This window comes from Tympanuchus pallidicinctus, unplaced genomic scaffold (genome assembly GCF_026119805.1).
Source record: "Tympanuchus pallidicinctus isolate F22 unplaced genomic scaffold, pur_lepc_1.0 scaffold8, whole genome shotgun sequence".
NCBI lineage: Eukaryota > Metazoa > Chordata > Aves > Galliformes > Phasianidae > Tympanuchus > Tympanuchus pallidicinctus.
In genome coordinates, this window is record NW_026294802.1 from 2,823,650 (window position 1) to 3,734,878 (window position 911,229).

General features: G+C 42.9%; 11 protein-coding genes and 1 long non-coding RNA gene across 38 annotated transcripts; 5 read left to right on the forward strand and 7 right to left on the reverse strand.

Annotated features, from left to right (window-relative positions):
• Window positions 1-8,291: 8,291 nt before the first annotated feature.
• On the reverse strand, window positions 8,292-106,175 carry LOC128073229 (chromatin remodeling regulator CECR2). Of its 4 annotated transcripts, XM_052667855.1 has the most exons (19): window positions 106,044-106,175; window positions 59,529-59,623; window positions 38,918-39,101; window positions 38,049-38,188; window positions 37,455-37,559; window positions 36,761-36,810; window positions 34,201-34,370; window positions 33,401-33,478; window positions 28,472-28,628; window positions 24,536-24,665; window positions 24,211-24,248; window positions 24,033-24,124; window positions 23,655-23,781; window positions 21,822-22,255; window positions 20,498-20,626; window positions 19,458-20,268; window positions 15,636-17,025; window positions 15,033-15,138; window positions 8,292-14,740 (listed from the first exon to the last, which is right to left on the reverse strand). In XM_052667855.1, the coding sequence occupies exons 4-19, from the start codon at window positions 38,102-38,104 to the stop codon at window positions 14,735-14,737; spliced, it is 3,879 nt and encodes a 1,292-aa protein (XP_052523815.1). In that variant the 5' UTR covers window positions 38,105-38,188; window positions 38,918-39,101; window positions 59,529-59,623; window positions 106,044-106,175; the 3' UTR covers window positions 8,292-14,734. The 4 variants fall into 4 exon arrangements, with proteins under 4 accessions (XP_052523815.1, XP_052523814.1, XP_052523816.1 ...); XM_052667854.1 differs by lacking the exon at window positions 8,292-14,740 and having other exon boundaries at window positions 14,747-15,138; XM_052667856.1 differs by lacking the exons at window positions 8,292-14,740; window positions 33,401-33,478; window positions 59,529-59,623; window positions 106,044-106,175 and having other exon boundaries at window positions 14,747-15,138; window positions 38,918-39,034.
• Window positions 106,176-117,144: 10,969 nt separating this feature from the next.
• Window positions 117,145-135,922, forward strand: ADA2 (adenosine deaminase 2). Of its 2 annotated transcripts, none has more exons than XM_052668870.1 (10): window positions 117,145-117,303; window positions 118,196-118,518; window positions 120,699-120,924; window positions 127,092-127,302; window positions 128,427-128,554; window positions 129,440-129,530; window positions 129,872-129,980; window positions 130,726-130,883; window positions 131,939-132,141; window positions 132,987-135,922. In XM_052668870.1, the coding sequence occupies exons 1-10, from the start codon at window positions 117,299-117,301 to the stop codon at window positions 133,093-133,095; spliced, it is 1,563 nt and encodes a 520-aa protein (XP_052524830.1). In that variant the 5' UTR covers window positions 117,145-117,298; the 3' UTR covers window positions 133,096-135,922. The 2 variants fall into 2 exon arrangements, with proteins under 2 accessions (XP_052524830.1, XP_052524831.1); XM_052668871.1 differs by having other exon boundaries at window positions 117,145-117,282.
• Window positions 135,923-138,633: 2,711 nt separating this feature from the next.
• Window positions 138,634-148,040, forward strand: HDHD5 (haloacid dehalogenase like hydrolase domain containing 5). The gene is made up of 9 exons (XM_052667886.1): window positions 138,634-138,763; window positions 139,612-139,928; window positions 140,056-140,256; window positions 140,377-140,489; window positions 141,852-141,945; window positions 142,378-142,411; window positions 142,822-142,996; window positions 143,302-143,490; window positions 144,059-148,040. Exons 1-9 carry the CDS (start codon window positions 138,634-138,636, stop codon window positions 144,402-144,404), a joined length of 1,599 nt encoding a protein of 532 aa, XP_052523846.1. The 3' UTR covers window positions 144,405-148,040.
• A 4,959-nt stretch (window positions 148,041-152,999) lies between these two features.
• On the forward strand, window positions 153,000-157,254 carry TMEM121B (transmembrane protein 121B). The gene is made up of 2 exons (XM_052667893.1): window positions 153,000-153,176; window positions 153,447-157,254. The coding sequence occupies exons 1-2, from the start codon at window positions 153,000-153,002 to the stop codon at window positions 154,527-154,529; spliced, it is 1,260 nt and encodes a 419-aa protein (XP_052523853.1). The 3' UTR covers window positions 154,530-157,254.
• Window positions 157,255-158,617: 1,363 nt separating this feature from the next.
• Window positions 158,618-181,065, reverse strand: IL17RA (interleukin 17 receptor A). 3 transcript variants are annotated; one of them, XM_052668295.1, is made up of 13 exons: window positions 180,866-181,065; window positions 174,677-174,701; window positions 173,140-173,286; window positions 171,657-171,781; window positions 170,602-170,728; window positions 168,375-168,422; window positions 168,134-168,291; window positions 166,783-166,860; window positions 166,281-166,356; window positions 166,180-166,194; window positions 165,268-165,369; window positions 164,216-164,257; window positions 158,618-163,605 (listed from the first exon to the last, which is right to left on the reverse strand). In XM_052668295.1, exons 1-13 carry the CDS (start codon window positions 180,992-180,994, stop codon window positions 162,110-162,112), a joined length of 2,568 nt encoding a protein of 855 aa, XP_052524255.1. In that variant the 5' UTR covers window positions 180,995-181,065; the 3' UTR covers window positions 158,618-162,109. The 3 variants fall into 3 exon arrangements, with proteins under 3 accessions (XP_052524255.1, XP_052524254.1, XP_052524256.1); XM_052668294.1 differs by having other exon boundaries at window positions 158,618-163,608; window positions 180,866-181,064; XM_052668296.1 differs by lacking the exon at window positions 180,866-181,065 and adding an exon at window positions 175,487-175,771 and having other exon boundaries at window positions 158,618-163,608.
• Window positions 181,066-182,420: 1,355 nt separating this feature from the next.
• On the reverse strand, window positions 182,421-659,067 carry CACNA1C (calcium voltage-gated channel subunit alpha1 C). Of its 18 annotated transcripts, XM_052667556.1 has the most exons (50): window positions 658,284-659,063; window positions 589,710-590,032; window positions 585,838-585,942; window positions 385,869-386,008; window positions 377,164-377,303; window positions 358,765-358,926; window positions 356,340-356,536; window positions 334,280-334,383; window positions 327,251-327,423; window positions 305,835-305,909; window positions 303,772-303,862; window positions 295,394-295,420; window positions 293,144-293,304; window positions 291,629-291,854; window positions 283,726-283,933; window positions 282,816-282,936; window positions 280,750-280,864; window positions 279,578-279,698; window positions 279,397-279,466; window positions 272,877-273,009; window positions 271,155-271,284; window positions 267,532-267,591; window positions 263,625-263,731; window positions 262,056-262,143; window positions 261,494-261,601; window positions 260,765-260,817; window positions 260,511-260,657; window positions 259,407-259,608; window positions 258,858-259,016; window positions 255,815-255,925; window positions 237,716-237,799; window positions 217,976-218,008; window positions 214,837-214,965; window positions 211,852-211,917; window positions 208,380-208,471; window positions 207,531-207,696; window positions 206,528-206,655; window positions 204,790-204,886; window positions 203,791-203,893; window positions 201,749-201,850; window positions 200,121-200,248; window positions 199,289-199,438; window positions 197,943-198,295; window positions 197,039-197,065; window positions 195,587-195,715; window positions 194,844-194,953; window positions 192,699-192,802; window positions 189,686-190,009; window positions 189,314-189,446; window positions 182,421-189,084 (listed from the first exon to the last, which is right to left on the reverse strand). In XM_052667556.1, exons 1-50 carry the CDS (start codon window positions 658,411-658,413, stop codon window positions 189,053-189,055), a joined length of 6,477 nt encoding a protein of 2,158 aa, XP_052523516.1. In that variant the 5' UTR covers window positions 658,414-659,063; the 3' UTR covers window positions 182,421-189,052. The 18 variants fall into 18 exon arrangements, with proteins under 18 accessions (XP_052523516.1, XP_052523518.1, XP_052523502.1 ...); XM_052667558.1 differs by lacking the exons at window positions 197,039-197,065; window positions 305,835-305,909; window positions 334,280-334,383 and adding exons at window positions 238,421-238,504; window positions 267,336-267,395; window positions 333,802-333,905 and having other exon boundaries at window positions 182,421-189,446; window positions 199,289-199,423; window positions 658,284-659,067; XM_052667542.1 differs by lacking the exon at window positions 334,280-334,383 and adding an exon at window positions 333,802-333,905 and having other exon boundaries at window positions 182,421-189,446; window positions 658,284-659,064.
• DCP1B (decapping mRNA 1B) lies at window positions 647,598-689,682 on the forward strand. Its single transcript, XM_052667575.1, has 9 exons — window positions 647,598-647,773; window positions 648,753-648,793; window positions 650,796-650,923; window positions 669,105-669,171; window positions 671,394-671,529; window positions 678,129-678,257; window positions 679,014-679,850; window positions 686,263-686,511; window positions 688,727-689,682. The coding sequence occupies exons 1-9, from the start codon at window positions 647,621-647,623 to the stop codon at window positions 688,805-688,807; spliced, it is 1,821 nt and encodes a 606-aa protein (XP_052523535.1). The 5' UTR covers window positions 647,598-647,620; the 3' UTR covers window positions 688,808-689,682.
• A 4,774-nt stretch (window positions 689,683-694,456) lies between these two features.
• Window positions 694,457-703,316, reverse strand: LOC128073137 (uncharacterized). Its single transcript, XR_008202631.1, has 2 exons — window positions 703,031-703,316; window positions 694,457-696,146 (listed from the first exon to the last, which is right to left on the reverse strand). It is a non-coding gene; the product is annotated as an uncharacterized LOC128073137 (long non-coding RNA).
• Window positions 703,317-712,550: 9,234 nt separating this feature from the next.
• CACNA2D4 (calcium voltage-gated channel auxiliary subunit alpha2delta 4) lies at window positions 712,551-826,908 on the forward strand. The gene is made up of 38 exons (XM_052667894.1): window positions 712,551-712,639; window positions 717,717-717,798; window positions 724,045-724,161; window positions 725,657-725,716; window positions 727,297-727,459; window positions 729,667-729,798; window positions 730,688-730,748; window positions 731,298-731,448; window positions 732,558-732,632; window positions 733,426-733,515; window positions 740,076-740,189; window positions 741,034-741,112; window positions 743,110-743,243; window positions 745,739-745,816; window positions 747,114-747,194; window positions 749,344-749,418; window positions 750,757-750,843; window positions 754,370-754,441; window positions 758,292-758,353; window positions 759,001-759,068; window positions 759,207-759,252; window positions 760,730-760,827; window positions 762,715-762,808; window positions 764,022-764,117; window positions 765,739-765,866; window positions 768,623-768,703; window positions 807,718-807,779; window positions 810,066-810,110; window positions 811,029-811,091; window positions 813,203-813,273; window positions 814,127-814,202; window positions 815,925-815,977; window positions 816,960-817,015; window positions 818,364-818,384; window positions 822,371-822,488; window positions 824,794-824,906; window positions 825,306-825,388; window positions 826,196-826,908. Exons 1-38 carry the CDS (start codon window positions 712,551-712,553, stop codon window positions 826,280-826,282), a joined length of 3,261 nt encoding a protein of 1,086 aa, XP_052523854.1. The 3' UTR covers window positions 826,283-826,908.
• On the reverse strand, window positions 781,386-804,755 carry LRTM2 (leucine rich repeats and transmembrane domains 2). Of its 2 annotated transcripts, XM_052667585.1 has the most exons (6): window positions 804,146-804,755; window positions 794,207-794,337; window positions 792,721-792,879; window positions 787,725-788,315; window positions 785,158-785,649; window positions 781,386-782,206 (listed from the first exon to the last, which is right to left on the reverse strand). In XM_052667585.1, the coding sequence occupies exons 3-5, from the start codon at window positions 792,785-792,787 to the stop codon at window positions 785,195-785,197; spliced, it is 1,113 nt and encodes a 370-aa protein (XP_052523545.1). In that variant the 5' UTR covers window positions 792,788-792,879; window positions 794,207-794,337; window positions 804,146-804,755; the 3' UTR covers window positions 781,386-782,206; window positions 785,158-785,194. The 2 variants fall into 2 exon arrangements, with proteins under 2 accessions (XP_052523545.1, XP_052523544.1); XM_052667584.1 differs by having other exon boundaries at window positions 781,386-785,649.
• A 2,936-nt stretch (window positions 826,909-829,844) lies between the features above and the next one.
• On the reverse strand, window positions 829,845-872,430 carry ADIPOR2 (adiponectin receptor 2). Of its 3 annotated transcripts, none has more exons than XM_052667581.1 (8): window positions 872,317-872,430; window positions 852,724-852,959; window positions 839,437-839,556; window positions 837,466-837,637; window positions 836,650-836,836; window positions 835,449-835,636; window positions 834,040-834,233; window positions 829,845-832,627 (listed from the first exon to the last, which is right to left on the reverse strand). In XM_052667581.1, exons 2-8 carry the CDS (start codon window positions 852,889-852,891, stop codon window positions 832,496-832,498), a joined length of 1,161 nt encoding a protein of 386 aa, XP_052523541.1. In that variant the 5' UTR covers window positions 852,892-852,959; window positions 872,317-872,430; the 3' UTR covers window positions 829,845-832,495. The 3 variants fall into 3 exon arrangements, with proteins under 3 accessions (XP_052523541.1, XP_052523542.1, XP_052523543.1); XM_052667582.1 differs by having other exon boundaries at window positions 872,261-872,387; XM_052667583.1 differs by lacking the exon at window positions 872,317-872,430 and adding an exon at window positions 842,805-842,925 and having other exon boundaries at window positions 852,724-852,835.
• A 7,132-nt stretch (window positions 872,431-879,562) lies between these two features.
• On the reverse strand, window positions 879,563-896,237 carry WNT5B (Wnt family member 5B). Its single transcript, XM_052667586.1, has 4 exons — window positions 896,063-896,237; window positions 895,292-895,539; window positions 888,595-888,887; window positions 879,563-881,033 (listed from the first exon to the last, which is right to left on the reverse strand). The coding sequence occupies exons 1-4, from the start codon at window positions 896,140-896,142 to the stop codon at window positions 880,575-880,577; spliced, it is 1,080 nt and encodes a 359-aa protein (XP_052523546.1). The 5' UTR covers window positions 896,143-896,237; the 3' UTR covers window positions 879,563-880,574.
• Between the last annotated feature and the right edge of the window lie 14,992 nt (window positions 896,238-911,229).

Here is a 911,229-nt window from a genome sequence, read left to right on the forward strand (position 1 = left end):
CAGGAATAGAAGGGATCCTGTGTTTTGCCATGAAGAATAATTGCCAGGGTTGCAGCAACATTGCATTGTGCAGTACTTTTAACCTGAGGCCCTTTCCTCTCAAGCTGAAGTGCATGCTTTTATGTAGAGTACTTTTTAAAATTCTTATTTACGTATTAGTAGTCCCTTTGTGTTTAGGCATCAGTTCTTATTTCCATATACGTGGCTACAGTATTTATTCTTGCAGTGCTTTGCCTTTTGTTACGTGGTTCTATGACTAGGCAACAAGACTGAAGTTACACAGTTTCTAGATACTTGGATAATCATTTCAGCTTTTGTCTTCGCATCTGTCAGTGATTCATCTCCCTGACTAAGCCCTGAGCTGTGGTTTTGTGACATACCTGTAGTGAAGGAAAAGCCTGTGTGCTTGCATGCTTCACTTTGTTGCTTCCTGCTTCAAATAGTATTGTTCAGAACAGGTCTGATTTTTATCATTTCTCTTTCTGATGGGTTCATTCAGCTCATCGACTGGGTATCTACCAGTGCTTGAAAAGTACAATTGAACTTATTTGGGTCTTCATTTTCTCTATTGCTAAAGCTAGGAAGAGAAACTCTATGTCAAAATGGAGTACAGTGGATAGAAATAAAATCTTGAAGGGCTAGATGAGAAGTTATTGCTCTTGACATCACTACTTGATGCAGAAACTTTAAGCAGATCTACTGGTGACTTCTGGAGAAATGAATGGTCTACATTTGTCCATCATGCCTTGGAAAGGAAGCGTTTACATTGTCCTAGTGCTGCTGCTTCCATGGAATGCAAATACAGGCAGTAGTGTAAGAAATGTAGCTGAAGTCACAGACAGAATAAGGTAAAGATCAGCACACAGAAGAGACAGGCAGGTCTGTTTGTTGTATGTCACCCTGTGTTGATGGGCAGTATTGTGATATTCAGGTAGGTTTTATTCAAGGGGGAAAAGTGCATGAGGAATTACCAAGACTTTATCTGATACTTGTAAGCGTGCTTTACTGTGACAGAAAGGGATTCTTCATACAGTATTTGATGGTTTTACTGCTTTCATGAAGAAGTGAGACCTTCACAAATCCCAATCTTGCCTATTTTTTGAAAAGCAGAATGAAAACTTATTGTCTGACTGTGGAGCTCAGAGTGGAAGATATTGAACTTACTGCTTACGGTGTACTCTGCTCTGTTCACTTTGCATCTCCCCTTGTATCTTCCTGCGCAGGAAAGAGCAGGAAGTAACCTCTGTCATACTAGCATGCCACAGTTAAGCAGCATCAGGAATGATTTTAGCTTGGGGAAAGGACGTTTGTTAGTTAATCACATGGCAGCAGTGGCTCAAAGCCAGCCCTTAAGAAATGGTCTGAGCACTTTATGTACGTGGCATATGAAGTCTGAACCTAGGGTTCTGTACCCCCCTCTCATGCTAACTGAAGCACTTATTCCTTTATTAACAGAATTGCAGGCACTCTGAGCTTAAGCCATGTCAGCTATGACAAGAACTTCATCAGCAATTCCCTCCAAGAGTGTTAGAAGCACTGGCTGCTTTAATCATGAGACAAACACATAACGGAACTCTATTAGAAAAAGTGATGTCTGCATTACTTGCAGCATCGTTAGCCTGCATCTCATGCAATAGTGGCAGTTATCAAATTTTAGCATCTTAGCAGAGAAAGGGGAATATCCATTCCTGGCTTATCTGGTATAGGTTGCAACCCCGTTGTCTTCATCAAAGCCTCTCAAGTGTTTGGATGCAAGTTTTTAGAAGTAAAAAGTGAAATAAGAAGCCATGTTTCAGGTGGATTTTGCAGTTCCTGCTGAAGTGTTGCTGCAGCACTACTTTATTATTTGAACTGCACTGCTGATTGAAACAAATGAGGATGCACAGTTGTGTTTTGTGTTGTTTTTTTGTTTCTCTTAGTGATTTACCTGATGACCTGGGTCAAATCAATGAGAGTATTGATCTTTATCCATCTTCTTGTAAGTGTGCAAAGTATTCCTGTTGGGTGTGGTAAATAAGCCCTATGTCAGTTCATGTGCCAGCATGTTGAGAAACTAGACAAATAGGGAACAATGGACATGTTAAATCAGAGTCAGGTAAAGGAATATAGTGATGACAGAAGCAAGGACTGTGAATGAACAGACAGTGCAGAGCTGATTGTGTCCAGTGCTGGAAAAAGGGAAGCAGAGCTAATGATGCACTTACTCTGCTTAGTTGGCAGTGGAAAATTTAAGAACAAGTTTGGCATTAAGTGATGGGTAAAAGAATATTACAGAACTGTAGGGGTTGAAAGGGACCTCTGGAGATCATCTAGTCCAACTCCTTACTAAAGAAAATTCCCTGTGGTGTGTTACACAGTAAGCATTCAGGCAGATTTTGAACATCTCCAGAGAAGGAGACTCTGTAGCCTCTTTGGACAGCCTGTCCCAGTGCTCTGTCACACTCAGAAGTTTTCCTCATGTTTGTATGGAACTTTCTATGTTTTATTTTGTGTCCATTGTCCTGCTGCTAGGAACTGCTACAAAGAGCCTGGCCCCATCCTCTTGACTCTTGCCCATTAAGTATTTATGTGCATCAATAAGGTCCCTCCCCACCTAAGTCTCTTCCGAGCTGAATAGTCCCAGCTCTCTCAGCTTTGGCTTATAAGGAGATGGATCATCTCTGTGATTCTTCACTGGCGTCTCTGTAGAAGATCCCTCTCTTTGAAATGGGGAGCCCACAGCTGGACATAGTATTCCAGATGTGGCCTCACCAGAGCAGAGTACAGGGGAGGATCACCTCCCTCAAGCTGATGGCCACTCTCTTTTTAAATGCACCTCAGGATACCATTGGCCTTCTGGGCCACAAGGGCATGCTGCTGGCTCATGGCCAGCTTGTTGCCTGCCCACCAGGACGCCCAGGTCCTTCTCTGCAGGGAAGGTCCTCTTCAGCAGCTCAGCTCCTATCGTCTACTGATTCATGTGGATGTTCCTCCTTAGGTGTAGAACCCTATGCTCACCCACATTGAACATCAAGTTCCTCTCTCATCAGGCTCTCCTCTCCAGCCTGTCCAGGTCTTGCTGAATGGCAGCACAGCCTTCTGGTGTGTCAGCCACTCCTTCCAGCTTTATACCATGAGCGGTCTTGCTGAGTGCACGTTCTGTCCCTTTCATCCAGGTCATTGATGAAGATGCTGAATAACACTGGAGAGTAAGCTACAGAGTGCTGGGGAATAACTTACTGTACCTCTGAGTCAAAAGCCTTTTTTTGGTACTTAGTTTTCACACTGAGAGCTATTAACATTAATCAGAGAGAGTGAGAATGTGTGACTGATCCTTGGAGGAGTGCGCAAGCATCAACGTGAGAAGAAGACTAGAAGACAGCCAGAAACTGAGAACTGAGGTTTTCATATCTTCATAAGTCAGCAACAGTTGTCAGAGCTGTAACTTCTGAAGGGAAGCTTTCAGCTGGCTGTCAGGGGAGTGCTGCCCATCAGAAAAGGGGCATGCTGGTAGGCTGTGTAGGGATGGGGTCAGGAAGGCCAGGGCCCAACTGGAACTGGCAAAGGGTGCAGAGTGAAGTAAGGGCTTCTATATATATACATACACATCATTCTCCTGCACTTTCCTGTTCTGGTTGTATTTCCACCTAGTCAGCAATATAGACAAGCTGGTAAGAATGGAGAAGGAGAAGGCTGAGCTACTCAACAACGTTTCTGCCTCAGTCTTCACTGGCGACTGCTCTACACCCAGCCCTCAAGTGGGCAGTTTAGAAGGTGGGAACTGGGGGAGCAGTGTCCTTCCTGCTGTAAGTGAAAATCAGTTTTGCAACTACCTGAGGGAACTGAACATCCATACACTTAAGTGTCCTGAAGAGATGCATCCCTTAGTCTTGAAGAAACTGGCTGATGTAAGTCACCAAGCCACATTCAATGCTATTTCAAAAGCCATGGGGGCCAGGTGCTAGTGACTGGAAATTATCACACCCATTTTTAAGAAGGGTAGAAAGGACAGCCCAAGAAACTGCTGACCTGTCAGCCTCACCTCTGTGCTGAGGAAGATCATGGAGCAGATCGTTCTATAAGCTATACTAAGGCATATGGAAGAGAGAAAGGTGATTGGGACAACCAGTGTAACTTCACCAAGAGCACGTCCTGCCTGATCGACTAGTGGTCTGTGATGGTGTAACTGCATCAATGGATAAAGGATGAGCTTTTGATGTCATGGGTCTGAACTTCAGCAAGGCCTTTGAGGTGATCTTGCCTCTCTACTCTGTGCTGTGCTCATCTGGAGTACTGTGTCCAGGTGCGGATTCCTCAGCGCACACACACAGATGTGGACCTGTTGGAGCACAGCCAGAAGAGGGTCACAGAAATGATCCTAGGAACACCTCCCCTCTGAGGACAGGTTGAGAGCTGGTGCTGTTTAGCCTGGAGAAGGCTCCAGGGAGACCTGAGAGCAGCCTTTCAGTGTCTAAAGGGAGGCTGTAAGAAGGAAGGGGACAGACTCTTTAGCAGGTCTACTGTGATAGGACAAGGGGAAATGGTTTTAAACTAAAAGGGGAGATTTAGGTTAGATAGGAGGAAGAAGTTTTCTACAGTAGGGGTGATGAGGCATTGGAGCAGGTTGCCCAGAGAGGTGGTGGATGCCCCATTCATGGAGACACTCGAGGTCAGGCTGGATGGGGCTCTGAGCAACCTGATGTACCTGTGGGTGTCCCTGTTCACTGCAGGGGGGTCGTTGCAGGGCTTTTAAAGATCCCTTCCAACTCAAAACAATTCTAAAAGATTTGTTGCATCCCAAACCAGATTTGGGGTGCGCAAACAACAACCCTGTGTCTCAGCAGGGTCGTTTCTCTCCCCACTCCCCTCCCCTTAGCAGACAGCTGCTGGTGAAGAGCAGCAGCTTCCCAGCATCTCTGCAGCTCCATGGTGCTCACCATGGCTGCGGGCATCAGACACTGAGGCAGTGCCTTGGCATGTTGCTGGACATGGTCTGGAGGAGCAAAATTTTCCTCCCAGCAAAGGTCATTCTTAACTGGATGGACACAGCAACCCTGCAATGGGGCTCAGCCTCAGTTGGAACCTTGGAGAAACACCACTCCCAAAACGCATGCTCTCACTCACCAGGCTGTATGTGCTGCTCAGCATTCCCTGGCAAAAGGCACTGAAAAAATCTAGCATAAATCTCAAAGTGGTCCCAATGTTTTGCATCACAAATCTCCTGCCTTCAGCACTGATGATCAGCTCTGAGCCATGGTGCGCAGATACCTCTGTGAATGTTTCTTGACTGAGTGCAACCCCTCATCTGACATCCTTGCACTTCTGCTCTTCTCATCCCAGAGCAGCTGCAACACAGAGAAAAGTGCAACCCTACTGAAAACAACTCAAAGCATGGTTATTGCTGGGGCTCTGCTGGTGCTGTCTTGCAGCAGGATGTCCCACGGCCCCATGTGCATGAGGAGGGACGGCACAAAGCATTTGCTTTCATCCAGCCTGAACCATTTGTCTTGCAGCTCCATTAAGTGACCTCTTGCTAAGTCATCTGGAGCTGTAAAGTAAATTGGCGCAACCATCTGGCTTGGTCCTGTTCCTTATTTAATATATTGCTAACATATCTGCCTGCATCTGATCAGTTTTATTGCTCTTTGCTAATCGCTCCTTTTTCATCTCACGTTTCCCCTTTCCCATTAAGGTCCAGCTACACACGGGCTGTGTGTGCTCGAGGGCAGAGCTGGCAGCAGGTTGGAGCCCCCAAGCCGTGCCTCCACCCCCAGTACCAGGGTGGGGAAATGAGCAGTGGGAAAGGCAGTGGGGTCCCGGTACAGCTTAGGGCATGGAGCTGTGGCTGCGTGGGGTGGGAGTGCATAGAGATGCGTGGCTGCAGTACTGCAGCCCCAGGGCCCGGTGCTGGCAGCCAGGGCAAAGGGCGCTTCCCCCCCACTGCTGCATGCCAGAGGGGAACAGGGCTTGGAAAGCAAACAAAGGGAGCGAGGGAAATATCTTGGATAGGAGATAGAGAGCATAAGTTATAAGTCTTCAGGGAGGCGCAGGCGTGTGTGCGTGAATGAGGATGCGGCGAGCTGCAACTTTGATCTCCCAGGACATCTGGCATGTGGGCATCCGCTGTACAGCTGCCTGCAGGGCAGGCTCAGGGACATGTGTGACTGTGGGAGGGGTGGAAACCCATAGTGGGAGCGGAGCCATTTCCCATGCTCTGTGCTCCCCCTCCTTCAAAGCAGGCAGGCGGCATTAACCCCGCAGAATACAGTGGGGGCAAAGTAGCACCTGCCCCCACTCCCACTGCTCCCACGGCCCTGAGGAGCCACTAGCATGCATGTGTGAGGCAGGCCAAGGCGCGTGCTGGGAGCTGAGGGCACGGTGCTCGGCCTGAAAGTCAGCATGCAGCTCCTTCCTAGTGCCTGTGCAGGCACTGGGGTGCAGGAAGCCTGTGGCTGGAGTTACACACGGGCAGCGTGATGTCCTGAAAGTCTCCATACTGAACACAGAATGGATTGCTTCCCAGGGGAATCTGTGTTTGGAGACCAGGAAGCATGCTGGGACGAGTCTCCCTGGGGAAGTGGAGATCAGAGGGCAGGCAGCCAAGGGGTGCAGGGCTGCCCAGTGTGCACAGACCATGTCCTCAGGGAACATCACTCTGTATGCAGGGATGTCTTCAAAGGGGAGACCCCAGCACTGCTGGGATGGATTTCCCCTTGGGAAGCCAAGTGTGGAGGCAGGCATCCTCGGGGTAGGGATATGGTTTGCTGCTTGCTTTCCTAATTAAACACAAAGCCTGGCCTGGAAACCTCCCGCAGCAGTCAGGACCGTAGCAGTAGCAAAGCTGTTTCGCCCAGGCCTTTCCCTGTGGGGCCATGCAGGATGTGGCCCTGCCCCAGCCCCCAGTCCCAGCAGGGTGATGGATGGACTCTCCTCTGCCATGGCCAAAACAAAGGTCACGGCTTAAGGAAATTGCAAACAACCTGTGCCCACTGGCCCCGGAAGGAGTGGTGCAGTCGTGACAGGGGGTGAACTTTTGTGATCCCACCATGCTGGCAGTCGCACAGGGAAAGGAATTTACAAAAAAAGGAGCAGGCTCCCAGCTGGGAACATCCAGCTTCCTTGGGGCTGGAAGTTTCACCCATGGGGAAACACCATTTCCATTTCTTCCTTCCTCCTTGGGCACCCCAAGGGCATGCTGCCTGTTAGCTCTAGCAAAGCTACCCCATACTTTCAATGCAAATCCCATGCCAGAGCTCTCTGCGGGAGCAGCCATTTGTTTCCATGCGCTGAGCTGATGCCCATGGCACTCAATCGATTTGAGACCTCCAGCCACCCCTGATCCACACCCGCATGGACCAGCTGCTGATTGCCATGATAGGGCTGGACAAAAGGGAGGCACGCATCCTAGTTTGTGGGGAAAAGGAAGTTAGAAAGGAAGACAGGAGTTTAAAGCATCAGAAAAAGCTCTTTCTGAGGACCAGGTTTCCAGACCCACAGTGGGAAGGGGAGATATGAGACTGGTGCCAGCAGATATTAAGATGGAAGGTGAGGAAGGAGGGGTACGTGGGGGGCCTGCTGCTGCCCATGGGGCTACTGACAGCATCCTGCCAAGGCTGGGTCATGGCAGCTCCTGCAGCACAGATGGGCTTTGTCCTGGCTGCAGCTGCAGGGCTCTGAGTGATGCCCCCCCCCCCGGACTGGTTCCAATTAGCATCAGCGCCCAAGGATGAGGAGCAGTGCCCCTCCAGCCCCTGACCCATGCTTCCTGGGACTGCAGCGGCTGCATTCCTCCCAGCCTAAATTGGACAGCTTGCTCTCATCACTCTGGATGTGAGAAGAGATGTGACAGAAAACTAAGTCAGCCCTGAGGCTCCCAAGCCACCCGGGGAGCAGGGACACACTGGGAGTCACCATCAACTCTTGGCCAGTTCATTTTCCTATATTTGCTGGCAGCCTGACGCTGCTTAGGGCACAAAGAGGGACAGAAGAGCTACAGCAGCAGGAGGAGGTCTTCCTTTGGCCTGTGAGCACGGGGTCCTTTGTGTGAACCTCTTTGTGGGAGTGCAGATGGGCCCGGGGAAGCTGTCGGGCAGGAGATGTGAGCAGCAGCATCTGTTAGCAGCCTGCTGGGGACAGAGGGAGCTCTCAGCAGTGCCAAGCCAGGCAGGCATGCAGCGATTCCCTGTGTTGGAAAGAAATGGATTACAGGCAGTGTGGCCCTGTGCAGCCCTGGCCTTGCCTGTGTGCTCCCCACCCAGCCCACCCGCTGTCCCTGCAAAGGGAGACGAGAAAACACACCGCAGGCAGGGAGATTGCTATTTTAAGAACGTACTTTATACAAAATAACCAATTCATATGGAAATAAAATCTACAGACCTCCAAGGATCAAGCTTTTAAAAAAGTTCTTTAAAAAAATTACCCAACACACAGTATTAAACTAACTATTGAGGTAACTGTCGCTCTGGGGAACAAAGGTAATCAGCAGACCAAGACAAAATATACACAATATAAAAATAAATAGCATTCCCCTTTCCAGTATTGACCAGGAAAGTTCACACGACCTTGCAGCAGCAGGAGAGAGAGGAGGATCCCTGACACTGTGCTCTATGGGATGGGGAGAGAGGCGGGCACGAGGGCCAGCGCAGGCTGGCAGCTGCGGCTCAAATTTGTCCTTGCACTGAGAAATTGGGGCTGCTGGCTTCAGCCCTCCCTTTGCTCAGCAGCTGGGCAGCTCGGCTGCTACCCGAGCCAAGGATGAGTGGGACCAGCCCTGAGCAGGAGAGCCCTGTCCAGGGCCCTGCATGCTCAGATCCCCCCACCTGAGAATGCGAGCAGGGTTTCCACTCAGGCTGGGAGGTTGCTGCCCAGCACCGACTCGCCCTCCTGCTGCCCATGATAGTCGCCATGGGTTGACAGGGCCTGGTTTAGCCCCCACAGCTGCTGGGCCCCTCCCCACCCAGCACCAAAACACACAGCAACTCATCAACAGTCTCACCCAGAAAGAGAACGGCCCCGTGTCCTCCTTGTGCTCCCAACAGACAGATTACATTCTTTACAAACTTACAATAATACAAAAGAAAAAAATCCAACCCAAATGACAAAGCAAACCAACCCCACCCAACATCACCCCACTTCAGAAAACGGATGCAGTAGCATTGGCTCTCCCACTCCCAGTGCCAAGCCAGACAGCTCTGGATGCTCCCCTGACCCGGAGGCACAAAGTCAGGGCATGCCAACAACAGGCACCCCCTCCTGCCAGTCCTGAATCCAGGCTCGGCTCCAGTTGTTCTTTTCCTGACCTAAACCAACCCATCGGTCACTGGGAAAGCAGCCATGTGGCAGCAGGGCTGCAGGAAGCACCTCGCTTCCCAGCCACGTCCTGGAGCCCTGAAGTGTGGTTTGTAGCCATCCCCTCCCTGCCATGACACAGGAAGGTTGGAGCTGCACTGCTGCACACTGTTATCACTCAGGGAAATTAGGCAGCAGTGCTCACTGAGGTTGCCAAGGAATAGAGCTAACAGTTTTCTGGGCTGTACACAGCATTTTTTTTGTTAACCAAAGTTACCACAGAGGTAGACACAGCAGGTCCCACTCTGCAGTGGTGCCTGGCAGAGGGATGGCACCCAGTGCCACACAGTGAGCCCAGTGGATAGGAGGGCACTGCTGGACGCCAAGGACACCTTGATGTCACAGGGAGGGTGATGTGCACTCCCTGCCTGCTTTCTGCCTGCGTGTGCAGAGGAGACAGCTGGTGAGCTGAACCTTCTGCCCCTCCACGGACAGCGAGCTGCTGTCTCTGCATCTGACAGCAGTGGTGAAGCACAGACTGAAGGAGCTTGAAAACTAGGTAGCAAGGAGAAGGGAAGCACTGGTGCATGACACAAAGCAAAAGCCCACGCCCTGGTTCCTGCAGCTGCTTGGCTGCCTTGGGACAGGAGGATGCTGCTGCACAACTTCAACTTGCCCTGTGTGGATTGGAAGGCCCAAAGAGTCCCTTGGCAGCCCCTGGCCCAACGTTGCCCACACTGAGGAAACTGCCCACGGTCAGTTCCACTTCTAATCAGGTGCCAATTTCCCAATTACTGCTCTTCTGCCAGCGAGCCACGTTTTTCCCAAACAAACAAAAGCAATGGATAGAGAGACCTTGTGGAGCTGGTGACAATCCCAATGATTCTTTAGCCCTAATTATTCTCTCATCTCCCTTTCCACTGCTGGATGCAGTCATGGCTCTCTCCTGCATGCACCCTCCTCTGACATCCACATTTTAGAAAGAGGAAGAGCTGTGCCGTATCTCCACTGCTGCAGAACAAGGAGGAAAAGCCCAAGTGGGTACTAGGCTATCAGCATTAAAACTACAAAGAGCCCATGGTCTCTCAGACACTGCATATAAGTGCAGAATGCACAGAAAGCTGACAGCCTTCAGTGGAGCAGACAAATGCGGGTCGTTCTCTCATTATACTTTCATCTTAAATGGAGAAGTGTTGCTGTAAAGAAAGAGAAGCTGCCTCAGTCAGCAGAACGAGAGACAGCCCCCGTGATGAGCTTTCAGATAAGACATCAAGAAGCTGATAGCTCTCCAAGACCCCAAGAAACCACACGTACAAAAATACACACAGGAGATTTGCTTCAGAATTCTGCATGGGAAAGGCATTCAGCAGATGAGAAAGAACTAGAAGCCATTCCAAGAAAAGTGTCTTCGTGTACTTTAAAGTCACAGATCAAACCAGCCAGGCCTTGAAACTTCAAATTTGCTTTCCTCTTTTGTCCTTTTCATTGCAGCCTGGTACTGTGGCTTGCCACCACACGCTTTGGTCACACCATGGCATTTTAAAGACTGCAAACTTCTGCTCTGGACACGGCTCAGATCCCTGCCAACCCTCAGCTACTGATCTTCCCAAAATACTTGGTTCAATTGCCAGGGCCCCATGGTGCTGAAGATGCCAAAAGTTCCCAGAGTCAAAGATGATACAACTGCATTTAGAATGGGACTGAGCATCACGTGCCACTTGTACCACAAGAGCATTAGGAGATTTTGGCATGCTCAGCGCTGTGTTTGTTCTATTATGCAATCTTGTTCGACACCTACAAGGGCTGCTATGAAAGTAATGCCTCCTATTTTATTCTGCTGGCCCACGATGCCAGAATTGAATGTTGGTGATATGGCAGTTGAACCCTCTCACCAATATTCTGTTACACTTTGTTGCCATGTGACAGATGGCAGCAGAAAGGCAGTCTGACAGAATGGCATCTGACATGGAAGTGTGTTTAAAGCAGAAGCACAGAACTGAATTCCTCCATGCGGGAAAAGAGAGGAAATAAACAGGAGGCATAACTTTGAGAGTGACCTACATCTATAATTACAAAACACGTATTTCATATGAAAAAAAATAATACCCACAGGAAACTTTGCAAAGTCACTTGCCCAATATGCCTTCTGAAAAAGGTTCACTTGGCAATATACTGTACTACAGCACTGCAGAGGATGAGAAAGAGGAGGTTCTCATCAGATTCCAGAATTTTCCTGTACTCTGCTGAAAAGTCTTTCGAGTGACGTGAATACAATAATCAAAGGCTATTTTAAAAAATGCAGCTACTTTTGTTCAGCACTGTACACCAACTCAAGGAAAACAACCTCAGCTTGTACCTAAAGAGCTGCTGGTTTACTCTATTCTAAATCCCTCGTTAAATCTGTCCCTTTAACAGTATCTACAAACCAGCCCACACAGCATAGGTGGGAGACCAGAAACAATGAAAATTTCATTCTCTGCTTCTCTCTGTGCACTTTTGCTGTTGTCCCACCCCACTAACTGCTCCCGGTCTCTGGGAGGTGCAAATTTTCAGTTATTTGTTCAGATTGTACCCAGCGAGATAAAACTCTGATTTTGGGGGGAAAAAGGGGTGGTGTGCTTAGATATCATCACAAAACAACAACAACAACAACAAAAATAGAATCCAATCCAAACACAACCCACAAACATTACTGAGCAAAGTATTTCAAAGTCTGGAAACTCAGAACTAAGGTTCCACAAGCAACACTTGGCCCTGTCCCTAAGATATCCCTGTAGTCCAGCCATTGTTCCCTCTGTGCTACATCAGCTCTTTTCTAATACAAACCACGTGTCCCCCCAGTAGCAACTAACTTCTGTTAGTCACTTTCATCACAACTACCAACTACCAATCAAAAGCCATTTACTCAGAAACCCTCTCAACCCTGCCAGGTAAGGGACAGCACGCCTCATACTCCATATAGGATCCTAGGGCTATCTATCACTGCCTAACTCTCCATTACCTTCTCTGCAGGCAGACCACAAGCAATTCTTGCCTTATTCCTCCTGTTTTGACCTAGGGTTGGCACCCATCCAGATACTGTGACCCCCCCGTGTTCTCAGTGCCAGTTCCAGATGAAGATCAAGAGTGCTCTGGCTTTTTTTATACCATCTAAAACCTCCTATTCCATAAAGTTCTCCATAAGCTCAAAGGCACTTCAAGTATCTGGGTAACCATCCTTGATGCAGAAGACATAGGCTGAAGTACAACAAGGGTTGTTTGCAGAAGACGCATTCATGTTCCCAGCATTTCAAATACTTTGCTCTAAGTTAGACTTTACAGAGCCTCCATTTTTAATGAAAATTAACTACGAAAACTAAAGACAGCCTTAAAAAGAGAAGCAATTGCTTCTTCATTTGTCCTAAGCTCGCTGAACTGAACAGTGGTTACACTTACACTCATTCTCACACCAAAGTCTTCCTCTGGGGAGGAGCCAGAAGAGGGAGCAGCTGCAGGCCACGGGCTGGCTGAAGCACTCAGTAAGGAGCAGTCTCATAAACACACCTGTGGGACTAGCAGGAAGAAGTTCTAACTCCTGTTAGGCTCGGTGTGGCCATGCATGCTGATGCAAAGCAGCTACTATGGGTGACGGCACCATCTGAAATGGCAACACAGGCAGATAAATTCTCCAGAAACCTGAAGCCAGGAACCCTTCCCTGGCTGCTACTGCAGACTCTGGGGCATGCTGTTCTGTCCTCACACGCTCACCTCTGCTACCACAATTTGGCAGGCACAATGGCACATCCTAATTACACTACTGTCCCTTCAATGCCAACTGCAGCCCATACTGAGGCTGTGATCCAGATCTTTCTGCCCAGACTTGCAGTGTAGCAACTCTACCTGGCTTTACTCCAGCTCTGCCAAAAACATTCACCTATGTTAGTTTTAACATAGTTTATGTGGATACATACCTGCTGATGAGATTTCTAAGCAACTTGTCAAAACTACACTTCAGCGTCTGGCCAAAGACTTGGGGCACAGGGGTTCCTCTGTGCAGTGCCACTGCTGGTGAAGAGTCCCTACAGACTGTGTATTGACTTGAGGGAAGTTGCCACCAGCCTGTGGAACATGCTACTATAGCACCAAAGATGGAGAAGAACAGACTCCATTCAAGCACACAGCTCTCTTGTCTCTTACTGAGCCATTCCATCAACTCCAGATTTCAAATCAGTGCTTGCTGAATCACCTGCTACTTGCTGCAAGCAAACCCAATTCCTCAGGCCAACAAACAGCTCACACTGTAGCAAACTGCTCCATCAAACCAACCTCATGCTCTTCCACAGGCAACTGAGATGTCAGGGATCTCAGCTTACTTTCTGCTTTACTGCTGCCCGTAGGTAAATATAGCAAAGGACAGAGAAACTAAGGAGGGATGCAGTTCCCTTCCTTGTCAGCAGGGAATACAGCCCTGTACAACACTTGTTCCATGGGGTAGGTGCTGCTCCACAGTCTGCAGGCACTGGTTTCACCAAAATAAGTCCAAGGTGACCAACTGGGCCCTTTCTTGTTTCCTTGAGTACAAACTACTCCTACGAGAAAGGCAGGGAGAAGGGTACTACGCTAGCAGAAGGGACAATTCTGTGAGCGTCCTGTGCTGGTTTCAATTCCTGGTCCTGGTTTCCTTGTTCCCCCATGATGACAGGAGCTGGAAGTGCACTCAGGCCCTGGATCTGGAGGGGCAGAGGCAGGGGTGAGAGTGAAGGAGGAAGAGGAGAAGAGAAAAAGGAGGACACGTTATGCTCCTGAGCAATTCCTGATATTCAGCCTAACAACTATCGGGCGGCGTCACAGCTGCAAAGGACAGCAAATCATTCATCGCATGTTCCCTGACCTCTCCCCGCTCCCCCAGACCCTCACCCTATCCTGAAAGACTTCAGTGTGATATGATTGTAAACAGATTCCTCCAGTGCTAAGCCCACTACAAGCTGGGCCCACCCCCTCCCCCATTATGTACAATACATTCACCAACAACAGAAATTTATTTAAAAAGGCAACAGGTTAAATTCTGTAAACTGGATCCAGCTCCAAAACACACACGTTAATACTACAAGTAAAATTCCATCATCGTCCTCTTCCACCCTGAAAAATATACCTGAGTTTAGCAGTCAATGAAAGTTCCAGCCCCCACCCCCACCCTCCCCACCCCAAAATCCCTCAAACCCTGAACGAGACGCAGTCTCCAGTCACAGAAAGCCACTAGTTTGGCCATGCTCGCCCCGTGCTGGCAAGCCGGCTGCTCGGCCGGTTGGCTGGGGCCCAGCACAGCTCCGGAATTCCAGCGCTAACGCCGTCGGGATGCTGCGATCCGTGGACCCGGGAAGCTACATGCTGCTTGGATGAGGGGAGGGTGGGAGGAAGGCCTGCCCCTCCTCCCCTTTGTCCAAATTACGTGTGGCTTTCATCTTCGTGAGGTCCTTCCTTCCTCAGACTAGCTCTGGAAGAAGAAAAAGAGGAGTTGGAGACCTTCAACTAGCAGCTGTAGAAAGGAGCAACCTCACAATTTCATGCTATTACTCCAAAGCTGGCACTACCCGTGCTAACAGATAGTCAACTAGTCAGCACAGTCAACTATGACAAAATAGACATCTCCAGCTCCTCTGCCTATCAGTAAGCTCACTTCCCAGCTTCCTCCAACGCTTCCCACTGCTAGAAAATACTTCACTCCTTTAACTGGCAGAGCAAGAAAAGGCTCTCATCTGAGCTCTGCTCTCCTTGGTGGCCCTTACTTGATCCAGAGGCAACGCTGATGATTTTTGTGGCGTCAGATCTTCTCGAGACATGGTTGCTGTAGGCATCTTCGGGAAAGGAACTTGAGCCTGATGCATTTGCATTCTGTAGTCAGGTTTAATGGAGAGAGTTTTAGCACATTAACATCAAGGATAAACCCCATCTACCTGGATGAATGCAAACATGCACCACTCACACAGAAGCACTGAAACAGACTTCAAAACAAGGCTAACTTCCACTTCAGTTAGCTACTCCCTCCACTATGAATAGATGCAACAAAATTCTTGCAAAGAAAATGGTCAGAGACCTTTTGATTAAGAGATGCACAACACCAGACGACACATTAACAAAATACCATCAGATAAAACAAAGCCCTGGTGTGGGAATGGAACGGACAAGCTAACAGGTCTCCATGATAGCTAATATTACTTGTTTTAAAAAGCTGCAGTAAGACTCTGCAGCTCCCAGAAAGGTTTAACCATCTGTTAGCCCTCCATAGTACCTGAGACTTCAGTCTGGGCCTTTCAAGGATACCGAACACACGCTGCTACCCAGGCATCGCTCCCTCCCATCTCACCTTCTCACAGAAAACATGCTCTTACCCCGATGGTCTATACAAGTCCTGGGGTGGCCCCCCCATGCCACCTCCACTGCCTCTCTGCTCCATCAGCAAGGCCTGAAAGTGACCTATGTTCTCCTCCCGGCAGCGGTACAGGGGTCCCTCCTGAGAGAGGCCATTAGCTTGGCCAGGGGCTGGATGATGAGACAGGTGGGCATTCATGGGTGATCCGTACGTCCTGGGCTGGAAATGACCGGCGGGATGCCGGGATGTGTAGGGAGAGCCAGTCTGCAGCATCATCCCGTGGGGAGGGAAAGCTGATGGCCCAAATCCCATTCCCGAACCCAGGTGAGGTGGGGGAGCTCCATAGAGAAACTCTCCTGCTGCCACCGAGCTTTGCCTCTTCGTGGCTGCGTTGTGGTTGTCCAAATCTAGGAATTCTTTGGGACTCTCCGGCCGCTCCTGGGATTCCTCAGACTTCTCATCTTCAGGCCCCAGATCCTGCCCGTCGCTTGGAGAAACCTCTTTGGCACTCGCTACGTCCATGCGGTTGGGAGAAGCCAGGGCAGCACTCAGTGCCTCGCAGCCCTGCAAGCTGCTCACATTCCCCCGGTCAGAGAAAGGGGGTCTGGCCAGGGGTGGGTGGCCGCTGGGGCTGGCCTGGGGGTGAAGAGGCCTCTGCCAGTCCGAGTAGCCCTGCGGACAGGCGTAGTAGGGTGGCCGCTGGTAGTGGTGGTATGAAGGTTGAGGCTGGGGCTGGTAGGGGTAGGGCATGCCCTGGTGGGGCCGATAGCGAGGGAAGACCCCGGGATGGGCACTGCTTGGCTGGAAGCCCCGTGCAGGAAAATGCTGCGGGTGGGACACTGGGGGAGGCTTCCCACCCATCACTGGGCTGAACCCTTGCAGCCCCGGGTTGATGTGATAACGAGCAGCTGAATTCGGGTATTCCAGACCCGGCATGTAGAGAGGGTGGAACTGGTTGGGGGCAGCTCCCACGGTGCCAGCATCCATGGTGGGAAGGCTGGTGCCCTGCCCCATGCAAGGCACGGCAGCTTCGGGCAGAGCCTTCCCTCCACCGCAGAGGGGCTTCTCCATCAGGCTGGCAGCCAACCCCTTGCTCTCTGCCGGCCCTTCGCCCGCTGCCCCGTTTTCAGACACGGGTCCTCCTCGCTCAGGGGTGGATGCCAGGTCCCTCATGCACCCCTGGGCAGCTGGGCCGGCAAAGCTGCTCTCGGCCGGCCACGTGCCCTTGCTCTGGTTGGCCTTCAGATCACTCTTCAGGCCGGAGCCATCTCCCTCCCCATCTGGGGGCAGGTTGCGCCGGGCACACTCCATGGGCAGGGGGGGCTTGGGATGAGGTAGGAGTTTGGCGTAGGCCCTGTCGGGAATGCCGATGCACTGAGCCTTCTCCTCCACGCCGGCCAGTGGCTCCACTGGAAAGAGAGGGTGTAAATGTCAGGTGCTGGTCTTGTTTTGGAAGGCAGCCCTCCTGAACCCACACCCATGCCCACCCAAAGTGGATTTGCCAAAAAATAATTCCTCTCAGCTGAGTCAGATATGCCAAAACAACCTCCCAGGGCCCACTTTTGGCAGAGAGAACAGCAGCCTCATTCATGATGGGTTTCTCTTCTCTATGGCTGCTGACACAAAACCACAGCAAAAACCTGAGGGGTGGCTCTGACACATCCTCAACATTTGGTTGGAGAAAGTACCCCAAGGTGCTGAACTGTGCAAAAGGAAGGGGAGTGACTTTCTAAAGCCACAAAGATGGTTCCATTAGAGATTTTAAAGTGCTTCAAAGCCTAAAATACCTCATCCCCTACTCAACTCTATTCACACCATGGCCAGAGCACAGCACGAGGATAAATGTGAACTCTGTGGGGCTGCAGCTTTCCTCTCACAGCCAATGGAAAGCTCTTCTTTCACAGATCCTCAGAAATCCCAAAGGGCATTTTTGCAAAGCTGGGCAATCTTTTAAGAGCTTGTTCTTTCAAAAGAGCTCTTTTCAATACTACTCATGAGGTTGCACACCTCTCAGGGAAAGATGGCATATGTGAACTGAGTCCTTATGATTTCCATTAAGATACAACCCTACTGTAGAGAGCAAATCACCATCAGAGTAACATGGCACACATGGCTTTGGTCTGACAGATGGGCATGCAGAGGCTGCCTCATAGAAAGGCTGCACTAGAAAATACTGCATGTTCGCCACGAGAGTGAGCTCAAAGCTGGGGCTTTTTTGATTTCAGGTTGTATTGCCCTTTCTGGGCCACAAACCCTGCTTGCCTGCAGTTGGGCAAGAGCACTGCCACATACCAAGGCACTGTGAAGCCAATCACAGCCACGTTTTAACCAACTATGATTTGGAGATCACAAGAAGGCTGAGGTTGTAATGGACCTTAAAGATCATAGATCATCCAACCCCCTGCCATGGGCTGGCTGCTCCCCACCAGTGCAGGCTGCCCAAGACCCCATCTAACCTGGCCTTGAACAGCTCCAAGGATGGGGCATCCACAGCTTCTCTGGGCAGCTGTGCCAGGGACTCACCACCCTGACTAAAGAATTATTTCCTAATATTTAACCTAAGTATCCTATCTTTTAATTTAAAGCCATTCCCCCTTGTCCTATTCACTATCAGACTGCATAAAAAACTCGAAGATGCGGCCACTCTGCTCTGAAATCACCCAGTGTTCTCTCCCAGTCTCTGTTCTATATCCAGCACAGCTAAATGATAATGAGTTTTAAGCAATGCCACACAAGGAAAGAGTTTCCTCTTACTTTAAGGCACACAAGGCATTGATAAAAATACAAGGTTTTTGATCTCTAGTTTACCAGCTAGAATTAATGAAATATTTGTTTTTGATCTCTAGGGTTTTTTGATCTCTACTTTAGGTTTAAGGTTTTTTTGATCTCTAGATTACCAGCTAGAGTGAATGAAATTCCACTAGAAAGAAACTCGTGGTGGCACATATGACACATTGCCATCCCATCTCAACTGACATGGCTGCTCAGCGCCTTGCTGGCACTCCTCCTCTGTGAAGATATTGAGACATTAAGCTCATGAGGCAGATGTGCATTTCAGAGAAGTCACACTGACAGACACTCAAAGAAGTGTATTTAAACCATTTACGCACACTACATTTACTCTCCTAACTCTTTGCAGACTCAATTTTTATATTAAATCCAAGTGAGCTGTAAGAAGCATCACACACTGTGCTTTGCATTTGCACCCAAAGGCAAACTGATAACTTGCAGGTATAACTGGCAAGGAGGGGATCTCTGGCAGGCTACAGGAAGATGAAAAATCTTAGGAAAACTTCAGTGATGGCTGGAGCAGGAAATGTATAAAATATATAAAAGAAAAAGTATGTATACAAATGATGTGCCCCACAGCTATTTGATCAGTAATTTAATTCTTTTCTTGAACAAAACTCGCTTTTGCTGCTGAGCCTCTGCCAGTGTTTAAAATGGACTCTGGTGAGTCTGAAAAAAAAAAAACACCAAAAAACTTCCCTCCTCTTTAGTGGTGCAAATCTGAATAAAACCACATCTACAGATACAGGCTTTGTGCGTCAGCAACACAACTAAGGTTGGTACACCAAGACTTCAGAGCAGTAGAGCTACTCTTTGTGAATGCCCATCCACTGGAAACAGCTCCTTGCTCCCCATAGGCACAAAAAACATAGAATCATTTGAGTTGGAAGAGACCTCTAAAGGTCATCTAGTCCCACTTCCCTGCAACAAACAGAGACATCTACAGCTAGAAGGACCCATGAGGCTGCATCCTCTACATCCAGAGTCCCTGGCAGTAGCAAAGTCAGACAAAAAGCTTCTATGTGGCCTCTGGTCAGCCATGGGGAGTTACCTTGGTTGCTCTCCGGCTCCATGGTCTGATCCTGTGAGCTCCCATTCCCAACGACAGGCTTTGGGGGTGGCATGCCAGTGGAGGCAGCGTGAGCCAGCTGGGGAAAGGGCCCGGGAAGGTGCGGCGGGGGCGGCTGGCGAGGGTGGTAAGGCACGCCTGGCGGGCACACACGGGATGACAGCTGCTGCATGGCGATCATCTCTGGGCTGTCCATCATGGAGTCCCCACCCTGGCACCCTCTTTGAACCTGAGGCGGTCCCCCAAAAAGAGCGGCTGGTGGCTGCGGCATTCTCTGGCTGGCGGTTTTCCCAGGTGGTCTGATATACCCTGAGGGAGGCACCCCGTGAGGTAGAAAGTTTGATTGCTCAGTCCACTGGCTGGGAGGCAGAGGTGCCCGTATGGCCCGGGGCTCCATCATATGGCCGATGGCACGGGGCTGGAGCGAGGGCGCTGGCCCCAGGGGTGCCTTCTCCTCTGGCCCCACCGCACTCTGGCCGCTGGCTCCATGGCTGCCATTCCACAAGGCAGGGTGCCCACGGTTCAGGTACTTGTAGGGTCGGTACATGTGTCCTGGTGGCATCTCGGAACCTTCTGGCGGCCTCACTGGAGGCCCGTTGTGCCTGGGAGGAAGGAATCCCTGCTGGAACTGCGCTGCTGAGTAGACGGCGTCAGGAGGGGGTCCACTCATGCACCCAAGCTGCAAGGCGCTGGGACGGGGTCCAAGACCAGCAATGTGGGTCGGCCCTGCACACACCTGCTTCTCGGGAGTGGCCAGCCTGTGCCCTCGGTGCTCGCTCAGTCCCACGGCAGGCTGGGGAAGGAAAGAGAGTGGCTGAGTATCAGTTGGAGGAAGGTGGGTAAGCACCATCACCGGTGCGTTCTGAAGAGAGGCACCAAGGAGAGCAGAGGGGATCTGCAAAGCGCCTTTGCTTTATTACTACCAAAACAGACAGCAGCGTTTGTAGAAACTATGGTGGTTTTTCTTTGTTGTTGTTGGCTTTTTTTGTTTGTTTTTCCTCCATTTGTTTGTTTGTTTTTACCTGCATGGCAAAGTGCTGGTGCTGTTGAACCGGGTCTCCAGGATGGGGCTCTGGCACTCGCGGTGAGCCATAAAGTTTCGTTGGATCTGATCCACGCAGGGGTCCAAACGTTCCTGGTACGGCTGGTCTCTGGGGGACGAGGAGGCGTGCGGGAGGGAGAAATAAAACCATTTGTGAAATGCAAAAAGGCAGCAGAACAGCTTCAAGCATGGACAAGTCAAGATCTAAAGAACCATACAGAAAGCAGATGGACTTTTTGTAGATACCATGAAAAACCCATAGGCTCTCTCATGAGATGACACAGTTCCCCAGTCTCTCTCTTTTGTGTCCCTAGGCTCAAGCTGTGGTACACTCACACACCTCCCAGCTATTTAGGAGCAAACAAGAAGACTGGAGGGGACAGGGTTCCTCTCCTTGGAGCAAACCACAGGAGCACATAAGTAGAATGGCAGGGAATGTGCTGGATTTCTTTCACAAGAATAGCTGGCTCCAGCTCTCCTACTGGCTTTCACTGTCTGCATCACAAGAACGGCCCTAAAACATTATTTAATTTCTAGCTAAAAAGAGAGGGGTATCTTGGTATCAGAGGAGCAGCTGTCACACTGCACCACAAGACATCACTGTTTAAAAAAGGAAAAGACAGTGAAGGATGGGTAAGGAGCAGCCCATAGAACAGGCAGAACAGGTGGTCCTCAGAGAAGAAACATCAGGCTAAAGGGAGGTCACTGCTACAGCCCAGGGTGGCCTTGTGTGTGGTTTTGTTTACAGCCTTTATGAATACTCAAAGCACGAAATGCAGAAGTACGCAGATGGCACAAAGTTACCAGGCATCTGTAAACAATTGAGACAAAAGAAGGCTGGCTTGCTCAGCATCATAAACTGGAGGTTAAAAGAGAAAACGTGACTACTTTACATGCACATGGAGTACCTCTCCAAAGAGAAAATAGGAGTGGGGGAGCTGAGGCTGACCAAGCATATGTGGGTACTTGCTGACATAGAATGTTACAAGACCATCCTAACTACTGTGGCAGCAATGTGGAAAAGCCTTCAGTTACAGAAGTAGCTACTCTTCTAGCCTCAACATACTGTCTTAACAGTAACTATTTTCTGTCCAGTTTCCTCAATCAACTACATGAAGACCTGGTAAGACTGAACTGTTTCAGGTTAAATTTAAGGGCTAAAATGTTTCAGTTTGAGAAATCACAGCTCCGACCCTCAAATCTCTGTGAAAAGATCCTTGCTGTATTCCACAGAATTTTGTTCTCTTTTCCCTTCCTGCCTCCACAGGCTTGATCGATAAAAACCATCCGAAACCACCCCTTACCATCTGGCCAGGATGTGGCACAGGGCTGGGCATGCCACCGTACTGCAGCGAGCGGGGGAAACCTCTCCCATTGGAAGGGCCCACTTCTCGAGGAGGCTGCATGGCATTTCCACTTGGATCCTCTGCAGAGGATGAGGAGAAGGAGGAAGACGAGGAGGAAGAGGAAGAAGCAGGAGCCCTAGAAGTAGCTCGATACGGTGGAGGTTTCCCTCCGTTTTCCAGGCGTTGCTGCCTCTTGCCTGGTCCCTCTGAGTCTCGTGACCGAGTCCAAACATTGCCACCACTGGAGCGGCCAGTCCGCCGGCTCCTCTTCTCCCGCCTCCCGTCTTCTCTGATCCAGAACTCCTCATCCGTGTCTCCATCTTCCCCAGGGAAGTGCTTCATCATTGCTCGGTGGAAACATCTCTCCAAATTGTAAGCCATCTTGGTATATTCTGCCACGAAAAAAATCCAGCAATGTCAGGGACAGAGACTTTTAGAGAAGAACTGTTCAGCAATGCTGGACTTTTCTTATTTTCCAGCCAAATTACCTCCACAAAGTCTTTCGGAGAAACACTTCCGTTTCTATCTAGCTGACTTTGGTTTATATTCTTAAACTTGATAAGCAGTGCAGCATCAGATTTGTTCAGTAACCCCACCAGAGGACAGGCACACAGGCATGACAAAGTACCGCTAGCGGCACGGCTTGCACAGTCAGCATTAACCTAATGTCCCAGAATAGTGCCAAGAATTACATTATGATGGACACCACCTCTGCTTGCAGAGATGTGTGACCTGCACAGTTAGCCAGCAGTGCTGAGAGAAGAAATGTTAACTTCCAAAGATATCCGATTATCTTTAGAGGCTTTTCTTGGACTGGTTCAAATCTCTGCTATATGCTACAAGACAGAGAAAAATCAGCAAAGACACTTTCTCCACTTTCAGCTTTTAAAGCATTTGCTGACCACGACAAAAAAGCTATTACAAATATCAGTGTCATAATCGTGTCACTTCCATGGTACAGTTCTGCTCAGGGGGGGCACCTACATTTCATTGGAATGGATAAGAATAAAAAAAGACGTGTGAGAGGTGTCAGTGACACCTTTGTAGCAAATAAGTTTCCAGTTGTTTCTGTTGAAGTAGCCTAGAAGTTCCTTGGGAAACAAAGCTCTCCCAGCAGCAGCACAGGAATGCTTTTACTTGGGGCCCACAGTGACAAGCTAAAGAGCTCGAACTAGTTCCAATTTGAAGACAGTCTGCAGTGATGACCCACCATATGGGAACTGATTTCTTACCTAAGCAACATGCAGAATTTTAATTGGCATGGCAATTAAACCCAGAGTTTCCCATTTGTGAACTCATGTTATTCATTCAATAGCCAAGGAAGCTAAACAAAAAAGATGTATTTTCTATCCCAAAGTCTCATTTCTCAGATTTCTGCATTACTCTGCAAACATTGAGGACTGACCAGACTCCTCTGCTCTTTAAAGTACATGTTAGATAGTAAGAGACAAAGAAGCACAGAAACATACGCAGGCACACAAAGGAACAACCTTGCAAAAAAAACAAAAACACAAAACAACAAAACAAAACAGATTTTGTATGTTCCATCTTCATTATCTACCAACATATGAGTTCCATTGTGCCAGCCCACCAATTAGCATGACAATTGTGCTGAAAACCTGTCTAATCCCTGGGCTTTATTACTCAGGAGCTCCTACTCTTTCTTCCAGACTCTCAAAAATACCCTGGAAGAAAATAGACATAAATCCAGTTGTGGTGAGTAGGGAAAGATCAATACTTGTTTGGACTCAGCACTGCAAATAGATGAACTTAACATCTTACTGCTCTTACCACTGCCTTCACCATTGTACTTAAGACAGTTCCTGAACATGGTCTTCATATCGCCCACAAATTCTTCCTTGGTGCAGTACTGACCTCCATTCAACTTCTTCTCCATGCTAGAGATGTCCATGGGGGCCTGAAATGCAACAAAGCTTCCCTTGAGTTACAGTGAGTGCAGTGGGACTTGCAATGTTGCATAAATTACAAGCTTCTTCACAGAAAGGCATGAAGAGCAGAGACTCTCATCATGCATTTCCTAGACCCAAAGGAACCCCTGCAATTTGACTTTGAGGATTACACAGCCCACAGAACTTCAAAGCACAAATAAATAATTGCACCTCAGTCAACAAAGAGCATCAGCCAGGCAAGCTGTATTGTCTTCCCTACCTTAATGATCTGGTAGTAGTTGGGAGCATATGATTCATCAACAGGTTCCAAGAAAGGCCAAGAATCCTTGTGAGCCTTTACCACATCTAGAACTGGTAGTCACAAAAGACAGGCAATTGTTAGACACACATGCCCAGGGGAGTCATTCAAAGAAGAAAAGTGGGACAGGATGACTAACCTTTATACATGGCTGTGAACTCATCATCCAGTTCAAAGCTGTAATTGAAAAAAAAAAACAAACAACAGTGAATACAGACTTAGGACACACAAGGCATTTCCTTTTACCTCATCTTCCCTTCCACACCACACGCAGTGCCATGATGTTAACAGGCTTCATCACAAACACTCCTCTAGCATGGAACAAATCCAGATGTTTCTCAGCTTATTCCTTGCAGCTCTCCAACCTCATTTCTCCCTCCTCATTTCTGTGAATGATCACACTCCTCCCCTCCCTACAAATGCCCCACTGCACAGGTGTACTACAGGCACAGCTGCATACTCACAGATCCTTGGCCCTTCGTTCTTCCCTGGTAGGGGAACTGGGATCCAAGTGGGAAAGCTCAGGTGGGAGCTCCTTCCCCTGTGCCAGCAGCCAGGCCCGCTCTTCACGAAGCTTCCTCCTCCTGGCTCGTTCTGCAGCAGGAAGGGAAAATGAGCAAAGAAGCCATTCAGCACTACTTGCCAACAGTGTCTTGCAGGGAAAAGTCAGGCAGCTCCTGTGGCTTTCAAGAGCTCCACTGAAATGTTCTTTCAGCAAAGAAGCTGAGGAACTGATAGAATACCATGCAACACAAACACATCTCTTCAGTTTTTGTTGACAATGCCATCAAAAATTTTGGCATGATACTGTGATGCAGATGCTCTCTTAGCCAACCTCCAGAAAAGTTCCTGAAGACGGCGTGGTACAAAGAGAGAAGTTCAAAGCACAGACTGAGGCACAGATCAGTTCAATGGAAAGAGTTGGCTTGTTAAGTTACCATCCTACAGCTGTTCACTGCTACTCCCATGCTGTCAAGAAGGAGCAATTATTCCTCAGCCACATGAACTCAAGGCAGCTGGTTTTGCACTGAGGATGATAAAGAGCAGTGCTGAAGGATGAATGAAGTTCTCCCATCTGGGTAGCAATGAGTAGCTGGGGTCAATAATATTTTCCATCACCAGAGCTAGCTTTGGGAAGATTGTTCAGGTGGGCCTTCACTGCCTGGGCAAGTAAACCACCATGCTGGAAAGCCATTGAGACAGGTTAGGTTTAAGAGGTGAAAGACAGGAAGAGGCAATACTAGTAATATAATCTGTGGTTTGCAACCAGACAGCTGGCTAACAGACTGCTTCATAATATATAGTTTATGGACTCTTATGAGCCTCATTTCCTTTTTGTTAAAGCAAATCTGAATTCATTTGACTTGCTAAACACCTGCAATTGTATCAACCTTCTGCTTAAGCAGAACTTTCTGCAAAAATACTCAAAGAGAGATGATACAGAAAAAAACACTCCAGAAAACAGGCCACAGCTGGGGCACCTGCTCTGGTGGAAGGGTATAAATATTCTCTCTTACTCCACCATAAGAAAGCTTGAGATGGAGAGCAGGCAGACAAGAAAACTAGAAGTGGGCATCTCCAGAATAGCTCTATCTGTATTTCCTTACAGTCCTTACTCTGACATTAGAGTGACCGCTTCCATAGACATTCTGGTGCTAAATATAAAGGTTTACATGTTCTTCCTGTAGATACTGAGGAAAACGTCCTTCTCCCTGAAAAGAAGTTGACAGTCATAGCTGTGTCCCATCAAAAAAACGCAATGGATTTCTCTATTGGGAAGAAACCAGAGATGTCACAGTAACACACTGACATGACCACCATTAGCATCACTGCAAGTCACGGCTTCACTTGAGGAACAAGTCCTTCATCTTAATGCATATTCTGACAAGATAACAGGTGTTCAGAAATAGCTACAAGGGAGATACTTACAGAGAAATCCATGACCAGATATATCAAAGACTAGTTAAAAAAGAAGTCCATATTTCCCATAACCAGACTGTGGGTTGCTCTGAAGATGAAAGGACAGGACTTGCATCTACAATGTCCTACAGAATCTATCAGCATCTTTTATACTATGTAATGAGAAGAAGTCCAACATCAAACTACAGTTAGCAGAGATTAGCAGAGTCAAGCACAGTTCAATACCACATGCTTCTTTGGTAAAACTGACATCACTTAGATGGCATTACTATGGATGCCAAAGTGAACAAGCTGAGAAATATGTATGGCAATGACCTGGGCAGCAAAAGGAGAATTTCCTGGCAACAGCAACCAAGAGGTAAGGTCACGTAGATTTTAGAAATCCATCAGTACCCATCAGGGACCCAATACAATAAACTTGACAGGAATTGCTATGTGCTACCCTGCTACAGCTCAGGCCCCTGCAGTACAGGAAGATTACACAGCATGTTAAAGGTACAGCTCACCGTAATTGTTTTAATGGGTCGAGATCTACTCATCAAGTATCAAAAGCTAAGTAATGCCCTAAAAAGTACCTCAGACAGCTAGCAAGTCATGTACGTGAGAGGTAACGTTTGAGCAGCATCTGTGAAGAGAACTGGAAAACTCTAACATTCTGTTCTGGTAGAAATCTAGAAAACTGCTTTAACTCAAAGTCAGGAAAGTCCAGATGGGCCCAGCAGGAGGGTCACTAAATGGGGTGTGTGTTGGAGTGAGGGGAAGTGAAATCCCAGACTAGAAAGAGGAAAGCCATCTGAAAACAGGCACAGAGTCCAAAAACGAGAGCCAGGTGAAGTGCTGATGAAGTCTCAAAGAGCACAGACATTCCATTCTGTGTTTCATATCACCCCTCTACAGAAGATCTTGCAAAATCGCTTGGGATTTAACAAAAGAAGGCAAAACACAATAAAATCCTTGTTACTCTCAGTCAGGGGATGTCCAGTTTTAAAAAGTCTGAGCCAAGCAAAACAAATGACTTCATTTTCAAATGACTTTCTGTTCATCATAAGAACTACCACAGTGCTATGCTAATGGAGGGGGTGCTTGACAATAAGGAAAGATGGTTAAGAAGCCAAAGTTTTTCCTGGAAAGCTGCCGTTTCTAGGGATGAAAAACACTGACATGATTTAACTGAACAAATGATTTAAATAATCTTTCCAAACAACTTTTGCATCACTTTAGAAGTGGACTTCTCTTGACTCAGCCTAAACTGACTGGGGAAAAAGTTTGAACTGAACTGAAAGAAACTGTTCAAATGAAAATAAAAGTATGCCAGTCAAAGAAAGCACTAATTAATACAAAATGGCTTAAAACAATTTACTGACCAGCCCCATGCCAGTTTTTTGACTGGCTCTGGTACATTCACATCAGATGACACAGTGCTTGTGTTTACCCAAAAACTGACACAGCTTATAAGAAAACAAGCCCAGCTCTGAATATCACATTTGTCTTTGCAGATCTTCAGGATCTTCAAGATTAATTTTGTCTATACAGGTAAAGAATTAAAGCACAAAGAATATGCAATATGCCAAGGTGAAACAGATGTCTGTGGCAGATCAGGAAGCTGGATGACTCTGAATTTAGAGCCCCAGATTAGCCAGGACTGGCAACCAGAAATATATGAAGGCCAAGTAAGTAATTGGATTCTCAAAGGGCTAGAAAGTAAGCAGGTAAAAGAAGCTATTCTTAGATAACATCTGGTCTGCTATCAAACATCTGGTAGCAAACTGTTTCATCTTGGAAAGTTTATGGGGTTTGCATGAACTTTTTTTTTCCCTTCCCCTTCTGATTCTTTATCAATTTAAAGACTCACAGTACTGATACTGTTATGCAGCATGAGAACAGTTTCATGAAGACGTTGTGTTTCCCTAGAGCTTCAACAGCCCAGCCAGTCACTGTGGCACAGCAGAAAAAAACTGAAGTTATCACTTGCCAGTGCTCAGTTTAGCCTGGTCCTCTCACCTTAAGTTTTCTAGCTAATGAGGGCAGTAGGAACATGAAACTACTATTCTTGCTACTCCCATGTCATCCCTTTCCATTTTGTCCTGAAAGGAGTCCTTTCGTCATGCAGCAGACCAAAGGGACAAATGGCTGTTCAGCAAGAGTAAAGTCAGCTAATCCGGCACACAGAGAAATACATGAGGACCACAGCAGGAAGATGGAAGGAGGAAGCAGAGGAACAATATGAATGGTGGGAGAAAATGAGTATAACTCAAAGGTAGAAGACAAAACTGAAGGGCACATAAGATAACAGTCATCAACACAGAGATGGAGGATGAGGCAAAAAGAAACTACTGTCAGACCAATTTGTCTGAGCCAAGTCCAAGAAAAGACATCTCCATTAGCATGCCTGGCAGGGGAGGAACGCAAATGGTAGATCTTAATTCAAGGCTTTGGTCTCAGCTTCGAAATCTCCCAGCTCTGCTTCACACTGCACGTACCTTCCACTGCTTTGACCTTCTCCTCCATCTCTCTCTTTCTCTCCTCCTTTAGCAGCTGCTCCTGCTCCCTTTTCTGCACCGCTATAAGGATTTGGCGCTCCTCTTCTTCCTCTCTGCGCCTCTGCTTCTCCACTGAACTGAGCACATTTGGGTTTACCTGTGACAGAACAGTGCACAACAAAAATGTAATGCATTGGCTTATTCAGGTCTGAGCAGAGGCAGGTTTACTTTGAGCAAGTACTAGGCACAGTGAATGCTGGAACGACAACAAAAAGATTTGCACATGTGAATTCTCAGATGAAAAGCAACACGCAAAGGAAAGTTACTTGTCAAGCAATGAAACCCTACTGACCCAAGGAGAAAGGAAGGAGAAGTAATTGGTTAGACAAACTGCTGCTCCATCAGAGATGTATCTTTCGGATTTCCCTTCTGGGCAAAGAATCCTGGCTGTTGATATCTCTATTTAACACCTTCTACTCTTTCCATTAACCGAGTCTCGAGCTGCAAGAACAAGCAGTAAAAACTACTCTGCTGAACCTGGCTCTATCATAAAACACACAGTACTTGGGACAGAAAAAGAGACCAGTATGGCCTTACATCAAGGTACTCCTTGTGTTTCAAACTGTATTTCTGTATGCTAATCTGCCCCAAACTAGCTCTTGCTCATTTATTTGGGCAGTTTTTTTTCTACTGAGTCCCCTGGCCAGCATTCTCATTCAAGTACGCCTGGTTCTTTATTGCACTACTTCCTTACCTCCTCATGCCCAGCAGGCTGTAAGGCTGTGTTTGATCCCACTTAAGACTGCACACTTCCCAGACCAGGAATTGCCTGCTCCTATTTCTCCAATAAAGTGCAAAGTATGTATACCACAGTGTGGAATAACCTTTATTGCTTTAATTTAATTAAACGACAAATGAATCAGTCAACCACTCTTTGACTTATGCAAGATCAAGGTAAGTGTGCCTGATAAGCATGGAATGCCTACTAGAAAAGAACAACGTGCATAGTTTTGTTCACCTTCATTTTCAGTGACTAACCAGCAACTATCACTTAGGCAGAAGGCATTTCCTGAGGATTAGCAATCAGCTGGAGTTCCCTGGCTGGTGCTCAGACCATCAACCTCCCCAAGCCTATTATAATCCCCAGAAAAAAATCTGGCACCATGGTTACTATTTTGTTCTTGTTTCATTATCTAGAAGAGAAACCCCCAAGTGTCTTGGTAAATGCCCAGAAAAGTTATCTGTTTTACCACACATTCATTCCCTCTCTGCCTCTCCTTCTCCTGTAGGCTGCTACCCTATAGTATCCCCATGTAGATCTCCACAATGAGCATTCACATGTTATTTCCATGTCCCCAGTAGAAATACATCAAGATAATTATGCTTCTACCACAAGCAGCTACAGAAAGAAGCCTCCAGTATGAGATTCTTCACAATATCAGGACCTTAGCCTGCATTTAGGGGCAGACTGGACAGCACAAACACCTAGTCTGTGCTGACCTTTTTAGGCAAAACTCACAGCAGGATCTCATCACCGGGGAACTCTGCCTATGTTCTTCTCCTTTTTAGATTCTGCCAGCTATTAGCAATTAACGCTTGCACTAATTTCCTAGGGAAACTGTTCTGTGAACCCCAGCTTGTTTAGGTTAGCCACGTTCTCCTCACTTTCAGTCCAAAGTGAATTTTTCATCCTCTCATTCCATCCAATTATGCCTAATTACGCTCCTCAGTGTTGGCATAAATGTTCCTCTTCTTCAGCCACATTCCAGTGTTTATGGGCTTCCTCAGACACTTGCACAAAACTTCTGTGTTTCTGTACCTAGCTTAAATGTTTCTGCATAAAGCAATCCTTCCAGCTCCCTAATCATTCCTGTTGTATTTCTCAGATGCTTTCACCTCCCCATCAATAAGTAAACACCAGGATGCCCAGTACTGGCACTGGTACATCAACTACAAGAGATTAAGAACTTACAGAATTAGGTCTTGCATTTTCACTTTCTATTCTTTTCACCTCTTTCTCAACCATTCTACTATCCTACCCTCTACTCATACACTGCACATATCTTTTCAGCTCATCCTGACAGTCTTGAAAGAGTTTTCTTCTAAATTTCTTGTCCAATCCTTAAATTATAATAGAAACAAAAAACAAAACAACAAAAAAAAACCCTTTGTGTTCTGCAGCCATTAGGAAGAGAAAGAGGAGAGCAGAAACCAGCCACCAGAAGTCAGCACAGTAAAGATTTAATTGAGGATGTGACCATCAGCCTTTAGGTTCTCTAGCCTGTAGACCTAAGCCAGCCTGGCATGCCACACTGATTTGAGCAGGTGGTGCACAGATAAGGCCTCCTCCTCCACTAGATGCATACAGCATCCATCATTCAATACCTACAGAAACATGAACACAACATCCAAGTAGCAGTGGTGAAACCAGGACCTCTCTGAGCCTGCTGGGTGCATTGAGCACTCTAAGCTGTAAAGGCACAACACAGAATCCACACCACATTCCAGATCAACCCACCACAAATGTGGCATTCACACAGCAGGGGGACAATGTCAGGCAAAGCAGACGATGCCATCCTAACAGATCTCATAAGAGAAGAGATGACAAACTCAGTCTAGAAGGTATCTAAGGCTGCAGCAGATGCCCACAGTCACAGCACGTGCTCCCCTGTAGATCTTGCAGTAGTAGAGCAGCAGTGGCAATGCTGGGATGGGCTCTTTGAGACACTGCAGATGCAGAAATAGCTTCATTTCCAGAGGGACCTACTGCCTGCTGCCCCATTTACACCCATTGGAGCTGACTGGGCTCATATCTCAGAGTTAAAAAAAAAAATATATATATATGAGAAAACAAAGCCAAATAAAATTAGACAGGAGGTCCCAAACTCATACTAGGTGTGACAGACCTACTGGCAAGACAATCACAAGAAACTAACACAAGTTAAGCCTTCTTCTTGAAAGAAAAGGTGGAAAAGGGCATTTCTCTTGGCTTAATACTCAAGTGAAAACAACAACCCACACATCTGTGACCATGGCATCACCACCTCCTTCCCTCCGCCAGAGAGCACTCCAGGACACAACATTGCTGCCTCCCCCAGACCCCAAAAGGGCAAGTTTTCTATCTTTTCCTTTGCTTTCAGACAGTGGGTATCAGACTTCAGGAGGAACCAGAGGCACAGATGCCCCCAGCACTTTGCCCTTCAAACCCTCTCTGCTCCGATTTCTGCTGCACTGCCCTAATGAGGGTGCTGCTCAGGCAACTCTTTAATGAGGAGCTAATCTGAACCACCTGTTGAGAAACCCCCGCAGGATTAGGAGCCTATGGAGCAGTTGTATCTTGGACAAACGCGGCATCCACTTCGTGGAGCTGGGAGGAGGGGGTTACCCCCACAAGGGACCTGAGCTTTTCTCCTCAAAGTTTGCCTGCTGCCCACCCCTTGCTCAGCCAGCAAACCATCAGACATGCTGGCACCTTCCCTCCCTCCCTGCAGCACACACAACTGCCACATCCCTCGCTGTCTGGAGATTCACCACCCTGGTGCTGCCTGGCTCGCTGCTCCCCAGCACGGCAGGAGCTGGGAGGGCCCCCGCTCACTGGAAAACGTTTCACTGGCCCACAGGCAGCAATTAACAACCCTCTGCAGCCGCAGACCTGGAGCACCTGCGGTACTGATTAGCATCATTCAGGCTCCATGTGTTTCCCACTCCCCTTCTCCACTGGGATTTCTGCTGCCTGTGAACAAACACGTGGCCCTGCGTTTCCTGGATGGGGGGCTTTGCAGAGAGCAATGCTGGCCCCAAACTGACCATCACCAGGGTCTTATTTTCCCCTCTGCAGGTTTTTATCTGCAGCATGATGAGAGGCTCTTCCTTCCTTTATGTATTCTAAGTAATCATATTTATTGTGGGGAGCTGTACTTTCTCCTTTGTTTTGCAGGAAACACTGACATACGTGGAATATTCCCTGCCATTCAATTTCCCAGCATTTGATAGCTTTCTGGGACAAAACACCAGATAACTGTGCTTTCATTACATCTGCAGTGAGGGATTATGCCACAGCCTGATAGAACCAAGCCACTTTTTTCCTCCAAAGCTAATCCTGTGTTGCTTGACCGATTTCTCTGGGCAGCAGTTGCCAGTTCAAAGACCCCCCATCTCCGCCGTACCGTGCTCCTGGCTGTGCCAACGTGACTGTTGGGAGCTGAATGGTGAACTGAATTGGAAAACTGATCTACGTTAAAAATAACCCCAACCAAAGAAAAAAGGTTATATTTAACTCCAGTCGTTTTCCTGGGTCTGGTTCACTGCACAGACACACAAGCAGCAGTGCCGTGCCATCAACGGGGCGGAGGAGATGAGGGTGAGGAGGCACGGATAGAGCTGCTTGAGCTGGTCTGACAAGCGCTTCTTTAAACAGCCTAAATTGTGATTTTTGTTTCCATCTGATTCCCCCTAATTCAGCTCTGTGCTGCATCAAGTCCTTGTCTCTCTCCGCACTATCTACACCCTCATGTGTTTGCAGCCTCACGTTTTTCCCTTGGCTGAATTTCTGTCATTTCCCTTTGTAAGCCAGTTCTTCCAGCCCTCTCATCCTTCTTCAACTTTTCTTTGAACTGCCTCGAATGTGCCAGCACTTTCATTGAAGTGGAATTCCCCAGGCTGAGCGCAGATTTCCATATGCAGCTGCACCAGCGTCTGCAGCAAGGCCGGTTACCTCTGCGATCCAGAGGGCAGCACCTCCCTGCTCACCATAGAAACCCTGAGTGTCAGCCTGCGTTTGACCGGCATTACCACCCATCTTTCTTTCAGCACGAGCACTTTTCAAACGGCTCCTTCCCACTGAATAGCGATGCTGTGGTTTATTTTTTCCCCCAGGAGGCATCTGCTCTCGCCTCCCTCCGTTGTCCTCCCCCTCACACCCCCCCTCACCTCCTGCTTGATTGGTTTGATGGGCTGATGGTCAGACATCCACCTGGGAGAAAACTCTGTCCGCTGTAGACGCTTCTCCTGAAACAGGGTTGAGAATTGAGGGAAAGAAAAAGAGAGTGGAGGAAATTAGGGCACATCAGTGACAGTGGCAGGAGAAACTCTGGGGGAGAGAAGTGACCATGAAATCCCTGTTAGCTTTACAAAGGTAGCAAACACGCTGAACTCAGTCCAAGAGTACCATGCTGACTGCAGAGCCCGTTTTACAAAGCCTTCCAGCTGAAGGATCCCACTTCTATTCTGACCCATCTGAAAACATTCCTTTAACGGACAGTACCCATCAGAGTCTGAAGGCTCTGACATACTATTTCAAGCAGACTTAAAGAGGACGGCCAAAGCAGCAACTGCCCCTGCAGTAGAGCCAGCAGAGAAACTGCAGTAAAAGTGAAATCAGAGGCAGTTTGCATAGAAAAGCCAGGCAGTAAATCGCAGCAGTTCAAAGCAGACAGATTCCCTGCTAGCAAGAAAGGGACACAGAACACAGCTGAAGACAGTAACCCCTTCAGCCATCCTACCAATGCTGATGTGCAATCATGAATCAGATCTCTAGCCCTGCCACTTCATCAGGGGGAGTCTTTCTCCCTGTAGATAAGCTAGACAGCCCCTATATCCGGGGCGCTTGCAGTCTGGAGGTGGGAGCAGGATGGGATGTTGTCTGCACAGTCAGCTCTCCTTCTGTCAGCAAACGTCCGTGCTCTTGGAAGTGGCCAGACAGAGGTAAACAGGATGTTATGCCTCCTCACCTTCTGTGCAATCATGTTGCAGATCTCCGGCAGGAAGTCTTCACTCAAGAGTTTGTAGAGCTGCCGCTCTCTAAGGGAAGTCCTCTCTCTGAAGCTCTCGGTGACCTGCCTCCATTCCTCTTCCGTCTGGCACAGCAGCCACCATGTCCCACGGCCTGGCCCTTGGGACCCTTCAACAGCATGCAAGAACGTTATCTCCACAGCAGTTATGACTAAGAACTTTTACCCCTTCTCTTCTCCTACTCTCAGGGCTTGGGAAGAGCAAAAGACACTGTTCAGGGTCACTGCTAAGGGAAACATGCTCTAGCAGGGTAAGCACCATCAATGAGCACAAAAAGTCACTGCTGTAGACCCAAAACTCTTGCCCCACTGGAAGTACTGTTACCTCCCCTAGTGACACTGCAAGTGATGCCAAGACAGGGGAATGACACAGGTGAAGAAGTACTGGTAGCGTGGCACTCTCCAGTTTCAGTTCTGACATACCAGAGGAAAGGATTTAATTTGTTTCTGGTAACGGAGGCTGTCAGCCAGAGCAGGACATAGAGTAATGCAAATGCTTGATTTAGTCTGGCAGCAGAATAAAAACACTGGAAATGAATGTTATTTGAAATAAGCCAACATTTTTTTTAATTTTTTTTTTTAGTGCTGCAAACCTTTGCTGCGGTGAATGAAACCTCCCATTCTACCCAAATGAAACGTTTTGTTTGCAGGCACTTGAAAGAACTGAAGAGGAAGTGAAGGACGGGGTTCATCGGGCTGCCAGATGAGGGGGAAGTTGCAGAAGTTCACATCCCATCCCTGCTTGATCCAGCGTCAGATCTGAAGCAGATCTCCCACCGCTCTGAAGCATGTCCCAACTACCAAAACATTCGGGACCGTTCTGCTTTGTGTGAAACATTTGAATATTAATGGTGAAGGAAAGGCTCTCACACAGTGGTTGGAACACCCACCTGGAAAGAGGCAATGCTGTTCCTGCTGCACAAATGTTTACTCAGAGCAGAGAAGCCTCATGGGTTGCAACTTGCATGTTTGTGCCCAAGGATGCTCTCTAGGCAGAGTTGGTGGACTGCTTTTGGGGAGGGGGAGGATTGGCTCAAATCCTTTTGGGCTGAGGAGCTTTCAAGAAAACCCAGGCTAATGACTGGCTACTGGAAAAAAAGCAACAGTTGCCGCCCCACCATAAGATGTCATGCAGCTTCTCACTGCATTTTCAAACAGATTAACAATGAAAAAATAAAAATATGCAAAAACCAGAGCCTCTTACTCTCTGAACCTGACCTTGGTCCCTATGTGGTTTTGAACTGTCAGCAGCTCCCATATGCAAGCTATCAATCAGGTTCCCCTAGGAAGGCTGGGGAGCTGTAGCCTCCCCCTGATCCCCTGCCCTTGGTCACACACCTCAACTCCATGGCAGCTCCAGGTCACAGGCCAGCACACAGCTGAACTCACCATCAGCTGCAGCTCACGTTCATGTAACTGGGATGGCAAAGGAGCAACTTCACACTTACTTTCCATCACTCTGGCTTTGTGATGCTGTCTCTTTGAGCCAAAGGAGGCAGAGGAGGACTGAAGACTGTGATACCTCAAGCTATTGCAGCCAACCCTACTGGGGCTTACTTGCGTGCTGCCCCCAAGTCTGCCCCCTCTATTTCCCTTCCCTTGCCAGCTGCCTGTGGCCGATTGGCTTCAAAAGCAGCCAGGACCAATGCACTGCTTTGTGCCACCAGAAGATTACTCCGCAGCTAAAGTGGCACAATTTGCCAGAAAACAACGATCTGATAAAACCCACAGTGTCTCATGCATGTAGCTTCAGCTCTGTCTCTTGACTCCAGAGCAGCAGCCAGGAAATCTGAGCACAAAAGCAGAAGGGAATGAGGCACGGTAAGACAATGCCACAGTTGCCTTTTATTGTGGTGGAATAGGCAGGCTGAGCCTGTGAGTTATGTGGAAGCCTAGGGATTCTCATGTATGACAAATGAGCCCAGGTCCCCTCAGACTCAGTTGCACATGATGTTGCCAACTCTCTTTTTCTGCTTGCCTCATTAACCCTTAGGTAGGTATCTCCCAGTCAGCACTTAAGAGCACTGAGCTCAGTCACCAACAGCCCCCAGGAGGGAAAGGTGAGGAGAATCAGGGAGGTCCTCCCCTGTCTTGGCATCACCGACCTCGCTCTCTTCCCAGTCCGTGCATGTGGCACGAAAGAAAAAAATGTGCTTGCTACAAACAGGGGCTTGCATTCAGCTCACCCCTGGAGAGGCAAAGGGCCGTTCACAGCCCGTTTCCATCAACTTGAGTGAGAAGGTAGGCCCCTAAGGCCTCATGTAACCCAATAAGTTACATCTCTTCATCCCAAGCTAATCCACAATAAGATAGGAAGCAGTCAGGTGCTCAGGCTCCCAGCTGCAAGGCAGCCTGTAACGCTAACCCTCCTTCCAGACTTAGTCAGACCACTGACAGACAGACTCTCCCTTTCCCAAGAAAGGCATCTCCACAGGCTTTGATAATTTAAAAGCTGTGTTAGCTGATCATATCAACTGTGACCCCACAAAAATCTCTTTACCATTTCTTATCTGAGTCTCACGGATTAGCAAGTTCTCTTCTGCCTTCTCCCTACCAAAAAGAAAGAGAAGGAGTTATACAATAAATGCATTACTTCACATCACTGAAACACTGCTTCTGAAGAGAAGAATGAGGTTGCAGCAATGATTCAATGCAGAGCAAAACCACGGAAAAAAACCTACTCTTTTTAAATACATATGTTTATGGACACACACATACATATCTACACATATATACATTTACGACAGCTTTGAAAAATTTGAAGAAGTGAGGGATGCAGGGCAGTATTTCAATACTCAAGGGAAGTACCCCAAAATATGTACGGACTCAAGTGGCTAAGATTTTGGCTTCAAGCGCTGCGCAGTGAGTCAATGTACGCCTTATCAAGAGCATATCCCCTAACACTGCACAGAGGAACTGCATTAGAAGTGAGGCAGCTGGAAGAGCGATACCCAGTGTTTCACCAAGCTTGGCTTCCAGCTCAGTCAGAATTTTCTTTGGAAAGTGATCAAAGCATCCACCAAGCCTGAGCTTGCTTCACTTCAGAGATGCACTGAAATTATGGTTGCATGACATATACATACTTACCAGAGGAACCCCAGAAGCACATTATATTATTAATTGCAAGAAGTATCAGAGAGACTTTCCTCTGGGAACACATGCATCCCACATCTCTTGCAGGAACCTTTCCATACCTCAGCAAATTTTCCTCCAGTAGTTTTTTCCGCTTTGGGGGTCGCCCTCGTCTCTTGCCTGTTTTCCCAGGAACGTTTGGAGTATTTGTCTGTCCCCCACATCCCCTGCAGAATGGCAAAAACACCATGAAATATTTGCTGAGCACGGGAACTGTGGCTGGCGGGGACAGAGAAAGGCAGGGATATTGGAACAGCTGTGAAGAACCAAAGCAAAGGAGGGATTAAATCAGAGCAGCCACAGGACGGAGAGGAAAAGAAGATGAGGGTTTCCCCCTTGCTGAGAGCTTGCTCTGGGAGCCGCCGGCACAGCGCGGGGCAGCCAGCAAGGAATGTGGTGGGGCGGGCGGCATCGCTCAGCAGCAGGCTCTGCTGGTGCCACAAAGGCTGCAGGCTGGCTCCGGCACATTGTGCCACACAGGACAGCTCGCAGTCTGCTTGGCAACTTCGTGCTTGCCCCGTGCTGCTGCAGCCCTGCATTCCCAGCCACCCCCTCCCGTGACAACAGCAGTCAGGCGGATCCCCCTCCGGCCAGGCTGGCTGCGCTGTCCCCCTCCCACCACGCCCTGGGCATAGGGGCATTTGAGTATCCGTTACCTGTCTGGAGCCAGCTCTCCGTTGGTTTTCGCCTGCACTGGGTCCTCCTTGTACATCCGTGTGCCATAGAAATACCAGTACAGAGCCCCGCTGCTGTCTTCACCCAGCGGCTCCACACGGAGGCTGTCAGCGTCCAAGCCCTGCACCCACGGGGAGCCCCCCGCCAGACGGTGACAAGTTGAAAAGCAGCCACACTGTCACACAAAACATGATGACACCCCTCCGCAAACACCTCCCTCCTTCCCACCATGCCACAACAGCAGTACAGCTGCTCCTCCGGGTCGATCTGGGAAAATGTTACTCCTGGGGGGAAGGCGACGTTCGCTCTCCGTCCAGGGAGGGATTGAGATTGGCATCTCTAATTTGAATGGCCTCTCTCGTTTTAACATTTCATCTCTGGTGCTCCTGACAGCGAAGGTCTAATTAGTGCTGGCGACAGCCATGCACAGCCTTGAGAAGCTCCCTCCCCCTCTTCACCACCCTTCCCCCATCCCCCAATGCACTTCAGTCCTATCCTTTCATCTCACACCATCCCTCAGCAACACAGCCCCAGCTTGCCCAGCCCCGCCACTGCAGTTGGAGCATCTCCAAATTCAGTCATCTCAGAAAGAGTAGCTAATGAAGCCAACTTGCTTGGTGACTTTTATGTTACAAGCACATCCCCATAGAGCAAGAGCCTCAGGAGTAGTCCTACGTCATTGACTTGGATCCTCTGCAGGGTGAGAGCTGGGGAACAAGATGTGGAACTGCTGACACATAGCACTGCCACCAAGAGTCTGGCCTCAAAATATCCTTCCCAAAAAGATTCCCTAATCTGGCCCACAGCCAGGCCATTTCCTCTGTCCCCACATTCCCACTGCCCAGCGTACCTTGAGGAGGTCAAAGACATCATCTGCATCGAGCCGGTAGTCACAGAGGCGGTGCAGGATCTCGACTCGGGTGCGCAGTGGTAGCTCCTGAAAGGTGGACTCTCGCAAGGGGTTGGGTTTCCCTTCCTCCAGCTCCCAGCGGTAGTTGATGATGTCCTCCAGGTAGCTGTGAAATGTCTGGGATCTAACCAAGGAAACAAACGCCCACACATAATGTAGTTTGCCACGCCAGAAACACCTGGAACAATCAAACAGCTCTTCACCTTGCCACTCGCTCCTCATATCTGCCATCGCTAAGCCAAGCTCCTCTCTCTGCCCCTTCTATAGTTTTCTATGCACTGGTTCAGTGGCTTGAAACTTTAGTAGCTGACCATCTCCACCACCACTATTTCCTCTCCACTTTGCCACCGTACACCTCCTATATTCCTGTTGTGGGCCCTCTTCTCTTCTCCCTTGCACTCCGAGGTGCCTCCTTTTCCCACCCATCCAACTCTTCCAGTTGCTCTGGAGTACACCCACAGGGCCCAGCCAACACACAGGACCTGTCGTGCAGCAAAGCATACTTGCTCCCAACAGGGGTAAAGTGTGCTTTCGGAGTGAGGGTTCAGACCATTGCATTCTCTTCCCTAGTCTGCCAGATGATCAAATCGAACATTTGAGTTCTTCTTAAACACTACCCCTAGAATGATCTTCCTCATTTGCTAGCTGGGCCACATTAAATCCCCCTTTCTTTGCCAGCAGCTCACCACATAATCCAAGGAAATGCATTTCTTACCCTCATCTGTTGAGGATAAATGTTCCTATCTGACACAGACTGCTGGTGGAACTTAAAGCTAAAAGAGCTCCTGGCTATATTTTAAGGAGAGCTTATTCTGACTGCTGAAAATTTAAGGAGAGGGTATGAAAAAAATGGCTGGTGAGGCCATGTGCCCCTACATACAACATTTTCTCGAGATCTATCTATATCAATTTGACATCCGAGACTTTCCAGTCTTTCTTAGTCTGCAAGCACTGAGTCCTGAGCATAGAGAAGGGGATCTCCCCCTCCCGCACCCCGGCCATTCCTGCACACACGGGAAGTCCATATGCCGGCAAGAACACCACTGGGTACACACTCCCACCAGCTCTCAAAAAGGCAGCTCAACTTGATAGGTTTTTGGCACAAACTCATTGCTCTATATGATTAATGGAACTGTGCCAGCATTACAGAATTGCATTTGCCCGAGAAATTTCTAACTACCACAAAAGCCATTATTTTTAAGCACGAGACAGAGGAGCAGGATCCAAGTGAAAGACTGTTAGAAGTCAATAAGAAGCTACCTATTAGACAGGGCGACTTAACGCACTTGGTAAAGACTGGACTTCTTTACAACAACCATGATGGGACAATGACTGCAAGAACAAGGAAACAGATGCCACATGATTCCACCTGGCAGTGTTTCCCTTCCTCCTCAGATGGAGAGAAATTGATGTTTTGCTCCTCACCAGCCTGCAGATTGCTCCCCACCAGCCTGCCTCTTTCTGACGTCAAATGGAAGCTGACCTCTCAGAGCCAACTCCTTTCACCGGATGAATTTTATCAGTCTCCTGGTTGTATTTAACAACAGATGCTTGAATACACCCAGATCTAATGCCTTCTGCAGCCTAGAGGCTGTTTCCTCTGCATGACACAAGCAGATCACTGGTCTTTCCAATCTGAGTGTAATTGTTTTGCCTCACTAACATCAGCAGTCAAACATATGCAACTTGAGAAGTTCCCTACACGTATGATGTTTAGTTAACACAATGAAGAACTGCTCTGTGAAGTGATTTCTGTCTCGAGTACTAATTACAGTATATAAAATACTGAAAGTATGCTTTTTCTCTGAAATTCTCAAGCACCATGCATTTACCCTAAGTAGCTGTGCATTCCCACAATGTCTTCCTCATTATACTCCAACCCAACTTTCAGCAATGACTTCAAGTTGGCAAGAAGCGTGGTATTAGATTCAACTTTATAGCCTTTTTTGTGTTTGAGGGTGCTCTTTGATCACACAAAGTTTAAATACTTGATATTTACAAAAGCCATCAGATACATATGTATGTATTTAAAAAATACATGCATTTTAAATACATCTATGTATTAAAAAACAAAACAAACAAACAAAAAAACAAAGAAGAAGAAAAAGATTCAACTCAAGCTCTCAGAATAGAAGCAGTGACTAGAATATCCTCTTCTGAATGCAGACCAACACCTATATTCAGACGTTAAGTCCATCGTGGAAGCATTTAAGCTTTCCAAAAGCATCTGAGTTCAAGGCATAAGATTATTTCATTACCTTTGATATAGATGATCTGTCTATTTACAGTAAAACTGACCAAAATACCTCCACATTTTTCCCAGGATCCTAGTTGTGACATAGGATGCCTGGAAGAAGCAGCAAAGGGAACAGAATTTTGACCTGTTAGCCTTCTGGCTGATTTTTTCTTCCACCAAAAAAGAGGGACAGATACTCTTACTACTCACATGAGCTCATTGATTTTGCTTTACCATTTTAGTTACTCTCAAAGAAAACTGATCCAGGAAGCCCTGCAATTCCAAAAGATCATCTGAAATCTTTGTCTATGTAACTCTCATTCTCTCTGGGGACTGGCTCTGTTGACTTATCCAATTTGGTTTGAGTTTGACTTTCACATAAGTGGCTAACACTAGAAATTTCCGCCATCCACTCAGTGTCCAATACATTACAAGCTCTGTTCTCAAGAGTACTCTGAGTTCCTACCCCCATCAATTTTCAAAGACGGCTACTGTGCATTTGTCGCTTTGAATAAGGATAGAAATGAGAACCAGAGATGGGAACCAGATGTCTCAGGGCATTCCCAATCACTCTCAATCTTACCCAATTTATATTTTCCCTCTTCAAGAGGTCTGGCTTCTTTTCTCCAGACAAACATGGGGTGCTCGTCTTCAACCTATCTGCCACACCTATGGTCCCCACTTGGCTGGTCTCCATTAAATCTCCCTTTGAAAAAAGGTTCTGAAACAGATCCCTTGGATTGAACGAGAAAATCTACAGAGAGCATAGCCAACTGTGAGACCTCACACCTTGGAGTTCTTCCCCATTAAGACATAAATGCTTCAGACTAATCATTTAGCAGTAGCTATAAAATCAGAACCCAAGAATCAGAGAGACAAGGTCCTGGAGAGGAACGGCCTGGATGCAGTTGTCAAATACCTTTCTTTACAGCTCTAAATAAGACAGAGACACATCTGCATGCTTGGCAGTCCTAGGGCGTCTCTGCTGCAGTTGAGAATCTCCAAAAACCTTTCTTGTAGGCAAGAAGAAGGCAGGGAGATCACTGAGTTGAGATAGAGATACCTCTTCTTCCAAGCTTCTCAGCATCACCGAGACTTGTAACAGCACTCAACCAACAGAAGCAACGTTAAGTGACAAACGTCCTTTCTTTTCTCTAAAAATAACATGTGGGAGTGAATCGATGCGCAGACACATTCTGTTTCAGGACAAGTATCCAAAGGAAAATCAGCTCTTCACTGAAAGTAAGCTGGGGCTCCTAGAAACTGTTTAAGAGAGAGCCCATGGCACACAGTGATTGTCACCATTTCTCACCCTTCTCCCTTCCACTGCCACGCAGCAAAAGCTTCTCCCATACAGTTCATTAGCAAAAGAAAACTGTTGTAGAAATCACCTACAAAAGGTCAGAAGAGTTAATTACCTTAGAGCACTCTGAGACTGTGAAACTTCTTCCTTCCCACAGTAAGTCTTCTTCCCCATCCCACCTTCACTAGCTGCAGCACCTTTAACATTTCAGAAAACCAAGGCAGTTTCCCTCACTTGTTATAATATCTCTGCTCTGAAGCTGCCACTCAACATGCAAAGCAATTTGGATAGCTGTAGTGGGGAAGTGGTGGTATAATACATGACTATCTACACGATATGTCCCAAGTGGATGCAGCTGATTTCTCTCATGAGCCCAATGTAATTTTTCATCCCTGACTGTGCTCTGAACCCCCCTGGGCTGCTGTCAGAGGTCCCTACCTTTTTTTGCAATGATTAGCAAAGAGGTCAAGCTGAATTGTACCTGTGGTTGAAAATTTTAATCATACCTCATGGACCTCTGTGCACATAAAAAGAAATCTGGGGCACAGGGAAGGACGTGACCTAGCACATCAGTGTCAAAGGGGAGAAATAACTGCAGACAATCCACAAGAGTACTAGCGAGGCTTTGGCTCAAGTTGCCTGTGATCTTTAGCAGCAGCTGCAAAAAAATCAGGGCATAAAGACGGCACGAGCAAGTCTAAGGAGGGGCTCCCCCCAACATGGGTATCAGCGTCCAGAACAGTCGGAGAAATTATACACCCCCAGAGAGCCCAGCGCTGCAGCTCAGCCATCTGCCTGGAGGTTTCTCCAGGAAATGGGAGCTGAGCACTCCATCCTCCACCCGGCCATCCCAATCCTGCAGTCTGCCACTGCTGGGGCTCATCCCGCTCCCCAAGGCACCCTTCCCATTGCCTGGGGTTTTGATGCGTTGGGCAACGCTTTGCTGTCAGAAAGACAGTGAGGACAGTTGTGGAGCAAGCCCCTTCCCAGTGCATACATGCTTCCTGCAGAGCTGCCTTTGGACACTGCCAAAGGACAGAGTAAACATTTCACAGGGCTGACGTGATGCAGAGAAAAATTAATTTGGAGCTCCTGGTGAGCTCAGCTGGGAGAAGATAGCTGCCCCCACGGACCCCAGCCCCAAGGGAACCCTGTAGGGCAAACTCAATGTGAAATCTCTTTTGAGTGAATCCAATAAGAGTAGGGCTAGAAATACACACCTACACTTATTTGTTTGGTTTGTTGTTTTTGTTTTAAATCCTCATCTCAAAAGGAAGCAGAGCCACTTGTGCTTTTTAGTTTTAAAGTCTCCAGAGTACATCAAATCTTGGCTGGGAAACTGTAAACAAAATCAAGCCAAAAAAAAAAAAAAAAAAAGAAAGCAAAAACAAACACTGATTCAGTAAGAGAGTCCTTGTGTCAATCTGCACTTCCCGCAGGCAGGGTGCCATGGCCCAAGTATGGAATTACTGTCACAGCATACTTCCCTATGCGGTCAACTGCTGCCAACTTTGTTACAAGCTCCCCCTCACCACTCCAATTAAAACAACAACAACAACAACAAAACTTTAAAAAAAGCACACACAAAAACCCCAAGCCTGTGAGAGTAAATATTGGATTAAAAGAAACATTAGGATAAGGAGTTGGAAACACTGGAGACAAAAATCTCTCACCGATGCTCAGATACTGCTGGCACACATAGATAAGCCTTGTGAAAGTTCAGATGCTGAATAATTGCCAGGACCACTAGCTAGGATATCTATCGCGTTGACAGGGTTCTAAGTCTCCTTCCATTTAATTTGCAAAATGCAATGGGAGAGTAAATACTGGAACACACTTAAGCTACAAGGGCTGGTAAAATGGTAAGCCTGACCTACATCTTATCCCAGAGAGTGCATTCTGCACCCAAAATTAAAACCAAGGACCCTGACCAAACCAGAGGATGACAGACAGCATGAACAATTATAGACCTCCTCCAACACTGAGGACATCTTCAAAGTAGTCTGTGAGAAGGAAAAGGAAAGCAAGACTGGGAGAGCTCAATTTTTTCCCCCCAAAGAATATTTAAGCAGGAACAGAATTACTCTTGTATTTCCTTTTGCAGAGTTAGCCAGTAAGAAAAATAACAGAAGTGATATCTCTATCTGGTAAAAGCTTTAAAAGCTGAAAAAGACTTGGATTGTCTCAGCCACCCACCATAACTGTTGCATTTACAAGAGGAAAATAGACTTTTTGGGCATCTAATTCATAGTGAACAGGATTATTTTAATTTTTTTTTGCCTCTGTGATCTCTCAGTTAAAAGAAACAAGAAAAATCAAGGTCTCATCAGAACAGATGTTTTATCATGGAATTAATTTTATGGACTGAAGATATTTCACCTTATGGGCTGGCACCTTTTAAGTTCTGAATTGGCAAGAAGGCACCAGCTTGGTGTTGAGAGTCACTCAGGTGCTAATGAGAGCATTAATTGACAGATGGCATTCAAGATATTTCCCCCCGCACAGAAGACAGCTTCTTTGCTGTAGCAGAGATCAGGAAAGCTTAATTCTTAACAGGCACACAATGCTTCGGCACAAAGGCAAGCCCAGTAGAAGGTAATGGGAAGGATTCAGGGTTTGCTGGGATGACCTCAGTCAAACATCATTAACAGGGTCAGGAGAAGCAAAGCCTATTTCAGAAGAAAAAATAATGTAAGGGCCCCCATGATCAATCTATCCCGGCTTGTCAGAAAGAGAAAGCTTAGGCTGACCTCAGAAGCAATATGAGTTAGTACTACCAGCCTGACCTTGAGCTCTCATGTAACAATGGAGACTTTTTTTTTTACTGTATTAATGAGCTTTCTTATCTGTGGCGGGGGAGGAAGGCTTATGGACCAGCTTGCACTTTACCTTCAAACCACTTACCTTACTCAGAAACTCAGTCAGGCACGATGCAGGGGGAAAAAAAAAGACACTACCTCATCCATTGGGGATGAAAGAAAGGGTCAGATTGGAATATTGCCTATTTCTTTCCAAGCCCTCTGTGCGCGTCTCACTCAGAAGGTGTGCAAGCCAACACGAAGCGTGTATTCTTCAGACCGTGGGCCAACTTGTGATCAGCCTGGCAGAAGCTCAAGGGCAACAAGCACCTTGAAAGGCCTCCCCTCTGAGCACTTCACTGCAGCAGAGCAAAATGACCGAGGAGCAGGAGATCCGTGAATCATGACCTCAAGCTTTAACGCCCATGTTTTGTTTCCAATCCAGCCAGCAGCTTCCTGCGTTGCTGGTGGGGACTGACCTTGAATTCCAGCCAGGACCAGTCATGAGGGAAGAAGTAACTCCTAGCCTCACCGAATTGGTGACAGCAAGCTCTTTGCAGAGCCCTGGGAGAGAGGAAACAAACTCCTAGCCTTGCCCTGCTTTTCCTTGTTATCGTACCATGAGAAAACCAGCTGACCTACATGGGGCTACAAAGGAAAGGAGGACATTTTACATTAATGGACCCTGAATAAGACCATAAAACAGGAAAAATAAAAAAATTGGACAGACCTCCAGAGTGAAGTTCATACTCCCACAGTTAGAAAGAGAGCAAAGATTGCTGGCATGGGAGTCCAACACTATGCACATACAGGCTTGCCTGCTTTGCTTCACTTTCAGCTAGAACAAGTTTTCTGAATGCAGGCACTGCCCAAACCCCAAGCAATTCTATGGTGTACTTGTGTGGCCATTCAGGAGTGTTGGTAGTGAAGAAGAGGAAAAAGAAAATAGAAGAATCAAAGTGCTCTGATCTCTATCTTCACCTTTGCATGAGTGACATGGCAAGACATTCTTTCTACTTTACAGCCATGGTTTTATTTGAAACCAAAAGAACAAAAAATAGCCAGTTAGTAAAAAGTGTTCTGGTCAAACTGCTGGACTGAGCAGCCTGAAACACAAGTCATGGGAGATTTCCACATCCCTAAAAGATACAGCTAAGACTCTCAGAGAAGTTGAGGACAGCAGAGTAAAGTCAGCACCCCAGAAATTCCTGTTCCCTACCACTCACTTGCCCATCCTACAACTTTCTCCAGAGCTCAAATGTGGCACTGAGACCACCAGAACAAACAGGCTGAAGAAATGCTTAGTGGAGACAACAGGATTCTGGCATAGTTTAGGGCCTTTCCTCCAACATAGTAACACAAAGTTAGGACAGGAGGTTCTCCAGCAGAAGGGCTACTTGATCTTACAAAAGAAATCTAATTGGCAGTGTCGGATACAACAGAATCTACCATCCTCCCAGCTGAATTCCTAAACTGCTTGTGTTCAAGACTGGATATCAGGAAAAGGTTCTGCACCAGAGGGCGGTGGGCATGGAACAGGCTCCCCAAGGCAGTGGCCAGAGACCCAAGCTGCTGGAGTCCAAGGAGCGTCTGGACAGAGCTCATCAGACATATGGTCTGATTTTTGGTGGTGCCATGCGGAGCTACAAGTCAGATTTGATTATCGTTATGGGTCCCTTCCAACTTGGAATATTCTGTGATTCTAGGAGAAGACTTAGCTCAGAGAAACCAAGGCTGTCAGTAGCTAAGAGCATTCCAGTCCTGCTCTGCATCTTCTTCCATCTTACCTTGAGCAATCTTCCATGGAATAAACATTGGAGAAGCTGGAAGGTGAGCTGGCAGACATGCTGTATCCCACAGAGAAGCAGAATAGGAACAGCTATGGAGCGAGGCAATGTCTCCAGGGAGGCTGAGAGAATGGAGAGCTGATGTGGGCTGTCTAGTCTAATAAGGGATCGCACCACAGGAGCATGTGCTGGCTTGACAGAAGCAAGTGCAGCCACTTAACCTGGACATGACAGCAGAAGTGGGAGTGTTGCTTTGCTACCCCAAAAAAAGGGAGCACAAAGGAAGAAGGAGAAGCCACAAGGTCACCACAGCTGCTTACCCTTCCAGGAAGGTTCCAGGTCTGCATGCGCAGACTTCTCACCCTAGCAATGACAGAAAAACTGGAAACCAGGCAAGTTTTCACCTTGGGCTCTTTAGTGCTACAGTCACCAATGCATGGATTAGATGGAGATGCCCTTTCACCCGCTGAGAGCCAATGTGTGCTGCCTTCTGTCTCATATAGGCTCATTTCCCTCATGTGAGAACCATGAGGCAGTAGGTCTGCTCCCTCAAAGAGGAAGCCAAATGTAAGAAATGAACTCACCTCACGAGCCAATATGGCAATAGGGCATACTTTAGCTTTCTTCAGCTGCCCATAGTCCATGCTTTTCCCGTGATTCTGTCTTTTTTATCTAGCAGTCGCCCTTTGCTCAACATAACAGCTGAGAGTGACTTGTTTGTTGTTTTGCTGAGAGAAGACAGAAAAGAAGAAGAGATACTGGAACTGATAGAGCGCTGTCCCGTATCAGCCAGGTCTGAAAAGGCTCTTTCCTTTGGCTGGCAAATGCTGGGGACAGTCAGGAGTGCTGAGATAAGTGTCTATTTGATCTTCTCTCCCCCATTCACCCTGGGTTTCTCACTGTTTTATGTTCACAAACCGCCAAGGCAGCTAATCAGTGCTCTGTGACCCCTGTTAATTGGGCTGTGAGAGAGAAAGGCAGGACTGGCAGGAGAAATCACACATACCTGTTACTTTGAACTGTCTTGCCATTTTCCATCTCCCTGCTTGCAGCAGCTCCAAGCACCCTTCTGTGAGCCAGGGCTTCTCTATTGTCATCACCAGCCCCAGAAACAGCAGGAGAGGCCACAAGTGTTATGTATAGTTGTCCTACCTCTAGCACCTCAAGGTACATGGAGACAACAAAGAGGAATGCTGCATCTTCAACCTAACTCCTTCCACGTGAGAAGGCAAAAGTGATTTTTGATGAAGGAAATACAATCCAAAGGCAGTGATGACCTTTCTTCCTATATGCCAACCAGTTCCTGTCTTTATCTGCCTCCTTGTTGCTCTATCTCCACTACAAAAACAAGAAAATAAGCAGATGCCCAGCATTCAGTTCTCTGTCTCAATAGAACAGCAGCCTAATTGGCCAAGTAAGCTGGAGAAAGCAAGCAGTTGGTGTGAAGATGTAAAGTGCTGAAGGACAGAAGGGTTGGGTTTGTCACGTCTGGTGGGTTACTTGAAGGATGAGGAATACATGTATGGCTAATTACATACACACTGGCTGCATTTGAGCTTTAGGCAGGAACAGGGGTTGTCTGCGTGTTTTTGTTTGATTAGAGAAGGGAACAAATAAGAATATGAACAGCAACAAAACCAGAGCAGCCAGAAACATCCCAAATAGCTGAAAGTGTACGGTGGCAAAGGAAGAAAAGTCCTGGGTGTGATAGGGATGAGGACAAGGATGCATATGCTGCCCAGACAAAGTAACAGAATATTAATGACAAGATAAAACTTACTTAAAACATAACTCTTCTTCACTGCCAGCTCAACTCTCTGCTCAGCTGAGTTTCCATGAAGGGAAATTTATGCTCTCAGTACAAACAAAATTTTGGTCAAGAGGTACAGTCAACAGGAACTCTCTCCCCCATTACCGATGCTGCAATTCAACTGAAAACTTATAATTGCAAATCAATGGTTTTGCATAACTGGGATAAAAGGGAGAAAGAAAACTAATTTTGCTGGAAGATCCTGAAACCTCACTGTGGTGAGCACATAGTTGTTGCTAAGTAAATATGTGAAGACATATGTGAATCAAAGTAGAAATGTTTACAAGGAGGTAATTTGGGACAATTTTAAAAATCTTTTTTCCCACCCCCCCTTAATTGTAGTACTGCATAAATATTATTGATTTGTGCTATCTTCCACAAGTATTCCTGAGTTTGATTCAGGTTGACCATGTTCAAACCAAAGGTGTGTTGAAACTCACCTGCTCAGCTTTGCCATATTAACCCCACAGATACTGTGTACTCCACAGCTTATCCAGTTTCACCAAAAGGTGCAGTAATGAATCAGTTGCCTTCAAATGTGAGGTACAAGCCAGAAGATGAGCAAGGAGAGGTTTAAACTCCAAGTGGAAATTATTCTCAAACTATTCTCAACAACAACCACTACGCATTTGCCTACCACCACATTGAAACATGCTCCAGCATGGGCCCAGGAAAGTAGATAATATTGAAGCTTTTTTTTTTTTGTCTTCATGCCTAAAAATACAAATCTCATTTCCTTGAGATACAGTTGAAATTCTAAACTAGGCATCTGGAAAGGTCTACGAATCTTCAGAAAACTCCTGGAAGGATGGTCTGTCAGATATCCTGCTTGAGTGGGAAGACGACTTGAGCGTCTGCCAAGCAATGAATGGTTTCTGCTTCTTTATCAGGGGCTGCACTAAGAGCAAATATCATTCCTGGAAATGAGTGCTGGACGTTATAAAATAACTGTTTCCAAAAAAGTCTGTAAATTGATGGAGGCAGAATACTGAATAACGTGGGATGATCACTTTGGTGCCCAGTTCTTCAGTCACAGGGGAGACAAGACGCACACCCCCAACAGTGTCAGATGCTCTTTACCATCCTTGAAGAATCGATCTGTTTAGCCAAGGGAGCCCAAGAAAGAGGCAGTGCCAGTTACTGAAGTTTTACCCAGAAAGGAAGGTAGAGTTGGTAACAGTGTGGTACCATCCTGCACTATGTTCAAGGTGGAAGAGTACCAGAAAATGACATTTCACCCAAGCCCCTGCAGAAGGTTAATGATAGATAGAACAGAAAAATTTTCTGCATCATGCCTGAAGGAAGCTTGGTGTCCAGGTGGCATGTAATTCTGAGGGAATTCTCAAGGGAAAAGTCTAATTGTATGCCATTCCTCATCGTGTGATGACATTGATCTTGGCTGAGAAAGGGCCAGGGAAAATGGTTTTCATTAAGCAATGAACTCCCTGGAAGGCTAGCAAATAGGGCTGGAGAGCTGAGGAGAGTCAGAACTCAATGCTTCCTTACCCAAAGAGATCCATCACTGCAGCTAGACTGGGAACATAATTTTTCCCTGACAGCATGCTAAGTAAAGTGGAAGGAATCTCCTGAGACTCCAAAGTGCACTTTTCTGCCAGGCTCAAAATCAGAAAAACACACCACAGAATGTCAAGAGGAAGAAGAGATGTCCAGAGGCTCAGTATCAACACCAGGATGTGTGCTGAAGGTACTGGTGCACATGCTGGTACCCACGATTAGGAAGGTAAGCAATGCAGTGTCATGATGACCAGCACTGAGATCAGAACACAGGTGCACTAGGCAGAGAATACACTAATCTGTAGGACACAGCTGGTCTCCTGGTGAAACATTAGATCACCAAGAGAAGATTAAGCAGCACTGATGCCAAACTGGAGACTTTACAAGCACAGCAGCAGGCAGTAGGCTTGATGACACTGACAGACTTAATGGATCAGTAAATTATGTCACTCTTTGGATGCAACTGAAAAGCAAGGAACCAAGGTTCTCCTCAGAGCATACGCTCACAAGGCAATAAATCTGAGACACACCAATTCCCAGGGTTAGTTTTAGAGCTTAAGGAGCAGTTTCGAGGCCTCAAAACAAAACTATCCTGGACACTTCTGATCACAGCTCAACAAAGGGAGATGCCTTCCTTTCACAGATAGGAGGCTGGATTTATTAAAAGGAGTCAGATAAAGCTGGAAGCAAAGTGATGATCCTGAAAGGCCCTGATGAGCAGGTGAAAGAGAAACTCCTCCAATCACAGCACAGACGGTTGCCTCCCATCACTGACGGTTGCCTCCCAGCACCCTTCAGGAATCTGGAATGCTGCATTCTTCTCCACTCAGCTCTTTCCACCTCAGGCTTATCAGGCATTGAGGATGGGAATCATTCCTAGGCATAATGATGCCACAGCACAGACAGCTTTCGAAGCCTGGGGGCTTCTGCATTGCTACTCTGTCAAGTACCTTGGGCTTTGAATAACAAATGCCTGTCCCTTGAGGGACCAAAAAGAAGAAAAAAGAACTGGCGTTAGAAGTATTTATTAGCTAACCAAAGAACTATCCACAAGTTATTAGATAAAATAAGAAGGGAGAGAGAAGGATCTGGGTGCTCAAGAGGGAAATGAGTACCCTTGGGAAAGCTAGCTCTGTCCATCTGTGTCAGTGGCAATGCTGGGGAGGCTGGAAAGCCAGCCAGCTACGGCTTTGAAGGGCTTGGCTAAGAGAGGCTTTGATTTACATAGGCTGGGTGCATAGCCAGTGCCTACTTATCTGACCTGGAAGAGACATGCGGCCCTTCAAGGAGGAATCTCTGCTGCCACACAGACACAATTATGTACGAGAATTGCTGTGCTCTGACCACACTGCCTCCAGGTGCACAGCTTGACTCTTAGTATTGAGTTATTTCCTCTCCTTTTTGTGGCTTACTCTACGTGACCTTGGCAACCAACCACACACTGCGCATGCTCAACAACAAGCTGCTCCAAAAGTGATGAAATGAATGTTAAGGCACAGTACCTTCTGTCTCAGTAGGGATGAACACAGCTTTCTGGATGGTCAAGGACAATGGAACATACCTAGAGCCTGACTTTCACCTGCCGACCTGATACAACAGCAAACACTTTGGTCCATTTGTTGTGGCACTTCATTTCTCCCACCGATTACCTTAAAAGCACCACCCAGGCTTCAGTCTGTGCTTTCTGATTTTCGTCTCTATACCTTCTTCTTTCTACTCCTGTTATTTGATGGTGACACTCATTCCAAAGAGAAGCAGATCAACTCCTGAGAGCTGGAGCTGATCAGCTTAAGAAAGACACAAATACATCTCTTATATTCTGAAAGAGCAAATAAGAATGATGCTCATTGTGCTTCACATTCAGAATGGAAGAGGATCATTACTTACTATTCATTCCTGGATCCTTGAAGAACAAGAGGAGCCAGCTTAATGCTGCACTGTTCATTCTTAGTGCTCACCAACAGAAACCATGCTTCCAAATTATAGCCATAAGGAAGCTCAACAGTGTTGCTGCACTGTACACTATTCTGATTGTTTAGGGGTTGTAGGGAGGACCTTAGGGTATTATAGTGATGATGAGCACTGAGGAGAAGGAGCTGGACTTATTTTACTGATGATTATGGGGAAATAGGACACATTTGTGTATTATGGCACAAATGCATTTGAAACAAATCCTTATTTGCCTTGCTGCTCACAGAAAGATGCAGTTAATGTGAGAGAAGAGAGTCCTTTCTGAGGCAAAAAATAGCTGGCATAGGGGTGGTCTTCGAGCAAACAAGCTTAGTGAATTCTTGTCCTAGAACCAGCCCTGCAGTATTTTGGGGGACAAGAAGTAAGAACAAGTTTTTACAGATAAGCAAGTAGATCTTCAAAAAGACTTTTTGTGTATTTGTTTCAGAACAGGCTTTTCCTCTTTTCTCCAAAAGTTTAAACTACCTGTGCTGCTTGAGTAAAAAGGAAATGGAGTAAGGATAGAAGATAAAACAAGGTAAAACTAAAAGCAAAAATGATTTTGAACAGAAACTGATTGTAGTAGATTCTTAGCTGGCCAGTACCTACCTCAGATGTTCATCAAGCTCACTGGGGTTAAAAGGCTCCAGAAAACGACTTCTCCAATACTTGTCCTGAGGCCAAAGACTGGTTTCAGAGCCTCACTGAGGTGCTAGGAGGTGACCTAACAGCACAGATGTGCTAGAGCAAAAATCCTGTACCAGTGGTTTGGAACATCACTATTTTGAAATGCAAGACAAAGGTTTTAGATAGAGAGGACTTCCACATCTTGTCCCTTTTTCTCCATCGTTCTTTCTTTATCTGCTTCCTTCTGTCTGAACATCAGACTTTTTCCATATGCTTTCTCAATTTATTTCCTTGTCATCACTATCTTCCTCCTCTCGGGAGTGTTTAGTTTGCAATATCAAAAACTTAAACACACAGCTGTCCATTTCATATTTGAAACAACGACAGCAGCATTATGGCATCATTGCAGTTTCCAGGGCCCTTCACTGACTGTTCTTTATCCAGCCTTTTAAGTCTAGCCACCTATTCCTTCCTGTCAATACTTTGCATAACTCCCTCTCCCCAGCTATCCAATCTATTCGTCTCTCATCCATCTGCCCTGGCAATGATGCAGTTTTCACACACACTGTCTTTCCCACCACATCTGTGGAATAGCACTTCCAGAGTACACAACCAACTTTTCTTCAAATTCTTCTTTAGAGATTCATTTTATCCATCTGAGAATCAAAGACGCTTACTTAGCTTTATTTATACTCAAACTCTCTTTAATTTTATTCTACTGTACTACTCATTAATCACTGAATGACCATGTTATTTTACTGCTGTAATCTCATCCTTCCTTTCCCAACACCTGCCAACTGCCTCATTTCCACTTTTTACCCTTTAAAAGCCTCATCTTGCGTGGCTTGGCTATTATTACAATAAATAGTAATATTAGATGCAAGATGAGCAATGCAGCCACTTCATCTCCCTCGCCCCCTGCTTTGATGATCTCCTGCTTTGATGATACTGGGCCAATTTGAGAGGCCATCCACCAATCTCCACGACATACGCAACGCAGCACTTGTTAAAAGTCAGGCCCTAAATAATGCTGATCTTGTTGATATTCACTTGGCACTCATGAATATGATTCTGACTTAGTGAGGTGGTTTGTGACTGGGCCATTGAAACAGTTGTTGTAATCGAGGTCACTGGCACAAGTGCAAGCATTGGCTGTAAACTCTTTCCAAAAGGTATTGTTCCCCAGGTCTGCTGTGACAGAGCTGAGACTGTCTGCCCCAGATATCCCCAGATATTACGGCACCAACTGAGGCATTGGATCCATTCAGACTGTCACGGTACGGCAGCTTAGCTATTTCTGCAGCCTGGTTCATCACAGTATCCATGAGCTTGAAAACCTGGCACTGGTTTACCAGCTATCCCAGACAATTTGCTACTTTATTCCCTACACCAAACCAATATACAGCAGTTTCTGTAAGGAAGCAGCTCTGTAGAGTCATCTGCAAAGGAGCAATTTCAAGATGTGAAGCATTTTACTGAAGGCATTTCTACCAAAGCACCCTTTAAAGACAAAGTCCACGGAGAATAAAGAACAAGGGTGAACAGAAAATGACAAAGCAAAAACAAGAAGTGAAATAGTCAGAGCTACTAAACACAAAAGCAGGCATTCTGCCCAGATGGGTAAGACGATTTCAGATTATCCCTTATCTTTTTCTGGTGATCACTCGAATACCTGATTACAGAACAAGCATTAGAAAATCAGTAAGAGTAGAGGCAGTATTCTGGATTGTCAGTTCTACAGAGAGGGAATATAGTTCTTCAGTCATCACAGTGGGAGTCTCAATGCCTCAAATGAGGATAGGAGAGAAGTAATTCAGAAAAATGAGGGCAGAGAGGGAGTTAGGGAAAGTCCTCATTAGAGCAAAGACTCCAAGGTTAGTTTACAGATCCAGAAAGAACGGAAGATGGGCACAAAAAACATCCACCTGGGAAGAAAAAAATTCCAGTGCTTTAGGAGGGCAAATAAAAAAAAAAATAATAATTGAGGTTCTTGAGTAAGCAAAGGCTTTCTGTGGTGCCGTGAGTCAATTATCTAATTTTCAGTAACCATGATGGACCAGACTTCCAAGATTAAAGAAGCAAAGTCTCATGGGGCACAGCAAGAGCTGCGAGATTGTTTTGCTCCTCTCCTCACTTTCTTGCACCTTTGTCCACGTTGAAAAAATAAAAAGGGACACATGTTATAAGAAAAGTAATTAAAATGTTCTTTCAAGAGACAGTAGCATGTAAAACATTTCCCAGTGAGAAGCACGATGAAGTCATTGAAATTTTTTATGCCATCGCATTGAAAAGTAGCTAAAATGCAACAACGGAGCTGTTGTTTCACCTAAAGAAATGTCGAACAGTGGGAGTTTTTTTCTGGATTATTTTAGTTGAGTGTGCACATCCATGTCACACCATCACTTCTGACTTTAAAACAGCTGCAGAAGGCTCCTGCTGTGGCCTTTGCTGTTAGCTGAAGCTCTGATCTTCCTGTCTTGATACAAGTCATCAAGTCACATTTCCTGCTGGAAGTAAAGTGGCAGTCCCTAGGGCCTATGCAGCTGCCCAATTTGTATCAGAGAGATTCTGAACCAAACATGACTGCTTTTAAAAACAGCTCTAAAAATTTGCTGTACAAACCCCAAATTCTATATAGAGTTGTCTACCTTGCCACTTCCTGCTTTCCAGGCAGGTGCATTTTGAAACAATTAAAAGAAATATAGAGACTTCGAGGTCTGTGCAAAAATGCTAAAGGTTGGAAAAACATATGGGTAAACTCACTGACATCAAACCAAATTGTGCCTATAACATAAGACTGGGAAGAGAGATCATAGAAAAAGGCTTCAAGAGTATCAGTTATTCTATGGTTAGTACTTAGATGGTATGGATGCTACGGGAACACTATTAAGAGCATTTACAAAACAACAAAAGCTGCAGGTTATGACACAAAAATATTTTGGATCAGAAGGGAGAGAGAAGAGAAAGAGAGAAATTGTTCTGGGCAAGTGCTTTGCCTGCCTGTTGCCAAACAAGGACAGCTATTGGGTCATTGCTAAAGATGCTGGAAAACAGAAATGCAGGCTACCATCTTCTAAGTCCTGTACTTCTACAATGCTTAATGTGTTAAGAATCAGGTCAACAAAGAGTGTTCCCAACTGTTGTGATTATGATAAATAACAATTTGGAGACTAACATACGGCATCCCACTGAATAACCACAGTAGTGAAATTATATCCTTAAAGGAAGTTGTAAGTTACAAGACAGTCAAGACTCCTTAACCATCAAACCTAGTGAAAAACAGTTTCTCTCGTATGCAAGTCTGTCATAAAGAATATCAAAACCAAAGGAAAGCTGCAAAACACAGTGCTCTACTTAAAAACCAAGAATCACAGAATCCTACAGAATTATTTATCTGGTTCTCCACCCCCCCTGAATAATAAGCAAATCAACTTAAGACTATGTTAAATTGTGTGTTAGAAGGGCTCTCAGCGAGGTTCCACTTCCAAAATTAATTGAGAGCACGTTATAATTAGCAAAGGTATGTGACAGTTTTATACCCCTTTATGATACATGATTAAAGCCAGGCAACCCAGCTCACCCTTAAGTTCTGCATGCCGTCAAAACAGATGTGACAAGGACTGCAATCTACTGCCAGACAGACTGTGAGAAAGCATAGACAGATAACATTTTGGCCATCAAAGAGGTAAGACTACAAATCTAATTAAACCTCAAAAACCCTCTGAGAAGCAGGTAAACGACATTTTATATGAAGTTTTATTAAGCATCTTGTGCATGAGCCTCAGTATTCCAGCCCCAAACCGAGGATGAAAGCAAGCTCCTACCTTCCCCTCATGGGTGCAAAAGGAAGCAATGTTTACAGGCTAAAGATTAACAGCTCAGAGCTTCAGCAGAAGGATGCAGAACACAAATGACTGTAGAAATTGCTATTGTAATGCCACTGTGATGGTCTATGAGACTGCTGATTTTTCCCACGCAACACACACACCTCCTACCTGTCTGCAACAAAAAAATACAGAGTGTTGGTTTATCATAAAAAGACAGATCTAAGCTCATCTTCCACACAAGTTCTGCCTCTTACACTTGCACATTTTTGTCCACTGAGCACTCAAAAGGTCAATTAGAGGCTCAATTCTTTACCGTTAACTAGGGACAAACTGAGTAGATTAGGAAAGCTGAGTACTGGCCAAGGCTCTTGAGCTCAGAGTAGAAGGAACAAAGGTGATGGAAATAAATCTTAAGGAACAATGAGAACTTTAGGATTTAAAAACACAAGGTTATTTTGAATAAATACTCCACGGCTGGTTGCATAAGCATAAACAAGCAGCAGGTCAACTTTGTTTAAGTACATCCAGGCCACCATTTTTCATTTATCTACAGTTTTTTGGCTAAAAATCAGTTTAAGATTAGACTAACTAGACTAGGATTAAGCCTAAGGTTTAGACTGAATCTTAATCCTTCTTTATTCATAGCATCCTTTTGCATATGGCACCTTTCCTTCTGTTTCCAGCCTGCTTCCTTATTGCTTCTCCTGCAGTGCTTCAGAACCCTCCTTCCCAGAGGTTCAGTAATTCCAGTTTTCCTGATACTCTCCTTCCACTATTCCCAATGCTTTGCTCCTGCTGTGCTTCAGTCCCCAGGTCCCCTGGGAAAAATACTTTTCTTGTTATTCCCCTGTCCATTCATTAGCCCCATTCTACAGGAGGTGCTGTTGAAAGGCTGAGCTGGCTTCCCTTCAGGAATCTCATGTTCTCCTTAGCACAATCTTTTGGAGAAGGTGTAAGCTCTCTATTTCCCACATCACCTCTTATATGCAGATAGAGAGAGCAACAGTTGTGAAGGTACTAGGCTGTACAAAAACATGCTTGGCTTACCACTTCTTTTTTCTGCAGTGGCATTACCTCGTTTTATCTTTTGCAGCTCAGACTTAAGCAAGCCTGTATTTACATGCACACAAACTGATACCTATACACAATATTGAATCCGTACACACTGCTGAGCTGCCAGGTGAGTCATGTTACTGTATGTGAGTGAATGTGCACGTGCACATGTGCAAAGCCCCTAAAAGACAAACAGCGTGCCAACAACTCACTCATGAATCATGCCTGATTTTTCTTAATTAAAATAACAGAGAAAGGGGAGTCAGTTAAAGAGTGCAACTGTTAAGTGAACACTCTTAGGTCTTGAGAGTTTAGGAGAACCTCAGAATGCTGATTTCATCAAATTTAGCAAAGACAAATCTTCCTCTGTTTCACACAGGTGAACAGATTGAAGGCATGCAAAACACTTGAACTACACACTGGAACTACACTTCCAGTGTTTCCAGCACGAACAAATAAAGTTGGTATTATAAGTTTATAAGCAGGATTGCACATTGCTCTGTGACTACTTTGATGAAGGAGGTGTATGTTATTGTAGCCACTTTACAATCAAGCTTCTCACCACATCAATTTCTTTCAGAGACACTAAACACAGCACAGTTGCCTTCTTCAGGTCCCAAAATCCACATGGGCCCATTGGCAACACAGCAGTGGAAGAAAACATACTTTTGGGGCATATGCACACATACACACACACATAAACATTATCAGTTGATTAAAAATAGTGTACAAGCACCTGTGGTTATGCCTATGTATTTGCCTAAGTACCTCTTCTAAGCAACAGCAGCTGTTGCCAAGTTGTCTTTTTCTCCTCAGTTATGCTTTCTTATTAACATGATTCATGGTAGAAGAACAAATAAAGAGCACTGTTATCACTGGGAGCACATTCCATTGTGGGAGCAGTGATCATCCAAAGAATGGATGAAATGGATGAAATGAGACAGCAGTCTCTTTTCAGAAGGCTACTTTACGTGGATACTAATGAAGTGTACTCTTGATGTTTCAACATCCAGAGACATGTGAAAGCACTTTCCAGCATTCTGCAACTGAACTGCTTCCAATGCTCCTCTTATTTCCAAGAAAATTACAGTTTTCTCTGTAAAGCAGTGGGGTCTTCCATGCAAGTGAAATGGCTTGTGGAACAGCAAGTTTTATTCTAAGCAATGCATAGAAAATATTGAAAACATGGAATCACAGAATCATTAAGGTTGGAAAAGACCGCTAAAATCATCTAGTCCAACCATCAACCAATCACCACCATACCCACTAAACCACATCCCTCAAATGTGTGATGATCTAAACGTTTACTGTGGTATTACTAAACTGCCCAAATAAGAGTTTGGAACACAAAAGCAGGCGTTCTCTGTATGTGTTAGCACCACAGCAGAACATTAAACAGATTTGCATGGGATCTGAATATTTTTTTCTCCCAAAGAAGTTTGCTTAACAATGGGCCCATCAAATCAATAACCTGCAACTCAGCCCTTGAAGAACTGGAATTCCCTTCCACTTAGTGAAGAATCTAGCCTGATCGCTAACGACTGCTGGTCACTGCTATGTCATCACTCCAAAGCTGTGAAACATCCCTGTGACTGTTAATTAGCTCCCATGCAAAGCACTTAAGCCACGGAGCGAGGTTACTCACGTGATGTCTCTGCGCTGATAGCAACCTTGAAGAAGGCAGGCGATCAGGTCGCTGATAAACTCCACATCATCCCTGTGAAGAGCAGCTTCCAGTTCCTAATGAGTTAAAAAAAAAAAAAAAAAAGAGAAAAAAAATCCAGCCATCAAACTAATTCCTCAAAATATACTGTTAGCTTATCAGGACCAAGAAGAGCCAAGCAGCCTAAAGTACATGTACAGGAGGAAGGCATACACTGGGTAAGCCAAACGTCCCTATCATTAAGAACACTGCTACTACCACTTCTTCACTTCAAGAGTTTACATGAGGACCTTGAAAGGGTTTTACTGAACGACACTCTTCAGCTTTCCTCTGGAAACAGAAAAATATGGTTCAGTCAGGTTAAGATGCTATGGTCTAATAAGAAATCCATGATTTCTCCTGTGTTCTACCAATGGGCATGAATCAGCAGTTTCATTCTTCTTTATTTTCTACTCACTACGACTAGTGAGTTCATTTCAGTATGGCCCAAATGGCCACTCATAAAGAGGAATTTTAGACAGGAAGGCAGAAAAGGCTGAAAGCTAGCAAGAAAAAAATGCCTCAAAGAAAATAATCAAAATGCCTGTTTTTAATTTATTTCTCTTCACTTTTTTCAAGAAGGTAGAAAGAAGGAATGGAGGGATGTCCAACCTCATGACCCCACCCTCAACCCCTGACAGAGCAGTGGAGAGTATTACAGCCTATTTCAGCACAGTAGAGGTTGCATAAAGGTGTGCTGCATAAACTCACTGATAAAAAAGATAAAATTCTGAAATGTAGATATTTGGTATTTTCACAGAATCATAGAATCATTAAGGTTGGAAATACCTTTAGGAACATCTAGTCCACCCAATCACCTGGTCTCTTATTGTGTGCAGAACGTGTCCTTTTCACCAAGAGATTTCAAGCTTTACTTTCAAAATGTCACTGAGTTAGCTACAGTTGTGTTCATTTTCCAGAAAATTACTCACAGTATGAAAAATCCAATTACTACTAGAGTGATCATCAGCAGTTAACTTAGCAACAAGATTCGATATTGAAAAATAACGGAGCCATAAGAAGCTATTCTTTTTGAGTTTCAGAGTAAATAATGGATTGAATACAAACTCCTACTTGAATGCTACTCAACAGACACAAACAGCTAAGCTAATGGCCATAGAATAAAGGTTAATGACCAGAGAATAAAGGATAAACACTTTGGCACTTACCCAATAAAGAAGAAAAATGCTTTTTTATTAGACCTCAGTAATGACAGTAATAAAATTATTGATAATAGATTGCAGATTAAATGCTGTTTATAGATTTTTTTTTTAGTGGAAATGTATTAATAGCATATTTTCATTATGAACACTACTCTTATTTACCTTTGGCAGAGTACCCAGAGTGCTTCATAAGCAGAAGCCTGACACCTGCCCTGTGAAGAATGTATTAAACACATCTATTACAGGAAATCTTGAGGCAGAGAAAGAACAAGAGGCAGCCTAAGCCTAACACAGCATCCCTGCTGTGAGATAGAAAATGTCCCAGGAATCTCAGTTCTGGCCTCAAGATGACTATTCTGCCTAATGAGAAGTTGATGCAAAAAGTACAGTTACTGCTTGCCATCACTCAGATGGAGTGATGTTATTGCTATATAAACAGCAATCATGCTATGTAAATAATAATCTCCAAGTGAATTCTCTTGGTAATCAGCTAGTATTTTGGAGGCATTGACTTATTTTGTTTGTGAAGGACTTTGGCAGTCATCTGCCCTCTAACAAAACACACTTGAGAGGAGAAGAATAACTTAAAAAAAAAAAAAAAAAAAAAGAAAAGAAAGAAAGGAAAAAAAAAGGTATGCAATGTGCTAAGACACCTCCAGAAATGTTCAGGTAGGTTATCACAGGGACCTTGTAAAAAATGAAATGTGAGGAGTCAGAGGAAAGGGTAAAACAGTAAGCCTCCAATTGAGGATATCCCTCCCCCTTTCCCTCACCCATAGTACACTTGTGCACTAAAGCCGTCAGTCACCAGCCTGCCTTTGCTGGGATGTGACAGCCTTTTGTAGGAAGGGATATTTAAATTGCTTCCCGTGAGCCCTTTCAGCCTGCTGTTTGACTAGCACTCATTAAACAGCGGCCACAATCCCCTCAGATAGTCTGTATTGCAAGCGATTGTTCTCCAGGCCCAGCAGTGACCTTTACATTTTGGGAGCCTGCAGGTCGCTCGGGGAGATAAGGGACATTCCTGAGATGCAGGGTGAGGATGGGCACACAGGGTGGAGAAGCCTCCCCTGCTTCCCCTTGGTCACTTCTGCAGTAGTTATTTGTCCGGGGTGGCCATTCATCCAGGAAAAAGATAAGGACATGCTGTCCTGTAAAGCCTTGGAGAAAGATACTGATACTGTCTATCAAGCTCTGGTCTACTTCTCTTGGGTTGCTGCTTTTGATAGGGTAGGAGTAGTGAGATGTACTTTCCCAGTGAAAGATCAGAGAATCATAGAAGCACAGAATGGCTTGGGCTGGAAGGGACTTTAAAGCCCATCCAGTTCCAAACTCCTGCCATGGGCAGGACTGCAACCCAGCAGCTCAGGCTGCCCAGGGCCCCATCCCCATCCAGCCTGCCCTGAACACTCCAGGGACGGGGCATCCACAGCTTCTCTGGGCAGCTGTGCCAGGGCCTCACCACCTCCTGAATAAGGAATTTGTTCCTAACACCTAACCTAAACCTCTCCACTTTTGGTCCTATCATTATTAGGCCACGTAAAATGTTCTCTTTCATGTTTGTAAGCTCCGTCATGTACTCTAAGGCCACAGCAAGGTCTCCCTGGAGCTTTCTGAGCCCCATTCAGTTCAGCACCATTTTGTACGTAGGTGCAATGCTTTCTGCCCCAGAGCATCTGAGTGCAGGACTTTCCCCACATGCACAAGGTGCTGTGGGAACTCCAGGGAGCGTGACATGTAGATCTCAACATTTCTGGATCACAGAATTGGGATCCTCTTGGGTTTGCACCTACTGCTTCAGCCCAGGTTGTGGAGGAGGAGGATTTAATCTTGTTTTCCCAGCCATCCCCTCCACCAGCAGCCCACAAAGTCCATAGAATGGTGAATGAAGCAGGGTAAGGGACTCCCAGGAGAAAGAGGCCACCGAGCCTCAGTCCTCATGGCAGGGCCTGCCCCTGGGCGCCCATCCCTGTGCTCCAGACGGGCTCTGGGCTTCCTCCCTGCCACCATCCCTCCCCCCTGCGCCTGCAACCCTTTTGTTTTTCCCTTTTCTCTTTGAGCACTGAGCTGTGAGCGCAGAAATCTGAACCTTGCCAAAATGCTTTGGGGACAGAACAGAAAGGAAACAGAAGAGGCAGCAAATCAGCAGAGGAAGGGGGGGACACATCTCCTCCTCCTCGGGTAGCTGGAGAGAGCAAGAGACAGGAGAAAAGCAGGATTCTCCCCCTCTCCAGCTGGCGTCACACCTCATTAGGGAAAAGCCTGTTTAACGTCTTTCCCTCCCCCAGCCCTGACTAAATCCCCTCTGAGTCATGCAGTGGCTGTTGGGAAAAAGCGGCCGCAGGAGCAAGGGTGACCACCTTGCCTGCAAGGAGCGCTGGCCCACAGCGGGGTGAGCCGGGCTGGGCGAGAGGCCATGAACCCATTCCTCTGCTCTCTGGGAAAGGAGCGGGCAGGGGTGGGCTGTGGCTCCTGACATGCTGGGAGGTGGCCTCACTAGGCCCCTGGCCGTTTCAGAAGACGGCTCCAGTTTTAGAAGATGGGCTCCAAAACTGCAGGGAGGCCCAGCATGTGTAGCAGCATGGAAATCTGCATGCAGATTTCAGCTCTGCACTGGAGCTGAATCTGTGGCTGAATTTGATGGGACATAACCAGTTCAAGCTTGGCTAAGCCTTGTCCAAGTTAGTCACCAGTTTAAAAACCCAATCCCTTCAGATCTATTTCTAGACTGCTGCTGTTATCAGCTTTCTACTGCATTGCTCCCAAGTGACTCAACAGGCTTTTGCTGAGGGGTTTAGGAGATCACCGAAAGCCACCCGTGGGCCGTGCTGAGCCAGCCCTAACTCATGCACAGAAACTGCAACACTACTGCTAAATGGAGCCAGGACTTTTTCTTCACCTCACTGGTACTTGCCAAGAAGTGCAGCAAACGCATCCTCCTTCCAGTGCAAAGCACATCCAGTCCATCCAACCAAAGCAACAAGAGGTCAGCACAACAAAAACCAAGATGCAGCCCCAGACCAAAGGGAACAAGCCTGTTGGGTCTGTCAACATGCTTGGCCCCTGAGATGTACTCAGCTCCCTTCAGATATCATCTTCCTCAGCAACCAGAGCACTTTCTTCAGCCCATCGTCATGCTCTCCCCACATATGATTGCTGCCATTGTATGGAAGTAAAGGTTCAAAACATGAACTCTACTGAGGTTGCCAGTTTGAAGTGGCAAACAGTATTGCACTCTGCCCCTTTAGCACACACAGAGGTGGGTTTAGATGGTTGCAGTAAAGCCATAGAAAGCAGCTACAGTTCCTGGTCCTGATGGAGTCTCCCAGCCACATTATCTTAATTTCAGTGGCTGACTGGAGGCACCAACCGTTATCCAAATATTTGAGAGGAGATTACACTCCCAGCTTCACACACCGCATATCTCACAACTCCCCTGCCCTAACAGACAGCTTGGCAACAATAGAGCTGATATTTATTTCTGCAGTGCTAGGACCACCACTGCTACAGCCTCGTGTTCTCTTCCCAGCTGCCCCAGTCCTGGAGGCAATGGTGTAGGCTGCATGCCTGTGTAGTGCTCCAGGACTTTATGGTTCCCTAGGTGAACAGGGCTCCTGCCTTTTCCAGTCTGTATTTGCATCATGGGAAGAACTGGCAGCTCTCCTCAAAGAAACATCATCATCTTCACCTTGGCTTTTGGGGACCATAAGCTGAGCTGCGATTCTATGGTAGCTTCAGGAGCACAAGGTGAAGGAGTTCAGTGACACTCACTGCTGCAGCAACCTCTGCACAGCACCTGAGATGTCATGGTGAAAAGCACACACCTTTTGGAGGAGAAAATATGCACACTTAGAAAGGGACTGTCATCTCAGGAAAGGGAAAAAGCTGGAGCAGCAAAGGGCTTCCCTTTTCTTCTTTCTTCAGATTAGTCCTTAATGTCTGTCGGTACCTTCTGATACCTCTAGTCCTTCCCTCAGCTTTCTGTAAGAAGTGTTTGAAGGCTATTTCAAGCCTGTTGTAAATAGGGACATAATGTTATGCCAGAACCAAGCAGAGGTGTGAGATGACAGCTTTATACTAGGGAGATGGTTATAATCAGAAACCCATGGAGAATTTATCGTATTGCCTCCATGTTACAACCCTTTGCAAAGACCAAAATTCCATGGTGCTAACAGTGCAGGTAGCAAAAGTCTTCCTCTCTCCTAGCAGCCCCTTTTGGATATGGATGGGACCACACAAACACTGAATTCCTTTCACTCTGGCCCATGTAGGTTTCAAAATAAAAATGCTCTGTGCTGATGAATGTCATGGTACAACTTTCTATGCTTGGTTTATAAACAAACCCTGCTTTTTTGTCATTCTATAGCCTCTCTACCTGAATGCTTAAAAGTCAGGACAAGCACCAGGCTGCTGGTGAACCGAGACCACTGTGCTGTCGCCTGCCCTGCAGCCAGAACAGTGGTGTCTTCCTGTACTCCCATCCATATTAACCTGCTGCCTCTGATCTCCCCTTGGGGACAGGGACCCTCCCCTGTTTACACAGCACGCTGCAGCTTGCTCTGCAACTGGGATTTTTCACTGCTGTGCAATACAAACAAATGTGAGCAGCTCACACTGGGTGGCTAAACTGCATTGAAAAGAGATTTCAGAATGATCAGCCCTTCTCCCTCATGACCCATGGCAGCCTACTGGTGATAATAACACTTTCCTCTCCTTCTAGATCATCTTGCCTGCAGGGTAACCAATTTGGGACAAGAACTACATTTGTTACAAATTTTATGCGTTGTCAGCATTTAGATGTAAAACTGCTGCTCACTCAGTTTCTTCTCCGACAAAGTACCCTTTCAGATGGACAGGGCACATCTGAAGTTCTGATGTAACAAGTGATTCATTTCTGCTTAATAGTTAGACGTTAGTATTTTATGCCTCCAGAGTAGCTTTCATGCCAGAGCATCAAAGCATTGTTAAAACATTTAATGAAGCTTTACAGCACCTGTGAAGGAAGGGGAGGAACACACCCACATACGGAGCAATTTTACAGATGGAGAAAATATCACAAAGCCCAGCATCCTTACCAAGGGCATACTTCACTCTGTGGCGAAGCTAAGAGAGAACCATAAGGCTTGACACTTGATGCCACTGCCATCACCTTTCTTTCTGAGCAGTTTTATTAGCAGACAAAGCATTTGGAGATTGAGCTATTTCCCTCCAAAGGATCATTTCTCCCTTTCAAAATAATCCCCTTTTCCTTCAGAGCAGATAATCTACATCATTTACGATAAGCCAGTTATGCTGGCTGAGGGGCAGGCATCACACTGGGCACTGAGCTGACTTTACATGGTAGAGAGACAGAAATTTCAGCCTCAGCTGAACTGGTCACCAGCCTATGGATTGCTGACCTCTTGCAAACCTCATGGAAGACTTCCAAGAAGCCCATGAAAGGCAGTTAGGGAAAGCAGGCTCAACACTGGTGTGCTTACATTTCCAATCAGGGGTCCATGCCTTCTATGGGAACAGCACTGGGATCATGCCCTCCAAAAAAAACCTAACCAAAACAATAAAACCCACCAAAACAAATGAACACTGCAATAAAATTGATGACCACTATTGCCCGAGCCACAAGTTCAACTCCTCTAGCTGAAAATAACCTCCAAAGACAACAGTATGAGAGGAAACAAAGTCCACTTGAATTGCATCCTGTTTTCCTCTCCATAGGAAAGATACCATTTTTTACTGCCTAGGAAGAGTCTCTCCTGGAAGCTGCACAGGTATGATTCGGATTGCTAACTTACTAGTAGACTTTACTATTTTAGGCTTACAAGTCCCCCTGAGGGTGTTTTAGACACCTTCACCCCTTCTTTCTTTACAAAAACTGGGTTTGATGTTCCCATTTATTAAGTACTACCAGAGGCTGAAGCCAAACAATTTTAGCAACTTTGATACTGTGCCTTGGCTGAGAACAATCACGTGGGCAGGCACAGCATCAGCACGGCTACCTGCTCTTGATGTTGTTTCTGGAAACAACATCACTGGGCTCATGAGACACCTCCCCGGATGATTCTGCTGTACGATAAATAAGGAACAGCTGATCCTGCGATGTCACCGCCTCCGAGGGTAAGAGGCTTCCTGGGCACCTAGTGGGAGTTCTGCTAAGCTTTTAAGCCCATTGGCAACGTAGTGAACAGTCTGTAGCTCCAAAGCCAAGAGGCTCGAAGTAATAATCCGATTTCAAAGCTCCTCCTCCACTCCAGCCAAAGGCAGCAAGGGAGGATGAGATCAGACTGTAGATGCTCCTCATTTTAGGTCTGGCCATTGCGCTCATCTGCTCAGCATGAGCACCGGGAAGAGAAAGGATGAATGCCAAAATCTGGAATGGATTGCTTGGCGAAAGTTTCTGCAGAGATCTCAAGACTTACTGAGAAAATAACTTTTTAAAGGGAATTTTCAACACTCTTGATACCTCCACAACGACATACCTACTGCCAGCCTTCACTTTTTTAGCCCACACATCATCCACAGCTCCTTGGGAATTTCCTTTCTGCCACGACACACTGCTGATGCAGCATGGCATCCAAGCTATGCAGCTGTTTCCCACTCGAGCCATCAAAGCTTTCCTGTACCAGGGAACAGCGGTGCTCTGGCTTTTCACATGGCTCCCCTCACCCACCAGGGTGCTACGAGCTGCCCCCAGATAAGCACCTTGTGAAAAACCTCTCTTCTCGTGTGCTGAAACAAACAAAAAGCGCAGATTGTCCTCTGAGAATTCAGGTGATTCCCTGACATCCCTTTTGCCCCCCCTAATGAAAACAACAGCCTGGCTTTTGAATGAGGAAAAGGTCTCTGCTCAACCTTGCCTGAAAAAGCAGGATGAAACGGTGAAATGCATTAAGATAAAAAAGGCCGTAAAGCCTTGCTTTTCTCTTTCATCTGATCTCCCCAGCCAGCCATTCTTCTGACTCCCCTTCAGCTGCTGAGTGCAGTCCACAGAGTACCCAGTGCAAACAAACCCTGGCTTGTGGCTCAGCGGGGAGATTGGCCTTAAAGTGCTATCAGCACGAAAAATTCTTCCTCCTCGTTTTGGGTCAAACAAAAGAACAGCTGGAGAGAGCCTGGTAGCTGTGCACAGGTACTTCATGGATTTCTACAACTGCACATAGCAGAAAGATGAATTTTGTGGTGGTGGTACACTGAAATCCAAGTTCCAGCCTTTTGCTGTTAATTTAGCAAAGAAAAACTTTCAGAGACACAATTTGCTACTGATATCCATTCAAATGATGCGGCCAGTTAGCCCTGCAGATACACAAACTGCCTGTTTGCAAGAGGCTCAGGCCTAAGAATATGTTTTAAAAATGCACATGTATTCTATTGCTTATCAGCTTGTGGAAATATAACTAATAGTCCTCTTTGCACTGATACCTGTCTTAGCAGTATTTTGCATACTCAAAAGCATCCTCTTGCTTGCCTGAGGGAGTCTGTGAGTTTGTTCCAAGCTTGCACAGTCCAGATGAGCTTTAATACAAAAATTAATGGCTTTAAGCAAGTTTTAAGTTACTGTAAGAAACAGATGCTACTGTCTGAATGTGAGCTGCATACCCTAGGAGACAGACTTGTCACCAGAAGAGGTGTCCCAAATCTGTTGAATATTGCAACATGCTCCTTACACAACTCCTCCATCTTTTTAATGTGTGTTACTGCAGAATTTACATGACGAGTTACCTCTTTCAATCCTCCAACTGTACCTCCAGCCTTGTCCAACATCTGTATTCCATCAGGTATTTGGAAAAGCACCCCTGTGCTTTTAGAGCTGACTGAGCTCCATGCATCCCTCCCCCAGCAACTGCTCCCCAACCCACATCCAGCACGCGCTCCCAGCCACCCGCTCAGCTCCAACAGAAATCCTGCAGCATTCCTGCTCAATGCACAGACCTGCCTTGCTCCACTGAGCCCTCATCTTCCAGAGGATGCTGGTGGAAAACCCAATGGGGACCCAGAAGCGTTGCCTAGTGACCAAGGTGGCTGCTGGGAGCAGCTGAGACAAGAGGCAAGGACCCACAGGAATTCACATCCCACTCTCTGCAGCCAGAGGAATGGTAGAAGGGAGAAAGGTCTGTGAACAACAAACAACGTGAAAAGCTGAGCATCACAGGGTTTTTAAGTGGTTGAGCAAAGTTGAAAGCCTTGAGAGCTGCTCCTTGTGACACACTCTGAGTAACTGAACACTAATACAGACGGGAGCAACACTCCTTGGCCAGAAGTGGCAATGAACTACCAGGTCTGGAAGGAGCCCAGCTCACGTTTGTGTTTGCTAAGGGAAACGAAACAGAGCCCTTCATGCCTTCAGGAGACGGACGCTCAGTGTTTTACTCCACATCTGGCACCAGTGCTCTATAAAAGAGGTGATGGAGTGTTTGTAGCTCTCTGTCTTTCCAATGTGCAGAATGGTGAATTGTCTTCAGCATACATGCCATACAGGAATTCTCCAGCTTAACTTAATGCTGCCTTTACAGCCAATAAACTCCCAGGCTGCTACAAACAGCTGGCAACTGTTATGCAATAATAGTCATTAGGCAGAAACAGCAAATTATTGCTCATAGTAATAATTATGTTCATAAATGTTAATGCTAACTACACTCTTAAACAGATATTATAAGCAGTGTCAAAATTTGAGAGAAGGCCAGTAAACTATTGTCCAGATGCACAAGAACCTTAGGTCTAATACTGTAACACTCATTCTACAGACTATTTCACAGAACCTTTCTTTTCTCCTGAATTCTTTATGCTTTGGATGGATGAAATGGGGGATCTGCCCAAAGCGGGGAAAAATGCTGGTGACAGATAATTACATAACCAGCTTGTACAAGTGTTATGAGTGGAGCGCGGGAGCAGGAAAGCCATGGCCTTCATTTTCACTTCATGAATGCAGCAATGAGAGCAACACTTCTGTTTGTCTGTCTCTCCTTCCCCCAAGCCAACCAGTTAGATAATCATTGCCCAGCCCCGTAAAGCACTTGCAAACTTTGAGTAAAGCAACGCTGAGATTGATGCACTGCTACTTCTCTAGTGCTCAGACACTGCATTCAGTGGAGATAACAGAATAAAACTGGAACATTTTTCCTCTCTGCAGCATGTCCAGATAAGGTAGCTCCAGCACTTGGGGATAAACTCTGAAGTTCAACGTTTTAGTTTGAAAGGACACTTCCAGCCACTGGCTACTGGAATTCAGATCTTTGGATGTCAATCCAGTGATAAAATGCATGAATAAGAGCTTTGCCAGAAAGTATCTCTTTCTCTCTTTTAAGGAATGAATGGAAACATCAGCCATTCTGTGTATTAATTAACCATAGCAAAAAATCACACGTGGACCTTGTTCTCGGCTCTCTGCAACTGGATGTCTCTGGAAAACTTTCCTCAGGAGAACAGTTTTTTCCTCCTTTCCCAGAAACGACAGACAGGCAAATCCAAGCAGGAGAAAAATTAAACTGGTGGCAACAGACCTTGAAGGTCTGACAGTGACCTGCAGCACTAAGGTCTTCGAAACTGCTTTCATTTGCCAGAACATAAATTAGATTCTTCAGTAGGTATGGCACCAGGGTTAATGGGAGCTTTATAAAGCCTTCTTTGAACATACAGATTATCCTTTTCAAAAAAGACTAATCTTGTGGTTTAAAGTACAGTAGTGGGAGCCAGGAAACCTATTCCCAGTTTTGTCAGGCCGGGTGACTTCAGGCAACCCACCTGACAATTTTCTGCTGTTTTTCAATACGCACAAAATAGAGACGAATACCTAAGGCTTAATATTTGTAAGACAACAAGAATCAGCTTGGCTGTTCACAGACCTCTCAAAGCAGGAGAGCAGGCATGATCTTTTCTACGCTGGCTTGTTCCGAACAGCAAATCCCACAGACAACAGCATCGGGCAGCTCATACATTCAAGAACCCCAATCACAACATTACAAATTATTTTATTTCATCAATTAATTGAATGTCTCCTTCTGTTCAATGTTTCTATCCAAAAGAGGCATTCAAAAGGACCAAAACTGAGCACATTCTTCATGCTCTTCGTGCGTTGCTTTCAATATATTAGTATTGTTTAAGCTTTCAAATAAAACAAGGGTTTCTAAGTCATACGTTAACCGGCTCTACATAAGCACTGTGCCTTTGTGGCACTACCTTGTTTGTTTGAAATCGCACTGTATGCTGCATGGAGCTGGGATTAATTAAAATATGACAGAACGCCTAGTGAACACCTGAGCATAAAGTAATCCCATCATGTCCAAACCTCCTTAAAAGAGGGAGCACGGAGCCTTAGCTGGGCTACGCAAGACAGCATCTCAAAGGCGTGCATCTTTCAGAACAGACAACAGCTGTGTTCTGCATCAACATTTTGATCAATGAGTTCCTAAGCTGCTTCTGGCCAAAAGACCTACCTGCCCATGGCCATAGGTGACTGCGACCTGGTCACCCTTGGAGAACTGAATCCTGCTGTATTGAAAGGTGAATCCAATCACACTGTTGGAATTCACATCTCTTGTGAATCAGCCTCACTAATAAGACTTCAGCAATACGAGTGCCAACAGCTGCTCCCAACTAGTTCCTTCCTAGCATACAGAAACTTCAGGAAGCCATTTTAACACAATAACCTCCATGCCACTTCTACTCAATCCAAAAAGAAGAAAAATATAACAACAACAACATCACATCCTATGCTGCAAACTACAAAACTTGCTCACTGCAAGTGAGTTACTCACACAGAAGAAAGTTATCAAACCACAGCAACGCAACATCCCTTTGTTTTCCCCTGAAATGAGTTCTGGAAATAAAAATCCATCCATGTGTTTATGGCAGGCAGCCTTAATCAATGCAGAAGCATATCCACAGCTGGCAGTCAAGGATCAGCATTCAGAACTATTTCCTATTCCCATACTGACTTCTAGCTGGGGTGCAAAGTTAGGAATTTGCCAGCCCTCTCTCCCCACGATCCGAGGAACTGAAATCCCGAAAAAGTCACACTAACTTTGGTATAAATTAAGATATCATAGTTATCTTTCAAATGAAAAGCAATTTACTTCCCCCCCCACCCCCAAAAGCAGTTGCAGAAGAGCAACAGCATTCTGATCCATTGCTATTCATTCTTTCCAACACGCATGCAACCTCCTGGCCCCTGTGTGCTTATTGGCTATATAGAAGGTAAAGCAGTGAGGAACACTGAAGGATTAATTCTCACAATAGCAGCAAGCAGGAGTCCCAATTCCTGGGGAGGGACTGGGAGGGGGAGAAGGATGAGCGTAGTGACTATCACCAGCCTTAGGACTTCCTTGCTATGATTTCATATAATGCCTACAGCTATCATAAAAAGGAGATAACCAAAGAAAGTGTGCCCCAATGTCTCAAATGTAATTTAAATTTTGTTAAACCTGCAAAGATCATAGGAGTGGATTATATGTGAAATAAGTGCTAGATATGGCACAGTCTGGAAGGGAACAGCTAAGGCACAAGCAGTCTGTAAACTGTTTTGCTAGGAGTCATGCAGTAGCTGAACAGATTTATGATTTTGATGTTTCTGTGTTAGTTAAAATTGGTTTTTGTGTTAGTTAAAATTGATTAGCACAAAATCTTAGAGAATCAGAGAGAAAGATGAAGCTTTTGTCCATTCCCTCCGCCCCGTTCATACTTCCTTTGCCTGGCAGCAGGGGTTTCCAATTGTTTCTGTCCCTTTTTTAACATTAGAATGGCTTTCCACCCCGTTTACTAGAGAAGCAGATCACATTGCCAATATCATCATAAACACTAGATTCAATAGCTAATAATGTAAATTCAACATCGCTTATTCAAGTACAGCCTATGCAAGGATCTTACTGAGATGTGGTTATATGGAAATTTTTTAAGTGTTTCTTTGCCAGCCATAAAGATCATCTGGGACACAGAAAAGCTGATGAAGAAGGGTCAGTTTGGTTAACTTTATCATCAGTCTCCAAACAAGCCCAGCAACATGCACACCAGAAGACTCTGTATGTCTTTACGGTATTCAAGCTCACATCAGCCACGTGGACTTCTCACAGCAGAGCTGAGTGAATTGCCCTGGATCACACAGGAAGCCAAATGCAGAACAGTATAACTGTGTCTAACAACTCACTGACCAGGCTTCTGCAGACTGCTGCATGAACGCGCTTGTAGCTCAGTGTCATTCAGCTTCATGCTCAGCCAACATCTGTTCCAATGGATTGACATGGTACACATTAGAGGAAGACATTCGAGCTATAAAGTCCACATGGGAGCAGCTAAGCACAAGACCCAGTTTTTTGAATATGCACAGTCCATAGCAACTCTCTGTTGTTGAAACAGCAAGGGATGCCACACTGTTAGGGAACAGAGGGCATCAAGGTAATTTCATGACTTGTAACGGGGATATGGCAACTTCATGCTGCATTTCCTTTGTTGCATTTAAAGCACATAGCAATCCAGGACTTGTGAAGGAGGGCACGTGATGGCAGATTCCTCCATGAGACTCCTCTTGTGCCACTCCTCCAGGACAACCCTGGACTAACTTCTGTGCTGACAAATGTATGCAGCAAGCCCGATGCACTTGGTGCATCTCCAGCCCTGCGTGTGCGTTCACCATTTGTTGAGGCTACATACAGTCAGATGTGTCTGGAAAGCAAACACGTACATCTGCACATCAGTGGTGATGTGGGTCCAACACAGACAAGAAACATCAGGCTTATTAGGCATAAGCTACACAGATTATCCCAGTGATTTCTCTCCAAAAACTCCCAGACAGGAACACAGGAGGCCCCAGCCTCCCCTGGACTGCTGCTTAAAACCTGTAAAATTGCTTTCCTTGGGATGCTACCCACCAGTGTGATCAGATTAAGCTTTATTAATGCATGATACTTTGACAGTACAAACTGGAGCTAAACATGAAATTATCTGCACTGGTGTAAAATTATACCTTAATGCACACAGAAACCAGATTAAAAAACAGATGGTGAAGAGAAAAGGAGAAGAAAGAAGAGTGGATTGGATATACATATGTGGATTTTCATTCTGCGAGCTTGGCTGAATCTTAGAGGTACTTTTTATTTCCAGCATAATACAAAGTTTCCTGACAGTGCTGGTACACTAGATAAGGGTAAAAAAGAGCAGATGCTTTTGAAGAGCTTCATAGCGTGAATCTTTGGCAGGAATTTAGAGATCCAGGTGGGTAGGAGCACTGGAGGAAGGAAACTCTTTCAGACACAGTGGAAGCATAAAAAGAGAGAAACCAGAGGAAAAAGGAAATTCTGGTGAAGGAAGAGCAACTCAGAGTCCAGACCACAGGCAAAAGTGCATGAGAAGGCTCAGCAGAGATACAGCTTGGGCAACAGCGTGCGTACCTCTGAAAGAAGAGGTAGTATAGTAGCTGTTGAAAACAATCAAATAATAGAGAGCATGCCTAGGAAAGGCAAGTAAAACATCATTGTACCTCTGTATAAAGGAAGTGTATCATACACCTTGAATAACACGTGCATTCCTTCTCCCCACATCTGGGGGGAAAAAAAATAAAAGAACTGGAAAACCTAGAGCAGGGCAATAACAGTGATGAAAACATAAAAGCTTCTGCAGGAAAAACATTATGTGAAACAATGAAAGACTTTAAAACCAGAAATGGCATAGCAAATGAATGCCTGTAGGCCCTTCAGAAAAGTTATGGACAGACATCAGACAAAATTATCAGGTGAAAAAAGAAGATAGACGCATCTTTGCGTACGCAATGAATCATCCGTGCATTTCTTTGCCATGGAACATTGCAGATAATAAAATTGTACACATGTTCACAGAAGAAACAAGAAAATTATCAGGGGAAAAAAAATAATCTATCATGGACTGTTAAATACAAAAGGCAGTTACTGAGCTGCAAACATGAGCCAGAGGCTGAGAGCACAGTCTAGGGAAGCATCATTGCTCGACTGCCCTATTCTGACACTCTTCCCTGGGTATCCGCCGTACAATAGGAGACAGGATGCTGGGCTAGACGGACCTTTGATCTAACCCTGCACATCCATTCTTGTGTACAAGGCAGAAAAGCGTCTGTATTCCATACAGAATCAGGCTGGGTATGGCAAAGTTCAAACAGGAAAAAATGTGACTTAAATGACAATTGCAGAAAACATTGGTTGCCTGGAGTTGAACGTCATAGAGGAGGAAAAACATGGAGGTCCTAAAGACTCCTGCTGCAGCATTAAAACTGAGGATAGGGATGAAATTTTTCACAGTGCGCATATGTATGAACACAGAGAACTTCATTCCAGATGTAGGAGGGAATGGATGTCTGATTTTATGTGACTTGGGATGTAAGAAAGGAGAGGGAAAAGAGAGGATAGAAGAATGGTATTGCAGGAGATTCCCAACATGTAGGAACTCCACTCTTCTCCAACGCCTTGAGCTACAAGTAGAGATGAGAGAAAGATGAAAAATGCAGTTTGACATGCTTGTTCAATGTCAGGAGACAAGTTTCAGATGAGGCAGTGAGACGATCATGTATTTAAGGTGCTGGACAGGCTCGGGGAGATTAGACTTCATTTCCCCCTGTGCCACAGACCTTCTTCACAATGTTGGGCATTTCACTCCTTAATGCATAGGAAAGCTGTAAGGCTTCTTTAAACATCTGAGATGCACCATATTGTCTGAAGGATAATAGCTGGGATAGCAAACACCAAGCACAGTCATTCCCAGGACCACATCTCACCAGCTACTGGGAGAACGTGCAGCACAGGGTGCAGCCACAGCACAGAGTGGAGGGGAGGGGAAACAATGCCATCTCAGGACCCAGGGAAATTAAAGCTGATAAGGTGCAAGGGGAAGAGATACTGAGGACAGTCAAAACATAAGGCAGCATTCAAGGAGCTGAAAAGTTTGTAATGCCTCTGAAAAATGCTGCAATTGGTAGGAAAGAGCCAGCACGACGCCACAAGAGTGGGGGATGAATAGGATAACTGGGTACAAGGTGACTGTAATAGCAGAGTCTACGCTCAAGATGCACTGGGGTATTTGGCAACAAAGAAACAATACTTTGCTTTAACAGTTTCAAGGCTTTCTAATGATTTTCCCTCCCTTAAAACTAGAACGGAAACTTTATGTGAGTTGAAGCATATCACTAGAGGAGAGACAAACAGGCTCAGATTTGTGATCCAAGAACCAGCGAAAAAGCTACAAAAAACAGCAATACAGGCTGCTATTATCTGCTGAAGTACTGCACTCAAACACCTGAGATAGAGTAATATCTTTAAAACTAGACCTATCTGCAGCTAAATTTGAAATGCTTCTCACTGGTAAGAACCAAAGCTTTCCCTGACTATTCCCAACCATTCAAAATTATGTTTAAAAACACCCAAAATATTTGCCAAGAGGCGTTAAAAGACTCACAGACTGAGCAGGCAGAAAACAGAAAAGCGGAATCCAGAAGATACCTTCCCTGTAGGATCAGCTAAGCCTTGACAAACGTGGATCCCATCTGTGAGTGGCATGGAATACACACTTCATTTCTGCCTATTCCCTGCCGTAGATGAAGTTTCACATGGAACCTGATGGCAGCACTGCCAGGCTGGTGTGACCTTCCTCTGCCTGTCTCCCCATGACTTGATGCTGCTGACACACAGGCTTGGCCAGTTTTTCACTTCTAAAACCAAGCAGCTGGTTGTGTTTTCTCCTCTGTGCTCCTTTACAGCCTTTCTATAGTCATTTCACAGCCACCTGCGGCAACCCAACTCAACACACAGGAGAACACTAAGCTGCAAAGTGAAAGCTTACTTGTCCTCTACCAATTTCTGAATAATATCCTTCTAAGATGATTCTGTGTTGACTTCCTACAGCCCTGAAGCCAAGCAGGTCTGTTGACTAACTGCAGTAAATCAGTCTTAGGTGCAAAGCACTGTAAGGAACACCTGGCTCATTAATAATTTAATACTTATGAGGCCCCATCTGGAGCACTGCATTCATTTCTGCTGCCCCTAACATATGGACACAGACCTGTTGGAGTAGGTCCAGAGGAGGCCATGAGGATGCTCAGAGGGCTGAAGCACCTCCCCTATGAAGACAGGCTGAGAAAGCTGGGCCTGGAGAAGAGGTCCAGCTCCAGGGAGATATTACAGCAACCTTCCAGTGCCTGAAGGGGGCATACAGGAAAGATGGGGAGGGTCTCTTTATCAGGGCATGCAGTGATAGGACAAGGGGCAATAGTTCAAAGCTAAAAGTGGGGAGGTTCAGATCAGATGCCCAGAGAAGCTGTGGTGCCCCATCCCTGGAGACATTCAAGGCCAGGCTGGATGGAGTCCTGGGCAGCCTGAGCTGCTGAGTGGCAGCCCTGCCCATGGCAGGGGGTTGCAGTTGGGTGGGCTTTTAAGTCCCTTCTAACCCAAGGCATTCTGTGATTATATGAATACTAAGCCCTAAACCACTCCACCAAACAAATTTCAAGAGATTTAGTGAAATTTTCATTCAATGGCACTTCCATACAGGTAACAAACCGAAAATTCATTCCACAAACAGGAAGAAATGCTTATAATTTTGTCACAAACAAATGAACCCAAGTAAATGCACATTAAAGCCCTATATTGCTTTAAAACATTAAAATCATATTTAAATGATGTATTTTTTGTTTAAATTAAAAAAAGAAAAATACACAATTTTAACAAACCTGCTTAAGCTTCCCAAAAATTTGAAGAAGAGAGGGGGTTACCAAGTTGCTCAGAGTACTTTTATGAAGAATATCCAGAGTGAGAACCTTCAGAGAAAGATGGCACTCGCTCAGCCCACCAGTTCAGTATGAGGGAAACTTGCTGCTGAGAGCCTCACTGTGCTGCCTGCAGCCAGCAGCTCCAAAGCACGAGCTGTAAAAGCACAGAGCAGGCTGCCCCTGTTGCCTGGAGTCACATAAAATTAATTTAAATTGGAAACAAACTGGCCCAGGTAGGACTTGCCTGACTTTCAAATAATGTAAGAGTGAAGCCACACATTACATATTTTGCTGGCAGCTTGATCGTTAAAATTAAATAGGAGGTGGCAAAGCTGCAGGGCAGGCAATGCTATATATTCATGAGTGAAAAGCAACAGTGGGCTTGGGTATTATGGTCACTTATAAACCCTATTTTAGTACCTGGTAAAATGGCTCAACAGGGTAGTTATGACAGTTATATTAATGCAGTACAGGAGGCACAGATTAGCATGGTACTTACATAAGAAAAATGGGCACCTCCATATTTTCTATAAGGAGAACTGAGACTCGTAGGTATAATTAATTTGAATTTTCAAAAAGCCTTTGGTGATATTAATCACCACAGCCTATTAAGGAAACTAGTCATGGGGTGAGAGGTAAACATCTGTCAATAGATTAAAGCTAATTTAGGAAAAACGAACAGCATGAATAAATGGCCAGTTTTCAAGAGGGTTAATGGGGGAAGTCCCAGGGGCGGATACTATGATCAACATTTAATATATTAAATGATCTGGAAAGGGGCACACGCAACGTGAAATAGGAAAAAAATTGTTGACAATACTGCTCCGTGTTGGTTAAAAGTGGAGAAGGATCTCCCCAAGTTAGAACAAACAAATTTCAGTACATCCAAGTACAACGTTACGTAAATTGGCAAGAGGAGCTAATTGTAGACGTGGATGGGTTCTACATTAATTGCAACCATTCGGACAAAGATCTAAGTGCCCTCGTGGACAGCACAGCAAAAACATCTGCTTAGTATCCAGCCATTGTCAAGACCACAAACCAGATGTGTAGCTCTGTATTAGAGAGAAATAAGGAATAATACGGAAAACGCAATTTCAGTCTCCAGCATTACATTCAACCCATTTGTCTTTGTATAAATATGAAATATAAGAATTCCAGAAGGAACTGACAAAAATTAGAGCTCCAGAAAGACGCCGGTCTGATTTATTTACAAAACACAAACATGACAAAACACAGGCATGTTGAGCTCCAGTTAATGTAAATTTGGATGGCCTACAATCCCATTTTAAAAGTTTGTTGAATAAGAATTTTAATGATTTTCAAATTTCTGGGCTACGTTCAAGGCTGATAAGTAAGAGGTGAAGCGATCCAAGCACATGATACATAAAGCAGGAAAAGAAAGCCATCTGGATGCACTTATTCTCTCTTCCCATCCTCCTTTTCTCCCAATAAGACGGGGCAAGCAGTTGTCCAACTAAATAAGAGACAATAGATTTAGAAGTGATGAAAGAAAATGCTGCGTCACCCATACAGACAGAACTAACCCATACAGTTATTCTCTGCAAGGTATTTATTGAAGCAATAATCTCAATAAGATTAAAAACCACAAAACATCAACAATGTCAGCAATCGGAGTAAAGAGAATTCTGCCATTTTCCCACTTGCCTTTGCAGGATTTTATCTTTCTTCCAACATATCTAATATTAGGCATTGCTCAGGACAGGAAACGAGAACAAGCTGGGCCAGTGGCCCCATCCAGAACCTGCTTAGAAGGTTCAGTGCCAGGAGGCAGACAAACCCTGGACATGAAAGTACCTCAAAATGAAAGAGGAAGGAAATGGAGAAGACGTGGTTTTAACTTCATTGTGTGAGTTGCATTCAAGGAAAAGATGGTTTAAGTCACCACAAGACTAGCTGAAAAAACGCTGAGAAACAGACACAAAGTACTGTAAAACCTTCAGCCTGCTTTTGAAAGTGGTAGGAGGTGATAGCAACTCTGTTGTTGCTGTCACCAATGTTTCCATCCAAATCAAACAGGAGGCTTTTTTTTTTTTGCCTATGTCATGCCTACACCTGCACATTCATTCAGCTCAGAATGAGTAGTAGAAGAGTTGCAGTTGAACTACATCACATACAGACACAACTTGTAGTGGACACTGTCGCAATGCTAAAGGGGTGAAGGGCTGATAGGGCAGGAGGGAGGGCTGCATGTCTGCCCTGCAGGTCACGTAATGTGGCCCACATCAATGCAGTGGGCAAAGAGCAAGATGGGTGTAAGATTAACCCCCTGACAGCCATTCAGCTACGAAAGACACAGTATTTGAGGAGATGCTGATCTTTTTCCAGTATTGGTGAGGGAAAATATCTCCATCAAAACCTGATCAGAGAGCAGCCAGCTAAACCTACATCCTTCATACCCTGGGGCAATGACTCATATAGCCAGATCACAGTGCATTTGCTGTCCACTTCCTTCTCACATCTTCCAGTAAATCCAAAATCCCTTGTTTAGTACTTAGTCCAATTCTGCCAAAATAATGCGCATCTGAAGTGTGCCCACTCTTCTACTCTGTCAAACAATCCCAGTGGCTGCTGATTTGTACCTGCCACTGATCCGTAATATCAACCATCCCCTGCTTCCAAATTCACTCTATTATTCACAAAATTCAGAGAGACAGAAGGCACACAAGATTCAGGACTGTTCACATCTCTCTCCCTTATGCATTTGTTCAGTAGAAATGTCTCACAAGTTTCCTGTATCTACTTCGGAGCACCTCCTCATGTTCAGAACCAATTCTCTCCTCCTTCAGCTCAGCCTATTATTCCTATCACCCAGTTTCCTTGGCTCCCTTGGTGCATCCTTTAGATACAGGTGAGCATTGAATATACTGAGGCTTTTCAATCCCCTCTACAATAGGATCATTCTTCCATTGTTATTACCGTTAATACTCTATGACTTCCACTGAGCTTTTAAATCTCCTTCTTAATAAGGTATTCAGAAACAGGCACATCACAGGTGTGGTCACAGAAAAGGGCAGGGGTTTCTGCCAGTATTAATTCATTTTATGGTACAACATTCCTTTATTACGCAGCCAGTAGCTTTCCTTTGTACTAACACACATTTAAGAAGAAAACATCACGTAACATCACGCTGTTACAACCTTCCTGGAACTGCTTGTCTGCTTTACTGCCCTAAAAAATTCAAAATAAAGTGTCAGGCCTACAAAAAAAGAAAAAAGAAAAAAAAAAGAAACATTATCTATTAGATTCACAAGATTTCTATTTATTTATTTAAACTATAATAAGCACTGGATTCATCTGAGTAACCTAACCTAACTGTAGATGTCCCTGTTCATTGGGTCCCTTCCAGCTCAAACGATTCTATGATTTATGTTTTCAAACATCATCATCAGGAATTGAAACATCAAGTAAAATAGTAAGTGCTGAAAGGTTTTGGCCAAAAGTAGCAAGATGTGTCACATTTGTTCTGACACACTGAGTGTCCTCACCAGCCAGCTCTGGTTTTGGTTATTTATACCCAAATATGAGAACACAGACTTTTCAACTTTAATTTCTTTATCTAACTTTTAATCTCTCTGAGCTCTTGCACTTTTAAGCAGCACACGTGCAGTATTTTAAGCACCCATGAATTTAATTAATACACTGCCTGTTTCCTTCTCTGAATCGTTAGTGAAATTAAGATAAATTAATTCTCATTCTGTGGAACCCTGAGCTATATTCTCTCACAGTGCAGCCTGGTTTACAATTACAGGTTTGCTCAGGTTAGGAAGGGAGGATTTGAGGTTTTTTGGTTATTACTATTTCAGTTCTCTATATAAATTAGGCAACATTATTGAGAAAATCAAATGCTTTCTAGCAACAACAAAGTAGCATGCATCATCTATCTTGAAGGACAGCACTAAATACAATGTTGTATTATCACTGTTTCACTTACACTTCTGAACCAAAGGAAACTAGAGGAAGCACAAAACTAAAGGAAAGGCTAAAACTCAAGCTATTTTCCATGTGAATAATTATTTTATCACAGAATCACAGAAAGGCCTGAGTTGAAAAGGACCACAACGATCACCTAGTTTCAACCCCCCTGCTATGTGCAAGGTCACCAACCAGCAGACCAGGCTGCCCAGAGCCACATCCAGCCTGGCCTTGAATGCCTCCAGGGATGGGGCATCCACAGCCTCCTTGGGCAACCTGTTCCAGTGTGTCACCACCCTCTGAGTGAAAAACTTCCTCCTAATGTCCAACCTAAATCTCTCTTGTCTCTGTTTAAACCTTATGCATCTACATACTGTTAATCAGCATAAAGTCTCATTTTAAGTCCATCACAAAAGATGCTGCCTGTGGTTTGAAGGTCCCAGAGGAAGCAGTTGGTAGATGAGGGCAAGTTTCAGGAAGATGGGACTTGTGCAGACACACATTTTGTAGGAGCACGTGAAGTGTCTGCAGTCATGTAGCACATGATGTGGCAGCAGGACAGTGGCTGAGCAGCGGCCTGCTTTTCCTTCCTTCCCCATGCTGCCTCTGCTTTCTGCCTCCCTCCCTCCCTTCCAAGAGCAGCTCTGTCCTCTGCCATCAGAAGACCTTGTCTTCATTCTGCATTTTACTTGCTGAGACACTCCAGAGGGACACAGAAATCCCTGAACGCTGTATTTTCATAGTAAAAATGTAACTGCCACACTGTGTCAGACCAAAGGTCCATGCAGCCCAACATCCTGTCTTAAGACAGTGACCAGCAGCAAATACTTCAGAGGGTGTGTAATGGCACAAGAATACCATAAGACTTCCCCCTACCAGCTTCCAGCAAGCTGTGGCTTAAGACTTCCTGCGCCAGAGATTGTATCTTTGTGTTTAATTGCCCTTGATGAACTTCTCTTCCATGAATTTGTTTAATTGCTTTTTGAACCCATCTAGACTTCTGGCATCCACAACATCCTGTGGCAATGAATTCCAGTTTAATTATGTCTTGCGTGAAGAAATACTTCCTTTTTGTGTAGGAAATTACTTCCTTAAAAAAAAAAAAAAAAAAAAAAAGAAAAAGAAAAAAAAGAAAAAAAAAAGAAACAAAACGAAAACCACCTACCACTAAGTAAGACTACAACTTGTGCTAAAATATCTCAGGGGCTTGAAAAGAAACTGTTGCATTCAGTTATCTCCTCTGTCCCTCTGTGGAAGGTTACTGCCTGAACATCAGAGAAGGCTGCTGGTGAAAAAGGTGGCAGAGTCCTAGATGAATTTGCAGTAAATGAAAAACAAATGGGGTGTCTGCATTCCTTGCTGATGTATGCACTTGCAAAAATCTAAGGTTAAAAGACAGGATTTGTTCCCTGCTGGACGGCAAGGGAAGGTCTACATTCCAACAAGTTCCTGGTGCTGCACTTTTACACTTGGGTGCTGTAACTCTGCGCAAATAATCATAAATGAAATAGTCCAAACAAGGCAAAAGAACTATTATTTGTTGTTGTGTTCCCCCACTATTCACTACCACTGTTTCAGGCCCACAAGGAAAAAACTGAAGTACAGAGAAAGAAAGAGACATCATAATATGAAACCTCCTCCTATTTCCCCCTCCATTCCCAACAACCCATACAACACAGTCTTTCTAGACAATGCTTTTTTCCCCTCCTAATAAAAGGCATGTTTGGCAAACAGTACCCTCTTTCCAGAAGTTAAATCTAAGTTATCAGGGCTGCAAATCACCTCTGTAATACACCACAGCAATGACTGTCTTTGCAGGACTGAGAAGGCACAGTGACCAGCAGTTCCACCTCTCTGCTAGGTAGTGCATTAAAAAGGATGACTAATTCCCTATCACCTATCCTCCTAATCTGCAGCAGTGCTTGCACTAGGAACCAGTCTCTCTACACTATAAATAGGTCCTTACTTAACTCAGCGGAACATCATTTCACTTAGCCTCAAATGAGCACAAGTGCCTACCCTGCAAGGTTACACAGGAATAGCTGGACTCTTGCACAGAGGCACTTCCCACAGCTCTTCTGCCATATCCGGAGCTATTCCAAAATAATCTTCCTATGAACTGTGGCAAAATGTGTTCATTTTCTCTAGATACAAGGTGAGTTTGAGGAAGTGCAAAAGGGCTTTGAGTACACTAGTTTTAGTTTCTACCTTTACTGCCAAGCTGGAGAGTTAGCAGCCTAAATCACATAGAGTCATAGAATCCTGAGAGTTGGAAGGGATCTTTAAAGGCCATCTGGTCCAACTCCCCTGCAATGATCAGGAAATACGCACAGCTAGATCAGGTTGCCAGGGCCTGATCCAGCCTTGCCTTGATAGTCTACAAGGACAGGGCTTCAACTGTGTCTTCGAGCAACCTGTTCCAGCACTTCACCACTCTCACTGTAAAAGACTTTTTCCTTATATCTAATGTAAATCCACCCTCTCTGAGCTTGAAACCATTTCTCCTCGTTCTATCTCAGCAGACCCTGCAAAAGAGTATGTCCCTTCTATCTTGTAGCTCCTCTTTAGACATTGAAAGGGGGCACTCAGGTCAGCTCAGAACCTCCTGCTCTCCATGCTGAACAGCCTCAGCTCTCTCAGCCCGTCCCTACAGGAGAGGTGTTCCATCTCTTGGATCACTTTTGTGGCCCTCCTCTGGATGCGCTCCAACAGGTCTGTGTCTCTCTTACACTGAGGACACCATATCTCAATGCAGTATGAAATGAATGCCATGCTGTCACTATAAGTGAGCCTCTTTACAGACAACGCCCCCCCCAATATGCAGGCTCCACATCTTAATCACTTTTGTTAATGTGCATTGCCAATGCGGCGCAAAAGCAACACACGGGGCCAGCTTCTGCTTGGATAAGTGACAATAACTTGATACCCAGAAAAAGAACAAAACTTAGCTCAGCCCCTTCCCCTCCATCAGCTGGACGTAGAAGTTTGCCCCAAACTCATTTTATTTATAAATGTTGCTGGGTTCTCTATTCCTGGCAACAGGTGCTGCTCATGATCGGCGGCCTGGGACAGGCGGGAGCAGAGCTACGGGTCACCTTGCGAGCGGTAGCAGCAGCTGCCTCCTGGATCAAACACTTGTTAACCAGTGGCTCGGGATCACTCTAAATTAAGTCCTCTGCTCCAGTCCCACAGGGGGAGGGAGGAAACACCACAGCCACTGCTGCCATATCCCTTCTAGAGGCCAGCAGAACAGAACGAGAATGACACAGCCCCATTGCCTCCTCTTGGTGGATGCCCTCAGCTTACGCAAGTCCATGCTCGGCTCCAGCTACTATGATTCCTACATTTTGCCACAAAATGACGACACAGAAAACCAAGACCTTAGAGGGCTGCCATCACTTATTTTGGCGGTGGTGGCACTTGGCTTCTTCCATGGAAACCATCGACACCATGCCTGAGGTCCACAGTGTGAGCAAGGAGGCCGAGCGGAGGGCTGGCGCACACGTACCCTGGAGGAGCAGCCGGGGAGGGAGGGGAATGCGAAGTGTTGGGCCCCAGCTGCGAACTCCTCCTGGTTTTGTTTTAGGGTAATTAATGTTCCCCTGAATAGTTCCCTTCTAGCTTTCAATGCTATCAACCAGGCTGGGAGGCTGTGCTTCCTGCCACCCTCATTACAGAGGCGGTGGGGGCTGAGCCCTCATGCAGCCCTGAGCCCTGCTGGGGACTGGTGCCCCTGCATACTTAGGGATCCCACCGCCCCTCTTTCTTCTCCCCTCTCCCAGCCCGAGCTCCCCATGAGCCTGAATTGGACGCATTCCCCCTGCGCTCCCAGACGTCTCCATCCCTGCGTCCCTTGACAGAGCAATCATTTATCAAGTTGTTTCACGCGTTGTCGGGGAGGGGGGCCCCGGGGGACGGGGGTTTGTTTCGTCCCTTTGTTGAAGCTCCACAGGACCGTCCAGCTTAGTCTCCAGCCAACTGCTGAGAGTTGCCAGAGTCCAGGAGCAAATGTTAAAGGGGCTGCCTTTCATCTGTGTGCTGATCCTGCTGCCTTTTCATTTTATTCTTCCAGCTTCTGGGATGTTACTTGCTTGCACGCCCCCACGCCTGCCCCACTATCATTCTGCATGCATGTTTTCCAGGGAGCAGGAATTGATTTTCTGTGTGCTTGCCTCTTCTCCCCCTCCCAGCCCCATCATCTCTCAAGCCATCACCCAGCTAGGACTCTGGGAGTTGGATTTACCACTGCCCCTTTTATCATTCCTGCACCTAAGATATCACGAGCCAAATTTGGTTAAAGGCAAGTCCCACTCATGCACTTAGTCTCTTCCTTGCATGTGCTTTCGTCTGTTGCATGCTTGTATCCCTCCCCCCTCTCTGTGTGCATGAGAAACAAGCAACTTTCTAGAGTGTAAAATCATCACATACAGTATTTAAAAAAAAAAGAAAAGGAAAAAAGGAAGAGGCTCTTGGCAAAAGAACTAAGTAATGATGCTAAAGAAAAAAAAAAAAAAAAGATGCTTTGAGCGCTCTCGTGCTGTAAAGGCTCTTGTGTTTTACACATGTAGGACTGGAAGGCAGATGATCTGGCTCATACTGTGAGCTGCCCAAGGTCACACAGGAAGCCTGTGGCAGCTCACATAACCCACAGCACTACATCTCACCTGCCCAGAGCCCTGCCCCACTCATTGACTGGCTGCAAGCACCTGCAGCATTCCTGGCAAGAAGGAAATGTGAAAATACAAAGGTGTGTCACACCGGGGACATCTACCTGTACCCCAAGACAGAGATCATTGCCTGCCTCAGGACAGCTGTATAAGAAGAAAGTTGGCCAGGAAGCTGCAAATTCTAACAAACCATTTCCACTCTTACACCAAGATGTATTTGAGGTACTTGCAAACTGTATTGCTCCTTTATTTTTGCACAATTATAGTCGTTTGCTACAACCGGTTTTCTAGCAAACTGCCAAGATTTTCCTCTCTGCTCAAGTACAAGTGTTTCCTGGCTATAACCTTAACTTAAAGGCTGGACAAAACTTCAAGGCCAAAAAAAAAAAAAAAAAAAATCTTGCTCCACCAGCAGCTAAGTAGCCATTGTAAATTCCACACATTTCACAGAAGAGAGGGCAGGAGCTGCCCAAGATGTGATGTATTCCTCTCACCACCTTGCCTCCATAACTCTTCCCTGCGGAGGAGAGCCGGATTCATTTGCTTCCCAAGTCAATCAACGGAGTTCATGAGTCAGATGAGGGAATGCTGAAAAGCAAGAGGGTACGCTCCTGCCGCCAGGAACTGATTACACTGCCCCTTAATTGTTCCCAGATTCTATTATTCCAAGGCGACAGAGCAGCTCCAGCACTAGCCAGCTTGTCGAGCACATCCACAACACACAGCCCATCCCATCAGACACGTGGAAATTTGCATTTTTCCAAACCACAGACCTGTTGAGACTACTAAGGTTATTGAGAAGAAACAGTAAGCTTTGAGGGATGTCTATCAGCAAAACCATCTGTCTTCTGAATGGGAGCTGCATATCCTGTAATTCTGAGTCTTTTGGTAATCACAGTCAGAGAGCAGAACAATTCAAATCTATAATCAGTACGATATTCTCCCTATCACTGATCTGGACAATTCCCTCTATTCTCGTCCTCTACCAATTCCAGTAACCTAAATTATTATTTTTTTCCATTTCTTTCTTTCAAACAAAAACACCAAAGCTGCATTTTACTATTAACTCATTGTTACGTGGGAGTATTTTTTGTTTTTGACATTTCCATTCAGTCTCACTTATTATTACCTCTTTTACATCATCTCCACAGACTGTTGATTCTCCATAGCAGTTCAGGTGACAACGTGCAAAGCAAAAGCTACATTTAAAGACTGTAAAAACAACCTGAGGTCTGTCCCATTATTCATACCCTTTATAATAGCTATTAAATGAGTAATCACATACCTCTCCATTATACTTCATTCAGTACACGGGAGAGTGTGACTAGGAAGGAGAGACAGCTGTTCAATATTGATTTTTATCCTTCTCATTCTTTATGTATCCCTATGTCCAATTTGCTCTATAGCTTCCAAGCCTGACCACCAAATAAGCTATTAATCGCTTCATAGACCTTTTCCTGCGGTGGCTCTCCTCACAGTATCTCAATCAAACGAGCATGAACTCTTTTCTCAACCCATTTACAAGTTAATGATTTTTAATCTGATCTGACAGATGAGAAATCGAAAAGAAAAAGAAAAACAACAACAACAACAATTGATGCTTGCAAAATTCACCGTTCAATTTAAGTAGCCAGTCACTGCATCTCAGTGTGAGATTGGTCTCCCCTCCTTCAACCTCAAAAATAGTTCCACAAATACCCTGCATGGCAGTTCTGTGGCAGCATTTAGAACTGCACAGACTTCTAACTGTTGTTCTTCCAGCTTGGATAGGTAGCAACACACACCAGTGACAGCAAGGGATAGAAAGGCACCTCGCCCAAAGCTGCACAGAGGACCCGCACTACGGGCAGGCTCTGGCTATCATTACCAACTTCAGTAGCAAGCTCTCAGTGCTTTCTAAAGCTATAGCTTAACAACATAGTTAAGATGTTTCAGAGGGTTACTCCTCTGAACCAGCAATGCCAGCAAGCACTACCTAGCATAAACCCACAACAGAGATGAACAAAGAGACTGAACATCAGTATGCTTCTGTCAGCAAAGCCTGAACTTACTCCTTTACATCTCTTATTCCTTTGAAGGCTGCATTGCAAGGCTGAACACCAAAAACTTTCCAATTAGAGAAAAAAAAAAACCAAACAAACAGGAATTTTGCTTCTGGAGCCTGGATCATCTTTCTTTCTTTCCTCCCTATACAAATACTGGTGGACAAAAAGAGGCTGTAATTTCTTGGGCAAGGAGCAAGAGTAAAACAGGGGAGAGACAAGGACCTCAAAGCTGCTTTGCCACTGGAGACAGAATGATGGCACTACGCCTGCACTTAACCGAAAGACGGACCTTTCTTCTCCTGTAGCAGCCCCAGCCTCTCATTTCCTGCCCACCTTCAAACTTCTTCAGTAAATGAGGTGAGACCCATATAACAGCTTCATTCAGTGCTCAGCCTTGATTTATACTCTCAGCACCATCTGTCCTACAAAGAGAGCTCTGCCATTCTCCCATGGAAAAAGCATGTGACCCTGTAATTAGAAACGATCATCATCTGCAGGTACAAGACGATGGAGTAAAGGTTGCACAGACAACTGTAAATCTATAGTTTCCTGTCAAGTAATTGAATTTGTAATCGTTTAGCATCAGTTTCAACACAGAAAACAATAACGCACAATAAACCCCTTGCTATCATGTCACCGCAGTGTTTTGAAACAGACACCTTCTCTACTGCTGCTACCACTTGAGCTCAAGTACAAATTACATTAGCAGGCAAGCAGAGAATATTGTTCTTTGAAGCACTCACTACAGGACACAAATGCTGAAAAGCATGCAGGAACAGCCCCGTTTTATGGGCAATCCACCCAAAGGCAAGTAGTTAAGACATTTTTTTCTCCCCAGAGCTGACACTTGGTTACATTATAGATAGTGTTTGAATTTTCATGGTTTCTGTATTGCTCGCACCTGCACTGTTGGAAGTTCGGGATTCTGCTTCTAGCTGATGACATTTCCTATACTTACAATAACAGTGAAGGAGAAGTATTAGGGACATTAATTAGGCATGCTGATATTTCCATTTTTAAAACGGTCACAAAGTGAGGCTTACATTTTGGTGTCTTGCCTAAGCTGGTGCACTCTGTTCTTCTCCATCATCCCCACAGAAAGAAACACCTTCAGAGTGATTCACTCCAGTCTAAAATAGACTCTTCTCATCTCTCAAAGATCAATTTCTTTCCACTGACAGTGACAAAACCCTGCATAATCAGTGTGACATGATAGTCCACTTTCAACACTAAGTTATTCTTGCCCCTTTTCTCATCCCTACAACTTATTCCAAATTCTACACCATGCAGTGGCTGGCACCACAACTGTTTACTGTGCCACTCTGTAAGCCAGCTCACAAAACTAAATCCAGTGTGTATATATATATATATTTAATACACCACCAGCCATATCAGCTCCTTGATCTTCCCAAGAGTTCCCAAACATTTGTGCACACCTGAAAAGTGCCAATAGGGATGCTGGGACTAAAAGTAACAGCCAGAATTCTTGGGTTATCTGTTCTCAATTCAAAAAAAAAAATAAAAATCTTCCTGTATGGTCCAAGATGTTTCTAGCAAGGCAATTGCTGCTATCTCATGTGCTCCTTACCCACAAGGCCTGTTTTGAGTACTCGTATGACAACCCCAAAGTGACGTACCAGTGCACAGGCAACAACCATCTCTCAGAGACAAGCTGTTCCCCATGGAATGAGAAAAAAAAACTGGCATTTCACAATTGCCCCTTATTACCAATCCCAGCCTGCGGGGAGTTTCAACAAACACCAGCCAAGCATGTATCACCACCTCAGAACCAAACACCATCCAGTTTCCCAGCTCTCCTCCATTCCAACCTGAACTTTAGCACTGCTTTGTTGCTTCTAGATTATGCTAAAGTTCTTTCAAGACAATTTTTGTAACAATTCTACTCTCTTCTTTGGCAAGCGGGAGAAAAGAACATAGGAAAGCACGACTCTACTCCAGACCACAGGTAACCTGATCCACTGTTGGCAACAGTCTTGATCCAAATAGAAGGAGTTTCTGGAAGTCTTTAGTCTGACCTTCTATGTATTTCTCCTGTTCCACAATGGGGTTTCCTTATCAGTCTTTCCTGAAGAGAGGAAAAGTCCTCAACAGCCATCTAGTAACATTGCTCTCCGCAGATCATTTACACCATCAGGATCTCAGTCTCTATTTAGCATCACCTCTCTTTGTTCAGCTGCTGTCTTTCACTCTGTTCTCCATGCATGACATAGCTCAAAACCATCTGCACACCACAAAGGGTCAAGGTTGAGCAAAAAGCAAAGCCATTACACCCACTGTAGGACACTAGTGTAGCAATATTCCACTCCATGACCAAAGGAGCATGATGAACAAGCACTTGGAGCTGGATGCATTTGTCTGTATGAATGGTAAGAGGTAACATCCTCAGTAACATCCAACAACACCTTGGACTTCTTTATGGTGGAAAGAAGCATGAATATACCCAGGCTAAAATATAGAGAGAAGCTGTACCACAAGGTACTCTCCATCCTGCTTGTTCTCGCATCCACAAAGTGGGGAAAAAAAATATCTGGGAAACAGGGGTTGACCCAGCTTTGTCTGGCAGAAAGACCAACAGGGGACAGGATTTCTCCTCTTCAGCTGCAGAAGAGCAAGCTGCTCTTCTGGAGACACAGGTCAGACCTGTACCCCTTCCTGCAGGGTAAACAGAGGCTCTCACTTGCCCTCCCTCTGGGCAGGAGTCCCAGAGGACAGATAAGAGATTTTATTTGGCAGCTGGGTATTTCTCCTACCAGAGGATCTGCCCTAGATAATGTCAAGCATCTGTCCAATAGCCAGGAAACGTCACAGAAGAAAACATCACTCTCATTTGCTCCTCTGCTTCTAAGGAAGCCAGAAGCGGCTCCACGCAGTTCAGCATCCCCTATGCATTCTGTGCTCTACATTTAGTCCTTCCAATCCACCACGCAGGGTACATGCACGTAGGGTCATCTTCCTGGCTCAACTGCATACAGCACTGCTGGTTTTAGTTTAATTTTTTGGGGTGGTTGTGGGGAGATAATCACTCAAAAGAGAAATGAGAAACGCACAAAGCCCCTGCCATTTGTTTGGCTCAGGCACAACTTCAAGCACTACAGCGATTGTCTAGAACTCAAACAAGTGGTTGATAGCGCCAATTAACACCTTCCAGCAGAACAATACCTCCAGCTCATCTTTCCCCATTCTCTCAGCAGCACCCTGGATGACTTCTCTCCCAGACAGCAAACAGCAACGTGGAGAGAAGCAGGGATGAAGGTGTCCCAGCGTGAGCAGAGAGGCAGCACGTAGCATTAACTTATCAAAATCCTATATCGGAATAAAAACTTAGGCGTTGACCACACACAACCAAGAAAGTGAAACCAGTTTGGAGACATTCAGACTTTAAACTTTTTTTTAAAAAAAAAAAAAAAAAAAAATATGCAGTCCCCTTCAAACAGAGGGAAAAACGCCATACGACCCATTTAATCAATTCACTTGCCTTTCAGTTACCTCCTTAAGCTTCTTGACTAAACTCGCATTTGCGAGCTCAACCACACACAACTGTCATGCGTTACAGGGCTCCATAGTACTGTTCCTGTAGCACCCCACATTTGGTGTAGAGATTGGGTACCACACCAAGCAGAAGTTACTTGCAGTTAAAAAAATGGGATATTCCAAAGATGAAATTCTGCTTTCTGTGACTACAGCAGGAATGGGAGTACATCACTTGAAGCCACTGGACTCGCTCCACGTTCAAACGGCCTGACTGAGTGCAGCATTATGCCTTTCAGAGAGGAGAAGGGCAAACATCACTGCTTCGTTCACAGCCCAGCTTTGTTACAGTAATAGGACTGTGGAAGGGGGATTGCAAGGACTAAAGCAAGGGCAAGTCTGCGGAGAGGTAAGGAGAGGCAAAGTTTTCTATAAAATCAGCAGCTGTAGGAGGAAAAACCAACAGCTTCTGGATTTGCAGCCTTTTCCTTTTTTCTTTTTCTTTTTCTTTTTTTTTTTTTTTGCTTTTTTCCTCAGAACTTGTGCTACTCAATCTCCTTGCTTGAAAATAAGGCCAACGAGAGGTCAGGGTGACATTGCCCATCCACCTTAAGACTTGGCAGCACAGCAGCTGGAGGATGGCTGCAATTTGGGCCCATTCCCAGCACAGACGAGGCCTCGGGCTCTGCTCCTCCAGCCCCAAGGAAGCACCTCTGTAGGACAAGCCAGTAATCCCAAACCATCTCGGCTCCACCGCCTCGCACAGCACCCCAAGGGCCTTCGCCTCAGAGGTACGCCATTGAAATGCTAATCTGACTTTGTAAACCCATAAACAAAAACAAAGAGGAGGCCAGAAGAGGTAAAAAGCCTCCCTGAGCTTCATCCCCAGGCCCAATCTCTGGCATTCAGGCCCTGCCCTGTGGAGCAGGATTTCACCCACATGAGTGCATCTCCGGCTCTGGTATCGACATTGCTGGCAGGCACCATCTTTATGGCCAGATGCATTTAAATGGCCACTTCCACCACACGCCAGGATCTTCTTTGTTTCAGAAAACAGTTTTTATTGTGACAGACCAGCCAAGCCTTACTCACTGCTCTTGTACAACAATGCAACATCATAGATTAATAATACACCCAAACCAATAGTTGCTGCAGCTGGGCTCAAATGTCGCCTAACTTGTGCTTTCTCCACCCCTCCCCCAGATCCCACTTTTCCTGCCCATGCTCTCCAGAGCTGGGCCCCACAGCTCCGGGTCTGCAACTGGGTGCTGTGTGGTGCAGAAAGGACAGGAGAGGCCAGGCTAGGCTGAGGGCACGCAGCCCTGATGGCTGTCCTTGCCAGGAGAGCACTGGGGACCTGTGCAAAGGGCACATGCCATCTCCAGGCTCACCAGCACTACTCTGTGAGCATCCTGATCTTAATCAGGCCCTGTCAGCGAGCCCAAATCTATAGACAGCCAACACGGGGGATCATTTCTCACAGGCGAACATTCACTATGGGACAGGGCATCACAACCACCTCATTACCCCATGCGCTGCCCTTTTGTTTTGCATCATCCCTGTTTTCCTCTGTCTCCTGATCCATTCTCACTGGCATCTCAGGCTGCTCATCATGTGGAAGCCAGATTTTAAGGACAAAGCAGTGGCTTAGATATTTATCCCTCCACTAAAGACTCCGAAGGCACCACTGCTACCATCAATCTTTAGGGGAGGGGAAGGGAACACATCCTGCAACAGGGACCAGGGGAAAGTAAAAAGCCAGTCCCAAATGGGAGAGCAGCAATTTGTTACTGGGGTAGCTGAAGCCAGCCGTGGTTAACTTGGGCCAGAAGGTCCAAGGGCTTTTTTTCTGCCAAGTTTAGTCTTGGATGACAGTGAAATGTGCTTAATTTGACAGTTTCATTTTAACATGTATGGGCAAAGTCTAGAAGGCGACAGCAGCAAGAGAACAGCATTGCATTACTACAAGGTGACTACATCAACCTAGCACTCAGGGCTAAAAGCTGAAAGAAAAAGTAGATGCCCACTGTTCACCCTAGCAATGAAATAATCACAGTGTCTTCGATGGTATAACAATATTCTCACAAGTATAGGCAAGAGTTATAACTTTAGCCTTTCGCTATAAATTTCAAACTGTGCCACACCTCTGGCATCACAGAAGCTGAAAGACCAGGCACAGCACCAGGGCTGGAAAACACTGCAAAATATTCTCTTTACTCTTTTCACACTCATTTTATAATCTTTAACAAAACCACAGCATTAATAAGACCGGGCCCTCCTCAAACTCCAAGAGCTATACTTGTGTCCCTGTAAGCATGTGCAAAATGCAATTTCGCATGCAGCCGTTGAAGAGGCAGAGAGAAATGGTTGGCCACAGTGGAATCCTGAAAATCCAGGGAAGTAACCTGGCAGCAAGGGAGGGGGAAGTCTGATTTGGAAGAACAGGAGAACATCTGCTGATCTCCAACTGACCCTTTCTTCTAAAGAACTGTGAAGTGCATCGTTCTTCTCTAACACTTGGCTCTCCCTTGTATGAGACAAAGCAGTGCTGGCTTACAGAGCACACCAGGGCATCAACTTCCATTAGCTCAAGTGTGTTCTTCAGGCTATTCGGAGATAAGATTTTTTGGTAGAGCACTGCCATCCATCCATATTGATCACCTGCCAGGCAGACAAAGCCCCACCTCAACTGGAGAGTGAAACTGCCTATACTCCTCCTTGCAAGGCTCCTGACCAGAAAGGGCCACCCTGGCAGCCCAGGCCTAGCTGCATTACAACCACTGCCCCCTCATGCTTGCAGTCCCCACATTGAAGAAGCTGCCCTCTCCATTTCACACAAGTGCACCCCAGGCACACAGGGCAGTGAAGGGTTAATTTAATTAGTTCTGTGTGTGCTCAAAGAATTACAGGCAACTTCATTTAATTATTAAGTAGCCAATCAGGTAATCTCTGTATCTGATTAGCACGCTAATGAAATAATGTCTTCCAGTTCAAAGCTGTCATTCCAATCAGGAGACAGCCCTTCAGTTAGAAGGAAAAGCTGGCCATGTTTCCATGGGCTCCAGGCTCTGGGATTTTGGGGAGGGTATGGCAGTAGGAAAACCTTTCAAGCCCTCCCTCTCCCCATTTCACAGAACATAGCACAGCTCTCCCTTCCAGGCAGGCAAGCACATTGGCTCCAGAAAGGCTCCCAATGCTCCAGGCAAGTGTCCAGCATCACCACCATGTGCCCCTTGCTTGTGCTCCCAGATGGCCAAGAATATCCCACTCAGTCAGGAACCCGGAGAGCGCAAGGCCCTTTGCCTATCACCTAGGCACTGCCAACTGAGAGAGCTGCTAAATATGTGGGGCATGACTCTGCTATGGTCCACATGGGAAAAGAATCACACAGCAAAGCCATTAGAGAACTAAGAGGAAGCCAGAAAGCCTCCTCCCTCCCCCATGCTGCTCTCTGCTTCTGTGTCATATGCAGTTATTTCCAGCCTGGGGAAAAGTGCAAGGCGGCAGCTGTCACACGAGGCAAGGACTTGCCCCTTTTAAACAGGGATTTCAGGACTAAATGACCCATTACAATTAACACAGCTGCAAGAACTGGGACACTTCCACACAGCCCAAGAGGGGGTTTGGCAGTGGGGGAGGACAGGAGGAGAAGCAGAGGGTTAGGACCGTCCTTCCTAGCCCTGGCATGGAGTCCTTGTTCTTTAAGCATTAGCTCAGCTGTCCTCCCTCAGCCACAGCAGCTCAGCCTCTCCCCCAGGCCAGAAGCTCAGCTATAGTGAGCTGCATGGCACAGGACAATTCTGAAGCAGCCCTGCACACTTGCTCCTGCTCGAAGCCCTGTACTTTGCCACAGCAGCACCACTGCTTTACACACAGCTGTGCACTTGCTAACTTTTTAATTAGGCAGCCCAGGTTAATCCCTAGCTGCGGTATTGTGTGGTTCTGCATGACAACGTCCCCCCAAGTATCTCCTGAAAGGACCCAAGAGATGATGCTGCCAGAGTTCCAGTCTGTGCTGTTGAAACTGTACTTCTGCATGTCCTCTGCTGCCAGTATAAATGCTAACTCAGCTCCTGCTGCTGCAGATGCCAGCATGCCTTTGCTCTGCAGGGCAGGTACACGATTCTGAAAGCAAGATCACCTTCCTGGTGACACTTCTCCTGGCGCATTACCCAGGAACAGAAACACAGCCTCCAGGATGCTCACACCAAACAGACATAGTTTTGTTAAGCCACCGCACTTAAAATGAATGCATTCACAGAGAGAATCCCAAGAGGAACAGAAAAATTGCAGGCAGCCTCCAGACAGTCAGCTAGACAGCTGGCTTTCTATGAGAACGTTGAAGTGTTGACACTTTTCGTTGACCCTTTTTTCCCGAGCATATCCCATGAACAAGAAATAGGACTGCCAAATGGGAAGATGCATCTCTCTCCTCTCTGCTGACTGCAGCCATTCCAAGCGAAGGAAACTGGTTAGATCAAGAAATTCAGGCTTGGACAGCACAATGAAGCATCCACTAATAATCAATCCCTTCACAACAGCCTTCCTGCCAACTGGCTGCAGACTAGGCAGTGATTATAAATTGTAGTTACTCCTCCAAGGAAAAACAACACAACATCATATGGCCGTCCACGCTCATCCTTTAATTCTGAAACCAATCCTGCTTGCAATTACAAAAAGACAAGTTTTCCTAAATATGCATCCCGAAAAAAAATATATATCCCAGCCCTGAAATCCAAAGCTGGGTTCTTTCCAGCTTGTGCATCGCTAGCTACAAGAAATTAAAGAAAAAGTGGTAAGTTATAAAATGCGTGTCATTGAAGTTAGCTGAAGATTCTAAAGATGCCGAGGGTGGAATTTGTTGCTGACGAAGATGGCATTGTTACCCTGTACTCTTGCATCCTGCAACCTCACGCAAAGCACACAACAGGCCCTGCAAGGCGGTCCCACTCCACCACTCATTAACCAGCACGCAGATGCAATTCGAGCCCGACTTCAGCACAAGCAACTGCACCTGGGGACCAGCACTCACTGGCAGCCCGTGCCGGGGCACATTCCAGCCCAGCTCCCCCGGCACTGCAAGCCGGGCAGGCACAGCATGACCTGATCCCCACCTCTGATAGCACCGAGCCCTGTCCCAGCCCTGTACAACCCGGCCGCGTGTCAGAGGAATGGGATGCAGATCCCCATCTGCACGCACGGAGGGACTCCCTCACAACGCTATGGCTATTTGCGGAGCAGCCACAATCCAAAACTTGCCCAAATGAGAAAGTCCGGGCGTTTGGCAGGTCAGGCACTTACTACAGCGAGTAGTTTGTTCCACCGAGGGACTCGTAACACCCTCCCAAATTACACATTGCCCTTTACAGGACACCGCAGCAGCTGGAATCGGCTCCCTTCTCACATTCCTTAATAAGCACTTCCATTGCCGAGTGGGGTGGATGTAGGGCATCAGCTGCAGTTAATCATAACTGAGTGCTGCGTTCCCTTTCTCCATGCTCCAGACACTATCTGCAGGCTAAGAATATCCAGCACCAGTCCGCCGGGGCAGGGGGAGCCGAGCGGTCCGAGCCGCCTGGCACTGTGGGGCTCCCTGTTACAGGAGACTTTCACTCTGCCTCCCCCAAGCAACAGCCTTCAGTGGGGCCCCCTGATAGCTGGTCGAGATCCTACAGATCATGGAAAGATAATCCATTGCAGGACTAATGCACTACTGCAGCTGTCCATGGAGAAAATCCCCTTTCAACCAAAAAAACCCTCAAGCCCTTTGATCCTCTCCAACACACAATTATCTTAAGGGCAAAATAGTCTTCTGTGCCTCGGCACCTTGTATCGGGCTGAAAGAAAAGAAATTGAGACTGCTATTCCATGTTTATTCTACACGGCTGCCTGTCCGACAATCAGGCCTCTCCAGCACAGCAATAAGTCCCAATGGATAGATGCCGACGTGTGCTGGGTCACAGTGCCCAGGAGAAATTTAGGAGGAAAAAAAGCCCCAAAGATTTGGGGTTTGTTTTGTTTAAAAGAAAAACTGAGGTTCTAAGAAAGAGCTACCAGACAAACTTTTCAGTATCTTGTCAGCAGCACTGAGATTAAATCAATTAATTTCAGCTTTCAACTGCATGGTCAGATCTGAATTTTTAAAGAGCAATTTAAAGGATGACCATCAACTTTTAGGTTAAGCTTTTTCTAACCAGAATGTTAACTAACAAAAAGAAAAGAAAATACGAAAAATACATCATGCTTTGACTTAGTACTAGAAAATGCCCCCAAAACCTTGCAGAGAGGTCTGCTAGGCTCCAACACAAGTGATCCAATTGCTACACAACCTCTTGCTACCTGTGCAGTTCTGCTCCACCTGCTGCCCCAAATGCAAGGTGATAAGCATTGCTTTCAGCAGAAGAGTCAGCTATAAAAAGCCCTTTCCCTCCACTGCATGTTTCCATTCCTGTGCCGCTGTTTCACCCTCTGTGAAGCTATGGGGAACTGGTCCCAGTTCAACAAAGCTCTAAGAAAAACTACTCTTTTTTTTTAAGCCAGATGAGTCATTTTACTACCATTAGCAAAGAGCAGGGGAGGATTCCTTGAAAATTCACACTCTCAGGTTCCACTACATACATCAACAAAACGGTGAAAACGGCCATCCACTGAAGAACACAAAAATAGGAAAACGATGTAAAGTCACATCCCTACTCCCCTGAAATCCTTTTAATGTTAAAGGTACTCAACACTACACTTCTATATAAAGATTTTTAGAGAGTTTGTCTCAATCCCTAAGTATTCCTTCTTGGGTGCATTTCTCCATCTATCACCTATTGATACCTTTTGCATTCTTGTCTGACTCAACCAAAAGAGATGGGATAGCAGAAGTCTTGGGCACACGGTTTCCATATGGGGCACTCACCATTGCTCACCTCCTGTCAGCCCAAACACATTCATGTGCTCATATACAGGGTCTGGCTGGGAGGTGAGCTGCCTGGGATGAACTATGGGCTTGGCAGGAGGACAGATAGGAGCTCTAGAGAAGTTGGTTGTGAGGACTTACAAGACTATCGCCCTCCATGTTCAAACTGGAAACCCGTGTGAAATCAGTACACGCTTTACTTCTAAATGCTGTGTGGTTTGCATTTGAAAACACACTTCATTTTCACAGTGTCCTTATGTTAGTTATGCAGATGACATGAAGCTATGCTCAGCAAAGGATAGGCATAAGTGAGGTCCTAAAATATCACGTGGTGACATGGAAGGGTCTTGCTTGTTGGCTTTTTTCTTCCCAACTTGGTTTTTAATGTTTTAACCTTCAGAACACACCAGAAGAGGGAGCCTTGCCCTCCTCTCCCATGCTCATCATTTGTTTTATATTAGTAACAATGACAAGCTTTATTAAGAGTCAAGTTCTTAAATTGAACTCTCACCCTTTGCCTCCTAAAACAAACAGAAAATCCAAGCAAGAAAAAAGAAAAAGCAACCACCAAACCCTTTTTGCTTTCTGTTGTGGCTATATAAATATTTATTTTTTTTTGCTGCCACAACTCCCAGTGCATAAAGCTCACCACAAATAAAAAGCCAGCTCTGCCTTCCAGCCCTTCAGCTGTGCAAAGAATCAGAATCATGGAATCGTAGAATATCCCAAGTTAGAAGGGACCCATAAGGATCACTGAGTTCAACTCCTGGCTCCACACAGGACCACCCAAAAATCAGACCATATGACTGAGAGTAGTGTCCAGACACTTCTTGAACTCCATCGGCCTGGGGCCAGTCCATTGCTCTGGGCAGCCCGTTCCATGCCCACCGCCCTGTGCTGCAGACCCTCACCCCCAGCTGCCCTCCCCTGACAGCTCCATGCCGTTCCCTCGGCCCTGTTGCTGTCACACACAGCAGAGCTCAGCGCTGCCCTCCGCTCCCTGTGAGGAGCTGCAGCCGCCATCAGGCCTCCCCTCAGCTCCTCTGCTCTGTGCTGAGCAAACCAAGGGACCTCAGCTGCTCCTCACACACCTTGCCCTCCAGACCCTTCCTCATCTTTGTAGCCCGAAGTTCCACCTCCTTTAGAGCAGGCCTAACAGGAAGGAATGAGAGGACAAACAGTTTTGCTAAAGAGGAGGAAGAAGATCTTTGAAAGCCCCAGCACCCCAACTACACCAGGACAGCAGCTTCAAGAGCTGCAGTGGAGCCACCCAGAAGCTCACAACCATGAGGTCCCACACCCAGCTTTGTCCCAGAGCACCTGAAACAACTCTGAGCCAAGGCAAGAGCTTGAAGGACAGGAGACCTCCCTGCTGGCAACACGACCTGCGGCACCAGAGCTCCAAGACCCACCTGCCACAGCACTACGCATGCCATCCTACCCTGTCAGTAAGGCACTCAGCTACATCCGTGCTCTTAAGAGCTGAACCAATTTCAGCACACCCAGCGTTAAGAGCTTGTGGTGTTCAAATTGCCCTTAAAGCAGCATCAAACCGGTGGCCTGTCCCAGAACAGAGGTGGTCTAAGAAACATTCCCCTCGTATTTCACATCTTTCGGTGCTCGCTGCCCTGGATTATACTAGCAGCGCTGTTTTTTCAGTGGGAAGCCGGTATTTCAGCTAGGCATTTATAAAACATAAAGAGTTCATAAAGGAGCTGCAGTGTGAGGCTGCTCGGCCACCTCTGAGCAGTGCTTCCAAAGCAAAGGCCTGGACCACGCTTGGCCTGCAGCGCAAAGCTGTTACCCCATCCCCAGGAAAGGCCAACTTAAAAGCACGCACACACACAAAGGCAGGAAAATACAGCGAAAACGTGTCTTCTGGAAGCAAGCAAAATGGACTAAATTCACTTTTACCCATCAGCTGTTTTCTGCTCCTTACACAAAAGGCCACAACCCCCCCCTAATTGCAGGAGCACTCCACCACAGAGAGCCCGCTCCCCAGCCCTCCTTCCAAGGAACTGGGAGAACTGGGACACAATAGGAAGGAGACTTGCTAAAGGGAATAGATCTGTTAAATTAACACATTTTCTGTCAACCAAATCAGCTGCCCCCAGTGCCATTGTTGGTGAAACAATGGAGACCCCAGGAATGGGCACCCATTAAAAGGAACAAGCCTGCTGAAAGGATACACTCTAAGGCACAGTGTTGTGTGTTTAACAGGATTCTCTACTGTAAGGAAGGAGGAATCACTGGACTGCATTGTTCTCGCCATCACAGCAGATGCTGTTTCTGCTGGTAACGAGAGGAAAAAACAATTTTCATAAACATCTACAATAAGATTTAAACTACAAACTTTTAAATTGGGAACTTTTACTCCCCTTGCTGTTGCCATTTCTCCCCAGCCCTTTTCTTGGGGAGATTTTGTCTGAAAGAAGTCTATGAAAGCATCCATTGCCATTACAAAAGTTAATTCTTCCCCCTTCATGCAGGCACTTAACAGATGCCAGGGGCAGAATGGCACAGCTCCCCGGTATTATTCGCAGGGAGAGAAAGACCACAGTTAAGGTCTGCACAGAAAGCTGCGACACTTTTAAGGTGTTACTTTTAGCTGGCTTAGCTGTAGCAGATTCCAAGCAGAACAAACTCAATGACTAATTTAGATGCACCGTACAGGAGTTTGCACCAGCTTCATTAAACTGGTACAGGTTTGCAGCAGTCAAGGCTCTGTAAACAAAGCAAACCGCTAAGTCATATTTAAGCTGCTATACAGAACATATTTTTTTTCCTAGTGGGGAAAGATTTACACCAGATTATCTTAAATTGGTTTTTAAACAAATTCAGCTTAAAGCGTTTAACTTGCGAGCTCACAAACACTGCAGCTAACAGATAGGATTTCCACTCAGCTGTGCTGCTGGGAGAGGCAGTTGTCTCCAACTACCGCAGAAAATACCAAGCCCCGTGTATGGTATCCAAATCTCTGAAGTTTTTATTTGCTTCCTCTTTCTCTTCAGCCTTCGACTGCTGCAGTCGTTCGCCGACTTCCCTGTCACCTAAGTCAGAGCCATTCAAAATGTTGCTGTCAAAATAACCTTCCTTGCCCATTGTTCAGCCAGCCTTTTTTTCTGCGCTCAGTCACTTCTTGTTTCTTTTCAGGGGCTTAAGATAACGTTGTAATGCATGTACCAGCCCCGTGAACTACCTATTCCGCTGATTTTATTTTTTATCCAATTATAGTACAGTTTCATCAGACAAAACGTAAACACTTGTTAAAGAGTTTAAGATCTGCGGTTGTGAAAAATGTGCCTTGCATCTGAAACCTAAACCGATATAATGCCTTCCAATTTACAGACCACTTGAAACAACGGCTCTGAGAAGTATCTCTCTGCCTCCCTGTCCATTAATCTCAATGAACTCTAGAGCCCAATACTGACATTCAGAGTGCTAATGATTCTATTATTAACAGAATAAGGAAGGCAGCAAAAGCCAAGACCGGCAAAGTAAGGGCTGCTGCTGGAAGGGATGAGGGGAGAGCAGTGAGATGCTTGCAGAATCAATAAAACCCAACACACACAGATGGGACAGGTAGGAAGAACAACAGAGCTCACCCAGCATTTCATTCATTTTTTTCACTTGACATTCAAATTTCCAAGATGTGTACCACTTTTGGGCAGATGGCAAAAGGCACATCCCCATGCCTGAAGTACTCTACTGATAAGGCCATTAAACCAGCTCCAACTTACCTTGCATGAGTAGAGCTGATCTAGATGATTTCACTTACATTTCAGTCAGCTTGTTACACCTACTTGTTGCATTTATCTCAATCCGAAGTTCTCCTATCCAAAGCTATCTGGCTACCATAGGACACAACCCACAGGTGCTGTGGCTGCTGCTGTACTACCAAGAACAATGCAGTGCTGGACCAGGACTGCGGTGGAGGGGTGAGGACTTAGCACAGAGTTTTGGTAGCTGTGCACAAGGGTTGATCCCCCATAAGGCCATGAAGTTTGGTGCCATGAATCACAAGGGATGTTCACAGAGATCAGAGAGAATGGGGCTCCACTGAGAAGTTTTGAGTCCCACCCAACACGATGGGACAGCGGAAGTTAAGGTTTATTTGGCCATTCTAGAAAAGAAGGGCACATTTACTAAAGTGCTAAAACTCCAACACGCCTACAGTTTAACAGGTTAAACAACGTTGGCTTTTCAAGCTCTACTTGGTTTGTGGAGGCAGAACAGATCTTCATTCTGCAGTCTTTCCTCCACAGCCACCGCACAAATCCCCTTTCTCCACACTCTTCCTACTCCCCCTGGGACCCATGGGAGCAGCAGCCACTGATGTGTGGCAGCCACATCATATTCCTGACAGAAAGACCTGGAGCCCAAAGCACCGAGAAAGGAAGAGGAAAAACGTCTCAGAGCCATACCAAAGACAGCAGCAGAGGCAATTTGCCCAAAGGCGCTTTTAAAAACCACAGGAAAAGATTTATGTTTTCCCTATGTAATGTGGCTTTTCCCCCTTTCCAAATAAATGCAGTTAACAACAGTGTTTTGACTATTTCCAAGCACACTCTCAGAAGTCACCTCCCCTTGACCTACCCAGGCTGAAGCTCCCAGGAGTGTATGCCAAGGAGCTGGGTGGCCATGCCATGCTGGCGCCCCTCCAGCTCTTCTGTAAGTTGTGCTGAAATGCTGTTAAATATTCTCCCCTTATTTTTCTACCCCAACATCCCTGCAGCTGCCAGGAGGACATTTCTGTCGCAATGGGAAGGGCATGTGGCCAGGAGACACTTTGTCACGGGAGGTGTCCCACGGTCCTGAAGAGGAAAACAAATCGCTTCCTATCATCACATGCACCGATCCGACTGCAGAATGCATCCCTTCCGCCCACCAGGTCAAGATATACCATCAAAAATACAAAAAATAATATCTTATAAGTGGCTTATTTGGACAGGCCTCCTCCCCCCAGAGTGTTGCTACAGTAAGCAAGGACAAACCCAGCACACGCTGGTTTCTAAAGCCACTCAGAAAGCAGCCGTGACCACTGCAGCGTAGCCAAGAGCCCACTTTGGAAGCGGCGTGGAAGTTCGGCACGGCAGATGGCTGACAAGGCAGCCATGTAAAGGAGGGGGGGAAGGAATTTACTAACACAACGCGGTGACAGCCGCGCTCCCGGCCATGCGGGCAGGCCCACGGGTGGACCCGGCTGCGTCCCGGCACACCGAGGTTGCCCCACTGAACTTTTGACCCGGTGCCGGCTGCCCCCTCCCCAGCCCGGTTTGAAAAGCGCCGGGGCCTCGGGCTCGCCAGGCGCCTGCATCTGCCGAAGTGAGCCAGCATGGGGGCTGCCCCTGCCCCGAACAATGCCCGGCGCCCGGCCTGATGGATGCGTCTTCAAGGGAGATTGGGCTGCCCTGGTCCAAGGAAAAAGGAAAAACATCTGCCAGCCAAGTCTACGACTGCAAAGGGCAGCCCGCATTTGGAGACTTCACTTTCTTTGGGGCAGCAAGCGCTGGGCAAAAGGGTTGTGTTTAGAGAGATAAGAGTATGAAAGAGCTCCGTGCTGTCTCGCTTTAACCAAGCCCCCAAACTTCTTACTAAAGAACCTGCTAGGTGCTGGAAGATGCCCCAGATGGCCTCTGTCTCGCAGTGCAACCTAGGCAGGCCGACCAGCAGAGCCATCAGCACAAAAGAAAAGATAACGACACCTTCTTACTTAGTGAAGCATATTGGAAAATGAGGCTCTGCAGTGATTGATGCAACAGAATCTTAAGGTAAAACCAGAGCAATTGGAGGGAGTGGGGGGAGGGGGGTACTTGATGTAAGAACACTGGGGAGTGCCAAAACTATTGCCTCTGCAATCATGCTGTAAGAGTTCAGCACCAAATGCCACCTGAGGTCTTAGACAAGGTAGAGCCATCAGAGCCAGGTGTGAGAGCAGGAGAGCTCTGCTCTTCTGGGACAAGGAGATCCCACCACGGGGAACTGGCATCTGAGGGATGCAGGAACACGGCCGCACAAGCCTCACTGTGTATCTCTCAGTTCGGGCACTGCCACCCTGCAGCTCAAGTCCCCCTCCCCCCGCCAAGGGACGGTAGCTTTTGGGGAAGGGACACCACAAACCACGCTTGTGTATCCACAGGCACACCAAACTGAACAGAGAGTGCACTGCTGGTGCACAACATCGCTCCACATCTTCCCAACACTGCCCAATGGCTGGGAAAAATACCACCTCCATTTGGTTGGGACACCTCCAAATCACAGAGCCCATCGCAGACACCAGAACGTGCAGCAGGCTCGAACCCAAAGGGGAAGGCAACCCAAAAGCCACGTGCAGCATCGCTCGCGGAGAGCACAACAGAACCGCATGAACAGCCCCTTTGAAAGCCATTCGTTTCATACGGCAAGGAGACTCCGCGTGCCACTCCTGAGATCCTCAGAGCCATGGATGGGGCTGGATGGGAGGGAACACAACGGAGATAGTCAGCCATGCAGGGCTGCGGGGAACAGGAAGGAGCTGCCCGTATGTTGCAGACAGCCCCTGACAGCTGCACTCACACAAGCTGATGGGAGCGGTGGTCTCCAACCCCATCCCTTAGGGCACACGTTCCCGGTGACGCTTATACAAGGGAGACAGCACCCGGCGCTCCTCGGGACGACGTGATGCGTCTCAGCGACGGGAGCACGGAGGTGGGACCCCCCAAAACGTGCGCCGGGAGCCCGAGGGGTCCCGCATCGCCTCGGCCCCACGGCCACCGCACGTTCGGGTTCCTCTGAGCCCCGCGCCTCCCCGCGATGGGTTTGCATCAATAGGAGGGGGAGGGGAGTTCCCGTCGGCTAGAAGTTGCATCATTGAGAGCCCTTCTCCCTTTTCCAGCTCTAGCACCACGGAAGGGATTCCCCCTCTTCAGAGATCCGCGCCCCGCCCGAGGAGTTTCGGCTCTTCGGGGCTTCGCGCATCCCGTGGAACTTCGGAGCATCTCAGGAATTCGCGTTCGAGCGCAGCCGCTGCCCCGCAGCCCCGCGTGACGGCGCGGTGCCGGCACGGAGCCGCTCCCGGCGGCACAAAAGGGTCCTGCCGGGGCATCTCCCACCGGGACGCGCTCCGTCCGCAACATTTGTAGCCGAAGCAGGAAACGCGCACAGAGCCCCGGCTAGCCGCGCGGAAATAAGAATTGGGATAACGCTTATTAAACAGCAACAACAAAAACCCACGAGAAAGTTGCGGAGGACAGCGTGCCCCGGGCGGAGGTGCGGGCACAATGCCGCCATGGACGCGGGCGGGGTCCGCCCAGGTGGGATCCCAGCGCCCCAACAAAGGGCCCAGTCCGGGCACCCCGGGGGTCGAGGCCCGCCCCTCGCCGCCTCCATTTTGGTCACGGGGACCCCACGGCGGCCCCGCGCCGCCGCCGCCACCACCTTTGTGTGCCGCGGCGGACCCCGAACAATGCGGCACCGTCGGGGGGAGCGGGGCGGACGAAAGTTTGCGGGGCGAGTTAGGAGCGCTCCGCCCGGCGCCGCCGCCGCCGGGGCCGCGGGGTCTCACCTCGATCTCGAAGTCGGGCAGGCGGAAGGCGGTGCGGAAGAGCGAGCAGAAGTGCGCGATGGCCGGGACTTCCCACCAGGAGCGAAGCTCGTCCAGCGCCGCCGCCGCCGCCGCGTCCGTGCCGCCGGTACCGGCCGCGCCGCCGCCGCCGCCGCAGCCGCCGTCCTCCTCCGGGCACATCTCCCGCGGCCGCCGGCTGCCCGCCCGCCCGCTCAGCGCTGCCTCACCCCGCGGGCGGCTGCGTGCCGCCGCCGCTCGGCGCTGCGCCGCGCTCCGCCCGCCCCCCGGCGCCACGCCGCCCCCCGGCCGCCCCCCGGCGGCCCCGCGCTGCCCCCTCGCTGCCGCCCGCGCGCGGGGCGGCTCGGAGCGGCGGGGCGCTAGGGCCGGCGGGGGCGCTGCTGCTGCCCCTGCCGCGGGCGGCCGCCGCTGCGCGGGCCCATCCTCCTCCGCCTCCCCGCGCCGCGGCCCGCGCCCTGCAGGGCAACAGCCGCGCCGCCGGGAACAGATGGGCCCGGGGGGGGCCGCGAGGGAGGGGCGGGGCCCGGCGCGGGGAGGGGCGGGGCGAGTGGAGGTAGAGCCAATGGGAAGGGCGGAGCGGGAGGGGGGCGTGGCGCGACGTGCCCGGAGGGGCGGGGCGCGGGGAGTGGACAAAAGGCGAGAGGGCGGGGGGGGCGGGGCTTCCCGCCGACGGGGCGGGGGGGCCGCGCACGAGGAGGGGGTGGAGCCGCTCCTCATCACAACAACAGGGCCCCCACGCCCGCCGGGCCACGCCTCCCGGGGCGGAGTCGGGCGGGGCCGGGTGCCGCTGGGCGGAGCGGAGCGGCTCAGTCGCAGGAAGAGAGCCGCGGGATGGGGCGCAGCGCCCTTCGGGCAGCGTGGAAGCGATGGGTCGGCGAGTGCCCGCTTCCCTGCCAGAGAGCGCGGCGTTCTGCCCCACTTCTACGTGCGGGGTGCTCGTGCTGCAATCTTTCTCTCTCCCCGACGTTCCTGCCCACAGTTCCCGCAGCGCCCAGCCGTTCTTGTCTGAGTGGTGCGTCTCTGCTGCCCGTGGGTACAGCAGTCTTACAGTAATCCCACTCCGTCCCATTAAAGATGTCCCCAACCTCACTGAAGTTTCCTCGCTGCTCGTTTGGTCCAAAGCTCTACAGCCCTCGTTTCCCCTGCATTTTTTTTATGAATTAATTTGGCTCCCTCTATCGTCCCTACCATTGCCGTTAGGCTGTGTTCTCCCTGATAACATTATTTCCCTGCAGGGATGCTACCTCAGATCCCCAAAGATGGCTTCAAAGGTGCACTGCTACAATTCCAGCCTTGCTTCCAGCACACATCCTGTGGGCCCACAACTACTCAACCCACCTTCAACAGAACGCAAAGACCTGGGAGCACACTGCCAAAAATACCAAATGCAAAGTGCCAGAACCGAGAAAGCAGGGGCTGGTTCCAGTTGATACAGTGGTAGCATCAAGAAGGATCTCTTGTAAAAATGCAGATTCCTGGCATTCCCCTATCATGGCCTTCAGCTGAAGCTCCCTGACTGACTGCCTGTAGCCTGGGCACAGGAAGACCCACAGCGTTTCCCCACAAGGCTACATACTGCAAAAACAAGGGCATGAGGTTCCCTAGGAAGCAGTGGGGAAGTGGCATGAGGCAGCTGCATGAGGATAGTGCACGGAACACTGCAGCTGTCACACACATCACTGTAGACTTAGGCAGAAAATTAGCAGCATCCTGCCACTTTCAGCTTACATCGTCTCTTAGGTGGTTGAAAAGCATCTGCCTGCTGGGAATTTAGCCAGTCCTGACATGGCAAACCATCCTCTTCGTAGGCTTCTCTCCTGCGTGCTTTGCAAACTGCATATCAAACCCAAAGATCTGAGCCTTAGGTCTCAACAGATTTTCTGCTCTTAATCTATGAGAGCTGAAAACCACAGGTTGTAAGTTGGTTTGTCCCCCAGAGAGCAACCTCATCTGTGGCAGTGGATTCAAATCTCACAATCACAGATCCTGATGAACCTTCCCCAAAGAGCAGCACAAAGCAACTGCTGTTGGGTGCTGGAAATACACCGCCTGAGCTGGTTGAAGCATTCTCCAATACCAAGACCAAGAACAGGACAAGACATCATCTAGAAATAAGACAGAGCCTCATGGAAGACAGAGCTGCCATCCAAGGATTGGTAGTGCCAAGCTGTGGTTCTGGCTCTTTCAATGAATTGCTCTGTGCCTTGGAGTAAATCAATTCAGATAGATTTTCCCCATCTATAAAATGAGAGTTGTTGTATTTAGATACCCCAGGGAAGTTGTGAGGCTTAATTAGTTAATGCTAGTGCCTTGTCAGCTCTCATTACCATGGTATCTTGGTGTTTATTGCTTTGAAATTGTAAAATGCTACTTACATGCTAAACATTGTTATTCTAGGTAAGATGGAGTGACTGAATCCTGTTCCTCTGTAAAAACTAAAAGCTGATGTTCCCAGTAATGGCATTGCTATGAAGCCTTTCCCACTTGGAAACAAGTTTCCTTAGCATATAACAAAATTGATTTATTTCCAGCTTCCTAGCATAAGTGCTCTCAAACCAGTTTGAGCTGAGCTTTTACTGGTCTGCTCAATTCAGCACATGCAATTAAACTCATCCAGCACAAACACAGCTGGAACTGGAGCATCTGTGCCTCACGAGGAGGTGCCTGAGGCTGCAAGGCAGTGTGGCTGTTCCCTCACACATGCTGTGGCGGACAAGGTGCACTGAGCACCAGCAATACCCACACTGGTGCAAGGTTTTAACTTCAATAGCCATGGAAACCAATATTCTGCAGCTGAAGGATTGACAGTTCTGGATGGTTTCCTTTTGCCACTTCTGACCGTGTGGGGCTCAGCCCCAGGGCTCCCCATGCCAGGGACTCCCTGCGTGCTGCTTCAGCACAGCTTTGGTTTGTGCATTCAGGCAAAGCCCCACAGGGAGCTGCAGTGTGGAAGTCAGAAACGTTATGCACTGTGATCAGAGAGGGGGAAAAGGCTTGGTGGGGGGAGGAGGGAGGGGAGGCAAGATACAGAACAGTCAAGCTATTAATCTTCTAACGTAGATGTACGGGTGGCTGAATTATGGGGCAGGACCTTCTTCCTCCTCAAAGAACAGGCCTTTAAAGATGCTGCTGGTCCACTACAAGAATAAGCGGTAAAGCATAATAGTGCCTGTATTTGCTCATATTTCCAGAGCAGGATTTGAGTCACAGAGAATCCAAAGGGGTTGAGGAACTCAGATGCGAGTTGGGCAGGCAACCAGCCCAGTGCCAACGCAGGGCTGTCCCTGTGGGTGCCGTGAAGCATGCTACCCTGCAGCACCGGGCCCATAGCCCAGCCAGTGAGGCAGGATGGCAGCCAGCACCTGAAGAGCAGCGCTGAAGGTGCTGCACTGCTGGGCACACAACAATCCTATGCCCTGCTCTCAGCCTGAAGCCCCTGGGCTATAGACCGAGGCCTAAAATGGCTCCTGGCCTTGTGCGTTGTGCTTCCAAGGCCTCAGAAAGGGGCCCCCAGGAGGCCACCATTTCCTGGGGAGCCTCTTTGGTTAGAGAGGCAGAGTTCCACTTCTCGGCTTTGCTTTCCCTCCCCTCTCTTTCTGATGTAAATAGAGCTTCTAAATACCCACCAGAACTCTACACCCTCACCTTTCCACAACAGGCACTCTTTTCAACCATTTTTTCCTTCCCCGTGAGAGACAGGCATGGTTGCTCTGAAGTAGTGTTACAGGAGTCAGGTTAAAAGCAAAACCAAGCAAAAATTCATTTAGCAAAGCATACGGATACCATTGCAACAGAGATATTAAATGAAAACCAAACTGACACTCAGAATTCCCCTGCAGCTTTCCCAGCCCTGAATTTGAAGGCCATACTGAGGAAGACTAATAAGCAGAAAGAAAAGCAAGGATGGCTTGAAATACAACAGAACCAGCCAAGTTAATTCCTTTGATCAAGCGGAGGAAAAAAATATGGGAAGAAAACAGCTAGTGTAAGTACTGACCCTTTTTTCATGCTGTCAGCTTGTATCACAGAATCGTAACTTATCCTGAGTTGGAAGGGACCTATAAGGATCATCAGGTCCAACTCCTGACTCCACAACAGCACCACCTGTGTCCAAACTGTTGTACAAATGATCTCACTTCCCCAAGAAAGACATCTGTGAAATGAAGATATTGACATTGGTTATAGACACACGCAGCTTTGTTCACAACTCTGTGTGAATGCTCTTAACTGCCACAGGTAGGTTCAGAAGCCACATGCTGTGACAAAGCGTGAGGTGTTCTCACTGTGTGTGTGCCATGGATCCAGACTCACAATCATGCTTTGGCATTAGGCAGAGCTCACTGTGTGCTTTGAGAGCTGGCATAGCAGGAGCAGACAAGAGAGGTGGGCAGATTCAGGAGGAATTTTAAGCCCTTCCTACTGCAGCTGCCATACCCTGCACTGCTGCTTTTTAAAACCAGAAGCGGGCACAGCGTTCTTAGTGCTCGCTGCCATTTAGTGCTCTTCACACCACCCCCAGGCTGCAAACCACAGCAGTTGCTCCCATTCCTCTCCCACCCTTCTCTAGATAGATGCCTTCTGTAGTTTAGCACCAATTTCCTAAAATCAATAATGACCTTTACAGGATGAAGAACCACATGTCTGTTTCTACCCTCCCACTTACCCTGCCTGCCTATTTTGAGTCACTCATGTACAAATACCTTCACTCAAAAGCTACAGGCTGGAGGAGGCAGTGATTGGCTCATCCTACACATGCAGGCTCATCTGGAAGCACCTGGTCTGAAAAAAGGTAGTAACACAGAGGGAAAGAAATGCTTATGTGGTTGCCCACGAACCTAACATTACCAAAAACATACCTCAGATATTTCTATTCAACTGCCTCTGTTTTGCTCTCTGAAGTTACGGCTACAAAATCCAACCAGCAGGCACCAGGCCAAAGGCTGAGACCATAGCTGTTCCCACTGAGCAGAGCCTCCTTCTGCTCACATGTAGAAATACTCTGGGATGCTGAAATCACAGCACTGTGCTTTGCGCTGCTGTCATGCATCTCTCCCCTGCTCAGAGCTCCCACTAAGCCTACAGCCAAGAGAGGGAACTAAGCATACAAATACCATCCAGTCACACAATTCCAGCATGGCTGTACCTCCCAACTATTTATTCTGGAGCCATGTGGGGGTTAATGCTCTGCTTTCCCTGTTGAAGAGTGACCCAGGTGGGGCTAATGAGCGCTTGCCTTGCTTAGCTAATTAGAAGCTCTGGGAGCAGCAGATTGTACTTCTAGGTGTGGGGCACTTGCAGAGGGAATATACTGTGTATTTTGTTTCCTTTTTTTTTTTTTTTTTAATCCTTCCCTCCCTCCCATTTTTCCCTCTTTGAATAAAACCTCTGGCAGAAGTAGCACAGCACAGATGGGAAAGAGAAGTGAGATGGGCTCTGCAGCACCCTTCTCTCCCTCCCTCTCCTAATCCACATTGTTCTGGGGTTTTGGGAGAAGGCAGGAATGAAAGATGAGGGAGGCTGGGCCGTTTGTTTCCCTTCAGCATTAGATTTTTGGTATTTAATCCAAATGAGTGCAATCCTTTGGAACCCAGCCCAAGTCTCCCTGCTCTCCAGCTCCTATTTATACGACACCCATCACTCCACAGTGCACTGAAGAACAGCCCCTGCTGCTGGCTGCCTACTCTGCAGCTTCCGTCCAGCAACACTCAGAGCATAGACTGCACACAAAGCACTTGGGTGCAAGTAGACCAGGAGGGGCTTCACCTACCCACCCCTTACACACTGGATTATAACCCAGCTGCTACTGAATGGTGCTTGTTTTGCTTCTCGCTTCCACGATCTGCATTTCCCTTGTCTCTCTTGCTGGTATTTAGTTCCCTTTGCATTGTTTTCCCTGGGCTTCTCCTTTGTCTCTTGCCCAGGGAAGCAGCACATCATTACGGCAGGTCTTCCTTCAGTGCTCTCCTCACCGAGGTCATTACAGCATGGCTGCTGTTTGTCTGGGTGCGAGCCCTAGGAAGAAGCAGCTAATCAATTCAGCAAATCACCCGGGTGGTAACCCCACTGTCAGCTTGTTTTCTTCCCTTCCACTTAGACATCAAACTGGCTGAAGAGGGCTCTAGGGACCATACCGTGCACAGAGAACTGTTCCTCTGCAGGCACATCTGTGCCTTTCATCGGCAGGGCTTAGGGAATACTCTCATCAGAATGGGAAGAGTTCTTCAGAGCCAACAGGCTCTCATCCTCCACCCTCACCCTCCACAGAGCCTCTATCCCATGGGAAAGTGAGCACAGAAAAGTGTCCCTCGTGTTGCCATCCTTGGGCAGAAGCTATCATGTAGCACGCAGAGCTGGGCTGGCAATTGGCAATGTGCAAATGTTCTCCTGCCAAATGAGCTCACTAAGGCAGCCCTTTGCATTCACCCACTCTTCTTCTTCTTCTGTGACTGTGGGGAGCACACCAGTCCAGCACACACTGGGAGCAGCAAGGCTGCACAGCTGGGTTTGGCAATTAGAGGTGTGGATGCTCGGTGCTGCCTGAGCTGGGCTGTGTGGTGACACGGCTCCTTCAGAGATCAGTCACATCTGAGAAATGTTCCTGTCACCAGCTCTCCCTTTGAAGGGTGGGGGTGGGGGCCTGCGTCCTCCCCATGGCTTTGGCCCACAGTCTGAGAAATGTCGAGGTTAGGAAAAGCTGAGTTTCATTTGCTTTTCACAGATTGGGTAATGAATTTTTCATCTTAAAGTATTGCTCTTGCCTGAAAAGCAAGTTTGTAGCTCTGGCATCAGGGGGTTCCACATTAGTCTCTGTTGCTTTGGACTACATTTCCTCAATTTTCATGTTTTCTAACCCTGTAAAATAAATGGGAAGCCTGAGGCTTTAGTGGGGTTTTCCTTTTCATCCACCTCTATCTGTGTGCAGATTTTGTTAGCCAACACTTCATACTGACCTCCTACACCAGTTTTACTTTTGCAAAGAAGACCAGGCAAAACTGAGGTGCAGGAAGGGAAAAAGCATCAAGAATATCTGTCACTAGACAGAGTACTTCTAATTTTGATTACAAATAGGAAGCAGAACAATGCAATAAAAAACAAAGGCATCTTTCTCCCTAGCCTTAGCTGCATCCATCTTTTTTTTTCCTCTCCTCTGTGGCTGCATTTTGATAAAACTCCATGGAAGAACAAGCAGCTCAAGGAGGCCTCCAGCTCCCCTCTTCCCTTCCATCCCCCATGTTGGGTTACCCCAGTGTCAGCTCTGGGTGCTGCTCATGCAGAGCTCACAAAGAACCAGCGCGGCCAGCAGCATCAATCTGCTTTATGCCTTGCTGCTTTTAACGTGGCAGGGAAATACAACGTGGTGTTTTAATTTGTCTAAATGGCTTTAGACAAGGTTAACACAACTCATCAATAAATGCCACTTTTTATTTAAGTTTTATTTACAATGTCATTTCACCAGGCTGGACAGGTCCCACCTCCTCAGTGTAGGCAGTGGAGTTGCTTCAGCTGTGCTTCCTGGAACTTCATGAGGTAATGTCCATTGAGGACCTGAGGGCTTGCACGCAGCTAAAGAGCCTCACTGTTTTCCTGGATTCCTGTGCTGGCAATTGGAGCTCAGATCTCTGAACCTCTCCCTCCTAGGTCCCTGCCTTGATATACCTTGTCCCTAGAGAAGCCACTGGTGGCTGCTTGTTCCTCTTCTATCATGAAAGGAGCAAGGACAAGCTGAATGTTGTTTAATCCTTCCTGCCTTTCCCCAGAGGTGGGTTTTGCACACCTGAGAGATGTATAGATAGGATCTGGTCATGGTCCAACTCACAACAGAGAGAATGAACAGAAACTGTCAGAATCACTGGAGTATGATAAGAGTTCAGCTTGGTTTATAGTGTAATCAGGAACACCATTTTAGTAGAGGGAGGTTTAGCTAAGGCTAAAACACAGTTCTCTCCTGTATACTGTGAGGTTTTCTGTCCTCAGCATTGCTTTAAAACTTTGCTAAAATACCATTATGTTTATGCTGTTGTCAACTTCTCTGCTCACTCTCTTTTTCTACGGGAATATTCCATTCTACTGAGATCTTCAGAGCAGCAGAGAGACTCACTGCTACAGAAGGCACAGAGGTGAGAAGCCACTCCTTGCTGTGATGCTACAACCCCCCCCCTCCACTGCACTCTGCTTTCAGGAGGAACCAGGGAAACAGTTCCCAGCATCAGTGGCACCCAGTCTTTATCTCTGCCTTGCACAAAGGGGCAGGGCAAGTAGGGCTCTAAGCTGCCAAAAGCCCACAGACAAGGAAAAAAGAAATGACAGCCAGCTCTAAATGGCATCTGCTCTCAGACCAAAAATCAAGAGGATAAAACAATCAGAAGCAAGGCTTGTTGAAAACACAGCTCCCAGTTCTCACTTTTTGAAGCTGAGTTTTGCTCCCGGAAACAGAGCTGAAGAGCAGTGTGCCATGCATACTCTGGTTACAGCATTGACTTATCCCAGCCAGGCTGCTACTGAGCACAGTGAGGTGAGGAGGTGGCTGTGGCCTGGGGACACTCACAGCTGCAGTGACCAGGGACAAACAGCTCCTCTGTACCAAGGCATGCAGGATGCCTGGGGCACAAGGAGGGAGGAGGAGTCCAGGCAGAGATGAGGTTTGTTGAGGGTGGTTGATTAGAGGGGGAGGCAGAGAGGAGAGCAGGCCCTAGTTTGGAAGCGAGGTGTAGGGAGTAGGAAGCAGGGAGCAATGGGATGTTTGGGTGGACTACAGCTTTTAGGAAGAAGAATTTTGCCTTGCATATTGCTTGGGGCTAGCCGCCTCAAAACCAAGCTGATCCATGGGAGGCAGTGAGCCTGCTGATTGACAGACTTGAGAGCCTTATTCATGCTAAATCATCAGATAGCTGCAGATGTAGCTGAGAAGGAAGGACAGATGGACAAAGGCAGGCTGGGAAGCTGAGAGTGAGTTTTTGAATGTGGAGAGGCATCTTGTGGCTGAGTCGAGCATGGCTGTAGGCTGGGGAGCAGTGTTGCCAGCAGGACCTGGGGCAGCCTGGCTCGGCTTCACTCTGATGACGCTCTCACCTCTTTCAACTCTTTGGAAGGGTAGATAACAGCAGGATGAGGAGAAATGTTTTTAAGTTGAGGGAGGGAAGATTTAGGTTGGATGTCAGGAGGGAGCTCTTTACTATAAGAGTGGTGAGGTGCTGGAACAGGCTGCCCAAAGAGGCCGTGGATGCCCCGTCCCTGGAGGTGTTCAAGGCCAGGTTGGATGGGGCCCTGGGCAGCTTGGTTTAGTATTAAATGGGGAGGTTGGTGGCCCTGCATGTGGCAGAGGGGTTGGAGATTCATGATCCTTGAGGTCTCTTCCAACCCTGGCCATTCTGTGATTCTGTGATTCTCCAGCTGATTTCCTTGCTTGGCTACTAAATAGCCCATATTTTTGCCTGGCTAGGCTCAAAGGGGGAAAAAAAGGCAAAAACTCTCACAAAAACCAACCTGTGCCCAGCCAGACCAAAGCTGAAGTCATTTAGCAGGCCAGTGGGGAAGCTTTAGTGTTCCCAAACATCTTGGCATGGTCTATTCTTAATACTAATTTAGAACACCTAGCACTCTACATAGCTGGAATCTGTGTGCTGGGAGCAGGAGCTGTCCTGTGGCCTGTTCCAGCTTTCCTGGGATCTGGTGAAGGAGAGAGCATCAGTCATATCAAAGAGGTGTGAAAAGTTGAAAATAAAAAGTTTGGTGTATGGAACTGAAACTGAGCCATGGGGAACTTGCCACAAGAACTGTGCAGTGGCCCCTGGCTATTTAAAGCCCCACTTGTACCCACTGTGCAGCTGGGCACGGGGGGGCTGCCTGTCTGCAGCTTGTGCTGCTGCACCATTGGACTGTGGTCCTGCTGCAGGGCATCCCACTGTCCACTGCACCCCATCGGAAGGCAGTTGCCTCTGTGTTTCACCACTGCAGCTTCCTCTGCAATGTGTCTCCAGTGCCTGCTTTCCCACAGAAAGACAGCTTTCCAACCTAGCCTGGTTTGGTTTTATGGTCCCAAACTCAAGCTTTACTGCTTTGAGATAATTCAAGCAATTCCCTTCCTTCCTTCATATTGTTCCCTTAAGGTATTTATAGGCAGAACACTCATCCCCACAGAGTTGTCCCTCTCCACTCCTTCTATCTACCACCTTGGGCTTCCTAAACCATCTGATGGTTGCCACAGAGCACCGCATGGTCCTGCAGCTCCTCTGGCCACCCATGGAGAGCAACCTCCATAAACACCCCATCCTGTGCAGGGCTGCCCCAAGCTCACTGAGGCTGACTGCATGGGTGGAAGTGGGCAAAGCTTTTTTAACTGATGTTGGTGACAGCACCAGGGTGAGTGGGTAGGAAGAAGCAACGCTGGGGTGGCCACTGGGGGGGCTGCCCATCCCACAGCTCCATCTGCTTGCAACGATGCCAGCTGGTGAAATCGCACACGTTATTGGCCAGATCTGACTTTCTGTGCCTTGGAAGCGGTCTCTGTGATTGTTGCGGGTTGTTTTCAATAGCTCTCAACTTACAAGGTCTTTTATTATTAAAAAAAATTAAAGTAGTTAAAATTTGGATTAAATTAAACCGAGCGGGCTTTGTTCTCCCCTGGAAGCTGTTTATGTAACATCTGTTTTGAATAACTTTAAAGCTCAGTGCATCCCGACCAAAATAAAATAGTGAAACCCCAATGCTTGCTGTGATGTTTCAGAAACATCAGCACGTGCACCCCTCTGCTCGCCGGCATCCCAAACACAGCCCTGGCGTTGGGCTGGGGCCAGCCTGTTCTGTGCAGCTGGCAGGGAGCAAGCAAAAGCATTCAGAGGCACCTTTACAAATGCCTGTATTTTTTTCTTCCTTTTTTTTTTTTTTTTTTTTTTCTCTCTGATTAAAAAAAAAAAAGAAAAGCACTGTTAATTGCAGTGCTGGCATTAACGCGCGGTGCTCTGTCTGCCTCCCGCCTGCGCCCCGCTTTCCGCTGACCTCCTCCTCCTCCTCCTCCTCCTCTTTATATATTCATGAAGCACAGGGACACAGCGGGTGGGGCGCGGATAAATAAAAGCTGAGTGAGCTGAGACTGCACACAGGAAGAGGAACTGTGCATGCGGCGACTCTCCAGGACGCAGCCCGCTGCTCGTCTGGGCCCCGCCGGCTCGCCAGAGAGACGATAACCCCACTGCAGGGTGCGAGGAGCGGAGAGCTGCCCTGCGTGAGTCGACCCAGGGATGAGGTGGTGACTCTGGGGATGGCTCCTGCTCTGGTTCAGAGCCAGGCCCACGGCGCGGCTGCTCGTGGGGCTGAGGAACCCCAGTGGGAGCAGGGCTGGAGGAGACACAGGGCCCCGTGTGTGTGTGCAGGGAGGTAATGGGGGACGCACACAGATCTGCTCCGAAATACTCAGCCTTCCCCCAGCCTGCTTTGGTGTGGAGGGATGGGTGCAGAGGGTCACCGGCGCCTGGCGCTGACGGATTATGTTGCAGCTGAGCTTTTTTGGGAAGGGCAGAGTTCTCCGAGTTCACATGTGCCTGTTGCCTGTGATCTCTTGCTGCTTCCGTGGGCTCCCTCCCATTCTCTTTCCTTGAAGATTGCAAGGAAGGGCTGTGCCTCTGCGGCTACGGTGGGGTTTTCACCCGTAAATTAGCCCCTCCAATAAGGGTGCAGCGAGGCTTTCCCCCAGCTGCACGGAGCTAGCATCCAGTCAGCCCTGTGATTTGGTGCACCCTGTGTGATCACAGAAGTCCCTCGGGCATGCAGTCCCCAGCACCCCTTGTTCTGAGGGGTTCTGCACAGTTTACCAGCCAGCATCCCAACCTTACCTACACCCAGCTCCAGGTCTGGGCCTTCCCAACATCACAGGTCTGTGTGATGTGCTGCCTGATCCCAGAGTAGCCTCTCCTCTCCACTCTGAACACCGTCTTGCCACAAGCAAGCAGCATTGCTGGAAAACGTGAATGCAGCTCCTGTACATAGGGGACATCACTATCAGATGCTCCCCCAGCACTAAGCATCCAATTAACTCACTTCTCCTGCAGGATGGACCAGCAGTTTCATGTCTCAGTGGGTTGCTGCTAAGATGTTGCCTCTGCCTTGTGCTAACACATTGACTTCTCCTTGTGCACCAGGTGCAGCTCCAAGATGAAGCCTCCATCTGGGCAAGGCATAAGGCTGGCGTGCCTTCTCAGCTTGGCTTCGCTCTGCCTTCCCACCCCGCTCTGGGAGGACCGAGACTCCCTCATGCAGGAGGAGAAAGCCAGACTGACAGGTGGCAATTTGGTGCTGAGCACCCAGGAGCAGCAGCTCAGCACGAAGCTCATCGGCCTCAAGAAGAAAGAGGTCGCAGCAGCCTTGAACACGGGGCAGTTCCCTCCTAGCATGCACTTCTTTCGGGCAAAAAGCCTCATTGAACAGAGTGCAGTGTTCAGCATCCTGAAGCGCATGCCAAAAGGTAGGCTTGGGCTTAACAATTGCTCATCGTACTCATCCTTTTCTTGCCTTTTGCTCTCTGTGCCAGAGCTGGGAAAGAGCGTGGGATGTAGCAGAGCTTTAATCACAGATGGGCTTCCCAGTGCTGGGAATAGTGCTGGCAGGCTGGTGCGAGGAGCCCTGCCTCTCAGCTGGGGGCAGGGAGAGGAAGAGGTGGCTAGATTGTATGAATGCTCATTTCCAGCAATTGTAGCATTCACCAATAACTTGCAAAATGGATATTTCAGCCTTTCAAAGGCAAGGAAAGGGCAGAGGAAGCTAAGATGAAGACATCACAGACATCCATGTTCAACATGGTCCTTTATCCACACAGACACAATAGACTTGCTACCAATCAAACATGCTTAGTACTCTGGGTTACACTGAAAAGGGGGAGAAGATATTGCAGCCAAGTGGAAACATAAACCACTGATGCTGGGCAGCAGCAAGTCCAATGTGTCCACTTCTCTGAGCTGCAGACAGTTCAGTGGAGAGATCACAGTAATTGCTGGAGAAAGACCTTGACTCCTAGCTGGCTGCTTTCTCCCTTTGCAGCTCTCGTTCAGTAAGGAAGCATCGAACAAGGTACCTTCTTTAACTAAAGATAAGAGACAGTTGCAATGAAAGTTGCCCCTACCTCTACAGCTGTGAGAATATTCACCATTTCAGAAAGCCCCTTTTTAGATTTAGCATTCCGTGGCCTTGCCTATCTGGCTGCTTGAAAACAGGTTGGTGAATCACTTGGAAGGACTTGGCAGTCAGATTTGCTTTTCTTTTGTCAGGCGGTGACACTGGTGCATGGATAAGAGCTGTCTGCTCACCACCCAGTGTCTCCCTCCCACTGTCCTGTGTCAGATGAGGCTGCTTGGCTTGCAGCATCCTGAGCAGTTGCTGCAAGAGATTGGGATGCCAGAGTTGCCTTCTCTTCATTGCTGAATTGAGAAGCAAGGAATAAAAAAGTGTTCCTCTTTTTGCCTCAAGTGGAGTCAATCTTTGAGACAAAGGGAGAATCAAAACAAAAATCTAACACCTTTCAACCTATGATATAGTAAAATATGTTCTCAGTCTTTGCAGGAGCTGTGGGTTTTAGGCTCAAAGTCACATCCTTGTAATGAGTGCCTTGCCTGAGTGGACCTCAGCGTTGATCAGAACCCCTAGGAATTACTGTTGTTTCAAGCACTATTGCCATTTCTTTTGTTCTTAACACAGGAAAAAGTGCAGCACTGTAAGAGGCAGGAGGATCTAGACAGCTGTGGCACACGTTCTGTTGCTCTGGTGAGAGCAGTAGCTGCAGATGCTCAGCATCTTAGCTTTCAGACCCTTTACAGTGAGGGATTATAGAGGCTATCTATATATTATAATCAGTTTACTACAGCTTAGAGTCTTGACATTTCAGTTTGTCCAATGTCACATGCATATTGGCCTTTGTTCCTGCTACTCATGTTCGCCTTTTACTCCTTAGGGCATCAAAGCTATTTAGACGATAACATCTCCCCTAGACTAATAGAGCATGTGTCTGTAAGACTTCAGCTTTAAATTCTTCCCCTTTACAAAGAGGAAGTTTATTTCAAGCATAAGAAGTCTCTGCAAAAAGAGATGTCACCAAAATAAATGGATGAGCTGTGGAAGGTGAGCATGCAGAAGCCTTCTGTGCCAGGAAGACTGGCAGTTGCCAACATGCTGCACAGTAGCAGAGCATGCCAAAAGCCCATGGTACTGGCCAGCAGCAGGTGCACAACACAAGCAAGCAGTTATTTGATAAGGGAAATGCATCTGATGGCAGTTCCCCATGGTGTCACTGTCTATGATTTTGATGCATACCAGAGTTCCATAGAGATGAAGGAAGAGATGCAGACTAGATGCAAGGATTGAGGCTGGGAGTCAAAAAGCTGAGATACAGAGGTTTTCTCCAGGCCTGTCTCTTGTTTAGCATGCTTTGTGAACTGCTGACTACTGCAAGAACTCCTCTTTCAGTCAGCAGAGCCCAAGCCATCTCTCAGAGAAGACAGCCTGAAAGAACACTTTCTGTCACAGTGGGGAAGCTCAGCTTCCTTTTGCTCCCCCTGCATATCTAATGGGCAAACTCAAGCTCTCATGATGTTAAGCCTCCTTTCCTCTGCTCCCAGAACATCATCTCATTCGGCTTGCTTTCCCTCTCCCCAGGTGCTGTCCTCCACCTGCACGACTATGCCATGCTGAGCGTGGACTGGCTGGTGTACAATGCTACCTATCTCCCTGACTGCTACATCTGCTTCACCCACACGGGCACTGTTCGGTTTCACTTTTCCAAGCCTCACCCTCCTCATCCAGTGCCAGCCCAGTGTTCCCAGTGGGTTTTGCTGGAGACTTACCGAAAACAGCTGCGCAACGTGACTGAGTTCGACAACAGGTGAGCAAGCAGGAGGTGTGGGTGCTTCATGGTGCCATTGCATGGCCAGCAGGATTGTTCTGGACCAGTTTCCCCATTTAGTTGTTGCCCTGAAATCAGGGGACTATATTTCAAGTTCTGTGTGCATAACAAGCAAACGGCAAAGAACTTGAGGCATTAAGTAATGCAACAAGAAAGACATTGAAGCCCTGGAGTGTGTCCAAAGAAGGGCAATGAATCTGGTGAAGGGTCTAAAGCACAAGTTTTACAAGGAACAGCTGAAGGAAGAGGGATTGTTCAGTTTGGAGGAGGCTCAGAGGAAACCTTATGGCTCTCTACACCTCCCTAAAAGGAGGTTGTAGTGAGGTAGGTGCTGACCTCTTCTCACAGTTAACAGCAAGGGGATGAGAGGTAATGGCTTCAAGTTGCTTTAGTGGAGGTTCGGGTTGGATATTAGGAAAAACTGATTCTCAGAAAGAGGAGTGAAGCACAGGAACAGGCTGTCCAAGGAGGTGGTGGGTTCACCATCCCTGGAGGTGTTCAAGAAATACATGGATTTGGTGTTGAGGGATGTGGTTAGTGAGCATGGTGATGATGGGTCAACACTTGGACTTGATGATCTTAGAGATCTTTTCCAACCTTAACGATTCTATGATTCTAAGTACACTAAAATTAGAGGCTACTAACTTTGAAGCTCTCTGTTGCACCTCTACTTCGGTCTGTCGTACAGACAGATTGAAGTCAGTAGTTTAAGTTGCTTCATGTAACCTGCCCCAACCTCCACCAGCACCTGCTGGATGTGCTTCCAGCAGGGAACAGGGTTCCATGGGGAAGGACCTCACCTCACTCATTAAGGTAACCATGAGGAGAGCAGACAACTGAGAAAATCAGTCTCAAGATCCTCAAGAGGGATCTCAGGCACAGAGGCAAGCCACCTGCCCCCACAAAAGGGGTTAGGTCTCAGCCAGGGCACTGGTTGAACCAATGAGCCCTACACATGGGTTCTGTGCCTGGCAGCACACCATCTGCTAGCAGAACTCTCTCCTCCAGGTCAGGTCTCCCATAGCCATCTGGGAGCTCACAGCCCAGCCCGCTCCTCCAGGCATCACTCACCATTTTGCAAGAGCTCCCTCCCTGCTGTCAGCCTTTTATCAGGACCAGGTGTGAGCAGAGTGCCCAGCAGTCACCTCACATTTAATGACTTACAGGTGGGTGTGAATGGCTTGGCTCACCCTCCAGGCATGGTATCAGGAAGACCAAGCCTGATTTTCCCATGGGTCCGTTCATCTTGTGACAAAGCCCTGCTGAAAGGCCAAGGGGAGCGTGTGGTTCTACATTGTGTCTGGAGGCTGGATAGCATGCACTAAATAATGCATGAAGGCAGACACTGACTGATGAGGACAGAAAGAAACACTAAGTTGTGAGGTGGTCAAGGAGCACTACCATCTGCTGGGCTCCATGGGTTCTGTGGAAAAACAGTGTGTGGTTCAGTGTAATTGAAGACAGTATTGTGGAGCTGGCACACAAGGGGAAGATAGATGAAGGTGACATAGGTGACCGTAATTATGGCGCTTCCTGAGTGAAACTTCATGGTTTTGAACGTATGTGCACATGTGCTTCTAAAACAAGACCTCCTAGGTCCATACCCCTCTGTATGGAAGCCGTAGGACTCCATGCTGCAGCATGGGAAGGAGGTCGGGCTGGAGGCTGGGGAGCTGTCAGGTCAGCTCCTGTCCTACATAGGTCTTGACACTTCCAGAATGGAAGGAGAAGGTAGTGCTGGGCTTAGGACTCCCAACTTTCCACATCCTAAGGCTCTACTGTCCTGACTCACGGTGGACAAAATAAGATTGAGTGAGAAGTCACTTATTCACATCTTCCAAAGAGAAAACCTGTTACTCATTCCTCCAATTTCTTCTGGGAGTAATGAGGAAAGACCTTGGGACCAGCACTCTTCAGCCCCACCAGGAGACTCATAAATAATGTGCAAGAGATTAGATGTCAAAACAGCTCCACTTTTTTAAGCACAAGCAATTGCTCTGGGTATCTCAGACCCTTGTGTAGATCAACCCATAAGTTGTATTTGGGATTTAGCTGGATTTATGTAGCTTGATGTCTCCTCCTGGCAGAGGCTTTTGACTGTGGCATTCTCTACTGCAAAAGTCTCACAAAGGGCAGAAGGGGAAACCAAGGCAAAGACCAGTGAAGTGATTTTCCTTAGTAAATATGCGCTGCAGCCAAATACAAACATGGATCTCCTACATCCTGGGTGCTCAGACTTATACTGGTCTTTATTTCTTGCAAAATTGCAACGGAGTTACTGCACATAATGCGCAAGCACGGGAACAACAGCCATACTGAGGCACATTCCCTCTTATTTTGATCTTATCCCTGGGTACTAGTTTGAGGGTTAGGAATGCATTTGGCTGCCTGAAAATAGGTCTCTAGCCAGGAATTGGCCCCAGACTGTTCTGCTTCTCAGTTCCTGGAAATCCTCCCAGCCTCTCGAACATGTGCATCCCAGGCTACCTCTCTTCCTGCACTTCTCTTTGCCCTTGAGCACTGATAAGCTGAGGGAAAGCAGATGTTGGAGGGAGGAACGGATGGATAGTTGGGTGCTTTCAAGGAGCCATGAAGTGAGCATGGCAGTTGGGAAAGGGTTCTCCTACAGGATAGCGTGGATCAGCAAATGTGAAGGAACAGGGAAAATGTTTCCCAAAAGCCTGCACTGCACCTCTCTTACCTTCCCACATTCCTGGCCAGGAAGGCAAGAGGGTGGGAGGAAGCCACATAACATTTCTGCTATTTGTTTTTTTTGTGCACATTTACAGATATATATCCACATATACATGTACATTTATATGTGTATTGGAAGTAAGTCTTTCTGTTTGCTTGCCTCAAAAGAAGGCTTTGTCATTCACATCCAAATCGCAAGTCTTACGGGCCAAGACCGGAGAATATCCTGTTACTGGGGTTAGCTTCCAAAATGATGCTGCTGGGAGAGTCAAGACACCGCAGGTTAGGAGACAGAGAAAGGCAGGAAATTTTGCTTTGAGATTTAAAAGAATCCTCACTTATTTACTTGTCAATCAATTAGGATATATGAGAATGGCATTTTTCCCCTCAAAAAGCAACACAATCACCACAATCTCTAAAGTGAGGGCTGACAATGGGCATGCCCCCAGATATTTAAGGGAAGCGGCGCTGATATGCCAGATATTTGTGAGCCTCCCCCTGCCCGAGGGTGGGGGCCATGCCCCCAGGCACAGCTCCCTGTCACAAGGATGAAGTCATCTGCGAGCAAGCTGACACGCGGCTCGAGCTGCGCGAGAATCCCCTGGGCGCCAGCAGACCTCCATCACCTCCCCTCTGTGCCCTCCACTGCCTTATCTCAAGGAAAATAGGGCAGTAGACACACACAAAAAGTGTACACAAAACCCCACCAGAGAAACAAAGCACTCCACTCTCTGTACAAGTCTCCCCTTGGGGAGGAAAGAGGGGAAGAGAGAGAGACAGAAAGCGAATGAGCCACATGTGACAGATGTTAGCCACTCTATTTAATGCACCACTGGAAGACATTCAGATACTATGGCGAGGAGCGAGATATAATTACCCATGGAGGAGAGAAACAGAAGCAGGAAAAAGATGCTCTTTAAAAACAAGACATCACACCATTCACTTCTGCACTATATAGTTCAAAAATGCAAAACAGTTAAAAAAATAGCAAGAAAAGAGAGAAGCAAAAACATGGTCGAAAATGAATAATCCTGAGCTGATTGTTTTTGTTGTGCCCCTTTGGGCATACGCATTGCAATAGCATCGTTCACTGCCTATATGACATGACATGGAAGGCTATTTGTAGTCTGCACCTGATCACTGGCTGGGGTCCATTCTGGAAAACAAGCAAAAGTGTCTTTATGAAGCTTTGCTTCATCTGCATGATCTCCTCATGGCGAAAAATTATCAGCCCAAACCCTTAGGAGATTATCGGGTTATCAAGGCTGCACCATAAATCTTCAACAGTTATAGGGATCAATAATCGGTCTCAAAGGAAAGGGGATTATAAAAAAAAGTTACTTGATTGATGTGCTTTTAGGAGCAGGGCGGTGTGAGGATTTATAGCCCAAGGCTGGGTAAACAACCTTGAGTCCATACAACTTGAGTTTAAAACAGGGCATGAGGTGGTGGGGAGCTGCCTTTGGCCAGGGCTGGGGTGATGACAGCAGGGTGCACTGCCACATCTGTTTTCCCAGAGGCTTGCCAAGGTGCCTGGCTGCATCTCTTCAAGCACACTCCCTCACTGGTAGCCAACGATAGGTGAGTGCCTTACAGATGCCCCAGCTCTGGGGTGATGCTCCAGCGTCCTTCCCTGAGCTGCACTGCCATAGCATCACAGAGGGACCCCTGTGCCTCCCTGGGTGTGGCAGAGCTTCTCTGCCAAGTCACATTGCTTGCTGGACTTATCTGGGGATGATGTCAGGCTTGTGTGATAGTGCAGTAGAGATGCCACTCTAATGCATAGGAGGGCAAAGCTGAATGTTCTCTGAATTTTTTGACTGGCTGGCATTTCAAAGCTTTTCCTCAGTGTGATCCAAATATCTTTTCTTATGTACAATTATGTTTCTGAAATAGTTCCCAGCAAAGAAATTAGCTGAGTGAAGAAGAAATGGAACTGCAGCTGCAGGAATAGGGCCCTGAGGGAGGGGAGAGGCAGCCAGCAGGCAGCTGCTGAGAAGTCGGCTTCATTGTAAGGTTGGGATGGAGGGATGAAAAAGGATGTCCCATGTCTTAGTTTATGGGTCTGGTCCAGATCATGTTTGTGGGAGGGAGACTTCAAACACCAAACGTTATTAAAAAACATTAACTGCTGTCAAGGGATGCCAGGTTTGTTTCAGTGGAGAGGAGGAAAAGATTTCTGGTTCTCAAACATTTCCTCTCTGCCCATAAAATCTGGCACATTTTGATAAGAAGAAGGTACTGGGGAAAGTTGCAGGTTAGAAGTCACAATAATGGTGGTGTTGGCATCTCCAGGAAACTGCCCAGTGAACTGATAGAAAGGTGTCAAAATACTTGACATGCATTTAAGATGCCTGGGAGAATATATGGTCTGTGGGAGTAACATATTAGCCTACTTTGAGATTAAGAATAGTCCTGGGTGACAGAGTGTAATTCTTAGGATATAAAAAACATTATGCTTGCTTTTCTAAGTCTCATTACTCCAAGATAATAAAATCATAGAATTGTTGAATTGTAGAACCATCGAGTTATTTGAGTTGGAAGGGACCCCTAAAGGCCATCTGGTCCAACCCCCCTGCAGTGAACAGGGACACCCACAGGTAGATCAGGTTGCTCAGAGCCCCGTCCAGCCTGATCTTGGGTGTCTCCAGGGATGGGGCACCCACCACCTCTCTGGGCAGCCTGTTCCAGTGCTTCACTGTCCTTACTGTAAAAAACCTTTTCCTTGTATACAATCTAAATCTCTCCTCCTTTAGTTTGAAACTATTTCCCTTTGTCCTGTCAGAACAGACTCTCCTAGAGTCTGTCCCTTTCTTTCTTCCAGCCCCCTTTAGATACTGAAAGGCTGCTCTTACATCTCCCTGGAGCCTCCTCCATGCTGAACAGCCCCAGTTTTCAGCCTGTCCTCATAGAGGAGGTATTCCATCCCTGGGATCATTTCTGTGTCCCTCCAGATGCGCTCCAACAGATCCACATCTCTCCTGTACTGAGGACTCCACATCTGGATGCAGTACTTTGGACAAGGTCTCAGCAATGCAGAGCAGAGGGGCAGGATCACCTCCCTGACCTGCTGGCCTTGCTTCTTTCTGGATATTCCCTCAAAATGATGGGTACTTTGAACGTCAAGTGTTACCCAGCTTAACACGTAGTGCATGAATTTTTATCTGTCACAAGGTAGAGATAGCATCTGTATCAGCCATCAGAAGAGTTAAAACAGCTGGAAAAAAAACAAAAAAGATCCGACTGCCTCTTAGGTGTATCAGTTGCTAGGCCTATATGCCTTGCGGTATTCTCAGTCTTCAGGTTAGGAATTGGGCCTCTGCTGCAGCAGGAGCTGCTTTGCTTCTTCCCTTGGTCCTCCTCTATGAACACATCCCTCTTTTTGCAGGCTGAAAGCCAGCTGACTTCCCCCCTCTCCTGATTCTTCCTCTTCCCTTTCCCCTTTTCTGCAGCTTGCTGAGAAACTTGACCCTGGTGACGGATGCCCCGGAGCTGGCCTACCCTTCCCAGGCTTTCATTTGGAAAAGGTTTGAAGAAGTCTTTCTCATCGCTTCTGGACTTATCTGCTATGCACCTGTGTTCAAGGCCTATTTCTACCAGGGGCTGCTGGAGCTTTATGAGGATAACATACAGTATGTTGAGATAAGAGCTATCCTGCCTGCGGTATGTATTTTTTGGCTTCTCTAATATTCCTTTAAGTTTTTATTTCTTCAAAACTTTTCTCAAGCCCTAGCTTGAATTTAGTTCTTGGATGTTTGCATACCTGGCCTTGTCAGGACGCTGGAGGAGCTTTATCATATTCAAAGGTCTTTGCAGGAGATTTGCATGCTTGAGGGCTTGGAGACGAGAGACACTTTGTTCTTAATGGTTAAGGAAGATACCGATTGTGGCAACAGTACAAACTGCCTTGTACCATCTGACTGGAGCTGTGTCTGATCTTGCTGGTTTGGAAGATGCTTAGTCTGTGCCAGAATCACCTGTTCTGGAATACCTTCCCACCTGCAGCAGAAACTTATTCTGGAACAGCTGCATTGTTTTAAATTTATGGCTTATTTCAGAATGACTTATCCGAGCAGGATACTGCACCAACTGCAAAATGTAGCTTTACTCCGCAGACAACCTAAAATTCTGGGTAGGAGATGCTCCTTGCATTGCTGCTAGTGCTGAAGTCTGCTGGTGACATGTCAGACTTCCTCCTGAGCGCCATCCAGCAGTCCCATGTTGTCTGACACCTTCCCAGCACCCTGAGCCCACCGTGGCTGCAGCAGATCCCCCAGCTCAGTGGCTGTTTCCATTTCCCAGACACATATTCCATCCAGCTCTTTAAGCACAGTGCGAGGGGGAGAGCAAGGCAGCTGTATGCCTGGGGGCCCTCATCCATGCTGGGGCAATGGCACCCACGCTGCAGGAGCTCGCCTTGCAACAAAACCTGCCAGGAGCGATCACTGAAGTAAAGTAAACGAAAGCTGGGATTTAGTGTGAAACAGCTAACGCTGCAGAAAAGCCCCCCAGCAGTATTTGCAAGTTCAGCTGTGCAAAGTCTCAGCTTTCCGTGAGTAGTGGCAGTGGAAATGTCGCTATGATATCTGCAGCCACCCGGGTGTTGGCAAGGAGATGGCAGGAGGTGACGGGGCACTGGGCTCAGTGGTGGGCAACGCAAAGCAGCAGCACGGAGGGCTGAGTGTGGGGAAGCTTGGTTCTTGTATCTCATACTGGGGAGAAAGGCTGTCCCTTTTTTCTTGTAATAAAACCTCCCCTCTGATTCCTGCTTGCCACGTGGCCCACAGGTGTATGAGCTCGACGGCACTCGGCACAACAAGTCCTGGTCGGTGGCAGCGTACCAGGAGGTGAGCAGGCGGTTTGTGCAGGAGCATCCCGATTTCCTCGGAGCAAAAGTTATCTTCACGGCACACAGGTAGAAAATGAGAGCTATCCAAGCAGGGCTTTTCCAGGGGTGGGCTGGAAATGCTGCCGTCACTGAGCAATGCCACATCTGTGGGTCTCCCATGGGGATGAGAGGATTGAGCTAGGGGAAGGCTTTCACATAGTCGTGCCATCCCTGTGGAGCTGAGCAGGGACAGCAGTGCCCGAGTATGGGCACAGGGCACAGCAGAGGTCCTCAGAGGACCCTGTGAGTGCTGTTCCCTGGCAGCCTACATACGCTATGTTTGTGCTGCTGCTCACAGGCAGGCACGAGGCTGTTCTCCAAGTCAGCCAGATGCCACAAAGTCACGTGAGGTGATCCTGAGCAAACACAACATATCACTTAGTGGCATTTACTCACTCTGTCTCAGCACGATGCAGTTTCCAGTTCAGAGCAGCTTGTCTCTGGCCAGTGTGGATATGAACAGAGCCCTTCTGGAAAACATGCTTTGATGTGTAAGTCCTGCAGGGCTGGGGGAAAGCTAGATTTAAAACTACTGAAATAAAGCTGCTGTCCCAACTCCCAGTAGAATGGTAGAAAGGCAACAACAACAACAACAAAATCCTTTTTTTCTCCATGCTGAAGTGTTCCTTTCTTGGTGTAAGAGAAAAGCCAGAGAGTGTTAGCCAGGCATGCCTCACCTCAAGTGACAGAATTGTCTAGCCAGGCATTTCCTGGTTGTTCAGAGGTTTCCTTTCAGAATATCAATTTTCTACTGCTGTTACTCAGGAGATCTGAAGCTGGCTGTCAGATTCAGAAGCAACTTTGCATTTTGGAAATAACCCTGAGGGTCCCAGTTCACAGTTGAGACAACTCCAAAGAAGGCAGGCCTGCGGATGTGAGCCTGCTCATTGCCTTCTCTCTTGTGCTTTTTAGGATGCTGAATATTTCCCAGATTAAAGAAGCCATCATCACCGCTATGGAACTCAGAGCCCACTTCCCAGATACTCTGGCAGGCTTCGACTTGGTAACTGAATTTCTTCTGTGGCTTTGAGTTAATCCCTAGAGGTGCAATGTAACTATGTGTAAGTATGGCATGTGCTATCCAGAACCAGATCCTCTGCCACTGTATTGAAATCAGTGTAAACAAGTAAAAAATCCTCTAGCTAAGGATATTGATGGCAGTAATTGACCAAAAAGACCAAAAAACAAAAAAACCAAACCCTGAAAGAATCAGCCCCATAGCTCCCACTCAGAGCACAGCATAGCACTTTTGGTGCAGTTGGCACCACACGGTGCTTTCCTGCTGTAGGACCCACCATCTTCCAGAGCATGTTCAAAAACACTGCTTTTTTTTCTGCTCCCCAGGTTGGCAATGAGGATGAAGGTCATTCTTTATGGGAGTTTAAGGATGTCCTGACCATCCCATATTCCCGGGGGGTCAACCTGCCTTACTTCTTCCATGCTGGAGAGACAGGTAAGCATGAGGACTCAAGGTCTGTTACTGCTTACAGAGGTAGGAGGTGAAGTCTCACAAAGGAGAGAAGTAGCAAGCCTAGCTGTATCAAGATGGTGGGGGTATGTGCTGTGTTTTCCCTGTGCTTCCCACACCAGATTGTGGCTGTAGCATTCCTACATGGGGCCTCCAATACCTGTGTAGGCATCATGTTGGTCAGCATCTCTGTCCTGTGTGTAATGTGTAATCACTCTGCAAGAGCTACTACTGCTGCTGGTCCCAATACATTGTTCAGTCAATATGGGTAGTATTTATCCAAACTATGCATGACAGTTATGTCTGACTACTGCATTGCACTTTTAAATGTTGACATCTACAGCGAAAATATCTAAATCTCAACTAGTTACCCTGGGTTCCCTTCACATCCACAATGTTAAGGTGCACTGCATCTCATCCTAATACAGTCACTCCCTAGAAATCAGTACCTATCTCCCTCGACTGTGAGCAGAGACCAACACGATTAGCTTAGGTGCAAGAGAAATACTGTGGACATTTACTGCCAGGTGAGATGAGTGGCTCTCTTGATGCTGAGCAGTGCCATGTGCAGATTTGAATTCCCATTTCACTGAAAATGTGAAGCTGGAACGCAGAGCATGAGCAATCCCCTCATCTTGCAACCAAGGCATGCATTAAGAAAACCATCTAGCAGTTTGAGAAGATGCATTTCCTTGTAGCACTGCAGTGATTCTTGCCTATCTCTGTTCAGACTGGCAGGGCACCTCTGTAGACAACAATGTACTGGATGCTCTGATACTGAATACCAGCCGGATTGGCCATGGACTTGCCCTCACCAAGCACCCAATAGCCAAAAATTTGTCTCTGAAGAGGGATATTCCTGTAGAAGTCTGTCCCATCTCCAACCAGGTATGTTGGTAAAAGCTTAGGTCTGAGGGCTGGGTCATTGGAATGGTATCTGCCAGAGCAGTGAGGTGCAACTGGGAACTGGAGGCAGACAGATATTTTGTTGTACACAGGTTGGCTCAGTTTCCTTTGCACTGCATTACACTATAGTCTGCTGTATAGATGCATGCTGCATAAGTATACAGCTTGCGACACCAGGTAGCTCAAAATCATTTAAATTCATATCCAGGGAAACCTGGAAAGGCAGTGCTTCTGGTGGAGATGAGGCTCAGAGCCAGGGAAGTGCCTAAAGAGACACAATGGAAAATTCATTAAAGCTAGGAGGGCTGGAAGGTGAGAAGCCAAGACAGCAACTGGAAGTCCTTTTGGTTTGGTAGAATTCATAGCCAGGTGAACTCTTTTTCTACACATTACTATTTTTCACTCAGAGGGTGGTGATGCACTGGAACAAGTTGTCCAAGGAGGTTGTGGATGCCCCATCCCTGGAGACATTCAAGGCCAGGCTGGATGTGGCTCTGGGCAGCCTGGTCTGGTGGTTGGCGACTCCGCCCTTGGCAGAGGGGTTGAAACTAGGTGATCATTATGGTCCTTTTCAACTCAGGCCATTCTCTGATTCTATGATTAGCATGATGCACATTGTCCCCTGAGCACAGCAGGATGGATGCTCAGAACAGAGAGATGCTTTGGTGGGCCTTGAGGGAGAGGACCCTGACACCAACTCCAGGTGCCCCAGGGTAAGTGTCAGGGAAAAAGTGTAACCAAAAGACTGCTCCTGAAATGCTCACATTTAAGTTATATTAAATAAACAGATGTTATTCACACTGCTAGCCTTGACTTGAGGCGATTAATTTAAGAAACCAATCTCCTCATGCGGTCAGCAGAGAAAAGTAGGCTCCTCCAGCAGCAATTCAGAGCACAATGCCTAATATGCTTTGAATAGCCCTCAGGCTTCTCCCCAGTGTCTGCCTGCTTACCTAAGCAGCTACATCAGGTACCCGGTGTGATGGGTGCAAACATGGCTACACCATAACCTGACGTGGTGCTGTCTTCCCACCAAGGTGCTGCTGTTGGTGTCTGACTTGCGGAGCCATCCCGCAGCCAGCCTAATGGCTGAAGGACACCCTGTTGTGGTCAGCCCTGATGATCCCTCTATCTTTGGGGCAAAGGGTGTCTCCTATGACTTCTACGAGCTGTTCATGGCCATTGGAGGGATGAATGCTGACTTGAGGACCTTAAAACAACTTGCGCTCAACTCCATAAAGTAAGTTTCTCATCTCTCTCATCTAGGCATAGCAATGCTGAGGAACATCATTTTGCTCTCAGAAAAGCCATCTCATTTGGGTTTTGGTTACAATCTCCTCTGCCACATGAACTAAGCTTCTGTTTATCCAAAGCCTCCTTTGCATGTCTCCTTCAGGAGGAGAACACAGGGACCCCCTGTCTGTGCCCTTAAGTGCTTTCTCTGTTCCAGTGTCTCAAGTTTTTCTTTCTTTTTCCATCCTTTGCGAAGTTTCCTCCAATGTCTGGTTCTGGGTAGGGGAGAGGCATTATGTCCTTGGACCATTTGCCTATTTCTGTTTGAATCTGACTTGTCCTGACATTTGCCACTGGGGAAACACAGGAAAACAATTAACCAGCTTGCAGTTTGGCTGCATTTAACCACTTTTTCTGTTCACCCAGACAGCTATGAATGTCCCAAAATAGTTTGACTATGGTGCACAGGGCCTTTCTCCGCATTCCTAGAATTTTGTCTGCTTGCCAAATCCCACGCCAGTCCCAAATCCCTGCATGGCCAGGAAGACAACAAACATTCCTACTGATTTGGATCAACTCCAAGGGGCAGCAGCAGAGCTATCTGTCCTGTATGAGGCACTGGAGGCTGCTCAGTGAGCCCTCAGCTAACGGAGGTTGAGCTGAGGTGTGTTCTCACCGAGCAGCACTCAGTAGCTGCTGAAATGGCTGGGACACAGTGTTTCACTGAGCAGTATGGGTATGTCCCCAAAGGGTTAATCTGTTGCTGCTTCCTGCCTTTTCATTGCGGTCACTGATCTTGGAATAGCTGCCTCCTTGACTCCTGTCTGATACAGGCTTCTCAACTCCTTGCAGATACAGTGCCATGCTACTGGATGAGAAAGCCAAGGCCAGAGAAGTCTGGCAGAAAAAATGGGACCAATTTGTGGCTGATCTCACTGATAGCTCGCTGATGGAGCTTTAGAAGGGAGGAGATCTGTCTCGGAAGGCATTTGGCAAGCCAGAGAAAGCCAACCTTGTTGCTGGGAGGCAGCCTGCTTCTTCCATGTGACTTGAGCAGATGAAGGAATCTCTACGTCTCAGTCAGCCATGGGCAATGTGGTTAAGCTGAGCTTAATGCTAGGAATGAGCTGTGCTATCCTGGAGAAGTCAAGGGCCAGAGGTGAAATGAAGCAGCGAGCCTCTGAAACAGTACCAGCACAGCATGCCACTCAAAATAGTCCAAATAATTGTAAGTTGCCAATGACCAAATCCTGACATCCTTATTTAGAAAAAGCTTGCCTTCCAATTAGACTTAGTGGATCATTGCCAACATGAGGATCCCTGAATTTTGCCTTACTGTTGCAAAATGCAGACCTTGTCCAGAAACAGCTAAGACAAACATCCAGCCACTTGGGCTACTGACCTTCGGAGAGCAAGGACTGAAAATGACTTGTTATGTTTAACCCTGGGCCCGCTGCCAAAATAGCACTGCTGGGTTGAAGTACCAGTCGTAGGTTTGATGCCTGCTATTTCAGGACCTACCATGGCTGGAAACAAGCGGATGGAACCATACAAATGTTCCCAGACTGTGTAAGCTTGGTTGCACAGAGATCAGAAGGACAAAAAGAGGTGCCTCATTTGCCCATGGTTGTTTTCCTTTCTCTTCCCTGCAGAATCCTTTCCTGTTTTCTGGTCACAGGAAAGCTAAACACTTTTCACCTGAGAAAACCCACCCTGGCTTCCCAGATCCTTTTGACTAAACACTCATCCTGCCCTTCAAGGTATTAACATAGGCTCGGAATTTATAGGAAGTGCCTTTTGATATCAAGAGGTTCCACTACTGGCCTTCATTGCCTTATTCAGCCCATTCACCTTGGTGATATTCACCTTGATGAGAACCAATCTCATACTGTGCATATCCAATAGGTTCACTTGGACTTTTGCAGTTGCCAGTATTTTCACTAAAAGTTATTACAACAGCTACACAGCAAATTGTGCCTAGGCAAGCGGACTCCCTTAGTTAACAAGCTCAAAAATATCATGGAAAGAACTAGTTTCATGGAGATTAAAAAAATCTTCATCAGGATGCTAAATAAATCCAGCAAAATCCGCGAGTACACGGAACAAGGAACAAGCCAGGATCAACCAGCATCTCTCTGGCATTAGTACAATTGCCCCTGTTTACAGCAGCCAAGGGAAATCTTACAAATGTTCCTTCTGAAAGGTGCCTCCTCCTCAGAGCCCAAGATTGAGTGGAACTGCTGTTTCTTGATCTGACCAGCTTGGGCAAACTGGCTCCCTTTAAGCTAATAATCCTGCTAATTGTCTCAAGCTGCCTGGTCGTTGTTTATTTCCACTAACCTTGGTTAAAACACCTTATCAGGAGACAAATATACTCACTACAGAAGCAGATCAAGCTGTGCAGCCCACATATCCCTTGCGTGCTCAACATTAAGTGGCCCACATGCTTCTGTCTAGTAATCCAAGGCAAAACCAACAAAAAGTCACTGCAAATGGAAGGCAGCTGGATTGCAGAAGCCAGCGAGGCAAGCCACTGAAAGCAGAAGTAGAAGCCAGTCAGACACCACATGCAGCGGGTGGGCTCTGTGCTGGGTTCTGCTGGGCCTTTCCAACCAGCTGCCTTCAGCTCCAGATCTGCCCGCATGACCCACACCTTCCTCTTGTCCCCCACAGCCAATCTTTGCTGTTCAGCCTTCCGTGGGCCTCACTGCACATCTATCCATGGGATGAGCTTTATACTGGAAGAGGAGTTACTGTAGAAGCACCTTTCCTCCTTTTCCTCTTCCATGGGTATAACATGCAGAGCTCAGTCTGAAGTTCCCAATGCAGGCATTCCTTTCAGACCCATAACAACTACTGCCTGGGAAAATGTCTAATGTCTAATCCTGCTGAAGAAAGCTGTTGCAAACAGGTAGGATGTCTGCTCACCAGTGACCTAAAGCCAAGTTCCTCTGAGTCCCCTCAAAATTCAACCTTTGCTGTATGGGAAGGGAGGAAGTATTTATTCTCTATGAGTTTCTTCCTCCAGGGCAAGCCTCACTGCTGACCAAATGAAGCTAATAGCAGATACCAGGAGCCACCAGTGAGTGACACTGTTTGGGATTACAGCATAGAAATCACTGGGGAGTTCAAATTGTGCAGGTCTGAGGTGGTCTTCAGACAAAGCCCTCAGAAAGGTGAACCTCGACTGTACAGGCCTACGTTCTGACTTGTGATCTCCTGCTGCTGAAGGTGTCCATCTGAGGGTTGGTCAGATGGCAGACACTTTCCTATCCTAATCAGATATGTTTAAATGTGAACCTGAACTGAACCTCTGACTCCAGAGTATAGCCTTCCCTGTACCTCCTTCTGAACAGGGCATTGCCTATGTGGGACCTTCCCAAGAGTCCCCTTGGAAGATGAGCTATAAGTGTTTTCAGAGCTGCAGGGTTAGACAGGAGGAGGGCTGCCCTGATTTACAGCTGGCAACCAACTTTTTTTTAGAGCATGCCTTATTTCAGAGAAGGATCCTAACAGAAAAATCTAGACTGCATCCCCACCTCTCCAGCTCCAGGTGTGCAAAAAGGAGGGATTAAGGCTGAACCGCTGCAGTTGAGAAAGTGGAATCTATTCCACTTAAGACAGCTTCAAGGCTTAGGGTAAACTTGGCTATGGGGCTTGGCTGGGACTTGGCTTTTAACATTCACAACAACATTTTAAGTGTTTTGCTGCCAGTTTGTTTCTGTACAATCAGTACTTAGATCCCTGATCACATTTAATGTACATCATATGTAATGTTCTCATGCACATTTCCTTCTGAGCACAGTATTCATTTAGATCTTTAAACCCATTCCCAGTACTTCTCTCTTTAACAAATGAACCAACAAAAACAGAGCTGAGGATACCAGTATTTTATGCAAAGTTTTCTTCTGGAATGTGCAGCACAGGGGGGATGTTCCACGTCACTCAGAAGAGTACAATTGTGAGACTGAAATGCCCTCTCAGCATGGTGCAAAGGGCAGTCTGACCCACAGGGCTAGTATGTTGGAGCTGAGCCTGGGTTGCCCTCCCAGTCCCTCTTCCCCACTGCACACAGTAGCTGCATCCAGCTCTGGGTCATGGTTTCCAAGGAATATCACCTGATGGACATGATCTTCCTGTCTCACCTCTCCTCCCATTACAGCTTGTACCATCTCTGCAGTGGCCACAGCACAGCAAGTAAAAGGAACTACTGCAGGTCATTTCACCCACTTCTAGCATGATTTTAACAGAGGAAAACAAGAAGGGTAAACACTCTGTGACCAGCCCATTTCTTTCAAAGTTGACAAGTGCTTTCTGGAGCATCAGCTAACTGTGTGGTACAGCCATGGCCTCTTTTCCCCAGTGCCAATAAAGGTGAGCATGGGAAGAAAGGGCCAGCTAGAGAACCTGAGACATGGGTGGCGCTGGAGTGAACAGGGCTGGAGGCAGCAGTGAGAGTGGTAGGAGGCTGTGCTGCACAAAGCTAGAGCTGATGGGGAAGAAGGAGCCCCCTTTCATGTTCATATGGGTTCAGGAGCAAGGAAGGAGAGCAGAAAGTCCTGAGATTTTTCTGTACTGGCTACCTCAAGCTGTCACAGGCACATATCAAACCTTATGCCTGCTCTCTCCCTCACCAGTTGCTCCCTGTGGCCTCTTCAGGCTTGATTTGTGTAAAGGGGAAGTGGACAGAACTTTGTTAGCCGCACACCATCACAAATCCATGGCTGTTCTGTGGCACAGCAGCTCACATCACCTTTGGAGCACTCCAATAAATGAGGTGTTTACCTTCGGGTCACTCACTAGTAGGAAACTGCTGATCCAGCACTATAAGTTGCTGTCAAAAATTAAGCCAGCAAAAACAGAGAAGTGGAAAACAGTTGGTTGAAAATAGAGGTAGGCCCAAGTAAGCCAGTGGGGCTATATGCAAGCCTCCATTGCCGCAGTGGGACCAAACAGAAGCCAGGTGCTGTGCAAACCCTTCTATCTGGCCATAAAGCACAGGGCTGCTCAGCCTGAGGTAGGTTTTTCTGCTGCAAATGGCTGAATTAGTCTCTTTATAAGCAGCAGAAGGACATTTCCTTGGCCAGAAACGTGCAGCTTTAATTGGCTAAGTGTTTAATTCCTTTCTTTAAAGGTTTGCAGCAGTTGCAAAGATGGCAAGTGGATCGAGTATTTTCTGCCTGCTGAGGGACAGGCAGGTGAAGGGTCTGGCTCTCAATTCTCCTGGCCTGTCATTTTTATCAGGCCGTGTCCTCCCCCTAGGTCATTACGGGATAAGAAAGGCATTTTACTGTATTTTCTCAACCTCTCGGTTGTCCATCATTCCACAGGCAGTCTGCAGCAGGGAGGGAGAGGAGATAAAGCCGGGGGAAGGGCTGTCTCGACCCACTGGGGCCTCTGCAGGAAGAAAAGCGAGGGAAGGTGGGCTGCTTCCAAGGAGGGTGTTAGAAGGTCAGTAAGGGGGTGATGACAGGGCTGAGAGCCCGGAGAAAACAGAGCTGCAGGGTTTACACAGAAACCAAAGGAGGAGGCTGTGGGCAACCAACTGCTGTGCTTGCCTTGAAAGCGAGGGGGGCGGGGAAACATCTAAGAGAGGAAAAAGAGTCTCCGTGGGCTGGCGTGAGAGGGGCAGAGACGGCCTCTGGGGGTGTTAGAGATACAGCTGGCAACAGATGCGCCCCTAGAAGGAATCCTCAGGGCCATGTATAACATGCAGAGCCAGAGCTCCGGATAGCAGCGCTGACAAAAGCCTCAGCTCCAAGGGAAAGTCACGGGCCAGCATTCGGCTTAGGGATGAGCGGACTGAGGCCTGCTGCAGCCGGCAGGGCAGGCTCTCGGCAGCCAAAGCGGGTACTGCAGGGTGTGGAGCTTGGCAGCCGTACCGCTCCAGTCCTGGCCTTGTATGCCAGGCCCAGCTTGTGCCTGACCGCTGGCAAACTCCTTCGTGGGGCTTTAAAAATAAACACTTCAGCCTGCTGGGCTGTCCTTGTAAAAATAAATACAGCGTTGCTGCCAGCCCTGGGAGCTGGGGCACACATGCTCTTTGGGGGCCTCTACAGCTCGGCTGGGAACGTGGCTGGTTCCCCACAGCCTGGCCATGAGGTGCCCACCCCACGTGGCTGTGCTGATCCCAGCCCCCGTGCTGCATGTCGGGGGGCTGGCAGCCCTACTCCCACCGTGTGATCCGCAGGAAAATAAAGAGCACGCAACCCAAACTGCAGTAGTGGGGACAATTGCTCACTCCCAGAGGGTGAAAGAGAGCAGCTCTCCATTGCAGCCGACCTCCAGGGCTCGCTCCTGTTCCCTCCTTCTTGCCCCGGCGTGGAGCAGCGGGGACCCCTGGCGGCTGTGCGCGGCCCTGCACGGGTCGTTCGAGGGACTGGGTGCGGGATCGTGCGCGGGGAGCGGTGGTCAATGGCTCGATGTCCGAATGGAGATCAGTGACGAGTGGTGTCCCTCAGGGCTCAGTACTGAGACCAGTGCTTTAAAACTTTCGTGAATGACATCGACAGTGGTACCGAGTGCACCCTCATCTTGTTCATGGATGACACCAAACTGCGTGGTGCAGTCAACATGCTTCAGGGATGGGATGCCATCCAGAGGAACTCAGGCTCGAGCAGTGAGCCTAGGTAAACCTCATCAGGTTCAATAAATCCAAGTGCAAGGTCTGCATCTGGGTTGAGGCAAACCCCACTATCGGTACAGGCTGGGGGATGCAAGGATGGAGCACAGCCCTGCCAAAAAGAATCTGGGAGTGGACACCTCATGGTCAGCAATGTGCCTGGGCAGCTGGGGCTGGAGAAGAGGTTCTGAAGAGACCTGGTAGCATACTTTCAGTATCTAAAGGGGGACTGGAAAAAAGAAGGGAACAGACTCAATCAATAAGGCCTGCTGTGATATGACAAGGGGGAATGGTTTCAAAATAAAGGAGAACAGATTTAAAGTATTAGAGATTTAGAGATACAGGAGCTTTTTACAGTAAGGGTTGAGAGGCACCAGAAGAGGTTGCCCAGAGAGGTGGTGGATGCCCCATCCATGCAGACACCCAAGGTCAGGCTGGATGGGGCTCTGAGCAACCTGATCTAGCTGTGGGCGTCCCTGTTCACTGCAGGGGGGTTGGACCAGGTGGCCTTTAAGGGTCCCTTTCCAACAGATGATTGTGTGATTCTAAATTCTATGAGGAGAAATCAGAATGCTTCAGGCAGGCTGTGGAAATGATGTAAAAGAAGCAGCAGGCAATTCAGTTAAGGCAAAGGTACTCCAGGGAGGTGTAACCATCCATACAGGTGTACAACCCTGTGCTGCCAGCACCTTTTCAGCTCTGCAGAAAAGGCTCTGGGTGTGAGTCAAAATGAATGAATACTGACACGCACGGCAATGAAAACAAACACAATCCCACTCTGTGTAATTGATGCTTAAAGTCGTACACACTAAAACTGCCTTACGGCAAGAGTCAGGAGATCTTAACCCTCTCCAGAAAGCAAAGCGGCACCGTTTCATGTCCACGACCACGAAGGGTACCTTCGGCTCCTCTCCGCAGACCCCAGTGCCGAGATCCCTCCTCCCAGCAGCACGGAGGGCACCGCTGCCCCTCGGCCCGCCCCGCCCGCCATCCCCGCGCCCGCTGGGAGCTGTAGTCCGGGAACTACGCGCCCCGGCGTGCCCCGCCGCGAGCCGAGCCGGGTGGAGCGGCGCGGTATGGCGCTGCGCGGCTGCCTGCGGGCCGGGCGAGGGGCTCTGCGCGCCGCGAGGCCGCCGGGGCCGCCCGCCCGCCGGGGCTGCGCCGGGGGCCGGGTGAGCGGCGGGGGCCCGGGCAGGCGGCGCGTCCTAAGGAAGGGCGCCGGGAGCCGCGGTGCGGGGTGGGGGACGGGGCGAGCAAATGGCGGCGCGCCGGTGACCGTGCCCTCCGCTCGCCTTGCAGCCGCCGGCTTTCGGCTTCCTCTTCGACATCGACGGGGTGCTGGTGCGGGGCAGCCAGGTGGTGCCCGCCGCCCGAGAGGCTTTCCGGAGGCTGTCGGACGCGGACGGGCGGCTGAGGGTGCCCGTCGTTTTCCTGACCAACGCCGGCAACTGCCTGCGGGCGGCCAAGGCCCGAGAGCTGTCCCAGGCGCTGGGGCTGCAGGTGAGCTCGGGTCCTGCGGGACGGGGTCGGCCCTGTGGGGAGACGAAGTCCGGGCGGGGCCCTGGGCGGCGGCACGGAGACGGTTCGTACTGCCGCCGACAGCCTCTGCTCTCCCCGCAGGTGTCTCCGGAGCAGGTGATCCTGTCCCACAGCCCGCTGCGGCTCTTCAGCCAGTTCCACCCCAAGTGCGTGCTGGTGGATGGGCAGGGGCCGGTGGAGGAGAATGCCCGCAAGTATCCTTTGCTGCGCTCAACCAATGGCACTCCGCTCATCCTTGTTAAATGCTCGGCCAGCTGTTAGAAGTGCAAGGAAACGACGACCCTGCTGTCGTCCTAAGGGCAGGCTCACATCTAGGTGCTTGCTGTTGACCTCAGTCACCTCCCATCTTACCTAGGGCAGTGTTTCGCTTCTCACGCAGATTCCCTCTCTCCTGAGCTCCTCCTGCTGGCAGCACAGACCAGAGACGTCGGGCTTCTTTCACTTTTGAGATAAAATTTTGCTTTTTGCAATGCTTTCAGGGCAAAATGTATCACTCTGAGCACTCCCACAGCTATAAGGTTTTCTCCAGCAATCTCAGGGCACTTGAAGCAGCTGAAATATCATTAGAACAAGAGCATCGTAATACAGAGACAATCCCAAGTGCACATTGATTTGCTGAGGGCATGGCAGGTCTGACATAGCCTGCATCTGTAAGGAGCTTAAGATCTAGCTGCAGCATGTGCTCACCTCTTCAGCCCATCAGCTTCATCACTAAGTGCCGTGGGCTTCTCCTCCTCATTTGCACTGCCTCATTCCCGGGGTGTTTGAAGCTATGTCACCTCCAGTGGCAGGAAGGAGAACCTTGTCCAAACTTGCTGCTGCTCACTTAGCTTCTCTGAAGGGGTGGAGTTCGATCGTGGTTCTTTCTCTGAGGCCTTGAACAGCTTCTGGAGTTAGCTTAATGGGTCCAGTGAAGGACAGGACTGAAAAAGAGCACAGACAGAACAACAGACTCTGCCCTTCTGCAAGTGTGTGTGCATGTGGTCACACCTTGTGCTTAACCTTTGGCTGCACTTGATGTGAAACATCTGCTTGTGCATGTTTCCTCAAGGCAAACAAAGGTGAGCTAATGGCTAGGCATTTTGCAGGTGAATGCAATTCAAACTTCCCTTGCTTGTTTTAACAGCATGCTCCATTTTCTTTTCAGTAGCTAAGCTCACCAGAGCTTTACTGGGTGTGCTCCTAGCCAAGAAGCCTGACCCAGGCTGCCCTGGTACAAACACCTTGGCCTTTAAGGGCTCCCAAAGTGTATCTGTCCTGAACTCACCTCTGTTCTATGCCTACTTCCAAAGGTTCTTGATCACAAAGGAAATCACCCCAGCCTGTTTTTGGTTTTTTTGTTTTTTGTTTTTGGTAAACTTCAGAGCCACCTTTAGGTTGAAGCTTAACTTACAGTTTGACTGAAAGTCAAAATGTTATGCATTGCCATGTATATGTAACAGCTCTGCTGCTAGGACCTGTATTTCCTAATCCTGTAGATGCCCTTACTAGTAACTTCAGAAAACAAAACCAATCAAGAAAGAGTCTTCGTGCCTTTCCTTGATGAATTGAAACAGCCTGGGGTTCAAGCATGTGGTCACCATAGAGGCTCTTCGGAAGGCATATCCCCTGTTAGACATGGTGGATCAGAGCCGGAGGCCAAAGGAGTTGGTAATTCCTGACACGTGGGTTGAAGGGGTGGCAAGGTGTTGCTTACAGCAAACAGCATGGGCTGGAGCAGCACCTGGCTACTAGTGGCTGTCTTTAGCGTGAGCCCAGGGTTGACGTTGAGCAGTTGGCATCTCTGTGCTCTTCCACTGTTGGCTCCTGCCTGGAAGGGCAACAGCTTTTCTCCCTGCTTTGCCGTCCTGGTGTTGCACTGATTGTCCTTGCAGTGGCCACAGTAAATGGATTGGTTGGATCTCTGGGGCCTAGGGCTGAGAAAACAAGATCTGTGAAATGGGATGGGAAAGGAGGGGAAATCTTTCTCAGGATTCAAGGTGGCCTTGTCCCAGTTCTACATGGGATTACATTTCTAGTTTTCTTTTGGAGATGACATTAGACTTTGCTTTGCTAACCTAAGTTTTTTTTTTAATCTGGCAGCCTCCTCCAACCACTGGCTTTCCCACTATAGAAGGTAAGCAGCAGCCTTTGTTTATGTAAGAACAGCAAGCAGAAATAGCAGTAATGCAAGCCAGCTTGGATGGCAACTAATGATGTGCTGTCAGCTCATCAGCATCCCCGTGCAGCTTATGCAGAGAGTACAGCCAGGAGGCAGCTATGCTGTCTCCACATAACACAAAGCACGAGCTGGTAAAAGCGAAGTCAGCTTTTCTGCACACTGTGCTTCAGCATCTGAAACAGGGGTGAATTTGGTACAGCATTACTCAGACTGGAGCTCTGATACCAGCTGTGTTGTGTAAGTAGTTGTATTAGCCAGGCCATTCCAATATGCAATAAGGGGTGCTTTTGGTCACGGGTGGCTTTTGGTGTTGGGTCATATATGAGAGTACCGTAAGTTTCCAAGCATCACTTCAAATCTTCCAGGGGTGGTTTTGTTTGGTGAGCCAGTGAGGTGGGAGACAAGCCTGCAACTTATTGTTGATGTGCTCGTGAGCAATGGGAATCCTGGGGCAGACCCAGGAGGTATACCATACCCCCATCTGCCTGTCCTCGCCTGCAACATGGATCTCCTATGGATGGCTGAAGCCAAGATGCCGAGGTAAAAAGCACTTGTATTAATTTTAGTATAATTCATACAGCACTCCCGCAGATGATCTTTCCTGACACAATACATTTTTTAGTGTTAGAGTCTTAACTGTGACATAATTAGCAGCAGAAACACGAAAACTGCATGAGAAACCAAGGCTACATTTTAAGAAGGCAGGGCCAGATAGTGAACTGCCTGCGTAGGAGTCTGTGGGTAGATACACCATGTCAAAGCAGGCAGTACCAGGAGCCCCTTACTGAGTAGCTTTTGCCACACAAGCAAGGCTGGGGATACTGATGTCCTCCTTTCTGGAGCAGGTTTGGCCATGGTACTTTCCTTCTCTGCTTGGAGAGCATCTACAAGAAGGTGACAGGTCGGGAGCTGAAGTATGAGGCGTTGATTGGCAAACCCAGCACAGTCACCTACCACTATGCTGAATACCTGATAAAAGAGCAGGCCGAGAAACATGGCTGGAAGGCTCCCATCCGACGCCTGTATGCAATTGGGTATGAGACTGTATATTTTCTTTTTCTGCTTGCTTAGGAACATGCACAATGTTGTAAGTGTAGGCTTTGGAATTCTTTTTTTTTTTTCATTGTTGTTTTGGTGGTTTTTTGTTTTTAAATGGAAATCTCTAAATTGAATACCAAAATCCCCATGGCATCTTTGCAGCCTCAGATCCTACAGTAATTTAAAGGTCACCGTCAGCCTAGCAAAGCTGTTACTGTAGGATGTACATATAGCATGGCTGGCTTAAAGAAAGAGATGTAGCCCACTTAAGCCAAACATTTTGGAATTGTAGGGAATAAATGTTGGTAATGGCTGAAATTGCTGTGGGTGCTTTGGACATGTCTCTTTCCCTTTCAAAATAGATACTTGTGAAGCACGTGGCCATCACTGCATGCTGGATGCACCAGTAAGTGGAGTCACTTGCCTAATCTGAGGGGATTTGATGATAGCAGACATCTTGTACTGTTTCCTCCCTTGGTGCTCCCTGAATCCCAGATTGCCAGAAGTAGAAATTGATGTTTGGGTTGGTTTTTCATTTCTGTTTCATACTGTGACCTTATCCAGGGACAATCCTATGTCTGATGTCTATGGGGCAAACCTCTACAACAACTACCTCAAGTCAGCTCAACAGCACCAAGTCGAGGCTGGGGTGAAGAGGATCCCACAGGCAGCCAATCCCCAAACTGAGGACCGCCTCGCAGTGGAGAGCTGCGAGTCAATTCTGGTCTGCACTGGGGTCTACCGCCACAATGCAGATGTTTCCAGGAAGCTAGAAGAGTGCAACACAGAGACTGTGTTCCACGGCCATCGGGACTTCTGCTTTGACCCCAGCCTCGTGGAGGCATCTTACGTAGTGCAGGATGTGAATGAAGCTGTGCAACTTGCTTTTGAGAAGGAGAACTGGAATTAGTGTTACAGACAGATGTGCCTAAAGAACTGCTGTCAGGGCAGAGGGGAAGAACGGAGAGAGACCTGGGTTGATCTAATCTAGCCAACACTCAGGAGATCTCCCCATTTCAGCACTAAAAGCCCCTTACTTTTACTAATAATCTTCCACAGTCCTGCCAGCAGGCTTTTAATTGTGAACTTAAGTTTCTGTGATCACAATTTGAGCCACAATAGAAACAGAACGTAAGGGAAAGGGCTTATCCCTGCAATCTCAGTTTTGTTCAGCCACCAGAGTCCTTTCTTTCCTACCCTTTGTGTACAATATCAGGCATGCAATCTTTGAGGATGAAGCTCTTCCCTGTGCAAGGAGCTACCATCAGCCAGCGTACCATTCATACACTGTACTATTGGTCCAGTATGCAAAAAGTGCACACCAGGAACTGTGTTGTGATGGCCCTCTGCCAAGGGAAGGCTTTAAGTCTTACCATTCTCCCTATAAAGAATAAGTGCCTATGGACTTCAACAAATTCTGCTTGCTTGGGGATTTGCCACTCCATTGCTGTCAGCCTGTAACAAAGTCCCATTTTGCAGTTCTCCAGCAGCAATGAAGGGCCAGGGCCCCTCAAAGGAAGCAGCAGTAGCCAGAACAACTTGCTGCAGAGCCTCGTGGGAAGTCGTTATTCCCTCCCCCCTCTTTAACATTCTGTGAACACTTCTGCCTTTTTGCATCCTGCCTAGGGAGCCATCAGCCTGTTCTCAGTAGCAGGAGAAATCCCTGCATTTCCAGAGGTGTCTTTGGCCAGAACTCAGTGTTATAGCAGGAAGGTGTCGTGGCACTCACCCTGACCACAGCTGATGCAAGGGTCACTGCCCTGCTCCAGCTGACACAGCTATCAAACAAGGGGCACTGAGAGCAAGGGCCAGCCAACACTAGTAACAGCCCAGCCTTTTTCTTGCTTTGCCTGCAGTGACTGAGAGGCAAGATTGTCAAGTCTTAGCCCCAGATTCCAGGTCTTCATCTCTAACAGTGGAAGTGGATCTGTCCTTCACTTTCTTTTTCCCACTTTCCACATTTGGTTTGCAACTCAGGAATACCTCATACAGTCTGATCCCCATTCCCTTCTCTTCCTGTAGCTTGCAAATAGAACCTCCTTAACATGAACTAGCATATGGGACTTTTCTGTCTGGGAACATTTCTATATCCCTATTGACACGCACGTTCTACTGCCCATTTTCCTAGCTTGGGAATCAAGTCCTGCGTCTTCTTAGACAATCCAAAGAAGTTAAGCAATCACTGTTTGGGGAACTCCATATGAAAGATTGAATTAGCAAGGGGTGCTGTAATTCCAGAGGAGCACTGTGATTTCAGAAGTGTAAGTCAGTTTGCATTTGCAATGGAAATCATTTGGAACCAGCACAACAGAGTTGGTGTTCCTAGTTATACTCAGCCCTCCACCAAAGAGAGATCAGAAATAGGTCTGCTCTACCCCCACTTCACTCCTTCCTGCTTTATCAGGCTGCTTCATATGAGCAAGATATTCTGTGTTGTTCTTAATTAAAATCTCAGCATCCACGTGCACTTACATTCTGCTTCAGCAGCTTGATGTACCTTCCTAGGAAGGTCAAACTGCAGAGCAGGCTCTTTTCTTGTTTTGTTGGGTTCTGTGACTGAATGGGTTTGGGTATGCAGTCAAAGACCCTAGCAAAGATGGCTTTTTTCTCCAGGCTCTGTTTTCTGAATAGGAGCAAGAAAAATACTTCCCTGAGTGAATTTACCTGTTGTGAAAATAGTAATAGGAAGGAGCCTTTTCCTTTCTTAGTACTGGCTAGGATTCTTTTCCTTTGTCTTATCAGGACAAGAATAATTTGGCTGCTTCTAAGAGCAGCTGTAGAGCATGGAACACTTATCTTTGATTTGAATCCTTTGCCTTTCACTGGAAGGATAAAAACAAAAAGCAGAAGTCCATTTCATCTACTTGCACAAAACAAGGGCTCACCTACAGTTCCCAGAAGGATAAATACAGGAAAGGACTTGGCATAAAACATGAGGAAGGTTTTTTTTTTAAGCTTTCAGAGCATCTCCAGAGTTACAAGCATGCTATGGACCCAGTGTGCAAGGCCTGATAGTAGAGGCCCAAGTCCCATTCATTAACTAACTCCAGTGTCCCTCAGCCATACTTTCCACAGGTACAGGAAGAGGAACGCTCCCTTTCATTGCAGTATTGGTATAGAGCTCAGGGAGCTGGTTGCTGGTAATTACTCCTGGCCACATCCTCTAGTTGGTAGGTAGGTACTTCTCCACAGAAATGCTAACGTCTGACTGTGTGCATGTGCTGTAGCCTTTGGTAGAGCTCTTTCCCGTTATTTGTTAAGACCAGGTGCTGCTGAACCAGTGGTCCCTGAGGGGTGTAGCATTACTGAAATAGCCATCTCAGATGGAACCTGGTATGCTGGCTGTGCTTCTGATGCCAGCTGTAGGAAGAACATGCACAGGAATTTTGAGAAATCACAGGCAGTTTTAAATTTCATACCAACATGCGTGGCATGTCTCAGCCAGAAGCAAAATAGGTATCAAGAGGACAGAAATGAGGCCTTGTCCAGCAAAGGAACAGGTTTGCATTTGCTCAGAGAGTGAGCAGGTGTCTCCACCTTTAGAATAGCAGTGATGGAGAACTGACTGATGGGAATCAGCTTTGGATTCCAAATTAGCTTTCAGCTCCAGATTTTTTTTTGAACTGTGTTAGTGTTAAAACAGTGCTCTGGGAGTCTTTAAAGTGCGTAGGAGGAACTTCAGCAATAAGGAATTCAAGAAATGCTTCACTTGAGAGTTGAAACTGAGCAGAGGGGAGAAGTCTAGAAAAATCTCGTAGCAGGCTCCTTGCTTATCAGCAGCTCATCCATGGACATCTGTTATTGCTAGAATTCACTGAAATCCTTCCTCCTCGGAATCGCAGTTTCCTGGAACAAGCTTTGAGAGTAGCTGGAATATATTCTTTCCTGTATCTCATGTATTGCATTTCAGATGCCACACTTCTCTAATTTGGGGTAAGCATACTTCTGTGCAAATTACTGGACCAAGTCAGGACAGGAGACTTCCCTTGTTCTTCTGATCCCTTAACATTCATACGGTGCGCTACCTTATGCAACAAACAGTGAAGACCTGATCTTAACAGCTCCATCTTCCACATATGGGGAGGTTTTAGGCAAGTCTAAAGGAAGTACATGGTGAGTTCAGGCAACTGAGAGCAGCAGGGGGGAACTGAAGGAGGGTCTGACCTAATTTTGGGTCTGAAGCAGAGAGCTTTTATATCATGCAATAACATGATGATCAGAAAGGACAGTTCTGTTATTGCACAGGACAAATGCAACCACTAGCCCAGCATTCAGGGAATCGTATAACACTACTGTACCCTTTCTTCCAGTGTTAATCCTGATGTGTCTTTCTACCCTTTCCCACACCATAAATGGGTAATGTTTCAAATCATGTCATGTACACTGCATTGGGGTGATTATATATGGTACAGGGAAATCACAAGATGTGTTTGTTTTAGCATTCAAATCAAGTTTAACCAAGATCCAGAGCTGCTCCTTTGAATTAGCACATTTAAAAGTAATAAAAGAGGTTTTCTTTGAAATAAATTTTAGCATGCTATATGTACGTTTTGTGAGTATTGTCCTGGCCTCTTTCATACCTTCACCCTAGAAGATTATCAGGGCTAAATGCTGTCTTTTGTTGTGCTCATCAAATCAATCTCAGATTGTCTTGAGGGAACTACCCTGCAAGATACCTCTCCAGCAGTTCTTCTAATTGGACCAAACTGTAATTCCCTGTAAGCTCTGTGTTTGCCATATTCAGATGAGACTGTGAACAGTAACTTTGACTACTCCCATTCCATAAAGTGGGAAGGGGGGAAAGGGGAGGGAAAATCATCAAATTATGTCCTGACTGATACTTTGCAATCAATTTTAGGATGCCACATGTATAAAGTGCTTTCAGAGCAGGCATTTAGTTATGATCTGACCTAACCAACCATTTGTAATGACTATTTCTACTGGGTGGGGAAACAACAAACTAGATATCACCAACTTAATCTGCTGTTGCAGAAGAAGCCTGAGGTGGTATGAAAGCCATCTTTACCATTAGAAGCTTTCTTGACACTACATTAAACCCTTTGTGATCATCTAAGAAACTCATCCTGTTGGACAAGGACAAGACAGCTGTGCTCTTCTACCTTTTGAAGAAAGCAAGTGGTGTTAAAGAGATCGATACAGAAGGAGAGCTAAAGCTTCTGCAGTTTGCACACATGGAAAACAAAAGATCCTACTAGGTGAAAGCTATCTGCTTTAATGGTTTAGAAGCTGCCATTGTGCAATAGTTCACTCGCATTGTTTCTATACAATATTCCACCCAAAATCCTGTGTCTACAAAGTTCACAGGAAGCACGTTAGACCACAGGATGTGCACGACTCACAGACCAACCAACTTCTTGATACTAAAAGGAACTAATTGTTCTAAGCAGTTTTGAACGTACAGGAGAAGGATTCCCATTCTCATCAGAGAAAGGAATTGAGTTGTACCCTACATCCTAGAGAAATTACCTATGGCCTAGATTTCAAATAAATAAAAATAGGACCAACCCCCCTAGTTTATCCAGTATTCAGGTAGTTGGAGCACTTGCCAAAGATAGGGCAGACCAAGGTTTAATTAGACAGAGATCAGATCCCGAATAACCTAAATGAATGCTTGTAATCACTGTACTGTCGTTAAAACAAAGGGGTGGCCCAGAGCAAAGGTGTCCTTGAAGGAGACAGCTTGAGCTGGAAGCCCTTAACCGACATAAGGAGCATGGTTAGACATTGGCCTCATGAAACACTGAAGGAGCACAGCTCAGATTGGAGTTTTCTCCCAGGTAGATGCTGTGGGGAACACTTGGCACAGCAAGGCTGCAGACACGAGGTATGCCATCAGCTGCTCATAGACCTTGGCATACCCACACCCTCCATCTACTGAATAACTAGCTTCCATTGTAAAAAAAAATAATGGCCCACATGGACAACTTATGCAGCCATACAAACAACTTAAAGACTTTTTTGGATCCAGCCTGCAACGTTTTAAAATCCCATACCAGTAAGACAGGTAACATAACCTCTCAGACACAAACTGCTCCATCAATATAAAGTCCTTTCTTGTTCACTGCAGTAAACTAGGCAGTTCAATCACTAAGATCTTTCACTTGTTCCTCAAGGTCAGTTTCAATACACATTGTATGCTAGAAAAGACTAATTAAGCACAAAATACTAAGAGCAACCTTCACTTCCAAGCCCTTAACCATGATAAGGCTGAAAAAAAAAATAAAATAGTGTTTACATTTTATACTGGTAACAGATGCTCTTCAAACTGAAACGTAATTAAAAATAATAAATGGCTACATCTTTATACCTTTTGAAGAATATCTGTATTCCCACATCATAATACTGGAGCAGCAGTTTTGCCACAAAGACTCAGCATTTGGGGCTGACAAGCCATTAAATATTGGTGCCGGCCAGGTGAACCTGCTCTATGCTTACCTGCAACTGCAATCCTGAACATCCACATGGATTAAATAACTGCAGTACAAAGCCTGCATTCGAGAATCCCAGAACCTTCCTTTCCCACACAAAAGGCATTTTAAGCATGGTTACAGCAGATTATGCTCAAACTCACTGAAATCAGCTTTGCCTCTTTCCCTCCCACTGCTGCCAGTTTCTGACAGCTTACTGCAGGGTACGATTAGGGTTTTAGCTTCTGGTCTTTCTCACAGGCATATATTTGTCCCTTTCCCCCCCAGCACCTTCCTCCTCCCAAGTATTTGAGTCATTATTTTGTTTACTCTTGTATTCTGCCCTCAAGAAATTCTCATCTTTCCCCCAGCAGGGTTATTTCTGAGGGCACACTATTTCTATAAACTAGAAACAGGAGCATTTCTTATATTCTCTACAACTATTTCACAGAACCATGCTGTCTGCTGCTTGTCTTCAAATATACACACACACACACTTATACCTATGTATTTACAGAAATGTATAAAGAAGCCAGAAACACAGCTTTAGAGATGCTGAAAAGGGGAAGCTATTTATAGTGTGGGTTTTTAATGTTTTAACAGTAATGGTTAAGTACTAACGCTTGCAAGGGCTGCACAATTACATTAAAGAACTAGATCACACAAGAAGCATCAGCTTGTCATATCTCATCCCAGAGTGTGCTACAAAAGGCTCTTCAATGCTTTCTCAAGTAGAAGACATTTTCCCCTTCACTCCCATTTTAAGATACAGATACCATTTCTTCTCCCTTCCACACAAAAAAGCTCTTTTCTTATTCTCACCCATTTATTTAGTGTCATTTCCCACACTGGAGTCCATGTGCCCAGTTTCACCCACCCCTACTCATCACAGGTCTCCCCACCTGCCTACCCTGGATGCAGACTTTCCAGTTGAGCAGGGATCCCTTGGTCTCCAGAGAAACATAAGGCTCCTCCAGCCCTGTTCACACAGCTCCAGGCCCAGCAGACTCACACCCCCCTGGGAGGATGAGGCACAAACCCCTTCACTCGTACTAACCCAGGTGAGCCCACTTAGCACCCAGCTGCCTCCATCACCCAGCCAGTTTCCCCATATGAGCAGCCTAGCTGTGTGGGCATGTAAGGAGACCACTCATCCTTCCCAAAGCCCAGGGACCCCACTCCACAGCAGACACCATTCTGTCAAGAAACGTGGCTTGTCAGTTGTGCTCTCAGGACGCGATGCTTTCATCTCCAGGCAAATCTGCATATTTTGAAGGGCTGAGAGCAGCACCATGGGAGTGTATCTGGCAGAGGAAGGAGAAGCATCTCTCTGCTTTCTGCTGTCTTCTTGCGTCTCAAAAGACTTCAGACTGCTCAGCTCTGAGCAGCACCATGCTGTTCTGTCACTCAGAAGCGAGCAGGTTTCCTGTGCCGGCTGTGGTGGGACTGCACCCAGCACTGCAGATGGAAAAGCGTGTCCTGTGTCAATATGAAGGTGGCACTGCCACCAAGGCACTGAAGTGTGATGGGGATGGCCCATGGGGAAGGGCAGCCCTGGGCTGTTGTGCTCAGTCAAGGGCTGTGGCCTGGCCTACGTGCAGCACAGGTGCTGTGCCTGTTCTATGCTGGGATGATTCCTCTTGTCCTTAACACTTTGAACATTTGTGTTCCATATGATCTGCGGTCACTGGCCTTCTTAAAAGGGAGGGGTTTTGTTGGCTAGCAGAAATGCTAGTAAAAATTAGAAAGAAAGGGCTCTTCAGCAGCATGAGAGTGCATGCATGCGTGGTCTCACCCTATGCACCACGACAAGGTGAGTTAGAGGAATGCAGTGCACACAAGAAGTGTAGATGCAAGGATGGATCTTGGCAAGGGCACACGAGCACGGGAAACAGTGTGAGAGAAGCAGGAAACATGGGTCCCCATCCCAGCTGCAAGAGTCCAAACAGCGTGGGGGACCTTGGGGAAGGCCTGTGGGCTGTACCACCTCCACACACTGCTTCCTAGGCCTGCAATGCTTCCAGATACCTTAGGGCTTGGAGTTCTGTCCCTCATGTTGTTCCTCAGTACTGAGCCCTATGTGTTGAGGAGCATATACCCATAGGAGTCAAGCTGTTTGGGATCATTCTCAGAAAGTGCAAGGGAGCAAAGGGCTGGGAACACAGAGCACTACTTGGGAATGCAGTGTGCCATGTGTGGTGGTGCCACAGCAGCTCATTCTGAGTGCTCTCAGTTGGAACCTGAGGGCTATTCACATCAACATGAATAGAATAACAGAATCGTTGGGGTTGGAAAAGACCTCTAAGATCATCCAGTCCAACTGCTGGCCCATCCCCACCATGCCCACTGAGCATGTACCTCTGTGCCACATCCACATGGTTCAATCTTCAGCATCTCCAGGGACATTAACTCCACCACCTCCCTGGGCAACCTTTTCCAATGCGGTATCACTATTTCCGAGAAGAAATTTTTCCAGATGTCCAACATGAAGCAACTGTGCCAGCAAGGCAGGCTGGGCAGAGCTAGCATAGCTGAGATCAGGAAATCTGCGTGGTATAAGCCACTTACTTGGCTGTGCATTTAACCTACAACAAAGTGAAAGCAAATAGCTCCAGGATGAGCGCTCCAGGTCAGCGCTCGGCTTCAGGCTGCGCCCAGACTGTGGCCTTTCACTCGGTCAGCCCGAGGGCCCGGGGGAGACCAGCGCCATCGAAGCCCCTCTGCTTTTCTGAGTCCAGTGCCGGGGCTGTGCCATACGGGTGGGCGGGCGACTACCCTCCCGAGGCTCCGTTCCCGAGCTACGGGAACAGCTGGGGGGGTTCCTCCCCCGACCCCTCCTGCCCCCCCGGCGCACAGCCGCTCTCAGCTCGCCCACCCCCAGCCCACCCACCGCCGCTGCGCTGCAGATCGGCGCCGCCCCCGGCCCCTCGCCGCGCCCCGCCGCCTCTCGGGCTCTTCCTCGGTGCTGCTGTCGGTCCGGTGCGGCGGCGCGGGGAGCAGGGGCGGGCCGGGGGCGGGTCAGGGGCCGCGGCGCGGCCGTCGGGCCCGGCGCGCCGGCTCGGGGGCCGGGGAGGACCATGCACCGCGCTGCCTCCAACCAGCGCTCGGTCTCCTCCTCCTCGGGTTCCTTCCAGCCGCCGCCGCCGCCGCCGCCGCCGCCGCCACCGCCGCACGCCGCCGACCGGCAGCCACTCTTCCCAGGGAGCTCCAGCAGCGGAGGTAGCAGGCGGGGCTCGGGGTCGAGCTCGGGCTCGGCGCGGGCCCGCCGCCCCCGCAGCCCCCGCAGCAGCCCGGAGGAGGAAGAGGAGGAGGAGGAGGAAGAGGACAGCATCAGCATCAGCAAGCCGCTGGTGCCGCCGCCCGCCGCCCCGCCGCCCGCCGCCGCCTCGCCGCTCCCCAGCAGCAGCAGCAGCAGCGGCGGCGGCGGCGGCGGCGGCGGAAGCCCGGGCCGCGGGATGACGGCTGCGGAGCTGTACGGGGCGGCGGCGGCGGGCGGCGGAACGGCGGGCGGCGGGGCGGCGGCCGGGGGGCTGCTGCTGGGGCCCGGCGGGGCGGCGGGCGGGCGGCGCTGGGGCTTCCAGGCGCTGTCCCTGGTGCTGCTGCTGGGGCAGGGCGCGCTGCTGGACCTCTACCTGATCGCCGTCACCGACCTGTACTGGTGCAGCTGGATCGCCACCGACCTGGTGTTGGCGGCCGGCTGGGGCATCTTCTTCTGCCGCAACAGCCGGGCGAGGCGCCGCGAGCGGCCCCCGCCGCCCCCCGGGCCGCCGCCGCCGCACCCGTTGCTGCTGCACGGCCCCCCCGGCGGACGCGGGGCCGGGGGACGCGGGGCCGGCGGCCCCCCCCGCGGCGGCGACTTCGCCTACGCGCACCTGGCCTGGCTCATCTACTCCATCGCCTTCACGCCCAAGGCGGCGCTCATCCTGGGCACCTCTATCCTGGAGCTGATCGAGCTGCGCCTGCCGCTGGGCACCACCGGCTTCCGCATCACCCTGGCGCTCTCCGCCCCGCTGCTCTACTGCCTGCTGCGGGCCATCGGCGCCGAGGGCTCCGGGCAGCTGCTCCTGCCCCCGCAGCCTCCGCCGCAGCACCGCGCCGCAGCCGCCTTCCTCGCCACCTGCCTCGATCTCCTCGACAGCTTCTCCCTGCTGGAGCTGGTGCTGCAGCCCAGCCGCCCCGCGCCGCTGCCCGCCCCGCTGCGCTACCTCCTCATCGCCGTCTACTTCCTCTGTTTGGCCTCGCCGGTGCTGTGGCTCTACGAGCTCAGCGCCGCTCGCCCGCCCGGAGCCGCACGCCTCGCCCTCCACCTGCTGCTGCCCGCCGGGCTGCTGGACGCGCCGCTGCTCGCGCTCCGCTGCCTACTGCTCCTGCACTACCAGCAGCCGCTCTCCCTCTTCATGCTGAAGAACCTCTTCTTCCTGGCCTGCCGTGGCCTGGAGGCTCTGGAGACCTGCTGCCTCCTGCACCCCACTGCCACCCTGCCGCCCTCCAAGTATGGCTCTGCTGCCGGGCCCCCCACCACCGCCCCGCTGGGCCACGGGCTGTCCGACGTCGATGTGGGCCCCCATGGTTACGTCAATGCTCTGGCTGTCACTGCTCAAGGCTGAGCCTGCTGAGCCCCGCCAGTCTCTCTGTGTTTCTGCTCAGGTTCCCTCTGCTGTGGCCAAGCGTGGGAAGGACATGGACACCCTGCCGGACTCCTGCTGCCCTCCCTGTCCTATAGACAATTCCGTCAGCGGAAGCTAGATGTGAAGCCTGCTACCTGCAGGAGTCCATGGCCGATCTTTCACCCCTGGAAAACACATCTGCCCCTCACCATGGATCCTCTTCTGTGCTTTTGCCCCTCCACACTGCCTGGAGGATCCCCACCCTTTCTCCTCCAACTCCCCGCCAAGACATTGTGTTGCATTGTGACCATAAAGGTTTGGTTTTCTTTTCTTCCCCTAACCAACAAGGACCAGACGCTCCCCAGTCCTTCAGGAACAACTGTTGACCAGCGATGAGATGCAAGAGGGGCCCGAGCAGCAGAGATGTGCCTTCTTGGTGCGTGCAGAACAAGAACAAACATGCTTGGGTTCCACCGGTCCCGCAAAGCCACCCCCACAACCCAGCAGAGCTGGGGAGACTGGGGAGGAGCAGCTGGGGAACACCTAGAAGCACGCCAGCCATCTGCTCATTTCAAGCCTTGAAGCCACTTCCTCTGAGCTGTAAATGTCTACCTCTGTGCTTCAACCTTTGGCATCTTACGTTGACTTCACGCACTAAAGAAACAAGTGAATCCAAAATGGACACAGTCGGGGGGATTGCTCCCACCGAGACACTGACTTCTGGTGAGAACAGGGTTTAGGCAGCCTCCTGCTGGCTTCAGACAGCAGCGCCCGCTTGTCGGGGCGCTCATTTCTCTGTGAATATGCATGTTTGTGGGATCAGTGTTGGTTTTCCTTTATGCAGCGTAGGGACTCCCTTTGTGTAGGGCGGGAGGGCTGGAAAGGTCCCTCCTGACCTTTTCCCACATCTGTTTGAGGGAGCAGCAGGGCAGCTCCCAAATGGCGGTGCGGGGCTGGGCGCTGCCTGTGGCCTGTGCTGGCTGAGCACAGAGCAGGACGCTCCAGCACCCTGCCCTGCAGATGTGCGTGGTTAAGGGTGGTGGGGGAGCGGTTGGTTGTACTTATTGTCTCATAGAAACACTTATCTTTGGTTTTAAGCTCCATGCATGCGTGGGGTGGGTTGCGGCCTGCTCTTCAGCCTGGCTCCAGCCGCTCCCCAAACTGGCTGCACCGAAGCAGGAGCACAGAGGCCATGTTTGGAAGAAGACCTTAGGCTCCCACAGGCCTCTTTTTCGCTCCCTGGCCAAGGCTGCTGTCATTGGCTTCCTGTCCAGAGCCATTTTTCAAGCTGTCCTGACGGCAACCGGCAAAAGAGCCCACCGCCTCCTCCGCAGAGCCAGCAGCAGGACGCAGGCACGGCCCAGTCCTGCCCACACCCACCTCTTCCAGGGCTCCAGCCCTTCATGCAGCAGACATGTTTACAGCAGTGCCAACTTCCAGCTCCCCCTGGCAGAACCACGTGCCCTCAGGAGGCCGACAAACCTCCAGGGCTCAGGAACGACGGGGTGACAGCGTTGCTCTGCTACGAGCTGAGAGCGTAGACCTGCTGCTCTCCCCCTGCCAAACAGAGCCGGCACAGACTCGGCTTAACTTTCCCACCAGTGCTTTATTTTTAACCTGAGACCTCAGGTGGGCACTTGTGTGAATTCTGGCCAGCGGCCTTCTCTTCAGTAATTCCTTCTTGTCTGGACAATCTTGGTGCTGTGAGTGACCGTGATTGTAAAACTAAGTACTGTGAACTTTTCCTATGTGATGTGAGCTGTGTCTAGGGGATGCTACTGTCCAGGGCAAAGGGGTGCAGTCGCAGGTCTGTTGGGGTTATGCAGAGGCTGGTTTCCTTGCACCTGCCTTTTCCAGCATTATACGGATAGTTAAAGCTCAGAAAGAGCTGCAGTACTGTTTAGGGAGAGCGAGAAGACATTGCATCTAGGAGTACTCCATGCTTCAGTCAAATGAGCATAATACGTGCCAAAAATATGGTGAAGGAAGAAAAAGCTATTCATCCCCAGCTCTGTTTTGCTGTTCTTATGGCGTGGTTCACGATAGCACCACAGTGAGTAGAGCATCCCTAATACACGCAGGCATAAGCATAGCTGAGACACTGGAAGAATCACAGCAGAATTACTACTAATGCTTCTTACTTATTCAGTACCCCCTCACAGCTGCTCTTTCAATATTGAGTGCCTTTTTCCATCTAAGACATTAGTGAGAAAATGGCGTATTGGAAACTTAAGTAGCCATGGCATATTCAAACCTCTGACTACATTGAAATTACACTTCAAATTTGTCCCCTTTTGCAGTAACTACCTGGGGCAGATGACACCACAAAATGATGATGCTGTCGCATCAAATTCCTCTGTAGAAAAAGTGGTTCTTTGTAGCCCCGTTACTTATAGGGTGTTAGAAAATGTGCTGTTTGGGATGTGTAAAGCTTCTGTAGCAGCTGATTGTACAGAAGCCCCCATGCAACTATCTACTGGAGGGCAGTGCTACCTTCCAATTACTTACAGAGAAGCAATTAAAGCTCTGCAGTCTCTCATTCATAAGCCTGCCCCACCTTTTAAACTCCCTTCTCTTTGTTAATTGAGCTCTCACGTCCATTTAGACCCTTCTGCTGCACAACAAATCTATCTGCAGAAGAAAGGGACAGTAATGCTGTCCAAGAGCAAACAATACCTCACCCAACACACCTTGCACGCCTACTATCTTGTGCCCAACATTAATTACTGGTCCAGGTCAATAACACTTTGCAATATCAAGTTGTGCCATATGAAAATATACACCCCTTGGGGTCCTGTTACAAGGCTTGTAGCAGAGCTCAGCTATTTAGCATTCTGTTGCTCTCCTCACAAAAAAAGAGACTATTCCCAGGATGGGAAAAAGAAGTGAGAGATGAGGCCTGCGGCCAGTGGACACTTGGCATCCCCCTGGCATTAATCAGAAGCTGTATTTTTTAAAAAGCAAGATTGTTAAAATAAAATTAGAAACTTGTGACTGATTCTGTCCTCTTTTGAGTCTTGCTGAGCTCTTCAGTTTTGCGTTCAGGGACCAACAGATGCATTATTGTTACTTGCTCTCCTCATGTTTGGTTGCTAAAAGTGTCTGGATTTTTCCCCTCAAACAAACTTCCTGTAAGTGAAAGTGAATTCTAAAAGCTGCAACACCAAGGGGACTACTTGAGAAGGGAATAATGAAGACATAAAAAAAAATCCAGATGACACTTCTGAGCTTCCTACTTAGATGATTCACAGAAGTGTATACCACTTGAAAAGAGCTCATGGGGAAAAAAAAACATATCATTTAAATGCTAATTACTGTAAGATAAAAGAAATTTTAAAAGCTGGGATCAGCAAGATGGCAATTATTCATACAATCTGAGAAATGAGTTCCCACTGGAGAAACTCTGAGCTCACAGCTACTACTTGCTTAGCTCCCAGTGGATTAGGTCCTGTGCAGAAAGGACTCCAAGGTAGTGCCAATTTTCATACAATAAGAAAGCTTGGAAAAGACCTCTAAGATCATCCAGTCCAAATGTCAGCCTATCACCACCATGTCCACCATACTATGTCCCTCAGTGCCACATCCACATGGTTCTTGACCATTTCCAGGCACATCACCATCCTCGGTATCCTCTTCCAATGCCTCACCACTCCTGAGAAGAAATATTTCCTAATATCCAACCTGAGCCTCCCCTGATGCAACTTGAGGCCATTACCTCTCATCCTATACCTGGGAGAAGAGGCTAACCCCCACCTTGCCACAACCACCTTTCACGGAGCTGTAGAGCGATAGTATCTCAAGTTTGGTTGCATGCAGTACCCAGTGTTCTGAGCATTTTGCTGCAGAGACAGCCAGTGTTCTTGACAGCTCTGTCTCACTGTCCAGGCCCCATGCAGAAATGACATGCATTCAACTTCTATAATGCCCATTTGGAAGGTATATGCTCTTCCCACACATGCGAAGGTCCCCAGCTGTCCCTTGCAGGCATGTTTTGGTGCTTGCCAGCTGATCCGGTTCTGGTTCTGTCTCAATTTTGCCAGAAGAACTCCTTATCTAACAATTAAGGCAGAATTGAGGACATACAAGTATTTAAGTAAATATATCCAAAAGCATTCCTGTTTTTAATTTAAGGAAAAAAAACAAGTCATAAACAAAAGTATAAAATATACATAATAAAACATTGGTTGCAAGTCAAATGAGCAGATTATCTTTTGAGATATCAGACTTTTAAAAAGCCAAAATAACATGATCTCAAAATCTCTTGACAAGTAAACTTAGAAGGGCAGGAAGATGACAAACTTGTCTGAACACAAAGCAGAAAGGCTTGGAGGTGCTTGTGTCTCATGAACTGTAACCAGCTGGCTAGACTGCAGAAAGTGTGACAATACCTACAGTAAATGCTGGCTCCAACTAGTTCACTGCTCAGTCAGTGCTACATGGGCCAATAGAGGATCGCTTGCATGGAATAAGTCTTCCTAGTGCATCAAGCTCAATCTTGGAATTGACAGCATCACTGCTCTGGCAGGATCAACCCCATAACCTATTATGAGGGTGTTTTCACAATGGTTAGCCTGCAATACCTGTGCTTGTGTCTATACTCGCACAAAGAACATCTCACACTCATTTTTGTTCTGGATAATGTCAGGGAATACATCAGCAATTTGGATGTTCATCAATTGCGGCCATCCCATCCCCCAATGGTGAGGGACACTCACAACCTGTGAGTGCTGAGGGAGCTGGTAGAAGTGACTGTGAGGCCCCTCTTGATAATCCTTGAATTATTATGGCAACTGGGAGAAGAGCCTAAAGAATGGAGGATAGCAAATGTCCTGTCTTCAAGAATGACAAAAAGGAAGACTCAGGCATCTATAGACTGGTCAGCCTCACCTTGATCTCTTGGGAGTTGATGGAACTCATCCTGAAACCATTCCCAGGCACATGAAGGGCAAGAAAACCAGGAGTAGTCTGCATGGATTCACCAAGGAAAAGTCATGCTTGACCTATGATGAGTTCCTATGATGAAATGATCAACCTGGGATGAGAGGGGAGCAGTGATATCACCTTCCTGCACTTCATTAAGACCTCAGTAATTATCTTCAGTAATACTGTGCCTTGTAAGATCCTCATAGGCAAGCTGAGGAAGTACAAGACGGTTTAACACGCTTCAAAAGCAGGTAAAGAACTAGCTGAATGGCTAGGACTACAGGGTGGCAATCAGTGGTTTAGTCTAACTAAGCAGTAACTAGGAGTACTCCAGGGGATAATACTGGCTCCAATCTTGTTTAACATCTTCATCAAGGATCTGGCTCGAAAAGCAAATGGTATCCTGGGCTCCATCAGAAGAGGGGTGGCCAGCAGGGACAGGGAGGTGATTGTCCCCATTTACTCTGCTCTCGTGAGGCCCCATCTGGAGAACTGTGTCCAGGTCTGGAACCCCCACTACAAGAAAGACAGGGAGCTGTTGGAGAGTGTGCAGAGGAGAGTCACAAACATGATCAGGGGACTGGAGCATCTCCCATACAAAAACAGGCTGAGGGAGCTGGGCTCGTTCAGCCTGGAGAAAAGAAGGCTGCAGGGTGACCTCATTGCAGCCTTTCAGTACCTGAAGGGAGCCTACAAACAGGAGGGGAATCAACTCTTTGAAAGGGTTGATAACAGCAGGATAAAGAGAAATGTGTTTAAGTTGAGGGAGGGAAGATTTAGGTCGGATGTCAGGGGGAAATTCTTTACAGAGGGAGTGGTGAGGTGCTGGAACAGGCTGCCCAGAGAGGCTGTGGATGCTCCGTCCCTGGAGGTGTTCAAGGCCAGGTTGGATGGGGCCCTGGGCAGCCTGGTCTGGTATCAAATGGGGAGGTTGGTGGCCGTGCCTGTGGCAGGGGGGTTGGAGATTCATGATCCTTGAGGTCCCTTCCAACCCTGGCCATTCTGTGATTCTGGATGCTGGGGCAAAGCATACCCTTAGCAAGCTCACAGATATGCAAAGCTGGGAGAAGGGGCTGATACACCAGAAGGCTTTGTTGCCATTCTGAGAGCTCAACAGCCCAGAGAAACAGGCTGACAGGAAGCTCATCAGGTTCAACATGAAGTGCAAATCCCTGCACCTTAAGAGTAACAACTGCAAGCATCAGGACAGGCTAGGTGCCCTTTGAGGAAAAGGACATGGAAATCCTAGAGGACCCTGAGATGAGCATGAGCCAGCAACGTGTCCTTGCTGCAAAGAAGGCTGAAGGTATCCTGAGCTGCATTAGGCAAAACACTGCCAGCAGATAAAGCTTTTCCTCTACTCAGCACTGGTGGAGGCATGCCTGGAATACTGTGTTCACTGCTGAGCTCCTCAGTGCAGAAGAGACATGGACATACTGGACAGAGTCCAATGAAGGGCCACAAAGATGGCTAAGGGGCTACATCATCTCTCTTACAATGAAAGGCTGAGTTGGGTCTGTTCAGCCTACAGAAGGGTTGGGGCCATCTTACCTATGTAGAATGAAGAATCATTAAGGTCGGAAAAGACCTCAAAGGTCATCTAGTCCAACCATCATCACCACCTACCACCAACACTGCCCACTAAACCACATTCCTTAGTACCACATCTACACGTTTCTTGAACACCTCCAGAGTTGGTGACCCCACTACTTTCCTGAGCAGCCTGTTCCAATCCTTCACCACTCCTTCAGAGAAGAAATTTTTCCCTAATATCCTTAATCTGATTCTCCCTGACACATCTTGAGGCCGTTCTTTCTTGCCCTATTCTAGGCATTACGTGCATAAATAAAGGGAGGGTACAAAAAAGGACAGAGACAAGCTCCTTTCATTGGTGCCCAGTGACAGGTCATGAGGCAATAGGCACAAATAGAAACAGGAGTTTCCTTCTGAACACCAGGAAGCACTTCTTTACTGTGCAGCTAGTAACGTACAGGGTTGCCCAGAGAGGTTTTGGAGTCTCACTGCTTGGGGATAATCAAAAGCAACCTGAACATGGGCCTGGGCAATCTGCTGTAGGTTGCCTTATTTGGGTGTTAGACCTCCACAGCTTATCTGGTCCAACCTAACCCATTATGTGACTATGTAAAGACAGTCCTAACCTAGCTGAAGTTTAAGGCACACATCTTTAAACACATTATTAAAAAATATATATATATGTATATGTATTAAAAAAACCCATCAAACTGGCATTGAAAAGTTTGCCATTCTAATTCTATAATCTGATTCTTGGCCTTGTTTTCTGTCCAGTGCAATAAAATTATTACAGTTGGAGGGAGTTCTGAAGGCACTAGTGGATGAGCTAAGGTTATTTTTCTGCAGTGAGGGCTCAATATGATACATGTCTCCCAGGAGCAGAACTACTGCCTGTTCAGTCACAGTGATGGCTAGTATTGTTGCTTCTCTCTACACAGAGATTAGAAGCAGAGATGTTCATCAACTGCTGGGCAACACTGCTTCTCTGCAGCAGACAGGAAGATCCCACCAATTAGTCACATGTAATACAAGGAGAAGGATGGCATTGGAAATGCAGTTTCAGTGCTGGATGCGATACTACCTTCCATCTGTGTATTTCAGATGGAGCAGGTCCCAGATAGAGCCTAACAGTCCTCTGGAGATGGGCTCATCTTCATCAGCTCTGCTGGATATCCTGACTCAGAGCTCCATTGAATGTCCTGGAAAAAAAGCTGCTGCTGGAGGCTCTTTAGACTGTTCAAGACCTCTGGAGAGAGTTCATGACAAACCACCTGATTCTCCTGATCCTCTTCTTCCTCTTCCACGGGGTCATCAGGAGGCAAAGGAGAACACCTAGAGATGTAACCCTGGTCTGACTGCACTGACTGTCTTTGGTCTTTGCACTGGTCTTCGAAGATCAACTGGTGCTGCTTTTCAGCCTCTTCTTGGCAGAAACACGGATCTGAAGGAATGACACTCTGCTGATAAAGAGAGTACATAAGCCCATTCAGATGGTGCCTCAGTTCACCTGAGAGGTTTGCAGGACTCTGGTCATCTGTTGCTGAAACATCACAGTCATCATGGAGGATGATGTCATTCCTCATTGGAAAACTTGTTTCCAGAAGATGAACTCCTTCCATGCAGTCCTCATTACTCAGCACATGATGGCCAAAAATATTTTTGTCTTCCATGGAAGAGACTGGCTCTACTCTCTGAACTGGAGCAGCCTCATCCAAAGGATCAATCAGAGTCTGAGAAGCTGGATCTCCACAGAGATTAAGCTGAGGCTGTAGTATGCAACCTCTGTTCTCACCTTCACGAATGTGGAGATTAACGACATAACAGCAGTTAGGGTCAGGTTCTCGTAAGTGCAGCTGCTGTTTCACAATTCCACCTGGTTCACTTAGCAACGAATCCACCTGGCTCTCTCTGTTTAGGGACTGCAACTCTTCATCATTATCCAGGTTGATGCTTTCAGCCTCAAACCAGTCCGGGTGCTCTGTCTGCCAGTTTCTGAACTTCTGAACTGCCTCTTTCAACTTCCTACCACTAGGGGTATCAATGTAGTTTTCAGCTGTGATTTCCTGGATTCGATGGATGCGCCCAGGCTCAAACTTCTCCAAGTCCTGAATCCGAAAATAAATATCCTCAAACTTGTCCATCAGTTGGTACCTGGACGTGACATTGAACAGATCAGGAATATCTTTCTCGCTACTTATCCCATCAAAATAGCAGACTATATACATTCCAAAACAGGCTGGCTTCTTGAAATCTGGCAGGATCAAATTTAAGGCTGGGGTGAACAGGTCTCCAGTTGGCTTTTGCTGATCTTGCTTGAGACACACAGGTGCGCTCCCAAGCATGGCTTGCCATTTGGCCTGGGTGCCTCGTGAGCATAAGATTATGATCTTTGAGGATAGTTCTTCCATTTCCTTCTTCTGTCGAGTGAGCCAGGGTAATGGCCCAAACTCTGAGATCTGATGATCTTCTAGCAGATCTAAGGCTACAGCAGTGCCACAGACAGTCATCAGAAACTCAGCAAACTTCAACACCACATCCACGTAGAGCAAGTGATCGGCGGAATACACGATCCAAACCTTTCGAGGCTTTAAGGGTGGTAGAGGAAGGCTGGTAGGTGGTACTGCTGAAAGACAGAAATATTAATCCCAACCACATCCCTGACATTGTAACGATGCCAACCAGTAGCAATCAACATAGGAGAACATTAAAAAAAGGTTACACTAAATAGCAGTTCTGAAGCTAATTTGGCAACATACAGAGACAACACACTATTGTAAAAATTCTATAGTAAAGTCCTGACAGTGGAACTGTGATTTATATTGACCTTTGGGTAGTTCTGAAATTTCATCACACAAAAGTAAAACACATGGGCTTCAAGAGGCTTGCACCTGCAGCTATGCTCCCTGCTGGGGAGTTCAGTGCACCTCAGAACAATCTCCTGCTGCTACTGCTTAGATGATCAAGGATTCTTTTGCCAGCACAGCCTCAGCTGGGTCACTCACTTTACAAAACAGTTATCTCCCATCTGCCAAAGATGGCATTCCAACTTGCATATTCTCTGTCCGATGCTACTTGTTATTACAAAGTGTCTTTTGACTAACCAGGAAGATCCCAAGGCCACATTTTGGTTTTGAAAAGCACCTACAGAGGAGCAGAGTCCAGGAGAGCCCCTTTCTGAACAGTTGTGAGACTTCCAAAATACATTACATGTATTTGGCAGCACAACTTACCAGTTTGCAAATCATAGTGGCTGCACTTTCCTCGCCGGTGTCCTGGATGAAAGAGAAAGTCACTGTCAGTACTGAAAGTAAGAAATAAAATCAACCCCTTCCAAAGGCCACATTCAAAAATCTTTAACTGCATGGGGTAGAAGGCAACAGGGACCAGAAGGATGACCCAGGGAAGAAAAAGTCTAATACAAAATATACTAAATGAATGAAGACTTGTATCCACCAATTTTGCTACTTCTCTACATTTCTCTGTGGAGAGAAGAGATGCACACAAAACCAATTTTCTTCATCTTCCCCTGATCTGAGGAGTACAGACCCCCCAAACATTCTTCTACCTCTCTTTAATGCTGTAGAGATGGCATTTTCTTAAGAGGCTTACCTAAAATTTTACCCAGCTAGCTAAAATGTCCCTAAATACATGTTACAGATCAATTTTATATTAAGAAATATTCCAAAATATTTCCCATCACTCATGCTCCTGCGATAACTGCTCCATGGTAATAGCATAATACACCAGGAATTAGCTCTTAATCACTCACTTCTCCAGTCTGTGCAACAAATATTTTTTGTGTCGTGTTTTTCAGTGAATGTGGAAGAAGAAAAGCATTACTTAAACTCAAAAAAGTAAGAAAGAGAATTTTGCAGAGACTCTAGGTGGAACAGAAGACTATGGTCTGGACAAATGGGAAGCTTCTGTCCTGTAAAACTCCTGCATAAAATAGGAGCAAAAATAAATGGAAAGGATATCTGTAGCAATCTGTGGGAATCGAAGGGCTGAACTATGAAGTTTCTTTTTCCCCTCACGAGCTCTGAAGATCTGTATGAAAATGGAGTACCAGACAGCATAATCCATTGAAGACTTTATTTAGATAGGTGGATAGCATTAAGATCTTACAAATCCCATGATGTAGATCAGAAGAAAGTATTTACGTTGACATTATTTCAGTGGCAGTACATCAAAGTGGGAAGAAAAAAACCAGAGGAATAATTACAGACATAGGAAAAGTAGTTTTAGCACCAAGTCTTTTGTTTCTACTTGGTATGAGTCTTACCTGCTCGTTTTTTGGTCATACAAATGACACCTGCTATGACTGATCCCACCAGTAACACACAGATCCCAGTGATACACCAGTACACCCATATCATCATATCATCTGTGGTACAAAAAGAGCATGCAGACATTGCTTACACAAATACAGAGTTTCACTTGGGAACAGAAGTTTGCTGAGCGGCGGGGGCCAAGGGGGAGTTTTGCCCAAAACTACAGGTAATCCAGTACTTCCCTCCTACAACAGGCCACACCACAGTCACTCATCACGACATCCTGCTTTTGTGATGCTGCTTTGCACCACAAACTTGTTCTACAAAGAACTGTATGTGCAACACATAGAAAACACAGACCAATGATCTTTCTCTCTACACAGAAATGTTTACCCAGCTTCGACAGGTACGCAGCGCACGTCCTGCCTGTTCTGCATAGCACATCTGCCAAAAAAATGTCTTTTTTTTTTGTTTGTTTTACATTTTGGGTGAGGAATTTTTTTCAAACTACAGGTGCTTTTTTTAAAATCAGGTGTCACTGCAGCCAAAAAAGGATGTCAAACCATTATGCACGTGATTTATCTTGACATCCGTAGAAATGAATATATGCAAGCTATTCTCTCCAAAAGCTGCTTAATATTATACAATTAAAAAAAAACACTCTAGGCAAAGTGACAGAAAGTATTTCATATGAAGACTCGTCTTGTCAAAAGCATTTCTCAAGGAATTTTATGCAAGTATCTCAAAAAAATGCTCTCTATGTTTTATGCCTTCTTAAAGCTGTGAAGTAACTGTAATACAATTCATTTTGATCTCAGTGGTACAACGAGACATTTCCCAGCATTGGGCCAGGGAGGATCATTTGTTATTTGAAATGACAGTAAAAGTAGTAAGAGATGACTCAGGGTATTAGGAGACCTTACCTGATGGGCCCACACCTGCAAAAGACAAGAGTTATGTTAAAATTCAGTTCTCATCCATACAAAATATTGAGAAGGTAATTTAGAGAAATGGAAATTCTCACTTGGAGCTGGTGAACATGGGATGAAAGTAGAGTGCCTCAGACAGTCTGTACCACAGATGGCAAAGAATGGCTGAATCTGCAGGCAAAATCAATTCAGAAAACAAAAGCTATTCTTAAAAGCAATTCTGTTCCAGCTTGACTTTCCCCTCTGCCCCTACATTCCCTTTACTTTACCACAGGGGGACAGAATTCCCACTTCCCTTCTGAAAACAAAATTAATCAAGAATTCTTACAGTGCTCACTATGAATTAACAAGGCAGGGAGCTTCTGTGGTTGTGCCCCTGTCATTCCCACTTTAAACTCAGACTTGGCAACTATACACTAAGGAAAAACCACTGTCTACAAAGAAGACCTTTATAAAATATTCTTTCTGCCATGATCATTATTTCCCTGATGTAGGTAATAGCTCAGAACAAAACACCGTGTGAAAAATACAGCATTGTTAAGCTACACATTGCCTTGCTGAGGAAGGAATAACATAGAGACAACAGTGAGATTGTACCTGTACTTTGTAGTTGCAGCAAGCTTTCAAGTTCTTCTCCATTTTGATTGTGACATTTGCTTGTGGTTGCAGTTCGCCCTGCAAAAGTCAGATATGAGTTAATGGACAGGAGAAGAAAATGGAATTAAAGAAGGAAAAAAGAAAAGAAACTGAGCAGAGAATACAAAGCATTACAAAGACACAGACATTTCCAATTATTGTTAAAAAAGGTCTGGCCACCATCACGTGTGACTGACATAGTAACACTGTTAAGATAGCACACTGAGGTTGCACAAGTTAACAGGAAACAAATCTGTACATTGCATTGCATAACTTTAAATATGTTAAGAAACTGTAAGCTTAAGTTAACAATGTTACTATCTTAAGTTATTTAATGTGTAGATGTTTAATTAAAGTGTGTTTCTCATGCGTTTAATTAAAAAAAGCTGTCAACACTGCTGCCACTGGCACCACAACAGAGAAGTTTGTCCTTTGTTGAGAATTCATCAATTTAATAATAACATAAATATGTTCTTTCCACTGCTCAGCAAAGATATACTCCAAACTGAAGTTTATTAATCTCTGTCCGGAAAGTGTGCACACAGCTGTACCTGCTCTAATAACATGACACGCATTGGTACATGGAATATGAAAACTTCAGGTATGGAAGAAATGGAACAATTAAGCAAGCTGAATGCCAGTTTACCTGCCCTGCCCTCAGGAAGGGTGGGGACTGGTAACAAATATTCAGTACCTCTCTTCCATCAGATACCTGAAAGGGGAGGTTTTTTACGCCTAAAGGCATTTTGCATCTGCTTTGTGCTTCTCAAGCACACAGGTCACAAGAACTGGAGGAACTGATTGACAGTTTAATTGAAACACCTGTTACAAACGAGTGTCTTGTTCTTAAAACACAAAAAAAACCAGCAAAACAAAAAACAACCAAACCACCAACTCTCCCCATACCATCACTTTTAATGAACTACTGCAATGATTTATCAAAGCTTTGTACCTTGGTTTTGGTTAACTTATTTAGTCCTACCTCCCAGGTGCTAGCTTGACAAAGGTAATAAAGGCTGAAGAGTCGTAGGTCAAAATTCCATTTCCACTGCAGGTGCTTACACTCTGCCTCACACATTAAAAAACAAATCTTTCAGAACATCTTTTTGGTCTTCTAACCATCAAGTTCTTGACAGAAACTTCTCTTTTTCAAAGGCAAGATAATAATCTGAAAAGAACTTGGAAATTGCTGTGCAAGTGCATGCATTACATCTCCCGCATCTTGGCTCCAACTCCTTTAACAACTGTTAAAGAAACATTTGTCTAAATTTCCACAGAAGATATAATTGATATCATTTAGAAAGGTAATTACCTCTGTGACATCATGTGTGATCATTTTACACTTCCTCTCATTCAGGAAACTGGTCACATGAATTTGGTATCGGGTTGGCTCCTTCCATGGGTTAAAGCTCACAAGCAGAGTTATATCATCCAGACTTTTAGCTTGGATCTTGGGCTCCCACAGGCTGCCTGGAAATAGTGGAAGTATTCTCAAGTTTCTCAAATGTCAAAAGCATTTCAACAGGACATCCATGCCTCTGACAAATTCCTACCTGTCTTTACACACGGGGTGGTTCTTTTCATCAGAGAGTCCTTGCAATCTGCAAGACAGACACACCATCAGTGACTAGTCAGAAACACTGTACTGCTGTTTAGGAGAAATACCCTTTTTCTTAGCAGAAGCCAGAGACACACCTTGATAAGTAGATCTTTGCTCCAAAGTAGCAGCAAATTTCAACAGGAGAAATATCAGTTTGCAATGCATAAACTAGTCCTTCCACTGATGCTAGGTTTTTTCATTATAGAGATACTAACAAAGAAAAGACTAAAAACATGTAGTATTTATAATGACAATAATACTTGACAGCTCCTTCTGAGAGAGGGCTTTGGTGGCGTCGGGGTCATAGTAGAATTAAAGCTTCATACTGATCTCTGGACTGAAAGCACCACTGCCATAACTTCCTTCAAAAGTATTCTGTCACATTCTGTCATTAGTAGGTTGGCGTCTTCTTTGAAACCCAAATTCTCTTCTTCTTTATAATTCTACGAGCTTAATTTAGCAGACTGGCTAGGGCCTCTTTGGGACCTTTTTCAAATACTAATACAGAGTTATGCATTCAACATTTAGCAATGTGGAATTTACAGTTCTCAGCCTAAACCCTCTTCCAAGGCATGAATACAAATCAAAAGAACTCTCTACAACTGCTTGCTTAAACAGCTGAAAGAAAAAATTATGGATCTTAAGTTTCCAACTTTCAAGTTTAGGCTCCTGTAATTCAAAGTATGCTCTAATCAGCAAAGCTCCCTGCAGTTGCTGACCTTGACACAATGCATTAGGTTTCTGAGGAACAGAAGGAGGATAAAACCAGAAGAGCTCAGTATGACCACATACAATAAGGATAGGATGGCTGAAAACTGAATGCCCTCTCACTTTTTTCAGCACACACTGACTGCCACACCATCTACATCATATCTTCTAACTGCAAAGTCATACTGCCAACTATAAGCAAGAAAGAAATTATGAACCAGTTTTTAAACCACATATAGAATGTATTTATAAAGTAGCTAATACAGCCAGAGCATTGAAGATGCTCCCCATCTTCAGGGAAACAAATTCTTCTTAGTCATAGGAAAATATTCCTATATAGAAGAAAGCATCAAGCAGTCAGCTCTATCAAATTTCTTGGTAAATCTTATCTAACTATACCTCTGAAATCAAAGTTCAGGTACCTAAAATTTGTTAGACTGTGGATTGACTATCCACATCCTCTTCTTCTATTCTAAAAGGTTTGTATCTGTTTATCTGTTAATTAGGGAAATTTCAGAGGAAGGCTCCTCCTCTTGCTCTAAACAGCAACTAGGTAGGGTCCAATCTCCCTCATCCTGCATGTTTCTACCATCTGTCTCCACAAGGTTAGAAGCCTGCTTATCTTTTTCCCCTTTCTGGGACTTAAGACAGTGCTGTTGGTCTGCCCATGTCACTGCATGATAGCATCAACCTCTATCAATCAACTCTCTAGTTGATACATATCAGCCTGGTGATTTCCTCTCGCAAGCTAGCCACCTGCTCAAAAAGTTCATCCAGCTGGGCAGGTTTGCACCCATGAAACCCTTCTCTTTTTCAGACCCTTGGGGAACTCGAGTCTTGAAGTTCCATGCAACTGAAGGTCTAGGCAGTTCTGTCTCTCAGGTGCTTCATCTGGATGCACGTGTCAGCCCAGAAAAGTTGTGGCCCCTCTGTATGGTTTTCTGCCTCAGCCTGACTGTTGTGACAGTTGGTCACCTTGTTCGTTTCAACAGAGTGCTGCATCGTAGTGCTCCCAGATAAGAAGAAAGCAGTCTGCCCTGTGCATGCTCAAACTGCTGTGCCATGCTCTCCCCGTTTGCCCATCCCAGCCAGCATACTCCTGGTCACTCATCCTCCCCCTAGGAGCTGCCTTTGTATGTGCAGGAGTGTTACACTGCTGCTCCAGGCCCCACTCCCATTGCATCACCAGCTCTCATGAAGACCAGTGACCCTGGGCAGGTCTCTTCTCACTGACTTCCTCTCCCCCTCCCCTTAAGATAGCCTGTATCACACAGTGATTCTCCCTTTCTCTGTATAACACAGCTGCACTGGTGCTGAAAAATATTATTATTACTTCATTACCAAACTTGCTCACAGTTCATGGGCCTAGTTTGTGGGAAAAAGAAACACCTAAGAAACACAATAAAACAGGTCCATTAGCTAGAAAACAGAGTTCTAAGCTCAAAGCCTAAGGAAAACAGAGCATCTCTTACCAGGCATTGTGAGAGACACGGACTTGCAATTGTAGTCTCCCTTTACACTCAGTTTGGGTAAGTGGTAGACAGTCACTTGGTAAGTCTGGCCAGGTTCCACCTCAAAGCGGTTAAAAGTGAAATTCCACTGAAAACAAAACACACTCAAAATGAGACTGCTGTCAAGAAACTGAAATTAACAGGTCCTGCCCCATTCTGTTGTCTCGTATGAACTTTTTTCTAAAGCTTGACTGTAGAAAACAACTCAAACGCATTAAATCATTAAATGTATCACTCCTCTGGTCTATCTCAAATTCTTACATTTGGAATGAAGGGAAAAAGTATTTCTTAGGAATCTCCGAGCTGATACATCACATCAAACAACTGTGTGGAGCTCTGTACTTGGCCATTTTACATATATATACACACATACTAAGTTTATGCTGTTTTCCACATATCAGTAAAGTTATTCAACTTCTGGAAGAGGGAATGGCTTCAGTCGGTAAATGAACTCTGGCCCAGTTCTGGGTGATAGGGAACAAACTCCAAAATCCTCCTCTCCAGTAAGGAGATGTGGGGTGCTCAGTGATTTTCTGATGAGCTCCCTAAACCAAGCACAAGTTGGAAGGACCAGGTTGGTGCTTTCCTCTCCATCAAGAGAGTACAAGAGAGAACTTGACTTAAAAAGAAAGGCTGAGTTTGAAAGGAGGCTGAGTCACAGTGGCCAAACAGAATGCAAAAACTCCCACAACTGTTTGCTTTAAGCAACATCCAAAACAGTGACATGTGGTAGGGACTGAGAGCGACTACTTAAACTGAGAGAACAGTAAAAGTGAAAGGGAAACTAAGTAGAGCAGCTTGTAGATGGATACATGCAAGCGTAGAACAAAATGGGTATGACACCAGACCTCAGACCCAATATCTTGATTGTTATGCCAACTCTTCTGACTAACCAGTCTGTACATAAAAAGGAAAAAAAAAAAAAAGAACAAGAAGAACAAGAAAAGAAGAACAAGAAGAACAAGATAAGAAAAGCAGAACCAAACCCATGGTAGTTCAGGGCCCTTAGCACTCACCCGGCCTCCATCTGGACGGACCTGAAGAGGCAAGTTGTTCTGAAATTCAAACTGGGCACAGATCTGTTGATTGCTGCTCACTTGCATCACAGCCAGCTCTGCCCCTCGGAGATAGCGGATGCTAGCTGCAGGCACACAGACAGAGACGTGTTTTCCCTTTCCTGTCAGCTGCACGTGCAAAGGCTGTAACCCCACAGAGATTATCACTATGCCTGGACTTGTTGCAGCCTTATTCCTTTGAGCTGCTGGAGATCTCAGCACAGAGGTAACTGGCTATTAAAAACCAAGTGTGCAGGGCTGACTAACACCATTACTAGCTTAAAGGTTGTCCTGCACAGCAAGAGCTCCATCCATGCTGATGAAGGGGCAGAGAAGCAGGCAATTGCATCCTCTAGGCACCCTGGAAATTCTCGGCTTGTTTGGTGATGTATTTAACTCTGCCTTTCAATACTGCTTTATGTGGTTTTGGTACCAAAGCAAATCTTGCTTTATTTGATATAAACAATCCCAGTGAGCAAGTTCATAACAATGGCTGCACCAAGTGATTGGGTTCAAGCACTGGAATGGGCTGCACAGGGAGATGGTGGAGTCACTGACCCTGGAGGTGTTCAAGGAACGTTTGGATTTTGTGTTGAAGGACGTGGTTTAGTGAGTACTATTGGTGATAGGTGGATGGTTGGACTGGATGATCTTGAAGGTCTTTTCCAACCTTGGTGATTCTGTGATTCTGGGTTACCTGAGGCACACCTGCTTCTTAGCTATGCTAAGGTAACAGCTCTATACTACCCTCAGACATAGATCCTGCAAAAGCAGAATTAAGCATGTTTGTTTCCTATCTTGAATAACTGCAAAAACATGAATGAGAGCACATAAGCAGAACATCATATATAAACAAAAAATCCATTAGATATTTGGACAGTAAGAAAACCTGACTAACTGGTACTCGTTAAGACTCTAATAAGTCAATTATTTCTTTACCAAGACAGATGTGCATATGGGAAATTTAAGTTACAACAACTAGATTACCCTAAACAAGAGGTATTTGCACTGGGTTAACAGCACATGAATTAATATTTGCATGCTCTCAAATTGACTCTCATTTGTTCAGTTTGCAGATGTAATTCTCCTGCATAAGACTGCAGCAGTCAGTACTATTGCAAAGCTCATAGCACAAGTCTTCTTCTTCCTCCTTGCTATGGTGGTAATGGTACGTGTCACTCTTGGGTTAGGTTTCATCTGCTTTTCCCATTTTAAGTGCCATTATCCATGCTAATGGGAGTGTTTTAAACTTCTGAATCCCCAGCATACCCCAAATCCTGATTCATTCCTCAAGAAAAAACAAACCTACGCCTCAAGCAAAAGCAAAGCAGCAAAAGCCCAGATTTCAAGCTGTCCTTCCACAGCTCAATCAGTAAAAGTCTTCAAGTCATAACTCTCCTCCCTATCCTTCCTAGACCACACCTCATTCCTCTGTTCTGCTTACCATCAGTGGCCACCTTCCACTCTATCCGAAGCACTGGGAGCAGCTCTCCATCTGTCTGACGGAAAACATCAGAGAACACATCAAGGCTACTGGGAGCAGAGGGTGTCCACGTCTGATTCTGCAGCCAGCTCCTCTCTATGCAGGTACCTGCCCAGCAAATAAAAGCTGTTATCCAGAGGAGGATGGATTAAAGTCTGCTTAACTGCAGTTGCTGCCTGGGTGAGGGTTACTCAGAGGGCAAATCTGAGTAATAGATTGCTTCACCGTTCAAAAAGGCAGCTTTCAGCATGTCAGTAATTTATAAATTGCCTGTAATATTCTCAACTCAGGCATTCTGGTAACTTGTATTTCCTCTTTTCCTTGGAATCCATTAATAGATGATCACAGTTAGCCTCGTTGGGTCAGGTAGCTTTACTCAGTACCTCCCACAGCAAGCTCTTGCTGCTGAAACAGAACTGTGCTAGAACATCAGCTCTCATTTCAAGCTTTCCAGTGATAACGTCAGGCACTCAAGCAGTTCTTTAAACAGTGTAATTAACTTTTGGAACAACTGCCTTATTTCTCATTTGAATACACATCTGACTTCAGCGTCCAGTGACTGCTCTTGCACTGCCTTTCCTAAAGGAATGAGCCCTCTGGACAGAAAAATAATTTATGTCAGTCAATAGAATGTTAGGGAAAACAGAGCCTGTAATCCCATCAGAAAGTGTTATCAAGTATGACAGGCATTAGATGGATACGATAAGTGAAATCTTGGACAAAAGTGGATCATCTGGGCACATTAAAAATAGCTTTGCTGAGTATGAGTAAAGCACCAACACAGTCAAGGAGGCTGTCAAGTCAAGGAGGAGCTCCAAGAGGGAAGTTGTTACTGCACAAATGTTTTAAATAGATCTGTGATGGTGGCAAGAGCCAGAATTTAAACCAAATTCAAACAAGGGACAATTCTAATGGTGGAGCTGCAGTTTGGCTTTGCTGTGCTTCCAGGCTGCACTGTAATGCCCAGCTGCCAATGGGAAATATGATCCAATCCCATCCCACCCAGCCCCTTTTCTTGGCAAAAAATGTTTAGAGTCTGTGACCTACAATAACTTCAGTTTCCTTTTCCAGTTCATACCCAGTAATATACACTCCTTACACTCAGCTGTAAATCTTCATGCTCCCTTTTAAAAAAAATTTAGCCCAATAGTTTTCCATTGGGCACTATCATACAAGTAACAGTTTGAAATGAACATGTACTGAAAAACTTGTCCTCAAATTCCATTTCTTTAAAAATGGGCTCTCTTGGATTTAAAAATAAACTAAACAAGTTGGGTTGCGTGCTTTTTCCCACACTCCAACTCTACCCTGGGAAAGAGACAATTTTCCATTTGTCTTTTAGCTGGAATTGATCATGGATCAAACTGAAGACTCCCCAAGCAATGCTTTGCTTCACATCTCTTTGACTCCAGCAGGAAGGACTTTCTGTATGAAGCCAGTTAAAAAAACAAAGGGTTGATCTGATGAGAACGTGGCAATGAAGAAAAACATGACTTACTATTTCCTACGAGGCACTTTAAATCCTGTTGGGGGAAGGAAAAAGAAAAAGCATATTACTCATTAAATAGAAACTGAATTGAAAATAGTTTGCTTCTCTGTGGTAGCGGGAGGAAAGCAATTTAGTGAATAGCAAGGCATACAAGCTGGCAGAATCAGCCATCACACATCTACATAAAGTTGTTCTGCAGAAAAGCAAAGCTCGGGTTTGGGTTTAGCCACTGCCCGATGACCCGACACGTGCCTTGCACGTTCATGTGGACATGATGGAGGCTCTGCTTGGTTTCTCCACATGTTCTTTTTTCCCCACATGTGTTTTGCTTATGCTGGCAGATCCCACCATCAGTAGGAAAAAAGCATGCGAAGTAGCTTGGTAATGTGATCTAGTGATAAGAAAAGTTTTTGCCGACTACGCAGATCAAGATGAAGGCAAGCTTTCCTCCCACTCTCTTCCTTTGCCTCAAAGGAAGGGGGATGTTGTCAATGCACTGTGGTCATGACATGAGACAAGGCAGTGTTGCTTCTGAGCTCTGAGCAGCTTGTTATGGCCAATACAAGGTGTGCTTGGGGCTTGGCTTGCAGGTACAGTCAGACATCACACCAGCCACACTGACACTAACCACTTGGTTATTTCAAATGGGGACACAGCTCTGCTAGCTAAGGAAAAGCACACATGTCATCAGTGGTCATATTTCAGCAAGCACAACTATGCTCTTTCAAACCTTGAGCAAAAAGCAAGCAGATTCAGCATTAAGGTCCTTGTGCTTAAAAAACAAACAACAAACCAACAAAACCACCACCACCAACCAACCAAACTGAACATCTCTTCCAGGCTTTTATGCAAGTGGAAACAACACAAAGGTGTAAATCTTCAAGCTTCCGTCACAAGTAACACATCCACACTGCAACAAATAGTGGCCGTATAAAAACACTTGTCTCAAGTGCTTGAGGACTATTTCAATACACTAATACAGATACACTGAGAAAGGTTCAGTGCAATATTTATGTTACGTAGTACTGATCAACTTCATTACTGCTCAGAAAACCATCATTTCATTTCAATCACAAGGAAGAAATCTGCCCGATCGGCCACCTTGCATATTTAAATATAAATCTGTGCAGGCAGAACCCTTACCTTCTCCTGCACTGTTTCAGCTCTGGACTAGTGGTTCAGAGCTCACTGGGAGAACCCCAGCCCCAGGCTGGGGCTTTTCTCATTGCAATGGGGCCTTGGGACAGGTGGCACCAAGAGGCACACAGCAGTGCCCTGCTTTGGGCAACAGATCTGTACTGTAACTGGGAGCAAAATAAATCAATATGTTTAATGTCAACACGTAAAATGGCCAGGAGGAACTTGACTATAAAGGTCAGAACAGCCACAACTGGAGGAAATACCCTGATAATCTGAATATCAGATAGCAACTTAGTCTGAACTACTACTCCTACAGCTACACCACACTTAACTACTGCAGATAAATCCTCCACTGTTTATATCTTTTTGTACTTAAAAATGGTGTGTATATTTAATAGAAATGTTATCACAACTTTGTATCTCTGAAATCAGCTATAGTTTTTGGCTTCTTTTTTCAACTACTGGAAGACTCTCATGTAACATCTGCAATGGAAACATTTGGCAGTGGAAACAATGTTGAGTGCAAGCAAGCAAATGCTGGTGAACCGTGACAAAATTATCCATGCTACCTTCACAGAAAGATGTACATTAAGTAAATTATTCAAAGTGACAGTACCATTTGTATAAACAGATGCACTGGTTTTGGCTGGGATGGAGTCAATCCTTCTTACAGCAGCTGCATTTGGAAATCTGTGATAGCAGTAGAGCCAGTTACCACAGCCAAGCAGTGCTCATGCAGCATTGAGGCACCTCCTCGCTCCTCTATATGCAGCTCCTTACAACTGTGTGCTTGACCCACAAGTCTCCTTTCTGTGACCCTCTGGCTCTCCCCAGGTGGCTAAGAGGAGCAAGTGAGCAGAGGGGGGGCTGAGCAGAGCAACAAAAATAACGGGATACAATCCACAGGTTTGGTTTGTAACCTAATTACTTTTGTTAAAAGCTATCAATTATTACTCAGTCATTTTGTCCTCCTGTTGTTTCAGTTATCAGTACTTACTGTAAACTGCCCCATGATACAGTCCTTATATAAATTATAACGCATTATTTGCTTGAAGAGCACCACCATCTGCTTTTATCTGCATGTTGGTGCTTCTGTTTATCAGCAGATAAGACAATTAACCAAGCAACAGTTGCAATTTGTTTTGTTTCATTATCAGTGTGAACATTGAACCAGCGCAACAGATCAGTGGACTCTCTTCCTCCAGTTATACTGCCCTGAGTGAAGCGTTTCCAGGATGAGACTACTCCCTTTCTGGTGTTCTCTGAAAAAGAACAGCTGAACACGGAACACTCAGTCAGTTAATGATAATTCAGAACTGAAGTCTGACAATTAAGATGGCTTAAACTTTCAACACTGATTTTCTACTGAGACAAACAACAAGGTGTCACCATGCCCTAGACCCACCTAATGATTTTTCATAGAATTGTCTGATTGGAAGGGACCTTTAAAGGCCATCTGGTCCAATCCCCCTGCAATGAACAGGGACACCCACAGGTAGATCAGGTTGCTCAGAGCCCTGTCCAGCCTGACCTTGCGTGTCTCCAAAGATGGGGCATCCACCACCTCTCTGCACAAGCCATTCCAGAGCCTCACTGCCCTTATCATTAAAAAAAAATATATATATCATCTTATATCCAGTTTAAATCTCCCCTCTTGTAGTTTGAAACTGCTCTCCCTTGTCCTGTTCAAGAAGCTATCAGAGTGTTTTCCCACCCCATACGCACCAACCATGATGGTTTACTATGCTGTTAGTAGTTAAGAATTTAATAAGGCTGCCACCAGAAGGGAAGGACCCTCTATCCAGAGGGCAGCCTGCACTGGCCCACTCCTTTCCCAGCCCCAAGGCAGTACAGAGATGACCCAACAGCCCCGAACACCCAGAAGAAGAATCAATCCAGTCTGCATATCCTTACTGTTGGCCACTGGAAACCAACAGGAGATGAAGCCACAATGCTGACTCAACTTTACACCAAAAGAACGTAACTCCAGAGAATGACAGTTAAAAACCAGGAGGCAATTAAAGACAAAAATAAGTCAGTTTTGCAGTAAAACAAGTTAATTACCTCTAGAATTTCATGAGCTACCTCTTCAGCACTGGAGGGGAATACTGCTGATTTTCAGCCTTATCTGATGCAGTTGCTCATTCAGACTGCATTAGCAAAGCTGCAGTCAGCAGAAACAATTAACCTAGTTTCCTTCCATGAGCAAACACAAGTTCAGATCATACAACAGAAATACAATTACAGCGATGGTTGCTTCTGCTCGCCCACACACAACTAGAAGCGTTGACAGAGCTGATACATGTCAGGCTGCACAGGATAGACAAGCAAGCAAATGGGAGGAGATGGCAGAACAAATGCAGAGCTCTGCACAAAAGCTGGAGATGGAGCCTGCAGCCAGGCAGGGTGCTGTGTGTGTGCTGGTACAGAAGAGGCTTTAACTGAGATGTTCTCCCATACTTCCTATTGCGTCTCAAGACGAAGAAGCGAAGCTACAGGGACACACGCTGCCTGGAACCTTCTGGCAGAGGAGCACAGGCACGGCCAACTCCTCCTGTTTTACTTGCCATATTTGACAGAAAGCCAAACAACTGTTTCTTTTACTTTTTCAAGCCTTTTTCTTCCTTTTGACATCAGAGAAGAACAAACCATATGCCAAGGAGAATCACATGAATCTGAAACATATGAGAAACTGCATAACAGCAGCACGTCATAACAATTCAACTGAAATAATTGGAGGCCAAGATTTCCCAGCAGGATGCTGTGGTAACTAGCAAGAAACTGAAGTAAGCTGGGCAGGCAGCCAATTTTATCTTAAAGAGCAACTGCTGAGTGGGAAGAGCTCCAGCTCTCCAGATCTGCCTCTCACCTCCAGGCCATGCTGCCTCTCTCCTCATGCCTGTCTGATACGAAGTCTTCTACAGTTTCCCTTTCCTGATTTGTCCGTTCAAAGCAGCAGAGATCAACAGGACGTGAACACATAAAACCAATAATTACTGTAAAAGGATTCATTTAAGGCTTATGGAAAACTATTTTCTACAAATTGTATGCGTTTTAATTTAGAAGCTATAGAGAAAAATGTTCTCTTCTACAAATCCTAAGCAAAATAGAATCCAACTTCAAAAGCTGAAGTTACTTCGTTAAAATTACTTTGAGTGTATTCTTATATCATGTTTTGGTAGCTTTGATCACTGATCCTTTTTAGGCTATGTAATCCAGAACTATCTTAGCAGCTCTAATTGTGAACAAGGTCAGTGGTTCCATCCTACACAGCAAACTCTTGCAGAAAGCAATAGGAGAAGGTCAATAGCAAAAGCAAAGTGAACATGCTTGTAAAAGAGGCACAAGTAAAGGCTTCCTCACATGCATCACCATCACTCTTCTCTGGAGACTTAGTGAATATCATTGAACCAACAACAGTAACTCCCATGACCCAACTAGGCAACACCTATCACAAACCTCACATCCCGCTGACACCAGGTACAGTGCCTCACAACGGGCACTCAAGAAGAACAGCCAGATGGAATGTGTTTGTGCCTGGGGAGGAAAGCCAGCACCACCTCCCTGGAGATGACACATTCCAGTAACAGTTACTGGAAGGAGCTGTTTGCAGCCCTGCTGCTTAGTCTACAGCCAGACAGGCTGGATGGAGCAGTGGCGAATAAGGAACATTAAGTGCATTTGTTGACACTTTAATACACCGGGCTCCTGCTACTGAGCATTTATTTTACTTCTGTTACAATTAAAGGTGTCTGTGATACTGTGACACTTTCACTCCTCTGCCCCTTGCTGGAAATCCGCTGCTGCTCACTCTGCCCTTCCTCAATGCCTGGCAGCAGCGGGTGAGCAGGAGGATGTGGTCTCAGCACCCAGCCCAACTCTGACACCACAGGAGGGGCTCCCTGCAACCGACAGAAAAGGGAAACGGCTACCAACTGCCGCAGCCTCAGTCAGTCGCACTTCTGCATGTGTGTGTCAGCAGCAGTACTGTTCCCTTCAGCAGAGCTGCTCTCAGGTTTGTTTTTTAAGCCAGCTCCTCTCTGAAAGCTGGAGCTGCGCTGGGGAGTCCCTCACTGCGCTCAGTGGTCTGTCTTCCCTTTAAAAGAAAGAAACTGAGAGCCAGGGAGATGGTCAGTTCAAACATCAAGGACTGCAGGAACTCCACACTGCGCTGCTTTTAAGCTCTGTGTGACTAATGGTGTTTGGGATGCCCATGCAGTTTTGCAATGTGCTCTTTGCCTTTTCCAAGAGCTTTCACTTTGTAATTTCACAACACCCAGCCCAAAGTAAAACATGTGGAAACTGCTTTTAAGGGGATATTTTCACACAGGAGCATAAAGCAGCAGAGGAGAGGTCAGGTAACATGGGAACAAGAGTGTGACCAAACTTCAGGAAAGGACTGAGTAGACAAAAGACATAAAATGAATATAGGAGAAGGTTACAGATGAAGAGTGTCACATTTTAGGAGGGGCCCTGGCTTCCTGTGAGGCCAGGCAGATGGCACCAGGAGTACAGGACATGTCTGTCAGCCCAGCACTCAGCACAACGTCGGTCTGACGCGGGCGGGACAGGAAAATATTTCTACACGACATGATGGATACTGTGCTGCAGGCTTCACTCAGCGATGCGTGCACAAGGCTCTGAAACAGCCTGCCACTGAGCAGATGGGACTTGTCTCTCTCCATGCCGCTGACCACACGTACCCTGATGTCACACACAGAGGGAAATTCCTTTCTCACGAGAGCTGGGAGCACACAGCCCTTCCAGAAAGCAGAAGACGGACTGCGCTACAAGAAGCAAACCGCTCACAGACCCATTCATAGCCGCACCACCCCGCAGCAAAGGAATACAGCTACATCCGAGCAGCCGCTTCCCAGCGCGGCGTCCCCGTCCCTCCCAGCAGGCCGGGAGCGGGAGGCCGCAGTGCCCGGCACAGGAGAGGCCCGGCCCCGGGCTCGGAGCGGCAGCACTCTGCCTCTCGGCGAGGGCCCCGACAGCCCCACGCTCCCCGGGCCCGAGATGTCCCGGAGCTCCCCACGATCCCTCCCCGGCGCTTACCGGCTGCGAGCACGTGAAGGGCGGCGCGGCGCCGAGCAGCAACCGCAACGCGGCGGCCGCTGGCGGCACGGGAAGGACGAGAAGGAACAGCAGCGGAGGAGACAAGCCCGGCCGGCCCGCGCCCGCCATAGCCCTGCCGCCGCCACGACCTCGGGGCTTCCGGGCTCCGACCTGAGCGCCGGGCGGGGCCGACCCGCACCTGAGGAGGGGCTGCGCGGCGGGGCGGGACGCTGGGTGCGGCCGGGACTCCGCGCTGCTCGCTGGGGGTGCGGCCCAGGGGAGGGCGGGGCGGAGGGTTGCTCGCTGCACTGAGGCCTGCGGGACGGGGCTGCGGGGATTGCCTGTGGGGTGCCGTCCTCCAGCTTCAGGAGAACGTCGTGAGCAAAGCGTGCGCCGATAAAAGTGTCGTAGTCATAGGCAGCATTCCGACACAGGGTTGTGTACTCAAGTGTTCTGGGCAGTTCTGCAGTCGGCTCAAAGGAGGCTGTGCAATGCTTGCTGCCGGCGGTCTCACGGGTTTCACCCAGTTTCACACCTTTCTTTGCTCTGCGGTACACCCACAAGTGGCTTTCACCACCAAGTCTCCACGTGGCTCTTACACAAAGCCCAGGCGCTGTGAGCCGGCAGCAGAGCGGAGCTGCACGCCTTGCTCCACCAACAGCCGAGGGCATAGAATCACAGAATCATTAAGGTTGGAAGAGGCCACTAAGATCATCCAGTCCAACCATCAACCCAAGGGCATGGTGCATCCTTGGGCTTGTGGTGACAAAAGACTGCTCAAAAGCCTGAGCCTGGAGACATGGGAGCTCTGGTGGTCCTGTCCTGTCCTCCAGCTCTTCATGCTGGTGGTGGCATCCATGGCTTGAGATCACCTCCTGGCTCCAACCGGTGTGTGACACCACTACCTAACAACAAACCTTGAGCTTCCGGCCTTTGTGTGCAAGTTGGGGAATATAAATATACACATAATAAAATAAAAAAAAGCATGCTTTTTTCTTGCGCTTGATCTTACGCCAGCATATTTTGGCTAAGCACTTTGTGGCACTCTGTGCAGCACTCAGCTGGCGTTACAACATAATGGCTTGATAACTGTGTTGTTAGAACAAATTTGTTTGATTGAAAAGTAAATGTGTAATGCGTTACTTATTATCGTCCCATTAGCTTCATGGCTTATGTAGAGACTAATTACACGGTGTTTAGGCTGCAGGCATTCCTCTTTTGATGCATACGCTTAATAAAAGAGAATCCTGTGGAGAAAATGGTAACTATTTGGTTATGAATGAGTCATACCTTGGGCATCATTACAAGGTAGCATTTCTGTATGATAACAGTACACAAGTGACAGGGTTTTCTAAGTTAACGTTTAACAGGACAGCCTGTTACTATCCCATGCTGTTCTGCAGCCCCTTATGCACATGAGAGACTCCACAAACCTAGAGGGGACTGCCAGTGGGAAATAAGGGGCTGCAGGATGCCCTTGTAGTTTGCAGCCACTGCTGAGCAAAGGGAGCAATGTCAAAGCAGTTCTCGTAACATTTACGATATTAAACAAATCTGGACATTGTTTAGAAATTTATTAGCAATTTTAAAATAACATCATTCCTTAGATAAAAATGCAATCTTACAGGAATATACATTTGTCCCACACAGAGATGACCCTATAGCTCGCTTGCAGGCCATTCACTCTAACTTTTCTCTGTTGACTTTAAAACGTGCGAGAGGGCAAGACGGACTCTGGCACTGATGACAGGCTTACATGATGGTTACAAACTGTACAGCATTATTTACAAAAGCATTTCTGTGGCTTCATGAAAACTAGATATAAAATTGTGGAAGGAGGTAAAGACTTGAGAGAGGAAAGGACTTGGGCGGAGGTGAGAGGAGGGCTGGGGTGGGCAGAGAGCACAGGGAAGAGTGGGAGAGGAGGTGACTGACTGGTTTATACTTGAGAGAGGTCATTTTACAGCTCTGGGCAATTCAAATGAAGGCAAAACACTTATATTTATCAACAGTTATAGCTGATGATCAGAGCAGGAAATGATGCTCCAGGGCCTGAACTGAAGAGGTGTTGAGGAAACCCCATCTTCCCTGAAGTCACCGGGAAACACAGGTATGCAGTACCTTGCCAGGCCAGACCGCGCCATACAGATACAGGCCAGGTACAGCAACCCCATGCCTTAAGGAGTTTTGATCCTGCAGTGCTCAGTCGCTAGTGTGGATATGAAGTCAGACTGAGAGAGAGATCAGCTCCTAAATTACATTTACACTTCCCAAACTGGACCAGATTCCAACCACTTCTTGCTAGAATTTACCCAAAGCGGCTTATCCCTTGGTCTACCAAGTGGCAATTGTTTGGAGGGAGACTCCGTCATTCGGAATTGATTTTTAAGGCAGTTTTAAAAGTATCTCCCCGTTTTTGTGTGTGATGCAGCAGTGTTGTCAAAGAGATATTTACAATCTGACTCCTCCTCCTCTGAAATCTTCCCACATTCAAATTGTCAAGACTGAATAATCCTGAACCAATCACTCCAATGAGCAGTCGTGAAGTTGATGATATTTAGGTAGTATTGGTTACCAGTCTACCTGCTTAGGATGGGAGTGGACTGGCTTAGGATGCTTAAACTATTAGAAAAAAATAAAAAAATAAAAGGCATTACAGCCTTTTTGAGGAAGAGTTTGCATTTTGCCTGACTGGACAAAATGCAAAACAAAACAGAAAAACAGGTATTTTATCCTCAGAATGATGAGGCTAATGAATGGTGTCTGAGCCCGTGGGTCTGTCTTGAATAGGAAAATGCTTTGGAAAGGGGTTATTTGAACGCTGTCAGAAAAGAAAAAATGCACTGCGTGGTGGGACCATGCCTGCTTTTGCTGCTACTCCGAGGGCCTGGGGTGCAGGCACTAGGCCTGTGCTAGGTGAGGGCTGGGCAGGGTGCCAGGACTCCAGGCCATAGGAGCAGGGCTTGGCCGCATGGCGTGGGGTGGGAGAACAGCATGGGAGCATGGAGATGGGCTCCCAGTCATGCCTTGCTAAGCCCTTGGTAATGCTAAAGAAGATTTCCTCCTTACTTCAGCCGTTGGTGCTGCTCGGCTTGGTTAGCCCTTCAGAAAGGGACTTGGTTAAGTTGCCTAACTGTCCCCTGCCGCCTGAGGCCCACACAGCACACATGGGGCTGGCAGACATGGCACCAGTCAAGGGGAAATGTTTTGCCCTCCTGGAACTTCTTCTGTTGCAGGCTGGGCAGAATACTGCAGGGTTTCTCAGATAGCAGAGGATACACACATTTTGGCAGCTCAATCAAGGTCTGTGCCCTTAAAGGCCTGTTTTAATATCATGTGTTAACAGTTAAGTCACGTTCCCTGCATAGGGTGGGGGAAAGATGGAAGATTGAACTAGAACACTAAATTTCTCTTCAGAAAAGGATTTTTCCACTCCAGTGTGATGCTACTGCTCTGATAGCAGTTATAGCTTGGTCTGTTTTCAGTACAGGATTTCTTTTTGCTGTGTTTCTGCCTTCAGCCATACCTTCTCAGGCACTGGAGCAGCAAGGCCACAATTCAGCTGTCCAGAAACAAAGCAAGAGAGAGCAAAGCTCCACAGACTGAGATCCCCATTGGAAACCTTTTGGATCCCTGGGCTTTCTAACCCAGAATGAGACTTTAATATCTTTGCAACATTCAAAAGATGAGAAAAGAAATCCTATGCAGCTATTGAAATTTGCATTTCTTAATCTTTGGAGAAGAAATATAGGAAAAATATTATTAAGTTCTTTCTAGGCTCAGTTCTGTTTTCCACATCTTTTACATTAGTAAAACCTCCCTGACCACTAGTGAACTCTGTCCTTGTGTTAGCAAGATGGGAACAGGGCTTCTGATGGCCAGGAATATATGTATTTTTAGTACATACTACAAATTAATTATTGGAACTTACAAAATCTCACCACTGCCGGAAGCCTCTGAATGGATTCTATTTACTTTGTTTCCCGCTCACTGTTCCTCTTCCCACCCTATCCTGGGACAGTCTCAACTGGCCCATACCATAGGATGCTCAGTTCTGACTCAGTGGGGATTCCCCACTTCAGCTTTCTGGGCCCATGGGTTGGGGTTTCTCACCTAGACGTATGAAGCAAGGCCTCCAGCTTCACCTTCAACACAAGTCCGCAACCCCACGGGCTCGTGGTGCTGTCACCTTGTGCGATTGTGTCTGTGTGCAAACGCGCATACATTTCATACAGCAATCTGAAACTATCAGGCAGAAAAGACACAGGAGCCTGGCTGAGACCCATACAACTGTTATATTGGCGTCAGTCTAAAGAAAGCAATGATACATTGCTTTGGAAATTATCAAGAAATGTAAAAAATGCATTTGCCCTTTTTTTGTTGTTGTTGTTTTCATCATCGTTGTCATAGTCACTGGGGGCAGGGTTCTGAGTCAGAAAACAAAGCAGAAATAGATGCGGTTCTGTACATGGCACCTCTCTGGTTGTCCGGCTGTCCTTCCGTGCTGGGTGAAATGGGCAGGGTAACAAACCAGGCTGGACCCTGCAGTAGCAGCAGCATCCACGCCGTCATCATCCGTATGTCCAGCTGAAGATACAGGTGATGCAAAAAAGGTCTGTGGATAGTGAAACTCCAGCTCTGGACCACGAGTTCCGCTTGCTTCCCTGTCACATCAGCCACACAGAATAAGGAAGAAAAAAGAAATGCACCCGGTGTGGCTGGATCAGTACTGCCCAGAGTAATGAGCAGGAGTGGTAAAGGGATGAGGTTTGTTGTTTGTAAGAAATGTCTTTAGTCTGCAGTGTACTTCTGCAAGTCAGAGATGCTCAGTGCCAAACAGCAGATTGTTTTCCCCTTTCTTTCCTTCCTTCCTTCCATGCCACTCCTTGGCCATTGGTTCCTCCATGGCTTCCATCCACAGCACAGTGACTGTACCCACCATCTACTCCCACACACTGGGAGAGGAAGGACTCCCATGTACTTTGCCTGCCCCACTTCCATCACCCCCAGACTCCACCCCACCTGAAGGAGCACAGTAGCTCTTTGCTCACACCTGTCACAATGTGCACGTTGCGTGTACCTCAAATAAAAAGAAACAAAAAAAAGCCACCCTCTCCAGAAAGAGAAAATTGCACAGCTGGCACCAGCAATGCCTATACTGAACACCTGCCCCTCAGACAGCACAAGGCATCTGCATGCTCTGCTAGCCATGCACTTCTCTGCAGGAGCTAAGCCATTTTCCAGTAGGCTGTGGGGATTTCCTGGCTATTGTCGGCTTTGACCCATGGGGGAGCCACAGCTTCACCAGCAATGTGCAAGGCACAGTCCTTTCCATTTTTCTCCTTCCCTTCAGGAAAAGTCCTAAAAGATGACAAGTGCTGGCAGACATCCATAATGCCTCTTGCCTCCGCTGGTCTAGGCCAGTACCTTGTTAATCAGGAGCAAGGAGCACCTCTGTCTCTTACTGGGAGGGCCAGGGGGACTTTCTAGTAGAGGAAAATGAGATAGGGAGCCCCTTTGCTGCCTTCATTTTCAGAAAACAGCCAGCACAGCATTATTTCCTTTCAAGTAGCTTTCGAGCACTTCAGAGCTACCAACAACAAACTCACAAGGGGAGAACCGCTCACATGCCAATCTTGGTACAGACAAGAGGGATGGAAAAATGAAGCTGATAGACTTCAGGTGGTTGCTTTCTCCAAAGACTTGGATTGGGACTCTGATGCCAGATGGTTGCTTAAGTGGGTTCACATTTCCCCAGTTTAAAAGAATTTGTTGGCAAGGCATCTTGAGCTGCTACTGGCCAGTTCAAAATAACAAGGAAAAAGTGCACTTTCAAAAATATCTTCCACTATTTCTGCTTAATGGCCCCAGCAGAGTCAAGAAGTAAACCCAAGGGCATTACAAAAATACATAATAAATGATGTACTCAAACATCTGTGAAGCTCAAGACTGGAATGAAAGTTTAGCTCTGAGTCAGATCACACCTCTGAGCACTCATCTGCAAATTTATGAAACATCTTGAAAAGGGAGAAAACCAGCAGCAGTCTAGACAGAAATCAGACACATAAAATCTAATAATATCTCCCTGGTTTTTCAGCCTCTGCCACAGGTTAAGGCCATGTACCATCGTGGGGTGAATCAGGAGAGGTTCACACTCAGCAGCAGGGAAATATGGCTGGGACATGCTGCGCCATCGGATGTTTTGTGACTTGGAGCATGACCCAAATGCTAAGGTCTGGGAATGTGCACGGAAACACAAAAGTCACCAAACATCCGTGTCATGACCAGACCACAGCAATTTTCCTAAGCAACAATCCAGAGCTCTGTCCCTCACCCAGTGCTTTCAGTCCAGAATTAGGCACATTTATTTTGCAAACGATTCTGCCATATGCATTTGCTTATTCCAAGATCCTGTTACAATGATCAGGATGAACTATCTAACCTCAGTCTGCAAGCAGGTACTTTCTCCCTCCCTGAATTGCTGGTGCCAGCTGAAGAAATAGGATGGATCTTTCACATGGGCTTGGGGATCTTGCCACTCTCTCGTGGGAAGAGACCTTCGGAGAGGCTGAGCAAAAGGAAAGAGAACAAAGCCTGAAAAAACATCCCGGCCTCGGGAAGAAAGGTACTCTACCAACAAAGTCATCGTGCATGTTTAAAGAGCTGAGGAGGAAGGGTAATGAACACAAGATATGCAAAATCAGTAACGTTTGACCCGTCAGTGGATTGCAGAATAGTCACTTACACCAGGTACACTTTGTTCATTGTACAAATTAAAAATGGAAAAAAAAATAGTACCCCTGTCCCCGACCACACGTAGAAAAGCACTTAAAAGTTCAAAGGTAAAGCTTGGCACATTCCAAATACGAAATGATTCACTTGACATGCAGCAAAATATACAAGAAGTGACTGTTTTTTTCTGTTTTTTTTTTCTTCTTAAACAAACTTAATTCGATTTGATATATTTGCTTGGCACAATTGCAATTCCTTTTAAAAAAATATTTGAAAAATACCGAAACTGACCTGAATTCAAGTATAACGGTTTCTTCAACAGAAACATCATCAATGCAATAAAACATCACACGGAATATATTGAAGCGCAACGCCTTCTGCTTGGTTGTCCCCCCACCCCATTAGTTTTTTTTTTTTTTTCTATACAGTTTTAATGCCAACACGACTCACGATTGTATTTTAAAATTAATATTATTGCATTGTTTTTGCATATCTTGTGGAACAGAAGATGCAAAGAGTTACTGATTCCCCTCCCGACAGCAGGTGCTGCTTTGGCACTGCATCCCAACAGCCCCATTGGTCCCTGGGACATGTGGGGCTGTGCCAAGCGCGCTGCCCGCTGCCATTATGTGATAACACAACAACAAAAAAAGGAGGTTCTGCTCGCTTGCAAATCAAATGACAGAGTCTCGGTGTACATAGTGATCGGTAAAACTCGCCTACAGCGCTATGCTTCTACCAAACGCCAATGGAGAAAAGAACCTGGCTTAAATAATACAACAATGGTCAAACCAACGTAACATCTGCAAAGGTGAAAATAAACCCAAACAAAAAGGTCGGTGGTTACAGAACCTTGTAAACACTCCCTTCTCCCTCTGAAAAATTATAATAAAAATAAAATAGTCAAAATAAAAACCGCAACATGCTCTCAAGGAAACACCGAACTGCGGGACAAGGAGAGACCCGTGCCTGGCCACTCCCCACTCTCCCACTGGCTGGCGGGGCCGGCTGTCTGAGCTCCAATTGGTCGGCAGGTGGCGTGCCCGCACTCGGGTTGGCTGGTGAGCAACCCTCGAGCTCTGATTGGCCAACAGCAGGAGCCACTGCAGTCCCCGCGCTCCCCTTTTGGCGGTGCTGCGTCCTCCGGGCCCGGGCGGCGGGGCCGGGGTGGCTGGGGGTGGTGAGGCTCGGACAGAACATGTGCAAAATGATTTTTACAAGCAAAGTTGAAGGATGCCCGCTGGAGGCTAGGCGCGTTTGGCTGGGCCGCCCTTGGGAGGCAGTCGTCGTGCCTTGTGCAGGGACTGGAAAAAGAGGGAGCTGGCTCTCCTCCTGGGCGCCGCGCTCTATCCAGGCGGCCGCGTGCCGGGGTCCTATCCGCTCCTGACAAGCTCTCTGCCACCACCCAACTCTGCGACTCGTCCCAACAGAAATGAATGAAGAACGCTGTTCCGGTTACTCCAGGTCACGAGAACAGTGAGGCACTTCTGAAACAAACCCATTAGGAACATTGAAACAAATAAAAAACCAGCATTGCTTCCAGCCCTGGCAACTACAGGCTGCTGATATAAATCCTGCTGTCCTTCAGCTCCTCCTGACTTTTTCTACAATCCGGGTTCTGCACCTCTTCCTCTTCCTCGCCTGCACTGTCCTGCCCTGCGTCCCTGCAGTTAACAAAAGGCAACAGGTTGCCATTGGGGCTCTGCTTGCTGTTACCATTGAGAATGTTGTCTGCTGCGTTTTCCATCTCTTCTATCGTCATGTCGCAAGCATCAGCGAGTTCCTGGGTCGTGACCTCAATGAACTTTGGATCTTGAGCAAACTGCATCAGTCCTTCCGAAATCAATACCTTCAGGAGGAGGCAGGGAACCAGAGACAAAAGCAGACATTAGCACCTTGAGTTGCCAGCCCTACTGCACCCCTGCCGCGTCTTCCTGTAGCCATGCTGGCTATGGTGGCCCCTCTCCTCCCATTCATACTGCTGACCCCTGCTCTCAGGTGGGCTTTGGCTTTGCTGTGCCCTCCCAAGGGCCATGTTCCTACATTGGCCTCCACATCTCCCATGTCCCCACACCACCGTGGCCTTACCGCTTCGACCAGGCTGCTGGCGCTGCCGTGGAACTGCCTGCTGCTCCCCGCTGTCTGGCTGGGGACGGTGAGAGACACCGGCCTGGCTCTTCTTGGGCTGCCACAGTCAGAGCTGTCGGGGAACCTGGAGCTGCAGTGCACGGAGGGGAAGCTGCTGTTGAGCTTCTCGCTGGACTCAGCCCCCTCGAGGCGCAGCGTTGGGATGGGCTGCTGTGGCCAGCCTCGGCTGCAGGGTGTAGCAGGTGGTGTGGCGCACAGCCGGGAGAACGTGGTGGGGGAATGGCTTCGCTGGAGGAGGGGGCTCAGGCCGGCCACCGCCAATGCCTGCAGAGAGAGGGGGCACACATGGAGTGAGGGCTCACTCAAACTGCAGGCCTGGGATGGCAGAGTGCTGGAGGAACTACCCACAAGAGGTCCAGAGTGTCTTGAGGCTTGGACCAGATGATCTTAGTGGTCTTTTCCAATGATAATGACCTTTATGGGGCTTGTGAAATAGCTGTCAGCTCTTGCAATGGTTGGGATGTTTCTCCAAACTCATTTTGCAAGTTTTCCTTTAAGTGGTGTAGCTTGCACCAGTGCCAAGCACCAGACTGAGCTCTCAAGGCTGAACTTCTTTCATCCTGGACCCACCACGCTGACAGGAGGGATGAGCCCTATGCCCCACAGCCCTGCCAGAAACACCACCTCTTCTCCACTGGCTGTGACAGAGCTTCGTTTTCCCACACTGTCACCACCCATATTGCTAGCTTTTACTGCCAATTGCTGTGCTTTTTCTAAGCACCCATTGTAGAACCTGAATGAATACCAGATGTGGATTTTAGGTATGTCAGCAGATGGCAACAATTATAAAACCACCACTGGATTTTAAGGCATCTGCTGTGGGTGGGAGGATCAATATCTGATGATTGTACTTTGAGCCTTCCAGCCCTTCTCACAATTACATTCACAGCCCCTGAGTCATTCAGTTTCCTTTTGATAACAAATTTCTCAAAAAGCCCCTTGCAATGCCATCAGAATCAGAAGCTCATCTCATGCCACAGCTCACTGCTGTCTAATATGAACAAAGGAATAAACACATAGAAAATACAAGATGTGGCTCTTGATGAGGTTGGAGTTTGTCTCTGCAACTTCAGTTGTCCCAAAGCAATGGGTTTAGTCCAAGCTTATTGGGCAGAGGCACACCAAAAAGCTCCTGCCTCTTGGATACCTGCTTGACAATGCACTCTGGAGGATGAGATTTAGACAAGGCTTATTACACTTGCCCTTTGGAGATGCTGTTTCTCTCTGTTGACCACAGTGGGACCAAACTGACTGGTTTAAACTGGACAGCTAACTTTTCGATATCTGAAGTTAAGTCAAGCTCAATCGATCTGCCACTGAAATTCCAGTGAACTGCTGTGTGCTGTGCTGCTGATTTCAGTTGCAGACAAACAGAAGAATCAATTATTGGTCACTTAAAAAGTTTATCATAATTTTCTCAAGAATTACGTGCCAGAGTCCTATCAAATATTATCAAGGAAGAAAGCCCTTAAAAATTAATCATGTAACTCACAGCCTGCAGGCTGTGATGGCATCAGCATTTCTTTACACTGTGGGGACTTCAAGGAAAGCCCTAGATCTGTCAGGCAGAACAACAGAACCAGATTTTCAGCTTAGTAGAAACACATACAAGGTGTTTATCCAAAATGTAGGGTACCAAGGAGGTTGAAATACTCTTAGGGATTACTTTTTCAGCTGTATATATATTTAGATATAATTACACATCAGTATTTCATGAGAATCCTCCTTCAAGCTCTGAGGAACAACTGAATCTATTGTGCTAAACAGAGGCAACATTTCCACTTCATATTCTCATTTTAAGCACTTTTGGAGGCAGATGACTTTGCAAAGTACTAACACTGCTGAGTGTTGCCAGCTGGAAGCCAGATGCCAATTTCATGATGACCCTGTAGTCTGCCTGGGGGATGCTGAGGTGGGTAGAGCTCTGTCTCTCTAGGTTTGGAACTCTATGGTGGGATGAGGAAGGACAAAGAAGCTCCATCCTCTTTGTATAGGTTGAAAGGAAGTGATTCTGCAGGCTGGGCAGGGTGAGAGGGTAGGAGGCATATGCCCCCTCTGTCTGCAGGGCTGACACTGCTATGGGGAAGGCAGGGAACTGTCCCAATAGATGTGCTGCCACAGCTGTAGCTTTCTGCAGACCACTGCTTTCTGGAGCTTGATCCTTACAGTATAACTGGCTGTTGCTGCTGTCAAGAATGGAAGTGATAAAGCATAGAACATCCCAGGTACACTCACCTCTCACTCCTACAGCTCTTGTGACTTCTCACTCCTCCCTTCCCTGCCATGTGGCATTTTGTGCTCCTATGCCCCTGTTCTGCCTTGCCTTGAGGGAGTATGTGGAGTGGGATGCCTCACATAGCAGGACTGGTGCTGACTGCCTGTTTCTTTTATGGTGACAGTGAAGGCATCAGAATAAAAGACACAGACCCACTCTGGATTATGACAGCTGGCTAACCATCTAATAAGGATAGACTGGTAGGCTGCTGAATGCAGTTATAAAGGTCTTAAGAGGCTGATAAATTACATATATGCAGTTTATCTTTTAAATGATTAATTACCTTTACTGGCTAGTTTTCATTAGTATGAAGTTAGACTTGGCACATTTTATTAATATGTGCACTATTGTCCAAGCCAGTGCAACTGCACAACAGAGTGCAATTTGGGTAGTTATTTTTATCTGATAGCTAGGTTTCTATTGTGCTCTTTAATGAACATCGGGTAAGGATAACTCTGATGACTCTCAAGAATATGTCCATGTAACACTTTCCTGGAATTATAAAAATCCTGAAATGAGTGGGATGACAACTACATTTTCTAAAAATTGAACCTATAACATGGATGAGAAATTATCTCAAAAGGTGTTTAAAAGTTGGCTGGGATGCAATGGGAGAGCATTGCACATGATAGATTCTCAGTTGCATTGCTGGACCCTTTGTGGTTATGAAAAACTTACCTGATGATGTACCATTTGTAAAGGCAGAACTGTCTTCTGCGAGACATCTACGCCCTGGTTTTTCTGTCTTTTCAGACACTCTAAGTGAAAAGATGCTCGTCGGCCTGAAACACCAATCACAAACAACTGTGTCCATCACTCATATTATACTATGGATAATCTGAGTTCAATTTCATTTACCTCAGTCCCTCTGGAGAGACAGCCAAGACACCCACAATCAAGCTGTCTGCTTTCCCTCTACACCTTACCCTTTCCCAGGTGTTTGTATTTGTCTTGCTGATTTTAATTTTTGAGACATCATTGCAAAACACAGTCGAGCGACATGGGCTAACTAACACTATTTTCCAAGCAGGTTGCAAGACAAAATTCTGGATGATTCTATGATTGTCCCAAGCAGTTAAAGTGCTCTCAAATCTTCCTGGTTCAGGCAAAAAACTTGGCAGGGCTGAGAGGGCAACTGAGGTCCTGGCACTATGCCTGGCTGTGCCCAATGTTCAGGAGCAGACGTGTGGCTGCTCAGGTGACATTGGCCTCCCACTTGCATGTGACCTATCTCCCTTAGCAGCCAGACATACCACAGTTTATGAGGCTGTGTCTGTATCACGATCAAGTGCAAGTGAATTAATTCAGTGGTTGAATTCACTGGTGAATAAAGTTTGTACAGATGTGGTGCTTTTAGTAAACTGAAAAGAAGGGAAGAGAAAAAATCTTTCTTTTTAAAGAAAATAAAAGATGTTGGGAAGAACTGTTAAAATATCTGCATTGTTTACTTGATATAAAAGTAAGCTTTATTTCTGTAATTATGAGAAATGTGCTCCATATGCAGTTCAAAGTACTACAAAGTATACAAATGCACTTCTGAAGAATGGCAAATAAAGCCATTATTTAAGGTAAAGCTGCATGGCGCACTAAAATGTTTTGTCTACTTCTTGATCTAATTGACATTGTAACATAGGAAAGAAAATTCCAAGTCTGAAAATAGTAAGAATCTATATTCTTAATATGTTGAGAATAAGCCTTCTTGGGGAATGGAGGGAATATCTGTTCTAGCACAGAGAACTGATGCTGCCATGGAGATGTTTTCTCTTTCTTGATAAAACCCCCACCGACAACGTAATAACGTATTGCATCACTTCACTAGAATGCAGTTAATGCAGTATTGTATCAAGGACTGGCAACAAATTTGGCCTTCCAGACAAACACAGGAATTCTCACTGACAAATATTTTAAGTTCTGAAATGAAGTAAATGCTCTTAAAATTCTCAATTGTACAATCTGGAAGGAGTTAAGTGAACTCCTGGTAAAGGAGTTAAGTAGAGGATTTAAGTGAAGTATCACTTTAAACAATACACTACATGGTCTGATATTATTTTATATGTTAAAAAAATCTTATATGCAGAATTCTTTTTAAATTCTCTCCAAATGTCTTTTTTTTCTTTTTTTTTTTTTCTTTTTTTTTTTCTTTTTTTTTTTTTTTTCCCACAGCAGCACTCAGGAAAAAGGCTGAAAACTATTATACATGGAATATCTCATTTTATTCTAGATTTTTTTTTTTTTTTTTTTTGAGTTTATAAGGTTTCTTTTATTTTCATAAAATCTTGTGCTCATGGATTTCTCCTGAGCACAGTCTGCAGACTCAGCACTCGAAAACCTTCAGGTATAATTAGAGCACAAACAAATTTGAATTGTATTAACTTAAACTGGAATTCACTGTTTTCCCTGTAGCAGACAAAACAGACAACTTCTTCTTTCTCCCTGCTGAATATACACAGAACAGAACACCATATACTCAAGGCCAGTCCACCTGGTGACTCCAGTGATTGGAGTCTAGTTTGGTGAATCTAGTGATTGTTTGGAGAGCCAACAGAGCTCTAATAAACTTCTCTAATTCATAAGAAGGTTTAATCAAACAGATCACATGGACTGTCCAAACAGCCACAGGTTTATATACTGACTGAACACAAAGTCAATAGAGCCCCCTGCATGATCAGGACAGCATGCATGCCATGGGATTCCTGGTCTCAATATCTAAATGCATCAAACACTGACACCCAGCCCCATGTATGCTGGGATTTCTCCAGCAAGATGTAAGAACTCAGCCAAGGCAGAGGAGAACAGAGCTGGTATGTTGTGAAGGGACGTTACCTAGTGCTGAGGAGCACAGAAACCCTTTCTTCGGAGAGTGCCGGGTGTCCTCTCCTTTGTTGTTTTCTGGTGGAGTAAGTTGTCTGTTTTCATCGTCTTGGTATGCGAGCCTGGAAAGGAGAGCAAAGAGATTCTAGGAAAGTAGCTCATATTGGACAGAATAACCCCTCTTCCAGCAGGAAAGCCAGGAAGATCATGCTATCAAATGGATGTGAGCTAGCTAACAGGTCCAGGTGAAGCAACAGAGACCGTGAGATAGGAATGCTTTAAATACGAGATGTGGGAGCATTAGGCAGTAGAATCGTAGAATCACAGAATTGCTCAGGTTGGAAAAGACCTTAAAGATCACCAAGTCCACCCACAACCTAACCTAACTACCCTAACAACCCACCGCTGCATCACGTCCCTGAGCACCACATCCAAACGGTTTTTAAACACATCCAGGGATGGTGAAAGAAGTGAATGGTGGGGAGGCACTGCACATCCAGATGTCTCGTTCAGAGGAGAAGGAAAATCTCATGCAAAAGATCCAAAAGGTCTCTCTTTCAATATTATTTTGTTATTTCTCAGGGCTGAACTGCTTTTTGTTTTTCTTTAAACTTTCTGATTCTGAATGGCACGACTAAAGTTTTCTGGCCTTATCCCATAAACTGAAAAATTTGTAGAAAAATGTTACATCTTCCCACCTCTCCCCCTTAATTCAAGAACCACCCAAACACTTTGACTAAAGCTGCAAAGCTCACATTTCAGTAGAGAGCAGACTTGGTTCACTACAGTACTCAATGTCTTCATTCAAATTTTCATCATAAGTCTCATCCTGAGACACTTCCTCTTGGCAAACAATTGCCAGCTGGCTGTCTCTGGAACTGGAGCTAATGAGCAAAAAAGACAAGTCAAGATACAGAGACGGTAAAGAAAACCTGCTATAGAGACAAGAATGACAGGCTCCATCTGTCTCAGTTTATTACAGTGTTTCAGAGCTATGGTAGAAAAATCAGTCACTGAACACAACTGAAAAGTTCACAAACAGAAAAGCAACAACCACTGCCTGTGCCCTCTTTCAGAGGAAGCTTCTTAAGTCAATACTGAATGATACTGGAAATATTTTGTTGTCATTTGCAACTACATGTATTCTATACACGTGCATATCACCCTGAAAATTTTTCCAGGGCTGTGAACTTGAAGTATAATCTCATATGGGCTTCTTGGAAATTCAGCTTTTTATCTTGTTGCAAAAGCTTTGGTTATGAACTTCAAAGAGGAGCCTCCATGACAGAATAACCTTCTCAGCTCTGTGGTGTACTGTCTCTATCTCTCAAATCCTTCATTCTACATCATCTCTCCCTTTTGCCTCTTCTTCAGGTCCTCATTTCTTCCAGTGTTTTTCACCTTTTCTCCCTTTCTTCTCATCACTAGCTGCCTGAATTCATTTGATATTTTCAAACTCCTCAGCATAACAGCCCTTAACTCCCTGCTTGGCTCCACCTTGTCCCTCTGATTCAAGTCTCAGCCCTCATATTTCACTTCATTCTGAGTTTGTTTTATGAGGAGTAGAGTAAAAATCTGAGGTTAGCATGAATCTTTGAAGTACTGACATACAGATATTAGAGTCAGTTTTGACTAGCATTCACAGAAGAAAGCAGTGTGGTAAAGGTTTTTTTCATCTTTCAGGGACTGCACAGGAAACATTATTTTCTCATTTGGTTCAAGCAAAAAGCACTAGGAGCAAAGTATATATCCACGGTACAGAACAGTCTGAAGGACAGTGCTGGAGTGATCTTCCATGTGAGATGGGAAACAAGTAAAACTGCTAAGGTTCAAAGGGTAGCTTCCCCTATTCAACAGTCTCTGTTTAGTTAGAAACAAACCAAATTTTTGTGTGAACATGGCAGGGTGTATTGCAGTGTGCTATGGCCAGAGAGTGCCTATGTGTGTGATCCCAGCTAGAAACTCTAAAAAAAGATAAATAAATTTAGAAACCAGCTAGAAGAAGTCTGTGCATTATGGTGGGCAGAAAAGCTCTAAATTGGCAGTATTTTCTGGAGTTGTCATGGCAAACCATAAAACTCCTTTTCCACCTACTGACTCTAAAAAGAAAAGCTTATATTCAGAATTAATTGGGATTTGAACTTTCAGTGGGACAAACAATGGGCCTTAAACCCAGAGTGTGTTAGAGCATGAGAGAGAACACATACCGTCCCAATGTTTCGTAGTAGTGCGTCCTAATTCAAGGAAGGTGCACAAGGAAGCAAGGAGAGAAAAGAACACCATGTTAGCAGTGTCACATCAGTACAAGTCCGCAAGTGGGGGGCAGCTGATAACACACTGTGGCTTCCATAAGGTAGGCAGGAGGTAGACAAGCCATTAGGTTCTTCACTTGAGTAATTACTTGAGCAATGCTGCACCCACAGAATTTCCTCCATCTTATCATCTTCAGTCCTGCTCTGGCTCAGCATCTATCCACCTTTTCACATTGCCCTCTGTCTAAAAAAACAATTTTCAGCTCAATCCTGTTTTTACTGAGTGACTAAAAAAAATACTCCACTGATAAAAGGGGGCATTTCTTTTGCATTAGTCATCTGTGTGTAGATGGATGCCCAAAGAAGGGGATTTTCTGTGCTTTACTCAGTATTGCATTTCCAAAAACCTCGCTTCCCTCCTTACAGAATATCTTTGGTGACTGCTTTATGGATATGATGCACTAAATAAAGAAACACGAACTTCCACAGATCTCCCTAACTGGGTATTAAGAGATGCATTATAGTTCCTTTTTCTTTCAGTTAGCAGTTGATAAAACAATTCCCTTTGGTGAAAAAGGGGTAAATAAGGCTCCCTTTGGTCCTTATAAAAGTTTCTTCATGATAAAGCCCGAAGAAATCAACTGTGCTGATCAGTGAGGCTGCTGCTGCTTTGCAGCGGTCAGTGGATGCATGTCTGTTACACCGTGGGCTTTAGCACAAGTGGAGAACCCAGAAGGCTCAATCCAGCCTGTGGGCAGAGCAATAGGCAGGGTGACTCTAGCTAGGCAGCAGTGCTTTGGTGTTGGCATGCTTGTTGCTCCCCCTGGTCCATTGGCCCACTCTGTGCTGTGAAGCTTACCTTTTGGATGGTAATTTCCAAGGAGCTTCTTGCACACGTATGGTGGGCGACAATGGAGTCCCATGGCCTTCCACTGTGCTGACAGTGCTGGGGTAGCTGGGTGGGCTTGGGAAGCGGCACAGGGCAGTGTTGTTGGCATTGTTGATGTTTGCATTGGAGCCTGAAGATGAGTAGCTGCTGGGAGTGAAGGTGGAGTCCACCAACTTCTCGTGAGATGGAGACTCGGTATCTCCCTGGTTGTTGCCAGACTTATTGATGTGCAAAGGTCGCTGGGTGGTGAATGTCTGGGGGAACGCACTCCTGCCATCACTTTGGTAATAGCTGACATGGTTTCCAAACAAGCCTCCAGCTCTCTGTTAGAGAAACAAGTAATATTTTCCTTTGTCAGTAAGAAGGTGTGCAAGGGCCATGGTATTTCCTGTTGAGCCTGTTTTTGAGGGAAAGAAAATGTGAGGACCAGCTTGGGCACTATGGACACTGCTCTCTGTGGCAGAAGATGCAGTCCATGGACTTCTCTGTCACAGAGACCTCTATAGACAGGCTGTAAAAGTGTCACCTTTTAACGATATTTCATAGGACCCTGAAGAAATGTACAGATGCATAGGTGAGACAAAGGTGTCCATATACCTCCCACCAACCCTGCGAGTGCATGACTGGGTAGGTGGCATGAAAGAGGTTACTGCTTTCTGGTCTTCACAGTATAGTTACAAAACAGTATCTAGACATAGGAAGGAATCTGAGAAGAGCACAAGTAGCTATTAATCACCTGGAGGAAGAAACGAAGAAAGATTTAATAAGCTAGTCATCTACTGTTTGGATGATGAATTATGAGAAGGACAGACAGCATTTTTCTGTAAATGATTTGAAGAGGAGACATGACAAAGGAGAAGAAATATTACCAGAGGGTACAATTAGAAGGAATGGGAATGAAATAAGAAAGAGAACATTTAGATAATTGCTCAGGAAATTTTGTCCAGGACCGTAGGATTTCTGTTGGGCTCTGGGGTACATTTTGAAAGGATAATACTTGTGCCACTGAAAGGAAGACTAAACAAAAAGCTGCAGTGTGTCTAGCTGCTGCTATATGGACAGGAAGGTGGCTGAACTTAAAGTGTTTTTTCAGATACTTGGCCATTCTCATTCTGATTTTATTTAGATTTAATGCAGTGAAAATGTCCAATAATAATAAAATGAGATAAAAACATGTAAAATTTGTAGGATCTGGCACCCTGACTCCACTAGTCCTTCTTGTCAGCCAAAATGCAGACTGCACACAAAAAAAACCCAGAACTCTTTAAGCTGAGCTACTGGTCTAGGCTCAGCTTGTAAATTTGTTTAGCACCTACCCGGAAGATATCATCTTCAGAGGCAGCAGAAACAGCTTCTTTCATAGCCTTGTCTAGCTCTTCTTCAGCTGTCAGGTCTCCAGAGATTGCTCGTCGGATCTCTGGACCAATGTCATGAAGTGTGCGCAAACCAGCCTGCAAAACAGCAAACTGTAGAGCTTCATATCTCCGAGTGGTTATATGAGGTACAAAAGCAATGCTATTTCTTCTAAGCATAGTGAAGCTTTCCTACTTAACATAGCATTGCCCAGCTTCTAGTAAAATATCAACAAATTCAGTTTTTTCATCTCCAACTTAGAGAAGGAGAAAGTCTTAGCAATACAACCCAGGAATGCTCTTTGCTAGTCTCTTGGTTTCATCAAAACAGGTCAAAGCCATAAATTGATGGGCCTGACTGAGCAAGTCTGCAAGCTTTCAACTTTGGCTTCTCAGATCCACTACCAGAAGCCCTAGAGCAGCCACAGTTCCAGCTGAACCATGTACTTAGGCAGCTCTGAACAGCTCTTCTTTTTGATCAGAAGCTTAAATAAGGATTTCAAAGCCAAGCTTCTGACATCAGAATCTGGACAGTGCTCAAAACTCACTGAACTGAACTGAAGTCCACTGCAGGGAGGTATGATGATGCTTTGTCCATTGGATGGTCTTGGAACCCAGGTATGCTTTTGCTTCTTAACTGATTTTGCCTCCTGGCAACATGCTGTACCTGACCCTGTTACAGTGACTCTTTTCCAGTGGGGATAGCCCAATGCAGCCCCCACAGGGGCTGATAGGGAAGGGGGGGGTCAAATGCCTCAACCGTATCACCCCTGTCCATTCTGTGCCCATTTGTCACCTGCAAGGAGAGAGCGTTGCGCTGGGAAGGCTTGCCCACCAGGCCCTGCTCTTTGCGTTTCTTGAACTTCCGGAAATACTCTTGAATCAGGAAAGTGGCGTAGAACTTCCCAACAGTCACCTCATCATCTGGAAAGGGGTATTTCCAGGGGGAAAAAAAAAAGAAAAAGAAAGCATATCATTTTAAATGGTGTGTTTCTAAGGTGAGACTTGCAGTTCGAAGCAGAAACGCTAAGCACCACAGTACTTCTTTGCTACTTACAGCACCAGTACACGGGGCTGAATGAAGGGACTGCTCCACAGTCAGAGCTTTATGTAAGCAATCCGGAGGTGAGGAGAACATGATGTTTGGATAGACTGGCCCAGCTGGCAGAGAATGCCTATTGCTATGCATCTCTGGATGTACTTTTGTTATGGAGAAGTGCCTCTAAGCTTTCTAGTCTCCAGTACTGGCTTATTACATACGATCTTGCTGTAGCAGTAGCCTCCCAGTCTGGGTCAGCATATGCTCTTCTGACAGCCGAGGGTAATGTATACTCCACATCTGTTCTAATTAACAGCATCTGACTGACCATCCATCCCAGATCTGATCTGGCTATTCTCTACACTGAAGTTCTGTCTTGTTGTGTCTAGTATGGGTGTGGGAGCAACAAAGTGATCACCTCTCCCCAGAAATGCAGTCACTGCTCAGTTCTTGCTGTATTCTTATTCAACACAAGCTGTTGATGAGCCATTTTTGCACCCAGCTTTTATTCAGGCAACTCTTCTCCTTTCTTCAAACCTGCTGGAAATTTTTATAAGATACAATCCGCTGAGTTCAGAAGAGGCTGAGCAAGGTTTCAAAATATGGTTGCAACTGTTAACAAGCTGCCAAGTGGTATTTTATGTGATAGTCCCCGGAAAAACCTGGAAGGTCAGTGAAGGGACACAGTAGATGCCCATGCATCTGGGCTTCTAACAAGCCTAGCAAAGGAGGACCTGGAGTCCTGGTTAATTACAGTCCAGCAGGGATGCTGCATAGAGACCTGCAGCAGTCAGTTTCATCACTTCTGAATGCTGAGAATTGTCCCTGTGTCCATATGTCTTAGGTATCATAGTAGAAAGCAGTTATGTGAATAAAACAGGAATTATAAGACATAGTAAAGGTAGTTTTGCTAACTGTGAAGAAATTAAGAGAAGGGACTGCATCCTCAGCTTGATTGTAAGGCCATATCTCTTATACAGTCACATAAAGTCCACGTTGTCCTTGAAGCTACTCATTTCTGTTTGCTTCCTTTGTCCCCAGCAAGGCGTTAAGAAATGCCTAAGAGAGCATATGCCTACAGCTGGAGTGGGGCAACATCAAGGAATGAAAATTTCAAACTCATATTTAAACATCCTTCTTCCTCCCTCGATTTTTCAATTTACATATGCATATACATATGTATATGTATGCTCAATATACATACGTTGGTACAGGTAAAACCACATCTCAATCTGATGAACAATCAAGCCAGGTAAACATGTAGTAACAGTTTGTAGAAGAAAGCCTGACCCCTGTACTCTATCTGATGATCAGGAGGTGCAGTAGGACGTGTCAGGTAGGGAAATGCCAGACATTCACAGACTGGGACAGCATCCTGCACTCACCACCTGCAGGAGGCACCACCTGGTCCAGCAACTTCATACTGGTGCGCTTCCAGATTTTCTTAATTATTGCTCTGAGCTCTTCATTGGCTTGCTCCAGGTTACCTGCAGGGTGAAAATCATCAGAGACAGGAATTAAGCCAGAGCCCGCAGAGGAGCAATTTCACACGTCTAGCATGGCAACCTCAGGAGCTCTTAAAGAGCTCTTAAAGTGGTGGAAAGTTTTGGGCAAATAGGTTCTCAGATGATTGCTAGAGTCCCCTTACAAAGAGAGATTGTTTTCCTAAATATGCACAGTCATCTCGGGATGAAGGTGACTGTGTTACTATCTCTGTAAGCCAGAAACAAGGGAACCACAACACTACTTTGTTCTGAAATCTCATCCAGTACTTCCAAATTCTGAGATCCTGTGAAGGTTAAATATAATGAGAATAGAGGTCTGTTAATGGGAAACTAACTACTCCTTGAAGAATACAAATAATTGTTGGTGAAGATTCAGCTAGAAGTGTGAAGATCTAAGCCTCCTTGTGGCCCTTTCCAGTAGTTTCCTCATAGAATTGTAGCATTATAGAAGATCCTGAGTTGGAGGGGACCCACAAGGGTCACTGATTCCAGTTCCTGGCTCCACACAGCACCACCCAAAATCCAAACCCTTTGGCTGAGAGCAGTGTCCAAACACTCCTCAGATTCCAGCAGCCTGGGGCCATGTCCATTGCCCTGGGCAGCCCGTTCCATGCCCACCGCCCTCTGTCCCTGACCCCCAGCTGCCCTCCCCTGACGCAGCTCCATGCCGTTCCCTCGAGCCCTGTCGCTGTCACACGGAGCAGAGCTCAGCGCTGCCCCTCTGCTCCCCGTGGATCTGCTCTCTTCCCTTGCCCAGTGGCAGTGCTGGGCCTGATGTATCCCAAGGTACAGTTTCTTTTTTGGCTGCCAGGGCACGCTGCTGATTTGTGTTCAGCTTGCCATCAGCCAGAATCCCCTGCTGCAAGTATAAACTACAAGGGACTAAACTACTGTATTTTCTTTCCAAAGGTGCTGTTCCTCCAACTTTTCTTCCTACTCTCCAAGTGCTAAGGCTCCTCCTCCTCAGTGTGCTACACTAAGCCTGTGCATGCCAGCAGCTCTCTTAATATGATGCAGTGAAGACATGAACATTAAATAACACTGGTGAGGATGAAACAGCTGGAAAGCATCAAAGGCAGAAATATGACTCAGGAGGTTGAATTCCAGACTCCTGCCCTAACCACTTACAGGATCCTGCAAAGGAAAAAGCAAGCAGTTAGATGGTTTCCCAGGAGTTCACTGATGATGATCCTGAGAGTCTAAGGCTAAGACAGACGAAAAATTCATGTCTTTCTTTGGGCCTCTTTTTCATAAGACACAAGATGTTGTATTGGGGTTGCAGTTTGCTTTTTCCTCAGGAGAGCCTCTTTGGCTACAGCCAAGTATTGCTTAGCACAAGATTCAACGCCTCACTATCATTTTTTTTAATCCTACAGGTTTTTTTTTTTGTTTTGTTTTGTTTTGTGTGTGTGTGTGTGCTCTCCTGTGCCTGGAATGTAACATAGCTACTCCTGAGACAAGGACTAGCTGTGAATGACAGAACCACATGCTCTTTTAGAATACCTAATTAATCTATCAAGCCAGGTTTTGACTCATGACCAGTATCTTTCATTATAGAAGGTGATAAGAGTGCAATAAAGAGGACAAGCTGAGCCCAGATTTTGCCTGCTTTCCCCAGCTGGTCCAAGAAAATATCTTAACAGTTTGTTTGCTTCCCATCTGACCTTCAGCCTACAGCAGCACTATCACTGCAATGTCATGTTAACTCATGTTAATAGAAGCACTAGCTTTCTAGATAATATTGAGATAGAAACATTTCTTAGAAGGCATTATTCCTTCAAACATCTTCACACTGATTTTTTCTACCCAGTAGTGCATATTAACAACAGGGCTCATTTTACATAAAATGTTGTTGTATTCCAGCTTAGCACACTTTGGTGTGTACATCACTCAGCTACCCTTGCGCTCAGCTAGCTTGTTACCTTCCGTCTTGATCCTCAGTGCAGTTCTGACCAGTGCAAAGAGAGTGGCATTGAACATGACAGTTCCATCGCTGTTCAGTGGCATATTCATGGAGACAAGGCGCTGTGGAATGAGGAAGAGAAAGAGAACAATCATACTTTGACATGGACTGAATTGCTCTTCCTTACATACTTATGATACCCTCCAGATCTGCCACCCCTCTCAACTGAGCATCCATGGCCTGTGAGTTTGGTTATATGATCATAGGAGTATGTGTCATACACAGCTTTTGTCCCAGCTATGTTCAGAGTTTGCCCTGGGATCTCTCTCCCACTGCTGGATACTGTTTTCTTCAATGTGGCTATCAATTTCTACCCTTTGTTTCCCCAGTGGCCAGTAGGCATTTGAGCAAACTTGAATTTTCATACCCCATGAGGCACTTAGAGGCTCATCTGCACTAAATATATGCCCAGTGGAAGTGTATGCAAACAGAAGGTTAGAAGCCTTCACTGACATAGGTGACAGGCAAGAACAAATGGGATTAATGGAACCTGAAAGATGAATGGTTTTCCTTCTCTTTTTTAAAACAGGGCTATGCCCACTTTGTGGTATGGTAAGGCCATGTAGGACAGAGACTGGGTGCTGAACACCGTTGCAGCTGCAGGATGAACTTCATAGAGACCAAGGACATATATCTGAGGCAAGATGTAGCCTTTACCAGATCCTCCATCCTTCTGCCTTAGGACAAGAGGTAACACTAGGGACTTGGTTTGAGCTCTTCATGCTTTAAGAGGTTGATTTTGTTTGAGCTCTAAAGCCACTTTCATGCAATGGTATTTCTGTACATATGCCTTGCCCTTTGTATAAACACGTCAATATTCACTAGAGAGAATCTTTTCCATATCTGGAGTCGCACAACCAAAGAAACGAGTGAGACAGAAAGTGTGCCCTTGGCATGTGTGTTTGATACCACAACTGCATGTGACTCCCAGCCTTCTCCAAGCTGCCGTGTGCCTTACTTTGCAAGCCACTCGGTGAGGGCAAAGCTTCCCAAAGCCCAGTGGAGGCTGAATCCGCCGGAGCAATGTCACCACGTCCAAGTGCTTGATCCGTCCCCTAAGGAAGAAAGCATATTGAGAGTCACATCCTTACCACAGATGATTCGCTGAACCCCATGTAGATGCTGCCAGAAGTACCACCAAGATCTTTCCAGGCCTGCCACCCGCTCTAACCTGGACATAGCTGAAGGCGTTATTTCAGGCCTTTTGTATTCAGTGCATTCCTCAGGATTTACCCAATACTCTCAAAACTCCCATCAATACAGAGCACACAGATGCCAGTGATATGTAAGTCAGTACTTGTAAGAATTGACTTCAGTGGTTTGAAAGCTGTAGTTCCCTAGTGCATAAGTAGTCTGGTGTTCTCCTCACACCAATGACCCGCTCTAAATATATGACTGCTTATTTGCCTCCTGGCTGTAAGGCTACAGCAGTTGCAGAGGTGCAGAGGGTCTCTTTTTTTTCTTGAGCTTTCCCTCCCATACCATGAGCCACTGTCTTTTAATGTTTGTTCATGCCTTGGGCTATCACTAGGGTCAGTGCAAAACAAAGTCCTTAAGTGCCTCAACTGAGACAGCAGCAGTTGGATTTAAGTTTTGTAAATGGTATTTCAAAAGAAGAATTCTCTCAGGGAGGTGGGGAGAGGGGGAGGTTCAACCATGGGACATTGAGGGAGAAGAGTTAAAAAGAGCACACATATAGACTGTGATGAACAGGATATTATTTGGTGAGGGATTATCTGTTATATGGCTTCAGCTGCTGCAGTCTTGCCTTCAAACAAACACAAACAGTAGCATCTGTTTTGTAAGCTAACAGCATATTTATTAGAATGCTGTGCTTGCTCCCTTACAATATTGAAATTCTCTTTGGACAGTTACCCTGGATGGGAAGAGGTGTTTCAATTTAAGTATCACTCTGATAATGTGACATTGCCTCACATATTGCAGAGCTTGAGCCCAGATTAATCTTGACACTATGTCTCCACATCCAGAACTGAAGAGATCTGCTTTTCATTCATGCTAAGATCTCTTTCCATGGATTTTGCATTATGGAAGGGACTTTGCAATTACAATTGTCAACTACATTGTTATGCAACGGGGATCTAAATGCACTTTAAGCCTAAGCATGTGTCAAGCAGAGCATGTAATACTGAATGTCAGTTAAGCTCTCGTGTGAGTTGTTCGTGTGTAACCTTAAATCCCTGCAAGTCTGCTGATACAACCCTGCAGATCATGTAACGCAGTCTTGTGGAGCTACCAGTTTTGATGGACCTATATGACACACGACAAAGTGGAGATCTGAGCACAGCAGTTCTTCTGTGAGTAGAAAGTGAAATAGAACTGCCATAGCTTGGATTCAATATCCCAAACACATACAACAGTAAAACAACTCTCAAACCTTCTCTGAAGTTTTCTAGTATCCCCTCACTCAGCAGTCTGTTTCTCCCCTTGACTGAAAGCAAAGCAATGTCCTGCCAGGTGATGGCAAAGCTCAGATGCGTAGATTTTTGTGTGTGTCACTGCATTGCTGGCCTGTGGATTTACCAGCAATACCTTAAGGAGGGATCTGTTTTAAGATTCTTGCACAAAAAAGGGGTTCCTGAGGAAGGGATGTTGCACTTACTGCACTGTGTCTGGAGAACAGAAAACAACGGGCCTGTTCTCCTGAAGAGCTCTGCTATCCAGGCTGGGTTACTTACTTGGCTTCAGGGTCATACTCTGCCCAGATCCTTTTAAACTCATCTAGGTGGTGTGGTCCTAAAATGGACCAGTCCCGTGTCAGGTAATCGAAGTTATCCATTATAACAGCTACAAAAAGATTGATGATCTGCAAACAAGAACAAAGATGACTTGGTGTATGAGATAGGTAACAGGTAGACTTTTCCACATTCTCAATTCAAAGTCCAGCTTTGGACTTGTAAATCTAGGAGGTCATTTGGGGTGGTTTCTCTCTGTTCCTGCATGTAAGCCCCACATTTTAAATGGGAAGATACCCAAGACAGTCCTCAGCTGGTCAGCATTCAGCAAGCAGATGGATGAGGCCCAAGTGTGCTGTAGGGCGTGCAGTGAGGGCTTTTTGTTTACCTGTGTCTTTGCCCACTAGGGGTAGTGGTAGAGAACCTAGAATTTATCCTCTATGGGTTGTGAGGCTGAGATAAAATTCCTTTCTCTTGGCTCCAGACCAACATTTTGAAAATCTTGCTGCTGTTCACTGGGAGAGTTTTGCGCACTGATGCGCGCTGCAGAACATGTGCTGTCACTCTGAGCAATGCCATATTGTCAACACAGAGCAGATGCAAGTGGGGTATGTGTATTCTCACAGTCATTGCTGCTGGCAGGGGAGAAAAAACCTGCTCGGCAGCCAGAAGGAAGGTAGGAGGGAAGGTGGGAAGTGTGGCTGAGGCGTTGCTAGCCTCAGCACAGCCCACAACATGCTAATTTGGTTTTCTCATACAGGGGTAGAGGGAAGAGGGCTCCTGTGCACAAAGAGTTGGGGTGCAAGCAGAGCATCCCCCAGGCTGCAGGGAGAGGTGGAACCTGCAGAGCCCAAGGAGGAATTGTCATGGCAAGAGTGCTACTGGGAAAGACCCCACGAGGAATTTTCCCATCTTTGAAGCCATCCTTCTTCTGTGCAGCACTGAAGCTCAGAGAGGCAGTGGTCAGTTTGATTGGGGTAAGTTACAAGTGCTTTGGCCAACTCACCAGGAAGGCACAGAGCATGTAGAAGCTTATGAAGTAGAAGACAGCAAAGCTGCTGCCACAGGAGTGGTCAGCTTCAGTGGAGTTGGCCGGCTCTGACTCTGGGTCGCACTTCTTGTCTGGGAGACACGCCAGCATGATTTCCTGCCAGGCCTCACCGGTGGCACACCTGGGTACAGCAAAGAGTAAGGGAAGACAGCAGTGACCCTTGATATGGGAGGGACCTGCACATTAGCAACCTTCTCCTGCTCTCCCAAAGTCAACTACAAGCAGGTGAGGCCAATGTCTGGGATTTTACATTTTGCTGAGATATATGTGACAGCGGCTATGTATTACATGAAAAACTTCCATGAAAACAAAGACAGAGTTGCATTTACACTAACTCCCCATCCTCCTCTCCCCACCTTCAACACCCCTCCCTGGGCCTAGCACACCTGGCCACAGCTGGAGCAGATGATGTGCAAACACAGCATGCCAAAGCATGCCTGGGGCTTCATCCCCCTTTGCCTGCTAGAAGAACAAGCTGGAGTCATATTGGCTCGATTTGAAAGAAGGAGGAGTTTGTGATAAGTATTATGGTGTGAGAGAACTGAACAGCTGTCTGCCATTCTTTTGAGCAGGAGGAGCTGCTTCCCTCCCTGGGCACTGAGTGCTGACCAGTGGCAGGTGGCAGGGCACGAGGCTTAGCAGAGCAGTCATTTCATCTGGCACAGCTCCTAGGTTCTCTCGCCAAGGGACAACATGTTTCTACTCACCTTGTGAGCATGACGTGTTGGAAGGAGATAAACTGTGCCCAAGAGCAGAGAAATCACACTCCTGGACTGACACAATCCAGAGCTGTCAGACACCCACCTGAAAAGCAGCAGCACCGCCTGGGGGAAGGTCTGGAAGTTGTTGTTGCGGTTGATTTCTGTGGTGTCGTTCAGCGCAATTTTACCAAATACCTGGCAGAAAGCAAAGGTCTTTTAAGGTTAGCTTCGTAAAACCCCCAAACCTCCTGTTACCTGTAGCTCTTGGCCTCCCCCTCACTCTGGAGAGCTGGCATTTAACAGAATCTGCCCTTCTCTCAAACATTTTCACTGGTCTTTCATATTTGCTATTGTTTCTTGTGCTTGTACTTAATTACCAGAATAGCACTCATATTAAACAAGATATACTTCCTTATTTTATATACAGTGAATAGGTGATATGTGGCCTTCTGTAAACTGGCACTCATATGGGAAGTTCCTTGAAGTTCCAAGTCTGTGAATTGCTTTGCATCTTCCCCAAACAGTGTAAAGTATGTTGAGTCTGGAAATTATCTAAATGCCTGCCCTCATGGTAAACCATGCTTGTCACCAGGAGATGTCTCAGGACCCTTCAGAATGCAGCAGTGTGAAGATGAGAAAAAGGGAATGGAGCAATGGCAAAGCCTAACAGAGGTACACATGCGAGGTGTATGACAGGGAAGATCTAGCTTAAAAGCCTCATGATGTAAATGAAAGCAGTGGCTCTTTGAGACAGAAATGAAGCAGACCAGTGTCTTGTGTGCTGTTTTAGGTGGTCTGCAGCAGTAATGCTTATGCAGAGAAGGCAACTGAAGAATTACAGCCCTTGCAGGGAACTTGCTCTCAGGTACAAAGTGATGATGGTAACATTTCAAGTCAGCGCGGAAGAAAAAGCTCTGCTTGCTATTTCAAACTTCTTGGGGCTCTCCATGCACTGCACCTGAGCTGCTCCAAATTGTAACGGTGATCTGACAGCCCTTTCCTTAGAGCCACAAAGGATGGCTGACAGCTTCCTCCCATGCCCAGCCAACCATCACTGTACCAGTTCATTTGTTCAGCCGTAGCATGAAGCCTGCAGCACTTGGTGCAGCTTTTAGGAGCCCACTGCCAGATGCCAAGTCCCTGGTGCAGGGCAGTTCTAGGCTTCTTTGAGAAAGTCTGACACTTTTATATCTGTGGGAACTGGGACCAAGAACCTGACAAATCCTGCTTGGCAACAAGGTCTGCACAGCACTGTCGGCCAGGACTATTGCCTATTGATAGCAGCAAGGCAGAGGCCTCAAGGGCTGAGAACTGCAATCTCATAGCCAAGATGAGCAGCAGGAACAGAGCAGCCCTGAGAGAACGTGGAGCTCCTTTTCAAGCACATGTCACTGATAATTAACATCCTGAGACGTGCAAGGACAATGACAGAAGGGCCATACCAGAAGGGAGAAGGGCCTGCTCGTGGCAGCCTTTCTGCAGCAGATCTTAGTGGATGTGCAGGCCTGGAACAGCCCTGGCTGTCCCTGTGCTGTGGGTGGCAGTGACAGCCCCAGCTGTGCTGAGGAGGAGCAGAACAGCTTAAATGCTCAGAGGCATTTTGAGCTGAAGCAGCCCGTATTTTTTGTTTCAGGCAAGCGTAGGCAAGGGAACCTCCCATGCTGGAAGCTTGATTTTTCTTCTCTTCCCAGCAGCTTCCCTCACACATGATGCACCAGCACCTGCTTCCATGGCAGCTTTGCATGGGTCAGCTGTGAAGAGCTGCAGGTAGAGGTTCCTCTCCCACAGCCTGTGCCTCCCACACCATTATAGCAGTGGCTGCCTCTGCCATCATCAATTTGTATTTTTCCACTTGTCCACATCAAATAGCAAGGCTTGAATGTTGTTACACTCCTAGCCAGGTGAGTAGCTGAGATAACGTGGTAGATCTTGTTTAGGTGGAGAATTCTTACATTTTCTTCAGATCTGGTGCCTGCAGGCTTTAAGGAAGCTGCTCAGTGGAGTGGAAAAGGATTCTCCCTACTATGGATCCCTGAGTGTGAGAGAACTCTACCTGTCAGAGGGTCCAAGAGAACAGCACATGAAATGTCTGAAATGCCATTATGACAAAAAACGATGGTAGCAGGTCAGCAGGCTAAAAGGAAAGAGGGCAAAAGAGAGGAACTTTCTTTTCTATTGAAAGTTAGGGGGACAGAAAGCGATCCAGTAATCTAGATAACTTGAAAAAGAAATGTATGATCTTCAGGCTGCCGAGATGATTAAAACAGAGGCATGAATGTTTGCCAGTGATTAAACAGACAACTTAGAAGTAACTGACAAAAGAGGGAATACAATTACAGAATAATCTATCTAGCCCTGGCAGTGCCATGATCATCATAAGCCCCCATCTGGGTAGGTGCAGGGAAGCTATTTCTAATGCTTTATGTAGCTACATAGCATAGTGTAATACTCTCAAGTGATTTTCTGTTTAGCACAGGTAATCCTGTAAAGATCTTGTCCATTTGAGCTAGTTAGGCATTAAAGGCACATTTAAAGTATGGGCCCAGTATATTAAATGACAGCTGTAATTACTGGGGGCAATTAAGATAACCTATGATAATTCAAGGTAAGATTGGTTTTATTTTTCATACTGGGGGAGGGTGGATGGAGCCTATGAAAAGATGTGATTGTAGTAACAGGAAACAAATTAAAATAAGGTCAGAAAGGTGAGATGAATTTTGTTACAACTTCTGTCTGCATTGTGAAACCAAGAAGCCTGTTGTGGTTAAAGACCTCTGGAAATAATTATGCCTTGCCTTTTTATGCTATGGTCTCTGGTCCCAGATGGCCGACTTGTCTGAGGTCTTTGATTAATACAGAAGTGGAAAGTGAAGCTTAGTTTGAAAAGAAGCACAGCAAATGAGGATGGGACTGTCACAGACCATGCCTCTATCACATGCTGTCTTCAATGGTCTGTATGCAACATCAGTTCCTTGCACAGATGAATGCTCAGTCTGGTTCCAAGTTCATTTTGCAAGCTGAATAGGATATTGTATTGATGCAGCTTCCTGAAGAACTGGCACAAACACAGAGTCGGTACATTGGTTCTGATCCCATATTTGCCTTCAAGGGTGTAAATCAAAAGCTGCTCTTTATGAGCCAGTAGAATCAGGCCAGCATGAAAGTGATGGGAGAGAAAAATGGGGTTTGCTCAGAGCAGCATGGCCACGAGCCCACTGAAACAACTCTTTTGAGCCAATGAGCAAGGCAGTAATTCACCTTTGCCAGAGTTTCTGGGTATTCCTTTGGGAGTGTGGTGTGGAGGGCTGGCACATTCCTTTTATTGATTTTATACTGTTTTTTATCATTAACTGGGTCATTTTTTTGGTTTTGCTGGAGTGGGTTTACTTACTTCTTTTGGAAGTGCACATGCAGACAATGCTTTCCAATCAAGGTTAGCTGCCTTCTTACCTTGCTTGGGGAAAACATTCATGTAAGCCTCTACAACTACATGTGGACCTAGTGACCTTACAGGTCAGTCCTCACACCTCTAAGAGGAGGAGAAAGATGCAGTTGAGCTCATTAGCATGACCTACCTGCATCCCGATCACGGCGTAGATGAAGAACAACATCACTATTAGAAGAGCCACATAGGGGAGAGCCTAGAAATGAGAAAGAAAGAGACGTGTCTCCACCGTGCCTGGCATCCTGGAAGGGCTCTGCGGCACAGACTTGGGAAAACCGGGCAGAGGCTGTAACTCACCAGGTGGCCACTAGATGCCGACACAGGCCCACACTTGCCACCCTTGTTCCCTCCCAGCCCAGCTGGGCTCTGACTCTGCTCCCTCTCTGGGACGCTGCAGCTCTGCCCCATTTGAGCTAGTCCTGCCCTTGGCTGAGTGGGGGAAGTCAGGGCACAAACAGCCCACACAGCTGCCTACAGGCAGGAGAAAACTACTGTAACTGCTATCCTTCCGTCCCGAATGGCAATGTCCACTAACTGTTATTTATTTATTTATTTTCAGGACCCAGCCTGGTGAAATAAAAAATGCAACAGCTGCCCAGACCCAACTTCAGGGTCTCTCCTTCAATGGCCGATCCCATCCTAAGTACCTAAGGCAGCCAGAGCTTTGTTCCTGGCTCAGTGTTAGGTGTCTGTGATGGTGTCTGCCATTCCCTATGTGTCAGTGATCTGCTGCTGAAGAGGAAATGCAGAGCCCTGATACACAGAGCTGCCTCATAAGGAAGAGGCCTGTGCAATCAGCAAAGTGTTGAGTGCTCTTGGTTTCCTCCATGCTAGCAGGAATCAGGACACAGCTCAGGCCCTCACAGTCTTGGGTCTTTGAGAAGGCACTTTCTACCCTGTTGCTTTTGAAATATATGGTACTCAGGCCAGAGATTTCCAGACCTCACTTCAAAGGCAACAGGCAGTAGTATTTATCCTAAAATGTCAGTACAGCTCCTGGTCAGGATTTTGAACACCTCATTTTACGGATCTACAACATTTTTCTTCTTATTATTTTTTAACATGAAATTATTTATACATTTCAAGTTTATGCTTCAATTCAGTAGGACTCAATCCTACAGGAAGAACTGAGGAATTTTCACTGACTGCCATCGGGATTTGATGAAGACCTGCAAAAGTAATCTCAAAGAGAACTGAATATTAAAACAGCTGTAAGTTAAACCTTTGAAAAATGTCTGTCAGTGTCCAGATGGGCGTAACCTTATCAGTTCCATCTTTCACATGGAGCTTGGAAGAACGTCTTCCCACCTGGCCCTTAACCTTTTTCCATGTTTTTCTGCTCAGCCCACTGACGCACCTTCCCTCCCATCTCTGCCCATTACTCCCCATGGGAATTCCCCATCTCCCATATTCCCCTCCCCTGGCTCTGTCCTCCTCCAGCTCTGTCTTTCCCTGCATTTACCACTTTGTCCTTCTGCTTCCCACGGCCTCGCCTTGCCCTCAGCACCCCTCTCGCTTCCTACTCCTCCCACCCACCAGCCTGCTCTCTGCTGCTCTCTCTCCTGCGGAAACCCCGCTGTGCATTTTCCCACCAGCTCTCCTCTGACCAGTGTCCTGGGCTCTATATAAGGCATCATACGCCCAGCGTGCACCGTGGTCATGATGGGATCTGAACTCTTGCATGAGTTCGCTGCTTTTGAGGCTGCCCTGTGTGAACAACAACACTTCCTGGAAGCATGTGGGGACACGGGGAAGAGCTTGTGCCAGACAAAATCTGCAGGGATCCCAGATTGTGGCGGTGGGAGTGGCTGAGCTGGGAGCTCTGCGCTGGGCCTATTCTTAGCTATAAAGTAGTTGCAAGAGGAGGAGCTCCAAGCAGAGAATACTATGTTATAAACAGCTAAGAGCTTTAAAGGAGAAAGAAACTTGCTCAGTGGGTGTTTCGGTTTTTTTTTCTTCTTTTTTTTTTTTTTCCCCCTGCTATGGAAGATACCTCCCCTGATACTTTCTCCCATCACCCTTCAACCCTGTCTAAAAGTGACTCTCCAGTCACAGAGGTCTGAAGGTCACTGAAGCACCAGGCACTCCCTTTCCCATCCACGTCATCCTCTCCAGCCGAGAGCCCTGGCACACTGAGCTCATGGTAAGAGCAAGCTGGAGGAGCTTGGAGGCAAGGGGCGGGGGACCAGGAACTGCAAAAGTGTGACTGTTGCATCCATCAGGGACACTGAGTGGTGCCAAGGGAACCTCATTCCTGTGCATGCAGACAAAATGGCTCCCACTGCAGTAGCTCAAGTAATAACCTGATGCTTTCTCCAGCTTCGCCCCAACTATCAGACAGGTTGTGCTGGCCCACTACCTCCTTATCAAGCACCCACAAAAGGCAGGAACTTGCTTAATCTTTGACAAATGTTTTTCTATGTTAGATTAGAGTCTGTGTTGGAAGCTTTTTTTCTAGCAATAAGCTCTCTCTTGGTGTTTGTTTCACCACCAGGGGTGACAATTCTTAACCTGTCTGGTCTCCTTTGCCTCCACTATCTCCTCTGGTACTTCACCTACCACTGACATGCACCTGTCTACAGGGTGAAAGCATCAGTGATCCAATAACTTGTCACTGTTACCAAGGCCAAAGGTTTAGGGCTGAAAAGGTGAAATTCTTTGTGGATGAAAGCATGGGGCCCACACCCCTAATATTCACTGGAATCCTCAAAACAAGGCTCAAGGGAAATTTAATTGAGACCCTTGCCTTCCCCTGTGAGTTCCACTTAAAACAAGTTATAAAATACAGCCAAAATTGGGGGGGAGGGGAAAAAAAAAAAAGAAAGTAAAAATAAAACAAAACGGTTTCAGGCAGTAATTGAGTTGAAGAGAACCATCAAGGAGGTTCAGGAGGGTCTCAAGCAATTACTCATGCTTTAAAGATGAAACTCATACCCAGGCAGCCATCCACTGTGATCTCCTTTTGCCTGAGGCTCCTTTGTGCTGCATGCTGCCTGTGTGTGCTGCTCTGCTGAGCATTCTTTGGCTTAGGCAGTGGGGTGAAACTCATCCTGTGGGGCAGCCAAGGGGAGAAAAACAGAAGGGCTATGACCTATAGAAACAAGTGAAGGGATACCTGGAAGGATTTGATGAAGGTCCAAAGCAGTGTCCGGATGCCCTCCCCTCGGCTCAGGAGCTTCACAAGACGCATCACACGGAAGAGTCGGAAGAAGGTGATTGAGATGCGAGAGTTTTCCTCTGCGTTCTGGAAGCCATTGTCACAAGGCAGGAGTTACAACAGCACGAGAGAAACAAGGGCCCTGGGCCACAGAGCACGCTATGCTGAGAGCTCACTGCACTGTTCCTTATCCTGGTAATGCTCCCTGGGCTTGCAGTGACCCTGCACACCATGGATGGGCCTTCTCTCCCATGGCGGTGAGGCTATCTACGAGGCTTCCTAGGCCATCAGAATCTCCTTTCAGCTTGCCTGGACTTTGAGGATCAGGGTCTGATGATGCTCCCCTCATTACATTCCCTCTAACAGTGCCAGGATGCAATGCTCCCTGCTATTTTACAGGAGACGAGAGATACTTCTTCTATGGACCTGTCTCAGATGGTTGATCCCAGTGAGCCCCTCAGTCAGCATCTCTAGACACCGGCCACGTGCCACTTGCTCTGCTGGGAAACAGCAGGTCCCAGGTCTGCTCTGATATCCAGAACGGGATGCTGGCACTACGTGTACCAATGGTGGCCCTGCTGCGGCCATGCTGCTGGGGCTGAGCTGCACTCGCTGCTCTGCATTTGGGCCTTGTGCATTTCTCATGACCCTGTTGTACTTCCCACAGTCTGCGATCTGCCTTTTTGCTTTCTTCCTTTTTTTTTTTTTAATGTTTTATTTTGGCTTCTCTGCTACTGTTCAAGCGTGCAGTGTTTTTAAATAGCCTTTTTTTTTTTTTTTTTTTCTCACAGCATCTGCTTTGTCCCTAAGCATTTTCCCCTGGGCCTGTAACCGACTCTGACATTCCTAAGACTTCACACATGTGAAGGCAATCTCCTTCTGACTGCCCAGATGCCAGCAGGCTCACCTGCGGAGGCCCTGCTGCCTAGCACAAGGCACAGCAATGCAATGTTTCCCAGCTCATTAACTCCCTAAAATACTGCACGCAGACTGCAGAGCTCCTGGTTTCCACTAGAAGCACTGTGGGAATATAGTCTTCTGTCACATACAGAGATAACACTGTCACCCTGCCACCTGGCTTGCAATGAAGGGCTCAGAGACCCCTGTTCTGTCCACACCTATCCTGCAAAGTTGGAGTCGAAACACCAAAAGAGCAACATTTTGGAGGAAGAAACAGTGCAGATCACCCTCGCTGTTAACTACTCACCACTGTGTAAACCAAGAGAGAACAGACCCTTGGGATTTCCTGTCACAGGGCAGCAAAAGCTGCAGCTGTCTCTATTTCTGATAAAACCTGAGGCACAGAAACCTCTCGTAAATGCATTTCTGGGATTAAAACTCCAGACGTGAAGATGAAGATGCTGTGAGCATCTTCTGTTTCCCACCTGGGACATGCTGGTTTGTGTTTGGCTTCATCCACCTGGCTGCCTCTCAGCCCTGTCTGCTGCTGTGTGCCTGCAGTGCCTCAGAACTGCAGTACAGCTGCAGTCTGTCTGTCTATCCATGTGAATCACCAATGGGTATTTTGGGCAGCCTCCTCCAGTCTGCAGCAAAGGCTGATCCTGGCTGCCCACACAGTAGCATGGTGAAAAAGATGGGGGGGAATAGGCTGTGCCATGGAAATGGCTGATTGCTCCCTAAATCTCACCATTCCTGTGTTCTGACTTGAGCAACAGCCTGGGGGCTTCAGTGAATTGGAGGGAATGGCTCTGAGGTGAAGGAGGGAATATAGCTGTCAAGAAATCAAAAATCTTGGCATTGAATGACTTCAGCACTACAGTCCCGGAGGGCTAGCTGTAGGGTTGTGTACATCCCCCAGTCCTACAGAAGCCCTATGGTCTCCTTTTCACTTTCCCTAAGGAGCTAAATTCCAGTACCACCTAAGAAGAATTGAGGTTTAAATTCCAAAGTAGTGTGGACATCACGACTGCTGTGGTTGTGACAAAAAAAGAAAGTTTTTCTCATCCTAACTGCTGCTGCTGCTCCTTCTGGGCTTAGCTCTTTGGATGGCAGCATGATAGGACATGGGTCTAGACAGACACTGCTTTGTCTTGTTGAGAGGAGACAGGGGATGAAAGCAGACAACTGTCCCTGCCCTCCTTAGGTCCCAAGGTTGAGAAGATCTAAAAAGTGGGCAGCGTGGAATAAACACAGAAGAACTTTATGGTAAGGGTGAGAGAGCACTGGAAACAGGCTGCCCAGAGAGGTTGTGGAGTCTCCTTCTATGGAGATATTCCAGACCCATCTGGACCCCTACCTGTGCAACCTATCGTAGGGCACTGCTTTAGGAAGGGGTTGGACTCAATGATCGCTTGAGTACCTTCCAACCCTCCAATTCTGTGATTCTGTGAAATTCGTCCCTGACACAGATCTCTGTAACTCAGTGACATCGAAGCACTCAGCCAAAATTAATCAGTGATGCCTCAGGAGATTGAGGCCATTTTGAAACAAGGTGGCTGCACATTAACGTGTAAGTGTCTGAGAAGACTTGCTTACTCTTTCCTAGCAGCCATCCAGACTTTTGAAGGCACATCTTTGTCAGAGGAGGAAAGTACTCCAGAGTGGCAATCGCAGAATGGAGTCACTGAAGCTCTGCTGGTGCACTGTAGGAACTTCCTTGTACACCAAAGCAGTACGATTTATGTGCACCATTGCATGGTTATAGTACATACTATACACTCATATGTTACAGCAGCAACACCTCACCAAAGAGGAGCTTCAGAATCTCACTCCTTTTCCAGTCTGTAAAATTGGACATGAAATCTCATTGCAAAGTCATCACGTTGGTAGTGATGTAGTTCTTGGCTAACAAGAAATCTGAACAGGTCGTGTTCTCTCTTAGTGATTCATTAGAAGGCAGAACGACAGTTAACTTGACCAAAGGAAAGCTCAGGATGCACAAGAAATACACATGTGCAGCATATTCACAGCTCATGTGAACACCAGACTCACACCAATACACAACATGGCAGCTTCATGCACAAATAACTAGGCTGGGCTTGGAGAGAGAACTTGTGATCAGGGGAAAGAGAATAAAGGAGTGTGTTAGAAAGAGTGTCACAGAAGCTAGGAGGGTGGTCTGTATTTTCGGTCTTACCATAGAGGAAGAGCATTGGGTATTTTCAGCTGGCTTTAAAGAAAGGCAGACAGAAATAAGCTGTAATAAGTCTTCAATCAAGAGCCCTAGTAAACTAGGTCTTGGCTAACAGGAGCAACAAAATGGCAGAAAGGGCAAAAAGGAGTGTGAAAGTAATGCACAAGAGGCTGGGCTCATTCCTTAGGATGTCCCGGATCAAAGCTGGCCACGGCAGAAGTAGGTACAACTCCCATTGAATTCAACAATGTGAGCTGCATCCACTAACACCACATGTAAATTTGACCTGTTGTTTCCTCAGTGCTAGACATCCCAGAATCCAGGCAAGTGAGGTATAATGTTAAAATGTTTCTTGCATCACCGCAGCCAAGTTGGGTACAAGACTAGATTCAGTTCCTCAGCCCAGATCCAGCAATGACTGCATAGGGAGCAGCCAGCTTCTAGTGCATCAGTCTAACTAAATCCACAACATCCCAATGCTAAAGCAAAGTTCTCTATTTATATACCCCCATTTCCCTACACATAGTTCTGGATGATTATATTGTTCTTACTAAGAAAATGTCTGGGACAGTGCAATCAGTTCTTGTCAACCCTAAATGCCTACTGCCAGCTGATTAGAAAAGCAGATTAGTAAGGCTGGTTAGCTTGCTCTACCCTTCACCCACCTCAGCAAAGCTGCAGCACCCATTGGATGCATTGTTTGAGGCCAAGCTCAGCTGAGCTGAGCCCCAGTCCTCCCTGGAAGAGTGTAGTTGCTGCAAACACACTTTCTGACACTTCTTGATTAACTCCTGGGGCCATTTCCAATACTGAAAGCAATTCTAAAAAACACTCAAGGCAGCAAATACCCTTACGTGTAAGAAGCAGAATTAAAAATTAAATAAAGGCAATGTTATCAGAAATCCTTTGGTGCAATGGCAGTATAACCCTCCAGACTCCAATCTCTGCCCATATGCTCCATGTCAAGCCTGTCTTACATTGCTTCCTTTAACTATGCTACCAAAACTGAAACTGATGGACCTTCTCTGCCAATGGCAAAATTCACTTCTAGTGCCAAATCAGTGTGCTTCTGCTCTCCAAGGGCACTGTACCAACAAAACTGTCACTGTATTACCTAAATAAACTCTGTATTTTGGATGCTTAGACAATTTGGTGTTATAGGCAAATAAGGTGAATTAAAAAGCCAAGCTATATCTGATCATGCAATATTCTTTTGGGTTAACTCATTGGTTTGGTAGGGACAGCTTTCATTGTTTTTCTCCTCCTCTTTCACGTTTGCTTGTGTTTTCATATCACATATACAGGCAAATGTTGGCTTGAATGCCAAATAAGGGAGAACTGCCCATGGGAATGTTTCTTACAGCCCAGGCAGAGATTTTGATTTTGTGTTGCTGGGCAAATCTCTCCTTTCCAGCAGTGCTTTTCTCTGTACCACCCTCTTTCCTCCTATCAGTTTTGCAAATAATCTTTTCTAACAACAGGAGCTTTATTCTGCAAGTTACTGCTTTTCTGGTAGAAGGTACAAAGCTCCTCCAAACTGGTGAAGGAAGTAAAAAAATTTTCAGAACCTTTCAGGATTTTCCATCCTTCCTAGCTGACAGTGGCAGTGTATCTCTGACTGTCTGTCTGAAGAAGCCTTGTAAGTTACTGTGGAATAATGTAACTTCATTGTCAGTTTGATATTTTCAGTGCTTCATCAGGAAGTGAGGAAAATAGTTATGTAACAGTAAAAAATCTGTATAAAAAAGGATATGACTGTAACAAGCTAAGATGGTACTGTTGATATGGGATGCTCGACTTAGAGGAAGCTGGCAACATGTTGGAGAACTAGGAACCAGAGGCTCTGAGTATCCATGTCACTAAGTTTGACTTACTCCTTTTTTATTCCCTTAAGTAACTGGCCTATGCTTTAAGATGGAGTCAAATATGGAACATAGTGTATCCCTACCTACAATAAGTGCTCCAAAGCAGCTCAGGAAAGTTTCCATTAATGCTGGCAGGTGATACCTGTACAAACTAGCAAAATGGGTTGAGGCTCTCGATATGCTTGTACTCTATGGTATTTTGTGCTTAGGTATATAGGGGCAGAATCAATCCTCAGCTTGAGAGGGGAGACAAATGCTACCATTTGCCATGGATGCCAAAGAATCACCACATGGACCTGAGCAGGGATACCTGAGAACCTGTTACTGTAACTTTTAAAGTTTGGCCATTCCTAATGATAATGCAGAAAGCCATCACTAGATTCTCTGAGAATCGGTAACCTTGCAAATGATGAGAGCACGCCAATTTAAGGACAAAGACAAGCACCTGGCACCTGAGAATGAAGGATGGAAACATGATGATAGGTACTTGGAATTAAAGTCAGTGTTGAATGCCCAGTTAAAGCAGACAAGATTTTATTTCTGCGTATCTCAGAACAATGTACTACAGCAAATCTTCAGCTGTTTATTATCTTTGAAGGAGGTTTTGGATAAGCAACACCATGTAACAAAAAGCAGCCTTGGCTGAACTCTTTTGAAGTCATCTCTTCCTCTGCTTAAGGTCTAACATGCAAAGGAACTATTCTACCTCGCTTTTGCCATTTGGGGGACAAGTACTATGCACGTAACTGAATCAAAAAGGGAAACAACAATAACAGTGAGATTAACCAAGAGATGATGTTCTGAGCAACTTCCATCACAGAGAAAAGAGACCTCAAGTATAAGTCACAAGCAAGTCCAGAGACACAGCCAAGAGTGATACAAAAAGGAATCTGCAGGTTAAGGGGGGCAAGAGATACATCTAAGGCAGGATACTTCCATGTAAAGGCACTCAATGGGGATGAATGCACTGAGCTGATTGGGCCATTCCTTTTATTATTATTTAGATTTATTCTTGATGTTAACATATTTTAAAAGGTAGCAGATGTCAAGGAGCAGAAAAGGTCAAAAAATAGAGAGGCAGGTCCTAGAAGTCAACATAAAGATTCACTAGGATAAAGACGGAGATCCCTGAAACATGTCTGGAAAACTCCTCAGAATTTAGCTGCCCACATGTATGTTATTTTTACCATGTTTAGTATGTGTCAGCACACACGGAAACACTGCTTGAGCTGCTGCCCACCCATATACATCCTTAAAGCCTCTACGAGCCCCAAAATAAAAGGCACAGCTTGTACCCATTATGATTCAAGATCCCAGGTAAGAAGGTTCCCAGGAAGGAAGGCATGTGTACTCAACAGAGAGATACTTAAAATCTTAGAGGACACAGCTCAGAATATGGTAACTGTTCTGTCTTCCTGCCAGTCCTGCTCTCTGGTTAACCAGTACTGCTCCACCTAGCTGGGTGGGAGTGGGCCAGAATCTCCTGAACATACATGCTGACTCACATTTGAGTCATATCTGATCATGCCACCAAGTTAAGGAAATATTGCTGGAGGAATATGTTTAGGGGCGTTCCAGATGCTGAATCCAACACGCTTCGTAAATTAAGAGAGGATAAAATTTGCATTCTGGGAGAACCAGTTTCAGTGTTTTAAGGGCAATGTATAACAGTCAATACTGTACTACAAAATGCTGCCCATCTTGAAATTCTGAAAGTTTTGGAGAGAGAATGACTTGGCCCTAAAGAGCTGTAAGAACAGAGGCCAAAATATGAGCAAGAAGACTTTATACCATCACAGTAGTATTGAAGACCCTTGAAAGAGCCCTGGCTTAGAATATTTTCTGATACACAGTGACTTAGAAGAAAATAATAAGGCGAGCTAATAAATTCAAATCAAAATTTCAGTAGAAAAATCCTAAGAAGAGGCATCAATCCCTCCTTGTCCCTGTGGAACATTAGAGATAGAGGACCACTTTGAGAAGTTTGAGCTACCTGGTTCTTTTTGGCTGGTTTTCTGACAACTACAAGGGAAAACTACATCAGAAAAAATAGCACCTAGAAACAGGGGAACTCCATTAGGATCATGCATCATATAGTGAATTAGTAAATCCAAGGAGGCTCCGTAACTGCTGGGCAGTACTTATAGAAGTCTGATTATTGCTGGAATGATAGCACGGGCAGGTGGCATTCCCATTACTTAGCCATTTTTTATACTACAGGATACACTGAAGCTCTAATCCGTGTTAGGAAGTCCAAGCTGAGTTTCTCCCTGCCTTTGAGAAGCAAAACTTTTTACTTTCCAGCAAGCCATGTTCTGTTTGTAGGAAGGAAGCTGGTTTTGTAATCCTTTGCAAGGCAGAATCCAGCCTGGCTTGATAGGAAGAACTGGTAATCAGCTTAATGCACACAGTTATTGGTGCTTTGTTAGGTAGAGCTGTCTCAGTTAACACAATGCTGCATTGGCCACATTTCTAATTTTGCCTGGCAGCCTTAGTTTTGAAGAGAGGAGAGGAAATCCGAGACTGTAGCACCGTGACATGATTGCATCTTGGTATTTCTCACAAAATCAAACTGGTCAGGTACTTATGTTACCTTATGTGACTAAGAATCACTAATGGGATTTTTCCACTGAGGAGAACATAGCTTGTGTATGAAGCTCTTAAGAGACCACTCGCAGTAGTTGGTTGCTAGTGATGAATGTCCGCTGGTTCTTTGATTGCTGTTGATGATCAGAGAATGAAAAGTTACCCACGAAGATGCCATATCTGCTGGAAACTTGTCCACTGGTTCTCCCATGAAGAAGGGGGTGATAAATCACCACTTGCTTTTTATTACTTATTCCAGGAAGGATGCCTCTGAGAATCTGCAGAGTTCACCTGAGCTGGCAGCAGTGCTGTGTAATTAATTTGCAGCTCTAGAATATTGGTCCTCTTGAGCTCAAGGCTTGTTTGAAGTCCTCCAAGAGTGTGGTCTACTTCAGCCACACTGCATCTGTGGCATTCTTAGGCACAAAATGATGGTGGAAAGAGACATTCTGAGCAAATTACCTCACCATACAAATATAATTAAGATTCAGAAGGGAATTAAATTAAAAGTATGTTCATTAGGAATACCAGGTGGGCAAACAGTGCTTTGATTTTGTTGCTAAAGAGGGGGAGAAAGAACGGAAGGATTATTTCAGCTTTTTGGCCACTTTAATCTTGACTGGCTGTCAAGATTAGGGCACAAATAAGGCAGCTGCAAGCCAATAGCACTACTGTTCTGGAGATGTTTATTTCACAAGTGGGTCACTCACCAGCTGAGACGTGGTCTAAGATGACACAAGCTTCAGAAAGACCAAGAATTTACTAGGCTATAGGAGAAGGAGAGATCCAGAATTTATCAGTGCCACGGAGATGTGATTGGAGGCCATGCCACTGGAGTTTCTCTTGTGTCTGTAGTGTAAAAAGCTGAAAGACCTGAGGAAGATGAGTAACACGTGTCCTTGTGCAGGGAGAGGAAAAGTCAGGGTTCGAAATTAGCCTGGCTGCTGGCAAGTGATAGCCTGCCATGACACCGAGGAGTTACCACAACCCCCTCCAGAGTCATCTCTCTGCCACTGCTGTGTGTGGTTTTAATCATAAATACTCCAGAGATAATCCACCTGCCACCAAAGTCTGTCAAGTTATGATAAGACCTGGCAGAAATGTATCTGCTATTTCTCTGACAGTGAGTATTACTGGATTGCAGATGGCATAATTTTCAATTCCTACAACCTTACAGCAAAATCAAATTATTAGCAGGATTTTTTTTTTTTTTTTAAAGCCAGGCAAGCTGTTCAAATGCTGTATTCTTTCATTAAGTGCACATTTCTTCGAGAATTTGTGGGAATATTACGAGTTAAACTAGCCAGAGTTATTTTCTTTGCTACAAGAGCATTTTCTATCAGAAGAACGCTGAAATATCCTGCAGAAACATGGCAGTGTTGAAAAATACATTTCAGAAATGTTAGTGAAGTTAAAATCTGACATTTTACCCTTGCACATATCAATACGAGTTTTCGTGTCAATTAGAGTTACTGTTTCAATTAGAGATGTTATGTAACTATGAAAAAAAACAGTCTGCTTGGGTGAAGCAGTGGAGATTTTTGGGATCATTTCCACATGCTGAGATGTGGTTTTAGCATCTGTTAGAAAAGAGCACCACCCTACAGGAGAACAGGGAGTCAGCGCATATGATGCTGCTTTTACTGGGGCAAATGGTGAACAGCTTGCTGATTTCCTTGGGAAGAACGATGTATCAGGCTAATCCTCCAGCAGCCCTGCAGAAAATCTCCTGCCCTGGGCAACTACATTTTTATTTAGTGCAGTACGAGGAGCTGCCATTACCTGCCAGCACTATGCATGTCAATTCACATGCAGTGCTAGCACATACAAATGCAAGATATATATATTTATGTATCACATAAATTCCATACAATCTCAGATCTCAGGCTAAGTATTAGCATTGCTGTATTGCCTATTCCAAAACCAGTTAATAGTGTCGAGGAAACTTTTACAGCAAGTGCGTTTTCCAGCTGCTTTTTCCCCTTTATTTCCTATGTGTTCTAAGATTTTGAAATTCTAGAGCTCGCTCTACTAATTAGCTTCAAATATGCAAATCATACCAATTTGAATAGGTTATTAATTAATTTCATATATATATCCATGAAATTGTGAGACAGTTATCTTACAGTTTCAAACGCTGAAGGTAAATATAAGGGAAGTCAATTGCTGTAATTTGGCTATGCAAATTACCTTAGATTGACAATTACTGGGCAGTTAATGAAAGAATCCCTTTATATACAGCTGAAAGCTCTGTTTTTTTCATGACTTTCAGAGGAAAAGCAGAACAATTGGTAAAGTATATCCATGCAAATTGTTCATAATTTTCAGGATGTTTTAATAATCCTTCTCATTAGCTCTGGGTAAATGATGAGTTCAAGTCTTATGGTAATCAGACTTGGGGTGTTCCTATGAAACAAGAAGATATTAAACACTCAGAGATGCAGCACTCATCTTCAGGTACAAGTACAGGACTTGAAGAAGCAGGTGCAACTTGCCTATGTTTTGTTATTTGTATTTTGTGTTACAGGTAGGCAAACAAAGCCCTAGAACAACTAGAAATGAAGGCTCCGAAGATAAACTAAGTCATAAAAATAAATGTTGAAAGGCCAGTTGTATGCAGAAACTTACAGTTTTAAAGGTGGAGTAATTTAAAAGATTTTCTACTCTGAGTGTCAGCTGAGGAGAGGTTTTAATTGATTTGAACATCTCCGCCTGATTCCATATTTGATAGAGTGGACTTTTTCCATTCCAGTTCCCTTCTCACTTGCCCCATTCCTGGTCCACAGGACAAACATTCTAACAGGAGGTAATGAAGTTATCCCAGCCCAGAGCAGACTGATGACTCTGGGAGCCACTGAGCAAGACTGGAACAGACAAAAAGTGAGAACAGAGAGTTCCCAGGTCTCCAGATTTCCTCTGCTCAGTTACCATCCATGCCAATTGTCTCCTCACTGCTGTTTCTAAATAGTCCAGCAGGTCTCACTATCTTTTCCAGATAAAAACTTAACATGGTTTTTAAGCACCCAATTCAGCAGTGTATTTAGCATTCTGATGGAAAAGACAGACTTCTTCTCCTCCGTTTCTTTAGGAAGATTTACATTATCTCTTACGCTGGTCATTCTGCTTTTTCTCTCTCTTCTTTTTTTCTTTTCTTCTTTTTTTCTTCTTCTTTTCTTTCTAGTGTCTGGGATGGAGTGAGGGGAATCTGTGAGGTAATCCAAATGGAGCACAGCCTGGTTCTGGTTTTGACTCATTCCTGAAGACTGTTCTTTTCATCTCCAGGTTCTCCCATTCCAAACACCTAAACAGATTCATCATCTTGGCTTCTTATTTTAATATTATTTTGAAAACGCAGCTGCTTTAGAGGGCTACAAATAGAGAGTGAACCTCTGACATGACTTGTCTGTTAAGGTTCTTGTTTACTAAGACCATACCACTGATTGGACAAAGGAGAATGATTTTAAGCTAAAAGAGGGGAGATTTGGATTAGATATTAGGAGGAAGTTCTTTACTCAAAGGGCAGTGAGGCTCTGGCACAGCTGCCCAGAGAAGCTGTGGGTGCCCCATCACTGGGCTTTTCAAGGCCAGGCTGAATGGGGCCATGGGCAGCCTGAGCTGCTGGGTGGCAGCCCACAGCTGGGTGGGCTTTGAGGTCCCTTCCAACCCAAACCGTTTTGTAATTCTGTAATTTTGGTCTTGAAACGAAACAGAAAGAGGATGTTCAAAACATTCATCTCAGTCTTGGTTGCTTTAAAGCGATGCTGCTGTGTGCTGTACAAGGTGCAGCCTTTTCCATTCCTCATGCCATCCTGCAGCCTGTCTTGGAAAGGGTAATAGCAGTAAAGCTCCTCTCTAAGATGACTTTCCTGAGGAGCTTTCCTTGTCTCCAATATCCTGTAATACTCCATTGCACTGAGAGGATGTGTATCATCCCCTGGCTTCATATTACCTGGAGGCTGCTGATTTCATAAACAAAGCAGATTCCTAGAAGCAAGTCCATCCTCTGTCGTGGCTATACTTGTCTTCAATGTGCTCAACATTTGAGCCCCTTCTTCTACAGCTACTTGTTAATTATTTATTAATTAGCTGATAGGATCACATGGTGTGGGAAGGGGATAAAGAAGAAGAAATAATAAAGAACAGAATGAAACTTGGTGCCCTCTGCATGTTGGTGCCACTGGGTTTCTCTGGGCAGCCTCACGTGCACATGGCAGAAAGGAGTAAACTTCTGGATTTTGTAGGGCTCCATCTGTCCAGAGGTTTGCTGTGAGTTCAATACGAATGGTTTACAGAGATGCAGCGAATCCAGTAAAGTGCACATTTGCAACTCCTGTGCAACTAACAGAGAATTACACCAGTGGTGTTACAGGTCAGAAGCAGGCCCGTGGTTTGCTGTAAAATCCAGTCTTTAGTCTGGCAACTCTTCCAGGCACAAAGGGAGCCAAAGGGAGACTAGATCATGTTTTCCCAAGGAGGAAGGCAGGCAGCCTACCAGCTCAAAGACTGCACTGTTGCCAGGATCCTTCCTTTGGCAAGCCCAAAGGCTCTTGGGCAGGGTGAAGATGAATTAACCAAGTTATGCTTTGATGAAGGTTAAAGAAACTGCACATCTCATTGACACCAGGAGAAAAAAACACCTACTTTTCTTCAAATGCAGCAGGACTTTGCTTTGCAAGTGACAGTGGATACAGATGGAAGAGAAGACCCTGTTACTTTTAAGTAATGGATCTTTGCTCAAGAGAGGCTAGCCAGAGACACCAGCAGCCCAAAAGAGAGAGTTTACAATGGACCATTTTCATTTAAGATTTGTATCAGTAAGGATTTCATTCATATGCTGTGAATTCATTGCTTTTTCAATTAGAAAGTTATTTAATGTTGACGCACAACATGAAGTTTCCTAGAAAAGAAGTGCTTTCTGATGCACACTCGATCTCTGTCTGTTAATATGGGAATCATTCTGGGATTCCAATTCCAATCTCCAGCATTATCGAAGCATGTTAGACATGGTCATATGGAGAGTGCAGCTACCTGTTACAAAACTACTGAGCAATATTTTTTTGCTCTGCACCTCTTTCCTAGAAAAGATGATTATGGATTTGATGAATTTGTCAGTTAAAAAAATTTTTAAAAATGGCAGGGATAGTTTGGATGAAAGATAATTCCCACTGGGTATGATTTACTGTGCCCAGACTGGGCAAACAGATGAGGCAAAATCCCCAGCTCCAAATATCAATTTATTTTATCGTCTTTCTACTAACAAGTGTTTCTTTACTGCCAAGGCATCTTTGCCTTCTTGTCCGTTCAGCTTAAGAAAAGAAGTCGCTTGATGTGGCATTGGGCAAAGCAGATTTTCTCCTAGTCTGCAGCCAGGCATCTCCTATTTTAAAAGTGGATTTTGAGACAGAAGATGAGGATGGGACCAGCTGGGATGTCCCATTGTTCTGCAACATGGCCAGCTGTAGTAGCAATTAGAACCAGACCCACAATCTTGGCTATCAATCATCAGTTGACCATAAGAAGCAATCTATTGTGTCTACAGCTAGGTCATCTGGATGCAGCTGGGAATGGGTCCTACTTAGCAGGTGTCTAGGAAGATACATCAAGCAGAAGTCATTTTCTTGGCATCTTGTGCCAGACAGTTCCTGTGAAGAGAGTGGTGTGGGATCTGTGTAGACACTATATTGCCTACATTAAAAAGAGTAAAATTAGTTGCATTTACCTTTGATTAAAAATCTGTCTGAGAGGTCATATTCTCCTGCCTATCAGCAAAAAAACACATTGAGGGATTAATATAATGGGAACCTCAAAAACTGCTGTTGATCTGTACACTATGGTGTGCAGAACGGTACACTTCACCGTGCTGAACTGCTGCTGAGTGCCTGGCACAAAAACGCCACAAAGGCTTCAGCCTTTCTCCTGGGCTGATGGAATCTTGGCTGAGGAAAGAAAGGGAAAATCACTGACAGAGTAGGTGGAGGTTGCTGCCTTGCTGAACATTAATCCCAGTGCTCCTGAGAATGGAAAGCATGATCCCTGCTACTCAAGATTTTAGTAAAATTTGGGGGAAGAAGCTAGGGGTAAGAAGATAGGGAGGAAGAGAAATTTAAAAAGGAAGACATGTAAAATAGTTGTCTTTTTATTTTTTCCCCTTCTCTATCACCTTTGCTGTCTTCATTGCAACTGGCAGCGCAATCTGGAACCAGTTAGCAGATCTCTAACTACGCATAATAGTAAGAGATGGTGCATACAATGAGGTCTTGGAGAACTGATGCTAAAATCTCTGGTAATTTGGAAGAACACCAGAAGCTTTTACAATGTACCTGAATGAATGAAATACAGGGAACTGCTTTATTCCTTCGATCTGAATATTCAGAATAGCAGTGCTGGAAAATTCCTTAAGCGTTCTAGGCAAAATTGGTCTTACAAAAAGGAGAATTAAATGCCAGAAAGCATCTTTCCTGGCTTCAAGGACCAGCCTTAGATGACAGAGCTAGCTGGATCTGAACTCAGCTGAGCACTCTTCTGAAATTCTAGTTTTTGGTGCTTGGGAAGCTATCACTAAGTAATATTAATTTGCTCAGAGATGATTTAAGGAGTCAGAGCTTTTCTATGGATTCATAGAAAGATACTCTATTGGAGTTTAGGGAAAGTTACAAGAAACTTTTTCTAGCCAACAGAAATGACTTATCCTGGCTGGGAAGCCAATGGAAAATATAATCAGCTTGGGGCAGTTTTAATGTTATTTTCTCTTGAACATTTTAACTGCCTTTGAAGAAAAATGCATTGGCATTAAAAAGAAAATGTAAGTGTATTTGTATTGCAACTGCTGATACAAGAATACTGTAGCTTTTTTTTTAACGTGATACACAGAAAAAGGAGAAGAAAACTGGATGTGGCTTTTTAAAGAACCCTTTGTACTTAAACACATGTGCCACACACCTATGTCACCAGTGAACCAGTTCAGGACAAGGCCTGTAGTACTCTGTGTTCTCACTATTAGCCATTGAAACAATAATTGTAGTCAAATATGAAATGGTGACTCTTTCCCTAAAAGACTTAAAATGTACAGAGGTGTTGGGTAGGTCAAAACCAGCAGGAATTAAAAGCAACACCCCACTTCCCAGTCCAGTCCCTGAGTTTTGAAGTGAGCTCTGAATGTTTTTACCCAGGAGGACTCCAGGCAGGATTGTACAGCTTATAAGGCTTACAGCTATAGGGCTATCTAACTTCCTTTTGACTGCTTTTATATTTAGGTTACAAGAATATGTTCTCCTGGGTTTTTTTATCTTCTGTTTCTCATATTTTAATTAACCAGCATGTGTGTGGTTAAATTTACATGGTAAGACACATATTGTTTTTATGTTGTTCTAAAATCTCTTGTTTTTATGCTGCTCTGAAATCTCTCCTACATTAAAATACACTTGGATAATTCCAAGCACTTGAAGTAATGTTTAAACCAACCAGAAGTCTTGTGGTAACTGCAATACTGAGGTGTTTCCTCAAATCTAGGTGGTATGGAGAGTCTGTCAACGGGGAAACAACATACTTTGTTCCTACAGTGTATTGCTAAGATTGTTAATCACCAGCAACAGCTCAAGTAGGTAAATGAGGAAGTAGTCATTGGCATTCACTACTCCCTTTTCTGCAAAAAAAAAAAAACAACCCACATTTTTTTCTATTTGCCCATATTTCATATATATATATATATATATATGTATATATTAGTTTTTTCAACAGATAATCTGTCCCATTGCCAAAAGCACTTCTTTGAATGGGCAAATCTTACTTCAGCCCCTGGAAATGCATTCAGAATACCAACATTTCTTAAGCCAAAAGAGAAAAAAAATAAAGAAGAGGCCCCATCTTCATGACAAAAAAATACACAAACAAAACCAAAACACCCCTGTTCAAACATGGTTGTGCTCAGATAGTCTTACCGTACTTCCTTCTCACCAATATGTGCTAGAATTGTTGGTTAAATGTGGAAGGTGGTCAAATTTGAATTGATCTGAGCCTAATTTGGGGAAGAGCTGAGGGCAGCTTTGCTGAAGATCACCAAAGGCAAAATAAAGCTCCATATACCACTGCTACAGGTCACAACCATGCTTCAACGTGGCTTCTTGCATAGGGAATCTGTGGTGTGTTACCTGGGTTATTCTAGTGATAAAAACACTACCAGGCATTAAAAAAGGCAAACTCCATACCCCCCACCCCCCAACAATTTCATCAGTGGTTTTTCCAAAAAGAAAACAAGTCACATATACGTACATATACACACACACAGGGATAGCTCAGGACTACATACAACTTCTAGGATGGCAGCAGTAGGGGTATGACAACACGAATGTCAAAAGAAGCCATTGTGCTTCTCCAGCCCTTTGCTACATCATTTGGAGGCCTCTGCTACCCAGGTGGCATTTGAGAAAGAGAGATGGGAGGGGAGGGGGAAGGAGGTCTTTTCTGCCTTTTCCTGGAGGGTTGGGCAGACGAACTTGCAAGTTCCAGGAACCGCAAAGGTTTGTGTGACTGGTGGCAGCTGATGGCCAAAATTTGAGCAGCAAAGGGCGTGGAAGCAAAGAGAACCAGACAGGCAGAGACAGAGAGACAGACAGACAGACGCAGCGACAGAGATGAGTGCCAGTCCCAACTGAGGTGCAGGCTAGATGTATGTCGTCCTTCCACCGATCCTTGCTCCCATTGCGGGGTGTGTGTGTGTACAGGGTTGTGTCAGCGGGGCCCCCTGCTCCAGCCCTTGCAAAGACGGAATGCCCCAGGGCAGTTCTGCCCGGGTAAGGGCTGCAGGATTAGAGCCACTGGTTCTCTGCCTTCAGACACATTGATTGAGGGTGAAAATGAACTCGTGAGGTTTACTGTGGCTGGAGACGAGGGAGAGGAAAGCGAGGCAGAAAAGGAAGAAAGGAAGGGGCGGGTTAAAAGGGAAGAGTGCAGGAGGAGGTGAGAGGGAGACTTGAGTATAGGCTGTCAGATATTCCAAAGAATGGGAGCGGGAGCCCATGACAAATCAAATGAAGCCTCTTGACACCAAAAGCAGGATGACTGTAAGGAAAGCCTCCATGCGTCTGGTTTAAGCCTGAGCTGCTTTGTTCAGAAATAAAAGACTAAAGGGGAAATCTGTGCACAGATCTCCAAGTACTCTTGTCATCTGAACACCTTGGTATCTCCCTTACTGCATCTGTCCTCAGAACTCAACACAGCTGCAACCTCCAGATGACTTCCTATCAGTATTTGGGTATTTTCAGAAATGCCTCGTGTAATGCGCTCAGGCCTCCTGAACCTTGTAGACAAATAGCTAACCATACCTAGCAGGTCTGGACACAACAGACCTATCCAGCAATTTCCAGAGGAAAGAAAGCAGCAAGATGGGTTTGGGGTTTCTCTAACCTTCTTCATAGGGTAGTCATTTCCTGAAACCCATAGTTACAGCAGTAGGTTTGGAACTAGATGACCTTTAAGGTCCCTTCCAACCCAAGACATTCTACAGTGCTATGTCTCCCAGATGCCACCATGGATAAGATCACACACCACACTGCACCTTCCTGTTTTCTCCTTCTGTCATCTCTCCCATTTAAAAAAGCAACAACTAATCGAACCAAAACCAAAATCGTTTCCATCAACTCTCAGACCTGTCATAATGCTTGCTCTTATGAAAACTTGTACTGCTTCCATTATGTCACATAAGCCACAAGTCCGCAATTCCTTATCCCTGGTACATTCCTTCTTGTATCCATGCACACCCCTGACTCGTCACATCTGCAGGATCACACTGTATACCTCCCTTACATACCTCCTTCTCTGTATATCGCTCAGCATCCACAGGCACACTCAGAGATAAAGGTGCTTTCACTGTCACTGAGCATTGTAGGTGGGATTTGTACAGTCCAGATACTTTGGCTCAGTCATCCTCATGCACTCCCAGACGTGGTTGACACACACAGATGTACCCACACGTCCTTCCCTCCTCATCATCCTTTCAAGACAGACAGACTCAAACACATGACATCCCCATGGCCACTGATAGCTACACTTGCACTCTAGAGACATGCTCTCTCCTGACCATGCCTCTGTAACTCACACCTCTGCAGCCATGAGCATGTGCTGCAGCTGGATGGACCAACCAGTGCCCATTCAGCTCAGCCATCAGCATCACTTAGGTTGCAAGCACTCAGCCACAGCCAGTCTCTGGTCTGACACTGGTAGGGGAAACGATGAAGGAGAAAGGGCCCTATGGACTAGAAAGGTATTGTCTTCTCTTTACAGCTGAGAGGAAGGACATCGCATCAGTACCTTTTTCAGGGCCTGGCTGTTTTTCTCCCATCTCTTTGGGCACTGCAGCACAGAGCACAAATCAAACTTGATTTCCCCCTCAGATATGGCACAACAAATTGAAATGAGAAACCTTCTGTGCCTGGAGGAGGTGACAGCAGGCTGTCAGTCAGCTGCACAGCACTGAACTCTAGGCTGTGTTTGTTGATGTGGAAAGAAATGCAAGCCTCTGCCTGGAGCTACTTCTGGGATGATACATTCCAAATTTGCTAGCTTTTATTCAACTCCTGTAACATTTTCATTCCTATTGTTGTTACAATAGGTAGTAATTGTTTTTTATCACCATAATGTTTTCTTCCAAAGTATTTTCAAAACACTAGAGATAATGCTTTTGTAACTTAGGGAATAAAGACAATTTCAAATTTGCTGATACAGAGGCTGAGGTAGAAGGACCAAGGCAGGGCCCAAGTAATATGACCTGCAGGCCCTACCTCCTAGGTACTACTGCCCCATATACTACATCATCTTTCACTTTACTCCCTGATCATGCTTGGTCTTAGCACTTAGATAGAGCACTTAGATAGAGTTCAAGCATGGCAGATGTGCTGGATGGACTGGATGATATTATTGGTCTTTCCAATCTTAATGATGCTATGTATCTATGAAAATCCCTTTTTTTTTTTTTTAATTTTAATTTTAATTTTTATTTAGTGGAAGATTTAGATTGGATGTCAGGGGAAGTTCTTTACCAAGAGAGTGGTGAGGTGCTGGAACAGGCTGCCCAGAGAGGCTGTGGATGCCCCCTCCCCGGAGGTGTTCAAGGCCAGGTTGGATGGGGCCCTGGGCAGCCTGGTCTAGTATTAGATATGGAGGCTGGTGGCCCTGCCTGTGGGGTTGGAGTTTGATGATACTTGAGGTCTCTTTCATGCCAAGCCATTTTATGATTCTATGATTCAGATTTTAACCTCCCCCAGCATTTTTTAGTTACATAAGGAGTTTTGATATCCACCAGATATGCTTTCCACATGATCAGTGGTGTGAAACGCATCCCTGTATGTGTGTGGGACTGGCTGAGGGGACCTGGAAGGTGTTCCCAAGTTACAGTAAGCAAGGGAGCCTAATGTGATGCAATTTGATGTACTACTTGACATATTTTCTTACGATGGAGATGTTTTAAGAGTGGGCATCCCTGAAGGACTTGGGAATGCTGAAGTCAAACTGGGGGCCTGCCTGATGAGCACATGCCTTCTCACTGTGTGTGAATACACAGCCATGCCAACAAACATATGCTGAGTTTGACATGCAAGTCTACACTCACCCACAGGCATGCAGATGAACATGCCTGCATACAGCTATAGCCTTTCAGCCAGAAACACCCACCCATGAGCAAATTAAACTTGCACATTAGGGCAGCCACAATGGCTAAGAAAACAAATTCAAATACTCAGTTATGTATAAACAACTCACATTTCTCCATCAGCAGCCACCCACAGCACAAATACATATTACTTTCATACACACTCTCTTTCCCACACACACGGATTCATGTCTGTGCACTCTCCTATGGATTTGTAACCCAAGTACATGTATCTGAACACATTCAGGAACATATACTACAACCAATGGAGTACACAGAGACCAACACATGCACACTCACATATATCTTAATGAAGGTTTTGGTCTGGGGAATTCCTTTTCAAGAAACAAAAATAATCGTCAAAAGGAATAAACAGAGCAAGAAGAACTGCTCAACCTAAGCAAGCACATACCTCCACGCACGCAGCGGTGCTGCTAGACAGGACTCTCACCACAACTACAGCTATCGCAGCTCAGCCTCTGCCAGGCATGCCTCCTCTGTCTGCAGACTTCAGGGAAACTTCTCAGAGACTGAGGCTTACACGCCTATGGCCTCATGTCAGACCAACCTGTGCCAGGTCTCTCTGCCTTCCCTGACTGATTGCAGTGAAAACTGTCCCTCAGCTCCAAGAGCAGCAACTCCAAAGATTCTACCACAGTTGTCTGTCAGCTTCTAATGCCTTGGGCAAAAACATCTTACCTGCACCTGGCCAGACTAACTTCTCCAATTAGTGGAGTTTGTTGACATTTTTTTTTTCTTTTTCAGACTCCAGGTCTAGCTGGAACAAGACAAGACAGTGTACAGAAACACAAGGCAGGGTTTGCTCAAACCCACAAACAGCAAGAAAGCAACAAGCTCCAGAGGAGAAGGGGAGAAGTGTATCTGATAAACTGCCTCACTCTGCTTGGGAAGATGACAACTGTCCATCCAAGATGGGCTGCTACTTCCAAAGCCCATCTGCCACAGGTGTAACATATCAAGTGCTGCTAGCAGGAAGGGAATCTGACAGGACAAACCAACATACAATACATTCTCTTATTCAATAAGGGTTATAAGTGCAAAGGGATTTCAAAACATTTCAGAACAAACTCCATCCATAGCTGCTGCTCATTTATCAGTGCATCAAAAGATTGTGCAAGTTTTTAGTGACAAACGTCAGAAACTAGTAGCAAAGGATTTGCCTAGATAAAAAGAGAGGATTTAAACATGCCAGGTAACAAAAAGACGTGTGCAGAAATCTGTAAAAACTGTATAGAAGGAAAGGATTCTTTAGAGGAAACACAGGGACCATCATGAAATGCTGTTTGTAGCCCGTATTAAAAGTGTCAGGGCCTCTCCTGCTGCCTCCTCAACTAAGACGGGCAATGGGTGTTTGAACAAAGGCATATCCTCCTTCCTCACAGACTTCCGTAGCAAGGTATGAACTTGCATTTAGACAAGGAATGGAAGAGAGAGGAAGCCTTGTCTGTGGTAATTAAACATATCAGTATGGATAGCCCTGGAGACTGAAGATCTGGATGTAGCCCAATTAGCAGGCAGAGTGACCTTCTCAACAAGGTGTGCCGAGTGTGAATGTGATTTATCCTGCTTACTTTTGGTGTCTGAGACCTGGCTGTCTAGACAAACCTGACAAACACAGACACTCCATCACTGGGTGGGCACCTCCACAGAGCCATTCATTTCCCCTGTCGGAAATACAGGAGGAACAGCTGGCCTGGGGAGAGGTGTTCTTCTGACCACTAACTATAGGAGGAAACCTGGGTGACTACGTCTTCCTCTCAGATCACTGAAGGATAATGGAATGTATATCGAAATGTTTTATACCATGACCTAAAAAGTTCTTTCATTTGTAGGAAATAAATGTGAATTTTGTTAAAAAGATCCATTAGATTTTCCTGCCATCACGGGGTTTGTGTGATACACCAGGATAGGCTCCCATTTATTTGGCAAAACAAAAGGATATATCTGTCTTCTACAGACTCAAATATAACAGTCAGGAAAATCTCACTGATATTTAGCAGAATTAATCTCTTTATAATTTCTGTGATTATTTCCTCACCATGTACAGTTCTGTCTCTCTGGATGAGAACTGAGTATTTTCACAATCTGAAGTCTACTATCAGGTGCCCTGTTTAGTTTTCTTGTGACAAATGCGATGCAGAAAGACTTTCACGTCACTCTTTAAAATTATCAACTCCAACCTGCTGATCATTATCATTTCTCTCTATAAATTCAATCCAATTCTAATCTCTCTTTACAAAAAGGATACTCTAAATTGCTTCCAGAATTCTGGGTGAAATTAGAGTAGAAAGCAGGATGCAGGAACCAACTTCTCAAAAGACAAGGAAAATAGATTAGTGTCAAATCAAATATTTCATTCACCCAGTCTAAATCAAAGTATCAGAATTTGGATAAATTTCTTTGTTTCAGAATTAAAAAAAAAAAAAAAAAAAAAAAAAAGCAGAAATCAAAGTAGAATAAAAATATAACAACAATTTGTTTGGATCGTGATTTTTTTTCAAATTGCTGTTTACATTTTCTCCTAAAGACAACACTGAGTGAACACTGCTCTCACTTTTCTGCTTGCAATGGATTGCCTACACAGTACTTAACAATTCCAAGCTGGAATATTTATTCAACAGCCACATCACCCTGCAAATTCACAATAGGTTTGCTCTTCATTAACATCCTTGCAGCAATTTTCTTTTGTTCTTGCTACATTCCTGGCTTTGCTAAGCTGGATTTTATAGTAAAATTTTAGTCTGTGGTCAGTGTTTCCTTTGTAGTCTTTATTTCAGGAATCTGTGTGCTTTCTGACTGTCCTCTGTCCATTTACTCAGTAATTCTATATCCATCCACTTCCACAGAGAGAGAGGAAAAAGCTTGCCTGACGTGATTTATTCCCTTGAACACCAGCTGTTCATTTCAGTCTCCATGGCTTTCTCAATCCTTCACCTGTCCGCTGAGAAGGGCACTGGTGGGGCCAATCAGTATCAGTTGTTCTGGTGGAGTTTGTGATATGGAGCAAACCGAACTGGGCTGAAACATGGTGCACTGTATTTCTTAGGGCTTTGTGTTCTGCTTTTAATTTATCTAGCTTTTCTTTATTTATTTTTCCTTTCAAATTACAGACTAAGTGTTAAGTGCCCGTTCCTCTAAACGGAGATGGTTTGGTCTTTATTTCCTTTGGAGGAAGCCTGGGTGAGGAGGCACCAGGAGGACTGTTGGTTTGGTTCCCGTAGTTCCACCTCGAAAGAACAGACCTTTAGATCTCTGTGGGGTGGAGGGTACCGAGCCGCCATGGGAAGGGAAGCATAACACTGAGTAGACCAAAGAGCTGGCCTGGGACTTTTCTAGCAGCTTCCCATGGCACAAATAGCTTTTTCACTTACACTCCACATTTCCCGTCACTTTTCCTGCTATACAGTTTAATTCATGCCAGGCGGATTATGAAGGGAAGAAAATGATGCAACAGTCCTTTAAGTCGTTCCAGAAAACAAAAGAATAAAAACAAAACGAAACGAAAAATAAAGAAAAAACTCTGAAAACAAACTCAAAAGAAAGAGAGGAGGGGGAGGAAAAATCAAGAACCCGGGAAAGACAAATGAATGTTAGAGCAGGCACGATCATGGACAGACGCCAGCTACTTACGTTCACCTCGGTGATTGCTATATCAACAATGCTACCCACAACAATCAAGGCGTCAAATGTATTCCATGCATCACAGAAATAGTGCTGCATGTGGCAGAGAAGCCAAGGAAAGAGAAAGAGAGAAAGGAAGAAAGAGTGAAAGAAAGAGAGAGGGAGAAAGAGAGAGACAGGGAGAAAGAAAAAGGGAGAGGGAGAAAAGAGGGAAAAAAAGGAAAAGGTAAAATAAAAACAAAACAAAACAAAACAAAACAAAGCATGAAAGAGGGAGAGAAGAGGAAAAAAATAAGAAAAGAAAGAGGTTACGTGGGCATATTAAATAGTCTCTTACCACTCTACAGTATTGATTGCTCAAAGCTCTGTAACGTTTCACATGTTGTAGGGTATCAACAAAAGCCTGGTCAGTCAGAAACTTACACTCAAGCATGTCTACCTTTTGGAGGGAAAAAAAAGCACACACACCCCAAACTCTGTGCGCTTTCACCAGTCACAGCCTTGGGGCGAGCTATGACAAGTGAAAAAGAAGGAGGTGTTCCCCCCTCCTTTTTTTTTCCCTGGGAGAAGGAGAAGGACGACGGCAAGTTCAATAAAAGCATGACTAGAGGGAAAAGAAAATCAGAAAAAAAAAAAGAGAAAGAGAGAAAGAGAGAAGGAACAGCAGAGGAGGAGGAGGTGGTGGTATCCTGGGGAGGGTAGAGTAATACTCACATTAGTTTCACTGAGAATGACGTCTATAATGCTGCCAATTACGATGAGGAAGTCAAAAACATTCCAAGGATCACTAAAGTAACCCTACATAAGGAAGGGGCAGGCAGGATGGGGATTAAAAAGGAATGTTAGACAGACAAAAACAGTTCAAAATTACCATTAGAATTATTGCCCTGACACCTCAAGGGGTTTTCCTCCTAACTCTACCTGAGGCTTCTCAGGCCGTAGCATACTGCTGGCATCCCTCACCTGTGTGAAAGGCCCTTCTCCAGCAAACACGATGTCGGGCCAGATACCCCTCAACTGTGACTGAGACGGGGGTGAAGGGGAAGGCTGCTCTTGGGAGCAAGAGCTGAGCACCAGGTCCTCCAAACATCTCCTATTCCTAGCCATATATGTCCCTTCCCCATCTGGTTTAGGCTGGGAAAGAGGACAGGAATGTTGTCCTGTACTTTCAAAAAAGGCTCTCTTTCTTCCAGGGTGAATGTAGATTCACCTGTCCGTATGCCTCTGTGCTGGTGTGGAAAGCAGCAGTGTGCTGTGGTATGGCAGGGCAGAGGGCCCAGTCAAGTTGGAGATGTGTTATTTAAACAGATCCTTTTCTTTACCTTTACCCAGCCACAATGACAGCCATTAGCCTAACACTCGCTGTTATTAGTGCTTTAGCTCCTGTCTTAAAACTACAGAGCAGGACTGTATTTACGTTACCCTGAAAGCATATCTGCCCTACAAAATGAAAGTGTGAATGCAGCCTGCGCATGCTGCTAGGAAGGGGTGAGGATGGGAGCAAAGTCATTTCTAGCATGTGCTCAGAGTCAGACCTCTTGCTCACTCGTGCTGAAGATGCAGCATCACTGTGACACTGGCTATACAGGATGAGCTGTGACAGATTGGGTACCATATGCTAAGCTCATACCTTTGCTTTGCTGTGTAGGATTTCTTTGAGAGCCACCTCTGACACTGTCTTAAGCAGGGCTCAGGAGATTCTAATCATCACTGCTTGCCTTCCCCCATCCTGCATGATTTTTCATGGCCTGGGTCATAGGAATACAGGACCCTTTGGGAAAAATCCTGTTCAGCCCAGGTTCCATATGTCAATTTCCTCCCAGTTCAATGTCCTAAGCAAAAACCTCATATCTTGGTCCACTGAGCACCTAAACACCCTTGTTCTGGAATCCTAAATGGAGGTAAGCCTCCAAAATTCTCTGTGCTCCTTTTATGTGTTTGGTTTTGTGAGCGTGGGCTGTCTGACCTCCCTGTTTCCCAGCTGTAGCATGTCTCCAGCGAGACTGAACCCAAGTTGCTCTGCCACTGCTATTCTTAGCCAGAGAGTCAGGTCATGGGTAGAGTGTCAGGCTGTGTTCCCAGGCAGCGTTGAAGAGAGCAAAAAGGAGAAAAGAAAAAAAAATCCCAGTAGTGGCACTGCATTAGCCAGGCTTAGAAGTCTTAAATTACTGTGGATCCAACCATAGGATCAGTCATTGGCAAAAAGTGTCTTTGTAAACTCTGAAATGCTGCCTAACGGGATGCTTTGAGACTCACGGTTATAACCTGTGTTTTGTGTTGGGCAGGAATAATGGAAAAAAAAAAAAATATTAAAAACAGCAGAGAAGCCACTATCAACTGGTTCACACCAGTGAAGAGAGCTGATAAGAGAAGACTTTGAAATCTTCTCAGAACCAGAAAAAAACACCCTTCTTTCTGCAATCGGAAGCAGGCAACTCTCAGTGGATCTACACTGGGAGGAGTAATTGCACCATGGTTGCTCATGGCTACAAAATAAGCTACAACAGGGAAGAAGGAAACAGGAGCAAAAGCAAATTCAGAGAATATTATTATTCAGCGTCCAGCCTAGAAAATACACAACAAATATTAGAATGAATTCAGCAGTGATGTCCAGCATCGTTAGCAACCAGATGGACCTGGAATAAAACTGCAATTAGACTTCACCAAGAGAAAGGGGAGGGAGAGAACAGCAGATTAAAATGTAGAGGCAAATGCATTTTGAATAAATAAAGGACAGACACAGATCATACAGAGTTGCAGAAAGTGCCTTTGCAGCCTGATGCAACCTTGGCAGAGAAGACACTTGGAAGATCAAAGAGAATGGAGGAGAAAACAGACCCAATCCTCCTGCCCCATTCGTGTGCACGTTCCTGACGATGACAGTGGCGCTACTTATATCCAAATCAATACACTGAATGGCATGGCTACCCTTCCATTTCCTTTGCAAATTGAATACATTGGGAACTGTTATGGACTTTTGCAGGAACCCGAGCAGCTCCAAAAACCAGTTTGTTTTTGGGCAGCTGCAAGGGTGAAGATTCAGAACGCATTGTTCACATCTTACCCATGAAAATGATGGCCCCCTATTTTTGAATTCGTTGTGGTTATTTTTACTATTTTTACCATAACTGCCATCATACTGTAAAGAGTATTTTGGGGGTAACCAAATCATTATTTCTTTTTACTAAGCAACTCTGGACACAAAACTTAACACAGCTGCTGTTCGAACAGCATTTGCTGATGGTTCAAAACCCAGGGGACAAGCAGCAGAGAATCCTGTCCTCAGATGACCACTGAAGCCAGTGAATTCAGCATCACTCCCAGTTGCAGGAGTGCAACTTCACTGGAATCAATGACATTGTATTGATATCGCTGGCACATCTCAGGAGAGATTCAGGCCTGGAAAGAAAAGGTGCCTTTTTCATTGCTGTCACAAGTAGCTGCTTTGGACACTTGTGTGATCACAGCATATATCTGGAGTGACTCAGCTAATTCTGTGGAGTTGCTCCAGATTTACACTGTGAGCTCTTCCCCTGGGATGCTCTGCTGAGTCCCACCAGCCAGCTCCTTGCCTGAAAGCTGGGGTCACAGAACCAGCATGTTGCTGTGCAGCTGTCAGGTGGACTCAGAGAGCACTTCTCTTCCTCTTAGTCTGTTAGAAAGAGGACCTATGGGTAGGAATGTGGTTTTACTCAACCCCACATCCAATATGCCAGAGTTAAATTAAAGAAACGTGAACTTTGAAACCTTTTTTTCCTCCTCACCTGCTCCCTCTGTTTCAAACAGAAAGGTGAAAAAGAGAAAGATATTATTCACAGAGAGAGACCTCAAAGAAAACAGAGAACATAGGTGCTTAATTTGTGTGCAGGATAGTGGGATCCTTCATCAGAAAGCCTTGCCTCCTTAGAGACATTCACCTATGAATGGCCATGTGGTTGCTCAGCCCTAGGTCAGACCTCCTAATCTTGTCAGAGTGCACACTGAGAGTGAATAACATCATCCCCAGGGACTTGCCTCTTGTGACCTTAAAGGACCTCTTGGAGCCACAGTCCTTGCTGGAGTGTAGCAGGGTGGATAATGAAGGACAAGCTGAATGAAGGGACAACTTTCACTCTAGTAAAGAGGCTGTATTTCCAAGCTGTTTTTCCCACCAGAAAGTTCTGTATGCTTTTCCCAAGGGGATGGAGGTCTGACTGGAAACAAATTGATGGTATTGTTTGTTTTTGCAGGACGGGAATTTAGAGTGCAATACCACATTTTACCCTTAAAGGGAGATATTTCACCCTGATTTAGCTGTATATACATGTCATGTTATGGCAGGCCAAGGGGCACGCAGGGGAAGGGTAGTCACCCTCTCCTGTGGGAGTTCTCTGAAGATCTGTAAAGCTTTTGGGGAGAAAGGAGGACAGAAAGAGACCAGGAGGATTGGAGTGAATATTCAGGAAGCGTGAAATCACCCCACCATTACAGCACATTTTTTTCCCCATTTTTTATTTCCCCCAAAATAGCGAAGAATAGTGAATCATCACATGATCATTATGTTAATGAAAGGCTGAGCATAAATATGCAGTAGCTGACTGGAATGGAATCTCATTTGTGCGAGGGGAGCAGACATTGTAGCATTTCGGAATGAATATGTCAATCATTTTTAGGTTTCCTAGTCACCAAGATTAGCTATGAACGAAGCTGGAGTTTGTTTTGGTACTAATGGAGGCATTGAAATCTCTGGAGACCATTTCTTTGACTTTTTGTGAACATGAGATCCCAAATGCAGCATTTAAGATGTCTTGCCAACAGCAGGGAACATTGCCCACTGGAGCCTTTTCTGAAGGTCTGAGCTCAGAGTCACCCATGGCCCCAGGTAAGAACATAAGGTAGGCTGGGGAGCTATACATCTGTTCTGAAACACAGAGATCCTCAGTGGAAGGGCACTGCTTGAGTTGTAGTACCAGCTGGGTTATGAGCATCTGGCCCCCACTTCTGTATTTACTGACATGTAGTTTTTTATCTATCTGCTTAGTCCCAGGTTTTCACTTCCATCTCTTATGAGGTGGTTGGCAAAATTATGAAAAAAAAGGATGAAGGGCCAAAGCAAGGGCCAAAGGTGTCCACTGAGTGGGAGCTGATGTAGGTCAAGTGCTCTCCAGCAGAAGCTCCTACAATGTCACAGAAAAACTAGGAGAGATATGTGTATGTGTATATGTATATATATATGTGTACGTGTACATATATACATGCATATACGAATACAGAAATGAAGTATCGACAGAGAGAAAATGGATAACTACAGGGCCTAAAAGGAAAGCAAACTGAAAACCTTGCCACCGTTGATCTGAAATGAACCAACATACTTAAATGACAAAAGGAAACAATAATCTTAATCAACTGGAAAGAATATGTAGGAAAGAGAGAAAGGGGATTATTTCCTGATACTCAGAAATATTCTGCTGGTTGTAAAGAGCACCAAAGCAGACTTTGCTGGTAACTTGCAAAATGAGATGAACACACGGTCTGGTTGATGCTTGCTTAGTACGTGAATTCTTTCCCCAAAATGCAGCAGGCTGTTTGGAATTCTGAGAATCAGTTATCAGACTCCATTAAAAGAGGATTTCCTGAGCAGAACTTTCATGAGGGACAGTTTCATTGGAAAACAGAATCAAGTCAAATGACATTTACACAGCACTATGACTCTTGGCATACCTTCTCACAGCACACTGGGGGGATTCAGAGGCATCCTGGGAAATCTTACAAAGCTACAATAGTTGATGGTGCCAAATGGCAATAATGAAGATTCTGTTATGCTGAGATACAGTTTAGCCAAAAAAGCAATCAGAGAACCTAGGAGATCCTAACAGAGAAGGAATAAAGGAAATGATGCAGCTGCTTGAAGCTCCTGACAGGCTGTGGGATAACAGTGTATGTTTACATACTATCTATCAGCTCTCATCCACTGATGGATTAATTCTGAGACACAGGCTCCCTGCAGTTCACCTACCAGTCACTGTAATGAGTCATTGCTGCAGGGAGTTGCACAAGTCCCCCCTGTACTCCACCAAATCTTCTTGCAGACAGGAAGCAAGGAGAGGAGCTTTTCAGCCATCAGTCTGTTCCAAAGGTGTGTTCGGATCTGAAGAGGTCTCCTACCTCTTTCTACTCATTCCATAAGAAAATCAGACCAATTTATAAAAGAAGACAGATGCTGAATGATGTTGATATTTTCCTTTATCCTCTCTCACTGTTTCATTCTTTCTCTCAAAATTCCTGCATGAAGATGTCAGTGAAAACAGACAGACCCTTGGGGTCTGAGGGTCCTAAAGACCTTTTTTTTTGTTCTCTCCACACCTACAGATAATCAACATATTGTGAAGACAGACCTGGAGCAGTCTGCATCATATTTGTTCTATGAACTGGGAATTCCCATTTCTAAATATTACAACTCAGATGATTCCACCAGAATTACGTTTTCAGTATGGTCCCATGAGTCTCTCCATACCCATCAATGTGGAGGCACAGTTATCTCACACCTTTATGTATTTCTTTTCCTCTAAATTAACCAGTAGTATGTAAGCACTCAACGACATGGGAGGTTTGAAGTGCAGTGTTGTGGTCACAAGCCCTCCAAAGGCTGGGATGGAATCATCACAATGTGGAAGCATTTATTAGGGAGGCATCTCTTATTGTTGAGAAAAATTGTATTTCAAGACAACAGGCTGGGAAGGTCTAAGGAAATGCTAACAGCAAAACTTGCTGAAACTGGATGATTCAAGTAGCTGACCCTGATGTCATTCTTGGTCTGGATTGCTCTTAGCTGCCTTTGAAGGGAGGGTGAGAAATGCCTGAGAACAATAATGCCAAAAGTCTCCATGGTATAAATGCATGAAAATGGAGGCAGATAAAGCTCTCTTATCAATGCTGTTGGCCATAGAAAAACCCAAACACCCAAACCCAACAAAACCACACTTGACTTTCCTACAAGTATGTTGTTGCACAGTAATACCTTCTGAGGAGTTGGGCCATTTATTTCAGGAGCACTCACTTTTTTTCACTGCAGTCATTCAACAATCATTGCCCTGCAGTCAGAAATCAGACTTGTTCACAGCAAAGAGAAATAAGCTCAACACTGATCTTACTGGAAAGACTGGAAAGTGAATGTGATGGCTAGCTATATCTGAATAGATCATTTATCACAAAACGGATTCTGTGAGAATTTTGCTGCCAAATCCCATTAGGAGAAAGCTGTAAATACTCAAAGACTTTGCAAGGTCTGGAAAAAGTAGGTCTTAGCAAGAATGAACAAATAGCTTGTGAAGGCAGTAAACCGGATCATCAGCATGAAACAGTGTTTAGAAAAGAACAAAAGGATGGGCCTTGCTATCTAAGTCTGTCTTCTAAAGTAAGACTGACATTCCAGCTTGGGGGAGAATGATTCAAAAGAACATAATCGATGTCGTCCAGAGTGAAGAAACACTTTCTGTGAGAAGATGAGATAGTGGCAGGTAATGAGGGAATTCTGAATACAGGGCTGGATTTGAAGAATTTCTCTTGTTTCTGTATGCGCTATGGGAAAAAGCTCTGACACGGTTGCTGCATGGTGAGTTGGATACTCACTGGAAGAAAGACACAGTCTTCTAGAAACAGGCTATTAGGTATGGCTGGTAGGTTTTTTAGTAGTCTATTTTGTTTAAGTTGCCTTCCTAATTTTTGGAAAAAGCTTGATTTTATATGTATTAGAGCATTTAGTAAGATAACATTTTCTTTCATGTTGTCAGTCCGTCAAACACAACTTTTCAAAAGTGGATCTCAAAAGTGGATGTTTACTCTAATTTACTTCCTTGGGGAAGAAGGAGTATAGAGAACTAAAGTCTCTAAATCCTAGAAAAGCTGGGTGGACAGAATAGAGAAATCAGCTCCTGGCTTTAATTGCAATGACCATCTGGCAGTGGAGGTGTCATTTCCTAACGCAACAAACAGTTCTTACTGTTTACAAGAGGCCGTATCACAGCCTGTTAGTTGGCATCATTCTTGCACAGAAAGAAGATTCACATCTGTGAGAACTTCTGACCCTTTAAAATATCCTCACATAAAGTGACAGGGAGTTCGGATTTTTCTTGGGAGAGTGAGAACAAGTCACTTTTCCCTTGAGTTGTTCCCCTCACGTGCTGCTGCTGACGTTGTCTCTGCTGTTGTGAATGAGACCCCAAGAGCACCATCCCACTGGGCTTTTAACACTGTGTGAATAATTTTCTGCATTAAATAATTAAGCATAATAGCTAATTCAGTACTTCCCACACTGTTGCTCTGTGCAGTCATATCATTATTTTTGATCATTCATAATGGCATTAAAACCCTCAAGTGCCAGACTGAAAATAAATCTGTCACAATGTTGCAGTAATAGGCAAATTCTCTGGGTAGGTTTGCAGTGAAGGAAACGGTCCTTTCTCATTGAACATCTTATGCAGTTTCTTTGACCTTTTTTTTCTGGATTCTCCATTGATCCTTCAGAAGGGTGCAGGATTCATGTCACTTTGGCTGATGTGTGTTAGAAATGTCATGCATTCTATGCAGTAATATTTAGAGGAGCTATTTGTGTGCAAGGAACTGGTGGCTTGATCCTTCAAGAAGAACATCCTGCAGTTAAACAATGAGTGTAATGTGGAAAGCACAGATCAAATTGCATTTTTATCCCTCACCGACTGCTTCTATCATGACACCAGACTTTTCCATAAAGTTTGTTCTGTTCACGTATTCCATTCTTGGTCTCTTCTGTGGGGACAGCAACAAACAAGCTGGCTGGGATCGATACTGCTAGTGCCCTTGTATGACAGATCTTCCAGGAAGAAATTGGAAAGAGACTACTATACTTCTGCTGGATGTCAACCAGTGTTCAGAAGGAAGACTTTGATGCCTTCTGACCCAGAAGTATGGAAGACCTGAACAAAAGGTATGGGCTAGGCTTTACTGCAACCTTCCACCACCAGCATGGTTCCTTCTGTTACATTCTCCTACCAAATGCTTTCACGCTGTAAGACTTGTTCGGGTGGAGTCACGCCTATGCCACAGAATCATAGAATCATAGAATGGCCTGGGTTGAAAAGGACCAAAATGATCATCCAGTTCCAACCCCCCTGCTGTGTGCAGGGTCGCCAACCACCAGACCCGGCTGCCCAGAGCCACATCCAGCCTGGCCTTGAATGCTTCAAGAATGGGGCATCCACAACCTCTCTGGGCAACCATAAGTGTATTCACAATAGGAAAACCTTATTCTGGCACTACTTTGCTTTACTTCAAAGTGCTGGAAATGACCAGACTTCCTTTCTCACACAAACTCAGGAAGCGGAGAGGAAGTCAGTGAAATGTAGAAGTATCAAAGAGGATTCGCTGTACTTTCACATGATGGAGAAGGTAGTTTTTTCTCTTGTTGACACTTGTGGAAATTGTTACTAAAATGACCTAAACCTCAAGTGTTCTCCTATAGGTCTTTGTTTTCCATACTAAACTGGAAAAATTGCTCTTTAAAGCTCGACAGCTACATCAGGTGTACTGTTCAGCTTACTAGGTCAGTACAGTAAACAGGATGCAGTTCCTCTTTCTTTTTAATGTCACTTCTATGTCATATGTCTGCAGCAGACTCCTGAATATCTTCACTCTAAGGCCTGGAATAACAACAGCCATGTTTTGGCCCTGGACTAGTGGGATGCCCTTCCAAATTCTGCAGCTAAGTCTGAAAGCCAGCCTTATGTGAGAGTGGCATGGACAGCTGCAAAAGACTTGGTTAGCCTCTCTTTTCCCTTCTTTCTCTTAGATAAATGGAATTTCTCTCAATTCAAGCAAGCAGAATTGAGAAGCAGGTCTACCTGATGACCCTCTGTTCTTACCCTCTATATGAATATAGGGTAGGGATGACCTTACCTTCTAAGTACATATTAATTATAGAATCATGGCATCATAGAACGGTTTGGGTTGGAAGGGACCTTTAAGATCACGTAGTTCCAACCCCCCTGCTATAGGCAGAGACACCTCCCTCCAGACCAGGTTGCTCAAAGCCCCATCCAGCCTGGCCTTGAAGCTTCCAGGGAGGGGGCATCCGCAGCATCACTGAGCAACCTGTGCCAGTGTCTCACTACCCTCAAGGTAAAGAATTTCTTCCTAATAAAATATCTTGTCTAAAATTATTGTATTTTACTTTATTACATTTTTATTATTTATTTTTATATTCTATTTTATATTCTATTTTATATTATAAAATTATTACTACAAATATTTCTTGACTTTACATCAAGGTCACCTAAATATGCTGTTTTAACATAGAATACTTTCAGTATTTGCTTTTGCAGAAAGGACTTAGAAAAGATTATCTTCCTCCCAGACCTGCAGACATGAAAGGCTTCACATGACACATATGCTATGCAAAATGCATGAAAATCCAGGCAGACAACTAATCAGAGTGTAGAGAAAGCAGAGGAGTAATGAGGGATTGAGATTTTTCCCTTTTCTGTTGTATTTCCAAAACCCTTGGGCCTGAATCAGCAGTTTTAGGAGAGCCTCAGACTGAAAGCATACACTCAGTGCAGTGTCTGGCCATGCTCTTGAGAAATGTGAGGGATTTCTACTCATATGGCTGCAGGGCTTGTTGAAGCAGCTGACAGTAATTTCAGCTAGCTACTGGTGATATAAAAGATACAGTATAATATTCAGTTTCTTCAGTCTTAACTCAGATAGGAGATGGGGTGAAAAACGAAAGTATTTCTACGGAAATGTGCTGATGTTAACCTTTTGCAACAGAGCTGAGATTATTCCAGAGAAGTGGGAGAATGCATCGCACCCAAATTTTACAGCAAGCTGTTTTGATAAAACAGTGCACAGGAGGGCTCTTGTGGCTGAGATACTGATGTGTTTGAACATGGAGGCCTGGGATGTCTGCCAGGGAACTTCAATAAAATGTTGAAGTACAAAAAGTTGTTCATTAGCTTAAAAGCCATGCATTTTAATTCTCTTCTTCATTTTTTAGAAACAACTTCTTGTGCTCGTTTTTCCTGTCAGTCCTCTTTCTGTTCTTTTCCTTGCATCCATTTTTCCAATCATTTAATACTTTCCTTTCTCTGGATCTTGGGTTTGTGTTTTTTCACATCAAGGTTTGGTTTCCCTCTTGTTTTCTTCCCAAACATAATTCTTCCTATTTATATTGTTCTCTCACATTCTTCAATTCATAGGCTCTTACCTGACTATTTCTAGTTCTCCCCATGCTACTTCTTACCCAGTGTAATCATCTGAGATCACTTGTTCTGTTGAATCAAGTACATTTTTTTTCCCAGCCACAGATCCAGAAACATATCCACTTTCTCTTCCCTTCTTTTGCCTTTTTATACACTTGTTCTCATCAAATGCAAAGTGGTGGTTGGAGATTGCACTTCCTATTGCATCTGGTAGATGCATCAGTCAGCAAACACTCCATGTCCAGATGCTGCCCCCACCCAAAATAGAAAGGATGGCACTGCAGCTGAGGATTTGAAACTATTAGAAACCAATTATTTAGGCTAAGAAGCTGCCAAAGGCAGCAGAGAAAATCTACAAATAGTCTTTTGATTGTGTAGCCCAGGTCCTTGAAAAGGAGGCAGCTGCCTGCACCATGGGCTCTGCAGGGCACTGACTCTGAGGCTGTGGACAGCCTGACAGAAATCAGGGCTTTATTCTTCCTACACATTTACACAACCTACACTACAAATTTATATCACTATTCTTCATCCTAGACCATGGGATTTTTAACCAAATATGATTCCTCTGTCTGTTGGGGGGGACCTGCAGTGTTTTCAGCTGTGGGCAAAAGACCACTCTACTGTAATCAGGTTTCCTGACTTTTCTGTATTGATGCAGAACATCTTTGTCTTCTCTGTATAAGCTGGGAGAAATGAAATACTGTGATGAATGATGCCAGGGTAGCATTCTAAGCTACAGAGGTATTTCTGAAGGTACTAGAATGAAGAACTACAAAAAGCACTAGATTTCCAAAGCTAACTGATCTTGTCTCAATGGTGCAGGCGACAGATTGGATATAAATTTCAGTTGTTTGTGAAAATGCTGAAGCCTCTTTCCTGACCAAGAAATGACTGATCATTATCATGGTGAGAAAGAAGAATGCAAGTAGAATGAAGCAGGCAGTGTGACTTCAATAGAGACTGCCCAGAGATCTGTTTATAGGCATAAATATACCAGAAATGGAGTAGTAAAAAGGGAACAAAATCAGATGAGTCATTTTGCAGGTTTGAGAAGAGATATCACTGCATTAAATGCAGGATAAATGCTGAGTGATAGTGCTTAAAGAGGAATAAAGAGGGTAAATAATTCAGGAGAGAAAGAAACACTAAGGACAGGTAGATCCATCAGTAAATGCAGCCTAAGAAATAACTATGGGTGATACTGGTGACATCCACTACCCAGAGGGTCATAGCCCTTCCTGGCATCCTGTAGGAACTGGTACTGTGGAACTTGTTTGAAATGGTGCACAGAAGCCATTAAAGAACTGCAAGAATTCAGAGCAAAGTAGCAGTGATAAATGAAGGACCGAACCAACTCTCTGAGGCAGATGGCATTGTGACTTGCTGCTCTACAAACAACATCCATAAACACTCAGAGGAGAAAGGTGCTGTCAGTGTTTGGCAAAGGGAATAGGCTTGTGATCTGTAGTCTCTCTGATAGTCATAATTCCTCAGAGGAAATCCCTTTCCACAAACACAGACCTGGATCTGACAAAATATATGATCACATGCTTTACTTTATGCATGGGAGTAGTTCTGTTGACCTATCTGCCATACTTTGAGATGGCACATCTCAATTCACAACTCTCCAATTACAAGTCCTGATCTAGCTAATAAGAAGACACGTAAAATGTTTCCTGAAATGAATACTAGATGTTGTTCATCAGTAAAATAACTTATTCCAGGGGGCTGGAAAGATCTGAAATTCCTGGAGGAGAATCCATCCCCACATTAGCAGGTTTTGCAGAGCAGTTGGTCTTCGTGGACTGCTCCTTGTGGGGACTTCTCTATGATGTGAGAACAGTGGTAACTGTGGGCACACAAGAGATCACGGCTCCTCTCATTCCCTTTAATAGCTTTCTCTGGAAAATGCACGACATAGCAGCAGCTTTTTCTGTGCAGGAACTGGAAAACAACTCAACAGATGGTCTGGAGAATTTATAAAATTAGAAAAACAAAGCAGCAAAAGGCATTGGCTCAACAGCACTACTTCTAGACTGTCTCTCTTTGACGCAGCTAGTCTTGAAGCAGTTTATGAGCTTCAGCCAAGACAAACAGTCAGGTCCATTTGGGAATTTTGCTTTGGAGCAGCACATTAATGCTCCTTAAAGAGATGCAGGGCATCTAGTGGATGTTTTCATTATCAGCAGTCCTAATAATCCCAAATCTTTCTTGCTCACTGTTAGCATACCCTCCTGCCAAGACTGCATCAAGCACAGATGAGCTGTCTTATATAGTGCTTATATTTATCCTGCAGGAAAAATAAACCCTGAGAGAATGGAACCTCTCCTCCAGACAGTGCACCATACAGAAACACATGGGCTCTCAGAGGTCTTGTCCCTGCCCAGGAGACACTACCTGTACCCATAAATGGTACACAGATGGTACATAGATGGACAGCTAACACAGTCCTCTTCTCTACAGCCTCCCCAGAGACTATGACCAAAACACTGTTCCCTTGAGATGATCTACAAAAAAGAATCATACCAGGGAGCTTACTGACCAGATCAACCAATCTCAAAAGTAACAGTATGTTTAGTTAGGGTAAATCTCTGATCTAACACAAGTACTAGTTGTAGGGATGGATTATCCCGATTGATTCTTTGCAGTCAGGCAGATCTGTGATCCTACTTAGTGTAGCATTTGCATTTTTTCACTTTTATTACCAAGAGCGAAAATAAGCGGGACAAATCTCACAGAATAAGAGTGAAGAATTAAAAAACTGGATATGATAAAAAAAAAATCTGTTCAGTCTGAGACTGCTAACTCCTCCATTATTGCACTGGTAATATATAGGTAGCATTAGAGTGGCAAAAATTTTTACTTCAAATAATACTGTGCCACATCACTGTCTGCAGCAGGAATTCTGCATCTTAGGAATTTCAGCCTTCCCTCCAAAGCTGCTCTGCATGGCCATGTCCCCATGGTGACTTCTGTAAGGAGCTGGGTGGTAGCAGCTCTGAGCATCCCAGAGACCTCCCCCAGTTCTGTTAACAATTCTCTCCAGAGAAGCTACAAATAAATAGCACCTTGTTCTAGTTTGCACAGATGAAGAAAGCTGTGATGCTGTATTGCTGCTGCAGACCACTCATTCCAAGATGAGAGCCCTGTGGTAGCTGCTTTGAAGTTACAAATCAGCTATTGCACTGCTTACTGCAGTTGAAGGTTAGCTGCAGCATCAGCTGCTAGATTAAGCACTGCAAAATAGGAGAAATTAGAGTGAAATAGTGAATTTCACCCCCTTCAATTGTGTGCTCAGTTCTGTTCTGCCACTTTCTCCTGGGGGTTGCCACCAAGGTGAGGACACAACACCTTCAGCTGCCTAAGTTTCTTGCTTTCTTGCTGTCAACTTTACTAATGACAAGCTCACAGTTCCTCTATTTTAGAGAACATACCAGATAGAAAAGAATGATGTTGGAGAACAAAATCAAAATGAGATGAAGCATCTTAAACAAAGGTTGTTTTGCGTTTAATTGCTATGAAAATGGCATTCAATTCTGCATTTCTGCATTCTAAAATTGCTGTTTCCTATCTGGGAAACACTAATATCACTTTGCATCTCATGTCTTTGCCTGTAAAACTGTTGGTAGTGAGTAAGAGATGGTGGCTGTGCTGTTTACCTAGGTGACAGTGAAATCCTTTTGGACTTTTTCAGCTGCTGTTACTGGGAATAACCTCCACCTGCAAATGTAGGTTGGTTGCTTTTATATCTTTCATTAAAGGAGAACACAAGATTGGGCCAAACAGAGGCTGGAACTAACAGTTTTCTCAATGGTGAAAGACTCCTACACGAGAACGTATTCTTGGCAAGTTCAAGTTCAATTCCAAATGTGCAGCCTAAAGATGAACAGACTATGCTACCCAGTGCTGGTCCACATCAATCCAAATGGTCTTCTAGGAGAGGTAGTTTCCTTTTTTGAGTTGCAGGTTCAGTCAACATGGAGCATAGAATGAAGGTTAAATCTTTGTACTGGACTAACACTGACAAGTTACACAGAGCATTTTGATATTTCCAAATTTGAGTGACTGAACTCAACATAGTCTGGTGAGAGTACAATGCTAGAGGCAAGTCATTGTGCTGTGCTAGTGGTTTTTATGAGTTGATTCCTGTTCTTATTCCCTGTAAGTTCTGTGGTCCCATTTTAAATAATATTGTTTATTTTCCTGAAAGTGTTTAATTACACTATCAGTTTAAGACAGTTTAATTAGATAGATTTGAACTACTTTTGGCATACAGTCCTAGCTGGGATTTTAAACAGATTTATTACTTTCTATGGCTATTCCTTCAGGATGGGCAGGGCCCAGTCTGAACTTGGTGCCTGATGTTTAGTCATGAAGTCTTTATTAATATTCTACTATTCTGGTCACAAGGAAGACTTCTTTTATATTCTCACTTCTACTATACTGTAGTAGCTGGGAATTTAGATTGGAAATTACAGAATCATGGAAAACTGGGCTGAGAGAAATCCTGTAAAACTAGTCTACTGCCTTGTCCCATGGTAGACCGTACATTCCTAAACTGCTTCTAAGAACAGGTTCATTTTACTTAATCTTAAAACTTCAAATGATGGAGATTCCACAATCTCTTTGGGGAATCTCTTACAGTGTTTTTCTGTCTGGAGGATGGGTTTGCCCTCAGCTGACTTTGCTTTATTCTTTGTTGTGCAGCAAAACTTGAAAAGGAGATACAACACAGGAAAGTAAGACACAGGAAGTAGAAAGGACAACATCAACAAATCCAGCTCCTTACTGTTAGGGGCAACCATGTCAGATAAAACCTTTTCTGCATACATATGGAGCTCAAGAACTGAACTGATTGGACTTCTTCCCCAAATGCTCAAAACAAATTCTGCCAGAGAACCTCAACTTTCTCAAAGTGAAGAATCTCCCATAAAGTAGAACCATGAAATCAAAAGAGCGTTACAAAGTCTGTGAGATACACTTCTGGGTATATTACATGCAGATAGAGATTTTACAAAGTGCTGAAAGATTTGGTGGCAAAATCTCAAAAGTGAAAGGTAGATCCCTCCTGAGAATTGAAATCCCTTCTGATACGGATGATGACACTTCTAAATTTCCCAATGCAGTGTTTGAGATCTCATGAAATAACAGCCCTTCACCAAGACAGCATGAGATGATCCTAACCTTCAAGAGAAGTACATCTAAGAAAGGAGAATGATACTGGGTTCAGGAAGCAAGCAAACATTGTGACTCTTCTAAAAAAAATCCTGGAAAAAGCATTCCTAGAAGGAGAGAGGCCAGGTGGATTTAATGTCAACACAGAAATAATACGAGAAAGTTATACTGAATTCAGTAGAATGGGAGAACAATGTTTCTGAGCTGAGGATGAAGATGTTAAGACCTGGGAGAAGGGTGTAACTTCAGTGAACTCCTGCATGTTTAACATGATGGACATCTTAGTCACAACTGGTGCCTCAGACAGCATTTGCCAACCCCTGTGTATTAAAGCATTCTGCAAGATGCAATTCCATGTACTAATGCATTGTTGAAAATATAAAAAAAAAGGCATGAGTTGCCCGTCTGTGTTTAGGTATCTTCATTACTCTCCTTATGACGTGCCACTGAATTTAAACCCTAAAAAAAGACTCAACTAATTTTAAATTATGAAGGTTGATCTGAAAGGAATGCCTCCTATTTTATTACATTGGCCCATGACTTTAGAGGTGGATGTTGGCGGTATGGCAGTAGAGGTCAGGCCTTCTCACAAATATTCCATTACATTTTGTTGCTGTGTGACAGATGGTAGCTGAGGGGCAGTCTGACAAAATGGTGCCTGATATGGAAGCGTGCTTGAAGAAAAGCTGTGTAATTAAATGCCTGCACCCAGAAAAAAACCCACCCATTGACATTCATCAACGCTTGCTGAATGTTTATGGAGACCAAACAGTGGATGTTGGCACGGTGAGGTGGTGGGTGGTGCATTTCAGCAGTGGCAACAGTGTCAGAAGGTCACCTCTGCTGGTGCAGATTTTTATGAGTTCGGCGTTCAGGCTCTTGTCCATTACTGGTGAAAATGCATAGCTAATAATGGCGACTTTTTTTTTGCAAAACAGTCTTTAGCAGCTGAGAATTTTCTCTATTAACTGGCATTACTGTCCTCTTTGTATCTGTTATAGTTTCCATGAAAATAGATAGGAGTCATTACTTTCAGAGCGATCTACATATGTGAGGTCAGAAACTTTGTCCTTTAAGCTGTGACAACTGACTTGGAAGAGTTTGTATCTTACTCTATGATACAACTATACTAGCAGAATGTCATGGCCCAATGGATTGGACAACCCCTTCAGACAGCATCTGCTGAGGTACTGAATACTATCAATGAAGTCTTAAATTCCAAACTAAATTAAGCCTAACTAGCACTGAACCACAGTCTTCCCAGAAGAAACATTTTTTTCCTAAGGTTCATAACTCAAAATGAGTCATACTTGATTAACTTTACTTGGGCCAGGAGACTAATCATGGGATGCTATTTCTATTCCATTTTAGCAAAGTCACAGCAAGCATCAGAATGACGTTCAGCATGGAATATATTATAGCCTTGACATAGTATCACCAGTATACCATAATGAAAACAGAACTAGGAACCTTCTCTATTAGCAGAAGTTGCTGTTTTTTCTTATTTTCTTATTATTATGTTTTAATATTTGGCATGTCTACTCTCCAGTGAAAAAGTTATTAAATACATGTGAGACTCCAATCCAGAGAGCAACTGTCCTGCTCAGTTCTTGGTGGGGTAATAGATCGGAGAGTTTCACCTCCTCCTTCTCCTCACAGCTGCCCCGCACACATGCACACACACACAGAGGCCAGGAAACTCTACACCTATAGCACCTACCTTGGGTTTGAAGGCAATTAACTTCAGGACCATCTCGACAGTGAAGAGCCCAGTGAAAAGCATGTTGAGGATGTTCATGGCTTCCTTGAACATGCAGCTCTGACCGTAGTGCTGAAAAACATCATCCCAGCAGCAGTGAGGAATGGACATACCAACTAGTCATGTACATGCATGGCTACTGCTAATCTTCCTCCATATCAGAGTTCTTGAAAGGAAATCCTGGTATGCTCCATTTAAGAAAGATGTATAATTCCCATCTCCCTTGAAACATAAGCATTTCCATACCTCTAGCCATTTTTGCCGTCTGACTCCGAATCTCATCTCTTTTTAAAAATGTCACACTTATCATTCCAATTGAGGGCTCATTATAAATCTGCACACATGGTGCAAGCAGTTTGCAGTTGTGTTTATCTCACCTTTCTCTAACACTTGGGTCACTTTTTGTTTGATTGCTGTTGTGTTGTGAATGGATGTTTCACTGCGCTGTTCATAATGATACCAAGCCATTCCCCAAGTAATTGCACTTAATTCAGGACTCTACAAATACATGAGCAGCTCAAATCATATCTTTCCAAAATACATTATCTTGCATTTGTCAATTTTGAATTAAATTTGCAATCATGCTGGCTATTCACTTAACTTTATTAAGATCTTATGAAGTTACTCTCTGTCATCTATTGATTAATTCATATACTGTCTCCTGCAGATTTTGCCACCTCACTTTCCATATCCCTATTTCCAGATCTTTACTCTTGGGACTGATTGCCTTGCTCAAAGGTTGTCTTTCAGTGCATGTTCCTCTGTTGTTGCTTAATTTTGATAATTTTAACAACTTGGGCTGAATTCTCATATTCTGCTATAGCTGAGGGTGACTTTTTTTGAAAGGAATTTCTGTTAAAATAATTCAGCTGCCGATGAAGGACAGGCCAGGGAAAAAGTACATTGTTGAGGCGTTTTCAGAATTTATTGTGACATTTCCCTTGTGAGATTCTAGTATCTTTAGGACTTAAAAACTTGGAATTTTACTGGAATGTGGCTTTTGTGTCAGCTGTTCCTTACGAAGTTTGACAAAATATGACCATAAGCTTTTGAAAAACTACATTTTCATTAGGATGAGTACAGGCTTCCTAGAATCTCCAGAGATGCTGTCCTGTCTGCAGGCTCACAAACATCTCACAGTTTCTAGCTCCATCTGCCCTTTCTGTCCACCAATGTTTCAGCAACTGAGCATGCTCCAGAACTTGAGAATGAACATAGTAGTCCTCTGTTGCTTGATGACACAGCAAAGCAGTAGATCCTACAGATGAGAGCAGAGAGGAACCAACTCAAAATGAAAAGGGAGGCAAGAGAGATCTTAAGCAAAGAGTTGAAGGAATGAGCCAGAAAAGGGCAGACTTCAGGAAATGTACAGAACAGACAGTGTCTCTCTTAAGCCTCATTCTCTGACTAAAATTAATATGGAAATTTTTTTGTTAACTGACCACTTTGTTATGTCTTCTTCCTCTTCCTTGCTCTTACACCTACACATATTTCACTATTACTTTTATTTGCTCTTCTTGGAGATCTAGCTTTGGATATCTCTTTGGAGGATGGGCAACCTGGTCTAGTGGTTGGCAACTCTGCACATAGCAGGGGGTTGAAACTAGATGATCATTCTGGTCCTTTTCAACCTATGCCATTCTATGATTCTATGATTCTATGATTCTATGATGACAACTAACACTAGTTTTTGAAAAACCTCAAGCATTAAGGAAAATGTATTCTCAATGTAGCATTAGTAAGGCAATCAGTAGCACCACTAGTGAAGTGAGCTAGCACTCATCTATCAAGAATATTTTAGGTAGAATTGATCCCAATTTGCTGTGATGGAGAAAAGAATACAGCCTCTTGGGGTTCTTTCTAAAGAAATTTCTATGATTCTTAACACAGAACAAAATAGATACCAGGGATCTCCTATGCTCTACTCCCACTTTCATAGAAACATAGAATCATTAAGGTTGGAAAAGACCATTAAGATCAACTATTACAACCATCAACCCATCCCCACCATGCCCATGAACCACGTCCCTCAGTTCCACATCCACACAGTTCCTGAACACTTCCAGGGATGGTGAGTCCGTGCCCCCCTCCCCCCCCCCACCTTCTTGGCACCCTTGGCAGCCTGCTACAATTCTCTTTCTGAGAAGAAATGCATCCTTCCTGGAGCCCTTTGCCCTTCAGGACAGTCACACAAGGGACTCTCACAACCAATGTCCTGAACAGTCTTCCCTCCAGAAGTTCAACACAGCAGTTTTGCTGACTCCTTTCCTGACTTAACCAAGAACAGAGAACTCTATCACTTTGTGGTTACTACACACAAAATAGCTTCCGACAACTACATATATCAATCCTTCTCTGTAAACAGCAGATCTAGAGAGATGCCTTCCCTGGTAGGCTTTCTTACCAGCTGTGTCAGGAAGTTATCTTCCACACACACCAGTAATCTCTTAGACTGTTTCTTTTCTGCTGTATTGTATTTCCAGCAAATGTCTGATAAGTGGAAGTCCCCAGTGATAATAAGGGCTACTGCTTGCATGACTTGTGTCAGTAGCTTGTCAAATACTTTATCCTGGTTGGGTGGTCTATAATAGACTCCCACTGGGAAATTAGCTTTGTTGGCCTTCCTCCTTACATGTACAGATTCAACCTTATAATTAGCAGCACTGAGCTGTACAACATCAAAAGAATACCTGACATACACAGCCCTGATTGCTTCGTTTACCAACCTATTTGCACCCTGTTTTTTAACATAGGAAAGGCCAAAACTGAAAATTCATATCTCAGGTGATTGACAGTTCAAGGTTTATTCTTGCACTTCATAGAATACAAGTCAGAACTGAGAAATCACTTGCATTGTACAATTCCTTTAATAATGTTCCTCTCCCACTCTCCCTCAACTCATGATGTGAAAGCAAAAGTAGGTCTCAATCTCTGTAATTTCTACATTTTCCCCAACAAAGTCTAACAATTCATCACCTATGAGGATTTCTACTTGCTTACTTACTTGCATGGCCAGACAGATGGTGTTCAGCAGGATCAAAACGAACATCAGGTATTCAAAATAGGTGGAGTTGACCACATACCAAACTTTGTACTGGTACTGATTTTTTGGGATGTATCTCCGCAGGGGCCGGGCCTTCAGGGCATATTCTACGCACTGGCGCTGTGAAAGAGATATGATATGTTTAAAAATCAAAAACAGAATACAAGGTTGATGAGCTACTTCCATATATTATAAAAGCACAACGTGTTTCAATCTATTTTCTTAAATTACTGCTTAGAACAAGAATTTCTTTTAGGTCATACAGAGAAAGTGTATGTTCTACCTGTTTTAGACATCCATATGTATTTTCTTTGGACAGAGAACATTCATCTAATCTCACTGAGCCAAATGGCACAGCACACATTTTAAAGTAAATATTTTCATTTGTGCAAATCTTGCAGATTCATCTTGTTTGCATTTTCACATGTTACTCTCTGTATATATTTCTCTCTTAAATTCTTATTGTCCATGCAATTCTATCTTTAGAGGCAGTAAGTGGTCATGAATTACCTGGTTCTTGTCCAGCTCACAGTTCTTGTATTCTTGTTCTCCTTGTTCCTGAAATGTGACGATGACGAAACCAACGAAGATGTTCATCATGAAGAAAGCAATGATGATGATGTAGATAATAAAGAAGATGGAGATCTCAACCCTGTGATTATAGATGGGTCCCACATCCTCCATGTGGGAATCAATGGACCTATACAGCAACCTGGAAGCAAACAGGAGCCCAATGCAGAGAAAATCTGCAGCTGTCATGAGGCCTTATAGGTGATATTATAAAACTCATCTGTGCGTTTTTTTCTACTTGTATCAAAATTACTTCATTCATAGATGCACTGATTTGCACTGATTTGAGTATAAACTCTTGCAAAAAAGAGGACACAACTTTTATTAACTTAATACACTTGAATCTGGTCAGGGTCAAGGGTAAACTGTTTTTCTAGTTGAACAATAAAAACTTAAACAACAACAAGCATGCCCTTCAGTTAACAGAAGAGTCCATGTTGTTGGGAGCTGAGTTTTGTGAGAAAAAAGGATCTCAACACTTTAACATTTGTTAGTGCTGCTGTTGGCATCACCTGGTGACACAGTTCAGGGACAAACCCAGGATACCCTAGCAAACCTATGTCAGCCTGACTGAGTGAAACCAAGGGTATCCTTGGTCTCTGTTACATAGACAGGACAGCCTGGTGAGTTATCTTGTGTCTATCTGTATTGCCAGCATTGGTGGATTTCATAATGGCCCACTGGCTCCATAGGAAACTTTTAACATTTACCAGTACTGACAAGTGCCTGACAGGCATTTTTATCTCTTTGTATACACAGTATTTGTAACAATTATTGCTACTATTGCTGCTGTTGGCAATAATTTCTTAAGAGCTACAGACAGCGCTGTAAGCTGTTAACAAGCACAAGAACTGCAGTTCATGCAGGTCCTGAGGAATTTACAGAGCTCATAATACTACAATGACTGCTGCTACTATTGCTACATTCAATGCTCTAAAATTTTCAAATACTTAGAATGGGAAAGAGAGTTCTCTACAATTGAATTTTCTCTTTTGAAATGAATGAGGACATTAGTAGTGAAGCATTGGACCAAGAAGCACTCACTCTGGCCAGCCCTCAAAGGTTGAGACAGTGAAGAGGGCCATCATGGCAGTCAAGACATTGTCGAAGTCAAACTTGCTGTTCTCCCAGCTCCGGGGCTGGATCATTGGCTGACTGACCTCACCATCCTTGTATGTGATGTAGTATCCTCTGTGGGTGGAAAGGAGAGAGAGAACATGGCAGAACTGCACTTCTGGTACCTGACCCTGAGAGCAGGTGGCAAGTGAAAGTGGCTAAGTGGGAAAGGTCAGACTCACCTGCATTCTGCTTCAGTCTGCTTGGAGCTGTCAGTGCAGCTGTAGAGTTTGCCCTTGAAGAAGAAGAAAGAGGAATGAAGCTTCCCTTCCTAACAGTGGAAGGGATAGGGTTGATCATATACCAGGGAGGCTTGCTTAACTGCTATGGGTATGTTTACATACTCTTTTACAGGCAGATGTGAATGAACTAGACCAAGAGTTGCCTTTGTCTGGGTACCTCAGAGCACAGACTTTCATTGGCTTGCACAGTGCTCTTTGTGTATCCTGAGGTACGTTGCACTAAGTGCTGCTGAACACTGATTGTCAGAAGGGTGGTGAAGGGCAAAGAAATAAAAGTAGATCTAAAGAATAGAATGAGTAATCTCCAGTGATTACCACTGGATGCATGCCCACTCTTCTGCAAAATGTAATGTAGACAGCCTGCAATTATCAGTCCTTTAGAAAAGCCCCTTTCACCTCTGTCACTAAGTCATGCCACAAGCAATTTGGAGAATAGGGTTACTGATGATTTCTTAAATTACAGATGAGTTGCAACAGTTTTGAATTTGATCAATCCAGTTTTAGTAACTCCTGATAGTAGGAGACCAAGTAATACCGACAGTGCCCCAGATTCTATCTCACATGGAAAGATTCCATCTCCCCTTCCTCAGGGTTTTTCATGATATTTTTCTTCCCAACCGAGAAAACAGCTCAGTGTAATGGACGAATGAATGGGTCAAATAGTTTTACCTTAAACAACTGAACTCCAATGCAGGCAAACATGAACTGCAGCAAAGTGGTGACAATCACAATGTTTCCGATGGTTCGGATGGCAACAAACACACACTGGACTACATGCTGCAAATGGAAGATAGGAACAAAAGTAACTTGTAGGACTGTTCTGAGTTGCTATGGTTACAAATGAAGCCCAAGACTGTAACAACAAATACAAGAATTTCATTTAGCCACTGCCCACTAAGTAATGTCTCAGGAAAAGGGAAAGAAAACCAGTGTGTAACTTTTATCACTGTACTCTTCAAAGCAGGCAGAAAGAGTCAGGAAAATACCAGAGCTCAACTCTCTGAAATGTCTGGCAGCACAACCGTACATAGTTGGGCACTCACCAGCCCACGTGAAGAAATTTAACTAATAGAGCAAGGCTAAAGAGTGAGCCCATCTGCAACCCTATAGAAAATGACATAATTTAACATTAGTGGTGATGCTTAAACACTATTTGAAATGTCACAAAAGTCCTTGTAGCCTGAAATAACTTGAATAGGTAATTTGCAGAAGGCATTGAGATTCTTCTAACCTTTAGTCCCTTGGCTCTGTTGATGGCCCTCAGTGGTCTAAGCACTCGCAGAACACGCAAAATCTTCACCACATTGATGGCGCTGGATCTGTAAGAAAATATTGGGAAGTTTGAGAGAGACAAAAATATAGTGAGTTTGCTGCAAGGACTGATAGATCTCACCCACTCTTTCTTGTTTGAAATCCTACATAGCCTTAGACAGGTTGGACAACTACAGTCAATTATTTGCTACTTGCTGTGGCACCTCAGGGGTAAGAAAATCATTCTTGCATCACCTTCATAGGTCTTGCTTCCTGATCTGGGCAGCCTTAGTATACATTCTCCTGACTTTCACCAGCTATGCTATGTTAATGAAAGGAATGGAATATGGACAGGGATTTTTTAATAAGCAGAGCAAATTGCAAAATACTCTGCAGCTATCTAATGGAAACTGTGCAAAGATGTAAGCACTACAAGACATTTTCAGGTAAGTCTTAAATAAGCATTCTGCTGAAATATTCATAGAAGAATGGACAGCCTAGACAACTTGGGCAATAAAGTACACTGCCCAGGTAAGGTGTGATCCTTCAACGTGTTTGGCCTCTGATTCTGAAAAGCAATTAAATGTGTATGTAACTTTATGGATGTGGACACTCACTGAACAGGATTACCTGTATGCTTAATTTTAAGTGCAGAACACTACTACTTACTACAACTACAGAGCTCTTAATCTTCCTTGTCTAAAACCCTGACTGAAGATCTTCTCCATGCTGGAGGATGTCAGGTCCTTCTACTAATTTTGAGAACAGTTTTTTTTTGCAAACACATGAATAGTCTAGTTAGAGCTATAGGAACAAAACAGGATGTCAAAATGTCCTCTGAGCTGTTATTAAGGCTTCTACTGAAAGCCCAATGGTCCTGAAAAATCTTTCTGCTTGACTTATTGAGTTCTTAAACATATCATACATGAGCTGCTAACCTGTGATGAGAACAACAGGGACCTGCTTTTTTATTAACCATGCTATTACTTAGGAAATTTTCAATCCAACACAAACAGTTCCACATATTCAAGTGAATCTGTAAATTATTAAGAAAATTAGCAGATCGCAATAAAAAGTGTATTCACAGAAGTGGATTCAACTGCCACTGCCACCAGTACTTCACACATTCTTGCACAGCTCTTAAATCACTTGATGGTCTTTCATTGACCAAGACTCACAGCATACTAGGAAGTAGCAAAACACTATCACCCTACATTCTATAAAGAAATAATGAGATGGAACAGTATGTCACTTAACTGCCCCGATCTGACAAAGTGACTCATACATCTTGGAACAAAGCTGAGTGTTGTAATTCCCAATGGACCAAATTTCTTGTTCTCATTTGATCTTTCAAGAAGATCCTCTATCCAGATCATTGGTATAGCATTTCCCAGCCATGAGAACCCCTCCTGAGAATGAGTTTTTATGCCTCTTGAATCAAGTGTCTTGAGGCTCATGAAAACAATCTTACCCGGATGAAATGATGAGATTGAAGTACCATTTCCCAACCCTGCCCTAAAAAAAAACCAGTTGAAAATAGCTCACTCACTGGATTCCAAAAGAGATGAGAGAAACGCTGACCACCAGCAGGTCTAAGATGTTGAAATAGTTTCTGCAGAAGGAGCCCTTATGGAGGAAAGCCCCGTATGCGGTCATCTGCAGGAAGGCACATGAAGACACAAACACACTTTGCCATTAGCAACTGTTCAGAAACCAAACCCATCTGGTTGAGCTCAGAGTATATATTTGGGCAGGAGTGGCATTTCTAACATAGCAGACTTTCTACCCACAGGCCCCAAAGGAGAATTTGAGTCCCCATGGAAAGAAGAGAGAGTGAAGATGACAGTAAAATAACTATGAAAGACCTAACTAGGGAAAGCCAATACTAGGTTTAGTGAGGAAAATATGCACTTTGAGTGCATAGAGTACATAAAATTTAGAGTCAGTAAAGCAGTAAAATAATTGTTTGCAAAAACTACTCCTTGCATTTATATGAGTTTCCCTTTTTCTTCAGAGGCAGAGGACACTTGTGAGTATTATGCTAAGTATTATCTAAAGGCATCTTTAGCTGAACTGAATAAAAAGGATGAAATAGAAAGGACTCTTTTGTGATGCTTTTTAATGCACAGCTGCAGTGGACAGTTGAGCTCTCTTCCTTCTGTGAAAAAAAAAAAAAAATAATAGAATTCCTAAGGGATTTAACTGCTTTAGAGCTGAAGCAAAGCATTAGGCAGAATTTCTGTTCTCTTCAGTTTGCTCCTTCTGTTCAGTTCAATCCTACGTCTTTTTTCCTACCACTACCAAGTTTCTTTCATTTTTTATTTTACAAGAAGTTGCATTTTCTCCTTGGTTTTCCTAACAAAACCCAAAGTAATGTTCCTTGACATAGAGAAGTTTTCTCATGGAGGAAGTCATTATGAGCATCATTCAGTTGAGGAAGGGAAAGATTTTAATTATTTTATCTGGACTCTCTACCCTTTCTGGGTACAAAGGGGTATTGAACACTTGCTGGTGCCAAGGAGGATGTCTCAGCTCCAGAACTGGATTAAGTGACAGAAATGTTAATGTTATAAATAGAAATGGGTCTCAGCCACAGTGTCAGATCTAAACACTTCTGAGCTCACAAAAGTAAAGGCCTTAACTTTAAATTTTAGAATGGGCTCAGTTTTAGAATGTGACTAGATGAGTCTGACATGGTGAAAGAGGGTGAGGGTTTATTTTACCACCTACCTTAGCTTTGGTGAATGATGTAAACTAATTCCTTTGAAGATACCCCATTCCCACAACTGCTAATCTCATTACCTGGGCTAGGAACATGGGCTTCTAAATTTAGTCCTCTGATTCTCATCTAAGTTAGATGTCTATAGTAACTTGAAACAGACATCATGAGACTGTTCCCCGAATATTGGACTGTTCCAACTGAGAAGTATGAACTAGAAATTCAACCTGGGTTTTTCTGGCTCCTGTCAATAGCTCAGGATGGCGCAGCCTCTCTCGATTTCCAGACATGCCTACCTGTGACAACTGCAGTCAGAGGAGAGTGGAAAGGCACATGGTATATCAGATTATTTTCTTCACCAAACATTCATGACATCAGGGAACCAGCTATCAATCAATCAGACAGAACTGAGAGGGGAGGAAGTATAAACTCTTGGCTTGGCTTAGAATTTATACTTATAACAACATATTTGATTGGGAAAGGGGTGAGGGGGTTCTTGCCATAACAAAGGAGGTAAAGGTGCCCTTTACTGGTTAGATTTTGTATGGCAATCTTGAAAGAAAGGAGACACCATTGAAATCAGTAGGGGAAGCTCTGCTGAATTTATGCTATATACAAACTGTGGTTCTCTCAAACTTGTGGAGAGAATTTTTTTTTACTGAAGAGACACTCAAAGAGTGCATAAATTATGTCTGCCTCCCACTTGGGGCTGATCAAAGCTCAGGATGCCATGTAAAGCCAAACAATAACTAACTTCAAAACACTGCAAAGTTGTTCACCTTGCTAACATTCACCAGACTCCATCATGGCAATGTGAGTCTTGCGGATACTGCCATCAACATGAGGTCAGATAAAGCTTGTTTCTTCACGGCCTTGATAGTCACATAGTCACTTACTCTTTTGCTTCTAATTATTTACTCCAGCTTTTCTGTTGTGCAAAAGATTTTGCTTAATACAAGGCAGCAGAGAAACAGGCCCTGAGAAACCAAGGAAATTGTGAAGCAGAAACTACATGATAAGGACAGAAGAATTTCTTAAATGTTGGTAGTATTTGCATCTCTCTCCCACTTAGGCCTGGAGGAAGTCCAGAGATGCTGAGCTAAATCTTCTCATGTTAACAGGAGGACATCGAGGAGGTAATAAATAGGTACTATGCAGTACACTTCCCTGATGAAAACAGAGCAATATGCCAATGAATTAAGGTCTTTTATGCTTTCTCTGGAGTCATTAGGAGCGTTACCATTTGCTTCAGTGGTTGCAGAATTGCTGCTGTAATTTCAAACAGGTAGGATGGTGCCCTGATGTAGAAAGCCAAGCATTGAACTATAATTTTTAAGTGTTGCTGTTGAGATGTTTTCCTTTTTTGACAAGCCTTTAGGTGTGTGCACATTCACATTTACTGTGCAAACACGGATGCACATGCCACAACAGCATATTATGTACACCTCTTTGAAGGATATTATGGTTTTGGTGATTTAAAGTCGTATCAAAAGCATGGCTCTCTACAAAAATATGCACAGGCCGCCCTACTTGCCAGCCTCCAGATTAGATACTGTTATTAGGGTCTTCAGCTGCAAGATCTGAGCAACTTGAGGTTGCTGCCTGCCAGTACTTAGCACCAGCTTGCTGAAAAAAAAACAAGCTTCCAAGCAAACCTAGCATTTAGAAAGCCAGAACTTTGCTCAATTATTGTTATTTAAATTATTAGCCTACAAATTTGGGATAATTAGAGTTAAGAACAAGGCAGCCTATTTTTATTTTCTTCTGAGCTAAAACATTCTGCTGCACATTTCCTTTGGTAGAGGGCACATTTCCTGGGAAATATGAAGCCAGTTTTAAGAGGTACTGCAGCAGTTTATATTTGCAGCCATAGTCTTTTGTGTTTCAGTGTTTTATATTCTTGGTTATTTCTCCATACTTGAAAAAATTAGCTTATGCACTGTGTTCAGTGGTAGAATCACTGCCTGGCTCCTATATTTGCACCCTGTAACCTTACACAGAAGTCATTGGCTGCTCTCTGGCCCAACCTCATGACCTGTGCAGAACTGAGACTTTCTCTTTGAGCTGTAGGACGAATCAGAGGAGTATGAGCTCAGGGTTCTTTGCACAGCAAATAAATTCAGTTTTGGAAAAACTGGCCAGGGCAGTGAGAGCATTTTCTGGGGTGATGGCCTTTTTCTTGGTCCTCTCCTACTTGTCATCCTGTCATTGCATTTCCCCTAAAAAGCACTATGTTGATATAGGCCTTATTTTACAAGTTCACATAAGATTTTTAAGCAACTATCAAAAGCATAAAACCAAAAGATAAGCAATCTTTTGTGCTGAGAGTTAAAGGAGTTAAGGAGAAAAAAAAAAGGAGTGCAACGGAAAGCAAGAGAAGGCAAAAGAGAAAGAAAGAAAAAGAAAGGAAGAAAGGAAGAAAGGTAGAAAGAAAGGTCGAAAGGTCGAAAAGTCGAAAGAAAGAAAGAAAGAAAGAGAGAGAGAGAGAGAGAGAGAGAGGAGATAGAAGCAGAAAATGAATTTATTGCTCAGATTGGTTACCTTAAGAATAATTTCTAATGTAAAGATACTAGTGAAGACATAGTCTGCATTGCCTAGGATCTGAAAAATAAGCACAATTGGGTTAGTTGTACTGAGCGTGACCCAGGAACAAACAGGCGTGTGTGTTAGCAACAGATAGTGGCAGAAAACTAGTAAGCTTGTGAACAGGTAATGGTAGAGAAGATGGGCACTTTACCTTCAGAGCAATTTCAATGGTGAAAATGACAGTAAAAACTATATCAAAATAAAAGAGAACCTGAAAAAACAAAAGGGAATAGGAGTGGGGAAGGTAGATCAGTGACTGGCCACTGGAATGGAAAATCACAGTTCAAAAGCAAATACACAAGTCTCTTAACAAGGAAAAAAGGAGGACTATATGGGAAATGGTTTTGTAATGACATCCTGTAAAGTGTAGTGAAGGTCCTGACACATAGGACAAGCAGCACATTACATGAGATATTTTCTAAGTTACAATCCCAGGAGGGCTCTGGAGGGAAAACAAGCTTTTGGTTGTTTTTATTGCAGGATTTTCTTTCTTTATTGGTTATTTAGTGATCTATTTATTGATTGTGATAAAGAGCAGACAAGGTAAGGGTTTTTATTAAATAGATTTCCAAACTGAGAACATGAAGACTTCTGGTCTCTCAGTGGAAAACTTGAGATTCCTAACTTGAATTCAGGCCTGTTTTGTGTTTCTCAAAAAGGCGAAAAAAAGGTATCCAGGCTGCAAATTGATGCACAAGCTCTCTTTTTTCTTTTTCCTCTACCCTGGGTTAGGGTGAAATAGAAATGCTTTGCCAATTGAACTGAATCACTGTGACAGTAATTTAGCCATGCATCAAATGTGCCCAACTTATATCTTCTATCTTTCCATTGACGTTCTGTAAAACAGGCAAGCTAAAACACCCATCATTCCCATCAATTTAGATCCAGTGGTGGGCACAGCAGTGGCATGCATAGCAAACCACAAGAAGGGGCCCTGTCACAGAAGGCAGCAGCAAGTCTGGAAGGGTTAAATGATTTGCAGAGTAACAGCATCAAGGATGCAGATGTCTTTCATTGCCCATTGATCCACATCTCACAAAGGTAAATGGGAACTCCTTTACTGACTAGTGGGACCAGAACTGAGCTCTCTCTGCTTCCAATGAATTCCAATATCCCAAACCATTTTGGTGTTAAATATGCTGGAAAAAGTAAAAATTACAAATTTTGTGCCCATGGATAAGTGTTGTTTTAGCTTAATCAAGTTCTAAACATGAAGGCCAGTATATGGAAGCAGTAGAAACCTGATTATTTTTCAAATTGAAGCCTCTACTGCTAAAACACTAACAAACATACTGAAGTAGACTTACCCTTCTTACAGGTCTCAATTCCATCTAGGTGATTTTGCTCTAACTCAGGTGGATAAATTCTTACAGCTTGGTACATCCTGGGCAATGAAGCAACTACTGCAAACTAGAGGGTTACTTTAGATCATACTGTTATAGCATGATCCCAATCTAGACTAATTTACAGATAATGAAGGTCAAATAGGGACATGTATAACCTACTGTTGGTTTGTAACCCAAAAACCCTCTGGTCTCTACAGGATTTTTGACCCCAAGACTAATGCAGAAGTTGTTCTGACCTCTTCAGTTCTGGCTTAGGCTTCACAATTTTTTGCAATTTAGAGAATTAAAAAAGGGCCATTACAAGGATGGATGGACATCAGTTGCATTGTATATTAATTTCCACACATTACAGCTGGAAATGTCCCCTCACGTTGCTGCCTTATAGGTCCTGACATTTGGTTATTGTATCAGTGGAATAATTTTATAATCAATGTGCTGGATTCATGGGTACTCTAAGGCTGGTTTGCATGACTCCACCGACATAAAGTGGCCATAAACTTGATTAAAGTGGATGATTACGCTGGGCCTGCAGCTGCTTTACATCACCAGAACACTGCAAAGCAGCTAGGACATATTGGTGAACCTGCATCCAGAGCTGCAGTTCGTGAAGACATTCCATACAGATGAAAAATCTCACCTGTGTAACTGGTACTATTTACCAGCAGGCACACCTATTCTTCCCTAAATACATATTTAATCCGGAATATATTAATAGCAAAACAAAACAAAAAAAACAGAGAGACTATTGTAACTTAACATTTTAGGTCTTGCATGGGATTTGAAGAGTGTTTGACCAGACTGGAGAGACACTTGCACAGACTTGCTGCCTGAGCCCTGTGTGACACAGGAGAGATGCAGCCACTAGCTCACCCCAGGGGAGATGCAGTACCCAGGCCTCTTTGTCAGCCCTTGCTGGAGGAGCTGCTCTCTATCCCTTCCAGCTCTGGGACAGTTTGTGTCAACAAGAGCACTGGTCTGCAAGAGTCACAGTGAATGCCTGCTTATGCTGTTCCACAGTGAGGGCAGGGTAGGTTGTTTGCTTTCAGCTTGCTTTATTTCCCTCACAGGCACAGAGCAGACATGATCTTACTGTACTACTGCCAAACAATAAAGGCAGACCACTTTTGCAACCCAAACATCTTGTCAGTGTCCCCTGGCATGACACATTTTAAACACCCGTACCTGCAAAAATTAAACACAGAATTTCATGCAAAATCAATGGGTTCAAATACACAACATAACACTTTGCACTAAAACTTCAGCTTTTTTATTTACTACTTTTTTCTTATTTAAATATCTGCTATGGATTCTGCATCTGGTTCTGTGAGAATCCAATATGCCAGCTGATACCATTCTGCAGGACTGATACCAACTGATGTACTTGTAGTCCTACATGGTGGGCCCACTCACCCATGTAGAAGCAGATTGTTACTGTTACATGTTGGGCTGTTATTTTGTACCCTCCTTCAGGAGGAAATGCAAAGCAACTCTGAGATAAATTCAGAAATAAACTTCCATTAATACCTTCTCTGCATGCATCTATACATTTAAATGTGTGCTCAGGCCAGGATAGTTCTGGGAAGTAGAACACTGAGCATTAAAATAAGATCTTATTATTTAAAAAAGAAAAAAAAAATTGTTTATGTTTAGCAAGCTCTTCCAGCCACCAAATTGCCACTGCAGACAGCAGAGATCAGAAGTCTCACATATAGTTGCTGACACTTCTCATTTCTGTAGTGATCCCAGATTAATGGAAACTACCACTGGCAAAGCTAAGCACTGGGCATTTCAAAAGGCTAATAAGAATGGCCAAGAAGGAAATTGAGAATATACCTCTGTGCTGAATGCCTTCCTCTTCTTCCACTAGCTTGGCCAGGCGAGGAGCATGGCATATTTTCTGAGGATTATCTCATATTCAGTGATGGCTTTGCAACTTGCACTGAAACAGCCTGATTCTAACTTAAAAGACACCAATTTCCCCCAGAGTGATGGTGTCAAACTCAAGAATTGTACTTCTGATTTACACCAGTGTGAGCAAAGGCCCTGCACTTTTTAGTTCAAAAAAAATAATGTGTTGGGAGAACAAATATTTCAAAGGGAACTTACACATCTCCCAACACAAATTCTCTGGACCTCAATTTTCTCCAGCCCATTTTTAAAGCCTTTAATTCCAGTGAACAATAATTTTGCTTCAGCTGTCTATCATTTCTTTTCCTACAGACACTTCCAAAATTAACTCGAGGCCAAATTCAGCTCTGATTCATTTTCCCTGTATGTTCACACACACTGTACTAAAGGCATAAACCAGAGTAGAGAGCCACTACCAACACCTCTGATGCAGTCTTTTCTGTGTTTCTTGTCTTCACCTCATGAGCTGCTTGTGCTACACTTTTAATACACAGCAAGGGAAGGAGTGTGATAAGCATACTTGATTCCTAAAGGAGAGGTGTCGGACGGGGTCCTCAGCTGCCAAGGAGATGCTGCTGAGCAAGATGAAAAATAGGATCAGGTTGGTGAAAATGTTATCGTTAACGATTCGATGGCAGTGGACACGAAACCTGAAAGAGAGAGGAGAGGCACAACTTCATCTCTCAGAGAACAGGAAGACCTGGGAAACATTACCCTCTCCTCTTTAGCTGTCAAGACTGGCCCTGAGGGATTGCTCTGCATAGCAGCTTCACTCTACCCTGGCAGAGAATAGCATCCCAGGCAGTTGTGCTTTGCCCTGCTGAGTGTTCAGCAGCCTCAGCTCTCCATATAATGCAGTGATGCACACAGGGGTAACTGGCTGCCTGCAGGAGTCAGGCTTGGTTCTCCATTTAAATATGGTCTACAGACTGCCAACCCAAAATTAAATCCTCTCCATTCATAGAAATGTCCCCCATTTTTATAGGGGGTAAGCAGTAGAAATGGGTTTGGGGATGAACAATCTCATTCTGAGATGGGGCTAGACAGTCACAGGTATGAGGCATGAGAAATCTACCTGTTAGCAGGGCACAAATCTGGCAAATTGGCTATAGCCCAGGCAGTCATTTGCAAAGGGCTTCTGGGAGGTTATCGTGCCATACACAACATCTACTAAAGCTCAGCCTAATATGAAGTGCTGGTGTTCTTAGTGTGAAAATGGCCTGTAAGCAGTAGCAGTCTCCCATACAGAGTAGAAGGCTTACTTGATGCTAACAGAGCACCTTTCACACAATTATATCAGGATATGAGGAGTTAAACCTCATAACAGTCCTATGCATAATTCTAGAGGCACTTCATTAATCTATTTAGCTCTACTTTTGGCTGTTGAGCTGCCAAGCCCCTATTATAGCAATTTTACAGATGATTGCAGAGGTTAATTTACTTTTTCAACAAGCAACAGTGGGGGTGGGTGGTAAAGCTGACATTAGAGTCCACGAGTCCCAGTCATCATCAGTCTCTCTCTGTTGCTCATACCAAGGAGAAGTGGCATAAGCCCTGCTGTGGGAAGATAAACTCTGAATTCTTTTGGGCCTTCACAGTCCTGCCTTGCTCTGAGACTGTGTTTGGTGGCAAAGTCTCCAAGGGAGATGTTGGGATACATGGCACTGAACAGACCACTTGATCAGTGAACTCTTTCCTGCACCCTTAGAAAGATATATTCTCATGCCATAGTTCAGCCCTCCACTCATGGTACTGGTTTCATACACTGGCATTGGAAAGAGAACTGGAGTAATGCGAAGCCAGGCTGCCTGAAGGAGACTGGAGGAAGAGGGTGAAGAATAATTCTCCTCAGGCTCTCCTCAGAACAATGGGAATTGTTGTCCTCTTTGTTTCCTCCCTTGCATGCTCATTCTTGGTGAGTGGGAATATGCAGAAATGCAAAAACTCCCTACTGGGAGTGAATTTTGAGCAGCTATTTGGACAAGAAGCTCCTACCTCATGTTTGACTGCATGAGGTTTGCTTACAATCTGCTTAAAACCTGAATTTGCTGGGGAGTTCCAATTACTGGATTCCCTCTGAATCCCTTATTTCCAAAGCTTTTATCATTTGTGTCTTCAATTAGACTTGCAGGAGCTCTGTACTCCCACTGCATATCGTCAGTGGGCTTTCTACATTTGTGCTTACATGGAGATTTCATGCCAGAAATCTCTTCTTGTTACAGCTGAGCAGCATCTCACATACCTGTTGTTAGGACTGAAGATGAAAAATGCGCTGGCATCAGGCATGGGCACAGCCTTTTCCTTGAGGTGCAGCTCAGACATTGGGCGAGGCCGAGGGCCAACAGGCATCTCAGGTTCTTCCTCATCTTCCTCTGCTGCAATAAATATTTTTATTTCACACAAAATGTTTTATTTTATGGAAAATACGACCCCTCATGGAGTGGTGGGACATTTGTTTCTATTGAATAAAAGTTACTAACTTAGAAGCATAAAAATAGGATGATGAAAACCTGTGGATTATTGTCCATTTCCCTCTTCTTGAGGCACTAACCTCTGCCTTGGACCTATCCCAGCAGAGATTGATCAAGACTGTCTGTAGAACCATCAATGCTGGTAAGTCCACAATATCCTCACAACAGTCTCTTCAGATGCTTCACTGTCCTTTCTGCAAAATACTTCCCCCTAGTGACTATAGGCTTCCTTGCTGTGGTCTAAATCCATTGCTTATTTTCTTATTGTCCATGGGTACAGAAAAGAGAGAATTCCCTTCCTCTTGCAGAAGGATTTAACATACTTGTTTCTGCCAGGCTTTCTTTTTCTTAGATAAAAACAACAATCTTTCCTGAGATGCTGTGTTCTCTAGATCATTCTCACTACTTTCCTTTGGATTTTCAGCAGAATTAACCTGCTGTTGAGGTCCTACTGGTGCAAAGGAGAGTTAATTATTTTTTATATCTTATAATGCCATTTTGCTGTTTAAATACTTTTTGTAGGCACTTATTTTCATCACATTCTTGTGTTAATTTGCCACCAGTTTTTGGTTTCCATGAACCATTGACTCTTCACAATATAATGGTTGTTCTGCCCTTCAGTCCCTTTTGCATTTATGCTGCTGCTGATTCCCATGAGTGGCACTTTGACCTCATCCTTACTGAACTGCACCTTCTTGTCTTCAGACTATTCCTCCAGTTTATCAGCATTTTTTGTAATCCTCTTTGCAAGCTCTCCATGGAGCCATCACCGCACGCAGGCTTGTGTTTTGATGAATGCATGTATGCTGTAAAGCAAACATGGAGCACAGGTACTTTAACATACACCTATCAGAAATCCTTAAAACTACCTTCTTTCAATATTCAGTGGTGAGAAGAATAAAAGGGCAGGTAACAAATCTGAGCCTTTTGAACCTGATGCCTATGGAGCAGAACTCCAGGCCTTGTACAGACACTCAAGGAAGAAACTGTAGAGATGGGAACTCAGTAGTATGTGAAAGACAGCCTTCCACCTTTGAGGATTTTTATTACTTGCTGAAGTCAGAAGCTTTTTTGTAAATGACACAATGGGATTTTGCTATTTTAAAGTTCACAATCCTCTCACCTAATTAGCAAGACAGGAAGAAATATTTCAAGAAGGGATCCTGACAACTGATTTATCTTCCAGTCAATGCAAAAGAGGAAACTGTAGCTAAAGGGTTTATCCTAACTCCATAAAGTGAGATAAATTCTAGGAAAAGCCTGTTCCTTCAGGGCCAGGTATGGCACTTCATCTGGTAATGGACATAATAAGAAGAATAGGTGAATCAGTACAGATCCTAATCTAGATGTCAGAGATGGGAGAAAAGTGGCCTTTTCAATGCATGCTTTTATTGCATGCAAATAGGATTCTTTCTTTACATTTCTAGTAGCAAGAGTTTGGCTCAAGTTCGCTTGATAGATTTTTGGATATGTTTGATCTGGTACACAGTCTGCACTTTTTAATCTGGTCTATTTTTTAACAGCTCAATTTTATGTTGTAACACACTTAACAATACCCATTCTACAGGTTTTATTCCTTTTGAAGTACTTTTGTGAATAGCACTCAAAAAAAATTGTGCTAATATTCATATTTATATAATATTACAATACTTTACACTTGCACCTTTTATCTACAGATGTCAAAGTGGATTGACAAGGAGTGGGGTAAGCAAATTCTTTCTTCTTTAACAGTCTGGAATACCAATGCCCATAATCATGTAGGATGTTTGAGAGCTCTCGCTTGAAAGACTATTATTCTGAGCCTCAGTTCTGTGCCATCAATATTAGATCTTTTTTTTGTTTTCTTTTTCTTGAAGCAAGCTTTACTTAAAGTGTTTAATTTTTTTTTTCCTAATAGGTATAGGAGAATGCCTCTGGAAAATAGACTCTTAGCAGAAGGACCAGCCCCCCTAAATGAAGATTATGAGGAAGACTGTTTCTCTCCTCTTTCTCTTGTGTCTGCCATAAAGCAAGAAATATATTAATGACTTTGGCAACCACATAGCTGCAGACTGGAAAACACATTGAGTTCCTCAGTTATGGAGAAAGAATAATGTTTGAAATGTTTTTCACTTAAAGTAGGGTCTAGGGCACATAAGAAAGGAAAAAACAGGAGTTAAATACAAAAAGTATAATATTATTACAGCATCAGCTCAGGTTGCTGTGTAAGCTAATTACCAGTATAAAGAAACCAGTATATTGCACAGGTGTCAGCATTCATACAAGCAAAGGTCAACACGGTATTCACAAGCTGGCTGGGAGACATATCAGCTGCAATCCCACACTTGTTCTTTGACCATTTTCTATACCTAAGGTATACCACTGTTTAAAAAGTGACTTTTTCATTCAAGCCTGCCATGAAATCATGAAGAAGCAAGACTCAGAGTTACCAAGTTGAGATCTAATTTAGAACTCTTCTGAAATTCAAGAAAACTCAAAACTTGGACTGTCATCTTGAGTTATACTTCATGAGAACAGTTGCATCCTTTGGTTGTGAAGGACACACACAGGCTACAGTGCAGAATCAGTGACAGATTCAATGGAAAGGCTTTTTTTCTTTACTCTATACAAAGACCAGAGCTGTCGTGTAAGGACACTGCTTTGCTTCAAGCTTCCATAAATCACCTCAAGCCTTCATCTGACCCTCATCTGGTGTTCTGAATTCTTTGTCTGTTTCTGTACCAGACCGCAGGACTTGCTCCCTGTCTTCCTATAATAAACATGTCAGCATTATAATCCCTCTAGTGTACACAAATCTCTGGAAAGAATAGTCTCTCCCTCCAACTAAGTGGCTAGGTGAACTGATGAGTTGCAAATACACAGTGTATTCTGGGGACTAAGAGCAATACTGTGCAGCAAAAACATTCAGAAGAGGTTATTGAGAAAATTCTAGTTGAGGCAACAGAAACTAATAGGAAATGGAGTGGGGTAGATTCAAATAATAAAAGAAAAACTGAGTTGGTGAAGGATGTTTTCCCAGGAGGGCTGCATTTAGCTGCACAGCACCTTCTGTAGCACGGCAATCACCAGGAGGATTTTGGGCTGATCTGATGATCAGAAAGGAACTGATGAAGGGACAGTGATACACACTTGGGGACTGGGAAATTCTTGCTTGCTATTGCCGTTGAGTTCCTTGGAGTTTTGTTCCCCAGACCTGCTTACATGAGACAGATGTGAAATGCTGCTTCTGCTCCAAGAGGGTACTGGTGCTTCTGAGCTTTGTACTGAAAGACAGAAGACAACCTAGCATACATCTGCATGCCAGTCCAAGGATTGGCATCCCAAAGCAGGAGTTTATTTCCTGACCTCTAGTCCTACAGATAGAAAATCCATAACAAATTGTAGATTTGTTTTTTGTCAAACATTCCATTTGTGAGCCTATTTCTAAATCTTCTATGGAAGGTAATTGAAATATAATTCTATTATCAGTAGGCTTAAATTTCTTATACAGGTATGTGCATCTTTACTTTAAAAAATATAACAGTCTACAAATTCTGGTTGGTTGAGAAACAGAAACAGAACTGTTTCAGGCTGTTCTAATTTGTTCTTGTAACTGAAGATTCCTTAAAACAGATTAGTAACTGTGAATGGGTGTGCAGTGAATGCCTGTGTCTACAGAGGTGCTTGGAAGGTTAAATCCAGAGTGATCTGCTCTAAAAAATATCAAAAGTGAACTACATTTTATGGTGTTGGAAACACAGTCTTCTTCTGATTAACAGGCTACGAATATGGATAAATATGAGTATGGCAAGTACACAGATTTTTTTTGTTCTGAAAATCAAATGCAACGAAGAGTTTTCCTTTCTGATTGTGTGAAGCTCTCATTCATCTACTTAAAGTGAACTATTCTGCCTTTTTTTTACCCTATCACATTAACCTATTACCACACATTTTTTTTAGGAACGATAGAATAGAAAAGAATGTAATTTATTACCTATTACAGTCTGTTATATAATCAGAAGTGAAGAAGGGAAGAACAAGAGATCACACATGGCCAAATGTCTGCCAAGCTAGAATCAACTAATTATTATATCTAAGTCTTTTCTGGCAGATATTCCTCTAACCTGTTCTTAGCCATATTTGGTGATGCTAGGTTTCTACAACCTTCTTCATAATCATTTAGAGTCTTGCTACTAGAAAATCTTCCCCTTGTGTGAACCTTAATAGGGTTAATTCCCTTAACCATAACAGATTGAGATTATTTACCTTCTACCTGTAACAACCTTTTATGCATTTGAAACCATTTCCTCTGTCTTCCCTAGCTCAAACAACCACAGCTCTTTCAGTTTCACTATTTCTCCTTGCATTGCTTTCACTTTGCCCTTCTAGGTTCTTCCCAGTTCAGCTCCACTTCTCTTAACTGCACCCAAAATGAGATTGTATCTCAACGGAGACCTCAATTGCTAAAAGACTAAAAGTTGTTTTACTCTGGTTAGCTTTCACTGGCCTGTTAGAAGAAACCTGTAAATGGACTAAAGGGTCATGTTTTCACTGTTTGTAACTACTTGTTTGCCTTTTGACAGGTGGCAAAATGTTATGGGCTTCTGCTGGGCTTGTGATTACAAGATTCAAATTCTTTTCTCAAGGACTGTTACCTAACTACTGTCACCTAAGATCCTTTATTTGTGAGTTGTTTATTCCTGCCTGTGTAGAGCCTGGCACTTTCAATTTTATTTAGACCATTTATCCAGTTCCTCAAGAGCTCTTTGAATTCTAATGCTGCCCTTCAGTATGCTTACTGTCCCTCCTAGCTTCATGTTACGTGCAAATGTAATAAGCATATTTCCTTTTCCATCACTCAGGTCATTAACATTGAACTGAACTGAACTCAGGACAGGCCTTTGGGTTGTAGAACCTCATTTGGGTGATTGCTACTCTCCATGTACAGAGTCTGACCAATTTATCTCCCAATCATCTAGACCATTTTTTTTTTCTAGCTGGCTTATGAGAATGTTTAGAGACATTCAGAACATCAGCAAAGTCAAAGCATATATCTACTTCTTCTCCCCTGTCTTGTCAGCCCCTCTTAGAAGACAATGAAAGTGGCTTAACATGATTTGTTCTCAGTAAATCCATTTTCCTGTTAGTCTCCTTATCTTGCAGAGTTGTATTTGTTTAGTTACTTGTTTCAAGACTTTTCCATGAATGGAAGTTGAACTGACCTCTGCTCCACCCCTACCCACCATTTTAAAGACCTAGCCTTCAGGAATTCTCAAAGTAAAACTGCTCTGTGTTCTGAGATTGCTTCATCCAATTCTATATAAAGAATTTGAGGATGAAGTTCATCAGGTCCAAATGATCAATTCTAGGCTGAGTTTACATCTTTAGAATCATATTAATAAAGTTGCACTGACTTTTTTGATTAAAAAAAAATTCTAAAAGGCATTCAGCACTTTTACTTTCATAAGTATCTGTTGTTGATCTTCCCTGACATAGAATACTGAAAAAATGAACTGAAAATATATATCTAATCACATAATGTGTTCTTTACAGAGAATCATATCAAGCACCACTAACCACTACAGGAACTGCAAAGGAAACATGAGCAAATAAAGTGTCGCTAGCAAAGTGAGGAAGGGGATTCCCTCTGCTCTGCTTTTCTGAGATCCCATCTGGCATACTGAATCCAAGCCTGGTGCTCCCAGAACAAGAAAGACATAGAGATGTTGATGCAGGTACAGAGGAAGCCAAGGGGATGCTCACAGGACTGGTGCACCTCTCTGATGAACAAAGGCTGAGGGATCTGGGCTTGTTCAGCCTGGAGAAAAGAAGGTGCTGGGGAGACCTTGTAAAAAGGCTTCCATTTTTTAAAGGGAGCCTGAACGTAAGGATGAGGAGGATGAGGGGAAAGACAAGAGGCAATGGTTTTAAACTGAAAGGGAGTAGGATTAAATTAGCTTTAACAAATAAATTCTTCACACTGGAGGTAATGAGGCACTGGGACAGGCTGTCTAGAGAAGTTGTGGAGGTACGATCTCTGGAAGTGTTCGAGGCCAGGTTGGATGTAGCTTTGGGAAGCATGATCTAGTGGAATGTGTCCTGCCCTGTGGAAGGGGGTTGAGAACTGGACAGCCTTTAATGTTCCTTTCAACCCAAGCCCTTCCGTGATTCTACAAATTTAATTGCATCACCTTCTCCCATCATGAAGACATTACAAGACCAGCTTGCTTGCTATCGTAATTTGGCTATATGTGCACTAGCAACTGGAATTTTTTTTTTTTAGATCAGGAACGAGAGAAAATAGAGAGATACCTGGTGCTTCTGTTGTGGGATATGGGCTCTTTTCTTCATTTTCATTTGGCTGATAGTCATCCATGTTGATCTAACAGAAACAGAAGAAAAAAAGACTCAAACAAAGCATAGGGTTTTCATTCCCCTCAAAACTCAAGCTGTCCACATCATCTCTGCATTGACTGTTATGCTAGCAGCAGACCTTTGTAGCAGGTGGCGATTCTCCATCAGCAGTGATTGATTTCAGCTCAATTTTCTCCTCCTTTGTCTCCTCCTCCACAGCTGTTTTCTCTATCTCCTGTTTCTTTTCAGGACTAGCAGTCCTAACAATTTGACAAGATAAAAAGAAAACAGTTACAAAGGTGAAAAGCTGTTTCATGTAGTACAGCACACACTAAGAGAACGATCAGCTGACTGTCACCTCCATTCTGAGTCCAGCTTATATTTCAGTAGCTCCACCTCTTCCTCTTCTACTCTAATTCCATATAGAATCCTTTTACTTCATAGCATTCTCAATGGCTTGTGTTTATATATGTGTATGAGAGTGCACATGGAGAAGCAGGTGACTGCGTTTTTGTGCACGTTCTAGGCATGTGACTAGGTATCTTCTCTTTGTTCACTCAATAGCAATGGCATGAAGTGTTTTCAAACCCCGTCTTGTGGACTTCCACTAAGTTGCCTACAAAGTTTTGCTGCTCACTGCACTTCCAGAGCCCAAGAGATTCTCCTGAATGGTGTGTAGGACAAAGGCAGAAAGATCTGCACAAAGGATTCTCTCCAAGTAGCCCAGAAACAAACTGAGGTAACTGGTTAGGAAAGACTTCTCCATGGCTGCCAATAGGGAATGACAGAGAAGCTCTAAGTCCAGCTTGAGTTTCCTGAGAGTCTGCAGATATACTAATAGAACTAGCCAGAATTTTTCTCCAGTGTATGATATATAAAAAGAAGGAAGTCACTGAATCTTGTGTCTTGGGAATCTGAAATTTTTTCTTGCTCTGTGGTCCAGAGCAATCAGGAGGTAATAGGGATATTCAAAAGGTACTGTTACACCAATACCATTTTGTACTCATTAACTACTGATGCCCTGAAATCTCACCAGTCACTCAGCCTTTCTTTCTTCTGTTCACATCATTGCAATTGTGAGATTCCTAACTCCCAACACCTTCCTGTCCTTTAGTTTGAATTAAAATACATATGTACATAATTATATATACAATATACAATATAAATTAATCATATTTATGTAATCTATATACACACAGAAAATTTAAACATATTACATACTTGCACATACAAATAAGCATAATGTGTTAGGTTCTATATATGGATATATGTACAAGTGGATGATTTTGAGGTGGATGCATATGGATTTACCTAGCTAGTTTTTTCCTTTCTTTTTCCTCTTCCTCCTCTTTCTGTGCAGATGTTAAACTCTCCGCATCAGCAAGGTTGTCCACAGCAATGGCCAAAAAGACATTCAGGAGGATGTCTGTGTGCTACTTAAAGAAAACGGGCTTTGAAAACTGCAGAACAACATTATACTGAAGGTGTCTTAATTTAAATTTTTAGCAACCTGTCATCAGATTTCTTGGATTTTCCAAACTTCCAATTCACACAAATGTTCAGGGTTCACATATTGAGCACGACAAATCTACAACTTCCACCTAAATGTCTAACACACTGTGTAGGGTTTCCAAAATTTCACAATGGAATTACTGATAGAAAAGATGGAAGCCTGGACTTTAACACTTAGATTTCAGTTTTTGGTTTCCATATAGAGTCTTGCTCTATGCAACAAATTCCACTAAAGGATAAGGGGAGCCCTGGATGCCTTTGAAGGTTCAGGTCATTTTTGTTAAAGAACTTTCATATCCAAGATCCTCATACCATTAGGCACCTGAGCTTTCCAATTTTGGCCTACATGCTTGAGTTGGACAACCTCATTAGCCTTTTCCACAGACATATGTAGGTTTTAAGGACCTTAAGGATATCACTATCATTAGCATTTCTGAGGGGAACAAAAGAAATTCATTTAGTCTGAGTGTTAAAGGATTGGGTTGGCAACTCTGCCGTCTCCTAGCAGAGAGCCCACACATGGAAGCTGCAGTGTAAACTAGTCATGCACATGTTGCTGAAGGGTAAGTAATGACAATTGCTTTCTTGTCTTGCCAGTCAGTGTTAAGACCTTGTGTTATAAATCTGAACACCAGATTCTTACTGAGATTTCTTTAGAGTAGGTCTTATGCCATCAGTTCTCAGTAAACTCCAGTTTAAGGCTTAGTCTGGAAATACAGCCACTCCTCTCCCAAAGCTCCAAGGTCTAATGACACAGTCAGCCAGCACATGGAGTTGGCTCACATTTTCCTCTGCAGTTCACAAGGAGATCCAAATTGTAGCTTTTTAAAGCTGTCAGGAAGACAGCATCCCTCGACCTTGAGATAAGTGTAATGGCACTATCTCACTTTGAAGAAAGGGCATGCAAGTCAACAGAAATGTCACATAACAGGGTTTGAGAGACCTGAATTATGAGGAAAGGTTGGAATAGCTGGGCTGAAACTACAAGGTAGCTCCATAGAAGAACTAGTATAAAAAGAAATGTCACCTCTGACACATGAGGGCTATTTATTAAGGAAACAGAAATTAAACATGAACAAATTTGGAGCAAACAGATACGGTACTGAACCATGGCTCTGTGATCAATGCAAATTCCTACGAAAGGACACTCACAGCCTAATCCTGCAGTGTGCTTTGTGCTGCTGGGTTATGTACTTTGCCCTCACTTCACCTTGAAACCAGAGAGAACTCAAGTTAATGCCATCTCAGGATAGTAGATAACAGACTACGTGATTTTCTGTTTGAAGATCAAACACATTGCAGTAAGTGAAATGGAACAGGGTTCCTGTTCATTTATATGCGAGTTAATATACGATCTCACATAAATCAATTGTGTCAAACATATGGTACTCCTATTACAAAGTTTGCATCTAGCATATTGTATATTACATATATTTTTATTCCACATAAAGTTTGGATGAAATCAAATGGAACATGTTAATGAAATGGCAATTAAAGTAAAAACACACAGTAAGTACAGCAGGTAGACAAAGAGATTTGTTTATAAGGAAGGCGGGAAAGAAAGACCTATGAGAAAATTAGGGGGAATAAAAAATAAAAAACCTAAACATGTAAAGGTACTAAATAAAAGCTGGCATGCAGAACCAGTATCTAGCTGGCTCTTACAAATGTTTATATGCCTGAAGGCTTAGTACTAGCTAAGATTAAACAAACTTGTTTAACTTTTGACAGTGCAAAGCCAAAATCTTGAGCTAGGGAAAAGGTGAAGATACAAGGTACAAAATTACTTTTTGACACAGCAAAAGTAATAAGGGGTGACTTTAAATTCAACCCCGTTTGGAGAAAAGAGTAGCATCAAAGGATACAGTTCCCACAGATGAAGAGGATGATGAAGTAAATACAGACCAACATTCCTGGAAAAGAGGGGCCGCCATAAGCCATGATCCCATCATACATCACCGAATTCCAGTCCTCCCCAGTCAGGATCTAAATGACACATTCCCACCAATAAGGGATACAGTGTTAGACCACACAGAGAATTTGAAAACCCCATTAACAGAAAGATATTCACTATCCTAGAGATCATCCCTTCCCCCAAGATGGCTGGAAACTCTAGCTGTATCCATTTAGCAAATTAAAAACAAAATGAGATTATGCAAAAGGGGCACTAGTACTGTTAAAAAAACTGGAGATGTCCCCTTGAAGACTTATTGCTGAACCCGAATGGCTCCACAAGACATCTTTGTTTAAGTCTCCCCACCTCACCTTGGCACTTCCCTCCACATCTGTTGTTTCAGACAGGCTGCACAAGTAAAACACTGAGGACAGAACTCAGCACAGCACTCCCAGATACATCCCTTCACCTTGTGTGTGAAATCACAATCCCGATACTCTTGGCTGATCAGTCTCAAAATTGCAGTCAGTTTGAAAGCTATTTAATTTCTCCACTGGTGCAGTGAGCACATACTTGTTCCCTAGTACTGTGGAAGGGGAGAGGACAGCCACAGGGACAGGCTCTGGCTTCCAGGCGAGGCCATGCAACATGGTAATGGCCATTCTCATGTACTACTCTGATAAGCCCTGATGGCTTTGTGATATTTCCCCACTTTGGAAGGGAATACCCCTGTGCTGGCAGCATGGTGCCTTGCTCCTGGAGCTATTAGAATAGCCTCAGAGACTACTAGGCTGTAGAAGAAGGGTGCAGGACCTACTGTCTGTCTCTCCCCATTTAAAGCACAATATCTAGGTCCCATCTGTACCTACTCATGCTCTTACCTGAAACACAGTGAGGAGAGACTGGGGGAAGTTGTCAAATGTACTCCTCCTGGTCTGCATTTCATCAAAGTTAAACTTGCCCCCAAAAAGCTGCATCCCCAGCAGGGAGAAGATGATGATAAAGAGGAAGAGGAGCAGCAGGAGGGAGGCAATGGAACGGACTGAATTCAGGAGTGAAGCCACTAGGTTGCTCAGAGAGTTCCAATATCTGGGAGAGAAAACAAAAGTAGTTAAAATTTCTTCACTCCGAGACAGGTGCTCCTGGCCTGCACAGGATATTGGCTCTGGCTGCCTCCTGTGTATAAGCAGGCATTTCTAAATACCCTGTTAAGCAGTGAATCATTTATGTACTTCCCTAAGATAATGAGACCTACTGCAGCTAATGAGTAATTTTACTACCACACGTGTACATTCCCTCCACCCCCACTTGATGCTCACACCCCGAAGATTATTGCAGCACTCTCCATCTAAGTCTCTGAAAATCTTGTATCAATATACAGTGATTAGTTCTTGCCGCTTCAGTGAGTTACATTCTAACCAACCTCATTACAACACTCACAGATGTTGTGGCATGCCAGAATACCTCACTCCAGAGAATGGCCTGCAGTAAGTGGCAGGAGCAGATGGGGAAACAGTTTGGATACAAATAGAAACTTGTCCAAAATATGGTGTGATTGTGCACTTGGGCTCACAGACAGACAGAGGTTGCACAGCCTTCTGGAGCTGAGAATGAGGAAGATACTCCAGGTCCTTCGCTTCTTTCGTATGGACCCTTAAAGGGAGACTCCAGATCTACACCCCTAATGGCCTCAGTTTTCTTTGCTCACTATCACTGCTTTTTAGGAGTACTAAACCCTTTATATTTGCTCAGGTAGGCTGCAGAACACTTTGGAAGGGCTTAGAGCTGGGTTCAAAAACAGCTGGTCAAGACATTTCCAGGATCTCTAAGACAACAAAGCACCAGCTGATCACAGTAACCAAAATCAACAGATTTTTCTTTTGTTCTCTGGCACTGATGGAAATTTATTGGATAAGATTGTGGCGAAGTCCACTTAGATCAGCTACTGAGAAAAGGACAAATGACCTACGACCAGGCAATTGAGACTCCTGCTTTTTGAGCAGCTACCATTAGATAGGGAGGATGGCTAAGATCTTCTCTCAGTGTATTCAGGTTTATGCCCAGATCTGACTGATGTACGATGCAGAAGACAATCTTCTAGCCCCTTTGGTCCCATTTAAGGATTCAAAGTAATGCAAGTAGCATGCTCTACTCTAACATATCAGCTTGCTTGCTTACCTTTGCCAACCAGCAGTGTAACCATGTGTTGGAAAAATGCTACATTTTTGTGAAGAATTGACCACATTGCCAATGAAGCAACTTTCACTTCAGCCTGGTATGTGCTCAAACATTTTTATCCTACTGCTTAGAATGCCATGAACACTTTTACTGTATGTTCTTTTGAGTTTGACAAATATTTCAGACTAGATTTAAGATTAGCTGACATCTTCCAGTCACCTCATTTTGAATACAACCTTGGGTGGCTTGCACAGGCCAGCAAGCCAGTAATGTTTATGATCTGTAAGTTGCTAAGTCTTTCTTCTAGCATCATCTTTTGTGGCCTTCTACCATGATCTGAGATCACAACATGGTTGGCATCCTCCACTCCCTTCTCCCAAAGCTTTTAATAGTGAATCCTTCTCTCCTTAGAAGACCCTGAAGTTCTAGGTGTATTTTCCTTAGAGAAGGAAGCTCTATTATAGAAGGATGTCGGACATGTCAAGCATTCTCACTTGTTGGAGGAGGTCGGATAATTCTACATACAAATTCGTCTTTTCTTAAGTCAATGTGGTCATTAGAGACAGGGATTCTTAAAATCTTACTGAAATGAATATTTTCAAATGCCAGGGTAAAAAGAAGGCTTTTGTTGTCCCATGGCAGACAAATATTCAGGTGGCCCAATTACTTTGCAAGGGTTAGCAATCTGACCTGCAGAGGAACTGCCATGTCCTCTGAAGTTCAGCAACTAGTTCATCTCCAAGCACTGAGCTTCAAAGAGAACTGTGATGTTTTCCCTCCATCCCAGCTTCAGCACTTCAGAGAAAACCGTAGTGATTTAGAAGTTTAACTGCAATTAAAGAGACGAGCATTGTAAAACTACAGAGCAGAGGTAAGGGCATGGAATTTGTGAGCTCGGTGCCACCAAATGTCCAGATTGAATGTGCTATGTAACAGCTCTTTATGTTTGTGTTTATGCTTACAGTTCACAACATTCATACTGTGGGAGGAAGAGAAAGTGACACAGGAAAAGGGAAAAATAATTTCTGATGAAATTGGACTGAATTTAGCATGCTCAAAAGAGAAACTGGTGGGGTCTAGAATATCACCAAACCCTCCAATGTCAGTCAGGACACACATGCCCTTAACAAACATGCAGTAAAGCTGTTACCCATCTGAACAGTCTCAATGACTTGCTTTAAGCTTAAGTGTCTTGCTATCTTATAGCACAGCTGCACAGACTTTTATCAGCTCTGCAATTCTTGCAAATGGCTCCATATCTGAGATTCAGTTTCCTATGCAACTAATCAACTTTAGAGCAATTAATGGAGATAAGCTTAGTGCTGTTTTTTTCTGTGCTCTGAGTGCTAGCTAGAAATACAGCACCTTTAGAAAAGTAAACAAACCAATAGGGAAGTAGAGGGAAAAGAGAAAAAGGAAAGGATAAGGACTGACTGACCCAACTAGGATATGGAAGTAACAATGGTCTTGTCTCAGATTCCCGGAAGCCTGAACTGAGGTTACCAGCTGCAATTGGAGAGCTAACTCAAACACTCCGCCAAAACTTCTCAGGTTACTCATTAAAACAAAGAGCCTTGTGTTGGCCATAGAAGAAGAAGCCCAAACAAAGACTCTCTGACCACTCTGTCCTCTGTGGTTTAATGTACTACAAAGAGAAAAACACACCAGTTGCAACAAATGTCAAGGCACCGCTGGAAGAAATCAGAGAATTTGGACTAGTCATCATATAATGGCAGGTAAAAAGAAAGCACTGCTGCTTCCTTTGACCGATACGGAAATTAATGTGCTTCCTAATATCTCCCAAAACCAGTGAAAGAGATTCTGCAAAACTCCAGTGAGAAGGACATGATTATGATCCTTGTTTCAATAGGGAGAAATAAGATGCAGAGATGTTAAATGGTTTGTTCAACGCCTCACATAGAAATTAAATGCAGAACTGGATTAGAGCTTAATGTTTTCTTTTATTCTCTTCTCTCTCCTCTTCATTGCTTTTCACTATGGCTTTATGATACTTGCAATCACAAATGCAGAGCTTAAAACAGTAGTGACAGCTGGAAGCCTCTTTGTGGGAAAGCTTCCCACACTGTTCATCCAATATAAAACCATTTTGAAAGCAGGTACAAAAAAAGGTGCCATGCCTCTCCTCCCTACAGTTAACAGTGACATATACAGTGGTAGAATTTAGGTTTGAAATATCAAATTTCAGTAAACTGTTGTAAGCAAACTGATTTATCTTCAAAACAAATAGGAATAAATATACGGATTTATAAAGCAATAGAATATTATGCCCTAAGAGACAATCATTTGTGTTCTCTCAGCAAAGAAAAAAAATCTGTATAGCGCTGTAAAAATTAGGGAGAATAAAGGAGATTATGCTGGCTGCCTGTCTAATCATAGAGTCACAGAATGTTTTGTGTTGGAATGGACCTTAAAGATAACCCAGTTCCAATCCCAGTTCTGTGGCAGGGCTGCCACCCAGCAGCTCAGGGTGTCTAGGGCCCCATTCAACCTGGCCTTGAATGCCTCCAGAGATGGGGCACCCACAGCTTATCTGGGCAGCTGTGTCAGGGCCTCACCACCTTCTGAGTAAAACATTTTCTCCTAATATCTAATCAAAATCTTCCCTCTTTTTGTTTGAAACCCATTCTCCCTTGTCCTATTACTATCAGACCATATGTAATGTCAGTCTCCCTTGCGTTTATAAATTACTCCCAAGTACTGGAAGGCCACAATGAGGTCTCCCTGGAGCCTTCTCTTCTGTAAACTAAACAGGCCCAATTTCCTCAGTCTTTTTTCTAAGAGAGATGCTCCAGCTATCTGATCATCTTTGTGGTCCTTCCCTGGACCCACTTTAACAGCTCTGCATCTTTCCTGTGCTTGGGACCCTACGCCTGGAAGCCATACTCCGGATGGGGCCTCACAAGGGCAGAGTACAGTGAGGCAATCACCTCCCTCCTGGCCACCCTTCTGATACAGCCTTCCAGGATACAAGCACAAGCTGCTGGCTTGTGTCCAGTTTTTTGTCCATCAAGACCCTCAAGATCTTCTCTGCAGGGCTGATCTCAACGAGTTCTTCTCCCAGTTTGTATGTATGTATGGGATTATCTTGACCCAAGTGGAACAACTTGCAATTGGCCTTGCTGAATCTCATCAGGTTCTTGTGGGACCATTTTTCAAGCCTGTCCTGGTCCCTTTTGGCATCCTTTCAATTTGCAGTATCAACTGCACCACTCATCTTGGTGTCATCAGCAAACTTGTTGAGGGTGCACTCAATCACATTGTCTAGGTCACTGACAAAGGCGTTGAAGAGCATGGCTCCCAAGGCTGACCCCTGGGGGACAACACTCTGACCAGCCTCCACCTGGGCATAGAGCCATTGACCATAACTTTCTGGCTCTGAGCATCCAATCAATTCTTTGTTGGGCTATTGGATGCATTGCCTTCTTGGAGGAGCCCTCCCTAATTCCTGTGGGACAAATATAAGGTTTTCTCTCGCTGCTTCCTGAAGTGACAGTGTTCCCTGGCTCTTCTCTGTCACTCAAAAGTACATCCTATTTCTCCATCAAATCTACTTTAAAGCCCTGGTGATCACTAAGCCAGCTTTCTGCCCAGTATATTCTTGCTTCTCATGGTCAGTTGCATCCTGTCTGATGTCCACATGTCCAGTCTCTTGTAGCTGTATCCAAGATCACAGTACTTGAATCCCTTTGTGTGACACTATCCATACAGACACTCATCCAATTCGTCTGCTTTACTCCTCCTGCCCAGTTCTCAAAACTCAAACTGGGAGGACAGAGAAGAATACTACCTGTGCTCCTGATTCCTTCAACATCTTCCCAGGGGATATAAATTCATTTTTAATATTTTGTAATTTCCTAGTTGCCTCCTGTGACCCAGCCTTAAAGAGCAGGAGTGAATAGTAGTCCTCCAGCTTATCATACCTGGTAGTCTCTTCCTGATACCCAAATGTGGGCACTCAGCAGGCAGCAAACCTCTAGATAGATTATCTGGGCAGCAAAGGGGAGCCTCAGTGCCTCTCAGCATGGAGTCCCAAATTACTAAGACTAATGTACAAGACAAAATGATTCTGAAGAGTATTTATAGTCTTAGAAGAAATGTTTGCTCTTGAAATTCTAAATGCAATTTCTAAATGATTTCTGTTAGTGTCTTTACTTGTTTCTTCTATACTGGGGAGCTGTATTTGTGCTTTTCCTAGAAGTGCATTATCTTATAGCATCCAGAATTTGTGCACGGTGTTTATCACAGAAAATCCACAGATATATAATGGTTAGGCTAACTAATGACATATTTTCATCAGAGAATCTTCCCTGCTTTGTGCCTTTTTAATTATTCTGATTATCACTATTTCCATCGCCACTGTATGTCCATATCACTGCTCATGAATACACACTTGACATAAAACATTACACTATCATCATTACTATTCTTCCTACCTTTAAAAGATTGTATCTTTCCATATCATCATCTACACAGATGGTGTTTTCCAGCAGTACTGATAATGTAAATATCACTAAACTATCACTGTGTGTAGAGCGGAGTGAATAAAGTAAAAGATCATATTTTACTGGAGAACATACGAAGTAAAAGTTTTGCTTTAATGCCAGAAAATTCTCTCCTGCAGTCTGACATGACTGGGTCTGAAGTGCAGCTTTGGAGGCTTGTGCTAAGGCCTTCCACATGAGGGTGAACTTCACTCACAGAGGGGAAAAACCATGGAGAAAATTACAAATAATTAAAAAATATACAAATCTGAAACTAATGCAACCTACTTGCCAATATTTTAGGAAAAGGAAAGAAGGGAAAACCCGATTAGTACACTGTTCACTTTGAGTTACTCCTCAGCTCTGATTATACATAGACACCTGTACAAATCACAAGGTATTTTACAGGCAATACTTTTTCTGTGAAAAACTGGATTTCAGATATGATGCAGAAGGGAGGTAAGTATAACTAGACCTGTTGCTGGCTGGTTCATACTTTACATCTCTGCCAGAATCTTTAGGAATATCTGAGTATTCCAATTGATGAAGGCTCCTAAAGTATTAATAATATTCTCTCATCATTTTCCTTTCTACTAGAGAATTCTGCTAGCTAGATATATTTTGTGTAGGAGTGGAGAAATGCCTAGAAAAAACAATGACCTCTCCAGCATGCTATGTGGAAGCTTATGCTTTTATAGCTGTTGGTATGTTGCCCTGGGTATATCTGATTACCCAATGCCTGAAACAGCTACTGGTTTCCTCAGAAACCAGGCCTGGGATTCAATGATGATAGCTTTCAGACCCAAAGATCCAGGAAAAACAGTCCCTGGACCAGAGATCTTCACTATTTCTGAAAGGGCAAAGATATTGCTCCTGCTGGAAATTCTTGTCAATTGGAACATTTTTCTCTTTCCAGTGATCATATCTAAAAAAAGACTACCTTTTCTCTGTTTTAGTAGGTGCAAGTTTGATTTGGCCACTTTCTCCAAGATTGTAAACTGATTTTCTGTCTCTGCCATTTGACTCTGAAAACAGTCAACACTGCCAGAGCCTTGAGGCTCAGAAGTTTTAAGGGTAAATTTTGTACAATATGAGAGTCCAAGTCTGTTTTTTTTTTTTTTTTCTGCCTCACAGCTCTGCCACCTTGACTGCCTTCCAGTTCTGGTCATGTTTTTGTAATGCCCTGCGTTTTTTATCTCAAATTTGTCAGAAATTTCCTTCGGGGGAATTTACAGTAATTCTAGGGACATTTTTGTAGCTGAGCCTGCATAAAATTCATTCTTTAATCACCTCAGACAAGCTTTATATAAGATGCTGACCAGTGCTCAAATGGGAAAAGGCAGGCCCTATGCTGCTACAAGAGCAGATTTGTTCCAAGATCTGCAATATGGGTAAGAAAGGAGATGACGTCTCCTACACCTCCCTCAAGCTGAAAAACTCCTTCCAAATCAAGCTGATGCTTTGGAAGTGCATTTCTGCAAGAAGAAGTAACTGTTTAATGGACACCACTGTGGAGAGAAGACAGAAAGAAAAGTAAAAATAGGAGAGATTAAAGTCTGGAAAAGTCTGGCTTCTTTGTAGAGCTGCTGCTTCATGCCAATCTTCTCTGAAGGAAAAAGGCTGGCAACACCTTTTGCCTATAGGTGCTTGTGTTGACACTTAGACCATGGTTGAGTCTCCTGGAGCTGGTATGGACTCCTCATTCAAATACTGTTTTGACTTACAGTAGTATTTCAGGCTCTGCCACCCACAAAACACCAGAAAACATCACAAGGCTATCTGCTCTTTTGTTTTCACTTGGTCTTTTGCATGGAAATTCAGAGCACAAACTCAATGTTATCCTCCCAGATTTTGGTTAATCAGCATGGTATCAAGTGTCTTCAGTCCCCTATAACCGACTTTTGACCAATCCAATTCAAATCAGGAACATCTAATCTGTTCAGTCCTCCCTATCCTGCCTTGGTTGACAGAAGATGAGGACCATTTGCCTAGCACTCCCACTACCCAATTAATGGTAGAAAAAGTGAAAAAAGCACCATGTTAGTGACTTGAAATTACACACGTTCTGTAGCCCTCATACATTCTGAAAGAATCACAAATGTACCTTGTGATTTTAAATATTCTTAATAGCCGAACACATCTCAACACAGAAATGCCCAGTGGTGACATGATCTTCGTCTCAACCAGAATAGTTTCCAGGATTCCTCCACACACAATGAAACAGTCAAAGCGGTTGAAGAGGGACACAAAATAGGCCTGGAGACCAAGGCTGTACATCTTCAGCAGCATCTCTGCCGTGAAAAGAGCTAGCAGCACCTTATTGGCAGTGTCTCATGAAAAACAAACAGAAACAGATTAAGGAAACTTAATCAAAAGATCATAACATTAATTATTGACCCTCGCTTGTAAGAACCCCCTTCCGGGATCAGTCTGAAAGAGTAACGTTATCCAAGCTTGTTTGAAAGAGTAGACTTTAAAGGTGTGGGCATGTCATCCACAGAAATGTTTTACAAGGATGCTTACAGCAATTCTTATGCATTGCAGATACAGCTGTGATGTATTATACAACCACACAACCTCCGCGGCAGGGATATGCCTTCCTGTGCTCAATCTCCCATCACACTTGTCATCTGCAGATGGGAGTAGGAATAGAAGAGCTGCTGTGCTACCTGCTGTTGCTTAATTAAGCCTTTCAGCTGCTCTCACGTCCAGTGAGGATTCAACTGTTCTGAAGAATGAAGAATTTAAAAACTCATTCTTTGCCACTTTGCTGGTAGTTAGAATTTATCATAAATGCAGTTTCACAGAATCACAGAATCACAGAATGGCCAGGGTTGGAAGAGACCTCAAGGATCACGAATCTCCAACCCCCCTGCCACATGCATGGCCACCAACCTCCCCATTTGATACCAGACCAGGCTGCCCAGGGCCCCATCCAACCTGGCCTTGAACACCTCCAGAGATGGGGCATCCACAACCTCTCTGGGCAGCCTGTTCCAGCACCTCACCACTCTCTCTGTAAAGAACTTCCCCCTGATGTCCAACCTAAATCTCCCCTCCCTCAACTTAAACAATTTCCCCTTGTCCTGCTGTTATCAACCCTTTCAAAGAGTTGATTCCCCTCCTTTTTGTAGGCTCCCTTCAGGTACTGAAAGGCTGCAATGAGGTCACCCTGCAGCCTTCTTTTCTCCAGGCTGAACAAGCCCAGCTCCCTCAGCCTGTCTTCATAGGGGAGGTGTTCCAGTCCCCTGATGATCTTTGTGGCCCTCCTACTTTTCCAGGGGAAGACCCTGGAAAACTTATAGATTCCAGAAGCCATCCATAAATTAGAAATCTGATGGCTGCAGATATTCATTTAGCATAAGCTCCTGATTTCACTTACACCCAGTGGAACATCACTTTGGCTAAAAATGAAGGATTCATATCTTCCCCGAAACCTCTCCTTATGTGGGTTGATGTTTTGTTGTGTTGTTTAAGATCCTCCTCAGAAAGGGGACTACTTGCAGCTGCACATGTTCCTTTTACACTCTGTAGCCTAATAGCCTAACACACCAGCTTCTCCCACAGCCCTCTTTCTTAACACTGAACAAAACAAACAGAACCATCACTCTCTCCTCACCTTGAACCTCAGTGAGCCAGTCTGGCTGGTTGTAGTGTTCAGAAGCAATGGTAAGGGTGTTGAGAAACACAAGGAAGATCACCAACCAGTAGAAAACATTGGACTTGACAGCAGCACGGCACTTTCGTCTGCAGAATCGATTCCATCGGCGCCAATAGCGACTTGAAAAATTAGAAAAGGAAAAGTGCTTTTTAGACAGAGATCTTTAGGCTACTGCAAATCTCTGTGAGAGAGACTCTGGTCTTGATTCATTGCTTGAAAATGGTAGGGAATAACTTTAAAGTTCACCCTGAGAAACATGCTCTTACTCTCATCTGAGTCGACAGCTGTGATCATCGTTTCTTTAGCTCTAGGAATGAAGTTAGTCCCAAACCAATTTGCAACATTTAAGGGTGAATAAACCTTTTCAAGCAATATCTTAATCTGATTAAGACATCTATCACAGCTACCCTAAGATGTCTTTCAGTCCAATTCCCACAAAAATCATTATTCTTCCTCTGTATAATGCCTGTGGCCTGAAATCGAACTTGGCCCAGCCTTGGGATAGTCAACGAAAAGATTTCCACTGTGTACAATGGGAGGTGTACAATTGGAGAGTGAGATAAAATATAATACTCATAGAAGGTATCCAGCAGTTGGCAATGATCAGAAACTAGCGTAATCCCAGAGCTAACTCTGAACAGAAAGATTTAGGGGACCTCAGTACCTTACCTTCTTGCCTGGAGCTAAGGATACCATTTGTTAATCAACAGATCTTTTAAAGTTTGCCTTCCAAGAAGACGTTCTCTTGTGTCACTGATTTCTGAGGGTAATTACTAACCACAGAAGATATTTAAAGCTAATTACACACCTCCTACTCGTCAGAATTTAACTTGCATAGCAACCAGTCTCCAGGCAACACTTGCCACTGTATAATAAAACTAATAGTTTTATATAGATATTATATGCATTATACACACAGGTGTCCGTTGTGCTCTTCGGATGCACACATAAACATTACAGGACAGAGGGGGAGAGAAAATCTCTTGGTTAGTCTTTTCTTACATATAATTTCCAGTGATAAACTGTGGCCATGCTTGAGGTCAGGGCTCAGTATATAGATAAAATAAAGCCAGGCAATGTGCACACTGCACACCGGCTGAGAATTTTGCAACAGCATTTCAACAGGCAATAAAATCCAGGCTGTTTTAGCTTTGTAATTAGCTTTGCATCTAGTCTTGGTAGCTCAAGCATTTAATCAGGGCTGCATGTTTAGCAAGTGGACTGTGGACAGGAAATGATCTTTCAATTTTCAAAATGGTCACAACACTGATGTGTTTACATTCTCCTTAAACCATCAGCAGTCTTACACGGTTTTGTATGTATTTTGCACTAATGGAGAAGGAACATCACCATGTGGTGATACAAATGTTTTCTTGTGCTTACACTTGACATAATTAAATCCATGGACTGTATGAATGTGATCAAGTATGCAACACTCTGCAGAGGGATGTGTACTGGCAATATATACACATGCAGATTCCTGAATCTACATTACTGTCCCTTATTTAAGTAACATTTTAATCCTTGTCTCAGTTCCTGTGAAAGCTAATTTACTTTTCTATAAAATTGACATTGAATTCAGAGTTCAATGGAGGCTGCTGGACTCCTGCAGAAGAGGCAGAAATGGAATGGGATGTCAACAGTGAAGTTACATGGATTTGGTCAGCTTTTACAGAGAAAACCCACAGATGATCACCAGCAGATTGATGTACATTGCTAAGAGCTTTAAGTCAACAGAAAGGGAAGTATCACCAGAAAAGCTTCACATGTCTCACAGTAAAAGAGAGCAATTCACAAATAATCTCAATATCAAACTTTGTCAGTTGAGAGACTTACAGTCAAGCAGCACAGAGTAATGGAACCCAGTGTAGGAAACAGAACCTTGAGCTGACAGGGTTGATGTTATGGGCACAATGTAATTATGTGGTAGAACTTTTTTTCCTTCTGCTTTAATTTTTTATGGTTCAAGATGCAGAGGTAGCAATCAGATACGTATTTTTCAGTGAAATATTCTCAGTAGTCCCTGTGCCTTATATCAGTATAAAATTTAGAAAAAGTATATTATTATTTAGTAGACGATTGACTAAAATCTACCAAATGTGGCAGCATGCCCTAGAATCAAAACTGTACCCCACAGATGCAGGAATAAGCCATTCCACAAGGTAAGGAACAAAATCAGTGCAAAGGAGGAAAACAAAAGTTACTTACCTAAATTTAGATTTGGAGATCCGATGCCTGAAAGATAAGAATTGCCATTAAAGTCTCTGAAGTTTTTCCATACCTCCTAAGGCTTTTATGAGAACAGCAACAGAAAGAAACAAGCTCAATTAATTTTTTGCATGTATACTCTTTTCCTTTGGAATCCCCAATAGGCTCTGGACAGGATTAGGATTCCCCGATATCCAAACCTGTTTTTTGGTGGGAGTTACGAAGCAGAAGTCATGCTGTGATAGGAGTCTACCACCTACTAAGATCAGCAAATAGCCTTTTTCTTGGGTAAAAGTATGGCCTAAAGCTAGGGTTACTATACATCTGCTACTAAGTTTATTTTTTGAGTATGACTCTTTTTCTTTTAGTCACTAGTTGTTTATATACCTGTATTAAAATATACATGACATATACACACAGACATATTGCATTCATATATCACCTGTCACTTCAAGGTGTATAAGCACATTATGAAATCAAGGAGAAAATAATGTTTTCTTTTTCTCCTAGCAATTGAGGGAAAAGCAGTATACAGTGATTGTTTTCATACTTAGATAATAACATTCGTATTTATTTGTCTTTGTTATCTGTGTAAAGCAATCTGAATTTAAATGGGCTGAACAATCAGAAATTCTGTCGCTGTCAATGAAATTCTGGTTATTAAGCTCTCCTGAAAGTTGAGCGATGCTCAAACTATATACATGTCTGACTATCTAAATCCATGCACTCAGGATCATTCTCTTCAATAGTGCCATTAGCTTTATACAAGAAGTTACAGGCAAAGCTAGAGACAAACCCTAGTTATATAGATGCTATCTTGCCCTTCTTGCCCCTTGTCCTGTAAGTCCCAGAAACTCTTAAACTGTCTTGTGGTATGTACAACACTAGTACAGGCAGAGAGAGAACAAAAGTATGTGGATACAATGACATTCACCAGAGATGACTTAGGGAGCTTCAAAATCCACTACCAACAACAAAAGAAATGAAGATTTGGAGAGTGACTGTGAATAAGACTTTCCTGCTGAATGGAAGTATTTCTTAAGGTTCCCGCTATGATAGGAAAGTGATTCATTGTTGACAACAGTCAGCAATGGTCTCCCTGCACTGGCTTAAAAATGGAGCTGTGTTAGCAGACACAGGGGAAAGCAATTCTTAAAGCATCCAACGCTACCTCCCGTAGTAATCTTGAACCTGTTTGAGGACATTGGTCACTGACAAAAAATGATGGGTCAGTTTCTTTATGTGTAAGAGATTTTAGTGATAGAAGCATTTCACCAGCAGATGGTCCAAGTCAAAATAAATAAAAATAAAAGCTTTTGCACTGAATACATCCTTCTTGCTATGTCACAGGCAGCTTGTCTAGGCCACATACTAGGCAGCAGCGTGGTTTCAGACACATGCAAGAATTATTTTGATAAAGAAGAAATAACACACTGGCTGAACAGAATGCTAAACTATGCTGAGGAGACAATGGAACTGTAATAAGAATGGCTGGTGAAGTACCTACACAGCATATCCTTAATGTTAATGCTATCCCACCATCTTACTGAGAAGTCCTGCTTAAAGTGGCCTGCCTACTGTAATGGATCAGATTTACAGGCAACAGGAAGGATCAGACAAGGCCAGGAGAAAGAAAGAGAATAAAAATAGTGCAGTGTGAGACAAGGCTTGGTGCTGAAAAAAGAGAGGGAAGACTTTCACAGGAGAAAGCTTCAGGTGGGGTGGAAAGAGAGCAAGAAAGATGTAATGGGGTACTCGCCCAGTGGAAACTGAAAGACAGGGAGTATGAAGTCCTCTGATGACCTCTCCGATGATGGCTTTCCAGTGAGGGAGCTCTGTTGCATTTAAGGGACCTTTTATTTATTTAAGAAGAAGAGATGTGGCAGGTGTAGTGTTCATCACACATGTGATAATTACATCTTTGGAGCATTATGAGCAACAGCCAAGTGCATTCAGTGCTCCGACAGGTTAGCTGTTCCCCCCGCCCCACTGCCTTACTGTTATGGCAGAAGGCTTTATCGCAAGTGGGTGTGATATATATATAGAACAGGACAAGGGAGGAGGAAGAGATTTATATTTAGAGGCAGAATCCCAGAATGAAGTTGAGTTTTGGAAACACAAATTGTGCAATAACTGTTTTTTAAAATATTATGCCCTAATCTGAAACATATTTTTTACAATGACACCTGTGATCAAGAAGCCTTCGCCTTTCAGAATGAAGCGAATACACAGAATGCACTTATGGCATTTTTCAAGTCATCAAATGGCCTCTTTGTGACATTCCAAACTGGCACTTGCCAGGGGTTCAGAATGAATCAGATTCTGTGGTATAGGTTTAAAGACAGATCTGTTGTACTCCTCATACTCTAGATGTTTTATGTCTTTGAAAGAAAGAAATCTTCCTCAGGTGGAGCTCTGATATGTCTTGAGAAATAGTTGTTGGTTACTTTTTTCCAAATATGATATTAGAGCTTATATGACAAATATTTCATATCACTACTGAGTGTTTTTGTCATAGGATCCATGTCACTCAGATTACATCTTAAAAAAGATGAAATTAGAAATCAGACCTTTATCATTTGAGTAGCTATGTTCAATTTTCTAAAACTCTTCTAAACCTTACCTGTTTAAGGTAAAGTTACCACATGCGGATAAAACAGTGAAACATTAAAATTTTATCAGCATAAGCTTGGGACAATGAGCACAATTCAGATATATCAGATTCAGAGATATCCCATATTCTGTGAGATAAAGCAGCACAGCAAAACCTTGGAAAGCATTCTTCCCTTTCTATCTTCCTGCTGATGGAAGGGCATTTCTTTGTTCGAGTAGGGATGTTGGAATCTCTGAAGAATAGATGCACACCCTATTCATTCCTACACATTCCTAGGACAAGAGTATACAGTGACATAACATTTTCATTTCCTAATTACCTCTCAGTAGAATGAAGTCTTAGGGATAAGTTCTACCCTCAGCTACATCTCTGCAATTTGTCCTGAAGCAATGGACCTCCAGCTTGCTATCTTCACTACAGTACAATTAATACTGCAGTATTATACAGTAATACACAATGATCATTTCTCATTTCTGTCCCTTTATTAAAAGCTTCAAGCAAAACACTCTGGCCCCAGAGAACTTGAACTATGAAGCAGATTGAAATCAAGCACTGAAGAGCATGCTGATCCAAAGGAGTGATGCTGGGTTTAAGACAGAGGTGGCTGTTTGCTAGCAGCAATAAGAATCTAAAGAATATCCTTAAGGAAACCGGATCTATCTATTTTAAAGTTTAGGTGGTTTGCTATTTATTAGACCTTCTTGATCTGGGAAACAGACTGGAGAAACAGGCCAGCACTTAAAAGTGAGTGAATAGCCCTGCTCTCCCTTTGGCAAGTCACAGGTAAGGCCTGTCACAAAATGTGAAGCAGGAAGATAATGCCTCCTCCACAAGGGCATGCTGCTGTCCTGAGACACGTACCTAGAACTGACGGTGAATAACAAGAATGCCATGCTTATAAATAAACTGCAGAGCAGTAGTGAATGCTGATATGAAAGGGTTGCTGCCATGTGTTTTCCTTCTAAAGTCAGCAGAGGTTTCAGAGCTTTTGGCAAACTCTTCTTTCCGCAGCTCCTGATGTGATTGAGAATTTGGTCCTCAAAGGAATCTATCTTCTCATTAGGTCAAAACCAATGGCAACTGTACTGAACCCGAAAGCAAAATGACCCTTTCTGCTTTACCACTGGCTGCTATGCTGATTATTGCAAGAGTTGCATAAGGAGCTGTTGTACAGACAGAAAAGCACCAAAAGAAAATCACCAGTGGTTTGGCTGCCAAGGAAAGCTTCCATTGTCTATATTATTTTAAGGACATTGCATTTTCTGAAAAGCCAGTGTAGATTGTTCATTTTATTCTATCCTCTTTTACTTTTTTAACCCTCTTCAGTGGAAAAGCAATTGCACTGTCCCCCAAATATATGGAAATCCCATCCAAGGTGAAAGTGCCAAGTGGCTTATTATTTCAGGGAAAGCAGATCATTTTAAGTTCTCTTCCTCTTTGAGCTCAAGTGCTTCAGTTTTCTACCACAGCTCCGTGAAACTTAAGTTTCCACAAAGGTCTCTTTTTAGCTAAGACATACTTATAAAAGCAAGTTCTATTGTGGCACTCCAGGTCTGCATGGTTGTATTAGAAAATTAGCATTCTGGTTGTATTGGGTTATATATGCTGCCATCCTGTGCAGAACAGATTACTGTTGATTATGAGCAACAGCCTGCCGGCAGGAATTTGAGGCCTGCTGAGCCTCAAAGAGGCTCAGGGAAATTATCACTACTAGGTATAAGGCTGTCCTGTAAAGAGAAACCCATTGCTCCTAGTTTCGGGTTTATCTCACTGATACTTGTAGAGAAAACACATTTCTTTGTACCTGGAGGCAACAGGTCATTAAAGTTGTGACACGCCAGAATTAAGATAAGTAAGTTCCACTTCCTGACCTTGAGGATAAAAGCTGTTGTGTTTCTACTTCAGGACAGATGTCAGTGCAGTACAAGGCAATGTCATGACAGAGATGACATGCTGTGGAATTTGTGGGACATTTTTCAGTGCTCCATGGAACCCCACAAGACCTTTTTTTAAAAAAAAATTTGGACACATGTTAAAGATAGCATTATTTTAGGAAGGAAAATACTCCTTTCCACAGCTCGCCTGATGGCAGCGGAATTACTAAGGATGAATACGAACAAAGTTTGTGTTTGCTTGTTTGTTTTAGTTTTAAGAAGCTGGATTTACACACTAAGCAAAAAGATTAGATACTACATTCCTCCTGAAACTCCTGCTGGTTTAAATCTGGCACTGCTCCAGACAGCACAGATGATAGTATGGATACTATAGGAAGAAAAGCTCCTTTGAAACAATCAGTAGGAGACAGCGTGTGTTTGAGAGGTAGTCTCCTGATCTCATGTAGCATATGTCTCTGTGGAGCTGAGAAAGGCTGTCAGGGAAGATCTCCTTTTCCAAAAGGCATGCTTGAGACTGGCTTCTCAAGCAGATCTTTCTGTCATTCACAGATGATGCCTTTCAAAGCTCTGCAGCTTTTTATAAGAACAAAAAGAACAGCCAGTAATACGGAGTTATCTTTAATAAAAAGACATTCTCCTTCAGTCTCCTAGGTACGTTTTCTTTTTATCACATGGATATTCAGATGGCAAGGTCAGCCTGTAACCATGGTGGTGGTGTTGCTGAGGTGATTAAATGCCCTAACAGCTTGATGCCACTAAATAAATAAACATATTACCTCTACCTCGAAATCTCCCTGATGCTTCAGTCATGTCTAGCTGCAGCTTGCCCAGTGCAATTTCTGACCCCCAGGAAGAACGTGTTTATAGCAAGACAGTGGGGACTTCTGGCTATTGGGTGACTTTAGTAGGCTGGTCAAAATCAAAAGCCATCTGAAACTCAACACATGAAACTCAAAGCTGAACAGAAAACTTCTCTAGCCATTTCAGTTCTAAAAGACAAACTTCAGAATGCAGAGGAGTGCTCAAGAGTCTAGGCTTAACCTTCAACTACAGTAAATCAGGATGTCATGATCATAATCATTAACACTTACTGAAAGTTCACTGGTACTATGTGAAGAACACATTTGAAAAACTCAACTTCCTAAAAGAACTACTTCTATCCTTGAACAGCACTGAGTTAATTATTGGATGCTCTGGCCAAATCCTAATGCTCTAAGTCATGTTCCACCAACGTTACTACTCAAATCAGTTCTGAAATCCCTGCTTACATTTCATATATTCCTGATGGAATCAGAGTTCAAGACAAATCAAAATTTACCCATAAAAGAGGAATTTGCAGCTCCACAAATTTATAAAACCAGGAAGCACTGACGAATTTGTATTTTGATCCACACTTTCAAATGCAAAGATACAGTCATTCATTTTCCTGGTCGAAGGCTCCCATTCATCTCTTGGAGATGAAAAGCAATCTCCCTGAGGCCTTGAGGATTTTGAACGTCCTTGGGTAGGGGGCGGTTAAAAAAATCCCCTTCTCAATAACAGATTTCAATTTCCCTACTATATGCCTACTATATGGAATGAGGCAAGGAAACCATTTTTCTCTCTCAATCTTATATGTACGGCTTTGGTGACACGTAGGCACAATTTTAAGATTTACAACATGGGAAGAAGAAACAAAGTTCCATTTTGTTGTCATCTTTCTTTGCTTTGTTAAAATGCATTGGATACAGCCATTCCTTCTCCTTACACTGTGGGCATAGTGTGCACTGTGTCAGACCATAGGACTGTCATTCTCCTGTGGATATATTGGATCATTTTCAGTAAACTACATTCTAAGTCATGTTTATGTTTAGAATTGGGTTAAACTTCAGTTCTCCTGGCAGCATTCCAATTTACAGACTTATGTTCTCCCTGCCAAAGTTCCCCATACTGTTTCAGCGCAAAACAAGTTATCTATCATACACCTCCTTATACACTCATGTCCTTTCTCCTTATGTTTTTAAACACCTGTCACATTTTACCCTGAAGGTAGCTAAACTCTAACACTGTGAAAAAAATTGCTACACATACAGTTCATGAAGTGTTTTAGGATCCTCTGGGATTAAGGACATTAAATGAATGCAAGCTGTAATATTAAAAATATATGCAACTTTATATTAACAGTTCCCATTGTTGTTGGCACTGTGTAGCACCAGGGGACCCATTGTGTTAAGAACCATAATTGCAGAAGAGAGATAGTTCTCCAAATCAGATCCAGCTGGAAGAAGTGGTCACATATCCAGATGCTGCTTGCTATTATGTGACAAGAGCACAGGCAGCTAAGTGAGGTGCTAAAGAGAGAGTTCTAACCGCCATACTGTTGTGAATAGACCTTGACTGGTTCCTTCTGAAAAGAGTTCATAATCTAAACCAGACTCAGCAGGTAGACAACAGCAAGCAGGCGAAGGAATGCCATCATACTTTCTTCTAGAGTTTGTAAGCCACTGGCTGACACTTCCAGGAAAGCAGACTGAATTTATAACATATTCCACACATCACGTCTTATAATGCAGATATCATTGCTTCCTTTTCAGTCTGTAGAGGAAAAGGCCAGGGGTGTTTGAGGGAGATACAATCAAGGTTTAGGAAATCGTGAAAGTGATAGATTAGCTGAATGCAGAACTGTTGATCATCGAATCTCACAGTATAAGGAGGAAAGGGCATTGACTGAAAGTAGCAGTATATCAGCTTAAAACAGATACACTAAACTACTTGTCTACACAGCAGGTAGCAAGCAGCTGAAACTTGCTGCCACAGGAGACTGTGAGGATAGGCAGCATTAGCAGTTTCAGATAAATCCATGGCTGACAGGTCCATAAAGGGCTTCTCAAGACAAAAATGAGAAGCATCTCCTCTAAGATCTCTAACACAAAATCATGAATTCAGGAGCAGAGAAGTGGAATAAAAGGCAGGAAAAGACCAGGCTTGCATGCTTCCCCTCCTGTTACTGTCAGGGTCTGAACACTGGACCACAGGCCTAACAAAACAGAATTCTTCTTTGGTAGTTATGATCAGCAGCTGATCAAACAGAAGGGCTCAAAGTATGTCCAAGGACAGGACAGAGCCTCAAAGTATTCCAGCACAATGCTTAGTCCAGTTTTTACAGAAATTAAAGAGGGTAAACATATTTCCAGGCAGCATAAGGTCCATTCTTATTTAAGTAATGCAAAAGGGAAGAAAGGACTCCTCTGGTCTATTCATGCTCACAGTGAAGCTAAAAAACATATCTTACAGTATAAACGTCTTCCATAAGTGCTATCTCACATGTTGTTGAGTCTGTCTACTTACTACAATGGTGTAATTTTGAGAAGGCTTTACCCCCTCCCAACTGCTGTGTTTTATTTTTCACTATGATGTGCTCAGCACTTTAAGGGTATAATTCAGGCTGCAGGATGGAAGCTATCATGTGTATTTCAATTACAAGGCACTGTAAAGTGCAGAGGAGCCATTAGAGAAATTAAAATATACTGGTCAATTCCACTGTTTGGTCTGCATATACTGAATTTGATTAACTATCACTAAAGACCAATTTTAAAATAAGAACACTTATCCATTAGTTCTTCTTTTAGCTACTATGCAAACCCAGCTCTGCTTATTGTGGGAATTCTGTGATTTATTTATATCTGTGTAATCCCAGAGGCTATCTACTAACATCCAGAATGAGTTTACATTGCAATTAAGATAAGAACTGGGATTAACAGCTCTCCTCCACCCTCTTTTCACCCGTAGTGTGGTTTCCTTCCCCTTAACGAGTTTAACATTTGCCTTGGCTTTAAACCACCAAGCTCAAGCCAGCACCTGCACACATATAACTGTGTATATGTACTCACGCTAGCCTAGCACCGCAGTTTTCTCCTTCAATATCTGTTCCAGGGACGTTGTCTGTGTTCACGGACTCGGTCTCACTGGTGGGCATGCTCACTGTAAGAGTCAAAGGGAAGAAAAAGAGAGGGTTGGCCATTAGAACCTGACACATCTATTAATGAATCACATCAGTCTTATTGAAAAGACCCTCCGCTGCAGCTCCAGAGGATCAAGCGCTTAGCTGAGCAAGTCTACTGCCTCCCTGCACAAACAAGGCTGGGCTGGTAGACTTTTGGAATACACACTGCTTACTCAAATGCTAAAGAAAGGGAAAGAATCAGCTGCTTGCTTTCCTTTTGAGTCAGTTCCTAGGAACTGTTATGAATGAGAATCACTAAAAATGAGGGAACCTGGCAAAACCAAGAAATAAGCATTTGCTTAATTCAATGAAAACTTATGAAGATGCCTCTTCACCTGCACCAGCACAACCGTTTTATTACCCTTTCCAGTCTCTTCTGGAGTGGAGTGCAGATAGCAAGTACCAGACTCAGAAGGAATCAGATAAAAGGTTTCAGTTAGCATGATAGCAAGTTCCACATAAATGATACTGATGGCCCATGTACTGTATACCACTGTTAATGGGTTTTAACCTTGCATTTAGAGCCTGAACTTACTGGGATATAGAGGGGAATTCAAACTCTCAGACCCTTTCAGATATTACCAACAAAGAAACTAATTAATATGAACTGTGGCAGAGATTTTATTTTGACAGTCATCAAATAAGAACCGGACAGAATCTTCTACACTTTTACAGAAATATAATGGAATAACCATCAAATGAAAGTAATCTTAGGTGTGAACCTATTTCATTAGGATTCAAGAAGGTGTCACATCTTCTATGCGTTATGAAACCTTAATATTTTATTTGCTTCTGTAGATGCAAAAGATTCACTGTTTCCATTACATGAATTTCTCCCAACTCCTATATGAACTGTAACTCCTTCAACATACTAACATTCAACATATGGTGGAAGAAAGGACAGCATTCAATGTGTCTCTTCCCTTTTCACCTCTTTTCAAATATACAGAAAATGACATTTTCAACGAGTAATGGAAGAGTTAGGCCTCTGAGATGGGATGTATGTCACAGGTGAGTCTTGATAGTACATGCTATTAGCTGTGGGAGAAGCTTTAATAGCTTGTCAAAATAGGTTACTCATTAATAAAAAGTATCTAATAGTAAGTCCTTGATTAAAAAATAAAAAAAGGAGAGACAGAGTAAATACGCTCTGCATTCCAGTTGGGCAGATGTTTAATGAGCTATGGGCTCAGAAATCCTTTCAGAAGCGACAAAGATGTCAAAGATATCAGAAGGTTCTTCCAAAGAGGTACTGGGTTCTTGCTTTGAAAGCATTATGGTAGAAATGCCTCTCAAAATCTTTCCTGCACACAATCCCAATAATGCAAGTGCTTCCAACATATGTCTTTGGAAATCTATACGTTCTTGTATTGTGCTATTCAGGAACACAGACCATATGGAATGATGGTCTCTCTAGTCTACTCTTGACATAACCATGAAATACTGTACTCTAATGGTGCCTGTTTCTTTACAAAGACTAGATGTTTTAACAAATCTTGTCTGTTCAGAAAGATGGATAAAGAAATCAACTGGATTCATATTTTGATGTGCACAGAAGAGTCAAATAAACTGTAAGAAAAAGAGACATTCGTAATTAAAATCTTCAAATTTTCAATCCAGATGAAGCTCATCAGGAAAAAAAGCAAACAAACACCAAGACATTGATATTTGGTATGTCATCTTTGAGGATGAGGTAAAGCACTTTCAAGACATATTTGAGCTTATTTGCAAATGGGAAACAATCTTGAAGACATTAGCAAGAGATTGATTTGCAGAACAGCTTATTATCTTAAGTGCATGAAGAGGACACTGCACAAGCAATAGCAAAAGCAAGGCACGCACATGCAGAAATACACAAAGATACATTATGTGTCAGTCTTTATAGAGATATATAGACAAACACACATACAAATATGCGTAGTGTGGACACCAAGTGCAGTGGAACATTACCATGGGTTTCTGTGGAGTGACTAAACCAAGAAAACTTTTCTTTCTTCTTATCAGGCAAGCCAGCTGGAGTGCTTCCTTTCACAGACAAGATGGTCAAGTACCAGGAACAAGACATCAATAGAGAACATGCAGCCAGTGACAGGCAAAAGAAAAAAACAAGGAACTCAGCTTGCACATGACATCCACTTCTCTCAGAAAACTTCATCACGTGAATTAAAAGTACAAAATGAAAAAATAAGGTACATAAAAATAAAAAATATTATATCAGACCATCAGAGGATAACCTCCCCTTGCTTTGTGCTCTTTTTAAAATTTATCTTCTGAGAATAATAAGTGGTTGAATTGAAGTTTATGGGTGAAATCATTTTTCCAATGATTTCAATGGCAAAAGTCTTCTTGTTTGACTGTCTGACTATTGAAATCAATAAGTCTAAGGCACTCACAACATATCCCAAAGTTTTCCTCTAATCTTTAGTTCCAGGATCTGGACCAGCCCATTTTTGAATCAGATTTCTCGTTCTTTTTTTCCTAATTTTTGCAATATCAAGAAACTTTTCAAAAGTGATGGAGATGCTAAAGAAAAATTGTTGGGATAATTACATCTCTCAGTCTTTTCTCTGTCTTTTCCATGGTTCAGGCTAGTTGCTGATACTAACTCCCAAGCATTTACTGCACTGCACTGTTGGTAAATGTTAAGCACAGTAAAAAGTATTACAAAGCTATCATGTATAAGAAGAATGAGGGCCAGAAGTTAAAGGCCAGGATGGACAGGAGATGTGGACTGTAATCTCAAACATGGTATGTTCTCAGCAGAACAACCACTTAATTTTATGTGGCACCTCACCATCATCTTCAGTATCATGGATAGTCATGTGCATAGCTGCTATGAGGTTCATTTAGGCCAGTTAAAAAATCCTGAAAACAGAAGTTGCCACAGAAGATTTATGTATAAACTGGGGCTGAATATGAGATGAAGTAGACCAACTATTGCCCACACAGCTTTCTCTCTGATTCAGTTCTCAGAAACGCAGACCTTTTGCCCACACCCCAGCTCCAGTCTAGAAGCAAGGCAGGCATTTTCTGCAGTCAGGGTAATTAATTATTGGAACTATGCACCAAGAATGTTGGCAGTGAATCCACCACAAGAATGTTTTAATCATGAAAAGATGTTTTTCTAAATGGTGGGCTCTAGTCCAGACCAGAGCTATCAGGATCATGCTATATGGACTATGCCATCTCAGTGACTTCTTCCTCTTTGTAATTTTGGAAGTTGAGACAAAAGTGCATTTCCTCCTATCTAGACACAAAGTGACTTAGTGATGGAAATTCTGGTGCCTCACCTCCTGCTCCATATGTGATCAGTGACATATGCACTCTGTCAAGGGCTGTTTGCTGTCAAGTTCAAAAAATCAACTCCTTGTACCCAGATCAGAGGTCCCCACAGGGCTGGGTTCTGCCAGATGCAGTGTGCGCCTTGACCTTCAAGTAGATCCATAGATCTTCCATCTACCACAGGCTTTGCCTTGCAAGGCAATTCAGTATCCAAACTACACCACAGGCATTGTATCCTCATGCGCACAGTTCAACTGCACACCTGATACCTTGGGATATTAAGTTATACCTTAGAGTCGTAGTTGAATGACTGAACACCTATACTGTAGAAGGTGACTCCTTGGCACATGTGAGAGCAGGTTGTTAAAGGAATGAGAAGACATTTCCTCCAGACAGTTTGCCTTTGCAGGACTGCACCAGGAGCAGCAGTGCAGCTAACAGTGAGATGAGCACACTGAGCTGGCAGTTTGCCTCAACCAAACCAAATCAAGCCATACTATTCCAAACCACTGCAGTGAACTACTAACAACCACACAGGGCTAGAATACCTTTGAGCAGCCTGGTCTAGAGGTTGGCAACCCTACCCACAGCACGGGGGTTGAAACTAGATGATCTTTAAGGTCCTTTTCAACCCAGGTCATTCTATGATGATGCCATAGAAGATATGCAATCATGGTAGCTTTGCTTACATTGCAATCTTTTTCTGAATTTATCTTTAGTGATCACATCCATAATTCACTCAGGTTGATGGAATCTCCCATTAATTACACGTTTCCAAAGTAGCATAGGAACTTCTTTCCAAAGGGAAGTGAAACAGCTTTTAAACCATGCAGGTACTTCCTGATTTTGATAGAGTGCAAACCATGATGACCAGTATGTTTTATACTCTACAGTCACTGAAATATTTGCACTTCTTACATCTATCCACAGCATGGTTCATCTCTGAATACAGCATTTTCCTCCTGGACTACCTAAACTCTGATTTCACATTACTTACATAGTATTCCTACAGCAACTAAAGCAGCAAATGCTGTCTAGCTGCTTCCTTAAAAATAAACCTGACATAAGCTTCATGTTGTGTTAATTCTAGCTCTGAAACCTAGTGGACAGAAATAAGGACAAAGTCTGCAGTCTGTGAATGGTTGTAGGCAGATGTGCAAGACCCTTTGAGAGCCTCTGTTCCATGTCACCAGCATCAAGCTTTGATACCAGCCCTACACTTGCACTAACATATGTCCCTCCAACCAAATGCCCTGTGGACATGTAATAAATTACTAGATGGCAGGTTGCCAAGAGATAGCCAGCTGCTCAAGTAAAAAGATAGACAGCACTTTCAAATCCCCTTCAATGTAGCACTGAAATATTTTGTGCCTTTCCACACTTAGGGAATAATATATAGTTGCATTTCAGAAATATCACTACCACTGTTGCATTTTGCATTTGTGGCAGTCTTGTCATCTTGACAGTGGAGGTAATTCTAATATTGAAATTTATCTCCATGGATTATAATGTTGCCACACTTGCTTGTTGCTGAATCTGACTTTAATGAATCTTGCTGTGAGAATTTAAAACCTGGATAAGATGATCCCTGGGCAAAGGATACCAGGTTCCACAAACATAGACAAAGCACACACATGTCACAGATGTTGACAGGATACATTACTAAATGACTATGCAGATCTTGATGTTAATTTTAGAACTGGATATGTGAGAAGCTGCATTGCCTGACTTGACATCTCTGATTCTATTTGAGCTATTTGAGTTAAGCTCCAGAGACAGACAGGTTCCTGTCACAGGTTTTCTGAGTGGCTCCCTCTGCCGCATGGACAGGCTGGGCATTTACCTTAGACACCTACACTGGGTACCTCACTTGGAACAGTGAGATAACTCAACAGTGTGTTCACTCCTATTCAAAGAGACTTGCAGTGAGTTTTCAGATTAAGAAAAGGAAAAATACACCTCAGTGTGTATTCTGAAGTGCTCATTAGGACTGCTGGAATTGAATGACACTGCAAAATAAGGCCTAAGTCACCCCTTTTGCCCATGCTGCTAGTTGATATCAGATTAACCCGATGTCACTGCTACTTTATTGTGTAACCTTGGCCATATGACCAAGTCTTTCTCACATATCTGTTCCATTTCTCTAAAATGGGGATTATAATTCTGCACTCACCTTGCAAATCTTTTTGAGATTTGTGGATGAAACATATTACTCTAAGCCCTAAGTACTATAGCTATTACTGATGCTAATGCCTCCCAAGTGGGAATCCGCAGAACTATAATGCAAATCGAAAGAGCAAAGAAGTCTTGTGAATTCTCCAGCTGAGATTTAAGATTTTTTTTTCCATCAAGCACAACAAGAATAAATTAAAGTATTCAGGCTGCTCCCTTTACCAGAATGTGCATCAAGTGAATGACTTTGTCTGCCCTAAGAGCCCCGCTTCCCAAGGTGCCTCTCCTGCCCATCATTCCACAAATGAGTTTATGGACAGCTGTCAGAATCTCAACACGCTCATTATTTTTTTTTTTTTCAGTGGAGGGCTCACATTTTTAATTAATATGTGAATATTGCTTAGTTTTCCTCTTCTCATTGCCTGTTCAGAAATGCTGTACTCATTCATCTTATTCATTAATGTAAATAAGATACAGCTTTTATTCTGCTACACGGGTTCACTGTCTCATGAACAATCAGTGAGTGTTCTTAAATGCAAGCAGCATGCACAGAGTAAATCATGCAGAGGTAAGTGAATATTTTTCTCTAGATCAATTCCTGTTTTTTTTTTTTTTTTTTCCCAGGAAAATATAATAGTTGTGGCTATTATATGGGATACATACATATAGGATATATGGGATGTATAGGATATATGGGATGTATGGGATATATGGGATATATGGGATACAACATATTATACGTGTGGGGAATGCTGTCAGAGTTTCTGTTTGGAAAAGGAGCTCAGTTCTGCAATGGGAAGGCTTCTACTAGAGAAGAGGAAAGGGAACTTGGAGCCGGGCTCTTGGTGGTTATGTATCTCTCAAAGACAGACACAATGCATCAGTAAATCTAACACTATAAAAAACACTATAAAAACACTATAAAAAAAAGTCCAGAAAAACTGTGAAAATGCTTATCAAGGATTCAGAGGCCAACACCCATAAAGATGGCATTACACACAACATGACATTAAATACATGTAACAGAAACACTCTGAATAACCTAATTTTGGGTTATACAAATGACTGCAATTGGCAGGAGAGAGGGAGCTTGAGCTGCAGTTGCACTCAAGGTCAAACCCGGGAGAGCAATGAAGAGCCATGAAGTGGTTGTCAGTTGCATCTGCTTCAGTCAAAAAGACCTTGACACCAGTGCGTAACCAGCAGCAAAGACAGAGCAGCTGGGATGCAGCATAGGGTTTATTGTTGCAGTAGAACTGGGCTGAGAAGACTGGTACAGCGCAGCACAGCTTACCAACAGGCACAGGGGTAGGAACATTGCTAAATACTGAGATGGTGTACTGTAAGTCTCACATTTCACTTTATATACATATAAATAATATATTTTACAGTATAAATTGCAACATCTATCTTTCATATAAAAAGCCTTGCTTTCACATGTCTTTCTCCCCTTCCTGAGTGTCACCAAAGGCAGGTTTACTTTCTATGACATTGAGGGGACACAGCCATGGGCTTAGCAAACTTATATGATCCACAAAGAGGAGCAGGGGAGAGAGAGAGAGATCTGTATCAGCTGTGCAGGCATGTGATTAAGAGATCTATCATTAACACATGCGGATTACTGGCACCTACAAATGCATTATCTTGCCACCAGCTAATCTTCCTGGGACTTATTTTAGTACAACAAACATCTTGTCTACCTTAAACAGGCATATTTCAGATTAAATATTCCAATTTTCTGCTTCTTACAGTATAATCAACTGCAATATGCAGCATTCCACTATTTTTTCTTCATTTTATCCAGTAGGGAGAACGCACATTTCAGAAAAGCACAGCCAAACTTCTGGCCCTGACAAGAGACAGCCTTTGCAAGCCTCTGACATATATATTGACTGATGTATATTTGAAAGGAAGAACTAAAAACTCTCTGTGTGCATCCCTGCAAGAAGGGCAGAGGTAGTTTTTGCATAGCCCGTGGTGTCTCAAATAACTCAGAAGCACAGGGCCTTCCAGAAAGGTGTTTAACACTGTTACAAAAAGGCCAAATTAATGATTTCCCTGGGTAACTGCTGGTTCTGCTGTGCTAACACCTTAGTCTGCATTAGGAGCCCATTGACTGTTGTGCAGAGTTTCTGCCTTCAAGAGCTATGAGAGCAACCTGTGTTAACCCCCTGCAGTGAAAGACAGATGGGCTGGGTCACAGAATGACAGAGCTGCTACCAGAACAGATCTTGAAAGATGCTTCTCCCCTAAATCTGGATCCTCGTATGATATCCTAAACTTGTTTTCTCATCTGATAAATGTTTTGTATTGTTTGCCTTTCCTAGGAACAACAGCCAATGCACCAAAGTGCAAGGCATTGACTTGCCAAGATGTAGTTTATAGCCTCATTTTCTGCTCTCGGTCTAATACTTTTTAGCACAGAATTCTGGAGCAATTCAATTTAAAAAAAAGAGAGGAGAGGAGAGGAGAGGAGAGGAGAGGAGAGGAGAGGAGAGGAGAGGAGAGGAGAGGAGAGGAGAGGAGAGGGGAGGGGAGGGGAGGGGAGGGGAGGGGAGGGGAGGGGAGGGGAGGGGAGGAGAGGAGAGGAGAGGGAAGGGAAGGGAAGGGAAGGGAAGGGAAGGGAAGGGAAGGGAAGGGAAGGGAAGGGAAGGGAAGGGAAGGGAAGGGAAGGGAAGGAAGGAAGGAAGGAAGGAAAGGGAAGGAAGGAAAGGGAAGGGAAGGGAAGGAAAGGAAAGGAAAGGAAAGGAAAGGAAAGGAAAGGAAAGGAAAGGAAAGGAAAGGAAAGGGAAGGAAAGGAAAGGAAAGGAAAGGAAAGGAAAAGGACAGTGAAACAACAGAGGATCTATGACATTTTCAACAATACTTTGTGCTAGTGAAGAAATCAGAACTGCACATTCCAAGTGGGTCTGCAAGATCTCTCTCTCATTCTTTAAGATTTTGAACAGAAGAAAGTGGGGTAAACAGCAGTGCCATCAAATGTGCTTGAAACTACTCAATAAATGATACACAGACACAAGAAGCATGAGCACATCGCTTGAAAATCAAAAAGATTCTAATAATGCAGACTGGCAGGCATCTAACAAATAAGAGCATGAGAGCTGCAAACATTGTAGATAATGTGTTGGGAAGGGATCCAAAGGTTGATGAAACAAAATGAATAAAATAATTAGCAACCAAGAAAGTGCCCTGAAGAGAGAATAATCAGCAACTAAAAAAAAGACAAAATCCTTCTGACTTTCATCACTTTTGTCCCTCTAATAATCACAAGGCTACTTATATTCTGCATACTTGCATTGTTATTAGTGGAAATTATCAGCACATAAGCTTCAAGTCCAAATGTGGTTAATGCAGGTCATGTGTTTCCTTAAATTCCTGTGCAGGAGGAAACTTTTGCATCTGCCCATCCATAGAAATATACACCTGGGTGGTGAATCAGTAACTTTGATGAGGATCTCTACTTCAGCAAAAGCATCTTTGTTCTTTCAGTTCACAGCCCTATGAATCTGTCTTCCCTGCAGAGTCTGGGAGAAGCAAAAAAAATTACAGAAGCCAGTTCTAACTTGATCTGCTTAGGTCATCAGAAACACTCCAGGGAGTGCTGCTCACCACCTAGATTGCCAAGCTTTAAAGTGACTGAGATGCAGCACTAGCTGTTTTATGACATCCCTGTCTGTCGCAAGCCATTTCAAGGTTGGTGACACCTGAAGACCTGGTAAGTGGTCTACGGTTTATGAGCTTGAACACATAAGAGAATGTGTCAGGACAGCAGAGACTGTGCTTATGTTTGGATGCTTCAGTGAGTCAGGAGCTCACAGCGCAAATCTTTCCCAAGAGGAGCGTACACAGCCCTGCAGCTGGGAAGTTTGGGCAGGGATTGTGCCTGGGCTGAGAAGAACAAGAAGATAGGTCTCTCTGAGGACTGTCTTGTATTGAAGAAGGAAATTATTCTTTTGGAGGCTGGCTCTTGTTGGCAGAACATCATGCAAATGAAAAGTGAATGTGGGGGACAAATTCTATTATTTCAAAGGACAGTCATGGCACCTAGGCAGATGCTGGGTCACAGGTGAATAAGCTGTTGGAAAGAACAATAGAAGTGACTGATTATTTAATCTGAGATATGCCTGCAAGCTGAAAGAGTGGTCTATGCATGTCCAATATCTAAAGGGAATCTGTAAGAAAAAAGGGGAGAGACAATCACAACAGATTTTAGCAGGATCTGTTTTGATAGGAAAAGGGGAAATGGTTTCCAACTAAAGGGGGGGGGGGAGGAGATTTTGATTAGATATGAGGAAAAAGATTTTTACAGTAAGGGTGGTGAGGCACTGTCACAGGGTTGCCCAGAGAGGTGGTGGGTGCCCCATCCCTGGAGACACCCAAGGTCAGGCTGGACGGGGCTCTGAGCAACCTGATCTGCCTGTGGGTGTCCCTGTTCACTGCAGGGGGGTTGGACTGAGTGACTTCTAAGGGACCCTTCCAAATCAAACAATTCCATGATTCTATGTTAAGTGCATGCTGGAAGATGCAACATAGGAGTAGCTTAAAATATTTGAGCTTTAATATTATCAAGAAAAGAGAGCAACAAGGCACTCCCTGAGCAGTCCCACTGCACAGGATGTGCCTGAGAGAGATTAATTTTCAGTAAGTGCAGACATTTTTAGTAGCGGGCTTCATTTGGGATGCATGAGAAAGATCATGGGTAATGCCTTCCTGATCATGAATAATCAAACAGTTCTGTTCACTGATCAATGGGTAATATAAACACATGCATTAGGTACAGGTCACTCTTAAGCCAGGACTGTGGGAAAGTGATGAACCCTTGCTGTTAGTGCTCATAGATCTCACTGACAGATTCTGAAAACGAAATCACCTCTTCTAGTATGAAATGCACATAAATTTCCACTTTTAAGCCCTACTCTGTTACATTCCTTCTGTGCCTAGTAAATAAAATGCTTGCAATTTTGTCTGCTGCTCCTGCATGTAGTGTTCTTTCAGACACTTTTGCTAACATAATGACTAGTCTGATACTAGACACTATTATCACAATAACGTGAGTCAGAAGCATGAGACATGCTAGCTGGGCAGGCCGAGTTACTGTGCAGCCAGGAGAAAAGCAAAGAATTCAAGTTAAAGAGTTTTGTCCTTAAAGTCAGCTTGTCAAACCAGTAATTAAAGCTTTTACATCTCTTGAGTAGAGCACCGAGAATAGGTCCATTACAGCAATCCAAAGGAACAGGCATTTTATTTTAGCCTAGAAAGAATAGATTCTTAGTTTGCAAATACTTGGAGCACTCAGGAGAGTGAGGGACTGATAACAACAGCTTGAGCTGAGCTTAGCGTGGGCAGGTGTTATGCAAGCTTCCCTCACACAGCTGTGTTAAAGCAAGTAATTAGTGACCTTGCATAGCCATGTTATTCTGCTCATGGTTCTTCAAACAGCTAGATAATACACCTACATTTTGATCTGCACATCTGTGAGGATCCATGCAACTCTGCCACTGAAGTATTGCTCTGATGTTTAGCCCTCCTGTTATTTCATTTCAGCCTCTGGTTTTTAATGCCATTGGTAACCTCCCCATCTTGATCTCCACTGACTCCCAAATGCACCTACTAGTGCATCCCCTGCAGATCTCTACAGTTTGCTTTTCATAGAATCACAGAATTATCAATGTTGGAAAAGAACACTAAGATCATTTAGTCCAACTGCCAACCCATCACCACCATGGACGCTAATGATGTCCCTCAGTGCCACTCATAGAGTCATGTTTCACTGCAGCCATTCTTCAAGCAGGCAAGAAGTGAGGTACATCACGCTGTGCCCTGTGAGCTGTACACAGAAATGAAGGTGTAAGCAGCACTACAAACATCCATGGACCCTTCAGCTGAATTTCAATATGGGCCTCAAGACCTAAAAGGCCAAATCTCTCATCTGTTGACTTACTTCTACAATCCTGCTCACTGAAGAGCTGCTGCAGTCAACAGGCAGACTCAGTGCCACAGCTATTTTCAGTTCCCCAGTTGGAAACATTTCCCTTCCCCTGCCACCTCTGGGCTTGATGTCATTTATGAGATAACCAAAATGAGAGGTCTGCTTTTCTTCTCAGGAGCAAACCCAACCAGAGATTTTTATCCTATTAGCAGACTGTACTGGAGAGGATGGGAAGGTTCTCATTCAATAAGTAAATGTGATTGGTCACAGAGCAAGCGTGTAACTGCTCTTCCATCACAGCCATGCCTGTATCAGGGTCCTGCCACAAGTTTTCCAGGCTTCCACCTAAGTGCTGAGTGCCATTCACAGCTGTCAATCCTCAGCTGTGCCAAAACTGGCTATCAGATCAGTCACACAAACACACTGCTCAGCTGTGTAATGTCCCCCAGACGGCCTGTCACCATGCTGTGCTATAGGGACATCACTGCCTCACCAAGCTCCCATCAGCTACAGCTCATCACACTGCTCCACCATGCTGCCATCACAACAGCAGGGCTAGCTGTCTAACCCTACTTGCATTTAAAACAAAACACCATTATTTTTGCCTCCTTGTGTGACTGCTTGTGACTGCTTATGAGTCCATTTAAGAAAGCAACTGGCTGCTGGAGCTAAGATAGCTGTGAGGGGCAGGGAAGAGAAGGATATGGTATTTCCCCAGGGGAGCTCTGCTAATGCTCTTCCTGCCTCCCTCAGTCTGCCCTTGCTCAAACCACACTTAGTTGGCTCTTATGAGGCACTGGATGGCATTTAGAATGTCCCACATCAGCTGAAATCTCCTAGCTTGCACAAAACTAAAGCATAAAGCCTCAACTGCTATATTTTATGTGCCAGTCTATAATGAAAGTCTTGGGTACCATGAAGTATCTAAAGTGCTATTCCCTTCTATATTAGCTTTGCTTTTCCAGTAAAAGAAAAAAAGAAAAAAAAAAAGGAATTATAAAATTACAATACCACCTTTTGCCCATTCAGACTCTAAACTCTTGGAACCAAAACTGTCTTTGATTTCTGTACATACCCCTAATTTTTATTTGTGTGTCAATGTCAGGCACACTTTGGCCCTGATGTCATCTGGCAGTAATGTAATATGATTGATTCTCACCCTCAGCAGCTGTTCCTACCTCCAAACACACGTTCCCTGTCCGTCAGCAATCATTATTGAACACCATAGCCTCTCTTCTGACAGTTTGCTATATCACATAAAAAAGTCCTCGGGGTTGCAGCTGCTATCCTGCTCCACTGATGCTTTTCTCTCAGTGGAGAGACACTTAAGGCTATATCTGTGATAACTGTTTTTCAAACATACAGCACTGGACAATCTTACTGACTTCAGCAAGAAATGCTGAACACTCCACAGTTTTGCGAATCATTCTGTGAATGCCCTTATAGTGATTTAAGAGTATACTTTAAGCCTCTACTTAAAAGATCTGGCCTTGCTCTACATATATACATTCAAATTGAGGGTTTATGGCATTTCTTCTTAAAATTTTCTGTAGAGTTCATGGCACTGAATGCCTTCTGCACCTTCCTAACCATGGGAAATAACACACATACAATCTGTCAGGAGGTAAGGCAATGGCACTTTCCTCAAAGACAGTTGCCTCTAATGTCCCTTCAGGAGAAGTGGAATCACAGTGTAAGCAGATAAATCTTGACAGCTTCCAGAAGTACTTCCTAACAGGGCAGGTGGAGATTAATTTATTTGCACGGAGGTGTCTTCCCCAGCTATATAAACAATGGATTCTCTCTAAAGCCTTACCATTGAAGATATTTCTCTGTAACACATTAGTACTAAAGAGGATTCCTACATCAACATAAGTCTTTCTTCCAGCAGGCAAAACAGAGGTGCTATCTCACCAGACAGTCTTTACTAGGGAAATAGCTTTTATAGCAGATAAACTTAATGTCCTATCAACATAAATGTCATCCTCTCTGTGCTGTAGCTGGTCACACTTCACTGCTCTAGCAGTGCTCAGTGTAGCTTTGTGCTCCAGGTTACAAGGATCAGGGAAGGGAGGAGCTTGAAAAACTGAAGTTAGACAACACTAACCAGATCCTCAGCTACAAGACAGGTGAGCACGTGCAGATCACCAAAACATTTTCAGTCACAGAGAATCTAACTTTTTTTCCCAGACATGAACTATAGCACACTGGCAGCTTATTTAATTTATGTGCCGTTTGATTCTGTAAGGGAATAGAAAGAAAAAAATTAAGCCACAGGCACAGTTGTGGACTTTGTTCTCACACTGCCCTCCATCTTGTGCAACGATGGCAGCAGCAGAAGACTCAGGAGGTGCTCACTGCAACAACAGTCCCTGGGTCAGTTAATTATCTCAGATCTCCACTAAACACCAGAGTCCCTCCAAGGAGCTGGCTGCTTGGGTCAGACACATGCCTGAATTTGTCTCAGCTCCCCTAAACTGAAGAGTTACTCCACTCCAAACAATGCCAGGTCTCCTGATGCTATGTTGGAGCAAATCAGAATTATAGACTGCAGAGTTGGCCATAGCGTTATCCTGAGGCTTCTTGAGTACCAGCAGTCTTTCTTCTTTTGCTCTCCACTCAAACAAAGGCACCCATTTGTCTTCTCCATATCTTCCTCTTGAGGCTTGAGCTAGATTTCATTTGGGTTAGATGGGATTTAGCTAACTGCAGCAGTAACCATCAACAGAGAAGAAAGAAGGATTTCAAAACAGTTGCCCACATTTTTTTTTTATGATTAAAGCTTCCCTTCAGCCACAAAGGAAGGAAGAGAAACTGGGAAGTTGTGAAATCTAAGGACAATGAACCTAACTGCTGCTTTTTAATAAAAGCTCAGTTGTTAAATTACATTACTAATTAAAAACAATTCTATTGATTGACTTAGTTAATTACAAAGTGAACAATCCATACTTCCAGGGTAATGAGAAAACTGTATTGAAGTGTATAATATAACTACAGTGCTTTTCCAGGGAAGGAAAATTTTTCCAGACCATCCTGATCAAATCAATAAATGCCTTATGCTATACAATATAAGGTAAAAACTCTGGTATAAAGGACAGAGCAGTAGCATCTCTCTGACTGAGAGATGTCTCTGACTCTCACACTGAGAGGGTGGGTGGCCTTCAGAACATCATGTAGCCTTTTTTGTGCCTTTTTCTCTAAACTAGGTCATGGAATCATAGAATGGCTTAGGATGGAGACCTTAAAGCCCACCCAGTCCCAACACCCTGCTGTGGGCAGGGCTGCCACCCAGCAGCTCAGGCTGCCCAGGGCCTCATCCAACCTGGCCTTGAACAGCACCAGGAATGGGGCATCCACAAATTTTCAGGGCAGCCTTTGCCAGAGCCTCACCACTCAGTGAGTAAAAAAATTTCACCTAACATCTAAACTAAAGCTGCCTTCTTTTAGTTTAAAATCCAATCCCCCTTGTCTTCTAACTATCAGATCATGTAAAAAGTCCTGCTTGTAAGCTCCCTTCAAGTACTAGAAGGCTGCAATGAGGCTTCCCTGGCACATTCTCTTCTCCAAACTAAACAAGCCCAACTCCCTCAACCTATCTTCATAGGAAAGGTGCTACAGCCCTCTGATCATCTTCGTGGCCCTCCTCTGGACCCACTACAACTGCTCCACATCCTTCCTATACTGGAGGACCCAGGCCTGGATGCCAGCCTCCAGATGGGCCTCACAAGGGCAGAGAAGAGAGGGACAATCTCCTCCCTCTCCCTGCTGGCCAGCCCTCTTCTGATGCAGCCAGGGATACAGTTGGCTTTCCAGGCTGCAAGGACACATAGCTACTCACAGCCAGCTTCTCATCCACCAGGACTTTTAAGTCCTTCTCTGCAGGTCTGCTCTCAATGAATTCTTCTATCAGCCTGCACTCATATCTGGGATTGCTCTGACTCAAGTGCAAACCTTGCTGAACTTCATTAGGCTCTTATGTGATCAGTTTTAGAGCAGTTCTCTTCCTTCCATTGTGTCAATTGCATCTTTCTGTTTGCTGTCATCAACAAACACACTGAGGGTATAGTCAATCGCACTATCTAGGTCATTGATGTTGAAGAACACTGGTCCCAAGATGGAACCCTGGGCATACCACTCACAACTGGCCTCCATCTGGACACAGAGTCATTAACCACAACCTTCTGGCTGTGACCATCCAACCAATTCTTTATCCAATTAATAGTCCAGCCTTCAAATCCATATCTCTCCAACTTAGAGATAAGGAAGTGCTGCGGGACTGTGTCAAAGGCCTTGCACAAGTCCAGGTAGATGACATCAGTTAATTTTCCTTCATCTACCAGTGCTGTTCTCCGCCATAGAAGACTGCCAGGTTGGTTAGGCATGACCTGCCCTTGGTAAAGCTGTGCTGGCTGTCTCATATGAAACAGGCCAGAACATTTTTTCCCTATCCAAGTGTTAACTTATATATAAGTTTTAAAAAATCAATCTAGTAGAAGAAACATTTCTAAACATGAGCTTCAAGTAGTTTTTAATTTCTCTTTGTTGAGAAAATTAATTTTGTCCATCTTTGTGTCTTACCGTTTCTCTTCTTGGAAAGAGTGAGGTGAGGAAGACGAACAATCCAGGATAAAGGCCCTACAGCTACCTTGTTTGTTAACTGAGATTTCAAACAGAAAGCAACATAAGAAGTCAGTCAGTAGGAAAATCTACTCCCAGACTTGTTTTCCAATGGGGGAAAGGTCAAATTGTTGACATCACAGTTTTGGTGACATTAATGGAACACAGGGCAAAAGTGAAAGCGGTCACTTTTAAATGGTAACTTTACTTTTTGTCACAGCTACCTTCTCATTTCTTTTGGTGATATCTGTCATTTTTTCATTTCAGGATATAAATGTTTATGTGGGTGCAATTCCATATTTCCACATATACAGGTATGGAATCAAAATGCTAGTAATGATGGTGGTTCAAATTCAGGACACATACAATGTCATTTTGTATGACAGTGGAATTATGCACTGGGCAAACAGCAGTATCTGGAGTATGCAGTCTTGTAAGTGGTATCAGATCTGAAATATCTCATGCTCTCCCTTTGGTGGATAACAGCTGCATGGAAAAGCCATGGATGAGAGTAGAAAAAGCCTCTAGTACATCAAGACCTAACATCAGACAACATTCTCTAGTGCTGATGCTTGCTTACTTTGTTACTAACCTCAGATAAAACAAATTGGGGCTCAAGTCCTTATCCAGGCAAAATCCTCAGCAACTTCAGTAGGAGTCTTGCCTAAGGATCATAGGAGTGATTCATCCCAGTGCAAGAACTAACATCCCCGAAGCTTTTTCTAGGCAACATGCTAACCATGGACTCCAGTTTGACATTGGAAGCACAAACCCATTTTGCAACATTTCCACACAAGAAAAACAAAGCATTTACCAAAGCATTTTACTAAGTGTGCACAAATTGAAGTATTCGTCCAAAGAACAGTTTTTGAGCTACTTTGGATATGGCAAGGTAGAGAAATGCCACTGGAATTGCTTTCTACAATGCATGGATAGAGCAAGGCACATGGCTGAGAGCTGCTGACACTCCTGTCCAAACAAATCATGGTTCTGGACCTTTGCAGCTGACTGTATGGAGGATGTTTTTTCATCCTAGGAGAATCAAATACCTGCAGTAAGAACCAGAAAACCCCTATTTTGTCTCAGTCTCCAGGTGAAAGAGAATCAATGTATCACAGCTCCTAAACCTTGTGAAACTCCTACCAAGTACCCAAATGAAATACCTACAATTGTTGGCACTGTAGCTAATCTTTCCCTAGTCAGCAGATGATTATTTTCCACATCAGCAGACAATGACAAAGAAGATGATAGTATGATTTCTTCTTCTTTAGATGATGTTTTAACAGATAATAAATCACTTTACAGCACTGCCTTTTCTTTTGCCATATTTATGCATGGAAAGCAAAATACAACCAGGTTGTAGGACACACTCTGAAATAACCAACTAGCTTTAGAGGATTAGACAGACAAAAGATTTGATTTCAAGACAGCGCCTCTTAGAGCTTTTGTTTATCTTAAATCCCACATGAGCACAGTGTTTTATTAATTGCTTTTTGACAATAGGTAGAAATCATCTAACATATCAGTCTGTACATTCTTGGCAAGGAGTTGCCCAGGGTTGCCCAAGTCCTTCCATATGTATATTAAATATACGGGGACAAATTCTGCAAACGGAATTAGAATAAATTAGGTGAACGGATTTACCATCAACAGATACTTTCAAGCATTTCAAATATGCTCTGGTTAAACAACACACAAAAACTGCACAGGGTTGCATAGGATTGAGTGACAACTTTCCCTATAATCAGTGGAATTTATTTGGTACTCACTGAAATCAATGGAGTCTCCTTACAGTATGGAAGTTGACTTTGTAAAAGAAAGTCAAGTCAACAAGAACTGGACAAATAAAACCTAACTAGCCTGAACTTTTAGAGAAATGTGGTCATGCTTTTATTTCTGTTATGAAATAGAGTCAAACTACATACTATTGGAGCTCTTGGGAATAAAGCCCTATTTCAGTTGAAACTACTGAGGCTACCTGGTTCTAGAGTTCTCAAACTCTTTTTTTTTTTTGAACCATCAGCTCAGCTATCCTGTTCTCCTTATTTCTGTCCCAGAATTCAGAAGCACAAAGCATGAAAGACAAAGATTTTCTGAAGTTTCTAATGGTCCATAGGATCCCTATTTCTTCTCAAAGTTTTACCTTGCACCTGAAAATATCCTCACTGTTTCAAAAACATTTTCTCCTAGGGCAGACTCTCACAAAACTGAGATTAAATACTACCATGAAAACATAGTGCTGTTCACAAGCAACAGTGACTGTGTGGGTAAAAATAAGGCTGCAAGAGATGCAAGTAAATGTTTCCAAAGGTCACAAAGATAACTGCTCTGAAAGTAAAAACTGAGACCTGTTGTTAAAAAAGTATTGTTCTTTAACAGCTTAGATTTTTAAGAATTTTAGAATTTTCCTGTATTTCTCAACTTCATCATCTTCCATTGTGCATTTTATATCTCCACTTGAGCTAAGGCATAAATTTACATGTACAGTCAAGCCTTTCTCCCCTGCATCTTTCATTATTCAGTGTACATTCTGAAGTTTTGCTATATGTTTTGATAGGCAACACGCTGACTTGCAGTGTTTTTACTGCTGCGTTAGATGAAAATTTGATTATTTACAGTAATCAGTCCCATTGCAACAGAGCCCTGGAGTATGATTAGACTTTCGATTTTCTGTTGGGTAAGCTACTTGCAAATCAGCCCTTGAATTTACGGTACTACCTTGGATATGACTTAACTAGAAGAATGAGTATTCCTGAATGAATAGCTCTGTTACCAAACTCCAGGCCAAACAGTAAGCTCTGTCACTCCTATAGATGTTAATGTGGTTGTGCTCACATGGCAGGCAGCATCTTCAAATAGGACTGAAATACACTGAAACAGAGGGAGGGCAAAATCTGAGCAGTCAGAAACATCAAATTACTTCTCCATTGCCATTCACAGCTTTTTACTGACCTTAGTGCAGTCAGTGTGAATTTTGCCAATTAACTTCAATAGGAGGAGAATCTGGGTTGGACTGAGGTTTCTGTTCCTGCCTACAGCAACACAGATGCATGGCAGAACACTCTCAGGAAGAATAAAAAAGGGCAAATTCCCAGTTGCTGTGGCAACAGAAGGGATGATTCTCTTCACTATCACGTAATTTTGAAATTCAGTATGTGCTTTGTGCCATGACATGTGTTTCTCTCCTTTGTCAAATTTATGTTTTTTTCCCTTGCAGGAGGCCCACCAGGAAAAGAGCATAGGAGAAAACTATTAACACAAATAGCCCCTAGAAGCCTTTTCATATTTCGCACCTCATACTTTCCAAGATAGAAAAAGCATGTATTCAAACAAGTAAAAAGAACTGCCTTCAACATACACTTCCCGAAAGTGCAGATGAATTCAAACTGCTCTGTGAATGCTCAGGGAATGTGAGATGACTGGTATAGAAATGCTTCAGAAGAATGCTAAGACCTCTGCCACAGAGAACATCAGCTAAAGGCTGTCCACCTTCTTTTCTCACCCTCTCTTCTATTGGGGCCCTTCTTGCTGTAGTTCTTGGACTTAACCATTTCATTAAGGGCTGTAAACACCCAGTGAGACTCAGGACAAGTTTCAACATCTTCAGGAAAGCAGTGGAATATACAAAATGTGACTTATGGAGCCCAAAAGACTGACAAAGGCAATCAAACCAAAGGGGATGCAAGTGCAGTTCTCTTCCCTTCTTCTTCCTGTTCTCTGTTCTATAGGAGGCAGTTTCCAGGCTGGCAGTTCTCTTTTCAGGGTAAGAAGACAGAAAAACTGGTCTCCACAGCCAAGGACAGAGAAGAGACTGGAAACATATGTTCTCTGTACTTGGGATGATTCAGTTTAGGTATAGTACCTGGGCAAGAGCACAGATGGTGGAAACCGCTGAATCTCAGAGTTGCAGCTTTACATTAGCTGAGATTCTACTTTAATATTTTTACTAAAAAAAAAAACCACAACACTACTCCAAAACTGCATACAACTTCCATGGGGAAATTGAAGAAGTAAAAACTAGCATGACTTCTTTAAAATAATAGTGTGAGTCATTATCTGGAATCTAAATCTCCTAAGCATCAGCCTAATATAACCAAAGCAAAGGCAATTAAAGTGAAGGGTTGTTCAGCTTGGAGAAAGAAGATTTTTGGGATAACTCATTGTGGTCTTCCACTATTTAATGGAGGGTTACAAAAAAAATTTCAAGCTGGTGATAAGAGAAGGGGGAGTGGGTTTTAAACTAAAGGAGGGGAAATTTAGGTTAGATATTAGGTGGCTATTCTTTACTCAGACAGCACTGAGGCCCTGGCACAGCTGCCCAGAAAAGCTGTGGGTGCCCCATCCCTGGAGGTGTTTGAGGCCACATTGAATGGGGCCACATAGGTAGGTACAGTATGTACACCTGGAGTTTCTTCCTCCTGTCTGGTGGATGAGGCATGACAGTCAAGCATGTAAACAAATGAAGTGAATATGGCACCTTAGGAGAGAATGTCTGTAATCTATTTGGCTTTGAAAATGGAGTAGCACTTGTCACATGAATAAAGATTGAAATTCAGAAGTATCAGGAAATACAATAGAGCTTAAACAATGTGATACCTGTAATCGTACAAAAGTATATACAGCAGCCTACTGGAAAAGAAAAAGGAATGTGATTTATGAAGTACGAATGACCAAAACACAACCTCAACTCTTTAAGGTGGGAGTAAGCACCAAGGTATCTTTATTGGCTTGAGGGCTGGGGCTGAAGATGGGAAACCCAAAGTTGCTCTTTAACTTCCATATTCAGTGGCTACTGGCTTCTATATCAGAGGACGGCAACATAAAGACCCATTACTTCCAAAGTTAAAAAAGCCCTTGTCAGGAAGGAGACCAAGGTACAGCACTGAACAGTATAGAATAGTATAGACTATCAAAGTTGGAAAGGGACTTCAAAGATGATTGAGTCCAACTACCTGACTACTTCAAGGCCAACCAAAACTTAAGGCATGTTATTGAGGGCATTATCCAAATGGCACTTGAACATAAAAGACATGAGGTATCAATCACCTTTCAAGGAAGCCTATTTCAGCATCTGACCATCCTCATAGAAAAACAACGTTTCTTAATGCTCAGACTGAGCATTAGAATAGCTTCTGCTATTATCTTGTTCAGAAACTTCTTAGCATGACTTTTCCCTCATACATGGCCAAGATCATTCCAGAGCTTTCCTTCACATTCTAAGCAATTCCTATCAACAAAGGTGTAATATTACCATGTACCACTAGACACTGCTGATACCTGTTTCCAAGTCTAGTCTGTCATGTAGTAAAAGCTGATTAAGGCAAAGAGAAAGATATACTGTGTAGTAGAGATTGGTTAACACTGCTGTCCTTACACTTGATATTTAGAACCAGTGGCACTGAAGATAATGCATAAAAAGTTTGGAAAAGAAATGAATAACAAGTTAGTTTGCTAATAGTGCGTAATTCTATCATTAACAGCCAACTGTGAGAAGCTCTTGAGAAACTGTCAGATACAATATCACCAATTTTTTTAAGCCCTTTTTTTACAAAACTCACTTTATTAATCTGAACGAGAACTGAAAGCAAGCTGGAGATACGTAATCTTCCTGTTCTTAATATCACTACACAGAAAAGGAGTTTGTTAGCTCAAATTTGGACTGACCTCACCACTTTGCAATGAATGCAATGAATCCACATCTGTCCTATCCCAAAAAACTTTTACCAAAGCATAATTATTTTTATGTTCATTAAAAAGAAAAAAGTTCAAATCAGAAAGTAGCCCTGGCAGGTTCATATCACAATACCTACCACTCTAGCTACAGTTTTCTTTACCAGGCATACTTGTAGGAGGAATTTCCCATTGAAGTAAAGGGAAAACCTCCTGGTGACTTCACTGACCCACCTTGTGACAACCAACTTCCCCACTCCAATGCCATATTGAGCATATCAAGCACTATCCATTACAGTGGTGTTATTTTCTTAATATTGAACTCTGTCTACAAGGAAATGAAATGGGATCACAGATATGATCTTCCCTACATTATATTCCACAGAAGAGCAAATTTTGGCCATGAGTAGTAACATAATCACTGATTACTCAGGTTAAATGATGAAAGTAAGTAATGATGATGTAATTCCTATGAAGGCACCAACATAAAAGTAACCTATCCTGGGAAAGTCTGAGCAGGTGTCCCCAGAGACTCCCTCAAATCCAGACACTGAGCTATGAAGGGTATGACTTGATATTAATGACCCCTATAAGTTTTGGGTTTTTTTTTTCTCCTTTTTTTTTTTTCTTTTTCTGAAAATGTTGTGACAACTATAGGGAGTAGTGCTCGGTCTCCTCAAAAATCATAAGAATCTGATACAACTCTTTCTTTTTTTTGTGTAGGTTTAACTTTCCGGTGTCCAATCTTCCTGGACACATATGGCTTTGATCTGATCATGCCATGGATTTTGCTTATTTGGTAGTAAGAGAGCTATAGGGAAAGGCTTCACGTCTTCCAAACTCAAGCTGGGATAATGCAGATTTAAATAAGGAAAGCTAAATGCAGCGCCTGTCTCCATTAGCTGTGTAACTGCCTATAGGTTCAGACTGACATTTCCAAAGCATGTGACCTATGATGACAACTGCTAGATGTTTCTGAAGTGATTCAAATACTGGTAAAAGACAAGGTGGAATTAAAAGACAGAGTGAAGGTAGTTAAATGTAAGAAATCTTTGCTTTCTTCAAACTCATAATTCTAATAAGAAGAGAGAATTGATGAATTCTCATTTTGTACAAACATATTCTCAGCTCCAAAACAGAAGAAAAAGAGGTAATTCCCTTGCAAGAAATGTCAGAAAGCTTAATTCCAGCCTGGCAAAAGCAAATGCAATTCCACTGATTTCAATGGAGCCACAGATGGCCAACTTAATGTACAGCAGGGTTGATCTGGCCCTTCTCCCATACTGTAGCATTGCTTTGCCTAGAAACCTTTGCTTTCAAAGTAATTAACCATGTGTCAACAGCCTGCAACACTGAACTGCAATTAAGTAAATGAATAGGAGACATGTATATTTTAAACCTTATCCCAGTAGCAAACTTATAACAGCAAGTATTGATCTTTTTTCTGTTTAATACTAGGTTCTAATGTCAGTACTACAGACAAGAATCTGAGGATCTGCAGAACAAAATCAATTATTTTACACGTATTTCTCCCTCCCACGTATTCCAACATGAATTTCACTTGGATCACATACAAGCATAGTGAGAGCTTCAGGAAGAACTTGCTCTGCCCTATAGGCAATCTCAGCACTGGAGCAGGTGGGCACAGGTTCCCTTGCTAAAAGCAGAGAAAGACAGACAGAAGAAAATTGCTTACTGTTTCGAGGCTTCTCCTCATCCATGCCTTCATCTTCATTTTCTGGGTCAATATCTTCTGCTTGAGTTATCCAGTCTAAATAGCCCTTCAAATCCTCTTCTAGCTGTTGCTTTTCCCGTAACTTTTGGAAATCTCCCCGAGCCTTAGCCTTCTCTCTTTCCTTGGAAAATTCCCTAGCAAGAGGGAGGAAGGAACAGGATGTGGGTGGAGGGAGAGGAAAAGATTGAAAAACAGTGAGTTAGATTGATTTCCATTAGAAAGTATCCATATCCTATGTAGTACACTCAGCCTTCCCTACTCTTTCAGAACAGACATGTGAAAGGAGTATCCTTGCTACATACATTTGTAATACAGTTGGAGTGACCACATTTCTACTAATGCTTAGGAGAACATAATTACCTTTTTTAATCCTTTCGTTCTCAACATTTGTTTGATAATTGAAATAAAACTCACACGTGGTGCTTATGTACAACATCATATACCTTCTAACATTCTTTAACACTTGATATTCTCTAACACTTATCCATAAATATCTACGTGAATAGCAGTCAACTCAATACAAGGATGAACTGTTTGACAATAATCTGACATCTGGAGAGTGAGACAATGGCTCTAATTTTCAGCCAGGTCTCAATCTGTCCATAAGATTATAGGTATAATCACAACTAAATGACACTAATTGTAAGTGTAAGTAATGATACTCACAATTCTATACACAGTTAATTACGAGCAATTTCACCCATGGGAGTGGACACTCTATTTGAAAATTTAGATTTCAGTGTTTCATAGCATCTGATATTCAGGACTATTATTTGAAATGAAACTTATTTGTCAAATCTCGAGTTGGGTAGACAAACATAAGCAGTAATGGATTCTGCCAGAACGTGAAACAGAGTAGGCATCTGATTGCTTGATGGAAGACCACTATTGGGAATATGGACTTAAAAGAGAGGGCAGAGCAACAAGAATTTAATGTTGCTTAGCTATGATCCATGATGTTTGCTTTGCATTCTTTACATTGCTCTGCATTTTCTTTCTGTCTTTCAGATACATCTATACTCTTACTTTTTTTCTAGAAATGCCAATCTATCTCTATTTAAAGACTCTCCTGTGGCTTCAAGCCAGGTTTTAATACCTGTATTTTAAAAAGGAAGCTTAATAATTGTAAAAAGTGCTAGACTGAAAGTACTTAAACAGTAAGCCTTATATCTGCTCAAGCAGATCACTACACAAGGCATATACAGCAGATAATACGGCCCACTATGTCTAGAAATGAGAGAAAAAGTCATTCTTTCAAATGGATTTCCCATTAGCCTCTCTGTTGATTGCTAGAGATAAGCAGAATTAGAGAAAAAAAAAAAAAAAAAAGAAAAGCCTGATGCTTGTCTTTAGGCTGATTTCCCCACAAAATAGAAAACTTATCACTAACTTTAGTGAGGTAATATTAGGTTTATGAAATCCCACCCAAAAATTAATGAGTGCCCCATGAATTATCCTAAGTTTCCAGTAATGATGCTATAGTACCTCTCTCTTGTTTGGTCAAAACCCTTTGAAATATTTCCATTCACTTCATTGTCTTTGGATCAGGCTTTTTTCATGTTATGAGCTGTTCAGGACACCAGCACTGCATCAGAATGAGAGTAAGAAGATGTCTTCATTTAAAGGCAAAGTATGTGACAAAAGAAGCCTGTGTGATCCTCGCTCCTGTCACACTGCTTGCCACATGTCTCTTGCGACAGTGATAAAGAAGGTGGAAATGAGGAAGAGAATCAGTGGCTTCTTAGGCCCAAAGGTAGATCATAGCCAACCCTGCGACCAAACAGCTATCAGGCAAAAAAGCCTACTGCCAAGCGTGGCAAGAATGACCCCAACAACAATAACTCTAGAAAATATTTTTTAAAAATCTAATCAATACCAATTATTTTTTTGCTGCTTCAATAATATGTTTCTTCTGAGTCTCACACTGTAAATAATACAAATTAAGGAATTAACTCTTCAAAACAAAACAAACAAACAACAAGAACAACAACAACAAAAAACCAGTGAATGATCTATGCATTATTAAGTCAGTTTGAAAACTCAAATTCCAGTATTGCAATAGTTGGGTCATAAACTTGTATTTTGGAATTTTAACAAATAGGAGCACTTTCGAAAGGGATTGGATTCTCAACTCCAACTGAGAAGTGCTTATGTTTACATGGATACAACTTGCAAGAGGCAGTTTAAATAAAACCCATTGTGTGGAAAATATCATGAAATGACACAGTTTGCAGAAAGTTATTCTTATGTGCACTGAACTGGGTCACATATTCGATACATCTCAGTTGAGTGCCTGCTTGGAACTTGCCAGCCCCATGCACTGTCTCTCTCAAGCAGGACTTGGGCTGGCAGAAGAGATGACTAAACTGAAGTGAGATTTTAGCAGCACGGTAGTATGCTCAATACCTGCATACAAATTAATTTGTTACTAGCTTTTTAATGGCACAACTGAAAATATTGTGATGCCTTACTCTAAGAGTTCATTTGTCTCTTTCCTTTGTACAACGTATAGTATTCCAATTTTCATATGATTCTCCAAAGAAGACAACTTATTTAAATTATCTCAATTTCTATGCTCTGCAAGCACTAGACTATTGAGAACAGGTGGCTCTGGAAATTGCTAATGCAATTCCAACCACTTCCCGTGTGGAATGCCAGCCTGTACTTGGGCAAATGTAGTTTACAATGAAGAATTACTACCCATGGTCATTTACTATTCTATCTGAAATGAGTTGGTGACCTCAGTCCAGTTCCTATTGCAGGCAGGTGTGCACAGTACCTCTGCCACCATCACAGTTGGCAATAAATGTTCATTGTTTGCAGTTTCAGCAGGGAAGCCAAGCTTCCAAAAAGCCAATAAGCTTTCTGATAGAGGTGCTGTCTTGAGACTGGAGGTGGCCTTCTCAAAAAAAAATAATACAATATCATGTCAGAATAAGGTCAGCAGAGGTTAGCAGAACCACCAAATAATCTGTCTCTCTTCACTGAATGAGACAACTTCTGTTCAGGAGTTCGTGAATATTGGTTTTACGAGTATTTGGTTTGCTTCACTTTCCTTTGCTTTTCTTAGAAAACTATAAGACACCTCGGTCAAAGGAAAAATCAAAAAGCAGAGCATTCTGGAGAGATATTCAGTCTGAGGTTAGAGTGGGTAAAGGTCATAAATATAAATACCCAGCTCTGCAGGCTGTATAGGTGCAGAAGAAAATTTCTTTTGTCTATCCTGATGAGGAAAAAGATGTATTTTATGTCTATGTCTGATCTCAGCATGAATTCTCACATTAAAAGGTGTTGTGGAACAGCTGAATTCTAGGACTTCAAACCTCTTGCTTAGTGCAGAATAAGGCTTCAATCATTCATGGCCCATGCTGACAGGTACAATGTGGATCTAACCTGTTCTAGAATTAGATATGGATGTTGGTGGTCCTTGAGACCCCTTCCAACCCAACCCATTCTATGATTCTATGATTAGAAAGGGTTGGAAGAGGGGTTAGACTAGGAAGAGTCCTGAAAGGTCAAGAATATTGTTCCTGCTGCTCTAAGGAGGAGCTGCAAGCATAGACAGCCTCCTATCCACTCTAGTCATTTCTTCAGCAGGAAGATAATCAGAAACAGTCAGCCGGGCTTCCAGGATCTTCTCAAAGCAGAAGAAATGGCTGTTCTCTGGCCTTTAGTTTGCTTTAGGAAACTTATTGTTTGAACTATGTCCTGGGATTTGGATCAGTGATAAGCAAACTATGAAATAAATGTGAATTTGTATGCTTCCGCATGAAAGTATGAAAGTTGAGCCCGCACTGTCATTTTTTCCATCACTAATCAACTGAAACAAGTAACACAGAAGCAAATATCTCTGCTCTCAGAAGACCTCTAGCAGTAGTTTCCCCACTCTCAGCAGTGCTGTGGACACCTTTTTTTTTGGCTTGAGAAGGTCAACTGCATGACCTGTTGGCTAGATATTTCCTTTGGAATACAAGAGTTTTAATGTATGCTCAGTCAAGACAGGAAGAGGACGATAGCTCTGTACATAAATACTCTGTCATACTATGTAGCTTAACATGTGATTAGTAAATTCACCAGAAGAATCATGAATGGGTGAAACACTGAGGAAAAATAAATTACAAATGAGATCTGCAGGCAGAACAGAACTCAGCATTTGATTTTGCAGGTGCAATCAAAGTGTCTTTGTGAGTACAATTAATTACACTTACGTATTCAGAAGTGATTAAATAAACCAAGCCAATCTGTCACTGATGAAGTCTACCTACACAACGTGCTTGTTAACATTCCTGATACAGATAAATGGGGATAAATCAGAGATGCTCAGAATGGATCTACAAAGATGCCCAGGAATATTGCTTTGTACCTACGCAGAACAGACAGGTGATCATCTACAGAGAACAGACTAATAGCAAGTTTATTAAAAAAAGCTGAAGCTGCAAAGTGAAGACACTTTGCAACTCAGCAGAATTTAGAACTGCATTAGGAAGTTAATTGTTTAAGAATTGCTTATTTAGCCCAAAGAAAATTTAAAACATTTCTGCCATCATTTTTTTCTTCTTCTTTTTCTTTTTTTCTTCATAGATGCAAATACTGAAGTTTCTTTTTACTTTTCTCCAGTTGGGAAAAAAAAAAAATTGCAGAAACAGTGCAGCTGTCATAATACTGTGAACACAGCCATGAAGAGTGACTCACAGCATAAACAAGGTGAACTTCATCTTTAATTTCAGTTCTCCCTGCAGACTGTTTTCATCTCTCACCACTAGCTGTGGTGGTCTAGCTGCAGTATCTCAGGAGATGGGGCATCCAGGTCCCAAAACACTTTCTTTGGTTGAAAAATGAAAGAGAGAGGAAATGTAATTTTCCACTATGTACACAAATCCAAGTGTTGGTAAATTGAATCAGCACTGCTTCAACAATATGCAGTCCTCAGGCTGGGCTCACAGGCACTGTTTATCCAATCAGATACTATATAATCTTTAACCACCATCTTACATGGTCCTTGAGTGCATCTCTGATATTATAGACCGCTTACCCACTGTCAGGTCGTCATCCTCCTTTACTGCTGATCCTTACCTGCTGAACAAAGTATCCACGTGGAGAGACAAGGAGCTTATGTTTTAAAATTGTACCTGGAATATTATTCTCCAGAAATTCAAATGCAGACTACTGCCTGACACTTTATTACTGGGGATTTTCTCCTCCATTCACTACTTGAAAACTCTTCAGTTTGTAGCAGCTGTCTTAGCTGCATGTAACCTTCAATGGAGTAATGAAGACAATAATAACCCCTCAAGTAGATCTGCTATTACCTGTCTCTTCCCAGAATGATCAAAGGAGAATCTTCTTCTCTAGTCCTACTACCACTCTTCCTATGCTTCTGTCACACTGAGAATGTAACACACATGAAGCATCAAGACCTCTCTCCTGTTCAGAGAAGATTTTGCCCCTCTTTATGATCAAAGGACAGGAGATTTAAGGGCTGCCTGCTCAGACAAGTACTGGCTCTGACCAAATTCGCTTAGAGCTCACTGAAGGCAGCGAGGCACAATGCTAGAAACAATGAAGAAGAGGATGCATAAAAGTCCTCATGTCATAATTATCTATTTGCATGGAATGGCTGTAGGCATCCAGTCTTTCCCAAATATGGAATTTGATGCCTAAATCTGGGAGATCTTAAAAAAAATCTAGAGAGGAATGCTCACTGGCTTCAATCCTCTAATTAACTAGCTCCCCAGGGGCAATAAAGTTTTTAACTACTGGGAGCAATATCAATTGTTTTTAATCAAATCTACCAAAATAATGCTTTGCAGTGAGGGTTATACTGCAGAACGAGATACGGCTAGATGTTTTAGGGATGTTTAAACACCAGAAAAAATTCTCCTGTTTCTCTGCTCCGTCTTAGAAAAGGTCAGAGGGAAATTATCTTTTCTCCCTGAATAATGCTGGGCTTGTAATCCACACAACAGAGAGGATGTGCTTATTAAAGAAGAAACGCATGCAAGGCACACTCCAGGGAAAAGTCTCCCATTAGGCTGTGCTGTAGAGATATTAAGCAATGTGAAAACTTCTCATGTGAGAAGATGTAATTTGGCAGGAATCTCATCCCACAACTGTGAAGGGATTTGTTTCATACTCTCATTCCTCCTTCAGTCCCAGTGACTCTTCCAAAGATTTTACTATAGTCCCCTTAGTCCGTGGTGAACGACATGTTACGTGTTTAACAGGGGAACATAGTGTTGTCCTCTTCCCAAAGAGTATAGGTAGAGGTTTCAGGTAGAGGAATATGTTACAGACAGAGTTGTCTTGTATTTTTTTTTTAATAGTTTATTTTAAAATTATTCCAGATTAGGAAGGCCATGTTTTGCCATTTGCACAGCAATAGCCCAGGTCTTCTACTAAAATTCCAGAGATCAACCTGCCATGGTCTGTTGTTTTGATAACAACAGAGCAAGAATAAAAATACAACTTTTTAAAAATAAACAGTAATAAAACATTTTCCTGGTACTGCTTACCCGCTAAGTACACCGAGAACCAAGTTAAGTACAAAAAATGACCCTATGATGATTAGTGTAACAAAATAGATCCAGGGCCAGTCCCTTCCTATGGCATCATTGACCTGGAAGAGTGGAATGATAATTAGTGAGACAAGCTCAGTGTCTGAGCACTGCAAGGCTCCAGCCAAAGAGATCCCAAGTCACCAGCAGTAAGATTTTCAATAATCGATTTTCTGGAAATTTATGGAAGGGCAGTAGTAGTGATTTTGGAAGTCCCGATATTGAATTTCTGTCAGAGAAACACACCTCTTTTGTTACCTGTACTGTTATTTGCAAAGTTTAAATATTTAGCCAAGATTTTTGAGGGCTGATGTGAAAGCTTCCTTGGATTCAGATTTTTAATCCATCCAAAAGAATCCTGGTGACAGGGAAGAACCCTTCTTATGGAGTCTTGCCCTGTAGCATTGGAAAAAGGACACCAAAACTGTCAGCTTACCCGCTCAACACACCAAGTACCAGATTTAGAACGAAAAAGGATCCAAAGATGACCAGACTGACAAAATACACCCATGGTAACTCATAGCCCATAGCGTCCTGCATCTGGAAAGATGAAGGAAAGTTAGAAGACAGAGAGGGAAAGCAGAAATGAATAAGCAAAGGAACAGATAGAAAGGTTTGTAAATAGAGCCTGTGGTTGATTTACACATGATCATAGCAAGTGTTTCTGTACGTTCTTTCTGGTGCAACCTTTCCTTTGATTGCTTTTTTCTTCTGGCTGTTTCCTTACAGGCAATGATTAATATAGGTTGATGTCTAGTATGTTGAAGTTGTAGACTATCACTTTCTGGAATTTACCCAGAGCACCGCATAGGCCCAACTGACTACCTCTGAGCTTCTAACTTCTGTGCATATGTTTTCTGCCCATGACAATACTGTTAATTTTTGCTAAGCATTGCGTGAGTGTGTTATCAGATCACATTTTTTCCCATCTGTAGCACAGGTATGCACACTTTAGAGAGAAGCACATGGTAACTGTGGATAAATATTGATCTTTCCCTGGCAACAATTATGTAATCTTTACAGTTTGCCACAATGAGAGTAGTAGCTGTATGCTTTTGAGTAAAGTCCTTCCAAGGCCCAACGTGTTCTAACATGGTCAAATGTTTTCTAAAGTTTTCTTGCAAACTTTCTTTCTTTGATTCATGAATACCTCTTTCAAAATCTGACTACTACACAACTGAGTACTCAAAAAATTTGAGACTGTACATTAAATGGTGTGAACATAAATATAGTTTTAATACTACTACAAGCATCTGCAAATGAAGCAGGAAGACTGTTATTTTAGTACTTGGGCCTGTATTATGTGTAGAGCAACTCTAGCACGTAAGATACTTATGCTAAAAGTATGTAGTGTATAAACATCATTTTATCTTGAAGTCTCCTCTGAAGTTCAAAATTTTGGAAAGTTGCTAGATACCTTCACAGAACTGCATTTTCATGATGGTATCAAAATAACAGAGCCCCTTCTTCTTTACTTTTCATAAATGCTTATCTCCTCAGTCAGAAATAGCATCATTAGAGAAACAGATGGCACTTAACATATTTAGTACCACTAAAACGATTTCTGAACTTAAATTGCAAACTTTAAAGTACCTAAACAGCTTAAAAAAATATAGGTTCTTTTGTTCTCATGTGTTTAAAAGTTTTATCATGATTTGTACTCTCCTTCTAGGAAAATGCTCTCTCCTTTGCAACCTAAGCATTTGTTGTGATCACAGAAGAAATATTCTTCCATACATGGGCACTGAGACACACATTAGGGAGGCAATCTGACTCAAGATTCATAACAATTCAGGAAAAGGATTTCAGACCTTCAGTAAGACAAGGCAGGAGAGTAACACTAATATAATCAGTTCTTTGTGGGTGGAAGTTCATCATTCATTTTCCTTTTAAAGTACAGTCACTAAAGTCCTCGTCTGGCAACAGTCCACAGTCAATGGGCCAATCTAAACTCCGTCTCAGGGCTCCCTCAGCTGCAACTTAACTGAAGGAAACTCATTAAAACATAGCCTCAAAATCTGTCTCTGTGGAAAGAGATCATCATCTCCTTCTTCAGAGGATTAATAGATTTGTGGTCAGAACACCTCCTTTCAGAAGTCTAGGTGTCTTTCTAACACTAAGCATATTACCCAGTTTCCCTTTGAATACTTTTGTACAATTGCTCAGTTAGTTTGGAAGTATCACTAACTATTCCTTATGCTTGCAAGTCACTTTTCATCTCAACCAAAAAGTAGACACCTCTGTCGTGACACACAGCAATGCCTCAAAAAGAACAAAATACCATGGTACAACTTAGAAACAAATATTCACCCAAAATTGAAACACAGCAATGCCTTAAGAGAGCATAACACCATGGTACAAACATTCATCCAAAATCACAGCAGAGAAATCATATAGGCAAAATGTAAGCACCTAATCTGGACTTAGGTCAAGAAATGAGACTTAACATCCTCTTCCTTCTACCAAGAATGCCACACAAACAATAGTTATGAATGACTTTCAGAAGCTGCCATAAGAATTTATACAGTCACAATGATGATTTGACTACTCTTTAATTATGATGGATGGCGATAAAAAAGACTCAGCTATGTGGCATTTATCTCTTGTCCATATTTTCCTTCAGCTGGAAAAGTCAGCTGGAAAAATACAACTTCTCAAAGCTGTGATTTGACTGAATCCTAAATAACAAATACCAGAATTTCTGGTACAGAATGGAAGGGCTTGTCCCTTTGTATTACTCCAGCATGAAGAAATTTCCAGCTGGCAAGAAGCTTCCTTTGTAACCTATAAGGTATATAGCTACAGTATAGTGTACTCTGGCTATTGCCACTGCCTGCACAGCTGCATGTTTATATCAGCTAGCATTGGTACAAATTAGTCTTGAAAAGCAAATCTGTGTCCTAGTATAGCAGAGCGTTTTGGACTTCTCAAACGGAACATTTACAGAGTCTGTTTTTCACCTCCTTTTTACTGACCAGCCATGATAGATAAGCTAAGAGGCAGAGACAGTGGTATCTTAGAGAGACCACCAGTATTTGGCAGACTGTTGTGTATTTACTGTCTCTTACTTGCTGGACTCCATAAGTTGGATGCTCTCACGTCTTATTTTTTACAGCAGAAGGTGAGATCATTCCATATAATGTGAGACTGAGACACAGGTGGTAGGAATTGATACACTGATATGTTATCAGGTATTTGGTAAGTCAATAATAATCTTCGACATTGTGACAATGCACTGTAAGTTTACTATTTCCTCTAGAAAAGCTTCTCCAAAAGAAATGAAGAGATGTAAGCTGCTTGGAAGAAGCTGGGGGAAAAAGGAACACACTTACTGAAAATAGTAACATATCAACATTTAAGAAACATTAAATTCTTGGCTAAGATTGTATCATTCCAGATACCTGGAAATATTTCCTCTGAAGTGGAACCATCCTAGAAATCCATGATAGACATCCCTCAAATAAACAATGCTTCCATTCAGTCACCATTAAAAACCTCGCATCTGTGTTTGATTAAAAAATGCTTTCTGGAGACATATCATAATTCTGTAAATACAGTTATTAATCACATGTGTATGTGTACACGTGTCCTTTTGACTGCAGCTGGAGGCTTTCATGGCAAACATAACATAGGTGATACAGTTGATTTTTCCTAATTATGCTGCTGAAATGGAGAAACTGCACAAGGTAAGGCTGAGATTAGAAGGAGATTTGTCATTTACACACTAATGAGTGCAGAAGATCAGGTTTGCAGAATATTTTTTTGAGTTTTCTTGTTTACAATCAACAGAAAAGGGATCTCTTACGAGTTACCTCTAGGGCAGACAGCACAAGCATTGATACACAGCTTAGCTCTTTGGTCACTGAGTGCTCTTTTTCTCTGTTTTCTTCTCACTGGGGTGTTTACTATTAGCCATATGAATCACAAGAGAAAAAATGGATCATCTACATTGACAGGTCTGAACAAAGGCTATCCGCCAATATAGGTCTAAATGCCAATATTCCAGCTACAGTATTCAAGGTAATTGCAATCTGGTGTGAACTTCAGTATGTGTGGGACAATTCCTAAGTTAGCTGGAAGCACTGCATTGGTGTAAATCTACAGACGGTCATTTATAGCAGTAAGTCTGATAAGTTAAACTGTTTGACCTTTTACAGCTCACTTCTCCATCTTTATATCTCACTTCTGTCAACAGTAAGAAAGTTGATATAATTCTGAATGCTGATGTGTCACCCCTCGGAGGCACCTCAGAGATTAGGGTCACAGATTCCTTCTCTTGATTCACTACATGCCCCCTCTAGAACTGTGGGGACATCATTTTGGCTTACTATGTTTCAGATTTCTACTCTACAAAGTGTGATACTGCCTTGCCTCACTGGGTACTGTACAACAAAATTTCTTCATGTCAGCATTTAGGTGCAGAAGTTGACTGGCCTTGGTGTTACAGAAGCTGAATTAGGCTGAAACTCTGTCCCCTCAAGGAAGAAGTTTGCAATAGAGACTCCTTACTTACCATATGGCCTCTGGAGAACCCAGCTTAGTCCCTCAGGCCAGAATTATTTAGCTTTGCTCTGATCTCACACTGATGGGATTGGGATGAGAACCAGATTGCTGCAGTATACCTACTTTCTGGAACTGAAAGCAACAGGAGGTGTTTTTTCTCTAAATGGCAGCTATGACTTCCCTCTAACATCAACATTGTTTTGGCTAGTTTTTCTGTTTTGTAATGACAGCAAGGTCTATTATGGTCATTAATAATAGGTGTCAGATCTCAGCATAAATAAATGGAGCAACTGTCTGGTCATCCATGACACCTGTAATAAGAGGACACAGATTTACAGTCCCTGGAGACAAGATTTTGTCCTATTTTCTAAACAAGAACCAGAATTAAGGAGATTTTTACCTGCCATATGATCTCTATTTTGATCTCCATTGATATCTCTATATTGATCTCTATTTTGGCTTTGATCTCTATTAGGCTAAAATATCTTTCTGGGGAATCACGGAATAATAGAATGGCTTGGATTGGAAGAGACCTTAAAGATCATCCCAATTCCAACCCCCTGCCATGGGCAAGGCTGCCACCCATCAGCTCAGGCTGTCCAAAGCCCCATCCAAGCTGGCCTTCAAAACCTTCATGGATGGGGCATCCACAAATCCACAGGGCTGCCTGTGCCAGGGCCTCACCACCCACTGAGTAAAGAATTTCCACCTAACATCTAAACTGAATCTCTAAATTTTAGCTTAAAACCCATTCCTTTTCCTCCTACCACTATCGGACCTTGTAAAAAGTCAGTCTCCCTTCTATTTATAAGCTTCTTTTCAGTACTGGAAGTCCACAATGAGGTTTCCTTGGATCGTTCTTTTCTCCTTGATAAACAAGCTCAACTTCCTCAACCAGTCTTTGCAGGGGAGGTTGTCCAGATCTCTGGTAACCTTTTTGCCCTCCTCTATACCCACTCCAACAGCTCCATGTCTTTCTCGTGCTGAGAGCCCCAGACCTGGACACAGAATTCCAGATGGAGCATCACAAGGGCAAAGCAAAGGGAGAAAATTACCCCCCTCTTCTTGCTGGTCACTCCTCTTTTGATGCACTCTCAGATACTGTTGGCCTTCCATATGGCTCACATCAAGCTTCTGCACCAGAACTCCCAAATACTTCTCTGCAGGCCTGCTCTCAGTGAGTTCTCCCAGTCTGTACACATTTCTGAGACTGCTGTGACCCAAGTGCAACACCTTGCACTTTACTTTTTTGAATCTCATTAAGTTCTTGTAGAACCACTTTTCAAGTTTGTCTATGTCTCTCTGGATCGCATCTCTTCCTTCTATTGTGTCAACTGCACCACTCAGCTTGGTGTCATCAGCAACTTGCTGAGCGTATGCTCAATCCCACTGTCTACATCATAGATAAAGATGTTGAAGAGCAATGACCCCAGGCCTGATTCTTGGGGGACACCACTCATCATCACCCTCCTCCTGGATGTAGACTCAGTGACTACACCCTCTGGCTGTAACCATCTAACGAATTCCTTATCCACTGGCTAGTTTTCTCTTCAAAACTTTCCAATTTAGAGATGAAAACATGATGTGGGACTATATCAAAGGTCTTGCATGTATTCAGATAGATGACATTAATCGCTCTTCCTTCGTCTACTGAAACCGTCCATCCATTATAGAAGGATACCAGATTTGTCAGGCAAGATCTGCCCTTAGTTAAGCTCTGCTGGCTGTCTTGGATCACCTCCTTGTCTTGCATATACCTTAACATAATTTTGAAGATCTGATCCATGATCTTCTGAGCACAAAGTTGAGGCTCACCTCATTAGCCTGTAGTTCCCTGAGTCTTTCTTCCTTTCTTAAAAATGGGAATGATGTTTCTCTTTTTCCAGTCACCAGGGACTTCACCCAACTTTCAAACGACCTCTCAAACTTCCATGACCTTTCAAATATGATGGAGAGTGGCTTGGTAATTACATCAGCCAGTTCTTTTGGGACTGGGATGCATCTCATTGGCCCCTTAGTCTTGTACGCATTCAGTCTCATTAGGCAGTCTTGAACTTGCTCTTTGCTTACATCACAAGGGATTTTGCTCCCCTGACCCCTGCATAGAGGTTTAGGGATGCAAGAGACATGGGAAACCTGACTGCCAGAGAAGACTGTGGCAAATAACTTACTGAGTATCTTAGCCTCCTGTGCATCTGTTGAAATCAATTCTCTCTTCTCATTTATCAGGGGGGTACATACTCTTTGTCTCTTCTGATGAATGGACCTGTAGAACCCACTTCTTACTGCATCTTGTTGTTTTTCTCACTCCTTGTCAAGTTCAGTTCCGTTGGTGCCTTGGCTTTCCTAATCCCATCTCCACATGCTCAGACAGCATTCCTGTTTCTTCTCAGGCTACACATCCCTACTTCGACCATCTGTACAATTCCTTCTTATTTGCTCAGTTTAACCAGCATGTCCTTTCTCAGGCATGCCAGTTTTCTGCCATCACTGCTTGATTTCTTCTGCTGGGTGTTGGAGAGCTCTTGTGCCCACAGAAAGGAGTTCTTAAAGAGCTGCCAGCTCCTCAGTTCCTGTGTCCTTAAGGACAGTTTCCCAGGGAATCCCATTCAATAATTCCTTACACAGAGGGAACTTTGTGCCTAAAGTTCAGGGTCCTGGCTCTGCTCTTTGCAAGGCCCATGTTCCTTCAGATCACAAACTCAACCACAGCATAGTTGCTACAGCACAGACTGCTGATTAAAGAGGTTAAGATAGCATCTTAACCTCTTTAATCATCTCCTCTGCATTGGTGAGCACCAGGTCCAGCAACCCTTCACCTCTGCTGGTTTGTTTAATATCCAGATGAGGAAGTTCTCCTCAGTAGACTCCAGGAGTCTCCTGGATTGCTTGCAGCCCACCATGTTGCCTTGCCAGCAGATATCTTTGTGACTGAAATCACCCAGTGCACTAATTGTAACACATATCTCTTGTTTCCAAATGTACTTGGACTCAGTTCTTTCTCTCCGGACAAAGCAAATAATTTCACTACGAACAACTTCACTACACACAGACTAAGGGAATCAGATTCTATTACTTTTCTCAAAACTTTTTTTCCTCTTGGAAGTCAAAGAAACTGCTCTACATCAGGATGAAAAGAGGGCATTTAAACATATTTTGAGAAGGTCTGGTGGACGTTGTTTACTGTGGAAATGCTCTTCCTTTCCAAGCACCCTTAATTACTAAGACCTTAGAGCTGCAACCTTTAACTGAAGGCAGATAATCTACTGGTAACACCAGGATTTTTAATTTTGTAGTTTCATAATCAGAATTACAACCAACAGTTGTGGTAGAGGCCAAGGAATGGAAAGTCTATTTACAAATACACTTTAATGCTTATGTCTCACAGTTCTTCAGAACTAGGTGAAGACTTATTATTGGAGCCACAGAAGACATGTATATTCTGGTTGTTTAGAGTTATATTGTTTTTAGGGAAAATATGCACATTTTGCAAGTATGTCATTAATTACAACAGCATCATAGTTCAAAGATAATGTTAGAGGTATATTATCTATTAACACAATAGTTCAGCATCAGCAGGCACATACAGGACATCTTTCATCCAGTTAATGGGAGGGGAAGACACAATTCATTAAATTCTGCTGACTTTGCAATTCACACACCCACACCCCTACATTTTGTGCAAGATGCTTTTGAAAACAACTGACAAACTCAAGCTACAGAAAAAGTTTAATCCATCACAGAAAGACAGTTGTCACTGGAAAGCAGCAAACCACACATGCTGAATGGACAACTGAAGAAAAATCTGAAGTTTGTCTTGTTCTGTGCACAATGCTGGAGAGCAGAAACTTAAAAGAAAGCACGTTAGCTAGGGTACCAAGGTTAGCTTTCTATTTCTTGAGTAAATTGCTAATTGATTTTTAATGACTATAGAAATTTATGATTGCCTTTTATAAATATAAATGATTCAAGTATTCTATAATGAAGTGTATAACCTTTTACAGAGTGACATTAAAGTACTCGATAAAATTAAAGCACAGCAAGTTTGGAATTTTGGGGTAAAAATTATTTGTTTTTTCATTTTTTAAAATCTTTTTTTCCTTTGCAGTCTATGATGAATTCGTGCAATCCACTGCCTCAGGAGATTATCTAGCCAAATGTAATGGTTATGGCCAATAGCAAGATCTCTATCTGAAACCAAATCTTGCTTGTAACCATGTAGGAAAAGAAAATTGGAGAATATGTGGAGAAAGAGGTAGCATAAATAAGAAGGGGCACAGGCAACACTTTGCTGTCTACTAAAATAGCTTCCTGCTTGAAGCCTTCATTTTGAAGTTTCAGATTCTGAGTCTGCTGATGTGTTTGGAGCCTGAATGTTGTAAGGCTGCTGCCTAGCTTGTCAGTAAAAATGTAAATAAAGCACATTTTTGCTTGAGAAATCCCTGCCTGGCTTCTTCATACACCTCAACTGATTCTATTCGTAGTGCATGTCCATCTGACTCTACCATTCATAGAAGGAACAAAAGGATCATATTTAACCATCACATGTCTTTAAAGACAGATCTAGATTTATTGCATTATTATCGTAAGGATGAATATTCCACCTTGCAGATCCTTCAGTATTTGAAATGTGATTAGTTGTCTTCACTTTGTTGGCATTTTATCTAGTACTCATGTAGGTGCATATTTTAAAGCATATGAGTAATTCCATTAAAGCCAATAGTCAATACTATTGTTACCAGTAAAAATAAACTGAAATGCATAAGTGCTCCGCTTGAATGGGATAGGGTACAGGACTGGGAGAAATATATGATAAGGACCACATTTTCTGAAATCTCTTGGAAAAAAGCTCTGTAAAATTAGAAGTTTTGCGTACATAGTGACTAAGACATGACAAAATCATTGGTTGAAACAAAATGTTTTAAGCATTTCAGTCTAGACAATCAAGTGCATCATGAGAAGCATTATCATTTATCTTGACAACCTGAAATACTTTCAGCCTTACTGAGCCTTTAAGACAAGTAGAATTGGGAATTGAATGTCTCAGAGCTGACTCAAGGCAAAAGGAGCAAGAAGGGAGGTGAAAAATACAAAACCCCAATTCTCAAATAAGCAAAAACACACTAAGAATACTAATAAAAAAAAAAAAAAAAAGACCAAAAAAACAAACAAACAAGCAAAAAAACAACTAGACTTACTTTTATGGACTTGGGAACAATATAATAAAATTTATTCTAAAAAATACAAGCAAAGGACTCCAGATGCTTTTGCTTCTATTCTGGATAGAATTTCTTTCTAAAAACTGACATCCTAGTTGTCTTAAAGGGACTCTAACCCACAGTTGCTCTTTAAAACTGTTCTGAAATGTTCTATATTTTGTTGCTGGCACTGTCCGATGGATGCAAAGGAGAGACTGGCATGTTTGCTCCAGCCTCAGTCTGATGACACTCAAAGGAAGGAGAAGCACTTGATCATTTGCTCCTGTTAAAAATTATTTGTTTTGACTATTATGTTTGTTTTAAGTAGTTTTGGGAAAAGCAAAATTTAAGGTCAGTTGCAATCTCCAAGCACTTGTTTTTAAAGCTTTTCATACTTACTGCCTAACCTCAATCACAGAATTTTGGAAATTGTGTATGTGCATATGGACAGCTAGAACTTTCTATCACAGTATCCTCAAGACAAGGGCAAGACAGAGCTGGGGGAAGGCAATTGCACAGGGATCATAAAACAGAGAAAAGAATGCTTTATCCAAGATACTCTGATATATTGTCTCTGTAGGATGAAAACAAAATAATCTGTTTAGGAAATTAGGAAATAGGAAAGAGTCATCATGCCTGGACAGTGGGAAGAATAAGACATAGTCCAAGATTCCCATGTGCACCTTGGTACCTCAGTTGTTCCTTATGTTGTGTAGAGATGGAATGAGAAAACTGAAATTCCACTCTGAACTAGAAATATCAGCAGTTTGATTAGAATTCACTGCTGGAGCTGAATAAAGGCATTTACTGAGAGGACTGCATTGATGGAGACAGATGGAATAGATGGAATAGAAACATCAAGGGAAGTGATTGACTTGCAATTGAGAACTTGTGAGAAAGAATCAAAGGAACTGCAGCAATGGAAGATGAGTCCAGAAGAAAGGAGAGGGAAGCAGACAGAGTCTGCAGAGGTTCCCTCTTCAACTCTGTTAACATAGGTTACGCCAAATCTGATTTATATGTCCTCACCCCAGAACATTAATCCAGGAGATCTGATCCAGAGTCTGCTCTGATTCATGAAAATATTAATTCCCCATTTATTTTAGAAAAACTTTGGATAACATTATTATTTTCATTGCTCTATTGCCTAATTTCCCTGATAAGAAGTGGAAGTATCCAGAACTGACCAAACTTCCCACACAGCTCTATGAAGAAGTGAAAGCAATGCCAGGCTGAAACTCGAAGCCACAAAAGCACACACTCCTGTAAAAAATATGACCTGATTGGCTTGAAATTCGTAGTGAGACTGTAATAGCAGGAATTTTGCAGAATGGCCCTTCCAGGCTGCTGCAGTTTGTGCAAGAATGAGGCCAGAGTGGAGACCTTTAAACACTGCCTTATAACTGTAGCTGCTAGATGGTAGATAAACTGAAAACATGTAGAATGGACATTTGAGATTGTTTGGAATTACACAGTCACAGTGGAATGGCATTTTGTTGTTATATGAACTCCTATTAATGAAGAAAACACAAAAGACATGAAGAAACCTTTGCTTTTTGTTCCATACAATATGCAGGAAGTGTATTGTTACCGACAGAATTTGCCAAGCTTATTTCTTTATAACCTCACAGAGCTACATATTCATCACCCATCAAATATTGGCCCCACCTTTGCATAGATGTATGCCCTTTTGTAGCTGGAAAGTCTGTATAAAGTCTGAGACATAGATGTATAAAACAATTTTTAATCATCTAGCCCCATGTTACCAGTATAGTATGCTGATACTGAGTCCCTCCACCATGTTTTTAGTCTCCAACGCTTAGCTACTGGACTCCACAGTATTATTTCATTCTTTGGTACGTTTCTATATTCATATTTCTTCTGTTTATGGTTTGGGTGTACATTGTTTTTTTGCAGTTGGCTGCTCTTTAACAGACTGAGCTATTATGGGAAAGATGAGGTCCCTGACTGAGCCTAGGAAGAGAATTAAAATTTGCATTCAAATACCAGCAGGTCAAAATGTCTGTGGCACACAGTGATTGAGCTGAACTTTTTCCATCACAAGCTATTTCTTCTCAAAATGCTCTCTGATCCCATAGTTATATGGCACAATACTTTGTGCTTGCAGAAGAGGTAGAGGAAATATTGGCTTCAGTGTGTTTACTGCTGTCTTAAATCTGTAATTTTAAACAGCCTTCACAGAAGTCTACAGTCCAACTTCAACTGGTGCTGAAGGTCGCTGGCATTTGACTTCACATTTTTCATTTCCAAACAGATAAATGAAGATCAGCTCCCCCTCAATTTGAAGTAAACAACACTGTTGCTTAGTTTTGTTTTCACAGATTTGCAAGATTTAGTAGCACCAATAATGCTCCAAATAGATGTGGATTACCATAGCAAATCAACTGCTTGAGAAGCAGATTTTGCTGATATAACACTAGTACATTAAGTGTTGTTAAGACAAGTATAACTGGGAAATTTTTGTAGGCAAATATAATAAGGGAGGAAAACCAGAAATAATCAGGAAGCTACCATTTACATCTCTTCCTATCTTCATCTGTTTTTTTTTTTTTTTTTTTTTGTGGAACATTTTCATTTTTCTGTACAAGCTGGAGGACATCACGTATCTCTGCACAGTGTCTGGCAATACAGGGCTACCGCACTCCTACGGAAAATATTAGTTATGCAGATAGAATGTCTGACATCAAAATTCTACATCTAAATATTGAGCTCCAACAAGTTTCCTGCTCTATCACCTCATTTTCTTTTCTCCGGGTTTAATATGGAAGAGAGAAGAAAACAAAACATCCAAAAAAAAAAAAAAAAAAAAAAAGAAAAGGAAACAAAACACAAACAAGCAAACAAAACAACAATCAAACCAAACCAAAATTAGGAAACCATGAAAACAAACAAACTAGATAGGCTGCCAACATTCATGACCAGGCCAATTTATCTCAATTCTTCCATTTCAACTACATAAACCATTTTCCATAAAACCTATAGCACTGCATGGAAAATACAGGCAGATTCAGGACATTCTTGGCAACCTGGTCTAGTACCAGATCTGGAGATTGATGGTTCTGTCTGTGGCAAGGTGGTTGGAACCTGATGTTCCTTGGGGTTTGTTCCAGCCCAAGCCATTCAATGATTCCATTCAGGAGATGTTTAATAACTGTCACTGAAGTCCTGGGTTTCTGTACTTGTATGAGCAATTCAGACCCCATTTTGACAAAGTTTTAGTTTTAGACAGACTTCATTGAAGGCAGAGAATTGGACCTATGTTAGTGGAAGATCAAAACTCATCCTTCAGTGTACAGAGTACATGGACATCCTTGAAGGCAACAATGAACAGAGAGGCATGAAACACACTTAAAATGTGTCCAGCCAGCCAATAGGTTGATTTCAGTGTTTCTGAAACAAAATAGGAGATTGAACAAATAGACCTGGGTATTCCAGAGTATTTGCCCCCTTTTTTGTTACTGTTCTAGCAGTGACACCAGCCTAGAAACATTTTGGGACCCAACTTCCAAAAACCTCTCTACAAACTTTCAGAAACAGAACAAGTGGAACACTAATGACAAATCAAAATCTCACAATATAGGAATGTCTCAGCTTATATTTGCACACATGCATTTTTGTTTAAAATTTTTCTTTGGCCTATTTTAACTCAAAAGTGAAATATTGCTATTAATCTACTGTTAAGTGATAAAGCAACTCATATTCTACACTGTATTGCATGTTAGTCTCCGAAGTTGCGAATAATCCCCTCTAAATTATTCCCTCGTAAGTGTGGTAATGTTTTGTTTTTTAAGGGTTGCTCAGGTCACCCTTATGCTCTGTCTGCACTGAGACTGCCTGGGCCATCCAGTCCAGCATGGAAAGAACTGACTGTACACTGATCCAGGCAGAGCTCTTATTAAAGTTGCAAGGCCCAGACTGAGCAGGTCACCAAGGCTTACCACAAATAGACTCTAGTGCTCCATGACTCTGTTCTTGATCCACTTTGCTTGTTGATATAGGTGCCTGTCAGACCATTTTCCCTGTCTCATCCCTATGCAACAGCTAACATCAATAGTGACATTATCTTTGCTTCCTTACTGCACCACTCTTTTAGGATCCTGAGCAGCAGACCTACTTTGAGAAGACTTATGCCACTGAACTGTCTGCAGTGTCCTGCTGAAGTCAGATCTCTAACCAGAGACCATCACCCATTAAAGCTTCCCATTCTCTCATGTGGCTGATTATACAAGTTAGCTTGTTGGGTGAATTTGTGACTTGCAGAAATGGCATGTAGTGACCTCCAAAAATTATTTTGACTTGTGTGACTTAATTAGGATTTGAATTTGGGCCTCCAGAGGCAAAAATCACAGAGCTTTGTGTGTGTTGCCTTGTTCCTATGTGTACAGCTTCTTTTTTTTCTTTCTCTTTTTTTTTCCCCCTTTAAAAGGAAAAGGTTGATCTTTGAAAAAGTCAGCCAAAAGCCCAAAGGCTATTTAGCCACTGGGCTCACAGCTCTTTCATTAAAGCTACTGCAGCAGTTGCATCTCTTACTGCTGTTTAGCTATTTAAAAACCTTTTCATCTTTTAAAGCCTTTGGAAATTCATTCCAAAAGAATAAAATGCTGATTTCAGGGTTGGAAATATCCCCTGGGATGGTGGGTTTCCAAATCGAAAGGTTTCATTTCACCCTGGAATTCTAGGCTTTCCCTTCCTTTCTCTGTTTATCTTGTACTTACATTTGCATGGTTGATTATCCAGAAAGAATTTTCTGCTTGTTTTATTGTATTGCAATTTTATAACTGTTTCTATTTATTTCAGTGCATACTGATAGCAAACTCTACAACAAATATACACAAAGAGCACCGACTGCTGCATGCACAAGAGTACACAAGTGCATATTGTTCATTGATTTACACCTTCAATAAAGTCCTTAAAAATAAAGGTAATGCAAAATGGGATTGCGAGCTGAACATACCTTCTTTACTAAAGGGAGGTGGGACTGTTGACTGTTTTTTTGTTTGTTTGTCTGTTTGTTTTTTTGCTACTTGGTGTATCCTACTTTATTTTGTAGCCAGTATCCCAATCTATGATATTCCTAGGAATTCATTCTGTATTTTAGATGATGAATCCAGCTTCTGGTTGTGAAATCACACCCAAAAGTCTCAAACAAAATGTTTCATATCTGGACCTCACAGTATCTGATAAGCATGCTACCCATTCATTTGAGGTTCACTGAAGAAACTACTATGGGGAAACCTGAATGAGGCGCAGCTGTGTGTGCAAGCACACAAGGCCACTCCTTCTCTTTTTCTTGAGAGTCTTAGTAGAAATACTATGTGAATAAGATGAACACACTGTCCAGGTCTGACTCCTAGAGTTGCTTTAAAAAGTGGGGGTGTTCTGCAGTGATGAGCCCGCTGAGCGCCCAGATTTTACTTTTGTAATTCTTGTTACTTTCCATCTTTAGGGAGATTTGCCAAACATTTTTAGGCCTCCAGTCTCAGTGCAGTTTTTTATGTTAGAAGACAAAAGTTCTAGAGGAAGCCACAAGAGCAGGTAAACCAGGTATGACAGCATGATCACACATATGAGGGTCTGCAAGTTCTGTGCAGGCATAAATCCCATGTAAATCAGTGAAGAAAGTCAATAGAATCATAGAATCATAGAATCACCAAGGTTGGAAAAGACCTAAAAGATCATCCAGTCCAACCGTTCACCTATTCCCAATAGCTCCTACTAAACCATTAGTACTACTACTATCCCTAATAAATATTAGTGGGCAAATTCTCTGTATAGCCAAGAAGGATCTTATTATTCACTGTAAGACTGGGAAGAACTGGTTGTTTTATGTCTTGAAGACAAGATGCTGAAACAAAACCAAACTCACACATAAGAATTACAAACAGTCAGATTTCAAGCTGCCACTTATGTTCTGACCTTGGACATATTCTCCGATCTTTTTCTTTCCTGGGGACAAAATAATAAACGAGTGAATATTTGTGAATCTGCCTGATGGATCTAGGTTCAAACTTAACATCTCTAAAGACAACTTTTTCAGCAGACATTGATCACCAGTTCTTGAAAAACTGGTAGTAGGGCCCAAGCAGTGCACCCACAAACAGGCACTCAAAATTCTAGGTTACATAGAAGTGTCCAGTAGCATAGCTCTTAATTTTATGGCTCTGGGATAAAAGATTAAAGACAAGGAAAGTCTCCGTGGTGATTAGACATCAGCAGTTAGGAAAGAGTCCACAGCAGAACAAAACGAGAAAGAACAGAGAAAGGGCAACAGAATGACAGGGCTCTTAAAGAAGTCCTTCCTACGCAGGAGCACTGGGCAGAGGACCTCCACTAACGCCACCCATAACCACCCCATGAAAATGCTTATTTTTCATAGAGAGCTTCTCTTCATATGGAGGAATAGGACTGAGAAGCCCAAAGTTGAGGCCTGAAGGGCTCATGAAATCCTCGTTTCACATAATTAGTATGCTTTTGCATAAAGCAAATGTTCAGCAGTAGGTTTTTGTGGCAAGTGACAAACAGCAAGTCACTGCTGTTATGCTCAAGGCAGCAGTACAGACAACCATGACAGTTGCATATGCAGTTGTTCATGAGATAAAGGAAAACAGATTCAAGTCAGCATTCATGCCAATTGAGCACGGACTGTACTTTTCCAGGGCATTAATACTGTGGCCCTTCAGTGCTCTGAACTGTAGGCCCTCTCCCCTTACCCATCACAGTTACAGCAGATGGAGAAGAAAAAAACTCTGCAATCCCAGAGATGGGTTGCTTATACTTGCGTGCTTATTCTTTGTTAATTTTTCACATCCATGCCAAACCCTGCCAAAAAGATGATTAAAAAAACCTCAACCCCACAACAATAAAAGCCCAGCACTTTCTTGGAAGGATGGGGGTGGATGGGGAATAAACACCATGGAAACATGTAGACACATATATTCTTAGATCATTCTCTTGTGTGGAATGCCTTACTAAATGAAGCCTAAGCGCTACAAGAATAAAAGATTGCAAGGAAAAACACAGCTGGTGAAAATTGGGGGTTGCAACTCTGCATTTAATGTCTTCCACTTTGTGGCAGTAGCACTGTATTCCTCACATCTTCCTCATTGGATGCAACAGGCTGCAGAGGGATGAGAAAAGCTCAAAAGATGTTTCAATGCTGTCAGCAAAGTAAATTATATTTGTTGATCTGTTTGTTCCCTTTTTTAATTTCATGACAGGGATTCTAAGGTTGATTGTGAGCTCCAGTTTCAAGCTCCATTTAGTGATTCTTGGAAGTATTATTTCATAGATTCAGAGATGGAAGGCTCTTCCATGATAGTCTGTCTAACACACTGGATCTAATGTCCATGCTGTTCTTGGAGATGCAATGCTTTTAAACATTTTGACTGACTCACTCTCACTACTCTGTGGTGGCTCTACTGTGCTGTCTTTGATTACTGAAGTGTTTTCTTGCCCACGGGCTGGGGAAGTCTATCAAGGATTATTCAGTTGAATTTGAAGGGGTCAATCTGCTATGTGCCAGTTCAGGTTTCTCTTCCAGAGACAAGTTAGTGCCCTGGATCTGATCCAGAGCTGGCCTTAGGTCATTTATAATAATACGGTATTTAGTTTACAGTCAGAGCCTTCAGGTAAACTATCCCTGGAGGCACTGAATGCTATTTTCAGAGATTCAGTGAAGCCTTCTAATGCATTGTCCAAATGACATGGGACGAAGCCAGTATTCTAGAAACGATGGCAGGCTCAAGGTTGCTCATTATTAATAATCAAGTAGAGAAAGTAGAATTACTCCATCCTAGAATTTAAGCTGCAATGGCCAAGCTGTGTGCGGAACAACCCAGGGCGAGGTTCTCCATTACCCAGCAGTATGAACAGCTCAATGCAACAATATTCCTGTCTGTTTTGCACATCCTGCTTCATTTATGTATACAATCATGTAATTGCAAGGGAGTGGAGAGACCAGGCACTTAGGACTGAGGTGGCAGTGGACAGTTTTGCATGCAGAAAGCAGATTTCACATGAAGAGGAAAGCCTTTCTCAAGACATAGCATAGTCCAAGCAGTATTTAACTCAAAACTGAAGCTTCCCCTGAAGGACAGTAACAAACTGATCAAAAATAACTAAAAGAGAGTCCCATTAGGGGAGGCTAAAAGAACAGAATCTACTCACATTGACATAACTAACTAACTAACTAACTAACTAACTAACTAAATAAATAAAGGGAACCCAACAAATGCCTACAAATTCCTAAATAGGCTGTTACAAACTGCACAGGGATTAATTTCCCTTCTTAGTCAACAAGACAATAAGGAATAAGGGACTGCAGCAGAGGCTGATTACTAAATACCAAATGACTCTGTGTGTAACATTTGGGTTTGCATCTGCTGCTGAAAGTTCCCAAGATTGAGCGGTCTTCGAAAATGGATGCTGGTGTCTCCACAAGCAAGCACGCAGCCAAGGATGGCTGATCACACATTAAGAAGGGTCTTGAAAATAATTTCTCCAATTCATAGGAAAAATTATGTGTAGAAGTAACTGTGAAGCTCAAATAATTCTGTGATCTGACTGTGTATAAGACAAAGCCACCTAGCAGTTATAGTGGAACAAAGCAAACCTGGGAAGGTTGTGACAGTGTATGAGATAAAATCCTACAAGTACTTAGCTCTCTCCTCAACAAAGATCATTCTTTCAGGATAAAGCAAACAAGTTTGCTTTGCAAAGATTTGCATCCTATACAACGTACTCGTTTTATATAAAAAATTGTCTCCATGTAAGTAATTATCTACCTGACACCACAGCAGTGTCCAACTGTTTTTCCCTAACATTTTTCTTTCACATTTCAAAAGAAGTCAATCTATTCACACCTCTTATCTGCTGAATGAGAGAGGAGATTGGAAAATGTATTGATCTCATTGATGTCAAGTCCTTCTAGGGAATACAAGTTCATTGCTTTCCTGTCTCTGATTATCTCTTTGTGAGTTTTTGAATCAGGTTGGGAAATATTACTCCATGAGAGAGGAGACAGGCTTCACTACAAATGTGAAAGTTGAAGGAGACATGAAGGAAAGCATGAAGAAGGAAACAAGAAACTGAAGGTAAAAACTGAAAAGCTACTTCAGTGGAGTAAGAGTCCAGGGCAGCAAGTCATACAGCTTTCTAGTTTTTAAACATGCAAGTTTAACCTTGAAAAGTGTGGTATAAGACAAACATGAGTTTCATGACATTAATAGTTTTATTTTCCAGGGCAACATGCTGAAACATGCTAAGCTCCCATCACTCAAACCAATGAAATTGCTTCACTGATAAAACATTTCCAGCTAAGTAAGTCAGGCCAGAGCCTTATCTGTTCTGCTGAGTTTCAGGTCAAGGTGTAAATTTCAGGTATAATTAAGGAGAGAGCAAAGAAAACACCTTACATCAACATGTATGTCCTTGGAAGACCAGCACAACAGACAGAAAGGCCCTGAACAGCCATCTATCTATCTAGTCTTCATGTACATATGACTGCAAGTGGAACATCTACACAGTACAATGAAGATTTAACAAAGGAGAAGGTGAGAACTTGACCTTCTGAAATTAATTGGAAATTGGCCATTCAACTCAGCAGGATCAGAACCAGAACTTGGTATCTCCACTGAATTTCTGAGGAGCTAAAAACCTAACAGTCAGCTCAAACTTTGAATGTTTAGCACTTTTAAAAATAATCCATTAGCTTACATCATTAAGTTTAAGGAATGACTTCTGAAAAGCCTCAGCTATTAACTTCAGACACAAAATTGTCTGAATTGCAGACTATCCTTTCTTATTCCGAATTTCTCTCTCAGAATGCAGTTGGAGAGTGGAGATGCTAAGTCTGTATTTTTTATTTTCATTAAGTGTATCTCCTAATAAAGCAAGTTTAATTTCTATGACCTCACTGTAGATACAAGGGATCTTTCAAAAATATTATCAGCTTGAGAAAAGAACAACCTATCTCTGCCCTCTTGAGAGGCAGCCTGCAGTGGGTCATAAACCCCAAATCCACTTGGCAGAAAAATGCAAGGGTTTGGAAGTGGAGTCATATATGTGTCAGTTTTCACTAAGGAAATGAAGACTTGCACATAGTTTAAGAATGCATATTTATATCCTGTACTACTAACTACTTCTTTTTATTCACTCTCAAATTGAAATTTTGCACCTCTTCTATTCTTTACCATCTAGAAGTACTATTTCTATTTATCTGGATAGCTTAAGCTGGAATTCCCTTTACATGGACTATAAACCCTCCTGTGTAAAACATATCAGAAACAGTTTGAAACATCCACACATGGAATTGCAGTGTGAATGCATAGATATAGTTTCTACATATGAATATTAAACCCACAGTACTTCTCACAAGTGTGCCCTGTATTAACTTTCCAATTAACATTTGCCCCCATTTCCTCTTTGCTGAAAGAAATGCTCATCACATCTCAGATATCTACTCCATTGTACAGCAAATACTGGTCAGTGATGACTTCTATCTACTTCTATCATTATAAAGCAAAGAGGCAAAACCTGACATGGGACAGCAGTGCTCTTAGGATTGGTTACATCAGCTGAAGTGAGTGCGTCTGTCATTTCAGGTGCTCAGGTGTTTACTCAAACTTGGTACTTCACAGCCTTGAAGCATAGGTGATATGGTGTTGGGTTTTGTTTGTTTGTTTGTTTGTTTGTTTGTTGTATTATAATTTTCTACATTTACTAATTTTTCTAAATTTACTCCTCCTTTGTTACCAAAATTATGACTGAAGTGCTAAGTCCATTTTGTAGTGTTCTCTAGGAATAACTATGAACTGAAGATAGAAAATATTACTTCTGTTTCTAAAGCAAGAGTTCTGTCAAAGCCATAGCTTAAAAGTCTAACTATGCAGATGCCCCTAAATATAATGATAATCAGTCTATATTAATGTCAGTTCTCAGTTTGCCATAATGTCTCATAAGGAAAAAGAACTCAGTAATTTGGTGAAAAAGCTGGCTGAATGTCAGACAAAAGCCAACAGCTATTATCCAGGTTGTTGCAGGGACACCATAAAAAAGTCAAGCCATCTGCAGCAGTGATGGTGGAAAACATTTAGCAATGAGTATATGCTTCTGATATTAGATAATTGATAACCGAGTTCTGAAAGATTCACATCCAGTCATACAAATGACACATAGAATCAAAACTGTGGGGATTGGCAAGATCTTTTGCAAAACGTGTCTTCAAAGAAAATTATGATAACTTGTGGTCAGCTTTTGCAATACTAAATGGCATGCACTGCCAAAGCTATTTCTGTGTTTATTTCTGATATCTTTTACTCTCTATTTCCCCTGAACTTCACATAAATCCTTTCAATTACACAAAGACAGATGGTGCTAGGATATTGGTGGAACGTGAACTTAATGTGATAAAAAGACAGGTATATTATATAAAAGCTATAGTTGAGCAGTAGAATAGTTTTGCCCAGTTCCTTCTGTTCTTCTTTATTATTTTATTAATTCATACCCTCTCTTCAAGAGAAGCCAATCTCTGTGTTCTGTGATTTGGACTCTCCTTGTGGTTTGATCTTTGCCCTTTATCTCAGGCATTAGAAGGAAGCTAGAGTCACAGTTCTAATCTAAATTTAAGAGGATAAGAGGACAACTGTTAGCCGTTCCACACAAAGAATATCTATTGCAGATAAGCTAAATCTTCAAAGTAAAATCTTGTAAACCCTAAACCAATGCTGGGTAGAATACAGCTTCAGGCTCTTGTTTAAGGGAGAAGCTAATGTTGATTAACGGTGCAAGCCTGCTTCAGTCAGGCTTCAGTCCAGATTACCCTTTCATGTGTTTTGGGTCTTCTCAGGTTAAATTCCATCATGCACTGGAATTCCTACCATCTTGGAGAACCAAGTGTCATAACATTCTAGCTGTCAAAAAATAGCCTAGGTTAGCCTTGTGCAGTCAGGAGTGAACTGTGTGTGAATTAAATGCCTGGAGCAGAAAGTATCTGTGCAAAAGTTGACTGCGAGAGCTGAATCTAATCGTGTTTATATCTGGTTTGCAAATGCAGGCCAAATCTGATTTTAACTCCTGTAGCCTAATTGTGTTTCCACTGAATCCTCCAACATGTTAGGAATTACAAGGTAGAAACTAAAGGCATTGAAAGTTTCAGAGTTAAGGTAAAGGGAAAGATGAGATTTCATTTAAAATTCTACATTTAGATTAAAGATTATGATTTTTTTTGTTTGTTTGTTAAATATATAACCAAGATTTACACAAGTATCAAAGTTAGGAGAGAATAAAGAATTAGTATTAGGATAAAAGTTATCATCAGGAGTCATGCTGGCATGAAGAAGGGTTTGTGAGACCTATGAGCAGATCAGCATAGTGCCTTTGTTGCGTTAATGCCATGGATATAACATCTAGTTCTATATTACAAATCTGGAGATGCATGAGATAGTAAGCCCACAAAAAGGGCCATTATATGACATTCTAGTCAACAAAGGTACACTGCAAATCTTCAGAGCAATAAGCCACAAGCCAGCTAGTAAGCCTTGTGCCATCTTTCAACATTATAACATCAGTTTAAAATCAGTATTTACATTTGATTTAACTGTATGATCTAAACCCTCACATTTCATCCATATTCTGAGTTAACTAAAGCTCCATAATAGCAACCAAGCCTTCACTATTAAGAACAAGCATAAAAAACAAAGCTCAAGCTAATGCCCAATGTTTCAAAACCGTGGAGAGCCTGGGCAGGCCTTTCAGTTATCATTTTCGGATACGTACCCAGTAGAGTACATCTGTCCATCCCTCCATTGTGATGCACTGAAACACTGTCAGCATGGCAAAAGCAAAATTGTCAAAGTTTGTAATGCCGTGCTTGGGTCCCTCCCAGCCTGCCTTGCATTCGGTTCCATTCTGGCACTGCCGCCCATGTGCAGACTGGGGTGCACAGGGAGATGGGTCATCTTCTGCAGGTGTATCTTGAGGAGAGGAGGGAGAGAACAGAGATGAAGAGAATTAATTGCTGTTTGACGTAGTGATAAGCAAGTGAAGGCTAGCTGATTTTAACAAGTATATTTTGCAATGAATTTGATAGACTTCTCTTAAAATGCATGAGAAACTATTATTTTCAAAGGGCTTTTTTGTTGTGCTTCTCTTTCTTTTCTTAAGAAAAAAGAAAAAGAAAAAAATGGCTAAGCTGTCAAATTTTACAGTCAAAACTAAAATACACTTTTAAAAATTGCTGTTGTTGTTATTATTATTATTAAACACTTCTCCTCCTAGGAGAAAGAAATAACACCTTTCAATATGAGACGAAACATTACTTCAAGTCTTTAGGCTGCAAGTTACGACCAGTGCTTTCATCTGGCAGTCACTTGGCCATAGGGTTAACCTTGGAAGGGACCTGCATCACTTACTGTCACCTTCTTGAAGGAGGCTGAAACCCTGCAGCAGACAGGCTTCAGTGCTCTGGAGATAGGACAGTATGCGTCTGGGAAATACTAAATTATAGCAGCAAGTCTCTGGAGCTCTGCTCTTTCAGAGTTTAGAAGCTATGTGGCATTTTATCAATAGCTCAGTAGAAGAAGCTCTGTAAGACTCTAATGCTTGATTATCCATCCTTTATTCTGTACAAGTGTTTCCAAAGATCTGAGCACCCTTACATTACGTTTGCCTAAATGCTTGACTTTATGAAAAACATTACAGAACAAAGACTCTTATAGGCACAAAAAACTCCTGAAATAGAGTAATACACAGATTTCAGAGCCTTGTGCTGTATCTGTAACAGATGCAGGTATCTATGTTCAGGGGAGCAGGCAATTATGTTTGTTTCTTATTCTGTATGGCAAAGGTCCAAATTACAGTGTCCACTACTGTGCTCAGAAGTGATTGACAGTTCTTCTTGGAGCTTTAACATACTGGCCAAAAATGGAGTGCTCAAGATGAAAATAAATGAAATTATCATAGAATCATAAAGGTTGGAAAAGACCTCTAAGGTCATCTAGTCCAACTGTCAAACTGCCACCACTGTTGCCTGCTAAACCATGTTCCTAAATACTACTTCTACCCTTTCCTTAAACACCTCCAGGTATGCTAACTCCCCCACCTCGTTGGGCATCCTGTTCTAATGCCTCACTGCTCTTTCAGAGAATAAGCTTTTCCTAATATCTAACCTGAACCTTACTTGGCACAACTAGAGGCCATTCCCTCTCATCCTATTGCTATCACCTGAGATAAGCAGCAAACCCCCACCTTATCACAACCTCCTTTCATGGAGTCATAGAGGGCAACAAGGACTCCCCTGAGCCTCTTCTCCAAACGGAATGATCTCAGTTCCCTCAGCTCTTACTTATGCTCCAGACACCTCACAGCTCCGCTGCTGTTCTCTGGAAATACGTTAGGGTCTCAATGTCTTTCTTGTAGTGAGGGGCCTGAAACTGAACACAGTACTCAGGATGTAGCCTTAGCAGAGCTAAGTACAGGGAGATGGTCACCTCCCTGCTCCTGCTGGCTGCGCTATTTCTGATACAAGCCAGGATGCCATTGGCCTTTGCCATCTGGGCACACTGCTGGCTCATGTTCAGCCAAGCACTGACCAACACCCCAGATCTTTTTCCTGCAGGCAGCTTTCCAGTCAGTCTTCCCCAAGCCTGAAGCGTTGCATAGCATTGTCGTGACTGAAGTGCAAGATCCAGCACTTGTTCTCACTGAACTTCATCCTATTTGCCTCAGCCCAGCAATCCAGCCTGTCCAGATCCCTCTGTAGGGCCTTCCTACCTTCTGACAGATCAACACTTTCTCCCAGCTTGATGTAATCAGCAAACTTCTTGGATGTGCACTCAATCCCCTCACCCAGATTATCAGTAAAGATTAAAATTAAATTAAATTAGGGATAGTGACTGATGTATTCAACCAATGGAGGGGCTGCTCTTGTGAAAAAGGATGTTTTTGTTCATCCCAGAGATCTCATTTTTCTGCAACAGTAGACTTGCAGCACCAAAACACTCTTTCTCTCACTCTTTGAACTTCAGGATCCTAATAAGTGGTTGCTCAGTATTTGGTTGTTATTTTCACCAGCACATACGGACTGTCATATGGCTGCATGAAACTTCCCTCCTGTCAGAATGTGAACACACTGGTAGAAATCTTCACGTAAGAGACAGAAAACAAAGGAACAGGGCTACATGCCAACAAACATTCCTCTTACCAATCAGCCCCCCTTGCACATGGTAGCAGGTCTTATGCATCTTTCCCATGAATAATTCAAGTCCAATGATGGCATAGATAATGATGACAAACAGCACCAGCAGGGCAATATGCAACAAAGGGACCATGGCCTTGATAATTGAATTTAAAACCACCTGGAGACCTGCAGAGAGAGCAGAAGGAAGCACTTATGAGGAAGAGAACAAAATTTACAGAAAGCACCTATGAAAGGCTATAAATTGAACAATAATGTCATTTTTAATTCTTACCCCCTCACCTGAACTAATTACCTTGATAATATAAGCACCTTCCCTCCAGAAGATTCCAAGCATCTCAGCAGCTTACCACTAAAGGCTGAAGTAAGACAGGCTCTGTCACTGAAATGCCATCATTCTGGAGAGGAATACATTAAGTGTTCTGGCTGTTCTTGAAAGTCAGGCCTAGGGTGTTTCCAAGATGGTATTTAGGAGTTAAAATTTGGGAAGATTGAAGAACAATCAGAACTGAAGCAAGACAAGTGCAGTGAGATATACAAGAGGATGAATGGTGGGGTGCCACAGAGCCACACCACAGAGAGACATGGGGAGACAGCAAACTGAGTTTGTGTCCCTGCTGCAATTCTGAGTTCTTTCAAAGGTGAGCCTGATACAAGCTGCACACTTGTGTTCTTCTCTGTCTCCTTTCGTACAACCAGGCAGCCTCTGAAGTGTTTAGTAAGAATTCAGAATTGCAAGGTCGTAAAGTTATCATCACTGGTGGCAGTGATGGCAACCACTGTCACTGGGAAGCTATGAATCTCGGAAATATTGAGAGACCTCTAGAACTCAATAGTCGACAAATAGCCAAATCAGAGCTCATGATTTTGCAATGACTGAGAGCCAGAAGCCATTAGTGTCTCCTGCAAATGCTGTCATCTCCTCAGAGAAGTTGGTATTAGCTGTGATTTTTAAAAATATGATTCATGAGTTGGAAATGTCTGTGATACATCTGCCAAGAGAGTATGTGATAACAATTAACTTTGAAAATTTATCATCTAAGAACTTGGGTTCTCATTTTTATTACTTTTTCTTTCTTTCTTCCTTTCTTTCTTTCTTCCCTTCTTTCTTTCTTTTCTTTCTGTTTTCTTTTTCTTTTTTTTTTTTTCTTCAAATTTTAATACTTTCACTCAGAGGCAATCCACTCATCAATTCACAGCTAAGGCCTTGTGTTTGCTCCCCAGCTATGAGATGGGATGCAATAGATGCAATCAAAGGTGGCATCAGCTGCCAGGCTAGCAAGATCGCTCACTGCTCACAATCTAAAGTTGGCCACTAGCTTCTTCCAGTCAGAACAGTTCTTCAGGTATTTGCAGTCAGTTCACTTCCCCATCAATGGTTCATGCTAGCATCCAAAGGAGGCAAAATTCTATATATGAAATATGCCAGATTTCTTAAGGAGATCCTTACATGAAAGGAAATACTGTCAGGTTCAAAAATAATCCTGGACAAGAATGGGATGCTCTGGTTGCTCAGTTTGCTCGGTTACCTTGAGGTACTTATTTGGATAGTTAATCTCAGCGGGAAAATAGCACTGTGATTACATGAGGCAATCAAGTTGTTCTCTTAACTGCTTGCCTCATTCAGCCTATTAATTCTAAGTATATACACAAAGTAAATTACAGTCCACATTCAATGTCCCTCCAGTACTTTATAGCAGTAAAGAATCTGGTGTTCACTAGAAAATTAAAACAATGTCCTACTTTCCTCTAGACAATGGAAACAAGTACAAGGAAGTTAAAAGACTACATATGGTTATGAACCTTAAGAAAAACCATGAGGTAAAGAAAGACATGAGGTATTGAATACTGTCAGTGTGAATTGAGGTATTTGCTGTGCAATACATTGTTCAGGTAGGATGTTTTCAAATCCAGATAATTCCAGTAATTAGCAGACTTACATATGTTACCATGAAAGTAGGTTCTTAAGTTTAAAACCACTATCTCTGCAGCAGCTTTAGAAATCACAGAATGTGTTCTGAGACATATCAAATGCTACCCATAGAAGAATAAGGGACCATGCTCTATCCACACTTGTCAAGCTTATGGCTGCAATGCAGCAGCTGTCATTAAGTTACATAATAATTCTCTGCCACTTGCAACATGAATAGCTGTTGCAGAAGTGGCATGGGGAATGGAGCCTGGACAACCAGAGAGAACAGGGAGATGAAGGAGTAAGAAAGCACCAGGAAAGATCTTTAGATAGGCAGAACAAACAGAGACACTTTCTTTTTATAAAAAAAAAAAAACAAGTCAAAACTGTGTTCTGAAATTCAAGAGCCACAGATCAGTGTCTGAACTGAACCACAGATCTAAGGTGGATCAGATGCATTTCTGATCAAGGTAGATCAAGGTGAATCATCTTGCATGCAGTCAAAAAACCTTTTCTAAGCAATGGTGAGAACTGCCACACATGTTTACATGCCCTTTCACTTCCTGTGCAGAGGAAGAAAAGACAGCTGAACTTAAAATAAAGTGAGTTCTCTGTCCCAGCTCACACTTGTTCAAGGTCTTTGCACACCGTGACACAGATAGCATCCAATAAGGGTGCTCATGGCAATGCAAACCCCATTGCCTGATGCTCTCAGTAGTACACCGTAATACACCTTTTGCACTTTCTCCCTTACAGACCTAAAGCTGGCATTCATAGCAATGAGCTGTGCAGCTTGTAATTAAATCAGAATGCCTGGTGAACTGTTCAGACTCAAAATCTGGCCTTTGGATTCCATGTAGGTGATGTGAACACCCACCTTTTGGGTGGAGAGCTGCATTTTCACACTGCCTCACAAAGGTTGGCAGTGCTATTGCCAGCCAACTATAAACACATAGTTCCGAATTTATATCCTGGCAAGTAAATATAGAAAGAAATGTTTTTCAAATATCTGGCATTCTGCATTTACTTATTCATTTGTGGAAGCTCTCTGCATGTGCTAGACACTTTCCAGACATTGGAGAAGGCACAACATCTGCCCTGGGGAGCTTGCTCTGGGCTGGACAAAGAGATAACTGAGCAGAGGTTAGCAAAAGCACCACAAAAGGGATTGTTTGCCGTTTTTCAGCCCCTGCTTTTCTTCTGTTAATAATTGAAGATCTTAAACAGCTCTCAGTATTTATTTTAAAAGCATTACAGTTTACCTTTAAAAAACCCTCTTGGCTGTGTTCTGCTGGCTGACATTGACTCTATAAATGTTTTAGTAAGCCAAACATGTTAATTTCATTCCCTGGGCTCACAGAATTTAGCATTTATTTACCCTGATAAAACATTTTAAATATTTACTACATAGGAACAACACTGTTTTTTTATTCTGGGTCAAGCCCTTTTCAGGCCCTGGAGGACTGAGTCAACCCAAAGGTTTAGGGCACGGCTGGGGAGTAGGGAGGATGGGGAAGAGAGAAGGAAAAGACCTTGTACCCTTAACACAGCTCCTCCAAAGCTATGGGATATACACTGCTAGGGATGATGTAGGTGTTGCAGAGCAATTGTATGGTGCTGTATTTTTCTCATAGGAAGACATTCATGTGAGGGGCTGGTTGCTGTCTTTTCAATTCAGGCAATTATTGAAGAATGTACTTATCTGTAAGCATGAAGAATCTGCGCCGAAAGCAATGGGATTACTTACACATCCCATTGTGTACTTACAAGGTTCTTTGGATTTCGACCAATGCTCAGCAAGATGGCACAAAAAAGAGCACTGGACCCAGCTGCTAAAAGGTACTTAGCATTGTTGCTTGGTGGAACACATCCAGGGAAACTAATGGTAGGCTGCTCTCAGAAAAAACATTTGGGCCTTTCCAAGCACAACTACATCTCTCATTTCCACACGCCTTTCATTTTGAATCAAATTTGGTGTGCTGGAGAGAGTGGTTTCTTCTAGTCATATAAGCTCTCCAGATCTTTAGGGAAAGCATATCCTGAGTTTGTTCCTTCTTTTGCTTCGTGGGGCTATATTTTGTCAACACCATCATATTGCCTGAATCATGAGATAAGCAGGCACAGTCTCATATATATGACCTTTTGGAATGAGAGGGAATAAAAGGGGGAGGAGGGCTTTCAACCTCATCCATCCTTTCCACTCCTCCTGACAGACACACAGATTTTTGTGCTTAAGCCAGTGCCAAAGGCGTGGGAGGTAATTATGTTTCTGCTAATTTAGTTCAAAAGAAAACTACTACTTTCTGCAAGTAAGGAGGAAGCAGGGAAGGATCTGTGACTCAGCAGAGTGCCTGAGTCAGATCACTTCTGAGAACCACTCTGAGCGGTAAAGTGGCTGCACTGTCCCCAGCCATGAGCTCAGCTTACCCAAGTGTTGGGCGGTGTGCTAAGAGATGGCCAGCACAGTTATCTCCATTTCCACAGCATAAGCTGTGTAACCAGAAACATTCCCCGAAGTGGATGATTATCATGTAATAACCATAAGCATTGGCTAAGAAAATTGAAAAAAACATTAAATATTCATAAATATGAAATGTTTTGTACCAGTTTTGAAGGAAGTCTGGAAAATAACAGACATTTTAGCACAAAACAGTGCACAGTCATGGCAAGATATCCAAGGCAATTACATCTGAAACCATTTATGAGGGAAAACATTAAGATTTTCTTCACCAGTGTTGCAAAGGGAATTCAGATGGCGTGGTTCAGTTAAGGACTGATGTAAAGTAACAGTTCAAGGAGATATCCTTTCTTGTCTTGCTGGAGTCTCAAAATATTACAGGTAGATTCCTGGATAAGGCAAATTCTGTGGGTGTAGTGTGGTGTTGGGGCTGCAGATATTGTTTCTGTTTCAAGAATGATAGAGAAAGTCTTGGAACAGCAGGGAAAGTCATGACACAAGACAGGAAATCAGATGAAGTATTGGTAGCAAAGAAAAGCTATGAAAAAAGAAAAGAGTGACCTCAAAGAAAGAGTGACCGTTTTTGAGTAGGTAATGCGATTTAAACGTATATGAATATGCAACTCAAAATCAAGTGCTAGAATGAATAGAAAAGAAAGTTTTGGCATCTACTCCCAGTGTTCTCATTCCTCTGTTTTCAAACTATGTTTTCATTGACATTTCAAGCTGAAATCCACACACACAAAATAAATACATATATAAATACATAAAAATTCATACAAATGAGTATGTGTGCAAACACAACTGTTTCATATTTGTGAAGTCTTGCAATACTACCCCTGCCTCATCCTTCGGGGCGAGAAGAAAAATGAAACCACAACAAAACCCATCTCTTCTTTCTGGATCATTCTGTCATGGCAAATAACTCATCCTGAGGGCTGCCTGCTAGCCAAAATGACCTAAATTAGCCAAGCAACACAGCATACCCTCAGCATGGTAGCCCATGAAGCACCAGCTTTTGGCTCTCTGAGGAAGATGATGGGATAAATGTATGCTCTGCCTCAGGCTTTATGCTCCTCTGCTGAAGAAACTTCTGCTTCCACTCATAGAAGCATTCCTCTTCCCTCCTGGAGGGTACAGGGTGTGGCTTTAACATTTTTAATAGCTTTTTGTTCAAAGCGTGTCAGCGTTCATATTGTTATAAAGTTGCTTACTGACCAAAAGATCTCGCTCACCTTCCAATCTCAACATATTAGGCAGCTCCTACAAGTTCAGTTTTAATCTCTAGATGTTTGTTTCTAGCTCAGTGGAAAGATCTACAGACTTTCAAGGTGGAAAAAAAAAAAAAAAAAGTTAAAAAAAAAAAGTTGCTGTGTATATAGAAGCAGCACAGGAAGAAAATCAGCAACTGTCTGCTAACTGAAAACTGCACATCGCAAAAGAAAGACCGTGTTGGTTCAAACCACAAATGAAGTGCTGTGAGTTAAATCTGAAACTACCTTAAACCAGGATCACAATGCACTGTAAAGCAGTCTTATAGCAAGAGAGGAGAGGATGAAGTTTAGGTATTCACTGCCATGAAATTCCTCAAGACAGGCTGAAAGTAAGGCAAGTGAAGAATCACAGAATGGCTTGGGTTGGAAGGGGCCTCAAAGATCAACTAGTTTCAATCCCCTTGCTGTGCGCACGGCTGCTGGCCACTAAATCAGGCACCAGATCAGGCTGCCCAGAGGCCCATCCAAGCTGGCACTGAACACTTCCAGGGCACTTCCCAGGCCAGCAAAGATCAGCTGTAACCATTCATCAGGAATTATCACTGACATTCTGCTGACTGGATGATGATCGCACATTCTCTGAGAACAGTGTTCCTGTGCTCATTTTAAAGATTTTGTTTTTACTTAATCCCAAGGGGAGAAAAAAAAATGAGATATTTTATTCAGTCCTCTCTCTGCATAGCCATGCAAAATCAAAGACAGTCTAGAGAGAAGACTGCACTAATTCTGAATAAAATGATCCACTGCATCTCCACTTTTTAAATTCTTTTTTCCCCAAGCATAGCTGTGATGAAGAACCACCTTTCAGGCTCCAGAAGAGGAGTAAACTCTGGTCCCATCCTGTACCAAAGGAGTCAGTGGGAAAACTTGTAACAATGTGTTGGAAAGCTGTACAAGTCTTGTCAATTGTACGTACAAAATAGCAAAAAATAGCTAAGAAACCTCTGATCTGAAATAATTCTGGAAAAAATTTTGCTTCAGAGTGCCAAATGTTGCTTGTACTCAGCTCTGCACAAAGACATTATTGACATTACACACATCATTGTGTCCTAAGGATGTAACTTTTTTTTTTGAAACAAGAGATTATGGATACCTGTAACTGTTAAAGCATCATGGTAACAGAAATGGGCTCAGGGCACTTGGTCTGAACTGTACATGCAGCAATATTTAACTGGAGAACTAATGATTCCAGATGACAAATACCTCTCCAAAGCTGCCAAAATCTCATGGTTATGAATAGCGTTGCTTTTACCTGCTGGTTTACCAGGTAAGGAGACTTATCACTTGCAATCAGGTTTATAAAAGGCAAAAGCAACAAGGCAACAAAAGCTAACAGCTTTTGATGACAAAAATAGATCTCCCTGGGATACTATGAAAACTAAGAGCTCCAAGCGTATCATGGAATACCATGAGCTGCACTTCTATCTTCTCATGAAAGAAAAAGAGCAACAAGACATTGGATAAACCCTTAAATTTTCTCTTTAGTTGGTTTTCTATGTAGGAGCACAGCATCATCTATGACACAAACAGGATACATGACCCAGGAGAAGAAAATGCACTCCACATTTAACTTTGGATAGTGCTTAATAAGCAATGTTGGGACTGAGGTCTTGGTAGACAAAGCAGGTTATTTCCAAAAGCACTGTGATACTGGATGTTTGGGTGCATTTTGAGAGCACATAAAATAGAAAGTTGCTGGATCAGGTAATGAAAAAACTATGCAAACCATGTGAAATGTGATCACTGCATTGTCACTCTCTTTATGCATACATTGCACTTATTTTCACTTTTTTTTTTTAACAACTGAAAATGCTGTCAATGAAAATGTACTACACATTGCCAAATTCTTGAAAATATATGGCCAGACAAATCTAACCAGATTTGCCTCCTAATTTTAAGAAGAAGTTTGGATTCCAGGATTTATTATCCAATGGTTAATTAGTTTCATCTCAGTCTACCTAAAAATCTAATTTTTTCTTTTTTCTACACTAGTAACTTCGTTGCTTTTTATTTATACAATCTGATTAAACTTAAAATTCTGCTTGCAGACATCAGATAATAAAAAACTCCCCTAGGGGAAAAAGTGCCTTCTGATAGAATAAGTAAAACCTCCTTTAGCTCTCTAGGTAGCTTTAGTTATGTTTCAATAGAAAAATTAATGGCTGCAGTTTTTGCAAAGACATATTTGTCAGAAGAAATAATGGTTCTTTATTGATATTTACTTCCTTTGTAACTTCCTTTATGACTTCCACAATTCAAAATTTGTTGTGCAAGCTGTGGATGTATTGTTGGAATGCATTGGTACTTATCCTTTATTTATTTTGAATTTCCTTTTACATTCAGTAAGCTGTCAAGAGGAAATCATAAGGCTTTCCTGCTGCAACAGTAGTAAACTAAAAAGCTAAATTAAATTCTTTATAGACACGGACATCTACAAATATAAATTTGAGCAGCATTTGGCCTCCTTTAAAATGAAGATTTTGAGTGCAATTAACACTGGAATGTTAAAGCAAAAGGTGGGCTAAAACTTGAATTTATTTTCACCTATATTGTGAGGATAACAGTGAGACTCAACCCTGAATTATTTCTCTGGGCACTGTTTATACAAAGCTGCTAAACTGCTATATACAAAATGGGCCCTTGTAAATCTCACTTGTATGGAGGCATGAGCATATTGGTTTGATTTGCAACCAAGATATCTAACTTGATTAAAAGGAATTTTACCTTGTGGTAACTTTCAATACATGTTAAAGACCAACATACAGTAACAACCTATGAGAAAACATTGATTGCAACAAGGAACAGCATTTGCTGCAGAAAAATCAGTAAACCCGGCAGTCAGTGCAAAACAAGACAAACATCAACCACACTGCTAGCTGAATGTGTTAACAGTAATAAAAGAGAAAGCATAACAGATGATCATTTTATGGTACAGATTGCTATGTCCCAGTCCTAACACCAGGTGTGTCCTACTGCACTCAAAAAGGGGAACCCTCTGCAAGATTCTAATTGAAAGATAAGAAGCCTAAAGAAAAAAAATTAGAGAGGGTTTGTTATCTGATTATTAAATTGAATTGCTATAGATTGTTCCATTCCTAAGTGACAAAAATAAAATTTTTAATGATTTCTTCTTTCTTTCTTTCTTTCTTTCTTTTTTTTTTTTTAATTCCTTGAGCTAATTTCTGTCAAAAATGCTTCTGATGGAAAAATGTTGAACAGCTTTAGTGTTACTGAAGTTGAAAAAAAGAGACTCTCTGCAGAGGGCTAGCAGATGTTTTCTGAGTTGTGATTGATGTGGCAGGACAAACCAGTAGAACATGATCTAAAACTGAAAAAATAAGAGGCACAGCTACTCAGACAACTCAGAGAAACAATTGCCACAAAGGATAAAACACATATGGGATAGGTTATTGTTACATGTGTTAAACAGGAATTGGATTTGCTTCTGGGAAAAAAAGGAGATTAAGTCAGTCATCTGATCTCCTTTTCTTCTCCTTGGTATAAAGAAAACTTTGATAAAATGTTAAGACACTAGGCAGGCTAGCTGGGCTGCTGTTTGCCTTTGGTCAATACCTCACCACAATCAGAATGGCAAATTATCAGTTCCATCAATTAAAATCATCAGCGCAGAAAAGTTCATTCGTTGTTTATCCCAGACAGTATTCCTGTGTACTCAGCAAGCTCAGTAATATCAAGCAGATACCTCTCAGAAAGCAGCAGCCAATTTTGGAGAGAGGGAAAGATCTCCAGTGGCCATTTGGACACTTAAATATATTTCCTTGTATTTGCCTCCTCTCAGTTCTTTGTACTTTGGCATTTTTCCTCCACCAGCACTTATACAGGAAGTAATATGGATACAAATCCAGATCACCCACCTGGAGTCTAAACAGTGACATAAAATGCATTCACTAGTTGAGAGCCTTATTTGACTGGTCTGCTTCTCTGTGCTTTGCTGATATTTTGATAATTCTTTGTGAAAACCACCACAACAACCACAGGCATCTAACAGTGCTGGGACAAACAAAATTAATTCAAATGATGCTGAAGTCACTCGAACATCCACGAGCCTCCTTGTATTCTGAGCAATCAACCCTTCTACAAACTGTTACGTCTCACTTCCATGACAAATGCTACTTGGTGTGTGTTAGTCATTTCTTCCAGAGATTACGAGAAAGCTATGTATGTTAAAATTCCCACAAGTTCAGTTAAAAGAATTAGTAGATGTACATTCACTGTAAAGAAAATGGACAAAGGTCTTCAAATCATTCCTTATGAGGTCTTAAATGAATAAGCAGTGCAAAATCTAGCCAATTGGAATAAAAATACGAAGCACCACATTTGATGTAAGCTTGGGACATCACATGCAGTGGAGATGTCATCATGGAGAGAATATAAGAAGAAAATAGTTCAGATGATATCCTTACTTTTTTGATCAGAAACAGAAATATCTTCTCTCACCCATAAGGAATACAGCAACAGTCGGCATGTACAAGGGAACAACTGGAAACCCAGCAACACTCCTGCTGATACTGGTTAGCTGCAGTTTGCATGTATACTGCTGTTTAACAGACAAAAGTATATGCAAACAACGATGGAAACTGTTCTTAGAAGGTGATGGATGGCATATTTAGATTTTCAGACACTTTAGGACAAGCATCTTGATAGCACAGACTCTCCCATAGCTATGCCTCGTGCCCATTATTTTGACTGAGACACCTGGGCACTACTTGAAGAATGTTGTTAGAAACAAAAAACAAAAAATGTTGTTAGAAAGAGTCTAATCCATCCAGAGCAATTCTGAAAAACATCCTACTTAGCCAAGCTGGGATTCTTTGACTATCTTCATGTCTTCGGTAGCAGTGTGGGGTTTATTTTCCTCAATTGGAAGGGACTGCCTAAAACTTGATGTGGTCCTATGGTTCTGTTTTGCAGACATGCTGAATAATCATGCCAGCATGAGCAAAAATTGGTAGGATAAGGCTGACAGTTATTGGGTACATTTGTAGTTAGTGCTATTTTTAAAAGAGCTGCATAGCAGAGATTAAATAATAAATATTCCTCGGTTTTCATTGGCATTCCTTAAATATGAGAGAAATCTGTATTACAAGAAGTCCGTACCTCTGTGAGTAATAGTCTTTGCAAAGACAAGATCATCTTTTTGCCAAACATAGTTAACCTTTTCTGCCAAAAAATATGCAGTGTCATCATTCTGCAGGTTGTACACTCAAAGAAACATGCGTTAGGTCCTTACTGTGTAAATCCTGCTCACAAGAATGATCTCTACCTAAGGGAGATGCAGTGCTAGAATCAAATTACTTCCTTGAGTAATGGTGACCTAAGTAAATAAAAGACTTGCAAGTCTGCCTTGAGTTTTAAGTAAAATGTGAAGAAATAAGTTTAATGAGGATGTTTGGTTCAAACTGTTCTCTCCTTTTTTCTCCACTCCCTTCCCATTTGCAATGAAAGCACAACAAATTGGCCACTTGAGATTAAAAGCAGCTAGGCAATAATATGGGGAAGGTGATGCAACTTGTCCTCACATGATGCCTTATGTGCTGGAGAGATGGTACAGATGGTTGAGAAGTCTTGTTGAGAAGAGTGGAGGAGTATGTAAGAAGTCAACACAAGAGCATGATTTTTTAAAGCTTTCAGAGCCAAAGAGGAATGAAAGGAATTGGACTTTGCAGTCACTGATGTGATTAAATGCAATAACAGCAAAGTTTAAGGCAAATTTTGCCTGAAGGTACTTGCAGCAATTCTCTGTGTTGTCAATTACTTTTGTCACATGGGTTTGGTGGCAATAAACTGCCAAGGTTATGGTCTCCTCCAGCTTACTCTGTTCTTTGGTATCCATGCACAAACCTTTCAAATGTTGGAAACTTTGATCAAACTCCTTCTTATATTTTGTAATCCATCTATGGAAGATAACACAGATTTCTCCGTTCACATGGTATTTAGACTATAACCACATATGCATCAGGAGGATGAACTGAAGCCCCTAACTCCATTAGTGACACTGTATAAATGCAAAACAGATGACTGTCAACTTCACTTTGCCAAAAGCATGCATTTTTGACAAGAAATCATCTTCCTGACTGCCAGTTAGTGTTTTTCTTAAAACTTAAGACTTTGTATATACAATTCAATTAATAGAAATAGGCAGTGGTTCACATTTCTTTGCCATATTAAAAAAATGCCTGGTACTTGAAAGAGATGTCATTTTGGATTTCTTTAATTCTGTATTTATTACCTCAATTACATTATTTCTCCAGCTATAGAGAGTGGTGTTAATTTTCTTGGATTGTCTGGAAAACAGCAAGTACAGCAGAAAATTTTGATTCTGCATTCAACTAAAACCCCCCAAAAACTCAATGCAAGCCAAATAACTGCACTGTGTATGTTTCTTTCAGTGACTATAAAATAGTGTCTGCAATAGATTCAGTCGTGCTTCAATGGCTGGGTCAGAAATTGAGGGACCAAGCAGAAGAGCAACCACAGGCAAGACTGGAAGGTGCATGGCATGGAATAACTTAAGTGTTACAAGTTACACACTGAGATACAGAAAGAGCTATGAACACACAGAGTTTCTGTATGCCCCATCCTCATCAGCCAGCAAAGTGGCACATCCAAATTGACACAACGCTACAAATGGGAAGAAAGAATTCCCCCTGGAAAAGGGGGAATTCAAAGCTTATTAAGAATCACCATTTCATTCTCCCCATTTTGTGCAGGACAGACAGAATGTGGAGGTTCAGGAGCAGTGTGTGTCTGCAGCAGGAAGTAGGCATTCTGCATGACGCTTGATCTTTATTTACTGGTTTTGCCTTTCCCACTCTTTGGCTAGCATGGCGTTGAGACTGCTTCAATTAAACTTGAGTTCAATGTGTCCTGTAAACAGACTCATCTTGACCAGTATTGTACCCAAGAGAAATCATTATGTCTGTTCTCCCACTGGTTGGGTACACTGCCATTAAATCAAGTGTAGCTGAAGACTTATGCCTTCAGCACTAAGAGGTCTTCAAATATACAAGTACCAACAGTCATTTTTTAAAATAAATTTCAAGAGCAAATTCAGCTTCCTGGATAAAAATCAAACATGAAATAGAGGATTTGCTAAGCCTTCCATTAGGAGAACTGTCGTGGTGAGAGTTTGACCTGACCTTATTGTCTTAAATCCTGTAGTTACTCTACAATTTGCTACAAGTCCCCTCATATTTTTCTATTGTTGTGGTGTTTTGGGAATTATGAGACCATACAGACAATCTACCCATGATTTGAATTTATTAGATTCAATTACACTCCTTAAAAAAGAAGAAAAAGGAAATACTGCCAATTTTAGAGTTCACAACAAGCTTCATTGAAATATGTGGACTATAGCCTAAACAATTTTAAGCATTTTTAAGCCTTTTTCCTTTTCCTCATCCCCACAAACTGACTGAAATTAAGTATGCACAGTGTACCTAGTGCAGTGCCCCATATAAAAAAACCCTAGACTGGACTGTTACTCCTCGGGTTTTGTTGCTTTACCTACAATATGGCAAATAACAAATGCAGCTAAATGACTTTGCCAATACAGCCTCTCTCAATTGGCCAAACCTTCCTCATCCACTACTGTTTCCACAGAATGCTTAGCAGCTTTTATCTTCTTCTTTCTTTTTGATCTCTCTTTTTTGTTGTACGTGGTGACATGCATATTGGAATGAATTAGATCTAGCAAGACATTACAAGTAAAGACAGGATACTTTGCTACATATCACAGTGTTCAAAGAAATAAGCTGAATAATGTCAGGGAGTTTGGGATGGGGATGGGAGAAGATCGGTAATGAGAAAACACTTCAATGAATATGGGGCAGAGAACATTGCTACCACTGAGAAGGCAGTGTGAATTTAATAGAGAAGAACATTTCACAACAAATGAGGAATAATCATAATGGTCAAATATAAAAATGTTTAAGTTTTCCATTCACTTATTCTGGACATGCTTACTTTCCACAGGGACTCAAAGTAATCATGGGCTTTTACGACAGAACCATTCTGAAAAATAAGTAGTTCTACTCAGTCATTCAAATACATGTACATAGTAGCCATATCCAAGCACTCATGAATAAAAGGTGGCACGTTCTTCTTCTAGTGGAACAGACAAGTTTCCCCCCTCGCTTTGGTAACGATACCATGTTCTTCTGCCAACACAAGTCTTCAGTAAGCAGAAGATCTTGTTGAAAATGCAACTACGGAGCACAACACATATTGATCAAATTATTTGGCTTTCGAGTTATGTAGAAGAGCGTATAAATTAAGTTTGGCACACATCAGATAGGCCATAACTAGTGGCAACAATGCAGTTACATGAAGACAAAGTGCAAGATAGAGAGGATGAACGGAGTGAATGAGGTGACATAAGTGAGCAGCATGAATAAAGGGGATAGAAAAGGAATTTAATAAGTTAAATGGGCATGAGTTAGCATGCGTAGGAGTAACTGATTGCCCTTTCCAATAGTCAGGAGTGATTTTCTTTTTTAATTGGATCATGCTTCTTCACTGCCAAATTGGATGCCATTTTTTTGCCCTTCTTTAGAACAAAATGTTTAAAATAAGTTTTAAAATATTTAATAATGCAAAATGGAGATACAAGAGTAATCATCAGAAACCTGCTGCCACAGAAGAACTGACTCAACTCTGTCCCTAGAAAGCCTCGTAAAACTTTACCCCTGCCAAAGGAGATATTGGGTAATAGTTTCCAAGACACTAAAGCGATTAAGGTTTGGTATACATGCTGATTTTGCTCTTGTCTACTTATGTCCATCCTGGGAATTTTTCCTTCTCTTTCCTTTGTCAAACCAGAATATTGATCTTAATGCCATGTTAAGACAGATGCTCTGTTGCACATGTGAGGGTTTCTATTTCAGTTTTTTAACAAGAAAGCTGCTTTGGTACAACAGGAAGTATGTTGAAATAAAACACATACTGCAAAAATTATGTTAATATGACCATAACAGAATAGTTGAACAGAGCAGTTTGGCCTGTACATCAAAGGTCTAAAGTGCTATGTCTAATTCTTAAGCATAACTTAGCATTTTAGTACTTAAATTGTCCATGAGCTGTTGAGAATATTCAACATTGATTTAACTGTTAATTCCAGGCTAAACCGATTGGGGGTGAATTATATTTTTAGAAGTGTGTTAATTTTGAAAACAGTTAATGATAATAATAATAATAATAAAAGAGGTTGCTGAATAATTCCTTTTGACTTCTATTTTGTTCACTGTTAGCACTGGGATGAGACCTGTGGGCAGTACTAACTCCTGCTCTGCAATACACCTCACATAATCACAATAAAAACTGTACTTCTCATCCCAAATAATATTTTCAGGAAAGGAACAAAAAATCCTAATTAAAAAACTCAACAACAGAAACAATCAGTCCCTTCTGCACAGCAGAAATTTGTGGATACTTAAAAGCAACAGGAACCCAAAGACACAGCGCTCAGCACTTCTGATGAAAGCTTCTCCCATGATGCTTTTCTGACCTGGATACAAAACGTCTATCTCATACTTTAAATAAACAGTCCATTGCCTTCCTTGTGACAAGTGGTCTTGCAAACGTTCATATAGCCACAAGGAATAAAACTGTCATCTGTTCTCTTGAAGACTATGGAGTATTTATGCCTTACAACAGTCATCCTGACGTAGTCTTCAGGCTTTGTTGAATTCATGACCTCAAACCCATTTGATTTTGGGAGGCACTAATTTGGCATCTGGGACAACTTGATCTTAACAAAGATTACCAACAGTACCATTACCTTTCTGCATGTGGGTGAACTAACTTTTCTGCTTGCAGATGAACCACTTTCTTTGCTTAATAGTTCTGATTTTTTTTTTTTTCCTACACAACTGAGAGGTTTTTTGTTTTTGTTTTTGTTTCAAGAGATAGCTGTGTCCCAAGCATGGGTAGGACTTAGAGAAACGGGATTCTTAGTTGTGATACTAATGCTCTGTACCTATCAATCTGAAGCGCTCAGATATTCCTGCCAACCCAGGTAGCTGGAATTGGTAGTCAGTATGGGACATAGAATTAAAAGCCACTTCTGGAAATGTTAAACCTTGAACTTTTATTTCATTTTCGCCATCTGCCAGATGCAGGTATTAGTAATTTACTCTAGAAGCCAATTCACACGTTGATTCCCTCACTTCTGACAACACATGTGAAAACTCTCAATATTCTTGAACAGGTCATTTATGCTTGAACTTGAATACAAAAGATGTTCCTCTTAAAGTGGATAATTTCTTATGAATTGAGCCAAAAATACAAAATTCACACAAATTCTTCTTGACTCAGAAAAAAGTGATTCCATCCTTTCTGCTCCCACATCACCTGCCAATCTCTTCACCTCAAACGACTCATTTCCCAACCTCAATCTAGGTGAGTTTAAGATTTGTATGCAAAAATTCACCATGTGCTTCATAATTTTTTTTCCTTCCAAATAGTGGTAATTAGATCTGGATCTCAATCCAAACAGCAGATGTTGGGCTTTCCATGCTGAAGAAGGCTGCCAGTGACCCAGAGGATCCTCTCTTAGTAATCACAGTATTGCCACACACGTACAGAATCTGCTAAGAAGAAAGTGCAGTGCATGGAACGCTCCTGTAATGTCAGAACAAGTCTGTGCAGGTAGTCTCCTCATAGTGAAAAAGGCTGCTATATTTTGGAAGGTGAAGAAAAGGGAATTTTCTATAGAGGGAAAGACACAGCAACGGCAGTGTGTATAACTCTCAGCGATGCTGATAATGCCTCAGGGACAGCACTTGGGTGGGACCTAGAGGTTCAGCTACCTAAAACTCTGCACTTTTGTGATACTTAACAGAGTAACCTCTAGATGGTTTCTCCATTTCATACTGGTCTGGTATCTCGTTGTCTAGATTAGGTATTTGCTAGTGTGCACCAGGCTCCCTGCCTGTGTCCTGCTGCAAATTAATTACTTAATGAGAAAATCCACAAATGGACCATTAGATAGGTTATGTTGGAACTGAGATCATATAAACAATATGGATATGAATTACATGAGATGTGGCTCTCTCAGCTTCCTCTAGTCCTCTAAAAGCATCCAGTAAAGATTACTGCCCTCACAGATGATATGTATCAGAGGGATGAATTTCAAGCAGGACCTAGCGTGAAGGGATAGTTTTCTTCTGTTGAATGTTCTTGATTACATGCACAGGGGATATAACTCGTTACTACTCTTGAAGTCTTGGGACACTTTTGAGCTGACAAACCTCCCTTTGCCTTGAAGAAGATAGGATGTTCTCTAAAAGAACAAGGAGTATAAGGGTAGTATAAAAGTAGTTCAGCGCACGCCAGAACCACTCTCAGGGCACATCCCAGTCAGCAGCATCTCATCAGGAGTGCTACAGTCCACAGATGTTTAAATCTGAGTATTTTCCCCTTACCACTGAGCATACAGACAACTAGTAAGTGCCAAAAAACTGAGAGAATGGGATGGAAAGAACAACAAAACCTTTGTTTACAGTCAGGAATTAAGTGGGTGCTGGAGTAGACTAAACTTTATGAGACAAATTCTGCCAAAAAAGATTTTGCATTCTGCACTAACTGAAGCTATTGCAGTGTATGCAATTGTATGAAACAAATGACTACATTAAGACCAAATAATAATGCCATTAATTTCTTTTATTAATGGTTCAGCTCCTCCCACAGAGATTCTCACCTTCCATTTAAGAAGTTTCTACCCTATATGGTTGTGGAGAAAAAGCCTGAAGACGCAGCTGTGATATGATCTACTGGATCAGAAAACACACCAAAGAACCTCACGCCTCTTTTAAATCAAATGAATCATTTTTAAGCTTACATCACAGCATTTATGGTAACCTGACTCAAGATTTTTGAATGACTGGGCTTAGAAGTACTTTAACGTATCAAACTAGCAGGCTTCCCAAATAAAAATAAACAAAGCTCTCTTCATAGCTCTTCTGGAGATTAACTCCTTTCCTCTTGCTGCATCACTTACTGCTATGAACAAGGAAAGCAGTGACAACTTTCAACTAACCATCTTATCGAAAGTCTGTGCATCCCATCTAAAACTGTCAAGATAAACAATATAATCCTCCCATGCTATGAGTACATATTCCACTTCCACAATAGAATTATCAGATTTGTAGTTACTCACACCTTTACTGTAAATAAGAAAATGAATATTAAATTGTTAAAAGTTGCTTGAGGACTTCCTTACATGCATTAGAAATAATTTAAGCAAATAAGACATAGAACATGACTATATCTTTGCCCTGTGTCCCGTTGATTCTAAATTGCTCCTAGCTGTCTACATCACATAAAAAGAAGAAGATGCAATTTTAATGAAGTAGCTCGTCTCCCCAGAACCAACACAAATGATCATATAGCATTTCCACCACGATCAGGAATATACAATGCCAGCAGTATACCATGACTTTACAATTACATAAAGGATTTTTTGCTCAAAATTTTGAAACTCTTGAATCTCTCACTTCCATTACTTGTGAAGGTTGCACAATCACATCTGACATGCCATGAAACTTCCATTGCCCCCTGCTCAGGTCTGGTCATCCTTTGATTAATATCATCTTTACCACAAAGCTACATTCATTTGAAAAAAGACTTCCCCACCACACCAAAAACAATCTGCATCATATACCATCTTCAACATTGCTTTACAAATTACTCCATCCTCATTCCACAGACATACATATAACAAAAACAATGATGTTACTCACTAGGAACTCCAGACACCAGTCGTAAGGGACGTAATACTCGGAAAGCCCGCAGTGCTTTAACATCAAATCCGGCACCTTTTCCTCCTATTGAATTCCCCCCATCTGCTTTGGTTGCTTGTTCTAAAATTGCACTAAAAAGCCTGTAAAAAGAAAAGAAACGAGCTGTAGGCAGACAGCAAGGCTTGGGCTAAACAAGAACAGAGATCATCATCGTATCACATGAGCTATCTCACAGACCTGTGAAGAGTGCCACACATGTCACTCAACATTCGCATATGGTGGAGGAGAGACAGACTCTTCCCATATGCAACAGCCTAACGGTGATGTCTGCACCATTTGCAAAACATTGATTTCTGGAACAGACATAAACATGATGTGTTCCTCCTTCAGCCCAATGGTTCCTTTCGGCCAGTTGTACCTGTCTATACAAAGGTGTGCTCCCTGCACTGGGTGCTTTGAAATGACCATTTTGGCAGTGTCTCATGATGAATGTGCATGTGGTGAGGTTTTGAAGGCAGCCTCCGGTAAGAACATACTCATGGGAAGTTGAGTGGAAAGGCAAGAAACCACAAATTGTTGGTGTTACCCCTTCTGCTGTTAACATGTTTTTGCTATCTTTATTAACCACCCATGCACCGTGGGGAAAGAATCATCATTCATAATTAACTCAATAATTAATTATCTGTCACTCATTTTACAATGAATTAAGATTTACCAAGGTCACCGCAGGTAGAAATGGGTTTAAAAATTAGAGCTCCTTCAAGGTGCACATTTTTAGATAAGAGAGTATGCTCAGATTATGTGTTTGTGTACCCATTTGTAAATCCCTTGATGCAGTGGCTATGGAAAGTGCAAAACTGTAGGAGTCTTATTATTAGAATATTTTATTAGACCAGTCCAAGTGTTTTGTCTTGGCTAGTAGGAGTAGCTGTTTAAGATGTCTCTATCAAAACACATTTGAAAAGGCAGAGCAAGGCAGGAAAGAATTTTCTTCTATGAAAAGGATGAAGGCTCACCCTGTGTATTAATAAGTGTTTGATTTAATAAATTAACTGTCAGGAAGCAGCTTCCATGTTTCTGGTAAAACACTGGATCCTTTGGGGGAGTACGGATTCCTCATGACTTTGCTAACGACATTGCTTTCAGCCTCAAAAGCCATCGGATTGAACCCAGCAAAATTCAGCGAAGGTTAAAAGATGTTCCAGTCTAAATGGATGCTTGGCACTCTGCAGAAAACTTTGCCTGCAAGTGGCAGAGACCCCATGGCCCACAGCATGCCATGGAAGCACTAGATGTAACTTTAAGAAGCTGCCTGGGATGCAGGCAGCAGTCTGGATGAAGTGCCCTGGATTGAGTGCTGGCTGATTTGTCTCCCAGACATTGCAGTCTGCAGTGCCTCTGTCAGGATCTCATTATCTACATTCTTAACTGGCAGACTCCACAGAGAGCCCCCAAACTGCATGTAAAGCAGAGACTGAGCTGCCTGATTGCTTTGCAGGGAGCTCTGCAGTCTGCTTACAGCCTACTGATAGGGCTGCAAATATAGGGAGCTTGCCCTGAATAGAAAAAGGATTCATTTACTGAAGCGTCTAAGGCAACACTTTTCCCCAGCACTAAAACCACAGAAAAAGATGGATTAGTGAGATGAAAATGTGAAATTAGTTTCTTAAGCAGCTTAGTTTTTTTTTTTCTTTTTTTAATTTTATTTAAAATTTCATATATAGAGAGAGACCAATAAAACTTGTCATCTGTGACTGAGAAACACCTAACTGGATCTATTGAAAGCCTCAACTACAGGCACTGCAGAGAGATTTAACAACTAGGTAACAAGTGTGAGAAAAACCGCGTGGGGGGAGGTTGGATGCTGAAGCTGTAGGTGTTGCAGACTGTGAAGCAGGATGCAGAGAAGACAAAAACAGAGCCTATCAGAAATACTGAGTTGACTACAGACAGCGATAAACAGAGACCACAGAGAGCAATAAACAAGGGCTGATGTAAGGAACATGAATTATTGGAATGTATGTATTCCTTGAGCTGTGTATACAGATTATACAGAGTCGCAATTTTCTGCTGGTCTTCATAATAGAAACACTGTAGGTCAAATTTGGCTTAATATATTTCCAGAAAGCAAGTGATTAAGCTCTAGAAGTGTGCTCTACTTCTTATTTAAACATTTCTATCTTCCTAGTCAACACAATTCCCATACTAGATGATGACTGACATTCCCATACAACAGTCCCCGTCTCCTGGGATCCTCTGGAAGAAAAAGAATCCATTGTAAAAGGTTTCTTATGTTGCTTTTTTCAGATGTCTTCAGGTTGAGAAAAAAATGTCGCTGAACTCTGGGTCAGCAATTATGCACGAGTGAGGGTCCAGTCTCCTTGCTGCCCACTGTTGGACCTACTTTCTACCAAACAGCAGTTTGTGGCAGTTGGCATCAAGGGCATTTCTCCTGCCACTCATGCAGTGAGTAAACCACAGACTGCTCTAGAATTCTGAATCCTAAGAAAAGCTACACATGTTCTAAATTAATACAAAAGATACAAAAACAAGGCAAAGCAACTCATTTCTCTGGATCAAGAACCTGCTTTCTCAGACCAGTGCAGCTCAGCTGCAGACCTTGTAACCCTTTTGTGTGCTCCCATACTGACATGCTAAACATGCTATCTTGAGGCATGGAACTGCCTACTTTGTCAGGAATAACTTGCAGCTATTGCTGCTTTTAAAAACCCATGTTTAACCTCAAATTGCATTACTCCTGCTAATCCTGCTTTAGCACATTTGCCCCATGCTTAATATCTCCCTGTGCACTAATCCTGCTTTTTACCAATGCAATACAACTTTTTCTTTATTTATTTCACTCTTCCCTCTTTATACCTGGCTCTACACTGTGTCCAATCTGGCCTACTGAATCTTTATTCCTCTCTCCAAAGTTAGATGACACCCTGCCCTATCCGTCCTTTGTTGCTCCTCCTGAGTTAGGGCAGGGGCAGCTCTATAGCTCATAGGGTACATCAACCACATGCTTTTCGGGCTGTAACTTTGTTATGACCCAGAGGTAAAAATAAGACCTGTCTAGAAATACTGCAGATGAGAAGACACAGAAGAAAGGTAAGGATTCTGACTGCCTCTTCCATCATACTCTTTTAGGAGGAAAACCCACACCCCATATACACTCTGTAGTTTCTACAATCTCTACCTAGTCTTCTGAGTTCGTCACCTAATTGCTTTCCAGTCCTAAAAGAGACAGATGGATGTTAAGCTACTGGTATAAACTATGAGGCCAGAGTCCTTCTAGTTATAGCAGGGGAAAGTCTGCTCTTTGATGAAAATCTGTGGGAAAAGGTACTGTAGAGCAAAACCCTGCTCTTTCTGTCTCTTCTCAGTGGGAGAGTTAGCTGAAATGCAGGCTGCAAGCAAGATGTGAGAGGATTCTTTGCACACACAGGAATCAAAGTTTAGATGACATAAAAATGCAAGCAGGCTGAGCTCTTGTGGCCACTGAAAATCTTCACTTTTTTTTTTTCTTTTCTATTTTTTGAAAGAATTCAGAAATTGATCTTACTTCCTTCCAGCTAACTACTTTCTTCCATGCTAAACTCATGCTCCATTTTCATTAGGATGTAGTATTTCCACTGCAGCAGTGCAGTTAACATCTTGATTTCTGAATTTCAACTGTGACTTGACTACACCTGAACTAAATTCATTTGATAGGCATGGAAAGCAGAAAACATATTTCTATCACACAAAATGTGTGTATGGGCACAGTCCAATTCTGTTTGTTTGATTCAGACCTACTCATGACACATGAAGCTGGCGTCACTGTTTCCACTTTCTCATATTTTTCTGTTTCCTTTCTGATATTTGAAACATCTAAAAAGTTTTCTCTTTGCTAGATGACTCTAACAGCAGCATGACAGGGCTGCAGCCTGCTCTACAACTCTTCAGTTCCACTGTGAGGAAAGCATGCTGATTTTTAGAGCATAAAAAAGAACCTGTCAAGGGCCTCCAGAATATAAAAAGGAAACAGAGAACTTAGTATTCGTAAGGCCAAAATCAGCAGAAAAACACAGCTGAAAGAGTCCTCATAGGTATAAATAAATAGTAAGCTATAATGATTTTTATTTTCACTGTGTTTTGCAATTCACCTGTGATTTGTGAGTGTGGAAGTGTTTGGGTCCGTCCTTTGGAAACTTCCCAGAGGCCTTCAGGAAGACATACTGTGATCACGTTTTCCAATCTGTTCTGAATTTCAGATCTTTTCCAAACACCTTCACTGATTACCTTCCCGAGTAAGCCTGCCTTTCAAATTATGACACCTTTTTACTGGCAGAAGCTATGGGTCCTTGGAGAATGAGTGTGCTTGGCAGACAAATCACAGCATTGCCAGGAAAGACAGATAGTCTTCTAACATAACACTGTCAAGTTAGTCTTTTCTCAAGAGAAATTTCCTCCAGCAGCCTAATGGTAAAGGACATTGCTGTTTTATCTGAAAGTTTTACGTTTTCCAAAAGAAGAACAGTAAAATTACAGGAAATACGAAACAATTTGATTAATTGTCAGTGCTTGTGGGTTGTGTCTCATTAGGCAGCTTATGGGTGTGATCTCTACTCTTAACTAATAATGTTCTTATCCACAGTGCTTCTGATTGGTACCCACAGACAGACATTTTTCTTTAAAGTAGTATTTAATGGTATTGCTATAGCAGGGTCATAGGCTATTTAAAGACAAGCTAGAATCAAGCCTTAAAAGACTTAACTGATGAATAAGCAGATCTCCTGCACTGCAAGAACAATAAGCTGTTATAAGCCCTCAGGTCTAAAGTGCATCCTTTCTCCTGAAAACACAGCAGTTGTCTTCACTTCTTCCTAAAATTTACACTTGGTTCTACACATCACCATGTTTTTCTTATTCTATTGACTTGCATATTTTAAGGTAAAGGAAGGCAGTTATGCTGCATTATTTTCTCAAGATATACCAAATTATAATTTAATCGATCTAATGGGTCTTAATTGATCTAATGGATGGGGCTTTGAGCAACCTGTAGCAGGGATGTTGGAACTGGATGATCTTAAAGGTCCTTTCCAACCCAAACCATTCTATGATTCCATGATAATTATAGAATCATTTAGGTTGGAAAAGACCTGTAAGATCATCAAGTCCGACTAGCACTTATGACAACCAAGACTAAACTGTGCTCCTAAGAACCATATCCATGCTGCACAAATACCTCAAGGCATGGAGACTCGACCACTTCCCCTTGGGCAGCCTATTCCAATGCCTGAGCACCCTCTCCATGGAGAAATTCTTCCTGACATCCAACCTAGACCTCTCCTAGCACAACTTGAAGCTCTTTCCTCATATCCTACCACTGTTCACCCAAGAAGAGAAACCGTCATTTCCTTGATGTAATCTGCTTTAAGGTAGTTGTAGAGGGTGATGAAGTTTCCTTCGGCTTCCTCATCTCCACACTAAACAAGCCCACCTTGTGTAGCTGCTTCTCATGTCTCTTGTTTTCTCACATCTTCACAGCAAATCCATACCTTCCTGCTGTAAGGGGACCCAAAACTGAACATAATACTATCAGGACTTTGGTTTCACCAATGCCCCATACAGAGGGACCATCATAAGTAGTAAGCACTACATACTAAGTGGACTGAGAGATGAACAAAGTATCTAAAACCCTGTCTTTTCCTTTCTTTCCTTAGCTTTCATCAATATATGAAATACTTCCCAACTAGACTTTCTAAAACAACCATCACTGAAAATGAAAATAAGGCCTGAGGCAGAACAAGCACAAACATCAGTTACCATGGTCATTTTTTTTTTTTTTTTGATGCTTCTATTATTACTGTCATGTTGTTCCTTGCCTCCCAGGCCAAATAACCCCCTCTGCCCAGTGCTACAATCGTGCCCAAATCATTCAGCTTTTTCCAATAGCTTCATCAGTGGCCAGAAAAAGGTGCTACAAAATGCTGACGCAAGTCTTTATTTCTGCACTTTTCCTCCACCTCACTTTCCCTCACTTGTATATTTTGTTTCCCCATGGGGCTACCGCTCTAACAATCTATTGAAATGTCACTGAAATTTAAACATGATGTCACTGAGGTGTTTCAGCCCCTAGGAGAACATGACGGGGCAGAACAGGAACAGATGGCGTTGCCACGTAGATTTTGCAGAGGGCTTGTGGAGAGAAATAGCAGCACAGTGGGTTAGGCTGCGGCAGCCTAGGAGAGAATTCAAACAGATAAACATCAAATGGACCCATCTGGCCTTGAAGCGGAATCTGTCACTTGAGATTGTTACTATTTAACAGAGACCATGGGGTCTTGGCCATGTTTATTATGCTGTGTAATCCCACCCCAGTTACATTTTTTGTTGTCTATCTAGAGACTGAGAGCTGCTGGAAGCAAGAGCGGGTACAAGAGCTGAAAGATGCTGCTTCTGCCTTTATTGGCAGGGGAATTAATTTCAGCCTGTATATCATCTTGCTGATTAACTGTCTTGGGAGGAAAATTGAAAAGGACTGTACTTAAACTAGATATAATGCCGCCCTGTGATTTCTGGAGTCTTGCTATCTAGCATACCAATGGAAGAAGAAGAGGTAACACACGACCTCTCTTTAAAAAGTCTTTCTCATAGAGATGAAAAGGAAATAATCATATTCATAGGAGTTCTGTTCTCCAGTATTTCTTCACCAAGCAGTGATCCCAAGCCATGTGAGATGTCTGAGGACATTCAAAGGCAGAAACAGCTACAGAATTGGGCAACAATAACAGGGGAGGGGTTGGGGATTTGCCAATTTTCAATTACTAATTCGCTGTGCAATCTTCTGGCTGCGGGCAGGAATGAAGGGCAAAGGAAACTGGGCACTGCTGCAAACGGAGGAGCTATGCCCACTTCGAGTGGTGATGTCTTGGGAATAACAACTGGTGCTGACCTGTTCTCTCTCCCCTCAGTAGAAACTCCTTCCGCCCAATTTTCAAAGAATCATAGAATGGCATGGGTTGAAAAGTACCTTAAAGGTCATCTCATTTCAACCCCCCTGCTATGTGCAGGGTTGCCAACCACCAGACCAGGCTACCCAGAGCCACATCCAGTCTTGCCTTGAATGCCTCCAGGGATGGGGCATCCACAACCTCCTTGGGCAACCTGTTCCAGCACATCACCACATTATCCCCAGAATGCTGAATGAAAGCAGTAGGGAACCAGTAGTACAGAGCAGAAACTTTGCTGAAACAGTTATTAGGGACCATCCCAAAAATGGTCAATTTGAACTTTGATTAGAAGCAGGAATTATAAGGAGCACTGATGACTCGGAGTGTCCTCTTTAATCTTTACCTGGGAGTTGTACTTAAAGGGAGCTCAGTAACAGAAGACAGAACAACTTTTTACAAAAAGGTAGATAATGACAAGAGAAGGGGGAGTGGTTTTAAACTAAAAGAGGGGAGATTTAAGTTAGATGTTAGGAGGAAATTTTTCACTCAAGAGGCCGAAGTGAAGCCCTGGTACAGCTGCACAGAGAAGCTGTGGTGCCCCATCCCTGGAGGCATTCAAGGCCAAGCTGGATGGGGCCCTGGGCAGCTGAGCTGCTGGGTGGCAGCCCTGTCCATGCAGGGGGTTGGAACTTGGATGACCTCTTCCAACCTAAACCACTCTATGATTCTGACGAAAAGTTTCCTTGGGAAAGAGGTGGAAAGACTGAAAGTTTTTGTGGGCGATGACATTCTGTAATAATGGAGCTGTGGGAGGGTGGGACCAATTACTGAGAAGAAAAAATACCTTCTCTCTTTGTCTTCGGGATAGTTTATTCTTCATTCCTTCCATTCAACAATCACAAATCAAGAACCTTATTTATCTCTTACACTCAGTAAGAAAAAAAGTGGAAGGTTCTTTACTTTGTTTTTATTCAAATATATTAAATGCCAAGCTTGAAAAACACAGAAGAGACTGCAGCTTCAAGTGGAAATGTGATTATATATAGTTATATATAATATATATATAATAGTAAAATCATTAGTCTTTAAAAAGGTTAAAGTATTAAAATTGCCCAAATCAAAAGATCACCATCAGAAGTGTGATTGAACTTTTTTTGTTGTTGTTTCTGAAAATGAAAACCTGAGATTTAAATTTTTCATCTTTCTTTGCAAAAGAGTAGAAGTTCACAAGAATGCAGAATTTATTTCTTATTAAATACCATTGTTAATTTATGAATCCTACATATATATTTTTCTTTAATATTCACACAGACTTGCAAATAAAGGGATTTTCTTCTACCATAAATGTGTTAAGGCATTTCACTTGCACTGCTTTCTTTTTTCATCCACTACAAAAACAGCAGTTTAATTTCCATATCTTGCAAACCACTGAAAGTTTTAGGAAAGTCTAATTAGCAAAGGATACCAGAGAGAAAACGTATATCAAATGGATGTCAATTCTTATTTATTTACCTTAAGGTAAGTCATTGCTACACACTGAAATCAGCATGAATCAAGTTACACCTACAGATGACCAGCAGGAATTAACTGTATTTTCAGATTGTGCAATAACGCTTGGTAGAACATGTGATAGAGAGGAAAAGATGGATAGCAACCCCTCACATCACTTATAAGGGATGCTCCAACCCTCATATGCCTTCATGCTCCCAAAGGTTCCCAGTGGCCCAAGGTGTTCAGTGCATTCAAAGACATGATGCAGGTACTCACCCTACTACCACAATTATAAAATCTAGTAAATTCCAGCCATTGCGGAGGTAAGCGTTGGGATGAAAGAGAAGTCCATATGCTATTACTTTTAAAAATGCTTCCACTGTAAAAATTATGAGAAAGAGATACTCCACTCGTTCCTGGAGAGAAAAAAAGAACAAGAAAGACAATGGTTAGCATGAGTGACAAACACTGGACAAGGACAGTTTTCTGCCGTCACATTCCGCCTACACGGCCTCCAGCTCACTACTCATCACTTGGGTGCATATAACATCTGTGACTTGCCAGAGGGCTTCCCTCCTCAGACTTGCATATTTTGCAGCCAATCTGACAGGACAATGGCAGCAAATTTTGGTTAGGCATTTGCTGCCTTTGCCATAGTAAGGACTGACCACTGCATAAGTGTGTGCACAAGAGGAGGGCAGAGGGTCCACAAGCATGTGCCAGCACCAGCTCTCTGTAGGAAACACTGCCAAGTGCTGTCACCCCTCTGAATGAACTGTATCCAGGTCTTTTCTACCTCTGGAAAGAAGGCGTTGCTGGATGCAGTGCTGCAGAGAAGGACAAGGAGAAATTCACTGATGAGTGTTTTGCACAATGTCTTTTTTGGGATTTCTTTTTTCTCTTGCTAGGAATAGGTAAGCTACTGGTTTGTCCCCAGTTTCTGATTTTTGGATCAGGCTGACTAAGACATGAAGCATTTAGTTATTCCATCAGAAATGTACATGTCCTTGTGAAATGAGGGCTGAAATTTAAGCACATTCCAAACAAAGTCACTTCTAGTGACAGTACAGTCCTATTCAGACAATCAAGCAGCCTTCAGGAGACAGCACACAGGCTCTCTGTCCTTCATCTCTGGGTTTTCAGCCCCGGAGGGAAATAACAATAGTAGTTTTGCAGAAGTAGTGGGGACCTCCATCTAAGTAGGAAGGAAACGGCAGCATTAGCTAATCACTACAGAAGTGCTGTGTGGCAAGCTGGGTTGGAAATAAGTACATGAAAACAAGATGACAGCAAAGGGAGACTAGGCCCCTTTTGAGTTTAAGCTGCCAAGTCAGTTATTAAGAGTATTTCTCATTCAAGAAATAAAAATCTCAAATAGAAATTAAAACAGCCCAGATAGTCTTGATCATATCCTGTAGGATATGCAGCAAGACAATCAGGCAGCTCAGTGCTTTGTCTTTACAGTTCCAAACTGCAGTTGCCCTGCTCCTCTGTCTTGTGGTGCTGATAAATGCATGTATGACAATTTCATATGACATAAAAACATAAAATGTGTGAGTTTACATAAGATCACTTCATCATTTGACTCAGTTGCCCATTTGAACTTCCTCCATTCAGATTCAGGTAATTAATAGCAATTCACTAGCAACTCATTAATCAAAAAATGTGATACTCGTCCATTTCCATGTTTATATTAGCATTCTTATTTTATAAGCCTGAGAAAGTCCATCTGATGGTAGCAGGTACATGCTTGCACTTTAAAATATCGATCTCTCCTCTCCTATAATGATACCACAACACTTGCAGTAGTGCCTGGAATTTACTACAAAGAGCACCTAAAAAAGTATTGTTCTGTATTTATCTGATCCAGTAGTAAAGCTTTTGAACATGCCCACAATACAGAATTTGCTCAACATTGTTCCAGACAGGCACAGATGAGGACACCAAGAATTTTTCTCCCACTGAACTCAGAGAAGAATGCAGCAGCTTACAGCACCAGTGACTACTGCATTAATGAATCTCACTCCCTGTTCCATCCAAAGGGCTTCCTACAGTTGTGGGCAAGTTCTTCTTCCCCTCAAAAAAGACCACAGCAGCTCCAAGCCCACTCTCTCATTCAGACTGCCCTTGAGATTGCTGTTTGTACTCAATTCATTCTGCTCTGTAAGCAGAGAAAATGGCTCATGGAGAAACATGGGTTCCCCAAACAGCCTTCTCCTACAACGTCTCTTGGCAGTCAAAGGGATTTTGACTGCCTCATTCTCTTGGTTACCAGCTCCAGGTACAACTTGAACCTGACTGGCTAAACAAATGAAGGGGAAGGTCTGAGGCTGACCTCGTGCTCAGTGATTTATCTCTAAACATTGCCCTTGACCTCAAGAAACACTGGGACAAATGCTGCTGTGTCTGGCTCTGTGCTCTCTGTGGCAGCAGTGCTCTGCTGTACTGCTCTGCCCAGCCAGAAGAGCCTTTCCACTCCATGAATTTCATTGAAATACCTATATTATACAACCAAAAGACCAAGAAGGCAAATACTTGAGAAAATTCTGGAAAAAAACTTTATCATTATTTAGTACTGCACACAGCAGCCAGTTTTTCAGCAGCTAACAGGTTCCACTGAGTTGGTTTAGGAGCCTCATACCACACTGTCTCTGAAGATGTCTGTGGGATGATTGACTCCTGCTTTGTTGAACCACATCACTGAGGTAATAATATGCCAAAATCCTACATGCACATGCGTATATATATGCACGTATGCATATAAGCTACAGGTGGTTTGAATAAACTCTTTACAATGCCTGGGTTATGATGGAAAGCTTCAAAAAAAGCAAAATTATATAAAAGCCTCTGAAATGAACATAAGATACAGAATACTGAGCAGAGGAGTGAGACTTTATGATCCTCTGCACTTAAATTAATGATTTCAGGACTGAAGGAAAAATACTGCCCAACTTACACAGTGCAGCTACTCCAAGGCCATTTCAGGGAGCTACTCACACTCAGAATCAAGAAGTATTTGAAGAGCCTACTAATTAATTTGTGTTCCCTTTCTGCTGTACACCATAAAACTGAAGAGCTGTTATGAACACAGCAAAGCCCAGCAGTGAGGAGACAGAAGCAGACTTCCAGGGACCTGGGTGCAGTCCCACTCAGTGCCCCCTGCCAGGGGAGCTCAGACATGACTCAGCCACCTGCTACCTTGGTTGGACATGAGAGGAACACCCAGTGCACTTGGCAGGCCCAGGACCATTAACTTGCCTCTGCTAAATGGGCAGCCGTGCCGCTGCTGGCTGCTCACTCCAAACTCTGCTCCCAGGAATTAGGAAGATTGGGCCCCAGTATTTCAGGCTCCTGAGGGGCATAACACCATAAAGTATCCAGAAACCCTGCTCCTCTGAGAAGGCAGTTTTGTGCCATGTCAAAAGAATCCCAGAATCGTTTGAGTTGAAAGAGACCCTTACAGGCCATCTGGTCCAAGCCCCTGCAGTGAACAGGGACACTCACAGGTAGATCAGGTTGTTCAGAGCCCCATCTAGCCTGATCTTGAGCATCTCCAGGGACTGCTGGTGCTGCCTGCAACATCCTTAGAGGGAAAGGAGGTACCACGGCACCGTCCCTTAAAAGCACATACTCAAACCACAGCATCAAAAGACAGCAAACATTCTGGAGCTGAAAGAAAGAGGGCATGGTATTTTTTCAGCTGTGTCTTAGGAATGGGAACCGTGCTGATGAGGTTTAGATTCAATAAGGATGTTGCAGGTTGCAGAATTACAAAGCAGGAGCTTCCTGTTTAAATAGTATTGATAAAAATGTTTCAAATGAAGAAAAAAAAAAAAACCAAACACCTAAGACAAACTACCAAACAGAAAAGCAAAATGAGTGGAGAAAGAGGACTGATAAAAGTTTTCTAAAATTGATCAGTGCCTGGAGAACACACATGGCTCTACCACTGTTCTCATTTGTTTTATTACAGATATAGGACATAAGCATCAGCTGCCCTGGCTGACAGACCAGCCAGCACCAGCACTGCCAAGAAACAAACTGTACATCATCTCATCCTTAAAGAAACAAACAGTAACTTGCTGCTGAGCCTCTAAGATGTATTTCCAAAAGAAGATTACTATATTAAGTACAAAGCCCCTCTAATCCCATGTGCTTTCTGAAGACGTCATAGATTTGTTTTTGTTTTTAATTTTTAAACGGTACCTAATGGCAGCCTGAGTTCACAGGCGGAGTCTGAAAACAGGAAATCCCAGCACAGCACTGTAGAGTGCCTTGGGGTTTTTCTCCTGCCATGAGAGGAGCAAGCAGACCAATGCTGCTCCTGGGGACCCAGTCATCAGAATGACTCTATCTCAGTCCTTAGCTCTTCAAACCCCATCCACCCAGCAGCTCTGTTTGCAATGAGCACATTCTCAGTGCAAGAGTTAGCCAGGGCTCAATCACAGTCAGAGCCTCGCACTTCGTACATCCCAATCTAGAACGTTTACAATCTGAAATTCACTCAGCACAAGTTCTCTCAAATATTGCTCTCTGTCTCTGCTAGAACTCTGCTTATCTTGTAACAAACAATTTCAAAACCTAGATTTTATGTATTTGAAGCAAAGTGCAGCAAGCTCTTCACAGATAGGACCCATCTAAAGCTGCCTGTGCGATCTTAGACCAAGTTACGTCAGTGTCTGCACTACTATTCCCTAGTGCTTCCCTAACATAACGGAATACAGTTCTTCAGTAATGCAAATATTCAGTTATCCAAGGAAAACAATGATATTTTAAGGGCCTCTGTCATATAGGATGTTTTCTCATTAATTGTACAAATAGGCTCTGAGAGATACAAGACAGGGTGGGAACACTCAGACTTTTTCCGAGTAGGGAAAACTATATTTTGCTGATGGGAAGCAAGGAAACCGACTTGCAGAGCTGGGAAAACAGCCCTAATACTTTGTGCAAGAGATTTCTTTTTTTTTTTTTTTTTGGATTACAAGTTACCATCACATCTAAGATACAGATATCCCTGCTCTGTGAGTATGCTGACCTGAATGCTACCGTTTGCTTAATAACTTCAACTTTCACTGTGAAAGAGCCACATGTGTGCATTTATACATAAGATCAAGTCAATAAAGCAGATGTTGAGACAGGTTTGTTAATACTGAGATACTTCTGAGTGTATTTGGTTACTTAGGAGATGTTTCCAGCTAAGTATGCATGAAAATAGTACACAAATACATCAGGGAATAAAACCTATAAGTGCTTGGAATTTTTTGAGTTATGAAAATGACTGCCACTGCAGAAAACACTGACCATTTCCTTTTTTTTTTTTTTTTTTTTAAAATAAAAATAAAGGAACAATTAGATAGCATATGGTTGAACATAACCTAATCTGCTGCTAATACTGGACCTAAAACACACTGTCCTTTGTCCTTTCTACCAGTTTCTCCAAAAGAATATTCCCCCTCAAATCAAGAAAAAGTTATTTACCTGACAATGATAAAATAAGACCACAGAAGGAAGTGGATGGCTGGTATTTAACTAAACATAACCCCTTGCGCTAGTAAACAGAAGTCAGAACAATATCTGAAAGCTTAGATTTCCAATTATGATCTGCACTGCCTCTACTCCAACCAAATACTATGTCTTTATCTCCATCTTTTCTGTGGGCAAAGTTAAATACACACCTAGTACCACAGAAGTACCACCTTCAAGTAACACTTGTGAATGGGGAATACTGCCATGTGCTGCAATTTTAAAGATGCACAGCATTAGAAGAATAAACCAGATAAATATAGAATTCTTGCAAATCTGAAATGAGCCACTATAAAACAGGAATGTAGCACAAGCCAGGCTTTGGTGCTTGATAATTTATAACATGCCCACAATGCACTTCAAAGTACTTCCATGGAAGTAAATGGAAAGGAGAACATTAATAGTTTTGAACAATCGCAGACACGATATATATGCACAGTCTCCAAGCGCTTCTTGGCAAATTAACAAATACTTCATGCCTGGTTCTCTTGCAGGATCTAGTCTAAGCTCTGTATTTATTTATTTTGTTGCACTTTGTCCAGAAGCAAATTGAAATTATATATGGTTTCAGTAGACTTCTATTTTTTGTCAGCATCCAATTGTAGTAGAAAACCAAGGTAAAAGGGGGGCACAATTCCCTCTGCTAGTCACCTTATAACAAATAAATGAATAAATTACATTATTCTATAAGGAAAAATGAAATTATTGGAAAACTTACATTTTAAAAGAGGTTAACGTATGTCAACACTATTTGGCACATAATAGGAGGAGTGAGATTTTGAAACCTTTACACTGAAGATTCCAAGCAACTTGATTAATTATAGAAACAGTTCTGCTTCGAGCAGGAATTTGGACAAGACAACCTACCAAAGTTCTTTTCAACCTATACTTTTCTAAGAATCTCTTTGCTTATTTCATCATTCTAAATATCTAGTCCTCAGAATAACCGAGCAATCCATCACACATCAATACTTATCAGTTGGGTGCCTCATTGCCTATCATAGAGATGGTCAAGCACTTGCCTTAATTATGCATTCAATTAAACTTCAAATTTGGCCTCTGGTGCTGATTAGATAACGTCTAACCAATATAAGATTTTTCTTCATAGTCTTTAGCTAGCAGTACTAGAAACCTCTTGAGTTTTCTTGCTCAAGATGCCTTCTTTTTTAGACCGAAAAAGAATAATAGAATTCTGTCCATATATGAATCTAAGTCAGAGAAATATTCACCTTATAGACTTTGTTTTCCTCTGTTGGGACGAAGAACTGAAGCTATGCAATGTAGAAACACTCTAGCCTGAGTGGCTGTGAAGAAGCAAAGAAATTCATGTCCTAGTTCTTTTTGTTTTGGTCCACTACTCTGATTGAATTGAAATGAACTGTCACTTTATATTCAGATCAGTCCAATAGGAGATTACCCTTCCAGAGGGAAGTAACATTATGGAAGGCAGCATAAGGCTTATGACTCATTTAGGATCTCTGGATAGGAATTAAAAGCTGGCTAGGTGTTGCGCTGTTACCATGCATAGGAATGAAATTCAACCTTAGAAAAGTTTTTACTAGTTTCTCTTCTGCAATTTCAGAGACAGTCTGGTACCTTTTCCAAGGTTAAAAAAGCCATTTGAAACACCACAGTCAATTGTCCGTCTACCAACCACTGATTAAGGACAGAGTACCAGGGGCATCCATTTAAATCAGAGCAGTTTCAGCATGACAGCTACATCTAATAGATCATCATAAGGCGTATCATGTCTCATTCAACTCCCAGAATGGCTCAGATAAGTTACACATTGGCTGATCTCTATGCTTAGGTGTTTGCATTTGCTCATCTGTGCAATGAGATATCCATGTCTACCAACCATAAAACATCTCAGTGTTTTATTTCATTTTAAATTAAAATTTTAAAAAATGTTATTAGTTTTTGGTTTTGTTTTGTTTTTAAACACAGTCCCTTCAAGTCAAACCTTTCCATGCTCAAAATCATGTTGTAGTTAAATATTGAATTTCGGACTCTGTTGGCAAGCAGAACGGTACATAGCCCATTTCGGGGGAATTCTATAAAAAAAATCAGTGTAAACAATATTGGCTCATTAGGACAATTTCTAAAAGGCCTTCACTGCACAGGATACACAATCACACTTGCCTTTGGAAATTGGATACAGAATCTCAGCTATGGCTGTTCTAATGATCTTATTGCTTTGCGCCATATATACGCTAGTTCCTGAAGTGACTGGTCTGGAGTTCTCAATATATATTTATTATCTGATCATTGTTTTTCAATGAGTTTCTAAACTTCATAGTAGTAATACAAATGCTTAACAAAGGTGAATTCCTGTCCTCAAGATGTATTAATTTTAAGTTAACCACATGATTTCAGGGAGACTAATGATTTTTTAAAAATGTCTGGAATCAACATTATCACAACTACAGTCTGTCTACCTTGTAAGTTTAAGCTGTCGTTACGTACAGTGTTATGCTGAGGAACCTTCATCTTTCATATAATCATTCAGGTTGGAAAATACCTTCAGGATCACCAAGTCCAATCACCCAATCCAACCATCAAACCATGTGCCTTAGTGGCACTTAGAAAAGATGACTGATGGTGGCATTAAGACCTCACCAAAAATTGTGTCCCAAAACAAAGCACTGAATTTCTGATATGACTCAACATGTGGACAGTGAGTTCCTTAGGAAATGTACCCATATTAAGACTTTTTTCATGCAAAGTGTTTTTATAGTCCCCTCACGAACAAGAGGTGTGGAAGAGTTGCATCCCACAACATTAATTTGACAATACATTTTTTCTCATATATATATATATTAATTTCATCTGATTCGATAAGGTTTTGAGTAATTGAAATACATACCAGATTAGACTAATATATAGACTAAACCAGGGATAATTTTACTGCTAATTTTAACATGGAAAATATTGTCCTCTTACTAGGTAAGTCAATAATTGCTTTTAGGCTGACTTTCCTATTTCTCTTTATCCTCTTTATAAATTCTCAGGAAATCTTCCCTAAATTGCCTTTCATGGGGAACCCTGAGTGGACAGACCAACCAGCAGTGTCCCTCATGCTGACCCTCGCCATGTGGCACACTTCCAGGAGAGGACAGGGCTAGCTGGGGATGGATGAGCACAACCACAAAAAGAAGCATTTGGGCAGCTAACTTGGGATGAAAAGTCAGCAAACACGAAACAATAGCCACATCCAGCACAATTTAGACTCACTCTGAGTTACCCTCAACTACTGTAGGGCCAGACTAAGAATTGGAGAGACACAAGGGATCCCCTGCAGAAATCCTCCCCCAAGTCTTTGTTTGAATGCACCACCGAGCAGGGACTTTTCTCTGACCACCCAGAAGAGCTCAAATCCCACTTTTAAAACATTTCTGTCAAATGCATTTTAATCCAATCACTCTGGTGCATTTTATGATTCTCTAATCTATGTTTTTAATCTACAGCAACTCTTTCATAATTGTTTGTGCAGCGCAGTGATGCCTGACAGAGAATGCTTTATAAATAAATTGAATTTATGACTATTATAATCTCTCCCTGTTGAAATTTCTGAGCAAATAGATGGGTCCCACAGTTCAGTTTTTCATGTTCTAGGGCTGGGGTCTCTCTATGCTCATTCATACAAACACAATACACACACAAAAAAGAAAGAGAAAGAGAGAGATGTTGAACGTGTATGTGTGTGACCTTTTCTTTCCATGAGTAACTTAAAGGCATATTTAACATTCTGTTCACACTGCTCATGGCAGACAGGAAAAACACAGCTGAAGGGAATGAAAAATGAAAAGACCTTGCAGCTTCTCCATCTCAGCCTCTGTCTCTTTTCTGTGGGGCAAAGGATTCAAGGTTTTGTTTGCTACCCCTGAGTAAGTTTCTGTTCATTTGCTTGCTGCTTGAATGGACAGGGCACACGAAATGAGGCAGCTATATGGACCTTTGACAACCAGCACATAAAATTCATTTTATTTCCTTAATGGAAGTCTGATTGGTAATTAAAAACATGACTGTGACCTGTGCAGTACTCAGAGAATAAAAATGAGCTTCATTTTAGAACAAACTCAGAAGCTGCAGCTTCGTATAGTAGCTAGATTTCTACTGGGCACAGAGAATGGAAAGAAATGCTTCAGTTTTAAATAGTTTTTGCTAAGTTAGATTTACTAAAATACCCAACCAATTGATATTCTTTTCCAGTTTTTCTATTCCTTGGTTTAGCTGCCACCAACCACCCTGCCTACCCTCAACAAAAAGGCTGCAGGTGTTGAGACCCAAGAACTGGAAGCTGGAAGCCAGAATTCAGACTCCTCCTGTCAGACGGTGGTACTTATTTTCATTTCTTCTAAGATAAGCATTTATTTAATCCCCATCTGTGCACATTTGCAGGGGTAAAAGGGAACACTAATAACCTTGCCAAGCAATGGCACCTTTCATCCATTAGGCTGGGATTGAGCATCAGGTTGGTGCAACCTCAGCCTGCAGAGGAGGAAGGACACTGGATCACCCTGCCAGAGTCTGCAGCAGCTTGGGTGGGTGCAGATTAATGCAAGCTCATGTCGTAACAAAATATTTGGATTTGTTTCAAGAAACCCAAACACAGGGATCTGGGAATGTTAAATCATTTTTGTCCAGTAAAAGTCTTTAAGCATAAGGCTCTGCTATTTCTGTGCTAAAACTCTCTGAGAACTTTCCCTCAGGGAAGGAAGAGAAAGGGAATACAGTCTACAGAATATTTCAACTTTTCAATTTCACATTCATCAAAAGCAAATTTTGAAATATTGGAATTTCCCGGAGCCTGGCTGGAAAACCAGCAGGATGGAAAATGGGAAGAAAAGAAACATCTTTGAAATAGGTTAATTCGTACTGATACATTTAGTACATTAAAAACATAGGAAAATATTTTTTAATGAAGTTCAGGCATTAATAAGGAATGAACATTGCACTGATACCCTTTTGTGAGTTAAAAGCCTGAAAAGAATTCTAGTGAACTGCTAATTTCCATGCCAGAGCAGAGGAGAGGCAAGCAACACCTATGTTTTCTCACTTTGATAAAGTCTTACAGCAATATTTACTCTCATGTAGATAAACTTAAAATAAAAATTAGGAAAAATATTACACTCTGGACAGGGAAAGGTCACAAATGTTATTAATATCCTATAACGCTCTTTAATTAAACTCAGCTTGATTAGCCTCTGGCTAGTTTACAGTCATCTCTTCCTCCATTCCCTGGCTCCAGGGGTGGCTTTATTCCCTTGCAAGCAATGCAGGCTGCATGATGTCTGTCTAAAGGAAAAAGTCAGCTGAAAAATCCCAAATCCTACCTCTAACTTAAAATTCCCCTTCTTCAGTTACAGACAAATCCTTCTTACACCCATTGTTCTGGAGGCCACTCCTGTTGAAATGATGTCAAAGAACTCAGCCAGGTTTCCCCTACGTCACACAGACTACCGCTCTGGGCTGGCAAACATTTTGCACCAAACAGACTTGGATTTCAAAGATTTTGTGTTCACTTGATGCAAATGTTACACACACTGTGTTTTCACTTACTCTGTTCCCAAGACTCTCTCTCTCTCCAATCACCCTCAGGGTTTAAACAAACAGTTTTCATATTGATCAGCTTGAAAATTATTTTTAATGCTATTAATGTTAGGCTGCTGTCCTGGATGCGTCCCAAGTTTTTCATCCTTACTAGTTGTTCTGACTGATCTGTAATAAACTGAAACCATCACTTTCGCCTTGCTGCTGGCCAAGTCCCAGCTCACACTACTGAAATAAAAGAGTTGATGCCTGCACTTGAACTCATTTTGGTGGTGTTTAAGTGTCTTCTCGTGCTCTGTACATACTCCTCATAGCCTTGCAGACTCTGCACAGTCTCATCCCATGACATTTTTTGGCATTTTTACCCGTTCATTCTCCCACTCTGCTTTTTGTACATTTTAGGTCATGCATATTAAAATTGGGCTCATTGCCCACAGTGCAAGAACAGCAGGAGCTGGATGAATTCCTGGATGCTGTTTTAAGACAATTATTCTCTTATCGTGTTGTTCTCACCCAGTCATACATATAACGATTACCACATTTAACTAACAACTAGCACTTCAAATTCAGAAAAATCCAATCAGACTACACACTTGATATTGAGTCACAGAATCACAGAATGGCCAGGGTTGGAAGGGACCTCAAGGATCATGAATCTCCAACCTCCATGCCACAGGTACGGCCACAATTTCCCCATTTAATACATAGATCAGGTTTTCCAGGACCCCATCCAACCTGGCCTTGAACACCTCCAGGGACGGGGCATCCACAATCTCTCTGGGCAGCTTGTTAAAGCACTTCACCACTCTTATAGTAAAGAACTGCCCTGTGATATCCAACCTAAATCTTCCCTCCTTCAACTTAAAACCATTTCCCCTCATTATCTACCCTTTCTATGAGTTGATTCCCCTCTGTTTGTAGGCTCCCTTTAGGTACTGAAAGGCTGCAATGAGGTCACCCCACAGCCTTCTCTTCTGTAGGCTGAACAAGCCCAGCTCCCTCAGCCTGTCTTTGTATGGGAGATGCTCCAGCCCTCTGATGATCTTTGTGGCTCTCCTCTGCACACTCTTCAACAGCTCCCTGTCTTTCTTGTACTGGGGGCCCCAGACCTGGACACAGTTTTCCAGACCGAAAAAAGTAATACCTTAAAAGGAGCCATATGACAGGGCAGGCAAAGTTTTTAAGATACACTGTATAACAAACTTAACTTCAGTTTTCAAAAACAAGTAGAGGCAAAAATGCAGATTTTGCAAACACTTAAGAAATCTGTCATGGGACACTTTTTAAATGAAGTCCTTATTTGGATAAAATTTCCACCAACTTCTAAAAAGTCTGCATGAACAGGAGCTGAATAAAAGCTGAATAAGTACAGTAGATTTTGGTCTGATAATACCAGAAATATTCTCCGTTAGGGACAGTACGTAGAATTGCATAGACTTTAAGGATTTAAATGTTTTCTTTCATTTGTCTACAAACTGTACTAATGTTTGGGAAGCCTATGGTGGAACTGATAAAAAACTAAAATTAAATGGTATAAAAGGTTTATCCATAGAATAGCAAAAAGAGTGTGAAAAAGAACAAATGCATAAATGGTGAAAAAATTTTAGATACAACTCTTTCATTCTGTGTTAACTAGAAGTTTACGATACCAGCAGTAACACATCAATGGGAGAAGAAAAAGTTCTATAGGTATCACTGCCCTGCTCATAGTTTCTTGTGATCCCTTTAAAGGCTGTGGGAACAACCTCAAAAAGGCTTTTTTTGTTGTCTGTTGGTTGGTTTTTTTTTTTTTTTTTTTTATGGAATATTTTGCTAATGGAAAGAACAGTGTGATTAAATTTTACAAATATTTTTATTTTGCTAAAACATCTCTGTTTCCATCAAGCAATCTAAATTTATATTTCCAGGTCCATTTTTTTCCTGTCATTATCATTCCATCCTTATAGGACCATCAGGCTTCACAAGGATAAGGAAAAATTTTAGTAAGATAATGTGTCCCAAGGACTTGCCCCAAATGGCTGAGGCTGACTCCAATAGCTCCATTCCACAACTCATCTTCCAGGCACAACATCACTTGCACATACTCTGTTCCACTTTCCCACACTGCCGCACTTCACATAATTTCTAATTCTATTCATGATAGAACAAAATAAGCAAGTAGGACTATGAATCCAATGATCTTTGGCAAAGGGGCCATAAAACAATAATTGGAGAGAATTTTAAAATTTTAATTAGCTTTCATCCCTTTTGTGAAAGGTTCAATTACCAAGAACTAATGCTATTAGATTCACTGTACTATTCTGTGTTGGGTTGTTAACACGGAAAGAGGAAATGACAATGAAATCTCTTGTATAACTTGACAGATGTGAAAACCAGTAGGGCTAAATCATCCCACAAGTCTTCCAGAATGGATTGAAAGGATGAGATCACCGGGAATAAGTTTGCCTCATCACCTTAGTGATTTAGACCTTCAGAGAAGACTCCAGAGTCTATGACTATGACTCAAAGTCACGGTATTGCAACACGCACACACACAAAAGCAAATATGCTGGGATGTGTAAACAAACGCACAAACCACAAGATGCAAGAAAAAAAATCAATCCGTTATACTCAGCAGGAGTGAAAGTTCTGCTGGAAGTCTGTGAATGAAGGAATATAGGGATGGACTAGAGAGGTCCAGGGGAGAAAAATGAGGACCTTCTGAAGCACAGAAAAGTGACCTGAGAGAAAAGACTGCTGTGATGCTGTTCACTGTAGAAAAGGAAAGACAAAACAAAGCTATAAATTGCTGCAGAGATGTGATGAAAACCTGCTTCCCTGCATTCATTTTGAATATAGCAGGAATTAATGGCTTTACTGGAACAAGGAAAATTTAGGATGGACAACGTATAGAAGATCCTTGGGATGCCAGTATTGGTGACTGGATTGATCCAGACTAATAGCCTAGGAATTCACAGAGTTTAAATCACTGGAAAATAAACCCTCCTTTAGTGCAGAAGATGCAGTAAATGACCTCTCAAAGCATCTTCTAGACCTAAATGTTGTAGTGCTAAGGCTCCAGCAGACCAAACACTCAGCCAGATTCTGCTCATCAGAGAGACAGCTGTCTATTGGTTTTAGACGGAAAGACACCAGGGGACAGTCCTGTATTCATGAGTGAGTACCCTTTCAAAATGTCTTTGACACTTTTGCAGCTAAGCAGATTTATTCAAGAAATCTGTTACTCATTTGGGATTTCAAGGAACAACTCCGCGTGTCATCATTTGAAGAAGGGGCCCAATAGCTCTCTTGGGGGAAAGAGAATTCAGGCTTCACCCCAGAGCTGATCAGTTTAGAAATGCTATTGCCATCACACTGGAATGGAGCATGCTTTTCTGTCCGTATGGTGTAATTTCAAAGTTTTCAAAGATTACATTCTAGAGGCCAATTTAACCTGGAGGGATTTTCCCTGCTCAAGAAGACACTCAGGCATTGTTGTTCTGCCTGACTTTCATCTGGCCGGCTCAGTTTCTATTCCTCAGTCAATCTGACTACGAAGGGCTTTTGGGAACACGACCTCGTGAATGTTTCAGTTTTCTTTTGATTTCTTTTGTTTTGGGTCCAAAGTCCACAGAGCTCCTGTAACAGAAATATACAAGCTCTGCTGAACGTACTTTTAATCAGTCTTGTGCTCAGAGAAATTTGGAGACTAGTGGATTGTTGAACTTACACCTCTGGAGTAATATTGGACTTCCCTTGTTACAAGCAGCAGAGGAAGAGTCAGCATTTGTTGAGAATTTGGCTTAGGCCACTCAATCTACCAATTCCCGTCACAGATCAGAGAAGCCTTCAAAGCAGCAACACTACTGGCTTGAGTAAACAGAATTTCCTTCATCCAAGAGTAGTACTGAACTTCACAGACAGTAACGAATGAATTAAAATGTGAATCATACCACATGGGCAAAAGAGAAACTGCCTCCAGTTCGTAACTGGGAAAACTGAGAAATGCATAGGATAAATACATTTGAAGATCTGAGATCTTCCAGTTTTTAAGTGCCCATTTTAGGATGATAATAGCCTGATTTTTTTTATTTCTTTTCAGAGACACCAAGTGTTTTGTAGTCTAATTGGAGAAAAGATGCCTCAAGGGATAAGAGCTTGGCACACTGGCTTGTCTGCTTAACCATCTAATGAGCTAATAACAGTCTAGAGAAGATGAACTTCTGACAAGCATAAAAGGACTTTGTCTAAATGTTTATAAATCTTTGATTAATTCATCATGGATGAAAAATGAGACGCTGCTGCCTTTCACCCTTTTTGTCAGTCATGGTTGCTGCCACCCCATATCTTCCCTCCCGTTTCTACCATCTGTATATATTCTCTTATATTTTTGTTGCTGTTATTGTTTGTGTTCCACTTTCCTTCTCCCTGTATACAAATCAAATACTTCTGGAGATTCAGATGAAACTGCAGTCACAATCTCTTAAAAACTGAAGGATGGATCTGAAAACTGGACCTACTTGACTGCCTGCTGCCTTTTGACAAAATCAGGAGTGGGGTGGTGGGATCCTGTGGTGATCGTTTGCTATTTTACACAGTAGATGAGGTGTACATAACCAGGCAGTGTTTGCGAGATGCCAAAGAAACTTCATTAAGATTATTTTTTGGGTCACTTCTCTAAACTATTCAGATATAGACTGCTAATAGCAACAAACATTTTTAGTGACATTTGCATTGTATCAAGAAAGAATACCAAGATACTGCAAAAGCAACTACAGTTTCAATGCGGATGAGAAGCATCATCATGGTCTCTCAACTAGCAAATCACATATGACCAAGGATTGTCAAAAACAGTCTAGCAGCCTTTTGTTGCCACACTCATTAAAATCAGGGAACATACGACATGATAGATTCAGAAGGGAAATCAACTTTTTACACAGGTAGATAGTGATAGAAGTGGTATTTAATTAAAGAAGGGAAGATTTAGTCTAGATTTCAGGGGGAACTCTTTCACTCTTTCACAGGTGGTGGGACACTGGCACAACTGCCCAGATAAACTGTGAGAGCCCACCTTTGGAAACATTCAAGGCCAGGTTGGATGGTGCCATGGGCAGCCTGAGCTGCGGGGCGACAGCCCTGACCATGGCAAGGGGTTGGAACTAGATGATTTTTGGGGTCCCTTCCAACGCAAGCCATGCTATGATTCTTTGCTATGATTACTTTGTACTGCAGTCTGTAAGTAGTTTCATTTACTAAAAACCTCCTATGCTCTTTATCTCATGATCAAATGCTAGGTGAGGTGCAGAAGGTGGAGAAACATCCCTTTTACCCTCTGCACAGGAGAGCTCCATTGCTCCACTGACAAGCCTTGGCTGGGGCCAATTACAAGTTTCCCAGGGAGCTCAGAGCTAAATCCTGTGTCAATCTGCCATTCCTCTCACCTGTTGCTATATGGGATTTGTTTTGAGAGAAAAATCTCCCTTGAAAAATTATAATTCAGTTTGACTGTAACTGTACCTGTCTAGGATTGCCACAAAGTGTTCTTCAAAAGGATGAACAAAAAAAAAAAAAAACAATTAAAAGAAGGCTTACACCTTTAGATCTGTATAGGGAAACAGGGACAGCTCGCTGTGCTAAGGCCATGGCACTTTTTAATATTTTTTTTATTTTTTAAGTAATCAGAAGAATTCATGCTGTGTGTGGATGAGTGAGAATGGGGACCTGAGATCAGAGCGTGAGCAAGTCACAAACAGGAGGGGGTACTATTGACTTTCTGCTGGCAGAGCTTTCTTCCCTAGCACAGTCTCATCAAAACACTTGGAGACGCGTCCCAGCAAGCCTCAGGTGGGGCTGGTACTGTGTCTGCACCATGCACATAAAGCCAGCCTGCACCAGGAAGGACATGGGGCCTGGGCAGCTGGCGGTGGTCCCACACCTCACCCTGCTGCTGCTTAGTGCTCTTCCCAGGAAGCCTCACAGCCTCCAAAAGTAATCTTTATGGGGCTGTGCTTTAATGGCAGTCATTTCTGAGAGGAATGCTGCAGTTTTAGCAGTTATCCTTAACTGTTTAGGAATATGCTGGTGTTCAGGAAAATAAGCCTATGAATAAAAGGTACTATCAATTTCTGACATTCACTGTCAGCCCAGCTATAAAGGAGAAAAAAAACAGAAGTGCACTGTCACACACAAATCTATGCACACCAATACACTTTAATGGATACTTTTTTTCCCCTCTTAAAGATTTTTCACCTCAGAGCAAGACTTAAGAACGTATGACACTCTCAGCACTCCTCTGAGTTGAAGCCCCAAGCTCCCCTTGGAAAATTTCCTTTCAGAACAGTTGAATAAGACCCTGATGTGAAAATCTCATGGCTTTTTCCTAATCAGTTAGAAGTGTCACACGCTCTATTTTGATTAGTTCCTCCAAGATAAGCACAGCCTGTTGCTATCAGAGAAATGCTCAGGTCCTGCATGTTTTGACTGGAGAGGCTTTCTTTCTTTTGTACCCCAAGTACTTCAGGGACTTTTCTTCCTTTAAAAGCTGTATCTGCCTGCCCGATATGCTTATGTACCAGCAGAGAGTTGCTTAATCCTTCTGTATGCTCCCCATCATCTTGTCAGGAAGGCAGAGCATTCCCAGACCTTTACATGGAAGTGATGCAAAAATCTACTAGTCCCCTCCTTATAGTATTATCCTTTTTCCTGCTTTCCTCAAATTGGCTGATTGGTAATTAACTGCCATGACATATGAGTCATGCAGGATCTAGGACACAGGAAGTGTTCAGCGTTGCTTAATCGTGTTCTCATATTTAATGTGTTCACTTGTTTATTAGGTAATAGAGCTGTGCATATTTACATTGTGCTATATTAACTGGGGATGTTAATACTAGAAAGGGACAGAGAATGACAAACAAAAATGATACAGATAAATGAGGAGGAAGAAAGAAAAGCGAAAACAAAGCACAATGAGAAACAGACTCCCAGGGCACTGGAAGGAGGACTTTATATCAAGTTATCTGTTGTAGAACTTGTAAGTCTCATCTCTGTTATGTCGCTTCAAGTTCAACTGCACTTCCAGTTTTACCATAAAGATGCCAGCATTTCTACACCTCAAACTTTGCCCAAAAATATGTAGCTTTTGAATGCCTCTACAACTACTTCAGTATACAAGAACAACAGTCTGTGCACCAAATTATAACTTTTGCTGACTGTTGTGAATAGTGTTAGCATCTGTCTCTAATTGCATGAAGAAAGGGACATCCTATAGGAAAGAAATACATACTTTCTCTCTTCTCTCTCTTAGTCCAGCTTATAGCTCTCAGGCAGAACAGCAGACACAGTTTTCACAAGAGCACGCAAGAGAAAGCCAAGATATCTCAAGGTGAAGCAGATGATTCCATTGTATTCAGTGCTGGTGCATGAATGTAGATAAAAACACAGTTTAGCCTGAGGGTTCAGCTTTAAAGAATGCTTAGCTTTTTCATGGGGAAAAAAAAAATCTAAATAAGATTGCTTGGCTGTGAAACTTACTCAGGAGTGACAAAATTACATAAGGAAGATAGGAGAGAAAAAAGCACACCGGCATGTGCTTAGTGCATGCAAGGGTATTTGAACTCAGTATACTTAAAGAAAGTAAGGAACACATGAAAGAAAAAAATGCAATTTGGTTAACTTCTCCTGGAAGTATTCGCCAGCTGAACATGGCTTCAAAAGACCTGAAGGCAGCTAACTACAGGGACTGATTCAAGGCTGATGTATTTCAGAGAGGACAATGGCATTCTGCAGCAGGCAGAGGGCTGATTTTACAGAGACTGTTTGCTGTCTCTACAAATGCTTGATATGGAAACAAGACATCATGGAGGACTGCAGCAAGAGAGCTCCTACAAGCAGAGTTTAATTTGGATACTCTTTTCCAAAAGAATTCTGTGTTATTTCAGATCCTTGTTTGTCTCCCTCATGCTTAATGGTCTTTATATCCTGTAACTTCTCCCATTTTCACCTCCAACTTATGTGCCATTGTTTTGGCTTCTATCTCACTATCACTATTCACAAACTGCTGATAAAAAACTGCAAGCACTTATGATAGCACTGTTCATAACCCTTAGACTACTTTTGTGTAATGGAACCCTACAAGAAAAACACATTCCTTGGGAGTCATCACAAGCTGACAAAGTTTTAAAGTCCAAACAAAGAGGCACAGAAAGTCCAAACAAGATAGCACCAGGAAAACGGGCTCAGCCTGGCTAAAAACAAGAGCTCTGACAAACAGCACGCACTGACCCATAGCTCATTTCTAGCAATTGTTCCCCAAGCTGCAGAGAAACACTGTGATGAAATCATTTCATTCATTGGTAATAAACCCGGGCAGAGGGTGCGCAGACAATAAAGCATTCCCAAATGCTGGTCTGGACGTTTGGAGGCCAACACTGCCGAACTTTCAAGCTGTGTTAAGGATATCACAGCAATGGCTGGGAAAGAGAAGGACCCCAAAGTTCAACAGCCACATTTTCCCATGTTATTGCTGGTCCTGCAGTGGGCACAGCAGGGAATCAAAGCCAATGCTTTAAAAAACACTACCCAAAGTTTGACTTCTATGTTTGTACTGAAGCACCTACAGCCATATCCTAAACTATTTAGGATACAGCTTTTACAGCTCTTGCTATCCTCAGTGGAAGAACAGAGCTGTATTTTCCAAGTACATAGTTTTGTATACAAAATATTTCAATAATTGAGTTTGTGCAACCCACATATCTTTGTTCTTTTAAATCCCCCCTCACACACAATTTTCCAGCAGCAGCCTCAGATTGTTTCACCCAGTTTTCAACCAGCTTCACTCAGCTGCAAAACAGGGGCTGCTTGCTGGGTGCTCGGGGGAAGGCTGATCAGTTCGGCAGACAGAATTGCTTGCTTCCCAGATGTAGCCTTTATTTCCATTTTTTTAATTTTTTTTTTCTTTAAACTTAGCCACTAAGCAGTTTTCTCATTAAGCAGTTGCAAAACAAAATGCATTTCACTTTCCTATATTACAAACATCTCAGTGACATGGCAGAAAAGCTAAAACACAGCGATTAAGATATTACTTCAATTTATTTTCTGATTTCAGCTATCAAGGCCCACACACCTCAGGCAGTTCTCTCATAAAACAGATGCTGAAGGGCACAAAACTCGTACCTCATCTCTGCAACACTTGTCTGGGGATGTTACCGCTTTAGCGCATCACAAGTGATTGCAAAACCAGCAGCATCTCCAGTATCAAAATACAGAAAAGCCTTATAAAAATTAATTAGATCTAAGGGAGGAAAGACAACAGATATCTGTGTCCTGTGCCAAACTGTTAAAGGAAAAAGAGTAAAGCAGACTAGTTTACAACATTGGAAAAGAATTAATCTGACTCATACAATTACTGAAGGACATTTGTCTCCATAGCCCAGTAGGCATCTGCATTTTTCATCTTGTTGAGCAGCATTTCCAACTTTTGATTTCTTTGCCTTGTTAGCAACTAACCCTTTTTGTCCTGTTGCTTTTTAACAGTTATTCAACTCAAAGTGAAACATGAAATATCCAGAACATCTACAGAGGATATTTGCTACATAAATTAGATGACGGAGGGAAAATACTGAAATTCCCTCAGGCTGGTTCCTGCAGGGAAGATGCAGAAATTAAGGAATGTCACTCCTCATCGTTATGCCTATGGAAACAGAAATTAAGTCTATATAACAAGCTAGCGGAGCTCCTTGCAACAGAATACTTGTCCCTTAGGTACGCCAAGAATTAACAAATTTGTCTATGTGAAATTACATACCAGCAGAAGTTTGCTGCTTTGCCTGGATTTTAAAAGAGGCCATTAAAATCTCAGCATTGACACACAGCCACCAGGGAAAGATGATCATTTTTTAGACTACATTTTACCACGTTTTCGCAGAAGACACAACAAATTACAGTTCCACTCTAACAGCCATGTTAATCAAAACGTTAACATCTTTCATAACGTCCAGGATTTCTCAAGTTATACTAAAGAAGAGCCAGGGAGAGGAATGCTAGGGAGGCTGGGGATTTCTTCTGTCCTAGGCTACAGATGAGCAGAGGCTCATCAACCACAGCAAAGTTTTAAAAGGGCCACTCAGCCCGCGGCAGCACCAAATTAGGGCAGCCACTCTGTGTGCAGCAGAAAATAGCTCTGCTAAGCTGATTTTGTGAGTGGCTCTTCTGCAGTTCTTCAGGCCCACTTAAAAGCTGCACACAAACGTAGAATTTGTTGCTTAAAACCTTACATCCAACTGCAAAAACTCTGGCCTATGTGAAGTACCCGAAAAGCACACAGAGAATGAAGGCTATTGGAGGGCACGATACAAAAGTCTCCTGCCAGTCCCTCTTCTGCCTGCCCCATTTGCAACAGGCAATGGAGAAGTGCTGAGGGGGAGGTAGACGTCTTCTCATGTGGCCTTCTATCAGCAAAACAAACGCACTGGTTGCCTTTAAACTGTGGATGTTGTCAAGTTAACTATTACCGTCGAGTTAATTATTGCTACTGTTCTTATTGTTTTCCACCCATCATCTCTCCTGTAACGACTCACTAGCTTCTCTGGAGAACAAAGCGTGTCTGCGGGTAATGATTTCATTGCTTTTCCTCCTCTGCCTGCCTCTCAATCCCTCTTTTACATTGAACAATCATTTATATGGTAGTTTAATTAGCTAATTATGAAAGTGTTTGGGTATTTTAAGGAGGCAGAATCATTGTTTATTTGCTAGTAATTAAGTAGGTTGCATTTGATGTCAGCATTGGGGAATCTATGAGTATTATTTTTTCCTATGTGGCAGTACCAAAATATTAAAAACATAATTATTTGCTTATATCATAGCACCATGAAGGGTGAAGTAAATTTCTACAATTGTAGTCTTTAGGATTCTGGTGGATTATCACCAGTAAAACTGATCTGGACATACTTATTAGGGCGTAGGAAGTGCAGCCAAGAAAGGGACGATAGTTACAGACAGAAAGCCTCACTGCATTTTGAAGGCTTTGCAGAATGCTCAATTCACCTGTCTGCTGTCAACACCCACACAAACAGATCCTAGCTCCTCTTTCTCCTTCAAGGGTAAAGGCAGAAGCAAGCATCCAAACAGGTCTTCTACCGTCCCTGTGATCTGCATGCAGCAGCTGTCCTGGGAAGTCAACATTTATCTTAGAGCCCGAGAGAAGCTCTGTGTACAAGAAGGCTCTGCTTGCTTCTCTTGATGCTAACAAACAAGACTGGTTGCCACAAAACAGCAGCATATCAGAGTGGAAGGAATGGGCGAGAGCAGTGGTGAATGAGATGTGGCTGCTGTCTTTTTGCCCCCCTCCTGAGAGGTAGGGGCAACTGCACATTTGCTGCAGTTGGGCTCTACCCTGAAAGGTAAGCCAACAGATTTTACAGCCTCAGAAATATATATATGGATATATATTTTAATGGGTAGACTATAAAGCACAACAAAGCCAACAATAAAATCCCAACAAACTAAATGAAATTGCTCATGATGTACCTCTGATGCTCATGTTCCCAGGATCAGGTTTTGCATGTGGCACCCATCCCTCATTTTCAATAGGGGACAACACAATGAGACAAGTGATTCAAACAATACAGTATGAAGGCTTTGGCATCGTTAGCCTTTCCATTTGAGAAATTTACATTACTCAGTAACTCTTACTTAATTAAACACAGTGTTAAGACCTCTGCTACCAGAAGGTACAAGAGAGCAAAGCTTCTATCTCAAATGAAACCCTTCCATCATTGCAGCCCCTACCTCACACCACAAAAGCAGATGGAAAAAAATGACAGGATAAGTGTTAATTTTGATAATACAAAATGGGAAACAAAACACTTAGTGCATTGATTCGGGGCAAAAGAAACAACACATGTTCCTGTCAGGATGCTTTATAAGAGAGTAGAAAGAGGAGATGCCTGTAGTTAATCCACAGTTCAGTTCCCACCTGAAGGCCAACTTCTCTTTCCAGTGGGGAGAAAACTAGCCATGCTCCTATAGTTTCCAGCAGCATTGCTTCCAGATTTATTGATGGATAAGAAGAGGCCATTTCTTGGGGGAGGAAGGTTAGGGTTAATATCTGTTCTTCTGTGACACACACTCACACAATCTGCCCCTACAGCTCGTTCCTTTTCAAGGGAATTTTATTAGAGTTATGTCAGATCTACCACATTCCATTCTGTGTTTCTATATGGCTCTTTTCGGATTTATTTTTCTAAAAGCTCTATATTGCAAACCAGTACAAACTATAACAACAAATAAATGTACAAATCTTGAATTTGCCATAGAAGGTCTTTATAGTAACAATAGCAATTAGGTTTCAGTTGTTTATTTTTGATTTATAGTTTCTTCAACCTCTCTCTACAGAAACAGACTAGAATTTTACTATGTTTCAGACCAAAGTAAAGGAGAACTCAGCTTCAGAAGACAGAGCTATAGTAAAACAATCAACTACTGGGAAACATGAGGTAAAATTGTGGGATTTGACTAGATACACAGATTAGAATAAGCATGCAAGTGAAGTCCATCCTAACCCATTAAAATTTATCCATATTCAAATTCCTACTTCCAAAAGGTCCCCCCAGTTAAATCCATCTTGCAGTGTGAGCTGAAGGTCATTAGAGATGGGCCCAGCTGCACCAGTAGGGGAGGGGAGGGGAGTGATTCCAGGAGTCAAGGACCCAAGCTAAATATAACTGGCCATCAGCTTCATCCTGCCTTAACCTTGAGGCTACTATCAAAGCATTCCAGTGAATTACAAGTGCTTTGGTATCATGTGAAAAGAAGGTTGCTCTCAGGTATTCATACCACCACAAATCACAGCTTCACAGTTTGTTAATGACATATGTGCTGTGAACTCAGATATACGAGCCTTGAGTCTATGTCCTTACACCACTTTCTCACAAGTACAATTTCTGTTAACCTTCAGTCAGCAACAGTTTGAGAGCAGTCTGTTTCAGCATCTCATGGTTAATTAACATGTTGGCCATACACACAACCTTTTACAGCTTAAGCACTTTTAAGATCCAGTTTATGTCCATTTTCATAACCTAATTATCAGTTACTGGTATTCACACAGTCATGTGGACATCTGAATTGACTAATGAATATTAAAGGTTAATACTTGATGGAACATCTTGAGGCAATATATTATCAAGATCTACAGTGATGACAGCTGTTAAATTATGTGAACTACCTAAGAGTGCATCCAGTGACTTGGAGGCTGCTCACTGAGGAAATGGCCAGAGCTGCAGGGCAGTGACTAGCCTGAAAGCTTGCAGCTGAAGTTACATTTGAAGTTGTGGCAAAACCCTCCAACGCTTAGAATTACTTGGAATCAAATAACGACACAGCCTGTCTCGTGCAGAGCTCCCCACTTCAGTGGGCTCCCTCCATTCCACACAATTAATACTGTTCATACATTTGAAAACATCTCTACAGAATTGTTCCTCCTGCTCCAAAACTCCTCTCTCAACAACTCATCTATGCGAACAAGAGTCAGTAAGAGATAAAGTTGATGATACAAACTTTTTAAAGCTTCCCCCTTCATTAAGAACGTTTCTCATTCTATCTAATCAATGTAGCCACAGTGTCCCTCATGTTTTTTTCTCTGGGAATTACAGACATTATGACTCAAGATCTCTAGATTTCTCTCAAGTCTGATCTCTTACAGATACTAACATTGGCAGCCAAGGACACAGAAATTGAAATTTCTACAATGCCCCATTAACCATTGCCTTCCAGCCTCAAAACCACAAGAGAATGTACTGCTGAGCAGAGAGGCCCCACAAATGCTATATATAAAACCTTCAATTTCTATTTCTATTGTTAACGAAGGGTAAGGGAGAAGGAGAGAGCAAGAGATGAACAAACAAAAGAGGGATTTCCCATTCTTTCATCTTTTGCCCCAAAGAAACCCTGTTTTTCTCTTTTGATAGAGAACGCCACACACAGACACACGCATCTTATCTTGGCAGCAGTCAAGCTACTAACAGCATGGAAAGGAAAGGCAGGAAAAAGACAGTTGCAAATGCAGAAACAGGACATAGCTGCAAGACATATTCTCCCCTACAACATCCAGTCAACTTCTATTATGATTATGTTACACAGATGGAGCTTTACTATTTCTCTTCCAAATCTGTTCTACAATCCAGGCAGCCTCACTTCTGGGATGTGTTCTTATACCCGAGTCATCGTTTTATCTGATTTCATTTAATTTCCCTTCTTCCAAGGAGTTTCCAAACCCTAGGAGTACTCTTTTTAGTCTTTTGGAAAAAAAAGAAAAGAAGAAAAAAAAAAAAGCACTAACCAACTGCTTCAGAAGTATAACATTATTTTTGCACTAAGGAATCAGTCCATTTTTTTCTTTTAATTCAATGCTTAGTAGCATTGAAAGCAAAAGAAGCAAACCAAAAAAAAAAAAAAAAAAGTAGCAAAAGAAGTCTACCAAAATAGAATCAGAGATTTTATAAACCAGGGCGGGAAAGGGAGGACAAATGCATCCCCAGAGAATGCAAAATAGAAATGAGGTTGAAAAGGGAATTAGGCTCCAGTAAAGTCACCTTCATTCTTCTTGACTTCTTCATTTTGAGGGTGACAGAGCACTGGAACAGGCTGCCCAGAGGGTAATAGAGTCTCCTTCTCTAGAGATATTCAAGACCTGTCTAGATGCTTTCTTGTATAACCTACTAGAGGGAGCATGCTTTAGTAGCAAGTTGGACTCAGTGATCTCCAGAAGTCCTTTCCAACCCCAAAATATCTGTTCTTCTGTGACACAACCACAAACTGCATTAACATTAGAATTGGGGCCACGTGCAAACCAGAAATTATCTTCCCCTTATAAACAGAGCAAACTGTTTTGCAAAATGGATCATTAATCAGAAATGGATATCTTATTGCGTGTACTAATATCCCCTAACTAGCATCCAGACATGCAGGCTACAACCCACAGAGCATTAGAAGATAGGTCAGCCAACCCAGCTGAGAGCTCACAGCAAACCACAGGTGACCCTGGGCCACTCAGAGAGGAGAAGGGATTTCAAGTCAAGGGAGGGGCTCAGTTCTGTCCCAGAATTGGGCTATAGGTTTCTTGGCTCAAGGTTCATCAACAGTTATAAGAATGAAACTGGTGACAGAACAAACAAATCCCAAACACAAGAGGTTTTCCTGCTGCTGCTAGAGGAAGCTGAGCACCCAACAAACACAGGACAGTGATAAAGACAAAATGGACCCAGCACAGGCAATCTGATCAGCACTGGGCTATAACTGATGTCTCATTTACTCGTTGTCTGCATCAGAGCACGCCAAAAGCTCCCTCTCAGTCCCTGAGCCTGGATTTTCTTCTCCAGGAAGGACCACATGCCTCCAGGCATAAAATTTAGAAGCAGCCAAGGAATACATTTAGACCTAAGCAGCGCAAAGCACTCTTGGATCTCACTGTTTACAGCTGGAGCAAACATAAGGACAGATGTGCATTGAGCAATGCCCCAAGGACTAGGATTCAGCCCTCTGCGCTTTCTCCCTCCTATATCCAAAAGAACTCGAGTCCTTTGAATCAAGGCTTGTGCTGTCTGGAGTTATGGTTATGGCTCAGTAGTATTTCTCCGTACCTTTACACGCTAAGAATTGGCTGTTTTAAGTTATTCCTAAGTAGAAAACACATGAAGCTGCATGCGAAGCCTGCTACGAACTGTTTGCAAGTATTTTAATGCAGAGGTGAAAACGGTAGTTTACAGGTGAATGCATCAACCTTTTCTTTCCAAAGTTAATCTCTGCCACTTCAAAACCATCAGGAGCCTGGGCCTGGAAGAGAAAAATACTGTTCTCTGAGGTGGGAAATGTAAGCATTTCAACATTTCAGTCAGTCTCAGGTAACTCAAGCTTCACATGACAAAAAATAGCCCATAAAAGAAGCCTTTTCCTTGTAGTTGCCTGTCATGAATTTATCTTAAATCCATTTCATTTAGGACCTGAAAATCCTGTTGTTGGATAAGGTCACACAACTAATCGTGGCATTCTGGGGACTGCTACTTAGCAGTCCCTTAGTCACTGTGAAGCAATGCTGTGTTGCGTGTACCAACACATCTCCCGGCACAGGGACACTAGGCAGCTTTTAGATGTTTACTTACTGACCTTGTTTAGATGGGAAGCGGCAACCTCAGATCCTTACCCCATTACTGGTCCCATGAACCAGCTACTTCTGCATCCTTCTTTCAGACTGATTTTTTTTTTTTGGTCATGTTAAAGTCTCATACATATTGCAGTTGTAAAACCCAAACCAATTGTGATCTTACGACCGGACTGGAAGGAGCCTAAAAAGAGGCTCAGTTCTTTAATCTGTCTTTAGCTTCTCCAAGCTGGCGTATTTTGGATCCTCAATCATCAAAAGAAGCAAGCAGCTGACTTAAAGTTGTAATAGCTTCCAGGGAGGCACAGAAATGAACCAGAGAAGATTACTGTGTGTCGTGTGCATATTATGGAAGAAAGGATACTTCCAGTGATGTGAATTTTGCTGACTTTGTAAGAGGGGTGCACTGACACAAGCTGAGGCATCACAGAAGCCTGAAAATGAGTTTTGCCTTGGGGTTAAAGTTTACTTTGTTTTCAAGATTGCTTGCGGTTTTTCAAGGTCAAAGGAAGAGTCACAGAATTGTAGGGGTTGGAAGAGACCTCCAGAGATCATAGAGTCCAACCCCCCTGCCAAAGCAGGTTCCCTACACCAGAGACTCTGCAGAGTCCTCACATGTGAGGTCTCAACCTAAGGACTGCCAGAAAGGCTGAAGGCCTCCTGCTCTGATGTCACATTTTCTGCAACATCTTCTGTGCAAGCAGGCATCCACATGAGCTGGCTCAGTAGGTGGTTAGCAGCACTCATTGGCAAAACCTGCTTGTCAGGGATCTGGAGCCACTAGGCTGACTCCCTGGAGCCGTCAGAGCTGATGAACTCACATTCCAAAGCAGCCTGGCCCCACATACATGCATGTCCTTTCTACACTTACACACATGTACACTCACACCACCGTTTTCTTAATAGGCAGCTGACAGGTGGGCAGATAGTTTCTAATAACTCGGCTTATCATCACAGCTCCCAGTGACACAAAGCAGCCCGGGTGGCGGGTAGCATGTTGATCCACGACCTTTACCTACGTCAGCCGGAGGAAGGACAAAACAACCAAGTGCAAGGACAGCAAAATGCAATGTGCAGATTCTCTAACTTTAGACTCAAGTTGCAGATGGGAGGGAAGGGGCCGAGGTGATCTAACCAAAGCATCAGAAAGCAGACAACTTGGACTTTCCCTTGGCTCACTGCTCACGCAGCGAGTGCCAGCAATTTAATCCTGGGAGCGCTCCAGGCCAGGCCTCACAACAAGAGATACCAGCCCAAGCAGCTGCCCTCGCAGAACATGCTGGCATGCTGCTCTCCTTTTGCTGTCTCGAGGTGGCTGGGTGAACACAGCCTTGTACCTGAGAGAATTTTCTCAGGACGTTTCAAACAGATTGAGGACATTCCACAAGCCAAGCTTCTTAACTCCTGTTTGCCCAATCCAAGGCCAGCACGCGACTTCTCCAGCAGAGCTAATCCATGACAGGTCAGCCCCATCAGACGCTTGGAGGATTCAGATCAGCCTCCAGATAATAGAGACCAAGTCTGACCAGAGTTATGTGTACTATGGAGAGTATGACTTTTCTTCTCCACCCCAAACACAGATGGGAAAACAGCTGGCACAGGCATGCAAGCATCTTATGAGATAGCTATGAGATAGCACATAAGCAAAAATCAAGATCCTTTTTAAACAACAGCTTTGAGATCATCTTACTCATCTGCTCCTTTTTTGCTCTGTCTAGATTTAGAAAGGCTCACTTTCTATCCTTCCCATAGTATCACCCCTGTCATTTCAACATCCTTCTTTGCAGCTTTAGCCAGCTGGAAGAGTTACCCACTATCTCTCTGCTTTACTGACCCCTTGCAAGTCACAGCTTAGTAAAATATATGCATGAAACTCCCAAAGTTGGGGAAAGTGGGAGAATGGTGTATCAACAGATAACCAGGGAAACTTGCTTTCAGAAAAAGAGTGGTATCTATCATGGAACTTAAGCAAAGGGGCAGCTGCTGGCTGAGTACAACACAATGAGAAGATGGTTCTTTCCATCAATGGGAACTCAGTGAGAGTTAAAAGTTCAAGAGGAAAGGATGCCAATGTGCACTAGATAAATCTCTTAGGATTGCAGTAACAGGAGCAATAATATAAAATTAGAGATATCAGCAGTGACAAATTTACTCAGAAAAACAGAGCTTGGTAAAAAATACAAGCAAGATGTGCTGGTTCCCAGCTGAGGACAGCTAACTGGGTCAGAACCATATAAAGATATTCTTTATGTGGCTATCTTATCAGCCTTCACTTGTGAAACAATCTGGGCATTATTGGTATTAATGGAAGACAAACACATGCTAAGAAAGCGTTTTCTCCACATATCCAAATTTATTACTGTGGTATAAGATTTCTTTTTGCTTATCTAATTTATTTTTTACAACAGTATTCCTAGGTCATTAGTTCACTAACGTTTGTCCTAAAAGCAGCTTTAGAGAACTGAAGTTAACAATACGCTACACTCACAATTTTTAGAGGACATTTAATGAAGAAAGCAAGGGATTACAAAGTAAGACAAATCTTACGCTACTCATTTCCAGGAGACAGATCTTGCAAAAATACCCTGCCTCACTTGGGAGAAATGAAATAAAATCTCTACTGTATTTTAAAGGGAGCATGGGGAGGGGTGAGGGTGCAGAAATAGGTATATTTATGTTACACAATGTGAAATTTTCAAGAGCAAGTTTTATTTGAGAGCGTCAAATAATAAATGAAGGGGAAAGTAGAGGAAGACACGATAAGGCCAGTAAGCAGGAAGATGAGAATCCCTCACCAGGTTGAAGGCTAGAGAGTGCAAAAAGGGAAGCAAAAAACCATGGGCCCTTACACCAAGAGAGAGCAAAGGAACAACCGCGTCTGAGGGAGATCAAGGTTGAAAGCTACAGGCATGGGAAGAGAGGGTCCAGAAAGATGCACAGAGCCTGCAGCAGAAGGGAACAAAGCTGCAATATTGAGGAGAGAGAGGCAAACAAATTGCTTGACATGGCAGGAAAACAGAAGGATGCATGAAACCTTTTAAGAGTACTCTGAACTTATACAGCTGTGAAGCACAGGCTGTGTTGCTGCATTGTGTCATAGAATCACAGAATCATCAAAGTTGGAAAAAAAATCACCAAGATCATTTAGTCCAACTGTCCACCTTCCACCAGCATTTCCCACTAAACCATGTCCTTTAGTAGCACATGTAAAGGCTTCTTGAACACTCCCAAGGATGGTGACTCTACTCTGTCTTGTTCTGTATGGCAACAAATCAAACAGACAAAAGACAGGATGCGTAAATATAAATAAATAAACTAACAAATAAATAAATGAGTTTAGGAAGGAACAAACCCAAAGATGGGGATGGTATCTCACCCAGGAACAACAGGCAGCAAGAACTCAAGGAGAGAGATATCAGTGGACAGCTAGCAGGAGTTTAGCACATGGCTTTTGTTGGAGACCCTCCATGCATAAGAGGAGCGGAACTGCAATGACTCTCAGCAAAAGCAGTGGGTATAAAAGGTGTGGAAAACTCCTTTGTAGCTCCCCATGTTCACGTCTTCAAATATTGAAATGATGCTGAATTTTCTTATCAGAGTGTATATTCCATTCTTCAGGAAAGTCAACTGTTCAGTGCAAACTAAACACAACGCCCTTTCCTCTTGATATCATACAGATTACTGTCCTTTATATTGGTGATCACAGGCCTGTAGCAAATACAACAGCTTACATACATGACTAATATTAAAGAAGTGTGTTTAATGTACTCTAATTCCCTGCAACTAAATTTGGTGTTTAGGGGAAGAGATTGCACTTTGCGACCAGTCAATTCTTCACCCTCCACATGAAATACAAAACTGGGGATCATAGTCAGTCAGATCTAAGCTACAGAATAATTGAACTACTTTTCCATCTGCGCTGGTTTTTAAATGGATAAGGAATGCCAGGAAAAAAACAAACAAAAAAAAAAAACAAAAGAAAAAAACAACCACACACCACAAGAACTGAGCATCTTTTACAGAACTGTGAAATTAGTGGCTGTAGGGAATATAGTATGCATGATGCATCTGAATTACAAGCATTTGACAAAGCATCTCAGGAAACATTACTCACAGACTTAATTCACTTCAGTCTTGATAGGAACAAAATCATCCAGAGCAAAAAACAGACTGAACGGCAGTAAACAAAATCCAGTTATTGGATGATATCAAGTTTGCACACTAAGCTTATTACAGAGAGATACGTTAGTGTAGACTTCACCTAAGATGTTCATCACTGTTCCTGAAAAAATGCCTATTAATAAAAAAATGATATGGTTATAAAATAAAAATAAAATAAACGGTTGGAAATTAGGCAGGTCAAAAAGCAGAAAAAGAGAAGAAAGGCTGAAGAAATGAGTTCTATACAGAGGCACTACCTACTGTTACAGAATAGCTACAAGGACCATATCTGGCGCTGTGAATTGCAAGAGCGTGGGATATCGCTGCCAGGCTCACTTTTGCCTACTGTGCATGGATGTCATTGTCCCTCAGTAACCTTGAAAAACAGCCTCAAGGTTCAAGATGTGCAAAGTAACCCCAGCAGCTGAAGGGTTGCATAGGGCTGCCTGAAGGGTTTTGTGGCCCATAACACAACCATGATTGAACACCTCCACAACTCCAGACAGACACATGCAGAGAGAAAAGCTGACGGTGTTCATGTGACACAGTGCTCAGATGAGCCTCCACAGTAACTAGAGCAGATCTCCTCTGCATGTACAATTTATTGGCACAGGTACATCAGCAGCCTTTGCAAGATCTAAGTGCTGGCACCCTCAAAAAGAGAAGAAAAATTACACTGAGTCTCTTTTCATAAGATATTTTATGTGTGTAGGAAATCCTGCAATAGGAGATCTGGGAAATCCCACACTGGTTAAGGGGTTTTGTGACTTTCTCTCAAGACCATGTATTAAGATGGTACTGATCTAGGGACCAGTGCACCAGAGAACAGGGAGAGTCCAGGACGCTCAGGAACGTTTCATTCACTTTGAGACATCTCATTAACTAAAACAAAGATCTAGCTAATGTGGACCAGAGGAGAAACAAGAACAACCAGGGGCTGACTTAAAAGGAGATACAAAGAAAATAAAACACACAGACTTTGGCTAGGAGACAATAAAGAAGGAGAATGCAACAAGAAAAGACAAATACTTGAAGGCTATAAACACCAAGAAAGGAGAGGAATTTTGGTTAGTGCAAGAAGTAGTAAACCTAGGAGTAACAACATTAAATTAAGGAAAGATAAACTTTCATTGAAACATCAATTTGTCTTTACAAGTAGTTCTAGTATGCTATCAAGCATTCCTCTAAAAAAAGTTCAGAAGATCCATTGCTTTGGGTACTTAAGAGGATTTTGGACAAATAATTGAAAGTGCTCTGTAGGGAAAATATTCTGTATTGAGAGCCAGAAATGCCATATGATTTAGTAAGTTTCTGTCTTACTGTGACTTCTCTGAATCTCTATTTTGAAACAAAACATTAGAATGAGATTTTCTAGCACGGGAAGATAGTGAAAGATAATTTGTCTTGTTTTGCTCAAGAGGTCCTGCAAATTATACAAGTTTTATACATTGCTTATTGGATGCTCTTGACATAATTGAATCTAATCTCAAAGTAACTCTTAAAAGGAAAGACCAAGTAAGAACTAAATATTCAGACCTTGGCAGAAAACAAATATCTGAAGGATATAAAACACAGCAAACAAAAGTAAAGAAAAGGAAGAGAACTCGGGCAATGGCAGCTTAAATAACTTCCTTTTAGTACAGAATTGGACAGTGGCGAAGCCAAGAATCAAACTCAAGTTTCTCAAGAAGTTGGGCACCCTGGATTCCCTTCCTACATCTGCTTATAGCAAGACTAAAGCTAATTTCCTCTAAAGTCAATTTTGGTAAGTTTAAGCTATAGGAGATAATGAGGAGCATGCTAGAAGTCACAAGAAGACAGAGCTGTGTTCAGTTCTCAGTCGCTTGGTAGAATGGACATATTCAGCTGTATTAAAGTAATTATAGAATCATAAATGTTAGAAAGGGCCGCCAAGATTATCTAGTCTAGCCATCAGCCCATCACCAACATACCCATTTAACAGAACCTTTCAAATGAATGGGAGTTTTATACTCTGAAGTATGAAAATAAAAGAATTGTACCTGTTACACACGACAGTGGTTGTATATATCTGAACAGCAGAAGACTTTAAAATATAGGGGCAATTTTTGTACCTGCTAGAGATTGGAACAGAAATTTCTGACTGTAGATGAGGTTGCTGATGCTTTGTAATAGCTAAAACAAACTTACATTTGAGAAGTGCTCTTTAGCCACACTGTCTTATAGAGAAACGACAGGATGCTTGTATGTGCAACTGAATGTCCCACTCCATTAAGTGTCAGCAATGGCTTCAGATAATCCAGGCAGCTAGATTTGGAAATCTTCTTTAAAAGTCTAATGATTAATCAGGTCTGTTTTTGCAGTATTAGTACTGACAGAGGTCACAGACAAGCTGATGAGAAGAGTCAAATCCCTCAGAAATTAATTCAAGGCCTGCAAAAGGGATGAAGCAATTGCATCACCAGTGGAACAGAAAATATCATTTGGAAGTCAGTGTGCAATGGCTGAAAAGGAATGCAGCAAGCCCACTGGATCATTTTTCAGTGCCTACAGTATTTAAGCCTTCAGGGCAGTGCTGCACATGTACCACAGCTGGACACTGTTGAAGCTGTGACAGCGAAAATTAACATGAGATTATAAAGAAGGAGGGGCTTGAAGATAGGGTGAAATTGCAATCTCACCTAGGAAATAAAACATAGTGGCTGCATCTGCAAAGACAGAGTAGTGCTGAACTTGTACTGCTGGCAGATACTTGGCACTGTGGCCATGAATCTAGTGGCTCACTTCAGCATGTACATTTCCACAAGTTGCGGCTTTCTGAGATGGCTTCTCCAGCCAAAATCCAGTATGGGCAGTGCCTCATCTTCTCTCCTTAAAGGGAAATGCACTGCCACTGCATAGACAAGCACAGCTTCTAGCCTTTCATCCCAGCACCAGACTGAGAACGCAGCAGGGGAAATGAGCACCTAACTGGCTGTTGCGTGAACTGTACTGCTGTTTCCCAGAACACATCCACACTGTGCTCTCTGCTTTGAGGAACTCAGTCTCCCAGAGAAAGAATTTCTGGCCTTGAACTTATAGGCTTCCTCTCATCTGTGAAATGTGATTTTTCATTTAATTTAGCACTTTTTACAGGGAAGTTGAAAGAACAAGGGGTGAAGGGAGCAGCATTACTTACATTGCATAAAACAAATAGAAAAGAAAGCATCTAAGTTGTCAGTCACAAACATACCAGAGGCCAGGAATGGTGAGAGGGCGCTGCGTGTTTCCCTCTTACCCTGCACTCATCTTGAGCTTCCCCTCCACATCATCCGTGCTCATCTGTCCTTTACAATGCTGTGTGTCCAGGAAGAAGCCACGCTGAGCCCACAGCAACCCCCAGCTGCTTCTATTTGTAAAACTGTAGAACAGGTCAGGTTAGAAAGAACCTTGAACATCCTCTAGTTCCAACCCCTGCTGTGGGCAGGGGTGCCACCCACTAGATCAGGCTGCTCAGGGAATTTATCAGCTAGCACAAGCCCCTCCTCACTGCCCTTCTTCATACCCCACTGCTACCACACACTCCTTGCACAGGCCAGGGCAGGCAGCAGTGGAGCAAGGGAAACTGTCACTTGTAACAGCTAAATGCAGCAGTCTTTTTAATGAAAAAGCTGAAAAAGGCTTAAGGACAAGTGTTGGCCAAAATATGAATCACCACCAAACTGCATTTGCAAAGATCCCCTTATAAGGAAATGTCAATAATCCTCCCAAGCCCCCTGCACGCTCAGATACCCCGAACTCATGCTGGTCAGTGCTGTAGCAAGTAGATGTGTGGCTATGCGTATGCTTACGTATGTCCCCTACCTGGGGAAAACAACAAAAGAGAAAGATCAGAGAACACTTTCAGAGTAGTTTTGGGCAGCAGCTTGTGAGCAGCAAGTCTATATTACCACTGTAATCAAAAGGGGAAGTCATCTCCCCGGCTTGGAAAAATCTGCAGAAGTGAAGCAAGTCCCCATCGGCTCTCTTTGTCAGTGTGCTTTCCTACTAAGAGCAGCACAGACGAGCTGCCTTGATGTGAGCTCCTCCTCTGCACACACAGATACTGGACAAAGTCTGTATCGAGCTCTGCAGAGCCCCAGAGCGTGAGGAGCAGCACTGTGCAAGCAGGGAGACCGAGCACAGGCACTGCTCAGCTCCCGACCACTTTCTTCTGAAAAGAAGATCCCCTTATAAGGCGATGCAAGGCTCTCTCTTTGGGGCTTAGCAGTAGGTGGCTGTGGAGGGATTACACACACAGACACACTCTCAGCTCAACATTTTAACTCCTTCCTTGGTGATAAGGGTTTGAAGGCGCTATGCTCTCTTGCTTCTCAGCAAGAGGAGGTCAGCTGGGAGTGAGCAAGGTAGGGGCAGCTGCAGGGGATGCTCATGGGAAGTTGCTGCACGGCAAGGCTGACATCAGCCAACTTGCAGCAGGGCTGAGCAGAGGGCATGTTTATCACAGCAGCCTCACACACCCTCCACCACCCAACAGGGGCTATATACTTGGCTAAGTACTCCAAAGAGCCCCAGCATACAGCATTTGTTATCCCCTAAGCTAAAGGCAGACAGGAGAAAAAGGTACAGAGATGCACTTGATCCAGTACCGACAGTTATTATTGGAAAATGATTTCATCAATGAATTATACAAACTGCAGCTTAGCCAGCAGGCATCAGAAAAGTCCAAAGTAAGCAGTTAAAGCCAAAACTTCATTCTGTTGTTTAGCTACTAAGGAGCTGCCCATCTTGCCGCACAGGTTTACGTAGAGCTCAGCAAACATTTTGCCTGCTAATTTCAGCATAATGAAGGTGCCTCCCATGCTCCAAACACCCTCCTGATTGAAAGCTGACAACATGCATGGAGAAGGGAGGGCAGCCTCATTATCGACACTAGGAAAGCATACGAAGGGAAGGTAAATATAGAGCAGAGACTGACCTACAGGAAGTGAAGAGAAATACAGAAAAAGAGGAGAATGAAGGACTAGCTGGATGAACTGTTCAAATTAATAAGGGAAGGCAAAAAGTACAAAAAGTGTAGTAGAAGAGGTGTGTAGAAAAAAAGAACATGGCAGAGGAAGTCATTACGGAAGAAAACAGAATTTGAAACATACAGACAATGTAGGCCCACTGAAAACTACTAAAGAAAAACAAATGTTTTAAGAGTGGGCTTCTGTTGTCTCAATGGGGACACTTTGAAGAAAAAAAAACTGGGGGCACCCAAATGGGTAGAAGATATGACACAGAACATATGGAAGAGCCAAGGTCCTGGAGGCCAGTGGGGATTCTCTGCGTACATAAAGGAGCACAACATGCCCAAGCTCATATAGACAGACTGTCTAAATGTCAAAGGTCAAAATGTAGAGCCAGATATACAGTGAGAAAAGGAGAGAACCAGGACTGTGGAGAACTGGGAGAGCCAAACACATCATTCACCAACAAAGACACCAACACTCTTCTTATTGTAAGAAAAAAGAAAGAAGCCTAAGCAGTGTGGAAGTCACTATGCACTACTGCATGAAAGTGGGCAACCCATCAAAGCGTAGTCCAGAAAGATCAGAGTGGCTGAAAACAAGAGAAAAGAAACAGTTGGATCAGTTAGCTGCCAGATGAGCCTTGGTGCGTTATGAAGATGTCAACCTGAATCAGGACCAGCCATGACATTTTACAAACAGGTTCGTGTTGCTGCACAAAAATGTAAACACACTGGCTTGCAGTTCAGTGAAAGATCTTTCTAGCTCTCATGGGCCCAGCTAAGGACACTAGATGAAGTCAAGCCTCCAGAGATACCTCCCAGAACACATCTTGTAGCACCACAACCTTAGTAAGGGACTCTGAGCCATAAGTAGTAGTTTCTGCATCTGATAGCCTTTAGTATCTTTTCATTCTGTGAATGAGGTAGATCCCTTCTTGAACATCTGCAAACTCTCGGTATCAACCACATCCAGCATGAAGGAGCTCCACAGAGCTCCCAAGGCATGTTAAAAACCAAATATTTTTATTACTTTGAATTTGCCTTTTTCACTCAATCCTTCACCGCCCATGATTCTTGCACAAGAGGAGATGGTGAACAATAACTTCTTATACCCCTTCTAAGTACCACAAGTGATTTTAATGACCAAGCACAATAATTACATAGAGAAATGCTAGTGTTCATCACACTCGTGCCTTCCTGAACGAGAAAGCCAGTTTATTTTCTTCTTTTGTACAGTTGTTATTTTACATCAACAAGTTAAGATAGAAGGCAGACAAAAACCCATGAAGCAAATTGGAGGAAGGCAACCTAAATAGATTTCCTTACACCTTTCCTCAGTGGACTAATCCTTTCTGTTGAGTTCACACTTCACTGAGTAGCTTCATATAGACTTCAACATCCTCTGTTAAAATGATCCAATTCAAGATGGCTTTTTCAGGCTTAGTGTAATGACATGCAACACCTGCAGTAGAGGTATACTCTTGTCCCCAGAAACTATATTGAACAGAAAGTAAGGATAGATTTGCTGCTGGCACTGAAGGGCAAAGGAGATACTTGTTAGTTCTAGTATCAGCACCTGCCTTGTTTCTGCTGTGGGAGAAAAGTTATTCCCTATGTCTTGGGTGGGAAGGGAAAAGTATATAAAAGTATAAAGTATAAAAGTATAAAGTCAGTGCACTGATTTACTTGCTGTCTGGATACTCCCAGAGGAAATACGAAGGGCAGCCTTCATTCCTGTCACCACCATCAATGCAGATGTGCTTCCAGCTCTGCACAGCAGCACCACTTCCTCAGTGGGAATGGACTGTGCTTTGGGGTGAATCATAGCATGCATTTGTTTTTTTCTTTTTTGTACACATTCCTTATCAGGAGCGAGAATACAGTATTTCCCATAGAAAGAGAATAGTAGAAGCTAAGATGGTATACACAGGCATTAATTGGGAAGAACTGGCAGGTCAAGGGAAAGGAAGAAAAAGAAGGGAAGTAGAAGGAGATGAGAAAAGCATTAAGTGCAGAGAATGGGCAGGACAGCTGCTCATGTGACGCAGCACAGCTAGCATTTGGAATTGGGTCAGCTGGTTGAGGAGGCAAATGACAGTTTGTTTTTACTGTGTATTTCTGAACTTACGTAACCTTAGCACGCTTCCTTATTACAGTGCATTTTATTGCTAATCATTTCCATCTGCAAAACAACCTCTTACTGAAGCAAACCGTATGCAGCATGTTGGAGCTGAAGTTGCAGCCACTGGTCTGGTAAACGAGCCTGGATTTTTGGTTGGGATTTGATATAACTCCCCCCCAATTATTAAGAAGAAAAGATCCTGATTTTTTTAAATCACTTTAAAAATAGATCCATCAAAAATATTGTTCAGTACCTATATTCGAAGGCTTGAGAATTACAGCAGGAGTTAATTTTAATTCAACAGACTAGACCAAAGGAGGAGGTGATCATATAGCCTAGGAAATATAAAATAATAGTATAGGAATTATAAAATAAGACAACAGCATATTGCTTTGTGTGCATAAATACGTATATGCATAAAGGCAAGTTTCCCCAGAAGACATCGATGGATCTTCAGTCAGCTATAACTGGTAATATAAACAGTGAGCACACAAACATCAAACACACCATAGGAGACCTTTTGAAATCATTATATATGCATTCAACAGCTCAAAAACCCACGTGGGCATAAAGTTTGGATTCTGACTGCACAGAGGTTGAGAAATGTGGCTGTGGGAAGATCTGGCTTGCTTGTTTTCGGTAAAGCTGCTGACCTTGTAAATACCAGTAAGAAAAACCCAACATCTTTTTTAAAGATGCGAGTTAAACCGCTTGCCACCAAAATCTTTAATCTACAACTACTCCCATTTGAACCTCTCTTGTTCAGCTTGCTGGGGTTAAAATAGCTCAATTTATTCCACAACTATTACTATCATAGACCTGCAACATCCCATCTGCATTTAGGTATATTTTGCTCAAAACATTTCTGATTTTAAATTGCTGGAAAAGAGAGAAAACACAAACCTACCATACATAACACAATTATAGGGGCGTAAGTATGAAAGGGGTCTCATTCTAAGGCAGGCTTCCTACACAGCTCTCTTGGGTGTCTATTCCTGTACATAGCACCAGCTCATCTTACAGCAGCATCAAAGATTATTTTGATAGTAAACCATGTCAGATCCCTCCCTGGATGCTTGCGTCAATGTAAGCAACACCTGATGTGCAGTAAACTGCTATGTGGTATGTTTAAGTGTGCCAGTGCACAGAGCCAAACTCACCTAGATGTATTAAAAAAGGGGCGAGGGGAAGAAAAACACCATATTTTCCACTCAGTCGACTGCAGAATCTATGATATCTTACAGCATTTTGTGCATCAAAACCTCCGAAACATAGTTCAGTTGTGGCCGAGAGCTGCTGGCTACACAAATGACTGATTATCTCCATGAGCACTAACATAAAAAGCCAGACGATGGCTGTAGACATAAGCAGGCTCAACAACTGGGAAAAACATTTTCTCTTGTGGGAATATGTTGCTGCTGAGAGAAGGAGGAGGAAGAGCCTTCCAAAGGAACAGAGGCTGCAACCTGCAGCTACATCCTAAAAAAATAAACACCAGGTCCTGTGGCTTTGGTGGTTAGACCACTTCTACTCACAGCAGGAAATTTTGCCTAATTAAGGACCACAACAGAGAGGGCTTGTTCAAGTTTACCTATAGGCTCAGGTAAAAAAATAGAAATATTCCTGATCTGATTACAAAGTCCCTAAGCACTTTCAGATCTCATGTGACATTAAGAAAAAGCATTCAAGTTCTCAGTAGCAGCAGATGCTTGCAGTGAGACTCATCTCATACCTTGACTAGTTGGGCCAGCAAAGTGTTTTGAAAAACACTGGCCTTAAAGTGAACTGCAGTCAGAAACGTGTACATACATTACATATATTAAAGAGAAAGATTGAGAGAGTCTAAATGAAGTATTTCTGTTAAAATACAACTGAGAAGGACATTCATTTGCATCTTGAGAAGAAACAGCATTCCTTCCTAGCTTGAGCAATACAAATGTTAATCAAGGTCTAATTGTGTCTCAGAACAATACATTCTGCTTGAACCAAAAAGAGCCCAGCTTGACTCTCAGATCACATTTTCAGAACTGGCTGTTAAGTCATTAAAAAAGCAAAGAAACATTTTTTCCAGTTATAAATCAGAAGATCTAATCCTGAGAAGGCACACAGCAGATCCTGCACAAAGCAACTTTTGATCCTTTTCATTCTGTGTGCAAATATGACACAACACTGTTCTTCAATATAGTACAAGGCATTAACAGAACAGGGACTTACTATTAGCAGCTGGGAACCAATAATTAGCTCCCAATGACTTTAGGGAAATTGCTACTGCTATGAACTGGGCCCAAGTCAGTTCTCAAATTGAAGCAGCACGACGTATACAGAAGTGTGCCCAAAGAAGGCAGCATTGCTAAGCTAACAATTGAACTCTACTCTGTCCAGTTTCCTCTTTAGGATTTCAATGGTTACCTGCCCTAGGAGGTCTTCAGAAGAACTACAAATGGAAAGAAGTTTCTTAAGAACGCAAACTCTTTTTCTTAAACAATGGTACTTTTACATCTAGTTAATAGTAGGGAAAATTAGGTGCATATAATTACTTATTTGTAACAGAGGAGCTGAAACCAAGAGCAAAAACTGAGTTTTTTGCTCTTGGATCAGCCATCTCACTGAGCAGAGAAGAGGAATTTCGTCTCTGCTGTTCTTAAGGAGACTTAGAGAATAACAGGAGACAGATTTTCAGCACAACACCTCAGTAGAAGAAAAAAAATATATACAGAAGTCTAGAGTAAGTCAGTTCTTATTGATCTTTCATTGAGATCACAGGTGTAAGATTAATTTACACAGTATGTAGTCTTAACTAAGTACCAGAGATCATATTTTCCAATAGAAATTTTAAAAAAAAACAACCAACCTCACATTCCCTAATATTTGGAAATGCTCTCAGCTCAGGTATGAAGAAACTGTCCCTTGTTTACACCTACCTACTATTTGGAGAGACAGTTACAGCCTCCTCATGTGCAAAGGCACACTTGAGTATATTCAGGTGTTGCTCTGCAGGTGTATCCATCCAGTGACATTCTGCACAGCTTTGGCAACTGCTTGCACATTTGACTTAAAAAAAAATTCAGTGCCAAAAGTAAAAGTGGAATGAAAGGTCTGCATTTACATATGTCCTTAGTTATATCTAAGTTTGGGGTATGGTTATATATTAGAAGAAAAAGAACAGCTAACAACATATACAAAACTCCAAGAACAAAGATAAAAGAAATCAAAGATTTGATTGTAATTTAAGTCTCCTGTAAGTGTACTGTTTGTTTCTAATCGTAATTTCTCTCTTCACAAAGGAAAAGGGAATATTGGAACAACAAAAAAAATACAGTAGTAGTTATAAAGAAATCCTTACGCCCTCCCAGAACGAACACCCATTTCAACATGTTTTTAATTCAAGCCTCTTGGGCTTTAGCATGTATAGTACCTCCTGGTGCTTGTATCAATACACCCACACTCTCCTCTGGAGCACAGATGTCCCAGCCTCTGAGTGCCTCTAACCAAAACACACGACAGCAGCAGCAACACGGAAGCACAAACCTAAAGACATGTACACAAAATCCAAGACCTAAATGCATCCTCCAGCTCACAGCTGTCCAAGAATTTGAATGAATGCATGTTTAATATGGAGGAGTCAACCTTTCCAAGCAGGAGGGCTTGGCCAGCGCTGAGAAACAACTGCAATGAAGAAGGATGAAGTGGAGGAATAACTTGGCTTTAGACCATTGTACCCAGAGGGTCAGACAGCACATATATGCTCCCCAGATGTCACCAACTCTGTCAGAGAGTTTTGTGAAGGAATTTATGTTTTATGATTAAAATAATTGCATATAGAAAAACCAAGTCAGAAGGAAGGGAGAGGTTTCAGCACCATCCCGTGCATTTAGACTTCAGGAAAGCTAGTTACTCACATTTCTGGTATTTCATCTTTAATTGCCTTACTGACTTCTGACATCTGTGGTTTGGGTTATTCATGCATCAATCCTACCTCTTCCCTAATAGAGGCTTTTTAACTCAGCAAAATTCCTCCTCTCCCTTCAGCTTCAGTGAATTTTAGAGTTAAATCCCACGGTGAGCTATGGTCTTACGTTCCCTGTCTTCCCACCCCCGTGTGTAGAAAATGCTATTTCTCAATCCATTAAAAGTATACGTATCCAGTATACATAAGTATTTTATTTATAAGTATATTAATACCATGCACTTGCATGGTATTATTTACCATATTTATAAGTATATTAATACCTTGCACCATGCACTTCTCTGTAACAAGATCAATTCTGCTGCCCAGCTCTGTAGCTATGAATTAAGAGCAGATTATTTAACAAGGTGGAATAGGGGTGGTGTAAAGATATTCTGAACAAGGTCTAAAACAGCACATTACTTAGTCTCAGAGTGAGTCTTGCATCAACTCAAGTTACCTAGGAGGAAAAAGTTTTTGTTTTTTTTCAAATCTACGATTACCAGGAACATGAAGGAATTTCATGAAGTGATTCAGAGAATTTCTGGATTGCATAGTTACACTGAAATAGCAGAACCCTGTATACGTGCAAGGCAGCCTGAACGATCTTCAGATATGCATAATGCAGTAGAAAACACAGCAGTAATAGCAAAGTAGCAAACTCCTAGGCTGTAGCAAGTGAGGATATCCTCAAATGCAGCAGCCATGGGCACAGAAACAGAGAAAAGAATCTACGCCCCCTTGGAAGGCCTCAGGTATGCAGGAATCTCCATCAAGATCCCCTTATCTCCACTGCCAACCCTTAAATGAGGTCTGGGAAGGTCCTGGTTCCACCCCTTCCAGACACTCAGATGCACTACATGCACCCCTAGCTTGGCCCTGCCTTCCCTCCAGGATCCCAGTCACTTGTAGCATTTCCACTACAGATGTCTACAGACAAATACATACAGATATCTGGATATGGTGTCCTAACCAGTCCTTTCTTGATATTCTGATGTCCCGCTACTATTACTATTTTATAAAAAACAAAACACCTCCTATTTTTCAATAACTGGTTATATAATCAACAAATATATAGAGTGGGGTGATTAGGCTGGTATCCACAAACCAGATAACTAGAAACAGTGGAAAGGGACAATTAAAAATAAATGAAAAACGCTTACCCATGTTCTAGGCCTGCAGAAAAATACCAAAGGGAGCAATCTTCAGAAAAAGATCTTTCCTCAGTGGCATTCAGCCCTTAAATGGGGTCTAAGAGAGGTGGAGCCAGGCTCCATCCCTTCTGGTCACACAGCTGAACTGCCTTCACCTGTGTTCCCATGGTTAACTCAGTGCTTGCCTCAGGTGATCAATCAAAGGTTCAGGCTGTGATTCAACAGTTCCTATACAGTGCTGGTCTTGCGTTAATCTTGTTTGTTGCTGTTTATTCTATTCATGCCCCTATTCAAATTGGCATCCATCTATTAAATTAAGCAAGGAAACCTAGCTGATTATCTCAAGCTTAAAGCCATGACACCAATAAACCTTCAAAAGACTTGTGGAACAAAGTGACTTTATTCAAAGTGAAGGTAGTTATGGCATTTGTAAAACAGAAGTGAGAACAGAAATGAAAGCTCTTCAGCATCTCATGAAGCACAAGAAGACCCAATCTTTGTTCTAATAACAAACTGCTCTATGAGAATTCCACGCTGCTCTGGCATTCACCTTGGAAGGGAAAAATGGATATTAGTGTACAAAGAAATCATGCACTGGAGAGGGTTGTTTCAGTAAGGACAGGGACAGGAGGTGGTCAGAATATTACCAGAGAAAATAATAAGCTGTGTGTGCACGTTCGGGTTTCAGTTCTGAGAACTTCATGAGTTTCTAAATCTTTAATGCTTGTCCTGATCTGGAAACCTTAGAGCTGGGGCAGCAGGTACTAGGAGAACTGCATCTTTACCAGCTGTGAGGAACCCCAAAACTCATGAATATATCCACACAAGAAGAACAGGGTGTTTCCTTTGACAGCAAAAACAGCCATCTATTTGAATTTTGGATTTTTAATGGTTGAAAATGAAATTAACTTTTCAAAATGGAAAAAAAGTCATAAAATTCTGTTCCAAATTTCTGTTCAGTAAAATGTTGAAAGATTCTGCCTCTATTCTTTTTGTGCTTTAGTTATTTTGCCTAATTTAATAGACATCTTTGCAGCTTTTAAAGTTTGCTGGGATTACCTTTTCAGAAGGGAAATGCTTCCAGATAATGTCCAACCAATTCCAGCAGCTGTGCCAATCACCAGTACTTGTCTGTCTCTGCACAGCTGGGTAAAGATCCCAGGGAGAGGCTGTAAGCCGAGAGCTTCAGACAGCTGCATTGGTTGCTAGAGATTAACTGCTGTTGATTAACTAGAGCACATTTAATTATCACTGACTTGGTGCAAGATGGAAACACCAAAAGAGCTTTTTGAATTCTAATTGCTCCTTCTTTCTATCTAGTAAGCTCGGATTTTACAGAAATGTAGAATGAAGTTCATAGTGATATTTAATACCTTGTCTTTTTGTGTTCATTTTTGCATGGTAGCAGTCATCCTTGAAAGGTACATTGAGTATGAGATTGCTCAGCAAACAAATAAAATACATTCCTGTATGTGAAAACAGCATGCACATTGAATTTGGGGGGAGGAGTTGTTTAAATTTCAAAATACACCACTCTCATTTTTTATTTACCATGCTTGTCCCTAATCATATAATGCCAATGCATCTATAAATTAACTTGTCAAGGAGTGATGCTCAAAGTGATAAAAGCTGTCACCTAGCTCAAAAGCCTAAATTAATCTAAAAGAAAGAAAAGGAAAGCAGACCCAGCATTGCCATTAACGCTATTTCCTGCTCCACCAGGGATGACAGACATGACTGAGGGAGCTGCACACCTAAGGATGATGACAAAAGGAAGGGGAGAACTCACAGGCTTGAGCACAGAAGCAGACAGACCAGCTGTGCCAGTATCCTCTCCAAAACACCTCTATCTGCCCTGCTGTTTCCAGCAAATTTGATCTTTGCTTCTTGTTCTCATGGTGGTAACAAAACACTGTGCTACAAAACAGCTGCATCTTGTCCCAGAGACAGGCCTCCATTTCTCTGGTGGACAAATAACCCCACATCTGGTTTGAACATCACTTTCAAGCTGCTCCAGGCTTCTGTGGGATGAGCAGCACCACGGAAGCAATGGTATTTCTTCAAAAATAATTCTGTCCCAGAAGCTGCCAACAGTTTTGGGCCCCTCACTGCAAGAAAGACATTGAGGCTCTGGAACGTGTTCAAAGGAGGGCAACAAAGCTGGTGAGGGGTCTGGAACACAGGCCATATGAGGAGAGGCTGAAGGAGCTGGGAATGTTCAGCCTGGAGAAGAGGAGGCTCAGGGGAGACCTCATTGCTCTCTATAACTTCCTGAAGGGAGGCTGTAGTGAGCTGGGGGTCGGCCTCTTCTCTCGTGTCATTAGTGATAGGACCAGGGGGAATGGCTTCAAGCTACGGCAGGGGAGATTCAGGCTGGACGTGAGGAAGTATTACTTCTCGGAAAGGGTGGTCAGGCACTGGAATGGACTGCCCAGGGAGGTGGTGGAGTCACCGAGCCTGGGGGCGTTCAAGGAAAGACTGGATGTTGTGTTGATGGACATGGTTTAGTAGGAGCTATTGGGAATAGGTGAACGGTTGGACTGGGTGATCTTTTAGGTCTTTTCCAACCTTGGTGATTCTATGATTCTATGACTCTAACAGCCCCAAGCCTGGCCCGGCACAGGAGGGTGACTCATCTCTTCTGATTAGAGGAATAGAATAAACACAGCTTTTATCAACATCAAAAGTTTTGCCCCTTAAGTCCTTTAATGCACAGTTCCAAATTCCAGGGCAACATTATTTTCTCTTGTAAGGAAATGCATTTCCACTGATGCCAGGGTGACTTCGGTACATAACCTCTCCACCTGAGGCTGGCCAGTAACAACAATGAGCTGTGCTCCCTCACACAAGTCACGGTCAGTACTGAGGAAGGAGGAGACCTTATTTAAGCACAAGGCTCAAGCAACAGCACATGCACGTGTCTCAAAGAGATGCGGAAAAAAATTCCTAACTAAAACCAAAGTGAGGTTCAAGGACAGTCCCTCAAGTACAAATTATTTCAATGTGGAGCTGGATCAACTTATAAAGGGATCATTATGTGGCTTGCGTGCAGCAGGAGCAGACTTGGGGCTCAGGAAGGGCTCTGACATTCCTCAATTTTGTTTTCAATCTTCCTTTCCTTTCCAACAATTAAACGTATCCAGACAAACTCTCCAAATCTAAGGTCAGCTACTCTGTATGCAAATACAATGACGGAGCTGTAGAAGATCTGTAGCTAAGTGCTTGACTTCCACAAAGCCTTGACTGTCTCCATGCTGTAAACCAGCTGTGTACAGGCTGCTTCTTTCTGATGTCAGCTGAAAGTTCCTTAAAGCACAGAGAGCTGACCTGCTTATAATTTCATCCAAACCAGATTAATCACTATTTCTACTCAAATACAAGCCCAATCCCCTCTACCTTAGTAACCTATCTGTAACACGAATCTAAATGTATGTTGTGTGGAAAAATACCTCTCATTGGTGTGTTAAATCTGCTTGCTATCTACTAAATCAGGACATCCACATTCAAGCCTCTGTGACATCAGATCAAGTATTTTTTAGCTGGGGCTAGCAGGTGATGGTGCTGCTTTGTGATGCCCCATGCCATGGAGAACCAGCCTGGGTTTCAGGGTCCAGAAAATAGTCTAAGTTTCATCAAACCAGAAAGGAATCCAAACCAAATCTCCTCTGCTCGCCTCTTTTAGGATACTCCTGAAATAAGTTTCATGCAGATGATGACATAATTTCTGTAAAAGCAGAATGCTGGTAGATGTGAGCCAGCTCTGGATAACATTGACCTGCACAGGTCAGCATTGGTTACACAATTAATCCAAAACTTCATTATTTTAAAAAATGATGCATCTTAATCTCTCTCCAAGAAACAAAATAAGCAGCAAAATTACTAAAAAAGCTGAGTTTGCCATACAAATAACTAAGGATGCCCCAACCGTGCTATTTCCCCTGCTCATCTTCCACGCCAGCACCTTGTCACCTCTGGCTGCTCATGCCCTTTGCCTCCTTCTAGAGGTTTAAGCCAGGAGCCTCTTTTCCTGCAGCTGTCTGCTGGTTACTTGAGCACCTCCCTTCGTGTACCCCAGGCTTGTGTAGTCCCCTCCACTTCCTCTCACCCCAACCCTGACAGCATTTCTCAATGAGTTAGCAGTGACAGTACGTAAAGAACATTCCTTTTTCCTTACATATGTGCCAAACACACACTTTGCTATCACAAACCTTGCAAGAGGCTGATTTGGAATCCCACGAGAACAGAAAAAATCTGTTAGCTATTCTCTGCTTTCCAAAGGTGTCACCAATAACAAACAACATGGCATCTGCTGTGTGTTTGTTGCTAACAAAGCCGATGGGCTACTAGAACTCAGCAATTTCTCCATGCAGATTTCCACATTAGCAGCATTCTTACATTTCTACTGGTAAGTGATAGACAATGTAATTATTTGCTTTATTTTCTTTTGGAGAAGTCCCACCAATTGCAATTCAGCAATGTTGATTACTATAGCCATTCCACAGCTACAGGCTGTTGGTTGTTCAAAACACCAAAGCAAGCTTAAGAAGAAATGCTCTGCATGTGAAAGATGCTGCAATTTTCAAACTTCAACCACAGCAATACTCTGCTGTATCTGTTAAGAATTCCTTCATATGCTAGAAGAGAAAAGGAGCATTCTCATTCCCTTTTGGACCTCACACCACATGCTTTAAGGCTATTTGACAGATCATTTACACCAACTCAAGATTCTGAAGCTGTTATATTTTATCTCAAAGGCCCTGGTAAAGAACTCTTACAGTTCCTATCACAGCTGCACTTTGCACTGGGGATTACCAGTAACCTACACATTTAAATAATTTATTTAAAATATATTTTAATTCATTTGGGTCTTTTCTGAGAATGCGTTCCTTCAAAAATCCCTGCAAATTTTCTATATTGAGAGAATGTTGTTTTCTGTTTTGACTAAGACAACAAGTATTCAAATGTTGAGCTCTTTCGCTCTCCAAGCAACTGAGAGATGGGGGAAGGAGGATGTAAGAGGAGATTATGTAATCTAATACTGAAAACAGTCAAGGCCAGACTGAGAAATTTCTCAGTACAATACGTAAAGCAGCAGCTCTGGAACAGTGTGGAAAAATAAGAGATCAAGGCCCAGAGTATAGGGATGCTTCTCCATCAGTAGGTGACCACCTGTAATTTGAATTTTTATCAGCTGAAATGCCAGCGGGTGGCTTTATTTTTACTTTTGCCATTTGTATTCAAAGTAAAGAGCACATGAGCATATAGCTCAAATCAAAACAAATCAATTATCAGATCAGACTGCTGTGTCTCTTCCAGACAGACACAAACACATACAGCTCTCTTCTCTCTAATGCTACCTGGGACGCTGATATGACACTGATTACAGAACAGCTGTGACTCCATGGTTCTGAGCAAGAAAGCCATTTTTCCATTGAGCAGCCAGGCAATACAGGCAGAGAACTGGGAGTTTTGCAGATATTATGAAGTCAAGTACACCTAACAAGAAAAATATGCCCTGAAGTAGTCCTATTGGAAAAAGAAATGAAAACTATTTTTCAGTCAAAGAGTAAATATTTTTTGACAGAAATCAGAGCCTTTGCCAAAATATTTATACTTAATTTGATTACAACAGTGATCAGAGAGCACTGTCAAATTTATTGTGTTTACTCAGTTTTGGCATCAGCATCAACACAAATATGAAATGACACTCTCTCCAGATTCGTTTCTTATATTTAGTGCACTCTAACTTAGATATTTATTTATGTGTCTACTTACATGTATATCGATATAGAACCCAGTGCAGCCTTTTCATTTAGCAAAGATAAGCTCATCCCTGGCATTTCTGACTTGAAGCAGCAAGCACCTGGGGTAAGTTAGTTCTGCACCCTCACCAACCACATCCATGTACAGTCCACAGTTTTTCTCTTGCTTTGAGAAACATTGCAACTATACAGGAATTTTCATTTCCACAGTACTGCTACATAGATCTGTTTGAGTGATTATACTGTGCAGAATAGCAGAGATTGTAATAAAATAGACACTTGCACCTAACCCTCTCACCCTCTTACTCTGCCTGAACACCTCACGCTAATCCATCAGGAAAACATGAAGTGGCTCATTCCCACACCAACTTTACTGGTTGGTAGGAGCCATCCCTCTGAACAGGGCCTCACAGACCAGAGCCAGTTTTGTGAAGAAACTTAACAACCCAAAAATTGAGGCTAGCTTTACTGCATTGCACTGAATCTCTCTCTAAATAACCCATATGCCAGAAATAGCCTTTGACTGGGTGCAGCCCAGCTGCTGACTGGTGGCAAGGTTCTGCAGCTTGCTGAGAAGACTGAGGAAGGGCATCTCCATGCTGCTGCCCACGCTGCCCTCCGAGCTGTGCGAAATGGAGCGCAGAGCCTCATCCAAACGCTCTCCCTATCAGAAATATCCCCTATTTAACACCAATCTAGCTCACTGCAGAAAAATGTTGTTAGCTGGTACACCCAATGAACTGATGTGTACTTTGGATTTAGGAGGAGGAAGGGCTGGCAAGAGGGAGGATTAAATGAACTGTCAGGAAAGAGAAACTCTGGTAGTAGAAGGGCTTTTCTTGGGAGCTCTCACAGCAGCCACAAAGCACTGCTGTAGAAACATTCCAAGGGGCTGTGGGTTTTTCCTTCATTATTGTTAAATAGCAGCTGCCAAGACATCTACCTGGCTCCAAATAATTTGGTCATTAAAGGAGGTCCTGGCAGTCCTCCACTGCCTCAGCAGAGTAATCTTTTAAAGAGGATTTCTCACCTCGGGGTGCATTTTCTGCTCTGTTTACGAAAACAGCCTGTTGTGAGAGCCTTCACTTTGGGCCTTCACTTCTCATTAGGATTCTCAGCTTCATGGAAGAGGTTTGAGCAGCAAAAGCTTCAGGCTTTGTGCCTGTCACAATGGTTTCATGGCACGTTAAATCCAAGCGCAGCCATAAACTGAGCCTTCTCATAGAGCCACTGGAGTTTCTATTAACTGCAGCGATTACCAGAAAGTGTCTGTAAACGTTTCAGTGTCTGGCTCAGTTCTTTTCCTGGCTGGAAGGTATAGTATAGGCTGGCAGACTAAAACATCACACTGCTTCAGGAGCTTGCAGCAGAAGTTTCTGGGGGCTTTTTTGTCGTCTTTTTTTTTTTTTTTTCCTTAATTACAAAAAATACAGAAATAAGGAGGGTGTGTATGTAAAGAAATAATAGCAGCACTTTACTGTGCCTCGTATCTGCACAGTTCAGAACATATCTGAAACACTAATTAAACATTTCAGGAGCTTGGAAGATAAGTAAGAATTATTCTCATTTACACATGGTTAAACACAGGCTCTGGGAAGCTAGATGCCTTATCCTTTTAGACAAGACTGACTAACTGCACATGTAGCCCTTTGCTTTTTACAGTATTACATTCTTGCCACCGAATTAACCAAGCCATTGTGACAAAGTCATGTTTTGATGTGCTAATTTGGGTTATGCTCTCAACAGGACAGGGATCTGTAGCAAGTAGCACTGCTGACAGACGTGTGCAAAGCTGCAGCAAATCGTCCTCTACCTCCTTTCCTAAGTCATCTGCCACATGACTTCAGAATGAGCATTTTTCTCAGTGAGATAAAAATTACTTCTCCTGGATTCTTCCATATTTCTTCTTTAAATACATTCCTTTTTGGGCTTCCTAATACCACGTCTTCATCTTTTCAGCCCCCAACCACCTCAACAGCTTCTTTCATGAATACCTAAAGCTTTATCTGCTGTCAGCCCTCCCCCTGTCACAAAGATTCACAACATACAGAGCATCTCAGGGAAAATGCATGGAAAATTAAACAAAACAACTGGCACAGATTTGTCAGGAAAAATATACTGGATGTTATTTCAGTTTCCTTACATAAAACGCACAGGTTATCACTAAAGGCACTACACTGTGGAAATTAAGAGTATCTGGTGTGACAGTATGAATCTCAGTAACATACCACATTCCAAAGAATGCAATACAGAAAACATTACCTTAGGAACATAGTGAGTCCCACCGTTTCTTGTCAATGATGCTGCAATTTTGTCTTAATTACATATAATTGGTGCAAATATACAGAAAGAAACAGGAAAATGCAGACTAAATGCCAAAATTCAAATTTGTTTGGCAAGGATGAGGGAGCAAGAAGCTGGAATTTCCAGCTATGCTGCTGAAAGTGAGTTTCATAACAGTTTTGTCCTTTTCTCCCACTCCCCCTCTCCTCCCGCTCCCCCTCCCTCCCCCCCCCACCTCCAGTTCTGACCTTTATTTTCAGTCCTCAATTTTCTCTCCATCCTAACACCATGACCCTGGTGATGATGTAGACCTTTGTATAATTTGCAGTTTTGTCTCCTTCAGACTTAAGATTTGGTGGACATTTGGAAATTCAAGAATTCTCTGTGTGTATAGCTGATTAATCCTGTAGCTTGATCCATAGGAGGGTTTAGACATACTAAGAGTCAGCTAAACTATTGTGAACCTTCCAGTCAAGGAAAATGGGCACTCATTAAACCTCAACATCTCTCCTTGTGAGATGTCTGAAAGGAGCCTCCTCCAAACTTCATGAAGAACACCGAGACTTTAACAGTGGTGAGAACATCTGCACAAGGAGACCTGAATGCTATAAATTGCTAAAAAGTCAAGGAGCCTGATACACTTGTATGAAAACACAAAGATTCACACTCAGAAATCCTGAGCAAGGAGAGAAAATACAAAGACTTGGCTTCACAGACCAGAGAAAACCATTGAGAAAGGAGAAGACTAAATAGCTAGGAGAAAGACTCAATCCAATGATAAATATGATGAAGGATCCAGATGTATCGTGTGAGTGTCTGTACACTCAAAAAGCACCTTATGAACTTGGAGGCATAAAAAATGTGGATATGCACAAAAGGGTATACATTTAAGCATGATGTACAAGGGCTGCTCTGAAAGTAAAGCCTCCTACTTTATTACATTGGCCCATAACATCAGAGGCAGATGGTGATATGGCTGAACCTTCCCACCAATATTCTGCTACATTTTTTTTTTGCTATACAGATGGCAGCAGAGGGGTGATCTGACAAAATGGCATCTAATATGGAAATGTGTGTGAAGCAAATAGGTGTCATTGAATCCCTCCACACAGAAAAAAATTGCACCCGTTGACATTCATTAATGCTTGCTAAATGCTTACGTAGACTAAACAGCAAATGTCAGCACAGTGAGGCAGTAAATGGTGCATTTCAGCAGTGATGACACTGATGTGAAAGACGAGCCATACTCTGGATGACCATTCACAGCTCTCCCACCACAAAATGAAGAGTGTCTTGATCAGCTGATTTGCATAAATCAGTGGATTACAGCCTGGGAATTGTGTATGGAGCTGAATATCATCTTCAGTGAGTTGGAAACAAGGGTGGCAATGTTGGGATATGACAGTTTTCAGGAGATGGGTCCCATAAATCTTCATGGAAGGACAGAAAGAACTCTGTATGCAAGTTTGTCAGTACTCATTGAACTAATACAACATTGAAGGTTACAGTTTTCTGGGTAGCATCATTACAAGTGACAAAATATGTCACCAATACAAGCCAGAGCCCATGGAGTGGCAATATGTGAATTCCTCACTGAAGAAAAAAGTTCAAGATGCAGCCCACAGTGAGTAAAGTGATGTGCACCATCTTTTGATATAGGAAAGAATTTCTTGAAACTCAGACCATCAACTCCTACCACTACATTGCAATGCTGACTGAGCTGAAGGCTCAGACTTCCAGAGTTGGACTAGAGAAGACAATAACGCTTTTCTTGCAACATAATAGTGCCAGGCCCAATATCAGCTCAAAGGCAATGAAGTACATTGCCAATTTTGGATGGACTGTCTTACTGCACTTATTGGATAGTGTAGATTTCTTCTTCTCACTTCCACACGCTGTTCAGGCTGAAAGATGGACTATATGGACAACAGTTTCCTAGCAATGATGCCATCATTGCAACTGTGAAACAGTTGGTCACTTCTGCTGATGCAAATTTTATGAGCACAGCCTGTGTGCTCTTGTTCATCACTGATGAAAATGCATAGGTATGGGTGGTGACTACACTGAAAAACAGTGGTTTGTAGCTCTATCAAGGAGTGTTATTGTGTTCTTTGTGTCTGTTGTAGTTGCTATGGAAATAAATAGGAGGCATTACTTTCAGAACATAATACATACAACATTCCTGGATCAAAGGCATGGGCTAAGTGGTCAGATCAGCTCTGAAGGGATAAAGCAAATGAGTCAGACATTACAAGGAGGATTGTTAGACAGTGGACTTCTACTCAGTAAGTATGGCAGAGCTCACAAATTCAGTCAACATTTATTAAGAAAAGTAAGTAGCCTTCAGGAGCTTTATAATCACAATGCAACAACCTGATAAGTATTCAGATGAGGAAGTTGTACCAGGACTATCTTAAAATTTGGGTCTTAGAATTTGGGTATCAAACACTGGTAAAAACAAACAAACAAAAACAACAAACAGAAGTAGAAAAACATGGTTTGACATGCTAAAGAAATTTTATGTCTTCTAGGCATAGTGCTATGGAGAACTCATGTTAGTCTTCAATCTGGCAGATGTCACTTGATAACGACATGATTTTGGAGATCATAAAGACATCTGTGTGTTTGCTGTAAGACAACTGAGTTCACCCAGAAAAGCTCTTTCTGCAATAAACATTTGCATGTCTTTCTGCTACTTATTATTCCATAGACAACGACTTCTTTTGCTAGCTCTCCCATAGAAATTTTTCCAAACATTAATACAGTAGTGCAGCACCTCAGCCCATAGCCTGATAAGCTCTCTCAGAACACATGAAATCTCAAAAGAAAGTGGGAGAGAGGAGGAAAAAGGGTTTTTGTGCTGCAATTATGGCAAGCGTAATTCCTGACTTAAAGTAGGGAATGTCTCTGAGCTTACTAGCTGTTGTGCAATTAGCTTTCTTTTCTTTTCTTTTTTTTTTAAACCCCTCTAGATTATATAACTAAGTAGAAAAAAAAATGCAGGCTCCAGGCTCCTATGTCATTCAGTGCAAGCTTCTAGATTCCACGCTGGTCAGAAACAGGCAAGATCTGTGACTGGACAGAAATGTAATTTTCTGTCCCGGGAGAATTGAGGGGATTTTAAAAATCAGTTTAAGTTACTTAAAAGATTAAATTCTGAAGTTTTTAGCTTCAAAAATTTTTAATGATGATTAGCTTAACTTTCCAAAGAAAAGGTCATTTTGAAATGAAAAAGCACTGCTTTCGAAATTAAAAAAAAAAGGTCATAACAGATGCATAGGAAATTTGGAAGCTTTCCCCAGAATTATTTGACTTGAAACATTAATACAAAATAACTTGTATCTATGAACTGGTTTAGCTCAGATTAATCCACTTAAAGTGAAAAATATGTTTCATGTAGATATTAATGACTACCTTCACGGTTTTGTAGTAGCACAGTATGTAGAATCATAGACTCCTTAGAGTTGAAAGGGACTCTTAAAGGCCATCTGGTCCAACTCCCCTGCAATGAACAGGGGCACCCACAGGTAGATCAGGTTGCTCAGAGCCCCGTCCAGCCTGACTTTGGGTGTCTGCAGGGATGGGGCACCCACCACCTCTCTGGGCAACCTGCTCCAGTGCCTCATCATCCTCACTGTAAAAGGTGATTTCATTATATCCAACCTAAATCTCTCCCCTTTTAGTTTGAAACAGTTTCCCTTTGTCGTATCACAATAGACTCTGCTAAACAGAGGCCCTTGCATGCGGTGAGGTTTCGCAGAGCTTGAACCAAGAGTCTTAGTAGGCTATGCTTTGTTCATTTAGGGGAGGAAAAAAGATCAAGATACTGGGAAATGAAGAAGTTTTTTTTCTAATTTGGCTTTTACTGACAAACAGAAGGGCTGTTTTCACTGAAATCATTTAAGAAATCATTTGGAACTGCCAGGTCAGTGAGAAGCTTGATTGCTTCTGGATTGAAGTACTTTAAATGTGGACCTAGAAACATAGCATGACCAAGCAAATTCCTAAAGCAATAACAAGGGAATCCTGAGGCCCAAACATTTATACCATTAAATAATAACAAGAAAACAAAATATGATTACTGAAAAAGAGAACCAAAAGATCAATAAGTGAGCCTTAATATTTGAGATGAGAGATGGATGACACACATGAGCTTCAGATCATAGTGATGAAGGAGCAGTCTGCAAGTACTCTGGAGGAGAAAACCTGCCTCTCCCTTCCTTTAGTTTTTGCCATAGGAGAGTCAGCATTTCCTGATCCATTAGTAATGTCTCCACAACAAGGAAACAGTTCTGGTCCCTCAGGAATGAGAGACTGCCCACAAACAATTTGGGTGTGAATAACCAAATTCAAGTACCTAATAATGCAGGCTTAAAACTGAAGAGCTGTATTAATTCTCTTCAACCTTTTTCTACCTGCAAGTTAGTTGTGCTGGCCCCAACACTGCCAGGCAGTTTTTAATTTGAAAGCAGCCTTTCAGCTGGTATAGTGAGGAAATGACAGCGGGAAATGGCATCAGGCTGCAGGGCCCATGCTGGGATGTGGCTCTGAGTGGCAATGTGAGGGCAAGGAGCAGGACAGGTGACCAGGTACAGGGCGCAAACACAGTGGGAAATCACATGCCAGTGCTGAAAGGCTGGAGGAACTCGAGTGCAAAGCCAGACTTGCTGGTGGCACAAAGGTCTCGGGCGAATGAGAGGAATGGCAGCCTTCCTTTTCTAAGCACTTTGAGACATTCAATTAGCTGTAGTCTCTTGCGATGCACAAAGACAATCTGCTGCTGCAAACAGCGGAGATTATTTTTCTTTGCTTAGATTGCCTCTTAACATGATCACAGTGAAAATCTCAAGGCTAAAAGCTTGCTCCATTTATGATAAAATGTGAATAAAAACTGACGAAGAGATAAGATTTTTCTTTTTTTTTTTAAGATTTCCATAAAAGGCTGAGGAATCCAAACAAAAGGGTCTTGATTATTAGCTCAGGACAGCCTATCATCACTGCTTTGGGGACAAATTGCACCACATGCCAGAGCTCACAGAAGACACAATAATTTATCAGTCAGTATGCAGAAAATTGTAGAGCACACAGTGACTTTTCAGATCCCATTTCTTCCCTGCAAGTCCTCAATTTCTTCCTAAAAGAGACAGTGCCATGCAACTCGAGGCTAAAATGCACTTTCAGAGAGAAAGCAAAGAAATTCATCACATAGAAAAACTTTGAGGACCAAACATGGGAGCCTAATTCAAGATTCACCTCTTCATTTTTCCCACTCTTAACAACTTAGGATGGGAAGACAGAATAAGAGGAAAGAAAAAGGAGGGGATCTCAAGGAAGTGGACCTCAGTAATCCCAAAGGATTGTTGGGAAAAGCCTCCAGAGGGTGGCCTTGGGAAAAACGCAGTAAGGAGAGGCGCATGCTCCTTAGAGAAATAATTTTAATGGCCCTAAGTGCCAGATGCTTCCCTGGAAGGGCAAATCACACAATAACCATGACTAGTCTGTGAGCTCTTAACTGAGCTAAAACATGAAAAGGATGCAAGCCAGTAGTGAAAACCAAGTCAGGCTTCCAAGCAAGCAAGGTTCCCAAGCCCAAAAGGATTACATTATATTACAGAACATTATCCACTAAGACGTACAGGGTACAAAGTTGGATGTTACCAGCAAGATGCATCAAGAAATCATTCAGTAATGACACAGGCAATTAAGATAGGCTCAAGTGTAGTCTCCCATGAAAGTGAAACTGAAAGATATTGATGGGTGGTGTCAAAAAGGTCAAGTCATTTAATGCTTTTTTTGCACTGATCATCACAAAAGATGAGCTTTCATGAGATGGTTATCACCTTTAATTCCAGTGACAAGAGTGCAAGATCTAAGCCTTTGAGTAGACAAAGCAAAAAACAAAATTACAAAATAAAACAGATTATCAAGTGCTAGTTAAATTAGATTTTGTTCAACTTGCCCAGATCTAACGAGCTTCATTTCCAGTCTAACCTAAAGGTTTGGCTGATAAAATCCAGAGCTTTCAACTATCATGTGGGGAACTTGTTGAGAGTGGTAAGGCATTAGACATTACATTTACCGTCCTCTAATCTTTTATTTTTTCAAAATACATGAAAGGAGAAGCAAGGGAATTAGAAACAATCAGTTTAACTTCAATTCCTGGAACAAATTAAATAGACATTTATAACTATATGGGAGGTAATTACTAACACCCAACAGGGATTGGTTGTGGGTGAGAAAAAAAAAGCCAACAGAAGAAATCGAACATGTCACACCAATCTAGTTTCTTTTTGGGATCTGGTAACAGGCTTTCTGGTGGGTGAGGAAAGCCATTAGATTTTGTACATCTTGACTTGTGTAATGCATGGAATATGCTTTTATGTGTTGTAAATGTAGAAAACTAGGAAAGCAAGACGTCGGTAAAATGGGTATAAAACTGGCACAAATTCAGTTTTAGAGATTAGTTATCCATATTTCACTGTCTGTGAAAAGTTACTGTTTGTATATTGAGAAGGTGGCCAGCAGGGACAGGGAGGTGAATTGCCCCTCTCTACTCTGCCCTTGTGAGGCCCCATCTGGAGCAGACAAGAAAGGCAGGAAGCTGTTGGAAAAGGTCCACAGGAGGGCCACAAAGATGATCAAAAGGCTGGAGCACCTCCCCTACAAAGACAGGCTGAGGGAGCTGGGCTTGTTCAGCATGGAGAAGAGAAGGCTGCGGGGTGACCTCACTGCAGCCTTTCAGTACCTGAAGGGAGCCAACAAACAGGAGGGGAATCAACTCTTTACATGGGTATATATTGGCAGGACAAAGGAGAATGGTTTGAAGTTGAGGGAAAATTTAGGTTGGATGTCAGGGGGAAGTTCTTTACAGAGAGAGTGGTGAGGTGCTGGAACAGGCTGCCCAGAGAGGCTGTGGATGCCCCGTCCCTGGAGGTGTTCAAGGCCAGACTGGATGGGGCCCTGGGCAGCCTGGTCTTTTGTTAGATGTGGAGGCTGGCAACCCTGCCTGCAGCAGGGAGATTAGAGTTTGATGACTCTTGAGGTCCCTTCCAATCCAAGCCATTCTATGATTCTATGTATGAAATAACATGCAAATTCACCCTTCTATTCCAACAGAATTGTTTGGGTGACCATTTCTGAGTGCCATATGGGAGCTGATTACAGAGAGCCCAGAGAGAGAAATGGAAAATATAAGAAGATTGAAAAACATTATCTGTAGAGACCTACCAAAGGCACAGGCATTGATGGCAGATTCTAAGCATCTTCCAGGTAGGAAATATTTAGATAGTAACAAATTCAACCTTACAATCAAGTACAGAAAAGCAACAATTGTCTCAATTTATTTTGCATGTCAAGGTTAATTCCTGTGTATCTATGGTTGAAAATTAATTTTTGCACTATATGTATTTCAGTCAATGAGTCCAAAATAATTAGATGCTATCTTGGCAGTGTACAATTTTATACTGTGTGTTTATACATGCATTTAAATATACATGAATAATCCCTGTGTTTGGTTTTCTTAGAACTGTCCTTATTTATGTTGATCTACTGAGGGTCAGCCTAAAATAACTGAGAGAAAATAATGGCCACACAGGCTGTGCATTAGTATGAAAGGTACCACTTCCCATTGATAGTCATGTCTCATATCTCTAGAAACACAGCTTCTGCTTCATTCCATGAGCTCCATGTTAAATAAAATCCACTGCTCAGTTTTAAATACCACTGTATTAGGAGACAACACTTAACCTGTGAATGCAGAGCTACTGGAAACCTCCATATCCTACAATTGCTGCTCTTTATCCTGCTCCATCATCATCCTGATCTCTGCATCCCCTCTGCCTTTGCAATTCAGTGTATCCAGTAGCTCAATACCTAAAAATACCTGAATTTAATTCTTAAATTCACCATTAGCAGTTACTAATTATTATAGAGGATAGTAGTAAAACTATTGTTACAACAATCTGTACTTTTGACTATTTCTGGACTTCTACTGACGCTCCTTCCTTTCCCCAGTAAAATAGCCAGAGTTCCAGACAAAAAGACTTCCCTTCCACATCCTCAGCTTCCCCCACAGCTCCCAGCACCGCCTGTCAGCCCAAACGTCAGCCCAGCTCATTTCCCAGCACTTCATTCCTCTCCCTGTGGCACGGCAGCAGCTGCAGGCTGTGCCACCCTGCATTATCCCAGCAGCGCTGAGCCGGAGGCACCGCTGTCACAGAGGATGGCAGCAGAGTGCAGAGCACGACAACAGCAGCAGCAGGTGGGCAGAGCAGAGAAGGCCAGATTACTGTCTATGTGATTACTGTCATTGATCTCAAGTCAGGCAGAAAGCAGAGCCTGCTCTGCTTTTGCTTGTTCCTTCCCTCTGTCGCTGCAGAGCGATTCCTGAAAACACCGTGCCGAGCTGTTGTGCACTTGTTAAGCATTGTTTTAAGCATTGAAAACCACCTCAGTCACAGTAATTGCCCCTTACAGCAGACAGATGCTTCCCTCAAAACACAAGAAAAACAGACGTGGAAGTCTTCAGCGCTAGGACCAACTTGAAAAGCTATTGGAGTTTTACGTGTACATTTTACATTTCTGTCTCGCTATACGTTGGGCAGAACAATGTTTGAAATGGAAAATGAACTTCATCCTTGTAGCTCTCCCCTCCCCAGGCAGCAAGGCTGCTGTCCTGAGGCATGGAAGGGCCAGTGCAGGGGAAAGAGGCAGCACTGCCCTCTGACACTGGGAGCGATTCCAAATGCACTCTTGCATCTGATTCCCATTTCTGCCAATTCTTCTCTCTTTTCTCTCTGATATTTAACAGGGTCATATTTTGCCACAGCTAAGTGTTTTCTATTCTGTCTGTCAAATCTCTAAATGAAATCCATATATTTAAAAGGCATACAGATTTTTGTATCGATGCTTTATACAAAAATGTCATATCTGAATCTTAAAACAGACTTTCTAAATTGAGCCAGAAAGCTTAACACCATCGAAAACACGGCCTTCGTCACAACACATACCTTCCCCCTCCAAAACTGGATCCAAACTTTGCTACTTGGCCTCATCATCAGGTTAAGAACAGATGATAAAATAAGACTCAGTTAAAGCCTGTGTCCATATGAAATATAAATCTATTTTGAAGCCTGATAATATTCCATATGCCCTCATTTTCATCCCACTGGTCTTGAACTAGACAAAAAAATTGAGAAAATATTTGATTTGGGGAGGGGGGGAAGCTACATTCAGGCAGCAGAAAACTCCATAGCCCAAATGAGGTTTAACAGAAGCCTACTAAATAAATCAGTGGACCTCTTGAGACTTTCTTCATCATCCAGTCACAGAAAGGGGAAGAATAAATGCATCTCAAAGGCAGCTGCATGAATCCAAGTAAATAGGTATGAAAAATGGAGGTGCATTTTAATGCTCATTCATCTATCATCTACTCAAGTTTTTTTCAAAGCCTACAGTTTCATATGAAGATGCACAGTACCTACTTACCATCAAAAGCAAAGCTTCTTTAGTTCTACAGTTTACAGCACATCCAGTTTTAAAAACAGACTGTGGGAGAGCTCCTTGTTGGCCAAGGAAGAAGGAAGTTGCTGGTAGATAAACCATTTAGAAATGGCAATTAACGTGGGTAAAGCATTGACTGTTTCAGTCAACATGGAGTGGTTTCACCTTATACCACATACAACCACCGTTAAGCCACTGTCCTGTAGTCATCTGTGCCATTCTGCCCTGAGAAGATCAACATGAAAAGTTTATCATCTGTTCCAGAGCTGGAAAACATTTCCTCCATTTGTGGGCTCCACTTCCAACCTCACTCATCAGCCTGCTCTCAAAACTGGTACAACAAGCAGTTGTTGAACAAGCAGTGAAGGCACAAACACTCACCTGCAGAAGCTCTGAACACAGGATTGCCAGAGCTACGCTTCCTTTTTTGTTGCCCCACTAAACTTCCCATGCTTTCCATGAACAGTGCCTGGATACCACCAACAGAGTTGGGCTTCCTGCCTCACCCTGCCTTCTGCAATAATCATCCCTTAGTGTGGCAGTCTCCCATGGAGATGCTTGCATGCTCTCAGAGTTTGATGTTTGGGTGGTCCTGTGTGGAACAAAGGTCCCGTGTGTTAAGCCTGGTGAGTCCCTTCCAACTCAGAATATTCGGTGATTCCAGGGATGTCAGACTTGCTTAGATGGAACATTTCTGTGCTCTACATTGCCAGGCAGTCCTTGGGCTGTGAGAGCATGGAAGCTGTTTCTTATTCAAGCCCCAGATCTCACAGCTACAGCTAGCCAGTTGTGACTGCAACAACTGTGCCTAACTGTGCTCTCAGTTAATTGTGCACCCTCATGATGAGCAGTTTAAGACAGCAGAACAGCAGGAGATCAGCCCCTGCTTCTGCTGCAGGCCTCACCATCAGCTCCAGCCATTAGCCTGGACAGCAGCAATTAAAAACCTGACTAAGCTGGAAGCAGGAAAAAACCCCAAGCACCCAGTGCTCATCCAGTAGTGTACCTGCCTCCCTCCCAACATTTCAACTCCAGCTAGTGCAAGTTACTGCTTTCGGCCTGCACAAGATAAAAGGTGCGACAAGCCGACCTGCGGTTGCCATGGAGACCAAAAATCTTTACCAGTGCCATGGTAACGGACTACAGGATGTGCTATGAAAAGCTTGCTGCACACCCGAGTTGAGCTTTTTCGTATTTTTAAACCAATTAACTGAGAGCACAGTTAAATTAGTTTCTGTTTAAAGAAAGGCACTGTCAAAATGGAAGAGACGTTTGTTGATGTCTTTTACTTTGCACAACAGAAGGAAGCCAAACCTTGGGGATATTACTAGGGTTCATCCGGTTGTTTTTGAAAATCAAAATCTTCTCTTTTCAAGTAAGAAAAACAGTTTTCATATATTTATGCTGAATTATAAGAAAGAAAGGGTTGAGAAGCTTTGTAACAGCTTTCCCTGTGGACACAACACTATGCCCTTTGCATTTCCAAGGTGCTGACACCACTAGATGTTTTGAATGGCCAAGAAGCAATCTTCATAAGGAGGAAAAAATAAAGGTTTCATGAAATGCTTAAAATAAATGTCATAAATCTGTGACAGAAGCTGGACATAATACAGCGGGTATAGGCTGCATTCCCTTTGAACTTTCCCGTGCTTCAGTTTTCCCAGCTTAAGTAGGCAGTGAGGCTCCCCTTTGTACCAGAATACTGCAATACCAGGAGTCTAAAAACACCCAGATATCATCAGGAGGCATTTCAGTTTTCTTCTTGTTTTGAGCATCAAAAGCATGCTCCTCTATGAGGAGCTTGATATCCAGAGCTCTGCACACACAAAGCTATCGCTGCTGAACCAGGAACCTCTTTCTGTGCTCAACAAACGTAGGAGGTGAACACCTTATTTCTTTAGGTTAAAGAGCAAGGAATATGACAAAGCCTGTTATCACATAAGAGGTGATGCTAAAAGTGAGCAGGCATAAAAGTAGTAAATTGACAACCATATATTCTCCACGATAATGCTGAAAAGGCTGAGCAATGCCTGAGGAACACCTGCCATGGCCACATGAAGCATTGGCAATGCTATCTGAAAAACTCAGGGTGAAGCAAGCTTATGTTACCAGCCACTATCCCACGTGTGGCAGAGAGCTTCCCAGAAACATCTGCAAGCTCAGAAATTTGGTTTGAATCCAATTTGTGTATTCCGGGGAGTCAGAAGTCTGGACCTCAAAAGTGAGAAGAATTTTGAAGGAATAAAGAATGTGTTCCTTTCAGGGCTGTAGCTGGCAGAGCTCTCCTACTGAAATCATGCAAAAGACTGTCCTCGTGTGACCCAGTTGTAAATGGATGTCTGGTCGTTTGTGCCGTGGACTGAAACCCAGGCAGGCGCAGCCGCAGTCACCCGGGCTCTCCAGGTAATGAGAGTGAGTCCAATCTGGACACACTTTGAGCTTTGCTTTTTAGTAGCTTGCCTTTGCGTGTATCATACTGAAAGCTCCAGCAAGGAACATCTTTGGAACACAGTATTCAGTACTGCACAGGCACTCCAGCCTCCCAGCAAGTGGCATGAGGGAGGCCAGGCAGAAGGATACTGATTCTGTAAGTTTTCATCTGAAAACTGCTATTTCTAATAAACAGCCTGTAATAGCTAGGAATATTTTCTCAGAATTTGAAGTGAGCAAACTCAGGTTTCTATATAAGGCAGCTACTGCATCAGGAGAAGATGTACCGGGTAGGTCTAAAAAAAACTCTTCAGTCTGTCTTTGTTCTGAAGACAATTTGCTCTCACTTTCAGTTATTGTGCAGTATGAAAAATATATATCCCATTGAATTAAATACACAGAAAGTTTATTTTGTTCAAATTAATTTAAGGTACATTCCTGAGGCATCACAAGAAGCAAAAAGAGAAAGGGATCTCTTATGCAAGACAAATACAAGACAGATACTACAGTAAACATGTTGCAATCACCATGGAAACACACCCCTAAAGTTTTTGACAGGTATTTAAACAGCAAGAGTCTAGGCGAAAGGCATCCAAGAGTACAAGCTAGAGCTCATAGGTTTCTTTCCCCTAAAATAGAGTGAAGGCTCAGCATGAGATAAACACTATGGACATCAAACAGAAAAAATAGGTGGGTAAAGACTGCCAAGGGAACAGATAGAAGATATTTTGATGGCAACTACTGGCAAACGCAGCACTGGCTGATCAGCAGCAGGAATCCATTTCAGAGTTTTTCAAGAGATGCTAAAAATACTCATGAGTATAAGATGCCAAACCAGCTAGCTAGTCAAGGAGAAGCAAGAACAAAAGAGGAAAAATCCCAACATGTTACAGAGGGATCTTATAAAGAAGAATCCCAGAGAAAAGAGAACGAAGTGAGAATGCACTTCCATCTCCAGTTCATGCACTATCCTGCACAATATTAACAACATAATTTATTAAGTGAGGGGTTGTTTTTTTGTTTTTGGTTTTGTTTTTTAATACTTCACTGAAAGTATAACTGCTACTCCAGGGACAAATTTTCATGGTTATCCTTAGTGATGCAGAGCTACACCCATTATTCTATGAAAAGAGTGAAACTGTGAAATAGGCATTTGGTGATAGGTCAGATTCTGTGAAGTGGTTTCACAGGACAGAGACAAGCAGTCTAAATCCAAGATTTAACCACAAGGCCTAAACTGCTCTCCTACACTGATCTCACCAACCTTCACACTGTTACTCCAGGGACAAATTTTCGTGGTTATCCTTAGTGATGCAGAGCTACACCCTTAGTTCTATGAAGAGTGAATTCTCATTCTGGGTGGTTTTCCTTTTATCTGTCTAGGATGCTAGTGAAGTTTGCCTTTAATCAAATTGCAAACCCAAGTGATTAGAAAGAGATTTAAGCACATGTCAGGCTGAAATACAGATTGGTGGGATGGAGCTGTGCTTTACTAATGAACCTACAGAAATCAAGTCTTATTTTGTACCACAGATAATATTTCTTGAGATTCAGAATTAAATAACAGACAGAGATAGATGAAATATGCCTGTCCCTGAAAATAGCTACCCATTCTTCTTTATCATATTATAAAGTCAAACATACTCTTCTGAAAATATCCTGCGTCCTGAATTGCTGTAGCTATGTGGGGAATTGCCTGCAAGTTCTTTGTGTACTATGAATGTTCTCGAAGTGGAAACTTTCCAGATGTAAAACAAATGACCAGAAAGATATTAATACCAACACAAAAATTCACATCTCCGGTTTGTCCACTCCTGACTAAGTACAATGCAAATTGCTGATCAAGAACGGCTGAATGAAAATATTACTCATTTGAAGACAAATTTCATTTTAGAGCTCTGATTTTGGCGTTGGCCAGTGTTGTCATAACAAGAAGAAACCACTTGCATTTTAGCTCTCGTCTAAAACTAGTTGACGCTTACGGCCTGAGAGTTTCTATGCTTCCTTACTCTTCCTCAAAATACTTTTTTATTCCTCAAAAATACTACTGTCAAAACACTGTAGCTTCCTTAAAAGGAAATGATTTCCCAAGTTATTACCGGGAAAGTTAGTCCCCTTGAGATTACAAGCTTATGAAAAATCAGGAGCAGGAACAAGCAACTTCAACCTTTTTTGAGAGGACCCTGTTACTGATTGGCTTTTCAGAAAAATACCTCTAGGCATATTCTGCCTCCATCTACACCTGAAATCCCACTGACACCCAGGTGCTCCATCTGACATGGCTAAGAGTAGAATTTCTCTTGTAGTGTTTCCATCAAAATTACAGACTTTTCTGCTCTTTCCTTCTCAGTTACCCTAATGTTTTGCCTGCTTACATTAAATGCATGTTGTATTAACAGCAAATGGGCAGGTGGCAGACCCTTGTATCATGCATTAACAATCCACTATCACTTCAACCAAGTAAATGAGCAGTGTCAGCTAAGAGAAAAGAAACTACAGGCTTTCTCTCAACAGAAGCAAACAAAGGAACAGTGTGCAAACTGGCATCCCAGAAAGCACAAGAAGACTTACATGCTGGTCTGTTCGGCACAGGAAAAAATACAGGTACATTACTGTGAAAAAATTGTCATCCTGAGCTGCTCCCTTCAGAGCCTGCTAGAAATCAGTCATGGACAAACCACAAATACCTTGAAGGTTCAGACAGGCATTCACAACGTCAGACACTTATCATAATCTCTTGAGTCAGTAGAATGGTCTTTATTGTAGTTTCTTGATGCTTCTGCACAGAGCACCGAGGTATGAAAAATACAAAGCATTAAGGCAAAAAAGTGCCTGAATGTTTTGGAATGACAAAGGGAGCTCTATCTGAGTTTAGTGGAAGAACTGCTGCTATCTCTCATTTTATCAAAACTGCCTTATATATCTCAAAGCGCTTGCACAGCAAGGCAGTTTGGAGCTCTTATAAGTCTTTAAGCAACATACACTATCCTAATTAGATTCTAATCAAATCTCTCAGAACTCTAGGTATCATTTTTTAACACATTAAAAACAAAGCACACAACAAAAAAAGCATATCTGTGTCTGCACTGGCAGAGAGATTTCACTGATTTCAGAACGAGATGGGAAAAAACTTCACAAACAGTTGCTTGCTTTTTTTCTTCTCAACCTGGGAATAGAAGTACAGCGAAATAACAAGTCTTACAGCAGTGAATCAGAAGACTCACTCAGCAGCTCAATTTAACATCTGATAATAAGAAATAGTCAAAGATTCTGGAGCCTACAACTCAGTCAGAGACACAAGAGCAAATATAATAGTGATCATTCTTATTACACTCACCACATACAAAATTTCACCCACCAGACTATATTCAAAACATTACTCAGGCAAAAGAAGTCTTATAGAAACACACAACATGGCCATGTCTTACTGAAACTAGCAGCACTCAGGGATTTGAGAAGTGAACAGAAACATTAAGTTGAATGAGGGGACAACTGGAAGTCCAGAGAAATGCTTAAGGGATGGAAAAAAGTCTCTAGCCTTAATACACCAATATCCTAGACAGAGATACTGTTGCATAGAAGAAATCTGTTTTTCAAAGAAATTTCAAGTCAGAGAAGGTGCAAAGACATATATTAAGACAGGAATAAAAGGAATGAGGCAATCTAAGGAAAAAGAAGAGAGCTAGCATAGCAGACCAATCTTCTAAGAAAGTTTCTCATACAAAACTATTATTGTTCTGCACAGTGGAAGGAAAACAAACTGCTGAAAACAAGAAATGATTGCATTACTGAGTTTCTAAAGACATTCCTTCTAAGAATTCACAGAGGGAGAGGAACGAGTAGTACTTGGAGCCACAAAATATATATATATGTACATGCACAATATTTACCTCCTCATGCCAAACTAGGTGAGCAAATATATTTAGTATTTCTCTGTGCTTTCCATGTTCTTCTTGTGCAAGATTTGTTCAACTTATGACAGAGTTGCTTCGTTGAAAACAAATCTTTTCCTGAATCACTTGATATATGTATATATATATATATATATATATAAAGGACATGCTCACTACCACCTTGTACAAAATCAGAAAGAGAAAAAGCAGGCTTCAGTGCTGCTGAGTTGTTTAAAATATAAGGGTGCCATTTTTCTCACACTGATTTAATGTGAGAAGTTCAAGTGAAATTATTCTAAAATGGACAGCACAGTTAGCTCTACTGAGCTAGCAAAATGAAAGTAAGCATCTTACTACTATGTGCCTTTACTGAGAAAAGAATGACCACTCTTTGCTTCCAGGCACCAGGAGAAGTTTATGAAAAACAGCAGGAAAAAAAACAACCAGAATCTGTGATAGCAAGCCAGCAAGAATTTGTGCATAACAAAAGTTTAAGAGCTTTTAGCTCCTTGAGCAGTTAGTGGTCTCACGTCCCAACTTTGTGGGTGTTTTTCCATGTTACTAAAGCAACTTGAGTTTATTGAAAAGTTCAAAAATTCAAATTCCAGAAGAGAGCTGAAAAACATGCAAATAAAATATTTTGACACCACGTGCAGACAAACTGCAGAGACAGAGCTTGAAAGCAAAACAGGCTGAGAGAAACTTCAAGTGCTAAGTACTAAGCTCAGGTTATTTCAACCATGAATAGCTAAATTGAGGCTTCCTTAGAAGACACAGCCACACCACACAGGACAAGTCATAACTATTTGGTCTCTTCTTGAGCTTAAATTCTGCAGGTGTCAATGAGATTATCTAACAGCAACTAAAGGTGAAGTTTGGTTCATACAGTTTCTACTCCAGCTGTCTGTACCCAAAAGACATATTCAATCAAATTCATATCCATCCCTACTTTTACTGTACAGGAAGTCCTAAAAGAAAAACAAACAAAAAACTCCAATTGGTATTGCATTTGAAGTTGCCACAGATGGCTGAGAAATGGCAAATTCCTGTATTGTTCAGGAAAGTTTAATCATAAGCAACCCAACGATCCATTTAAGCCGCATGTTTTGATTTAAAATCTAGGGGTTAAAGATATATTCTTCTTGTTGCCTTCTAGCTTCAGGCCACTTTATCTGAGGTAAAATGATTACCAGCTCAGGACTAGAAATGATCAGAAGTTTTTAAATTATATTCAGCCCTCACAAATTAAGTGCCTTTTTCTGGGTTTGGTGTTTGCTTTTGGATTTGAATTTTATAGAGTTACTGCCGTGATATTCTCCACACACATCCCAATCCCCAACTCTGATTTTAACGTAATTGCTATTAAGTGCTTTATTTCTCTTATCCTCGTTATTATGAATCCAACCAGCTAGTAAATCCTACACGAAGCAGGGAGGCTACGTACAGTCAGGTTTGGATTACTTTCTCTCCTCTCTCTGTCTCCTTCAATCAGTTGTTTTATTGAAAAAACGTACATTCAACATTATAGAAGAACAGAACAATGAAACAGTGAGAGAGTTTAGATGGCTTGTCTTATCATTTCTGCAATTATAATATTACTTGGGTTGACCCACAAACTCGTGGGATGGCTAAAACATTATCTGTGAGTTTTCATTCATATTTATTTAGTCATTAGCATTTACGGCTTTTATTGTTAATGATTAAACACTCATGTTACAGAAGTTGTTTTTTTTTTTACTCTTTTTAATAAATGTTCATTCCCAACCAGTGTTTCTAGGTCAGAAACATGCATTGTCTAAACTTATTAACACACAGAATGAAGGAAATGATCAGATGGTCTCCTTCAGTTATAAGGAGGGGGTGACAAGTTTAAGAATGGAAGAAATAGTCGGATCTGTGATTTACACATGTTGGGAAAATATCCTCATTTATACCAGGTACTAAAAGTAAGGACTGGAGAAGCCAAGTGGAAACATATGATTGCCTTTGACTGCTCCCTGGATTGATTACAAGCCAAGGGAAGAACAGTTTGGAGAGGTCCAGGTTTTAGGCTCCCTGTGAATTGCTAAGGTGCAGATCAAGTAAAAGCAAGTGTATATACATGTCACACTTGCTAATTCAGTTTTCTGGAACCAACAGCATACCCTATTTTCTTACGCCTGCAAATTGGTTCATATGAGAGCATATGTACCTCAAAAAATGGTTTACCACATTAAGCAGACACTATAAAAACACAAAGGAGGGAATTCTTGACTACTGCAATGGCTTGCAGTGGAAAACATGCCTATAAACCACAAGATAGCTAAATCTGCCTGTTAGAAATCACTGGAACTTCCCCAACACCCAGGGCATGCAGGTCGTGCCAGGTTTCTAGAACAGAGAAAACAGATTTTCAACTCCCTGAGCCAAATTTTCAAAGCTATTGAGAAGACTCAAAGGGCTAATAGTGCCAAGGGAGATTTTCAGACACAACTAACCAAGTAAAGGCATACACTGTCTCCAAGGCCCTAAACTATTTAGGCACTTCATAAAATATCATTAGGCATATATCTGAATCTTCAGTTACCTATGTATTTTGGAAGTCTAGCCTCCATTCTCTGTCAATTCAACCATTTTATTTATTTGTTGCCTACTCATGTTTACACTTAGCCATTCACAACAAATGCAGTAGACCACTGACCTTGAAGAAGGGATTGTAGAAAGCTATTTTTCAGTGCTTTTTAAGGGAGAGACTAAGCACAGAATACTAGCTCCAGAAAGAATAGATTGAACAGCATATATATACTTCTTTTCTGTTTAACCAGCACAGCCATGGATTATAGAGAGTTTGGTTTCATTATATAACAACCCATCATTGTTCTCTAGTACATTATCTCATCAGGAGGCCCCATTTCAGAGAGGTTACAAAGGCACACATTTCTTAATAGCAGAGCTAAGTGGTGGCATGATCTAGTGGATTAATTATGTAACTGGCAGCTAGGTTTTCCTCATTTTAACACAGATCTAAATACACATCTTTGAACCAAATTTTTGGACAATTAAAAAGTGCTTAATGTTAAGAGATCTATATCTAGCTCCTTTGCTGAAGGAAAAGATTGTTTTCCTCTTTAGGAGCTCCCATTCTTATGCTTACGCTCACTATATTCAGCAACATTTGGTACTTCATAGTTACTTGAAAAGCTACTTGAAACTACCTCATAAATTTCATATGTGAAAGCACAACCAAAAACATACGAAGTAAAATTATGTATTTGGTAGAATTATTCCTACTGGCAAGAAAAAGGAAGAGGAAAACAAAATAAAATCCAAAAGAATTTTCAACTATTTTTGCCTTCAACAGTAGTTTGTTTGTAAATGCTCCCAAAAAACGAGTTTTATCAAAGACACATTCAGGTGCTGAAGGGAGCAAAACAGCCACATTCTAGGACACTTTCAGATGATATTTTTCCTTCTCTCTCTGAAAAAGATTTTAAATTGTTCTTCAGAAATAGTGTATGAGATTACGCATTTAGCACAGCCTTTTAAATCTTCTCCATATGATACCAATCATTCTACAAATACAGACCATGTAGCTATCAAGATTTATGAATATATGCAAGCTGTCAGACCACTGAAGTGGATTCTGAAATAAAGCACTGTAGATAAGTAAATCCCATATGCATTCTTCCCCGGGCTTGCTTTTTTCTAACATCAGTATTCAAGCTTTGCTAAGAATCAATGCAGAGAGGTCTTTCACACTTCTGGAGTCAAAGCACATTATCAATTTATCCAAAATGGTTTTGCTATAAAATTATTTTAATGCTCTAAACAAGGTTTACTGCTGGTATTTATGAAGACTTGCAAGAAATATTCACTTTAAAATCAATGTTATGGCTTACCTTTGCATTTTAGGAATGGAAGAAAATAAAAGGCATCTCACTCATTTTTACAACATCAGTTGTAAAATCAAGCTCAGTAACAAGAATCAATCCTACTTCAAAAGTTGAAAGCTTTCAACCTGCTCTTTTTATCAGACATGCGTCTTACATACTTGTTGATTCACTTTATTATCACTCTGTATGTAGAATGATTTATGCACTTCTTTCACATCTCTCCTTATTGCCTGTGGTTTCCATTTTATTCTCACCAGGTTAGCAACTAAATAACAGTAATTTCATTCATTATATATATTATCCTTTGCAATGACTTGATTCATTTAGAGAAATTTTTAAAATGAAATCAAACCAACAATTCATGGTCAAGGTAGCTGCTGCCAAACAGTACACAACAATCCACACCCTCCACTTTCCTTACCCCACCACCAACGCCTGCATATTCATGAGAAAGATCTTCTTGGCTTCTAGCCCAGGCATAAATTAAGCCTAAAATAGATCTTGGATCTGACAGGAAAGGATCATTTTGATTCCACCTTATTCTGATCTCGTTTGTATTGACTTTTCACTAGCATTTATTCTGCTAGTTATACTAGAGGTGTTTCTAATCATCATCATCACAAATGAAAATCAGGACCTTATATTTCAGATTTGAAGCTGTTCTTCCATCTTAAAACATTTGCAATTCACTCTAATTCTATGTTAGTGAAAATTTGGAGCAACTTCAGCTGGAGACCATGACTATTTGGCAAGAAAATAGTGAGGGAAATTCACCAACCGTTTCTTTTATTCATGTAACGGACTGTTGTTCCAGTAAAATAAAATAGCATTAATGAACATAACTGTAAATTGTAAAATCTTTCATCTCTTTTAGAAAGGAAAATAAATTACATTGTATTATGAAACTAGGGAAGGTAGATGCTTTTGTAATTAAAAGACTAAGTTGACATCAACCAAGTGGTAAAATACTTCCTGAAGATGTTTGTTCTAAATGTTGTGCAATGCAAGGAAAAAAAGGTTGGCTTAAACCGAAAGCCATCCCTCCTACAGAACCATTTTAGATGGTTACGATTATACATAGAATGAGCTACAGGGTTAGTAATGTAATTTGAATAAAACTTAATTATCTCTGAGCTACAGATTGTCACAAAGTAACACTTGATGGACAGAAGAGAACAGACATAAGTGATAATATTTAATAGCAAGGAATCCTCTACTTCTCTAATATTTGAAAATAATCTGTTAGGTCATCTTTCCTTTAGCAGATATGTTAGTTCTTATTATTACTATAGAAATCTCTTTGTTGTGGATGGAGAACAGTTTGTCCAGAGAACTTGTGTGTGTTGGAATGGACCAAGGCTGGTTCCTACAGAAGGAGCAGATAGTGCATATATAATAGACCAGGAAGACCAAGAGAACCAAGTGACAACGACCCCACGAAGGAAGAGGAGGACAGAGTAAGCCCTAGATTGGGGCTCTACCTCTACTTTCAAAGTCAGAGTCCATGCTTTTGTTTTACTTTGTTTTTCTATACTTGGTCTTAAAATGCTTGCTACCTTTTTCACATCTCCTGTAGCTATTTCTCCCCTGTTTTTATTTACATATTTATTTATACCTATGACAATAAAAGATTTATGTTATTATATTGATCTGAGTGAGATACTGTGTGGTAATAACTCATTTCCACAAGCTCTTCTCTCCAATCAATTTATTCACAGCATGCAGTATCTTCTGGCCTCCTGAACGGTGTTCCTCTACTCTTTTTTTTTATGCTATGATGACTAACGTTAAAGTTTTTCTAGGTATATAAACAAACATCTTTGCATCTCCAACCTTGTGCTTTTACATGGCTCTTCCAAAACACAACAGTCCTGAGATCACTATTACTGCTTCCCTAGCCCTTGTTCAGTTCTGCTCTGCTGACAGAAGTAGACAGCTCTTTTGAGGAGGAGGTGAGCCTGGAATCACCCATTTACTGAAAAACAGTAATGCCGTTCTGACTAGTTCTGCAAATCTACACTAAGGCACAGGATTGTTACAGCCAACTCATTCAATGAATAGAGCAGTCATTATGAATTGTATTCCACACAGATGATAAACTCAGTTGTTTGGTACATTGCAAACCATGGATTGCTGGTTAAAAGTTTTTGCTCAACTACACAATAACTCAATACAAAATTACCCAGACAACCCAAATCAACCACCTTGCATTGTTCCTACTTCCAGATACCCTGGAATGTTAATTTTATAGCTATTTTACCAAATGGTAGATTAATCTGTTATTTCTGCTTCCACCTGAAGTTAGCACATTTGAAATTAATTTTATTTCCAAATCCAAATTTGGTTGCTCCCTCCCCTCTTCCATATCAAATATCCCCATGAATAAGATTTCATTATTTAAAGAGTTACTAGTTTTATTTAATGCTTTTTTGGAGGAGTATAATTAGGGATGAATAAGATTTAGTCAAAGTGAAGTACTGATTCTGCCACATAACTTGCAAAGAATATTTCTTCCAGTTTTCCCAGCTTTAATGATCATTTTTGCTTAAGCCTGCCTTTGAAATGGGCACTGTTACAATTTAAGTTTAAGTCTGACTGAGAAATCAAGAAGGAATGTCATAACAAAGAAACACAAAGATAATCATTTTGAAGTTGTCCAGATGATTAAATGTCAAGCAAAACAAAGAGTTGACTGGTCTCAAAAGCACACACACACTTTTAATATTCCTTTAATCATTTTCATCTTGTTGGAACGTAAAGTCAGATTACACATTTGTGATGAGATGATAGACTAATTGACTACTCATTAAAGAAATGATCATGCAATTATCATAGAATAGAATGGCTTGGGTTGGAAGGGATCTTTATGATCATCTAGTTCCAACCTGCCACCATAGGCAGGGACACCTCCCTCTAGACCAGGTTGCTCAAAGCCCCATCCAGCCTGGCCTGAAATGCCTCCAGGGTGGGAGTGACCTTTCTGGGCAACTTGTACCAGTGTCTCACCACCCTCACAGTAAAGAATTTCATTCTAATATCTAGTCTAAATCTACCTTCTTCCAGTTTAAAACCATTTCCCTTTACCCTGTTGCTACATGCCCTTAAAAGAAGTCCCTCCCTAGCTTTTCTGTAGGCCTCCTTCAGATACTGGAAGACTGTATGCTATAAGGTCACCCCAGAGTTTCACGAGTGGGGTCTCACGAGGGCAGAGAAGAGGGGCAAAATCACTTCCCTCAACTGGCTGATCACACTTCTCTTGATGCGACCCAGGATACAGTTAGCCTTCTGGGTTGCAAGTTCTCTGCCAGTTTGTGTTGAGTCTTTCATCAACCAACACCCCCAAATCCTTGTCTTCAGGGCTGCTTTGAAAACATTCTCTGCCTAACCTGTATCTGTGCTTGGCAAAGCTCATTAATTGTGCAAAGTTCCTTTCCTTTTATGAATCTCTGCATAGTATATGTTAAATAGTCATCAGGGACTGGCATCCCTTGGCTCAAAAATGAGAATACTGCCATCTTTAAAAACACTTTTCATGAGACATCTGTGCCATACCACAGCATATACATGCCAGAATGTGTCAGTATTACAAAGCACAGAAGTTCAATTTATGGGAACAATACAGACATGCATCAGTGACTGTTGCATAGACACTTCTGTTGGACTTAACACATTCAGCAAGATCTCTGTCAAAGTGCTGGCTCTGATTAGCCTTCTTTGCAAAGACAATGCATTCTAGAACTTTTGTTGAGGGGGAAAGACAATTGAAACTTAGCTGAGTATTATCCAGCAAAGTCTGGATGTGTGTTCCCTATTGTTGTATTTATATATGTTGGAAAACACTAAATTTGGACAAATTTTGTCGTATGTCTCTTGACATCTCCAACAGTGAAAATTTTGGATGCATTGACTTCTCTTGACAACACCATCTTTTTATTTTGCCAGCTTTTCCATTTGGACATTCCCGCATTGTCAATTACTATGTAGTTGGAAATAACACACAACGGACCATGGGGCAGAGGAAGAATTGGCTTCTGAAGAACACATTAAGAGAAGATGGCTCCAAGAATATAGGTAGCTAGAAAAAATGTTATTGGTAGTAATCTCCTGAAACTAAACCATAGCCCAACAAGCCCACTGAGTGCTTAACAGATAATACACATGCTACAGACATTTAATCTAACCTTTAGTATGTTATTTAAGACCAATTGCTTGTCTTTTTTGAAAACAACCGAAACTATTTTACCACAAGTTTAATTCAGTTCTGCTTCATTTACTTGCTACTATTTCTCTAAATAGTAAAAATCAATAACTGATGAGTTAGCTATACAGATCACTTTACGAGCCTTGTCTTGGAAGCAAATCCAAAGGAGACCAAGCATACTGAGCTTAGCTCAGCTTAGAAGAAAAAAAGAGATATTTGCAACTTCTTTCTAACTGCAGAGATGTTAGAAGGTGCATTTCCCTTGCGTCACTTAGTCATCTATTCTGTTAAACTATTTCTAGTATCAAAGAGATTTCATTTTTCCTTCATCCAAAGAGAATGTTACTTACATTCATCCTAGGGCCTTCTGCTAAAACTGACCACAAGGCAGCCAGCAAATGCTGTTTGTGTTCTTAGCTGGTCTAATGAGACCTAAAACTATTAAGATCTCTTTTCTGAACAGATACGTTGTGTTGAGGGACATAGTATAGTGAGAACTATTGGTAGACATGTGGATGGTTGGAATGGATGACCTTGAAAGTCTTTTCCAATCTTGGGGATTCTATAATATCTCTATGCATTTTAGACTCTTGTGAGGTAGGTGGCTTTAAACCAATGACCATAGTTGGTATAGTGTAATACTTGTTTAATTCCTGAACCGTTGTGCTACCAAAGAACAGTTATTCCTTCACCAAGCATTCCGGGTAGAGTTGTAGCTTGCATTTGCTTATTAAACTTGAACCTGAGCTCAGAATTCACCAACTTTCATAGCTGATTGAATATTTCTGCCATCCTCAGGCAAACTTACAAGAGGCTGAGGCTGAATTGAAACACATTACAGCAGGATACATGAGAACCACACACACTCCTTCGTCTTTGATGTTTTAATGGAATTTGTCCTTCCTAAAAGAGCCTATTTCAGAAGATAAATTTAAACGATTATGAAATCCTCCTCCTGACCCACACCCATTCTCTAGTTTTCTTTCATATTCCATCTTTTACTGTGGGAATAGTTATGTCACACAAAGAAGATTATGTGTCCTAGAAATACATTAACTAACCAATAGACAGGGGCTATAAAAAGATTAAGAAGGGTGACAAGCAAGCCCCTCTCATATACAAATAGATAACGTAGTAAGTAACAATTTTGAGACAAGAGTTTCCTGGGAAAAGAATCCAATGTGAAGGGTAAAAGGATTTCTATTTATACATTATGTTTCCATTTGTATTGTTCACTAAGTATGAAACCTCCTCTTTAAATCTGTGTCTCCGGGTGTCTTGAAGAAGAACAGACTATTCCTGCCTGTCTGACTCATGTATCTCTGGGCACTCAGACCTTCTGACTCACTGGATAGTCAAAAATCTCAGATTAACAATAGTGCGTGGCTGCTAAAAATAGGTACTGTAGACCTCAGGCTGAATGCAGACAGAAATAAACACATTTCTTCTGAATATGTGCAATCAGTGAAAGAAGAGTAAAAGTGTTCTCTTTATGCTTCTTTTCTTATGTCTCATTAATTTTGTTTAAAACGACAACAAAAAAAAAAACCACAACAAAACATATCTTAAACTGCCTCTGCAATTGTTTTAAAACATCATTTGAAGTCACATCTTAAGAAGCAATGACTAAGTATCTTTCTGACCTGTATACCTGGAAGTAGTTTGATTACGTTTAAGAAAGAACACCTGAACTAAGAATGGAGTGATACCCTTATCCTGCCTCTGAATCCTCCCTCCTTTTTACAGGTCTTTCAGAATACTTGTTCCAGTGCTCAAATAATATCAGTATCTTTGCATCAATCTTCAGAAAGGCACATGGAAGATGATCTATCTATATAGATTGTGCATCTTGCTGATAATCTCATGAAAGACTATTAATGTATAAGATAAAACAGCAAATTAAGTATCATAACCTAGAAAAATAATCCTGAATAGTTTCCAGGAAAGTTCATCCTGAAACACACAAAAAGTATTTAGACTGCTTTTATCCTGAAACTGACATTGATGCCAAGACTGATACTTTAACTAATGCATTCCTTAGCACGATTAATGTCTGTTAGTATTTTAAGCACTCACATTTTAATCAATAAAATCGTGATCCACTTATGGGACAGAACTTTACGGAATTGAAACTGAAGTCATCTTCCGAAGTGATACCACAGAAGAATTCTGCTCAAATGCTGGATTTTGGTGTGATCAACAGGAACACCTAAAGCTCTAATTTGCCGTGTCCTCCTGCAACCATTATTTATTTATTTGTTTGTTTAGCATGGTAGCTTCAATATCCTTTACAAGATAAGGAGCAATGTCAAATGCCCCACAAGACTTACTTAGAAATTACTATTGCTGATGCCAAACAGTACGTGAGCAATCAAAGAGTTGGAGAACAACTTCAAATCATGAAAGAACAATTATGTATAAGAATTTAAGTCATTTCTGAGGAATCATATCAGACTATAAATCCTAGGAACCAAAATTTTAGTCTTTAAAGGATTTCAAAAGCTGTCTGAATTCAACAGATAGCATTGTTTTAAACATGTTTTATGTTTAAAGCTGTAGTCTCACAAAAAAAACCAACAAAAATAAACTATGGATCAGGAAATTCTCAAATATTTTAACCTTTTCTTTTTTATCTAATGCAACTGCTTGTGCTTTTACTCATGGCTGCCTCATTCAGTTAAGCCTCCTTTAATATATATTTCCACATTGTTTTGAGGAGTCTTTTTTGCTAGTAATTAGAGATAATGCTCTATCTGGCAACCCATTTTTGCTGGTCCCTGGAGCAGCACTTTAAAGGAGGCTGGGTTAGAGAGTAAGAGAAAGAATGTGATCATGCATGGCCAGCAAGCTGGAAAATAGATATTAAAGAAAAGATTGAAAAAAAGTCCATAGAATTCTGAAAAATGAAGTAAGATTGGCAGGGATTAAGGTGATTCAATGCCAGAAAAGAGTTCTGCAACCCAAATAGTTCAATCTTTGACTGCTTTCTCAACTCCTGTCAAGCCTAGGCAACAATGCTTCATAAAAGAGTGCCGAAAACTGCCAGAAATTATCAGAGATAGACTAACAGGATGAAATTACTTTTATCCAGTGCACCACTGAACTGGCTCTTGAGAGATACAAGTAGACAGCTATTTGGACATGGAACCTTTGGCAACAGCAGCAGTTATTGTATTTATGTCACAAGTAACAAAAAAACAAATAAATGAGGTGCTCCTTCTTGGAACGCTGATCTACCCTAGACGAGAATGTTACCTTTGTAAAGAGTGTTCATAGTTGACTGGAACATCAGTTTTCCATCATCTTTAGAAGGAATGTAGCTTAAAACTATGATCCTTCTGAACTAACAAACAATTGTATCAAAGAGACTCCAGAAGTTAAAATCCAGGAAAAAAAAAAAAAACAACCTTACTCATTCTGGCACAAGTCCTTGTTAACATCTGAGCATTTGCTCTCATGTTGAAACTTTCAGGGGTCTCCATATTAAGATGATCTTGAAATATCTTCCCCTAACATACCTCCAATTTTTCCTATTTTTTTTTTCAATTATAGTTGTGTGTTAATACATGCAAAGCAAACTGTGATTTTTTTTTTTATGACTGCTGTGATGTTCAGCAATTCTTTTGTGTGGAAAGAAACCATAAGCTTAGAGAAAAACATTTTTAAAAATCTCAGACAGGTTAAAAAAGCATGGGGCAACAGGCAAAATATTATTTTAAATCTCATTTAAGAAGTCAGGCAGTAGAATCAGAGATGGGTGGCCTGGGAAGATACAGAGATGTTGTCCAGATCTTATAGAGGAGAGATCAGGAAAACAAAGATGCAGATGGAACTAAACTTGTCTGGGGATGTGAAAAATAACAATATGGGATTTTATAGGTACACTGATCAGAAGAGACAGGCAAAGGAGAGTGAATCCCCCTCTGATAAATGAGAAGGGAAAAACAGCAACAGCGGTGGCCTTCTATGATTGAATGCGACTGCCCCGAAGGGCAACTGCTGTCATCCACCTGGACCTCTGCAAGGCCTTCTTTGATAAGGTCCCACATCTCATTCATCGCTGAATTGGAAAGATATAAATTTGAAGGGTAGAATATTCAGTAGATAAAAAAATTGGATGGATGGTCACAAACAGAAGGTTGTGGTCAATGGCTTTATATTCAAGGGGAGGCTGGTCAAGAGTGGTGTACCCTAGGGTCCATCTCAGGACTGGTGCTCTTCAACATCTTTATCAACAACCTACACAGTGGGATCAAATGTTCCCTCAGCATGATTGCTGATAACACCAAGCTGAGTGGTATAGTTCATAGAATAGAAAAGGAAGGGATTCCACCCCAAAGGACCTGGACAAGCTTGAAAAGTGGGCTCCTAACAAGGTTCAACAGAGCCAAATACAAGGCACTGCACTTGGGTCAAGGTAATTCCAGATATGCATAGGCTGGGAGAAGAACTCATTGAGAGCAGCTCTGTAGAGAAGTACTTGGGGATTCTTTGGATGAGAATCAGGACATGAAGCAGCAGTCTTATACATGCAGCCTGGAAGGCCAACAGGGGATAACAGTTTTAAACAAAAAGAGGTGGGATTTAGGTTAGATGTTAGGCTTTTTTTGTTTGTTTGTTTTTAACTCACAGGGTGATGAAGCACTGGAAAAGACTACTCAAAGAAGCTGGGGATGTCCCATCTGTGGAGCTGTTCAAGGCCAAGTTGGATGGGACGCTGGGTAGCCTGGTCTAGACACTGACAATCCTGTCCATGGCAGGGGGTTGGAACTGGATAGTGTTTAAGATCCCTTCCAACCTAAGCCATTTTATGGTTCTATGAACATAATGTCTGTATGGCATGAATAAAAGTGGTTAATCCAAACATCTCAAGTGCTGAAGAAGTTTGCATCTAATCTTTGTGCTTAGGCCTATCCAGAGTTCCCAGGTCTTTGTAGACAGTTAGCCAGAGGACAAGTACTCAGAATTAAGAGCTTTATATTCTGAAGAACTTCTGTGAATTGAAATTAAGAGGACAACACCTACATTGTTGGTTTGCTTTTTTGTTTGTTTGTTTGTTTTGTGGTGGGGTTATTTTTTTGTGGTGGTGGTATTTTAAAGACACTTGCCAGTATATCCTTTAAAACTCCAAATCTGACTACTCTAGAATTTGCAGTCATGTACTTTATGTAAAAACATGAGCTGTACACTGTTAAGTATGAGAACATAATGTAGCAGATTTTGAACATCAAGTTTTTTTTTTTTTCTTACTGTGGTGAGATGATTAGACATTGCTGTCTAGTGTCAAAAACAGCCAGATCTTGACAAGGAACCTTCACCACTGCTCACTCACCTTGAAAACCTTAGAAAATTAGAAGCCTTCTGCTACTTTTCACCCAGACATGCAACCAAGCATGACAGGTGATTAACTAGCATTATGAATCACCACACTAAAGCAAAAGTAATCTAGATGTGTCTTTTGTGGAATCATCCTAAAAATTAGGAGGAAAGCAGTCATTTCTCCCTTTTCAGCACTTGTGAGACTACCTCTGGAATACAGTGCCTAGTTTCAGCCTCTCAGTAAGGTGTTACCACGATGACTAATGGGGCTGGAGCAGACACTGTAAGAGGGGAGACTGAGACAACTGAGCTTGCTCAGCCTAGGGAAGACTAAAGGGAAGTATCAGTAGAGACTAATGGAGAGACTAGAGGGTAGAGAAGAGATCCAAGCTCCATTCAAAGCAGCATAACAGATTTGAGAAAACATACAAGTTACAGCAAAAAAATTGTGATTGAATTGATTTTTCTCCTTTTAGGTTACCAGGAGAGTAATCTAATACTGGATCAGGTGCACAGAGAGACTGTGGTATCTCCATCTTTGGACATAATCAAAACTGAAATTAAAGTAGTTTCTGAGTAAGTGATCTAAATAGATGGTCTTTTCCCAAGGTATGAGCAATGTTAATCTGATGTCAGTTTGTTACTCAGCCATTACCCATCAAGTGAACCGAACTGACTAATTTTATTTTATTCTATACATGTTTTCATTTGTGCCCAAATTTCAAGAGTTAGCCAGCTTTAATTATTTCCTATAAAGAAAAAGACTGTCCTACTCAGTGAACTCCATCTCTTACTGAGATGAAAAGGAGATTTGTTCGTGGTGGATTTTCTAAGCTTTCCTGTATTTAGCCATGCTCTTCTCTTACACATATACCTTCTAAAAGAATTGTCTATAAGACAGAACATATAATTATTTTTCATTGTCTATAGGAGCAAATTAATGTTTCCAGGCATTTTTAAACTTACATGGGAAGATTAAACTTACATGGGAAGCATTTTTGTACATCTTTCTGGAAAAAAATTCAACTAGCAATAAAGAACTGACTACAACTTTAAACATCAATGGCAACAAGTTTGGACAGTAAAGACCAGTATGTATTTTTATAAATAACTAAAAAAATAAAAGTGATTGCTACAGATTAATGAAAATTAAAATCTGAATTTCATCTGTGCTCTTGCCCACTTTGTGTTGCTCTCGTGGTCATTTTGTGAAGATCACATATTGAGAAAGCTAGGGGAAACCTTCAAAAGCCATTTGTTACAACAATTTTCATCTGAAAAGCAGAGCTCCCTTTTGGATTATGTCTTGCCAATTATGTGAATGGGGGGAAAATTTCAAGGTCAACTACTATTAGATGTAGACGCTACTTCCAATCTCCTTTTAATCCAGGTGTAGCAGCATAACCCAGAGTTTGAAAACCACCAGTTTATTTCATCCTTTTAAACATAATTTAATCCTTCCCCTATATTCCAAGCAAAAATTGAATATACTTATATCACAAATGTTTTCTTAGTCTATTTTGGAGAGCTTCCAGTGAAAGAGCCTCCACAACCTTCTTTGGCAATGTATTTCAGAGCTTCACCATCCTTATTGTTAGTATTTCTTTCCTAATATCTACTCTGCTCTTCCTATCTATAGACAAAACATACCTACCCTGCAGGTTATGCTTTCACTGTTCTTCTGCACCCTATGTAGTTGGATTACACCTTTCTTAACACATACTACCTAGTACTAGCCTCAGAGTTTTACCTGAAGTCTTACCAATGCTTGATAATACTTAAGGTTTCTCTCATTTCTTCTTTATGCTGTCCTCCTTTTTTTGCATCCCAGGATCTACTTATCTACTCATCTACTCTCTTCACAGAAGCATGAGGTGCTACATAGCTCTGTGCTGGTCTTCTACTATCAGCATCTTTGCTTTTCCTGGCAAAGATGTACCTGGCCTTTGCTTCAACAGTTTCTGGATGCCATAATATTAATTTGTGTCCCCAGCCATCAAGGATATAATTTATCCCATGCCATGAGCTTCTACACTGGGAGTAGTTCCCAGCCTACTCCAGAATTGAAGGACTGGGAGTTTTGGATGAGCACAATCTAAAATGCAGCACAGAACTTAATTGGGTAGTCAAAATCAACATCAAAAAGCATGAGTTTGTTCCTAGCTGCATTATTCCCTACTTCACATCTCTAGCTGCAAGAAAAGGACTATTTCTATATCTACATGCGCACGTAGGCTTCAGAGTTGCCAAATAATGATTGTGTAACTCCCTAGTACTAAGCTTGTGAGCCTTTTAAAATTATTCTCTACACTGAATTCTTTCAAATTTAGCTTTGGAAAATTTAATTAGGAAATCTAGGGTACTGTAATCTTATTTTTATGTATTAAACATTCCTTTGCTAGAAAATATAGACAATAACTGTATTAAGGCAATTTGACTGTACTGCATGCCTTGTTTTGGATGACTGGTGGCAAAGTGAAAGATGTAAGACGGTGTATAGATAGTGCTGAGATTTATGTTATAATACAAAACTACATTTCTTCACCTATTGTACTCAGGTAATTTTAACATGAGTTTTGGCAAGATATATCTTATCCTCTTCCCTTCCTTGCTCCTCACCTTCCTTTCACTTCTCTTCAATTCTTCCTTTTTATTTATTTCCAGAAGGTGGAACAAATAAGTCTGTTCTGGCTTGTTCTGAACATGGCACTTGCTCAGCTGAGGCAAACAGCTCTCTCTTGACTTCTATGGAAAGTAGCTGTTGCTTTGCTTATCACACCTTTAATTTAGAGGTAATGAAGCACTGTAAATATGTGATTACAGGCTATAAAATCAGACCTTCCAACGCTCTAAATACCTGCTGGAGCCTTTTTATATTCTTAATGCCTCTTATCACATTAAGATGTTTAGCTGCAGCTCCCATCAGAAATGGAAACATTTCAACAGCCCTGAGCAAGCCTTTGGGATGACCGCTGTCAGACCCTAGAACAATTTTCATACAGCACACATTCAGTGAAGCGACCACATCGTTACTTTTTAGTTTCCGAAAGGAAATAAAGAGTTGCATGGGAAGTAAACAGATACGAGTAAACACTCCCACAGGTTAGTGCCTAGTGCGCATGAATCAAGAGCATCTTATGCTGCAGGTAATTACGGGAATATTAAATGTTTTCATAAGCAAACATGAGAATTTCTGCAATTCCTTCATGGGCCATCTAGCCCTGTTCTTGTCAGTGAATTTCATAGATAGTAAGAGCAAATGCATGAAAAATGCACTTTATGTGGTAGTTCGGAAGTGCCCACAGAGATAATAATAGTTCCAAGACATCCAATGGATATGGCAATAAGAGCATAAGGAACACCTTCCTATAATATGCATATAATCCAGAGTAAATTCCTGTCACTTACACACTTTCATGCTGCCTGCAAGAAGTAATGATCTGTAATTCCCTATGACTTTTTCTATTCCTAAAAAAAAATAAAAAAATTTAAAAAAAATTAAAAAATTAAAAATTAAATTTTTAATTACTGAGAGATTTCAACATGCAAAGACATATTGGCATTGATTCCCTCAGCTGAGTTTGGGGCAAAAATTATTTTCTACCATAATTTTTGAAACCTGTAAGAATAATAAGCATTATACAGAGGACCTCAAATCAAAGTAATTATTGTGGTAGATGAAGGTGTGGGGCTCTCCTCTATTGCATTCAGCACTGGAGAGTCTGATGGCTTTAATTCTTCCAGGCTTCAGTACAGGAAAAAAAAAAAAAAGCACCATGTCTCATGCTTACTCTACAGACTTTTCCAGAGAGAACTAGCAACAGTCAATAGCAATATTGGTTTGCTTCAGTTGAGAATCACAGAATCAGCAAGATTGGAAAAAACCAGCAGATCACCCAGTCCAACCATGCACCTATCACCAATAGCTCTCACTAAACCATGTCCCTCAACACAAAATCCAAACATTCCTCAAACACCTCCAGGCTCGGTGACTCCACCACCTCTCTGGCAGCCCATTCCACTGCCTGACCGCTCTTTCAGTAGTATTTCCTAACGTCCAGCCTAAATCTCCCCTGGCGCAGCTGGAAGCCATTCCCTCCAGTCCTATCACCAGTTACACGAGAGAAAAGGCCGACCCCCAGCTCACTACAACTGCCTTCAGGTTGTTATGGAGAGCAATGAGGTCTCCTCTGAGCCTCCTCTTCTAGACTGAACAACCCCAGCTCCCTCAGCAGCTGCTCACAAGCCCTGTGCTCCAGACCCCTCACCAGCTTTGTTGCCCTCCTTTGAACACGTTCCAGGGCCTCAATGTCTTTCTTGCAGTGAGGGGCCCAAAACTGCACGCAGGACTCGAGGTGCGGCCTCACCAGAGCTGAGTACAGGGAAACTCTCACTTCTCTGTTCCTGCTAGCAACACTGTTTCTGATGCAAGCCAGGATGCCATTGGCCTTCTTGGCCACCTGGGCACACTGCTGGCTCACGTTCAGCCAAGCATCAATCAATACCCCCAGGTCCATTTCCTCTACGCAGTCCTCCAGCCACTCTGTCCCAAGCCTGTAGCGTTGCCTGGGGTTGTTGCAGCCAAAGCGCAGGACCCGGCCTTTGGCCTTGTTGAAACTCATCCCATTGGCTTCAGCCCAGCCATCCAGTCTGTCCAGGTCCCTCTGTTGGGCCTCACTACCCCCAGACAGATCTTGGTGTTCCAAGCCAACTCGGTGACATCCACAAACTTACTGAGAGTGCACTCAGTGCCCTCATCCAGGTCATCAATAAAGATATTGAAGAGGACAGGCCCCAGCACTGACCCCTGGGGAACACCACTCGTGATTGGTTGCCAGTTGGAACCTTTGATGAAAGGTTCTCACTTCAGAAGAGGTCTGGGAAATTGCTCTTTCACCTCCAGAGCCCGCATTGGAGGACACCTCAAGATTCAAATATCTTCTCTGCTTTACCCACTGTCTGAACAGAGCTGTTGAGAGAGATGGTAAGATCACAAACACTGTCGTGCTGGCAGTCTGTTTGAGCCAACCCACAGCTCTAAATCTCCTTTTTATCACACATAAACAGCACCATCCCTCAGTTTTCTCAGTGTCTCTATGAAAACAGCATGTGGAGGCACGGTAGCTACCTACAGCTGAACAACCTACACATGACTGAGTAACATTGGTAAGAAGCAGCTTTTTGCTCTTCTTTCAAAGAGATCTCTCCTTGGCTTTACAAACCAGGGTTTAGTCTCATCTGGGCTCCTTAAGCAATCACCTAAATAACCATTGTAGCAAAAAAAAACCCACTTCTGAGCATGTCTAGAGAAAAAATAGACCTTTCAGCCCATCAGAGGGAATATCTGTAGTTACTGTCACACTTTTCTTGGAGCTTTATGCTGTCAGCAACACAAATCTCAAAGGCAATTCCCTGCAATACTCTGTTTCCTATCCTGACATCCTTCTGCACATAGGGGCAAAGGTCCCTGTTCAGAAAGACAAATCCCCCAGTGGAGATTACTGGCAACTTAGGGGTACCCTTCTTCCAACATTCAAGCCTTCCTACAACACCAACTTTTCACTGACCTGGTTAAAGGGCAACATATGACATCGTATCTTCCAGAGCAGCTATTTTCTAAGATTACGCTCACAAGACAGAAAACTAAACAAAAAAAATCTTATTATTTGCAGAACCCATCCCCTCCAACCTGCTCCCCCTTAAAGGTGCGCTCTCTCTTCCTTGAAAAGTTTCTATCTACCCACAAACAAATGAGCAAACCACAACAGAACCACAGAAAAACCTATGACTAGAAGTTCCCCCCTCCTAACTTCAATGGAACTGCAAAGGAGTTGGTAGATGCTATTAATTTTAAGCTGCCTTCTAGTTATTCAGATACCACATTCATATAGACTGTACACTCATGTGGGTGGCCTCCAAACTACAACGCAATAAATGAGAGTACAAAACCCATGAAGTAATCTGTGTGAGTCCCGCAGGAAAGGCTGGTCCTTTCATCCCAGAGAAATTAGTTTATAGTAACTGGGTCAGATTAGTGGCTAGGAAGGGATTACTTTCAGAAACCTTATGAAAAACAAAATTGTCAGCAGAGACAGTGGTTAAGATTTACATATCCCTCATGGCAGGGATAAGCAGAGCCTCCATAGCGCCCTTCGTAGAAGAGTCAGGAGGCTAGGTAGGGTGGACCTGAAAAGATTTCCTATTATAATAATGTTTAAGGAATGTGCAACTCTGTAGGGTCAGACTGCAGTCTCTTTTAGACTCAGCCACACTGCAGATGAACCACCAGCTACCGAGGCTTCCAAATAATGACTCAACTCATTAAAAGAAGCTCAGTCACTGTCAAAACCTCTGAGTAAGATCTCAAACAGCTGAAGATATCCTTCTCTTCCTTGTAGCTTTCCAAATACTTGAAGCTGTTTCATGGCAAACGAGGGTCTGCTCATTTCTTCTTGTTTTTAGAGGTAACACAGCTTAGACCAAGAGGCAGAGAGGACAATATAGATGAGGAAAAAGTCTGGTTTGGGAACAACTCTGTGAGAAAGTGTTTTATTTATGACTGATTCATGGTTATTATATAAAGCCTTCTGCTTTTCCAAATGGTCTTGTGAGAGGATTTTAATAATATATAGTGACCCTAACAGGGATAGGTTATAGTGCTATTAATACATGAGAACATGAACATCTTTCACGTAGCAATGGAGACTGTGGACTTCTGTCTGTAAAGTCTCACCTACATAACAATTAGAAGAAACTGAAAAAGAAACACACCACTGTTTTGTAACACAAACTTCTGGAATCCCCCAACTAATTTTTCTCAGCTGTTTTCATCTTTTAAAGATAAAACTGTTTACAGATTAAAGTAATTTCACATAAATATTTGATGCTAGACTTCATTATGAATCTGGGTTTAGTAAGAGAGACTAAGACAGAACATTTCTCAGGCAACATTTTCCAATACAAAATCATTTAAGCATTTGTCGGCTGCGAGAATAAATGTCTCTACCAGCTTGTCATAGCCTGTCAGGCCTATAATTACGTTCTACAGCATTAAGAAGCTACTTTTGATTGTGTGGGTATGAGCTACAAAAACAACAGTGCCAAATCATGAAGGCTACAAGCAGAACAGACTCAGATGGAATGTGCGTGTTGTTGCTGGCCAAGGGCTCTTTATCTCTTGCCCTCTTCTGATGGGTGCACGGGCCCTGGCAACTGTTACATCTCCTACATCCTCTTGCAGCAAAGGATTTTTAATTGCAGAACTGATTTGCACCTCCTCTGTTACAAGGACTCCAGTATCTCAGTATACCACTGACAGCCTACAGACATCCCACCTGACACCGCTGTATCATGAGGTCTCATGAGCTGAAGAAAGGCAACTTAGGTCAGCTGCTTAATGGAAATGCTCCAGAGAACATTTAGCAGCAGTGATTTAGGAGGCAACATTCTCTGTATATGGCAGCATGGTCTCTGTTCCCACGCAGCTGATTAGAGGGTGCCTTTTGGAACCCTCGCTGCAGTTTCAAGACTGAATGCCATTTACACATACCTCTTATCCCAAACTTTTTGGTAACATCACATTTTGTTGCTGTGCAGCTCTCATACTTGTCTCCCTTTTCACTCCCATCAGGTGGCTACATCTAAATAGCACACAAGCAGACTCCTTGTATCCCACTACTACCAGAAGAGGGGCTATGAGTCTCAGCAAATACTGTCTTGAAAGAACAACGCCAATTATACCTTTTAACAAGGCTATTTTTTAAACAACAAATTTCTAACATACCATTCCAAAATGTGCTTTGATTACAGAACTTTGATTATACCCATGCATATCTGCATTTCTCCCTTGTAGAGGCAAAGAAGGTGGTGAAAGTATTTATTGCTTGTAAAAAAGATTTTACTGCTTGTAATTAGCACGGCATTGACAGTACAGACAAATGGTATTCCATACACTATTTATATAGACAACAGAAGGTACACATACACTATAACACTAATTCAACTTTAAATACTTTATCCTAACAACATGAGGGAGGAAAGGAGATTGATTTCTACACCAAAGCATTTTTTTAACCTAGTTTGCAGAAATACCTTTTACTTTTAGTCAGAAAAGTGGCTTTCAGAACTATCTAGTTAGAATCTCTATTATTCATTTATTATTTAACTCTGAGAATTTATTTCTCTGATGAACTTTTTAAGTCCGTACCACTACATTAGGCAGCAGACAGCTTAGTTTTGTCAAAAATACCACAACATTGTAAGATGAGCAAAGAAGCAGCCACAGGAAGCCATACAAGAGAAAAAAAAACACTCGTAATCTTCAACTTCATTGTCATTTACCTGGAGCCTGATTCCTCTTGAACAGAATTCCACAGAAAGAACAGTTGACTTCAGTCAAAGCAGAATTAGACTACTAACATCCAAGACCCAGAGTAGTCACTGCCTTCCCAAGAGAGAATTATCATTCAAGACTGGGTCACATGGCCTTGATTTGTTATGATTCTGTCTGTACTTCAGGAAGTTCTGCTATAGATTAGAGTTCTTACAAAGAGGTAACATTTAAGTCAGACTATAATCTCCGTCCTAAAACAAGGGATAAATCTATACAAGTAGCTGCACAAAATATGCAGTGTAAGGAAAAAAGTTTTCTTGAGAATTCTTTCATCCTCTGCTGTGCTGTTTTTTTTTCAGCCTTAGCATACAATAGAAACACTGTCCGTGGCTATATTCTCCTGATTTCCTTTTTGTAATTTCTTGAGCCATATGACTTTATACATCCCTAATATTGAACAGTGTCCTTCAATTGTTTCTTGAAAATCCTCAAAACTAATAAAAGGATCAGTATGTTTTTAGAAACAACCGTACAAACTACTAAAAAAGTCTGAACTCCATGACCAGCATACAGGAAACAGTGCTTAAATGGGGATGAAAGCTCTTTTCCATCCCTTTTAACAGCGTCTGAAGAGCAGCATTTCTTCAAGTGGCCTGACTGCAATCCTTAAGGCTAAAACTGAGTCACTAGCCAAAGATCATTTGCCTGAAAGCCATCCTGCTCTACTAAGCGTTAGCCTACAAGCAGCACAGGGAAGGACAGAAGCAATCTGTAGGAGGTTGCCAGTGCCTTATGTGTTTCACTCAGTGGAGAGAAGCTCATACTTGGACTATCTGCAATCATCCAGCCACCTCTTCTCTCAAAAGTGTTGTTTCTTTCATGTGGAAAAGATGTCACACAATGATCTTCACGTAACTGTCAAAACAAGGGACTTGACAGTGCCCAGCAGGGTCCTCTAGCCACACGAGTGTAGATTTGAGTACCTTTCTTCCATGCATATTTTCTCCCATGGCATCTAATCCATCCTTTCCAAGCCTACTCCCATCTGTGTCAAGCACAGTCAGCTGCCAAACATATTCCCTCCCACAGTGACGCAAAGCTTTGCCATTTCTGAGGACACAGGAAATGCAGGGAATGCCTGCTGATGCCCTAAGTGCCATTCCCCCAAGTAGCATCTGCCCTCCCTTTTTCAGCCTCTCTGAACTGCAGTGGAAATGACAACAGCGCTAGGAGAAGGCACGCTCAAGCAGGCATTAACAAACCCAGATACTGTAGTCTGCTCAAACTACCACACACCATCTCCACTGAAGAAAATTTAGTAGGCTGAATCCAAGTGTTTTTAAACTAGCAATCAGTCCCACTGGTATATGTGATCACAGCCTTTTTTTCCTTTTTCTTTTCCAGGAAAAGGTATTCTTGTATTTCTTGTAAGAAGTTACAGGAAATGCATCATGAGGTTCCCAGCTTCAGAGTAGAAAAGGAATAGGATTCATCTTCATTACATGTCAGCAATTGAAACAGTCAACCAGATTTTTAAGTAAGAGGCACTTCTATGCTGTGATTCACTCGGATATTTGAAACATCTACATTCAAGTAGACGACTTCATTTTAGACATGGTCAGCTGAATCCTGCCCAATGGGAGATCACCAGTTGGAGTCCAGATGGTTGCATTGGATTAGAGGCATCCACACCTTGCTGTTTGTTTAGACAAGGCAGGCAAGAGATTGGGGTTTAAGTCATTATTGAGAAGAAAAACCTCTAGGTGAACAAATGGAACAGCTGAGTATGCCTTAGATTATTATCTAAAGCTAATTTTCTATAAAACCAGGAAAAAGCCCTTTAAAAATATGACAGATTTTTTGTTTAAACCAATCTTGTATTTCAGAGAGGTCAACCAAATTGCACAATGGCATCAAAAGACGGAAATTTTCAGAAGAAATTGTTACATTTTCATTAAGTCTCTGAAGAGATGTATTACGCTATGCAATTAGAAGACCATTACACACAGTATGACCTTAGGACCACAGGAATTGATCTCAGTTCTACAGGAGTGCAGACTAATTGTATATAAAGATACAACACAGACTAAGAACACAACATATGTACCTCATTTTTTACTGTAGCGGCACCTTGAGAGTATTTTGCATAGGACCTAGAATCTAAATGGTTTTTTGCTACTGAAAGTCTAAGTAGGAAAGTAGAAAATGTACTGGTCACTGAGAATAGCATCATCTGAACAGAACTGCTATTTCTGAAAAAAGAGAGGTTGTAATTAAAGCAAAGATTAGTGACCTTGGCTGAAATATTTGACAACATGTGAATAGGAAAATGTACAGCTCCAGTATGGAAAGCTTGCATTAGCGCATCAAAGGCCCACAGACACATCCAGGAACGAGATTAGAGGTTAAAAGGTGATGCAATTTATACCAAAGAAAGACAACAAAAATAAAAATAAAGCAGAAGCAGTTTAGTTTAAGAGAGGAAAGAAACGTGGAGAAAACTATTTGAACAGATACATCTAAGAACATGACTGATGCATCTGATTAACATGACTATTTGATTTAAGTCAATCACGTGGGTATGTTGCATTGCACAGAGGATGCTGCCATGCCATTAGCATCAGCTCTTGTTATCTGCTACTATTTACTTACTTCTTGGGCTATAGATCTTTCCTTCTGTTGTGGTAGAACAGGTAGGAGTATCATATATAATATATACATATATAATATACATAATTATTGCACTTACTGAAGTGTTGATGGAGTTGATTAAGAAAGTCCTCTCTTCAGTATTACTGAAAGCCCTACGAGTACACTAAGGCTGGAATAGAATAAACAAAGGCTAGAACTGTTCAGGAATGGGAAATTCAGTGCTGTCATTTGATATTTCAGCATTGCTTTTCATTTAAGAAATCTGCCAGAACTCAGTCACAATGCCAAAACATCATGCATATTTTGTAGAACATGAGGTTCCTGAAAATTTTTACTGGAAATGCCAGTATTTTTCATTTAGACATTAATGTCAAATTGAAACTTAAAACCATACTTCGAAAAAAATAAATAAATCATTTTAAAATGGAATAAGACTCATACTGCAGTAGTAAAATAAAAAGGCGTCACAAACACCAAGGAAAGGCTCAGCCCAGGAAGAAAAGAGAGGCGGAAGTCACATGAATTGGAACAGTCATGAAGAATGACAGAAGTCCAGGTAAACAGATGCTGAAATCAAAATAACCTGAAATGTGTTGGTTCAGCAGCTCTCTGTAAATTGAGATGTTGTTTTGAATTCCAGAAGGAAATTAAGAAGCGTTGGTAAAGCTGTAGTTTTGTCCCCAGGAGAAAACATTATTTAAAAAATTGCTAATGCCTCAAGAAATGCATGTATACATATTTATATATGTAATATGCATTTTTAAGCTATATATACACATACCTACAATATGCTCTTTTTTTTTTTTTCCCCAAGAATCTACAGAGCTGAATTGCTCCCTGATTGCAGTGGGAGCAGGCACAGCCACTGCCTGCTCTCAGGCTCAGCATCCTCCCCAAAGGTGCCTGTTGTCTGGGACACCTCTTTTATGGAGGGTGTGACAGAAACTGCTGCTGCTAAAAATTGTCCTCTTTGAAATGGTTTATCTCCAGGCACCAGCAAAATGGGTTTGGAATTTTCTTCATCTGACGCATACTGTGAGTCACACAACAGCTTATGCTTCCTTGTGTAGACTTTCAGAAGCAGCCTGATGTTTGCTAATTAGTGCTAAGCCCTGTGTTGTTGATTATTATTCTTTTTTTTTTTTTTTTTTGGTCAACATTTGCTTTCCATTGTTTTTACTAGATGCTATTTGATTGTGTCTTAACATTTTAACCATTTTTCCCTCTGGAAATGCTACATTTTGCTTCCTCTGTGCACCACATTGCTCCTTGGGTTAGTGTGGCCCCTGGTTAGGTTCTTTCATCTCAGAGATACAGAATGGAAGGTTGAGAGCTTTCCATTTCTGATTGTAAAGTAGAAGTAGCTTTAGCAGGTTTTGCACAGCTGTGACCCTCTTAAGTATCTCAGATCATATTAGGCCACAGCCTGAACACCTTTCAGTTCCAGAACAGAAAACACTTCAGATTGCCGCACTCAGCAATCCATCTCCAGCACAGAATAGTGAAAACTACCACGGTAATGAAGAAAGAATAGGATGGTTTTGTTAAGACCCAACATCAGGGGCCCAATTTCCCCCTTGGAAGTAGAGGAACTAAACCACTCCATTGTGCTTACTCTTATAACAGTGGATTTACATTGCTTGGTATTAATCTAAACAATTAGTTGCAGGCTTCCAGACCTGGTGGTGGTGACACTAACTAAATCCTGTAACTGTCATGCTGCACCTCACCTTCAAGTCAGGCAGCTGCAAGCACAGTTATGACATGGGAATGTTTAGGAGCATTGAAGTCCCACAGACCACAACTGGCAACATCTGGGAGACATTATAAACCTGGCCAAGGATGTTTACTGCTAGGTAAAGCAATTTGCTTTAGGAATTTGTTTTTTGTTTCTTCCATGCCCTGCGGTTCCTTGCAGGATCAAGTCAGGAAATATGCAAATACCAACGGACAGGATACATGTGCTGAGTTCTAACCACTTGCAGGCTGGGTGAGCATGGGAGAACAGAAGTAATCCCACCTCTCCAGACAGAAAGAAACAGGAACACAGATTAATATTCAGGAGGCATGTGCTCATTTGCAATCCAGTGTTTTTTTTTAAACTGTTTCTCAAAAGGAAAGCTATGTAAAATTATTTAGTTTGGCAAGGCTATAAAGGTTTTCTTTGTTTTAAATCTTTCCAACACTTCCTCTTTCCTATTATTTATTCCACAAATGCTTGGAAATACTTATGTGAGACTGGCTTTTAAATCTGCCTAGAGAAAGCTGCACACAAGGCAAGTAGCAAAGGATCTGAGATCTCCTCTCTTTCCTCTCTGGAGACAGGACAGACTTTATGAAGGATCACATGTAGCAAAAGACATTTCTTTAAACTAAACAGTCTATGCTAATCTTATTTTCACCACACTGTTTCAGACATAACATCATTAAAGAGTGAAATCCGCTGCCCCAGCATCATACCTTCTCTGATCAATTGGTCTTAGTCTTCAACAGCGTGCATACGCATACTACAGTTATACCTGAAATTAGTAGAAGTGGAGAAGCAACAGACTGAATAAAACATAATAGACCATTTTAAACATTCAGTGGTTCTCAGAGGTCATGGAAAAAAGAATTTCCTTTTTTTGGAAACTGTAACTTTGCCCACATAATGAGACTAAGCTACACTTATGCAAAGTCAAGTACCATTACTGCACCCCAACATCTTGCAACACCAGCAAGATAATACAGTTGTATTTTGATCCCAGAAGGCTCAACCTTCTTCTCAAGACCACAGGCCCTCAATGTTTAATCACACTGTTTCTCTCTCCACAGGCACAGAAACTCAGGAACATAAGGTCATGTTCATATGTGACCTCCACCTCCCAGGGCAGGGGGATGGCATTCAGCTTGGCTCCATGCACCTGAGCATGAACTCCAACACAACTGCCAACAGCCACAGCTGTGGTTAAATACGCCATAGATTACATTGGTGATCATGCCATCATAATGTAGTAGAGAATACAGAGTGCAATGTACTCAGTCAAGAAGACAGAACTTTTTTAGATATACATACACACATATCAAATGGCATATATCTCTCTTTGCTTAAGTCCTGATTTCCCTGCAATGTTATTAATACGTGATGTATACTTGTGTATCATTGCTAGAACTTCATGTAACTATTACAGAAATATCTGAAATGCTCCCATGGCCTATTTTAGAATGTGAAAGACAAACAAAATGGATGAAAATATGACTCGCACATTTGGGAATATTTATTGAATAGCTTATATATTCTGAATGAATCTTATGTAAGAGTCAACATGTTCAAGCAACTAAAAATAGATCTAAAATTTTTTGGTGAGCAAACTCACAGTGTTCCTTTGGTGCTTAAATCTTTCCCTAACTCACCAAAGACTTCACATTGCTTGCCTGTTTCCTACAGTTATTTGCCTCCTTTAAAAGTCTACCTCCATTTCTCATCTTATCACATCATATCATCATTTATGAAGATTTAAGCAGTATGCTAGTTAGATCTGTCTCATTGTCTAGTCTCCCATCCTGAGAATAACAGGTTTGTTGTTTTTTTTTTTTTTACGTAAGTGGAAATGAGTCCCCTAAGGAGGCATTTTGAACTTCGGGAAAGAAAAGGCATACAAAACGTTCTACGCACTCTCTCATTAATGTATTGTTTGAGCAAATTAATGGGTCATATAGACGCAAGAGCTAAATTAAAAGGAAACCATTGGACATGTTTCTTGCTCAAGGAAACAGGTGTCACCATATCAGCCATCCAAAAGCAACAAGATCACAAGTAAAAAAAACTTGCCAAAATCCAGACAAATAACAGTTTCACATAGAAGCACAGGTGCAGTTTAGAGCTATGGTTTCTAGTTACGTTACTGTTGGTTAGAAAACGGAATCATATTACAAGAATTTTTTCAGGCATGAATACATGTCATCTAGATGAAAAACAGAACAGTAAACAGAAACTGAAAGTAATGAAACTTTTATCACTGTGAAATAGAGGATTTAACCAACGGACTGTATAACCTTTCTAGCGTTTTCTCTAATTAAATAAGCAAGAAGCAACTTCAGCTGTCATAGCAAAAACTCCACAGTCATAGATACAGGACCAGGGTCATAGCTAGATGGCTAGCAGGATGAACTCCAGGTGATGAAATATGAACTGAATTTAGACAGCTAGGAAAGAGTACGTTGAGAAGGCAGAAGGTGTTTTTACTGCTGCAAGTTTAATGATAACTAGACCATCAGCAGAGTAGCACACTTAGTCATGATGTCTGCACTTTGAAGAAAACACAGTCCCACAGGAAAAAAACCACAGGATCCTCCCTTGCCCTAAAGAAGAAGCTCCAGAGATGCTGAAGGCCTGCCTTTCTATAGGAGATTGAAAAGGCATGAATATACCATTTAAAGACAAGAAGCATGACAGAACTCTGACTACAACAAGCTTTAAATAATTGCTTAAAAGGAAAATTAAAATACTTAAGTTTTATCCCTCAATAGTTTGCTTAAGTCTTTGTCCCTTGACGTTGTTCATGCTTAATGCACGACTTCTCTAGAAGGTATGTTCTAGTTTATGCTTGACTTGATAGAAGAAATCAGTTAGTGAAATCCTGCAGGCCATGTAATTCAGGAGGTCAAAGTAAACACTGCCAGTGGATCTTAATCTATGCATCATGTCATATCATTTACCTGGATTACCGATGTAATTTACCTGGACTTGAGCAAGGCCTTTGACATGGTCCCCCACCACATCCTTATCTACAAATTGGAGGAACATGGATTTGATGGGTGGGCCACTCGATGAATAAAAAACTGGTTGAAAGGCCACAGACAGAGGGTGGTCATCAGTGGCTCTATGTCCAGGTGGAGGCCGGTAACAAGCGGCATCCCCCAGAGGTCTGTCTTGGGACCAGTGCTCTTCAACATCTTTATCAATGATGGAGTTGAGTGCATCCTCAGCAAGTTTGCTGATGACACCAAGCTGAATGGTGCAGTTGATACAGTAGAAGGAAGGGATGCCATTCAGAGGGACCTCAACCGGCTAGAAAGGTGGGCCTGGGTGAACCTGATGAGGTTCAACACAGCAAAGTGCAAAGTTTTGCACTTGGGCCGGAGGAATCCCAGGCATCCATACAGACTGGAAGGAGCGGTCCTTGAGAGCAGCCCTGTGGAGAGGGACCCAGGGGTCTTGATAGATGAAAAACTTAACGTGAACCAGCAGTGTGCCCTTGCAGCTCAGAAGGCAAATGGTATCCTGGGCTCCATCAGAAGACAGGTGGCCAGCAGGGACAGGGAGGTGATTGTCCCTCTCTACTCTGCTCTTGCAAGGCCCCATCTGGAGAACTGTGTCCAGGTCTGGAGCCCCCAGTATACAAGAAAGACAGAAAGCTGTTGGAGACGGTCCAGAGGACAGCCACAAAGATCATCAGGGGACTGGAGCATCTCCCCTACGAAGACAGGCTGAGGGAGCTGGGCTTGTCCAGCATGGAGAAAAGAAGGCTGCAGGGTGACCTCACTGCAGCCTTTCAATACCTGAAGGGAGCTTACAAACAGGAGGGGAATCAACTCTTTGAAAGGGTTGATAACAGCAGGACAAGGGGAAATGGCTTGAAGTTGAGGGAGGGAAGATTTAGGTCAGATGTCAGGGGGAAGTTCTTTACAGAGAGAGTGGTGAGGTGCTGGAACAGGCTGCCCAGAGAGGTTGTGGATGCTCCGTCCCTGGAGGTGTTCAAGGCCAGGTTGGATGGGGCCCTGGGCAGCCTGGTCTGGTATGAAATGTGGAGGTTGGTGGCCCTGCCTGTGGCAGGGGGGTTGGAGATTCCTGATCCTTGAGGTCCCTTCCAACCCTGGCCATTCTGTGATTCATCTGTGAATACAAACACAGTGGACTAATGTCCTTTCAACTCGATCTCAGAGTTCTGATCTGCATGTATTGCCTGGCTAGTAAAACTTACGGAAAGAGAATGTTTCTTAGTGAGCAGATCTATACTATAAAAAACTTCATTAACAATAACCACCACCACTCCCTGAAAACTAAAAGGAGAGTTAAGATTGAGAAGGACAGAGCTCATGTATTTGTTAAAGAAATAAGTCTTTCCTCTCTGAAAAATAAATAAATAAATCACTGCAATCCTCAGTTTTACGAGGATCTCACCTAGACAAAGTAGGCTATTCTTAAAGCAACAAAGGTATTAGTAGACCAAGTGTCCATCTTGTTTGTTTCTAATTCCACCCCCACTAACAATGCTGGAAAAGGAATGGTTTTATAGAAATTCACAAAAAGCCTTGTATAGTTTCTAAGTACTATTCATAAAGAACAGAATTGCAGCATAGCTGTAAGTAAAAAGACTTACATTCCCCTAGAAAACAGGGATTGTATTTCCTAATCTCTCACATGAGTAGTAACCCTCATTGAAGTAGCTACTTGCTGTACATTTTACATTACATAGTTCCAGAAATCATTGCCTTCTTCCTTGAAACACATACATCCCATAGGTGCAAAGCTACTGAGAACAAGAGTATAACTGTATGTATACAAGGAGTTGGTTGAAGAGCATAACACTGTAACATGAAGAAGCATAACAGTGACAGCAGAGCAGCAAAGCCCCAGGCTGCAGGGCGAGACTTACACTAACACAGCAGGCACGGGCACAGAAACAAAAAAAAGAAGCTAACTACCCTTAGAAGATCACAGATGAACAAGGTTCTCTAATGAAATACCCTTACCTCCACTGCCAACCCTTAAATGAGGTCTTGGAAGGGGTTTGTCCTTGCTCCACCCCTTCTGGTCACTCAGATGCACTACATGCACCTGAGGCCCCTTGGGTTGGTCCTGCCTTCCCACCAGGTGCTCAATCACTGGTTCAAATCATGACTTTGCATTTTGACTACAAAGAAACTGAGCTGTGCAGAGGCAGCATGGAGGTCAATCACGTTATTAACATCTCCAGAAATAGTGGAGATACTGCAATGGCTGTGGTGGTGGTTTAACCCTTTATTAAGCTAACCAAGATACTATTCTGCTACCAAAAGACACAGGAATAGACACACAATGGGATATGCATGTGCACACGCTCCCCTCTCCTATCCTTGTAAGCAGTTCTGAGGTATCCCCTAATCGCCAGGTACTCATCTCTGTGTTTATCCTGCCTCCAACAACTTGGAATGTCCAGAAGGACCACAGGTGAGTATTCATTCAGAAACTAACACAAAAGCTGTCACAATGCAGACACAGCTGGAGCCAATGAGTTAAGATTTGAATGCTGTAGTGTTTCATTTTGCTAGTCCTGTCTAAAAAAGAAAAAAAAATGGAAATCAAGTTTTTTTTTTCTTCTTATTCTACTTAAAAGGACCAATTTCCTGCCTGCATTCCCTGCATTGCACAAGCTAACATCTTTTTGCTCTGCCTACCTTTCTGAGGAACCTTAAAACCTTAAGTATTCACGACAACTTCTGAACTGTCATTTATCCAATGTGTCCTGATATTAATCTGAGGAAAATTTGTAAGCCAAAGGGCATCTTCTGCTCATATTATTTATAAAAAGCAATTATTTTAGGCCACCAAGGATGACAACCTGTTAAATGCTTTGTTTTACTCTAATTTCATCTTTTACACTAGTGTTTCATTTACATATTTTATTGAAACAACTTTGGATTTTGACCTATTTTTTCCTCTAATTCATCTCATAAGCAGCTTCCTCTGAGGCTGCCATTATTGCCTTTTAAATATTTCCTTGCATGCCGTCCATGCAACTTCTACAGGGAATGTGTTTGTACAAACATATTGACAGGACTCCTGAGGAAACTGGTAACTTACTGCCTGGATTACGTATCCATAGTTCCAGAAGCACTACCTTCAAAGGACTTCCTGTAGCTGGAAGGCTGTAAGAAGGGCTGCCCTTGTTGCTAGAGCTGCAGATTGTCTGACCCAATTTCTTCATTGCCATTAGTGGCCTTTTAATGCTCCCAAAACACACGGATGAACCTTTTCACTTGCCACTCATGCAAACTGTAATCCTACAGTATCCGTATAAGCTCATCCTCTCAGGCTTCTTGGGAAATCTTTTACACTCATCCAAACACCTCCAGAGTAATATTAGAAACATATGCAAGATTCGTGAAAAATGTGCATAAATAACTCAGGCACGCACACAGAGCTGGTCCAGCTTAGATGTTTTTGTAGGGTACATCCTTCAGGTAAAGATTTAATGCTGCTTGCCTGAGACATGGTGCTCAAGACTATAAGAAAATTCATATCGAGTTCTAGAAGTACTACAGTAGGTCAAGATTATGATCTCATTTATACTTCTTAGGTCACGTGGAATGGTTGTGCCAAGGTTTGAAATTAAGCGCAGCATGAAAAAACATCCAGCGAGACTTCTGAAAGTCTCATAGCCTAGTACTCTGTCTCTTCAATGCATAGAGTCAGAAGACTAGATCATATCTTGGACCAAAACAGTTCCCCAAACATCCAGAGTAATTCATTCAGAGACCTAGTACAAGAATGACCATGATAAGGTTTCCTACTAACACATGAGGTCTGACTTCTTTCAAACTCAGGAGGTGAACTGAAAGAACACTTTGCAACAGTACTCCTCCTCCTTAAGTAAACCCTGGTGACTCTGCACACCTCCTTCCTGCCCTGGCAAGGATAAAGCCTGTAATCTTAGCCTGCAGCTTGGGCATTTGTTCTCTTGAAATAGGTGACATTGTGGTAAGAAAATCCTGCTACAAATGTGTAACCTAATAACAGCGTCTGTTTCTGTCAAAGGATTTGTATTTGTCAGTTTTAGCTTGTGTGAAAGATTACTGTATCTCTTTTATAACACAGCCAATGTGGCTGATAAAGCAAACAACCTCTAAATATGTCTTGTAAGCACTCCTTGTCAATAGCACAGCTCATTGTGCTGACAGCTCAGGTAATTTCCCCTTCTCGCCTTCCTCATCATGGGTAATTGGCATTAAGGTTTTAGACATGTCAACTGAAAGAAATAAGTGAGTTTAGAAAATTTGCAAATACAATCGGGATTCAGCTTGCTTACATTACGTTATCAATGTTCATTCTCCCAACAAATACCAGGACTCTTTCCACTTCCATGCGTTTCTTAGGTGGGAGATCACCGTGCTGTTCACAAGTCCTTTCCTTGAAGTATTGGCATGGATTTGGGGCACGCTACTTGAAACATTAATGAGTGAGGATTCTACCTCTTTGTTTAAAGACACTAGGTTGTATGATCCTGGTTTATGCAACTCAAAAGTCTTTTAAGAAGAAAAGAATCTGACATTCCCCTTCTCAGCTTTGCTGAAGCAAAAACAATAGCTTCCCAGCTAGTTAGAAGGGCAAATGCATTGGTTGCTAGCTTAAATACTTTCCTTCAGATTTGTTTATTCATTGTTCTGCCACACAGTGTAGAGAATGGTTAAAATGCCTGAAATATACTTCTCTTTGTCAGCCCTTCTCTCCCCACATATGTAGACCACTACACTGGTCACCAAGGGTAAGGACAATTTGTTATTACACTTGTACACAGAAGTACCCATATTTCAGACAAATGTTCTACTAATTTTAAATAAATCATTGTTTCAATAGAGAAATAAGGATTACTTAGTGAAAAAGGTCCACAGGGTTCAGTGAACAAGTTACTGGAATAAAGGATCTTAATCACCACCTGGCATAGAGAACGTTTACAATGACAAAGCAAATAAATGCACTCGAAAGTAAAGTTTCTACACATTAAAAGCTTATGCAATGCCTTTACACCTACATGGATGAGAACTTGCCCTCTCAGGCACCCAACACCAACAACACACCTCCAAGCCTTTCAACACTGGAGTTGGATTGGTTTCTTCATCTATTTGCCATGATGCTATTGTTCTTTCTTGGATGCTTGACACATAGGCAAGTGCCAGTTTCATCACTAATGAACAAATCAGGTGAGTGATGGAGTAGCTCAACATAATCTAATATTATTGACAAGAAAAAGAATGGAATTTTTGTTTGTATTTGGGATTCCTCAGATAGCTGTCAGCAGGACACATCTATGTACGCACACGTGCACGGCCGCACATACAGTCTCAGGGAAGAGGCAGTTAAGCCCCTTTAGCACCTGAGACATACAAGTCCTATTAGAGGGTTATTCACAGCAAGCTTTCTTTCCCCTAACACAGCCAATACTTAGTTATCTCCCTAGGATTATCTCCACATTAAATAATGGCAATTGTCCTCTGCGATGTCGCCAGCTACTCGCATATTCTGCATTTTAGAATCTGTACTAGCTGGAGATTCACTTCACGAATGTTAATAATAATGTATTCTACTAAGAATTACTGATGTTATTATCTCCATTTTTTGTAATACACACAAAGATAACACTGCTATGAAGGACCAGTAATTTTGTGAGTTCATTCATACTGGATTGCCGTTATCTGGAACTGCTGTTTCTGAGAACTCAGGGCTGCATGACTGGACAAGGTACACTGAGAGCAGGTGTCAGCCACACAAGGCAGAAATAAAATATCTCCACTTCTGATTAAGTTCATTACTGCAAAAGGAAGGGAGCCACCAAGACGTTTATCAGAGCTAACTAAGCACATCTTTAGATGTAGCCAATGTAGTGTTTCCTCATTACTAGAAAATTCTGAATCAATGAAGCCAAATTTTTTCACAGAAGAGGACTGGTTCCAAATACATATTTTCTGAGGGCCTGGATGTAGTTTCTACGTCCTTGTGTTTATTTGGGAAGCCATTCAGAAGCTTGTGAATAGATGAAAGATATCCAGGGTGCCAGTCAGCATGATCATGGTAAGGAAATCGCAGGGGTTTCCTTTGGTCCTGAAACAAGGAAGTTCAAGTAACTGGTATCAAAGCCAATTCAGAAGCTTAGAGCTTAATACTATCTCATCTCAAATAGCCTAATAGATTTCTCACCAGTTGTGAGGAGAGCTATATAGAATCTACATACCAAAATGTGGGTGTGTGCTACATCGCGTTTCCCCCCAAAGAACGACCCTTAAGTGTCTGATCAGCCCCTTGAAAAAGAAAAAACTTTCTCAGCCACATTTACTGTTAAAAGCAGTAGCGCTTGGGGCTCAGGTGGGTACCAATTACACACTGTCAAATATTAAAGTCAAATCAGTAGGCTGTTTCATGAGAGCACTGTAGAGAAGAAAAATAAAAAGGAACTTGATGGAAAGGACCATGCACATGAATATGCTTACATTCAGATAGGGTACAGCTTTATATCCTTGAGAGATGCTAAAAAAATGTACCTGAACATTTTTAGTTATTAAAATAGGATTGACAGATAAAGATGTTTGGAGAAATTTTGGCTCGAGTTCATTGGCATCCATTTCAGAGGCAGGAGCAGTGTTATAGTTGGGATCAGTTAAGACAAAGAAATGCTCAGAAGAGATACGGCAGGGTGAGGAACAGGGAAGGAAACAAAAGCACATTTTAAGGAATTTAGGGTAGGACACCACAGACAAAACTGAATTGCATTAAAGCAGCAAGGCACAGACCAACTGCAGTAACTGGCATATCACAGACAATTCATGGGATGCGTTACCAAGGAGATAATGTTAATAGGGAAGAAGCAAGAGAGTAAGAGTGGAAATAAATAACTATCCTTTATGCCTTTTGTGTCAATTGTGTTCATGCATATGGAAGGATAAATAACCTATTTAAAAAGGAAAAAGAAGAACACAGATCTATTCTAAACATAGTTACTGAAGCGCTGGAGCTCTAGCTCAGTGTGAGGGTTTTTTCAAACACAACAGATCAGGCAGGCTTTTTTTCCCTCTCTCCCAACTGCCTTTTATTTGGGAGATGAGCACAGTTTAGAAACAAGCAAGTTTGGCTAAAACGAAGAGATGCACCAAACTCCAATTACCACCTCGTGTCCCCCACAGTTTGATAGCTATAGTGCTTGTGTGTACAGCCTGAGGGTTTTCTAACTGATCAGCAGCATTAGGTGTATTACTAACATAAGCAAGCCCTGACGGTGCAGGAACGAAGCCCCCATCTTTCTCAGTTCCGGTACCTAATGATCAAATTACCACATTTATTGGAGGACAGACGGAATGCTGTCTAATTTGAGCTTTTTCAGCTTCAAGTGAAAGCACTCCTTTTGTACAAATATTCACAGAAAGCACATAGATTGAGGAATGATCTCTCATCCAATAGATGGTGCTAGCATTTTCTCCAGTTCTCTACGTATCCAACAGCAGTACTTCTAAATCTAAGAAAGTCTCATTAAGCAGAATCAAAACCTAACAATCTGCCAACAACCGATTTCTGAACTACACTTACATTTGATATCACAGAATTACTGCTTTCCCTTAAAATGGTTGAGTTTACTTAAAAAGTTTCCTTGATATTTCCAACAGAAACAAGTCCAACAATATTAGCCTGTGTGTGGATGTCCAGGCATTTCAGTGAACTGTTATTCCAGTTCCAGATCTCTGCTGCTGTTTCACATGTCCATAAACTCCCGTTCACTTTATGGAATGATGTAACTACACCTTGCTAAAACATTATACAGCCTTTCCAGACATTAATTTTTTTCCAGCCTTTCAATTGTAGCATTCTTGAAACAAGAACTGTCTTCTTGACTAACGCGTCAAATAAGGAGAAAACTACTGTGCAATCGACTGATTTTCTTATGCCATCATCTTGTTCATCTTTCCTCCATGAAACTGAGGACACATTTGGAATAATTTATTTAGGTACAAGGCAAGAGTATAAGATTCCTCTCCTAAGCTGTGAGCCAGAAGATTTTGTTGCAGAGGTGAAAACACTGATTCTGGATTGCATGAAATCAGAAGAAGTTAAAAACAATCATAGGAGACAAAAATGAAGCATAGAATCAGATTTTGGGACAAAAATACTTAAATAAGATTAAGAAACACAAAGAAATAACGCACCAAAGTAAAGCCACACCTCAATAGTTGAAAGAAGAAAATGTCAAAACATTGAATTCAATATAGAATATTTCACCTTCTTATTTTCTTCAGGAAAAAAAAAAAAACAAAACAAAAAAACAACCCACAACAAAACCAAGAATACAATATATATAACTCAATATTTTAGAATAAGATAGACGTTACATTATTGGAATAAGTGTAAAAAAAAACCAAAACAACAAAAACCACCTTGTTTTTCTTCCTCTGTTTTATCCAATTACTAAACATACGCAGAACTCCATTCGTTATGGAGGTCAGAGGAGTTATCTGACTGTGTGGTCAAACTCCAGCCTTCAGACTTTAAGTTTCTACAGTAAGCTGTCATTTTACAGATCTTTCATAGTGAAACAGATGGAAGATTCCTTAATTTTCTTCAGAACTAAGCAAATGAACAACACTATCACAAATGCAAGCATGATGTGTCACACAATGTACTTTGTTCATTAATTTTTTACAAGTGTCATTTATAGTGTTAGTTATTTATGATAACATTTCTTCATGCAATTGTAAGTGTCCTTTGGCTTATTTCTAAAAGCAATTAAGTCTTCAGTAATGAAAAAACAGAGTCACCACAGCCTCATTGCAGTATTCTGCTGTTATATCTTGGCTAGAAGTGGAAGGGAAATGGGCATTTTTCTGTGTGCAAACCAGCAAAAGATGTATCACTGATGTTTCTTACATCACTTAAAAGCACCCTGACTGACCACACTGTTTTAGTTTCACTGGTTTCCAAGCATCTTTGAATTATCAGTATCATAACACCCCTGAGACACATGGGGATGAGGTACAAAAAGCTCATTATTTCACTCATTACTGAAGCACTTGCCATCTGAATTCAGAAAGAAGAATACTTGCAGCTACATTAGAAGATGGGATGTAAAGCTTATTGTATCCAAACAGAAGAGTGATTTAGAGAAGAGGAATGCACAAACTAAAGTTAGAGTGGTTAGCATTCCAGATCCTGCAGAGAAGCACAATTCATGACCATAAACAGGCTGCACGCTGCAGCTTTCAAGCTTTTGTTCATGAAACTTATTGCATATTGTAAGCCCAGGCTGATATCCAAAGAGGGCAATCCTGCCCCATGAGCTCCTGATCCTCAGCTACGCATCCGCAGACCCTTCCCACTCACCTTTTGCTCTGCTGAGACCTTGCCATGGCCTTCCTGCAAGTTCAGCTTTCACCCTGCTCTGAGTCATCACAGAGAAAGCAGTAAGAGCTGGCACAGAGATAGGCAGAAAGATGGAGGCGAGAAAAGACAACGTATCTTTTTGGTGAGGACCTCAAATTATCATTTATTTTAAACCAAACCAACTTCGATTAAAAAAAAAAACAACAAAAAACAACCAACAACCTCCCACAACTTTCAGCCTTGCGATGCCCCCTCCATGTTCTAAACATCTTTGTATCTGCTACTTTGTCCAGCCTTTCTCAATATCCTACAACATCCTGCGAACTTCATCACACTTCCTATCTGAGGAGCAAGTGATATGATCTTTTTTTCACGCTTCCCAGCTGCTATGCTGCATATATACAGGTTCACTTTAAGCCCTTCCAGTAAAGGTAGAGATACTCCAATACTGCAGCAAGCAGAAGAACCACCTGAATTAATAAATGGGCATGAACTCATAACAAGAGCCACGTTTGCTAGTAAATACAGGGGAATAACCTTAGAATATTTTGTGATGAAGTGATGAGAAAAGTGCAAATTTAGTAAACCTTATTGGGAATGCCTAAGGAGGCTGTTAATTTGTTTTATGATGTGAAGGATACTGGCAGCAAATTCTTCCAAAAAAAATAATAAAAAAAAAATCCACCCCTATTTAACACAGGTAGGAGGGCAACAGATCCAAGAGAAGTGGAACACATCCCACTCCTGGTTTGTTACATACTTTACAGCTTGCAGCTGTAATGGCTCTAGCAAGAACGTGCTGAGAAATCTGGAAGAAGTCAGCCATTTCTGACAGCCAGAAGCAGACCCAGCAGCACTTTCAGACCAAAGCCCTGAAAAAGCATTGCTATTTGAATTGCTGGAGAAGAAGAATCCAGCAGGCAAAGCACTAGCCAGGAACCAAGGACGCCAAAGACACCCTCAGCTATCAGACCAAAGACATTCTGTGCAACACTGACTGTTTCCTTGCTGACTGTGAAAAGGGCAGTAGGAATGCACAAAACTGAGAACTTCCTTCCCTTGAAGAAGCCACAGCAAAGACAGTTACTACAGAAAAATGTTTTGCTCTTTCATGATCTTCCAAGTTATTACTAACACAACAGTTTCCTAGAGCCCCTTCTCTTTAGGATTATCGGAGTACACAATATTACTCTCCCTCAGAGTATCGAAAAAGCATATTGAAAATTATCAGAATTCTGAATTCTGCTATTAATACCAGACCTGCATATAATGTTGAGTTTGCAAAGTTAAGACAGAACAAAGGGTGTGCAATAGTGACCTTGCACACCCAGCCCATTTTTATGGGCATCTCCCACGAACCCTCTGCTCCCAGGCACTCCCAGTGCACAGCCTGTACTTGTCCTACACTGTTTTTATTACTCAGGAAGCTTCAGCCTGCCAGGCACAACTCCATCCGTTGTGGTGTTTCTTCACAGGGCAGACACCTAATTATTCAAAGGTGCTGAATTTCAATAAGACGTATTTTTCAGATGGGTCCACTTTGCTAGATGGAAACCCTTTTAGTTTGACTGGCAAGCCAACAATTTGGCATCCTCTTGCTTTAATGAGCTACATAACTTTTGAACAGAGTTTAATTAAAATTGTCTATACTACACTTACTGCCCTGCAGCTTATAGTATAATTTTCAGGTCAGACGTACCTATTAGCTACCTTTTGAGAGACACAGTTCTTTCAACCAAGTACACTGAATATTACACAACAAATACTCTGAGAGCCACTAGATAACAGCAAATCAAGTAACACGTTCATTAGTATGTGTGGCACCTTCTCTCTGACCCGCTGCATATGCAAGTGTCCAGGCTGTTAATACTCACAGTGCAAAGGAATATTTGTAGATGAAATATCACGCACAAAACATACAGGCTTAGGCTTTGCATAAACTAAGTATGTACCAGAAATACATGTATCAGATAACAGGCAAAGTATCACAAACTCAGTGGGAAGAGCACGAGCTGCAGAAAACATCCTACCTCGGGGATCACCATCTAGATGCTATACTAACATGCATACTCCTGTAGAGCAGGCATAGAGCACTAGGAAGGCACAACAACTGGCTTCTTAGGAGACAAAATAAGAGCTGTTTCTGCATATAAAGGAAAGGGAGCCCACCTTTGTATCTCCCACTGCCTCTGGGAGCAGTGGCTCTTGCACTCCTCTGACAGAAACAGGGACCATCTGTGCAGACTTTTGGTCCTCAGCACCAGTCCCAACTGTCTCTGCTCCAGGCAGGAGCCCTCTCTGCAGCATGGATTTGCCTTGATCAGAAAAGCCTGTGTTGGTCAAGTCATTGCGCACTCCTGTGCGCGTTTCAACATAGAAATGAGTCTTGATTTGCAGGGACCATCATTCTCTGAAGGTCATACCAGTGACCTCCTGTGATTTTTAGAACCAGAGACAAGATGGAAGTTTCTTCACTTTCACTATCCAGTCCTTTCGCAACAGCTTGCACTGTACCATAGAGGGCAGCAAGTGGCTTTACACTGTCTGTTTTACTGGACATCGAAGCCAGTGATGTGCTTGTAACATCTGTATGAAATGAAAACAGCAAAGACTGTTCTTTGTCTTGTTTAATGCACATGAAAACAAGAAAATGTACTTAGGAAGGTTCTGACTTTGGTACCAAAGTAAGAACAAGAGGAAATTTATTGGCTTCCATAAGCTGTTATGAAAAGAGTAGTATATTCGACCTGCTGACATTCACAGGCTGCCCAGGGAGGTGGTGGAGTCTCCTTTTCTGGAGATGTACAAGACCTGTCTGGATGCCTACCTGTGTGACCTGGTGTAGTGAACCTGCTTTGGCAGGAGGGTTGGACTCGATCTCTGGAGGTCCCTTCCAACCCCTATGATTCTGTGATTCTGTAGTCTGTATCACTTTGCCTGGGACAGCTGGGTCAGCCCTGTCTGCAGCCAGACAATCAGCACTCCTCTATCTGACAACCACCTGGGGGACATCAAACACTCAGACCCCTACATAGAGAGGCATAGCTTCAGGAGTGTCAGTGTTGGGTTTGAAAGAGTCACTTGGATGGCAGGCGAATCTAAAGGTGCACCATCTCCACTGTAGAACGGAAGCAAACTGCCAGAAAAGATCAATGAGGAATGAATTGTTTCCTGTTACATATGTTTACAGCATCAAACATTTAAGACACACTGACCGTAATAAAAGTGACTTAAATTGAGACTGACATATGCTTTGGAAAGAGCAGTTCCCAGACGAGAGCTTCACCTAAGCCTCTGCAACAAAGACCACATTAGCTGCAGTTTCAGATCAAATACTCAGCTTTTTCAACTTCAAGGCATTCAGACCTGGACTTTCATTTCAAGCAACTCCTCGGGATGCATCTTTGAAAAAGCTGGTATGCCTTTGTACAGAATGATGGGCATGTAAAGATAAGGAAGACTTGCTAGCAGTTTCATCTTCCACAAAACGAACTGTGCGTATGCTCAAATTGGTGCATTTGTTGTATGCAGGCAGGGGTAAAAATGCATGGGTGACTCTGGACATAGGCAAATAAAAGAGGTAAGAAAAAGCTGTTATTATTAGAGAAAACAGATTACAGATGTTTGTCAACAATGCTGTGCATTATTAAAGGACTTGACATAAACCTACAAATGAAGACACAGCAGCTTTGTGAAAAGTGCTAGACTTGGAGGAATAATGAGAGCAATTCAACAAGAGCAGTGACTGCTCTCTTCCCTATCCTGTCACTCATGCACATTCATTTGCCTCCTAAATAAATGATCTGGTCAATGAAAAACTTCATTCTCAATGCAGGGCCCACAGATCCACCAGTGCACACAACAGTGCTAAATTTAATGTTACTTATCAACAGTAATCAAGCCCCATGCTGCAAATGCTTACTACTGTAACTATTCATTGCAAGAAGGAAGTGGTAGAGTTACAGTGCGCTGTATTCACACCTTCATGAAATCTACCCTCAGTCTTTGGGAGACCGAAGCAACATTCAAGGTAAAAATAACCAGTAAGTTGAGGATAGAGCTACATCCCTTCATGAACTCAAATTCCAAGTTCAAAATGACTGATCATGGAAAGAGATACCGGGTAAGGCTTTTTTGATGTTCTGACAGCAAAAGTCCATCTGAGTCAGTCAACTAAAAATACAGCTTATAAAATGGAAGAGGTGTGACTTACTGACAAGTCTTCTCACCCACTCTTTTATAGACTTAGAACATGATAGATAGAAAATGGAAAAACATTTTGGTAAATTGTAATTAGGGCTCCACACACAAATTAGTAATAGAACAGGGAGGGAGCTCCTGTAATGCAACAGCTCAGGTCCCAGCTAGGAGACAGAGCTGGTGTGAAAGGATGAACCAAAAAGGGCCCTCATGAGGAGGAGACAGACTTTATCCTGCTTTGTCTCCAAAGCCAGCTTGTCTGGATACAGCACTGAAGCACTGATCTGAATAGAGGAGTGATCTCTTAAAGGAGGAAGGAACATAAAGGAGAAGCCTGAAGGACTAAGTTTCTCATACAGTTGCTTTGCCTCTGCCTTTTTTTTTTTTTTTTTCCTCCTTCTTCTTCCTCTTTTGGACAGCTTTTAACATAAGGCTTTCAAAGCCAACTGTTCTGGGACTCCAAATCCCTTTGACAACTTTGAAAATCTCCACCTTGCTATCTCCTTTGTTTACTTTAGCAGCCATTTGTCTCTTTCCTAAAGAGGGCTAATAAGTCTGCCTAGTTAAAGCGACTGGAAAGCTGGGGTCTGCTCCCAGGTGTTTCTGCTCAACGTGAGTACTTGGAGAGCTGCAATATCAAAGAGGACATTGTTTCTAAACTATACTGAAGGAGAACATTCTCATTCCAAACATCTGAATTGTATCTGATCTTTACATAACATAGAAGGCACCAGATTTGTCAGTGGATTGAGGAGTTTCTCAGTTGTTTCATAGTTGTTGTTTTTGTTTTTGTTTTTTTTTTTTTCCCTCTTAACTATTCAGGGAGACATGAAAAGTTCTTGTTTTCCAAGTAACCTATTTGGAAAGGAATACAGTCCCCAAATTCTGCTGCTGTAAACAAGTCTAGTTTACTAAGCATGGAATCAGGTCACTGTGATGGTGAAAACTGTTCGATATCAGTTTGTGTAAGAGAACTGGAAAATTAATATGAAATGCACAGAATCACTTTCCACACTGCACTAAAACAGAAAGAGATCAAATGCACAGAATGTACTTTTTTGCTACAAGGAATCAAGACAGCAAACTCAGCGCGGATTTTCAAACAGTAGAGAAAACTATAGAAGACTGAAGAAAGATGAGAAAACTTAACAAAAATAGAACCAGCTCAGAAATACGGTAAAAAGAAAAGTTATTTAAGCTGGCTCATATGCTTTAGAAAAGGAATCACCCTAATTTCATTCACTGGTGTTTTAAAGTGAAGGCTGTGCATGTCTGCACTGGAGCTGCCTGATCTTAGGATCAGCTGGAAGCTGTCAAGTACTCTTCTTATCTGTCTCCCTAGATCTAAAGAAGTTTACCTACTAATCCCATCTGTCCTTGCAGCAGGTGAGTTTGGCCTTTTTACAGAGGACCACAGGACATCTCTGATGACTAACATCAGTGGTGCTGTGGCATGAGAATGACAGATGGATAACACAGAATCACCTGGGTCACGAATACTCAGCTAATTGTTAATGCATACAACAGCCAAATGCATGGCAGGCCAAGCTCAGTGCTTTTCCTGAATATCAGCTCGTTCAACCTAAACTCTTTGATGCCTACTGGTCTTTAGTCAGCTGTTTTAACTTTAGACCAGAGCCCACAACAGTTCTTAAAATGCAAAGAATATATACTCTCTGAGAATCAGAAGCTTCATTCATCTAATTTTTGGGTCCCTCCTTGAAAAGCCAGATCTGCTCCAGCAAATCACTGAAGAATAGAATTAATGGAAGAACTTGATTAATATACAATCAAAATAATGTTGGCCAATGTCTGTGAAAAGAAAAAAGTCCCAAGAGCTAGTTATTGAAATAACCACAGAAATCAATACAGCAATCATGGACTTCCGAAATTGCAGCTATTTGCCAAGGCAGGGTGGGCAAAGAAATCTGAATTACATTTATAGTCTTCTAATAGGTGTTCCAGTCTGTGTTGCAATATTTAATACCAAGAAATGTAGTTTCTTTTGCATTTTTTCATACTCGTCCGCTCAGAATGACAATCAAAAAACACCTCTCAAGAAATCCAGTACAATAAAACATGGTGAAGCATTCTGCCTTAAAACTTAAGTTTCCAGCAATTGTTTCAAACAGCTTGAAAGATCTAAAAAAAAACCAAACAAAGTAAACAGCAACAACAACGAAAGCCACAACCAAAAGACCTCTTTGGAATTATTGAACTATTTCTGTTTGACAGTTTTCACTGAAATGAAAATTCTTCAAGATTGTCTTAGTGTGACCCCGTGCAGCCTGTCACATGCTCCTGAGTTGTGTTCCTGGGATCTCATGTCAATCACACATGACGGGCCATGCTCTAGGGATTACTTCTCTCATGATGGACGTTCGGTGTTCAAGCAGAGAACAGGCTGGGATTGCATTGTAGACCAATGCTGGTCCCTATAGGCGCAGGGAGGCAAGAGGTACCTCAAACAACTCCCTTCTGAGGCATTAAATCAGTTTGGGAAACTTACCAGCAAATAGGCTTAAAGAAAATCTTCCTATACAGTTCAACACAATAAAGTATTTTGTTCCAGATTAAGCATTCTCAAAATTCTATGTTTTGTTGGCATTTTTTTCCCATGAAAAGAAAACACAGGTAAAACAATTCCCAAGGAAAAAAACCAATTTTTTCAAAAAAAACCAAAAAACAAACAAAAAAACCTTTCTCCTAAAATGATATTTGCAGAAAATATTGTAATAAATAGTAATACAAATGAAAAAATCCTCTTTCATTTGCAAACTGCTCGCAAGACCTAATCCGCTCAAGAGATATCCTGTTCCTAAACTACAAAAACAAATCACTTGTGTCATTTTCAAAGTATTTTAGCTCCCAAGTTCAAACCAGAATAACAAAGACTGTTTCAGAATTGGAAGCTGCAAGGGCAGCATAGTAAAAGTTTCTGTTTAACAGTATCACAATTTTTACTCTTTTCTAAGCCGTATTAAACATGTTTTATAGGTTGTCAGAAAATTTCAGACCGACACCTTATCACATAATATCCCAGAAGCTTTACTGCATGTTCTCAATTCACACTTTTTAACAACGGGTCCAAATTTAAAAGAATGTGTGAGATGCTCACTGCTATATTAATAGGTGAATATCAAAACAAATGTCCATGATGAAATACTGTTGCTGAAACAAAACACAGAGATGTCATGTATAGAAACAGAACTTAGCAACAAAAACTAAGTGGAAAAATAGTCAAGAGATTCTGTAGAGGGCACGTTACCAAAAGCCATTTAAATCGTTGTGGTAATAGTTGTAATAAATAGCAAAGCTCTCCTTAAAGCCACAGAAGGACAGACATACTAGGAGCCTTTCCATTTGCTACTCCTTATGTATCTCCTTGTGAAAACCTCCATGTAATCTTTGACTTAATGCCTCTCACCCAAAACTACTAAATGAACAAAATGTATCTTCCCATATATTTCCATGTTGCATCTTATTCTTTAAGATATTATATCTTATTGTGCCTTATTCATGCACCCACAATGCTCAGAAGCATAGGCAGAATGCCTGCTATTCCTTCAGAAACAGATTCCACGGAAAGATGGTCCTCAGGGCGATGAGAATATTTCAGTGATTAAATTACACTTCGGGAATTGTTTTTCTTGGTTTATCTTCGACTTGGATTTCAGCTCTGTTCTCGTTCTGAAGAAAGGATGTTACAGACCAACCACTCGAACAGAAGAAAGACCCAAATAAAGCTTGTTAAGAGGAGCTGTCTCTTTAGTTCAGACATTTTGACTTCAGCGTACTCAGAAAAACAATTTGTGCCAGACACTCTGGGTATAAACATTTCAAAATCAATCAAAGAATAGTTTATGATAGGAGTTATAATAATATTTAGGTAACAGCATTATGGCCAGATTAAAGGTTGACTCGTGCATCTAATTTTATATTTAGATGGTCCCTTAGCTATTCTCACTTTTAGAGCTAAGGTAATAGGATCTTTTTGCTAATTAAGCGTTAATATGCAACAGAGGAGAGGTACTGGAAAACAAATCCATTTTGGGGCTTCACATAAACAGCTCTCTGAATAGAATTAAAGTGTGAGAATTCTAAAGACCATCTAAACACGCTAACAAGAGAGGCGATAAAGCCACGGAGTAAACTGCAACCTAAATGCTGTATGGGCAAACCTAATTAGCTTAATAACCAGATGCAGACCATCAGGCCAGTCAATTATTATTTTCTAAAGTGAGTGCTTCCCACATAAAAGGAGAATTCTGATGGTATGACTCCTGCTGCAGCCTGCGTAGGGAAATGAGCATGTGTCTGGGAGCAGGAACACAATTTGAAAATCCATCTCTATCACCAAGTCCATCACCTACCAATCTTTATTTCTCTGACTCAATTTCTCTATTTATCATATAGAACTAAAAATGTTTTCATAGAATTATAATATATCCCAAGCTGGAAGGGACCCACAAGGAGTCCAACCCCTGGCTCCACACAGGACCACCCAAAATCCAAGCCCTGTATCTGAGAGAGGTTTCCCAGTGCCCCTTGAACTTTGACAGCCTGGGGCTGTGCCCACTGCCCTGGGCAGCCCGTTCCATGCCCACTGCTCTGTGCTGCAGACCCTGTCCCTGACCCCCAGCTGCCCTCCCCTGACAGCTCCATGCCGTTCCCTGGGGCCCTGTCGTACAGTTTCTTAATTAAAAAATGACAATTCACAAACATATGATAGCAAGTGGATATAGAAAGCAGGGGAAGATATGACAAATGAAAACTCACCATGGTTCTAAGGGGATCTTAACACTACACTGACTTAAGGATACACAGAAGAAATAGAGACATATTTCAATAATAAAATATGCATTAAGAATAATAATTCTCATCTACAAAGTAGAAACTGTTCAAATATTTAAAGATGATAAATTGAGCCATCAAACCCTTGTGATATAAGGAACCCTGACCGTTTTTATAGGAGTCAGTAGGTTCAGATGAAGCAGCTATTGCTGTGCTGAACTCAGTAACAATTCTGCCACCAATTTCTATCAATGCTAGAGTTTCACTCAGTACTGCAAGGCTATGAGGGTCTTTTTACAACAAACAGATCCACCCCTGATGAATTCAAGCACACTTTTCCCAAAGAGATAATGATGATCTCCAAATCAGCATGGCTTTGGGATAATCATGTTACTGAATATAACAAGCAGCACTTTGTTTCTATGCTAGAGGCATTTCACTGCCCTTGGCTTGCTTGCACTTGGATTTTGATCCTCTTCTCTCTGCAGGAAGAGTACCTCTCCATCAATGGTGTTTGGCTCCAGCTTGAGGGGCTTCCACCTACACCAAATCTGGCCCTCAGCTTGCTCCATGTATTTGTCTGTAACCAAGTGATGGAAACAGAGGGGTATTCCCAATCTGGCTATTGCTGGTTTTTAACCTTGAAATATTTCAAATAGGCATCTTTCTGATTATCTTATGCAGCTGCAGACAATACTAGTCATTCTGATATAATAGAGAGATACAAGGTGCAATTCAGTGCTTCTGACAGTGTGTGTGCATATTTTTATGCATGTGACAGACTGAACTGTGCATTAGAATGATAGTAGTAAAAAACCCAAGTGCAGCAATCCTCTTGATGCTGTACTAAAACCCAAATCCACAAAGCAAATTATAGCTGACAAGATGTCTTTGGATGTCTTTGTAGAATAATCAATGGAAAAAAAAAAAAAATCAACAAGGAAATCAAGAAAGAAATTGGCCTCTCCCATTTGAGAAAATATGAAATGGGACAAATGTGGCAAGACATAGGGATATGAAGATTCCTTTGGTGAGGAGGGGGGATGCAACTTTTTGAAGGCTCAAGCCCATTTACGTTGCTACGTTCAATGAAACACCACCTTAGAACTTCTGGGATAATCTTAAAACTGCATGCAGTGAAACATTTCATCAGTTTGCTCTTTTTAGATTGTTTAAAGATATTTAGGACTGTATTTTCCCACCACTGGGTGAGTTTTCAACAACTTTTTCCTTGTGAACACATTTCTAGCAACGTAAACATGCTAAGCTTCTTTAGCTACAAGTTACATATTTCTTTTTTATGATAGTGATGAACACTCATCTGTAAAATAATAAAATAAAAAGTAAGTAGTTCACTCCAACTGCAATATCCATTATGGAATCGCATACAATGTACTATATTTCAGAAATAAATCAAAATAGGGGATTGAATGTGTCTTTTTTTTATTTGTAACTTACTTTCTTAAAAAAATATTAAAGACTTATGCAGCCATCCAGATTTATCCTCTATGAGCTGTGAAAGCTTCAATGTTCTCTTGAAAAGAGAGAGATAAAGAGAGATAAAATGTCAGATCAGTCATTTAACAACTTTTCTCCCTATCCAAACTACTGAGATCCTTCTCTTGTTTTTACCTTATTAAATACAGGATAATTCGCATGTTGAAATTTGAGATTATTTGCAAATAATTCCCTTTATTTTAATAACTACTTCAATTTGTTGTCCTTTTTATTCTTCTAATTACAGTTTTCAGTTATCTATGGGTTCATAAATCTACTCTTGTATTCCAAAAGAGAAGTCATAACCTGTGTAATATGTAAACATCATACTCATCACACAGGAAAATAGAAAAGCCATACAGCATACTCACAATGTTGTAAAACATTGTTTGGGATTAAAGAAAAGGATTTTCATTTGTTCTTTTTCTTAAGCATCAAAAGACCAAGAGAGTTATTTTCCCTTTGGAGACTTTGCATGTATACGTCAGAGGGAGAGAGTGGGATGGTATCATCTTAGTCTCCATTTGTTAATTTTATGGATTCAGTGTTTTAGAGACGGCCTCAAATCCAGGATCATGACATGAATTGCTCTGCTCCTAACGTGTGGCTTAGGCTGCGTGCTTTATGACTGAGGGCTGCTATCAGTTATCAGTTTTGGCAGGACTTGACACATGTGACAACGTCTGCCCAAGAAAGACCTGGGACTCAAATGGCAAAGCTGCTACACATGTCAGAAGTGAAATGCATTAGGGACACTACGAGAGAAACAGTAAAAGGAACAGAAAAGGTTTTCACAGATTACTTATGGTAGAGGTAGTGCACGTATCTGGAGCAGCAGCAGCGAAGAAGGTTGGAATCAGAAGGTGAGAGATGGTCACAGAGCTGGTGAAGGTCACAGGCCTGCAGCAATGAAATGTCCCAGCCTGAGGACAAGCTGCCTGGGCTGCTTTAGCTGACAGCAGCTTTGAGTACTTAAAAAACAAGCCATTGCAAAAACATATTTACCCTAAAAATGTCAAAGAGGAAAAACTGAAAGTGTTGTTAATTCTTATCGTCGAATGATGACTGTTGAAGAGTGACACAAATTCTACTTATAGAACATATGGCAATAACTAATTCATGGGCAGATCAAAATAAATCTAAACAAAAGACAGATTCAAAACAAGCTAGCAACAGCTAGCAACAAATATTAAAATAAAGCTATTTCATATTCTCTCTCATTCCCTTTCTGTGAGTTTCTCTTCTCCACCTAGCCAGTCACTGATAAACACCTGGTGTACTGTGAGGAATCTGCATACCCCAGTCAGAAACTTCAGGTGACTTTGAGAACACTTAATACAGTACAAAAATGTCCAGAGCAATACTAGATCATACCTTCCCACTCAGCCACCCGCTGCAATAATAAGCCATCTCAGGTCCCAAACAACACATCTAATGTTTTCCAGTATCCTAAATCACCACATTACATTAACAGCATGGTCTAACAAAGTTTAAACAACGTGGGGAAAAAAAAATAAAGGCATGAGCACACAACAAAAAAGTTCCAATCAGCATCTGAAAAGAAACTCTGAGTTCAAAGGGTATGTAATGAGTTTTCAGGGAAAGGGCTTTAAAATCAGTGATAAGATCATGTTTCCTGAGGAAGAAGAAAAAAAGAAAATCCTTTATTTATGCCCTGCAGGTGAAAGTTGGGAAGTTCTGCTCTAAGTATTGATAATATTTTAATAATGCTTTGAAATAAAAGCTGAGGCATTCAAAGTACTTTACAAATGAATTGCCCCCCTTTTAAGGAAGAAACTGAAATAAAAGATTGGCAGGATGGAAAAAAACCAAATCTGCAAGTCATCATTGCACAAGTGACTCACAGATTATCCTTCTCTCTCCCCCGACTCTTCTCCATAAAATGTGGCAGAAGAAACATTGCAAAGCAAAAGAGCAGAGGGCTGAGTACGGAGCATGTCAGACAACAGAAATTAAATGAGGGGTCAGCAGTATTTCAAGACTGTTATACAAAGTAATTTCCTTTTCCAAACTGGAGGTTAAGTAGGCCCATAGGAACTCAACAGTAACTGGAAGATTTAAAGGAGGGAATGGAAAGGAGAATGGAGAAAAACTTATTTATGCATGAACTATACATCCAAGAAAAAGAGTTCAGGGCAGCAGAGAAGACAGAAAGTTTGTCTGCAAATAAACTTTTCTAGCCTATATTGAGCACACTCATTACAGAAGTAAGAAGAAGAAGAAAAATAAAAAGATGAACTGAACTGGTGTTTATATCCTATCAGAAAGGCATGTTGGATAGCAGGAGGAAACTTTCGAATGAAGCAAGAGAGGGTACCAGGTAGAAAAAGGAAGGACAAACGAAGGCACAAAGAAGCTGTTTAACTTGAGATGGAAAATAATCCAATTGTACTTATGGGAGAAGAGGTTGGAGAAGTTAACAATAGAACAGCTAATGTCTTCTTTTCTGAATTGAGACTGTATACCCTATATGCATACAAAGTAAAAGGTTTGGTCCAGTTTTTTTTTTTTTTTTTTTTTTTTTCTCTCCAAGGGACGTTGTAAATCAAGCCATAATTCCTATTACTATCTCTTCTGAATCAGCATTCCCTCCGGGCATCTAAATTTCTTCTGCATATTGAAGTCATTTTCCTTGTTGCTTGCTCTTCAAGTTACTGGCTGGAGTGTTTTTTATCTGCTGGGATTTTGACAATGTGTGAGCATTTAATTATATGCAGTCCTTACCCTAAAGCATAAACTTCTCACCAGCCTGTAGCATATTGGCCAAGGACCCACCAGGACAGCAAGAAAGAACGTGCACATGAGCTCTCACATACACACAGCAGTGTCCTTGCTATTTTAGCAGATGCACAAGTCTCTGTTAAACCCAGAATAAAGGGACTTCATCTATTTACTTACATCTGAAAGTCTATTTTAACTAGTAATCAGGACAAGCACGGCATTGCCAGCTGCTCAAGGGAAATTACTGTCCCACTCTAAACTGCATTGGTGTGGCCACACCTTGAGTACTTGCGTGCAGGTTTGGGTGTCAATGGACAAAAAGGACACAAAGCCATTAGAGTGTGCAAAAGAGGGCTATGAAGATGAAAGGTCTGAAGGGGAAGATGTGTGAGGAGCTGCTGAGGTCCCTCGGTTTCTTCAGCCCAGAGCAGAGAAGGCTGAGGAGAGACTTCATGGTGGTCTACAGTTTCTCAAGAGAGAAGCAGAGAGGCAGAGCTGATCTCCTGTTTCTGGTGACCAAAGACAGAAGCTAGGGAAAAGGCATGAAGCTGCAACAGAAAACGTTCAGAATGGATGTCTGGAAGTGATTCTTCATCAGAAAGTGGTTGGGCATGGAATATGACTCCCAGGGCAGTGGCCGCGGTACTGAGCTTGCCAGAGTTCAAGAAGCATCTGGACAAAGCTCTTAGACATATGGTCCTGTGTGGAGCCAGGAATTGGACTCAGTGATCCTTATGGGTTCGTTCCAACCTGGGATATTATGATTCTTACAGATTAACAATTCTGGTGAATGGTGCAGAAAAAAGTATTACACAAATCACTCGTGTAACATTCAATTGGTTTCTCCTGTAACTCACAGGAGCCACATCTAGGGATCACTTACGAAATCTCTTCCTCCCCTCAGCCTCCCATCCGAGGCTGCCAACAAGAAGACCTTTTTGTGCCAATAATGATGGTGATTTATTGTAAAGTGGGTACTGGACAGAAACCACTAACTCACATCACACAAACTGCCTGGCAGACTTGTCTCATAACATCCAATTTCAGTACCTTGACACGAGTCTAGAAACGTGCTAACAATAGTATTTGCTGCCATTATGAATCAAAGCTTCAAAAGCAAAACGAAAATTAACCCATCAATAAAACACAAAAGCATTATGCATTAATAAATTATAAATTCTGCTCTTTAAAATGCACTTAGTAAATGCTGAAGAAGTTAATGAAAATACTAAAATCTTTCAGAGTGGCAGCTGAAGGTAAAATATTCCAGTATTCACAGAGAGGTTATTTTTGTTTGCGCTTTCATCTTAGTTGACATTTCAGGCTACATATTTGTCTGATGGATCTCCTCAAGGATATAGAGGAACTCTATGGGGAAACTTTTGGCCCTACCTTATTTCTCACAACGTATTTGAAAGTTAAATTCTCTAAAGCATAAGTGATTTTTCGTTATTAGCTCTGTACCAAGTGAACGAAGTTCTTTAAAATGACTCAGGATTCAGCACAGAATGAAAAAAAAAGATGGATTGCCTTGAGAAGAACATCCTACACTGAGCAAACAGAGGCAGCACACAGGCTACGACTATGGGCAAGACCCAAAGAATTAAGCATCAAAAAGAGACCTTCTAAAAAAAAAAAAAAAAAAAAAACCCAAAAAAAAAACACTTCACTGACTCTCACATTTTACATGGACTCCATTTCAGAACAACTCAAAAACTATTTTTTAAAACAATATCAAACTGCCAGTCCACTTAACATGATATTATTCTGAAAATTCTTTTTAATAAATTCACAATACCAAACTAATGAAAAGTTTTCTTCCTCCAGATTTGTAGGTTATGGATATATGAACTACCTTAAATAAGCATCATTTTTGAAATCTTCAGTTGAAAGTCTGCAACAGTGACTTTGAGAATGAACCCACCAAATGTATGGAAGAAAAACTATTTACATGCTCATGGGTGTCAGGGAACAAATTTTACCACTACAGTTTATTCTGGTGAACAGCTTTAACCAAGACAGTAAACTATCTTCTCACTTTCTCCATCTGCAAAACATACAAAGATGCTTTCTAATGCATCGCATGCTGTTTGCGTTTGTGTGTTTTCCAAAAACACACAAGTTTAGCTTAATTTGTATAAATGGCATTATGATTTCAAAGTATTAAGGTAATACCATGAACATCTCAGATTGTGATCCCTACTTTTGAAATGGGATGCTAATTATTTGTTTCAGATTTTTCTACCTCTTTAGCTAGGATTTCAGAACTACTCAGATGCTAATCCCTGGCTTATCTGCTCAGATGCACATCAGTTGTGTTTCAGATGTTACCAGGCATCAGAGCATGAAAACGCACTGTATGAAATTCCTCTCCAAGATATAATGCATTCACGCAGTAAAATGCATGCATACTGCACTGAAGGAGGTGGCAACTTTCTTTGGTATTGGTGGAGCCATGGCACCTGCTACAGACCAGGTATGGAAGACACAGACTTCAGCCGTATGATACAGAAGCCCTGCTTCCCAGCATCTCAACCCCAAGGTTAACGGAACTGTAATGTACGAAAAATCAGGTCACAAAGGTCCAGGTAGAAAAAATTTACCAGTTCACTCTATTACATGAACAAAGTCTGGAAGGGCCACTTTTGCTCTTTCAGGGTATTGCCATCCACAAAGAAATAAAACTGTACCTCCCATTAGTATTCTGTATGGAGTGTTAGGACTAGTCTCACTGAAGAGAACTTCACACTGAGTTTATCAATAATAAAGGGAAGAGAAGAGAGTTTGTGTGTTTCTTAAGGATTACATCTATGTTTGTGTTCCCGCTGAGAGAAAGGAAGACAGAAAAGGTATATTCAGATTCTTGGGAGGAGAAGAAAACTGTGGCTAGATCCCAAAGACTGAGACCTCCAGAATCCACGTATGGGCTTTAGCAGAAAGAATATACCTTGGCCCTGAAACAAAAACAGCAAAGGGTTTATAACTGGATTCCAGTAGAGCAGAACTAGGCAGGCAGAAACAGAAATCACATGCCTGTATCCTAGTAAGAGGAAGCTGATGTTGCAGATCCAAGAAGTGCTTTTCAGCAATGGTATTTTCAGGCTGGTTGTGCATATTTCACCTCTCATATGTAGTAAACAACCTCTGATTTGGGGCAGATAGGTGTGCTTTCATTCTCTGCCTGATGAGAGCCCTATAAATTTTATGTCACAGAAATGGATTAGAAGCATTTCCTAAATGTTTCAAGAAGTTGGTATTTCTGGACATTTCTCTTACATAGGAAGCTGATTCAGAAGGTCTTTACAAGCAGACAACAGCATAAAACTTTTTTCCCCTCCCCCCCCCCCCTTCTGGAACCAGTAATATTCTCTACTAGCACGAAGTCTCCATTACTGAAGAAGTCAGCCAGAAAGTGTTCCATCTGTGTGCATGCCTTTGACCTTTCTTCATTTCTTTCCTTTAGTTAACCAAGCCTCAATGTTTTAATTACCTTATTTCAGGCACCTTATTTTTGCTTGAAAATTCTGGAAAGTATGATTTACTTGAAGTCATGAAGCAAACTACTTAGAATACTGATTCTGTTTCTCATTCTTCTCACACAGAAATACATCCGTCCCTATAGGCAAAATATGTTTTCCCACCTATTTAATTCTCAAATGGAAAACACATACACTACTGATGAAGAGCATACCAAAACTGCCACAGAAAAAGAAAAATTCTGCCACTTGTTTTGTACTCTCAAATCAACGTAACAGAATAAGCCACTTATCCTTTAATCTTCTTTTCATGGTAGCAGAGCACTCAGAAACATATTATCCTGAATTTCCTTTAGTAGGTGTTCAGTAGCAGCAGGCTCTCATTAAACCAGGCTGCCTTTTCTTCATATTGCAACTGTACTCACACCAAGGACAAGATGGGAGCATCTGTGTTTTATCCTGAATGACCTTCCAGAGCAGGAGTAGTAGCAATTACTTGTTACCACTAGGAACACTCCCACTAGGAAGATAGGTTAGCATTTTAGATGTCATTTCATTTTAGTACGTAGTGGCAGCTGATACTTGTTCTTAGTTGGAAGCACGGAAGACTATTGACTATTGTCACATGAATATATTTCTCATTTTGATCTTCCACAGCATACCTTATTTTCAACTATCAAGTGCAGCTCTAGATTACAGTGCAGTATTCTATCAGACTGGAGCAGAAAAACAATTAGGGAGTGAATGGTTACTTATAGTTTTACAACAAAACTGAAAAACCACAGTTTCAAAACAAAATGCTTTGACTGTGTAGAGGTAAGAAAGCTTTCTAACGCAGCAGGAGATCAATAGGGCACACCAGTTGGTACCAAGGTTCCTATATCTCCAGTATATAGTTCAAATGTTATTTCAAATTAAGTTTGTCTGTTTCTCCTGAACCAAAGAAAGCATCCCTCCCGTGTATGCGGTGCGAAGCTCCCTAGCAGGCTGAACCTTGGCTCAGTTCTCTTGGTACTTGCATGGATTGGAGCTTTTGGTTGTGTTTCTTCTGAGAATAATCTGTCTGGCATGAACCAAACCCACACAGATGTTCCAAGCGCTGGTAAATGGGGACTATTAAAGGACTCACTTCAAAAACTACATCCATTTGTTTGAATCAAAAAACTAATTTTGGACCACCTTTTGTTTTGGTTGTACTGGAAGAATTAAAGGTAAACCAAGAGCACTGAAAACTCATGGGTGCAGAATGGGAATAAGGCTGGATTCTTTAAGGTGCATAGATAGGCACATACTTATGAGAAGAGGGATTTACACCCAAACGCTGAGATGATTGTATCGATTTGTTCGTATCACAGAGGAGACCTACAGCCATCGCTTAAACAGTGCTGTTCATTCACTGTGTTTCTCACAAAGTAGACACTGAACTCCGAACTTTTTTCGTCCCACTTCTTCAGCTGAAAAAGTACTATCTGAGGAGATGAATACAAAATTTCACAACTCCTGCATCATTTTGTGATGAGCAAAGAGATATTTTATGGCCTGAAAGTCTGCTCAACTGCTGTAGCCCCATGAATATTCTAATGGGAATATTATTTTCCCAGCCTGGCATCCAGCAGTTTTCAATATTTTTGGTTTTCCAACTTGTTCGTTTTCATTCCAAACAAAAAAGGGCTGTAATATTTGCTAAGGGCATTCAACCCAGATAGGCTAAGACACTGTGGTATGTAAGAACTAAATTATTTGGCTGAGTTTTTGAAGTGATTTGTGGCCCTGGGAATTACAAACTGCCAAAATACTTTTAAAGAGTTGTCTTAACAAAAAAATAAAATATTAAGTTTGTACCTATAAAAATATATCAGTATTTGGGGAATAAAGTCTTTTTACCATTAGAGACATTAAATTATTTTTCTTCATCAACAAAGGGAACATGGAAATATTTTTTTTTTAACCTGAGGTCAATATGTTAGTCGACAATACTGTTATCAGATGTTATGAACAGACAAAAGCTTATGTAAATAGCATTCTTGTACTCTCAAAAGACTGGCAGTGGTTCTGCAGGATGTGGAAATCCTAATTCAGATGATACAGCGCTTAACACATCCTTCCAAAGACATGAGCACTTCAATAGAAAATTAGAGTTTTAAAATCTTTTTAAATCAGCTCATATGCAGTAATGTCCTTAAAGAGGCTACCACAAATGCCAATACAAGATTCACTTTGAGTGGGATAATGAGATAAATTCCCTGTCTGGAAGCCTGGCATAAAGCTTGAGTCCTTGCACTTCTCCAGCTCTCATAAGCTTTGTAAGGGTGGCAGATGTGGGGTGCAGAGCCCCGGTTGGCTCTGAACACTAGCTGAGTAGACAGATTCTGCAAGTCAGATAACTTCTGTTTAGCTCATCTAACAACCTGAAAGATCTCTGAAAAAAATACTGTGAAAAGGGACTTAGATTCTTCTCAAGACAATTTTGCCACGATCAAGTCTATACTCTCACAAATTTGAGTCTTCTCAGTGCATAGGACACAACAAAGTCACTATATAATGGCCAAGATGGAAAGTATAATAGCTTGAAAACCATTGGGATAGAAATGCTACATTGGAGCTCACACTTAACACCAGGATGTGACTTCCCATGAAGGAGGAAAAGGAGGTGAAGCAACAGAGCACTGAAAAAAGCTATGCTATTTCAGCTGAGGTTTTATGATTCTAAGTTGTTTGGTCTACACTAAATGCTATTAGAAATATCATGGACACTCTGAGGAAGATGTCTTAGACTGGAGTAAAAAGCAACTAGACTCAGGGTGGCAAAATCCTACCATACCCTCCTCCGTTCTTCAGAAATAGCTTCCAATTCTTACAAGGAAGCTTACAAGGGAGATATGAGATCCAGATCCCTGAGATTCCAAGCAAAGTGACCAGCAGCCAACACATTCCAGAGGTGAGAAACAAGCATGCACTGTAGCCAGGATCCCATAAAACTCAATGGTAATTTGTGGTGATGTTGTTTACATATTTGGGCATGTTTTCTTTTTCTGGTCCCTGCTTGGAATGCTTAACTGAGAGAGCATCAGGTGCATTCTAGCCATGAGTAAAGTATTTCCAAACTATTACATCAAAGCAGCAGCTTGTTACAGCTTCCATTACATTACTTTTATTGTTATTTGCAGTGAAAGAAGAAAAGTCAGTGAAACTGCACGAGTTATTGCTAAAAGGCTTCTTTATGCCTGAAGTCCTACAAGGGTTAGGAGGACCCATAAAGAAGGACAAAGGCTGTTTACAAGCGGCTGGGATCACAAATTCCCACTGAGCTTCCAATTTCCAATACAGTTAACAGACAAACCCCATTTTTCAGAAAGAAGCTTGAACTGACAGATCAAACAGGTGCCAAAGCAGAAGCACAGCCAAAAAAATATAATCTTGTCACAAAAATATCCTCATTTGCTAGCTTTCCCAAAGGAGTGTCTGTTAGCATGTGTGCACATGCCTTCTGAGAAGAGAGTGAACAGAAATGTTTAATTTTGGATTCTCGAAAGGGCTGCTATTCCATATCCATCCCTATTTTTCTGTCTCATACTAAGCATTTTCCTGTCTCCTAAGAGAAACAGTAGAACTTCCTCATTAAACTTAAATTGCATTTGAAATATCTTAGAAGCTTTCATGTTTCAGAGCAATAATACTAGCTAGAGTGCATGTTTATACGAGCATTGTTCATGCTTTTTCTATGTCATTTCTATATCATGTTTAAATATAACTAAGTTCTTTCTAATGTCATAATACATTCTCATCTATCTTCTCACCAGGACAGCTGGAAAGTATAAATTGCATTTCATGGAAACTTCTAGCATTTCATCTTTTGTGTTCTGATTCTGGTCAGAGACACACACACAACACAGACCTTTCCTGCAGTAATTCTTGCAATTATAGCAGCATCATGCATAGGAGACAACAGATTTGAGTACATAGGCTTAATCTGAGAGAGATGGAACCTGAATTTGCAGTTTCTTCTTCAGTCTGGAAACTCCACCTAAGTCCTCACAAGCATTCCCCAGTAAAGATGTAAATTAAGATGGACAAATTTTGAATAAATGCATGCTGAGAGAACACATGACTCCTATATTTCCCACCTCAACTTTTGCTTTTACATCAAAGCAAACCAATAGAAGTTATTTCCCAGGTAGCTATATAAATGCAAGAACAAGCACAAAGCTCTGTTCCATCACTTCAGTAGCGTGTGCGCACTGATTCTGGGAAAAGACTCAGCAAGCTCAGCACAGTGGATTAATATTTAACATTATTTTTACATGTGGAAAAATATGGAAAATGAAACCCTCTGCATACTCAATGAATATTAAGACATTATAATTACAAAATAAACCAGAGAGCTGGCAAAGCAGATAATGATGACAAAAAGAGAACAGATAGAAAGCTTACCCCTATCCTGGGCTCACCCACAAAACACCAGCAGAGCAGATCTCCAGAAGAGATCCTTCCCCGCTGGCAGCCAGCTCTTCAATAGCTCTAGGAGGGGTGCAGCCAGGCTCCATCCCTTCCAGCAGCACAGTGAATGGCCTCCACCTGTGCTCCTCTGGCTGACTCATGGCTCACCTCAGGTGATCAATCAGAGGTTCAGGCCGTGACTCCGCAGTTCCCATACACCCTCACAGCTGGGATAGCACACAGGTTACCTTTCAGCAACCCAAGGCCTGAGGAACAACCTTATCACTTGCCCATAGGGGCATGCTCTTGGTTCTGAATCAGTGCATGTATGCAGAGCTCCAAATATCACAGTAGAGATGCCAGCCAGGCATTGGCACTTGACACGTAGGATAAAATGGACTAAATTTCACATCACTTGGCAGTGGAATAATCAATTTTTCAGCATAACATAAGAGGATAAGATACAGTTACAGAACAGTATTAGATGCCCAACAAGGTTGCTTATAATTACGCTGCCATTAGTTGGCTCTTAATGTGTATGATGCGTTATTGCTTCCCACTGAATCAAAGCTGGATTTCCAAGATAATCTTGGCCATGAAGTTCTGAGTGGCCACGACAGGCAACAAAACTAAGATGATGAGGATGTGATGTTGAGAAAAACTTGCTTTAATGCCTTCAGGCCCTTCACCAGCAAATGCCATCCTGTTATAAGTGTCACTACATAGAGTTGTACAGGGAAACAAATACGAATGAGCAAATAGTCAGAGAGGAAAAATATGTGAAGACATTGAAGTTACCCTGTGAGTCTTTTATCCTAATGCAGGTATTTTCTAATACATATGAATCCAACTTCTGCTTAAAGCTAAAAACAATATTTGTGCTTTTTTGGCTCAGACATTCAATTATTATTTTTTTTCAGGTTGAAGAGAAACAACTTTTTTTTTTTTTTTCAGCAAAATTAAAAGCTGAAAATTTATTTCATTGGTGGTTGAAAAGTTTCCCATTATTTTATATCTCAGAATACCTACAACCAGTTTTCAGAAGAGTATGAAATATTTTAATTTTTTTGTGTGTGTTCACTTCTTAAAATTGGAACAATTTGCTAAATTTAGCACAAATGAAAGCAGATTTTTCAGCAGTTCAAATCTAGTTTGTTACAGGGTGATACTGCCCAAAATTTCAATCATTTATTTCATTTACTGCTTCCTCTGGTGACCTTAGAAATGCATGGCTATGGCTCACATGTAGAGCAGATGTGTGTTTGCGGATGCAGTGTAAAGGCTCTCAACTGATTCTCAACTATACATATAACAACTCTCTGGGCCCTCACTGTGCCCTGAACACTGCTTGATTTCAAAGATACATTACAGAAGTAAATCTGTGGATATGACACCACTTTCAATGCAGCTAAATTAAAGCTTTAAAACAAAACTTTTCTACTTACTGTTATTTCATTGCACAAACCTTTACCCACCAAAGCTGAGATCTGACAATAGATCTGAGGAATATTTTATACAAGGTTGACAGAAAGGTAATAAGTGAAAATTTTAATTCCCTGCAACAACAACCACAACTTCAAAATGAAATTTCCTGACTTGACTTAGACTGAGACCTCAGACCTCAGCTAGAAAAAATAAAAGACTGAAAGCTGAAAGCCTAATTTTATTCAATGAGATGATTTTGAGAAAACATTTCCTTTATAATTACATTTTTCAGTTCTGCCAAGATTGTAGAATTGAAATGCCTTTAACTGTGTAGTTGTTTACTTCTGTATCAATTAACCTCCCTGCAAGCAAAAGGAAGTTTTATTAAAAAAAAAAAAAAAAAAAAAAAAAAAAAAAAAAAGGAAGGAATAAACCTTTAAATATATTCTCAATTTTCAACATCAGAAAAAATGCAAATTTTCCCTTATATTTGTTTCCATTGTGAAAGTATGGGAAATTCTGTATCTCTGCCCACAGATTCCTAACCTTCATTTTCTACTTCCTTTCATTTTCCCCGATTGTCAGACAAAAGGAGGAATCAACCAGTAAACTACTAGAAAACAGTAGCTAGCATGATATAAGAAAACCCAAAAATAGACCTGTCCTTTATTCTTGTAAACACAATGAAAATTGCAATTTAAAACAAAAGAATAAAAAAGTTTTGTTTGTAAGTCTTCCAAATAAAATAAATAGCATGTTAAGAAAAAGAAAAGCTCGTCTTTTGAATATTCTAAAGCCAGAGACAACCAGAAACTTAAAAATAATGGCAAGCGAAGCTTCTTGTTTGAAGCGTTGCCACAGACTTTCTCAGCAGCTTCAGCCAATCATCATATTCATTTTATTAATTGCTCTTTAAACAGAAGTAATAATATTAGCTCGCCTATCAAGAACATGATAAAGTTTGATGTATTAAAATCAGTGAAGTAGTTGAGGAAGTTGGTTTTGAGGTCGAACTGCTGGATATTATCGATAACTTGGAGATCCGCAAAGTAGTGCCATCTTTATTAAAAAGGGGAACGAGACCAATGTTTCTATCACTGTGCTTTGCATTTTAGTAACCAGGTTTCTGAAAATAAGCTTTAAAATCATATTTAAATATTCAGAAGACTACTTTGTTTCTGAAAGCACTGATCTCAGTAGCTCCCTGTCCTGGATGCTGAAAGTTCATTACGTTTAAATATTGCCTGATGACCAGACTTAGATTACCTTCAAAATTTATCATTTGAGTTTTCCATCACCTGAGCATCTCAAATATCCTACTAAGCACAGAAGTACACATGGACATGCACAATGGCATTAGCCCTTCCCCCATGGGCACAGCAATGTTACGTTCAGACCAGCTGCAATAGATGAAACTTGGCACCTTCACCACTACTTGCTCCACACTCCCCTTCTGTGAATGTTCAGAGATCAGGGCTTAGCCTGAGAACTTCTGGTACCTCCCATCAGAAAGAGTGAACTCCTCATGCAGACAGCAGAATCTGTGCAGTAAAGGAAAACTCATCCCATTCATCAGGCAGTGCCACTACCATTCCATGATGATCTATTTGCTACGTAGAATGCCAACCAGCAACATACATCACCTGTCAGTTTCTATGGTACCAAGGAGTCAATTCTGCTTGTAGCTAGAAGCTAAATATATTGAGGAGCATGAGTGGAGGAAGGGCTTTGGCTTTGGTGCAAAGGCAAGGAAAGTTTTCCTGCTCCTCAGCCATGCCATGGGGAAATGTTCCTTGGAAAGAGATCAGAAGGATTCCAGGCATTCCAGAACCAGCAGGCTGCCTCTGCTCACCCTTGCACATGCATTGGACTAAAGATGAGGGCAGAGGAGAGAACACCTCAAGTTTGATTTATTGTTTCGTACAAAGAAGATGGCACTGCAGCAACTGAGATGAAACATATGCTCAGCATAAACAATCTGAGGAGGAATGCAAAATTCATGGATGATTATCCCAAAATGGAGACTCTGCTTGAGCCATTTTAGGCACTGTCAGATTTCGAAATAGATCAGGAGTGCTAAAGTCGAAATCTGAAGATTTTCTGAGACAGGACTGTAGGAGATAAGCCTCTGCAAGTAAGGGACGCCCTGGTAAAAACAGAGCAGGGGAAAACTCAGGCCCTTATCCAGAGCTTTAAGCTCTAAAGGTTTCTCTACTTTTCCTTAGTTTTGCAATGAATTTCTATAGCGATTACTTATCTGAAAAATCAAAGATGAGGACAGATGGACCTAAAACAAACATAGAGCTCCTGCTTGTTTGTGAGAAGTATACAGAGAGCTGAAGGCAGAATCTGTTCCTAAATTATTGCAACCTGTAAGTTTTAATTAATATTATCATAGGATCCATTTTCAAGTGAAGCAAAAACTACTGGAGCATTTGAGGCTTGTGACCAATATCCATCTAAGCAAGCACATCTCAGTCCTCTTACTTTTTTCCTTTCTCATGTACAAGCAAAGAAACTGTTTGAGAGCCATACTATTCAATCATGGGATATTACATGAAGGAAAAAAACCCCTCTTAAAATCAATTGTGAAATACCTTTATTTAAGCAAGACAAATTAACAATCTTTATAGCCAGGAAAGTCATCCGTTCTGCTCATAACAGGAACCTGGGATGTGTGATTTGTTACAATCACCCACCCACAATGGAAAAAAAAAAAAAATGTTGATTTCTGCATCATCATCTCTAAAGTTTGGTTATGATATTCTTAGACTCTTCAGTATTCAGTATATGAGCAAGACCTTCTAGACATTTTCACCTTTCTATATAGTATTCCTTAGTACACTTTCTTCTACCTAAATAAAAATTTCTCTCTCTCTTTATGGATCAAATCCTGTCCCTACTGAAGTGAGTAGAATAAAACTCAATAATGTCAGTAGGATTAGCCACAAACCCAATGAAACGATCTACCAAGGTCTAAAGAAATTGGTGACAGGTCTTTACTGGAAAGCAAAACAGAAATGCCAAGAGAGATGACCTAATAAATCACTGTTAAATGCCCCAAATGGCTGTGAATCTTTCAATTTGGTCATATTGTTTTTAATGTATTCACTGAATACATTATTCATTGAATACAGTGAAGTAGGAATAGGTCATAGCAAATGGAGGCCAGCCAAAAAAAAAACAACTAAACCAAACCAAAAAAAAAAGTACCACAAGAATTGCTTATGATATAGTACTGGAACTTGGCTACATTTAAATCACTTTTTGTGACAGGTAGAGACCACTTCAGTGGCAGAAGAATTTGTATCAGATATCCGTCTCTTCTAACAAGTCCCATATGTACATTCACAGCATGCACTTGTTGGCCAGTACTCCAGTTAAATTTCAGCTTAGGGAATTACTTCTGAGACACCTGAAATAGCCAGAAATGACTCTGCTAAAATTATTCAATAGCTGTAGGTACTTTAAAACAATTTCACTACAGAGGTGACTTCACTTGAATATGTGTGTTTGACAAAGAAACCCAACTTTTGCTAACAGTGATTGAGCTAAGAACTTTGCTGGGTGAGATGTGAATGGATGCTCATCGCTCTGCACTGCCTTGGTTTACACCAGCTGTGGCATAGGACAAAAGAATGGAAGGACAGATCCTTGAATATCTGTAGGCTGGAGTGAAAATGATCTCAGGACATTTTGCTGTCTACACAATGCATCTTGCTCCATATTACAACAGCCTGTAATGATGAGCATCGGCTCTCCCGTGACTACAGAACTTGGTGACCACTCATTCTGAACACTGTTGAGTAGCAGAAATGTGGAAAAACTGAAGAAAGTTAAAAAGCCCATTATAAATTTGTCATCTGATACATTGGACTGGCAGGTAAACTTCCTGCAAGTGTTGTGACAGAGCTATCATGAATATAAAAGAGAATGTTTACTTTGTATTTTTGTTTTCTTTTAGTTTTTTTTTTTTTTTTTAAGAAAAAGAAAAGGAGAAAAGCTGTGTGGTTCTATCTATTAAGTTATATTAGCACTGATACAAAAGGTACACTTGAAAAAGGTACACTTGGTGCCTTCCCGGCACCAAGCTCTATGATTCATTAATCTCTTTAATGTAGTCAATGAATTTTGGAATTAAAGAGTGTACAGAGGATTCTCTCATTCCTTGACTTCTTCCAGCTTGACACAGCTCTTTATCTGATCATTATATATACATACATACATATGTACTTACGCTACTTCAAACCTTTGATAAGGAAGAGGTCAGTTTGCAAAAGAAATGATCTCATACGCTAAAATGATCCTCCTAATTCACAAGAATGAGATATTAAGAGTTTGGAAATAGCCTACAGCTCTTTGGAACATAACGTACAGGTTTAGCTGTTGGGACAAGATGGGAAAAGACAAACCCCATTTATCAATATCCTGCTGTGACTGCAAGCACGTATGTTAAGCTCAAGTTCTTTTTCATGGGAAAAGAAAAAACAAAACAAAACAGAACAAAACAAAAAAAAAAAAACAAACAAGAGAGAATAGGAAGATCAAAGCAAATGCACTGCCTCAAAACTACTCTAACCTATGTATTCATACACTTTCTCACATACATGCTCTTGTTCTCATCTTCCCATCTTCTATTCTATGATTCTATTCTATGATTCTACCCCAGGAAGCCTCCATCTACCCACCCAAATACTATCCTCACCACCACAACTACTAGCACATATGCACCACCACATACACTCACTTTCTCTCTCTCACCCACATACACGTGTAATCCATGGGCTGTCAGTCTAACTGTCACTATGCCTTAGCCATGACACAACAATATTACGACTGCTGGAAGACAGAAACATTCATAGCAAAAGAGCAAAGTCTACAAAGTGACTGCGGATATTAATGTGTCTCAGAGGAGGGGCAGCAATCAGAAGACACAGCTCCATCCTTGTTCATCTTATGGGAATGCAGCCTGATCAAATCAAGGATACCTCCTCCTCCTTAATCTCCTGAATCAAGAGCAAATTTTTCTGTCATGAGGAGTGAACCAGGGCAAGTCATTGAGAGTTGGCCCAAAGAACTGAGTTCCCTTAATGTCAGTCTTACACAGACTGTTAAAAGTTCCCAGCAAATCCAGCTATGCTTCAACAACTGTAGTAAGGGCAGAAGTGACAAGACTCTTTGAAACTGTGAAAACAGTGAAAGCAAAAAATGCCCCCAGCTCTGCACTTCATTGCAGACACCAGGAGACTGGCTGAAGAAAGCCTGACCGCTGAACCACAGAAAGAACGTGCATGGCATTAATCTAAAGTCAGCTTAGGTTTTTAAAATTCACTAGTAGGAGATTTACAGCTGAAATGACACTGATAGAGAAAAATTCTGCATTGAAGAAACACAATGCTTAGAAGTAGAACAATCAAGCATTACAATTGTTGGTATTATGTCTTCTTTGTAGACTATAGATCAAGCAGAGCAAAGAGTTATCATCCTGAGCTATTTGTGTTTCATGTAATAATGCTTTAATGATTCAATTAGCATTGATTCTTCAGCTGCAACAATATTTTCTGACTGATCTAGTAATTTAGCTCTCACTGTTGATTGATACTATTCCTATGAGTAATAACGCAGTTTGAAGAAATTTACTTAATAATTCACAAATCCCTTTAAAGAAAAGTTTTATTGCCTTTGCCACTTGTAATCCCTAAGATTTCAGAAAGCAGAATATTCCCTTTAACAGTTTGGCATTTGTAATGGTGACTTTCTTTTAAGAAGCCTTTTTCCTCACCTGACATGGCTGTGATCACAACCTTTCAGAATACTTACTAGCCTTTAGGTGGAACAGATTAAGACAAGGATGGGTAGTCTGAAGATGAATGCGCAGTGCATACAATAGGCACACAGAAACAATATGGCCAACATGTACAGAGCCAATACATAAAATCTCTTCATGCTTCACAGCCAGAAGTCTCATTAGCTATAAGAAAATACCTTAATATTATGTGTAATCGGGTATTAGAGCAGATCCCCAAAGAGAAAGTTAAAATTAGCACTGAAGGTTGTCAGAGAGACATTCAAACTGTATGATACAGGGAAATTTCTTCCATTATGGAAATGGTAGCATATAAACGAATTATAACATCCTTCTAAGTATTTTGGGGAATAATGACTGCTTTGCAACTTCTAAGACACACACTTAACCAGTGACAACTTCATGGTCAAATGGGCTTCATCATGCAGTAGCAAAAATAAATACTATGAAAACTTCATCAGCCTTTCAAAATAGCATCTTCCCCATGATATGTGCTCATCCACACCCTGCATTACCTCATAAATTTCCTCACTGACAGGTAGATCCTGTCCAAATGAAATTTTCTTTGTGAGTTTGTACGTATTTCTTTGTGCATGTATCTGCACACACGCTGTATTTCACGATGGCTCCCTAGGCAAAATCCCTCATCCTGTTCTATTAATTGGCTAGAATTTCCTGGGGAAAGCAGACAGTTCTGAAACACACAGGTTTTTCTCTAAGTCATATTGTTTGACATTTATTTTTAACTCAGCAGGGAACAATTCAACTGAAAAGACAATGTAAGAAAAAAAAACGTTTAGCAAACATGGAAAACAAATCAGAAACCTACATGAAGTTCTGAATAGGATTAATCCTCAGTGGGATGTATCAGCCTGCCTGTTAATTTCAGTCTTTCAAGGAGGGTGAATTGCTCTATGTTTAAAATACAGTACAGGCGAGTTAAGACATCAGTTCTCTTCCTCTCTGATTAAACTCATTATGTGATCTTGAAGAAAACAGATTTTAGTCCAAAAAAACACTCAAGCTACCTGCAAATACATGCATCAGTCTCTTGCAAATACTCACATTAGTAAGTTGAATGCTTCACTATGAGACAGTGCTGCCACAATCTGGGGACAAAACCCAGAGCCCCGTGCTTTAATGCCCTATTTTGCTCCCATGTAGCATAGTGACTCCTGCCCAGCTGTACATCACAGGCATGTTGTGAGGCTCCATTCATTCATACAATATTCATCAAGCTTTCTGAGATCCCTAATAAAAGATTGTACGTAGCTACAAATTATTATTTAATGATGGAAAATTGAAACATGGCATGTGGAATGCAAATGAGAGTGAGATATGGTGGTTTTGCTCTGACAGACTGAGGTTGTCTCCTCAGCTGAACATCGACCAGCATTCAGACATGAGTGCAACAAAGATCTGCCGAAGCACTGCGCTACAAAAAGCCTGTTATCACCGGGTTCTCAAGAGCAGCAGAAGTTCCTTCAAACAAAAATGTACACTTGGTAACTTGCTATCAAAAAGGAAAACAGAACTGAGTATCCTTTGTAGGTTTGTTTGTCTCTTTCTACCTAAAGCTAAAGAATTCACATGTACAGTTCCATTCCTTCACCTTTAATTTAATTGATATTATTAATATATCTAGGTCATTTAATAAAACCATTTCCAGAGCAGGCCATTAAGCTGTGAAATAAAGGATTGGCTGCTATACAGTTCCTTTCACACATTTATAAAACGCATGCAAAGTACAGAATACAAAAAATGTTCTTTTTTTCTGCTCTTTCCTCAACCTGCTTCTGTCCCTGCTGCAAAAAGCACTATCTGGCAAACAGCAGCCTTCTATTCTGTCCTGCTGTGTTCAATACAGTGCCCTGCAACTCAGGATGTCCCCAGTTTCCTGCACTTACTTAACTGCAGCTACCAACACTCACCCACCCCAAAGGCTTTTCCTTTTCCTACCTAATGTCTCACCAGGGCAGAACTGCTCCTCCCGTACAAGTCTTTTCCCATTTGTGCTGTTCTCATGCTTGGCAGTCGGTCACTGCTGCCAAGCAGTGAGGCATCTTCAAGCCTTTCTCCTTCTCTTTATGTGAAACTAGGAAAGATCTGAAGGCACTGGAGTTTGTGCTCTCAGATTCACTGAGACTTGCTGCAGAGTGTGAAACTGCCCACACTATAATCTCTCCATCCATGCTTGCTAAGGCAGAAATCCCCATTCAACCTCACGGAAATCCATTATCTCTGCAGTAGTAATATGCACTTCCCTGCACAACTTATACCATACAGGCATGACATTGGTGAGGCAGATCCTCCTCTAGTCCTCAGTACTGAACAGTTCCAAGAGAAAACAGAAGAGCCATTATCTTAAATAGGTATCAGCTGCAAACTCTATCTTAGATTGCATATTTATAGAACCAAAGCCTTTCCAACATAAAAACGAATGTTCCTTCCACACTGGAACAGAGGCAGAGGATGTTCACTTCATGAGAAGTAAGAAAAGCTTAATATTCACCACTTTTCATTTAGGATCAGCAACTGGTGTATCTGTGCTCAACACAGTATAAAAGAAGGAAAAACTCATCAGTATCGTTACTTGTGTAAAGTAAGAAGAACTGTAAAGAAAAATTGAAGTAAAAAAATTGTAGAAGAGTGTTAGGTTTCCACAAGTCTGCTTCCAGTGGATTGTCTATTAGTAGAACTACAACATTTCCAGTACTTGGCTTCTTTAAGCTCAGTGGTATTCTATGTCTTTTCATTTTTTCATCTTCCTTTAAAATCATGCTATTACACCCCCGATAAAAAATACTTTGCCTTTTTTTGTTGATCAGCATCAGAATTTCAAGCGAGTTTCCATGTAATCTAGTCTAATATTTAAGTAAATTGGAGACTGTAGTACACAGTTTTGCTATGTAGGGTTTATAGATATTGAACATTATATATGAAAAGAAGAATATATTTTCCTCTTAAACACTATGACTATGAATCTCAAAACACACAATAGCACGAAAAGGTAATTCCCTTTGATTTGCTATAAACTTCTCAAATATCACCTATAGTTTAGTTTCAAGAATTCATCCGACTGTAAAGCCAAGCCACACATTTCCAGAAAGGCTGAGCTATTCTGGTTTATACTGAAATAATGAGGACACCTTATAATCTTTTTCTGACTCTTTTAGATATCACCTCTGATCTGTGATATAATAACAAGGCCTGCAGCAGTGTGCTAGGGGGAATTGCCAACATGGAGGCTGGAAGAAGAGAGGGAAGGATGGGAAGGATGCGCTGAGAAGGGAGATATGTGAAGGTAACAAGACCTAGTAAGAAGGAAATCCCCAAATTAAAATAATTTTAGTAAGTTGAGGCAAACATATTAGAGATGAATACGTTGTGTCTACACTTTTGCATTCCAGAATTTTTCTTGTACTTAGCAGTGTTGTAACCTTAGTCTGGTCAAACTCATGGGACCAACCTCGTTTTGGTCTTCCATGCTGCATATTTGCTATTAGCACACAAACTTTCTGGATGATGACTGATTTTTCCTGTATCTATAGAATATTGAGGGCACTTTGCATGCTGATGATTCATAAGCAACACACAGCTATGATTGAGAAGCGAAGGCCTTGTCACATGTATGATAGCTGCAAAATATGTGGACCCTCTCCAGGAAAAAAATATTAACAAATATAAACTATCTTTATATGCCATTTATAAGGTACTTTTCCATAGATCTACACTAAGTTCTAACACTTGACCTACAACTTCAATGTCAAGAACCATTAATTATTTTTCAACATGTTACATGAAAGCAAACACAATTTTCTTAAGATCTGTTTGAGCTTAGAAAGGTAAACTAAATTACCACAACTCAATTATTTTAAAATGATATTTATTTGAACACACTTGTTCCTGAGGTTGCAGCTCCACCACTATCACACTGTGTCTCCCTGCAAACTAAAACTCATCTTTGGATAGCGCTGATTGTTTCCAACAGCTCAGTATTGGTGACTCTCAGCTGTGATGACGACAGGAGGATCAGAAAACATCGAGATCGATATCTAACCGATCCCTCTGCTCGTTTCCGTGTAAACATTCACGCTTCTGGAGGATTTTTAAATAAAGAGAACTGCAGTTGAGTGCAGTTCCCCTCTCCAGAGCTACTTGCTGAGTGATTTACTAAAGCTGAGCAGGCTAGTGCCTTCAAGGTACAAAAGGATAAATTACTACTGTCTCTGCTCTCACTAGGTACAAGTCAGCAGAGAGTCCTATGCCCTACAAAACAAGCAAGGGCAGAGGGCTGAACTCAAAAGTCCAGTGTTTGAATGGAAAAAAAAAAACAAACCACAGTGCAAAACTTCACTTGATAAATAGGACCAAATTCTGCTGTATTAAGGATAAACACGCTTTAAGTGAAATAAGGTTTACAGTAAAGTATATTAAAGAACAACCTGGCAGACCTTTTTAAAAGACTCGTTATTGCATCCTTTCTGTCTCCTTGAGCACAATGTCAAATTGTTCCCTATTGCACATTTATTAAGATTTTGTCCAGTCTATATTTAAATGTGTCAACAATAGGGCTCCCACCATTTCTCTGTTCCACAACCTATTCCCCTCAGGTCTAAAATTACTCTGCTATAATTTCCTGTCATTATCTCTATTTAACCCTCTAGATCCACCCTAAAAATGTTCTCTGTGGTATAAGATTTTTATCTTTATATAGTGTTCTACCATAGGACAAACAAGCCATCAAAGGTGGCAATACCCTTTTCAGTAGCATCTATTTTAAGGCTGCTAAATGCCTCATCATAAAGGATATTTTTTTCTACTGCTTATTATTGAAATTTAACTGTCTTGCTAAAAATTTTCATCCTGCCTCGAGCTGAGTTTGTGAGATTTTCTTTTTTAATATCAATAGAATTAATTGTACTGTTGGCCTGTGAGAAAATATTCTTTTCTCTGCCTAAAACTGCAGTGACTTTTCCCATGAGCAGCCCTACCACGGATACCTGAGGACACTTCACATTTGCATAATCTTTTCTGTCGTTTAGTTGTGGGTTAATTTTAATTATTTTTAAATAAACCTACTCCAATCAAGTAAAACTTTTCTCAAATTTTCAAGACAAACTGAATGCAAAGACCACATCTCACAGGCAGCCACTTATTGCTCCATTGGTGCAGTGGTTTCCCCTCTGCCCACTCAGGACTTGTCCTATGGGTGCCAATCACACCTGGCCTCTGTGGAAATTCTAATGCAGGAAGCCTCCACTATTGACAGCAGTGGATGCTCGTAAGTTAGCAACACGCTGAAAACATTGCAGGAGCAGTCACCTGCGAATACTAAAGCTTCCACTTTCGAAAAAGGAGGTCTTATTACTGATGCAGGCAGGTCCTGCTGTATTTAAAGCATGTTATTAAGAAAGGAAGTGAGATATGGTCAAGCTGTTAGGGCAGCAATGGGCTTAAGGGAAAAAGTGAGACAATGTGAAATATAGCCAGTGCTTTGCATTCTGCACCAGCCCATCTACCGTAGGATGCAAACTCTGCCCTACTAAAGCCCAAATAATTGCTTTGCACATCAGCTGCTCTGCACAGAGGGAAGGGAAGCTCCACAAAGAGAAGTATGCTTCAGCACGCTGTAAAAAGCAATGGCAACAATGTGAAGTACCAAGGCACAAAAACCAGTCTCTATAGTCCATCAAGGCCAATTCAAGGCTTATCTGAATTAATTCATTCCGTTTACAGCTGAGTATTTCCTTCAGACCAAGGTGGCATCATGTTATCCCATTTATTTGAGTAACTTTCCTGCAGCCCCAGATCTGATCTAGTGGCTGGCAACCCTGCCCAAAGCAGAGGGTTGGTCCTGGATGGTCTTTAAGTTCCCTTCCCACCTAAGCCATTCAGTGATTTTATGATTCTATGATCAATTCACTGGAAGAGACAGGATGGGCTGATGAACTGCTAGTCCTTCAAAAACTTCAGACACAAGTGAGTGTTAGCACGGGACTTGTATTCGACTAGTTAGTTCACCTACTGTTCAGACTGCATGACAACTTTTTATTCAAATGTTGCTTTAGGAGTACTTGTGAGGATGGACACAACATGTTTCCCACCGGTTATGTAACGGCTTTTATAAAATGAAGGGATAGAAATAAGAGCCACTGCTATTCCAAATGAAATGCTCAAGGCAAACCGCTATGAAATTCAAACGTTGCATGAAACCCAAGAGAATGAAAAGCATGAAATCTGCATTTCAATAAAAAATACCTTGGGATACCTGTTTTTAACTGGTTTTGATCTGGGGGTTAAAAAAAAACAAAACTGTTCCTTGACTTGGAGAATAGCTCAGGTAAGTGAGTTTTTGGCAAACCATATCAGTGCAGTCTTGCCAACGTATTTTTTTGGTAGGGAAAGTCAAAACGAGAGAAGTCTGTAAAACTGGGCTGTGACGTTCCCAGATGCTACAAAACATGGACTATTCTACTCTGAAAACTATGATCCACCTTTGGAGTGTTCTGATGGCTACTGACTCATTGAAAACTGTGGGGACCACATAATTTGCAGGCGTGAGAATTTGCTACATTTTACTTTTTAAGAAAGGATGTAGATCTGCACAAAAAGTGGGGATGACAAAAGTTAAATTCAGTGCAAAAGGAGAAACAGGAAACTGCTGCAACATCCTAATTCCCACGTTAGGTACACTTAACAACAAAAAAAATAATAAAATCAAACTCCATAATCTCATTGTTCACTTTCTCAATACCTAATTGTAAAAGACAATTAAGAATCCTCAAAAGACATAAAACAGAAAATTGGCCACTGGTTTTATAAGTGAGAGATGCTCTTTAATGCTTTTCCATTTTGCAGATATAATAAAAGTCAATTAGAGGTAAAAGCTGTAGAATAAATGGATGGTCTGGATTCACACCATCTATGAGCAAAAAGTGTTCTCCATTACTAAGTACTGTCTACACAATGCTAGGAATACCACATTTGTTTGGAAGTACTTTGAGTTCACAGTAATGGCAAAATATTACAACCTATCTTTCAGAGCAGAAGAAATGAACAATATAAACTGTTCTAGTTGTGGTTTTTTTGTTTTGTTTTGCTTTGTTTTTGTTGCAGAGAATGAATGCATAGAGATACCACTCTGAAATGTTTCTATATTTATGAACTACATTTTCAGAATAAGAAATATATATACATATATATATATATATATAAAATCTCCGCAGTAGTTTCCATCAATGCAGATACAGACACAGACACATACAGAATTATGCCTGAAGGTAGGTTACAGACATTGTGATACCAGAACAGCCATGGAAGCCCAGAACACAGAACAAGCTGTAGGGATTTCCTTGGAAGCTCAGCAAATACTCAGGCAGTTAGCTTGAACTGGACTCTGTGCTGTTGTGTTTAAACAGTATTGCTAGCCAAGCTATTCAGTTTGAAAGCTGGCTTCATTGCAATTATACACTAAGCTGTTATATACACTGTTGTACAATGGTCTGTCAGTTATTTAGAATAAATAGGCAGCTTTGTGTTTCTTATAACTCCCAAGTCTTCATGTGTGTATTTGGAAAATACTTCCCTCCTTATAGTCCTAAGCATGTGTAGAAGCAGGTATTCCCTCCTTAAAGCCGATAATGATTTGAACATTCCAGGCCAACACTTCAGTCCAGAGCTAGACCATTTAGTGAGCCTCAGTCTTCCCTGCCTGACTGCCTCTTTCATTTCACATTCATTTTTTCATCTCTTTTCATTTCTCCTCCACCATTTCACAGAAACTAGAAGCAAGTGAGCCTAATCCTAACATCAGTTTTGATTCTCTCTGGAAAGAGATGTGAACACACGATTGATAATGTTTACTCTATTGCATAGTTTGCCTTTGCTGTGACCTTACTTATCCCATGCAAACCTCACATCAGCAACACGTGCCTTGGTCACCACGTGGCTGGAGGTGCTATAATTCTGCCTTTGCAGAGCAGCTCCAAAGCCTGCAGCTTGTCCGTGCTGGATTAGTCCATCTGCTCTTCTGTTCAACAAAAGCTGTTAGATTTACTCCACCCTGAGTGCTTTCCACGGGCTGCCCAGAGTGATAGTTTGGCTTGAAGGCGACCTCATTAGGCCCTGTGTAACAGAGGAGATTCTGCACAGTTCTGACACCATCCTCATGCCAGAGCCCTGCTGCTGGCTGTGCAATCGGTGCTCTCGGCATGTTCATGTGATCTCTTACATGTATCATGGGTGATTTCTTGACAGAGGAATTCACTACTCCACAGCATCTATTTCATCCTATATTCCTATCCATTTTTTATTAAACAAAAGCCTCCAGCATTTTTGAAATATTAAGAGGATTTATTTAATGATATTTATTTAATGATTGCTGCTGGCCTTATGTTTATTAATGCTATATCTTTCCCAGCCTTCCTCCTGAGCCTGGGTATGTGTAGGAGAGAGAGGATAGCAGGATGCTGCCTTTGTTTTTAATCTGTTTGCATTTTAATACTACGTTGTTTATTTAGTGTAACCGAATTTTTGTGTTTAAATGAACAATTCCTTGTTTAAACAAACAGAATAAAACAAGGAAAGAAGAGTGCTTGACAAATAAGAGCATGATTCTAATTCTGCAGGCATCACAAACATAGCCCAGGCAGGACAAGGCTGCTGTTCTTAGGTGTTACCACATGTAAATAACCATAGCTAGTGCTGAGACTGAGGAAAGTTTTTTGCCACCAAGAGCTAAGTAATAACTGCAGAGTGACTCCTTTTAGAGCTACAAGGTAGCCCTGAAAAACAAATGGAGCTACTCACAAAACCAGGCATTCCAACAGCAGTTCTCTTAAAGGTCTTGAATTTAAAAAAAGAAGAAAAAAAAAGGAACCAAATCCCATGGGAAGCCCAAGTGAAAACAAGAAGGTAAATTTTAAAGAAGTCAGAGATATCAGGGGGAGGCACAGAGAGAAATTCATCTGAGAAAAGACTGGTGTCACCAGGGTTAAGTGAACAAGCAAGCACAGCCAGAGCTGAGGACTCAGCCTTCATCTTCTGTAGGAGTTTGAGTTCTGTGTGGAGTGCCCAGCCCGGAACGAACCCCAGGCTGTGCAGGTTCCACTTGGGAGCTGATTCTACAGGGTGCTGGGGATTTAACTGCTAGTATGTCCCTGGGTTCAGATATCTTGCATGGCAACTGCTTTGTGAGAAGGATCCTTCATCTTCTGTCACATGAAAAGCTGGAGCTATGAACATAAAGAATTTTCGACTGAAGTCCTCTCATTATATCTCAACTGTGTTTTCATTAGAAGAAAATTTACAACGCATTGGGATGTCTTTCAAAAATATTCTTATGCCTGAAAGTCCTTCAGATTTTCAGTGCAAACCAAAGGGGAAGGCAGGTGAATTATTGTACAGGATAGATCATCAGCGCTGACTTACTGCATTTGTTTAGTCACAGCTAAACATGCACTGTGTCTCACCCAGTACGTGTTACTACAGCATCAATACATACATATACCATATCTTTGCCTGAATACACGTGGATAATTTTATTGCACACTGAAACACACATAGGAAAAAGGGAGTATGAGAGAGGACAGACCTCCAAGATAGCAGTAAACCCCACTGAACCCACTTTACTACATCAACACTGAAAAAATAAACGCAGTGCTGTGCCCAACCCTCTGGAGCATTTTGCACGGCGTGGGGATGCACTGAGCAGATAAGACAGATGTGTGCAGGTGCAGACAGACAGCACCCTGAGCTCAAGCTGTGTGCAGAGCACGCTGTCCCGAAGGAGTTAAGCCCAGCATTGATTTAAAGGGATGCCACACACATCTGTTTAGCACACACTGACTAATTGCAGTGTTGGCAGAGCCTGGCTGGGTGCCAGTCCCTGCACTCATGCGCAGTTCACTGTTTCACGTATTGATCTGCTTGTCTTGTGTGGGCTTTAAATATCCAGATAAGCCTGCAAAGCTGCACGAAGATCACATCGATGTATTTACCCAACAGGCTTCCTTCTCCCTTCCCATTTTTCTGTTATGTGTCTACCAAAGATCTGTTGTGAAACAATCTCCCAAGCCCTGTTGTGTTGTAGCTTTTCCTAATGCTGACTGAATTTCCCTTGGTAACAGAGCCACAGCATCTCAGCAGTATTCCCACTCTCTTCTCTCAATAGCTTATCATTTGACAGTGTAGCTATTCAAAATGGCATCTAGTGTTTTTGTCGTGCTTCAGTGCTGAATTATTGATGAATTACAGTGCAATTTTAAAGGAGCTGTAATTTAGCAAAACAGCTGGATAAAGTGATAAATAGAGGGTTGGTACATTTGCTTTGTGATAAGTTTTGCCTGTAGCTGAATTACATCCAATTTCAAGGTCAGCCCTCTCATTCTCAGACAGCATTTAGCATTAAGAAGGATGCCTAGCGAGTTATGAACATAAACTCATCCACCTTCACAACTTCTTTGCGAGGCAGGCAGGTGTTGAGATCACCCATACAGGGGGAAAACAGCTTCTGAGACACAAAAAGTCCCCTCCAAAGTCTGGCTTCGGTTGTCAGAGAGAAGCCATTCCAACCACAATATTGTTTAAAGCTAGTGAAAGATTTTTCTAAAGAAGGATTTGTTGGGTGTTTTTTTGTGTTGTGGTTTGTTGGGTTGGTGTTTTTTTTCAAGAAAGACATTGATAAATCAAAGTCAAGACTTCAAACAAACGTCTATGTCTGCATCAACAAAGATGAGCTCTCTGACCTAGAAAAAGGGAACGGCTCAACCAACCTCAGTTTGGCAGAAACATAAATCTAGGTGACTAGAAATTAACTCACTTTTCTTCTAGAACAAGAAAATGGGAGAGGAAGATTTAAATGTTTGCCCCCAGCAAACACAGATCTCTGTCTGCAAAGTGAGCATGTTGTCTGCTGCTCTAGCAGGAACATCTCTTTCACTTTGGAAGACTTGTCCTACTACAGAATGAGTCATGTCTGAAATGCTTCAGCATCTCACAGGACAAGAGACAGTTCTTGCTGCCCAGTTCTACTAATTGCTTCTAAAGTCCAGATCAAATAATGTCCATAAAGATATATCTTTATTGCACAAAGATCTGTAATACCAGAATATATATATAAATCATTATATGAAGATATATAATATCCAGAAAGATAAATGAAGCTGTCGTGACTGGGGACCAGTTGTCTTGATATGAAACTTGCAGATGTAATTTAACAAAAGAAAGAAAAGAAAAATAAAATTGGCTGATTTCCTCCAGCAAATGATCTGGCACCAGATCAGAATTAGAGCAAATTCTCCTCACTAAGTGGGGTAGGATTTGTACAACAGCGAGGCAAGCATTACGAAATGGGGATTATTTCTGACTAAGAAAATCTAGTGGTAGAGAATACAGACAAAACAGAGGCAGGAAAAGGGCTGACTTAATTTCATGCTAATGTGAGCATGGAGTACTCAAAATTGAGGGTTTATATTTATCAGCATCAATTTTTAAATTATCAAGTAATAAATACATTTTTAAGATTCTTCCTCTTGATCAGTTCTCCCCTAAAACACAATTGTTTAGTTAATGTATCTTAGCACAGTTTTGAACATTTTCACTCCTGTTTTATTTATTAACTGCCATTTTTATTAACTTCTAAGGGGTTGTCGTATATATGTATATACTTAATGGCTTTACTTGTAGCTGAATTAGGTTAAAATAAAGAGTCAGAACTTCTTCTATCTCCTACATCAAATGGTTTAATTTTTGTTGGAATTGAAAATATTCTCTAAAGGAACCTCTGAACTATGCTTATTTGTTTTCCTAGGAAAGGGAACCGAGTGGGAGATGCCAATACAGCTGCTTTTAAGCTTATTGTGTTAATAAACATCAGACCCAATCAGTCCTGTAAGCTCCGCCATTTGGCATACTTGTCATACAGTCCTTACTCACACCCTCGTGATCTGCAAGCACTGTCTTTTGTGTTGTCCTTTCCCTATGGACCTTTGAAAGTACCTTGCTTGGATTATTTTTCAGTAACATCGCAACTGCACATTACTGGAGACATGTAGTGACTATTTCTGTCCCTCACCTTTCCTCAACCATCACTAACTTAGCAAGTCATTCCTAAGCCTAGTTAATTCATACTTGAAATATACAATTTTAGCTTATTTGTACTTATTTGTTAGCATAATTCCGGAATATGACTCCGGTAAAAGTATGGAGAGAACAGTAGTGGTAAAAGGAAATCTCTAAAATAGAACAGTTTCTGCTGGCTTTAGTTCCTCAGTTACCATAGCAGTGAATTCAACACACTACCTGTAGACTGGTGAGCAACCAATAAACAGAAGCTGAGAGATATGTCAATACCTAAAGATCTGTTCAGTAGATTTTCTATTTGTGCCCATGAAAACAAGTAGATCTGTACATTGCTTCAATTCCTGGCACACCTAGCATGACAGAATTGTGCAGAAGGTCTCATCGGACCTCATTTCCTGGTGCAGTCTTCTGCAGGCATCCTTTGTGAATTAATTTCTGGTGGGTTTATGTAATAACACGGGCCCACAGAAGTCATCGTCTCTGATGATGAAAGAGTGTTTCTTTTCACTTTTCCTCAAATGAAAAAGAATGCCTAATCCCAGATGCTAGCAGCTCACTAAGAATAACCCAATCTCACATGAGATCAGGTTGTTCTCTCAGTAGATGCACACTGCTAATGCTTATCTAATGACAAAGTGATTTGTGTTTGTGAGTCTGGAAGGATATCTCATACATATTTTACATTTTGCACTCAAACAGACATGGAATGGAAATCTATATGATAACCTGTATATTCAGATGATATTCACATGTTTCAATGATCTTTTCATATCTATTTTGCTTTAACACGTCGAAGCCCCAGGGCTCCTTCATGGGGCACAACTCAGTGAGGCAGAGAAACAGCCAACACATTACAATCATATCACTGTACATTTTGTCACACAACAAATCAGCTAGCCCAGATTAGACCACGTTCATACCAAATTGCTGGATTCTATAGCCTGCTCATAGTCAGTAATACAACTCAGCTTTAATAGCAGCAACAGGCCAAAAGCAAAATTAATTGCAAAAAGCCAATATTGATGCGTAGGTCAAACACAGATTGGTTTGGCTTAGAACAACACTCCTACTCAGCTTCAGAAATGTCCACAGAGCTGTGAGCTGACTCTTGCTCAAAGTTCATTGCTTTTAAGAATCCATTTCCTCACTGTTACTTTGCTGGGTACACGAGAGCAATATAGGGCACAAATAGACCTTCTCAAAGATCAACAAAGATAATATTTGAACTGGATGGCTGAGCTTCTTCTCTGCTACTAATGTACACAGCAACCATCTCCATGCAAAATGGAAATCAGGAAAGAGATTATCCAGTTCAGTTCTACAAGAATGTTAATAAGATTTGGTCTCAGTGGGGCTCTCTTGATGTTTGTTAATGTTTGTCAATTATGTCACTCTACCTGTCCTTTTGGCTTTTATTTCTCCAGTGACTTCTCTATGCAATTTGCCAAATAACAAAGGATAATGGTAATGAAGAATTCCATTTTAATGCAGGTTTTCATTTGAAAAACAATCACACAACAACAAAATAAAATTCAAATTCTGGATACAGAAGAGTGCTTAAGAATATGATTAACTTTAGGCCTGTGCATCAGTCCTACAAAGAGACTAGGGTAGGTTTTGCAGAGGTTTTAGTCTCCATAACATCTTTTCCATAACATCATCTAGGATAAAGGAATTATTTTTGCTGAAGCTTTATCTTTTTATCACTGAGAGTGCCTATGGATGTTCAATTTCCATCTCTTCAGAGATAATATTTCTGCATCAGATAAAACAATCACTGCCTCAAAGATATTGTGTTAAATGGACAAATGAAAAAGAACTGAAGGCAATAAAACAGTAAGTAACCACCAATAGAAGGAGAGCTGCGAGACTGTAAACTAAAGAAATGACATACAGTGTTTCCAGTTGATAGAACTGATCTGAAAGATGCTAATGGTAGGAAGTCTAATCTGTTTTCATGCAATCCCATACAAATAAAAAGTATGCTAGGAAGTTTACACTTCAATTTTGACTTCTAACTTCAGCTGGCTCACAGAATTAGATCTCCTATCTTCAATATTGAATAGTGAACTTGAATCTGAAATCTTTAGTTAAAATGCAGTGCTGTGCAATTGGTTAGAATTACAGCAGTAGTGTGAAGCAAGCATTTCACTTTTCTTGAGAGAGTCAGCCTCAGCCACTCCTAGGTAGGTTTATGCTTTTTTTTTCTTATGTGGAAATTAGCAACCAGTAGTTTATTAGATTTAAGAGTATGTAAAGATAGTAAACTCATTAATGATGCACTTAAAAACTCCTTAGTAAACCTCAGAGCCATCAGGACAGTAAAGGAAAAAAGAAGAAGAAAAAAAAAAAAGCCCACAACCAGAGGTCAAGCAATCACTCAAGTGTGAATCTGTTCAGTCACCCAAAACCATTGATGTCTGCCCAACAGCAATTTGAAAAGATATAATTGCCAACTAGTCTTAAATCTCAGTTTGTGCAGTGATTGCATATTTGCATAATTAAGAACAGCCACCACAAAACCCAAACGGTTTTCAGTGCAGAAAAATCTCACTGCAATCTGCTAAAGTTTGTGTGCTAAAAAGAAGTGTCATAAGGATTGGCAAGATGGTCTCATGCTTTAACTGGGAAAAGAAAGTACGTTTGTGAACTTGGATATGTCTGCTTTATTTGAGACCTTAGACCTGCTTTTCAGATATTATTTAATTAAATTACCCATCTGCAAAGTGTGAATAATAGTATGTAGTCTTCTTCATAAAGTGCTTCATGGACCTAGAGAAGTGTGAAGTATTTATTGTTACACAAACTATTACTGAGAATGACTCTGACAGCTAACCGTACTTCTTCCCTTCATCGCACTTCTGATGGAATTCTCTCTTAATTCTAAAATGCTTCCATCCTATGAAACTATCATGAAGAAGTCTCAAAGGGCAAGTCCCCACATTTACACTCATTTATTCTTCAATCGAAGAAGAACTCACTGAAGGCAGTGAGGTGACTGTTTAAATAATGACCAAATCCAAGCTGCTTAAGGGCATCAGGACTGAGCCAAAAGCAGGATTTTCCTAAGCACCTGCAGTGGGAAGGAGATAGAATGGACTTTCTTCAGGAATGATCTTTTTCATTGTGGAATAAAATGTGTTAGGAAACTTTGATTACTCTTAATCATGAAATATTCTTCTATGCAGCATATAGTATGCGTCCCAGCTGTCATTTTACATACCAAATGTATTCAAATAGATATTTTCAAAGCTAAAATGATCAATTCTGAAATCAGAATTTTTCAAAGAAACAAAAAACATGTTCTTATCCCTAATATCTTCAGGAGCATCACTGGACAGTTTGATTTAAAAAAATAAAATCAAGATTAAAAGACTCCTGAGTTCAACAGACATCAGGAAAAAGTATATCCATTATGTTTTTATTTTGTTCCATTCCTAGGCACATCTATCTGAACACCAAGCATGTTAACCACAGCCTATAAAACTGACAAATGTCTCTATTTTGAATAAACTTTATTTTATATCCAGTCCCCAGTGCCTTTCAAAGTTTACTGAATTTCAGAATTTTATTTGCAATATACAACCATTACTGCATTTCCCATCTCTCATTTCAACAGAGCTACTGAGCTTGTTTAACTTGGAGAAGAAAAAGCTCCAGGGAGACCTCATTGTGGCCTTCCAGTACTTGGAGGGAGCATATAAAAAGGAGGGGGAATGACTGTTTACAAGGGTGGATATTGATAGGACAAGGGGGAATGGTTTTAAACTGAGACAGGGGAGGTTTAGGTTAGATATTACAAGGAAGTTTTTCACTCAGAGGGTGGTGACGCACTGGAACAGGTTGCCCAAGGAGGCTGTGGATGCCCCATCCCTGGAGGCATTCAAGGCCAGGCTGGATGTGGCCCTGGGCAGCCTGGTCTGGTGGTTGGCAAACCTGCACATAGCAGGGGGTTGAAACTGGATGATTGTTGTGGTCCTTTTCAACCCAGGCCATTCTATGATTCTAAGCAGATGACAAACACATAGAATTCTACCAATCCACTCTTTCTTGTCCAGTTTCAAATGCCCTAGTAGTCACAAGGAAATATTTTCAATTCAATCTTTGATCTTCATGTATTTGGAGAACAAAGAAAAGCAAACTACAGATCACCATGAAGCCTGTCCCAAGACATTCACGTCTGCAGTTATCAGACAGGAAGAAATTGAAGGTCTTCTCTCTGCAGAAGAATTTTTTCTGACAACAGACTTTATTTCTGTTACTGAATAATAGGTAAAAATCCAAACATTTTTGGAAAATATTCTCTGCCATTTTGCAATTGCAGGAAGTTCATTTTGGTTGTAAAACTCTCAGAAGGCTCAACTGGATATCTCCAACCAAACAGTGCATCTCTTTCCAGAGAGACAGAGAAAAGTCATGTTACGAGTGGTCTGAAAGAAAAAGAACATTTCCCCAAAACCAGTGTTATATGAAATATGCGCAATTCAATTAGCTGAGTAATCAGCTACCAAAAAATTCCCCCACTTTGCTTCATTTGCTTCTTTACATAGGCTTTCAACGCTCCCCACTCCCTCAATCCACACTGCTTTAATCCAGACCATTGCTGCCTGCTGCTCTTTCCTACCCTCTCCTGCCTGCTTGCTCACTTCTCCCACCCAGCCTAAGCACCTGTGTGACAGTGTGGAAATCAAAATACTTCCAGAGGAGGTGGGAAGTGTATGGCATCTTTTAGTAGCCTTGGCCTAGGCATTGAGATACAGACTCACTTTCTTAGGTTGAGGTGGCAGCCAGAATTAAATTTTCAATTTTAAACTGTTGGTTTGGACTAGACTTGCTGCTGATTAGCAGATTATAAGGTTACTTTTTCTTTTGTGCTCTCTCCAGTGCTCGTGGTTTTCTCCCAGATCCTGCCTTTCATCATTCCGTCTTCAGACTTGGGATAGCACTGAATTTGTCAGGTATCTTTCTTTCAATGACTTTCAACTCAATTCTCATTCTGGGACACCAGTTCTAGTCTTACAATACCCTAGATAGCTTCTCTTTGATGTTTTATTAGATAGACATCAAAATGTGTGTAATAAACACATTTAAGATACCTAACTCCCATGAAAATGTTTTCTTCTAATCTGCCTGAGAGTGCCATTAACCCTTAGTGTGTAACATTTCACTACAGACTTAATTCCTCAGTGTCAGGATCCATGTGCTGAAAACATCTATGGCTTTGCATAAAAACTAAAAATTCATAGCAAATACACTATTCTTTTTCTTAACAGCTTCTCATCCCTCTCTCACCTGTTAATGCACCAAAGTCAACGTGAAAGTTTATCACAAGCTGCCCGATCTCTGCCATAGGTTTTGTCTTCAAGTATGCATGGAGTGCTGTACTACAAATCAAAAGCATCACTTTGTCTTCTGCTGGTTTGCTGCATGGCGATGGCTCACATGTCTCACTCTGCTATTTCAAGTGGTTAAATGCATTATCTAAAGCAAACCATGATTTTAAGAGCTTGAGACCATACTCTTCCCTATTGTACCTGAAGGTAATGCAATTTCAGTTAATTGATAATTTCATCTGATGAGAAAGAACAACGACAATGCCGTGTCTAATGCACTGAAAGGATCTGAGCACTAATGTCTAAATACACTGTAATCAACATTAAGAAAATATCTTTTCATCTTGCGAAAGGAAAGAATTTCTGATTGCAAAAAAGCATCTGTGATAGCAATAATATCACATTGCATTTTCAGTCCAGCTTGATGATGCTTACAGAGCACGCAGCAAAGCACTTTTTTTTTCTTTTTTTAATATACTTCTGTCACTGGATCTTAAGTAAGACGTTCAAGAAAGGCATGAGGACAATATTTTGAAGTTACATAACATACTGTCAACCCTTCATGGTTAAAAATAAAAGCATTCAGGCTCTCCTCCATAACTGTAATTTACAATGAAGAGTTGCAGAGACATTTTCTAAGGAATTTCAGCATGTATTCCTCTTTCTAGTAGAGCGAATCAAAGGCCCACTGGCTCTCTCTTTAGGCAAATTATACACTGATTAGGAATTTAAAAAATCACTACAAATGCACCATTATTTTCTGCTTGTGTGCCTGTGGGCAGCTGAGAAGAAATCAAGAAAACTATAGGGACACCCCTCAAAGTTACTGTTGGAATGCACTTCTGCTTGTGGTTCTTATTCAAAATTTCTTTTATCCTTCTCCTTGCCAACACTTCAAAGTGCTGCGCTCTTGTAAGCTGTTTTTATATTCCAACTATGTATGGTGAGAGGTTTCAGGATGTGAGAGGCAGGGCAGGCCCAAGTGGAATTCAGCAAGTACTGGTAGGAAGCTGCACATAACTGCAGAAAAGCACTGCCAGACCTGTAGAAACGAGGAACAATATTTCCTATTTTTCAAGCATCTAGTTTCAGGAACTGGGATGCTAAGAGAGAATCCATTGGGATTCCATCACAGTTACAATTCTGAATAAATTTCTAAAAGAGTATCTGGACAACTGTCCTTCCTCTCAGCAAAAAAGTCCTATTTGTAAGAACTGTATTAAACCCTTTCTTCTATAACATTTTTTAAGACTTCTATTCCCAAAGGATGAACTACAAGGAGCCACCGGCAACAATACTGTAATTGTAACGAGTTGTAGGTTGGATGTATTCTGAAGCATCTTCCTTTCTGCCAACAGCTTGTTGGACAGATTACGTTATTGAGAGAATAAAATGTTTACTATGTCACCAGGGTAATTTATCCAGAAAAAAAAAAGCATATGAGCAGTCATAAAATCTCTCCCCCAAACTGAGTTATGTGTAAAAAGCTAAAGAACAACAGCTGTATGAAAAATCTCAACTTTGAAAGAAATTTCTCTTCCAAACTCACAACAACCAATCTTTTACTCCCTGTCTTCCGAAGGAGTCCGTCGTCATTTATCTTACCACTAGGAGCATAACACAGCCCAGTGCTGCCAACTTCCTATGCTGGAAGAACATTTCAATGATTAAAGATTTTTCTTTTGTATCTGTTTTGTTATGTATTATTTCCAATAGTGCCCTTCCCCTTGATATTTAAAGATGTGGGTTTTTACACTACAAAGTTTATCTAAGGTTTCTAGTGGTGACTTCCATAGACAACAAAAAGACTCCTAAAGTTCTTGAACCTCATGCTAACAAGGACTTCTGGAGCTTTGAAACTGAAGAAGAGGCAACAAAAACCATAAGCCTAGCCTCTAAATGTTAAAATGGAAAGACTTTTAGTAGTATCAGATGAATGAAATGCATCTTTGACATAAGATTACATTCAGCATTTCCAGTGAACAGAGTAGGATTAACAAACCATAAAATTATCACCAGGTTTGCAAGGACCACCCATTAGCTTCAAGTTCTAATGTAATTTTTGAATCAAAGAGGAATGGAATCTCTTCATAAATATTTTATTCAGCCTTTTTAATTCTATTCTACTAATTAAGCTCTTTTAAACTTCCTATTTCTTACAGCTTCCACAAGCTCTTACTTGAGAACCTCAGCACTCTACCTGAGTAGATTGCTGAGTTATATCTAGACTCAGAGTAAAGTCAAATTTCTGATGAAATGAGTGTAATGATTGTTACATGGCATAGCTAAGGAACTTACAGAACTCCATGCTTTCACAGGTTTTGTTTAAAAAGTAACCGTGCATAAGTAGGTCACTATCTTGACTGAGGCAATACATTAAATTCACAGAGTTTAACAATGTAGGGCTCACCAAGAACAAGAATTTTGTTTTACTCCCATCAATGCTAAACTTGATGCTCTCAGTCAGTGAATATCAATTTTGTCTGTAGCTTCATAACAATCATTTTTTTTTTTTTTACTCAATCCAGATTACTAAGTGCAGCTGCTAAGATTCGGATAATCATGAACATATTTCAGATATAACATAAAACATTTTACACATTAATTATGAATGATGAAGAAGAAAATCAAACAGTATGATTTTAGACCTCCACTTTGTTAATACATATATGTGCACATTCAGATTCCTCTTCAGGATATCTAAACGAGATATCCCCAAAATTATCTAACTAAAGATATCTAACAGGATATCTAACTAAGAATATGTAACACTGGTGTGTTACTTCCTAGTGCCAGAGCTAGTAGTTCTAGAGTAGAGCTCAGTACTTCCTAGTACCTGAGCATTAGGTTTCTTACTAACACTTAACATAGGCGCTGTGAGATAGCAGTTACTAAAGTACAGACCAGTTCTATTCCACCAACTGATATGGAAGTGAGAACATTGCACTGTGCTTTTATGGGCAACTGATGGCCTCCAAGTGACAAGACACTAAAGATACATTTCTGACATGACACAAAGCATACCTGGGTTTTCATAGCACATATTTGGGTTTAGTTTCGTAAAAATGAAACTTTTCACTTGTACAGATGAAAATCCTCAAAGTTGTATTATTAAATAGTAACAAATGGTAACACTGAGGAAGTCTAGACCTGAAAACACAGTTACAAAGAACCTACCAACCTAAACTCAAGACAGGACACACCAAGGCAAACCAGCATTTCCCAGGTAAGATGTTGAATATACTGGTGGAAATTCAGCAGGACTGGAAGAACATTGCTATCACTCACTTGATGAGTACAAGGCAAAGTCCCTCTCTGAGTCCTGAAAGCAGGACCAGGCAGCAATTGCCCTCACAAATTTTGGAGGATCCCTTATGTCCTTGATCCACCTTTGTGCTGGCTACACTCCATGCCACTTTGTACCTGCTGAGTTTGATCATTCGCACACCTGCCACAAGTTGGTCCTTTGGCTCTAAGGACACTTATTTCATAGCTTACTTACACATCCAAAAAAAGTGGTGAAATCATCACTGAAAAATTTCATGATACATTGTTTATTGCTGGATTTGGTTATGCTGGCACCATCCCAAAAGGAATGGCAAACCAGCATGTATTGTATTTAAACGACAACTGTTTAGAGTAGTCATTCGGTCCCCATGGAAACTTCTCTGCAACCAGTAAGTTGCAGAGAAACTTCTTTTCCCAGGAAAGAAAAAATTGCTTTTCTGTGGGCAGTGTTGATTCAGTTTGGACATACAGCACTTAAGTTCAGGTTTTTTGATCCCCTCCCCTGAAAAAAAAACAGTTTCTCATCAGATTGTGGGCATTGTTAACTTGAGTTTTTCTCCATTGTTATGCTTATTGTGTCCTCCATTTTCACACTACTGAAAAGCATTGCATGTTCCAGTCCTCAAGAACCTCCCTCCAACTGCCATTATCTTTCAAAGATAATTGAGAGTGCACTTACGGTGACAGTGTCAGCTCCCTCAGCTCTCATGAGTGTATCCAATCAGGTCCCCATACACTTCTGTCTTTTTTGTTTAAAAGCTCTCTAACCTGATTGATCTCCATCGCAGCAGACTTTCTCACCAGTCCCACGAGCTCGAGAGTCTTGAAGATGGACTTACAATTAATGACTGAGGCAAAAAGGGAATCAAGTACCTGGGCCTTTTCCTGTTCTTTGTAACCAGGTCACTCAAAATATTCAGCAGCAGGCTACAATTATTTCATCTTCCTTTTGCAGTTGATATACGTGTAAAAGCACTTCTTGTTGCCTTTCACATCTCTGTCCATATTCAACTCCATATAGACTTTAGTTCTTCTAACCCCATCACTTCATGCTTGAACAATGTTTCTGTAGTTCTCTTGGGTTCACCAGATCCTACTTTCACTTTTCATATGCTTTCTTTTTTAAAATCTGAGTTTTGTCAGGAGCTGCTCATCCATCTATGTAGTCCTCCTGCCATATTCCATTTCCTGCCATGTTGGAATCAATTGTTCTCAAGATTCAAGGATGTGATCCTTGGAAAAAATGACCAGCTCTCCCGAATCCCATGCTCCACAGGACTGTCTCCCATGAGATTCATCCAAGCAGATCCCTGATAAGGTCAGGTCAAACTCTGCTTTCTCCTGAAACCAAAGGTTTTGATCCTGCTATGTGCCTTGTTCTTTTGTTTCATGATCCTGAACTCTACCACTTCTTTGTCACCAAAGCCCAGGTAGTCCCCAGCTTTAATAACTATGACCAATTCTTATTCTGCAAGCATGAGACGTAGAGAGCCATATCGCTGTTGTCTCCTCATTCACCTATGGCAGTAAGTTATCACCAATGCACTCCAGAAACATCATGGATTGCTTGTGCTCTCTTTCTTTACTCTAGCCAAATCTCTCTGTTGCCATCAGATGTGCAACCAGACATTCACCTGCAGGATCCACTCCCTCCTCCACAAACCACACTGAGGAGAATTTCAATAAAAAGAACACATTTTCTAATGCAAAGATGCCAATCATTTCCAATTTGCATAAGCCATGGAAAGAAGAGCAATCAGGCCTGAGTCATATCCCACTGGGTTGAAACCAAGATATGGAAGCTGCAGCAATCCTGAGCTTGTAGTAAAGTTAGCAATATGTTCAATACTGCTAACAGAAATATTTCCTAACCATTGCTCGCAGCCCAGGAAGCCATCCAACCATATTCTGGGCTGTATCAGAAGAAGCATAGCCTGCAGGTCAGGAAGGTGATCCTGCCTCACTGCTCTGTGTTGGGGAGACTTCATCCAGAGCATTGCAACCAAATGTGGAGTCCTCAACACAGGACAGATGTGGTCCTGTTGGAGCACACCTAGAGGAGGGGCACAGAAATGACCCCGGGGTGGAACACCTCTCCTATGAGGACAGGTTGAAAGCTGGGGATGTTTAGCCTGGAGAAGAGAAGGCTCTGGGGAGACCAAGAGCGGCCTTTCAGTATTTAACAGGGGGCTGTAAGAAAGAAGGGAACAGACACTTCTGCTGTGATAGGACAAGGGGATGTGGTTTCAGATGAACAGCAAGGAAAATGACACACTGGACGGCGACTAGAAACAGGAGCTAAAGTGGACAGGAGCAGCTCTTTACATCTCAGCAACTGCACAGAATGACAGAATGCTGAATTGCTGCGAGCACGAATCCCGGGCAGCGCATTCCTCTCCTCCTACCAGCCCCCCGGCGCTGTCCCAGCCCAGCACGGCCGGGTATGCCGCTCGGGGGCCGCGTTGCAGCGCCGCCGCCAGCAGCAGCCGCAGGGCCCGGCTCCGCCCGCTGGCGTTGCCATGGCGATCGGCTGTTGCCAGGTAGCCAGCAGCAGAGAGGAGGCCGGGAAGCAGCAAGGCCCCGTGTAGCGGGCAAAACAGAGTAAGGCTCCCTTAAGGTCGCTGCAATTACGGGGTGTTTATGTTACGCTGATTTTGATCACCTGTTAAAATTAGCACTTTTTTTTTTTTTTTTTTTTTTTTTTTTTTTTCTAAGCAACAGCAACAACCCAAACGTGACGGTAGGGAGATTTTCTAAGTCAACACAAGCATGAGACAAAAATGCAGGAAGAAAAGGAGATAAATTGTTATGAATATGTGAAGAAACTGACAGATGGAAGATTAAAAGCCTTCTGAACCTCCGCGTCAGCGGTCAGAAAGCATTGGCAGCTCTGCTGGTTTGCATTGCAGGGTCAGAACTGTCCTGAGGCGAGAGGACGAGGAGAGCTGGGCTTCACTTCCACCCAGACAACCCTTGTGCGTATGGACCACACAAAATAAGGGAAAACTCAACTCAGGATGCGGTGCGATGAGTGCGTTGGGGCACTGGGAATTGTGGGGATGTGGGTAGGACACCAAGTGTTGTGAAGGCTTATCAGTGAGGAAGGAAAGGCGGACAAGTTCTTCAATAGAAGTCAACAGAAGTGATGACTATGAAAGCAAATGTGGCCCTCGCTGCTTCTCCGTGGTCACCAGGTGAAAGCACGACAACAACAACAAAACACAAAATTGATTACTGCAGCCTGCCCCAGCATAGCACAGAAAGACAGACGTATCTGCAGCACCTTTCTTCCAAAAGGCAAGAATTTTAAAGGAGAGAATGTTGTACGAGTCCCTGACAACTGAAACATCACAATCGAAGCCTATCCTAACTGGTAGCACTTCACAGTAATTGGTTCCAAGATCCATGGGGTTTTGTGCTACCGGATTGTTAGGAATGGCTCCTCAGCGGTTCCAAGAGATCAGCCATGGCAGGAATACAGGGGGGTTGGGCCAAGCTGTGTGTCCAGCTGCCTCCCTTCACAGGAAAAGATCAACAAAATGAAATATCGAGTTTGAGTCCTTTTCTCCTTACAAAACAAACAATTCTTTTGGGTTAACTGGAAAAGGATTCCCCAGCACCATCCCTAATTTTTTAGTTAGGAAAGTGTGAAGAAATACTGATTCTTCCTACTAGAAAGGATTTTCTTTTTCTTTTTCTCTCAACTGAAAAGCAAAATGTTATGCATAAAACTAAAAGTAATTGCAAAATAGGAAACAATTTCTGATTAAAATACGTAAGCTTTTAATGCTTAAGATGATAAAATGAAACATTTGGTGTTTTTTTGAATGTTGTTGATTTCTCTTTGCAAATAACTTGGCAACATAAAATGAATTTCTAAAGCATCTTGATGTTGCAAAATCTGTATGATTCAGCAGTAGCAAAACCTCTGATTAAAATATGCTGTCTTCTGCTCTGAGCACCCAACACAAATAATATTTCCCCCTTTAATTCTGTCCTGAACATGACCCAGTGATCAGGACAGAGCATGTAGCACCTCAGCTGCAATATGATGAAAATAGTTCTTCCATTTCCACTCATTTTTCCCCCGTATTTGAAGAAAAGACATAGACTCTTCAGAGAATATTAGGCAGCAGTGGCAAATAGAGAATGTCACAATTAAACACTTACTGGTGGTATGGTGGATTTGAGAAACTGAAATAACATCCTTGTACACAAGGACCTCTCAGTTGTGACATAGAGAAGCAGTGGATTTACTGAGAATATTATAAAAGTATATTTTTAGGCACCCTAAAAAGGCACTGAATAAAAATAGGCCAAATTTGAGTGGAAAATTAATTAAAAAAAAAAAAAAAAGTAGAGAGAAAGCTGAAATAATGAGAGCTTTCTTGCTTTCTTTCTTGTGGCTGTTTGTTTTCAAAAAGGATTTAAAAGTAAAATGTCTCAGCTACTTAGAAGAATCATTCTTACCCTTTTCCCTTTGTTCTGGCATCCATCACTGAATTTCATGTATATTGACTTGCATAGTATCAGATAAGATTAATTTGTACAAACATAACCAGACACACAACACTTAAAATAACTCTATCTTAATTCTGCTTATTTCAGCCCAGAACTTGATTTTCTTGTCTGGATGGGTTTCAGTTCCATAGAGAGAGAAAAAAATAAAATAAGAAAAAAAAAAAAAAAAAAAACCACAAAAAAAGCATGAAGCAAATGCCAACATGATGATAACCCCTTAGAAAGTCATAAAATCAAATACTAAAAAATATGTGGCTTTTTTTTTTTTTTTTTAACTTCTGTTGTATTCCCTTGGCAAACACGAGTATCCATCCAGGCATGGCTTCCAGAGATTCAATGTTCTCTGAAGTTCAAGAGAGTTATTTTGAACTTTCTGCACTAGTTTTGTTTATGAAATCTAATTGGGGATTCTTTGGCCAAGCTCTTGCATACACGGAGGTGCCAGTAAGCAGCTCCCTGGTGAGTATACCTCCTTTATAAAGGCCTTTTGTTCTCTGTGCTGTGCGTAGGACCCCATTTGTCTCCATAAGGCTGAACTAGTTGGAAATGCTTCCCTCAGGGAGTCCTACATGGAGAGCCTGAGTGCTGGGAGCAGAGCCAGCAAGGAATGCTAGATGTGTTGGGGCACAGACCCTTCTCTTGGAATTACAGAGGCAGCAGGGAGGATTGTAAGTGGACAGCAGATATCACCTTTCTAGCATGTACAATGCTAATGGCAAATCAAGCAGCAGGATAAAGCCACCATCAAGTGGTCTCACCGTGTTTTCCTTATTTTAATACTTCTCTATTTCTGTTACCAATACTGTGTGTTTCTTCCTGCATGCTTTAGAGCTAAAATAAAAGGCAGAAAAGTTCTCTTTTGCGTTTTATCAAGATGGAAATGTTTAGCAGACGTGTTGTTGATATCAACTGAAGTTTTTGATGGAAAATTGTCAAAACTTTCAATTTCAGGTGCTGAACATAGCAATTAACTACTCCTGCTCATATTAAACCATTAATTGTAATTGTATATTTAAAATTAAGTACATTATACCTAGTGACAAAATACAATACAAGGGAGGAAATGAAATAAATCTAAATATTTTGACACAAATAATTGCAACATTTTGATTCACTCAAAAAAGTTGGATGTATATTCTGACTTCAGATTGTTTTCTACTCCAGTTTTGGAATTTCCAATAGGAGACAAAAGTTGCAAGCATTACACTTTAATTTGAAGTTTTTGGGGAATAATAGGATGCAACCCAGGAACGACTATTAATTTACTTCTAACATATAGGCACTAAAACCATCTAATTTTAAGGAGTTTTATACATATCCTTTTACATCTCCTCTTAGCTTGGTATTGTTTAAAACATTTTTTTCCTCTTATTACCTTTAATCTAATTTGTATTTTAAGGTTGAAACTACAGCTAGCCCAGGAAATATGTGAAAAGGAGCTGCCATTACATCAACATTACCCATTCTATTATTAACGCAAGAGACAAATGGACGCTTTGTTTTCACCTAAGAAATGGGGTGAGCTGTAAATGAGGCATCTATCTGGAGCTGAACACAAGCACGCAGGTATACCAGCACAGACATTTCTCTATTATTCCAAAATGTGGAGGTTGTGCACTGGAAGAAAAACTGCTGATCAGACCTGCAGCCAAAAGAAAAGATGCATCACATTTTTTTGCAGCTCAAGAAGGAGGGTGCTCTGATTTCATCTCACAAATCGCACCTGAGCTCCCTTAACTTGAGAAAACTTCACCTTAAATGCACAGTGAAAATATTATGCCATTTCAAGAAGCACTTTTGTTCTAACTGTGCTGGATTTGCCTTCTGTATCACTTTATCTGTTTTGAATAATTAAATAATGTGACCGTCTCTTTCACCCTTAGGAAAAAAGGAGCACCTCATCACTAGAAGGCCAGATCTCTTTAAAATGTCACTGTTAGTCTCTGTACAGAAATTAAATGGCAAAATGTCAATTTAAAATAAAATAGGTAATTTGGAATAGCTTCCCATGAGAACACAATTTCCATTTTTGTTCACTTGACTTGTCTTTATTTTTGCTCAGTTGTAACTAATTCAGCAAGCTACAAGATAATCTCATCCCTTGACTGGATAAGAATACCAGATTTTCCGACCCAAAAGTACATATCTAAATTGTTTATTCCACAAACCTCTTACATTTAGCAGTGAGCATATTTCACGCCAGTTAAACTCTAAACCTAGAACTTTGAATAAGGCCATCCTCCAGAACCACTGAATTGCAGCTAATTTTCACTAAGTACTCATAATTGACTCAAATCTACCTGAAAGATTCACAAATCTCTTTATGATTTCTTCTCTACAAAGCAATCCATAAAAATAATTCTACCAACATGAACACTATCTATGTAATCCCGTTATAACTAATTGATTAGACGTTGCTTTAAATTTCTTTTTGTCATCCTATCAATGAGGAAGAAATATGTCTATCAATGTCAGACAGGTTCTATTTTGGCTTGTGTATCAATTTAGAAGTTTCAATTGAAGTGCCAGATCAGGCAGTTTCTGGCACCTGTAAAACTACACTGAAACAATGGGCCTGTATAAGTTTCATTGAGAGTCAAATCTGTACTGTAGAATATTACTGATGATGATGTGCAAGTAGGGAAGAATCAGGCTTGTCTTTCTTCACTTAGTCTGCAAAGCTGACAGCAAAAATATCTGTAATCTAAATATATTTGATCTGAAGCTATATAGAGAGAAACATGACAACCTATCACATCTTTTTTCTTTTTAAACAAAGTCATATTTCTGAGAACTGCAATTTAAGGAGTCGTTCAAGTTTTGAGTTCTAAGCCAGTTACAAAAGCAGAAAGAGGGCATAATGAACATGCAAGGCTCTATCAGGAATATCTAACTCATGTTAAATAAATAAATACGTATATTAAATAAACAAAATAAATACATTTTGTACACAAATAGAGAATTAGTGTGTCCTCAGAAGGATGGCTTTCCCTCAGAAATGTACATGAAAAATCATCATAACTTTGTTCTCAACAGGGATCACCATATCCTGTCTTCTGGAAAACTTCCTAAGATGGGCTTGAAATCAACCTGTTCATTAGTTGTAACACTGCATCATTTTCCTTCCAAGAGATGCTTGAAGAAAGAGGTCATGAGACCCCCAGGTTCCAGCTAGCCTCCCTCCCATCTGTCTGCCCTATGGCTTCAACCTCTCTTCTTCACAAGATCCACAGTGTTCCTCTGATCTTCTTCTCAAAATAACCTGAAGTGCCACACTAACATTGGCAATAGCACACTTTGAAATCAGATACACGATTTTGAGAGATTAATGTCACAGGTATATATTTCATACACTTTCTTTTATGTTTTTAATGATTCTAGACTATCTCGCTACCTTCACACAATAAACAGCATTGTACGTATGGAATATGGGTAAGAGTGGCTGGAAAACAATGTATTTACATACTCAGAACATTTGAAGTTTTGACTTCTTCCTTTTTGATCTGCATAAGTAGGACTTGATCACAAACCTCCCACGCCTTGGGTATGCACTAATTTATACTAATCTGTACCTGTTTTGCTGAAATTCTATCAAAGATGTGATGTAATCAGCATCGAAACTCAAAGGTCTTTTGTGAGGATAATGGCAAAGATTTAATCAGCTTTAGTTATGACTAAGTAAGGAACAAACTGACATGGAATAAATATAACATGGACCTCCGAGTATGGTGTCAAAGATTAAGGAAAAAAAAGAGGAAAATAAGAGTAGCACAATGCATCTTTTCACTTCAATTAACAAGAAGCACAAAGGAAAAAACACAGATGTTGATCAGCATCTAGAGGACATGAGAGGGGTTCTTTTCTTTTATATGGATATTTCCAATTCTTTTCAAAGATCTCTGACAGAGTAAAAATCTTTAATTTCTGATCTAAGAAAATTTGTATCATCAGCATAATAGTCAAATTAAACTCAAAAATTATCTTTCGTGTCAGTAACACAGTCCACAAACATACACAATTAAAAAAAAATAAATTGGTACAATTCAAATCTGTCTTTGGGATGAGTATCCTTATGCAGAGATCCAAGCTGAATACAAACATTCAACACCATATTCAATTCTATCTAAAAGGATGAACCCCTCCCCCAAACAAAAGGGAACAAACAGTTTCTGAGGCAGGAGAACTAATGGAATCTGACTTCCAGTGGATTTACATTTCATGTCTTCTTCTTCCTCCAGTTGAATGGCAAGAAGCTCAAGCCAACTCATCTTCCTCACTGTACTCTCCCTGTACTTCTCCATTACACCAGCTACCTGCAATCACAGCTATCTGAAAAATACTTTTTGTTCCTCCCTGTATTCCCACTGATTCATTATGCAGTTCTCTTGGTTCCTCTACTTTAACCTCCTCTAGCATTACTTGTTTGCTCCAAACCTTAATGACCTTTCTTGGTTTGGGCAAGTCATAGAAAGGTTTTGTCTGAAGCCAACATATCTCTGTTGAAGTACTGTGCATGTGCTTGTATACTTTTCTTACTGCCAGCTGCCAAACTCAACGGATAATAATTGAGTCTTCTCTAAAATTCCCTCACTGTTGCTGTTTACAGGGTTTCTCTCTTTTAATCAGCCATTCTTTTCAAAAGTGTTTTAGGAACTTAACATCTTCGAGACCTCTGTCTCTCTGTTACTTTTGATTAACATTTTCCAATGAATTCAAAACTTATTAGCAGAAGACTGACAGAAAGTGCTATCACTTATGCTTTTTTCTTGAAGAACCCATGTTAAAAAATGCAGTTCAAAGAGCTGTCACTCACACTGTTATTCTCTCTTCTGCCACAAAGTCCTTCTCAGATTCAGTATAGCTTTGCTTGCTATACTACACTTTTTCCTGACCAAATCATCTAGAACTTCATACAGACCTAAAAGAAATTGAAAGGTGTTTTGTGCTAGGTCATAAAATATGCCACTGACACAAGTGTGATTACAGTGTGATCATAATTCTATACCAAAAATCTTAACTTGTCTTTGCAATGGTAAAAACAAGGGGTAGCCCTGTGTCGGTCCTTCTATGAGGATGAGTTTCTCATTTATAAAACAAAGGGAAATATGTATCAGAGAAATCTGGATAAAGCAGCCAAAATGATATTTTATCTGGGTTATTAAGGCAATCTGGAAGGGTGGGGAAAATTTTTAGAACAAATGAAATGCTGCTGCAGAGTCTTTGATAGAATTTTCTATCCTAAATATGCTCGGGTATTTTGTTTTATTAATTACTGCTTTTAAATACTTTAATAGTATTTTTCAGTATGAAAGTAACACAATCAAGAATGTTGGTCATTTTCACTCAAAAACTTCCTGCGGTGTTTCAATATAACTCTCCTTCTTTTTTCTAAGTGGGACTGACTCCTATTTCACCAGATGGAACGTGCAGCACTGTCCCTGTTGATTGAATATACTGCACCTCCCAGTTCTGAATGGAGCCCCACAGCAAGGTCCCAGGTGTACAGTGAATAAGAATACAGTGATCAGTACGAACTATAGTACACACTATAGTGCAAACTATGGTTGGTGGGAACTATTAGTGGCCTCTGGGATATCTGCAGGAGCAAATATTCTTTCTTCAGGAAACAACATTTTATCTATAAAGAATTACAGAAATATTAAGGGATGTCTTAATTGCCACGCATTATTTTAAAATAAATTTTAATTGTTTGTCTTAAGATACGTAAAACACATCTGATTATTTCATTTTAAAGGAATTGGAGAGTTATACAGTAAGATCTGCCTGTGTGCTGAGCAGAGAATGTGAGAACTGGAAGCTCTACCCACAATCAGGACAGTGAAGATAGTAATCCTGAATAGTCCAAACTTGGTTGAAGACTTAGCCATGGCTGTTTCTTTCTACTGTCTCCTGTTGTAATAGTCCTATTTTGTACAGATAAATAACAAGGACAGAAAGATAAAGTCCTCACTATTCAAGAGCTTCTTGTGGGATGAGGGTGATTAAGTTTCACCTGCGCACTGCATCAAACCACAGAGCTGAACTTCTCCAAGCTGTTGGACCATTCCGGCAGAATGCCATTCCCACATTCCTTGTAGGAAACAGCAGAGCACTTGAACCTGTGTTTGCTGTGTCCCAAATAGGTCCTTCATTCACAAGACACTGCCTGTGATAAAAATTATCAGCAAGGAATTCCTACTAAGATCAGTCCTACACAGAGTAGCTGCAGAATCCTATCTGAGGAATTCACACACAGAATCACCCGGGTTGGAAGGGACCTCAAGGATCATGTAGTTCCAACCCCCCTGCCTAGCAGGGCCACCAAACGTACACATTCAGATCAGGTTGCCCAGGACCCCGTCCAACCTGGCCTTGAACACGTCCAAGGACGGGGCATCCACAACCTCCCTGGGCAGCCCGTTCCAGGGCCTAACTACTCTCCTTGTGAAGAACTTCCCCCTAACATCCAACCTAAATCTTCCCTCCTTCAACTTGGATCCATTTCCCCTAGTCCTGCTGTTGTCAGCCCTTCTGAAGAGTTTACTCCCCTCCTGGGTGTAGGTTCCCTTCAGGTATTGATAGGCTGCAATGAGGTCGCCCCGCAGCCTTCTCTTCTCCAGGCTGAACAAGCCCAACTCCCTCAGCCTGTCCTCATAGGGGAGGTGCTCCAGCCCCCTGATCATCTTAGTCGCCCTCCTCTGGACCCTTTCCAAGATCTCAATGTCTTTCTTGTACTGAGGGCTCCACACCTGGACACAGTACTCCAGATGGGGCCTCACAAGAGCCGAGTAGAGAGGGACAATCACCTCCCTCTCCCTGCTGACCACCCCTCTCCTGATGGAGCCCAGGATCCCATTTGCCTTTCGAATTCACAGACCTTATGAGAAACTAGAATCTAAAAAGTGATCATTTCTCAGAACTTTGCTAAGTTTAGATTTCCTCTGATGCTCCCTTAAACCTGGCCACATTTGTTCTCAAAATGAGAGCATCAGGAAAGCCTAGAGAAACTTCAAAGTAACCTCAAGATATTAACACCTCAGAGAGGCTATCATTGCTAGCAAGGAAGAGAATACTGGAGAACATATTTGAATTTCTCTGGTTTTGTGAAAGCCTATAGACCTGCAGCATCTATTAGATGAACTCACCACAGCTGTAACCAGAGTGCACAGGCACATCTTGACTAAGTTAGATCAGACAAAGGAGCATACAAATGAACCAAGGTCAACTCAAGGAGCAGGTGCAAAAGATACCTCTATGGGAAAGAAAGCTTTCTGAATAGAAAACTCTTACTGGCAAAACAAAAATACAGAAGCTATATACATATATATATATATAAACTCCACAGAAAATGGCAAACACCATGAAGTATTGTTATTAGCCAGACAGACTATAAAATAATAAAATAAATGATTTTTCTTGCATTTCTTACCAAAATGTGATTGTAACTGGAAGTGACACATTCTTTTAACTAAAAGCTTTGTCATAAAAACCATTAAATAGGAATTATCTAAAATAAAGTTTGAAAATTTGATTTCTAGCCCTTCACTGCCTGCATGTGGGAGTTAAACATACAGATATTTCATTCTTGGCACATTGAAGAGGTATTTAGAAGATGGTTTCCTCTCTCTGAAGTATTTGCTGTGGCAGAGAACAATGTGATTTTCACAGGACCACAGAATATCTTAGATATTCTAAGTGGTTTGGATGTTGTTCACCTTTCTTCAGTGCAATTTTGGCATCATTGGACGTCATATGTTCATTAAAAACCTAAGCTAATGGATAGGAACTAAGCATTTCTGTAAGACACAAAGAAACATAAGGATGTTGAGGACAGAAAAAGATGTATCTTTCTGAAGACTTAAAACACCTAATTTGCTTTCTGTTTTTAGTGTTTTAGATGTTTAGAATACATTTCCTATACTTTTAAGATCCAGTATGTCTGAACAATTGGAATGTTGGATGAAAAAGAAATTAGTATGAAACTGTTCTGTACAATTAGAATAAATTGAAAAGTTTCAGACTAGAATGGCCCATCTAACTCTGAAATTCAGTCTAAAAGTCTTCAAAGCTGGCTCTGACTGTGTGGAAGTTTAGACCAGATGACTCTAAGGAGGTCCCTACCAACCTGATTTGCTCTGTGATTTTCTTTTCAATGCCAAGCTTTGCAGACTAACAGTAGCATCTTACAGTCTCACAAGTGCACCCTAATATAATGACTCTTCTTCGAGTTCTGCCTTCTGTTCTTTGCAAAATCTGTTTTCAAAGCATACCTTGCATTGCACAACCATCTTCCCAGTCAGTCATCTTTTAGGCTCCCACAAATTACAAACTCCCTTTTTCTTTTCCATCAACTCACATCTCTTTGAATTCTGAAGCTGGAGGAACCCTAATGGAATTTTGCCTGAAGAAGGAACTTCTGCACTCCTGTACTAAAAAAGGCCATTTCCTGACTTAGCACTAACTGCTGAACTAATGCCAAAGTCCACTTTTATTTGTTCAGTTTGGCATTTCTAAACTTCAAAAATTTGCACTTCACCTGCTCTCCCTCCCAGTTCCCAGGCATTCAGCCAATTGCACCTGCAGCAGAATCAGGAGCAGAACAGATGTCTCTGTGCTGTGGTTCAAATGGAGACACGCAGATGTGGAAGTCAAAAAATTCTGAGTTTGAAGCCATTGTGCACTTCACCTCCACTTTTGCACACCTCCCTGACTCCATTCACCAACACCCATTGCAGGAGACTCCCAGGGTTTTTATCTTAAAATAAGATTACAGGTCACAGTAGTATTCAGTGTGTGTAGTATCCAATTGATGTGGGTGAGTGAGAAAACAGCCACCCAAAATCCAGCCCTTAAGTATTCATTATGGAGTATGTGCCCTTGGGCCATTCTTTTTTTCCCTGTGTGTTCTGATTTTCACCTAACTGCCCCAATTAGACTGAATATGTTCATATAGTAAATACTGAAATAACTTAATCAAAATACCATGCACTGTGTCAAGTCTGTCACACCACTCTGAGTTTCAACTTGCTAATTATCTTGAACAGCATATGGAAATAAGGTAGCATGAGGCCACAAAAAGTACTGTGATTTTAACCAGCTCTTTTCTAATGCCTTATTCTTCAGATATCTCCTCCAAAGACTTTTACCTTTCAGTCTGCCATAAACAAAGAGATTGCAGGAATGCAACCATCATAGAGTTTGCTATCATGGCTTCCTCAGGGCAGTCTATGGATCAGGGATGCTTCTTCATTACTGTTTCAAGAGAATCAAAACAATTCAAGAGTCAATATGATGGTTCCATGTGCAACCTACCCCTTACAAAGATGTCAGCATTTAACAAATGTAGAGACTTTCTGATGCAGATATATATGCATGCATGCACACAGATAGGGAGAAGGAAAAAAAAAGGAAAAAAAAAATAGATTGCCCTTTCCTTGGCACTGTGGAAGTGTCATCTCTGGCTTCATTTTATTATCACCGAGGACTGTGCTTCTCTTTGACTTCCTCTGACCTTTAAGAGAATTGTCTACCAGTGCTAACAGCACTGTGCCTGAAGCACACTGAAAAAATGAGAATGACTTCTGGATATGCATAGTGCACGCAAAGCAAAGAAAGCCTTTTTAATGCTGAACAGTGACAGTCAAACCACTGGAGGTTTGAGGTTCCGTTAAGCACACCAAATGGATGATTACCCAAAGCTTTAACCAAACCTCTTTGGCCTTTTAACACACAAGGAAGTCTTTCAAGAGCAAGTGTGGGAATTTATGTTTCTTGCTTTGTTGTATTCAGTTGGTTTGGCTTTATTTTTATTTTTTTTTCTGTGGAGAAGTTTTAGGATTCTCCCCTCCCATGATGCAGGTTTTGCACAAAGAGCCATCACCAGAACAAGTGCAGAGTATATGGAAATGAACAAAAGAGAATGAAATTGAAGATCTTAACAATACTGCGAGATAAGAGCCTAGAATGAGAGATTCCAATTAAAATCTGAAAGATTTGACAGATACTTCAAAAGTAGTCTGATCTATGTTCAGAACTGACTCTGTTCTTTACCAAGTCCTTGAACTAATTTTATCTGGACTGATTTGTAACAGGCTGCCCTGAGTGCTGTGTTAACTCAGTCCTGAGGATCTTATACCCACACTGATGCACTTCAAATAGACTTCAAATTTTAAGACTGAATAGTTGGAGTTATTTTCCTCTGGCAAGCTGTCAGTATGACCAAACATCTCTTGCAAGTTCCCATTAAAGGGAATATATGGTAGTGATTCCATAAGGCAAGCAATAGGACAATGGGAAAGACAGCACATATGATAAGGAAAATTTAAAATAGCAGTCAATATAGTACACACAATTGTTACCATATTAAATGTAAGGAAAACGCCAGCAAACATTACAACAAAGGACTTTCTGTGAACACCCAGAAATGGAATTACCACTGATACCACTGCCTGCATCTCCGACAAGGCAGCAGAAAAAAGAATGACTGAAACAACTGGGATTAGAACTAGAGAAAGTCAAGATGTATAATCCACTGCCTTTCTTTACCTTGCTCTTACACAGAACTGCAGGAGTTGAAAGGGACCTCAAGAGATCATCTAGTCCAACCCCCCTGCTAAAGAAGTACCCTACAATAGGTCACACAGGTAGGCGTCCAGCTGGTCTTGAATATCTCCCATCAAAGGAGACTCCACAACCTCTCTGGGCAGCCCGTTCCAGTGTTCTGTCGCCCTGACTGTAAAGTTCTTCCACATGTTTGTGTGGTTAGGCTATTGCTCCTTGTCTACACACCATTGAGAAGAGCCTAGCTTCATCCATTTGCCTCCCACCTCTCTTTAGATATTTATAAACATTTATCAGATCCTCCCTCAGTCTTCTTTTCCTCAGGCTGAACAGTTCCAGGTTACTCAGCCTTTCCTCATATTATTCATGATATTGAATTTTAGTTTGGACAGAAATCAAACTTTCACAGAATTAGAAATCAAGATTTTACCCGAAGAACATCTGCAGTAATATTTACCCGAACCCTCAAACTCTTTGCCAAAGCTTTTCAGAATCAGAAGAAAAAAAAAAGCAACCAAGCACTAAACTCCTTTGAAAGGCATTGAGGACAATCCAGCATGAACATGTTCACTCAGCCAATTATGGTCAAATATTAGCAGTGACTTTTGTGATGTGGGTATTACTGATGATTTATAGAGAGACTATTACTGTAGCAGTGAAACATTTACTAGAAACTGGACAGGGGCCACCAATTCATTTCACACATGCTATTGAAGCAGCAAAACGTTCTCTTGTTTCATTACTAATTTGAGCCAAAGATATTCAGTTCCTTTAAATCAATGTTTCTCATTAGTCTGCCTTAGGTTCAAAAAGGCTGCTTACAATCTTTATGACTATTTATACGGCTTTTAAGCACTTAGTTTAGTGTAGTTCATTAAACGAGGGTTAAAGTAATTGAAACATCCTTGTGAAACATACGTAGACCTTTTTCTAAAACTTTTGCTGTTGCTGTACATTCGAATCATTTTGCAACAATGGAGGCAGTTTAATAATGCAAATGGTGTTGCTATTATTAGTGGTTTTCATCAATCTTTCTGATTATTCATGTGGGGAACTGCAAAGCGAAGCCAGCCAGTCCCAAGTATGCTGGGACATGGATGAACATGGTTTGTCCACAGAGGGGCATAAGAAGCAATAGCAACAGAACAACATAAGCATAAAATTGAGCAGAGTCACCTATCATCTTTAACACTAAGACATCATGTAATGCACTATCTATGCTCAACTCTAGACTGTCTTAGCTAACAGATTATAGAATTATTTGCTTCCAAGCTTTCCCATTGGAGATGCCTTGTTAAGTACAAATGAATACACTGGCTCCTTGCAGTCCAGCTTGAAACATTTTCACCCACCTGTGGTGAACATCCTAACTGTGGACATGGATTTAGTCCTCCACTTTTTGTTGCTGTAATTATGTTCACCAAGAAGAATAGTTGTATTAGGTAAGAAGCCAAGGATTATTCTGTGATTCAGTATTTGTGGCATTTGTTGGGTAGAAAAGCCACTACTTAAGTTGCTAATCTGCTTAAAGATTTGAATCTGGATAACCCACATCTCCAGTGAGTACCCTGCACACTGAGCTCTCAGTGGCTGCTACAGCTTACGTTTGAGAGACTGTATGGTTGTGTGAGATGTTTTCTCATCTAAGCCATAAATTTCACCCTGAATCTGAAGAGCTCTTCAGCAAGTGCCCATTGTGACTCCTATGCTAATCAGAAAATTCCTGACAATTACGCAACCTGCATGTTGGAAACTCATGTTTTCTCCAGACTGGATTTGAGTCAGAGGACACTGCTGCTGATGGCTTTCTCTTTCAAATGAGGCTTTCAGAACAAAATTCTCCCTTCCTACCCTGTTTCTGCCATCTCTGTATAAACAAGACACAAGAATATAGGCATCCCAGGTGAATGGCTTGCAATTATGATGATGCAATGTCTGGTGAATAACCCAAACTTCCTGCCACTCAGTTTAACAAGCACACTCTGACCATGTTCCTAATCTCCTTGCTCCTCACACAGAACACTGAGTATGGAACAGCAAAGAGGAATTGGCTCCTATCTACTATTTATTCTCCCTTATAACCCAAACCAGGACATTATGTGCACCCAAAACCAAAGTTTGCAAACAAATAAAAAACAGGCTTGGAAACAATGTATATGTATTTCTCATGAGATAAGACAGTCAAACTTTAATACACAGCATTGGATGTCGCAGATGCAAGCACTAAACTTGCTTTAAAAATATTGTACCTTAGTTTACACTATGATGTTTTGGAAAAAAAGAAATAATCAGATAAACATCAAACCTCCAGTACTAAGTTCAGTCACTGAAAGAATATTTGCAGATCATCTCACTCCAACAGCATGCTTCACATGACTCAGGTAATAAACCCTAAGTTTATGTTTGTGATGTATCAGCCAGCCCCTAAGGACGGTCTCTTGAAATGTATTGTAACTGCACAAATAGATTTTGCTACTTGCTATGACTGCTGAAGAGAAAAGAGGACTACGTAGGTGGGGAGACAGTGAAAAAGAAGTAAAATAAGGCAAGTCCCAGGAAAGAGGAGCTTATGGGATTATGGATTGCTCCCCAGCCTCCCTACAATTAAATTTGTTTTTAACACTACAGCCTCGCTTTCAAATGATTATAACCCAGTCTCATCAAAACCTACAGAATCATAGATTCATAGAATCATAGATGGCATTAGACCAGCTTGCATAGGCTGATGATCTAGCTCCAAGATTAGTACTCTATTTTACTGCAAACCATTTCATCTTCGCAAATAGCTCATCACCATAAGAGTCTCATATGGGCAGAAAGGTTCTCATCTCACAAGCTTCCCATGAACTTTAATTAAATAACTTGTAGCAGGAGTCCAGAGGCACCAGCCTGGTTTTAATTGTGTTTTCATTAAAGCAAGTACTGCTATCGTCCAAACAAACTGTGAGTTCTCCAGTGTGGCCTGAACTGCCTCTGCAAAACCCTTGTGAACTGCAAGTTCCAGCATATGCTATTTGGAACAGAGCACTGTAAAGAAATAAAATGCAATGGCTAGCAATGTAGATGGTCAAATTTTAAAGCTACCTGATTAAAAGCAAACCAAACTGTAGTTCTTTCTTTCTTTTACTTTACTGCCAAGAGAAATAATAATGCTAAGCTACTACTGAGGAAATCATCCTTACACAATAGACAAATGGCACTTGCAAATACATAAACAAGTCTCCTAGCACTGATCAAGTAATACAGATGCAGTACCTTCCTAACAGAAAGGGAAAAAAAAAGGACGATACTTAGCATATCTTCCAAATGAATCCTGGCAAAGAAAGATATAATTTGCACACAAGGTCTAGCCTATGCAGTTTTGGTTTAACATCTGCTGCAAGAGTAGATTTTCCTACAAAGCCCCTACAGTTATTAATATCGAGAAAATAGGATTATTGCCTGAACAGCACGGAGATGAAAAACTGTATCTGCAAGCTCTCTGCTTATTTAGAAAGCACTGAATGCTTTTTTCTCCTGATAACACATTAGAAGAACAACTTTGGGAAAATAAACCTTTTGGACTATATTTCACTTTCTTTCCTCCCCACAGATGACCTGTAATTTTTCCTAAGTGACAAAAATTGCACAAATTCCTGCAACTTCCTACCACATGCTTGGGAAGGATTTTTGAGAGATTAAATTCAAGGATTCCAAATCATAATATTAGAATAATAAAGAATGATTTGGAGGGCTTCCTACCACAGCAAGCTTGTCCTGAAGTACTTAAAATCAGCCATCACTATTACACAAAGAGGTAAGTGTCTCTCAGGTTTTTATTTCAGACCCTAGCTAGAAAACTGGAAAACACTTCAGAGAAAGAGTGGATGAAAATACTGGCCCTGCTGATGGTTGCTAAGCACCAGGCAATGCATTGAGGCCTACAACAAGACAAGTTTCAAGCCGATTTAGATACTGTCCTAATGAACATAAAGTGTCATTAAAAACCCAGGGATGCTTTAAAAAATTTGACCCAAAATGTTCAAAAAAGAAAGTCATTTTCTCTTACCTTATTCTTTAAAAAACACACAGAAAACTCACATGGGTCTACACACTGACAGCTGCAAACACACAGTTGATCATACTCAATTCCCAAATTAAGGAAAATTAAACAATGTTCAAGATTCCTGCTGAGCACAGCCTTAGTGATTCACTTGCAGAGTGCTTGTCACGGGATAGCAATGTGAATCCTACCCAAACCCTATGTTTCATTCCCAAAAGTGTTTATATCTTTACAGCTTTGGCTGTACATCATTACCCAGGATGGTTATCTTGGGCCCCTACCACCTTGTCCTGCCTTGCAGTAGGTTCAGGACCTCTTTGGACAAACCTCTGCTGGTCACAGAACACGTGCAGTAAGTTGTACCTTTCAAAGAGGCACTTCCAGGGGCAATGTGCTTCCTTTGAGTTCATCTAGCAGGAGTCCAGAGCAAGGTGTACCTCTGTGACCATGGTAAAGCATACCAGTGGGCATCAAAGAATCCAGAAGTGATCTGCATTGAAGATCATCTGATTGAGTCTCCCACTCAAAGAAGAGTCCTGAAGTCCAAGCTGATTTCAAGTCTTTAAGAAATTCTATGCTAAAATGGATTCGTTACAGAGCCTGAAAAGTTTGGGGAACTTTTATTTATTTATTTGTTTTTGCAAGCTCAAGTCTTCAATCGCAGCTGTTTTTGTGGAGGCATGAGACTTCCTCACCCATGTCTGCCATTTCTTTTCATGGTTTAGATCTAGAAGCTGACTGGAAATAACATCTAAAATCGGCCAAGATTTTGGATTATAAATGCAATCTTCTCAGTTGTCCATCTGCTTAAAGTGCTTCTGCAAACATAATTTGATCCTAGCACTTTCTTCCCCCGATTCCCCTTAACTATTACTACTGGTACTTAATTAAAAGAGAATTTAAAAATAAGAAAAGCCCAATCACCCTCAAGCCATAAGACTCCAAAAAATCCTGAATCAATTGGGGAGCTGATAAAAATGCAGATACACAGACATGAGCTCCGTTCCAGAAGTTCTGTTCTCTGTTGAGGCCAATTCTAAGTTTCTATATCCAAAACAATGAAGCTTTTAGGTTCCTCTGTATTTCTACAATACTGATAATTCTCCAGTCACCTGCTACTACGACAGAATCCTTATATATTCAGTTACCTCTCATTACATCTTCAGAGCATTTATAGTCTGCGTTTATCTTTTTACCATGTAATGAATTTGTTGTATAAAAACCCGTGCTCCCATCTTGTAAAGACATTTGGAATTTCCATTATTTAAAAGTGGTTTTTTAGGCTCTAAGGAATTCATTCTCTTCCATGGTTTTACTGTGTGAAACTTACCACCTCTATTTTCCTATTCAGTTCACTTTTGGAGCAAAATCATAGAATCGCAGAATCACAGTATGGCTTGGGTTGGGAAATGTATTTAAACAGCTACATCCAGGATGACTTCGTGCCTTAAAATTTTTCTTTCTTTTTCGTCTAACTTTCAACCTCATTTTTAACCATTTTCCTTCAAGTCTCACAAAATGAAAACATGTAAATTGCTATATAAACACTCCATTAATAAAGTAAACTTCCATTACTTAGTAGTGGAACTACTCTTAGCTCTCTATAAAGGGGCCATGTATGAATTTTTGCCATTGTGAACTAGTAAAAATTACCATCATTTTAGGAAATGCTTATCCTGCTGTCTCCAGCTTTTCAACTGGTTCAATTAGGTTGTGATCCACATAGCAGCATTATTAGCACAGGGAAAAGAAACAGGTAATGGGGCACTTTAGAGCAGTAGCTGAGGGGAGGAATCCCTTGAGAACTGCTCACTTGGTTGGAGGACAAATGAATCTTGTTCAGTGATGCCCAAAGTTGAGAGGAACAGAGTTTGACTTCAAAGGCAAACACAGTGACAGGTAAATACAGCAAAAACCTCCATTCACCCCACCCAGCTATGGCTGCAGCAAGTTGTCTGCTCCACCGTTTTGTACGACTGCAGATAGTTGTCCCCAGGGCTCAGGCAGAAGCACGCAAAGCATCTGCCAGTGATTCAGCAGCCACATGTCACTGTGCAGTACACTAGCATGACTCCCAGGGCAGGTGAATTTGTCTTCATGACAACTGAAACGGGATGGCCAAGGGAACGGCATAGTTTGCTATCATTTGGTATGTTCTCTGATGTCTTCTTTGCCTCCACCAGTTCCAGCGAAGGTTCCCAGTCCTCTCCTTTCTTTATGTGCTCCAATAAGCTAAGTATTTATTACGTTGTTATTCATACATACAAAGAACTGTTTCCTTAAAATGTATCCCCATGTGTCATTCAGTGATTTAATATTGAGTTAATCATAGTATTCCCTTGATGCTTTCATAGTAGGTTTTAATGTATTATCATACAGGTCTTTTCATTATTTAGATTCTGGCACAATGTGCTACAATTCTGCTATTACCTGTATTCACTGATATTTGTAACCAAAGCCAAGAATTTGAAAAGCGACTGCTAGGAGTTAGGATTTTATGTCTATATTTAGGCATCTAAAGCAGCTATTTGATTTTCAGAAGCGCTGAGCGTACAGCTGCTACTTTAACTTTCAGGATAAAGAATAAAGGGCACTGCAATTCAGATGCGCATTTTTCTTGCTAAAAGAAAGTGTGTTTTTCAAACTTCATCCCCTCTTATTTTCATGACGCAGCTAGAAAATTTGACAGGTAAAGCAGTCTGGCTGAATAAATAAAAGCTTTTATAGCAATACTGGAATTCATTGCTACAAGAAATGAGTGTGTTCAGAACTTCAGCGAGTTTTAAAAGGAATGCACATAAATAAAATGTATTGCAGAGTCTCAGCCAAACAGTATGAATATTTTCCTTCTCAGATAGGATTACACATTATAATGGATTTTCCTCTTCCACTCATCTAGTCAGATACCACTGCAGTTCTCCACCAAAGGAAGGACACCAAACATGAAAGCCAATATGAATTTCTTGTTATTACAGTTATGGAAATTGCAATGTTGTCATGAAGCACCCTAAAGCACTACTCTGCCCATTTTTTAAATCTACATTTCCATTCTGAAGTTCACAAATCCCTCTTAGATTGCATCATATATGGACATAAACAAAAACAGCTGTATTCTTCCTTTTTGGACTAAACACCAATGTATATTCAAGAGTTTACCAAGAATGCAGATATTGATACTCCAGACCAAAGGCCACAATATTCACACTACTGAATTTCAAGCACAATCACAACATGAAAGCTCCACCGCCAGTATGAATTTGGAGAAGAAATCAAAGTGATAATAAATTCCTATGTAGTATCCAATACAGTAAGCATGAATCTAGTCCAATAATCGGTTAGACACCGATTTCTGAATCACCAAATCCCCATTCAGTATGCTAACAGTAGAAACCTGTAAACATGGGAAGAATAGGACAACTTCACTGATTCCCACAGGCAACCCTCATATGTCAAAGCATGTGGCATAATTAATCTCTGATAGTCATTATTTTATTGCATTGAAGCCCAGCCACCACACTGTTTAATCAGTAAATCCTACAATTTAACTAACAACTAGCCCTGCAGAGAAGGACCTGGGGGACCTGATGGATGAAAATCTTAACATGAGCCAGCAATGTGCTCTTGCAGCTTTGAAAGCAAATGGTATCCTGAACTCCATCAGAAGACAGGTGGCCAGCAGGGACAGGGAGGTGATTGTCCCTCTCTACTCTGCTCTTGTGAGGCCCCATCTGGAGAACTGTGTCCAGGTCTGGAGCCCCCAGTACAAGAAAGACAGAAAGCTGTTGGAGAGGGTCCAGAGGAGAGCCACAAAGATCATCAGGGGACTGGAGCATCTCCCCTACAAAGACAGGCTGAGGGAGCTGGGCTCGTTCAGCCTGGAGAAAAGAAGGCTGCAGGGTGACCTCACTGCAGCCTTTCAGTACCTGAAGGGAGCCTACAAACAGGAGGGGAATCAACTCTTTGAAAGGGTAGATAACAGCAGGACAAGGGGAAATGGTTTGAAGTTGAGGGAGGGAAGATTTAGGTTGGATGTCAGGGGGAAGTTCTTTACAGAGAGAGTGGTGAGGTGCTGGAACAGGCTGCCCAGAGAGGTTATGGATGCCCCGTCCTGGAGGTGTTCAAGGCCAGGTTGGATGGGGCCCTGGGCAGCCTGGTCTGGTATCAAACGGGGAGGTTGGTGGCTCTGCCTGTGGCAGGGGGGTTGGAGATTCCTGATCCTTGAGGTCCCTTCCAGTCCTGGCCATTCTGTCATTCTGTAACAACTTCATAAGGATTTCACAGATTTTTCCAAGCTGTTCTATGCAAAGAGAATAAAAATACTTGCATTGCTAGCAAACAAGTTTTCTCTTCATACGATAGTGTAATATGAAGTCTATGGAAAACAAGATGAAGGCAAACAATGCCCCAGGTGTTCTTCCTTATCCTGGCACAAACTAGAAGTTGCCCCTAGTCAATCAGCTAATTTAACTAACATAGCTGAAATAGTGTCAAGCCTGTCAAATAGTCAGACATGCTCAGACATCATCTCTGCCAGCTGTGTAGCTCTTCCAAGTGACTTGCCATGCATGAAGAAAAGATGGACAAGTTTTCTGTGTTAATCCACTACTGTGTGGGAACAAAGTCTTCAGGACTTCCTACAATGACTGAAGCTGAATTAATATATTTTTAAATTTGATTTGAATAACTTTGCATCTAGCAGAAAGCTTCTCGTTCTGATCCTACACCAATATTTTATACCACATACGTGTGTAACAACAAATCTCACTATGTATGAGACTTCAAGGATTTTTCTTTCAGGAATAGGATGCAGAATTTAGATGTATGTGCATATCCCATTAAGAAATGGGATCCATTTGCATATCCCAGCTTAAGAAATAAAGGGAGGAAAAGGCAGAACTGTGAGGGCCACATAAGAATGTGGCCCACTTCTATGACTTTATTTGAACTTGCCAGTTGTAAAGCATTTTTTCTTAATGTCAGGCATGTTCACCAGGTTTGAACAAAGTTATCATAACCTGTAGTTCACTAGGAACTGTGTTTCTTCTGATCTGAAATTGTTCTTTATCTATAAAATATCTGAAGGTAATGAGGAACTGCTGTCTTTTTGCCTGTTGCTTCTTTTCCATACGGACCACTTTCCTTACTCATTCATTTTAATTCCAGCATGACAAAATTGGTAACTCCTGAGAAATCTAAAAAAAAAAACCAACAAACCATAACCATTTGGCCACAGTCTGAAAACAGTCATTCACAAATTAATCCCCAACTACAGTTATATTCACGATTCTTGGAGCTTTATCAGTTCAAGTTATGACTCCCTTCTCCTTTTTTTTGTAACTTTCCACAGCTAAACAAGGTGAAAATGCTATGGTGAAAATGCTGTGCAAATTCACATTCTTAAATACAGAAATTTGGTGCGATAAATACCACTTGCTTTGAGTCAGCTCTTGGTATGTATATGCACTCACTCAGATCTCAGCTTGTGATGATATAAACAAGGTCTGTACACATTCAGGACAAGGAACGGAGCATTTGGAGGAAACTATTTGAGCTAGACAGGCTCGCTTCTTCCAAGCGAGGAACAGGGGTCAACTTTCATTCTTAGTAGTGTCCAGCACAGCAGGATCTGGTCTACTTCTAAAGCTCCCAACAGCCTGAATTCATTAAATAATGCTACTGCAAGGCAATGACGCAGATGGGACAGATCAATCTGACAACTACTCTGTGCTGCTAATACAAATGTTGAGTGCCACTCAATTGCCATTGCATTATGTGGCTGCATTGCTTGAGATAGCAAAACTGAAAAGACAGCTTCACCCAAGTCTCTGCTAAAGATATTTTCACAAAGATGCACGGAATGCTTCTAGAATCAGTCCCAGCCTACTGAAATTTAGCCTGCTCCTCCAGATCTGAAACCCATGTCAGAATTGAGTGGCTGCTCTTCTGCTTCTTCTCAAACAGAAATGACCACAAACTCTGATCCTTCTTAGCTTTCACAAAGGCACATGCAGACATGATGTCTTGAACAGCAAGCATGATCAGAACTGGTATCCTGGCAGCTGAACTAAAAATCTGGGTATCAGTAATGGGGAGGATATAGCCTTTCTGAGAGCATCAATATCATTTAAAAACAAGAGACTCGTTGGTGTGAGTGGCGTGAGAGTGGTAACAATTCAAAAAGCAGTATTTATACACCTTGCACTATTTGACATACTTCCATGTTTTTTAAAAAATAGTTCAGATGAATATTGTCAAATGCTGCTTCATTAAGTTTTCCAAGATTCTTTCAGAAAAAAAAGAAAAAACAAAAAAACAAAAATTCACAGAATTTACACTGTTAGTGATTCTTTCTCTAAGGTACAATTTAGAGAGAAGCAGCAGCTCTATTGCAGTTTTAAACTTGTCTTTAAAAAATAAGTTAGCACTGCCTATACTCAGAGCCTTCTCACATAAGTATTATTCACTTAATTGTGTTTTTGCAGAATTTATTTGTGCTGGTTGAATTCGGAATATCAGTTTGAATCGCTTAGCAGAAAGTTTTTCTCAAGTATTTTTATAACTATTTTGTAACTCATTTGTTCTAAGCACTACTGAAGTCTTCTAAAACGTTTATAATTAGTGTTCCTATTAGGACTGAACTGCTTTTTTCAAATCACTATATTAAATATTATTAAGATGACAAAAGCGTTGTCATGATACGTACACTCAGTCTACAAGTGCGGAATTCTGTAACAACTCACAGATGACCCTTCTCTGGTCTGGTGGTTGGCGACCCTGCACATACAAGGGGGATTGAAACTAGATGATCTTTAAGGTCCTTTTCAACCCAGGCCATTCCATGATTCTCTTGATATTGTTAAAATTGTTCTCATGCAGAAATAACAGTTGAAAAGGTGTTGATGTCTGCCTTAAACCCAGGAATCCAACCCAAATGCTGAAAGTGGAAGCATACATTGTAAAACAATTAGCATACCACTCATTTTCTTATGTTCAATGACTTCTGTTTTTCTATCTTGTAACAGTTTTTCAGCTTTATACATAGGAAAGTTGTAAAAAATGTGAATGAAATAACAAAAAGGATCTGGTCACATTTTTGGGTCGTTAAAAAAAAACAAAACAACTTCATCAAAATATCAACACATATAGGAACTACACCTACACTACAGTTCAGGATTTGGGTCTGCTAGAGCCATTGTAGGATCACCTTTTATCCTGGGTTCTTACCTACATTTATGTCCTGTTTGGAATCTGAACCTAACACAAGTTCAAAGGAGTTAAGATCCAGAAAGAGGTTCATACTACTCACCCTCCACACCTGCTGATATAGAGAAAAGAGTGACAAATTAGATATCAAGTAGATCCAACTACAGATTATGTTAAAAACAGCAATTTTGCTTCACCTGACTGGGAATTCAGAATTGCAACTCTAAGTTTTGTTGCATTGCTTTAACGCCCTCAGGAGATGAGTAGCAACCAGTATCAGTCTATAAAAGAAACCTTATCAACAAACTTAAATTTAACAGCAGATGTCAATAAAACTCTGGGAAAAACAAAACAAAACAAAACAAAACAATCACAAAACAGAAGGATGTGTATAAAGTGGAGGATCTCAATTTGAAATGCATCTGGCTGATATATTAGTGTGCTTGAAAGACAAAGCAGAACTAACAAAAAAAAACCTTTTAGCTTCTTTTTATTGGCTTTCAGAGTAATTTTGCTGAATTGTCTTCCTAGAGAATATGAGAAATGCCAAAAACAATGCAAAACACAGCGGTATATTTCCCAGCATGAAGAGTCAGCATTCAGACCTTCAATTCAGACAACAGCAGGGACTGACCTACATGTCTCAGAGCTCATCTTAGGCTAGTAGTTGAGCCAAAAGAAAATCACTTTCATTATTAATACACAGTGAATGCAGATACCTCAAAATTCTCAGGCTGGTTATTACATACCCTGATTTGAGTGGGATACAGCATCTCCTTTGTACAATTGGTAAACTGATTCTTGCACCTGTGTTGCCTAACTTACTTGCAGGTACCACTAACCACCCTTTTGAAAAGAACAGAAAAAATCTTTTAAATAAATTTAAAAAGATTTAGAAAAAAGTTAGAAAAGAAAGCAATTTTTTCATCCATTAGAAATGCAGCACCGTTCTGAAACTTGAAGGTGCTGAAGCATCAGCAGTTGAACAGCACAGTCCTAAGCTACTTTGGAAAATGTCAGACTGGTGCTGTGCTTCTTTTTCATAGAAAGGCTAAGAGGGAGCAGCAGATACCTTGCTAAAATGCATAGAAAACCCCTATGCAATTACAGCTGGCATTTGTTGATAGTGTGTCGAAGTAATAAGCATAGCTTTTTCCTGTAAGCTGTCTTCTAAGAAAGTTTTCCAGTTAAGAACTTTATTGGAAAGACTGTGAGGATTCTTTTCAGGTGAGGTATCTGAGGCCTTTCAGAGATCCATTTTGCTGATATCTGGGACACTTATATCTGGACTCAAATTTGCAAGGGAATTGATGAAAATAGGGATGATATCTAGACCATGCTGTTAGGTTTATTTTCCTTGGAGAGAGGCTGAAATGTCTTGGGCCCTGCCATCTCCTTTATAGTCCTTGTATGTGACTCTCCACTGAAAACTCCTTGAAATAAAGCTACTGAAGGACACTGTGAATAGAAGTGTCACAAGTCTGATGCCAAGTTGTCAGCTTCTTTGTGACACTACACCACCAAGATTCTACTGCAGGATTCATGGCGTCATTTCAGATTTCCGAGTTCTCTTGCTTAACTGTAGTGTAGAAACAAAACTAGATTTCAAAAGATGTTCTGAATAGAGGGTTATATCACCAATAAAACAACATCATGATATTATTTACTTCTTTCCTCCTCAGTTTCTAGCTGACATTACCATTCCAGCTTAGTATCACTCTTCTAACCCTCTGTATCACTCTGAGATGAAAAAAATTGCTGAATACTTTTACAATGACTGGAATGTCAGCAATGCGGACTTTATGACAGGAAGACTTTTGGGGGGCACTTCCAACTCAAAGGCTTTGGACAATCCAGCTTCTTGAAAGATTCAGAAAAGCATAGAATTTAGTTTTGCCAGTAGCAGTGTCACCTTAAATATGTCTGTACACCTTTATTTCACAGAAGGAATCACTGGTGCTTTGGTTTATAAGCCGCAGCTGTAATGACCAGCTTAAATAACACACCTGAAGGGGGACTAAAGCAATGTTCTTGGAAGGAGTTCCACTGTGAGAAAAAGGTTCTCCATGAATAGTTCTCCCAGCCACATTCCCCAGTTCATACAGGTCCAAGTACAATCTGTATGAAGCCAAAGCTTGTCACTAGAAAATGAGCCACTTGATATATAATGTATTTTTAAACATCTGACTGCATTTGACTTTTCTTACATTACCATTTCAAAGTGAACTGACAGCCTTGAATCTCCCTCCATTTGTAAGTTCAATTACTGTAACTAGTCACAAATCTTCAGCTTCACGTATAGTTGTTTTTTGTTAAACCAAGTTCACTAAAATGCCAAGACAACTGACCTTAGAGAACAGTTTCAGCATTACAAGTCCCAGCTACTCATAATAATTCATTGATCACTTTTCTTTCCTTCCTCCCCAAACCAGCCAATGATTAACCATGAAACCATAAAACAGCAACAAGAAAATACCTTGGCTTCTTCCAGATTCTAAATTGTCAAGTTCTGAATTTCAGGCTTTTTCTTTCCCACGCCTGAACAAGGCTTCATCTAACCCACTAGAATGCCTCCAAGAGTGACCATAATCAAATGCCAAAGGAAGACTGGTTACAGGAGAGGCATGTACTTTTGTCATGCACTCTCCCAGTCTTTAATTATTTTCAGCTTAGGGGATTTCCTGAGTCTGATGCAGTTTATCAACTTATTAACCCCCAACGGAACTCTCTTCCAAGTTCTTTTTCCCTTCTCCCCTTGAGTTCATGTAAACTTTCTGTATTTTTATACAAGAGTCATACTTTACACTAAACCTCTTGATTGTTCATGAAGTAAATGTCAGAGGGGAATGGTATGAAGAATGAGTCATTTCTCTGTCCTGACTCAACTTTTGTATGGGAATGCTTTCCTGTGAGGTTATAGGGAATAGGAGGTAACTGTTTCTCCTTGCACAAGTCAGGCAGATCCCAAGAGCAAAACTTAATTTTAACAAGCTAGCAAAACAAAAAGCTTTCTTGAATTCTTAGAAGTGTGTTGGTCAATTTCCATCTTTAAAATGTATGGACTTTTCTATGATTCACTGAAAAAAGTAGGATAAAAATGAACTTTTGTTCACTGAAAAAAAAAAAACATCACTGAGGAGCAATAAAAATTCTACCAAGAACTGAAGTCTACTTTTCAGTATCATAGTCTAAGCTTATTTGACATAAATAATGTCTGTGTTCACAGGATCAGTCTTAGCATGAAAAAATTAATGTAAGGGGTTATCAGAACCATCATATCTGCTTCATATAGCACACTCTATACAAGCTCAGATGAAGTTAGAATGCATGTTTTTTCAGAAAAAAAAAAAAAAAAAAAGAGTGAGACAATGAAAAGATTTTAACTTTCAAGCAAATAACATCCTTGTAAGGAGACAGTGCTTTGGCTTTCCTCCTTTCTCCCTCTCCCCATTCTAGTGCTCCATGATGGAAGCAAAGACAAGTATTAATCACTATATGACATGAATGCAAAATTGTCCCTAAGAGTCTGGCATCATGCCCAGGTTTTTACTCACTCCATGACAAATGCTGTTCGCTTCAGCTAGAATTTATCCAGCCTCATCAATAAATACCTTGAGCTTCATTTGGTCATTTGATGGACATGATGAGACTAGATTCCAAAACATTCAGGACTGTGTACAGAATTTCACTATTCTAAAAAATGTGGCAAATATCCCTAAGCAGGAACAATTTTTATTATTTTTTTTTCCTGACATTGAACGCCTGAATAATCCTTGCTGGCCAGTCATAACAAGAGGGTTTTCTAAAACGTGTTGTTTTGTTTTACTTTCCCCCTGTACATTACTCTGTTAGCCATTTTCCCCTTCGTGGTTTGTTTTACAATCACCGCTTTTCTCACCCATGCATGATAAGGGAAATATTCTCATCTGCCTCTTAGGAAGCCAGATCTGGTTTTCACAGAATCACAGAATGGCCAGGGTTGGAAGGGACCTCAAGGATCATGAATCTCCAACCCCCCAGCCACAGGCAGGGCCACCAACCTCCACATTTCATACCAGACCAGGCTGCCCAGGGCCCCATCCAACCTGGCCTTGAACACCTCCAGGGACGGGGCATCCACAGCCTCTCTGGGCAGCCTGTTCCAGCACCTCACCACTCTCTCTGTAAAGAACTTCCCCCTGACATCTGACCTAAATCTTCCCTCCCTCGACTTCAAACTATTTCCCCTTGTCCTGCTGTTATCAACCCTTTCAAAGAGTTGATTCTCCTCCTGTTTGTAGGCTCCCTTCAGGTATTGAAAGGCTGCAATGAGGTCACCCTGCAGCCTTCTCTTCTCCAGGCTGAACTCAGCCTGTCTTTGTAGGGGAGATGCTCCAGTCCCCTGATGATCTTTGTGGCTCTCCTCTGGACCCTCTCCAACAGCTCCTTGTCTTTCTTGTACTGGGGGCTCCAGACCTGGACACAGTTCTCCAGATGGGGCCTCACATTTCTTGCTTTTCCATCCCAGACCAGATGATCTAAAATAACAGTTTTTTAGTATGGCAAGCGAGTACAACACACTCAGTGCCACCGTCAGTCTCTCCTGCTCTTGAGTCCAGTTAAAATGTTTCTACTGATAACAGAACAGAATAGATACAGAATTCCTTCTGTACAATGTGGGGCTCCAGCAGGTAAGACAGAAGATGTAGATAAGTGCCAGGTGCAGGCAAAGAAACAGCAAAATAAACACATTTTTGCAAGCTGTTTAAATGAGACTCACCAACTGCTATCAGTTTGAATGCTTCTGCTATTGCTAAAGCAGCAAAATCTTAAAAGTATGTATCAGAGGACTGGGAACTACTGAACAGTGTATGTTTCAACACAGTCAGAAACAAAGGCATATATCTGGGACCAAAGAAAGTAGGCCAAACTCACCGAACTGTCATGGAATATTGCATAGCAACAGTTCTTCACCATGACAAGTGTGCCCTCCCAGTCATGAACAAGGTCTTGCTGACCACAACCATATGGGCCAAGTTTCTGGATAAGATGGCTCGTAAGATTCCAGGATGTCAAAGAAAAAACAGTGAACCAGAACAGAATTATCAGCTTTCTATGACAAGCTAGAGAGAGCATTGGTGAGAACATGATCTAACGTCTCTCCCTCAAAAATAGAATACTCATCAGGTGATTCAGATGAGTATCTTCATGAGGGTTAAGAAAAAAACAAAAAAAGCAAAACCAACAAAACACCACACAAGAAGTATCAGCAGAAAATAGTGAAAATGTAGAAAAGGTTATATCCCTTATAAAGATAATCAAGGTATGACTCAAGCATAATGTCAGAATGTTCATGGAGTGAGGAAAGATGTTTTCATTCTTGATGCAAATTTATAGTAGTAGAAGGACAGTGTATGAAGAGAGTAAAAAATTCTCCTTTCATATTACATTATTCCTTAACAGTTTTAAACTAGAACTGAGATTGTCTTTACAAATATCTTTCCTTCAAAGATGAATTACTGAAGATAACGCCTGAAATTACACTATCAGTAGAAAGCAAGACTAAAGCTGATCACCATCTCCCACCTATCGTCCATTCCGTGGAGTTTGGCTCCAAATTTGAGTTTGCACTCACCTCTGGATCCTGCAGTGGTTGAGATCATTTGGTCTCTCCAAACTCCCATGGGGTCGGACATACTTTCAAGAGGCCATAGGCCACTTTATTTTAAGCAGTTCAATGAAAGAGGAATCATTTTCAGCTCCCTATAGATTTTCATGCTTTCAAAAGGCCAAAGGCTCTGCCAAGCCCAGTTTCCCTACTGAGCTGGAATGGTAAAGGCACATCAGTTTCTGTAGCCAGAGGCACACAGAGCACAATGTGGATATCACTGGAGTTAGCTGCATTCAGCCCTCTGCTCCTGTGACTATATGCATATACGTAGATGCATCGATTAGCAGCAATTTTCAACACATTCCTAACCAAAGCTTAGAACAGTCACCCATGAGACAGCAGTGAAAGGCCTTACCTGCTCTGCCATTACATCTAAAGCTGAACAGCCTCCCCTCCTGCCAGGCTGTCAGGCAGACCTGCCACCCATCCCAGGAGACAGAAGGGAAGGTGCAAGGAAGAGGAAGAGGCAGAGGCACCCCTCCTACACACACAGCTGCTGCTGTGTCTGCACACAGCAACGAGGAGAAGCCTCGAGACTAGCCTGCTACCCGGAGCGTCTGTGTCAGTGTGAGCATGTACTTTTGTTAGAGATGGGGAATGACAGGAACAAGGCGTATCTCTTACACAGCCTCTCTGTGATGGGTATTGTTATCAACTCAGAAGCATCCATCGCTCAAGCCTAAAGGCAGATCTCTGAAGTGGGATGCAGCACTCCCAAAACTGGCAGAACCATGCTCTTCCAACTTCTACTTCAATGTAGTATCTCAACAAAGGCTTTTTTCAAGACATGCTGTAGAGCTAATGATTCAAAAATCCATCTTTGTAAATTATTATTCTTTGAAGAAAAAAAAAAATGTTTAAGTTGTTATATTTTATCATCTGATGAAACTTTTCTTTGAATTCTATTCATAGAGCCATAGAATGAATCATATAATGGCGTGGATTGGAAAGGACATCAAGGATCATCAAGTTCCAACTCTCCTGCCATTGGCAGGGTTGTCAGCTGCTAGATCAACTACTAGATCAGATTGCCCAGTACCCCACCCACCCTGGCCCTAAATACCTCCAGGAATGGGTTACACACAACCTCTCTGGTCAACCTGTTCCAGCATCTCACCATTCGCTCCATAAAGAACTTCCCTCCGTTAGTTTAAAACTATTCCCCCTTGTCCTACCACTATCTACCTGCGTAAGAAGTTGATTTCCCTCATGTTAATAAACTCTCTTTAAATACTGGAAGCCCACAATGTGGTCTCTTTGCAGCCTCCTCTTTTTTCCAGGCTGAACAAGCCCAGTTCCTTCAGCCTATCCTCATAGGAGAGGTGCTCCAGCTCCACACCCTTCATGTGCTGGGAATCCCAGACTTGGACACAGTACTCCAGCTGGGGCCTCACGAGGGCAGAACAGAGGAGGACAAACACCTCCCTCACCCTGCTGGCCACCTGTCTTCTGATTGGAGACCAGGATACCGTTGGCCTTCCAGGCTGCAAGCACAATAGAACAACATCAGCAGACACATGGGCTAGGAACCATGTTTGTTCAGGTTTGGATAGTGGAGGGATGGAAACGATCCATAAAAGACACCAACTGTGTTAAACACACGCTTTTCAGTTAGTGCCATGGCCCAACAATATCACTTGCCCACTATGGAAAATGGAAAATGACTTCAGTAAATGAGATGAACAGAAGAGGAAAGCACACAGTAGGAGCTTGAATACAAACTGTGAAATCTCTTCCTTTGAAAGAAGGATAAATATCTTTGTGGTATCCTTTTACATTATTTTAATATAAAACTAAAAGCAAACATTTCCAAAAGGAGCTGTCAGCCACAACTGAATTTATTTCAAGAGATATTTATCAGAACTCTTTCTATAGTTGTATCAACACTTTCTTCTCTCAAATAGTGCATTACATTTTCTGTAGACTAGCTCCTGCTTTTAAAACCCTTAAATTTCATATCTCTCATACCTGGATGCATCCTCTGTAAGACAACTGCTATCAACATGCTCAGAACTTTGCAGGACTAAACACTGTAGGAGTTACAAATATTTTTAAGCCATATTCTCCCTTCTTTTTCATTCACTCCGTAATGCTTCCATATGGAAAAATCGTCTGAATGACTCAAACACTTCGTCATATCTCATTGCCTCTGGAAGGCTAAAATGTTCAACTTTGCTTCATCTGGTTCTTCTTTTTTCCCTATGGGCCATCAAATACATACAACAGTCTGATGCTTCAAACTGAAAACAAAACAGCAGCAGTACTGGTTTTATCATAGGAATAATAGAACATTGAGACAAAATAAATCTGATATTAATATTCATACCTTAGGTTTTTTCATATCTGAGAAAGATAGAGACTGAGACTGGGATGTAACTCTGTAAGAGTTGTACAAAATGTGTTAGGTGTTTACTTTGAGTAAACAAAAGGTACCACTGAAGCTCAGACTTCTATAAACAACAATATATTTAATCCAAGATGAAACTATCACACTCCTGAGAATGATAAAAGTTGTATTATTGTCAAATGTAGAATACAGTGAAAAACATTAAATAAGAAAAGAGCTATAAATATGTCAGTGACTTGATTCACAGCTAAGAAAACTGATTTCAGGTTGGATAAGTGAATAATAAATCACAGTTAATTATTTATAAAACTTATTATACAAGTTAGTTATTTTAAAGGAGATGCATCAGCTTCTTGCTGATAGAGTCACCAAGACTGGAAAACATCTCCAAGATCACCTAGTCCAACAGCCCGCTTACCACTAATATTTCCCTACTACTTTATTACATCTAAATGTTTTTTACCTCTTCCAGGGACGGTGACTCCATCACCTTCCTGGGCAGCCTATTCCAGCACCTCATCACTTGTTGGGGGAAGAAAATTTTCCCCAGTATCTGCACAGCAGGTGCACATTCAGCCCAGGATATCTATATCCACGTGCCAACTGTTACCACCTGTTCTCCTTACTTGGACGTAGAGTGCTGGCTTTTACAGAAAACATCAAGTGACAGATAGAGAACTGCCCAGTTTCTGCAGTTGCAGATGATTACTCAGTATTTGCATAAGCAGATGCTTAGTTAGCTTCTAGGGCTCAGGAGGCGCCTGAGGTATTTGATAGGAAGCTAAAAACCTGTTTTCTTTCATTTTGTTGCAAGGTCACTAGTGACTTTGAAGAGCAAAGGCAGCTGAATTTCTTGTTCTACAGAAAAATTATCCTTAATAGTTAAATGCCTCAATATATCTGTCAGTACAGTGCTAAAAATTGTATGTATTTGAGATCTTAGTTTGCCATTGTTGTGATTCAGTGTTAACAGCTAAAGGAGGTGAATAGGTGCTGTTCATTCTCTATTCTTTTTATTTTATCTTGCAGTCTTTCATCTCACCCAGCTATTCCTGAAGGGCATTAGTGTGTCTTTTATTCAGATACAGACATTATCTTGATGACTGTAATGAGCAGAACCTTTCTGTTTGTTTGTTTAAATACAAGTTCAGATTGTGAAACAATTATGCAAATAGATCTTAATATTTTTGTGCTTTATAATCTCATTTAAACAGGGATTTTTGTTTTAAAGTTACTGCAACAAACACCAAGGCCATGCAAGGATAACACTTTTACAAGTGGCCGTCTGTGAATAAAAATCATAATAAAATAACCTGTAAGTTCCACTTCTGTGTGAGAGTATGTAGTAAAAACAATATATTTATAAATATGCATTAAAAAAAAAACATTCATCAAGCTTCAGATCAAGGAGTAACAGTAATACATTTGCCTAATCTGTTACTAACTAGAAAGTACACTTCAACATGCCAGATGAGGATAATCATATGCAAAAATGATTGTGTCAGTTTCTAATGTAAGCTACAGACATTTTTACAAGCAGTGCACGAGAGCAAGCCAGCATAAAAGGAAGAAATGCAAGACCCCAACCTCTCCATCAGTGTAAGTTTATCAGAATGGCCTGAAAAACAGTTGCACAGTAGCCAATACAGCCAGCTGGGGAACCATGTACATGCCACTTTTAGAAAGATTATATTACGGGAGTCAGCATCTGCTTCTGCCATTGCCAAATTTAGTTCATGTGGCTAAAATTGTTGCCACCCCTGTCACAGAGATGAAAAAACAATGGTTAGAAGTGCTATTAGCACCCCAAGTCGGTAACAGTTCCCAAGGAGCAAGTTTGCTCCTTGTGTCAAGGGATTCTGCAAGAGATCCCAAGATCTGTGGCAGGGCATTGGAACTTGATGACCCTTGGGGTCCCTTCCAACCCAAGCCATCCTATGATTCTACGATCTGCATGGATAAAACCAATGTGAGGATCAAGACCACAGTTTATGTCATTCATGGATAAGAGTTTACAGGTATAGATGAAGTAGTTCAGCCAAGCAAATCAAGATGGCCCAGCCCCCTTAGCCTATGTTTAGGTGCCACACTAGTCACTAAAGATGTCTTATGGAGAATCTGCTGTGTCAGCTTCCCCAGCATCTGCCAGAAATGCAACTGAAGAGATGTTAATTAACATTTTCCTGCTGCTTACTGGAAGTCTTTCCCTAACTGGTGAATGCTCAGCATTAAATTCTTAACAGAAAAATAGCATTAATAAGTACAGGCTCTTCATGGTTAGAATAATGAGCAGAAAATGATTTGTTCCATTGGTTGTAAACAAACTCATTTCTAAAACTGTCCAGCAGTTCTCAATGGAGAAATTCAAGGATGGTCTTAGCTTGCTTTGAACTACCAGCTGTCCATCATTCAGCCAGAGGAACTGAAGAGCTGCTATGACATTTGAACCCTCTGATTTTAGGAGTTAGAAGACAGAGGAAAAAATAGGAATTGTTCCTAAGAGGAAGAGTCAGTCAAAACTTTGACAGACATACAAAACATTTTCTTCCCTTCTGGCACTTCTGCCCCTTGGCAAGCAGCACATCCATTCTTTTCTTTCTAAGGCAATTATTAAAAGTTCTTGGGCTTTTTTTCTAGTTTACACATATTCAAAGAGTATCACTTTTAAATTCAATGATTTCATAGACGTCAGCTAAGTCTGAGGTTCCAAATGTTTGTGAATTATATACAATAAATTAGTGGATAGATTTAATTATGCAAACTCCGGTGAGGTCAATGGTACGTTTGCTTGAATAAGAAAAAAACTGTAGTATACTACAAATGATACATGAAGGAATCTAAAGATCCTACACAAAACTACTGAATTTCTAGGCAGAGATGCTTGTTCCCAATATCATTAACAGGATACTGATGAATTCATAAAAATCAGTCTAACCACCCATGGGCTTACAAAGGGATAACGATACTTCCACCAAAAAGACAACGCAAGTAGTACCTGCCATTTAGGGAACGTCCACTGTTTTTAGAAGATTGTTACTTTTGTAAGGACAGGAATTAAAGTACAGTGAAAACAACAACACTTAAAAAGTCTCTTATTTGGCCTGCTTCCACATTTTCCCTATCGTTCCTGAACAGCACAACAAAAACAGCATCCCACAGCGAACATGAGGTTGATAAGAAGGAATAACTATCACTTAAAAAAATTTTTGAATACATACTTGGTAAGTCAGAGGTTTAGAAAGCTTTCACAAAGAAATCATAGAAATAAATGAAAAATAGTAACCAGGGCTGTCTAAAGAAATGGGATAAATCACTGTTTGGACTAAACTGATAAACTTGTCATCAATCAGAACCAAAGTTTACCATTACAATTTTGAAATACATTACCTCAGTACATACAACCTTCCTCAAGCAAATATTTTGATGGGTTTGGACTAGTTTGCATAACAGAACTCTTCCTTCACAGCTACTCTTCCAGATTCCTACTGTAAGTGAATTGGAGTATCTATTTCTAACAATCTTGTCATTGTCTATACAAAGGTCCCTCCTCTGCAGTAACTCTAAATGAGGACAGTCCTCTTTGGATAGTCAGATTTTGCCTCAAAGCATATATTTCTCTTTTATATCCTATCCAAAACCTTTTTGCCTAGGTCTGTGTTTCTTAATCCTTCTCCTTACTACCTCATGTGCTGCATAACACGAATGGACTTTATAGCACTACAACATTATATATAATTTATTATTTATTTCTGAAAGCCTATTATGACACTTTTCAATATCTCATGATTCAGTGAGGCACTTTTATATCTTAATATGAAAGACAGTAATAGAGCTGATCTCCAGCACTACTTCTGTAAAGGCTATCCAACATCTAAAATTATTAAGATACTGTTTTCAGCTGCTTTTAATTGTGTTAGACTCAGCAGTTAATACAATAGCTTTCCAGTCTGATTTCTGCCTCTGGCTGAATATTTGTGCAATATTTCAGCCAAAATAGTTGAACAATATCCATTGTTTTTATCCAGTCAAAAAACCCTCAACACCTATTTTCTTCAGTGACAGTATACTTTGCAATAATGTCATATGAACAGGCAAATTAGCAGTCTTTGTGTCAAGGCTGCATCTTTTGTGTTGTCTTCCCACTTAAGTTTAGCCAGATGGGCTCTAAAAGCTCCAGCTGCACAGGCTTTGCAGAGACTTGCTAAAACTTAACACCCAAATTGTCAGTACAAACATTAATCTGGCATCTTAAGGCTTCTGCAGACCAGAATGCATGTGCCATTTCCAGAAAGCTGAGCAAGGGCTACAAAGGCTTACAACATCTAATCATTTAATAACTGTTCTTAATCAGTTGGGATCAAGGTGGAGCAAAGCCACTGAACTTCAAGTTGGGCTTGCTCTCTCAGTATTTCTGCCACTGGCACCCAAACAGCACTGGAAAGGACACAGCTGACTTCAAAAGCAAAAGGACTAAGGCTAAATCAAGGACAGAGTTAGAGAACAGTGCACTGGGAATGGAACTGGAAAAGGAGAAGGAGGAAGGAGACAGAAAGAGCATTGGGATTGCTTAGACACTTATGAATTGAAAGGAGTATAAGATTAGTCTTAACAAGAGAAATGGTCAGGGATCCAAATCTGAAGACAGAACTGAGACCTATGAGTAATGGATGAAACTACTGTGGAGGGGAGATCAGAGTTAGAAGCACACAGAAAAAGAAAGGAAAAAAAAAAGGGACGAGTTTGATGGAAATTTGGCCAGAATAAGGAAAGCAACTTGGCAAAGCAAACATAATGAATTTTAAAAAGGAACGTTAAAAAAAAAAAAAAAGGACACCAAGATGAGTGGCATCTCAGAGCAGAACAAGAGGTGGTGAGCACTAACAAACACAGGTTGGGTAAGGAATAAAGAGAGGAATAAAGAGCTGGTATAAAGAGAAGCAGGAGGCTGGGACTGACTGGTCCTCAGCAGCAAGTGCTGTGCAGGGCAGAACACTGGATGGCTAATGAGAAAAGCAGAAAGGTAAGAAATTTGAAGTATGGGTGTTAAGTCCAGTTAAGGAAAAGAATAGAAATGACAGAAATGCAGTTATTGCTCACACAACAATACATTAGCTGGGGAGAAATCCAGGAGGTATTTTTGGAAGAATGTGCCAGAGATGTCAAAATCCTTTCAGACTCAGGTGTAGAACCAAGCATTCCTCTACTGTGGGCACCCATCTCTGAATCCTGCAAACCTTTCCCAGTTCTTTCTTCACCTGGTCCACAAAGAAGAACTTCTTACTACTGCCAATTACTGCCACAGTGGCAGAGGCCTGCGCAGGGAAACCAACAATTTTAGCTCTTCTAATAACGCACAGAGGTATTAAGCTCTGCTTTACTGGATTCCTATCCACAAAGTCTAAGAAATTACACCATTACATTAGGAATGATAGGAAGGCTGCAGATTTAAACATTCAGAAGTTGCATCGTCAAATAATTCAACACACACAAGCAAATTCTGGTGACACAGTCCTGTACATCTCTCCACAGAAATTAAGATCTGTACCGCCCAATGCAAAAGGAAGAAGGCCTGTCCTACTTCTTATCTATCCTTTCCAATTAGTGGGCTCAAAAGCAATTATTTCTGTCTTAAGAGTCTTTTTTACAGTATTCCTCGTAACACTCTGTGTGATGTAAGGCACTGACTGATTACCTTCACTGTGGAAGCTGTAACCAACTCACTTTTACAGATGGGAAAACTGAGACCACAGTTTACCCAGAGCCCCACAGTTTGCTAATACCAGAACCAGCAGATGGGCTTGAATGTCTTCCTCTCACACTCAGTGCTGATTCTTCCAACCCTGCACTTCAGTGCTGTTAGAGATGCTGAGTAACAACCTCCCCCTGACAGAGATAGGAATTCTGAGGACTCTTAGAAATGTTGCAGCTAAATTCAATCGTATTCAGCTTTCTTAGCATCATACACATCAGCAATTCTCAATCTTTCTTGAGTCCTCACTGATTCTTTTGGAACAGATTCTTTCCTTCTCCACACTGCAGCCCATTTCCATCCTCATATCCTATCTTCCAGATTTTGTTGCTCATTCCTCACTTTTCAAATCAAATCACCTCCCCCAGCTGTAGTAGCGCTGGTATGTGGCCCAAGCTAGTAAACCTGTAACAGCTTATTAGCTTGGTATCCAGTCTACACCACCCTCATCTCACCTCTTTATGTTAGCATATCTCATTTCCTCAGTGGCTGAGAGCTGTCACACAAGAGGACGATAGCAATGACAGCAGAAAACGAAAAGCTTTTGTGTAGCATTCTTCCTTATCCAGAAAAAACATGCTTTCTTTTCTTGACCCCCTCACCTTCATTTTTCTTTCTAACATTGTCTGACTTCACACAAGAGAAACGGTGACAAGTGCAACTGTTTGATATGCTGGCTTCAGAATTCTCATATAGAAAAGGATAAAGTTTGCTATGCCAGTATCCAGAAATATAATAGGTGTCTAGCCACGTGTACATTTACTGTGTCAGTCTGCTGCAAATGCAAAAAGATAAATTTTTCTTCTTTTTTTTCTTTTTTTTTTCTTTTTTTGATACAGGAATCACCCACTGAACTGGATGCTACCAAAATCAGCAGCTAATAAAGCAGCCATGCGTCTCTGAAAGGAAAGCCCTCTTCCATGGCCTGGCACTCGCACCATCTGGCACGAGCTGTAACAAACAAGCACAGATCTCATCTTCTCTTTCACAGGATCCTATTTCAGGTTTACCAAATCAGTCTCTGAATGTGACATCCAATTATAACCTGATATATAAATGCAAGAGATCTTTCATTAAAATTTAACTATTGTATGATGAGATATCCTTCTTGTAGTAAGGAATTAGAGCTAGCCAAACAACACGAGGAGCTTTCTCCTGTTATTTATCCAAGGCACAAGCAACCAGCTGAGTTGCCTTCCACAGAATGTGCTGTAAACGTTGGTCTTAACCTCATTATGTTATCGCCATGCTGTGACATTGACCAGGCTTGTGCCATTTGCAATTGCCAGTAAAGTGACAGAAGCATTTTCCTCTCAGCTTCCTATCTCAGACAGTCTATAGTTTTATTCCTAAATGTACATTATCTCTGTTCTAATGCATAATTGCAGGGATAACAAACAGAAAGCCTCCATATCAGTTACAGCCTCTCATGCAGGCTAACTTTAATTTCCCTCCAACTAGCTCCAATTTTCCGGACTGCATCAAGAGAATACATAACTGCTCTTTGCACAGGGTCATGCATGAGCTTTCTTTACTTATAAATTTAAGCAAAACCTCAGCAAGAGTTGATTAACACCAAAACGATGTTGCAGCTAATACAAATCCCCTCCATTTGTACAAGTTTAATAGTTTTCCAGTCAACACATTGTAGAAGTAAAAATCTACAAACTGCTGAAGCCAATTTCAAGCTTTTGTTATTACTACATGATATTGCTCTAGCAGATTTCTAAAAGCCAATAGCAAAAATAACTCTAGTAAGCATAAAAATACAGGATCTGGGTTTTATTATACATCTGTGCATCATGAAAATGAAAGTGCTGCCCAGTCCAAGCTAACACCCCTAGATTTGACATAAATGGTTTCATAATATATAGCAATTATTATAGGAAGTCATACCTCAAGAAACCAGTCAGTACATGTGTGATTTTTGTCCTAAATCAATGCATAATAGTTAACCACAATTCCTTGCTAAAAGAAAAAAATTACGTATTTAGCAGAAACTTCTGTATTTAATTTTAATGCTGATTACTATGGCATAGCATTGAATAAGGCTTGCAACTAAACACAAGGCTTATGAAAATGGAGACATGACCATATATTACTGGTTTCTGTACTCACAAATGAGTATGCTTCACTGGATCAATGTCTGATCACATCTGTGAAATTCACAGACATCATAATTCTGTATCAAAATATTATTTCATTACTGTATTTCTCCTCTTACAGAAAGGCAAGAAAACACTCAGTTCAGAATTTCTGTCTTCTCTCACTGCCCTCTATTCAGTTAGCTTATTAAAAATGATTGTTTGAATCTTTGTCTCAGATCTAAAACAAAATATTCATTGAAAAGTTATGATGAAACTTTAGAAGAGAAATATTTGGACCTAAAGGGAAAAGCAGCAGTTTACTGGGAAACCGTCACTTTCAGACTGTATAAAAGTTACTATCCATCATATGTTTCCTGTAGATGGTTCCTTTCTGTCTCAGAAAGTTATGGATGGCTCAGGAAACCAGGGAAGTGGAAATATCTGTGGTAGGTTTATCACTACAGAATTAAATTGCAAAATGGAAATGAAATTTCTCCTGGGCAACTAGGAACATTTTGTATAGTTTGATCAGCCTCACACTTCTGCACAGAACACACATCTGTGTGCACTATTAACCTACATGCAAGCATTGCAGACAGTCTCCATTCCTGTTTCAGATTACGGAGCTCTAGACTTCATGGCTACAGAATAAATCTGATTGCAAAATACATGCTCACAGGTCAAAAGAAAATAATGTCAAGCCAGTATAACAAATTTACAAGAAGACATCACCAACTCCAACTTCTTTCTACTCTGTTCCTTATATTGTTTGGCTATTTGAGAGTAAGGTCTCAGACTTGTGCAGTTCATTCTATCTGGAATAGCTTTCCTTTAAACCTGAGTTTCATCTCATTCTGAAATACTGCTAGTGTTTTTTGACCCTTGTTTCACCCTCTTGCTTCCACATTCCCTCCCTGTTGCTGGTAACTACCTACAGTCCTGTGAAGAGTTTGAGAATGCCATGAAAAATATACACAAAAATTCTGGTTCCCAACAGAAGGAATTATCTGCCAAAATATAACAATCTGAGGGGAAAAAAAATACAAAAACAAACAAACAGCAACAACAACAACAATAAAAATACTAGCAAGAGTGAGTGCTGAACTGATTCCAACAAAACATGAAGTATAATTCAGTGACTCAGAACAACCATGTCCTGTCATCCACACCTTTTTGAGATCACAGGACCAAAGTCTACCGGGCAGTCAGAGCTCTAGGATTTACCCTATAACACAGAACAGAGTCTTGATTCCACCAATGCAAACCCCTCCTAGGCCAGTGGATATTAAGTACTCCATTTTCCATTTTTCATTACTTTTTTTCATTGAGGCCCAAAGAATAAATTCCTCGGTTTACTTTATCCCTTTGCTTTTCTGAAACATCTTGTTAGAGCAATTAACTGTGCTGCCTCATCCTCAAGGCAGTAACACTTCCAAAATCTCCTGAGCCTATAATAATTTGGTTGCTTTCTCTGGTTTTGGTTTTAAATCCTACTCACAACTAACAAGGGTATTTTGATGGATTGAACAAGTGAGGTAAAAAATGCCTCAGAAAACAAACTCAGAAAGCAACACAGCTCACAAATTGCATGCATTTTCTAAGAACAGAGCAGTTTCAGTATACCTCATTCAATTATGAGGTTGTTTGAACGCGGTATTAGCCAGAGATCTCATCACTTAAATAAGGAAATACCCACACCTAATTAAGCTCAAGACAAATTAGACATCCTCTGACCTTAACTCTGCTTAATTTTTCTCTTGAAACCTTGCAAGTCAGAACAAGCAATAAACAACATGCTGCCTTTTATAGCCAGAGGAATAATTGAATATGCGATTTTATTAAAATGTACCAATTTCTGAAAGGTGCCACACTGAGATGTTCTAACTGTACACACTGTGGTTCATCACTGTTCAACACTGTATCAGGCCTAGCATAGAGATGGAAGCAAACAAGAGACATCAAACCACAAATTTCCCCAACCCAGACTGTACTTGAAATTAACTATAAATATAGAGAATAGTTAAAAAGTTAACAATCTTTTTTCTCCTCCTGCTTCTGTTTTTAAACTTCTCTACAGAGTTACTATGGAAAAGCACTGCCCATAGACTCATTTAAAAAAATAATAATTTGTTCCAGAAAAGTCCTGAAGTTTGCAATTTATTTTACACAACTTCAAGAGATATTTAATCAAATGGCTTATATCCAGAGTACAGCATGGATCATTTTAATTACAGTGTCTGTCAGCCACACTAACTATCCCTACTTTGGAAAAACGGCCCTTATTTTCCTCTTCTGCTTCTCTAAAAATTCTTATGTCTCAGTAAATTTTAACCAAGAAATAACATCCCAACTCTTAAACTCTGGGAGTAAGTTTTCATTCTGATCCAGCCACACAAGTAGGAGATTTGTTCACATATTTGGGAGGAAAAAAAATGTTTTTCTGCTAATTCAGTGAATCGCCTTCCAGAACTGTTTTGCATCGTCCCCTTACCAAACAGAATTCTTCACTATGACTTCATTCTAAGCCAAAAGTAAACACTCTCCTTTCTCTACCCTAAATTACCAGCATTATCATCAGCAGTGGCATAGGAACAGCTGTATTCCCCCCACAAGAAGGAAAAGAAAAAAACCATACTGTTCAACAAAACACGTATCTCGGTGTGAAATGCACGCATTAATGCACTTCCCAGAAATTAGTCATCTAGCTGTGCTTCCAGGCATCACCTGGCAGTAGGACTGCCTCAACTTCACAATAGCACTTTGAAAGGCAAAAACACCATATAATCCTCAGTTAAAGGATTTTGTCCGCAAACACCTGCAGTTTAAACTTACCAAGCATTTTTGCAGCATGCAGAAATTTGCTAGCCAAAACATCACAAATCCAGCACCCGCACGGTTTTCAGAACAATCCTAAAGCCAGCTCAATTGAAACAGGTGCTCACATGAATAGAGAAGACTTAGCACTCAAAACCAATTTTTACCTTATTATGTTTTCATCTCTGGTGGATATATCTATGCTCTCTAACTTCAGCAGTCTCTCTGGAGACTTCTAAAAAGGACTTTCAAAGGAATAAGATTAGATACCATCAAGGACTTACCAGATTGGAATTGGTGGCATTGGAATCATCTTCTGGAAAGGGGATATAGATAGCTAAGGCCACACAATTGGCAAAAATAGTCAGTAAAATAATTATTTCAAATGGTCTGAGGAACGGAGTTAAGGAAATTGTTCTGAAATGTGCACACACAAATAATAATTAAAAAAAAAAAAAAAAAAAAGTAAAAGATTTATAAGAATTCTGTTTAAAGAAAACATTCCAAGCTCCTTATATTCTGAAAAGAAACATATGCCTTTTTAAGTGCTTTTAGTTGCTCCCGGCCAAAAATCTTCCTAATATGTCAAAAGCAGTGTAGGCCAGTCGCGTGCCAGTGTAAACACAGATTTCTTAAAAGTTTTTCTTCTTTTATTTATTTAGATAGCATTTTCCCTATTTTCCTTCAAGTGTGGCTGTACTGTTTTTAATAACAAAAGCCTGTTCTGAAAGGCCTGTCATCTTTCCTCCCACAGTCACTTTATGTTTCTTACTCTTTTCCATCCTCCTTTATATTTTTTTCCCAATCTCTCCCATATCTCAAAGTTAAATTCAAGGGCCCAACACATGTGTACATTCAGGTAGAAAACATTTAAATGATACAATTTACGGGGAAAAAAAGCTTTATCCAAATTGAACTTATATTGTTTATAGCCCTATTATCACTATTTTCTTTTAAATTATTTAATATAGTATTCCTTTTTCTTGTATTTGTATTTCAGCTGGCTTCATAGGCAAAAGAAATGTGTATGTGAGGAATGGTAGGGACACCAGGAAAATAAGAGACCCTAATGACAGAAACTACCACCAATTCAAGGCATTACAGCCTGTCATCAATGCCCTCAAAACAAAAACAGAGCAAAAAAAACAGATTGGATGTTCAACGAACCAACCTTGCACAACCTCTGGCGTTCCACCGATACTCAGCGGAAATCTAAGGGCTGTTTTCTACTGACTTCAATTTGCTGGCAGTGTATTTCTTTTTTATTTTTTTTTCTGTAGACTTCTTAACCTTAGTAGCTGTGAAGTGTCTCCTGTTAGACCAGAGACCAGATTTACAGCCTGTCTATATTTACTTTCCTGCAAGATCTCCCTGGCAGATAGCTCTGGGATAACTCACCAGTGCTCTGGAGGGGAATGAAAAGCAGAAAAGGACCAGAGAATGCAAGGTATAACCTGTGCCACAGAGTGCATTTGAGAGTAAGTTTATCTACCGTGGGATTGGTTTTGCAGAGTTGCCAGATGTCAACACAATGTGTATGCTTTTGGTCAGCAAATCACCATTCTCAGCAGGTTTTAGCAAAAATAAACTAGAGATCAGGATCTCCAACTGCCTGAACTGCAAGAAATAGACAATCTCAGGCAACTGACTTCTGTATATGTTCATATACATTCCGTATTTCACATGTAGATGAGTCAAAGGGTTCCAAACCCACTGGGCTATCTGCTGAAGCCTATGAATACTAAGAGGTGCATGCTAACATGGAGGAAGAAGACAGGTAGGGTCCTTTCTAAAAGGAGTCAGCTGTCATTGCAACAACTAAGGCTTGACATAAAACTGCAAGGATAACATGACTAGTAGACATTCAGACTTAGAAACTTCAGGGCAAACTTCAGAGCTTTGCAGATCAGGGTAGATACCTTACTGATACTGATCTTACCAGTAAGATACCTTACTGATGAAAGCACTGGATTTCTCAGATACCTCAAGATGCACACACAGCGTTCATTGCATAAAGACTTACACATCCATAGGCTTTCTTTTTCTTACCTGCCTTTTGCCTAGAATTGTTTTCCTTAGAGACCTTTTGTTCATAAACTTATCATTACTGATGTATTTTTTTATTTTTACTTTTTTATTTTTACTTCTTTAAGCATTGCAAAAGTAAAATGGTTTAAAATCTGAAAATACACTGCAAATTCAGCAGAATAATAAGCAGGTAAATCTTTGCAAAATAAGGAAATTACTTCATTTCACTTTTTCTTCTATACAGCTGCACTTTCAGGCTCCTAATACTACAATGTTTGAATATGAAATACCATAGAAGTGCCATTTGATATTTAATATGTACTGCATTTAGATTTCAGAGGTTCAAAAAATTTAGCTAAGGTCTTCTCAGTAATTTTCAGCAATTAGGAAAAGTCAGTATACAGTTAAAAAAATAAATCTTATCACAGCCCTTTGATATTGTTATTTGTCCTTGAAATGTTTCATCTTTATAAGCACTATATATCCAATGAGAGGTTCTGAGGAAGAAGTTATTTTCACAAACTCACCTAAAACCAAATAAATACCAAAAAAATGCAAGTGTCAGCATCTTTGGATTGCTTTAATCACATTGTTTGGTCCTCCTCTTGATCTCAGCAGTGCTGTATCCTGTTTTACAACACATCATTCCCATCATTCATTGCTGATCTTATTCATTTATCAAATGTCACTATGTGCTCTTTCTCTATAGATGTGCTTACTGGGGTGCTGGCAAGTAAACCAATATTCAGCTTCATCCTGTTAGTCGTCATCCATCATTTTATGCTCAAAGTATCGCACCTATGCCAGAAGGGATAACTAGTAGCAAACCTTAACCAAAGGGATTAAAAATTAGCATCTGAAGAAAGGAATAGGCAGGCAGAAACTTTAAGGCTAACAATTGACAACAATGCTTTTAGCAAGTTGCTCTTCTGAAAATGATATCCTAATATGCTCATATTCTGTTTTTATCTTTTCAATGTCGCACTAGACACTGGGGACAAATGTCAAAGGGACAGAATTATCTCATTGTCTTAAATGGCTTTTTTTTTTCTTTAATCATATTAACTACTGCTGAGTTCAGTATTGCCTTCCCCTGACGTGCTTATTTACCCCTAACGTACTTTTGCTTTCACATTTATTGAAGAATCCCATTAGCTTGTGATTTACTGACTATTACTGTTCAGAGTCAGTCTTGGTTTCTCTTCAGGGAAACAGGGGAGTTACATTTCTATTTCCATTTCTATTTCACACCAAATTCACAACTTCCAGTTTTGCTGATCAGATTCAGATGACTAAGGTAGACTTTGCTCCTTCCACATGAAGGAGCCAACAGCCAAGCTCTCATTGGCTTTCCAAGAAAGCAGCACTGACCCTTGCCTTCTGCATCTCTATGTCAGTGGTAATCGTTTATCATCTGTGACAATCTGTCTCTTGTTCAGCCTGCTAGCTCTGGCCCCATACTGAATGTGCACATGTGGCAGGATGATGTTAACTATCTGTCTTTTTCCCTACTTGGAGATAATCAGTTTATCTTTCCATATATTAGGGAGTCTTACTGGTTTCAATTGAATCCCAATATGATTAACAGAGCTTAGCCTCATTTCAGGGATTTATCACATCAGGGCTTTTTTTTTTCATTAGTTCTCTATTCAACCCCATTTTTCCCCATTCCATTCTCCATACTGTAGAAATGGTGATGCTGTGTATTCAACGAAAAATCACATGATTCCAAGTTCCAGAGCTGTTTATGTGACTAAAGCTCTGCAGAAAGAAGGGAAAGGCAGTATCTGCCATCAGTCCCATGGAGTGGTTCAATTCTGGCTTCAGATACCTTGCATATCTCCCATCAATTTCAGCTTCAGCCACGTTTTTAAAAGAATTCAATCCCTACCCTTTATCGTTTAAGCTTCTGGCAGTTTCCTACACAAGGGTACGGTTAAAGCTTCAGTCCCAAGCATTTTTTCTCCCAGCATAAATGATCTCAGTTAAGATAGCAAATACTGCTTGTGTACTTTATGTTCCCAATAGCGCCTTTCAACTTAATGTATTGATTTCTTCCCACTTATGAACAGCGCCTGATGCGCACTAACAATTTGCTGTTTTCCAAATGAGAACATCAAAAAGGATATTTCCATTCGACGATGCTGATGCATGCCCTCCGGATGGGATTTTTCAGTGTTAAACACAGCAGTGCCCGGGGAGGACGCGTAGCTGTCGTGGTACCCTGTTTTTTCTGTTTCCCATACTGCTGCCGTTTTCTCTGCGTGGAGCTAGCTGTGGATATTGTTGCATTGCCAGCACTACCCATCAATTTGGCTTGCCTGGCAGCATCAATTGCAGCTTGCCAGGACAGAGCTGCCCCTGGTGTAGGGATATGCTCTGGGGCAAGCCCTGCAGCTGCATTGGCATTCATGTTGGCATGAGCTGGACGGGGACTCCCATAGTTGGAACCTGTGAGAGGAGAGGGAAAAAAAAAAGTGTGAAGGTATTTCTTTAACAGTAGAAAAGATAAAGCTTTTTTTCTTATAATCATGTGTATCAGTAAAATGAAAATCTGAGGTTAAGGATAAGTGTAGGGTATCCACTTAGTGGGAGCTTGTTCCTGCAATTCAAGCCCTCATTTCAAAATAATACCACTGTGCAATCATTCATCTTGCAAGAGCCTCCTAAGAAGCCCAAAGGACACAGATGTTAGAAGTGTCTCAATCAATTCAATCTCCAGAAATTCCACAGAAAAGAATGTGTCCTTCGTTTCATTTTTTACCCACACATTTTGCAAGTTAGATTGTTTGAAAGCTTAAAAGGTAAGGCTAGCTCTCACTGCTATCACACAGGCATGCAGCACTATGCTATGTGGTATCTGGCAAAGAAACAAAACAATACTCTCAAGTTTATAGTGAAAACCCTTCTGTTTTCAAGATCACTTCAAGGTAAAGGGAAATTTCAACAAGGAGTTATATTCTCTCTGCAAACATTGCCCACATATAAGTCTAAAGCAGACTGAATAAAAGGGACGGTGAAGCAGTAGCTGCAGAAAAGGGCAGAGTTCATCACTTCTATGCCCTAAATGATGCTGTGTATACAGTCAACTTTAGACCAGACAACATACAGTTTGAAATTGGAACCAATTCTTCATCCTGAAAAACTAACTTAAGAAAGCTCAATGATTGAACTGTACTGGCAGGAAAGCCAAGATCAGGTAGTTCCATGTTTTGCACCTCTTTTAGCTGACACTGAAGGAGTGTATGCTTTCTCAATCATAATAACAGAATAAATATGTCAGGCAATATGTCTGGTATTTGGAAGGTGTTAACAGTAATTTAAGGTTACCTTCCCAAGCCAGCCCAACTGTTCAGTCATTTCTCTAAAGACAGTTATGAAGCCACTTGTGCCTCTCCAATGAGGACATTTCCTTTGGGGGACTGTGGTTCCCTTGCTTTTGAACTGAAGAGACTATGCTTCAGAAAAGTGCACATGGAAAAGTTGGGTAGAAGAAAGCAAGTAATGGAGTTAGATCACCTCTTATTTCAAAGCAAGCACGAAGTCTACCTATTGACTGTGTTTCACTTCTTTAGTTTAATGCAGAAGTATGGTGTTTTTAAACAGATCAGATGTGATCCTGTAGTTCACAGGACAAAACAAACAGAAGACCACGTGCCACCTGTTTTGCTGAAAGTACTGGATGAAAGACAAGCAAAATCAGGAGAACAAGCAAACTGCTTCAAGGTTTTGAAATAAAATAATTACCTCAGGCGCATATTTTATTGCCATTGTGCAATGCCAAGAAATTGCAGCCATAACAGCATTACATGAATTAGATCAAGTAGAATAAATACAATTACATTGGCACCTAGATTGCTACAGGGTATGCTCCTATCCAGAAAGCATGCAAAATATTAAAGTTCATCTCACTGAATTGCAAGGAAGGACATGATAGAGTCAGATGTTATTTTATGTCAGGTATTGCCATGAGATTTCCAGGCTGTCATTGTTTCACCACACAGTTAGAAAATCTAGAGCTTGTTTCTGTCACTGGAAAATGTCCGAGCTGCAAAACCAGCCAAAGAGAGCTGGTGACTAATATAACTCTGATAAGCGAAAGGGAAAGCTGAAAGAAGCAAGCAATGAGAAATAGTTAACTTACATCCCTCAGATTTTGAAACTGAAGAAAAATTGTACTCAGAATCACACAGACTAAGCAGATTTCCTAGATGAAGCAGGCAATGAAGTGGCAGACAAACTTAGTTCTCTAAGACTAAGCAAATTGTACACAGCACTACTCATGGGATACGTATTTATTTTCAGACTAGTTCCAGATGCACATTTTCTCCTTAGCATCCATTTGACCTCCCTAGCCTGAAGCAGGCTGGGGAGAAACATAAATGGAAAATTACTCTAATTATTCACCCAACTCCAGCTCTTCTTTAATATCGACCCATTAGAGCGGATAAGAAAATGTGTGTATCTTCCAGTAACAGCAAACTTGCTGATCCATCGCCACTGTGTTCTTATCACGCTGACTAGACCATGTGGTCCAGAACACAAACAGCTGCTCTATTTTAATGAAGACTTTTTTGCAATAATTCTCCATTATTATTGCTTATTAGTTAGGTTTCACATGAGGACTCAGGTTTCTGCGCTCCGACTTTGATGTGCCAGCAAAGTTAAGGACGTGGCTTCTGGTGGCTTTGTTACTTTTGCTTCTACCCGTAACAAAGTGCTTTATCTCAAATTAACTTCAAAAGATGAGCCAGTAATGACAGATTTATATTAACAAATATTGCAAATATTGATTATTGATAAAGATCTGTCTGCTTTATGAAGCTCAGAAGCTACTGACTGTCTTTACTAAATAACTAATGGCAGTGACAAATGCCTTGATCTACAGGCTCTTTAGAGAAATAGCTTAAATTAAAAAGAGTGACGCTCACATAACTCCACATAAAGCATACTGAGGAACTGTGCAAAATATTTTTAAGGACAGCATAGCCAAACTTGCAATGAGAAAACAGTGCAAAACATTTCTGTAATCTGAGAGCTGCAGTTACTGGAATTGCTATTTTCATTTTGCAACATTTCAGTTTAAATCCTTCATTCTATTTCTCCACTACAAATAAAGTTTCACTGTACCTAAACCACTTCTACCATATTTATTTATACAGTTAAAAAGCTGGAAGTTGACAAGAAATGGGAACCAGAGATTCAGTTCCCATCCAAATGGAATAACTCACTAAGTACTGGGATCTGCAGCATCAGCGCCCCGCTAATCCTTCCCACCCTTCAGCAAGATGTGCTGTTGACTACACCACGCAGGTCAGCAAAACTCTTCTCTCTCAAGTACTTTTGTTACAGATCATGAATTTAAATATTTGCATGGTAAGTAAATGGGAAAGTCAATATGTGAATGTAACAAATAAATTTGATTCTGAGATCTTAGGGATCAACTTTCATTTCTGCAAGGAAGCAAAATCACAGAATCACAGAATCACAGAACTGTAGGGGTTGGAAGGGACCTCCAGAGATCATCGAGTCCAACCCCCTGCCAAAGCAGGTTCCCTACAGCAGGTCACACAGGTCGGCATCCAGGCAGGTCTTGAACATCTCCAGAGAAGGAGACTCCACCACCTCCCTGGGCAGCCTGTTCCAGTGCTCCGTCACCTCACTGTAAAGAAGTTCTTGCGCACATTGGTGCAGAACTTCCTATGCTGCAGTTTCCAGCCGTTTCCCCTTGTCCTGTCTCCACTCACCACTGAAAAGAGTCTGGCCTCGCCATTCTGCCCCCCACATCTTAGATATTTATAGACCTGGATCAGGTCCCCTCTCAGTCTCCTCTTCTCAAGGCTGAACAGACCCAGTTCACTCAGCCTTTCCTCATAGGAGAAAAAAACTGGAGAACCATTTCAAATGTCACAGTAACAGAAGTATGGCTTCAGAACTAAGACAGAAAAGTAACATATTAAGTTGCTGTACCGCGGGAAATGAAACGTTGCAAAAAATACCTGACACTATAAGCTTACAACTACATTGCCAAAATGCTATAAAGGCTTCAATGGTCATCAGTATGTAAGGGCTTTTTGCATTCTAATAATGTACATCTGTCAAGCCCCCTATTAATAGATAGCTTCATTTAAAGAAAAAAAAATTTAAGCAGCAATCATTCTGTGTGAGAAATGATCCAGTTAATGACATGATGAAATTGCAAGTTTTAAATGCCCTGCATTTATCTATTTAGCCTCACATTTATTTAAGAGGAACTTGTGCTTAGATTAATTATTTAAAAGAAAATGGAGCAATGCCAATGTAGGTCTTCAATGTAGGTTCTTTTTTTTTTTTTTTCCTCTAATCACTAGGAACATCAGAATCCTAAGAATGAAAACCTCAGAACAATGGTGTTGCACAACTGCATTTTTCCCCAAAGCAGATGAGTACAGCAAAAGATAAAATTGGTTCAGTCAGAGTCTTAGCTGAACAATGACAGCAAGTAAACACAAAGTAGGAAACTGGTTATCACTACTAAGATTGTATGTAGACTAATTCAAGCGTGCAGAGAAAAAGTTAGAAGCCACGGAGGTGAGGAGGAACCTAACAAGAAAACCAAACAACAAAAGGAATGTCATCATTTGTTAATATACAAAGAAAGTGGAAAACATCGATCCATTAACCAACAGAGACAGAATACATAAGATGTCAATAGGGCTTAAGGATTACCTTCACTAAAGAAAGGAAACAAAGGAAGATCAAGAGCAGGTGACAATCAAAATGAACCCACAAACCAAAAAAGGTATAATTTCCACTCATAAAGGAAAAGAAAGGATAAGTTTAGAGAGTACTTAGGTAAGTACAAACATACATTCCCTACTGCATTCTAAAACATTTAAGGAAGTCTCTGAAATAATCTCAAAGCTGCTAACTGCTGTTCTGAACTCAAAGGACATGAGAAATCTGAGAACAGAGAAAGGACAAATGTCAACCTCATTTATAAAAAAGCAAGAAGTGAAAATTTAAATTCAGCTGTGCTTCAGTCTCCATTAGTAAATAAATAATAACACAGGATACATTAAACAAAGAAGCATCAAAAAATACTTGGAGGAGAAAAAGAGAAAAACATCAGCAAATATGCATCTGTCATGAGTACAACTAATTCCTTCTGCAACAGTGCATGAGAATATACAGGCATGATGGAAGTGATAGCTGTCATGTTTCCCAACCTCATTAATACTTTCATCAGGTCTTGTACAACAGTTCCACAAGGATGCTAGGAATAAAGGAGCTAGAAAAGGAAATGCTGCAACAGAAGCACAAAGCTCATACAGTAGATAGCTGAGAACAGTTATCATTGCTCCACAGTCTAAGTGGAAGATGTGTCACACAGAGGTACCCAAAAGCCTGCATTGGATCCATTTCTGCTCAACACCTTCATTAATGATCTGGATGATGAAATGGTGAACAGCATTATAAAACGTATATGTAACTATGAAGAAGGGAGGTACAGCAAATGTACTGAAGGACAAGAATTGAATTCAAAATGAGTTTCAGGAATTGGAGAGTCTTAAAAATAACATGGAGTTCAGCAGGGAAAAAATGTAATGCGTTTAAGCAAAATGAATTAACTGCCCAAATTATTTTCAGTAAAGCCTTGGGGGTTATACTGGATGCCCAGCAGAACAGGAGCTTATACTGTCATACTGCTTTCTATCCTCAAAATGCCATCATCTCAATGTAGTGCATAAACAGGTACAGAATCTATGCAGAACAAGTGATCTTTCTCTTCCTGGGGCTTCAGCTGCAACACAATGGGCAGCTTCAGGTTCCATGCTTCAGGAAAGCTCATGTGGCTCAGTTCAGGCTGAAGAAGAGATCAACAAAAGGCTCAAAAAACATGAGCTCTTAGGCAAAGTGACAGGAAGTGGGAATGCCAGGACTTGGACTGATGCTCCTAAAGACGTGATGAAGAAGGGTAGCATGGTAACAGTATATTAGATGTTATATATGATACACATATATAACTATAAAAAATATATGTAAGTTATTTCAAAGAACAGAAAGAGAACAATCACCACACTCACAGTGAATAAGCAATAAGCAATGGCTTTTGCAATAAAGAAGAACAAGGATATACATTAGGAAGCACTTTCTAACAATAGTGACAATTACATACACATATGGTGGTAATATCTCTCACACCATAGGTCTTTTAAACCAGGTATCACATAGACGAGGCTAGATTTGTACTCATTTCTTCTGTTAGAATGAAGAAAGACCTTTACACAGAAAATTTCTACATTTTAGAAATTGATATATCAACAAAAGACTCTTCTTCGGAATAAACCATCCTTGATTCAATCCTTTCAGTCAACACAGCTCTATCAGCACAGCTCTATATCTATCTATATGCAAGATTTATACGTATTTTCTTCTATCATACGGATGGTCCTCAGTCCAATTGCCCTGGAACTTCATTTCTTTTATTTTAAAATCTGACTTTCACTCTGCAAATACGTTTTTCTAAAATTATTTCAATATCTCAGGATATTAACAACTAGCTACACGTAAAGTTTAAATTCATGAAGTGAAATAACCCAACTGATTTATATGAAAAAAAAACAGTCTTTTCAGAAATCATCATTACGCTTTTATAGAATCATAGAATCATTAGAGTTGGAAGGGGTCTTTGAAGGCCATCTAGTCCAACTCCCCTGCAATGAACAGGGACATTAGATCAGGTTGCCCAGAGCTTGATCCAGCCTGCCTCACTTGTTGACTTTTCTTAAGATTCTCTATTCTAAATGCAAGCCCATAGACACACACACTTCAACTTCTTTAAAGGGGTATTTCAATATTTTTCTTTTTTTACCTTTTAATTCTGATAGCTAACTGTGAAATTACTCTAGCTGTTCCCCAGAAACATTATTTTTTTTCCTGGAAGAAATTTGTAAGTAGCAATAGGGATATAGTGAAAGCTGGATTGCAACCTAAACCATGGCTTTTGCTGTAACAGAGTTTATAATATACACATATGCTTCTCTACATCTTGTCAGACTAAAATATTAATGTGCAGTTGTTAGCTCAGATAAAGAATTGTGTGTGTGTGTGAATTGTTCTGGAGCTTCAGAACGCACACACAAAGGATTCGTGACTGAATACAGTTCATTCGCCATATTTGAGACTAAATGTTTTAAAATCCAAACAAGAAATCTTATTCAAGATCCATGCTTCACTTGTAACTAAATCTTCAGCTCCCCTCTTCAAACAGAGCTTTTCTGTTGTTTTTTTCTGCAGAACATAAATGTAAAAAGGATGCCATGAGCTACCAGCAATGTGAAAAAAAAACAAGTCAGTTTCAATGAAGAGATCAAGTGCACACACTCCTTTCACATCTAGTAATGAACACTTTTAGGTTAAATATTTACACTTCAAAATTCACTAGGAATGCTGCATGGTAAATTTTTGTAGCTTTGCCAACATCACTTAGATCATAAATTTTCTAAGAAGGGAAAAGACATTTGTTCTACATTGGTAGAACATTCGGTGCAATGGTTTCCCATCTTGAGAATAAAACAAATGCACAAACAAGAATAATTCCCCATGAACCTGAGAATAAATCGTAGGAAAACACTTCCCTTTAAGTTTACCACAAATACATTCTTTCCATGGAAAAACATTGTGTTTCACTAGAGTATACTGGAAAGCCACTGCCCTCTTGATAATATCTTTCCTTCATACACTCTATCTGCACTCTCTGAGACATGCAAAAGATCTGGGCACTGAGATACTGATTTCTACAATTTACCCTCCAAGCACTGCAAACTCTGAGATCACTCTCATGCACACATGTGAGCACAGTCAATACTACTGTTCCTTTTGTTTACTGATTTACTCAGTTGAGGCACAGGATAGATCACGGTGCAGTATTCCTTGATATCACTGCATTAGCAGGCCTTTATGCAGTTACTTGTGCTAACTGGAACACACACACCACTCTGAAAGAAACTGGATGGATAAGAACAAAATTCAACAGATTTGAAGTATTTTGAGAGCTAAGCTTGGCCTCACAACATAAATATATGCTTACTGAAACTTCTGATCAGGCACTAAAAAGGCTCTTCCAGTGTCATTTGCCCATACGGCACAGTTTGCTATCTCCTGATAAGAGAGGGATGGAGAAAATACAGAAAAGAATAGTGTTAATAAAAGGATCTTTCATACTCCAGCACAACTATAGTTATTTGCCCTCTTTTTTTTACCAATACCTTTGTTTGCATGTAATCACTGTACGTCGATCTCCTCTTTTAATCAATGAACAAACATGAAGTTCACTGCATTATTGCTATCAAATCTATAATTTATTCAATAGAACAATGGCCTGAAATATTTGTTGTCTTTCTGTCAGTCAGTAAGCTTCATTTGAAAAGTCATTCTTCATCATTCATATGCTGAAAACCCCACAGTAGAATGTTGAAATGTGGATAAACAGATAAAACCATTGCCAGAGTCTTCTATTACCTATTTCATATAAATCAGAAACAAAAGTCACCAAGGTTGGAAAACATCTTCAAGATCAAGTCCAACCATCAGTCTGACACATCTCCAGCTCCATCTCCCAGTTTGGTCCTCCTCATAATTCTTTCCTGGTCCTCCAGCAACTTCATTGCTCTTCTCCACACACACTCAAGCAATTCCATACCCTCCTTGAAGCAGGAGGCTCAAAACTTATCACAGTACTCAAGATGCAGTCTCCCCAGTACTGAAAACAGAAGATCAACCACTGCTCTTGCCTTGTTGCTCACACAATTTCTGGTGCAAGCCAGGCTGCCATTTGTCTTCTGGACCATCTGGCTACATGGCCAGTTCATGTTCAGCTGTCAACCAACACCCTTGTGTGTCTTTCTCAGGGGAGACAGTTTATCAGCCACTCTTCCCAAGGCCTATATCACTTCATGAGGTTATGACTCAGGTACAGGACCCAGCACTTATCTCCGTGCAGTCTCACATGCTTGCATGTGGCCTGTCAATCCATCCATCTGCAAAGCCTTCCAACCCTCAAGCACATCAACAGTCCAGCCTAACTTGTTATTCAGAGTGTACACAATCCCCTCACCCAGTCCATTGATAAAAGCAGTAAACAAAACTGACCCCAAGACTGAGCTCTGGGGAATACAACTGGTGTCCTGATGCCAGCTGGATTTAACTCCATTCACTGTGGCTCAGGCTCAATCACCCAGCATGTTCTTCATCCAACAAACTGTACACCTGTCCAAGCCATCAATAGCTAACTTCTCCAGGAGAATATTGTGGAAAACACTGTCAAATGCTTTTAAAATCCACATAAACCTCCTCACCTACTAAGCAGGTCACCTGGTCTTAAAAGGAGATCAGGTCAAACAGTACCTGCCATTCATAAACCCATGCTTGCTGCTTCTGATCACTCAGTTGTTCCATATGTACCATGTGATGACAGAAGCTCATAAAGACTACTTCGCTTTTTGAAAATGCTATATTTTTCAGTGAGCACAATTCAGGTTACTTGTTTACTTGCTTTTGCATGTGTGTTTTGTTTTTCCAAAATGAGACACAATCTTGTAGCAAATTATTATTTTTTCTTATTGACAAATGTTTCTATTTTGTTTTAGTTTGTTTTTTTTTTTTTACAGTATGATCTAATATAAAAGAGAACAGAAAAAGCTTCAGGAGAAAAGAAGGCAAGCAAGGTCTCCTTTCTCAGGAGGAGGAAGAGGAAAAAAGCAAGGAGCCTATTAAATGTTAAGCTTCTTTCTTCTACCCCAAGGCAAGTGTCTCTAAAGAAAAGTCTGATTATTGATAAAGATACAAAGAGAGCCAGAGAACTCTATATTATAACTCAACCGGACTAAAAATTCTACTAGGAGATTATTTTACTTGAGGGATGTCGGATGATCAATTTCCTTTGAAGGATTTCCATTTTCTCATGGCCTTTAAGCTACAAGATATAAAATACAAAGAAATCCACAAATAATCCTCTTTGGTTTCTTGAGGTACGTTTCTGGTGGCACCTAGATTAAGCTCTCAGAAATCAAGCCAGGGAACACTTTTCTTTCCATCAACCGTATCTCACTTATAAAACTCAAAAACAGCAATGGAAGAGTAGTGATGTAAAGAATTTCACTAATAACAGTATTTGTACTAATCTCAGGTAAGCCCGAGAGAACTCAATTAGCTGTGTGTTTGAAGGAGTATCTAACAAGAACTTTCACACAAAACTGGAGTTCTGCTGTGATAATGTAATCTCCCACAGAATGCAAAGCACAAAAGGCATTTCTAACACCAAATGGAATATAAATTAAAAGCCCTTGTGATCTTCACTTGTAACAGTTTAGTGTACCTATCAGTACAAAACCTTTGTTGTAACATGTGCACATGTCACGATACGTTTCCCAGAAGGACAACATACCAGTAGGACAAATTCTAGGCACAGATCCTCAAACAGGAGTGTCAGGAGTGATTTATTATTCTTAAATGCATCTTTTTGCAACATTCATCTAAATTAAAGCTACCACCATGAGAGATATTGAGATGAAATACATCTTTGGTAAAATTTCCTTGACATCAGTAGAAGTCCTCTAGAGATTAACTGTAACTCAGTAGATTGGATTCTTCTGACAAACTTGTCATCTTAACTGCTTGTCATTTTCTTATTGGTGAATAATGATTACTCTTCACTTCGTGAATAATCTAAATATAACTATCTTGGAAAGAAACAAGGCTCTTACAGGTTTAAAATAGCATTTATTGTATTAGATGCTATCCAGATTCTTTGTCTGAGAACACACAGTGGGATAGCAATCAATACAGAAAACCATAAATGTGATTTATCTCACTCTACCCAAATCATCAGAAGAAAAAGGGATCTTGTCTAAGCTCCCTCTGCAATAAGTACAGAGGACCATTCCTTCCAGTCTTCAGAGACAGATGGAAGTGTCAATTCCTTTTCACACTTGTACACAACTAGTTGAAAATATTATTTTAATTGTACATAAAATTTAATTGGATAAAATTAGATGAAATTACTTGCACGTGTGTTGAATACATGCATGCACTTGTGATTGTGCATAAGGTACAAAGAAACCCTGAAGATGCTATTCTGCAGGAATTATGATGGATGTTTCCTAAGCGGTCCTAAATAGAGTCTAAGAAGTACATACAAATGTGTGATATCTAACTAATTTAAAGCCCACAGAGCAGTCTCTTCTGAGTTGTGTCAAGTAGATAACTGCTAAATACAATAGTCACAAAATACGGACCTCTATAGAGATCTCTATCTGAGCCCGATTTTCAATACAGATCTAAACAAAACAAGATAGGAAAAAAAAAAAAAAAGAAAAAAAAAGGAAAAACACTTAAGCATCTAAACTAAATGGAAACCATGCACAGTGCAAATTTTTTTTATTTTTCAGACCAAAATTTTTCCTTTCTCCTGTTGTTTTTGAGGTCAGTGTTCAGATGTGCAAAACCAAACAGCGGGCAGAATTTGTTGGAAAGGACTTAGCAAGAGTTTAAAAGAACATACATCTAACCTCCTTTTATATGCCATAGGAACTCCCTGTCAGCCCTCTCTCCCAGTGAGGATACCTGCATTAGGAAATCATTAATCTGCATTAACATACAATAGCTTTGGATAAAGTAACTTCTGAAGGCCATCTGGACCCCAATATGACTCCTTTGTTTGTCCTCTCATTCAAAGGGGGCAGATTCCATTAACCTGTTGGCTACCCATCACCATACTTAGTGGCACTACTGCCTGCACATCTGCAAAAAGGGTTTCGAGGACTGACATTACAGTGGGCGCCCAAATCAAAGGTACATGAATGAGCAAGGATTTATGCATTAAGGTCATATCAAACTATTTCTCTCTCTAAAACTTGTAGAATCATCACTTCTTCTTGTATACTTGTTCTATCCAATCATCTACTTTTCAAATTAACTTTCTATTCAGCACCAAGTGTGTCATTCTGTCAGAAGATATGGACAGATTCTCATTCTATCTACATTTCCCCACAAAAATATACATAGTTTTAATGTCCTCTGCTTTTCTGGTAGATACTGAATCTGATTGCTTTCTCCATAAAGCTGATGGCATTAACTTCTAAAACTTCTAAAGCACCATTAAATTCTGAAAGTTGATTCTGTCTAAGATACTTCCCTGTTGTGTAGAGGAAGCTTGGTCTAAGTTTTGGAAAGAGACTACTAATGTTAGAAGCCCTAGCTATTGGGCATAAAACTTAGGAGAATAATATCTAGTTTTCAGAGGCAGCTAATAGACTATGCTTAGTGAAAAACAGGCATCTGTAAATTATGTCATTAGCACCCACACAAAACACAGGCACCTAAAAACTATTTATTCCTTTCCAGAAAACCAAAACTTAGAGTCTATTTTAAGCTGTATTTACCTAATAAATTATCCTCATAAATTAAAGACACATTCCCTTCTAGAAATGCAGTCAGTCACAAAGGAAAGTATGCTGAAAGGCACTTCAGGTGTCAAAACTGACTTTGATTTCATCTATTAATCCTGGTTTTCTAACAACCACGCTTTTCCATTTCGAAGAGGTGCTTTTCCCTATTGATTGCAGTCAGACCAACCAAACACCAGAAAAAGGAGATACAGAGGAAAGCAACCGTACTGAAAGTTCTACCAAATCCACAAGCAAGTGAAAATTGATTTTTTTTCCCTTCATTTCAGTAATCCAACTGATGTAAACTTATTTTCTACAAAATTATTTAAAAATAAGAGCATTTCAACAGCAGGCCTCTTTTTAACTTTGCGCTGTTAAGGTGCTAGAAAGAATTTGCACAAAAAATGGGAAAACATGAACCAAAGGGGAAAAATGCTGCCTCTGTATTATCATTCTATTTCTTTTTTTTCCTGCAGAGTCAAGAGAATGCCTCATATGCAACAGGCTCTACGAGGCAAGGGAAAATGTTTTTGCTTGGAAACATTACAATAAATCCACAGAAAATTACTAACTGCACAATTATAAACCATAATATTCAACAAAGGAAAACAATGTTTTGTTTTGATTTCAGGGTGACAGAGAAAAGCAATTTGAAAAAACATACTTTTATTCATACTAGGCCTTTGTGATCCAGAGGCACTGCAGTATTAACAGATTTATAGTCACATTTTTATAGACTCTTAGAAAATAATTTTATTGAATCATTTAGGTATCTAAAGCAGTACATTCTGTCTCTAACATACAGTCATTCCTCTACCATCCTATTTTATTTACTGGTATCCTCTCAGAGAATGTTCCAAGTCTGAATACTAAGCATGTCTAATATCCAGATGCAAAAACAAGCACTCTTGACTTGCTCTGCTGGTCAAGAGCATTCCCAAGCTAAATAAGGCACTAAATCAGAAGGTTGCAACTGCTGCCAAGAAAAAAAAAAGGGAGGGGAAAAAAAAAAGAAAAAAAAAAAAAAAAGGAGGAAAAAGATAATAAAAGGTGGAGAAAATTAGCAAGACACAGTCTTTGCACAAAACTTCTTGAGGAAAAAAGACATCATCTTACACTGAACGTTGTTGTGCAACACTAGAATAGGGAATAGTTCTTTTGTCACCAGCTGTCTATACAAACATTGTTAACCAGCTGCTTTCACCTTTTCTCCAGAAGATGCAGACAAAAGTGTGAGACCCTTGTCATAGCTTTTTTCTAAAATTAAAAAATCCTGTTTATGTAAGTGCAGATCATTACTGAAGTTACATATACCAGAGCAAAGGTGGCAAAAGCACATGCATGCCAGGTTTGTGGCACCTTTGCTTACAGCAAAGTAATACAGTAGTATTTCTGCACTGACAAAGGAGAGCTCCAGCCACTGTTCCATCTTTCTAACAGTTCTCAGATCTCATCATGATCTGGTTGTGAAATCGTACACTTCTGCTCATTAGGAAAAAGACATTCAGCTTATTTACCAAGAAATGGGCATCTCTCATAACGTCTGGAATTTGGCATCAGTTCTGTGCCCTGCCTCTCTGGAAGCAGAGCTTGCATGCAAGTTAACTCCTCTTTTTTGACTGTTTTGGCCTGACAGCTGGTTTGCTGGCTCTGAAGAATGATCACAGTGAACTAACACATAGGACCCTGATAAGTTCTGACCTACACACGAACCTAAAAGTCCAGGTAATGTGACTGTACAGGCTGCCATAATGTTACTGTGGAGCACTGCAGTTCAGTCTCCAGCTCTCTCAAAGAGAATAACAAATTAGTTTAAGGAACTCAGAAAAAGACATGAAAGAATGTTTAGACTGAGGCAATATCTTACAGTGAGAGACTGAAGACATGTGAGTCAGAGTGGGACAATGTCTTACAACGAGAGACTAAAGGCATCTGAGTCATTTAGTCTTACATAAGAGATGGTAAAAAAAAAAATTGATCATAATTTCCCAGCATGAGCACATGAAAGGATTTTAACACTAGATGACCTTTGCACCTACCAAGAAAAAACCTCATGAGATTAAATATTTGGTAGCTGTAACCAAGCAAACCTAGACTTCTAATAAGGTATCCATCACTATAAGTGAGGAAGCCAACTACTGGAAAACTCAAGTGGGTTGTGTACACTTTATCTCCTACATCAGGCCTGCCTTTTTTTTTGTTTGTTTTCCTCTCTTAGGTTCAGACTGATGCTCAGATAAGAAGATCCAGAAACCTCTGAGTGAGATTCTTCAGCTTAGCAGATGTCTCTTCTGCCCTTAAAATCCATTGTCTATGGACAAGATGTTCATAGGCCAAAGATGGCAGGAAACATAAGACTATTAGATTGATATTTAAAATACACCACTTTGAAATTTATCAGTAAAATGATGTCTTTTGCAACATATCAAGGCCTGTAATGGGATAAATCCAACAATTTCACACTTACACTGGAGATCCCCTCTGCTGTCTTGATTTCAAGCTATTTGCAGCACAATGGCTTAATCAGAAAACTAGTGTTACAAAAACAGTTACGTTATTTTAAGCAAATCACTCCCACTTAAATCTATGCACTTCCTGAGACATTCTCTTGTCTCAAGTTTTGAGTCACTGTATCATTACAAAGCATTGGCAGGAAAAGAGCATCCAAAAGCAAATGGTGAAATGATGACAGAAAACATCAGACAATCCTGTGCAGTATTACAGAAGCTTCCCATAGAGACACAGCATATGTTTCTGATTTCTATAGAAAGTTCAAACTGGTAGCCGTGATCAGGAAATGCTACGGTTTTGATTTTTTTATTATTATCATTTGTGGAATAGTCCGCTTATAAGCATCTCACAAATCAGAGCTTATCTCAAAAAATGCAGGCATTACTTTAAACTGGTCTGCTCCTCTTTGGATGACAAACACTGTGAGCAGAATTACCTGGTGTTGCTCTTCAGGAAGTTTTATTGGTTCCATCACATATTGCAGCTGCTGCAGCACACCCGTGCTCCAAGAGCAAGGCAAGTGAATTCCAAAAGTCTCCGTATGCTTAGAGATATTAAAATATCACAAAGATGTGGGGGAAAAAGCATGTGTGCCACATTTATTTAGGGGAAAACAAATAAAAAGCTTGCCCTGTCAAGACAGGTCAACATATTCTCCTGACATCTTTTTCCATTCCTCCTTTGGATGTATCCTGGATGGACAACAGATTTCCTTTTGGTTGAAGTCACGGACCCAGCACACTTTGTAGAGTACTCCAGGCTCTAGCAGGTAGAAGCTTGTTTTCCAGCATTACATCAATAAGCCTAAATTAATTCTGGACCTTAATTTATATTCCCTTTGGGATCCTGTTACTGTATAAGTTTACAAATGCTCAAAAATGGCACTTAAAGAACTAGGCATGCTGTATTTGTTCACCCAAAAACACAAAAGCCCACAGACTGAAGAGTTAAACTCACTACATTGCCATTACTTAACTGTTAATCTTTCCTTGTAAATTTTGTACATTCCAGTCAGCCCAGCTAACCGCACTCACTAGCTACGAGAAGCAGATTGAACTGATTACGGCACCGCTCCTCTGATGTCGTGTCTTCTGGCATGCTGTCATCCCTCACTGACACTGCCTGGAAAGTCCCATCTCCTTCCCAAGGCTACTGACTGTGTGCTCACTGTATTCTCCACTCCTAAACACAGCCTTGGGAAAAATGAATCTTTCTCACCCCAGATGGGGACTGTGATATTCCTCAAGAATATCTCTGAGACAGTAGATTCCACAAGAAATAGCTTCTCTGGATTTCCAAGAGGGATTTTCCCTGAGTTACTCTTTTTCTAGTCAAACTCTGCTTTAACCACCTCTTTCACTTTGTAGCACACATTCAGGCAGAAAATATACACTTAATATAGTTGCATTCAGGCAGGTCAGATGAAAGACAGGTGATATCAAAACATACCGTAGGCATTTAACTCCTTTCTCCAACTATGCTTTTGCTGTTGACAACCAACATCAACACACAAGCTGAAGGTGAATTCATTCTATTGGTGCTAGCAATCTAAAACCTGGCACTCATTCTAACAATCGTTAATAGCTCTCTGTGTAGAGAAGGTACAGTTAAGTAACTCCACGAGGGCACTCTCCCCAACCAATCTCAAACATCCGTAAGGTTCTGTGGCCATGGCTGTCTTCCTCTCCACTACCTATACTTGGATTCTAAATAATTAATTAGATGAACATCTACTGTGAGGTTAGGTGAAACCTATGAGAAATTATTAGTTTTAGGCTATGAGGCATGACAGTTTGAAAGCGTGTCCCTAAAAGCCTTTATTGCACATCTTCAGACTCTCTGGACTGAAGGCCTTCATATTATAAGGCAACTTGGATTACAGGGATCAAAGCCCATCTCACCCTTCTTTCAAATCATCTGATTTCTTTTCAGATCTTTCATAACTGCTCCATTCCAATCAGTCACTGAGTCACAATCACTCCACTCTGACCCACTGAGTGAATTACACTTCAGCCTACATATACACACGTATATCCACACAGTGCACCTGCAGATTTGTCTAAGTGAGATGCTCTAGTGGTTTCAGAGCAGAAATGTTTTTTTCCCACTGTTTGAAAACAAAAAAAACACAAATGCCTTATGACACACATTGAAAAAATGGCAGACAAGCCAGAACTGTTTGTGTAGTTGGATTGCTATTCAAGTCCCACTGGTGCCTACTGACAAGTGAGTGCACTGCTGGGAGGGAAAGAGGAACAGGATTCAGTGACAGAATGAGAGGAAATGGGCTCAGGTTGTGCCAGAGGAGGTTCAGGTAGGGTATTAGAAAAAGCTTCTTCTCCAAAAGAGCAGTTAGGTGCTAGAACAGGCTGCCCAGGGAGGTGTTTAATAAATGTTTGGATGTTATACTAAGAAACAAGGTTTAGTGGGCAGTGTTGGTGCTAGGTGGACAGTTGGACTGGATGATCTTAGATGTCTTTTCCAACCTTAATGATTATAAGATAATTCATTTTATCCATTAGCATCTAATCTTCTCTGTGCCCGCCATGTTCAGCTTCTGGAGAGAGACCAGAGATCAGTCCCCATTTCTGCCAGATTTGCATGTGCTCATGGTTATATCTACATTCAAGAGAAACACTTGATTTATGCAACTTGCACCCATCAGTGAAACAACACGTGAGCTGATCAAGTTCAAAACTCACAGCAAGATCTCTGCACAGACTTTTCGTAAGTCTGAGGCTCTCTAAACATGTATTCCAATCCTGCCTGTTTTTTTTGTTTCTGTTCACCCAAGATACAGGTCTCTTTCTATGACCATTACATTTCCTAACTATAAAACTTCTAACCAGCAAAAAAGAAAAAAAAAAAAAAGAAAAGAAAAAAAGATTGTAAGTACACAGAAGAGAATCCTCAGTGTGTCCTAAGTGTGTGCAAGACTCACTTGCCAAAGTTAAGCCTACCCAGAATATTTGGTATTTAGCTGCAGGCAGATGAGCATGCCGGGGTCAACGTCCTGGCCCTGCACTCAGCTGGAGCAGTAAATCAGCAGTACTGCCTTTCTGGCCATGCCAGATGGATCACACCTGCTTGTGCAATCAGGAGGATGGGAGCAGGAGCTGCCCTGCCTGACTTGCATCCCAGTGGATGGATCAAGCTCTCTGCAATTGCCATGCTGGCGTCTATTCCAGGCTTGATGAGAGCAGTTAAGACGCACAGCTTCATAACACTCATTTCATTAAAACTAAAAACCATTTTAATTTCTTCACCTGCATCTCCCAAAGTAATATCTCCGCATGAGAACACACTTGCAGTAGAGTTTATAAAGAAAAAGAAAATAAATTTTTGAAGCCTATTGGCCTGGCAAGTTGGGAAGTGCAATAGAATATTTAACATACAGGAGATGTACATACTACAGGGACCATGACCATGTAAATATGTAAAGACAGATAGATAAGGAAAAAAATTCTCTGTCAGCCTTCCAAAAGGAAAGAAGTACAGCCTTTCTGGAAGTCTACATCCAAACATAAAAATAAATTAAAATACAGACTGATCTCCTAAACGTTCATACTCTAGACTTTACATTAATCTCCCAAATGGCGCTTGACAATCTGTCACATCTCTCTGTTTGGTGTTTCATAGCTGAAGCACCAGCTTTAGATACTTTTTATCACTGTCATTCCAACAACTAGCCACATAAACTAGAGGTTTAAGTCCCAAGATGACAAGTGGGGCTTTTCATCCCCTACAGTAATTCTATCCTCTAAGTATTTTAAAATTGTACTTCAAAAGTGTATTGCAGAGCTGACATAGGGAAATGATTAACTTCTGCCCTCTGGCATTTGTAGAATGGGCTGCATGTAGAATTTCCCCATCCATATTTCTCCCAAATTGTGTATCCATATGCATTTACGCCAAAATGCTTAGCAATTTGCAGCCACATTCACCTCCATATTCTATGCACTGACACACTCCATGATAAAGCCTCTTAAAGGACAACAGACAAAACCTCAAAAATGCATATCCCACGATAAAAATAAAGGTGTTCTTGTGAAATACGAGCAAAATCAAAGCAAAGATAACTGAAGTTCTCAAGAAGAACACTAGATGCTAAAAGAGAACTGATAGAAAACTGTGGTCTCAAATGCACCACCAAATTCAGAAGAAAACTTTGCCCTTATTTCAGGACAAGCTTTGCATCAAGTTAGCGGGACATACATACCATTCAAATATTTATTGACAGAAATATTGTAAGGTGAGTAACTCACACAGCAAATTAAACACACTTAAGACAATGTCAAAGCAGAGTCTTTCATAAGAAATGTTGGAAACAGCATTATGACCATTAAAAAGGTTTTCAAACATGTTGGTTTCTTACATTTTAAAATCCGATCCATTTTTTAAGTCTGATTACAGGCTTAGATGCTTTCCTGTAGATGCTGGCAAGCACCTGTAGAGCTCCATAGCCAACTCTTCCAAAGCTTGATATCTAATTTTTGGGGGTTAATTTTAAATCACTTGAATAGTTGCCTTTAGGAACTGCCAGTAGCAAGGACCTCTAATTGTTTTCTGACTGACTTCCTGGCATACTACATAGCAGCTTTTATCGCTGCATATGAATTAAGACACAAGTTTTCATGTTCTCTCCTGACACCCTTTGCCTTAAAGCAAACAAAAGCCTTCAAATCCTATTCAGCTCATTCTTTCACTCTTATTTCTGACTTTTGCTGTAATGGCCAAATCAGCTGTCTGTATTCCTGTCACAACTATGCCATTGCATTTGTTCTCAAAAGCTAAATAAAAATTGATATAACTCTCACATCACAATGTAAATCCAAACACTAAATGAATAATTAAGCTTCAGTACAGTCCCTCCTGAACTTCACACAAATGTGGGATTCTCCCATATCTGATCTAATCAATAAGCTATACTATATTTAAGAGATAAACAATCCTCTTCAAGGAAAACCACAAAGAAACGTGTGTGAGAACTCTGCACTCCACTATTTATTGCAAGACCAAAACATCCCAAACATCTGTGAGCAGTAACAAACACTTTGCATTTACAGGATTCATGCAACTGAGCCAAAGCCAGTGAGATCGTATCTGGCAGACAAAAGATACTAGAGTGGTATCACTCAAGCAGTTGACCGGTCCAAGAACTCAGTTTCAACACTGCCTGCACCAAATCTGTTTATCCATAAATCTCGGGTTTCCCACTTAAATTCATAATTGAGGTGAAAGTGATGTAGAATGCCATATAATCCACTTTTACCTATTGCTCCTGTGCAGTCCTTTTGAAATAACAAACCAACTGGTCCCAGTTTTCAGTGAATAAGTGCATTCTCTGGAAGACACCAAACCAATCTAAACTACACCTGAAAACGCTGTGTGCACATGCATGAGTCAGAGGTCAGCAATAGTAGGTGATTTCAGTACCATATGAGAAGTGCAGCACACAGGCTAAGCTTCTTCCCTGCACAAAAGTCTGTTTGTCCACCAATCAGGAAAGAAATTAATTCTATGAACTTCTTCTGGTTTTTTTTTAGTAGCATTTTGGCTTGTTTGACTTAATTTGCTAACTTTGCAGTCAATATGTTGAATTCTTCCCAAAGAAATCTGATGACTCAACACTCAATCAAATCTAAATTTCTAATATTCACATATAGGTCCTGCATGGAAGCCGTGGTCTGTTGTGAACTAAAAGCAACAACATTGAAATCACAGTCAAGTTTGAGATTGCACATCAGTCTCAACTTCTGCCTTCCTGACATTTGTCAATCTGTATCTGATTTAAAATTCAACATATTATTCATTTTACATATGTGCAACTTGTTTTTTCTCAGTATATTCAACAAACATTAGTCTTACTTCTTGAATTCACCTGGCTTCTGTTGCCTCTCACATAGCCCACTGTGGTCTTTCTATATCTAAAATTCATGAAATTGACTGCTAACAGCTATATTATTTAAGACAAGTTTCAATTATTCTTGTCAATAATGCATGAAGCAGAATATAGCTGGTACCTAACAGAGCTGGACTGACTTGAAAAAGAGAGACACAGGTAGTCTCTTTGTACATTCAACATCTTATTTCATCTGACTAAAAGTGTTTGAGAAACATCTAATGTACCAATTTTTATTTTTTTTTTTTTAATGGATGAATCCTAAGAAGTGTTACATCCAACCAGAAATACTGAAGAACTGCAGTCTTTCTTCCTCCTTTGGAATAAAGGATCTGAAATGTGATCACTAACATGAATTCGTTCCTACAATGCCTGTAGGAAGAAATGTTGAGTTAATTACTCAATTAGAGCATATTTACTTTGTAATTATAATGTCATGTTCAGTCATATTTAATTGTTTTTTCCAAAAATACCCAAAGGCAACCATCCACAACATGGGCTGAAGACCTGAGAATTTTAAGACAAATAACAAAGGCATTAGAGAAGCGTACTTTTAACATACGATAAGGCATCCATTAAGATTGGACGGGTCTCAGATAATAATCTCCTTAAAACAATTAATTATAAGATTTATGTATAAGATGCAAGCAGAATTCCCATGGGATTAGCCAGATTTTTATATATTTTTTATAACCCTTTTTCCCCCTTCCATTCATACAAGGCTTAACTAATATTCTGTAACTCCGCACAGCTGCTGAAGGAAACCCAACTTCCTGGCCACTTTATGTGGATTCTGAATGTTTAGCTGCTCAGACAGCCTCTGAGATTTAGAACGTAGTACTGAGACTAAACACACATGCAAGGAAAATTGCAGAAGTGACCTACCAAGATCCAGCAAATATATAATCTTTGAATTCCTGTAAAAGCTTCTAGCATCCCATACAACATACATTAACATTTATCTCAATTCTCTTTAGTCAGCAGGGGAAAAGGAGCCTAAACAGGAGTTAGGACCCTAATCCTTTTTAACAGTCATCACTTCCATAGTGATTTGATGTGTTGGTATATATATCCATAGAGCAAGTAGTTAGGTTCAGCTGAATGTTTGCAAATTATAGCACATTTCAACTATTGACCTGATGCATTAACAGGCACTGGAACACTGAAGTGAATTATTTATAGATTTCTACTGCCTCATCAGTGTTTGCGCTGGTCACTGTCTCTATCCAGTTCTGAGTGAAAGCTAATCTAGCATAGCACAGGAAAACAACCCATTATAAACTCAGTGATTGAGACTCCAGGTTTGTCTCACCTCACCTGCAAACTCTGATTATATATGATTGCTGGCCCAAAAAAAACACAAAAGCAAAATACCAGCCCATAACCTACTCTGAAACCAGCATAAGGCACTGAGGCAAGAACCCCTCAAGTCCTCCAACTCAAAGATTCAACAAGTGGTCACAAGGTCTGATTAAACACAGAAATGTGGTCAGTTTAGCTATTGGCTGGTGTATGTAACTTAGTTCTGAATATTAAAAAAGACAAATTTAAATATAGATTTAAATACATAGACTTAATACTTCAAAAATCTTTTACCATTAGTGCAGCTAAATACTGGAGTTGGCTGCCTAAAGAGTTCATGGAGGCTCTGTCCTCTAAGGCGTCCAGGACTCGACTGGATGAGGGCATGAACAACCTCATCAAATTATACATGTTCTGAGCAGTGTTGATCCATCTGGCCTCTGGAAGTCCCTTTCTTTGCGATGAGATGTGTACCAGAGAGAACAGTGTCTCAAAACAATCCTTCCTGAGAAAGATGATGGAGAAGGTGATGTATAGAGCAGAACAGTTTCAAAGCCATTTCCAGCAGCTTCTCCACAATTTAAGATTCTCTTGAGTACAAATGAACTTAATAATTCACCTTCCTATCAGGACAAGTGATGATGTGACAAAATAAAGTCAAAATCTGATTCTACAAAGTCTTCTGTTACCATTTACTCTACATATACCGATATTTTCTAGATGTTTTTGCTTTGTTTTTTTTTCTCTCACTGCCAATGGACCATCAAATTCAAGAATCCAAGCTGTACAATCTATTAACTTTGTACTTCGGTTTCTGGCAGAAACTCAGCTAAGCCTTCTGTTCTGGAAATCTCTATACAAGGTATAGAGACAACTGTGTTCTTTCAGCTGGAAGAGGTCTACCCTGATCCCTCTCAAGTTCTTAACAAAGTTTACATTACTATCATTGGTTTCTGTCAGCTACCATGGATGGGGCATTGCATTTCAAGGATTCTTTTGGACAGAGATTTATGTATGCCATTGACTACACCATCATTTATTCCATTAAAGCCTCACAAGACAGGTCATAGCAGGTATTCATACAAGCAGAATACATCATCATTGTATTTCAGAATTCCCAGCAAGACCATTTTACCACCTAAGACTGATGCTGACAGCTGCAACATGCCTGTTCCCTTACACAAACATAGAACATCCATCAGTTATGCCCTCTTCCATTAAAATATATATCTATATATTTAATTTTTTAAAAACCCACACATACACAAAAGAAAGGGGAAAATATCCTCAAGTAGCAGAAGCATGTAGTGTTTCATTTACTCCAATATAGTCAAAATCATCTAAAAGAGGTAAGTACTCCATTTTTCTGACTTCTATGTGTTAAACTGACCAGAAAAAGTAATGTTCTGTTAGGTATCAGATGAACTATACCAAAGGAAAACAATTCAGGGGTAATCAATGAGTCTGAATGCTTAATATTGTCTTCTCCTCTTATAATTAATGATGCTGAAATAACAATAAGCATTTTAATTAATGAACTCTCTCAAATCCATCTTATTTCTACTATCTAAATAAAAAAATACAGTCTTTCAGATAAATGAAAATGCATTGGGTTGGAGTACAGTCTGAAGAAAAGAGAGTCAACTGAGCCTTTTAACGACATTATGTTTTGTAAAGCATATATCTGCCATTGGTAAAAGCTTTTCTCAGTGTTGATCTGATTTGTTGTTTTCAATAATTTAAGAGAGACTTTTACTGCACATAGTCACATCTGTTAATGTTGGTTGATAGCCAATAAATTTAGAGGAGCCACTTGCACGGAGATCTTGTTTTTGCTATTCCTGAACTTCAAGGGAGTGTGTTCCTTGAATTAACCCCCAGAAAGGGTTAAGTGAGACAGTTCCTAACAAATCAAATGGCAAATTGATGTTCTCAGCTGGCCTGTAGAAGTGACAAGTAACACACATACACACCCACAAAAAGGAAAGGCAGAAGCAATTGCTGTTCAGATAAATGCTGCTTTAAATATGTACGTAGACTCATTTCCCACAAAACTAAAAGAAAATGAGAAACCCTAAACATAGATGATGATATTGAAGTTATACTGCATGTTGCTCAACTGAAATGTTTTGAGAAAACAAACAACAATAACAAAAAAGGATGAGGACAAATAATTCAGAGTAAATCTTGGTAGAATAAATTCATTCCACACAAGGGTGTGTCAGGTCTGCTGTAGAGAATTACAAAGAAATAAACCCCAAAACTGACTGCAGAGCAGATAAGCAACCAAGGGGGGTTTCACAATGGCAAACAGGTTACAGATTGCTCTGGTGAGTCCTTTACAAGCAGGAGGTTGTGATGGGAGAAACTCACAACCTTCAGGACTACCTGTCCAAGGCAACACTCGCATTGCGATCCAGCCCAACTCAGCCTCTGGGACTAATGGTCATTTCAAAGGAAATCTATAAAAAGTACAGATCTCCAAACCTAAATGCTCCTTTAAAGGACAGGAAATGGTTGAAAGCGCTTTAATACTTTTCTGAAGGCTCTACCTTAACTTTCTCAATGCAGTGGACTTTATTATGCAGAGTAGTTAAGTACTGCTCTTTAACATTATATTAAATATATTTTTATATATTAAACATATTTTTATATGTTACTGCCATTCCATATCATACTGAACCAGACACTGAGCACCCAGGATGTTTTGAGTACTTTGAGGTAGAAGATCACGCTTCATAAATACCAGCCATTATTAAGTCAGTGGACGTGGAATTTCAGCGCGTCATTTTCAAACAGTGATTCAGATTTTTCCCCCAAATCCAAAGATAAGCTGTCTCAAACCAATCACCAGTATGCTTTATGCCCCACATCTACGGCCCACTGTGACAAATCCTTACAGAAAAACAAGATGACAACAAGAACACTCTGAGCTGAAGATTCCATTTGCTCCACTGATCCCTTTGCTGCCATGGGAAGAGCACCATTTCCACATGTCAAAGTACTGCCCCACAAAAATGAAGGGGATAAAATTGGTGTTCTGAAAGCAGAGTGAATAATCACAGCAAACATCCAATAAATTCTAGTCCCTATCTACAAGGGTTTTGCCTTGTGGCACAGCATGAGTCAGATTTCAGCCCTTAAATTGAAATCAGCAGTGAAGTGAAGTGTCCACAATCACTGGTGTATTTATACCTCGCAAGTTAGGGGGAATATCTGTGGATCTGACCCTCAGCTCAGGTCAGAAGAGGCATTAGAAATGCATTAGGGAGTACACGTGTGAGCTGACCCTCACCCCATCAACAGGATCCTGACAAATAAAGGCAATGCTAATTAGCTCCTAATTGAACCCATACGACGGATACAAGGACTAGGAGAAGAGTGTCTTACAGAGAAAGATTTCAAGAACAAAATGCGTGCAGGTTAAGAAAGGAGGTTGCCAGAAGACCTAATTACGGCTGACAGATACCTGAGGGGGTTCTTTTTACCATCAGCAGGTAGAAATCTGTCCGAAGTACGCAATAAGGACAAAGCCCAAAGGCATTAGCTGACACGGAAGGAAGGGCAGCTCGGAGGCGCCGCTACAAGGGGCTCCACCAGCCGGAGGACGGTCGCTATATGGAACGCACGACCTACCGGGGCTCCTTCACTCCCACAGAGCTCGGAACGGAAAGCTCCGTGCCGCCGTCCCCGGGCTCAGCTCGGGTGCCGCAGCCCCGCGGTGCCCCGCACCCGGCTCTGCGGCCCTGCACCGCCACCTCCTGGGGGCGGCGGGAGCGGCCCCTCCCGGCCCCGAGGCTCCCACCGCAGCTCCCCGGGAACGGGAGAAGAAGCCGGCCCGGCGGAGGCCGGCGGGCTGCAGGGTGATGCTCCCACAGAGCTCGAGCTGCAGCACCGAGGGCCAGGTTGAGTCATCGCGTGCTCTCCCTTGGGAGGGCTGGGAAACGTGATGTTGCAAACCGATTTTCCATTTCACGTTAAGAGGGCAGATTTTCAAAGCGCCCGTTAAAGACGCCCGTCTAGGGTTACAGAGAGTCCCACGTGTGCATTAGACGGGATGGAGGCTGTTTTGAAAGCTCTTTTCTGCCGCTCATTGGGTGGTTTGTAGGATTTAGGGCTCGTTTTTCACATTTTCCAGATAAACACATATTCTGCGGTCATAATGAATAATTGATTGTTATCATAATATAGTCCATTGTGCAGCAAAAATAAACACTGAGAAGCATCTCAGCGCCGGCAGATAACACTGCCACGCTCCCTTCTCTTTGTGTAATGTGAGGCTGCACTGAAAGCACTGCATGCTCAGATGTGCGCATCCAAACAAATGAGAAAATTCTTACTTTGGGATGAACCATTTCCAGGGTACTGAGCAGCACTCAAAAGTGTGAAAGAAATAGATTACAGACCCACCCCAATTAGTGGATTGGCAGTCAATGATGGCTTTTCAGACACAGTTCCTGCTCCCCACAGCCCCTACCTCCTGACTAAGGGCCTCCAGCGCACCCCATGGATTTGCCTTTGGTAAGGCACTGTTGTCTCCCACACTGCACAGGCACTGAGCACACGCTGTTCCAGCCGACATGTGCAGAAAGCAGCAGCCAGCAGAGGCCTAGCCATGCTGCTCACTGCTCCGAGAAGACATAACAGCGTGGCTCGTGCTGGCAGTACCTGGAGCATCCACCTTGCTGTCAGGAGCATCTCAGCTCGATTCTCCCTCATCTCTGAGCATCACCCCCATATCATGGCCCCAGGCTCGCCTCCCACTCCCATGTTTATTCTCCACCTTGCAAGTGAGAAGCTGTGGTTGCTTTAATTACTCACTGCACACCCCTATTGGTTTGCTCTGATCTCCTCACCACCAGCTTCTCCTGACTACCAAGCAGTTTAATCTTTCAAGCTCGGTATGCACAAAACAAAAATAGATTGGAAATAAATGGCAGCCCGAGCACTCTGGGGAGGCAGAACTTTCTTCCACCTGGCCGGTTGTGTTTGCTTTGGAAGTTGCTCTTTCACCTGGCACTAATGGCAATCCGCATCGAGAGACAGATGCAAAAGTGTTCCTCCAATTATATAATCACTGCAGCTGATAAGGAGGGAGCAGGATTTAGGTTGCCATAGTGTTGGCATATTGCTATGGAGGCTGAGATCTCTGGCCACATTATCAGCTCTGGCCCAGGAAGAGCGGCCCTATTATGCCTGCTGGATGTGTGTGCTTGACAGGAACACTCAGGATCAGGGGCTGCTTCTTCCCCTCCCACCTCATTGCCATAGAGCAGCTGGGGGTGCTAGGCCTTGGGTTTTTTTCATTTTAACCTCTATCATCTCTTTGTCAGGAGGGGGGAATGTTCCCAATGAAACCCACTGCCACCCACGACCAAAGTCTGCCCCAGCCTCAACATACATGCCTTGGCCTTGTGATGGGCGGGGGTCCTGCTGGAGTGGGGTGCAGGGTCGGAGGAAGGGGGAGGGAAGGGTCCTGCTTGGCTTGGGGCCCTGTTGGGAGAGAGACGAGCCGGTACCTCGCTCCGTCTGACCGAGGGGAGGCAATGGCTCTGCTGCTCCGCAATAGCGACGTGCGTGTGCGGGAGGGGAGGGGAAGGGAGGGGTGGCCGCATGCAGGTAACGGAGAGCAGGAACTTCGGGAAAGCGGAGCCAGGTGGGGCGGGGGAGGCTCCCGGAGTTGGGACAAACAAAGTTGTGCCCTGGGGACGGCCGACACCGCCGGGCAGCGTGGCTCTGGTCGGTGCCCACGGTGCGGGCGATGCTCGGAGGAGACGGGCGGGAGAAACGCTGCCCGAAGTAAAGCTCAACTTTAATTGAAATGCGGGCGCTTCTCGCCGTCTCCATTCTCCCGGGACGTGCGCGTGTAAATAGATGATTCTCCTTCCCCTCCCCTCGCGCGTGAGACGAGAAGGGAAGGGCTCCTCTCCCGGTGCCCGAGGAAGCCGTGCCCAGCCGGGGTGCGGAGGGCCGGGGAGGCATTAAGCGGCACGGCCGCCCGCCCCTCAACGCGCCGATGTCCCCGTGCCACGGGGCAGCCCCGTGCCTCCGGCCGCACTGCACGGCTCCCTCCCCTCCGAGCCCCTCTCCTTCGGAAGAAGACGACGGCGACTCACGGCAACTTTTCCACTCCCGCGGCCTCGCGACACACCCAGCCCCGGGGGCGCGGGGGGCTCCCGCAACGCCCCCGCCCGGGGTGTCCGCCTGCCCCGCGGGGACGCGATGCCGGGGCCGTCCCCTCCTGCCCCCGCGGAGCCGAGAGCGGACAAAGGCTGCGGGAGAGAATGGTCGCCGGCTCCTCCGGGGCTAAGCTCGAGCTTACCTTGATGGTTTTCCTCGGGAATGTACATCCTCTTGTTTTCATTGACCATTTAAAACGAGTCCAGGTTAATCCCTCCGCAAATCGGCTCGGTAAAATTCGAGGAAGAGTGGAGCTGCAGAATTTCCCGTTTGATTATTACCTGATTCCCATTATTGCATCAAACACCAAAAACTGATCCTTTCCACTACTGCCTCCTTTAGTGAAATTGCAATGCATCCTCAGTACATCCGGGCCCCTTCCAAGAATTTAGCACAGCACCTCTGGCTGTTAAACCATAAAAAAGAACGAGAAGGGGGGAAACGCGAGAGAGGGCGAAAAAAAAAAAAAAAAAAAAAAAAAAAAAAAAAGAATAAGGAAGAACGGCGAAAAGCAAAAGCATCCAGGGCAAACCACGGAGGGTTAAACGTCTCTTTAAAATCCACCAACTACAAAAGCAAGAAAAGGAGGAGGAAAAAAAAAAAAAAAAAAAAAGAGATGTTCAAACGCTTCTGCTCCTCCTCTTCAAAGCCATTCGGAGCGCGTTGTGCTGGCAGGGAGCTGTTTCTGCAGAGGAAGAGAGCCCAGTCCCAGCCCCTCACTCCCTCCCCTCCCTCAGTGCTCGCTCCCCGCTGCCGCCTCTCTCCGCCGCCACGGCCGCACTGAACGCTTCCAGATGTTCCAGCTGCGGCGGCGGCGCGCAGCCCCCCGCGCACAGCTCTGCCAGCCGCCGGGCTGGCCGCTCGCTCGCTCGCAAAGTTTAACGCGCTCCGTGCCGTCACCGCGCCCGCCGGAGCCTCGCCACAGACATGACGTCAAGGAGAGGCGAGCCGGAGCCGGCCGCCTCGACAAGTGGGGGACAGCGGGGAGACGAGAGGGGCCGGGGGGTGGGTGGACGGCGGGGCGATGCCTCCGGCCCCGCTCCGATCCGCGGCTTCGGCCCTGCGGTTCCGCACGGAGCGCGGCCGTGAGCGGAATGGCGAGGAGCGGGGCGGGCGGCGGCGCTCGGCGGGGGCTGCGGTGGCCCCGAACCGCGGCGGGGGAGGAGGAGGAGGAGGAGGAGGTGGAGGAGGAGGAGGAGGAGGAGGAGGAGGGAGCCGGGCTCGGTTGCGCGGCCGGGAGGATGCACAGATGTTTAAACAGATTAATCGAGCTCGGATTTGCCAAATCCTCGGTGGAAACGCCAAAGTGCTCCGCCGGTATCCCACCGCTCGCCTTAATTATCCCTGTCATTTGGCCCGCTCTAATTGAAGCCTCCGCAGAGAGCAAAAATGACTTCTTTCGAACGAAACGCGAACTGAATGCATCCCGTGTACCGCGGAGCCGGGTTCCCCGAGCTGCCATGTTCAACGGACTTAGACAATACAAACTGCCACAGCCCGAGAAGCCGACCCGGCCCGGCCGAGTGCCGAGTGGGGATGGATACCCAGCGCACCGCCGCCCCGTGCTGCCCGTGGCCCGGAGCTTCCATCGGACAGCCGGTGTGCAGTGCTTCGACAGTGGTTCTTCCCCTTCCTGTCCAGTGGTTTTCCATTCAGACTAGGAGAAGAGCGTTTCTATTCGAAATACTTTATAGTTGCTAATACCTCTACAAATGAATTTAGAAGGAACTCAGTGCCTTCCCTGCACGTGGATTCCAATGGGATTTATCAGCTATCTGTCTCCTTTTGAAGCCTTTTCCCCACCACTTTCAGATCTCTTGGATGAAACTCCAAATACAGTAGAAAACAGCAACACCTAACAGCTTGAGCCAAAGCATCAACAAAACACATCCGCTTGGAACTACAAGGGAAACTAGAATAGATGCAAAGCGCTTACCAAAGACTGGATGCAGCCAAAGCACTTGTCCTAAAGAAAGGTCATTGAGGTTTCTAATAACTACCAGTCATCCCCACTGCTGCCTTAGATGCTATCCAAAAGGTAATTTGGCAAAACCATATTGCCATGGGCAGCACATAGAAGTGCAGCTTTATTTCTGAGTAAGGAGGAAGAGTTCCTCCGAGCAATTAAAATACTCTGTCCTCTATTGTTGGTTTTTCTCTACTAATGTCACACGCACTTATTCCATTTAAGTTATGAGATCAAGCGAGATCACATCCAGAGGTTGAATGGCAATATATTAGCTTTCATATTCAATTCTTTCTCCTGTTAAGAAAGAAAAATTTTCCCTTCACCGCTATAAAAGGACAGCAAATCCTTCCCTACCTAAATGTACTGTGTAAATATACATTTCATTTTTCTCCTCGCAATCAGAAATTCTTGCCATTTTGGATGGCGCTAATTCCATTTTCTCAAGCCATGAGTCAACCAAGAGTTGAATGATTCACCCTGGCATGGACATAATCTCTGGGGAAGCAATTAAGTGCACGCTGATCACTCTTGCACAGCAATCAAACACTGGTGGGGCAGCTGTTAATAAATAAATAAATATATATATATATATATATATATATATATATATATATATATATATATATATTTGCCCTTCTTGGGTCACACTCTCAGCTAGTGAAGGGTTTATGTACAGCATTAGTTAAACAGCCAACATCCACATAGCTGTGCTTTATGCCAGCTCACATCCGCACGCAGCCACATACACAAGCTGTCCCTGCCACCTACAAATCGTTCTCTCCAATCTTTCTCCCTCTCTCTCTGCCAAGCTCTCCCAATGGGACACAAGTTGGGCCAATTACCAAAAATCAAATGTAGAAAAAAATAGATCAAGAAACAAGAATATTAGCTGCCATTAATTTCTTTGGTATAAATAAAATTGTACTATAGCTCGTGGTTTCTTTATTCAGCACTTCTGATGCAAAAAAATTTCTGTACAGAGAGGTGGAAAGGAACTGATGGTAGGATAAAGCTGGAAAGATCCTGCTAATGAAGGACAGTCAGGTGATGTAACAGTGGCCATTGTACATTCCCCTAAAGCACTGCTATGTCAGAGTACACTAAAAAGAAGTACTTTGCAGAAACAAGTTTGGTAGAGGTGGCAATTGAAGTAAAGGTGCTTCTACAATTTTTCTTCATGTGAGTACTGAAATTCAGGTTTAACATTCTCACAGGAGAGAACTCAAGGTTTTACTCTCTGCAGAAAAAGGAAACAGTCAATTGGCTTCATGGTTGTTTCTTCCAATACTTCTCACCTTCATTCCACTTTTTCTTAGAAGCAGTGCAGAAGGGACTTTATTAGATTCCAGAGCAGCAGCTTGGAGATTTGTGCAAAGACAACAACAGGCCTTCCCTGCACAGCCTCTGATTGTGTACATTCTGGGCCAGGACTCCCAGAGTGAAGCATCCAGCCTAAGCAGGTGAAAGGGCTTTTTACTACCTTTGAAGGACCAATGCCCTAAAAACCCTTAAGGCCTTCTGATGGGGGAGAACATTTAGCCTTCTTCAGAGTTTGATCCCCACTCATGCAACCCAAAGATGAGCGTACAAGTGAAAGCTTAAAAAAAAGCCATGAAGTAATGGTTTGTTCAGTACAAAAAGAATTGGGGTGATCTTAGAGTTTGCCTGATATGGCAGCCAGCAGATTGAAGGTAAGATGGAGACTGACATGATCAGAGACCAGGGTATCTCACACCCTGGTCAATTTGTGTTCATTCCTTCCAAGCAGATGACCTACGTTGGACAAATTATCCTGCAGTCAGCCTTAGGCCAGCTGTAAAGAGGAGATGCTAGTTTTCTAATCCACAGGAATGCTAAGAAGAGAAAAACTGTTCTGCAATCACTCCGAACAATAGTAGAAAGTACCAAGACAGAGATTTCTGAGAAACAGCTATTTAAAGTTACGAAGTGTCAAAAATGATTTGTAGAGTGCGAAATATTAACATGCAACAGTCCATTCTGCACGTAAGGCATTTTCTGTTGCTCTGTGTACAACGTATTACTCTCCCTCCTATCCAGCCATATATAGAGTAGACTGGGCATAACAGCTTCTTCAACATCCAATATCAGAATCCATGTCCATCTTCAGAAAAGAAATCACTCAAATAGGTTGTGAAGAACATCTCCTTGATTCAAAAAAGAAGAGTTCCCATCTGCCGACATATAGAGATGGGGCAAGAAATTAAACGGATGGAAAACAGACAAGAACATATCACAGCTCTGCACTGAATTATTTGCACAACTTATAAAATTATTTGAAAGGCTCTTTTAAGCAGTCTCAGTACTTCTTAAATGATCTAGGGCTCTCATTGGGTCTACTGCATAAATTACTTAGCTATACTATTGCAGTAGGTTGTGCTCGTGGTATTTTGGCAGTTGTGCCTTGTGCTATAAAATAAGATAAATTACTCAAAAGTGGAAAAGAAATGTATTTATCCCCAGAAATAATACTAAGGTTCAAAATACAATTGTGAAATCTTTTCAGGGCCAACATTGAAACATTGACAGAGATCTTCATTACCTTGCTGCAAGTAGTCAGCAGGGACAGGGAGGTGACTCTCCCTCTCTATTCTGCTCTTGTGAGGCCCCATCTGGAGAACTGTGCCCAGGTCTGGAGCCCCCGGTACAAGAAAGATAGAAAGCTGTTGGAGAGTGTGCAGAGGAGAGCCACAAAGATCATCAGGGGACTGGAGCATCTCCCCTACGAAGACAGGCTGAGGGAGCTGGGCTTGTTCAGCCTGGAGAAAAGAAGGCTGCAGAGTGACCTCATTGCAGCCTTTCAATACCTGAAGGGAGCCTACAAACACGAGGGGAATCAACTCTTTGAAAGGGTAGATAACAGCAGGACAAGGGGAAATAGTTTTAAGTTGAGGGAGGGAAGATTTAGGTCAGATGTCAGGGGGAAGTTCTTTACAGAGAGAGTGGTGAGGTGCTGGAACAGGCTGCCCAGAGAGGTTGTGGATGCTCTGTCCCTGGAGGTGTTCAAGGCCAGGTTGGATGGGGCCCTGGGCAGCCTGGTCTGGTATCAAATGGGGAGGTTGGTGGCCCTGCATGTGGCAGGGGAGTTGGAGATTCATGATCCTTGAGGTCCCTTCCAACCCAAGCCATTCTGTGATTCTGTGATTCTGTGATTCTGTGAAGTGATTTTTATCCCACAGATTTAAGGTTTCACACCTCCGCCAACTAATAGAGAAGGCTTCCCATAAGAATCAGCACATTCTTGCTCTGAAAATTATGGGATATTTTTGTCACCTATATAAATAGATGGGATCTAAAAACAGTGCAACCTTTGCATGAAGACTTTGACCTTCCTTTTTTCAAAGGTCAACATGTTAGTAATTCTGTTTTCTATCTAGTGTCTTTTTCCTTTGGAGCATTAAAACCTAAAATGGTTGGTCCTTGGGACAAGAAAAGAATCATCATGGATGTATAACATAACATCCTTAACAACTTGTGTCACTTCTGACCACGCTGCCTTGATGCTATAATGGAAATGCTGGGTGTTTCCCAGTGCTGTGTGATAACGCATTTACAGTAAATCAAACACTGATGGTGGCAATTTCTTCTCAAATATCACAACTGCTTTGTTTAGAATCATTCTCAAAGCTGCTTGTGATTCTTCTCCATATCATCTAGAAATACATCTTCCTCTCCATTTGTCCTTCCTAACCTTTACTGATAAAAAATTCATGTTCACAACAATAATGAGCAGAGATTTCAAAAATGTTCTTTATTTGGCAGGTTTGCTTTAGTGGCTTAATTATAACTGGAATAAAAGTAGCTGTTAGTCCTATCTAAAGGTATTCAAACTACTATCAGGAAACTAGACATCTCTCAAAAATAACAACTAGCTAAAACACAGGAGACTGATTTTCAAACACAACTTGGAAAACTTAGCCATATTTTTCATGTTAGATTTCAGTCATTCTCTTTCATACATACATTAAAATACCAGCAAGCAACTACAAAAACTTAGAATGAAAATGATGAGATTTATCAGGCTAATTATAGAGTCTACTGAGGCCTAGAACTGATAAAGTACAGAAAATATTAGATCTGAAGGGGAAAAAGGAAAGAATGAAAACTGACAAACGCATAGATATGGTTTAGTTTGTGGTAGCAATGGTAATGAGAAGACGGTTGGACTAAATGATCTTACAGGTCATTTCCAACCTTGCGATTCTATGATTCTATGCTTCTATGATAGGAAAGTTGCTATTAATTAGGGTAAGCTGTCATTAGACACAGAAGAGCGGTAAGTTAGATGAAATTGAGAACTTTTAAGTAGGTTTTGATTTTCCAGACTGCAGAATCTTCTAGAAAGTAAATGGGATATCTGTAGGTATGTTTTTATTCAAATCATGCAAGCTAGCTCAGTTTTCAACTGTAATCCATACAGATGATTTCAGTGGGTGGTGGCAGTAGTGATTTTTCAACTCCAATTGCAGAAATGAAAGAACTTGCCATTTATCGTTTTAAATGGGTGATTAGTCTTGAATGATTACTGGGTAGCGCTGAACGAATTCATGGACAAATCCGAAGTGTAGCAGCAAACAAATGCTTAAATACATTGAAACAACAAGAAACATTTATCCCAAGTAAAATGTAAATGCAATTACGCTTCTCAGGCTTGAGGAGAACTTGTGACATTTTTCATGACCCCGTAGGTAAGATTCATTAGGCTGTGGTCATCATGGATGTCTGGCCATAGCACTAATTAGCGCACTAAGTAAGGTTTAAGAACTCATCAGAATTTCAAGACAGAAGTAGTCTCTGTTTCTAACCAAAAGGTCAGTTAGTAACCATGCCACAAAAGCTTAAGAGAAAGTCTTGAACGTAACAAGAACAGCTGCACTGATTCTATATTATATTATATTTCTATGAAATATAAATCACTGGGCCTCCCTAGATTGGAAAATGTACAGCTAAAAAGGGACCTATCATCAGCAATTCATTATAACTACTACAAATACATTTTTTAAATGTCATCCTAAAATCATCAGTTAAACAAAATAAATGAGCTTATAACGTCTACAAGAGTATCCGGAATGAAAAACTAATTTTTAATCCAATCACTCCACATTTTCACACAAAACAAACAAAACATTCAGACTATTGGCAATTATATCTTCAATAATTGCAATTGCTTACGCAACAAAAATGAAAAAGATATTACCATTCTAATCTTCAAATGTTGCTCTACAAAATATTCAGGAATATGTAGGATCATAGAATCACAGACTATCCCGAGTTGGAAGGGACCCATAAGGATCACTGAATTCAACTCCTGGCTCCACACAGCACCCAACAAAAAAAGCCTGTAACCAAGTACCACACATAAACTGAGATCTACAGCAAGTTCAAAGGAGGACTTTTTTACAGAGCACTGGATTCTTCAGAGAGTAAATTTATGCAAGCTGTTGAGGAATACTTTACAGTGACTAGAAAGGTTGCAGGATGCTGGCACTTTGACACCACCATGGATCTAATTATTAAACAGTGAAAACTATGCAAAGTCAAAATAAGAAGACAATGCAGAAATTACATTTAGTCAGTAAAATCGATTCTGAGCGTAAAAACTATAAACTAAGTGTAAAGAGAATCATAGAATCACAGAATCATTAAAGTTGGAAAATACCACTAAGATCATCTACTCCAAACCATCACCACCACACATGCTAAAACTTGTCTCTGAGTTCCACATCCACACAGTTCTTGAACACCTCCAGGGATGGTGTCTCCACCATCCCCCTGGGCAACCTGTGCCACTGCAGCACCACTCTTTCTGAAAAGAAATGCTTCCTAATATCCAACCTGAATCTCCATGAAAGAGGGATGCAGGTGCAGGCTATAACACCAAATTCCTTCTTTTTGTCATTTGAAGATGATTTTTGGATCTTCTGAATCTCCTTTATCAAACATAGAAAATTGTGGACAAACTCACAGAAGATGAGACTTTGGAATTCTGACAGATTTAAGAGGATGTATAATATTAATTTTTAAAAATGGTCTGAAAAGTCATGGTCTTATATATCAAGCTGCAAGGAAAATGATGAAATTAATACATTGGTATAGGCAACTACTGTGCAAGTATTGGCCTTACATACATTGTCAAGCAGTTCATTTTGTACAGTGGGTCTTTCTAGATCAAATGTCTACATTTGTTTAGTAAGTGAATCTGATTATAATGCAATCTTTGTGGTGTTCTGGATTTTTTTCACGATTTTTTCTTTCCAACACGGATAAAATCACAACTCACTCTGCACTCAGCTTCTGTTTCACCTTCAACTCATGTAATCTTAAATCTGCTCTAAACCAATTCTCCCACTGCATCCTGTTAGAATGACTGCTAATTGATTTTAGTTTATTCATGACTCTGCAGTCAATTCAAATGTGCACTAAATTAAAGGTAACTTCCATACATAGCAATGTTAGATTTCTATCCCAGTTTCCAGAATTATAATGGTTACAGTCCAGGCTTATCTCAGTGCTACCTAAGCCTTGCAATGAAATACGCTAAAGCTTTTATTTTCAATTTCATTGAAAATATCATTTTTATGTTCTTGAAAACAAAATTAATTCCAACAGATTGCTCAGAATCTCTCTTTATTCCCATAAAAATCATCATCAGAACACCACAAACAAGCACTACGTAGACCCTAAATGAATTGCTTAAATCATCGACTTTATAACTGTACATTTTACTCTGGTTCCATCTTAACTAACTGTTCTCCTAGGACATCCAGAAACTGATTAGTGGGACTTTATTAAAATGTTACAGAAGTTCTGGAAGTGTAAAACAAAGTGTTTCAAAGTGCATCTTGCTGGAAAGATATTAAAAGCATCCTGGAAGGATTCCCAAATACTATATAAATTAAATCCTCCCCAACTCCATTGATTTGGTTTTGTACAGTTTAGTTATTCAAATGGATTTAATTTTAACTTGCTTGTGTGGCTATCACTGTTCACAAACTTCATGAGTGCTGCAGAATATTCCAGATACTTGGATCAACATGTAATGTCTAGTCTCTGAATGGATGTCCTTCAAAGCTTCCTTAGCTCCAGTGGAAATCCAACGGAACTGAAGCAGAAAAAATAGGTGGAGTGCCAAGCAGCAAAATTGAGAGCATTATTTGATTTGGGAGAAAATACCGTTGGGTAGGTTTTGAATCAACACAGTGCAGGAGAAGTTTGTTACAGTCAGAGTTCCTCCAGAAAAAAATCTGTCATTTCAGAATCTGAGAAAATGTTCTATTGTTGTTTAAACTATCTCTCCAGCATGCAATCAGAAGAGTTTATTTACATCTTCCCTTTCATTTCCTCCCATCTTTGCTAGAACATGTAGATGAGCAAAGTGAAACAAATAAACAGCTCTTCTCTAAAGTGTTTACTGGCTCAGTAATTCCACATGTTCTGAAGGAAATATTTATATTTCCTCAGTATAAATACTTACGAGTTCCGTTATTTTATAATGCCATCAGATGTCTGCTCTAGTTTACGAGTTGCTTCTCAAGAACTGCATGACACCAAGAATGACCAAGTTAAGTTCCTAACATAAAACCAACCAAACAAAAATCCTTGAGAAAAATAAATAGTCTTTTTTTAATTTATTTTAATAAATAAAAATAGAACTCGAGAATAGAAAGTTCATGCCAGTCATATACATAGCAAGTATACATAGTTGCATCATATCCTTGCCTTTACTCCTCCCTCCCACTCTGTGCTCCTCCTCTTTCTGGAGTTTTCTTAAATCAGAATAAATAGTGGTTGCATCTTATATATTTGTAAAGAATTCAGACCTCAATCCCGACTCAGATTTTTGAGCATTAAAGCAGTAATCTGATAAACTATAGTATGCTTACCATGGTAATCTTACTAACTAAAAGAAGGGGAGGGGAGAGGAGAAGGGAGAGAAAGGAATAGAATGTCTGTCTTGTTACTGCAAAAGGAATAAGTTGTGAAGAAAATAGTAATTGCTTTTTTCTGCTTTGCTCTCCTGTTGCTTCCTTTTCAGATGTCCTTTATATCTCACGCACTTGTGTTTTTATAAGACAGTTTGAGTCTCTTGACTTTAGAAGGACATTAACCAAGTGAAAGCAAGATGACTATTTCAGGCCTAGCTCCTGAATGATGAAATCCTTGGAGAAGTCTCTCTCTCCAGATCCTCAGTTTCTTTTCATAGGCTTCAAGAGCAAGGCAGAACTGGGATCTTTACACCAGACACAAGGGGCAATGGTCATAGAGTAATACACAGTATGGTCCAACTTAGCATTAAGAAATTTTTTTTTACCCTTAGGTCTGACAGGTACTAAATCAGGTTTCTTAAAGGAGCCATGGCATCTATATGGTTGAACTAGAGGAAACCCTAAGCAAGCTGGTGCCTGGAGGGGAGTTTGGAGTAGGGCTTTCCAATGTCAACTGTTTCTATGAGTGTGAATGGAAAAACTGCCATAATTTAAGGGAGGCACTGCTGGTGTTTGTGTTGTCATAATAAATCTAGAATGTCCATTGATATGATTCCAAATCAAGAACAAACAAAATAAGGTTTGTTCACTTTCAAGTGTACCACGTTCCTTTAGTCTGGAGAGTACTTTTCTTGCATCAAAGAAACAAAGGCTCAAAATCTTACTCAGTTCCATCTGTGTGATAATGCAAATGGCTTGACTGTTCTGCTATTTAACTGAGTAACTGTTAGACAGAAATAGGTTCTTTTTTTTTCCTTTTCAATCTCCTAGGGGAGTCTCTGACTCTTTCAGTTACTGTATCATCTGCTGCCATCTGCAGAAATGCAGCTTGAACTTTGAGGAAGACAGGAAGGTGGTGTTATTCAGCGATCTGAACCATCACTGGTCAGTGCATCCAAATGGAAAAATACGGTTCATGAGATACAGATTGATTCCATCTAAGAAGGTAGAAAATGAATATTTAAATGATATGGGACTATTATGTCCCTCTGATTCCATTTCTCTCCCATCCCCCATCCAAGTGTGTAGTGCTTATGGCAACAGCTACCACGCACAACAGGGGCTGCTGGTTCTCACTGCAGCCTGAGGAAGGAGTCCTTATCAGCACAAGCACAACAGCAAAGCTAGCACACAGCAAATCCACAGTACATGGGATGCACAAAGAGTACCTGATTTAATATGATGTGTGACCGTTGTTCTAACATGAATAGGCATAGGCTTGTGCCCAAGGGATGGACTGACAGATTTCACATTCTGAGCTGTATTTAGCTGTACATTACTGCGCTGCTGCTTTGCAGCCTGACTGATGTCTAGAAGTAGAATACACCAATTAGCTGAAGAAAGAAGCTAGAAGGGAAGTTCTGCTCTCAAAATGAGTGTATAGAAAAAGAATACTAAAGAAAAAAACTGCATGGCCTAGTGACCCAAAGACATGCTAGTAAGATCTGACCACAGTCAGAAATGGCTGTGCCTATACTTACATCTATCTTCCTCTTTTTGCTATTCTAGTGTATCAGATAGCTTCAGTTTACCAGAAATAGATCTACAGAAATAGGTCTATAACCATATATAAACAATTTCATCTGCTCCTACACTTTTAAAAAATCACTTTAAAATCGTGCAGCTATTTTTAATCTAGATTTTTGCAGTCCAACTGGCCTATCATATCAAAACAATGTAGTCATCAAAAGTGTTGCAAAGATAGAGGATCGACCCCACTACAGCAGATGGCATTACTGTCAAAATGGAAGCAGGCTGGTGGTTGAGCCTGACCATTCATGCAAAGCTACACCATGCCCGAACTTTCACATAGGAAGAGCACATGACTTAAACCAGAATCAGAATCCACATTTGTTTCCGTGTCCTTGGGGAATCCATGTACTTTACAAGAGAACTAAATATATACGTTTTCTCAGACCAACCCTATTTCCAGTGAAGTTGTTGACCCTGACAAGATCTCACACAAAATTCTATGGATGTATGTCAGTTTTACCAAGTTACTCCCAACTTATATTATTATAAATGAGATCAAGAGCATATTTAGTCTTCAGTGGAAGTTAAATCAAACCCATAAAGATACATCTGCGCTTCAGCATTAAGCAAAATGGAAGCGATGAATCACAGTCCTGCCCTAAGAGTGACACAGGGGAGTAATCAAATTGAGCTGATGTTCTGGCATAAGTAAGAATATATTCATGATTCCCCAAGTTCTTAGTTTCTCAGTCTTTGAGATGAAGCTCCCACAGTCTGTAATAGCATCAAATCCAGTCACTAATAATATTCACAATATCTTGCATCCAAAAAACTTCAGAGCATACATAAAATCGTTTAAAATCATTTTACCAGTCACAAAGATAGAAATGACATTTGAGTTAAAGCTTCCTTTTGAGTTAACATCACAGGGTACTTTGAAAGATGCAGTGAAAAATACCGTGTGAAGTTATTTAGTTAGTTTAAAAATTGGATCCAAATGTAATTATGTGAACAGGAAATTAGCGTTGTCCTCTAAACTTTACTAAAATATTCATTGAGATCCATAATACCATAAGTTAAGCTACCAGCTGTATGCTACAGTTGAAAGGTAGAATATTAGGCAGCACAGTGAAACCCAGAGCATATGGATTTGTTGGTTCAGTACTTATTCCAGAAGAAGAATGCAATCCCACTCACTAGCTTTACTGTACCTGATATCACCCTAAATCCTACCTTAAATCACATTTGATTAATAACTATAACTAACTCTACTTAGTTTGCAAGAGTAAAATTCCAGTTAATATAGCAAGTAGAGTAAGGAAAAGGTGGAGGACACTAAAGTGGAGAACCCAATTACAATGCCTATCTAGCAATTTAATTCTTTAAAAGTATTGCAAAGCATGGGCTAATTAATACTTAGAGCATCCTTGAAGATAATGAATAGACCTTGTTCCTTACGTTCAGATTCAACAAGACTAAATTGCAGGGACCTTGGAAACTTTGCCTGTAACAAAGCCATACTCACAAGTTTAAGATCACATGTATTTTCAAATAAGTCCAGCGTACCAGTTCAGTTATGTATTAGGAAACAAAAAGATGAGTAGGTGGCAGCCAGTAGCATTCCTATCTGCAAACATTCCTCTCTGTATCCATACATTACCTCTGAGAATAAAAATTTTAAATGGACCCTCACAGAAGAGCATTTCTTCAGTTCTGCAGTAAGGAAAGAAAAAAAAGTTTGTGTGTTTTTTAAACAACATTTTAAGTTCTACACCATCTTCTGTCTAATATCTTTTTCTCTTTATACACTCAGTGCTTTAGCATACAGCAAATATTGTCCTCTTGCTTAATAGATCAATCAGCGCAGTCAGAAGTATTAAGTCTTTCGAAGACTTTTGAAGACAAAATGAATGGTAGACCACAGGTAATCAAGAGTAAGGGGTAAAAGGTAAATCATAATTGTATTTCCAATTAATTTTCTGTTTCCTTTCAGTGAACAATACAGGTTATCATTTCATTTCCAGGCTGGTGGAGCAGATGGTATGAAGCAATACAGTTGATATTAATGGTTGCATGCTGCCTTCTCTTGATTAATCAAGAGCGCTGCTTCACATTGTTGTGAGGAGAGAGCTTCAAAGCCAAGGAAATCTGCAATTTTAAGGAGACATGAAGCAGAAATGTCTCTGTATTCAGATAGGCTGTGGTGTCCATAGTTGGTAGATAATGTTTTAGGAAGACTTTTCTCTTCAGAGTTTTTCTAGAAGAGTTATCATAATATTGAGAATATTTCAAATGTTGAAGAAAGTGGAGCAAAAACTCTCTTCAAAACAAATTCTAATTAGTGTTGGCTTTGTTTGTTTGTTTTTTAATTTGGGGCTGAGGATCTTAGGTCCTCATGCCAAAGGGATGTCACCTTCATCTCTCTATGTTAGTATTTGGAAAGTCACAGTTTAGCACTTTACAAAAGATGAACATTTTCCTTCATTGAGCTGAAAAGCATCACAGTATGTTATGCTCTTTGTCTGAGCATTAAAAGAGAAATACAGGATACTTTCAAACTCCTCATCTTGATGGGATCAGATAAGATCTTATAATATGGAGCCTTCACACATCTGGATTGCAAAGTAAGGCTGAGTGGGACTTTGGGTAACTGTCTAGTTAGGTTGTTTCCCAGTCCATGGTAGAAGGTTGGAACTAGATGGTCTTTAAGGTCTCTTTCAACACAAATGATTCTGTGATTCTACACTATTAATGGATAATTATGGGGAAAAATAAAAATAAATACACAAAACAGAAATCCTTCGAATGAAACCTTTGCTCATTTCATCTGCTATACGTGATAAAATATCTAGGTTCAGATCTTCGTTCCTCCTGCCTTCTACTGAATTCCAGTTCTTATGAACAGTAACTCAAATTTGGATACCCTATTGAAACCAGAGTATTGATGGCGCTCTACTATCTTAAAATGAACTGGGTCATATTCTGCAGTTTTATATTCACTCAGGTAAACTGCTGAAAACCTTAAATAGTGACATCAAACCAATGATGGCTTTAGAATTTTGTGTATTACTTTCCATATTTGATAATAAGGAGGGATTCTAAAAGTCCTTGTAAGCACCTTGTACAGGTAATCAATTAAATTTTTTATCTGAAATAATGCAGGTTTACGTTTTGATCCTTTTCCAGGGCACATTTTCATCTTAATTTATAGCGCTTCATTAGTGGCGGTTTGCAAGCTCATCTTCCCATTGTAAGGAAAACTATTTTTCTAACATCATTTGCCCATATTTTAATTGGAAAGATCTAATTTCCATGGTGCATGCTATGATACTCTGTATATTTTTTTCTTTTATAAGCACTAATGCAACGATTTGTCTTTGTAACCCAGAACTATAAAACACAAAATCAAAAGTCCATGTGATTTTTAAATAAATTCTTTCTTATGTGCACTAACATGAAAACATTCCAAAGCCTAGACTGAAAGAAAATATTTTCAACTAAATTACATTATCGAGTTTCATGCAATTTCTATTAATAATATCAACTAAAATCTGGTTTTGTTTTTCATACTGAAGTGGTACATCTGATCTTCTCAGGCACAAATGCTATTTTAAAATAAAAACTGCTTCTATAAATATTTCAGCTTCAAACACCCATAATTCAGTTTCTTCCTCTCTCTATTTAAAAAAAAAAAAAAAAAACAACAAAAAAACATCTCAAACTGCAGCAGGGCCTTGAGAGGTTAAACAACTACCAAAACCGAACATCCTCATTATGACTGCTAGTAGCATTTCCCCATCTTCAAAGCAGACAGTCCATAATTCAGAGGACAAGACAAGGTCACCAATAAACATCAGTGAACTGTGCCTGCTTTTGCAAGTTTCACATAAAAATAGTGCATCCCTAAGAACACAAGGCAGACATAATAGATTCGTTTAATTCACATCAGAGCACACATAAACACAAGAAACGAATCATCTTTTGATTGCAACAGGCTCTGACTCAATTATTTTGCAACACTAGCAGCCCTGTCCTTTGTATAGGTTTAAAAGAAAGGAAAAAAAGTTGTTTGTAACTTAAAACAATTAGAACCACTGCCAAAACCAAAATCAGCTCCTTTTAGATAAAAGTAAAAGACCGCATTTGGCCTGTCATGGTCTGCACATCTGGCAAAACTGGACATGAGAAACTACAAAGCACGTCATGAATGCACCACCAATTGAATTATCAGCTCCCACAATAAATCACACACGCAGCAGGGTGGGAATGAAGATGTTTTTTATCACTTTATTTCTTCTGAATGTTAAAAGTTAATCCAGAAGGGATCGAGGGACCCCTTACTGCACAGATATCTGGGTCAAAAAAACTCACTCTGTATTCACCTCTCTAAGTAAGTTATCTTCAGCTCTGAAGGAAGAAAAAAAGAAGAAGAAGAAGAAGAAAAGAAAAAGCAAACAAAAACTAACTAACAACATAAACTAAACCATCACTGAGTGATCTGGGCCAAGAGTGAAAAGTTGAAATATTGGGGGAAATAGTGGATGTTGATGAGCTAAGTAAAATCTCGGCCTACGAAGGGCCAACAGGTTACTACAAGTACTGCACAAGGAAAGGGCTCCAGAATCATTTACTCTCACAATGACAAAATAATGAGGGAGTGTGGTCTTCCTTAAAACCCAAGTGACAATGACTGTTAAGTAATGAGAGAAAGATCAATGATCTCTGAATTATTTAACACTTTTCTTCTTTCTTACTACAGACACCTCCAATCCAGGAGCTCACTGAACACACCAGAGTGTATCTTAAAATACTCTGCATTTCAATAAAAGAGATATACCAGATGTCCTCACCCCAAAAAAAATCAAAGGAAAAAAGAATGTGCAACATTATTTTTGTGTTTCTTCAGTACTTGGCACTGCTTAAGGTATAATGCATTGCATATTTTGCATACTTTCTTCTTGTTTTTTCATCTTTACCTCCAGTTAGCTTACTGGGTTCAAATCACATTTAAAATGCCATAAAGAAAGAAGAACAAATTCTTCCTTAAATATTGGTTTCAAGACACATCTTGACTTAGCTGAACTTCCATGTCCTCCACACATTATTTCCCAGCCATGGCACGCAGTCAGTCAGGATGTTTGTACTGACATCTCCAAACCTTTCCCCTCCATCTGCCAAGCTCAATGGAAGCAGGCACACTCCCACTGGGAGCAGGGGAGAGAAGGAGAAGAGAAGATTTATCAGTGCAGGGTAATTCATTATTTAAACATGCAGAAATGGAAACAAGAAGCACTTGACATCTCCTTGCTAACTGCTAGCTATATCTCTGCTTAGGTACACCTCCAAGATTCTTGGCCTACCGTAACACTATGAACCAAACCCACTTTTCTGTGTTTCTCTCCCCAGAGATCCTCTATGTTTCAGGGAGAAAGACAGCACCACTAGGAGACAGCTACAAGAATGAAATCCGATCACAGCATGCTGGTGGCTTTCTATGGCTAAACCTAAGTTTCACGAGAGGATATGCAGCCCTCTTGCAAACCTCATTTGGAAAAGGTTTGGTTTGCAGTAAAAGTTTTAAGGATCTTTGTATGAAACGGAAGATTTGGAGAACTCAAGGCTGCAAGCACTCTTAATCTTCAGGCAGATTTCCTCATGACAGGATGCAAAGGGCATGGCAGTCTCTTTGTACTGCTTTTCTCATCCATCACATCCTCTCATTTTCTGAGTCTGAATTTTGACTGTTCTGTATCTTTTTGCTAACATCACCCAAGTATTAGGATAAGCAATATGACGTGGAAAGCTACATGCAAGTAGGCATCCCTTCCTCAGATGACAAAAATAATGGTCAGAAAATGATTTTTCAGCGAAGTAACACATATTGCAAAATACCTGAAGACACCTAAGGATGATTTGGGAAAAAACATGAGCTGTCCCCTCATGTTGTGGTTTAACCAGGCATGTGGCTGAGCACCACACAGTTGTTCCCAGCTATCCAGAAGTATTTCTAAGTTAGTCTGTAGATCACTGCTTTTCCAGATAACAAGACATTACAGGTGTTCATAGGTTTCCATTAACCAGCCAAAATTACAGAAGTAAATATCCTAAAATTCACTGATGAGGCTGCTGGCAAGCCATGCAGAGCACTACCTACAAAGGGACATGAAGGAAGACAAATATATACTTGTCACCAAGCAAGTAATTGAGATTCTCAGTAACAAGAAGAAACCTAATTCAAAACTTTCTGAATTTAGAGTCACATTTACTTCAGTGTATAATTCAGCAGTCCTAAACAAAGATGGAACTTCCAAATTTTTCCTAGAGACCACTTCAGAAGGCAGAACTGCAGCTTCAAAGGCTACCAGAGAGGACTGGATAAACTATTTCACCTCTAACCCCAAAGGTATCCTGACTCTTCACTCGTATTGACCAACTGTGGCTCTTTTATCCCAATTTTTTAAATTAAAAATTAAAAAATATAATATTTCTGCATCTTATGGAGCAATAATTGTCAAGTTATTTGAAAACGTAGCAAGAGAACTATGATTCCATGCTAGTATTTTATAAACTTGCCATCTAAGTTATCGTCAAACTGTTCTTGGTAATTTGACTTTCATTCAAAATCAGCCTATTCTACTCAAGGTAAGTACCATGCAACACTGCCATGAGACATTCTTTTTAGTTTTTGACAGCAAAGTTTTAAATGCCTGGATTTAAAACTCTCAGATTGAAGGCTGAATTAATTCTGCAAGTTTTTAAAGGGGGGAAAGGAAGAGAGACTTCAGCGATTTCTATCGGAAGGGTAAGAATTGCTTTTTCCTGTAATGTCAAAAAAATCATCTACTGGAAGCTCGCAAGAAGAAAAGCAGAATTGCTCAGATTTCTAGGCCTTCTGTCATGCGTATGACATGAATTTTGCCAAATTAAAATTCCAAAAAAAGAATTCTGACTTTTATATGCTCAATATGGAAGAAGAGCAAGCTTTAGGACAGGAAACATCCCAGATCACAAGAGTCACTGACTTCAAGCTAGGTTAGAACAACATTCTGGATCTCATAAGCTCCTCTGCTCAGAGAGCATAGCATTAAAACCCTGGACAGATGTAATACCTCTGTTTTCTCTTCAGGACTGATGTAACAGAATGATCACCTACACTTGTTAGCAGTTATTCCTGTTTTCCAAATGGCAAAATAAGTGCTGTGAATAGAAATGTTTCAGCTGTTTTAATAAACTGTGCAGTAATAGCATTCCATATATTTGAATTTGGGGGTGGGTGAAAGTGTGAGTTTTTCAGGAGATGAATACCAAGAAAATGACATCCAAAATACTGTGGAGGAAACAAGAATTAAGCCTGGCTGAGTAACCTTGTAGTTCTGTTTCCATGGAGTTATGTCTTGTAATATTTAAATTATGTTCAAGTGCTACTTTCTCACAAGACCTGAGGAATCCCTTCTGTGATACTGATTTATCTTTCCTGCCTTTGGAACCAAGGGACTGAGGAAAGAGGTCATATTTACAGCAAATTTTCTGTCCCTGGGGAAAAGATGCATCTCTATACTGAATCAAACTAGAGTTACTGTAGCTCCAGGCAGGCATCACAGTCTTTGTTGATGGATGACTGGGCAAGAACCTTTTGAACACAAGTTATTTTTAACTATGTCATGGCCATTTCGACATTGCCATCCTATCATCTGGTACTTCAAATCAAAATGTAATCTTTCTTCATAAGCAAGATCTAGCTTATCCTTTAACGAAACTGAGTAATGAAAGTGAATTCTCCATGACAAAGATTGTCCTTGCCTCAGCTGAACTGTAGAACAGGTTTCTCACTTTGGAATTGCATCTCACTGGATAAATTCATTAAACATTCACAAAATTAGGAATGTTGGATGTAGGAGACAGGACCCAACATTTGTAGTCATCCTGCAATTTGAATCACAGAATCACAGAATCACCCGGGTTGGAAGGGACCTCAAGGATCATGTAGTTCCAACCCCCCTGCCTAGCAGGGCCACCAAACGTACACATTCAGATCAGGTTGCCCAGGACCCCGTCCAACCTGGCCTTGAACACGTCCAAGGATGGGGCATCCACAACCTCCCTGGGCAGCCCGTTCCAGGGCCTAACTACTCTCCTTGTGAAGAACTTCCCCCTAACATCCAACCTAAATCTTCCCTCCCTCAACTTGGATCCATTTCCCCTAGTCCTGCTGTTGTCAGCCCTTCTGAAGAGTTTACTCCCCTCCTGGGTGTAGGTTCCCTTCAGGTATTGATAGGCTGCAATGAGGTCACCCCGCAGCCTTCTCTTCTCCAGGCTGAACAAGCCCAACTCCCTCAGCCTGTCCTCATAGGGGAGGTGCTCCAGCCCCCTGATCATCTTAGTCGCCCTCCTCTGGACCCTTTCCAAAATCTCTATGTCTTTCTTGTACAGAGCTTCACTTGCATACTGTCAGCTGTTCTTCTGGGACAGTAAACGTCTCTGTGAGCCTGGGCCTTCCATGACCTAATTATTTCATCTTATTTTTCAGTAAACTGCTGCTTTCTTGTCCTTTGGTAGGATAAGGAAGTGTGCTACTTGTCAACAGTGCCCTCATGAATGTCCTACCTTATATAAAAACAGAAATACTTCCAATTATGAACATGTGCATATAGATGATAGACAGCAGGAATACAATGAATATTATTCCCCTTTTATAACTTGTTGCAATTTCATCTCTTTAACATAAAAATGAGGATATATTTCAGTTAAAAGGATGAATATCTTGAGATTTAATATTAAGTGCAAGAAATATTGTTAGAAGTTTGGTGTAGCTGTGTAAGTGTACACTGCCAAACTAAGCAGCTTTGTTTCTGAAGCTTAATACCCTTTAAATATGCAACAGTCTGCTCTATATCATATCCTAATTTTATCTGTAAGTATATAGTATATGAGACATGAAAATTTGATCTTTTTTCCACAAAAACAACCTTCTCAAGTTCTGGATGGACATGAGCTTCATTTTCCAACTTAAAACCATTTTCCCTTCCTCGTTTTCTTCCCTTTATTTAGAATGAACAAGCAAAAGCAAACTGATTACTTTCATAAGACATTCTTTTTTCCTCATACAACACATGAAAAAATATCTTTAAAAAACACAAATATTTGCATAAGATCTGGCACGTGGCCAGAGAACCATTTTCAATCTAATTGAAAGAAAGTTACAAAGGCTCTGACCAGATGTGTGTAACATACAGCATTTCTTAGAATACTAAGGTGGAAAAAACATTATGAGAATTTGCCTCCTTGGACTTCTCTTCACTAATGTCTGCATCCTAACAGCATGTTCTGCCTGTATTCCAAAAAGTTGCCTTGAGTAGTCTACTCCCCTGGAATTATGCCCTCTGATACACAGATCAAAAGGATGTGCTAATTCACCCAATACTTGTTTGTTGGATAACTCCACTGTTGACGTTGTATAGTGAAGTCAGTTCACTTCCACAGAACAAACAGTGATACCCGATCTTATTAGCCTTTTTACTCTCCTGAGAATCTTTATGTAATGCTGCATTAGTAGCCTTTACTAAATTAGAAAACCAAAAGGGATGATAAATCAATATGAATGTACGTTTGCTGAAATCGATTTTTCCCTTCATAGTCAGCATGGGAATATTGCGGCTCCTATTAATAAAAAGAGTGGGAGAACTTTAAACAGTTCTGTCTGGATAATTACCCAGTCATTCTGGAGACTTACTCAAACTTCTTTAATGTGTAATTTTGAACTACACATATCGTGAAATGAAATCCTCATGAATAATCACATGAAGATGCTGATGACAATTTCTTGATGCAGACTATCAATGAGTTGACTAGGTCAGGCATTCAATCTGTTATTCGTGAAAAAGGATGACTAGCTGGGCAACACGAAGGTCATGGACAGCCAAGGCTGCAGCAAACATCATATTCTGAAGTTCGAAATCCCAGAAGAAAAAAGCGAGCAAAGGACATATTGGAATCACAGCTCTGGATTTCAGGAGAGAAATCAGCTTGCTTATGAATCTGCCGGGTAGTATCCCACAGGAGACTGTCCCACAATGCAAAAGGCTCGGGACTGGTGGTTGGTCCCCATGTACAACCTTGTCAGAGCACAAGAGCAGGCCATTCTGATAGCCAGGAGCTGAACAAGAGTAATAGAAAGCTCATAGGGAGGAGCAGGGAACTCTTCACTGTGCTCAAATGAAAAAAAAAAGGGAAGTACACAGGAGATGGAAGCAGGAACAGGGTACCCAGGAAAAATATACAGACACTCTCTGAGAATGCAGGGATGGAGACAAGAAAGCCAAATCTTACAGGCAAGTGGAAACAGTGAGAGATACGAAGGGCAAGAAGGACTTCTCTAAGTGCTCTGGAGGCAGAAAGAAAGCTAAGAAGAACGTGGAGCACAACAGCAACTACAACCACTTTGTCATATCACAAGCAATCATTCAAGTGACATAAAAATTGGCCATGGCAGAAGGGCAGGTTCCACTGATGGTGGCACACTGTTTACCCATCTTTGTGCTCCATACTTCATTCTCTCTAAAAGCCCAACACTCCCCTTTCCTCTATTTCCAATTACAAAATTTACTCAACTTTTTCTGCCCAACATCTCCAGTAGCTCTGTCCTTTTTATTTCATTTTGTTCCTAGAAGCTTCCTCCTTTTTGCCATAAGTGTCCTTCAGTTTTGCTCTCACATAAGTCCTGCCTTCCCCCCCACTGTGGCAGGCCTTGCTCCACCTCAGCTCTGGCTGTTCTGCCCCTCATTTCATCAGCTGTGACCCAACAAGCATCTTGCTTCTCCAGCCTATAAGCTTAGGTTTTACATTACCAATAATACAGTGCTATAACTAATTCTTTTCCAATCCTGATCTCTCTCCTTTATAATCTTGTCTACTAATTTGTCTTACGCATTTCCTCTCCCAAACTTTTTTGTTCCTCCTTTCCTTAGGACTCAAAGATCCTTTCAGACTCAGAAATAAACACAATGGCTTTTCCATCTAAAGAAGAGAAATCCTATTGATTAGCATTAGAGCCAAGCAAGTTTTCTAAGGGCTTAGCAGCAGTTTAACATTTTTATTAATGATCTGGTTAATAGGGCAAAACGTATCCTTAGCAAGCATATACATGATACAAAGCTGGGAGGAGTGGCTGAAACACCAGAAAACATTCAGAGAGACCTCAGCAGGCCAGAAAAACAGGCTGACAGGAACCTCACCAGGTTCAACATGAAGCACAAATCCCCACACCTTAAGAGTAACAACCTCAAGCAGCAGGACAGGCTGGGTACCCTTTGCAGGCCAGAAACTGGGGTCCTGGCAGACACCAAGTTGAACATGAGCCAGCAATGAGCCCCTGCTGCAAAGAAGGCTGAAGGTACTCTAGGCTGCATCAGGAAAGCGCTGCCAGCAGGTCAAAGGAGGTGAATTCTTAATACTATAAGCTATGCTTATAGGATTAATTCAGCATATAGTTATTAATTCAGCTAATAAAATTAACACATTTGGGCAAATCAGCAGGAAAAACAACAGAAAGAAAGAAACCTTGGCCTATTACTGGTTATGGGAAGTTTTTCTTTGAAAAATCTCTGTAGCTCATGTTTCTGCCAAGCGAGGTAATATGCCTGTAAATTTAATCTGACAGAAGACATAGCACAGCATCCCCAGAAAATGACAAAATCAGATTGTAGGAGAGGGACTGCCAAACACCTTCACAGCTCTCAGAATTCACCCGGGGAAACAAATTGACACAAGTGTAATAAAAGCAGACTCTGATACTCACTGGAGTTTTGTGGTGCTAGTATCTGTAGTTCCTACTCCAAAAATCTCATTCAGAGTGCTTAAATCTACTATTGGGTGCCTGCTGGAAGCTGCCCTCGCCCGAATCAATCCCTCCTGAACAGCAGGCATACATTGTGCTGGTTGTTTGTGCAACACTTCAAATGTTACCAAGTTTCAACTTCTGGCACACTTACAGAAATACAGCCTTTCTTCCCATACCCACAAAACCTAGAGAAGTATGAAAGTCGAAACGAAGAACTAAAATCATTCTTCATTATTCTTAACTTTAAGTAAGAGGCAAGACGTTACATTTAAAGCACAGAAGCACTCAATAAGTGGACCCTCAACAAGAGAAGGTAAAAGCCAATTTTTAGTTTGAAAGGAAGTCTTTAAAGCACATGCCAGCCAAATAATGCTAGTAACAAGTAAACACGGGCAACCAAATTGTGAGGCAGAAATTCCACCTCGCTTATTTGGTTACTTTAAGAAATCTTGTTTGCATCATCATTTTATCTGTTGTAGGCCTCAGTATTCAGTATTGTCACAACACTCTCATATCTTAATTTACCCACACTACATCTACTGATGCAAATTAATTTATCAGAGCCTAACACAACTGTTCTTTGTTAACGAAAATATATGTAGCAAAACATACGTCTGTAACAAATATATTTTGGTCAGTCAGATACACATATAGTAGAAATCCAGAGCTGCTCTTTTTCAACAGTGATCTCAAACAAGCTAATCTGAATGCACACAACACATTTTCCAAAAATGCATCCCCTTTGGCACCAGGGCACATTGCCTTTCTCCAGAACTCTCCCCACATGCCATTACCCTGACCAAGCTCAACCCAGGCACCCCTCATGCTTGCTACCAGCATCTTAGCAGCAGCAACGGTGACACATCTTTGTGATGACTCCATTTCATTGCCATGGCAAGAGGTCCCATGCCAGGTGAGGTGTAAAAATGAGGTCTTGACTATGTAATTATCCGAGGGAAATTTTCATTTTAGGATTTAATTAAATGAGGTCCTCTTCTCTGTAACTAGTTGGAAAACAGCTCTTCTAGAGCTACAGCTGTTTGATTCTGCCAAATTAAATGGTGATTACCAGAAATATGTGGTTGGAAAGGTATTATCTTAGGTGAGATGTAATTACTGATATATCTTATTAACCTATGGGAGATAATAGGCAGGCTCTGTCCTCACTGTTATTTTGGACAGTGTAAACAAAGAACCTGATGGATCAAATCAGTTCATGGCAGTTTATAAGGCCTATATTAAAATAACAGCTCGCAACCATGTTTTAGTGATTCTACACAGCTGTGGTAGCAGAACTGCTTAAGAACTTCAACATAGCCCTCGTATGGTGACCTCACGAAAAAAAAGACAGATATTTAAAAATAATTAAAAAGTCAGTGTCATTTTTTTAAGCTGCAATTAAATTGCTGTGGGGATGAAAGCAAAAAAAAACCTGTGAAGTTGAACTTTGAGAGGAATGTTTCTGAAAGAACCCAATGATTTCTGATATGCTAAATAAATAAAGGCAAAAGAAGCCAAGGATTTTTCACAGGGTTTTGTTCCTTGTTATAGCAAGGAAAATCTCCATTGTATGTGTAGAACGTATCAGCATTTGGGAGAGAATGAAAGATGTAATCAAGAATTTTATTAAAAGATCTGATAGAATCATGCTCACAGTTGCATAGCTAAGTAGAATTCAGGCAAAGTTTATGGGTAAAGATAACACCTTTTGTTGAGTCAACTAGTATAACTAGAAAAAAAATGTTTCAAGCACAAAAATCTTTTTCAGGTTTATCATTTTCTCATTTCTGCTCTGAAATCGTATTTCCAGTCAGTGAAAATCTAACACTGTACATTGCCAATGTACACAATCCTTTTTTCCTAAGACTATAATTCAATGCAATTATATTGATAAACATCCCCCTTACTCATCTCGAAATGGTTGTCTCCTGGTACTAAATTTCTTTCAGCTCAAATTATATCCCCTAAAAAGTTATTCAAACTAAATCAAAAAGAGTTCTCTAGAAGAAGAATATTTACAGGCCACTGGTAGAAGCCAGGCCTATTAAAAAAGTACAGTTCAGTATCTTTCAAATAAATATCCACCAAAAAAGAAAGCATAGCGTTACTAATAGAATCACTTAGCAAAATGTAAGTCAAAGAAAAAAAAAGTCTTTTGGTAAACAAATATATAAATAAAAATTCTACTGAAAATCATAGTAAGCCTTACATGGTATGCAAAAAATCAGAACTACAAAGTCCACAGTGCCAAAGAATACCACCCCTCTGTTGTTTGGGCTAACATTTTGCATAAAATCTCAGAAGAGTCTCACAAACCTCCCCAGGAGCAATGTTACAAACACACTCGTGCATGCTAATAAAATGCTAGGATTTATTTGGGGGTCGAGGGGTGAGTTTTGACCCACAATGAAAATTACCAGATTTAGTTTTCATCTAGAGAATTTTTAACAACTGCCCCAGTTGAAATTATGTAGTCAGACCTATACATTTTATGGAACTTCTAGTGAGTCATAAATTGCCAACAGACTAACATTGCTTTAACCACGTAGAATTAGAGTAAAAAGTGGTCCAACAATGCAACCAACAATTTCAACTGTTGAGCATGAGAAAAGCAGTCTAAAGCTAGCTCCCGAGAGTCCGTAATAAATGTGGGCTAAAAAGACTGCACATTTCACCTGTGTCTGGGAAGGAATGCATCCAGCATCCAGCACTGGCTCCCAGGTAGAGAGAGGTACTGTGCTGCAGAGCTGTGAGCACATCCGCGGTGGTATACAGAGCCCTGTGGGATTACCTTAGCTCCACAAGAGCCACCTACTGTTCCCCAGGAAGCCAGAACACTGGATGGTATCAAGCAAAGATATGCAAGTGGCCATGAATTCAGGAAGAGAAATATATATATAATGCTGCCACAGCTCCCTTGCCACCACTCAGTTAGAAACTATTTATAGAATCACAGAATTGCAGAATAGTTTGAGTTGAAAGGGACTTGGGTGTCTCCAGGGATGGGGCATCCACCATCTCTCTGGGCAACCTGCTCCAGTGCCTCACCACCTTGACTGTAAAATACTTTTTCCTTGTGTCCAATCTAAATTTTCTCTCCTTTAGTTTGAAACCCCTTGTCCTATCACAACAGCCATTCAGTGATTCCATGATTCTATGAAACAGATCCTGCTGAAGGGCCTGTCCCCTTCTTTCTTATAGCTCCCCTTCAGATACAGAAAAGCCACTACTGAATGGCAGCCCTGGGGAAGGAATAAAAAGAAAAGGCAACTACTGTGCACTAACAACTTCAAAGGGAATGAATATGAGGAAATGGCGCAAAGTGCTAAGTGGCTGCTCAGCACTACATTTTCTCAAGTGAGTCCTGCTGCTTCTTAAAAAAAATTACTGCTCAAAGTAAGGCCTGTGTACGAACAGGTAGAAATGCAGTCTGTTGAGGTTGTGATCCCAGCAACAGTGTGAACACTTGTTTTTCAATCAGTTCACTTTCCCTGCCTGTCTGGTTCATGCTGTGCCACATACGCACTTGGGCCAGGACAGAGCAAAGGTGCCAGAATGGCATGGATGAGTGACTGGGACCTGGAATGGGGGCTGTGCATGCACAGGAGTGCCACCAGACACACTCACATGAAGACATATCCTCAGTGCTGATAATTAAGTAAGACTCGTTTTTTGCAAGTAGCATCAATAACTGAATGTGAAGCAAAGACTTAATATCTGAACAATCCTTGCAAAAAGGTTTGGCCTGAACATGTTAACCTTTTGTCATTAGTGTAGACGTTAAGAATGGCATGTTGTATGGATTTTGCCTTAAATCGGTGTGGATATTACCTACATAAAATCCTTTTTATACTGTGCCAAAATCAAAGTTTTTTGCCTTTTTTTTTTTTTTAACAGAATAGCATCCTAGTGGGCGGAAGACAAAAATGTGACATTCAAATTATATCCTTCAAGAAATTATGACACCTTCAAAGCTACTAACTGAATTTGTTTCATAAACAAATTACAGCAAAATCATTCTAACTTGATTTGATAGTTATCATGGACTATAGGTAACTGACTGCAAATAACAACTTAAAGAATCAACCTTTTCAACCTGTGACTTTTTTGCTAAAAAGTACTTACCTTCAGATGCACTGAGAATTCAGTCTTTCTCTGCTTACAAGATTTTTTTCCATGGGAAAGATTTTAAGTCTACTATCAAGTGATACCACAGTGCAGGGCAGAACTAATGGTTTTATTAATACCTTTCCTTCAGGCTAAATGAAAGGAACAATTTTGCCCCATTTACACAGCAAAGCAGTTGGAACCAAGAAAAGCAACCACATGATGCCACAGCAAATACGCAAGTGCATGACCAGAAGCTTGACAGGTTCACTGACTCAAAACGGAGGGCTTGGGAACTGTCTGTCCAGCTATGGGAGAAAGAGATGCACTGATCCAGGAGGAAGGCAGTGCTAAAGAAGCCAAAGTGCTGAAAACAGGCAACATTTTTGACAGGGAACCTCACAGTTGGGTTTTCTTCACAGAGTAAAAGGAAACAGACACTCTTCATAATCTTTGTATGTCAAGAGAAGAAAGACAAGAGACACACTTGGCTCAGTCTGTCCATCTCCCTAAGGTAACAAATGTGCAAAGCCTCAATTACTGTTAAGTCCCTAGTTCCAATACCACCTGGAAACTCTTAAACTCCAAAGCCATGTCTCATTACAGTCCCAACTAAAACAAGATGGCTGTAGAAAAGACAAAGTGAGACAGATTATAATAAAAGCTTATGTAAAGAGGTTTCCCCTCCTACTCTATACCTACAAAGCAAGCTGTAGCTCCTTATTTGAAGGAAGTTCCTTTTCAGCAGCCTTCTGGGCTACAAAAAAATCTAAGTTTTCTCTCCTGAGTCCTAAAGAACAGCCTTCTACTGTCCATTCTGAGAACATATCCATTCCTAACTCTTCTTCAGACTCCCTGTCCCTACTTTAAATACTACAACATCAAGCTTGCTATCTCTTCTATCCCCACTTTCACACTGTGGAAGTTTTAATTCTGAGCTGGCCCGGATGCCCTTGGATCAGATGCCACTTCTCACTGCATGCCACAGCCTCAGTGCAGCCTAGCATGCAATGGGGGGGAGAAACAAAATGGCAGTCTGCCTCCCCTGTGTCCAGCTACTGCACTTTTAAACACATGGCATCTGGAACACCGCAAACAAATTAGCACTCATTACCTTTGCCTTTAGTTCTTCTGAATTATCCCATTCTCTGGAAGGAATTAAACAGCCCTGCTTCTTCTGTCTAAAAACGCGGGGAAGGACTTGGTCGTTGTGGTGGATGAAAAGCTGGACGTGAGGCAGCAGTGTGCGCTTGTAGCCTGCAAGGCCGTGTTCTGGGCTGCATCAACAGAGGGGAGGTGGCAGGCTCTGCCCTGTGAGGTCCCACCTGCAGTACTGCATCCAGGGGCCTCCAGCACAAAAAAGATGTGGAGCTGTTGGAGCAGGTCCAGAGGAGGGTCATGAGGATGGTTAGAGGGCTGGAGCACCTCTAGTGAAGAAAAGTTGAGGGAGCTCTGCTTGTTCAGTTTGGAGAAGTGGGAGGTCTCTGGAGAGACCTCATTGTGGCATTCCAGCTTATAGGTAGGAGACAGACTGAATCTTACCCAATCTAATCGTGATAGGATAAAGGGGAATGGCTTTAAACCAAAAGAGAGATTTCGATTAAATGTTAGGAAGAAACTCTCTACTCAGAGGGCGGTGAGGCCCTGGCACAGCTGCCCAGAGAAGCTGTGGTGCCCCATCCCTGGAGGTGCTCAGTGCCAGGTTGGATGGGGCCCTGGACAGCCTGAGCTGCTGGGCGGCAGCCCTGCCCATGGCAGGGGGTTGGGACTGGGTGGGCTTTAACGTCCCTTCTAACACAACCCATTCCATGATTCTGTGATCCTTACAAAACTGTCACAGAGCGCTGATAAGATGAAGTCAAATCCAATTTGCTACTGCAGGGGGTTCAGGCTGAACTGTTAAACAAGGCTTAAAATGTGTCTGTACATACTGAGTGTATCTGCACGCCACATAAGGCTGAAATATTCACTGTGAACTGTAGCTATCAATAGACTAATAAAAAATATATTTGACAGGAAAATATGGTAACTAAATTCTCAGTCTCGCCAATCTGTTCCTCTGCTGTTTGTGTGTCTCCCTATCGTAGTACACTTGCTTATGTTTCAGCTGCCTATATCACATGTACGTGACACACACACACACATATATATATATATATATACACACAAACACGCACGCAACAACCGCGCGCAGCGCACTCGGCGTTCGATTGCGGTGACTGGGCTCCGATCGGGCTAGCAGGGGGAGGGGGGGGGAGCTCCCTCCTTTCTCTCGGCGCTGGATTGGTCGCGCCTACTAGGAACCGTGTGTTGTTGTCAGAGGCAAAATGGCGGCGGCGGTGGCCGGGGCCGCCCTGCTGGGCAAGGGGCTGGACATCAGCCTGGCGGCGCTGCAGCAGCACGACCCCTACATCAGCAGCATCGTGGACGTGGCCAGCCAGGTGGCGCTCTACACCTTCGGGCACCGCGCCAACGAGTGGGTACGTCGGGCCGCCCCTCCTCGCGACCCCCTCCCGGCTGCGAGGGGAGGAGCTGGCACCAGGCTCCGCCCATATATGGGCGGGGGCTAAGACGAGGCCCCGCCCCCCATCCCTGTGCGGAAGTGCGGGTGCCCTGCCATGAGGAGGTGTGAGGGTAGGGTGGACTGGGTGGCTTTGTCAGCTCTTCCTGGGCTGGGCTTGTGGCCTGGTAATGGGGCTTTAAAAGTAACATCAGGCAGCCTGGTGTGTTGAGAGCTGGGCTGGAGGAGTTTGCTGCTGTTTGAAAATTGGTATTGACCAGAAGCAGAGTGTGTGTGTGCAAGCTTTCAGTTTACCAACAGCAGAAGGGCTATTAAAGATGTAATTAACCTCATGGAGTCATTCTGTTAGTTCAAGGGGCATATCTCAACCTGGCCTGTGCTAGTTGTGCTCTTTCACCACCATCCTGCTGAGCTGGGATAGAATCATAGAAAGGCCTGGGTTGAAAAGGATCACAACGATCACCTAGTTTCAACCCCCCTGCTATGTGCAGGGTTGCCAACCACCAGACCAGGCTGCCCAGAGCCACATCCAACCTGGCCTTAAATGCCTCCAGGGATGGGGCATCCACAACCTCCTTGGGCAACCTGTTCCAGTGTGTCACCACCCTCTGTGTGAAAAACTTCCTCCTAATATCCAACCTAAACCTCCCTGTCTCAGTTTCAAACCATTCCCCCTAGTCCTATCACTATCCACCCTCATAAACAGCTGTTGCCCCTCCTATTTAAACATTGCCTTCAAGTACTGGAAGGCCACAATGAGGTCTCCCTAGAGCTTTCTCTTTTCCAAGCTAAACAAGCCCATTTCCCTCAACCTTTCCTCATTTGTTATTTTTCTTTATGGGAAAGAGGTGAAATGTGTTGGTTAAACAGATAAAGGAACTTGCTTGTGTCTGGCAAAACGCAGCCCTAATTTAAACTTTATTAATATTTTGATTCAGGAGAAGACAGATGTGGAAGGAACGCTGTTCGTTTATACAAGGTGAGAGTGTTACATCTGAAGGTGCAGCCTGTGGGTGTGGGGAAGCTGGGATGAGGCTTGTCTGAAGGACAGAAAATGCTCCCAACTGTGTTGTGCTTAGAGGTGAAAGGAAACTGTGATTGGCAAAGACAAACATAAAGGAGGAAGTGCAGCAAAGGAAGGATCGTCAAAAAGGAGGGATCATCACGTATGTGACTTGAAGATGTGATTTAAATTAACGTGGCTGAACCATAGAAATCTGTTATACTGCCTTAAATAGGATTCAGTGTTGGCGGGTTAAAGGTGCCTAAACAAAAAACAAACAGAAATAAATAATGATATTTCTTAAAGAATGGTAGAAGATATGCGCACTGTATTTAGGAGTTAGTATTTCTTCAGTCTGATTGTTCAATTTTGTGGATATTCCATCCAGCATTTGGATTTTCTCAGTGCTTGCTGTTTGCAGCATCTCTAATTACAGGTTTTCAGAGCTTGGAATTGGTCACTTACTTCAATGTGTACTTTAGCTCTGTTGTAAATGTGTTTTGTTTTTAGGTTTCCTAAGCAGCGCCCAAGCATTTCCTTGTGGCACTGTTAAAATCAGAAAATGACATAGTGAGCACATCTTGCAGTAGCTGATGGGATGGGATGCTGAAGAAGAAACTTTCTCTTTCAGTGTTTATTTTTGAGGAACTGGTAGGAAAACTGAGGAAACAAGAGACTGTTTTCAGAGGGCAAGAGGTGTGTGAGTAAAATGGCAAATGGACAGGAAGGCCCAGGAGACTGAGCTTTGTATGGAGTGGGAAGGGTGGAATTAATCTTTTGAGTTCTCTTGTACCAGCAGTTGAAATTGTCATCAATAACTTTTCTAAACTTCTTTAAGGTAAATGAAGGGGAATAAAAAGGTTACCATTGCAAAAGGAAAGAGCCGGCCCTTGATTTTGTTAGCAGTAGCTAGGGGTAGCTGGTTGCATGCTGCAAAACAGAGGCATTTGTCTGGTATGTTGGATTTAAACCTTCAGAACTTGACAACATGTCACCTGACGTGTTGTATCTGTGATCTTTCATCATGCTGTTTTGTTGGCTGAGGAAGTTTCCATTTACAGCAGAGATTGCTATCCTTCCAGCCATGTAGGTGACTACAGCAAACAGGTTGTGAACAACATTATACAGGGCCTTTCCCACCAGTTTTATTTCTTGTGGCTTTGAGCAATGTTATAAAATCTTGTTACGTCATAAACGTTGCCAACAGACTGCAGGTTGGAGTCTGCTGATGTTGCTTTTTTGCTTTTTATTACTGCTATGAGAATGTAACATGGCTCTTCTGCTGGAGCTGATTTTTATCACGAGTTGAAGCTTTGCAAATTCTGAGGAAGAGTCAAAAGTCAGGCTTCCCACTGAGTTAGTACCAATGGAAGTTCATTCTTGTAACTTAAGTACTGATTGGGTTCTTGTTAAGGGTTCTGCTTGTTTCATTTCCTGTTGCATCTTACTCCCCACTGCAGGTCCCCATGCTTTAGATTTCTTAGATGTCCACCAACAGGCAGTTACCAGAGATGGCAATTTTACCAAATGTTTAAGCATCACAATATACTTTTGTCAAATACGAAAGTAATGTCTCCTGCCAGGATGGTAATAGGTTTAACACCTGACATTAATAAAAACTGTCTAACTGCTTGAACTGTAACCACCATAGGCAATTGTCACAATTTTTTCACTTACATTTTAGATAGGTTTTTCAGTATTGTCCACAATTGCTACTTGAAGGTTAGTGATGATAATAAATATAATTGCAGTAATAAAATATGCAGTGCTCCTTGCTTATTTCTGAATGTAATCGTCATTTTCTACAAGAAATTATGGTTGGAAAATGTGATGCTAGTGATCTGGGACAAAATGAGAATTTTATACTATCTGTGAGTGGGGAAAAAATGCATTTTAGAGGACCATGCAACAGAGAAAACCACAGTAATTCCTTTTTTTTTTTCTTGACTTGATGTGATTTCTACTTGATAATTTTCAGATCAGCTTCTCCAAGGCATGGCTTCACAATTATGAACAGGCTGAGCATGGAAAATCGAACGGAACCAATTACTAAAGACCTTGATTTCCAGCTGCAGGACCCTTTTCTACTTTACAGAAATGCCAGATGTAAGTATGTGATATGTTGAGTTAAATGTTGAAGAGGTGAGCTCTTCTTCAGCATCTATTCTTAGTTGAGGTAATTAGATTAGAGTTTAGCTTTGAAGGGCTGGAACTGGCTGGTTAACATTTGCAATTGAAGGAGTGTATTTTGCTCATTGACATGCAGAAAGAGTTGTTAAGTGCTACCTGAAATGCCACTGTTGAAAAGGAAGTCATTTTAAACTGGCAAATAACAGACTTCTGTGGCCCCATGTACCTGATGGGTGTAGAGACTCATAGACATGCGTTGTATGTTCTGAATATACTCTGGTCAGTGCTGGGATATCTTGTCATAATACAAGCCCACTGAAGATTGGAATAATCCTTGTGAGCTGTGTAAGGGTAAACAAATGCAGCTAGTTCAAGCCTCTGTGCTCCAGCTCTGATGCACTGTCCTTAGAGCATCGTAGAAGGTGGGTTACTTCCCAACTATTATGGGAAACTATGACGCTGTGACGCTAAGCCTAATTTAAACTCCGATGAAAGATGAAGTTATTACTGTGGGCTGTGTGTTTGTCTTGCATAATTGTCGAACCTCTATACAAGCATGCATCTGGCAAATTCAGAAATGAGTGGAAGACATGAAAAAGCTGTGCTTTTACACACAGATAGACACACAGACTGTGATAATGTGCAATTGTATAAGAACAAACAGTTATAAATATGCAAGTTTATATTTGTACTTGGAAATAGAGCTATAGTATGATCTGTATTTTGTTCTTGATGCATAAAAGTACATTGCAAAAAATCCTTATGTGAAATGTGTTGCAGAAGTGTTCCCTCTGGATGAAGTAAAAGCAGAGGAAATTAATGGCATACAAAGCAGCGCAGTTTGATAATCTGCTAGACCTTTTTATTTCATAAACTTAATTTGGAGTTGGCATGTATATCAAGAGGGAATTCTACCACATAGTGTTGTTTCTACCACATAGTATGCGTGAGCAATAGAGATGGCATTTTAAATAATCTAAATGAAACTTCTATTTCCAAGAGCATTTGGTGGGCTGAAAAACAGTTTAAATTTGCTATCTGAAATTCCCCAAAAAGCTGAAAAGAAATACAGACATCTCCAGGCTAACGTAGGCTATCAGGATTCTAAATACCTTGAGACTTTTCTCCCATGTGATTATGAAAACTTTCCTATGTATATGTAATGTATTTTTGTCTTGTTTTGAAATTCCAACAGAAATTTGTATATGTATGTATACCTGCTTTTTGAAGCCTGATCTATTAATTCTTTCTTTTTGTTGAGGCAATTAGCAATAAGAATAATTAGAAGTTATCATAATTATACTGACATGAAGAAAGACAGTCTTCAGTCCAAATACTGCATATAAACTGATCTATTTAGGAGAAAAATCTGGGGGCTTTGGAGGGAAGTATAAACCATTTGTTCACTAAGAGATGTCATAATTATAGATTTGCACAGTCTCAAATACAGGTACTAACATGCTTCTGATAACACATCTTGGTATTTTATTGGTTAATTGTGCAACAGCAAAATGCAGAAGGCTGCTTTTTTGGGCTCTGCATAGACAGTGATTCCTTTTGGAGTAGGATTTGAAAATGGAGTAGGATTTGAAAATGATTATCCATCAGCTTTTACAAAGGTCAGAGTGCTTTGTTGGTGTCTTTTTGCACTTCTGTGCAATTTTATTAAATCTTCCTATGTTCATAAACACACTAAATGACTCCCCTTCACTTGGTAAGGTAATATTCCCTTCTGCTAGGAGACGTTGCAGATCTGTACTACAAAGTTGCAGCATTTTGAGTGTAATGTTAGAGATCAAATGCAAGAGTTGTAGTAGACAAACTAAGGAGGATTGGAGCACAAAAGTGAAAAGGATGTCCTTGGAGGCAAACTACTGTGCTGGTTTTAGCTGGAAGAGAGTTAATTTTCCTTGCATAGTGCTATGTTTTGGATTTGTGACCCCAGCTCTTGTGATTGTTGAGTATCTGGTATAGTTGCTTTCTCACATAAGAGGACTTGTGTTATCTGTCCCGCCCAATGTTTTGCAAGTTCTAGTTTTCTGATCTTGTTGTATTGCATCTATCATCTTAGAAAAATTGTTTTGCATCCAATATATTATTGCAGTAGAAAAAAAAGCTTTCTAAAACCATATTAAAGTAAATTTTATTAATAATTAAGAAACTTTTGATCTTTCACTTTGTTATGCTTCAGACTTCTCCTGTTGGTCCATTGTTCTTGGTAATCAAGAATTGAAATACTATCTAAGAACCCTTTTCAGATGCCTGTAATCTGTTCACAGGTCTTTGGGGGTTGGTGTTAGGATCCATGCAAGTAAATGAGTGCACTGATCCACTCTTTCACAGAAAAGTTTGGTTTGGAAAATCTAGTCAGGCAGGTGTAAGAGTTATTCATTTCAAAGCCAAAAGAGTTAGATACAGGTTATAGCATGTTTAATGCCAGAAGAAATCTTTAATTCCAACAAGAAACAAAAAGCACATCAGTCAAATAAGTGAGATGGCCTTCGAGTACTTGAAGAGAGCATTTAAATAGGAGGGGCAACAGCTGTTTATGAGGGTGGATAGTGATAAGACAAGGGGGAATGGTTTGAAACTGAGACAGGGAGGTTTAGGTTAGATATTAGGAGGAAGTTTTTCACTCAGAGGGTGGTGACACACTGGAACAGGTTGCCCAAGGAGGCTGTGGATGCCCCATCCCTGGAGGCATTCAAGGCCAGGCTGGATGTGGCTCTGGGCAGCCTGGTCTGCTGGTTGGTGACCCTGCACATAGCAAGGGGTTGAAACTAGGTGATCGTTGTGGTCCTTTTCAACCCAGGCCATTCTATGATTCTGCAAAATATGTTCCATGTTATTTGTAGACATTGGTAGTTAACCACAGTTTCAGATACTTTCTGTGTGCAAATAAGACAGTACTGCTTTTTTTTTTATCATCTAATGATTTCAAAAATGTAAAGTATTTCCTGGATTATATATTTGAGTAATCTTATCTACGTAATTAATACTTTTTTTTCTTAACCTTTGGTGGTGCTTATTGCAGAAAAAGAACATTTGGAACCTCCTGCTTGAAGCTTGATGCTGGTTAGTGCGAAATAGTTCAGAAAAATGCATAACTGTAAATTCTTGGGTGAAATAACTTCAGTTTCTCCTTCTAGCAGTGGTCAACTATACAGTAATTTACTTGCAACTATTCCCAATGGTGTCTTTTGTACTGGGTGTATGAGATTGTATGCTGGGCTAGCAAATTATTTCTTATGTTGACTGATGTACAATTTCATCACTGAATACTGTTTTTCATGCGTATCGAACATGGGGTACTTGAGGAAAGTTGCATATGTTAGAGCTCAGTACACCTTGTGTGTTTCAGCTGCCAGAAAAAGATACCAGATCCAGCTTATAAGGAGCTTGTATGCCAATTACCACTGCTGATTATTGTACTACAGGAAGTGGAGAAAGAAACTTTGGAAGCTCTACAAATAGTCTCACCAGTTCTACAAATAGAATCTGACCAGATTCTGTGCCCGTTTGTGCATTCTGGGTCATATTTGTAGCAAGGCCTTTGGTCATGCTATCTAGTAAAACTGAAAGTGAATGAAGCTTTCTAGCCAGATGTGACATATTCTATTGAATTATCAGGTTTTGTAGAAGTCCAGGAAGTGCTACACAGGCAGATCAGACGTGCTTGCTTCTCATAAAGGTGCCTCGTAATAATTTCAGTTTAACTTGCCACCTTCTGTTTGTCAGAACCCTAAACAACTGACATCATTTTTCTAGATTTCCGTACTGCAAAGACTTCTGGTAGACGAGACTGGAAGTTTGCCAAAGAAGTAGCTTAAACTTTGTCATGGGTGGGTTTTATTGTTGCTATTGTTTTTTCTCCCTCCTATGTCATAACTATTTTTACATCATTTTTTTTTTTTTTCCCAAATGTAGGTTTGTGTTTCAAGGCAAATGATTGTAAAATGTTAGGGAAAGGTAACTGTATATATATTTCTTAAACTTTTCATCTGTAGATTCTGTGTTGCAGCACACTAGAGCGCTCTCAAACAGAAGAATTCATTGTCTTGGGAGACTAATTTGGGTCCCTTTCGTTAACTTTTCCAATGTTTATATATTGTTATAAATATATACTGAGTAGCTAATGTGTCCTGATTCTGTAGGCATGTTGGAAGACTCATTGATCCTGCAGGTAGACTAATAGTAACATTTTTCTTGTAAGGAGCAGCTTGATTAGAAGAATATGAGTTTACTTCCCAAGATAAAAGAGGAGACAACAGTAGTAGAATTTGGGTGATGCGTAAAACTGAATATAGCATGAATAAGTGTCTGCTTTACCCTGAAATTTATTCTTGTTCTGTCATAGATTATATATTCTATAATTCAGTATTATAAATCTCTTCTTGCTAACCAGATTTGGCTGATTTATTTCTAAAAGCTTGCCTGGATCAACCACTGACGTTTGCTTAGAATACAAATTTGTGTGTTTTACCTGAGGTACTGTCCTTGGGAGACATTTTTGTCTTGGAAAAAAGTAGCTCCTCCTCCTTTCCCTTCTACCACCTCTCCGTTGATCAGTATGATAAAAATTCATCCTGCCTCTAGCTGGGCAGGAGCAGCAGCTGAGGCCAGGATTGTTCTCCAGGGATATTCTTTACCTCTGATTGAAACCTCGGTTTTGCTGAGAACATTCAAATCCTAATGTTTTATATTAAAATAATATCCTAACAGATATTATTTTTCCTTTTTGAAAGGAAAATAGTGATACCAAAAGTACACTAACATTGCAGTGTTGCTTCTAAAATCAGAAAATTAAGTTGACGGACAGGATTAACTGTCACGTTACGTGCAAGTTTTTAAAAACCTTTTTTAGCATTTGTGTGGCTTCAGTGTCTTATAGTTCATTGTATATGCAAATTTTTTCAAAGCAAATTTATCCCTCCTGTTTTATTTACTTGTCTGTTGCATAGTGACTATAAATTTTTGGTTATTTTTCTTTTCTGTGTGAGGTTCTGTCTTCCTTGCAACTGCTTGCAGAAATTATCTGTTCTTAGCCTGGTCTATAAAAGCATATGTGAAAGCATTATTACTTCACTATATTTCCTGCTTAGTGCCTTCCTTTGTGTTCTGTGGTATGCTATTGTGCTTAAAAAAAAAACAAAAAATCAAAATATCAGGAAGAATAATCTGCCCCTTTAGGAATGACATAGGTGTTACTTTGCACTTTTATGCTTAAAACCATAAAGTAGGTGTGCTTCTATATTAAATGTTGGCATTTCTGTCTCAGATTCAAATTTTCAAGGGTACCTACAAGTCCTTAATGTTTACTTGTAGAGATGTAAAAACAATATGATAACTTTATGGCATAATTAAACTGTATTTTGCATGCAAGCATAGATGGGCGTACAGCAGTGCTAGCCTTAGAAAGGAAACTTTTAAGGCCAGGAGTCCTGATCTTTTCTCTAGCAATTAGCATGCCTGTTTTAGAGTATACAGTCAGATGCATCTGGTTTTGAAATCTGTTGCTAAACTGCTTGATGCTATGGAAATTGGATTGGATTTTTATGTAGTGTGACCCTCTGAAAGGGGACAGAATGATTTGGTTGTTTATTTATTAAGAAAAGATGTGTTTGTGTGTGTGTATGCAGAAATCACTGCAAAAATAAATAATCAGCAGGTATTGGTTGATCCTGTTTTCCAGTACGCAGGATTTTTTGTGCTTATCATGAAAACTAAGTGTAGTTCAGTGATTGCAAATTAAGGTTTTTAGAGTTTGGATCAAGAGGAGGAATTGTATGATTCTATTTTGTTTTTTTCTGTTTGTTTTTTGTTGTTGTTGTTGTTGTTTTAAACAAAACTCTTTGTGCTTGTATTTCTGAAGTGTTTTTTTCTTTCTTTTTTTCTTATTCAACACGCTTTCCTACAGATACAATGTATTTGTTTTTCAGTGGAAATTGAAGACCTTATCCTTAAGGCATCTGCTCTGATGGATAAAACCATATTCCTTTTCACCCTGCCCGATTCAGCTCAGTTACACAGGGTTTCAATTCAGACTTATAGGACGTTTTTGTTGTTTCCTCCTCACGCTTCCTACCTTAAGGATTTGATTGCAGTCGTGGAAGACTTTGGTCGTGAAGAGCAAACAGTTTAGAACACTTTGTGTTTGTGAATTTGGTTTTCTCAAGATAGTAGGTCTTGCAGCCATGATGACTGCAGCCATCTTCTTGCTCTAACAGTTTCAGTCGTGATGATGGTGGTAAAAAGTACAAGGACAGAAGTGCAGTACTGCTAACGTAAATTTTTGACTATGTAGAATGATGGATTCTGATTTGAGTGTATATCATGAGGAAAAATAAATAGTCTAAGGAGATAAGGTAACAAAGTTTTTTAGTAGTTTTTTAGTGGCTGATAATTATTCTGAATATGGTGGAATTGTTGCTGTTCGGGCAAGCAAATTGGTAGGAAAAATGTATGAAATAGAATTAAAAGCATCTTTCAAGCATCCTGCAATTGTGGATTGTATTCTGAACAGAAAGGAAGGAGTCTCACTGTTTGTATCTGCTAAGCGGTCTTTGCTTCCCATTTATGGATATTGTCACATAAGCAACATATTAGCTGGTCTGGACGTTTACTGCTGAGAGTGTACTGCAATCACTGGGAATTCCGGACATCTCTTCAAGATAAGATAGGCATATGATGCAGTAAAACTCAAGAGTTAAAGTTGGAGCAGATTTTTTTTTTACTTTTAGAGAGTGTTATCTTCACATGACTACCTATATACTCTGTTTTTATACCCTCTACCTTGTACAGCATAAAATACTGGATGTTTCCAGGCCAGTGTAAATGCATTCTACAATTGAAAATATTGTAGAACTAGTTGGTTTTTAGAGTTCACTCCCATACACAATAGACATCTGTATCTATAGAGTTCACTCCCTTTACACAATAGGTATCTATTCCATATGTTAAGCTTTAGTATGTTCTAAATCTCTTAGCCTCTTTACTTTCTGTTCCTTATACCTGTGTGCCTTTCTTTTTCCTTTAGTTTTTGGTCCAGTGTGAAAGTGGAAGTGAAAAAGGAACTTTCACCAGATGCTCAAAAGACAGCATGTTAACAAGAGAAGCTGTCTGCTCAACTCCACAGATGTGACAATTACCAAAATTCCCTAAGTCTTGTCACACACACAGGCATTTTCAGTACCTTATCCCCAACTATTTACCGACATTACTAGCGTTATTTCATGCATCATACAGACTGCTCTATTTATGTAGAAAGGGAATACTTATCTAAGCAGACAGATACCAGTACAGTTTGCATGCACACAAATCTGAATTGCTCCCTTACCTCCAGGTTTGATGTAGAAGCAGTTGAGCTGAGTTTCATGCACCAGCTTCCCCTTGTACTTCGTTTCAGATTCCCCTTGCTGGTGGCTGGATAGCGGTTGGTATGCTTGCCGAACAAAGGCTTGAAACATGTTTTAAAATTCCAAGAAGCGTTGAAACCACTGAGTTGAATATATTTTCCCAATATAAAGGAGGTAAATTCCTTTTAGACGATTTTTTCCTAATGCAGTTATTGTATGTAATAGCCTTGCGCAGAACTGAAAAAACCAAAAACCAGAGCTACTGACAACTTGGTCCTTTCATCTAAAAACTACATTTTAGCTCTCTGAAGCCTCCACAATATCTATCTTGCTCTTCCTTTCCTTGCTCCTCACTCCTAATCCTTTTCTTGTATTGTGTTCCTTATGTTCTGTTGGTGCCTTCTCCTCCCCTTGCGGTTTTTCAGGAAAACTTTTTCAGGACTGAGAAGTGGAGATAATGGGCGCCATCCACCCGTCAGCTCGTCACCTCACCGAGCCATGGTGATCTCTGGTTTCTGTATATCAGCACGGACTTCTCTGATAATATCCTCTTGTGTTTGAAAAAAATAGGTTTGTCTAGCAAGGGGTGGACTTCAGTCCTGACATAGCCAGAAAACTTCTCTTGGAATGTGAGCTTGCTCACTCTCGCTCTTTTATGTGTGTGTGTGTATATATAAAAATATTTGTAACCTTCTCTCAAAACACAAAAGATAAATATAGGAACAAGTGTATCCCACAGTGCATATACAAGCTGCCCACTTCTGTCTATTACTGATTTAATACAAGCTCTTGAGTGCCTCATCAGCTCGGTCTTCGTCAAAACAAGCCTTAAATCAGAAATAAGCAATATTCTTCAATTGCAGGAGGAGAAAAAGAAATCCTTTGCAAGTATAAGATAGCATACCCTTTAAAGGACAAGGAATGTGTTACATACAGAAAGCCGGTGTTACTGTTCCAGTGGAATTCCACTAAGGCTGCAAATGCAATGCTGCTTTTTTGTCTCAAGTGGCATACAAACTACTAAGTGTGTTGGAATTAGTATTTGATGTCTGCTCTACTTTAACGATTATGGTTGCAGTTCCTTTGTTATTTTGCAGTGCAGAACTTGTCGTGGTAAAATTTGATAAAATATTAAATCTCAATGGAGTAAAATATTTTTTTAGTCAGTCTTCACCAAAAATGTGGCTTGTACCTGCTGGCTTCATTATTTTGGTTGAATGTACTCCTAAGCCTTTTAGAGCCTCTTCCAGTAATCCTTTTGCATAGCAGAGAGATTATTTATATGAATAAAAGCAGCCAGAGATCCTGTAGCCAGGAAGAAAAAAAAGTGATGCAAGACACATGCTTTGGGTCAGAAGTCAACAACAGAGGAACTATAAAGGTTCTTCCTGTGAATCATCTGGTGCTGCTCATTGTCTTAGACAGGATATAGATTTTAAGTTTGATGAATTCCACCAATTTTTTTCTCTCTGCCAAACAAACTGTCTTTCTGTAAAATTTCAGGTTTATTTGCTTTTCGACATACAGTACTAAATCCTCTGCACAGGAATGCGTAGCATCTCTTACTAGACAGGTTTTCGTAATTAGAAAAGAACTAATAGTATATTTTTATTTAAAGTATGGTACCTGCTTGCAGAGCTTTATTTCTTTTTTAATTGACATCTCTTTACTTTTGTGGTATTTTTATGTTTTTCCTGGCTTCTCTCTCGTTAACATTTTGTATGTCTTTATTGTACAGAAAACAAAGTTAAGGTTTAGATGGACGCTAAGAATTAAAAGCAGGAGGGGATAGAATGGGGAAGCAAAAGATGATTATGAATGTTTTATTCCAAAAGGACCGTGCATGTGATGTAATACTTCTGAAGCAAAGTCAAATGATGCACTTTCACTTTCTGTATGAAAATATGCCGTTGCTGTAATGAAAATCACCCAGTGCACAATTGCAGTTTTTAATCTGAGTGGAAACGTACCTCTAAATTCTGTACTCAGCTACTCATAAATGGTAGGGTATATACCCCAGTGCTGCTTCAATATTTTGAAATCTTTACCTGCTAATATAAAATTAATTTGATAATTTGTGATGCTTTCACCTGTTGGACTACATGCTTAAAACAAGAACATTTTAACAGTTTAAATTATTTTTGTCATAACAAACTTGATCTCAGAAGTATGTTCTTGTTTTTCCCACTGTACAAGAACCCACACTTGTGTTGGAAGAAAGTAGAAAGGTCACTAAATTGCTATGGTAATCTGAACAATTAACTTCAGTAGTTAGAATTGTTTTTAAAAGGTGTGCATATATTTGGTAAAATAAAAAAGCAATAAGGTAGTTCATAGAGATGGCATTTGTGTCTTTATGAAAGAAACTATGCACTTGCAACTTTCACAAGAAAAAAAAAGGTCATAAGGTATGCTTTAAACTTTCTTTTTTTTTAATTAAAATACAAATGATAAGATGTAATGATCCTTCCATTTTGAACAAATAAAAATGCAGCGGTCATATGTGAGTGATAAATGCTACAAGGTGCAGATGTCTATTGAAGCCTAACCTGAAAGTACAGCCTGCTCACAAGTTCTGACACAGTAAAGCCATTTACTACTAGACAAAGTATTAAGTACATTCCAGTTGTGGTAGGTAAATGGCTTTACTGTGTCAGTTGAACTATATTGTATTTTCTAAAAATCAGATATATTTAAAAATCTGCAACAGCAATACAGAAAAAAGGTGTTATTTCAGTCAGTGTCACAGCTGACTAAAGCAAAAGGAATCGCGACAAAGAAATAGAGACTATTAGTGTGTTGAATATAACATGTTAACAGGCCGTGAAAAATCAGCAAAAGCAAATATTTGAGAGATGCTGTAAATATGAATATTTGGGATGTCAGAAAGAGTAGTTCACTTTATAGTTACTTATTTCTAAATGGTTTTTGTATTTCAGAAATGAAGAGATAGTGTAGGAAAAATGAAGAAGTTGCTTGCCCCTAAAATGGTGGCATGTACAAAATGTACAAATGAGAAGATGAATTTTAAAAAGAAACTTGGCTGTATTATGATATTTTTAGATGTCAATTGTTACAAGAACAAAGGTGTGTATATATTCAAACAGTTTAGGCTTTTGTTGTTGCAAATAAACATTTTAAGATCTTTCAGGTTAGCAAATATATTTTCAGTCATTTGGGGTCATCAATCTGATTAATAGTATATACTCAGGCTTCAGGGAAAAGAAATGATATGCTATTGAACATCTTTTTAAAGTTTAAATATTCTTTGTTCTTTTTTATTGAGGGGAAAAAAAATATATAAATGACATCAGCATAGTTTGGAAAGCGACTTGCCCTTGAACTTGACTGTAGCTCTGGAAATAAAGATTTACTTTGTCCCGTGGCAGGTACATCAGAGATGCACATTGGAAACGTATTCCTCTGTTTGACTAAATCATAAATGAATATTCAAATCCATCTGTGTCCTCTGCCACACCACAGTGTGTGTTATTTACAGTGGAGAAAGCCTTATTGTAACAGGACTGAGTCCCTGGATACTCAACAGCAGTTGCTGCTTTCCTTAACCTAGTGGAAAGCGGGATGGAAATATGAAGACAAGACATTGAAAAGGCAAGGGCAGAACTCCTTTGTATTCTCTGAAATATAAACAAGCTTTCTTCTGGATGGAAAAGCAATGTCATAACCTTCTTGATTGGAGAGTGTTCGCATTGCTCTTAGCTACTGCTGGGCATGATTCTGTACAAAGAATCAAGAGGAGAGCCTAATTTCTAGTTTCCTCTCTTTTACTTGTGTTGATGATACGTTATTGTAAGCTTTTTCTGCTCATAGAAGTTATGGATATATATTTAGTGTGGATTTGTGTAATTGCATGTTGTGTTCTGTTCTGATCGTTCATGTAGATGAGGGTCTGACTTCATTTTGGTGTGCACTGAAGACCTTTTTAATGATTTGTAGCCTAGATAATAGGGCACTGCTGAGCTAGTAGAAGTCGTAGTTTTAGATGTTGAGGAGTTAAACTTCTTTTCAACTAAGCCATCCTCTGGTGAGATTCTTTTTTTCACAGGAAGGTTGCTTTTGTTGATTTAGAATTTTGGGACTGACTTTTTAGCCTTGCGAAAGACTTCTTTGCTTAATTTTTCAAAGTCAATGTCTATCATATTTCTGTATCAAAAACAGAATGATAATTTCTCCCACCATGTGTTTGTCTTAACATTTCTTTGCATAGTGTATATGCTCCTTGAATGAGACTGTAATTATTTCCATTACAAAAAGCAGTGGAGCTCCGTTCCCTTCGATGTTTCAGAAGTCTATTGTGAAGAAGTAATGCAAACCACTTGTTGCTGAAGAGCAATTTATAAAACAATAAAGGATTTATTAAGAACAACTTCTTATTTAAGAAATTGATAGCCTGGCCCCTAGAGACAGACTTCCTGCCTTAATTTCAGTGTCGTGAATCATCATGATTTAAAAATTACTTGGAAATGATGTTGCAATGACAGGGGATACAAGTGGAAAAAAAGTGCACTGGGACAGATGGATCATAACGTAGATTCTATTCCTGTGTCATGACCAAAATAAGTTGTTGCATCATAAGAACGCAATTTTAAGGTATATGTTGCAAATTGAGTTTGGGATCTTTTTCAAACAGTAAAGAAGCCGCTGATGAACTCTTGCATCTGCTGAGATTTATGGGAATAAATGGAGCATTGGGATTTAAAGTTTCCTACAAAGCTAGCATAATTTTAGTTTTGAAGCTATTTAACGGACATTCTAGTCAGTCATTCTTTTGATTGCTACAGAGTCGATGGGGGTTTTTGGTTGTTTTTTGTTTTGTATTGTTTTGCTTTCTTTTATTTTCCAATATATTTGACTGAAAATCTGCCTGACGTCAGGCTGTCTCCATAGATTAGAGCAGACATGATTTTATAACCATCAGAATATTTTGTGGCACTATATCTGGACGTCTATGAGTTGGTCAGCCAAATTGCCTGACTGGTGGAAGGTTATAGGAATATTTAAAAGTCCATTTTTAAAAAAAAAAAAAAAGTGTTTAAGGTATAAGCAGACAATGGTTGGGAACCTGTTCTTGACTTTTAGTGTTCAGTCACTCTCCATTCTCTAACCAGCTGTCCTGGTTCTGTCCCTCCCAGCTTTTCTGCTCCCCAGCCCCCTTGCTAGCAGGACTATCTTATCAACAGTTATAAATATCTAATGGTCAGGAGTCAAGTGGATGAGGCCAGGCTCTTTTCAGTGATGCCCAGCGACGGAGCAGGGGGCAATGGGCACAAACTGGAATACTGGAAGTTCCATCTGAACACAAGACAATACTTATTTTGAGGGTGACAGAGCGCCGGAACAGGCTGCTCAGAGAGGTTGTGGAGTCTCCTCTGAAGATATTCAAAACCCACCTGGACATTTTCCTTTGGAACCTGTTGTAAGGAACATGAATTAGCAGGGGGTTGGACTGATTATCTCGAGAGGTCGCTTCCAACCTTTGTAATTCTGTGAAACATCATTGGGTTTGCACAGCAAATACCATTCCTTTCCTTGGCTGTATAAAAGTCACCCAGATTATGGAACCAGGGACATTATCAGCTTTTAAATGAAAGAGCAAGCGTTCAGTACTTTGACAGATATGTTTCTTTTCCCCAGTTTTTTAGGAACTGAAGTTAAGCTCATATCAAAACACAGTTTTATGTTGATTGAAAATTCTTGTACTGCTTCAGTTTCTTGGCATTTCTGTGCTTAGGATGCCATGAAAATGTTGATTTCTGAGAATTTCCAGAAACAACAAGATAAATCTAATCTCTGTTTCCAGTGTTAAGTAACAAAGGCATTTGTTTTATTTATGTTTATTTATATTTACTGCTTTCTACAGCAGAAAGAAAGGAGACCTGAGGTGTGTGATCCTTTTTATATGCCACATCATTATGTTTTTTTTTTTCTTAGTATTTTGTTCAAGCTAAACAAAATGTTGCATTCAAAAAGCTGCAAAACTGAACTCTCCCAAACTAACAGATGCTGAAGTTAAGGTTGTTGGTGCAATCTCCCTTTTTTACTCACGGAATTTTAAATTCTATGATCATAATCTTCTGCAGTAAAGACTTGCTTCAGTCACTTAGGAGTCTGAACAATGTTCATATGGAGTGGCCACTCAGAATTCTGTTTTTTCTTCATTACTTATACGTGGGCTTCTTGCTTTGTCGTCTGCTGTGGAAGTTCTGTAGCAGGGACAGAACTATTGGTTGTTTTTCTTTTGCTGCTGTCTGTGACACTCGTCAGTATAATAGCTGATAACTTGTTGCACTTTGATGGATTAGAAGTATTATTTTTTCTATTTTACAATTGGGATCATGGGGCATAGTGGTTAAAATCACAGAGATCCATTGAGTGCACTGTGTGACTTTAAATTATTCTGGTGCAATTTTTCCAATATATTTATCATTCATATGTTCAAAACCGCTTCCTACAGACTTCAGCTGCGTTTTTAAGTAGCTGGTGTTTTTGCAGGTCATGCCCTCAGATCTTACACTCAGGTTTAGGGTTTCACATCAAGAACTGAATGTGAAGCATACACGCTCAGTGACAGCCACTTATGATGACATTTCACAACTTGCGTACCATTGCATAATATCTGAGGGATGGCGTCAGAGATGGTATTCAGCTTTCAGAGACAGAGTGCAGCTGACTTAACTGCAGATATTTTAAACCCTCTTTCCTTTGTTGCAATCCTGTTTTGCTTTATCATGTGGAGCAGGATGTTGAGCTTGAGTGGGCCAAGACTCCTGTACTTGAACCTGAGCAAAGTGCATTGAACATCATGTGGCTATATAGTAATCTTAAATACTCTATTGCAGGTAAAGGGATTGCATTTGCCTTAGAGTAAAATGTCTTAAGTCACGTTTTAAGTTAGGAACTCATTGATTGTATGACCTACGGTTGGGTCTTTTTTGCAGTAGGTCTGGCAAAATTGATGATGCAATATTTGAGTATGTACTAGAAGAAGAACTCTACCTTTTTAAAATTCAGAAATTCTGAAGATCAATATTCCTTAATTTTTATTATGCTTTCAATTGGATAATTTAAGTAACCTATTTATTCTAGTTCAATATTAACTGTATTTTGTTGATTTGATAGCTGTATTGTATCTTTCTGGTACTACTTAATCTTGTTAACAGTGTTACAACTTTGGTGCCTCTTTTCACCTTTCTGTAATCAATTCATTATTAAATCTCTTTTCTTTTAGTAAATCAAATGAGTTGGGAGCTGTTGAATGTGGATGACTAAATGTATGCCATCTTGTCAGTATAAAAGTCTCTTTTTATTGGTCTTTTGTTAGCTATTTTTAACTTGGCTTTCCCACTTGGGGAACAAAAGATACTTGATTTTGATTTGTCCTTTCTTTGTTTTTTATGGTACTCTCTTCCTTGATAACTTGATAGCTGAAGCTGGGCCTAAAAATGACATAATATTTCCACTTTTATGCTGCAGTGGAAGACTTTGCTTTGTACCTCTACCATTTGATGATTCACTGTTAAGATGTGAATGTTTTAGCAAAATTACCATTACCACTCTCCAGATTATATTTAGGTCTGGATTTCTGTTTTCTGATAAGACGGAGGGTGGATAAGAAAATAATCTCTTTAGTTTTAATCCCAATGAAACAGTGCTTTCATGCTGGTAGAAAGCCTGCAGTGAAATTTGCACTGTATGTCTGTTTATCTTTTTTGTTAGTGGAGAGCATTCCAGGTTCCTAGCTTGACAGTTGCAGTTTGTAATCATCTCAGTTTCTTTTGCTAGTCATGGATTTTCACGCGTTGTCATACATAAAAGAAAAGCTTGCCATTTTGTGTTCATCGCTAATGAGGAACGTGATCATCAGTAGATGTTTTTTACTTCTTTCATTTCCATTTTTGTTTCTGTAAGTACAGCGGGATGAATTGTATGAATTTACATCATGGTTAGCTAAGGTGATGAGCAGGCAGTATGAAAACATGAGTTAGCATATTTGGGGTACGTGGTATCTCAGATCACCAGCAAAGTATTGTCTCCTCACTGGTACATGGTTCTCCCATGCGTGAAAGCATTTAGAGTACACTGTGCTGCAACAAATGGAGCACCTGCATGATTCTTTCTCAGTGTACTTCTGAAGTATTCATCTGTTCTGTCTGGACTGATGGAGCAAGTGTGGAAGGGAGAAAAAGAGGATTCCCTGCTTCTGGAAGATCTTGCTGCTGAATGGGAAAGTTGTATGCTCAGCAGATGTGGGTTTTCTGTCTCAAGATTCTTCCAGCTGTGCTTCTTTGTCTGGGTTGCAAGTACCTTTTGATTGAGGTGAGAAATCGTGTGTGCCTTTGTGTGTATACCAGTACGGAGGGGATGATATTCTGCATCAAGAGTGATTCGATAGTGAAGGCAGGTATATGTATCTGCTATATACTGGCTTTAAGCTTGGCTTGAAATGTGATTTATTGTTGCATTGGTGGCTTGCTTTGGTGGGCCACTTTAGTGATAATTAGTATCCTTGTGCTGTAATCAGAAATGGTTGTGCATTTGTATGAGTCGCATTTCAAACTATTAGCTGTCACTCTATCAAATCTGAAGGACCATTACTTAGTTGTAGTCAGACAGTTCACTTGTGATGGTCTCCAAATTGAGATAAACCAGCTTGTGTCTGCTGTTGATTCCAGCCTTTAAACTTGTAATGACCAGAAGTACTGCAGTATTTCTGCAGGACTGACAGGTTTCAATTTTATCAAATATTCATAAATAGCCTCTGACATGTTTGGTCAACTGGCCAAAAACTGAAGCTGTTCAACCTATCTTGCACATTCAGTGATGTTTTATCAGTACTGTTCTACACTGGAGATACTCTTATAACAAAGAAGAATCTTGATTAATTAAAAGGATTTTGACTTGTCAAACTACTACACTGTTGCACTGAATTTTATGGCTGTGGTATGGACAACACTAAAAGATCATAAAATATTCCAGTATGTTGAGTTAGAAGGATGTGTAGTTTTGCATTACAGGACAGTATATTGCTAATTATTCACATATTTTTCTACAGTAAAGTAGATGGTATTGTTAAATTATTGATGGTATATGTAAAAATAATAATGTCTATTTTAAAGGCATATTGATATTAATGTCCATGTTACAAACAGGTAGTGATCTAGGTACTTCAGCTCGTATGTTGGACATTTGTATATGGATCTTAGAACCACTGAGGCATATTGTTACCTGTGATTTTTATGGTGAATAACAGAAATCATGATCAAACTTCTGAAAATTTAGCCATGAAAAGGACTATATATATTATAGGAGGTACTTATTGTCTGTCTACAGGATAACTTTTTAAATGCTTTTCACCACTTTTTTTTCTGTATTAAATAGTTGAATTATTTTTGGCTGTATCAAAGACAACACGTGGCTGAAAATTAGAGGGGAAATGGTGATAAGTACTACACTTCTGTCTTGCAAACAGCTGCACATGCAGTTTCTTTTCAAATATTAACAAAGCTAACTTATACTTTATATGTCATGGGTTTGTTCTTTGGAACTGCAGGAGCGATTGCTTTTGTATTCCTCTGATGCAAGGAAATATTGCATGATCAGTGTTGGTGTTGTAATTCTTTTTAAACAGATACCCTATCCACTTCCTCTCCTTGCAAATAGAATCTAGCCCCTAATGTGTTGGAAGGCATGCTAGAAATTGCCTTATGTTACATTAAAAGAAGCTTTTGCTACAGTATAGTAGGAGGGGAAGAAGGAGAGAAACAGGGTGGTTACCTATTTGCTACCTTCTCCTGTAAGGAGAATGTATACATTTCACAAGGTCACAGAGGGATTGCAGGGTACAGAGGGGAAGGTCTGTGTTTACCCTGTAGGTAAGATAGGCTTCTTCCTGTCCCTTCTCTCAGCAAATTTGTACCTGAGGTTAAAATTGAAAAATATGGATGGATCGTTCACGAGAATATGACTGGACAATGTTACACATTTATTCCCAGGCTAACAGGAACTGTATAACAAGGTGGTGGGTGGAAAAAGCTCTTTGTTTATGGTGATTGTGAAAGCTGCACTAGCTACAGCTCCATTATGGCTATTACCACAATGGTGGTTAAGTAGAGTGTACATGGGAGAATTTTGAACTGTTAGTACACATAAATCTTGTTGCTGGACAAAGCTGCAGGCACTAACTTTTGTGGAAGTCAGAATCAGAAGTCTGAATTTAGATAAAGGTTTTCTAATCCTATTGTTAGATACAGATAATAACTTATGGGGGTTAAACTAGTTGATAAAATTACAGGAAATCCACGAGGAAGTAGAGATGTGTTCATACTACCATAACAACTTTGACGGTATATGAGATAAACCCCATGGTTGCTGAAAACTGAACATGTCTTGCATATATTTCCGTGCATCACTTCCTGCAGTACTTAGCCCTGGGATCTAATCGTTATGATATGACAACTGGGAAATTCAATGAGGACAAGTCATTAAGGGGAAAAATGACAAGCCTCTGTTTTAGTGTTTTGAAGAAAAGGATCAGAGGTACCTTTGCCTGCAACCAGGGTTCAAGAACTTGTAATGTACATTCTTAGGTACACCTTTCGATCCTTTTTGATTTTGCTGGAGAATTTGAGGTGTCATTGTTATAGAAGGGGAAATAAAGAAATAAAAACTAAAACTTACAGGTCACAAGCCTGTATGTTTAGGTATTAGCAGGCAGAACTGCTATCAGGTAGCAATGCTGTTTGAGAAGATGCTCATAGTTTGTGTTTGATGTGCATTTACAGTGTCCATATATGGGATTTGGTTTTATGATAAGGAAGAATGCCAAAGAATTGCAGAGCTCATGAAAAAGTAAGTGACGGGTAAACAAGACTTTGTGCTTTTTTTTATGTATGTATTTCTGTACATACATGCACATTATATTACTAGGATGGCTGTACCTTTCTACTTAAAACCTGCTCGTATAGAATTTGTTGCAAGTAAAATTGTCTCACACCTGCATTTTATATATTCAGAAATAATTGCAGGACTTTTTCCATAATTTGCAATGCAGGTTTCTAGCTACATCAAAGTGTAAAATTTCATCTGAATTGTTTCTTGATAATTCAGAGATCTGTTTTATACAGTTGTATTCGTTGGGAGGCGTTAATGCGTTTCTCAGTTTGGGTAGCTTTCCTTCTTATATCAATGTAAGTATGGAATATCATGAAGGAATGCTGCAATAATACAGTTTATTGTTTTTATCCTTTTTCTACATCATGGTTGATTTCTTCTTTCTTTCTTTCTTACCAGTATGTAAAGAATCCACTCTGGTTTAGGACTGTAAAGAAAGGCTTTAATTAGCTTTGAATTCATAACTCTTATATACATATTAAAAATATTTTATGTTACACAACCTTAATACTGCAATGAAACAGGAGATCAGAATTATGTACAAAACTGTATTAAGCTTACAACATAATGGATGGCTTTTTAACTAACAACATAGTGGCTATTTTAGTCACTGTCACTGCTTTTTCTATTTGTCCAGGATTGACGGTTCTCATTCTGTTTTTCCCTCTGCTTGATCTAACGACTGCCTTGTTTGCAACGATTCCTTTCTTAAGACTACTTTCTACAGGTTTTCATGCTTGCTTGGAAGAGGAAGGAGCTGAAATCCTACAGATTTTATCAACGTATATAATCTGCTTTTTCTTTTTTTTTCTTTTTTTTTTTTTAGAGGCATAATGTGGAGTATATGTAGGAAAGGGACAGTGTAGGAATGGACACTTTAGATGTACTAGTTGTCTGTGGTATAGAGGGTTGGGCTTACCAATGTGTCACAGTTCATGTAAGGGAGAGGAAGAGGAATGATTTAGAGGTCAGTCCTTGTCGTCACAGAAAAGCCATGAGAAACTCATAGAGTCAAGCCAACATCATTAGATACTAACAGGGTGCAGTGTGAAAGCATAGTCAGAGCTGTGAATCTTTCCTTTTCATGTCATCTATACCAATCTTAACAGCCTGGTTAGCAAACATGTTTCTGTAGCTGGAAGCATGCTGAAGAAGTGACATCAGTTCTGATTGCCAAAGTATCAAGTGCCCGTTTCCATGTCCTACAATTCAAGTCCAAACAAGGTCTCGTCTTGTTGCAAGGATGTGCTCATCGTTGCACATCTCAATCCACAGCAAAGTGCGTTGATTCTTCTGCCACTGTGTTTCAGATTGGACTTATTCCAAAATACTGGATGGGAAGTTAGTCATGTTTCCCCTATATCTCTTTTTAAATAACTGCCTGCCGCTTTACATTTTGCAGTGACAAAACATTGTTAAACACTGACTGTAACAGTGGTGGGGTTTTGTTTGGGTTTTTTTGCTTTTGCTCTACGTTCTGCAGCTCTAAACTGACTTGGTTATGACCCAAGGAATAATTGATGGGGATGAATTTCCAGAAATAAGCAGTGAACCCTAGGAAACCCATTTTTTTGACAGCTAATTTTAGTTAACTAGCTCAAGCTTCGGTTGGTGGTGATTAGGTACTCTCAAACTGGTAATTTACCACAATAAAAACTAGTTTGCAGAGAATTCATGCTATTGTAAACCACGTGTAGTGGTTTATAATAGTGGTGTTGCACATAGATTAAAAAAAAAAAATACCTGTCATTCAGCCAATTGGCTGTGTGTTTTAATTCTCAGCATTCTACAATAATAATAAAACAGCTAGGGCAGGAAATTGGTCATTTGCTGGTAGTTAATGACTGATTTGCTTGTGTTTGCCATCCTTTATCACCGGGAGAACTGAATAACGTTATATGTTCCCTGCTCCTTCTGGGTATGGAAATTGTGACTGAGTTATGGAAATTTTAGGGTATGACCTAGTCTATTCAAGATTGAAGAAAATGTTTCTTGCACCTGGTCAAATTATGCTTTATTATAGATATTTAAATAGAGATTTTTAACTGTATTGTTATGTAGTTTGGGAGGTGGGGGAATTAAAATACTTTTTTTAAATTCTTGTAAAGTAGTTGTAGTGAAACTTCTTATATTTTACCTGTTTTTGTCTTGTGTATTCTCCTCTCACCTCCTGTTTTCAGCCTAACTCAGCAAGAGCAATTGAAAGCACAGCAGGGCACAGGAACAGGAGTGTCCCCTATGGTCACGAATTCTGCTAATAACAAAGAAGTGGATATCTTACGGATGCTTACCAAGGCCAAAGATGAGTACACTAAGGTGAGATTTGCTATCTCTAAGATCTCAGCTTTTGTTTTTTGGTGATACTGTGTTGCTAATTTGCTCAAACTTTACATTTTAAAACTTTTTATTCTGTAAACTAATTTTACTTGAAGTTAAACTGATTTTTTTGACAGAATGCTCTGTTGTTTTGTAGTATGTGTGTTTTGTCAGAGTTTTCTAAAGATTGGAAAGAACTGAATTCTGTCAGTAACTCCTGAAAGGAGAACATGAATGAGATTTGATTATTTGATGAATGTTAGGGTGTAAGAGCAAGTCTAAAATGGCTTTTGTTTTGACCTTGTGCTTTCAGTACCTGAAATTTGTGTCCCCGTTTTAGGGTGAAATATTCAAAACTGCTAATAGATTCTGTGATTTGCACAAATGATTTACCTTAGGGAAAGCCTTCAACATTGAACTTAGTGCCTTTAGCTGCAGTTATTGTCTATCTTCGACGCTACTGGAAGTAAATGAAAAGGTTGAAATCTAGTGTGATCCCATGTGCTGCATTGGTCTTCTGAGGCTTCTAAACCACAAAGTAACTAATGGACTAATAATGTTCTCTATTATTGGATAATCAAAAATGTCTTACTTTAGGGAATAAAGATTTAATAATTTTAACTATTCATATATATACTGCAAATTGTTTCAGAGCCTGCTATTTCAAGTATTTCATGTGTATTGCCATGCAGTAATAAAGCTCATTACGTAAGTGCTCAGAGTCTAGAAATATGTATGTTTTAAACACAAGCATAACAAAAAAAAGTTCACTTTCTGAAATATGACATATTGTCCTCAAATAATAACCATTTGAGTTATGGTAATGTCTATGTCTTTTTTATGTTGGTATAGTTTATTTTGAAACTGGGATCTCTTTTGTCTGTAATAAGGATTTAATGTATTAATAGTCAACAAACGCTTCCAGCTCCTGGTATCTTTTTTTTTATTATTATTTTTAAACTGAATTGGCATCTAGTCTTGGAATAAAAGGGATTTGATTACTTAAGTATTTCATAATATAATTTCACTAAATGCCTTAAAAATGGAAAGCCTGAAAAATATTAGACTGTCATTGGATACTAGGAGAAGGATGTAGTACATGTTTTAAAAGTTACCTTTCACTTCTATATGAACATACAGCAAATCAAGATCAAGGAAAGGAAATTCTAGATCTGTGTTTTATAGTTTCTTGATTTTATTTAACTTTTTTCTGCAGCTAAGATCTTTACCAGATTTGCATCTTACTTCATCTTTAATCTTTCTGCTGATAGGGAAATAACATGAAAACTTTTCCACCTGGGACATTTTGAGTACTATTATCTGACTTCTTATGAACTGTGTGCTTTTTCTTGCTTGGTTGGTAACACAGAATTAGGAAGGGCATGAAAGATAAAGGCAATGACAGCTATTGTTGTATTTTATGTCAATATGTTCCATAGCAATTGTCCTTTTCAGCTCCTCATGACATTTACTTCCCTGTTGACGTATGTCTTAAAGTTTACAATGCTAACATGCTGAGATGAGTTATGAATTACGCTGTTCTTTCTGAATTCCATTTGATTTCAGAAAATAAGGTGCTTTAAATTGTTGTGAGCCTCAAGATAAGAATATCATTTTTTTCCAAGCATCTAAGGAATTCTACTTAATTTTTAAATCCTAGGATTTTATTTTTAAAATCTGATGAGAAGTATTTTTAGGAGGCCTAATCATGATAGCTAGGAAGATAAACAGTTGAAGAGCTGCTAGGATACAGAAAAAGTACACCAAAACGTGTTGCTCCTTAACCATTGTGCCTTGTCTTGTACTGTAGTGATTTTAGCTCTGTGCTACCCTGTTCCTTGATTGCATTCACCCATTTAATTCACTGTCCTTTGATCTGTTAGATGTCAGATGAGGTGCACAAGCTTTGTCTGGTTGATTTGACCAGAATAACTGGAGCTTCGATCTTCATTACTGAGGACACAAACGTTTGATAAGAACATCTTGTCTGGTAGTGAGCAGAGGCTTCTTGGTTTTTATTTCTGTTGATTGCTTCTTCACTGTCTTTGAGCAAAATACTCCAGTGATACTGCCCTGTTCGAACAGAAATAGAGTTTTCAGTTGTCCTAATAGCTTTTGGTTTGTTAGCAGTATGAAAGACTTGATAGTAGCTCATCACCTCCCCAGAAGGCCTGTCCTTCCTAGGGACATAGTGCTATACTCAGGCTGGATGATGCAAACTGTATGCTTCTAATCTTGAATGGTCTGAGTGGGGTGTGAATGTCTTGCTTAAGGAGGGCTCTGTCTGAATATCCTTGTTGCTGCTTCTCTCTTTAAAGACTGTTTTTGTCCACCAGCTTTTCTTTTCTGCAGAACACCTTGCGCATTTTCGTGTGTCTGCCCACTAATATCTTCTTGTGGTTGCTTTACATCAGCTAGACATTTCCAGGGATTCTCCACGTTTAAGTTTGTGAAGCTTCAAAGTTCTCTGTTGCTTTCTGTGTAGCTGACCTACATAGCTCTACTAAATCCCATCAAGTCTTGGCTGAGATTTTTTTCCTGTTATCAAGCCTTCTTGCATCTTGTTTTTGTACTTGAGAGGTCTTTGCAGCTTGTTTCTCAGTCAGATTTCAGCTACAGACCATGAGATGATGATGTGACATGGTGTTTGCTTCTGGACAGCTGCACTGCTTATGGTACCATGCTTGACCATTCCCTGATTTCTTCTGGCAATGTCCTGTTCAGCTTGAGCCTCATATTGCACAGGCAGACTATGAAATCTTTGCACAGAGAGCAGTTGTTTTGTGTAGTCAGAGACGTTTAAGACAAACCTGCCTAAAACACCCTCAGTGAATATCTTTATTCTTTTTGATCAGTGTTTTCCTTTTTTTCTAATGCTGCTTGGTCTTCAGCTTGATCTTAGAACTTTTTAATAGCGTACACATTTCTTGTAGGGGCATAGCTTTGAACAAGACACATGATTACAGGACTGACCTCTGAAGCAAGATGTGGTAATCACGAAGTACTGTAGTACATCATTACTCTGCTTGTTCTAACGCTAAAGAGTATGTTGACATTTCTATGAAAGCTGCTTTTTGCTGTTTGATGATGATGGGAGATTGTATCTTTTTTACCTGTCCACCCAACGGGAGCTTAAGGGTCAGGATGGTGTTCCTAATTTACTCATCAGCTAGGCCATGCTGCCAGTGTGCCAAAGTGACCTTATAGTCTGAGCTTCAGTAGTAGAAATCAGCACAAGGCTTTTCTTCGTCAGTATGTACTCCTGTATTGGATACCAGCCTGCTAGCCATGTTATCAAATCATGAAAACTATACCAAGTCAAAAGTAAAAGTCATCCACAGTGGACCTCTGTATATGCTGCTGTAGTTTATGTTTTCATTTTGCTGATGAATAGCATCTAAAAAAATGCTCTTACACTGGTAAGAGCACTCCTACTTCTCATTTGTAAGCACTTAGTTTTGATGCTATGTAGGCTATGGCAGTGCTATCTAAGGTACTCACTATTTCCGAAGAATTCAGCTTATTAAAATACCCTGGAGAAATAAGGGCCTACTGCATTTATTGAAAGTCTGCAGAACTCATTATGAAATATACAAGACTATGTCATACGTCATGTTGAAGAAGTTTATGTAGATGCTTATGTGTTTTCACCTAAAAACCTGTGCTGAAAAATAGCAGTGAGGAGGCATGTTGAAGAAAAGGCAGCATACTGTAGAAAGAGAGCAATCTGGGAGAGAATAGATATTTAATCTTACTGAAGTGTGTGTTTGTTCTGTATAACATCATAATGGGTTAGGATATGTCCAAACAAAAAAAAAAAATAAAAAGGGAATGATATCCACCTGTTTTAGTGTAGGTCAAATTAGTGGCTACAGGAATCAGTTACTTGAACTATCAAAATGTTTTAATCTGCTAATTAGTAGGTAGGATATTTAATTGTCATTAAGTGAACAAGTGACAACAAAAGTCACTGGTCAGAAATTGACTGAGAAAGTGAAGTTACGAAGTGATTTAAGAATAATTCAGTCATGTGTCTTCGTGTGCTTAAAAACGATTCCTCAAAAGCAATGATAACAATGTGTCAGCTGAAAAGAATCTATGAAAATAATTTCTTTGAGCATTGCAGACCAACCTCCCTTGGAGTTCCTGTGCTTATTGCTTATTGAGTGGTATCTCCAAGTTCTGTCCAGCCTCATTTGCTTTAAGCATGTTGCCTAGAGGCATGTTAATTCACGGTTTGAATATTTCCATGCACTTCAGGCAGTCCGTTTGGTATTTGAACAGCCTTATAGTAAAGTTTTTTACTTCGTTTAAACATAATTTTGTGTATTCCATATTTTACCTATTGACTTTTGAACTTGACGTGAGCTAGCAGTGTGCATTTACAGCCTGGGAGGCTAGTGGTATCCTGGGTTCTATCAGAAGAGAGATGGCCAGAAGGGTGATGGAGGTGATTGTCCTTCTCTGTTCTGCTCTCGTGAAGCCCCAGCTGGAGTACTGCGTCCAACTCTGGGGCTCCCAGCATAGGAAAGATGTGGAGCTTTTGGAGAAGGTCCAGAGGGGGGCCACAAAGGTGATCCAAGAGCTGGAGCACCTCTCTTATGAGGATAGGCTGAAGGAACTGCGCTTGTTCAGCCTGGAAAAGAGAAGGCTGCAGGGAGACCTCATTATGGCCTTTCAATATTTAGAGGGAGTTTATAAACAGGAGGGAAATCAAATCTTACACAATCTAATAGTGAAAGGACATGGGGGAATGGTTTTAAACTGAAGGAGGGGAGATTTAGATTAGATGATGGGGAAGATTTTTTACAGAGAGAGCGAGATGCTGGAACAGTTTGCACGGAGAGGCTGTGGATCCCCCATCCCTCCAAGTGTTTAAGGACAGATTGGATGGGGCACTGGGCAATCAGATCTGGTGCTTGATCTGGCAGTTGGCAACCCTGCCTGTAGCAAGGGAGCTGGAACTTCATAATCCTTGGGATCTCTTTCACCCCAAGCCATTCTATGATTATGTCTACCAGGAGCCCTGGATCAATTTTGCAAAACTACTTTCTGGTCATTTGGTCCCAGCCCGTATTGGTGCATAGGGTTATTCATCTTCAGTTTTCTTCTGTTAAACTTCATGATGTACCTCTGAATGACACTACAACCACCGGGTCTACTGACCACACAGTCTCATTTTACATCCTCTGCTTGCCTGCTCTGTTCCATCAGTTAGGTTATTACTGATGTTACACAGTATTGACCCAAATATCAAGCCCTGGGGAATAGTACTAGCAGCTGGTCACCAGTGGGACTTGATACCAGCAATATTTTGAGTCCAGTATACCAGACAGTTTTCATTCCTAACTGTCTGCTTACCTAGCCTGCATTTTGATCTTCAGTTTGCATCATTTTTGCATCAGTTTGTCTTTGAGGATGTTAAGTGTCAAAGGCTTTGCTAAAATCAAGCTAAACAATATGCACTGCTCTGCCATTACCCACTGAGTCACTCATCTCCCTGAAGAAGGCTATTAGGTTGATCAAGTAAATCCATTCTGGCTACTTCTGCTCATGCTATTTTCCTTAACATGTTTAGAAGTGGCTTCCAGGAAGATTTCTTCCACCACCATCCCAGAGACTGAGGTGAGGCAAACTGGCCTGAAGTTCTGCAAATACTCCTTCTTGTCCTTCCTTGAAGATAGGAGTACTTGTTTTCTTCTAGTCCTAAATTGTAGGTACCTTTAAAAAAAAAAAAAATATATATATATATATATATATATATGAAAATCTTCACAGTTTCTTGGTTTCAGTCATATCTAGAGACAGTGACTTCTGAAGTACTATTTTCTATTACACTGACAATAGCATTCGTTGTACATCCAGTACTTTTTAATTTTGTTGACTAGATTCTTGTTTTGGATACAGTGTAAATAGAACTGTGTTACTCACTTTTTCCTATTCCATATTTTCTTTCTCTTTCATGCAGTGTTTTCTGCACATTTTCTGAATTAAACGATGGCCTCTCTGTGTCTCTGACTACTTTTAGTCGTCTGTCTCTGCCTGCTCATTTATAAATACAGTTAATAATTCCGTCATATATAATAGGTAAACATGCTAATCTACAACTTGATTAAATCTTTAATTATTTTTCTGTGTGAGTATACGAGTTCCCACATTGTGGAATGTTTATGTAATAGAATTTGATTTTAAAATTTCAGCATTTAGCAAGAGGCATTTTAAATACTCTGTGTGTACATAAATCCCTGTATCTAAACTACTTGAGACTATTAAAGGTCTTGCTGACTCCCAATACAGGAAAAACGTGTCAGATTGATTTTGTGTTAAGTGCAGGACAAGCCAAAGATGAGAACTGAGTTTCAAGCTAAGGGGAAACCTTGTGCTCAAAAAAACCTTGGAGTTAAGTGTTTATTTTTACATATGTCTTTTGATTTTAGAAAATCAGGTTGTAGTTCTTTCAACAGCGTAACACCTCATGGTGCTCGGGCTGTCATTTTTGCTAACTGAATACCCAGCTAGGTCTGGATTTTACTGTGGTAGAGAACTAAGACGAAAAGTACAATAACAGTTACTTAAAAAATACTGATTTTCTGTTTCAGTGTAAGACCTGTTCTGAGCCAAAACAAATAACTAGTTCCTCTGCAATCTGTAGCAACCCCAACCTAATCAAACCAATTCCAGTGAAGCCTAGCGAAAATCAACATCAACGAATATCTCAGCAAAGCAAGGTAAAGTGTTTTGTGTGTGTTCTGACTAGTGTTATAACCAAGTAGCCAACCAAGAGTACTTAATTAGATCAGAAGATCAGTGCAAGAATTTGTGGTAAAACCACAGTAAGGATTATGTTTTAAATGCAAAACTAATCTATACATAAAAAAGTCTGCTTCCATCCCACCAATCTGAGTACTGAGACGTAGCATCCTGATGCAGCAGTTAAAAATAAATAAAAAAATTAAAAAACACCTTGTTTTTCAATGTTGAGATGCTGCTTTGATCCCAAGCTGGTGTAGTTAATTGCTGAACCACATTTTTTTTTGTTTGTTGTCTTCAAGGGAATTTTAGGTAATCTAAAAGTCTTTTGCTTTTACAAAAGCATCTTCAAACTATACCATATTGCAAAAGCTGAATTCAGTCAACTGTGACAAGGAGATGTACCAGAAGTGACCTTGCTCTGCACAGGGGGAGGTTTTTGTTCTTTATTAATGTTGTACGGATGGCTGGAAGGGTAGGTGCTCTTTTATGGTATTTAAAGTGAAACCACTGCTATCTTTCAGATGCACTGGTTTTCTCCCACATTAGCAGCTTGACAACTGTTTTCTTGCCCTTCTGATGTGACTGAACTATTAGAAATTCTCTAGGGAGAAAAGAGCATAGCAGTTCTCTTGGCTTTTTCTTGAATACTGCTGGCTAAATATTGTCACCACTTAATGTTATTTATGCGTGACATAACTACACTTAAGATTTTTTTCTTTGTCCCTTTGCAGAATGCGGATCCTGAACCACAACACTTGTCTTTGACAGCCCTGTTTGGAAAACAAGAGAAAACAGATGTCACAGAACCACTTAATAAACAGCATCAAGAGAACCTTCCTGTTAGGCAGGGTGTGGTACGTTCTCTGTCCTATGAAGAACCTAGCAGGCATTCTCCCTGTGCAGAGAAACAGCTTTGCCCTGCTATTCAAAAGCTGATGGTGCGTGGGACAGACCTTCACCCGCTTGCTGAGTTTCCTGAGAACCGACTCTGTGAAAATGGCAATATCCACCCTGTGGGTGAGACTTTCACAGGACTCTTCCAGCCTGTGACTTCTTGTGGCGTTGCAACATCTCACGTAGTTCAGGATGCTGCTGGTACTCAGAGCTTGTTACAGAAATTGCAGAGTCAGTCAGGGTCGATGACTAAAATGGATCCCAGTGCAACAGGATCTGTGAACTCAACGGCTTCTGTGTTCAGCAGGACTCCTGCTGCTGTTGGAGCACCAGCAGCACAGATGAATAATGTGACCCAGCCACCTTTGGTATATTTCAATGGTTCCCTGCCAGGTCAGACTTTAGAGTCTCAGACGCTTGGTAAAGAACAGTCCAAACTTCCTAGACAGCCAGTTTCTCTCTCTGGCAATCAGACAGCCAATTCTGGGGTGATATCACCTCAGGAGTTATTGAAGAAGCTCCAGATCGTGCAACAAGAACAGTTGCATGTATCCAGCAGACCAACCTTGGCAGCTAAGTTTCCTGTTGTTAGTCAGAACACCAACACCTTGAAACCACTGGATTCCTGGATAGAAAAGGCACCGGGTACGGAGAAGCAGAGCTCTCTCTTTCAGGTAAATAAACAAGTTCAGAAGCAGTTTTCTAAGTTTTTAGAGGCCATTCTCTGTTTCTTTTTGGCCAGTATATTCTTCTTTCTGCCTTACTATGTGTTGCTGTCTTGCACACGTGACTCATTTTGCAGGTGATAATTTATCAACAGCATAAGGAAGTTCTAATTTACTAAGCAGTGATATTCTAAATACCAAAGGAGATGTCTCTTGTACATCAGTAATGACAAGGGGTAGTATTTATGTAGCTTTTCTTTGTTTTTCAGACATGTTTAGAAATGGCATGTAGGTTTCAGTGGCCATTCTTTGTAACGTTTTGAGTATAATAGTATTTCTTCCTCACAAAATTAGTCATTACTTTTTCTGTGCAGGTAAGTGTTCCTTTTTGTGCCAGTTGCTGAAAGTGCTAAAGATGCTGACAGGATGCTTGCTTTCTAACAACAGGCTTTCAAATTATTTTTACGTTGCTGAATTCATTGTCTTGGACCATAACCGCTACCCCAAACTGTACAGCAGTTTTGGTTTTTTATTCAATAAATATTGTTTCGAAAATTTGCCCTGTGCATGAAAGTCTTAAAAAGAGGGGGGAAAAAAAAAAAAAAAAAAAGCAAATCTCCAAAATACTGAGTTCTTTTGATTGTGCCCCTGGTATTGGGGCCAGAAAATTCAGGACACATCAAGAGATGACGCGTCTCTACTTAATACATTTTTCTGTCCTTCAGGAGAACCTCAAATGTGATTACTAAGTGTCTAATCCTAGACAACTGCTCACTGCTAACAGTGTCTTTCTTTGTAGGAACTTCCACGTTTGAATGTCTTCATGTGTGCTCTGCTTGAGGATGAGCATTAAAGTCCCTTTTACTTCCTTTATAGGAGATACAGAATCCATAAGCCTTATATTGTGTTGGAGTCTACAAGTTACTTGCCCAAATTATAAATCATTATTTTTTCTGCTGCTTATCTACTGCAACTTCTTAAATAACTGAATGAAACACTATTGTTCCAAATATCCTCCTTATTGCTAGAAAGCTATTTTTCACCTGAGGAGCCTGAAATAGCCATTTAACAATTAAGGGCCACGTGGGCTACATCTGTTATAAACACTGACAGATCATGATTTCTAATTTCATGAGAGAGGTCAGAGGAAGATGAATTTGATAGAACGAATAGCCACCATTATTTTAATTCTTCCAATTAAACTAGCATGATTTTGAATCTGTGTGAAGGAGCGTTTGGTGGATTAGTCACTGAAATTTTTCAGGATCAGTTGCATACAGATGGCAATCTGACTTTCCAGTGAAATGCTAATGAATAGAAAGAGGATCTAGAATCACAGTGATTTACTGTTTTTGCTGGGAATGGAACTTGCCTGCTACAAATGAAAGAAATTGTCCAATTCACTGGGAAATGCGCGTATAGAGTGGAGACTTAAGACATTCTTACTTGGAAGATAAAACTGAAATGAGGCAAGTACCAGGCTATGCATAATAAGCTAGTACGTGCAGTAGAGAGTGGGGAAAAAATTTTGATGTGTTTTCAAATGAAAAATCCGTATTGATGCTGATGAGGCTAATGACTTTGTGTATATTTGAGAAAAAAACTGATGTCAGCATTAGTTTCAGTATGAAAAGGGAGCTGAGGATCTCACTAATAATGCAGTTACAATAATTTTACAGCTTTAGTATAAACAAAGCAATAGCTTGAGAGAAGGGACAATTTTTACTGGAAGTCACATCCACTAGAATTATTGCTGCAAGTTTGCTTTAAAAGGGAGGAACAAAAACAGAAACACACACACACACAAAAAAAAAAACCTGAAGAGACTCTAAATCCCACTTTGCATGGCTGTGAGCAGTCCAAAAAGATTGAAGTTGCCTAGGAGTGGCTATGCTGACAGCGCTACAGCTGCTATCGAAACAGCATTAGATCAGTTTTTGACACATTTTTGTATAAATAGAATAAAAATAATAATAATCAAACTTAATAAGCAGACTAAAAATGATGAAAGTACGACTAATAATTGTTTGGGACCCTAAATCTCTGCAATGTGGAAGGAATGGCCTCTCTGACATGCAGCAGATTCCGCCTTCCCCATCCCTCCTCCCCCCTCCCAAAAAAAAAAAAAGGAAAAAAAGGATAGGAATTAAGGAACAAGTCTTTATTCCCGTAGATTACCATGAATTTGCCATATGAAGAGATTCTTGAAGATAACAATTCAAAACAACTTCTAAAACCAACGTTAATGTTTTTATAATCGCATCCATACCATAGACAAAAGCTTTTAAGCGCTGCCACGCCTGCAGACAGACATTTGAGTGAAATTGAGTTGGCATCAATATATCTGCACATGCTCATGCAAAATTGATCAAAGTAGATTCTGCTGACAAATATGGCAAAAGGTTTGTTCTCTGTAATTACTTATCTTTTGGTATTGCATCTTTTACTGTAATCCAGCACACAAAAAAAGTGAATGCTAAAACGCTTGACAGGAATAGAAGGGTATCTGGACAGTGTCTTTGTTATTTGGAAAAATCACATTACAGGAACATCCCAGATCTATCAGCAGTGCTGAGAAAATTAAAGCAATAGTCTTTTCCACAATTGACACATTACAAGTCCAATTTTAAATTGGCTTCTGCATCTCCATATGGTGTAAGAACTGCGCTCTCCCACGTGGAGAGGAAAAGACCAGTTACAAAAGTATAAAAAATAAAACTAAACATGAAAAGCTAAGGAATAATGCTTGGAAGCATTCGTCTGATGCTAGCCCTACTCTGAGAAGTATTCCTTATGCAGACAGTGAGTAACACGTGCTTTGGATGCAATGAGAATGCATTAATCTGCAATGGGCTTTTAAACATGTGCTTAGTATTAGGCATGAGTTATGCCAATTATAGATTCATGCATGCTGAAGTGTTTATGTTAATCAGAATTGTGATTTGGAGAATGCTTACAATAACCTTGACACAAGTTGATCTTTTCTTCAGAAGTCCACTTATGTTATATACCACTCACTTGATTTCATAGAGCATTTTCCGTCAAAAATGTCATAAACCTACTGTGTTACATGTTCTGAATGTGTGTACAGTACATAGTAGCTAGTGGTGTGATGCCTGCATCAAAGATACCTGTTACCATAACTGCAGTTTCAGCATGAGATTATAAGCATGCCGAGGAAGAATGCAATAGATATGTTAAACTTGTCATGAAATGTAATCTCAAATTCGATAGTTATGCATCAATTAAAATTTTCTGGATGATACCCAAGAGACAAAACAATGTTATGATTAGCATTATAATTGGCTGTATTGTAACAGCAATTGTTTTTAAAATTCTGGAGCCATTCCTAGATGAAGTGTTCTCAGCTCTAAACAGTGCCCCTACAAACAGCCCATGGCATCCCCCGGGTGCTGATGTTCCACAGGAGTGCTTGATGCAAGTGGAATTTTGCACAAGCAGAAAGAGGAAGCAGGGCCTGGTCCCAGTCTCCCATTACAGGAGCGCCATGTGTTTCTTAGTGCGTGGTGTTATGTGAATTTGCCAGCTGTAATGTCTAGCTGCTAGCAGCCATACACAACATCAAACATATCTTAGTGAGCGTTTGTGCTTCAGAAGAGGAATAGTACGTGCTGCAGTGACTATCTTGCACATTTTTTCATTGTTCTTACTTTATTGCTGCACAACTGACAGTAGATTCCCACTCTGTTATTAGTGACTCAGAGATGTAAGTGTTGACCTGAAAAAGCTGGAGCTAATTCAGGGAAGGCTGGATGCACAAGCTGCTCTTGTTAGATTCTGTGAGAAAGAAGGGGATCTGTAGTGTTTTGGAAAGGCTGTTATGCCTTGTACAAAATTACTCAAGGCTAAAAGACTGGTTTGAAGGTTGTATGTCTGTACAGAGTGTTTCCAGTGCTCTTGGCAAAAGCTTTGCTCTGTAGGAATCACACTAGTGATGCCAGTCCAGTGCCCTACATTTGCTGATGGGCATCAGTTGTCAGGTGGCTGGAGGTGATCTGAATTGAATTTAAACTGAAAATTTGCCCTTATGTTTTAAAACGTTTTTTTTTTTTACACATAAGTTTTTTAAATGGCAGAAGCTTTGAGCATGATCTCTTAGCAAAAGAAAATACATTTTAATGTTTGCACACAAAAGCACTTAGTATGGGCTGAGAATAAAAGATACGTGTATTCTTCTGAGGCAAGTACTTGAAATACTGCAGTAAGCTGTAGATATTAGCTCTGTCGCCAGTAGATGGCAGCATTGCTTATTCCATATACCATCCATATGATTGGAAAACTCTTCCAAAAAGCTGTTTCTATCCAGAACAAAATAAACAATTTTTGATATGTCTGTTAAAACAAAACACATGTATGTTGGACAGTAGTAACTATGTTACATAATTCATGTCAAATTTTGTTTGTTTGTCTCAGACTCTAAAGAGTAAATGTCTTTTGATTTCAAAGGACTCATCATTTAGATCCTTGACATCATCAGTCTTAGGTTTCCCTGTCTTAGTGAGACAATTTACCTCCTCCAGCTGCTCCCCACCACTCCTTTGCTGTAGGCTCCTACCCTGCAGAGCATATGCATTCTTTAAATCACATTAGGAAAAATCATCTGATTTCAGGTAACCCACCAGTTTTACTTGGGATAAACTAAAGAGAAGTTGTTCAAGCTGCATGGATGAATAGGTCAGAGATGCTGTCATGAGTGTCCAGAGGCAGCCGATCTTCTACAGGCACATCTGCAGGAGATGTGTGTGCACATGCTGAAGGTCTGAATCTACATCGGTATGTCCCCCTGGACTTCTGATGGTTTTCCTCTAAAATGAGCATTGGTTTTTAAGCATAGGTGCACAAATGTCTGTGCCACTTTACTTCCTGAAGCAAACCTGTATTAAGCTAGAAATACTGTTAATTCATTCAGGAGCTTGTAAGACAGACTTGATTATTTACTTTGTCATCTCACAGGGGAGAAAAAAAGGTAGCAGGTAGAGAGTTGAATTTTTAAGTAATATTCTGTATTTGAGAAACAGAGGAACAATGTTTACCTAGAAAGTGTACTGGGAGATTTTTGCCTGAGACGCATATTGCATGCTTTCTAATGTGTGTCGGTGTGTCCTGGCCCCTAGTCTTTCTGCTTCCTTCAATTTAGCACCAGCGAGCATGAAATCTCAGTCTTCATTATTCTATTCTTTTTGTACTGGTGCCTAATATTGCTCAGAAATGTCTTGTGTAGAGCAATTGTGGCTAGGGCTAAGAGAACCAGTGAAAGAAAGAATGCTTTTTAATGTTCACGTGCATTGTCTTGCACTCCTAGGAGATCAACTTCAGATCTATTTTCTTAGTCTTAATTTCTCTTCAAAATTGAAATGTAACTCAGGACACAGAGCGGAGTGATGCTGTAGCCTTTCACCTTCATGGAATAGCAATAAATCATGTTCCAGCTCCAAGCATGGAGGGCTCAAACTAATTTCTTTGTGCATTCTGTTCCTTGAAAAAAAAGATTGGATGCTTGAATGCTGAGGAGACAGCTGATAAGGATTTATTACTAGAATTACCAGCAGAAAGTTTCAATATCTACAAACTTAGTGAATAAACTTTGTTATGCCATATATTATATCTGCTAGTGCTGACTAATCCTGCAGGTTTTTCAGTTCTGAGATGTATCGCAAATTTGAAATGTAAAAATTCTTTGACACCCATATTTGCATGTTGGCATGGATATGACAACTTGTGGAACTCCAGCAGTGTCTGGATTTTCCTTCTCTTTGAGGGCCATTTTGATGAGCTAAGTATTGGTTGGGAATCAGTTCTGTTTCTTACAGTGCCACTAGTTCACTGCAGGTCTTTACATAAATCATTTAATCTCCATTTCGTTTCACTTCTCCTAGCTTAAAAAGAGAATATAGAGGAGTTTGTATGCACATATATGCACATATATATGTGTATGTGTACACATATATATGTACATATATCAAAAGTGATAATTGGCAAGTATTTTCTAGTATTAGATACAAAGACTGAGCTTTATTATTGGTATTTGCAAGTAAGAAAGAATATTATCAAACTTCAGGGCTTACTGACCTTATGGAAAACTTCTCAGCTGCATTCTCTGAAAATGCTCATTATTCAGCAGTAGTCTGATTTCTGTGATAACATGCTTTTGTACTCAGATCACTTGCCTGACAGGTAGACTGTATTGTATTGGAACTCATGACTGCATTCACAGTTTGGATGGAGGTCCTTTTAATCTGGAATTGAATCATATAGGAGTCCTGAACTTGGAGATTCATGTGACTATACCAGTCTCCCACAGTTTCTGTACCTGTTGCTAATCAGTCTGCAGCTTTAATCATCTCAAATCATATACAATTAATTAAATAGGTTATTTAATTGATAATTTTTATGTGGACAGGTAATCTCACCTCAGCGCATTCCTGCCACTGTGACTCCTACCTTATTGATGTCCCCAATGGTGTTCACTCAGCCCACACCTGCTGCACCAAAAGCCAATGAAAGTGGGCTGTTAGCAGCATCAAACCAAGAACCTGCTGCCAGCTCTGCTAACCTTCTCCTACCACTGCAAACCCCAGAGCCACCTGTGATCACCAGCAGCTCAGTGACAAAGATGCAGCTGCAGGAAACACTTCTACACCTGATCCAGGTAAAGTGCCAAGAGTTCTACTTCAATTTAAACCTTTATTCCCATTTTAATATAAGCACCTGGTCACTTAAGCACCTGGTCATCTAAAGAGTTGTATTCATCTGTTTAGAGACTAAGGGGGTAATTAAGTATGTGCTGGAATCGTGCTTTTTATTGCTGTGTTAACTGAGCACTATTCCATAGACCAGGGAGGTAATAGCCTCTTCTTGCATACTGCTAGCTTAAATGCACTGTGATTAGTCAATGTAGTTTGAGATTAGGAAGAGATGATACAATTGAAGGAAAAGAATAAAGATGACTGAAAGCTTCAAAAGGCTGTCCTGAGAGCTGGAAAGATACCTGTTGAATTTCTAGCAAAGTTGGTTGGTTATCTTAGCAGGCAAATACTTCAAAGAGGCATGCTAGCAGCAAGAACAACTCAGATGGGAAATGTGAGCAACTTTAAAATACAGGTTAACATATTTATGTTTATAAGTAACAACATGCTAGTTTAATCTGTTCTATGTACTTCTCTACTTGAAATGCTAAAATTCCTCTTGCTAGAATTATTCGAGCTTAAATCTGAGAAAGCATTAACAGCATATAGGACATTATTGTTTCCTGGTCTGCGATTATATGAATGATTATGATTTTTTTTTTCCAGTAACTTGCTCTGAACTTAATACCTGAAGAGTGGAGTTTGAGACTGTAGAATTAAAGAACTGGCTATAGTACATAATGAATGGAGGCACGGGTTGAATTGTCTAATTTGTAGGCCAAACTATACCTGTAAGGCTTGGCAATGCGATATGTCTTTATTGGAATGCTAAAGTGACTCACATAAAATGAAGTTTAAATTGTAGACCTAGAAATAAAATAGCGTCTTTTAGACATTAGATGTTCTTCTCATTTTTCTCTTTATTTTTATGTTGGATTTAAAAATAAAAGTATCGTAATATTTTGTCTTATGTACATAGATTGTCTTATGTACATAGAATATCTGGATAGTAGGAAAACTGTGTACAAAATTGAAAAGGAGACTACTTGTGAAAGAAAACTAGATTCTGTGCTCTGAGATTATATTTGTAAAATGCATTTTCAGTCCCGCTGTTCTTGATGACAGCTAGGATTAACTGTGTTACCTGGAAATTATTTACTGCTTAATAACATGATGCTGATCGCTAGCTTCTTAGCTAGCATTTTCAGTTATATAACACTACAATCTCAGTTTCTCCTGGTTTTCCTCAAGGACTGCCCTGAATTTTAATTATCTTCATATGTTTATGTAAGCTACTTAAGACACTTTTTCTTAATGTGAGTTTGCCAGTTCTTGAAAAAACTGGTCTTGTAAAGAGGAAAGTTAAACACGCAGCAGAGCCAAAGGAGCAGTTCGTGGTAGGAGCATTAAGTCTAAAATAATTAAACAGTCTAATGGTGATAGGACAAGGGCTTATGGATTTAAACTAAAAGAAAAGAATTTTATGTGAGATGTTAGAAAGTAGTTTGTTACTCAGAGAGCAGTGAGGCCCTGGCCCACGCTGCCCAGAGAAGATGTGGGTGCCCCATCCCTGCAGGCGGTCAGGACCAGGTTGGATGGGTCGCAGCCCTCCCTCTGGGATGGGGTTGAAATTGGATGAACTTGAAGTTACTTCAAGCCCAAGGTGTTCTGTGATAAACAAGACAGAAGTGTTTGTCCAGGTAGGATTTAGCATAGGAGCAAAACCCAAAGTGTTCCACTATTCCTTCAGAGACACTTAAAATAATCAGTGAACTAATGGAAGAAACTTAAGGAAACTGTTAGGTAAATGGGGGCAAAGAGAATAAATTACAGGATTATATCATGGAATCCTCAGTGTTGGTAGGGACCCTTAAAGATCATCTAGTCCAACTCCCTTGCAATGAACAGGGGCGTCAGATCAGGTTAGTTAGATCAGGTTGCTCTGAGCTGTATTCTTTGCAGTATCATGCAAGAGCAGTGTAGTCATGATAAATCAGTGTGAGTTTAGAAAGTTTACTTTCTGTCTATCCATTACTACTTATAAAATTGTGCTTCCCATCCAGTTATATATTACGTTCAAGCCATAGAATATATGTTTGTACAGGAAATAGCCCTTCTGTTGTCTGCTTCTTAAGACAGAGCAAGGTTGAAAAGTATTTTGTCTGTGAAATGAAAAAAGAACCTTATCTGTGTACTCAAAAATGTCTCCTTTGTAGTAACAGTTGTTTTGTTTTTCAGAACGACGACAACTTCTTAAACATTATTTATGAAGCGTATCTCTTCAGTGTGAGAAAGGCAGCAATGAAGAAATCCATGTGAAAGATGTTTTGTTGGTTTAAAACAACAAAAAAAAAAACAACGAAATTTTACTTCCTGAATCCCAGGAAAAAAAAGGCTTCCAAATTTTCAACTAATGTTACATTTAAAGAAAGGAATGGTCTTGGGTGCTTTGCATACACACAGAATTTGCTTGTTAGCAAGTGGGTGGAAATGGATTGTGCCTTCAGGGAGAGGAGTGTCACAATGCTGAAGACTTAATCGCAAAGTATTTTTCGTAGACTGGCCCATACTTAGAATTGGTTTTCCTGCATAAAGTCACCGTTCTCAGAGTTCAGTTTCGTTTTTGACTTACAGCATGGTTATTCATTGACTGGGTGCGTTTCCTCCAATATCACGTGCGACTTCCACGATGAACGATGCCCGTTTCTGACCACATGGTGGCAATGTTGGACTTTTTTTTAGGAAAGTGAAAATCGGTGGAATTTTGGAACTGAAAGTCTTAGGTAAACTGTTATGTCACCTCACTTAGTTGTCTGCAGAGAGATTTAGAAGAAATGTCATGACTATCCCCCAAAATTTTGTAGAGAAATCTTTTTCTATTTTAACAGAAATATTTTTAGCTAGCTGTAGAACTCTGCAGGTGTTTTGATGAACTAGGGGGGAGGGTTTTGTTTGTGAATGTACTTGCTATCAGCATAGCTTTGGGGTGGCAATGGATTCATGTTTCTATTACTCCAGATCCAATCTGCGTTACTGTAAGCAACGTGCAGCTTTGTTAAGGGGGAGGCTACCTGATGTAAAAGTTCTATTAAGTTGGGGTTTTTTTTAAGTGCTGTGTTTTTTTTTTTCTTTTTTTCTGGAGCACAGTGGTTTCATGGATCCATTTCTAAAGAAAATAAAATGGATAGTCCCTACTTTGTGGTGTTTTCATTTTATTCTACAGTGGACTGTATATATAGAATTGTTGGGATCAGTTGTATTTCTGTGACTTTAAAATGTTCTTACGCTTGGCAGAAGAGACATTAATGAGATTAGAATAAGTGGCTGAAAGAAATTTTCTCTATATTTTCATCAGCATCTCCTGCTTAAGTGCAAGTTTGCCACAGTTTAGGAACCACAAGTTGTTGCTGAGGAGATATTTCCTTTATGGCTGCAGAGAGTCTGACCTGTAATGCACAAATGAGTATACACTTGTCTGGGCGGGCTACAGATGTAGGTATGTAGGCATAGCTCACCTGCCTCAGCTGTGAGGGAAAGGTTCTTCAGTGTAAATAGGGCCATACGTTTCAATTAGCGTAATTCTGTTTATATAGTTACCCCCATTCCCCATATATATGGCCTTTGGGGAGGGATAATAGCATTGCTCACATTCCTTGGGCAAATTTGTGAACAAACAAACAAAAAAAAAGTGAGGAACTACTTGTTTTATACACAAGTGAGTAATCCCAAGAGATTTGTGCCTACCAAACTGCTAAACTTCTCCAAAGTAGCTCATAGAGAGCAAGTTGTGTTCTTGTTCCATTTGTTACCAAATTGGGTTCCCTGAAAAGAATGTGTTGCACAGGTAGAAAGACCTTAAAGGCAGCAAGACCTAATTCTAATTTCTTCTCTGCTGTGAAAGAAGTTGGAATCTGCACAAAGGAGTGTGTATGAAATGAAACACATGCAAAATGTCTGTGACTCTGGATTATCTGTGAGAGTACAATTTAGAAATGACGGGGCTGCATAGTTATGACCTAATTTGACATGTAGAACCTTCTGTAACTGGTGGGTAAAGATAATCCCTGAGTATCTCTGACTGTGTCTGTGATTGATTGGTTTTCTAGTCATGGGAGAAACAGTTATATTTGAAAAAACAAAAACAAAAAAAAAAAAAAAAAAAAACCTTCACAAATCCACAAATCTGATGCACAAATTTTAAGAACATCCTTACTTATTGCTTTTCAGAATAACATCACTTTAAAAAGGTGTATTTCTAAAAAAATATCTGTTAACTCTTGATGCACATGGCAATGGTAATATTGGCACCGTGTCAACAAGCTGAAGCATATCTTAAAGCAGACAAGAGTAAAGTTAATTCCAGATTTCTTCTCACTGCTCTCTTTCTGAGTTACTGCTATACCATGTAACGCCAACGGAGCTGTTTTTCTCTCATCCTCAGAGCTCTAGGGAGTATCTGAGACTGGGAAGTGTACACTTGCCTTTTGGGTGTTTATAAGGGTAGTTTGTAAGGGAGCTGCCATTTTAGTTGACTTTGCATACTTACCAACAGTAACAGAAGTAACAAGGTAGAACAGAAAGAAAAGCTCTGAATTCTAAGACAACAGAGGAAAGAATAAAAAGTATTGACAAAACTGAATTGCAGTCAAATTTGTTGTTCAGCTTTTTATTTTAGATGGCAAAATCAGCTTCTTCAGGGACATTTGGGAGCTGGAGGCTGAACTTTGGTTCTGTGCTATGCTGAAGAGAGAAGTGCTTGCCCTATTCTCTCTTCTTTCTGCTGTAAACTGAAGAGTCCATTACAGAAAGACACTTTTTCAGAAATACAGCCAGAACCTTCCAGTACCATGGAAAAGCTGCAGGATCCTCACGCAGTGATGAAAATGTACATTATTCTGCCTCATAGCCTTTTATCAGCTGGGGCTGTCTCTTTAGGCAGTCAGATCTGTGCATGACACTGGAACGTTTATGTCAGGTTTTATAGATCCTTACCTTGAAACTAGAGTGGTTCTGAACACTCAGGTTCCCAGGTTGTTTGCCACAGTTGTAAGACACCACTAGCATTACTTTTAATTAAGGCATTTCCACAGTATCTCCATGTATTTTTTTTTTCTTTGATGTGTTTTATCTAATACACTGCTAAGTTTTCTTCTTCTCTCTTTTTCCCAGTAGAGTAAATATGTTGGGAGTTGATACTTTGCAAGAATTTCCAGTGTTGCAGCAGTGCTTTACACATTAATCCCGGTCTCGGCATTGAATTGATACTGGATTTCAGAGTGTTTCCACTTCAGTACTGTTTGCTTTCTTACAAAATTCCATTCCTATTGAACTGGAGAGATAAGTCACTCAAATACTGAAACATAATCTGTAACTAATTCTGCCAGTGTTTATCATGGAAACCCATAATATTCTGTGAAGTCATCCAAACCTTTCCTCGGGCCATTTTCACAGAAAATTCAAATCCTTAATTTGATTTTCATTCATTAGCCCTCATTGCTCCTCTGTCTGTGCTTCCTTGTTGTTGCTGCAAAGGGGATAATTAAAACTGTACAACAAAATAAAAATTTTCCAGGAGCAGCATGAGGCTGAATAGGCAGGATGCTTCATCTCCTCTGACAGCCTGTTTACAATGTGTTGAGCTTTGAATTTCAGTCATAAGTGCAGTAGAATTCTAGATAACTCAGTCCCTTTAGGATATTAAAAACCATAGTTAATATTTTAGCAAACTTGGAGATCTTTGCTGGGGAAAAGATGAGATTAAAAGACATTTTTCATCAAGCATTTGAGGCTCTAATGTTGAAAATGTTATGAGAAGGCAGCAGCTTTACCCCGAGGGATTCCTGAAACCTAGAGAAAAGATAAAATTCCAGTCTTGAAAGTGAATAATGCACTAAAAAATTAATCCTCAGTCAACATATTATAGACTTTACTGTTCATCCTGACTAAGGACTTTTAAGAGCCTCATATGACTTCTGGCCTTTTCCAAACTGCTATGGTTATCCATAACAAGCTTGTTCTGACCTCTGGGCATGAATCTGCGCTGAGCAGAACTGGGAATAAAGGAGGAAGTTTGGGTATGTATAAACAGGAGGAAATGTGATCCTGCAAGACACAGATGAAGAAACAAAGACTGTGGCTTTATAAACACTTTAAACTGGCTGTAGAGGCAGACTGGCCCATACCCACACTTAGGCTGGTGTGGGAGTGTGCAGCTTTCCTTCCTTTTCCCAATATATTTCTTTTCATTTGGACTAAGACAGGTTCATAGTAACCTGGACCTGTTTATCCACGATGCATTTTAAGACTCTCTCCACACCAATGCTGCTTTAAATCTAGATCAGTTTGGTGAGCAGCAGTGCAGGTACCTGCATTGGTGAGGCAAGGGGGTAAATGTACTCATAGAATCACAGAAGCTTTTCAGTTGGAGCTACCTGGTAATCTCTCCTGCAATCAACAGGAACACCCACATGTAGATCAGGTTGCTCAGAGCCCCGTCCAGCACAACCTTGGGTGTCTCCAGAGATGGGGCATCCACCACCTCTCTGGGCAACCTGTGCCCCAGTAGAGGACACGCTGAGTCACACCTCAGGGTATGATGAGGGCTGACAGCTCTCCTGCTTGCTGCCCAGCTGCTGATGGAGTCACTGTGAGAAGAGCAGACCTACGTATAAATCATGGGTGGGGTCTGCAGAGAAGAGAGTGAAGCAGGAGGACTGAGCTGATCTATTGCTTTAAGCTGACTTCAGCTTTTGTGAAACTTAGCAAAAGGCCTTTCGCCTCTTCACTTCATACTCAGAAGATATCACAAAGATCAAAATGTGATTTCACTGCTGTGCCCTGCTTTGGTTGTATGTGGAGGTCCATGCGAGTGTCTGCAATAGCTCTACTAAGGATAAGCATTGTTCATGAGGTTAATCTCTCTGTAGAGGCAATGGAAAGACAGGATTGTCTTGAGGACAAGCCTGAGCACAGACCTAACTTGGCCTGGGAGATTAGGCTGACTGATCTAACGTTAGCTTGTGCAAGCACCTTCCCCAGCACCACCACCATCTTGTGTTGAAACTGCTGACCATAAAGGCAGCCCCTACTTTGCCTCACAAAACAGCAGATGCTTGGGTGAACGAGTTGGTATATACAATAGGAAGACACTGTATGTGTTTTAAAGGCAGCAATCTCAGACAAGAAATAAAAAAAAAAGAAACATTTTTGAGACTGTGTCACGAATAAAAATCCTTTTTATTATGTTTGGACACAGAAAGTCAAGCAAGCTCTGAGTTCAGGACAATGTGTGTGCACTAACAACGTTAGTCAAAATAGGCAGAAAAAAAGAAAACCCTCAGATCATGTGGACAAAAGCCAAAAGAAATAGAAAGGATCGCAACTCATTTTACTACTAGTAAGATAGTGGTTCACTTTCAAATGATGAAGGAACCAAGGCTCTACGGGTGCTACTCTGCATACAGAGGGATGCTGAATGTTGGCTGGATCCTACACAGTTATTAATTCCTTTCTTGCCCACATATTGCCAGCCTGCATCATAGGCCCATCAGCTGAGTGCAGAACTCCTGCGCTTTCTCTTGAACACTGCTGGTATGCATCTCTTTTACAGCAAAGAGCTTTGGGTGCAGCTATCAGTACCACATTTCTTCACCTGATATCTGAAATCTACTTATGAAACCTATGAAATAATGATAGATATTATGTCTCTACAAAAAGATACAACTCTGTGGTTTTCTCCAGCACTTGCCTGTAAATACTACAGATAGAAGGAGAGCAGGAAGGAACATGCATACTCCTGGCAGCACTCCCAGCGCAGGGCTGGGGACAGAAGCTCTGTCTTCTTTCATTTTTACTGCTGCTTAGCAGCCTGGATCACTAACAGCCTCCTCCTTTCCCCTTAGAGCAGTAGCCCCAGACCTACCACTTAGCAGAAGTGCCTGCATTTCTCATTCCTCTAAGAAAGTGGTATTTTGGGTTTTTTTTATTTTTTTTTTTTTTATGCTTGGGTATTTACTGGGCCAGTCCTGCACTTGCTATCCTCTCCTATGGAGCTGTGGCCAAGTGTTGGAATGAGAGGATCAGCCATGTTGGAGAATCACAGCCTGTTTCTAGGGTTCTTGTACTTAATGCTTAGTGTTTGGCAACAGGGTAGAAATGCACAATCTGCTGTTTGTCCCTGCTGTCTCACCCTCTTGGGATCTACTGTCTCCATATTTCTCTATCTAAAGACCCAAACCCAGTGCTTCCAGTTCTGTTTCCTACCCCAGCCACAGTTCCTGTAATCTCCACCTCCTTTTCCTCCAAAGCAGCTGATCACAGGGGGATGTTTGCCCACATCTTCCATGTGAGCAATCACAAGTGCTCACTTTGTGCTACTTTCAGATGGATCACATCCCACTAAAAACGTGTCCTGCATCTTAGGAATGTCTCAGCAGTATTGGTAGAACTGATCGGAGAAAGACTGGTGATTACTGTAACAAATGAAATCGTTATCTTTGAAAAAAGTCCCTGCAGGAATCATAAAGGAGGTTTGTCAAGGGAAGGTTAGAAGGAATGAGCAGAAATGCAAGGAAGATCAAAGATCTCCAGTTCACTCCCTTGACTGACAGTTATGTATGCTGGCAATATGCTCAAAAAAATGCAGTGAACTCTTTGAAATGACAATGAATTATAAACAGAAGGGTAAGCTGGGAATTTTCAGCTCACCTGTGGGACAGAAGTGGGTGCGAAAATTGGAAAAGGATGAAGGGAGATGGAAAAGCACAGATGAAACTCAATTTCATCCAGGAAAACTTTCACTCCATTGTATTAAAGGAGAAATTTGAAGGTTACAGTTCAGAAGAGACACGAGCTAAGCTAATCCCTCACTGCAGGGGGCTGTTAAATCCAGCAGTTGAAAGTTCTTCAGTGCAAAGTGCCCAGAAGCAGCCAGGTAACCAAAGGTGAAGACAGTGAGCGCTAATCTCTGAGCCATCAGCAGGCAGCTGAAACAGAGCAGGCACTGCAAAGCAGAGCACTTCACAAAGTGCATACTTTGAAGGAATAAGCTACCAAAATGAGAAGAATTCAAATACCAGCTTAAGAGGTGACACAAGGAGGAAGGTTGTGGTTTCTTCACATCACAGCATAACAACATGCTTAATAACACGGGCACTGAGGTAGCAGGTCTGAATACGGGGATGGTGGGATGGGGAAGACTGAGTACAGAACAAAGGGACACAAAACTTCTGGTCAATATTGATGGAAATATCCACATAATTTTCCAGGACGGTATCTCTGATAAAGCAGATCTCATTTGCAGTTGCAATGGTGGGCCTCCTGCAAGCAGGAGTGCACACAGAAAACAGCCTTACATCTTTTATTCCCTACTGCCCGACCCTTATCCCTTTCTCCCCTGGTTCCTCATTGGCTGAGTACTGCAGGTTCACACTCTTTTGCGAGGCTTCACTGATCACACAAGTACCCAGTAAACACAAATCCTTGCCATCCAAACACAAATTTCTTAATTAGTTAATTACTTTCTAACAATTGCTCTCTCAACACCTGGTCATTGCTTTCAGACACCTGCTTTGCAATTCAAACATAAACATAAACCTCTTAATTATTTAATTACCCTCTAGCATTTGTTCCCTTCACACTTGGTCACTGTGTTGACCACCTGTTTGTCCTTGCACACAGACAAGCTTGGAAGGAGGATAGAGAGGAGTATCTTGGAGCCTGCCTGTGACATCCTAACCTTCCCACAGAGTGGGACAGTCCTGCTTTGTGTAAAGGCCTTGGCTCCTTGAAAGCTTGTTTAGAGCACTCAAAATCTATTGCAGCTTTGTGAGAAAGAATTTGTCACATCATTCAGTAATTATGTTTCTAAAATATGTTACTAATACGTATATGGTGTTTCTACTTTTCACATCAGCTATTTCTAAGGACAAGCTACAGAATACAAACACTTTATGTTCTACTTCTTCAGATCCATTGCCCTTTCCAGTATCCAATGCAGAAACAACTTCCCACAATTCCGCTTTTTTTTTTTTTTTTTTTTTTTTTTTTTTTTTACAGTGTTGATTTCTGCAATTCTTTTCTAAGATACGATTTTAAAGCCTTCTTCACTTTCTTCATCCTCCATTTCTTCTAGTACCATCATTTTATCCAAGTACAGTAGCGGCTCCATTATGGTTTGCTTCAGCAGCGCAGTTTCAATTAATTGCTGTACCAGCCCCCTCACGCAGGGGATAATACAGCAACCGATGGCCACCAGGACTCCTGCTACTACAACCAAGGAAGTAAATATGGACACAATCATCCCTTTCCATTTGCCAAACCAGGACTCCAACCACCCAGTGATAGAAGTATTTATTCCTGAGTTTTCTGCCAATTCATCAGCAAGAGTAGTAAGCCCCCTTCAGTTACTGTGCCATCTGGGGCTGTGTTATTAGGGATGAAGGTGCAACAACGAGTGCCTAACATTACACACACACACACCCTTTTTCAGCTAATATATTTAGGGCGGTCCTATTTTCCCAGGCCATCCTACTTGTAGCATCCAATTGTTCTGCAATTCTCTTTACTGCCTCCTTGGTATAGTTTATACCTGTATAGTTTATCTCTGTTGATTGTAATAGATGTAGTTTATCCACTCTACATTTTTGTAAATTGTCACCCACCAGAACAGCGACTCAAATCCTGCAGCAATTTGATTTCTAGTCTTAAATTCATTCCATCATTAGAAATACTTGGAATGGCCCTTCCCAGTCAGGTTGCAGCTTTGTCTCCTTCCAGGTCTGGATCAGGACCCAGTCTCCAGCTTGGAATGGATAAATTGGAAATTCCAGAGGTGGTGTTTGTGCTAACAGTCCTCAGATCCTGAGAGATGATAGTGAGGAAGACAATCTGAGTACATAGTTTTTAAGAAATATATCTTTAGTTTCAAACTGTGGTATCTCATTTTTCTTTCCTAGAAATGGTAAAATGGTAACTCAAATAACATTTCATATGGAGAAACCCCCACATCCTTTCTTGGTGCTGTCCAGATTCAGAGAAGTACTAGAGGCAAGCACTTGGTCCAAAGGAGTTGAGTCTCTAGGACCAACTTAGTCAGATGTTTCCTTATCGTCTGATTCATTCTTTCTCCTTTTCCCAATGGTGATGAGTGCCAGGGGGTGTGAAGTTCTGTAAAATCTACTTGAATACTTTGGAATGGTCAAGTTCCCAGCTCTCTCCCCCCTTCAGGTTGATTTCTAATAGCCTTATTATTTACTTTCTGGCATACTACACACCCCCTACAGACCTGTTTACCAGAGTATATATCCCCATGCTTACATATTTCCACAGAACACCATCACTCAGAGCTTGCACTCCCCAATGACTCCCTTTATGCAAGATGATTAAAACTTCTCTTGTCACTGCCTTGTTTAATACTTCTCTCCCATCCACCTTCCCTCAGACTCCGTGGCCCCTAAGTTCCTAAGAGTTTCCTTTTCTTTTTCTCTGAATATCTGTTTTGGGAAGAGGTGATACCTCAGGCACAAGATAATTCATAATAATTGTTGATTGTCAAGCAGCCTCATTGGGCTGCCAATGGGCTGCTTTATATGCTGCTTGGTTACCTTGGGCAATAATCCAATTCCCCTTCTGATGCCCTTTGACATACACTATTGCAGTTTCAGTGGGTAGCAGTAAATTTTCTAGAACTTGTCTGATGGGTCCTCATGAAGCAATTCCTTTCCTTCACTGTTGATTAATCCTCGTTCCTCCCAAATTTTTCCAAAAGTGTGTACCTCTCCATACGCATACCTTGAATCAGTATATATGGTTCCCTCCTCTCCTTTAAGGAGATGAAATGCTTGGTTCAAGGCATATAATTCACATGTCTATATATAATTATATATATATATTATGTATATATATATATAATTCACATGGACTGCCCAGGGAGGTGGTGGAGTCACTGACCCTGGGGGTGTTCAAGGAAAGGCTGGATGTTGTGTTGAGAGACATGGTTTAGTTGGAGCTATTGGTGATAGCTGAACAGTTGGACTGGATGATCTTTTAGGTCTTTTCCAACCTTGGTGATTCTATGATTCTATGTCTGTGCTGACCAATCATTAGGCAGCCGGCCCATCTCTCTCACCTCCTCTTTTGCCCCCTCTATTACAGCACATCCATTGTGTCTTTTTCCTTGCACCACCCTTGAAGACCAGTAGATAAACAAAAGCTTTCCTTCCTCAAGGGGGGTGTCTTGCAGGTCAGATCTTACTCTTGTCTGATACTCAATTAAATCCAAGCAACTATGCTCTACATTTTCTTTTTTCTCCTCCCCTTTCCACAAGAATATAGCTGGATTAGGCAAGATTCAGTTGTTAGCACTAAGTCATTTTTCTCCATTAAGATTGTCTCGTATTCCAGAATTCTAGAGTCAGTTAACCATCTTCCAGCCTTCTGAGTTAAAATAGTTTACACCTGATGTGGGGTAGTGACTACCAAGCGTCTCCCGAAAGTCAATTTTCTGCTCTCTTCTACCAGAAGAGCAGTCACTGCTACAGCTTGGATACATTCTGGCCATCTCCAAGATATTGGATCCAGTAGCTTAGATAGATATGCCACAGGCTGATGCTTGTTCTCCCATTCCTGGGTTAGCATTCCCAGGGCTGCCCCTTGATCTACAGTAACAAAGAGCTGGAAAGGTTTATTCAGTGCAGGGGGAGCTAGGACTGGGGCTGGAATTAGATTCTGTTTTAATTCCTCTATCAACTCCTTTTTCTTGGCAGTCTGCTCAAGGGTGTTGGGTTCCTCATCTAATAATTTAAGGTATAACCCTTTGGTTTTCTAAGCATATGCTTCTATCCAGAGTCTGCACTATCCTACTACCTCTAGGAATTTTCTCAATTCCCTCTTTGTTCTGGGCAAGGGTAGTTCAACAATTCCCTGAATTATCTCTGGGGTGATCCTACAGATCACCCCTTTTCCCTCAGAAACCAGGTGTCCCAAATATCTAACTTCTTTTTCTACTTATAGTTTATTCTTTGAGACTCTCAGTCCCTGTTTCCCTAGTTTAGTTTAGCAGTTCATTTGTAGCTTTTTTAACATCTGCTTTTTCTGCTCCTGACAAGAAGAGATCATCCACATATTGTAGGAGCGATAATCCCTATGGTGGCTGAAAGTGTTCTAATATTTGCTCCAAAACTTGTTCAAACAGATTTGGTGACTCTTCAAACCCCTGAGGCAGAACCATCCACAGATACTGTTGTTTTCATCCTCTCTCAGAATCTTCCCACTCAAAGGCAAATATATTTCTGCTCTCCAGATCCAGGGGACAAGACCAACGGGCACCCTTTAGATCTGTAACACTGAACCATTCATCTTCATTTGGGATTTTACTCATCAAGGTATATGAGTTTGGAACCACTGGATGTCATTTCTGTACTATTTCATTAATTTTTCTCTGGTCTTGGACTAATCAATAGGAGCCATCAGGTTTCTTTACTAGTAGAATGGGGGTATTGAAAGTCGACATACATGGTTCCAGAGACCCATCCTTCAGTAATCCTTGTATCACAGGTTTAAGCCCAATACGTCCCTCTAAAGGAATTGTGTATTGTTTCTGTCTTATGGTCTTGTATTTTTCCTGCAACTTTATTTTTAAGGAGTTATTTTCAGCCCCCTTCCTCCCCTCCCCCATTCCCTTCTTTTACCCAGACCACGGGATCTATCTCTTTCTCATCTGCCTCAGTTAACACATTCATTGATACTACAATTCCCTCCTGACAGGTTGTTATTTGTATTCCCAATTTCATCATAAGATCTCTCCCCAGCAAATTAGTCCCTGCATCAGGCACATAAATAATTGTCCTGTTGTTGTCCTATTCCCTAATCTCAAGTCAGTCTTTTCAAAAAGTGCTGCTGTCATCCCAGTCCCCTCTACCCTCATTGTCTTTAGAGTCTCATTTGTTAATTTGAGCCCTGACACTTTATGAGCCAGCGATGACCAAGCTGCCCCAGTATCAACTAAAAATACAATATCCTCCTCTTCAGGTCCCACTTTCATATTTACCAAGGGCTCCTAGTGGGACCAAATTTTCAAGAGCCCCTGGCACCCCTATTCTCAGTTTAAAGCAGCTAGTAACGTCTCCTTTCTCTTCCACTCTGGGCAGTTTCTCTTTATATGTCCAACCCTACCACACCTGAAACACCTCTTTTCACTATTCTCTGACTGAGGCCTAGATCGATATCCTCGTCATTTTCCTTCTCTTTGCCACCCTTCAGAACTCAACCTCTCTTCTATTTTCCTTTCCCTATTATTCATTCTTTGTTTCAATACACGATCAACTGTGGAAACCATTAACCTAGCCCTTGTATTCCATCCTTGTATCTTTTGAAGTTTTTTCTGTATGTCTGGCCACACCTTAGTTACAAAATTCACCTTAAGGAGGCTTTGTGCTACAGGATGCTCAGAATTCATTCCTGAGTATTCTCTCATTCTGTCTCTAAGCCTTCCTAGAAAATCACTAGAAAATCATCCTTATTCTGCTGAACCTCAAATGCCTTAGTGAGATTCCAGGACTTAGGCACAGCCTCCTTAATTCCAGCTATTATTGTATCTCGCAAGTCCTTCATGTTTTGCTGATGTTGTGCATTATTACAGTCCCAGTTAAGGTCTTCCACTGGGTATTTTTGCTCTGCTGGAACCATCCCAAGGTGTCCAGGGGGATTATTCTTTTCCTATTCTTGCATAGCAGCTCGCCTGATCATAACTCTTTCCTTTCCAGTAAACAATATACCCATGATAGACACTAATTCCATCCATGAGTACAGGTTAGGACCCAGAAATTGGTCCAATTGTTCTGCTACTGCTACAGGATCCTCAATTAAGGATTTCATTTCCTTCTTAAAATTTCTGACCTCTCCGCTAGTGAGTGGGGAGTTTATATACCTATTTGCCCCTGTCCCAGTGGGACCTCCCATCAGGTGTACATGGAGGTGTTAATCTGGTCAGTATCAGGGAAAGGAAAGTTTTCAATATCCCTCTTACATTGTTCTAACTCTCTTCTGAGCCCAGCATGCCCTCTTTCTTGTGAAATGACTCTATGGCTCTTCTCTTGTTCTTCTGGGGGAGTGACTGTCACCTCTTGTACTACACTAGAGTTATATGGGGGGGGGATAGGTTCTCTAGGGAATCCCATTGATTAGTTTTCTTTCCTAATTCCTCTTCTTCCTGATCCGAACCTTTCTTTGCTAGCAGTAGACTGACCTCTTGTGTCCAACAAGCAGCATATTCTGTTTCTTCCTCCGACAAGGGAGTTTCATTCCTTACATACGAATTCAAAATCTGACAGGTCCAATCTTTGTCAGATCTGTATTTTGGCCAAAATACTCATTTTCCCTGTAAAGGCTCTCTAGGCCATATCTGTGCACCGTATTTAAACATCTCTTTCCTGTCTTTGTCCCTAGTTTTGGGGTTGGTTTTCCAGTTCTGAAGCACTTCTCCCAAGGGCTATCTATAGGCACGATTTTGGGGACCCTTTTCCCCGGCTCTCGGGAGCTCCTATTACCTCCAGAATGCTACCATGAACTCCCCAGCTCACAGGTTACCAGACCCCCATTCTCAGATTTTGGGCCCAATCCCCCCAGAGTGCTGTACTCCTATCTCAGATTAATAGGGGTGCACTGCTGGCACTTCGTCAGGTGCGCAGGGCACCGCACACCAACAGCCCCCTCCCGAGACTCCTCCTTTCACCAACAGCCGCTCCGTCCGCCCCTGGCCGCGCCCCTCGCGGGACAACAGAACCGCAGGTCGGGACTCCGCACTCGCTTCGCACTGAAGTGCGTCCCAGTCACACACACTCAAGAGTCTCAACCGACCCCCAAGGCAAGAATTAAATTCCCTTACCTTGGTCCGTGCACGAAGTTACTGGGTCACAATGGCCAGCACCCGTGCCTACCTGCCCCTTGGCTTTCACAGAGCCCGTCCTTTATGTAAGTAGCAGTCTTAGTTTCCTATCGACCGTCCCAGGGAGTCACCTCACCACCCAGACTGGACCGCTGAAATCAGCGGGGTGCACCTATCCTGTCCAGGGCAGCGGGGGAGACCCCCAAGAGGCAATCATAATCCCAGACAAGCCCCCAAATGGCTGGAAATAACCAAATAATTTTCCAGGACAGTATCTCTGACAAAGCAGATTTCATTTGCAGTTGCAATGGTGGGCCTCCTGCAAGCAGGAGTGCACACAGAAAACAGCCTTACATCTTTTATTCCCTACTGCCCGACCCTTATCTCTTTCTCCCCTGGTTCCTCATTGGCTGAGTACTGCAGGTTCACACTCTTTTGCGAGGCTTCACTGATCACACAAGTACCCAGTAAACACAAATCCTTGCCATCCAAACATAAATTTCTTAATTAGTTAATTACTTTCTAACAATTGCTCTCTCAACACCTGGTCATTGCTTTCAGACACCTGCTTTGCAATTCAAACATAAACATAAACCTCTTAATTATTTAATTACCCTCTAGCATTTGTTCCCTTCACACTTGGTCACTGTGTTCATCACCTGTTTGTCCTTGCACACAGACAAGCTTGGAAGGAGGATAGAGGGGAGTATCTTGGAGCCTGCCTGTGACATCCTAACCTTCCCACAGAGTGGGACAGTCCTGCTTTGTGTAAAGGCCTTGGCTCCTTGAAAGCTTGTTTAGAACACTCAAAATCTATTGCAGCTTTGTGAGAAAGAATTTGTCACATCATTCAGTAATTATGTTTCTAAAATATGTTACTAATACGTATATGGTGTTTCTACTTTTCACATCAGCTATTTCTAAGGACAAGCTACAGAATACAAACACTTTGGGTTCTACTGCTTCAGATCAATTGCCCTTTCCAGTATCCAATGCAGAAACAGCATTCCATTCCCACATTTAAAACACTGTGATCTGCTCTTTGTTTTTTTTAGAAAATATCGACAATAGCGGTGATTTCATAATCCGCTTAAACATCTTTGGATGAGAGCTCTTACATGATTTTAAAGGATGTTTCTTGTGTATATTTTGTATGTCTCCAACGTCACTGTAAGAATGCTCTCCTGCAAAGACCTAGATAGATACAAAGTGCTTTTATAAAAATTACCCTTGCAAAAAGGAGAGAAGGAAATACTATCATCTCCATCTAAAACTGCAGTGACAAATGGTTACACAGTGGGTTTATGGCAGTTGCAGAAGTAGAGAGGCACGGGCAGAGACTCAGCCACATACCACTGAAGTCTTTGTCCTTTCTGCATCCTGCAATTTCTGTTTGTAGCAAACAGAAATCCCTCCATCCAGCCCAAATGTCCCCCTCCCCCATCAGCAGCACTTCAGAAGGAATCAGCAAGTTGTGTGGGCAGGGAAAACAAGAAACATCACAGAGCAAAGAGAAGCAGCAGCCGTGTTCCCTTCCCCTGCAGCATCCCACGGGCTGGACAGCTGAGGTGGCCTGCACATGACAGCCTGCTGCAGGACAGAAGAGCTAACACAGTCAGCAGAAGCGAACAAAAAGTGATGGTATTTGCACATGCAGTGACTGCATTGATCAAAAAATAAGTCACAATGCTCTGAGATGTGCTCTCCCAGCCATGCAGCAGAGCTGTACCAGGGGCTGTTCCCCTTACCCTTCTCAGCCCATTGGCAGCTGCTCCTTGCTCAGCTTTTCTCAGAGCCTCTGATGGGATTGGTGAAGTGCTGCTGACAGAGCTACTTCCTCCCTGAAAATGTTTTTCTCCTACCAAACAACTGCAGCAGCATAACAGGTGTCCTAAGGGCTTTCTGACAGTCTGCTCAGAGGTGAGCAATTGCTGCTTCGGAAAAAAAGCAGGATTAACAGAAAGTCCCTTTTCAGGGGAGAGGAAAAGGAAGAACCTCCCATGTGCTACTGTTTCTCTGCAGATGCAGCTTTGCCAGAACAGGTGGATCTATTCGAATCATAGAATCATTGAGGTTAGAAAAGATCTCTAAGATCACCTAGTCCAACCCCAAGCCAACACCACCATGCCCACTGATCACATCCCTCAGTGCCATATTCATGCAGTTCTTGAAATACCTCCAGGGATGGTAACCCCACCACCTCCCTGTTCCTTAACATCTAACCTGAACCCCCACTAGTGCAACTTGAGGCCATTACTACCTGAGAGAAGAAGCCAACTCCCACCTCACCACAACCTCCTTTCAGGTCATGGTAGAGACTGATGAGGTTTCCCCTGAGCTCCTCTTCTCCAGACTGAACAATCCCAGCTCCCTCAGCCACTCCTTATAAGGCCTGTGCTCCAGACCCATCGCAGCTCCATTGCTTTCTCTGGACACACACCAGGGCCTCAACGTCCTTTTTGTAGAGAGGGACCCAAAACTGAACCCAGTACTTGAGATGCAGCCCCACCAGTGCCAAGTACAAAAGGATAATCACCTCCCTACTCTTGCTGGCTGTGCTATTTCTGACACAAATCTGTGATACAAAAATCTGATACTGATTCATGGCCACCTCCTATCAGGACCTGTAGCTACCCCTCTCTTTGGCCACAACAGCCTTTAGAGACACCCTGCAGCCCTGCATAGCACTGCTTGCTGGCCCCTCAGCAGTAAAATGGCTGCCATCTCCTGAGGGCTGAACTGTGTGCTCCTTGGCATCTGTGTTTGTCTCTACAGCTTATTGGCCCTGGGCAGCCACCCACATGGACAGCAATTTTCCTAGTGGTTATAACGTATTTCTACTCGGCTACCATATGAAGCACGATGATAAATCCAGCTGATTGTTGTCATTTTTTCCTGTGGCCATTCCAACCAGTCAGTTTTTCTCACTGTCCTACACAATTAATTACAATTAATTATAAGGAATTTTTAGTTACCTGAAGCTAAAATGCTTCCTCTACTTCCATCTTGTTCCGTACAAGATGCATGAGATTACAGCACTTAAAGCTGACGCGAAGCGGAGGATTTGCAGGTAGCACAGATTGGAGATGCCCCAGCAAAGGACATGCTGAGTCCCGGGCCCTGTTTCCATCTCAGGCTGTGATGAGGGCTACCAGCTCTCCTGCTTTGCTCCTTGCCTCACCGCATGATGGAGCCACCCTGAGCAGAGCAGGCCTAGGTGTACACTACAACTAGAACTGGAATCACTCCAAACTGGGAGTGCCTGTTAACTCCGGCATCACTTGCATGTGTAAAGCTTAAGTCAGAGCTGCAACAAGCAACCATTGCTAACAAGATTTCAGTGCAGGTCTGCATGACTGCTGTGAATCAGGTATTCCATGCAGGCATCCCGAAGGCATGGCTGCACAGCTCTTCTGTCTGAGATTTGGGAGCCTCCATCTCAGGTGTTAGCTTCAACCTCAGTGTTGTGCTCAGCAGGAGGCAGGCAGCTGGAGTGTGTTTCTTCAGCAAATGGTACATGACTATAGACATCAAAGCTTGGGATAAGAGTTCTCTTCTTTATTACATATGCATGCATTATTTATCAATAGCCCTGGTGAACCTAAGACCCAATTTTTGTCATGGGAAGTGAATGCATTTCTCTAATTTCAAGCACGTTGCAGACTGCTCTGCTCAGCTAAATGGTTTGCTGAGTTGTCACTGTCTCTATTGAGTGCCACATGTGCTGGCTCAATGCCAGGAGGAAGCAGAATAAGTGAGGCTGCTAGAAACTGATTGTTTCAAACATAGATTGTGCATGCTGCTACATGTTACAGCAAGAAGAGAGAGGTGATTTGCTCCCATATGTGCACAGATGAGACTATGTCCTGGTGAGCTGCCATGCCCTCTCAATCTGATGCCCTCCTGTATGCCCAGCATCCCATGGGGGGATGATAACTGCTGGTGTGGGGGGCCAGCTTGAAAGAGTCTGAGTTTCTTCCTCAGCTAATTTGTGCCCCTTGAAGGAAATCAAAGGAGCTGACAGGTGAGACAGTTAATTGCAGGCTCGGAGGCAATTTAGGGCTGATGGGAAGTGGTTCAAGTCACTGGGGGCTTGAAGGAGCCCCTCTTTCCGTAGTCATAGGTCAGGGCAGACATCTTCCTCTCACTGCAGGAGGAATCACAAAGCAAAATGCAAGCTGCTTGGAAACTGTGGATCTGGTGTGGAAACCTTCTCACTGTCCCTCTCTTCCTCAAGACTGTCATGATATTTTTAATAACAATTGATGGCTGCCTAAACTCGCAAACATGTTCTCATTAATATTCATGAAAGAATGGACTGTTTTTATCTACACCTACATCAGTGTGTGGTAAAATGTATCTCAAGCCCAGCTTTTATGTTTAATCGCACTGAAACTGGATCACCTCTGATTTTTATGGGGAAAAAATAGTTTGTTTTCAAAGGAGGAAAGCATGAAACGTTATAATTTCTGACCTAGAATTTTGGCAGAGCTGCTCCATTCTCTGGTATCAAAATGGATGGGGAAAAAAAAACAATTTTTTGAGATTTTTAATTGACCTCTGAATATTTCAGCCATGCTGTTATGCGTTTCTACAATAGCACCCACCCAGACTTTCAGTGTAAGCACCCTGCAGCCATTAGCCAGTAAATACTTGTCAGAATTTCTGCATGTACATGGGGCATTATTATCAGATCATGAAAGAAAGAAACTCATCTCTGCTCCCACATCTGTCAGGGGGAAGTTTTGCCCTGAGAGGGTGATGAGGCACAGCTGCCCAGAGAAGATGTGGGTGCCCCATCCCTGGAATGTTCAGGGCCAGGTTGGATGGGGCTCTGGGCAGCATGAGCTGCTGGGTGGCAGGCCTGCCCCTGGCAGGGGGGTTAGAACAAGATGATATTTAAGGTTGCTTCCAAACCAAGCCATTCTCTGATTCCATGATTCTATGTTTCTATGATCTGCCAACTCTGGCTGGGACACAGGGCAGAGGAGACTTCCTTCTGGCCCAGACAGCATCTCTAATTTGACCCAAATACCTCGATGCCGATAACCTTGTTAACCTCTGTATCCTTATTAACACACTGAGAAGTGAGAGGTAGGTATTTGCAGCATATCCTCTGAGCAGGGTCATTGCACGACACATTTAACGCAAAGGATTTGGCAACACGAAGGATGCTGCGAGGCGTGCACTGAGTCAAGTGTTTTTGTGGCTGTGGAGATTAGCAGATTAAGTGGCATCATTTCTTTAGTCACTTGATGCATTGCAGTTCCTGGGGCTCCCCAAGAAGCAAAGCTTCCTCCCTCAAAAAAGCTGTTCTAGTGCAGCTACTTTATCAGGAAAGCTTTAATCCCTTTCAAAATGGGGTTTCCCTTTCTCCTAATCAAGTTCTTTCAAATCATGCAGACTTGAAATGGAAAAGATTAAGTTTAACCCCTTGGTAGTAGAGGGAGAGGGCTTAAATCGACTTTCATTCTAGCTACCTAGTGTCAAGACCCAGGAAAGCAGCTGTCTGCTCACAGTTCTCTCCCCATTGAACACCTCTGTTCATATTTCTTTTTCATTTTTTTTCCCCTTTTCCTTTCTTCTTGTTTCAACATGGAGTATTTAAACAAGTCTAAATTTAGAGTGGAAATTTAGCTGTGGAAAAAAAAAAAAGGAACAAAGACAATGTAACCAGGCAAAGGCATTAATTAATGTGACACCTACATGTCTGCTTCTATAAACAACAGGTAGAGCATGCAGCTGAGATTAGCGATCTGCAGGCAGATATTTGCAGAGCTACTGAATGGAAGGAGGGTGTGAAAGGCCATTTCGGCCAGAGTCCTGCTGACATGGGGAAACTCTGTAGGCCAAACATGCATCCATCGTTCACTGCTTCTGAGGCAACTTGAAATGGAGAGATTTGGGGGTATAGCACCTGCCTGTACCACCGGAGCTACTCTAAGGGTGAATCTGTACTCTGCAGAGATCTCAGTGAGGCACTCTGTATGTGCTGTATGTATTCAAACCAAGATCTCCACGTGACCGGTCACTCAACAGCATTGCCCCAGTGAGCTGCAGCATCTGAGGCTCAGTGGGATACTGCTAGCTCTGACACTGTCGGACCAGAGGGAGGGCAGCGCACACAGGGGGCAGGGATTGGAATAGAAGTGGGAATAGGGATAAGGACGCTTCCCAGCCCTTAGCCTTGGGGCCTGTCTGCAGCATCAACACTACTGTAGGAGCAAGTCTGCAGCCCTTTTCACCCAGTAAATCCACTCTTCTGTGAAGTCAGCTTGCAGTTTTAACCCTCCTCTGAAACCTGATCAGGAGAGATTTGCATGGCCAGCCAGTAAGCCCACAAATAAAAGTGCTTTTCCGACACCGCCTCTGGCAAGGGTCCCCTTTTCCTGGCAGCTGCTGGACAGGCAGATCAAATTCCCTGCTGCTGGAGAAACACCTCACAGCTGCCTTCCAAACCACGCCAGGGAACAGTTAAATCTCCTCAGACAGGCCAGAGACTTCGTCCTCATATCTCCTAAAGAGGATACAGGCTCCAGCACTGTTGAGAAAGGAGCTTTTCAAGCACAGTGTTTGAGCAGGGTAGAAAGGAATTTCTATACCCAGACACTTGGTGTCCTGGTGTGAGACAGAGAGGCACAAGATTATGAGCTCAGATAAATGTATCTACTGTTAATAAGATCAAGTATGTTGTTCCCATCGTTCTTTGTTTTAAGTTATTGAAAATCAAAGCAAAGAATTCTTATTAGGCTATGTTGCTGGTTTAAGCTCAGGATAATGGTACAGCAAAGATTTGCTTGGAGGTGCTGGCAGACATGCAGCAAGTGCCTCCATAATGAAAACCAAGGGAGTACCCATCTTCTACATCCTCTTCCCAGTCCTGATATCCACAGTGCAGAAAGGACTCCATGTAGGCCCCAAGATATTGTCCTGAAGAACAGAGGGCTCATCCTTGCCCTGCTGCTTAGGCTTCCTGGGAGACACATACCATGGTGCCACGGGGAGGAAGTATCTGGTGACCAGCTTCAGGCAGATAAACCTGGCATCAGGAGGAGCTTAATGCCCAAGGGGTCTAAGACAGTGCCTCATCTGCTCTTCATCTTCATGAAGCTGCACAATTCGTTCAGGGCTGCCGCCCTGTCCCCCATTCCAGCTGGTTTTCTGACAAAGAGAAGCTTGGTTGCTACCAGTTGTGCCTTGGCAACCTGTGCTGCAAGGAGAGAGGCTGCCTCAAAAGGCTGTGCCATGCACGGCAGAACTTTCTGATCAGCTTTTTATGGTGCTCAGTGTAAAATTTCCCTTTCCTTGTTTTCTCCCTTTCTCTTTGTATTTATCTTGCTATCAGACTGCACTTCAGTCTGCTCAGGCATTCCCAGATTAAGGTCATCATGTGAATGCATTAAACAAATGAGGATTTCTGGTGTCTGTAACAAACTCACCTACAACACTGCTTAAACCAGTGTTTTGACTATATTTGTTCTTTGGCTGATCTTGACACTTGCCAGCATCTTCTCCTAGCAAGATAATCCAAACTGACCTCAGTTTCTAGTAAAACCAGAAACAAACAGAACTGGTAAATCTTCCCTATATTTATGAACACAGCACAAAATCACACTGGCACTTTTTATTGCCTCATGGTCTAGCAAATGTATTTCTAACTTGCTCCTCTCTCTGCCCCCATGTCTCTTGCAACCCTCCTCAGATGCTCACACTTCATTAAGGATTTTCTCTCATTCTTTCTCATAGGACTCATTTTCTTCTTCCCCAATGAGACCTGCTGTCATTTATCTCCTTCCTGTGCCTCAACTGTGCTCACACAGCACAGTGCTGAGCTCTGCAGAAGCACATCCACACACAATAATCCCATTAAGGGCTCTCTAGGCACCTGATATTTTCCAGTTTTCTTTGTTGTTTTCATTTCATCTTTGAATTCCCTTCCCTTGCAACTTTGGGTCATTAAGGGGTTAAGTGAAGTATACCTGTCAGGTGATATCCATTAAACAAGATCAATCCAAATAAAGGGATTTGGGTCTCCCTGTTTAGCGTGTTGCTGCATCTCATTGCCTTTTCTACAGGTGTTTCAGGATTTGCTCAACACAGAGCAGGACTCTTTCCAAACCCATCTGGGTTACACTGGGTCCCCGCTGCAAATAGCATTCAATGACTGGAAAGGCTAGCACAAAGATGCTGCAAAATCACTTACAATAACTCTTTGCTTATGGCTCCCTGCAAAGTGGAGAGAAAATGTTGTATGTAACCCTGATTCTCCTGCCTTCAGCTTGCACTCAGATTTTTTTTCAGAATGTGAACTTTCATCGTCTCCTTCCTGAAGTATTCAGACAAGTATCCCAGCAGGCCTGTACTCTACCCCTCATTTTTAATCTTGGTAAATGAGAAATGAGACCTTGATGATCAGTCTTTGTAGTCCCTGTTAGAATAACACTCTCCTCTTTTCAGGATGCAGAGAGAGGAGGAGGAAAAGGAAGCAGCAGCTGTCTGACCCCATGATCCCTGGTGCCAGCACCATCTTCTTAGTTCTGGGGAAGAGCAATCAGCTCCATCCATTCTCACAGGCAATATATTACACTCCTTGTCTGCAGAGAGTAATTGCTGGAGGAAGACATTTCTCCATGCTATGCTCACCAAAAGAGTCCTCTTGGGGCAGTCCAGATCTGTGCTGACTCCTTGTCAGGGTGAGAGCCCCCATGGCACGTTTTGGCCATTTAAGAAAGGTACTGATATGATCTAGACCTGTCCACCTGTTACCTTCAACTGCTAACAATGCCATTTGCTGTACAGCCATGTGGTACCCCATAGGCACTGTCACAAGAGTGTGAGTTTATATGTGCAGAAATTGATTTTTTTTTTTGTAGATTTTAAAGTCTCAAAGAGTCATTTCAACCTTCCTGTGTAACCCTTTGCACAGCACAGATTCCAGCCCTGTCAGACCCACCATCTGCTTGAATAGGATCATAACTGAAAAGACATTTGGTTTGGAGTAAAGATTGCAGTAAATGCAGAAACCAGCCTATCCTGAGGTGAGTCAGCTCTGTAATGACTTAATTGCTCAGCCTGAGCTTTCAGTCTCTGCATCACACAATTTAACCTCCATTCCATGTATCACCCTTTCATTGCCTTATCTGTATTTTCTCTGCCACTTCTATTGTCCCATTTAACATGTGGCACCAACACTGCATTCAGCAGCACATCTATAATACGTGCTTTGATTTTACTTCAGTTGTTTGAAGTCACTTTGCCCCCTCACATTCTTATGAAAAACCTAATGATCTATTGTGGCTTTGCATTTTATAGAAAACAAACCATTTAAAACGTGGAGAAGATGACTGGAAGTTATTCTAAGAGTGGGTTAACTCATAGCCGCAGAGTCAGGCTGCTCAACAGGTCACTCTGCTCGTTTATATCTTTCCACTGCTATATCTACAGTTATTTATAATTCATACTCCTCACAATGATAATGAGCTTTCAAAGCGTGCCCCTCATCTGACTGTGCACTTTGCTGCTCACTGCTGCTCTTCACTTTCAGCCATTGTCTTCCTTTGATTCATTGGTCTCCAGACACTGATTAGGGGACGGCAATCTCAATTGAATCTTTCCCAAACTGAGAGGTTCAGCTATTAACAAAGCATCACTCACATGAGGAGGAGATCAGGTAATGGGTAGTCCTTCTAACTGCTCATCCCTTCCATCTCTCCTACGTGAGGTGTCTGGACATTTCAACCGCACACAGCACTTGTACCCCAAAGTGATAGTGCCGGAGTGGGTACCCAGCATCCCACGCTATGGGTGGGTGAGATCAAAGGTCAGGGGGCTTTTTTGGTCCCGCAGCTGTGAACCCTTTAAAGCAGGCCGGCCTGACCTCCAGCTCGAGAAGCTGAAACCCGTCTTCAGGAATCAGAGTAATCCCTGGTGATTTTATCCCACTCCACTTCCCTAAATCTGTGGCTGCTGCTGCTTGGCCAGGGGATTAAGGGGCTGCCGGGGATTACGTAGCCGCTGCAGCTCGGGGCACAGAGCTGCCTCCTGGCGCAGCCATTGCTCGGGGCACGGGGCCAGCAGCATGGCCGGGGCTGCACAGGGACCCCCGCAGGGCAGCAGGAATGGCATGGATCCCACACATCCCGCCGGCCGGGCCCCTTGCTGATGATTGGCACATGGAGAATGGACCGTGGAGCCATCCCGCTGCTGCTGCTCAGCTTCCTCTGCCTCCTGCCCGCCGCCCAGCTCCAGACCAAGATACCGCTGGAGACGTGAGTGCTTCCTCTCATTTTGAGGTGGGGTGGGGTGGGAGGGGGATGGCATTCCCTCCAGGTGATGCGAATAGCAGTGGTGATGGATGCTGGCAAGGACACAGGACAGGAGCCACAACTTCAGCTCCCAGCACTAGCACTGCTGTTGAAGCCTCATTTTCCCCACTTGCTATGCAGGGCAGTGACACCCATCTGCTCTAGTTAAGCACCTGGACAGCCACTAATGCTCCAGGATGTGGAAGGCAAAACCAGCTGATAGACACCTTCATCACAGTGCAGGTGCAAGTTGCGGTGTTACAGCCATGGAGGCAAACGTAGGCAAGCCCAAAGCCCTTGCTCAGGGCTGCTTTCACGAGTGCTGCTTTGCAGTCTACAGGGATAGCTGTGGCCAGAATCCAGCCTCAGGAGGCACAGGAGATGGGTGGTTGGGTGAGGGCTTGTCTCTCAGCATAAAAGCAAGACTGCTGCTGCTTTTACCTTATATATTAGCAGCACTAGCCAAGTGCACTGGAAGCTGATAAAAGCAAGGATGTGCTTATGCACACTTGTATTTATTCCATGTGGATGTCAGCAGGGGAATCTGAGCGGAGGACGGGGCCCACAGCTCCTTGTCTCACCTGCTCTGCTCTGCCTTGGTGTCCACCAGGAGGCTCAGAGTGCCTGGCAGGCCAAGCTTGTGAAAGCCTCACCTTGTTAAGCTGACTTAGGCAAGTTAAATCCTGTCAGGATTAAAAACGTCTGTAGGAGAATTGGTGGGGCAGTGGCTCTGGGGCTGAGATGATTAGTGTAGGGGAGTAGTTAGTGTGTGAAGGGGACAATGCTGCTGTCAAGTTTGTCTGCTAGACCAACTGAAGTCATCTCAGTGCCTTTTGCTGAGAATGAGAAGATGTTTTGCATTCAAAAAGTGCCATCAGGTCCCTTGCAGATATGCTCACCAACACAGCCCTCCTGATTGTTGGAACTGGATGATCTGTAAGGTGCCTTCCAACCTAAGTAAGGCTATCTATGGTTCTGTGATTACAAAGCGTGGCACTGACTTCATGCAGGGGGCTACAGGATGCTTTGACACCAGGGTTTCATGCACCAAACCCTATACCAGCAAAGTGCTCCTGATGCTGTGCCACAGAAAAGACACAGAGGCCACACAGAGTGATGTCGGCCCACTTCACACATCTGCACAGCCCGTTTGTCTCCATGGGTGATTTTGCTCCCTTTGAACTGCAGCAGTATCCCTATGCTCTTTAATAGCAATAGAGATGGGTAGATTTAGGTTAGATACAGGGAAAAAATATTTTACAGTGAGTGGGATGAGGCACTGGAAGAGGTTGCCTAGTGATTGATGCCCTCTCCCTGGAGACAAGCAACATCAGGTTGGATCAGGCCGTGGCCAACCTGATCTATCTGTGGTGTCCCTGTTCATTGCAGGGGGCTTGGACTAGATGGCCTTTAAAGGTCCCTTCCAACTGTAAGCATTCTATAATTTATGGGACTTCAAAAATCCAGCTGAAAGGAACTTCCCAGCAAAAGAGGCGGTTTCTCCCTAAAATTGTTCCCCTCTTTTCTTCTCTTAGGTCCATCAGATAAATTTCAACCTCTATTGTAAAATAAAATTAGAGTTCAAACTCAAAAATAGAATTAAACCTCTATTGTAGAATAAAATTCAACCCCCAACAGCTTCAGGCTATGCAAAATAAAATTGACTCTCTGTGTCCAGAGTGAATGCTGCATGGAAATACCTTTTGGCCTTGAAATCGGTGGCATTAAGAAGACAGCCTGTCCTTTCTGCTGTTTTCACCACTGAATACAAGTGCAGGGATTACAGGCAGGCAATCTCTGGCCAAATCCTTTTCTGATGCGTGTGGTTATAATGTAATAGCCCTTTACTACTGAGAAAATGGTTGCGTCACTTTGCACAGTTTGGAACTTGTTCATATACAAGAATAAAGAATAAACAATAGAAAAAGAGCTTGTCTCCTCTGGTGCCAAAACCAGACCAACAGCTGAATTAATCCCTTGTGTTTCAAATCCACTCATGAATTTGACTGCAACACAAAAGTTGCCCTTTTCAAATATAATTTCAGGAGAGGAAGATATTGGCCAGAGGAGAAAAGAAAGTAAATCAGTAGAAAATGGAGCTGCTCCACAGATTACATGAGGACATTTTGGGGACACGAAACCAAAAGCTTTTAAGCACCAGCTGAGTTTGATCACTGGAAGTGACACAAAACTTAGTTACCCTCTTCTGCCCTCAGAGTCATGCCTCCCCAGAGTCAGCACTGCCCTCGGCTCATCACCGACTTACCTCTTTGCTGGCTTTAATTCCAGCACTGCAAAAATCTGCTCAGCACATTGCTAGCTTCTGGGATACAGATCCAGCACAGAAACCACCTGCCCTTTTCTCCTGGCCTCCACTTGATTTATAAGCTGGCCATAGCACAGGATTTCTTGAGCTGCAAGGGCACTGAGTGTTTGGGCTGGCTTCTCAGCCTCTCTTTGTTGGGGTGCCAGAAATGTTAGGAACTTCTGTGGGGAAAGGTGAAATTCAACCTGGAACAGGCTCCTGCTGTAACCACCTCTATGCATTTTCTTCATCCCCCATGAAAAAGAACCATGTATTTTAATTCCCCACTCATCAGCCCTGTCACACAGAGCCTCTCTTTCCGCTCTTTCCTCTTTTTCCTCTCTTTTCTTTGTTTCCTCTGGGTTTCCCAGCTCCCACTCTCCAGGTGCTGGCCTTCCCCGCCTTGCTCATCCTTCTCCCTTTGCTCCTCCTCTTACTGTTGCCAGTCCCTCACATTGTGGGTTTTGCCAAGCGGATCAGCAGAACATGAGCCCCCAGCAGGAAGGGCAGCTCAGACTTGGCCATAGTGTGCAGCCTGAGGCCAACACTCAGCACCTCTGGGACAGGCTTAAGAACTGTGAAAATGCATACATCCCAATGCATTCTTTCCCCTACATTATGCTGTTACTGGATGTTTCAACATTCATGTGTTTAGGCTTCTTTTACCATGGCCTCAAAGGCTAAAAAATGAACTTCCTTTTTCCCGTTTCTATGAAAGCTGAGAATCCCACATAATCACGTGGCTTCAGGATTTTACAACCCAGCAGCTCCCTGAGCATTGAGGCTGGGTTTTCCACGAAGCCCTGTGGTTGGCTTCTCTACCATCAGTAATTGCTAAGCTCATATTGCAGACCCATCGTCTCAATAGCAGCATCGTTCTGCTGAAGCTGTCCAACTACACCCACTGGTCTGAACTTAATATCTCCGACTCTTGTACTCTGTGGAATAGAAAAATTACAAGAAGAGATAGGAAGAAGGTCACATGCATGGCCACAGACACAGCACAGAACAGAAAGTGTAGGATGACATGCTTCTGATTTATTTTATTTAGAAAAATAGGGTAAAAATCACTATTCCAAACTTCATGCTTAAACTCTTTCTTTCTTCAGTAGAAGGTGAGATCTAGAGAGTATTAGTTAATGTCAGCACAGAACATCTCACACCAAAAAAAGAACTATGAAACTAGCTGCTGTGTCAAGTTAAATACAGGTTCATAGATATTCAGGCAATAAGCTAATCACTACAACAGTCAGGAAAGCAATCCAGGAGGGACTCATCTCTCTTTGTGTCTTCTTCTCTTTTCTTTCTCTAGAAATTGCTAGAATGACTGAACTGTAGCAGTAAATCCTGGCCTCCTACCAGGTGCCTGTGGTCTTTTTGCTCTAAGAATGAAATGAAGAGATAAAATCTGCCTGTCAAAATAAGACCTAGGCCACAGTGTCCAAACAATGTAGCTATACTTACTGATTTCAGCTGGTGCTGGCTTACAGCAGATGGAAATGAGTGCCTTGTTCGCAATCGAGGAGTAGTCGCGAAGGGCACTTGCTCGCATTGTGCCTCCTTCATAGGCACTGAGGAGGGGTACTGTTCAGGGCAGAAGTTTTACAGTGGCTTCAAATCATCCCTCATGTCTGCCTGCATTTACAGTAGGAGAGCCTAACAGACAGGCTTCCTAGGCTAAAGTTAGTTGTTGTGGTTATTCCACCATTGCTGCGCTGCCTTTGCTCCTGTGTTCGTCTTTTTGTCGGCATATTACCCTACCTTAACAGTGGTGCAATGTGCTGAGCAATCAGGACTTGGGATTAAAGCCTGCTGAGGGCTGGGAGGTACCTACTGAGAGCCCCAGGTAAGGCTGCAGCCCATAAATAAGTAGTGCATGCTAGTAAGTGAAGGCCCATTTATTCCATTAAATAAATCTCTCCTAAGTGAATTCTTGCTGAAGGAACTGCATGTAGGTGGAACTGCCTAATGTGAATCATGTAACAGATTTCTGATGAAGTGCTCTGTCAATTATGAGAGCCATCTATTTTCATTTGGATGGCTCAGTGTTCAGACTGCTCTTCAACATCCTTATGTTCTCCATGTGGAATTGCTATCATCAGTTATTTACAGGATGGCACAAATGTGAGTAGTGTTTTACAAGGAGGAAGTGCATAATCTTCTCTGGCATTATGAAGCTGTAGTACCTCCTCTAAGAGCAGTACATTCATCTGGCTCATTAGTCTCTACCCCACACAGCTCTGGGAACTGAATCCAGTGGTGAGTCCTGACAATTTCTGTCAACTCTGATACTTGTATCTGCTCAGCAGCCTTGATGTGAGCCCTTCACTCTAGGCTCTGTCTGTAATCAGTGAAGACAAGTATCTCCAGAGAACTATTTGTTTTGCTTTGCTAACAGTAGAAGAAACCAGATGATGTCTAAGACCAAAGAAACGACTTTCACACCTCTAAAGGGAGTTGAGACAAATTCCACTTGGAATCAACAGGCAGTGACCAGGGCCAGCATTCACTGATATTCCTTGCTGACAAATGTCCTGCTTATCAGCGTTTTTCACCTTCCTTACTGCTTGTCTTGCTAACTGCTTGGCAAGAAAGCATTACTATTGCCACTCTACAAGTTTGAGAAATATGAGGAGCTTCATACTTAGAAAAATGGAGTTTTCATTGTAAAAAGAAGTAAGTAATTTACTACCTCTGGATTATTAGTACTGATTTTCCCTTTTTTTTTCTTTTTAGGGTTAAGTCTTGGGCAGATGTCTTTGGTGGTGAGCTGTACTCAATTGTGACCAAGTATTCAGGCTCTCTCCTATTGCAAAAGGTAGGTTAAAACTGTGAGGATCCCACTGGCCTTGCACCCACTCCCCACATAGCCTTCCACCCTTCCCCCTCCACTGAAAACCTGGAGTGGAATAAGGCGAGTACACAGGTCTCCAGCCAACTTTCAAAACCATGTGAGTTCATATCCATGAGAATAGTAATCTCTCATGGCTATGCCAAACTGCAGAGGGTGATCCACATCTTCCCTACTTTTATTAGCTATGGCCAAATGCCACAAAAATGTCCAGTTGAAAACAAAATAAATGCGCTTTAGCAGTACTCCTCAAGTTCACCCTCTCATTATTTCACTCTCTTTTATGCTAACCCTTCAGTCCTCTTTAAGTGCACATCAGTCCCCGCCTCGTGTGCACATCGCTCATCTGTTTGTCATCACCCCACAGTGCCCTCCTGCAGCTCTCCAGCTGGTGCTTTTGTTTATTTCTGCCTCTTCATTTGTATTCCTCCAGTAACTCTTCAAGGCACTTTCCTTGCATTTGAATTGCCTTTAAAATCATCGTTTGGACAGGGTCTCTGAGGCAGGTGTCCTGGAAGCTATGATCTTCCTGAAGAATAGAGACCACTCCGCTAAGCTCTCTGCCAACATTAAAGGATGCAGCTCTAGGGACTTCAAATAATTTTTCCCATTTACGCTCATATAGAATTTGCCCTGTAGTGTTTGATCACTAAAGTCAGAGGTGAATGGCTGCTCCTGTTCTGATCTTTGATCTCTGCACACTGCTGCAGCAGGGCTGTACTAACCATCCCCTCCTAATTACTACTCAGGGGGCCTGATGGCTGCTGAGCACATCCGAGGGGATATGTTCCCTGCTCGATGTGGCCAGCCAGTTTCTTTTCATTTCTTTCTCTGGTTCTTCTCTTCAACACAAGCCATGCACTGCCTATTAGTGCCTTAGGGTGACTGGTTTTTGTCCTTTAGTAACACCCACATCCCAGCGCAAAAATAAATAGATAGATAGATAGATAGATAGATAGATAGATAGATAGATAAAATCTAGGTGCTAATGAGCCCTACATCTGGAGAAAGGGAAAGTCTTTGCTAGGCTTTCCTGAGAAAGGCCTTTAGTATTTGTCAAAGATACATGATGATTACAGTCGTTTTTAGAAGGAATGTGTCACTGTACAATAAATAATTTTCAGCAGATATAGGCAAAAGTTTGCATTTTAGCAATTTTGAGGATTCAATTGCATGACATCCTCAAGCAGTAGTGCTAGAGTCAAAGTGACAGCAAAGCTACAGCAGTTTCAGTGGACACCCAGTCACCAGTGGACAGTGCACACCCAAAATGAGGCTATCAAATAGTCAGTTATCTGTGTCTGGTGCTGTGTAGGTATTTGATGTCCAATAAGAAGTCTGCAGACTGTAGATTTATTTTTTTAAATAAGTTAAGGGTGCCACTTTATAGTGTCAAGAACTGTTGCTGTCACTGTCTTCTCCATGCTGCTCCAACACTGTCAACCTGCCCCAGCCCTAGCAGAGTGCTAGCAGATTAGGGGGTTTACACTCCTCAAGGTTCAAAAGTCAGTGGGACTTCAGAGGACAGGGTATAGCTTGGAAATGCCAGTGTAATTACAAATCAATGGTGGAGGTCAAGGATAGCAGCCATGATCCTGAAGTGGGTTCCAAAATAGCTGTGCTTTGTTGGTTTCATGAAGGTGTTGCAGAGGATCATTTCACCTCCCTCTGTTCACACTGTTCACTTTGTCACTCAGGATCTTGATCTCTTTGGTGTAGGGGTTGTACGAGACCTGTAGATGCTAGTAGACTAGGAGTCACAGCAACCATCTCAAATAAAAATTCACAGCTCTGTTGGCTTTTAGTATAGTTCATTGTGAGAGAAAAGAACGGATGAAGAAGAAGCCCAATGTAGCCAAATCCATTCTAGAATTCATGTTGAGGGTGGTCAAGGCATCTTCAGTCCTTCTAACAACCTAATCAAGCAGAGAGTTGGACACCTTCTCACACTTCCCAAAGCAGGGACAGTTCTGTAGGTCTTCCCTTAGTCCCTAACACAGTGCTGCAGACTAACTTCTTGCTAACAGGCAAAATGTTCGTGCCTCATGCATCAGTACCTAAGTGGCTTCAGACTCCAAGTGGCTTCATGGAGATTGCTGCCCCAGTGCAAAGAGTGCAAGGCAGCCTGGCCAGAGGAGCCAAATGTGCCCTAGAGATAAAAATGTGCGTGCTCCCCAGTTACCTCTCTCATCTGGGACCACTGCCTCTTGTTCATATGAAATATTTCTCTTTGTGCAAGAGATTCTCTAAGTACAAGGGTGGAGATGCAGTGCAGAGTGCCAACAATTGTGTCCTCAGGGCTTTTTTAAGTCAACGGGCATTTTCTCTTTGAGAAAATATGGAGACAACTGCACCTTCCAAATTTGATTTCATGTTTCCCCTGTGACTAATAGGTAGTATGTTAAAATAGCTAGTTTATTGTTCTGAGACCTGTAGTTCCTTCGTTATCTGAATGTTTTTCATGTTTTTGCACCTTCTCCTTACTTAGCATAAATTTTCTTCTGGGCTTAGTTTGCTTGGATTTCTTTGGATTTTTTTTATTTGTTTCCCTCCAGAAGAAACTAAATACTATATTGCAAACCCAAATCTTCTATTTCCAACCAGGCTTTATTGCTTCTGGAGAACTGGTGAGGCAGTAGATATCCTTTGGTTTTGGAAGGGCAGGCTCTCATCCTGGACCAAGCAGCTTTGAGAAAGTCCCAGGTGGCTCTTGGTCTCAAGCAGCCAGAATGCTTCCAAATTTAATCTCAGAGAAACAAAAGCTTAGGAGTTGTTTTGATTTGATGGCTGAAGCATTCATATTCACTTGGATATTATGCTGTAGAGGTCAAGAGAAGCTCATGTAACAGTCTGATATGTGAACCTGGCTTGCTGATGGATCTATACCAAAACACTGGCTAGGGTCTAGGACAGATGACAGCAACATAGCTGGGGCCAAGTGATGATGTGGGAGGCTGAGTAGGAGGACAGTAGCATCTCCCACAGCTTTAACCTTTGGCTTGTTATGTCTGCTGGCAATAGCCCTGCTGCAGCTGTTGTCTAGGGCTTGGGGCCACCAGCTGCAGCCATGGTGGGAGGTTCCTGTGTGGTTTTAGGCTTCTCCCCAGAGCTCAGCTTGCCTCTGAGAGAGGCAAACACTAATCAATCTCAGCAGACCCAGAATTTATTTTTTCCTGGGCTACATTAGCATGATATAGATGTTTCTGGGAATTCCTCTTGCTTCCTTCTGAAGCTGAGGTGACAGTTGCCTTCCTTGGTAGATAGAGCTTAGAAAGGACAGCAAGACTTTGTTCCAGATGTGTGATTACTATAAAGCAATGCAGGTAACTACAGAGCAGAGAACAGAAAAATAAGTTCAATCGAGACATGTTTCTGGACGAAGATGAAAGCAATGTCTTTCACACCCTTAATATAGTTTCACTAGCGGTGAGTAATGCAACACTACATACTTCAATGGGCTTAATTTTAAGAAGGTGGGAACAAGAAAATATATTTGGTGACATGTCTCTGTTCACAGTTAAAACTTTAGGTACTGAATTCTAGATCTTCCGCTTTCAATTTGCCACCCCCACAGAAAGAGAATCTTAATGAATTGTCCCTGCTATTTCAGGGAGTGAAGCACCAGAGGAATGTGAAAGAATGTGTTATTTCAATTACCTATTTGGTGCCTTCTCAACATCAGCTGACTGCAGCTCATTCTCCCAAGCCTATAGCTGATTCCCATGTTGGAAAATATAATGATTTGATAACCTGAACTTGTGTTGCAGCTTGGTTGAACTTGGTTGGCAACAAGTACCAGTGATGGCACTTACCATGTTCTTTGTGCCATGGAATCTGGTAACAATACTGAAATTAAAGGTACAACCCTGTTGCCTACCTGTGGGAAGCCTTGCAGTGAATATTCCTTAATAGCAGGAGCCTTTAGTGGCAGGAATACAGATACAAAATGGTTTTATGGATTGTTTCTAGGAGAAAAGCTCAAGGGGGATCTGAGCTCAAACCCCATTTATTCCTCACAATAGCTAATTGAAATTTTGCAAAAAATTTGCCACATCTTCCCAGCACTGGCTAGTTCCCAAGGCTGAGATGTGTATGATATTAGCAGGTTGCTTGAGTTAGCTTGTGATTATTTTGTCTTGTTAACCTCTACTTTTCAATGTGTTAAAAGCACACTAAAAATAATTGAGAGGTAATGAACCCTGCTTTTCTTAATCTAAGGAGCCACCCAAGGTATCTGCTGGCAGGTCACTTTGTGAAGTGTACGATGGCTGTGCTAGTGCATTCTCCCCCCATCACTGCTCTCCCAGGAGAGATTAGTCTCCTCCCCCCGAGGAAGGCCTGATTAAACCGTAGCAGAGATCACCTCCCTCCTGCTGAAATCATGACATGGAGCTAAATGGGGCAGGCACCAGCTGGGTGCGTGCTGTAGGCTGGTCATCAGCCAGAGCCCTCCCTCTGGGGCTGCTGAACCTCCCTCTTTCAGCAGTGCGGTTATGCCAACCTCTCCGCTCGACCTGACCTCTTCCTCCTCCTCCTCCTCATCCACCACTGCCCCAGCTATCAGCTGCAGCAGAGGGAATGCGAGGCATTTTTAATCCAGTAAAACCCTTGCTGTTAATCACGGCAGACAGAACTAGCAGCCTCCCCGCCATGCCTGCTGCAGACTGGTTGCTGCTGCTATTTCTGTTTGACCACCTCAGCCTCCAGGGCATTTCTTACTCTGCCTGTGCTTGTTTGCCTTCCCAAGTGGTCAGCGAGCTACTTGAACAAAAGGAGCTGTGCCCACTCACCCCCAAGACATGCAAAGTCCTTTCCCCACCACTTGCCTCTAGTTCAAAAGTGCCACTAAAGCTTTTGCCATCTTCTCGTTCTTTTCACTTCCTCATATTGTACTTGCAAAAAGAGCACATCCCTAGTGAGATTGCTGCTGTGGTGCCAACACAACATGAAGCTTGTATGAGCTTTAACAAGACCAAGTGCCAAGTCCTGCACTTGAATCACAAACAAACTCATGCAGTGCTATAGGTTTGGGTCAGAGTGATTGGAAATCTGTAAGAGGAGGAAAAGGATCTGGGGGTGTTAGTTAACAGCTGGCTGAACATGGGCCAGCAGTGTGCCCAGGTAGCCAGTGTGCTACCAGGCAACCTGTCTTGTATAAAAAATAATGCAGCCAGCAGAACTAGGGAGGTGATCATCCCTCTGTATTCAGCACTGGTGAAGCAGCACTTCAAGTACTGTGTTCAGTTTTGAGCCCCTCTCTGCAAGAAGGACATTTAGGCTCTGGCGAGTGTCCAGAGAAGGGCAGTGGAGCTATGATATGGAGCACAGGTCTTATGGGGGCAGCTGAGGGAACTGGGATTGTTCAATCTGAAGAAGAGGAGACTCAGGGAAGATCTCGTCATCCTCTATAGCTCCCTGACAGGAAATTATGGTGAGGGGGGATGAGAGGGATAGTCTTAAACTGTGGCAGGGGAGGTTCAGGTTGGATATTAGGAAACATTACTTCTCAGAAAGAGTGGTGAGTCACTGTAACAGGCTGCCCATGGAGCAGTGGCAGAGTCACCATCCCCTGAAGTGTTTAAGAACCGTCTGGATATGGCCCTGAGGGACGGGGTCAGTGGGCATGGTGGAGGTGGGTCAGCAGTTGGACCAGAAATTCTCAGTGGTCTTTTCCAACCTTAATGATTGTATGAGAATGGAGGGGATGTGTTTGTTGTAAAGAGAGATATGATGATGGGGGAAACTCAATTTGTGCCCTTCCACCAAACTGTTCATCATTAATCAAATTGTGTTTTTTACTTGATTTTCCCTTTTCTTTCAGCTTATCTGTTTGTTAGCTATGGGACTTTTTTTGAAAAGGAGAAATAAAAATTGGACAATTACCCAGTTCAGAAGTGTTCCCAGGCTTTTAATGTCTTCATTAGAGGGAGCTATGCTGATAATTCCTAGGTATATTGTCTTTTTAAGCAGCCACAAGCTCATAATTGGATTGTTTGCTTTTACTTAGTGCTTCAGGTTCTGATCAGGGATCTGCACGTGCACAAATTACAGAGTAAAAAGGGAAGAAACATAAAAATGGGAGAAGAAGGTAAATTGTGGTGGTTCTTTCAATACATCTTTTGTCACCAGCAACAGTGTCCAGCTAGCAGTAATAGTTTCACCCCTCCTTAAGGACCTCCCGCTCAGCAGGGTTTTCTGCTTTCTCTTGGGCAGAAATACAAAGACGTGGAGCCAACCCTGAAGATCAAAGAGGTGGATGGCCTGGAGCTTGTAAAGAAGTTCTCAGAGCAGATGGAAAGCATGCTCCGCAGGAAGGTGGAAGCTGTTGAGGTATGACCATGGGCGCTGTGGGAAGGAAGTCCCCTCCCAGTGGCTCCAAAGCAGCCAGTGCTGGCCTCCCTCTGCCTGCACCAGGGGTACGTGGGCACTGGGGTTGTGTGAGGACTTCCTTGCTGAGCAGAGCAGCTGGCTTCTCTGAGCTTTAAGTAGACACTGGTGGGAGGACGTGGGCGTTCAGACAGGGGAATGCTGGCTGCTCTGTCAGCCCAGAGTAAGAAATAAGACAAAAACAAAGTCTGGGAATAAATATAAGGGAATTAACACTTTTCTCCTTAAAGATGTTTAATTCTATAGCTGTTAGAAGAAAGGGAAAAGCCTCTGATAAGTGAAAATAAAGTTCATCCTTGCATGATGCCTCTGATAACTGAAAATAAAGTTCACCCTTGCATGATACCCTCTGGCCACTGAAGACTATAGTAGCTTGTTTCAGCTGTGTGTAGCTCAGGGGAAATTCCTGCAGCCCCTGAGCAGGAGCTTCAAGTAAAACACTTGGGTTTTCAGTGTACAAGGGGAAATGTGGAGTAGGTGGCAAATGGGCTTCAGATGTTGCTTTGTTGTAGATGAGGAGAGCAGGTAATCATTATGGCCCCTCTCACATCTAAGTATCTATCATATTCCTTTGTATTTACACACTATACAAAGCATATTTCCGTAGTCACAGAGCCTTGACTGTTTAAGACATCTAATGTGGAAAAGCCATTCAGAAACACATCATTTGAATCTTGAAGTGAAATGTGGACATATTTAGATCCAGGGCTTTGGCTCATAATGTTAAATTCACAGCCAGACCTTTCCAGCATTTGGATTGCCTTACCCTTTGTGAAGGAGCACGAAGTATCTTTGCTGAAACTGTCACTAATTGTGCAACTCTGAAAACATGTGCATTCTTATCTGGATTCCTTCCCAGTCTGCATGTGAAGTGAGAATTAGTGCCCTGAAGCATCATATTGGAGAATGCTAGTGATTATATTGGCACCATAAATGGTCAGATCTCATAAACAGCCATAGCATCACGGAGTCCTTTACGAAACCAAGTTACAGTCTTTTTTCTCAGCAACAATGGCAGTCTGAGACTCCTTTTCTTTTGACAAGTTACTGACATCAGTCTGGATCCAAAATGCCTTTCCCATGGCTTTTTGAAAGGGTTCATGGACAATGAAATATATGTTTTTCGTCTAAATGAATATGTTTCTATTTGTGTGTACATGTCCTACAATGACTGAGACTCTTTGAGAGGCTGTTAGGGACTCCAGAGTAAGCAGGTGTAAATGCACTCAGCAATAAAAAATGTGACTATAACTTCCAAGTCATAAAGCTGCAGTATGGGATGACAGCAGGGGACAGGGAGTGTTTGCAGCCCTGTGTCTTTGTTGTAGTGAAGGGGGCAGTCACATGTCTTTTCATTATATGAGTGCCTGTTGGTGGTGGAAAAGCTTCTGGGGACTTCCCACAGCCTCTCTCGTCTTTCTTTATCTGTTTGCATTAGAGGTTGGTGGAAGCAGCAGAGGATGCAGATCTGAACCACGAGTACAACTCCTCACTGGAGGTAAGCTGGTTCCCATCAGTGACAAAATATGGTGCATATCTTCATAAGGACCAGGCAATAGGCTGATCTAGCAGAAACCTCCCATCTCTGGCACCTTATGCAGCACACCTGACACTCTATCTAGGAGCCAGGTTAGGAGTATCCTTGTCTTCAGAACACTCAGCTCATCTAGAAATCAACACGACTCCTTGGGCAGATCCCAAGCCTAAGTAACACCTAGGGGATTAGTCTCTTTAGGATGAGAAGGGTTTGGGAAGACATTGGGTTGCATGATGTTACAATTAAGGTTTTACCTTTATTGCACACCAGCATTGTCATTATGTGACACATTAGTGCAAATTATCTGGTGCTTCCCTGTGTACTTGCCTGGGAAATTAGCTAAAAATTGGTGTATGAGCAACAGGGAGGGTCCTGCTGCAAAGGTCGTAATGTTAGTAATACCTGTAGCAAACTATTAATCCCAACGAGCAGAGTTTCTCACCAGCTGCCATTGACTTTTCTCCAGCTTGCAGACACATACTTGTCACTACTTCCTGTTGGATGAAAGTTTGGTTCTGTCTATGCAATTTGGATAATTGGCTTTCCTTTAGTAACTGTTTGTAACTAAGCAATAGGATTATTGCTGGTGAAGGGAATTGGAGTGCAAACTGATTATTGAAGTTCATTATCCACACTGTAAGCAATGAGTGTGTAGCAGAAGTGCAGGCTACTGTTAATGCTAGGAAAGGCAGGGACTGAAAACGCTTCATGAAACCAACCCAGATATCAGTTTTGCCTCTCTTACTCATTTGTTTAAGAATCACATTATAGTCATACTTCTTGCATCAGCTGCATTCGCAGTATCAAGGCACATGGCCCTTTATTCACACACACAGTTCACACCTCTGAGTACTGATAGTACTTGAACATAATAAGACTTTAAAGGGCCTCTTGCCTCAGATAAAGTGAAAAAAAACACATTAAAAATGGCTGTTATCCAACAGGGAAGACTATCCTGAAGATTCTAACATGTCGGCAGCTGCTAAATCCCCAGAGGGCCTTAACAGGGGAGATTTGTGTTGTCTTTGAGCACCTTCTGCTTTGTCCTTTGCTTTTGATGAGCTTCTGCTGCCTGGAGTGACAGTGAGAGGATAATCCAATCTGAATGTACATCAGGAGTTAACTCCAGTACATGACAGTGGTAGAGACAGGGCGACTAAGGTCAGAAAAGGCATGCTGTAGCAAACCCGAGAGCCAGACCCAGTGAGGCACTCCACCTTTCCGGACAGCAGCTCAAATGCTGCTGAGTGACCATGGGAATCTAACACTGCATCCCTTTGCTCTTAGGAGGCTCTTTGGCAGTTGGCTTGATTATGCTTGAAATCTGCCAGTAAGAAACTGGCAGAAACCATCATTTGGGCAGCTTGACACGTTTGACACGTTTCATTGGTAGAGGCTGTCATTTGGTATTCATCTTGATTCTAGCTGAAGCCTGCATTCTCCAGATTTCCCTTCTTTTTTATAGGTGAAAGAACATTATTTTTTTCAGGTAGTACTGATCTCTGTACTCTCATAGTCTTTTTCATTATCTTCATTAACAGTTTGATTACTACAACTCCCTCCTGATTAATGAGAAGGATGAAAATGACAATTATGTGGAGCTTGGAGATGAATTCATTCTGGAGCCAAATGAGCATTTCAATAACCTGCTGGTAAACACAACATACAGTGATATCCAGCTCCCTACGAATGTCTACAACAAAGGTAATGGATGGCTGGCCTTTGCTTTCTCAGTCCTAGTAGGATGGTGTGAAATCTAAATGGGAGTAATAATACCAGAATAAAGGATGAGGAAAGGAAAAACAAACAAACAAACCAGGTCTGGAAAGGTATTTTCTGAAGACACAGTTATGCCCATGTTGCAGTCTATCACTGTGACAAGGGTCAGGTGTAATCTGCTCTTGGAAAGCCTCTAAGTGATACACTGTCCTTCATTTTAGGTAGGCAGTGTAGTCTGTAAGATTCATCTCTATAACCAGAGATGCTATGAAATGAAATGTGATGTGGATTTATTGGCAATTGCTATTCTACATGAAGAGTCTGATCTATCAAGATGTTTAGGTGTCAAGGAGCTCATTGATTTCAGCTGAGAAAATAGATCCCAAGTATTTTTGGATTATGAGAACCTAACAACTCATGGAGACACTCTTAATTCCCAGTGAGCACACTCAAAGGGGGATGCTGACAATTCACAGCTACTACTGGAGCATGACTGTTCTGGGCTATTTGCTTTTCTCAATAAGACTTTAGTAGCTGCAGGAGACCAGGAAGACCCTGAGGCTCATATAGCCTCATTTCAGTCCAGTCTGTTCTTTCTCCCTTGCACACTGATGCCATTCCACCTATGCACCAGGAAATAGTCCTTCTTCAAGACAGTGCACACACTGCAGAAGCTGCTGGCTAGAATCTAGTTGTGACTGTCCTAAGTTTGCTGCTGTGTTTGGTCAACACACAAAGATGCTTTGAACTGGCTCCTTGCCTGGCACCCAGTTGGTTCTTCCTGTTGAATGCATTTGGGAAACAAACAAAAAATCCATTATTTCTTTCATAGATGGAGCTCTTTTACAAGCCTCAGGACCAGATGGGGCTGGCACTGTTGACTGAGCTTACAACTGGTACATTATTTAGAGGGACAATAGAAGGAGTTTCATTTCTCGACAGATTTTAAATTAATTTCATCTGGTCTGAGACCCCCAGACACAAAAACTTGCATACAATCAAGCCACCAGCAGGGCTGGCTGCAGCTGAGCATGAGGCAGGGAGCTGGCTGCAGTGGCACACGAAAAGGTGGCCAAATGGCTTCTGTCGGAGACAGCAGCGATGCTATACCCAACTATCTGATTACTTGTCTGTACAACTGGACAAAAAGCATCCAGCTGCTCTTGCTGCAACTGGAGAACAAGCAGGATAAGGAGAAGGAGATGGTGAAGACCATTTCCACACCTGGGGCTCCTCTCAGGAGCAGGCCTGGCAGCATTTGCTCCTTCTGTCATGTATGACAGTGGGCTCAGCAAGCTTTTGCTTTCCAAAGCTCCTTTGGTTCCTTTCCTGCATGAGCTTCTTTGATCCTATCACTGGGGAGCCACTGTTAAATTTTGCCCCTACTTTGAAATGACTAAACAGGAAGTGGTAGGTCAAATTCCTATCCTGTTTGACATTAATACTGTTAATCCTGTTGTGACCATTTTCCTGCAATTCCCTTCTATTGCTGCTGCTCTGTTTGGTCCCCTGAGGCAATGACTCAACACAGACACTGCATGTACACTGCTTCCTACGACTTCACACAAATCTGCAACTTTTTATTGGTTCTGATGAGACTGAGGGCAAGGGAGGACAGCTCAAGCTTTCTGAAGGAGAGGGAAAGCAAGGTAGAAAAATGTGAGGAAAAAGTGGAGAGACAAAAAACAGCATGTAAAACCTAGGGCTCCTCTGTCTTGGGAAATTGCATCATGGGGACTAAATTTAAACACTGCAGAAAGGCTGTTCCACTTAGTGGTAAGCAATTGCTTACAACAGCTCAGGCCTGTCTGTGCTCACTTGCTTATCATCTCTAGCCTCTCAGAGCCTTCTTCCAACTGCGCGTAAGAGAAATGGGGATAATGCCCAGCTGGGAACACCTCCAGCCACCAGGGATGACCTGCCCTCCATAGCTGGCTTAAACTATGCATTTTACTCCCTCCACTGCTTCTACTGAAGAGCTGCTGGTGAGGGGACATCCGTCATTGTGAGGCACTGTGATGAAGAGACATGATTTTGGGCAGATCAGGAAGAAACACCTTTGGAGAAGGCTGTACTCCTCCAGGGTCATCTTCATTCCCATCCCAATCTGCATCCTGAAGGAGGGTGAGGCATGAGAGTCTCCCCTCCTATATATCCTTTTTTTGCTCATTTTCTATTCTTTTTCTCTGCAGATCCTGACATCTTGAATGGTGTTTACATGTCAGAAGCCTTGAACCCTGTCTTTGTGGAGAACTTTGAAAGGGATCCTACGCTGACCTGGCAGTACTTTGGCAGTTCTACAGGGTTCTTCAGGCTCTACCCAGGTAAGAGCACAGCCATTAGCCCAAGTCATCCTGTGGAGCAGAGCAGGATGGAGCAGAGCTGTGTGAGAGCCCAGGATGGGGATAGCATGTCCTCATGAAGGACAAGGTGTGGTGAACCAAAAGTCTCACTGCTACCTTAGGCAGAAGGAATAGCATCCATAGCGGGCATAAAGCCTTATTTCTTTCCCGGATTGGCCCCCAGGTGTGCTGCACTTAAAGCCCCAGAGAAGCCTGTTTGTAGGACTGTGCCTTGGACAGGCTGCCCTACAAAGAAGCTTACTGGACTGGGTGTAATCTTTTCACTTCCATGCTGTTTTTAGCTGCAGTCACAGTGCCACAGCCCTTTTTCATGCTCAAGGCCACACATGCCCAAAACAGTTGCTCAGCCTGACTTATCTGATCACCAGTTCTGAGCATTGTGTAAGGTCACAGCACTAGAGGGAGGGCCCACGCACACTTGGGGGAGGCTGGGAGACCCTCCACAGCTGCAACGTGACCTGGTGGCCTCTGTGAGATGTCTGTGTGCCCTTGCTCTATGACCTGTCTGCCAAGTGTTATGGAAGGGAACAGAGGGATTGCTGAGCATAGCCTCCAGCAGGGAACATAGGACACATTGCTCTCCTTGCAGCTGCTGCCTTATGCTCTTGATGAGAAAAAAAAATGTGGAGAACTACATCATAATGTTTAAAGTAAGTGCAACTGCTCCTCAAATTTTACCAGACTACAAGGAGACACCAGCCAACACCTAACTATATTCATTAATAAAATTTTAATAGTTTTCTGGGAACTGCTGAAGACAACAGAGCTCTGCTAGTGCTTTGGATACACTGACAGGGAGTCCATGCCTGTTTGTGTACATGCTGATTGCTCCCTTTGCTGCTCCCCTCAGGAATAAAGTGGCTACCAGATGAGAATGGGGTCATCTCCTTTGACTGCAGGAATCGTGGCTGGTAAGCATTGTGGAGAAAGGTGGTTCTCCCCTCTTCCTCTTTTTCACAGTGACACCTGAGGAGCTGCTGAGCAGCAGTCACTGTGCCATGCTGTTCATGAAGGAGAAGGGTACATAACTAGAGGCTTGACACTAGACAGTGCCAACTTTCCATAGGGGATCTGACCTGTGCCATGTAGAAAGTACCACATGTGCTTCCTTCTTAAACCTGCAGCTAGAGGAATGGGACTGTTTACACAGAAAGGCAGGCATTCGCTCAGTTTGTTCAGCACAGCTAACTGGCATAAGTGTAGTATAGTAGCAGTTGTCACTCTTGCTGAAACCTGGACATATGTCTGCAGCTGTCCCAACTCTTGTCTATGTGTGAAGAGGTTGGAGCCACTGGGAGAGGCAGGTGGGTAGCAAGAGCCCTGCTGTTGAACAGCTGGACCCTGTGGGATAGCCATACTCACAGTGCATGTCATGCTGTGGCTCACATCACCCAGATGCATATGACCAGAAATCCTCGCTCCACTCTTTCATAGTTTCTTGTATTCCTCTTTTTACCAAGGTACATCCAAGCAGCCACCTCTCCCAAGGACATTGTCATCATTGTGGATGTCAGTGGAAGCATGAAGGGCCTGCGGATGACCATTGCCAAACACACCATTGTCACCATTCTAGATACTCTTGGGGAAAATGACTTTGTCAATATCATTGCAGTAAGTATGTCTTTGGTCGGGATGCACTGGTGCTACTCGCTCCCTTTTCAAGACCCTGGCCATGATAAGAATGGTCTGATTACCCAGAGAGAACCAGCACCAATGAACACAAAAGGAATTTTTTTCCATGATTCACAGTGAGACTGGGGGATTCTGAGTCAGGTTAGAGACAAATGACTGCTCACCTTTTCATTCTCAAAGCTAATTCAAGCACTGCCTCTTTCACCAGGCTTTCTATACGAGTCTGCCAAGGCACAATCACCAAGATATAACATCTACTTTTCATGGCAGCTTTCCCATTGTGTAACATGGTTAGAAACTCCAGTGGTGACAGCTCTGTCTTTATATGGATGAACGGAGGGAGGGATGAATAGTGTTGGCAGATAAAAGGAAGGAAATTGTTAAAAAAAATGTGAATATAATCTACTCTTAAAAAAAATAATAATCACAGAAAGGTCAGGTGATGTTACACCTACACTAAGAGCCTTCTGGTTCAGATATATTACAGCCTGACCTAAGGTCCCATTGATAAGCTGAGCATTGGTAACCATCAGTAATTACCACCTTAGTCCATTACAAATATACTCATCTGAACCTTAAAGGGAAGGGTTTATAATGGCATCTCCTTTCTCACATAAATATCAGGCTGGAAGCAGACACTGCACTAATAATTGTAATTCAGTGGATGTGGGGTAACTTAATATATCATTATTTAGCTGAGTATCAGAGACATTGACTGCTGGGCTATAAAACCATTGACAAGGTTCATCTTATGACTGGGGCTCGAAGTCTACAGAAGTCAAAAAATATGTGCAAATACTATAAACAATTGTAAGAAGGGGCACAAGCTTGTAGAGCATGGAGATCTCTAGAGAGTCTGAGTGGGAAAAAAATTATTGTATATGTGGATATGCCCAAATGTAATACAGCAAACCCTATAATTAACAAATTATTTAAACATACATGGGTTTTTTCAAAATTGTATTTTTCCTTGATTACTGCAAACAATTTGAAAGGGAAACATTTATAAAATGTGTTAATGATTAATAATGCTTTTCAGCCTTCACCCAGGACATTGCACCAACTTTCTTCTCATTTTATCTTTGCAGTACAATGATTATGTTCATTTTATTGAACCCTGTTTTAAGGGTATCCTGGTCCAAGCAGACAGAGACAACAGAGAGGTAAGTACCAGGCTTCCACTAATGCTATCTAGACAAGGCAGCGATAAGTGATAAGTGCATGGAGTTAAGATGCTTCAACATGAAACTCTAAGAGCAAGAAACAGTTATCTCCTAGAAGCATGTAGGTCTGTATTTCAGAAGCAAGCACCAGCTCAGTGGTGTGTACTGGCTCTGGTTCAACTTTGCATAAAGGTACCATGACACTGGGTTAATTTGTTGCTAAATGGCAGCAACCACTTCACATCATTCATCAACTTTCTCTCCAAATTTCTTTCCCAGCCTAGCTCTGGGCTGCAGAGTATGCCCTCAGAGGGTGACATCTCCTTGCAGCGTTTCCCAGCGGACCCTCATTTCTTTTGGAGCTTGTCCATTTTGTGGAGAGCACTCTCTGAGGGTTTTGTCTCAACCAGATCAAAGCCAGCTTGAATGCTTGTTTTCTTCTTCTTTATTCTGTTGCTCTCACATGCACAGGAATGTCTGTTGGTGTTGTTGTCATTTTTCCTGAAGGAGTGGATAGACGAAAGTCTAATTTCTAATTTTTATTTTTTTTTTCCCCCTTTTGGGATGTTTCATGATCCACTGGGACTTCACAGGGCTGTGCTCTGTAATGCAATGGCTCTGCTAACAGCACAGCCGCTTCTCCACCTTCATCCATGGCGGTGTGACACTGCGCTGCCAGTGATGAAAAAAGGGTGGGAGTCCACGAGTATGGACTCTCCAGGTCTCCCTTTCTTCCCTCCTCCAAGGATGAGCCTACCTGCCGCTCATCACTACTTTTCTGGGTTCTTGACAGCATTTCAAGCAGCTGGTGGACGAACTGCAGGCAAAAGGAGTGGGAACGGTGAACAAGGCCTTGACAGAGTCCTTCAAAATCCTGAGGGAGGTAAGAGGCTCTGTGCTGATGCTCACACAGGGCACGTGTATCCCTGCTCTCTCCTTTGTATCTGATGTAGCATATTTACCATGATGCTATGGGGAGAGTTGATATGGGTTGTGCAAACTATTCTGATGGGTTCCGAATTTGTGACAAGAGTGACCAGGTGTAGGTTTGTGTGTAATGCTGCTAACCTGCCCAGGATGGCAGTTGAGTGCCCAGGGGAGCAGTCCTTGTGGGTATGTAGACCCCGCAGATGGGGGGACATCTCCTCACTTGGCCCCACTGAATCATCCCCTCCTCCTCCTCATTGCTGTGTTGCACTGGCTCATCACAGGCCAGGAGGATTTTGGCTGTGATAAGATTCATAAATAATTCATTGCCTTATGTGAACATTTGTGATTTCTGCTTGGAGGTAAATGTGTGACTGAATTCCATTCCTTAAGAAATATTAACAAAAAAAGGCTGCTGGATACCACCTCCTCCTCACTACTTTGTCTGTAGTGAGTTAGGTGGAAAAAATTCCATGCCCTTGGTGCTGGCAAAATATATGTAGCAGTATGATGCCAGTGGTCCAAATAAGGATGCTGATGTTAAAGGTTGTAACAGAAATGTTGGCATCCTGGGAAAGATACTCCACTCTTACTCATTTTGCAGACTGTAAGTTTAAGCTCATTGACTATACAGTGACCATGTTCCTAATTTATGCTGGTGCGATCAGAGCTGAATCAACCAGTGGTGGTGACTGAACTGACTTGGCAGCCGTAACTAAAGCTTGATGAACCTAATGGCAACCTGAGAAGACTAGTTTAGCATCATCACTGATGTAATTTGACATCTTTTGCAGAAGATAATTGCTTAGATGACCATGGAAACAGTAATGATACAAACCTAGAACAATTACGTGCACTAGATGTCTGTTAGATTTACCTAAATGTATCCTCATATTTTATGGCAAAATAGATTTTATCTTCATAACAAAAGACCTAGAGCATATGTAGGCTTGAGCAGTATAAATAAGAATACTTAAACCGTTGTTCCCCCAGAATAAAACTGGTTTCTTAAAGTCTAACATGTCACTGGTTATGTACAATGACAACAGATTGAAGATGCTTAACGCAGTTCAGCTGCAGGCCCTCTCAACCAGCACAGCTTTGCAGGGTTCGGTGGAAAAGAATGGAGCACAGCCCTGAAGACAACCTCCTTGTCCCAGCTGACACAGCAGGCGGCTCTGCCAGGCATATGATCTCTCTCACGAGAGATTAGACTGCACACCTTCTCCCTCATTGGACAGGCAATCCCCAAGTCTGCAGAAGGACGTCCCCTGCAAGCATATCTGTGCTTTAAGGACTTTGAAATCTCTCAAGGCTTTAATAGATCCCAGTCAGTCACAGGGGAGGAAAGGGGTCTGCATCACCTTGTCCTGAAACAAACCTGTGGTGCTGCTGCCATGGTCATGCAGATAAGGCACGCAACGGCAGGGCTGGAGTGCAGCCTGGGTGGAAGCAGCCACCCCACCTCCATCAGACAAAATTCACATTCTCAGCATGTAATCATAACTGTTCCTCACAGATTGTCTGTCCTGTTATTGTTCACAGCAGCATACGCAAGAGAATGAAAGATGCTACATCACACTGATGAAATGGGCTTCGCTGATTACAATAGACAACCAGTAATAATATCTATAATGAAAGTGACTGCAAAATTTCCCCGGTAATTTTCCTCAGCCCAATTGCTTTTAGAATTAATAGCCTGGCAGAGATGTATTTTGGGTGAGCTACGAGTGGCAGAGGGGGGTGAAGGAGAGTACAGTGTCTCACCGCCCTTGTTTCCCTCTGTGATGCCCTGGGAGAAGCAGGGCATATTTTAATCTCAAACGCAATCCGCACAGCAGCTCCAGGAGCACAGTTAGCCACAGCTTCCCCTGCCTCTGCCATGCTCCATAAGCCACTTACACTCTCTGTTTCAATTTAGCCACACACCACGGAGTTTCACTGAAATATGCATCACAGGGGAACCGATTGGGGTTAAGCATGGAATTCAGAAAGCGCTTTCAAATTCTCAAGTGTCAAGCACAGTCTTCTGAGTTCCTTTCTGGCTTATCAAGTTCGAGTCTATCTCACTGCTGCCTTCTCTCCTCCCACTTGCTGGGCACACCTCCTCGCTCTTTTCCATCAGTTGTGTACATCTCAGTTTGGCCTCTCTGCCCCCTGTGGAGCAGAGTGCTCCCAGCACTGCCGAGTGCTGCAGCCGAGAGCTATCGAGGGCTAAGCGGAGCATAATAATTATTTTCCTTGTCTTACACTCCACAGCCCTCTCTTAACACAACGAAAGACAACAGTTACCTTTCTTCAGATGCTGTCACATTGTTAATTCATAGGCAGCTGATCTGCCTCCGCAGTGTTCCTCTCCAGCCAATGTTCAGCCTCCTCTTCCGCACTGGAGCCTCCGATTATTCTTCCCAGTGTAAATAAATTGTAAATATATTTTTATATTTGTATAGTCATGCCATATATATGTATGTACACACATATCTATGCAAATACACTCCCCCAAATCCTAGGGGCATCATACATAACTTCATATATTCATTACAGTCAACCTCTTAGGATAAGGCAGTGCAAAATCTGGGGCTCTTTTGGGTTCCTCCTTTCTCAGGGCCCTCTATGTAAGTAGGCATTTTGAAAGCTGATCCCATGGAGGAAAAGGGAGCCTGGGTTTTGCTCTCTGAGGCCACCACAGAACAAACTCTGCTCCTAACACCAAGCTGTTTTAATGGCACCCTGACTCACTGCTGCACTCAGAAGTGACAGAAATTGTGAGATTAATTATGACTAGCTCATTCCCAAATGGCTATAGGTAAAAAAGAAAAAGAAAAAAGAAAAAGTGAAACTGGTAACAAATTGGCCTTTGATGAAATATGAATATCTGAGAACTACTTGTCATGGAGAGAGTAAACCTGTCTGATGTAAGAAATTGAAAGAGTTTGCAGCCTCTTACATCCCACCTAGCTGGGACTTTACCTCTGCATACTCATGGTAGGACTGTCACTATTTTTTCTAGCACTGGTGAAGATGCTTAAGGACAACTTACCCATCTTTCCTACGTAAAATGTACTTTCTGGCAGTTCCTTGTTGCCCTTTGGGATCTCAGTAAGGTCCCAGTCTGGTCTCAGCCCCCAGGGCAAGCAGTCCAGCAGCACGTTCTACAATTCTTATCCTTTCTGCTCAGCACAGATTATTTGAATGCTTTCAGTTTGCTTTTTCTTTAATCCAATCACTTTGTGACCCTCCCTGTAATTCTTTCTTTTCCTTCTTACCACTTCAGACTGTACCCAGCCACTACAGTACTGTTCTTTTGATGATAAAACATGGAGGCTATAAAGCATCTTTGTCTGATTATTTCTCTGCTGTTTTTGTTGTGGGCTTTTTTTTGTTTGGTTTGTTTTGTTTTACCATCTGCCAATGTACTCTGTACTCCCTTTCTTCTCACCAGAAAGTTTATAAATCTTTTCTTGATTCCACTCACATCTTTCTGGGCTTGGATTCTGCAGTATATTTTTCAGGATATGCAAAGCTCAGAATTTCCTGCTCGCCAGCCTCTGCAATTCTGCTTAAAGCCATCTCTTGTTTCTCCTTCAATGACTTTCTGTTTCCTTCCTTAGTGCTAACCTTCTGCCTGGGGGGGATTTGTCAATAAGTTTGAATGCCTCATAAATCTGAAGGCATGTCTGTGTGAATGTGGGGCAGACAGAGGTGGAGGGGGACACTCAGCCATTTGGCCAGATGGGTGCACCATTATTCTAGGGGTGCATATATCACTGAGCTTTGCTCATGTTCCCATTGCTTCACCATTGTTTTGACCAGGCTGAAACTGCAAAGTAAACAGCAATGAATAAATAAGTGAGCGTAAGACATCATGACCCTGAATGAATTAGATCATACCTGTTCCTCCTGGCAGCATGACCAAACTTATACAGGAGAATACATGGCCCCAACCCTCATTCACAGACCTCATCTCTAGCCCACACCCCTTCAGACATCTGTCTCTGGGCATCTTGCACCCCATCTCACCTTATTTCACACCCTTAAGTCTTCAGTCAGAGCAGGGAATTACGTTCAGAACTTTGTGTGAGTGTTTCTAGATCATTTGCTACAGCTGCAGCCAGCCACAAAAGGATCCAAACATCAGGGATTACCTCTTGTTCGTTTGTTTTCTAAATCTGTCTTTTTAATCTCTATTTCTGTGACAGTGATGATCTCATTTTCCCTGTTGAAAATATCATCTACTCCAGTAATTAGGAGATTGCTGGTTCTGATACAGCATCTAATTTCTTAGTATCTCAGTATTATGAAGTCTAAAGAAGCTAGAGAGGAGATGTCTGAAGTAGTTTGCTGACAACCTTAATAAAACATTAATGTAATAATTGCCCAAACAAAATACTTTGCAGATTGCAACGGTCTGAATAAGCTGCTTTTGTAATTACAAGGCTTGCATATCTGTGATACAGACCTTATTCTGATGTCTCCTACACCACCATAAGCCTGCACCTCAGTGATGAAAACTTACATTTGCCATTCTCTCTGGAACCCGTTGGTATCTGTCCTAGGAATAGCTCACCTGAGATTCCTTCTCATCTTCCTCATTTGGTGGTTTTATAGCACAATCCCACGTTGCTATCAGCTGCTTTTCCCTTTTCCTCCTTTGTACCAAAAGGCATCCTGTTCTTGCTGCTGTTCAGCACTACCAGGCTCTGCCTTGGGTCCCCTTGCCAAGCAGGAGACACTCCTGCTGTGACACTCCTGGGGCCTCCAGCTATCCTGCAGCTGGCACTCAAGGCTTTTCCATGGTACAAGGTGTAGAAACTTCCTGGACCATTGGAAACATCAGTGCTTGGGGACTCCACAGAGAAAGATATGCATATGACCACATTATCTCACTGTTTAGAATGAGAAGGAATGGTCTCATGTGGCACTTGGGGAGATTCAGGTTGGATGTTAGGAAACATTTTTTCTCAGAAGGAGGTGCTGCAGTGGCACAGGCTGCACGGGGAGGTTATGGTGTCACCATCCTTCACATTCAGTAACTGTGTGGATGTGGCACTGAGGGATGTGGGCAGTGGGCATGGTGGGGATGAGCTGATGGTTGGACTGGATGATCTTAGAGGTCTTTACTAACCCTAAGGATTCTGTGGTTCTCTTTTGTAATCATCTGTCCAGGTTCTGGTCAGTGATATAACATGATTATTAAGCAACAGAGAGGGATGGGACCATACATGTTGTTCTAACAGTGGTCACTCAGTAGATGTTGAATTCATGGTCAGTGAAGTAGAGTAACATTTATTTCAGTGATATTAAGAATGGTGTTGTAGAAGACAGGACCTCTAACATAAATGTAAGGAGACATTATGGTGATATTAACACCAACTCTGGTATTTTATACAGATGAATAACCATAGAGGTAATGGTGGGGTGGTGAACTGACTGGAGAAGTCTTGACTTTGACTAGTTTCTGGGTACTGATGGTCATGATGCCAATCTGCAGTAGTAGTGCCATTCATACTGGTAAAGATGCTTGCCTTTTGTTATAACAGCCTTGCCAAGCCAGAAGAGACTTGTGAATTGAAACCTGAAACACCTCACGAGTCCCAGTTCACACCCTGCACTCCAGTGTTTACTTTTATTTTATGCAATTAGTCTTGCCATTTCAAGTCTTTATTCCTAATTTATGTCTATTCTCTCCAGCTTAAAATTGCTGCTGTTTGATATAACCTCAGCCACCCTTCAAACAGCCTCCCATACTCTTTCTATCTCATGCCATTGCCTCATTAATTTTCTGTGCAGAGCTGTCATATTTTCCTCTTTCTGTACTTTTCACTCTACATACCAGCTTCTGCAGCCTTCTATGCTGATTAGACCTTTCCTTGGTCGGAGCACAGAAACAGAGCACTGACATTTGTACCAAAGTCCTAGCTACCTCTATATGCCTTGAGTATCACTTAAGCACAGATACTGGCCCTCTCTCATTACAGCACGTGGTCTCTCTATCTGATGCATTTGTGCTCTACTTCAGTGCTGATGGCAGCAGCCTTGTTTTTCCACGTGTTCCTGTTTCTCATTGCACTTTTTGGTAGATTGATGGATTTGCCTTGAAATAATGAGTCTGATTTCCCCTTCCTCTCACATTTTCTGCCATAAAAAGTGACAGTTATTGCTGTCAAATCAGAATGGCAGTGTTTATGGTCAGTCTACAGCCATTTAGTGTAAATGAATGTGACTGCACAAGCTGTAAAGCAGCAGTGAATGGCACCTTCCTCTGCAGTGCTTTTCTTCTTATTTTACTTCTGTAAAGCTTCCAGCAACCACATTAGGTAGTAAGTGCTGTAGAAATTAATATATATATACACATATGCAATATCAAAACAACGTCCTTTTGCAAGGAGAGATTTCTGCCCACAGGGTGAGATTTGCAAGAGAAAGACAGGATCTGGCCCTTGGTGAATAAAAACACTGCAGCAACATGGGAAGGGTCAGTGCTGCAATAACTAATCCTCTTCACTCTGCTTGCAGTTCAGAGATGCTGGCCAAGGAGGCTTGTGTAACCAAGCCATCATGCTGATCACAGACGGAGCAGTGGAGGATTATGAAGCTGTGTTTGAAAAGTACAACTGGCCAGATCGAAAGGTTTGTCTGGGAGAAGACAGATAGGGCAAAGAAAGGTGCTATCCAACCACGGTGGGAAGAAGATGATCCAAGGTGTTGGGCAGAGTGGGCAGAGCTGAGCATCCAAACACCTGCGTGCATCCCGCTGCTAAAACCAAGCAGCCAGGCTGGACTGTTTATAATTGGCCCTGTCTGGGAAAGCCTTGTTTGTTACCAGTCCATATGGTGGGCAGTGGAATGGCCCAGACAACCTCTCTCAGTACCTCCCAACCCTGCTTGCTTTGAAAGTGAAATAGACCAAGCTCATCCTAAACCCTCCAGATTTATTTGTTTACCTCATCCCAGCTAACAGCAATGCACAAAGGGAGAGAAGCAGCCTACCAGAGCTGTTAAAGCTGTTTATTTCAGGATTCACTCCTTTGTTGTTAGTCAAACACAGGATTCACTCCTTTGTTGTTAGTCAAACACAAGAAATGGTGAAGCTTCCTTTAAATGCTTACATGACCGGCTGTTCCCCAGGGTAAAGGATTCCTGTGAGCTATAAACCTCTCTGCATGTTGTTGCTGAGTGCCTAGCAGAGCTGCTATCTTAAAATCAAACAGAATTTGCAGTTCTGCCTTGTTATGCAGATGATCCTGGGTGATACTTGGCTTTCTGAGCTTATTGTAATTGGAAATGAAGTTCCAGCCCGGAAAATGTGAAACAAATGGAGCGAGAAGCTCCTGTTTCTGCATGAAGGCAGAGCTCTTGTCCTGCAACACAAACAAGCGCTCACTGCTGCGTGGCAGGGTGTCAAACCTTGACCTCTTGGCTTTGGTAGTGTGTGACAGCTTCTTTTAGGCTACCTTTTCTTTCTCTTTCCCAGGTCCGGGTTTTCACTTACCTCATTGGACGGGAGGTCACTTTTGCCCCCAATGTGAAATGGATCGCCTGCAACAACAAAGGTGCTGTGTGGTAATGGCTACCCAACTCCAACCACTCACCTCACATGTGGACCGTGACTGTAGGTCTCTGGACTCCCCCACTAGTTCCCCACACCAGCTCAGGGGCCCAGGAACTGTTGGGTGGAAGATGACCTGAGGAAAGAGCAGGCCCTGCTAGTCTGCATGGAGTATGCCCATGTCCAGCTAATGCAAGTCCTCAGTGCTGAGCCACCATGTTTTCTTGTCTCGGTGCCAAGGGACACTGTGAGCAAAATTCATGCCAGCTGTTGTCCACCTAAGTCTCTGTGCTTATTGTGTTCCAGCTGCTGGCTTTTGACAAGCTGTCTAAGCCTCTGTCAGTAAGCCTGACATCTTTTGACTCAGATGTAAAACAAGCATATTTTTTAAGGATTTTACAGCATTTTTCACAATGCCTGCAGGTTAACCCCTATATGCCAGCCAAATTCTTTGTGTGCCAGTGATTTCACTGAGGTACCAGGACAGCTTGCTAATTCTGCCCCAAAACCAATATTCTCTGTAGCCAGCATGAAATGGCATGAATGGGAAAGTTCATTCAAAGTAGATGAGTCATCCCTATCCATTTGAGTCCAGTTTAAAAGTCCAGTTAGACCAATCAGACATGGGAAAAGAAAGGAAAAAAAAAGTCTTGTCTGTTTGAGCTTGACTTGGCCCCAGTACATCTGGCAATGGCCAGCACCCTGCAGTGCTTGCTACGTCTGTACACTTTTTCAACAGATAAAGGAAAAAGAGACTGAGCTTGGGGCCTGACCACTTAGGGATATTGGATCTCTTTCTGTCTGAACGGTGTCTTCAATGGACTCTGTGAAAGACATGGGTATATTTGCTATTGAAAATAATTGACATACAAGATTTGCTGTTCTGTAGAGTGTACACATGCTGAGGATGTCCAAGGTTCAAATGTTTACCTGTTAGCACTATGAACACAAGTAACATTTTTAAGTAATATTTTTATTAAATGAAAAAAAAAAAAAAGGATTTCAGATTGCATATTCAACCGTAAGATTACTGACAAGAAATTCACAGTACTGTTTTTTCACTATAAAATGTGAGAATGGATTATCCTTGAGAACAAAAATACACTGTTCGCACTTCAATTCTCACTTAGCAAACTCGATCTCCAAGGAAGGCTCACTGATCTTGGCTCTTCCATTTCAACATATTATACTGCTCTTTAATCCTCGTTTTCAAGCATACAAAATTTTCCACATCACAAAGCTTATCAACTCATGAACCATTTCACATGGCATTGATTTCCTAGTGATAACAATTTTCCATATACTTGACATACTTTGTGCTACACCAAGTGTAACCAATGAGATCCATGTTTAGCATTTCTAACCAATTAAGCAGCTCGCATTTGACAATCTTTTGATAACTGGAAGACATTATTTCCTTATATTCTTTGTTGTATATTAGACTGCTATAGGAGAAAGCTCTGGAAATAAGTAACTTACACTTTTTGGTTCTGCTTCCAATGGGTGGATAGACATAGTCTCCATCCTTGGATGCAAAGCTAGGCAGAGCAAAGAGTAGAGCACTGTGCAAGAGAACCTGAGAGTTTAGGCTTTACATAAAATGGGGCAGGGGAAGTGAGTAGTTTGTTGGAACACCTTCTTTGCATATGTTTGGCATTCAGGAACACAGGCAGCCTGATTTGTGAATGTTTTTGCCTAAGACCTAAAACAGCATTTTACATCTGCTTGTTGTGTTATATCAAGACTCTGGTCTTGAGTACTGGTCCAGTGCTTTGAGAAGAGCAGAGCCAGTGCTTTGAAACTCTAGATTTCCATGGAAACTTGTATACATAGAAAAGCATGGCAACAAGGCATGTCAAGGCGCTTTTTGTAAAGAGCGGATAAAACTGTCTGGGTAGATGTAGTTTTTGACATTCCCTTTTCTGACTTCACATGAACGTTCATTTGTAAACACGAGGGACATGTCAGAAGACTGACTCATGCCTCTCTTTCTCCATGAAGGCTACTATACCCAGATCTCCACGCTGGCGGACGTCCAGGAGAACGTGATGGAGTACCTGCATGTTCTCAGCCGTCCTATGGTCATCAACCATGACCACGACATTATATGGACTGAAGCCTACATGGACAGCGCGGTAAGGAATGACACCTCAAGTCTTTAGTCAGCAAACAGTAGGGCCTATGAGCCAATCTGGCAAAGGTGTTAAACCTTCAGTGAGTATGCTAGGCATGTAACTTGTCCCAGTTCCTATCTAAATATCTTATGTATCAGGGTAGTAGTAGTATCAGAGCCTAAATGAAGTCTTGAAATTTATGTAAAACCAGGAGCTGGCTGGCAAAGAGAAGTTACAGGTCTCTGGCTGAGTCAGGCAGTATTTCTTTTCTGCTTGCTCCTGGAGCTGAGATGTATATATGGACTCAGGTAAGTATCTGCAGTGACCCAGGAGCCCAGGACTAATCACACAGACATAGCATGACTTAAGAAGTTCTCCTGTGAAAGACGGCTACCTTCTAAAGGATTATTCACAGGAAAGACTATTTACAGCTCAAGATATGGGTCACAGAGATTTACTTCCTCTAGCCTAGTACCTAAGCACATACTGTTAGTCACACAAAGACACAGATCTCAGTTAGGGAGGCAGGTTCACGCTCCCATTCTTAGGTTAGTAAGATGTAAGGTCGCCCACTGTACTGGCCTGTGCTCAGCCTATGGGTAATGGGCACATCTCACTTCCTGAGAGGGAAATAAAGAACCAGGAAGTTGGGGCTTCCAACACCCCTTCCTTGTGTCAGAGGAGGACTTCAGAAACTGGGACCACAAGCAGGTGCCATCATGATGTTACGTTGGCCATGCACCTTCCAAAGGAAAGAAGGGAAAAACAAAGTTGATTATCACTGAAGTTATTTTCCCCTGCACTACCTCAAATAGAAGATGTTTCTCAGTCTTCATCTCCACTTCGATTTTCAGTACAGAAAGGGAAAGTTACGTTTCTTTCTGTGCTTTCCACCCTTCTAGAGAGATGTGTTGGTTTTGGTTTTTTTCATACACTGGCATTCTCACACCGAGAGATTTATGCATAATTGTGACAACTAGAACTGACCAGAGGAAAAAATTCTCTAGAGCATGTTTTCAGGTACTATTTCCTGGACAGAATTCCACGGTGGAACTGCACTTACTAGCTGTGATCAGCAGCATCTTTAGGATGTCTGCCACAGCCCTGAAAGGAACTGAGGAGAACCCACAGCTTCTGGGATATGTTTGTTGCACTTTTGTTGCTGTGTCTCTTTCCTTGCCTCGTGCTTTGGTTTGCAGTTCTTTTCCTCTGCTCCAAACTCTTTCATCTTTGTCTCATTCCTCCATTTGTGTATTCATTCACCTGTTCATCCATGTCTCCCACTAGCTGCCACAGTCTGAGGAGGTAATTGCTGCCCTGTGTTTTGTGAGCGTGCTGTGCTGTTGCCGTGTGCTGAATGGTGTGTCAGTGTGAGCACTCACAGCCACAGCTGGCCTCTACATCTGGGGGTGGGAGTCTGCTGCTCTGAGGAGCCCTCTGACACAAACAAGAGGGGAGGCAATGCTAGATGTACTGGAGAGCTGTGCTGTGGGTCCAGAGTAGATAGGGGTGTCTGTGTCGTATGGTAGCTTAGTTCACTGGATCTCTTCCATGCGCTTGATAAGTGCTGGGGACAGTAGTTTGTTGTATATTAGCACAAGTGTTACTGTGCAGGGGAATTCTTTACAAAGAAGCATCCAGACCAATAACTCAAGACATTGGACTCAAATCTCCCTCAAGCAACTGCAGAGGTTATTGGCTGGCTGCTGCATAGCTCCCAGCATGCATACTAATAGAGACAGGAAGTCAGTTCTTGCCTTGCTACTAACTTGACCGAAGCAGAAATGGAAGGGAGATGCTATTGGCATCAAGAGAATAGGTCCTTTTCACTGCTAGGTATGTTTGGGAGACTCTTGTGCATGTATCTTGCCTGTTTTACCTCCTTTCTTGTATGTTTTTAGAGCATCTATCTTCTCTAGTAATGAGACCCTCTGCTTCCCCATTATGTGTGCACATCAACTGTACAGATAGCTCACTGTGTTGTCCTCTGTCTTTCCTATGCTTAGATGCCTGAGTGACAAATTTATACAAGCAAGCTGTGTGTGTATTTGTGCCTTTTAAACATTTGCCTATGCTGTTTCTCATTCATGCTATTCATGTGTTTGCAGTATAGATTATATTTGTGTTCTGCTCATATTTGTGTTGTTTTTCTACATTCTGTGCTTGATGTGTTGGTGGTTTTTACACTTGTTGCATAACTACCTATGTCTATACACCATTATGTGTCAGTTTTAAGTTGTGTCACCATTTCTACAGGTTTCTTCATTCTCCTGCTTCAACACATTTCACTGGCTTTCAGCCCATTCTCATCACCCCACATGAGCAAGCATCCATCCTACGATCCTCTTGGATACAAAGCATTGAAAAATGCTGCCATCTGTTTTCAGAGGGGTGTGGGAGGCAAGGAGGTGTCTGATTGTACCCAACATCTGGGTTTCCTGGGATTTCCAGTGCCTTTTGCTTGGGTTATCTGCGATACTGCATCCGCTAACACATGGCTTGTTGTTCTCTGGCAGCTCTTTGCATCTCAGGCTCAAAGTCTGTTGCTCATGACAACAGTGGCTATGCCAGTCTTCAGCAAGAAGAACGAGACGGTGAGTGCAACATGGCCTTTGCTCTCCTTTCCACCAGCAGAAGTGTAAGACTGCAGCAAACCTGTGTGGGGTTTTAGAGCCAACGCTTCTCTGAAAGACTGCCAGATCATTAGGAACTGCAGTTGACTTTGGGCAGGATGTGCAGATGATAATTTGTCTGTCAAAATGATAATCTGTCATTTCTTCTGAATACTATTTGTTCCAAATACCTCTTGAACATGACACTCCTCCCCATTTTATCCTTCCATTTTCAAAGCCAGCCTAATTCACAGCCCTGTAAGATTTGAGACTGAAAGTAATCATTACTTTGTCTCGTTTATGCATTTTATTACATTCCTCTACATTTCATGTAACGGTCCTTCATGAGTCCAATAACCTGTGTTTGGTCAAAGTGTCCTTGGAGAAAGGCATCCAGTCTTGATCTCTCCATTGCAGTTTCTCACTCTGTTAAAAATTGGTGTCTAAATTCCACTTTGAGGCTGTCTGGCCTCACTCTCCCATCATGATGGCTTTCTCTGCTGAACTAAAAAGCACATAGCCTTTGGCATTTCTCCTGGGAACTATCTTCTACACTGCAATGAAGTCAAACCTGTCTTTATTTTGGTAAGGTAAAAAGGTTAGAAAATTTAGGTGTCTTTGATGAGGGCATTTCCTCTGCATTTTGAAACCCTTTACACGCTTTTCTGTACCATATCTAGCTTTTCAGCCTCATCTCAGCTTCTGGTTCCTTACTGTTGCTGTACAAGGCATAAACTCTCCACCTGGATCATGTGAACAGCTGTCTATCTTCTCTGCCCTAGGCCAGCCTTAGCCTTTATTAACACAGCACTGCAGTGGGAGCTTCTGAGCCATTTTTTTCCTCAGACGCTTATAAATAAACAATTTCCCATTTTGTGAGGATTTCATGCATTCATTTGTCCTAGACTGATAATTTTGTATTTGGCATTTGGTTCACTTAGCCCGGTGACAAACGAATATGTATTGCTTCGCATGGTTGCCTTGTCCTTATTGTTATTCACACATACCAAATGAATACTTTTGCCCTCAAATCTTGTGTTCAGTCATTTTCTATTACTTCTGAATCACAGTAAAAAATGTGCACTAGTGTTGGGTAGAAATGCTCCTACCCATAAACATTGGAGCAACCCTTGAGATTTTCTGACGTATGCTAGCTGGTTTAAATGAACATACACAAGTTTGGAGAAAACACGTGAGAGGTCAGTAGGAAGGCAGCAATGTGTATTCAGGCAGAAAACTACCCAAATTTTACTTTTGAAAATGAATTCTTGTTTTCAAGCGATCTCACGGCATTCTCCTGGGTGTGGTGGGCTCTGATGTGCCACTGAGGGAGCTGTTAAAACTTGCTCCACGTTATAAGGTAAGATTGAGATAAAACTTGCTATTTTATAAAGCAAAGTCATTAGTCATTCTTCCATTGTCATGTCTCTGAAAAGTCATTCTTCTGCCTGTAGGAAGAAGAATGAGCATAAAGCAAGAGCAGTTGGTTGTGGTGATACATCATAGCAACACAGGAAATCATTCACCCCTTAGGATGCCTCAGAAACACAGGGACTGGATGGTCCAGTGGATTCATAACTGGTCACCAGTTTTGACTTTATGGTCACCTGCTCAGATCCCTCAAAGATGATATGGATTGGATAGTCCATCTCATAAAAATTAATGTTTTATATCCAGTTCCCAGTGGATAAGCTGCCATATCAGTTGCCAAAAAACGAACTAGTTTCCCTGTCAACATATTCTTGGCAGAAAATTTAAGAACTGAATGGACTTGGGAAACCAAATGGTTTTGTTATGCATAGTTGTCCTTTTTTTTCCAGCTCAGCTTGAAGACTTGTTGGCAGCGCAGTGAACAGGGAGTTGGCTCTCACTCACTGATGCTATACCTAGACAGAGTATTTGCTCTCCAGAATTAGTCCAAGAGTTTCCACTAGTTCTGTGCTCAGTATATCTTAAAAAAGAAAAAGCATTCCCCAATAGGCAAACACTCCAGAGATGTGCTGTTTAGTTTGGTTTCTGCTGTAAGTTCTGTGCAGTGAATTTTGTTCAATCAGTCTGCATACCAGGAGATGGTAAACTCATCCTAAAATCACCACAGAAATCAGGTAGTTTGAGCCAGCATTTCCAATTTCCAGTTTGTCCTAAAGAACTATTAGACATCAACTACCAGTTAGGCAGCTGTCCAAAATCTGATTGCTAGAGACTCACAGGAATGGAAGTGCTGTCAGAGGCAATGCATGAGTGTGGCACTTGAGACCTAGATGCAGGATTTGCAGACCGATTGCTACAGGAAACTGCCTTTCAGGCAACCCAGGAACTGAGAGTATTGAGGTGCCTGTGCTCAACAGACCAATGCCAGCTGGTTTGGGCCTGTAAGAGCCTTGTCCAGGAGGCTTCACTTTTTATACACATTCATTTTCTGCAGAATACTTACATCTTTTCATTTTCCTTCCTCCGTGTCACTCAAAAGCCATGTGTCGCAATAATCTTTCTTCTAGACCTAGAAGAGGAATGGTCCCTTACTCCAAGCAATGCCATGGAAGGAAGGAAAATATTTGAAGGGTTTCTTTACATCAGAGACAGGATGTGATTTCCCAGAAGCTATTTCAGTTTCAGACCACTTTGGAAACCTCATTTCTTCACCTTGCCTCTCTTGGCATACAGGCCACAAAAGACCAGTTCTAGAGCTACCTTGAGAGCTCACTTGAGTCCGCGCTTTTCATCTTTAATAGGCCAGCAAGGAAATTTGATGTAGTACTGATCCAGTGCCTTGGATGCATCTGCCATGCTGAGCTCTATGCAATTTGAAAAGAAAAAAATCTTTTAAATAGAGTCCAAGTTTTGATCTAAGATGTGTGCAATACATAATCCATTCCCTTAAAAAAAAAAAGTGCAGCGAATGACTTACCTCCCTGCTTTCCTATTGTTAGCCCTCCAAGATTGTCTCTATAGGAACATAAATTTGCTACATTTTTTTTGAAGATAGAAACCTTAGCCATTCTTCCTTCAGACACCTCTTGTTTTGGCAAGCATAGGCTATCCATGGGTTTTCAGAAACTCACAAGTTAAGCTGGAATTTGTATTATGTATGGGCTTGATCTGAGTAATTGCTCTCTTGGAAATCTCTTGCAGATCAGGTCAGACGGTGCCTGCTCTGGCTTGATTATGCTACTCTTTAAAAAGCACTGTAAATGGGAGGCCTATACAACTGGCCAAGGCTCCGTATGTTCTTGCCAACAACCAAAATGTAAAACAGAGCTCCTCTGCAGACTGACCTGGCTTCTAAGGGAGGTATCTGGGGCTCCCCACTCCAACATGGTTGGTCCTCTCAGAACAGCCAAAGGGGCAGAGAGAAATGCTTTAGGATTAAGCCTGTTTTCTACCAGTGTATACCTTTAATAAGAAAATATTTCTGAATATTCTGAGTTGGCCAGGTACTAGTGGCAATCCTTATGCAGTAGTTCTTCTAGCAAAAGCAGAGCTAATTATTCTCATGCCTCTTTCTCCAGCTGGGTGTCCACGGATATGCCTTTCTAAACACCAACAATGGCTACATCCTCTCACACCCAGACCTCCGTCCTTTGGTATGTACAACTGAGAATTTAAGAAGCTTTGCTAGTGTGGAAGAACTGGCTTTCAGGAGTGCTCCTGACTTCTCATGTTTTATTGATATACCAGCCTCAGAAACATGAGGAACGGAGAAATCAGTACCACACCCATAGGTGTATATATGCATGCATGTGCATGAAGTGGGAGGTGCCCTGCCTTTCCTCTCTGTAAGAATGCATGTGGGTGATATATTTGTGCATTGCTGTGTTGTGGATACATGTGTATTTGCATGCATGCAGCATTTCACTGCTGGGCTGAAGGACCCCTCACCCACTCATACCTCCTTCGGGAAGATTCAGCACCCCAGTAACAGCTGGCATGCAGCTGTAGTGTTGGACATGTGGAGAACCTGAGGCTAGCAGGATCCAGCATCACGCATCCTAGTCACATGTAGGTCAGAGACAATTTAGGGACTAGTAGACCAGCTGGGTGGATGCAAGGATAATTCTCACTTGTGGTACCACACAGAACTCCAGACCATACATCTCTGCGAACGCCCAGCAGGTTTCATTACCCAGGTATGCTATACATTTGATACTTCACACGCATTCCTGTCAACACAAAACTTCACATGCACAGCAATAGTAGTTAACATGGCTACTGGTGAAAGAAAGTGCCACCACAGGGATTCCCAGTAGCCATCTTCCTAAAGGCATACCACATGTGTGGAGTTACTTCATTAAGTCAGGAGGAGGAACATATCACATTTCCAGAGAGGCAAGGCAAAGCCAGGTAAGGTTGCTATCTTATCTTCCACCTGAAACTGATCTCTCTTAGTCTACTTCACACCTTTTTCTTCATCAGGAAGATTAAAGGCAAATAGGTGTCTTTTATCAGTTAACCCTGAGGTGAAAAGCCTCCTTTTTTCTCAGTGAAGCTGAAGCCTAATACCCATCAGAAAAGATCTCCTGCTGGTGTAATAGTGTTAATGGGATTACACTCTTAGCTGTAGAGGAAAAAAATGGTTTCCTGGAGGTAAGCGTATTGAAGTGTAACATACTGACCTATTTAGCTGAATATTCTCACAAACCAGGCCATGCCCTTCATCTGTAAGTTCACCTATGTTCTTGCTTGTCTCTTTCTCCTGAAAAAGCCTTTCCTACATAAAGAAATACACAGCATAGGATTGAGAAGGCACCTGCACCCAAGTGCTGCCTTCCCAGTCAGAGAATGAGACAGTATTATTCTTCAAATTCGATTTAATTCTTCACAGGTTAGTTTAGAAAAGATTAGTTTATCTGGATACTTACTTGAGTGTTTTTCTTCTTTGATTGTCTTTCTTCTTTTTCTTTTTGTAAATAAATAAATACCAGTATAAAGAAGGAAAGAAACTGAAGCCTAAGCCGAACTACAACAGTGTGGATCTCTCAGAGGTGGAATGGGAAGACCAGGATGAAATAGTGAGTATCAAAAAATGAATTCAAGCTTTTTGTATCTCCTTCTTACTAAGCATACCTATACAGAATGAGGAGGAGGGAAGTGGCATTCCTGCTTTTACTATGTGTAACTGGCTCTATGAGAAGCTGGTGAGAAGAGAACAAGGCCAGCGCTCCCTACAAATTGCTTGCCTTCTTCATCTGTATGAGCTTTTGTCTCCACGGAACAGGGAGGGAAAGTACTTGCAGGAGGAGGGAAGAAGTTGGAGGATGCTTCAGGGAGTCAGCCTATGTGTACATGGCCCACGTGCTGGTGGTAGCTGCTGCACCTCTGGATTCAGCTTAATACAAAGCCAGAAAAGCTTGGGAGTAGGGAGATGTCCCATGATGTTGCTTGTACATGCAGTATGTGAGATATAGCAGAGCCCACTCAACTAATGAGATTCACAGCAAGGAAGAAAGTGCAATTCAAAAAGAGACAAAGCTTGCAGTCATTTCTAATGATAGACAAAGAGCATATGGGATATATCACTTAAGAAAATGGTTTTCCAGAAAACACCTTATTGCACACATGGAGCCTCTGAAAAAAATAGCTGACTAGAGGGAAATTACTTGAAAATGCTTTTTCTACTCTCTCTCAAGCAAAACTATTAAAAAGTGGTAAACAAGAAACAGCATACATCTCAACAGCTGCATGTTGCGGTGTATCAGAACTTGGAATCAAGATACAACAGCAAGTAGACAGGCTTCTCCATAGCTGGTTTTCTTTTACTCAAAGGGGTTAAGAGAGAATAGCTACTTAAGTTACTAAGATAAGAACTGAATTGAGAGTAAGATAGAATTAGCTGTAGGACGCATGCTTCGGGATTACAGGGGAGACTGCTGAGATAAGCAGATCTGGTGCTATAGATGCCCACTTAGGTGGGACAAAGAGCCCAGCAAGGGGATCACAGCAGCTATTGTGGCCAGTGCAGGGCAAGCACTGAGGGCTGTGCTAGGGGTGACACAGGGTTCCCTCCCTGTGAGGGGGAACTCGGAAAGTGGAAGAGTGTGGCAGACTGAGAAAGGAAATGAGGCTAAAATATAGAATCAAAATCAAACAATCATCAAGGTTGGAAAAGACCTTTAAGATCATCTAGTTCAACAATCCACTACCAATATTGCCCACTAAATGATATCCACAAGTACTACATCTACATGTTTAACATAGAGAATTAGGTAAAAATAAGCAGTTTTATATGCAGTGGACTTGTCAAGATACGGGTTCTCTGTGGTTTTGTGTGGGTTCACTGATGTCTTCTAGCATTTCTGCTCCCATGGTAGTTTTCTCTCTTGCTGGAGCCACTATGGGAGCTACTTCTCTCTCTACTCAATATGCTGTTTCACAAATACATACGTGTGTGTGTGTGTGTATATATATACACTTTTTTTTGTTTTATTTGGGGGGGTGGAAATTAAAACTTTGCTGCCATATTTATTTGGCTACCAGGTTACTGTCTGATCAAATAACATTGCTATCTGAATGCTAATATAATGCACAGTGTAAGGTTTCAGTCCTTATGCAATCATAATAAAATGATAAAATGTCAAAAGAGCATGCAAAACAAAGCCACTTTGTGTTCTTTTGCTGCATCTTTCAGAAGAAAGAAAGATTGCAGCCACTGAGAGTACAGAGACATTCAGTGACGTGAGCAATATCTGCAGTGTGACTTCAGCAAGTTGAGAGTCTCTCAAGATACACCCACTGCAGCAGAAAGCTGCCAACGTTTCAACACTCAGATTCACAGCTATGGTATTAGATCAATGACAGACTCAACATCAGTTGCAGTGTAATCTCAGCAACACTGATAAGCAGCAAAATCAGATTGGAAAAACATGCCTAAGTGCTAATGATGTATAATACAGCCAGCTGCTAAAGAGAAAAAGAGAGGGAACATAGCACTGTCTGGAAAAGACAAATTGATGTAGAATGGTGTGACTTGCGGCTAGGAAGTTTGGGTTTGCTTGTAAAGAAATTCTGGGCTATTCTTAGTGTGAGGGGAACAGGGAAGAGTTGAGGGATCATGTCCAGCATCAGGAACTGCCACCCAAATGGAGCTTCTTCAGCCTTGACAGAACTTTTGAAGAGGAAATTAGCATGCAAGGATGTTGTGACTGGCAAAACACCTAGATGTTATGAGAAACCTCAGGAAAACTGTATGTATATTGGTTTGAAGCTACATGAGTAGATGGGGGAAAAGGAATCACCAGCACTCATGGCCTGCAATGGTGACAGCACGGATCCATTGCTTCTGAGATCTTGCGTGCCAGGACTGTGTCTGCTTTTGAATATTCAGAGCAGGAGACACTATCATGGAAGATGCAGCAAGGTTGGGCTATGGCACCAACCTACAGCCACTGCCACACCATTGGAGGTCTGTGGACAGGCTGGGGATGAGGAGATCCAATATCTCATTCCCACTGATTTACTTCTCCATTGCCCCATGGTGCAGTGAGGGATGGCTGACATTCAAGAAGACATGGATGAAATAACAACAACCAAACTGAACCCAGGACCCAGAGAAATTACTTCAGGCTGTCAGACCAGAACAGAGTATGCTGTGGCTCTGGCAGGAGGTCAAGCTCTCTTAGCTAGCAAGGAGTTACAGTACCAGTCATTGTTTGGACTTCCAAGACATGGACTTTGGAAAAGACAAGCTTCTAAGCCTGTAAATAATCCACATCAAACAGCCATAATAAATAGAGCTGTGGTCTTGTAAAGCAAATGCAGTTGAGTCTGGCCAGCACCTGAATGGAAGCCTGTCTCTGGAAGCACGGAAGCAATTTGTGTGAATGAATAAGCTACTTCCCACCTTTTTTTTTCTACCCAAGCTGAAGCAACAGGCTGATATGCTCTGGCAGGCTGAACCTAATGTCAAACCCTCTGCACTTATGGAAAAATTTCCTGGCTCTTGCTCGCAAGAGGCTGGGAGTTACTGAGAAAATTATATTTTGACTTTGGAACCTGGATTGAATGAAGTGGGCTTTGCACTGCCTCTCCAGCTATCACACAGCCTTGCTTTGTTGTGTTAAACAGCTGCTTTGTTGCACTCAGAAGTGGTACTCTGTACAGTCTATAATTTATAAATCAGTTTAAAGAAATGCCAAAGGGTTTTGTAGTCAGCCTGAGGGAGCCGGTGGGATTCTCAGGTGTCTCCTCTTTCAGGCTCTCAGAGAATCACACTAATGACATTCTGGCTGCCAAACGATGAAGTCTGAAACGTGGACTGACAGCTTCATAGCTTCCAGATCCTTTCCTTTAGTTCAAAAGACATATCAACAAGCTTTCAGCATAAGCCATTTTTATTCTGTGTCACTGATTGGACAAGGATCCTGACCACCAAGAACAGGTTTTCCGTTTAAAAGAAGTAAAAAAAAAACAAGCTGTGGGGGGAAAAAAATGACACCCGCTCTTTCCTGTCAAGCCCTGTATTTTAACAATGAGCAGCTCTATTAATTCCCATCCTGCTCTACCCAGAGATGCTAATGCTGATCTTGTTCACCTCTGCAGCTGAGAACTGCCATGATCAATGGGGAAACAGGCTACCTCTCCATGGATGTGAAGGTCCCTGTGGATAAAGGGGTAAGAATGATCCTGCTCAGGTCATACAAAGGGAGGGGAAATGGATGCTAAAGAACCATGAAGGATGTGGTTTTAACTCTCAGCATTTCTGAGTGTGAGGATTTTACTGTTTCACCACATACATTACACGTGCTAAAGACATAAAATAGAACATAGTTAGAAGCACTCTTTTTACCTACTAGCATTCTGCATGAGCAAAGGCACTGGAAATGCCTCACAGCTCCCTGCTTTGTCCAGGCAAAGACAAAATGCATGCTGTTCATTGTTTATAGGGCTGTGAAACAAATCAGAGATCTTCAAGAGTTTAGAGATGGAGAAGACATGTTGAGCTGACAGAAAGAGGCTTGGATGCTTTTTTCAACTCTCTTTCCTTACCCAAAAACACTCAAGAAAACTGTCCCTCACTCTGTCAGAATGTGTTTTCCTTTATCCAAGTCCAGGATTAAATTTCTACGCAAATATTTACAAGCATTTTATGAAAACTTCTAATGAAATGGAGACTTGTGAATGTTCCCTACCAGCTCTAATGTAAGGCTGTACATCTTCCCCTGGAATCAGTGCAAAATTGTCTTGTATATTTAGGTTCACTGGTACTTTTTCATTTGGGTTTATTTAACTTTCCCAAAGAGTTTGGCTTCCATCATTTCCTCTTAGGAAGTATTCCAGAGGCCTGCAAGTTTAACTGCCCAGAAGTCTTCCAAAAAAAGTTTCCATCTTTTTTTATAGAGCTGGCTGGTCTGCTCCCATGCTAAGCCTGTCAGCACCAATTCCAATAGGCCAGTGCTCACAGCCATAGGCTGAAATTATGCCATTTCTCAGTGAAGATACCCCTCCATTTCCTCTGAATGGCTGCATTGCTAGATATTGTAACTAAATTACCCATCTCTGTTTTTGATGTTTGCAACTATCAGGTACTGTCAGCTGGCAGTGGGTTTGCCCTTCCCCAGCATCTACATTTGAAATACACAATATTCAGTCCAAGCACCCGAGCAATTATTTTTGTTGCCTTTGTTTCTTGTATCATTTCTAGTATCTAGGTACCAGAGCTTCACTGAACTATTTGAGTGCTGCTTCCTCCTTTCTCTGTAGAGCACTTCTATTCTCTGCATTGGATATTTCTGAACAGGAAGCCCCAGACCTCCTTTCTGCTGTCCCTTCATTTTTTTTCTCCATCCCACAGTTGTCCTAGAACTACTGCCTACATTTCTATGTTTCTTAGCTATTTTTTCCAGTTGCCTTTTTTTTTTTTTTTTTAACCTGAATTCCCCTCCTCCTTTTCATCTTTATAATCTTTAGAGCTGCTAATAATACGCAGAGAAATGTTGATTTATTTTATCTTACAGATACAGTACAGAATGGCTCCTAATACAGTCTCTTTCTCTGAGTAGGTCATCTTCTCCTGATGCACTGTGTACTGCTTCTTTCTGTTTAGAGTACTGCTGCTCGTTCTCATTCCAGATCTATTTAAGGTCACATTAAATGATTCTTCAGAATAAAATTTCATGAAAAGCTGTTTCAAGTGCTTTATAGAAACCCAGATACAGAGCATATCCTTTATTCTCTTCATCCATTATCTTTGTTATTCTGTTGGAAAAGAACAGGGTTTTCCAACAAGATCTATCTTTGTCAATCTAGATTGCTTATTTCTTTAATTTAACCTCTTTTTTTCTGTCTCTGGGCACCCTCAATAACGTATCTTCTGAGTCATCCAAAGATAGCATTTTAGTTCAATATTTTAAGGGCATCTTTCTGCTTTCCTACTGAGGAAAAAAAAAAAATAACAAAAAATGGCCTTGGTAAGAGATATTATGTGTTTTATTCTGCAACGCTGTGAGCCTTATGAAGTATAATAGGAGACAGAAATTGAGCAAGTTGCAATTTTACCATTATCTGAATACACAGAGTAGAGACCAGAAGTGAAATTGCATTTCCCACTGTTGCTGCACTAGCTGATAAAGCAGAGCAGCAGTAGAAACAAAGAAAGTGCTGACAGAGCCTAGAACCACAGAGAATGAGGCAGTCAGTGGAGTGAAGGACTGAATGAAGGGGATAGGAATTATTCTGTCAGCCACACAATAGCAATTCCCCAGGCTGATCTTGGGAAAGTATCGAGGGCAGAGTGAGACAGAGATGGAAGTATAAGGAATGAAGGTGAAATCAGAGAGATCTGGTGGCAAAAACTGCATTTGTTTTCAGCTTGGGGACAAATGGATGGGCCTGTGGCAAACATTGATGGCGTTAGTCAGGAGAGACTGCCTAGAACAGTCACAATACCCAAATTTGAAATGTACGTGTTCCCAGACCTCGGTTGCTAGAGTTAAAGGAACTTTGGGACAGTGCTCTCAGAAATGGGGCTTGATTTTTGGGTGGTCCTGTGTGAAGCCAGGAGTTGGACTCAGTGATCCTTGTGGGTCCCTTCCAGTTCAGGATTCTGTGATTCTGTGTGCAGAAGAGGGGCAGCAGGTAGGGAGTAAAGGATGATCAGAGCAAACACTGCTGAAGCATCTCAGAGCAGTGGTACCCCTGGGCTGTCATCTGTTGTATCCTTGCCCAAGTCTCCTTCTTTGCTCTGCCTCTTCCCCATCAGATCAGACTATAAACAGGGAGTTTCAGTCTCTCTTGTACTTTCTCCATAACCACCAAAACATCACTGTGCCATGTTGTCTGGGTCATTGTAGCTCTTCTGGAACATCTCAGCTCAGCAAAAGTCTCTATTCTGTTGCAGTACACGATTACCATACATGGAGAGAGAGGGAAGAGAAAGGGCTGAGCTGTTTGCCATCTCCTCACGGTAAAAAAAAAAAAAAAAAAAAAAAACAAAGCAACAAACAAAACAAAAAAACAGCCTTTCTCCATTTCTCATCTGCCCAGTGCTAGCCTGTCCTTTGTGCACTGTACCTCTTCTATGGCTGCATGGCTTAAGCAGGTTAGAGCAGGCATGACTTTCCCTGGGGAACAGTGAGTTTTCTGTATTCACTTGCTGTCTCCCACACACATCCTCTCACCTCATTCTCAGACTGGGACTGGGATTTTAAACATATTAGGGTTCCTATTCTGCCTTAAGGGTGGGATAAAAATTTTCCAAAAACTTTTCTTCTTTGGAAAAGAGTTTCACTTTCCTATAGGAAAAGGCCAGTCTGGCAAACAGCTGAAGTTCTGAAGCAGCTTTCTTGAGTTGAAATGTCAGTCAGAAACAAATATTTTCATATAATCAAAATGGCTTGGATTTGAATCAGCACTTTTCTTTAATTTGAAAATGTAAATTGTTTCTTTTACGGGTGTTTTTTAACAAAATTGGAATATGTTAATATTATGTCCCAGTTTGGCATGAAAGCAAATGTCAGGAATCTCATCATTTCCCACAGGGCTGAGGAGAGCTGGCCCTAGCTGCCAACCTAAGCAGTGAGTAGGGTTGCCAACTTGCCTCTGTTCCCACCCCACCCCTCTTTCTTACCACTTCACTGAATCCCAACTCCTGCTGGGCACTGTGTTGATGTGCAAAGCCATTAGAGTTGTTTTATGCAGTAAAAGAACAGCAGGATTCCACTGTATAAGCTTGGAGGATGTGAGAAGGAAGGCAGCTTTCCTCCATCCCAAGCAGGAGCCCTAGAGCAAAGGAAGATTTCACTGAAGACCTAGATGGAAAGACAGGGTGGCTGCCTGGATCTTGAAAGTCACAAGTTGTTAAATATACTGAATACTACACATTCATCCTTGCCTCCAGAAGTCCTCTACTGGGGATGATCAACTTATTTTCCTTAACCCCAAAGATGTTACTCTCAGGTCTCCATTGCCACTGTGACCTTCATCTGTCCATGATCTCTCACTTTCTTATTCATTCTCATTCCAGAAACGAGTTCTCTTCCTCACAAATGACTATTTCTTCACGGACATCAGTGGCACACCCTTCAGGTGAGCATGGGCTCGTACATCAGCTATGCAATACATCAGAAGTCTGCCATCAGGGATGGCAAACTGGTCATAAAGCAGGCTGTGACTCATGACTAGAGCAGCATGAATAATTGACTTACTTGTTCTTATCGCTATCAAGAAAGTTATTTATCTGAAGTTCAGAGCCCAAAAGCTACACTTTAGGTGAAGCACATTGTTTCAGTTCAGTGAAATGGAATATATTCAACTTTCAGTTCCACTGAATATTCTTGTGTGCCAGTATTGGTTCTAATACAAAATTATTATTGTAAACTGAAAATGATAAAAATTCACGTAAGAAATCAAACTGAACGTTTTCTTTTTTTTTTTCCTTTTCCATGGCTGAAGTGGTTTAAAATTGGAACAGAATTTGTATGTGTTATTGTTGATTTGAACCTACAACTTTGGCTAAAAATGTTGTCACCAAAAATGTCTCATAGCTCTACAAGCAGGTTCCTTAGCCTCTTGTGCCACAATCAGATCTCACTTAATCCTCTTTTGATGATGTTCTTTTCTTTAATTGCTGTGAAGGGAGTTAATGTCTTTAAGGGTTGCAACTGCAGGGAATGCATTGTCATGTCTCAGGATTACACCTCTTCTTGCTGACCAGCCCACTGTTCTCCCTGCAGCCTGGGGGTTGTGCTATCCAGGGGACACGGGGAGTACATTCTGCTGGGAAACACTTCAGTGGAAGAAGGTAGGTTAATCTGGAACGGCCCCACCGTCCCAACAGACAACGTTGCTACCCTGAAATGTACTACTTCGCTTCTCCTTCTCAGCCTCTATCTGTCTGTCTGCTACCTAATTGAATTCTGAGTGTATTATTTGGTTTCAGGTTTGCATGACCTGCTCCAGCCAGATGTGTCTTTAGCAAACGAATGGTAAGTGGAGGAAATCCTGTCAAAGACCGAGAACTCTGTCATGAGATTTTGACAAAATTCCCAACAATTTTGCTTGAGTTCACCACCCTCAGTGGCCTAGAAAAAAAGCAACACTGTTCAGGGACAACAGCTTTGGAAAGAACTGAGAGTCTCAGGGCAATGTAGTGGTACCTTCAAAACTCTATTCCACCTCTTTCTTTGGGGGATTCCACCAAGGCCTTGTACACCACCCAAGAACCATCTCCTATGATTTATTCTCAGTATTCTGCACTCCAACTCATTTTGTTCCTCCTCGTGATGCTCAGAACTGTGCTGCAAAACTCACAGTATGTCAGACCTGTCAGTGAATTTTGTAGCAAACTTAGAAACTGAAACGTTTTTTAAAATCGTTGCTTATTTTCGGTTGACATTCCTCTGAACTAAGTCTAGACCTAATTCCTAGAGAACACAAAGGTGATTTATGACTGCTGTTTCAATAGCATGCATAATTTAGAGTTTTGCTTGGTTTGGATAGAAGACAGGGTAAAACATGGCACTTTCCATTTATTGCTGTGAGCTTTGGGATTTTCATGAACCCAACATTCAGTTACACTCAGGCACGTGAACCCAGCCTGCATCAAAGCCAAAATAACTATATTCAAGAAGCCCCACAGTCCTTCACACCTCTCATTATGCTGTCAAGTTTCATAGGCAGAGTATTTGAGATGCATGCAGTGACTTCTTCTACTCCTAACTTGGGGTGTCAGCTTACCACATTTTACATATTCATTTTTCCTAGACTTTCCTCATAAATCATTCCTTTCAGCTCCTTAATGAGATGCAATTCTCTCATAGAATCCCTTCCTTTCCCTTGTCCCGACAATGAAGCAGTCAGAATTGGAAGCAGGATTAGAAGGCTGGTTTCTTTTATTATACAGACACCCACACTTGTAAAACATTCTCTCATTTCTCCCTTAAATGCATCCTACAGCAGTGTCCCATTGGAAAGTTTTTGTTGACACTGTATCATACTGCAGGCTCATTCCTCATCTCACAGTTGCATCTCTGTCTCATTTTTTTCTGTTCCCAACCCAGTGTTACTCACACTGCATGTGGCCCCCTGCTTTTCAGGTCTCTCCATCACATTGTTTTTGTGTATAATACAAAGGTACACATATTACACAGTGTACAGTATTGATAAATCTGCTGTAATTATTTGGGACTGTTAATATGTTGCACTGTGAGCTTGTGCTCATAGCCCTACTATATTCATGGGACATTCAAACACAGCCATCAGTTGATGCTTGGTTTTACTGGTAGGGCTTCACTTAAAGCCACACTGATGGAGTGTGAGTGGTCATGGTGCGCAACAACAGCAAACTCTTTGCACCCTAAGCTTTCTTGCTGAATTCCTGTTTGCAGTTATTATTCTCAAGAAGCATTTATTTGATGATGATTTCTTTTTGCCTTTTTGGGCTTCTCCTTCCCTACCCACCAGGATTTACTGCATCACAGACATCGATCCAGACCATCGGAAGCTCAGCCAGCTGGAGGCTGTAATCCGGTTCCTCACAGGAGAGGAACCTGACCTGGAATGTAAGTTCTCATCATCCCAAAGGCCCTCCTGAGTTTTCCTCTACCTGTCACAAAGGAATGAGAACTGTGAAGCTGATTGGTATCAGGCTGAGTTCCCAGGGCTCCTGTTCATGCTGGCAGGGCTAAACCTAAGCCTAGCTTAATTCACAAGTGGAAATGAGCTGAAGATCCACTTCCTTGTCTTCAGCAGAGATATTTTTTTTGCCATTTCGAAGCTGTCACATAACTTGGCTTCTCTGAGATCTTTACATACGTAACATAGAGAGGCTTGAGCAGCATGCGGTGGGGGCTGAACACCTCGTTTCAGATGGGCCAGCCAGCAGGACAAGAAGGATGATGGCAGGAGGATCCAGAAAGCTGCTGTGGCTATTCTGCTCCCCAGAGCTTCAGCTAGCATCCTCTGAGGGTTGCACCGCGCCATGGAGACTGATGAACACTTTCAGAGAAATGTTACTAATTGTGTTTTCCAAACACAATTTGTAATTGATTTAAGGGAAAAAAAAATGTTGCAGAATGATTACCTTCCTTGGTGCTCATCCCTTGTAACAGGTCTGATTCTCCATGTGAAGTGCAGCTGATGTAGCACCACTACAGAGTGAGATCTCTGTTGGTAGACAGAAGTGGGCAACTGTGCATAGGATCTCCCTACAGTACTTTAGCTTTAGGATGTCCTTCAGTTCACCCCGCTCTCCATGGCTTCAGCCTTCTTAGTCATGCAAAGTGCTGAATCAATATTCTGTATGTAATGATTCTAAAAGGATTCAAAGAAACCTTTGATACAAGGATTTCAAGGATTTGAATCTCTTAAAACTAGACGTAAATGTAATCTGTAATCTGATAATTGCTCCTCTCTTACACTGTATGAACAGACCCCTCCTGACTGTTTTGGAGAAGGCTGGAAAGAGATATAGTAGCTGAAGAGGCCAGGAAGAAGGAGGAAAGTTTTGGGAGAACTGACTGGGAGAAGCATGCAGATTGGAAGTGCTGTAAGAGAGAAAGAAATATGACTAGGACACAACCTAGGCATGTAGGGCCTGAGGAAGAAAAGATCAGCTGGTGACCTCTGATTTTGAGTTCTGAATGACAGGGAGATGGAGAAATGTATCATGCAAACTGTGATAAAGAAAGATTAGGGGATACCTGGAAGCTCAAGCCAGAATGTGAAGCCAGAAACACTGAAACAGAGGGGATGGCTCTGCCTAGAACAGCACTGGAAGGGCCACATCTGCGATACGATAGCCATCATGTCCTCATGCTGTGAGACAAATGGAAATAGGGCAGCATAGAAATTAAGTAGGTCAAATGAATGGGATTTTAGACTATACCATTTAGCACATAATGATATCTCAAACTTTTCTAAACGTCTCTAAGACCCCATGCAGACTGGCCTGAACTGGTTGTCTAGACTGGTCAGGTGTCTGGGGGAAACCAGGACAGGAGAGCATTTTGTGAGACTCACAGTAAGGACAGGTGGTTAACTAAAGGCCATCAAGAAGTCACTAGGGGCTCTGAAGAAATCTTCTTGAGTGGAATGGGGTTGATGGCATCCTCACAACAGGACACTCAGAAGAAAGGTTAAGGCAGGGATCTGAGGCAAAGCCTGGTGAATAACTTCATTTGGTAGCCTCTCATTTGCTTACACTTTCAAACCTAAACCCTTCCATTGAGTTTGCAGGGGAAACAGTGTTATAATCTGAGCTGTAACACCTCGTCCTGTCCTCTTCCATCTAGGATTGTAGGTCATATTTTTAGTCCTAGAAATGGAGGCCTCATTTGTGCCTGTTGCTCCACTGCGCAGGGTCAGGCAGACGGTCCACAACAAGAAACTCTGAGACATCTATGGGGACACATCTTTCTCTTCTGACTCTTGTTCACCTTCCTCTGTAGGCGATGAGGAGTTGGTCCAGGAAGTGCTGTTTGATGCAGTGGTCACTGCACCCATGGAAGCCTACTGGACAACACTAGCCCTCAATATGTCCACGTAAGTGACTGAGAAATAAATACGTGTAACACACTGTTGAAGCTGTGTTTCCAGATGGCATGGAAAACAGTCACAGATCTCTGCAAAGCATATAAGAAACTTTAGAAATAGCTCAAAAAGCTGTTAGAAGTAGCTCAGTAGATTTAGAAATAGCTCAAAAGTGTCTCTGAGGAGAAAACTCCAGCTGGTTGGGCTCTCTAAAGGAAGCCTGTAGTTTGGTGAGGGATTGTTTTGGTAACAGAATATTAATGCCAAATGTCTGACTATTACTGGAAGACAACAGTGATCCAGATGTGTCACTGCAGGGGGTGTTCAGCATCAGTTCTTCGCTATGTTTAACTTGGATGCACAGCATTTATCTCTGTAGTTGACAGTTTGGGATCTCGGGGCACTTGAGACTGCTTCAATTTAAAATTAGTATTGGAGTTATTTCCCTACGCACCAGTTATCCCTTTGAATGACAGCAACATGGTTTGGATTGACTTCCACATGACTGTAGCAAAAGCTACATCTCAGCTGGCATGGAATTTGTTTCCCTACTAGCAGTGGAGAAGAGAGTTTGGTCTTGTTTCTGTTGTTGATACCTGATGAGAACTGAGACTCAGGAAGGAAGAAGACAGGCTGGCTTCAGCAAACATTCCTCTTTATTATTCCCAGTGAGGCATTTGATGCTATTAGTATCTGGTATCATGTCACACATCTACTTTCAGCAAACAACATGCTATTCATAGAGGTGTGTGGCCACAGAACTCCTGTTCCTGTTTCAGTTACCACTATCCCTACTGCTGAGGGAGATTGAGCCAGGGCAGTTGTGCTAAATCACCCAAATACCAGCACCGTCCTTCAGCAGCTACACCAGAAAATCTCTCTCATCTGTTCCATACCACACTATGGCAGACTCCTCACTGTGCAGCTCTCCCACCAGTGCCCTTCGTAACTCCAGAAAACCTCATACAAATCAATCTACAGTCAGTCTGCTACCCTACCTGTCCTGTGCATGCCTGAGACAGCCATTTTCTCCCTGCAGTCTGTCTTCCTTGATTCAACCTACACGTGGGCAGCCTGGAGCAGAGCTAGCAGGAGAGCAGCTTCTTTTCTACTTCCAAAGAACCAAATGAGCAGGCTTCCAATGTGTCAATCCAGGCACAAGTCTAAGCCTGCCAATTGTTAGCTAGTAAAAACTTGCTGTCATTAATGTGTTTTTATTCCACAGGGATTCTGAGGCAGGTATTGAGATGGCATTTCTGGGCACTCGGGCTGGACTCATGAGAAGTGCCCTGTATGTGGGCTCTGAGAAGCTTTCTAACAGGTAAGTCCCTAAGCTGCACTAAGGGATTTCTCGGTGTCTCTGAAGGTGTCTCTGAAACCACTTCCAGACTTAGAAATGTACTTGAGGACACAGAAAGAAAAGGAGCAAGACCTTGGTGGCATGGGAACTGATTTACAGAATCAGGGTACAGGTCCTTTATGTTGCTCTTGTCCTTTTGATTTTTTTCCTGAAGTGCTGTCCCAAAATGCATTAATTTCATTGTAAAATAAGAAACTTCTATTATTCCCTGACTTCAGTCAGCTAACAGAGAAAATGTCCATCATTATTATATATCCCCAGGAGCATTCTGTAATGTAAAGGCTCTGCACTCCAGTGCCCTATGACATCCCAGCTTGGCTAGGTTTGATCTTTCTGTCTCAGTTCTTCTCTGTTTTATTCTGTTCTGATCTCACATGGCCCACATCACATTACTACCCCAGTATCTTCCAGTGATGCATTAAGTGATGTGACTGACATCTGTCATATATGATTCATTCTCTCGTCCCCTCCCTTAAGGCAAAAGTGCATGTTCAGTGGGGGTTTTCGACATGGAAAGGGCATAGATTTTCATTGTTGGTTAGTTTCGAACATGCAGACTGATAACATGCTGCTGTATGAAAGGACAGGTTGCAGAGGCAGATGGAACAACAGGATGGTGGTGGTGGTCCTTAGCTTCTTGGCAGGTGTTTCACTATCTCCCACTTTCTCAGATATGAATCATATGTCAAAAGCAGAAAGCTGCACTGTGCCTGAAGTGCACACCCCGACAGCCACTCTCGCCTTGTTTCTGAGACAGTCTTTGAATAACTTGGAGTACTCAGGCTTTGGTGTCAAGGAAGAAAGAGTGCTATAGAAAGCTAATAGCATAACTCAGTACCCCACGCTGCTCATCAGGAGCGTTGCTCAATGCTTGAACAGTTGTAGTCACTACATTTCAGTGACAGATCCCCAACACGTCACAGGAGAGGCACTTTTGGGATCTCTTGAAAGGAAGGAATTGTATAAACGAGTAACCGTTGTTATGACAAAACGTTCATCGAAAGGAGAGCCTGAAAACAAAGAGGATTTGTCAGCCAGGAAAGAGAGCTCTCCAGGGAAGGCAATGACCCGATTTTTTTCCAGGGCTCTCCTGAGCTGCCTGGCAGGCCATGCCCCAGCACCCATACTCTTGTCTTCAGAAGCACCTGCTTCCTCAGGTTCGTTAGTCCGGGCATCGCTAGGAGCTCAATATCTAGCATCTCGTTTGGCCCCCCGGCCCTGCCCGGCGCTCTCGCACGGCTGCATCCAGGGGAGAGGTGGAGGAAGAGGAGGACGTATTCCCAGCGCTCAGGGCCGTTGCCAAGGCCAGAAGCCGAGGCAATTCCCTCGCTGTCCAGCCGCAGGGCCGCGACCTCCCCTTGCCCGTCCTCGGGGCTGGCGTGGGGGCGATGGCGGAGCCGCGGGCCTCGGCCTGGGCAACAGCGGCACCTGGCGGGCGGCTGGCAGCGGCGCGGCGGCCGCGCTGGCCCAAGAGCGTCGGGGAGCCTGGCGGGGGGGCTGCCGGGCCCCGGGACTTGCAGAACGCTGCTCCCCGAGCGGAGCTGCCCTGTGCAAAAGGCGACTCTCCGTTTTCTTCCGGCAGGAAATTCCTGACTCGGAAGGACAAAGAGAGTATCTTCACCATGGACCACTTCCCTCTGTGGTACCGCCGGGCAGCCGAGCATCCCCCCGGGAGCTTCATCTACAGCATCGTTTCAGAAGATGACTCAGGTAACCTCAGCCTGAATGCAAGAAAAATGAAGAGAAAGCTTTGGGCTCCTTCCGATCCCTTTATTGCCTCTGTCGCACAGTGAGAATTGCAGAGGTCAGGCCTCATGATGTTTTGCACACCCTGAGTGCTGGCAGAGGTCAGAACCATCAGGACAGTGGCCAGGACTGACAAGGAATATCAGCAAACACTCAAGAATTGACTTCACAGGGTGTCTTTTTTTTTTTTTTTTTTTTTTCCATCACTGCTTTCCATGAAGGGATGGGTTTGTTGGGGAAGAAAGTGCAGGAAAAGGGAGGAGTGCTTTTCCATTGTTTCCTCTTCAGTGAGAGTGTGCCATTGGTGCCCGATGTCCCCTCCATCACATCACTCGACTATATCACCTCATACTCAGCAAAAGAGTTCAAACACCAGAGAAAAGCAAGGAGTGGCTTTTTGGTGTCTCTTGCTTAGAGTGTTGATTCCTATGAGCTTGCAGAGCCAGCCAGGACTTCCTCAAAGGCTGGAAGAGAGCAGAAGAGCCTGGAAATTAAGAAATCAAAACAAAACCCTCTTATGAGACTCCTACACAGAAGGTGGAAATCCCCTCTGCTCCCCAGCCCCTAGCACTCAGTCTCTGTCACAGAGCTCAGCACTTTAACTGTCAAAGCTTTTTGTGGCACAGTGGTGGGAGGCTGGTAGGTGGAAAAGCAAGTAGCAAAATGGAGAAAAAAACACAGGGAGGCAAGAGATGAACCAAGATGTAAAGAGAGAGAGAGGTGGAAGGTGGAAATACTTGAAAACTTCCACCAAAGCCTCTTTCTCTGCATAGCACCTTTACATCTCACTTAAGTGGCAAGAGAAAGAAACAGGCATGGCAGGAGAAACCTTGCACACAACAGCGTTTGTTCTTTGAAATAGATATTGGGCTAGAAAAACAGGCAGGAACACCCTATAGGGCCCTCTGGGATAGCCACAACTCAGGTACGTTATAAGAAGTAATGCCTGCCCCTGAATACTTCATGCTCTAAATTACAGAGGTGATTATTAGTCATTTTAGAGGTGAACAGTTCAACCCAGTGAAACTGTGATCTATGGGATCATTCAAGATGACTGTGAAGAGTCCAGAAAATAATACCCAGTTCCCCTGAGTTACTGTGCTTACTGTTACAGTATGTGAGTTATTGTGCTTACTGTTATAGCAGATTCTGAGCATTTCATTTGACATCCTTAGAAGCAAACCTTTTGGCCAGAACAGGCCACCCAGTTTCTCAGGAAGTTCTTGGTGATTACATTCTTAAATACCCTTTCCATGCTTTCTGCAATTTTGTGTATGCCCACCATGTGACAAGGAGTTTTCACAGCAGATGCTCTTCTGATCATGTAAGAGGCAAGAGCCTGATGACTCCTGTGTTGGGGAGGAGTCCAGTGGGGAATGGCTGCAAGTCATGAGAGTAGTTTATCCAGTGTACCTCCTTCCAGAGTCCAGAGGTCCCAGAGACATGACAGCGGGGAAAGCTCTGCAGGCCACGTAGGACTGTTCTTGCAACCCAGATCTCTCATGTGTTGGGGTTCTTTGCTTATTGCTGTGTTTTGCTTATTCGTTCCATTCCAGGGGTGAGCCTGAAATGTGGGGTTCACCACAAAGGCACGATCAGGAGCAAGGCATGTCAGCATGAGTTGGCTAGGTCATTGTTTCACAGAGGCTTTACCAGTTCTTCTAGTTCTTCTGACATCCTTTAGTAAGTTAATCTGACTTCATTAAAAAAAAAAAAAAAAAAGAGTGAGAGACTCCAGGCTAAACTGCAGTAGCCACTGAATCAGGATATGCTGGGTACCAACAAGAACGATGACAGCAGAAATGGAAAACAGCAACAAATGCTTGAGCTCTTGGGAAGGAAAAGATCCCTGACCCATCCATCTGAGCGGGAGTTTTCCATCCAGCATGCGAGGAAGGAGTCAGTCACACATTAAATCGATCATGCTGACCTTCAAACTGTCCCCTGGCAGTTTCAAAATAGGTGCCCCAGCTGAAGCTAACCTAATCACTTAAAAATACAAAATTGAATCTGTCACATGGGCAATTGCAGGCTGAAACAACTGCACTAACAAAGACAGAGGACGTGGGGCTCAGTTGCTTAAGTCTATCCAGCCATGCTATTTTAATTGCCCTATGGGATACAAGAGATCTGCATGGGGCTGGCAGATGGGACACGGGACCTGCAGGGACACTTGAAAGAGCAACTAAAACATAAACAGGATACCCTTGGGCACAACAAAGTTTAAACAGCCAAATATATCCCATAAGACTTTGTTTCTAAAATGGACTGCGCTCTGGAAGTACACTGAGCACTGTGTTTGTCTCTCCAGTTTGTAATGCTAGTCTGTCTTGGGTAGCAGAGCTAAACATAAGCATGGCCTTTGCTGTGCAGGGCCAATGTCAGAATTCCTTGTCCTGCTTCTACTCTGCCTGCAAAGCTTAGCTGGGATGTGAAGCAAAGCAGCTTTCTGGCCTAAGAGCTCTGCCTGTTCTGATTGGAAGAGGCTGATCCTTTACATTTCATGCTGAAGATACCACTTCTATCATGAGATAAACGAGTCTCCTTATTTATTAGCCCTTTAGGTCTCTTAGCGTGGTTTGGAAAATGCATTCCTCCAAAGCTCGGGATCCTTCAGTGCTGAGGCATCTGTATGCACTGATCTGGATGCAAATCCTGCTGCATTTTCCTAATCTCCGGTGGTGAATTTAACCAAGTCTGCTGTTTTTGTGTGTTGACAGAGGGCAGCGGCCTACCAAAAGTGGTGACAGTTAGCACGGCAGTGGCTGTATCTGTCGATGGGAAGATGGGCATTGCTGCAGGTAGGAAATTTCTGACTTTTCTTCCTTTCTTGAATGAAATGGTAGCATCTTGTATTGAGAGCAGGAATTGAGAGCTGTTTTCTTGTCATTCGGCGGAAGTGACGGGAGCCACAAATGATTGTCATGTTGAAAACTAGGCTAAACAAAAAGGTACAAATGGCTGACGTGTCTTTGGAAGGGAAGCTGGCTGTCTGAATGGAAACTTCCTATCTTCAGCGCCAGTGACTTTGTGGACTGAGACTGGCTATTTCCTTGGAGCATGAGCAGGTTGAAAAATCTGTGCAAGTTTTGAACTGTTTCGAAAGAACAGCACATTCCTACATCTTTATTGTTATCTCAGCTGAAAAATAACTTCTGTTGGTGGAATGGGCTTGCTGCTGGATTTCCAACTCATGTATTAGATTTCTAAACCTCTCTTTCTATCTGAGTTTTGATCCCCATTTGACAGACTTTCACCAGATTCTGCATCTACTTTTGGAATACTTGTAAAGCACAGTATTTCCCTCAAAATCCAAAAGCTTTTGAACCTGAACCTTTACCATTTTCAGTAGTAATTGCTTCTGAGAGAAGGCTATATTTAATACCTTCAAATCACTGTCAGCCATTTATTTTACGTAGACTAGGTAAACCCAGGTGCAATAGGTGATCTTCAGTCTACTATTAAGTTAAACTGTGGCGTTTTAACTTCATCTGATGAACTTCTCCTTGATTTCCAGGCTCTCAGTAAGTTCCAGCTGAGAGTAGAACTCTCTAAGTATCACATGTGGTTTGTGAGAGTACTTATAATCTTAGGGACTGATGATACAAAATAGTGCTTTTCAATTCTATTCTACCACTTCAAATCCAAACAACGGAATTTATTAGGAAGTGAAGCCTGTCCAGAGATTCTTGTGAAATAGAGGTGTTTTCAGTACAGTCCATTTTAATTAAGTGTTTGAGTCGTAGAAAATACTCCCCAAACTGATACTAGCTGTCACTTTACAAGTACACTGGCAGAGAATGAAATGGCATTGAGATTATGCTAAGTGTGCAGCTCTGAGACATTTTTCTGGCAACGAATTTGAGAGGAGAAAAAAAATGCTCTTTAAAAAAGATTATTCTTCATGATTCTTTTCGTTTCTTTTTGTTTCTTTTCCTGACCTGTGAGCTAGAACAGAGGCACACAGACAGTTGATTTGGCACTCAACATAAATACTAGGAAGGAAACTTCTAGGTAGAAGAGCTAAAGCAAGAACAAGTGGCTGTAGGAGCTGCCCCTGACAGAGCCAATTCTCTTCTGTCAGCAGCACTTCCCACAACCCTGTGGAGATTTCCACCCCCTCAGTTATCCTGGATGCTGAATCGACTGTCTCTGTGGACATGGTGTGAAGGGGCAGAATCCTCTGCTGTGGGAACAGAGGGTGGAGAAAGCAGCAGAGGACAGGGGAAAAAAAACTGTCAAAACAATAATCGCAAGGTAAAATTTCCGACCTTTGTGGAAATGATACAGAACAAATGATTTTCCTCATTCATAATCAGAGAAACACAGAAGTGAATTCTCAATTGATTTTGTACTGTAGAGATACTATTGGTCCTTGTCACAAGTAGGCATATTCAGTGACACGACCACAGTCATCTGCTGCTTACTTTCACATGTAGTATATTCAGCAGCACTGAAGGAAACATTTTCTCCCAAAGGGTCTAAAATCCTTCGGGCTCCAGCTGTAGCCTTTACTGACTTCAGTGGAAGTGCAAGGGTTTCCTGAGGTACATCCCGTCTGCTATACTGGGCAGAGGTTTACAGTTTACAACTTGTTGTGGGGCTTCAGGGAGAGAAGTGGCACTATATATTACCTTTTGTTTTGTTTCCAGTAGTGAATAGGTTAATCATCTGAATCTTTCATAATTCCACTAGTCATTAAAAAAAAAAAAAAAAAAAGAAAGAAAGAAATGAAAAGATTTACCCATTACAATACTATTTGATCTTGAGGATAGCAGATTTGAGAGTAAGTGTATAAGTCTCCCTTTGCTCCCTACACACTAGTGCTGAGTGGCTAGGACCTGGTTCTGGGGAACTTCACCCCTCAGTGGAGGCTGCAGCAGAGATGATGCTGCAATATGGTCCTGCCCCCACACTGGGTACAGGAGAGAGGTGAGGGAAGGAGGGTGAGCGAGGCACAACAAGAGACAATCAGAGCAGAATGGGATGCAGATTGTTATTATTATTGTTATTCAGATGGCATCAGCCCTTGGTGAGCATGGTAATTGTGCTCATGTAGAGTCAGGAAACTACCAGAAATCAGTCTGGTACCCAGCACTTGTTCCCAGAGAGCCAAATATCTGCATAGTCTTGTACTTTCTGGATAAACCCTGTCACAGTTCTGTAAAGGGGGGACAACAGAAGGCTTTTTAAGTGCCCCTATAAAAGTGCAATTTGTATGAACTGGCCTGTCATTCTGCCACTGATTGTTACTGTCATTTCCTTGACTTGATGGTGCTTGGGGGGATTTGTAAGCACTTTGAAATGTTCACTATGCGTGCAGTGAAAAATTAAGCTCTAGGATTTACAGCTGTGCCTTTGGGGAGGGGGTACCCCCTGTGCCCCTGCAAGGAGGACGCCGGTGACAGGGCCCCTTTTGTTCTGGCAGCTGAATGGCAGGCCCCAGCCAAGGCAGAGAAAGGCAAACTCCTAAAATCAAATGTCCAGGAAGATGACATCGGCCTGGGCTCTGTCAGAGAGCGAGGGAGCTGTCAGCTAGGATTAGGGAGCAGCTGGGCTGGAGGGCTGAGAATAGAAATGGAGGGGGAGCATGGGGCCTCCGTCCCCCTGTTTCTGCATGGCTTGGTTCAGCCAAGCCCATGAACCTGGGGCATGTGGGACATCATGCGGACATTTTGAGGGCTGGAGGTACCCGCAGGTCTTTCAGATAACACAGTGGAGCCACTTATGTGCGTTGGATTGCACTAGTCTCAGAGTCAGTGGGAAGCCATGCCGGCGAATCTACAGCTATACCTGTTCCTTTGAGTTCATACTATCTACCCGCTATATTGTGCTCTGGCAGTTCAAAGCACTATGCAAACATTAACTAATGCCTGGATGATTAATTATAGTTAATTAGCAGGCGGCTGTTCTCCTGGGATGTCAGTCAGTACCTTTCACAAGCTCTAACTTAGTTGGAAATGAAAAATAAGGAATCGTGATGGCACTCTCCTCAAGCCAAGTCCTGCCCCAGATAGCACTGTCATCTGCTCCCTCCACTGAGTCAGTAGCCTGAGGCTTTATGGTCCTCCAGGGGGGTGGGGAGGGGTGTGCTGCAGAAATCACATGTAGTTGCTGACAGCAGCTTTTAGTGATTTAAAGCCCCAGTGAAACTGCTGGAATCTGCGCAGAAGTTTAACTGTCACTTTGGTCTGGGTATGATGTCTCTTTTTATTGCCTTTTGTCTGAGTTATGTGGTGGTCAGCTGGCTGCCAGTCAGAGCAGGGACAGGTAAGGTCTTCGTTCTGGTGGACTGGTTCCATGCCATTGCTGTCATGTCTTGGGGATGGGAGATGACTGATACCAGCAAAACTCCATTGTCCCCAGTAAAACAAATAGAGTATCCAGTCAAGCAGCTGGGAGATCCAGATTTGTTGTATGCAATACCTCTCACCTCTGTTTATATTCAAAGGTAACGTTCCTTCTTATTTACAATGACTATGGCACATTGAAATTGTTACCCAGTGATGATAACAGTATGCACAGATGTGTTTGGAAAGAGTCCTAGGCAAGGCCAAAGAAGATTGAAAGAAGTATCATTCCTATTGTACAGAGGGAGTTTGGGGACACCAAGTTATTAAGGCCAATATTTTCAGAAGAGCTCTGCACTCACAGCAGGAGCAGATTTCAAAAAAGCTTAGATTTTTTTCAAAAGTATTTGAAATCAGCCAGTCTGAGAAATGGATAATGGAAAGTAATTTTGCCATTATACCACTGGTTAAAATCCAACCTCTATCAGTATGATGGAAGCTCTTCATTTGAAAAGCATTTACTGGCCAGCTTGACGTCTCTCCATCCTCTTCCTTGGTCCAATTTTGGCTTCCTGCTGGCTGTTACCAGCAAGCAGAGGGAAGAGATGCAGGTGCCTTTTTCAGCAGTTCTGTTGCTGTGGCATCTTTTCAAACTAATCTACACGTAATTCTGTATTCCTACTGTTTTGCTGTTTGGGTGGATAAAACCTCCTCTCTGTTCCTCTCCAGAAAGTTGAGAGAGTTGCACCTGCGGAAGCAGCTAGGATGCATGGAAATTAGCTATAATGACATGAGCACCTTTTGCACTGAAATAGACACATCCAAGCAAGAGGATTAAAGCGATTTTACTAGATTGACTTGGAAACCAGCATGATATTACCAATAAAAAGTCTGAGAGCAGCTGATCTCCTGAACGTGTGCTGCCGCATTCAGAAGGAATGCTGTCCTTCTTTTAATGTTGCACGTTGTGCCAACATGGTTCCAGTGGGGGGATGTCAGAGAGCTTCTGAGGCATTGCATGGGAGTCTTTATGGAAAGGCATGATCTTCTTTGCATTCAGACCTAGCGTGGGCAGAAAGAAGGGACACCCAACTCATTTTCATCCCACTACCTGCTACTGCTAGTTTCTGTCTAATGCCATTCCTTCCTGGCATTCCCTGAAGCCTAAGCAGTTTCTGAGGCAGCCCTCTGATCTGACAAAATAAGAGACATCTGAAGGGGCAGCGCTTGGAGCTCAGGCATAGGAAGCATCAGGGGCAGTCAGTAAGGCAGAAGCGCTTGTGGTTTTAGTACTACCAGCAGCCGTGCCTTCTCCACCTCTCAGGAGATCCATCTGGAGGCTCTTATCTGTGAGTGCTCATTTGATTGGACTAAGAGTTGAGCCAGTCTTCTGCAGGCCAGGTTATTGGCATCACGCAGTGCCAGTGGCGTGCCAAGAGCAGTATCTCTCCATTCTCCATTATGTATAGATGTCTCCACAAACAGACAGTAGCTACTGACAGTGGGGACAAATGCATTCATTTTATCTTCGAGAGAATGCAAAAAATAAGTGTGTGAGACATCTCCCATAGCATTCCACCCACTCTGGCTGGACATGAGCAGTTTTCTTTTAATCCATGGTGTATGTGCTGTCTGCAACAATGGTAAGAAATTCAGCATAGGGACTGTCCCTATGTGTGGGGACATTGCTTGTTGCACAGGGAGTGAGCCCTCTGGGTCCTACAGCTGCCCATCCCCAGTTTTGGAGCCTGTTCCAGGCTGCACCTCCAGCCCAGGAGCTCATTCTCGCCTGCGTGTGGCAGAAATCTTCTCGCCTGAGGTTATCCATCTCTCTCGCCTCTGTAGCTCCTCTGATTGCTATGGCTGTCACGCTTGAAGGGAAGAGAGCCCTTGACACTGACTCAGGAGAGGCTTGCATATAGCTGGATTTTTTAGATTGACACTCAACGCCTTTGCCGTGTTCCCTTTGCTTGCAAATTATTTGATATCGTTTTAATTCTGAGCCGAATTAGAGCAGTGCAAGGGTTGCCATAGCAACCATTTCCTTGTGCCTTTTGGTCTGACTCATTGCAGACAATTACTCTCGCGCTCCAGGATTCACAGATGTGATAGGAGAAGAATCATGTGCTGGGTTTTCAACTTTTTTTTCTTTTTTTCTTTTTTTTTTTTTTTTTGCTTTTAATTTCTTTCCTATCCTCTCTTGCATTAACTCCTACCCAGCCACAATCATCAGGGATCTGTGTCTGCTTGAGGCCATGTAGACCTGTGAGAGCATCTTGCATGTAGAATACATAGATGCACAGTGTGTGAGGGAATTTGTGCTGTTTGTGTGGTTTCGCAAACACTTACACTTTCTCTGCAGTGTGTTGTGTGGTTGTGATACCTGTCTGCACACATAGCAGTATATTCATGCACATACTGGCACATATTCCTACATGAGGTGTGGCCACACACTTGTGTTTTCTGTGTACACACAGGTACATGCATGAGTAATCTGTGTGGATGTAGTTTGTAGTGGGTGTGGGTGAGTGGCAGCAGTTGGTTGATATGCACTGACTTTTCAGCAGGACAGAAGATCTGTGAAGGTCACAGATGAGCCAGGGCCTCCGATTCACAGCAGTGTGAGGATCCTCAGGCTGCCAAGGAAAGAGCATTAATGTTTCTCACCAAGCTGAGTGCAAGGCCAGCACATTGCCTCACTTGTGCTTGTCCCTCCACAGCAACTCCTATCTATGCATGTGAATACATGGAGTAAAGTGGTGTTGTCCTTGCAAGGACTATGGCTTTGGCACAGCTACAGATGGTGTCATGAGCTGTATTATGGCCTGTACTTCAGCAGAGGAGCGAAGTCAACTGAGAAGATCCTAAAAGGGTCACAGAAGCAGTCTGTGAATGTGGGGATGAGGATGGTAAATACAGCAGGTTATAGCGAATACTATGTGAGATGGTTTGGCCTAAATTCAGCCAAGGCATAAGCAAACCAGTTTTACAGATTGAGAAGCTTAGCAGGTCTGAGGCAGTTCCAGTCTGTTCCTAAGATGTATGACTTCTAGCACCAAACAGCCTATTTCCTTCCTCTTCTGTTGCACTATCCCCTTAAGACACAAATCTCCCCATCACAAAGCTATGTAATGAGGCTCCTGCTGCAGCCTTTTCCACTCACAAGACCTTTTTCTTCTCCTCCTTTCCCTCACTGGGATACAGAAGTCTCATTCATAGGATCATAGGATACTTCTGTTGGAAAGCACCTCAGGAGGTCCCTTGTCAACCTCCTGTTCAAAGCAGGCTTAGCTATGAGGTCAGACCAGTTTGCTTAGAGCTTCATCGCAGTAATATGCTTGGTGATATTCTCAGAAATATTCCTTGTTCCTCCCAAATGCATTTACACTGGACTCTCAGTCTGTATAGGGAGGGGCTTTACTGATAACAACTCTCTTTTCCTCTGCCTTCCCTGCTCTTGTTCTGCTTCAGCGCTATCAAGAAATCATCATGGCTCATCAGACCAAAAAGATTGCCCGCACCTTGCTCAGAGAGTGAGGAGAGTGGTCTGCTTCTGACTTTTGGCACTGCTTTCACAGAGAGCACATGGCTGGAGGGTTTGAGGGGAATGTTGTGAGCCAGTGTGTGATTCTGCTACCCTGCATCTGCCTGCTGCCACAGGCAACTGCTTAGGCTATTTAAGCTGGCTCTGCAGAGCCTACATGGAATGGAGAAGAGACAGCAAAGAAGGTGATGTCTTAGAAATCAAGAAGTGTAGGGATAAAGTGAGGATTGCTTACAAATCAAGCTAAGTTAGACCCTGGAACGGAGATTTAAACTAACAGCAAAAGATTCTACAGCTATTCAATGAAAAAGAGAGTAAGGATCTGGACCACTTCTGGGGAGTGAGAGCAGTCAAGAACAAGGAGACTAATAGTCTGAGCCAAAACCAAAGAGGACTGTGTACCCAGGTTATTAATAAGGACAGCTATATTGTCCTTGGGGAAGGAACAAGCTGACTACTGGAATAAGCAGCTCAAGCTGCTTAGTGCACTCAGTGCGTGGGCCTGGGTGCACTCCATCCCTGGCAGAGCTGCTATATGGAAACGCAGCAAGGGTTTTTTGCAACTCTGCCTGCAGTTGTGACTCCATGCTGGCTGGAAAAATGAAAATTCAGCAGACAGGATTAGGGAAGGGAGAGAATTGCCAGTCTCAGATCAGTGCAACCTCTGTAATGCTTGTAATACTTCAGAGGAGATCATGAAGGAAAATGCAATTATTATCATATGATTAAGGAAAAGGGAATTCAGGCAACCTGAGTTCAACAATGCTAGATTGTGCTGGACTAACCCAATATCTTTGTTTCAGATGACTGTTTTCCTGGAAGGCATAAGAAAATTCAAAGTTCTCATATTTGTGTCTCAGTGACCCATAAGAAACAATTAGATACATTGAAGGAGATCAGGAAAGACACAGGAGCTGTGAGGGGCAAGGGAGGTAAAATTGAGTCTACTTTGATGGCAACAGCAACATCACCAGTCCATATAATACAAGATTACTTGTAGCTCTCCCCAGTGTTCAGCCACATTCAATCTTTGCTAACATAAGTCTGAGACCATGACAAAAATAGGAGTAGATAGTGAGGAAGTGTCCTGATGACTCAACACTAGAAGGCATTGCTAGTACAGGGAAGGACCAGGATATCATAGAGAAAGCTTTATTTGACCTTGTCAGGAATACAAGAAACAGAATGAATTTCATTAGTATGACAGACAAGGTCATATGCTTGAGAACTAATATTAGAAATCCATGTGCAGGGAACTCTCTATAATCTGGCAGAGAGCACGGCAAGCAGGACTAGAGGCAGCCCTTGTCTTCTGGAAGCTGCTGGGTCCGTTTTGCCACATCTGAGTAAGGATCCTCAGTGTAGACTGTATTGCCCTCTGATACCCAAATAAAATTCAGGGAATCTATGCCTACCGAGTCCAATCCTGAAATCCTTGCTGAAAGGCAACCAGGCATACTTAGTGGTACCCAAACAGCTCTGGTCATGCCTCAGCCACATCCTTCTCTGCTCCACCCCATTCTTCATCAACCTTTAGTTCTCAAAAGTTCACAGGATCTGTTTACCAAATTAAGGATTTTTTTTTTTTTTTTTTTTAATTCTTCCTTTCAGTATCTAAAGGAGTTTATAAGAAAGAAGGGAACAGACTCTTTAGTAGGGTCTGCTGTGATAGGACAAGGGGAAATGGTTTCAAACATGAGGGGGGGAAATTAAATTGGATACAAGGAGAAAGTTTTTTACAGTCAGGATGGTGAGGCACTGGAAGAAATTGCCCAGAGAGGTGGTGGGTGCCCCATCCCTGCAGACACTCAAGGTCAGGCTGGATGGGGCTCTGAACAACCTGATTTACCAGTGGGTGTCCCTGTTCATTGTAGGGGGTGGACCAGATGGCCTCTAAGAGTCCCTTCCAACTCAAACAATTCTGTGATTCTACAGTTCAGAATGAGTTGATAAACATATCCTGAGAGAATTGAAAGGATCGTGTCTTCAGCAGATAGGATTGCTGTAATAAGTGCATCCTGGGGGAAACAATCTCAAGGACATTGCTAATATGAAGACAACATAGTATAGTGAGGCTATGAAGATATTTAGGATGAAAAACTAAAGAAGGGTTTCTAGCCATTAGGCTAATGCAGTTTTAGAACAGCTTTCCAGCCGTAATCTGAGGTAAAAAGTCACATGGTTTTAAGCTGAAGTTTGAAAAATCTGCCAGAATGTGGTGGTGCACCTGGAAGGCCGCAAGGCTGGCCAAGATAGTTTCTCTGGATTGATTTGGGTATTTGTGGAGTAAAGAGGAGTGAGCAGAGAAGCCCCTGCTTATGATAATGATCCTTTAAAAAGCAGATGGGGATGTGGGGGCTGGCATGCTTGTGGCAACTGAGAAGTGACAGTTTGAGGAGATCAGAGAAGGGAGGATCTGAAAAGCAGCTGGTCAGAAGCAGTCGCTGAAAGGGGGTGAACAGTCAGAAGAGAGCGATAATCAGGGAGAGAGGAGGAGTGATGGAACCAATGCATTATGTCCTGGGGAGAGATCTGAGAGATACTGTATGAGACCAGAAGCAAATTAGAAAGTTGCAACTGCTGGAGAGGCAACATCAGATTTAAGTAAACGATTTTCTCTTACCAGGAATCACTTCAATGTGGAGAATCTTGTCTGAAATCTGGGAAAGCAGTGTTACAGCAATGGTGGTTGTAGAGGGGATCAGAACCAGTCTCCTGTTAACCAGCTTCCTCAAAATGATTTAAGGGCTTTGCAGTATCTCTTCCATCTGCATGCATCTCTAAGTAAGAATAATGCCCTCATAGCCTAGCAGGCACGTTGTGAGACATGGGCAGGTGTAGGGAAAGGTGATATTTACTATTGTATGGCAAAAGCTAGGCATTGCTGACAGTGCAGGGCACAGATTTTGACGGATTGTGAGGAATGTGCTTCTACAAGGAGGAAAAATGGAAAAGAATGCAACACATGTCTATGGCATTGTTCCAAATCATAGGAAGTGCTTTATCACAAAAATGAACTTAATGAAAAATCTATTTAACTTACCAAAGAAAAAAGACTGAGAGATGATGTGATTAGTGTATAAAGTACCTTCAAAGTAAGAGATACTGGTTACAAAAAGGTTGATTTTTGATCTACCGGGGAGAAGCATAACAAAAACCTATGATGGGAAACTAAATTCAAACAGATTCAAATAAGATATTAAGTATGAACACTAATAATGAGTGTGAATAGTTGCTCTGGTAAGGTACCAAAGGAAGCAAGGAGATTTTGTCATCTCTTGAATATTTTCAAATCAAAGGTTTGCCTTTCTGGAAAATTCACCTTAGCTGCATGCAAACACACTGTTGGACTTTCTACAGGATAACTTCTTTATTTTCTGTTTCATAAGCTAAACAGATTGAGCTCTTTAAGCCTTTTCACAGAAAGGCATTTTCTGCCACCCTCAAATAACGTTTGTGGTTCTTTCCTACACACTTTCCCATAGCGTGCAATACGCAGAAGGTCAGACTGGATGATCTAAAGTCCCTTCTGGCCTTTATACTCTCTGAATCTCTGCCTCTGTGAATTCATTAATGCTTGCAAGCTCCCAGAGAGCTGCCAAAGGCAAGCACTATAGAAATGCAAAGCATTGTTGTTACTCTGGATATTTCCCTTGAGCTTTATGCAGAGCTGGGTGAATATCTCAGTGTATAGTCCATGCGTTTTTTCTCAAATGAAATATCTGCATTTGCCACTCTTTCTGTGCCCTTTACATGTTCACTTTCTGCAGATGTTCTTAACAAGCAAGTCTATTCCCGAGTTAGAACACAGAAAAAACAAACATGAAGGGCCAGATCTGGACCTAGTGCTCCAAGCAAAGGGCGGCACGTCGTTGTCCTGGCTCAGAAGCTCCACACAAGACATGTTGTTATTCTGAGCGGCATGCTTTGCTTTCTCCAGGTGCCCTACACATGGCCTCTGCCTGACTGCAGCACAGTGCAACTGTAGGAAGGAGAGGTCTGGCCCCTTGGTTGCTTCTCTCCCACCGTCTTAAAGGAGAAATGCTGTGAGGATGCTGCCTTGTCCCCGCCTTTCTAGGGCTGCTGCTGTTGTTGGAAGCTTCCCGGAATGACACAGGAAATATTTTATTCGCTTTCACCCTGTTCTGTAACTGTACTCTTCAAGGAATGCTTATTCTTTGTGTCACACAGTATTCTCAGAAAGGGCTTTTTGGTCCTCAGAAATAGCATGCTAGGACTTGCACCTATCTAATAAGAACATGGAAAGTGATCTTCTGACCTGTGCTCCCTATCAGTACCAACAAGTGCTCTGCAAGGCTGCAGAGTGAGCTGACCATGAACAAGATACTGAGGAGGCATTGTATTTTATATAGGCATATGCAAAATTACATGTTAATATATATAGAATTATATGTCTGTGTGAATAGGTACGTATAGGGAGCAAATACATTTGCTAAACAAAAGATAATCAAATTGCAGAAAATCATAGGCTGCTCCCAGGTGATCTATGAACCAAAAGAGCTGAGAGTCATCAGATGAGTGTGTTGGCTTTGCTTTATTTTCAGTTCTACATTTCTGATTATTATATGAACTGCTTAGTAGTACCTCTGTGTGCTCCTGTACCGACATGGCAAAATTAGATTAAACTATGTGTCATGGACACACCAGTGTTGAACAACAGTGGTGACTCTCTCACAGCACATACCTTTTCAGCAGAAGAGATGCCTTGGCTGTTACCTTGATTCTACTTACAGTTTCTCTTTGAAGGTCAGACTGAGCCTAACAGTATGACTGAGTATAACAGTGCCAGTATAGCAGCAGAAGGGTTTGCTTGTGGTGGGGTTTAACACTCCTTGTGATTCCACGTGCTGCACAATTAGCTGTTTCTCATGGAGAGAGTATGTGATGAACTGTGTATAGGTAGTGCTGGGAGTGGAGAATTTAAACATCTTAGCTGCGTGTGATAAGCCTCACTAGTGAACAGCTGGTGGAGAGACTCATCTAGCTCCGAGGGTGACAGCTTGTGTACTTGGGGGTGCAATAGGATTAGATAGAGATTTCCATTCATTTTAAAATAACCTTGCTCAGGAGAGGCAGAAATCTGGAGATGCAGCAACCCATAGCTCACTGTTTGTTACAGTAAGTTTCATTGAATGTTATGCTCTAATTTAAAACAAAAAAAAAAAAAAAAGGTTTTTGGAATCAAATTTGACCTGAATATAACTCCATTGGCTTCTGCGTTCTTACACTAGGGATTAATTTGGCCCTTTCTACTTTTATGTAATGAGCTGATTGCCACAGTATCTTATCCTTGTTATACAATCGCCCTTGCCTGCCTGTGTCCCTGGAGCTGCCTCTGTTTGTTTCCAGATCCAGGGTCTCACCTTGACTGCCTGCGTGTTCAGTCCTCCAGCCTCACCCTGACTGCAGACAGATGCTTGCCAAGGGCTTATGCTCATAGCATTTGCATGTGTGCATGTATGTGCATGATCACTCCAAGTTCAAACAGTATGTATAGGGAAGTATATGCTGATAGGGAAATTCAGAGGCTTTTTTGTTTAGCTGATTGCATCCCTGCAGTGTTTTCCTTATTGGTGAAAAGAGGAGGGGGAAAGTTGCTATCAGAGATCTCATTTAAATAAGAAGGAGCATAGGAAAATACATTCTTTATTATTCTTCTGTAACAACAAGCCAGAAATATAATATACCTTTAAAAATTTTCTGTCTCATGCCAAAGAAACCTCCATTCAGTCGTTTTAGAAAATCTTGTTGCTCTCCCTCAAACAGTAACAAAAAGAAAAAGAAATTACAAGTGCCATCTGTTCCCTGCAAGAAATGTGCCTGCCTGTACCACAGGTGGGTGTGTGAGGCCAAGGGGCTGCAGGGAGCAGGGGTGATGTTTTTGGTGGGCCTGCCAGCCCATAAGGAAAGCATGCCTGCCTCAGAAGACCATTCCCTGAGGGCAGGTACCTGCTCTTGGCATTGGTACCCCTGCCTGCAGCAAAGAGTGCATTTACTGATGTTCCCCCATGCCTGCAGGAGCCCCCACTCCACACACCAGAGGAACACATTTCCTGGGCTTACAGGGAGCACCGGGGCTCATTGTGTGCCTGGCATCCTGCAGGAGAGCATAATTTCTGACCCTGTTGGACACTGTGTTCCCTAGAGATGCTTGCTGAGAGTGCAAGGCCTTTCCAGGTGTGCTTGGAAAGAGTAAGAGCCTGTTTGCCAGTGGTACAAGGAGGTAATTTCCCAGTGAATCCCATTACTCTGCTCTGCATGAAAGAGGATGGGTCCTTGTCCTTCCAAGTACGATATTTGCTTTCCAGTGGGACTCCCCATAGCATTCAGCCTTCATGTTTCTCAGCAACATTCTTTTCTCCCCTTTCCTGTTTTTCTCCTTGGTGGATTTCTAAACACAGCGGTCCCTTGTCTAGGGTTGAGATGAATCCAGAGTTTCTGCCTTATAACTGAAAACAAAGAGGAAAGGATGGGCAAGGTCATCATCAGCCCACAACACGAAATATAGAAAATGTTATTAGCAACAAATTAAAATTTGTCTGGACAGGAGGAGCTCACAGGGAAGGTGCAGAGAAAGGAGGATTTCCCCCATCCCCAGCCCCTGCCTCCCTCCTACTCAATTTGTCTCTAGTCTATCCCTCTAAAAACAATTTCATTCTCTTGCTCTCTCTCTCTCTCTCTCTCTCACACACACACACACACACACACACACACACACACACACACAAACACACATATATAGATCCCATTGGTTTTGTGCAATGTTTCACCGTTATTTGATGCAAGTAAAATATAGATCTATGAATATACCGCTCTGACTCAAGTCCCATTTCAAGTATGATTGCGGAGTCCAGTATGGTAAAGGGAGAAGTTCCCCTGAGAGGGAGATTGGGGGGGATTTGGATTCAGCAGGCAGAGTCTAGTCCCGGCTTGCTGGGAATGTGGAGCAGCAGTAACACACATAAGGAGTCTGCAGTGCACCAGTTCTGCCCTTCAGAGCGGGCTATGGTTGCAGCAGATGGGATGGTTTGTGTGGCTGTACAGTGTGCATGGGAGAAGAGTCCTTCCTCCTCACATTTTGCCAGCCTCCCTCCTCCTCCTCATCTTCCTCACGAGCAGTGTGCTGAGAGTGGGAGTGCGATGTGTGCCCACGCTGGTGGGTGGACAGTTTTCTCCCAGTCCTTCTTCCAGGGTAGCCTGGTCTTCTGCTTCCTGGAGAACATCCTGGTCTGTCCCATGCAGCCCTGTATCATGCTTAACACAGTCCAGAGCATCCTGTCTCTTTGCCTCTGGTGGCCCTGGTAGACCAGAAGGAATTTTGCAAATCCAGGCTTTTATTGAAGTCTTGTCATTGCATGCCCATGGGTCAGTACAACCTGTCTGGGATCAGGAGGGGGTCGGAGTTGGTATGCATCGCTCCCATGGGGACCTAGCAGCAGCGAGCAGGAGGGCTGTAAGATGTCTGAAGGCTTCGGGATCCAGCTGGAGCAGGAGGGAGAGGTGAGGTGCCCTGGCAGTGCCACCTGCAGTGCCTTTGAACAAGGGTGACTCGCAAAGTACCCTGCCAAGCTGGGCTCGCTGCCAGCTTGTCTCCTCATGGCAAGGATCACACCATCCACAGGCACTGTGGATGCACGACCTCTGGTGTCATCTTCCTAGCCCAGGAATACCCACTGTGATGGGTTAGAGCAGGTTACCATGGCAATGTGCGCTCTCCCCTGGAGACAACATTTTATCCACTTCCAGCAATACAAAATGAGTCCTTATGTTGAGTTTCCTTCATTTTTTCCTCTCTCACTTTTTTTTTTTTTTTTTTTTTCCCTTCCCTGTCAGTTTGAAAAGAGCTGAGACTAGTAAGAGGCACTGCAGTCTGAGGGCTTTAAAATCTGGTTGGGGGAAGACACTCTGCATGAGAGCAGCAGTGAGTGCAGTTGTGTATGGGCATGCTCATGCAGCTGTAGCTGTCAGTGAGCACAATGGTGATGGTGAGGTGAGAATATGTGGGCTATGCTGTACGCCATGCCAACTCCTTTTCAGGCTCTCCCACCTGTGCCACGCTATGGTCTAGATTTCAGCCTTTACCTTAAGACCCTCCAGAGTTGTGCCCCTCTCTCCAGTTGCCCAGACACATTGCCCTGCTTTGTGCACTGTGCTCTTCCCTCTGCTAGTAATGTCAGCTCTCAGGTTGTTTCTTTTTCTCCCCTTCAGCCCACACGACCCATAGCAGCAATCATACTGCCTGGACTGGTAAGCCATGTTCTCCACTTCCTGATGGCCCACATCTGCTCTGTCTACCAGATATTTCCAAATGGAGGCTTCATATCTTTGCTTTCTCCATCTATCAGAGAATACATAAAATGAATAACAGAACTTCCTTATTTTTCATGCTCTGCATTTGTTTCCACTGACTCATGCTGTAACCTTAATAACTCTACCTCTCTGTCCTCTCCTCCCCATTTTCACCAGCTCCCTACTGTGGCTGAGAAGTTTCTGTTAGCTCCTCAGTGGCAGACTTTGTGCATTTTGTCCAAAGCAGAAGATACTGCACACTGTTACAATAAGACTAAGCTGCAGTGGCTAGATGGATTCATGGCTGCATGCACAGGGCAGATCAGTATGTGCAAATGGGACTCTGGATACACAGACATAGCGTCTGCTTGTATGGAGCTGAACAGACTATGTGTGTGCATTTGGATCACAGTGAGTCAGGAAGCATGTACAGGGGGATGGCTCTCTCTCTGTGCACCTATAATGGATGATGAGGCAACTGGCAGATTGGGTGCTGGCTGGGAGCAAGAAGAGGAGCTTTGTGCTCTCTGGCATCGCGTTAGAGTGATTTAGGTATTTTTCCACCTTTAAAAGTGAGAAACGAAGCCTCTCTCTGACTGTTGTCACCCCCAAGGGACCCTTGATCCCTTCTGATGTGCTCTTGGGCACACTGTGGGCAGCAAGTTACAGTCACAGCACAGCAGTGACCCTTCCAGTGAGGTGTGGACACTTCTGGTCCTGCTCCTCCCACAGACTTTCATAGAGCTGCTCTCTCTGTTTCCAGACAGCTCTTGGTGGGATACAAAACAACTCAGGACTGAGGCTGAGAGGATGACACAGGTTCCCAGAAAGTGCCAGCTGTCTCTACAGCAGGCATGCGAGGGGAGATCTGTGCGTGGGCATGAGGCACAGCAAGCACTCGAGGTCTGACTCTACTTTATTTGTCTGGGCCCAAGGGTGAAAGGGCACAAATGGGCCCGGGGCAGAAGAACAGAAATTAGAGTCAGATGCCCTGACTCCCCAGAAGCATGTTGCACTGCTTGGGTGAGTGGAACAATAGCACAGTCTGTCTTTCTGTCTGGGAAGATGTATTTTGGGAGGACCCCATGCTTGCTTGACTGCTCTCAGGTACCTTTGTTCATTGCTGTCCCTTCCTTCCTAGAAGAGTCTCATGCCACAGAAGAGATTTGTTTTTGCTCTTCATGTTCACCCTCTGTGTCACCCATGAGCGGTTGCCTCTTCTTCAGCTCCCGGTGATACTTGGCCATGAGGGAGGCGTAGATGCAGCCATAAGCGGCCGCCACCACCATCATGATGCAAACAATGCCACAAACCACCCCTGCAATGATCACAGTGCCAATAGCCCGGCGTACGCTCACAGGCCGGTATCGCTGTTTCTGAGGGCATCCCACGCTGGGCTCCACTTCTGGTTCTGGGCCCGATTTAGTTTTGGAGGGAGTCGGGCTTCCTTTTGTGCAGGGTGGGCCAGTATTGTCCAGCACAGTGGAGCTGTTTTCATCATCCAGCTGTGAGCAGTAGTTAAACATCTCCATGGGCACCATTCGCATATCCTTCCCTTTCAGCTCCTTGGGCAGGGTGCATGCCAGCTGGTCGATTTTCCCACCTGTCCCAACAGAGATAACAGGAGTGAACCACAGCTTCATCCTGATGCAGAGCTATGGCATAGCATTTATGGACAACGGAACTAGATCCTCAGGTGAGATAAAGTTCCTATGTCTCCATTCACACCTGAAAAGGATTTGTCCTGCAGAAGTCAAGTGCAGTAGCATGATGGTTTTCTAGTGGAGGACTGCTTCAGTATAGCTTTGAGGCCATACAGAATCACAGAATCATTAAGGTTGGAAAAGATCATTAAGATCATCTAGTCCAACCATCAGTCCATCCCCACCATGCCCACTGACCACATCCCTCAGTGCCACATCCACACGGTTCTTGAACACCTCCAGGGGGAGTGAGACCATCACCTCCCTCGGCAGCCTGTGCCAATCCCTCACCACTCTTTTTGAGAAGAAATTTTTCCTAATATCCAACCTGAACCTTGCCTGGCCCAACTTAAGGTCAGTACCTCTCATCTTAAATATAATCCAGTCCCTCATGTATGAATGCATTACTGAGTAAACAGAATATTCAGAGATCTTCTCCCTATCCCAAAATGCAGCCACAGTCTTGCACAGTACGTATTTGGAGTTCAGGGCTAAGGCTGAAGTCAAGATGAGCTGCAGGCCTCCAAATGCTACCACATCTGCAGCCTTCTGAAGGGTGGAGAGCAGCAGCAATGGCTGCACCTCCATGCGCCAGGCAGGTTGATATCCTTTAAAATGATTGTTCTGATTGATTTAGAGATGTTTTGCATGCCGTAGGCCTCCATCAAGGGTTGAACCATGGCAGGATACTTCTACCTAGATGGAATTTGACAGTAGGGCTCATGATGCTTGATATCTGTGTAGGCATCTTTAAGACCAAGATGTGAAAGCCCTCTGAAACCATCTATTAAGTCAGTTTCATGCTTTATACCGAGTTATATAAATGTCAGCAGAATCATTTTAGAAAGGGGGAAATTAAAGAAAAAGACAGGGCCAGGCTCTATCTTCTCAAAATAACAGATTCACAGTACCATCTTCTAACAGCTAATACATCCCCCTCTTATGGAAATAGTGACAGATGTTGAAACAAATGCTTGAGTGAGTTTGGGCAATTTCTTTTGGGGGGAAAAACAACAACAACAACAACAACAAACAAACCAAAATCTCTGTGTGCTTTTTATGGACTGTGTGATATGACAGTCAAACAAAACAAAAAAAAAAAGAGAAAAGTGGCACTCATATGCTTGTTTGATTCTGCTCACACAAATGCATATTTCAGACTGCAGTCTAGCCATAGGCATAGATAATCTCTTTGCAGCATGGCTGTGATCAGCAGGGATGTGACAGCTGACTGCTGCTATCCACATGATTTGAGACCCTTTCCTGCTCATTGGCTGCACTGACAGGAGGTCAGGCCTTCAATCCTATAAGATGTGCCATTTTACTGTGAGTCGCAGGTCCTGAAATTATCCTTCAGAATTCCTGCAGCGTGATACAGACCTTTCTAGCCTCCAAGGATAAGCTGTAAATACAAACTTGTCAAAAAACACTGATTTTGAAATAATGATTTAGGGACTGACATATTAAGTCAAGTCTTTGGATTTGCCAGTATTAGTTGTAATATTTTCCAAAACAACACTGTTCCCATGGTTCTTCTGCTGAAAGCAGACCCAATGCTTCACAGCCAAATCCTCCCAGCCTAAGGAGAAGACCTAGATAGTTGTTTTCAGGTTTGAAAAGCATTTCTTTTCTTTAGGCACAAAGGGTTAGGGGAACTTATAATCCTAAAGTTTCAAAGTTATTTGAGAACAGCACTTTCCTCTCAAAGAAAAAAAAAGTCATCTTAGGGATTCAAAACAAAATGAGGAACTAGGGAGCCTGAGGCTGCAGAGGATTCTCCAGCCTGGCAGCATTATTTTATGAAGATGCAGCAGTGTTATGCTGTCAGTCAGCTTTATCGCACTGTACTCTTGCTCCTTGGCTAAGATCCAGAATTTAGGTTGTTCTGATCTGCCAGCTGTGTCTGCTTGCTTTTCCTCCCTTCTCGTGGCAAACTAACACCTGCCTGCTCCGTTCCCTCTGCGCAAGCACCTACCTCGATAGGAGAACCACTCCATCCAGTGCTTGAAATCCCGCAGGTTGCAGTCGCATTCCCAGGGGTTGTCCCCAACCTGGAGCTGCTGCAGGCTGGTTAGCGGCTCAAAGGTCACCCTGTCCAGGCTCTGCAAGCGGTTCGACCTGAGCGAGAGGGAGCGGAGAGCAGGCAGGTCATCAAAGATGCCCGAGGGTATTTGGGCCAGGCCGTTAATGGAGAGATCCAGCTGGCGCAGCAGGGCCGTGTGCTGGAGAAGGTCCTTGTCCAAGGCCCGGATGCTGTTGTTCCTCAGCTGGAGCTCTGTGAGGTTCCCCAGGTCGCTGAAGATGTTCTGTGGGAGCTGATCCAAGAAGTTGTTGGATAGATCCAGCCTCTGCAGGGCAGAGAGATTGGAAAACACTGGTCCCGGCAGAATGCTGAGTTTGTTGTTGAGAAAGAGGAAGGTCCTGGTGTTTGTGGGGATGTCTGAGGGGATGGAAGAGAGGCCCAAGCCACTACAATCCACTTCCAGGATACCACTGTTACACTTGCAGGAGGAAGGGCAGGCAAAGAAGGACTCTGCAGCACACAGTGACAGCCAGCAGCCGAGCACTGGGAGGTGGATAGCAAGGGAGAGGGAAGAGAAAATGCATGTTTTAGAACAGTGCTTTCCCATCCTCAGCCAGCACCACTCTGTACACAGCTACAGCCACAGTATGGCCCTCACAAGGATACTCCTCACCACAGTGCCCCAAGGAAAAGGAGCTTCCTCACAGACAGATCCTCCTACTGCTGGCCTGTACCCTGCTAGCATGAGTTTCTCGTGAGCCTTTATTTAATTAGCAAGCAAATAAATATCCTTCCAGTTTCACAGGACATTGTGTCACAGAATTTTAGGGTTGGAAGGGACCTCTAGAGATCATCGAGTCCAATCCCCAATGATACCAGATGACTTTGCTGCCAGAGAATTCAGAAGAGAAAGGAACAGAGAGCTGTAAGAGAGGTTACCTCTGATAAAGGACAGCTATTTCGAAATGTCAGGGCTGAGAGAGGGCAGTCAGTGCAATATACTTAAGAAGTTCTATTTTTTAAACAAGTAAGCAGGTTAATAAGAAGCTTTTAAGGAAAATCAAAACAAAACAACCTAAATCTCAGTTTCACTCCTGCAGTTTGTGTCATGGTCTTTATGACATCAGACCCAAGTCCAAGTTAGTCTCTAAATCAGCTTATCATTTGCTCTCCACATCTACAGCACATTGTGCGGGCCTTGTGGAAAAAGACTTTCTTATGAATTAGATTAACTTACAAAGGGATGACCAAAGAAAGCTATTAGCAAGTAAGAATGAGACACTAAGCCAGCAGGCACTTTGTATGTGCCACTGCTCTCAAAATAGTTTCTGAGTCCCACAGCAACAGCCTCACAAGCATCTCTAACCAAAATTACTCATAAATGTAGATGAGGAACAAATTCCAGACTTGTAATTGAAGAATAGAAAAAAGGGTTAGCACACACTCTCTTTCTACTCAAAGGTAAGGTTGGATATTCCACAAGATAGCATTTTTTAGAGCTGTTCTGGATCCCTGTTCCAGCAATGGATTCAGATCCTGTGAGAAGTGTCAGGGCTGTAGTTGTCACCCCTTCCTGGGAGCCAGTGACTTTTAAAACTCTCATTTCTGTGACAAGGAAGCATCAGCAACAGAAAAGCAAGCTTTGTGCCTCCTGTCGTTAGAGGAGTGGGAGTTATGTTTAAGCAGACTGTGTAAAACATTTGCATCCTTCATCCCAATTCCTTTTGTGAAGTTGAGATTAATTGCTTCAGTGTGGGAAGCAAATTCAGCTCCCTTGCTTTTTTTAAGGTGATGAGTTTGAGCATTTGACTAAAACTGAAATAAGTTTGTCTCTGCATCATGCCCTACCACTTTACTTCAGAGAAGTCACTTGGGCTTGGTTTTCGTTAGCAGTGAATGGTAGCAAAAATGGATGCATTTGTTGTCTTGTTATTCTTTCCTGGGTTGAAAACTATGCCCTGCCTGCGTTCCCTCTTTTTCATCAAACTATCAGCAAGTATTTTATTTTTTGTCCCAAGGGGAATTCTAAAGATTTTTTGTCCCAAGGGGAATTCTACTGTCACAGGCCAGGTAGCTGTTGGATACCCAGATTGAGGAGAAGCTCTGTCTGGGACAGGTCTGCAGACAGGTCTGCTTCTCCTCTCTTCCCTCATGCCACTGTTTCTGGAGTTTAGTCAGCCCCCATTGCCCATTTTATGTACCAACGCAGCTTCTTTCAGTGATGCTGCCTTCATACTTGAATCCTGTCATCCTGTGTCAGTTCTTTTTGTGTTCCTGGTGATCCTTGTGAGAATTGGCATATTTTTGGACTGACAGCCTAAGGAGAAATGCACAATTTGGATGCTAAGCTATGTAACTTTATTAAGGACCAAGGGATGAGTGTTCAGAGAGAATTTCTCTGCTCTTTTTTTTTTTTTTTTTAAATCCATCTTTTCACAATTCCTTCAAGAATTTTTCTTTTTGCTCTACAATTGAGATCTCAGGTGTACATCAGCCCAAGCCATGCCTGCAAGCTCCTTTAATGACAATTATAGAGCATTACAGTAAGGTATAGCGAGATCTTTACCCTGAGCACCTCTGCGCTTTCTTATCATGCAAAGGTTGGGGTCAACAGCAGATATTGACATGAAAGCAGATCATAGCCTGTGAACTGGCACAGTGCAGGTACTGCCTGGCTGGGTGATATTTAATTCCATTCAGAATACATAGCTCTCTTGTTGTAGGAAGAGAATTAAAAGAATGAGAACTAGAATGAGGAAGGGAGAGAGCCATGAGTCACTCGAGTGACCCTGTCTTTTCCTGGATGCTTAACAAAAGTACACTATTAATAATAGATTGACAGCTGTGATGATGAGATAACTCTTAGCTTCTTTGTATACTGAGAAAGGCAAAAGCAGACTGTGTAAAGCTATACAGGTAGCCTTCTGTTTGGGGCTTATCTCCCCAAACACCTACCCACTGCTGGCCCCCAACCACTTGCCTCTGGGGTGCTGACAGTGGTGAATAGGAACATAATCTCAGGCAGCTGGCTGTGGTTGTTCAGGAAAAGCACTTATGCCAAGTTTCTGCAGCCATATAAGATGTGCCAAAAAAGTCTGTTATTATCCATATTCTGCTTCGTTCCAACACCCCTGCCATGGGCAGGGCTGCAACCCAGCAGCTCATGCTGCCCAGGGCCCCATCTGACCCAGCCCTGAGTGCCTCCAGGGATTTGGGGCACCCACAGCTTCTCCACAGCTGTGCCAGGGCCTTACTGCCCTCTGAGTAAAAAATTTCCTCCTAATATCTAATCCAAATTTTCCCTCTTTTAGTTTAAAACCTTTCCCACTTGTTGTATTGCTATCAGACAGTATAAAAAGTTGGTCTCCCTTCCTTCAAGTACTGGAAGGCCACAATGAGGTCTCCCTGGAGCCTTCTCTTCTTCAAGCTGCTAAAAAAAGCCCAACTCCTTCAATTTTTTTTCATAAAAGAGGTGTTCCAGCGCTTCGATCATCTTCATGGCCCTTCTCTGAACCCATCAGCTCCATGTTTTTTTTGTGCTGGGGGCCCCAGGCCTGGGCGCAGTACTGCAGATGGAGCCTTATAAGATTAGAGCTGAGGGGGACAATTCCTCCCATTCCCCGCTTGTTGCCCCTCTGTTGATGCAGCCCAGGATACTCTTGGCCTTCTAGGCTATAAATGCAAACTGCTGGCTCATGTCCAGCTTTCCATCCACCAGAACCCACAGGTGGGCCCAACTTTTCAAACCTGTCCATATTTCTTTGGATGACATCCCTTCCTTCGGTTGCATCAAATGTACCTCTCAGCCTGGTTTCATCATTTCCTTGGAAACATTGTACTAAAATCATAGAGAAGACAAAGTCTGATTTCATTTTCAGTCCTTGCAAGAGATGCATCTACTAAGATGTGAGCAGAGACCAAGAAATGGCTACAATGCAGCTTTACAGGGAAGAGAGGGAAGCAATAGGCAGAACCTGAAACTCTCTTCCAGCCCTGCAGTAGGATGAGCAGCATGTGTTTTTGTGTTAGGTGAAGATGAAGTTACTTTGTGAGGTGTTTGGTGACTCGTGTAGGTGGTAGAAAGCTGATCCAGGAATATCAGATTAAGTCAAGATTCAGTAGTATTCATTGTAAATAATTCATACAGCATTCTAGTCTGTGAGGATGGATTACAAAAATGCCTGTTTCTTGGATAAATAAATAATTCTCTCAGCTTCTTACAGCGGCTGTCCCGAATTCAATCAGGAGGGCAAGCAGGAGGGAAACTAAGGGCCTGAGCAAGCAGCAGTGACAGGCACTCCCTAATGTCCCCAGGAGCTTCTCTGCAAAACAGGAACACCCCCTGAAGCCCCACATCACTCTGACAGTTCTGCTCTGCACTCAGGGGTGCTGCGGCAGATGCCTCTGTCCACTGGGAAGATGCAGATGCTGAACTTTTACAATTCAATTTGAAAGATATTTTCTTTATTTATTCTTTGATTTTCACTGCATCTGGCAGTGCCCAGTAGGAGAATTCTGCATTTGCATCCTGTATTCCCTTCTAAATTCTGTCATGACTTCTGTCATGGGGAACTGGGAACTGTGCTCGGCAGCCTACATACAAAGCCCTGCCACAGCGAGGAGGCTGCAGCTTACAGGATGCTGATCTGAGGAGTGTTCGGGTGGATCTGTGTGCAGTGGTATCTGTCTTGCTGTTTCTCACCTGTCAGGCCCACTGGAATTCAGAAGCAATCATCACACACTGTCCCACTTTAAGCCCATCTTCAGCTTTAGAGTCTCGCTCTCCCTCCCAGCTAGCCTGGCCTCTAAAGGAATCAGGAATTAGTTCAAACATCTCCATTCTTAGCTGTCCCTCTCCCCTATTCTTAACCCTGCTGCGACCTATTTTCTTCCCACTCCCTTGACAAAGAGGATCATTGTACTCAGTACCTGAGTAGGCATTACTTACGGCAAGCTTCCTGCCACCTCATGAGGGACCTGCTCCTCCACCGGTGGCCGGCACTCATAGGCAGCATCTTTGTCCACTCCAGCGTGCCTTCACATCCACCGGCCAGCCTGGCGCTCGGCCCCGGGGTGCAGAATGACCTCCAAGCCTGCCCACCCGCTCCTGATGGGGAGAGCAGAGCAGAATGGGTGTGATTCGGTTCCTGGCACTGGACGTAGGGCTGGACTCATTGCTATCCTTTCCCCTCCCCAGCTAGAGTTTTGCCTTTTGGGCACCAGCCCTGTTTCAGAGGAGAGATGGAGGATGTTGCAGGAGGCGCTGCAAGAATTCACCTTTCCCCTCTCACTACAGAAATAAGGCCTGATTCTCATAGGTGCCAAAGAGACAAGCCTGTGCTCGAACAGCCTGCTGCTGCAGCTCTGTAAGCCCGACATTCAAGGTCATCCTGATGCATGGCTGAGGTGACTCTGCCAGGACAGCTCCCCGCCACTTGCTGCCGTGCCGGCTGCAGCCACCTGTGCATCCCCTGTGCACACTAGGGACTGACAAGCAGCTTCTTCCCCCTCCCCACCCTCCTTTTCCCCCCCCCCCGCCCTCCCCCCCCGGCATCTTCCCCACCAGCGTCCTTTCTGTTTCAAGGTAAAATGGATGTGATGTCTAGAGCAGGGCTGGGCAGCATGGGGATCTCACTGCAGTGACTGCGGGAGCTGAGGAGCCTCCGAGGGGAAGGGAGGGCCTGGGGCGGGGGAGACTGAGTGGGAGTGTTGAAAAGAAAGGAATTACGGCTTAATTAGAAGAAGGAAAAATGCTCAGTCTAATTAGAAACCCAAAGACCATAAACTCTCTCCTGACAATAGTGACTGACAACAGGTCTCCCCTTCTCTCCTGCTTCCCTCTTGGATAGGATCAAGGGGAACACCGCAGACCCTCCCTACCTCAGGTGCTCTCTGACATGCCCTCCACAGTCACAACATCACTGAAATGGATGCATTTCTACCACGGCACAGAGCAAACCACCCCTCATACCCCTGAGAGGCTCTGACAGCCTCCATGGTTATATTTCAGCTGGGCGCTGTGCTCCCTCTTGGACGCTCTCCCCATGCATGTGCCCTCCCTCAGGCTTCCGTGATGGATTTATTCTGGACAGGAATGTAAACCACCGGGAAACATTTAAATCAGCATCTTGGTGAGAAAGACAAGCAGGCTCAGTGCCTGGTCTCATGCATTTTGCAAGGCTGCTCCGCTCGCTTACTGAATGCACCAGCTAGATGCAGACCTCTCACAGCACCAAAACCAACCCACTCCAGCCCACCGCAGCCCCCCAGCAACTCACAGTGCCAGGCTTGCCTTCCAGCAATCTCTGCTGGAGGAGAAGGCTCGACAAGGAGACTTCCAGCCTCCCCCGTGCTGATGGCTGTGTCCTGAATGCCAGCCCGAAGCCTCCCATCTCCAAGAGCAGTGAGGATGATGAAAAGCCGCCAGCACTTACCTGGAGGGGCTCTGCCCACAGTCACTTCCACCTGGCTCCCTGGGCACCGCACGGATGCTGCCGCTTCCTTCCCTCTCCCTCTGTGACTTTCACTCCCAGCAGCAGGCTTTCCTTGTGCTCTATTTAACTCCCTACAGCACAGGAATAAACAGCAGAGTTAAGCTGACAGCCACAGAGCCTTATCTAGCTGCCGGATAGTGGGAGCCGCTCACTTCCAAATCCTGTTGCCGACTGATCGCGTCCTTGCTTTCAGCATCATTCAGGGGCTGCCTGCCACGCTCTGTCTTTCCCTCTTCTCCACCTTCACTCCATCTAACTTTGTCTGGGTTATAGATAGCTCTGTTCCTTGCGCTCTTGCCTTTTGGCTCTGTTTTGTAACACCCCATCTGTATCAGCTGGCTTAGCTCCAAGCAGGGGGGCTAGGCTTTGGGAAAAAAAAACAACAAACCCAGCTTGCTTGGGTGCTTCATGACACCGTGATCCCCCTCAGCCCAGGCCCCCTTTCCATCCCAGGGCCAGGGTTTCCCTCCGCCTGCTGCTCCATTCCACCATGCCAACCCCAGGCAATGCCGAGGTGCTGATAGCAGCACTGCATACCCAAGATTGGTGACAGGGTCGGGGTTTGTACCCCTGGTCCGTTCTGCTCTGGATGGCAATGTCCAGCTCCCACATCCATCCCTGGTACCTCACAGGCGTCTCTTCCTATGAGACAGTGCCAGGGCTCGAGCACCGAGTGCAAGGTGGGAGGAGCAGCAGTGTATAAATAAGCCCTCTCCCTATGTTTAGAATTTATTGCAGTGCATAGTGATTAACACCTGTTCAGGCTTTAATGCTGTCTCCTGTGCTGCAACATGCACAAAGATGGAGGTACTTCGATAAACCCATGATTATTTTCAAAGCATGTCACACAAACACAGTACTCCCTGCCCTACAGATTTACATCCACACCTTTGTGCATTCATATGTTTCTAAGATTTAAAAGCAAATACCATCATATGCTTACACAGACATAGTTGCTAATCTAGCTTGCATTTACAAACGTGTCCATAGAGTTGGGCTTGCACGTGTACTTGGGACTCTTCTGTGACCCATATTCATGTTATCCGTGTCTTGCATGAAACTGCCTACTTCTCCCAGCATAGCATCTGTTCAGGGGGCAGAGCATGAGATTTGGAATAGGTAGGGGTTCCTGAATGCCTAACTGAAAGGGCCAATGAGCTTCTGCATTTCTCCTCTGAAGTCACATGTCTACGGTAAATGCAGCACTGGGAACTTCATGGTCCTGGAACAACCTGGGACCTGCCCGCACCTCCGGGCTCCCCAGAGCTTCACCAGAGCCGTCTGGCTGCTCTCAGCCTTAAAGCTCACAGCTTACCCAGCAGTGAGGACTATGCCAGACCCAGGAGTGCCCCAGCCCGTGAGGAGAGGCACAGTGGCATCCATTCTGAACTGACGCGGGACTGACCGGAGCCTAGCGATGGTATACACAGCTGCAGCTCTGAACACTCTGAAGATACCCAAAGGCTCTACAAACCCAATGTTAATCTTTCTCTCAGGATTATTGGATGAGTTCTTCACCCGGGAAAAACCTGTCAGCCAGTTCCCCTCTGCTCCATGGGACACTGTCTAGAGCTTCCTTCCATGTGCTTAGAGCTGAATCTCTTCTCCAGATTCTGGAGGAATGAACAGCAGAGCCTGCAGGGCTGATGACCTTTGCTTCTTGCCATTTGGTATAGGACAGTAAAGCGCAACTTTTTTTAGTTTCAGCTCAAAGCAGCAGAACGGAATCATCCATTTCTTGCCGTGGGCTCCAGAGGCCAAAAATACACTGAGCTGAAGTGCCACTTGGACATTTGGCCTGCTGTCAGACTTCCCAGAGGACTCTAATGAGGATTCCCCTAATTAGCTTAACCAGGGAACTTTACTGCTGGGGGGGTGCTGGGGACATTTGTAATGACTCTCCAGTGCTTGCCAGGGCATAAAAGGTACAGCAGAAAGTGTCACTGTCTGGTGCTTCCTTCTCCCTGCCCAGATACCAGTCACGTTTGCAGTATCACTTCAAAGCCTTGGCTTTGCTAAGCAAGATCCTAAGGAGCACACTGTGATGGTGAGGGGGGCTTCTGTTGACTGCATCCAAATACTGCTTTAGTATCTTCCCAATTCAGTTTCACGAATGACTTTTACCATGACAGTAAGTATTGCTGCTGTTATTTTGTATTTAATGAACCCCAGAAACAAAGTTGTGGTCAGAGCCAGTAGGTAGATGGACAAAATTATCCCATCTTCCAGCAGGTACATGAAGGCTATAGAGACAAGTAATTGTCCCAGCACATCACTGGGATGAGCTAGGGTCACAAGGAAGGCCCACAGCCTCTGTCTCAGATTCTACCTCCCTGTCCTTTGTACTAACCCGAGCTTGGACCTTGGCTTGGGGATCAGACTCCTCTAACTTACTGGCTTACTGGCACTGGCAGGGCATATGGGTGACCTATATTAAAAAAGGGTAGGTTACAAAGGCTATGACAGATGCCAGTGATAAATTACCAGAATGCAAGCAGACGTTCATCCCTCCCCCACGCTCTCCCTGATGAATGATGGCAAAGTCCCCTCCCGGTGCTGAATTGCTTTAGGCTTTATCAGAAAAGCACCAAGGCAAGGGAGGGCATGGGGTACTCTTAAAGAAGATTATCTCTCCCCCTCCCCCTTTCCTGTTGCTTTTAGGTTTTGTGTTTTATTACTGTTGCCCATAATGAAGGGGAACAGTGGTACCCTAGAGCCCAGTGATTAAAGCATGCTGTCCTGTGTCTCTTCCTCCATCAGTACTTGGAGGATGGGAGTCTGTACATAAGGAAGGGAGACACATCAGCCATGTCATCTGACTGCAGCAACTGCAAGTTCATTAAGCAACCTGGTTGATGAGTCCTAGTGGGAAGCTGCACTCTTCTGCAGTACCACAAGTGAGTTTAGGATGGACTGTATATGATGCCCATTCTTTACCCCTCCACTGACCTGGGTCAGTTCAGCAGTGAGTTCACACTGAAACCCATTGTCTCAGCAGCTCCTCGTTTATTGTTTATTTGGATTGCAAAAACACCCAGACTTGGCAGCCAAGCTCAGCACCACTATAGAAACATACAGTGTGTCACTGCCCCAGTGTGCTTATAAGCTAAATAGCTGGGGGCTTCATTTCCAACACTTGCTGATTTATTAACACAAGTGTTCAGGATTCATTAGTGTTGTGCTGTCACACTCAATGGAAAGCACATTTTAAATTTACACTAGAAACCCACCTGCACGAGAAACAGTGCCATCTGACTTGCAGCAATTGATCACAGCAAAGCAAAACACCTCATACAGAAAGCTATAAAGTAAGTAGAAAGCATGCAAAACCCACTCTGTTGTAAGGGAATCTGTCACATTCCTGACTTAGTGTGAATAAACCTCACCCTATTCACTGGGATGTGATGAGGTCAGAGATCTTCTGATCTTTGAGATGACAGTGTGTAGGCACTTCTGAAATGCAAATGTGATTGTTGTAAAACAAACATTTCCTCCCCAAAGCTACCAAGGAAGGTCAGTTTTATTCTCATTTTATGGAGGGGAAAACCATCTTAGAGGTTACAATGGCTGCTGAGTTTAGCTGTTGGAGTTTCAGCTGCCCAGCTCTTGGTACTTCGTCATGGCCCTACATCAATTCCCAGCTTAGGATTTTCAAAGCTGCCAAGTGCAGTGATTGCTCAGAATTGCGTGGACTTGTGAATGCTCTTCTGCACTGCAGAAATGTGTGGGTCTTATCAAAGTTACACAGAGCAAAGGAGTTTTGATGGGGCTTTCCCACAGTTATCCAACAGACCTGTGCCAGAATCAGGAAGGGAGCCAAGTGTCTTGATTCCTCATCCTGTATCTTAAACAGGAGACATTATTTGCATCCAAAGTCTTCCTGATCAATGCACAACAAGGAGACTGAGGAGGGTCAGAGGGGCTGAACCCAGGGCACCAAGCCTCACTGAACCATCTGAGAAAGCACAGAGCATCCTGAGGGGAGCCAGGGGGCAGCATCATTGGGGAAGACCCAGATTGCAGTGAAGAAGTGAAATTCCTTGGGAGTCTGTGGAAGCAGGTGGGGAGACCGGGATATCCAACACAAGAGTGACAGGAAAGTCCCAGCAAAGCAAGAGTGTGGCATATGGAGGAGGCCCGGAGCAGCAGCAGGAGGAGAGCTGAGGGGGCAGCTGGCAGGAAGAAATCCAGCCATGTGTGTGCCAGCGTCTTCTCTGAGCGCGACAGACCACGTGCGTGCTTCCTTCAGCAGAGCGCGGGCGATGTGCAGGGAAGCGGGTGAGGAGTGGGAGAGGGGCTCAGCAGAGAGACACGTGAGCTGGCCTCCCAGTTTTCCTCTTTTTTTTTTTTTTTTTTTAAATTTAAAATGTGTATTTTGTTCTTCTCTCACTGTTGGCAAAAATTGATAACCAAGTGAGATGTGGAGGGGGGTTCTGCCTGAAGACTGAGATAACATTTTCTGATCCAGCTGGGAACAGTTGGCTGTGGGTGGTGGCTTGTCACCAGCTCTGCCAGTTCTAATCCAGATCCCAGTTTTTCTCTCAGCTGTGAAGAGCGTTCTCTACAACTTTAATTTCCTGCAGGGGTTAATCCCGTGGTCAGTAATAGCTCAGACCCCTAATCCTCCCACTCAGCCCTTGGCAGAAGGACTGCAGCCTCTCCCAGCTCAGCAGATCGGAGAGAGGCCCAGTTTGGCTCCTGGTTCCATTTCTGTACCTCGCAGGTGTCCTTCAGCTTGCTGGCATTTAGAGCACTGCACTCCCTTCCTGCCAAGCCTGATGGGTGGTGGGTGGGCGGCTTACCCCACAGACAGCCTCCAGGAGAGAAGGCGATTCAGTGGGAGAATCCCAGTGCTGTGCTGCTCATCTCCCTCCCCACCCCACACATAGATACCTTCCACGTTTCTCACTTGGATGGTACTCTGAAATTGAAATTAATCCTTTGTTGGTTTTATTCCACTTGTGTTCAAAAAAAAGAGTTTGGGTCCCTGTTTGAGAAGGATTGTCGGGGCTCAGAAATCTCAATATGACCCAGTCCTTTCCTTAGGTCTCTCATTAGGGGCAAAGGATGCAGTGAGTCTGTACCAGGGAAGTTGCCAGCCTGTCTGAAATGAAAGATGTATTTACATGCTCAGAGTACGAAATGGAGGTACATCAATTTAGCAGTCAGATAGGAAAATGCAAGTTTCATTATCAACCCTTCACAGTTCTGTCTCTGGGCAGATGGACATCTGTCAAATAGTACAGCCAGACAGCCAAGTCAGTGGGCCTCCAGATCAGTTCCAAGAAACCTGTTACATCTTATCTGGACCAAGGTACTTCAGTCATAAGCCTTTCTACCTATGCTTCCCAGTCAGTACAGTCAGATGAGGTTCGGCAAGCCTGGGTGATGCCATACATACTGAACGTCCCACACCTCCTTATCTGCAACCGCTCTTATCTGCAGTAGCCCAGGAGCTGCTTTTGCCTTTTTTCATAGTCTGCATTCTGAAATTGGTCAGACCCCAAGCTCACTAACCTTCCTAGTGCTTGCTTCACTACTTTTACTTCTGGGAGCTGAGATACCGCAAAGTGAAGAAGCCAGAGTGATGGAAGATCGCTGCCACCCAAGCTGCTGAGTGTCACTCCCACTTTTCCTCCCATTGCACCCTGTCTGCAGATCCATGGCTGCAGTCCTTTAGAGTCAGTCCATCAGCTGCAAGGACAGTAGCTTCCTGCTCGGTGTCTGGAGCGGGAGGAGAGAGAGGGGGCAGCAAAGACAGTGGGGTGAGGGAAGGAGTTCATTGGTGTCTCACTTCACAAGCTCGTGCCCCTGGCATATTCCTAGGGGTAGGGATCAACCAGGCATGATGATCTGTGGTGGGGCAGAGCATGAGATGCCAGCAGTAAAAATCCTCTCTACTCTTACCGTAAGGGAATCGGCGACCCAGCACACACACAGCTCCTGGCAAACCTCCCAAGGAGCGGCTGGTTCTCATTGTTCACACATGGTGCGTTTATACTGAACTATGAAGGAGACCTTTTGCTGATTTCTTTTTCTGCCTTAGTGAATTGCATGGATCTGTTTCACTTGCCACTGTGGCCCCAGTACTGCAGTGTTGCCTGTTAGACTGGCCTGGAAATCTTCTTAACCATCATCCCCCATCATCCTCCCAGAGCATCCAGGAGGGATGTCCCTGCAAAGTCATCACAAACTACACAGGGTCTGAGGATACTTGAGGATCACTGGGACACACACTCTTTACAAGGTGGGAACATTGCCCACAGCTCAGGACATGGTGACAGCTATCAGAACCCAGAGCTTCACCTCCTCGTATGCATGTGGGCCTGCAGAGCGCAGCCCCATGCTGCAGGGCCTTCAGGGGCTGGAGGATGTCTTAGGTCTGAGGTGAATTTAGTTTTCTGCAGCTATAGAACAGATAAGGGCATGGCAACATTCACATCCCATCCATATTATTGGATGCAGGGCAGGGCCTACTTCAGACCCTCTGTCCTCACATGGGCATCTCACAGCAAAATCTCAGCTTTGCAGAGTGGCCAAAGGGAGCTTCCCAACTTCCTCACAGCAAGGAGGGGCGCAGCTGCGGGGCCTGATTTCAGGCTGCAGCCTTTGCTTGGAGTTCAGGCATGGATGACCCCAGTGTGAATTTGGGTTTCAAATTGTCCTGTGATGGCTGTGAGGCACTGCTCTCTACAGATCCCTAAAAGAAGGTTATGCTGAGGTGGGGTCAGCATCTTCTCCCAGGTAACAGCGATAGGACGAGAGGGAATGGCCTGAAGTTATGCCAGGGGAAGTTCAGGCTGCATATTAGGAAACATTTCTTCTCTGAAAGAGTGATAATGCATCGTCACAGGCTGTCCAGGAAGGTGATGGAGTCACTGTCCCTGGAGGTGTTCAAGAACCATGTGGATGTGGCACTGGGGGACGTGGTCAGTGGGCTGGCGGTTGGACTAGATGAGATTAGAGGTCTTTTGTAACCTGAATGATTCCATCATTCTACGATTCAGTGCATAAATATACATTATATATGTCTTGTTTTCCTATTCATAAAAAAGTCAAGAAACTTATTTTCATTTTTTAAAAAAGGCTATATGAAAAAATATGCCACATGGTTTGCAAAGCCAGTACCTATATGAGTTAATTATCTGCACAGACTTTATTCAGCCATTCATACAAATATGCATGACAACATAGCCTTTGCCCACCCCAGCAGGTACTCCTGCTTTTTTTTCCACAGGGCTCCGTGCCAAACTCTGTACAAACAACACATGGTACTCAGGCTAACAATGAAGATGTTGTAATAAATAAGGCTATTTTTATATGGACAGCTCAAGATATTAAACTGCAGTTTTGGCAACTGGCCACAGTCTGTACATTCCTAATTTTGTGGGTACCCCACACAAGACCCTAGGGGCCATTTTGCAGAACTGCTGAGCACTCACAGCTGTTTTCCAAAATGCTGGCAGCATAGCCAGCAAACTGGTACAGTCTGAAGGAATTAGTGGCACTGGGAGCCAAGACGCCCCAGGATCCAGTCCTGGACCTGCTGCTCCTTCCTGCCTAGCTAAGGGGAAATCTTCGTCTCCCTTTTGACAGCAAGCAAATAACCATCCTCATGCGTCATCAACAACTTAAATTCTCTACTGTCAGTGAGGCAGCTACAGCAGAGAAAGTCTTCAGAACACCACATGACAATGCATGATGATGTATTGCCTGAAAGGCTGGGATGTCAGGCAGTAAACAAACAAAAGAGGCACATGCTTAGCTGTTCCAAAAAAATAAGTCTCCTGCTTCCCTCCTCCAGCACCATCAGTGCAGTTCTTGAGCGAGGCAGCCTTGTGAGCATGCAGGGAGATGGTACCAGGGGCTGCAGTCCAGCATAGACAACAATCTGCTCTGAATGCTGACACCTCCTAGCTTTCAAGTGCTTGTTTTAGCAATATGAATAAAACTGCATTTCATGTAATCCTCAGCTCGCAGGTGAAGTAACCTTCCCTTTGATTTATCCAAAATGCATTTGAACTGGTATTTAGACATGCAACTCAGTTTTAGCATCCCCCAAGACACACAGAGCATTCTTGCTAGCCAGCACTTCAGTACAGCCACTGCAGGAACCAGGTGTGTGTTGGGAGGTGTTTCTTGCGGCAAGGACAGGAGCAGCCTGGGACACTAGCCCCAGTTTCTTCTCACTGACAGCCAGAACACATGTGGTGGTGTGGCACTTTGGAGCACTACCCAGCTGCCAGGAGCATCCCAGTATGGTCATCTGAATTACTGCTTGAGCCACCCAGGGCTGGGACAGATGTCAAGCACTGTGAGCAGCTGCTTGTAACCAAACATGGCAAGTGAGGGAAACTCGATCAGCAACAGGCGGGTGCAGATCAGTCACTGCAGACCTGCCCAGACTCTCAGCTCCAGGTCTCCTCGTGGCCCACTGCTGCTGCTGCCCTCCCTGCTGTGCTGGAATCACGCTTCTGCTTTCCAGAGAGCTCGGCAAATCCTTTGCATTGGGGCTGGAAGAGCCAGAAGAGGGGCAGGGAGCTGGAGATACCCAGGATGAGTGCACCTTGCTAGCATGTGGCATTCACTTTGCTGGAGGCAAGGGTAAAGCCATAATCCAGCATAAAAATTATGTAAGAGGACTTCCCCCCTTCTCCTTGCAAACTGCCCCTCTGCTGAGGATTTACCATAATTCCTCCGAGTGGACAAGATACGCCACAGAGCCTGTGCTGATGTCTGATGGGGAGACAACTCCCTCAAGCCTTTTGCTCATGTGGAATAATTCCCTCGCAAATGTTGTTTGCCCACAGCGGTTAGAGAGAGATCCTCCCCCCGAAATGGGCCCAAGTGACAAAGCTCAGAAAAAAAATGCCCTGTGATCCCAGAACGGCAGCCCGCCTCCTCCCTGCCAGCCCGTCCCCTGCTCTGTGACAGGTCCCTCTGAGCCTCCCAGGGCTATCTTCCAGGGTTCCTTTCCCTGTGTGGTGCCCCACTTCTGCCACAACAGCTCTTCCTTCCTCCTGCCATCCTCTGACAGATCTGCACCTTAAATCCTACTTGCCCACAACTGGGATGTGCTGGGGCCAGCACATTTGGTTTCCCCCCGATGATACAAATGGTGGTCCTGAGGCATAGTTCTTTGGCTGTAGCCTCTGTCAAGCACAGCAGAGACCTGAGCTCACACGTCTCTCTTGCTTAGGGTGAGAGGCGGTGGCAGCAATGTGCTGGGCAGGCAGTGAGAGGAGGGGGCAGGATGCCCTGTGCACCATGTGTGTGTGCACGTGTCGGTTCATGCATCCATATGCACACATACGTGCACGCTACCACTCACACAGTCTTCCCACCACAAGCAAAATCTGTTGGAGGCTTCCGCTCATTTTAGACTCAATTCTCTCCCCCTTTTCTCCCAAGCAGAGCTGCTCTCAGAGGCAACACTAGGAATGGCTGTAAAGTTCCCCCATGCTGTATTTTTTGCCCTTTTCTCTTTAAAGTTCAGAATCCCAGGCTCAGCCTGCTGGATACAGCTTGGCACTTATTTTTGGGTACGCTAATGGTAGGGCAGCCTCCGCCTCATGTCAGCAGATATGTCCCTGAGCTCTGCCTGTGGAGTTGTACACGCACACACACATGCACCCACATGTATGCACAGTACCCCAAAGCACGTTTGCTGAATGCTGGATCTGTCGCCTACCCAGTGCTGGTCTGAGAGAAGGTACATTCAGCTGCCCGCACTGAACTGGGCTAAAATCTACACAGTTGCCCTTCAGCTTCACGTTAACGACTCTGTGGCCCTCCCCAGGGAGGTTGGTTTCGAGAGGCAGCCCCACCGATCTCAGGTAGGCTGGGGAGGACGCGCGGCGGGGAGACGGCTCTACTTACAGGGACAGACGCTCCTCTGAGACACGGGGCTTTTCCAGCGCACCCTGGGCAATCCCAAAGCAAATCCAGCAGAACGTGCCTTTTCGCCCAGCAATCTCAGGGAGGGCTCTAGTTGGCACGGGCTCGGTGGCCAAAAGGCCAGCTGGCCGCACCACACGTGGGGCTGAGGAGCCGCGCACTCAGAGGGCAGCCTGGGGAGCGAGCTGTAATCCCCTGCGAGCAATAAATAGAGGGAGAAAGAGCGAGCGGGAGGCGAGAGAGGCTGAGCGCAGGGCTGAGGGTACATCGGCAGCGGCAGCACGGGGACGCGCACCCGTGGTGCCGAGGCATCACTCAGCCGGTGGGCAGGGTCCGATCCGGATCAGTTGGAGGAAGGGACACGGGGGTTTTCCATCTCTCTCAGCCTATCCTGGGGGAAGAACCGTCGCTCGCCTTCAGCCTCACCATCTTCCTCCTGCCCCCTCACTCCTTTCCCTCCCCCAGTGCAAGGGGCTGAGGGGGGCAAGGAGGTGCAAGCTTGGGGGTGAGGCAGATTGATGCGAGTCGAGAGGCTGCAAGAGGAGCTCTGAGCCGGGCTGCCTCTTCCCCGCCTCCTCTCGATGTGATGGCTGATCACAATGAGCCGGGGAGAAAGGCAGGCGAAGGGAAACCTGCTGTGTTGGCTGTGCATACTATGGGGATGAGACACCCAGTTGGGAGGGACACCAAGGGGCTCAGAGCAAGAGCCCCTTCCATCAGTGCTGCGGAATGCAGGGTGTGCGGCTCAGGGGCTTCACCAGGCATGGCTGGGTACATCCCAGCCACTGTCACCCCTCCGTGCTGGGATGAAGCATGTCTTGGCCTCTGCTCCCAAGGGGGGCTTAGGGAAAACTTGACAGGGGGACAGAAAATGGTTGTAGTGAGGGGAATGGTGAAAGAGGGGAGCACTGACACCCACAGTGTGCTCCCCTGGATATGGGGCGTGGGGGGGAGCAGGTCAGACAGGATGGCACTCCGATTCTAGTGGGTGGCAGCTCTGCCCATGGCAGGGCGCTGGGACTGGATGGGCTCAAGGTCCCTTCCAATCCAAGCTGTTCTATGGTTCGTTCTGTGATTCTAAGTTGTGCTTTCCCCTGCCCACCAGCCTGCTGGTGAAGGGGCACAGGAAGGACCCAAACCCAAGCCCCTGCCTCGTGGGATGTTCCGGGTATCCCACTGTGCTCCCACACCCATCCTGCCAAAGCCAACCCCTTCTTGCTGGGAGCTCCAGCGGCTAATGTTTGCTAGGCTTTGCTGATCCACTTCTGTGTGATTTTGGCTTTTTGCTATTTTCAATGTGTCTTGAAATTATTTTTTAAATAAAATTTTTAGCTGATTTTCTCAGACCTAATGGGGCAGCTACTCTTCTGGCTTGGAGGTGGAGAATGGGAATATTTCAGAGATAGGGAGCGGGGAATACAGTGGGAAATAAAGGCTGCCCAGGCGCGTTCTTTCATTAGAAGTACAGTTTTTATTTAAGCATCAGAGCAGCCACCATGAAAACAGGTTCTGAATGGCCAGGTACATCTTGATAAGCGGTCCCTGGGATGTATCTCACAACTCTTTGTGGCGCCTCTTTGTGACACGGCAGGCCAGAGAATTAAACCTTGAGAAAAGCTCCTTATGAGAGCAGCATATGGATGATCAAAGAGACAGGCTGGAGAAGGCAGACAGAACGAGAGACGGCAGAGGATGAGCTAATGAGGCAGACATGCTCGGTGAAGGAAGAAGCAGGTGGAGGGGAGGCTGTTCTCTCCACACTGAACCAAGAAGCTGGTAACAGCGAGTGCTGGCCAGGCCTGCAGGTGGGAAGCTGCCTGCTGCTAGGTAGCTCCTCAGCGTGATGTAGCACCAGTTCGATATGCAAGCATGCAGCATGGCTTGTCCCTGGGTTTTATTTCATTGCTGGGAAACTGGAGGCGCCCAGGTTATTTGTACATTGGTTGGAATAAAATGATTTGCCACAGTCCCTCCAAGGACTTCAAGGCTGTTGCTGAGCAGTACGCAAGGCCATTCACAATTTCATGGCCTTGGATCTTTCACTCCTGCAGCATGCACTCTGCAACCAGACCAAAAAGGGCCCTTAGCCATGTTTCAGTGGGAGAAGAGGGTCTTGTTCTAGTCCTCTCCCTCTCAGCTGAGCTGTCTACCCACACCGGGGTGATGAGGAGAGGTGGTACCAGGCAGGAGCATGGGGCAGTCCTTCCGCCATGGCTTCCTTTGATGGGTGCTTTGCAGACAGGCAAACCTGACTGCAAATTCAGAAGGGGACAGACCCTTCAGCTCAGGCTCTGGATGTGCTGCTCCTGCCTGCTGGGCAGAGGCAGGGATGGCAACTAGGGGCTGAGGTCCCTCAGAAGAACACTTTGGGGATAGATGTTCCCACCGGCAAAAACATGAGCCACTCAGTGTGTCTGTGCCATGCAAGGTTAGCTGTGTTGGTGTCAACTCCTCTTTCAGTCTCATAAAACCTATAAGGCCTGGATAATGCTTGGTGGCACTGATGTGATCTGCTGTGATAAGGGGAATAGCTGTTTCCTGAGAAGCTATAAAAAAGAATGAGGAAACTCAAGTGAGAGCTGTGTCTTGTCTAGTTTGTGCAGTGCGGGACTTAGGGCTTAGGGCAGCTGTACAAAATCATTTTTTTCCCCCAGTCACTGGCAGTCAGAGCTGTTCTGCAGCAGGGTAAGGGGCATACACATGAATGGGATTCCATAATCTCTGCAAGCAGTGGGACTGTGACAGGAAGGGCTCTGACACTGCTACAGAAGGCAGAGCTGCCACGATATGGCTGTGACCCTGCTGGTACCAGGCTTTGTGTGTGCTGCATGGAAATTACCACCACGATACTCTGGTTTTAATTCACACCCATCCAAATGAGAGCATCAGATCTCAGCATCAGAACAGCTGTGTTGTTCTGTCAGGGAGACCCTACCTGGCTTCTTCCAGTGTGGGGCTGTGCCATGCTTCAGGAACATGGTGCTGGGAATAGAAGAGCAATTAAGCTGAGAAATTAGGGTGCACTTCATTAAGAAACACAAACTTCTTGGAGTGTGCACTGGGCTGGGCTGGGGTAACACTGCAGTACTACCCTACACGCTCTCCTCAAGGGGCATTAGTGGTTTTGTGCTTTTGAGGTGGCTTAAAAGCCTTTTCAATCACTGTTGTTTCCCCCTGAGAAAGGGGAGGTTCGCATCCCTTCTTCACGCTGCCCTACTTTTTGCTGATTGATACTGGGTTGTAAGGAGATGAGACAGGGAGGATCAGAGCAGTCCATTCTGGCTGGACAAACCCACAAAGGGCAGAGATGAAAGCGCACAGGCTCTCTCTGTGTTGTTTTTTTAGGGGGATGTTGTTTCAGTGGTGGTGTTCTCAGTTTGTAGGTCGGCAGTATTCAGCAGGAGGGAGGTGTCAGTGCCTCAGTGTAGCAGCCAGCGTCCTCCTCAGCCCTACCTTGTTAAAGCCTTGACTCTCAACTGCAGTCTGTTTAGTACTCCTCTCCTAACTTAGTCTTTCTCACACGTTCCTCTTTTCCTCCTCCCCTATTCCCATAGCGGTGGGCGTGCAAATCAAGCTGGAGTTACTCCAACGCAAGTTCTGGATGGCCATGCAGCAGGTAGGAGCATCACTGAGCATGCAGGCAACGCAATGCTCTTGGTCAGCTGGGCCAGGGCTGCAGTGCATCATGCACATTGGTGGTATCTTCGTAAGGGCTGCAGTGAAATTCATATTAAAAGATTTTGAAAGTAGATTAGTTGGAAGCCACACGTTTCCCTAATCCTCTGACAGCACTAATGCCGCCTGAGCCCCAGGTCTGCTCCATAATCACTACGATGATGGTGTCAGCATCACAGCCCAGCATGAGCTCTGCTGCATATGACATTTAATTGTAGAAACATGTCTCTGCTCATCCTGCCTTTCAGAAACCTCACAGAAATCTGAAATTTCAGGAACGTGGGGGAAAAAAAATATTCTGTCCTCTTTTATCATCTTGATGATGGTAACAAAATGCTACGAGCTTGCCAAAATACAAATGATTTGCTGCAGGGATAAAGTTTCAGTGTTGTGCTCATTCTGAAGCCTTGCTGTGCCATGAGGAAGCTGTCCTCCTCTGAGGGGCAGAAGAGGGGAAACCCCATCCTACTAGCACCGGGGGCTTTCCTCATGGGTTTTGCCACTGGCGGGTACAACAGACTCTGGGCTGGAGCAGCATGCAGTGGACATGATCTTGGTGGTCAGCAGGGAAGAGTCAGAAGGTGAGGGCTGGGAAAACAGGGGGCTGGGAGGGTACTCAGGAGGCTGGGTAGCAGGAGGCAGAGGCACCCCATCTCTTGCAGACCATACCCATGTGGCTCAAACACAAACATGGGCACAAGCCCATTTCAGCTGTTTGAAAATAGGGGTGCTTATGACAGAAGCTGAAAGGAGGCTTCTGTTCCAAGCACCTGTACAACATGGTTGTAGGAAAAATCCTGCCAGGCTTCCTGTGACCATAGACTGACATGGACAGTACTAACAGCTCTGTTTTCTCTCTCCTGCTGCCCTGGACACGCTGCATCGGCTGCCCCCAGCCCAACGATACTGATGTAAGTAGGCACTGGCTGGCATTGCTGAGTACACTGGGTGCCAGTGCATGAAGGTCATGGTGTGCAGAGGGTCTGAGGGTCATGACTTTCTGGGGCCTGCAGTTGGGGAGACGGCCCCAGTCTGTGTGTCCCAAATATGTGACCCCCAGGTGGTCACGCTGGCTCCTTATGGCTGTATTTCTCTGCTGTGCTGCGTGAAGACAGCAGTGAGGCTTTGCTTGCATCTGTGGGTGAAGCCACCTTCCCCACAGCCTCCGTGAGCTGCTTGGAGCTGTAGTGCAAACAATGTGACAATCACTGGCCCTCCCTCGAAACTGAGCAGAGGGATGGAAACCTGGAAATAGAGTTTGTTCTAAACTCAGGATGAGAAACAAACCCTACCTTGGAGTAATGGCTTTGTTGTACTTTGAAATTTGCTTCTTGGTATTGAGAATCATCCAGAAAGAGGCTGGGGCTTCTGCATAATAAGGGCTTTGCAGAGAGAAAGGGCAGTGGGGGAGGGGGGAGCAGGCAGGCTGCAACACGTCAGCATCCTCCCCTGGCCCTGGAAGACCTCTGGCAGGAAGGGGACCCCATGTACAGAAATGGCAATGCCGTGTCAGCTTCCCTTTCTCAGTTGCTAGCACAAATAGCGTGAAAAATAACACAAAGAGACAGACATGGGCAGCCACCACCAACTCCGAACAATTACAGAATCAATAAGCACCTGAAGGGCTTTGTTACTCGCCACTTAACCCCTCGTGTCCCCACCCGGTTCAGTGTTGTGAAACACATGTCAAATCCAGTACACAGAAATCCTAAATGAAACAAATGGATGGTGCCCGGGGCTACACAACCACCATTCACATCCTATTTTATCATTAGCTGTCCTGAGAATAAAGAAACCAACAGCAGTAACAACAACAACAACAAAAAACCCCGTCTGAGAATAATCCCGATCTAAAATACCATGCCATGTATTTCCCAGCAGATGCTGAAATACGTGCTGTTTCCTTGCCAGCACACAGCAGCCTCTGCTAGCACAGCAGAGCTGGCTGCTGCCCCTTCCCTTACCAGCCCTGGCTCTGCTCTGGGCACAGAGTTCTGCTGAGAGCATGCTGGGGCAGCTAAGGGGACATTGCTCAATGGGGAGGCACAGCACAAGGACTGCACATGGCCATTGACTGACCGTCCTCAGGGTGCTTCTTATCTTGTTCCAAATGCCAGCTGACCTGCAGAGCTTCATGAGATGCTGGTGTGGAGACCCTGTGCAGTCCCAAGGGGGAGTCTGGAAGATGAGATCATGTCTTGATGTAATTCCTGCTTTTTCTTTCCAGTGCAGTGCCTTCGATGGTGCCTGTCCACTCAGCTGTCAGGACGATGTAAGTTGCCCAGATTTCCTCTCTGTATCTGCAATGGGAACTACTGATGGTCATGGAGGCCTCTATCTCTCCAGACATCAGGTGCTGCCTGCCATCTCACAAGAGGTTGCATAGCTAGGCTAGGACAGCTTAGATATTCCCTTGACTTAGATGTTCTCCTAGTAGTGACATCAACTGAGATGTCAGCCCTGCCCACAGCAAGGGATTGGAACCAGATGATCTTTAAGATCCATTCCAAGCTAGGCCATGCTATGATTCTATGCCAGCTGAGCCCACCAGGGACACCTGGTCTCCAGCCGTCCATCTCTTCTAAGGCAGTCCCACCAGTGTCACCAGCCTGCCAGAGAGAGAGGCTAGCAGTATGACAGTATGTGCTGGACTGTCCTCTTTGCATTTATGCCACTGCTTTGCATGTCTCAGCATACTGAGGACATGATATTGTGCCCAGGAGAGTGGAATCACCTGTTATCTTCCCATGTTCATCTAGGACTATGATTTTTGGAGCCCAGTGCCTCCATTTCCTACTTTGCAAAGTAAAAATGATAAAAGCAGCACAGGTACTAAGTGGTGAGGAGAGGGTTATTTAACAAGTGGTTATAAAATATGAATTATGGAGATGGAAAACAGTAGAAGAGGGATAATACCCTCCAGATATCCTGTCAATGCCTACAGGATGTATCATCTCTTTAAGAGTGGTTCAAACTGTGTTAGCCCTACATACAGCCATAGCATGACAGCATCTCTGCCACAAGCTGAATACCTCAAAATGGGGAAGCAGAGGGAAGTCAGTGCTCCAAAGCCTGTGTTAGCTGTGTGATGGGGCAAGGCATGGCAGTGTTGGGGCTGAGCCCACACACTTCACTCTGTGGAAGCCAGCACAGCACTGTCTCTGATGTCATTTCTCTTTCATCTCCGCAGGTTCTGAATTGCTTCCTCATTGATAATAATGGCTTTATCCTTGTTTCCAAAAGACCTCCAGAGGTAAGAGTACATAAGAGAAGGAGGGGAGTGTGCATGGTGTGCTCACTGAACACCAGTGAAGCCCAACAAGGGCTACGAGGGTGGCCAGGTTGTGGTGACACTTGGCTGTGTGGTGAAGGGACAACACATCCCAGGTAAGGCAGGAGTTTGTGATGATAAGGAAGGAACCGGTCATGTCATCCTTTTGTTTCCTTTTCTCCTGTGGATGTGACTGGGACAAGCAATACGTCTATGATAGAAGAAAATATGTCTTAGCAGCTATAGTTCTTTGCAAGTGTTGGCAAAACAGTAGTAGGGGAGGATGAATGGCAGACTGTATTTCAGTTTCTCACAAAGCCTGTAGCAGAGTATCTCATAAGAGGCTGTTCAAGAAGTTGTAGTTTGAAAGTGGAGCACAAGGTAGTGTCATTCATCTCAAAGCAGCTGGGACAGAAAAGAAAAAGGAGGAATAAAACAGGATTTTGGTAATAAAAATTTGTGTGTCCCATAATTTTCCATCTGGAGTCATCTTGGTTACCATGCTCGTAATAGGCTGGCAAAAGAAAAAAGTGAGATTGTGAATCCAGCAGACAATACACAATAATTTCAAAGAAGCCAAAATGAGGGCTGCTGGGACTCACAAAACAAAGTGAATCTGCACCACTGCATCACCAGGGGGTGATACAGACAGATATAAAGATATAAAGAGGGCACACTGCAAAGAAAAACCAGACTCTTTTCTGTCAGGACAGTGACCTACCTGGCACAGTGACTATTTCAGTAAAGGTCCCTGTTCAACAACTTGTTTTGCCAAAAATAAAACAAAGAAAACTTGAACAATAAAGAAAATACTGCTTGTTCCAGTTACTGTGCTTGTTTCCCAGCATAACCATGTGCATCCACACTCTTAAACCCCAAAGAGAATTCAAGACAGCAGTAGCATTAAATCAGTATCTGTGCTTCTTAGCCTTGCTAGTTGAATGATGCTCACTTGGTGCTCTGCAGCCCCTCTGTCCCATCCCACGCCCTGCCCTGTGGAGATCCTTTGGGCCCCTGTAACCACTGCCTGAAGCTTATCAACAGCCAGATCACAGAAAAAAAAAGGTACCAGAGGTGACATTTTGTGCTGTGAACCTCTGAAATCGCCAGGACATGTGGAAACCCAGAGCCGGGAATAAGGACAAACATGGCAGAGGGATTCTTAGGGGAGCCCCATCTGTGGTCCTGCAGCGGCCCTCTGCCCTTGTCACAGCAAGGAGTGAGAAAAGCTATTTCATGCTCAGACACCTTCGACATCAGGGATGATTAAAATCCAAGTGCTCAAAGGGGAGTTGATGTTACATACTTACTTGTATAGTGAAACATCTTTTAAAGCTTGTTGGGAAGATAGTATCTTCCCATAACCATGTAGATGATTACCATATGATCTTAGGTAAATTTATAAACGGAATCTATTTAAGATTTGCTTGTTTGTTTTTGGAAATGCCCAGCTCAAAAAAATGGAGTAATCTGTCATCTGCTAGCGCTTTCTAAATAACTAGGGGCCTATCAAAGAAAAGTAAGAGGAAAAGTAAGATGTCCCCCCAAACTGCAGGGATGGCTCCATTGTAGATGGGAGCTACTTGTTATGTCAAACTCCATGAGTCAGGAAGAGACAAAGGACAGCACATTTTTTCAGTATCATTATGAGTATTTTATTTTCTTACTTGCAAACAAAGCAGTGGACTTGGCAGATTCTGAGCAATTTTTGAATGGATTTGTCATGATTTAGTAATCAAGAAAGCCAGAATTGTTCTTTATGTGAAATCTCTAGAGCAGCAGTTCTCAGGTCTGAGGTTGAGATATTTGAGGTCGTTGACATCAAAACATAAATGGGACCAGAAGACCACAAAGTCCACATTTAATCCAGGCATGCCAGTGGGATCTGGGGACTGTTAACTGGGCTGGTGGTAGGGGAAGTCCTCACCAGCTGAAGGTCAAAGCTCAGCACTGCCTTCTTACAGGCATGTGTGGTGTGTTGTGCACCTCCAGGCAGTCTAGGTTAGCTGGAGCAGGAAAGAAATTTTACTCTAGACATGGAAATTTTACTCTTGATAGCTTATGCCATTTTTTCCCCTTTCTTGTGCTTGCAGATTGGAAAATTCCTTGGCGCAGTGGATGGCTCAGTAATGACCCAGCTACTGAACATGGGCATGTTCAGACGGTAAGCGGGGATCCCTGCTTCATGCTCATCCTTACTCAGCTGATGTGTGGGGCAGAGCACGTTAGGCTCAGCAAGCAGTCCTACTCAGCAGTGCAGGATGCCTGAATAGGCATCTGTGGCTCTTTGCTACCAGAGCAACTTCAGCTGCCCACATCCTCCCCTGACAGGCTCTGCCATTGTCACCCCACAGCATGTTTCTCCTCCTCTCTGTTCCTCCTACGGCTTGACGCACTGAGATGTACAACACCAGTCTTAGTGTTGCCAGAGAACAGCTGCTCTCTGCCTTTTTCAGGACACAGTACTATGGAAATGCACCCTGGCATTTGAGGTGAAAGCACTTCATTTTCTCCCACCACTTGGAAGGCCTTTCCATGAGAGATGGAATGAGGGGTCTCAGAGGCGGCACTGCATTTGTCTGAGAACATTCCTTCCCTTATAAAATCTTTTATAAAATCTCTCTGACCACTTCTCTCCATTCTCCCAGCACATTTCAAAAGAAAACTCAGATATTCAGCGACATGAAAGCAGGAACTAGGGGAACTTACGGAATACACAATTATAATTCTCCAGCTTCAGATTCTGCTTTACTCATCACCTGTAATTAGGGATGCATTGCCTCCCATACTGACCCAGTTACATTAATCCAAGTCCCATATTTCTCCTTTTTCAAAGTCCAGCACTGACCTAACAGCAAAGACATATTTAAGCAGGCCACTGCTTTAATTTGTCCACACAGAAACTTTTTTGTAGAATGGGACCCAGGTAGGATAAAGTAGCATAGGCTGCCATGAGTGGCCCATAGTCGGTTGTGTTGCTTGCTCTTCACTGCCTGCTTATTTTGTTTTAATTGCAGGGTGACAATGTATGACTACCAAGCAATGTGCAAGGTGCCCTACCACCACCACAGTGGTGCCCGGCCGCTGCTCAGTGTACGTATCCCACTGCACACAGGGATTGTCTGTGGAGGCTTTTTCCTTGGGCATCTCTGACAAAGTGGTGTAGCACATGTAGTGTAGCACATTGCCCAAAGAGCTTAAGGGCCGTTTGCTTCCAAGTGCTGGGAAGATCTAGACTCATCTGAGACAAGTTTCTGAGGCAGTAATGGCCATTGACAGTGGTTTCTAATTTGACTATTGGCATGTAGGACCCTACTGACGATTGGAAGAAACAGGGAGGGGGCAGGAACCAGACTATACCAGCTTGCAGCTGAAATGAACGGAAATGCTTTCACAGGACGTGTTTTCATTCAGCAGTCCCAAAGGGAGAGTTGCCCTGACAGTGAACAGAGCATCAGAGAGGCGAAGTTGTCAGCCTTTCAGGTGAAGCGTGAGTGGGCTGGGAGTAACAGAAAGAAGGGTCAAAGCTGCTGAGAAGAGCTGACAGCCCAGAGAATAAACTATCAGAGGTTGCAACCTCTCTTTAATCTGATACAACAGATAACATAATTCCTCTCTACCTTTCTAGCAGCCTTGACCAGGCAGAACTAAGCGTTAATCAATACTCAATCCAATTCGAATTAGCTAAAGTAACCCTAAACAGAGATGTACTTATTATTGATATGATGATTTGACTATTGAAAGTGTGGTATGCTGGAAGTACACCTAATGGCATAAAATTGTCATTTTTTTTTCTAGTAAAATAGTTTTCAACAAAGTATTCATTTTAATAGCTAAACTGAAACTGGATAGATAAAATATTGTGATTGTACTGAAAATATTTGCTTGATTGAGAATTGAAAAAAATGTCAAAATACATCAGCTGCCAAAAGTAGGTGAATTGAGAAGAGAACAAAAGAATCAACCTCCAAATTCCATCTCTCCTTTTGTCCCAGTAGCAAAATCCTCAGAAAGGAAGAAAGAAAAGTCCATTTATAGATATATATATAGTTCGAAGGAAAAAAATCAGTCAAATCTCCAATCATTTTACTACTTGCTGACATATCTTGCTTGAAGATAAGCCAATTAGCAGTAATTAAACATTCTCTCGTGTCCAATGACTGCTGCATGTTTTGGGTTCCAGGACATGAGTGTAAGTTGAAGAGGGAGAAATGAAGCTTAAATATGGTTACTTACCCCGAAGTGAAGAACCAGCAGGATCCTCTGCAGAATAATTGGCCCTGGGATGATGCTGGATTTTCAGTTCATAGCAGAACAGATGGAAGACAGTACAAGTCATGCCATCTTGAGGAAAGGCTGCATGAAATCACAGTTAAACTTAATCAATAGCAGATAACACCAACTCCTGGACAATGCTGTAGCTTGTCCCAGAAACACCACTTGCAATTGGAATATAAAAGCTTCCTAGAATGGTGGTGCCCCATTTAGCTATATTTCTCTCCTGCTCTGAGCTTTCAAGGTCATCCATACTGGAGAGAAATCATCAAGCAATTACATCTTCAAAGTCCTTCACACATCTCTGATAAACTCCCTGACCCTGACTGGGAGGGGTGAGAAGATATTATTAGCAGCAAGGCAGTTGCTGCTTCTGATGTATTTGAGTGTTTTCCAGTGATGCCCAGACCTTGAATTTCCAACCTTCAGGAGCTCTGAGCAATGGAGGGAATTGATCTGAAACATGGGGTCCTGCATAACAACTGTATACTCTCTGACCAGGTCCTTATAGTGTGTCTCATTTCTTCTTTTGTTCTCTAGCCAATTTATGCCTTTCTAGCTGCACTGAAATGGCTGATAAGTGATTTCCTCATGTGAGTACAAAAAGATGCGGGTATTTGGGAGGCTCAGACTAGCTGGGGTGAGAGCTGAGAGGACTGTGAGCAGAGGCTATGCATAGGACATTGCTGTCAGCCTTTTTGTGACATTCAGCCTGGTGCATTGCTCCCGGGAGGCAGAAAGCTATTACTAATTCCCATTTCACAGAGGCAGAGGCCCTGAGCAGGTCTGGGATTTACCTGAAGTCACTCAGTACAAAGCGGCAAAGTCAGAAATAGGACTTGGGTCTCTGGAGGCCCTGCAGGTCCTTGATGCTAAGTCCTCCTCCCTGTCTCACTCTCCTATGATAAGTGATTCCCCTACGGGGTGAGGGAGGCCAGAAGGAAGCAGGAAGCTCCCATATGAGTGGCAGGTGAGGGAGAAGAGAGGGGTCTTGTGTCAAGCTCTGAATCAGGCATACTTCACACCACAGAAGGAATAAAAATTAAAGCTCAAATCAGGATCAAGCTCAGATTAAGACCAGAGCTGCTCAGCTTTCTGGGCCCAGGCTGAAACAATGATTGTGAACATCCCAACTCTAGAGGCAGCAATGATCCAGGTGCTGGGCCTTGAGCCTGTTGGTACAGCACAGTTCAACATGGCTTGTGGCTAAAGTCTGTGTCACCACAGTGCTGGCTCCCCACAAGCCACCTGTGCCCCTCTGGGGCTGCCACTTTCAGCCCTTCACCAGTAGGTCCCTGAACAGTATATCCTTCAGGGAAAGCCCACTCAGTTATTCCACCGTATAGATCCCACAATACAGATCTACACACCATAAATAAACAAATAAATAAACCTAACAAACAGACAAACAAATTAAAAAATTCAGACTTGCACTGCCAGGAAACTTGCAGTACACTTGTTAGAGGTGGTGCACATTGGGCCATCTCTTGCATCCTTGATGACATCCTTGATGACTGACCCTTACATCTTTCCAGGCTGCTGAAAAAGCATCCCCTGTTCTTGCTCTTTTGACAGCTTCCTGTTGGAGTTTAACATGAGTAGCTTCTGGCACTCTGACAATGTGGCAGACGGTGAGTATGTGGCAGTCCAGCCACCCCATAGCAAATGAGTGTCACCACTGCTGGTGGCAGCAGTAGCTGTATGGAGAAGCCAAGCCTCATGGAAGAACACACCATCCCATCACATTTCCCTTTGCAGACACTGGAAGCCAGCTTCTAGGTCTCAGCACTACCCTGTTTCCCTCCCACCCCCATCTCAGCCTGCCCAAGCTCAAGGAAAAGTCTGTGCAGCTCACAGATTTCTTTCCTCAGTGTTTTTGCAAAGAGAAAGGGAGGCTTTTCCTTCCAAGCACCCCACCCTGCATGCATGTCTATCGGCCAAAAAGTCCTCCAGTTGGAAGGGTTTCCTGTCTTTCATAGTGATGGCTCACAGGATGGGACACAGTGATGCCGCATCAGCGGGCTCTGCGGAACTAGCAGGAAAGCCTGTAAGATTCAACCAAGAACAAGCTTCTTTGCATCCTTTGATTCAACCATGCTGTGGGATTCTCTGTTGAGTCATCCTGCGTGGATCAAACAATGCAGTGAGGGTCTTTGCTTTCCCACTGGCTTTAGAAGCTGGTGGCACCTGGCACCACACAGCAGCTGTGTGCAGCAGAGGAAGCAGAGAGGTGTGGGTTAGGGGTCTAGGTTGAGATCCACTGACTTGCCCTGTAGCTACTGTGCTGCCTGCTCAGAGTGTTCTGGAAGCCTCTGTCATCCCATCCCTGCAGGCAGGGAATGTCAGTGGCCCCAAGGTAGCCCTAAAGGACAGGCAAGATCTACACTCCTGTATGTAGCAGTGTAGATGCCATCACTGCTTCCTTACAGACTGTCAGCACTAGTGGTGCTTTGGGTGATGACAGAGGAACATTCCCTGCAAGCTGTGGGACTTTCCTGGTCTTAACAAGGTAACATTCATTTTCAGAGAGCAAATTGCCCTTCTAGTCAGAGAACCAGCCCAGCATCTGGGTGCTGTCAGTCCCACTTACCTCTTCCAAAGGGGATCTCCAGACACAGCAGTAGAAGTTACAGTTTTCCTCTGTGAGGCGCTGATGGATGCTGTTTAACTTGCATGGAGTGTCCTCCTGCAGAAATCAGTGGGAAAGAGTCAGATGAGCAAGTACAAGATTTCTTATAGTGACGTTATGAATGGTAAATGGCTGCAACTTTGTTTAATTTTTGTTTGAGGATGTCTGAGGGGGAAGGGAGAAGGTTCTTGCTGCTGCACTACTCATCACCATTTCATTTTGTGCTTTCTTCAACTCTCCTATATCATCTCCATGCCTGCTATGTGCAAACTCATCTCCATTGTGCTGCCATCACGTGAACCTGTCTCATGGCTCCATCTTCACTGTTTGTGTGCATGCCACTCTTCCAGCCAAGGCTGTCTTCCATCACTGTAAGTAGAACCAGTGAGTAGCAAAAAAGAGGAGGATCTAGCTAGAAATCCCAGGCTAGAAATGACAATTTTCCCTTTTTTGGACAACAGGGAATTTGCAGAAGGATGTCACGGTGGTGTGGCAGTGCCTGGCTGTTTCCCTGCACTCCTTGTTTAGCTGGCTGAGCTGGGAAGGGACACACCAGCCTGCTCAGTAACTGCAGGCACAAATGAAACCATCACACAATGACTGTAGAACAGATGGGCCCTTAGCTGCTGTGATGTGGTTTGTCCCTCACTATGTCTCCCAGCAGCCCCTGTCTTTTCAGGTGTTACACCAAAATCAATGCCTTGTGTGGGTCCCATAGTCTTCAGATATTAAGAAGCATTTAAGTCTCCTTTTCCACACCCCACGGTTTAGCTCCTTCTGATGAATAACAGCCCAGCCCCAGGGTAATGCAGAATTACATTCAAGCAGTTTAACTGATAAGTATATGCTCTAGCTCATAAATCCACTCCTGCAGGAAAGCTGGAAATCCCTCCAGACAGAGTCCAGACTGTGGCTGTGTTTGTATCTCACTGCTTCCATACCTGGCTCATGTTTGCCGGTTTGCGCTCTGCCCTGCAAGACGTATGTGTGAGACAGAGATAGAGAAATAGAGACAGTTGGAATGCGCCTCATGCGTGAAGAAAAGGAAGAGCAGGGGAGTGTGGCTGATGAAAAACTGAGGGTCCGTGCACGGGGGAGGGAGTGGCAGGGTGAAAGGAAACCACTGGAGCTGGAAGGAATGGGTTGCACATGTTGTTAGGAACAGGCTGAAGATTTTTGCCAGGGATGTTAACATTTTCTTGACTGCCTGCCAAAGCTGGTGAATGCAAAGCGTATGTAGAGAAGGAGACATTTTGTGGGAGAGAAACTGAGTACACGTGAATTTGGGGATACGTACGGAGGAATTAATGTTAGGGGATCTAATAATGCACATCCCTGCTCAGTGTGCACTGATCCTATTTCTGCTTCCCAAATTCTTGTGCTTTCTGGGAGGGCAAGGCTTGCCACTGGAATATGGGCATGATTGATTCAGACTGCACTCCTTGTGCAAATCCGCTTCCCAGAGATGGTGAAAAGACATTTTTGCTTCCACAGATTTCTCATTGCTCTCAGCATCTCCCTCCCCTCTGTGTCAGTAAGGGCTTCTGCTTTTATGGACAACAGTGCAGATTTGAAGGCCTTTAATTAAGCCAGAGATACTCCCAGCCAAGACACGCAGCCTAAGAAAGAATATTTCTAGAATTCTGGAGCTCAGGAAAGTTCCTTTCTGACTGCAAGATAATGTACTCAGAGGATATTTTACAAGCTCATCAGTTAAATTCTGTGTTTTGTATTTGTATCTAAGCAGCAGATTTTGTCTCATTTGTACCAGAGTAAATCCACTGACATGGGCGCAGACATTCGTGACGTATGCTGGTGGCAAAGGGCTCACAATCTGGGCTGCACAGTTCACAGCAAGGAGCAGGGCCGCCTTTGCTATTCAGAAGGATTGGTTGCCAACTGCCTGACAAAGTCTTTCTGGAAGTGCAGATGGCAGCAATGACAGCCAGGAATTAACTCACGCTTTGCTATAAAGTTTGCAATTTGTTATCAGCTCCTCCAACTGTTTACTAAGCCCTGACCGCCAGGCTCTCAGAGCTGCTGATAGCGTTTTGATGTTCAGTGTGTGCACGCCGAGGCTCAGTCCCAGCGTGCTGCTGATGCTGCACATGCTGCTGGGCCCTCTGAGATTCAGAACACTGCTGCAGCTGCATTGCTTCCAGGCAAATTAAGTGGCAGTAGGCTTAAGCATAATCTCTGTCTCAGGTCTTGTCTTGGTTCAGAAGTCAGAGATTGTAAAGTTGCTTGTTTTCATTTAGCCCGTGCCACAAGGCTGATCTAAGACAGCCTGTGTAGGAGCTTTAAAGTACATCTTAGTGCATGTGACAAGGTTAACCCAGAGCAAGGCAACTGTGGATGCCCATGAAAGGTTGTGGGCAGAAATGTTAGCAACCAGCCCATACTGCCAGGGCTGAATTGCTCTTGCAGGGGCCAGTCCTGCAGTACTTTCCATCACTTACCTCTGGTCTGGTTTGGGAGCTGCATCAGAGCTTGGGTAGACGTGTGCCTGTAAGCAGTGCTGGGCTGGCTGAGGCTCCAGGTATGTTCTTGGTGTGGGTTTAGCTGCCTTTCCTAGTAAGGCCCTGTTCTCCAAACCCACCAACTCCAGCACAACAACCCTGATTATTCATCACTACTTCTATCCTGTATTTTGTAAGCCTGGGTCTGATTAACCCCCTACCTGTGCTCCATCCTTCACACCACTGTTTTTGTGTTGCTTTAACTCCATCCACTTCAACGACACTGCACCAACAAGCTGAAGCTAATGGAGAATGAATTGCTCTGCTGGGGATATAGGAAAAATGAGGACCTGGATAAAATCTCTGTTTTGTCAGGACCATGACATGAGCAGCATGATAAATTCTTGCAGGCAGTTGTGCAACACCTGAGGGGCTGAGGGGTCAGGCCAATTCTCTTTAATGTTTCCATAAATTACGTGGATGCAGGACTTTAAGGTATACTAAGTAAGTTTGCAGACAACTCTAATACAGAGGAGCTGTTGACTCCCTCGAGGGCAGAGAGGACTTGCAGAGAGATCCTGACAAATTAAAGGGCTGGGAAATTACCAACTGTGTGAAGTTTAAAGAGATCAAGTACTGGAATCAGCCCCTGGATATATGTACAGAGTGGGGGACAAGAGGTAGGAGAGCTGCCCTGCGAAAAGGAATTGGGGGTTCTGATTGATGGCAAGTTAAACACAAGTCAGCAGTGTGCCCTGGCAGCCCAAAGGGCCAACCATGTCCTGGGGTGCATCAGGGCCAGTACTGCAGCCAGGCAAGGGAAGGGGCTGTCCCATTCTGCTCTGTGCATGTGGCTTCACTTCAAGCTCTGTGTGCAGGTTTCGGTGCCACAGCATAAGAAGGACATAAAACTATGAGAGCATCCGGAGGAGGGCTGTGAAGATGATGAGGGGTGTGCAGGGCAAGGTGTGTGAGGAGCAGCTTGGGGACACATTCTTCGCCAGAGGGAGATGGGCATGGAACAGGCTGTGCAGGGGAAGCTGTCACAGATGTGGGGTCTTGGCACATACGTTCCCAGTGATAGTCTGGCCACAGGTTACGGAATTAGATATTTTGCAAGCCACTAGTATGGCAAATGAAGTCTGAAGGAAAGGGTTCCTGCTCCATTCTTCCCTCTCTGTTAGTCCTTCAGGGATTTCGCTGGCTAGTTTATGGTCACCTGCTCTGTAGCTGCTCTGTGCTGGAAAGTGCTAGTAGCTTTTGTCATCAAAGCACAAATGGAGATATTATCAAGAGTGCTGAATACTGATGCTGAATTCAAGTCCTGTCTGCTTCTGGATCTGTAGAAAAAGAGAAACCCAAACATGCTACTGAGAGGCGTTCCCATAGCCTGGAAGGATTTCGGTGGGAGGTGAGAGCTCAGGTGAAGAGCACAAGGTGCAGCTGTGGGGGATCTGTGTCGCAGGGAAGCATTTAAATCTTTGTTGTATGCTCGGAGCCCTTTGTATAACACTGCGTGCCCGGGACCAGGCAGGACACGAGGCCTCGGTGAGGACAGCAGGCTGGCAGCACTGTAGCCTCTCGCCCTGCTCTGCGCAGGGCCAGCCGGTGTGAGCCGTAGAGCAGCCCTGCACACGCTGGTTTTCCCGCACCACCTAGTGGGAGCCGGGATGGCTGCAGTGCTCAGCTGCTGCTCCTCGGGTAGGCTATGGGCAGAGCGGGACAGGCCTTGATGGAGCCCTAGTTTATGGAATCATTCAGGTTATAAGAGACCGCGAAGATCATCCAGTCCAACCACCAGCCCATCCCCACCGTGCGCACTGCGCCTCATATCACAGTGCAGACCTCTCCTTTGTGTTCCTCTGACGTTGCCTGTTCTCTCCCTCCTCCCCACGCAGCCCACAGGCACAAGAAGCACGACACACTGCAGCCCTGCGACACAGAGTACCCCGTGTTCGTGTACGAGCCGACCATCAAGGAAACCAACGGGCTGATCGAGTGCGGGGACTGCCAAAAGTAAGAGCTACAGCTGTCCTTTCGTAGCGGGAATCACAGCACCCGTGCCCAAGCAGTGCCAGCACTGGAGCCTGGTGGCAGTGGGAATGGTGACAACCTGAGAAGAGCCACTCGCCACCGTGCCCAGCACATGTCCATGCTGTGCGTGCAGCGAGCGCGTCCCCAGAGAGGGGAATGGCCCCGCTGCAACTTCTTGATAAAGAGAAGAATCAGAGCCATTGTTAATAAGCAGAGGTGTCAGGAGGAGGAGGGAGAGAGCATGCAAAAAAAAAAAAAAAGGTCTCTTTCCATTCTGCAAATTTTAGAAAGGAACCCTCTGTTTTTTCACGTTTCTGGCAAATGTTTTCTCCTTAAAATTTTCCTTTTTGCAATGCTTTCAGCTTTCCTTTCTGCTTTTCATTCTCCCTTTTTTCTGTTTTTCTACCAAAAAAAAAAAAAAAAAAGGAGGGATTAGGAGAAAAAAAGAAGTGTTAAACCAAAAGAAAGCAAAACACGGGTACACATTTTAATTTCTGTTTTCATTTTAAGCGAATGAGCAGTCAAAAATAACAGAAAGGCATTGTGAGAAGAGCCATTTTCAGCAGTCACATGGCACCCTCAGCACTCACATGTAGAAAGGTGAAGAGAGGATGAATTTCCACTGGCCTGGCTTTTCCTAATGTGCTGTTGCACAGACCCACAGAGGCCAAAGAGATCTGACTGGAATCCCTCGTAAAGCAAAGCAAAGCCCTACCTGGTCTGGCTTCAGTCTTGGACTAGCTGCAGGAAAGAATTAAAGGTCAGGAAAACAGCCTGTGCTAGTCAGCACGGCTTGATGAAGAACAGGCTGTGCCACGCATTGCCTGAGCTCAGAGCATGGATTTGCTGACAAAGGTTGTAGGGGGAGTTCTGTAAGGCACAGACCAGCACCTTGCCCCATGGGGATGCAGCATGCCTTGCCTGATGCTCAGCACTGCAGCAGCAAGCCAGGCTCTGCTCTGTTCCTGTAGGTGTGGGCTGGGGTCATAGCCCTGGAGCTGGGTGTACCTCTTGCACCTTTCATGCAGATGTTCAAGGGGAATGAGAGCCCCAGCGTGGGCTCTGTGGAGTGTTAGCTGATGACCTGCTCAGACACACAGGCCTTCCCAGTGCCTTTTAGAAATTCCAGATGGTTCCCAGTGCAGGGAGAAGCTGGGCACTGCTTCGTTCTGGGCACCTCCATTGTGATGGCAGGGTTAAAATCTGCCTGTCCGACCTCCTGGAGCAGTCATCACTCAGGAAAGAATGAAACAGCCTCAGCAAGTGGCAGCGTGTGACATTCAGCACCTCTAGAAACAAATATGAAGTTCCCTGAAGGCAAGAAGCAGACAATGGGCAGTGAGCTGTCAGGGAAATTGGTTCTTCAGAGCAGTTGAGTCTATCAGGGCATCCTCACAAACTTGTATGCCCACAGCCCGACCCAGAAGCCCTCTGCCTCAGCCAAGAGGAGGAACAGAAGTGGCACAGACAAGGCATGGGGTGGGAGGTGATGCAAGCTGGTGAGGTGGCACTATGAAGCCACAGATACACACAGTCTCCTGTGTGCAGAGCCATTTCTGAGCTGCCCAGGTACGTGCACGTGTGTGCACACTCATGCACAGTCACACACACACGTGCATGCCCTGCCCACATCAGCCCTCCAGCTCCTGCACAGCCTACACTCCCTCATGCAGGTCCTCACGTGGGTGTTGTCACGCAAAGACTTGCATTTGGGCTCATCCTTATTTGCATGTGCCCATGCTCACCCCTGGACCTTTCTGCTCATCCCTCAGGGAAGGGAAGGGACAGACAGACTCAAAGCTGCAAGAAGATGAAGCACTCACGATGTTACTGGGATTCTTCAAGGCTCACTCAAGTAATGTGATGTTCAGAACTCTGCCCCTTGAGGACCACAGAGCACACAGTCCCTCTTGTTGTTTGGGCACAAATACAGATCGGCTGAGTGCCAGCCACCTCCTGATGAAGCTGGGCCTTCCAGCTGTGCTCCTCTGAGCTACGCTGCCCAGTTTCATGCTGCCTCCATGTGCCTGAGGAGTGGCTCTGCTCGGAGTTGGTTTTTGGTCATTTGGGTTCTGCTTCTGATTTTGGCTTTTGCGCCCTGTGGAGCTGTGCTTCTAAGCTGGCTGGGCACTTCTCCGTAGCGAGGTGTACTCCTCACTCCTTCCCCGCCTTCTGCTGCTTCCCTTTCCAGAGCTGCTTGCTTTCCTTCGGGTTTGTTTGCACCAGGCAGTGGTGGTGCCATGCAGAGTCTGGCTGCCATTTCTCCATCTCTCTCTTTTCTTCGCAGAATGTTTGTGGCCCAGCAGATTGCCAGCAGCAACCTGCTGCTTCTTGTGACAGATGCCACCTGCGACTGCAGCATCTTCCCACCTGTCCTGCTGGATGCGAAAGAAGTCAAATATATCCTTCTGCTGTGTGCTTTTGGGCTCAGGGCTGGTGAGGGTGGAAAACCTGCTCCCCTGGCAGTTCCTATGGGGAAAACTGTGGAGTGCACAGCCTGCCTGTGGGATAGCAGGAGGCAGGGAAACGGAACAGTGTGGTGGAGAAAGCAGCGCTGCTGCTGGGCCTCCTGCATACATTTCTGCCATTCCCAGCCATTGGTCATTCCTCGTCTTCTTCTGGCTCCTGGAGGCCTCCCAGCCCACACCCTTGCAACATGCAGCTGGGAGGCTGTTGCCCTTCCCCGACCTACCCTGCTCGGACCCAAGGCCATGCAGAAGCACCCATAGGTTTGCACCCCGTTGTTGTGTGCTGCAATTGCGCCTCGTCTCAATGCCCGTGTCCTTAACAGCCCTGCACACAATGCATCGGTGAAGTGTGACCGCATGCGCTCCCAGAAGCTGAGGCGGCGACCAGACACGTGCCATGCGTTTCACCCCGAGGTATGGCTGTGGGTGTACCCCGAGGTGTGACTGAACAACCCCAGCTCCCTCAGCCTCATCATAACACTTCTGCTCCAGACCCCTCACGGCTCCATTGCCCTTCTCTGAGCACACTCCAGGGCCTCAATGTCCTCCTTGCACTGAGGGGCTAGAACTGAACACAGTTCAGCCGACCCTGTGGGGACATCCTGGTGACACGCGGGATGGCGGTGTGCCCTGGGAGCCACAGGGCTCTGCCAGGCAGATCTTGCCTTAGGATGGGGATGGGGATGCAGTTGAGGTGCAGCCCCACCAGTGCTGAGTGCAGAGGGATGATCACCTCCCTGCTCCTGCGGGCTGCACTGTTTCTGATACAAGCCAGGATGCCACTGGCTGCCTTGGTTACCTGGGCACATTGCTGGCTCATGTTCAGCTGCTGTCAACCACCATCATAAAATCATAGAATTGTAGCGGTTGGAAGGGACCTCTAGAGATCATGTAGTCCATTGCCCCTGGCAAAGCAGGCTCCTGTGCACATTTCCAGCCACTCTGCTCCATGCCTGTAGGATTGCATGGGGTTGCTGTGACCAAAGTGCAGGAGCTGGCACTCGGCATTGCTGAATCTGATACAGTTGGCCTCAGCCCAGCGATCCAGACTGTCCAGATCCCTCTGTAGGTCCTTCCTACCCTGAGGGTGGGCTTTGTGCATCCCACTGGCTGTGGCTCCCCAGGAGGCTTCCTCATGGGGAGAGAACATACTGGGGATGGGCTCCCTTTCCTCCCCCAGTGCCAGCAGGGCCCACTAAATGCCTTCTTTTCATCCTCCAGGAGAACGCCCAGGACTGTGGTGGTGCTTCTGAGCTCTCAGTCTCCCCCATGCTGCTCCTCCTGCCCCCAGCGCTGCTCGTGCGGTGACACTGCTCCCAGTGGGGACGTGGCGAGGGACAAACTGCCGACCCTGTGGGGACATCCTGGTGACACCGGGGATGGCGGTGTGCCCTGGGAGCCACAGGGCTCTGCCAGGCTGATCTTGCCTTAGGAGAGTGGGCATGTGGGAGACCCTGCCTTGTAAGAGAGGCTGGGGTTTTGAGCCAGTACAGGGCCATTGGGGTCCTCAGTAGTGAAGCAACTTCTCCTGGTCTTGCGATGGTCATCAGCCAGGACCCTGGGCTCAGGACATGGCTCTGGCCCTGAATTGCACTGACTGCCTGCAGGCAGACCACAGTAGGCAGCTCGGCTTTGCCAGGCAGCTGCACCTCGCTGAGAACCTGCTCCAAGCACTGCCAGCACAATGCTCAGATGCCTCTCCAGGTGTGGGTGTGCGTGCGGGAAGGGGCTGCATGTTGCTCACCAAGGAGAGGCTCCTTCTCTTGGGGCAATGCTGCCCTGAGGCTGCCCGTGGCTGTCTGGGGCCCTGGGCCTGAGCTTGGCCAGCAGGCACAGAGTGCTTCTCACAGAGCTTTATGAACAAGGGGTGGGGAGCATCCATCTTTCATCTCTTTTTGTATGAACTGCTCCATACCATCTCATTAAAAAGAATATATATGGCATATTTTAAATAGATATTTAAGCTTTATCGTGTCGTGCTTGGTGCTCATCGTGGCCCTACAGAAACCCCTCTCCCTGCTGAACCCATGGGGACGGGTACAGGTGGAGGCCATAGGAAGGAGACAGCGTGCCCAGATGCCCACAGGTGTGCTTCAGGGAGTGATAAGGTCAGGGGGTGCTGCCCCTCATAGCGCCAGGTCTTTTGGGGGATGTGGTGGCTGGGTTTGCTAAACCAGAGGCAGTAGAGGAGAGGATCGCTCACTGGGAGTGGATCAATCTCTGGAGGTGGATACGTCTTCCCTCCTGCACATCCAGTGACCTTATCAGAGTCAGGCACAGCGAAGGAAGGTAAAGTGAGCTCAGAGGGAAAAAGGGCTCTGTCAGGATGCAGAGCTCAGGCAGTCCCCAGGGCTCAGAGCTGCTCCCCCAGCACGGCTGCCCTTGCTGTCAGAAGTGATTAATGGCCCCAGCACCGTTCTGCTTGGAGAAGACGTGTGCGCATGCACTTGGCTGATTTCCAGCGCATTAATCCACAGCAAACACACCCTCATGAACAGACCTGTACTGGAGGAGGAATTATGTCCAGCTCTCCACTCCTTCAGCCACCAGCTGGCAGAAGCAAGGAGAGCTGAGGACAGAGGCTTACCGGCAGCTGTGCAGCACCATACTGACCTGGCTCAACTCACAGCTGAGGATCCTCCAAGGTCCTGTCCACCCCTGTAAGCAAACTGCAGGCACTGGGCTTTTTAAAATTAAAATTCAAAAGGAGGAAATTCCCTGAGTGCCTCTACCACTTCTGGATGGTGTGGCTGACACTCCAGCTTGAGTCACACTGCTGTGGGCCAACAGGTATAGCCAGGCAGGGCTGATTTCACACACAGAAAAACAGGAAGATCAGCCCAACAGCACATCAGCTGCTTGCAGTCCGAGAGAGCTCATTCAGAGACCCAGCTGTCCCACAGGGGCTCACCTCAGGGATGATGGGCTTGATCCAACAGAGCCCAGCCCCAGCCAACCACAAGGCCAACCTCCAGAGTTGTGTGCAGGTTCAGCACGGCTGCAGACGAACACAGAAGGTATCTCTCCCGGGTCTGGTTTGGGTGTAATTTGCCTCTGTTAGGGAAACACATCAGTGCTCTGGGAACCCAGCCAGGCATATGATTTTCTCATCTCATTTGCAACTGGAGCAGCTCAGCTTTTATGCCAGCTGCTTAGAGCCTCCGTGCCCAGTTGCTCTGTGCCAGAGCTGAAGCTGCTAAAAAAAAAATGAGATCAACTTGAAACGTTGCTGCAAACATCTCTGAGCTCAGAGGCAGCAGCAGCTCCGGTGTTCCGCTACAAGTGTTAACAGAGGAGAGAGCAGTGAAGTGAAGCTCTCCGAGGTGGCTCTGGAGTGCCAGAACTGAGCTGAGCAGGCGCAGCCCTGCAGGTGCACGCAGGATAGCCTGGTAAGCTCACAGACCGCAGGCCTCCTTCCTGGGGGAGAACAAGGTCCTCAGGTGATGCTGGGCAAAGGATTCCCTCGTGTGCTCTTTCTGTGCTGCCGTAGTGCTCGATGATGACCATGGTGACACACTCAATGTTGCCACGGGGCTGCTAATGCCTCCTCCATATATAGCAGTTTGCACCTTGGGATCTTCTCCAAGGAGCTGCTTTTTTAAGGGACTGTCTGAAAGCATATCAGCTGGTGCTCAGCATTTCTGGAAATCAGCCTTGAGAAGTGAGGCTGGAGCACTCCACGCAAACATAGAAGTGCCGACCAGCAGGAGAGTTTGGCTCAGTGCTTGATGGCACACAGCAGGCGAGAGAAAAAAAACAGAGGGAACTCGGCTTTGCTAATAGCTTCAACCAAAACAAACTCAGCTCCTTCATACTAATCGCACACCAGATTTATTTCCAGCTGCTTTTAAAAAGCTAGGCAGCGGCCCTAGAGGTTCACCTTGATTGCAGCACTTCAATCTGTACCCACGACCTTGGTGACGTTGGCAAAGAACGAAGAGATTTTAGAGGGAGGACCAAGCACAGCCCCAGCCACGTGCAGAGGCAGCAGGGTGCAAAGCTTCAGAGCGCCAAGGCAGCTTTTAAGTATCATTCCAATGTCTGAAAACACAATAAACCCAACTCACATTTGCATGCAGTAGCTCTTTTTAGTGTAACTTGTGTAATCTAATGCTGGAGTTCTCTTTGCTCCCTGCATTTGCTTTGCATTTGAAAAAAAAAATCCATCCTGAGGCATCTAGCTGACATGGGTTATTATTTACTGGTGCTGGCTCTCTTACAAGGCGTGTATCTGAAGAATGGGAACTGATAAACAGCACAGCTGTAGGTGCCCAGACTGAGTCTGAACCAACACGGGAGGAGGAGGTGCATCTCACCGAGGCGGCTCACAGATGTTTGCTGACAGCTGCGCAGCAGAGATGAAGGAGCAGCAGGCTCTGTTCCAGGCATGGAGCTGCTCTGGTTGGCAGCAGCCTTGCTCTCTCCCCAGCTTAATGCGACTCCATCCCACCCCACCAGCCCATGTCTGCTTAGTAGGAGGAGACACCCATCCCCTGCGTGGGTAAGAGCTAGGAAGCATTTCCTCCACACCAGGAATTCCAATCCAGCCTTCCTAGAGAGCCCTTCCAAGCTGAAAAACCCACACCAGCCAAGGACTCCAGCACCCATCCTCCTCCTGCCCAGCTCCCCTTCTTCTGACTCCCCATCCTTCCCACCCCTTTTCCATCCCACAAGCTCTCACCACCTTCGACCTCCCACTGCTGCCCCAAACCACCAACCCCTCTCCCTCCACCCAGTTTGGTTCTTGGCCAGTTTGTTCCAGCCCCTTGTCTGCCAGTTCAAGGGGCACAGAGTGATGGAGGGGGACTGGGAAGAAAGCCACTGCAATTCTGAAGTGTCACACCCAGCCCAGAAAGCCAGACAGACAGCATTCCATTTGGTTCTTTTATTAGCAGAAGTTAAGAATACAGCAAGTAGTAAGATCCCATCTTATATGGAACCATCACCAGAGTCCCCAACCATCAAAACCCTAGAATGTGCTTCATTGCTTTCAACAGTAAGCAATTTGTAAAAAGAAATATACTGAACAAGGCCACTATTTAATGGGGAAGGAAAGAAGCTGTAGGTCCTAACTATTCTATGGCAATAACCTGCACACAGAGCAAGCAAGCCTCTGACTGCTGAGAGTAAGGCATTCAGGTGCCAACCTGGGAAGAGTTCTCAGCAAGAGCTACAGAAAAGTGCACAGCTAGGTTGCTTTTATTGGAACACACAAACTTCTTGAAGGGAGAGACTGACCGGGTAAGAATAGCAGGTGAGTACTGTGTTTCTGTAGTAGTTCTGTGCTGTGTAGGACCAGGTTACAATCACCCTTCAAGGAGCGAACGTGGGATGATGCAGGATGGAGACTGCCACTCCTGCTGGTTCTGGTACAGAGGCATCCCAAAGCACCCTTCAGATAAGTCTGATGCTGATATGTTCTATTCTTTCCTCAGCCACCAGCCTACTTCCTGCTAGGCACCTCTTTGTCGGGGTGCCGGTGCTGCGAGCCCTTACACCCACTTAATACTGCTTTGTTTCATTTCACTACCACACAGCCCCACGATAAGCTTCCTCTGGGCCCACTGGCATCCATCGTAGAGACCCTACTGAGAACACGTCCCCCTAGGCTCACAGAGGGCTGCAGCAGCACCTCCTCCTGCAGCTGGCCCTGCACTCAGGGCTTTACAAAGACTCCGGCCCAGTGGTGAAGCCTCACTGCCCAGCCAACTTTAGGAAGGCTCTCTGCTTCCATCTGACTCCAGCAGACAAAGCAACTTCCCAAAACACACTTGGTGCCACTCAGCATGCTGGGACATCTTCACAATTCACATTTTTTTCCCTTGAAGGATGAAAATTAAAACTTGCAGAAGCCAAAAAACCAAAAAAAAAAAAAACCAAAACAAAAACCAAACCCAAGAAAACTACAAAACCAACCTTCTACCTTCCTTCTTTGTGAACTACAGCATTTTATGAGCTGTTGAACTCATCTGTTGGCGGTAATTGCTCTGAATTTCCAACTAAACACTCCAAGCAGTGCTTGTGCCATAACAAACAAAGCGTTCAGGTTTCATCTTACGACTCCAAAGATTCTCCTCCAGTCTGGCTTCTGCCTGGGCTCCAGAGATCAAGCTACATCAATTAAGCAAGAGAAGAGTATATGCCTCCCTTTATACAGGAGCTGTGTCTGCTCCACAGCAATTCAGCTGAACTCTTAGTTTCAGGTTTAAGAAATACCAGCAGTCCCATTACTAAAGCACAGATGGGAAGCAGACCTAAGGAAAAAGAAAAAATATAAAATAAAATGGAGCTGCAGTGGGTCAAGTGTGGATTTTTTCCTCCTAAAAAGAAAAACCTGCAACCCCCCTTGGCGTATGGAGCCTGACACATGAGAAGGTAACATGCTGGAGGCCTGCAGCAACTGTTAACTCCAAGCCCTGGAGCACACAACTTCCTCTTTCCAGTCTACCATAACCCCACCTCTGTTTCCCCTCACATGCTCAACTACCTTTAGACAAGTGCACGACCACCATGCACTCACGCTCAGACAAAACAGCGCAGGCCCTCAACTGGCAACTCAGCAGGGGCCCCTGTGTATAGGCAGGCACTGATGGGGTCAGACTTTTCGCCAGTTCACGTGCAGTGATGCCACCCGGCTCCAATTCGAGCTGTTTGGGTTCTCAGCATCTGCTGTGAGATCCAAAGCCACGCAGGCCAGGCAGGCTTGGAAGGCAGTTGTCCCATGCACTTGGGCATGGTGCAGGCTTATCCTTCGAGCTCCGTGACTGAAACTTGCTAACACTGTGAGCTGGATGTCAGCTCGATGACTGCAGCCTTCCCAGCTATCTGTGCACATGTACTGAACCCGCCCCAAGCCCTGGCCAGGACCCCGCGTTGCCCAGGGCATGCTGACCATCAGGAAAACCTGCACGGCCAACATGATTCACTCCTGGGAATTTTACCTGGTCCTTCTGCAATCATTTATTTTTGTGCAAAATTGAAACAGTGTGTGGTACTTGCATGTTGCATTCTTTACAAAACCCTTTCCCCCCCCCTCCCCACCCGTTGTTTAAAACATTTATATAAATTTTATTTAAACAGAAAGTTAGAAATCTTATTTACAATTTGTTTTTCTCCCAAAAGAGCATCTAAAATCGACTCCCAACCCCTCCAAGAGGATATAAATTTAACCTCCATTTTTTTTTTTATTTTTTTCTTAAAAAAAGGAAACTGCTAAGCTAGCCCTCCCCACTTCTACAAATAAATATGGCATTGAACAGAAGCCGATTTGGAAAGGGTCCTCTGTAGCTCAATCTGTAGATCCCAAGAATAAATTAGGGTTTCGGAATTTCCTGGTCTTCAAATTGATTTATTCCATTGCTTGAGGTATAGAATTTATCTCGGTTAGTCAGAATCCCCGTGAAGCTCCACGCTCCATCAGCTGAAACTTGGATTCTTCTTAGGTATTCATTTTGCTAGCCTGTAGGCTTCAGCCACCCCTGCTGCACTGTGTTGCTTATGATCTCAGACTGAAGCCTGGTCTTACTGCATGCCCTCCTCTTCTGTGCAGCCTCCTCCTACTGTGAAGCGGAACTCCTGGAGGTTGGAAACCCCATGGAAATGCACAAAAGCACCAGCCACTACAAAGACGTGGAACAGCTGATGGGAGTGGAACTGTGAAGACAAAACGCTTGCATTCAGCTGGGTACTTCCAGGGCCACCCCGTCCCCAGAAAAGCCATACATTCAGCTGAAGCACACGGTAACATGGAGCAGTACCTCAAACTGCAAGCAGCAAAGTTCAGTTGTGTATTAAACCCATCCCTCTGCTACCATTAGCAAAGGGCAAATTCCCCACACCCCGTCCCTCCACAGTGATCTTAACCAGCTGATCGATCTACAAGCACACGACATAAATAAGCATCATCTCTGTTAAGGGGCAGGGAGAATTTCAAAGTTCAGGGCAAAAGTCTTAAAAAAAGCATACTTAGAATCAGGTCCTCAACCACACACGCTGCTGGTTTATTGGTAGAACACAACTATCTCATGCAGCTAGTGGCTACAGATCTCTGCTCCAGTTACAGGTATAAGTTTTACTGAGTAGATTTTCAGAATGTAGCTATTTTATTTCTGTCACAAAGAAACAGAGCAGAAAAAAACACTATGTTAAAATGTTGAAACAACCAGATGTTCTCAATGAACACTCAGGATGCTGTTGATTATGGTACTACAGAATGAAAACCAGGAGGTGGGTACGTGACAAAGCATGGCCTTGTTTTGGGAAGCCATATTAATATGGGTGATGCTCATGAAAAAGTCTATAATGCATATTTGTGGGCTCCATAGGAAGCTTGGAAAGGAGCTGGTGGTACACCAATGCTTCTGGAGCCTCTCACATTATCACAAAGTTTAATTTGGCCACTTAAACAATACTATGCCTCTGATGTTTACACCTGGCAAACTGGTGCTGTGCAAAAGCCACTCAGACAACCCAGGCCTGACCCCTTCTAATCCTCTTTAGGGGCATTAAACCACTCTAATGGAAGTAGAGCGACAGTGCATCTCTCTCAGAGGTCTATCTCCCTCTAATCTCTACTTTGGCACCAGTTTTTCCCTCTGCATCTTCCCCACAGATCTCTACTCCACAAGTCTTTGTGATCCTCACCCCAAGTTTCCACCCGACCAACCTGCCTACCACCACCTTCCCTTCTTCTGGGCTAGGGATCCCACAGATGTATCAATTCTATCCAGTGTTTCCACTGGCTTCACAAGATAAGAAGGCAGACATGCTGAAGATATGAAAGAAAGGGTTGCAAAGTTTCGCACCTACCTATTAAAAGCTACTTAGTACACATGATGGGGTGAATTAGCACACCAGCAGATATGGCAGACCAGCTAACCTTTGATAACTCAGCAAGAAAGGCACAAGGCAAGCTGGGCTCAGAGAGCTCTTTGGCCCCTTAAGAGGTACAGGTCTGATTCAGAAGTTTAGTATTTGCAGTAAAAACCACTGACACAACATCCTCCAGCCTTAAGGGAAACCAGCTTTCATGTTGGTCTCCTCATGCAGTCATTCTGTAGACTCACCCAGATGTCACACTTGCCAGGGAAGAATCTCTCCGGGATGCGGGCAGCATACAGTGCAGCACCAGTGATGTACAGGCATGCCATGAGTGCCAGCCAGCCTATCTGCCCCATTGTGGCTGCTTTCAGGAGCCCCTCAGAGATGACAAAGTGCAGGGTGGGAATAACCCCACTAAGACCCAGACCTAGAAATACTCCTGGCAGGTAAAGAAAATGTGGAGAGTCAGGTTTGAGTACACTGGCAGAGAAAGGAGACAATAACAACAACAACAACAAAATACAAAAACAATGGCAGAAAAACTCAGTATTTGCCAGAGCAGCAGAAAGGTCACAACTCTTGAAGCTGGGTAACTTTAACGGGGAGAAGGGGGGGGATGTTAAATAAGACACAAATTTCCTTCAAGTAACAGAAGCTACTTCATTGTATGTTCCAGCAGATAGTGGAATTTTTCATTTTTACAATCCTGTATGCTAAAGTTGGCAGACATTACACCAGTTACACATCTGGGACTGTAGAGGGCACTGAGACTACGTGAATTATGTCACGCTGTATCACAGTCTCTCAAGAGCGGGGCAACAAGGAGAAACAACAAAGACATTTAACATATTCACTGCAAGTAATCCTAGGAAACAAATGTAATATCTGAGGCTCATCTGCCACACGTGAGAATGTGGTGGTTGACTCAGATTTCAGAAGTACTGAATCTTGGAGGAAAAAAAAAACGTGGGAAGGATAGAAGGAAATAATCACATCCTATCCATAGATTTTAAGTTTGGAAGGCTGAACTCTCGAAGGTACCTCGATAGCTCATCCAGGAAATCTGGATTTACTGTAGATGGCACGCTCAGGTTAAGTAACAGAAGGACTAACATTCACCCTGCTGTGTTCGTACTCCATAGCTGCCCACTGCAGGTCTCTATTACTTCCTACCTCAGAACACAAAACCAAGCTCATTTTCATTCCTTCAATATATGAAGGAGAACAATTAGGCTCTTTGCCTTAAAGAAGTATTTTATCTAGGCAAATCACTCGGCTTAATTCAATCATTCAATGATTTGCTAGCCTGGTGTTACAGAGATAAAACAAAAAGCTGCACACACAGACACACACCAAGCAGCCAGCCATTTTAAGCAAAGTCGCCAGGTACAGCTAGAGATACTTTGTACTGCCATTCTTACTGCATGTGCTACTGCCCATTTCAGGAATGCACTTCCAGGACACCAGCCCTCATCTGTGCATCCAGCTGGCTATAAGCAGTGCTGAAAGAAAATCCATCAAGTTCGCAGTCCAAGGCTATTAGCTTTCTCTAAAGTTGAGCTCTCTCTACGCCTCCTCAAGACAGCTCCTCCAAGTGCCAAGTAGAAAGGAAGGGAGGCAGACTAGAAGCAAAATAATTGATTTCAGGTCTTACCTGCCCTCACACCCCGGTATTGAGGGGTTGCAAACATGTCCCACTGTGAGACAATTATGGCTGCGATGCCCAGGACACAAATCACAATCAAGTAGATGAAGCAAGGCTGAGGGTTGCAGTAGAACGAATAGTACAGCCATGGTACAAAGCTGCCCATTATGAGAAGTGCAATGCCAGAGTAATCCAGCCTAGAAGGAAACAAAAATCAGTTTGGTGGGAAATGCAAACATTAATATGCTTCTCAAGCAGACCGACAGACTACCTTTCACTGAAGTTTTCCCCCTCTACTTCAACTTACTTTCTGACCACAGCTCCTCCACCAGTGCATTCCTACAGTAATGTATTATCTTCATAGCACACAAGGTCAGCTCTGGACAGTCACCAGCAACATACTGAGCAGCCTTTAGATCAAGGTCTTTTCAAGGAAACTCAGATTTAAGCTTTGGATAAGGAAAAAAGCAGCACAAAGTGCTATGAACACAAAGAAGGGCACACAGCGTGTTGAGAGAGCACAGCCAACACAAACTCTTTAGAATCTGACAAGTATGAGTTAGGCATCAGCTAAGTGACCACTGGGGAATAGCGTCGTAATTTTTCAGCCAAGCTGTTTTTCTAGACACCAATGAAGAAAGGAATTCCCACAGCCACTGCTTTTCACCACACCCTGCCAAAGTGTTCCTAGCAGAGAAGATGGAGTTAATTCTTTGGTAGGGGATTTTAATTGCTGAGTTACCCTAAAGGTGGTCTTGCAGATTACATAATCCCTGGTTGAGTAATCTTAAGAAACATGAGATGCTTAGCAGAATGCACGGCAAAACCAAACTTGATACACAGAGCTGTCTTACATAAGAGTAAAGATTCAGTTACCAGAATAATTAAATGACAAATAGCGACAGTAGCATTCAAAAGAGTTCTACCACTAAGCTCTAGGCATAGTACTTGCAGCAGCAAGATGCATTCACACACCTGCTGAACAACATAAAAGGAAACAGTTCTAAGCCTAAAACTAGACAAAAGCCCCTGGTGAAACAAACAACGATTAGAAGAAGCTGCAGTGAATCAATCTCTGCTCAGTTCTGTTCCAAAATACACAGAGCACTCATGCAGTGAACCACTCCTACACTGGGGCGCCAGGCATGAATTCCAGTCCTGTTTTCCCAACTGTTTCCTATTTGGCTTACCCTGCCCTCTAGGCACTTACTTGGAGAAGAGCCGGGAAACACCTTCTGAGTGGCAATAAACCGTGTGGAAGAGCCATGAGAAGGAGAGGCAGAGGATAGCTCCCAAGAAGAACAATCCAACAACCACTTTCTCCTGCACAGGTGCTACAAAGGACATGTTTGGCCGGAACATGTAGAAGATTCCCAGACACAGGAAAAACACACATCCTGACAAGCCAGAAGGCAAGAAAGGTGTCAATTCTGTGCAAACAAAAACTTCCCTTTCAAACAGCATGGCTTTAATGTGCAGATGTAATAAGCAGAGGAACTGCACGGTAACTAGCAGCACACGTGCAGAATAAACGTCTTCCATACTTCAGTTGCACTTCTCAAGCAGGTTTTTGCTTCAGCCTGAAGCATTTCAGACTTGCACACTCTGTATTTTTACTCATTTTGCAAGAATCCTGACGGCAACAACAAATTTGTATATAATTATAGAATCTTGTATAGGAGAGAGTATAGTTCAAAGAGCTTGCAAGCTGAAAACCACTGATACAAGCTGCAACGTCATGTTCCCAAGGCAAAAAAAAAAAATCTTAACACTTACACACTTGGGAATAATGACTATTTAGTGGTAATTTATTAATGATCAGGAAATTATTAATTCATGCAGTGGAGTGCCATAATTAAGGACATCCCAATCAACCTCAGTGGGAGAAAATAAGGAGAGGGACACCAAGCTAATTTAACAGGTCACTATTGGAATGATTATGCTGATCACTCCACACCAACTTCTATCACAATCTCAGCTAAAGAAAGCAACAAACCTAACCAGCATTAGAGCAAACTGAACATACCTAGAAGATGTGTCCAGATGTTACCAGTCTCTGTGTGTATTCTGAAGATACTCTTGAAACAAGCCCGGAAGGAAGGCATGGGTGGTCTGTGTCCATGCAACAGGTAGTCGTTGTCCTTTAGCCAGTCAGGCAGAACATCATGGGGAATGACTCTCCATCGGCCCTCCCATACCTACAGTTTAGAAGGTTTTGATTAAGTACAGGAAACTTGACTTCAATAAGGTATGGCAAATGTCAGAAAACCCTCATTAGTGGAAGTGTTAACCTACGGGTGTAATAAATAGAAAAGGGTTTAATGGGATGTCTCTGGGGAAAAGACACACTCTTGAAGTGTAATGCTTGAGTCACTCTTCCCTATTCAAAACATCATCATTATGAAGTTTAGCTGCCTCTCCAGAAAAATGAGTGCTTCAATATTTCATTACACAAGATAGATACTGTACTTTTTGTTTGTTTTACTGCTAATTAAGGGTGAGCATTTAACTCATTTCCATGTCTGTTTACGCAGATTTCCACAGATCTTTCCTATTTAATTGAAGGCAACTTTTTCTCTCCAATAAAAATCCTTTCTGCCAACCACAAGACAACCTGACTATAACATCTGCTAGCATTTAGAGGCAATCTAGTAAAAAGGCTGCTCATCAGCACTACAATAGGCAAGAAAACATGAAATGGCAAGAGTCCAGTAAGAAGAGTTCGACCCCCTATCCAGACTGGAAAAAGATCTCCCACATTCCCAGAACAAAGTGACAGATTTGTTAGGCCAACAGATTCATGACTGTCAATGCCATTGGATTTCTTCTTTAAAGAAGTTACTCTTGTAGCTGGCTCCCAATGAAAAAAAAAATACATATAGCTGTTCTTAGCATTCTCCAGTGTTGTAAGACACAGGTCATCTTCAGTTTAGCTTGTGAAGTGCTGCTTCTGAAGCAGAGGGGTACCAAGGAAGTGCTTTATGTACCGGGGTTGTTTCTGCAGCGTTCGTTGCATTTGAAGTCTGCTTAGTAATACAGGAGCGAAACTGGAGAATCCTGCAACACTAAGTTTAGAAAGCTACATTCTTATTTCAGTTTCAACATCAAAAGTTTTCAAAATTCATTCTCCTTGCTCCGCCACAAAAGGAACATTATTATAATCAGAATAACCATCCCAGTTAAAGACCAGATGCTTAAATATATTTAGCAAGACCAATTAATTTTAGTCAATGAAACAAAGATTTAAGTCAAGGTAGGAACGAGGTTTTACAGAATTCACCTTTCAAAGCATCTAAAAAGTAGAAAAGATGCGTCACAAAAAAGAAAAAAAGAAAAAAAACAGCCACAGGCAACTCAGGTTCCTCTGTAAAAATAACAAGGAATAGTTCATAAAACCAGCAGGAACAAACATACAGAGGGACAGCATGCGTCTCACCCAAGAAAAGGGGTCCAAGGCCGATACTGCCTACACCCCGTGGCTTAATAAATAACAGAAATCGAGCCAAGGTCAGCAGTTACAAAATCTACAATGGATTTAGTTGGATAACTTTTAATACATTCTTGTTTTCTATTTGAGTCAGGGACAAAGCTTGTTCTACAATGTATGCAAAGGGTGTCAGGAAAGCAAAATATCTGTGAGTCTGAAAAAGCCCGAAAAACATAAAAACATCCTCGTAAATGAAAGTACCTTAAGATGAAAAACACTGGAAGCAGAAGGCTTTGATTCTGCTTTGTACACACAAGTGTTTCTCAAAAAAGGTTTCTCAGTTGCTTGATCATCTTTCGAGTCTTTTATAATCCTTACTGTTCCATATTTCACAATTTTATTTATGCCAAACTGAGATCCCAAGAAGCTGTAACATTCCTAGTTATAACAAGAGACACCCATTCAGGGGATGCTATGTACCTGCTCTTCCTCTTCCTACAGGCATAGTCTGTTGTCCAATGGAACTTCCTGAAGAAGGAAATCACTTTGGCAGTTTCCACACGCTCTTACCTTACACACGAATTCTTCCATTCTCTCCATGGCATGATGGGCTTGTAGAAGAGGTGACATACCCATAAACCCTTCATCTTCTTGAGGTGACTCATCATTGTGGTTATTATCCTCAGAACTCTGGGTTGGAGAGAAAAAAAAAAGTTTTGTAAGAAGGTGAACAGAGAAAGGAGTTGTTGTTTTCCATACAAAACTGTGATTATCTGAGGTGTTGGCAAACAAGCAGTCTTCTATCCTTGTACTGTACTGAGGAAGGAATTCAAAACAACCAGCCAAAAAATTATTACATTCTCAGATATCTGAGAACAACTCACATGCCTGATTCATTTTGCACATGCTTTCACCAGGTTTGGAAGAAAGCAGTGCTCCTCTTTAAGCTATGCTTCATTAAAGTCCAGATACAGAGCCTCAGGCTTGCAGCCTACTCTCCTCTAGGGAAGAATTACTACCTGTTTTATGATTCAGTGCCACCATGTATGCTTTAATGCCACTATAACATATCTGGCATTTTAAAATAATAAAAGCAATACAGGGAAAGAAATCTATTTACCTTGTTATAAGGCTCAATTTTTAGTTTGAATCTGAATATCTATTCTGTTTAAAGGTCGTTTAGTCATCAGTTGAAAGTTCAAGGCACTCCAAGAATCAGTACGCAACTTCTTTTAGTTGGACAAAAGCACATTAATCAAATAAAAGCAGTAACTGCCATCAAAGCCTTAAGCAATATTAAGAGAGAAATATCCATCATCAACATCCCCAGTAGAAGCCAAAAGAATTGTGAGACCAAACAAACAAAACTACTGAGCCTGGGCTGTCAGTTGATACTTGTCACTAATAAATACATAGGGAAAAGTTAGCAGGTTTGGTAGTTTTCTACCCTGTGCTCACTTCACGAGCACCATCTCCATGTCACAGCGCACTATAGTTTTTCATTTTAGGGGAAGAAAAAGGGGCAGATGGAGAAACAAAAAGAGCTTTACAAGTTTGTTTACTCACTACAATGCTCATAGCCCAGAGACTCCATTCAGTACTCCAGATTCCAAGATAAATAAGCCTGAGAAAGCTAAAGAGGGGAGAATGAATCTTCTGTACGGCTCAAGCTTGATGGAGGAAGCTGCCTCATCTCATGACCAAGTCAAGAAAAGCCCCACAAGAAAGTCAGGATGATGACTGGCCTCCTCAATACCACAAGCTACAACACATTCTCCTTTTTCTCATATCGAGATCAGTGTTTAGTTATCACTGATTCAGTCTAAAGTGACTGGGAATCTAGCATATAACTTTCTGTAATTTATTCATGAATTAGTACCAGTAACGTTCAAGTCAGTGTCCTAGGTTTTGAGTAAAGAAGGAAGATGTTGCTGTGTAGATCTCCTTCGTGTAAGGCCTTCTTCATTAGTCCCATCAACAAGTAAACTGAACAAGCTGCTTAAACGTTTCGCTTTTTAAATAAATACAAGGAGTTTTTATAGATTTGAAGAACGTTCACCTAGATGCCCCAACTTTATTTCACTCTGGCCTCCCACGGAAGGAATGACACATTAGTGCTTGTTCATCCACCCAATGTGTGCCATTGCCACCTTTTTCAAAGGTCCCCCTCACCACATCATCCTCAACCCAATTTCATTCATCCACAACACAATTCTTTGCTACCCAATGCACAGTATACACCCTTTGTACACTATGTATGACCTCACATTCATCCACAATAGAACAGTTCAATTGACTGAAATCTTCTCACATAACTCATATCACTTGTAGGGTTTACTCACCTTCATTTACCATTCCAGTCTACAGCACCTCTGAACAAGTCTGGACAGCAATTGCTTATTTTATATCAAATGTTTGATACAAGTATTGATTGCCTACAGGCAAATCTTAGAGCAGCATTAGATACACTCTCACAGCCTCAATTTCCCATTCATTCCAATGAAAAAGGCTTCAGGCAATGTACAATGTAATTGTAAATAGGTTTAAAATTATTCTAAAATAGGTATGTGTTCTGCTGGTCTGGAAAGTGCTATAATAAAAAAAATTGTTTCATTCTGACTCAACAAAATTCACCGACATTTCCCTCACTGTTAGTTTTACTGACCTTCTCTACTAATGGATCTCTCTCCTGTTAGGCTTCTCAGCTTCCAATATTATAAATAATTCACTGAAGGTCTAGAAGAGATGCTCATTATGAGAGCCTGCAGAATCTTAGAAAATCTCAGAAAAATCTAGGGCTCTTCAGACTGGGGAAGGGAAAGCTCAAGGAAACATTATAGCAGCCTTCCAGTAGCTGAAGAGGGCCTGCAGAAAACCTGGGGAGGAAATTTTTATAGGGGCAGGTAGCGACAGGATGAGAGGAAATGGTTTTAAACTGAAAGGGGATAGACTTCAACAAGTTATCAGGAAGAAATTCTTTACTGTGAGAGTGGTGAGACACTGGAAGAGGCTGCCCAGTGAGGCTTGGATGCCCTCTCCCTGGAAGCATTCAAGGCCAGGCTGGATGGGGCTTTGAGCAACCTGGTCTAGAGGGAGGTGTCCCTGCCTACAGCAGGGGGGTTGGAACTGGATGATCTTAAAAGTCCCTTCCAACCCAAACCATTCAGTGATTCTAAAAAACTAAAGAAATCTTGAGATTCCAAGGACATGCCTTACAGAAAAGCAAGGCTGGTATGTAAGAAGTACTGCTACACCTTTAACCTACCCTACAATTCTCTCCCCCAGCAGCATATAAGGACCAGCTGGAATGGGGTGATCAAGTTAGTAATCATCAGTTTACAAAACCAGGCAGACTGAAGGAAAAATGTCCCTTCCCTTACTGAATCAAAGCCCGTATTCATTGCAGTCTGTCCAGTGACTCAAAGCCAAAAAACGTTCATTTCCCCCTCTCCACATACTCCCATTTCTAGAACGATGGGAAGGCTTAATTTGAACAGACTGTAAAGCTCGAAGAGCACAGTTATTTATGAACTAGTCCAAAATCTTTGCATTTTGGCAATGTGCCTACAAACAAATCTTTAGTGAGCTTTTTAGTGATAAAAAGGAATTCATATCATATATATATACACACGCATATATATACACAAACACAGTCCAGATTACTGCCAGAAAATGGAATTGATTTTACTATCTCCTTCCTGCCCATTAAGCTGCAAAATTAGCGTTCAAGGAAAAAACTAAAGCTCAGCTTCTTAGTCCTTTTTTCTCCATAAGGAAGAAAAACGAGGTCTGTTCTGGAATATCTGTCCTCTCTCAACTCCTTCACCCCATGTTCTATTAGAAAGAACAGTAAACTGCTTTTTGGAAGCTAGAAATGTATATCTGGAGTGCAACAACAACACCAGTTTTCATTTGGAAATCTGTAGGAGACTACTGACCTTCAACTCTTCAGATAATGACTGAACAAAAACCACACCTTTCTGTTCAGAAGGCACATGGTAAACCATCCAGTGTGATAAGCTCCTCTGTCTTTGGATTCCAAGATTTTCTCTTCTTTGGCTGACCATATAAAAAATACAACATAAACAAGCATGCGCTCCAGGACCCTTTCTCTACTATTTCCAAATTCTGCCACAGAATCACATTCTAAAACTGGAGAAAACAATGGGCAAACAATCCCTCTTGCTCAATGCCTTGCAAAAAACCAAAACAAAACAAACCCAAAAAAACAAGAGTCCCAAATGAAACTGTTTCTAGTGCAATACAGTACATCCTGAACCAAGTACTTCCAGGACTGTTTTTGCCTTGTACTTTCCAGATTACTGGCTAAGAAGATTTCTATTTGACTAACATTTCAGATGTTCTTATTTATTCTGCACTGCCTAACTCACTCAACTTTTCTTGCAAGAGTGATCTCAAGTTTTCAACACTGAAACTGAAGACTCTGAAGTCTTTAAGGCATTTGGAAATGTTTGATTTTGAAATAAAAGCCCTCCTCAATCACTTGTAACAAGCAAGCTTGTTGCAATTGCCAGCTGTCACTCTCCTGCTGTACAGAGTAGCAATGCCTAGAATCAGTCTTTCACGCAAACCAGAAATCGTGGTTTCTGAATACTTAAGACTCCACACTACACTTAAGCATCTGGATGTTTATGTCTATGGAAATGTTGAACAGTATCACCTTTGCAGATTCGTAAAGGATTAAACTACAGGCAAACAGTATCCAGTGTTACATCAATTATGCAACAGAAGCATAAATGCATCCCGAGTTAAGTTGTACCAGAGGATAAGCTAAACCTGAAGGCACAAGTGACAACGGTTGGAAAAAAAACGTTTCACTGGTTCATCCTCATGCACTTCATTTTGGGAAGTCTTCCAGCTTCTTTCATGATAGCAGTGACAGACAAGAAGGTAAAAGAGAGAGGTAAGAAACAGACTTGATTATATCACTTTGTTTGGAGTTCTGGTCAACGCACATCCAGAGACAGACCATCTTCAAATCAAGAATTTCAGAGTCCATTTTGGTAAGGACGGAAAAAGCTTAATGCCAAAACCAAGACACAGAATACGAGCAAATAAGAGCAAGAAACCTCTCAGAGTCCAAATACTCTCATGAAGTTAGTTTACCTTCACATTAAATCTTATCATTTTATAGCAACAGCAGAGAACTTTTTAAAAAAAGTTTACATGAAGTACAAAAGTCTGTTGTCTGAATACCATCCAAAAAGAAAAAAATAAAATAAAAATCAGATCACATAGCCAAAGACCTTGCTACAGACAAAACCACAGCAAAACCTGCTCTGACAAACTCAATTATACTTCTTGGCTACTACAGCTCACCCTTCTCATAGAGAGGGTAACAATTTTTATTCTGCCCCCATTGCATCTGTCAGCAGATCATAGAATCCCTAGAGTTCAAAGGGACTTTTAAAGGCTACCTAGTCAACTCCCCTGCAACGACCAGGGACATCACAGCTAGATTAGGTTGCCCAGGGCCAGATCCAGTCTCACCTTGAATCAGATGCCCTATTTGTTGATACAGTCCCCATGGGAAAGTCTGCCAGAAGCCAAGCTCCAAGAGCAGAAGAATATTCCAGAAACCCCTTACCTGCTTTTGAGAAAGATGGGTTCTGCAGACTGCAAGTGACAAAAGTACAGATAATTTTTCTTAACATCAGTTTAAAGACTTACTGAAAGCTTGACAGTTTGTGTGACTATTACCTCACCCAGGTGACAAGCAAGCTCTTTTTCACTTATAGACTACAATTTTGCTAGAAAAACGCTATCTGCTCATTAGAAGATGCAAACTGAAGCAAGTCAGACTTAAATCAACCTTAAAAGCTTTATTTTATCAGAAGTGATCCACTTCTCATCCTCTCAGCCTTTTAGTAAAGTGCTTCTGGCACTTCTGACCCTCAGGTTGATTAGCGGATCCAATGGTAACCTGGCAGAAGTTGCTCACAGTTTTGTTAGGCAAACTCTGTTAGATAATCATGTTGCTTTGTATAACCAAGAGATTGAAGGAGCTCAAATTAGTGCAACAGCAACATCAGGAGCATGAGCTCCCATTTTTACCAAGGTTCACTACAGAATACCTTCTGTTCATCACATTTGTGAGCAAATTTCAGTTCTGCTGATCATCACATTTCTGCTGGTCACCAGATTATTTCCAGTCTCTCATTCTGTACTGAAAGGAACATAAGGACTTGGTTTAGCTTTCTGTAATCCACATGTAACTAATACCTGCTTCCTCAGGCTGCTGTTTTCCCCAAACTCCCAACAATTTTCAGAACTGCACGTCCAGAAGTACAGTAGATTTCACTGGTTGCATTCACAGAATTTGATGCAGAAGTACACACAGGTGTACAGAAGTGCACATAATAACCAGCAACACCAATAACTGCAGTACACATCACCTAAACCCTTAAAGGGGCACAACTTCCCCGTGTCAGGGTTTCTTTTTGGACACTCACTGCTCAATTACTTGAGGGCCATACAGATACCTACGTATTATTAAGATCGGGAGCTAATGAAACCCTAACTGTCAAGACTCTGTTTCTGATCTCAGTTCATTGTTGACATGTTGCTGGTGCCTTAAAAATACTATCACAGGAATCTTCTAAATACGATTCTGTCTGAGTGTGTTCTATAGTTCTTGTTGCTTCCTTCAGCTGATAACAGATGTTCCCCTGTTCTGTTCTCCTCTTGACCTGCGTCCAGACAGAACTCTGCCTCAATATGAACGCACCATTGTACCATGGGCAAGATAACTCAGAAAAAAATCAAATGTCTTGATTAACAGTAAGTTACAGGACACTATGCAACCTTACTTATGTACAATTCTCTTCCTACAATACAGGTTAGAAGACATACATCGCCTCATTCACAATACCGCCGTTATCCACTATATTAAACTGAAGTCACAAAGTCTAGACGTGAACTTGGAGCTCTCTTGCTCTTGTTTATCTTGATCTCATCAGATGAATGATTAATAGTGTTTAACATGACATTCAAGTAATTTAATGTTTCTTGGGGCAACGTGCCAGATTCAGTAACTCGAGAGCATGCAGTATAATGGCCAAAATATGTTGAAGGCTGTAATATAAAAATGCTATTTTTTCCTGACTGCAGTCCTGTAACATTCTTTTCAGTTAGTCAGATCCCCTTCTTCAGCAATTCCTGTGTACCCATTCTGTCAACTGACCTTTTACCAGCGTGCATTTTGCAAGGAGAAAGCAGTGATAGGTGGTACCACACACTTTCTCCCAAAAGCCTGTTACACATTGTTCAGAATTTCATCAGCTTATGTCCTTTAGATTGTAAGTAATTAACTGGAAAAGCAGGGCACTTCTCCTGGCCTTCCCTTAACTTCTGCACATACTGGGTTATTTTAAAACAGTTTTGTCACTAAGAGTTCACATTCTCTTAAGGCTCTCTCAGGCAGGGTTATAAACATGTACATACCAGAGTTTCCAAAAGACCAACTAACCCTCTATGCAGGGTGTGCAGAGCTGTTTTTGCTGTCACAGAACCAAAAAACGTCTTTCGTTAGCTCTGTGCCAAAGACCCTTGCAGCCTATTGGTCAAAATGTTAAGAACTTGAGGGTTCCTGCAGCTTAGTATTTTTCCTTTGTAGGTCACCTTCCTATAAAAGCTACACTCCATTTAATACAGCACTTGGAAACAGTTTTACACAACTCGTTATGGGTGACCGCTTGCTGGCACTCATTAAAAACAAGCGCTAACATTTAACACTTGTTTAGCAAACAGTTCTAGGACAAAAATCATGTTGGCTTCAAGCACGCTCTTATTAGAACGAGCTCCCTCATTAAACATCTTCAGATGAACAGGGCTCATTAAAACTAGGCGTAATACCAACTACTGATTTTCTGTCAGTGCTCTGTACAACGGACCGAGGACATCGGTGTCCACGCATTCTTACCAGTGCACTTCCAAGAAAAGCCAGCAAAAAAACCTCATGTGCCATTTTCTGCTCCTTCACTACTATCAACCCAGGCAGCAGAAAAAGAGAGGAAAAAAAAATCCCAGTGGGCTTATGGAAAAGAGTGCTCAGGAAAAAGAACTGCTGGAAGCACACTGCTGAACTTATCAGAAGAGCAAAGTCAAGCAATTTAAAGCAGCTGGCAGAAATGCAGGCTAACTCATCAGTACAACACTATTTCCTCCATATTGCTCTGAAGGGTTGCTGCATCCCTCATTACTGTCCAAGTCAGCCAGATAAGATCTCCGTGAGAATTAAGGCAAAAGCTGTGGAATATAACCTTTGTCCAGGAAAACAGATGTACCAGTAAGCTACAAACAAATCCGCTCCCTCGCCTCATTGCAACACCCAACGAAGCAAGCAACAGCCACAAACCCAGCAGACAGGCAGCAAGCCCAGCAGAGCACCAGTGCTTCCCCTCACAACGTGCTAAGGCTCTCCAGACTGAAAGGAGACAGTTTGATAATTCATATGGAAGCTTTCTGGGAGAAGAGGCAGCCACACAGACATGGCAGTTCCCCACGTTACCATCCTTCATGGCAGAAGACTGTATACTCATGGTTGACTAGGTTAACAGTATTTTTGTCCCCCTGCAGACATTCATGCCCTAAAAGCCTGTCAACATCCAGGCACATTAGTAACTGTCAGCGAAGGATGCATCAGCCAATTCCAACCAGTGGAGCCTGGAAACCATCTCCAGAGATGCATCAGATGTTTTCAGCTTGATGCTTGAACTGGAAAACATGCAGATACTCTGCTCTGTATATCCAAGAGTGTTTTGCTGCACAACAGAGGGCATTTTGCAGGACCAATACTAGATTCAAGCACTTGCTTCACTGACTGGCATCTGAGAAAGATATGCATTACTTCCAGTGCTTAGAACAGCAACTGAAGGAGAAATTCAGATGCTAAGATCTTTGACCTGAAGTAAAACACCAAGTTGTCTGCTTTCAAAGAAGTAACATGCTTCCCCAAGAGCTGAAAAAAAGATGGAGAGATGCAAAAGGTCAAAGAAATCTACAGAAGGACAGATTTTGAACATAACATGCTTTAAAACAAACATGTTTTGGTGACATCTTGAATTCTATTATGCCAAGCTTCTCCCGTACACTCAGATGACAATCTCTAACAACAAAACCAGGAGTACAATGCAGAAGGCAAGAAAATGCAGAAGCAGTTGTCAACTTCTTAATAATAAGTCCAAGTACCAATGGGAAAATGCTGGATGGAAATTAAAGCTAAATGAAATCAAGCAGATCAAGAAACTTGCAAAGAAAAAAAGAAGTTCAGAATATAGGAATATCACTTCTAGAAAGATTACTGTTAAAACCCCAATGCATACGGTTGGCCTGCAAGACTTCCTGAGACTTTTCCACTCAGAATCCATCATAAAGACAAATTAAAGTTTTCCATGAATTTACACTCAAACTGCTGTTGCTACTGGAACTATTTTTGTGGTCTACTTTTGTAGATAACACACAGCCACTTCTTGAACCACAGAGGCTCTGAGCAAGTTCCAGAGCTCAAGTTAAATGCCTCAAGTTCTTTTCTCATGTTCCAGTTACTCTCAAGACTTTTCTTTTATACTTGGAAACTGCGTTATCCCCTTCTGTTTCTCTCCTTCACGTCACTTTGATATTTATACCTTGGAAAGTCTCTTGCAGCTACATGCAGGTACCATTAAATTTGCCAGAGGTGCGTGAGTTCCATGAAGGAAGCGAGTTCCACTTGAAGTCAAAACGCCTGCTCCCTGAGAAGCAATCCCAACGAGTATTTGCCCAGGCTTCTTCTGCCCATTTAGATGACTTGAGAGATATGTGGAACTCCTCCCAGACCCTTACTACTGGTTACCAAACATTCAGAGCAATATGTCCCTACTTCACAGATGCATCTCAGCACCACCCAGTGCAACCACAGAACCGCTCAACTGTATGAAAGGAAGCATCAGCCAGGAATATAAGAGCCTCACGGCTAGAAGGCAGAGAAGATGGTTTTCCTGTTCACCTCCTATCACTGAGGGATTAAAGCTGAAAAAGGAGAAAGTCAAGCACAGGTTTTTAGGGCTGCATAAAGAGCTCATTCATTCAGGTTACAAAAGTCACTCTCATCTGACTGCATGGGCTTAAGAAAGCCACAGTAAGAGGGACTTCTTTAGGAACAATCACTGCTGGAATTATGCAGGCAGTTGTGATGTATCAACATATATGCACTCCAGGAAAGAACAGAATTACGGGACCAAAGACAAAGAGGTTCAACATGTAACAGATATTAATTTTATGTGATCCATACCTTCTTCTAACTATCACTATGTACCTGGCAGATGATAGCACTGGTAGAGGGATATGGCTGTTTTACTATTATTTTAGGAAAGCATGAATAATAATAATACCCAACCCAACCTTGTTTCTATGGAAAGGCAACTAAAATAATTGTTAAGGCAAATAACTAGAACCTCTTCTGGGCTCAGTTCCCTCCTATGTAGGAAGTGAACACACACACAGGCAGAGGAAAGGGATTCTTGCAGAGAGCTTGAGGCAGATTTATTATAAATAACAAAGCTGCAGTGAGATAACTAGGCTAATAAGATCAACAGTTAGCACGCAGGCAGAAGAAAAACAATGTAGTTTCATAACAGGACAGAAATATAAGTCAAGTCTTACGCCCAGTAAATTTTAGGGAAATAGTGTAACTGTTAGAATACACCTGCCTGGTAAAACATCAGTCATAACAGATCAATTTAAAAGCATAGGAAAATACAGGGGATGTTCTTAGGCATGTACACCTTCCCTATACAGCTCTCATCCACTCTTTAACAGCATAGGCTTTACTAGTTTTTTGCAACTACACTGAAGCAGAAAGTATTTGGCCAATAAAATACTACTACTGTGGGCATCACTTTTATAAAGTTTGTTTAGCTTGCGTGCCTGGGCATTGTTGCCATCTACAGAAGAGCAGTAACCTTTTTACACTGTTATCTAAACAAAACCAAAAGAAAATCATCCATTTGAACTTACTAGTAAGTCACATCTATAGAGAGCATCACATAGCCAGTAGAGCAAAAACTAAATTCTAGTTTGCAAGTCAGTGCATCCAAATAACAGCTGTACTGAGGCTTATACACAACATAGGAAGACATACAGCATGGTCTTTTTTCAGATTATTTAGACCACTGCAGTCACCACATGAAGACCATTCAGTAAGCTAACACTGCAGTGTTCCACAGCAGAGTGCTGATGCTCCATCTGAAACATCACGCATTCAATCTTTTAAGCAGCAAAAAAACCCTCAGATTTCTTGTTTTATAACTGTGATATCACAGAATAGAAATAAAACTTTGGGCTGAAGGAAGAAAAGATGAGAATATATGAGGCCACATTTTGCAAAGAAAGCGTTGCAGTCCCAGAAGAAAAAGCCTGGTCTAAGTGGCAAAAAAAGAAAACAAAACCAACAAAATTCTACGGCAGCATTTTAAGAGACTGGAAAGAAGGTAGGCAACAAACAAGAACACTTAAATACTCATAGTAAACCACAATTCAAGCAGCATATACTTTCGTCATATGAGCAAAAGCATGCTAACAATGCCTGAAAAAGGTAAAGAGTAAATCAGAGTTTTGGGGGTTTTTTGTTTGTTTGTTTGTTTTTGTTTTTTAATTTGAAAGAAAACTGGTTGAATATATACTCATCAAAATACTCTACACATGCTTCGTATTTCACTAAGCAAAAGTACAGAATGAATTACAAACCATAATCAGTTCTGGGCTTTTACTTTTCTCTGCTCCATCTTCAAGTAACTCACATTATTCAATCAGAAAGTCAAGACAAGAATGAAAACAACCTTACAGAACTTGACACCAAACACAGAGTCAGATAAATTATATCTGTTCCAAATAACTGTTAGTGTAATTCTACTTATTGTTTTTCCTACCCTAAGCAAATCCAGCCATTGGCTAACACACGTAGAAAATTTTATGCATATTTTATGACATAATACAAAGAAGATGACTGCATTTATTCACTTTTATCGTGATTCTGAGAACAGCCTGCAGAAGTTATTGCACCATATAATCATTGGCATGGCTTCTCCATCATCAGTATTCTGAGCGATTTTAATTACAAGGACATCTTAAGCTAACTGCAGTAAGTGCTCACAGAAACAAAGTTAAGACAGACTAATACAAGTAACTGCGTCATCCAAATCATTATTGTGGTCCATACACACAACCAAAACCTGTGGCAAATGCAATTACAGCAATAGCTCATCCCCCCTCCATTAAAGGCTATGTTATGTAGTATCAGCACGTTTTTGCTACAGTCTAAACAAAAAACGTACAGCTGCCATAACTAAACTGATACAGTACACTCGTAAAATCATTATGAATTTAATAGTGAGCCTAAGATGAATGCTCCTTCTACTTAACTGTCCTGATATTCAGCTGTGTATATCCTGAGAGAAGCACTAATTACAGTTCTGAAACTCTCTAACCAGAAGGTACTTTTGCCCAGTGCTTGGACACTACCTTTGTACAACACTTCATTAAGCAGTGGAATACCTTTCTACAGGATGCTGCTAAATTCTACAAAGACTCACATGCCAAAAATTCAAAAATGTTGCCACTATCTCAGGAAATGTGCAAACTACCAACTGCTAAAAGCTAGCATAGTAACACAGTTCCCCATCCCTGTATTCTTCCTTACAAGTCTACTATTGGCGACAGCATATTGACTACTGCAGAGTTTTGGTCTAACCCAGACAGCTGTTCTTCCAGTAAGAATGTTTGCAAGCACTTTTCTGTCCTAATATCCAAGAGGACAGCAATTAGCCAAGGTTCAGATTATATAAAGCTAGAGTAGATGTTTCTTCTCCTTTTATTTGTAACTGTCAGTGGCAGAACAAATCTTTCTACCTCAGCAACATCTCAGCAGGGAACAAACTATTTCAAGCCCTATTCTTTAAGGTAGGAATAGAAAAACAAAGCTGCTAAACTTACACTTACCACAGAATCATAAAATGTCTTGTGTTAGAAGGGGCCTTGAAGACCACCTCCTAGCTTCAACACCCCTGGTATGGGCAGGGCTGCCACCCAGCAGCTCAGGCTGCCCAGAGCTCCATCCAACCTGGCTCTGAGCACCTCCAGGGATTGGGCACCCCAGCTTCTCTGGGCAGCTGTGCCAGGGCTTCACCATTTTCTGAGCAAAGAATTTTCTCCTAGTATCTAACCTAAATCTCCCCCTCTTTTAGTTTTAAACTGCTCCTCCTTGTCCTGTCACTAATGCCCAGCCTTAACTAGTGGAAGACATACGAGAAGAAGCTGAGGTCCCTTGGTTTGTTCAGCCCAGAAAAAAGGAGACAGAGAGGAGGCCTCATTACAGCCTATAGCTTCCTCAGTAGAGGAGTGGAGGGGCAGAAGTTGATCTCTGGCCTCTAGTGACACCAACAGACTGGCATGGATCTGTGTCAGGGGAGGGCCAGGCTGGATATGAGGAAAAGGCTCTTCAGGCAGTGGAACAGGCTCCCCAGGGCACTGGACATGGCACTGCGCTCACTGGAGTTCAAAAAGCATCTGGACAATGCTCTCAGTCACATGATCTGATTTTTGGATGGTCCCGTGTGGAAACAGGAGTTGGATTCAGTGATCCGTATGAGTTCCTTCCAAGTTGGGATATTCTATGATTTTATGAAGCCCTCATACATTCAGCTGAGCATTTCTTATATCTTCCTAGTTTTATTACAATTATTTAACACGCATAACATGGTCACAGAATCTCAGTTCATAGGTCTGGAACTTATTTCAACCAGTGAATGAAGCATTCACACAAAAAGTCATTTATCTCAGCCACTCTAACAGATAACTTACATTTTCCTGATCAGAAGACAGAAGTGGCTCCACTAAAAGAAGCCTCTGCTCAGAGCTGTCCTCTTCAAAGGCTGTCTGTGCTGTTGCAGAGTCAGACATGTGTCCTTTTCTGAGCCGCAGACCTGGCTCTGGAGAACCAGCATTATCGAGTTCCGTTAGTTCATTCATGAGATGCTGGGAGCCTTCTCAAATATTCTGCTTCCTCTTGATCTGGTTTGGCTGATTACGCGTTGGCTCTGAAAGACAGGATTTGTATAACTACACTGAAGTTAAAATGAACAGCATAAGAATTGGCTGGAAGAAGAATATGCCTAAAAGCTGCTAGACAGCTATGATGATTGCTTTTACACGTGCCCAAATTTCCACATAATCATCTCTATATAGTTTTACACTGCTGAACAATGAATTCTTATCTTCTGACCACTAATGCTTGTATTCTAACACAAGTTAAGCACGTCTGTGAAAAACAACAGAAAATGCTTCCCAGAAATTCACGGTACATTTACAGAAGCACAGCTGTGCTCCGACAAATCTTTTTTATTTTTACGAAGTAGAAATGCTGGGCTGTTGATATTAGTCATAATTAAAGTACCTGTCACACACATTCTAAAGCTATCAGTTTTGCACGTACGAGACTCGTTTCAAATTGCCTGGGCTCCACTAACACTAGAACATTAAGCACTGATACAGCTGCATGGATGGCAGCAAGCACACAGAGCACCAGCTAGCTCTAGGCAAAGTGAAAGTGGGGTAGTAGTACACACAGCAATCATGTTGTTACCATCACTTAACTTAGCATGTTATTGCTAGCAACGGGTTTGTACCATACCTTACAAAAGGAGTTAGACTAAACAGCTTTATGCCATTCATTCCATCCCAACAACTGAAAATTGATAATTACCATAGATAATTACCATAAGCCAGGCTATCCACACAGAAAAGTAACTGCATTTTACACTTTCAACAATGCAAAGAGGATGCGGAGCAAATTTAACTCAAGATGCCGAAGATTAATTAAATGTCCAAGTGCTACCTGATGATAGCTTGTTCATGAGCTTTTTATCCAAGAGTACTATTGGTTACCTATTTATCTCGTACACCAGTACCCAGCAGTCACTGGGACAGTAAGCTGAGAGATACCCATCTGGCACCACTTGCCTCAGGAGGCACAAAATCAGGGTGTTTTGAGCTCCAAGTGCCACGAACCAGAAGAGCAAATTAGTGCTCAACTGACACTGCAAAGTCACTCTGAATGAGAGCCCACTGGTCTCATACCAATAATCGCTTGGGCTGATTCTGCTCCAGCATCATTTAAGTACTTAGATGTGACTAACATGTAACATTAAGATAACCCATCTAACAAGTCTTAACTTGCCAGAGTGCATAATTAGACTGGAATTTTAGAACCCAATAAAAGATGCCTAACTTTGTCATAATGTAAGAGGGCAAATTAAAAATGTAAGATGAGGGTTTGATATTGGTGGTCTCGCAATAAAATATCACCTCTAAAAGGCCAACAAATAAAATAACCCTTTCAACTAAGGGATTAATCTCATTTATATATGATCACTGCAAGATAATTCTCAGCTCTGTCAAATGTGCTGTAGTTAATTTTGCTGTAGCAGTTTGTAACGTTATCTCCCCTCTGCCGCCCAGCAGTCTCCAGGGAAAAGAGCTGCTAAGGAGCAGGTACCAGACTGAGGAGCCTGCGCACACCTTGGCTATCAGAGCTCAGCATGGCATGCTGCCTTCATCACAGGAAAGTACAATTACACAGCACAACAGCAGAGCAGATGGCACGCACACCTTTCTGTTAGCCTGCCACTACAGGATCAGCAACCTCCATCAGAAAGGTAACACCTCAAATGGCCACATCTGTCTACCAAGTAAACAGCCAGTTTTACTTGTTTTTGTTTTTTTTCCTTCCACCAGCTTTAAGCAATAGGACTGCTACCGTGTGCTGTACTGCCTGCTATGTTGCCCAAGAGCATGTCCTTACATCACCCTGCACCTCCGTGACACTGCGGGAGCAGCTCAAAGACAAAGAGGCACAGTACTGGCACAACAGGCTTGGCCACATTTGGCCAATGCATTTGTGAAAGGTTCTGCTAATATGAAAAGATGTAAGAACGCCAAGAGACTTCTGAAATCAGGCCTTGAAGATTTACTTAGCCAGCACTCTCTGCCAGGCAATCACTGGGGTTTAAAATAAAAGATGCATTTTACCTCCTGCCAGTCAGATTTGCATTCAGCAGCAGAGGTGAGCTTCAGAGCATCATAAAAATAGACTTCTTTGTTTCTTGAAATTACAGCAGAACTGCTCAATGGACTGAGATGTCTCCGTGTTGTCCTTCAAGCAGTACTATTTCAGTGCTGAATATGCCCACTCTCACAGGGTATATAGGGCAAAGCCTAAGTGTGGCCAGTACCACCTAGCCAAAAGACGGCAGCTAAAACACTCAAAGAAGGCCTGTCGTTCCATTCTGTCCCTAAGAGGAAGAAGCTCATGAAAACAAACATCAGAAAGCTATAGACACTTGGGTTGTTGGAAGAGGTCATTTTGCTTTTGAAATTACAAATCTTAAATTTAACACCTTAATTTTTTTTTTGCAGCATGCAACAACCTAGAGCACTCATTAAGATTAGTTTCTATTTAAAAAGGAAGTTGCCGTATGCAACTAGAACCACTTAATAACTGCACGTATAACAAGCATAATATCCACACCTAGATCCATTAGTTCCTGCTGTGTTTAAGATCAGCTGAGAAGAGAATCTACAGAATTTGGTGTATTTATTTTAACGTACAAAAAATTTAAAAAGCTGTGTCAGTTTTTAGAAAGGACGTAAGACTTTAATATTATCTTAAGTTCTAGAAGCAAAACCAGCACTCGGTCAATCTGTTGACTCAACATGCAGCTGCCACCACAAGCTGCAATGGCCCAAGTGCTCCTCTCTCCCAACTGCTCGCTCCACCCCAGTTCAGAAGAGATCAGCCTCACAGCACAGGGCAGCACTGCTTTATGGCTGGAGACAAACTTATCTTCCTGAGAACAAATTCAGGAGGCAGAACTATTTCAGCACATCACAGAAATTGTGCAACAGCAGCGGAGTCAACATCCACAGTTACTGAGCATATGTAGGACACCAAATACCCCCCAGGTGTCATCCTCTAGATGACAAGGCAAGAGTAGTTACACAAGCCTAAGCACCACAGGAGGATGATGCTGTCCTTTGTAAGATCTTCCTGGATATTCTCAAGAGAAAAGACTGCAAGAGCTTAGTAACCTTCTCCAGTATGTCATACAGACCTTCTAAGCTTTCACAACTTGCCCCCCATGAGGACTGGCTTTCCACCTTGAGTGAACAATGTAGCAAAGCAAGCACTCTAAAGGCAATGCCTGCAGACAAATGTCAGAGATTTGTAACTCCCTCATTTGTGATAGAACAGACCCCAGACGGTCACATTACTTCCCACCACCAAGGCAAAGCAATCTCCCCAGCACTCAGCCCTCTCCAGCACGTCCCTCTTACAAGCAGCTCAACAATCCCATAAGACCCATTTCATTCTGTTCACAATTGGTATTTGAAAGAAGAATGAAAGTGTCACCTCTCTCTACTCCTCTCATTTATCAACAGCCTGATAGAAACATTCTGGCTGTTTTATCAGTGGACGGGGTCAGCACAAAGGCCACAGACATCAAGTTAAAGAAGTGAGTTTCTCTTAAGTTTAAAGCAATTAGGTAATAACTGAAATGATACAACAAGAATAATACAGAGCAAGGCAACGTACCTAACTGTTACTACGTGAGAATAGCGATTGTAATTAAGAAAGATACATCACCAACTGCCCAAACACTTGACCATCATCCGGATCAGCAGCCAATGGGGAGCCTGGGCTGCAGCAAGGATTTGGAGAGCCTTTCCCAGCTACTGGGAGGCCCTACACAGTGTGTCCATGCATAGGTGAGGTTTCCTTTGCTACAAGAGGGTCCAGCTTTTAATACTGTTGAATAAATAAGTTTGTGACAATTAGACAGAAATATTTAGTTTCATTCTCCCTTTGGATTCCACCTCAAGCCTGGCCAGGGCTCAAGGAAGAATCAAGGAAGTGTGTCCTGCCAGGTCTTGACACTATGCTTCTAAACAAAGAAAGGTTAATACACAACACTTTATTTAAGCTATATCTCTTACTGATAAGATGCGCTGCTCAAGATACATATTTTGCTAATGACCATACATATTTCACTAATGATCAGATACCAATGATATATAATGCTGGGTTGTGAGATTCATCTAGACGCCAACTTTGGTTTGATGCCCATGGTTCAGGCCTTAGTGCTCCATCTATTTAGAAAAACTGTGGCATCCACTCTGTATTTTCCTTGCTCATCCTGCTCAAACTATCTCTCAGACTAGTGTGAACAATATTTAACGAGCAATAGAGGACTAACCTTCCTAATATTAGTCCATTATCCCCAACAGAGCTTAGTTATCAAAAGAACCTTTTGGTCATGAAAATTTCAGGCTAACATCATTTCTCACAACATTCCTTAATGTATAAAGAAGGGCTTCACTGCATGAAAAGCCTCTTTAGAGATGCATATTTCATCCTGCAAACTTCTGCTAGAGAGGTCCTGCATAAGCAGCCCCTCCCCAAAGACACAGTAACAACAGCACTATTCAGTAACATCATATAACAAATTATATCAGGTGTTGCTGGCATCATCCTTTTGCCCAAATCAGACATCATGTTCCCTTGTTCCCTAGAGCCAGTACAAGTCTTCAATCGAGTTTATCAACTGTGAGACACTGGCAGGTTGTTTTGGATTGGGCTTTCTTGGTTAATTTGTTTTGGAGTTCTTTTTGTGGTGGTGGGATGATGATTCTTCTAGTGCCTGTGCAGCATCCTGCTCTGCTTACTGGGGAAACAAAACCAGCACAAGTGCCCATACAGACAAGAAGCGGGAGCATACACACTGGGCAAGGGGGAGAGGAAGAGGAAGTCATGTGAAATGCTGCATCACATGAACTAGACTGCTGCTGAGCTCCACCTGCAGATGTGGCCCTCCTACTTATTAACTGGGTGACTTACTAACTAGATGGGGTACCTGCTGATTGGCTGCATTTTGCTGCACATAGAGCAGTGCAGAAGAGATGCACGCTCCACACATTTCAAACCTCCAAGCTGAAAGACCACAGCTGGAAAGATAACAAAACAATAATATCAAAATATCTAAAAGCATAGCCTGAAATAAGTGATTCTCACCCCCTCTTCAAAAAAGTAAATCAGCCTTTTGGTGACAGAGCCATGCCTTTTTCAATTAAGGAGTTAAGGTCTTGCAGTCTACCAAGTACTCTCCTGAACTACTCGCTCTAAAATAACAAACAAGGGTGCCTACAAACAGAGGAAGGAAGAAGATCATAGAAAACCTTGTTTTCTTAATGTACCCTGAAGGAAACTTATGAATTAGGCTATAAAAATTCTTTTGGGTGGGGGGGCATCGTTAAAAAAGGAGGAACAACGAGGAAGCAATGCAGCACCGCTCCTCTTCAATACAATTTCCCTAGACAAAGAGACACCTACCAAACAAAGATTAGGCTCCCGCCGAGGGTCAGCGGCCAAAAAGCTGTCTTTGTAACTTGTAAACTGTCACCGGACACTTCAGCCTAAGCTATTTCACAGCAGGCTGCAGAGACAAACAATCAGGCACATTCTAATGCGTTTGGATCCAAAGAAAGGGAAAGAGCCAAGAGCCTGCCTACATTAACTGAATGCATCCATTTCACAGGATCCCGTTACATTGTTATAACATTTGTCCAATTTGTACTGCGAACTGGAGCCCGGTTTTGTAACTGGGTGAAGGCGTTGTGTCACAGGTTGGCCCACCCCCAGCGCCCCACGTCCGGCTCTTGCAGACTGGATGGCTGCTGTAAATTAGTTTTACTCTTCAATAAATCCAAGCCAAGAGAATTATCACCGAAGACATAAAATGAGGAACAGAAGTTCAAGTTCTTTTCACACCGCATTCCACAAAAAAACACAGCCCAGACCTGGGAAGCTTTGGTTCATTTTTCATTCAATGGCTCGCTTTCTCCAAGTGCAAGATGTCCCATTTTCGTGCCCTTCTTTGATTTTATTTCTATGGCATCTTACTAACTCGCACCAACTTGCTTCACAGTTGCCCACAAAAAAAGAAAAACTAAAAGATGCAGTTGGTTTTTGTTAGTAACACTTTGGATCGCAGGTTGTCTGAAGGCGAGAGACTGAAGTCAGACATCACTTTTCATCTTAACCAAGATTTCTAGAATACAGCCTTTGAACTCCTGCCTCAAAGACACCCGATCCGCAGAAGAGATGTCGGGAAACTATGAAAACAAAGTCTTTGGAGCAGGCACCAAAATCCATTGCTACACTAGGAAGCTGAGCTTACATTTCACTTTTCCCCTCTACAGAGAATCTCTGCATGAGAATGTAAATGGCACCAGATCAACAGCAGCTGCGATCCAGAGAGCAAACATTCCTCTGTGCTGGCAGGTATGAATGCTCTCCCTCCAAGTGTGGGATTCCATCTCTAGAAACTGAAGTGAAATCCTTTACAGCACAGACAAACACTCTAACGCCTGGAGCAACGGTACCAAACCAACCACTTCTGCCTTGCTGTTAAAAGCAAAGAGGAATACACACGCTTTAGGCTGCTAAATTCAAGCAGGACGCATTTAGAACAGTTGTTTCAGTGGTTCCTGAGGCTTGCCTGAATGGCTGGTTTAGGAGATGTTGCAACAACGTAGATGGAAGGGCTGGCTGCTCTCAAATGCAGGGAGCTCCATTGCTGCCCATCCAACCCCAGCCATTTGTCACAGGAATGGATAGGATTTGTCCATCCCAGTGCTGTCTGGAGAAGACAACCATTTTCTATCAAACTGGCAAGTTGGACTGGTTCGGTACACCACCAGATAAGCAGGAGGGGCAACATGACAGAGGGATGGGCCACACGCTTAAGATTTTAAACCCTTCTGTGTTTTACAGGCAGTATTTTCCTTACTTCTTACATACTGACAGCTCTTTATTGACCAAATCACTGAGTTGTCACCTACACACCTGTGATCTTTCCTGTGACCTACTAACCACCTGCAGACCACAACTGGCCTAGCAAACCGTACACTTCACCAAGGCTCCTGATTTAAATGCATTTTTTGCTGATACTCTCTTAATCATAAAGACCCCAAGAAATAAATTTTAAAAAAGATCTGCCGTAATAAGTCTGCATCTAAACTGCATTAGTATGAAATGTATTTAGTCAAATGGGTGACGTTCTAGACAAGACCAGGTAAAGTTACTTTTATGATGCGTACCTTAATAGCCTTCATGCAAAAGGCAGAGAATGCAGCCTGTTTTCTGAAAAGGTTATCACAGCTGAGAGTTAAGAATAAGCCTAAGCAAACCTTCAGTACCTGCTGACACCTAGCACCACTCTTCCAGAGAAACAGCACTATCTGAAAAGAAACACAGGACATCTCCAATTTTCAAACAAGACCAAGGACACTGATACAATCCAAAACGACTGCCCTGTAACAAAGGAGAGAGAGAAAAAAAAAATACACCCCTCCCCTCTCAATCTCAGACTACTGAGATACTCAGACTACTGTTAGAACACTGAGAACCCAAACTGATATCTGTATGCGTGTAAACCCTTAGAGATGTAGCCTAAACTCAAAACATATCTACAGTGCCTAGCTAGACCAAGGCACTCCCACAAGAAGTCATCTTGCTGCAGTTTGTTTTAACATCCTGACATAAAATTTTTTGCTAGTGTAATTGCATTCCCTGCAGAAGTTTTTTGCTAATCTAGTTGTGGTCTGCAGTCTAATCAGCACAGCTACACTGGTATAAACATTAAGTCTGAAATGGCTTAAAACCATAAACATGCTCCATGCTAATTTTCAGGTAACCAGGAAGCATTTGGGGAGCAGATATGTTAGATGTGTTGCAAAGCAACGGAATTCACGCTGGCAGGGGGATGAGCAGCTGTGCAGCCCTGTAATGTAGCATGGCCACTGCCTGTACTGGCCCTAAGGGACTGAGGCTGGGCAGGCTTGCTCTGCAAACTCTTCCTGACCTGCCCCGAGCTCCAGACAGGTCAGGAAATTGACTATGGCTTATTTATTTTACTTTTCTTCATCTTTGTGTGACAAAAATAAAAAATAACAAAATCAGTTTTAAACAGATAGCAGCAACGAATAGTTTTCCTCTGTGGAAAGTTACTTACAAGGATGTAGAGAAACACAGGACTGGTGTGACAGCAGTGGCCTTGAGGACATACAAGAACACAGTGCAGAGGAGTTCAGGCACAGGACAGAGATGGGGCACTTGGGCCTCCAGAGACCCTGTGGCTGTAACCTATCCACTAGGGGTCTGGTAAGGAAACCAGACAGACCTGGAGCCAAACCAAAGTGGCTTCAGGAGCAATACAGAAATGGAAACTGACATATAGAAAGGGCACCACGGATAGTAAATCTAGATACAACCTGGAGCTGTAGATCAAAGAAGAAAGAAAAAGGTGGAAAAGCTAGCAAATATACAGAAATATATCCCTAAGTGGATCTTAGAGGTAGGAAGAAGAAACAGGTAACATTACTATCATATTCCTCCCAACAAGGACTCCAGAAGGTGACAGCACGTTGGTATCCTCCCCAGCAGCACGAAGCTGCTGATGTAAAGAGTCAAAGCAGCAGCAGAAGGGGTGAGTGGCACTGAAAGGGCCAGAAATCAGAGTGTGAGAGCATTTTAATCGCATTTCATAGTTGTTTTTTTCCTGTAGGTAAGTATTCCAACTGCATTCTAAAGAGCTCCTTCTTTTTCTTTAAGGCCTAAATCTGGACTAATGAATCTTGAGCTAGCCAGCTTAAGATTTTTATTCAACTAATAACATATCATTGGCTTCACTTACACACACGTTATTTTCCACACACAAACACACAGAGTACTTCCCCTTCGCCCATAAACAAGAATGTACCAGTGTGGGCGGAGGCTTCAATTTCTTCCCCCATTTTGCAATTCTGAAAGCATTATTAGTCTTTAAAGCACTACAGGAAAATTACAATAGAAAAATAAAGTCTGAAACAGCCCCAGGTAAAGCAACCAAATAGGCCACCTGAACTTGTAACACTCTTTCCCTAGAGAGAAATCCTTGTTAGAGGGTGACCCAGTCAAAGTTGTTTTGCAGCAAAGTGCCTTCCATGTATTTACATACATTCCTATGACAGCATCTAAATACAAAAAGCAGTCAGCTAAGCAGTCACTGCCTATTTTCAGAAAGAAATTCAGGCATCACAGAAGACATCTGATTTCTTTAAGAAACCCTACGAAAAGGAAGCGTGGCCAAGTCGATAAGCATCCACACTCTTAGGAGTAAGAAGGGTAGGAATTTGGGTTGATTTCCTGGCCACGGGCCCAGACAGGAGGAACACAAGCAGAGAGCAAGAACTGGGTCAAACTACTGAATAGTTATTTGTCCTAGTTTTCAAAATACTCACTGAAGGTACTCTTATCCTAGCCGAACTGCATCTGGAAGGGATGTTAATACATGCAGAACTATTCAGATAAACTGTTTAGAAGAGAGGAAAAAAATGTATTTTCTGACACAACACCTAAAAAAACCCAACAAATCACATTCCAGAACGAGCTTGTTATCATTCCATAACAGAAATAAGTCGTTCAGCATGATTTTGATGCAGAGACTAACTACTGCATCCACAGTAGTGACTGAAAGGCAAAGCAGCTCTTCAGATTCATCTGCCACGTACAGTCAGCCAAAGTCACCACCAGTACTGACAGAACGCAGGCCAAGCTTCCTAGCAGAGACTCAGCACTGCACAGAGACACCAAAGGCTCGTCTGTATGCCTGGCTCATCTGACCAGCTGAAAGGCTCATCTGGACGTATGTAGAAATCCAGCCACTATATAGAGCGTTAGGTGTAAAGAGAACCTAAATACTGCCAGATAAGCTACTTTGAAAGGTACAAAACATTCTTACAGCATTGACGGCATTGATAGTAATGGCATGGATGCATTCAGGGAAAGAAACATACAGTGACAGAGGTGTAAATCCCCAAAAAATAATTGGTAAACCATGCGTGAATTTATTAACATTAAGACAGAAGTAAAATCATGGATGACAGCTGACCTGCCCAGAGATACGCAGTCATGCTCTGACCTACGAAGAGAATCAACTGTAGCTAAGGAAACAACACTATGAAATGACACAAGCTTTGCCATGTATGAAATACAAAACCTGAAGTCTACTTTTATTGTGTGCTAGGCAATCAACAGTTATTCAAACCTTTTAGATCAGCTTTTGTACATTCAGTAAATGATTTGCTCATAAGTTTGCATTTAGTAGAGGATGTGCTTTACGTTAGTGCAGATCTATTTTAAACCAATGTCGACTACTCAAAACCCCAGTAAGATTTCAACACAGCACAAGGTTTCTCAATCTTCACATCTACAACAACAAAACACCACCCAAAACAATGACAACAAAAAAGCAAAGACACTCAACATTTTCTGTTAGCCAAGGAAAGGTCACAGTTAGCAGATAGCAACCTCAAACGCAGAAGGAAGCTGTATCTGATGCAGCAGATAGCCAACCTTACAAATCCTTGCTCAGAATCAGGATTCATAGGGAACAAGGGATAAATCCATGAAGGGGTGCTAAGCACCAGAAATAACCACTAGCTCTAAAAGTCCCTAAACAGCAGTGCTCCCCAAAGGCACCCAAGGAGCCAGCAGGCACTGTCCTAATGACAAGCTGAAATGACTCACCTCCTTCCAGAGACTCAAAACACTCCATTTGCCTCAATTTTGATTATTCAATGCAGATTAGACAGCCAGTTAACCGATTAGGATTTCGAGCTTGTTCAATGAATAGTATGCAGGCTGTCACGCAATGCTTTGATGCCACAGATTTCTACTGACTCTCAAACTGAGCAGTGGTTTAAGGCAGAAGAAAAACACGAAATAAAACACCTCAACTGCCCACCAAATATCTGACATGTCGTTGCAATTTTCCTTCTGAAGTGGAGAAGAGTGACTATAGTTCAGTCACATCAACTTTATACTTACACCTCAGTTATAGACTCCAATTTAGAAGCCATGCTTGCCATCTCATTTCAGAAAACATGAATTTCTCGTAAGCCTCAGTCCCGAGAAACACAGCTTAGAACAACAAAGCAAAAAGCTCTTGAACCTTCTTTGTGGAGTAACACACAGCAGTTAATCACTAAAATACATCCCCCCCCTCCAAAAAAAAAAAAAAAAAACAAACAAACAAGACTAACAGCCAGTATTCCTAGCCTCCATCTGTGCTGTCTGACAAACAGCTGCTACCGGATCAATTTCTCACCTCACCTTTGTCACTGGTTCTTGGGTTTTACATTCAAGTTTAGGAAGTCAATGTCCAACATTCCAACAAGGAGGATGTTAAAGCAACATAATGGCTTTTTATCCACTTAAAAGCAGATGATAAGTTTAGGCAGAAAGGAAAAGATGCTCAGTTTGTGTTACAGAGCAGCTATCAAGCATTTACAGTTGTTAAGAAAATGCACACGTTCCGTTTAACTTAGAATCCCTCGATTCCTCCCCGAAGAAAACAGCTTCAACTTGAATGAAATTGTGGCTAGCTGTCTCTGAGTAAATATAAAGGTGCATCAGCAAAAGACCAGAAGAAGTGAGAATTTTTTCACCATCTCAGCTTGAGCACTCCCCATAAAATGCTCAGCGCAACCCCAGATATCCCATTTTAGTCAAACTCCCAGTTAAACAAGTACTTGTTAAGACTGATTTATTACTGTCAAATACATTAACCTGCACGTTAATCTGCCTTCAGTCACAAAGACAGTCAGAGAGGAGTTTTTATCAAACCACATACAATGCTGCTTTTGGTTCACCCAGCAGTTTCGAATTGGAGCTTCAGAGTGATCATCTATGACAAATATCGCAGCATGAAAACATCAAGGAATGCTGAAGACTTTTCCTGTGATTCACTGCCATTTTCTCTGCACTGTTGATGGCATGTTGTTAGACCCTTAAAACCACTAAATGAAGTCTTGTGTTTATCTTAAGATCTTGTGTCACTGGAGTTGTAAAACACACAGCACTCAAAAGCCAGTTCCAAGCTGACATTCATTGTGCCCCAGTGGCAGGGAGAATGTTTCTGACCTCATACAGCCCACTTCACCCATACTTCACATAGTACACAAAGCACAAAAGTGAGCTCAAACATTATGCTTACTGCAGCGTGTCCAGTAAGTGCTCTGTATATTCCCATACAAAACTGAACACCCAATAGTTGTTTAAAGCTTCACAAAAAGCAGGATTGGTTCTCATACAGACCACTTGCTTCCTACTCCAGTCAACTCTCCAGACTACTTACCAGGCAACCTAAGACTGCCAGCACAATCCAACCAGAAACTCAAAGGCAAAGGGAGGCTGAGGACAAGCAGCCTTAGCACACAACTTGCATGTCAGTGACCGGATGGTCCGACACAACACGCCCATGCAGCTCTATCATTACCTGTCACATCCCCTGAAGAGGCAGTCTCAAATGCAAGCAGCAGTAATGCATATCTCCTGCACCTTTCCTTTTTATGTCTGCCTAGTAATTAACTTTAAGTGCCAGTAATTCCCAATTACTCCATCATTAGCATGACTAAATGCCATCCTATGGTAGGAATTACGCAGCTACGCTTTGGTCAACCCCAACCACCACCATCACCTGTGACTTTGAATGTTCTAACAAATAACGTGCTTACAAGCTGTTCATTTATAATAAAGACATAACTTAAATTACCATTTAATTCTGGAGTCCCTTTGGCTTTAAATGAGAAAGTGTTCCGAATATCCTGTGACCTCAGAACAGTGCGTGTAAGGAGGGAGTACAGAGTTTTAAAGCAGCTCCAATCCCCACATAAGATAAAGCCTCTCTGAAAGCACTTTAGTCCCACCTGAATCTTACTGCTGTACTGCTGTACTGCTAAAGGTACAGGAATGTGGAACTGTACCTCTTCAAGGATGACCACAGCCTGCACAAAACACTCATGTGAGTCTTGCAGGCACATGAGCCCTCAGGCACTTACATAATAATGAACTATTGAAAGGGAGCCAAGACATTAGTTTTCAGAGGAAAACAGTCATGGGTTCTGTGATCACGCTTTGTTTCTCACAATGACTTTACTGTGATGTGTAACAAGGGGCTGCTTTGAACCGCTTAACTGGTACAGAAAAAGTCAGCTGGAGAGGGCTTGCATTGAAAAACGAGAAACTAATGTCCTCCTGCAAGCATCTTGTGCCACTTGTCCTATAGCATTTGAAGACTGCGGCTCAAAATCCAAAGCGACCAAAGTTGCTTACCGTCACACAGAGCTGTACAGTTACATCAGCCCTGACCTTATCTTTTTGTTGGTTTTTTTTTTTTAATATTTGTTTTTCAGTACTGCCCCAGTCTCACGTATCATCTCCTTTTCCCTACGCTGACTGCACACTGGAGTCCTTCCAAATCAGTTGACATAACTGGCATTTTCAACAGCATCACGCGCTAGCTAGATATGTTGGACAGAAACCTTTTGCAACCGCTGTGAAACTTGCTCAGCCTCTCTTGCTCTCCATCAAGAATGAGTTTAACCTGAAATTGAGTTTGCCTTAATGCTGGGAAACAAGAAATACCCTACCTGTACATCTCGCACTAAGGAAGCAAGTCCAAGTTTGAGGAGAGTTTTTACAGCTACTGTAGCTAAAAATCAACAGACAACTCGATTTTGACAAGATGGCCCCGCTTACTGAATCAACCATTAACTTCCAGGTTCCAAAAATGGAAGGTTTAATTATTGATCTTCCTTGTTTACAGTCCTGGTTGATATAAGAATGCCAAGAAAGCCATGAAAAACTACATTCTTCCTGGAGGGTGACCTGCAAAGCAAACCAAGCAAACAAACTACCCACCTCTTTCTGCTTTTCACAGGAGTGAAATGAGCAATTCATAACCCTCAAGTAGTCACAGAGATTTAGCATTCCTCTTCCATACCAAACATATATTTGGAAATTGCCCCTTAGATACCTTACAAATCAAGTCTAAGCTACCTAGCAACTTCCTCTGCTGCATTAGTGTAGCTGCGAAAAAAAAAAGACTCTTAGAACACATTCTTTATTAAACTATTTTAATAATGCTGCAGAATGAGTAAGGTTGCCAATTATTAAAAAGGTCACAGCAGGAAGTCAAAGAATATTCACAGTTAAGCACAGACATTAAGGTTATCAGGACACAAGTGTTTTACAGCATTCTCCTCTTAGCTCAGACCACACAGGTCATGAAGCCACTAAGTAAAGCTTTGGGTGACTGCATGTTTTTCTCAATTCTCAGCACATCCACCTCAAAAAAATAATCCTTTTTGTTCTCTGCTGAAAGAACTGCAGGCAGAAAGCCAATGGTTGGCACTCTGTCACATAGCTGCTTTAACAATAATTATTAATAGGCCCTTCTTTATATCTCTGGTCACATTCCATTAAGAAAAAACTGCATGGGAGTTTAAAACTAAGAACAGGAGAATATTGCTGTTATCAACCTTGCAATGCTATAATGCTGTTCTACGAAAAGTTTGATAAACAATCAAACTAAAGCACATAAAGCCACCACCTGCAAAGCACGTGGTTTGTTGCATGCAAAAGAGGCCTATCACGAGTCATAAAGTCAGGCAGCACCAACTTACCATCACAGCACTAGAACCTGACTATGCAGTGCATGCCCACAAATTCCACCAGCTTAAGGACAGCAAGGCTTAAAGCAGCCACCAGTTCACTCCAGACAAAAGCAACCCTAAATCACACAGAGGAGCCCACCAGAAAACGCAGTGGGGGGAATTCTTCATCACAAAAGCATGCCCAAACTGTCAGCTGGGAGAAGCTGAAGTACATATTCAGCAGTGCTTAAGGTCAGGTCCAAGAAGCTATCCACTCTCTCGTTCCAAAGGCTAAAATAACTTTCCCTGAAGAAGGTAAAAGCTTGCCAATACTCTCAAGACTGATAACTGGTCTTGGCTACTCTTTGCACTGCATGGGTCTTTCAAACAGCTCCCACAGCATACTGGGAGACAGATCTAAGAGTTTCTAGTGCAGGCAGGAATTTTATCCTTCAGATTAAGTCTTCTTGAAGCCAGAGGTGTCATTCGCTCTCAGAAGACAACTTCTACTGCCTGTGTAGAGATTCCATTTTCATCACAAGTTCTCCATTTCACAGAGACTCAGGAGCGACGCACAGACATGCTGGCTTGGTGCCCTTATTACACCAGCAGGCCCCAGGACACGTCACCCACCAAGTGATTTGTACAAGAAATCAGACTGCAGAACTACATGAAGAAAAAGTTTCATTCAAGAAGGTCTGTGGCACATTCTCTCCTAAGAGCAGATTGTTTACTCAAATATTCATAAACATCCCATTTCCTAAATCACACAATAACATTTTGAGGAGATAAGCCTAGTCAAGCAGCAAGCTCATGCACAAGTAAGGAGCAAGCTCATGCACAAGTAAGGAGCTACCAAAATGCTGTCATTACAACAGAGAGAAGCTCACAAAGGACTCTCACCAGCAAAACCACCCAGGAGGACTGCTTAGCATACCCAGTGATCCCCCCAGCTAAACCTATGCCATATAAGCTGTCATCCTCTAGACCTAAACAGGGCAGCACAACTGACCTTGGCTTTAAACAGGGTACAGCAGTTCCCTGATCAAGTGGGACCAAAAAGATTGAGGAAAATTATGTTTATTTTGGTTGAGATGGAAGGAAATGAGGTGAAAAGGTGTGAAAAACAGCTTTCATGTACCTATAAATCAATGGGAGCACACCTTAAAATAAGCAGATGACCAGAACTGCATTTTAAAAAAATAACAGTTCACACTGTTTTACAATTCAGAGAGAGTGGTGAGGTGCTGGAACCAGGCTGCCCTGAGAGGCTATGGACACCCCATCCCTGGGCATCCTTGGTTCAAAACCAGGTTGGATGGGCCCTGGGCAGCCTGGTCTAGTATTAAACGGGGAGATTGGTGGCCCTGCCTGTGGCAGGAGGTTTGGAACTACACTACTAACTCGATGGCCCTCCAGCTCCCTTCCAATCCAAGCCATTCTATGATTCCATGAATTCATGTTACCTTGTCTGTGTGCTATCTTGTAGCACCATGACATCTGTAGCTACTGAAAGCAGAATTTTCAGCACAGAAGATCCCCAAAGAAATTTGTAATGCAGCGTTCTACTCATTTTAAGTACTTCAGAACAGACTTCCAATCTATCCTACAAGTAAATCGTCTGCACTCATTTGCTGTTCTCCAAAGGCGTCTCGGAGCCAAGGACTACAGCACTGCCTATTCCAACACTGCCTTCCCGTAAATAGCGCCTATTTTCTGTTCTCACAAGAGCATAATTAGCCCTGTTCAGAGCAACAGCAGCTGGCACACCCCAGCAGCAGACTCCATTGCACTTTCACAGCTGCTGAAAACTAGCTGAACCACACTGTCAGTTTTGCTGTCAGCCCAACTGCAGCAGCAATAGTAAAAGCTGTGGCACATCCCTTCCGGAGAGGCCAGCTGCTTACTGCCACCCCAACTGCCATGCTGTGACATGCTGAGTAGCTGTTGCATTCAGAATGACTGTCATCGTGCCCTGAAAGTAAGCCTTGATGTTTGTCTTCAAACTGGACTAAGACAAATATTTTATTTTTGCATCACACCATTGATAAGAACTTTCCAGAGAACATATGTACTCACCGAGCAGCTCAGGTTTACAGTTACCTAATGATAAAAGCCTGAGTCTTACTGAGCTGTGGCCAGATGGAAGGCAAGAGGTCGTTCTCCTCAAAGCTCGGCTGCAACAGGAGCTATGTGGAAATAACTTCTGCTTCTTAGTAATTTACATCCTGATCCGTAACATTTAACTTCAAAAATAAAGCATTCTGGGGGTTGGAACGTACTCACATAAACAAGCTAAACATGTTTTCAGAAACCTTTTCTCTGAAGAAGCAAAACCAGTGCCAAGTTTGTTGGCACTGGTTTTATATATTCTTATAAATATTCTTATTTTTTAAGAAAGGATGTCTTGGTTGAACTTGCCTTGACAAGCCTGTTACTTCAAAAAGCAAAGAGAGACGGTCACTACACAGGGTACAACCATCTGAAGTAGAATATCTTGCAGGAAGAACTTAGAGCTTTATTAGAGGATGGTACAACTCAGAGCAGCAGCCTTCCCCTTAAACAATGTCCCAAGTACATTTCTGCCATCACTATCAAAATCTTGTGCAAGAACATCTTTTCAAATCTACCCACACTGTCTGCCAGAAAATTCATTGAATGACTCAGACAGACTTTCAGATCATAAATACTCAGATTTGCTATTTCCATTTCAGAACTACTTCTATTTAAGCACTTGAATCACTGATGGCATAACAACAAAACAATCCAACAACTGCCTGAAGTTTCCTTATCAAGATTTTCCTCATGTACAGACACTAATGAAAGCAAGCCTTGTTTCTCCAGCACAGCATCTTGAACAATACAGTTACACAACCAGAAACCTGCAAAACTCACACTTTAACAGCGTAGCATTGAGAATCTTTATACAGAAAAGCTTGACACGGCTCCTTGAATACTAACAGAAAACAATCACTGGCATTACACGCCCTGCCAATTCCTGCTAATCTTCCTTCATGACAAATCAACACAAACTCTCACCTCGAGCAAATGTAGGCTTTCCAAGGCCCAGCCTTTCCACCCTATATCCAGGAGTGGGGCTCAGGTCTGAGTCTCACCCATAGCTGCCCCAAATACAGCTCCTGGGCAAACTCACAAGAGGGCCACCAGTTCAGCAGTACTGATACAATTCCAGCAACGTGTCACAGATTGAAGTGGTGGAGCAGAGTCCTGTGTCTGGCTCAGCTGAAGGTCTGATGCAGTTTAAGCTCGAACACCCAGCCCATTTTACAGCATGATTTTGATAAACCAGACAAAGTCGGGTTGCAGCTTTTAGCTCTGCCCATTTTGATTCAGCACTAGCAACTCTTCCCCAGGGTTGCCACGATGAAGCTGCCAACAGCCTTACCGAGAGGTTTACTTAAAAATATTTAGCAATCAGCTCAGAGCAGGGAGTCATTGCTATGTTTTAAGCAGCTAACTTTACACGTCCAAAACAGCAGCGAGCTTCCTGCAAACTGCCCACTAACACACACACAGCATTTACACAGGATGAAGTGTCACAGGAAGCTGAAAATGGCACATTATACATTCTCTCCATGAAGAGCAACAGCATAAAATAGTTGTAACCGGAACTGCCTGGTACCCCTACAGGAAGGGAAAAACCTAAAACATGATCACTTCCCCTTCTGCATAGGGGAAAACAATTCAAAACTAAAGATAGAAAGAGAGAGCAGGCAGTGTTTTATGACTGGCTGCACCCATAGCTCCATGACATGCATTGGTCTGTCAGGCATTTTTGAAACAGCCTCGTTAAGCAGGAGCTCCAAAAGGACTGTGTAGAGGACTCTGCGGTGATTCTGGGACAGATCCATGAAGAGCACAGTCAAAGTATAACCTGGAATTCAGCGCTCCCAGACACCGACTGAAGCCAGGCACTGAACACGGAGCTTAAGTTACACTCTGGGACCTTGCCAGCTCGTGTGCAGCACAGTCTGTCCAGAGGACACAGTCGACGGTTAAGGTCCATGTTAAGGAATACACAGAGTTTGCAATAGGACAGCTCAAGCACTAGAAGAATTCAGCACGGGACTAAGACTCAGAAGGATCTTTAACTAAGGAATGACATTTACAGCTTTTCCACTGTGACAGTTGCTTGTTTACATGTCTACGTACACAGTGACAAAGCCCTAGCACCAAAGAAGTTCCAATTTCACTTTAAGGGTTCTCTCACACATACACTAACCCACAATAGCCACTAAACCAACTGACTTATTAGGTTAAAGTAGATCAAAAAAAACCCACAGGCTGCTTGAGGAGCTCCCTAGGAGCAGCAGCTGTCACCGGGCTTTGGCTTCCAGCTGATTACCATCTTTCTTATCATCCCCAACGCACAGGAGACGAGAGCCTGATTACCCCTCGGAGGAAAACAACTCGTAAAAAAGTTAATGAAATCAACTCTCACTCGGGAATACGAGGACGGCGGCCGCGCTGCCGCCCAATTCCTGCGTTCCCTATTGCTGAGAGCCGCGGTGTTTATATCGATACACACACACACCGTGCGGGCAGGGCTCCCACGCACAGCGCTGTTTTTCCCCGCTCCTCCCGAGGACCCCAGGGCCCGCAGCCACCCCCCCACCCCGACCAGCAACAAGTGCCCTGAGCCGGGCGCAGGACGCGTTCTCCCACTCCCGACCCAGCGACTGCCGCGGGCCTACTCCCTCAGCCCCTCCGAGCGCCGCAACGTAGCGCCCCGACCGCCGACCCGGCGCCCCCCGCCGCAGGCCGGCTCACCCACCCCGCTCCCTACCCGGCCCCGCGGCGGGACGCTCCGAAGCTCCGAAGCTCCGCGGCTCCGCCGCTCACCTGGCAACGCGCGCCCTGGCAACGGCCAGCGCCCGCCCTGGCGCCCCGCGAGGTGCCGCCGCCGCCCCGCGCCGCCCCCCTCCTGCCGCAATCGCTACCGCCTCCCGGTCCTAGCGCGTCATCATCGCACGAGGACGCCCCTGCCAATCAGCGCCTCCCTCCCGCGCCTGCGCGCCGCGCACCGGAAGGAAAGGCGGCCCGCTCGCCCCGATGCTTGTTGGGTGATGCAGGCGGCCCCTATGGGGGAAGGGAGGGGTGAGGGCGCCCCCCCGCCGCCGGGAGCCAGCTCTGATTGGCGGTGACGTTTCGGCGGGCTTTTGTTCTCTGCCGGCGCTGTTACCATGGTACGGGCGGTTGGTGGCGGTTGGGGCTGATGGCACTCAGGAAGGGCTGTGCCTGGCGGCGTGTCCTGCCTGCCCGCCCGCCCTCAGCCGCGGGCAGAGGGAGTCGTCCCGTGGCACTGCTTCCTACGGGTTTTGCGCGGGCAGTAGTGTCGCCCTTGGCCCCTTTATAGAAGCAAAATCATCCCTGTCAATCCGTGTTTGAAACACTGGCCCCGGATACCTACCAACATAAGATAAATATTCCCCAAAACCTTGTTTACAAAAACACGAATCCCTATTGTCTCCATTAAAACACGTCCCGTCTCACACATTCATTACCATCTTCAGGGGTTCCAAGGGAGAAGCGTCATTGCCACCCACCAAAACGGCCCTAGTGCCCTTGTTTACAGTTTCATCAATCAAAATGCATTCTGACAGCACAGCAGAGAAGAGCAGCTGCAGTGCCCCGCTCCCGGCTCCACCCTGCTTGGCAGATGAAGCATTTCCTGCCCTGTGTTTCAGTATTTCATCTGTAAAATGGCGCTAATGAATTTGAGATGCTTTTGAGTTCCACTGGCAAAAAATGAGTGGTAAAACGACATGTCATTTTCATCTGTCATTTCCTGTCACTTTAACTTAAAGCAGACTCAGCCAAAGGAGAGGGAAACTGAGACCGGAGCACTGTTTCATTAAATATTAAATAAACGGGATTAAAGTGGTTTATTCTGGTTCAAGAGCCTGTAAAGCAAAAACAAAAACAAAACAACAGCAACAAAAAAAACCACCAAAACCAAAGCTGTGCTCTGCCATCAAGCAAATGACTCACTTGGAAGGACACATTAAAAAAAAAACACAAAAACTGAGTTATTACTTCTTGGGCATTTTTAGGTAATTCCTGGAGTTCAGAGCATTAATATACCATATTCATTACCTTCGTTCCTTCTCTGAATGTTTTTGTTCTAAATACAGTCCTGCACTTTGTGAAAGTAGGCAGCTCATTAGTTAACTCTCTTATTGTTCCTGAGCAAGAGGGAGCAAATTTGCTTGTGGTAAATGAAACTCAGAATAATGACTGTGAATTGCAAAGCGGCTGCCGCTCTAAAGCCCTCAGCTGATAGGGGGCTGGCTGAACACTGATGCTGGCTGTGAGCAAAGCTGGGCTACAGTCAGTTCCAGCACAGTGCTTGTGACATGCGGTGTGACACTGGCTCTACTCCACATCTGTTTGGTTTGGTTTTGTTGTTGTTGTTTTCCCTGAAAGGCATCATTGTAATGTGTCCTTGCATGGTAATGCCTCATCCTGCTCATCCTGCACCAGTCACCACACTCCGGTAATCATGCAAAAGACTGACACAACTACATGGCATTCTAGGGACAGTCAAAAGACAAACCATGATTCAGAATAAAACTACCCTAGGGTAAGGAAGAGCCTGTACATTTTTCTTACAGGATATGCCTTATTTCAGCAAGCCTGTAAACTGCTTTATCCCCACTGGCGAAAACAGCTGCTGCCTTCTGTGCTTCCCAGGATGGCTGCAACCCTGTGACACCAGCGCTATGCAGCGCTAATGGAGACAGGGCCTGGGGGCAGGGGACTGGCATTACTATTTTACTGGCCCCCAGTGAACCTTTGCCTGCTCATTCTGTTTGCATTTCCTTGCAACAGTCTTCCCTATCCCATGCTCATCTCATGCTCTGGCAGCGTGCTGAGGGGTGGTGCTCACTGCAGCAGCCAGCGTGATGGCTGATGGCAGTGCCATGGGGTCATCAAGCCTGGCTCCCTCTGGACACATAGTGTGGGGAGGTAACTGTGCCATTCAGGTGGCCAACCTGATTGTCATGTTTCTCCCTCCTGGGTGATGTGGTCCCTGAGTCACTGCCAAGCCATCTCAGGGGCAGCCTGCTGTCTGAATGTAACCAAGGTTCAGCCTGCCAGTCTCAACCCCTGTGGGAAGAATAAATACAAAGAACATAGAGGCAGAAATTAATGAGCTCTAGCCCAAAGTGTAAACTCCCTCAGTGCAAAAGACACAAGGAGAGAAGCAAGAGTGGCAGAGCAGTGAGGATAAAAGACGGTGGCAGAAGTGATATCTTCCTGTAAAGACAGAGTAGCCACAGCTATTAATGGGATTCCACAAGAAAACTGTATGATGTCACAGAAGGCTTCCCAGTGCCTTCCTGGATGCTACTGAGAGCTCCAAACACACACCATCTATGGGGAAGGAAAAATCAAAATGAGGCTCTCTCTTAAGTGTAAAGAACAAATTGCTTTAAAAGATTAGCCTAGCTTTGGTCTTCTCCTAAAATAGTATGAAATAATGGAAGTAAAGAAAAAGATATGTTGGTAAACTCTCTTTCTATATGTGCTATGCAGACGCATTGCCATGGGTGTGCCAGTGGGCAGCCCTGTTCTCTGCCAGTGCACACAACACAACTGGCACCACTACACCTAGAGGACTTGTGTAAACCTTCATGCCTACGGTATCCAGCAGATGCACAGCCCTGCCTCACTGGTCGTAAGGTCCTGGTCTGAGAAACTCTGAAACTGCACTTGTGAGGAACTGGTCTCCCATCACATTGCATCACATCAAAGGAGAGCTGCGGGCACCCTCTTGCTGCGCTCCTCAGAGCTGAGGCAATGCTCAGAGATCAGTGCTTAAGTAGGGTGTATTTCTTCCAGGGGCGGTTGTGGTGGAGAGGCATGGCTGCAGAGTGTTACATCTGTTCATGTGGAAATGGAAAGAATGCTTTAGCTTTCCCACTTACAAGGAAATGCTGGCTCTTTATAGAGCACAGGTGGCAAAGTCCAAATTAACAAATAGAAAGCATTACGATGGCAAACAAATGAAATAAAACCAAGTAACTTTCTTAGCACATGTCCCCTGTACACTCCAGCCACTTTACCAGGCTTTTGCACAATATCTAGTGGTTAAATACATTGATAGTTTTCTCTGGAAAAGGGAGAAGGACTTCTTTTATCACAAGGCAAGAATCCACGAAGCCTTTCTCCATGTGACTCACTGTGAAGGCATGCAAATTCTGGCTACTCGCAGTTAAATTTTCCAGAGTTCACTCACTCAAGTGAAGACCGAGCCCTACTTCTGCTAGCTCTAATAAACCCCTGCCTTGGTTTCCATTCTATGGATGCTCACCTGTGTGAACAAGAAATAAAGAAACTGTTTCTCCCAACTCACAGAGGCAGAGCTTCTGACCCCACTGTTTGTTCCCCTGTTCTTTCTTTGAGGAAATGCTATGAGTAGGTCAGGACCTTTTGTATCCTAACGCAAAAAATAGATTTCAACTGTCATTTAAACAGAGCAAAGAAAGAAGAGGGAATGGTAACCCTGCAGGAGCGGTCTGACAATGGGTAATTTGACAAGAAGGCACAAGCATGCTGTGATCATTGTATTATACAGTGGGTTTTTATCACTGTTATTCTGGGATTTACAACGGCTGATCATGATTCTTTTTGTCCCTTCTGGTATGTGTCCTGTTGGCCACAGAGATCTGTTTTGCTTATCTTTGAGGCCGGTTATATTTAGACTTCAGAGCTGGCATGCTCATGACATAGCCTAGTCCCAAAGCCACCAGCTATCTGCACTGGAACTGGGGCCGAGCCAGACTGCATGCTTGATGGTCTGTGCATCCATCAGTCCTTTTGTATGGGGTGTAAGTGCCTGTGCCACCCTGGCAAGGAGTCAGGGCATGGCCAGGATGCATTTGTGGACCACAGTTCATACGCATCTGGGACCCAGAGTTTAGATGTTGTCAAAGTCTAACATTGAGGAGAGGGGTTCCCTTTGATGGGAGCAATATTTTAGTGACACCTGCCCACTGTCTGCTGCACAAGAGGTCTTTCAGAGCATGCCACCCAGTGAACTTCATTTCATAGAGCTTCTTCTAGGAACTACTTCATCTGACTGTAGTTAAAGTAGTTAAACAAAAGCTAAATGAATATGGATGCCCATATAAGCAGCTGGTTCTGGACAACCTTGTGACAGATACTTGAGAAACGCCCTTTAGTTGCTGGAAGGTATTTCTCCTTGAGATGTTTTGTGTACATGTCAGCTGATGAAAATTCTGCCTGTATTTTTGTAGCCACAGGTGATTAGGAATTGCTCCAATGGCGTAACTCAAACCTACCAGGCCTCTCCCAGGACAGGTCAAGTGAGCAGAGAGAGACCTTTGCATGTTTGATTGTATATGACTGAACAAGATCTGCTTCATTTGTGCTTTATCAGGGCTATAAAACTTGGGTTTGTGTAGACAGCATAAGGTAAACTTAAACTATAAGGTTCCACGTTGCTGTTTCCTGATTTGCAAAAGGCAGCAGTCTCTCAGTTACACTGAGCTCTCGGTAGGCACAGACCTCTTGGAGACAAAGAATAGGAACCTCCAAACAATGCAAGTGGCTGAGACTCCAGTGATGTTAAAAGGTTTGTTAAAATTCTCCCACAACCCTGCCTGCCATTACCTTTTTTACTGTAATTACTATCAAATTAAAATTTCAGTTTGTTCTGGTGCCAGCTGTTGCTTAGCTTACTTTGCAGCAGGGTGTACTAAGGCCTCATTCATTCACTTTATAACTTATATATTACCAACCAGTTGGAAAATGATGACAGATTAGCATCCTGTTCTGCTCCGTTTAGGAGCTGATGTTCACTGACTTGCAATAACCGCGTGTTTGCATAGTGCCTTTAACTCCAAAATATTTTAGTTTTACATGACTTACGGGTGGTCATTTCTATCAGCCTTGAAGTGCAGCGACTTCAGGGTTGGAATGTGGCAGTCAGTTACCAGCACACGCTATAAAACAGCACATTGTGTGAATATCTTATCCATACGAAACTGCAAACAGAATTTAAGCAGGCAGGTATTTGATTCAGAAACCAGGCTACTACTCCTAAGCTTTACTCTCACTACAAGATATTCGATGGCCACAAAAACAAAGTCTGTGTTTCACTTCTGTTTTGTAGAACAGCCTTTCCTCTTCAAGGCTCCTGCTGTGCCCCCAAACCACCACTATGCATCAGAAAAAAAAGAGGTATTCTGTTCTTTGTTTTATATATATGGAGATTACAATGAAAAGAAATGAAGTAACTTGAAGACTACAAAACAGGTCATTGGCAAAGCCCAGAACGAAGCTTAGCTCCCCTTCCCCACATGCCTCTACAACTTTGTGTACCTAACAAGACACAGCTTCAAACCCATCATTTTTGAACTTTCACAGTAAAGAAGCAGTTCTGCTAGTTTACTGTTTTTCTTTGGCTTTGCATCAAACTGAACATGCCGTGCTCTGATTTATTTTATACTTACTGCCACCCTGAGGGGGTTGGATATCCAATGCGTGGGCGCCATAGAAATTAAGTTTTAACCTAGCGTGCGCATTTTTGGATACAAAACTATCAGAAAGATGAGAAGACTGAAACCTAGGTCTTGTTAAATAAAAAAGGGGGGGTGAGGGGAGGAATAGTCACTTCTCTCCTATCTCTCTATAGTCCCAGTCCAGTCCAGTAAGAACTACTGGCTCCAAGCAGGCTGTCCAGAGTTCTGGGAGAAACAGCCAAAATCATTGTTTTTCCATCCAGACAAAATTTGGGGTGGAAGAAGGACATACCCAGGGACACCCAGATGAATAGCAGTCCCTAAGAATGCCAACTTTTCCACTCCCCAAGTTGTTTACACCCACAAAATTAATTGTGGTGCCAAATGGCAAGGAGAGTTGGGGCTCCCTTAAATGTGTGGTCTTTATTGGGAAGGCCAAGTGAAATCATTTGGAATTATTAGACACGTTAACAATGCCTGAGGGTGCCGTATACAAATAGCTGACACCTTCAAGGACTGATGCAATGAGGATGGACAAGAACATGAAGCGAGGATGGTGGGAGGAAAGGTCTTTTTAGATGTATCCAAGGTAGAATAAGTTTTATTACTGGGCTAGAAACGTATAGTATCCCAGGAGTGAATAGCTCACACATTTGATCTGATCTTGGGCTCAGTCCAGCTCCCACTGAAGTTTAATGGGAGTTGGATCAGGCCATTGCACTCACATTTTTTCCATGCATGGAAAACTATTTCCGTTACTTTGAATTACAATACCACTGGCTTTGGATTTTATATAATAAAATAAATCTAGGCCACTGTTTATATTCCAAGAAACTGCATTCTGGGATGCCAGCAAATATATTGCCTGTTGGAGTAAAAAAAATAAAATTAAAAACTGGACACATTGGTTTAAAAAAACAACGGCTCCTAATTATTAAACATAATTTTTCTTCCTTCTGCTTTTCTGGAGTCCTCAAATATTTGAAGAATGAAAGGTACATATAAATTCTTCTCTGGTGGTTGAAATGGTGGAATCTGTAAAAGTGCAATATTTTATAAGAAACAGAGGTTTAATAAAAGAAAAAAAAAAACAATCTTCACAACTGCCTCTTTGCTTATTGGCATATTTTGTGCATTTTTAAAATTTACAGTTAGAAACCCCCTTGGAATGCCAGTAAGAAAGAGGATGTACATTAGCAAAGCCTTGTATTTTTGGGACTGGCCTCTCCTAATTGTTCTCTGACTGCAAATGAACTCTGCAGATGCCAGGAGGCACAGGAAACGTCTTGTGCTAGAAACAGCATTTGTTCCCTGCCTTGTGAATTGGACTCCAAAGCGGTAAGACTGAGTAGCAGGCATTGGTGATGGCTTCTGTCCTGGTACAATTTTATTATACTCTTATACACCAACAGAAAGTGCACAAAAGCATTGGAGTGGAGAACTTATGCCCATGTTCTGGGAGCAAACTTACCTGCGGGTGGTTTATGCTGGGGAAGAGCAAGGCTCTTGGACTCTGAAATGCAAAGTAGTAAAATAAAGAGCCCCCAAAAAGAAAAAAACAAAACCACACATATACAAAAGCAACAGAGGGATAGAGATTTCATTGAGGGGTGTTTAATATTAAAGAGAAACTATACATCTGGGACGGTGGTGAGGAGGATTCAACAGAGCCAAACGAGGTGACCGCCTGCATCCACTCCAAAGAGGGAAGATGGCAACGACATCGGAAGTGCTTATGCAGTCGTGTGCACATAACTTCTGCCAGAATATGAAGTATATCTCCTTTGCAAACGTCTCTGGCATTGGCAACTTCTCTTCTACAATGTCAAGTTTCAGCATGGGATTAAAAGGAGTTCTCACTCTTGTATGCTGCCATGTAGACTGAGCTGGACAGCCTTCCCCTGTGTCCTGGAGGCATGGAGGAGCAAGGTGCTGGCTTCACTTGGACTCCCAGCCACAGGTCTCACTTCCCCTCCTCACAGCAGCATGCAGACCTTCCACTGCCATGCTGTGGACTTTGCAGCATCCAGGAATGCTTTACACGACTGTGGAGTTTAAGCTGTGTTCTTGTGCGTGAGCCTTGGACAACCTTCCCTTTCACGTGACAAAACTCTTTAGAGGGATTAAGAATTGGTTCCAAAATCCACACTGGGGTTTATTGGGGTGGCAGGGCTTGACACTTGAACAACCAGGATTCTGCCATGCCTGGCTATAATTTCAGATGTCCAGGAACAGTGCAAAATGCAGAGATGCAATGTTGAGATAGCAGGGAGCACCCATCCTTCTCCTTGCTGCCAATTTGGTTTCTGTCGTGAAATGTTGTGTGTGTGTTTGTGAGTGTGTGTGTGTGTGCGTGCAGGGGATTCACTCTGTCAGCACCTCTGTGGCCTCTTCACCCTGCCTGGATCCTCCGAGGGGAGATGCACACACAAACCCCCCGGCAGAAGGGGTGGGATGGCAAAGCAGCCGGCTTGACGGGGGAAATCTCAAAACCAAAATGTCTCTTAAATAAGCTTCTTTAATTATTATCATCATCTGTTTATTTATACAAATATAAAATATATTTATATAGATTTATATAATATAGATTTGTTGCTTTGGTGGCTCTTTTCATTTACAGACGTACTGGTCAACGATCTCTGTGCATTTTTTACACTTGACGTAACAGCACCAATGGAACTTGCAGTGGCAACGCTCCACCTGAACGCTCTTGAACTGGTCGTAGCCCCGTCCGCAGCACATCAGCTCGCACCCATCCATGCCCTCCGAGGTCTTGTTGCACAGGCGGCCCTGCGTGCCCAGCGAGCCGGTGGTCTCATTACGCAGGCAATAGTCCGGGCTGGGGTCGACGTAGACCAGGTCCTCCTGCGTGGGCATGTTGAAGCGGTTGTTCACAAGCTCCAGCTTGCCCTTGCGACTGATCCGCATGGCGGCCGCGCTGTCGTACTTCTCCTTCAACAGGTCGCCCACCTTACGGAAGTCTGCCAGCTGCAGCCAGCATGTCTTGAGGCTGCAGGAGCCCGACACGCCGTGGCACTTGCAGGCCACATCCGCCAGCTTGTACACAGCCTGTGGGAAAAGGAGCATGGTCAGCAACGAAGCATTCTCACTAACCCAGCAGCTGGCATCTGGTACAGTGAATCCACAATCACATCTTCTTAACAGCTTTGATTATACCCCTCTTTTCTGCTGTTTCATCCTTCAGAACAAACAAAAATCTCTCCTTCCAGCTGCAATCCGGTTCCCTAAATATTTCTGGTCACACTGCTAACCATGGCTTCTCTCACCCCACCTTCTTTTCCTCCGGCAGACTGCGGACTTGATGGCATGGTCAGAAACAAGAAAGACCATAGAGAAGAGCCCTATCCTTTTGCTTCTGGAAATGCCCCATGGACCACCCTACTGCATATTTTTCCCTTCACAGTTGATACAAGGGAACACCTGGAAACCTGTTCATTTCCTGCCAACTAAAACAGGAACTGATGCTATCGCTCTAGGAATAGATCTGCGTCCTTTTGGAATAAATCTATGAACCCATGCCTTTCCCTTCTTTCCCTGCCGAGGATCTCATTTCTCTGCCGAGGATCTTGAACAAGGAGCAGAGATGGTAGCTGGTAGCCACGGGGTGGAAGTGACAGAGCCGTCCACATCGCTTCGATGCGTTACCAGTCTCCCAGAACAGCGGATACGCAAGCCTGAGCTGAAAATTTGCGCCATCTCGTGTCCATACACTCCACTGCACCAAAATCACTGGTGCAAAGCAGAAGAGCATATGCTTCAAAAAGCAAACACACTTTTTGGTCTTCTCTGAGATACTGCAAGTTCCACTTTCAAAAGTCTAAGAGAGGCTTTACGATGCATCACACCCCTGAAAATGCAGCACCTTGTACTGCAAGAAGGACACCAGAATTAACAAATGGTCTTGAGAATTTATGCCAACGAGTGTAAAACCCTCAGTAGAGCAAGTATGTGATGTACAGGAAAACAGCCTTCACTCTCCTTCTCCCTGCACTAGCCGGGAGGAGAGAGAAATTTAAAAACATTTTAGAATAACATAGCTCAAAACCAGGGGAAAAAAAAAAAACAACTCTCAAGTGCAGGTCAGGTTTGTTCTTTCCATTAATTTCAGATGCAGGTACCAAACTGCTGGCTATGTGAGACCCTGTCAGCACTAACAGGAACTCGGAGTTTACAAAGTGAAGAGCTGGCATCCGTGTTCAACCAGAGCTACCAAGTGTTCAGCATTTGACTTCCAGAGCCCTTTACACTTTACATATGAGGCTGACATCTGCTCTCTCATGGCCATCTTGCCTCTTGCACATTTGCAGGGCATTGAGTCTGCCAAATCCCACATGCCAAACAGCTATTTGGCACTGGCTGCAGAATTACCACCAGCTGCAATTGGGGTGGGGAGATCAAGGAACGTGAGAAAAAATAGGATGTTTTGAAAAAGTTGGCGATACGTCTTCTAGACAGGCTTTTTGCTGAAAAAAGCAGCCAAAGTCTGAGGTTCCTTTCCTGCCTCACTCATGGACAGAAAAGAAAGTTTCTCAGCTCTCCACATTCGCTTGCCAAGAAACAAGCGATTAAGGCGATCCTGCAAACAAAGCCTTCTGCGTATGACTACACTGCGGACTAGCAGGGAGAGGTCAGAGTTCTCCTCAAGCAACTGGCGGCTCCTGCTCTAACAAACACCTAGAGCTTCTCACAGCTAGCGAAGATGCAATTGGGCTTAATTGCTATATCACTCGGAGGCCAACCCAGCTCCCAAGAAAGTCAATGGGCTGAGTCCTGAAAACAGAGGAGCTTTAGTTCTGCTCCTTGGAGCTCAATTTGTGGAGGCAATCACTTGCAGTGCAGACTAACAGCTACAGGCCTGGAGTTAAGTGGTCGTTTTGAATTGAAGGGTAAGTGTGGAGGACCAACCACACCGCTACTTAAGGACTCCTGCTGCACTACAACCAGACAGAGCTACAGCTCAATTTCCCGAGCCCCAGACACTTACTATATCCTCACTACACTGCCAGTCTGCTCGTTATGAGCTTCAGTTCGCACTTTTTGGTTATGGTTCCACCAAATCCCAGGCCACTCATGCCTCCTTTGCCCTTGCATATGTTTTTAGAAAGTATTATGATTCTTCCTAATCCCAGGCTTTGTTCCTTTAGAAAAACACTGCAACCCGATCTCTCTCAGCTAATGTCATGGGGCTGAGTTCACTCCGACTTGGCTATAAGCAACTGATGCTCAAAACATCTGGCCCGTGTGGGTGACGGCCACGCGGGGGAACGCGAGCGCTACCAGCTACCACAGGTAAGCATGGCGCCGCTCAGCCCCCGCCATCAACAGCCCTCTGAGGTAACCTCAGCTTCAGCCTCTGAATGGCTCTCCTCTCTCCCCTTCGCTGCCTGGATGGGGAGAACGCAGAGGAAATTGGAGGGCTCCTCTCTGACTGGGCGAGAGTCAAGGTAAAGAATAACAGACCCCACGTGTACTTCTGAAAGCAGGGTCTGATTGATGGACGCACCACTTAAGCAGGTTGAAAATGTGTCTAATGGAAAGGCTTAAAGCCCCTTCCCATAAGCCCAAGTTCTCTTCCAATTCTTTTCTTGCAAGAATGGGAACAGGAAGAGAATTAATGGGGAATTCCTATGTGGTCAATTAGCCAGACCCCCTTCCAGGCTCTCCTGGCACTGGCTTGAGTGACTGATGACTGAGGCCTGCCATATGCTGACTGGGTAAATGGTACGGAAGGACAGACCGCCACAGCCCGCCAGACAAGGGTGACAGATAAGGAATGGGAGAAAGAAGAGAAGCTAATGGAGACCAACTGGAAAAAAGAGACAGATGGAAGGAAAGAGCATATTGAGATAACAGCCAAAGACAAACAAACAAGGGCAATAAACCCAAGGAGCACTACCACACGGACTGCGACGTGGAGTGAAGGGGTGATGGGGTCAGAAGTGCCTGAAAGATAAAAGGACTCGGCTTCCTTCCCAGCCCTCTCAGCTCCTCATGAGAAGTGCTGATCCTCTCTTCTGCCCTCAGAGCTTCATGGGGTTCAAGAGAACTGTCTCACCTAGAGGAAACTGAGCAGGAACACCTGCCAAAAGCCTGCCTGGAGATCAGAAACATCATCCACTCAAACACAGGCTGGAAGTGGGAGCAAAGCTGCACAAGGGATGGCAGCTGGTGGTCACTTAGCAGCGCTCACCGCCACATCTCCTTTCAGTACTCCTTTCCTGCAGCAGTAATTTCAGGAATATGGAGTTACACATGCACCTTCTTCTTTGCAAAACCAGCATCTCAGAAGTGAAAACATTCAGGAATGTAGGACTAGCTGGGACCTCCTCGGTTATTAAGTACAATCTCTTGCTATTGTAGGCACTACTTCAAGTAATGCTTTTCTTAAATGTATTGAGTGCCCTTTTTAAAGCAATTAGGTTTTCAGGCACCATTATTCTGATCACTATTCCAGTGATAAAGTATCTTTTTCTAATTTCCAATCTAAGCGTATTCACTTTATGCCCATTTGCTCTTGTGCCAAATTGGCCTTTTGCTTAAAAAGTACTTTTCCTTCACTATTATTTCTCCCACTAACATAGACATCAGTCATATCCTCTCTCAGCTTTCACTTTTCTAGGCTAAACATGGCAAGCTGTTTTAGCCTGCTTTCTTAAGAAAAGATTCTTATCCCATGGGTCAAGCACAACAACCCTTCTCTAGTCTGGGGTCATTTTACTTGGGAATATGAGAGCATACAATATTTTGGGGCCTAACAAGAGCTTAATACAATAGCATTACTATTCCCCATGTTTTACAGAAAGACTTCCCTTCTTATGTTTCAGGGTACTTGCCACCTTAGGAGACACATTGCATCTGCTGTCACCTACAGCTGACAGCCACACACAGCTCCTTTCTAGTTTCCTAATGAGAAAAAATGTTTCTCATACAGGACCTTGAAATGATTGTTTCAATGTAGTTTTGTTCAGTGTGAAATTAGTTTCTTCTCTGTATTCATGATATCTGCTACCTCTGCATAATCAGCAAATTTCATCATCCCACTCCTGAACTCTTGTGCCAGGCTAAGAAGCAAAAAAAATACTAAGCGTTGGTCTTGAGGCAAGCCCTTGAAGAGCTTTGCTAATTAAGCTTTGCTGAGATCAATATGCATCTTTTCACACAACTTACTGACATCTTGCCATGAACCAGTTTCTTATCCATCTCACAGTCACTGTATCCCTTATCTTTTCCAACCTAACCAAGTGTTTTCATGTGGGAAATACATGAATTATCTCACTGGAGTTCAGCTAAGTCATTTAGCTGTCTTTATCTATTAAATTTATTTTGTCTTCCAGTAAATCAGTGATGTTCTAAATACCCACGTGATCAATCTTTGAGAAATTTGAGATGTCCTCCTGTAAACGCTACCAAGGTCACTCTGCCTGTGCTACCAGGTGCCAGTTCTTTCAGAATGCCAGGGCACTAAAAGGACTCACTCTCTCTGTGTCTTGAGAGCTTCAAGCTTCCCAATTTTTGCTTCCACTTTGGTGGTGATCATTTCCAGTACTCTTTGCTGCCATGTCAACATGTTAACATTTCCAAGAGCTGTGAGGAAAAGCTGTCTTGTCCTGGCCAGACAGCCCCAGAATTCGTAGCAGAGTCACTTCAGATTTGTCTCAGGTTAGATCAACTCAATTCATCTCCTTTCCTGACCCCAGCATCTCCATTCCTCACTACCCTCAAACCTTCATCTATCCAATCCACCCCAACACCCTTGTGCCATTTACTCTAAAGCCCTCCATTCTCCCAGCCCTTTGCTGCCACTGCTTGATGATCAATTCTGTCTGAATCACAGAACATAGGGGTTGGATGTAGCCTCTGGAGATCATCCAGTCCATTCAACCCAATCCCAAGAGCTCTCTGTCAGCAGCCCCATGCACGATCCCACCCATTCCAGGTCTGCTGGCACCAAACATCAGTACTTGCTGTTCAGCTCCTCTTCCTCTACCTATCTGAGAAGAGCTGCTTCCTCCTGTCTTTCTCACTTCCACAGGGTGCCAGCAGCATCACCACTGCCTGTCCCTAGGGCACTCTGCCTGGCTGTCCCCAGATAGCACAGTCTGAGGAGGATTTACAATCCTACATTGCGGGCACTGACTCCTTTAGGCAGAAGTGCTGAGGACAGAAAAAGACCTCTCTGTTGAATAGCAGACATATGGTAGCCCTTCCCACAAGCAATGTTCTGACTTGAAGCTCTAGGTAAAGCATTCACCTACTTTGGGGAGCAAAACTACTCTATCTTTAAACTCAGCCCCATCTTCACTGAACAGCAGCTCCTTTCTTCCAATCTCTTTCAATTTACTAAGTTTAAAAAAAAAAACTTTTGCTGTTTCTGTTACTATCCTTTGCAAGGTCTGACTCAGCTTGATTTTTCACTGTTCTCACTTCATCTTTACACTTCTTGACCTCTAAGACAGAGGTTTTTTGTTATTTATTTGCTATCAGTTCTTTTTTTCCATTCTTCGTAGGCTCTCGGTCTATTCCTAACAGCTTCTTTCTGGTAGTTATTCATTCAGTGAGGTCTGGATATTCTTCCTACAAGCTTTTTCCTCTTGCTTGGCATGCAGAACTGTAATGGCTTTAGCATCTTTGACTTGAAAAAGTTCCAGACCTCCTCCACATCGAGTTCCTCGGCTGAGTTTACTAACTGGCTCCCTTACTTTATCAGTTTGTTCTTTGAAATCCACAAGCTTAATTACACACCGGTTTATACTTCCATTCAATTTAATCTAAACGACTTGTGTTCACCTAATCTAAGGTTATTTTCTGCGGCCATCTGTTCTACAGAATCTACCAGAAACAACCTTGAAATAACATTGTCTTTTGCTGGGCCCTCAGGAAAGCTTTTGTCCAAGTCCTGAGCTAACTGGAGACAAAGAAATTGTCTCAAGGGTCTTGTCTGCAAAAGTACAAGCACTGCAGCACTCCAAGCACAGTTCAAACAACTTACTGCACTTGTAGTAAAGGCAGCTCAGAACTGGTTTTAGCTGTACCCCTAAGGAAGACACAGCTTTCTCCATCAAAAACCATGCCATCAGTTGAAATCACAACTCAGTTTCTACCACATACTACAGCAATAGTAAGTTGCAGTGATGTTTTCGCCACGCTGCATAGCATCTTCTAACTTGATCTTCCAATTCAGGTGCTACTGAAATTCAGTCATCCCTCAAACTGTTGACCATTTTCTATCTCTGGTTCTCTCATGGCAACAGGACAAGCTGTTAAAAAGGCTGGTAACATACAATCCCTGTTATACAAAGGACATTTATTTGTAGTAATCCAAATTCATGACTCCAGACATACAAGATGTTCAAAGTATGTAATGTAGTGAAGACGTCACTTTTACATTACTACTCCACAAGAGATGACTGTCCTTTCTAAGTAAATGCAGATTCTCTGCTCTCCCAAGCAAAACAAATGAACAGAAAATTTAAAGCAAAATACTCAAACAAAAACCCACTGAGTTCCAGAGCTCTCAAGAGAGCTCAAGCTCTCCAGAGCCACCCTTTTCTGCCTTCTGTAAATTAAGCAAATGCACATACACTGGAAGCATTAAAAAGGGACAACTTCACCTATATTTATGGCATCAGTCAGAACACCACCAGAACTTGGCACGCAATGTTTGTATGTGAGTTTTAAAGGATACAGGACAACTGGAAAGAGTACACTAAAGTGATGTGGAAGCAATCTGACTACTGATGAAAACATCTGCAAGTGAGACAGACACAAGTTCTCAACCAAGTAAAGAGAGTGGTAAAATAAAGAGAGTGGTGAATAAACCGCAGCAGATAAATAATGCTAGGGAGAGGAAATTCTGATTGGTAAAGAGTTTTTCAATCTAGCCGTGAAAGTCAGGGGAGGAACTGATTGGAAGCTCACAGCAGATAAATTCAAATGGTAATGAGGCACAGCGTCAAAGGAGTGAGGATGATTAATGACAGCAGTGTACTATGAAGAAGGTGATGGATTCTCCATCTCTAGAGGTCTGCAGAGCAAATGCATCCATCTTCTCAGAAAATGCCTGCTGCCCTGGTGCAAGTTATTTATTTTGCCTAATGCTGAGGTAACTGAGCGAGGTGTAAGTTTCGGAGACAGCCAAGCAGCCTGATTCTACGTTTGCTTCTGGTCTTACATTCCCAAAAATCTGAATGATGGCAGCAGATTTCTCCACACATCAGCAGGCCATTCTCTTCACCATCACCCTGCCCTTTTGGCAGCTCTGGGAAGCACATTTCTGAGACTTAAACTTGAAAAGAGGGCCATGAGAGCATCTAGTTTGTTTGGCAAGGGCTTACATGCCTGCACATACGTGCCGCCTAGCATCTCAGCAGGCCCCAAAACTCATAGCCTTTAGAGACAGTGGAAGTCAGCCACTAAAACTGGAATATCGTATTGTCAATACTGCTTGAGCTATACACAAAAATGCAGAAAATGGGACCACACACCATTTCAGAGGAGTTTACAGGGGCATGACGGGACCACCTCTCACCAAACCTCCAAATAATGTGGTCCCCCGCTATCTCACAACCTCCGAACCTCACCAGCCGGGAAAGGTCAGCGTTCAGCTTACCCTGCGCCCAGCCTCGTTGTTCTGCAGGTTCATCAGCATGCGAGCCTGCTCCTCGGAACCTCTCACGTAGTTCTTCTCCCTCTCCTTGGCATCCACAAACTCCTTGGCAAAACGGTACCCGTACTCCACGTTATCCCCGCAGCCGCCCCACAGCCAGTCTCGGGGCAAGTCCTTGGGCCGGGCCGTGCGGCTGCAGCCGCAGCTGGACAGCTCTCCTTCGCGGCAGGCACGGCTGATGGCGTTCACCACCCCGGCAGCACTGACGGCATAGGTGAAAGCGGTCTCTCGGCTACCTGCAAGGGAACGTGAGAAGCAAATGAATGGCAGACGAAGCTCTTTTAGCAAACAGCGTACAAAATTAACGGTTTGACCTTCACCAACCTGCTCTGGTGAAGGAAGAACTACCCTAACACAGGCTGGCATCCCTTTTGTATTTTGTTTCCACAATAACAGCTCCAGGCAATTGTCTGCCCAGTGCCGGTAGTTTCTGCGTGACCAGGAGCAAAACCAAACCTGATTCTGACATGCACCAAGAAAGGAACTGAGATTCCTGATACAGCCTGGAAGAATGTGTCTGTCATGGCTTTGTAGTGCTGTTCCACAGGGACTATAATTTGTATTACTGTTATGTTTGCCCAGTTAAGAGCTCTGGAAATGCTAAGTCTTGCCCAAAAGAAATAGTAACGCCATAGGCAGGGGCTGCTCAGCCTTCTTTCCCTCTCTACTTCAAGTCAATCCTTAGAGTCGTAGAATCATTATGAGTTGGAAGGGACCCTTAAAGGCCATCTGGTCCAACCTCCCTGCAGTGAACAGGGACACCCTGGTAGATCAGGTTGCTCAGAGCCCCATCCAGCCTGATCTTGGATGTCTCCAGGGATGGGGCACCCACCACCTCTCTGGGCAACCTGCTCCAGTGCCTCTCCACCCTGACTGTAAAATACTTCTTCCTTATATCCAATCTAAATCTTCCCTCTTTTAGTTTGAAACCATTTCCCCTTGTCCTGTCAGAACAGACTCTTTAGCAGAGTCTGTCCTTTTTTCTTATAGACCTCTTTAGACATGGAAAGGCCACCCTCAGGTCACCTCACTGCCTTCTGTTCTCCATGCAGAACAGTCCCAGCTCTCTCAGCCTGTCCTTGGAAGGGAGGTGTTCCATCCCTGGAATCCTATGGCCCTTGTCTGGATGCTCTGATTTTAACCTGGAGGTACCAGGTTATTTATTTGCTGAAAGTACAGCTGCTGCCCACCGAATCTGCAAAAAGCCATTGAGAACAACCAGTGAGGGTGGAGCTGTACAAGTTGAGCACTTCATATATCGCCAGATATACAGTCTAGGAGTGCTTCATTTCAACTGGGACAAGCATATTTAAGGGGCACATCCAGTTTCATTTTGGCTAAATACGGTCGGCTGAGACTTGATTCAAAATAAACTGTAGGAAACCATTTTTCCACTCAAAGGCAGAAGCTCTCCCAACATCTACAGAACCGCAGTGCTGGAAGAAGTCAGACTTTCCCAAGCAGATAATTGAAAAGATTTTGTGAAGCCCAGAGAGGTGGTGGATGCCCCATCCCTGGAGATGTACAAGGTCAGGCTGAACAGGGCTCTGAGCAACCTGATCTAGCTGTAAATGTCCCTGTTCACTGCAGGGGAGTTGGAACAGATAGCCTTTAAAGGTCCCTTTCAACAATCATTCTATGATTATATGACTTTCTGCTTGCACATGCATGAGACAGCCCTGTTCAGGATGCATCCCAGCAGCTGCTGCATATCTCCTGCTCTCTGCTACTGGCACAGGTTCACTGCAACCAAAGCCGGGCACCAGCACAGCCACAACACTGCAGCATGGGCCAAATGCTGTGAATTGCCATGACTCTGCAAGGGGGGAAGGGCAATCCACAACTGTGCTATCACCATACACTGTAATAAATTCCTAAACCAGCACCTCCAGAGTTACTATGTGTGTCACCATGCTCCCAGGTGATAAAGAGTACAACTGCCAAAGCCTTCACGAATAAACAATCTGATGCTGCTGGGCCACAGAGAACCCCAGCAAGAGCTGACCCTCTGATGCTGCCCAGTAAGTCAGGATGCTCCCACAGGGCAGGTGCCCCAGGAGCAGTTTGTCACCATGCTCAGTGCCAGCTCCCTCAGCAGGACCCAGCCGATGCCTTTGGTATGCTCTTGTTCCAATTTGCATGTGCCAACACTCTGCAATTAATAGCGGCTTATCACCAGCTTAGTGGTAATGATCCAAGACAAAGGCGAGGCTGTGAATGGCACCCACCTTGCAGAGTAACTTGGGATTCTTTTTTTTTTTTCCCCTAAATGAGGACTGTGCACTAAGGGCTTCTGCCATGTGCACAAAGAGTGATAAAATGTTGCAGGACACAGCATGCAAGGGAGTCAGAAGGAAGAGGATTATGCCCCAAGAACCTTCCCAGACCAAGAGGCAATGAGGAGAGTCAAGATAATTCAGCTGATAACTCCAGCCCATAGGGCAGTTCTGGTTCTTTAGCAGTGACTAGTCCAGCTTTTTAAATGGCATGGCCAATTTCAAGGTAGTGGTCCACTGTGTAGCTTTACCACTGTGCCCATGTGGTGGGAACCCTGCAGACAGAGCAGCCTTCCTGTTCAATGCCCTGTGGGAGCCGCACTCCTGGTACCTGGAGAGATGGAAATACACACAGGGACAGCAGCACCTCCTGGGGCTGCAGTTTGCTGAGCAGTGGCTGCATGACTCCAGGTGCTTAGGATCCCTAACTCTGGCTGCGATTCCTGTACTGTGGGCAGGCTGGCTTTGCACTTTCACTGTCCCTGTTTAAGCACCCACATGTTTCAGAGGGAGCGGCACTCAACTTGTGTGCAGTCCCCGCATCTGCATAAGGAGCTCAGGATGGTGCAGTTCCCGGATCTGCACAAGTCTGGGATAGTAATGGGAGAGTCTGCAACAAGCAGAAGTAGCTTTTCTTCCTGGCTGTACGTGACGCAGAACAAACCATGGTGCTCAGCTGATGCAGCTTTGGTTTGGGAGGCAGAACCCGACGTGTGCATGAAACCCTCTGCTAACAGAAAGCAAATTGGTAGCCAGTAGCTGTGGGCTTACACATCCTTTGGTTGGTCTCCTATTTCTGCTCTTCTAACATACCTCCAGCTGTGAAAAAGCATTAGAATGTCAGCACATCTTCTCAGAACCTACCTTAGCCCACACTACTACAGCATCACCTCGGTGCTGGCTTCTTCCCTAAACCTGCGTCCTGCAGGTGGGTGCCTGCCACTCTGCTGCTGACAGTCCGGGGCTGTGTGGGCTCTGCCACCCCCCTCTGCCTGCTGGGCATCAGGCCTCCAAGAGCTGAAAGAGGGAAACAGGAGAACCGACCCCAGCCAGGAGAATGAGCAAAAAAGAAGGAAGTGTGTTGCTCTAGCTTTTTCTAATGGAAAAGCTGTAGCTTCAAAAGACTAAAGGGAAAGAAAAAAAAAAAAGCATTTCCCTGAAGTGTTCCTGTCTCCGGGAAAAGTATTTCTCTTTGTTCTTGTCTTTTTATGACTCCTTTTCTCCTTTTTGCATTTGAAAAGGCAGAAGAGATAAGATCTATGGCTCCAAAGAAGACGGACCATCCTGGAAGCCCCCCTCACCCACCGCAGATTGCTCTGCGGGAGATGACAGGCTGTGTATTCCCTCCTCCCCCAGGGACATGCCAACATGGACTTCTTGGGTGCTCTGCCCTCTTCTACATAAACGTAGAAATAAGGAATGTACTTGCATATAATGTATGATTATACACATATGCCACCTAAAATCTGTCTTGACAGGACCAGAAGCATCTTCAGAAGGATTTTGTACATCAGCAGGTACTGTTGTTGAATAAGCCAGGAATTACATTCGAAAGCTAAGGGTGATTCTCACCATAACACAAACACTAGGAAGAATCAACATTAAAATGCTGCTGACTTCAGTGCTACAAATTCCCCTGCAAATCCCTGTCTTGCTGGGCTGCCTTGCTAGCACACACAGAATGAAGGCACAGTGACTGAACACAGAAGCGGCTCTCCCATTCCTGCACTGAGCCAAGTGCTGCGAGGTGGGAAGCAAAGCAACCTTCCAGGTTACTAAGTGAACTCTCTCCTGAATTTCTTTCTCCCAGGCTTTGGACTTGGCCAGGGTAGGTTCTCCTCCCCTCAATAATCTAAGGCAGCTCAGGAAGTCACGTAGCATATGCCATGCCTGCAGCGGTGGGTGGGCAGCCGCGGGTTGCTGGCACACCGCACACCTTCTGGGCCCTTCTTATCTCCTTCCCCCTCTCCACATCTCCCTGGCATGCCTCTGCAGATATTCCAGTCTCCAGCCCCTTCTCATTCCATTGGCACCACGTGCAGGGATAGGGCTGTGGTCCAGGATTGGGTTTAGGGGCTGAGAACAGGCGACAGGCACACAGCATGAACCCGGGGAAGAATGGCTTTATAGCTGACATGATCTGTGAGATTAAGGGGTTTGTTTTCTTATCCTAGCATCTCACTATTAAAGTCAGCAGAAGTAAAATCAGAAGGCAGAGCCAAGAGGGAGGAGAAGAGGCAGCATCCCCCTCCACAGCAACTATTGCACATGTGGACATCAGCAGTGACTCTTCAGAAACCCTCCAGGCTGCCTCTGTTGTCCATCTCCTTGTTTTGGAGAACTAACACCCCTGCTTGAAAGCACTCCCTCAGAGCAGGGATCTAAAGGATCTAAGAGCTCTCTGCTGGGACAGACTTAAATGGTGGCAGCCACAGGCCATGGCCTCATAGACACCAGCAGGTCCCTCCTGGAGATTCCCTAGCACAAACCAAACAGCAGTGGCACCACTGGACACAACCAGTACAAGCTCACACCACCTCTGTCCTGTCAAATCCCGAAACTACTCCCACTTTAAGCTAAAAGCATCAAATTCATTTTAAAAAGGAGGTCATAGAATCACAGAATCATTAAGGTTGGAAAAGACCTTTAAGATCACCCAGTTCAGCCATCAGCCCACCCCTACCATGCCCATTAATCACATCCCCCACTGCCATCTCTACAACAGATCTTGAACACCTCCAGGGGCAGAGACTCCATCACCTCTCTGGTTAGCCTGTGCCAATGCCTCACCACTCTTTCTGAGAAGTTTTTTTTAATATCCAGCCTGAACCTCCACTGATGCAGCTTGAGGTCATCACCTCTCAATCTGCTGCTGTTACCTGGGAAAAGAGGCCAACCCCCACCCTCACTAAAACCTTTCAGAGGTATCACTTATCTCCCAACACCCATCTCTTCCTCTCCTCCCATGTGCTCATTGATCTTTCCTGACTGCTTTCTGTCCTTCACCTCCCATCCCCTTCAGTTCACGCTGTTTATTTTCCAGGTTTGGAGCATCCCTGGATCAGCTTGGGGCTGCAGGAAGGTGCTGGAGAAGAGGACTCTTTCCATACACCCTTGTGGGGTGACTAGGATCTCTCTGGGAATCTGCATGTTTCCTCATTCTTTGGGACATTAAATTACACAGGAGGGAGGGACACCAGAAGGGCATTTGCTGTCCATTCCCTCTGGCTGAGCTGCAGTTTTCATACCCCGAAGCACAAACCCTACTGACAACCTGGGATTGCACACTGCCTCATCTGGCCACCACCCTTGCTATCAAACAGTGAGAGATCAAGGATGCACAGATGCCTTGGATGTGTGTCAGCAGCTGAAAGTATGTGTCAGGAAATGGCATTTCCCAAGGGCAAATCCCGAGGAAGAGGGGATTTGTTGGGGTGTGAGCAGGACAGATGGGCAGAAAGGCTGGGCTGGGAATGGCTCTGATGGGCTGGGTTAGGGACTGACATGCAGGAAAATCCCTGAAATTCTCCAGAGAGACATGTAAGAATTTTAGTATTGAATGGAAGCAATCACCCCTATTGCCTTGACATTAAAGCTCCGAAGCTTTCTGAGTGAGCCTAAAAGGCATTAAGAGATGCTGGGGGCAGCCGAGGCTGCAGGAAACGGCTCTCCATCCCTTATTAAGTGCTCTCCCCGACCCGAGAGCTGAAAAGTAGCGCTGGCCCTGGATTCCTCAGCGTCAGCTGCGCGGGTGGGACGCAGAACCCCTCCTCACAGGGGCTTGAGTATGTGCATGTGTGTGTGAGAGTGTGTGTGAGCGGCTGTTTTAACACCTTTTCTTTATTGTCCTGCCTGTCGGACACATCAAACCCAGCCCGGATTTCTCAGTTTCTTGCCATCAAATGATTGCATTTCAAAAGAAGCCGGGACAATGCAGGCAGGTCACACCTCAATTCAAGTGCAGGGATGGCCTGCCAATGTGCCCCGCACAGCCAGCAGGGGCAGGAATTATAAAAATCCCTTCGGTTTACACAGAAAACAGCGGAGATTGGAGGAGGAAGCCGATCCCAAGGGGGGAGCCCATATTTCCCACATCTCAGGACCACACTCCCCGTCCAAGGGCACTCAAGATGCTGGGAATTATAATGTAGGTCCACTGTTCCCAGCTCCAGCTTCTCTCCCCACCTCCAAACCAGCACATAAACAAAAGCAGCCCATGTCCCACCTCTCTGGCTCCAGCGGTGGCTCAGTGTGGGCAGCACCTGCGCACCAGTGAATGGACAAGCTAAGGGCAGTGTTAGGAGAGGTGCTAACGGGGTGCATAGCTTCCACGCATGTATTTAAAGGGAGAACGCTGCTCCTACCTATTTTCATGACCCGGCCGAAGACGGAGGTGTTGTCCACCGTGCTGCAGTTCCACCTGCGCTGCCGGAACTGGTATTGGCACTCCTTGATGGCACTGCGGGCCCCCTCGCCGATGAACACCATGTGCTCCTGGTAGAGCTGGCACAGTTTGCGCTGCCCCGGGGACAGCCCCGGCAGCTGGCTGCACACGGGCTGCGCGCCGATGATGTACATCTCCGGCCTCTGGATGGGGTTCATGGCCAACGACCTGCACGGAGAAACGTCCCACGAAGGTTGCGGTTTCATAAGCGCTGCCAGTCCCAAGGGCCGAATGCGCTTTTCGCTTTCCCCTCCCCGCGCTGCCAGATGTGAGCCTTTCCCAGGGCTCGAGCCGGAGGAAGCCGGCGTGGAGACGCGGTACAGAGCTCGGCACTTTCTTTGCGGGAGCGGAGCGGGAGCAGCTTCGCACAGAGCGCCGGCAGCGGTGCCCTCGGGCCGGGCTGCGTCCGCTGCTCCGGGAAAGGGGCTCCTATGGCAGCGGACGGGAGACCTCACCCACCTTCTTCCCCATCACTCCCTCACGCAAAGCCCGACTCCGCACCGAAGCCCTCCGGGACGCAGGCATCCCACCTCCCCAAAACCTTTGTGGGAACTTTGTGGGCAGGCAGCGAGAACACCCCGCGATGCGGCACTTCGCCGCCGCCGCGCTCCGCCCGCCCCGGGACGCCCCCGGCCCCGGACAAAGGCTCCGCTCGCAGCCCCGCGCCCCGCTCGCTCGCTCGCTCACTCACCACCAGGAGTTGGCGTCGGCCACCGGCGAGGTGCAGCTGCAGAGAAGAGCGGCGGCGAGCGCTAGTCTCGGCCCCGTCATGGTGGGCTGCGGGCGGCGGCGGCGCTGGGGCAGCCCCCGCGGAGGCGGCCGCCGGCACGGGGCGCCCTGCGGAGGAGGAGGAGGAGAAGAAGAAGCGCTGAGCCCTACGGCGGGGTCTGCGTGCGGCGGGGCGCGGTCAGCGCGGTCCCCGGCCCCCGCCCACCCCACAGACCCTCCTCCGGCCGCGCCCCCCGCGCCCCCGAAGGCAGCGGGGAGTCCCCTCCACCCCCGCCCTCCTCCTCCCCGCCGTCCTTCCCCCGGAGCCTCAGAGCCGTCTTTGAAGCGTCCCCCCCCCCCGGCCCCAGCGCCGGTGGTCCGCCGGTGCCCCCCGGACGAGCCGGTGCCCTCAGCCCCGCGGCGGCAGGTGTGCGGGAGCCGTCGGGGCGCTTCAAAGCGCCGCGCTCGCCCCGCCGCCTTTGTAATGCGGGGACCGGCTCGGAAACGCTCCCCTCCTCTCCGCCTCCCCGAAACCGCCTTCAAACGCAGCCCCGGGCAGGGAGAGGCTCCGCGGCGCTGCGGGTCAGGCCGGCACCGGCGCCGGGCGGCTTTATGGGCAGAAGCAGGGGAGCGGGTCGGGAGTTGGCGAGAGGTGAGAGAGCTCCAAAGGCTCCCCCGGTCCCAACAGCCCGACGTGGGCAACCCGGCAGTGTACCGCCCTCAACACCGGCAGAAAGCACCCGGATCCACGCGGGTACCACCAAATAACTAACGCTCCCTAAGCCGCACAGAAACCCACATCACGGTTCACTCTATCCTCACCGTCCTGCCTGGCCCCACACCACACACCACAGATGGACGTCCCCACGGTCGGCCTGGGCATCCCTGGCCGTCCCCTTCTGCTGTCCTCAGACAGTTCCAAGCTGTGCCACAAGCACCCGACCTTTTGTTCTGCCTCACGCAAGCGTGGCCCAAGCCATGAAATCACCAGACCCAGTGGCTCAGCCCCGCTGAAATATATTTTTTATCCAATTCCTCACGGTGCAATTGCTGCGTTTGTTTGCGGCACGCTCTGCTTTCTGCCCCGTCCAGATGTGCTCTACCTGCAGCTGGTGGCCCGCCTCACCTGGCAGGCAGATGTGTGGCCACCAGCGCCAGAATCAGCTTTGGGACACAAAAGCCTTGTGTGACCCACAGCCTGTGCTCTGCCTGCCCCAGCACAGTGGGATCCACAGGGTGACTGTATTCGCACCTTCATACCCTGCCTCTACGTGCTCCCACAGCGCAGAGCACAACGGAGGGATGGCGAAGGCTGCGCGCAGAGCTGGGGGCTGCTTCTATAGGGAACAGACAGAATGGAAAGTTTATCTCTGGGAGTCTGGGGAGGAAGGAAGTCGTGTATGGATGAATGGCTTTTCCATGACAAACAATGAGGCTGCACAGACACGGTGTGATGTCACCCCAAGAATTTCCAAGCCGGCTTCAGATACAGAAAATCCTTTTGCTGAAGGAGAAGACCATGTGCCGCCTTTCCGTTTCTACACGGCCAATGGGAAGAATTATGGCAAAAAAAAAAAAAGCAGCAGTGACCCCAGCTGTTTCACACACATACACATGGCATGCACCATGCAAATAAATGATGCAGAGGGAGAGGTGCATCTCTGTGCTTTGCCCCCACTACATCTCCTCCTCGGTGCTGAGGAAGGAGATGCTGAACTGCTCAAGCCTGCCACTGGCACAAGCAGCTGTGGATAGTGGAAATGCCAGCAGCTTTCAAATCAAAAGCTGCAGAGTGTTTGGCGGCTGGTGTGAAGAATACCACCAGTCCTCCTTCCTTGCTGTTATCTGTTGTTAATTGCCCTACAGGTCTTTAAAAGGAGTTTTTGCTTCGGTAAATGAAAAGCTTGGGTTAATGCTCTCAAGCCTCTGCTGCCCTAGACAACTGCCTATTGTGCTGCCTAAAATTAGTACCTCTGTTTGCCTTTGTTCAGTGTTCAGAGGTGACAACTGTGCCTGAAGCATGAGTTTGCACACCAAGTGTTGGAAGTCATGCTACAGAGCCCTTTTCTGATGCTGTTCTTGCCACGTGCACGACAGTGAAGATGTGAGGCTCCAAGAAAGAAGGGGAGGTGGTGTCCATGAGATCATTCCCAAAGATTTGGCAGGAGGCAAAAAAATTGAGCCCTGGCTGGAAGACAGCCCTGATAAGTTGGAAAAGGAGAGCTACTCAAGCAAACTCCTTGTCCGATGTTGACTGCTTTCCAAAAATTCGGGATGTCCCCAAGCGTGACACAGATCTTTACTGAGTGCCATAAGCTATAAGAGTTGAAAGAAAGTGTCTCTTCAATGGTCACTGTTCCTGCATCTGCTCCAGTTTGTCCCAGACTGGGGAGAACTGGACTCTTCCTGCTACGATCACGAGCCTTTTTCAAGTTCCTGTTTATTTCTGCAACTTGACTGTGGTTCAATGCCTGTTTCTCATGCCTCGCAACATCCAGCGCATCCAGAAACATTTTCTCCCTCTGGACTGACATGAGACACTTAGTTGAGATGGGAAAAATATTCACTTAAGTAGAGTCTCCTCTGTTGAAGGAGCCAGCAGAGAGACACAGGGCTCCACTCTTGGGAAGGAGGGTTGACGTGTAAATCTGTGCTATGGGCAGCACCAAGAGATGTACCGTGCCATACCAAATTACTCTATCTTCACTTCCAGCAGCCAGGCTTGTTTTTAACCACAGCTCCTACCAAGGCTTCAGAAATCTTATCGAAGTTGCATATCTGCCCACTCAGTTGGTTTTATATGGAATATAGACTGGTCCCTTGCAGCTTTCACACAGAAACCACATCATCTGTTCTCCTCACAACCTGTTTGTGATTCTGCTGCTCCTTGCTGATGACCAGTCCCTCCCTCAGCACTGTACCACTGTGGTGCCACACTGATGCTCACACTGCCCGACTTAAATGTGCTATTTTATATGTATTACGATAATTACTTCACCTGCAGCAGTCAATCCACAGGTCCAGCTTACAATAGGTGTAGCACCCCAGTGCCCATCTCCCTCCCTGTGCCATTGCCTTGCCCTGCTGTGTTATTGCACACCATCTCTCTCTGCTGGAAGGGCAGATTATTTCTGCTCATTTCTTTGGTACTTCTGTGCTCAGTTTGATCTCCTGATATGCTCGTGCATTACCTTTTTCTGCATCTCATCACCTGCCAGCCTGCTGACAGATCCAGATTTCCTTTCACCTCTACCTTGCTCTTTCATTTTTCCACAGCTGCCCTGGCCAAGGGCACTTGGTCTCATTGTCACCAGGCCATGTCATGCACAAATGCCAAGGCACAGCTGCCAGCCTCAGCAGCCCGGTGACAGCTGTCCCTGGAGTACCTAACCATAGAGAGAAAGAATGGTTCAAGCATAGAATCATGAAGGTTGGAAATGACCACTGAGGTCATCAAATTCAACCATAGACTCACCCCCACCCTGCCCACTGACCACATCCCTCAGTGCCACATCCACATGGTTCTTGAGCACCTCCAGGGATGGCGATTCCGCCTCCTCCCCAGGCAGCAGTATTAAAACAACAACAACAAAGCACAGAAAAAGCTGAAGCTATATATAAAGTCCTGTTGACATCATATTACACTAATTTAACCAATTCCAGAACTTTATTTATCTTCTGTACCACCACATTTCTATTCAGTGTAAGAATATCCTATTAATGCTGCACGCAACAGATTTAAGCTAAACCCTTCAGACTGTTTTGGAAATAGACTGCATACACATTTGTACCAAAAAGAAGATCATTTTACATCTCAGCTCTATTTTAGTACCAATCACACGTACAATTCTAACTCCAGGAAAAAAAAGTGTTGTGCTTAATATCACCATTTCGTAAAACCAATTTGTAAAATGCTGTTTTAACATTATTATGCTCTTAGATAAAGTTTCCAGATACAAATTTTCAGCAGATTGTGCATTCATGCAAACTTAATCTGAAAGAGCTGTATCAGTATATCAGTGTTGTGCAGGTTATCCATCCTCTAAACCAAAAGCAAAGCCTTGAAAGTTAAGATCTGCACTGATTTAACAGAACAGTGCAGCTCAATCATTCATTTACTTTCTTTTCTTTTAATTAGGTAATAGCAAAAAGGGGATGTGCAACCCTTCAGGAACAAACCATACAATCCTATGAATAAATTTTCCAAGCATCCTGAAAGCTGTTTGCTATATTTGGGTCCCTACGCTGTGTGCAAACTCACCAGGCAAAAAGCTGTGACTCTTTCTCTAATTTCCAGTCTAAAAGTGGTCAGCTCACACCCATTTGTTTGTGTTGCCAGCTCATCCCTTAAAGCTCTGAACGCCAAGCCTGAGGCTGTAGCCAGCAATAGGGTCCCACAGGCAGAAGTACTGGGACCACGCATACTTCTGCCTCCCACCCTGGGAGCTCATAGCAGCCCTATGCTGCAGGACACTGCCCTTCCAAGGTGATAATGTAAGCAGAAGTCAGCATATCGACACTGATACACACAGATCCAGTCCCACGCTCCTGCCTCCCCAGTTCTGCAGGCCTGTCCTGTCCCTCAGCAGAAATAAAACAGAACTGGAAAGATCCCCAAGTCACTGGTGCGATCCAAAAGCGATTTCAAGAGAAGCTCCTTTTTTTCTGCTCCTCCTCACTACGAGCTGCAATGTGGCTGCTTGCTGGTGGTGCAGGCACTACTAGAGTGGAGACCCATCTCTCCTCCTGCAGCTCTGCCAGCCCAGCAGGACTAACAAAAGCAAAAACTGCTTTGCATCTGGAGAAGCAGTGCAAGGTGCCACAGGCTGCTCTCCACCTGCCCCCAGGGCTGCAGAGCACACACTGCCCCTTGCACATCCTGCATTGCACTGGGGGAGATCTATTCTGCCAGGAGCTCAGCTTCAAAAGGAGGAATCTGATTTCAGAAGCACCCCTGGAAAGCCAAGCTTCCACATTCCTGTTTTTGACACCAAAAAATGTCGTAACCAACCGGAATCAAAACTCCAAGGATTCAATTATCTGGAAAACGCAGATGCTTATCTAACACTTCATCTGTTCTGAAAGTGCTGCTCGAGCTGATGTATGCAGCGTGCACTGGCAAATCTGGCCTTAAGCCAGAGGTGAAGGAGGGCAGGACCATTTCTTTCGACACAATGTGGGCTGATGTCACCCGTGAATGATGACACAACTGCAGCGTCAGATGGTGTGTTACTGTCACCAGCTCTCAGGATCATGCTGGTAGAAGGAAACAAACGACTACTAACAAGTTCTCATTCATGGTCAAAATTCACATGTGTACATGACTATGCATCAATCTATTAGAAGGCAGGGGGTTGCCATAGTATGGGTCTGTATGCTCTTGTCTGTATGCTCTGCCCTAGTGTGGCAGTATGCTCTGCAACCTCGTTGTGGTTCTAACTACCCAGGAGGCTGGAATTCAGTCTCCCTGTTCATCCAAGGAAACTAGATTAATTTCAGGACCAGTATCGTGACATTGCCTGTGGATGCCGTGATAGAGCCTCTGCAGGCTCCAATGCCTTTAAAGATCCTTCAGTGACACTGTATAAATACAGTTATTAACTCCATATGCACAGTGACACCTAAGGCAGACTGTTCCAATGCAAGAGAACAGTTTATAGGTGACAGCTTTTTCCAAAGAAAGAGATGTGTTTGTTCTTCCCTCGAAGATAATGGGAAAATATATACCCAATTAAGTGAGGCTAGGCCTTCCAATTGCCATTCAAATAGAGAAAATCAAAACTACCTATTTTATGCTGCTATACAAAAGGATATTAACAGTACTAGAAACTTTTATTCCATTACGTCGAACACATTTATTCTCTCTGGACATGATGCTACTGAATATGCTGACTGGAAAGGCCCAGGGAATTTCTGTAGGTGGAACGGCTGCTCATCATCTGGAGTTAAATCCAGCTGGCGACTGGTCACTAAGTGGTGTTCCCCAGGGGTCAGTGCTGGGGTCAGCCCTGTTTAATATCTTTATTAATGATCTGGACAAGGGGATTGAGTGCACCCTCATTAACTTTGCAGATGACACCAATCTAGGAGGAAGTGTCCATCTACCCTCAGGGATGGAAGGCCCCACAGAGGGATCTGGATAGGCTAGATTGCTGGGTTGAGGCCAACTGTATGAACTTCAGTAAAACTAAGTGTCCTGCATTTCGGTCACAACAACTCCATGCAATGCCACAGGCTTGGGGCAGAGTAACTGGAAATCTGCACGAGGAGGAAAGGATCTGGAAGTGTGAGTTGACAGCTGGCTGAACATGAGCCAGCAGTGTGCCCAGGTGGCCAAGAAGGCCAACAGCATCCTGGTTTGTATCAGAAATAGTGCAGCCAACAGGAGCAGGGAGTGATTGTCCCTCTGTACTTGACACTGGTGGGGCTGCATCTTAAATGCTGTGTTCAGTTTTGGACCCCTCAGTGCAAGGAGGACACTGAGGGGAGCGTGTTCAGAGAACAGCAATGGGGCTGGGGGTGAGGGGTTTAGAACACAATCTTATGGGGAGTGGCTGAAGAAACGGGTTGTTCAGTCTGGAGAAGAGGATGCTCAGGGGAGACCTTATCACACTCTACAGTGATCTGAAAGAAGGCTGTGGTGAGGTGGGGTTTGGCCTCTTCTTTCCGGTAACTAGTGGTAATGGCCTCAAGTAGGGCGAGAGGAGGTTCAGGTTGGATATTAGGAAAATTTCTTCTCAGAAGGAATGGGGAGGCATTGGAACAGGCTGCCCAGGGAGCTGGTGCAGTCACTGTCCCTGGAGGTGTTAAAGAAATGTGTGGATGTGGCACTAAGGGACTTGGTTAGTGGACATGATAGGGATGGGTTGGGATCGGACTAGATGATCCTAGAGGCCTTTTCCAACCTTAGTGATTCTATGATTCATGATTCTATGATATTGGCTTTGATGAACAAATACAACAGCCATTTAGTGAAGTGTGTCCTGCAAAAATGCTGTATTTGTACAGAAGGTGAGGATTGCTTGCCTTGCAGGTGAGGAAAGCATGTTGTGTTGCATAGAGGAGTGTTATAAATGCTGCCTTGTATGCTTGTTCTGTAGAGCACAGAAAGCCAGTGAATGAGGATACATGCACTCACCCCTGGGGTGGGCACCGTGTAGGAGGAGAGAAGGAATTGCTCAAGTCTCTATTTTGCAGGGAAAGCAAGAGATCCAAGTAAGGATTTATGCTGTTGCGGCAAAATAACTTCCTCACTTGGAGCAGAAGCCAGATCTCTGATTGTCTTTCCTTCACTGGTGCTGACAAGATGTGCACAGTTCTTTGGCCAGGCCCAGTGCCATTCTGTACCAGGAGACTCAACACCAGCAGACGGTCATCAGCATTCCCAGCTCCTCTTCCAACAGCCCAGGTTTTTCCAGAACTCACTGCCTCTGATAACCTGTTTTGAAAGCTTTACATGAGTGGCCCTCAATGCAAAAGCACTGTTATTTACGACATGAATGTGTCTGAAAATACAGCGGTGCTCACATTCACAAATACGTCTTAGAGAAGGCATGCATACAAGATGTCTGAAAAGGAATTTGTGCGTAGTGCATAACAATTGTAATGTGTTTTCATTTACTCAGTGTCTCCTCCACACACAAGGGAGTATAACAGAATGTAACTAAACTCGCATATCCTTGCAAATAAGAGCATTTCATACAAAGGTTAAACAAAAAAATCTGTTTAATGTCACTTTGGGGATTAGAGGATATGGAGTAAAACAAACACGCAGAACAAACTTTGAGGGGTTGCTTCGGGAAAAGCACGTGTGTGAGTGTGTGCCATCACATCTGCATATTCAATACGTCTTGCTGGGACAGCTAGGGGAAAATAGGAAGCTGGAAATTTTCAGTGTGGGAATTAGATGGAAGAATGTGAACCACGCGAAACAAAACACGGCGGGGCTGCCAGCTGACTTGCTAAAAAGTCAGTGCTCTCTAGGATCCAAAGAAACTCAGCAAGGAGCTGGGAAGCGCTGGGGCCTGGACTGCTGGGCAGCAGAAGCCCAAGCCTACTGAGGCAGGTGCACACCTCCCAGCCAGGCCTTTGGATCTGGGTTTCACCACTGATGAAAGAGGGCTAAAACTCCCTCGGAGCAACCAGTACCTCTGCAGAGCTCACAGTATGATCACTTACATAGAGCTCTGGCCCTGTCAAACGACACACACTGCAGACGCAGAGGAGTATTATTTAGTTACCTGCCGCTTCCCACGTTCTGGCAGCTGTTGCCATTCTATAAATATTTTCAGAGGTTTCTATATATCTAAAGGCTTTTTGTTTACATTTCCTGCTTCAAGGCATTAAGAATAATCTTTAGACGAAAGGATTCGCTGTTCCAAGATGAACATAAAGAATACAGCCTGCGTTTGCTGGCAAAAAGTGTGGAACAGCAACACCAACAAAACTAGGAAAATAGCAGATCTCAGGGCTGGAAATAGTGGAAAGAGAAGCTGCTTTTCCATGCCATTTAGTCAGCTTGTATGCTGGGAAAAAAAAAAAAGAAAATGGACTAAAAGCAGTATTTCTGTCTGGCGTTCTCCCATGCGTATACACTAAGAAAAAAAAACAACAAAAAACTTGGGAACCATCTTGATTAAAGAAAGTCGTGTTTTCATTGTACATGACAGGTTCTGGCTACACAGCTACATGGAAGATTAACAAATATGTGGCAGGCCAAGGGTTCCTTTTTCCGAAAGAAGTTGAAAGAACCAGCATAAAATACCAACTTTGTTTTAACCATTGAATTTCCACCCCCAGCATTCTGATCTTCAGACTTTCCCCCACTTTGCTCAGATCTGCCCTTCATCTCACCCTCACATTTTCAGAGGCTTTCAAGATTTTTTGTCACGTCCCTCCAGATACTTCATTTAGGCCAATTTAGCAGTTTGAATGAGGTTTTAAAGTGTCTGCACGTGCCCAAGAGCAGAAGTTAGAATTGTCACCACTTCTTTATGCATCTATTGGAACTGCAGAAAAAAAAACCACAAAACTTTCAGGAAATCAAACAAACCTGGCAACAACACTTTCTGAACTATTACTTCTAGTAACACAGAATCACAGAATAATTTGAACTGGAAGAGATCCTTAAAGGCCATCTGGTCCAACCCCCTGCAGTGAACAGGGACACCCACAGGCAGATCAGGTTGCTCAGAGCCCCGTCCAGCCTGATCTTGGATGTCTCCAGGGATGGGGCATCCACCACCTCTCTGGGCAGCCTGATCCAGTGCCTCACTACCCTGATTGTGAAAACCTATTCCTTATTTCCAATCTGAATCTCCCTTTGATGCTACACTGACTTTTCTTCAGCCAGAACCAATACAAATCTCCCATTCTATGAAACATAACTTTGCTTTTTTACCTTACATTCCATATGAAATTATATTTCGTAATTTTCACTTGCAGCTTCTCCTTCACGCTGGGCTGAAACTGTGGCATCAATTCTCACAGCATTTTTCCAAAACAGTACTACCTTATTTTTCAGTTTTCCTCTAAAATCTTAATTGGAGCCAATGCTCGTAGGGCAGGTGACAAAACTCTGTCCAATTCTAGTGAACTGCCAATTTTAGAAGGCTATTTACTACCTGAAAATGTGCCGGTGGCTGGGATCCAGGGAGGGAGGAGTTAACAGTTAAAATCAACACTGCAGTAATCCTTGGGTACAGAAATACTGTGTTTTAAGAACCATATGGCTACATCCGTACCTGGGGCTGAGCTTACCTTCTCGTGAGGTTACCTCTGACTCTACTGAAGAGCTTATGAGTTACCTTCCCATGGACCTCACTGCCACATCTACCCTTCTGGCACTTGCTTTTCTCCCATCTCAGCCAAAGGCCAGAACGTTTCCCCTTGTTCCAGCTGAATGTAACACAGCATTCACTCTTCCCTGCTGGGCTTTGGCCCATGCAGCTGCTGGAGGCAGCCTTCTCAGCGTGCTGCTGTGACAGTACCACATGGCATGCCGGGCACACGTGTCTGTGCTGGAGCTGCAGGGCTGTCTGCTTCAGCTCTGCTCGTAGAGGTCTCAGAGTTCAATCTCCAGGAATGGCTTAGGAAAGCAAGCACTACCTGAAAGGCCTCTTTGTTTTTCTGCCACTGTTTTTAATAATAATGATTACATCAGATATTTCCCACCATCTTGATCGTCTTTGGTACTGCTAATAAAGGACAGACAAAGCCCAGCACTTAAAATAGCTCCAATGCAGTGAACTGCAAGCGCTGGGGTTTGAGATTTTACACCCTGCCCTGCCAGAACACTTTCTCTTTGATGATATTAGCCATCGGGTGCTGAGGTGCATAAAAGCTACAATAGGTGTGACATGCATGGTGGAGCCGTGGCCAGGGCCTCAACCACTTATCGCAGCCCCAGACAGCCCTGTCACACAGAAGCAGATGATAGGTGATAGGTATATGACATCCAAGCATAACTGCCTGGACCATAATCATTTTGGTTCTCCCAGTAATCCTTTCATTTGGACTTGCTTCAATCTGCTACAGCACTGACAGTCAGTGGCCACTTTAATGGCAAAATGGGGAAAATAATCCACAAATCCCATGCTTTGTAACCTCTGACCATTCTTCCCCATATAAGCAGTTATATTCTTGGCAGTTACTGACTGAGAAGTAAAATCAAAACCTGGATAAAAACCTCTAATCCCATAGGCTCCAATTGAGAGCTGGTATTTGCACTGAGACATCAGCTCTGAATTTCACCACAGTCCACTATATTTCAGATAAGTCACCCCCAATGCCATAAAATACATGGCAGAGCAGAATCACTTTGCAGGAGGAACTGTGTAATCCCCAAACACAGGCTCACACAGCACCTCACCTTTAGAGTCACGATACCTTCCATTTAAAAAACACTCCTTCTTAAACTAGTTTTAAGGAATGCTTCATTGTGACCTAAGCTTCCCAGCAAAGCTCTGCAATGCCGAAGGATCCTAATGTCACAGTGTCTGAATAACCCAGTAACTAATTACACCTCCTTGATAATGACTTGTCAAAAAACGATCGCGACCGGTATGAATTCCAAAGGGAATCCATTCATTTAGCAGCTCCATCTTGATTTACTGAGGCACATATGAGTGCAATAATAAACGTATATACACTTACACATTTTAAATACGCACATGACACATGTTCTGCCTACACTTAAAAGTACTCGTCTTAATAGAGATCTTTGTCGGTAATTACTGGTTACATTCACAGAAGAGTTGCAGGGGATCATTCTTTGCGTTCAAGCAAAGAAAGCATTATGTGAATCACGCCATCGCTGCTTTCTGACACCCTACTAAGTGCTGCAGAGCCTAGCAGCAGCACCCCGCCTCACGTGTAACGCTGACGCTACATATTCTCTCTCCAGCAAGCCAGCACCCTCATTGTGCTGAGCCAGAGTATCGCCATTCAGGTATCAGCCGAAGGATCGCTTTGGTCTCCTCCATACAACAAAGCCATTTCCCACACAAACTCTCAACAAGTTCCTTCCACAAAACCAAATGGAACCAGTTAAAGACAATGAGCTGTCTCAGGCCAAGCTGAGTTTTGTGGGCATGTAGATTTGATGGAGAAGGTCTGGAGACCAATTTGTGAAGGACAACTGCATCCACCTGGAGCGAGGTGGACACCAGAACCTAAATTCCAAAGCAGTGTTAGCTGAACTCCTCCTTAAGCCAGCTTTTTTTTTTTTTTTTTTAGGAAGGAGAAATTTCCCCACTGCAGTCTGGGCTGTGGAGAAACGCTTTAAACTGAGAAGCAATGCAGTGGTGGGCTGGACAAAAGGACTGAAAAACGCAGCACAATCCAGCCGCAGGAAATTAGCTAATGGGATTTATCAGGCTACACCCAAACAGCACGGGCCTGCGACCTCTACACCAAACGCCAGCAGCTGACATCCATGCCTTGTTTTTTCCAAGGGTGGGAAGGGAAGCACCAATGCTTTGAATGCCAGCCTGGATCTCCAGAGCCATCTGCATTAAGACAACGAAGGGTTGGGCTGCACTGTTGAAGCGGTTTTATGACGCTTCTGCCTTGCAGCCCCAGTGGCCACCACCTACTGGTAAGAAAAAGGCAGAAGCCAAGTAGATTCGTGTGGATAAATTCATGAGTTTTCCATTCCAGGAAGCTGTAAAAACACAGAAAGCACGTGGAATGGAGTGGCAGAAGAAAGGAGAGGGAATGAATCTGCATTTGTTATCTCTTAAATGAGAGATTGGATCCAGGTACGGAACAGAACAAAACGCTATCCTGCAAGCTGAGAAGCAAAAGAAACAAGCAGGGAGAGACTGAGATGAAAACTGCAGAAAGACCTGGCAGATGCTATGCCCAACCACGCAGTAAGAGATGCACCCAGTCACTGAAGCCACGAGTAAGTTATGCAGATCCTCCTGAACTGCCGCCAAGCTAAACTGTCCGGCCTCCACTGAACACTGGTATAACCGGGGGAAAAAAAGAATGAAACATTTATCTGGCAAGTGCTTTCAAAAAGAGAAAGCGGCTGCTGGGAGCTGCTCAAGGGGCTGGAATGTCAGACACGGCTCCAGCGGGACAGATTAGCCGTCAAAACGCACAGAGGCAGGCAGAGATTTTTAATAAAATTCAGGTTATCTCATGGTGATTACCACCTCTTATTTGTACCATGAGATCATGATGAACATAGCACATATTTCTTTACTCCTGGAAACAGAACGTCAGCTGGACAGCCATGAGATAAATTGCCCCTTTTCGTGTACTTCTACTTTTCTTTCTAAACCTCTGTTTCCAAACATCTGTCACTTAGAGTTGACAATAAAAACCCACCAGGAATATACTTCATATCTTTCCCCCCAAAAAAGAGTCCAAGCTCCAGGGCTGTTCCATTTAGCACCTAAGTCTGAACTGTTTGCAAGCAGGCACAGGCAGCTGAAGTATAACATGTGAGATGGGGAACTCGGGGGCCTCCAAAAAATGATAAGATACATTAAAAAAATATTTTGTGTTGACTTCTATGCCTTAAAGCATGCCCTTCTCCGCTTCCCCCAAATGTCATTTTGAAGGAAAGGCTGAGGGATGGGAAATGCAGCATTACTTCCATGTTAAGATTCTGCAACCAAATTTGGGATAATACAGTAGCAGCCTTTATTAGCGCACTCTATGAATGACTTGTGTAATTTGCTCGTGCTTTGCCAGGCATGAGTAATGCAAGAATCACCACAAGATCCCAACACCACCTCTGTGCCACTTCACTTCCACATGCTGCCGGATCTCTGCTGGACCCATCCTGCTTCTGAGCAGTCCTTCTTCAGCCAAACCTCTGCTCTCCTCGGGCTGAGCAAACTAAGCGACCTCGGCCGCTCCTCACACATCTTCCATGCACCTTTCACCCGCTCCTCACTTCACCTCGACTTTCCCCTTTGGCTGCACGGTTTGAGATTTGCAGCACTGCCGCTCAGCACCATTCACCTGATCATTTTCCAGTTAACCTGCTGGTTAACCGCCACCCTTAACACCATCAAAACAGCCAAATCGTACCACAAAGCTCAGTTCTCACCAGGTGACACCTGGCGTGACATCCATGGTCATTAAAACCAGCCATACCCTGCGCCGCATCACCCAGGAGCACAGATTTGATCAGGATCAGGCCAAGGCATATAAGCACACTCCTGCTCAACAAGGCAGAGTGCACGGTGCAGAGCCGGACTCAACGCCGGCTTTGCACCAGCTGCAGGGGTCCAGACGATACCTGATCCAGCTGGGGCTGTGCTCAGCGATACCTGAGCCGGCAGAAAGTCTGCTCATAAAAAGTTAACCTGTCAGGAGCATCGTGAGCTGACTTGAGCAGACAGAGTGAATGAGCAGCAGGTCAGCGCATCCCATCACGTGGCCTGGGAGTTGTAGTGCTGGGCTCCGTGTGCTGCCAAAGCACAGCCACATGTCGGAGGAGGCACGTGTGCGTGCCGGGACCTCATGGCAGCATTGGGGCCTGAGAGTCCATCACTTGTTGCTGCCCCTGACTTGGAGCTAACACTAATGCTAACGCATATGAGGAGGGAGCAATGGTGATTCTGCAGCAGACATGATTAAAGTCGAGCCCATTCCTCCAGGCTGCTGAAAGTCTCACTGTAACAAATGTTGTCAAAACCAGGCTAATTTCAGTATCACTTCAGCAATCCAAACGATATTAAGAACGCACCCCACCGTGTTAAACGAATACAAGCTTTATTTTTTTTTACAGCACTTTGACATGGAAGACCAGCACTTCTCCTTTGGAGGCATCCTGAGAAGCCTTACCTGCTCCACAACACCACTTCATCCAGTTGTAGCACCCAGTGACAGCCCTGGGCCCGAGCCGTACTGTTACCCCCACACGAGGCTACGAACACGCAGGAAACTCGGATTTCCAACACTCATTCCCGACACGGCTGGAAACCGCTCAGCTCATGGGAGCGCTCACACCGTTTCCGAGCCGAAAGTTCTTTCACGGCCCGCCCGGCGGCCCTACAATAGCAGCCCTCGTCACGTCCCTATAGCCGGGCACCAGGCGCCCCGCGCAGCAGCAGCCTGGCCTGCACACCCCCCCCACATTCCGCATCAGCCCCTCCGCTCCCTCCCCTCGGGGCCCGCAGCCGGGAATCCCCGCCGGCCCCGCGCGAAGGTGCGCCCGGCCCGGCGTGGCCCCGCCGGCGGCGCGGCAACGGTTAACGGCGGGACGCAGCGAATGGGCCGCGCTGTTGCCGGGGCGACGGCTCGGAGTGTTCCGGATCGTACCATTGCGCAAGGGCGCGGGGAGCGCCAGCGGCGGCGGTGGCAGCGCCGGCAGCCCGGCCCATCCCATCCCAGCCTCCTCCTCCTCCTCCCTCGCTCCCTCCCCGCCCGCCTCGCCGCGCCTCCTCCCCCTCCTCCCGCCCGGCCGGAGCGCGGCGCCGGGGCCCAGCAGCGAGCGGCGCGCGGCGGAGCGGAGCAGGCGGCCGGCGGCGGCCGGGCCCGGAGCGGCGGAGTCGGTACCGGCGGCGGGGCGGGCCGGGCCGGGCCGGGCCGTGCCGGCGCGACCCCCTGCCTCGCTCGCTGCCCTCTCGCCGCCGCCGCGGGATGCGGGCGGCCCGGGGCCGCGGGCTGTGAGCGGCGGCGGCGGCA

Bases quoted from the DNA above. Each gene is read 5' to 3' on its own strand.
- LOC128073229 (XM_052667854.1), bottom strand. From the start codon at position 38,104: ATGTACAAGGAGGACCCAGTGCAGGCGAAAACCAACGGAGAGCTGGCT. The intron at 36,811-37,454 runs GTATGGAAAGGT...TCTTTTTGGTAG, and splicing joins CTGGAGGAAAATTTGCTGAG to GGAGAAGGCAGAAGAGAACT. The intron at 15,139-15,635 runs GTAAGAGCATGT...ACCTGACTACAG, and splicing joins GACTTGTATAGACCATCGGG to AATGCAAATGCATCAGGCTC.
- ADA2 (XM_052668870.1), top strand. The intron at 127,303-128,426 runs GTATGTATTTTT...CGTGGCCCACAG, and splicing joins TAAGAGCTATCCTGCCTGCG to GTGTATGAGCTCGACGGCAC. The intron at 132,142-132,986 runs GTAAGTTTCTCA...AACTCCTTGCAG, and splicing joins CTTGCGCTCAACTCCATAAA to ATACAGTGCCATGCTACTGG.
- HDHD5 (XM_052667886.1), top strand. From the start codon at position 138,634: ATGACATCGACAGTGGTACCGAGTGCACCCTCATCTTGTTCATGGATG. The intron at 138,764-139,611 runs GTAAACCTCATC...AACCCTCTCCAG, and splicing joins GGCTCGAGCAGTGAGCCTAG to AAAGCAAAGCGGCACCGTTT. The intron at 139,929-140,055 runs GTGAGCGGCGGG...CTCGCCTTGCAG, and splicing joins GGGGCTGCGCCGGGGGCCGG to CCGCCGGCTTTCGGCTTCCT.
- TMEM121B (XM_052667893.1), top strand. From the start codon at position 153,000: ATGCACCGCGCTGCCTCCAACCAGCGCTCGGTCTCCTCCTCCTCGGGT. The intron at 153,177-153,446 runs GCGCGGGCCCGC...GGGGCGGCGGCC, and splicing joins CGGGGTCGAGCTCGGGCTCG to GGGGGGCTGCTGCTGGGGCC.
- IL17RA (XM_052668294.1), bottom strand. From the start codon at position 180,994: ATGGCGGGCGCGGGCCGGCCGGGCTTGTCTCCTCCGCTGCTGTTCCTT. The intron at 171,782-173,139 runs GTAAGCAGAACA...GTGTGCCTGCAG, and splicing joins GTGGAAGGTGGCCACTGATG to CTAGCATCCGCTATCTCCGA. The intron at 164,258-165,267 runs GTAAGACTCATA...TCTTTCATCCAG, and splicing joins TATGACCAAAAAACGAGCAG to GACACCGGCGAGGAAAGTGC.
- DCP1B (XM_052667575.1), top strand. From the start codon at position 647,621: ATGGCGGCGGCGGTGGCCGGGGCCGCCCTGCTGGGCAAGGGGCTGGAC. The intron at 648,794-650,795 runs GTGAGAGTGTTA...GATAATTTTCAG, and splicing joins ACGCTGTTCGTTTATACAAG to ATCAGCTTCTCCAAGGCATG. The intron at 671,530-678,128 runs GTGAGATTTGCT...TTTCTGTTTCAG, and splicing joins CCAAAGATGAGTACACTAAG to TGTAAGACCTGTTCTGAGCC.
- CACNA1C (XM_052667558.1), bottom strand. From the start codon at position 658,413: ATGTTTCAAGCCTTTGTTCGGCAAGCATACCAACCGCTATCCAGCCAC. The intron at 333,906-356,339 runs GTACGTATCCGA...CCACTCTTCCAG, and splicing joins GGACAGATGTACTCTACTGG to GTCAATGATGCCATAGGAAG. The intron at 260,818-261,493 runs GTAAAACTATTT...TTCTTCTTCAAG, and splicing joins TTGGAGTTCAGTTGTTTAAG to GGCAAACTCTACAGCTGCAC.
- CACNA2D4 (XM_052667894.1), top strand. From the start codon at position 712,551: ATGGACCGTGGAGCCATCCCGCTGCTGCTGCTCAGCTTCCTCTGCCTC. The intron at 725,717-727,296 runs GTAAGCTGGTTC...CTTCATTAACAG, and splicing joins AGTACAACTCCTCACTGGAG to TTTGATTACTACAACTCCCT. The intron at 824,907-825,305 runs ATATCCTTCTGC...ACAGCCCTGCAC, and splicing joins GGATGCGAAAGAAGTCAAAT to ACAATGCATCGGTGAAGTGT.
- LRTM2 (XM_052667585.1), bottom strand. From the start codon at position 792,787: ATGCTGCCTATGAGTGCCGGCCACCGGTGGAGGAGCAGGTCCCTCATG. The intron at 788,316-792,720 runs GTAAGTAATGCC...TCCACCTCCCAG, and splicing joins GAGGTGGCAGGAAGCTTGCC to TGCTCGGCTGCTGGCTGTCA. The intron at 785,650-787,724 runs GTAGGTGCTTGC...CTGTTGGGACAG, and splicing joins GGAGTGGTTCTCCTATCGAG to GTGGGAAAATCGACCAGCTG.
- ADIPOR2 (XM_052667581.1), bottom strand. From the start codon at position 852,891: ATGAATGAACTAACGGAACTCGATAATGCTGGTTCTCCAGAGCCAGGT. The intron at 836,837-837,465 runs GTATGTTCAGTT...CTGGCTTGTCAG, and splicing joins CATCTGGACACATCTTCTAG to GATGTGTGTTTTTCCTGTGT. The intron at 835,637-836,649 runs GTAAGTGCCTAG...GTTTCCTTCTAG, and splicing joins GTTTCCCGGCTCTTCTCCAA to GCTGGATTACTCTGGCATTG.
- WNT5B (XM_052667586.1), bottom strand. From the start codon at position 896,142: ATGACGGGGCCGAGACTAGCGCTCGCCGCCGCTCTTCTCTGCAGCTGC. The intron at 895,540-896,062 runs GTGAGTGAGCGA...TTCTCCGTGCAG, and splicing joins GCCGACGCCAACTCCTGGTG to GTCGTTGGCCATGAACCCCA. The intron at 888,888-895,291 runs GTAGGAGCAGCG...GTTCCCTTGCAG, and splicing joins CGGCCGGGTCATGAAAATAG to GTAGCCGAGAGACCGCTTTC.